The sequence below is a fragment of the Penicillium bovifimosum genome (genome assembly GCF_028826915.1).
Source record: "Penicillium bovifimosum strain IBT 22155 chromosome Unknown utg000003l_segment0_segment0, whole genome shotgun sequence".
NCBI classification, from domain to species: Eukaryota; Fungi; Ascomycota; class Eurotiomycetes; order Eurotiales; family Aspergillaceae; genus Penicillium; species Penicillium bovifimosum.
The window spans coordinates 1-1,055,161 of NW_026622712.1; the positions used below are offsets into that span (position 1 = coordinate 1).

General features: G+C 50.9%; 399 protein-coding genes across 399 annotated transcripts in view; 198 read left to right on the top strand and 201 right to left on the bottom strand.

Annotated features, from left to right (window-relative positions):
* Nucleotides 1-536, top strand: N7515_003054 (WD40 repeat domain-containing protein; the record flags this gene model as incomplete). The annotated part of the gene is made up of 1 exon (XM_056663798.1): nt 52-536. A coding segment is annotated over one exon (485 nt), but the record flags the coding sequence as incomplete, so codon positions are not given.
* A 3,160-nt stretch (nt 537-3,696) lies between these two features.
* Nucleotides 3,697-4,135, top strand: N7515_003055 (uncharacterized protein; the record flags this gene model as incomplete). The annotated part of the gene is given in 2 exon segments (XM_056663799.1): nt 3,697-4,112; nt 4,129-4,135. The coding sequence occupies 2 exon segments, from the start codon at nt 3,697-3,699 to the stop codon at nt 4,133-4,135; spliced, it is 423 nt and encodes a 140-aa protein (XP_056522856.1).
* A 7,304-nt stretch (nt 4,136-11,439) lies between these two features.
* On the top strand, nt 11,440-11,664 carry N7515_003056 (uncharacterized protein; the record flags this gene model as incomplete). Its single annotated transcript, XM_056663800.1, has 1 exon — nt 11,440-11,664. One exon carries the CDS (start codon nt 11,440-11,442, stop codon nt 11,662-11,664), a length of 225 nt encoding a protein of 74 aa, XP_056522857.1.
* Nucleotides 11,665-17,116: 5,452 nt separating this feature from the next.
* On the top strand, nt 17,117-17,991 carry N7515_003057 (enoyl-CoA hydratase/isomerase family protein; the record flags this gene model as incomplete). Its single annotated transcript, XM_056663801.1, has 3 exons — nt 17,117-17,335; nt 17,404-17,463; nt 17,527-17,991. The coding sequence occupies 3 exons, from the start codon at nt 17,117-17,119 to the stop codon at nt 17,989-17,991; spliced, it is 744 nt and encodes a 247-aa protein (XP_056522858.1).
* Nucleotides 17,992-18,385: 394 nt separating this feature from the next.
* Nucleotides 18,386-20,353, bottom strand: N7515_003058 (uncharacterized protein; the record flags this gene model as incomplete). The annotated part of the gene is made up of 6 exons (XM_056663802.1): nt 18,386-18,589; nt 18,653-18,801; nt 18,851-18,972; nt 19,024-19,118; nt 19,176-19,939; nt 19,990-20,353. 6 exons carry the CDS (start codon nt 20,351-20,353, stop codon nt 18,386-18,388), a joined length of 1,698 nt encoding a protein of 565 aa, XP_056522859.1.
* Nucleotides 20,354-21,404: 1,051 nt separating this feature from the next.
* On the top strand, nt 21,405-23,593 carry N7515_003059 (uncharacterized protein; the record flags this gene model as incomplete). Its single annotated transcript, XM_056663803.1, has 10 exons — nt 21,405-21,519; nt 21,578-21,707; nt 21,764-21,972; nt 22,031-22,123; nt 22,179-22,309; nt 22,366-22,501; nt 22,550-22,734; nt 22,781-22,937; nt 22,991-23,202; nt 23,261-23,593. 10 exons carry the CDS (start codon nt 21,405-21,407, stop codon nt 23,591-23,593), a joined length of 1,701 nt encoding a protein of 566 aa, XP_056522860.1.
* A 1,704-nt stretch (nt 23,594-25,297) lies between these two features.
* N7515_003060 (uncharacterized protein) lies at nt 25,298-27,623 on the bottom strand (the record flags this gene model as incomplete). The annotated part of the gene is made up of 5 exons (XM_056663804.1): nt 25,298-25,454; nt 25,515-25,873; nt 25,935-26,585; nt 26,648-26,753; nt 26,815-27,623. 5 exons carry the CDS (start codon nt 27,621-27,623, stop codon nt 25,298-25,300), a joined length of 2,082 nt encoding a protein of 693 aa, XP_056522861.1.
* Nucleotides 27,624-28,219: 596 nt separating this feature from the next.
* Nucleotides 28,220-30,479, bottom strand: N7515_003061 (Zn(II)2Cys6 transcription factor; the record flags this gene model as incomplete). Its single annotated transcript, XM_056663805.1, has 4 exons — nt 28,220-29,305; nt 29,373-30,225; nt 30,289-30,353; nt 30,405-30,479. 4 exons carry the CDS (start codon nt 30,477-30,479, stop codon nt 28,220-28,222), a joined length of 2,079 nt encoding a protein of 692 aa, XP_056522862.1.
* A 1,224-nt stretch (nt 30,480-31,703) lies between these two features.
* On the bottom strand, nt 31,704-33,055 carry N7515_003062 (S8 family peptidase; the record flags this gene model as incomplete). The annotated part of the gene is made up of 3 exons (XM_056663806.1): nt 31,704-31,948; nt 32,034-32,679; nt 32,750-33,055. The coding sequence occupies 3 exons, from the start codon at nt 33,053-33,055 to the stop codon at nt 31,704-31,706; spliced, it is 1,197 nt and encodes a 398-aa protein (XP_056522863.1).
* An 840-nt stretch (nt 33,056-33,895) lies between these two features.
* On the bottom strand, nt 33,896-35,310 carry N7515_003063 (uncharacterized protein; the record flags this gene model as incomplete). The annotated part of the gene is made up of 6 exons (XM_056663807.1): nt 33,896-34,186; nt 34,265-34,385; nt 34,443-34,828; nt 34,883-34,950; nt 35,013-35,049; nt 35,107-35,310. The coding sequence occupies 6 exons, from the start codon at nt 35,308-35,310 to the stop codon at nt 33,896-33,898; spliced, it is 1,107 nt and encodes a 368-aa protein (XP_056522864.1).
* A 1,446-nt stretch (nt 35,311-36,756) lies between these two features.
* On the top strand, nt 36,757-38,154 carry N7515_003064 (Transferase; the record flags this gene model as incomplete). The annotated part of the gene is made up of 1 exon (XM_056663808.1): nt 36,757-38,154. One exon carries the CDS (start codon nt 36,757-36,759, stop codon nt 38,152-38,154), a length of 1,398 nt encoding a protein of 465 aa, XP_056522865.1.
* A 623-nt stretch (nt 38,155-38,777) lies between these two features.
* tcsB (putative sensor histidine kinase/response regulator TcsB/Sln1) lies at nt 38,778-42,361 on the bottom strand (the record flags this gene model as incomplete). Its single annotated transcript, XM_056663809.1, has 7 exons — nt 38,778-38,859; nt 38,913-39,052; nt 39,101-39,224; nt 39,283-41,502; nt 41,567-42,133; nt 42,187-42,221; nt 42,278-42,361. The coding sequence occupies 7 exons, from the start codon at nt 42,359-42,361 to the stop codon at nt 38,778-38,780; spliced, it is 3,252 nt and encodes a 1,083-aa protein (XP_056522866.1).
* Nucleotides 42,362-43,877: 1,516 nt separating this feature from the next.
* On the bottom strand, nt 43,878-45,365 carry N7515_003066 (putative amino acid transporter; the record flags this gene model as incomplete). The annotated part of the gene is made up of 2 exons (XM_056663810.1): nt 43,878-43,934; nt 43,995-45,365. The coding sequence occupies 2 exons, from the start codon at nt 45,363-45,365 to the stop codon at nt 43,878-43,880; spliced, it is 1,428 nt and encodes a 475-aa protein (XP_056522867.1).
* Nucleotides 45,366-47,722: 2,357 nt separating this feature from the next.
* Nucleotides 47,723-48,355, bottom strand: N7515_003067 (aminotransferase; the record flags this gene model as incomplete). The annotated part of the gene is given in 4 exon segments (XM_056663811.1): nt 47,723-48,034; nt 48,063-48,107; nt 48,139-48,273; nt 48,284-48,355. Coding segments are annotated over 4 exon segments (564 nt in total), but the record flags the coding sequence as incomplete, so codon positions are not given.
* Nucleotides 48,356-49,031: 676 nt separating this feature from the next.
* N7515_003068 (dihydrodipicolinate synthase family protein) lies at nt 49,032-50,009 on the top strand (the record flags this gene model as incomplete). Its single annotated transcript, XM_056663812.1, has 1 exon — nt 49,032-50,009. One exon carries the CDS (start codon nt 49,032-49,034, stop codon nt 50,007-50,009), a length of 978 nt encoding a protein of 325 aa, XP_056522869.1.
* A 1,129-nt stretch (nt 50,010-51,138) lies between these two features.
* N7515_003069 (MFS transporter) lies at nt 51,139-52,938 on the top strand (the record flags this gene model as incomplete). Its single annotated transcript, XM_056663813.1, has 1 exon — nt 51,139-52,938. The coding sequence occupies one exon, from the start codon at nt 51,139-51,141 to the stop codon at nt 52,936-52,938; it is 1,800 nt and encodes a 599-aa protein (XP_056522870.1).
* A 664-nt stretch (nt 52,939-53,602) lies between these two features.
* N7515_003070 (putative 3-hydroxyacyl-CoA dehydrogenase) lies at nt 53,603-54,818 on the bottom strand (the record flags this gene model as incomplete). Its single annotated transcript, XM_056663814.1, has 3 exons — nt 53,603-54,295; nt 54,379-54,698; nt 54,755-54,818. 3 exons carry the CDS (start codon nt 54,816-54,818, stop codon nt 53,603-53,605), a joined length of 1,077 nt encoding a protein of 358 aa, XP_056522871.1.
* Nucleotides 54,819-55,867: 1,049 nt separating this feature from the next.
* N7515_003071 (uncharacterized protein) lies at nt 55,868-58,952 on the bottom strand (the record flags this gene model as incomplete). Its single annotated transcript, XM_056663815.1, has 7 exons — nt 55,868-56,005; nt 56,056-56,698; nt 56,749-56,932; nt 56,989-57,835; nt 57,938-58,299; nt 58,352-58,781; nt 58,848-58,952. 7 exons carry the CDS (start codon nt 58,950-58,952, stop codon nt 55,868-55,870), a joined length of 2,709 nt encoding a protein of 902 aa, XP_056522872.1.
* A 1,469-nt stretch (nt 58,953-60,421) lies between these two features.
* On the top strand, nt 60,422-60,884 carry N7515_003072 (uncharacterized protein; the record flags this gene model as incomplete). Its single annotated transcript, XM_056663816.1, has 2 exons — nt 60,422-60,605; nt 60,688-60,884. 2 exons carry the CDS (start codon nt 60,422-60,424, stop codon nt 60,882-60,884), a joined length of 381 nt encoding a protein of 126 aa, XP_056522873.1.
* Nucleotides 60,885-60,982: 98 nt separating this feature from the next.
* Nucleotides 60,983-64,894, top strand: N7515_003073 (transcription factor domain-containing protein; the record flags this gene model as incomplete). Its single annotated transcript, XM_056663817.1, has 10 exons — nt 60,983-61,382; nt 61,433-61,935; nt 62,679-62,697; nt 62,751-62,882; nt 62,941-63,449; nt 63,498-63,622; nt 63,675-63,750; nt 63,801-63,885; nt 64,045-64,320; nt 64,386-64,894. The coding sequence occupies 10 exons, from the start codon at nt 60,983-60,985 to the stop codon at nt 64,892-64,894; spliced, it is 2,634 nt and encodes an 877-aa protein (XP_056522874.1).
* A 744-nt stretch (nt 64,895-65,638) lies between these two features.
* N7515_003074 (5-oxoprolinase) lies at nt 65,639-69,525 on the top strand (the record flags this gene model as incomplete). Its single annotated transcript, XM_056663818.1, has 2 exons — nt 65,639-68,155; nt 68,206-69,525. 2 exons carry the CDS (start codon nt 65,639-65,641, stop codon nt 69,523-69,525), a joined length of 3,837 nt encoding a protein of 1,278 aa, XP_056522875.1.
* A 608-nt stretch (nt 69,526-70,133) lies between these two features.
* On the top strand, nt 70,134-71,798 carry N7515_003075 (uncharacterized protein; the record flags this gene model as incomplete). Its single annotated transcript, XM_056663819.1, has 1 exon — nt 70,134-71,798. The coding sequence occupies one exon, from the start codon at nt 70,134-70,136 to the stop codon at nt 71,796-71,798; it is 1,665 nt and encodes a 554-aa protein (XP_056522876.1).
* Nucleotides 71,799-72,702: 904 nt separating this feature from the next.
* Nucleotides 72,703-74,335, top strand: N7515_003076 (putative 5'-nucleotidase; the record flags this gene model as incomplete). Its single annotated transcript, XM_056663820.1, has 2 exons — nt 72,703-72,761; nt 72,832-74,335. 2 exons carry the CDS (start codon nt 72,703-72,705, stop codon nt 74,333-74,335), a joined length of 1,563 nt encoding a protein of 520 aa, XP_056522877.1.
* Nucleotides 74,336-74,488: 153 nt separating this feature from the next.
* Nucleotides 74,489-76,093, bottom strand: N7515_003077 (FAD-binding oxidoreductase; the record flags this gene model as incomplete). The annotated part of the gene is made up of 1 exon (XM_056663821.1): nt 74,489-76,093. The coding sequence occupies one exon, from the start codon at nt 76,091-76,093 to the stop codon at nt 74,489-74,491; it is 1,605 nt and encodes a 534-aa protein (XP_056522878.1).
* Nucleotides 76,094-76,266: 173 nt separating this feature from the next.
* N7515_003078 (uncharacterized protein) lies at nt 76,267-78,432 on the bottom strand (the record flags this gene model as incomplete). Its single annotated transcript, XM_056663822.1, has 3 exons — nt 76,267-77,592; nt 77,657-77,987; nt 78,098-78,432. The coding sequence occupies 3 exons, from the start codon at nt 78,430-78,432 to the stop codon at nt 76,267-76,269; spliced, it is 1,992 nt and encodes a 663-aa protein (XP_056522879.1).
* Nucleotides 78,433-79,505: 1,073 nt separating this feature from the next.
* Nucleotides 79,506-81,133, top strand: N7515_003079 (flavin-containing monooxygenase; the record flags this gene model as incomplete). The annotated part of the gene is made up of 2 exons (XM_056663823.1): nt 79,506-79,793; nt 79,847-81,133. The coding sequence occupies 2 exons, from the start codon at nt 79,506-79,508 to the stop codon at nt 81,131-81,133; spliced, it is 1,575 nt and encodes a 524-aa protein (XP_056522880.1).
* Nucleotides 81,134-81,354: 221 nt separating this feature from the next.
* Nucleotides 81,355-82,117, bottom strand: N7515_003080 (uncharacterized protein; the record flags this gene model as incomplete). The annotated part of the gene is made up of 3 exons (XM_056663824.1): nt 81,355-81,767; nt 81,838-82,050; nt 82,105-82,117. The coding sequence occupies 3 exons, from the start codon at nt 82,115-82,117 to the stop codon at nt 81,355-81,357; spliced, it is 639 nt and encodes a 212-aa protein (XP_056522881.1).
* A 599-nt stretch (nt 82,118-82,716) lies between these two features.
* lcp5 (small subunit rRNA maturation protein LCP5) lies at nt 82,717-83,862 on the bottom strand (the record flags this gene model as incomplete). Its single annotated transcript, XM_056663825.1, has 1 exon — nt 82,717-83,862. One exon carries the CDS (start codon nt 83,860-83,862, stop codon nt 82,717-82,719), a length of 1,146 nt encoding a protein of 381 aa, XP_056522882.1.
* A 373-nt stretch (nt 83,863-84,235) lies between these two features.
* N7515_003082 (transmembrane 9 family protein) lies at nt 84,236-86,348 on the top strand (the record flags this gene model as incomplete). The annotated part of the gene is made up of 4 exons (XM_056663826.1): nt 84,236-85,337; nt 85,393-85,730; nt 85,794-86,229; nt 86,281-86,348. 4 exons carry the CDS (start codon nt 84,236-84,238, stop codon nt 86,346-86,348), a joined length of 1,944 nt encoding a protein of 647 aa, XP_056522883.1.
* Nucleotides 86,349-86,862: 514 nt separating this feature from the next.
* Nucleotides 86,863-87,737, top strand: N7515_003083 (EF-hand domain-containing protein; the record flags this gene model as incomplete). The annotated part of the gene is made up of 4 exons (XM_056663827.1): nt 86,863-86,873; nt 87,061-87,146; nt 87,205-87,500; nt 87,558-87,737. 4 exons carry the CDS (start codon nt 86,863-86,865, stop codon nt 87,735-87,737), a joined length of 573 nt encoding a protein of 190 aa, XP_056522884.1.
* A 769-nt stretch (nt 87,738-88,506) lies between these two features.
* N7515_003084 (putative kinesin family protein (KinA)) lies at nt 88,507-91,529 on the bottom strand (the record flags this gene model as incomplete). Its single annotated transcript, XM_056663828.1, has 5 exons — nt 88,507-88,735; nt 88,805-91,230; nt 91,283-91,377; nt 91,447-91,472; nt 91,525-91,529. The coding sequence occupies 5 exons, from the start codon at nt 91,527-91,529 to the stop codon at nt 88,507-88,509; spliced, it is 2,781 nt and encodes a 926-aa protein (XP_056522885.1).
* Nucleotides 91,530-92,309: 780 nt separating this feature from the next.
* Nucleotides 92,310-93,065, bottom strand: ubc2 (E2 ubiquitin-conjugating protein RAD6; the record flags this gene model as incomplete). The annotated part of the gene is made up of 4 exons (XM_056663829.1): nt 92,310-92,436; nt 92,500-92,724; nt 92,781-92,845; nt 93,024-93,065. The coding sequence occupies 4 exons, from the start codon at nt 93,063-93,065 to the stop codon at nt 92,310-92,312; spliced, it is 459 nt and encodes a 152-aa protein (XP_056522886.1).
* Nucleotides 93,066-93,531: 466 nt separating this feature from the next.
* N7515_003086 (thiolase family protein) lies at nt 93,532-94,928 on the top strand (the record flags this gene model as incomplete). Its single annotated transcript, XM_056663830.1, has 3 exons — nt 93,532-93,678; nt 93,734-94,678; nt 94,728-94,928. The coding sequence occupies 3 exons, from the start codon at nt 93,532-93,534 to the stop codon at nt 94,926-94,928; spliced, it is 1,293 nt and encodes a 430-aa protein (XP_056522887.1).
* Nucleotides 94,929-95,382: 454 nt separating this feature from the next.
* Nucleotides 95,383-97,777, top strand: N7515_003087 (uncharacterized protein; the record flags this gene model as incomplete). Its single annotated transcript, XM_056663831.1, has 5 exons — nt 95,383-95,490; nt 95,548-96,465; nt 96,528-96,717; nt 96,771-97,517; nt 97,581-97,777. The coding sequence occupies 5 exons, from the start codon at nt 95,383-95,385 to the stop codon at nt 97,775-97,777; spliced, it is 2,160 nt and encodes a 719-aa protein (XP_056522888.1).
* Nucleotides 97,778-97,939: 162 nt separating this feature from the next.
* Nucleotides 97,940-99,458, bottom strand: N7515_003088 (chitobiosyldiphosphodolichol beta-1,4 mannosyltransferase; the record flags this gene model as incomplete). Its single annotated transcript, XM_056663832.1, has 3 exons — nt 97,940-98,884; nt 98,952-99,148; nt 99,212-99,458. 3 exons carry the CDS (start codon nt 99,456-99,458, stop codon nt 97,940-97,942), a joined length of 1,389 nt encoding a protein of 462 aa, XP_056522889.1.
* A 448-nt stretch (nt 99,459-99,906) lies between these two features.
* N7515_003089 (metal cation transporter MSC2) lies at nt 99,907-102,632 on the top strand (the record flags this gene model as incomplete). Its single annotated transcript, XM_056663833.1, has 4 exons — nt 99,907-100,283; nt 100,334-101,488; nt 101,545-101,763; nt 101,813-102,632. The coding sequence occupies 4 exons, from the start codon at nt 99,907-99,909 to the stop codon at nt 102,630-102,632; spliced, it is 2,571 nt and encodes an 856-aa protein (XP_056522890.1).
* Nucleotides 102,633-103,287: 655 nt separating this feature from the next.
* Nucleotides 103,288-104,532, top strand: N7515_003090 (uncharacterized protein; the record flags this gene model as incomplete). Its single annotated transcript, XM_056663834.1, has 1 exon — nt 103,288-104,532. One exon carries the CDS (start codon nt 103,288-103,290, stop codon nt 104,530-104,532), a length of 1,245 nt encoding a protein of 414 aa, XP_056522891.1.
* Nucleotides 104,533-105,180: 648 nt separating this feature from the next.
* N7515_003091 (Zn(II)2Cys6 transcription factor domain-containing protein) lies at nt 105,181-106,408 on the bottom strand (the record flags this gene model as incomplete). Its single annotated transcript, XM_056663835.1, has 2 exons — nt 105,181-106,266; nt 106,340-106,408. The coding sequence occupies 2 exons, from the start codon at nt 106,406-106,408 to the stop codon at nt 105,181-105,183; spliced, it is 1,155 nt and encodes a 384-aa protein (XP_056522892.1).
* An 841-nt stretch (nt 106,409-107,249) lies between these two features.
* Nucleotides 107,250-108,238, top strand: N7515_003092 (RTA1 domain-containing protein; the record flags this gene model as incomplete). The annotated part of the gene is made up of 3 exons (XM_056663836.1): nt 107,250-107,965; nt 108,019-108,093; nt 108,148-108,238. 3 exons carry the CDS (start codon nt 107,250-107,252, stop codon nt 108,236-108,238), a joined length of 882 nt encoding a protein of 293 aa, XP_056522893.1.
* Nucleotides 108,239-108,774: 536 nt separating this feature from the next.
* N7515_003093 (putative ubiquitin conjugating enzyme) lies at nt 108,775-109,490 on the bottom strand (the record flags this gene model as incomplete). Its single annotated transcript, XM_056663837.1, has 3 exons — nt 108,775-109,025; nt 109,110-109,202; nt 109,334-109,490. The coding sequence occupies 3 exons, from the start codon at nt 109,488-109,490 to the stop codon at nt 108,775-108,777; spliced, it is 501 nt and encodes a 166-aa protein (XP_056522894.1).
* Nucleotides 109,491-109,887: 397 nt separating this feature from the next.
* N7515_003094 (uncharacterized protein) lies at nt 109,888-111,167 on the bottom strand (the record flags this gene model as incomplete). Its single annotated transcript, XM_056663838.1, has 2 exons — nt 109,888-110,823; nt 110,880-111,167. Coding segments are annotated over 2 exons (1,224 nt in total), but the record flags the coding sequence as incomplete, so codon positions are not given.
* A 1,031-nt stretch (nt 111,168-112,198) lies between these two features.
* N7515_003095 (carnitine:acyl carnitine antiporter) lies at nt 112,199-113,384 on the bottom strand (the record flags this gene model as incomplete). The annotated part of the gene is made up of 4 exons (XM_056663839.1): nt 112,199-112,861; nt 112,931-112,947; nt 113,029-113,077; nt 113,136-113,384. 4 exons carry the CDS (start codon nt 113,382-113,384, stop codon nt 112,199-112,201), a joined length of 978 nt encoding a protein of 325 aa, XP_056522896.1.
* Nucleotides 113,385-114,367: 983 nt separating this feature from the next.
* N7515_003096 (CFEM domain-containing protein) lies at nt 114,368-115,271 on the bottom strand (the record flags this gene model as incomplete). The annotated part of the gene is made up of 3 exons (XM_056663840.1): nt 114,368-114,882; nt 114,942-115,119; nt 115,188-115,271. The coding sequence occupies 3 exons, from the start codon at nt 115,269-115,271 to the stop codon at nt 114,368-114,370; spliced, it is 777 nt and encodes a 258-aa protein (XP_056522897.1).
* A 1,929-nt stretch (nt 115,272-117,200) lies between these two features.
* On the top strand, nt 117,201-118,328 carry N7515_003097 (uncharacterized protein; the record flags this gene model as incomplete). Its single annotated transcript, XM_056663841.1, has 1 exon — nt 117,201-118,328. The coding sequence occupies one exon, from the start codon at nt 117,201-117,203 to the stop codon at nt 118,326-118,328; it is 1,128 nt and encodes a 375-aa protein (XP_056522898.1).
* Nucleotides 118,329-119,137: 809 nt separating this feature from the next.
* Nucleotides 119,138-120,574, bottom strand: N7515_003098 (uncharacterized protein; the record flags this gene model as incomplete). The annotated part of the gene is made up of 1 exon (XM_056663842.1): nt 119,138-120,574. The coding sequence occupies one exon, from the start codon at nt 120,572-120,574 to the stop codon at nt 119,138-119,140; it is 1,437 nt and encodes a 478-aa protein (XP_056522899.1).
* A 511-nt stretch (nt 120,575-121,085) lies between these two features.
* N7515_003099 (uncharacterized protein) lies at nt 121,086-121,556 on the bottom strand (the record flags this gene model as incomplete). Its single annotated transcript, XM_056663843.1, is given in 2 exon segments — nt 121,086-121,438; nt 121,457-121,556. The coding sequence occupies 2 exon segments, from the start codon at nt 121,554-121,556 to the stop codon at nt 121,086-121,088; spliced, it is 453 nt and encodes a 150-aa protein (XP_056522900.1).
* A 274-nt stretch (nt 121,557-121,830) lies between these two features.
* On the top strand, nt 121,831-122,212 carry N7515_003100 (uncharacterized protein; the record flags this gene model as incomplete). The annotated part of the gene is made up of 2 exons (XM_056663844.1): nt 121,831-121,864; nt 121,908-122,212. 2 exons carry the CDS (start codon nt 121,831-121,833, stop codon nt 122,210-122,212), a joined length of 339 nt encoding a protein of 112 aa, XP_056522901.1.
* A 541-nt stretch (nt 122,213-122,753) lies between these two features.
* On the bottom strand, nt 122,754-123,305 carry N7515_003101 (uncharacterized protein; the record flags this gene model as incomplete). The annotated part of the gene is made up of 2 exons (XM_056663845.1): nt 122,754-123,006; nt 123,202-123,305. 2 exons carry the CDS (start codon nt 123,303-123,305, stop codon nt 122,754-122,756), a joined length of 357 nt encoding a protein of 118 aa, XP_056522902.1.
* A 1,197-nt stretch (nt 123,306-124,502) lies between these two features.
* Nucleotides 124,503-125,565, bottom strand: N7515_003102 (uncharacterized protein; the record flags this gene model as incomplete). The annotated part of the gene is made up of 2 exons (XM_056663846.1): nt 124,503-125,381; nt 125,437-125,565. 2 exons carry the CDS (start codon nt 125,563-125,565, stop codon nt 124,503-124,505), a joined length of 1,008 nt encoding a protein of 335 aa, XP_056522903.1.
* Nucleotides 125,566-127,562: 1,997 nt separating this feature from the next.
* On the top strand, nt 127,563-127,748 carry N7515_003103 (uncharacterized protein; the record flags this gene model as incomplete). The annotated part of the gene is made up of 1 exon (XM_056663847.1): nt 127,563-127,748. One exon carries the CDS (start codon nt 127,563-127,565, stop codon nt 127,746-127,748), a length of 186 nt encoding a protein of 61 aa, XP_056522904.1.
* Nucleotides 127,749-128,156: 408 nt separating this feature from the next.
* On the bottom strand, nt 128,157-129,201 carry N7515_003104 (NAD-dependent epimerase/dehydratase; the record flags this gene model as incomplete). Its single annotated transcript, XM_056663848.1, has 2 exons — nt 128,157-128,722; nt 128,787-129,201. The coding sequence occupies 2 exons, from the start codon at nt 129,199-129,201 to the stop codon at nt 128,157-128,159; spliced, it is 981 nt and encodes a 326-aa protein (XP_056522905.1).
* Nucleotides 129,202-130,731: 1,530 nt separating this feature from the next.
* N7515_003105 (uncharacterized protein) lies at nt 130,732-132,112 on the bottom strand (the record flags this gene model as incomplete). The annotated part of the gene is made up of 3 exons (XM_056663849.1): nt 130,732-131,077; nt 131,135-131,729; nt 131,782-132,112. Coding segments are annotated over 3 exons (1,272 nt in total), but the record flags the coding sequence as incomplete, so codon positions are not given.
* Nucleotides 132,113-132,449: 337 nt separating this feature from the next.
* Nucleotides 132,450-133,391, top strand: N7515_003106 (uncharacterized protein; the record flags this gene model as incomplete). Its single annotated transcript, XM_056663850.1, has 1 exon — nt 132,450-133,391. The coding sequence occupies one exon, from the start codon at nt 132,450-132,452 to the stop codon at nt 133,389-133,391; it is 942 nt and encodes a 313-aa protein (XP_056522907.1).
* Nucleotides 133,392-134,202: 811 nt separating this feature from the next.
* N7515_003107 (uncharacterized protein) lies at nt 134,203-134,535 on the bottom strand (the record flags this gene model as incomplete). Its single annotated transcript, XM_056663851.1, has 1 exon — nt 134,203-134,535. The coding sequence occupies one exon, from the start codon at nt 134,533-134,535 to the stop codon at nt 134,203-134,205; it is 333 nt and encodes a 110-aa protein (XP_056522908.1).
* A 186-nt stretch (nt 134,536-134,721) lies between these two features.
* On the top strand, nt 134,722-136,604 carry N7515_003108 (putative MFS multidrug transporter; the record flags this gene model as incomplete). The annotated part of the gene is made up of 5 exons (XM_056663852.1): nt 134,722-135,758; nt 135,822-135,946; nt 136,003-136,115; nt 136,179-136,308; nt 136,360-136,604. The coding sequence occupies 5 exons, from the start codon at nt 134,722-134,724 to the stop codon at nt 136,602-136,604; spliced, it is 1,650 nt and encodes a 549-aa protein (XP_056522909.1).
* Nucleotides 136,605-137,170: 566 nt separating this feature from the next.
* Nucleotides 137,171-139,550, bottom strand: N7515_003109 (Zn(II)2Cys6 transcription factor domain-containing protein; the record flags this gene model as incomplete). The annotated part of the gene is made up of 5 exons (XM_056663853.1): nt 137,171-138,089; nt 138,140-138,619; nt 138,673-139,211; nt 139,265-139,429; nt 139,494-139,550. The coding sequence occupies 5 exons, from the start codon at nt 139,548-139,550 to the stop codon at nt 137,171-137,173; spliced, it is 2,160 nt and encodes a 719-aa protein (XP_056522910.1).
* Nucleotides 139,551-141,619: 2,069 nt separating this feature from the next.
* Nucleotides 141,620-144,249, top strand: N7515_003110 (glycoside hydrolase family 92 protein; the record flags this gene model as incomplete). Its single annotated transcript, XM_056663854.1, has 6 exons — nt 141,620-141,746; nt 141,805-141,837; nt 141,894-142,003; nt 142,057-142,877; nt 142,932-143,615; nt 143,670-144,249. The coding sequence occupies 6 exons, from the start codon at nt 141,620-141,622 to the stop codon at nt 144,247-144,249; spliced, it is 2,355 nt and encodes a 784-aa protein (XP_056522911.1).
* Nucleotides 144,250-144,724: 475 nt separating this feature from the next.
* N7515_003111 (uncharacterized protein) lies at nt 144,725-146,075 on the bottom strand (the record flags this gene model as incomplete). Its single annotated transcript, XM_056663855.1, has 6 exons — nt 144,725-144,952; nt 145,002-145,093; nt 145,148-145,376; nt 145,422-145,480; nt 145,534-145,618; nt 145,902-146,075. 6 exons carry the CDS (start codon nt 146,073-146,075, stop codon nt 144,725-144,727), a joined length of 867 nt encoding a protein of 288 aa, XP_056522912.1.
* Nucleotides 146,076-146,605: 530 nt separating this feature from the next.
* N7515_003112 (putative GTPase activating protein (Evi5)) lies at nt 146,606-149,499 on the bottom strand (the record flags this gene model as incomplete). The annotated part of the gene is made up of 4 exons (XM_056663856.1): nt 146,606-147,977; nt 148,045-148,401; nt 148,473-149,083; nt 149,155-149,499. The coding sequence occupies 4 exons, from the start codon at nt 149,497-149,499 to the stop codon at nt 146,606-146,608; spliced, it is 2,685 nt and encodes an 894-aa protein (XP_056522913.1).
* A 1,713-nt stretch (nt 149,500-151,212) lies between these two features.
* On the bottom strand, nt 151,213-151,634 carry N7515_003113 (phosphotransferase enzyme family protein; the record flags this gene model as incomplete). The annotated part of the gene is made up of 2 exons (XM_056663857.1): nt 151,213-151,302; nt 151,392-151,634. 2 exons carry the CDS (start codon nt 151,632-151,634, stop codon nt 151,213-151,215), a joined length of 333 nt encoding a protein of 110 aa, XP_056522914.1.
* A 502-nt stretch (nt 151,635-152,136) lies between these two features.
* On the top strand, nt 152,137-157,547 carry N7515_003114 (DNA topoisomerase 2; the record flags this gene model as incomplete). Its single annotated transcript, XM_056663858.1, has 3 exons — nt 152,137-152,214; nt 152,239-152,604; nt 152,667-157,547. 3 exons carry the CDS (start codon nt 152,137-152,139, stop codon nt 157,545-157,547), a joined length of 5,325 nt encoding a protein of 1,774 aa, XP_056522915.1.
* A 654-nt stretch (nt 157,548-158,201) lies between these two features.
* Nucleotides 158,202-159,920, bottom strand: N7515_003115 (uncharacterized protein; the record flags this gene model as incomplete). The annotated part of the gene is made up of 4 exons (XM_056663859.1): nt 158,202-159,226; nt 159,305-159,414; nt 159,463-159,568; nt 159,617-159,920. 4 exons carry the CDS (start codon nt 159,918-159,920, stop codon nt 158,202-158,204), a joined length of 1,545 nt encoding a protein of 514 aa, XP_056522916.1.
* Nucleotides 159,921-163,305: 3,385 nt separating this feature from the next.
* Nucleotides 163,306-164,789, bottom strand: N7515_003116 (uncharacterized protein; the record flags this gene model as incomplete). The annotated part of the gene is made up of 7 exons (XM_056663860.1): nt 163,306-163,830; nt 163,893-164,089; nt 164,143-164,260; nt 164,323-164,354; nt 164,407-164,523; nt 164,584-164,607; nt 164,753-164,789. 7 exons carry the CDS (start codon nt 164,787-164,789, stop codon nt 163,306-163,308), a joined length of 1,050 nt encoding a protein of 349 aa, XP_056522917.1.
* A 979-nt stretch (nt 164,790-165,768) lies between these two features.
* On the top strand, nt 165,769-169,788 carry N7515_003117 (uncharacterized protein; the record flags this gene model as incomplete). Its single annotated transcript, XM_056663861.1, has 4 exons — nt 165,769-165,947; nt 166,004-166,094; nt 166,151-169,159; nt 169,225-169,788. The coding sequence occupies 4 exons, from the start codon at nt 165,769-165,771 to the stop codon at nt 169,786-169,788; spliced, it is 3,843 nt and encodes a 1,280-aa protein (XP_056522918.1).
* A 1,325-nt stretch (nt 169,789-171,113) lies between these two features.
* Nucleotides 171,114-174,682, bottom strand: N7515_003118 (putative nuclear serine protease HtrA2/Nma111; the record flags this gene model as incomplete). The annotated part of the gene is made up of 4 exons (XM_056663862.1): nt 171,114-171,281; nt 171,346-171,543; nt 171,604-173,907; nt 173,972-174,682. 4 exons carry the CDS (start codon nt 174,680-174,682, stop codon nt 171,114-171,116), a joined length of 3,381 nt encoding a protein of 1,126 aa, XP_056522919.1.
* A 904-nt stretch (nt 174,683-175,586) lies between these two features.
* Nucleotides 175,587-176,817, bottom strand: N7515_003119 (uncharacterized protein; the record flags this gene model as incomplete). Its single annotated transcript, XM_056663863.1, has 2 exons — nt 175,587-176,317; nt 176,616-176,817. The coding sequence occupies 2 exons, from the start codon at nt 176,815-176,817 to the stop codon at nt 175,587-175,589; spliced, it is 933 nt and encodes a 310-aa protein (XP_056522920.1).
* A 6,011-nt stretch (nt 176,818-182,828) lies between these two features.
* On the top strand, nt 182,829-184,446 carry N7515_003120 (DUF2841 domain-containing protein; the record flags this gene model as incomplete). Its single annotated transcript, XM_056663864.1, has 3 exons — nt 182,829-183,027; nt 183,077-183,604; nt 183,656-184,446. The coding sequence occupies 3 exons, from the start codon at nt 182,829-182,831 to the stop codon at nt 184,444-184,446; spliced, it is 1,518 nt and encodes a 505-aa protein (XP_056522921.1).
* A 228-nt stretch (nt 184,447-184,674) lies between these two features.
* Nucleotides 184,675-186,100, bottom strand: N7515_003121 (putative endo-1,4-beta-xylanase; the record flags this gene model as incomplete). The annotated part of the gene is made up of 5 exons (XM_056663865.1): nt 184,675-185,414; nt 185,483-185,596; nt 185,648-185,780; nt 185,830-185,986; nt 186,048-186,100. 5 exons carry the CDS (start codon nt 186,098-186,100, stop codon nt 184,675-184,677), a joined length of 1,197 nt encoding a protein of 398 aa, XP_056522922.1.
* Nucleotides 186,101-187,626: 1,526 nt separating this feature from the next.
* On the bottom strand, nt 187,627-189,030 carry N7515_003122 (HSP70/90 family co-chaperone CNS1; the record flags this gene model as incomplete). The annotated part of the gene is made up of 3 exons (XM_056663866.1): nt 187,627-188,342; nt 188,399-188,671; nt 188,733-189,030. 3 exons carry the CDS (start codon nt 189,028-189,030, stop codon nt 187,627-187,629), a joined length of 1,287 nt encoding a protein of 428 aa, XP_056522923.1.
* A 795-nt stretch (nt 189,031-189,825) lies between these two features.
* On the top strand, nt 189,826-191,034 carry N7515_003123 (3-isopropylmalate dehydrogenase; the record flags this gene model as incomplete). The annotated part of the gene is made up of 3 exons (XM_056663867.1): nt 189,826-190,297; nt 190,355-190,778; nt 190,830-191,034. 3 exons carry the CDS (start codon nt 189,826-189,828, stop codon nt 191,032-191,034), a joined length of 1,101 nt encoding a protein of 366 aa, XP_056522924.1.
* Nucleotides 191,035-191,541: 507 nt separating this feature from the next.
* On the top strand, nt 191,542-192,156 carry N7515_003124 (uncharacterized protein; the record flags this gene model as incomplete). Its single annotated transcript, XM_056663868.1, has 1 exon — nt 191,542-192,156. One exon carries the CDS (start codon nt 191,542-191,544, stop codon nt 192,154-192,156), a length of 615 nt encoding a protein of 204 aa, XP_056522925.1.
* Nucleotides 192,157-192,714: 558 nt separating this feature from the next.
* Nucleotides 192,715-193,753, top strand: N7515_003125 (peroxidase; the record flags this gene model as incomplete). Its single annotated transcript, XM_056663869.1, has 2 exons — nt 192,715-192,824; nt 192,946-193,753. 2 exons carry the CDS (start codon nt 192,715-192,717, stop codon nt 193,751-193,753), a joined length of 918 nt encoding a protein of 305 aa, XP_056522926.1.
* Nucleotides 193,754-194,306: 553 nt separating this feature from the next.
* On the bottom strand, nt 194,307-197,741 carry N7515_003126 (uncharacterized protein; the record flags this gene model as incomplete). Its single annotated transcript, XM_056663870.1, has 1 exon — nt 194,307-197,741. One exon carries the CDS (start codon nt 197,739-197,741, stop codon nt 194,307-194,309), a length of 3,435 nt encoding a protein of 1,144 aa, XP_056522927.1.
* A 1,191-nt stretch (nt 197,742-198,932) lies between these two features.
* On the top strand, nt 198,933-199,984 carry N7515_003127 (40S ribosomal uS13 domain-containing protein; the record flags this gene model as incomplete). Its single annotated transcript, XM_056663871.1, has 3 exons — nt 198,933-199,095; nt 199,243-199,408; nt 199,612-199,984. Coding segments are annotated over 3 exons (627 nt in total), but the record flags the coding sequence as incomplete, so codon positions are not given.
* A 687-nt stretch (nt 199,985-200,671) lies between these two features.
* On the bottom strand, nt 200,672-202,381 carry cp3 (carboxypeptidase C PRC1; the record flags this gene model as incomplete). Its single annotated transcript, XM_056663872.1, has 2 exons — nt 200,672-201,837; nt 201,892-202,381. The coding sequence occupies 2 exons, from the start codon at nt 202,379-202,381 to the stop codon at nt 200,672-200,674; spliced, it is 1,656 nt and encodes a 551-aa protein (XP_056522929.1).
* Nucleotides 202,382-203,136: 755 nt separating this feature from the next.
* Nucleotides 203,137-204,496, top strand: N7515_003129 (uncharacterized protein; the record flags this gene model as incomplete). Its single annotated transcript, XM_056663873.1, has 3 exons — nt 203,137-203,213; nt 203,279-204,062; nt 204,134-204,496. The coding sequence occupies 3 exons, from the start codon at nt 203,137-203,139 to the stop codon at nt 204,494-204,496; spliced, it is 1,224 nt and encodes a 407-aa protein (XP_056522930.1).
* Nucleotides 204,497-204,942: 446 nt separating this feature from the next.
* N7515_003130 (guanine nucleotide exchange factor SDO1) lies at nt 204,943-206,013 on the top strand (the record flags this gene model as incomplete). The annotated part of the gene is made up of 1 exon (XM_056663874.1): nt 204,943-206,013. One exon carries the CDS (start codon nt 204,943-204,945, stop codon nt 206,011-206,013), a length of 1,071 nt encoding a protein of 356 aa, XP_056522931.1.
* A 544-nt stretch (nt 206,014-206,557) lies between these two features.
* N7515_003131 (tryptophan synthase) lies at nt 206,558-208,136 on the bottom strand (the record flags this gene model as incomplete). The annotated part of the gene is made up of 2 exons (XM_056663875.1): nt 206,558-207,912; nt 207,953-208,136. The coding sequence occupies 2 exons, from the start codon at nt 208,134-208,136 to the stop codon at nt 206,558-206,560; spliced, it is 1,539 nt and encodes a 512-aa protein (XP_056522932.1).
* A 2,629-nt stretch (nt 208,137-210,765) lies between these two features.
* N7515_003132 (uncharacterized protein) lies at nt 210,766-211,437 on the bottom strand (the record flags this gene model as incomplete). Its single annotated transcript, XM_056663876.1, has 2 exons — nt 210,766-211,067; nt 211,143-211,437. 2 exons carry the CDS (start codon nt 211,435-211,437, stop codon nt 210,766-210,768), a joined length of 597 nt encoding a protein of 198 aa, XP_056522933.1.
* A 2,128-nt stretch (nt 211,438-213,565) lies between these two features.
* On the top strand, nt 213,566-214,954 carry N7515_003133 (uncharacterized protein; the record flags this gene model as incomplete). Its single annotated transcript, XM_056663877.1, has 3 exons — nt 213,566-213,657; nt 213,757-214,073; nt 214,131-214,954. 3 exons carry the CDS (start codon nt 213,566-213,568, stop codon nt 214,952-214,954), a joined length of 1,233 nt encoding a protein of 410 aa, XP_056522934.1.
* Nucleotides 214,955-216,554: 1,600 nt separating this feature from the next.
* N7515_003134 (acetoacetyl-CoA synthase) lies at nt 216,555-218,853 on the top strand (the record flags this gene model as incomplete). Its single annotated transcript, XM_056663878.1, has 5 exons — nt 216,555-216,659; nt 216,718-217,730; nt 217,781-218,238; nt 218,286-218,626; nt 218,701-218,853. The coding sequence occupies 5 exons, from the start codon at nt 216,555-216,557 to the stop codon at nt 218,851-218,853; spliced, it is 2,070 nt and encodes a 689-aa protein (XP_056522935.1).
* A 447-nt stretch (nt 218,854-219,300) lies between these two features.
* Nucleotides 219,301-220,894, top strand: N7515_003135 (glutamate decarboxylase; the record flags this gene model as incomplete). Its single annotated transcript, XM_056663879.1, has 2 exons — nt 219,301-220,727; nt 220,780-220,894. The coding sequence occupies 2 exons, from the start codon at nt 219,301-219,303 to the stop codon at nt 220,892-220,894; spliced, it is 1,542 nt and encodes a 513-aa protein (XP_056522936.1).
* Nucleotides 220,895-222,288: 1,394 nt separating this feature from the next.
* On the top strand, nt 222,289-223,545 carry N7515_003136 (MBL fold metallo-hydrolase; the record flags this gene model as incomplete). The annotated part of the gene is made up of 5 exons (XM_056663880.1): nt 222,289-222,461; nt 222,508-222,538; nt 222,599-222,729; nt 222,781-223,042; nt 223,111-223,545. 5 exons carry the CDS (start codon nt 222,289-222,291, stop codon nt 223,543-223,545), a joined length of 1,032 nt encoding a protein of 343 aa, XP_056522937.1.
* A 708-nt stretch (nt 223,546-224,253) lies between these two features.
* Nucleotides 224,254-226,353, top strand: N7515_003137 (uncharacterized protein; the record flags this gene model as incomplete). Its single annotated transcript, XM_056663881.1, has 2 exons — nt 224,254-225,229; nt 225,287-226,353. 2 exons carry the CDS (start codon nt 224,254-224,256, stop codon nt 226,351-226,353), a joined length of 2,043 nt encoding a protein of 680 aa, XP_056522938.1.
* A 412-nt stretch (nt 226,354-226,765) lies between these two features.
* Nucleotides 226,766-228,159, bottom strand: N7515_003138 (nitrilase; the record flags this gene model as incomplete). Its single annotated transcript, XM_056663882.1, has 2 exons — nt 226,766-227,614; nt 227,686-228,159. The coding sequence occupies 2 exons, from the start codon at nt 228,157-228,159 to the stop codon at nt 226,766-226,768; spliced, it is 1,323 nt and encodes a 440-aa protein (XP_056522939.1).
* Nucleotides 228,160-228,910: 751 nt separating this feature from the next.
* N7515_003139 (putative choline sulfatase) lies at nt 228,911-230,734 on the bottom strand (the record flags this gene model as incomplete). The annotated part of the gene is made up of 2 exons (XM_056663883.1): nt 228,911-230,272; nt 230,324-230,734. The coding sequence occupies 2 exons, from the start codon at nt 230,732-230,734 to the stop codon at nt 228,911-228,913; spliced, it is 1,773 nt and encodes a 590-aa protein (XP_056522940.1).
* Nucleotides 230,735-232,480: 1,746 nt separating this feature from the next.
* N7515_003140 (transmembrane 9 family protein) lies at nt 232,481-234,831 on the bottom strand (the record flags this gene model as incomplete). Its single annotated transcript, XM_056663884.1, has 5 exons — nt 232,481-232,499; nt 232,556-232,776; nt 232,829-233,281; nt 233,333-234,684; nt 234,747-234,831. 5 exons carry the CDS (start codon nt 234,829-234,831, stop codon nt 232,481-232,483), a joined length of 2,130 nt encoding a protein of 709 aa, XP_056522941.1.
* Nucleotides 234,832-236,916: 2,085 nt separating this feature from the next.
* On the top strand, nt 236,917-237,961 carry N7515_003141 (NAD-dependent epimerase/dehydratase; the record flags this gene model as incomplete). Its single annotated transcript, XM_056663885.1, has 2 exons — nt 236,917-237,331; nt 237,396-237,961. The coding sequence occupies 2 exons, from the start codon at nt 236,917-236,919 to the stop codon at nt 237,959-237,961; spliced, it is 981 nt and encodes a 326-aa protein (XP_056522942.1).
* Nucleotides 237,962-238,370: 409 nt separating this feature from the next.
* Nucleotides 238,371-238,550, bottom strand: N7515_003142 (uncharacterized protein; the record flags this gene model as incomplete). Its single annotated transcript, XM_056663886.1, has 1 exon — nt 238,371-238,550. The coding sequence occupies one exon, from the start codon at nt 238,548-238,550 to the stop codon at nt 238,371-238,373; it is 180 nt and encodes a 59-aa protein (XP_056522943.1).
* Nucleotides 238,551-240,794: 2,244 nt separating this feature from the next.
* N7515_003143 (RTA1 domain-containing protein) lies at nt 240,795-241,892 on the top strand (the record flags this gene model as incomplete). The annotated part of the gene is made up of 3 exons (XM_056663887.1): nt 240,795-241,069; nt 241,132-241,526; nt 241,594-241,892. 3 exons carry the CDS (start codon nt 240,795-240,797, stop codon nt 241,890-241,892), a joined length of 969 nt encoding a protein of 322 aa, XP_056522944.1.
* Nucleotides 241,893-242,627: 735 nt separating this feature from the next.
* Nucleotides 242,628-244,106, bottom strand: N7515_003144 (ubiquitin domain-containing protein DSK2; the record flags this gene model as incomplete). The annotated part of the gene is made up of 2 exons (XM_056663888.1): nt 242,628-243,569; nt 243,639-244,106. The coding sequence occupies 2 exons, from the start codon at nt 244,104-244,106 to the stop codon at nt 242,628-242,630; spliced, it is 1,410 nt and encodes a 469-aa protein (XP_056522945.1).
* Nucleotides 244,107-244,606: 500 nt separating this feature from the next.
* N7515_003145 (DDB1/RSE1 family protein) lies at nt 244,607-248,685 on the top strand (the record flags this gene model as incomplete). The annotated part of the gene is made up of 5 exons (XM_056663889.1): nt 244,607-244,850; nt 245,042-247,119; nt 247,223-247,235; nt 247,316-248,601; nt 248,659-248,685. The coding sequence occupies 5 exons, from the start codon at nt 244,607-244,609 to the stop codon at nt 248,683-248,685; spliced, it is 3,648 nt and encodes a 1,215-aa protein (XP_056522946.1).
* A 1,781-nt stretch (nt 248,686-250,466) lies between these two features.
* N7515_003146 (arrestin (or S-antigen), N-terminal domain protein) lies at nt 250,467-252,031 on the top strand (the record flags this gene model as incomplete). The annotated part of the gene is made up of 2 exons (XM_056663890.1): nt 250,467-251,174; nt 251,204-252,031. The coding sequence occupies 2 exons, from the start codon at nt 250,467-250,469 to the stop codon at nt 252,029-252,031; spliced, it is 1,536 nt and encodes a 511-aa protein (XP_056522947.1).
* Nucleotides 252,032-252,633: 602 nt separating this feature from the next.
* On the top strand, nt 252,634-253,056 carry N7515_003147 (EthD domain-containing protein; the record flags this gene model as incomplete). The annotated part of the gene is made up of 1 exon (XM_056663891.1): nt 252,634-253,056. The coding sequence occupies one exon, from the start codon at nt 252,634-252,636 to the stop codon at nt 253,054-253,056; it is 423 nt and encodes a 140-aa protein (XP_056522948.1).
* A 1,089-nt stretch (nt 253,057-254,145) lies between these two features.
* On the top strand, nt 254,146-255,721 carry N7515_003148 (glycoside hydrolase family 18 protein; the record flags this gene model as incomplete). Its single annotated transcript, XM_056663892.1, has 6 exons — nt 254,146-254,286; nt 254,386-254,757; nt 254,810-254,869; nt 254,918-254,987; nt 255,035-255,570; nt 255,620-255,721. The coding sequence occupies 6 exons, from the start codon at nt 254,146-254,148 to the stop codon at nt 255,719-255,721; spliced, it is 1,281 nt and encodes a 426-aa protein (XP_056522949.1).
* A 285-nt stretch (nt 255,722-256,006) lies between these two features.
* Nucleotides 256,007-258,666, bottom strand: N7515_003149 (sodium:solute symporter family protein; the record flags this gene model as incomplete). Its single annotated transcript, XM_056663893.1, has 11 exons — nt 256,007-256,755; nt 256,834-257,152; nt 257,225-257,395; nt 257,449-257,499; nt 257,555-257,741; nt 257,802-257,885; nt 257,931-258,030; nt 258,088-258,274; nt 258,328-258,385; nt 258,447-258,510; nt 258,561-258,666. 11 exons carry the CDS (start codon nt 258,664-258,666, stop codon nt 256,007-256,009), a joined length of 2,076 nt encoding a protein of 691 aa, XP_056522950.1.
* Nucleotides 258,667-259,529: 863 nt separating this feature from the next.
* On the top strand, nt 259,530-261,408 carry N7515_003150 (LLM class flavin-dependent oxidoreductase; the record flags this gene model as incomplete). Its single annotated transcript, XM_056663894.1, has 8 exons — nt 259,530-259,602; nt 259,655-259,795; nt 259,861-260,071; nt 260,128-260,140; nt 260,189-260,248; nt 260,298-260,854; nt 260,908-261,085; nt 261,181-261,408. The coding sequence occupies 8 exons, from the start codon at nt 259,530-259,532 to the stop codon at nt 261,406-261,408; spliced, it is 1,461 nt and encodes a 486-aa protein (XP_056522951.1).
* Nucleotides 261,409-261,626: 218 nt separating this feature from the next.
* Nucleotides 261,627-267,170, bottom strand: utp10 (snoRNA-binding rRNA-processing protein UTP10; the record flags this gene model as incomplete). Its single annotated transcript, XM_056663895.1, has 3 exons — nt 261,627-262,069; nt 262,130-266,724; nt 266,794-267,170. The coding sequence occupies 3 exons, from the start codon at nt 267,168-267,170 to the stop codon at nt 261,627-261,629; spliced, it is 5,415 nt and encodes a 1,804-aa protein (XP_056522952.1).
* A 291-nt stretch (nt 267,171-267,461) lies between these two features.
* N7515_003152 (uncharacterized protein) lies at nt 267,462-271,067 on the top strand (the record flags this gene model as incomplete). Its single annotated transcript, XM_056663896.1, has 3 exons — nt 267,462-267,482; nt 267,538-270,036; nt 270,093-271,067. The coding sequence occupies 3 exons, from the start codon at nt 267,462-267,464 to the stop codon at nt 271,065-271,067; spliced, it is 3,495 nt and encodes a 1,164-aa protein (XP_056522953.1).
* Nucleotides 271,068-271,856: 789 nt separating this feature from the next.
* Nucleotides 271,857-273,203, top strand: N7515_003153 (LLM class flavin-dependent oxidoreductase; the record flags this gene model as incomplete). Its single annotated transcript, XM_056663897.1, has 1 exon — nt 271,857-273,203. The coding sequence occupies one exon, from the start codon at nt 271,857-271,859 to the stop codon at nt 273,201-273,203; it is 1,347 nt and encodes a 448-aa protein (XP_056522954.1).
* Nucleotides 273,204-273,684: 481 nt separating this feature from the next.
* On the bottom strand, nt 273,685-275,509 carry N7515_003154 (putative NADPH oxidase (NoxA); the record flags this gene model as incomplete). Its single annotated transcript, XM_056663898.1, has 4 exons — nt 273,685-274,574; nt 274,630-275,039; nt 275,093-275,347; nt 275,400-275,509. The coding sequence occupies 4 exons, from the start codon at nt 275,507-275,509 to the stop codon at nt 273,685-273,687; spliced, it is 1,665 nt and encodes a 554-aa protein (XP_056522955.1).
* Nucleotides 275,510-277,920: 2,411 nt separating this feature from the next.
* N7515_003155 (mismatch-specific DNA-glycosylase) lies at nt 277,921-279,964 on the top strand (the record flags this gene model as incomplete). Its single annotated transcript, XM_056663899.1, has 4 exons — nt 277,921-277,978; nt 278,036-278,352; nt 278,701-279,752; nt 279,802-279,964. The coding sequence occupies 4 exons, from the start codon at nt 277,921-277,923 to the stop codon at nt 279,962-279,964; spliced, it is 1,590 nt and encodes a 529-aa protein (XP_056522956.1).
* A 446-nt stretch (nt 279,965-280,410) lies between these two features.
* Nucleotides 280,411-280,883, bottom strand: N7515_003156 (SBDS family protein; the record flags this gene model as incomplete). The annotated part of the gene is made up of 3 exons (XM_056663900.1): nt 280,411-280,470; nt 280,531-280,654; nt 280,720-280,883. The coding sequence occupies 3 exons, from the start codon at nt 280,881-280,883 to the stop codon at nt 280,411-280,413; spliced, it is 348 nt and encodes a 115-aa protein (XP_056522957.1).
* Nucleotides 280,884-281,490: 607 nt separating this feature from the next.
* On the bottom strand, nt 281,491-284,198 carry N7515_003157 (putative Rho guanyl nucleotide exchange factor; the record flags this gene model as incomplete). The annotated part of the gene is made up of 6 exons (XM_056663901.1): nt 281,491-282,419; nt 282,468-282,693; nt 282,755-282,973; nt 283,023-283,223; nt 283,275-283,592; nt 283,653-284,198. The coding sequence occupies 6 exons, from the start codon at nt 284,196-284,198 to the stop codon at nt 281,491-281,493; spliced, it is 2,439 nt and encodes an 812-aa protein (XP_056522958.1).
* Nucleotides 284,199-284,719: 521 nt separating this feature from the next.
* Nucleotides 284,720-285,594, top strand: N7515_003158 (putative 26S proteasome non-ATPase regulatory subunit Nas2; the record flags this gene model as incomplete). Its single annotated transcript, XM_056663902.1, has 4 exons — nt 284,720-284,872; nt 284,931-285,003; nt 285,058-285,398; nt 285,463-285,594. The coding sequence occupies 4 exons, from the start codon at nt 284,720-284,722 to the stop codon at nt 285,592-285,594; spliced, it is 699 nt and encodes a 232-aa protein (XP_056522959.1).
* Nucleotides 285,595-286,132: 538 nt separating this feature from the next.
* On the top strand, nt 286,133-287,202 carry N7515_003159 (Ran family GTP-binding nuclear protein; the record flags this gene model as incomplete). The annotated part of the gene is made up of 5 exons (XM_056663903.1): nt 286,133-286,192; nt 286,416-286,508; nt 286,579-286,732; nt 286,800-287,005; nt 287,071-287,202. 5 exons carry the CDS (start codon nt 286,133-286,135, stop codon nt 287,200-287,202), a joined length of 645 nt encoding a protein of 214 aa, XP_056522960.1.
* Nucleotides 287,203-287,994: 792 nt separating this feature from the next.
* On the bottom strand, nt 287,995-291,515 carry N7515_003160 (SNF2-related protein; the record flags this gene model as incomplete). Its single annotated transcript, XM_056663904.1, has 3 exons — nt 287,995-289,398; nt 289,479-290,238; nt 290,299-291,515. Coding segments are annotated over 3 exons (3,381 nt in total), but the record flags the coding sequence as incomplete, so codon positions are not given.
* Nucleotides 291,516-294,074: 2,559 nt separating this feature from the next.
* On the top strand, nt 294,075-294,305 carry N7515_003161 (uncharacterized protein; the record flags this gene model as incomplete). Its single annotated transcript, XM_056663905.1, has 1 exon — nt 294,075-294,305. The coding sequence occupies one exon, from the start codon at nt 294,075-294,077 to the stop codon at nt 294,303-294,305; it is 231 nt and encodes a 76-aa protein (XP_056522962.1).
* A 194-nt stretch (nt 294,306-294,499) lies between these two features.
* Nucleotides 294,500-294,835, top strand: N7515_003162 (uncharacterized protein; the record flags this gene model as incomplete). Its single annotated transcript, XM_056663906.1, has 1 exon — nt 294,500-294,835. One exon carries the CDS (start codon nt 294,500-294,502, stop codon nt 294,833-294,835), a length of 336 nt encoding a protein of 111 aa, XP_056522963.1.
* A 422-nt stretch (nt 294,836-295,257) lies between these two features.
* Nucleotides 295,258-296,045, top strand: N7515_003163 (uncharacterized protein; the record flags this gene model as incomplete). Its single annotated transcript, XM_056663907.1, is given in 4 exon segments — nt 295,258-295,466; nt 295,516-295,620; nt 295,637-295,828; nt 295,856-296,045. 4 exon segments carry the CDS (start codon nt 295,258-295,260, stop codon nt 296,043-296,045), a joined length of 696 nt encoding a protein of 231 aa, XP_056522964.1.
* A 590-nt stretch (nt 296,046-296,635) lies between these two features.
* On the top strand, nt 296,636-297,168 carry N7515_003164 (SCP2 sterol-binding domain-containing protein; the record flags this gene model as incomplete). The annotated part of the gene is made up of 3 exons (XM_056663908.1): nt 296,636-296,651; nt 296,710-296,919; nt 297,005-297,168. 3 exons carry the CDS (start codon nt 296,636-296,638, stop codon nt 297,166-297,168), a joined length of 390 nt encoding a protein of 129 aa, XP_056522965.1.
* Nucleotides 297,169-297,343: 175 nt separating this feature from the next.
* N7515_003165 (uncharacterized protein) lies at nt 297,344-301,970 on the bottom strand (the record flags this gene model as incomplete). Its single annotated transcript, XM_056663909.1, has 4 exons — nt 297,344-300,927; nt 300,985-301,498; nt 301,553-301,861; nt 301,914-301,970. The coding sequence occupies 4 exons, from the start codon at nt 301,968-301,970 to the stop codon at nt 297,344-297,346; spliced, it is 4,464 nt and encodes a 1,487-aa protein (XP_056522966.1).
* A 776-nt stretch (nt 301,971-302,746) lies between these two features.
* On the top strand, nt 302,747-304,633 carry N7515_003166 (uncharacterized protein; the record flags this gene model as incomplete). The annotated part of the gene is made up of 9 exons (XM_056663910.1): nt 302,747-302,892; nt 302,951-302,964; nt 303,024-303,096; nt 303,159-303,694; nt 303,772-303,986; nt 304,044-304,241; nt 304,298-304,325; nt 304,381-304,496; nt 304,550-304,633. The coding sequence occupies 9 exons, from the start codon at nt 302,747-302,749 to the stop codon at nt 304,631-304,633; spliced, it is 1,410 nt and encodes a 469-aa protein (XP_056522967.1).
* A 543-nt stretch (nt 304,634-305,176) lies between these two features.
* On the top strand, nt 305,177-306,109 carry N7515_003167 (Glucose/ribitol dehydrogenase; the record flags this gene model as incomplete). The annotated part of the gene is made up of 1 exon (XM_056663911.1): nt 305,177-306,109. The coding sequence occupies one exon, from the start codon at nt 305,177-305,179 to the stop codon at nt 306,107-306,109; it is 933 nt and encodes a 310-aa protein (XP_056522968.1).
* Nucleotides 306,110-306,291: 182 nt separating this feature from the next.
* N7515_003168 (glycoside hydrolase family 55 protein) lies at nt 306,292-308,959 on the bottom strand (the record flags this gene model as incomplete). Its single annotated transcript, XM_056663912.1, has 5 exons — nt 306,292-306,673; nt 306,735-306,827; nt 306,882-308,067; nt 308,118-308,576; nt 308,632-308,959. 5 exons carry the CDS (start codon nt 308,957-308,959, stop codon nt 306,292-306,294), a joined length of 2,448 nt encoding a protein of 815 aa, XP_056522969.1.
* Nucleotides 308,960-311,127: 2,168 nt separating this feature from the next.
* N7515_003169 (uncharacterized protein) lies at nt 311,128-315,838 on the top strand (the record flags this gene model as incomplete). The annotated part of the gene is made up of 3 exons (XM_056663913.1): nt 311,128-311,249; nt 311,315-314,973; nt 315,075-315,838. The coding sequence occupies 3 exons, from the start codon at nt 311,128-311,130 to the stop codon at nt 315,836-315,838; spliced, it is 4,545 nt and encodes a 1,514-aa protein (XP_056522970.1).
* Nucleotides 315,839-316,457: 619 nt separating this feature from the next.
* N7515_003170 (uncharacterized protein) lies at nt 316,458-317,069 on the top strand (the record flags this gene model as incomplete). Its single annotated transcript, XM_056663914.1, has 1 exon — nt 316,458-317,069. The coding sequence occupies one exon, from the start codon at nt 316,458-316,460 to the stop codon at nt 317,067-317,069; it is 612 nt and encodes a 203-aa protein (XP_056522971.1).
* Nucleotides 317,070-317,866: 797 nt separating this feature from the next.
* On the top strand, nt 317,867-320,049 carry N7515_003171 (Carbon-nitrogen hydrolase; the record flags this gene model as incomplete). The annotated part of the gene is made up of 6 exons (XM_056663915.1): nt 317,867-317,921; nt 317,981-318,786; nt 318,990-319,110; nt 319,162-319,247; nt 319,710-319,784; nt 319,846-320,049. The coding sequence occupies 6 exons, from the start codon at nt 317,867-317,869 to the stop codon at nt 320,047-320,049; spliced, it is 1,347 nt and encodes a 448-aa protein (XP_056522972.1).
* A 799-nt stretch (nt 320,050-320,848) lies between these two features.
* On the top strand, nt 320,849-322,125 carry N7515_003172 (proteasome regulatory particle lid subunit RPN9; the record flags this gene model as incomplete). Its single annotated transcript, XM_056663916.1, has 3 exons — nt 320,849-321,113; nt 321,183-321,418; nt 321,484-322,125. The coding sequence occupies 3 exons, from the start codon at nt 320,849-320,851 to the stop codon at nt 322,123-322,125; spliced, it is 1,143 nt and encodes a 380-aa protein (XP_056522973.1).
* Nucleotides 322,126-322,193: 68 nt separating this feature from the next.
* Nucleotides 322,194-323,436, bottom strand: N7515_003173 (LysM peptidoglycan-binding domain-containing protein; the record flags this gene model as incomplete). Its single annotated transcript, XM_056663917.1, has 2 exons — nt 322,194-322,916; nt 323,011-323,436. 2 exons carry the CDS (start codon nt 323,434-323,436, stop codon nt 322,194-322,196), a joined length of 1,149 nt encoding a protein of 382 aa, XP_056522974.1.
* A 364-nt stretch (nt 323,437-323,800) lies between these two features.
* On the bottom strand, nt 323,801-326,043 carry N7515_003174 (GPI-anchored transamidase subunit GAA1; the record flags this gene model as incomplete). Its single annotated transcript, XM_056663918.1, has 6 exons — nt 323,801-323,862; nt 324,037-324,436; nt 324,490-325,340; nt 325,391-325,629; nt 325,679-325,970; nt 326,031-326,043. The coding sequence occupies 6 exons, from the start codon at nt 326,041-326,043 to the stop codon at nt 323,801-323,803; spliced, it is 1,857 nt and encodes a 618-aa protein (XP_056522975.1).
* Nucleotides 326,044-326,314: 271 nt separating this feature from the next.
* Nucleotides 326,315-327,386, bottom strand: rbd2 (rhomboid protease family protein RBD2; the record flags this gene model as incomplete). Its single annotated transcript, XM_056663919.1, is given in 7 exon segments — nt 326,315-326,532; nt 326,580-326,701; nt 326,754-326,819; nt 326,868-326,949; nt 327,001-327,138; nt 327,193-327,329; nt 327,343-327,386. 7 exon segments carry the CDS (start codon nt 327,384-327,386, stop codon nt 326,315-326,317), a joined length of 807 nt encoding a protein of 268 aa, XP_056522976.1.
* A 653-nt stretch (nt 327,387-328,039) lies between these two features.
* On the bottom strand, nt 328,040-328,954 carry N7515_003176 (dienelactone hydrolase family protein; the record flags this gene model as incomplete). The annotated part of the gene is made up of 4 exons (XM_056663920.1): nt 328,040-328,242; nt 328,300-328,414; nt 328,477-328,802; nt 328,867-328,954. 4 exons carry the CDS (start codon nt 328,952-328,954, stop codon nt 328,040-328,042), a joined length of 732 nt encoding a protein of 243 aa, XP_056522977.1.
* A 773-nt stretch (nt 328,955-329,727) lies between these two features.
* On the bottom strand, nt 329,728-331,687 carry N7515_003177 (Ytp1 family protein; the record flags this gene model as incomplete). Its single annotated transcript, XM_056663921.1, has 4 exons — nt 329,728-329,901; nt 329,962-330,330; nt 330,397-331,346; nt 331,408-331,687. 4 exons carry the CDS (start codon nt 331,685-331,687, stop codon nt 329,728-329,730), a joined length of 1,773 nt encoding a protein of 590 aa, XP_056522978.1.
* A 3,769-nt stretch (nt 331,688-335,456) lies between these two features.
* N7515_003178 (uncharacterized protein) lies at nt 335,457-336,500 on the top strand (the record flags this gene model as incomplete). The annotated part of the gene is made up of 1 exon (XM_056663922.1): nt 335,457-336,500. One exon carries the CDS (start codon nt 335,457-335,459, stop codon nt 336,498-336,500), a length of 1,044 nt encoding a protein of 347 aa, XP_056522979.1.
* A 1,105-nt stretch (nt 336,501-337,605) lies between these two features.
* Nucleotides 337,606-338,203, bottom strand: N7515_003179 (40S ribosomal protein uS14; the record flags this gene model as incomplete). Its single annotated transcript, XM_056663923.1, has 4 exons — nt 337,606-337,809; nt 337,892-337,934; nt 338,069-338,092; nt 338,166-338,203. 4 exons carry the CDS (start codon nt 338,201-338,203, stop codon nt 337,606-337,608), a joined length of 309 nt encoding a protein of 102 aa, XP_056522980.1.
* A 610-nt stretch (nt 338,204-338,813) lies between these two features.
* Nucleotides 338,814-340,623, bottom strand: N7515_003180 (uncharacterized protein; the record flags this gene model as incomplete). Its single annotated transcript, XM_056663924.1, has 6 exons — nt 338,814-338,927; nt 338,983-339,192; nt 339,242-339,670; nt 339,724-340,217; nt 340,272-340,508; nt 340,560-340,623. 6 exons carry the CDS (start codon nt 340,621-340,623, stop codon nt 338,814-338,816), a joined length of 1,548 nt encoding a protein of 515 aa, XP_056522981.1.
* Nucleotides 340,624-341,508: 885 nt separating this feature from the next.
* Nucleotides 341,509-342,336, bottom strand: N7515_003181 (DASH complex subunit DAM1; the record flags this gene model as incomplete). The annotated part of the gene is made up of 4 exons (XM_056663925.1): nt 341,509-341,716; nt 341,785-341,842; nt 341,910-341,961; nt 342,025-342,336. 4 exons carry the CDS (start codon nt 342,334-342,336, stop codon nt 341,509-341,511), a joined length of 630 nt encoding a protein of 209 aa, XP_056522982.1.
* Nucleotides 342,337-343,050: 714 nt separating this feature from the next.
* Nucleotides 343,051-344,592, top strand: N7515_003182 (CRAL-TRIO domain-containing protein; the record flags this gene model as incomplete). The annotated part of the gene is made up of 4 exons (XM_056663926.1): nt 343,051-343,827; nt 343,876-343,917; nt 343,968-344,067; nt 344,123-344,592. The coding sequence occupies 4 exons, from the start codon at nt 343,051-343,053 to the stop codon at nt 344,590-344,592; spliced, it is 1,389 nt and encodes a 462-aa protein (XP_056522983.1).
* Nucleotides 344,593-345,033: 441 nt separating this feature from the next.
* N7515_003183 (HIT family protein) lies at nt 345,034-345,990 on the bottom strand (the record flags this gene model as incomplete). The annotated part of the gene is made up of 6 exons (XM_056663927.1): nt 345,034-345,141; nt 345,217-345,231; nt 345,298-345,390; nt 345,545-345,613; nt 345,764-345,846; nt 345,948-345,990. 6 exons carry the CDS (start codon nt 345,988-345,990, stop codon nt 345,034-345,036), a joined length of 411 nt encoding a protein of 136 aa, XP_056522984.1.
* A 1,550-nt stretch (nt 345,991-347,540) lies between these two features.
* On the top strand, nt 347,541-349,085 carry N7515_003184 (complex I NDUFA9 subunit family protein; the record flags this gene model as incomplete). The annotated part of the gene is made up of 8 exons (XM_056663928.1): nt 347,541-347,689; nt 347,762-347,775; nt 347,837-347,899; nt 347,953-348,047; nt 348,104-348,195; nt 348,246-348,387; nt 348,440-348,598; nt 348,648-349,085. 8 exons carry the CDS (start codon nt 347,541-347,543, stop codon nt 349,083-349,085), a joined length of 1,152 nt encoding a protein of 383 aa, XP_056522985.1.
* Nucleotides 349,086-349,353: 268 nt separating this feature from the next.
* Nucleotides 349,354-350,324, top strand: N7515_003185 (uroporphyrinogen-III synthase HEM4; the record flags this gene model as incomplete). Its single annotated transcript, XM_056663929.1, has 2 exons — nt 349,354-349,624; nt 349,687-350,324. The coding sequence occupies 2 exons, from the start codon at nt 349,354-349,356 to the stop codon at nt 350,322-350,324; spliced, it is 909 nt and encodes a 302-aa protein (XP_056522986.1).
* Nucleotides 350,325-350,535: 211 nt separating this feature from the next.
* On the bottom strand, nt 350,536-351,832 carry N7515_003186 (mitogen-activated protein kinase; the record flags this gene model as incomplete). Its single annotated transcript, XM_056663930.1, has 5 exons — nt 350,536-350,564; nt 350,617-350,964; nt 351,021-351,402; nt 351,471-351,666; nt 351,714-351,832. 5 exons carry the CDS (start codon nt 351,830-351,832, stop codon nt 350,536-350,538), a joined length of 1,074 nt encoding a protein of 357 aa, XP_056522987.1.
* Nucleotides 351,833-353,489: 1,657 nt separating this feature from the next.
* On the bottom strand, nt 353,490-356,360 carry N7515_003187 (COPII subunit SEC24; the record flags this gene model as incomplete). The annotated part of the gene is made up of 3 exons (XM_056663931.1): nt 353,490-354,065; nt 354,129-355,775; nt 355,830-356,360. The coding sequence occupies 3 exons, from the start codon at nt 356,358-356,360 to the stop codon at nt 353,490-353,492; spliced, it is 2,754 nt and encodes a 917-aa protein (XP_056522988.1).
* A 938-nt stretch (nt 356,361-357,298) lies between these two features.
* On the top strand, nt 357,299-359,621 carry N7515_003188 (kinesin family protein; the record flags this gene model as incomplete). Its single annotated transcript, XM_056663932.1, has 3 exons — nt 357,299-357,566; nt 357,626-358,035; nt 358,092-359,621. The coding sequence occupies 3 exons, from the start codon at nt 357,299-357,301 to the stop codon at nt 359,619-359,621; spliced, it is 2,208 nt and encodes a 735-aa protein (XP_056522989.1).
* Nucleotides 359,622-359,825: 204 nt separating this feature from the next.
* N7515_003189 (uncharacterized protein) lies at nt 359,826-360,929 on the bottom strand (the record flags this gene model as incomplete). The annotated part of the gene is made up of 2 exons (XM_056663933.1): nt 359,826-360,401; nt 360,486-360,929. 2 exons carry the CDS (start codon nt 360,927-360,929, stop codon nt 359,826-359,828), a joined length of 1,020 nt encoding a protein of 339 aa, XP_056522990.1.
* Nucleotides 360,930-361,320: 391 nt separating this feature from the next.
* N7515_003190 (MCT family MFS transporter) lies at nt 361,321-362,902 on the bottom strand (the record flags this gene model as incomplete). Its single annotated transcript, XM_056663934.1, has 4 exons — nt 361,321-361,753; nt 361,812-362,395; nt 362,449-362,555; nt 362,608-362,902. The coding sequence occupies 4 exons, from the start codon at nt 362,900-362,902 to the stop codon at nt 361,321-361,323; spliced, it is 1,419 nt and encodes a 472-aa protein (XP_056522991.1).
* A 2,021-nt stretch (nt 362,903-364,923) lies between these two features.
* On the bottom strand, nt 364,924-366,472 carry N7515_003191 (AIM24 family protein; the record flags this gene model as incomplete). Its single annotated transcript, XM_056663935.1, has 7 exons — nt 364,924-365,259; nt 365,316-365,535; nt 365,589-365,707; nt 365,756-365,926; nt 365,988-366,059; nt 366,121-366,239; nt 366,304-366,472. The coding sequence occupies 7 exons, from the start codon at nt 366,470-366,472 to the stop codon at nt 364,924-364,926; spliced, it is 1,206 nt and encodes a 401-aa protein (XP_056522992.1).
* A 429-nt stretch (nt 366,473-366,901) lies between these two features.
* Nucleotides 366,902-369,373, top strand: atm1 (ATP-binding cassette Fe/S cluster precursor transporter ATM1; the record flags this gene model as incomplete). Its single annotated transcript, XM_056663936.1, has 6 exons — nt 366,902-367,267; nt 367,438-367,552; nt 367,602-367,870; nt 367,922-368,968; nt 369,034-369,250; nt 369,300-369,373. 6 exons carry the CDS (start codon nt 366,902-366,904, stop codon nt 369,371-369,373), a joined length of 2,088 nt encoding a protein of 695 aa, XP_056522993.1.
* Nucleotides 369,374-370,091: 718 nt separating this feature from the next.
* N7515_003193 (uncharacterized protein) lies at nt 370,092-370,596 on the top strand (the record flags this gene model as incomplete). The annotated part of the gene is made up of 2 exons (XM_056663937.1): nt 370,092-370,302; nt 370,358-370,596. 2 exons carry the CDS (start codon nt 370,092-370,094, stop codon nt 370,594-370,596), a joined length of 450 nt encoding a protein of 149 aa, XP_056522994.1.
* Nucleotides 370,597-372,187: 1,591 nt separating this feature from the next.
* Nucleotides 372,188-372,501, top strand: N7515_003194 (uncharacterized protein; the record flags this gene model as incomplete). The annotated part of the gene is made up of 2 exons (XM_056663938.1): nt 372,188-372,215; nt 372,311-372,501. The coding sequence occupies 2 exons, from the start codon at nt 372,188-372,190 to the stop codon at nt 372,499-372,501; spliced, it is 219 nt and encodes a 72-aa protein (XP_056522995.1).
* A 1,007-nt stretch (nt 372,502-373,508) lies between these two features.
* N7515_003195 (VAC14 family protein) lies at nt 373,509-376,813 on the top strand (the record flags this gene model as incomplete). Its single annotated transcript, XM_056663939.1, has 9 exons — nt 373,509-373,576; nt 373,645-373,807; nt 373,863-374,033; nt 374,091-374,778; nt 374,829-375,625; nt 375,679-375,783; nt 375,837-375,955; nt 376,014-376,093; nt 376,140-376,813. 9 exons carry the CDS (start codon nt 373,509-373,511, stop codon nt 376,811-376,813), a joined length of 2,865 nt encoding a protein of 954 aa, XP_056522996.1.
* A 298-nt stretch (nt 376,814-377,111) lies between these two features.
* Nucleotides 377,112-379,731, bottom strand: N7515_003196 (DNA-dependent ATPase RAD54; the record flags this gene model as incomplete). The annotated part of the gene is made up of 5 exons (XM_056663940.1): nt 377,112-378,658; nt 378,711-378,834; nt 378,882-378,965; nt 379,023-379,634; nt 379,690-379,731. The coding sequence occupies 5 exons, from the start codon at nt 379,729-379,731 to the stop codon at nt 377,112-377,114; spliced, it is 2,409 nt and encodes an 802-aa protein (XP_056522997.1).
* Nucleotides 379,732-380,435: 704 nt separating this feature from the next.
* Nucleotides 380,436-381,559, top strand: N7515_003197 (uncharacterized protein; the record flags this gene model as incomplete). Its single annotated transcript, XM_056663941.1, has 4 exons — nt 380,436-380,598; nt 380,658-380,997; nt 381,080-381,416; nt 381,473-381,559. 4 exons carry the CDS (start codon nt 380,436-380,438, stop codon nt 381,557-381,559), a joined length of 927 nt encoding a protein of 308 aa, XP_056522998.1.
* Nucleotides 381,560-382,040: 481 nt separating this feature from the next.
* N7515_003198 (putative C2H2 finger domain protein) lies at nt 382,041-382,507 on the bottom strand (the record flags this gene model as incomplete). Its single annotated transcript, XM_056663942.1, has 3 exons — nt 382,041-382,155; nt 382,216-382,395; nt 382,467-382,507. 3 exons carry the CDS (start codon nt 382,505-382,507, stop codon nt 382,041-382,043), a joined length of 336 nt encoding a protein of 111 aa, XP_056522999.1.
* Nucleotides 382,508-383,628: 1,121 nt separating this feature from the next.
* On the top strand, nt 383,629-386,297 carry acoA (aconitate hydratase ACO1; the record flags this gene model as incomplete). The annotated part of the gene is made up of 3 exons (XM_056663943.1): nt 383,629-383,664; nt 383,920-383,994; nt 384,075-386,297. 3 exons carry the CDS (start codon nt 383,629-383,631, stop codon nt 386,295-386,297), a joined length of 2,334 nt encoding a protein of 777 aa, XP_056523000.1.
* A 643-nt stretch (nt 386,298-386,940) lies between these two features.
* N7515_003200 (uncharacterized protein) lies at nt 386,941-388,018 on the top strand (the record flags this gene model as incomplete). The annotated part of the gene is made up of 4 exons (XM_056663944.1): nt 386,941-387,024; nt 387,097-387,109; nt 387,166-387,525; nt 387,597-388,018. The coding sequence occupies 4 exons, from the start codon at nt 386,941-386,943 to the stop codon at nt 388,016-388,018; spliced, it is 879 nt and encodes a 292-aa protein (XP_056523001.1).
* Nucleotides 388,019-388,755: 737 nt separating this feature from the next.
* On the top strand, nt 388,756-392,046 carry N7515_003201 (uncharacterized protein; the record flags this gene model as incomplete). The annotated part of the gene is made up of 6 exons (XM_056663945.1): nt 388,756-389,059; nt 389,122-389,494; nt 389,545-389,915; nt 389,973-390,312; nt 390,370-390,450; nt 391,131-392,046. 6 exons carry the CDS (start codon nt 388,756-388,758, stop codon nt 392,044-392,046), a joined length of 2,385 nt encoding a protein of 794 aa, XP_056523002.1.
* A 479-nt stretch (nt 392,047-392,525) lies between these two features.
* Nucleotides 392,526-394,007, bottom strand: N7515_003202 (WD40 repeat domain-containing protein; the record flags this gene model as incomplete). Its single annotated transcript, XM_056663946.1, has 3 exons — nt 392,526-393,686; nt 393,750-393,915; nt 393,970-394,007. The coding sequence occupies 3 exons, from the start codon at nt 394,005-394,007 to the stop codon at nt 392,526-392,528; spliced, it is 1,365 nt and encodes a 454-aa protein (XP_056523003.1).
* A 591-nt stretch (nt 394,008-394,598) lies between these two features.
* N7515_003203 (putative spindle pole body component) lies at nt 394,599-397,530 on the top strand (the record flags this gene model as incomplete). Its single annotated transcript, XM_056663947.1, has 4 exons — nt 394,599-394,658; nt 394,727-394,935; nt 395,009-397,436; nt 397,492-397,530. 4 exons carry the CDS (start codon nt 394,599-394,601, stop codon nt 397,528-397,530), a joined length of 2,736 nt encoding a protein of 911 aa, XP_056523004.1.
* Nucleotides 397,531-398,578: 1,048 nt separating this feature from the next.
* N7515_003204 (60S ribosomal protein eL8) lies at nt 398,579-399,723 on the bottom strand (the record flags this gene model as incomplete). Its single annotated transcript, XM_056663948.1, has 3 exons — nt 398,579-399,289; nt 399,361-399,438; nt 399,718-399,723. 3 exons carry the CDS (start codon nt 399,721-399,723, stop codon nt 398,579-398,581), a joined length of 795 nt encoding a protein of 264 aa, XP_056523005.1.
* Nucleotides 399,724-401,409: 1,686 nt separating this feature from the next.
* On the bottom strand, nt 401,410-402,044 carry N7515_003205 (putative AP-3 adaptor complex subunit sigma; the record flags this gene model as incomplete). Its single annotated transcript, XM_056663949.1, has 2 exons — nt 401,410-401,895; nt 401,976-402,044. The coding sequence occupies 2 exons, from the start codon at nt 402,042-402,044 to the stop codon at nt 401,410-401,412; spliced, it is 555 nt and encodes a 184-aa protein (XP_056523006.1).
* Nucleotides 402,045-402,231: 187 nt separating this feature from the next.
* N7515_003206 (translation initiation/elongation factor MRX8) lies at nt 402,232-403,252 on the top strand (the record flags this gene model as incomplete). The annotated part of the gene is made up of 2 exons (XM_056663950.1): nt 402,232-402,743; nt 402,823-403,252. The coding sequence occupies 2 exons, from the start codon at nt 402,232-402,234 to the stop codon at nt 403,250-403,252; spliced, it is 942 nt and encodes a 313-aa protein (XP_056523007.1).
* An 840-nt stretch (nt 403,253-404,092) lies between these two features.
* On the bottom strand, nt 404,093-407,304 carry N7515_003207 (F-box/WD repeat-containing protein; the record flags this gene model as incomplete). The annotated part of the gene is made up of 2 exons (XM_056663951.1): nt 404,093-404,218; nt 404,275-407,304. 2 exons carry the CDS (start codon nt 407,302-407,304, stop codon nt 404,093-404,095), a joined length of 3,156 nt encoding a protein of 1,051 aa, XP_056523008.1.
* Nucleotides 407,305-410,852: 3,548 nt separating this feature from the next.
* N7515_003208 (uncharacterized protein) lies at nt 410,853-411,215 on the top strand (the record flags this gene model as incomplete). The annotated part of the gene is made up of 1 exon (XM_056663952.1): nt 410,853-411,215. One exon carries the CDS (start codon nt 410,853-410,855, stop codon nt 411,213-411,215), a length of 363 nt encoding a protein of 120 aa, XP_056523009.1.
* A 1,031-nt stretch (nt 411,216-412,246) lies between these two features.
* Nucleotides 412,247-414,433, top strand: N7515_003209 (uncharacterized protein; the record flags this gene model as incomplete). Its single annotated transcript, XM_056663953.1, has 1 exon — nt 412,247-414,433. The coding sequence occupies one exon, from the start codon at nt 412,247-412,249 to the stop codon at nt 414,431-414,433; it is 2,187 nt and encodes a 728-aa protein (XP_056523010.1).
* A 1,334-nt stretch (nt 414,434-415,767) lies between these two features.
* N7515_003210 (putative UDP-galactose transporter) lies at nt 415,768-417,410 on the top strand (the record flags this gene model as incomplete). Its single annotated transcript, XM_056663954.1, has 4 exons — nt 415,768-415,836; nt 415,913-415,942; nt 416,018-416,998; nt 417,111-417,410. 4 exons carry the CDS (start codon nt 415,768-415,770, stop codon nt 417,408-417,410), a joined length of 1,380 nt encoding a protein of 459 aa, XP_056523011.1.
* Nucleotides 417,411-417,891: 481 nt separating this feature from the next.
* Nucleotides 417,892-422,888, top strand: N7515_003211 (uncharacterized protein; the record flags this gene model as incomplete). Its single annotated transcript, XM_056663955.1, has 9 exons — nt 417,892-418,111; nt 418,159-418,293; nt 418,346-419,354; nt 419,421-419,602; nt 419,651-420,339; nt 420,398-420,973; nt 421,028-421,179; nt 421,246-421,917; nt 421,964-422,888. The coding sequence occupies 9 exons, from the start codon at nt 417,892-417,894 to the stop codon at nt 422,886-422,888; spliced, it is 4,560 nt and encodes a 1,519-aa protein (XP_056523012.1).
* A 1,874-nt stretch (nt 422,889-424,762) lies between these two features.
* On the bottom strand, nt 424,763-426,354 carry N7515_003212 (uncharacterized protein; the record flags this gene model as incomplete). Its single annotated transcript, XM_056663956.1, has 2 exons — nt 424,763-425,536; nt 425,593-426,354. 2 exons carry the CDS (start codon nt 426,352-426,354, stop codon nt 424,763-424,765), a joined length of 1,536 nt encoding a protein of 511 aa, XP_056523013.1.
* Nucleotides 426,355-427,190: 836 nt separating this feature from the next.
* On the top strand, nt 427,191-428,851 carry N7515_003213 (glycosyltransferase family 1 protein; the record flags this gene model as incomplete). The annotated part of the gene is made up of 4 exons (XM_056663957.1): nt 427,191-427,405; nt 427,462-427,622; nt 427,677-427,844; nt 427,905-428,851. The coding sequence occupies 4 exons, from the start codon at nt 427,191-427,193 to the stop codon at nt 428,849-428,851; spliced, it is 1,491 nt and encodes a 496-aa protein (XP_056523014.1).
* A 259-nt stretch (nt 428,852-429,110) lies between these two features.
* N7515_003214 (uncharacterized protein) lies at nt 429,111-430,415 on the bottom strand (the record flags this gene model as incomplete). Its single annotated transcript, XM_056663958.1, has 1 exon — nt 429,111-430,415. The coding sequence occupies one exon, from the start codon at nt 430,413-430,415 to the stop codon at nt 429,111-429,113; it is 1,305 nt and encodes a 434-aa protein (XP_056523015.1).
* Nucleotides 430,416-431,838: 1,423 nt separating this feature from the next.
* Nucleotides 431,839-433,399, top strand: N7515_003215 (uncharacterized protein; the record flags this gene model as incomplete). The annotated part of the gene is made up of 2 exons (XM_056663959.1): nt 431,839-431,870; nt 431,929-433,399. The coding sequence occupies 2 exons, from the start codon at nt 431,839-431,841 to the stop codon at nt 433,397-433,399; spliced, it is 1,503 nt and encodes a 500-aa protein (XP_056523016.1).
* A 546-nt stretch (nt 433,400-433,945) lies between these two features.
* N7515_003216 (uncharacterized protein) lies at nt 433,946-435,130 on the bottom strand (the record flags this gene model as incomplete). The annotated part of the gene is made up of 6 exons (XM_056663960.1): nt 433,946-434,240; nt 434,300-434,423; nt 434,481-434,534; nt 434,586-434,742; nt 434,807-434,948; nt 435,009-435,130. 6 exons carry the CDS (start codon nt 435,128-435,130, stop codon nt 433,946-433,948), a joined length of 894 nt encoding a protein of 297 aa, XP_056523017.1.
* Nucleotides 435,131-436,249: 1,119 nt separating this feature from the next.
* On the top strand, nt 436,250-436,994 carry N7515_003217 (Mg-dependent acid phosphatase; the record flags this gene model as incomplete). The annotated part of the gene is made up of 2 exons (XM_056663961.1): nt 436,250-436,443; nt 436,544-436,994. 2 exons carry the CDS (start codon nt 436,250-436,252, stop codon nt 436,992-436,994), a joined length of 645 nt encoding a protein of 214 aa, XP_056523018.1.
* Nucleotides 436,995-437,329: 335 nt separating this feature from the next.
* On the top strand, nt 437,330-438,097 carry N7515_003218 (transferase hexapeptide domain protein; the record flags this gene model as incomplete). The annotated part of the gene is made up of 1 exon (XM_056663962.1): nt 437,330-438,097. The coding sequence occupies one exon, from the start codon at nt 437,330-437,332 to the stop codon at nt 438,095-438,097; it is 768 nt and encodes a 255-aa protein (XP_056523019.1).
* Nucleotides 438,098-438,454: 357 nt separating this feature from the next.
* Nucleotides 438,455-444,605, bottom strand: N7515_003219 (putative filament-forming protein (Tpr/p270); the record flags this gene model as incomplete). The annotated part of the gene is made up of 2 exons (XM_056663963.1): nt 438,455-444,261; nt 444,314-444,605. 2 exons carry the CDS (start codon nt 444,603-444,605, stop codon nt 438,455-438,457), a joined length of 6,099 nt encoding a protein of 2,032 aa, XP_056523020.1.
* A 566-nt stretch (nt 444,606-445,171) lies between these two features.
* On the top strand, nt 445,172-446,053 carry N7515_003220 (transcription factor TFIIE subunit TFA2; the record flags this gene model as incomplete). The annotated part of the gene is made up of 1 exon (XM_056663964.1): nt 445,172-446,053. One exon carries the CDS (start codon nt 445,172-445,174, stop codon nt 446,051-446,053), a length of 882 nt encoding a protein of 293 aa, XP_056523021.1.
* Nucleotides 446,054-446,430: 377 nt separating this feature from the next.
* On the bottom strand, nt 446,431-447,403 carry N7515_003221 (3,4-dihydroxy-2-butanone-4-phosphate synthase RIB3; the record flags this gene model as incomplete). Its single annotated transcript, XM_056663965.1, has 3 exons — nt 446,431-446,950; nt 447,118-447,235; nt 447,340-447,403. The coding sequence occupies 3 exons, from the start codon at nt 447,401-447,403 to the stop codon at nt 446,431-446,433; spliced, it is 702 nt and encodes a 233-aa protein (XP_056523022.1).
* Nucleotides 447,404-447,839: 436 nt separating this feature from the next.
* On the bottom strand, nt 447,840-449,882 carry N7515_003222 (uncharacterized protein; the record flags this gene model as incomplete). Its single annotated transcript, XM_056663966.1, has 2 exons — nt 447,840-449,767; nt 449,840-449,882. 2 exons carry the CDS (start codon nt 449,880-449,882, stop codon nt 447,840-447,842), a joined length of 1,971 nt encoding a protein of 656 aa, XP_056523023.1.
* A 783-nt stretch (nt 449,883-450,665) lies between these two features.
* Nucleotides 450,666-452,326, bottom strand: N7515_003223 (uncharacterized protein; the record flags this gene model as incomplete). Its single annotated transcript, XM_056663967.1, has 2 exons — nt 450,666-452,181; nt 452,241-452,326. 2 exons carry the CDS (start codon nt 452,324-452,326, stop codon nt 450,666-450,668), a joined length of 1,602 nt encoding a protein of 533 aa, XP_056523024.1.
* Nucleotides 452,327-453,109: 783 nt separating this feature from the next.
* N7515_003224 (putative ubiquitin conjugating enzyme (UbcK)) lies at nt 453,110-453,774 on the top strand (the record flags this gene model as incomplete). Its single annotated transcript, XM_056663968.1, has 3 exons — nt 453,110-453,216; nt 453,283-453,615; nt 453,672-453,774. The coding sequence occupies 3 exons, from the start codon at nt 453,110-453,112 to the stop codon at nt 453,772-453,774; spliced, it is 543 nt and encodes a 180-aa protein (XP_056523025.1).
* Nucleotides 453,775-454,664: 890 nt separating this feature from the next.
* N7515_003225 (NupC/NupG family nucleoside CNT transporter) lies at nt 454,665-456,723 on the bottom strand (the record flags this gene model as incomplete). The annotated part of the gene is made up of 3 exons (XM_056663969.1): nt 454,665-454,952; nt 455,042-456,305; nt 456,395-456,723. 3 exons carry the CDS (start codon nt 456,721-456,723, stop codon nt 454,665-454,667), a joined length of 1,881 nt encoding a protein of 626 aa, XP_056523026.1.
* Nucleotides 456,724-459,953: 3,230 nt separating this feature from the next.
* Nucleotides 459,954-461,156, bottom strand: N7515_003226 (uncharacterized protein; the record flags this gene model as incomplete). Its single annotated transcript, XM_056663970.1, has 4 exons — nt 459,954-460,246; nt 460,506-460,569; nt 460,833-460,974; nt 461,035-461,156. The coding sequence occupies 4 exons, from the start codon at nt 461,154-461,156 to the stop codon at nt 459,954-459,956; spliced, it is 621 nt and encodes a 206-aa protein (XP_056523027.1).
* Nucleotides 461,157-462,619: 1,463 nt separating this feature from the next.
* On the bottom strand, nt 462,620-464,599 carry N7515_003227 (uncharacterized protein; the record flags this gene model as incomplete). The annotated part of the gene is made up of 4 exons (XM_056663971.1): nt 462,620-463,545; nt 463,605-463,950; nt 464,005-464,275; nt 464,325-464,599. 4 exons carry the CDS (start codon nt 464,597-464,599, stop codon nt 462,620-462,622), a joined length of 1,818 nt encoding a protein of 605 aa, XP_056523028.1.
* Nucleotides 464,600-465,776: 1,177 nt separating this feature from the next.
* On the top strand, nt 465,777-466,391 carry N7515_003228 (uncharacterized protein; the record flags this gene model as incomplete). Its single annotated transcript, XM_056663972.1, has 3 exons — nt 465,777-465,891; nt 465,967-466,219; nt 466,271-466,391. 3 exons carry the CDS (start codon nt 465,777-465,779, stop codon nt 466,389-466,391), a joined length of 489 nt encoding a protein of 162 aa, XP_056523029.1.
* A 786-nt stretch (nt 466,392-467,177) lies between these two features.
* Nucleotides 467,178-468,954, top strand: N7515_003229 (putative CECR1 family adenosine deaminase; the record flags this gene model as incomplete). The annotated part of the gene is made up of 2 exons (XM_056663973.1): nt 467,178-467,301; nt 467,351-468,954. 2 exons carry the CDS (start codon nt 467,178-467,180, stop codon nt 468,952-468,954), a joined length of 1,728 nt encoding a protein of 575 aa, XP_056523030.1.
* Nucleotides 468,955-469,351: 397 nt separating this feature from the next.
* Nucleotides 469,352-475,847, top strand: atg2 (uncharacterized protein; the record flags this gene model as incomplete). The annotated part of the gene is made up of 4 exons (XM_056663974.1): nt 469,352-469,516; nt 469,631-474,796; nt 474,852-475,775; nt 475,830-475,847. The coding sequence occupies 4 exons, from the start codon at nt 469,352-469,354 to the stop codon at nt 475,845-475,847; spliced, it is 6,273 nt and encodes a 2,090-aa protein (XP_056523031.1).
* Nucleotides 475,848-476,596: 749 nt separating this feature from the next.
* N7515_003231 (oxidoreductase, short-chain dehydrogenase/reductase family) lies at nt 476,597-477,707 on the top strand (the record flags this gene model as incomplete). Its single annotated transcript, XM_056663975.1, has 2 exons — nt 476,597-477,001; nt 477,075-477,707. 2 exons carry the CDS (start codon nt 476,597-476,599, stop codon nt 477,705-477,707), a joined length of 1,038 nt encoding a protein of 345 aa, XP_056523032.1.
* Nucleotides 477,708-478,279: 572 nt separating this feature from the next.
* Nucleotides 478,280-479,480, bottom strand: N7515_003232 (uncharacterized protein; the record flags this gene model as incomplete). Its single annotated transcript, XM_056663976.1, has 4 exons — nt 478,280-478,578; nt 478,830-478,893; nt 479,157-479,298; nt 479,359-479,480. 4 exons carry the CDS (start codon nt 479,478-479,480, stop codon nt 478,280-478,282), a joined length of 627 nt encoding a protein of 208 aa, XP_056523033.1.
* A 3,388-nt stretch (nt 479,481-482,868) lies between these two features.
* On the top strand, nt 482,869-484,763 carry N7515_003233 (uncharacterized protein; the record flags this gene model as incomplete). Its single annotated transcript, XM_056663977.1, has 3 exons — nt 482,869-483,307; nt 483,386-483,462; nt 483,516-484,763. The coding sequence occupies 3 exons, from the start codon at nt 482,869-482,871 to the stop codon at nt 484,761-484,763; spliced, it is 1,764 nt and encodes a 587-aa protein (XP_056523034.1).
* A 414-nt stretch (nt 484,764-485,177) lies between these two features.
* N7515_003234 (uncharacterized protein) lies at nt 485,178-486,134 on the bottom strand (the record flags this gene model as incomplete). Its single annotated transcript, XM_056663978.1, has 1 exon — nt 485,178-486,134. One exon carries the CDS (start codon nt 486,132-486,134, stop codon nt 485,178-485,180), a length of 957 nt encoding a protein of 318 aa, XP_056523035.1.
* A 1,620-nt stretch (nt 486,135-487,754) lies between these two features.
* On the top strand, nt 487,755-488,955 carry N7515_003235 (uncharacterized protein; the record flags this gene model as incomplete). The annotated part of the gene is made up of 4 exons (XM_056663979.1): nt 487,755-487,876; nt 487,937-488,078; nt 488,342-488,405; nt 488,657-488,955. The coding sequence occupies 4 exons, from the start codon at nt 487,755-487,757 to the stop codon at nt 488,953-488,955; spliced, it is 627 nt and encodes a 208-aa protein (XP_056523036.1).
* Nucleotides 488,956-490,418: 1,463 nt separating this feature from the next.
* On the top strand, nt 490,419-491,905 carry N7515_003236 (M20 family metallo-hydrolase; the record flags this gene model as incomplete). Its single annotated transcript, XM_056663980.1, has 3 exons — nt 490,419-490,534; nt 490,599-490,913; nt 490,966-491,905. The coding sequence occupies 3 exons, from the start codon at nt 490,419-490,421 to the stop codon at nt 491,903-491,905; spliced, it is 1,371 nt and encodes a 456-aa protein (XP_056523037.1).
* Nucleotides 491,906-492,283: 378 nt separating this feature from the next.
* On the bottom strand, nt 492,284-493,276 carry N7515_003237 (40S ribosomal protein eS10; the record flags this gene model as incomplete). The annotated part of the gene is made up of 5 exons (XM_056663981.1): nt 492,284-492,543; nt 492,600-492,760; nt 492,852-492,901; nt 492,958-493,101; nt 493,263-493,276. 5 exons carry the CDS (start codon nt 493,274-493,276, stop codon nt 492,445-492,447), a joined length of 468 nt encoding a protein of 155 aa, XP_056523038.1. The 3' UTR covers nt 492,284-492,444.
* A 54-nt stretch (nt 493,277-493,330) lies between these two features.
* N7515_003238 (telomere maintenance SDE2 family protein) lies at nt 493,331-494,236 on the top strand (the record flags this gene model as incomplete). The annotated part of the gene is made up of 1 exon (XM_056663982.1): nt 493,331-494,236. One exon carries the CDS (start codon nt 493,331-493,333, stop codon nt 494,234-494,236), a length of 906 nt encoding a protein of 301 aa, XP_056523039.1.
* A 916-nt stretch (nt 494,237-495,152) lies between these two features.
* On the top strand, nt 495,153-497,210 carry N7515_003239 (uncharacterized protein; the record flags this gene model as incomplete). Its single annotated transcript, XM_056663983.1, has 2 exons — nt 495,153-495,699; nt 495,754-497,210. The coding sequence occupies 2 exons, from the start codon at nt 495,153-495,155 to the stop codon at nt 497,208-497,210; spliced, it is 2,004 nt and encodes a 667-aa protein (XP_056523040.1).
* Nucleotides 497,211-497,506: 296 nt separating this feature from the next.
* On the top strand, nt 497,507-499,119 carry N7515_003240 (Pyridoxal phosphate-dependent transferase major region subdomain 2; the record flags this gene model as incomplete). The annotated part of the gene is made up of 7 exons (XM_056663984.1): nt 497,507-497,632; nt 497,698-497,739; nt 497,823-498,225; nt 498,283-498,488; nt 498,549-498,628; nt 498,687-498,854; nt 498,906-499,119. The coding sequence occupies 7 exons, from the start codon at nt 497,507-497,509 to the stop codon at nt 499,117-499,119; spliced, it is 1,239 nt and encodes a 412-aa protein (XP_056523041.1).
* A 339-nt stretch (nt 499,120-499,458) lies between these two features.
* N7515_003241 (leucine--tRNA ligase CDC60) lies at nt 499,459-503,015 on the bottom strand (the record flags this gene model as incomplete). The annotated part of the gene is made up of 5 exons (XM_056663985.1): nt 499,459-500,061; nt 500,118-500,316; nt 500,377-502,269; nt 502,332-502,876; nt 502,941-503,015. 5 exons carry the CDS (start codon nt 503,013-503,015, stop codon nt 499,459-499,461), a joined length of 3,315 nt encoding a protein of 1,104 aa, XP_056523042.1.
* A 530-nt stretch (nt 503,016-503,545) lies between these two features.
* Nucleotides 503,546-504,374, top strand: N7515_003242 (mitochondrial 54S ribosomal protein mL61; the record flags this gene model as incomplete). The annotated part of the gene is made up of 2 exons (XM_056663986.1): nt 503,546-503,584; nt 503,796-504,374. The coding sequence occupies 2 exons, from the start codon at nt 503,546-503,548 to the stop codon at nt 504,372-504,374; spliced, it is 618 nt and encodes a 205-aa protein (XP_056523043.1).
* A 357-nt stretch (nt 504,375-504,731) lies between these two features.
* On the bottom strand, nt 504,732-508,917 carry N7515_003243 (MRX complex DNA-binding subunit; the record flags this gene model as incomplete). The annotated part of the gene is made up of 4 exons (XM_056663987.1): nt 504,732-504,740; nt 504,794-508,567; nt 508,630-508,720; nt 508,898-508,917. The coding sequence occupies 4 exons, from the start codon at nt 508,915-508,917 to the stop codon at nt 504,732-504,734; spliced, it is 3,894 nt and encodes a 1,297-aa protein (XP_056523044.1).
* Nucleotides 508,918-509,511: 594 nt separating this feature from the next.
* On the top strand, nt 509,512-510,809 carry N7515_003244 (GATA transcription factor LreB; the record flags this gene model as incomplete). The annotated part of the gene is made up of 2 exons (XM_056663988.1): nt 509,512-510,646; nt 510,766-510,809. 2 exons carry the CDS (start codon nt 509,512-509,514, stop codon nt 510,807-510,809), a joined length of 1,179 nt encoding a protein of 392 aa, XP_056523045.1.
* Nucleotides 510,810-511,448: 639 nt separating this feature from the next.
* Nucleotides 511,449-512,536, bottom strand: N7515_003245 (uncharacterized protein; the record flags this gene model as incomplete). The annotated part of the gene is made up of 3 exons (XM_056663989.1): nt 511,449-511,866; nt 511,942-512,241; nt 512,298-512,536. 3 exons carry the CDS (start codon nt 512,534-512,536, stop codon nt 511,449-511,451), a joined length of 957 nt encoding a protein of 318 aa, XP_056523046.1.
* A 929-nt stretch (nt 512,537-513,465) lies between these two features.
* N7515_003246 (FAD-dependent oxidoreductase) lies at nt 513,466-514,869 on the top strand (the record flags this gene model as incomplete). The annotated part of the gene is made up of 3 exons (XM_056663990.1): nt 513,466-513,732; nt 513,946-514,337; nt 514,404-514,869. The coding sequence occupies 3 exons, from the start codon at nt 513,466-513,468 to the stop codon at nt 514,867-514,869; spliced, it is 1,125 nt and encodes a 374-aa protein (XP_056523047.1).
* A 391-nt stretch (nt 514,870-515,260) lies between these two features.
* N7515_003247 (uncharacterized protein) lies at nt 515,261-517,025 on the bottom strand (the record flags this gene model as incomplete). Its single annotated transcript, XM_056663991.1, has 3 exons — nt 515,261-515,525; nt 515,577-516,955; nt 517,011-517,025. The coding sequence occupies 3 exons, from the start codon at nt 517,023-517,025 to the stop codon at nt 515,261-515,263; spliced, it is 1,659 nt and encodes a 552-aa protein (XP_056523048.1).
* A 365-nt stretch (nt 517,026-517,390) lies between these two features.
* N7515_003248 (putative Phosphoserine phosphatase) lies at nt 517,391-518,440 on the bottom strand (the record flags this gene model as incomplete). Its single annotated transcript, XM_056663992.1, has 6 exons — nt 517,391-517,533; nt 517,590-517,738; nt 517,797-518,099; nt 518,161-518,237; nt 518,287-518,300; nt 518,353-518,440. The coding sequence occupies 6 exons, from the start codon at nt 518,438-518,440 to the stop codon at nt 517,391-517,393; spliced, it is 774 nt and encodes a 257-aa protein (XP_056523049.1).
* A 217-nt stretch (nt 518,441-518,657) lies between these two features.
* On the top strand, nt 518,658-520,163 carry N7515_003249 (tRNA (adenine-N(1)-)-methyltransferase; the record flags this gene model as incomplete). Its single annotated transcript, XM_056663993.1, has 4 exons — nt 518,658-518,784; nt 518,843-518,989; nt 519,050-519,120; nt 519,183-520,163. Coding segments are annotated over 4 exons (1,326 nt in total), but the record flags the coding sequence as incomplete, so codon positions are not given.
* A 178-nt stretch (nt 520,164-520,341) lies between these two features.
* N7515_003250 (acylglycerol lipase) lies at nt 520,342-521,590 on the bottom strand (the record flags this gene model as incomplete). The annotated part of the gene is made up of 4 exons (XM_056663994.1): nt 520,342-521,080; nt 521,197-521,266; nt 521,335-521,389; nt 521,525-521,590. The coding sequence occupies 4 exons, from the start codon at nt 521,588-521,590 to the stop codon at nt 520,342-520,344; spliced, it is 930 nt and encodes a 309-aa protein (XP_056523051.1).
* A 602-nt stretch (nt 521,591-522,192) lies between these two features.
* Nucleotides 522,193-523,216, top strand: N7515_003251 (uncharacterized protein; the record flags this gene model as incomplete). Its single annotated transcript, XM_056663995.1, has 2 exons — nt 522,193-522,732; nt 522,815-523,216. 2 exons carry the CDS (start codon nt 522,193-522,195, stop codon nt 523,214-523,216), a joined length of 942 nt encoding a protein of 313 aa, XP_056523052.1.
* Nucleotides 523,217-523,620: 404 nt separating this feature from the next.
* Nucleotides 523,621-524,295, top strand: N7515_003252 (uncharacterized protein; the record flags this gene model as incomplete). Its single annotated transcript, XM_056663996.1, has 1 exon — nt 523,621-524,295. One exon carries the CDS (start codon nt 523,621-523,623, stop codon nt 524,293-524,295), a length of 675 nt encoding a protein of 224 aa, XP_056523053.1.
* A 1,570-nt stretch (nt 524,296-525,865) lies between these two features.
* N7515_003253 (major facilitator superfamily domain-containing protein) lies at nt 525,866-527,266 on the top strand (the record flags this gene model as incomplete). Its single annotated transcript, XM_056663997.1, has 4 exons — nt 525,866-525,907; nt 526,037-526,909; nt 526,964-527,057; nt 527,112-527,266. 4 exons carry the CDS (start codon nt 525,866-525,868, stop codon nt 527,264-527,266), a joined length of 1,164 nt encoding a protein of 387 aa, XP_056523054.1.
* Nucleotides 527,267-530,978: 3,712 nt separating this feature from the next.
* On the top strand, nt 530,979-532,331 carry N7515_003254 (uncharacterized protein; the record flags this gene model as incomplete). The annotated part of the gene is made up of 1 exon (XM_056663998.1): nt 530,979-532,331. The coding sequence occupies one exon, from the start codon at nt 530,979-530,981 to the stop codon at nt 532,329-532,331; it is 1,353 nt and encodes a 450-aa protein (XP_056523055.1).
* Nucleotides 532,332-533,384: 1,053 nt separating this feature from the next.
* On the bottom strand, nt 533,385-535,699 carry N7515_003255 (CCR4-Not complex 3'-5'-exoribonuclease subunit Ccr4; the record flags this gene model as incomplete). The annotated part of the gene is made up of 2 exons (XM_056663999.1): nt 533,385-534,565; nt 534,640-535,699. 2 exons carry the CDS (start codon nt 535,697-535,699, stop codon nt 533,385-533,387), a joined length of 2,241 nt encoding a protein of 746 aa, XP_056523056.1.
* A 2,637-nt stretch (nt 535,700-538,336) lies between these two features.
* N7515_003256 (class I SAM-dependent methyltransferase) lies at nt 538,337-539,515 on the top strand (the record flags this gene model as incomplete). Its single annotated transcript, XM_056664000.1, has 1 exon — nt 538,337-539,515. The coding sequence occupies one exon, from the start codon at nt 538,337-538,339 to the stop codon at nt 539,513-539,515; it is 1,179 nt and encodes a 392-aa protein (XP_056523057.1).
* Nucleotides 539,516-539,974: 459 nt separating this feature from the next.
* On the bottom strand, nt 539,975-540,291 carry N7515_003257 (electron transfer flavoprotein regulatory factor 1; the record flags this gene model as incomplete). The annotated part of the gene is made up of 3 exons (XM_056664001.1): nt 539,975-539,991; nt 540,047-540,190; nt 540,246-540,291. The coding sequence occupies 3 exons, from the start codon at nt 540,289-540,291 to the stop codon at nt 539,975-539,977; spliced, it is 207 nt and encodes a 68-aa protein (XP_056523058.1).
* A 454-nt stretch (nt 540,292-540,745) lies between these two features.
* N7515_003258 (thioesterase family protein) lies at nt 540,746-541,923 on the top strand (the record flags this gene model as incomplete). Its single annotated transcript, XM_056664002.1, has 3 exons — nt 540,746-541,073; nt 541,314-541,483; nt 541,564-541,923. 3 exons carry the CDS (start codon nt 540,746-540,748, stop codon nt 541,921-541,923), a joined length of 858 nt encoding a protein of 285 aa, XP_056523059.1.
* A 251-nt stretch (nt 541,924-542,174) lies between these two features.
* On the bottom strand, nt 542,175-542,958 carry N7515_003259 (NUDIX hydrolase; the record flags this gene model as incomplete). Its single annotated transcript, XM_056664003.1, has 3 exons — nt 542,175-542,413; nt 542,471-542,711; nt 542,773-542,958. 3 exons carry the CDS (start codon nt 542,956-542,958, stop codon nt 542,175-542,177), a joined length of 666 nt encoding a protein of 221 aa, XP_056523060.1.
* Nucleotides 542,959-547,602: 4,644 nt separating this feature from the next.
* On the top strand, nt 547,603-550,662 carry N7515_003260 (uncharacterized protein; the record flags this gene model as incomplete). The annotated part of the gene is made up of 2 exons (XM_056664004.1): nt 547,603-549,286; nt 549,353-550,662. The coding sequence occupies 2 exons, from the start codon at nt 547,603-547,605 to the stop codon at nt 550,660-550,662; spliced, it is 2,994 nt and encodes a 997-aa protein (XP_056523061.1).
* Nucleotides 550,663-551,261: 599 nt separating this feature from the next.
* N7515_003261 (flavin reductase family protein) lies at nt 551,262-552,229 on the bottom strand (the record flags this gene model as incomplete). The annotated part of the gene is made up of 2 exons (XM_056664005.1): nt 551,262-552,115; nt 552,178-552,229. 2 exons carry the CDS (start codon nt 552,227-552,229, stop codon nt 551,262-551,264), a joined length of 906 nt encoding a protein of 301 aa, XP_056523062.1.
* A 319-nt stretch (nt 552,230-552,548) lies between these two features.
* On the top strand, nt 552,549-553,097 carry N7515_003262 (mitochondrial 54S ribosomal protein bL31m; the record flags this gene model as incomplete). The annotated part of the gene is made up of 1 exon (XM_056664006.1): nt 552,549-553,097. One exon carries the CDS (start codon nt 552,549-552,551, stop codon nt 553,095-553,097), a length of 549 nt encoding a protein of 182 aa, XP_056523063.1.
* A 443-nt stretch (nt 553,098-553,540) lies between these two features.
* On the bottom strand, nt 553,541-554,488 carry N7515_003263 (uncharacterized protein; the record flags this gene model as incomplete). Its single annotated transcript, XM_056664007.1, has 4 exons — nt 553,541-553,920; nt 553,988-554,169; nt 554,225-554,363; nt 554,416-554,488. The coding sequence occupies 4 exons, from the start codon at nt 554,486-554,488 to the stop codon at nt 553,541-553,543; spliced, it is 774 nt and encodes a 257-aa protein (XP_056523064.1).
* A 1,178-nt stretch (nt 554,489-555,666) lies between these two features.
* Nucleotides 555,667-557,692, bottom strand: N7515_003264 (sorting nexin 1; the record flags this gene model as incomplete). Its single annotated transcript, XM_056664008.1, has 6 exons — nt 555,667-555,825; nt 555,881-556,483; nt 556,535-556,915; nt 556,993-557,480; nt 557,546-557,602; nt 557,659-557,692. The coding sequence occupies 6 exons, from the start codon at nt 557,690-557,692 to the stop codon at nt 555,667-555,669; spliced, it is 1,722 nt and encodes a 573-aa protein (XP_056523065.1).
* A 500-nt stretch (nt 557,693-558,192) lies between these two features.
* On the bottom strand, nt 558,193-559,048 carry mde1 (methylthioribulose 1-phosphate dehydratase MDE1; the record flags this gene model as incomplete). The annotated part of the gene is made up of 3 exons (XM_056664009.1): nt 558,193-558,304; nt 558,370-558,845; nt 558,902-559,048. The coding sequence occupies 3 exons, from the start codon at nt 559,046-559,048 to the stop codon at nt 558,193-558,195; spliced, it is 735 nt and encodes a 244-aa protein (XP_056523066.1).
* A 601-nt stretch (nt 559,049-559,649) lies between these two features.
* Nucleotides 559,650-561,445, top strand: clxA (calnexin; the record flags this gene model as incomplete). The annotated part of the gene is made up of 3 exons (XM_056664010.1): nt 559,650-559,766; nt 559,825-560,107; nt 560,166-561,445. The coding sequence occupies 3 exons, from the start codon at nt 559,650-559,652 to the stop codon at nt 561,443-561,445; spliced, it is 1,680 nt and encodes a 559-aa protein (XP_056523067.1).
* Nucleotides 561,446-562,061: 616 nt separating this feature from the next.
* Nucleotides 562,062-563,960, top strand: N7515_003267 (CoA-acylating methylmalonate-semialdehyde dehydrogenase; the record flags this gene model as incomplete). The annotated part of the gene is made up of 3 exons (XM_056664011.1): nt 562,062-562,782; nt 562,845-563,482; nt 563,544-563,960. 3 exons carry the CDS (start codon nt 562,062-562,064, stop codon nt 563,958-563,960), a joined length of 1,776 nt encoding a protein of 591 aa, XP_056523068.1.
* A 394-nt stretch (nt 563,961-564,354) lies between these two features.
* On the bottom strand, nt 564,355-565,291 carry N7515_003268 (uncharacterized protein; the record flags this gene model as incomplete). Its single annotated transcript, XM_056664012.1, has 3 exons — nt 564,355-564,918; nt 565,129-565,170; nt 565,238-565,291. 3 exons carry the CDS (start codon nt 565,289-565,291, stop codon nt 564,355-564,357), a joined length of 660 nt encoding a protein of 219 aa, XP_056523069.1.
* A 315-nt stretch (nt 565,292-565,606) lies between these two features.
* N7515_003269 (uncharacterized protein) lies at nt 565,607-567,137 on the top strand (the record flags this gene model as incomplete). Its single annotated transcript, XM_056664013.1, has 3 exons — nt 565,607-565,645; nt 565,715-565,774; nt 565,836-567,137. 3 exons carry the CDS (start codon nt 565,607-565,609, stop codon nt 567,135-567,137), a joined length of 1,401 nt encoding a protein of 466 aa, XP_056523070.1.
* Nucleotides 567,138-567,290: 153 nt separating this feature from the next.
* N7515_003270 (dolichyl-P-Man:Man(7)GlcNAc(2)-PP-dolichol alpha-1,6-mannosyltransferase) lies at nt 567,291-569,079 on the bottom strand (the record flags this gene model as incomplete). The annotated part of the gene is made up of 3 exons (XM_056664014.1): nt 567,291-568,681; nt 568,743-569,021; nt 569,070-569,079. The coding sequence occupies 3 exons, from the start codon at nt 569,077-569,079 to the stop codon at nt 567,291-567,293; spliced, it is 1,680 nt and encodes a 559-aa protein (XP_056523071.1).
* A 75-nt stretch (nt 569,080-569,154) lies between these two features.
* Nucleotides 569,155-569,678, top strand: N7515_003271 (YOS1 family protein; the record flags this gene model as incomplete). Its single annotated transcript, XM_056664015.1, has 4 exons — nt 569,155-569,188; nt 569,242-569,301; nt 569,364-569,474; nt 569,623-569,678. The coding sequence occupies 4 exons, from the start codon at nt 569,155-569,157 to the stop codon at nt 569,676-569,678; spliced, it is 261 nt and encodes an 86-aa protein (XP_056523072.1).
* A 962-nt stretch (nt 569,679-570,640) lies between these two features.
* On the bottom strand, nt 570,641-573,086 carry creB (uncharacterized protein; the record flags this gene model as incomplete). Its single annotated transcript, XM_056664016.1, is given in 3 exon segments — nt 570,641-572,722; nt 572,794-572,931; nt 572,946-573,086. The coding sequence occupies 3 exon segments, from the start codon at nt 573,084-573,086 to the stop codon at nt 570,641-570,643; spliced, it is 2,361 nt and encodes a 786-aa protein (XP_056523073.1).
* A 2,224-nt stretch (nt 573,087-575,310) lies between these two features.
* Nucleotides 575,311-577,586, bottom strand: N7515_003273 (uncharacterized protein; the record flags this gene model as incomplete). Its single annotated transcript, XM_056664017.1, has 7 exons — nt 575,311-575,617; nt 575,679-576,273; nt 576,481-576,641; nt 576,694-576,718; nt 576,781-576,959; nt 577,022-577,224; nt 577,281-577,586. The coding sequence occupies 7 exons, from the start codon at nt 577,584-577,586 to the stop codon at nt 575,311-575,313; spliced, it is 1,776 nt and encodes a 591-aa protein (XP_056523074.1).
* Nucleotides 577,587-578,648: 1,062 nt separating this feature from the next.
* N7515_003274 (jerky) lies at nt 578,649-580,323 on the bottom strand (the record flags this gene model as incomplete). The annotated part of the gene is made up of 2 exons (XM_056664018.1): nt 578,649-580,062; nt 580,109-580,323. 2 exons carry the CDS (start codon nt 580,321-580,323, stop codon nt 578,649-578,651), a joined length of 1,629 nt encoding a protein of 542 aa, XP_056523075.1.
* A 341-nt stretch (nt 580,324-580,664) lies between these two features.
* N7515_003275 (histidine--tRNA ligase) lies at nt 580,665-582,490 on the top strand (the record flags this gene model as incomplete). Its single annotated transcript, XM_056664019.1, has 2 exons — nt 580,665-582,155; nt 582,215-582,490. The coding sequence occupies 2 exons, from the start codon at nt 580,665-580,667 to the stop codon at nt 582,488-582,490; spliced, it is 1,767 nt and encodes a 588-aa protein (XP_056523076.1).
* Nucleotides 582,491-582,867: 377 nt separating this feature from the next.
* N7515_003276 (putative ubiquinone biosynthesis monooxgenase (Coq6)) lies at nt 582,868-584,459 on the bottom strand (the record flags this gene model as incomplete). Its single annotated transcript, XM_056664020.1, has 2 exons — nt 582,868-584,234; nt 584,291-584,459. 2 exons carry the CDS (start codon nt 584,457-584,459, stop codon nt 582,868-582,870), a joined length of 1,536 nt encoding a protein of 511 aa, XP_056523077.1.
* A 607-nt stretch (nt 584,460-585,066) lies between these two features.
* On the top strand, nt 585,067-585,865 carry N7515_003277 (uncharacterized protein; the record flags this gene model as incomplete). Its single annotated transcript, XM_056664021.1, has 2 exons — nt 585,067-585,206; nt 585,256-585,865. The coding sequence occupies 2 exons, from the start codon at nt 585,067-585,069 to the stop codon at nt 585,863-585,865; spliced, it is 750 nt and encodes a 249-aa protein (XP_056523078.1).
* A 127-nt stretch (nt 585,866-585,992) lies between these two features.
* Nucleotides 585,993-587,233, bottom strand: N7515_003278 (uncharacterized protein; the record flags this gene model as incomplete). Its single annotated transcript, XM_056664022.1, has 3 exons — nt 585,993-586,403; nt 586,463-586,947; nt 586,999-587,233. 3 exons carry the CDS (start codon nt 587,231-587,233, stop codon nt 585,993-585,995), a joined length of 1,131 nt encoding a protein of 376 aa, XP_056523079.1.
* A 1,191-nt stretch (nt 587,234-588,424) lies between these two features.
* N7515_003279 (sorting nexin-4) lies at nt 588,425-590,016 on the bottom strand (the record flags this gene model as incomplete). Its single annotated transcript, XM_056664023.1, has 2 exons — nt 588,425-589,615; nt 589,726-590,016. 2 exons carry the CDS (start codon nt 590,014-590,016, stop codon nt 588,425-588,427), a joined length of 1,482 nt encoding a protein of 493 aa, XP_056523080.1.
* A 464-nt stretch (nt 590,017-590,480) lies between these two features.
* Nucleotides 590,481-593,057, bottom strand: kexB (kexin kexB; the record flags this gene model as incomplete). Its single annotated transcript, XM_056664024.1, has 2 exons — nt 590,481-591,252; nt 591,307-593,057. The coding sequence occupies 2 exons, from the start codon at nt 593,055-593,057 to the stop codon at nt 590,481-590,483; spliced, it is 2,523 nt and encodes an 840-aa protein (XP_056523081.1).
* A 1,642-nt stretch (nt 593,058-594,699) lies between these two features.
* Nucleotides 594,700-595,927, top strand: N7515_003281 (aldo/keto reductase; the record flags this gene model as incomplete). The annotated part of the gene is made up of 4 exons (XM_056664025.1): nt 594,700-594,713; nt 594,794-594,944; nt 594,998-595,357; nt 595,421-595,927. 4 exons carry the CDS (start codon nt 594,700-594,702, stop codon nt 595,925-595,927), a joined length of 1,032 nt encoding a protein of 343 aa, XP_056523082.1.
* Nucleotides 595,928-597,373: 1,446 nt separating this feature from the next.
* N7515_003282 (uncharacterized protein) lies at nt 597,374-601,649 on the top strand (the record flags this gene model as incomplete). Its single annotated transcript, XM_056664026.1, has 5 exons — nt 597,374-598,694; nt 598,771-600,047; nt 600,101-600,226; nt 600,279-600,439; nt 600,512-601,649. The coding sequence occupies 5 exons, from the start codon at nt 597,374-597,376 to the stop codon at nt 601,647-601,649; spliced, it is 4,023 nt and encodes a 1,340-aa protein (XP_056523083.1).
* Nucleotides 601,650-602,389: 740 nt separating this feature from the next.
* On the top strand, nt 602,390-603,572 carry trr1 (thioredoxin-disulfide reductase TRR1; the record flags this gene model as incomplete). The annotated part of the gene is made up of 3 exons (XM_056664027.1): nt 602,390-602,411; nt 602,482-603,381; nt 603,442-603,572. 3 exons carry the CDS (start codon nt 602,390-602,392, stop codon nt 603,570-603,572), a joined length of 1,053 nt encoding a protein of 350 aa, XP_056523084.1.
* Nucleotides 603,573-604,226: 654 nt separating this feature from the next.
* aof2 (putative lysine-specific histone demethylase Aof2) lies at nt 604,227-606,695 on the bottom strand (the record flags this gene model as incomplete). Its single annotated transcript, XM_056664028.1, has 1 exon — nt 604,227-606,695. The coding sequence occupies one exon, from the start codon at nt 606,693-606,695 to the stop codon at nt 604,227-604,229; it is 2,469 nt and encodes an 822-aa protein (XP_056523085.1).
* Nucleotides 606,696-606,766: 71 nt separating this feature from the next.
* Nucleotides 606,767-607,516, bottom strand: N7515_003285 (SWIRM domain-containing protein; the record flags this gene model as incomplete). Its single annotated transcript, XM_056664029.1, has 1 exon — nt 606,767-607,516. The coding sequence occupies one exon, from the start codon at nt 607,514-607,516 to the stop codon at nt 606,767-606,769; it is 750 nt and encodes a 249-aa protein (XP_056523086.1).
* A 645-nt stretch (nt 607,517-608,161) lies between these two features.
* Nucleotides 608,162-609,515, bottom strand: N7515_003286 (TVP38/TMEM64 family protein; the record flags this gene model as incomplete). The annotated part of the gene is made up of 3 exons (XM_056664030.1): nt 608,162-608,510; nt 608,575-608,994; nt 609,055-609,515. The coding sequence occupies 3 exons, from the start codon at nt 609,513-609,515 to the stop codon at nt 608,162-608,164; spliced, it is 1,230 nt and encodes a 409-aa protein (XP_056523087.1).
* Nucleotides 609,516-610,818: 1,303 nt separating this feature from the next.
* N7515_003287 (CCCH zinc finger and SMR domain protein) lies at nt 610,819-613,095 on the top strand (the record flags this gene model as incomplete). Its single annotated transcript, XM_056664031.1, has 3 exons — nt 610,819-611,747; nt 611,810-612,532; nt 612,588-613,095. The coding sequence occupies 3 exons, from the start codon at nt 610,819-610,821 to the stop codon at nt 613,093-613,095; spliced, it is 2,160 nt and encodes a 719-aa protein (XP_056523088.1).
* A 415-nt stretch (nt 613,096-613,510) lies between these two features.
* N7515_003288 (HpcH/HpaI aldolase/citrate lyase family protein) lies at nt 613,511-614,661 on the bottom strand (the record flags this gene model as incomplete). The annotated part of the gene is made up of 3 exons (XM_056664032.1): nt 613,511-614,209; nt 614,295-614,515; nt 614,622-614,661. 3 exons carry the CDS (start codon nt 614,659-614,661, stop codon nt 613,511-613,513), a joined length of 960 nt encoding a protein of 319 aa, XP_056523089.1.
* A 493-nt stretch (nt 614,662-615,154) lies between these two features.
* On the top strand, nt 615,155-615,907 carry N7515_003289 (DUF846 domain-containing protein; the record flags this gene model as incomplete). The annotated part of the gene is made up of 4 exons (XM_056664033.1): nt 615,155-615,245; nt 615,303-615,348; nt 615,410-615,696; nt 615,759-615,907. 4 exons carry the CDS (start codon nt 615,155-615,157, stop codon nt 615,905-615,907), a joined length of 573 nt encoding a protein of 190 aa, XP_056523090.1.
* Nucleotides 615,908-616,627: 720 nt separating this feature from the next.
* Nucleotides 616,628-619,004, top strand: N7515_003290 (uncharacterized protein; the record flags this gene model as incomplete). Its single annotated transcript, XM_056664034.1, has 12 exons — nt 616,628-616,667; nt 616,759-616,858; nt 616,935-617,012; nt 617,074-617,142; nt 617,195-617,260; nt 617,316-617,577; nt 617,635-617,733; nt 617,797-618,004; nt 618,063-618,343; nt 618,402-618,468; nt 618,531-618,607; nt 618,672-619,004. Coding segments are annotated over 12 exons (1,680 nt in total), but the record flags the coding sequence as incomplete, so codon positions are not given.
* Nucleotides 619,005-620,835: 1,831 nt separating this feature from the next.
* Nucleotides 620,836-622,792, top strand: N7515_003291 (sugar porter family MFS transporter; the record flags this gene model as incomplete). The annotated part of the gene is made up of 7 exons (XM_056664035.1): nt 620,836-620,909; nt 620,966-620,983; nt 621,039-621,139; nt 621,187-621,417; nt 621,469-622,229; nt 622,281-622,417; nt 622,474-622,792. The coding sequence occupies 7 exons, from the start codon at nt 620,836-620,838 to the stop codon at nt 622,790-622,792; spliced, it is 1,641 nt and encodes a 546-aa protein (XP_056523092.1).
* A 231-nt stretch (nt 622,793-623,023) lies between these two features.
* N7515_003292 (uncharacterized protein) lies at nt 623,024-624,153 on the bottom strand (the record flags this gene model as incomplete). The annotated part of the gene is made up of 2 exons (XM_056664036.1): nt 623,024-623,444; nt 623,573-624,153. The coding sequence occupies 2 exons, from the start codon at nt 624,151-624,153 to the stop codon at nt 623,024-623,026; spliced, it is 1,002 nt and encodes a 333-aa protein (XP_056523093.1).
* An 818-nt stretch (nt 624,154-624,971) lies between these two features.
* N7515_003293 (uncharacterized protein) lies at nt 624,972-626,073 on the bottom strand (the record flags this gene model as incomplete). The annotated part of the gene is made up of 2 exons (XM_056664037.1): nt 624,972-625,419; nt 625,514-626,073. 2 exons carry the CDS (start codon nt 626,071-626,073, stop codon nt 624,972-624,974), a joined length of 1,008 nt encoding a protein of 335 aa, XP_056523094.1.
* A 1,310-nt stretch (nt 626,074-627,383) lies between these two features.
* N7515_003294 (putative MFS transporter) lies at nt 627,384-629,219 on the top strand (the record flags this gene model as incomplete). The annotated part of the gene is made up of 4 exons (XM_056664038.1): nt 627,384-627,535; nt 627,598-627,909; nt 627,965-628,559; nt 628,638-629,219. The coding sequence occupies 4 exons, from the start codon at nt 627,384-627,386 to the stop codon at nt 629,217-629,219; spliced, it is 1,641 nt and encodes a 546-aa protein (XP_056523095.1).
* Nucleotides 629,220-629,921: 702 nt separating this feature from the next.
* On the bottom strand, nt 629,922-631,432 carry glnA (glutamate--ammonia ligase; the record flags this gene model as incomplete). The annotated part of the gene is made up of 5 exons (XM_056664039.1): nt 629,922-630,361; nt 630,414-630,918; nt 631,115-631,207; nt 631,296-631,334; nt 631,430-631,432. 5 exons carry the CDS (start codon nt 631,430-631,432, stop codon nt 629,922-629,924), a joined length of 1,080 nt encoding a protein of 359 aa, XP_056523096.1.
* Nucleotides 631,433-635,812: 4,380 nt separating this feature from the next.
* Nucleotides 635,813-638,129, bottom strand: N7515_003296 (RNA polymerase II mediator complex middle subunit MED1; the record flags this gene model as incomplete). Its single annotated transcript, XM_056664040.1, has 2 exons — nt 635,813-636,478; nt 636,525-638,129. 2 exons carry the CDS (start codon nt 638,127-638,129, stop codon nt 635,813-635,815), a joined length of 2,271 nt encoding a protein of 756 aa, XP_056523097.1.
* Nucleotides 638,130-638,638: 509 nt separating this feature from the next.
* N7515_003297 (uncharacterized protein) lies at nt 638,639-639,536 on the top strand (the record flags this gene model as incomplete). The annotated part of the gene is made up of 5 exons (XM_056664041.1): nt 638,639-638,734; nt 638,796-639,205; nt 639,255-639,334; nt 639,385-639,415; nt 639,473-639,536. The coding sequence occupies 5 exons, from the start codon at nt 638,639-638,641 to the stop codon at nt 639,534-639,536; spliced, it is 681 nt and encodes a 226-aa protein (XP_056523098.1).
* A 646-nt stretch (nt 639,537-640,182) lies between these two features.
* On the top strand, nt 640,183-641,256 carry N7515_003298 (uncharacterized protein; the record flags this gene model as incomplete). Its single annotated transcript, XM_056664042.1, has 2 exons — nt 640,183-640,252; nt 640,301-641,256. The coding sequence occupies 2 exons, from the start codon at nt 640,183-640,185 to the stop codon at nt 641,254-641,256; spliced, it is 1,026 nt and encodes a 341-aa protein (XP_056523099.1).
* A 146-nt stretch (nt 641,257-641,402) lies between these two features.
* Nucleotides 641,403-642,743, bottom strand: N7515_003299 (SOS response-associated peptidase; the record flags this gene model as incomplete). The annotated part of the gene is made up of 3 exons (XM_056664043.1): nt 641,403-642,064; nt 642,123-642,666; nt 642,717-642,743. 3 exons carry the CDS (start codon nt 642,741-642,743, stop codon nt 641,403-641,405), a joined length of 1,233 nt encoding a protein of 410 aa, XP_056523100.1.
* A 291-nt stretch (nt 642,744-643,034) lies between these two features.
* On the top strand, nt 643,035-644,486 carry N7515_003300 (TPR domain protein; the record flags this gene model as incomplete). The annotated part of the gene is made up of 1 exon (XM_056664044.1): nt 643,035-644,486. The coding sequence occupies one exon, from the start codon at nt 643,035-643,037 to the stop codon at nt 644,484-644,486; it is 1,452 nt and encodes a 483-aa protein (XP_056523101.1).
* Nucleotides 644,487-644,955: 469 nt separating this feature from the next.
* Nucleotides 644,956-646,483, bottom strand: cpcB (40S ribosomal protein RACK1). The gene is made up of 4 exons (XM_056664045.1): nt 646,294-646,483; nt 646,093-646,219; nt 645,642-645,959; nt 644,956-645,389 (listed from the first exon to the last, which is right to left on the bottom strand). The coding sequence occupies exons 1-4, from the start codon at nt 646,371-646,373 to the stop codon at nt 644,964-644,966; spliced, it is 951 nt and encodes a 316-aa protein (XP_056523102.1). The 5' UTR covers nt 646,374-646,483; the 3' UTR covers nt 644,956-644,963.
* A 338-nt stretch (nt 646,484-646,821) lies between these two features.
* Nucleotides 646,822-647,831, bottom strand: N7515_003302 (succinate dehydrogenase assembly factor 2; the record flags this gene model as incomplete). Its single annotated transcript, XM_056664046.1, has 2 exons — nt 646,822-647,255; nt 647,360-647,831. The coding sequence occupies 2 exons, from the start codon at nt 647,829-647,831 to the stop codon at nt 646,822-646,824; spliced, it is 906 nt and encodes a 301-aa protein (XP_056523103.1).
* A 639-nt stretch (nt 647,832-648,470) lies between these two features.
* N7515_003303 (p24 family protein) lies at nt 648,471-649,398 on the bottom strand (the record flags this gene model as incomplete). Its single annotated transcript, XM_056664047.1, has 4 exons — nt 648,471-648,489; nt 648,552-648,852; nt 648,949-649,075; nt 649,186-649,398. 4 exons carry the CDS (start codon nt 649,396-649,398, stop codon nt 648,471-648,473), a joined length of 660 nt encoding a protein of 219 aa, XP_056523104.1.
* A 620-nt stretch (nt 649,399-650,018) lies between these two features.
* On the bottom strand, nt 650,019-650,294 carry N7515_003304 (uncharacterized protein; the record flags this gene model as incomplete). Its single annotated transcript, XM_056664048.1, has 1 exon — nt 650,019-650,294. One exon carries the CDS (start codon nt 650,292-650,294, stop codon nt 650,019-650,021), a length of 276 nt encoding a protein of 91 aa, XP_056523105.1.
* Nucleotides 650,295-650,335: 41 nt separating this feature from the next.
* On the bottom strand, nt 650,336-653,770 carry N7515_003305 (uncharacterized protein; the record flags this gene model as incomplete). The annotated part of the gene is made up of 1 exon (XM_056664049.1): nt 650,336-653,770. The coding sequence occupies one exon, from the start codon at nt 653,768-653,770 to the stop codon at nt 650,336-650,338; it is 3,435 nt and encodes a 1,144-aa protein (XP_056523106.1).
* A 5,225-nt stretch (nt 653,771-658,995) lies between these two features.
* N7515_003306 (uncharacterized protein) lies at nt 658,996-660,126 on the bottom strand (the record flags this gene model as incomplete). Its single annotated transcript, XM_056664050.1, has 1 exon — nt 658,996-660,126. The coding sequence occupies one exon, from the start codon at nt 660,124-660,126 to the stop codon at nt 658,996-658,998; it is 1,131 nt and encodes a 376-aa protein (XP_056523107.1).
* Nucleotides 660,127-663,304: 3,178 nt separating this feature from the next.
* On the top strand, nt 663,305-664,861 carry wetA (developmental regulatory protein WetA; the record flags this gene model as incomplete). The annotated part of the gene is made up of 1 exon (XM_056664051.1): nt 663,305-664,861. The coding sequence occupies one exon, from the start codon at nt 663,305-663,307 to the stop codon at nt 664,859-664,861; it is 1,557 nt and encodes a 518-aa protein (XP_056523108.1).
* A 1,690-nt stretch (nt 664,862-666,551) lies between these two features.
* Nucleotides 666,552-669,595, top strand: N7515_003308 (argonaute/piwi family protein; the record flags this gene model as incomplete). The annotated part of the gene is made up of 3 exons (XM_056664052.1): nt 666,552-666,715; nt 666,767-667,845; nt 667,905-669,595. 3 exons carry the CDS (start codon nt 666,552-666,554, stop codon nt 669,593-669,595), a joined length of 2,934 nt encoding a protein of 977 aa, XP_056523109.1.
* Nucleotides 669,596-670,087: 492 nt separating this feature from the next.
* N7515_003309 (uncharacterized protein) lies at nt 670,088-670,829 on the bottom strand (the record flags this gene model as incomplete). Its single annotated transcript, XM_056664053.1, has 3 exons — nt 670,088-670,467; nt 670,582-670,698; nt 670,763-670,829. The coding sequence occupies 3 exons, from the start codon at nt 670,827-670,829 to the stop codon at nt 670,088-670,090; spliced, it is 564 nt and encodes a 187-aa protein (XP_056523110.1).
* Nucleotides 670,830-671,206: 377 nt separating this feature from the next.
* On the top strand, nt 671,207-673,236 carry N7515_003310 (calponin homology domain protein; the record flags this gene model as incomplete). Its single annotated transcript, XM_056664054.1, has 2 exons — nt 671,207-671,373; nt 671,451-673,236. The coding sequence occupies 2 exons, from the start codon at nt 671,207-671,209 to the stop codon at nt 673,234-673,236; spliced, it is 1,953 nt and encodes a 650-aa protein (XP_056523111.1).
* A 608-nt stretch (nt 673,237-673,844) lies between these two features.
* On the bottom strand, nt 673,845-675,676 carry N7515_003311 (uncharacterized protein; the record flags this gene model as incomplete). The annotated part of the gene is made up of 2 exons (XM_056664055.1): nt 673,845-675,451; nt 675,532-675,676. Coding segments are annotated over 2 exons (1,752 nt in total), but the record flags the coding sequence as incomplete, so codon positions are not given.
* A 1,108-nt stretch (nt 675,677-676,784) lies between these two features.
* Nucleotides 676,785-677,758, bottom strand: N7515_003312 (ORMDL family protein; the record flags this gene model as incomplete). Its single annotated transcript, XM_056664056.1, has 3 exons — nt 676,785-676,835; nt 676,900-677,258; nt 677,344-677,758. Coding segments are annotated over 3 exons (825 nt in total), but the record flags the coding sequence as incomplete, so codon positions are not given.
* A 1,978-nt stretch (nt 677,759-679,736) lies between these two features.
* Nucleotides 679,737-681,743, top strand: N7515_003313 (zinc knuckle domain protein; the record flags this gene model as incomplete). Its single annotated transcript, XM_056664057.1, has 3 exons — nt 679,737-680,672; nt 680,729-681,251; nt 681,325-681,743. 3 exons carry the CDS (start codon nt 679,737-679,739, stop codon nt 681,741-681,743), a joined length of 1,878 nt encoding a protein of 625 aa, XP_056523114.1.
* A 166-nt stretch (nt 681,744-681,909) lies between these two features.
* Nucleotides 681,910-683,167, bottom strand: N7515_003314 (putative haloacid dehalogenase-like hydrolase; the record flags this gene model as incomplete). The annotated part of the gene is made up of 4 exons (XM_056664058.1): nt 681,910-682,264; nt 682,367-682,573; nt 682,645-682,677; nt 683,013-683,167. The coding sequence occupies 4 exons, from the start codon at nt 683,165-683,167 to the stop codon at nt 681,910-681,912; spliced, it is 750 nt and encodes a 249-aa protein (XP_056523115.1).
* Nucleotides 683,168-683,441: 274 nt separating this feature from the next.
* On the top strand, nt 683,442-684,440 carry N7515_003315 (uncharacterized protein; the record flags this gene model as incomplete). Its single annotated transcript, XM_056664059.1, has 1 exon — nt 683,442-684,440. One exon carries the CDS (start codon nt 683,442-683,444, stop codon nt 684,438-684,440), a length of 999 nt encoding a protein of 332 aa, XP_056523116.1.
* Nucleotides 684,441-685,273: 833 nt separating this feature from the next.
* N7515_003316 (uncharacterized protein) lies at nt 685,274-690,156 on the bottom strand (the record flags this gene model as incomplete). Its single annotated transcript, XM_056664060.1, has 3 exons — nt 685,274-685,420; nt 685,500-685,965; nt 686,009-690,156. 3 exons carry the CDS (start codon nt 690,154-690,156, stop codon nt 685,274-685,276), a joined length of 4,761 nt encoding a protein of 1,586 aa, XP_056523117.1.
* A 1,992-nt stretch (nt 690,157-692,148) lies between these two features.
* has1 (ATP-dependent RNA helicase HAS1) lies at nt 692,149-694,156 on the bottom strand (the record flags this gene model as incomplete). Its single annotated transcript, XM_056664061.1, has 4 exons — nt 692,149-692,403; nt 692,468-692,728; nt 692,784-693,505; nt 693,571-694,156. The coding sequence occupies 4 exons, from the start codon at nt 694,154-694,156 to the stop codon at nt 692,149-692,151; spliced, it is 1,824 nt and encodes a 607-aa protein (XP_056523118.1).
* A 3,092-nt stretch (nt 694,157-697,248) lies between these two features.
* On the top strand, nt 697,249-699,517 carry N7515_003318 (transient receptor potential ion channel family protein; the record flags this gene model as incomplete). The annotated part of the gene is made up of 2 exons (XM_056664062.1): nt 697,249-697,615; nt 697,674-699,517. The coding sequence occupies 2 exons, from the start codon at nt 697,249-697,251 to the stop codon at nt 699,515-699,517; spliced, it is 2,211 nt and encodes a 736-aa protein (XP_056523119.1).
* An 868-nt stretch (nt 699,518-700,385) lies between these two features.
* Nucleotides 700,386-702,211, bottom strand: N7515_003319 (putative U1 snRNP complex component Yhc1; the record flags this gene model as incomplete). Its single annotated transcript, XM_056664063.1, has 4 exons — nt 700,386-700,873; nt 700,946-701,074; nt 701,143-701,244; nt 702,157-702,211. The coding sequence occupies 4 exons, from the start codon at nt 702,209-702,211 to the stop codon at nt 700,386-700,388; spliced, it is 774 nt and encodes a 257-aa protein (XP_056523120.1).
* A 1,801-nt stretch (nt 702,212-704,012) lies between these two features.
* On the bottom strand, nt 704,013-704,273 carry N7515_003320 (multidrug resistance ABC transporter; the record flags this gene model as incomplete). Its single annotated transcript, XM_056664064.1, has 1 exon — nt 704,013-704,273. One exon carries the CDS (start codon nt 704,271-704,273, stop codon nt 704,013-704,015), a length of 261 nt encoding a protein of 86 aa, XP_056523121.1.
* Nucleotides 704,274-706,444: 2,171 nt separating this feature from the next.
* On the top strand, nt 706,445-707,521 carry N7515_003321 (uncharacterized protein; the record flags this gene model as incomplete). Its single annotated transcript, XM_056664065.1, has 2 exons — nt 706,445-707,347; nt 707,378-707,521. 2 exons carry the CDS (start codon nt 706,445-706,447, stop codon nt 707,519-707,521), a joined length of 1,047 nt encoding a protein of 348 aa, XP_056523122.1.
* Nucleotides 707,522-707,895: 374 nt separating this feature from the next.
* On the top strand, nt 707,896-709,986 carry N7515_003322 (serine/threonine-protein kinase; the record flags this gene model as incomplete). Its single annotated transcript, XM_056664066.1, has 3 exons — nt 707,896-708,228; nt 708,280-708,495; nt 708,550-709,986. 3 exons carry the CDS (start codon nt 707,896-707,898, stop codon nt 709,984-709,986), a joined length of 1,986 nt encoding a protein of 661 aa, XP_056523123.1.
* A 2,904-nt stretch (nt 709,987-712,890) lies between these two features.
* N7515_003323 (DUF3602 domain-containing protein) lies at nt 712,891-713,376 on the top strand (the record flags this gene model as incomplete). The annotated part of the gene is made up of 1 exon (XM_056664067.1): nt 712,891-713,376. The coding sequence occupies one exon, from the start codon at nt 712,891-712,893 to the stop codon at nt 713,374-713,376; it is 486 nt and encodes a 161-aa protein (XP_056523124.1).
* A 1,809-nt stretch (nt 713,377-715,185) lies between these two features.
* Nucleotides 715,186-716,445, bottom strand: N7515_003324 (actin-related protein ArpA; the record flags this gene model as incomplete). Its single annotated transcript, XM_056664068.1, has 3 exons — nt 715,186-715,248; nt 715,302-715,616; nt 715,678-716,445. The coding sequence occupies 3 exons, from the start codon at nt 716,443-716,445 to the stop codon at nt 715,186-715,188; spliced, it is 1,146 nt and encodes a 381-aa protein (XP_056523125.1).
* A 573-nt stretch (nt 716,446-717,018) lies between these two features.
* alg13 (N-acetylglucosaminyldiphosphodolichol N-acetylglucosaminyltransferase catalytic subunit ALG13) lies at nt 717,019-717,872 on the bottom strand (the record flags this gene model as incomplete). The annotated part of the gene is made up of 4 exons (XM_056664069.1): nt 717,019-717,136; nt 717,186-717,324; nt 717,423-717,771; nt 717,870-717,872. The coding sequence occupies 4 exons, from the start codon at nt 717,870-717,872 to the stop codon at nt 717,019-717,021; spliced, it is 609 nt and encodes a 202-aa protein (XP_056523126.1).
* Nucleotides 717,873-717,966: 94 nt separating this feature from the next.
* N7515_003326 (mitochondrial 37S ribosomal protein mS35) lies at nt 717,967-719,177 on the top strand (the record flags this gene model as incomplete). The annotated part of the gene is made up of 2 exons (XM_056664070.1): nt 717,967-718,525; nt 718,582-719,177. 2 exons carry the CDS (start codon nt 717,967-717,969, stop codon nt 719,175-719,177), a joined length of 1,155 nt encoding a protein of 384 aa, XP_056523127.1.
* Nucleotides 719,178-719,496: 319 nt separating this feature from the next.
* On the bottom strand, nt 719,497-720,542 carry N7515_003327 (fumarylacetoacetate hydrolase family protein; the record flags this gene model as incomplete). Its single annotated transcript, XM_056664071.1, has 4 exons — nt 719,497-719,698; nt 719,750-719,870; nt 719,929-720,274; nt 720,348-720,542. The coding sequence occupies 4 exons, from the start codon at nt 720,540-720,542 to the stop codon at nt 719,497-719,499; spliced, it is 864 nt and encodes a 287-aa protein (XP_056523128.1).
* A 739-nt stretch (nt 720,543-721,281) lies between these two features.
* Nucleotides 721,282-722,526, bottom strand: N7515_003328 (VOC family protein; the record flags this gene model as incomplete). The annotated part of the gene is made up of 6 exons (XM_056664072.1): nt 721,282-721,313; nt 721,365-721,474; nt 721,537-721,781; nt 721,857-721,960; nt 722,014-722,062; nt 722,116-722,526. The coding sequence occupies 6 exons, from the start codon at nt 722,524-722,526 to the stop codon at nt 721,282-721,284; spliced, it is 951 nt and encodes a 316-aa protein (XP_056523129.1).
* Nucleotides 722,527-725,517: 2,991 nt separating this feature from the next.
* Nucleotides 725,518-727,320, bottom strand: N7515_003329 (fungal specific transcription factor domain-containing protein; the record flags this gene model as incomplete). The annotated part of the gene is made up of 1 exon (XM_056664073.1): nt 725,518-727,320. One exon carries the CDS (start codon nt 727,318-727,320, stop codon nt 725,518-725,520), a length of 1,803 nt encoding a protein of 600 aa, XP_056523130.1.
* Nucleotides 727,321-728,536: 1,216 nt separating this feature from the next.
* On the bottom strand, nt 728,537-730,652 carry N7515_003330 (Monooxygenase FAD-binding; the record flags this gene model as incomplete). The annotated part of the gene is made up of 5 exons (XM_056664074.1): nt 728,537-729,407; nt 729,465-730,081; nt 730,139-730,287; nt 730,342-730,422; nt 730,478-730,652. 5 exons carry the CDS (start codon nt 730,650-730,652, stop codon nt 728,537-728,539), a joined length of 1,893 nt encoding a protein of 630 aa, XP_056523131.1.
* Nucleotides 730,653-731,526: 874 nt separating this feature from the next.
* N7515_003331 (cytochrome P450) lies at nt 731,527-733,433 on the bottom strand (the record flags this gene model as incomplete). Its single annotated transcript, XM_056664075.1, has 6 exons — nt 731,527-732,002; nt 732,061-732,571; nt 732,629-732,690; nt 732,773-733,152; nt 733,217-733,280; nt 733,343-733,433. The coding sequence occupies 6 exons, from the start codon at nt 733,431-733,433 to the stop codon at nt 731,527-731,529; spliced, it is 1,584 nt and encodes a 527-aa protein (XP_056523132.1).
* Nucleotides 733,434-734,526: 1,093 nt separating this feature from the next.
* N7515_003332 (uncharacterized protein) lies at nt 734,527-736,213 on the bottom strand (the record flags this gene model as incomplete). The annotated part of the gene is made up of 3 exons (XM_056664076.1): nt 734,527-735,605; nt 735,663-735,726; nt 735,791-736,213. 3 exons carry the CDS (start codon nt 736,211-736,213, stop codon nt 734,527-734,529), a joined length of 1,566 nt encoding a protein of 521 aa, XP_056523133.1.
* A 1,604-nt stretch (nt 736,214-737,817) lies between these two features.
* Nucleotides 737,818-743,284, bottom strand: N7515_003333 (uncharacterized protein; the record flags this gene model as incomplete). Its single annotated transcript, XM_056664077.1, has 3 exons — nt 737,818-738,260; nt 738,470-742,886; nt 742,964-743,284. The coding sequence occupies 3 exons, from the start codon at nt 743,282-743,284 to the stop codon at nt 737,818-737,820; spliced, it is 5,181 nt and encodes a 1,726-aa protein (XP_056523134.1).
* Nucleotides 743,285-743,714: 430 nt separating this feature from the next.
* On the top strand, nt 743,715-745,448 carry N7515_003334 (RNA methyltransferase, TrmH family; the record flags this gene model as incomplete). The annotated part of the gene is made up of 1 exon (XM_056664078.1): nt 743,715-745,448. One exon carries the CDS (start codon nt 743,715-743,717, stop codon nt 745,446-745,448), a length of 1,734 nt encoding a protein of 577 aa, XP_056523135.1.
* Nucleotides 745,449-746,017: 569 nt separating this feature from the next.
* N7515_003335 (NAD(P)-dependent alcohol dehydrogenase) lies at nt 746,018-747,371 on the top strand (the record flags this gene model as incomplete). The annotated part of the gene is made up of 4 exons (XM_056664079.1): nt 746,018-746,161; nt 746,236-747,108; nt 747,162-747,278; nt 747,336-747,371. 4 exons carry the CDS (start codon nt 746,018-746,020, stop codon nt 747,369-747,371), a joined length of 1,170 nt encoding a protein of 389 aa, XP_056523136.1.
* A 213-nt stretch (nt 747,372-747,584) lies between these two features.
* N7515_003336 (pepsin-like aspartic protease) lies at nt 747,585-749,040 on the bottom strand (the record flags this gene model as incomplete). The annotated part of the gene is made up of 3 exons (XM_056664080.1): nt 747,585-747,665; nt 747,716-748,588; nt 748,642-749,040. Coding segments are annotated over 3 exons (1,353 nt in total), but the record flags the coding sequence as incomplete, so codon positions are not given.
* A 508-nt stretch (nt 749,041-749,548) lies between these two features.
* N7515_003337 (uncharacterized protein) lies at nt 749,549-753,158 on the bottom strand (the record flags this gene model as incomplete). Its single annotated transcript, XM_056664081.1, has 5 exons — nt 749,549-749,656; nt 749,710-752,643; nt 752,704-752,841; nt 752,907-752,933; nt 753,045-753,158. 5 exons carry the CDS (start codon nt 753,156-753,158, stop codon nt 749,549-749,551), a joined length of 3,321 nt encoding a protein of 1,106 aa, XP_056523138.1.
* A 677-nt stretch (nt 753,159-753,835) lies between these two features.
* Nucleotides 753,836-754,618, top strand: N7515_003338 (uncharacterized protein; the record flags this gene model as incomplete). The annotated part of the gene is made up of 1 exon (XM_056664082.1): nt 753,836-754,618. The coding sequence occupies one exon, from the start codon at nt 753,836-753,838 to the stop codon at nt 754,616-754,618; it is 783 nt and encodes a 260-aa protein (XP_056523139.1).
* A 428-nt stretch (nt 754,619-755,046) lies between these two features.
* Nucleotides 755,047-755,376, bottom strand: N7515_003339 (uncharacterized protein; the record flags this gene model as incomplete). Its single annotated transcript, XM_056664083.1, has 2 exons — nt 755,047-755,228; nt 755,298-755,376. The coding sequence occupies 2 exons, from the start codon at nt 755,374-755,376 to the stop codon at nt 755,047-755,049; spliced, it is 261 nt and encodes an 86-aa protein (XP_056523140.1).
* A 216-nt stretch (nt 755,377-755,592) lies between these two features.
* On the top strand, nt 755,593-757,569 carry N7515_003340 (putative AP-3 adaptor complex subunit mu; the record flags this gene model as incomplete). The annotated part of the gene is made up of 3 exons (XM_056664084.1): nt 755,593-755,636; nt 755,688-756,107; nt 756,171-757,569. 3 exons carry the CDS (start codon nt 755,593-755,595, stop codon nt 757,567-757,569), a joined length of 1,863 nt encoding a protein of 620 aa, XP_056523141.1.
* A 1,192-nt stretch (nt 757,570-758,761) lies between these two features.
* N7515_003341 (hexadecenal dehydrogenase) lies at nt 758,762-760,485 on the bottom strand (the record flags this gene model as incomplete). Its single annotated transcript, XM_056664085.1, has 4 exons — nt 758,762-759,129; nt 759,193-759,992; nt 760,064-760,294; nt 760,346-760,485. 4 exons carry the CDS (start codon nt 760,483-760,485, stop codon nt 758,762-758,764), a joined length of 1,539 nt encoding a protein of 512 aa, XP_056523142.1.
* A 1,295-nt stretch (nt 760,486-761,780) lies between these two features.
* N7515_003342 (isocitrate lyase 1) lies at nt 761,781-763,520 on the bottom strand (the record flags this gene model as incomplete). The annotated part of the gene is made up of 4 exons (XM_056664086.1): nt 761,781-762,281; nt 762,341-763,036; nt 763,096-763,251; nt 763,317-763,520. The coding sequence occupies 4 exons, from the start codon at nt 763,518-763,520 to the stop codon at nt 761,781-761,783; spliced, it is 1,557 nt and encodes a 518-aa protein (XP_056523143.1).
* A 2,148-nt stretch (nt 763,521-765,668) lies between these two features.
* On the bottom strand, nt 765,669-768,103 carry N7515_003343 (alpha,alpha-trehalase; the record flags this gene model as incomplete). The annotated part of the gene is made up of 5 exons (XM_056664087.1): nt 765,669-765,798; nt 765,855-767,596; nt 767,645-767,766; nt 767,831-767,903; nt 767,975-768,103. The coding sequence occupies 5 exons, from the start codon at nt 768,101-768,103 to the stop codon at nt 765,669-765,671; spliced, it is 2,196 nt and encodes a 731-aa protein (XP_056523144.1).
* Nucleotides 768,104-768,850: 747 nt separating this feature from the next.
* N7515_003344 (short chain dehydrogenase/reductase family) lies at nt 768,851-769,823 on the bottom strand (the record flags this gene model as incomplete). Its single annotated transcript, XM_056664088.1, has 4 exons — nt 768,851-769,070; nt 769,145-769,448; nt 769,509-769,743; nt 769,794-769,823. 4 exons carry the CDS (start codon nt 769,821-769,823, stop codon nt 768,851-768,853), a joined length of 789 nt encoding a protein of 262 aa, XP_056523145.1.
* A 327-nt stretch (nt 769,824-770,150) lies between these two features.
* N7515_003345 (deubiquitinase OTU2) lies at nt 770,151-771,119 on the top strand (the record flags this gene model as incomplete). The annotated part of the gene is made up of 1 exon (XM_056664089.1): nt 770,151-771,119. One exon carries the CDS (start codon nt 770,151-770,153, stop codon nt 771,117-771,119), a length of 969 nt encoding a protein of 322 aa, XP_056523146.1.
* Nucleotides 771,120-771,238: 119 nt separating this feature from the next.
* On the bottom strand, nt 771,239-772,236 carry N7515_003346 (putative thiol methyltransferase; the record flags this gene model as incomplete). Its single annotated transcript, XM_056664090.1, has 2 exons — nt 771,239-771,595; nt 771,742-772,236. 2 exons carry the CDS (start codon nt 772,234-772,236, stop codon nt 771,239-771,241), a joined length of 852 nt encoding a protein of 283 aa, XP_056523147.1.
* Nucleotides 772,237-773,323: 1,087 nt separating this feature from the next.
* On the top strand, nt 773,324-775,101 carry N7515_003347 (MFS transporter; the record flags this gene model as incomplete). Its single annotated transcript, XM_056664091.1, has 3 exons — nt 773,324-773,681; nt 773,737-774,746; nt 774,802-775,101. 3 exons carry the CDS (start codon nt 773,324-773,326, stop codon nt 775,099-775,101), a joined length of 1,668 nt encoding a protein of 555 aa, XP_056523148.1.
* Nucleotides 775,102-777,963: 2,862 nt separating this feature from the next.
* Nucleotides 777,964-782,277, top strand: N7515_003348 (PE repeat family protein; the record flags this gene model as incomplete). Its single annotated transcript, XM_056664092.1, has 3 exons — nt 777,964-778,113; nt 778,247-778,349; nt 778,421-782,277. 3 exons carry the CDS (start codon nt 777,964-777,966, stop codon nt 782,275-782,277), a joined length of 4,110 nt encoding a protein of 1,369 aa, XP_056523149.1.
* An 899-nt stretch (nt 782,278-783,176) lies between these two features.
* On the bottom strand, nt 783,177-784,541 carry N7515_003349 (uncharacterized protein; the record flags this gene model as incomplete). The annotated part of the gene is made up of 3 exons (XM_056664093.1): nt 783,177-783,914; nt 783,978-784,296; nt 784,351-784,541. The coding sequence occupies 3 exons, from the start codon at nt 784,539-784,541 to the stop codon at nt 783,177-783,179; spliced, it is 1,248 nt and encodes a 415-aa protein (XP_056523150.1).
* Nucleotides 784,542-784,979: 438 nt separating this feature from the next.
* On the top strand, nt 784,980-786,977 carry N7515_003350 (gamma-glutamyltransferase family protein; the record flags this gene model as incomplete). The annotated part of the gene is made up of 4 exons (XM_056664094.1): nt 784,980-785,144; nt 785,210-785,228; nt 785,297-785,646; nt 785,700-786,977. The coding sequence occupies 4 exons, from the start codon at nt 784,980-784,982 to the stop codon at nt 786,975-786,977; spliced, it is 1,812 nt and encodes a 603-aa protein (XP_056523151.1).
* Nucleotides 786,978-790,245: 3,268 nt separating this feature from the next.
* N7515_003351 (uncharacterized protein) lies at nt 790,246-791,462 on the bottom strand (the record flags this gene model as incomplete). The annotated part of the gene is made up of 4 exons (XM_056664095.1): nt 790,246-790,356; nt 790,414-790,954; nt 791,009-791,142; nt 791,199-791,462. The coding sequence occupies 4 exons, from the start codon at nt 791,460-791,462 to the stop codon at nt 790,246-790,248; spliced, it is 1,050 nt and encodes a 349-aa protein (XP_056523152.1).
* Nucleotides 791,463-799,349: 7,887 nt separating this feature from the next.
* Nucleotides 799,350-799,749, top strand: N7515_003352 (uncharacterized protein; the record flags this gene model as incomplete). The annotated part of the gene is made up of 2 exons (XM_056664096.1): nt 799,350-799,462; nt 799,623-799,749. 2 exons carry the CDS (start codon nt 799,350-799,352, stop codon nt 799,747-799,749), a joined length of 240 nt encoding a protein of 79 aa, XP_056523153.1.
* A 1,300-nt stretch (nt 799,750-801,049) lies between these two features.
* On the bottom strand, nt 801,050-801,997 carry N7515_003353 (Carbohydrate-binding WSC subgroup; the record flags this gene model as incomplete). The annotated part of the gene is made up of 2 exons (XM_056664097.1): nt 801,050-801,609; nt 801,670-801,997. 2 exons carry the CDS (start codon nt 801,995-801,997, stop codon nt 801,050-801,052), a joined length of 888 nt encoding a protein of 295 aa, XP_056523154.1.
* A 3,668-nt stretch (nt 801,998-805,665) lies between these two features.
* Nucleotides 805,666-806,667, bottom strand: N7515_003354 (CDP-diacylglycerol-serine O-phosphatidyltransferase; the record flags this gene model as incomplete). The annotated part of the gene is made up of 5 exons (XM_056664098.1): nt 805,666-806,034; nt 806,094-806,275; nt 806,401-806,438; nt 806,495-806,552; nt 806,607-806,667. The coding sequence occupies 5 exons, from the start codon at nt 806,665-806,667 to the stop codon at nt 805,666-805,668; spliced, it is 708 nt and encodes a 235-aa protein (XP_056523155.1).
* Nucleotides 806,668-807,145: 478 nt separating this feature from the next.
* N7515_003355 (H/ACA ribonucleoprotein complex subunit GAR1/NAF1) lies at nt 807,146-808,000 on the bottom strand (the record flags this gene model as incomplete). The annotated part of the gene is made up of 5 exons (XM_056664099.1): nt 807,146-807,381; nt 807,431-807,599; nt 807,661-807,761; nt 807,818-807,865; nt 807,934-808,000. 5 exons carry the CDS (start codon nt 807,998-808,000, stop codon nt 807,146-807,148), a joined length of 621 nt encoding a protein of 206 aa, XP_056523156.1.
* Nucleotides 808,001-808,222: 222 nt separating this feature from the next.
* Nucleotides 808,223-810,554, top strand: N7515_003356 (threonine--tRNA ligase THS1; the record flags this gene model as incomplete). The annotated part of the gene is made up of 4 exons (XM_056664100.1): nt 808,223-808,457; nt 808,493-808,778; nt 808,843-809,107; nt 809,166-810,554. The coding sequence occupies 4 exons, from the start codon at nt 808,223-808,225 to the stop codon at nt 810,552-810,554; spliced, it is 2,175 nt and encodes a 724-aa protein (XP_056523157.1).
* Nucleotides 810,555-811,266: 712 nt separating this feature from the next.
* On the top strand, nt 811,267-812,763 carry mpkA (mitogen-activated serine/threonine-protein kinase SLT2; the record flags this gene model as incomplete). Its single annotated transcript, XM_056664101.1, has 5 exons — nt 811,267-811,379; nt 811,449-811,581; nt 811,628-811,694; nt 811,745-812,059; nt 812,129-812,763. 5 exons carry the CDS (start codon nt 811,267-811,269, stop codon nt 812,761-812,763), a joined length of 1,263 nt encoding a protein of 420 aa, XP_056523158.1.
* Nucleotides 812,764-813,361: 598 nt separating this feature from the next.
* On the bottom strand, nt 813,362-815,519 carry N7515_003358 (uncharacterized protein; the record flags this gene model as incomplete). Its single annotated transcript, XM_056664102.1, has 2 exons — nt 813,362-815,247; nt 815,369-815,519. The coding sequence occupies 2 exons, from the start codon at nt 815,517-815,519 to the stop codon at nt 813,362-813,364; spliced, it is 2,037 nt and encodes a 678-aa protein (XP_056523159.1).
* Nucleotides 815,520-816,080: 561 nt separating this feature from the next.
* N7515_003359 (metal homeostatis BSD2 family protein) lies at nt 816,081-817,310 on the bottom strand (the record flags this gene model as incomplete). The annotated part of the gene is made up of 3 exons (XM_056664103.1): nt 816,081-816,659; nt 816,718-817,203; nt 817,287-817,310. The coding sequence occupies 3 exons, from the start codon at nt 817,308-817,310 to the stop codon at nt 816,081-816,083; spliced, it is 1,089 nt and encodes a 362-aa protein (XP_056523160.1).
* Nucleotides 817,311-817,571: 261 nt separating this feature from the next.
* N7515_003360 (ubiquinol-cytochrome c reductase complex assembly factor 2) lies at nt 817,572-818,018 on the top strand (the record flags this gene model as incomplete). The annotated part of the gene is made up of 2 exons (XM_056664104.1): nt 817,572-817,586; nt 817,674-818,018. 2 exons carry the CDS (start codon nt 817,572-817,574, stop codon nt 818,016-818,018), a joined length of 360 nt encoding a protein of 119 aa, XP_056523161.1.
* Nucleotides 818,019-818,331: 313 nt separating this feature from the next.
* N7515_003361 (3-oxoacid CoA-transferase) lies at nt 818,332-820,030 on the bottom strand (the record flags this gene model as incomplete). Its single annotated transcript, XM_056664105.1, has 3 exons — nt 818,332-818,645; nt 818,707-819,886; nt 819,968-820,030. The coding sequence occupies 3 exons, from the start codon at nt 820,028-820,030 to the stop codon at nt 818,332-818,334; spliced, it is 1,557 nt and encodes a 518-aa protein (XP_056523162.1).
* Nucleotides 820,031-820,828: 798 nt separating this feature from the next.
* N7515_003362 (ubiquitin-specific protease UBP2) lies at nt 820,829-825,337 on the bottom strand (the record flags this gene model as incomplete). Its single annotated transcript, XM_056664106.1, has 8 exons — nt 820,829-821,409; nt 821,465-822,141; nt 822,193-822,841; nt 822,904-823,441; nt 823,505-823,593; nt 823,649-824,128; nt 824,199-824,406; nt 824,492-825,337. The coding sequence occupies 8 exons, from the start codon at nt 825,335-825,337 to the stop codon at nt 820,829-820,831; spliced, it is 4,068 nt and encodes a 1,355-aa protein (XP_056523163.1).
* Nucleotides 825,338-825,882: 545 nt separating this feature from the next.
* On the top strand, nt 825,883-826,659 carry N7515_003363 (Tim17/Tim22/Tim23/Pmp24 family protein; the record flags this gene model as incomplete). Its single annotated transcript, XM_056664107.1, has 4 exons — nt 825,883-826,066; nt 826,132-826,251; nt 826,316-826,510; nt 826,565-826,659. The coding sequence occupies 4 exons, from the start codon at nt 825,883-825,885 to the stop codon at nt 826,657-826,659; spliced, it is 594 nt and encodes a 197-aa protein (XP_056523164.1).
* Nucleotides 826,660-829,886: 3,227 nt separating this feature from the next.
* On the top strand, nt 829,887-832,561 carry N7515_003364 (SLM1 family PH domain-containing protein; the record flags this gene model as incomplete). Its single annotated transcript, XM_056664108.1, has 4 exons — nt 829,887-830,412; nt 830,472-830,959; nt 831,015-831,352; nt 831,406-832,561. 4 exons carry the CDS (start codon nt 829,887-829,889, stop codon nt 832,559-832,561), a joined length of 2,508 nt encoding a protein of 835 aa, XP_056523165.1.
* A 1,775-nt stretch (nt 832,562-834,336) lies between these two features.
* Nucleotides 834,337-836,370, top strand: N7515_003365 (uncharacterized protein; the record flags this gene model as incomplete). Its single annotated transcript, XM_056664109.1, has 7 exons — nt 834,337-834,706; nt 834,786-834,838; nt 834,947-834,954; nt 835,010-835,134; nt 835,504-835,970; nt 836,024-836,177; nt 836,231-836,370. The coding sequence occupies 7 exons, from the start codon at nt 834,337-834,339 to the stop codon at nt 836,368-836,370; spliced, it is 1,317 nt and encodes a 438-aa protein (XP_056523166.1).
* A 645-nt stretch (nt 836,371-837,015) lies between these two features.
* N7515_003366 (uncharacterized protein) lies at nt 837,016-837,978 on the top strand (the record flags this gene model as incomplete). Its single annotated transcript, XM_056664110.1, has 2 exons — nt 837,016-837,543; nt 837,646-837,978. The coding sequence occupies 2 exons, from the start codon at nt 837,016-837,018 to the stop codon at nt 837,976-837,978; spliced, it is 861 nt and encodes a 286-aa protein (XP_056523167.1).
* Nucleotides 837,979-838,299: 321 nt separating this feature from the next.
* On the bottom strand, nt 838,300-840,809 carry N7515_003367 (DUF2013 domain-containing protein; the record flags this gene model as incomplete). Its single annotated transcript, XM_056664111.1, has 6 exons — nt 838,300-839,720; nt 839,770-839,926; nt 839,982-840,082; nt 840,156-840,506; nt 840,628-840,720; nt 840,773-840,809. The coding sequence occupies 6 exons, from the start codon at nt 840,807-840,809 to the stop codon at nt 838,300-838,302; spliced, it is 2,160 nt and encodes a 719-aa protein (XP_056523168.1).
* Nucleotides 840,810-841,033: 224 nt separating this feature from the next.
* N7515_003368 (class I alpha-mannosidase 1A) lies at nt 841,034-843,884 on the bottom strand (the record flags this gene model as incomplete). Its single annotated transcript, XM_056664112.1, has 3 exons — nt 841,034-841,073; nt 841,127-842,719; nt 842,779-843,884. 3 exons carry the CDS (start codon nt 843,882-843,884, stop codon nt 841,034-841,036), a joined length of 2,739 nt encoding a protein of 912 aa, XP_056523169.1.
* Nucleotides 843,885-844,647: 763 nt separating this feature from the next.
* atgI (autophagy protein ATG9) lies at nt 844,648-847,540 on the bottom strand (the record flags this gene model as incomplete). The annotated part of the gene is made up of 2 exons (XM_056664113.1): nt 844,648-846,757; nt 846,816-847,540. The coding sequence occupies 2 exons, from the start codon at nt 847,538-847,540 to the stop codon at nt 844,648-844,650; spliced, it is 2,835 nt and encodes a 944-aa protein (XP_056523170.1).
* A 1,987-nt stretch (nt 847,541-849,527) lies between these two features.
* N7515_003370 (uncharacterized protein) lies at nt 849,528-849,861 on the top strand (the record flags this gene model as incomplete). Its single annotated transcript, XM_056664114.1, has 2 exons — nt 849,528-849,533; nt 849,628-849,861. 2 exons carry the CDS (start codon nt 849,528-849,530, stop codon nt 849,859-849,861), a joined length of 240 nt encoding a protein of 79 aa, XP_056523171.1.
* Nucleotides 849,862-850,079: 218 nt separating this feature from the next.
* On the top strand, nt 850,080-853,923 carry N7515_003371 (GTPase-activating protein BUD2; the record flags this gene model as incomplete). The annotated part of the gene is made up of 2 exons (XM_056664115.1): nt 850,080-852,906; nt 852,956-853,923. 2 exons carry the CDS (start codon nt 850,080-850,082, stop codon nt 853,921-853,923), a joined length of 3,795 nt encoding a protein of 1,264 aa, XP_056523172.1.
* A 669-nt stretch (nt 853,924-854,592) lies between these two features.
* On the bottom strand, nt 854,593-856,297 carry N7515_003372 (WD domain protein; the record flags this gene model as incomplete). The annotated part of the gene is made up of 2 exons (XM_056664116.1): nt 854,593-854,812; nt 854,883-856,297. The coding sequence occupies 2 exons, from the start codon at nt 856,295-856,297 to the stop codon at nt 854,593-854,595; spliced, it is 1,635 nt and encodes a 544-aa protein (XP_056523173.1).
* A 279-nt stretch (nt 856,298-856,576) lies between these two features.
* On the top strand, nt 856,577-858,016 carry N7515_003373 (uncharacterized protein; the record flags this gene model as incomplete). Its single annotated transcript, XM_056664117.1, has 1 exon — nt 856,577-858,016. One exon carries the CDS (start codon nt 856,577-856,579, stop codon nt 858,014-858,016), a length of 1,440 nt encoding a protein of 479 aa, XP_056523174.1.
* A 171-nt stretch (nt 858,017-858,187) lies between these two features.
* On the bottom strand, nt 858,188-859,147 carry scw4 (putative cell wall glucanase (Scw4); the record flags this gene model as incomplete). Its single annotated transcript, XM_056664118.1, has 1 exon — nt 858,188-859,147. The coding sequence occupies one exon, from the start codon at nt 859,145-859,147 to the stop codon at nt 858,188-858,190; it is 960 nt and encodes a 319-aa protein (XP_056523175.1).
* Nucleotides 859,148-860,567: 1,420 nt separating this feature from the next.
* Nucleotides 860,568-862,279, bottom strand: lcbA (serine C-palmitoyltransferase subunit lcbA; the record flags this gene model as incomplete). Its single annotated transcript, XM_056664119.1, has 4 exons — nt 860,568-860,750; nt 860,815-861,306; nt 861,362-861,872; nt 861,951-862,279. 4 exons carry the CDS (start codon nt 862,277-862,279, stop codon nt 860,568-860,570), a joined length of 1,515 nt encoding a protein of 504 aa, XP_056523176.1.
* A 531-nt stretch (nt 862,280-862,810) lies between these two features.
* Nucleotides 862,811-868,754, bottom strand: N7515_003376 (1,3-beta-glucan synthase; the record flags this gene model as incomplete). Its single annotated transcript, XM_056664120.1, has 3 exons — nt 862,811-863,153; nt 863,213-868,528; nt 868,597-868,754. The coding sequence occupies 3 exons, from the start codon at nt 868,752-868,754 to the stop codon at nt 862,811-862,813; spliced, it is 5,817 nt and encodes a 1,938-aa protein (XP_056523177.1).
* Nucleotides 868,755-873,098: 4,344 nt separating this feature from the next.
* N7515_003377 (phosphotransferase family protein) lies at nt 873,099-874,280 on the top strand (the record flags this gene model as incomplete). The annotated part of the gene is made up of 1 exon (XM_056664121.1): nt 873,099-874,280. One exon carries the CDS (start codon nt 873,099-873,101, stop codon nt 874,278-874,280), a length of 1,182 nt encoding a protein of 393 aa, XP_056523178.1.
* A 1,420-nt stretch (nt 874,281-875,700) lies between these two features.
* On the top strand, nt 875,701-877,146 carry N7515_003378 (retrotransposon polyprotein; the record flags this gene model as incomplete). The annotated part of the gene is made up of 5 exons (XM_056664122.1): nt 875,701-875,708; nt 875,755-875,760; nt 875,808-876,026; nt 876,074-876,576; nt 876,626-877,146. The coding sequence occupies 5 exons, from the start codon at nt 875,701-875,703 to the stop codon at nt 877,144-877,146; spliced, it is 1,257 nt and encodes a 418-aa protein (XP_056523179.1).
* A 3,275-nt stretch (nt 877,147-880,421) lies between these two features.
* On the bottom strand, nt 880,422-881,121 carry N7515_003379 (zinc-containing alcohol dehydrogenase; the record flags this gene model as incomplete). Its single annotated transcript, XM_056664123.1, has 3 exons — nt 880,422-880,623; nt 880,829-881,045; nt 881,091-881,121. The coding sequence occupies 3 exons, from the start codon at nt 881,119-881,121 to the stop codon at nt 880,422-880,424; spliced, it is 450 nt and encodes a 149-aa protein (XP_056523180.1).
* Nucleotides 881,122-881,624: 503 nt separating this feature from the next.
* On the top strand, nt 881,625-882,762 carry N7515_003380 (zinc-dependent alcohol dehydrogenase family protein; the record flags this gene model as incomplete). The annotated part of the gene is made up of 2 exons (XM_056664124.1): nt 881,625-882,144; nt 882,212-882,762. 2 exons carry the CDS (start codon nt 881,625-881,627, stop codon nt 882,760-882,762), a joined length of 1,071 nt encoding a protein of 356 aa, XP_056523181.1.
* Nucleotides 882,763-884,198: 1,436 nt separating this feature from the next.
* N7515_003381 (uncharacterized protein) lies at nt 884,199-884,447 on the top strand (the record flags this gene model as incomplete). The annotated part of the gene is made up of 1 exon (XM_056664125.1): nt 884,199-884,447. The coding sequence occupies one exon, from the start codon at nt 884,199-884,201 to the stop codon at nt 884,445-884,447; it is 249 nt and encodes an 82-aa protein (XP_056523182.1).
* A 1,218-nt stretch (nt 884,448-885,665) lies between these two features.
* N7515_003382 (uncharacterized protein) lies at nt 885,666-887,849 on the top strand (the record flags this gene model as incomplete). Its single annotated transcript, XM_056664126.1, is given in 3 exon segments — nt 885,666-885,700; nt 885,777-886,979; nt 886,991-887,849. The coding sequence occupies 3 exon segments, from the start codon at nt 885,666-885,668 to the stop codon at nt 887,847-887,849; spliced, it is 2,097 nt and encodes a 698-aa protein (XP_056523183.1).
* Nucleotides 887,850-888,344: 495 nt separating this feature from the next.
* Nucleotides 888,345-889,456, top strand: N7515_003383 (SET domain-containing protein; the record flags this gene model as incomplete). Its single annotated transcript, XM_056664127.1, has 2 exons — nt 888,345-889,157; nt 889,223-889,456. The coding sequence occupies 2 exons, from the start codon at nt 888,345-888,347 to the stop codon at nt 889,454-889,456; spliced, it is 1,047 nt and encodes a 348-aa protein (XP_056523184.1).
* Nucleotides 889,457-889,593: 137 nt separating this feature from the next.
* Nucleotides 889,594-890,388, bottom strand: mog1 (Ran GTPase-binding protein MOG1; the record flags this gene model as incomplete). The annotated part of the gene is made up of 2 exons (XM_056664128.1): nt 889,594-890,194; nt 890,312-890,388. The coding sequence occupies 2 exons, from the start codon at nt 890,386-890,388 to the stop codon at nt 889,594-889,596; spliced, it is 678 nt and encodes a 225-aa protein (XP_056523185.1).
* Nucleotides 890,389-890,915: 527 nt separating this feature from the next.
* Nucleotides 890,916-892,561, bottom strand: N7515_003385 (NYN domain-containing protein; the record flags this gene model as incomplete). Its single annotated transcript, XM_056664129.1, has 2 exons — nt 890,916-891,524; nt 891,575-892,561. The coding sequence occupies 2 exons, from the start codon at nt 892,559-892,561 to the stop codon at nt 890,916-890,918; spliced, it is 1,596 nt and encodes a 531-aa protein (XP_056523186.1).
* Nucleotides 892,562-893,262: 701 nt separating this feature from the next.
* Nucleotides 893,263-893,570, bottom strand: N7515_003386 (uncharacterized protein; the record flags this gene model as incomplete). Its single annotated transcript, XM_056664130.1, has 2 exons — nt 893,263-893,415; nt 893,487-893,570. The coding sequence occupies 2 exons, from the start codon at nt 893,568-893,570 to the stop codon at nt 893,263-893,265; spliced, it is 237 nt and encodes a 78-aa protein (XP_056523187.1).
* A 580-nt stretch (nt 893,571-894,150) lies between these two features.
* Nucleotides 894,151-894,540, top strand: N7515_003387 (heat shock 9/12 family protein; the record flags this gene model as incomplete). Its single annotated transcript, XM_056664131.1, has 3 exons — nt 894,151-894,184; nt 894,254-894,446; nt 894,498-894,540. 3 exons carry the CDS (start codon nt 894,151-894,153, stop codon nt 894,538-894,540), a joined length of 270 nt encoding a protein of 89 aa, XP_056523188.1.
* A 368-nt stretch (nt 894,541-894,908) lies between these two features.
* On the bottom strand, nt 894,909-895,769 carry N7515_003388 (uncharacterized protein; the record flags this gene model as incomplete). The annotated part of the gene is made up of 1 exon (XM_056664132.1): nt 894,909-895,769. One exon carries the CDS (start codon nt 895,767-895,769, stop codon nt 894,909-894,911), a length of 861 nt encoding a protein of 286 aa, XP_056523189.1.
* A 166-nt stretch (nt 895,770-895,935) lies between these two features.
* Nucleotides 895,936-898,249, top strand: cog6 (Golgi transport complex subunit COG6; the record flags this gene model as incomplete). Its single annotated transcript, XM_056664133.1, has 2 exons — nt 895,936-896,226; nt 896,285-898,249. 2 exons carry the CDS (start codon nt 895,936-895,938, stop codon nt 898,247-898,249), a joined length of 2,256 nt encoding a protein of 751 aa, XP_056523190.1.
* Nucleotides 898,250-899,124: 875 nt separating this feature from the next.
* N7515_003390 (uncharacterized protein) lies at nt 899,125-901,707 on the bottom strand (the record flags this gene model as incomplete). Its single annotated transcript, XM_056664134.1, has 2 exons — nt 899,125-899,345; nt 899,397-901,707. 2 exons carry the CDS (start codon nt 901,705-901,707, stop codon nt 899,125-899,127), a joined length of 2,532 nt encoding a protein of 843 aa, XP_056523191.1.
* Nucleotides 901,708-902,493: 786 nt separating this feature from the next.
* mrsA (putative mitochondrial carrier protein) lies at nt 902,494-903,695 on the bottom strand (the record flags this gene model as incomplete). The annotated part of the gene is made up of 7 exons (XM_056664135.1): nt 902,494-902,542; nt 902,595-903,039; nt 903,091-903,147; nt 903,217-903,309; nt 903,365-903,497; nt 903,574-903,609; nt 903,666-903,695. 7 exons carry the CDS (start codon nt 903,693-903,695, stop codon nt 902,494-902,496), a joined length of 843 nt encoding a protein of 280 aa, XP_056523192.1.
* A 1,769-nt stretch (nt 903,696-905,464) lies between these two features.
* On the bottom strand, nt 905,465-910,386 carry N7515_003392 (uncharacterized protein; the record flags this gene model as incomplete). Its single annotated transcript, XM_056664136.1, has 10 exons — nt 905,465-905,493; nt 905,549-906,435; nt 906,518-907,043; nt 907,138-907,436; nt 907,875-907,904; nt 908,000-908,663; nt 908,730-909,904; nt 909,965-910,089; nt 910,158-910,214; nt 910,309-910,386. The coding sequence occupies 10 exons, from the start codon at nt 910,384-910,386 to the stop codon at nt 905,465-905,467; spliced, it is 3,870 nt and encodes a 1,289-aa protein (XP_056523193.1).
* A 689-nt stretch (nt 910,387-911,075) lies between these two features.
* On the bottom strand, nt 911,076-914,660 carry ctpA (Cu(2+)-transporting P-type ATPase CCC2; the record flags this gene model as incomplete). The annotated part of the gene is made up of 1 exon (XM_056664137.1): nt 911,076-914,660. One exon carries the CDS (start codon nt 914,658-914,660, stop codon nt 911,076-911,078), a length of 3,585 nt encoding a protein of 1,194 aa, XP_056523194.1.
* Nucleotides 914,661-915,593: 933 nt separating this feature from the next.
* Nucleotides 915,594-916,185, top strand: N7515_003394 (uncharacterized protein; the record flags this gene model as incomplete). The annotated part of the gene is made up of 2 exons (XM_056664138.1): nt 915,594-915,852; nt 915,965-916,185. 2 exons carry the CDS (start codon nt 915,594-915,596, stop codon nt 916,183-916,185), a joined length of 480 nt encoding a protein of 159 aa, XP_056523195.1.
* A 53-nt stretch (nt 916,186-916,238) lies between these two features.
* Nucleotides 916,239-916,583, top strand: N7515_003395 (uncharacterized protein; the record flags this gene model as incomplete). The annotated part of the gene is made up of 1 exon (XM_056664139.1): nt 916,239-916,583. One exon carries the CDS (start codon nt 916,239-916,241, stop codon nt 916,581-916,583), a length of 345 nt encoding a protein of 114 aa, XP_056523196.1.
* Nucleotides 916,584-917,137: 554 nt separating this feature from the next.
* Nucleotides 917,138-920,221, bottom strand: rgsB (uncharacterized protein; the record flags this gene model as incomplete). Its single annotated transcript, XM_056664140.1, has 6 exons — nt 917,138-917,374; nt 917,431-918,163; nt 918,217-918,380; nt 918,901-919,017; nt 919,126-919,634; nt 919,702-920,221. 6 exons carry the CDS (start codon nt 920,219-920,221, stop codon nt 917,138-917,140), a joined length of 2,280 nt encoding a protein of 759 aa, XP_056523197.1.
* A 441-nt stretch (nt 920,222-920,662) lies between these two features.
* Nucleotides 920,663-921,106, top strand: N7515_003397 (uncharacterized protein; the record flags this gene model as incomplete). Its single annotated transcript, XM_056664141.1, has 1 exon — nt 920,663-921,106. The coding sequence occupies one exon, from the start codon at nt 920,663-920,665 to the stop codon at nt 921,104-921,106; it is 444 nt and encodes a 147-aa protein (XP_056523198.1).
* Nucleotides 921,107-921,507: 401 nt separating this feature from the next.
* On the bottom strand, nt 921,508-923,134 carry gcnE (histone acetyltransferase GCN5; the record flags this gene model as incomplete). Its single annotated transcript, XM_056664142.1, has 7 exons — nt 921,508-921,528; nt 921,592-922,299; nt 922,354-922,468; nt 922,525-922,733; nt 922,822-922,881; nt 922,952-923,043; nt 923,113-923,134. The coding sequence occupies 7 exons, from the start codon at nt 923,132-923,134 to the stop codon at nt 921,508-921,510; spliced, it is 1,227 nt and encodes a 408-aa protein (XP_056523199.1).
* A 303-nt stretch (nt 923,135-923,437) lies between these two features.
* On the top strand, nt 923,438-923,865 carry N7515_003399 (OST5 family protein; the record flags this gene model as incomplete). The annotated part of the gene is made up of 4 exons (XM_056664143.1): nt 923,438-923,540; nt 923,602-923,631; nt 923,692-923,746; nt 923,820-923,865. 4 exons carry the CDS (start codon nt 923,438-923,440, stop codon nt 923,863-923,865), a joined length of 234 nt encoding a protein of 77 aa, XP_056523200.1.
* A 167-nt stretch (nt 923,866-924,032) lies between these two features.
* Nucleotides 924,033-925,184, top strand: N7515_003400 (Rad1/Rec1/Rad17 family repair protein; the record flags this gene model as incomplete). The annotated part of the gene is made up of 1 exon (XM_056664144.1): nt 924,033-925,184. One exon carries the CDS (start codon nt 924,033-924,035, stop codon nt 925,182-925,184), a length of 1,152 nt encoding a protein of 383 aa, XP_056523201.1.
* A 379-nt stretch (nt 925,185-925,563) lies between these two features.
* N7515_003401 (rhomboid family protein) lies at nt 925,564-926,739 on the bottom strand (the record flags this gene model as incomplete). The annotated part of the gene is made up of 2 exons (XM_056664145.1): nt 925,564-926,284; nt 926,348-926,739. 2 exons carry the CDS (start codon nt 926,737-926,739, stop codon nt 925,564-925,566), a joined length of 1,113 nt encoding a protein of 370 aa, XP_056523202.1.
* A 1,562-nt stretch (nt 926,740-928,301) lies between these two features.
* N7515_003402 (WD40 repeat domain-containing protein) lies at nt 928,302-930,195 on the top strand (the record flags this gene model as incomplete). The annotated part of the gene is made up of 4 exons (XM_056664146.1): nt 928,302-928,351; nt 928,404-928,420; nt 928,475-928,623; nt 928,708-930,195. 4 exons carry the CDS (start codon nt 928,302-928,304, stop codon nt 930,193-930,195), a joined length of 1,704 nt encoding a protein of 567 aa, XP_056523203.1.
* Nucleotides 930,196-930,978: 783 nt separating this feature from the next.
* Nucleotides 930,979-932,736, top strand: trpE (anthranilate synthase TRP2; the record flags this gene model as incomplete). Its single annotated transcript, XM_056664147.1, has 4 exons — nt 930,979-930,990; nt 931,077-931,225; nt 931,298-931,371; nt 931,430-932,736. The coding sequence occupies 4 exons, from the start codon at nt 930,979-930,981 to the stop codon at nt 932,734-932,736; spliced, it is 1,542 nt and encodes a 513-aa protein (XP_056523204.1).
* A 669-nt stretch (nt 932,737-933,405) lies between these two features.
* N7515_003404 (isoflavone reductase family protein) lies at nt 933,406-934,350 on the top strand (the record flags this gene model as incomplete). Its single annotated transcript, XM_056664148.1, has 1 exon — nt 933,406-934,350. One exon carries the CDS (start codon nt 933,406-933,408, stop codon nt 934,348-934,350), a length of 945 nt encoding a protein of 314 aa, XP_056523205.1.
* Nucleotides 934,351-934,456: 106 nt separating this feature from the next.
* N7515_003405 (uncharacterized protein) lies at nt 934,457-935,908 on the bottom strand (the record flags this gene model as incomplete). The annotated part of the gene is made up of 2 exons (XM_056664149.1): nt 934,457-935,532; nt 935,611-935,908. 2 exons carry the CDS (start codon nt 935,906-935,908, stop codon nt 934,457-934,459), a joined length of 1,374 nt encoding a protein of 457 aa, XP_056523206.1.
* A 1,586-nt stretch (nt 935,909-937,494) lies between these two features.
* On the top strand, nt 937,495-939,493 carry N7515_003406 (epsin; the record flags this gene model as incomplete). The annotated part of the gene is made up of 4 exons (XM_056664150.1): nt 937,495-937,567; nt 937,736-937,805; nt 937,867-938,087; nt 938,148-939,493. The coding sequence occupies 4 exons, from the start codon at nt 937,495-937,497 to the stop codon at nt 939,491-939,493; spliced, it is 1,710 nt and encodes a 569-aa protein (XP_056523207.1).
* A 679-nt stretch (nt 939,494-940,172) lies between these two features.
* N7515_003407 (Nif3-like dinuclear metal center hexameric protein) lies at nt 940,173-941,627 on the bottom strand (the record flags this gene model as incomplete). Its single annotated transcript, XM_056664151.1, has 5 exons — nt 940,173-941,059; nt 941,120-941,245; nt 941,306-941,349; nt 941,424-941,574; nt 941,621-941,627. 5 exons carry the CDS (start codon nt 941,625-941,627, stop codon nt 940,173-940,175), a joined length of 1,215 nt encoding a protein of 404 aa, XP_056523208.1.
* A 134-nt stretch (nt 941,628-941,761) lies between these two features.
* Nucleotides 941,762-942,253, top strand: N7515_003408 (BolA family protein; the record flags this gene model as incomplete). The annotated part of the gene is made up of 2 exons (XM_056664152.1): nt 941,762-941,984; nt 942,081-942,253. 2 exons carry the CDS (start codon nt 941,762-941,764, stop codon nt 942,251-942,253), a joined length of 396 nt encoding a protein of 131 aa, XP_056523209.1.
* A 337-nt stretch (nt 942,254-942,590) lies between these two features.
* On the bottom strand, nt 942,591-943,385 carry N7515_003409 (peroxiredoxin family protein; the record flags this gene model as incomplete). Its single annotated transcript, XM_056664153.1, has 5 exons — nt 942,591-942,619; nt 942,675-942,840; nt 942,900-942,945; nt 943,010-943,109; nt 943,181-943,385. The coding sequence occupies 5 exons, from the start codon at nt 943,383-943,385 to the stop codon at nt 942,591-942,593; spliced, it is 546 nt and encodes a 181-aa protein (XP_056523210.1).
* Nucleotides 943,386-944,979: 1,594 nt separating this feature from the next.
* Nucleotides 944,980-947,257, top strand: skn7 (uncharacterized protein; the record flags this gene model as incomplete). Its single annotated transcript, XM_056664154.1, has 7 exons — nt 944,980-945,036; nt 945,096-945,112; nt 945,211-945,283; nt 945,342-945,485; nt 945,545-946,438; nt 946,492-946,681; nt 946,731-947,257. 7 exons carry the CDS (start codon nt 944,980-944,982, stop codon nt 947,255-947,257), a joined length of 1,902 nt encoding a protein of 633 aa, XP_056523211.1.
* A 1,843-nt stretch (nt 947,258-949,100) lies between these two features.
* N7515_003411 (uncharacterized protein) lies at nt 949,101-950,436 on the bottom strand (the record flags this gene model as incomplete). Its single annotated transcript, XM_056664155.1, has 4 exons — nt 949,101-949,531; nt 949,590-950,205; nt 950,257-950,305; nt 950,363-950,436. 4 exons carry the CDS (start codon nt 950,434-950,436, stop codon nt 949,101-949,103), a joined length of 1,170 nt encoding a protein of 389 aa, XP_056523212.1.
* A 245-nt stretch (nt 950,437-950,681) lies between these two features.
* On the top strand, nt 950,682-952,617 carry N7515_003412 (phosphoribosylaminoimidazole carboxylase ADE2; the record flags this gene model as incomplete). Its single annotated transcript, XM_056664156.1, has 4 exons — nt 950,682-951,147; nt 951,198-951,295; nt 951,360-952,317; nt 952,421-952,617. 4 exons carry the CDS (start codon nt 950,682-950,684, stop codon nt 952,615-952,617), a joined length of 1,719 nt encoding a protein of 572 aa, XP_056523213.1.
* Nucleotides 952,618-953,078: 461 nt separating this feature from the next.
* Nucleotides 953,079-956,054, bottom strand: N7515_003413 (uncharacterized protein; the record flags this gene model as incomplete). The annotated part of the gene is made up of 8 exons (XM_056664157.1): nt 953,079-954,588; nt 954,645-954,915; nt 954,972-955,158; nt 955,208-955,392; nt 955,441-955,768; nt 955,828-955,853; nt 955,915-955,954; nt 956,013-956,054. 8 exons carry the CDS (start codon nt 956,052-956,054, stop codon nt 953,079-953,081), a joined length of 2,589 nt encoding a protein of 862 aa, XP_056523214.1.
* Nucleotides 956,055-958,426: 2,372 nt separating this feature from the next.
* Nucleotides 958,427-959,443, bottom strand: N7515_003414 (uncharacterized protein; the record flags this gene model as incomplete). Its single annotated transcript, XM_056664158.1, has 1 exon — nt 958,427-959,443. One exon carries the CDS (start codon nt 959,441-959,443, stop codon nt 958,427-958,429), a length of 1,017 nt encoding a protein of 338 aa, XP_056523215.1.
* A 2,793-nt stretch (nt 959,444-962,236) lies between these two features.
* Nucleotides 962,237-963,309, top strand: N7515_003415 (uncharacterized protein; the record flags this gene model as incomplete). Its single annotated transcript, XM_056664159.1, has 2 exons — nt 962,237-962,670; nt 962,715-963,309. The coding sequence occupies 2 exons, from the start codon at nt 962,237-962,239 to the stop codon at nt 963,307-963,309; spliced, it is 1,029 nt and encodes a 342-aa protein (XP_056523216.1).
* A 429-nt stretch (nt 963,310-963,738) lies between these two features.
* N7515_003416 (uncharacterized protein) lies at nt 963,739-964,728 on the bottom strand (the record flags this gene model as incomplete). Its single annotated transcript, XM_056664160.1, has 1 exon — nt 963,739-964,728. One exon carries the CDS (start codon nt 964,726-964,728, stop codon nt 963,739-963,741), a length of 990 nt encoding a protein of 329 aa, XP_056523217.1.
* A 3,536-nt stretch (nt 964,729-968,264) lies between these two features.
* On the bottom strand, nt 968,265-970,262 carry N7515_003417 (Zn(II)2Cys6 transcription factor; the record flags this gene model as incomplete). Its single annotated transcript, XM_056664161.1, has 3 exons — nt 968,265-969,135; nt 969,201-969,806; nt 969,862-970,262. 3 exons carry the CDS (start codon nt 970,260-970,262, stop codon nt 968,265-968,267), a joined length of 1,878 nt encoding a protein of 625 aa, XP_056523218.1.
* An 859-nt stretch (nt 970,263-971,121) lies between these two features.
* On the top strand, nt 971,122-973,857 carry N7515_003418 (uncharacterized protein; the record flags this gene model as incomplete). Its single annotated transcript, XM_056664162.1, has 5 exons — nt 971,122-971,238; nt 971,393-971,891; nt 971,962-972,724; nt 972,784-973,432; nt 973,456-973,857. The coding sequence occupies 5 exons, from the start codon at nt 971,122-971,124 to the stop codon at nt 973,855-973,857; spliced, it is 2,430 nt and encodes an 809-aa protein (XP_056523219.1).
* Nucleotides 973,858-974,888: 1,031 nt separating this feature from the next.
* On the top strand, nt 974,889-976,413 carry N7515_003419 (uncharacterized protein; the record flags this gene model as incomplete). The annotated part of the gene is made up of 3 exons (XM_056664163.1): nt 974,889-975,528; nt 975,612-976,273; nt 976,330-976,413. The coding sequence occupies 3 exons, from the start codon at nt 974,889-974,891 to the stop codon at nt 976,411-976,413; spliced, it is 1,386 nt and encodes a 461-aa protein (XP_056523220.1).
* Nucleotides 976,414-977,375: 962 nt separating this feature from the next.
* Nucleotides 977,376-977,870, top strand: N7515_003420 (uncharacterized protein; the record flags this gene model as incomplete). The annotated part of the gene is made up of 3 exons (XM_056664164.1): nt 977,376-977,445; nt 977,492-977,513; nt 977,735-977,870. The coding sequence occupies 3 exons, from the start codon at nt 977,376-977,378 to the stop codon at nt 977,868-977,870; spliced, it is 228 nt and encodes a 75-aa protein (XP_056523221.1).
* Nucleotides 977,871-977,960: 90 nt separating this feature from the next.
* N7515_003421 (uncharacterized protein) lies at nt 977,961-979,364 on the top strand (the record flags this gene model as incomplete). The annotated part of the gene is made up of 1 exon (XM_056664165.1): nt 977,961-979,364. The coding sequence occupies one exon, from the start codon at nt 977,961-977,963 to the stop codon at nt 979,362-979,364; it is 1,404 nt and encodes a 467-aa protein (XP_056523222.1).
* Nucleotides 979,365-981,355: 1,991 nt separating this feature from the next.
* Nucleotides 981,356-982,986, top strand: N7515_003422 (uncharacterized protein; the record flags this gene model as incomplete). Its single annotated transcript, XM_056664166.1, has 3 exons — nt 981,356-981,515; nt 981,574-982,284; nt 982,340-982,986. The coding sequence occupies 3 exons, from the start codon at nt 981,356-981,358 to the stop codon at nt 982,984-982,986; spliced, it is 1,518 nt and encodes a 505-aa protein (XP_056523223.1).
* A 516-nt stretch (nt 982,987-983,502) lies between these two features.
* N7515_003423 (DUF4202 domain-containing protein) lies at nt 983,503-984,090 on the top strand (the record flags this gene model as incomplete). Its single annotated transcript, XM_056664167.1, has 1 exon — nt 983,503-984,090. The coding sequence occupies one exon, from the start codon at nt 983,503-983,505 to the stop codon at nt 984,088-984,090; it is 588 nt and encodes a 195-aa protein (XP_056523224.1).
* A 214-nt stretch (nt 984,091-984,304) lies between these two features.
* On the bottom strand, nt 984,305-985,364 carry N7515_003424 (VIT1/CCC1 transporter family protein; the record flags this gene model as incomplete). Its single annotated transcript, XM_056664168.1, has 3 exons — nt 984,305-984,821; nt 984,887-985,238; nt 985,301-985,364. 3 exons carry the CDS (start codon nt 985,362-985,364, stop codon nt 984,305-984,307), a joined length of 933 nt encoding a protein of 310 aa, XP_056523225.1.
* Nucleotides 985,365-986,686: 1,322 nt separating this feature from the next.
* Nucleotides 986,687-989,002, bottom strand: N7515_003425 (putative G-patch domain protein (TFIP11); the record flags this gene model as incomplete). Its single annotated transcript, XM_056664169.1, has 1 exon — nt 986,687-989,002. One exon carries the CDS (start codon nt 989,000-989,002, stop codon nt 986,687-986,689), a length of 2,316 nt encoding a protein of 771 aa, XP_056523226.1.
* A 312-nt stretch (nt 989,003-989,314) lies between these two features.
* On the top strand, nt 989,315-990,187 carry sod2 (superoxide dismutase sodB; the record flags this gene model as incomplete). Its single annotated transcript, XM_056664170.1, has 4 exons — nt 989,315-989,438; nt 989,511-989,917; nt 989,982-990,049; nt 990,100-990,187. 4 exons carry the CDS (start codon nt 989,315-989,317, stop codon nt 990,185-990,187), a joined length of 687 nt encoding a protein of 228 aa, XP_056523227.1.
* A 274-nt stretch (nt 990,188-990,461) lies between these two features.
* On the top strand, nt 990,462-991,907 carry N7515_003427 (uncharacterized protein; the record flags this gene model as incomplete). Its single annotated transcript, XM_056664171.1, has 1 exon — nt 990,462-991,907. The coding sequence occupies one exon, from the start codon at nt 990,462-990,464 to the stop codon at nt 991,905-991,907; it is 1,446 nt and encodes a 481-aa protein (XP_056523228.1).
* A 532-nt stretch (nt 991,908-992,439) lies between these two features.
* On the top strand, nt 992,440-993,708 carry N7515_003428 (uncharacterized protein; the record flags this gene model as incomplete). Its single annotated transcript, XM_056664172.1, has 1 exon — nt 992,440-993,708. The coding sequence occupies one exon, from the start codon at nt 992,440-992,442 to the stop codon at nt 993,706-993,708; it is 1,269 nt and encodes a 422-aa protein (XP_056523229.1).
* A 531-nt stretch (nt 993,709-994,239) lies between these two features.
* On the bottom strand, nt 994,240-997,481 carry N7515_003429 (uncharacterized protein; the record flags this gene model as incomplete). Its single annotated transcript, XM_056664173.1, has 4 exons — nt 994,240-996,606; nt 996,673-996,926; nt 996,994-997,143; nt 997,214-997,481. Coding segments are annotated over 4 exons (3,039 nt in total), but the record flags the coding sequence as incomplete, so codon positions are not given.
* A 2,989-nt stretch (nt 997,482-1,000,470) lies between these two features.
* N7515_003430 (uncharacterized protein) lies at nt 1,000,471-1,000,758 on the top strand (the record flags this gene model as incomplete). Its single annotated transcript, XM_056664174.1, has 1 exon — nt 1,000,471-1,000,758. One exon carries the CDS (start codon nt 1,000,471-1,000,473, stop codon nt 1,000,756-1,000,758), a length of 288 nt encoding a protein of 95 aa, XP_056523231.1.
* Nucleotides 1,000,759-1,003,031: 2,273 nt separating this feature from the next.
* Nucleotides 1,003,032-1,003,925, bottom strand: psf3 (DNA replication protein PSF3; the record flags this gene model as incomplete). The annotated part of the gene is made up of 6 exons (XM_056664175.1): nt 1,003,032-1,003,099; nt 1,003,156-1,003,264; nt 1,003,350-1,003,539; nt 1,003,626-1,003,684; nt 1,003,742-1,003,810; nt 1,003,884-1,003,925. The coding sequence occupies 6 exons, from the start codon at nt 1,003,923-1,003,925 to the stop codon at nt 1,003,032-1,003,034; spliced, it is 537 nt and encodes a 178-aa protein (XP_056523232.1).
* Nucleotides 1,003,926-1,004,184: 259 nt separating this feature from the next.
* On the top strand, nt 1,004,185-1,005,795 carry N7515_003432 (transposase; the record flags this gene model as incomplete). The annotated part of the gene is made up of 1 exon (XM_056664176.1): nt 1,004,185-1,005,795. The coding sequence occupies one exon, from the start codon at nt 1,004,185-1,004,187 to the stop codon at nt 1,005,793-1,005,795; it is 1,611 nt and encodes a 536-aa protein (XP_056523233.1).
* A 457-nt stretch (nt 1,005,796-1,006,252) lies between these two features.
* N7515_003433 (DJ-1/PfpI family protein) lies at nt 1,006,253-1,006,973 on the bottom strand (the record flags this gene model as incomplete). Its single annotated transcript, XM_056664177.1, has 2 exons — nt 1,006,253-1,006,908; nt 1,006,967-1,006,973. 2 exons carry the CDS (start codon nt 1,006,971-1,006,973, stop codon nt 1,006,253-1,006,255), a joined length of 663 nt encoding a protein of 220 aa, XP_056523234.1.
* Nucleotides 1,006,974-1,008,222: 1,249 nt separating this feature from the next.
* Nucleotides 1,008,223-1,010,823, top strand: N7515_003434 (uncharacterized protein; the record flags this gene model as incomplete). Its single annotated transcript, XM_056664178.1, has 1 exon — nt 1,008,223-1,010,823. The coding sequence occupies one exon, from the start codon at nt 1,008,223-1,008,225 to the stop codon at nt 1,010,821-1,010,823; it is 2,601 nt and encodes an 866-aa protein (XP_056523235.1).
* A 603-nt stretch (nt 1,010,824-1,011,426) lies between these two features.
* Nucleotides 1,011,427-1,014,453, top strand: N7515_003435 (uncharacterized protein; the record flags this gene model as incomplete). The annotated part of the gene is made up of 1 exon (XM_056664179.1): nt 1,011,427-1,014,453. The coding sequence occupies one exon, from the start codon at nt 1,011,427-1,011,429 to the stop codon at nt 1,014,451-1,014,453; it is 3,027 nt and encodes a 1,008-aa protein (XP_056523236.1).
* An 861-nt stretch (nt 1,014,454-1,015,314) lies between these two features.
* Nucleotides 1,015,315-1,015,554, top strand: N7515_003436 (uncharacterized protein; the record flags this gene model as incomplete). The annotated part of the gene is made up of 1 exon (XM_056664180.1): nt 1,015,315-1,015,554. One exon carries the CDS (start codon nt 1,015,315-1,015,317, stop codon nt 1,015,552-1,015,554), a length of 240 nt encoding a protein of 79 aa, XP_056523237.1.
* A 148-nt stretch (nt 1,015,555-1,015,702) lies between these two features.
* Nucleotides 1,015,703-1,018,670, top strand: N7515_003437 (2-oxoglutarate dehydrogenase family protein; the record flags this gene model as incomplete). The annotated part of the gene is made up of 3 exons (XM_056664181.1): nt 1,015,703-1,017,696; nt 1,017,759-1,018,327; nt 1,018,375-1,018,670. The coding sequence occupies 3 exons, from the start codon at nt 1,015,703-1,015,705 to the stop codon at nt 1,018,668-1,018,670; spliced, it is 2,859 nt and encodes a 952-aa protein (XP_056523238.1).
* Nucleotides 1,018,671-1,019,378: 708 nt separating this feature from the next.
* On the top strand, nt 1,019,379-1,021,388 carry N7515_003438 (putative PHD finger domain protein (Ing1); the record flags this gene model as incomplete). The annotated part of the gene is made up of 4 exons (XM_056664182.1): nt 1,019,379-1,019,774; nt 1,019,834-1,020,483; nt 1,020,537-1,021,279; nt 1,021,330-1,021,388. 4 exons carry the CDS (start codon nt 1,019,379-1,019,381, stop codon nt 1,021,386-1,021,388), a joined length of 1,848 nt encoding a protein of 615 aa, XP_056523239.1.
* Nucleotides 1,021,389-1,021,678: 290 nt separating this feature from the next.
* dscB lies at nt 1,021,679-1,022,655 on the bottom strand (the record flags this gene model as incomplete). Its single annotated transcript, XM_056664183.1, has 2 exons — nt 1,021,679-1,022,314; nt 1,022,389-1,022,655. The coding sequence occupies 2 exons, from the start codon at nt 1,022,653-1,022,655 to the stop codon at nt 1,021,679-1,021,681; spliced, it is 903 nt and encodes a 300-aa protein (XP_056523240.1).
* A 256-nt stretch (nt 1,022,656-1,022,911) lies between these two features.
* Nucleotides 1,022,912-1,024,874, bottom strand: N7515_003440 (TFIIH subunit TFB1 family protein; the record flags this gene model as incomplete). Its single annotated transcript, XM_056664184.1, has 2 exons — nt 1,022,912-1,024,680; nt 1,024,733-1,024,874. 2 exons carry the CDS (start codon nt 1,024,872-1,024,874, stop codon nt 1,022,912-1,022,914), a joined length of 1,911 nt encoding a protein of 636 aa, XP_056523241.1.
* Nucleotides 1,024,875-1,026,380: 1,506 nt separating this feature from the next.
* On the bottom strand, nt 1,026,381-1,028,419 carry N7515_003441 (Leucine Rich Repeat domain protein; the record flags this gene model as incomplete). The annotated part of the gene is made up of 3 exons (XM_056664185.1): nt 1,026,381-1,027,774; nt 1,027,827-1,028,171; nt 1,028,239-1,028,419. 3 exons carry the CDS (start codon nt 1,028,417-1,028,419, stop codon nt 1,026,381-1,026,383), a joined length of 1,920 nt encoding a protein of 639 aa, XP_056523242.1.
* A 2,745-nt stretch (nt 1,028,420-1,031,164) lies between these two features.
* N7515_003442 (uncharacterized protein) lies at nt 1,031,165-1,032,083 on the top strand (the record flags this gene model as incomplete). The annotated part of the gene is made up of 2 exons (XM_056664186.1): nt 1,031,165-1,031,721; nt 1,031,777-1,032,083. The coding sequence occupies 2 exons, from the start codon at nt 1,031,165-1,031,167 to the stop codon at nt 1,032,081-1,032,083; spliced, it is 864 nt and encodes a 287-aa protein (XP_056523243.1).
* An 870-nt stretch (nt 1,032,084-1,032,953) lies between these two features.
* Nucleotides 1,032,954-1,033,199, bottom strand: N7515_003443 (uncharacterized protein; the record flags this gene model as incomplete). The annotated part of the gene is made up of 1 exon (XM_056664187.1): nt 1,032,954-1,033,199. The coding sequence occupies one exon, from the start codon at nt 1,033,197-1,033,199 to the stop codon at nt 1,032,954-1,032,956; it is 246 nt and encodes an 81-aa protein (XP_056523244.1).
* A 2,292-nt stretch (nt 1,033,200-1,035,491) lies between these two features.
* On the bottom strand, nt 1,035,492-1,036,952 carry N7515_003444 (phosphatidyl synthase; the record flags this gene model as incomplete). The annotated part of the gene is made up of 1 exon (XM_056664188.1): nt 1,035,492-1,036,952. One exon carries the CDS (start codon nt 1,036,950-1,036,952, stop codon nt 1,035,492-1,035,494), a length of 1,461 nt encoding a protein of 486 aa, XP_056523245.1.
* A 1,120-nt stretch (nt 1,036,953-1,038,072) lies between these two features.
* Nucleotides 1,038,073-1,039,105, top strand: gldB (putative glycerol dehydrogenase (GldB); the record flags this gene model as incomplete). The annotated part of the gene is made up of 2 exons (XM_056664189.1): nt 1,038,073-1,038,480; nt 1,038,536-1,039,105. The coding sequence occupies 2 exons, from the start codon at nt 1,038,073-1,038,075 to the stop codon at nt 1,039,103-1,039,105; spliced, it is 978 nt and encodes a 325-aa protein (XP_056523246.1).
* A 2,147-nt stretch (nt 1,039,106-1,041,252) lies between these two features.
* N7515_003446 (uncharacterized protein) lies at nt 1,041,253-1,043,443 on the bottom strand (the record flags this gene model as incomplete). Its single annotated transcript, XM_056664190.1, has 3 exons — nt 1,041,253-1,042,838; nt 1,042,904-1,043,244; nt 1,043,406-1,043,443. The coding sequence occupies 3 exons, from the start codon at nt 1,043,441-1,043,443 to the stop codon at nt 1,041,253-1,041,255; spliced, it is 1,965 nt and encodes a 654-aa protein (XP_056523247.1).
* A 1,212-nt stretch (nt 1,043,444-1,044,655) lies between these two features.
* On the bottom strand, nt 1,044,656-1,045,311 carry N7515_003447 (uncharacterized protein; the record flags this gene model as incomplete). Its single annotated transcript, XM_056664191.1, has 3 exons — nt 1,044,656-1,044,717; nt 1,044,806-1,045,129; nt 1,045,302-1,045,311. The coding sequence occupies 3 exons, from the start codon at nt 1,045,309-1,045,311 to the stop codon at nt 1,044,656-1,044,658; spliced, it is 396 nt and encodes a 131-aa protein (XP_056523248.1).
* Nucleotides 1,045,312-1,045,576: 265 nt separating this feature from the next.
* Nucleotides 1,045,577-1,046,532, top strand: N7515_003448 (uncharacterized protein; the record flags this gene model as incomplete). Its single annotated transcript, XM_056664192.1, has 3 exons — nt 1,045,577-1,045,639; nt 1,045,732-1,045,844; nt 1,045,899-1,046,532. The coding sequence occupies 3 exons, from the start codon at nt 1,045,577-1,045,579 to the stop codon at nt 1,046,530-1,046,532; spliced, it is 810 nt and encodes a 269-aa protein (XP_056523249.1).
* A 66-nt stretch (nt 1,046,533-1,046,598) lies between these two features.
* N7515_003449 (glutathione S-transferase family protein) lies at nt 1,046,599-1,050,018 on the bottom strand (the record flags this gene model as incomplete). Its single annotated transcript, XM_056664193.1, has 11 exons — nt 1,046,599-1,046,660; nt 1,046,714-1,047,059; nt 1,047,110-1,047,190; nt 1,047,246-1,047,423; nt 1,047,490-1,047,611; nt 1,047,785-1,048,340; nt 1,048,415-1,048,994; nt 1,049,223-1,049,232; nt 1,049,373-1,049,749; nt 1,049,831-1,049,948; nt 1,050,013-1,050,018. 11 exons carry the CDS (start codon nt 1,050,016-1,050,018, stop codon nt 1,046,599-1,046,601), a joined length of 2,436 nt encoding a protein of 811 aa, XP_056523250.1.
* Nucleotides 1,050,019-1,050,432: 414 nt separating this feature from the next.
* On the bottom strand, nt 1,050,433-1,051,699 carry N7515_003450 (putative ATP binding protein; the record flags this gene model as incomplete). Its single annotated transcript, XM_056664194.1, has 2 exons — nt 1,050,433-1,051,592; nt 1,051,660-1,051,699. The coding sequence occupies 2 exons, from the start codon at nt 1,051,697-1,051,699 to the stop codon at nt 1,050,433-1,050,435; spliced, it is 1,200 nt and encodes a 399-aa protein (XP_056523251.1).
* Nucleotides 1,051,700-1,051,948: 249 nt separating this feature from the next.
* On the top strand, nt 1,051,949-1,054,109 carry N7515_003451 (putative cell cycle control protein (Cwf19); the record flags this gene model as incomplete). Its single annotated transcript, XM_056664195.1, has 2 exons — nt 1,051,949-1,053,235; nt 1,053,288-1,054,109. 2 exons carry the CDS (start codon nt 1,051,949-1,051,951, stop codon nt 1,054,107-1,054,109), a joined length of 2,109 nt encoding a protein of 702 aa, XP_056523252.1.
* A 615-nt stretch (nt 1,054,110-1,054,724) lies between these two features.
* N7515_003452 (D-mandelate dehydrogenase-like dehydrogenase) overlaps nt 1,054,725-1,055,161 on the top strand; it is a gene marked incomplete at both ends in the record, with an annotated part of 1,248 nt that continues 811 nt past the window's right edge. The window contains 3 exons of the mRNA XM_056664196.1: nt 1,054,725-1,054,777; nt 1,054,845-1,055,059; nt 1,055,123-1,055,161. The exon at nt 1,055,123-1,055,161 is cut by the window's right edge and continues 371 nt beyond it. Of these exons, the coding sequence (XP_056523253.1) occupies nt 1,054,725-1,054,777; nt 1,054,845-1,055,059; nt 1,055,123-1,055,161 (307 nt within the window). The remainder of the gene's footprint in view (nt 1,054,778-1,054,844; nt 1,055,060-1,055,122) is intronic.

Here is a 1,055,161-nt window from a genome sequence, read left to right on the forward strand (position 1 = left end):
CCCTAAGGCCCTAAGCCCTAAGCCCTAAGCCCTAAAGCCCTAAGCCCTAAGCGTCCGGCTCTTATGATAAGACCGTGCGGCTCTGGGACACGGCGACAGGCGGTCTACAGCAGACGCTCGAGGGCCATTCGAACGCAGTTGTTTCGGTAGCCTTCTCGCCCGATGGCCGGCTGCTGGCGTCCGGCTCTTCTGATGAGACTGTGCGGCTCTGGGACACGGCGATGGGCGGTCTACGGCAGACCTTGAACGCCACGGGAATGGTCACCAAACTCGAATTTTCTCAAGATGGTTCATATCTAATCACCAACTTAGGCACCTTCGATCTTCAGTTCGGGCTCCAACAGCATGCTTCTAGTTCAACCCATGAGTGTCTGGTGGTTTTTATCGAGCAAGGACTGTGGATAAACCTGAACGGCAAAACTGCATTATGGCTTCCTCCTGACTTTCGGCCCACCTGTTTTGCGGTTAATGGGGACCTCCTTGTCTTGGGACACGCATCAGGGCAGGTTTCTTTCCTACGATTTTGCCTACAGTAGGCGTCAATCATTCGCATGGTCATTCCCTCTCTATTTTCTAATGTCTTTGTAAAAGAAGGCCCTGGGAGAGAAACGACATCTATATGGTCTTTCGTGCTAATAGAATGTGCCATCAAGTTCCACGATGTTCTACACAGTATATTCTGGTATAAACCGGGCTTTTCAGACAGGTGTTCGCAGAGGGCTTCGATCATCAGCGGTGTTACAGTCCGTTTCCGTCCTATTCGAGTCGGTGGTGCGTGCACACTCCCAAATTGCCGCAAGTTTGCGCGAATATTTATAATCGTAGCCTCGCTGCATTCTGCCTCTTCGGCCATTTTAGATTTACTAGATGACTGGCTCTCTATCATGTCGCGGATGAGATGCAGCTTAGGTGGTGCAAGTTGCGGAGCCATTTTGGTGAGGTCAATTGTGCTATTCAAGAAAGATGAACGGGTGACGATGTCTCCTGCGTGGGTGGACGGTATGGCAGAGAACTACCATTGTATGGCGTTTTCGAGTAAGATACATAAGGCAAGAGCTCCACCTGCGTCATGTAAAAGACAATGTCTATTCTTGGAAATCATGAATCGACCAACTATTCCAAATGTGAACTAGCGTGTTTCAAATTAGGGTTCGTGGATCAAATCGCAAGTGTGTGGAGTTAACTGATTTCGAATATCACTGTAGTACAAGGTTTTCTTAATCCACTGTGATAAAGTTGATTCGACACCATCAGCTATGAAATTGCCTATACATACTAACCTTGTAAACCTCTTGACGAGATCGAGAGTCGAATGCTTCCTTGTTGTGTAAGACTGCCTCCAACGCCATAAGAAGCCTCTCTGTGCACCTCAAAATTGATGCTTTTGTGGGCTTTCCATCTGCCTGTATACGTCCTCTCGTAGAGACGATGTACCATTCGATGAAATCTTTTATCAACGCGATATTGTGGGTAGTAGCCCCATTCTCAAGCCCATAGGTATCATAGAAAGGGATTTCGCTAGAATCAGGGAACCTAGATTGTCACTGTAATAAGTACAGGTACATGGCTTTATCGCGCGGGTGGCGCATGTAGCCCTCTTGTGCTTGTGTGCGAATTAGCTGTGTGAAAGCTCTCTTACATGTGCAAAAGTCTTTCCAAGGACCTATCGTCCGGCAAAAAAAAAATGCCTATAAACAGAGACCCTGCCAGCGCGCCCTCTGCAGAATATTTTATGAATGATTATAGATATCACTTATGAACGTGCGCTGTGGGGCGCAATAAGGGTGACTACCGCCTTTGCATGTCATGCCGGCTTCACAAGGGATGTCATCTGTTACAGATAAGGAAGGGAGACAGGATTCTGGGAACGAACAAGCTCGACCAAAAGCTTCTAAGCCCCTGGAAAAGCCCGGGGGAAGGTCTCGACCCATGCGAGGTTGACATTGCGTCGGGCTAAGCGGCACTGGTCGTCGACCTGACCGAGAGGCAAGAGTGGCTTTTCTGGGAATGATCACCCAGCTGGGTGAAGAGAGCGCGATGAACAAAATGTGCAGGTTCTGGAAGTCGAGGCACTCTGATAGCCGGAAGTTGAGTGGCTCAGGGCAGATCATCGCCTCGGGTTGGTTCTATCGGACCGTTGAGGTTGCTCCCATTGCCAATTCCTCAAATAATAGGACGGGGCGTCGTTGAAGGGCAAAGCAACTCGTTTGATCCGAACGGTTCAATACGTTCGATCCTTGATGACTCGAGCAGGAGACAGGGCTCAGAGTCGGGTGCTCAGTTAGGTAGAGGAACTTTCTTTGGGCCCGATAAGTGCCACGAAAGACAGGATCTGGCTGTCCACCCAACCATGAATCGACGATGAGCGGGGGCGGGACGGTCGATTTTGATCTAGACGCGACGACCGTTGGGAAGTCGTGCCATAGGGCCTTGACTGAGCCGCCAGTGGCTGTTCACAGAAGCTGTGCCAAACAACAACGCCGGCAGCAACAACAGCATTTGGGGCCAACTGACCATGGCGTGCTTAGCGCCCGTCCACAGGTCTCATATGGTGAGAGTTGGTCATTTTTTGACGGTCCTCACAGCCCGCCCGTTTAAAACAGAAAGAACCGCGGAATCAGTTAGCACAAGACTCCCGGGTCGCTAATGATCCAACGAACAGCCGACAGGAAGATCAGTCACAGACCATTGTGTCTGAGTTAGAATGAACATGTTATGTATATGCTTTATGAGAAGGGGTAGCATGCTACATATCCCGTGAATGGTGCTCGACAGATAGGGCACTTCTTCGAAGTGTTCCAAGCTCTCCTGTGCACGACTCGCAGAACATATGCCCACATAGGATCGTCATCCAGCGATCTTTTTGCTCGTAGCAGATCTTACACTCTAAAACATGGCTTTCCTTTTGCTGGGAAAGTTCCTCTTGCGTCTTTTGATACCTCTCCCTCTCCTGGCGAAGTTCATCTCGGAGTATACGCTGCCTGTTTCGAGACCCGGAAATTCCTCGTCATCGGTTATAATAATCGTGTCGGAAGTGCTTGCCATCTTTACCTTAGCGCTGTTACGCGGTGCCTGCTGGTCACTGTAAGTAGAGCTGCTTCCGGGTTGTACTCGCCTAGTTCCACTTCGAATCCCAAGAGTATCTCGCAACCGTACCGTCGCTGTGCTAAGCCTTACACGGACTCGGGTCCTGTTGAGTATCTTGCAGGATGTGCCAGTAGTGCGCGCCAAGTAAGTCAGTCACCAAGTGTTACCACAAGATGAGCTCCCCTACTTGTAGGTTGGGTTGTCTTAAGGGTGAACCGTAGAGTGCAAAGTCCAATAGGTAGTAACCAAGTAACAATGTATGATTGATCGCGAAGAACTAAATACATGACGGTGAATGAGTGTCCTTATATATCCAGTCCTTCCTATCCCCTGGTGGGATGAGTTCTCATCCCACGATGGGATGGGACATCACGTGATCTTGCTGTTTTCGTAATTCTGTGGTTCAGTCATTCGTGGATGCCTCGCCAGTTGACACCAAGTTGATTGGTTATTAGTGCGTCTTCCCCCGCATTAGCGTGGTGTGTCTAAGTGTCCCGTAACATCATCCCCCCTCTTCTCAAGTCTTCGTCCTCGAAGACCGTTTAAGTAGTGCCGAGCGCCTTCCTTGGTAAGTCCTTATTTCTTTTTGTTGTTTTCTGCGGCGTCGCCATGTCTTCTTCCCTTTCCGTGGGTCATCGCAAGCTTCATCAGCTAATCGAAGACGAAGGTTTCGAATCCGTGACTCCGTGTCGTCGTTGCGTTTCCCTCAACAAGACCTGCATCCGTTCCGACCGGTCTTTGAGGTGCAATAACTGCGTGCGTGGTGGTGGGAAAATTAAGTGTGAGATGCCAGAGTCAACATTCTCGGATGCTGAATGGCGTCGGTTGATCAAGTTCCAAAACTCCCTAGAGTCTGAGGAAGAGGAGTTGTTGGCTAAGGTTCTTCGATTGCGTAAGCAGAGGCGTCTGCTTCAAAAGCGTGCGGGTGACTTCATTGCCCGTAAGTATGAAGAGATTAGCGAGCTCGAGGAGTTGGAGCGTCGCGAAGCTGAAGAGCGCGAGCGTCTTGAAAAAGAGCGTGCTGTGTCTGAGCAGAAAGAGTGTGTAGCAGAGAGTGCTCGGGCCGCTGCCGAGGTTCCTCAATCTGCTGTTGCGACCGATGGTCGTTTCCTTGCGGCGACGTCAGAGGATCCTACTCTGACTCAGTTGCTGAATGATCCTTCTCTCGACTGGGCCGGTCTCGAGAGCTCCTTGTTTGGGAATGCCGCTGAGAAGTCCCCTCCTCCTGTTGATGGAACTGTTGAACCAGCTGGTGGCAGCCCATCAGGTGCTCGATAGGTTCCCATGTATTTTCTGAGGTATCGTATCCTTTCCATTTCACGAGGTAGTGAGGTTTTCCACTGATTTTGTTTGTTGCTAGGATTTCCTCGACTTCGTATTCATCTTTCGTCTCTTCTTCGATTTCCACATTGGTAGCGATTTTGGCGTTTTCGGGGGCTTTTTCGAGTAACGAGACATGAAATGTTGCATAGATGCGTCGCATACTGTCCGGTAGTTTCAAGCGATAGTTGACTGGTCCCAACTTTTCATCGATTTCGAATGGCCCAAGTTTGAGATGATCGAGTTTCGCGCTGGGTCGTTTGGTGCGAATATTTCGTCGTAGGAGGTAAACTTTCTCCCCCTTTTTGAAGTTCGGCGCCTCCTGGCGCGACTGATCGTAGTAGTGTTTCATGCGCATGTTGAGAAACTCGATGTCCCTTGACAGTTGAAGGTGCAACTGTTTTAATCCGTCGACTAGTAGTCTGGATGAATCTGCTACCGAGTGTTTGCCGATTGGTTCTCCGATGATTGTGGGATTATACCCATAATTGGCGAAGAATGGCGTCTCCTTGGTTGTCGCGTGCATGGCGTTGTTGTACGCAAACTGTGCGATGGGTAGCAGTCCCGCCCAGTCATTCTGCTGGAAATTCACGTAGTGTCGTAGGTACTGCTCCAGAGTCTGGTTGACTCGTTCTGTCTGTCCGTTGGTCTGCGGGTGGTAGGCTGTGGAGAGTCTATGCTCAATGCCTATCAAATCCGCGAATGATTGCCACATATTGGATGTGAACAACTTATCTCTGTCCGAGGTAATCTTGCTCGGTGTTCCGTGATTTGCAAATACATATCTGAGTAAAAGGTTTGCCATGGTTTTGGCGTCAATCTTTTCTGTTGTTGGGATCATGTATGCGTACTTGGTGAGTCGGTCCACGACTACCATGATCATGTCGTTGTTGTCCGAAATTGGCAATTTGGTGATGAAATCTATTGTAATCCATTCCCATGGGCGTGTCGGTGTCTCTGGCGACCTCATCTCCCCATATGGTGCATGTCGTGCTGGTTTGTTCCGTTGACAAGAGTCACATTGTCGAATATAGTTTCTGACTCTTCTGTGCATGCTCGGGATGTAGTAGTTGCGTGATATTTTTTCCATTGTCTTCTCAATTCCAAAGTGTCCTTGCGTTGGTTCATCGTGGTGTGCTTTGATGATTTCGTCCTGAAGGTTCTTTGGGACGTATACTAACCCGTGGACCAGGACTAAGCCGGTGTCGTTTTGGGTCATGTGTCCTTCCTGAAGACCGTTTTGCAGGATCCGCTGAATCACTTCATCCCCTGTCATGGCTTCTTTGATTCGCTCTAGCCAACCATCATCCTGGATTTCACTGGTTGCTGCCAGGATCTGGTGGTTGTAGACGATGTCTCCGTCGTTGTTGGTCGTCAGGATAGCAGGTGCTGCTTCCTTGGTTCCGATTTCATAATCAGGTCGTCTGCTAAGCGCGTCCGCGACTGCATTCTCCGTCCCTTTGCAGTGGACGATCTTGAAGTCGTATTGTGCTAATGTTTCTGCCCATCTGGCTTGTCGTCGAGTGAGTTTCTTTGTCGTGGTGAAGTAGGTGAGATTGTGGTGATCCGTCCTGACGATCACGGTGTGCTTTGCTCCTTCCAGGTAAGCTCGCCAGACTTGAAATGCCGACACTATGGCTAGCAGTTCCTTGTCGTGAATGTCGTAATTGAGCTCTGCTGGGATCATTTTTCGAGACCAGAAGGCGACAGGTCTGAGCTTGCCGTCTTCTCCCGGTTGCACGAGTTGTGCTCCAAGCGCGAAGTCTGATGCGTCGGTTTCCATGATGATAGGTGCGTCGTAGTTGAAGATTGCCAAAATTGACTTTCCTGACTGTTGTCGGTATAGGTTTTTGAGCGCCTGAAACGTTTGTTCTGCTTCGTTGTCCCATTCGAACGGTACTCCCTTTTTGGTGAATCGATAAAGTCCTGATGCGTGTTTGGAGTATCGAGGAACGAGCTTTCGGTAGTAATTGGCTAGTCCGAGGAAGCTCTGAACGTCCTTGACACACGTGGGTGTCGGCCAGTCGAGAATAGCCTTGACCTTGTCGTCCTCCATGCCCAGTCCGTCGAGGCTGATGGTGTATCCGAGGAAACTGGTTTCTTGGACGTGGAACTCGCATTTCTTGAGCTTGAGAGTGACTTTGGCTTCTCTCAACTTCTGCAACACTTTCCTGTTGTGTTCGATGTGCTCGGCTTCGGTTTTGGAGAATACGAGGATGTCGTCGAGGTACGCGATGACAAAAACGTCGAGGTATTCTTCCAGAACGGCGAAGATAAATCGTTGAAACGATGCCGGTGCATTGGTGAGTCCGAACGGCATGACCAGGTATTCAAAGTGTCCGTATTTGGTCCGAAATGCCGTTTTCCATTCGTCTCCTTTCTTGATTCTCAGACGGTTGTATGCGTTGGTAATGTCGTATTTGGTGAAGAACTTCGCTCCTTGAATGATGTCTTGTATCTCGTTAATCAACGGTAGTGGGTGTCGGTCCTTGATGGTGATAGAGTTGAGTTGTCGGTAGTCCACACACATCCTAAGTTCTCCTCCCTTCTTGGGTACGAACAGGATCGGGTATCCTGCTGGTGATTTCGACTTTCTGATGTATCCTTTCTTCAGATTTTCTTCGAGGTACTTCTGCAGTGTCGCTGATTCTTTCTGTGACAGCGGGTAAATTGGCATAAACTTTGGCTCTTCCCCTTCCTTGACTTTGATTTCATGGTCAAACGGACCATGCTCTGGTAGCTCACCGTCTGGTGGTGGCGTAAACACATCCTGGAATTCTGCGTATTCCTGCGGGATCTTGTGTTCTTCGTCTGGCGCTCCTGTGGCGCAAATGGTCGTCATATCTTCGTGAACGAGGACGTATTCCTCCAGTTCCTTGTTGGTCATATCCGGTCTTTGCTCGGCTGTCGTGATGTCTCTGATGTCGGTTGTTGCTTTGTTGGGCCTGCCTCCCGGCCGAAAACTCCTCTTAAGTTCGCCTTCGTGAGGGTTTCCATGAGTACCTGCTTCCCCATAGCTAGGTCTCTTCAGCGTGTTCTGCTCGTTCTTTCCGGTCCACACCTTGCTCGTCTGTCGACACGAGCATCTGTCGAAGACTATATTTCCTGTTTGCCAGTTGATGTTTGCATTGTGCTTACGCAGCCATGGTATTCCCAATACCACATCGTATTCTCCGAGGTTCGTGATGTCGAAATTGATGACCTCGAAGTGGTTTCCGATAACCATTGGCAAAGGTCCACTCTCATCTGTGATTCCTGGCCCAAGACTTTCTCCGTTGAGGCCTATAATTGGTGTTGCTCGTGGCTTCTTGATGCCTTTGATTGAATGGCGATTCTGATAGCGTGGACTCATGAAGTTTCCTGCCGCTCCCGAATCGATCATCACTAAGGTTGATCGGAGCGAGATGTTGGCGTTGATCTTCAGATGTTGTCCCCACGCCGTTGCTGCGAGGTGTTGTTCGCTTATCCTCCGGTTTCCGTACCAGAGTCCCGCGTATTCTGGTTTCCAGTTGGGTTTCTTTTCCCAGCGTAGCGGCTTTGGTTCCAGGCCTTGGTTGATCTTCCCTTGGTAGTGGATCATGCAGTTGTAGTCGTAACATCCGATGATTGCTCTACGGCCATGATCGGGGTGTCGTGCATATCCTTGGCATGAGCATCGTGTGTTTTTGCATGGGCATTGCTCGTTGTCTGACTGCTGCTGTAGCAGTTGTTGCTGTAGTTGTAAAATTCCTTGGGGTCGCTCCCTGACGTGGCGTCCGTCAAATTCCTTGGGGTCTTGGTGAGGCTGTTCAGGTGTCGTCGTTTCCGGGATCGCAGGTGGAGTCTCTAGGGTCTCCGGTGTTCCTGAGGCGTTGGTTGAGGCCTCTGGGGTTGTTGCATCTGCGTCCTGGGGTGCGCACGACAGTTCCTGGGAGTCGATGGTATTCCAGGGACCGTACTGGGTCCATCCTTGACTCTCGATGTTTTCCCAATCAATCTCTGGGAATTCTTCCATCGCGTGCTCTGCGCTGTTCAGGCCGCGGTATTCGATATCGTCTGCGAAGGTGTCTGCGGTATTACCCTTCGTGACCTTCCGTATGGCCTCCGCTCGGTCTTCGTAGGCTGACTGAATCTGTTCTTGGCTCAGGCCCGTCCACGCTGCCTGGCTTCCTTCAGGGCTGTCTCGTGCATGCTCCTCCTGAGTGGCTCGTAGCTGCTGGGGCCGGACCTCGTTGCTTTGGGTCGCCCGTAACTGTTGTGGCCTTGCGTTGTTGCGTCCGTTGTTACGCTCACGCGCCCATGGCTTTGCGTTGTTGCGCCTGTTATTGCACTCACGCGCCCGATGTCCTGCTTTCCCGCATTCAAAGCATAAGTTGTTGTCCTTTCGTCGTTTTTCTTCTTCGGCTGGGAGTCTCGCTGCGTCGAGCTCCATTGGTCGTGGTCCATAGGGGTCGCTGTACTCCCTAGGCTGTTGTCGCTGTTGTCCTCGCCTGCCCTCGTGGCGGCGGTATCGGTAAGGTGCGTTCCCATTGCTACCTCCTTGCCGTTGCTCTCGTCGCTGGAGCTTTCGTTCATAGAGTCGGTTGTCGAACTTGACCGCAAGCTCGACCATCCTGTGGAGCTCCTCCGGTCTGTCGACCCGCATGAGTTCATCCTTGACGTCTTCTTTAAGTCCGCGCTCGAAGAGCCAGATGTAGGTGTCTTCGTCAAAGTCGAGATGCGAGATGATTTGCTGGAATTCAGCGGCATACACGCTAGCCGATCCAGTTTGTCGCAGTCGATCGAGTCGTCGTTCCGCAGTCCTGGCGGCGTCGATGTCGCCGAAGGTTTGTTCAAGTTTCTTTTTGAACACCGTGTAGGATGCGAAGATTTCCCTGGTGATGTCTCCCCAGTCCTTCTGAGGTTTGTCGTTGAATTCTCTAACGTAAGGTTCAAACCATTCGAACGCCTGTCCGCGAAGGTAGGTAGAGGCGTAGATGACCTTGTCAGCCTCTCCTCCACAGTTGATGATGCGGAGTTGCATATCCATCTGGGTCAAAAAAGCTCGAAGCTTAGTTCGTTCGCCATGGTAGAACTCGGGCTTAGGTGGTTTGACGGTATTGCCAGAGCGCGAGCTGCTTTGCGCTTGAACTAGTTGTTCCTGCAACTGGGATATCATATCCATTAGTTGCGCGTTGGTGGGTGCAGAACTCGATCTGCTCGAAACGTTGCTTGCGGTGCTGTCGTTGCCTGCCATGATGACTTTGCTTCACGGTTCAAAGACAGGGCGATCAATGTGTTACGCGGTGCCTGCTGGTCACTGTAAGTAGAGCTGCTTCCGGGTTGTACTCGCCTAGTTCCACTTCGAATCCCAAGAGTATCTCGCAACCGTACCGTCGCTGTGCTAAGCCTTACACGGACTCGGGTCCTGTTGAGTATCTTGCAGGATGTGCCAGTAGTGCGCGCCAAGTAAGTCAGTCACCAAGTGTTACCACAAGATGAGCTCCCCTACTTGTAGGTTGGGTTGTCTTAAGGGTGAACCGTAGAGTGCAAAGTCCAATAGGTAGTAACCAAGTAACAATGTATGATTGATCGCGAAGAACTAAATACATGACGGTGAATGAGTGTCCTTATATATCCAGTCCTTCCTATCCCCTGGTGGGATGAGTTCTCATCCCACGATGGGATGGGACATCACGTGATCTTGCTGTTTTCGTAATTCTGTGGTTCAGTCATTCGTGGATGCCTCGCCAGTTGACACCAAGTTGATTGGTTATTAGTGCGTCTTCCCCCGCATTAGCGTGGTGTGTCTAAGTGTCCCGTAACAAGCGCCTCGGGAGAGGAAAGCGAATACAAGCTGGCCTTGTAAGAGGAAAAGAGATAACCAAAGCATGCACCATCTGGGGGAAGAAGGCCGTTTTATGTACACGAGGAGTCAGCCCTGGAAGATAATAGGACACTGGACCGAGCAGTTTCTGGGATAGGGCCACGGCACTCCCAGGGTCCTGACGGATGGCTCCCAGGAGTCACAGGCTCCTGGGAATATACAGACCCAATCCTGGGAACATGTGGATGTTGCCACAGGATCACCAAACTGGATACTGGGAAATTACACCGGCTTCCCAGGCGCGATATTAGGCTAATATGTGCCTGGATATTTGGGCCCAACTTGCGTCTCATTCGGAAAAGCTCGGCCTGTGCTAGTTTGAGCCATCCAGCGGGAAGGACATGCCTTCCGACATGATTTAAGAGCCGTGCAATGTGTCTACAAACTGTTTCTCCCAAATCTTCTCTGTGATTTACGCGAACTTATCCTCGACAAAATCCTAAATTTGCTGAATAGCACTTCACGGACCCTCCGCCCATACTGATTCCATACAACCATGGGGAAATTCTCTGGAGTAGTCATGCGTGAGCAAGATCTTCGCCCTGATGGTTTCACTGCTAATGCTTTGCTTCGCAGCTTGGAAAACGGCAGACAAAGGAGCACCGCCCCGGCAAGACTTTCGTCCTCTAAGTTTCTGTGGGACTACCCCAATCAATGCAAGACAAATCAACGATGACTGGTCAATTCGATATGGGCGGAAAGCCGAGGGAGCCGAAGGAAGTCACGTCTTTTACCAATCGGCTAACCGACTGTGCCGCTTTTCGGAGGATAAGTTAGCCTACCTCCGACAGAAGGAGTTTACGGCAGGTCTTGGTCCGAATCGTACTGTCATATACCAAAAGAAGGATACGTCAACTTTTGGCTCGAACCGAGAAGAGCTGTTCCCATGTGCAATTAGGCCAAATGTGTCGTGGAAATGAGGAGTGATAAGTCGTTCAAGGACAGCAGGGGCGTTAGGGAACGAATAGTTTAGCCATGATCTTCATTGAATAGAGCCATATCACCCTGAGCTGCAACCTCAAAAATTCTGACTACAAGCACGAACGTGGTCTGTGTCTCATGACGGTGTCGCTGAGTTCCTAAAGACGTTTCTGGATATGTAACCAAGGAATGACCAAATATTTCGTCCTAGAATCAGGCACATTGCAGTCCTGCTTCGTGGAGCATGATCAAATAATACAGTGGAGATGGGAACGGTGAGCCCGGTCTCGTTCCGCAGTCAGAACCCAGATCATTCACCACGCCAGGCAAAGCTGCGAGCAGCTTCAAGTCAAGTCCTCATGAACGGGAACACGGTCAAACCGTCGCCTACATACCACCAAGCGCATTATCTTCTGCTAGGGTTGTGGTGGAAGGGATACGTCCAGCAGGCCATCAGACTCGCAACCAAGATAGCAATTGCCCTGCAATAGCTACGGAATTTGCTCGAAAGTATCAAACATGTGTCGCACTCGTTGGTCGACTATGTATCGACGGGCGGTCTGGCACGACCGTGAAAATACACACTTCCGCACTTAGACGCGGAACTAAGGACGTCTCACTTCACCAACAACCACCCAAGATGCCACATTTCCCTATGGTAACTAGATTCATGATCCGCATCTTGTCCACGGTAAGGCCAGTGGCCACTACAACTCCAAAAGTGGAAGCACACAATATGTCCGACTCATCTCCACCTCACCACCCGGACGTTCGTGCCCTGAGATCAACCGGGATCTTGGAGTAGTACCCAAGTACGGACCGGTTGAATGTAAGGGAAGATGGAACAACCCTATCAAGTTTACTGGGTTCGTAAAGGTCGTTCTTTCAACATTACGTAGTTGAGTAGGCTGTGGCCATTATAATGGCCATTAGTGCCCGTACATTGGATGGCAATCAAAGAAGGCCAATAGTATAAGGTCGGAGGCCGGTGACGATAAAGAGAGAGTGGCGAAGAGAGAATGGTGAAGGGTGGTGAAGGGTGGTGAAGGGTGGTGAAGGATGAGGTCCAACGGAACGGCTAAAACATGTGGTTGATCATCAACTAACCAAATACCAGACCCAGAGTATCAATATCCGCGCCGAAAGTTGAGGACTTGAATTCAGACAACAAAGAACTAGAGTAAAATTAGCTGATGGCTCATAAAAGTAATATTTCCTAGGGCTGGACTCATTGCGGTACATGGATGCTTACTGTCCTTGGATAAATTGGTGAGCAGAGTGACTGATGAAGACATTGGTTTCTATGGTGAGGGGCTCAAAACAATATCTTGTTTGTAGCACCACCACTTTATTTCTGATAAGCGTTCACGCACTTAAAGGGGTGGGATGGTTCAAGTTCCTGGGAACCCGGGAGAAAGTTGGCCAATATGTGGGCCTGAGTAAGAAATCTTACATGCGTCTGGAAACGTTGAGGGGGTCCGGTGGAGTGTAGGGCCAGCTCCCAGGAGCATCGTTTGGGGCATTGCAGAACCTGGTGATCCAGTACCCTGTTTTCATAATCTTGCTCAGCACAATGAGTCGACGAATGGTCGTAGAAGCCGTCTGGTGCTGCCTTCATTGGTCGGAGAAGTGGTTCCTTGTCGTGACATCTTGAGCAATCATCTCACCAACCTCTTTTCCTCCTCTAGGCCGGGGCCCAGGTCAAAGATTGTAGATCTCCAAGCAACTATTCGGACTACCCTGGCACTGGTAATATTCCGAAGCCGTTTAGGAGATCGGCGGGGCAAACAACGTATTCCCAGGAGCATGTAGCCTGAAACATAGTATTGATTGGTCCACCACGTAGCAGGCTCCATTGCGGCGCAATTGATTGCCGCAAGTTTACAAGGATGGAAGATCACATTGATGATGCCAGCACTTTTTTGACGGGACAATGGGGGCAAGTTTGGGAGGGTAGACGTCACGTGATAGTAGCTAGCGTGTCGCATTTTATTGAGGCAGCTTTAAGAGGTTGCTCACCCCTAGATCAGGTTCTGCTCAGTGAGCAAATCAGGGCGCTCAGATCAGGATCAGTGAGTGGACCAGACCGCTCAGCTGAGTATCACGTGATGCTCAGTGAGCAGATCAGATTGCTTATGTAAGAATCACTGATTAGGTCAGGCCGCTCAGAGGCATGCTCAGTTCTACTCAGTGAGCAAAAAGCGGCAAGGTCTGAGCACTAAAACGGAAGGGGAAAGCCAAGAAGTGGCAGAGGAAATCCGCTACATAGGTTCCTGGGAACCTCCAAACTGAGATCATCCAATTGCACCACGACGAACCCACACAAGGACACCTTGGCATTGAGAAAACCATCGAAAAGATTACGCGGAATTACTACATTCCAGCACTACACAGAAAAGTCAAAAAATACATTCAACAATGCGACTCATGCCAACGAAACAAAGCATCGCGACATGCACCATACGGAGAATTGGAATTGGCAGAAGTACCAAAACGACCATGGGAATGGATTACAATGGACTTCATCACGAAACTACCCATTTCGGAGGGTAACGACATGATCATGGTAGTCGTCGACCGACTGACTAAATATGCCTACATGATCCCAACAACGGAAACCATCGACGCACGACAAATGGCCAATCTACTACTCAGATATGTATTCGCCAATCACGGAACACCGAGCAAGATTACCTCGGACAGAGACAAGTTGTTCACATCCAACATGTGGCAATCACTCGCGGATCAACTCGGCATTGAGCATAGACTCTCTACCGCGTACCATCCACAAACCAACGGACAAACAGAACGAGTCAATCAAACACTGGAGCAATACCTTCGACACTACGTGAACTTCCAGCAGGACGACTGGACCGGATTGCTACCAATGGCACAGTTCGCATACAACAACGCAATGCATGCGACAACCAAAGAAACACCATTCTTCGCAAATTATGGGTTTAATCCCACTATTATCGGAGAACCAATCGGAAAACAACCACTCGCAGAGTCATCTCGACTGCTGGCGACTGGGTTGAAACAACTCCATCTACAACTGTCAAGGGACATCGAGTTTCTCAACCTACGCATGAAATTCTACTACGACCAACCGCGCCAGGAGGCGCCGGATTTTCAAAAGGGGGAGAAAGTTTACCTCTTGCGACGCAACATTCGCACCAGACGACCCAGCGCAAAACTCGACCATCTCAAATTGGGACCATTCGAGATTGCAGAAAAGAAAGGACCACTCAATTATCGTCTAAAGCTACCTGATAGTATGCGACGCATCCATGCAACATTTCATGTCTCGTTACTGGAAAAAGCACCCAAAAACGCCGAAATCGCTACCGATGTGGAAATCGAGGAGGAAACAGAAAACGAGTACGAGGTCGAGGAAATTCTGGACACAAACAGAATCAGTGGAAAGCCTCACTACCTGGTGAAATGGAAGGGATACGATACCTCGGAAAATACATGGGAACCTACCGAGAACTTGATGGGCTGCCACCAGCTGGTTCAACAGTACCACCAGCGAGCAAGGAATTCCCCAGCAAGGCGTCGCCCTGGGCGTCCCAGAAGGACGCAGGGAACTGATCCAGAGACGTCACAAACCGATTCAAGCTAGCGTCCTCGGACGTAGCAGCCAACTGTCGAACCTCTTGCTGAGTGGCAAGACGGTCAAATTTAACAAACTCCGCAGCGGACGGAGGATCATCTTCGTTGAGACGGTCGGCAACCGCTTGGTCGTGATCCAACATCCGACCACCACGATCTTTCAAGAATTGTTGATGTTTTTGCAGACGAAGCACCTTCGCCATCGCTTCGTTCATTTTTTGAGAATGTTGAAGAAATTGTTTTTGAGCCTTTTCGAGCTCTTGGGCCAGCCTCTTCTCTTCACGCTGGAGATCCTCCCACTCTTTGTCGGAATGGAAACTACGCTCGCAGACCTGACCACGGCGGGCGCAAGTCGAACACTTCCTGCTGTTGGCGTACGAGCTCATGATGCAAGGTTTCCACCGAACAAAACAATAGTCACAAGGGGAAGATGTGGGAGAACCAGATTGCTCAATCCTGTTGGCCAAACGGTTGTTGTCAGCGTACTTATCACGTTTGGGCTTGACCACGGCACTACGAGGCATGCTGGGCCATGAGGGGAGGGGAAAGGAGGAGGGAAATTGTGAGGAACAGAAAGACAGCGCACATACCTGAGGGGAAGTCAGCGTTTAAATCCTTTGAGGACAAAGGACAGGGAAGGAGGGGATGATGTTACGAACCTCAAAGAGGCGCGGGGGCCGCAGCTATTTGAGGGGCAACCGTGAACCAATCATTCTACGGACGCCAGGCACTAGCGTCATCACGTGCGTTTCGGTATACTTGGGCAAGCCCCGGAAGGCCCCAAGGAGGCTCTTCGACAAGAGAAGCCAGAAAAGGCCTGCGACTAACCGTCACAAACAATACCCGCTTACACGATGGGACGGTCGGCACAACGCAGGAAACAGCCACACCCGCACGTGACACCCGGGGTATACAGTTGGGTATACCACTCGGACTCCGGGAATACCCTGTCCGGTATACCATCGATCATTCCCAACTGTAGACCACAACACGAAGGACTGGATATATAAGGACACTCATTTCAGCATCATGTATTTAGTTCTTCGCGATCAATTGCACATTGTTACTCGGTTACTACCTTTAGTACTTTGCACTTCACAGTTCACCTTCAAGACAACCCAACCTACAAGTAGGGGATTCACCTAGTGGTAACACTTAGTGATTGACTTACTTGGCGCGCACTTCTGGCACGTTCTGCAAGATACTCAACAGGACCCGAACCCGACGTAAGGCTTTGCATAGCAACGGTACGGTTGCGAGATACTCTTGGAATCCGCAGTTGGAACTAGGCAAGTATAACCCGTGGACATTCTAACTCACAGTGACCAGTCGGCTACGCGTAACACAGAAGTCTTGAATCTAGCCATCATGTCCGCCGTGGTGTTCGTCGGTACTATTAGCGACATGAATCCAAGCCAGGAAGTGAAATATGACTTGAAGGTTTTCTGGTTGCGATCACACTTTTTGATTGGCTCGCAGGTGATGTCGGATATCACTTGGTTCGAAGCGGAGTCAGGGAAGAACTAATCAGAAGTCTTGATCAATCCCGACATGCCTTCAAGCCATTTGGTTTCTTCGCCATTCGTCTATACAACTAGTTAGTTTCGGATGGTCATCTTTCGGGAGAGGACGGGTAGAAATGCATAGTTGTGCATATAGCCCGCACCGCAGATATACGTAGCGTAGTTGTAAGTCCATCCAATTTGAAAGTCACCATGATCCTTACAATTCGCATCCAAATTAGTGGTATCGGCGATAACCCAGGTTTTCCTCAATAGCGGCGTAGTCGCACTCCAATCCCAATCTTCTCAGCCCACTCGGCATAGGTCGCGTTCTTTGTATATAGCGCCAGACGCGCTGACAATTGGAATAAGCCCCCATTCGATATGGCATTCTTCAATTTGAATCCATTCTGGTAGGGCCAAATCTGCCATCGCAAACCCTCACCGCAACACGTCATGTCCCAGCGCGAGGAATCTGACTATTGAAGACACCCTCCGCTAGAGAAACCCACGAGGGTTCGTTGTCTCTCTTCGGGAAATTCAGTTCTGCCGCGCTTATTGCCGCTAATCCCCAGAACAGTTGATCGTCGTTGCCGAGATACTGCCGGCGTTTCGGCGACGGCGAACAATCCGCCCGGCGAACTAAATCTTCGGGGCTTCCTACCCCAGGCCTGATCATCCACCCCGCGGGGAGCAAAGTATACTCTATGGATTATCTTTTCAAACCTCGGGTGATATGAGACCGTTGTGTCTAGCCGGTATTCAAAAATTAGAATATTGACTGTGTGACTTTCCTCATATTGTGTCGCTCATATTATATTACACAATGGACCCTATCCCTCCAAGCGATCACATCAAAGTTGAGCAGCATGGAGCTGTCTTTGTTGTAACCTTGCAGAAAGCGCCCGAAAACCGGTTGACTATGCAACTATGTCAGACCCTCGTTGAAACCTATCGGTGGATCGAAATGCAGCTGTCGCGGGGAAAACAGGAGCCCGAAGGCGCCGTAATTCTGCAAGGGACCGACGATAAATACTTCTCGACAGTATGCTGATCTATCCAAGTGTGCTCATTGCATCTATGGCATATACTAACTCCATTTTCCTCGCAAAGGGCCTTGATCTCGACGAGCGAGAAACAAATCCATTTGCCAGCACAGATGGGTTCTACCCAGTACGTTCTTCGATTCGTTCTCCTACTTCCCTTTCCAGAAACAGTTCAGTCTAACCGAATTAGCTCCTTCGCACAATTCTCGACTTCCCATTTCCAACAATTTGCGTAGTCACCGGGCACGCCTTCGGCGGCTCCGCCGTCCTCACCCTAGCCCACGACTACCGAATCATGAACTCAGAGCGCGGATTCTGGTCAATGCCACCGGTCAATCTCGGCCTTCACTTCGACGGCATAGGCTCATTACTTCGCGTCAAGCTGGAGCCCAAGGTCGCTCGGAAAGTGCTATTGGAGGCGCACAGGTTCACTGGGAAAGAGGCTCTCGCTGATGGTATTGTTGATGCGGTTGCGACGCCACAGGAGATGCGGCCTGCTGCTTTGGCTTTGGCGGATAAAGTGAAGGGAAAGGCCAGGATGGGCGTGTATGCTCTTTTGAGGACCGAGTTGTATGGTAAGGCGCTACGTGCTTTCCAGGGGATTAGCCATGTTCATAGCCGGGAGGTGTCAAGGCAGCCGAAGGTAAAGTTATAGGTGGGAAACCGAGAATGGCACTTGGTATTGAACAAATAATTGGTTAGAATTATCTCGCTGTCCAAGGCTGGGTTATGTGGTGGTAGTCCGTCGTTAGTTTCAGCCAAATAGAAAGTGAAAACATTTTTGGTTACTGGCGAAAAGATGACTATTCACCCTCTGGAGCATGTCGAAATCTTAAAAATAGACTGGAGGGGGTAGCGAATGAATCTGAAGCACTAGAAAAGTTTCTATTCAGGAGATATGACGACGTTGGAGACTGTTGTGAGGAGTCAGCCCGGAGCTATTTCTGAAGCAAGGGACTCTGATGACCTCTAGTAAGGTGGAAGCTACATGAACAATATGCTGAAGTAGATCCTGAATAGCTATCTCATGCACCATACCGAAATCCATTCTAAACCTTCGACTTGCGGAATGTCCATGTTTGAATCTCAGGGTGCCCGGCAAGTGGGAACAATTCCTTCTTCAGTAACCTCTTGACAACTTTGCCAGTAGAGCTTTTCGGAAGTGCAGGCACGACACGCAAGATGGTCGGCATCTTATACCCTGCCAAACGCTCACGGAGATCCAATCGTAGCTTCTCAAGGGTGAGCGGAGTCTGCGACGATGTTAGCTGATTGGTGCTTGACTTTCGCGAAATTTGTAGTCGAAAGTAGCTCACGTTATCTCTGAGAACGATTGCTGCGGCCACTCTTTGTCCGTACTCCTGATCTTCAGCTCCGACAACCATTACCTCGCTGATATAGGGAAGGTTGAGAACTTCCCGTTCAATATCAAGGGCTGAAATCTTATATCCACCCGATTTGATGACTACTACGCATTAGTTTGGTGGGATTCATGGCCAGGATGGTATACGAACTGTCGATAGAAGCACGCCCGAGAATGAAGTAGTAGTCGCCCTCCCTTCGCGCAATATCACCCGTTTTGAAGAAGCCGTCGGAAGTGAAAGCAGCTGCCGTGGCCTTCGGGTCGTACATGTATCTATATTCGGTCAGTGATCCATGCATTCTACAGTAGTTGGGAACTACATACTCTGTGAACATATGCGGGCTCTTCACCAAGATCTCTCCCTCATCTCCATTGGAAAGTTTCACCTCAAGTCCAAAGAAGACCTTGCCAACGGAACCCTATAATTATAATCAGCACAGATATCTTCCCCTGAAACCCAGGCCAGTGACACTCACATCCGGATTCTGTGAATCCTCCGGCTTGACACTAAACACACTACTGAACTCAGTGGCACCGTACCGCTCTAGGATCCGCTTCCCATTCAACAATTTCGACCATTTCATCTGTAGCGAGAAAGGAAGCGCCGAAGTACCACACATCATCAATCGAAACGCACTAGCAGCCTGCACATAAGAATGAACCTCGGGGCCTTTTGAGATCACCTCTTCGAAGTGCCCAATCAACCGCATATACATCGTCGGCACACCAGAGAAAACCGTTAGACCACCCTTCCTCCAGCGATCCCAGACCTGGGCGGCGTTGAATCCAGAAGACTGGAATTCTATCGTAGCGCCTGCAAGCAGGAATGGCATGAAGGTAATCCCGATTCCTGTTGCGTGATGCACGGGTAGAGTGTGCAGAACGACGTCTGTCTCTTGTAGACCGTACCAATCGGAAATTGCCTTCGCGTTCATGTCAATGAATGAGCGTCGCTTCACGGCACATTTGGGAGGACCGCTCGTGCCCGACGTGAAAATGGCTAGTCCAGGCCCGCTGTAGTCAAGGTAGTGATCGGAAGAGACGACAATGTCGGTATGGGGAATCAGCGGTTTGGAGATCTCTGGCCGGATGCTCATTGAGATGAAGTTGGGATTGCGGGTTGCATGGACTTTCTTGGCTAGGCTTTGTCCGAAGTCGGCATATCTCGAGGCACAAAGAATCGCGACCGATTGGCAGGTGTCTGCGAAGTAGAGGGCTTCCTCTAATGGGACTGATGTGGCTTGAAGCAAAGTTAGTGATGCATCTTTGATTCGATAAGGGAGCTCTTACATATCGGCACAAGAACTGCACCCAGTCCCACCGTTGCTAAGAAGGCTGTAGCAAACTCGTAGCCTCCGGGTGCAAGCAGGTTTATGGAGACTTTTTCTCCTCGAAGCAGGCTAGACTTGCAGCTGACGTCTAGGCTTCGGAAGATTGCGTTGCGCAGATGAAGTACATCAGACAAAAGTTGACCGTAGGTTGCTTTGTGCCCGTACGTAACATCGTTGATTGCGAGGGAAGTGCGGTTACCTGCAAGATATAAGAGACGATTGAAGACAGGGAAGTTGGGAAGAATGTTGTCGCCAACGTGTTTTGGGAGCTGGGTTGGACGACGTTGGACTGGAAGGCTTGCTTCAGTCGATGTGACCTCCATACCGTTGGGTGTGTTGATGGAATGGCACTTGCTGGTTACGGACGCATCAACCACAAGTGTCTATTGAACCTAATAACAACTCATCCTGAGGGGCGGATGCTCCAGCCTTATCTGCCACTGAGGCTGATCTCAACTCCTCGTGCTGTGCTTAGTGCAGAAAGCCTGCTTTCCCTCCATGGGGCACGATCAAGGCCATTTCGCCGAAACGCCGAAACACCGTTACTAAGTCATTGTCCTTCATCATAGCCAGTAAGCACCTCCAGGAATTGCTCTTGATGCTACACCGGCTTTTGATGTACTGTTGCAATATTCCCAGTTGAGGTCGGCGGTAATTGTTGATGGACTCTCGGTGTTTTGGCCATCCATGCCATGTTTCTCCCAGCAGCACCGGAGATAAAGGACATTGATTTCCAGTAGAGGACATAGCGACAGAATGGAAGTATCAAGCTTCTGTGGCTCCTCGTGCGAGTTGAATGTAATTCCCTGGGAAGTGTCTTTCGGAACTACTGCCTTTAAGCAGCTTGCGGGGTGCGTGGACTCCTATACCACCAAGATGTTGCTGCCACGCCCTCTACTACATTTCGTATTCTCTTCTGTCTCGAGGCGGTTGCCCTCACAATGAAACGTTGTCAATTACCTGACACTCCTAGGCTACATTACGCCATCTTCACCTACGTAGATCTGCTGTAAAGCTTTCTGTAGATGAGGAGCATAACAAAAGATCGTTGTAGGAGTGAGGAGTGTAGTGGAAACAGCCCGCCGTGGTGATAGGCGCATCAGGTCAGTCTTTGGCGTCCTCGGCAGCTCACCATTCCAACCCAGCCCTTCCCGGAACACTTGCCTATGTATCTGCCAAGCCTTGTGGGGTAAAACCGTGCTCTGTGTGTTTTGCGGGGACCCCGCATTCATATTCGGCGGCTGTGTAAGTTCCGGCGATTCTTGCTTTGATTTACTTCCATATGCCATCAAGTATGCACGCTATATAATCTTACCTCCCGAGGTGCCATTTCATTCATGAATAGAACTTGCTTGTTAACCAATTTTTGGCAATATGTTCAGCGCAATTTCTGAGCGTAGGAAAGCCATTGAGGCAGAAGGTGTCTATATCGGCGGATTTGGATTCAATGGCGCCGTGATGCCGACAAAGACTGCTGATGGCAAACATGGTGAGTTGACAATCATGTCCCGTGCCGTATCGCAGTTCTGTTCTGATCAACTCGTTAGATTCCACCGAGGACCGGATCGAACAGTTCAATGCTGCTCAGCAAGACTGGACACCACAGGAAGAAGCAAAGCTCTTGCGAAAGCTGGACCTTCGGATCCTGCTACCTTGCTGTATTATCTACTTTGTTGCGTACGTTCCAGCTATCAGAGAAGTCGGATGGCCCGAATTAAAGCTTATGGACATAGATACCTCGACCGAGCGAACTTGGGAAATGTGAAAATCTTACAATCCAAAACCCCGGACTCAATTTCCTCGTCGCTAAATCTGAAGGGAGTCGATTTCAATTGGGCTGTTTCAATCTCATATTTCACCGTCACTGCGTTGCTCATCCCGTCAACGTTGGTTTTTAAGAAGTATTCGGCTAAGATATATTTCCCGACCATCATGATCTTATGTGAGTACTGCCATCCAGGTTTACTCTTTCAACAGTCGCGCTGATACTCGTGCTGCAGGGGGCGCTGTTGTCATGGCCATTGCAGGCGTTAAATCGAGCGCCGGTCTGCTCGTAGCACGCTTTTTTCTTGGTATTCCAGAGTCAGGTGTCGGTAGGCATTTCCTCGATCGTCTTGCTGTGTATCAGAGTCTAACACCGTTGTGTAGTGCCATGCTGCGTGCTATATTTCAGCTTCTGGTACCGTCCTCGAGAGCGTGCCTGGAGACTCGCTGTATTCCATGCATTCAATGCACTAGCAGGCGCAGTCTCGGCGTTTTTTGCGGCAGCTATTGATCATGTGAGTAACATCACACGCTTTTTGAAAATGGTTACCGATAATTAATAATTTCCAAGCTCAACAACCGGGGCGGCCTGAAATCCTGGCAGTGGGTGTTCATCATCGAGGGTGCTATCCCGGTCGTCCTCGCATTTCCTGTATACCTCCTCCTTTTGACATTTCCCGAAACTTCCAAAGCTCTGTCCGAGAGAGGTAGGTCTCCTCTTCAACACTTCCCTGTTCGAACCTGACCATCCAAAGAACGCTACATTTCAATCAACCGCTTTGGCCGGGGCGCTACCCGTTCAACTGATGTAACATGGGATACGTCGGCCTTCATTCGTATTATGACGCGGCCATCTACCTACTGCTTCTTTGTCTCCTACATTTGTGTGACAATTATCGCCGTCTCGCAAGCGACTTTTCTGCCGTCGATTTTCCACAATGTCAGTATTAGCCGCCGGGTTGTAGCATCCTCGCTGACAACTACAGTTCATGAGTTTCTCAACAACCAAATCCAACCTCTACACGGCTGCAATGGAACTTTCAATCATACCTTTGTACCTAATATGGTCACTGCACAGCGATTGGGTCAGAGAGCGCACATGGCATTTCATCTTGCCCTGCATAGCGAGCATCCCTTGTTACGGTATGTCTCGTCCATCAACAGCTGTCTTTCACATGGGCTGACATAAAACACAGCTGTTTGGACCCACTTCTCCTTCAACGCAGATACCACGTCTATCAAACCGATCAGTTTATACGGCGTCTCACTCCTCGGCAAAGGGATCGTGATATCGCAGCCAATCATTCTCAGCTTCCGCTCATCGACTCTATACGGTGCTGCCGAACAAGCAGTCGGTACATCCGCCGCTGTTGCGAGCTTGTCGATTGCGAGTATCATCGCCCCACAGGTATATCCTCAGTAGAGCGGTAGCATTTCCCGTGACAGTCACTTATTTTATCAAACAGATTTTCCCGGATAGCGATGGACCGCTCTACCAGCGCGGTTTCATCGCCTGTCTTGCACTGGAAGTAGTTGCCGTTCTATCATACTGCTGCATTCCTATGCTTTTGCTTTGGGAAGCCGAAAGCCGGAAGAAGAAGACCGGCCATGTCATGCCTCTCAGAGCCATCCTTGATGCCGAGAATGCACAGGTCTCCGAGGCTACCATTGCTCGGCTCCATGCTATTCAGGCAGAAGAAGAACAGGCGCATTACCTTGAGAAAGCTAAGTTCAAGGGAAGCAGTGTGGAACATGTGGATCTTGGAGACGGGTCCGACGTAGTGGGTAAACTCGAATAGCTCCATAGGCTTGATGTTTATCGCTGTAGGCTGCTACGGCAAGCGATCGACGACAGCGAGGCTAGGGAGACATGAATGACAGATCGAATCTGAAGTGGCTAATTGGTGTTGAACTTCGAAAGCTTTCTACCCAGCTCTCCGCTTGATGCTCTTATGTCCATAAAGGCTGCCCCATGAATCTATACTTCCATGCATGTAGCTACGCTTTCATGTTCATATATATAGTTCCTACCTATGCGTTTACCTGGTCCATCAATACTCTCGATGCCTAGGTTCCATACACAGGCACTAGCCAGAATACAAATGCCTGCCCACACCTCGGTAGGCAGCCACACATCAATCTATCAGCATAATATGTTTTTTTCCATGTCCACTACCTACTCAAGACACAATGGATCCCTTTCATATTATAGCCATCCAACGATAAAGGGCCAATCAAATCACAGCCATTCAGGTCCAGGAAAAGATTGTAAGCTAACGCAGAGACGTATTCCAGTGTCCCAGGACTCAAAGGCACTCTTTCCACCAACGTGATCTCCGTATCAATCGTCTGGCCCCCAACATAAGACGTAACAGGTGATCCATATTCCATGCTCCCATGTCTATTGGCATCATCATTTGACAGATCCTCAGAGCCGAAATGATCATCCCCTTCGAGAACGTTGTGCCCGGGCATCTTTTTGTCGAAAATTCCTGTATGCGCTGACAGCGAATTATGCAAAGTCATAACATCAGCCAAAATATCTGCAGCCTGCAACAATTTCTCCGAGCATGTTTCGTGAAACTGCTCCATATTGAGTTTATCGGATTTGGTCCGCTCTCTTCTGGAGATGTCCTCGAGGCGTCCCCGCACGCTTGGCGAGCATAAGCTCCATCCATCGAGCAACTTCATAGCCCCGCGACTTGGTAATAGGTTGGGTTGGGATTCGCTGTGTTTCAGAGCAGAATGTGAAGACTCGGAGCTGTGTGACGTTACTAGACGTTCTTCTTGCTTTTTGCAGTGACAAGCCGGCGCTGCTGAATTGCGCAACGTAGTCACCAGGATATAAAGCAGACGGCACCGTGAGATGAGGCGGGAGCGACAAATCGTCATTGAACCTCTCTGCGCGATTCCTCAGCCTTTGAGGTCTTGGCTTTTGCCTCGCGGGCCCGCGGCAGGGGCAACACATTCTTTCATATCGAGTTTGCAATTCGTGCATGGGGTGCCGTGGTTCAGCGCGTTGCAGCGCACTTTTCGCTTGTGACAGGAATGACACGCCCAATTGCGCGCTTCGTTCGGGTCTTTCTGTCGCTTTTGGTGTTTCCATTGGCTCTTGTTTGTCGAGAATTGCCTGTTCGGGAGATCCCGCTTGAACAGGTTGAGTGGGTTGCGTCTTCGGTGGCCATTGTGTCTATTAACGTTTACGATACTCTTCAAAGTGTTTCCAGGTTCTTGAGGACACCCAGCTAATGTTTATGTATTCTTTGTCTACGAGGGCAATGAACCTAGAACCATTGATGGGGTTTATTGACGTCGTCTTGGCTCTCGGTACGGAGTACTCGGCAGCCGATTCCCAGGGCCTTCCATCGTGAACGTTTGAGAAAGCCGAAACGCCGAACCACTTCACTGCGAAAGCGACGATGAGAGAATAAGATGAAATATGCTTTGTAGAGTACGATCCGGTTCAAGGTTAATTACAAAGACATTCGAAAAGCAGCACCCATCTATAACTTGGACAAAATTGCACCGCCGTCATTCGAGCCCTTGACCAATTCGTCGGTCCGGTAGTCGGGATTGAAGGTGAGAGTATTCAAAGGATTGAGACGATGAGCCCGATTGAAGAGATCTTCATAAACTCTGCCATCGGAACGTCCCAACGCACTATAGAAGTGGGGTTAGCAAGCATTCCAAGATGTAGACATCATGGGTTTCGAGGGTTACCTGTCAAGTAGATAATCCGGGATAGACCACGCGTCAACCAGACGAACAGCATGTGGCCGCATCTCTTGCATAATATTGACAATAGTATCTGGTATCGCATCCAGCTGCGTTTCCAACACAGCACTGGCGCGAGCAAAGTCACGAGTAGACTTGCCCGTGGTGCATAGAGCGAAGAGGCGGAAGTTCAGCCAGAGGATGTTTCGAGTCGCTGGTGGCAACGTGGTATCAGCAGTGAGGCTGTCGAAGAAGTTGTGAACCAAAATCATTTCTGATTGCGCATGACTCAATTGGTGCATTTGAATCAAAAGCGACTTCCAGCTCCGCTTTTGGACGTGATGGGCATGGTGCGCCTCGAAACTCTGGAGTTGCAACAGTCAGTCATTGTAGTACCTAGAGCCGAGGCGAGCAAAAAAGGCTTACAAGATAGGCCGCACGTCGCTCAAATGCCTTCACGATGTTGCCATCATCGCTAAATATATCCAGTGGCTTGGGGTCTGTGGATTTGGTCATGTAGTATTCATGCAAGACGCTCTCCGTTCGATTTGATGGGACGAAATTCGTAGTAGAGCAAGAAATCAGTGTCACCTTCTTTATCAAATAGCGCGCCATTTGCTGGGTGATCATCCAGTTATCGCCCTCGACGGTAGGCTTTGCTAGATAGTCCGCGTTCAGTTGAACGAGACCGCTTCCTCCGCCGTATCCGTGACCTCCCATGGATCGCCGGCAGGTCTCGATGCCATTGGCAGCCAACTCGCTTACCAGACTCTTGAGACCAGACGACAGACTGTGCAGATCAATCAAAGATGACAGATCTCCTCCGTCAACATTGGAACGCGTAGCTTCGTAGATTTGTCCCATTCGTTCCCCGGTATAATGCAGAGCGTATGAGGTAGCAAGAAGAGGTAGCAGACGAATCTGAACAGTCGGGTAATCTAAAACTGCTGTTTCATAGCCACCAGGAGAGCGCGCTTCTTTATCATGGAACTGGCGTCTGATTGAGCAGTATCGAACGGCGACAGTCACTGCCCGGGCAAGGGCAAGACGAGCTGCCATAGTAATACGCTTGCGGGCCTGGCTTTCTGTCAACATGTATCCCGGGGCATAGCTCGCATGGTATTGCAGCCAGTACGTACATGTGTCATGGAGCCGTAAAGGACAGCCTTGTTCTCAGGCTTATAATATTTCCCTGTCTCAGGATCTACCCGGCTGTAACGACTGAGCATGGCGTTGTGGGGAATACTGTCTTTCAATCAGAATGAAATCATCTTTCACCCCTAGCAGAGAAATGAGATTGACCGACCGGAAGTTATTGAAAAGCATATAGGCATTATCCATGGACGCATATCCATATTTCGGCCCAATGTCACCGATCACAATTCCCGGCAGAGGCTTGTGAGTTTCAGGATCGCGGACCCGCGTCACAAACATATGAGGGCCGTAACTCTTGTATACTGTTTCCCCCTTGCCATCAACAACATCCGGCAGAAGCAGCTGCGCAGCGACAATTGAATGCGTCGCAGTCCGTCCTAGCGAGCCATTCCACCACTTACTAGCCGTAAGCGTAGGAGAATGCAAGATGAATTCCTTCGTCTTCGGATCCCAGCGCGCAATCAACTCAATGCCGCTGACATTACTGCCATGACCAAGCTCGGTCTGCGCATATGCACCGACAATTGTCCACGATTCATGCAGATCCATCCAATATTTCTTCTGCTCCGGGCTCGTCTGCTCGAGCAGTGTCTGGCGGAACATCGTTTGGTGGAGCTGGTATGGGGAGATGTCATCGACAAGATACTTTGCAGTTTCGTAGTCCTCCTCAGACCAGTTGTATCTATCGGCCATTTGGCGCATGCGCTTTGAGCGCGCCAATCCAAGCATGTATCGTTCCGGACGACCAAGATTTGCCTGTCTGTCTTTCGAGAAGAGAGGGTCGAGCTTGATTTGAGCGAGGATACGATCTTGACGCTCGAGGAAATCAGTTCCTAGCAGATGCTGTGCCAAGGAGTCAACGTCGAGATTCGATCTGCTGCGCTCTGTTGTTATCGTTGTTGCGCCATCTGGGGCGGCGGGCTTGAGGCGATCAACCCAGTCGATATTGTGATCAGACATTTCACGCAATGGTTTTGAAAAACTCAACACAGGGCCTAAGGGTGTCAATAGATGCTTAGTAGTATTCCGCTTGTTTGCTGGGTAGCCAATCTGATTCTGGCTGATGTTATTTGAAATCCATGCCTCTTTCTGCGCCGCTCATGAAACGCCGAAAACGCCGGAACCGCCGGGGTCATTTCCAAGTTCACATCGGGATCTGCAACTTCTGCCAAGGTCAAAATTAAGTTCCATTGAAGCTTTTCTTTGCTATCGCCTTGCTCATTCGCCACTGAATGGAGGATCAAGTGTTTGTTATGGCCTGTCGCATGTCGCCCAGACTTTGACATTCGACTTTCCCTTAGCCATGTTCACCAATCACCACACTTGTGGAAGGAAATGCACTCAGAGCCTGACTATATCTGCTTTTGATATCTGCAATGCTTACATGTTTCCAGGAGTGTAAGCCTGAGGATACCTATGCAATGCAGAAAATCAAGACTGGACGTGGGGTTTCAATTGTCATATATCTTATATCTTACTGAATCCCAACAAATGCTTCAATACGCGTCCAAGGGTACCTAAAAGTTGGGATCCTGTGCTAAAGAGTTATTTCATTCCTACAATGGCTCATCGAACAGGACACCCGGCATCTGTCCTAACAGCCAGCTACCACTGGACTCGATTATAGGCAAACTCCATAACGAATTTTCATCCTCCGTCGTACCAATTGCACCTGCCTGCTCTATCAGAGATATGGAGCCATAAATATCAGATGAGGAAATGCCTTGACCTAGCTGTAGTCCAGGACTAGAGACGCTAGGTGGCAGGTCTCCTGAAACTCGACAAAGTGCTTGCGAAACGGCACCTGCCCCACTTGATGCCCATTGCATATCCGCCTTCATGGCAATTTGGGTGTTGCTAGAACTGGAATTTGGCTGAATTAAGTGCCATAGACGGCACAGATCAGGGCCCAAGGCACTGAAAAGCGAATGGGCTTCGTGGGAACTGGATAGCGGGGAAAGACTCGGCTTCTGCTGATGCACCGTCATCTTCTTGTTGGCGTTTTGAAGAATTCGGAGGTTATCATTGGCCGAAGACCAACGCACAGCGAGCGCGATTAGTGACGTATTGACAATCTCGCTCTCCTCGGTAAGAGTTTCCGAGGGAGTAGATAGAAAGGCTCGCGCATGTGCTTGTGCCATGCCCGCTGCAAAAGCGTAGAATTTGAAGACGGGAGCTTGAAAGCGAAACTCATCACGGGCGAGAAACTCTTCAAATATACCAGCGAGAAAGGAGGATGCAACAGCGGCGATAGTGATGGGAACGTCTGGGGGTGATGCAGATCGATAGAGGAATGTCAAGATGACAAAATACGGGACGTGTAGAGAGCGCGTGCGCAGATTATAAGGGTTTAACTGCCCATTGTGTGATTGACTGAAAAGGCGCAGATTGCTCGGCAATTCGTTGACCCAACAATATAGTGCGTGTCGGAAGTTCCGTTGCTTCGGAACCGTGATTTGGTGGCGGAGATAAGTCTCAGTCACATCTCCGAGGATCAACGAGATATTCACATAAGCTGAAAACAGCGCTCCATCATGATGGACATTGACAAAGTCGTGGGGGGATGGCAAAGCAACGTCCGAATCAGCCAGACTGATCGCTCGCGGGCGACCATGCGCGGCCGACATCTGAGAATCGCGGGCCTAAGGCTAAGTCAGCAAACTAGTTCTCCGAGAAGACGAGGGATCCCCATTGTGTGTCCTGACATACCACCAGTGTCCACCAAAGTCTGCGTCGATAACTAGGATTTTTCCCATTTGTGGACTCCTTGTGTAGGCCAATCTGGTAAGCAAGGCTTACAGCAACTCGTAGCCAAAACCCGCTCCCATCTAGGGATACCTTGTCGGGCCCAAGTGGGTTCCACCAGTTCAGCAAACAGGCCGCAGCGATTTTGATAACAGGATTCGGCTCGTAGTTGCTAAAAAATAAGGCTTTGGCGCGTCGATAGTACGTTTCCGAAGAAGCAGATATATGAGCTGCTGCTGCTACCCGGCTTCCAGCAACGAACACACTTTGCAAGAGGAGTATAGATAGTGAGCTTGGATTTTGGAGGTGCCTGGTCTCCAATATTGGCATCCAAGGCGCACAGTACATCTCAAAACTGTCGATGAGCGAACGTTGCACAGCGAGTGGAGGCAACTCAAACGCCCGGTAGATGTCGAGAACAGCTCTCTCTTCCTCCGTAAGCCGGACACAGCTTCCGGTGTCTTGTACGCTTGAAATTTCATTCGGTTGCGGTGCAGCTAAGCCAAGGTACTCTGACCGTCCAAGATAGCCCTGACTACCTGGGGTTTCTTTCTCGAGCCCATCCTGGCCCTCAGGCACAGGTGAGTTAGCTGAACTTTCAGGCTCAACTTCTGGAGCAGGCGCCAGATTGGAGGGTCCCTCGGCCCCTTGCATTTGGGATGTTGAGGGCAAATCATTTTGGTGATTGGTCAAATGTGAGATCTGCCCACCATGCAGATCACCTGCATCATATCTGGAAGCTGAGGCTCCCCTGGCTACTCTTGGTGCGCTGGGAGGTGGAATTGATCGCTTGCGCTTGCGCTGGCGCTGATGAGGTCTATTCCAATTAGCGCATCTGGCGTAGATCAAGCGCGTAGATCGACCAGTGTAGTCTACTCACCGGCAGGTAACGCCATTAGTGCGGCAATGCGTACAAGGGTGCTCTCCAACAAGATCGCAACGAATCTAACTGCTGTCAGACAATACTCACCACACATCCCCGGAGCGAAGTCTCACCTTCTTTTCGTGACACACCTCACACGCCCGCGATGGCCGGCATTTCGGCATGTTCGGCACATTCGGCTGATCCATTGTAGAAGCTCCTTTTTGGAGATATCTCAACAATTTCAGCTGATATCCGGCGTTAGACAATGCCGACTTGATATCCATCAATATTATCCATCTATCCGAGGTACATGGGCTTCCCCGCGCGGGGTGAGATGCTCAAACAACCTACGCCTGATGGCCCGGCGCTTTTCCCGAGCCCCGGCCTTACGCACCGAAGCTGAAAACGCCGGCATCCACCCTCGATGGTTTGGGCGCAGTTGCTCACCTAGTCTACTGTAGCAAAAAGACCTCGACTTTGAATCTGATTAGATCTTTGTGTGTTGTCGGCCGGAATATGTAGGGTGTGTGCGCACAATAGGATTGGTGGGCGGGCGATCTTGCTGCCAGGGTAGGTCATCAGGCATAGTATGGGGTGTAAGGCAGAAACGCGGGGATGGACCCACCCTTCCCTTCCTAGTACACTAGCACAACATAGATGTATTTCTCATTGAATGACAATGCGCAATCTCTGCGTATTTCCGATATGACAGCAATAGAATAACCTGCGCGGTTCTGGATCTAGGGGAAGACACTGTGTCACTTATAGGTCGGATGGAATCATGTTCCGCATGAGCGCCGAAAACATAGCCGCTCTCTGCCAGTTGTTTGCAGCGGTTCTCTTCGGCCATCTCTTCTTTTTCAAAGAAAGACGGTTTTCTAGGTACCCATAGCTACCTACCTATGGCTTGATGGATTCCCACACAATTCAAGGAAAGGCGAAAACCCGAAAGGATGAGATAGAAAATCGTGAATGCCATTTTGTAGGCGGGTTTCCCTTTGAAAGAGTATTCAAATTATCTACTAGGACCGAATTGAAAACGTCCTCATGGGAACTGACTGAATTCGCAGAATTATGGTATTAACACGATCAATACCTACGGTGGATTGATGGAGTTGAACGATGCGATAGATTGAATATAAAGTGAGGCGGGCACATGCTTCGATACCTATGATGAATGGATCGGATAGAGAGAATACGCGAGTCATAGGTCTTTCCCACGATATCAAAGCCCGAGAAAGAAGAAAAGAAGAAAATGAAAAGCAAAACGAAGGCAACAGCTCCGACAGGTCACACGAGGATGCGTCCCGTCTCCAATCACGTGTTCTGCATGTGTTCTGCATCACAGCTCGGTTTGGCTTGCCCAAGAAGGCGTACGCAGTACACAGACCATTCATGACCCGTGATCATCCCCCACGTGGTGAGGCCATTCAGTTGGCGCTGACTCCGTTAAACAGAAGCTTTGTAGTTGTGCCGGACGGAGCCCTGGAGATAGACGAGATAGCAAGCTCAACAATACGGGCGCAAGCTTTATCAGCGGTTACACCCTCGAAAGCCATCAGGTACGCGGCAACCCCAGCAACATGTGGAGCAGCCATAGATGTTCCAGACAGGGTCTTGGTGCTACCACCAGGGAAGGCTGCCGTGATTCCATCACCGGGAGCATAGACGTCGACTGTAGTATACCATCAGTACGTTTTCCCTACTAGCAAGCACGCTGCTCACTAAGGGAGGGGGTGGAGGGGGAACGGGGTTCTCACCGCCGGAACCGAAGTTAGTGAAGGAAGCACTGCCGTCTGAGCTGGTGGACGCGGCGACAGTGCATACGCTCGGAGCGGAGGCAGGGGAGCTGTTTTTCGAATCCTGGGCTTCATTGCCGGCAGCAACAGCGAGGAAGACACCGGACTTAACGACACTGGCAGCGGCGTCGTTCATAGCGCGAGAATAGCCGCCACCCAGTGACATGTTCATAACAGACTTTCCAGTGACGCCGCGGGACTTTGCATCTTTAACAGCCCACTCCATTCCAGCGATGACCTGCGAATTAGTCCCAGAGCCATCGGAACCAAGGACCTTGACAGCAACGACAGAGGCCTTCTTTGCAACGCCGTACTTGCCGCCCACCGCAGTAGAGGCAGTGTGGGTGCCATGGCCATTGCCGTCAGTGTCATCATTGTCGACAGTGTTGGTGCCCCACTTAGCGCGGCCCTCAAAGTCGGGATGGCCAATGTCAATCCCGGTGTCGACGCCATAAACCACGATGCCCTCACCAGCAGTAGAGTCATACACATAGTCGGTAGCACCGGGCTTCTTGCTAGAGATCCGAGCGAGGCCCCATGAAGGAGCATCGGGCTGAACCACGTTCGCGGTCGCGTTCACAATCATGTCTGGTTCAACGTACTTGACCTATCTCTCCGGTGCGTGTTAGATTTCAACACGCTCTTGGGGAATCAACATGGGTAATGGAATGTCATACCGCCGGGTCATTGGCAATGTCTTTGACGGTACGATCATCGAAGCTAGCGCTGTATCCTTTCATGCCATTGATGTCAAAATGCTTCCCCGGTCCAGACACACCACTATTTCGGCTCGCGAGGCGAGAATGAACAGTTGCAGCCCAGTTACGGTGGACTTGGAAGTCCGCGGTGCTAACGTCATCATTCATGACAACAATGTAGGAGCTTGGGACCACCGCATCGGCATCATGGACGGTAAGCAACTGACCGGCATTGACGACTGCCAGAGTCGCAAGGGACGTAGAGAGAAGCTTCAGGAAACCCATGATTGTAGGTAGAAATTGTATGAAGATGGAGATGATGAGAATGCCCAAGTTGGGAGCCAAATGGCCCTTTTATAACATATTCAGAGATGGAGAAGAGGCCCATCACCGCCGGTCTTCCGAGCTTCACTCCATCTCCATCTTCACACCCTCGTGATGCGAGCATCGACATGCCAGTCTTGACGGAGAGAAAAGAGTATATTAGACGGAGCAAACCATCGCTTTGGGTATGGATTTTCTTCAATCAATCAACCAGACACAATGCCAGGGTACCCTGCATGATAAGACTGTAACGTTCTTCTCACGAGCAGTAGACGGGCGACGAAACAAACCTTAATGCCCCCAAGGCAAGGGCAGGTATAGCGATTACCTACAGCCAGCTTAGCCCTAGGTGATGAATACCTGGGATAAAGACCCAGGGGGTTGCATTGTGGAGTGTTTATAGTGCTTGGAGGGTCTTGGAGAGTCTTGGAAGAGGTGTGAGCGTGGAACTTGAGTAACTTTCAGTTTAACAGCAACTCTTCGCCCGTCGGAAGTCCGATTGTCCTAACTGATGTTTATTAGGTTTCGTGAGTAGCTTTGCCTCGCTCTATTCCAGACCATATCTCCAGGACGAGCACGGCTCTCTGAAGTCTGAATGCTCCGATCCGTTTTGATCCATTACGTACAAGGGTGCTTTGCAATATTCGGGCGGGATGGATCGGAGCGCATTATCATGTCCACTCGGAAAATATATTTTCCCTCGGAGTGCGGCATGACCCACCCAGTAGGTAGGATTGTCGGCCTCATCAGTATCTTGGAAGGGATCGACGGGGGAAGATCCGAGAGGTATCTAACATGTGACTAAAATGATGGCCTTGATGATGACTGCACAAAATCCGAATGTACCGCAATAGACTGGTCGTGGCCATAATCATCGGACACCGAGGCGTTCGAGGGATATGTGTTCCCATTTGGACCAACAGTAACGCAGTTCGTCAGCCCGATTTCGTCGTCGTTTGCCTTCCTCTTCATCTGCTCAAGCCCAAAATCAAACGTTGGCCCACGGCCACTGGTCCTTTTACCATGATGGGGACCTTGTTCCGAACCATTGTGAGGTCTTCGTGCCCTGTGCGAAGAAATGCCGATGGATTGCTGCGAACGAACAGTAGATAATATCGATATATGGGCAAGGCGGACAAGTGGAGCAAGATGAGGTAGGCAGGCACATACGATCGCGACCGACGGCTCGATGGTTGACCAGATGAATACAGGTCCCATGAGCCAAGTCACGTCGATGGCATTCGAAAACTCAGATAGATAGTGAATGCGCACAATACTGGCAATACAGACACTGTGATAGAATAGGTCAGCTTCGTTCATGTTCATATAGCACGAGAAAGGTCCATACAAGATGCCCACAGCCATGATAGCACATATTGCTGATTTCTTCTTCACGCTCATTTGAAGCCGGATAATTCGCGGGAAGGGAATAATTAAGACGACGAAATCATTCAGCATATTAAGGATTCCCGCTGCGAAAAAGAACTGTGTGACATTGATGCAATGTCCCTCTGTGCCGCTGAATTGGGTCCAAAAGTAGCTGACGGGTTTGCAAGCATTCCCCATAGTTACCCAGACGATGATGGGGTATGAGAGAGTAAGAAAACCACCGAAGAGTAGGGCCACTTGCAGTGGGCGCTCTAAAGGGGAAAAGACGCGTTTGTAGAAAAAGAGTATGGAAAGTCTGGTGCAAGTACATGCGGAGGCGTAGAGGAAGGTGTAGGAGTATAGAATCTGAAGAAAGTTAGGTCAGTAAAGTCTCAAAATGTCACGAGGGGGTAAGCTGACCCTGTACAAGGCCATCAATTCATCTAGCTTGACTGCCCAAATATGCTTTCCGGAACCAGTAGTGCCGCCTAGATACGTCCATCGTCCATTAGAGTAGTTCGAGATCCAGACAGAAACTATCAGAACTCACCCGCGACACTGAGTCCCGTCGTAGCACCTATACAGATCTTCGAAGAAAAGTGTCAATGGTGGCTAAATCTTGATGTAACTGATCGGAAACTTACTAGTGCCCCAATGATTGCCCAGTCATCTGCCATCAAAGCATTTCGGAGGAAAATTCGAGCAGTGAAGCGTAAGATGACCAACACTGCAGCTAGACAGAACATTGCAATGACCGCACCATTGTTGACGGATATCTCACTAGCAGTGAGGTCAATATTAGATGGGGCCGGCCCAAAAGCAGCTTGAATTGCTGGATCCTCAGTCATAACTGCATGTGAGGAGAACTGCTCCAGCTTTTCATCGAAAAAGGTCAAAAGACATCTGGAAAGCACAGCCCTTAAAGCTCAAAGTTGATTTAAGCTAACAGAGATCATCCCGCTCCCGAGAGCAAGAAAATTTAGAAAAATATAACGGCGGCCCAGATGACGGCCCCTGAGACAGCGACATAGACACAGAAGTACGATCTACAATGCAGAACAGAAAGAAGCACTCTGGGAATTGCCTAAGTAGACCAGGATCCCACATCCACCCCTCAGTCAAATTAGTGGAGAACAATCTGTGTGATGTGTCTGCAACATAATTCTCCTCTCTTTTTCCCTCGGCTTTTCTGCGGCCTGTTCCCAGTCATTGTGATGTGATACCAATATAATAGTAACTTCGGTGGGCGGTATCCGACTCAATTGAGGTGCGCTGGCATCGTGTGCTCAAGATTAAACTTAACATCGCTAAATGAAGCCGTTGATGCTTGACATAGGCATGTACTATGTACGCACAACAAAAGCCGTGGCGGAGATCTGCATGAGCCAGGACAGGGCTTGGGCCGAAGAAGCGTTGATCCTCACCCAGAATAGTGCGTCAAGGTTAGACGGGAGCCACGGGGCCATTCCTCCTAAACGATCGGCGGACGTTAGACCGAGCTAATTTGACAAAGTACATTGTCTTCCACATGGAGTAACTCAGGCCATTACGCACTTGCTCCAGTATCCTGTGATCCTGTGATCCTTTGATCCTTTGTGCAACTGATTTCGTGATCCAAGTTCTGTTGTATGTCTGAAATAGGACTCTGACATTATTCCCGAGATGATCTACAGTGTCGCAGTTGCATAGGGCGGGCCATGCCTGGCCCGCAATGCCTTTTAGGCTTAGCCTTCTATTAAGTGGCAGGTGGAGAACGGGAGTTGTCAATTCGGGAGACCCATCATTCCGGTCTGCATCCAACACATCCTGGCTCATAAGAGAAGATGCACGAAATCAGATTTGAAGTCTTCGAATGAACTATATGATGGCATAAACGGACTCTGCGACTGCGACTGCGACGGCATATTTCCCTCACTAGACTTGTCACGGGTGGGGTAACGGCAAATCAATCAACTAACTAGTCTTTAGAGGTTCGACTTCCCATCGCCCTAGGGCTACTAGGGCCTAGTCTAAAATCCTGATCCTTCAACGGGATTTGAGCTCCTGAGTCCTTTCCCGTCCCCGCTGGGCCCTGTTTCAACCATAGCCAATGATCAGTCTCAAGTTATTATCAGACACAAGTACGGAGTACATTGGTCCAACCAGACGATTTTCCGATTCGGGATGATCCTCAACGACTGCTGTGAGAGCTACCCATGAGCACACTCCCCCCTCACTTCCCTCCCCTCAGTGTCCCCTATTTTAATCTGTCACTCTCACATATTTTTCCTGTACGTCCAACCGACACAATCAACATGGGGTCTGTTCAGAACGATCGGCCTATTCCTCAACTCACACATTTGGAGCGTATTGGGCCCAAGGGCTGGCTACGTTATATCTTTCCTTTCCAGCTTCAGGAGGGTTATGACTTGCACGAGGTTGCTCGCGTCCTTCAAGCTGGATACTGTGGCTTGGTTCGACGCCTGCCAGAGGCCGCATGTGAGGCCGTTCCCGATGTGGAAGCAAAGCAACGTGGCGTGATGAAATGTCAACGACGGGAGGATGCCGATGCGGAGCGAATAGTGATCAACGACCTACGTGCGTCTTACGGACATGAATATACGGAGCTGAAAAAGAAGTCTTTCCCCGTAGCGTGTTTTGACGCCGATACATTCTGCCCGCGGTCCGTTTGGCCTTCCGCCGGGGAACAATTGCCAATCTCCATGGTACAGGCTAACTTCATCCGCGGTGGATTGATCTTATCATGGAACCTTTTTCACATGGTGGGAGATGGTACGACGTTTACACTGTGGACCAAGATCTGGGCAGAGGAGTGCCGCCGCGCACAGGGCCTTGAGATTGTGGATCCAGTCGAACTTCCAGACATCATTCGGGACAACCGTGAACAAATGATGAAACCGTCCGGTCGCAACGCGGGCAAGCTTGAAGATCATCCGGAATACACATTGCTTCCCTTCACACCACCAGGACCGCCCCCGAAGCTCACATCCTCGAGTCACCGCGGCCAGGTTTTCTATTTTTCGCCCGAGTCCCTGGCAGCACTAAAGGCAGATGCCTCTCCCAGCAATGCCACTAAGCCATCCGATCAGAAGTGGATTTCTACCAATGATGCTCTATCGGCCCTGCTCTGGCGCACTGTCATGGCAGTGCAGTCACCTCTCGAGACTCTTGAGGGAGAGCCGGTATCCGTGTTCAATGTTGCCCTTGACGGACGGCTACGAACAGATCCTAAGGTGCATCCTGCGACTCTAGGATGCTTCCTGGAATATGTTGCAGTCTCAATTTCTGTTCGCGAAATCCTTGCGACTCTGAATCTGGCCGATTTGGCTATAGAAATTCGCAAAGCCCTTTTGCGGGCCGACAACCAGTTCACGGATGACGTCATTGCTCTTGTCGACCAGCTTGAAGACGTCGATCGTCTGGTCCCTACTGCTTTCCTGGACGTTCCTGGCTTCAACTGTGTGCTAACCTCCTGGCTGAGCTTTCAGTTGTACGGTTCAGAGTGGGGACCTCTATTGGGGAACAATATCCAGGCTGTGCGAACGCCTCATGTCGGATTAATCAATGGCGGCCAAGTTGTCCTCCCGGCTCTGCCTGATGGTGGAATGGAGATCTTGGTTGGCGTGGAAGAGAGTTGTTTGGATCGACTGCTGAAAGACCCACTCTTCACAAAATATGCTATTGCTAGGTAGATGTTACAACATGTCAACAACATAGCCGAACATCCGCACACAGTTATACCATATTTCTCCTAATTTAGGGGTTGATAGTCGCCAGGCATATGTTTAGCTGCGACGCCGATATTATAACCGGGCTTCTTCAAAAAAAGGAATGCCGTTGTGAGTTCAGCAACACCTGCGCTACTCAGATCTCAATATTAACTATCGTAAACTGATATCACTAGGTTGGGAGAAGCAACATACCCAATTGCGGATACGTTCTTTGCCAGGTCTATTTGGCGTCAGAATTTGGTATCCAGTGAACTACCTGTGGGCATCCACTGCGTACACTTAGCAACTAGTACGTAGCTAGAGACATTTACGGGGCAGGTACCTATCAGGAGCGCCAAAACCTATGTCCTGGCGGCGAGCACGAAGTTTTAACCACCATGTGAGTCGCTTGGATGGGGGAATTCATTAGAACATGCACTTGGGAAACTGTAGAATGATATGGCCTCGAAATATATTAGTTATATACGTTTAAAAATGGTACCTACTACCTAATCCAATTCGGTTGACCTAGCTCGAAGCTGGTTGACAGCTTCCAGGTGAGGTTAAAACGCCATTTCCCCATGCTTCTAACAATGTGCGACTCGTTATGTGCCAACTTCGCTTTCCTCAATGATTGTGGAGAACTTGCTGAGTACTTGCTTTAACGCAGGCCTGCGGATAGGTTTACTATTTCTGTTAATAGCGGACCGAGGACGTGTTGCGTGTCATCAGATACTAACCTGATAAACATATCCATTCCGCAATCCATACAATCCTTGACGTTGCTCTCTTCTGCAAAAGCACTCAGTGCGACAATGGGAGCAGAGTAGCCCATCTGTCGGATGAGGCGGGTGCTTTCAATGCCGTCGAGATTGGGCATCTGCGTTGGTTAGCGTCTTCCAAACCAACATGATGAGAATTACATTACCTGAATATCCATGAAGATCAGGTCGAATACCTCGCCTTTCTCCATACTAGACTTGACAGTATCGTAGGCCTCCTGGCCATCTTTGACAATCATCACATCATAGACTTCCTCTAATGCAAGCATCCTATCATATATCATATGTCAGCACTTGAGACATTCAATTGGAATCCATGAGGACATACCGTCGAACTACTTCCTGGTTCACGGTGTTATCCTCGGCGACCAAAACGCGAATTTTCTTTGATCGATCAGCCCTGTCCGTGGAGGTCGGCAACTTGTTAGGCGTTGACGCAGGCGACGACGGAACCGTAGGTGTAAAAAATGGTTGACTGAAGCCAACCAACCGCGGTTGGATCTCTGATTTATCAAACCCAGGCGCAGGAGCTTCATTTGTCACTGAGCCGTTATTGGATGGTGTTCGCGCAGGGTTGGAGAACTCCTCCAAGGAGAGAACACTGGGGGTTCGTGACCCTGGGATGCTAGAAGCATGAGTGCTTGGCGCCAATTCTTTGACGTATCCTAGGGGAATCTTTAACGTGAAAAGGGCACCCTTGCCTTCCTCGCTTTCGAGCAGAATATCACCCCTCATAATGCGGGATAACTGAGCACAGATGCTGAGGCCCAGCCCTGTTCCTCCGTATTTCCGATTCAATCCTAGATCCCCTTGCACAAAGGGATCAAAAATACGCCGATGAAGATGGCTAGGGATTCCTGGCCCGTTATCTTCGACTTCAAATTGGAAGTCGAGCTGGCGAAAGCTGGACTGTGATAGCCTTTGTCCTCCGGCTTGGTTTTCGGTCGCATCAAATGTACGACGCATGGAAGAGTTTGCACTTGAGGTAGTCTGAGAGCGTAGTCGTGAGTTATGGCGAGGCCCATCCCTTGAGGTCACCGGGTTCGCAAGACCCAAAGGTTCATCCACGAGGCGGACGCGGACTTCCACCTTCCCATTCTCGGGTGTGAACTTGAGACTGTTGCTGACCAAATTGATTAGTACCTGAAGGATGCGATGCTGATCACCCCAAAGGACCATGTCTGCCAGTCTAATAGGCTGCGCTGGACTGAGGACTGGGTATGTTTGTTCCGACCCTCTGTCACGACACACAGTTCCTTTGGGCTCGGTGATTGATCCGGACACAAAGTTGACGCTAAAGTCGATTTGCTTTTCGTTCACTTGATTTTGGAAAATGATAGACAGTTGAGAGCGAATATCGGATAACTTGAACTCCTTCTCCTCGATCTGAATGGCTTGGTCAATCTGGTTCTTGCTGAATGTGAGCAGATCATTCAAAAGATGCAAAAGGAGATCGCCTGATTGATAGACCACCTGAAGTGACTTTTTGATGCGAGCAAGGTCATCCTCGCCCATGCATACGGCGCACATGCCGAGGATTCCATTGAGAGGAGTCTTCAGCTCGTGCGAGATGTTGGCGATGAACAGGGTCTTGCTCTCGTTGGCAGTCTCGGCAGCCAATTTGGCTTTTTCAAGCTCCCTAGTGCGTTCAGCCACTCGCTCTTCCAGCCGATTGTACTGAATTGTGAGCTCATCCGACATCTCATTGTAGGTTTTGGTCAGGTCTGTCAGCTCGTCTGTGATCCAATGTTTCCTTTCTTTAACCCTGCCGGGTATCTGGAAGCCTCGGGTATTTCTGGAAATGTGCAGGCTGGCGGAACTATTCAATCGTGCTAAGGGACGTCGGAGGCGGCCCACCCACGTGCTGCCTGACCCTTTTTCATTGATGTGTTCCTCGTTTCGCTCAAAGGGCTCCGCGTGTGCATCCTGTGATTCTGGTCCTGGGGGTAGTGATCCAATTTCAGGCTCGACAGTTTTCCGAGCTGCCGCACGCAACCTCCGTATAGGAGTCACAGCCCAATGTGTCAGAAGAGGGACTATGAGGATAATAGCGCCTGCCGTCCCGAAGAGGCAGGCGAGAATAATCTTCCGTAATCGAACCACTGGCACAAATGCCTCCGAGTGCGCTTCTTCTACGACAAGGATCCATTGGACGAGGGTGGTTTCAGGACGAACTGCTCCCACTGCAACGCTTGCATATTGCTCGTTTGTGGTTGACAAATGACTGACAGATTTGTCTCGGCTCGCATATGGCTGCAGCATAGCTTTCAGTGCAAGGGGGTATTTCGAAAGGGCAAACGGAGTATCGGTCGACATGCCAGGATGTCGGCTAGCCTGGGTGGGTAGAGGAGTGGGCTCGAAGATGTAGTGAACCTGTGCTCTCTCGAGGGCCGCGGCATCAGCGGCAGATGTAGCCGTAGCGGGCTGCTCATCGGAGAGGAATGTGTTCGCCGGTCGGGTAGGGCCAATGAGGAGAACCTGGCCAGTATTTCCTAACCCATCTCGTGAGTTGACGACACTTTGAAGGTTTTCTGCACTAGCGACAATACTGAGTGGTCATAAGTCAAATCATTTTCCCAGTATCCGTATCGACATTTGGAAACGCTACTCACGTCATGAAGCCCAAAACCTCTGTGTTGGAAGTGTTATTGACAATAGGCAAGGTCAGTGAGATAAGAGAAAACGAGCTGTTGACTTTCAGTGGACCAAGAAGCAGTGCTGAGTTCAGTCCAAGTGTGTAATCGGAAAATGAATAGACAATTGTCGAAGCATTTCCTGGCACGCTCCTGTAAGTCAAATTCGGGTAGAGTGACGGAGGGTAGCCCAGCCCCTCGTCTCCCAGGTTGACAGGTGTCCCGTTTGGGTGGCTATATGGGAGGATGATATCCGGAACTGTGTCACTGGTCTGGTTGAGCAAGGGACCGATGCCTCCTTCCCCATTCTTAGAATATATGATGGCCTGGTAAAGGCTCATATATGGTCTGCTACCCAGTGCCGACTGAACATCCGCGATGGAATTAGTCCAATTTTCGTCCGACACATTTCCGGCATAGTAGCGTGCCAGGGCGGATTGTATCAGGATTCGTGTCGCGATGGTCTTGCAGGTTATTTCGAGGAGGTCTAGATTCGAGGCAATCTGACTGGCCTTGATGGTCGCGACAAGTTCGAGGCCCTTCGACCTGGTCCAGTTAGGGTTCGGCCCAATACATTGGAAGTGAAGGGCAATACATACTCAACGTCGACTACAAAATTGTAGGTGGTAAACCACTAGGGTTCGTTGTCAGATTCCAATCGTTGTTGCGCTGGGTGGTTTCGATCTTTACCGTGGTAATGGAGAGCACCGCGACACCGGAGACCGCCGTCAGCAATACCAGCAGCGCAAGCTGCAAAGCAATTGGAACTCGCATCCGATCACATATGACTCAGGGTCAGGACCCTTTACAGTCAGAGTCGAAGGACGGATCAAGTGTCGAAGAAGCCGAGGCCCGATGCCTACAATTCACGAGTCAATTTTCCGCCAAGAAAGTCCAGAACTTCTGTCACACCTACATATGAGGTCAAGTCTTCAGCTTTCTCCGAATGTCACTACCGGATTTTCTGGGTCTATTATGGGTTTGAAGTGAAGAAGGTCTAGGAAATGAAAGACATGGTTGAATTAGACAGTGAGATATCAAGGCACAAAAGGAGTGTTGAAAAGGTGCAAGGGTTCCAAAATCCAGAATCTTGGGAAGATGTTGGCAACTTTTCATTTCTGATTTCTTGATTTAGCCAATCTGGAGAGAAGAGTCCGAGGGTCTGGACTGGACGTTGAAGGTGAAAATTGCCGAGTGGTTTTGTCTTCTCATTGGCTCTGCGATTACCCCCATACAACTTGAAAAAGACCATCTCCAGATAACTACCCAAACGGCCTTTTACATCTAGTTATGGGGTACTTGATTATTCCTATTGACAAGTCATTTCGCAGTCGAAATTGGCGACTGCTGGCTATGAGAAACTGGTGTTTTAAACGCATCTTCTTATGTACTTCCATGTTGGAAGCCGCAGTTGCTGCCGCATTCTTGAGCGATCCTCGAGTTTGTCCGATATCATCCACAGCCGGTCGTTTTGAGGTTCTCAGGTCCCTATACGGAGTACATGTGAATGAAATGGCTAAAGCCTAACGCTCGTTGTCGATATCCAGGTCACTTGCCGCGATAAAGCCTACCGAAAGGACGTGTGAGGTCGGTCATCAGCATTCTGTTAATTCAAAACGAAATGAAAAGGAAAAGAGGTAATGCGAAGACAGAGATGAGCACTAATACCCTCGTTGTCTCGTAGATATCGAGGCCTTGTAGGTGGTTTATTAATAACTCAAAGTTTCGGCCCCAGTCCGGGGTCCAAAGTCAAAGCACCTTCGAAGGGGCCATCACATCCCGAGGGCGTCCTTTGGCGTCCCCCTACCGCCGCTTTAGCTGGACCATGGAGATAGGAGTAGCAAAAGTAGATTTGAGGTTTTCGTATCTTGCTTGACAAGAACCTAAGATGCTCTTTAGTATCATACATGTGTGAATTTGTACGGTCGAGTCAACCAACTATTGGCTGGAGCATAATGGTCCGCACTACATGTACGTACCTGGCGTTTTGCCTATGAACTTGGAAGAATTTATTGGAAGAAAATAGAATATTCTCCAAGTCAAATGCGCTGAAAGGCATGCTTAACATGGATCATAAATAGTGAACAAATTAATCTCTATACATGTCTATATACATATTTCGCTTCTCGCTCCATAATACCATAAATGATCTACCATGAAGATGCAATGCCTCGAATAAATTTCTAAACCCCAAACCAACCAGGGTCGAGAAATGCTCTATACAAGCGCCAGCTTGGACACGTTCATAACTCACGTGGAGATAGAATGATATCAGAGTGATGAGTCTTACTCAAGGAGGAGAGCAAGAGAACACTCCACCAACCTTTCCTTGGTCGTACTTGATGATCTGTTTGAATCGAGTTAGCAACGGCAATCTCGAGTGACCAACACCTTTCGATAAACTTACAATGTCGTCGATACTGGAGTAGGTTCCTCCGACAAGTACCACAATGCCGATCACAAAGATCAGGCCGTTGACAATGGCCAGGGCGATGTTCTTGGGCTCCTTCCAACTACCCTCGCGAAGGAGCATAAACCAGAACATGGCCGGGAAGTAGAAGGTGAAACCGGAGATGAAAAGCGCGGAAGAGATGGAAAGCAGATCATTGAAGAAAGGGATCACCTCGGCAATGATGAAGGCCACCACAGTGGCAGCGGTGATCACTGCCAGCCACGTTAGCCATCCCATCTTCGTGTTGATGAAGCGGATGGTAGAGTTGGCGAAGATGCGACCGTGGACCACACGCCCGAAGACTACGGTATTGATCGAACCACTGATGAAGATTACGGGCAGGGCAATTCCGTATGCAACGCGGCTGAGGGTATCTCCTGCAGAGGTGAGAGCAGGGCTGGATACGTCTTGTCCAACGAAGGCGTAGATCAGAGCACCGGTGAGTGTGTAGATGGTAATCTCGGTGATGCCGAGCGTCCAGATGGACTTGATAAAGTCCCGAGGGGTGTGCATTTCGTCCATGAAGGAGAACTGACACATGGCAAAGCTGTAAGCAAAGACGATGTTGGTCACAGCGATGAAGGCTTCGGTGAAGGTGATGTTATCCTTGGGCCACGCAGACCACGGGACTTCGGAGAGCCCTCCCGGTGAGTTCGTTGCCTGCACTCCCGTACCGATGATAGTAATTCCAATGGCGGCGATGATAGATACGAAATCCACGTAGCCGAGAATAGCCACTTCGGTGAAACTTGGCGGGATGGCAACGATCAGAAGGATGATGGCGGACACGACGGCAAAAACGATAGAGCAAACGTTGGCCTTGGTGATGTCGAGGAACGCAATGGTTCCTGTCAGAGTGTGCGAAGCCGTGAGGAATATCAGTTGGAGACACAGCATCGCATTGACAAGCTCATATGCAAAACGACCACACCCCAGGCGGCGGCCCAACAACCGACCCGCATCGGCATAGTTGGCAACCTCAGGAAAGGCCAATTTGACCATGCCAACAAGGTAACTGGTATAGATGGCAATGAGACCGATACCGACGCAGCAGATCACACCGGGGACCATGCCAAGAGTTGCAAAAGTGGAAGGAATGGACAAACTGCCGAGGGCAATAGCTTCGACGATGAGGACGATGGTGAGGCGCTTCCAGCCGAGACGATTGAACTTCTGAATACCGTGATTATAGATATTCCTCTCGGCATCAGTCATCTCCCCGAGCATGTCTTTCTCAAACGGCGGCAAAGCGGCCGGAGCCTTCCCGCCTTCCATCCCGGTTACCTTGTCGGCATCATGCTCGTTGGAGATGTGTTCGAAGCCCATGATGTTGGAGGTGAGGCCGGATGTGCCGGGGGTAGGAATGAGGGGAAGACGGCGGGTATATAAGAAGGCAAAAATTCGCTCACGTCGAATGCGGTCTTAGGAGGCAAAAGCAAGATTTCCATTACTAAGATGGTTTGGTGATCTCAACGCTCTTTGGTTCCAACACGTGGAGTACGACGTTACTCCACTGGATCAGCCACCCAATGAAGTTCCCGGAAACAGGATTCGACCCAGTACAGAAAGTGGGTTATGGCAGTTAGGGGATTTAGGCGGCCAGACACCTCATTTGCTATGATAAGAAAACCGTACGGGGCGTTAGGTAAAAGAAACACAACATTGGTTTATGCCCTGCTCAGGCTCATTTTAACCTGGACACTTGGGTGTTTCAACGCTTTGACATCATCCACAGTATGGAGTCATACCCCGCGTTATTCTGGATTGCGGGGATTTAGTAACTTGGGGAATTTGAGTAGAAGAAGACTAACATAGAATCAACAAAACCATCGAAGATATAGAAGTTTCTTCAGGCACGCCACAAGCGATCCGAAAGCCGAATTACCAATGACAGACTCGGCAGGTCTGGCTGGTGGCTGGGCGTTGCTGGGCGCCCGAATCACCCGTCTGGGCACGGATAAGACTTAGGTCACGTGCAAGCCGCAAACAGGACAAAGCAGTAAAAGGGGTTGATCCCTCTCATCGGCGGTTTAGGGGAAATGGTAAAACCTTCAAGCTCCTCCAATGTGGCATATCATAGTGCCTATCAATGCGGCCCAACACATATCTTGCTCATCATGTCTCCATCATGCCCGCCCCAGATTCGAAGCTAACGGTACGCAGATGCGCAGCGCCACCAACGCCATCGGGTTTAGCAGCACACGTGGAAAAATAGCGCAAACACCGAACTTTATGGATTCGTCGTCATGTCCGAAGGCTCACAACGAATATGGGAGAGCAGAAAATACTACGGAGTATGGGTTCCAGAAAATCAGATATCCACTTACATCATGGCCAGAGATCTGGGGTCGATCTCCAATTTTCGACTCCATCACGCGAGGTCCGGGGTTCTTTTCTTTTTGTACGTAATGAACTCAAATTCCCGAGTTTCGCAATTCTACGGAGTACCTACGGAGTATCCATGGCCCATTGCCGATTTTGGGTTCTTAAGTTCTAACCTTCTCAAACTAGTATCCCGCCAAGAGAGATCGTCGGGCTAGAAGCACACTAGAACATAGGAGCTGCGGGTCATTTCGCGGCTTCGCCCATGCGAGAATACCCTTGCGATAAGACATGCGCGATTTAACGATCTGTCAAATCCATCCTTCGCTGCATCGACCTGTAGCTCAATCAGGTGTCGTATTCCTATCTATCGCCCTCTGCTACGCCCGACCGCGGAGATCCTCATAAAGGCTCAGCCTGTGGCTCAGCGATCAGTCTCCGAGAATATGCACGGGCAGGAATAACTAGAACCGAAATAAGCAAACGGCTCACACAGGTGTCAGATTGTGACCTTGGAAAATTTGGTAGTCTGACGTCTCGTTGATTTTCAACCCCCTTCATAAGGCGTGTTCTCCGTCTCACAGGAAACATGTGAAGTCAAGGGCAGGGGCATGATGTAGTAAACCCCTATTCCTGCCTCGAAACTACATTTCAGTGATGTCGAAAATGTGAACGTTGTCGATATCCACAGTTTTAGGTATGTAAATAGATCTCTAGGTCAGAGACTATGACGAATTTAGACTAGCATTCTCGACTTAAGCATTCAGTTGACCCTCCAAAATAATCCACTTTCCTCCGTTGAGACCAGCAATTGATATGCGAGACTTGTCCACAATGTAGATGTGATACGGCTCTGAGGTTGCCAGATGTCAGTGCCTATGTTCTAAGAAGAGTAGCTAATCCAGGATCAAAACAATTAAATAAACCGCAGAGTCTCAATACACCGCTCGAGGAGAATCTTAAAAACCCAAACATTCCGGACTAGAGGATTAGCTGCTTCCAACCTACACAGTAGATCCCGGGGCCCACTCATTTTATCCTCTCAACTTCCATCAATCATAACCCCTTTGCTCGTGAATCAGCTGGTTACAGGTCGATACCATAGACCCATGTTCTCCGCAGAATACAGGCAAATTCTAGCTTCCAACTTGAACTCCTCGGCAAACGGTCAATGGCAAAGGCGTCATTGTCAATATATCAATAATTGAACCCGGGTGGCGCAGCGTCGAAAAGCGGAAACGACCCCTTCTCTTTGAAGAGGCGAATAGTTCTCACCGGGCATTACTCCTGGCGGGGATCACATCCTAACGAATCATGAGCACATGCATGAATGATGCACAAGGCCTCGGGGCCAGCCCGTTTCAGTGCCGAACGTAAGATTCGATGTCTAATTCTTTTGTCTCCTGGTCGTATTTGGAAGATTCGCAGTACAAGGCAAGAGATGCAATGGAACATCCGTCCTGTCCGGCATCTAAGGTAGTGGTTGGCTTTTTAGGTCGGTGGAAGGTCGAGGAATACCTATACTGTGGGGAGACCTGGAGTCTTCCAGCACGGCTTTTAGCAACATTCCATACAGCCAACCTGTGCAGAGCCTCAGAACCGGAGAGACTTTGGCAAGTCACCACTGGGCAGCTTCCATTAACATGCGGCCATGCCGGGCAATTCGGGATTATCTTGCGATAAGTAGAGTCGTTACCTCACTTTAGTGTGTTGCTTCTCATCATGCTCCGCCCCCAGCACTAGCTTCTATCGAAGTTCGCAGCCTTTCGGGAAAAACCCTCCAGGCCGATGATCGGCACCTAGATATATCGTGATTCGAGAACAGCTTCCTGAGGTGCTTTTGAGGTTGCTGACGGAAGAATCCATGGGTCACCGTTCCCCCTCGCGATACGTACCTACCCTGGCCCAGGACCTGGGTTTACATTTTTGAGTGACAGAACTGCGATATACTGGGAAGTCGAAGCGAATCCGAATCGACTCTGATCAAAGCAGGACTGTCAGGCAAGATTCCCTATAATCGGTTCGGAAGCCATGCCGCAAGATGGGAATCAAGGGCAATCTAAATCTGTCGGAAATACTGCATACTCAACTATGCCACTATTCCTATTTAGGATATATCATGTGACCTCTGTATCGTAAAACTCCGTTCAAGGGGTCAGATAGAAGAATCAGACATCATTCGTTTATTGGATACAATACATCGCCACCCTTTTGCTTCGACAAAATCCTCTATAACTATGCCTTGGGGAGATGACCTAATTACCCGGTGTTTACCCGCGATGTTCGAGGTAATTAATTCACCAGGGTCTCCAGCGGTCCGTCGCCCTTACCAGATCCATTCTGTGCCCACGAGAATATTCTACATAATCATGCATTTCGAGAAACCGACCGCCTCAGCGATTATCGTTGCGGCTAATTAGCGCATGAGTGATGAACATTCGGGCGGAGGGTCCGAGGGAAGATGGGGGAAGTGGACGTCGGTCTCCGCATCCGACGGCCAACTCAACACTCGGGAACATCGCCGTTTCCCCTCCCCCTCATGATATGAGCGGATACATCCCCGAACGATCTTCTTGTTATAAGAAGGTTAGGTGACTATGTACATGGAATCTTGCGCTCACATTATCATTCCTGATCTTTGACGATACATCCTGCCTACATACCTCTAAAATGACCGTCTCTCTTCAACCCCATGTCCCATCATCAGGAGTCTGGTGCCCCGCAGTCACTTTCTTTCATCATGACACCGACTCATTAGATCTCGTCTCCCAATCTAAATACTTTGCCTACTTGTCAACAAGCGGACTGGCGGGTCTGGTAATCTTGGGAACCAACTCAGAGGCCTTTCTTCTCACCCGCGAAGAGCGGTCCCAGCTGATTTCGACCGCGCGAGCCGCAGTTGGGCCCGATTTTCCATTGATGGCTGGCGTTGGCGCGCATTCGACTAAGCAAACCCTCGAGTTGGCACAGGACGCCGCTGCTGCCGGCGCCAATTACCTCCTTGTCCTCCCTCCCGCTTACTTCGCCAAGGCGACAAATATGAATGTGGTGAAACGCTTTTTTTCGGAGGTAGCAGCGAAGTCGCCTCTACCAGTGGTGGTATATAATTTCCCGGGGGTTTGTAATGGGGTGGACATGGACTCCGAGACTATCACCGCCATTGTACGGGAGTCAGCGTCTTCGCATCCTAGTGGACGGTCCAACGTGGTCGGTGTCAAGCTCACCTGTGGATCGGTAGGGAAGATCACCCGGCTGTCTGCAGCTTTTGCGCCCGAGGAGTTTGCGACCTTTGGCGGACAGTCCGACTTCCTGGTTGGCGGGTTGGCTGCAGGAAGCGCTGGATGTATCGCAGCCTTTGCCAACGTCTTTCCTAAAGTGGCAACGCATATCTATGCGCTGTATCGAAAGGGTCAGATCGACGAGGCTGTAAAGCTCCAGAGGAAGGCGGCGCTTGCAGAAAGTCCCATTAAAAGTGGCATTGCTTCAACCAAGCATGCAGTAGCCTGCTACTCTGCCCAGTTAGCAGGGATTCAGGATGCAGCAATGAAACTGGCCCCTCGGCATCCTTACGAGGAGGTGGGAGAGGGGGCCAAACAGGCTATCCGAGAGGTTATGGCCGAAGTTGCCGAGATTGAGAAAAGCCTATGATAGGCCGGGAGCGAGCATAGTCAATGAAGATCAAAAGTTATCGATCCGCTTCAAGATTGTCTTTACAGTATGTCCCCTGTAATTAGCGTTTTTTCTACCTATCTGCGATGTGATCCAGTCCACCTTAGCGTCATTCGCTAGTCTGCTACTTTGGTCGTGCATGGAACCTTTCCTCCAGGTCAACACTTGTCACCTGGGGTTTGCTATACGGGCGTTTGCTAGTCACAACGGCCAGACCAACTGCTAAGCGCAACGCTAACATAGATCACACGAATCATAGGCCTTATCTGCCCAATAGGCGGTTAGCAGTCTAACGTCGAATGCCAGATAGTTATCACACCGTATCACACAACTAGGGAAAATCAAATGGTACTTTCAAATTGACCGTGTGCACCGAAGCGCATACGGGCAAGTCGATATGCATTTGTACTAGCAAGAGACAGTCTTTGTGTTCATGTAGTTATGCGAATTTGCTACCTACGTGCGTTCAAGGACCAAACTCCCAACAAAAGCCAAGACACTCGCTAAGGGTTGTGCATCCACGGGACTCTGCTAAAGTACTTTACAAGATGGTCATACAAATGCTTAACATCGTACAATGTCTTTGATGTATTATATTCCGCTTTACCCGAGAGAGAGATGAATTATACAAATGAGCCTCGGCTGCTAAAAGCCCTGCTACCAATCAGCGTCCGGTTCCCGATCTCTCTATCCATGGATCTCATCTGGGCCGAGTCTGAATTTCCAATCGGGCCGATCAAGCGCCGATTTAGTGGATCTATCGGGATCTTGAATGAAAGGTTGACCAATCATCGGCCACGTCAGTTTCATTTTTATGCAGTTTGGTGATGCCATCCATGGATGCTCCACTGCCAATATCGAAACAAGAAGTGTCTCCGGCATGGCGGATGGTTTTTTTCCTTCTCTTTCCTTTCGATATTGGAAAATTCCTTGCTGTGATGAATAATGTAAACATAACAGGTGGATATTATGGCGAGGATAAAAACTACAGTTGTCCGCCGAGGTCCCATTCGTAACCGAAATTTAAACAAAGAGATATCCAGATAAACAGCGTCATATCGAACTATCTCACATCGCAGATTGCAGGTCTTGAGCTTCTACCTGTCCCATGTCCACCATGGAAGTATCTGAGACTGGGACCAAGTCCCTCCAGCTGCCAAATTCCATTCCATTCTGGCGACTCGTCCTAAACCCTGGAGCCATCACCCAAGAGGTAGTGGACTATCCTTGCGCAGGCTCGGGAACCGAAGAAGATCCCTACGTGGTTCAATGGATGCCTAGGGACTTCCGAAACCCTCTCCAGCTGAAAACTTCCATGAAATGGTTCATCACAATCGTTGCTGCCCTCGAGACCTTGGTGGTTGCTCTGGTCTCCTCCGCATATACAGGTGGTCTCATTCAAATTCGAGAAGAATTTGGAGCAACCACAGAGGTTGCCACCCTGGGAGTATCACTCTATGTACTGGGATTCGCTCTGGGTCCGCTGATCTGGGCTCCCATGAGTGAAATGTATGGTCGCCAACTCGTCTTCGTCACAACCTACGGTGGTTTGACCGTTTTTTGTGCTGCCTGTGCGGGCGCAAAGAACATCACAAGTTTATTGATTTTCCGATTTCTGTCTGGTGCATTTGGTTCCTCCCCCTTTACCAATTCGGGCGGCGTTATCGCCGACATGTTCATGGCTCGCGAGCGGGGTCTAGCACTGTCAGCCTTCGCGCTTGCTCCTTTCCTCGGACCAGTCATCGGTCCTATTGTCGGTGGCTTCCTTGGTATGTCTAGCGGGGGTTGGAAATGGGTGATAGGTCTTTTGGCCATCCTCTGTGGTGTCATGTGGTTCTTAGGAGCTGCATTGAAGCCGGAGACTTATGCTCCCGTTCTGCTCCGCCAGCGTGCAAAGACCCTGTCCAAGCTCACAGGTCAGGTATACTGCAGCAAGCTTGATATCGATCAAGGACGCGTCACTTTGACGGCCGCTATGAAGGCCTCCTTCTCGCGGCCACTGGTTCTTTTATTCAAAGAACCCATCGTCCTGTTACTCTCAATCTACCTGGCGATCATCTACGGAACCCTCTACATGCTTTTTGGTGCCTTCCCGATTGTGTATCAAATCCATCGTGGATGGAATCAAGGTGTCGCCGGCCTAGCCTTCATCGGTGTCATGATTGGTATGTTAGGAGCGATTGCATACTCAATTCCCGAAAACAAACGATATGCCAAGCTACTTGCAAAGAGCGGCGGCTATGCACCCCCAGAAGCCCGTCTTCCGCCGTGTATGCTGGCCTCAATCGCTCTCCCTGTCGGACTCTTCTGGTTCGCATGGACCAACTCCCCCTCCGTCCACTGGCTCGCAAGTGTCGCAGCTGGAGTTCCATTCGGTTTCGGAATGGTCCTCGTTTTCTTGAGTGTGTTCAATTACTTGATTGATGCTTACACCATTTTTGCGGCGTCCGTCTTGGCAGCCAACTCGCTACTTCGGTCGTTGTTTGGCTTTGCATTCCCACTGTTCACCACGTACATGTATCAGGATCTGGGGATCCACTGGGCGTCTTGTATTCCGGCTTTCTTAGCACTTGCATGCGTCCCTTTCCCCTTCCTGCTCTACAAATATGGTCTCTCTATTCGAAAGCACTGCACGTACTCTGCGCAGTCTGAAGCCTTCGTCCAAAACCTTCTTCGAGCGAGTCAGAAGGCTGCTGAAGAGGCCGTTGAATCTGAGCCTGAGGTGTGCTTGGCAAAGGATGAAGCTCCATCGCTTTCCACCGACAAGACAGTTGCGGATGTCAACAAAATTCGGCACACACTTTCACGCACTTCCACCAATGCCACGCATGCCATTCACCGGGTGCCCACCTACGAGGCCAGTCCGTATGATATCGACCGCGTGAACACACGAGAATCGTTTAAATAAACGAAGACATAAATCAAGCAAGTGGAGCGGCATTTGATTGGATCCCTGATTATATGAAGAAATAGCACAGGTGTGAACTTCAGGTACTTCCATGTTGGATTACTTGGGCTGCTTCTTTCTCTTTCGCTCGACTCGATGTACCATAGACAGCGTTGGATATTTAATACTGATTGCATTTGATCATTCGCGACGTTCTCTGCCTTTGCTCGTAGCGTTGTGATATGCTCGCACATTGCAGATACTGTCTGTTTGGAGGTGCTCTGTCGTGTCTTGAAAGAACCATTCCTGTAATGAAAAGTCATCGCCATATGCGCCATGAGAGGCGCTGGCAACAGACTACAGGTGAACGCATTCTCTAATCAGTAGGGACGTATGCATATGAAGTATCCACGCCATGCACGATAATACCTGTCAGATCAACATCCGATTCTCTACTGGCAGAACGGAAGATCGTCCTTATATGAACCATATTGAACTTCTGACGGGACAACACGATTTGGTCGATGGAATACACCTCAAAATATGTAGAAAGGACTTCCATCTCTCTCGTGCGCCGTGCATATCGTATATTGGCCAGTCTGAGTTATCCCAGTGCTACCAACCATCCAATGAGTAAGTACATGTATTGAAGTGAATGGACGTTGTGCTCGACTTGTCACTTCTATCAATGAACTCCATTGGTCAGACCATTCGACATCCCATTACTCACTCCATTTGAGATGGTATGTTTCACGCCGTTAGTGAGTCCCTTGAGTTTACCAAGAGGCACTCCCGGAGGCACTCCAACAGAGATGGTACTCTTCTTCTGTGGTCTTTCTGGTGCATTCCAAACAGTGCCATCGTCGAGCAGTCCCTGGCCCAAAGCGAGCGTTCTCGATGGAGCTTCACCCAGCCATTCGCTCTCTAACTGGCCGATGTTCTCTTCAATTTCCCAGGCGCGACCTCCCTCGATGAACATGGATTTGCCGTTGAGAGTCTGATCGGTCAAGACTCCAGTGGCCACAGTAGCAACCTGTTTCGGGGTGTTGATAGGAAGACCAGCCCCCTTCCACTGCGCCTCGACTTTCTTGATGCTGTTGGTCTGGGTCACCCAGGGGCAGACAGTATTGATGCGAAGGTAATGCTTGTACGGAGAAGAGATGTAGGTGCGTAAGGAACGCATGAGACCCACAACGCCATGTTTGGAGGCCTGATATATGAAAAGAGAGGGGCTGTCTTTGAACCCCGAGACACACGAGAACAGTAGGATGGACCGATCGCAGTTGGACCCCCGGTTGTGGCGCAAGTAGACGGAGGCGATGCGGCAAACGTACATGGAACCGAGCAGGTTGACGTCCAGAACTTGATGGGTTGGGGTCTTGAGGTAAAATGTTACTATGAGTCACCATGACAAAGCTTGGCCAAGCATCAGGGGCCGCTGCCTAACTAGAATTGACTTACCTGACGGACAGTTTCCATCGTGAGTGCAGTGTCAAACCAATTCCCTATCTCCACTATGCCGGCTGCAGAAACGACATGGTCGATGCGCTTGTAGGTCTTGAAGGCAAGATCAAAGAGAGCCAACACCGATGGGTAAATGCTCACATCGGTGGGTTGGAAAATAACCCGCGGAGGCGAGTCTTCCTCCTCTGGGGGAAACTTATCACGACACTCCTTCAATAGGCGCTCGCCCGAGACGCCATCCAGGTCACCAATACATACATTGGCACCGTACTCTAGACATTGTGTCACGAGGCTCGCACCAATGCCATTGGCACCACCTATATGGGATGAGACGAGATTGAAACAAACAGGCCGTGGAAAGGGCGTAACATACCCGTAATGAGGATGACCTTTTTGGCAAGGGAACTGGGGGAGATGCTGGGAATGTACTGCGACATTGGGGGTAGATTAGTGCGGAGACTTTGGTGGGTCGATAGAGATGATCGTGGGGCCGAGTACAATAACACAACGATTTGCAGATAAGAGAGAGAATTTGACTGTGGACAACAAGCTCGACTTTATATTCAATTGCCACCATCTGAGCGTGCACCGTCAAATTGCCTAGTAAAGTCTCAAATGAACCCTGGTGTTGAGATGGACGAACCAATCCGTGATCAGGAAAATCCTAGACGCTGGACACGAACGGCAAGTCAACCGAGGGTCCGAGTATATTGGAGAATTCCCCGTCTGGTCTCCCCCTGATGGGCTTGCTGGGTCGAATGAGCATTTCCATTTTCCACAGCCACCCGGGGTAATGTGGAGGCCCCCGCTAGTTATCAACGTCGGATGATGCGGGGAGGCGTCAGCCAATGACGCCGGGGTCGCAGTTGGAAGCGAATGCGCCGGCAGCCATGGCATAAACAAATGCGGGAACGAAATTAGTCAAACACGAGTTGGCATTGGCTTCTCAAAGCTATTGGTCGCGCTGACTCGAAGCCGAGAGATCTCTCGGAATCCTGTGGTCCGGAGTGTATATGGCTAGCTCGTACTCTTCGAAGTCTGACAGCCTTACGACGTGAGACGGCAACAATGATCTTTCAGACTTTGGTCTGATTGTCTCGTCTGTGCTCGTAGATCTGAGTATCTGGGAACTGGCGCATACATCGTATGGAGATGGAGAGGGAATTGTGCGGGAAGTTGAACAAAGTACAAATCACGAGATGTAACCTTAAAACCCGGCTAAACCACATTCGTATGTTTGATTAGATCTATCCTGAATCCCAAAAACGTCGTCTTTTCCAATGTACATGGACCACACCCCAACCCGAAAGATTAAAAGAGAAAAAAACATAAGCCATTTCGGCCGCACACATGGGGAATACAGGACATGACCGTTAGGAAAAATTCAGAAACACACTCTATCAATGATCCCCAAAACCACCCAGGAAGAAAACCATGCAGATCAACAGAAAGATATTTACAACCAGTCAGTAAGCCCTTGAAAGGTCTAGCGACGGGAGACACAGCACAAGATACCAGACTTGCCAAGGAACCAGATGGATCCAATGAAACGGAAGATCGATAGGCCAGCTGTCGTCCACAAGATAGCAGCGAAGTATTTAGAAGTGCGTTCGGTAGAAGTGTTCTGTGTATGTTAGATAGAGTGGCAACATGAACTCGGGGAGAACGACATACCGTGAGACAGAAGCGAGTAATGCCTTCGCTGGTGATACACAGTGTGAGAATCAGATTACTGAAAATCCAGATCAACACCAGGTTGGTTCGGAAAGCCTTGTAGCCGTCATCGTTGCTTCGTTCTTCCTTCTCTTCCGGCACGACATAAGGCTCGAGCGCTCTCTTGACCGTAGATTCGAACTGGCTATCGATGTCGGCCTGCGGCTTGTCCACTTCTTCAATGAAGTTTGACTTGCCGTCATCCTTCTTCGTCTCGGCAACAGGCAGCGAGTCGCCCTTATCGGATCCTTTGGTTCCCCAGGAAACATCATGCCAGTTGCAAAAAGCGTAGACCATCAGGATATTGATCGAGCAAGTCATGCCGGCAAAGTAAGCCCAGGAGGATGTGAACATGTGCCAGGGATCCATGTACATGAAACTTGCGAGGAAGTAGATACCGTAAGTAGAAACCAAAGCAATCAGGACAATACCGGCGCCGGATGAGCTGAAGAAAGACTTCAGGAAATGCGCGACACCTTGGTCCATGGAGAAGTCAAGCGTGCCTCCAGTGAAAGCGTTCTTCACAAGGTAGAACGAGAGAATGATGATGTAGGTTTGAACCACACTAAAGTAGATGAATGACAGCGTATATGCCAAACGTGAGCTGCCAAAAAGTCAGTATTTGATGAGGATTGGTTCTTGTATGCATCTTACCCTTTGGGTCGGTTTCCTAGAGCAAGAATGAACTGCAGCATCAAGAAGAACACATATCCATATTTCAGGAAGTTGTTCACGATAGGCGAGGCATCATTTCCAAAAGGCCAACCCTTGTTTTTGTTAGCCGGACTGGGTGTTCCGACAAGATCCATGATGACAGTGGTGGTCAGCCAGAATGAGGCTAATAGTCAATTAGTCAAATTTCCAAGGAAGGAAGACAGTGAGCCCGGAACATACCGAGGGAGAACCAGGTCATGATCAGACCCGCAAAGTTATAAGTCATTTGAATATGCAGGAAGAACAGCCGCAGGATATTGTGGCCACTCTTATAAATCCGTCCGAAATGCATCATTGCATACAAACTAGCAGCAAATGAGCCGTTCAACCAGCGACGCCGCTGACTGATAAATTCGGCTGCGCCCTCTGGCACATCGGTCTCACCCTTAGAAGCCTTCACGTAGGTCAAATGCCACTTGAACCCAGCCTTTGCGACGAGCTCAAAACACAAGATACGGTCCTCGGCAAGGAACATATTCTTTTTGAAGATGTTCATACCCTCGATACCTTTCTTGCCCAACTGCTTTGAGAGTGTGTGGTCACCGTGGAAGTACTGCTCTAAAGGACGTCCCATGATAGCGCGATAGCGGTACGCGGAGAAAGCACCCGGTAACACGCTGACGTATCCAAAGGCGCTCTCGAGTGGTTTATCGAGGATATTAGAGATTTTGTACTCGAAGTTCTGTGCGGCCACGAGAGGATTCATCAAGTTCCTCCAACCCTTTCCTAACATTGCGTGGATCTCACCACAGGATCCACCCAAATTCTTATCATTGTAGAATGACTCCCACAATGCAAGAAGGGATTTCTTTCCGGGTTTCGTTCCAGCATCGATAAGAATGACGACTTCGGGGTTGAGGATTCGACTGAACCCATTGAATAGCCAGCGGTGGGAATTGATCTTTTTGCTGTTCTTTTGCTTGAGACAGAAGATCATTTGGACGGGAGGGAGATTGCTCGCCTCGTTGCCCTGAGGTCGAATCAACTGTTGGCTGGAGGTAACAGAGAGTTGGGTAGTGTACTCGAACTAGATATGGTCAGTCGACTGTCAACATCCATCTGGAACTCAGGCCACAGCAATTCAAGTATGGACCAAGGGCGGAGGAAGCAATAAGACTTGTGTACTTACGATGTGGGCGACGGTTTCCCGGCCATCAACGGAGCGCTTCATGATGCCATCCTGGTAGATACCGACAGTGGCCAACATGTCGAGTGTATTTTTATCACAAGGATCGATACCATCGAATACCAAGGAGACCACAATTTTTTGCCAGGCAGGGCCACCTTTGTTCCAGAATTCGGACTTCTTCAAGTTGACAATATCCCGGATGTTTTGCATCACACCATGCAACGTACGCGCTGTCAGAACTTTATCTTCGTTGTAGTAGGTGATAGCGATCAGAAGCTCGGTGTGGCGATTGTACATGGCCGGTCGCAAATTGTATCCGTTGCGGAGGGTGAATTCGTCAGGATCACAGGTGGCGGCGGTATCTGCCCTGAATTAGCTCTAATCCCGTTAACAATATCTCATAAGAAAACTCACACCGCAGATGAGTAAACTCTTCCGGAAAGCCCTCCTCGGATTCACGGTATTCCTTCTGAATGGCATTTTGAATTGCGCTTGGGACAGGGTAATCCACGCTCAGCACAGAGCCCTGGACCAATTTAATCTTTCGTGTGGCATAACGTCGCAGTCCAGACCCAGGCGCCTGTCTGTTCTGCCAGGCTTCTGATGGAGTCTCCGACATGGGAGATTGGATTCCCGAGCGACGGTTTAATCCACTTGCGGATTCCTGGTATGGGCCATCGGGGAAGATGGTGACGCCGGGGTCATGTAGGGTATAGCGACGAAGGGAATCGGTTGAGGCATATGGGTCATCGAAGGGAGCGTTGAACGGGCTAGGCTGGTTGCGATAGAGCAGAGACTGCTGACTGTCGACATTCTCGGGCTTCTCTTCGTAGCCGTACACTTGCTGTTGAAGCGAATAACGTTAGCCTATCTTCATGAATTACTCCTTCCCTGGTTGCGTGCCACTCACCTCACGCGTGCCATATAGACTTGTCTCACTGGCCTGAGGTGAATGGGATGAGTTCCCTGCTGAATGAGGCGAGTGAGGCGATGTGCCTCTTGGTGGTAAAGACATTGTGAACAGGTTCTGCGTCCTCTGAGCGTGGTGAGTAGCGAGTGGGAGGTTGGCCGATGATATTGTATCCCACGGTTGATGTCCAAAAAAATTCTCTCGTGGCGGCTTTCAATCCTAGGTGCAATGCGGCGCTTCAATGGCAATAGCGCACTTGCGCAATAGTGCTTTCGAGAGGTAGATCGAACGCAAAGTATTCTGGTCGATCTATCCAGAGATCAGACCTATGTGGGAGGGCGATGTGAGAGAAGGATATGAGACTAAAGCAGAAGGGAGTGGACAGTTAACGTTCGAAGACAGATGTGCGCAGGAGAAAGGCTCCAGATGCCGTGGAGTGTACTAGGAGATATTTTTGGTGCAGAATTTGATTGGAGGTGCCGGCGATGCAGGCTGTGAAAGGGCGAGTGAGGTGGAACCCCAGCGCGCATCAGCAACTGTCGTTCGTCATCCGCCCTTTGTGAGGCTCCACCGTGGAGACCCCTCCGAGACAGGGCACATTGGCATTGGCAATTGTTCCCCTGCGTAGGGTATCGCATACCTAACCACGGAGGCTGCATCTGCTATAGACCCAGCCACATCATGTCATAGCCCAGGAAATCCTAATGCTTGTCTTTCAAACATACAACGTGTATATACCTGTATGGGTATGAATTTGAGGCCGTGATCCGCGCCTTGCTGAGGCGAACATAACTCGTCGAACATGTAGAAACCAGCGGGTCAACGACGCAATACGCCGTGGCATTGGTCAACGAAGGTCTCCTGTGACCCATCATAGGCTCCGATCCCCCGAGAATTTCTGGTACACATCCATATCCCTTCTACGGAACCTGAAACACCATACACTCTGGCCTTGGATTTTCATGTACTCCGTGTACTTTGGGTATACTTCGTCAGGGCCATCAAACCCTGTAATGAGTCCGTCTGCCAAGCGGCCATATGTAGCGTGGCTGGCAAGTGCCGGGAAATGACGAGAAGGCGTGAGGAAACGATCGGCCGTGTCTTCCAGGGGCTGAATTCTGCTTCCACTACTGGTTCACGAGGTTCCACATCTCCAGCCATCATAATTATTGTACGGAGTAATGTATGGTATAAATTGGGCATGTGGAGAGCTCTTGATCAGGGCAAAGGCAAAGAAGGGGGAGGGGGTAGAGCGGCTTCCACAGCAACGGACATTCCACAGTGTGGCTACGAATGTGTATCACGTGATGGATTTGGAGATACGTGTACACAACACAGTACAAGTTGCACAACGTCGTAGTACTGTGTACTCCATACAATAATGTACAGGTACACAGTAGGTAGTATGGACATTAAAGTGCGTCATACCTTTGATGTCATAGAGCCAGCTCGACTCTTTCCTGGTGAAAGTCAGACTACTACACAGTAACGTAACTAACACACTATCTAACTAGTCTAACCTATTGTCTGAAATACTGCACAACATCATTGCCCCCGGGCCGCAACCTTGCATAATGCGTACCTACGCGCAGTATGTTGGCAACCTTCCAAAGAAACAATATATCCTGTCAACAGCATTAAAAGATGCTGCTGGTCTTCACAATGGATACCTAGACCCCTCTCTGGAGATTGCGAAGGGTTCCAAGTTAATCCGTTGGAAGCTTACAGACGACAAACAGGTTGCTGTTATCCTGGTATGTACGTGTTACTTTCGGCTCTGAACCGACATTCGGACTTCGTTGCGATGAGTGCTTCCCCCAAATAATTCGACATCTACGAGATTACGAGAATGGCACAGTCGGACCTAATGTCAAGAGAACCTACCGGTTTCCATTTTGGCTCGTCGACAGATTCAGAAACGATTCAAGCGTCTGGAACAAAACCACATCAATGTACATCAGGTTAATATCGCCCAGTCGTCAGAACATGACCGAGGTCATCAAATGGATAATGGATGCCGAACTATATGCGGGGTAAAAAGCGGGTTCAGCGTATAAAGGATTTGTGGTCTTCCATCCATGTTTATGAGCAATACTCGATATATAGGCGATCGTCTATTCTAATTCCTACATACGATGTCACCTCCGAGGCCTGCGTTCGATTCCCTGCCTTTGCGCAAAGATGGGCCCCCAGGGAATGCGTGGGGGATGTTTGGTGATCAGGATCAAATGGGCATGCTCAATCTTCTAACGCCAGAGAATACCGCTGCGGCTGCCCGTGAGATTGTTGAGGGTGTGCGTGTCTCGACGGATTGGGCTCTCAATAGCATGGCTACCCCTTGCTTTGGACGATCCGCTTTCGAGCACGTTATCAAGAACAAGGCTCCCCGACCAGTCAACGACGATATATTGGTCTTCAACACACAGAGTAGTAGCCAGTGGGATGGCTTCAGGCATTATGGCTCGGCGCAAGGAACTTTCTTCAATGGATGTACCCAGGACGAGGTCGACAACTCTGCTCGAAATGGCATTCACGGTAATCCACTCCTATCAGAACATTGTATCCTTCATCACTGACTTGCTCAGTATGGGCCGACAACGGCGGCATCGTTGGGCGGGGTGTCCTTTTGGACTATGCGGGCTGGGCAGAGGCGAACGGGGAGGAAGTGAACTGTTTTCAAACCCAGTCAGTCCCAGCTTCTGTGCTTCAAAAGGTGGCTGCGAGTCAGAAAACCACATTCCGGCCTGGAGACATCTTGTTCATCCGCACTGGGTGGACACGAGCGTACAATGAGCTCTCGCAGGCGGAATGTCAGCGCCTTGCCGACTATGCTGCGCCTCCCGTAATTGGAGTCGAATCGTCTGAGGCCATGCTTCGCTGGCTTTGGGATCTCGAGGTGGCTGCTGTGGCGGGAGATATGCCGAGCTTCGAAGCATATCCCTGTCAGAACAAAGACTTCTTTCTTCACGAGTGGTTGTTAGCGGGATGGGGCGTCCCGATTGGAGAATTATTCGACCTTGAGCAGCTCTCCCAGGAGTGTCGAAAGAGAGGTCGCTGGACCTTTTTCTTCAGCAGTGTGCCATTGAAGGTGTGTACCAGACGAATTCTCAACCTCTCTCCCACGACTGACCATGAACATCTAGGTTCCTGGTGGGGTCGCAAGTCCCCCGAATGGTGTAGCTATATTCTGAAGCATTATTTGGGGTCTTTCTCATCCATGTTTCTATTACACAGCCAATTGATCTGGTGACCTGGAGATAACACAGAATGCAGGTAGTCGCAACAGTGGTCAGCCAGCACAATCCTCCTAAGAGCCTTGTAGGTCTGAAGACAATCAAGACATCAGGATTTCAATCTGTAGAGACAATAGTGCCATCCCAAAGTGAAGACTCATGCATTCCTCGCGATTATGGTGAATGTTCAGGTGAAATCGGGCCGGTGGAAAGATAAGCGGAGAAGCGGGGAAAACTGGGGAATTTCCCTCCTGAGTGTGAACGACAATTCTGCTTCTCACTTGATGATAATGCGAAACTAAGACGAAATCAACATATCTCTTGAGGAACAGAAGAAAATGGTACTTGCAAATGCAAGGATCTCGCGGCAATCAGAAGATCGCTCCAGAAGGTCGATGGTAGCGTGTAATCGCTGCCGTTCTAGGAAGACTCGCTGCGCCGGCAATCCACCCCACCCTTGTGCAGCATGTGTGGATGCAGGCAAATCGTGTGTATACTCGGAAGCCGAGAAGAGAGTCTCCATAACTGAGAGGTGAGACAATCCGAGGCCATGAACGACTCAGCACTGACTCGGTACAGCTACTTTCGTCAATTACAGTCGCAAGCTCCTATACGAGGTACCCTCTATACCTGTTTGTATTGTCTTGATGCCAGTTGACAACCGAGGTAGAAGGCAGTCATTCCACCTCGTGTAGTGAGCCGTCAACGTTCACCCGCTACTCTGATGAGGTGCCACCAGAACGCGACGACTGGTGGTACAAAGGAACCGACAACTTGCTGTTGAATCGGTCGGGTGAACATCGTATGTACTCAGCTTATCTACGCTGACTTTTATTGTTCGCTTGCTCATCTTTCTCTAGATTTTGTGGGTGCCTCGTCCACCACACATCTTGCGAAACGCTTGAACCCCGGATCGACAAATCTTGCTTGGGATGTGCGCCCACTCTACAATGACCCTGCTTCACTAAGAAGACCGATCAGCGGTGCTCTACCCCAGTTACCACCATTCGAGTTTGCCAAGAGGCTATTTTGGGTGCAATATGCTTACATCGGGACTATCTTCTCCCTTATTCAACCGCTCGAATTTGAAGATCGCCTTGACCTAGTCTATCACCAACCACTTGACTTTTCACATCGCGAGTCCTGCTTAGTGTATTGTCAAACCTTGTTGGTCATTGCCTTTGGCTTGATGTACAGTGTGAATCAGTGGAGCGGTGAAGAAGGGCCCCCGGGCTTCCAGTATTTTAAGTATGCGTTACGTTTCTTGCCAGATATCCATGAAGAAGGCTCTATCTTCTTTGTTGAGGTCCTATGCTATGTGGCATATTACATGCAGAACCTGAACAGACGGGACGCTGCTTTTCTTTACGTGTGTATCACTTAACTTGACCTTTCGCTGCGCCGCTAATGACATCAGATCGGACTTGCTCTTCGGATGGCAATCTCTCTTGGACTTCACCAGGAAGTCTCCGATCCCTCGATAAGTGAAGCAGCCCGCAACCGTCGACGTCGGGCTTGGTGGTCTGTCTACAGTCTAGATCGGTAATTGGCCCACTGCACACGTCCTGGAAACATAACTCATGCTTATGGATAGGCTACTCTCTGTCAAGTCTGGCAATCCTATTACAATTGATGATGCGGATATCGGTATAACCTGGCCCACAGCAGTGGTATGACGCCTTGATATCTTGATGTATGAGCTGGTCTAATCTGCGCATAGGATGGATCAACATTCGACCCATGGCCCTCAACCGTTCTCACCCATTACACCCAATTGTCCCGTATATTGGGACGGATTGGCGAAGGTACATTGTCATTCTATATCTTCTCTGTTTCTGGTTAGGAACTAAGTCAGACGGCTACAACAGAAATCTATAGGAAAAAGCCCAGATCTGGATCCAACCTCGTTGCTTCTGTTCAAAGTATAACGAATGACCTTTCTGGCTGGCTACGACAAATACCAGATCGGCTCCGCATGGATTTCAACTCACTCGATTCGCATATTAATCGAGAGTCTGTCTCCATCAACTTGCACTTCTACTCATGTGTGAACATGACTGCACGTCCATTGGTCTTCTATGTTATTCAACGACGACTCGACGCAGAAGCGCTGGGATCTGCCACAAAAGATTGGAAAGAAGGACTTTCTCCCAATACTGTCGCTGTCATTGACAGCTGCATCACGGCAGCGCGAGCAACTACTGTGATCATGGATGCAGCTGCGAAACACAATCTCGTTGGTAGGTGATAGAGGTGTAAGCCCCTATCTTTCTCGTTCGTTCATCTGCTGATATGAACCTTCAAGCTACATATGGCTACCTGGATGGCGAATATATCTTCTCCGCTGCATTGCTGTTGGTCATGGTGAATGCCGCTTTCCCACTCAATGAAACCAATGCCCGGGCCATGGAGACCGCATTGAGCCTGCTTCGCGGTATGGCGGATCGCGGTAATACATATTTGGGTGCACGCCATGTGCTACTGCTGGAGTTACGAGCCGCTATTGGACCTAAACCTGCCGATGCTAATAATGCTGCTGTGGTAGATGCCCTTGCTGCGGATCCAAGGGGCCCTGAGGCGCCGGAAGATGATAATGGCACAAGCACCCCTAGAGAAGTTCCATATAGAAGCGCAGATCTGGTTGCTTCGCAGGTGATCACTGATGACTGGTCACAGAATCTGGATCTCCCTACTCTACAAGACATTGCTCTTCAGTTTGATCTCAATGATGATCCGGCACTCTGGGAAGGTGCTCTGGATCAAATTGATATCGACATGGACACTGACTGGATTGAGAGTACGTTGAAACGATAAGAATCAGTGCATACCAACAAAGATCAAGTTGTTGTGTATTCAATAACTACCTACCTATCGTCCTCCAGCTATCTCATATAACCTAGTTACATCGTAACCTACCTACCTAGGGCTTGTAGGTAACTACCTAGTGCGCACATATCTTAGGTACCTAGGTTCTACCTACCTACCGACATCGGGAAATAGCCCGTGGAGGTACCTAGGTAGGTATGGGGAGAGAATGGTAGGTACTGAGGTATGACCCAGCCAACATGCACAGCTACTAACCTTAGAAATATATAAGTGGAACTTCCAAGTTATCCTTAAGTTCAGCTGGAAACTGGAAAGTGAAAAGCATGGAACCTAGTGGCTAGTACTGAGGTGTGTAATACTAGGTACCTAACGCATGTACTGTTGGCAATAATCACAACGATGCCATAACCCCCCTAGTTATCTCAACCCTTCCCTGAATCAGCGCCCATTAAGGAGCCGTCGGCCCGGAGATGCCGACATCGCAGTCATCGGGCCGACACGTGACCTCCACCTAATACGCAAGATCGCGTCGATCAAGTCGACAACGTCGGGGCATCGGGAGGCTTTGAGGCCATAAATGAATAAAGTGGCTCCTTCGTATATTCTTTATGTTTTGAACTTTACTTACTGAGCTTTGTGACCATATTCAAATACAGTGGTTCCCTTAGCATATATCATTCTCTTTCTCCAACGTTATCATCCTACATACCAATCCTCATCCCACCTGTGCCAATGTCTGACTCAGGGAAGATCACCATTTCCATCGATCGCGGTGGCACTTTTACAGATGTCCACGCGATTCAACCTGGTCGTCCAGACATTATCCTGAAGCTTCTCTCCGTTGATCCATCTCACTATCAGGATGCCCCCACCGAGGGCATCCGTCAGATTCTAGAGCTGGCTACCGGGGAGCCACATCCCCGCGGCCAACCATTAAAGCTCGACCGGATTGGCTGTCTGCGAATGGGCACAACGGTTGCAACAAATGCATTGCTTGAGCGCAAAGGTGCTCGTTCAGTACTTTTCACAACCAAAGGTTTCCGAGATTTATTGAAAATTGGCGATCAGTCCCGGCCGGCCATTTTTGATCTATCAATGGCTCGCCCTGGGGTGCTGCCAGAAAGTGTCGTCGAAGTCAACGAACGTGTGCTGCCCTGCCATCCCTCCGCCGACAGCGACTGTTTCTCGGAATGCCGGATGGTAGAGGGAATCACTGGTGAGAAATTCCGAGTTGTTCAAGAGCTGGATGTCGCGCAAGTGCAATCAGAACTTCAGCGTTTGAAACACCAAGGGATCCAGTCCCTTTCTGTGGCACTCTTGCATTCCTACGCATATCCAGACCACGAGCGTCAGATCGGCGAGCTCGCCCAAGAAATGGGCTTCTCTGTCACCCTCTCTTCGAACCTCCAACCCATGATCAAGATCGTGCCTCGTGGCATGTCAGCTGCCGCCGATGCCTACCTCACACCGGTCATCAAGACATACATTGACTCCATCTCTTCTAGCTTCGAGGGTGGCTTGGGAAGCCAGCAAGATTGTCGATTTGAGTTCATGCAATCTGATGGTGGACTGGTCGATTTCCGCAAATTTAGCGGATTGAAGGCTATTCTGTCTGGTCCTGCAGCTGGTGTGGTAGGATTTGCAGCCACCAGTTGGGACCCAACCGAGAAGACCCCCGTCATTGGTTTTGACATGGGTGGCACCAGCACTGATGTATCCAGGTTCGATGGTCACCTTGACCATGTCTTTGCATCCAAGGTGGCAGGCGTGATGATCCAGTCTCCTCAGCTCGACATCAACACTGTCGCTGCTGGGGGTGGATCCATTCTGACTTGGCGCAATGGCCTGTTCTATGTCGGACCCGAGTCTGCAAGTGCCCATCCCGGTCCGGCGTGTTATCGAAAGGGAGGCCCTCTCACCGTGACAGACGCCAATCTGTTCCTTGGTCGTCTGCTTCCGGAATACTTCCCCAAGATCTTTGGCCCCAACGAGGACGAACCTTTGGACACAGAGACGACTGCACGCTTGTTCACTGAGCTCACGCAAAAGATCAATGTCGAGCGCCGACAGCAAGGCCAGGCTGAATATTCCCCGGAGGATGTCGCACTTGGCTTCCTCAAAGTCGCAGACGAGTCCATGTCCCGCCCAATCCGCAACCTCACAGAGGCTCGAGGCTTTGAGACTGCGTCCCATCACTTGGCTTGCTTTGGAGGTGCTGGCGGCCAGCATGCGTGCTCAGTGGCTGAAACGCTTGGAATCTCTCGCATCATCATTCACAAATATTCCTCCGTTCTGTCAGCCTACGGTCTCGCTCTGGCAGAGGTTGTCAAGGAGTCGCAGGAGCCTGTGTCAACCGTCTACCTGTCATCCCAATCTGCCCTTCTCGAACAGCTCGACAACATGGCATCATCAGCAACCAAGGACATGGAGCTCCAGGGCTTCGCTTCCACTCAAGTGCGTCATGATAAATACTTGAACATGCGCTATGAAGGGTCCGATACCAGCCTGATGATCCTGAAGCCCGAGAACTCGTCAGACTTCCTCGAGGAATTCCGCATCCGCCATCGCCGCGAATTTAATTTCAACTCCGAGCGCCCAGTTCTCGTGGACGATGTTCGAGTGCGCTCCATCGCTTCGTCCAAGGTACGAACTGAACAAAGTCCCTTGGTTCAACTGAAGAACGCCAATATTCGAGATGTCACCGCCGCTCCAGCCTGTACAACTGCAGCCTATTTCGATGGCCACTCGAGTCGGATCGATACGCCAGTTTATCTCCTGGGTGAATTGGAGAAGAACTCTCGCATCTCTGGCCCTGCCGTCATTATTGATCAGACCCAGACAATCGTCGTGGCTCCCAACGCTGTGGCGAATCTGCTCGACACCTGCATTGTCATGGATCTCAAGGATGAACCAACCTCTTCTACCGGCAGCGCCATTTCATCGGAAATCGACCCCATCAGACTTACGATCTTCGGACATCGTTTCATGTCTATTGCCGAACAAATGGGTCGCACACTGCAGAAGACTTCTGTCTCAACGAACATCAAGGAGCGGTTGGATTTCTCTTGCGCTCTTTTCTCGCCCGACGGGGGTTTGGTGGCAAACGCCCCCCACGTTCCGGTTCATCTTGGATCGATGCAATTCGCCGTACGATACCAGCATGAAAAATGGCTAGGAAATCTGAAGGACGGTGATGTTCTCGTGGCCAATCATCCCAGTTGTGGAGGCACTCATCTGCCTGATATCACAGTAAGTCATCTTTGTACCAACCAATATCGTCAGATACTGATACTCTCTAGGTCATCACGCCTGTCTTTGATCGACCTGGTGGCTCCAACATCATGTTCTACGTGGCTTCCCGAGGTCATCATGCTGATATCGGCGGTATCCTGCCTGGGTCAATGCCTCCCAAATCCACAGAGCTGTGGCAGGAAGGTGCTGCCATTGAAGGCGACAAGATTGTCAGCGATGGTGTCTTGGATGAGGCACGCCTGATTGAATTGCTGGTTACAAAGCCCTCGCAATACCCAGGCTGCTCTGGAGCACGGTGCCTCAGCGACAATCTGTCCGACCTCAAGGCACAGATTGCCGCCAACACCCGTGGAATCACCTTGATCCAAGCTCTGTTCAGTGAATACGGAACCCAGACGGTGCAAAAGTACATGTACGCCATCCAAGCAACTGCCGAGTCTGCTGTGCGCAATCTACTCAAGGAGCTATATCAGAAGTTCGACGGTCAACCATTGGAGTCGGTTGACTACATGGATGACGGTACCCCAATTCGATTGAAGGTCACTATAGATGGTACCGATGGATCCGCTGTCTTCGACTTCGAGGGCACAGGCCCCGAGGTATATGGCAGCTGGAATGCTCCTATCTCCATTACTCACTCGGCCATCATCTATTGCCTGCGCTGCATGATCAATGCAGATGTTCCATTGAACCAAGGATGCCTGGCTCCCATTGACATCCGCGTTCCACCGTCTACCATTTTGTCGCCCAGCAAGACCGCTGCCGTTGTTGGCGGCAATGTTGTGACCTCACAGCGCATCACTGATGTCGTCTTGAAAGCCTTCCAGGCTTGCTCCGCGTCTCAAGGCTGTTGCAATAATTTGACCTTCGGAACTGACGCTAAGCTTGACCCGTCCACTGGTGCCGTCGTGACTCCTGGATTTGGATACTACGAGACTATTGCCGGTGGCAGCGGAGCTGGCCCAACTTGGAAGGGCGAGTCCGGTGTACATGTTCACATGACCAACACGCGGATCACCGATCCAGAGATCTTGGAAAAGCGTTACCCGACGATGCTTCGTCAATTTACACTTCGCGAGGGCTCTGGCGGCAAGGGCAAGAACCCAGGTGGTGATGGAGTGGTTCGAGATATTGAATTCCTTTCGCCGATGCAATGCTCGATCCTGTCAGAGCGACGCGTCCATCGACCTTATGGACTCCAGGGTGGCCAAGACGCGCAAACTGGATTGAATATTTGGATTACGCGAGATGCTGAGACTGGTGAGGAGCGTCGAATCAACATTGGTGGCAAGAATACTGTTTCAATGGGGACACACGATCGCATTGTGATCAACACTGCCGGCGGTGGAGGTTGGGGCGCCGTATGAATGTATTATGACTATGTAGTGGAAATGACAATATAACGATGCTAGTATCCCCCGTTCTCTATCTCGTCGACTATGTACTGTGTACTGTGTAGTCTCGATGGATCCATTGTCCTGTGATCAGGAGGGCCGGTCAGGAGATGTTAGTAAGCATCACATGCTTCCCAGGTTCCAGCCATGTTCCATCGGCGGTCCCATGCTCAATTTCTTTCTTTATTTTGACTCTGTTGTGTTTTTCCATTGCAACTATGCTTGTCGCCATACCAGGTTGATCAGCCCTGGGGCTTGACCTTTGAGCTCTTCGTGTCATTTCATTTGGTTGCCTGATCGTTTTCTGATAAAACCCAGAATCGACGTCAAAGTTGCATCTTACCGCAAACCAACAAAGTAAAGAGACAGAGGATTCAAAGACACCCTCCACTCTTGATCTCAATGACAAATTCACCGCCTATCGTGTTCATTGCCAGGTGAGCTCTGACTTCTGATCCTCTGCCTCTACTGCTAGCTAAAACTGGCCTTTTAGACATGGCGCCCGCCTCGATGCCGCAGACAAAGATTGGCACTTGACCTCCCCAAACCCCTTCGATCCACCTCTCTCCTATGGTGGATGGATGCAGTCTCGTGCACTTGGAGTACGTATTGGTAGTCTCTTGAGGGCCCGTCAATTCACCGGCGAAGACCCAGTGAGTCAGCGCAGCCATGATTCGACCTCGGATGATCAGGCAAAAGCCAACCCCGCATCTTCGGACTTGTCCCACCGATATAACGTCATCATCCATACCTCTCCCTTCCTTCGATGTCTTCAAACTGCAATAGGAGTCAGTGCTGGCATCAACCAACAACATCCGGATACAGAGGCATCCGAGGCAACCAGTTCCGCTTTCACGGTTCCCGAAACTTCGTCAATCCCTGATCGGCGATGTCTGCTTCGCGTCGACGCATTTCTGGGAGAATGGCTCTCACCCGACTACTACGACCAGATCACGCCCCCGCCGGGCTCAGACAGAATGGTGGCGTCTGCGAAAGCGGAATTACTTCGTCGCGCCGAGGCCATCCCAGCGACCGACGGGTCACCGAGGGCGTTATCAGGCAACTTCCCTGGTGGTTGGGGCAGCCAGTCTCAGCCTACTTCACCGTCCGAAAACGAAGATCGACGCGTGCGCCCCGCAACAACGCAGCGCCAGCGCGCCAGCACGCACAACACTCTTCAGAGCCCCAGCCAAATGCAAGATGGCAAGGAGAGGCTACTCCGTCTCAACACAGATCTGTCACCTGATGTAGTCGCACATTATGTACCCCCAACTCCCAATTATGCCGTCTCCAACTCTGACCCTATCCCTACCGGCTATGTAGCTCATGCGCGGAATGCATGTACAAAGATCGATTACCAATGGGATAGTATGCGCACCCCGTACTGGGGTACAGGTGGCGAGTTCGGCGAGGAGTGGGGTACTATGCATGAACGTGTTCATGATGGATTCCAGCACATGATCAACTGGTATCGGGAACAAGGTCAACCTAAAGACGATTCTATAGCCGCAAAGTCGAGCGGGGAGACAACTGACAATGCGCAAACGATCTTGGTAATAATCACACATGGCGCAGATTGCAATGCTTTGATCAGTTCGCTGAGTGGTCATTCGGTTTTGCTCGATATCAACACAGCTTCGCTTACCATGGCTGTGCGAAGCAATCGTGTCAATCAACCGACGCGTGACGAGGATCCCCAGCTTAAATACCCGGACCCCGACGACCAATCGGTCTCCCAGGAATACTCCTTGCAGATTGTGGCGTCAACTGATCACCTGCGCCCGGGCATCAACCCTTCACAGCTCACCTCCCTGTTATCTTCATCTGCGAAGGTACTTTCACCGCCCCCAGTCCCTTCTTATCGGAATCGCCTTGGCGCTCGCCCATCACTCCCTCAAGGAACGTCTACAAACAGGCCACCAAGCTCCGGTAGTACCAGCCCCCGTGCATGGACACTGGCGATGCGCCCACCTCCTAATTCCCGCGGCATCTCTGGGCTCTGGAACTCGGTCCCATCCGCTGATAAAACGGACGATTTTGAAGACAATTATGTTCCGGACTTTGGTGATCGGTCGGTCAGCCAAGATTCAGCTCTCTCTTCAAGACCTGTAGTTGACCGTGGCTGGACGAAGCAGTTACCGCAACGGACATTATCCCAGCGTGGTCTATGGGGGAGTGCTCAGTCATTGGGGGAACGTGAAGGAGGGACAAAACGGAGATGGACGGTGACGGAACAAAACTTGTGAGATTCTCATTGGATTCTAGGATATTTCTTGCATAGCGATCATGGGTTGTGACTTTCTTAATTCATTTTTCCTCTGCTCTTATTCGTTCTTGGATTTCGGTTCTGGTTCTGCACGTTCAAGGATATTTTACGAGACACGACACCTCATGGTTCAGGCATCTACCCCGGTCCCAGGCACCAAAGTGGCGGGTTTCCCCCCACTCCCTTTGTCATTACCCCCCATGCGTCATTCCCTCTTGTTTGTTTCTCCAATCCCTCTCCCCCTTTACTCTCTCTTCCCCCCTCTTCGACCTCTCCAACCTCTGCAACCTCTCCAACCTCTTCCATAGCTCTAGAATTTCCATGTCAAACATTGAAACAGACGGACTTTCCGTCACTTATTCATCTGATCGAACCGGAGCCCCGGATTTACGGCTGATCCACTTCAATGATGTCTATCACGTCGAGTATCTCTCCCACTAGTCACATAACTTTCGTCGGGACACATATTGAGACTTTTTATCTAGATCTGGCTCTGCGGAGCCTGTCGGAGGCGTCTCTCGATTTCAGGCCCTCGTAAACCACTACCGTTTCCACCCGCAGTTCGCCGGGCAACCCGATATCCTGACCTTCTTCTCCGGCGATGCTTTCAACCCCAGTATCGAAAGTACAATTACAAAGGGCAGACATATGGTGCCATTTCTCAATACGGTGGGCACCGATGTGGCGTGCGTAGGTGTGAGTATCACCTTCATTCGCCAGGTATGTATCCGGCTAATTATAATGTTAAGAATCATGATCTAGATTTTGGAGTCGTCCAATTCCGTCACTTGGCTAGCCAATGTCATTTTCCTTGGCTTCTGGCGAACGTACTTGACCCAGCACTAGGGGAAGATACCCCAATAGCTGACTGTGGGAAGACTTGCATGTTGACCTCCTCCAATGGACTCAAGATCGGAGTGTTGGGTCTTGGAGAAAGAGAGTGGTATGTATCCGTTGAGGTTTCCTTTTCTTTCATCATTATCATTTCCCTTGCTAATTGAGGTCGACTTTAGGCTCGGCAGCGTCAATGCTCTCCCGCCTGATCTGATCTACAAATCTGCATCCGCAACAGCTCGGGTCCTTGCTAAGGTGCTCCGAGCCCAAGGAGCAGACCTCGTTATCGCCGTGACTCACCAACGGGAACCGAATGACCACAAACTAGCTAACAACCTTTCGCCCGATCTTGTGGATATCATTCTCGGTGGCCACGATCATTTTTACGCGCATGCAATTGTTAATGGAATTCATGTGCTACGGTCGGGAACAGACTTCAAACAGCTGAGCTACGTCGAGGCTTTCCGTAAACCTGGTGGTTTACCTGGTTGGGACTTCAATATCACTCGGCGCGATGTTGTTCGCTCAATTCCCGAGGATCCCGATACCGTGGCATTGGTAGCTCGGCTTACTTCTAGCTTGAAGGCCAAACTAGACAAGCCAATTGGCTTCACGGTCAGCCCGCTCGACGGTCGTTTCTCAACTGTGCGGCAGCGTGAATCTAATTTGGGAAATTTTGTCTGCGACTTGATGCGCTTCTACTATGGGGCCGACTGTGCCATGATGGCAGGCGGCACCATTCGCGGCGATCAAATCTACCCGCCAGGGATTTTAAAACTAAAGGACCTCTTGAATTGCTTCCCCTTTGAAGACCCTGTGGTCCTGTTGCGGGTCCGTGGCCATGCTCTACTGGCTGCACTGGAGAATGGGGTAAGCCAGCTCCCCGCACTGGAGGGCCGATTCTCGCAAGTATCAAACATCAGTTACGGTTTCAGGTTGGAGGCGCCGTCGGGGTCACGCATTACGTTTGCTCATGTAGGAGGTGAGCCCATTGACTTGCAACGGGATTATGTTCTCGCCACGCGCGGATACATGGCTCGAGGAAAAGATGGATTCGCGTCGTTGCTTATTCAAGCCGAAGGAGGCGAGGTGGAGGAACTTGTATCTGAAGAGAGTGGTGTGCTTATCAGTACGATCCTTCGGCAGTACTTCCTAAGTCTTAAAGTACTCGGTAAATGGAACCGTTGGAGCGCTAGCCTGGGCCGTCATTGGGGTACTGTACATCGCAGTTTGCACGGTGAGGGCTGGCTAAAGCCACCAACTGCCAAATCATCCCTCAAGAAAGAAAAAGCACCAGGGAAATACTTGAATGATCGACCTACACTGCGTCGGACAGCTCGATCGGCTTATTACTACGGTCGATTTCCCGAGGAAAATGAGCTAGATACTGACGACGCCATCGGGGCGGAAATGAATGGCAATGCCATGGACTCAGACTCAGATGACAACCCTGATATTCTTACATCCTCGCGACCCACGACCAATTATGTCACCCAGCCTGCGCAATCCTCCGCTGAAGAGGAGCATCGTCTACAAATTGCGCGACGGGTCGTGCGAAAATGGATGCGGCACGCGGGCTTGCAGTGCAGGAATTTGGAGACCATGGACGGCGAAGGGGAGTTTACTCCGGCTTGGACCTCCGGAATCTCTCCGCGTCTGGAAGGACGCATCGTTATAGAGTAGACCGCATGTTGGCGTTTTCGATCTTTGGTTTCAGGATCTTGTATGTTTCAGTGTACTCCCTTTCTTCGCATTGTGTATGTGTGTTGGATGGCCTATTGGCGTTTTGATTGGATGGCATGCATTAAATACCCTGAAAGTACATTATTATCCTGCTCAATCGGCCTTCTGTCGAGGAGTCTCCTTCTGTAACAGATAGTCTCCACCTCTCCACGCCTTGTAGACCCCATAAAGACCACAAAAGGGCCAAACGTCCCAGAGAGCACGTTTGACTGATCCCTTCCATCCAGTCTCGAACTCTCCCCGATGTGCGCCCGGAAGATCAGACTCGCGTACCCTGACTTTGTCAAACAAGGATGGAAGATGCTGTGCATGATATTTATTCCGTAGAGAGTCATACCCGGGCTTGTCGTAGATGGCCCAGAATTCCTCCTCTGCATAGTAAGTATGAGCATATAACCACTTCTTTCCTCCCAGATTGTGGACCTTCTGTTCCAATTGCCGATTCTGGGCCACAAACCCAGCTGGATCTATAGTGGCGGCAGGGCCCCAGATTCCGAAGTTGAGGAGCTGTGTCTTGTGTGTCTTCTGTGTCTCCACATCCACTGCCTTTCCATTATTCATTGACTGTCCTTCTAACCCACCTGCGCTTCCTGGGGGTAGCGGACAGAGCCAGAGCGGGTACTGTGCAAAGTTTTCAGGACGGTCCAGCCAGTCCAGAAACTCAGAGGCAGTTGAGATTGGCACACCGACATCCTGTATGATATACCGACGCGCAAGCCCACTGACGTGCAAGGCGTGATACATCACCTTGGTATGCATGAATCGGTTGAGGAGCCAGCGAGTAAGGAAGTTGAACGGAACACAGAAGTAGCGAAACGCATAACGAGCCACCCAGAACCCACCCCGGTCGTACCGGAAGAGATAGTCCGTCAGAGGAATGTAGTCGACGGCATCTGGCATGCGAAGCGAATTCTCTCGGTCGGAGGTCTTGGATTGAGCAATGCGCTCGACGTGCAAATAAAACCAATCATCTTGTCGGCGAGTAAAATTTCGAGGTTTGACATTGGAGCTTTGTGGAACCTGTTTTCCAGCACAAACAACAATCTTGCTTCGTGAATAAACGATCCCATCTAAATACTCGGTGGCAGGATCGTCGCCGGCCTCTTGAAAGACACGCACCGCCTCGTTCATGTTCGAAGTGACGTAGTATTGCAGCTCCACCAAAGGTTGCGCCTTCTTCAAACGAATCTCCAGTAGCGTCACGACCCCCAGGGTTCCAAAGGAAGAAGCCGCGCCCCAGAACAAGTCTGATCGCTTGTCCCCCGGGTCCGAATGTGTGTTGACACGATCGTTGTATGCCTTCACCACCTGACCATCTCCCAGGACTATCTCAACCCAATTCACTGTATGATCGAAGAATCCCTCGCGAAACGAGCTGCTTTCCCCAGACGTGCCTGAAAAGGCTCCCCCAACCGAGATATTAGGAAACTCAACAACTACCAAAGGGACCAGGCCGTGGGCTTGAGTAGCGGCCAAAAGAGCGTCCATACAGACATTGGGCTCGACTATAGCGGTGCAGCAGTCGGTATCGACCTTCAGTACATGGGAGAGAGCTTCCGTGCTGACGGTGTTTGAAAGGGATCGATTGGAGGGTCGAGTACTATTGGTCGCGCCATGATATATGCGAAATGGTAGTTGACGACGGTGGAAATCAGCCACCCTGACCGAGATCTCCTGTACAGCGGTTGAATGTTCCATAATAGAAGAGTGTGAAAGAGAGAAGAGAGAAGAGAGAACAAAATATGCAAAATGCAAAATGCAAAATGCAAACCTACGACGCTGTATAAGCGCCAGGGGCCAAAATGCCGTTTCTAACTAATCTTGATGCCTTAATGCCTAAAATCCACCAGGCCGAGGTGTAACGTGCAAATTTACGACGGAATGGAAAAAGCGGGATTTGACTTTGCATTAAGGTTTCTCGGACAGTGACCTCGTTGATTTTGGAACCACGTATCTAAGGCATCGGTATCATAAACATGAAATTGCAAAAAAACGTTATTGATGGAGATATGTGAACTAGCCCTGGCCGACTGGTCGGGCTCCGGAGAGAGATTGACAACTCTACCACCTCCAGCAGCTCCAAGCCCGGTAGGCGCCCGAGATTGAACCCAACCGGGGACACTGGAATCATGACTTTCACGAGCTGAGATTGTTTGCCAGACATTGGGGAATCCGGTGGGCAGGATTCCCTTGATTTTGGCACCGGGGATTGCGAATCGAGGCTCGCGATGGAGTAGATAACCTCCCATCAAGCCTTGTGTAATCAATGATGCGAAGATGGATTCGACCTCTTGCATCATAGTAAACCGGTCCGCTTCGGTTCTGTCATCGAGGTCGTATGCATATGGATCCAATTCGCAATCATCATAGTCCTCCTCCGGATTTCCATCGATCAATTGACCAGGTACATTGGGCTGTGGGCTTCCTCCTTCATCATAGAACCCATCTGGACCCAGGAAATCACCATATTTCTCCAAAATTTCTTCATCTGTGGTGGGACCGGCCGTTCCATCTGCCCCTCCCAGGCCAGCATAGTCGACGTCCGTAGGCTCGGGAACCACCTGTGATCCATACAAGTTAGAGGCCGCCATAGTGCCACTCTTCGTTGTTGCATGTTGTGCCTGCAGCCATTCTGTAGCCGCCGCGAGCTTTTTGAGGTTGAGAACTGGTGGAGGTCCCTTTTGCGCCTGCGCTTGTGGTCCTCCCCAGGAACCTCCGTACATGAAAACTTTGCGCGCAAACGAGCGCCACACAAGTATCTCGCATCGGTTTCGGAGAGTAAACAGAATCCCCTTTTGCGCAAACCATTCAGCGGTGGTCGAGCCAAATTGAAGATGTTGTCGGAAAGCCAGGTAATCGCCCCGGACAATCAATTTACAGAGTGGCTGGAAATGTTTTGCGAGGGCTTGTGATTCTGGTCGTTGGAGGAGTGTCTGAGATGGGAATCGTCCCAACATAATGTTGCACGGAATAAGATAAGAAAGGATCAACTGTCGTTGGCTTATGGCCTGGCGGTGGCACTGGTCGTAAGCGGCCTGCAGAGCGATCTGGGCGGGGAAGAAGAGGTTGTTGGCGAATAGATAGCGCCCAAGGTAGTAGAGGTAGGTGACACGCTGTGAGGCTGGGAAGTAGGCTAAAGGGGGGGACTGGGCGCTGATGCTAGCGAACATCTGCTCGGCGTTGCGCAGTTTGCCGCACTGTATCCCTTAGCCTCCGATTTCAAAATATATGAGATCGCAAGAATAAAAAGTCTCTTCCTACCTGAAAAAAGAGTTTCAGACAGAGATTCGCCATTAGGTAGATCCCAATGCGCTTGCCTTCTGGCTTCCCATGCGGGCCAGGAGTGCCGGTACGATCAGTGAGGCACTTGATGAAGGCTTCACGCACCACGTTGGCGGATTTCTCCACCAGGGTCACCTTCTCGCTGCTCTCTTCCTGGTCCGCCAAACCTTCCATCCGTCGAATATGCGCGATCAAGTCCGGTCGACGATCGAGGCCCATTGCCAATTTTGCCAGAATTTTGGACAAGTAGAGAACCGTAGGAAGAACGACGACGCCCATTTGACTATCTCCGAGAGCCAGCACACATTGACTGCAATTGGTGAAAGGATCAAGTCAGCCTTCTTGCTCGTCAACACGCTATCATCATCCTCCGAGAAACGACTGCATCTAGCATACTCCACAGGGAGGCGCAGGACTTACTTGAGCAGCACCTTCAACTGATTGTATGTTTCCAAGAGATTGTCGGTGTTCATATCTCGCAAGAAGATCAGGTAAAGCTTGACGAAAACTGGGAAAGCTGTCCATGAGCCGCCACCCTTGGATCGCGGCACGAGAGGCTCGCATCGTTGGAGAAGCGCGGCCTCAGTCTTGGGGCCGGGGGCATAGCTCTGTCGTAATTCACCGATCATGCGCTGGTATATATCCGATAATGGGGGCTCCAGCTGCAGGAAGTCCTGGACTTTGGCGCCATCGCGATTCTGAACCAATTCCTGCAAACTGACGAGGAACTGGTCAAGGACGGGTGTTGGACCCATGTTGAAAGAGCAAAATGCTCGACTTATCACCGGAGGGGTCGCACCAGTAGAGAAATCAATCTGAATGAACGATCATACTGTCTTAGTGAGATCCAAGGAAGCGAAGTGTTTAGATCGAGAGCTCAATTGCGATGGGGCATTGATGGCAGAACCCGTGACCGCCCTTTGTATTGCCTACCGCTGTCCATCGTCTCGAACAATTGATCTGGGCCCTGGGCTATTGATATGAGTGAGTTACTCATACATATGTTTAACATTTGAATACCTTCTATTGTTATGATTGACTTCAATGAGTGAGAGTCAGAGCCCATATCTACGATATCCATGGTCACTGACTCACTATTGATCTTCCAGGGCTAAGGGCTTTTCTGGTTACGACTATTCTCGTCTGTAGATTCCATTGAGACCACAAAGACCTAGCTAGAGCTAGCTAGTAGAGTGCTTCAATGGTGTCCTCTTAGTGATTTCCAGGAGTATTTTCTTGGCTATAGGTTACCATTGTCTACGACTTTACGGAGTACTCCGTACGGACATATCTAAAGCCCCGGCCTCCCGAGGTGGATCAAAGAATGTGAATTCGAATCTCTCTCTTAAGATCGATCCAACTTTGGTGCTGAAACTCGTCAATTCGTGTATTCCGTCTGCTAAACAGCTACTGCATTCTGCAAGAGATGTCTACATGTTTCTTATCTACCCAAATAGGAATTGTGTCAATCACAATGCAAAGTCATGCTTCAGTATTTACCAAGCCCCGAGTGCTACAGAGATCCATTCTCCACAGGCGTGCTAGTCACTGTAGTCAGGCCCTCTAGTGGAGTCTTGTAACTGATATCGGGAGACGACGGAGGAAATAACTCATAGATAGAAGTTATGTCGGAGGTTACCTGTCTCGTTCCTTGTCAGGCAAACTTGAAACGACCATTTCCAGGTTGAGTGCATGATGTCATATCGCGAGCCCCATCACATGCAAAAAAAGCACGTCACTCCACCAAATGCTTAAATATCTTACTTGTACACAGTAAAAAGATTTCGATTGTCCTTTGAACTGTTCAATTGCCCGATAATCAACAGAAATGAGCTCAAAGTCTTTTTTCGAGACGCTCAAAGCGCTCATTCGGCATCCATTCGTGGAGACCTTTACCTGGCTCTACATCACCCTGCAAGCGGTGTTGACTTACATATTTTCTCCTATCCCTCCACCTCCCACGGCTCAGAATGAGAATATCCCCCGAAAGAGAGTCGCGGTCATTGGCGCAGGCCTGACAGGTGTGTCCTCGGCCGCCCACTGCGCTGGCCATGGCTTTGATGTCCAATTATTTGAATCCAGACCAAAGGAAAGCGGCTTGGGTGGTATCTGGAGTGTCAGTATCGCCCGTTCTTTAACAATGAAGAATACCTGCTAATTCCTCTACAGAGAGTCAATTCTACCTCCGCCTTGCAAGTTCACAGTGTCATGTATCGTTTTCACCCTTCGGTCAGCTTCGATAGAGCGTATCCCACCCAGCAGCAGATCAAGAATCAAATCATTGAGCTCTGGAAACGCTACGATCTGGAGAAACGTACGGTATTTGACACCAAGGTGACATCTGTGAAGAAGACCGAGAATGGCCAGTGGATTATCAACGACGACGAAGAGCAATACGGATTGTTCGACGGTATATTGGCTACAGTAGGCGTTTGCGGAGACCCGAAAATGCCGCCCCTCCCCAACCAGGACAAGTTCAAGGGCCAGATCTGTCACTCCTCTGAGCTGGATGGTAAGAATGCCAAGGGCAAAAAGGTGCTCATCGTGGGAGGCGGCGCTAGCGCCATCGAGGCCCTGGAGTTCGCCGTCAAGAATGGCGCGGCCGAGATCGATGTCCTTTCTCGATCTGATAAATGGGTCATCCCTCGAAACGTGCTTGTTCAGTCTTTGTTGGCGTGCAATATTCTTGGACAGGAAACAGCACTTTCGTGGATTCCCGAGTGGCTCCTACGCAAGTTCTTCTACCGCGATCTCCAAGATATTGCACCAACAGACAAGGGAATCTTTACTACAACCCCGATGGCCAACGATGAGTTATTCAATCAGATCCGCGAGGGCAAAGCTCACTGGTTACGAGGTGACATCGTATCAGTGGAAGAAAATGGCGTGGTGTTCAACCATCGGTCTAAGGGTGTTCCCAAGGGAGGTCCTGGCCACGATCGACTGGTTGAAGGAGACATCATTGTCATGGCAACTGGCTTCAAGCGACCTTCATTGAACTTTTTGCCCGACGAGTGTTTCGATGAACCCTACGGGCCGCCTAGCTGGTATCTCCAAGTCTTCCCACCGAAATACCCCGATATCTGCGCGAACAACAGTACCTATGTCGATGCTATTGGTACGGTGGGCAACATGCATATCGGAATCTACACGAGATTCTTGCTCATGTTCCTGACCGACCCTTTGACCAGACCCACCGAAGCATGGATGAAGACCTGGATTGACTTCACGAGGTTCATGAAACGTCTGGCACCTACTGAGGCATTTGACTTCTTCACCTATGCCGAGCTGATCTACTGGTACATCTTTGTTCTTGTCATCAACCCATTCCGTTGGAAATGGGCATTGTTCGTGTTCTTCGGTATTGGACGTGGCTTGCCCTTGATGTTTGTGGAGCGGGAGAATTCCTTCCGCAGGGAACTGAAGAAACAGCGCAAGGCGAGGAAAGCTCATTGAAATAAGTTGCGATAGAAGTTGGCCGGCGTTATGAATCGGAGGATGTGGGTGGAGTGAAAGCGAGGAAACCCATACTGGCTTGTACTGGCTTGTGCATTTATTGTTGCCCTGTCGGGCTTACAACATGACTTCTCATGGTACATTTGACTCCTGTGATAGAACCCAAGTGGATATAGCGATTATAATTGTTGATACCATATGAAAAGGTCTTGTAAGATATTCTATTGCTGTTCCTTGATTTCAGGAATCTTCTTCTCCATGTTATAAGCCAGATTGCCCCCTCGCAAAAAGCGGCCAGGGATATAACGATTCTCTTCCAGCCATAGTATGGGCCACAGCAAGGCCACCCCAAAGACGCAGAAAAGGGTTGCAATCAGATGCCAGCCATAAATCAGCCAATATCCGATGTGCGGCATGACGAACTTGATAAACTCCGAAGTCTGATACAGATCTTCCTGTTTAGAGATGTAGTACGCCCTATGGTCACCATTGGTGGTAACATCACTCCGAACTGACTCGTACGTCAAATCCAGGACGCTTGTCAGAGTTGCCGGGGCGACATGAAAGGGAACAAGCCAAATTGAGAAGATCTGGGACATGGTCACATAGAGCTTAAGCTTATCCTCGTCAAATGCTAGTCAAGAGTCAGAATTTCAGGGCGAACACATTTGCTTCAGATGTTTGGGGTTCTCCTAGTAACATACCAATCGAGTGCACCTCTAGCTCAATTCGAGGTGACATGATCTTGTACCACTGGAAGATCTTTGCAATCCACCATCTGCTTCCTTCGAAGCTGGGAACTCTGCAGAATGGATGGATGAAGGATGCATTGTTGGTAAAATATCGCTCAAGAACCGTTTCTTGCAATGATGGCGGCGACTGTGTCAGAAGCCGGATGACGGTTGGTATTTCAGCCACTGTAGCAATGAGCAAGAGATAGATAGAGGACACATATCAAACTGGCAACGCACCTGGGTTTTCCATTTTAGATGATAGATCTAAGAGATACAGCGAGTATGTGTTGTAGGAAAAGAATCGAAGAAGCACGAAATACATGTACGTACCTCGGAAGATATCAAGATTGCTTTTGATGACATCATACTTGACACACGGGGCCGGATCACATGTGATGATGTGAGCCTTTCTTTGTGACGGTACTGCGTACACAAAAATGCTCTTCCGCTGAATTGAAGCATTGTGTTTCAATTCCTTACAGTGAAATCCACTGAAATGAATACTGGAAGCCATATCAGCAGAGACCACCTTAAAGATCTACACAATGTATCGGGCCGTGTACCAGCGTCAGCCGGGCCTGGGTTTCGGCATGCCGAGCCTACGGAGTACAGTCATATCCCGGCGGTGAAGCACCAAGCCTGCAATCTTTTTACCTGCGGACAGCCCTAGTGATGATTGATCCGATAAAATCATATCCTTCAATGTATGTCGTAAGAAAGGTAGATACAGATATGCATTGGTCAAGATGGACCTTGGGTAATCAAGAAAATTTCAGTAACGGCCAAAGTGCTTGGATTCCAAAAGAAACGCCTTTGAACATGGAGGTGGCCCGCTGCAACAACCAATCTTTACCGCTTCCAGCTGTCAACCTTCTTCCGTCGCTTGTCAAAGATTTGACCCATGCCCACACCATCACCGCGTTGTCCGTCCTCATTGCGGACACGCTTCCGGCTCTTCTCAAGTGCGGCACCGTTGCTCTTCGATCTCCGGGTAAGACGTTCGATATGATCTGCACCCTCATTGAGCCCCTTCCATTCATCGCCGCCATATGTGGTATCCTTTCCGTGACCCCGTTTGGCCAGTTCCTTTTTGGTGGCCTTCGGCAAGCGGACAAAGTTGGTCTCTTCGTAGGTAGTACGCTCGGCCTCGCGTTCGCGGTCCTTCTTTGACTTGACCGTTCGGCCACCATCGATAATTGTGCTGCCAATACTTGGCTCAGCCATGGGTGCGGACGACATTTCAGCGCTGACGAATTCGTCAATAACGTTGGATCGAATAGGCCTGCGCTCTTGGCGTTCGCGACGCTCTGTCGTAGGCAAAGACGTCGGCATGATCCTCGGGGGACGATAAATGCCATCTCCAGGTCCTTCGTCGGCGCCCTTGGAGGGTTTGGCTTTCTTCTGCTCAGCCACCGCTTTGGCCTTGTTGAAGGCGGAGACATTAGGTCGGTAGGCCATTTCATCGATGTCCTCTTCGTTCTCGCTACCGCTCGCGTCTTCTTCCTCATCCGACGAGGCTTCGCTGTCCGATGTCGCAGCTTTGCGAATTTTCTTTGTCTTGGCCGGCTGAGTCTTCTCTGTCCGCTCCGCATCCGCCGCAGCCTTGATAACCTTATCCACTTGGTACTTCAGTCGCCCTTCCAAGGGACGAACACCGCGCTCGAGGAATACCCGCAGCTCGATCAGCTTCTTCTGGATGTCATCTTCGAGGGAGTTGTCCGGGGATTGGCCCTTCTCTTTTGTATTCTGTTTCGCAGAAACATTTCGCAATTGAAAGATGATCAGAAAGACGAGGTTTTGCAGATAGGAAAGAAGGATTTCGCTTTTGGTATCTAGAAGAGAGATGCCGTCCTGGGGAGGTTCAATTGTGACATCGGAGGGCGCATCCTTGTGTGACTTAGGTAGAGATGATGCAGCTGTCGATAAACAAGTGTTTAGGGTCTCGATCAATGTCGACAGACTCTGAGGGCGTGCAGACGCCTGTGTTGAAGCCATGGTTGATTTGATGGATATGAAGATCGGACAATAAATCGTGTAACAAAAAATTTTGGCCGCTTTCACGATAACGCACATCACGTGTGATAATGACAAGGCATCCAGGCACCAACCAAGGCACCCTTACCATCGTCATTGCCAGTCTGTCACTCGCAGTTTGTCACTCTGGCATTATACAGAGCTTCGAAAATTGTCGAAGTTTCCACGGATGAGGTAGTGATTATCTCCGACTGGGGAAGCTTCTTACTGTAAGTACCCCCTTTTATTCTTCCCGACAGTCCATTGCGACCCTAGCTCTACTCCCTCCTATCCTTATGCAAACAAACGATCAAGCGCAACTTGCCAACCTTCAAGTTCTATAGGGACGCCCACCATGCGGTTCACCGACCGAGCTTCTCTCCTCTCATCGATTGTGCTCACCATACCTTCTTTAACTGCGGCCTTCTACTTGCCAGGTGTCGCACCGACCTCCTACAACGAAGGACAAGCAGTTCCGCTTTACGTGAACCACCTCACCCCCGGCCTTTCCCGCGACGATCAGCTTCATTCAGTTTTCTCCTATGACTATTACCACCCGGCATTTGGGTTCTGTCGACCCCCAGATGGGCCTAAAGACGTGAGGGAATCCCTGGGGAGCATTCTCTTCGGTGATCGCATTCGCACGTCCCCATTCGAGCTTCACATGGCAAAGAATGAGACTTGCAAATCGATATGTGGAGAAGCCAAATTCGATGCTCGCAGCGCAAAGTTTACCAATCGGCGGATAGCTCAGGGCTACAACATCAATTGGCTAGTGGATGGCCTGCCGGCTGCGCAGTTGAACTATGACAGTGTCACCAAGACCAACTTCTATAATCCTGGATTTTCTCTGGGCGATCTCGACGAGAATGGACAGGCTCTACTCAACAATCACTACGATATCGTGATTGACTACCACAAGGTGGGGTTCGGCGGCAAGGACAAATATCGTGTCGTTGGAGTGCTTGTGCAGCCTGCATCTCGCAAGGACTCGAGGAATCTCGAAGGTGGGTCCGCCGAGTGTGGCACCCAGGGCAATACTCTTACCCTCAACGAGGACGGGGAGACTACAGTTACCTGGACGTATAGTGTCATCTGGAAGGAGTCTCCTACTGCCTGGGCCACTCGGTGGGATAAATATCTTCATGTTTATGACCCGAAAATCCACTGGTTCTCTCTCATCAACTCCGCGGTTTTTGTGGTCTTCCTCGTTGGCATGGTCAGCATGATCCTTCTTCGCGCACTCAAGAAAGATATTGCTCGCTACAACCGGCTAGATTCATTCAATCTGGAGGATTTGGATAGCACTTCGGCCGCGATCGAGGATGGAGTCCAAGAGGATTCTGGCTGGAAGTTGGTCCATGGCGATGTCTTCCGCTGCCCGAAATATCCACTACTCTTAAGTGTGATGGCAGGCAACGGCGCCCAGCTGTTCATGATGACCGGCGTGACCGTCGGTAGGTAGCCCGATTGCCGATGCTCGTTCTCTTAGATACTAACATTCCTCTCTAGCATTCGCTCTACTTGGTCTCCTCTCTCCTTCCAATCGTGGATTCTTGGCTACTGCGATTCTTCTCATTTCCGCCCTCTTCGGGGGTATCGGCGGCTACGTGTCAGCTCGAGTGTACAAGTCATTCGGTGGCGATGCTTGGAGACGCAACATCATCATGACTCCTCTCTTCGTCCCCGGCATTATCTTCGGTACTTTCTTCATACTGAATCTCTTTGTTTGGGCCAAGGGATCCAGCGGTGCGGTGCCATTTGGGACCATGTTGGCACTGGTTTTGATCTGGTTTGTTATCAGTGTGCCATTGAGCGTGGCTGGTAGCTGGCTGGGATTCAAGCAATCGGTATTATCAACCCCCATTCCCTTAGTTATTCAGCTCAAGAACTAATCTTAGAATCCTCAACAGCCGCTGGAGGGTCCTACCAAGACCAACCAGATTCCCCGCCAAGTTCCTCCGATGTCTGGTAGTCTGCGTCCGATTCCATCCATTCTGCTGACTGGACTGCTCCCCTTCGGTGCCATTTTCGTCGAGTTGTTCTTCATCATGAACTCACTCTGGACCAATAAGATCTACTATATGTTTGGATTCCTGTTCCTCTGCTACGGACTGATGATTATCACCTCAGCCGCTACGACCATCCTATTGGTGTATTTCTTGCTTTGTGCGGAGAATTACCGGTGGCATTGGCGCGCATTTGCCGGTGCTGGTATGACCGGAGGATACGTCTTTGTGAATGCGCTCCTCTTCTGGGCGACTCGAGTCAGCTTTGGTGGATTGACCGGGGCAGTGCTCTACGTGGGCTATTCGGCGTTGATTGCCTTTATCGTGTTTGTTCTGACTGGTATGTTCGACCCATGCCTTTGTACTGATCTTCTGACTGACTTCTTCCTAGGGTCCATTGGGTTCTTTGCCAGTTGGGCTTTCATCCACCGCATCTATGGCTCAATCAAGGTGGACTAAACATGTTCGCATTGATCTACCAATACTCTTTACATTGGTTTTTTTTTTGCATCTTTGGCCGTTCGCATTTTCTCTTCATCGAATACCAAAATTATTTCCCATTTTATCCTAAATAGATTGATGAGCCCTGAATGGAAGTGGACTTTTGTATACAACGTGTAACTAGTTATGTACTAAGCAATTAGTGTAAAAGCGCCAAGCCGGTTGTTCTGGACTTGCCAACGTTGATCTTCTCGCCACTTGCCATCGTCACCGTTTGTGATTCATTCTTTCACTCTAACCCATTCCATTCACTTCATCTTGTTTTATTGTACGCCCGTTGAACGCCTTAAAACGCCTCGTGTTGACAATTTCCGCCGCAGCTCAGCCACACATCCCGGCTGTTTTTACCCCGCGTCACCATCCCGCTCTTCATCGAATCGAAAGATCCTCCCTTCTGCCTTGGCTATTTGTTGTGATCTTAGGGCTTTGGACATTTTGACGTGCGCTGCACACCATTCCAGAGGATTTGACCATGGGCAAATCGTAAGATGCACACCCTTCACCCTGTTGGAAACTCCGGTGGCACGCTCTCCGCGGATATTTGAAACGTGTATCTTCTCTAGGGAAGAGAGTCCAGGACTACCAATCCTGCATACTCTATTGCCCGTTAAACCACTGCGTGACCTTTATATATTCGAGAAGAAGCCTCCGCTAACTTGTTCTTTTCCAGCCAATCGAAGCTTTCGCCGACGCAGCTCGAAGAACTGCAAAGGGCAACACATTTCGATAAGAAGGAGCTACAACAATGGTATAAAGGTACGGCCATATGAGTGACCCTCCCCCAGAGTTATCACTGATTCTAGAATATATATAGGATTCTTGAAGGACTGCCCATCCGGCACCTTGACCAAGGAGGAGTTCCAGAAGATCTACCGGCAGTTCTTTCCCTTCGGTGACCCTTCAGCATTTGCGAACTATGTATTTCGCGTGTTCGATTCGGATAACAGCGGCATGATCGATTTCAAAGAGTTTATCTGCGCCCTTTCCGTCACTTCACGAGGCAAGATGGAAGATAAGCTGGACTGGGCGTTCCAGTTGTATGATATTGATGGCGATGGAAAAATCACTTATGACGAAATGCTGGCCATTGTCGAGGCGATCTACAAGATGGTATGTATCGTGAAGGATATGAGTGTTGTGGATTGCAATGAACTGACGAGGGTACAGGTCGGATCTATGGTGAAACTCCCCGAGGACGAAGATACTCCGGAGAAGCGTGTACGGAAAATCTTCCGGATGATGGACAAGGATGAGAATGGCAGCCTTGACCTCGAAGAATTCAAAGAAGGCAGCAAACGGGATGAAACCATTGTCAGTGCCTTGTCGCTTTACGACGGATTGGTTTAGAGGTTGGTTGGGCGAATACGAATACTGGCGCAATGCGAGGCAAGTCTCTTTTGGATGGCGAAGGGGGATACAATGCATATTCTCTATATTTCTCTTTTTCTGATCTCTTCATGGTTTCGATTCTCCCCCCCCCCCCCCCCCCCCCCCCACCCCCCGTCTTTTGTATGTTTGAGACTAGTACACCCTTGGTGAGGCTCTTGCTTCTTTTTCTTTTGGCCTTTAGCATTGACTATATCGTTTCATGACCCTAGACAGAGTGGAAGTGAGTTGGCTTTCACAGGGTTCACGGCTAGTCCGACATATCTTATTGTGATCCCATGCCTACATTACGCTCTCGTACAAAATACTATCTCACTTCACATCAGGTCGGCCAATTGTGGACGCGCAGATACCTATCAGCTCTGCTGCATTCTATCTGGAATTGATGTACATGGGTATCGGGAAGATTCAAGAGCCTCGAGTCCCCGACATGCAGGGCGCGATCTAATGTACTGGAATGGGAGGAGGAAAAAGAAAAGAAAGAACGAAAGAGAGAAACATGAAACATATCGAAATCATCTCAGAACGAAGTCTGTCAGTCAGACGATGAAAGGAAAAGAAGAGACTCGTGAAACAGCGTAAAGAGTAATCAAGATAGAACAGCCTATGTCAACCACATGCTAACGAAAGGAGCACGAATTGCACAACATCCGGCGTGCATGGTAGACATCCATCAAGCCTTAGAAGCATCTGTGCAAGAGATGTGCAGGCTTCTGGGGGTGGGCCAGGTTTATCGGCGATCAAAAAACCAACTGCTGCGTTTCCCCGTCGCTTCCTGCGATTGTACACCCGCGACGTTCGCGTTCGCCGGTCCGTCGCCACCGCCACGTAGCGGCTTCGCGATACGCGACCCACCGAAGCTGAAACTCGCATTCCCATCCATGCTCGGTAGCCCGCGGGTGGATCCTTGCTTCGCAGCTTCGAGGCGCTCCTTGACAGCCGTGAGTTGAGCTTCGAATCTAGGTAAGTTATTAGTATTAGTACGATCAACAGAATCGACATCTGGAAAGAGACTGGCCAAAACATACCGGTGGTTGGCTTGGGTGAGTTTCTCCTGACTTTCCTGAAGCAGGGCTTCCAGGCTGGCAATGCGCTCATTTCTTGCAATCAGCTTCCGCTCTGCGATGGCCACCTCCTTCTTCAGACTACTGTTCTGTTCCACCAGTTGACGCTGTACATGTGTCAATTGTTCGAGGTTGCGCTCCAGGAACGCCATCTTCTTCTGTTGGGCGCGGTTGTTTGATGAGCGGAGGACGTTGTTATACTGCTCTCGTGCATCGTCCAAGGAAATTTCTAATTCGACCACACGCTCGCAGCGGTTTTGCAGGTCACGCATGAGTGACTTCTTCATGGCATCGAACTCGGTGATTTGCTGCTGCAAGGTCTTGCTGGCGACGCCATTGGTGGATGTCCGGGATTGAGTGTCGACAAGAGACTGCCGCAGCTGAGTCAACTCCTCATCCTTCCGCGAGATGTCGGAACGAAGATCCCCAGCGGCTGCAACCTCCGCCTCTTTCTTTGCAATGTAAACTTGTTCTAGCCGTCCTCGAATCTCTTCCACGTCACTCTCGCCCAGATTACGAGTCAGGAGACCCTCATACTCTCGTTGAAGGTCATCGAGCCTCTTCTCCAAGTCCACGCGGCGGCTGTCCTGCAGCTCGCCAAAGTCGCTTCGGTCGTTGACTGTCAGCTCGGCTTGCCGGATGAAGCCTTGTGTTTCGAGTAGACTCGTGCGAAGCTCGAGGATGTCGTCTGGTGCAATTACTTCACCTTCAGAGCTAATCTGGTGGAGGGCATCGACACGCTGGATGAGGTCCTGTAGCTTGCGTTCATTATCAGAGAACACCTCACCACCAAGGTCAAACCCGGCCATCATCTTAGCCATCTTCTCAGACTTCTTCCTCTCCTTCTCATCAAGAGCCGCAGTGGTCTCCTTCGCCCTCATTCGGACATCCAGAAGCTGCTGCTTCACTTCGTCGAGCTCGCTTGTAAGTTCTGAATTGGCTTCCCGGAGGCCATCCATCGTGATGGCGGCTTCCTTGCTCTCATAAGACACCTTCTCCAGCTGCATTCGAAGCTCGTTCACCTCTGTTCCCAAGCGCTCATTATCCTTTCCTGTTCTTGCGCCATTCTCTTTCAGAGATCGAAGCTCGTCGCGTGCTTCGCGGAGGCTGCGCTCCACGTTGACAATATGCGATTCTCTCTCTGCAAGCTGATCTTGGAACTCATTCTCCCGGCGCAAGAATTCCTCGCGCTCATCCTTCTCCAGCACCAGGCTGGGAGTGCTGGACCGATCTCCAACACGCGAATCTGGGCGGGGCGTTTCCGAACGAGCAGTCTCCTGTAAACGTGAAGGAGTACCCGGCCGCGGACCACGGGACTCTGTTTTCGTGGCATTGACTAGTTCGTTTCCTCGCCCGGGGGTCCATTGTTCCTTTGGAACGCTATCACCACTACGCCACAGGTTGACTTCGCCCTCCAGTGCTGAAATGTAATGCTCGAAATTGGTCATTTGACTCTGCGCCTTGCGCAGTAGTTGTTTCATCTCGGCGGGACTCAGCTCTGCGTTCACCTTAGCCTTGTTCTTGATGGCCTTGGCGCGCACACCGAATCGAAGGGTCGAGATCGTTTCCGCATCGTTGTAGCTGCTGGGCGAACAGTTGATAATCAAGGTTGTCCGAGAGTTACCACCAAGAGATTCTTGAAGAATTCGAGTGAGTTTAGAGTCACGGTAAGGAATGTGTGTCGATTTGCCGTCGGTCAAGGCGTTGATGACCATGCCCAACGCACTCAAGCTCTTATTGATCTTTTTGGCCTCCTCTAAAGTCTGGCCACTTGCGCCGGTCTTTCCAACCTTTTCACTACCAGCCAAATCAACCAAGAACAACTGGCCACTCTTGGCAGATCCAGTCTCGACATTCTTCTGGGTGACGGTAATCACAAAGATGGAATGAGAGCGAGATGATTCTTGATTCATGTTTGTTGCAGCGACGGCCCGCGCTGCGCCTCCTCGGCGCATAACTTCATAAACCTCCTGCACACTGGACACATAGACTTCCAACAATCCTTTAACGTAAACTCCCCGAGCTTTCTCCTCGTGGACTGGCAAGTTGTCGTTCTGGGGCACTAGCAAATCGCGAATTCGCTCCATGTAGATTTCCATATAACTGACCCGGACGGTGTACTCGATGTTGCTCGGACTAGTCAGGATGCTGGCGAAGATTTGTTCGATCATTCGTGGAATGATACCCTTCTCTACCTCATCATCGATGTCGGCACCCATCATTGTGTACGACTTTCCAGCACCGGTCTGGCCATAGGCGAATACCGTTCCGTTATATCCATTGAGAATGTCGTCCACGGTTGGTCGAATAGAAAAGTCGAAGATGTCGTTTTGGGCGGTGTCCATGGGGAACACGCGGTCAAATGTGAATGCCCCTGTGCCCTCTCGGGACTGGGTACTCGTCAGTTTGTCTCCGTGAGTTCTTCTCTCGTTCTTGACTTACGTTGATGATACATGACTCTTCATTTTCGAATTCGACGATAGGTTTACCTCCGGAGGCCAATTCAACCTTATTTTGCGGACGGAACCTAGCAACGACTTGATATATCCAGTCAGTATTCCTTCCAAAATTCACTCCCTAGAAATGTTATGGTAGCTGGTGCATACCCTTGATGGTGTTCGACCCCGCGGACCTGTGGACCATATCAGTAACGGTTGACGCATAATAGGGCTGAGTGTACTCACGCCATATTTGGTGAATGCAACTTAGCTATAACAATCTCGAGTACTAAAATAGGCCCCAATCAGGGGGTGGGCCTCGAAGTTCGTTAAAGGCGTCTCAAATAGGATTTCGTCTGTTGCGGTGTAGTGATTCTGAGGAGGGGGTAGAGGATCAGGGGGTCCACGTGCACCTGAGACCGAAACGCTCAAGTGAGGAAATGTTAAGCAGCAAACAAGCCGCAAAGAAAGGCCGGCCAAAAAGAAAAAAGAAAGGAAATAAAAACACAAGAAGCTACTTTGCAGGGGAGAGGTAACGCGAGAGGGTGGGATTCCGACTGTTGACAGTCGCGCATTTAGGCTTACCGCCCCCGGACCCGGAGATGCAACCACCTGCAGATAAGCTTAATGTACATCATTTAAACCCCTAGAGGGAGCTACATATATGTAAGAAATACTTTAGCTAGAGACCCTCTTCGGTACTTGGATAACATGTACATCATCTACATGTACAATGCACGTGTCAAGAGAGATCAGGGCACAGGATTAACGGGGGAACCAGGCTAATGCACTGACTGCATGTACAGAAATGATCGATAGACAGTGAAGGATCGTTGACATGAAAGGATGAGTAGAAGGATATTGGATAAGTAAAGAAGAACGATCGATGACTAGCAAGCAAACCTAAGGAACCGAAAAGAATAAGAGACCAAGCGCCAGAAACCCCATGCTGTGCAGATTAAACGGTCAAGCTGTTGTCCTCATTCATAAGACTCTTAGCCCATCGGACTTGTTTCAGCAAACTTGGTTGGTCAATTATCCTCCCAACTCCTCTCAACCGTCTCTCGCACTCTCTTCGTATACTCCTTGCGGTTGTCCTTGTAAAGGTTCGAGGCCTCGACGTTGGCTGGCGACGACGTGTTTGGATCGTTCAAGAGACTGAAATTTCATGACGTAGATTAGCATGTGAAATATGACATCTATATCCAACAGAGCCCCTACCTTTGGATACTGGTGAGAATAGCCGCCACATCATATGTCGGACTCCACCGGTTCTGTAGAATGTCGAGGCACAGTTCACCAGTTCCATAGACATTGGGATGGAACATTTGGCTGATGAATTTGACGCCTGGTGGCTTATTTGGGTATTGTTCTTCGAAATTCATGACCAAGCGGAATGTGCCATCCTCGAACGGCGTGTCGGCGGGGCCAATGATGACGGCATTCCTGATGATTCGTCAGAACTATTGTCAAGTCCCAAAAGCATATTCAGAAGTATTTACCATGTCATAACATTATCGGCGACTGGAGAGGCAGAGACACCAGCTGGAGGATCAGTCTGCATGCGCTGTGGTGATGAGAATGTTAGCCAGGGCGACACATCTTGACTACCGAGCTCTGGGAAAGCAAAGTAGCAAACTCGTGCGAAACAAAAAGACATAGGATTTTTGAGCTATATCAGTCATGACAGGAGTGGGGGACGATCGAAGGAAGCTTGATGGCGAGATGATTGTATTAACTCGTACCTTGAAGTCGCGCATGAGACGACGGCGGGCGGATGTAGACATGGTACAAGAGCGAGGACGCAAGATGTATGGAGTGATCTGCTAGAGCTGTGTGTATGTAGCCAGATACAAGTGATGCTTAGAGGACGAGGGAAAAAGAGAAGTGAGGATGCAGGGAACGAGAGATCAATGATATGGCAGGCGATATGCAGCCAACCGATGGAGGGGAAGACCGGAAGAAATAACTGAATGGGGAAACTACCTACAAGAGGCTAGACTCTAGCCGTTAGACTTCGGAACTTTTGACTAAGCAATTATGTCATAGCCCGGTTCGCTGACCGCTTTGAAGGGCCTCGGTCCAAGCGGGCGCGGCGGTTATCGGCGGTTACACGGGCGGAGGCATTCCGGCATACACATGCCACCAAGAGTTATTACTAGCTCTTGATCCTTCATCCCTTTGACCTTTCTTCCTCCTCTTCATACCCGATCATCCTGCAATATTGTCAATCCACTCTTACAATTAAACGTCATGCTTTCCCCGGGCCTGTCTGTTCGTTTCCCCAAGCGAGCCTTCCCCGCATTCCGTGCCCAGCGACAATTCAGCTCCGCACGCCCGACATGCAAGGAGATTCAGGAAGCGTACATCCTGAGTGCATCTCGGACACCAACAGCAAAGGTATCTCTTTCTGAAGAAAGACATGGAAATATAATATTGACGTTGGGTTGACTAGTTCAATGGTTCATTTGCCACCGTATCGGCACCTGAGCTTGGTGCTGTTGCCATTAAATCAGCTCTCGAGAAATCCAAGGTACCTGTCGAGAAGATTACAGATGTTTACATGGGAAATGTTCTGCAGGGGTCAGTGGGCCAGGCCCCTGCCCGTCAGGCATCTATCTTTGCCGGTCTCCCGTCCACCGTCGAATCCACAACGATCAACAAAGTCTGCGCTTCTGGCTTGAAAGCAGTGGCACTGGCCGCACAAAACATTCAGTTGGGCTTGGCAGAAGCACAAGTGGCGGGTGGCATGGAGAACATGACTCGTGTTCCCTATTATATGCCACGCTCCAGCCAATTGCCTCCTTTTGGCGAGATCAAGTTGGAGGACGGTCTCATCAAGGATGGTCTGTGGGACGTCTACAATAAGTTCCACATGGGCATCTGCGCTGAACACACTGCTAAGAACTATGACATTTCACGAGAAGACCAGGACGCATATGCCATTCAGTCATATGAGCGGGCCCAGCAGGCATGGAAGGAGAACAAGTTTGCCGAGGAAATTGCCCCGGTTACTGTGAAGGGCAAGAAGGGGGACACCATTATCGAACGCGACGAGGGCTTTGAAAACCTCCGTGCGGATAAACTGAAGACTTTGAAACCCGCCTTTTTGCGAGATGGAACGGGTACTGTGACCGCTGGCAACGCTTCTACAATGAACGACGGAGCATCGGCACTGATCTTGGTCAATAAGGAACTTGCTCGCGAATTTGGTGCTAGCAGCCGTGTTCTGGCCCGTATTGTTTCCTCGTCCGATGCTGCCATCGACCCTGTGGACTTCCCCGTCGCTCCTGCCAAAGCAGTCCCGATTGCTCTGGAGCGTGCCGGTATTACGAAAGACCAAGTGGCTGTCTGGGAGTTCAATGAGGCCTTCGCTGCTGTCATCAAGGCCAACGAAAAGGTTAGTTTTGACTCCACCCCTCTGAAAACATCCCATCTAACTGAACTAGATCCTCGGGTTGCAAAACGCCAAGGTCAACATGCTCGGAGGCGCCATCTCACTTGGCCACGCTCTCGGTAGTTCAGGCTCGCGAATCCTTGTGACCCTGCTCCACCAATTGCAGCCCGGCGAGTATGGAGTGGCCGCAATTTGCAATGGCGGCGGCGCTGCGACTGCCATGGTTGTGCAGAGATTGGACCGGGTGGATTGATTCGATCAAATGTCAATATCTTCGGTACTATGTCATGATTATACCCTCAAATGCACATTATATAACTGTTCCCATGTACAGTACAATTCTTAATCTCGGACGTTTTTTGTAAAATGGTGCCTCTAGGCTCTATCTTGCCGTATCCTTGGTTCTCTTTTAGACATTCATTTCACCGGGCATCCTCCAGCTTTTCCAGCTGCATTTCAGGCTTATTTTCGATCAGGCTAGCTACTTTGTCGCAAGTTTGACGTGGTCTTCGAAGTGACTAGCCCTGTGTTTTGATGTTGCGGCCTTGTTCCTCAGGCCACCTAGTCCGCAGAATGCCGCATGCAACACAAAACAGAAACAGCTCGTCGGCTCTGCTTCTTCGTCTTCACTTCTTCACATCGTACACAATTAATAAGACTCTACTATCCCAGGATGCCTATGCACCTGGAATCAAATACATAACACAATGCTGAGCCCCGTTGGCTTATCTTTACATCCATCCTGTCATAATGCCATTTCTTGGTCCCCGGAGGGCGAGCTTGCCATCGCCGCGGGCGAATACTTTCAAATCCTTGTATGTTTCTGACTGTCTGTTATATTATGAGCTTTAACGTGACTGACATACTGAGAGACACCGAAAAACGGGAAAGGTGATGATTCCGCTCCCAATTCAACTCAAGATTGGCGGATAACTCGTGTTCGGGCGAATCAATTTACGAATTCTGAATGGCCAGTCTACCTCCCGGGAAAGCGAGATGACTTTTCGATCGCTGCGGACCTTTCAGAAGGCAATGTGATCGGTATATCCTGGTCACCGGCAGGACTAGGCAAATATCGGCGCAGTGTGCTAGCCGTGTTAACGTCGAATTTGGTGCTGTCAATTTGGGAGCCCGTGGGATCCAAGGACCAATGGACCAGAGTCTCTGTCGTGAATCATGAGCTTCGGGCACATCTGCAGCCACCCCAAGATCCAGATGGTCACATATATCGTAAGGCCAACATTCGATCTTTCGCCTGGTGCGAGTCTCTGAAGCCTTCGGTGCCCAGCGACGGGTCTTCCTTCCTGCATTCACACGAAAGTCGCTGGGGAATCCCGTTGCTGACGGTGGTTAACGATTGCAATCAAGTCACCCTGTTGCGAGTTCGCAGGTCGGACCCAATGAACAGCGCTTCCGGGCTTTACGATTTTCAGATCATGGCGCAACACTCCCTGAAGCACCAGGAAACGAGAAACATATCACTCTGCTCTGGGTCCCTCTTGGAGAAAGTGATCAATGAAGGACAACGTACTACTGCACTTTCCTGTGGCCCGTGGCAATCCTTACCCGCGAGTAGTCCAGGAGACTTTGGCCGCGCAGTCGCCATGGTAGCTGCTGTATGCGGAAGGAATCTGGAATTAATGATGGTCGAAGTCAATATTGGAAGCTCGCCTGGGGAAACCTCGGAAAATTACACGCTGGCCACAGACCTTACGGGGCGATCTTCGAATTATTTGAAGGAGAAATGCTCATATCACAATATCACTGGTCCTCTTCAGTGGATTTATGATGTATGTTCAATCTGTTGCATCAAATGCTAACGCGTGCCGTCTCGCTGACAGAGAGCTATTAGAAATCATCCACAACCATTGATTTGGCAGTGGGCGTCATGGCAGGTTTCATCGTCATATCCATGTCGCATGCTACCTATCATGGCGGCAATGCAGATTTCGATGCGTTTGAACTCCGTCATTGGCCGCTGTATGAACCGGAAACAGAGGAGAACCGAAGTCACCAGCAACGGCATCTGGAACCCATTTCAGGTGTGTTATTCAAAGCTTCGTTGGGATTATACAACACTGCTGACCCCCGTTAGCAATGCTCACTTCAACAGATAGTCGGGATGGCACATGCAAGTTCCACCTAGGAACACTTGGTGGTCTTGGTTTGATGGCAGAACTTCACCAACTCCAAAGTGGCAATGCCCTTCGACGGCCAAAATGGAAGCTCATAACTGAAGAATACCAGGAGGATTATGACTTGGAGAATGATCTGGGCGAAATGTCTGTCTCGAGGATCTGGGGTTTAGCTGCTTATCGCAACGTAACTGCCGCTATATTCACGTCACACCCTACAGATATTATCGAGTATCGCATCACATCTGACGACAGGTCATTGTTGGTTTTTTCTGAGGAGGGCGAACATACCACAGATCCCCAAGCCTTATTCGCGCCGCAGACACCCGATTGTCAGACTGCCAACTGGAACCAGACACGCGAATTGATACGTTTTGTGTTACCTGGTGATGGCGACGATATTGGAACCGACATGGAGAGCCAGCGGCTCGTTTATGCCGTTGCTTGTCGAGCCATTGTGGGCGAAGAGGATAAGTCTCTTCGAGCCCACGTCCAACATGCTCTGGAACATCTGGCACTAGTGACGGGTGCAGATCTGAGCGAGGAAATATCCAAATGCAAAGATCGCCCTAGCCCGGTGCCTGCGAAATCTGAGGACCAACTGAATGGCAAAGGAGGTCATATCTACGAGAGATGCGAAGTTTGCGATGCGGCAATTGGCTGGCCATCAATCGAATTTGCACAGTGTGGAAACGGACACCGATGGGGTAAGTTGCCTTGTGATTTGAGTCTCGTATATCCGGACATATTAACCTTACTCATCCATATAGTGCGATGTGGGCTCTCCTTCCTCGCCATCCAACAACCAGGGGTCTCCAAGTATTGCTCTCTCTGTCGCATGGAGGCCCTCGATGAAGAACGTGTGGCTTGTGTGAGTGGCGGGAAGCAGGGTCGAACGTTCAATGCTCTATTTGAGACGTTCGATGTTTGCTCACACTGCGCTGCCAAATTCCAAGCTAGCTACTAAGCGCTATTAAATAGTTCAAATGATAGCGAGAGCAAAATCTTTGCTGGCCCGCGGCAGGAGTAAAATGTAAATTTGCTCGCGAATGAGACATCCCATCATAGAACGATGCCACTGAATCAATGTTACAGAACAGATCATCTTCAGAGGCCCACAGACATCCTTTCAAGTCAGCCCAATGAGCGAGCCGGCAATAGGGTTCCATTCATCGTCCCAGCGCCGAGAGCTTTCTTTCTGGGCTCCTACACGAAGAAGCTCCAATTTGTCGTTATTTCCGAACAGTTCAACTAGGTGTTGGACCAACTCCTCTGAGCTTCCAAAGCCCAATCCATTGACGCCCTCAGTCACCAACTCGGGCCACGCTTCAAAACGATCCCATCCCACGACTGGAAGACCGGCCCCGAACATATCTACGACTTTCATGGGCAGATCTACCCCGCTGCTACTGGTATGCAGACTGACCCCGAGTGATGCCGAGGCCAACAGCTGAGCATAGTCCGGTACAGTCAACCATGCAGTTCGGATCGTCACTTTTTGTAGCTTGTCGCGCTTTTCCAATGCCGCGATCTGTTCCAGGTACATTTCTTTTTGTGGCCCCTTCCCAGTGATAATGGCTAAAACATTGGGAAGGTGAGTGTGCGTTGTAGTAGCCATTTCAGAGTACTGAAGAAGAGCATCAATGAGGACTGAGAAATCCTCGTCCGGTGTCCACGATGTTGAACTGACCAGTACCCGAAGGGAACTTGGTTTCAGAGAGGCAAAGGCCTCCTTTGTTTCTGGCAGTTTCGAAAGGAACGCTGTCCGTGCATTTGAATCAAGTATTGGTTTGAAATGACTAGCAGGTCGGTCGTGCAGTGGCAAGATGGGGGCCTCGAGATTGAAATCTGTCTTGAGGACGGTTTTCATGGCATTGGTGACACACAAATGAGCTGAAGCGGATTTGCAGAACACCTTCTCGTACCATATCGACAGTTTCACCAATGGATGGCTTTGGCCGAGTTTCAGCGCGAGTATAGAGTATCCAAAATTATGCCAATCGATGATTAGTTTTGTCTGCCGCAAGAAACAGACAATTGAGGCAATAGCAAGTGTAGGTATGGAAGGTGGATTCTATCGTCATCGTAAGGGCGAGTCAGCAACTCGATCACTCTAGCAACCTCGCTCTTGCTAATCATACCTGAACCAAGAGCCAACGAGACGGGGTCGTGGTATATGCAAGGCACTTCCAGAGACAACCTATCTGGAATAAAACCTTCAACGGCCCATATATTATGAACAGAAGCTTGTTGCTGGTTTGCAGAAGTCTGGGGTGCGGGCGAAGCGGAACAATTGAGATTTTTGGATGAGTTGTGATATCAGGATGAGGATCAGACTCTATTCCAAAGAGCAATATCAGTAAATATGCACTGCAGTCTCTATTTAAATTGTCACACTAACCATTGTACCCAATAATGACCACCTTCCCACCATTCCTCGCAATGCTCAATGCATGATACTGCATACGGGGGCTTCGGCCAATGTCGCCAAGAACAAGGATTTGGACACTCGTCTTGTGCTGTTCAGTGTCATTTGAGCTCCCTCCAGACTTTGCTCGTTCTGGCACGTACTGCGAAGGAAGCAGCAGGATCAACACAGTGAGGACACTAGACAGGCAGAATGCTATGCTGATAACGGTCTCGATCATGATAACAATGGTGCTCCATGTGCACCGCTCATGATCTTGATTAGCTTCGATGCACTGAATGGCCCATATGAAGCTATGACAAGCAGATAAAACACCGAGCCGGAACAAGCTGGGGCATCAACTCGGTCGGTAAAGCCGCGGAGGAACATTTGAAGATACGTAATTCGATATCCGATAAGCATTCACGTGATTCTCCTTAGATATGGGAACCTTGGGGAAGATCCTCGGACTTTTCCCCAGAGACAGTGGCCATTCCATTTCAGCCAATTCTGGCGCCGAGCATCCCGATCGCATTACTTCGCTATATTCATACTCCACGATGCTGGATTTGCTGTCCTGCCCACTGATCTGAGCTCACGCCCGATCCACCCTTCCCGATATCTTGGCAGTGGCCCTATCTCCTGTCCGGTTGCTGGACACCCCAGCTGTGCGCCAACACTCAGAGAACATGTCGATGAGGGCATCGCCACTGAGCGTGGATCTAACCCCACCCTCCAATGGACACAATCACGGCCATAGTCGTGGTCGTGGGCACTCTCGATCAAACCGCTGGGCGCAACCTCCACCTCCCCTCTCTCAGCCAGCCGAAACTAGCCTTCCAGAACACCCGGAGCCGACCAAAACGGTGAACCTGGGTTATCCATATGGGCATACACGTCAAGGATCTGGCCACAGCCATCATACACATTCTCATGCACACCATACTCACAATCATAGTGTGTCATCGATTCGCCACGATGTGGGAGATCACCAAGGTGCCTATGGTGTTCATGGGATATTGTCTAGGGATACGAATTTATCGGCAGAACTTAGCCTAGATAAGACGTACGTGAGCTGATATGTACTTTGGCGAGTAGAACTAATCCTAGGCGCAGGCCTGAGTTTCTAACTAGTGCATTCATCGTGCTGCCGTGGATTGCGTTGTCCTGGTATCAAAGACAACATGCCCAGGCACAAGCTTCGTCCGGTGAAGATATTCCTCTTACAGCTACCACTGTTTCTGTTGGCCAAATTGGTCATAAAACGTGCTTCTTAACAGCACTCACCCTTATCATCTTCGGCTCCGGTCAAATATTACGGACGAGCTACCAGAAGGCCGGCCCGTCCAGTCTCCCATCCATCAAACTCCAGACATTGACTTCTCGGAGCGCCCAAACAGCCCTTTCACAGATTATATCGGTGGCATTGCCAATATTTGCGGCACTCAAGGTCGGAGGCTTTTTGGTAGCATTCACCATCCTTCTTGCGACCGCGTCAGGGGTTCCTGCCATCATGAACGGGGCCTCGCGTGCTCAAGAGAAATACAGCAAGAAGACCATGTCTATCGCCCTACTGCTGGTGGGCATTATATCCAGCTACCTGGGGCTGAACCGTGCCTGGGACGTATCTCCGGTGATTGGATATGCGGCGCTTTTATGCTCCGTTTTTATTGCCCCTCCTCCATTTCCTTCCCTCCGTCATAATGGTCCTATTCCCGAGCCTGGTCTCGTCGCTCCACAGAGCAAGTCTCCGGGGCCTGACCACTCTTCGGTAGTAGTCACAACCGATGCCCCACTCGCTATCATCGCTGGGTTCTCCCTCGCAATCTCGACCATACTTCTCAATCGAGGGTCTGTCTTCGGCATCTCGAATTTCGCATACGTCTCGATTCCTACAGCTCTTTTTGCTGTTTCGCTTATGATCTCCGAGCCCACAACCCTCCGCTCTCCTAACAAGACCGGACTCGCCATGTCCGCTGGGGCTGCAGCTTTTCTTTCTTCTCCCCATGCCCAGGATGACTTGCTCATGGTTTATGCTATGCGTGGTATTCTAGCCGTTGCCTCATTTTTCGCGTCTCGAAGGGATGATGCTCATTTGCATTTGGATGCGCATGCGCATAGTCATACGCATGGCCATTCGCATTCACATTCGCACACTACGACAGACACCACCAGAGTATCCAAATGGCTCCTCCATAAGAGTGAGCCATATCCGCTGTTGCACAGCATTCTCAAGGAAAAAGACTCTCGTAGCATTTTCTACTTTATGTGGTGAGTGAAGACCTCAAAAGGCCGGCGCTGTTGTAACTGCTGCTAACTTTATGTAGCCTGAATTTTACCTTCATGCTCGTCCAACTATCATACGGTTTCCTGACTGGATCACTGGGTCTGCTCAGTGACAGTATTCACATGTTCTTCGACTGCCTTGCACTTGTTGTTGGTTTATGTGCTGCTGTCATGAGCAAGTGGCCTCCAAACGCTCGGTTCCCCTATGGCTATGGAAAGGTCGATACTTTGTCAGGATTCGCTAATGGCATCTTCCTCATGTAAGTGTTCTCAACCACGCCCCTTATGGCAAGCTCTAACGACATGCAGGATCATCAGCGTAGAGATCATCTATGAGGCGGTGGAGCGGCTCTCGTCGGGGAGTGAGATGCACCGCATCGGCGAGCTTTTGATTGTCAGCATTGCTGGTCTGGCAGTTAACCTGGTCGGGATTTTCAGCTTTGAGCATGGCCATGCTCATCACGGCCACGATCATGGACACGACCATTCTCATGGCAATGAGAACATGCATGGCATCTTCTTGCACATCCTCGCTGATACGCTTGGTTCAGTGGCAGTTGTCATTTCCACCATTCTTGTGCATTACTCTGGCTGGTCTGGGTATGATCCATTGGCGTCGTGCTTCATTGCCGTATTGATTTTCGCGTCCGCTGTTCCTTTAGTCAGCAGTACGGCAAAGACATTGCTTCTCACTCTGCCAGCCGACACGGAATATAACGTTCGGGAAACACTGGCGGGAGTCAGCACTCTCAGAGGCGTGGTCAGTTATACGGTGCCTAAGTTCTGGCTTGATGAGACGGGAGTGTCTTCCGGTCATAGCCATTCCCATGGCCATTCTAGCCAAAAAGATTGTGACCACGATCATAGCCATAGCGAGCATCATCACGGTCATGATCATGAACATCACCACAGCCACGATCACGACCATCATCACGATCACGCACATGAGAAAAAGCCTCAAAGTGTCTTCGGTGTGATCCATGTCATTGCTTCTAGGGGTGCCGATGTGGAAGATGTGCGTCATCGGACCGTTGAATTCCTCCGAGAGAAGAATATGGACATTCTCGTTCAAGTTGAGCGTGATGGTGATGCGCGCTGCTGGTGTGGCGTGGGAAGCAAAAGCTTTTGATTGACGAGCATAATGTTCTACCAGTAATCAACTGCTCCCAAAGGGGGTCAGGATACGCGGTTTATGGTCGCTTGTGCCCGGCCAATTTGTATGTATCTCGTGTACAGATAGAAGTGGGCAGATTGCCGAATCACCCCAATCGACCGCATATAAGCAGTAGTCCTCTCCCGAGCCTTTTGTCAGAGATGAAGGGATGTACCTTGTCTCAATAGGATGCTCCAATGATGAAACTTCATCAACCTATCGCGGTTTCATGGAAGGTTCCCATGCAATTTCACATGCAGCTGTCTTCATGAGATTGTACTTGTATGACCCGTTCGGCTACCGCCGGTCTTGTACCTGCGCTTGATCTAAGCCCTCCATGCCCAGACACGTACAACGTCAGGCTCGATCTTGAGTTGCTACACGACGATCTTTCGGGTCACACGGTCACAGACTTTCCGAGAGGTTGATCTGTTGGTTGCAACTTCACATATACCTAACTTACATCTAAGGCCTAATGTAAGAGTTACATCTGAGTCTTGTCCTACCAACCACGACGTTTACATAGAGTTATGTTGGATCTTATATACCGTCCGAAATTCATCTCTCCTGCCATTGTTTCTGCGGGCTCTCTTTTAACTATAGCTGCAATTCATCTCTATTGTCCAGTTCAATGTCATTAGCTTCAGCCGCACAATCCCCATATGCCGACGAGATCGTGCGGAAAGGATATGTAAGGATATTCGAAGGCCACACGGTCTTCCTGACTGGAGGCACTGGGTGCTTGGGGGGATGTCTCCTGTACAAACTATCTTTGCAACTGCCCACGCGCAAGATATATGTCTTGGTTCGAGGGGATTCACAGGGGGCTATCTCGAAATTGCGACAGTCGATGCCACATCATGCCCAGGCAATCTTAACCAACAAAGTCGAGTTCGTAATTGGAGATATAAAGAAAGCCCAATTCGGCATCGACCCCGACGTCCTCCGGCGACTTCAGGACGAAGTCACCTTGGTCATCCACGCAGCAGCCAAGATCAAGCTCGAAGGCCCAATTCGGGATGCACTGGAGAACAACTGCCTGCCCGCGCTGGAAATGGCACGTATGGCCTCGGGATTTCGACGACTGAAACTGTTGGTCCAGCTGTCGACATCATACGTCAATACTCATCTCCCCGATGGCCCGGTGCTAGAGCGAATATACCAACTAGGAGGCGAAGAAGATCCAGAAGAAGAGCTCGCCTCCATGCTGACACTGGACACATCACCTCACTCGACGAAGTTCTCGTCAACCTACACCCAAGCCAAGCATCTCATGGAACGTCTTCTACTCAGCCGCTTCCCCTTACTTCCGATTCTTTTAATACGGCCAACGATCTTCGGTCCTGCATTTAGAGACCCATACCCGTTCTATGGATCAGAGGACTCAACACCGCTCACGAAGTTCACCAACCTCTGGTTCTCCGATCGAGGTGCGACGCAAGTCTGGCATGCGACCGAGGGTTACGAAACAGGCACGAATATCTTAGACGAGATACCCGTGGACCTCGTAGCAAACGCGTGTCTACTGCACGCAGCAGCTGGGACGACGGGCATCGTGCAGATCGGATCCCAGCTCTACCACCCGGTGACATTCGACGAGATTTTCCGTTTAGGAATGGAGAACGCCAGCCCTGAGTTACGACGGGACTTCCCTAAGATTGTCTTCACCCAAGATCGCAGCACACCACAGTGCTTCCTTGCCGAGTTGATCCAAGTGGGGACTCGTAACTGGCTATTTGACTGTGGCCGGTCCTACTGGGTTAAACAGGTGAGCGGTCCACTGAGTATACAGATCTGCAAGCCTGAGGCGGATGCTTTCCTTATGAGACGGATCCGCGATGGTCTTCAGTTTGGAAAGGAAAGAGCTCGGATTTGAGATATGTGCAGAACTCTGAATTGTGTTCATGTTATACATGTATGAACGTGACCAGATGAACCGTAGGTTTTTGCAATGCACCAGTTTTACAAGTTTCTCTAGTGAAGGACGGTTGATGTATAGCGAAAGCTGACTGACTCAGGGAATGGACAATAGACATATCGACGTAGATTGTGGAAAATCTCGGAAGTTCGCATAGGCCCAGACCCTGTAGCGACGTTGGAAAGTCGGGAAGTATTTCGGCTCCTTTTGCGGTTGCAACATGTGCTCAATACATGCAACTGTGAGTTTTGTACTAGTCACGGTGGTACGAAGTATTAAAGGCGGCCAGGATGTTTCCGTACTCTGATCTGGAAGTCGCACAGCCCTAATCTTATGAAACACGCTCGGCACATGCCTCACGATTTCATAGTTGAGTGGAGAGTGTGAATGTGCAACGAATTTGGCACATTGACGATAACCCATTGTGTTCGAAAACGAGGGCAAAGAACAGTGGCTCGAGTCTTAGTTTGAGACTCTCGAAGATCGCTCTATTTTGCGCTGATCTCGGCGTTTTAGGCCGTAGCAGAACACGGTGTTGGCCTGACTTTAACCGTAAGAGAAGCCCGATCCAACAAACTAGCATGTCCAATTCTCAGGAAGTAGAGGTCAAAGTCCCATCTTTTTCTGCGGCCAAGCCACAGCGTTCACCCATTGCATGTCTGCTGGACGCAATGCATCCAATAACTCGGAGATCAAGACGCGGCCCGAGCCTCGAGCCCACCAATGCCCACCATCAAGCTCCCCAAGCAACACGCCCCAGTGCATGAGGATCAACAATGCTAGCGGCCGTCGGCGCCGCACGTTCTCCACGAATTCCTTATCGAGCATAGCAAGCCAAGCCAAGACGTTAGCGGGGTCGACAGAATTATTAACTCGCACTGAGAAGTGCCGTAGATAGATGATGGCATCTTTGTTGACCTGGTGCTGGGCTGGATCGACACTGGTGAGAGTCTCATCATTCAAAGTCTCGAGTCGCTCGAGGGCAGCCCGCGTTCCGTCGTCCAAACTGGCTAGTTCGGGATCCCATTGGTTTCTTCGGCTCGAGAAGAGCTCCAGTTTCATCCATGATTCCCCAATGCGGTGGATCTTTCTCACGCCTTGCAGGAGTTCGAAGACCACAACGATGTTCTCGGTCATGCTTGAAGAATCCCCACGGGAAGCGCTGACCCCCGGGAGGGCAATACCGATGACGGTCGTGATAATTGACTGCGCCAGCGCAGCCTCACAGTTCATCGGGTTGATGTTATCCACAGCTGCGCGATATGGCGCGAATGTAAGGTTGTGGTACTGCAGAGCCGTGTCAATGTACATCAGCGAACCGGGTGGCTCGATTGTGGCGGCAATATGAAGAGCTCCCAAAGCCAGGATGCCATTCATCAAAAAATCATACTGAAGGGCCAGACGGGGAATGGAGATTTGCCAGACATGATGCTCTGACTGCGAAGAGCAAAGACTTTTGAAAGTATCAGTGGAGAACTTGTGCATCAGCTCCAGATCTCGCACTCGCGAAATGTCCGGAGAAACGGACACCCCGAAACTGGGGATCCCCAGCGTCCGGGGAGGCGGGTCTACGGCCAGCGGGACCGGGGTATGGCTTGCTCGCACACAGCCGGACCGCGACGGCGCTCGCAGGTATGTACATGAGAGCTCTCGTGACACACAATTGGAGCACGGTGGCCCTTTTTCGTCACACTGCGGCTGTTAGCCTCGTTCTCAATGCGGAGCCAGAGATCTGATCTACGTGGTCGGACTTTCCGGGACTAACCTTGACCCGACGTTTCTTGCACTGATCGCAGCCCTGGCGAGATTTGGTATGCGCTCGGCGAGGAGGCATTCTCGGTAACCCTCACTTATTAGTGTCCCATGTGACCAGTCGGCTTGTACAAGATGAAGAGGAGTGTCCAAGCGCGGGAGAGAAGGTGGGGTCACGTGGGATCTATAAAAAGAATATCGGATCGCGTTGTCGTTCGACACTTTGTTCTCTTACTTCTCTCCGTACTATCTTTCTGGTTCTTTGATATTTATTTTTTCATTCGATGTGAGATCACTTGCTAGAACTGCTAGAACTGCTAGAACCACTAGAACTTGAAGGATCTCAATTCCATCCTCACGTCAGACAGGTCAGCCTGCACAGCCACCGGGGCATTGAGTCGCGACTGTCGCGTGTCATGAATCCACACTGCATCGACGACTTTGACCAGGAAGCTCCATCTTAGACTCTTATCTCTCTTGATTAGATCCTTCTTTTTCTAGAAGCGACAATTCCCCCGAAACATAGAACAATTCTCCGGATTCCGAATGATAAGAAGTGGGTCTCCGATCTAAGCGATGGGATACGCAATACGAGAACGAGAACGACAACGACAACGAGCTTGGGAACCAATGACAATGCATCTTCAACGCAGTTTCATCTCATTTACTGCGTAATGAAACGGAGTCTCTCCATCAAGGGCTCCACCTGCTCCGTCAGTGCGGGCTCTGGAGCCTCTTGGCCCCTCGGGCCATTCAAGAAAAAAAACGAGCTTATGGCAATCTTAGTGAAAAAACCCTTGATCTGCTCTTCTCCTGAAAGAGCTCTCCACGAGCATCTTCATTCTGTTATTACATCTTGAAAGGTCACGAGACTCTTCCTGCTCTCTTGTCTCGCTGCCCCCTCTCGTTTCCTCTCTTCCATCATGGCGAGTTACAACACTTGCCACGAAGTCGGCCCTCTCTGTCCCGTAGAATTGACCACTTACGGGTATTATCCCAACTTCGGCGGCAATGTCTTCTTCACAGTCTTCTTTGGTGTCCTCGGCATCTGCCAGGCTGGGTTGGGAGTCTACTATAAAACATGGACATTCTTGATTGCGCTACTGATTGGAACATTGATGGAAATGGCTGGATACATTGGTCGCGTCCTCATGAATGATAACCCATGGTCCTCACCTGCTTTCAAGCTCCAGATCGTGTGTCTGGTGCTTGCGCCAACCTTCGTCGCAGCAGGTGTCTACCTGACATTGAAGCACATCATTTTGACCCTCGGCCCTCAACACTCGATCTTGAAGCCCCGCCTTTTCACCTGGATCTTCATTGGATGCGACGTTGGATCTCTCCTTTTGCAGGCTGCAGGCGGTGGTGTCGCAGCAGCAGCTGACAAGGACGACATGGATATGCTCAAGGCTGGAAACAACATCATCATCGCTGGTATCGCCTTCCAGGTCGGCACAATGGCTGTGTGTGGATTTTTCGCTGCTGCCTTTTTCTGGAGAGTCTACCGGAGCGGCGATGGATTTTCGGGGGAGAAGAATCTTGACACTGATGTTTCGCCTGTCGTCTCCAGAAGGATGCCATTCGTTGTGGCCGCCGGGGTCTTTGCCTATACGACCGTATTGATTCGATGCATCTATCGGTGAGATACGTCCGATCAAATCGCCCAGGACACTGTGCTAACTACAATATCAGTATTCCAGAGATGGCTGGCGGATGGGGAAACCCACTGATGCAAGAGGAGAACGAGTTCCTTATCTTGGACGGAGCGTAAGTTATTTCTTGGTTACTTCTCCTGAGAGGATTCTAGCTGACCTGGTTTAGGATGATTGCTCTGGCCTGTCTGACTTTCACCGTTTTCCACCCTGGAATCTTCCTGCCTTCTTTGCGCTTTACGCCCAAAACTCGTGTCTAATCACTTGCATTTCTCTTTAATATGGCAATACGCGCATCTTGCATTCTTCCTTTAGATTTTACAACAGAGTCTGTTTCCAAGGAATGGGCCGAATGGCCTCTATCTTTACCGTTCAGGCATATTGAGAAGTCCTGCTTTATTAGGATACCATGTGCCCTGGCTCATCTCTCTCCGCCATCGAGTGAGGTGATTATGAAGCTTTAGCGAATTAGAATACCATCAGACCACGCTTCTATGCGTTCCGATACGACTTGATCAAACATCAAAACTCCTTGTTGAGATGTAGAATTACTGCAGGCCGGTTAACCAAAAGATCTCACAAACTCCCGCCCCCATGAAACTTGCAAAGAAATGCGCCGCAGAAGAACTCGAGATCGAGAGCATGGCAACGCCATTGCTCACTCACTCTATGCAAGAAAGGTGAGAGATTCCGCTTATGACGGTACATTGAGATGGTAAAAAGGAAGAACACCCGCAACCCAGCGTTAAATGAAGTCGTAACCCGCCATCTCATATTGCCATAACTATCAGGTTCCTTACTCCGTCGTCAAACGGACACACCGGCGGACACGCTTCTTGAACTCCGCAGGGTCCTCACGCCACAGCCGCGCAGCCTCGACGTTGGCCGGGCTTTCGTCGTTCGGGGTAGACAGCATGGAAATCACGGACAGCAAGATGGTCTCCGGCGTCTGCACAGGAGACCAGCGCTCTGCAGCCGATTCGTACCCATATTTGTCCTCCTCGGGAGGATGCAGAATAGAGATGCAGACCTCACCATTCTCATAAACTAAGCGCGATGATATATCAGTATACAGTATTGCAACAGCCGCTCATGTCTCGTAAATCAAGGAGAGGGTAAATAGGCACGTACTGTTCGGGTGGAAGATTGGAGACTCAAACTTCATCTTCGGTGGCATATGAGGGTATTCACTTGGGAAAGAAAGACGAGCTCGGAAGAATCCACCTATGAAAGCATATTGGTTAGTGATGTTCAGAGCATGTATAGCATGGCAATCAATATTCTAGGGCTGCTTTATTTGCCACAAGACCGAGGCACTCGGCTGCATACGCATTCTTCCAGGTTTCAAGTCTCACCTCCATACAACTTCACGTCATCCGAAATCATGAGCATGACCTCCCATTCAAAGACGTTATTATCGACAAGCCCGCAACTGATGCCAGGAATGTCCTTATCGGACTGCATCTGCTGCAGCTGACGGGATAGCATGCGCCCGGCAGGAGAAGTCGCCATATCTGTGATCGATGGGAGAGCGGCTGCGGGTACAGGTGGAATTCAATTTTGAAGTCGGCTTCAATGTGGAGAGGAACAAAGAGGAGAAGGTGAGGGGAATGGGAAAAAGTGATGAAGGCGGTAAAACTAGAGCGGGGATCGACATCGCCCGATAGGAGGGCGGTGGATGCGCCATGTCGGTGCATCAGCTACAATACGAAAAACCTAGGGACTCGGCTTATGATTGCTAAGAAAAAGAGCCAAAATAATATTGCATAGAATGTATCTCAATCTGTTTCAGTGATGTATCAAACGTATTTCAAGCATATCCCAATCCCAAATCGGCCTCGCAATTTCGTGGCCGATGTTCATCGGATCCCAAATCCTAGATCACACCAAATTCCTACTCCAAACTGATCTAGAGCGCAGAGGGATCAGAGCTGACAGGCTTGGCAGTCTTCAGCATCAAAAAGACCTGACCACCAAGGACTAAGACGGTGAAAATAGTAAGCGCCACCTGCATAACGAACGTCTTGCCAATGACCTTGGCAAAGCGAACACGGGCGGCCCAGTCAAATGTGGTCCATGCATCCATGAGACCGATCTTGCCGCTGCCACCGGTGATGGCAGGGCTAACCTTGCCCCCGAAAGAGCGGTCAAAGGGCACGATACTCTCGTCCTCTTCGGGCAGCATGGAGGCAGCCACACGGACGAAGATGACTCGAGCAGGCATGGAGATGAGGAATGCCAGAACGGCAGGGATCAGAGTGACACCCATAAAGCGGCATAGTCCCTGAATGGGTACAATGTCCTGGTCATTGGTGGTATCGAGCCAGCCCGCAAAGTCGGCGACAGACATGGGGAGGAAGAATGCAGCAGTAGTGAGGACATCCTGGAGGGCAGCAGCTGGAGCAATCTTGATCCAAGTCTTATAGCTGGGGATGCGCTGGTAGAAGCGCTTGGGGGAGGGCTCCGAGATGACGATGTGCACCCAAGCCATCTGCCAAGTAGCCAGAAGTACGCTGATGAGAGACTGAATAACAAACTGGGACAGATAGGAAGTACTTGACACAGCAAGGCAAGACGTAAGGAAACCACGGGCACCGGTGTAAGCGAGGAACATGCCCATGCCACGGAAACGGGACCAGAATCCAGCACGGTTGCGCAGGTGCTTCACCGCGGTGCGCAGCTTGCTGGTGATGGGCTTGACGGGAGTAGCGGCAATCAACCCCGACTCTTCCACGTTGGAGGGCTTGGTTGGGTCGGGATCGGAAGCAATGCGCACATAGATGTCAGGGTTGGTATCCTCGACCGCGGCCAGAGTGGCGATCACCATGCCGTAGGTATACTCAATCTGATAGGGTGTCAGCTTTTGCCAGTATCCAGGAGACGATTATGGTGTTTACTTACACTCCAGAAAGCAAGACAGAGCATGATGGCACTGAGGGCGAACAAAGCCACCAGGCCTCCATTAGGTTCCTTGGTCTCCGTGGACCGCATGAACCCGACCGCAACATCAGTGCTTCGACGGACAATATTACTAGTGACGGACGACATGATGAAGCCGACACTTTCTGGGCATATAAGTTGATAAAAATGTAATAGGAAGGGACCAAGATGACAAGGGAGGGGGAATGGGGGCTTTTTATTGCTGATACAAACAGGCAGCACACCACTAGCGCCGGATCTCACGGGTACGCTGACAGTACTTAGAGTTTTATGGGGGTTCCCACTTAAATGAGAGTACCTGACTCGTACCCTTTTCTCACGGGACTACTTGTACATCCTATTGGAGACTCATTAGACTTGAACTGTTCCTATTTCCATTTAAACAAGTTAAACGAATTTATTCTACTCTATTCAACCACCTTTCATCTGTATAAAAATAGAAACGCCCCTTAAGATCGGGGTGAAATGGCTCCGACCGGTTAGCGCTGGGTCTAGGCGTTTGTGTTGGCTGTAAAACGCCACTTTCATAGGCGAGACCAGTTGCCTTGAGGCTCGCTTATCAGGCCTGCATGGAGCGGAGAAATCTGCTGAGTACTTAGCTCACTCCTGGTTGAGCCTCAACTCAAGTGGGGAGATAAAGTTCTTAAGTCCGGTCGTCAAAGACGCTTAGCCAAAGGTTCCATGGTTACTACTTCAGCAGCTTATATTCCCTAAGAGTGACTTTTTGTCAATAGTGGGAGATTCCATTCGATTCTGAGATGTCACGAGTGTCACGAGTGTGTACGGAGAAAAGCAGAATTGATTGCGAGGCGGGAAATAGATGAATCGAGTTACTGTGCGTTTGAAAGGCAAGTGTCAAAGTCATCTGCAAGATTCCGACTGAGTAGACCAAGTGACTAACTTAATAGGAAGCAATAGAAATCAGTTTCACAATGTTTACAATCGAATGACTTCTTGTTTGACCCTAGGGCTCATTGTTTGCCCAACAAGAAATGTTACTTCCAAAGTTGTCTGATCAATTGATCAAATTTCTTCGAAGCTTGTACACGATTCCAATCCAATGTAGCCTTAGAAGGATTGCTATACAATGTCATAGCGGACGCGCAAGGATCAAAAGTACACAAAAATAACCCTCTATGGTATATCGGAGATCCAAACTGACGCAAAACATGATCAGAAAGACGCGAACAAGCCTGTTCGAAGATAAACCATCCGTAGACAGCACAAAACGCCGCAAAAAGAGATCAAGGTATTTACACACAAGCACCCGCATCGACACTTTAGTCAAAGAGTGCCTTCATGCCCTTGTGTGCAAGCTCGACGCCGAGGAAAGTGGCGGCATTGGCGGGCACCGCACGAGCAAGGGCCGGTCCGAATCCAGGGAAGAATGCCTTGGCGCCGCCGCTGGCGTAGACTGAGCGAATGACACCGCCCATGGTGGGCTTACCGGGGGCACTCTGCAGGCGAGACTTGATGGTATCGATGGGGAAGACGGGGATCCACATGGCAATACCGGCGGCACCACCAGCGCACACGACGGCAGGCAGGGAAAGCTCGCCGGTCACATTGCCATCCGCATCCTTGGGGGTCATGCTGCGCTTGATGTACTCGTAGGCCGCGAAATAGGCGGCTGAGCCGGGACCGTCACGCGCCAGAGTCATGGCGCTACCGCGGAACACACTGCGAATACCACCCTCCTTGTACAGCTGGCGCACAACATCCATACCACCAGAGTACTTGGGCTTCTCACCCGGGGCCAGGGTCTTCTGGCCCTGGATCTGGAGAAGGACCTTGACACGCTCGAAGGGAGCGGTGATCAGGGTCATGGGGATGGCGGAAAAGAAACCCGCGGCGGAGATCTGGGCAATGGAGTACTGCGGGGTGTCGTGCTTAATGGGGACAACGGAGAACTTGTTCACGAGGGTCTTGCCCACATCGTAACCCTATCGCACAGTTAGCATCCCTTCCGACCGGACGATCGCGGTTATCCCAGGAACTGTAGGATATCATACCCAGAAGCTGACAGCGACTATGGGAGAAGACTGATTAGCTCATAGCTCGACCAATTGCTGGTGTGGGACCCATTGAAGCCAATGCGAGAGGAACTTACACATAGGAGTAACTCCAACGAGGGGTGCGGAGACACCGGCATACAATCCCTACGCAGGCATTGTCAGTTTTCGTCGCGGGGATCCAATGCACAGGGAATAATCGTACTCGAGCCAAACCTTCACGGGCAATTGTTTTCCTGACCACATCCATGGCGCCGGAGTAAATCCCCTTCTCAGCAGTCTGCAGGCGCACCTTCACCAGGTCGAACGGGTGACCGACGATAACAGCGCAGAGACCACCAGTAGCACCAGCTGCGAGCGAGCGCAGCTGAACCATGGTCTGGTTGACGGCCTTGGTCTCGACGACCTTGAGCTCTTCTTTCAGCTGCTGCGGGGTGGAGCTAGAGGAAGACATTGTGGGCGGAGCGGGGCGGGGAAAGGATGGCAATGGAGGGGATGGAGGATGCAGAAAGAAGATACAAAAGACAAGACACAAGGCAGGAGTAGGAGTCAAAATTATTCTGTGCGATGGAAAAAAGACCTCAGATCTCGCAATGACGGAGGCAGACCGAAGCCCGACTTGTCTTCCCCGGACGCGGGTGTGCCTCGGCTCGGGAGCGGATAAACCGAATTCCGATGGTTGTGATACTACGAAGAGGAAGTCGGCGATACTGAAGTACCAATCGTTATAAGAACTAAGGCGTCTTTGTGACAATTGTGAGATAAATGAGTGACTTCTTTTGGGGACCTGAGGTTTTTGAATTGTGATGACATCGCTGACCCCCGAGCGCGTCCGCCCGGGTGAACGGGAAACAGACCTCAACCACTCCACGTTTCCCCGCGGGATAAAGGATGGCTGTCTTGAGACTAGGTTGCTCTCTATTACTGTTAAGAGATCATTTGATTTTGGGTCTTCCTGAAAGATAGAGATGCAGGACAGATAAAGTGCATATGTTGTGCACAGTACAATAAGAGGCGCTTGGAAGTAGACCCGGTCGCAATCACATGGAAATCCACGTGCTTCTTCCTCCGTAAGCACTTTCTTATTAGACTGTGGACGCAGAATCGACAAGTTCAACATACGTCGATGAAAGTGACATTAAGGCCCGAGATAGTTTAAGTCGTAAAAAGCCAATCATGAATCAACCCTCTATTTACTGTTATCGGGGCCGTGAGACCTGAAAGAATATCATTTTGTAGATTCATTCATTAAGTCCGATCGACATTAAATTAACAGCTCCGCAAGAGCGAACAGAAGATAAAAACACAATTGTACCCATCATGAACCTGTTTCATGCTGTACCTGTACAAGCCAGAGGGCGAAACATGAATCATAACCCATGAATTACCGCAGAGACCATGAGAGCGGACTCTGTTCCATCACTTGAGTGAGATGATTTACAGAGCGAGAAGAGCGACCAGGCCGAGGGCACCCATAGCGCGGGAGCCAGCGGTGGCCATGGAGGCAGCACCATCACTGGTGCTGGAAGGAGCAGCAGAGCCAGTCTCGGAGCCAGAGCCGTTGGAGTCGGAGCCCGAACCAGAGCCAGAGGTGGAACCAGCGGCACCGGAGCCGTTGCCAGAGTCAGAGTCGGAGTCAGAGCCGCTGCCGGAGCCAGTCGAGGTGGAGGAACTACCGGTGCTGGTCTTGGTCACCATGGAGGTGGCAGAGCCAGCGGCGCCAGTAGCAGAGGCGCTAGCATCGGAGGCAGTTTGGCTGGCAGAGCCGGCAGCGCCAGTGGCAGAGGCGCTGGCGTCAGAGCCAGTAGCAGAGGCAGAGGCACCAGCACCGGAGCCAGAACCAGAGGTGGAGGCGGAGGCGGTGGATTCAGAGTCGGAGCCTGAAGTAGAGGTAGACTCAGAGCCAGAGCCGGAAGTAGCGCTGGAGCGAGCCTCAGAGCCAGTGACACCGCCTGCATTCCATTATTAGTTTACCGTCGCAAGAATTGAGATACCAATAGCGGGTACATACCAGGGCACTTGGCAATGGCCATGTCGAGGACCTTCTGGGCATCATCGTTGGGGCAGGCCTGGCTGGTGCAATCACGGATACCGAACTTGTAGTCATCGGTCTTGCACAGACAGGCGAGGTCACCAGCCTTGCAGCCCAACTCAGAGGCCTTCTTGGCCATGTTGGAGAGACACATGCTCTATAAACAAAACATGATTAGCATATTGCACGATTGCGGCATAATTGACTGGATTTCAAGTAACTCACAGCACACTCAGAGGCAGAAGGTTCAGCGGCGACCATGCCAAAGGCGGCCATCATGGCCAGAGCGATGGGAGAGAAGGACTTCATTGTAAGGTGAGTGGGAAGTGAGTAGATTAGAGAGAAGGATTAAAGAGTTTAGAGGTGGGTATCGAGAGAGAAAAAAAGGGCTTTGTAGGAGGACGAAATGAGAGAGAATCTGGAGAAAGGGCACTCATTTTATAAAGGGAGCTCCAGCCTCCAGCTGAGAAACAAACTCTGCATATAATTTCACCAGCCACTTGCCCCAGACTGGAAAACAAATATCCATAGTGGACCAAGTCGGCATGAAGCCCAATCACCGGGGAGAATTGGCCATTGTGGATTGGACTGCACCGTGCTCCATGTACCTGGTCAACGTGGGTCAGAGTAAAAGATATTGATCCCTTCGAACCATGAAGTCATCAAAGAGCTTCTGAATCTTGGATCGACTCTCTCACATTGGAGAAGATCGGCCGGAAATAGCTTGCACCCCTTCTCCAAGCGCCGATCGAATAGGTTCGTCCAATGCGACGACGACCCACTCTCAGGGCTCCATCAAAGCCCATTGGACTCGGCTACTTGCATCCAGTGTGGTCCTTTTGTTGGGTCAAACTAGTTTTCCTTTTTTTCGGTATTTGCTAGCTTTGCTTCCCATCCCAAAGTGATTGACAATGCAGAGGTTTGGCATGAAAGTTGGCAACGGAGATGTGTTGTACAACTTGTACTCAATTTCAGTCTGAGTTATATACTCCGTAGTCAGTCTCATCTTCAGAAAATTCATAGTCAATACAGTAATCGCAGAATCCCACAGATCAAGGCAGAGCATGAGGATCGACAGATCCAATCGGGGGTTGAGATTGGATACGTCCGATCGGACTATCGAAAACTCAGCCCTGGACACCGCTAGTTGTGGCTGAGCACAGCCACGCATTATCCTGTCACTATTACTGTCACAACAACATAAAGTATTATCATTCCCTACTCCGTATTGTAGTTAGTCGTTGTTATCATCGCTCTTAGTATTATGGAGTACACATAAACGCCATAAACCTACTGCCAAAGCTTGTTTCAGCTCCTCACAGAAAAAGTATCTCCCTTGCGTACAAAGACAGGAGCCCCACTGCGAGTCTGCGTTGAGATGGATGATGGATCAGACAGAATCGGAACCGAAAGTGGCTGAGATCTCCCTCCTCCTTCCACTTTCGCCCAAACTACGCAGTCTTATGCAGATCAGAATCAAATATCCACTAGCTCGCTCTATCACTCCCGCTTGAATCGATTTTCATCTACTCCATACTCGTGTGGAGTACAAGGCACTCTATTCTGGTGGCAAAAATTAGCAGAGTTCCAATATTAAATGAAGTTTCGAAATTTCTACGGAGAAGTCCGGCAGTTCTTTACAGACCGAGAACTTGGGAATCGCAGTTACCAAGAGATCTCTCTTCTTTCACCATGTGGGTCTTTCGGATTACATCGTGCAGAGTCCTCCGTGTTCAGATCAAAGTTAAAGAGTCGACGGTTTCTTCGAAGTAGACAGCTACCGGGTCTGCATCGAGGGTAGATGAAGCTGTGCTCCGAATATGACGGTACGTCTCATTGGAGGGAATTACCACAAGGGGTTGGTCGGTTAATTTTTCATCGAAGGCCCTAACGATCGCTGGCGATAATGGGTTCATAGTGGCCGAAATCGTAACAGTCACAGAAATGGCGTCAAAAGTGAGATAGTTGGCATCGTCCAGGCGACGGCAATTTGTATTCCCCTCTTATCGTGTCTGTCTCGGCCTTCGTCATGTATGCATTGGTGCCTATTAGTACACTTGTTGTGGGACACCCGCAGGCTGCAGGAGCTCAGTATGGCGGTTAGTTGTCACTGTCAATTGGCCAGCACCTTTATAAACAACCCCATTCTGAAACAACCTGCGGCGCTTAACGCGTCGAATGAACAGGGTAGCAGGCAGAGTCATGTGTCCATGCGGCCGGAAAATTGATTTTCGATAGATGGGCGAAGTTTTCCCGCTCTCCCTTTCAGATCTCCAGCGCCAACTTCGAAATGCGCTCACATGTCGCAAAAGCCTTCAACTCGACTGGTCCATTACAGTGACAGCGAATACTATCATGCCTATCTCTAAAGCGCTCACGTCTTTGTTCGGGCCTCTATCGACGGAATTCCCTAAGCCGCCTTTGCCATATTCTGCCAAGTGGAGATTCACCGCAAAATCTCACACTGTTTCGAGCCCAACACCGGTAGTGCGAGGCTGCTGCATCAACAGTGAAAGTGATAGGGCAGAGAGAAGGAAATTACGTTCAATCAACCGGTGCTTAAAGCATCCCCCTTTACCCGGCAAAGAAGGATATGACACTGTCAGCTTAGAGGTCGTGGACCTCTTGAAAGGAGGCGATGGTCATAATTCTCAGGTATTTACGGTCCGACTACTAGACTTTGAGTCATCACCAGAATTGCTTCCTCGGAAAGGGACAATGCTTGTTGCAAAAGTATACGACCCACTTTACTTCGATGACGACGAAGGGCACCTCAACCCATTCCTCTGCGTGGACAGATACTACACTCATGAGGCCAATGCATACATGGCCCTAAGCGAACTTCAAGGTGAAGGGATTCCGAGATACTACGGCTCATATTCCTTGAGCCTTTCTGTGAATTCAGTACACACACGGATAGTTCGAATGATTTTGGTCGACCACATTGAAGGTATTACTATGGCAGATGCGAAGCCGGTAAATTTCGCAAAATCAGTCCGTAAAAGCATTTTGAAGTCGATTGTAGACCTTGAGAGCCGGATCTTTGAGAAGGACATTTGGCTCACCGATCTCGAACCGCGAAATGTGATGATAGGTTCTCCAGATAGCGACAGGCCCGGTGTCGTAATCATTGATTTCGCCCATGCTCTTTTCAATCGCAGGCGAGACGATCCCCCTTTGTTACAGTTGGATCAGGTTTTGGGAGAGTACATTTCGCCTGTCCTTCGGTGGAAGGAAATCAGAGGCAAAGGAGATTCTTTTTCAGAATGGATTGATTGGGATTGGGATCCCTGGCTCGAAGCCGAATTTGCGCATACGATCCCAAGGATAAAGCCAGGTATGCGAGAACGATGGCCCGACGATTAGTTAGTTCTGCGAGGAAGTTAGGTGGAGGCGTGAAATTTAGGACTACTGTTACACGTGGTTTTAGCTCTTTCGAATACTGAGCAGATATCCTCTATGGTCACGTCGTAATACGTCCCGTTTTGATATGGGGTTTGAATACTCTTATACTCTAGCGCACATGACAAGGAAATGCCGGCTCTTCCTTCCCCCGGGGTCGATGGCCTACCACTCATATCTTCTCTATCGTTATCCCTGCATGTCGAAAGTGGCCTTCGGTGCTCTGCTGTTTTACACCAACCTCATGTACGCACCGTCGAAGGAAGGCATGAAACCCCTGGCCAAAGCTCTCTTCGTATTCTAACCAAGCTTTCTTGACATAGGCTTTTAGCTCGGCAAAGAATTCCTCAATGGGGTTGAAATCTGGTGAATACGGCGGCAGGTACAGTACTTTGACCCCCGCCTCAGCACATACGTACCGCCAGGAACAGAGTTGAAACTAATGTAAGTAGCTTCGAGGAGTATACGTGGAAGTTACTCCGTCCGTACTTTATCACGGTTGGGAACTACCGATTGAATTTGGCAGTTCGGGCTGGATACTGTGCGCCCATTGGTCGGAGCACTTTGTTGGCGGTTCAGAATCGCGACTCAGCGATTCTTGTTCGGACCAAACCATACGATCTCCTTCTGGGAGTTTCCATCGTCCGAGAAGGTGCGGTAACTTCCCCAAGGGACGGAAGCAGTGTTTCTGGTTTTTTACGTTTAGCTGTATCGAAAGGCCAGAGATGAGAACCAGGAATGTGAAGTCGGACTCTAACCCAAACCTTCAAATCTCACCAGGATGGAGCAATCCAGTAATCCTCCCAGGCGCCATGATCTGCGTCCTGAAACATCTCGATCCCTCCCTCAACGCCATTTTCGCCTACTGTCCACACGCCACTTTCGATCAATTCAGTCCATCGATCAAACAGCCTCTCCAATCTCTGCGCCCGGTGCTCCCCGCCAAACGGGTGAAAAACGCCATGCTGGAAAAGCTGCGTGGATGAGCCAGATGGCACTAGAGTTCCATCACTCCGCCTAGCCCCATCCTCGTCGGCAGGATTCGGTCGTAGTGCGAATGGGAGTAGAAGGCGGAATCCAGTTTCTTCAGAATCGTATTCGAATCGATTGACCGTTGCACTATATAATCCTGTGGGAACAGGATCACCGTCGTTGAATGGCACATCATTTCTCGATCCAAAGAACAAACGATGAATTTCTTCGTTGAAACTGATCGTGCGGCTATCATCCGCAGATGTAAAGAGTAGGAATGACGGCACAGCCCTGCCCTGACCTTCCGCATTAAACATCTGACGCGCTGTGAAGGCTTCCTTGTCGTGCGGAACCTCCAGGCCGGGCGCGATTAGCTTCAAACGTGGGGTCCTCACTCGGGTCAGAAAAGAGCGAATAAAGCACTCCTTTGGCACTAAAGCCGCATCGAGCTCTGCATCGGTAAAAAATGGTGCATCACGGGATATTGGCAAAAGAGACTGCACGCGTGATTCGATCGCGTCCGTGTAGCGGTCCATTGCAGCAACCGTACTATCAATCTGAGCAGCGCAGTATGGGTGCCAACACCACAATCCAATTTGATGTCGCGAATTCGCTTCTTCATCGGACAAGTCTCTCTCGTTCCGTGGATCGGCCGTGATTTTTCCCATTCGGAGCATATGGATCCATTGGGTGAGAATCGTCTCTAGAGGAAACCACATATCCCAATGTTCAGCAACAGGCTCGATACTTTCTGAATTCTCGATGGTCAATGGGAATGAGGCACGATGGTTCAGCTGGTCGTAGAGAACACCAAGACAGTGGGAGCCTAGATCGGGAGATGTGCCGTAAATGACCACAAACCGCTCTTTATCCTCGAAATCGTTGTCTTCGAGGGAGAAAGACTCGTCGGCAAGTTCCATTCGAAGCCTGCTCACCCAGTAGAAGAATCCCGGCGTCGGATCATAGATTGAATCAAGGAATGAGTTTAATGATGGGTCAAGCCGAGCACGAATGGCGTCAATATTCTCGTTCGGCTGGTTGAAGAACCATGACTCGCTGGCTAGGGCGTCGAGATCAGGCGTATTTGTTCCGTTGCGGGCCACGTAGGCATATGCGACCAGGTAGTTGTGCAATCTAGCGCAGCGTTGAAAATCGAGTGTATCTCCATCGCGCGCTGGATTCTCGTCTGAAACAAGAGCATCTTCGATGTCAAGGATCTGTTCTGGCGTGGTGTTCATGATGAGGGTTGAGGGGCAAGAAAACAGTCTGAGACAGTCGAGTATGGACGGATGCCTGGTTTTGTAATTACGCATACAGAGCGGTCCCACGGTGTCTTCAAAAGTTCAAATATTAATGCCCGAAACATGGTATGGTATTGTAAGTATGGTATATCAGTACTAGCACCACTCCCCTGTACTCTGCAGATCAATATAACCTTGTTCTTTTGGCTCCTACGATTCCAATACTACAATCAAGCCATGATATAGATGTGCACAGCGCCTCTTGATTTCAAGTTTTATTGGTCTACACCCCCCATGGTGGCGCTAGATTCAGACATTTCGTGAAACTTTCCCTTGAATTCATGGTTCCCATATCAACATCTGAACCGTAGAAACGGCGCCTCGAGTACAGGACAAGGTGGAAGAATGAAATTCGGAATTCCCAAGTATGAGCCGGGCAATGGATAATGTTGAACAGGGAATTCCCCATTTGCTGCCGACGACCCAATCGCTGGCAAAGCCAAACGACTTATAACGAGCGAAAATCGGGCGAGCTCAACCTCGACATGATGATACCAATTTGCCAGACGGAGACGGGGGGGGGCTGGACGAATTCCCGGAGAGCGACAAATGCATGCGTCGGGACGGTGATCGCCTCTTCGCCTGCGGGGGAACGAAGTTCCAACCCCAGGGCAGCGTAAGCCTCCACGCTGGGTGGTGTTGCACTGATTACAGCGCCTTTTGGAACCACTCTCTGGATCGGTGTGAGTTCTAAGACCTCGGAGGGTATTCGTAAGGTGCCAAATGTGCTGGCGAACCCATCGTGTCGCCAAGAACTTTCGATTTCGGCACGGCTCTTGAAAAGAATCACGACAAAGCCCGCTTATAAAAGCTCTTGACGCCGATCGAACTGGGAAAATTTTTGCGAAGACGATGGAGATGATCTCGACAGATAAACTTCCTTGGATTTAGAATGGTTATCCACATCTTTCGGAGCCATAGGTATTCCTGGGCCAGGTTCGACATCCCGTCACGCCTCTTTCCCAACCACTCGACGAGCCCGCGGTTGTCGGAGAGTGAAACACCAGCCGCTGAGAGTCTCCGAGCCCACGCCCCCTTCTCCGGTCACATCCCTGGCTGAACACCATGTTGGGCAGGCCTTCCAGGATGACGCCTTGGTACATACATTCCCCCCCCGTCGACGATCCACCAATCGAGTGCAAATCGACTGCGGCATTGCGCAGCTGAAACAAGCAGAGTATCTCTCATACTTGATGCTTTGTCGCACTCTCAAAAACCATTGTCTTGGTGAGTCTGCGGTGGTTTGGTTCTGACCCTGACAGTTGTACAGATCATGCTCGTTTGGTAGCCGCTGCTGGGTACAATACCAGCATCTACCTCGCCACAGCGCTCCCTGCTCTCGCAAAAATGCGACCCCCTGAACAATCGCCTGGCGCCGCACCTGAGCTGACTCTGCAGCCGCCTCCCGTTCACGGTCTTGCTGCGCGAACTGGTGAAGGACAGACGCGGGGACCGAGGGCTGGGACAAATGCGCCGGTGCCACTTGAGGCTGCTGTGGCCTCGACTCGACCATTCGTGCTGGGGCTGAAGGGACTATTGCTAAGAGATTGGTTAGCCGCCTTGACGCCGAAATGAAACTATGGGGGGGGGGGGGGGGTCTATTACCTGGTGTCGGACTGCGACGATACGGCGGACTGGCCGACTCGAACTGGTCTCGAAGTGGCTCTGAGTCGGTTCCACTGGGATCTGTATCCTCCTCGGGATCAGTCGTCGAGTTGATCTCTTCCGGTGGCCGCTGGGTGTACACGATATCCTCCATGCCTGAATCGACCGGGTCATCGGCAAGCTGGCTCCGATCACGGGGCAAGGACATGGCATCCGACAACTCGCATCCTGCCCCACTTGCTAGCTCTGGCTGACGCTCCACCTCGCCCTCATTTTGCTGCCAGTCCACGTCGCAAGGGAGTGGCCGATTCGAACTGCTATAGAAGTGCGTCTGATTCAGTCTCACTGCGCTCTGTATCTTCCTCGGGATCGGTGGTCAAACGCGTGGTCGCTGGGAGTACCCAATACCCTCCATGGTTGAATGGACCGGGTCGTCGACCAAGGGGGTCCGCTTGACACTTCAGCCACATCGTAGTTATCCTTTCAGTGAACCCACCTGGTTTCAGGTGGATTAGAGACCACCCGCGTGGGCGCTGATGGGCTTTGTTTGAATGATGACACCCATTCGCCTTTGCTCAGATTCTTCTACCAGTAATACCTGGCCAAGATGACTGAGCGAAGGGTGATATGTTCGTATCAGTTGTATGTTGGCCTCTGTTACATGGGTTCGACCAACGCACGCGAAGCTGCAGCTGCTTGGCTGCCCCATTCGACACGACTTGTCGATGGAGGCTACGGCGACGATGATGGAAAATGATGACTCTCTAAGAGAGAGGGGAGAAGAGAGAAGGAGAAGAAGGAGGCAATCAGGGAGGTCCTGAGGTTGCAAGAGGGGTCACATGACCACTGCGTCCATCACTTGATTCTGAAGAAGAGTAAGCTCATCATGATTCTCTTCCTTTTAGAAGTTGAGACATATACGGGGAACATCGATCATATGCCGTAGCTCTTGTACTGACCCCGCTGGTAAAGAATCATCGTGATCGTTGTTAGTGCAGTTGTCCAGAAGAACGGGGTAAGGGAACATGGAGCCATCGTAGAAGATATACGAGGTTTCTGGCATGGTGACTCGAGTCTTAGCGAAGGAGGCCATGCTAAGAAAGGCATGGCGGATATGTTACCAGCCAAATCTTTTAGACAAAAGAATGCATTTAGACGAAACAACAACTATGAGAAAGAAAAGAAAGAGAACAAGAAAGAATCCGCAGAAGACTTTTTATCCCTTCTCCCAGTCACAGGACATGTCCTCTTCCTCCTCAAGTCACAGGACATCACAGCTCTCGTAACACACACGTCACACACTCACCACCCATCATGTGACGCCTGACTCCTGAGCCCTGATCGTCACAGAGGCAGGAAGAAAAATGACCTGGGGAGAAATAGAAGGTACAGATGGAATAGTACGGAGTACTATGTACTAGTTAACTAGTACATGCACTGTACATGACAGCCTCACTAATCCTGATTAGCCTCAGAGGTACTCCGTAGTTATGGACATAAATAGTGAGTACTAGTAACTGAGTAACTAGTTACTAGTACTGCGGTCAGTGGTCACCAGTACTCACCAGTCTGCATCTAGTCGGGAGATATATTCCGACTTCCGAGACTACCTAAGGGTAAAACGTTGATCGGATCGGCCCGAGTGGATCCAAAGTTTTGAATTGCATCCCAGCCCGGAACTTCAACACTCCGATATCTCCACCAGGAAGGGCGACCTCACTGGGATTGTAATGTAATGTAGCATGGTTATTACCAACTTCCCGGGTATACGGTGTTGGGGAAAAAAAGGAAGATTAAGAAAAGAAAAGATGAGCAAAACAGGAAGCGTCCAGCATCCACTCGTGTTACCACCAAATCCCCGATGACGCCGACCCGTGCTGGTTCTTGCTGAATCCGGCCGGTGGAGCCGAACGAAAAAAATTCAGTTCTGGCGCACAAGAAGGTGCAAAAAGTAATGACCGACGCAGGGATCGAACCTGCAATCTCTTGATTCGTAGTCAAGCGCCTTGCCATTGGGCCAGCCGGCCGATGAGATGTTTCTCATTCATAACGACTTATGTACCAGGAGCCAGCACCGGGTATAGCTTTGAACCATTAAGTCATAATCAAAGACGTAAGATACACTAGAGTCCATTATACGCATCAATGAAAGAGAGAGAGAGACAACAGTAAAGACAAAAGAATAGTCCTCTGATAGTTGTTGCTGGAAGAAAACGATGGAAGAAAAGCCAGAAATCCGCCCAAATCGCCGCCTAGAAACTCATACATTCGACTCCGATTCATCTGTCGCGTAGATCAATGACACCATAGGAGATTTCTCAGAAGGTGTCCCTTCTTCCACGGACATGTTTTGTGATTTGCAATTCGGCTCCTTCTGCCAGCCCAGGCGCACCGCAAGGGACATCAGCAGATGTCCAATGAAAAAGCCAACCAAACAAGCCACCAGTCCAGCTGTTGCACCTAGCACCGCAGGTAGCACAGCAGGACTGAAAATAGCCATGAAAGAGTGCTTGGGACGATGACCGTGGTGAGGCCCATGGTGGCCAGAGCGGTGGTGAGGATAAGCCGCAGCGGGAGCAGCCCCAAAAGCAGAGATCGAGAATGGAGACTTGGTTTCCGACACAGTCGTGAACTGGCTGCCGGTTGCCTTTGGGGTATCATTTTCAGCGGAGGATTCGGCAATTTGCCTGGAATCGTCGGTTGAGACTGCAGTCTGCGTCTTCTCGAAAATGGAACCGAACTGGGTCCTCCAGTACTTCACTACCCACGGCCGACTGTTCTGAGTAAAGCGATCCTCTTCATCGCCGCCGCGGGCTGGCTCGATGCGCACCCGGGTAATGTGGAAGTCTCCATTCTGGTAAGCGAGCAGATCGACAGCCACGGCATTTGGAGATATCAAGTTGCCATGTAGATCGAATAATTCGACTCGCACACGGACCATGCCGGCGACAGAGCCGACGCGGTCTGTGAATAGCGGGCGACTGTCGAGCGTGTATGAAACTTCGACGGTCTTGTCACTGGGATTAGTTTGGTCGACGCCTTCGAGGAGAGGCGCACGGAGCTGCATCGTTAACGATGGCGGATAGATTTTATCCTGGTTGGCGTAAAGAGCCCCATTTTTGATAGACCAGTTGATAGACTGTGTTGGATTAGAAGGCTGGTTCGGAGCTCCGAGGTTATCGGAAGCGACCTACTAGTGATGATCTGACGCCATTTTCGAGGTTGTCGGGAGAAGGAACAAAGGGAAGCCGGAGTTGATGTAACTTGGATGGGATGGTAGAGGCAAGGGCATTGCCTAGACAGAGGGCCCACAGCAGCCGCATGATGAGGGGTAAGATGGAAGATCGGCCTGGGCGAAGGGTGAATATCTTAAGATCAAGGGGAAAAGATAAAGACGTGGAGGAAGTAATGACGAGTAGACAAATAGCTCGAGTGGGGAAGTAGGAGGGATTTAAGGTCCGAAGAGTACAACAGATGAAAGAAGTAAATATAGCCTTTCAAGACAAAGCTAAAACTTAAAGACTTCGAATAAAAAATAAAAAATAAATCAGATAAAAAATAAATCAGATAAATACATCTAACGCTCAATCGAAAGTGGCTGCTACAAGACCCTGAAGATGCTAGTTACTAGTTACTAGTTACTCGCCTTGACTAGTTAGTTAGATGTAGTAACTACTAACTACCTGGTCAGGTGAACCAAGATTCTGGCCCCCTCGAGAGATCACTTATGAAAGTCTTTCCCAGAGTTTCAAGAATTGCCAACCTAGCCTGGGTTTAGGGAGATCCTTCTGTCCTATCAGATTACTCGAGAAACGCTTATAATGTCCCCGTGTCAGATCAAGCCTGACAAGGGGGTCCAGTGTCCAGGGTCCAATATTGCGGGACTCGGGCATTTCCACTCTGCATGATATCGAAGTTACTGATTTGTGCCATGACCTTATGCATTTGGTTTATTTCACTCCATTCTCATTGTGTATCCTCCACAGTTTAACAACAGCACAACTTGCTGCTTGCATAGCTTCGAAAATCGTCGAATTTGGTTCGGCCCTCGGGAAATCCGCCGATCACCCGCTAGACCAAATCCCGTTAGTGGGAGACGGACTGTCGAAAATCCGATCAGCCCGTAGAAGAGTTGCAGAATCTAGAGTTCTAGACTCTTCACTCTACTACTGTGTACCTGTTCAGACTAATCTATATCATTTTCCATAACCCTCCGATATTAGAGCTACACAGCTGTGCGAGTCCGATGGAAGAATCCGTAGTTTTAGTCTCGAATGGTTTCTACTCCGTACTTATAGATCTACAGCTCGATACAAGGGAAATGCAAGAACCCTCTAGATCAAAGGGGCTGTGGAAGATAAAAATAGCAGGCAGAATCTCCCAAGTCCGAAACATAACCTAACGCTAAGCTTTCTCGGCCAGTTTAACCACATGTCTAGGCAGCGATTGCGTTTGTACGTAGTACTACTTAATTTTTCCCTGCCTGTGGGGCTCTTTCCAATATTGGCTGTCGCTTTTTATGAGGGCCTCAGAGTCAAACGGAGCAGATTCGGAAGATTCCAGTCCGGGTTCAATATTGAGTGCAACTTGGTGCAATTCCACAAACTCTCCTAATTCCAAGGTACCGCCAAGATGCCACTCTACTGGAACAGTTCGCAGGCGCGGTCAACTGGCCAATCCTTACCACGCGGAAATTGACATTATGATTAGGAGGGATCATACCTGTTTGCAAATATCTTCCGAGCAGGGAAGTTGGACATTCAGCTCCCAACTTCCTGCTTGAATATCTACCAACCGTTTGGCTTTACATCCATTGTACTACCTCGCAGATTATGTACATCGGCTGCATTAGTTTAGACCTAGTCTCAGCTTAGCACGTCTGCATGCCCCATGGGAATTGCATTATTGTAATTGCAACAACAACAACCTAAACAAAGTTCTGCTCAAGTTGGTTTGTTGTTGCGGCGCGAAGCGTCGCCTTACTTACAGGCGAAATGATCCAGAATCGGGCAGAATTATTTCCCCTCTGATTGGTTGTTCGTAGTTTTGGTTGCCTATTTCGGAGTTGCAGTGCCTATTGTGGATAGTTTGCCCTTTCCGGTCCCATCCTTACCCTACCGCTTTTCCCCAAACGGAAGTAAAGAGTTCGACTTTCCGCCTGCCATTTACGGACAGCTTGCCTATCACGCGCCCATCGGGGCATCCCTAACGCGTTCCCCCAAACACTTCGTCCAGCCCCTGGAAATCAACCTATCGCCTTCACACGCCAAGCCGCTATCTTCTTTCCACGTTCTACAATTCTACGGTCTACACATTCGCGATGACTGTCGATCCTACGCTCCAGAATTGCCGGATCGGTCGATGCATCATCCGAAAGATCTCCAGTCTGGATCTGGATAGGGCTTCCAGGGGGCCCAACTTGAGAGTGCTGACCGGCAATGGAAGCGAGACCTGGGGTCGCCTGATCCGAAGCTGGGAGGTTGGTATTCAGAATCATAACCAATAACTAACCAATATTGTCGAAAATCCGGGGATTATCAAGGTCGTCGGAGGCTGGGCAGAGCTTGGTAGATCTCGCACATCAAGATTCCAAGACCGAAAAGGCTCCAGGCGATACGTAGCATATTGTGCGCAACAGGAGTTCCTATCCTACCAGGTAAGTCAGAGAACTCCTTAGCTTTTGTTCCAGGTAAAAATGGGGAACCAACAGGAATGGAACTCTCGAGCAGAACAGGCCGTCCAGTTACTACACAACATCTACATTGCAACCCCAGCCCCCAGAATGTCCACTAGTTTCTCTTGAAATACTTATCAACAACATTTACTACAGGCTGAAAACAACATGAACATAAATTGATTTTTTTCGATCAAAGGAAAACATAGTTACATTGGACCCTGTGCTTAGGTAGGTTGATCACAGAAATCCAAGTTGCTGGTCCATCACATCTCGCACGAGAGTCTCAACCGAGCGCCATTGCATACCAAGCTCTGTCTCCGCCTTGGTCGTATCAGTTGGGAACCCTCCACCCTGGATGTCTTCAGTGACCAATGCACCGGAATCTGGATAGAACTTCTTGACGATGGGCGCAACATTCGCGCCTGTCATCTTTGGTCCAGCCAGCAGATACTTTGAGCCATCAACGATTTTCGCATCCAAGGCTTTGATCTGTGCATCGGCTACATCTTGAACATGCACACCTCCGATATTCACAGTAGGGTCGCCTTTCATGATGAAATTCCATAGAAGACTGTTAGTCCCGGTCACGTCTGCGGACGTCTGCACATTATTGTGACCGAACACGAATGCAGGGTGCAGTGTCACCAAAGCATAATGCGGCTTGGCTGTTGCCCGGAAATCCCAAGTCGCCTGATTCGCAAGAAGCTTAGAGGCCATGTACAGTCGCATTGGCGTTGCGTCCGGGTTTTCAGGGTCCTCAAAATTTGCATGTTCATCGACCGAAAAGTCCCAATCGTTGTCCTCTGAAAACTTGTTAATGCCTTTCTTCTGCGATAGTGGGGGACGAAATGTGAGAGGATACGGTACCTTTGATCACACCACCAGCAGGGATTCCAGTTAACGGGATGAAGGCGGCGATCGATGAAGTGATGACAACTTTCTTGATGCTCGACACCTTTGCGGCTGCTTTCAGCACGGCAGTGGTGCCTTTCACAGCCGGGGCGAAGTGGGATTCCTTGTTCGTTCCATGGGCAAGAGGAGACGCAAGATGAAGCACATAATCCACACCGTTCAGCTTGCCGTCGAAAGCCGTCTCGGCGGTGATATCTGGAACAGTAACAAACTCGACTTGGTTACTATACTCTGACAGCAAGGCCTCCAATTGCTCAGAGGGCTTGCGAAGACAGACTCGCAGACGGTATCCAGCCTTGAGAGCTGCCAGCGCAGTTGCGCTGCCAATAAAGCCCGTGGCTCCGGTAATAAAGATCAATTGGTTGGACATATTGTGGAAGATTTGTTCGTTGGTGAGAGACCTCTTTCACTGAAGGAATCCATGGCTTTTATAGAGGGAATAGATCTTGAATTTCTAAGCTGTCGACACTTTCAAATTGATCCTCTGTTGATCGTTTGTCAGGAACGAGATAAGGACTTCCCCTTCGGGCTTCAATACTCCGAACGAAGTCCGACATAGGATCGATAGATAACCGGGAGAGTCAAGCTTTGTAATCTTTGATCTGATTAGTTAGAATCGGATTACTTGTTGCAGAGTATGGACTTCGCCCAAGAAATTAATGATATGGTGATCTATTGCGAGGGTTGTCGCCACCCGAGGTTGATGAAATGATCATAAAATTATTATGCTGCCAGCCGACCCACCATTCTGTTCATTACACTATCATTTCGAGATTTCGGCTCCTTCGTGCTACAAACTCAAGAGACACATATTCACTTCTTCGAAAACGACACAGTATGTCATAATATCACTCATCACTGAGCTTCTCGGTGATCTGTCAACTCATTCAACCAACATTCCTTCATAATCTACACGGGGACTTCTCGCCACTTGCCGTAAAATACCCAAACCGCAACAATGCCTGTCTGGCATATCGAACACAGTCCGAACACCATCACGGACCTCGAAAAAGAGCAGCTTGCCCAGTCAATCGCCAAGCACTATGTCTCCGTCGGCCTACCTGCATTCTATGTCCAGGTCCACTTCGTTGAAAGTCCTCCTGGTAATAGGACGTAGGCCGGTAGAACCGGCAGCGCGATTTATTAGTCGGATGACTGGGATGCTGTATTTGCTGGATGGTTTTGTTCCCAAAGCTACCTAATGAGCTGTACGCGCGACCTAGGGTATTTGAAGACAGGCCCCAGATGAGACTTGGGATACCGTGCTGGACAAAGTTGGTGTAAACGTGCAAAGTGTATGAGATATCCCGGCCATGCAGCACGGGCGGCATGCTGAATACATAGGTACCTAGTGAAGAGGGAAACTCTCGAAGGAAGGCTCTGTGCTCCGAAGCACGACTCACAGCTCCCCATTAGTTGTATCCTTACCGCCAACTGGCAAGCCCTCCGCCAACTGGTAGGCCCTCCGCCAACTGGCAAGCCTTCCGGTCAACTGGCAAGGCTACATTCCTGCCAATTGCCCTAATAATCCCACAGCGACAGCATGTATGTAAAGCGAGTTAACTGGGGTAAATGAGAATATCATCATAATTACCATCATCCAACAGCGACCACGTGCCGCGTCTGATCTGGTGTTTAATTCTATCGCAGAGATCGAAGCAGCGCGCGGCAGGAAGCCACTGGTCGAGAAGCACCGCCGCGCACAGTACCGAAGGAGTCTGAAAATCCCCCTAGAATCCACGAACGCTACTCTACGCAGTAAATCGAGATGGCAACCTGGTTCTGGATGTTGTAGCCAAGTGGTTAAGCTGCGGGGTTTTAACCATCTAGGCCAGGCAGACGGAAATCTCGAAAATGTGAGAAATGGGATAGTTGTTCATGACTCATGTACTTAATTACACAATGAATCATCCCGTCGTTTATCAAGGCTCTCATCGATCCCCACCTCGCGGATCTGATAGTTAAACATCAAGTTCGAGGGCACTGCATGCTCATCTCGAAGTTTGACGGCACTCTCCACGCCAGCTGCTGGCACTCGATACTCAAACCGCTTACCATGCGCTGGCACAGACCCATCGGGAAGTGCATAGGGAAACGGAAGGTATTCGGGTAACAAGCCGAGTTGCACAAGAACTGTTGCTTGGTCCCATGCAATGTGTTCATGATACAAGCGATCCCCGCGGATGTTAACGACGGATGTGAATGGAACTTGAACATGTCTGCCCGTGGGTGGAATGCCGGGGATTCTAAAACGAGTGCGAGGTCAGTGGTCTATTTCATTCCATCATTGAAAAGTCACCCACATCCAATCCATTTCCTTCACATGAGTAAAAACTAAGATAAATTCGTCTACGATTCTGTCGATGCCAACTGTCCGACTAATCAGCTCCAATTCTGAGTCATCGGGGTTGTTGAAAATGAAATTGTTGAGATAAAAGTGGCTCAGTCGAGCTCGTCCAATGCCTCCGGTCAAGGTTGGCACGTGGTTCACATAAGGCTCTTGGACCATTGTCGCCATTGTCTTTTCGACTGAGCGTTCTTCAAATTCATAGAAAGTGTGCTCATCCCAGATCTTCTCGAGGTCAAAGAAAGGGCCGCCCAAGTGCTTCTTGATAAATCCGAGAGTACGAGTGTGGGCCACTCCAGCGGTCGATATCTTGAAATCGGGGTGCCCTGGAATGATAAAACCTGGCGAGGGCACGTCGGAGTATACGCGGATAGTCTGCCCATCCCTTTTCTCGCCTTCAGATGGACTAGAGAGCTGCATGAGTGTTGATTGAAAGTAAGGAATGTTCCATGAGTCAAAGAACACAGCTGCGATCGATTTCGTGCCTTGAGCCAGTGCATCTTGGAGACTATCCTCGAACTGGGGAGGATAATCTGCTCTTGCACCGTAGACTGATCAAAGGTCAATAAATGTTATGGAAAAGTGACTCTGACAACTGCATACCTATCAACCCGATTTTTTCCGTGGTATCACATTCTGGTCTCTTAATCAAGTCCTGCTCAGCCTTGAGGAGAAGCTCTCGTAGAACTGATTTGTCGCTGGCAGATTGATCATCCAGGGTAACCTGCGCTACCGTAAAGCTCTCCTCAGCCCATTTCTTAAGAGGCTCCGGGTCGAGTGACTCATTTTGCTCTTGGCATGTCGCATAACAATGAGGTCGGATGAGAAGCAGTCCTGGACCGCGTCCACAGCGGGACATGGGAGGTTGAATAGTCACATATGGACTTACGACCACCACTGGAGTTGAAGCAGGTGTTATACTTGAAATGGCCATGATAATATGATTGGAAGTTGTCAGAAGCTGAGTTGGGAAACCTGGGCAGGTTGATGTGTTGGATGATCCTTGTATAGGCGGGGGGCACGCACACGGTCACACCCCCACTTGGTCCAGTGAAGAGAAGCATGAAACGAAATTGGAGTAGGCTATGAGACTACGTAGACTTCATCACTTCAAGAATGAATTACAAGTAGAGAACTATTCCCAGTTCCCTATCAACACCCCAAGTATCGCAATCGTTTTTGAAGTTTGACCATCCACGTGACCTGTTATTGGATGAGTTTCCGCTCGATTTCCAGAGCTCTAGCTCTTGCTCTTCCCGAGTAACCCAACAATGAACGAACTCATCCAGTCTGCCTTGACTGAAATCGAATCCAAACTCAATGCGCTGCTGACAATTCTCACAACCTCTCCCACTGCTGCAGGAGCGCCTGCTGCGGCGGTCGCGCTTCTTGACGCGGACGATGCGCTGACCTCCGCCATTGAAACCCTTCGACAACACCAAGAAAACCACGCAAAGATCCTTCGGTTACGGGCTGAAGCACAACAATTGGAGGACCGGGTGAAGGGAATTGTGAGGGAGATCGAAGTGTACGACAAAGATATCCGTACGGCTTGTGCAGACGGCGGCGACAGCGACAGCGATTTCGATTCTGACTCGGATGATGGTACTGGAGACAAGGCAACGGACTTGCAGGGAATCAAAGAGATTGATTACAAGTTACTATTGGATTTCGCACGTCGCATCAGCAAGTACAACCACGAGGCAGCAGCCGATGCCGCTTCAGGCGCCGCGAAACGACAGGGACAAGGAAAAGTCCTTGCCGGCAAAGACGTGATAATGACGGGTACAAACGGAGACCAGGCCACAGAGGATGGTGCAGAGCCAGTGGCAACCGTCACCAAAAACGCAACGCAGTGGTTGGACGAGTCCGCGAATGTCACACGCGAAGTTTACATGCTGCCATACCCAATGGAGGAACGGATACGGATGGGTCTGATGGGTCAAGTTCAGCTCGTCGCTGGCAACGACCCTGAAAAGGAAGTCGAACGGCTATTACGCGAGGCCGAAGGTCTTGGGGCCGCAGAACCGCCTTCACAGGTGGAACCTGCAGAAAGTACGAAACAGGCGGACGAGGCCTCGAAGGCCGCAGCTCAAGCCGGATCATCGGCGGCTGGAATGCCACGGGTGCCTGTTCCAGCGGCTGCGCCGAAACTCAAACCCAAGGCTATGCTGGATCTTGATCTTTACGATCCTGACGACGACGATGATTGAGCATACAGAAGCGGGCGTTGCATTCGATTTTCATAATGATACCACCTACACAGCGCAAAAGTCTTTTGTCTCAGATAATCTCTCCAAGAATGTGTTCGGCTAATATTGCCCATTCTAACATGGCCTTTGCTACCCTTTTTCCCCCAATACTGGCATCGAAGCTTCTTTCCACGGGGGTTGGCTGGGAGAAACAGGCATGCAATAATTCTCTCAACGAGATATTCGCCATATCGCGGAGAAGTTCACTCTCTACCGCTTTCTAGCTATGGGGTAGTTGACTTGCAGCCGTAGTCTCAAATTCTTTTTGGCCCTGATGGACTCGGACATCGAGCCCGCCGCAGGCTTTGTAGCTGTCAAGAGCACCTGTGTCGATATGCGCTGGGATGACTACAGCCTATACACGGTTGCAACGTATTCGGTCATGGTTACGGCCCATGGGCCCTTCCTCTGCTACCGATAAAGTCACTGCTCCATTGGGACGTGTACATAGTCGACACACATTATCCCCGGATTCCCCGCAGACCATGTGGTTTGACGCCCCGATTCGTGGCTATCGAGAATGGATGTACTACACGAAATCAAATATGACAAGCTTGGCCACTGTCTAGTAGCATCGTTATCTCTTCATGTGTAAACCGGCCTTCCCCTCTCCAAAGAAAGGCCGTCACCCATAAATTGGAGAGAGATACCAAACCTCCATGCGAGTTGGAGCAATGCAACAGACTGAAGACCGTCTTCGATCACCGGATGCTCGAATGGAAACAGGCCATATCCATGATCGGCGAGGACCATGCCCCGGAACTGCATCCCTCTACACATCATGACCAAGACGCTCCAGACTTTCAGCATATTCAACCATCCGGACAATTCCACCCATCTCCACGCGGGGAGCACCTGGGGATTGTGGATAAGTCAACCGGAGGATGTTCCGGGGCATCTTAAGAACCTGGGGACGCCGGATCCTAGTCGCGACCTGTCGCCCAGGCTTTCCCAAAATGTGATCGAATTCGAGCGTATGACGATCAAGCGAGTCATGATCCTCGGATGTCATATCCACACCAGGTGTCTCGCGAAGAAGGTTGGTAAAGTTTGTTGAGCCAAGGAGGTGATAGTCACCGGACCAATCGGAAAAGGCAATGCTCATTCTATAGAGTCAATATACAGGCCTCTCGGCATTTCTCTTGAGCAATACCAAGGGTTGCCGACAAGATGAAAACATTTATATAGCATCAGGTGCCCGGTCACTGCTAAGATCCAGAAAGGCGGTCATCCTTTTTGGCATGCTGTTTTTCTGAGAGCTGTTCAAACAGATGGTCGGATATCCACTGCAATGAGTCATAGTCACATCGATCCTTTCACCGATCTCGCAGACGGGGATCTAGAGAAACAAGATGAGAGCGACGGCCATGCTCGCTCCCCTGGAGGCACCCCCAGACGCGGCGGTAGAAGAAAAGAGGGCGCAGATGGAGCTGCCGGTGGACACGGCAAAGTGGAATTGAAAGAATGGGACTGCTACGACAAGCTGGGATACACTTTCTCCTGGTGGAAGAAATGGGGCATCCTCTCGGTCATCTTTGCTGTTCAAACATCCATGAACTTCAATGCCGGTTTCTATGCCAGCAGCGTCAGTCTTTACGCGAAACACTTCAGCATCTCCGAGCAGGCTGCACGTACTGGTCAAATGGGCTTCCTCATTGCCTATGCATTTGGCTGCGAATTCTGGGCTCCCTTCAGCGAGGAGTTTGGCCGATGGCCAATCATGCAACTCAGCCTGTTCTTCGTCAACATCTGGCAGGTTCCCTGTGCTCTGGCTCCAAACTTTGGTACCATTGTTATCTGTCGCATTCTCGGCGGTCTGTCGTCTGCCGGTGGCTCTGTGACACTTGGAATGGTTGCAGACATGTGGGAGCCCGAGGACCAACAATATGCCGTGGCCTTCATTGTGCTATCTTCAGTGGCCGGCTCTGTAGTTGCCCCAGTCGTGGGTGGCTTTGTGGCGACCTTCCTTGACTGGCATTGGAACTTCTGGCTTCAGCTCATTCTCGGTGGCTTTGTGCAGATATTGCATTTCTGTATTCCAGAGACCAGATGCAGCATCCTCGTCACGAGAGAGGCCAGGCGAAGACGGAAAAACGGGGAGATGGTATACGGTGGCGATGAGCTGAAGGGACACCGCATGTCTTTCCGCTGGGTGTTCATGGTTTGGGTTCGTCCATTCATTATGTTTGTCCGGGAACCTATTGTTCTGTGTCTTTCGCTTCTTAGCGGCTTCAGTGATTCCCTGATCTTCACTTTCCTCCAATCGTATACTCCGGTATACAAGCAATGGGGATTCAATACCATCACCATTGGACTCTCCTTCCTCCCGTGAGTGCCCGAGGTCTTAAATTCTGATGGCTCTGACTGAATCTAACCGACCCAACTATACAGACTTATGGTCGGCTACTTCATTGCCTATTTCTCGTTCCTCCCTTGGATTTACCGGCATTCCAAAATTAGAGCCCGGGACCCTGATGCTCTGCAACCGGAAGCTCGTCTTTACTGGTTGTTATGGGGTAAGTTTACTCTCAACTCAGCAGGTCTGGACCATTTGTCTCATCATTCACAACAGTGGTCCCTCTGTTATCAATAGGCCTATTTGGATTCTCGTGGACAAGTCTCGGTCCGCCCCATGTTCACTGGATTGCGCCTATGATATTCTCCACGTTGATCGCCATTGCCAACGTAAGCCAAAGAAACAATTCTTCCCCCGTGCCCCGTACAAGACCGAGCTAACTCGTGACCCAGTATGCCATTTACATGGCCACAGTCGACTACATGATTGCCTCGTATGGCCCATGGTCAGCCTCGGCCACAGGAGGAAATGGGTTCGCCCGTGACTTCCTGGCTGGAATTGCAGCCATGTACTCGGTGCCTAGTAAGTGGCCTTCAGTCCTACAACGGGACACCCACTAATCGCTAAAAACAGTGTATTCAAACATGGGTAAAAAACACCACCTTGAGTGGCCATCGACCTTCCTGGGCTTCATGGCGATTATTTTCACCATTCCGATATATGTGTTCTATTGGAAGGGCCCCAGAATTCGGGAACTGTCGCCATTCGCCCAAACCTTGGCTGCCGACAGGAAGAAGGCTGGTCGCAGGGTTTCTTCCTGTGGCTCTGGTGATCCGGATCCTGTGGAGAGGTATTTTTCCTCTCGTTCCTCGGAATAGATTCCCTGTAGTTGAAAGGTTGTCACTGCTGGGACCGGCATGTGCCTGTGTCCCATCTTGACCGTGGCTGCCTTGGGGTTGGAATTTGCATTAGTGGCAGGCAAGATGGAATTAATTGATTTCGAGAAGACGGAATGTGGCAATTGGTCGCATCAAAAGCTTCACTTTGATTGTTTAGGGGCGTTTCTTCTTTGATTTCTGATTCTCCTATTTTGGCATTGATATCGCTCGAGCTAGAGAGATGTAATAATCTGATTCAACCTTATGGACTCATGCTGTCAATGTCTTCCTGTCGAGGTGCTGAGGTGGCCCGTTGGCCATACCACTACCTGTCACATTTTCCATAGATGCATGAAAGAAGAATGGATGCCATCATCACGCTTTCAGATCCCGAGGTCGTCCGCTTCTTTCGGGATTAACTCCCGACAAAGACGCTCAAGCGGCGAGTTCCCAACATCTAGCGGATGCATTTCATTAAGTATTGAGTATAGACATTTAAATACATTAATCGATAGCCGATATAATGGCCAATCATGATATCAAACAACATAAAACACGAACCGGGTTCATTGGTTCCAAGACTCCTGGAGTTTCCGAACGGCGTATTCCGTAGCCCAGCCCAAATCAGCCTCAACGCCCCGTAGCAGATCGACAATAATCTGATGTTCTTCGGTGGATTCTAAACACTGTCCGACAGCGACAAGGAGCGGTACCATGTATATGCGAACTCCACCTTGTGGACGGCCCAATGCAACACCACAGAGCTCCCGGGAGCGAAATTCAACCTCTTTCGTGACCTCCCGGTAGCCCTGTAAGCGGTCGAACGCAGTAGAGGGTGCACCGATCACATCGGTCGGACGATTTAGCAACAATGCGATGCGTCCGAAGTGGTAATGTTGCATGGTAGCAGCACAGGCTGTTGAGCCGTGGAAGATCTCCGGAAATGGCAAGTAACTCCCTTCCATCGGTTTGGAAATATCCTTAGGGCGATCGATTCGCACGGAAGGACGGAATGTTTCTGGGACATTTTCAAACCATGTCTGAAATTCGAAAGACAATTTAAGCCAGGAATCCATATCTGGAAATGGCAGTTGGACAACGCTTGCCGGTGGGATATCGGGTGAAGATGCAGGTGGAGATCCTGTCCACTGTGCGAGCTGCAATTGTTTAGACCTTGCGAGGAAATTGATGACTTTCGTGACAAGCCAGATCAAGCCATTGGCGGCTTGGTCCTCTTGCGATAAAGATGAGCCATGCTGGATGATATTAAAGGCTTTCTGGTCATTAATTGAAATGCCTGCCGCTCGCCAAAGCGGCAGGTTTTCTGGGTCGAAGTGGGTGGGTGAGCGGGTGAAATAGGAACCGATATAGTCTTGACGAGCGAAATTCCAGAAGGCAGCTCGGATCCCATGAGAAAATGGGGTGGATGTTTCCGAATGTAGAGCGAGAATGGACTCAAACAAAGGCCAAACTCGAGACAGTTGCCTAGAAGTCGTTAGTATAGGGAGAGCAGCCACCAAACACGGGAAACTTACATGTGCCATTCATCTCCAGGCAAATCCAGGAGTCTGTACATGGTGAGAAGCGTGGCAGTCGCAAAAAGGTCTTCTGACTTTCGAATAAGCGACATATCATTTGAATCTTCGCTCGCGGGTTTCAAGTTTGCTTGAATATGGCTAGAATTGACCCATCGACCAACGATCTCAAATGGGGACTCGAGGATGGCTGAACTAGACACAGTGGTATAGCCATCTGACGTATTGTTGTTTAAATCCATAGCTGCCAGATAATAGTAATTGGCAGCCTTGAGGAACCAATCAACTTGAGTGGCATTTGGGTAGGTTTCCGTGCTGGCGGGACTTGTGAACATGCCACCCATGGAAGATTTGGCCCCTTTCAAACGGCCTAAGTGCTTGGCTGCTAGCGCTGCAATGGCATATTTCACGGACATATTGTTGATGGCTCGAATAGGAGCATAGACGGTGAAGAACTTTTGAGCATCCGACAAGTCCAACCTAGTAGCGATATTAATGGATTAATCATGAACAAATTTGTATGTTTCACCTACCATGGCCCTATGATCTCAGAGAAATGTCGAGTGAGGAACGCAATCTCGTGTTCAGTACCAGTCATGAGCTCCGAGAAGATATCTTGGAACTCTTCCTTCTCACTTCGAAGCGATGAACTCTCAGACATCACGCTCTGGTAATCGGGACGTTTGCGTGGAATTTTGTTGTATGGGTTCTCAAATGTTGGAAACCCTCCTGCGCTAGTGTTGGGTGAAATTTCTCCATACATCGTATCTCTCATGGATCCGCTGCCGTCTTCCATGGCAGAGACTGGATTAGGAATAGAGATAGGTGGGCTTTCAGAAGCGTTCATGTTCATTTGCTGGATACCTCCCACGGCAGGCTCTGGCCGGCTAGGAGGACCCGACATATCCACCGCCATTGAATCATCACGCGAGTCTAGACGCGTTTCGCCCATCTGTAGGTGAAGGGTGGGATCAACATTCTCTGGAGGCTGGTCCCATTGCAAGATTTGCTCATTAAACCCTATCTGCGACCCTTTTGGCTGCGATGGGCCTGAGCTGGGCTCTGAGGGGCCCTATCATGAAGTATGAGTGCCCGGACAGAGACATATTTGACAGGCTGACATACTTTATTTGAATTAAGCGGAGAGCTGTGCCTTGGAGGCTCCTGGTATGGAGCATAGCGGCGTCTTACTGTTGCTCCTTGATCGATGAACTTGCGAGTTTGAACATATCCGGGACATTCTACCCCGGCAGTTGTGCACCGCTGACAATGAGGGCGAGTCTCATCACACTGCCACCGACCATAGATTAGCATCAAGTTTCAATTTCATGTTCAAAGTCGAGATTGAACTAACTTTGAGATGCCTCTTTTTGCATCGCTCGCAAGCCTTGTTGGAAGGCACCCCGGGCATATTGTGGGCTGCGTGTGCGATCTTATTCGTAAGTTGAGGTCATTAGTGAAGGTCTTTCTATACTCCACCCCTTCTTCACATTTCGAACATGAGATGAAGATATAATATCAAGGGCAAGAACCCTGAGATCTTGACATGATGCAAGTTCCAGCTTCTAACTAACTACGACGTGATGACATAATCCCGGGATTTTCTCGGAGTTCGGCATCGGGTCACGTGCTCCATTTGAATGCAGTACATCTTGTCGTCATGTACTTTTCTTTCTACTTTCAAAGGCCAATCTATGCGAAAATCATGCTACGATCTCCGGCACTGCTAGTTGATACTCATGGTAATGGTACATCCAGTCCATTGGTTCGTTCCATTGAAGACCATGATGTACATCCCAGGAGCCAGATACGATGGGGCTCAATATCTTCGACCCAGCCGATTCTCTCAGGCCCGGAACAAATTCGCGTATATCACGAATGGATTGGTACGTCGCTCTAGGAGATTGAGCACTTCTACAATGTCTAATTTCTTATCGCAGATGCTGGGAGACCTCATAATATAGTGTGTTGGGAGTGCCGCCTCCCGGACAGTCTGATTGGTTGTCAGACATGCTGTAGATCATATCATACAGCATGCCTACTGGATGTGGTTCGATCTGCGAACAACTTCTATTGTCCATCTTGTAAGACAAGAGCTTGGGATCGTGCTCCGCCTCAGTTCCCTACGCCATCTCCCATTCCAAGTAATCGTGGAATAACTCCAAGCTATCGTCCAACCCCTACGTTTGAAAATCTTCCAATTCATGCTGAACGATCTCCCTCGGAATCTGGGCGCACATCTTCCGGGATATCTCGGATGCTGTCTACCCCTGCTTTGGGTCGAATCAATGAATTCAATCATCGCAGCACGCCAGCTGAGCCATTTCCAATTGCAGAGATGTACCCTCAGCTTTTAGAGTATTTGGCGTTGACAGACACTGGGACAGATCAGCGTCCCCAGTCATCGCAGTTCAAGCATCAATTGGGATTAGCGATGAAAGAGATTGAATCAAGCCGATCACTGTTGCAAGAGAAGGCCAACATTAGAGAAGAATATCTCAGATTACAAGCGGAAAATGCGCAAATCAAAGCTCACCTCGATTCCAAGAATTCACCTCGAGAGTCCGCCAGGCCAAGCCCTTCGATGATGCCACTTAGCACATCAAACCCGGCGGCGGAGCAACGGGGAAAAGCCTGGGACAGCATTGCCGTTGACTTATTTTGACTGTCCGCCTGGCTGCAAAAGAATTCCTCGAGACAGAGTTACAAGGAGACGAGGTCGACACTCTGGAGCAGTGATTGGTGAGGGGTTGCACCCCCGCAGCAGAGGTACGGGGATCGAGCCCCTGGTTTTATATTCGCACGTCATCCTCAGTGGCCGCAATATCTGTCAAACACCACTTTCTGCCATTCTAGATGCGTGTTGGAAGCTTCTCCCTTGTCTTTTGCCCGAAATCCCGACCGGCCCATTTCCATGTGGATCGTGTCAACTCCAGGTACCATCTCTGTGCATTTGACGCAAAATAATGCGGAGAGGGTTACATGAGGTTCAGGCCTTGACGCAGTCTGAACTCGCCCTACTCGCGGAACTGACAGGTTCTGCTGCACTTTCCCCGCAACTCGGGGTAATCGACCTCACCGTAACGTCAATGATCGCCAGTCCGAGATACTGGCTGTGTATTTGCATCAAATACCTCGGGAATGTTTCCGGTGCTTGGTTACTTCTCATGTGGGGAACAATTTAACATGGCAGGACGCGGAATATCTCAGATATCACATCACTTTAGCCGGCTGAAGATGTTACGTGAACTGCCCCCTGAATTTTCATCCGGGCTAGAGATGTGACTGGAAAGGAAGTTCTCATGCCGATCTGGGGCTGGAATAGCTTTCCCCCGCGATTATTGTCGATCGGCAAATAAGCAGCTTAACTCATAAGTAAAACGCGTTCCTTTGGTTGGACACGTGTGGGACATCTTTGTTTTCAGCTGTGAATAGCATTCTTCTTGTGTCTACTGCTGTTGCGATACTTTTACCTGCGACATGGGGCTGCTCCGTGGCGTTGTGACGGCCCTCCTTGCCTCAAAGGTTATAGCTACGAAGGGGTTGTCCGCAGATGATTTTGACGTCTTGGACTATGTCGATCCTCTAATTGGCACTGCAAAAGGAGGTTCGTCTTGGCACTCATCGGCCAATTTACAAGAAAACGAAGGCTGAGGGTCTTGTAGGTCATGTATTTGCGGGCGCGAGTTTGCCATTTGGTAAGTCATACCATTGCAGCTTCTGAGGTCGAATACAGCAAAGCTAACAGACTCAGGTATGGCCAAAGCCGTGGCAGATACCAGCGGCGAGAATCAGGCTGGCTTCGCTTTTGATACGGATGTCGTAACCGGATTCTCTCACATGCACGATTCTGGAACTGGCGGCGTAAGCTATTGCAATTGAACGAGAGAACGTGCCTTTTCTGACATACTTCGAAGGCCGCATCGATGGGTAACTTCCCTATCTTCGCACAAGGAAGTTGCCCGCAGGACGACCTCCAGCAATGTCAATGGCAACTATCTGACCGATCGGTTTCTTGGGACAAAAAATCAGTCAAAGCTCGCCCTGGATATTTCGGTATCTCAATAGCTAATGGCGTTCAAGCGGAAATGACAACAACCAATCGGTCTGCTCTTTACCGTTTTACGTTCAATGAGACCTCTGATCAGCCGCTCAGTCCAGTGATCCTTTTGGATTTGATTGATTTACCTCAATCACGATCCAATGGAAGTGCAAACGTTGACCGTAAGACTGGGCGTCTCACGGGAAGCGGTACTTTTGGCCCAAGCTTTGGTACTGGCAGTTACAAGTCCTATGTCTGCGTTGATTTCAAAGGAGCAGACCTCCGTGACACTGGAAGCTGGATGAAGAATCAAGTCAACGCCAGCAGTCAAACACTGTCAGTCGACAATAGCATAGACTCCACTGTCTCAGCCGGTACATTCGCCAGATTCCACGCCCCCAAAGACAAGAAGAGTATTATGGCTCGCGTGGGTGTCAGTTTCATAAGTGTACAGCAGGCTTGTTCCAATGCGGAACGGGAACAGCCCAACTTTGATTTTGAGGGCACGGTTCACGCTGCCGAAACTGCCTGGCGGAAGAAGTTGGATGTCATCTCCATGGATGCAGATGGTGTCTCAGAAGATCTTCAGAAGGTTTTCTGGAGCGGAGCATACCGAACAATGCTCAGTCCCCAGGACTATACCGGTGAAAATCCCCTGTGGAAGAGTGACGAGCCGTACTATGACAGCTACTACTGGTAAAGTCGACTCTGCTCTGAGAATGTAATTTGCATGCTAATATGGTGGCTCAGTATATGGGACTCTTTCCGCAGTATTCATCCACTGCTGACTCTGGTTGACCCTCTGTCACAATCCCTCATGATGCGAAGCTTGGTCGACATCTACAGAAACGAAGGATACTTGCCCGACTGTCGCATGTCGCTCTGCAAGGGCCTCACCCAAGGCGGTTCCAATGCAGATGTGGTTATCGCAGATGCGTATCTGAAAAAGGTCGCGAACGTTGACTGGGCGACTGCCTATGAGGCTGTTGTCAAGGACGCCGAGGTAGAGCCCGAGAACTGGGATGTAGAGGGCCGCGGCGGCTTGGAGAGCTGGAAGAATCTTGGCTATATCCCCATCAATGACAATGATACCGCCGGTGAAGGAACACACACTCGGAGCGTCTCCCGGACAGTGGAATATGCCTACAACGACTTTTGCATTGCCGAGATGGCGAAAGGCATGGGGCACCAGGCCGACTACGAGAAATACTCGAAACGGTCTAAAAACTGGGCACACGTGTTCAAACCTGATCAGAAGTCAAGCATCGGGGGAGTCGACACTAACTTCACGGGATTCGTACAGCCCCGATACTTAAACGGCTCATGGGCCTACCAGGACCCGATTCTTTGCAGTCCACTTTTGGACTTCGACGGATGTTATCTCAACCCCGAGGGTCATGAGACCTATGAGGGCAGTGCGTGGATGTATACCTTGTAAGTACTCCCATGTGATTTACCCTGCTTGTGTCAGTGACTGATCTCGTAAAGCTATGCACCGCACGACATGGGCTCTCTCATCAAGACGCTTGGCGGCGCCAAGTCCTTCACCTCTCGTCTCAGCTATCTCCATGACTCAGGATTGCTCTACGTGGGAGACGAACAGGCCTTCCTCCCCGTCTTCCAATTCCACTACTCAGCACGACCTGCTCTCTCGGCGAAGCAAAGTCACTTCTACATTCCATCTCAGTTCAATACGACAGTCAATGGTATCGCCGGCAACGACGATAGCGGAGCTATGGGATCATTCATTGTGCTGAGCATGATGGGTCTCTGGCCGGTGCCTGGTCAGGACGTGTATCTGATCACTCCCCCGTACTTCAAAGAAGTCAGCATTCGCAACCCCCTTACTGGGAAGGTCGCGACGATCCGCAACATCAATTTCGATCCTACTTACAAGTCTATCTACATCCAGAGTGCCAAGTGGAATGGCAAGCCATGGACAAACAACTGGATTCGACATGAGTTTTTCGCCGAAGGTGGTGTTCTTGAGCTTGAGTTGGGGCCCAAGGAAAGTGAATGGGGAACTCGTGTTCAGGATCTTCCGCCAAGCTTGAGCAATTATCATTGAATGTGTGATGGCTGGTAAAGTGACACCTGCGTTGGGAAAAAGAATACTGGACACATTCTTTCCATCATAACGCTCTTTCTTCGTGTATTGAGTTAACAAATTATATAATTGGTCTGTTGATTCAAACACAGTGTGCTTATCTCCCAAATCTATGGCAAGGTGTATCCTCCATCAATCACAAGGTTTGCACCTGTCATATAGCTAGACGCATCCGACGCACAGAACACGTACAGTGGTGTTCCACAAGTATTTAACCTCCGGTACTTAGGTTCCCACTTTTATTATTTGACCGCTATCTAGACCGCTTACTTTATCAGCTATTTAAAACTCACGCGTCACCAACTATTGGATGAAATCGAATTCCCGAGGTTTCTGCCGGGCAATATTAAAAGTGGGTCCTTGGCCCCCAAAGTACTGGAGGTTAAATACTTGTGGAACACCACTGTAGGCCTAGATCAGGGTCGTCAGTTGATTGTCAGGAGAAATCCTTTTCGTTAGAACTTACCCCTTTCAACTCATAGCATTCAGCCATTCGCTTAGCAGGTATCATATCCAACCACTTCTCACGCCATTGCTCTGGGTGGATATCAAGAATGTCGGTGGCAATGAATCCAGGCGAGATGCAGTTGACTCGGCAGTAGTCAATCCACTCGACAGACAAGCACTTGGCTAACTGAACAAATCCTGCCTTGGACGCATTGTACTATGCAACCCTAAGCATTTTGGCCGAGACAATTGCAAGGAGAGCTTACCGCTGCTTGTTTCTGGGGCACATTGACCAGAGTCGCACTGACCGAGGCCGTGAATATCACATTCCCACGACCTTTTTCCTTGAAAATCCGACCTGCCGCTTAGGCAGAATAGAAAGCACCATCAAGATTGACCTTCATGATCTCACTCCATTGATCGGCCGTGTAGTCTTCAGCGGCAATATTGGAGACAATGCTTGAGTTAACGACCATGATATCGAGACCGCCAAAGTCCTTTGCGATCCGTTGCACAGTCGCTCCTATCTCAGTCTGGATACCTACGTTGGCTTGGTACGCTGCTGAGCGGACGTTGTTAGTGGACGCAATCTCAGCTGCAATGGTATCGGCGTTGGTGGAGGTATTGTAGATCAGGGCAACCTTGAATTATTTAGTTTAATTCTTGCAGCATTCAGTATTGCTCACATTTGCACCCGCTTCGGCCAATGCTTTCGATATCTCAAGGCCGATTCCACGGGCTCCTCCTAGGGCAAGCGGTCAGCGAGACTCAAAGGTGATTTGGAAGTACCTGTCGTACCAGTCACCGCTGCGATCTTGCCTGTCAGGTCAAACGCCTTCATAACATGCTGGTTTTGGGGCTGCGCAAGAACCATGTTGTTGGCCTGTATACGTCTGATTGTGCTTCTCAAATATAAAGCCTGAGCTGAGTAGAAGTATGAAGAGAGAGATGATGTTGGGTCTGCGTTGTGTCCCCTCCATCCCCGCACCGGGTTAACTCCGACTTATGCCGTCCGGTCAGAAATGATATTCACACGTTACACATATCGATGCTTTCCAATGAGCATGAGTTCCACATGGCTGGCGAAACGGTCTGTTTTATCTCGATAGGCGGTGGCCTCTCTCCCGACGTGCCACTGATCATCCCGACTTGTGCGCCTTTTTTACCCGGCGACCACTTTGGCGTGAATGGCCGGCATAGTTGGCTGGTTTAGCTTTCTGAGATGCATCGACACGTCGGTTCATCTTCTTGAGTCCCTTGAACAACTGCATGTTCTGCCGGTTAAGCTCATAAGCCCAGAGGAGTGCGAGAGCTTCACTGGACGGAGACTTTGGATCCATTGTGATGCTCCTGAGATGAGTGAAGTTGGAAAATCTCTGGAGATATTCAAGTCCAGGCGGTGAAGGAAAGTTCAATGGCAAAGGAAAGAGCTGGGCAAATTACTTTCGGAAGGTGCCATCCATGCTTACATATTGCTACAACCTCTTATCCCGCTCGAGAGGGTTATATCCAGCTTGTATCTACGAGAATTACACTTAGAGGAATGTCAGCAGAGCAGAGTTCATGATCTCGGTTTTCAAACGTTTGGGGGAAAGAAATGTCAACTTTCTAGTCCAATGTAAAGCATTGGTACTGTCGTTGGGATCTATGTTACGCATAGGTAGATTCATCTTCAAGATGAGGGTAGCATCGCTGCATCATAAACGATCCCTAGGTCAGGGTGCGTATGTACTCATTGTGTCATGTCGAAAAGCGGGATATCTCTATGTACACAAATATTGAATCACCATAACCACCAGGTCTGCTATGAATGACCAGCTGCCCCATACGAGAGTCTCAATATGGTCACACATCTCTCCCAATATCCCCGTTATGATGAAATATCGCTGGTAGTTGCAGCCCGTCGACCCCACCCACTGAAAAATCCCCCAGTGCTACTGGGCATTGTTCCAAGCGTCTTGGGCGCTTCAACGGGGCACTGGTTCGCCAAGCTAATCCGCGCTGGCGATAGTCCGATCAGGGAATGACGGGCTTCAGACTTTGACCCCTGGGGGGCACTGATCATCTTCCGCAATGAATCTAGCTTGCCCTTTACTTCTTCGAGCTCCTGTTTAGCAACGGCCTCTGCCGTCTTGGCTTGCACCAGCTCCATGAGCAAGGTCTCCTCGGCGGCCGGCCTGCTGCCCTCCGTCGGCATAACGTTTTGCGGGCCCAGACTGCTTGTGCGTTTGCTGTACGTGGGGCTTTTGGTGGAGTTGGTGCGGGCTAGCTTGAGCTCACGCAGGCCATTGGTGGGAGATTGGGCCTCTCCGGAGTCAGCCGCAGATGAATTGGGCGTGTCTAGCGGAGATGGACTCTCGGATGTAGGGGTCTTGAGGGTACGCAGCTCTCTGTTCATGCGTTCGAGGCGCTGTCGGTCCCGATAACCGTCCTGGATACGGCTTCGGGCTTCCCTCAGCTGCTCCTTGAGGGACGAGTTCTCCTGTTCAAAATCGTCGATGCGCCGTGTGAGGTTCAAGCAACGACCGGCTTCCACCTCGTGCATTTCTTTCCACCGGGTAACGTCGTCATTGAGCTGGAGCTTGGTTTGAGTGATCGAGACACGTCTCGGCTTCTCCAAATCAAACCGGGTTTGAGCTCTAATTACTAGGTCTGTCGGCTGTGTCTCCGCTGGCAGCTCTCTAATATGGCTCAACATCTCTTTAGCCAGGGTATAATCTTCCTCGCGGTCCTCTCTCTCCTGCTGTAGTTCGCGGGTGAGATCAGCCTGCTGGCGCTGAAGATCGCTGAGCGCGATCAGAAGGTCTTCAATCTGGGTATGTAGATCGCGGTCTTTGTGGTGTGAAGACATGTTAGATCTGACGCGCGTTTTTTGGTTATCGGTATTAGCAGGAGCTGCTGATAGTTCAGTTGGAGCCGTGCTTGCGTCAGAGGTGGTTTCGACGGAGTTGAGCGTAGACGTCAGGCTCTGCTTAGAGGTAGAGCGACGAATTGTACTATTTTGACGCGAGGGACTATGGTTCGGATTGAGTGACTTGACCGAGCTGTGCGAGTTCGACGAGCCAGCCCACAGCCGCCCAAGGAAGCCAGATGCCGTTGCTTGCATCTGCGGAAAGGAGACTCCCACTGGAGAGCCCTTGGACTGGTTGTAATTAGCTTCAAGAGCCTTAAGACTCTCATTCGTCACGAGAGGGGTAAGAGACACGAAATCGTTGACAAGGTCATCAGCATTAAAGGCGTATCTAGAGATCACGGGTTAGCTGGATCCTTTGTTTCAATCGATTGCTTTGTGCCAGGGTAAGAACGTACGCATCCCATAAGCTTCGAGACAACAGTAGTTGCATCACGTCCTCAAATTCGGTGCAGGCCAAGATTCGCTTCTCATTACGCTGCATCAAGGAAAGTGCGACTCGCATCAAAGTTTCACATGCACCTTCCAAGAAAATAACGTCATAAATTCTAAGAAGCATCGGCAGCGGACAGGCCACCGCAAAGAAAGACAAGAACCACTGCGATACGTAGACCGGCTCGACGTGTAGTGACTCTAGGTGTTGGAACAAGGCCGGTCTGTGCCGTGCCAGGAGATTTTGAAACTGATAAACATGAAGGTGGAGGCCTGACAGGTCAGGAAGATAGCAAGTTCGGAGATTGTAGTGGTCCATGAGGCTAGAATATGAATGATGATGTATCAGCCTAATTTCGCCGGCTTCCAATGTATCATTTGTCAAGGAACTTACCGGACAAGAACGCAGAAAGCCTCAGCATCTGTCATGTGCATGAGAAGAGGGCCTACCACAAATCCAAGACCTTGGCAGTAGCCGATCTTGGTATCATAAAGACTGAAACATCGCAACACTCTGGCCAGCATCTGTTGACCCTCGCCATTCGGATCCCGGAACATCTCAACATTGGGGAAACTTCGACCAATATCCTTTCCGATCAATCCATCATATGGACTATTCTCGCCAGAAAGTCTCTGGAATTCATTTAAGAGTGTAGGATCGCGTGCGCCCGCTAGACTGGGCCACACCACTCCCCGCAATGGTGGAGGCACACCACCCTGGATCTTGTTTGACGTCAAAGTCGGCAAGCGTTGAGCAGTTTGGTGGTAATCGGCGACGAGTGCAGCCCAGAACTCCAACTCGGTCATTGGGGGAGGTGGGAGCTGAGAGTATCGTAACTCAGCCCGAGCTGGATCCCTGATGAGTCGCTTAATCTGATGTAGAGACTCGGAACGGGATTGCCGTTGGTGTGTCTTGCCCTCGGGGGTCTCGGTAATTCCAGATTTGGGATTAGTCGCCAATGCGTTGTTCTCTTGTTCGAGCCGAGCGAGAAGGAGGGCCGTGGACTAAAATTAGGTCAAGAATGTTAGCACCCATACCAGAATCTTATGACGCATGGATGGCAGCTGTCACCTACTTCATCTGACCCCTCCCCGCGGGGTTCTTGTTCTTCGGTTTTATCGAGGTTCTCCCAATCCGCCTCATTGTCAAACATCTCACCTGTCTGTCTCACCCTGTTTGGGCCTTCATCCTCCAGAATAGGTGTGATTTTAGCCGCGTCCTGGAGCGGCATTGGTCCGAAGGAATCCTCGCTCTCCTTTTCCAGGTGACTCATCTCCATTGGAGTTGGAGGAATATCAAGTGTACGCCATTCTGGTTGAGTATGCTCCGAACTAGACTGTTTATCGGATAACGCGACGGTGACCATTGAGTCGTGATTTGGCGCGTGAGCGATAGGCGATGTTGGCTCGGAACCTTCCATTGCGACGCGTCGGAGGACTCGGTTTGATGGTTGGAAGGATAGACGCGCAATTGTCGATTTCGAGGGTGGACGGGGATTTGATATCGGAAGATAACAGAGGGTTTGATTCAAGCCGGTTTCAACTGCATCGCTCCTGACAATTTCGAATATTCACAAGAACAAACTCCTTCCGGCAGAAGTGGACCTGGAGATAACTCTAGACTTTGTATCCAGGGCAAGGCGGACGAAAGGCTGGAGAAAGAAAAAGGGAGTCAGGAGAGATCCCACTTGTTTCGCTAGCCCCCTTTAACTTTCCCCTCTTAAGTCTCGGCCCCGTAGATCGTCTTCATACGCCGACCGTTTGACCATTGAAATCAATAGATTATCTTTGTACGTTACTAGTTATAGGAGATCGAAGCAAATCACGATTCAGGAGCTACATGTGTAAACTGAGTATATAACACTATGCATTCTATCGCCCTTCACTTTGTTTATCCGACCTCGGACCTCCCCCACATGAACCAAAAATTATGTCCGAGTACATACGCAGGTACGTCAGAGGATGTTTTTTTTAAAGTACTGGTGGTACATACTGTGTATGCGAGTGATGATGAGGTATTCTTCTTACTACGTACAGTTACACAGTACCTACAATTTTGCATGTTATCATCTGTACTTGATAGCCTCCCACATTCTACTCCAAGGATAATTACGGTGTCATTTTTTAAAGTCTGTATTTGTTGTACATGATGATCTTCCACTGTAATCTTACGTACTTTCCATTGGGTGCAATACAGCCTGAATGCATATCATTGGTCTAATTAATTATACCCTACTGAAATCCATTTACCAGCCCCCTGTCGGTTTCACCTCAATCGGGCCTGATGCATCTACTGTGTAAGAAAAGGAGACTTGGTAAAGCTGGCCAGCAATCGTCCTTGCATCCTACTTCACCACTTCAAAGTTTGTCAGTGGATCAATGATATGTATTCTAACCACCATGTCAGCCAGGCTCTATCTAATCCGAACGTATGCGTCAGGATTATGAAGGTTCTTTCTTTTGACCACTTTGATAATTCTTTGCAATTTTTCGTTCGGATCGATACTCTTCTTCGGTTGCAATGCTTTTGTCAATGTCGTCCAATGTGGTTTTTCCGATCTGCAGCCGTTCCGGTTCTGAAACGCTATCGAGTAGCTGGCGAATCGACTTCGCTGACACTTTATATACTCGTAACGACTTGACTCGACACTGATTCGCCACTCCTCCGTCAAGCACTCTGACTCGGGTGCGAACTCGAATGCACGGGCGATTGAAAGACCAAACGAGTGCCGTTTACAGTTGCATAGCATTGACAGTCTGGATTTTTGGACAAATTGTACTTCATTCCCTGTGACATCTACTAGACACCGTGGTGATTCGTCTTCCAATATTCTCCTGAATCTTGATCCCCTCTGCTCCTGCTCGCGTCTGAGAACAGGAGCTATGTACTTGTAACTTGTTAGACTCGATCCAGGAGGCTGCGGTATTCTTGGCACACGGCACCAATGATTTAGCTTCTAGGGTGAGGGACGCGGCGGGCGCTAGTGGGCCGTGGCTGACTCCTGTTCAATATCACGGGACTAACATCCTTAACTAATTCAGTGATTGTTCCTTGCCTTCCATCTCATCGTTTTCTCGGCTACACAGACGCGCCTGGCACCACCATCAAATCAATTAGAGAAAATTGCGTCGCTTCAAGCGCATTCACAATGTTGTCGAGCCTGTCGAAGAGTATCGTCCTGGAGGCTACCACCCATGACCCAGTTCACCTCGAGGACATTTTCCTGATGTTACACATAGTTAGGTAGCATAGTTATAATACGTAGTTTTTCCTGTCATTTTGTAATTTCTGCCAAAGGTCCGTTTGATTAACTATCCACAGGGACTGCGCTTCTGCGATCGTGACATAAGGACCAAACTTGACGAAGACTTTGGACTCTTCAAAGATCACAGGCTGCGGTTGTGGGTTCGCGTGGATGTCTTTGGGCAAAGCCCTTACTTGTGCTGGTGTCGGAAGGCTTTTGCCAGGCTCTTTGAGAAAGGAAGGGTCGAGAAAGTTCATCTCTCGCATCGACTCATCGGGGAGATTTTCTGCAATTGAAGAGAATTTTGCCATTTGGTTGATCAGGCTTAGTTGTAAGCTTTGAATAAGCCCGTGAGATGAGGGCTAAATGCACTATATTGAAGGAAGCTCAGCCATTAATATCCATATTTGAAGTCTTCCTGATGACTTGGCATGAAGATGAAGAATAGAGTGAGGGGAAGTTCGCCTGTCTCCCTCATTTGTTTGTAAATTGCCTATTTAGGCCACAGCTGTGGGCGGTGAGGAATAATAATGATCCGAGTGGTCAGAAACTGCATACCGCCCCCCTGGGGGTCGCGACTTCCCCGGGCAAAAAAAACAACAGGGCGCTTCCCCTCTCCGTTTCTCCGCTCCCTGTCTACTTGTTTATCTTCTTTACCCTTTCCCGGCTTGAGCATGCCGCAGCAGATTTGTCTGCTCTTCGACATTGGTACATAGCGTCGCTCTTTACTTCGATCTTAGGCCCCGATAGGCTTTTCTTTCTACTGTGTAGACACGCGCTCTATCGCGCCCTATCCGTCTATTCGTCCGCGCCATGGACGACTCCATGATGAGTGACTCGGTCTTCGAGGATGATGGAGGCAGCTCTGACTTTGTTCCCGAGCCTGCACCGGTATGAAATGCCATTGACACCAAGTTTATGACCCTGGTTGCTGACATGACGCGTCGACAGAAACCTAAAGCCAAGGCAGCCCCTAAGAAAGCCCCTGCCGCTAAGGCTGCCGCCGGAAAGATGACTCAAACTACACTGAAGGTTAAGCCTGCTGCGAAGTCAGCCGCTGCTAAGAAGAAAGCGAAGGTCGACAGCGAGGACGAACTGTCCGATGCTCATATGTCCGATGCTGACTCATTGCTCTCGCACACTCCCCCGAAGTCCAAAAAAGCGGCTGCGCCCAAGAGAGCTGGCTCCAAGCCTCTTGCTGATGTAGAAAATGAATCGCGCGGTGGAGACGCTGCCGATGGCGCGAGCAAGAGTGGGAATGCATCAGATAAGTACCAAAAGGTAAGTTAGATATCGCAGCCAGAGGAATTGTCCAGCATACTAATATCGCTCTTTTTTGACAGCTTACCCAACTCGAACACATTATCAAACGTCCGGATACCTACATTGGTTCAACTGAACGCACCGTCCAGCAGATGTGGGTGTACAACTCCGTGACCGAGGTCATGGAATTTCGTGATGTTTCTTTTGTGCCCGGTCTCTACAAAATCTTTGATGAGATCGTGGTTAATGCCGCCGATAACAAGCACAACGACGCGAACATGACCGAGATGCGAGTCACAATTGATCGCGAGGCCGGTGAAATTAGTGTGTGGAACAACGGCCGCGGTATCCCCATTGAGATTCATTCCAAAGAGAAGATCTATGTGCCGGAGCTCATTTTTGGCCACCTGCTCACTTCCTCCAACTACGACGATAGCCAACAGAAGGTGACTGGAGGTCGCAACGGTTTCGGTGCCAAGCTTTGTAACGTTTTCTCGACAGAGTTCACACTTGAAACACAGGACTCTCAGCAGAAAAAGAAGTACAAGCAGACCTGGACACAAAACATGACCAAAATGGGCACAGCAAAGATCACAGATGCCAAAGGAAGTGACTACACCAAGGTCACTTTCAAGCCCGACTTTGCCAAATTCGGTATGGATGGCATTGATGATGACTTCGAAGCTCTTGTCAAGCGCCGAGTCTACGATTTGGCAGGTACCGCCGGTGTGAAGGTGACATTGAACGGCACGCGCGTTCCTATCAGCAGCTTCCGAAAGTACATGGAAATGTACACCAAAGCAATTCGCAAAGAGCGCGGCGATGATGGTCCTCCCTCAAAGGACGAGATCATCACGTGCAGCCCAGATCCTCGATGGGAGGTTGGTTTCGCAGTCTCCGATGGCTCATTCCAACAGGTCTCATTCGTCAACTCCATTGCGACAACCTCGGGTGGAACCCACGTCAACTACATTGCCGATCAGATTTGCACTCGCTTATCTGACCAGGTGAAGAAGAAGAATAAGACGGGTGCAACCTTGAAGGCAGCACAGATCCGCAACCACATCTTCATCTTCGTGAAGGCCTTGATTGTCAACCCGGCGTTCACCTCCCAGACCAAGGAGCAATTGACAACAAAGGCCAGTCAATTTGGTAGCAAGTGTCCCCTTGATGAAGACTTCTACAAGAAGGTCTTGAAGACCGAGGTCATGTCGAACATTTTACATTTTGCGGAACAAAAAGCCGATCAGATCTTGAAGAAAGGTGACACCGGCCGCCGCACGCGCATGAACAACCCTAAGCTGGTCGATGCCAACAAGGCTGGTACCAGGGAGGGCCACCACTGCACTCTCATCCTGACCGAGGGAGAGTCCGCCAAGGGATTGGCTATGGCAGGCAGAGCAGTTGTTGGGCCGGATTTGTTCGGTGTGTTCCCCTTGCGTGGAAAGCTTCTCAATGTCCGTGACGCTTCCTTCGACCAAATTTCCAAGAACGTGGAGATTCAAAGCATTAAAAACTTCATTGGTCTCCAACACAAGAAGGAGTACACCGAGACAAAGGGACTACGATATGGCCACCTCATGATCATGACTGATCAAGACCATGACGGTAGTCACATCAAGGGTTTGTTGATCAACTTCCTCCAAGCACAGTTCCCTAGCTTGCTGAAAATCCCCGAGTTCCTCATTGAGTTCATCACTCCTATCATCAAGGTCTGGAAGGGTGACCCCAAGAACCCGACCAAGCAGAAGTCGTTCTTCACTATGCCCGAATATGAGACGTGGCTGGAAGCTCACAAACACGAACGCGGCTGGGACCACAAGTACTACAAGGGTTTGGGAACCAGCACTACGGAAGATGCACAGGTCTATTTCCGTGACCTCGATCGTCACTTGAAGGAGTTCCACACCATCCAAGAGAATGAAGCGGGACTCATTGAGCTGGCTTTCTCCAAGAAGAAGGCAGATGAGCGTAAAGAGTGGCTACGTCAATACAAGCCAGGCACTTTCCTGGACCACTCAGTATCAAAGATCACATATACCGACTTTATCAACAAGGAACTTATCTTGTTCAGCATGGCTGATAACATGCGCTCAATTCCTTCGGTTGTCGATGGCTTGAAGCCAGGTCAGCGCAAGGTGCTTCACACATGTTTCCGCCGCAATCTGAAGAAGGACATGAAGGTTGTCGAGTTGGCGGGTCACGTATCCGGAATGACAGCCTACCACCACGGGGATGTGTCCCTTCAGCAAACTATCGTGGGTCTTGCTCAGACCTTTGTTGGCTCCAACAACATCAACTGCTTGGAGCCCAGTGGAAACTTTGGTAGTCGACTTCAGGGTGGTGGCGACTGTGCCAGTGCTCGTTACATTTACACTCGCCTGTCCCCATTTGCGCGTAAGGTTTTCCATACGGCCGATGAACCCTTGCTGGTGTATGGTGAAGACGATGGCAAGAAAATTGAGCCTGAAACCTTCATGCCTGTCGTTCCGCTGATTTTGATCAACGGTGCTGATGGCATCGGAACTGGTTGGAGTTCTTCTATCCCCAACTATAACCCTGAGGATGTCGTGGACAATCTCAAGAGACTGATGGCTGGCGAGCCTACCAAGCCAATGCAGCCTTGGTTCCGTGGTTTCACCGGTGAGGTCGTGGCCATCGGTGGGGATCGATATAAATTCAGTGGCATCATTAGAGAATGTGGTGACAAGGAAGTTGAGATCACTGAATTACCCATTCGAACCTGGACACAGGATTTCAAGGACAAATTGGAGGACATCATCAAGGCCGAGAAAGCGCCATCCTTCATCAAAGACTACAAGGACTACAACACTCACACCAAGGTCCACTTTATCATCCAGCTTGATGAGAAACACATGAAGGCTGCTCTGACCGAGGGCTTGGAGGAGAAATTCAAGCTGACCAAGACAATTGCAACAACCAACCTGGTCGCTTTCGATCCGGAGGGTCGCATTACCAAGTATGCTACTGTCGACGACATTCTCAAGGAGTTCTTTGTGGTTCGCCTGAAATACTACGAGCGTCGCAAGCAGTTCCAGCTTGGCGATATGCAAAGGGAGCTTGAAAAGCTGAGCAACCAAGCTCGCTTCGTGCAGATGATTATCGATGGCAAATTGGTCATTTCTAAGAAGAAAAAGCCTGTTCTGGTTACTGAGCTGAAAGAGAAAGGTTTCAAGCCAATCCCTAAGGTGGCCGACGCTGCCAAGATGGGCGAAGACCAGCCAGTGGTAGAAGAAGAGGAGGAAGGAGAAGAGGAGCCCGAAGACACTCAAATGCTGTCAAGTGCCTTTGACTACCTCCTCGGTATGCCCATGTGGTCGCTGACCCAGGAGCGCGTGGAGAAACTCCGTCGTCAAATCGGTGAGAAGGAGACAGAGGTTGACACCCTGATCAAATTGTCCAAGGAAGACATCTGGAAGCGTGACCTAGACGACTTCATCAATGAGTGGCGCTTCCAGCTTGAGGACGAGCACAAGCGAGCCCGGAAGCTGGCTAATATGGACCGTCGTGTCTCGGCCAAGCTGGCCACCGGCGGTGGTCGCGCTGCGGCATCTCGGAAGCGCAAGGTTGTTAACGGCGATGACCCCGATGATGCAGACTTCGGAGGCCCGAAGACTAAGAAAGCTGCTGCAGCCAAGAAAAAGGAGAAGCCGAAGAACACTTTGATGAACTATCTCAACAATGAATCATCCAGCAAACCAACCCCACCACCTGCCGCAGATGGAACCGGGGACTCCGACGATGAATTCAACCTAGACATGGAGATTCTCCCGAAGAAGAGTCGTGCTGCGCCGAAGCCGAAGGCTCCGCCCAAAGAAGAGGACGATTTCGATTTCCTCGACATAGACGAGGTACCCCAAACCTCGCGAGCATCAGCTCAGCCAGTTGATGATATAATGGACATTGATTCTGACCAGACCTCAAAACCCAAACCGGCGGTCAAGGCGGCTAAGGCAGCTGCGAAACCAGCTCCTAAGGCGGCCGCCAAACGAGCACCCAAGGCCAAGGCCAAGATTGAAGAAGACTCCGATGACGAGTTTTTGGAGATTGCGAAGACGGAGACTTCCAAACCCGCAGTGCAGTCGTCACGCGCTCGCAAGCCTGTTAAGTACTCCGCTCCTAGCGACTCAGACAGTGACAACGGCGACGACCTTCTTGGAGACGTCAGCTTGATGGTCAAAGGCATTGGTGGTGACTCGGCCGCGGATTCTCGGCAGCTTTTCTCAGAGCGCCCCCGTTCTGAAAGCAGCGCCAGCCTGAAGACTGCCACAAAGACTTCCAAAATCACCGACGATTTTGACCCGGATGAAACTGACTACAGCAAGCTCATTCCTCAGAAATCGCCAAGGCGGTCCATCCAGGTCAAGCCCAAGGACGTCAAGGTCGATGACAACGACGGGTCCGAGGATGAGCACGAGCCAGTCAAATTAGCATCTAGGGCGAAGGCTGCTCCCAAAGCCAAGGCTGTCCCCAACGTCGTGGATCTTGATGACGATGAAGACGAGGATGAGCCAGTGAAGCCAACTGCCCGCGGCAAAGGCAAGGCCGCCCCCAAAGCCAAGGCTGCTCCAAAGGCCGCCGCCGCCTCGGCACCGAAGGCACGTGGTCGACCGAAGAAGGAGGCTGCTCCAGTGACTTTGTCTCCAGCGGCCAAGGCCTATGCTTCGAAACAAGCCAAGGCCAGCAAGAAAATCGCAGATGATTACTCGGAAGACGACATTGACGCAATGGCCAATGACATCTTGGATTCCCCGGCAGGAAAAGTGAATGTAGATTATTTAGATGGGGACGACGAACCTGCTCCTGCTCCACGCCGCGCTGCTGCAAGCCGTCCCGCTCGTCGTGGTGCCGCACAGCAGAAGAAGTCGTATGTCATTGAAGATGACAGCGAGGAAGAAGCGTCAGCCGATGACTTTGACGACGAGGATGAGAGCGATTAGGCGACGACAATGCAGCGACTGGATGTCTTGTCTTTTTTTGTTTTATTGCAAATGCTCTCCACTGTGTCTTTATTTTCTTTCATTTTCATGTCTTAGTTCACTGGTTTCTTATGGTGGTTTGGCTGAGCCAGTCAGTCCTACAATGCGATTAAGAATGTTTAGTCTTTTCTATTGCTTCATCGATCAATTGGTAGTACCTAAATTGCATCCCGTTGGCCTTGAGATCCAATATTGTCTCTTAGTCTACTTAGTCTTAGGCATTGACTTCGTGTTTGGTCTCCTGCATGGAGATGGAGTCGGTGTGGAGCGGCAGAACGCCCACATGGTTTGCTAGGATAGAAATCCAACTCTCTTCGCTTCCCTTCTGGCCCTCATCTCAACACTTCGCTTGTGTACAAACATCGAAGCATCCTACTGAACTTGCAAGGCAGTGTCAAGGCTGAATAAGCATCAAGATCTCCATTTCATGAACCTAGGCAAAAGGGAGTCAAAGCACTCTCAAATTCAAGAGTCATCAAATAACACAAAGGTCCTCACACAAATGCATACACAAAGTTACACCACTGTACAAGAAGAGCAACATTCATTTCCTAAACCCTAACTCCATTCCCACTCCATTTTCCCATCATATCAGATTCATGGCAAGGAAAACCCTCAAAGCGAAGCACGACGTCTCTTGCGGGTGCGAGGTGCAGCAGCACCCAGGGAGAGAGTGCTGAGCGGTGTGGCGGCGCCATCATCCTCAACCTCAGTTTCAGTCGACATTTCCTCCAGCTCGACCATGTGCAGACGGAGAAGAGCCTCCGCGGCGTTCACCTCACGGATAAAGTGAGGGACGGGCCGAGACCGTGCAGGTCGAGATATCCGATCAGGGTTCTTCTTGCCCTGGGATCGAGGGCTAGCAGATCTTCCCAACCTTGGTGATCCATGTAGCGGCTTCTTGAGAGGCGGCCCGCGATAATCCTTGTCCTCGGCGTCGTCTACTTGCCAGTCGTCATCGGAATCGGTGAGGTCGCCATCGTCCGAAGAAGGCTCGACAGGTCCGTCGGTCTCGGTGGCTTTCTCAGCGTCCAACTGGTCGTCGGCGGAGGTCGAGTGCGGAGTAGAGTACAGGTTCGACGAGCTGATGCTGTCCGTATCACTCTCTCCGCTGATATCCTCTGGACCCATGGCCTCTGGCATCTGATGCAAGTTGCTCTGAGATGACTCCACATGCGAACGAGGCGTCGGAACAGTCTTGCGCGAGGGATTGACCGGGGTGAAAGCAGAGAAAGGAGATGCGCTCTTGGGTGACATACAGTATGGCTCCGTGGAGGAGTCCCGGGCACTGGCGCTGCTCTCAGCATACTGGTGGTGGGGAATTTTTAACGGAGCCAGCTTCAGCGACGGGTCCTCCCGATTGGGTTGTAATAGCCTGTATGTGGAGGAAGGCACCCTTGGTGCTGGACGGCTAAATTGGCCGCTATGGCTCGGCTCCAGAGATCGGTAGTGTTTGGCTAGCTCAGTGGCGCGCGCGATGATGTTCTTGTCAATCACCATGCGGTTGTATTTGATGCGATCTGTCGGGGGAATGCACATGGCTGGGAAGTCGTTTCCGAACAATGGAGTCAGGGCGTAGCGGATTCGCCAGCAAAAGGTTGCTGCCAAGGCTTTGGCACACTCGTATGGCATCCAGTATCCTGAGTGCGAGTAAAAAAGCGTCAGTAGCCATTACTTTCGAAAGGCAATCTGACGGCTAACAGATATTGCGGACATACCTTGAGCAGAAAGTGCGCCGCCAGTGATGCTGTGGCATATCTCCCGCAGGCTAGGGTTCTGGTTCAGCATCTTTCCTGGAGTTGTCTGCAGCAAGTTAGACAGCTTGTTACTATAGGAGTCTACAGAACTGATATATCTTGCACTTGCCTTGGAGTACCCATTGCATTTGAACAGGTGCGTGATTCGAACGATGCCGATATTGTAGTCCCACATGACAGTCCACTCCTTTTCCTCGCCAGGGATTCGAAATGTGTACTGGAAGACTAGAAAGAGTCAGAACCTTGAAGGTAGCAAGATGCAGTCGAACATACCATGAAAACTCTCTCGGCCAGTTTTCTCCTGAAAGGTCTTCTTGTCGCTTGCGTACGGGATCTCACGAGGATACTTGTCAATGGCACCCATGGGGTGTATCGAGAACTCGCGATGAAGCCTTTCCAGCTCTGGGTCTCGAGCCAAGTGAGGTCTGTAGCGAACCTTGCCCTGGGTCTCACCTGGGCGAAATACCGGGGCGTCCTTGGCCATCTTCTGTCGTTTCTCGCGTGAGATGGACACGGGTGGCTGAGTGTAGGCTCGCCTTTCGGGCTGCGGATTCAGAAGAGAGTTGATGGATAGCATGAATAAAAAAGATTCAAGAGCTATCCTTAAGAACTTGGAAAACTTGAAGAAGAGATGGGATGAATGAGAGAGAATACGAAGGCTCCGGGGAGGGAAAGTGGAAGGTTAATGTCTCTTCAGTGGAACAAAAGGCGTTTTCCAGAAGGTCTCAAAGACGCCAGCGATGCCAGACCTGATGAAGGCAACACAAAGTGAAGCAAGACAATTCCTCACCTTTGTTCAAAAGGTTTGTTTTGTGAGAAGGGGTGAGCACAGTGAGGGCACGCGTTTGCTGGCAAATAACAACACCTCGAGGAAATAAAATAGCAGCGGTGAACGGGCGAACTTCCTGAACTTGGAGAGTGTCTAAGAATTGACCTGCAACTGGCTACACCGATCTTTGGTCTCTCTATCTCTCCTCCACTGGGGGCTCTTGCCTTATGGAAGTCGGGACGAGTCCACCGACTGTTTCTCTCCTGGAAACTTCCAATTATCTTCGACTTCGGACCGGAAATATCATTGATTTTGGTTGGTGCGTCTGCGGAATCACAAACTACGATTGTGAAGCCTGTGTCTCTGGTCTCTCGAGGCATTACCTGTTTCACCTTCACAGCTACGACTATCTAAGCCGCGCCCTGAGCGACTAGAGAAAGAAACATGGTAATAGCCGTTTCAGAGACTATGTGAATTTAGGAGAATTCTTTCTTGAAAAACGCAAATTTCACCGCTGTGTGCAAACAGAGCGTTACGGCAATATGCACAAAGGTCTACTATACAATCGATGCCATGGTGTACCCCAATATCCCGGGGTGGGAGAGTCGACCGTTGTCCCACCGTTAGAGGTCCTATACCAGAGCTTCATCATTACACTAGAGCCAAGCTGCTGCAGCAACCGGAGGAATAGGACACCAGTTGAGTGGTCCAATAAGAAACGGCATACCCCATGGTGGCTCGACAGAATAGGCATCAATGAGGTCTCAGACCCACGGCAAGCTGCAGGGCAGCTCATTCCTTGTATGAACGGGATGATGCATTACCTGCTGGCGAGTCCCGCGAAGTGCGTCTGAGAAAAGCAGTGCTGCAGAGATAAACTTCTGACCGGATCAAAGATTCTGGGAGGACAGGGAATGCTTTTTTCTTTTTCTACTGGGGTACACTTTATGCATACCTGTCAGTCATACAATGCCTTAACGGTGACTTTCTAAAGCACTCCTTTGTTGGGAGATGGAGTAAGGCCGAACTATGCGATCAAACAATAAGTGACTGTGATGGTATAAGACTGGTTTGATTCAATTCTTGTAATCGAAGGAATATCTCCCTCCTGTCCCGGTCTTTTCCACCTGGTTCAATGCCCTGATTCGAGAGCTTGACCAGTATCAACTAGACCGCTGGTTGAGCGAGTCTGAGGACGTGTGTATACCAGAGACATGAACACTCCGGAGGTGGAGGGGTCAGAGCGACCCCAAAGAACATTCCATGCAGGCTTCTATGCAGAGGCCCGACACGTTGCTGGACTGTCAGAGCCCACTTTTCCTGTCAGTTTCTTCTTTTTTCTGGTAGAAAAGACTTATACCCTAGTACAACACTAGCTTCTTTCAGTCTGTTTTGCAATTCGTTATTGTACCCACCTGCCTGTCCAGTGCAGTTTGCATAAGACGTTCAGAAAGGTACAAGGGCCACTGCCAATCGGCCCCAGGCCGGGACAGCAATGCAGAATACCGCAGAAAACGGTGCATTGAGACGACAGGACGCTATGCAATCAGACTACGGACTGAAAAGGGTCGAGGACTGGGGAATCAAGTAGACGTCAGCACGACTGGGCTAGTTATCGAGGGGCAATTGGGCTCAATTGCATTGAAGTCGGTCTGTAAAGACTCCCAACAGCCGAGACCGATAGCAGCCTAGAAACGAGGCCGGGTTTCGAATGTCTAAGACACTCGCTGGTGGGTAGATGCTCGATTGGGGTTCCAAAGAGCGGTAAACCCGATGCGTGTCCCTCAGCATCTGCGACGCGTCGCAGATCCCGAACTTCTGGAAAAGGGGCAAGAAACCATGTCTCAATTGGGATGTTGCTGTTGGTGTTTAGGCCTTTCAAGCTTGTTCGTCTCGGGAAAAGTATCATCGACTACCTTTGGTGACATAAGCGCTTTAACGCCACGCTTGAACCTCTTTTTCACATGTTGGGAAAAGGTCAGCTAGTTCGTATCTCTATCCGTAGTCCAATACTCTTGAAGAAGCTGTTGTATGAGGATAGTCAAGCCTCGGTAATAGGCAAGCAATACAAGGAGGGTCATGCTCCATGAACCTACAACGCTCCAGACGAAGACTGATCTCCGTCACAAAGAGATCTAGACCTCGACCCGTTGAACACAGAATACGAACCGATGCCAACCCCAACTTGAAACGAGGCACAGTAGGATTCACAAGATCCGATCCTTCACAGACATCGCGCAACACACCGGATCTGTACCACAGCCCTCGAATCCGGGGTATATGGGGGAATGAGGAGGCAGGTCAGTAGGAAATACAGTTCCGAGCACGACTGAACAAGGCAAGTCTTCGAGGGGGAGAGGAAGTACAATAAAGACAGAACCGTCACAGGCCGGTCTGAATCGCGATGCGGTGAATAGGCAGCCGAATCGGTGGACCGGGATGAAACTCAACGGCCTTGCACTCCAACTGGCCCGACTGTTGGGTGGTTAAGGCCGCTTGCAGGTGATTGGGAACAACTACCCAAGTAGGTTAAGTCGAGGCTTTTTGTGCGTCCGCTTCCTCCCGCGGAGATGGGAAAAGAAGTTATGACACACGGATGTGCATTGATGGACTCTTTCCTAGTACGTAGCACTCATACGATAACGTCGTGGCGGCTGCCTAGATACATAGTAGTCGCCGAGGTCCCTGCCCGAGGGCTCGAGGACGGGCACACTGCAGGGAGGAAGGCCCTGATTGGGGGAGCTACGAGAAGGCAAGGGAAGGTCGTGAATTTATGCAAATGAAGATACATTAGAAACAATATGGACCCGAGAAAGACATGAACAAGGGGCGTGGAGAAGATAAAGAAGCAGATGATAATGCCCAGTGCATTGAAAAGAAACAGAAAACAGTGAAAAAAGGGATAGAAGAAGCATTGGAACTCATTCATCGCTCGAGGATTCCTGCAAATTCATTTTTTGGGGTTCGTCGACACGAGAATAGAAGGGTTGGAGCCCAGGATGTCCCAAAAGGTAGCCCTAGAAAGCGTAGGTAACTTAAACCCCCAATCCCGCGTCATTCGGCATATCCAGAAATCATCATGACTACAATAAAGATGTCCATGCACCAAAGGATGTTTGATGGACACCCATCTTGTGAAATCGAACGATCTCTCTGGTCAGGAAAAGTGAGCTGGTTTCAGTGAGAGACCACCTTAAATAGCCAGAAGAGGCTCGCGGTCACCAGCCTGCTCAGCGGGTTCGACAGACGCAACAATGTCGGCCTCCGGAGCCTGGGCGAGAGGGGCAGTGATGGGAGCTTCGGGGAAGTCCTCGCGCTTAATGGCGGGGTCGGCCACAGGGGCGGTGAAATCGGCCAGGGGCTCAGTCTTGGTGGACTCGACAACGGTCTCCTTCTTGACCGGGCTGGCAACCTTGGCCATCTCAGGAGAGGTAGAACGGCGAGAGCCAATAATTTCCTGAGCCTTGGAGCTGTACTCGCCGACGTACTGCTTCATCAAACCGGTGGCCTGCGAGGTACGCTCACCAGCCAAGTCCCGAAGCTGATTTGTCTGAGAGTTGATAATGTCCTGGAGGTTTTGGATCTGCTCATCGATGATCTCGCGGTTGCTGATATAAATGAGGGGAGTGAAGTATGTAGTGGTCACAGCGATCACAGCCAAACCCCAGAAAGGAACGAAGCGGATCAGCCAGTAGCCGGTGAACGCGGCGCTGAAGGCCTGAATAGCTGTTAGTTTCCGCTCATTATTTTCGCCTTCCTTCTAGACAAGTTGAAACATACCAAAACAGTGTGCAGGACGTTCTCGGCGAACAAGACGCGCTGGAACTCAATCAAGAAGAAGTCCACCAGCTGCTCGAGATCCTCGAGCACAGCCTCGACGGTCTCCTTGGGAACAGTGTAATAACGACGGGGGCGGAATCCGCTGGTGATTCCCCGCTTGAAAACGACAAGGCCAGCAATCTCAACGGTGGCAGTCACTGCGTACATTGTTAACCGACCACTCTCTTGACCGGGCACGCGACCAACTCACATCCCAACAACATGTACAAGATCTTGAAGGCCCAGCGGAGGAGGGGCAAGTAACGAGCGGCGAAGATGAAACCAACCACACTGGCATAGGAAACGGCTGTCGCACGGGGTTGTTCCCACTAAGAACGCAAATATTTAGCATGAATTCCAGGCTGAACAGAACAATTGGGCGGCAACTCACGCTCAGAAGGCTATACATCAGAGAGTGATAGTCTGCGCAAAGGTTAGTATCCTGCTGCCCGATCGATCCAATCTCATAACATACGGGTCAAAGGTTGACCATCGGCGGTGGTGGTCGAGGGGGTCACACGAGAGTTTTGCAATTGGCGGAGCTCCTGGCCGGTGCGGGAAGCTTCGGACTTGACATGATCGACAATTGGGCCTATCAAGAGTTCGATTAGAATGCTTTGCTGGCTTCAAAAACTCTGCGATTCCAACTCACCCTTGGTAACAACATCGCTGATGCCTGAGCGTGATAAGGGTCGTTAGTTTGTGTCATCGCAACGGATATTTGAGAAAGGTATTGGAAAATAAGACAGAGCGCAATACTGAAAAGCAGCTTGGTTAGCTTTGATCTCAAAGATTTAAAGTAATTGTTGCTCTCACCTTACTGCCCGTGTTAGGGTAGGTCACGTCACCGGAAGCCATGACGAAATTTGTGGGAAGCTTTCAACAGAGGTCTTTGGGAGGGATTCGTGAGATGTAAGAACCCGTTGGGCAGGTTGTCAAAAGACAGTGTAGTTGGAAAAGAGAAATTAAGGGGGGAAAGAAAAGGAGAGAAGAAGTCAGAGCAGAGAAAAGAGATAAGGGAAGATTCGATATGTTGTGATGCTGTCATGTGCGTTGCCAAGCCCCAATACCGGGAACTTCAGGGAACTATGATGTCTACAAGGCGTAGAAGGTGGAAGAACCTGTTCTTGGTTTTGTTCTACTCTATTATCAAACGCAGTCTGTGTACACTGTACATGGGTATTGAGCTAATGCTACCTTGCTACTATGTACCTACAGCATACCTCGTAGTATGCTGAATTGCTGATCCCAGTCTGTCGAGTGTCGACTGTCGACAGACCCCCTCTTATGTACGAGCTATATGGCATATGATACCGAGTACTTCCGCGGCTATACCTCCTATGCCATATCAGCTTTGTATAATCTCGTTTCTCAGTCTTCTACAGCGTATGGATGCTGTATGGATGTACTTCGTAGGTAGCACAAGAGGGGATACACCGATATGCTTTGACTCCGGTCTTGTTGTAGCTGAGACTTCTGCGGCGCACATATACACTTCGAGAAGCTCGACTTCGAGATTGTCAGAATCATGTTGCTATTGTCCTGGATAGATCATATATTGAATAAAACCAAAAAAATCTCGGAATATGAATCCATCGACATTCGAGGTGGAGAATGAGTGTGCACGTGACCCACGCGTTGCCTGGCATCCCAATTAGGTCTGTTTTGATTCTCGACCTCATCTCCATTCTCGACACTCAAGCGCGACCCACAACCCACCACAATCTCCATGATTGTACATTTACAATTCTCCTCCACGTCACCTCGTTAATTTCAGGGTTTTTGTTTCTTTTTTCTCTTTCTCTTTTCTCAGTTTCAGCAACGGCGCATTGATATCATGGCGACGGCAGGCGCGAGGGCGCAAAAGCCCGTCGGCTCAGCGCCATGGATTGCAGCAGAGAAGGAAAACATTGCAGAGCTCGTTGAACAAGAGATGGAAGAAGTGGAATATCCTGTCCGACACGAAATGGATTGGTTAAATGAACATATGACCGAGATATTCTCCAAGGGCCAGACGTGAGTCGCGACCGCACACCATGGTTGGTCTCTCATCGGTGCTGACTACAAGCCAGGAATTTTGCGGATGTGTTCAAGACGCCTGGGAAGATGAGAGGCAAGACACCCCGTACAACTCGGAAGCGTGCTCCTGAAGAGTCTCGCGTGGTGAGTGTCCAACGGATGCAATTTCTCAACCGCCCTAATCTAACTCCTCCTTACAGCCCTTGAGCGAAATCTTCTCGTCAGCCCACAAACAATTAGAGGATCAAGCAAATTCCAGCCCATTCATTCATCGTGTGGTTTCGAAGCCCGCGCCCGCCGCGGCATCACCTGTGCCCCGCACCAAGGACGTGCCGGAGCAAGCTTCGCAGCCCGAATACCCTGATCTCACCCAAAATCTCAACTCCTTCCCCAAATACAACCCCGATTCGGGCTACCATGGCATGCCCGACGATGATGAAATGGTACTACCTGACGTGCAACAAGAATCACAGGCTTCGACCCAGCCTTTTACCCAACCTCTCGAAGAACAGGAGCCCGTGAGCATGGAGATCCATGAAGTCGACGGGTCCGTCGGTCAACAGACACATGAGGAATCCTTCCATTCGGCGCAGGAGAACGTCCGCTCCCGTGGAGAGACCGTCGAGACGGAGAGTGGCCCAACCCCAACCCGTGTGCGAACAGCGCCTCCAGCCGCATCAATTCCCAAAGAATCTGAGGTCGAGAAAACTTCGACTCCGACTAAGATGTCAAAGCTGAAATCAAAGACCAAAATCTCGGAACGGCAAGAGATTAAGAAGGATTCTGAGCCTATGGAGCTTGATCACGCTGTCTCGGAACCTGAGCCATCACCAGAAAAGGCCCCGCTGGCCCCAATAGCTCCGCCTGTTGAGCCTCAGGGGCTTCAGCCAGAAGACGAGGACATGGAAGATGCCACACAAGATGTTACGAAAGACGACCCGGTTCTTGACAATCTTGACGACATCGGCTCTCCTTCAGATGGCTCTACTCCTGAGCGACCGTTTGCTCGGAAGAGTAGCCTGAGCTTTGCCACCCTCCCTGCGCGGGAGCCTCTGAAGACCCGCACGAGCTACGTTGATCTAGCCAAGATGAGTACGGCTGGACGTCCCAGTTACTTTGGTAGACAGACCGGTGGCCATAGGGTGCCGCAGGCGGCGGCGGAGGAGACCGCCGCTACCAGGACCTTCGACAACGATAATATGAAGGAACCAACCGAAGAAGCGGATCCTGCACAGGCTACCAGGATGCACAGTAAGAAGTCTACACAGTCGTTGCACGAGAGAATCAGCATGCTGGGAAAACTCCAGCCATCCCGACCCAGGAAATCGATCCCATCCGCGTCTGGAATATCAGTTGGACAAGTTTCCTATCCCGACCTTGCAGCTTCCAAGCCTGAGACAAAGCCGGATGCTTTGACTGAGAGAACACAGGAGGTTCCAGCGCCGGAGCCCATGTCAGTCGACGATGACTGGATCAGGCCTTTGAGCTCGCCCCAGAAATCTGAGCTTTCCAGGAGCAAGACCACGGATATCATGGAAAGACTCGCTATACTCGAGAAGGAGCGCGCAAGCAACAGAACAGATACTTTGAAAGCAGAGCCTGAGCGTCCCAAATCATCCGCCTCGATATTCTCATCTCCCCGGCAGCATGGCCACCAGCAAAGCGCTTCATTCTCCCATCTTGCCGCTGATTCATCCACTACACCCACGGGCTCCCCGAGGCGATTCGACGGTCACATCAGTGCCTCAAAGATGAGACTACACTCGATCATGAAATCTGCTAAAGGCTTGTTCTCAAGCACCGGCAACACACCACGCGCCGAACACTCTTCGCCTGAGCAGCCACGCATTCAGCCGGGCGCTGACGCCTCTGCTAAAGCTGCGAAGCACTTATCTCAACCGGTCCCGATGTCTAGTCCCCAACGTCCGGAAGGCCGACGGACGCGAAGCTCAACCGAGAAAGAGGAGAAACGGCGCCAGCACGAACGGATGGAGCATGAGCGTGAGGAAAAAGAAATGGAAGCAATGCGTGAAAGGTCTCGGGAGCAGGAAAGGCAGAAGGCCCTGCAGCTCAAGGCCGCTCAGGAAGTCTCGTCGGCCGAGCCCGAGGAGAGGTCAAACCCAGCACCGCACAAGCCCTCCTCCCAACGACAACCATCGCGTGAGCCTGAATTGTCTCAAGATTCTAACGCGAGGTTTGCCATTCCCCAGCCCAAGCAAAACGAGCGCCGTCCTCTCAAGCCCACTCGCGAGCCCGTGAAACGACCAACACCTCAGCCCATGTCCATTCGTGTTGGCAGTACCATGTCTCGTCAGCAAATTCCTGTCGCATCATCTTCGGCTACTCAAGAATCGAACGTTCCCGTCGCCGCCGCTGCTCCTGCCTCGCGGCCGACCCTGAAAACGAAGGGTAGCAATACATCTTTACACACATCATCTTCCGCAAGCAGCTTCAAGAGCTCAGTTTCCAGTCAGACGCAAGCTCAGCGCAAGGCTCAGGTAGCTAATGACCGCAAGAAGGAGCAGGAACGTGAAGCGCGCCGAAAGGAAGAACAAAAGCGCGAACTGGAACGCAAGCGTGCTGTCCAACAGCAACAACAGGAAGAAGCTCGTCGGCAGGAAATTAAGCTTCGTGCCGAGGCTGAACGAGAGCGCCAGGCCGAACGGGAACGCCAGGCCGAGCGGGAACGCCAGGCCGAACGGGAACGCCAAGCTGAACGAGAGCGCCGCGAACGGTCGGCTCAAGAAGACCCAAACAAAGCCGCCCGTATGGAAGCCATCAAGAAGCGTCAAGCAGAGAATGCGCGGAAGCATGGGAGGCAAGGCAGCCAACAAATTGTCAACGAAGTAAGCATGCATCTTTCAAACGAGCTTTATATGCCGCTAACACCATGGCCCACTCTACAGCATGAGCAGGCATATTCCCAGTCTTCGCAGCGAAGTGATCTAGGTGCTTCTCGCCCTGCATCTCGCTTGGGCAGCTCAATCCAACCATTTGGTGGCCGTACTATCATCCCACCCGCGCCTAACCCCGCCAAACCGCCCAAGAGAGGCAACAATGATGAGCCCAGCCAGCGGCCTGCAGTGACCAAACCCAGCAATGTGCAATCAACTGGCGAGTTCAAGCGGCGAAAAACGGAGGATGAGCATAACCCTATGCCTCCTGTACGCACAATGGCACAGCCCATCCGCCAATCGAGCATTAGAAAGGTTAGTACCACCCAATCTGGTGAATCTGCCGGCGAACATATTGCTGACTTTGACAATCTGCGCAGCCTTCTACTCTTGGCCGTGGCCAGTCATCGTTGGCACCCCAGCCTGCGTCTTCCGGCTACAGAAATGCTCAACCTCAGCGACCCGCCCACCCGATAGTGACGTACACGAACGGCAAGATACCGTTTGCCGAACCGAACCATGCGCCTCCACCAAGTGCTCACAAGCCTCCGCCCAGCTCTGTGCAGCGTCCACAGGCGAAGCCATCCCCCAAGTACCCCAGTGGTGAAAACATCCATTTGCCAGAGATCAATACGGACAGTGAGGATGATGACGATTCTGACTCTGAGATGTTCCCCGTTCCCAAGTGGGCACAAGCGAAGGAGCTAGAGGGTCTTCTCCGCCAACAGGATGGTATGGAAGTTGACAATATCTTCGGGCCTATTGCACCGTTCTCTCTGGAAGAAACCTTCAAGGCGGACAAGAAGATCAAGAAATACCGTGATCGTACCAGCAGCGCTAATTGGTCCGGTCCCGATGGACTTACCCAGGAAGAGATCCGGAGGGATCTTGCCGAGCGCCAACGGTTGCGACTCAATGGTGGTTGGAGCTTCACCACCCAGTGACTGGAGTGAGAAGACGCGTTTCTTCCTTTCGTGTAAATTTGATCCGTACATTGAACAGCGGTGGTCTTGGTGTTTTTTTTAGATGGAATTGGCAGTGGACATGGTCCTGTCGGTGTTCAGGTGTTCGATACATCATGGCGTTATTTTGTATGATTTTTGTTGGTTATTCCTGTTTGGATTTATTGTCTTAGACATCAGCTGCATGAAGCATCCATCGGAGCATGGGGATAATGAAATGCTATTTGCTACAACTACATTGGTATTGAATGCTGTGCTGTGTGCATCTAGGTTAACTTGGGCATTCCGACCTTAAAGCTTGTACAGTGTGTTATTTGGGGCCGACTATTTCAGCAATCAAGCTTATGTAGACCCTTGGTGAGCACTATCACATGAACTAGCATCATTGGTCTAGTGGTAGAATTCGTCGTTGCCATCGACGAGGCCCGTGTTCGATTCACGGATGATGCACATTTCTTTTTTTTTGCCCTAATCATTATCTCTTACTAGGTTACCTACCTATTGTTTCTTGATTTTTGTCTCTATCCAATTCAAGTTTTACTCATACTGTTTCTGAGAGCTTCATAATCTTTTAAATTATGTTCGGAGATATACAATCTGTTTTCCAATGGGGGATACCACAACCTTGGAAGAAATATATGTACGCGACGGGACCCCGGTCCGAAGTCACGACTATAGCCCTAGGAAGGTAGGTATGAAACAAGTATTGTGGCCCCCAAGGAACCAGGACATAGCCCAGATGGATCATAGCTCATTCATTCTACAAATTTCCAATGGAACCTAAGTGAGTCCTGGGTAATTCGTAGTATTCATGCAGAAATACTGTCCTTGATCGAATACCGTCATTTGATAGAATACCAGGAAAATCAGAATACCGTAGTTCACACGGTATTTATTGCAACGTTATAGTATTCGGGCAGTACGGTATTCTTATGGAATGAGTGCCGTGTTGAAGATGGTATCCTGGGATTATATATGGCTGGCTTGGATGCCCTGGAGGATGGGCAGCAACATATGGACCTGGGGTTGAGAATAGTAGTAGTACCTAGTATAGGTGCAGACCTTTCCACTGGCCAATTGCACAAGAAAGCAGAAATGTGGCACATGTGCAATGTTCATGATTTTGTACACTGTTGACATATGGGGACTATATAGATGAGACGAATAAGAGATCTCAAAGATGGATATGAAGCGCAAAGGAAATCCCCGATCCAAACCCCCGAACCCCACCCCCGGAAGCGCCGAGAAAAATATCGTACAAGATTCTCCGACCCTTAAGCAGGTAGATATCGACCATCCACCGGTACTTAGTCACATTCCGGCTCGATGTCACTGCCTCCATGCTCCGCACCCTCATCCATGGCATCGGGGTTGAGGTTGACGGCATCGGGCGCCACACCGACCTGAGTCTCGTAGGAGATGGTGCGCCAGCCGGATGAGGTTGTGGGGTCTTTGACATATTCGGACATAGGGAACTGTGAGGAGTCAGAGGGGTGTTCTTATCACAGTTTGATGTTAGTGTGTAGGGTAAAGACTTACGTAGTGGTCGTTCTTCTTCATGGTAACAACCCAGGGGACGTTATCGAAGGTGACGGCGCGAATTCGGAAGTATTCGTTATCCGGGATTTTGCGGACTTCGCGGATGAAGCTGTCCAGGTCTGGAGTCGAGACGCTGTTGACAGCAGTGAGGAAGTTGGTGGGTGCAAGACCGTAATGGTAAGCGGGGGAACCACGGCTCTGAGGTGAGAGATAGGATTAGTAAAATTGAATGTGTGTCAGTTAAGGATCAAAACTCACTCTCGCGCTGACGTAGATCTCACTGTGGACCTTGGAGATCTGCTGTCGAACGGCATGGTGTGGCTTCTGCAGGACAGCACCACAGAAGGCAAGGGCACGGTCCGTCTCGATATCCCGAGTCGGCACCGTAGGGACGCGGATGCGGACTTCCTCGCCGTTTCGCACGACCAGCGCATCCAAGTGTTGCTTTTCATACATGACATCCAGCTCGGAAACGCGAGTGATGAGCTGGCCATCCAGTGTGAGGATGATATCAGCTTCTTGGAAGCTGGTGCTGGGGTCAGGAGTGACGCCTGCCGGAGGGCTGTCAACCTTGCGCACCATGAATAGCTGGTGTCGCGCCGAGTTGGCCTCCGTGACTTTGTTAATCCACTCCTGCGAGACGCCCATGATGCGAGCCTGACTCATCTGCACAACGTAGCTCTCCATGTTCAGGATTCGTAAGGAGGGTACCTCTCCCTGCTGGATCTTGGAGATGACGGGAAGTAGGTACGGGGTGGAGAGACCAAGGTGGTATTCGATATCCTTGTGAGAGCTGGCAGAGCGCTCGCCGAGGTAGTTCAACCACAAGGCCTGAACCACGCCATCCTCGCCGATGAGCACACCGTTCGAGCACTGAGCGCTGAGCCCAGTATCAACAGTGACAGCATCCAGGTTGATCGCGCGGTAACGAGGGGCAGCTGAGTTGGCGGGGATCGACACAGTTGTGATGTCAGTGACAGTGGTTTTGGCGACGACGATGCGATGGTTTTGATTGAAACCGACGAATATCGTGTCCTGGCCTTGCTTAACATAGTCGGTGCTGAGCTTGGCGCTCTTGACCGGGGCCTTGACAAGGGCTGGGTCGTATTGAATGATGCAGTAGTTCTGAAGCGGGTGCAGGAACACCACCTTAGCACTGACGAGGATCGAGTCGGCCACAGTGATGCTGATGTCGCAAAGATCATACGGCACAATGGCTCGTGATACTACCACTAGACCCTTCTCAGCATCAATGACCAGTCCAAATCCTGTCTTTTTTGACTGCGGATATCCATCCAGCTTCAATGGCATGACGCAACCCACTCGCACAAAGCTGCGGACAATCTCGGCCGCGGCAGGCTGGTTGATGCCATCTAACTGAATAAAGTTGGCCTCCCTTGGGACCGGAGGTATAGCGGGAATGGGGTCAGCGATGTCGGAGAAATCCCAGACACCAGTCTCATCGTTACGGACCGCCAAGCGCATCTTGGGATGCCAGTGACGGTCGACGTGGACGATGCTGGTTCCTTTAGTGTGAAGATCGCGGATATGGCGATAGGAGATCACCACGCGAGCGCGATCAGGGATCAACTTCATGACTTCTACGAACTCCTTGAGGTTGCGAACCGGCTTCTTGTCGATTGAATCGATAATCCAACCCGCCACAGTGTTCTCCAGCTTGAAGGAGCCTGCCGATTCACAGACGTAGACTCCGCGAGTGGCAATGGCATATAGACGTGACTGCTGGTATGACAAGTCATGGAAAGTGGCGCCAGCCACGGTGACGAAACGGTCAGGGGTGATATCGTGAAGGTTTCCTACCTGACATTCAACTTCAACGTCTTGGCCACCTCTCTGAACCAGCAACTTGATAGTCTCGCCGACGCTCGAATCGAGGATATCGTCGAGGTTGACAAACTGTGTAAGAAGCTTTCCGTTCACCTTGATAAGTACGTCACCTTCCAACAACTTACCATCTGCAGGACCTTCTGGAAGAATAATCTCTGCGGCAAGCATGTTTGTTTCAGTAGGCGCAGCCTCACGCACAGCAGCCTCCCACTCCGGCGTGAGACCAAGACGGCGACACTCGTCGAAAGGCCTCAAGACCCACTGAGTCTGAATTGTACCACGGGTGACAGGCTTGCCTTGGCGGATGCACTCCAGCGCACGAAGGGGACGGTCCAACGGCAAAAAGTAGTCTGTCGCAGCTCCATCAGCTCGACCTCCAGCCTGCAAAGCAACCGCATGACCAGCGAGGTTAACGACGGGACTTCCTGAACTTCCACCACTAGCTGCAGCGGCAGCCTGAATATAGTTTGTGTTGAAGTCACAATAGCCCTCTCCATATTCGGGTGCATTTCGGTCCAGTCGACTGATCACGCCGGAGAGAATGCTCAGCTTTTCTCCAGCATCATTACCCACGACACGAATCTCTGTGCCAACTCGCGCTCCATCTGGCTGAAGTTTGAGCTCGGTGACTTCCATATATCGAATTTTGGCGGGGTCGAACTTCAGAATACCGAAATCGTGAACGGGGTCCCGGTATACAGGCTTGACGTCGCACTGTTGATTTGACAATGTGGTTAGTAACCGAGTTGCAGCTTCAACAAGAACAGAGCGAATTTACCTCCTCATGGTTGTCGAAGATACAATATCCCCAGAAAGGACCGGAGCCGACGACATGACGGTTGGTCAAGATGTACCCACGCTCTGCATCCACCACAAAACCAGTAGCTTGACTGGACATCGATAACTCTGTGTCAAACGAACAGGTTTGGCAGAAGTGAATGGAGACAGCGCTTTTCACAACCTTCTCAATGGTAGCCTGCCATTCAGGCGAGTCTGTTGTAGCGGGCATGGCAACTGGCGAGGGTGCTTCATCCATCTCCTCCTCGACATCATAGACAGTTCCGTTTGCGGGGGTTGCGTCGCTTGGAGTCAAAACTGCTGCGTCTGGTCTGAGTTGCTTGTTGGGATAATCGGAAGCAACGGCCGCCGTGCTAAGCTTGCGCTTTGCGCCCAGATCGCCCTTGCCGTCCATGGTGAAGCAATCTGAGGTGCGGAAGTGGTGCGAACGGAAGTGAAGGCTGCTCGGGAAGTATGAGGTTGCCCGAAAGCTCCTTGATGCTGGCAAGGCAGCAGAGAATGGGAAACGAGGCGATTGGAACCTCTGAAGATGCGGGCGATGCGGAGTTAAGGAATGTGACGCAGATGATCGATCAGCGGCGTGAAACTCCAAAGGTGTGAATGCTGTCTTTGAAGCTGGATAGGATGATAGGGGTAAGGCAGCGACAATTGACAAGCTCCTTCTGTATATAACCGACAAAGAACCAGACATCCACCACGCAATTGGGGAGATTATGTACGCGCCTTGACTTCAAGACAAAGAGTGCCTCTAAAGAGTCTTGAAGGCGGTGAGGAAGAAGTGGCAGACTTATTGGCGGAGATATCACTGCGACTACACGTGATTGCACTGAGGCGGTGAGATGCGGTGGTTCGGAATATCTTGCCAGGCAGAATATTGACTCGCCGATCTATCTACAGGTCCAAGCACAGCCTATGCTACTGCATTACAGTTTATGGAAGCAACTATATCAGACATGAAATTAGGCTGTGTCCGATATTCAGAGTGTCGCTATTCAAAAGTGCAAAGGATTCTGAGAGTGACGAAATACAACATTACATTCAAGGGCGCGGAGAATAAAGCGCCAATGGGATAAGGCAAGCATGGTGTAGTTGCGCACACGATGTGGTCCTGTGGTAGCCTCATGCGCCCACCCGAATGCCAGTTCAAGGTCAATGTCGTCCTCTTTGCCTGATTTCATGTAGAAAGTATGCAACAGAGAGGTTACATTCTTCTAATATACAAATTCTGTGTCATGCTTTGTAGCCTGGTTTCAAACATAAGAGTTCTTCCTCGGGATATTGTCCCATATATTCAGGGCGGGGACTTCGCTGAGTCTGAGGAATGTGTCAACTTCTAAATAGCACACAGATATGGCTGCTTGAAGTCATTCAACTGGTCCCATAAGTAGTGCAGCAGTAAGACATGCATGTTGGGGGGTCCATGCTTCTGCTGGTAGGCATGGCATTGGAGGGTTGCCCACGCGCCTCTAAGGCTTGTGTTAATTGCTTGAGACACATGGGCGCATGGCCAAGGAGAGAGATATTTCAGGAACTCCAATTCAGTTGTGGACATGTCTTCTCTCACAGAAAACTGAATGTTTCCCCATTTAATCCACTCAGATGCCCGACTCAGTACCGCTAGGGCTAGGACCACCCGTGCCTTGCATGGACTGAGGGCTCAGCCTTTGCGGAGTAGAGGTCTTCGCTGGTCGCGAGAAGAGCTCATTGAGCTTGGCATATAGTTCATTCAAAGCAGGAAGGTTTTGAGGAGGTGTCATGATTGCAGGGGTCTGAGGTACGACGCCACTGGCCTTCTTCGCTCGATCAGCAATAGTCGCAAGGTAGGCCAAGTTGACTTGCAAGCGTCGCATGCACTCGATGTATTCAGGGCTCGGCTTTTGGTTGGCCTTGGAGGGATCGGGTTGCTCTGATGCCGGTGAATTGGTTTCTGGGTTGGAAGCTGGACCAGCCTTGCCGGCCGCTTGAAGGTTCACCACTTCTTGCAACAAAGCCGAGTTGATGTCAAGGAGAGTTGTGACGCGGGCCTTCTCACGCGCCGCAAACTGAGCCTGAGCCTGTGCCTGCGCCTGCGCTTGAGCGTGGGCTTGTGCCTGGTTTTGAGCAGCAGGGGCAGGGGCCCCAATTTGGGGTGAATTCATTTGTGAAGTGGGTCTAGGTTGTGTGTTGAGTAGGTTGTTCGCTGATATGGAGGCCATGTTCTGAGAAAAGGTCTGCGCTACTTGCGATGGCATGTTTGCGCCGGAGGTGCCCTGGGGGGGAACAAATTGCCCCATGGGGTTGGGAATGGGGGCTTGGACGAAAGGAGCTGAGAAATTATCCATAGGTGCTGTTAGGACCAGGAAGAGGGTTAGCTCAAAGTACTCCAACGTAACAAAGGCGCCGGAAGAGTAGAAGCCAAGTGGTCAAAGCCAAACAATGCCAAGGCTGAATGCAATGATAGCGGTACATCTAAGGGTTGGGGTGACACGAGCGTGAGGGTTAAAAATATCCCGTCCAGTCTTGAGGCTCATGACATTCCTCCTCTTGCTCCGATGACTCGGGATATACAGTCACCCCGCTAGGGTAATAGTGACGGGTCTTGTGCCAATGATAACGAAAAGGGGGGCAGAGGGGTGGGCACGTACCGGAGGATTGCTGCGGGTAACCTGAAGGCATCATCGCTCCACCAGGACCGGGCTGCATGGGCATAGTACCGAAATGTTGAGCGGAGGGTGTCTTTGACTGGGGGTATGGGGGAACACCATTAGGGTAAAAAGGCATCTGTTGGTTTTGCGGGCTCTGAGTCGGGACGGGATAGCCGGCGGGATAACCAGTATTTGGGTCCATTGTGTAATGAGGGAGCATCACGGTTAAGGGGTGGCTCCGAGGAATCTTCTCGCCCTGTAATAATTCTTCACTTCAGCGATCCCTGATTCCCTCGGTTTAGGGATGCTACTAGGGGCAACAGGATGAGTTACGCAGGCCGCACGGACGAGATGTGAAGGTCCAAAGGCGGCTGTTAACCGGGAATCCAGGGGGAGATTTGGCGTGACCCGGACTGCTCAAAAAAGCACGTGGTGATTGGCTCAGTCAAAAGGGCAGGGATATGTTGGAATACGATCGGCCTTCAGAACAACCTTGGACTCAGTGCAAGTCTGCAAGACAGATTTTGGTGGCCCGGATTCAGAGCGATCAGCCGTGGGCTAATGCAGCGGAGCCCTTTTCGGAATGGTGGAGACGCAAATTTCCAGAACTCGAATGATGAATTGATAATGTCACCTCGAGTTGACCTGAAACTGGCGTTCGAGATTAATAGAGAGGGTGGGCAGGATAGAGTACAGTGTACTTGAGATCAGCGAGGGCAGTGCGAATACGGACATCCTCGATGAACGTGACGGTGCAAAAGTCACGGGATTTTCTTAATGCCTGAGGCAAAATATATTGATGCCTCAGGATTATTAAGGCGACCATCCATCATCCATGGATGGATGATCACGAGAAGGGACTGTAAGATCAACATCGGAATACATTGAGACGATGAAGAAGAGAAAGTATCTACTAGTAGTTAAAGCTTTCAAAACTACATAGCACTGGGCGAAAAATAGAGCAAATTCTCGGCATCACCTCTTCCTCCTTCCCAATGGAACCTAGTTCACTTCGAGATCATTCAGCCTCATGAGTATACAATGTAGTGCAGGCGGCACTGTTATATCTACACAAGCCTTTTACCCTCGCTTCGCTCGGGAGGCTTGAAGGCGAAGTCCGTAGTCAGTAAGCTAATCGCAGGAGGTTGATAGTTAGGACATTTTCATTTGGGCATCGCGAGAGTAGGCTAAACAGAAGGCGGGCATGCAGTTTTACACAGGTCCAATGGTAACGCGAGAAGAAAAGGGCAACCCCACATCTAACTAACTTGTACAGCTGACTCCGTTGTATGGAAGCGCTGTACGACCTCTGGAAATAGGACATTTTCTGTTGCATCCAAGGCCTCTACGTGTAGACCGATAGATTGGCCACTCCACACCCACCTTTTTAACGACTGTCCCTGGCTCTTATTAATCGTCATAGCGAAATAGAGACGGATTGGAATCGACATCAGACGGAGAGTGAAGGATAGCTGGCCCTCGGTCGTCTCCAATGGCACACGCGGGATCGTGTGCTCCGCTGCTTTATAGCCGCCAGCGATGATACGGCGGTGATATTCCAATCATACAGACCCGTAATGATGAGACGGGTGCCGTTGCAGAGGCCGCCCTCTTAACGTAGGTTCCAGATCAGCATAATCGGGGCGCCGACCTTCAAGGCCAGCTCCGACGGCGGCAGGCTGGGGATATTGATGGAATGTAGATACTCCGGAGGGTGGTCTGTCAGCGTGGGTTGATCCCTGGCAGAGGCACCCCGGGCACGATCCGCAGACCAATACATCCTCGAACGGCCAGGCATATGGCCAATCAACCGGTCCTTGAACACTGTCGCCGCGTCGTTACAGATGGTGATAATCGACCGCTCGGCAAAAGTATACAGGACTCCGGCGACTGCCGACAGCGCCGTGGCGGGGTAGACGGCATCACAGAGCTCTTCCACGGTATCAGACCCGGGGATATACTGGGGTAGAGGATCAGCACTTGTAAAAAGCCAGTGTAGATAAGGAGGTAGGGGTGAATTGCCGGCAGGCGTGCTCCATGCGGCCAAGATCATGTCTCTGCACGGTGCCAGGGCGGTACTGGGAGCGAAATGCAACGGGCGTCGCCACGGCGGGTGGGCAACGGGGGCATAACTTAGGCGGCTGGCGGCGGCGCGCCAGGTCGATAAATTGGGGTATAGGAAGCCGATGACACAATGAAGCAGGGCTGCATACCGGTACGGGCTGGGGGCACTTGACGGATCTGGGGTCTGCATCTAGCACGATTAGTGAAGAGCTCGGGCGCCGTGAATAGTCGACGAAAGCCGATAGCGGGTGAATGGCGCCGCAGCAAGTGCACTGGCGAGTCTGGGCCTGGCATGATTTTCAGCAGTATCAAAAGTATTCGCACGTACGGGGGCCTCGCTCTCGACCTGTGTTGACTGGGGATGACGGCATCCGTGGCAGGATTTAAGCCGACATTTCTGTCGTGGAGGAACGTAGTCAGGGGTCGTTTGTTACGGCACCGGCTACAGCGCTTGGTAGACAGGCGGGCGTTTTCGGCGGCGGACATTCACGCAGTGGTGTTGGAGGGGAGATAGGATTCGACATGGCGAAAGGCTGTAGTATGAACAGGCAAGAGGCCGTAGGATTGAGATGGAAGACGCGTGAACAGGTAAACGAAGCCAGGAGATGCGATCGCGTACATAGGCTAAACCCAAGGGGGGTAAGCGCTCTCGGAACAGGCCAATGATGAGGCGAGAAAGGCAGGCAGTGGGAACACTAAAGCAGAATCGGCAAAGATCACCATGTACATATGCAATGCAGTTTTCGAAGTGGATCCGAGGCAACATTCTCTTATATTATAGAATCCCAAGGAAAATGTATCTCGATTTGACTGGGTTTCATACTTAGCCCAATTATACTATAATCTGTTAGTTCATGGCCATCTGTGACCTGGGTAGTCTCACAATCACTTAGTGACCCCTCTTACCGCCATATCGTTCATTACATGAAGCTGAACAGTTGTCGGTTTCCTATGCAGTATATTGCAGACGCTTCACATCCAAAGTGGCGGTGCAGGAAAGAAGGTTACACAGTTCGTGGCTGAGTTGGATGGAGATGCCGAGTACCCCAGCATGTACGGGACTCACTACGGAGTACGCAGGAAGAAAACACCGAACTGGCAAATACCGAACTACCCGCACATCGATGTCGGCACGTACAGCATTCCGCATAGAGCATGTAGCTGAAAAAGACTTCTCGGAACTAGTAGCTCTAGGACCACTTGGCGTTCATAGCCTGGCAATCTCACTTAGGTCCACCCCACAGGTATCCACGGCCCTTGCTGTCAAACCACGTTCGGGAATTCGGAATGCACATAATACGTCGATATACAAACATGAAAAGAGGGGCTCAACGCCCGTGAAGTCGAGTAAAGATTGGCGATCTTCCAACCCTTTCAAAGTTTATGTGTCTAGAGATGCTACGGCTCTAAGCGATACCTCTCATTTCCCGAAAAGGGCAAGACAGATGGGCGATCCTGTGGGCTTTGTCACAGGTGGATACATGTAGTCCGTCAGCGATCTACGTTGTATACAACCGAGGCATACGACGTAGCTCCATCGCGGTTGGAGTATATCTTGGTCTGTAACACCAAAGGAATAAAATGAAAGCATTGCAGCAGGACCACTGGACCAGACACTCAGAGAGTGTACGGGATCAGGTGACGGAGTACAACAGTAAGTACTGTGTACAGAGGAGATGAATACAAGTATGCAGGAGGCTAAAAAGGGACGGTGGGTCTTGCTCGTTAGGTACTAAGTAGAGAAATCCCCATTCCCAGGAAATGCAAGTTGGAGATCCTTACTTTGCCAGAACGGGGTCATGGGGCTGATTGACTGAAGTACGGAGTATTGAAAGACTCGACGTGTGGTTTAGATCGCCCTTCAGCTCATGACTAGTTCAAAGATTTGATCCGATATGAACTAGGTCAAACTCAATCTCACCAGTCACAATAAGCTCAAAGCCTTCCATTCCTGCAACTATCGGTAATTGGAAAAAAGGGACAAATTGGTATTTTTGGTATTTTGGATTAAAACCTTAAAAATCCTCCGAGCTCCCTGGTCACTTTTGGCTAAATTTGTCATTGTGGCTGAAACTAGTTATGACCTCATCAGACGGAGTTCAACGGTCGACGTTCTCCGGTATGACTCGCATGTACTGCCAAAACCGTCAACCTCGTTAGTTTCACGACACGACCACAAAAGTATGCATACATGTTTATTTTCCAAGATCTGTAGAACAGGACAGTCAACATGTCTCCAACCCCCCACAAGGGAACATCCGAGGATTTGAAGCTAATCGTGCATTCGATCACGATCGAAATCGCGCTCCACTTGTTCCTGGCGGAGATCTAACCGAGCAAATCTTGAAATCTATTGACAGGTGTTGGCAATTATATGAGGCCTGTCTAGACCGACGCTTGCTGCCTTTGGAATTAGTGGCGAATTCGAACACTCTGTTTATTTAGACCGTATCACCACTATGCACATCTGCGACTTGATTCGAAGTTAAGATATTTCCGGCGATACTAGTCATGTCCGCTCCGCTGGTAGAAGATTTCAAATGCTTTGCTTTCGCAGCCACCTGAAGGCAAGACTGGATAAGCTTCTTATGCATGGGGGTGCTAGGGCTGGTCTAGTAGAACCAATGGAGAAAGGAGGAAGTTTTCGATTTCCGAAATGCATCCCAGTCTGTGAGAAGGGATAACAACTTCTGTGGCTGATGTGCATGCACTGGATATACCTATCTAGGTCCCTAACCCCTACTCACACTGGGTTGTCTTGGGGGTGAAGGGGGTGGTCTAGCACCCCCCGAAAGTACACACTAGTACACTACAGGTAGGCCACCATTGACCTCGAGAGAATGCCAAATTCATGCCCGCGGTTGAATGGCCTCCGCGATGCAGCGCCTTCGGCCGAACGGGCAGAGGATATCTATCTACTTAGGTTGTGGAATAGCGGTGATGCTGCATCGACATTGCCGGATCCAGGGAGCAACCCTGCATGAAGCCCGTAACGTCCCCACGTTAGAGGCTGCGGTATCGTCAAGAGACGGATAGCCTCATGTGGGTATCTATCATGTCTCGTCGCCTGCTGGGACAAGCCAGGAGCCTGAATATAGCACACACTACAACAGTATACCAACATCGGACACATGTGAAATGTGGGGGTGTAGGCAACCGGGGGGTACAAGGGTTTGGCCACAAGCCACATGCCGGACAGCGAATCATGCTTTGACGGGGATTACCATCAAAAAGATAGTCGTAGTCTAGAATATGGGGCTCACGCCATCAAGTGTTATCCATGTCCCCTGATGTTCATTGAAGATCAATTGATACATATCCATTTTTTAGGGCTCCTAAGGTTCCGGGCGTATGCAGTACTAATCCGTCAAGTCTTTAGCACGCCACTATGTTGTATACTGAGATTTGATATTGCAAGGAGGCCATGGTCTTGAGAGACAACGTTTCAATATAGATCCAGAGTTCCCCCACATAACAAATAGCGTGCTATTGATATAAGCACCGCCACACAATTGTCTTGGGGTGGAATAATAAACAAATGAAAATCAGAGAAGCTTTCGGGGAATACCGTCAGAGCACAGGGGAAACTACATCCATGTTTCCACATTTGAATCTAGTGCGTCTCCATACGGCCCCTAACGGTCTGTTTCGATACTGTATCTGTCTTTGCGTTGCAGATCAGTCCCAAGGTTCTTTTGTTAAGGACTCCAGCTCTTTGGAATTGGGCCTCCACCTTTTTGGTGCCCTACAATATATAATGAGTGCGCCACAGCTGACAGAAACTCCTGTGGCTATTCACAAAAACCTTCTCTTTCGGATTCACTTCGCTTTTAGCCGGTACTTACTGAGCAATTGCATGGCGAAAAGCCAAAGCCACTGCTCTAATCGGTCAATCTTACCTGCTCTGCAATTGGACCCTCATCTATACCGAGTCACCCGCTTCCCGAATTGATCTTCTCCCCCCCACCTCCCCTCGCCCTCCCCTTCTGTCCATCAGAGGATAAGAGGACTTCAACCCTGAAGTCTTTCAACCAGTCAGCCGTCCAGCTGTTGAAAACAGCCCCTCGAGCTCCTTATCCGGGGTATGGTTGTCCTTTTAGTGTGGTGGCCCTTGAGTTCACGGCTGACTTTAGCCAGGCCCCAGACGTGATGTCTCGACAACCACCACTAGCGGAGGGGGAATATGCCCACTATGCTATGATCTATCTCGATAGAGATGGTAATCTGTGCCAAAGAGCCTCCGAGTCAATCGCAGATAGCCAGCAAACTATCTTGTCTCCGAGGGTTAAGAGTGAATTCTTAAGAGCAGTGAGGATGTCAACAGAGTCCCAAGCAGCACCATATGAGAGTGAGCTTCTACCACCCCCATTGAATACCCTTTAAAGAGCGCAGAACAGCTCCTTACGATGTGACAGTACCGTCTAGACAAGAGCCACAATTTAAACAACCTAGCCCCACCCAGTCGCAGGGGGGTCTCGTGGCGTACAACGGAATGTGTCTCAATGGCGAGCAGAGCCTACAAGGCCCAGTTCTACCAAATGACACCTTCCAGCCTCCAATCTGGCCCCAATTAAACGAATCCTGGCCTCATCTGCAGGTAACGGGCTCAAAACCCAGGAAAAAGAATTTTGGAGGTCAGAACCTTGACTTGACTTCACACCAAAGGGCCTCAATCTCCGTGAAAGACAAAGAGCTTCTACGCCTTTACTATGAGAAAGCCTTCCAGAATTTACAACAAACAAACTGCCGAGTGATTGCGAAAGCTTACATCAAACTGGTCGAGCCTCGTAAGCAAGTGAACTACCCCTACAATGGTCGGAAGATCGTAGGTGGGATCACTCGACAGCTCGAACCAGAGGCAACCAAACCACCATGGTGGCCAAGTGGAGTGAGCCACCGGGAGCCAGACCATCTTCCGAAAGTTGGTAAGAGAGAAGACTTCATCATGAACGCCTAACAAAGCTGACAAGATCCAGAACGCATTCGCCTATTAGTACACATTCTCTGCGAACTGCGTGAAAGATACGGAGTCACCACCGCCAGATTAAAAGAATGCGATCAGCCCATTCGCCGTCAGATTCTCCCAGTCGAGCGTTTACACATTTTGGATGAGATTTATCGAGTTCGAGAGGAAGAGCAAAAGCTCCTTGATGGGGTAACAGGTACACCATTGATCAAACCTCCTCTCAATGCTCGAAAGCTGACACATTCTCTCCCAACAGATGGAGAACAGGCCGTCTTTATATCTCGAACCAACCTCCCCCAACTAGCAGAAGACACATTAAGCGGACAAAGCTCGCCAGCCGACCCAGAACCAGGCCCCCAGAACGCCGGATCTGAATGCAGCGACGAATTTTCCGGCATCGACGACCTCAATCGAATAACCCCCGGAGACCTCTCCAGCGCGAGCTCATACAACATCAATGCTCCCGATCTCTACAGCCCGACGGTCCACATGCCTCCAGAGATCCAATACCAACCCGTTGACCCGTCCACAAACAGGTCCACATCCCCGGTAAAGTCAAAGAGGAAACGCGAGTCTTTTGCTGGAACGCATTTGGTGGATCGGACGCGCCCAGTTGACCTCGCACACTACCCATATCCCGCGGATTCTACCGTTCCACCAATCCCGATGGAATATTATGCTACGGCCCCTATGCCCCCTAACGCTGGTGTTCCGATCTCTCATCCTTCAACAGAGAGCTTGTCCACGGAGCCAATGATGCCATATGCCCAGCCGGGCCAGCCCTACTATTTTAACTACTGAGTACCCAGATCTCCATCGGGGCACATATAATGTCTGTGACGATAACGAATTTCCTTTTATTATGTCTTAAATCATGACGAGCGATAGAACTGGGCTTTGATTTCGAACGTAACAATCGAACGTAACAATAAATCCGAGTTCTGAGTGCAAAGATCGATCCAACGGACGCTTAACCCCCGACAGCGCAATGTTTCTTCCTCTCTAGGAAGTGCTTGTTGCGCCATGAAGCTACAGACACTGTGAGTACCAGTCATTTTGGTATTTACACGTTCCAGTTGCACAGACTTTGCCTCCAGTCCAGCCCAATCCACCACACTGGCCATAGAGAGGGACACCAGTACCGCCACCATTATTAGCCGAGGTCGTCGTAGTGACAAGGGTAGTAGTCACCGTGGAAGATGGAGTTCCACCGAGAGCAGCCAAGATGCCCGCATAAGCGGGTTTCTTCACGAGATTCGAATCCCAAGGACAAGCATCACCCTGACCAGAGAAAGTGCTGGGCACCCACGAGTACTTATCAGTCCAATCCCAGATAGTCATACCGATACAGCGTGTGTTGCCCATGCACGCAGCAATGGTGCTCTGATAATCAGCCGACTGCTGGGCAAGTTGCGCAGAGGTCGAGGGCAGATTCATGCGGATATCGAGTTCCGTGTAAGCGACATCAACACCGAGAGCAGTGAATGCTGCCAGGTTGGTAGACTGTGAGCTCTGGCTAGGTGTGCTTCCGACGATGAAGTGGGCCTGGAGACCGACACCATCGATCTTGGCTCCGTACTGCTTCACGAGCTTGACGATTCTCTGAGCGCCGGAGGCCTTGGCGCCGGGAGACTCGATGTTGTAGTCGTTGTAATAGAGTTTGGCGCTTGGGTCTGCGGCTGCCGCGGTTGCGAAGGCGATTGGGAGGAAGGCTTCGCCGATGACCTTGTAGAAGACACTGTCGCGGTAAGTACCGTCTTCGTTGAGGACTGATCCAGATGTTAGTAACGTGTCGATGGTATTATCCAGGTAGCTTGTCTCCGGATTCAGTGCTTACCTTCATTGGCAACATCCCAAGCATAACATTTCCCCTTGTAGTGAGTCACCACATTGGTAATGTGGTTCTTCATAGCAGCAATCAGAGTTGCGTTGGTCCAGGATCCGCTTGAGACTATCTACTTGTTAGCGGAAGAATACATGCGATACGAGTGACAACACATACCCCAGTTCGGCAACTGGCTGTGCCAGACCAGTGTGTGGCATCGCAGCTTCTGGCCATTCTTAGCAGCAAGGTTGGCAATGACATCGCCGTTGTTAAAGCTGAAAGTATTCTGCGACGGCTCGGTTGCATCCCACTAGCGACGGTTAGCGAGAGCCCAGAGAACACCCGACGACGAGCCCAACCTTCATCGCATTGCCTGGAGTGAGTTGACCGAAGTCATCCGTGTTGCCCAGCTGGGCAACGTATGCCGTATCGCTCAACTCGCCGTTGTCGGTAGCTGTTCCGAAGTACAACTTTCCCTTTGCGACAGCCGAGCTGTGCAGACCGGCTGCTTGGGTTCTGTAAGAGTAATAGGACTATCAGTGCGATGTTCTACCAGCGGGTCAAGGGCTGATCATACAGCGATGGAAGAACGCTGGCCGCAGCCAGGACGATAGTGGACAATTGAACCATGGCGATAAATCAACACTCGTTGATACTCGAATTCACCTGAAGATCCAGACTGGAATGAGGATCGACAAAGGCTCAAGCTTCCTTTATAGTCCGAGGGAGACAACAACAGCCAAGCTGTAAAGGTTTCATCTGGATAATCTCCAGCATCTACCCCGGTTCACATCGAACAACCATGCGGGCCAAGAGCCCGTGTTGTAGTTGTCGCGGTCATTCGAAATAGCCATATAGCCTGGATCGGAGCTTATACACCTGAATGAGCATAGCAATATGCACAGAAAGTCGATATAGCCAGGGGAAAGAAGAGAAGGAAGTTAGCGCCAGATAGTCTGAAGAGAAGTTCATGTAAATTCCCCACCCGGAGCAACCCCCGTATTACCCCGTATTCTCTTCACGGCAAAACAACCCTGTCGAAGGCGTTTGTGTGGAGGTGCAACGTTGCTGAAGAATGGGCGCCGGGGAGGAATCAGGGCTAAAGTCAGGAGAATCGGGTAAATGAGCTAGCTGTCTTCTCCACTTGCTTAAACTCGTGAAGCTGGGGAAGCTGGGGGAACCCTGTCGATCCCCGAGCTTTGGTTCCCCTCTTCTTGATCTTCTCTAGGATATAAGGCAGATCTCGAAAATTAACCAGTGGTGTTGATTTCAGCCTGACCATTCAGGGTAAGTTGGTTACCCCAGGTTGATCATTCAGGCTAGACGGCAGACATTGCCTCATTTGGACGATGGACCTACATTAGCGCTTCGTATATAGCATGGGTACATGGGGTATCATGCGATCTATGTCTGGCTGGACTCTGACCCCTGTACAGGTCGGCTATAGAAGCCCATTTCATGTCATTCGAAATGCAAGCAGTCCCAAGCGCCGAGGTCAAACACCTCTCGACCCGGCGAAGGCTACGTTGCTTTCTAACAAACATGGACTCGTGACCTATAGACCCCGCCGTGACAGACAAGCGACTCCTCTTACTACACCCATGCGAAAAAGGAAGTCTTGGCAGACTGCTCGAGGTTGTTCCAACTGGATGAAGACCCTTGTACCCCTTGATTCTTGAACAACCGCAGTTACATAGGGCTGGGAGATCAGTGCTTTGAGGTAACAGGGATTGCTACTAAACGATGAGACCTAGAACATTCGCACTGTAAAGGTCGAAGAACCACCTGCCACAATCAAGCAGGGTCAAGACGGCCTTAACTCGTTCGATCGTGTGCGATAGTAGGACTCTGTGCTTCCAGAAAGGGAATTGCCACTTCAATGTGTCATATCTAAGAATTTGATAATGCATCTATATACATGAGAGCTTGCTTTTCAAGGGTATCGTGATTTATTTGTAACTTCATCTTGCTCCGTAAAGTGCCAGAGCGGAGCGTGGAGAGGGCTCGGTGGTCCACAGCAAGAAGCCAAAGACAGGTAGCTCCAAAAGCACTGGAGCACCTCTGCCAAGGGTAGGGTGGTACTTGTGGATGCAGCTTCTATAAAGCCACGGGATAGATGGAATGGGATGACGGGCTTCATGTCATTGAGATATCGTTCAGCCCGTTTTGCGAGCCTTCATATCCGCAATGAATTTACCAGTCTTGGAAATTGGCACGACAAAAATGCTGACAAGTTCATCCACAACCTCAACCTTACCACCAGAGAGAATTTGCAACAAAGGCAGCTTCTTGCCTGCCTTGATCAAACCACCGGTGACAGTCTGCATAAAGCACTCTACACCTTCGACGGTGTATTCCTTCTTAGTGTCCCACGGAAGCGGGAAGATGTACTGCAGGTGGTCCTCGATGGCATTCATCTCCGAGAAAGACTTAATGAAGTCAGACTGGGCCTCCATGGGATAAAGTAGAACGACCGGGAATTCGATAGTGCTCTCAGGTGACAGAGGATCGGGGACCATGCGGATCCTGGCGTCTTCCAAATCAGGAGGCTGTTCGGTTTTGCGGGTTCTGATCTGACGGGCGCGAAGGGCTGTACTAAGGATCATGTTCTGCTTGCGCACTTTCTCCTCTTCGGCCTTTTTCCTCGCGGCAGCACGCTCCAACAGAGCCTTGCGCTCGGCGATCTTCTTGGCAGACTCCTTCAGAGCCTTGCTTTCCGGGTCAATTGCCAGTCCTCGGGCTGCAGAGTCTTCAGCCTCGGCGATCTTGTCCAGCTTAAAGAGTGCCAAGGAAGAGCGATAGAAGGCCTTGATGTTTTTGGGGTTGAATTTGAGGGCGGCAGCACAGTCGAGAGTGCAACTACGGTAATTTCCTATGAAAGCAATATGTTAGCACGTGTCTTCTACAGCGAAGAAGATGTTAACATACCCAGCTCCAAGTTGCACAGTGCCCGGTTGATGTGGGATGCCTCCTCGATCTTGCGCAACAACGCCTCCTCTTCCTTGGGATCTTCAGGCTTCTCCCATTTATCCTCCTTAGCATTAATAACAGCAATAGCCTTTGTGTAGAACTCTTTGGCGTCTATCCATTTGAGTTCCTGCACAGCTTCGTTGCCTTGTGACTTGAATGTCTGCGCGACCTCGGCCCTGGTACCTTCGTTCTGCAGAGCCTGGAGAGCATCTAGAAGCACGTTTTCACCCTCTATAGGAAGCCATATATGTCAGTCAAATCCCCAACAGGTTCAATCAATGATCCAACATACTCTCGTCACCCGCATTCTCGATATCGGTCATAAACAATGGAGTCTTATTCATCATTGCCATCAATTCCTCTGAAGTATGCGATTGAACCGCAGCAATAGCTGGAGGAAGTTCAGGCGCATTCGGATCTGTTTGGCGCGCCTTCAGCGCCTCCTCGTTGATCGGGAAGGGAATTTCATTATTGGCAGCCGCAAAGGCGTCAAAGCCTGGCTGGGGAAGGCTCTCGGCGATGGCGGGTGGGACCTTGTTGAGGTCGAGCGCCTCGTCGAAGTCATCTGGAAGTTCTTCAACCCGCGACATCTTGATTCTATTTCACAAGAAATTATTGATCCCTCAAAAGTTGGGGATCTTCAGCTGCTGAGAAATGATGCCCGCAGTGCAAACAGAGCAAACAGAGCAAACATGAGGGGATTCTGTTGGCCCTAAGCCCTATTACCGGATTAGTAATTATAAGTCACAGAAGAGTTAAGAACAAAGAAGATGTGGAAGAATTGAAAGGAAGGAATATGTAGACTTATTAGACACTAGAATTAGATCTGATCAAAACATTCTTCCTAAGTTTCTGCGACTGGGCATGGAATCCTGACTTGTCGCAGTAAAAGCCACGTTGATGCCTGAGGTTGCACTATTTTCATAGTACCTCCAACATCGATGTATTAGACCACGACTTTCATGGAAATATTGATCGCTATACAGGCATATTCCGTTCAATTACTAATTCTGACCAGAGGACAGTATATACTGTACAATTTGGAGGTCGCCTTAGATAATACAGCAAGTTGACCTCCAAGACTCCAACACCCGCAGCCCTAACCATTCTTGTATAGACCACATCAATATGTACGCCCAGAAAGGTCAGCCCCTGAAAAGCTTAAAAGATAGGCTGCATACTTCAAATACCAGCAGACAGCCTCCACATAGCAAATGTCAAGCTATCGGCTTCGGCCAAAGCCCGATCAAATCCAACCCCGCAATGCGCATCCTTCGGATGGAAAACCGAGCTCCGATATAGGCGACTTATACTCCCCTACTAAGCTTGTAGACATATCTACCTTACCACAGACATTCTTGCAAGATATCAAAAGCACCAAGATCATGGCCCAAACTCACAAAATCCTTGTCCTACCCGGTGATGGCATTGGTCCCGAGATCATGGCCGAAGCCGTCAAGGTTCTCAAAGCCTTCGAGACACCCTCGCGCAAGTTCGAACTGCGCCAGGAGCTAATTGGCGGATGCAGCATTGATGCAACTGGCAAGTCTGTGACCGACGAAGTCAAACAGGCAGCTCTAGACTCCGACGCAGTCCTCTTCGCTGCAGTAGGAGGACCCAAATGGGACAATCAGCGTCGTGGTCTGGACGGCCCTGAAGGCGGGCTTCTGCAGCTCCGCAAGGCGATGGATATCTACGCAAATCTGCGTCCTTGCTCTTCTACCACACCAAGTGCTTCAATTGCCAAGGAGTTCAGCCCGTTCCGACAGGAGATCATTGAAGGAGTTGATTTCGTTGTCGTGCGGGAGAACTGTGGAGGAGCTTATTTTGGCCGGAAGGTTGAAGAAGAGACATATGGTGAATTGAACTGAGACTCTGCCTGAAAGTATAACTAGTTGACCTTTTATAATACAGCGATGGATGAATGGGGCTATTCCGAAGCCGAAGTCCAACGTGTCACCCGCCTGGCCGCCGAAGTGGCACTCCGACACGATCCCCCCTGGCCTGTGATCTCACTAGACAAGGCGAATGTGCTGGCGTCATCGAGACTCTGGCGCAAGGTTGTTGATAAGACGATGGCAGCTGAGTATCCGCAAGTGAAGATTGTGCACCAACTGGCCGATTCTGCTTCGTTGATCCTAGCAACGAACCCACGATCGCTGAATGGTGTTATGCTGGCGGACAATACCTTCGGCGACATGATCTCCGACCAAGCTGGATCTATTGTTGGTACTCTGGGTGTGTTGCCTAGTGCTAGTCTCAACGGTCTTCCTGGAGATAAGAGCTTGAAGACACGGCCTTACGGACTGTATGAGCCGACGCATGGATCTGCTCCGACGTAAGTGCTGAAGCCGAAACCCTGGAAGAGAATACTCTAACCAAACTTTAGTATTGCCGGGCAAAATATTGCTAACCCAGTTGCAATGATCCTTTGTGTTGCTCTGATGTTCCGGTACTCTCTAGGCCTGGAAGATGAGGCTCGACGTATTGAGGAAGCTGTGCGTGGAGTATTGGACTCAGGACTTCGGACGTCTGACCTTGGGGGTAAGGCTGGGACTCAAGAAATGGGCGATGCGATTGTAGCTGCTCTATAGGAAACAAATGGAAGCGCCGTATGGTTGCTTCACTCAAAGAATGGGACACTACAAACACCAAAACATGCCTGAAACCAGACACTGGTGAATGCATCTGATACTCTCAAAGAAAGCTGAAAGGCAATGTTTGTCTGATAAACTAGACGACAAAGAACAACTTGATGAGCATTCCTGATCGGAAGCATCCTCTTAGGTCCATTCCATTCGTTCCCTGATGCGTCACCTCTCACCTCTCCCGTCATTTATTTTAAGTCTGCTCGTCGCCAGTATTCTCTAAGTCTACATCCCCTTCTGCCTCCAAACTTCCAGCTTCCAACATTAGAAAATAGTTCAGGGGATACATCGGGCTTCCACCACTTGACTATCATCTCATTTTTCTTGCTTGTCGTCAAGATCGTCACAAGACGGTCAACGATCAAATATCGCACTCAGTATATGAGTTCATACCTCACTTCACCTTCTCCGAGCACGACACATCAAGATCATCACGCAATTACATCCGTAAAAATGAAAACCGAAGCTCCAGATACGGCCACCGCACCGAGGACAATGATACCCACCCACAGACACTCATACACACGCCGCCTTGACAATGTCGAGCACGCCGACTCAGAAACTAAAATCGTGGTGCTCAAATCAATCGCACGAGACATCTGCGAAACCTTCCAAGCCATCGCAGAATACGCCGAAGAAGGCGTGCTACAAGACGAGCACACGAAGCCGATCGACAGCGTGATCATGAGCATCCGCGACACGGACGTAAAACAGCGGAGACAGCTGGAGAAAACGAATCGGCGGCTGCGCAAGGAACGATACCGTGCTCACCAGCGGCTCCGTGGATTGATGAGCCTCGGGGATGCATTGGGGCGCGGTGCTAATCGAAGAGTGAAGAAATTGAAGAATGACTTGCGCAAGGCGCAAGAAGAGATTGCGCAGCTACGGGCTGAGCGAGATATCCTACGGGAGTGGGCGATAACCCGAAGGAAGAAAATTGTGACTGAGGTTACAGACGAGGTTACGGACGAGGACGCTGATGGGGAGTTCGAACTTGTTACTGAAGACAATATCCAGGAGAAATCTCAAGAAGCTGTGGATGCCGGAGAAGACAAGGGGACTGATTGATTGGGATATTCTTTCTGATTTTTCTTTATGCGATTATTTGAAGTCGTCTTTTCAATGCAAGACATGTGTAAACATGACTGTATCTGTTTTTCTTTGTTTAGTTCAAGCATCTGAAGGTTCTGTCGGGATTGATGGTTGTATGCTGTCTGCGTATGGTCTCGTTAGTGAGTAAGGTGCCTTGATTTTGATCTTGACTGGTTATTTCCCCCTAAAAGTCGCTTGAAATCAAACCTGAATTTCCCGGATCCAACGGAAAATCTCGCAGAGCAAACGCCGAAAATGCAGGATGTTCATAAGGAAACCGAAAGTGTTGCCACCCGTTATCTCAGGGACCTCGGCATCTGCTGGCAATCCGCCAAAATTGATTCGGTCCGCGGATCCACTCTACCTTCGCGCATGTGGACAAGAAGTCTGGAGTCGCTCCCTTTTCTCTGTTTTCTCTTCACCTGGATCTGTTACTCTTCAATCTCCCTGAACAGCCGAGTCGAAACAGTTTGTTCTTAGACCATCTCCCCCAAGATTATCCAGACCGTGATATCGGCCGAGACACCCCCGACAATGAGCCCTCACCACGATTATGACGCCGTCCGCAAGGACATCGCCGCTCTTCTGCACATGCCCGACTATGACGATGGCAGCGCAGGACCCGTATTCGTTCGACTAGCATGGTAAGTCTCCATCGATTGTCGAATTCCGTAGTCGTTGTCCCGGTCGGAGCTTCACCCGAACGAATCGCAGCGACAGGCAACCTCTCAGCGCAATGTCACTGACACCGTTATCTTCCAACAGGCACTCATCCGGTACCTACGATGCCGAGACTGATACGGGCGGTTCCAACGGAGCCGGTATGCGTTACGAAGCCGAGGGTGGTGACCCTGCCAACGCCGGTCTGCAGTACGGCCGCGCCTTCCTCGAGCCGATCAAGAAGAAGTACCCCTGGATCACGTATTCCGATCTGTGGACACTAGCCGGTGTAGTGGCAATCAAGGAGATGGGCGGACCCGATATCCCATGGCAAGGCGGCCGTACCGATCTGGTGGACGACTCCAAGGTACCACCCCGTGGCCGTCTGCCGGACGGAGCCCAGGGCGCCGACCACCTGCGGTTCATCTTCTATCGCATGGGCTTCAACGACCAGGAGATCGTAGCACTGACCGGCGGACACAACCTCGGTCGGTGCCACGGCGATCGCAGTGGCTTCGAGGGTCCGTGGGTCACGAACCCCACGCGGTTCTCCAACTCTTTCTTCAAGCTGCTGCTGCAGCTTGACTGGCAGCCACGTAAGATGCGCTCGGGCAACACACAGTTTGTGTACGTTGATCCCGATGCGGAGGAGGGCGAGGAGCCCTTGATGATGCTGCCAACTGATATGGCACTCGCTTCTGATCCCGCCTTTGCTCCTTGGGTCCACCGGTATGCCGAGGACAAGGAGTTGTTCTTCGATCACTTCTCCAAAGTCTTTGCCAAGTTGATTGAGCTTGGTATTCAGCGTGATGCCCAGGGCAATGTCACCAACACGGATGGCTCCCTCGGTGGATACGTCTCTGCGCCTAAGAAGAGCGATACCCCCACAGGCCCGCCCCGAGCGCGTCTGTAGATTGGCATGTTTCGTTTTTGCCGTTTTGTTTTGGCTTGTTTTTGGATCAATTCCCCATTGCGTTGGTAGATTGCGTTGGTAGACCTGGGATGATAGAGTGCAGAGTCCAGATGTGTAAATAGACGATAGAATGTGAAGATATCTCAATGGATGCTGAGTGTATGGTCAGTAGAAGTAGTTTCAACATAAGAGAATGAAGTAAAGACAGAAGAAAGGGGGATGGAAGTGCTAAGTCTGGGGTAAAGACTGCGGGGAAATGCTCGCACGGTCTGCAGATACAAGCTGATTACTATTTTGTTGCGTAATTTGCGTAACATTTATGCGCTATTTGCGTTATTAGTGCTATTTGTGTAGGATTGATAGGACTGTTCAATTACTAGCCTGTTATTCGCTGTATTCTATCGTGCTGACAGCTTTACTTCCTCGGTTATGTCTAATCCGAGTCCTCGGATTGGCATTTGATATAGCCTCATTATCACAACCTAACAATTCTGGTAATCACATAAACATATAAACCAAACGACTGCAATATACATCTACGCCAATGATATAATCAAGACTCCTCACTCTCAACCTTCCCACCACTGGGTTTCCACGTTGGATCGGAGGGTTTCCTCGAGTTCCTTAGCCCTGGTCTTCTTGAGACCGTCTCCTCCGTCTCCTCCGTCTCCTTCGTCTTTGCATCTTTTTCTTCTTTCTCGGGTTTCTCCTTCTTTTCCTTCTTTTCCTTCTTCTCCTTCTTCTTAGTTGTCTTCTTCGTTGCCGCCTTCTTTGTACTCTTTGCTTTCTTTGGCTTCTTTTCTGCTGGTTTCTCTTCCTCGTTAGCCTTTCGTTCTTCCTCTAATCTCTTCTCTTCTACTTTTCTCCGTGTTTCCTCTTCTTGCCTCTTCTCCTCCTCCTTTCTTAGCTCCTCTTCTTCTAGTCTCTTCCCTTCTTGTTTCTTCTTCTCCTCCATCCTCTTGAGCTCATACTCCTCTAGTCTCTTTGTTTCTTTTTCCTGCTCTTCGTTCCTTTTTTCCCGGTCAGCACTCTTCTTTCTCTTCACCTCATCACTGAATCTTTTCTGTGTGTCGTAGTCGTCCTGCTTCCTCTGCGCATAAATCCTCTGTCGCTGTTTGGGACTAAGGGCCTGTTTTGCAATAGAGTAGTTTGCAATCGCAGCCTTTTTAAGCTGATCGGTATGCGCAATGCGGAAAGATGGGCGTCGTCCCATTGTAGCAAGGATATCTGCATCGCGCATGGTAGTATCAGACCCAGAATCGTTCCTGCGCGCTGGGCTACGTTTCGGCGACGCCCTAGGTGATGTCCACGCGAGGAAATCAGGGAAGTCCAAAGCTCCTTCCTGGGTAGGAGGCCCAGAAGGCCATAGTCCGGGATTTTGAATAAGCCAGTCCGGGGCATCTACCATCGAGGTAAACGGATGGGTTTTGTCGACAATGGGCTCCTGGGTTGGAAGAGTGATCCAGCCCGTCGACGGGTCCAGGTTCAATGGCGACGGACCGAAGATATTTGTATCATCAAATGTCGGAGGCGTGGTGGCCGGAGGATAAAGAGATGGATCAAGGAGCGCCGGGTCAATGAACGCTGGATCAAGGAGTGACAGATCAATATTTGACATAGATATTGGAGAGATTGGTTTACTATTGGCGGCGCCCGCATCCGATGTTGCCCATTCGGGGTTGAAGCTGCTGAAGCGCTGACCATTGTCTGACAATATACGATCCCAAGGCTCGGTCTTCGCTGGAGGCTCCGGAACAGACCATGGGACGTGATAGTCGAGAACATTCCCATTCCAGGCCACGATATTGGCCATGTCAGATACGGCTCTCTGAGCCGTCGCCAGAAGCTCATTGGTTGGGTTCATGATTCGCTCAAAAAACAGCATCGGGATAGCAGTTTGACTGACCCAGTCGGTGGGGACTCTCTCGTTGGCAGCAAATTGTGGAATTCCGCCGACTATCACCCCGGAAGTGACTTGACTGTCATACATAATAATATTTGTGTTATGCTCACCTCGTTTGGCATCGGTCCAATATACACGAGCATGTTGCTGGCTGCTATAGATGCCGCCAAGCCAACGATAGTGCGCGACCTGCGGTTTGTCTTCATAGTCCACGTAATTGAATGAAAGGTTATCCGTGTGGTGAATGAGTCGTGTCTTCAAATCAAAGGCCAACACCAGACGCGGCGGGAGTTGGCCGATCTTTCGTTCTCCAACCACCCCATTCGGATCATGGCAGTTACGACACTTGAAAGACTTGCTTTTATAGAAGCAACGCTCGATTAACGTCTGTAAATCGACTCCAAGTTCATCACCCTGATTAAAGGCCGGCAGAATACAGGAGCCTTGTTGGAAATTGACAAAAGGCGATGCGTTTCGACATTTGCAAGGAACCACTCGCTCAGCGTGGTGGTAGCGGAATTGAGCGAAGCTTTTCGTAGCCACTGACCAAAGCGCCCAAGGAGGAAGAGGCGTTCCCATTTTCATCGTGGTTTGACCGTCGATAAACAGACGGAGGAACTCATCGCGCACTTGCGTAGACGTCTCTACATCGAGAGTCTCCCAGCTCGCGTTTGTGACCTCAATATATGCCTTTTCGAGATCTGTAAACTGGGTGGTTCGATTATGAGCACGGTCTATCTTAGTACAGCCAGCATCGAGTAGCATACCTGCCACGATCACAACATCAGTGGCACAAGACATGTTACTCCAGACAGGTCCCCGACCCCGGACGGGGAACGAAGTACCGTCTGGATCCCATTGAAGATCGAGTGGCGACAACTTCACTTTCTCTGTTAAAGGGAATGCTCCTAGTTTCATTGGAAGCATGTCATCAAAACAATGGGCAGTCAGATAGCGGGGTGGCTTGTCGTTGGGATGAATTTTAGGATCTCGCTCCAGATCATCATACACAGCCTGCATCACAGCTCGTTCCACGGTCTCCGTGACCTTCTGTGGATCAAAGCTAAGTGGAGCAGGAGGAACAAGAGGACCACGTTGCAGCTTTGCAGGGGGTGGCACTGTCTGATATGGTCCAAGACCAGGAATCCAGGTAAACCCCTTGGGTGAATCAACGGCAAAGACAGGTTCTTGGTCTCGAGCGGGAGGACGAGGAGCAGGTATGAAAGCAGGAGCACCAGGCGAAAGATTCCTGTGTCGCTTGCTGGGAGATTGCAGGCATTCAGCAGCAGTTCGTTTGTTGCTGGGTAGTGTAGTAGGCGGATCCGCTGGCGGGTCCAGTGCATACTGAGGCTTAATTTCCATATCCGGATACAAGTATGACAACAACTGTATACGAGTATCCTCCTCGAATCGTGCATCTTCTGTCGGTGGCGGGGGGAGTGGAGAGACAGGCTGGGGAGTGGGAGAGGAGGCAGGCTGGGGGGTAGGGGAGGTTCGCGGGGGAAGGGGGGAGGCAGGCGGCGTGAACAAGCTGTCGGCTGAATATAGATACTGCTGGAGAAGGTAGTCCGGCATGTCTGGCGGCGCATGTAGAGGACGTAGATACGCATCCAGAATCCTGGTGCAAATGTCCGGAGCAGTGGTGTACCATCGGCTGAGAGGTTTGGGGCGCGGATTGAGATCCCATCGCAAGAGTCGTGGCCCGGAATCTCGGTTAACATTAAGCACTTCATTCCATGTCTTGGGACGATGAAGTTCCTGCATGTAGTACCAAAGCTTGAACAAGAGCATCTGTTGCACCTTGACAGATGGCGGCCTCCGCCGAGTGGTCTTAGGAGGGTCGGCCTCCTTGGATATTATTCCCCAGAAGTAGTGCTTCATCAAGACTTTGATCGTATCAATCCTCAAGAAGCGCCAAGTACCCTGTTTGACACTATAATATGTTATTCCCATAAATTCGAAGTCGTCAGGCGGATCGTCGAGACGTCTGAGATCATATAGGGTGGCAGGCTGGGGTGGGTGATCGAGGTCCTCTGGACGCTGTGGTAGATCCACAGGTGGAGGAATCTCAATACCATCATTCATTATGGTACAATAAAATTGAACTGATCAAGGTCACCACGACAGGCCCAAATGATGAACAGTAACCTGGTGTGAGGGTATCTGATACAGACCGTGAAGGTTCGAAGACAACAAGTAAAGGCCAGATAGAACCGGTGCGAAATGAACGCTTTAATGGACACCCAGCGGCCTCCATTGTCGATATTGCCAGTGAGAACGCCGTCTTTGGGTCCAAAAGAAAACAGAGTGGCATATTCTAACGGCAAGCAGAAAATGAAAGAACATCCCAAGCCTTCCAGATCCGATGCGCAGGGCGTCATCCTATTTGCCGGTAAACAAAGCAGTCGAAGACCAAGAAAAGTCCAGAGATCCGAACATGGTTTAGATCCAGGACAGTGTGAGCATGGTGGACTTCTATACTTGTCACAAATGGCTCGAATCATTGGGTGGAGGACGAACACCCATAAGGACTCAAAGAAGTATGTAAAAATAGCAACATACTTCTGCTACATCAGCAGCGAGGTTGATTGACAAGACAGATCCTTTTGAACCGAGTCCAAAATTTCAGGGACTGGTTCCAAGACCAGCCCAGGCAGAGGATCAGGGTCTCGTGGCCATGTTGCGTGAACATGAGTCAATCAAGTCGAGAAATGGTTATTTGAGGGCCAAGTAATTCCAATGTCAGCATTAATGTACTTGCTTGATAACCATGTAGCAGTCGTTAAGCCTCTGCATCTGATAGAAGAGATCAAGCATGTCTGGCAGAGCATCGCTCATCCAAAGGCGTACGGTACCTGGAAGATGGAGTATAGATGGCATTAGGCGGAATATTCGAGGGAGTCGCTGGATCAACGTTGAATATCTCTCCTTTACGCCCAAAGGAGGGTGCAATAATGACATCCTGATCCTTCAAAAATCAAACCAGTGGATCAACCCTCGGGATCGAAGATCAAAACGCATCTGTCAAAGACTCGACAGTTCCATCGAGTGATTCAATCCACAAATTGCAGCAGTGATCCTCGAAAGCACAAAGAGACAAATGAAAAGTGGCTGCTAGACCCGAGATTTAGCTTTGTCGCAGTTTCAAACGGGTGTTAAGCAAAACAAAGCCCGTCAAGTCAGGGCTTCGGGTAAGATACTCGTAAATGACAGAGCAGATTACCTGAATCTGACAGATTCAATTACAGTCATGTGATCCCACATGATCCGCCTTAGGCACTAGCCCTTTCTGGATTAGCGGCTCACAAGCGAGCCCTCGTCCCAAAATGGCTAGCGTCCCAATTACCCGATCCCACAAGCAAAGTCACTCAGTTGGACTTCCTCCTCTCCATCCCTCCGTCGACAACCCATCGCGATCCTCGCCCATCGCCCATCATGTGTACGTGCCGACCCTCCTTTGCGTCTGAGAATATTCTTGTTATACAACTACGAATTTGCCAAAAGAAAATCAAGAGAAGGAAACAGTGGCAGGGACAGTGGTTCTCGAAATTGAATGTCGGCTAACATGCGGTTTTCTCGATAACAGCGCTCGTCTCCGGCGATAAGACGAACTTCCAGTTCATCTTGCGTCTGCTCAACACCAATGTTGACGGCAAGCAAAAGATCATGTACGCGCTGACCCAGATCAAGGGTGTTGGTCGCCGTTACTCCAACTTGGTCTGCAAGAAGGCCGATGTCGACCTCAACAAGCGGTACGTTCGCCACAATCCCCTCCCATCGGACACACATTCTTTCCCACCCCTTGGTTTTGGATAAAACGTGGAAATGAGGATTCTCAAGAAATTTGGATTTCAATTTCGACATCACGACAAAACGGAGGAAGGGGGAGAATATCGCACAACAATCGCGCAAATTCTCTACAAAAGCAACAAATCTGACAAGAACCTTTCTTTAGTGCTGGTGAGCTCACCACCGAAGAGCTCGAGCGTATCGTCACCATCCTTCAGACCCCCACCCAGTACAAGATCCCCGCCTGGTTCCTGAACAGACAGCGCGACATCACCGATGGCAAGGACACCCAGGTTGTCTCCAACGGTCTCGACTCCAAGCTCCGTGAGGATCTCGAGCGCCTTAAGAAGATCCGCTCCCACCGTGGTCTGCGTCACTACTGGGGCCTCCGTGTCCGTGGTCAACACACCAAGACCACTGGCCGCCGCGGTCGCACCGTCGGTGTCAGCAAGAAGAAGGGCTAAATTATTCTGTTCGTTTTTTTTGCCGGGGGTTCTTGGAGGGATCCCGTTATTTCCGGTGTGTTTCTCGTGGGACCTTTTTCCCCGCTGAGCTGGGTATGACCCCGGTTCAAAAAATTGAAAATGAATCATACCATGAAATGAACCAATCTCTTACGAGTACTTTGCTATGCTTTGGGTGTGAGGGTGGTAGCTGGAGTAGGATGCTCTACTCCAGTCCCTTTCAATCCTCGGCCTTCGTAGGGTAGAACCTCTTGCAACCTAGAAGTCTTGGTGCCATGCTTGAGGGATGTACGTCTATATCTTACAGCGGGGTATGTCTGGACCACAGATGTGGGATCGACATGCTTATTGTCGCTTATTGTTGAAGGACATGGAACTCCGGGGTACACTGGATGTAGTCTTTATCCACATCAACATTTAGGGCTACGCCCATCCAATCATTTATCACAGCGTACCCTGCACTTGTGTGTACCTAACTACCTACGTCTGACCTACACACCTGCAGCCTTATTGTACTATTTGAAACCCAGCCTTCGGTCTATTCAAGATTGATTGTAATCCAATTGCCTAGACATATATACCAGCAAAGGCAAAGTCAACGAAAATAAGCAAGCACCACAACTGGTACCGAATATGCGACCCCTGTGAGTATAGGGGATTGAGTGTCAAATTGTATGCAAATAGCCGTCACAATATCAAGAACACGCGGTTCAACAAAGTATTCATCAACGCGTTGTATCATGGAACAAGTCGGCTAAGCGTTTAGAACCACTCACCACCGATCCAGCGATTGAAGAACTCGAGGCCAGACTCGGGCTGATCCATGGGAACCATGTGACCACCGCCGAAAATACGCATGAAGGTGAAGTTGCCGTGGGACTTGATTTGGCCGATCTTCTTGCCAATGTGCTCGTTTTGGACGATCTTGAGGTCCTCAAGCTCGGCAGAGGCGAACTCCTTCTGGCCAGGCCACTCAAGAGCCTCAGACCAGGCCTTGTTGCCGAGCCAGTTGCAGATGAAGTCGGCATCACCGGCGTAGATCAGGACAGGAATCTGTTCAAGGAGACCGGGCACAAGACGGTGGTAAGGTTTGAACCAATCGCCGTTGAAAAGGAAGTTACGATTGATATCGAAGTTGCAGGAGTCATAGCCGTCAACCTCAGCACCGACAGCCTCGCGAACACTAGCCTGGCTGAGGTACTCGCTGACGTAACCCATACCCTTGTAGCAGAGGTTGCTCTCGTCCTCACACTTGCTGCGAACATCGTAAACGTTCTGACCAGTACGCTGGTAGGGGGCAAGCAAGGCGTTGTTGCAGTAGATAGAGGCGGGCACGCAAACCCAGGCGCTCTCGCTGTTGTAGCAAGACTCGATCATGCTCTGGCAACGAGACAGGGAGTTGTCCATGGACTGGCAAGTGCTCTCATCCAAGACAGCGGGGTAGCCACCGTCACCGCAGGCCATGGGGCGGTAGTAGCCGTACTGGGTGAGACCGTCGGTGAGGCCATTGCCGATGAGAACAGACTTGAGGTTGATATTGCGCTTCTTGTGGGAGAGAATCTCCGAAGCCATGACAGGGATGTAGTGACCAGCGTAGGATTCGCCGGCGATGTGGAAGTCCTGCGTAGCGTACTCGGGGAATTGCTTGAAGAACAGGGTCAGAAGGGCGTAGACATCCTTGGCAGCAGCAGTGGTACTGCTGACGGAGGAGCCGCTGTAGGAATAGCCGACGTTGACGGGCTGATCCAGGAAGATCACAGAAGCATTGTTGTTCCACGAGAAATCATTGTAGACAGGCTTGATCTTAGCGTCAATGGAGCTGGGTCCAAGCTCCATGAACAGTCCGGTGAGGGACGAACAGCCAGGGCCGCCATTCAGCCACAGGACGACGGGGTCGTTCTTGGGATCATTGCGAGACTCAAAGAACCCTTGCGAAGGTTAGATAACCATAATTTAACATATAAATGATGTCTTTCACTTACAATAGAACAGATGCTTGTCATCCTCGTTGTCATCTAGGTAGCCACTGTACTGCTTGACACCGGGATCAATGCCGAGGGCGCTGGGGTCAACCTTCTTAGCGCGAAGGTTGTAAGCTTCCAGCTTTCCGTCAACCTCACGCTCCTTTGTGCCGTCGGCACCATCAACCCAGATGCCTTGGACATCTGCGCCGCTGACGTGATAGTCCCAGTGCGAGTCAGGACGACGGGTGTGCTTCTTAGGCAGGGAAAGCAGGGGAGCGCTGTCCATAGCGTCGGGGAAGTAGTTGGAAACTTCCTCCCAAAGCTGCCGAGCCTCACCAGAGAGAGACTTGAACTGGTCCTGGAGTTGCTGCAGAGGCTTGGAGACCGTCTCCGCGCCCTTCTGGGCGACGTTCTCCGCATATTCCCTGTGAGCTCCGAGGACCTGCTGGAGGGATGGAGAAGCCGCCGAAGCAGCTCCCGCCAAAAGAGTGGCGGATAGAAGTCTCATTGCAAACTGTGTTCAGGATTCACAGAAGAATGATGCTAATGATGGGTTGTTGATGGTGAGCGGGTACCTTGGGGTCTGGGGTTAGGCAGCTCTTATCAGTGACAGTTCGCCGACGAGGTTGGCTGAAGGAAGCCAAAAGTAAACAGAATTTACTTACACTATGAAGATACCGCCAGAAAATAATAATTGAGATATGTGTTGAAGCGTCAAAGAAGCAAGACGATGATGCCTTGATGTCCTGGACAAGGTTGAGAGGTGAGGAGAAGCAGGAACCCTTGGCTGATGACGCCGGGGACGGCTGATAAGACGAGACAGCTGGGCCAATCAGGTGTCTCAAAGTGGGTTACATCGATGATTCAGCCTGAGTCACGGGATCACATGGATTTGAGGGGCACGAGCTTTGTAGCTAAGCCCTTTTGGGTAAGTCCTGGATTCCGCTAGGCAATTTGGACAATCGATCTACATATCTCCGTACTAACTACAAAGTAGTTAGTTACTTATCTTCATAGTTATTGGAAACTTATTCACAGCAACATACCAGGTAAATAGTCATATGATGTGGCACCGGCCACCGCCATAGTCCAAATAGTGGAAAGCACGGGTCCGAAGCCCAAATTGGCATCGGGGTCCTATCTGAGCAACCGCTCCTCTTATGGTCCAAGACCGACGATACATAAGTATCTCTTCTCTCCAACGCACTTTGAATCTTCTCTGCTACAATTATCTCTTCACAACTACAATCACCGTTCTCATCAATGCACTTTTCGAGTCTCTCCCCTTCGAACATCTCGCACCTCGACATTCCCGTCACCACAAATCCACAATTCACATTGTAAGTACCAACTATCAAGTGATCCATACTTCTCTTTCTTTTTTCAAAGGGCTAACATCGTTTAGCACAATGTCTCAACCGTCTGACCCAGTTTCGCCATTCACATCTCACCTATCTGTCCCTGTTTCGTTCCCTTCGAGGACACCCCTGGTCCACCATCTCCGAAAGTTGAAAGCTGACCTGGAAAAGGTGGCGGCATCCCCGGGAAATGTTTACGAGAGGAAGGTGGCCCTCCTCGTTAGATGGGACAACGACACCACCGGCGAAACCAAAGATATCGGAACCATGACCGATACGATGAAAACCTTTGGGATCCAGTGCACCAATTTCCTGCTGCAAGCCAAGGACGAGGGTCAAGGCTCGACTCTTCGACATAAGATCAGCACCATGATTGCTGAATGTCGTGCTTCCAAGGTACACTCGTTATTCGTCTTCTACTATGTTGGCCACGGAGCCATCGCAGGCGATGGGAGCCTCTATTTTGTCCAGGGCGACAACGGGATCTCATGGACCAAAATCCGGGGGGAACTAGTCTACGATGTCTACGAAGAAAAGGACAGAGCAAGTATGCGACGCGTCGATGTCCTCTGCGTCCTCGACTGCTGTTACTCTGGCGCCGCGACGAGAGCGGGGGCAACTGCGGGAAATGTGGCCCAAGTTCTGGCGGCCTGCGGTCCCCGTGAGACAACACAAGCTCGGGACCCGTCGACATCATTTACGATGCGGCTGTTCAGTGCGGCGCATCATTTTAGACAAGCAGGGCAAGCGACCGTCTCGACAGCCGCTTTATTCCAGCGGATGCAGGAAGAAAGGACTCCAACTACTCCCCATGCTGTTCTCGAAACTCTCGTCGGACCCAGCTGATCAGGCTGGTGTACAATAAACCCACTCCGACCTCACGCATCCCGATCCCACGCCAGTTGCGGCATGTCAATGAGAAACGTGTGCTCGTGAAACTGACCCTTCACGGGCGCAGTCCTATGCCGGGCCACAGCGATGTGTTCGAAAACTTTAAGCAAGCGATCCAAAATCTACCACCCAATATGAAGGTGGAGATCTCGGACGCTTACGAGACCGACCAGTCGATCTTCATCATTCTAGGGATGTCGTGGGAAGCCTGGGCCCTTTGGACCATGGTCGCCCATCTGGACTTCGTCGGAGTCACTTTTGGCCTTTCCTTGATGCGCAGGAGGCCAGTCGAATCCTCAGGTCCAATCTCGGATGAGAACCATCGCCCTTCGGCCCCTTCTGAGCCTTCCCATGGGAAAGGCAAGGCCGAATAACTGGGGGCTATATTGACGTGTTTTTTGTGTCATTTCTTACTTGCTTCCTCTGACACCTGCGCGCGGCCCCTATGTTTGAGATATTTTTATGCCTCCTACTAGTTCACAATAAATGCTTTTGAGACTTCTACTGTGTAGATCATATTCCTATTTCGGTGTCTCCCGTGTCCCGGCGCCCAATTATCTCAGCATGCTCAGACCAAACATGATTGGCTGAGTCATGTGAGATCACATGACATACCTAACCAAATTAGGTCGGCTGGATCTTCTGAGCTGACCAAACTTGCCCGGTACATAACTACATAGACATATATCTCTCGTTTTCTACAGTCTCGTCTACTCGAAAAAAAAAGCATTGAAAAGGTCATTTTTGAAAATATCTACGCATCCTCTGGTCTCTGTATCTTCCTAGCGACACTCAGCCCTCAGCGGCTCATACGTTCAAAATGCCTATCAACCAACCCTCTAACCAGATCAAATTCACCAATGTATCGGTGGTCCGATTAAAGAAAGGTATGGTTGAAGCTAATCTACATTACCTTATCCGTTCACTGACATTCCATCTCAATGCAGGCAAAAAGCGCTTCGAACTCGCCTGTTACAAGAACAAACTTCTCGAATACCGCTCCGGCGCCGAAAAAGACCTCGACAATGTCCTCCAAGTCCCGACCGTATTCCTCTCCGTCTCCAAAGCTCAAACGGCCCCATCAGCAGAGTTAGCAAAAGCTTTCGGAACCGGTACCCCACGAGAAGAGATCCTGCAAGAGATCCTCCGCAAAGGCGAGGTGCAAGTCGGCGAGCGCGAGCGCAAAGACATCCTCGAACGAGTGGAGAAGGAAGTCCTAGACATCGTATCAGGCCGCCTAGTCGACCCGTCAACCAAGCGCGTATACACAACAGGAATGATTCACAAGGCCCTGGATCAACTGAGCTCCGCCAGCGGCCAGCAACAGACACAAGCGCACGTGGAAACGAGCGGAGATGGCGAAGAGAAGACGTCACAACCGAAGAAGCCGCTTTGGACGGGAGTTTCAGCGACTCGCTCAGCGAAGAGTCAAGCATTGGATGCCATGAAGGCTCTAATTGCCTGGCAGCCGATTCCCGTTATGCGAGCCCGTATGCGTCTTCGCGTGTCTTGTCCCGTGTCACTGCTCAAGCAGTCTGTCAAGGCCGCCCCCAGCGCTGCGAACAAAGAGAAGGAAGCACCCGCCAGTGGCTCGAAGAACAACAAGAAGGGGAAGGGATCGAAGAAGGGAGCTAAGCGAGATGACTCAGATATCGAGGGTGGTCAGTCTGATGTGGAATCTTCGCCCAAGGCACCCAGTACCGTCAAGGACAAGATAATAGCGTTCATTGAATCGGTCGAGTCGCAAGAAGTCATTGGTGGGGATGAGTGGGAGATTGTTGGGTTTGCCGAGCCCGGTGCCTTCAAGGGATTGAATGAACTGGTCAGCAATGAGACACGCGGGAGAGGTCGGGTGGAGGTTCTGGACATGTCTGTCACACATGAGGACTGAATTATGACGTCGTTTGGGTTTTATAGCACATGACCTATATGATTGATGACCAAATGTTAAAAATGTTAAAGAACATCGAAATATATTGAAATCTTTGAGATATCATCTCCTTCCAATACGAGGCAAGTGGCAACACAGCACACAAGCGAACAGTAAGCCCTAAGGGGTTGACTTGAGAAAGTTTCCTCACAAAGAAAAAGCAAAGAAGATGCAGCTGCAAGTGAGCCAAACAACAAAGGCCTGCAAAGAAAACACGCATGACAATAGCGTAGCATTACTGACGAAGAAATTGCCAAACATGAGAAAGATCGTCTCTGCAAGTAAGAAATACCCCTATCAAGTAAGTTCTGGACATCACTCATGTATCATCGACTACCAACACTATGATACAATTGGACGGCTGTCTCAGAGGAAAGCAAACAAAGACCTAATAGCGCCATAAACAGAGGGATCAGGGTATTCCCAACAGAAATGAGAAAGAAAGCACTAGGTTCGTAACTCGTACTTGTGCTCTAAGCAACATAACATAAAACCCCTGACCCAATCAACCCTCCAGTTCACACGCTGCCGGGATATCATCACACCCAGTCACCAACAAAACAACATTCTTGCCTGGACCAAGCTCTTTAGCAAGATCCAGTGTCTTGGCCACCGCGTGACTCGAGTCAAGACCAGGCAAGATCCCCTCGTGGTTCTGAAGGGTTGCGAATCCATCCAGGGCATCCGCATCAGTAGCCGTTGCAATTTCAATCCGTCCAGAATCCTTCCAATGAGCAACTTCAGGGCCCACCGTCGACAAATTCATGTCCGGGGAGATAGACTGTGAGTCAAGTATCTGGCCATCAAAATTCTGAAGCAATAGCGTACGAGCACCCTGAAGCACCCCGATTCCCCCATCCGTCAAAGCAGCCGCCTCCGCCGCCTCAACACCAACCAACCTTACCGACGAATCATGCAAAAAAGGCCTGAATAACCCAATTGCCCCGCTTCCGCTCCCAACAGCGGTAACTAGTGCATCCGGCTGCCGACCTGCCGCAGTATGCATCTGGGCCGCCACTTCCTCGCCTAGAAGAGCCTGGAAGGTTCGCGCCAGGGTCGGCAGGGGACTGGGCCCCACAGGACTGCCCATGAGGTAGTATGCAGACTCATGGTTGCAGACCGAATACCGCAAGGCTTCTGTGATAGCAGCACGCAGACTGCCCATTCCCGACGGCGTGCGGGAGGTGAGCACCTTAGCGCCGAGCGCCTTCATCTCTAGCACGTCTTTTTCCTGAGCCTGGGCATCGTCGGCACCCATGGTGATGGTACACTGCAGACCCAACCGTGCACACATGGCAGAGGCGAACTTGCCGTGTTTGGCAGAGGCGCATTCTGTGACAATTTCTGAGCGACCCATACGTCTGGCGAGGAGGAGCTGACCGATGATGTTGCGCGCTTTGTGGGTGCCGTAGTCGTTTTTGTCCTCGCGTTTTAGCCAGATGGTTGCGCCACCGGCTAGGGCTGTTAGGTTCGTAGCCTTGTAAAGGGGTGTTGGTTGGTCACGCTGGAAAGTGGCATATTCTTCCCAGAAGGAAGGGTCCGAGACAGTTGCCTCGAAGAATGATGTCAGTTCGTATAAAAATCCCATTATTGATTCAGGAGCGAACCGGCCTCCGTAGACACCGTATCCATCGAAGGTGACCTGTGGGGCCCGCAGACTGCCATCTGCCTGCAGGATGGAAGTATACGGTGTGATCCTGTCCAAGTTCGAGGTGGAGGACTTGGCGGGCGTCTCGGGGAGCAGGGATGTGTTGCCAGTGGCGACTGACACTGCTGTAGTTCCCGTTTCGCCATCTGATGCACTTGTTGAGTTTGTTGGTGTGCTGCTAATGCAGCTTGAGGGGGGAGGCCGACGGAGATCTGGAATGGACGCTGCCAAAAGTCTCCGGGCATGACACACGGACTGATGGACTGGCAATGCGTGCTGGAGGAATGCCCCTGCCAGCAGGTCTCAAACGAATGACATCTTGTGCATTCTCCGTGCCATCTGTCGGGGGCTCAGTTGTTTCGCACGGTTTGGAGGAGGGAAAGCATAGAAGACGGCGCAGAGAGCGCAGAGAGCGCAGCATAACCATGTGCTTCATTCTTCAGACGTAGGAATGGGAATTGACACTTCAGTATATATGCCGAGAATCAATAACCATGAAGGAACAATACTCAGTACAGATAATAGATTCAGAGGATGACAATGAGATATCCCATGCATGCGATGAGGATTAAGGTAAGTCACAATGGCGGGCGTGAGATGCATTAAACACATTCTACGCACGGTGCGGATGCTCCCTGCTAGACAATGTTCAGACCACCAACTCCCATTGAAGGAAAAGAACATTCCATTCTAGGGCCCTCTTCTACCCAATCGGCCCATCCGACCGGGCTCTTGTTGGTCTTCCTATTTGCGAGGAAATTTGACCATGTCAATACGACGTTTGGCCCGGGGGACCTCCTTCCAGGCCCCAATCAACATGCCGTCTTTCCGAGGTTGATAACTCCCTGCGCTCGAGATCCCTTGTTTCAAAGCTCGCTGCCGAGAATCAGGCTGAGCTAGGCACAGTACTTTTCCCAATCTCAAGCCATAGCCTTTGGGCTACAACGATCTACACCGGTGGCAGCGGTCCCAGTGGTGGAACTCGAAGCTTGGTACCAATGGCACCAGTAATCTAGTAGAGTCTATTCCCATATGGTAATCACGGCTTGCTACATACGAGGGGGCTAGGAACCTCTTTCAGCATCAAAGTCGATAACGCTAAGGCTGTTCGCACGTACTGGGACTCAATACCCACAAGGCAGAATGCTATAGATGCAGTGTTACACGATCAAATAGGATCCGCCCCCTAGCATATTTATACCTATCACTGTTTCACAAGGCAATATCTACCTTGGCCCAACCTACAATTCACATGTATGATGTGATTGCATCCAGCCCAGATCCCGCTCCACGTGTTGCCGTTGTTGTGTCAGTTTTGTGTCGAACAATGAAGGCCGAAAGCACAGACGATGGGTTCGGTGGACTCAATGGCCACTAGTATGGCGCAAAATTGGGTGGAATCTTGTAATTCTTATTGCGTCATTGATATTGGGGTATGGAATCCTAGTGAATTGATATTCGCCTGCACGCAATTGGTGTATGCGCATTCAGGTCGTGCATGAGCTCTATCATACCTCGGTACAGGGGTCTCTTTCAGCCACTTCCTCTTTGATCTGCCAGGCCAAGGCTGTACATCTTAAAGCGCACCATACAGGGTATGTCTTCTGTATTCTTCCACAGCTTATTGGGTATGTACAGCCCCATCAATGAAAGGATATGGTCCGTGGATGAACACTTGGAGTGCTGGGAATATGGCAGTTCCGTTTGTGTTCACCTTAGATTTACTAAGATGATGGTATAGGATATACACTCATTCTAGAATGAAGTTCTCGGCTAATCTATCAGACTACTAAATATCTAGGTAATCTCAATATCATGGTAAGCTCCCCTCGATTTCATACATGATGCTTCCTGCAAGTAGGGCGAGGATGGTCATGTGACAGGGTTTATACAACAGTCTGTCAGTCTCTGCCAGGTGCAGATGCCCGCACATAGCCAAGCGGTGAATAAGTCTATTTCTCAAGCAGGGTATACCCTACATTGGTTCTTTGACTTAATAAATTATGTAAATGCTACCTGGGTGGATGTCGCATACCTAAGGGTTGGGGAAATTGGAACCTAGTACTTAGCGTTGTGACGCTGATATATCGAGGCGGAGCCGCTCCAGTCTGCACCTACCTAGTGGACACACCTGTACCTATCGCCAAGCCAGCCCAGAGGCTCGCAACTCATTTGTAGCTTTGCTGCACAACCTGGAAGCCGAACACATACCCAAAACGGACATCATTGATAATGTTGCGACAGCAACTAAACGTAAGGCCACCAAGCCTGGAAGTAAGTTGGCTACAAGGTAGTTCATATCTGCAGCAACACCATGGTAGAACTACATGACTCCGTAGTCGAAACGCCAGCAAGCAGCAATGATTAGGTAGCCGATCGAATAATCATTACTGAAAAAGAGTGATATGCAATCTTAGCGCGGGGAGGAGAAAGCTTGGCCCTGAGGCGGGGCTGAAGGTTGCATCGACAGCTGGATGTCGATCAGGTCTAGTTACGACTTACGACTTACGATGTGTATCTTTTGATATGCTCATTAGTTCTTGTACACTTAGTTGGGTCCGGGAACATATCTAAAGATAAAGACGTTCTATTTTGTCTAAGATCCTAACCGAGAAACTGGACGTATATGTCGTGATAGGCGCAAATGGCTTCAGTAGCCATATTGGATCCAACCATCAAAGCAAAAGACCAACCATGCAGAAAAAACAAAATTAACACCCAAAGTCCGTGGGTATACGCTCAGATGCAAATGCGTGACAGATAGGAAAGAGCATCGCCGACCGGGGGTCCTCGAATTGAGCGAGGGATACCCCAGTCCGCGATAAAATTGAAATGACGAGCGAGTGCGTCATTTCAGGGATGGCAGACATCGATGATCGATGTTCTGGCATCGAGAAGCCGATGTCCGACCGAGATCCCATGAAGGGGCCGAAAGGAGCCAAACACAAAAAGAGGGGTTGAAAGGGAGATAGAAGACCTCGATTCCATAGAAATGGAAGGGATGACGAGAAAAGAATCATCTCCTGGATATGGAAAAAAATAGGGTCATGATCAGGGATAGATGATCAGGCGCAGAGCTGTACAGCGACCAAGGCGCGAGCGAGTTCCTCCGGGGCGAAAGGGATGTGTTTGCGGGTGGACATCACGCACGGGGTCATGGCGGGGAGGGGCGAAGTATAGCGGACCGACTCCTCGAAGTAATATTTCGACTCCTTTGAATCCTCGGGTATCTCGTAGATAGAGACATCATTCCAAAGAGTCATTGTTGAGCCACTGTAACTGGATGCGTTGATCATGGTGGAGGTCTGTGACCCGGAGTCAGCAGCGCGTGGCGATGATTCGGCAGGGGCCACTTGAGCGACGGGAACTAACAAAATGAAGTTAGAATGAGTTCTGAAATAAGAGTTGGGGAGATATTTGCATTCGGACTGGAAATGCGTACCTGGATCGACATCAACTTCATCATCCGGAGACACCGAGTCGTCAGAATCGGATGGGCCGGTGCAACCCTCGTAACCCGCGTACGTCGCACAGGGTGACAGGGACAGTTCGTGGGAACGAGTTCGTTCAATCATTGCACCGCCAAAAGACCAGGCGGCCAATTTCTTTTGGTGGGCGCGATCGAACGGGCCCTTGAATTTCGAAGGGGGACACTCGTGGCGGCGATAATATTCCACTTTGGGCTTTCCATCATTCTTGGAGCGGAACACCCGCTTGACCGTGTCGCGGAACGTCATATTGGGATGAAAAGAATTGTGAATATAGAAGATTCAAGATTCGAATTTCCACTCAGAGATCAATGCGGGCTCCTGGAGAAAGGCCTCAAAGGTGCATACCAGACCCGGATTGGGAACGGACGCGATGGGTGTGCAAGCACGAATAGCGGGGTTGTTGGCTGGGTAAATTTATGATCATTCTATATGGTGAAATAGAGAGGCAAAAGGAATAAAAACAGAAGAGAGGGGAAAGTGGACTACTAATAACGTGGATCTGGATGTAACGGCAGAGATAAGCCCCATGGGATGTTCCCCCAGGATGCGTTCGGCACATATCCGGTGAAGACTTTGGGGGCAAAGTCGTAGACTGTGATCTCATTCCATTTAATTGGCTAGCATAACTGTCTGTGCGAGGAACCGCCATAACTTACTACTGTAGTTATCGTGTTTAGATGTATTATCTAGTAACACAGTATCTACACAGTACGGAGTACTCCGTACTTATCCATAAGTCTCGATTTCTACGGAGTCCACTCCGCAGATGGATCCCTTAAGCGAAAGGACTTGACCCGGGAAACAGACATGTCTGGTCTCATATCGACTTACGTACGTAAACGTACATATAAAAATATGTGTGTCAAATCATAAGTCCATGTTGGCATATTGGCATGTTCATGCAGGAAGATGAGATCTCCGAGTCTGAGCTGCAGTTACATCGTAGAACATGATCCCCAGATGTCAGTGAGTCGGTGGCGTACTGCAGCGAAGGCTTCCAGAAACAATGGCCGATCAGTCCTGTAAAGAGCCTCTCGGTTACATCATCCGAATTAATTAATTTTGAAAGAGAATGTGTCACTTACACAGTAAAAGGGAATTATCTGATATCTGATTCCTCTCTAATTCTCTCTCGCGTACTCCGTACGGCGCAGGAATAAACCGGAAACAGAGTGGACCAATTGCCCCGTGGCTATGACCTTCCCTTTTTCGCCTCCCGACTTTGCCGCTTAAACCGGCACAGCTCGGGGGTATGTGAAGCCGAGTTGCTGAATCATAATACATTTACATACAAAGTAACCATTCAATTCGGCCGGCTGGCCCAATGGCAAGGCGCTTGACTACGAATCAAGAGATTGCAGGTTCGATCCCTGCGTCGGTCAATCTTTTTGCATCCCATTCATCTTCGCAATGGGGTTTGGCTTTTTGTGTATGCTTTGTAGACACTGGAGTTGGGTAATGATAGACGTCATCGTCATTCGAGAATATTCCAGTGCAGGAGGTAATGAGATACTTATAGGCAGTGGTCTCATGAGCACATTGCACTACTGCACAGCATAAATCCGTGGGGCTAACTGTAGAAGATATGTACTGTGTAGGACTAGGAACAAACGATTAGTTAGAGGAGGCCTCTCCTTCCATAATTTACTTTGTTCTATTTTTACTACTACTATTTCCGTTTTATCATGATCTCCAGGGCTGATTTCAGGGTGGACAGTCCGGGTGCGACTCCGCTGTTTCGGCGATGATGTAACCGTTTTCAGCTGGAGCCCCTGGCCTGCTTCCACTTTCTCTCCCCGTGTGTTAAAAGGATCAAATATCCCAAGGACCTAAACTCACTCGAGGATGGCAGAGCATTTGCCCTAGACTATGAAGTATCCGTACTTATCCCCAGATCCCTGAGCTCCTGATTGCTGGCCCCTAGTGCAGCCCTATTTACCCGATGTAGATGTTAGGGCTGGCCCAAGCTCTAGCACACGAGAGCGAACTATGAAAGGGCATCGCAGAGGAATGCTGGAGTGGACGTACGGAGATACTGTAGGTATCAGAAAAAGAATACGTAGAAATAGAAGAGAGAGAGAGACATTGACCTTTGTGAGTGTCTGTTCTAATAATAATTCAAACGAAATTAAATTTCTCGCAACGCTTTTGTGTTCCAGAAGTGTCCTCACCACGGATCCGACCCTAGAGGAGAGCATACCGGATCATCGTCATCCCTTACTTGGCTTCTTCCTTCCTACACTTCACCTTCCTGCCACATTTACAATGTAAGTCGTCTTCTTCCCCCGGAAATCTTCAATTTCTTCATCTGTACCATCGCAATCGCATTCGTACTCACCAGCGCAGAATCATCTCACGAATCGAAACGAGCACCATGGCTAAGAAAGGAGGAAAGAAAGGCAACAAGAAGGGCAACAAGCCCGCAGCTGCTGCCGCCGCTGCTGTCGACAAGGTCAAAGACGCCGTGTAAGTTCCCAACGAGGTGAAAAATAAATAAATAAAATCGGGGCGCACGAGCACGCGCCAATGCCACATTACCAACAATCACTAACTTGTGTGTCGCAGCAACCCCGATCAGGATGTTGAGAACAAGACCCAGCAAACTGAAGGCCCAGCGGAGACCGTCAAGCAGACAGAGGCGCCCGAGACTGTGACGCAGCCTGCGGAGACCGCGGCTGAGTCCACTCAGGCCCCCAAGCCCACCGCCGCCGCGGCTGAGACCCCCATTATGACCGAGACCGAACCGACCAAGGAGGCTGTGACCGCCGGAAAGGCTCCCGCGACCGAGAAACAGGGTTCATTGGAGGAGGCCGTGGAGAAAGCGCAGGCCTCCAAGACCGGCCAGTTGGGCGAGGTGGAGGGTGGGGATGGTGCAGGCACTGGTATGACGCGTGTCAGTCAATCTGCGACAATGAACCCTACTAACCGTAATTCTGCAGCTGTGATCTCAGACAGCAAGCCGAAGGAGTTGGCCCTGACACCGGAGGTCGTGGACCCTGTTCCCGCGACCTCCGCCGCCGGTGCCACCACACTCGCTGAGCGCCCCAAGACCTCGGAGTCAGCCGCCCCTGCTCCCGAGCCCGTCGCTGCTCCTGTAGCTGAGCCCGTCGTCGCCCCTACTGCCGTCCCTGCGCCCGAGCCTTTCCCCGCCCCTGTTGCTGCGTCCAGCGAGAGCGAGGCTGCCCACGCCAAGCGCCCGTATGAGAAGCCGATCTTCAACACCGACGAGAACCTGAAGCCCCACAAGATGCCCAAGACTGACGAGGAGGCGGTGGCTGCGAGCGTCGCGGAGGATAAGAAGGCCATCGAGAAGGCGGCTGTTGGACCTGCCTCGACTGCTGCCTCCAAGACTCCCGAGCCTGTGCCGCAGGCTGAGGCTCCTAAGGTCGCAGAGACTCCCAAGGCTACAGAGGAGAAGATCCCCGTCGACTCCGCCTCCAAGAGCTCCACTGCTCAGCCCGGCGCCGCGAAGCCTTCCTCTCCCCAGGCAGTCGCTGCCGCAACTGCTGCCTTCAACTCCGGCAAGGCCGACAAGTCTGCCGCACCAGCTGCCCCCAAGGAGTCTGAGATCCAGAAGCCCGAAGCTGCTTTGAAGCGCGGCGATGAGCCCCTGCCCAAGGCCGAGGAGCCCAAGACCGAGCCCGTCAGGGAAGAGGCCGGCAAGGCCCAGGAAGCGACCCAGAAGACCTCCGAGCCCTCAGAAGAGCCGGCGGAAAAGAAGAAGGGTGGATTCCTGTCGTGGTTGAAGCGCAAGTTCAAATAAATAAAGTAATAGTGGGGAATGAGAGACCCGGTGTATGATATGCGTTGTACGCTAGTTGGACACGTTGGGGAGGTTGCAAATTGCCCCGTTGCTTTGTTGTTCTCTTTTGTCAGTCTTCGATGATACACCAAGTTGAAATTATATACCAGAATCAAAATCATGCTCCGTATGTGGTCTTCTGTCGATGTGCACTGTAGTTGAAAGAAATGTTCTCAGGGGACTGTTGGGCCCCAGCTTCCAAGTCTGTACACCGCTACTCGGGCATCAAAGCGTCGATGACAGATGGGGCGTTGGGGGTATGTACTATGTAGAGATGGTCCGATATCGTCGATCTTTAGTACTTTTTATAGCCCACGAGTCATCCAGTGCTGGCCAAGGAAGTGGAGTGCTGACGAGTCCGGTGTGCGGGTCAAACGGGTTCGATGTGAATACGCAGTATGGGGAGACAGCAACTACTTCCAAGGTTAGTACTTACGAGTATATGGATTTACTACACAGTACCTAGGTAGATTTTATCATTTTACTCTGATCTCATGATCTTAAACCAGAGCACAGCCATTCAAGCTGGAAAAATTCTAGTAACTTCCATGTGTCCCACAACGCCTACTAGGAAAGAGCGACCCATCGTCATCCGTCACGTTCTTTCCAATGAAATAGATATCAACTGCTTAAACATCAGCTGAATCCTGTCAAGGATATCTCTGGAACAATCTGACAATGCCGGGCTCCGGAATGAATCAAATGAAATAGCAGAACGTCCATACTCGAGCTACGTTGGCCGAGAATGTGCTCAAAGGCTGCTCGAAGAACGAGAGTATCTGAACGATTGAGGCTCTTATACCTTTTAGGCATGTACCAGGTTGCAATTTGCAAGCGGTATTTGCAATGAGAGCTTCACGTCGATGTTCTTGGTTTGGTTGGACGATGTTCAGGCTGGTAGATCTGCCATGGCATCTAGAGAGTAGGAGAGTAGGATTTACCTCAGTTCCAAGAGTGAGCTTTCTTTTGTCTGGACCTCGCTATTGCATGTTATTTTGTATGTATGTCGGTACTCCAAGATCAACTGGGGAAAGGGTCTTGGAATCGAAAACCCAACTCGGTAGACTATCTCTGGGTCTTCGAAGAAGAGGGTTGAATGGTCTCAAATAGGGATGCAGCCCTGAGATATGTAAAGGAGCTTCCAAAACAAGACTGCTGCCGATGATGGCACTTCTGTTTGTCCCTCGATTTGAACGTCAATACCCCGCGCAGAGGCAGGCAATTGCCCAGGTACATAAGCTAAGGTAGGGCGTCCCGGGATGGATTCGATAAGTCCTCGTTGCGTGCTGCTGGCTCAGAGTTCTCTTGAAACCCCGATAAAACCAATCCCATTCAACTGCAGTGTCTTCTGCTGCAGAGTAGAGATAGATCTCCCATCTCCAAGTGGGGAAATCTTCCCCACACGGGGGTTTACCGGCGTTTAGTGGAGGAGGTTCTTGGCAGGCCGAACTGGACTGCTATTGTTTCGGCCCTCGGTAAGATAACTTACGACCTTAAAGTAGCTGCTTGTCCTTGGATTTGGAAGCTCGACATCCCTTTCCACCTTATACCCGCGATCAACATGACATCTCTTCCCCGCAAGCTATGGCAGCATCCAAACCCGGAGTCAACCCAAATGGGTTATTTCCAGCGCGATCTGGAGAAAGCCACCGGACGCAAGTTCGACGTAAGTAGTATTGACATGCATAGAAAGAAAAAGAAAAGGCCATATCTGACTCTGTTAGTCTTTCCATGACATGTACCTATATTCAATCAACAACCGCTCGGCATTCTGGGACTTCTGTTGGAAGTACTTCCAATTGATCCACGAAGGCTCATACACAAAGGTAGTGGATGAATCCGCCCGAATGGACTCTGTACCAGAATGGTTTGCCGGCGTGCGTCTGAATTTCGCAGAGAACCTTCTTTTCTCGCGTTCTGCTGGCGACAAGACCGGCAAGGAAGATGACAAGATTGCCGTGAGTGAGGTCCGAGAAGGCGCTGCGCATGAGGTCGTTCATCTCACCTGGGGCGAACTGCGACGACGCACTGGAGCCTTGATCCAGGCTATGAAAGCGCACGGCGTTGTTCGTGGTGATCGCATTGCTCTTTGCGCGGCGAATAGCATTGAAACGCTACTTGTGTTCCTGGCGGCGACCGCTCTGGGCGCTATCTTTTCGTCCAGTTCCACGGATATGGGCGTGAAGGGCGTTCTCGATAGACTGTTGCAGATTAAGCCTCGCTGGTTGTTTATGGATGACTCGGCGGTATACAATGGCAAGACCATTGACCTTCGATCGAAGATTCGGGATATTGTCGAAGGTATGGGGTCAGTTTCTGAGTTTGAAGGAGTTGTTTCAATTCCTCGGTTTGCTGCCCGACCGGAGGATATCAGTTCTATTCCCAGGACTCTAACTCTGGCCAAGTATCTCTCAGCAGCGGGAGGCAACGAGCAACTGGAGTTCACTCGAGTTGGTTTCCGCGACCCTTTCTTGGTCGTCTACTCGTCGGGAACAACTGGACAGCCGAAATGTATCGTCCATTCTGTGGGTGGTGTGCTTCTGAACGCCATCAAGGAGGGGACATTGCATAGTGAACTCGGGCCAGACTGCGTCACCTTGCAATACACAACCACTGGATGGATCATGTATATGGGTGCCGTGCAGACGTTGCTCTTCGGCGTGCGGGTAGTGATGTACGACGGAAGCCCATTTATTCCAGGTATCACTGCTCTGGTAGACATTGCCGCTCAGGAGAAGTGAGTATCTCGTCCAACCTCAATTGAGGATCTCGGCTAATCAGTTGCAGGGTAACGCACCTTGGGATCTCACCTCGATGGCTCCACGAGCTACAACAGGCTAAGATCAAGCCTCGTGAGATACGCGATCTCAGTTCTTTACGGCTTGTCACAAGCACTGGTATGGTTCTTCGAGACGAGTTATTCGAATGGTTCTACGACGAGGGATTCCCAACCCATGTCCGCTTGAATAACATCTCCGGTGGCACTGATATCGCAGGATGCTTTGGAACTAGTAACCCCATTAGCCCCGTGTATGTTGGCGGGTGTGCTGGTGGCAGCTTGGGCATCCCCGTGGAAGTTTACGACTCTACAATCGAGGGCGGCGAGGGAGTCAAGGGTGTCCCCGTGGAGGAAGGTGTGGCCGGCGAATTGGTCGCCACCTCCGCCTTTCCCAACATGCCCACAAAGTTCTGGGGTGATGAGAGTGGCAAGAAATACCATGACGCGTATTTCGGGAGATTTGACAGTAGGACCACCCGCCCCCGCATGTACACGGTCGCTAATCCTTTGCAGACGTTTGGACACATGGCGACTTTGTTTCCATCCACCCAATCACAAAGCAGCTGGTATTCCATGGACGCGCCGATGGAGTACTCAATCCCTCAGGGGTGCGGTTCGGATCGGCAGAGATCTATCGTGTGATCGAGGGCCAATTCTCCCAAGAGATTAGCGATTCGATCTGTGTTGGCCAACGACGACCAACTGATACGGACGAGCGAGTGCTCCTGTTCCTGCTCATGAAGCCAGGTGTTCCGTTCACTCAAAACCTCGTGGACCGAGTGAAGAGCGCGATCCGGACAGAGCTCAGCCCCCGCCATGTGCCGATGTTCACGTTCGAGACCCCTGAAATCCCGGTATGTACAACGGACTCCTGTCACTGTAGGAAGACCAAGTCTTGGAAAACCGGAACTGACCCGTATCGTCACAGACCACAGTCAACCTCAAAAAGGTGGAGCTGCCTGTGAAACAGATTGTGTCGGGTAAAATCATCAAGCCATCGGGAACCCTGCTCAACCCGAAAAGCCTCGACTTCTATTATAAATTTGCCAAATTGGAGACTTTGCGCGAGAGCAAGCTCTGAGTGGTCTCTCGGGCCTCGTCTCCTCAACGTGGCTCCATAGAGGAGCAAGACTGGGATCCATCGAGATCGTCACTTTCTAAGGTTCTGCCAAGCTTTGACCAAGCTTTGGCTACACTTGGGATCGCCTGTCGTGTTTATGATCAGCATTAGCATAAAGGAATTGATTGAATAAAAATGTATTGATTGGAGTAATAAAAGAAAATAGAGTCTGGACAACTGTACAACGTAAAAAGAGGGTGAAAGAAAAAGTGAAAGAGCCTTGGCAGCCGGCAGGTGGGCTGATCGAAGGTGGTTCGATGATGCCGCTGCGTCATTAAATCCCCGCACGTGGAGGTACGTCTGTCACCGTGCCCTGTTAATTTGAAGACTTCTTGTTTCTCTCCGTCTTCTCCCCCTCAATTCCTCTCCAGATTCCTCTTCAGCCTCTTTATCTATTCCCACGCAATCATGGTTCATCTCGATGCTGTTAAGAAGGACAATGAGGTTGTCACCCCTGCTTCCCGTGGATTGGAGGCCGTCTCTGCCGCGGATATAAATGACTTCTACACCAATGTCTATGGCAGTCACTTTGCCGTAGACCACATGAGCCATCATGAAATGCCAGAGCGAGAAATGCCCCGGCAAATCGCCGCCCGGATGATCAAAGATGAGCTAAGTCTAGATGGCAATCCCAAACTCAATCTCGCCAGTTTTGTCACGACCTACATGGAAGAAGAGATCGAGCAGATCATGACCGACTCGTTCAGCAAGAACTTCATTGATTACGAAGAATACCCCCACACCGCCGAGATCCAGAACCGTTGTGTCAACATGATTGCTCGCCTTTTCAACTGCCCCACTGAAGCCTCCGGCGAGAATGCCATGGGCACCTCGACCATTGGATCTTCCGAAGCTATCATGCTGGGAACATTGGCTATGAAGAAACGGTGGCAAAACAAGCGCAAGGCTGAAGGGAAGGATGCCTCGCGTCCAAATATCGTTATGAACAGTGCCGTGCAGGTCTGCTGGGAGAAGGCTGCTCGCTATTTCGATATCGAGGAGAAATACGTCTACTGCACCGAGGATCGCTATGTCATCGACCCCAAGCAGGCGGTCGATCTGGTGGACGAGAACACGATTGGTATCTGCGCCATTCTGGGTACCACTTACACTGGTGAATATGAGGATATCAAGGCGATCAACGACCTGTTGATCGAACGCAACATTGACTGTCCGATCCACGTCGACGCGGCCAGCGGTGGTTTTGTCGTACCTTTCATTAACCCCGACCTCCTATGGGACTTCCGCTTGGAGAAGGTAGTTTCGATCAACGTCTCTGGCCACAAGTACGGCCTGGTCTACCCAGGTGTTGGCTGGGTCATGTGGCGGTCTCCAGAGTTCCTACCAAAGGAATTGGTGTTCAACATCAACTACCTGGGAGCTGACCAAGCCAGCTTTACCCTGAATTTCTCCAAGGGGGCATCTCATGTTATTGGCCAATACTACCAGTTGATTCGCCTGGGTAAAAGCGGATACCGCGCAATAATGTCCAATCTGATCCGCATCGCCGACTACATGACCTCTGAGCTTGAGAAGATGGGAATGGTCATTATGAGCCAGAGGGCCGGCCGTGGCCTGCCGCTAGTGGCCTGGCGCCTCCCATCAAGCGAGGATCGCGTGTACGACGAGTTTGCGGTAGCCCACCAGCTACGCGAGCGCGGCTGGATTGTGCCTGCATACACCATGGCACCTAATACCGAGCACATGAAGATGATGCGCATTGTGATTCGCGAGGATTTCAGCATGAACCGATGCGATAGTCTGCTCCAGGATTACAAACTTGCTATCCAGACCTTGCAATCTATGGACAACACTATGTTTGAAAGATACGAGGCGTATGTATCCCTAGCCATGGCCGGGCTGATCCCTATACTAATATCTTTATAGACACATGAAGAGCAGCCGTGATCAGCCTCGAAACACGTCACGTACTCACTCCATTTACAAAGACGAGAAGCACTCGCTGCAGGGAAAGACTGGAAAGACGCATGGCGTGTGTTGATTCACTCTATTGGTTCAACACTCTGTTTATTTCCAGGGTTTGAGTCAAAGAAGGGAGTCTGGGGAGATTAGAGAACTATGCGACCGTTATCACAATACATGTGTCATTTTGGCCAATATTCCTATCCAGTGTGCTGGTTCCTAGCTGTAGGATATGGATGAACCCATCCAGATGAAGGGAATGACTGCGGACATCGCCGCTACCCCCGCTAATCCTAATATAGTAAGTGCGTTCTTGCCTGCATATTATTAGGGGCCTTTATCCACGTGATCGCGCGTTCAAACGCGCGTTGATGTTTTCTTTTGCTTCGAGATTCCCAACCCCATACGGAGTAGTACGTACTGTTCACATCCTGCTCTTTGCACCTCTCCGAACCTCCTCTCCGCATTAATACCTCTTTCATTATGGATTATCTGTATCCTATACCCACCGAGGCCTCTCCCATGCCTACCGGGTCCCTTATCTCGCTGCCTACGCCCTCCTAAGGCCTTAGTTTCGGCACCCGCGATGAAGCTATGCAATCAATCAATACATTCGCCAAGGACCACGGTTACGCCATCACAATAAAGCGGTCTTCAGCGGGTAAACCTACCAAACTACACTGCTCTCGGAGCCCGGTTTACCGAGGTCGGGGTACGCAAGCAAGAAAAGCCTCTTCCCGCTCTACTGAGTGCCCGTTCCGGGCCGTACTACGGCTTAGTAGTGGACCTAGCGGTGATGGTAGATGGCGATTTCAAGTGAGCAATCACTACCATAATCACGATCCTACCGCCCTATCTACGCATGTACGCCACCGCCAGCAGGAACTCCGCGAGCATCAGGACGTTATATGCAGCAAACTACGCCAGGGTATCGCACCCCGGGTAATTAGAGAAGGGCTCCGTCTATCTGCACAAAACGCTGGCAGGGATTTAGGGCTCCGGACTCGGGATATTGTGAATTTTAAGAGTAAGATGAAGGCTGTCTCCTTGCTTAATAACACCCCAGTACAGGGACCTGATGATGTACCTAATGCCGGGGAGAAACAACTAATATTGAGAGCCATGTATATAATCCAGGATTTTGCGAGTGATAGAGCCTATCGGGTAGTAGAGGTAGATAGCAACCGATGTCTGTCCGTTTCGAAGTAGAGGTCACTGTCATAGGTAGTCTGGATCTTCTAACTGCAAATAAGCTATTGATAATGAAGAAGTCTTTGCTTTGAATGGAGCTCATTACTGAGGTCTAGGATGATATGAATGCATATTTGTTGCTTTGTTTGTTTCTTTCCTTTTTGTATCGCTGATGACGCCATACATACGCAGCGAGCAACCTAACATATTGAAGTAGCTCAACCCCTCTCTCATGTCTCTTACTGTGTAAATGTATGCCAATTATTCCTCCATTGCCCGATCATGAAGAGTATCTCGATTGACCCGCAGAGGAATGCCCCTCCAACTCGGGACCTTCCGCTGTCCACTTCTATCCCGGTACAATTACCTGGAGCCAAAGTGGTAAAGCAGCATCCCACTTCGCCAGGCAACGAAAATGGAGCCGTTTTCTTTGTGGGAACGGCCACTACAATCATGTTTGTTCAACTCCAGCATTTCTAGGGCATATGCTAAATGAAGTAGCGAGTGGGCTGGAATACGGATTATGACTGATGTCAGCACTTGATGCTTGGAACATTGACTATCCCAAAGCTGACTACCTAGTATATAATAGCCCAACTTCCTTCACGCGGGCGACCATGTTCATCTTGGCCCAGGCGTATCAAGCAAGCGCCTGACCGAACCGGCTGTCGACCTGCACGAACTACCTCGAATTGATCTGGTTCTTCTCTCGCATTATCATGAGTAGGTCTGGGGAGCAACTCATTGGGCAGACTCCTGTACTGATGTTGTCAGAGACCATTTTGATAGAAAGGTGGAGGCTTCATTGAGACGTGATCTCCCAATCATAACCACACCTCATGCAAAGGAGCACCTTACTTCTAAGAATGAGGATTCCTTCACATCTGTGCATGCACTCGATCCATTCGAGCAGATGAATGTCAACATTAAAGGCACAACAGGACCAACAGAGCCCCGGTTGCGGGTGACGGGAATGCCCGGACAGCATATACCTCCTAATTCAGTGGTACAGAAGCTCAATGCACTAGTCAGCGCAGTGAGTACCTAGATTTTATCTGTCGTTTTCGTTTCAATTACATGGCTATTCATCTAACAACCTGGAAGATTCCGCCAACCAACGGCTGGATGCTCGAGTTAGGCAGCGGCACCCATAACACTGCTGAATTCTCGTGTGGGTACCGGATCTACATCTCAGGTGACACCCTCATGGTAGATGAGCTGCACGAAATTCCCAAACGATATGCAGGCCAACAAATTGATCTGATGCTCGCCCATCTCGGCGGCACGACCATTCCATCTCCGCTGGTGGGAAGAATAATGGAACCGCTAGCGTTGATGGTCACTATGGATGCGGAGCAGGGCCTTCAATTGATTCAACTGATCCAGCCAGACATTACAATCCCAATCCACTATGATGATTACGACGTGTTTGCGAGTCCGCTGGAAGACTTCAAGCGGGTGGTTGAGGCGGCGGGGCTATCGGACAAGGTTGTGATTTTGGATCGCAGTGACCAATATCGCTTTCGTGTTAAGGGATAGCAGAGCACGACAGAAGCACCGGTGTGTTTGTCGTTCTATTTATGCGAGGCTGCTGGTTTCGTTAGTCCGGGGCTGAGCCGCTGAGGCAACCGACGTGCCAGTATTGATTTTTGACCCCACCAGTCTTGGTATGCATAACCTTTCTGCATAACTTCAGGTGTGGACACTCTTCTTCCCTTTTACTAGCAGTCTCTTGAAACTTTTGGGGACGATTTGAAGCCCTAGGGTGGCGATGCTCGTATGTGGCTCGTATAGTTCACATACCTCGTGTTTTAGTCTACATTTCACCCAAACTATTCGACTCCACAAGCGCGTTTGAATTTGCGGGGATGAGAGATTTTCTGGATTTCCTTTCAGCCTATTCGTGTCCTTTGATCTGTATCGTCTCATCTCTCTGGGGCTGGCGGCTAATGTAGTTCTATGGATTTGAGGTCATGTCAATGTACTTTCTGTCCATCTCCAGGATTTCATAGCTACTATCTTGGATGTCTGTATAGAGTCTAAGCGATAACCCCCAGGTCTTCTATGCCTTTCATAGTGCTCTAAAGCGTGTACAGACAGGCCAGCAAGGTCATCCATTGTTTACTTCCTATATATAGAACACAGCCTCTCCAATCACGGCCCGTCGAACGCAGATCCACCAAATCAGCCTCTCTCACCCTCTTTCCCCCCTTTTTCTTCGTGTTCTCAAGAGATCGATGAGCAGTGATGCACCTCTTCAAAAGGAAGTCGCCTTCGAATCGCACTACTCAACATTCCATGCGCAGTGCCGAACAGCTGGCAGACCCCGCGTTTACTCCACCGGCCCCCGACTTGGACCGGCGCTTCTCACAAATTGAGTACACGTACGACCCCGTCCCTGGTCCTGTACAAAATCAACAGACCTTGAATCGCTCTCAAAGCCAACGTACCACTTCGCGCGATCGCCCGACCGTTAACATTGTCGCCCCTGACGACTCGCAGCCTCGTCGCGGCAGAAAGGGCCTGTTCTCCTCCAGTATTGAGCGCAGCGCCTCGGTCAAGGGCAAGACCTCTCATTCCGCGCAACCTGTTTCACCCCGAGTTTCACATCCACAGACCCTGAACGAATCCGACGAGTTTCCCGAGCATTATTCCCATTCCGAGGACCTCACACCTGTGACCGCGGGATCTGCAGCTTCCCAAGAACAATACAAACAATCCCAACGAGGCCCCCGACCCTCTCATCCTGCTCACTCCCAAGATAGCTCTGAGTGGTCACAGCAGCGACCTGTGCAACCCCAACTTTACACCCAGCCGCCTCCACCGATTCGGCGGTCAAACACCGACCCATCCTTGCTCGATCCATACATTCGCCCATCACCGACCGAGATTGTGCCCGAGTCACCGCGATATCCGGAGAATCATCGTCAGGGACAACATTTTACTTCTCAGGATCCGGTACTGTCCCAGACTGACGAGCTGCTTTCCCCGTTACCGTCTCATAATCCTGACGCCATGCAGTCTTCCCCGCAGGCACCACAGGCCCAAGGTCAATTTCTGTTGGACAAAACACCATCGACAGGTTCGCAGGGTCGGAGTCGGCAGGGTAGCTTGTCGAACAACATGCCTGATCCCGGGCGGAGTACACCTACGAATACACACCGCCGCGAGGGGTCCGAGGAAATTGATGTGCGGGCATTGCTCCAGAAGCATGATGAGCTGCGTAAGACTTTCGTATTTTTTTGGTATTCAGCGATGAGAGATAGCTAACTATGAACAGAGGCCAAGTATTCCAAAGTGAAACGATACTACTTTGAGAAAGATGCGCAGGTTCAGCATCTTCAAAACACGGTAGCCCACCAGCGAATGGCGGTGTCGCGCACCGTCCTTGACGATAATGAATATTCGAACCGATTTCAACGACTTGACGGAGCTATCAAAGACCTTGCCTTTTCTGTGCGCAAAGACTGGCGCAGTATACCATCGTGGCTGAGCGGGATGGTCACCGATAATGCTTTGTCAGTGGGCACAAAGGAGATGACCGCGGTCGGACGGGCAGTGATCAGCCGATGGCTAGTAGAAGAGGTATTCCAGAGATACTTCCACCCATCCTTGGATGCAGCCTTCAGTGTGCAGCTAAAGAGTATCGAAATGAACCTGCGACGACAGCGACCGTCGTCCGACGAAGATCGCGATAATGCATCTGCCAGAATTTCCTACTGGCGCCGGACAACCTTTGACGGATTAACCGACTCTTTGACCGGACCCGAAGCTGACGAACACCGCGGACAGCTTGTCGAGCATCTAATCGTTGAACTCGCCGCATTCCTGGGATCGCAGTTAAAAGAGAGCGCGCAGCCAGGCCTGGAAGCCAGCGTGCGCATGATCATCGAAAACTCCATCAACATTATTGAGAAAATCCCCCTCGAAGCCCGTGATGTATGCGTCGATTACTTCCCACCGGGCATCTCCCTTACCGAGCAATACATGAAAGTCGAAGGCCCACTACCACCACTAAGCCAACCGCCCCCACCGCCAGACCCAGAGCAACTCGACGAGCCCAGCGCAGACGGAGACGCGTCAACCGGAGTCACCGAGAATGCCTCACCGTTGCACCACAAGCCCACGAAGAAGTCCTCCATCTTTGGCGGGTTGATAAGCCGCAAGCAAGCCCCCAATGAGATGGGTCGCCCGGCGCTAGGCCCCGGACCAACCGAAGATAAGAACGAGGTCGACGCAACCCCGAACAACCCGCGTATCCGCTTCGCAGCGTTTTTGGCTGTTGAGGTGCGTGGTAAGGGTCCTGCAACGGTGCTGGTCAAGTCACCCGTATGGTTGGTGGAGTGATTCATTTTGAGAGAGCGAAATTCAGCTCGGCAGCGGATTTCACTCCGAGCAATATCGCCGGTGTATATAGAGAGAGCTGTCACATGCTGGCATGGCGACGAAGATCATGACTTGCATATCCCTTGATATCCCAAAGCGCTTTCGGTCGTTCAGCGCTGGCAGTTTACAGTTGAAGTTGGACGAGTTTGATGTTTTTTTTTTTTTTTGGCCCTGTTTTCCCTTGACGACTAGAATCTGTGATTCGGCTATGATTGTGCTTTTTTTATGAGTAGAAAACTGTTCTCAAGTCCATGTTGATGGCATTCTTCGTATATCATGATCATCTTGCTCGTTCCATTACATTCAATTTGCAGCGGCTGGCGCACCGATGCCTCCAATAGATACCCTGCGATATCTCATGAACTAACCGATCTTACAAGGGTGGCGGCGTCAAATCCAAGCCCTCAACCTCCAATTTAAATGCATCATTCCGCGAGTAACTACCAGCAACGTCGAGGTCCAACCGTCCACGCTCACAATCATCCAGATCAATGCGCGTGATAGCCAGACCATCACCCGCTGCCACGGCAGCACTAGAATCCGTAGCTGCGGCCCCAGGCGCCGAATCGGTCACAGCCGCATCGCTATCATCCGGCACATCATCCGTGCACACTTCCCACAAGGGCCCGGCCAACACCTCCCCAAGCGGGGAGATGATACAACTCCCGCCACGACAGACATACTCCAAGTCCGACTCCGCAGTAGCCCGGAATTCCCTAATATTGGTCGTTGAAGTATCCTTCGTCTGACCCTGATCAGATTCCTGCTCATCACAATGAGCCTGTGGCCAGACAATCTCGTGCGGACCCTCAGCGGTGATGGACAGTTTCCGTGTACGGTCCTGGGACTTGACGGGGTCTGTCTGTCCTGGATCCGGAGCTGTGCGGACCTCTCGGGTCGGAAGTGTCTTTGTGCTTGTGTTCCCACTGGAAATCCACTCTGGTAGCTCAGAGTAACGCACACACTGGTTTGCCGAGAGGACGAAGCAGCGGCCTTCTATTCCGACGGTGCGCATGAGCGGGAGCCAGGTATCGCGGGCGTCCGCCGTGGGAGCGAGATAGATATTGACGTTCTGGGAGTAGAGGCTCTGACGCAGCAAAGGCATGTAGTTTTCCCAGCAGATGGCGGAAGCGAGAGTTAGCGGGATACCGTTTAGAGTTGTTGTCACGGCGCGGAGGGTGGAGGGGGATCCCTGGGCCCAGATCATACGTTCAGCTGCGGTCTATTCGAAGTCAATACCGGATGGCAAAATAAAAAACCGACAGGAAAAAATCAAAAAGAACATGAACATACCGGCATTACCTTCCTCCTCTTCCCCAAAACACCTCTCACAGGATCAACATAAACAACAGCACAATACAAACTCCCACCCGCCCTCTCCACCAACCCAGTAACCACAAACACACCCGTCTCCCTCGCAACCCTTTCAAGGAACTCCCTCGTCCCGTCTCCACGGAACCTCTTCCCCTCAGCAACCTCGAGTTTCCGCCCAACCCAGTCATCCCCCGCCCCAGCCGGCGTATCGCCCAAGTCGACGGCAGCCTTGAAATATTGCAGGAATTGCTCACGGCCACGCGGGTCTCGACTGCCAACCGCCGAGCCGAAGGAACATGTCCGCGGGTATCCGCCCAGATAGGCTTCTGGGAAGAGGAGGAGGTGGACGCCGCGACGGGCGGCGAGGGCGGTTGTTCGTTCGAGGGCGCGGAGGGTTGCGGGTAGGGTTTCGTGGGTGCGGGATTGGGCGACCGCTACCGTAAGGGAGGGCATTGTTGATTGTTCGCTTGATTTGTGAGTTGAAATTGGCTTGGAAAAGGAGAGAGGGAAAAGGAGAGAGGGAAAGGGAGAAAGGTAGAGAGAGGAATTGGGATTCACAGTGACGAGATGGGAGGGGAGGGGAACCATGGATGGAAGTGGGGAATGTGGGGAAGTGTAGAAATGTCGGGGAGAACCCCGGATTAGATGACTACGAGCGCGTCGTGTGGTGTTCACTAAAATTGATATCAGATCATGACAAAGAGCAATCAACCTGGCTATCTGATCCTTGGATACAGGTCATACGTGAAGAGGATGAGTACAAGACCAGGTAATTTCCGCTATTAGTCAATATGGACTCTCATACAGTCTGATTATCTACCCAGTAAAAAAAAGAAAAAGCCAGAGCAATATGCAAGACAATGACACAAGAACCCAGGGGACTAGAAGGGATGCGTATATACAAAAGAGAATCCCATGCAACCACAACCGACTCTTGTAAAGATGCGAATTGGGGAAATGACAAGACCCGGGTATAATGCGCCCATGCTAACGAACCAGCAAGCAAGATAGATGTCTGAACAGAATATAATGGAGAATGGATCAAAGCCCAAAGAATGGAAAGCTGAAAATGCAGAAAATGATATAATGAATGATGCGTAAATGCGATGGGGAATATTGTGAAATCAGTCAAAACGCATCAATCGGTTATAGGTAAGAATCTGCACAAGAAGAATTCCCAAGACCCCGTAAGGAATCAAGGAATTTAGGTGGAGATTCCATGGGCAGTAGCGGCTTGCTGCAGCACACGGGGCCAGCGCGAAATGAACTCGACATCGTCGAGGGCACCCTTGCCCTGGTTGCGCACGTACTGGGTGCTCGGGTCGATACGAGGCTCGTAGTCCCAGACGGTCTGTGTGCCCTGGATCAGAGCAGAGTAGACAAGACGGCGGCGGCGTTGCGAGCGCAGGACGTCCTGGTGGATCTTCTCCATGTCCCAGCGGGAAGCGGTCTCCTCGAGGAAGAATGCGAGAATCTTGCTCGGATCGGTGGTGTTGGGCAATGCAGGTGGGAGCTTGGCTGGGCTCGGTGTGCGAGGGGGAGTATGGGAGGGGAAGGGGAAGTCTGTGGTGGTGGTGCGCTGGGGAAGCGGCGATGCACGCGGGGTATCGCTGGGAGTTGGCAGGTTGATTGCGCTTGTTGAGCTGGTAGGCTTGGCTGCGATGGCTGCACGGGTGGGGCTAGATGGGATAGGCAGGTCGGCTGCTAGGTTGACCTTTTCTTCCGGATCGTTCACGATGTCGTATAGCATGGGTGGATCGATCGTCGAGTAGATGAACTTCCAGCGGCCACGACGAATCATCATGAGAGGAGCCTGGGTGCCCTCGCCCATGTACTCGCCGTACACAGTGTCCGTGCGCAGACCTTCGCCGCCGGTGAGGTACGGAACAAGAGAAACACCATCCAGTGGCAGTTCCGGGATAAGTTTGGCACCTGTCAGTTCTGCAAATGTTGGGAGAAGATCCATCGTAGACACATTCTCGGACACGCGCTTCGGAGCAAAACGCTTAGGGGAGTGGAAGAGGAAAGGAACGCGGGCCGAGTTCTCGAACCAGGTCATCTTGTACCATAGACCACGCTCGCCAAGCATGTCACCATGGTCACCGGTGAACACGATGATGGTGTCATCCGCCAGGCCAGTGTTATCGAGTACGCGCAGCAGCTTGCCGATGTTTGTGTCAACATATGTGCAGGCCGCGTAGTATGCACGACGCGCGGCACGGATGCGTTCGTCAGGAATATCTTTGTTGAACAAGTCGATACACTTGAGCACGCGCTGGGAGTGAGCATCCTGTTGGTCGTGTGGAATCGCTCCGTTCTTGGGGAGAGGGATCTCCACGTCGTTATACAAGTCCCAGAACTCCTTGGTCATGGCATATGGATCGTGGGGGTGCGTCATGGAAACCGTCAAGCAGAAAGGCTGTTCGTTGCGCTGACGGACATGGTCATACAAGTACTGGGTCGACTTATAAATGACCTCTTCGTCGTAGTCCAACTGATTAGTGCGTACGACAGGTCCGGCCTCCAGCACGGAAGACATGTTGTGATACCAGTCGGCACGGATGTCCTACATACAAATTAGTACGGTACCATAAATAGTTCATGGAACTTCACATACGGGTTCATCCCAGTTGACGGACCAGCCATAGTCACCGGGGTAGATATCACTGGTTAGGCGCTGTTCATAACCATGCAGTTGATCCGGGCCACAGAAGTGCATCTTGCCGGCCAGGGCTGTGTGATAACCCTCCCGTCGAAGATAATGGGCATAGGTAGGGGTATCAGCGGGCAAATCCGCCGCATTGTCGTATGCTCCAATCTTGGAGGGCAACTGGCCGCTCACCATGACAAAGCGTGAGGGAGCACACAGTGGTGAGTTACAGTAGGCCGAGTCGAAGACCACACCGCCATCAGCGAGGCGATCCAGATTGGGGGTCTTGATGGGGGAGTTCTTGTCATGCAGGGACAACAAGGGGGCGGCCATTTGGTCAGCCATAATGTACAGGATGTTTGGCTTCTTGGTCGCCATGATGAATACCAATTTACAAGAGACACCTGATATGTGTGAGGAGCTGAGACTTGAAGAAGCTGAAAAGGAAAGGAAAAGTTGGGGCGGAAGATTAGTATATGAAACCGAAGCTATGTGGGGAAATCGAAAAGAAAAAAAAAAGAAAAAAGAAAGAAAAAAAAACAAAAAAACATAAAAAGACCTAAAGAGGAAAGATGATACAAGATAACCCCAAACTGGGCTCAAAAAAGCGAAGCGACTCGAAAACGTTTGATTTCGTCAACTCCACATGAAGGCCAAGACGGAACAGTAGATGTATTTTAATTTCTCTCGATACCAGTGCAGATCGTGTCTATCTTACTCCGTACACCAGAACAATAGACATCATGCTGTAAATTGCCTTAAAGTACAAAGTACAGTAGTTCCCGCCTGCAACGGAGATCAGGGTGATCCGGCACTGACGTACGCCCAAAGGCCAAAGGCGATGGGATCATTTGCGGCATCGATGGTGTGATTTGGAGGATGTGGCAGATCGGACCGTGTATTGTAATGAAAACATGTACATTTGACTTTAACGACCATGGATTGTCATAATCTCTTGTGTCCCACTCCCAGCTGATGTTAAGATTGTAAATGTAAAGTACATGTCTCATCGATCACACGACCAGTGATTATCAATTGTAGCAATAAAGTCCCAAGCCCGACACGAGTGCCGAGTCGCCACAACGAAAGCACGACGGGGAGGTGTTACATCCGTCACATTCAAGATGTTCATGTTACCACCACGATACCAACAGTATGTGTAAGATAGCCACTCCATTCATCCCCTTCAAGTCCAAGACGTCAATAAAATAACCTCATCTCAACTCAAAAGCTTGTTGTACAAGGTTAAGCCTGAGTGCAGTTTTCACACGCACTCGACCCCGGAGTGGATAACGGCATCAACACCACTGCCCCATGGCAGCGTTTCCAGTGTAACGAAATTGTTAATACTTCTAACCAGTTTTGGCTTAGTGAATCCCGGAGCCGACGACTGGCACAACCTTGAGGTCCACAAGATCTTGCCGCTAACTTTCCAACCAATCAGTTCGATCACTCTTCCCCTGGGATACCCCGACAAGGTTAGTGGCGAAGCTTAGGAATAAAGGACCCGTTTGCTTGTCTTGACGCCCAATCACAACACCTGATTCGACATTAGCGGAAGGACAAAGATAACGACAAGTCTTGACCACCAGTAGGTTTTTTTCTCTCGGCAATGTCTTGGTGTTCGGTCTGAGTTTGCTTTCATTCATCAAATGTGAGTTTACAGTATCAGCAGCAAGAAAAGCAAGAAACCGATAGAATGTAACGCATCATAGCTCCACAATGACCAATTCCCCCTTTCCGAGCACGCCATGAGGCGGTCTATGGTCACCCCCGGATTTACAATGTTACGTACGGCGGAGGCAAACTTCAGTCACCGCCGTTTCTTAGACCCAGCTTACTCCACATGGCGACGTCCGGAATACACAGCACTTGGAACATGCGCATCGGATGGGTTTCCCCGATGCAGCATACCTATCCTGTTCTACTACATGGAACTTGGAAGCAAAGGCTCAAATCTTGAACTGGTCAGGAGATGCATAAATAGAATAGTATACGCCGGAGTGGTGGATGATCCCACCCATGCTTGTCAGACGGATCAAATCGTGAAAGGGTCATGGCGGCGAGAAGCCAAGTAATGAGATTAAAGAGATAAAGAACGGAAGATTGTGGGATACGTCGGGTCTAGTCGACTTTGATGGCACTGTTCGTTTCTGCGATTAGCGTGCTGCCGGTGCCATTTCAAAAGAGTGACCTTACCTATAGACACGCCTGACGAAGGCATAAGCAGCCAAAAAGCCAACGGTACCAGTCAAGAGCCCATACACAGCACAGGCGAGGAAACTGTAGCTGAAGAACAGCAAGCTCGAAACGAACCCAGTGATATGGAGCTTGAACAGGTAGTACCAGATGCAGTAGGCAAAGATCCAAACCGCACTGCTCCCACCAGTGAGGAAGCTCTGCCACCACCAGTGATAATTCTGAAAGAGTCAGCAAGGCAGCCCATAATCTGACCCAGAAGAATAATCTTACCTCGGAGCAAAGCTGGTTGTATGTTGCGATGACCGTCACCTCAATGACCGTCACAATCAGCACGGTTGAGACAACGCTCAGGAAGCCGAAGAAGTAGTAATAACCGGTCTTGTCTTGCCACAAGTTTTTGAAAATAAAGAGCAATTCGATGAAGAGAACCCCAAATGGGATGAGACCAGTAAGCAGAGGGCCGAAATAGCCATGAAGATACCAGGGCTGAGGTGGAATTTGGCGGGGAATCGCATTTGTCTTCAGTGGGTGCTCCCATGGTAATGCACGGACATATCCGACCCAGCTCCCAATGTAGACCAACGGAACTTGAATGAGGAGCCAAATGGCAAGCAAGCCAATGAGAGTGCTGAACGGGATTGCCGTACTTGATGCTTGAGCCCAGACAAACAGGTTCAGGATCAACACGAGGCTAAATGCCAGACCAGGGAAAAGGAAAGCAGTCTGAAATTGTAGATTAGTATGGCTCATAAAGGATGGGATTAGGGTGCGTACAATCAACGTGTTCTTGCGCCAAGCGGTGCCGCCGAAGGTCTTATAAAGCCTTCCCGAGAAATAACCAGAGAAGAGGCCAGCAAACACGAACAAGCCCATGCCAACACTGACAAAGCCACCACGGAAACTTGGATTCAGGACACCCAAGCAGCTGAGAAGAAGCAAGCCTGAAGCCATGAACAACAGCTGCATGCCTGATCCGACTAAGGGGGCAAGCAGACCACTATAAGCAGGAATCCGGAATACATCACCATGAAGAAGCTTCCAGCCACTTGTGTCTTCGAGTGCTTCTTCGTCCGACGAGTAATCCGCGTCACGCTCCACATCTGCATTATCATCAAACAGGCCCTCGGCCTTTTTCTCGCCAGACTTGCCACTCCTCCGTCGAGATTGGCCCTTGATCTTCCGGTCATCCATGGCGCCATCGCCACGACCCTTAAGGTCACCTTGCACCGTGCGGCTCCAGATCACGAACACAGTGACTCCCAGCACGGTAGAGATGATCAATGAGTTGATGATCGCCAGCCAGTGGGTTATCGAACTATCACTCTGGTTGGTGAAGTATAGGTCCCAGCGATCAGACCATTCAACACTAGTGTCCTCTCGGAAGTAAACAGAGTAGGTGTAGGGGATCTTCAAAGTGGCACCATCGTCATCCTCATCATCTTCTGGAATATAGGACAGCCCGGAATACTTCTCTTGCATCCGCGAGAGGTTAGGTGGGATATATAGCTGCAGACCGTCGTTGTTGTCGTGAACAGCCTTGGGGCATCCGTTCTCCTTGCGGTCTTCGGCGGTAATACTTTTCGGATACACCTCAAACCCAATGACCACCTTGCCTCCTTCGGGTGCGCTCCGCCAGCGGATGACAATGGTGAAGTGGTTGTTGATAAATAACCGTGACTGCCCGGTGATTGGAGAGATGTCTCGGTAGCCAAGTTTGAATCCGGACGCATAATACTTGCGGCTCCGATCCACGGTCACAAAGCTCGTGGCTCCTGGCAAGTTGTCGGCTATCCATTCTATCACATATCCCTGCTTAACGAGCTGGCGCGCCCATTTCACATCTGAGCGACTGACTTCGCGGGTGCAGAGAGACTGACATTCGACATCCTTCCCCATCGCAATCTCAAAGTCAGAGGTCATGATTCGATCACCACGTAGCACCTCCCCAATATTGAGCGAGATACTCTGGCCAGATCCGAATGGGGAGCCACCGTGTCGCTTACCGCTCGGTGGGCAGACGAACGGAAGGTCGAAATAGGCATATTGCAGTTCGGTGTGATCGGAAAAGATCTTGTTCACGAGAAGGGGAATGGGATCGTTGTCATTATATCGAGTGACCGAATATCCTAGTGATGGGAGAAGGTGTCAATGTCACATGCGTGATCTCTCTGATGCGCCTAATGCTTACCAGGGATATAAAATGCGCCCGTACAGGACACGAGCAACAGCACCCACAGTGTCCACTGACGGGGAGAAAACAGATTAATGGCCATGTTCACTGGACTCAAAGGAATCAACCCTGTCCTCGAGCCGGAGTGAGCGTGCAGCTATCAAGCTGCATGTACACAACGGACGTAGGAAGGCTGTAGGTCGGTGGGTTGCGGAGTATGGTTCCACAAAGGACAAATCCACACAACTTTACTGGATCGAGGTTGCGGTATCTTGTCCAAATGCTACAGTACTTCGTGGAGATAGGCGATAGAACAGATCGATGGTGGACTTGATTCTAGAAAGATCTAGAAAGCGCGTAACGGGGCGTCTGACTGCGCAAGAATCGACAGCCGGTATCTGCGGGGGTAACGAGTGAAAACGGCACTTAATGCCACAACAATGATAGCTGTTGGAAGTATCAAGAAGCAAAGGGCTGTGAGATCCTGGTTGGAATAGTGAGGGTGAGCTTGTTATCGTGACCTCCTGTGAGCGGGTGGGTCCCCGGATGACCTAATCGGAATGCCAGATCCCGTGCAGAGCCCAGACCCTGTGGCCTTTGACGGTGTTCTCGATAGGATCATAGGATGACAGCGACATGTCGGACAATTGCAATTATTTTCAGTAACTGCACAGTTGACTCGGAGAACACGATAGAAGGAGAACAGTGTGTATGCTAGTGCATGAATCTAGCACGCGCCACGCGGGTCCAATCATACAATCTGCAGCTCCCCGTTAGTCCCTCACATTGTGTAGTCGGCCCAATTCATGCTCAAGAAACTATTGCTATGGTAGACCGTTTAAAGGCAAGATATTTCCATGGATCTGTTAGACCTTTCACAACTGCGCGAGAGCCAAGAGGCAAGAGTCGCTGCATTCGCTACGAGGGCCCTAGGGAACTGCGAGCGGTGAGTTCATCAAACTAATTGGAGATCGCGTCGATCCTCAACGTCTCACTGGTCCGTTATAGATGCGAGCGCCTGGGCAAAACCTGTCACTTTTGAGAGCTACTGCACGTCAACGGGATGGTTCATGTAGAGAGGATTGTAGGGCGGAGGGCCTACCAGTTGGCGGAGGGCTTGCCAGTTGGCGGTAAGGATACAACTAATGGGGAGCTGTGAGTCGTGCTTCGGAGCACAGAGCCTTCCTTCGAGAGTTTCCCTCTTCACTAGGTACCTATGTATTCAGCATGCCGCCCGTGCTGCATGGCCGGGATATCTCATACACTTTGGACGTTTACACCAACTTTGTCCAGCACGGTATCCCAAGTCTCATCTGGGGCCTGTCTTCAAATACCCTAGGTCGCGCGTACAGCTCATTAGGTAGCTTTGGGAACAAAACCATCCAGCAAATACAGCATCCCAGTCATCCGACTAATAAATCGCGCTGCCGGTTCTACCGGCCTACGTCCTATTACCAGGAGGACTTTCAACGAAGTGGACCTGGACATAGAATGCAGGTAGGCCGACGGAGACATAGTGCTTGGCGATTGACTGGGCAAGCTGCTCTTTTTCGAGGTCCGTGATGGTGTTCGGACTGTGTTCGATATGCCAGACAGGCATTGTTGCGGTTTGGGTATTTTACGGCAAGTGGCGAGAAGTCCCCGTGTAGATTATGAAGGAATGTTGGTTGAATGAGTTGACAGATCACCGAGAAGCTCGGTGATGAGTGATATTATGACAGACTGTGTCGTTTTCGAAGAAGTGAATATGTGTCTCTTGAGTTTGTAGCACGAAGGAGCCGAAATCTCGAAATGATAGTGTAATGAACAGAATGGTGGGTCGGCTGGCAGCATAATAATTTTATGATCATTTCATCAACCTCGGGTGGCGACAACCCTCGCAATAGATCACCATATCATTAATTTCTTGGGCGAAGTCCATACTCTGCAACAAGTAATCCGATTCTAACTAATCAGATCAAAGATTACAAAGCTTGACTCTCCCGGTTATCTATCGATCCTATGTCGGACTTCGTTCGGAGTATTGAAGCCCGAAGGGGAAGTCCTTATCTCGTTCCTGACAAACGATCAACAGAGGATCAATTTGAAAGTGTCGACAGCTTAGAAATTCAAGATCTATTCCCTCTATAAAAGCCATGGATTCCTTCAGTGAAAGAGGTCTCTCACCAACGAACAAATCTTCCACAATATGTCCAACCAATTGATCTTTATTACCGGAGCCACGGGCTTTATTGGCAGCGCAACTGCGCTGGCAGCTCTCAAGGCTGGATACCGTCTGCGAGTCTGTCTTCGCAAGCCCTCTGAGCAATTGGAGGCCTTGCTGTCAGAGTATAGTAACCAAGTCGAGTTTGTTACTGTTCCAGATATCACCGCCGAGACGGCTTTCGACGGCAAGCTGAACGGTGTGGATTATGTGCTTCATCTTGCGTCTCCTCTTGCCCATGGAACGAACAAGGAATCCCACTTCGCCCCGGCTGTGAAAGGCACCACTGCCGTGCTGAAAGCAGCCGCAAAGGTGTCGAGCATCAAGAAAGTTGTCATCACTTCATCGATCGCCGCCTTCATCCCGTTAACTGGAATCCCTGCTGGTGATGTGATCAAAGGTACCGTATCCTCTCACATTTCGTCTCCCACTATGGCAGAAGAAAGGCATTAACAAGTTTTCAGAGGACAACGATTGGGACTTTTCGGTCGATGAACATGCAAATTTTGAGGACCCTGAAAACCCGGGCGCAACGCCAATGCGACTGTACATGGCCTCTAAGCTTCTTGCGAATCAGGCGACTTGGGATTTCCGGGCAACAGCCAAGCCGCATTATGCTTTGGTGACACTGCATCCTGCATTCGTGTTCGGTCACAATAATGTGCAGACGTCCGCAGACGTGACCGGGACCAACCGTCTTCTCTGGAATTTCATCATGAAAGGCGACCCTACTGTGAATATCGGAGGTGTGCATGTTCAAGATGTAGCCGATGCACAGATCAAAGCCTTGGATGCGAAAATTGTTGATGGCTCAAAGTATCTGCTGGCTGGACCAAAGATGACAGGCGCGAATGTTGCGCCCATCGTCAAGAAGTTCTATCCAGATTCCGGTGCATTGGTCACTGAAGACATCCAGGGTGGAGGGTTCCCAACTGATACGACCAAGGCGGAGACAGAGCTTGGTATGCAATGGCGCTCGGTTGAGACTCTCGTGCGAGATGTGATGGACCAGCAACTTGGATTTCTGTGATCAACCTACCTAAGCACAGGGTCCAATGTAACTATGTTTTTCTTTGATCGAAAAAAAATCAATTTATGTTCATGTTGTTTTCAGCCTGTAGTAAATGTTGTAAGTATAGGTTTCAAGAGAAAGTAGTGGACATTCTGGGGGCTGGGGTTGCAATGTAGATGTTGTGTAGTAACTGGACGGCCTGTTCTGCTCGAGAGTTCCATTCCTGTTGGTTCCCCATTTTTACCTGGAACAAAAGCTAAGGAGTTCTCTGACTTACCTGGTAGGATAGGAACTCCTGTTGCGCACAATATGCTACGTATCGCCTGGAGCCTTTTCGGTCTTGAAATTTTGATGTGCGTGACCTACCAAGCTCTGCCCAGCCTCTGACGACCTTGATAATCCCCGGACTTTCGACAATATTGGTTAGTTATTGGTTATGATTCTGAATACCAATCTCCCAGCTTTGGATCAGGCGACCCCAGATCTCGCTTTCATTGCTGGTCAGCACTCTCAAGTTGGGCCTCCTGGAAGCCCTATCCAGACTGGAGATCTTTCGGATGATGCATCGACCGATCCGGCAATTCTGGAGCGTAGGATCGTCGGTCATTGCGAATGTGTAGACAGTAGAATTGTAGAACGTGGAAAGAAGATAGCGGCTCGGCGTGTGAAGGCGATAGGTTGATTTCCAGGGGCTGGACGAAGTGTTTGGGGGAACGCGTTAGGGATGGCCCGATGGGCGCGTGATAGGCAAGCTGTCCGTAAATGGCAGGCGGAAAGTCGAACTCTTTACCTCCATAGGGGAAAAGCGGAAGGGTAAGGATGGGACCGGAAAGGGCAAACTATCCACAATAGGCACTGCAACTCCGAAATAGGCAACCAAAACTACGAACAACCAATCAGAGGGAAAATAATTCTGCCCGATTCTGTCCGGGATCATTTCGCCTGTAAGGCGACGCTTCGCGCCGCAACAACAAATCAACTTGAGCAGAACTCTGTTTAGGTTGTTGTTGTTGTTGCAATTTTTTAACGTCCGGCAGTAGCCGGGTGAGAACCCGGCTGCCTTAGGCCTCCCATGGGGCATGCAGACGTGCTAAGCTGAGACTAGGTCTAAACTAATGCAGCCGATGTACATAATCGGGCTGCGAGGTAGTACAATGGATGTAAAGCCAAACGGTTGGTAGATATTCAAGCAGGAAGTTGGGAGCTGAATGTTCAACTTCCCCTGCTCGGAAGATATTTGCAAACAGGTATGATCCCTCCTAATCATAATGTCAAATGTCAATTTCCGCGTGGTAAGCATTGGCCAGTTGACCGCGCCTGCGAACTGTTCCAGTAGAGTGGCATCTTGGCGGTACCTTGGAATCAGGAGAGCTTGTGGAATTGCACCAAGTTGCACTCAATATAGAGCCCAGAGGGTTCTTGCATTTCCCTTGTATCGAGCTGTAGATCTATAAGTACGGAGTACCTAGAAACCATTCGAGACTAAAACTACGGATTCTTCCATCGGACTCGCACAGCTGTGTAGCTCTAATACCTATCGGAGGGTTAGTTATGGAAAAATGATATAGATTAGTCTGAACAGGTACACAGTAGAGTGAAGAGTCTAGAACTCTAGATTCTGCAACTCTTCTACGGGCTGATCGCTGCCACTAGAAAAACATCTAAAGCGTGTTCAATGATATTATGGTGGGTCGAATATTGGCTGCTGTCAGGATCCAGCAATGACTACTTTCGTGATAGGGCAGATCTTGCACGTGCCACTTGGAGCACCCGCCCAAGATGCTACTCATGGAGTCAATGTCTTTCAATCCGCCATGGACGACCTCGACAGCTTCACCCAGAGGCCAGACTTGAGGTTTCGTTACACATGCGACAATTGATGATACGTTCATCGACTGGATGGCTTGGATGACAACTTCATTCGAGCCGCAGCCCTTGAGCCTCCGTTCACTGGGCAGGTCAGCGCCGGAGATTCACAGCTATGCCAATATAGACGCCGTGAGCACAGAATAAGGCCCGATGCTAGATTGGAAGGTGATTCAGTGAAAGATTTTGAAGACTCAAATCAGAACATGAGATACCCGGACAACTGCACTCAGGCAGTGACGGTGGCTGATATTCAACACATAATCTATTCTCAATACATCCACCAGACTTTACGAAGCCATATGGCGGGGAACGTTACGAAGGGTGTGCACATGTTGAAATAATAGCCGAGATTGGGGCTGAAAACCTGAAACATCAGACATGTCAACCTCGTCCACGGCACCCAATAACTGAACTGAAATGGCGTTATGCTGACCTTGGTGGTGGGTTTGTGCCGTTTTGTGGGGTTTATTTTCCGACCTGTGTGTCCATGGCCATATCGTTGTCACCTAACAAGCTATGCCCTGTGCACCACATAGCTACCTGTCTAAGCCTTTGTGTCCGTGTCCGAGTGCGTTTCAGACTTCACCCGCCAAGATGTCCCATATTTCAACAGGACTCCAGCTGGCTGTTGATGCTTCCTTCGAGCTCCCATCACAGTACTAAAAGGCATTATACGCACCACGTCGATTTATGCAGTGGCATTGGCACTGTAACTCGACCATGGAGCCGCGTTTCAGCCCCGCCTACCCAGCTCACCGGCCAACTCCGTACAGTGAGCGCTGCGGATCAGGCTCCAACATAAAATTGTCAACGGCCCAGAATCACCGGAATTCAGTGCGTATCGGACGGATCAATGAGATCTATTTTGGGAGTCGTCAGGGCCGCAGTCGCAACATGGACTCACGGCTATATAACCCTAAGCCGCTGATGTCTTCAAATAATCTCATCACATACATCCATCAATCCATAGCCCGAAGACACAATGAGCAACTCAACGGAGCACTCGTCCGAATACTGCACGCTTGACCTTTGTCCAATCACCGAAGCATACGTCTACTACGTGCCTTCGCTGGCAGGGAATGCCATCTTTGTGGCCATCTTCGCGCTTTTGTTGGTAGCGCAAATAGTTCTGGGCATTCGATATCGAACCTGGGCATATTTGGCTGGATTGTTTGGAGGATTGGTGCTTGAGGTCATTGGCTATGCAGGACGAATCCAGATGCACTACAATCCATTCCGCTTTGACCCTTACCTGGAGTACGTCCATAGCCTCTACGTGTATCTTCTCACCACTGACCAACACTGACAATCACAAACAGATACCTGATCTGCCTCACAATCGGCCCCGCATTCATCAGTGCCTCGATCTATATCTGTCTCGGACGAATTGTGGTAGTCTATGGCGAAAGCATCTCATTCCTTCGCCCGCGGACTTACACCATTGTCTTCATCATCTGTGATCTGATCTCACTACTCCTCCAGGCTGCTGGCGGTGCCATAACCTCCGTCGCCGACGCTGACGAGGCCGACCTATCCCAAGCCGGCATCAACATCATGATCGCCGGTCTGGCTAGCCAGGTTGCCTCCCTCGCCATCTTCATGGCTCTTTGTCTAGCGTTTGCCTGGAATGTGCACAAGAACAAGCATGAACTCAATCCAGACCCATCTATGGTCAAGCTCCGCAGTAGTATGAAGTGGAAGGCGTTCATAGGAGGTGAGTTTTGCACCTCAGTCTTTATATCTCCGTGGCTAGTAGTGGCAGTTGCTGACTACAAGTGCAGGCCTCATTTTAGCAACGATTACGATCTTTATCCGCTCCGTGTTCCGAGTCGCAGAGCTAAAGAGTGGATTCCACAGCGCATTGGCGAATGACGAAGTCATGTTCATGATTTTGGAGGGTGCTATGATGGCAATTGCGCTGCTGTGTTTGACTATTCTTCATCCTGGTGTGTGCTTCGCTGGCCATTGGAATACTACCAAATGGACGTTTCGCAAAAATGCTCGAGACAGCGAGATGAGCATGCTATCTCTGGTTCCCGAGCATGAGAGGACTGGACACAGTGATTATGCATCTAGGTGAAGGGACATGAGTGTGGGTGTCAAAAGATCTGTTGAGATGTGTACACCTGTCAGCTATTTCTTGTCTAGTCTTCACGCGATGGCACTATCATGTGTACCCCTCTTGGCAGTTCAATAGTACACCATTGGACGAATCTCGTTTGTTGGCTCTGAAAAACGAAAGTAGGATACCGACAACATGGAGTGGCTTTAGCGTGGTATACGCTGCTGTGCGTTGTACTTTGGTTGCATACTGTCGTCAAGTCTGGGTGGATGTGCAGATTGGAAAGCGAAGAGGTCAGTCACGACGGGATGGGCCTTTTTAATGTTTAAATGCAGAATCTTCCTTAACAGATGGGACGAGACAAGCATGTCCAGTATATGCTTCAGCCAGGATGTGCATACGACAATATTTTGTCCTGGTTTAGGTTTACAAATAGCGGGAACCGTTCTAACCATGTGCCCGGCTAGGAGATGCCCGGCTAGGATAGGTTCAACCAACGGTATGATGCATACAAAATTGGTGACTCAAGTAATGGATTGGATGGAAGTGATTGCATACCATTTTCAGCTCCTTATAGGAATCACGTAAAGCTGGTTAAATGTACACAGAAGAAAGCATGCTAGATGGGGAATGGAAACGTCATAGATACCGAGGGAGCCCGTCACCCCTCGCAAGTTCAGGAGCACTCGAGGTCATCGTGTAAAGTCGTCACAAGGCTGTGCTAGAAGGAAGAATGAAAAGCAACCCAAATTCTCATGGGTGGCTGAGGAGGTACTCCACTGCTCCTTGAACACTTCCGCCCGTGCGACGCAAGGCCTCGATGTTCCTCTCGAACTCGAAGAACCCCATATCATTCAGTTGTCGCAACTGATCGGCATATCTCTCCTCTGGAGGGCGGGTGTCTGTAGGTGGCGCGGCACCGAAACCGTTCCCAAATCCACCAAGACCACCACCACCGAATAGAGCTGCCAAGGGATTTCCACCCGCGGCCCCACCCTCGGCACCCTGTCCACCCATTCCCTGCATCATTTGTGAGAGAAGTGCAGGGTCACGAAGGAACGGATTCTGCTGAAGGTTCTGAAGGTTGAACGGGTTGCCGCCGCCCTCGCCGGCTTGTCCAGCGTTGCCGAACAAAGCTGGGTTCAGGAGAGAGGCGAAGGGATTTTGCGCAGCTTGAGGGGGTTGGCCTTCGGCAGGGGCAGTAGATTCAGCTCCTTGCGTAGCGCCGGGCTGAGTTGCTCCTGGTGTGGCAGGAGGTTGCGCCTGGTTCGTGAAGGGGTTGGCTCCAAAGAGAGCACCGAAAGGGTTCGCATTACCAAACGGATTTTGAGGCATCTGCCCAAACGGATTCGCTTGCGCATTCTGTTGTTGAGCACCTTGGTTCTCGTCGGCGGTCGTGTTGGTTACACCTGGGGCGGGAAAAGCACTATCACCACCTCCGAGTCCGCCGCCCATTCCCATAGCTCGCTGCATTTGCATCATCTGCCGGAGTGAGCTCGGATCCGTCAACATACGGCGAAACTCGGGGCTTTGCATCATTTGTCGAACTCCAGGTCCCATGTCGCGAAGCATGGGGTTCTGCTGGATCATCATGTCGATCATAGCGGGGTTTTGTAGGGCTTCATTTATGGTCGATTGGAACTGAGGATTCTCGAGCATGTTAAGCATTGACTCGGTATCAGGGGGAGGGCCCATCTAAAAGGCATCAGAAGTTAGCCAACTGTTAAGAAGCATTGGGGAACCAATTCCGATAAGCTCACTTACCCCACCATCAGGGCCGAAGAGACCTGCTCCAGGAAGTTGTGCGAACCCAGCATATCGTGCACCAGTCAATCCCGCGAGTGGGTTGTTGCCAGTACCGGCGGCGAGATTAGTTGGGACACCAGCTGCCGCCGGGCTTGGGGTTGCTCCAGCGGCCGCGGTACCCGAGCTAGGCTGCGCAGCTGTGTTCTGGCGTTGTTGATTGCTTGCAGCACTCTTCACTAAATGAATGGTATGGCCGTCCTTGATATTATATGCCTGGAGTGTCTCATTGTCCTTCAGAACCCGGCCTGAGTAGATCAAACGCTGACGTTCTGCGGGGGTATCGGCATATTCAGAGCTCGAGAGCTTCGACTTGAGATCCGACACCAGGGTGGTGAGCGGAAGTGTAAGGGTATATTTGGCATCGGTCGATGACTTGACAGTGAAGGTAATAGGAGCCTCCTCCGTGGCAGCCGTATCATCGGCCATGACGGTGTACTGTATGATGCTTGTGAAGCAGGTGGGGTTGTGATTGGGCTATACGGATGACCAAGGGAAGTCTACTCAGGACGTAGACGAAAAGGATCAAACTTCTGACAAAAGCAGATTTCGGTTCAGAAAACAGAATTACTGAACGCGAGATGAAATGTAAGAGGGAAGTCGAGCCGGTTATGCTGAGGCAATCTGCCTGTTATCAGCGGCGCAGCGTGGAAGGCGGTCGAAACATATATCACGTGCTCTAACACGCTAGTGGGAGCTACCACACTGAGGAATATTTTCACTTCTTCATTCCTCTCTCTTAGTCCAACCCACCCGGCTACGTATCTCTCTTTATCCCTGACAAGTGGGCTCGGGAAGTTTCTCTTTCTTGACTCCACCCAGTAGGGATGGGACTAATGTGATATCCATACGCCCTGACTTGCAATTGCATGCACAAATCTTCTATCTCTTCTGTGCGCCACCGGGAAACCGAGAGCTAGCCGGCCATCATGGCTACCACTTCGCATATGTTTATGTACTCTTTGACGATACAGCCTCCTACTGCAGTTACACAGGCCATTCTAGGCCAGTTCGCTGGAACTAAGGAACAGCAGATCGTCACTGCGTCAGGGTCAAAATTGACCATTCACCGGCCTGACCCTACACTAGGCAAAATCACACCGATCTTCTCTCAAGATGTTTTCGGCATCATCCGCTCGCTCGCATCTTTCCGCGTGTCTGGCAGCAACAAAGGTATGTTGAAACATCTATACAATCCTCTCCTACCCCCTTGCGAGTACAGCATAGTGATTCTTCCAAGCTTCCGGGCCGCACGGTCCTCTCCCGAAACGACCCTCGAAGAAGGATGGAGACCTGCCCTGGACAGCGACGTCGAAGTCCACAGTGTTTCAGTGTCAATGAACTGTGCTGAGTGAATATTACAGATTATATCATCATCGGCTCGGATTCGGGTCGCATCACAATTATTGAGTACATCGCCTCACAGAACCGCTTCAGTCGGATCCATATGGAAACATTTGGAAAATCTGGAGTTCGTCGCGTGGTTCCAGGAGAATATCTCGCAGTTGACCCAAAGGGACGCGCCTGCCTGATCGCCTCTGTGGAAAAGAACAAGCTGGTCTATGTTCTCAACCGCAACTCCCAGGCAGAACTCACCATCTCCTCACCCTTGGAAGCACACAAGCCCCACACCTTGGTGTTCGCGATGGTTGCCCTGGACGTTGGTTATGACAACCCTATCTTCGCTGCCCTTGAGGTCGACTACTCAGAAGCTGATCAGGACCCGACTGGCCAAGCATTCCAAGAACTTGAGAAAGTTCTGGTGTACTATGAACTGGATCTCGGATTGAACCACGTCGTTCGCAGATGGTCTGACCCTGTGGACCGCACATCATCGATGCTTTTCCAGGTGCCTGGCGGAGCTGATGGACCCAGTGGTGTCTTGGTGTGTGCAGAGGATAGCATCACCTATCGACACTCCAACCAAGGTGCATTCCGCGTGCCCATCCCGCGTCGCACTGGGCCCACTGAAAACCCCGAGCGTAAACGCTCGATTGTTTCAGGTGTCATGCACAAGATGAGGGGTGCTTTCTTCTTCCTGCTTCAAACCGAGGATGGTGATTTGTTCAAATTGACCCTGGAAATGGTCGAAGACGAGAACGAACAACCAATTGAAGAAGTGAAGTGTCTGAAAATCAAATATTTTGACACGGTCCCTATCGCGACCAGCCTTCTGATTCTAAAGAGCGGCTTCCTCTATGTTGCTAGCGAATCAGGGAACCACAATTTCTACCAATTCGAGAAGCTCGGCGATGATGACGAGGAGACAGAGTTCTCCAGTGAGTCCTTCTCAGCTGATCCGTCAGTTCCCTCCACCCCCGGTTACTTCCATCCTCGAGGTGCCGAGAACGTCAACCTCATGGAGAGCATGAACTCTTTGAGTCCTCTGATTGGCAGTCAAATCGTCAATCTGAGCGAGGACGATGCACCCCAAATCTACACGATCTGTGGTTCCGGCGCCCGCAGCACATTCAGGACCCTCAAGCACGGCCTTGAGGTCTCAGAGATCGTGGAGTCCGACCTCCAGCAGTTGCCCTCAGCTGTATGGACGACGAAGTTGACTCGCGCGGATGAGTTTGACACATACATTATTCTCTCCTTTGCGAACGGCACACTTGTTCTGAGCATTGGAGAGGTTGTTGAAGAAGTATCGGACACCGGCTTCCTCTCAACTGCCCCTACTCTGGCCGTACAACAACTTGGCGAGGATACCCTGGTTCAAGTTCACCCCCGAGGAATCCGTCACATTCTTGCTGATCGGCGTGTGAACGAGTGGCCTGCTCCTCAACACCGGTCCATTGTCGCAGCAGCGACCAATGAACGTCAGGTTGCCGTGGCGCTTAGTTCCGGTGAAATCGTCTACTTTGAGATGGATGCAGACGGTACATTGGCCGAGTATGATGAACGAAGACAAATGTCTGGTACTGTCACCTCGCTGAGCATGGGCGAGGTCCCAGAGGGCCGCATGCGAAGTTCTTTCCTGGCTGTTGGATGCGATGACTCGACTGTCCGTATTCTTAGCCTCGATCCAGACACAACACTTGAGAACAAGTCGGTTCAAGCCCTGACATCTGCACCATCTGCCTTGCAGATTATGTCAATGGCCGACTCGAGCTCGGGAGGCACGACTCTGTATCTTCATATTGGACTTTACTCTGGTGTCTACCTTCGCACTGTTCTGGACGAGGTGACGGGTGACCTTTCGGACACCAGAACCCGATTCATCGGTGCCAAGCCAGTCAAACTGTCCCAGGTATCAGTCAAGGGACAAACTGCTGTACTCGCCCTCAGTGCTCGTCCCTGGTTGGGCTACTCTGACATCCAGACCAAGAGCTTTATGCTCACGCCTCTCGACTACGTCGGACTCGACTGGGGATGGAATTTCTCCAGTGAGCAGTGCGTGGAGGGCATGATTGGCATCCAAGGCCGCAACTTACGGTACGTGCTTCTTCCTATCTCTACATTTAGCCCAATTTTCCCCCATTCCCTTGATTACATGATGAGAAAACAATTCCGAACTTCTATGTGGATGAAACTCTTTAAAGAAAAATTCCAATTGTTCCTTCTGAAATCAACCCTCTTTCATGTCCTGTTGAAACTTTCCAATCTTCTTTGGCACCCATACTGACTGAAAGTAGTATTTTCTCCGTTGACAAATTGGACAATAACATGCTCCAAGATTCTATTCCCCCTCTCCTACACCCCTCGAGAGTTCGTGAAACATCCCGAGCAACCCTTGTTCTATGTCATCGAAGCCGATAACAATGTCCTCTCCCCTGCCACACGCCAGAGACTTCTTGAAGACTCTCAGGTGCACAATGGTGAGGCCACAACATTGCCACCCGCGGAGTTCGGATATCCCCGCGGCACTGGCCATTGGGCCTCCTGCATCCAGGTAGTAGACCCTGTCACCACCAAATCTGTGGTTTTCACCCTGGAGCTTGAGGAGAATGAAGCGGCAGTCAGCGTTGCCGCGGTCTCATTCGAGAGCCAGGATAACGAAACGTTTTTGGTTGTGGGAACTGGTAAAGACATGACTGTCAGTCCTCCTGGATCCTCTGGCGGTTTCATCCACATCTATCGATTCCAAGACGATGGCAAAGAGCTGGAATTCATTCACAAGACCGAGGTTGATGAGCCTCCTCGCGCCCTGCTGGGTTTCCAAGGTCGTATGCTCGCCGGCATAGGACCTATTCTCCGCATCTATGATCTTGGCATGAAGCAACTGCTACGAAAATGCCAAGCATCCGTGGTTCCCAAGACCATCGTTGGCCTGAAAACGCAAGGAAGTCGAATCGTTGTCAGTGACGTTAACGAGAGTGTCACCTACGTTGTCTACAAGGACGGTCCCAACGTCTTGATTCCCTTCGTGGATGACTCCATCGCACGCTGGACTTCCACTATGACCATGGTTGATTATGAGACCACTGCCGGTGGTGACAAGTTTGGCAATCTGTGGTTGGTGCGTTGCCCCAGCAAGGTCTCCGAGAAGGCCGATGAGGATGGATCTGGGGTGCACCTCATTCATGAAAAGGGCTATCTTCATGGAAGCGCGAGTCGCTTCGAGTTGATGATTCACTTCTACGCTCAGGATATCCCCACCAGCGTGCACAAGACCCAATTGGTGGCTGGCGGTCGTGACATTATTGTGTGGACCGGCCTCCATGGCACCGTTGGAATGTTGGTTCCCTTCCTCAGTCGTGAAGATGTCGACTTCTTCCAGCAGCTGGAGACACAGTTGGCTTCACAGCAACCACCCTTGGCTGGTCGAGACCATCTGATGTACCGCGGCTACTATGCCCCGGTGAAGGGCGTTATTGACGGAGATCTCTGCGAGATGTATCTCCTGCTGCCCAGTGATATGAAAATGATGATTGCCGCGGAACTTGATCGCTCTGTCCGTGAGATTGAGCGCAAGATTTCGGTAAGTTCCCAGACGTTCCTCAACTCTGCCAGTGTCCCTTGACTAACCATTTCCCAGGATATGCGAACACGGGTGGCGTATTGATTTTGGGTTGGTTCCGGCGTGTTTTGCTGGCGTTGCTTACTGCTCTGTAAACGGGCTCCAGATACCTACCTCTTTGTTAATGATGATCAGCATGCGGCATTGAGCCGCCATTGAGTTTTGCGACCGGGGCTCACTGTCTCGGCTTTGCACTGCATAAATCTCCCTCTCCTTCCCCGTAGACTGTTCCTGTCGTCTCTTGCCTCGCTCGGTCTGCCGTCTCCCCTCGGCTAATCTTGAGCTGGATGCAAACAGTCACTTTTCAAGTGCTGCTTGTACGAGACAAGAAGAAGCGTGCAAACGCCTCGACGATCTTTGAGTACGATTTGATTCGCCTTGCAACACGGGTCTGCGTCGTAATTTATCCGTCGGGACAACCATTTATTCTTACACTGTATGAGTTTCATAACAAAATAACAAATAACAAATGAAGTTTTTCAGAACATCGGTCATTCATTTTCTCATTTGATTTAATGTTTACTTGTTTAGTGAAGTGACTTCGTAGAAGTGAAGTGTTTGTATCCAACGTTGAGATGTCCCGTTCGTGCCGAAGTATCACCTGACATGCAACCGATCAACCTTCCGACTCCCGACTCTGACACCGAGATCTATTGCGGATCCTGCTCTAGAGTCTAGTCTCGTTGACTCGGCTATATCCGAAAGAAACAAGGGCAAAAAAAGGGAAAAGCCTGTCCGCTCGGGGTACTCGGGGCCACAGCAGCTCGGCTATGGTCGGAAAATTCTGGAGCCTCCCGAAACTGGGGCCGGGGATGATTCTTCTCCTCGGGAAACTGTTTAGATTATAAGGGTCCCTAGGAGTGCTGTGAAAAGATGCCCATGACCGTCACAACATACAATGGCAGATGGGGAGACTATCACGGGACATTTTACGTCGACTCTCATGCTGATCAACAAGGTTTAAAGGTTCGACAGGACAGTGCAAATGATTGGCCATATTGCGAGCAATTGCAGGGAGCTCGGACGTGGGGAATGTGAACGGACATGTGGAGAACCTCGAAAGGCGTGCAATAAGGCGCGCTCCACTCTCCACGGAGTCACTACTTCGGCATTGATGGGGTTTATTGGAGTTGGAAAAGGAGGTTCTGGTTTAGTGACGCAGATCAAGGGTTTTATTCCCATTTGACGTGACTACAACACGGTTGAGTCCCTCACATTAGATCCTAACATGAGATCTCCGTAGTGTCTTGTCTTGTTTTGCGCACGTTGACGTTATGCGGAATGTCAATCGAAGGGCGTGAGCAAGGATGGACCCGCGCATGGCGCATCCAATCATGTTCGCTATGACGATGACTCCTCTGGCTCGGCTTCTCCATAGAGCATACGGAGAACAGGAGTATACTCAGTATACGCCGGCTATTTGCACTCGAGCCTATATGGACTATCAGTTGGACACGAGGAAGTGCAAGAACGTTCGATGGCGTTATTCTCGTGAGTCACTCTGACTTTGATTTCAAATATAAATCAACCGTTGGAGAAGGCTGGTCGAACAATAATATAAAGCCATCTCACATTGTTGCCAGGGATCCTCCACGCTTGTTTTGCATGCCCCCAGTGCGGTTGTCGACGGCTCCACCCTTCACGTATTTTTCTTTATTTCCCTTTTTATAAGACCTCACCTGATTCCTACGATCTTCTTCCCTTTTTACGATTGTATCCTCCTCTTTCTGAGTTGCCCGGTTGCTATCTTCTTGCTCCGTTTCCCGTGGGACCGGAGGCCTTGCATCCTCGTTGCTGTTCCTGTCACACGAATCGACCGTGAAACAATGCCGGCCACTTCAATCGTCAGCTCAGGTTCGGACAGGCTAGATGCTTGGACCCGCCGATCACAGCCTAAAATCGAGATCAATCTCGCGGGACAAAAGCCAGGTCATGTCAACTCCTATACGACTGGAGAGAGCATTGAAGGCACTATTACTGTCACTGCCGAACATGACACCAGATTCGAAGAACTCGAAATTGTGTTTGAAGGTACCTTCCCATCAACAGTCGGTTTAACCGAATTAGATACTGATTGGAGTCAAGGGTCATCACGAACGACGGTGGAACGCGCTGCATGCCCTGGCCGCACCGGATCGCAGCAGATGTTCCTCAAGTTGCGCCAGCCCATTGACGACATGGAATACCCGACTCCTCGGGTGCTAGAAAGCGGCCGTAAATACATGTTTCCCTTCACATTTGTTGTTCCGGACCGCCTGTTACCCCAGGTCTGCACTCACGCCAAGAAGAATGCTCACGTTGAACAATCTCACACTTTGCTGCCTCCGACATTGGGCGATCCCATTCTTGCAAGCGATGGCAAGAAACTGCTGGACGACATGGCGCCCAACATGTCACGGATTGGCTACATCGTTCGCGCATCCGTTCTGCAAAAGCAGATAACCGGCAATGCCGTTGTATCTATTTGCGCCGTTGCCAAGAAGGTCCGCATCATCCCAATCGTCGAAGAAGAGCCCCTATTGAGATATCCGCGGGTTCGTCCCTCTGCACACGCAAAGAGAAGAGTGTCAAGCGCGGGACCTTGCGAGGCAAGCTGGGTCGAATTGTCGCTTCGTCATTGCAGCCGAAACCAGTTCAATTGCTCCCCCCAAACGGCATAGCGAATGATACTGTGAGCACTGTAGCTACTGTCAACCTTCGCTTCGATCCTATTGGAGATGAGCAGCCGCCCCCGCTTGGGAAAATGACCTGCGAACTGCGCGCCAGCACATTCTTCAGCGCCTCCCCATGGGACGACTTCCCTGCCTCGAGCGACATGCCCTTCGCCCATGTTGGACGCAGCCTCTACACAGAAAATGTGCCTCTCTTGACCATGTGCGTGGGATCTGCTCAGTGGACCAAGCAATCCTCATCCAACGACTGTCTGCGCCGCGGCTCTACCCAGTCATCCTCGTCTGATGTATCAGTCGAGCCGTCCTCTGCATTCTCCGGCGACACCTACTACACCGCATCGATTGTAGTTCCAGTCACCCTTCCCAAGTCGAAGGCGTTCGTCCCAACCTTCCACTCTTGCTTGATGTCCCGCACCTACTCCCTCGGCCTCTCCCTGACATATCACACACCCGCAGCCAACCTCATGACACCAACCATCTCCCTTCGCGTCCCCGTACAGTTCACGAGCCAGGCGGGACCCACAGAGAGTTTGAAGGCTTCCCTTGGCGTCACCGTGACGCAGGAAGAACTAAACGAGTTCTTCCAGCCAAGGAACGTGTCTCGCCCAAACGGGGTTCCTAATCCCGTTACCAACGTGGTTTTCACGGACATCGCACCACCCATGTACTCGGAAAGGCCAAGAGTGCCTATCACGCGCACTGTCCGTGCCAGCCACTAAGTAATACGAGATGTGGCTGATCTTCTCCACTGTGCATCTGTTATATGCCGACCAATACCCCTAATTCTGTCGGCCGACAAGTCAAAGTTCTTTTGCGCGGCGTTTGAGGCTTGCATACTTTAATCTTTGTTCATTTTGTTCGATTATACCCACATGTTCTTCACAAAAGTGCCATTTTCTATGTCTGTTTTCGATAGCTTTCTTTACCATCTTTACCAATCAACAAAAAACCTGATCATGACACTTGAAAGACATAAAAAAAGACCCGAGAAAAGTCTCGCGGAAAGGAATAATAGTAGTAGGTATGCAGGACGCCAAGCGAAACAGCCCGACAGCCCTATTGTGAGTCTTGAGAGGTCAGACTCACTGTCCATCCTCATGACTCCGGATATCATCCCAAACTCCTGAAATCAGAAGGAACTCCATGCAATGGCCCATGGGCCCGCATGGTCACTGTTGCACCGTCTTCACCAGCAAATCCACCGAGATATCCGGCTCATTCTAGTATGATGTTTTGACCCTTGAATATCCGAGCCAAACAAGAAACCAGACACTCTCCATGAAGCCGCCTCACTCCACTTCCAGCGCTTCCATCCCTCAAGATGCCTGTCAAAATCCTTATCTTTCTCTACCGCAATCCCCGTCTGTCACCAGAAGACTTCAAAAAGCACTACGAGGCACACATCAAACTCGTCAAAAGAGTCACCGGCGAACATTTCCCCCTTTCTCACCATCGAAACTATATCGCGCGCTCCCGGGTTGAAATCCCTCCGGATGGCTCCACCGTGCGCAATGCCTTCACCCCGGCCACGATCCTCCGCGGGCGACAGTCGGATTTCGACTTTGATGCCTACGCCGAACTTACCTTCGCGGATCAAGCTGCCTACCAGGCCTTTGCGGCGAGGATTTATGCGCCGGATGCTGCGGCGCAGATTACGGCTCACGAGGACAAGTTTTTGAGTCGGGTGGAGTGTGGGATTGCTGTTGTGGAGGAGGTGAGGATCACGGTCAAATCAGTCAAATGAGGCTTGGTGTGATCGTGAGGTATACTGAATGTAGCATAAGGATTTAAGTCCTATATCGATGATACTATGACATCCGAGTCTAACTTCATAAGCTTACTATTCATGAATTGAGCTAAGATATATACCCAGTCAGCCCGCCCTATTGGTGGAATGTATGAAGGCCACGTGATAAATGTGCCCGGGCTGTTAGATTCGGTGCTTTCGGTGCTTTGGCTGCGGACTTTTCAACCTCTACAGGATAATCCTCCAGACTGTGGCACACTCCACTCACATGGTTTGACCGTTTGAGAGTCACACTGTGTACCATTAGTATTCTGTTCACCGCGGACCCGTACCTGCAGCCCTTTATCAGGGGGCCAGGGGTCAGACACTAACCTCGATCAAATCATGATCAAACGCCTTGCCTCAGCCTGATTGCATCAATGATCTTCTTGTCTAGGCCTAGATCCTAGATCAGGTAGAGAGTTCGGCTGAAACATCCCAAAACAGAACCCTGGTCGCGAACAATCCAATATGTTCCGGGCTGGATATCCTCCACTGAGATGGCAATGATGATGATTATCCACAGCCATGCTAGGTAGCAGATGGCAATGTTACCCCTCCTCAGGCCTTTCCTGGCCTGTTCGGGGAATCTTTAAGCCCGTGATGAGAGCCTAAACGACCTCAAAATGTTACCCTCTAGGAATACATGGGGCCGAATGGTTTGCCGCCGTTGGCGATTACAAGTCAGCATTCTCACAAAGTTGACACTGAGAAAGGCACATTGTCATTGTCGCATTGAGGTATTGCCCATTGACCTCAAATTCTACGCTTCTATTGACTTGTTCAGTCCTGCGTTTGCCTCATCTGACAATCCAAAGCATAATGATACTTCTGACAGCAATGGCCGAAACAAAGGAGCATTCGGGTCAGGCAACGAGAGCCAAACACATTCAATAGAGAAGAAAAGTATTGTCCGCCAATCCTCCGAGGTTTGTTTGCCTGTTGAGCTCGACTACAAATAGTGAGGTCATTCCTCATCTTCCATCTCGACAACCTTCACATCACTCAACCTCGCAGGCACGAGAACCACTTCGACACTCCTTCGTGATGCAGCTTGCCATTCCTTTCCTTCTAGGCCTGAGCTGGCTCGCCAAGGCCGCCTACATCCCTGTCCTGAGCTCCAACTCTACCGAGATTGTATCTCGCGATGTTGGCGGGTATCGCTCTGTGGCATATTTCGTGAACTGGGTGAGTCAGAGAGATCTATGCATTTGAACTGAGGCGACTGTATCCTATCATAAGTATAAAAAGCGTCAAGAACAAACTAATGGAATCAACATTATCCAGGCTATCTACGGTCGCAACTACCAACCCCAGAACCTTCCCGCCGAACGTCTGACACATGTGCTTTACGCATTCGCCAATATCCGCACCAACGGCGAGGTCTACCTATCTGATACCTGGTCGGACACCGACAAGCACTACGACGGTGATTCCTGGAATGACGTTGGAACCAACGTCTACGGCTGTATCAAGCAGCTGTTCCTGCTGAAGAAGCGAAACGCCAAACTCAAGGTTCTTCTGTCAATTGGAGGCTGGACCTACTCGTCCAGCTTTGCCCCTGCGTTTGATAACGATGCCGGACGGCAGAAATTTGCCGACTCTTCCGTGGAGCTGCTGAAGAACCTGGGTTTCGATGGTATTGATGTTGATTATGAGGTGGGTGATGCAGCTTTTGCTTGCAAGGATTGCGAGTCTAACAAGGTTATAGTACCCAAGCAATGATGATCAGGCGGACAAGTTCGTTGACGCGCTTCGACGCCTGCGTGGTGTATGTTCGCTCAGTCGTTTTTAAAGAGCTGTGACTAAATATTTCCAGGCTTTGGATTCCTACAGTGCCGGCAACGCAGGTGGTTACCATTTCCTGCTTACTGCCGCATCCCCCGCTGGTAAGATTCAGTTTCTCGTATTTTCCAACACATCTAACGCAGCACAGGTCCCTCCCACTACCGCCAGGAGCGTCTGAACCAGATGGACCAGTACCTGGACTTCTGGAACCTCATGGCCTACGATTACTCCGGCAGTTGGGACACAGTCGCCGGCCACAATGCCAATCTCCACGGATCCAAGGATAACCCATCCAGCACCCCATTCAACACGGACCAAGCTATTGACTACTACACCTCACAGGGAGTTGCTCCACACAAGATCGTGCTTGGTATGCCGCTGTACGGCCGGGCATTCACCAGCACCGACGGCCCCGGAAAACCCTACAACGGGGTTGGAGCGGGCAGCTGGGAGAATGGAGTGTGGGACTACAAGGGTCTGCCGCTCCCCGGCTGCCAAGTCACCGTTCTGGACCAGCCCGGTGCTAGCTACTGCTACGATCCTGCCAATCGACTCTTCGTTAGCTACGACACTCCTGAGATTGCCCGTCAGAAGGGTCGGTATATCCGCGACCGGGGACTCGGTGGTGGTATGTGGTGGGAGAGTAGTAGTGATAAGGCTGGTGGTGACAGTTTGATTACAGCGGTATGTTACCTTCTGGTTAGATGGATTATGACACTACTGACAGATACAGGTTGTTGATACACTCGGCGGCGTCGGGGCTTTGGAGCAGAGCGGGAATCAGCTTCACTACCCTGCCTCCAAGTATGAGAACTTGAAGAGCGGTTTTCCTTAATGAGATCCCGTGATCTTTTGCTGTCGATACTCCATTCGATGGACATTTGCTGGCGTACGTTGGACATCTGGTTATCTATGATTGTTGTACGATCAGTCTTGATGATTGATGAGATGTACGCCACTTGCTTACATTTAGCATAAATATGACTGAATAAACGTTGCTATTGTTTCTATGGATTTATCTAGTAAAATAGAGGCAGAAATACGCATTAAAGGGGAAAATCGCCATATATCCACATTCCCAAAGTCCGCTATAAGATCTCACACGAATATGCACATCCAATCAATCATTCAATCCCGGCTTGTTCTCTTGAATTTCCCCAGTGCGAGTCGCATCGCTGATAGACCCATCAGAAGGCGAGGCATCACCTCTCGCTCCGTCCACCTTCTGTCCTCTCAACCCGCGATAGACATCACGCATCTGTTGAATCCCACCATCAAAGATGGGATAGAAAATCGCAACCAGCATGCTGAGCCAGAGCCAGATGATAGCGACAACCACCCAAGCAATAAAGAACTTCTTCCCAAACACATACCCAGACCCATACATAGGCAAAGGCCAAATAACCCAATGACCCAAGAACGTCGCAACAGACCAAATAGCCGCAATCCTCGCCCACCTCTTCAACTCCTTCTGATCGAAGCCCGCCCGACCAGCATCCTCCTCCTCACCCCCGTCCACACGACCATTCTTATTCAAATGCGCAGTGGTAAGATTACTATCCAGCTTCTCAAGCGAAAGCTTCACCTTTTTGAAATCATTCCAATCGTAGTTCTGCGGCTTGACCAGCGTGATTACCACCGAGTAGATGATCGGCGACATGCAGGATGCAACGGTTCCGTAGAGACAGGGAAGGACTTGACCGGTTGAAGCGACGGTTACTTCGCCGCTGAAGTGGGATGCTGTACCGAGCCAGACGGATAGACCGGTTGCGAGGCCGAGGATGGGTGAGAGGATGGCTGCTGCTTTGCTTTGGCGGCGCCAGAGGATTGTGAAGATCATTGGGAAGATTCCTGGGCATGTGACGACGCCTTTTCATTTATTAGCTCTGTTGATAGAATTGGGGAAAAGGGAGGGAATGGGCATGGGGATGGGGGGAAAAGACATACCGAGCATATACAGCGTCCAGCCAAGATTAATACCAACATAGTGTAGCATGGTACTGAACCCGGCGGAGAAAGCAGCAAAGAAAATAACACCAAAGTGACTAGCACGGATAAGATCCCGATCCGTCGCCTTCTTCTTAAAGTACTCGCGGTAGACATCGAAGCTGAGAATCGAGCTGACGGCAATCACCTGTGCGGAGAGGGTGGATGTGCATGCCATGAAGGTGATTAGGAGGACAGCTGCTGCACCGCCTTTTCCGGCGATTGTTTGTGCTGCGTAGGGGAGGACCAGGCCGTTGCTTACTTCTGTGGAGGTCATTCTCTGTGTATTGTTAGTATTGATTGGTATATATCTAGTATAAAGGGGGAAAGGGGTTAAGGGGAATGGACTCACTCTTGGGAAGGTAGGGAAGTTGGGCTGGTTCTCCAGACCTAGGGCTACGGAGCTCATGACTGTGCCCAGGGCCCAGGGGATGGCAAAGTAGGCGATGCCGCCGATTGTGTAGCCTGGGACTACTGCTGCTGGGGAGGCAGAGAAGGCTTTGATGAAGTAGCTTGTGTCCATCTAGTATTTGTTAGAAGGGAGTTTTTCTTTTCTTCCGGGGGTGTTGTACGTACGATGACTAGGCCGAAGTTGCCGAGGGTGTGGAGGATTCCGAAGAGGATTGCCTGTAGCGTTTGTCAGTGAGTAGGTTTAGATGCGAGTTCTAAGGCTAGGTCTTACACTCTTGGAGGTCATTGTCAGATATGTGCCACTTTGGTTACCAGAGACTGGGTGTCGTGTCGCTGCAGCTTGTAGAAGCTCGAATAGTTCACCGACAGAGCCGATCTGGGGGGTTGAGAAGGCTTTGACGGAGAAATAGCATGCGATGATCATAATGATAGCCGTGTGGAAATAATCGGTGAGGAAGCTATTGGATGGTATAGTTAGTGGATGTTGTTTCTTTTTAGGGCTAGACACAAGAACATACGTTGCTTTGATACCACCAACAAATGTATAGACAGTCACTCCGACGGGCAACAGAAATGTAGCAGCAATAATGTGCATTCCAGTACTAAATTGATTAGCCCGAGAAACATCGACGGAGAAGGGGTCTTACACAGCAGTGATCACAGCAGCGGCGCCGAGCAACATGTTAGCGCAGGCGAAGATGTTATTAACCAGACAAAGGATCATGAATACGATATGTGCCACATGGCCTATAACCCCCATGAAAAGTCAGTTTATATCCGATAATTGAGTCGAAACCTGCTTACCGTATCGAATGCGAACAACCTCCAGCGAGGTATGCGCTTCAGGGATCTTCCGCTTGCAGGATATTCCCAAGAGGGCGAAAAACACAATCATCGGACTGCAGCCAGCTGCAAACCAGAAAGGACCGGCGATACCATAGTCATAGCCGACGAAAGAGGAGCCGAGTAAAGCGGTTGACCAAAGCCATGACTGGATTTTTTTAGTTATGACAATCGGTAACTAGAGGGTGTAGAGAGACGAACCGATATCACAGCGGAGGCAGTCAGACCTGTGCGGATAGTGCGGTTTGCAGTCATGAACCTGGTTGGGGATTAATATGGACTGGACGTATGTGGAGAGTCATTGGAGACGGGGAAAGTACATTTCGGTCTTCTTGTTATCTTCCCCTGCAGTTTTCTTCAGGACTTTTGTGACGAGCATCATTCCTGTTTCTTATTAGTGCTGGTTTCAACGCAGAATTGCAATATTGACTAACCCAGAGCTATAATCGCACCGATGAGAACGACAACGATATACCCAACTGTCTGGGACAGTGGAGGCTGGACAGTCGAAGGGCCATCACGGGCAAGCAAATTCGACATTGTAAGAGCCACGGCTCGAGGGGGTAAGGAATGTTCACGTATGAGGGAATGGGTATATACGTTGAAGACGAAAAAAAAGCACCAATGGAACGATAAGAATATGAATAAAGGTGTTCGGTCTCTATGATCTACGAAGGACGAGCTTGGGACTTAAGAGGTAAGCTTGAAGAAAAGTAACGATTGGGTCCACTATGACTTGATTCCTGCTGGCGATGAGGTGCTTTCTTCATGAGATTGGTCTAGTTATAGGTGTTTTTAGGTTCTCACGATGGCTTTACTTAGTCCGTATCTGGTTATTAGACTGGCTAGCTTCGGTATATGATGATTGATGTAGATCTGGTGATTAATTAGGGTTAGAAGCACATTCTGCACTGCGTAGATGGAGATGCTGTGCAGACACACTTCAGACTACTCAGTCATAGATCATTACGAACGACTGTCAATCCCGATCTAATTCTTCCAAAATTCAGATTCACAAGCTGATAGGAAGAGTAGAGAGAAGGTAGCCGAGGAGATCGGAGGAACGGGGAATGAGATTCATATTTGTGTTCATATTTTTGGTTTTTGCATACAATAAAATGCAAATTAACGAAATAAATAAAGAAAGAAACCGTATAGTTCAGCTGTCAACCAATCAGAAGTGAGTGTTGAAGGTATTTCGTGCTGAGGCTTATCCTCACGCCATCGAGATCCACTGTGATGCTATAACTTCATCTTGGCCAGTTTGGGCATTTCCTAATCGTCATACCATAATTATTCGGCCTTTCCTCGGTTAGTTAAATATAACTAATTGACTGTCCCTCTTCTTCCTCTCTACCGTGTAGAAAATAAGAGTCTTGTACAATATCTCAGCAACTCACAACATGTCTACAACTCAACCATCAGACGCGACTAAGCCTCGCAAGTCACTCATCCTAAATGCCTTTGTGGAGATGAGTATGTTGCAGCACAGCCCTACCTGGAATTCTCATAGCTAACAATTCTACAGCCAGCGGCCACCAGTCGCCTGGACTCTGGCGTCACCCCGAGGACGAGTCGCACCGCTTCAACGATATCGACCACTGGACGGAGCTGGCTCAGATGCTCGAGGCTGCCAAGTTCCACGGCATCTTCATTGCAGATGTTCTGGGTGAGTGGAAAGCTAAAGGGCCCAATGTCTGAATGTGAAGTCCTGACAAGAGGGTTGGTCTACAGGAGGCTACGATGTCTACAAGGGACCCCGAAACCTCGAACCTGCTATCGTCTCCGGTGCCCAGTGGCCTGTGAACGAGCCTTTGGCTGTCGTTCCCGCCATGGCTGCTGTCACCAAGAACATTGGCTTCGGAGTGACTATCACCACCACATACGAGCAGCCCTATCACCTTGCCAGACGGTTGTCAACAGTTGATCACCTTACCAAAGGACGGTAAGTCATTGGATCAAGCTGCATCCTAAATCAACACTAATTGAAATCATTTACAGTCTCGGATGGAACGTGAGTAAGCAAAAGAAGAACAAAAGAGAACCAAACTAATTCAACCAGGTCGTCACAGGATATCTCGACTCTGCTGCTCGCAACTTAGGCCAAGCCGAACAACCACACGTAAGATTCCCTCCCCAATGGCTCATACTCCAACTAACCAATATCGCAGCACGATGACCGCTACCTCCTAGCAGAAGAATACATCAAAGTAACCTACAAGCTCTGGGAATCATCCTGGCGCCAAGACGCCGTCCAACTCGACCGAGAACGCGGCATCTACACCGATCCCACCGGCGTTCGTCAAATCAACCACGTCGGCAAATACTACAACGTCCCCGGCCCACATCTCTGCCAACCAAGCCCGCAGCGCACCCCGGTCATCCTACAAGCCGGCACATCCAAAGCCGGCAAGACCTTCGCCGCCCAGCACGCGGAAGCCATTTTCGTGGCCGGCCACAGTCCCGCCGTCGTCGCCAAGAATGTAAAGGAGATCCGCGAGTTGGCGGCTAGCGAGTTTGGACGCGATCCGCAGAGTATCAAGTTCCTGGCGCTGTTGTGTCCGATTCTGGGTAAGACGGAGGAGGAGGCAAAGGAGAAGTTCGAGTATTATCGCAGTCTGGGGTCTATTGATGGTGCTTTGGCGCTGTTTGGTGGGTGGACCGGGATTGATTTGGATACTTATGGGGAGGATGAGGAGTTGAGGCATGTTCAGAGTAATGCTATTCGGTATGTTTTACTCCTCGTGGTCACTGGGTATGGTGAAGACTGACGGTCTATAGCTCTGCTGTTGAGGGCTGGTCAAAGGCTACACCGGAGGTTGCGAAGTGGACAAAGAAGACTGTTGGCCAGCACATTACTGTCGGAGGTCTCGGTGCCACGCCAGTTGGTACACCCGAGCAGGTTGCTGATTACATGGAGCGGTGGGTTGCTGAGGCTGATGTTGATGGGTTCAATCTGGTGAGTTATACTATTCCCTGAATCCCACGAGACTTGCTCTTCTCTAGAGACCCCCGAACCGAACCCCCATCATGCATGGCTAACACAATTCCCAGGCATACGCCGTCAAGCCCGGCTCCTTCAAGGATATCATCGATCTGCTCATTCCCGAGCTGCGCAAGCGTGGTCTCTTCTGGGATGACTATGCCGTTCCCAAGGGGACATACCGTGAGAATCTTTACTCGCTGCCCGGCCAATCTGGTCCCCATGCGGACCACCCTGCTTCGAAGTATAGATGGAACGCTGGTGTCGATGCTAAGGACGCGCATTTCCCCGAGAACTGAGTCTTGTATTATAGATGGATAAAGAATGGCGAGCTATAGACTTACTCGTCGCTACAATAAAGAAAGGTTGGAATTGGATACGAGTCCAGAATTGCAAAAATATTATCATCAATTTTTAGCATAGACTATCCGTAGATCGCTGCCTGTAGGTACAGAAGGCCCAGGACTGCCTTTGAATTCTAAGGACGCCACTCAAATGCAAATTTTGTACACACAAACTAAGTCAACATATCATCCAGACGCTCACCAAGTACCTTCTCAATCTGCTTGACCCACTTCCTCACCTCCCTCTCAACACTCTCATCCTCATCCTCCATAAGCTCAGAGATATAAGGCAACATCTCCGGCAAAAGCGCCAGCCACTCCTCGCCCAGCTGCGCGGTAAGAGCCTGTTCAGTCTTGAGCGCTGCGAGACGGGTGTGCGGACTATCGCCGCCCGCAGAACGGGCATTGGGCGCCGAGGAAGGACGGAGGTATTTCATAAGGGCGGTATTCAGCTCCTTGTGGTTATCGGTTGAGTCGGCAGCAATGGCCAGCTCGGTGATTGTGGGGACGACGTCGGCGACGACCATGTTGGAGGTTGTGGCGGTTGTGGCGTGGCCGAGTTGGGCGATTAGGGGCCCGGAGATACTGGCGAGATGGGAGGGGCTTTGCCAGAATTCTGGAGGTTGTTAGCATTTTACTCGGGGCGGGGGAAGTATGGGGGCATGTGGGAACGTACCATCTTGATCGTGCTCGAAGGACTTGCGCAGCATGCGGAGGGCTGCTAGCCAGAGGGACTTTTGGGCCTTGGAGGGACCGCATGTGTTTAGGACACTGATAACGTTCTCCAAGATGTAACTAGAGTACCCAGTGACAATGGACTGGAGAGTGCCGAAGAAGACTTCGAGGAACTTGTAGAAAGTCGTGAGACGCGAGATTCGAGCCGCCGCGTCTGTCTTCGGGACACCAGTGGTGGCCCACTCGACGAACTGGAGGAAGATGGGGCGGAAGGTGCTGTCGTTGAGCTTGTAGATCATCTTGATTGTGACATCGTTGAGCGCGGCCTCGGCCTCGTCAAGAGCAGACGATTCGAAGATAGCCTTGTCGCCAAGAGCGATCTGCTCACGGCGCAGATCGAACGCCTTGAACAGGATCTTCGTGAGAACACCAATGTTCTTGGCAATGGTTGACTTGGGGTGCTTGTCGACCGCGACGGTGACCACTTCCAAAAGCTCGTTGACAGCAATGGGACCAGCCTGAACGGCGTTTTGCCAGTTGCGATCGACAGCACCAAGGGTGGCAGCCACGTCTACCTTGCGAGCCATCAGGCGCAGGGAGTCTTGACGGCTTTCATCACTGGCCTCCTCGATATCCGCGTTAGCAGACTTGAAGGACAACACCAAAATCTTGTCCAAGTGACCAGCTGAGATCATGAATGGCAGGTGGACGAAGAGAGCAGAGAAGAGTGTGAAGATAGCGTCGTGCAGTCGCGAGTTCTCCTTGCCAGCAGTCAGACTCAAGTCGAGCAGTTCCAATGAACGCTTGAGTGTGTCTGGGAGGGCAGGAATCATGGCCTGACCCAGCACCTCGGCCATAGAGGCCAAGCACAAGATACCCATGTAACGGATGCGGTCATCGGATTGGCCAAGGCAAGATTCACTGGCAACCACTCGGGCAGCAGCGATAACCTTGGATGGGTCCTTACGGCCGTACTTGTCGGTGATACGATCGATGCACGAAACAGCAGCATGCTTGAGCAGCATATCCGGAGAGGACTCGACAATGCTAACCAGAATAGGCAGGAAGTCCAGAACGCGAATCTGAGACAGATTATCGCGCTCTGCGGTCTGGCGCAGACGAGTCTCAAGCAGACGGAGAACCTTGCGGCGGAGCTCGTCATTGGGGCCCTGGAGGAGAACCTCGATGGTGTCCAGGAAGTCGACGAGAGACAAAGTACTAAACAGAGCACTGAGAACCTCGCCACAAGCGTGGTTGACGGGCTTCATACTCTGTACGGCCTCGCCAATGCTGAGAACCTGCTCCAGGACGCGGGAGAAGCAAGCGCGGGACTGATCCGCAACGGGGCCATCAGATTCAAAGGCTGTCTCAAGCTTAGACTTGAGAGAAGAGTGCTTGAACAGGTGAGCGAGGTCACGCAGGAGGTCGACGCAAATGCTCTGCGGATCGCGACCATCGTCGCTGTTGATTCCAAGAAGAACCTGGGAGATACTGGGCTTGGGCTTCAAAGAGTCGCTGACCAAGTTGAGGTACTTGCTGTAAGTGGTAAGCTCCACGACAGGAGTGGTATCCGAAACCAGACCAGTCATCAAAGTGAGGACATCCTTGTCGGTAGAGTACCGGTTAGCAAGCATGGCCAGGACAGCGAACAAGAAGTCTTGTGTGCCAAGCTTGCTGATCAACGCATGGAAGAGTCTCAGGCGGCGGTGCGAGGGGATATGCTCGAAGGCTGCAGTGAAACTGAGCAGCAATTCGGATGTTCCAGAAACAACATCTCGTTTCTGGTTACGCAGAGATTGGATGAGGGCCGGAACAACTTGATCGATGGTTTGGTCAATAACCGACACAGAGTAGTCATCATCCTTGCGGAGAACAGTACTGCCCATGAACGTGAAGATAGGCATGACACTGTGGAGGACCAATTCAGGCGCAATGACAGACAAGCTTCCCACCAAAAGAAGAGCTCCGTTCTGAACCTGGGGGCTGTCTGTAGTCCGCACGCAGTCCACAACAAGGTCAGCCCTGATGACGGATGTGTCGAACTGTGGCTTAGCAGAGCCCTTGGACTTGTTCACAATGGCCAGAAGACTTCCCAAGGTCAGCGTGAGAAGGTAGCTCATACCAGATTGGATCTGGGACTTGAAGTGGTGAAGAGCGGCGAGAGTCTGGAACAATCCAGCGACCAGCTCAGGGTGGGTTTCTGGGGAAGAGCTGTCCACGATCTCCAAGATGAAAGTCATCTTGTCCATCAACTTGCTGAGTTCCGCCTCGTCCTTGACAGTCATAGCAACCATGTTGTTCTGGCTCGTGCGTCTGCGCTTGGGTGCAGGACCGACGGACTCAACATCGGTGATAGACACAGGAATCTTCTCAACAAACTGCTTAAGAACAGCACCAGAAAGCTCGACGGTACGGAGCACATCTCGGCAGTTGTTTGGCAAAGAAGCATTTGCGGAATCTCCAAGAGAGATGTCGAGCAACTTCTCGGATGCGGCCAGCTGACGGTCTTCATGGATCTTCGGCCAAATCTGCTTGATTTGGCCAAAGCAAGCGGCAACAAAGGCCGGGCGCAAGGCATCGCCAGAGCTAACATTAGAAAGAAGAACATCGATGGCGTCCTTGTCCTTGGAAGTGACAATAGCAGCGATCAGATGCTCAGTCTCAGACGCCGCAATACGCTCCTTGCTGCAAATCTCTTCAACTTCCTTCTCGCTCAAGCGGCGCCAATCTTCGAGTAGCGGGAGAAGCTCGCTGGTCAGCGTGGCAGTAGAAACTTTTTCAACGCTGTTGATCAGCTTCAGCAAGCCAATTTTGGGTGCAAAGACCGGCACCTTGACAATATGAGAGCAGAGGAAAGTAAATAGACTGAGACGGAGGGACTTCTTCAGTTCAGATGCACCCGAAGCCTCGGACAGAACATAGCCCCGTAGGGTAGCCTCCACCGTCCTGCCAATGTGGTTAGGGTCAAGAATAGACTCCTCCAAACCAGGAAGCAATGCACGCTCCAAGACCTTTTGCGCATCCTTGGCTGGCAGCCATGCAAGATCCGCAGAATGCTGTCCCTTGCCATATATCGTGTCGTGGGCCCAGGGCTTTGCGCTATCACTAGCCTTGGAGTTCTTCTTGTACAGAGAGTCGACAACAGCTAGAACACCAGCAGTCTCGCGGCGGATGCGTTCGGAAGGATCCGAGAGAGAAACAAGCAGGAACGGCAGCAGTGTCTGAGGATCAAAGTCCGCGGGCGCAGATGACAGGACAGATGATACGACGTTCAAGGCAGCAATCTTTGTTCCGATGGGGTAGTGGCCAGCAACGACTCTGATGAAGAAAGATAAGTACTGAGGAGACTTGATAGCCTGTGATTTGCCAAGGATCGGCAGATTGGTGAATAGCTCAAGCCTCTCCTCGGAGTCCACAGCCAAAGCGAAGACGCGTACCAGGTTGTCGAATTCGACAATAGATTGCTGGGAGAGGAATGATGAGGGGTACAAGGTCTCACTGGTCAAGGACTCTAGAGCTGGAGTGAAGGAGTCGACTTCGGGCTGCTCATCTGCATCGACCATATCGACATCTTCGGTAGCTGGTGCTACAAGAGGTGCCTCCACAACAGTCTGGAGATTGTGTTCCAGGGCTGAAATGTTGAATGAAGCTCCTGTCAGAGTCTTCCGGAAAATAGGCTGGAGAGTTTCCGAACGGTTAAATCCTTGCACCAACTCAGCGAGCTGGGTCTGGGCGTCCAACGACATCCCACGGGTTTCATCGGTGTTGGAAGCGGCTTCCAGAACTAAGCTCATAGCCTTGCCAATTTCGCCCTCACCAAGCAGCTTGCGTTCAAAGATAGAGGCCAAGATTGCAAGGCGAGAGTTGTCCTGCTGGTCAAGATCCGTCAAGCAGCCGGCAATGATCCCCAGCAGCAGATTCGATGTCTGATATTCGGCAGCAATTTCGGAAAGTTGGCTGATAGGGTTTTTGAGACGCAAGATACCCTTGAAGACCTTTCTCGGGATTGTCACCGTAGGCTTGTGTTGAGAAAGGACCGATAGACAAATTAGACCAGATGTTTTGGTATCTTCAGTCCAAGACCCCACAACACTCTCCATGACGCCATTAATCACATCGTCCGAGAGGAAGGCTTTTTGTGCCAGTACAACACAGATCATGTAGCTTCCCACAATCAATTCCGAGGCCTTTTTCATTGTAAAAGCAGCACTGAGCACCGGCAATACCCGTAAAAGGATATCTTCATGCTTTCGCTTTTCGGTCTCCCTTCTGCCTGATCGAGCGCCATCCAACATTGTTGCAACGGCCTCTGTAACAACTCCAGCCCAGAAGGCGAGCAGTGCGTGACTCTGTGCTTCCTGTCGACACACTTGAAGGACGTATTGGTTCAGTTCAGCGAAAAAGGCCTTATTCGTTGCGGCGCTGTGAACAAGCGGATGCCTCGGCGGGTTGATGAGCCCATTCTGGTATGGCTTGAGTACCTTGAAAGTCGTCGGAAGACCTTCCGGAAGAATTGATAGGAGGTTCAAGAATAACGGTGTTGTATGGTAGGGAAGGAACGTCAATAACACGGCAGTGGTGTTGAACTCATGGATCCTGTCTCGCAAGTTAGCTAAACACGTCTCAACATACTTCACACCACCTCATCCCGTTTCATTTCCTCACCTAAACCGCCTCACAAGCCAATCCACCGCCTTGACCGCAGGACTTAACTGCAACCTGCCGCCAACCAAAGCCAAGAAAGCTTCAATCGCACTGTCCAGCTCCTTGTTTTGCTGTAAATTCATCTGGCCGCGGTCTTCCGCCTTGCTCTGCTCGCTGAAGATCGTACGATCAAACTCCGCAAACCGGGGGTCCAACGAGCACAACTCCTGGAACCCATCATAACAGATATCATAGATTGCATCGAAGTCTTGACTCCCAGCGACTTTCGCATCAAAAATCAAAGATTGTGAGTGTGACACCCTTTGCGCTTTGAGATCAAGCTCGTGTGTCGACTTGGCCGCGATTTGCGACAGCTGCGCGGCAAGAGACGAGGCCATCTTGAGGTCTCTTTCGGCGGGCTGTTGGTGTTTTTCGATTTGGTTCTCACAAAGTTCGGCAGTGACCCATATCCGTAAGCTCCTTTAAAAACAACCTCTGCGTTTTTCTGCGAACCAAGACACTGGGTTCTGGCAGCCTGAGGTAGGTCTAGGCTTTCATTTAGTATGCCGCTCCGAACAGACGGTTGACATTTTTTTTCTGCTCGGCGCCTTCACCGCCCTCGGAAAAATCATTTCGCCGACTTATCTGATCGCGATCGACTTCCCGATAAGCAAGCCCGAGTCACCACGATGGACTCACCTGGGTCACAGGTTAGTTAGCCCTCATGTTGAATTGATAGATAGACCATTCTAACGAGCTGTAAAGGGTGTTCCACGATTCTCCAGTTTCCGACCCCCTCCGACCTCTGCCCCAACTTCCGATGCCGGCCATGAATCCGGACGACATAGTCGTCGGCGTTCTCGCCATCGCTCGCCCGAACAACATTGGCGTCGGCGCTCTCGCCATCGCTCGCCCGGACAACTTAGGCATCAGCGTCCTCGCCATCGCTCGCGAGTAGAGCGAAATACCCCTTTGCATGATCATCGTGAGAGAGAAAACAGTCGAGGCGGTGGCTCAGGTGAGAGTATCGCTGAAGAAGGCGAAGAAACTGAGCCCTTAGTGGGTGGAGAGGCCGATGAAAGCAAACACGCGGAGGGTGAAGCAAACGCCGAGGACCTTGGGTTCGTCGTCGATGTCCAAGGTGATCGTGACATTACGCGTTACGGTGCCAATCAATACGAGTCTCCAGCGTATCGTCGCAGCGGTACTGGCTTTGTTGTTGGGCTCCCCGGCGAGCGTGTCGACTATGAAACTCGACATGAAAATACCCTTATTACTCTTCCTGCCAACAGGGTTACGGCATCCCAGCCAAAGCTTTTGTCTGCTTTGGATCAACGTGCTTTGCATACGACTGTTCCCATTCCTGTTGCCAATCGACGGCCTCTCGTCAACCCGGCCAACCCAGCTGCCGACATTGATGATTCTGCCGATTTCATTTCCACGGACTCCCCTCCTGGGCCCCGAGTTGCATCGAGTGCTGCTAGACTTAACGCTGAATCCTCGCGTTTCGGTGTCCCCCCTTCCTCCAATGAGGAAGAAGACGAAGCAATTTACGAGGAATCCGTTGAACATCAAGTCGATCCGAGCACTCGTGAAAACGAGATCCTAAATCGCAATGCTGAGTTGATTCGCGCAGTGAAGCATGATCCTCTGAACGCCAGAGGATGGATCCGTCTTGCCGAACATCAAGAACTCGTCATCCTCGGAGTGAGACCCGACGATCGTCCTCTTAATGAGAACAAAAGGCAAGCCGTGGTCAGTGCTATTCTCTCGATTTATGACAACGCGCTGGACGCCAACCCCCAACACCCTGAACGCGACCGCCTCGTGTTGGGGCGGATGGAACAAGGGGCCAAAGTCTGGGATCCTGAAGAGCTCTCAAACCAATGGGAAAAAGTTCTTCGCTCTGACTCCAAGTCAGTGAGTGTCTGGGTGGAGTACCTTGATTACTGTCAAACGAACTATCAGAAGTTCGATTTCGACACTTGTTACAAGGCGTATCTTCACTGCATGAATACGCATTCACGTGTCGGCAGCGGTAGAGACAGGTACCTAATCACTTCGTACCTATTTTTGCGTCTTACTTTGTTCCTTCGTGAAGCAGGGTACCTCGAGCTGGCCATGGGCTATTGGCAAGCAATCCTGGAATTCGTGGTGTTTCGACCCCCGGGTCTTGCTGATAACCATGAAGAAGCCTTGAGAACGTTCAAGATGTTCTGGTCGCCTGCATATGTGAAGATTGGGGAGCATGGCTGGCGGCCCTGGAACGCCGGCTATGACCCTTATGCCCCCAAAGTCCAAGTCGCCAACCCCGATTACGAGTCGAGGGCGTATTCCCCTGAGTCGTTTGAAAGCTGGACAAATGCGGAAAGGGAACGCATGATGCGAAACCGCATGCCGTCACACGAATTTGAACCTTTAGCTCAAGAGGGCGGGGTGTTTGAAGTGCCCCTTCTTGCTGATTGCACGCACATTCTTCAATGCTTCCGCGACTTTGCTGGAACATTTGGCGTCGCTTTGCTGATTGATGCTTTCCTGCAGTTCTGTCACTTGCCTCACTTTACGTGTCCTGCGAATCTACATACCAGTAGACTGTGGATCGGCGAGAACTTCCTTCGAAACCAATATATGGATGACTGGCAAAACAAAATCACTGAATGGATGGAATTTCACGATCATGCCTCAACAACCACCGTTAAACCGTTTGCGTTCAGCCATCACACATTCATTCCCACCGCAGACAGTCTATTTTCAAATCCAGAGCTGTGGTTCTCATGTCTAGCCAAGTGGGCTGCGAGTGCTTCCCGGCCGTCCTGTATCATCAAGTCCGATTTCGTCGTTGAGACACTTTTTTCTCTCGCTCAGATTTTCGAGGAGAGCAGCTTTGGTGAATACGCCATCGCAGTGTCTTTCGCATGTGACAGGGACCGAGCAAGGAAGCACGCAAAGGCATTGCTAAAGCAACGACCAAACAATTTGAGATTGTGGAATTCTGTTGCGCTCATGGATTGGCGCACTGGCAATAAGCCATTGGCTGAGGCAGTGTGGTCAAAGGCTTTAATGTCGAGCCGGGAATTTCCCGACCACGAATTTGTAGAAAGCGCACTTTTGTGGAACTCATGGATTTGGGAAAAACTTCACGCCGGAGAGAATGATAGTGCAGCGTATCTGTTGAACTCCATGCGAGAGGGAGCCCCTAAGCAATCGTACGAGCCAGCCGACCAGGAAGAGTTGAAACCCGCAGATATCCTCAGACTCACCCAGGTAAGAGACGATCCATCATTGACCTCAGTGAACTATTCCAAGCTAACTCATAACAGCTTTTGCGCAATGCCCAGTCTAGTGCCTTGGAATGCCGGGGATTCCAAGCTTATGCAGCTTACACTGATTGTCTTGCCATCATCCGCTACATCCTGGATGCGTCAATTGGAGATATCCTCAAGCCCTACGACGATGCTTTGCAAAGGCTCAGCGACGGTCTCGAGTCCGACATTATTTCTAGGACCTTTGGCAGCGAATTACTGCACCAAGCGCGAGCCAAATTGGTGTACCACTACGTTACAACCAAGCCTGCCCAGTACAGACCCATTGAGGTCCGTAACATATTCCTAAGCAGCCTGGAAGCCTTTCCCCACAACACCATGTTCTTGGCACTATTCAAATGGAATGATGCCCGTGTGGACATGACCCACCGCTTCCGCGACATCATCCACGCCACCATCGGAGAAAAGGCCAGAACAACCAAGCAGGCTTCGGGAAATGGCGCTCAAATTGACCGCGTCCCCATCACGACCTACCTATTCAACATCTACTGTGAGATGGGTCGCCCTCGCCAAGGCAACTCATCCCCTCACTTGGTCCGCGCAGCATTCGAGCGAGCAATCGGCCACGGTCCTGTTTCAGTCGGTCAAACCCCACAACGCCGACATCTCGAGCTAAACAGCTCAACATCTGCGCAGAACAATCTCACCATCTGGAAGTTGTACGTCCTGTGGGAGGCGCGCGTAGAGCACGATTTCGCTCGCGCCCGTAAGGTTCTTTTCCGCGCCCTGCGCGCCTGTCCCTGGTCGAAGGAGCTGTACATGCTCGCCTTCGAGCATCTTCGGGACGATATCGTCGATCTGTCCACCAAGCGCACCCTCCGCGGTGGAAAGTACGTCTCTTCGGGGTTCTCGAAGAGAGAACTCCAAGCTCTGTATTCAGAGATGGTGCGCCGGGGAATTCGTATCCACCACCACCTGGTGCACTACTGGGCCGATGAAAATGTCCCGGCTGACGATAATGGGGGGTTCTGAGAACACCTCAATCTACTTTCACAGTCCGGGAGGAAGAGGGAGAGGGGAGGGGTGGAATGGGGAGTGAAGTTGGAGGGGGCGCTCTTCAATCAGCAGAGTGAAGGGGTGTTGCCAGGCTTCCTTCGCCTGCTTGTAAGATAAATGTCGGAGATAACTCATGCCGAAGATGTTTAATGGTTTAACTTTACCGTTTATTCTTAGGGCCTTTAGCGCCCGCCGGGCCCCAGCCTCAGTTGCTGAGTGTCATTTTTTTTGTGACCTCCAACTCCAAGTAGATTTGGATCACGTGAAATTTATTGTTACCATTTTTGGAAATTGGGATCCCTGAAGATCGGTAGTGGGCACTGGTCACATGATCATTTATCCCAGTCCTTTTCCCATTGGTTCGTTATTCTGGTGATCGCCTACTCCGTACAATGTAGTCTGTTCATGACCCTGTTGATATCCGCGACAGAAGATAATACCCTGTGATCCACAACAGTCCCTTTCCATGTGCAATGTCCAAATGTTGCAGTCCAAACCCCCAAGATAACATTACTTACTTACATGTAGTTGAATATACCTCAATTCATAAGATAAGCGAATTAAAACACCCGCCCTGAGCACGCCATCTCATCTGAAATTGAGCACACTCTTGGAGAGCCGCAGGGCTTAGAAATCGGATTTGAAATCCATGTTATCAACTTCGCAACTTCCAAAGAGCGGGGTATTATAAAGACAGTTGATTTCACCATGCCGAGAAGCTGCATCCAAGTTGACAAAGATCAGACACGCGAAAGACAACTCGATATGGCAGACTCCCAAACCCACCGCCAGCTGCACCTCACGGCTTTCATGAGGCCGGTCTCGTTGCATACAGGTGCATGGCGATACCCAGGCTCATATCCCGATGCCAACTTCAATTTCAAACACATCACTCACTTCGCTCAAAAGCTCGAGGCTGCCAAGTTTGACGCTTTCTTCATGGCCGACCACCTGGCCGTGTTGAATATGCCCGTGGAAGCTTTGAAGCGCAGTCATACCGTTACTTCTTTTGAGCCTTTCACGTTGCTCTCCGCTCTGTCTGCTGTGACAGAGAAAATTGGCCTCGCTGCAACCGCAAGCACGACATATGACGCGCCGTATCATGTTGCTCGGCGGTTTGCCAGTTTGGATCATCTGAGTGGCGGCCGAGCAGCATGGAATATTGTGACTACGGGAAATCCGGAGTCGAGTCATAATTTCGGCTTTGATGAGCATCTGGCCCATGGCGATCGGTACAAACGTGCCCGTGAATTCTACGATGTTGTCACGGGACTATGGGATAGTTTTGCCGATGATGCTTTCACTCGTGATATCGAGACGGGAGAGTATCTTGACCCCGCAAAGATGCACGTGTTGAACCATGTCGGTGACGACCTGAAGGTCCGTGGACCATTGAATATCGCTAGGCCACCGCAGGGATGGCCCGTTATTGTACAGGCCGGACAAAGCGAGCCTGGGCGACAGCTGGCTGCTGAGACTGCCGAGGTGGTGTTTTGCAGTCCCAGGGATATTGATGGCGCGAAGGCACTCTATGCGGATATCAAGGGGCGGGTGGAGAAGGCGGGACGAAAGAGAGATCAGTTGAAGATCTTACCTGCGGCGATGATTATTGTTGGAGATAGTAAGGAAGACGCGCAGCGGAAGAGACTCAAGTTGGACAGTCTCGTGCATTATGACAGTGCCATTGCTTCTTTGTCAATCATGCTCGGGACGGATGTCAGTAACCTCGACCCGGATAGTCTGTTGCCGGATGATCTACCAGAGACAAATGCGAGCAAGACAGCCAGAGAGGCGGTCGAAAACCTGGCAAGAGAGGAAGGACTGACGATTCGCCAACTCGCGCAACGCTATGGTGGATACTCGGGGCTGGCATTCCTCGGTTCGCCAAGTGATATTGCTGACGAGATGGAGATCTGGCTGCGTGAAGAGGCCTCGGATGGCTTTACCTGTACATTCCCGTTCTTGCCACAGGGTTTGGAGGAGGTGACCGACAGATTGATTCCAGAACTGCAGCGAAGAGGCCTATTCCGCAAAGAGTACACGGGCTCAACACTGCGTGAACACTTTGGCCTGCCGAGACCTGAGAATCGATTCTTTAGTGAGGCATCTTAATCTGATGTAGGCAATATAGGATTAGCAATGAGATAAGATGCTGGTCACGGTATCTGCTGCCCTCCAAAGTCGCGATGTTCACGTAGCAATAAATCAGGTGATGAGACAGATGACGTATTTGGACAGTAACAGCAGTTGGTAAGGAAGGTGCAGCTGACACTGACAGTATTCCATTGCAGCGCAGTTTCCCTAAAATTGACTGCAGTACTGCCACTGCCGCTTATCTTCCATGTCAACTGTGCACAGAGTGTACAAAGTGTTCAAACATCGGAATTAGACAGTAGGTCAAGTCTATTGCTATATTACTCCTACAGGTAACAGCCCAGTCAACGCCCCAGTACCCCCATATAATGTGTTCGCTCCTCTCGCTCAGTCCATCGCCAGGAAATCATGGGTAAGTAATAGCAAAGAAAAGAAGATTCGTAACTCGTATCATTCGTATACGGTTGAAGCGCAAGACGCAACGGTACCAGAAGCAAGACTAGAAGTGTTCCTTCCAGAATTTGAATCGGACATCCTTGGTCGACGACGACTTGGCTGCATCGCTAATTTGCATCGCAGCAGTATTAGGTCCACAGAAATATACTCCTATCTCCGTGGCAGCAGCACTTTGCAGACCCGTCATGTAGGACTGATTCAGCAAGCCAAGTCGCATTGCCGTGAAAAGGCGCTTGAAGTCCGGACGACCGAAGTTCGTCCGACTCTTCAGCTCCGTGAGAGGGTCGAGGGCTTGGCCGACAGAGTTCAGGTAGATATTCGCAGCGGTATCGGCGTCTAGACGCTGGGTGAGGTAGGTGTGGATGCGCAAGAACTCGGCACTTCCCTCGCTGGCAGCCGCGCTGGCAGACTGTGCTTCGAGGGAGGATAACAGAGCCTGGAACCACTCAAACGAGGAAGTGTCCTTGCAGACCCAAATAAACTCTACACGTCGTAATCGGCGAGGAGGGTTGGGACTTGAACGGAGATGCCAAATATTTTTGAGGATAGAGGCCCAGGGTGTAACACCGATGCCGGTGCCGATGAGTACAGCGATTTCGTTTTCGAATACATCCTCTGCGGGTGCACCATATGGTCCATCCACGCGGATCGCGGGCATGGTTTGTCCATTTTGCAGTGCGACTTCGTACATGCCGTTAGGGTCGAGGCCTTCGAGGTCTTTGGCTTGCGCAGGACCGCAACCGAGTGCGTCTCCGAGTGCTCGGGTGAAATCTCCGACTTGACGAACGTGAATGCTGAGATAAGGGTCGAAGGGACAGGAGGTAATGGTAAATGGGTGCCATTGGGTACTGGAAACATCAGGCACTTGGAGGAATAGCCATTGTCCGGCTTTGTACTTCATGCCTGGCTTGCGAAACTGGATCTCCATGGCGGCTAGAGTCACCGATTAGCCGAGTTCAATTCCACAGTACCGAGGATGGGGTCATACCATAGGGATGACGGATAACCTTTGTGATTACCGTCGGGCGTCGGGCGCGAATCTCCCTGTACAGTCGCTCGAAGAGATACAAAGCCCCGATCACCAACTCCCATCTCCACCCTTCATAGCCTAAGCAATGGTCCCAGAACTGTTTTCCTGCAAAGGGCGAAAAAGGGGCAGCGGTGTCCCGTACAAAGCATCCAGTGGCGTGTGTATAGAGCGCCAACATGAACGGAATGAACAAATGATGGGCATACCAAAAGGTCTCATATGCTTGCTGGCGGATGCGATGATGTGCAGTGGTGTACATCAGCATCATGCACAGAAGCATGACATGACCAGTGATACCACTTGCACGAGTGAAATGAATTGTGACTGCCAGCTCTGGCCGTATCCGTTCTTTTTCAATGTTGTAGAAACTATATCGGGTTAGCAAAGTGGCCACGACAAGCGGAATGAGGAAGCAGCTTACTTCACGTAGTGAGCACCGGTATGAATGGCGGTGAATACCAACATTGAATAGGCTACCTGGCGATGAAACCAAGCCGATTCGTCGAGCGGTAGCCATCTGATCTGCGGCCTCAACCATCGAAGGATATTCCGACACATCGGAAACAGGATCAAGGTACAATCGACCGAGAGCACAAGGCCCGCGCCTCGTGATATCCAAACTGAATAGGAGAGAGCATTTAGAGCCGCCAGTTTAGGATTTGATGCCTGCATGTACCTATGCGAACGTTAGTCAAGAATCTCCGAGCCAAGGTCATTCGAGTGCATACCAGCCTACAGCAAAAAGACCAATATGTAAACCCCAGAAGAAAAGATGAAACAAGACCTTGGAAAAGGTCAAGTCCGTTCTCTGGAGCCAGGAAGCCTTTACGGCTGCCATTCTGGCTTTTTATTTTTTTCAGAAATGTCGACCGGCGACGGATTATTCAGGCGATAATCAAAGGAGTGACGTGTCCAGACGGTTGACCAGCAACCCGGTGATATGAGCTGCAATGTTGTCCGAAGTGAGATCCCCTAATCCCCATTCAAAATAACACTTCGGTACCAATGTTGAGATGTTCGAAGCTTCAAATTCCTCCGTTGTTGCTTCTCCATCAACTTGGTCCAAACTCCGAACTTCGGGGGAGTTCTCTCTTCGACGCTCAGAAGCAGAATGTCGGAATATTACAGAATAGACCAGAGTATCGTTCGATGCCTGATAGTTGAAGAGAAGACCTCACAACTTTTCAATAGTGCTTGGTAAAGGTGTACAGGAACCGACTTTGTGCTTTGCGCGCCTTGTCGCGAGCGCTGCTGGCTTTTTCCCGTGGATCACGCGATAGGTATCCTAGCAAATACCAGTGTGTGATGGATACTTGCGAAGGAATGCGAAGTATTATGATTCAAGTCGTTCCCGACATTGATGTCGGTGGATCGAAGCAAGGCCGGGGGAGAGTTGGAGGTTCAAAAAATTCCAGTGAGGTGGTTTTAGCTGCAGGGGTGAGGGGAGTCAATCTATAATTAATCGCTTCTAGCGGGCACTACACCCAAACTACGGCTTTTGGTCCAATGAAGAAGTTAAACCTCGACTAGTCCGTGCTTTAGAATGCTCGGGCATATATTTCCAATAGATCAAGACGAGTCTAGAGGCCAGAATGTCCGTTGCTTACAGAGCTCGTCAAATCTTGCCCGCATCACTGCGTGGACTATTATCCTTCTTGGGCCTGGCTCGATCCCTCCAAGGCTTTTTTAGATGTCCCGACTGTGATCCTGGTCCTCTGGTTGAATTAAAGTCTTGAGCAACTTGCTATTTTTAAATGCCGTTCGTAGCAGGCACACCAATCATCAGCGAAGAGTTATGCGCCATAGTTTATAGCCAACATGACATGCTCCCCTCAACTTCCCCGCGATGAAGCGAGACCAAAGGGAAAAAGGAAGCGGACAGTGTTCGTCCAATCTGATCTGATTCGGGATTTCGCCCAACAGACGGCTTGAATGGCGTGGAAGCTAGGCGGGTGGAAGCCGAATTTCAAAAGGATCAATATCCCGAATGAGGTAACAAAGAGGCTGGTGAATGGCCATGGGGGTCTGTGACTGGTCGGTGTTCAATGAGGCCAGCGAAAAAGGTTGAGAGAACAGCCTATCACCAGCCTCCTGCAAGCGCTGTACTTTCGTCACACGGAAACCCCGAGAGTCGATCGGTAAGAAGGCCTGTCATTCGATCCAAGATGCGGCCTGAATGGTGAGATGGACGATTTCGCCTAAATTTAGAATCGCAAATTGCCTCGAGCTATCTGCATTTTCCTCAACGACTTCCTGGTCAGATAATGATATTCTCCACTCGGAAAGTCAGGCCGAGCACTGGTTGACTCTGCAGAAGATGCAGAAAGACGGTGTGTGATGTGACGGGCATCTCTATTGTGTAGAATTGAATTAGAATCAGGGCTACCGTGGTCATCTGATCTGGAAGATCTTAGATTCCAAACTGTTTCAACGTAAACAAAGATGAGACCAGTCTCTGACAATCTCAGGTATTTCACGACATCCCAGGCCTCGGTTGAAACCAGCATTGATCAAAAGGAACAATTCGAATGTTGATGAGACTTGAATGCCCTGCGCGTGCCTGCAGTTTCATCACGCGCTAAGCCCGCCCCGGCTATAGCCCCGGCCTCTGATTTGCAGCCATCCACTTAGCGATCCGCTCCGTCACATCCCACATACATCACCACTCACCAATCACACAGTTATGACGCTTCTTGAAGAATCTCACCATGAGGGGTTGTCAAGGATTCGACGACTTTTTCACCAATGATTGGCTTACAATGCTTGCATCCGTGCGGATCACGGTTTAACCCTATCATCCTCGCCGCACCAACCCCGAGCATACAGTGATACACATTTTTGGCGCGCAGCTATCACATCCTGGCAAAGTGTTTGCGGTATGATTTTGAGTTATCGGAGGGGGTTGCTAGTCTAAGTATAGATTCATATACCCGGTCCTGTCTGCAAGCATGCCACTTGGAAGAAGCTACTTTTTTACCCCATATCGGATAATGTCACCTCGATGACCCCAAGCAATATCATCTTCTCTCCATGTGCTTTGGATTACTCAACTCAATAAACACATCTATGGTCTGCTGGATTACACGATGAAGTGACACCGAAGCAAGTATCTTGCGACACTTTGCGCCCAAGATTAACTTCACACTTCGTTGCTCATACCGAAGTGACTTTATTTCCTCCGAGACCTTCGCTGGACGAATCTCTACCACACACAACTTTCACACAGCCGAGAGCCCGTAGCTCGACACAATGGGCAGGCTGATCAAGAACCATTGGGGGCGGTTAATCATTCTCACCGCAGCAGCTTGTATGTTGTCCACTGAACAATCCCAAATTCAAAGCCAGCACTAACAGTATCAACCAGATCAAGTTGCCAGCGCCGTCGAAGGCTTCATCTGGCCCAAAGTATTCTGGGATTTCGTCTCCAAGAACCTCGATGCGGCCGTCGCCCCGGTCCCCGTCCTTCAAATCCTAAACCTCATCATGGGCCTCGTCGGTATAGCCTGGGAATGGCCTCTCAGGCCACTTGCTGGTTCAGTGCCACATCGCAGCATCGAAATCCGTCTCATCATATACCCCCTCAGCGCAATGCTTGCGGCGCTTCTCTACCAAGGCACCGACCCTGCAATATACTACTTAATTGGGATTGGTGTCTATTTCTGGGCCTACAGTGAAGGCGAGGTACGTTTTGCGGATCTGATGCAGGCTGTTCCATGCTAACGAATGTATAGGTCGTTTGTCCGGAGCCTTGGACTTTGCCAAAACGGCATGGCCTACTCAAAGTATAACGATATGGTGTGCCGCATTACATGCAGCGGACACAGATCATGTATATAGCCTAATATATAACGAACTTGATGACTTGAAGTAACATTGGCACCTAACTATAACGGATTTCCTGATCGACGTATCTAGACTCGCCAGTTGGTTCTATTTCTCGCCAGTTGGCTCTATTTCTCGCCAGTTGGCTCTATTTCACGAGGCCCCCACTTAGCACGTGTACGCGCACGTGATCATCTATCCAGGCAGAAACAAGAGACCATCGTCATCTTGACAGCACGAGCTGCACGACCAAGTGGACCCCTCAAGCTCCAAGCCCCCAAATACCCACTCAGATGCTCTGCGCCATACCTATGTGTCATAGACACCTCAAACCCGAGCCGAAAGTCAGAACTGACCTCCCGGACTGACACCATCGGTCCCGAATCCCAGAAAGAAAACAAGATGCCCTCGTCTACAGAACGCAAAGTCAAGCACGAGGAAGCCAATCTCGCTCTCGAACCAGCAGAGGATGTCCCAGTCAACAAGATCACAAGCTTCAACGGCAGGTTACAACAATACCTGCACAGCAGCAGCGCAACACAAGAGACGAACGCCACGAGCACGGTGACATCGCAACGCAAAACCACAAGTAAGGTCGAGAATCAAGCAGAAGAACCGACGGCTAGCCCAAAGCGCCGAAAGGCCACCACACAAACGACATCAGCAAGCACAATCATGCTCCCACGCATGACCCGCTCCCGCTCCCGCTCAATACCGACACCGACACCAACACCAACACCCCCATCCCGCCGACAAACCCCAACAAAACGCAAGCGCACCCCCCAAATCCCTCCCACACCCCCAAACACAGGACCGCAAGCAACAACCTCCCTCCTACGCGACACAATCCCAAAGAACCTAGTCCTCCTTCTCGTCGGCGTGAACCCAGGAATAATGACCGGAATAACCGGACACGCCTACGCACACCCGTCCAACCTCTTCTGGAAACTGCTACATTCTTCCGGCATAACGAGCATCCGCCACATACCCGCCGACACATACAAGCTGCCCGCGCTGTACAGCGTCGGCAACACGAATATCGTCGAGCGGCCGACGCGCGACGCGAGCATGCTCAGTAAGGCGGAGATGGATGCCGGTGTGCCGGTGCTGGAGGCTAAGGTTGCTGCGCAGCGGCCGGAGGTGGTGTGTCTGGTTGGGAAGAGTATTTGGGAGGCTGTTTGGAGGGTTAGGAAGGGGAGGGGCATTCGGAAGGAGGAGTTTCGGTATGGGTGGCAGGGTGAAGGGGAGAATATGGGGAGGTGTGAGGGGGTGGGAGGGGGCGCCGGTTTTTGTTGCTACGACGACTAGTGGGCTTGCGGCTGGGATGAGGCCTGCGGAGAAGGAGGCTATTTGGGCGGAGCTTGGGAGGTGGGTTGTTAAGAGGAGGGTTGAGAGGGGGTTGGAGCCTGTTGTTGTTAAGGATGAGGTGGTTGTAAAGGATGAGGTTATTAGGCCTTCGATTCCTGGATGATTGACTTGTGTATATGTAGGTACGATATCGAAAGGAGGTTGTGCCATGTTATGACGAACTATGATCACGATTGCTTACAATTACTGTGCCACACATGGGATGTCTATGAAGTTTCAAAAGTATTTCTCATTTGTAGACGAGTAAAATCGCTCATCATTCATCATCTCATGATATCAGGTAAAGAAGCCTGTGAGTCCCGAGAGGTAAAGCTAAAGACGGCAAACACTCCCTCCGAGCCCATTCCAGAGCCGAAGAGAGAGGTAAAATGCACCATCTTGGCAAAGGACCATGCTTCGAAGTGTGGTACGGACGATCGAAGGATATGGATATCTTAATTCAAGGTGGAGAAGGGGTAGAGGAGGGGAAGGTAGGAGCCCAGGGCGTGCTTCGTATGAAGACACCGACACCTATCCTCATTAACCCAGGGTAAGGGAAGGTGGTGCAATTTAGCGAGAGGTGCCCATAGCGCCGTTGGAGTCGTTCTTGGATCCCTCACGCTCGCGTGCCTGTTGAGAAGAGGGGTTAGTCTGCGACCCCGCGATTGAATTTAGAATCAGAGCACTTACCGAGGAGGCCTGGTATTCGCCGCCTTCAAGAATCTTGGTAATGCATTCATCCTCATTAGTTGTGCCGAACTCGTTTTGCAAAGAGCTCTGGCTGGCGGTGTCGAGGACACCTTGGGCTCCGTGGCTGTACTTGAGTGTCAGTGAATTGAACGGTAACAAGCTGTCGCCATTGTCTTGGATGACACTTACGAGTGAGTGAGGAAAATCTTCCAGCCGTTCAAGACATTGGAAAGGGCAATGCTGCGGTCATTCTTCCACTTCTGAAGGATGTCAAGGTCGTCAACGAAGACGATGAAGTCGTCAGAGCGACCCTTGTAGAAGATCTTGGCAGCGGTTTCGTTTCCACGAGGCATGTTGGAGGGATGAGAGATGAGTTATTTTTGGATATGAAGGAAGTAGTTTAAGTAGATGATTGTTGTAGAGTGAAAAGAAAGGTCAACGGGGTAAAAAGCTGTGGTTTAATAGCTGGGAGCTCCGGTGATGATGACTGATGACGTCACCTAATGAGCTGAGCTCGACCATAACAACAAGTTGTCCTTAAGCTGTTTGATTTGGACAGCTTGCAGCTCCATCAAACGATAGTGGATATGCTGGTTAAATTAGATCTCATTTGTGGTTCTAATCCCTCACCTTACGACTGTGGTGTCACGGTGAGTGCTAACTACTGCTGCAGTCGACGTCATAGGAGGGTCCTGGAGCTGCCTGCCCGCTTCGAGATCCGCTCTGACGCCAAACGTGGGGATCATTTTCACTAAGCCAACCAAGTTGGAAAAAGGAGAGAATCTGGTGGCATTCCGATCAGCTATAGTGTAAGCCACAATTACGTTTCGCCAAGTTAACAATGCAAAATACTCCGTACCCATTCCCCGAATCCCCTGACTCCAATGCACCGAATGTACCAGAATCCAATCCCACAGAACACCGCGTACTGTTCGGCTAAAAATATAAGTACCTGATGCTTCACTCAGCCTGGGAGCGGTTCTTCTTTATCTTCTTAGGCGACAAGGTACTAAACAGACTCATAGGAGACGACCACCTCTTGGGAGATGGAGTTGACTCGGAAGTCCCGTCCTGGCTATATCGAGTCTCACTGCGAGGCGAGGAAACTGTCGACGTAGGCTTCTTAGGTGAACCTTTGAAAAGAAACGTTTTCGAACGCCGGGGTGTGGTTGGTGTTCGAGGCAGCTCAAACTCCACTGTCTTGTCGTCGCCTGCCTCACTGCTGCCTGCCGTATACTTGCCTTCCCCATCCTTATCTTCGCTGGGGAGAACATCGCCTGATTCTGATCTTGAGTGAAATGTACTGACAGAGCTCGATCGTTTGGTGAAGCCCGGGCGAAGACTCAGTCGCCTCATGATTGAAGGGCGTCGGAAGAGGTCACCCCGTCCGAGAACCATTCCTGGCATGGGAAGCAGATCTCCTGTATAGACATCTGAGATCAATCGCTCCAACCGAATTCGGTCAATTCGACGGGCAGTCAATACCAACGCAGAGCGGTCGGCGGGCGTCTTGAGCCTTTCAATCTCGCCTTGGGCCTGTACGATCGGCTCTTCGACTTGACGCGGGAAGTGCGTTTTCCTAATGACTACATGTTGGACGCGAGATCTGCGTGCAAATGTCACTGAATCCATCGATGATCTCCGAGCCATAGAAGATACTGTATATTGGATTCGGTCCAGAGGTGCCAGACGGAGAGACAAGAATGAATGTTTTCCCGGCTCCCATGACCTGTGGGCCTTTTCGACCAAGGCGGCGGAAACTTTGAGAATTTCAGTATTCCATTGCTTTTCCTCCGCAGCAGAGGATGCACTGAGGACAAATTCGTAGTTTTCTTCTTGATTCCGGAACAGGAGCTTCCATGAGAATATGCATCCGTAGCAAAATAGTCCTAATGAATTAGAAAGATCTTCTTGAATCTTAATGGAGAAATGCTTACCTCGTCCATTTTGAACCGTGTCTATCTTGAGGCTGTCTAGATAGATACATGCCACTGCTTCCAGGCGATGCAAGTCATCGACTCCTTTGGCGACAAGAAAGTAGTGATGAAAAAGCACACAGACCATGAATTCGCCGTTGGTTGTTTCCTCAGTTTGATATGTGACATGGAGGACACCGCAGAGGACCATAGGGCCTAGGTCTCTGTATATACTCTGAAGGGCGTGCTGCTCGAAATGTCAGTTTATGCGCATCTAAATGGATCCATCCATATTCTGGGTCGCCTACCGATTGAGGGATGTCCACTCTGCGTTGCAGCGCAATTGTCTTGTGAATGCGATCTTTGTTGATGGGATTTCCATTTGCCGAGTTGATTCGCGTTACTAGTACCCTCATCTGATCCAAAATTTGCTGCATGGAATCGTGACCAGACGGGCAGTCACTGACGGGGGTAGCTCTGAGCAAATCCTGCAGCATAAGAGGGTATCTACAAAGACGTTGGATTGGCTATATCATTGTCAGTCTGTGAACACTGTGCGAGAGTTCGATTGCGAACCTTAATAAGCAAATCGTTCAAGGTCATCGATTTATGATCCTCCTGTCTGCGTCGCGCTGTAGATGCCACTGATTTGGACAATGCCTCGATTCCCTGATCATATATCGTCCAATTGGCAACCGATCGGCGCAGGAGAGCAACATCCTGCGTCAAGAGTTCATAGTTGTTGCAGAACTGCTCATACGCAGAGAAGGAAAATGACTTGAAGATACTAGTCAGTGAATGAACTCCCACTAGATTACCATAACCTACTAATTCTTCCAGTTCACGTGCAACTGCTAGCGCCTCTTTTGGCTCGGCTGAGAGTGCTTGGAGGCGCTTGTTGATCGATGCCTTGAGTGTTCGAGTTCTCATTGATCTTTGTTGGAGTCCCCTTAAGCTACCCAGATCAAGCGAACCAATTCGCTTCGTAATTCCCCAGGGTGTGAGGTCGAAAGCACCTGCTTGTTGAGCCTGAATCGATGACATAGGAGAGACCGCCTGGAGCCGAACCAGAAAGCGTTCATGAATTCCGAGGATCTCCTGAATATTCTCATAGATCTCGCGCCTCGTGCTGAAGATGTTGAGGACCTGAGATTCCACAGGTCTATCAGCATCGAGTCATCATATGTCTAATAGTATGTTACTTACTCCGATTAAAGCCTTCAAACCAGACACATAGTCAGTCTCAGTGTTAACAAGCTCTTGCAGGATATGACGCCGTTTGGTGGCGCGTATTTCCGCTGCCTCATCGATCCGTTGAATTGAGCTTGGCCGGGAGCTGTCGCCAGAGCCACGTACTTCAGACGGTATACTCTGAGTTGTCCCACTCCGTATAGTTGTTCTGGTTCTTAGAATGCTTCGGCTTCTAATACTGTCCGTGGCCGTGCTCAGGCTTCCGAGCTGCGATGTGTCGGATATGCCCGATTGTTGGCTTTGTGACGCTTGTGAGTCTTGTGAGTCTTGTGAACCTTGTGAGCCTTGAGATGAACGTTCAGACCAGCCATCGACGTGTCGCTGTTGGAATACAGGAGAGTCATGTTTCCGTCCTCGAAAGCTCTCGATCCATTTCTTGAATGGATGAGAAGTTGTCCTATCGGTCGGCGTCACTCCACCGCTGCTCGGGATCTTCTCTTCAGCATCTTCATCTTCTAACAGGTCGTGCCTCTCCGCCTCAAGTTCATCCTGGTCTGCCATGGTCCCAAATAACGATCCTGCCCAACAAAGTATAAGAGTCGGAGTCCGATGGCATGGAGAACGAAGAGGCGGACCTAAACGACTGCTCAAAACAACCGGATTGAACTTCATGACGAGGGAAGAGCAACTGGGAGTGTTTCCCTCGTCTACATATCTGGCGCTGGAAGGTGCATGTGTCTACTCCGTAGAGGAGAAAGGAAGCTGCGGCAGCCGCCTTCCGTTATGCGTAGAGATCGTAGATTTGAATCTGATCCATGTACGTCATGAGATCAGGCAGCTGAATAGCTGAAATTGGAATGACGTGCTTTATTCCCCGGACATTGGCACATTTTCTGTACATATGATTAGTCTTTAATGTCCGTAGAAATGATGGGAAGCTCCAGAGATGAAGAGGTAACGCCCATACTTCCAGCGCCAAGCATCGCCGCTTAGACATCAAGCTGCCCCCCAAGGACCCACCCGGGGACTTACCTTCTTCTTCCGCTTCTTCTTCCATTTCTCTCTAGGCTATGGGAATCCTCATGGACGATAATATCCACGCTCCAACTGTTGCCTCCGGACCTGCATCCGGGGGTGCCCCTCGCGATTTGTCCAAGCTGTCGATGCCAGATCTGATGCAAGAGAAAGAACGCATCGAGGCGGAATTGTCAGCGCTAAGTAGCGTCCTCCAGTCGGTGTGCTTTCCCAATCATAAGCTCTTGTTACAATTTCTGACGAGTCTCGCCGTTATAGCATGGAGTGCGCATGACCTCATCACTCACCACCTTCGATGGTTTCCCGCGGGATGATATCGACATCGCGCAAGGTACGTCCTGCCAGAACCTGATCGACGACGACAAGTGCTGAAAGGAGACTATAGTCCGTACAACCCGTGTGCGCATTATCCACCTGCGAAATGATCACAAGGAGGTGATGCGACTTATCGAGAAAGGCGTCCACGCACATTTCGCCAACCTACAAAATACGCAAGCCACTGGCCCAACCACGAACGGCACAGACGTACCGGCAGTTGTACAGTCGACGACAAATAGCACCACGTTGGGAACACCATTTGCGAAGGTCAATAGTGTGGTTCCGGATAGTCCAGCCGCCCAGGCAGGACTGAAAGCTGGTGATGCCATTCGAAGCTTTGGGGATGTCAATTGGCTGAACCACGAGCGTCTTTCGAAAGTTGCGCAAGTAGTTCAACAGAACGAAGGGGTACGTCCTGGTTCCTATGCTGCTCCATTAAATTACATACGTGTCTGACTCCCACTCTCTACAGCGGCCAGTATCAGTCAAGGTCAGTCGCAAGAATGAGACTGGATCCGATACCACGGAGTTGGACATTCAGCTCACCCCTCGGCAAAATTGGGGTGGCCGTGGCATGCTAGGATGCCATTTGGTGCCTTTATAAGGGTACGCCTCTGCCGATACTGAGGAACATGACCCGATAGCCACCATTCTAAACCATGACGATATGTCCTTTTCATGACTTACGTGAGATGTCTTTCCTGCCCCTTCTTGCACTGAATATCTAGGGTTCTGTATGATTGGAGAAAGCGTACAGGTCATAACAGCGCCCGAGAATACCTTTGCGCACAAGGTCTGACCGTCATAAAAAAATACAATAAACTAAGACAGGGATTACTACCAGTAGGCGGTTACGCAGTAGGACCCATTGTAGCCATGGCAGCTTCTAGTCCTTCAAGCATAGCTATATCCATCAAAGTACACAGTAGATGTGGCTGGCGCGAGAGATTGTTGACACTACGTCAGTGCGCCTCAGGCATAAAGTCATGTGACCCCCAGTGACGGGGCAAAAATTCCATCAAGCGCTATTATCCATTCCCCTTCTTTCACCCCTCCCTTCTATTAAAAACCCGCTCCTATCCCTACGGCGCGAATCCTTGAATCTTGCTTTGCTTCAAGTTTTTCTCTAACTAATTTTCATCATGGCTACTGAAACCCCCACTTTCAAGCTTGTTCTGGTCGGCGACGGTGGTACTGGAAAGGTAAGCGCATGCGAATCTCGATGCTTCATTGTCGATGGGAATGGGCTCAGAGATGCAGTCATCAGCTCAACGATGGTCATCTCCTCAACAATATCTCCTGAACACGCTGGATTCCTTCATTTCTCTTGACTGCCCTCTGCCCCGCGCCTGTCGACACCGAAATATCTGCCCAACGGCCCCGCCCTCACCGCGACTTCGTCACTAACAAATTGAAACCCAACAGACCACTTTCGTCAAGCGCCACTTGACTGGTGAATTCGAGAAGAAGTACATCGCCACCCTTGGTGTCGAGGTGCACCCTCTCAACTTCAACACCGTATGCTATACCCCGCTGAAGATCCCCGCTTCGAATCGTTTGGTCGTTTCAACTAACCGAACCCGAACAGAACTACGGTGCTATCCAGTTCGATGTCTGGGATACCGCTGGTCAGGAGAAGTTCGGTGGTCTCCGTGATGGTTACTACATCAACGGCCAGTGTGGTATCATCATGTTCGATGTCACTTCCCGTATCACCTACAAGAACGTCCCCAACTGGCACCGTGAGTGATTCTTCCGGCAAATTAAAATCGCATCAAGCTAGTTCAAAAGTACTGACCTGTACGATAGGTGACCTCGTCCGTGTCTGCGAGAACATCCCCATTGTCCTCACCGGTAACAAGGTCGATGTGAAGGAGCGCAAGGTTAAGGCCAAGACCATCACCTTCCACCGCAAGAAGAACCTTCAGTACTACGATATCTCCGCCAAATCCAACTACAACTTCGAGAAGCCCTTCCTCTGGCTCGCTCGCAAGCTTGTTGGCAACCCCCAGCTCGTACGTCATTTCTGTTACCTGAGTTGCATCTAAGCCAGTCCAATACTAACCAATTTATCTTATAGGACTTCGTTGCCGGCATTGCCCTTGCTCCCCCCGAGGTTACTGTCGACGAGAAGCAGCTCGAGGCTTACCGCCAAGAGATGGAGGAGGCTGCCAACCAGCCCCTCCCCGACGAGGACGATGCCGATCTGTAAAGCGGTGCGCTCAATGATGGGTACACGAAGTTTCCGACACGAAAGTTGGGAGTCGCTCTGTCCTCCCCTCTCCTGTTTTCCCGAGTTTCAACCCACGGGAGGGAGAAAGGCAATACACGACACCCGGGGATTGCTTTTTTTTTAGTTTGGGTTTTGCACTGCAAAAGCAAAGTCCGTTCTCCGAATCACGATACAATGAAAGCGGACAGGGGGTAGTTGTGGTTTGAAGACACGGACCTATTATGCATTATTTTTTTTCCTATGTGATTTCCCCCAATCTTGGTAGTTTAGACATCCCAATTGTCCCTTTTTTCTCAAAACGAGCACAGCATCCAAAAAAAGCATGTTCTCCTTTCGACAGATCTAGACCGTCTTTCCCATGATTGCACATACCGATTTATCCTGAGAAGCAGACATATAGATCTCTGGAAATCTCGTTAAGTTACATTTTAGACATTGCTTGAACCGCGAGTAGGTTACGAGAAATCATTAACCTAACAACTCTATCTAGACTTTAATCAGACAGCTCTTTGTGCAAGAGATCAAACGCCAGGGTATAGCAACAATTGAACTCTTGATTAAAGAGCAATAAATCAAAACAGGGAGGCCAAATGCCTTCCATGTAGACACAACAACTGAAATTACAATTCCCGTTTCACGAAGGCAAGCCTGGTGCTTGAACGCGAACGCAAACCCGAAATGGAGTCAGGAACTACAAGCCTCTCACGCCCTGTATATTGAAAGAAAGGTTAGCCAAGAGTTCCAGGATAGGAGATAAGAATCAATACATACGAAGAGGTAAGCGAGTTCCCTCGCATCCAACCGGGAGACGTTCATAGTACCACCCTCATCAAGGGCACCACTAATCAGCTCCCGCTTCTGATCCTGAAGAGTGACAATGCGATCTTCAACGGTTCCTTCGATAAGCAGACGGTGAACGGAAACCTCTCTAACCTGCCCAATACGGTGGGCACGGTCGACGGCCTGGTCCTCAATATACGGATTCCAGAATGGATCGAACATGATGACGTGCGAAGCAGCGACGAGATTCAGGCCGGAGTTGCCAGCTTTGAGAGAAACGAGCATGATCTTGCATTCGGAATCATTGGTGAATGCCGTGACGGCTGCGTTGCGTTCCTTCAGAGACATGCTGCCGTCAAAGCGGACGTGGTTCCAGCCGCGGCGGGCGAGAGGCACTTCGAGAAGATCCAGAAGAGAGGTAAACTGGCTGAAGATGATGGTTTTCTCTTCCAAGCCGCGGTCTTCGTTCTCCTGGAGGATTTCTAAAGCTTTGGTGATTTTGGCGCTGGGGAACCAACTTTTCTCAAGGCGGCGAAGGTACCTCTTCTTCTCGGCCTTGTTTTTCAAGGAGTCTGCTCGCAGCTCAGCCAAGGACTTTTTCTTTCGGCCTCCTTCACCGTCATCGGTGGAACTATCCGAGTCACCGTCTTCACTGCTGACTGTTGATTCATCGTCTTCATCGTCATGGGTCTCACCGGTTTCGGTGGCAGAGTCTTGCGCAGGGTCGCCGTGAACTTTATTGAACGCGTTGGTATCAGTGAGCTTTGCAGGGTCTACAGGCCCACGGCAATTCTGGCATCTGATCACAGTTGGACCATCGTCATCAATGACGACAGCTCCACCATGGGCAGAATCGGAAATGCGGATCCAACACTCCGAGCAGACATGGTGTCCACATGGAATGTAAATGGTCGCATTTTCGACGCTGTCCATGCAGACAGGGCAAGTACCGTCTTCTTCGTCGTCATTTGCTTTGATACGCAGCACCACAGAAGGGCTCAGAAGCTTAGCGTTGGCTATTTTGTCCACCCCGGGAATGCTAGTCTGAGGAGCTTGGTTTCGGAAGCCCTGCATGAGGAGAGGATGGCAGCATGCCTGCCGGAGACGGAGAAGGAGAACCAGGACATGACTATAGTGTTGCCCCAGAGTGCCGGCGTCGAGGTACCGGTTGATCTGCCGTTGGGTGTTCGCGTTGAGCTCTTCATAAACCTGGCTTTCTCTCTCATCGAACACAACGTGGACTTTGTTGATGATCTTATTTGGCAGCTGCAAGATGGGCTGGCCATCAATTGTGGAGGTTTTTGTTCGTCGCAGACAGACAGACTTGACTAGCACTCGTAGTTGTTTCATCACATCTTCGCCTCCCCAGCCTGATTTGATGCGTCTCACAAAGTCCTACAATAGAGAAACGTGTGAGCTACCCGGAACAACTTGCGCAGAATGAGCTGGAAATGAGTAACGGCGGGGTCACTTACCGCTTTGAATTTCGCTGCATTGCTGTATGGTCGAATCCGCAGGAATCCCAGCAGCGACTGGAAATCTTCAAGACGATTCATCATAGGGGTACCAGTTAAACACCAGCGGTAGGTGGCATTGAGCCGACAACAGGCTATGGCTGATTTTGCGCTCGGATTCTTGATGTTTTGTGCCTCGTCGATAATGACCCGGTGCCACTTGGCAGCAGGGCTGAGAGGGCCTGCCCTTGCCTTCATCTCATTTATCAGCGCTGTGCTTCCCCGTCCTTGCTCTTGCATATTCTCCGCTTCGAGCAATGTTTTGTAGTTAGCGGTGAGGGTACCGAAAGTCGTGATGACCACATCGAACTTTTTCAGCTCCTTCCAGGGCCTGCGCAGCGAATGGTAGATCAGGACGGACATCTGGTGCCTCCCCGGTTTGACATGACGCTGAATTTCGAGTCTCCATTGGTCCATGAGTGCTTTGGGCGCTACAATCAAGGTCGGGCGTCGTTCTTCATCTTCGAATGGACGAGAGACCATGAGGGCAATTGCTTGGACGGTCTTGCCGAGACCCATGTCATCCGCAAGTATCCCACCTTTGTGGCTGCTTTCTTCCTTGGCCTTCATCCACCTCAAACCAATCTGCTGATGTTTCATCAGTGTGACTTTCAGAGCACTAGGAATCTCTGCGCTGTCTGCTTTAGTTGCCTCCCGAATATCGTTAATTCCGTCGAGCAGGTTCTTGATATCTTCGGGAAACTCTTTTTCGTTGTACGCACTAAAGCGAGTGGGTTAAGACTGGATCTATGCCTGTAAGCCGAAGGGGGGAGTAACTTACGCTATGTCTGCATCATCATCCCAAATCTCTTCTTGGGCTCGGACAAGGTCGAATGCCCTGTCGAATCTATCATACGCACCCGGCATGGTAGGGTATGAGGGCTTGTTCATCCAAGGAAGGGGTCTGGGTCCAGCTACTGGTGAGCTGTTCGACATCTGCGAGGAGTATGACTGGTAGGAGGGATGGGAAGGATGTAGATGTGGATGTGAGTATTGAGTCTGGTATGGCATGTGCGTCGGCAACTTGGACGAAATGAAGGGCATATTTGAATATCCCGAACCGGGCTGGCGGGCTGACTGCTGGCCAAATCGGGAATTGAATGAATTGGCGTCAATTTCTTCGAGATCATCATCGGAATCGAATGGCTTTCCCTGGCCATATTGTCCATACACTGGAGGAATGTATAAGCCCGGAGGCCCGGCCTTGACCGGATGGGGCCGGTCTGGAAGTTGCGAGGTATTCTGCTTTGGGGCATTGTTCACCGATAAACCATTCTTATCCTCGTCGGCTTGGAGGACACGAGCAAGTTCTTCATCTCGTTTAAATTGGTACTCTGTTTCAATCAACTGCACACTTTCGTCATACTCCTCCTGGAGTGACTTCAGCTGCTCCTCGTCATTACCAGCCATTTTTCTCCATCCCGCGAACAAGCGGTCATTGCTGTCAAGCTGCGCTTGCTTTTTTTCCTCAATTATCTCTAGCTTGGTTTTGCTAGGTCCAGGCTGCGAAGGCGCATTTCGTTTCGACGACCCTTGCGTTGTGGGCGAAAAACCAGAAAGCGGGCGCGGGCGTTTACGAGAATTATCTGGAGGATCGCTTGGGGAAGCCGACAATGTTGGCGGACGGCGAGACTCAGCCGCGAAAGGTGAAGGTGCAGCCGAAGGCCAGTGAGGGGATGCGAACGATACTCCCGGGATTCCAGTAAAATGAGTCGACGGCATGCGCGGAGTTGCAGGCGTAGGCGCCAGGACTGGCGGAATGGGCGACGGCACTTGTGGGGTTGGGGCAGCCGGGGCAGCTTGGGGAGTCGGAGCAGAGTCGCCGAGAAGCGCAGCAACCTTGGCTTCCATCTCGTTGATCGTCTTCTGGTACTCATCTGCCTCTGCGCACTGACCCCGCGACAGCATGATATCGTTATAGAGATATTTGTATAGTTCGATTTCTTCCACCATATCTGTGATTGTGTCCTCTTCGGACGGATCGACGGAGGAAGCCATGGTCTCAGAGTATGTATTCCTGACCCTGAAATCTTTCAAAGCCAAAGTGTCCCAATCGTTGGCGGCGTAGCGGAGTCACGGTATAGCTACAGCGATAGGAGCAGTGGGTGGGATAGAATACTACAGCCCAGACTCAGCAGAATCACCGTGAGAAGTGAGCGAGAGATTTGGGGGAAAGAAAAAGACCGGTCTGAGAGAGTCAGTCAGCGAAACTTGGGCTCCAAAGGCAAACGACTAGGCAGCACACGGGTGGTGGCAGGACGGCACAGCGAGGAATAACAAAGTATGAAAATATGGATCATGAATACAAACCACGGTCTGGCAATTGCAGGGTATGTACTGGACTTATCTCGAGTTCTACTGACGAATGAACCCGGGTTGCTCTGCGGACGAGGGGGGCAGGTTCGGAGAGCGAATAGGAGAATGAGGTGGGATCGCAGAGACGATATGGCCCCATTTATATCATTTGTATCGAGGGAAAGATCGGATGAGATAGAAGGTGCGAGACTCAGTGCTCTTTGCGACTGGTCTACTAGTCCCCTGTGCGGCTTGCGGGGTGTAGAAGTTTACCCATGTCATCGCGCGTCTGCCAAGGATCCACGTGGATTCGTGGACATATCACATTTCTATCCTTCCTCGGCCAGAGTTTTCTTCCATGGGTTTTACGAAACAGATTTCTTACAGAGGATAATACATTTCAAAGTCAGTATCACTTTGTATTTACTTCCGTGGGAATGCGCCCTTAATACTTTTGGTTTCCCTTTGTTCGGAGACAGACACTCAAATTTTCGTTGATATGGAACGCGCTCTTATCGGCACGTGAACTAGCGCGTACGCGTAACTGGCTATCGGGACCATTGTGAATTTCATCATACGTTTTGCCATACACTTGATTTCTGTCAGTTATCACCTAATCCATTACAGTGACTAGTTAGGTACTTTGTGACATATTTGTAGGAAGCCTCATGCTCGTTGGTGCATCCCCAGGGGGTCGGAAAAATTGAAAAGCTTTCTTGTGACATAATGCGTATAGATGCGCCTGGAAGTTTACTGGGACAAAGCTGCATACAAATATGTCACAAGGAGCTTTCCAATTTTTCCGATCCCCTGGGGATGCACCAACGAGCATGAGGCTTCCTGCTTCTCACAAGCTTTCCCCTCCTCAAATCTTCAAGATCGGGACCGGTGTAGCCTAGACGTTAAAGAATTAGATCCGTACATCTTCACCGGGGCCAGGCACACCATCTACCCTTTCTGGAGATGTGAAAAACTGATTCAGCTCCAGAGACGTTAGGTCCTTCAACGGCTACTATTGGTATAGTCGCAGAACCAGTTTTTCGCATCTCAAAAAGGGTAAATGGTGTGCCTGACCCCGGTGAAGACTGAAGACCGTGAGGAATCCAAGCCGGAGGGTGAATCAATTGACGACCGCATGGCTGAAATGGAGAAGTGGCAGGAATAACACCGTCACGTCCAGATAAGGGAACGCAAAAAAGGCAATGAGACATCCCACAGTATAGTAAGAGCTCTCACTGCTGCACAACCGATGATGAACGTGGCGAAGGACGCGGGGGAGACATCATTAGGTGATAACTGACAGAAATCAAGTGTATGGCAAAATGTGTGAGGAAATCCACAATGGTCAATTTGTCCAACTAAATAAAAACACCAAAGTCAGAGGGCTTGGTGGCACTTGCCCTAATGCCCCACTCAGGTAGTACAATCTACGAAGTAGATTTGCTTCGGGTTGTCTCAAAATATACATGACCCGACCTATGTCTCGCCGTTTATTGTCTCGATGACAGTGCCCGGACATAAACATTGGAACCTTCATTGGAATTCACGTGGATTGTTTGCTGAGCGTCAGCGAAGCAATAACAGCAATGAGGGAGTCGATTGTCACGTGATTGTGGTCTTCCGTCCAATGACCAATCTTCCGTCCCGAAATCTGAAATTCTGATCGGTGAAAAATGGCAGAATCATACTGTCTAGTGTAGCTCCTCCAAAACAAAATCACATCCCGGCGATCCATCTTTCAATTCTTTACCTTCTACACATCAACTTTATCTTCCCTTGCTCCCAATGGACTTTAAGAGGTGCACATTGTGCAATCAACGCCGTGCAATCAACGCCGCCCCCTACACCAGTTTCGATTCCACCGTGACCTTATTTTCCCGAAGGTTATCCAGCGCTTGACGAAATCCCTGTTCTCTCCGCCAGCAGGGAGAGTCGGAGAAGGGATCTCGTAAGCGCTCGATGAATTTCGGGAAAATAAGGTCACGGTGGAGGACTGGCGACTGCTCAGATCTCCGAGTAGCCTCCGTTAATTCAGACTGGGTTGGCTGCTTCAGAGATGCCCTCCGGATCTACTTTACAAGGGATGCTGCGCGGGATCTAAATCATGATCGCCTGGCGAGATCTACAGGGCCCAGTAATTCGGATTAATACATGCAATACTGGGTCGCGGGCGCACGAGGCTTCGCCACACCTGGCTGGGAACATTGCCTGCACAGATTGTGCTTGGGCTTGCTGCTCGAGTAATCCTTCTCGACAAATACAATGTCTGGACCCCCAAATGACTCGTCAATGGCGCGATCGGTGTTCACCGGGGGATCGACTGGAAAGCGCATGGAACGGACCCCCGTGCGGAACCGCGACATGTACTTCTCGTCGAGTTTCCGAACCACACGGGACCGGCATTCGGATTCGCGCAGCCGAATATCGTCCCAATCTTCCGGTGCTGTCAACAGTTCACGTACCGAGGGGCTTCGTGCTCGCGGACTGTCATGAATCTTCACCAGGTTCGCCCCTTACCTCGCCTTCTCGGTTTAGTCCTGGCAGCCTGCGCCTAGGGCTGAATGTGAGCTGCCCCTCGCTGTCGCCGGAGGTTCCGTTGGAGTTACTAGTCTTGTCATATGGTTTGTTTACTCACAGTTCTTAAGTTGGCTCAGCGCGGGGAATGAAAGCTACAGGATGCATTGCCTATGGCGGTGAGAGATCGTAGTTCTCGTCCGTCGGGACCCCCGGACAGATGGCCATCAGGTCTGTTCGGACGAAGAGCGAAGGGAGGCCGCCTGACTCGTTCGACTCGCACGGAAAAGGTGCCGTCGGTCCTCGCAGCATCTCGTTATCTTCGCGTCATGTTAGAGGCAGAGTACTCCGGTTACACCACCGTCTACCAGCCGAGTATCTCAATCCCTACCCTCTCGGCCTTCGAAGGGTCGTCCTACGCCGGGGGAGACGGCCAGCCACTTGCCGCCGTCGTCAGGCTCATCATCTCCCGTCATCAGGAGTCACCCTCAGCCCGTCGCCGTAGTTAGACCTCCATTGAGTTTTAGTAGCCTGTTTCAATGAAGTTCGGTCTGGGCGCCTCTGATATATGTAATCAATGGAACTACCTACGGATTGTGACTGGCGTTTAAGGAAGGTGGATAAGGCTACCTAATGCTCAGCAATTGAGGCTGGGGGTCCGGGGGGCGCCCAAAGCCCGGGAGGCCAATGCGCCTACTTGTACATCTTCTCTTCGCAGACATAGAAGTTCATTTTCGCAGCAGCACCTTCAACAGAACCCCACGGATGCCAGCCCTGAGGCGCATTGGGAGACAGGTCCACGTCATGGCCTTTGAACTCCTACACGACAAGGACACCTTCCTATCCCCAATCTTGGATCCAAACACGAACAGAATCTGCCTCCGTTGCATGTATCAACCGACGTCGCGTTTTTATCAAGGCAATGAGGATAATGACTGGGTTGCGGCATTGGCGAATCTCCTATGAGGGGCGGATACCCAAGTCACCGCTACCGCCGAATTGTCGTGGACTAAGCATTGATCTCACTGCGTATCGCGATCGAACAGGTACCGTTAAGAGATCTCCACGCCCTATCGAAACTGTCAATCCACCCAGGCTTCGGCGCCTCACCTGCTTCGTGCAAGGGCTGGTCCAAGATCTGTAAGCTCACAGCTCACAATCCACATGACGAGTTTCGGTCATGAGCCAGAAAGTCGTTAGACCAGCTCAAGCTCCTCTACGTGAATCTCGGAAGTTTTCCTGTCGTGCAAAGTATGGCCGTTCACCGGGAAGGCAAAGGGGGCATTCCACTGCTGTAAGTTGCGATAAAGCCAAGCCTCACCATGGTACACGATGAGAAGCCAAATTGAGTTCGTCCCCAAGTGTGGTGCATCGCCTTTCCAACTGCTGAACCCCCGACAACTGGAACGGATGGAACTGGTCAACGCGACAATGGACGCGTCGCAAGTGGCATTTTCACCCAAGAGCACCGGAAATTCCTGCGAGAGCTCATCTTCGAGAACGTAGGTAGTGCTCCGTACCGGCACTAGAGACGAGGCGCTGGCACAATTGACAGGACTCCGAGGCAACGAAGGATGGAAGCAAGGTCAACTCGATATCAAGACTGTCGACGCGCCCATAATATTGAGTCCGGCTGCCGGCACGCCTCAGCGGGAAACAATCACAGAAGGCGACATGCATATTAGCAACAAAGGTCTCCCAGCATGCTGCGAAACTTGAGCCAGGGCACGATCTCGGTGACACGCGAATTGTTGTGGGGAACCCCGGATCATGTGGAGCGATTGTACGGTCTTCCGTCTTCGGTACTAAGTTGGCGGTGACGTCGGGGGCGTGCGGTTCGCATATGTGCTCTCCCGAGGGAGGATTGGCATAGGCTAGGAATGTGTTAGGTAGTAGTGTCGCGGTGAATACCGAATCTGTGCAACCCCATTCAGGACCCAGTGCACCACAAGCGCGGTACATGTGGAGTCAGGGGAAGTTCTGGAGGTCCCGGGGCAAACACCTTGGGGCAAGACTGGGCAACCGGAGGACCAAGTCTTGTTCATAAGGAAAAGTGCAGATCATGAACGAGTTCGGCACAAATCTAGCGAGAAGAAGAGTAAAGAAAGAACCTTGGAATCACAGACATATGTTTCCGCAGTCCGCACAGAGAGCTCCTCGGTGTAGGTGTGGGCGCGGTGGATGCACGGGGCCTCGGCACGGGAAAGCCAGTTCACATGCTCACGGGGTTTCCATAGTCGTCATTTATATTCTTCGGTCACCCGCACTCTGTTGACTTACCACATTACATCTGTACTACCACATTCACCATGTCTGTCAAGAAAGGTATGCTTCACTTTTCTGTTCAGATGAGAAGAGAAACCCAGTTGTTAATGGTGAATAGATTCCCACCCTTCCTCCGCTGCCTTCGACGTCATCAACCAGACGCTCCAGGCCAATGAAGCCGACCGCAAGAACGCCATAGGCCAGGCCAAGGCTATCTTCTCCTTCAACCTGAAGAACTCCAGCGGCGAGGAGGCTGCCTGGTATCTTGATCTCAAGAACAAGGGCGAGGTCGGCCAGGGCGCTGCCCCTTCTGGCGACAAGGCCGATGGTGAGTTCACATTGATGATGTGGGCGCTGAGCTGCCTGGCGCGTTTTTCTTTTTCATACGCTAATTTTTCTTCCTTTTTCAATAGTCACCCTCACCCTCTCCGACGAGGACTTCGCTCAGCTTGTTTCCGGCAAGGCCAACGCCCAGCGTCTGTTCATGGGTGGCAAGTTGAAGATCAAGGGAAACATCATGAAGGCTACCAAGATGGAGCCTATCCTGAAGAAGGCCCAGGGCGGTGCCAAGCTGTAAAGAATAGATACCCTTTTGACAAATTATATACACCCTCATTCATAAGGGCGACTATTTAATGGCTTTCTACCTGTGTTGTGTTCTTCGTATCTGTCCAGTCTCGAGCGTATAAGCAGCCGCCGTGAGTGCCGATCAGCGGAAGCGGTAGTCCTCAATCTGATCGACAATATCCTATTTACAAGTCTCGCACATGTCCCTGTCTTGAAACCCGCCCCTGATCTAAAATCACAAAATAATCCGCGTCCTTAACAGCTTCAATGCGATGCGCAATCGTGATGACAGTAGACTGCTGCAACTCCTCCCGGATAATTTGCTGAATGTCAAGAGACGTCTCATGGTCAACAGAAGCAGTCGCCTCATCAAGAATGACAATCGCGCTCCGACGAAGCACCGCTCGTGTAAGAGCAATAAGTTGCCGTTGGCCCTGACTCAGGTTTCTTCCTCCGGCCTCAATATGCGTTCCGAGATGCCAACCATGCCGACTGCACAGACGGTCTAGAACTTCAGTGCACTGCTCATCTGAGTAGTCTTCCGTGGGATCTAGATTGAGGCGAATACTCCCAGGGAAAAGGACGGGGTCTTGTGCAACAAAGGTAACCCGTGTGCGCAACGCTTGTGTGTTAACTTCGGCAATGTCAATGCCATCGATGAGAATACGGCCAGATTCCGGTCTGATGACGCTCAGGAGCGACATTGCCAGTGTCGACTTGCCGCTGCCTGTACGCCCCATGACTGCTGTAGTGGATCCGCCGGGTATGCGAAGAGAGATGTTCATAAGCGAAGGGTCGAGATGTGGCGCGTAACGAAGAGTTACATCTTCGAAGACAACATCCTTGCCGTAGGTTGGCCACGCGGCTGAGGGATCCACGGTACCTGGGCTTTCTTCTTCAATATGGAGTAGCTCGTCGACTCGCTCTACCGAGACAAAGTCCATCTGAAGTTGGCCGTACTGTTTGCACAATGCATGTGTGGACTGCACAAAGTTGTTGGCAGCAATAAGCACAAATGCTATCAACCCTGGCGTAGTGTTTGTGTACAGAGCCAGAGCTGTCAGGCAAAAGGTCGAGAAAGCGGACAGGCTCTCAAACCGGTACATGAGCCAGCTCTGGAGTGACCAGTAGAAATGGTCCATCCCTTGGAACTTGTCTACTACAGATATGACCCGGGCTTGAAACTGTGACTCTGCATGGAATGCTCGGACAGTGGTCAGACCATGCAGTAGCTCGCCGAAATTGGATAAGAGAGGGCTCAAGGACACCATCTCGAGGCGTCGTAAGCTCTGAGAAGTAGGAAGGAAACGCAAGAATACCAAGACAAATGCCACTGTGAGAGCTAAGGAGAGTACCAAGAATATCGGGGTAGCAGTGGCGATGACCAGCACAGAGGAGATCCAGGTAATTGCCTGGAATGCAATCACCTGGAATTGCTCACTGATATTGCCATCGACGACTCCAATGTCAGATGTGAGGCGGTTCATCAAGCGCCCCAGCGGGATTGTGTCCAAGTATCGGAAAGTCGCATGGCTGACTCGGACCAGGACCTGTCGGAAAAATGTCCGCCCAGCACAATAGACGATCACCAACATCAACAGCTGAGCAACAAGAAGTGTAGCTGCTTGGAAAGATATTATGGCAAAGAATGCCCATAGCCAAGGCCGCACATCTTCGCGCGGAGACGGAAGTTGGTCTATCGGGTTTTGGGGCATGAAATAAGTGTGGATGCTCAGCCCCGAGACTAGCCAGGAGCCTTGTGGTGACATCTCGTCCCTCAGAACAGTGGTCCGCTCATAGGCCTCTCCCCATCCTTTGAGGAACCATGATTGCCCAACAGCCATTAGCCGATAGATTGCCAGGATGAGTACGAGGGTTAACCACCATCGATACTTTCCGGCTCTGACGTAATTCCAGTAAACTCGAGCCTTGACACCTCCCTCTGCCCGATGCTCTTCCTCAATGAATTTATCAGGCACAGCAGCTGTCTCTTCCTCGAGAGTGCTTTCGGCTTGAGTTTCAGTTTCATTTTCATGACCAATGGGTTGTAGAGTACCTGTCTCGGTCACGTCAAGCTTTATTGACTCCTTGTCGTAAATAGTGGCACGTTTGTCACAAATGTCAATGATCTGGTCGGCAATTTGACGAACTAACGTTGTTCGATGCGTCACTAGAACAACAGTGCGGTCTTTCATCAACGGCCCCGAAAAGCACTTGCGGACTATCAGCTCTGCTGTATTATGATCCAACGCAGACAATGGGTCGTCTAAAAGCAGGACCCGCGATGCGCTATAGACAGCTCTTGCCAGGGCTACTCGCGCTTTTTGTCCACCTGATAGACCAATTCCATTTTCGCCCACAAACGATAAATCACCTTGTTTGAACTGAGCTAGATCAGGAAGCAAGGCACATGCTTCCAGTGTCCGCTTGTAGCGCTGTTCGTGATAAGGAGCGGAGAACAGAATGTTGTCCCGAATAGTCATGCTTTGCAGCCATGGCGTTTGAGCGCAATATCCAACCATTTCATTTGGAACGTGGGCTGAGCCACTGATCCTATCTAGTTCTCCTAGAAGGGCTTGCAAGAATGCGCTTTTCCCAGCCCCAACCTTGCCAGTGACAACAGTCAGCCCTCTGGGTATGACGACGTCGATGTCAATGAGGACGGGTGAGATTTTCCCAGGCCATGCAAACGAACAAGACGTCATTGATAGTGGATCCTCGTCTGCAGAGGATTCAATGGGCAGAAGTTCCTTGTCTGGTTCAGACATGAAGTCCTCGATACGTCCAAGGGCAATGAAGGCATTGATAAGCGAGGTGATGAGACCAGGAATATCCCGAAGGCGCGTTTCGAGCATTGTGAATAGCTGCAATGCAGGGAAAATGATATCGATCCGTAGATCATGGCCAGCCAACAGGGTATATGCGTACAATGCAACCACTGGAAAGACGCCACTGGCGAAAGCGTTGATGGTGCGAATCAAGATACCCCATAGACTAGTCACAATCCGGATAGTCAGCTCATGCTGTCGAGCCTCCATTACCTGTTTGAGCCAATGATTCTGCCACCCGTACCAGCGCAGGTGGCGAATCGCTTCGACAAATTGCGAAGTGATCTGGAGTCTGGTATCCGTTGCCGCTCGTCTGACTCGCTCCCACCGGAGAAGGGCTCTAGTAACCAGTGCGTTCACGGCCTGTGCAACTAGGACTGCTAGTATTCCTAAGAAACAAGAGGGGCCGAAGAGAGTCCAGACAAGGATAGTAGCGATCACAAGTCCCAGCGGCTTGTCGATGAGCGAGTCGACCTCCCAAAATCTCTGGGCAACTTCGTAGACATCCCCTCGGAGAAGATTGAAAATTTTGCCAAGTGACGCAGCTTCTTTGGCCTGTTTCTGTGGGGTCTTTCGCCCATGTGGGACGATCTGACGCCAGAAGCTTTTTACGGCTTTGACGGGAGGTTCTTGTGTTTCTTCAGGTGGAGTGGCGTTGACATTGCCGTTGTCTTCGCCGTTGGGCTGACCTGTGTCGCCCTCAACCATAAGCCCGAAGATGTTCTTTCGTGAAAGGGCTTTCTCATAGACCATCATGATCATTTCACCTCTTGACCTTTCATAAGACCGTCTTCCGTACCACAGAAGTAGCACCTGGGACTGTGCCGCCACCAGCCTCAGAGCGAAAGATAGGAAGGCATAGGTCAAAGGTACGCGCTTTGGTCGGGAGGGGTCTTTCATAGCCTGCAATAGTTGCTGCAACAATACTGGGGTAGAAAAGTCTGATAATACTGTCAGTGGCAGGGAGTGGAGTGGAGCCTTGTTCAGATTTTACCCACCACATATGAGTTGTATAATCGAGATTGCAGAGATGATAAAGACATCGATTCCATTAGCTCTCACTAGCCGACTGAGAACAGACCCACGAAGTCGACGGAACTTGTCATGTAGACGACTGTGCTGAAAGTCAAACCCAAGCAGCCAGACATCTCCCTCGTGCAGTTGTCTTTTGCGCCCAGTGGAGATGAGCGGTGCCATCCAGGAGACCGTAAGAAATTGCCAAAGCCTTAGATTATCTTCTGGAGTGCGAAAGTCATTCGATGGCTGTTGACCAACAGCGCTGATATCTATTGATGGCATTGCAGGCTCACGGAATGGCATCAAGAGGATTGTTGTACAAGCTGCTGCTGCGGCGGCGGCGGCGACATAGCGAGCCACGATCTTGAATTGCGGACTCACGTCTGGGTGTCTCGTCAGAGAGAGCTCAATTACAAATGCCAGAAAGTAATAAGAGAGCATCAAAATAGAACAACGCCTGGGCCGCGTGACTGCGACCAGAATCGATACTGTTGCCTGAAATAAGAGTCAATGACCAATACACCCACTTAAGAATAAAGGATAACTCACCCATGAGACGATAAGTACAAAAGCCGAAGCACCAATCCTTGGAGGGACAAATTGAACAGTCTCGGCCAAGAGACCCGTAGCTGAGAGTACAAGAAGAGCTGCAGTCCATTGCAATGATTGCTTTGGCCGATCCAGCGGGAGCTCCTGAGTATCATGTTGCTCAGATACGAAAGGGATAGTCCACTCAGGACGCCATCTCTTAAAGTAGCTCCCAAGTATGTGGCCCAATGCAGCGAGCAGTATTATAATGGCTGGGATGCATGCCAGATAGGGCAATACACAAGGCGATAGCCACGCATTGTGTGAGTCCTAGATCTCAGTTAGCTGCATGTGAGCTAAAGGAGGCGCGGCGACTGCCTACCCAAAAATAATCACACCCTGATATTGAGGCACCCTGGACCAGGGGTATTTGATTCATATTTGGTCCGAAGAGCAATGCCAACTCTTAGTAGCCTCAAAGATGATGAGTACTACGTAGACATACGAAGTACGCATAGAGCGTGGGGCTGGATCAATATTCCTCCGCTTGGCCCGTGCTTATACAGGCACCATGTCAGCCTTGGCATTTCAGTCTCGTTTGGTATTAGCGCGGAGTGCCTACCGGGAAATTCCATTTCCGGCGGCGAGGGTCTCGTCTCCGTAGAGCTGGGCAGCTTGGCAAAGCCAAAATTCAACGTCCACGTTAATGATCATGCCTTTTTACCAAGCCGCTAGTCTTAGATAACATTGCTTAATTTCTTGTCAATGCTTGGTGATTTTAGTCTCACGCTGAGCTGGACATTACCGTCGTCACCTCGTCACGTCCATAGAATATCCTGCGAATATCCGCCGGCAAACTTTGAATTGAAATACCCTCCGTCCAACGTCATCTACCAGAGTTCTTCCCCGTTACTTTTACAGTAACTTATCTCAGGCTGATGGTCCTAACGTCTTGATCAAGTCACTTCCCATGTCTTGGGCTGAACCTGTACGGAGTACTAGACTGGTGGCCTGGCCGTGTCCGGCATGCCCAATGCCGGGCCGATCGACATCGGGAAAGTGACGGCTCCACTTGAGTTCCCCGGAGGCGTTCAAAGAATTTTCTTTTTTTCCTTCTGGCCTGTCTAGAGGAAATTCCATCGTCATTCGGTTTGTCGATATAGGCTGCTCATAGGTCTCGCCTCGGAGAATCGGTGAGTAGAGATCCTGGCCATCATGTTCGACAAGACATATGCCGGAGACGGCGAGGCGGCCGATTGGTCTCTCGATAAGGACATGGAGAAGAAATTCGACCCGAAGCAATTGGAGCCCTTTGGAAATGAGGAGACGGCCGAGATCAAATATCGGACTATGAAATGGTGGTAAGTTGTTACTGCTAGGTATACATTTACATAGTAATGGCTAATCATGTTGAACTAGGCATTGCGGAATGCGTGAGTCCTTCTAAATATTGTGCATCTGCAAAGGTCCAGCTTTCTAACGCCAATTTCAGTCATGATCGCAGAGAATGTCTCTGTTGGTATCCTTTCTCTGCCTTCGGCTGTGGCTACTTTGGGAATGGTTCCGTATGTATCTCCCTTCGATAGTTAACTAGACACAAGGGACAATGACTAACAATATAAAACAGCGCTGCTATCATGATCTTGTTTATCTCCGCGCTCTCATGGTATACTGGCTATGTCATTGGACAATTCAAGCTTCGTCATCCTGAGGTACACAGTATGGGAGATGCCGGCGAGATCTTGATGGGCCCTTTCGGCCGTGAGCTACTGGGAATCGGCCAGCTGCTGCTACTTATCTTCCTTATGGCAAGCAACATCCTGATGTTTAACATTCTCATGAACGTGCTCACAGACCACGGTACCTGCACGTTGGTATTTGGTGTCGTTGGTCTGATTATCTGCTTTTTGGGTGCCTTACCTCGTACAATGGACAAGGTCTACTGGATGTCCGTTATTTGTGAGTGGAATCAAGACTGTAACGATATGCTCGAAGAACGATCAACTGACCAGGGTCAAGCATTCTTGAGTGTCTTTATAGCAACAGTGTTGACCATGATCACCGTGGGAGTGGAGAGCAAGGGACCTGTCCCGAACCAAGTCACCACGGAGGTCAGCTTCCGCGAAGGCTTTTTGGCTGTGACCAACATCATTTTCGCTTACCGTACGTTGATCACTAGATGGATATGGAGATCACGGCATTTGACGAAGTCAACCGAACTAACTGAAACCGATGTATAGTTGCCCACGTCGCGTACTTCGGCTTCATGTCTGAGACAGAAGACCCACGCACATTCAACAAATCACTCGCCATGCTCCAGATCGTCGACACAGTGCTGTATCTTGTCAGCGCTCTGCTCATCTACCACTACGTGGGGCCTGAGGTCCAGTCACCGGCCATTCTGTCTATGAGTCCTGTGATGAGGAAGATTGCTTGGGGCATATCAATCCCAACGGTAAATCATCCTATTATAATATTTGTTCTTCCAACGTTCCTCGCTAATTATATACAGACAATCCTCTCCGGAGTTGTCCTCGGCCATGTCGCATGCAAATATATCTACGTGCGGCTTTTCCGTGGATCCGACAAGATGCACAGCCGAAGCTTCCTGTCGATTGGTTCCTGGGTCGCCATCTGTCTTGCAGTCTGGGTCGTGGCCTGGGTTGTGGCCGAGTCGATCCCTGTATTCAATGACCTGCTCAGTTTGATTGTAAGTCACAAACATTCCAATTTATCTGAGAATGTGGGTTAACAAAGAGACTACAGAGTGCGTTGTTTGGAAGTTGGTTTAGCTGTAAGATTTCCTATCAATCTCATGGATTTGAACTGCATACTAACCTTTTGAACAGTCGGACTCCCTGCAATTTTCTGGTTCTACATGAACAAAGGCCGATACTTCCAGAACTGGAAGAAGGCCGTCTTGACGATAACCAATGTGCTTGTCTTCCTTATTTCTTGTGCCATTGTAAGTATCTCCTTTTTGCTCCTTTGTCTGGATACCTAACTAATCTTCCCTAGTGCGGATTGGGATTATGGGTGTCAGGAGTTGCAATTCACGAAGACTCCAGCTCCCGAAGCTGGTCTTGTGCCAACACTGCATGATGGAGCATAACCATGAGAGTTCCTTTTACTAGAGAACCTTCTCTTTCAAAATGAACACGATATTGTATAGATTGAATTTATAGACAGATGGATAGACATAGACAACAACTCACTAGCGTATGTCATGCATTTCACATTTCTCATTCTAATATGTTAGACAGTTGTCGAATTCTACATCAGTTCCAATAAAGATGCGTTGGCCACTCCGCTCGATGTCTCCAAGAAAGAGGAGACGAACATCCCCGCACTGAGAGAATCCCGTGTCCCACCTTGCATAGTTCGCCTTAGGCCATCCCCGGCCCATCTTTCCCCTACCGGGCACCTGCAGATACTTGCGGGGATGTTCTTGCTTCGGTTGACAGAGCTCCGAATCAACTTCACAGACATCTACACCCACAACTGCGACTCTTTGTCCTTACTATCAGCATGATTTGTCGTTACATACATCCAAATTGATCTCGACTCCCATTGCATCTTACTGCTCTGACATCTGGGAAGCTACGATTGCAACAATACCAAGTTACCACCTCTTTCGGCATCAGAATGTCTGCCAATACCGGAGCAGAGGCGGTTGAAGACGAGCGAGCCTCGCTTACTTCCCGAGTTATTCCTGTGATGACATTTTCAGAGGGATCTAATCCACTCACTCGGCCCCTCCCGCCTCTACCCTCCTCCACAATACCCCTCGCAAGAGCAGCAGCCCGATTCCAAGTCGAGGGGAAAGCCATAATCACTGGTGGTGCCGGAGCATTAGGCCTCATCTCGGCACAAGCTCTTCTGGAACATGGTCTCTCAGCATTGTGTATCATGGATCTCCCCAGGACTCTCGAAACATCCAACGAAGAAATCCAATCACTGGCAGTGAAGTTTCCATCGGCAAACATCACCAAGATCGCCCTGGACGTGACATCAATGGACTCTATCGAAACGGCATTTGAGCAAGCATTTCAGAGCATGGGAGGCGTCGACATTCTCTGTTGTTTCGCCGGAGTCGTGAGCTCCCAACACTCCCTCTCGGTGGCACCGGACCAATTCAACAAAGTGTTGGACGTGAATCTGAACGGATCCTTCTTCTGTGCTCAGGCAGCAGCAAAGCGCATGGTAGCTTCTGGAAAAGGAGGCTCTATCCTGTTGACTGCATCGATATCCGCCCATTGTACCAACTTCCCTCAGCCGCAAGCTGCTTACAATGCCAGCAAGGCTGGTGTCGCGCATCTGACCCGCAGCTTGGCTGCGGAGTGGGCTGTTCATGGGATTCGAGTGAATAGTATCAGTCCTGGGTATATGGATACTATTCTCAATGCCGGAGATGGGTTGGCGGCTGCCAGGGAGATTTGGGACTCTCGGTGCCCTATGGGTCGGATGGGGGATCCTGAGGAGATTACCGGGGCTGTGGTGCTTCTGTGTAGCCGGCGTGGGGGACGATTCATCACTGGTGCTGATATTGTTATTGATGGAGGAACTTTGGCTCTGTGAGGGTGTCTGTCTGCGCGAATTCTTACAGAGCCATATGGTAATTTTGGAACGTATATTCTTCATTGATCGATATGGACATAAACATGAAATGAGCTTAGAACAAATATCCCGTTGCGATTCACCTAGGCCCTTTTCCATCAGGAGAGCATATATGAGATTTGCTGGGGAAGACCTATGATACTCTAAAGAGTGAAGTATGCAATAGTGGCGGCAAATGTAGCCAGATTGTCGCTGACCACCGCCAGCGATGTACCATCCTTTACAATCATGTTCGTTGTGCCAACAGTGTTGAGCCCATAGACCACCAATCCGCTTGTATTTCCCTCAATGCTGAAAATCATGCTTTGGCAGTTCTCCGGGACCGGGAACGTGGAGCATGAGGTGTCATAATTGTTGAAGAAGCTGTATAGACCGACTCCGTAGAGGATCACGTCATTGGTATCGAGGATGCGTAGACCGAGGGCGTCGCAGTTACCTCCGAGACAGCTACTGAAGCTGGGGTCGTTGAAACTGGCGTCGCTTTTGTAAGGACCGTCGGCCGCGTTGGGGTTTGGCTGCCAGTATCTGCGTGTCATTCGTTAACACATAAGCCCGTTGAAGATAGACATGGTGTAGGGTCACTCACGGTGTCTCTGTTTGTACATATCCTGCGACAATCGAGCTTGCATCCGAGAACTGGTACTGGTACAGCTGGTGATGCTCGGATGCAGTGCCATATCTAGCACAAGAGTTAGCTATTATTTGGCATGTGACTGGATTCTTGGTCACTTACAGCCAGACATTCTCTCCCTCAACCAGAAGACCGCGTCCGGTGTATACTGTGATTTGTTGATTAATTGGACTTTCGAGATCATGATCCGCGGTCCAAAGCCAGATGTTCTCTAGGTAAGCACCCCTGGCACTACTCGTAATGTGCATGGACATAAAAGCAGCCTCACAAGCCGTAGAGACAGCCGCGTTTGTAGGACACTGAGCAACCTGCTGGTTAGAACCTCGGAAGCCTCCAATGCGCGTATGCACATCCCACATCCCGGATCCAGATGTCGCTGCCAAGTTCCACTCAATAAGTACAGCGCCCGGTGTGGAGCCCGAGGTGCTGACCATCATGTCAGACCATTCAACGGATCCGGATTCTCCAGCTCTGCCAATCTGGACGACAGGAATGGGGTTGGTAATACTCGACCATTTACTGCCCGTGGCCATGATGACGGAGTATGCCTCGCCGACGATCCGAGAGCCGGGTGGGACATAGAGTGTGTCGGTGACCTTGTAGTTTCCTTGATCGAAGAAAAGAATCTTGTTATTAGACGCGGCAGATGTCAAGGCAGACTGAATAGCAGCCGTGTCATCGGTTGAGCCATCACCCCTGGCCCCAGCACTTCGAACACTGACAAACGAAGATACGGGTGACGACGCGTACTGAGGCTTGGACTTGGTGTAATACCTGTTCGATCCACTAGCAAGTAAGGCACTTGGGCGTGATGGCGGAGTGAACGAGCCCTGGAAGTTAACGGGTCCGTTGGGAGTATACTTGTGGCCCTGGCCCCAGGCAGCAATTGTCGTGGAGCCCGACGAACCAGCAAGGACAGTGCCGCTGACACCTTTCACGGCAACTGGGACATTGTTCAAATCGATGTTTTCCAGAATAAGGCTGCCAGTTGATAGTGTGGAAGACTGCCAAGCGGTGGTCACAAATGTAGGGCAGTTTTCAATGGTGCTGTCAAGGACATTGACTGAGCCAACCTGCTGGCTGCCAGCACCACCGTTCTCGATTGAGAGGCCAACTTGACAGTTGATCAAGTGCAAGCCTTGGTAAGTCCAACCCCAATCCCAGATTTGAGAAATAGCCGTCACGGCGTTCTGGATGACGATATTCCGCATTGTGAACTGCTGGTTGCCAACATTGGCTCCATAGAGACCACCGGTAATGGTCACATCGGTCATCCAGCCACCGGAGCCTATTTCGTTCATTAGAATAGGTTGAACATGGACTCGAGTTAGAACATACCATTTTCAATAAAGATACCCTGGTGCTGCGTGCCAGAAGCAGAGCTCATGGCAATCTGAACATTCTGGATGCTGGAGGCTTGGCCAGTCGGCCAATGAATACCTGTAGCAGCAGTACCGGCAGGGATCGCCGTCAAGTCCAGTTTCAAATTGCGAATCTGCCGGAAAAACACATTGGTCGATCCCCAGCCCTGGTTGCCATCGCTCTGATATTGGTCACCGTCAATCAGCCCCAGTCCGACGAACCCTGCAGTTGCTTTCAGAACTGGCAAGTTATTCGCATTGCCAATCAGCTGGGTGAAGTAGTAATCAATGATCGATGACGAAATCAGATACGTTCCAGATGGGAAGTAGACAATCGCAGGAGTTGTGGTCGATGACTGCCTGCTTGCTGGGCCAAAACGACCACCAGCGCTGATAGCTGCATTGATGGCAGCGGTATCGTCGGTTACACCATCACCTATGCTTGTGTGAGTATGTCTCGGAGATGATTCATGGAGCCCTTGCATGCTTACCTATGGCTCCGTAATCTTTCACATTGCGGAAGACTTTGTAGCCAGAGGGATCCGAATTGAAGGCGGCGATTCCTTGATGAGCGATGTCCGCTAGCCAGTAAGCTGTATCTGCCGCGGCTACTTCAGCGCTGAGCTCCGCAACTTTCGCGGTCTTCGTCTTCTGGCTTGCAACGGCCGTGGCGACTCTTGTCGGGTCTCCCAATGTAGTATATCGCTCGAAAGGCCGCAAAGCAGAACTGACTAGCTCATCCACAGCAGGGAGGTCTAGCAGCTGGGCATTGGCCCTTGCCAGTAAAGAGAGACAGGCAATCACAGAAGAATAGTGCATTTTAGCCCTCAAGCACTGAACAGTGCAAATCAGGGAGATGGGAGATGCGCGCCACTAGAAAAGCACGGGTTCCAGAGCCGGGAACACATGGCTTTTGTATAGCCACCTGGCCCCCCTGTCATTCCGAGCATAGACTCAATCGGATAATGCCTCAATGCGCATGATAAGAAAGGGGTGGCCCAATGACCCTGTTTCTTCAGCTGGAGGCTATTGAAATCAGGGAATGCCACTCCGAGATACCACACGAGACGGGGAAATAAATAGCGAGTGACTGGTGAACAGGGGTAGTTATTGGCAACAATTTTCCGGGGAAGTCGTTCGGCTTGTCACGCAGCCTTGTCCGCCTCATGATGCGATGGGTGGAAATGAGAATTTTATGTCTCCGTACATCGAATACGACTGCATAGTGCGGACCTTTTCCCCACAAGAGAGCTATTCCCCTGTCTCTGCTACCTTGCTTGCAGGACGACCAATAGGGCGTCGATGTCGTAAACGTCACGTTCTGCGGGAAATCGAGCTAAGATACTAGTCTGACGAGGAGGCGCCTCCTAATAAGGGCGGAATGTGACAGTGTCAACACCTATTGAGCCACTTTTTGAGCGAATATGTGATTTCGGTGTGACAAATAGCCTAATAGGGGTAGGAATAAGCAATCATTCAAGGACTATGGAGATAATCTGAGTCTCGAGCAGATCATCTTCACGATCAACTCAAACGGAGTTAAGGTCAGAAGACCCATAGGCCCTGACCCGAGTGCGGGGAGATCAGGGATCAGTGCCGAGTTGCTAGTTGCTGACTTCGGTACTACCTGAGAGTCTGAGGCCCCTATAACTATACAGTCCATCGGTGTAAGCTGGAAGGCACCGATACGCACACTCACCGATACCTATTTGTTCGGCCTCGGCTCGTCGTGACACTTTGAGGGGTTTGAAGTGAGGACTATTGAAGTTAGAGGTCTCTTCGATCCCTCCTTCTATCGATTATTGCGCTAAAAGGCAACTGAAGCATGTACCTACAGTACCTGGTCATTCTTCGACACTTAGAAATACTTTTACACTTTCACTGCGTAGCGCTGTAGAACCTCCAGTACATGCATCAAAGGCGGTAGCCGCGGTAGTTAATTACTCCGTAGGTTTTGCTGCAATATACGTCACGTGAACATGCGCGTACACAGTATTTGTATTTAGCTAGAAGTCTCAGGTTAGGCATTGCCAAAGGCGCTTGAATTTGATACACGTAGTTGAGAAGGTAGGTAGATACTAAGATACACAGCATAAAGCATTTTGTCCGTTCATGCTGTATCAACTGTCTCAGGTCTTGCTTGCTACTTGCTAGTTACTAGTTCAATCTGTAGCCTTTCTGTGGTGGTTCTTTCTGCGGGTCCAGCTTAGCAACATCGTGAATGAACATGGCCTCTGTTAGGGCAAACAAGCTTCCTCAGTTGACCCTTTGATAGATTGCTCCAGTGAGCTCCACCTTAAACAGATCAGAATTACTGTGCCATAATTATCGAATCTCCTCCACTCTACTCCGTATGCGGGCAAACAATAGCTCAACCAGCTGCCGAGCATACACAGTAGACCTTGCCAAGACACAGCACGTGACTGGATTTGTCCGCCTTGGATGCTTCCTGCAAAAAAAAAAAATAGAAGAACAGTAGTCGCGACTTCCCTCATCGTTTCGATAGGCATATCGAACTTCGAAGACCAAATATCATCAGCGAAGCTACTTGGTCTGTCTTGATATCAATTTCCTCGCTTCGAAGCCTTGGGTTTGTTGCCCGTGCCGTCAGCTTCCTGCGCGCCGGATCGCGGACGTGTCACCGAAACCGCGTAATATCACCTTACACCATATCGCCAGCTATCGTGTCTTTCGCTATCGGCAATTTCTAAGAGGAGGAATAGCCATAAAAGTCGTTGTCTTTTTTGAGTCAGTGCGCAATCGGAAAGAGCCTCGCCGCACGCCGAAACCTCCCTGTCTCGACCGTCTCGATTACCGCAAGTGAGAGGACTCATCTGTGAGCCATCAAGGCGTCGGAACTTTGCTTGTGCGTTGGTATTGTTGGATCAGCTTCAACCCGTATTGCATACCGCCCATAATATAGTAAGGCGGTTCGTGCAGTTCGAGCTTGAAGCATTCGATCCGCAAGTCGTTGCCAACCGCTCAATATGTTGAAACGTGGAGCCCACGGTGATCATATGCGCAGGGAAGAGGAAGGCGTTTTGGGGATGGCCAGCACCCCAGATGAGAAGCCCCAGCGGGCCACAGCGGCCCAGCTAGCTAATAGAAAGTAAGTAGTACTTGGATGGCGATGGGTGTGCACAGACTGACCGAGGATCTCTTTGCGAACTTTAGGATCAAGGACGTTCGCAAACGCCGAGCCGCAACGCCCACTGCCGGTGCAGGCGCACCTGAGACGGCATTCAACCCGTTCGCCGGCGCCGCGGCACCAGCACAGACGCAGTCTAGTGGGTTCCCATTTGGTCAGGCTCAGAGTCAAAGCTTCCCTGGTGCAAGTTCAGGGCCGAATCAGGGGGGAATCTTTTCGTCGGGCACCAACGGCCAAGCGGCTGCTCCGGCACCATTCAGTTTCGGCGGGGGATCTACCTCGTTCGGGTCTGCACCTTCGAGCAATCCCTTCTCTGTGGACACATCATTTGGCGGAAGTACACAACCAAGCAGCAATGGATTCAGCTTTGGGGGATTCAATGCTGGGGGTCAACAGTCCGTTCCTTCGTTCGGTGGATTCGGAGCCCAACCGAATACAAGCACCCCAGCAAGTACCCCAGCAAGCACTGGGTTGTTCGGAAAGTCTGTAGCACACATTGCTTCGCCTGCCGATGACAGCATGCAAACTTCGCCAGACACCAAGCCCAAAGGAGATTCCATGTTTTCGCCCAAGCCAGCCGCGGGTGGGTCGACGTTCAGCAATCCCTTCGCCAACATTTCGGGGCAGAGTACATCCACCAATATCTTTGCACCCCCAAAGACAACTCTGACAGAGCAATCTGCCGCCAAGCCTGCGGAGTCACAGCCCTTTAAGCCTTTGTTCGGATCAACTGCCGCTGCTCCGAAGCCGTCGGATGCGCAAAAAGAGCAGCCACCGGCTAGCAATCCATTTGCAAACCTATCAGGGCAGACTTCAGCCAACAGCAGCAACATATTTGCCCCGAAGGCACCGGTAGTGGACGGGGCATCCCCGAAGCCTGCAGATTCAGCGAAGCCTTTCGGGTCTCTTTTCGGGTCAACTCCCAGCACTCAGCCTTCAGGGCCTGCTAGCAATTTGTTCGCCCCCAAGCCAGCGGCGGAAGAAGCAAAGGCAAGCAATCCGTTTGGGAACCTGTCTGCGCCGACTTCGTTCGGTGCTATGCCCTCGCCGACTTCGTTCGGTGCTATGCCCTCGCCGAAGGTCACTGGAATAGAGAGCCCTGCGAAGGCCGCTGAAGCTCAACCGTTCAAGCCTCTGTTCGGCACACCTGCAGCGTCGAAGGTCGCGGAGGCTGACAAGGGGCAAACCCCTCCGCCAGCATTTAATAACATATTTTCACCAAAGCCGGCCGCTGAAACAGCAGCCGAAAAGCCTGCGGCAGAGCAGCCGTTCAAGTCTCTCTTTGGTACACCCGCGACATCAAAAGCCCCAGAGGCCGCGAAAGAGTCTGCCGCAGCGCCAGCCTTTGGCAATATGTTCTCACCGAAGCCGGCCGCCGAGGGTGCAGCTGCAAAGCCTATCGAAAGCCAACCGTTCAAGTCCTTGTTTGGAACACCTGCGACCCCAAAGCCTGCCGGGGCGGAGAAGGAACCCGCGGCGGCGAGCAATATCTTTGCGCCTAAGGTGACAAGTGAAGAGCAGACTACCGTGCCTGCAAAGACCCCGCAATTGGGGTCAGTCTTTGGGTCTCCTGCACCGTCGAAGCTTGGAGAAGCACAGAATACTCAGGCAACTCCTAGCAATCCATTTTCTAATCTGTCGGGGGCAGCCGCATTTAATAATCCGTTTGCGCCTAAGCCAACAGAGCAGGCTGCAAAGTCTCAAACACCGAGTACATCGTTGTTTGGTGCAAGCGCAGCAATTGGAAGCAACAAGGACAATAAGGAGAATAAGGACAATGGCGCAGCTGCCTTGGGGACCTCATTGAGCAACCCATTCGCTGCTAGTGCTCATGCTATTGATGAGACACACAAGGAGAGTGCGACTGAGGCGACTGCTCAAGCATCTTCTAAATTCTCACATGATGCCTCCAAAGATACAAGTTCTTTAGCTCTCCCATCTTCTTCTTCTTTTTCTCTCCCCTCTTCCACCTCAACTTCTACTGTTACCAATCCTCCTACTCCTTCAGATCTTTACCTTGCTTCTGACACTTTCATTGCTACGGACGCTGACAGTCGTTTCCCCCGACCTGATCATCCTCCATCACTCGATTATCCTGAAATCATGCCTCTCAAAAATCCTGTTCCGGGTGCGAAGGAGATCAACCCTCGCCACCAGACCGAGGCGGCTCTCCTTTGGAAACTTCGCATGTTGACTGAGTCATTCAAGCGTGAGGTCGCCAAATGCGATCCTATGACTGATGATATCGACGATGTGATTCTTTTGTATGTTGATCTCCGTCGGGAGCTCGGCATTCCCATCGGGGCTATCGATCCCGACGAAGAGCACGAACGGACCAATCTCGATGAGACCGAGGCTTACGCTCAGGCGCCACCGACGGAAGTGCGCCAGCGCGCCTCGACTCCTGAGAGTTTCACAATTCCTCGGACGCGCATGGACGAGCCTGCGATCGCCAAGAACCCTGAGACCGGTTCGTCGACCGTCTCTAAGTTCGCCCAATCTTTCTCTTCTTCGGCTCCTGCTTCGGCGCCTGTTACTGATTCTGCTGGCGCTGCTGCTGCTGCTGCCGCTGCTGCTGCTCCTTCGGATTCTGTCTCTACTACTCCTGTCTCTGAGACCACTGGCTCTGTCGCCGCTACCGCCGCCACCGCGCCTGTTTCAACTACTCCTGTCTCCGAGGCATCTGCCACTCCTGCCCCTGTCGCCAGTTTCACTCCTCCCACTCCTGCGGGAATCCCCAAGTTTGGTGGTGGTGCCACTTCGACCTCCGCTTCGACCGCCACTTCTGCTTTCCAAATTCCCAAGTTTGACGGTGGTGGTGCCACTTCGGCCCCGGCTTCTGCTTTCAAAGTTCCTAAGTTTGGTGCGGCATCTGGCACCGACTTCATGGCCCAGTTTAAGGCGAAGGCAGAGAAAACCGCAGCTGAAGAAAAGGCTAAGAGGAAGGCCGAAGACTTTGACTCTGACGAGGAGAATGAGGAAGAGTGGGAACGCAAGGATGCGGAACGCCAACGCGAGAAGAAGGCTGAAGCTGAAGCCGCAGCAAAGAAGCGCGCTGTCTTCGTGCCCGGCGTAGGTTTCAAGTTTGTTGATCAAGACAGTGCTGCCGCTCCCACTGATGCTGCTGCCCCCACTAACACTGCTGCTCCCACTGGCACTGCTGCTTCCACTGACGCCCCCGCTCCCACGGATGCTACTTCGAATGCTGCGAGCGCTGCGACTACTCCAACTGAGGACTCTGCCGCCACCCTCCAAGCCAAACCTGCGAATCCACCCTCTCTCTTCGCTACCACCGCAACCTCCTCGGTATTTGGATCGGGTGCCCAGCCAGTCCCAGCCTCGCAGAACATCTTTGGTAGTATCAAGCCGACTATGAAGCGCAAGGCTTCTACGGATGATACCGATAACGAGGATGAACTCCCTGCCAAGAAGAGTAAGTCGATTGTTCCTTCTGATGCAGGTGGCAGTTTGTTTGGACGGGTCGCATCCCCTCCAGCTGCGTCAAACACTGCTCTCAACACTGCTTTCCCCCCAGCGGCCTCGAAGAACCCTTTCAAGACACCTTTCCCTCCTACTCCGCCTAAGCCTGCCCCTAACACTTCTGTTCGTCCAGCTGCTTCGGCTATGAAACGCAAGGCTTCTACGGATGATACCGATAACGAGGATGAACTCCCTGCCAAGAAGAGTAAGTCGATTGTTCCTTCTGATGCAGGTGGCAGTTTGTTTGAACGGGTCGCATCCCCTCCAGCTGCGTCAAACACTGCTTTCAACACTGCTTTCCCCCAGCGGCCTCGAAGAACCCTTTCAAGACACCTTGCCCTCCTACTCTGCCTTCCCATCCTACTCTGCCTTTCCCTCCTACTCTGCCTAAACCTGCTCCTAACACCTATGTTCGTCCAGCTGCTTTGGCCAGTTCTTTCCCATCCGCCACTTCGCTCTTTGGTGCGCCAGCGGCTTCGACTGCCTCTTTCCCTCCGGCTGCCTCGAACGGTCTTTTCGGCACTTCTCCCCGACCATCTGCTTCGCCCTTTGGCACGCCAGCTGCTTCGACCCCTTTGTTCCCTCCGCCTGCTCCGTTTTCTGGCTTCGGCCAAGCCGCCCCAGCCAACGCTTCCCCTCAGCCTGCGGTGGCCACTCCCTCGGCTCAGGGGGGTGAGCCCACTGCCAGCACCGAAGAAGATGATGTTGAGGCGGGTGAGATCTTTGATCTGACCCGAGCCAACACCGGTGAAGAAGAAGAGAACGTTCTTTTCGAGGACAAGACGCGAGCTTTCAAGCTTGACTCCCGGTGGGCGTCCGTGGGAACCGGCCCCGTTCGTCTTCTGCAGCACCCCGTCACTGGACGCGCACGGATCGTCGCCCGCGCTGAGCCCTCTGGCAAGGTTGTCTTGAACACTTACTTGAAGAAAGAGCTTGACTACAAGCTCACCACCAACAGTGTTCAGTTCTTGGTGCCCGAGGAGGGCGGTAACCTCCGCCATTGGGCGCTTCGCGTGAAGCGTGAGCGGCTTCAAGAGTTCTACGACTTGATCAATAAGTCCAAGAACTAAATTTGTTTCAACACTTTTTTTCATATCGAATGATCTCCTTCTTATCCTTCGATGTCATTAAGGGAAGATCTCTTACCCATCTCTCTATCTCTGTCCTCCCTTTTGGGAGTGTATGTTTATGTCTAGCGCGTTGCATAAGTGTCGCATTTGCGCGCGGTGGTTCGGGTTTCCAGGTATCTTTTTCGTTCTTGTTTTACTTTTACTGCTTTCACTTTATGTATCGATGCTCTTGGACGAGTTCGATCCGGCTTTACGCAACGGGTCGACTTTGTTAGAGACGATGCTTGTGAGGGTGAGGACCGGGTATTTCCCAGGGCCCATTGGCTTTGAACTTCTTATTTTTATCTAAATCAAATCCAAGCAAATTGATATTTTGATTACTATTCCAAGTATATAATTAGATATGATCCATCAGCAGGCGAGATTGGAAAAAGCCACAAAAACTAAGGTGGGAACAATTTCGATCCTGTTGGGCGCCACCAGAGCCTCGGCCTTGGAAAACAACGCCGTACTTAAGCCACGGATTTTCTCTTCCCCTTTCTTCTGATTTTTATTCTCCCTTCTTCTGCCGAACCAGTCACTCGTTAAACCCCCCAGTCACTCATTCCAAACATTCAATATGAAGTTCGCCGCTCTTTCCACCCTTCTAGGGCTCGCCAGCCTCGCATCAGCCCGCACAGATCTCGAAGGCTGCGTCTCCTCCACGGTTGTAATCGGCTATGGCGCCAGCCTCCTCTGGTACGTCCCAGACAGCGGTGAAATCTGCTCTTTCCTCGACTGTGGCGGTGGTCGCGCGCCCCCCAAGACCAACGTCCCGGGCTGTGGTGGGTACCACGGCACTGCAACCGTCACCCCGGACTACATCGAGGGCTGGGGCCCGAACGGCAAACAGGCCGCCTCTACGACCACCGTTCTGTCGACTTCGGCCACGGCTGAGGCCTCGCCTACCGTTGACGCGTCGATTACCACCCAGGCGTCTGAGACGTCTACCGCGTCTTCGTCTGCTTCTGTTTCGTCTTCTTCCGCCTCCAGCCCGGAAAACACTTCGACGGCCTCTGATTCGACTGCCGCTGGGTCGATGACTATCACTACCTCCCCCAGCTTGGCTACTGCCGCTACTTCCACTGCTGCGACTAGCAGCCCTACTTTCAACGCTGCTAATGGTCTTGCTGCGAAGGGTGCTGGTGTCATGGCTATTGTGGCTGCTATGGTCGGTGCTATTGGCTTGTAGATTTGATTTGAAAGGTTTTACTATACGTAACCTTCTGTATTTGGATGTTGTGGTGCATAGCGCCAAAAACTTGTATCTAGATCTATATTGTAAACAGGTACCATCTAATACAAACAAGCTTATTCGCTGCCACCTGTTCCCTAGGAAGTTGGCCAATGCCTACCTAATAAGTATACGCTCTCTTTTTCACCATGGAATGCGGCAATGCCCTGGAAGTAGTCCCACTCGAGACAGTTGTATCCCCTGTCCAGTACGTTGTAGACAGTCGGGCCGTAGACATGAGCCGCACCGCCGATCCCACCTGCATGACCCGCTCACTTGGCGAGACCCAGCGGCAGCAGGGTTGGTGATGCACGTGAGCTTCATTGACGCTTGATACGAGTCTGAAGAATGCTAGATATAGATGTCATATAGTGCAGCAGATCAGATCTACAGATTGTACAACGATACACGGATACAAAGAAACATTGGTGATCGATATACTGCGTGCTGAAATCCCCGAACCTCAGAAATGGACTCCAAAGGGAAGAGCAGCCGTAGAGGTATCCAATGATACATACATGGACACGCAGACAAGCTGAAGCTGGCTGCTGCCTGGCAGCATGCCAATTGATTGGCGTTATTACTGTGTTGTAAGGACGATTTAGAATGGATCTGAAGTAGTTGGAGCCGCAGCTTGAACCCCCACGTCTGTCGGGCCCAGCCGGGCTTATCAAACTAATCCCCCGCACGGAACCGCTCCGATACCTCCCAACTTCCAATTCCCCTCCCTCATCCTCTTCAACTCCTTCACAAACATGGCCGCTATATTGAAACAACCCTTGAAATTGGCTCTTGTCCAGCTCGCATCGGGTAATGACCCTTTCAAAACTTGACATTGTTTTAGACTGACAACTGACCGAAACATCTAGGAGCGGACAAGGCCGTGAACCTCTCTCATGCTCGAAGCAAAGTCCTCGAAGCTGCAAAGGCTGGCGCACGTTTGATCGTTCTCCCCGAGTGCTTTAACTCGCCTTACGGCACAAACTTCTTCCCGAAATACGCCGAGACCCTCCTTCCCTCACCACCCACCAACGAACAATCGCCCTCCTTCCACGCACTGTCAGCCATCGCGAAAGAGGCAAATGCCTATCTCATCGGTGGCAGTATTCCTGAGCTAGAGCCAACAACCAAGAAGTACTACAACACCTCCCTGGTCTTCTCGCCCACAGGCGCCTTGATTGGCACCCATCGCAAGACGCATCTGTTCGACATCGACATCCCGGGCAAGATCCAGTTCAAGGAGAGCGATGTACTTTCGCCTGGCAACCAGCTGACCGTCGTTGATCTACCGGAATATGGAAAGATCGGTCTGGCCATCTGTTACGACATCCGATTCCCAGAAGCTGCGATGATCGCCGCCCGCCAGGGCGCTTTCCTCCTCGTTTACCCCGGTGCCTTCAATACTACTACCGGTCCCCTGCACTGGTCACTTCTTGGCCGTGCCCGCGCTGTTGATAACCAGGCCTATGTGGCGCTTTGCAGCCCGGCCCGTGACATGGAAGCCGCCTATCATGCGTATGGGCACAGTTTGGTCGCTGATCCCAGTGCCAAGATTGTTTCCGAGGCTGAAGAGAAGGAGACAATTATCTATGCTGATTTGGATAATGAGTCTATTGCTAGCATTCGCAGTGGAATTCCTATCTCCACTCAGCGACGATTTGACCTGTATCCGGATGTGAGCGCAGGCCCGAAATAAGTGGGAGTATTGCAACTTATAGATGTTAAGAGCATATCAGAATTATCTATAGAATAGTTGTCAAACATAACACTGAAGCGACTCCAGAACTCTCTATGGAGTTCTTGGATACGCAGTGAAATGATGATTTATTGCCTGAGGCAGAAGTACCCACACATAAAATGTGATTGGCTGTAGCATAGCCCCACCCTAGCCAATTAAACCCCACACACTCAAGCGAGACCACACTGAATTTCACTCGAAAATCGACCGCGAACTTTCCTTCCCATCGATCATATCCGCCCACAGTCGACCACCCCTTCAGTCAGTATTTTCGATCACCGGTCTGAGAAAATTCCTCTAACCTCCCCGCAGAGATGTCCAACGTCAAGACCGGCAACAAGCGCTCGGCTATCGCCGATGTGGTGTCTCGCGAGTACACCATCAACCTGCACAAGCGAGTATGTTGAACACCACCCTTCCCTGTCTACCTGCGACGATTCGAATACGATTCTGTTCTGGAGGCATATAATGGACAGAGAACAATACACTTTTCCTGAAAATGGAATTTGTTACGGACAAGAATGTGTGTGGTGTGGTTGGTGTGTGTGTGTGTGCGTTGAGGGTCAGTATTGAACCTCACTCCCCACCACATCATCCTCGCCATGACCTGTGGAGAAATCCCAGGTAGGAAAAGACGCTTTTGTCTTTTGTCTGCTTCGCGATAGAGACAGCTGAGAGAAGATCTTGCAAAAGACTTCGATCGCATCCACACATATCCGAACCCGGAACACAAAAAAGAAGCATTAGTTTTATGAAGTCCACTTATGGCCGAAAGACCAGAAACTTTCATCGCGCAGAGTTTTCTCTTGCAGATGGCATTCGGGCGGAAGACTGATACAACTTCTTTTCCGGAATTATAGGTCCACGGTGTCAGCTTCAAGAAGCGTGCTCCTAAGGCTATCAAGGAGATCCGCGCTTTCGCTGAGCAGGCCATGGTAAGTTTGAGCGCTCTCCCTAATCCTCTATGGGGAACTAATTTGCTGACCACACCAACAGGGCACCAAGGATGTCCGTGTCGACCCCCAGCTGAACAAGAAGGTCTGGGAAGCCGGTATCAAGGGTGTTCCCTTCCGTCTCCGTGTCCGCATCTCCCGCAAGCGTAACGACGAGGAGAACGCCAAGGAGCGTCTCTACTCCCACGTTCAGGCCGTCAACGTCAAGGACCCCAAGGGTCTCCACACCACCACCGTCGACGAATAAATGAGTCGCTTTGTGCATCTATACCGTTGCCAGCTGGGGTTGGTCCGGGTTTACAAAATAAAATACCTTTTCCCGTTGGGGCATTCTTGAAGAATTTCTAGTTGTATACTTTAGTAGTATTGTGTAGTCAGGCGCCCAGTTTACCACATGTAGACAGGTTGTCGATGTATCACAGACTCACAGTAGGCTCGAGGGTCTTGAGCCTCGCCGTACTTCCAACGCATGGAAGATGTCACCACAGACAGCACATGAACACCGGAGTCATTGTCTTAGAGAAAGTTGCGTATGATTCTATGGGGTAGCCCTAGAGAGGCTGCATAGTCAATGAAGCACACAAGAGTGCTGTTATATCAGAGATCATGAATGGACTCTGCATGGACATAATGTGTTCGTAATATGAGACCTTCGCAGAGAGAGATAAAAGGGTTGTTGATGGCGTCTGATGTTCTCATTGAAAGCATAAGCCATGAAGCCCCGATGGAATCCATCTCCACTTTGATTACAGACCTCTTACTCGTTAGTCGCTCAAGGGTTCCAGTTCTACTACAATGCTCCCTGTTACTGTATAGCCTGGAAAGATAAATCCATCGAAGACACAATGTTGCAACATTCAAACCTGCGACATGTCACATAGATCGACCATAGAAGGCGGTGAGTGACAGCTCCCAAACTGCCGACGTGAGGACATCAGATCAGCTCTCTTCAGTCCGCATCAACCATCAACACCTCCAATTCCCGTACCCTCCTCTCCTTCTATATCCCCACGTACTCCAAAGAAAACACCACATAACTCTCCATCATGGAGTCCAAGATCCCCGACTTCTTGGCAGAGCAGCAAGCAGCAGGAAGCCCAGAGACACAACCCTACTTCCTCACCTTTGAAGACTTCTGGGAGCGCAAGCTATGGCATCAGCTCACAGACTCCTTGGTTGAATTCTTCCGCACGCCAGAGAGTGCTCCCCATCGGTTAACCATCTTTAAGACGTTCGTGCTCAGCTTCGCCGATCGGATCAACCAGCTCAAGTTTGTGTCGCTGGGGTTGATGGCCGCAACAGAATGCACAGGTTGGTGGCCCCGACAAATCTCCAGAACGAGGATTCAGTTGCGTCGATGCAGGCTGACACTTTTCTTAGATGACCAAGAAAGACTGGGTTTCCTCACTTCCCTCGCCAGCAAGACCGATACGCCCGACACACAGGATGCATATGTCTACGCACTCGCGGACGTAGCCAACGTCAAGCTGTCTTTGAAGGATTTGGATGGCGCACAGAAGGACCTGGAGACTTGCCAGCAGGTGCTGGACACATTCGACTCGGTCGAGACGGTCGTGCACGCATCATTCTACAAAGTGAACGCCGATTACTACCACGTAAGTGCGCGGACTCTCATTTCGTCTCCCGTCATAATTATAATGCAAGCTAATTGGTCTTACAGGCTAAGCAAGAATTCGCCTCTTTCTACAAAAACGCCCTCCTCTACCTCGCCTGCATTGACCTGGGCGAGCTCGCCGAGACGGAACGCGTATCGCGCGCCTACAACCTCAGTGTGGCAGCTTTGGTCTCCGAGACGATCTACAACTTTGGCGAGCTCCTCCTGCACCCGATTCTGGACTCGCTAACCCAGACCCCGCATAACTGGCTCCGCGAGCTTCTCTTCGCCTTCAACCGGGGCGATCTGACTGGCTATGACGTGCTGGCGGGCAACATCAGCAAGAACAAGCTGCTGGAGGCGCACCGGGTATTCCTGTACCAGAAGATCTCTCTCTCGGCACTGACGGAGATGGTCTTCCGTCGTCCTCCGCACGACCGCTCTCTCTCCTTCCAGTCTATTGCTTCGGAGACGAAGGTGCAACCGGATGAGATTGAGCACCTCGTTATGAAGGCTCTGTCGCTGGGATTGCTGCGGGGATCGATTGACCAAGTTGCTCAGGTGGCACAGATCCACTGGGTTCAGCCTAAGGTGTTGGATATGAAACAGATTGACGGGATGCGGAATCGTCTGAAGGATTGGGATGCGGGTGTCAACCAACTCGGACACTGGATTGAGGGAGCTGGCAAGGATGTGTGGGCTGCATAGACTGTTTAATGAATACAGATTCCATTTGACCTATCTCATTCGTATATCATTCCTATATCTCTTCATTCCTAGGTAGCAGCTTCCATCTTCTTCGCACACATCAAAGACCCAAAAGTCGGTGGATCATACCCAGCCAGCCTATTCTGACACCCCTTGGCCTCATATTCACTCTGATAATGATCCAAACAATAACAATCCGTCCCCTCAAACCCAGTACAGAACCCTTCCTTAACAATCCACGACTGCGGCGACTTCAACGTCCCCTTCTCACAAGGCAGCTTGGTAAACCCATCGTCCGTCCAGAAATTGCACGTCACCTCAGTCTCTGAAAACACACTATTCAGTCCCCCGCGCAGAACGAGACAATGGTCTTTATCGTCGTATAGTTTCTCGTTGTACCCTTCCAGATGGTAGTAATCGCCCTTGCAGCCTTTCTCGGCGTACAAGGTCATTTCCCAGGGTGCGTCCCACGGATCGGGCGTTACTGGTTTGTCTTGGACGGGGTCTGGTTTTTTGGTAGTTGTTGCTTTTGCTTTCGTCGTTACCTTTGTTGTTGCTTTAGCTGCTGCTTTGGTTGTAGTCTTTGCTTGGGCTGTAGTCTTTGCTTTCGTCGTAGTTACGATCTTCGTAGCTGTACCTGCACCTGTCTTCGCCGGACTACCAGTCTTCGCAGACGCAGACCCAGGATCCGCGGTAACAGGCTTAACAGTCGCCGTGGCACCAGCAGGCGGTTCTCGAACAGCTCGTTCACAATATAACTCCGAAACACCGCATTGGCCCCACCAAGAACACTATCACGGGGCATCAGTTACCAATCCTTATCAACACAGATATACAGCACCTGTATACACAAGCGGGGGAAAGGGGGTAAGGAAAGGAACTCACACAAGCATCCATCAAACAAGGATTCAACCCGGCCAAATCATTCCAATTCTCCGGCCTCGTAGTACCAGGCACCTGCGGACCACAAGTAGCATGCGGCAGCGCCATAGGCATAGGCGGTTTCCCCGGAGACAGACAGATAAAGTCACCCTGGTAGAGATGGCCACAGCCCAGCCAAGCCCAGGTATCTTTATTGAAGGCTTCGATGTCTGCCTGGGTGATGGCGTGGGCGCTAGCAATGGAGGCGCAGGTGTCGTAGCCTTGGATTATGTAGCTGAAGCAGTAGCCGTCTGTTGTTTGGGTTGGGGGGAGGAGGGCGGTTGCGAGACGGGAGGTTAGGAGCCAGAGGGCTAGGAAGTCTAGTTGGAAGATTGCCATTTTGACTTCCTTGACATGGAATCGGGATAGAGGGGGAGAGGGGGTGGACATCTTTTATATATATGTTATGTTATTGGGGTTGGGGGGGATATTGGAGGTAGTGGGTTGGAACTTGGGGTGAAAGGACGGTCCCGAGTTAGGGCATGGCACATGGTCAAGAACAATCTGATATTGATGCAGTTCATGAATGTGTAAATGTTAGTATTGTTCAAGGGTAGATAAAGGTTCGGGGAATGGCTTGTAGGTGAGGATTGGCTTGCTGGATGTCGAGATTTCATGGGTGTGTGGTTAAATTTAGTTGTCTTTGTTGAGCCTCTACTTGGTGATCTTCTATACTTCACTAACCTGGCCTTAGCTGAGGACTCGACTTGGTCAGATTGGTGGTATCTGGCAGATCAAAGAAAGTGCAAATACACTACTCCTTACATCCTTTGTAATTATGTGCCATATCCAGCGCCACAACACCTGACTCAAGCCCTGGTCCATGTAGCCACTGCCCATGTACATTCTTTGTCTTGTACGGAGCAGTCAATCAATATCATTTCACAAGATGCCAAATTGCACATCAGAAAATAGACGAACCCAACAACACAGAACCAATCAACCAAGCCGGCCACCAGACACACCAAACCACAACCTGAGTCCACATACCCCACACATCCCAACCGAACGCAGCCTGCGTGAGAACCTCCTCGACCGAGACACCCATATAGCCACAGACGCCAAGGAGAACCGTCGGTGGCGAAAGGAGATTAAGCAGCACCAGCCCCAGACTAGAAGTCGCTAAACGGACCGGTGCGGAGCTCTGCACCCGGGTGACGAAGCTGAGTGGCGCACAGAGGAGACCGATCATGAATGAAAGGGAGAAGTTGAGGGTGGCGAGGGTGGAGAGGGAGAGGCCGAGGAGGAGCAGGGAGAAGGATTTGATGAGGTGGTATTGTTGGGGGACGATTGGTTTGGAGAGACCGAGGCCGTGGGAGAGGATTGCGGCGAGGATTAAGGGCAGGATGATGCCTACGACCACGAATATGTAAGTCGTAGTGGTAAAATACTGCCTCGTTGTTAGCAATTACATACGTGTTATGGGGTATAGGGTAGAGCTACCTGGTGGAAGATATTGTTAAAGACCCAGAGCGGGACCAGGCCGAGTAAATGGAGCCCAGCAACAAGTGACAGGGGCAGAGCCAGTTGTCGTTCTGCGATGTTAATCGTCTTGGCCTCAACAGAGACCTTCATGTCCTTGGGTTCTGCGACGTCCGTCTTCCCATCCTTGGGTTCGGCTGGCTTGGTCTCTGGATAATACCCCGTACGCATCCACAAGGCAATGGCCATAAGAGTGAAGTTCCCAGCGATCAGCATGGCACTAGGCAAATATGTTCCAATGCTGACAAAACGGTTCGACTGCATGAGCAGGTAGAAGAAGAAGCTCTGGTGCAGGTGCTCCAGCAAGTTATTCAAACTGCGGCAAAGAGACTCAATCGTCCGGCCCAGGGCCATTTCATCCTCCCATCCCTCGCCCTTGGTCTGCAAAGTGATAGCATCGATGTGATACGGCATGAAGCTGCTGTGTGCACCGGTGGCATACCCAAGACCCTGTTTGGTCATTCCGCGGAACATGGTCTGCAGACGATGTTTGTAGCTGTCGTCGTGGCCCCACATTTCCTGCAGATTGGCCCCGATACCCATCTGCCCACCTGCGATAGCGACGGCGGTGTTGAACAGATCGAGGTTGGGGAGCTGCCCGTTGACGCCATCGTATACAATGTGGAGTGTTTGGAACCGGTGCTCGAGGGGGTATTCAATCACCAATGCTCCTTGCAACGCTCCGCTCTTCAGGGGAAGTGACTGCACCGAAGCTGGATGCATATCGTGATACGCGTCAATCCAAGCCTGGGTTCCGGACTTGCTGTCGGGTGTGATTAGGAAGATGATATCCTTGGACCATAATGACCATCCTGTAGTCTATCAGCATTATCACTGGTTGAAGAGGACAATCTATACCCACGTTTGAAATATCTCGCCAACGTCAGTGCAAGAGTAACGCCATTCAGGTTCAGCTTATCATCAGCCGTCATCCACGGCGCAACCAACACAATTGCCTCCGTGGCATCGCCGCGCGGCGCATGAATGATAGCATAAGTGTTCTCTCCCTGGTGTGTAATCCCAGCAGACGTGTATTCATACTTCTGCGTAGCAACCTTGAGACCGGCCGCCTGCAGAATCGACTGCAGCTTGTCCGAGACCCTGTTAGAGTATCAGCAACGAGCTCAGTCTGTGGATGGATCCCACCTACGCAGCTGTCACTTCGGCCTCGTCTTTCTGACCGCCTCTCGCCTGTCCATCATTCAACAATCCTTCCAATTCCTTCTTATATCCCCGGAAGATATTCTGCTCGCTTCCAGTGAAATACGCATGGACTTGGCCCGGCAGGAGCGCATTCTCGGAGATGTAGGTTCGGCGGGAGTACTCGTTTAGAGGCAGGAGAAGTAGCCAGACAACGCCGACAACGATACAAAGAAGCGAGAGGAGATTCGGAAGTCGGACGAAGAGGAGGTAGGGATTATTCCGCAAATTGCGGATTGCAGCTGACAACTTTTTAGGTCTTGCGGAGCTCGGAGGACAGGTGGTCTAGCTCAGTTACTCACATTTCAACGCCATTTACAAATGACCATTGGGCAGTGTCTCGTGCCGCGTAGGCAAACCGATTAATGAGCGAAATAATTCGATTGAACGACTGTGGTCTTACGTGGAGATCGGAAGCTCCGTTGTTTAGACGCGGAGAAGTGGATACGGCGAACGATAAAGACCAAATGTGCGAATTAGATGGGAGTATGCGCACGCTATGCTATTATTATCCAATTTCCCCTGACAAAATAATAAGAACTATAGTAGAAAATGTACATTAAAAGAAGAATGCAACATATATAACTCATGCTCCCAGGCGCTGGTTGGAGCCTAAGAAGCTCATGGGTGTTGAGTTGCCGCTGGCGCCAGGGGCATTGCTGGTAGGAAGAACTCCGTAGCGACCGTACGTCTTTTGGTCGACGGAGACATAGTGGGGGAGGCGTCCGAGAAGGTTCAGCTTGCCCTCGATCCAGCGGAGGACCTTCTCGGGGGGCACGAACACCTTGAGGTATCCGAGGCCGACTAGCAACAATTAGCGTGGTCCGGAAAAGATAGAAAGGGGTACTCACGAAGATAACCGACAAGAATAGCACACATGTGGCCGAGGAAGCTCACATTCGAGACGAGGATAGAGACCACAACGCATGCGAACAAGGGCGAAGTCCATGTGGGAATCTTGTACGGGCCAAGGCTGGAGGACACTGTTAGCACCAGTTCGTATAGTCGCTTGTGATGTATCATACCTGAAGTTGGGATGGGACTTGTAAGTTTTGATAGACTCCGAACCGAGAAGCAGAAAGACCCAAACGCTGAATCAATTAGTGACCGAAGCATTCGTGGAAAAAACCAGTGCCTACCTTGCGCCAACCACGGAAGTATTCATGTGCAGAATCCCCCTCTCGATCAAGATATAAAGCCCAGCAGGAACAGTCGAAAGAGCTAAAACCCAACATTAGCCATCGCTCCCGCCGAGATTGCCAAAGCACTCACGTCCAATAAACAACGCAACAGCAGTCAAAGTACCATGCTCAGCCTCAAACCTCTCGAGCAGGGGTGTAAGCGCAAGCGCATTGAATAAAGCATGGAAGAAGCCCGTATGGATGATCGGATAGGTATTAAGTCGGTACACTGACACTAGATTAGCAGACGTCCAAGACTCTTCACGGAAATTGAATCACATACTCGTCCCCAGATTGATCTCTTCCGGAATAAGAGCACCCCATTGTACAACACTCCATATGGTCTGGAACTCGAGCAGCCAGAAGGCGATTATGGCCAGCAGAACGAGGCGCGTGAACAGCGGCAGTCGGACAAGGTAACTCCGCACCCGACCCGGATTGAAAGGGAGCGGGGGTAGAGCGGCGGGGGGTTGTCATCGTCGCTGGACTTCTCTCACTGTCTCTTCAATGTTGACTATAATGCGACGAAGCCACTCAGGGTCGGACCGTCGGTGGGCTGCCAAGTCAAGGATGAAGGATACCGCGAGGTCAAAGGGCAGGATACGCGGTGAAGATGTGAGTATGAAACAATTTGACCGCAAATGCGAGGATGAGGTCGCGAAGGCTAGGTAGCGGGTTGGACAGTCAATGACTGAGGGAGAAATGGACAATTGTTAGTTTTGCTGACTTTCTCCGCTAGACGAGTTCCGGACCCGATGATCTTCCCAGGGATAACTCACGAGGCGCGCGCGATCCCTTTACGCGAGAAAAAATGGAACAGAGGGCTCGGACCAAACAGAACCGAGGGAATCTCTGGATTTCGAGGTCAGAAATGACTCGAATAAATTAGCACATTGAAGAGAGCGAAGTCTTGGTGAGATAGTATTGGGATGACTTTGTTCGTTGGCTAGTTTACGCCCCGCAATAAAGACCAACCACGCAACTTGACACGCCTTGTAGGGTTCTACTGTGTAAGGGGGGAGAGATCAACATGTGATTATCTATGTACTGGACTCGGCAGATCTTGATGAAAATGCATATATTTGTTATGTATCATTCATAAGTTCCGGATTCCCATGTTCATTAGGACATTACAGGTACTGGTTGAACCAGCCAACGGCCTGGCAGAAGGCCTGCTCCTTAGCCCACTTCTGCTTGGGGTCGCTCAGATCAGCGCGCACAGCGAAGCCATGGCTGACACCGCTGAACAGGTTGATCTGCCAAGGCTGAGCGGCCTTGATAAGAGTGTCCTCAGATTCGTGACGGAGCTGAGTAGTGAAGATAGAGTCGACCTCTGGTAACACACCAATTAGCATTCATTCTCAACCACCATCCAACAACCGTAACTTACCAGCAGCAGCGATGGACAGAGGACCCTTAATGGCACCGAGTTCCTCGTGGGTGACGAAAGAGGGGTGGGCAGTGTAACCGACATCAATCTTGCCGTTGAGGTAGCGGCAGACGTACTAAGAGAACAGTTAACAAGATTGTTGCAAATGGATCTATCATCTATTCCAACAACACATACCTTGCCGCCGAAGCAGTAGCCGACAGCGCCGATCTTCTTCACGCCGAGAGTCTCACGCAGGTACTTGATAGTCGAATCAATAACGGGCTCGACATTCTCGGGCTGGTGCTTAGGGAGCCAAGTGGGGAAGTCGACTTTGCCGGAATTCATATCCTCGACGCTGATCTGGTCGCCCTGGAACAGATCCGGGATGACAGTCAGGTAGCCATTGTTGGCGAACTCGTCGGCGAGGATCTGAGAATTGGGGAAGATGCCGAAGATATCGGGCAAGAAGATGACGGCCTTTTCGGTCTTCTTATCCGTAGGGTAAGTGATATATGTGGTGACTGGATATTTGGTTAGCTGGGATGGTTCCTGCTTGGCTGCAGTTCGGGGGAATCTCAATCCTACCTCCGTTGACATCCTTGGTCTCGCCAGCGGGAGTTCCCTCGTGTCTGAAACCAGAAGCACAGCAAGCAGCGGGGGCGTTGGAAGCCATTTTGGATTGTAGTGTTGTAGTGAGGTGAGGGAGTTTTGAGAGATTTCAAGGGTACTGGAGGGGCCAGCTCTAAATAAACTGCAATGTCCCACCAGACTTTGTAGTTGTACCCCAAGACTGATTTCATCACCTTCGAGATTGTTCCAATCAAACTCGGCTGTGGAGTTCCTTTGCCCCCTTTGATCCACTTCGTACCCCTCCTCGAACTCTTAGATTTTTAAAGCCCTGGTTCATTTTCAGCCATTGAGGCTTGGTAGAAGGCCAAACCAGGGGCTGAGCTAGTATACAGCTCAGCACTTCTTCTTATAGTGTATACACTATGTATGTCTGGAGTATATCTAGAGTGCTTACAGCTGTCATCGGCAATTGAATGACCGATCATCATCCGATGTCAGAAAGCTCAGAAACTGCCCCACGGGACTCGGCACTGACGGCACGGGGATAAGCAGCTAAATCCGACGGATGTACATTTGCTAAATTGCTTGTTGAATTTGTCTATTTCAACTATGACATGTCTGTGGGAGACCATATCCAACCCCCAGTAAATATTACCACATTAACGTATCTCAACATCTCGCGTCACAAATCATGTCCAATCCAAAGAAACTGTCCTTCCCAGGGTATCCCTTGACCTTCTGCAAAAGCGGGGAATCATTATCGCACTCCCAAAATGCACAAAATGGCTCGGTATATTCGAGCATGAACCACAGATCCAGTGTGAAAGGGGTACCGAAAGGTAAATATTAGAAAAAGGGAAAAAAATCGCGGGTCGTTCACTCGAAGCGGAGGTTGGGGCGGGCACGCTGGGCACGCTTCACAGCCCAGGCCTTGATGGCGATGGTCAAGATCTCATAGGCCATAATGAAAGCACTAAGGCCTAGACCGACGGTGAAGGTGAACATGGCGTCGACTTCGTAATACTCCATAGCTTCAATCACATTGCGGGTCTAGATTGAAAGTTAGTCATGCTCCTGGCTTGATAGAGTGATGATTGAACGGATGCTTACACTCAACATGAAGATAAGACCTCCCGAGATCAAACAGAATGCCGCAACGATCTCTGTTGGGGGTCGAGCTGGGAGGTACGAGGTTGGCGGCCTGAGGAACAACAGAACGTATGTTAAGCCGCGAGCCAGGGCAAAGCCAACCAGCATGTTACCCCACTGCTTGTGTACCATGGTTGAAGTCATGCTGGTCTGGTGGTGCGACCCCATCATCATGCCGAGTAACATGATGACCAAAGCTGGCATTGGGTTCAACGACACATCCTGTGTCTCTGGGCGCTGCCAGACTTCATCAGAGTGATGGGCTGGGCTTTGGAGGATGGTGCTGTTGAGCCAGTCACGGATGCGAGTGGATTCGAAAAGCATACCGGCCTAGTGGAGGATATCAGTCAATGGGATCGTAGAAAAGAAACGGAGAACAAGAAAATCAGCTCTTACCATACCGCCGCCAAAGAACAGAATTGTGATCGAAACATGCTCGAGGTCTGTGGCAGACCATGCGCCACCTGCAGAGGCGAGGTGCTCCAAGAACACATTTGATGCACCATATAGGAAGATAACGAACGACTCGGTAGCTTCGCCGGATGGAACCTTCGATTTCCAGCCACCGACGACAGACGCAGGCGGCTTCTTATTCCAGGCCCAGCCAAGGTCTGCCCAGCACCCGACATACCGGCCAAGAGTGAGAACACCGTACCAGAAGAAGATACCACCCTTGATGAAGTGCGCCAATCCATTGAAGATCTCTCTGCCCCGCATAATGCCACCGTAAGTCACAGCGCCAGTCGCGATTGCAACAAATCCAAATGGAAGGATGATACGGTCGACGATATTGTACACCACATTCAGGATGCGCAGAACCCGGCTGGGCATCAGACCAGGGACACGCTTGGACAAGAAACGACCGACGCCTGTGTTATGAATCCAGCCGCGTGGAGCACTGGCATGTGTAGGGACTTCTTCGGGCTTCTCAAATCCGTCGTACTCGGCAGGCGATTCACAGGAGGGTGAGTATGGGCCCCTGACAGACCCATTACTCTCGGTACCCTGGCCACTATCGCCGGACCAGCGACGTTCATGCGACCCATTGAGGTAAGTGTGCTCATTATCATGATCATCCGTCGCGACAGGGAAGAATTTCGCATGGTCATAAGAGAGCGCAGTTGACTTCCCACGACCGGCGAAAGCAAACAGCAAAGACAGAACAACCTGCGCGCCGACCACACACGTCGCGATCCAGCCAATCTTGTGGTGCGCATTGTTCGGGTAGAGATCCGGCGTCTGGCTGTTGTAGACAACTCCGAGGAGGACTCCGAAGGCGTTGAAAGCGAGGAAAGCGAATTGCGACGGAATCGCGAGCCAAGAGCGCGCAATACTCAACATGACAGCTGTTTGAGTGTCAATTTACCGTCCGTATACTTTTCTTCTAGGGTCACATGCGTCACTTACCGACAGGAAGAACAAAACACCATCCCAAAACCATAAGCGCAACGTGAGCTATGAGAGCACTAGAGTGCTTGCTATAAGCAAAATAGCTCATCGGACCATCAGCGGCCACAGACCCTGCCGTGGCTGTGGGTTGCGATGCATTGTGTCCCGCGTTCATATCCATATCCATGTGTCCCATATCCATTGAATCATCGTCGCCATGTGGAAGCGCGGTCGCCAGCGATGCCAGAGCAAGGGTGAACGTTGCCGTTAAGGCCAGCCGAGTAGCCATGGAATGCATCGCAAAGATAATCTGTGAATACAGAAAGAGTCTCGGAAGCTATATGCGAATGCTGTGAATATGCTAGAGCTCCAACCAGTTCGAGGTCGAAGCTCTATCGAATCGTGACGTAACCAGCCTACCAATCCGGTAGCTTAAGCCGGTTGAATGGTTGTTTTTCTTTTATATGAGCGTATATGAGTGTATTCTGATGGCGACCAGGACCACGTGCGTATTTGGACGGGCCTGGAACTGTCGGTTTGGGTAAATGGTGAGAGGGTGGTGAAGCTGCAGGGCTGAAGTATGAGACTTCGGAAGGGAACGCAAGTATATAAGGGAGCTCGGATTTGAGTCGGGTTTAATCCAAGTTGAGAAAAGCAGCGTATTAATAATTATGGAAAGAGAAGTACCGGAAACTGCTTTCTATTACGACAAAGCGCGAAAATCCAAAATAAGTCATAAAATACCTCGCTGTCGCTGATTTTCAATGTTAAGGGAAAAGCATGAAGCATGCCAAGTGCGTGGAAGAAAGAGCTCCGCAGGGCTCTCGGAGCCGACCCGGGATGTTCTCATAGTTCCACCTGTGTATCCTTTCCATACTCCGTGGTTGTCCTGGACTGAAGGGTTGTACCTATTAGATCATTTGGTCATAAGCCTGCTATACTCGGTATACTGTGTACTGCATCTTCAGCTCCTTAGTTCATTCAACCCATCTTGTATTGCAGCCTGGGATGAGAAGGCCTTGGCAATATGATTTCCTTTTTTGTTCTCTATTTTTCTTTTAGTTTCGGTTCGCTCGGGAGCCTCCAAGGCACTTACCATTGACCTGACCCTGGAACCGGTATAAACTGTGGATTCCATCCCATCGAAGCTTGGATGAAGAACTATGACTAAATATCCTCTCGCAAATTTATTGACTATTAGGGAATTCCTATATAGTTATGTGGCTCAAATCTACTCTGTCGGAGTAACTAGTACTCCGTACTATGTATGACTGAACCATAAGTGCCTAATGACGTAGCCGATCGCTACCCTATCTGGCCGGGGATTCACCAATACGCTGCAGTAGATCATTGTCTGACCGTCCCGTCTCCTAAGAAAACGGATTTGTATCCTGCTATCTGCACATAAGACGAGTATACAGTTCAGCCTTCACAACATGACAAAGTACGGTGTGATGCATCTCTGCTTTACACAGTAATAACTACTCGAACCTTCCAAGATGATTACCAATATTGCTTATCTAGTAGTGCGCGGGCGTATCGTTGAAGTGGATGATCGTCAGGGAATCAGGGATCTCTTCCCTCCAATCACCAACACAACTTGTCAACTGCTTCCATGCCCCATACACATTCCTGTGTTTGCCGATCAGCTCAAGTACCATTTCAGCCCTAAGATAAGTTACACAGTGGGTTATCCTTACATGTAATTATGCAGTGCACAAGCACAGACTTTAAGCATCCTAGTGTGTACAAGGTATGATCTAGCGCCTTTTGCTCCAAACTCGAGACGGCTCCATCACGAGTACAGTTGCAGCTGTGCTACTTGCCCCAGGTATCAAAGGTCCCATGTCCGGATGAACTATATATCCAGATTCCCATTGGACGTCTACCCGTCTTGGTAATCGGCTTAATCGGAGCCGTGCGGATCGCAATAGTGCCGGGCTTCCGATGACTTGTGACAGCGACCTTTCTCGATTTGGCAAGATTTTTGCGAGCTTGCCTACATGTCAGTAGTAGAGAGATTGGAGAATTGGACGTTTCTTTATCAAAGTTTGCAAATTACACAAACAAAGGTTAAAAATTATGGATGGTTAGCCTGTTAGGACATTTGATTCCGGAATAGAATCCCGGTTAGTATCACGAGCCAGTCACTGTTGGCTTGAAAGCTATTCGGGTCATCACAGCGGGAAGCATGCGGCTTAACGCACCAGGTCACACACCGCCTGGAAACGAGGGTACAACGAGATAGCCAATGAAAGCGACCTAGCCAGTCTAGTTAACTACAGCATACTACAGCAGTTGAATAGTAAAATTTTGGAAATTTTGCCAGTAAATTGCCCAGGGCTGCAGTTTAACCTACATCAATATCATAATCATGAGCAAGCATGAGTCACAGCAAAGCAACACGAGGACGAGTAAGTTGCATACGCTCGGCGCTCGGAGGTAAAGCGGAGTTTGTAATCAGATCATTCATTGTTCAATGCAGATCCTCTGGAAACGTGCAGGGTGCGTGGTTGTAACATCCAAGTTCTCTACAGTTCTTAGGAGGTCTGCGGATGCACACGGATGCCGATTTCAGCAGTTGCCAAGACCGGGCTCGGGCTTGGGCTGACCCCGAATTTTTCTTTGTGAGTGTTGCTTTTTTTATACGGGAGAGATCACGGTCCTCGTGGAGTCTGGGCTCTGTCGCTCTGCAGTCTTCCAGGTGTTCGGTTGACGATGTACAGTGGTTGGTGGTTGATGGGAGGGCCCGGAGGGGAATGCTGGGGATGTGAAGATGTTGCTTTGTTCGAGTCGTACCAACTTCCCTATCTGGGGTGGTTGGTACTAGACCACATGATGGGATGCATAAAATTGTGCGTCTATCACCTTGGCTTGGCCTTCTTAGTCTCTTAGCTGTGGGGGTTTGGCGGGATTGTGCTGTGACAAGGTAATATTAATGTCATGTCGATCGCCTGGGCTGGGGCGCGCACCAGTTGTACCTAATCTGGATCTATGGCCCCGGGTCCCGAGTACTACCTACCTTCCTTCAAGGATTCAATACTTCGACCAAAGGTTTCAGTGAGACGGACTTATACGGCCTGTCAGCCTCCAAATGTTCTAGATTCGGGACTATTTACATACGACCTAGGCGCCACGTTGCACAGTCTAGAAAATACGGAGATTCGCAATCTGTCTTGATGTCTAGCTTCCATTTATACTCATGGATGCTCTTCCACCACATCTGAGCTGGCTTCCATTTCCAGATTGATTTCTTCAGTTGAGGTATCATTTCCAAAGCCTGCAGGATGCCCGTCGTACATCCTATCCGCTCAAGCGTTCCAACAACCCGATCGAGAACTTCATCGGGGTTCCCTGCTGCCCCTCCAGCAACTCCTAACGGGAAAAGCAGAATGAAGGTACCATGCGACAGTGGTATATGTGACATGCTCGAGGCACCCGTCGCCATCTAGATGGAAGAGTTCCTACGCGGGCTGAAATCGATGGGATCCAAGCCTAGGTAGATGATCCTACAGAGATGATAAGCGCCCGGGAATATAGCAACACTGAGACCAAGATGAACGAATCCTGAGAGACGAAAAGTTTTCAATCCGTTCTTATTGTGACGGCCAGAAGGAAAACAAAGATGATGTCTGATATTCCTGTGCACAAAGGAAGAAGAAGAAACAGCTGTGAGAGAACCTTTTATCCCAGTCCTGCTCCTGTCTGAGAAGCACACTCGTTCCCCTCAAGTCACAAGACTTATTCCAGCAAGTTCCTCCCTGAGAACACCTCCAAACCTTGCCAGGCGTCACACTTATCGACGTTGGAGCCAAGGTGGGAAGCCGCTCCTTCCTGGCCTTGCCTTCCTTCCTTCTCTTAACTTCTGTTTCTCTCTCTCTCTCTGCGCCTCCCCTCTCTTCTCTGTTCTCTCTTCTCTCTTTCTCGCCTTCTCTCCCTTCCCAACTCGCCTTCACCATTTTAATTCATCATCACTGTGATCCATCATCCTTTCTGCTGCTTTGGCACGAGACGGTGTGCCCTTTCCAACTGCTCATCACGATTTTCTTCCGTCCGATCGAAAAGGTATGGATGACGCGTTCAACGAGACTTTCCAAGGTTATACGAGGCTTACCAAGACTAGCGCCAAAATGGCCGCACTTTCTCACAATTCTTCCGCACCCGAAAATCCCGTCACCAAGCTCCAGCAAACAGATATGCCAGACATCCCAGAGAATTTCCTCGCCATTGACCGCAAGTGCTTGAGCACACTTCCGGACGATACCCTCGTCGTTGACGGTTCATCAGTCCGCAGTATCCGCAAGCTCGACGCAATCGTCAAGCGGCAGATGGAACTGGGGATCGACGTAGCGAAATACGTACGACTGAATGATATACCGCCGGAACTGGCAGAAAAGTTCTCGTGGAAGTCTGCACGCATAATGTACTGTCATGACACCCGGTCGCTGATCGTAAAGCTTGTGGGCGGACCACACGAGAGTGCTGCGGGACGCATTGATTACATGATCATTATGCAGTGCGCGAGTATGGGGCTTTCCCAGTCGCTCCGCCCGTCAGGAAGTCTACGGCTGTCAGGTGTGTCTTCTGCCAAGGAGCCGGACGGGTCGTTCATCCCCACACCGCCCATTCCAGGACGCGGCCAATGGCCGACGATTATCATCGAAGTTGCTGCGACGGAGTCCTACCGAAAGCTTACAGCAGACGCAGATTGGTGGTTTTCGAACTCCAAGGGAGCGGTGAATGTCGTGATCATTGTGGCGATCAGTCAAAAGAAGGCGGAGAGAAAGATCACCTTTGAGACGGTTATCCTCGAGTCAACCAACCCTCTCCGACCCTTGGCACAGACACGCCGGCGACGGTACTACAAAACAAGTACGCGGCAGAAAATCACCACATCCCGCGCACCCGGACCATCTGACCCCGGCACTCCGATCACTGTTCATCCCGAGGAAGATTTGCGCGTCACGTTTGAGGAAGCGTTTGACCGCCCGCCGATCCCTCCAGAGCACGACTTGCTCTTCACGCCCGATGTGTTGAGAATGGCCTCGCGAGAAGTTTGGGAGAGTCAGGACTTAGCCTTTGCTGAAAAGTCCGCCCAGAGCATGACCTGATGCTCTGCGCTAGTCAGTTGAATGAAACTTTTACTTTTTATCAGTTTCGCATTGTACTCTTAGCTCTGTAAGCTCCCCTAGCTCCTTGAATGACACAATTGCTGTGAAGGGCTAAAGCCAAATTGATTCAATGTGGCTATGTCGATTGCATTTGACAACGAACTTAAAGAAAGAGTACTAAATACATCGGGGGATTCGGGGGGATGTTGTGTCCACGAGCGGACTTACTGCGATTGCTTCGCTAACGCTCAGCAATAACGCTCAGCAATAACGCTCAGCAATTATAGAGATCGAAGTATGATTGGTGTAGACAGAAAAACAGGACTACGATTGGGAGAGAAGCGGGTTCGAGCATGAGGTGTTCGCTAAGTATTTATGATAGAGATTATAACAGAGATTAGTTAACTAGCTCCTTCAAACAATCAAACAATTGCTAGTTGCATGGGTAAAACTGAGGGCCTGTGTAAGCATGGGGTCATATAAGACTCTACGATATATACTCCGTACACTGGCCTCCAGCTTTGGCATGCGGCATACTGAGTAGGAGCCGAGTCTATGATCTCCCAATAATCCCTACGATGGGTCCAAGGTCCTATGCAAGAACCCCATTTGCCAGCCAAGCATCGAAGCTATATCAGATCCCCAGAAGGAAGAAGAGCAATGCATGTAGCATGTCCCCAAACCAGCCCAAGAGAGATTCCGAAGGCCGAATTGGAAGGATAATTCCCAGAGAAAATTCCGTCATTGAAATTGTTAATAAAAAACCAGGATGAGGGAAATAACAAAGACATCCTCGTTTTTCAAGTCACTCCACGCAACAACCCCAAATCCTCCCCTCGGAGCCAATATCTAATTTGATTTCGCAACCCCGAGACACCGAACACGCAGGTCCGAATATCATTCCTCCATTCACAAAAAACATCAAAGACGCCATTTTAGAGCTCGTCTGAAACATTGCTCCACTGGACGCTACCGTAGTCGAGCCGGGTGCGTAGATGGATTGCATGGATGCGAACGGTTCGAGAGGAGGGAGTCAGAAATGAACATGGTTTTTTTGATCGCTTAGCGGTACTGTAGGTTGGAAGATTCGTGGTTAGTCTTCTGATTATGCAGCGTGGTGTGATTGGCAGTGTTGGGTGTGCAGGTTGTGTCGATTGGCGATTGAAATCTTCATGTTGTGTATTGTGATTGTATGGTATTCGGAGGTCGGAGGGGAATGAGTGGCACTGTCGAGCGAGGGATTGAAACGAACCTTGGTGAAACCGATGTCTGTGGACTTCTCGCGGAAGCACTGACGGCAGATGTTCATCTAAAATTCGTATTAGCCACAGATGCCCGTATCACTGCGCAAATTCCGTTCTGCAATTTGCTCAAGGGTCGGGTCTCCTTACGCCGTACTTGCGGATCAGACCAGCGCGGTGGGTGCAGACGCGGCTGAAAGCGCACAAATATTAGCAATTCGTTCCATTTGTATCAATCTCGAATTTCGTCCATGACTCCTCCAAGCGTCTTCTCATTGTCGTCTGGATTCGTTCATCGGGGGGAGGTATATCTGAGGGTAAACACACCATTCGCGGGAGCCCTTGCCGTACCTAAGGAAAAGACTGGTCAGCATTGTCGTTCTTTTCGAGATGGTGCCTGTGTGCGCTTGGATTTTCGACTTACTTGCGGGGCCGGCTGTACCAAACGCTCTCGTGAGTCATCTTGAAGGTTTTAAGGCGGGACCTGGGAGTTGACGGGGTTGTTGTCGGGACGAGGGTCGCTGGCGTTGGGCGTTAAAGGACGGAGACTGAAGTTAGGGTTGGATTTTGCGTTGTGTGCTGCCCCAATGGGGAATAGGGCACGGGCCAACTCGCTTGGGTTGCGCTAACTATTTTGGGTGGGTCATGTGATCGTGGGCGATCACCCCATCTGGTTGCCTCAGGCTGCGAGATCTTATACTTCATGTTCCAATGTCTCTTTTCTTTCCCGTGGGCCAATCTTCAAATACAATTCCCTTTTCGAGATTACCGTTATTTCATTTGAGCTGCATGTTTGCATCTACTAGCATGTACATTCCATATCGCGCGAATTGGTGGAAATTGATCTCAGCGACCAACTGATTTGAGCTCGGGAGGGTATGGATCGCCTCGATGACTTGGGGATCAGGTTGCTAGGGAACGGTTTACGCAATGGTCTCCCTCAACGCATCGTCCTATATTGTCCAACCAAGTTGTATCACTTGTATTCTTTCTGATTGCCATTGATAATAGCATATGAATAAAGTGGTCACTGGCTTAGGTACATTATTGTGTGGCTCGAAAAATCCTATTTCTATGTCTTCGCAGTGCGAAGACAGCTGGCGCTGTAGAACAGCAAGTACGCGTCCTGGCGCAAGACCTCAGAGACGCCGACGACGGTTACCTTGTTGTCGTCCATCAGGACCCACTATAGAGGCTAATTAGCAGAGGATCATATACGAATGAAACAAATAGAAGCAAACCTTGTCGTTCTCGAGACGGGTGTAGGCATAGTAGTGACCCGAGTCCATTGTGCCTTCATGCACAATGACAGTGGACAGATCGTACATGTACTGGGACATGTCGACGGGGAGATGGTCCTTCTTGACGGTGTATGGCAACATGTTCAGGGTCAGAGGAAAGTCGATGTGGCCGTTCATCTTTTCGGAGGTGTTGGAGGTGTGTTCGTAGCGCTCAATAAATGTTAGAATGAAATTTTCTTGCAAGGTAGACAGGACGAACCTTCAACTGCATGCAGAGCATAACAGGGAGTTTACGGATCTGCAGGCGTTTCGAGGCTCGCTGTGGAGTATTGCCGCACTTTTCGCAGTGATAAGCAGCATCGGCATGTAGGTCCTCGGCAGCAGTGAAGCTGTCTAAGCAGCCGATGAGGGTTCCGGTGGTAGATGCAGTAGAGCGACCGAGTTTGCGCTTTTTGTGCTGCAGCTGGACGTCGAGACTGAGGTCGGCCATTGGGTCGTGGGTGTTGGTGGTCTGGCCACATTTGTGGCACATGACGCTGCTGCGCAGCTCGCCGTAGAACATTTGATGGAAGAAGCACTGACATGGCTTGTCGTAGCTTTCCACGTGTCCAGGGGTGGATGAATGTAATTCGTTGACGAGGAATTGGAAGTATTCATGGGCATCTTGCTGGCGGTATCCAGCCATGTCCTTGTGTGTTGTTAGCCAGGTTATTTCAATTTTCGAACTGATTTCCAACGTACCTTTGATTTCTGCCAACCGTGGTGGAGCAGGGTGGCTGCAGAGACTGCGTCGTTCCTCTCGGCGCTGTTGAACTCCATGAAGACTTCGGCAGTTGCACAGGCGAGACATTCCTTGACTCGACAGACATGAACATCATGGCCACCTCCCAGGAAATAAGCGGTCAAAGTGGGGTCATGCAGCATGGCTTGTAAGATAGCAGCTTGATAACATGTTTGACCCATGTTCCATACACCGCGAGCACCACGGTTGATACATGGGTTCTTGTAAGCGTTGATTTTGACATAGGCCTCGGTAGCAGAGTCCTCGGCCCAGATAGATCGGCCATCTGTGAGACGTGAGCGAATGTTCATGAGGGCACGCAGTATTGTGGATTTCTGGAACTCACCGAGAACTTCATACTTGCCAGTAGGACCGCGGAGCCTATCCAGGCCATGGTCATAAACAAAATCAACACATTTCTGGCAGAAAAGATAGCGGCTGCGAGAGTCCATGTCTAAGTTACTTCGTCAGTATAAGATACCATGCTAGACATGGACCATCGACTTACAAAATGCATGCCCACTGTCCGCAGTATGTTCCGCTCGCGTGGTGCCCAGGCATACCTCAGGACAACTCAGGCAATGGTACTTTGGCTTCAGGGACTCTACGGTTCGCAGTCCCGTAGTTGGAACAGCAACCGTATCTGGTTTTGAGTACGGAGCTAGTGATTGATATAGTTTGCGGAATTGTTCCTTGAACTGGCCAGCAGTCTTCTGGTCCTTGGATAGGATGACCGCAAGATGTTCTAGATAGAAGTTAGTGGGATGACACATGAGAAATTTTAGCAGTTACTTACCGCAGCCAAATGCGGCCTCAGAAAGCAGTTGGACAGAATCGAGTGTCGCCATAGTGAGCGACATGAGATTGGATGAGAAGTGCGAGTAAGATGAGGTGAAAGAATAGAGCTAGAGCCGATCAAAGTGGACAAGATGCGATAATATGTAGTGAAGTTACGTTGAACAGAAGTTCCAGACCTCTATCCACATAGAGACAAGTAGGGCACGTAGAGCACGTTGAACGAGTCACCAAGGGAGGAAGAGAAGAGGCTGATTATGACAGTCCAGGTACAGCCTCAAGGACTCCTCCTGTATAGGGCCAGCATTGCACTGTGATAAGATTAGATGTCAACCGGATTAACAACAATAGAGATGAGATCTATGCAACTCACAGATGCAAACGAATAGGGACAATAGCAAGCGAACAAAGGGAAGCTATACAATCCAGAAAGGGTTGCAAATGACCTGATTGGACGTCACGATCTTTACCAATCCAGCAGCAATTCCCTATTCACAGTCCAATAAGTCCTGAATATCAAAAAAAAATCTAGTGTACGATGAACGGAGTCTCCTTCCCCGAGGATAGTAAATGGTAGATGAAGTGGTGTGCCCGGGCGGTAGTTTTTCGCCTGAACCCGAGTTACCGCCGGATAAGAAATCACACGGCAGAAGGCGCTTTGTCTGCGTTTATGTAGGGTTAGTAGGGTACAGCATGTTGATATGGAGTATGGAAATAATTAGACCAATTACTCTAATCCCATTATCTTACAATATCTAGGAGTATGGAAAAAATTCATTCAATGGTCATTTCTACGGAGTATGCTTATTGGCATAGTGTAACAAGTAGATGCGCCAGTCCACTGCAAGCTCCTGGTAAAGATCCAGCTCTTGGATACCAATATGCAAGCATGTGGCATGGAAGGGAAGTTCCCAGTCTGGCCATTCTCAAGCAACCCACTCTTGGACCGTCTACCGAGGCCCAATGCCTCTACCCCGAGGCAGTGCGCTGGGACGAGCACCACGAGCAGTGCCTCTAGTAGTATACCGACTGCTTGCTGCACCACGGGCAGTGCCTCTTGATAAACCTCGTGAGCCTGCAGTGTACTTGGATGTCGGTCTAGAGGAGGAGGCGGTGGTGGTACTTGGAGGATTATCGACAAACGTCGTGTCCGTTGTCCTAGGGCGTGAGAACCCATTAGCTCAATTATCCTGTATGAGAATTGTTGCATCACTTCACCGACTTACATAAAAGTCATCTCGCCATCATCTGTCGGTCGGGTTGGTTCTGCCTCTGCCTCTGCCTCTGAATAGCTGTTAGCAACCCCGTTCACCGTACGTAGCTAATTCCCCACAGAGGACCTGCTTCATACCTTTCTCCTCCTCATCTCGCTTAGCTTTTCTGAATGAGTCTGCAATCGGAGCCTGTTCCACAAGTCAGCAACCCTGCGCTGTCCCCACTGTCCCCCGACGCGTCTGCGAACTTACCTCTGGGAAATCCACACAGAACGCGTTCATATTCAGTCCGTATAAGAAACTGGCAAAGCTCTCGCTGAAGCGCGTGAGGCTCTCATGCATCAACTGCAAGTGCATGAAGTTGGCCTCGAGGTCCGCCATCGAATCCGCCAGCTCGGCGAACTGTGGCTCCAGGGCATTGAAGGCGGGCTGTGTATATCCTGCGTTCCCAATGCTGGTTCCAAATCCATGTGCTTCCCGTAATGAAGAGCGCGAGCTTGGGCGTAGAGGTGTTGTGGGCCTGGAGGGCCTCGGGCGCGAGGTCGATCGAGGTGCGGCGTCCATGTTCGTGGTGTTGTGAGGAGGATACCAGATTGCCCCGGCCTTGGGAGAAAGGGACCCTAACGAGAGAGACTCGATTGCGGTTGCTCGAGGTGGGTGATTGTGGATAATCGAGGTGACAGTCGAGTGGGTTTGGATGTTTTTCAACGTTTAACGTTGTTGATCCCCCCGCCAGACAAGTCGCACGCGACAGTGTTAAGTTTCGCAACTTAATTTGAGTCAAGGATGGAGTATTTTTTAAATGTTAAATGGTTTCAAATACATGTAATATATGTTCAAACACGACCTAGAATCAATCCAGACTCTAAAGCCTATTGGGGGACGATCTCAGTCCCCGCATAGTCGTCATAGTCCTTGATTCCGCCTTGTCTGGCGTTTCTCCGTTCCTCATCCTCAATCTTCTCCCTACTTTCTCCCCTAATATCAATTCAATTACGCTGCTTTATGCGTGGTACAATCCTACGTCGTCTATATCCTTCAGCCAAATTTCCTGTCGCTCGTTATTCATTTGCGCGACCATTCTCCACGCATCCAATACAACCAAGACAGGCTTCGTCTTTCTGGCCCCTCACATTCGTTATCGCAGTTGTTGGAGGAGGCGCTTGGCTTCAGAACAAATATTATAGTCCTAAAGACACACCAATCACCTCACAACCCCAGCTCATATCGCAAGAAAAGGCACAACTTTCCCTCGGAGTAATCGACACCCTCGCGACAATGCCCGCCGAACCCGCCCCCGGAACAGTCGGAAACCTGACCCCAGAGCAGCAGATCAAGCTGCAAGAATTCTGGGTCCTGGCTCTCAAGGTCTTCGGTCTGACCCTCGAAGAACTCGAGGCACCACCTCGGTCCAGCAACGCCAGCGGAGCCTCGACGCCCGCCGCAGCCCAAGACAAGAAAAAGGCGAAGAAGGGATGGAACCTCTGGGGCCGCGCGGAAGAAGACAGCAAAAGCGAGTCCTCCTCGAGCGCCGCTGCAACCAATGTAGCGGCTATCCACGTTGCGGACGGCGACGACAAGTACGGCCAGACGAAGGAGTACAAACAGGCGCTGGAGGACATGAAGCCCGAGGAGATCCGGAAGGCATTCTGGAGCATGGTGAAGGGCGATAACCCGGACGCACTGCTACTGCGGTTCCTGCGCGCGCGCAAGTGGGATGCCAAGAAAGCGCTTGTGATGCTGGTTTCCACGATGCGCTGGCGATTGCTGGAAATGCATGTCGACGACGATGTCATGTTCCATGGCGAGGAGCTAGCTTTGAAACAGTCACTGGGCTCTGATGCCAAGGAGAAGAAGAAGGGTGATGATTTCTTGACGCAGATTCGCCTGGGGAAGAGCTTCCTGCATGGTGTTGACCGGGCTGGTCGGCCGATTTGTGTGGTGCGTGTGCGCCTGCATAAAGCTGGTGATCAGGATAATGAAGGACTGGAGCGGTTTACTGTGTATACTATCGAGACTGCGCGTTTGTTGCTTGCGCCACCGGTTGAGACTGCCGTAAGTATCCCGGTGCGACCATTGTGTGTCAGTGGCTGACTTGTGCAGACTATTGTCTTCGATATGACGGATTTCGGTCTAGCCAACATGGTAAGCGTTCCGTTTATAGATCGTTCATACAGAATACTGATATCTGTCAGGACTACGCCCCCGTGAAATTCATGATCAAGTGCTTCGAGGCCAACTACCCCGAGTCCCTCGGGACAGTTCTCATCCACAAGGCCCCCTGGCTATTCTCAAGTTCGCGTCCTCGCCCCTCTATAAGCAACGTCCGTTTCTAACCACCCATACACAGGCATCTGGAGCGTGATCAAGGGCTGGCTCGACCCGGTTGTCGCAGCAAAGATCCACTTCACGAAGAACCGCCAGGATCTCGAAAAGTTCATCCACCCCAGCCAAATCCTGAAGGAGCTCGAGGGCGACGAAGACTGGGAATATAAGTACGTCGAGGTGCCGGAGAACGAGAACCCGAAGCTGGCGGACAAGGAAACGCGGGACAAGTTGATGGCCGAGCGTCAGGAACTCGCCAAGGAGATCCAGACGGTCACCATTGAGTGGATTCGTGCCAGCTTCAGGAAGGAGACTGATGCTGCTTCTGCTGCCGAGGAGAAGCGAAAGGGGTTAGTTCAGAAGCTGCGTGAGCAGTACTGGGTTCTTGACCCGTATGTCCGTGCTCGCTCGCTCTATGATCGAACCAATATTGTTCAGGGTGGTGGTAAGATCAACTTCTACCCTGATTCGGAGAAGGAGAGTACGTCTGCATAGACTATACAGGGCGTTTGAATGTGGTGTTTGATTCGTCGAATCTCGGACTTATGTCTTGCTTGTTTAGAGTCTTGATTTTGCATTGTTGCAGTATACACAGACTAGGGTTGCTGACTAGAACATATACCTATGAACCTTTCATTATTTGAGTGCACATTGAAGAAAGCAGGCTTTTGATAGAAGCAGATTCATGGACTGGCTACTCAGGGTTTCCTACACGAAACCAATGGACTTCGCCATGATTATAGATCTCGACTCTTAGGCTGCCGGGGATGTATGGCAATATGATGGTGAGCGAGGTTACCTATGCAGCGCACCGGCGCACCAGCGCTTGAGTCTTGACAGCATCGTGATGACTACAATGATGGCCCAAATCATAAAAGCAACGCAATCATCATTGTTATACGGTGTGCTTTTCCTTCCAAAAGTGATCCAATCTGTTTACATCTTCGCCTTGATCTCCTCGTGGAGAGCCTTAAGCTTGTCCATGTCCGCGGACTGCTGAGGCCATCCAATAATCAAACCTTCCTGCTCGTTGGGCTTGGGGATCTAACGAGTAGTTAGTATACATATCGGGGGATTTCCTAGAAGGCGTTAAGTGTCCGTATAAACGGCGAGACATACCATGTGGAAGTGGACCTATCAAGAAGACAACCCGATTAGCACTGGCAAACATATTTATAAAAATACCTGGTTGAAACTTACATGGTTAACAACCTGGTGCGCAATGGTGCCGTTGTTCTGCAGGATATTGAAATCCACGGCTCCGCTGGCTTTGGCGATGTTCTTCGCGACGGGCTGTGTATAGACCGGTTAGCGATTCCTCGCCAAGCAATCAAGGACCTTGCGGGTTTGCCCCGAGGCAATATATGTCGTATGTGAACGGAGATCAGAGATATATGGTCATTCCTCCTCCCATCTCTTCGTCGCAGATTGTTCATAGTCGACTTACCAGGATCTCGAGCAGGTGGTCGTCGGGGATATCAGTCAGCTTCTCGCCGTGGAACTTGGGAATGACGAGCTATGCATAATGTCAGTTCATAGATTCTGACCTGTTTGCCATTGCCACTGAATTGCTTGTCGAAGCTATCACCGAGGTCCCGGTGATTAGCTATCGCGGAGGAACGGGCCGGATGCGGGGAAGAGGTAAGGCAGGGAAGGGAATACGCACCGCATGGCCACGGCTGAGAGGCCCGATATCGAGGAAAGCGAAGACCTTGTCGCTCTCGAACAGCTTGAAGGAAGGGATTTCTCCTGAATGCGGATGTTAGATAACACATATGGCTATGACGTGGGCCACGGGCACCCTCGGAAGATGGCGATAGCTCAGAGCTATCAATCGCGGGCGTACATACCCTTGATGATCTTGCAGAAGATGCAGGCGGCGGCAGACGACATTTTGGAGTGAATTAATGGGGGGTAAGGGGGATTGAATTGAATGATTTGATTATAGTCTGGGAAGTGAAGCCTCTAAGCCGATGTTGCAGGTGTGGTCATCGAGTCAGATAAATAATCGAAGTATGCGGGGTCGAAATAAAATAAAAAAAGAAATGGTGTCGGCTCAACTCGAACCCGGACCCTCTAAGTGCGGGGTTACCCGAAAGGGTAAAGAGTAGGGTTATAAAGAATTAAAATGATGTTCTACCTGAGGAGTGGGACAAATTAGTGCAGAACCCATTTCTTGCCTTTTACCAGAGATGGCCGTGATTTGCCCACAAAACTCCTCTTATCAAATCTTTGGAACTACACTGCGACACAGCCGTCGTTTCTTTTTTTATTTTTTAAAACTTAAATACTCGATACTGTGAATGGTTTTTATTGTTTTTATGCTTATCTACTCCGCACTAGTTATGGCCGTTGGAAGGCAACTAGCTGAGTATACAGGTGCGTATGCATAGGGTCAAGGCCAAGGGTATGATGATGATGATGTATTCATTTGCTCGATGTAGCTCGTTCTAAGCACAGTATATCCTGCTATGCAGGTGTGCTGTTAAGCCTGCTGACAGCTGGAAAGAGTGGTTGTCAGCCCACTGGGCGACTGTTGGAAACTGGCTTTGCGCATTTCCGATCAATCGCCCTCGAATGGGAACATGTAAACTTGAACAAAAGAAAATGAATTCGGCCACAATCGTGCGAGCCTCCGGCCGTGTCAGGAGCTTGTCTCATTGGAGAGCGATTCCTTTGTCGGAGTGATTGCGTCTCATCCGGTCTCGCTCGTCCCGGGGCAGACTCCAGCAGGACGTTTGCTATCGTTTGATTGCCAAGATCGCAATCACACCGCGCTGTTTCGCACCGGTTTGATACGACCTTGGCAATCAAACGATTGCAAACGTCCTGCTGGGGTGTCGCGGGCGAAGGAGATGACCAGTCGACCGACGAGACGCCTAATTGAGATACCGACGAAGAAGACACTCGAATACTGGTCGGGCTTCCCACGCAAAGCGACAACATCGATTCCGATACAACTCAGAACTGGGCGGAAATACATCATAGATGGCACGTGATGCCTTTCGAGAGGGCGCACATAAACTCCTAGGGCAAAGAAGGGTAGGATGCATAGCTCAACAAGCTCTTCGCAATATGCTGCCATAGTTACTGTGTGGTTAGTAGAGAAGCCGGGAACATCCAATCACAGTGCGTGTGTTGTCAGACAGTGGTTTTACCATATAGCTGACCGTGGCTGATTAACATCCAACTAATTCTGTAGATATCACAAGATCCAACTCAATTGAAGAATCGAAAACCATATTTCTCCCAAGTTGAAGCGAAAGGAAGAAAGACTGAAGTGGTGGGTAAAGTGGTAAAAGTAGTCCAAATCCGGTCTAGCGCACTAGTCCCGTGCGGTTCTTCCGACTTGCTTCGAAAGACCATCGCACCATCACCACGCCCTTCTTGGCAACACTCCGCTCCAATTCGCTGGTCTCGAGAGATATACTCAGCCAGAGACCATGCAGAAGACACGCACTCTCAATGCTGCCCTGGGGTCGCGCCCCTTTGCGCCCCTCCCCCGCGTGCAGCTTCAGTTCCAGCGCAACGTCCACCAGGATGTCCGCATCACCCGAACTGGCAAGCCCCTCTTGAAGGTCCAGGGTGGCCGGTAAGTGATCAATCGCTCATTGTGCTGTGGTTAGAATGATGGTTCTTGCTTACTGACACCCTGTCTGTATAGTTCCTCGATCGGAGGTAGCTAAGCCTTTCCATTCCCACCCTACGCCTCGGTCCTGATGTGCTCACACGATTCTAGGTCACACCGCAACGGTCTTCGGTGCCACTGGTTTCCTCGGTCGCTACATTGTCAATAAGCTCGGTAGGTTGAAAGTTTGCTGCACCGCAATTGGACCATGGACTAATGGCCCGCAGCTCGCCAGGGATGCACTGTTGTCGTCCCCTACCGTGAGGAGATGGCTAAGAGACACTTGAAGGTCACTGGTGATCTTGGACGGGTTGTGTTTATGGTATGGCCTTCAATTAACGCATACTCCGAAGACTCGAGTGTCTGACATCGCTACAGGAATACGATCTGCGCAACACCCAGTCCATTGAGGAGAGCGTCCGTCACTCCGATGTTGTCTACAACCTTGTCGGTCGTCAATATCCCACCAAGTGAGTTACACTGTGTGATATGCACAGCTACGTGGTGCTGACAACTCCAGGAACTTCTCTTACGAGGACGTTCACGTCGACGGTGCCGAGCGCATTGCCGATGCTGTCGCCAAGTACGATGTCGACCGCTTCATCCACGTTTCATCCTACAACGCCCGTCGTGACTCGCCTTCCGAGTACTTCGCCACCAAGGTCAGTGCATGTACAGGAAGCACACAAGAATGAGGGTGCTGATTATTCATAGGCATGGGGTGAGGAGGTGGTGCGCAAAATCTACCCCGAGACCACCATTGTGCGACCTGCGCCTATGTTCGGTTTCGAGGACAACCTCCTCCACAAGCTGGCCAAGGTGGGCAACGTTTTCACCGCCAACCACATGCAGGAGCGCTACTGGCCTGTTCACGTAAGTTCTTCCCCGGGAATCGGAGCGCCGCAGAACTAACCATTTCCAGGCCATTGATGTCGGAACCGCTCTGGAGCGCATGCTGCACGATGACAGCACCGCCGGTCAGACGTTCGAGTTGTACGGTCCCAAGAACTACTCCACCGCCGAGATCGCCGAGTTGGTCGACCGTGAAATCATCAAGAAGCGCCGTCACATCAACGTCCCCAAGCGCCTCCTCAAGCCCATGGCCTACTACGTCAACAAGGCCCTGTGGTGGCACACCCTGTCGGCCGACGAGGTGGAGCGCGAGTTCCTCGACCAGGAGATTGACCCGACGGCCAAGACCTTCAAGGACCTCGGCATGGAGGAGACCGCCGATCTGGCCAACCTGACTTTCCACTACCTGCAGGGCTACCGTAGTGCTTCTTACTACGATCTGCCTCCCGCTACGGAGCGCGAGCGCCAGGAAGACAAGCGGTACCTGCATGTGCTGGACGATCAGTAGTTTGTGATTTTAATGTGTAAATAAGCCTGACTAGACCCAATCGATTTCCTTGTGTTGGCAGTAAGCAGTCGAACAAGGTAGACAGTAGAAAGAAGCTGTTAGATCAAGACACATCTGAACCAATTGAATGATTGATATGAAGCCAATTGCTCAATATCGAAGCAAAGCTCATGTCTTCATTCCCCGGAACCTCCCCGCACTCCGATAACATCCATATCAATCCCACCTTACCTCACCTTCACCAACCGACCACCAAAAAAATACCACAATGCCAACACCAATCCTCCTCCTCAAAACAAAATCCTCTCCCAATGACGGCTACGAAGACTTCTTCACAGCAAATAACTACACCCCAACCTTCGTCCCCGTCCTCGAACACCGCTTCCAAACCACAAACCTAACCCACGTCCGCAACCTCTTCACCAGCGGTGCCTTCGACACAACCGAAAATGACCAATCCAAGAAATACGGCGGTCTGATCTTCACCAGCCAGCGCGCCGTAGAAGGTTTCGCACAGATGATAGAGGATAACCAAGATAGTATGTCCACCACCATCACCACACTACCCTTACCATATATCCATTGATAATAACAAAAATAGCCACCTTCAACACCCCAAATCTCGTCCTCTACACCGTCGGCCCAGCAACAGCAAGAACCCTAACAACCCTCCGCGACAAACACCTCCCATCAGCAACAATCCACGGCGCAGACACAGGAACCGGGGAGAATCTAGCCCATTTCATGCTAGAGCATTACAATACTCTCTATTCCAAGGCCGAATGGAATCAGAAGGAGAAACCATCTCTTCTTTTCCTCGTCGGCGAAACCCGCAGGGATATCATTCCGCGCACACTGATGGATCCGTCTCTGGGGACCAGACGGATAAACGTTGAGGAGGTTGTCGTGTACGAGACTGGTGTTATGGGGTCTTTTGAGGGGGATTTTGGAGACGTTATACGCCAGACGCAGACACAGACCGAGAAGGAAGATGGGGAGGTTTGGGTGGTTGTTTTTTCGCCGACGGGGTGTGAGGCTATGTTGCGGGTTCTCGGGTTGGGGCCGTTTGCGGGAGATGGGGAGAAGGAGGGGAAAGAGAAGGTGTTTGTGGCTACTATTGGACCTACGACGAGGGATTATTTGAAGGAGACGTTTGGGTTTGAGGCGCATGTTTGTGCGCCGGTGCCGAGTCCTGAGGGGGTGTTGGAGGGGATTGAGAGGTTTAGGGCTGGATGCTGAGGGTATAGTGGTGTACGACTATATGATGTATATAAGACTAGAACTACGATACAGGAAACTGGGCGAAAGTCGGACGTATCTTGAATCGTAATCACATTTCGAGTTGCCTTGCTATCTCTAACATGTATGAATCACGCTGTCGAATTCAACGAGCGCACTAATAGAATCCATCGCCCTTGGCAGGTCAAATTCCGTTGAAATAGTCCAAGATCTAACGCATGATCTCCTCGTAGATCAACACTAAGAGATATTAGCATAATGACACGGAAGCAAAAGTAAAAAGATCACTCACGCTTCAACTGCTCCTTACTCAGAGCATCCTTGTTCTTGTCGAAATCGAAGAATTGATCCGGAATAGGTGGTGCAGTAGGCTCATCATCGGGATCGTGGTACGGCTCGAGGTAAGGGTGGCGCAGGGCGTCCTCGACGGTGATACGCTTGGCCGGGTTGAAAGCAAGTAGCTTCTCAAGCAGATCCAGAGCCGAGGCGTTGCTCTTGGGAAAGAGCGAGGCGAAGGGAATCTTCTTCTTGAATGGGAGGGAGCGGATGTATTCACGGGCACGGCGGGATTTGATCCCGTAGTAATCTTCCATAGTGGGGGTACCGAGGACATCCAGGATAAGGGTCAGCTGGTGGTGATCTGGATTCATTTGTTAGTTGTTGTAATCGCTTGAGACGGGGAAAGAGAGATCGTACAATCCTTGCCCGGGAACAAAGGCTTCCCGCTCAGCATTTCAGCCAATATGCAACCAACACTCCACACATCAATGGCCTTGGTGTATTCCTTGAATGTCAACATGATCTCCGGTGCGCGGTACCAACGCGTGGCCACATATTCTGTCATGAATCCGGAATTGTCGTCAGTAGAGGCCGCCGAACGGGCAAGACCAAAGTCGCAGACTTTCAGGTCGCAGTTGGCGTTGAGGAGAAGATTAGAAGGCTTCAAGTCGCGGTGGAGCACGTTGGCCGAGTGCATTGCCTTTAGTGCACGCAGGGTCTGATAGATAAAGTATTGGCAGTGGTCGTCTGAAAGGTCTTGTGTGCGGATAACCCGATGCATGTCGGTTTCCATTAGCTCCTATAGACGGTTAGTAAACCATAGACATCCCAATGACACACATCCTTTGTCACATGGAAGCTGCTTACTTGAATCAGGTAAACTTCATTGAACCCCTCGTAGTTTCGGGGCCGTTGGATATCCAAGATGGAAATAATGTTCTCATGATTAAAGTATCGCAGCAACTTCATCTCGCGCAGGGTGCGCAGACAGAACATGGAGTGGTCGAATGGCGTGATCTTCTTGATGGCAACCTTCTGGCCGGAGGGCTTGTGAATGGCAGAGCTACCTGTTGTCAGCGAAGCCTCGAACAGGCGACATGCATTACTTACCAGACGACACCGTAGGCGCCTTCACCAATGACGTCTTGAATCTCATATTGGTCGGATACATTGAAAGAGATCTTGCGGGAGCCCGAGGACGCCCCCGCGGGAGGGTTTTGCTGTCCCATTCTGATTGCTCTGGTAAACTTAGCTTGACAATAGTCAGCATTCAAAATTCGTCGGGTCCAGTGAAGAAAAGGTCGAAAGAAATCCATGGCAAATGAAACGGGACCGGGGAATTGAAAAGCACAACCGGAACGCAGAACAGTGCGCAATATGGCGACGCAAAGTCCAGGAAACAAACAAGCGCAAGGCAATAGCAAATGAGGTCAGTTACTCGAAAGTCTCAAGCAACTCGACCTCAAACACCAGCGCGAGCAAACGCAGTAACCATGCAGGAAACGGAAAGAAAGCTTACTTTCGTTTGCGCAGCAAGCAAATTGGTATTTCCCCGGGGAAATCGTTTAAACTTTCGATGAGCCTGGGAATTTGGGTTTCGAGGACCGGCGGATCGCAAGGAACGAACGGATGAGAGATGTAGAAAGGTTGAGGGAGTTGGTCGTACGAAGCCCCGGGTTGGGGAAGATATGACAGGTATGGCTTCCAGATTTTAGAGGCTGAAGTGGAGTGCTAAGCTCAAGAGTTAATGTGTCAGGCCGAGATCACTGTATCAACTGAGTTTGGAGCCTAAGAACGTGGTATGTCAGTGGGATTTGATGGTGCTGGGGCGCATGGAGGGGAGCGGCCAAGACGCTCCGAAGCGGGGTCATCCCCTGATGCGGATCACACATCGGTTCGGGCCAGACTTGGACTCACTTTGTCTCGGGTTTCTCGTATGAAGTAGAGAGTGTGTGAGTGAGAGGAAAGGAGAAGAGGAAGAGGAGGTGTGAATATGGAGAAACAGCGGGCCGTAGGGGAATTGGTGGTTGGTGGGGCAAGAGAGCTAGGCGGCTCCAGCGATTTAATGGGTGAAACAGAATTGGTTCAGAGCATTTGAAACTTACGGGAGAGTCGAGACTGGGATCAATGAGAAGAGAGACCTGGAGGTAATGGACTAGAGCTGAAGAGAGAGAAGTAGAGGAAGTTGAGTTGTCTACTGTGTTTCCCCGTTTCTCTGGTTTGATGGACGCGGAACCTTGGATCACTGGAAATTATCTCCACAACTACACGGAAGGTACCTGGCCTAGACTGCGGTCACCCCCTATTGTCAAAAGTAGCTAGGAAGTACACAACTGAATAACATTGGAAACTCTCCGCCACAGCGCCAAAGTCTCGCGGATTGTGCTCGATGGACGGCGCTACTGCAGGCGATGAAACTGATCACAATCACAAGGAGGGGCCAGTTTCATCTTGATTGGAGAATTTGGAGATCCCATCACTATTGGGGCACCTTTGGTTTCACCAGTCTCATCCATGGAAAGACGGCTATTACCTCCCTGGGTAAAACAGATATAAGTCAGGTGTCTAATCTTCAGCTTCTCAGAGACAAAAAACCATATCGTTAATTCTTCATAGATGCGCTCAGCGTCTATCGCTTGTGGACTATGAACCCGCAATCTACTAGTACTAGATAATCCAAACATGCCCGCCGTGACAAGAAACCAAACGCGATCTTCCCCAACGTAATGGTACAGGCGGGAGGACTCGCAGAACAAAACATGAAATTCGTCGAACCGAGAGAGAGATGTCCGCTCGGAGACCAACCCCGCCGGGCAGATCCTCATTACTGCACGACCTGGGAGCAAATCGTCAGTGCTGACCGACAGCATGGCCAGAACAAAGGGCTCAAACCTTCTCCTGCAAGGTACCCATCCATTGATCCAAGCTGACGCTTTGATCGGCACGGTCCTCAACTAGCATCGTCTGAGCCCAGAGGCGCAGGCCAGGCTCGCCATCCTCGCGAACTACGTATAGGTGAGGCACAATCATGCTGCCCACACCCTTGGCCCGGTGATCCCGGCTCTTCTCGATCACCGCGCGCACACGCTGACTGAACTCATTATCGACTTCGGGAAGAGTCTGCTTGCCCACGCGCAATTGCGTCTTGTCAGGGACGCCGAATACATCCTCGATAAGCTGGGGAACAGCGTCCCGGCCAACCCAGAGGAACTGAGTCTGACCGTCATCGATGAGGTACAGGCCGTAGGGCACGAGGCGGCTAGAAGACAAGTTGACGGGAGGGGGCAAGAGGATCTCGCCGGTCTGTCCGTCAGGCACACCTGCATTGTCGGGCATATCATGGAGTGAGTACATCTTCGGGTAAATGTATTGGATGAGGAGCGGCAGGGGCAGTGTCGACAGGAGGCAGAGCGCCGCGGACCGCATATCCGTGGGAATCTGGGCAGACTTGCGAAGACCAAGCTATCAAAAGGTTAGCATCAAAAGTTTAAGGGGGGCAGTATCAGACAGGGCGCTCAAACTCACGTTCTTCATCATCGCGAGGAAAAGTACAGGCAAGGCCCGCAGGTTGGCAGGGAACTGAAGGCCACCACCGCTGACGCTGCCACCAGCAAGCTCCTTGCGGTAGGTCTGGAGCAGTTCGACAATCTTAGCTTGGAGAGCTTCACGAGCGGGCTCAAGACCGCTGCTCAATGTGCGCTCGACAGCCTTGTGGCTGAAGAATGTGGCAATGGCCTGCTGATCGGCCGAGGCATAGATATCTGCCAGGTTCTGGGTCGTGGGCAAAGCCAGGGTTAAGACACGGATACGACGCTCGCCGTTGCATGTAGTGTGAAGGACGGCCGCTTGCATGCAGACGACCGGCTTGGTGACAGTCTCATCAATGGCCACCTCAACCACGTAGGCCTGGTCACGAGGGAAGGCGGGGAAGGCGCAAAGATCGGAGCTACGGTTGAAAAAGTTGCCGTAGAAGGTGCTCATGCGCAGACCAGTGGTTGCGCGTACACGGAGAACGGCCTCCAGGCCAATCTCCGAAGATAGATAGTCGGAGAACTCACGAGCGAACTTGATAGCATCCTCGCTGCGTGCAGCATTCCAGCCAGGGTAGAAGTAGGTCTGGCCACCAGTGTAGCGAGGCAGGCAGCTCAGAGATGCCACATCCTGGTACTGCGATGAGAAGAGGAACATATCCACAGAAACTTGTGATTTTGAGCACTCGACTGCAAAGCTCTTATAGAAGGAGTTTGCAGTTTGCAGGAGACTCGATTCCTTACTCGTGCCCAGCACCTTCTTGTCTTCTCTCATAGTAAGCGCTCCGTGACCAATGTTAGGTAGCGAGGAGCTGAGGACGGTCATCTTTCCACCGACGGGGGAGATCAACTTGTAACCAGCGCGCAATGCCGAGCCCATGGCACAGCTGTTGTTCTGGGTGTTCTGGAACATCTCCTGCAGCTTGTCAAGGAAGACCTCAACGTTCTCCCGACATTCACTCATTGTCACCAGGAGATCGCCAGGGATGGGGAGGAAAGGCTCATCCAGATCACTGACAACCAACATTCGGGGGTCTGAAGACCCTGACTGATCCCTTGGAATGCTGAAGTAGTGTAAGCTCGAGTCCACTGCAATAAAGCCGAGGCGAGTGCGTCGGTCTGCGTTCGGGATACGATCGAGGCTCTCCTTGATTGTGCGAGCGGTGGTGGCCAACAGGCCGTTGGTCACTGATGAGTAGCTCACGTCGATCAAGAAAAGGTAGACCAAAGGCTGAGGTGGTCGAACCATGTATTCCTGCGGCGCAACGAACTCTACCATGCTGTGGTTCAAATCGGCACGCAACGAACGATCGGTCGGCTTCTGCAGCGTAGAATCCCAATCGAACGCCTGGGGCACATCGTTTGTCAGGTTACACATGTTACAACGCCAGCGGTGGCCATGATCGAGGAAGGTAACGAAGGGGTTGATGTAGGAGCGGCACCGTCGGCATCGGGAGATGACTTGGTCGGGAATCACAGGGATCGGGTCCTCGGCGTCGTGGAGAGCAGCATACGGTTGGATGACAAGGGCGAAGGGCAACTTTGACTTCTTGAGGAGTGCGTTGGTTGTGGGAACGGCGTTAAGCGTCGACCGCATATATTTGGTAGGGCAATTGGCTTCGGGCGAAGGGTACACACTAGTCTGTCACTCGTCAGCATATTGCCCAAATGCGCGCAATGCAGCATATATACATACTCCCGGAGGCAAGATAACTGGAGGAGGAGGGTAGTCCAGCTCAGCGACGTTGAAAGGTTGAGATCGAAGGTCGGTGGGGTAAAGCTGGTTGAGTTGAACTTGGGGTCGCATAGGGGCTTGGGCCACAGGCTGCGGGGCGGGCATGTGGTGCGGCTCACTCATGCCCATTCCGCCGAATTGCTGGGTCATCTGCGTGACATCGGCGGCAGCAGGGGCGCCGTATGAGGGTGCTGCGGGCTGCATCTGGCTGGGGTCCGCACCGTAGGTGGGTTGTTGATATCCGGCAGCTTGGGGCTGTGGCGGGAAAGCCCCGTAGGCACCTCCAGCGGTGGGTTGTCCACCGAGCGCGGCATTGGCACCAGATCCAAAGTCAAAGGCTTCACCAGCGTACGCTCTCTTCTTTTTCCCGCCAGCTGCGGCTGGTGCGGGCGCACCTTGTCCAGGGATCGGGGACTGTGTGGGTTCTGGGGAGCCGTAGGCAGGCTGGCCATACCCCTCCTGGGGAGGGAAACCTCCTTGTGGTGCTGCCATTGCAATCGAGTCGGGTGTGTGTAGTCGGGGTGGAGGGCTTAGAGGAAAGGGAGATTGCGCTCGGCACGAGTTCGGGTGCAGCTGAGATGAGGAGGCGGGTGGTAACAGCTCCTAGACCCCACAATCAGTTTTCTCGTCGGAACAATAGGAGGGCAGCTTGCATACAGGAGAAGGCTGTACCGGCAAAATACCCAAGATAATCACAGAAGACAATAGCGAAGCAAAAGACAAGCTCACCAGAAGCAACCAAGGGAGTGTGGGAGAGGCGGTGATGATGGTCTAAGGTGGCCTTTAGGTTGGGGTGGTCCAGCCAATCAGCGGTTAGGGACCATGTGACGAGGGGCGTGTTTTTATGTCCGCAGTACGAGCTTTGATATTGACATGAGGCTATTCAGATATTTGCATAATTGAATACTGATTAAGGTGATATATACAAACATCTCGGTGCTTTTGAGCTGGTGTATATATTCTATCGAGGTATTTGGGCTGATCGAGCATGATCATCCCCTCCTCGGTTCATCAAATGTCTATAGATCGCTATTATGTTAACGATCCAGTATAATAAGCCAGCTACTGTCCCAGGATATAGACTCTTCCTGACTATATGCATTCGTTAAAGCGCCCATACTGTGTAGCTCCGTTGTGGTGCTCGAATATCCAAGAATGCTGAGGGTAACTACTGTGTATGACAGCGGTTGCCCTGCCAACAACAGGCGCTTCGGCTGCTGCACAAGTGACCTCCTCCACACGTTCCACAACCTCAAGTCCTGCATACGTCGACAAGTAGCTAGTTTCGTTTCTTTTTTTCTTTGGGGGATTTTAATTGTTCTTTGGGGGCTCTACTTCAGTTCTGGTCATTCCGTTGGATTTGTTTGCATTGAATCGACTTGACGCCCAGGTATCAGCCCATCGCACGATTGAATGAACCTTCCGCCACAATGAGTGTCCGAGTTGTCGCGCGCATTCGTCCCCTTTTGAAATCCGAACGAGAGGCCGATGTGATCCTTCGCACAGGGTCTGCAGCCGACTCCAAATCTCGCCAATCTTCAATTGGCGACAAGAGCGACAAGAAATTGGCGGCATTGAGGGACAGGGATAACGTGGTGCGGATTCCAAACCCCAAGAATGAGGGGGAGGAGTATGCTTTCCAGTTCAATGGCGTGTACGACGCAACGGTTTCGCAGCAGGAGCTGTTCGATGCTGAGGGTGAGTTGTTCCAACCTCAACATGCCTGCGATGGATCGGTGTATTGACAGGAGTTACAGTCGCGCCAACGATCAAGCACCTGCTCAACGGATTTGACGTAACCCTCTTTGCGTACGGCGTCACCGGAACAGGAAAAACACACACCATGCGCGGCGGCAAAACCCTGGCGGACCGGGGGGTGATTCCCCGACTACTCAGCGGTATCTACAGACGCAGCAAGAAGATTGAGAAAGATACCGAAGGGAATACTACCGTCAAGGTTGCTCTGAGCTACTACGAGATTTATAACGACAAGGTTTACGACTTGTTCGAGCCGCCAGAGAAGCGCACGTTGGCGGGCCTCCCCCTCCGGGATAATGGTGGAAAAACCGTGGTTTGTGGCCTCAGCGAGAAGCCATGTACTACTCTGAAGGAGTTTGAGCAGCTGTATGACCAGGCCAACACCAATCGGTCTACTTCCGCAACAAAGGTATGATATTATGTCAGATTGGAATTAGGGATCTCCCGCTAAACATCAACATCTAGCTCAACGCTCATTCATCTCGATCACATGCCATTCTTGGCGTAAAGGTCACCGTTACGACCCCTGACAAGATTCGCGTCAGTACTGTTTCCGCTATTGATCTTGCAGGATCCGAAGACAATCGACGGACGGAGAATGATAAGGAACGTATGGTCGAATCGGCAAGCATCAACAAGAGTCTGTTCGTTCTGGCGCAGTGTGTTGAGGCTATCAACAAGAAGCAGCACCGCATTCCGTACCGCGAGTCCAAGATGACAAGGATCTTGTCCCTTGGACAGAACAATGGCTTGACAGTGATGATTCTCAACCTTGCCCCTGTGCGGTCTTATCAACTGGACACGATTAGCTCTCTGAACGTCGCCAATCGCACACGGAAGATTGAGGTCCGCGAAGTAGAGAATGATCCGATGTTCAAGGGGCCGGCGCGGCCATCAATCCGGCCATCTCTGGCAGGCACGCGACAACCTTTGCGTGCATTGACAGCTTCTGTGAATGTGAACATGCCGGCACCTATAAAGGATGCCGCAGCCAGAGATGATGACAAACCCGTGAAGGCGTTCAGCGTATATTCTGACAAGCCGCAGGCCAAGCTTGTTAGTCAGATCCGGAAACCGGAGGCGCCGAAACGTACCTCTCTGTCCAACGCTCCGTCCGGCCTTCCATCACTAAAGCCCGCTCGCCAGCCGCTGAGTGCACAATCTGCCGCGCAATATGATGACCTATCAGCTGCCAGGATTGAGGAGATGGTCGAGAAGAAGGTGGAGGAGATGTTGGCTATGCGAGCTGTGAGTGAGCAATCCAAGCAGACGCAAGTCCGTGAACTCAACGAACAGCTCCAAAGGCGATTGGAACAATTGGAGCAGCGCATTGAGGGCACAGAGGATGCGCGGGCTGAGGGTCTATCATACCTGCTAATGGCCAAGCAACACCAGGCCCGTGGTGAAGACGGGTCGGCGCTCCGGATGTACCAACTGGCAGCTCCTCACTTCCCCCATAATCAGAAGCTGGCAGGCAAGATTGCTACCCTAAAGGAGCGGGTACACGCAAAGGCTTGGGAGCAGAAAGCGCCATCACCGCCTAAGGGGAAGACGGGCAGCATGCTCTCCCTCAAGAAGGATTCTACACAGACCCTCGGCAAGCGCCAAGCAAACAGTCGTGACGATGACCACATGGACTTAACCTACAATGGCTTCTCTAGTGATGAGGATGTCCCTCGTCCACAACACAAGAAGCGTGCTTTGGCCAAGCTCGCCCAGATTGAGGAAGATCCAGAGCTTCTTGACAGTTCTCCCCGGACTATGCATTTGCTGTCGATCATCAACTCGCGTGACGTCAGCCAGATCAAAATGCTGAAGGGAGTCGGCGCAAAGAAAGCAGAGGCCCTTGTCGATTGCCTCTGCGAAATGGACCAGACATCAATGGATGCCGACGATGCATACCGGTTCGAGGTCCGCAGCCTGGCAGAGCTGAGCCAGCTAAAGGGGGTCGGGGTGAAGACGGTTGAGAACATGAGACAAGGCGTATTGGCTTGATTGCTGCATTTGGTGGCATATACTGGGGGCATAAGTGGGGTTCTCTTTTTTTTAATTTGCATCATCCTTCAGCGACGGTGCTCGGGCGTTTCGTGTCAATACACTTCTTCATAGGTATCCTGCCTACACATACTTTCGAATCCATTTTAGCTTCTCTTCTTCCATCTCATCGCCAATCATTTTAACTTCAAGGTCACAGAATTATCAACCGCCCAACCCACCCAAAAGCCCCTTCTCCCTCAAATCAAGCACCTCATCCACCTTCCCCCACAGCCTCCCTCTAGCCTCAAGATCCTGAGACCAAAACTTCGCCCTCGCCTCCCAAACCCGATTGAAATACTTCCCCCCACCCTCCTTCCCCTCCAACCCGACAGCAACAACAGCAACGGCCAACCCGCCCTGCCTCGCTGTAACAGAAAACCACCGTACCAAGCCCGCAACGCCAGCAGACATCTTCCCAACACTCCTCAGCCCCTCCCAAATCCCCGTCTCAACAAACCCAGGATGCAACCCATTGATCGTGATGTGGTTGTATTCCAGGTGATTATCGAGTCTCCTCTGTAATTCCGCAACCCACATCTGTAGAAAAAGCTTACTATTCCCGTAATCATTTGTTCCTTTCCGTTGCTGTTGCTGTTTCTGTTTTGGCTCAAGCGTATCCAAATCGAAAATGCCGAAATGGTGCGAGCAAGACGTTGTACAGAGGATGCGGGGATTGTTGGCACGGGAGAGAGATGGGAGGAGATGAAGGGTTAGAAGGGTTTGGGAGAGGAAGTTGACCTACATTACTGGGATTTAGAATGGACATACACACTCGACATCGTCACAATCTCCAAAAAAAGCAAAGAAAAGAGAAAAACAGACCTGATAAATAACCCTAAACCCATCCCCCGTCTCTTCCCCTTGATCCGCCGCAATCCCAGCATTATTAACCAGAACATCCAAAACACGACCGCTTAGCAACCACCTCTTCGCAAAAGCCTCGACACTGCCGAAATCAGCCAGATCAAGGGGCCAAGCTTCGATTGTGGATGTGTGGCCGTGCGCGACAGCGAGGTCTTTGCATGTTTCTACTGCGGATGCGGGGGTGAGTTCCCAGGATGGAGGCTGCTCGCGACAGGCGAGGAGGAGATTTGCGCCCCATTTTGCGAAGAGTTTGCATGCTTCGAGGCCTACGCCGTTGTTGGAGCCGGTTATTATTATCCATTTGTTTGTTAGGGTTGGTGGTGGGCTAGGGTCTGGGAGGGGGGTTGGGTTTGTGCCGCGGAGGGCTTGGAGGAAGTCGGTGATTGAGGAGAGGAGGGACATTGTTGGAGGATGGGATGGTGTATATACGATAGGGGTTGGGATAGAAGACTGAAGTAGTTACGGAGTACGGATAATGATCATAATGTTTCTGCCAAGGCAGAGCCTCGGAGGTTAGGGTAAGAATTTAATTTCATCTTTTCACGTTTTTTCTTGTTGCTGAGCGTTAGTAGCGAAGCAATCTGTAATAGGGGCTCGTGTGTCACGTGACTGTCGTGCTACGTCTGCCACTGCCCATGAATATCACTTTTTGATTCCAAAAACTTCATTATATACAATTGGTCGTGCTCTAATCTATTATTCCAGTAATCTATTAAGCCACTACAAACACGAGGGTCAGCATGGCCCCCATCCCCTCCAACGCCAAAATACCATGCAAGTTCCAGTGTAGCCCTTACACCTTGTTCAGCTTGAAGCCGCCACCCACAACGCCCCTCGCCAGAAGGAACAGAACCGACCCAGCAAGCATGACAACCCCACAAAAGACCTGCAGCCTGGTGTAATCACCGTGCAGCACATCTGGCACCAAAGCACCACCAATCGGTGTGCCAGTGAGCGCTGCAAACGACAGAACAGCAAAGAATGTTCCATTGCGCATGCCGACCTCGCGAAGGTCCGAGATCTGGGCGACGAGAGCCGGTGCCAGCGAGACAAATGCTCCTGAACCAAAGCCGTAGAGTGCGCTGAAGACAATCACCGGGGCGTTGCCCCTGGATGGAAGCCAGAGGGCAAGAACGAGGATGGCAGAGAAAAAGGACGTCACCACCATCATGTTGTACCGGCCGATCTTGTCAGCCAGGTAGCCAGGTAGTGTGCGACCGAAGACACTGTGTTCTGGTTAGATTTTAAAATTCTGAATGGGTGCACTGGGGATAATGAACTTACCTTGCTGCGTTCAAGATAGGGATTAAGTAGGCCGCCAGACCGGGTGACATGCCGTGTCTCTCTCCATAAGTAATTATAAAGGTAAAGGGTAGGAACATGCCCCAGAAGAAGCAAAATGCCGCAGCAAGCGTGAGCGAGAACTTCAAGTCTGTTAACGGTCTCAAGAAACCCAGTATCTCGAATGGCTTGGGCCGATGAGGGAATCTCGACCTCAGGGTCAAATTTGAAATGCCCAACATGAACAAGATCACAAAGGCGCAGATCCTCATAGCCCATGGGAACCCAACCTGAGGAATGAGCTTGTGGACCATGATCGGGAAGATGACACCGCCCACACTAGATCCAGAGGCAGTGACGCCGAGTGCGAACGCACGACGCTTGGCGAACCAGCTGGTGACGGAGTTGACCGAGGCGTTGAAAATTGCGCTTGCGCCGATGGGGCTGCAAATTCCTTGGGCAAGGATGAACTGATAGTACTCCGTAGACAAGGAAGCCATCATCAGCCCGAAGACGTGGAGGAAGGTGCCGAAGAGCAGGATCCAGCGGGGGCCGTATCTGTCAAAGAGGATACCGAAGACTGGACCCTGTGTGGATGTTAGATGGGTATGTGGTATAGAGAGGGATGGTAGATACATACGCAGAAGAACATCATAAAGGTCTCCAGTGATGTGATCCATGTTATTGTGCTGGTGGAGAAGTCGCTCAGTTGGTGGCTCTCATAGTACTCCTGGAAGACTCCAATGCCTGGGTAATGGTATCAGCATCATGTTGGATGGTTATAGCAGACGAGACTTACAATTGATCCAGCCGAAGCTGACAAAGAGACCGCAGAATGCGCCGAGTACAGTCAGCCAGGCCTGGGCACCTCCATCTGGAGGCGGGCCTATGGCTGATGGTGCCGGTGCTGGGCCAGCGGCAGTTGACTTCTCGATAGGCGGCTGGGCTTCGGCCTTGTCAGCTTCGAGTTCGTGTCCCTTTTCGAGGTCATTCTGTCCCTGTACGCTGACAGTAGGGACCGATTGCTCGGAGTGTTGCTCGTTGGTAACCGTGTTGACGGAGGAGGCGTTCTCCTTCTCAACGTTGGAAGACATCCTCTGTTTGTCGGAAGATAACCGAGACGTCTTGGATCTACTGAAGAATGAGATGATTAGCATCTGAAACCTGACGAACTAAAGCGATGTTTTATAGAGCAGTACTCGAACACCAGACGGGAAGGTACAGGAAGTATAAGATGAACAACTGCAGACTGTGCGCCGTTGGACAAGACCGATTCAAAATGCAGACTCACCTTAATATCACCGTTTGATGAAAAGTGGATATAGCTTCCAGCTTGGTGACGAAGAATTTCTGTGAGAATGGCGAAATGTTATGGCTTTTCTCTGGAGTTTCAGAGACTTAGGGCTGAACTGCCAACGATCTCCTCCCTCTTAAGTATGGAAACCAGGGACGATGTGAGTCGGGAGAACAGAAAAATAAGAAAGGAAATGGCGTCTTCGGCCATCGCTAAGTCCGAGCTGGATCATCCTTGTCTTTTGCGATACGCGATTCGCACTAGACCGATACGCGGTCCCACTAGAACAGGCAAAGCATAGGTACTTGCTACGATACGGTTGGTCAATATGCAAGTAAATCAAGCCTCTATGGATCTCGAGGCTAACAAGCGGCCGTTAGAAGGTCTCGATGTAGGTGAAAACTGCATCAGGAAATTTAAATGCGAAGGCCCGAAGGCCCGAAGGCCGAAGCGGATTTAGTGACTAGCCCGAGTTTGGTGCCCGAGTTTTGTGATGGAGATTCCATGGTTAACTACCATTGGTCCTGGCATTGGATTGGTCATTTTATCTGATTTGTTCAAGCTTTGCGGATATTTAGAGTTTCAACCTGTCCCACCTGAGTCCCCGACCCCTGAAACTTCCATCATAAACCGTGGATGTAAATAATAATGAAACAAGGACAAAACTCGTTTGAGATCTGTTATGCACCTCATACAAACAAAGTCACTGTCACTCGGCATCCTGACTCGGCCCATCCCGGTCTAATCCCAGGACCTTTCTTCCATCTGGGAAAGCGGAATTCCCCCTGTCTGAACTTGGTTTGGGCCCAGGCTCTGTTTGCTTTGGAAGGGATGGAAATGAATAGTTATTGTAAATGAAACAAACATAGGAGAAGCTATTATGCACACTTGGTTCTTCAAGAATCGGCTATATCTCACAATCCACGTGGGTATAAACCTAAACTGAAGGACGTCCATGCCCTACATACCTGTAACAGAAATGAACTACATTCTGGATGGAACATCTTACACGCGATGTATATCGCTTGCTCATATATGATCAGATGTATGGGGAATGCTATGTTCATCCGGCTACACTACCTAGAGGATAAGTTATCTGATCATGTAGACGACTTCCCTCATCACGAGTCACAGAACTAGATTGCTCTACGGACAGGCTTGAAGAGCATACCTTCTTACCTTTTGATTGACGTACTACTTTAGTCCAGAAAATATTTTCCCATATTTTCCCACCGATATGCAGAGCACTGACACATGACAGTCCCATCGATTAGTTCATGATGCGTTGATACCGAGGGGCGTTAAGCAAGGGACAACTGCCACGCGAGTTCGCACTTTTAGGTAAGAAGTACAAGAGATTCATGCATTGGCCACATGAGGGTTGACGCCACATCACTCAGTGGCCCTCTCAGTTCGGCTGGGCGAAGTCAAAACGAAAGGACTCGCCCGGTTGGGCTGTCGAGTGTCTTCACTGACTTTGGAGTTCCACAAAGATCATGCCATAGCTCAGACCCTGTCTGATTTGCATGAGGGGATTGAATATAGTGGATTGGCCACGGCAAAGTCAGCAACTTAAGTTCTCTCTTCGTCCTTCCTTCCTACGTGGAGAATGAACCTAATAGGCCTAGCGGTATAGGAGTTGGAAAACAGAAGCAAAGAGGAAAGAGATTTTTCAAGCGGTAATTGCCAGTATAAAGAAATGCCCATATTGTACAGGATGCAACGTGAAAATCATCCCAAATGGAGACAGCTCTAGTCCGCACAAAATCCAGTGCGAAGAGAACCTCCCCAAGCCGACCCCCTTTAAGCGAGTCTGTCTATCTAGTTCGTGCGACCAACTTCCTCAACCTCGACCTTTCCACCCTTGTGAACCTTCGCGACACTCTGGCTAACTCCCTTGACTTCCTGTACCATATCCTCGACAGGGCGTTCTAGGCCAGGGATGTTGCTCACGGCCTGCTCGGCCTCTGTCTTCTCGCCTTCCTTGGATTTAGAGGCAGGTGTCTTCTCACCTTCCTTGGAGGGAGAGGCAGGTTGGGTGAATCCACGAGGGACATTGGCAATCTCGTTGGCGTCCTCTGTGGACAACACATCGTTGAGGCGAGGACCACGGGATTGCACGATAATGGTTGTGGGGCCGTCAAATTGCAGGAAGAGCTAGATGACAAAGTCAGCGGGTGTAACCTGTAGTACCAAGAATCGGAATGTCATACTCTATCTCCCCAGATGGTCATACGAGACCATGTGCGCAGCTTGTGGAACCATCGCATGGTGGATTGGTATGCCTTTGAATCAGACACATCCCGGATGAACTTGGCATTCTGTAGTAGCCTTGGTAGCGTCTTCAGACTAGGGACCTGGAAATTGAGAGTGGTGGATTTGAAGCGGTAGGGGCGAGGGGGGTTAGAAGACATGGTGTAAGCGACCACGTTGCTGCCGTCAGATATTAGCGATGCTAGACGTACCATTGTCGTTGTAGGTCATACCTGGGATGCGCAATATACTGCTCGCCGTCCTTCAATTCGACGGAGTATAGCTGGCCGTTTCCAACCAGCGCTATTAAACCTCTGCCAGTCACCTCGGAGCTACCCCAGTGAGATAGGCTCTGTCAAAATTAGCTTGTTGCAGGTCAAGCGGGAAAAGCCGCACTAACCAAGTTACCATTGATAGTCGGCTTGATATTTAGAGACCGGCCTGTCCATGCAAGCAAAGCTCGTCGTTGGACAACCATCCAATCCACAGAACCATTCACGTTCACGACGGCGAAAGAAGTGTTGGGCGATCGAACGGAAACAAGGGCTGTGACGGGGCTTGCGGAGGAAATCTAGAAACTTGTCAATCGCCGCTTTCCACAGTCAAGACCTCATCTGGCTCGCGCATCTTACCTTCTGATAAAGGAAGGGCACTCCAACAACAGCCCGCCGGAAGGGTTCTAGAACGCTCAAAGTGGAAACCACCTGCAGACCATGCGTTAACCTGACGATCCCTTCAGAATGTTCCCATTGCGAGATCGCATACATTATCCGCCTTGCCGCTTAATCCAACCAGTGTTCCGCGGCGTGTGTATAGGTTTTGCGAGGCCGAAAGCGAAACGGAAAGAAGTGAATACGGAGCGCCAACGACGTCAAATCGTGCATCTAAGCATCATTGTCAGTTCATGCCTCACAATCAAACTTCCCGCCACAACCAAGACTCCCTTACCTCGTGATTCAACAGAGACCGGCGTGCTAGCGAGAGGCAGATTATCGCCATTGACCGTAGGCACTCCCGAGGGCGCGGCGCGAATCTGGACGCATCGCGTTTGCCGATGAAAGCGAGGAACAACTCTAGTCCAGGACAGAGTCCGAACACCTCGCTGGACGGGGCGCATGGTGTATGAAATAAAGAGTGAAGACGCCAGAAGGGAAGAATTTACGTCAGTTGTGACGAAACATTGGAAGGGAAATCGGGAAATCGTGGGCCCGAGAGCGCGATGTCTACGAAGGAAGTACACAACTGACCTCGTGATTTGACCCTCGTGATTGCGACATTGGATGTTTTGCTATAAAAACTCACCTCCTGCTTTCTGACCAATTTACATTTATGTTTCCTTAACCAATTGCAACCATCTCGGACTCTGCACAGAGAAACCACGAGTTTTCCTCCGAAGCCGGCGATTTCACTTCCCCCACGAGCTATCGGAGATAGCTTCCTACTGCGGCACGTCAATTCTACTTGTTCGCACCCATCATGCGCTCTTGATTGTTCCCTAGGTGACTCGAACTACCCTTGGAACTCGATACAATTCTACCAAGCAGCCATGCTGCTCAGGGCCGCACGATCACCGTGCTGGCGCACGGCGCAATTCGCTTTTCCGAGCTTCGCCTGCCGGCCTCGAAGCACACGACTCAACGGCGCGGCGCAACTGCGTCTGTTCATGTCGTATAACAACCCCCCGCCGAGCCATCCTACAGACAAGAATGGCGTATCTGTCGGACCTGGGTCTGGTGCGAACACCGCACCGTCGCAACTAGCAGATGCCAAAGTCGTCAAGTCGGAAGGCAGCGGCAATGCGAAGACCACGCCGAAGAAGGACTTGCTGGGCGAGCCTGCAGAGTCGAAAAAGGAACAAAGGAAGGCAGATTGGGCTATCATGAAGGAAATGGCCAAGTACCTGTGGCCCAAGGTAATATCCGAGTGTCGTTGTCATAGAGTAACGGGATATTGACTGGTCGTTAGAATGACTGGGGCACAAAGCTTCGTGTTAGCTCCGCACTTTCACTCCTTATTGGAGCAAAGGTTGGCATCGTCTATCAGTGCAATTGAATCGATTATGCTAATGAAAACCCAACACAGATTCTCAACGTGGAGGTTCCCTTCTACTTCAAGAACATTGTCGACTCAATGAACATCGACTTTGCTTCCGTCGGTGGAACGGCCTATACCGTGGCTGGGTCAATGATCATTGCCTGTAAGGATACAGTCTATCGGAAGACAGGACTATCGCTGACTGGTTCTAGACGGTGTGACCAGAATTGGAGCTACACTTTTCCAAGAACTCCGCAATGCGGTCTTTGCTAGCGTTGCGCAAAAGGCAATACGGAAAGTGGCATCAAATGTTTTTGAACATCTGTTGCGCCTGGATCTTAACTTCCACCTCTCTCGGCAGACTGGAGGTCTGACTCGTGCAATTGATCGCGGTACTAAGGGCATCAGTTTCCTCCTCACTTCCATGGTTTTCCACGTGGTTCCCACAGCACTTGAGATTTCACTTGTCTGCGGTATCCTGGTATGATACACCGACAGCCGGTTCCTAATTCACTCCGCTAACCAGCTGTAGACTTATCAATATGGCCTCCAATTTGCCGCCATCACAACCACAACAATGATAGCATATACCGCATTCACCATCACTACGACAGCGTGGCGAACAAAGTTCCGGAGACAGGCCAATGCGGCTGACAATCGCGGAGCAACCGTTGCTGTGGACTCACTCATCAACTACGAGGCCGTCAAATACTTCAATAACGAGAAATTCGAAGTAGCACGATATGACAAGGCCTTGAAGAAGTATGAAGATGCGTCAATCAAGGTGACTACGTCTCTGGCATTCCTCAACTCTGGTCAGAACATGATCTTTTCCTCTGCGCTGGCCGCAATGATGTACATGGCCTGCAATGGAGTTGCAAATGGAAACTTGACTGTCGGTGACCTGGTCATGGTTAACCAGCTGGTCTTCCAGCTCTCCGTCCCACTCAACTTCTTGGGATCTGTCTACCGTGAGCTGCGCCAGTCGCTACTGGACATGGAGACGCTTTTCAACCTGCAAAAGGTGAATGTTACCATCCAGGAGAAGCCAGATGCGAAGCCGCTGCAACTGACGCGGGGCGGTGAAATTCGCTTCGAGAACGTCACTTTCGGATACCATCCAGAGCGACCAATCCTGAAGAATGCCACCTTCACTATCCCAGCTGGACAAAAGTTCGCGATTGTCGGCCCTAGCGGCTGCGGCAAGTCTACGATCCTGCGTCTACTCTTCCGCTTCTACGACGTCAATTCTGGCCGCATTCTGATCGACGGCCAGGATGTCCGCGATGTGACTCTTGAGAGTCTCCGCAAGGCGATTGGAGTGGTGCCTCAGGATACCCCGCTGTTCAACGATACTGTTTCCCACAACATCCGCTACGGACGGATCGATGCATCGGACGAAGAAGTACGCCGAGCTGCAGAGCGGGCCCATATCCACAAGCTTATCGAGGGACTGCCAGATGGCTACGAAACTGCAGTTGGCGAGCGTGGTATGATGATCTCTGGTGGCGAGAAACAGCGGCTTGCAATCTCTCGGTTGATCCTGAAGGACCCAGCATTGTTATTCTTTGATGAGGCGGTACGCTATCATCCTTCTTATCCACTAGCGACGTAACCCATCTAACATTCACTTCCTCTCTCTAGACATCCGCCCTGGACACATACACGGAGCAGGCCCTGCTCCAGAACATCAACAGCATTCTCAAAGAGAAGAAACGCACCAGCGTCTTTGTGGCGCACCGCCTCCGCACAATCAGCGACAGTGACCAGATCCTGGTCTTGAAGGACGGTCAAGCTGCAGAGTTAGGTTCGCATCGTGAGCTTCTCGACCGCAACGGCATCTATGCCGAGCTGTGGAGCAGTAAGTCGTCATCCCTTGTCATCTGTACTCACTGCTAACTCCATTTTAGCCCAGGAGAGGTCCATGGCCCAGGATGTGGATCTGGAGCGCAACCAGGCGGAAGATAGTGAGCCCAAGGTGTAAGATCCAAATGAAGATCTCCGTAGAGTTTGTAGCCTTATTGAAACATGAGTTTTAGCAGCATGCTCGCTATCATCTTCTACTTTCTATCGGCTCTCTGCCAAAGAATCAAAACGTGAGGCCTACTAGATTTGTGATGTGTACTTGCAGAGAGGAATATCTTTATCTTCTCAGTCATGGTCCTTCAAAAGCGCCTCGTTGACTGTGCGTGGTAGGCGACCATGCCCTCAGTGGACGGCGACGGAGCCTCATGCACAGCTTATCACCCGGGTGCATATGAGGCGGAGGCCGGAATCCAGAGGATAGGGCCACGACTACAACGCCCCCTCTTTTGGCAGCAAACGACATGAAAGATGGCACGTGTATCCAATCCGCATCGAAATGTCGCTCAAATCCGCATATTCTCTCCGGAACAGGAAAGAGAAGCAAAGCCGTGCCAGGAAAGGCTACATGTAGCAAATGCATGGGTGATGGGAGTCTCGAACAGCCTGGAATATCACCCAATCATTGCCCAAAAGATACCAACTAGGCGCTTTAACCGATAGGATAGGCGACAGTCCAGTTTCCAATTCAGTTCCGCCCCCAGAGGGGCCGTTCGTATCCTCTTATCCTTCGTCGGCTCAATATAAATACTGGCGTAGTATTCTGGACATCTCATCCTTCAAAACACTTTCGCCCATCTAGAAGAATTCAGACTTCCATCCAATCCCAAGACCCCAACATGTATAGTATGGCGGATCAATACTCTCAGCCGCTGTCCTCGGTTGAACAGCTCAAGATCTTCGAGAAGAAGATCAATTATAACTTTAACGACCCTGCTTTGATCCGCAAAGCACTCCACCACCCATACAATAAGCAACTTCGTCTTGTTGGTGCTGCGAGTATGCGGCTCGTTCTTTCAGCCGATGGCTTTCGCAAGAACGAAAGTCTCAGTAAGCATGTCTAGATCGACTGTGATGCCTCAATACTGACGGTTGTCCATCACAGAGGGAATTGAAGCGGTCCTGAAAGAGAGGACCGGGAAAGGGCACCTTTGCATCCAAGGTTTCAACCTCGGCATCGACAAGTTTATTCTTCTAGACGGATCCCACCGCGGGGTTGTTGAAGAGAGTATGATGATCACTACTATGCAGGCGATCATCGGTGCCGTGCACGTCGACTCGAGCACACCCATTGATTCGTCTGCTCGCACCATGGCTGCTTTGGGTCTTTCCTGGCCGGAGTAAACGTCAATTATCTGCCCACGGGAACGTACAAAAAGTCCTGGCGGGAGGGCACGCAGGAAATATTGCAAGAGGTGGATCGGGTTTGTTTGGACTTGAAGCGAGGGGTACTTCACGCCACTACCAACTGGACCTGACCCAGTTTTTGGAATAGTTCTTGCTTGCCCTCTCGGTGGGGATTTTTGTATATTCGTTGTCGGTTGAGATTGGATTCTCTGATCTAGGAATGACCACTGGTCATGAGAGTGAGATGGATGAGGGTTGATAATTTGGATTTTTGAAGAGAGAATCTAGAAAACTGTTGCCCTGATTATGATCGCCTTGTAGTTGTAGTTGTATGTCCCGAGGGATAGCAATAATACGTGTGCAAGTAGTGGCGCCAGGGCCAGTATACTCATAGAGCCCCTGTCGAATCATCTGGTTAGTAGCATTTCTGATACCTTGTTTAGACACGGCCTCAATATATAAGCAGTCGTGCCTCAAAGTTGCGTTATGGTGATGGTTCTATCTATTGGAAATTGGAATACTTCGGGCCTAGTGGGCCATTAGTGGCCAAATAGCCTCTTTTCCCACGTGTGCGGCCCAGCACAGACATTTGGTGACTGTGCTTGAAATTATCCACCTTCTCCCTACAATTCTGATAGGAGAAGTCAACCCCTCTCGAGCTAGAACGATCGAATCGAGCTAAAATTGTTATGATCTTGATCTAAAATGTATGCCTTGTCGCATCCAACCTAGCGTGTATGCGTGATTAATATCGGTCGCGGGTCTACAGAGGTCTGTGCAATTCGGGAACGTCGAGACTCGAGAACGTCGAGAACGATGTCGCGTGGTTCTTTAAAAAGTAACAGAATCCTGGCAATATGCTTCAATTGGGGTTATGTTTGCATGTTTTCTTTGCATAAGGTGCTCTCAATACAAACATCCATTTTCAAACTAATTATTTACCGCATAGCAGTGAATATAAAATGGATTTCTAGATGAAACGCATGCGCCAGACCGGGCGCTCTAGCCCCTCTCAGGATATTGACTCGCGCTAATTTAGTCAGGTCCGTTCGTTCTTTCCCCCCACACCCCCTTTCTTTTCTTCAATGCTTCTCTTCTTCTTCTCTACCTTGTAATTACTACAATTGATACTCTACGTAGTGATCAATCGTCATTTCCGGTGATATTCCATCGCCATTCCTCTCATTCAATTGATTTTAAAGCTCTGCAACATTCTTTACTAGTCCGGAGATCCGACCATTCCAGACCCTCGTATATCCTCCACGCGGCACTCCTGCATATCTTCCGTCTCAGCCTCTACATCAGCGCTTACTGAAACAGCTCGATCATTGTAAGTAAGAATAACCTCTGATGCTTTGAAGCCAGCCGTGGACCGGTGTTCAGCTTCCATGGTTGATAATCGGACACTGACCCGTGGTTCTGCAGAGCAACTCCCGATATCTCACCAACTCACATTACGTCCCACCACTGCATACGGGAACGATTGTCGCTTGCCTACCGAATTCAGAATTCTCGCCAGGAACAAATCTCAGGGCCAGCTTTCCACAACTTTGGAGCATCTCTGTTTCTGCATCTTTCAACCGTCACAATGGGCCTCATCGACAAGCTACAAGCCAGTACGTTCTGCAGCTCCCAATGACCCCAGCAAAGTGATGTCTCACTTTGAGCCTGCGATGCGATACAACCTGAAAGCCAACTAACACCACGGCAGAACTCGAGCTCTACCGTCTTGAACAGCGCTATGCCCGTCGCAAGCACCGCAGCACCTTCTCCACGGGCGCGCAGTATGTCGACGGCGAGTATGTTTACTCCAATGGCGCTAGCTCGCCAACCAGCACTGTCTCCAAACACTCCACAGGCAGCTGGCGCCCATCAGGCTGGGGCAGCCAGACATCGCGGTAGCGATTGTCATTTCGAACTGTCAACTGGCTTGCATTCATGCCTGAGCGATTCATTGGGTTATCGGCGCCATTCGTTTACTTCATCGTGTCTTTAGCATTTTCACCTTTCTTCTATCTCTTCTGAAGACTTTTTTCCTTTTGTCATAAACCTTCGCGTGATGCTTCCGTGGAGTCTCGACGACGTTCTGTATAGTCACGCGATGTTTGTTTTTCTTTTGGGATTGTTTACTTTTTCTTCACGTCTTAATCTCATGATTGATATGTGTCGGCAGGCAACCATATTCAAAATATACTGGGACCTGCGTTTTCCATTTTTCTCGAGATCTGGATATCTCCTGCGATGTGATCGTTTGGGTGTTAGCTGCTTTCAGCTTCGAGTTATCTTAGAATCTTGATCAATTCCACGGACTTGATGCTTATACGTGACACCTATCTCCCGGTATTTTGCAACGTAGTAACACTATTATTGACGACCTTGTAGAAATGCCCTTCAAAGGTCGAGGTTGGTGTGTACCTGTTTCAGCTTCTTTGTTAGGGTTTCTTTCATCTCGTAGGGCAGAAGGTTATGAATAGCACTCAGTACAACTAAAGATGCACATATACGTATGAGCTCATTAGACGAATATAAAGCATCGTAGACCAGGTCTCGAGTAGCAGGAATTTGTAGAGTTGTTCGCTCATCCAAAGCATACAATTTCGACCTCTTGCCTAAGGCGGTAAGGCCGAGTCCGACCCTACGTCACACCACTGGTCTAAACATCTCCACACTGCCAACGCATCTGCCTCATCTTGTGATTGCTTGACCTCTTACTTCGATCAAACAGCTCCCGGACGATCTAGCCTTTTCTTATCGCTACGACTCATCGACCAGCCTGTGACCTCCCTGACTTTCGAGCTCCTGACCGTCTCGCGACTCCGTTCCACGCGCTCAGATACCTTACGTTCATCATGAGCATTGCTTGATCGACCAACGCTGGGGAAAGATTGCAGCATAGGCTGCCTTGAGCGATGGATCAATCAGTCCAGCGGTTTCTGAATGATAAGCTCTACGACAGGAGGAAGCAAGGAGCCTTGGAGTATGCCAGCTTGGATCCACCTCACCCCACTTGGAAGAACTCATACTGATCGCTTTGACTTGGATTAGACTTGAGAAAATTGTTCGCGACGCCGTTTTCCAGGGTGACCAGGAGAAAATTCGGAAGATCGTTGAGCAGCTCTGCCACGATTATGCTTACGCAGTGCACCAACCCCACGCCCGCAATGGAGGATTAATCGGACTGGCTGCTGCCTCGATTGCCTTGGGATCGGTTCGTGGTGGTCGAACCCGGGACTCGGGAATACCTTAGCTGACATGAGATACAGGAAGGAGTTGCGCCGTACTTGGGTGAGATTGTGCCGCCGGTCCTCGCATGCTTCTCCGACCAAGATGCGCGAGTTCGCTACTACGCATGCGAGAGTATGTACAACATTGCAAAAGTTGCCAAGGGAGAAATATTGTTGTTTTTCAATGAGATTTTTGACGCGCTGGCGAAGGTAGGAGGCGCCCATTAACGTTAGGTGGGGTATCGCAAACGCTGACATACAACATAGCTCGCATCTGATTCGGAGTTATCAGTCAAGAACGGCGCAGAGCTTCTCGATCGCCTGGTGAAAGACATCGTCGCTGAGTCGGCAGCCTCATATGTATCGATCCTACACTTTTCTGAGAAGGACCCGCCAGACGCAGACAACCAGGATGACCAGGAATACCCCATGGCGTTCTCTCTCGCTCGCTTCATTCCCTTGCTCCAGGGGCGAATCCATGTGGTTCAGCCGTTCACTCGCAACTTCCTTGTCTCGTGGCTAACCCTTTTGGATACAATCCCCGATTTGGAGCTTGTGAGCTATTTACCAGAATTCCTCGAGGGGTTGATCCAGTTCCTTGGTGGGCCCAACAACGATGTGAACATCGCAACGCAGGAGTTGCTTGACCGGTTCCTGATGGAGATCAAGAGGATTACAAGATTGAAGAAGGGGATTGAAGAAAGCCGGAAAGGCCAGAAAAGCAACAGAAACTCAGTCAACAGCAACACGGAGAGCAATGTGACAGAGCAGAGATCCCAGACAGATGGTGCCCATGAGGGCAAATTTGACAGCGCTGTCGCAGACTCGGAGTCAGAGACGAGCCTTGATGATGAAATTGCCCAAGCCGATGGGGACTGGATCCCGGGACAAGATGTACACATCGACCACCCCAAGATCCTTAATATCCTCGTCGGCTTTGTCGACACTTCGTATGGTAAGGATGGCCTCACCCTCTCATGAAGATTGCTGGCTTAAATTTGTTAGATGAGGAAATGCAGCTGACAGCACTTCGTTGGATCGATTCCTTTTTCGAGATCAGCCCTGAAGATATCCTTCCCTTCGTCCCGCGGCTGTTGACTCAGGTACTCCCAGCCATTTCCAGTGGCTCGGACGGAGTGCGAAAAGCAGCAACCCAGGTCAACACGTCCCTTATGCAGTACATCTACTCCCTGTCTGATGATACAACTGAAGAGGCTCTGATACCAGCGTCAAAGATCCCTTCTGCTACAGCCAGCAAAGATATCTTAGAACGAAAGTCTTCCACTCCCGGAATGAGGCCTTCAGAAACGGCCAGCGGTGATACGAAGAAGCCAATAGCACAGGATAACTCCGTTGCGGCCACACCACGCAGTAGCGTTGTTTCTACGCCGCTGCCTGCTGTCGACCTTGATTATGCTGCTGCTGTCAACTCCCTTACTTTACAATTCCTCAATGAAAATGAAGCTACTCGAGTTGCAGCCCTTGTATGGCTCATCATGCTACACCGGAAAACCCCGCGGAAAGTGGTTGCTTTCAATGATGGTACCTTCCCGGCTTTGCTCAAAACGCTATCCGATCCTTCGGAGATTGTTGTGATTAAAGATCTACAGCTCCTTTCGCAAATCTCAAGACACAGCGAGGATACCTACTTCACCTCTTTTATGGTGAATCTGTTACAGCTCTTCTCAACAGACAGACATTTACTCGAAGCGCGCGGTAATCTGATCATCAGGCAGCTTTGTTTGAACTTGAGCCCAGAGCGGATCTATCGAACTTTGGCAGATTGTCTCGAGAAGGAAGAGGTAACTTGTGTCGCTCACTGTGCTGTACACTTCAAATGCTAACAAGCTACCAGGATCTTGAATTTGCGAGCATCATGGTCCAAAACTTGAATAACAACCTCATAACTGCGCCCGAGCTCTCGGAGCTGAGAAAGCGCTTGAGGAACCTTGATTCAAAAGTACTAATACCAATCACTTCGTCCATGGAGCTTCAAGCTAACGAATTGTTTAGGACGGACAAGCCTTCTTCGTTGGGCTCTTTCGATCATGGTGCCACAACGCTGTCTCCACATTCTCCCTCTGTCTTCTTGCGCAGGCCTATGAGCAGGCTTACAATCTTCTTCAGATCTTGTCAGTACTGACGCTAGTCACTATCAACTGACCATCTTGCTGACATGAACATACACAGTGCCGAGTTGGAAATGACAGTTAATATGCTGATCCAAATCGACAAGCTGGTGCAATTACTCGAGTCGCCAGTATTCACACGTACGTTGCCTGTCGTAACTTGGACGTCAAAAGCTAATACCAGCAGATCTCCGCCTCCAACTCCTTGAACCTGAGAAATACCCCTTCCTCTACAAATGCCTTTACGGCGTCCTTATGCTCCTCCCCCAGAGCTCCGCCTTCGCCGCGCTCAAGAACCGTCTGAACAGCGTCAGCAACATTGGATTCCTCCACGGCGGACCCCGCAGGTATAGCTCCCGCCCTGCGCCTTTTGCCATGAAACTTGCTGAGAACTCCCCCTCCCCTAGCGCCCAAACAGCCCCTACATCCTTCGACCGCCCCACCGGAGCCCGCCTGAAACCCCGCGACGAGAACGCCATCCGCTGGGTCGACCTCCTTGACAAGTTCAAGGCCGTCCAGGAACGCGCCCGTCGCTCACAGACCAATCAGTCTCTGCGGAATTCCTTCGACCAAACAGGCCCCTTACTCAGCCCCTCCATCACAGCTGCTCTTTCCGCCGCAGCCACAGAACGCCCCAAGGACCGATCCGGTCTCCCTGATGTCCCGCGCGGCGCTCCGGGTGGTCCCACTAACCCTGCTGGCGGGAACGCCGGACTGGGAGGTGCTGCTGGCAATGTTGCCGGTCGTGCAGTGGATCCAAAGGCTGGGTCGCCGACGACTTTGGGGTCCGCGCATAAACATAAGTCAAGTCTGCCTAATTTGGGACGGCTGGGCATTGGAGGACGTAAATCTAAGAAATAGTTCTGCGGAACTGGGGATCTCGCATAGATAGACACCTTCCTCTTGATTGCACTTAGCTGGATCTTTTCGTGTGATACCCAGCATCCTTCATCAGTGAGTAGGGTCAGTTTCAATGACATCGCATCTTATGAGTAAAGGCTTGATACCTCTTTGTCCATGTATTTACCTATCCGTCTACCTACATGTAAATTTCTGACCACGGCGAATAGGTAGAAGGCAACATAGTTCAATTCATTCTAGGGTCATAATAATTCGCTCTAAAGTCATAATCGCTTGAAAGTACATCTCCCCAAGCATATCAATGACTGATATACTGGAAAACAGCAGAAACATCCCGTTCCCCCGTCTCCTGTCGCAAAAGCAAATCCTGAATCTGATTCAGCGGACCCTTCTCTCCGGTGTTAACGAAATGATTCCAAGAACTAGTATCGCCGTACAACATAGCCGGGGCCTTAATGTACTGCGTACCGTCCGGACGACAGCGCTTACACTTAAAAGTGTCATGCGTATCGCTCGAAGTATCCGGTTTGAACTGGAAGAGCTCCCTGAGTGAATCAAGGGAGAAATGCCGCTCGACATCTTCAGCAGCATCAACGACACAAGACGAAAGAGACTGTTTGTGCGACTGGCGCTGGAAGATCTTCTCTTCGATTGAGCCGGTCGCGATGAACCTGTAGACGAAGCAGTCTTTCTTCTGGCCGTCGCGCCAGACTCGTGCGAGCGCTTGCTGGTCGGCAGCTGGGTTCCAGTCTGGATCGAAGAGGACGAGACGGTTGGCGCCGATGAGGTTCAGGCCGCAGCCGCCGGCTTTGCTGCTCAGCAGGAAGACGAATTCGGGGCCGTCTGGGTCGTTGAATTTGTCGACTAGCTTGGTTCGCTTCTTGATGTTCATTGTTCCGTCGAGGCGGAGGCAGCCGTATGCGCGTGACCGGCAGAGTCTTTCGAATAGGTCTAGGGTTTGAGTGTAGTTGCTGATTAGAACGATCTTGTCATTGGTGTCTTGTCGGATTCGGGCGAGCATGCGATCGAGGACCATCATTTTGCCGGAGTACCAGCTCTTGATATCCCGATCGCGGCCCCGGGTATCGGGAGGCGAATAGTCCTCCGGGAAGGTATGCTCACATCCCGGGAGGTCGTTTGTTAGATCGAGCAGGTCCGGATGATTGCAGAGTTTTTTCAGGATACCAATTGCTTTCAGTGGCTGGCTGCCTTTTCCGCGGAGAAGGCTTTGAATCTCCGGGCTCTTGATAAAGTGATTGTAGATGTCTCGCTGGAACTGTGACATGTTGCAGAAAACGACATGCTCGTACTTGATTGGCAAGTATTTCGAGAGAAGCTCATTAGTTCGGCGGATGATGAACTTGTTGACAATCGCAGACAGCTCCTGCAATCGTTCATCACCTAGCTTCTTCTCTTCGTCGGTGCCTGCGGCATCTCGACCTCGCAGGATCGGCAATTCAAATCTCTTTCGGAACTCGGCTTGAGAGCCTAGAAGGTTTGGGTTGGCGAAGTGTAGAAGAGCGAAGTATTCAGATAGATCGTTTTGAATAGGTGTTCCAGAAAGAATGACTCGGCGAGTAACGTTGAGTTGGTTCAAGGCGTTCCAAGTCAAACTCTCCTTGTTTTTGAGTCGATGGCCTTCGTCACATAGAAGAAGTCCAATCGGTGTATCAGCCAATGTATCCGCATACATACGGAGTGTTTCATAGGACACAATAAGAACAGGCCGGACAATTCCACGTCCTGATGCAATAGCCCACTGCTTGAGTTGGGTTATAAGCTCTGCTTTTGTGGCTTTTCCATCGATCGCAAAGGGTGTTGTAGCATCCTTTCCAAGCCATTTTGCTGATATGGTCAGTCGGGCTCAAGAGAAAGTAGAGTACCAGGCATAACTTACTCAGTTCGTTAGCCCAATTGCCAACCAAACTTGAGGGACACGCAATCACGCATTTCTGAATAGTAGTTTTCCCAGCCTCGGAGGACTGCTTGAGGAGTGTCCACATCAAAGCAATACATTGAAGCTGTGGTTGTTAGAACAAGTCGTAGAATTCAGGGTGTCCAAGCTCACCGTTTTACCAAGTCCCATGCCATCTGCCATAATGCATCCATTTGCATTTTTGTCAACCAAGCCTGTAACGCAACGGTAAAGAAACTATGCAGAGATAGACTGTCAGTCGTGCTCCTATGACTTGGCAGCCTGGAACGATACCTTTACACCCTCGACCTGATGTGGTCGAAGCACTTTGCATAGTCTCGGATCAATCACAACGGGCACCTTCGGCCGTTCCTCCACATTCTTCTTGAGCCCCAAAATATCGGCTAGACTCTTATGCATAATCGGCTCATCCACGACTGGCATGTCTCCCGGCGGCGCCTCCAGACTTTTGGGCGCAGGCTCCTCCGCCACATCATCTACCGTCGGGTCATACAAAACAATTGCAAACTCCCCACTTGGGTCGTGTAACGGCTTGACAACGAATGTTGCGCCTCGTCGCATGCCCAGTGTCGGAGCGAGCCGGCCAGAATTGTAGCCATCTGTAGCCTTGTTGATGAAAGGAATCTGGAACCGTGACCTGAAAGCCACGTCTTTGTCTCTCGGCTTAAACACGGGAAATTTGTTGGCTTCTCGAGTTTCTATGGCGAGCCTGTCCTCGTTTGTATATGGCTTTTCCTCTCCATCTTCCACGCTTCCATCGGCGTTGGCGTAGTTAACCTTTCGTCTCTTTCTCGATGGCTTCTCGGAGGCTCGCGTCGGTGTTGCAGTCCCTGGGCATTTGAATGGCTTCACAAGCCGATCGATCGAGTTCTGCGAGTTCACCGACTTTGGTTGTAAGGGTGTCTTTACACTGTCGCCACCGGCCGGACGTGGTCGATACCTTCCAGAGGATATTAGCGTAGAACACATCGCCGATTAGCATGAGGCCTTACATTTATCCAAAAGTGAAGATTAGGAGGGCACCAATGCTCCTGCTGTACAATGGTCTTAATGTTGTTGTTGACTTGTGAGGCAAGTGCTGATGTCGACGCGTCTCGGCGTTAGCCTGAGGCTCCCAAAACACCAAATTGCCGCGTCCCAAAGATTTACCGCCCTAATCCGGGGATGGTCCGAGCTTAGGTTATTTTAGGCAGCCACGGATAAGGCGACATCATATGCATACTGTAGTAGGGTTCAGACAAACAAGTCAACATTCCTTTGACCAGGCATGACAAAACCGAGTTCTCTGTCTCACGATAACTACCTGAGTACCTCTATTATCACTTCATGTTCTTGAGCCTGGTACGTACAGATGATTCTATATCTGACTCATTAGGTATATAAGAGTGATTCAGAGTGTCCAGTTCGGTATCTTGCTTTATCATGAAGACGGAATTCCCAGGACAATCTTAAAGACACAAGGGTGCATGCTTTGACAGCACATTTTGTCCAATTAGGGTATCGACGGCCCTATATGCAGGTACAACGTCCATCGTGCCTGCGTATGTATGCCGACGTTGCACGTGACAAGCATCCGCATGACCTCGGGAGGGACACCCCGCCATTATCATCGGAAAGCCGGGGGAGCTTCGGTATCTACTTTCCTGTGTCAATTAATCTTCAATCTGGCCTCAAGACTGAGATCTCATGGCCGCAGACTTCTGGGCTGGCTACATCAGTGGAGCCATCGGGATCATCATCGGCAATCCTCTTGATGTCGTCAAAGTCCGGCTGCAGGCAGGAGACTCACATTCAAATGCACCATCGACGCAATTAACTCGCTTCGAAAGAGCAAATTCTCTTATTCGAGGTCTGTATTGCATCAAAGCTACGGTGACACCAAGGAACGTCAATTAACCACCAATACAGGCGCCGCTGCTCCAATATTAGGCTATGGAGCCCTCAACGCTATTCTTTTTGTTGCATACAACCGCACTTTGACAGCATTGGATGGGCCCGTAACGGATCCCACCAATCCCGTCGGTGTCTCACCCTACAGCATCTGGTTAGCCGGTGCCGCAGGCGGCCTAGCAAGCTGGACCGTCTCCTCCCCAACGGAGTTTATCAAGTGTCGGGCCCAGCTAGATCGCCGACCGGAAGTGTCATCGTGGGCCGTGGCTAAAGACATCATCCGCACTCGCGGCTGGAGGGGTCTTTACTTCGGTGGCGCGATTACTAGCGCCAGGGATTCAATTGGCTATGGATTCTAGTATGTAATTGAACCCACCGCCCCCGGATACATGCCCCAGGGTATCCGTGGAATTGTGGGAATCGGTGCTGATCTAGCGCAGTTTTTGGTCTTACGAACTTTGCAAACGATATATGACGTCCAATGACGAGAGCTCGCACCAGGCGGCTTTGAAGGTTCTACTTTGTGGTGGGATTGCCGGTGTTGTCACTTGGGCTTCGGTTTTCCCTTTGGATATGATTAAGACTCGATTGCAGGCGCAGACTATCGCGGATCATTCGCCCCGGGCTACTGAGGCACAGTCTTTGCTACGACCGCAGGGCCAAACGCTCAATTCTTTTCAAATTGCGAAGGAGACGTATCGTGCTGAAGGCATCAAGGCATTCTACCGGGGTCTTGGAGTCTGCAGTGTCAGGGCTTTCATCGTGAACGCTGTTCAGGTATGTGTTTCTCGTTTCGTTGCAATTGGTAGTCGAACAACTAACATCTCATCAAGTGGGCGGCTTATGAATGGTTGATGAAGAGCTTCACTAAATCTTTGGGCTCAGAGGTGAAAACCCAAGAGCCCATGACAGCTGCATAAATATGTCCACCCAGAGAGGTCATACAACTGTATACATAGCATACAACACCAAGTATAGAAGATCTAGTAGATAGCGAAACAACATTTGAAACCGAAGCCGACATACAATTACCGAAACCCCATGACTAGTCAGAAACTACTGTATTTGGTATTGAGGCATTTCTATTGGAAATTTACTCGGAGGTATTGCTAGTAAAGGTGTGTAAATTTCGCCTCGCCATTATCGCCGAAAGTCGGAGTTTTGTGTCTTGTCACCCGCAAAACGGAATAACGGAAACCCGGCGAGTATCGGCAATATAAAAAAATTGTCTCACGTGAGGAACTCCACCGATATGCATGAGCAGAATGAGAGACAAGATCAGAACAGCGGTCTAGATGCATTGTCCTGGAAAACTTTTATAGGTCGATTTGCTGAAAAGGGTATCGTGGTCGCATAGCAAAGATTGGAGTTGTATCCCGAAGGTGAAGGTCGAGATCCAGTTTAGTCCTCCATCACGTCAGGTTTTTCTTCGCGCTTGCCGTTGTCGACGAAACCGAGTCCGATCGCACGCTCGGCGAGCTGTTGGCTGTGAGGCTCATCGCGCAGGATACGAAGTCTGAAGGTTTGAAATGTTAACGATGCGACGAGGACATAGATGGTGTTGCAATGCACTAACCTGCGCTTGTGGTTCTTGCCCTTGGCGTGTGCCTTGAGATTGTATTCGCTCTCAAACCATTTTGAGCATTCCACGCAGTAGTGCTTGCCCAAACCGGGGAGATCCTCTACATCCTTTGAGTCCTTGTACTTCTGCAAGTGACGGGGAGTCTTCAGATCCGCGATGACTTGGTCATAGTCTCTGTAGGCGGGGTCAGGTTAGCAATTATCTGAACCAGCAATATGCCATGTACAGTCGATCTGGCAGCATACCTTGTGCGGCGCTTGTTCTTGACTTTCCTGAGGGCACCCATTGTGAATGATAGCCGAATTACCTCGGAGCTTGGGCTATCCAAATCGATGCAAGATGAAAATTGATATCACCGATTTCCGGAGTGAAAGGTGTGGAAAGTGGGTCAAGAGGCCGTGGACAATAGCGAGGTTCAGAGGAAATTTCGGTTGTGGGCCGCGGGCAGCAATTCAAACGCCTGAGGTGTGATTGGCTGGTGCTCAGACACGGCTCCTTGGCGGCCGTGCGGGATTGCCATCCATTCGGCTCACCTCGGCTCAGTCGATTTCGTCACTGTATTTATGACGTTTGCATGCGGTAGGTGATATCAGTGCATGGCAATACCGTGTACACAATATGTATATACGCGGATAGAAGCTGTAGAGAGAATATAGAGAAGAGCATAGTATTATAGGACTCTATAGGGCTATGGGAGCGACTTCATAGGATTTCTTTAGTATACACTGTGTAGCATCGGTGGTAAACACTTGCGGATCATCCATCTCCAACCTCCCTATACCCACATGCGGCAAACTAGCTAAATATTACGGGGTACCGATTACAGACTACAGACTACAGAGGTATGAGAACAGATTGACCTTGTCCCAGTTTAGCCCTTTGGTCCGAAATGGTCAGGAACCTGGGCGAAGGGGGAAAGCCTGTAATTGGAAACTCCATGATTGGTGGCCGAGTTATACCCGTCACATGCCATGTATTGTCATTACACACCCCGGAACATCATAACAACCCACACTGAGATATTGCATATAGCTATTATTGAACTTCATATATGAACTGGAGATGGGGAGAATAGAAAAAACTTGGGAGTTTAGCTTATTGACAGTGTAAGCATTCCTTGTAGTAAATTCCTTTGATTCCCAACCCTGAAACAGTATCAAATAGCCAGCCCTTTGCCGTCGCATGCGGCAAGCTTAGGTCAATACCAGCGTATTGTATCACCCTGGTAACAAGCGGTTACGGCTCTACTCCCGGTCCCCGTAGAATCTTTCTCCCACTCAAAACCAAGCTTTCCTCCTCTTCTTTCTTTTTGATCTCTTCTTCTCTCATTCTACTCTCCACTCTCATATTTGGTGAAGGTGGTTTTTAGCTCTTGGATGTGCAATCCCCCATCATAGAGCCTCCATCATGATTTCCACACGCCTCGCGCGCGCTAGTGCGCTGGTACGTCTACTTCCTCGGCTCATCATTGCCACGAGATGGCAGACTCTACCCAGAGTGGCCGTCTCGAAAAATCCCGATCGTGAAGAATGGAAAGCTAACTGTGTCTCTCAACTCTAGGCCCCCAAGTTCCGTCTTGTAAGCAGTGACCTCATCTTCATCGAGCTCCGAATCACACGTGGAGTGGCGCACATGCCGACGTGCATGATGGCTTCGATATAACTCGAGACTCATAGTTGCTAACCATTCAACTTATAGATGACCGGAACCCGGGCCTTCGCTACCGCCAACGATGCTCTCGACAAGAAGGTCGAGATGACCAACCACGAGACTGTGAGTGATTGCTGGAGTGGCGCCTGAGAAATGGGGCCGGAATATGACGTTGCCAAGCGATAATAACTAACATATTTCAGGGTCACTACATCAACTACAAGAAGATGTCCGAGAACCTCGAGATTGTCCGCTCTCGTCTGCAGCGCCCTCTCACCTTCTCCGAGAAGGTCCTGTACTCTCACCTTGACGACCCTCACGGCCAGGACATCCAGCGTGGTGTTTCTTACCTCAAGCTGCGTCCCGATCGTGTTGCTTGCCAGGATGCCACCGCCCAGATGGCTATCCTGCAGTTCATGTCCGCTGGCATGGACCGCGTCCAGACCCCTACCACTGTCCACTGTGACCACTTGATTGAGGCCCAGATTGGCGGTGAGAAGGATCTTGCCCGTGCCAACGACATCAACAAGGAGGTTTACGACTTCCTTGCATCCGCTACCGCCAAGTACAACATCGGTTTCTGGAAGCCCGGTTCCGGTATCATTCACCAGATCGTCCTCGAGAACTACGCCTTCCCCGGCGGTCTGATCATCGGTACCGATTCCCACACCCCCAACGCCGGTGGTCTTGCTACCGCCGCCATTGGTGTCGGTGGTGCCGATGCTGTCGACGTTATGGCTGGTCTCCCCTGGGAGTTGAAGGCCCCCAACGTCATCGGTGTCCGCCTCACCGGTAGCATGTCCGGCTGGACCACCCCCAAGGATATCATCCTGAAGGTCGCCGGTCTCCTCACCGTCAAGGGTGGTACCGGTGCCATCATCGAGTACCACGGACCCGGTGTTGAGTCCCTCTCCTGCACTGGTATGGCTACCATCTGTAACATGGGTGCTGAGATTGGTGCCACTACCTCCATCTTCCCCTTCAACGAGCGCATGTACGACTACCTGAAGGCCACCAAGCGTCAGCACATTGGTGACTTCTCTCGTGAGTACGCCGCCCAGCTCCGTGAGGATGAGGGTGCTCAGTACGATCAGCTCGTCGAGATCAACCTTGATGAGCTCGAGCCCCACGTCAACGGCCCCTTCACCCCCGATCTTGCCACTCCTCTCTCTCAGTTCAAGGAGGCTGTCAAGACCAACAAGTGGCCCGAGGAGCTCAAGGTCGGTCTGATCGGCTCTTGCACCAACTCCTCTTACGAGGATATGTCCCGCGCTGCTTCCATCGCCCAGGACGCTCTTGACCACGGTCTCAAGGCCAAGTCTCTGTTCACCGTCACCCCCGGTTCCGAGCAGATTCGCGCCACCATTGAGCGTGACGGTCAGCTCAAGACCCTTGAGGAGTACGGTGGTGTCATCCTTGCCAACGCCTGCGGTCCTTGCATTGGACAGTGGGATCGTAAGGATGTCAAGAAGGGTGAGGCCAACTCGATCATCTCTTCTTACAACCGCAACTTCACTGGTCGTAACGATGCCAATCCCGCTACTCACGCCTTCGTTGCCTCCCCCGACCTCGTCGTCGCCATGACCATTGCCGGTACCCTCAACTTCAACCCCGTGACCGACACCCTCAAGGACAAGGATGGCAAGGAGTTCAAGCTGAAGGCTCCCTCCGGTGATGGTCTCCCCACCCGTGGCTACGATGCCGGCCGTGACACCTACCAGGCTCCTCCCGCCGACCGTTCCTCCGTCCAGGTTGCCGTCTCCCCCACCTCCGACCGTCTCCAGATTCTCGCTGGCTTCGAGGCTTGGGATGGCAAGGATGCCACTGACCTCCCCATCCTGATCAAGTGCCAGGGCAAGACCACCACCGACCACATCTCCATGGCTGGCCCTTGGTTGAAGTACCGTGGCCACTTGGACAACATCTCCAACAACATGTTGATCGGTGCCACCAACGCTGAGAACGGTGAGGCCAACAAGGTCAAGAACTACTTCACCAAGGAGTACGACGCCGTCCCCGCCACTGCCCGTGACTACAAGGCCCGTGGCATCAAGTGGGTTGTCATCGGTGACTGGAACTACGGTGAGGGCTCTTCCCGTGAGCACGCCGCTCTCGAGCCCCGTCACCTCGGTGGTCTCGCCATCATCACCCGCTCCTTCGCTCGTATCCACGAGACCAACTTGAAGAAGCAGGGTATGCTTCCCCTCACCTTCGCCGATCCTGCCGACTACGACAAGATCAACCCCGAGGACAAGGTCGACCTCCTCTGCACTCAGCTCGAGGTTGGCAAGCCCATGACCCTCCGTGTCCACCCCAAGGACGGTGGCGCCGCCTTCGACGTCTCCCTCAGCCACACCTTCAACGAGTCCCAGATCGAGTGGTTCCGTGACGGCTCTGCCCTCAACACCATGGCCCGCAAGGCTTAAAGTATTGCGCTCTTTTCTGTCATGACTCTCATACCATCAAACCTTCAAGTGTCTCGGTTATCACCGGCGACACCTGTGTAAACTACGTTCTCTCGTGTGTTGAACGATTCAGATACATTGCTTTCTGGGTCCCACGGGGTGTGATGACCACCATTCGGGTTGTCTGATCCTCGTGTACCTTTTGTTGAGCAGGATTCGAGGAGTTGCGCTCTGGGAAAATTATGAATGATCTTGTGTTTTTGTAGGCCTGATTTCTAAGCCTTGCGTTGATTCCCGATATCTGGGTGGGCTCAATGGATATACTCATTTTTTTTATTTTTACATCACTGCTTTTGTATGTTAAGATTGGCATGCACAGACAATTTCTTTTTGTTCAATCTTTTTGGTTGGATGTAGGCCATAGCCAATGTAGTAGAATGTCTTCAACACGATAGACAACGACCTCAACATCGTAGAACCGGAGATCTACGGAGTACACCGAGGTCGGGCATCTCCAAATCTCCAAAGCTGAGATAAGCTACCGAGGCTCGTTTTCTGCCCCGCGTTGAGAAGTCGCTCGGCTTGACATAAAAGATTGGCCTGCGCGCTATCAGATCTTAGGAAGTCACCTCTCTAGACACCTTCGATATATTTGCGTCAGAACATGGCAACCCAACTCGTCCCACTCCCAGAAGTGGAGCGCCTCAGTGCCTCAGTCGTGAGGATACTAGCCGGTAATCCGGGGAAGGTGAGTTCATAGATGGTTGTCTTGACAGCATTTGCTTTACAAGAAGCTGATGGATAACGAAACGCAACATAGTTCACACTACAAGGTAAGCAACTTCTTAGACCCCTGCGAAAGACATGTAGTTCCCTAACCCGACATTAGGCACAAACACATACTTAATCGGCCGAGGCCCTCAGCGAATCCTAATCGACACTGGCGAGGGCAAGCCGTCCTGGGCAGCAAATCTCAAGGCGGTGCTCACAGAAGAAAACGCAACGGTGCACCAGGCGCTCCTGACACACTGGCACCATGACCATGTCAACGGGCTTCCGGATTTGCTGAAGCTGTGTCCCCAGGCACAGATCTTTAAACACCAACCTGGCTCCGATCAGACGGATATCCAGGAGGGTCAGGTGTTCTCCGTTGAAGGTGCTACTTTGACTGCATTCCACACGCCAGGACATACGGTGGATCATATGGTGTTTATGCTTGAAGAGGAAGGTGCGATGTTTACGGGTGATAGTAAGTGATCCTATTCAGTCCATATACGACGTATACTCCAATATTTCCATAATTACCTCTAACCCATCTAGACGTCCTCGGCCACGGCACAGCCGTCTTCGAAAGCCTCAAAACCTACCTCAGCAGCCTCCACCGCATGCGCGACCGCGTCTCCTCCGGTCGGGGCTATCCCGGACACGGGGCGGTTCTCGAGAACACCGGGGCGCGAATCACCGAGTACATCCAGCACCGACAACAGCGCGAAGACGAAGTTCTGCGCGTACTGCGATATGGCAAGCTGGACGTGGCGGAAGGGGAATCCTCACCGGAGCGCAAGCTAGAGTGGACGCCTATTGAGTTGGTCAAGCGGATTTACCGCGATGTTCCCGAGTCGTTGCATTTACCTGCTTCGCATGGTGTGGTGCAGGTACTGATGAAGCTTGAGGATGAGGGGAGGACGATACATGATTCTGATAGTGGGAAGTGGAGATTGAGTGAGAAGCCTGCATTGTGAGGTACCTACAATGTTGTACACAGTAGAGGAAGTTACAAGTCAGGCCTTGAAACCGGATAATTGCCCATAGATGGTTCTGGACACTTTTTCTATTTGTGGTGGGCTGGAACACGGAGACAAGGAAAAAACAAGCGATCGACGTCAGTGGATGGTCACTTACTGTGGTAGAACTTGAAGGAACTTGAGTCGAGAACTTGTTCCCAAGGACTTGGCCCTGTTGTACACAGTACCACAGTACAATCTTGTTGGAGTTGGAAATAGACCACTTAAACAGACCTAGGAAGGATCTTGCTTTCCAATTATTTTCTTTATTTCTTATCGTCTCATACAAAATAAAACCAAGTTACCCTGCTGATTTCGTTGAAGCCTGATGAGAGCGATATTGAGGACACCCCACGTAGTTTCCAAGGAAAAGTGACGTTCGCCATTACCAAGTCCCCGCTTTGCTTCTCACTTCTCTTCATTTTTCCTCTACTCTTCTACATTACTTCTCTCTACCTTTTTCATATGGAGATTGATTGCTAGCTAAGCTCTCACTCGGAGTTCTTATCCACCCTTTTTCTTTTTCTTGTCAAGGTGGGTTGTCGTCATTGAAGATCTTCCCCGCCAAGCTCAAGTCTAATCGCATTTCTTTCGGAACTCCAGGAGCTTCAACTGGCCTTATTTGACAGTATCTATTCGAGTCGGCTTATTACTCTAATCTCAATCTTCACATTCCGCCCCCCGAACATCGCACCATGCCGTCGATCGAGGAGCCCAAGCAGAATGAAGCGCGCTTGCTTCTGGTCTCAAACCGTCTGCCGATCACCATCAAACGGTCTGAGGATGGAAAATATGATTTCTCCATGTCTTCAGGAGGTCTAGTCAGCGGACTGAGCGGCCTCTCAAAATCAACCACCTTCCAGTGGTACGGCTGGCCCGGTTTGGAGGTGCCCGAACCAGAGATCCCGGTCGTCAAGCAGCGTCTCAAGGATGAATACGGCGCTGTGCCAGTCTTTATCGACGACGAACTCGCAGATCGTCACTACAATGGCTTCTCTAGTTAGTTGACTCTCCCCGTGACGCTGCTAGCATATGTACTGACCTTCCATTTCTCTCCATAGATTCCATCCTTTGGCCTCTGTTCCATTACCACCCCGGTGAAATTACCTTCGACGAGTCTGCCTGGGAAGCGTACAAGGAAGCAAACCGTCTCTTTGCAAGGGCTATTTCCAAGGAAGTGCAGGATGGTGACCTGATCTGGGTCCACGACTACCATCTCATGCTGCTGCCCGAGATGCTGCGTGAGGAGATCGGCGATAGCAAGAAGAATGTCAAGATCGGCTTCTTCTTACATACACCGTTCCCCAGCAGTGAGATCTACCGAATCCTGCCGGTGCGAAATGAATTGCTCTTGGGTGTTTTGCACTGCGATCTTATTGGCTTCCACACCTACGATTACACGCGTCATTTCTTGAGCAGCTGCTCACGTCTATTGTTAGTATACCCTCTACATCTCTTTTTGATTTACATGCTAACCCGAATAGGGGTCTCGCAACCACGCCGAACGGTATTGAGTTCCAGGGCAAGATCATCACATGTGGAGCTTTCCCAATTGGTATCGACCCCGAGAAGTTCAAGGAAGGATTGAAGAAGGAGAAGGTGCAGAAGCGCATTGCTATGCTCGAGCAGAAGTTCCAGGGTGTGAAGTTGATGGTCGGCGTCGACCGTCTTGACTATATCAAGGGTGTGCCTCAGAAGTTGCACGCCCTCGAGGTATTCCTCAGCGACCACCCCGAATGGGTCGGAAAGGTTGTTCTCGTGCAAGTGGCTGTCCCTAGTCGACAGGACGTCGAGGAGTACCAGAACTTGAGAGCCGTGGTTAATGAGTTGGTGGGTCGGATCAATGGAAAGTTTGGTAAGTACCTACTTTTGTTCTCTTTTGGCATTCCTGTGAGGCTAATGATCTGCGAAGGCACCATCGAGTTCCAGCCTATCCACTTCCTGCACAAGTCCGTCAACTTCGATGAACTCATCGCCCTCTATGCCGTATCAGATGCCTGCATCGTCTCGTCTACCCGTGATGGCATGAACCTGGTGGCCTACGAGTACATTGCCACCCAACAGAAGCGCCACGGAGTGTTGGTGCTGTCTGAATTTGCCGGAGCGGCTCAGAGTCTCAATGGCAGCATTATTGTCAACCCCTGGAACACCGAAGAACTGGCCGGTGCCTATCAAGAGGCTGTTACCATGAGCGATGAGCAGCGGGCTCTCAATTTCGCCAAGCTGGACCGATATGTGTCCAAGTACACTAGGTATGTTTGGCTACATGTCTCTGAGGCTGTCTTGTGCTTGTGACTAACTTTTTACAGTGCATTCTGGGGTCAATCCTTCGTCACCGAACTCACCCGGATATCCGCACACGCTGCCGACAAGTTCCAATCCAAGAAACTGTCGACAGTTAACGAGGCCGATGCCCCAGCAACGGAACAGACCGCGGAATAGTCTTTCGATGTTTCCCAAGACATGCTGTCTCCAGTCACTGGCGTTCTGCAGATGGGATCTTTCGAATGAAACTTAGACGGTCTTCACGAACATGGATGAGGCGAATTGTATTATCTAGGAGGTTTCTCCTTGGTTGGTTTCTGCTTTCTTGAGATTATGATCTTCGTACACGGTTTGCATGGGGTTTCTTTCATCTTTTCTTTTTTTTCCTTAAAATGAATAATCACCTTTTCGAGATTTGGATTCGGTCTAGAGTTCGAGTTCATGTATGTTTGGACATTCTCCGCTCATGTGTTTTCTTTTCTCATACATTGTTAGATAGAGAATATGTTTAGATATTCTGATTGCTGAGCGTTAGCGAAGCAATTATATCTCAGTATCACTTAGCTGATCGTACTGTAGCGTCTATACTTTTCGTTTTCTTGCAATGGCAGTGTTGGGATAAGGGCTGGGGCCGGAGAGAGCGGGAGTCCAGACGTGCTGCGACTTGTAAATATTGAAATGTTCCAAGCGACTGCCATTCAAGGAGGAAGAACTTCAATAACATTTGTGTGCTGATAAAACAGAAATTGCTACAAATGCGATGTTTCGTGTTGATCCAGGGCCAAGTTGTCTCGGTGTTGGATAGTACTGTGCATGCAAACAATGCAAACATGCTTCCCCGAGAAATTTCGAAATCTCAACTCCAAACATCTCAAGCTCACAACCATTCGGGGGTTGTCACCATTACCACAAACCCCTGTCTGCATCACCTTCTTGAATCTCCCATAATCTCCAATTTCTTATTCAAATCCCACCAAAGGAGTGAAAACCCACCCACCAAACCAACAATGTCCCGAAGCACTCTCCTCCGGGCAACAATGCCACTCCGAGCAGCCCTCACGCCTCTGTCCCTGACACGCCCTTCAATCCTCCAATCAACCACTTTCCTCCGCATCACCACCCCTCTCCGCTCCATCACCACAACCCCAACCACCCCGGAGTCCACCGCGCAAGGAACAGACACACGCGCCCCCTCCCGACTCCGCAACTACGCCTCAACCCTGAAAACTGGCACCGTCGTCTCCGTCGGCCGAATGGACCGCACTGTCCGCGTCTGCCACCGCCACACAGCCTGGGACCGACACATCCGCAAGTACTACCCGCAAGAGACGCACTACCTAGTGTCGGACCCGCGGAACTCGCTGCGAGAGGGAGACGTGATTGAATTCTCGTCCGGGGCGCCGAAGAGCCGACATGTGCGTCATGTTGTTGAGAGGATTGTTACGCCGTTTGGGGTGGGGATTAATGAGAGACCGGCTGTTATGAGTAAGGAGGAGAGAGAGGCGGAGAGGGAGGAGAGGTGGGCGAAGAAGTATTTGAGACGGGAGTCGAGGAGGTTGGGGAGGGAGGTGGATTTGGAGGTGGAGGCGAAGAAGGCGGGCGTTTATTTGGGGGCTAATTGGTGGGTTAAGGAGACTTCGGATGCCAGGTTGATTCATCGGATTCATGAGGGGAAGGAGAGGGTTGGGAGGGTTAAGGGGATTGTACAGGAGAGGACTTAGGATTCTTTCTTGATTCTCTGGTGGACTTGTTGACTGTTGGATATCCAGATGTGTGGAGGGCTCTGGGTTTACTTGGAGAGCTGTTGTATTGTACTATACCGTTTTCAATTTATTTTCGTTGACATTGTGATATGTTGTGTTTCTGGGGTGTGGACTAATAGGTCTAATGTATGGAACAAGGAGACGAGAAGGTCATCAATGTCAGACAGCCAACAGTGTACATCGTAAACATGGATTGGAGGTACCAATCGATCATTTGTAAACAAAAGAAAGTCACTGGTATCACGGAAGAATAAACCAACTCCTTGACCTAGAGACGGGTGCCTATCAGACCCTGGAACCTTCTTTGGGGGATGACCCCGGCGAGAGGCGGTGGTGTTCCTTTCAACATATCGACTGGCGGGTTTATTCATTCGAACTCGCCTGATCTCATATTCTGTCCCATGCTCCAAGGTTCGGCGCTAACTCCAATCAAAAACTCATGATGCAAAGATGCGGACCTTGAGATCGACACTGCCCGTCGCCAACACGCATCGAATGGACACCTTGGCGGCACTAACTTCTTCTTTGCCAGTCGCTGCCTCGGCACTTTCCTTGCCTCCGTCTTTGATCAATGGCGGCGCCCATCGAAGGGAACTGATGAAGTGGTTGTGGGCCACAATGGTACGCACGCACTTGCATTCTTGCGTGAGATCCCAGCACCGCAGCGTCTTGTCGTCAGATACTGATAGAAGATATTTCCCACCGGGGTGGAAGACCAACGAACGGACCCAGTTGTCATGGCCGACCAAGGTCTTGATGCAGTTTCCGCGGGTATCCCAGAGACGGATGGTCTTGTCTCGGGAACCTGTAGCTACGAATTCAGCGGAGGAGGATGCTGGCGGTGGTTTTTTGAGACCTGCAAGCGGTGCCAGGTGTTGATAGCTGGTTGGCGGGGCAAAGGCCACACACTCGATATAGTGCTCGTGGCCTAGGAATGTCGACTTGGTTTCCCCAGATGAGATGTCCCACAGACGCGGAACACGGTCATCCCCACCGGAGAAGAGGAATCGACCGTCTGGAGATGGTGCCACGTCTCGAATCCAGTCTCCATGGCCCTGCATTGTCTTGACACAATACCCGGTTGTGACGTCCCATATGCGCAATGTGAGATCGCGAGAAGCCGAGACCAGTAGATTTCCTGACATGGGAGATCCTGCAGCCCCGGACGGAATAAACCGAACCGCAGAAACACTGTGGTCGTGTCCTGGTAGTGTTCGGATGTTCTTATAGTCGTCGGCCGGATCCCATAATTTGATCGTTAGATCCGACGAGCATGATGCAAGAAGTGTTCCTCCGCGCGGTCCTCCATAATCGACATCAAGTACTGCCCGGGTATGTCCTTTGATTGTCCGTTCTAGTTCACCCAACTCCCAGTCCCAGATCTTGATCGTGGTATCGTCTGAGCCAGAGGCCAGTGAAGAAAATATTGGATGGAAAGCGAGGCATGATACTGGGGCGCGGTGCGATTCGAGGTCATGGCGCGGCGGTGCTCGAGGTAGCCAGGAGACTGGGTCTTGATTCTTCCGCAAGAGAGAAGTTGGGGTTGCGGTATCCAGCTCAGCTTGGAGTGCAGTGCATCGCGATTCCAATTCCATAATCTACAAAAGAAATGGGTTATGTTAGCAAAAAGAAATCGCTTCGATCTGCCCGGTTGCACCCACCTTCTTCTGTAACCGGACTACACTCGTCCATTTCTTCTCCAAGAGTCCCTCATATTTCTTTAGTGTCGTGTCATCAACTGTAACTGAGTCGCCAAGTTCTTCTCGTAAAGCAGCGGAGCTGTTATGCAAATTCACCGAGGTGAGGTAGGCAATTATTCCTTTATGTCTGTCGCAACATTATCAGCGTCTACCCCTAAATGAACTGGGAGGAGTCACATACAGCTCCTCCGCCTGCCGCGGCGTGAGAAGTTGGCTCATGGTGCAGCTTATATGTGCTCTCCCTGCTTGCTATTCCAAAGCGCATGCACCAGAAATTCAAAGGCTCGACCTGGGGGGGCAAACTGCGATTGAGGGGAGACGGTAAGAGCGATTGTTGGCGAAGAAACGTGACTGGGAAAGAATTGATCCGAAGGTTTAAAAGCAGAGCAAAGAATCAAAAGAGAAAGGACGTGAAGGTAGAAAGACAGCAAGTGCGATCCACCGCGGGGTTCCATAACAAAACAATTCGCCAAGGCCGGTTGTTTACTTTCCTCCAACTGTTTATTTTCTCTCCTACCCGACACTCTTCCAATCACTTTGAAGATATTTCGATCTATTCTTTCTATCGAAGAGGCCACATGATCCAAGATCAGTGTTCTCCTTATTGATCGCAGACTAAGACAGTCTGCAGTCCTTTGATACCTTTGGGCATCAACATACAGTACGATCTGAACCCTCCTCCAACCCCGACTCAGAACCTATATCTCTTTCTCTGGCCTTGCGCTAGATACCCTATACTGGGAACGCGCTGACTTTCTTTTGTTCCCTTAGAAACCGCTCGATAGTACTACCCTCTCTCACCCATTCGTCATGGCTGACGCCCCAGAGGACTTCTCCTCTTTGCCCTTGCCCGACCGGTTCGCTCATAAGGTGCGCTCATCCCTTACATCTGTCACAGTCGAGTCGATGATAGATACTGACAGTTCTTGCCCGCACAGAACTGGAAAGTCCGCAAGGAGGGATACGAAGAAGCTAGAGAGCAATTTGAGAAAACCCCCGATGAATCACATCCAGTATTCGTACCATTTATACAAGATCCCGGCCTGTGGAAAGGCGCAGTCGCAGATTCCAACGTCGCCGCACAGCTAGAAGGACTTGCATCATACTGCGCCTTTTTGAAGTTCGGAGGTCCTCAGGCCTGCACGAGGTGCGTCCCCCCTGGCCCCAGTCGCGACGGTCTTGGCCCACTCCGGATCAACTGACAGCGTTCTTTCTCATAGGACCCGCCAATATACAATTGGTCCAATTGCTGAGAAGGGTCTCGTATCTACACGACCGGCCGCTAAAGCCAGCGCGGTGGAAGCTCTTCTACTATGTGTGGAACTGGACAAGTCCGACCCGGTGATCGAGGAACTGCTGCCTACACTCTCACACAAAGTGCCCAAGGTGGTTGCTGCGTCTCTTGCAGCGTTTACCGCTATTTATCACAATTTCGGTTGCAAGATCGTCGACCCGAAGCAAACTTTGAAGGCGCTGCCTAAGGTTTTCGGTCACGCCGATAAGAATGTTCGAGCCGAAGCACAGAACCTGGCGGTGGAACTCTACCGGTGGCTTCGGGAGGCCATCAAGCCTCTGTTCTGGGCCGATTTGAAACCCGTACAGCAGGCTGATTTGGAGAAACTATTTGAAACTGTAAAGCAGGACCCCACCCCAAAGCAAGAGCGATTCACTCGGGCACAACAAGATGCCATGGCCGCGGCCAGCGCTGCGCCGGCCGGCGTCCAGGATGTAGAACAAGGCGGTGAGGAGTTCGAGGAAGAGGAGGAAGCTGATGCCGTTGATGCCTTTGACCTCGCGGAGCCTGTCGATGTTTTGAAGAAAGTCCCTGCCAACTTCCATGAGCAGTTGGCCTCTTCAAAATGGAAAGATCGCAAAGAAGCATTGGATGAACTGTATAACGTGCTAAATGTGCCCCGAATCAAGGACGGCCCCTACGATGATATCGTCAGAGGCTTGGCCAAATCCATGAAAGACGCCAACGTCGCTGTGGCTACCGTGGCTGCAAACTGTGTGGACGTGCTGGCCAGGGGCCTGCGCAACGGATTCGCTAAATACCGAAGCACTATCATGGTTCCTATGTTTGAGCGTCTCAAAGAAAAGAAGCAGACTGTTGCAGATGCCTTGGGTCAGGCATTGGATGCTGTTTTCTCTACAACAACCCTTTCGGAGTGTCTGGAAGAAATCTTCGAGTATCTCAAGCACAAGAACCCCCAAATCAAGCAGGAGACTGTCAGGTTTTTGGTCCGGTGCTTGCGCACAACCAGGACAGTACCGGCCAAACCAGAACAGAAAGCGATTGCCGATGCCGGCACCAAGCTGTTGACGGAATCAGCGCCGGCCATTCGTGAAGGAGCGGCTGAAATTCTCGGTACGCTGATGAAAATTCTGGGTGAACGAGCCATGAACCCGTATCTCGATGGACTCGATGAGATTCGCAAAACCAAAATCAAGGAGTACTTTTCAACCGCCGAAGTCAAGGCCAAAGACCGCCCCAAGCCGATTGTCGCACCCCCGAAGCCCGCTGCCCCAGCCGGCAGAAAGGTCGTTGGGAAGAAGCCGGGGGTGGGATTGAAAAAGCTAGCCCCTGCAGCCGCGCCGCCTGCTCCAGAAGAATCCCCGGTCAAACCTGCATCCAGAGCACTTCCTTCGAAGCTCGGTGTTCCCAAACCTGGCGGCCTTCCAGCTCCTGGATCCGGTATCAAGATGCAGAGGAAGCTTGCTGGTCCTGGCAGCACTGCGTCTCCGTCAAGACGTGTTGCTGCACCCCCGGCAGAGGAGGACGTGGCTCCCCCGCCAGCTGCTCCCAAATTCGGTCTTGGCCGTGGTCTTGCGGGGCGTCCCATCGCTAGACCGGCAGCGCCTGCTGAATCCGCTCCTGCCCCCTCATCCGCTGCCAATGCCATGTCAGCCGCCGATCGCGCCGAGTTGGAGGAACTACGAGCGGAGAAGGAGAAACTAAATCGAATGGAAGAACTACGCTCGGAAAAGGAGGTCCTCTATCGAACCGTCGAAGAAATGAAAAGCGAGCGTGCAAAGCTTAACTCTACAATCGCTGAACTCCAGAATCAGAACGCACAGCTAATCGAGGACCACACGCGCGATGTGTTAAGCATCAAGGCCAAAGAGACTCAACTAGTGCGAGCACGGAGTGACGCCGAAGCCGCGGAGGGGAGTGTCCAGAAACAGCAAAGAGAGATCGAGCGATTGAAGCGTGAACTCGCACGCGCACTTCGCGCATCTGCCATGAGCCCACCCAACGCTACCTCCGATACTGGCAGCATTGGCATGCCGGAGACGAGCTCCATGCATCCTGACCACACCAGCAATGGCAACGCGGCCACACGATCTGGTCTTCACCTGGGATCCCGCTTTGAGGGCTCGCGTCCTCGCAGCTACGCGTCCAACGAAGACAGAGAGAGTGGCATGGAATCACCAGGACCCAGCAGCCGCAATGGCGGCCTCAGCCGACGCAATCTGAGCCCTACATACGGCTATGGGGCCGTTAGCAGTCCCACGCGCTCATCACGAACCTCCGCCACAAACTTGAATGAAGACGACCAACAGCCTAGATCGAGTGAGCCGGCGGAGAACTGGAAGCGAGCTGCGGAAGTCACCAGCCAGCTCAAGGCGAGAATTGAACAAATGAAGGTGAGCGATCATATCTTATTCAATTGTCTGAATTCCTCTCTGACGTGAAACACAGGTACGACAAGGGCTTTCACGACCCCCCGCCCAACGTTAATGACCGAATGACCGCCATCATGTTTATGTTTTCGTCCTTTCTCGCTATACACCTTCTTCGCGTGCTTGCTTTACTTTTGTCTCTGTAGTCGGGTTGTCTCCATATCTTCCTCCGTTCATCTCTCATCGGCGGTTGAGCATATCTGGTCTTCTGGGAGCATAGGGCTGGGTTGGGTTTCCTTTTCTGTACTTTCCTTTTCCTCTTTTTTTGCTTCCGCTTTGGCTGTCGGCCTTGGGATCTTCATGTAATTTTCATACGAACCTTGTCTCTTCTTGTCCTTCGACTCCTACGAGTGCTAGTCTGCCTCATGTCGGTGTATTAAAACCTTGTCTTCTCATTATCACGAGATCTTTCTTATGGATGCTTAATATATATTTGCCAGCAAGACGAGGCTATTTCATCTAAACCAGGACGTCGAGCGCTCTGGGATCTCATGGGGCAAATGTGGCATATACCTGGTACCTTACCTCTCGGTACAAGAACTAGAAACCTATAGGTAGGTATCGGAAGCCCGAAACTCCTTATTCCAGTCTCCGGCCCTGGGTGCAGCTAGCTCACTACACGGACAATCGTAACCCTAAAAGCCGAAGCTGTGGATAAGGGTGGGACTGCAACGAAATTACTTGGGCGACCAAGAGGGTGGAAGCACCAATCTACCAGTATCTATACTCAGTACGTCTACAATACAACGCAGACATGAACGCCTAGTTCTGATGGACTACTGGACCATCAATAGATTGAACAGGTAAGAAATGCATTCATGGGTATCTGCAGAAAGTTGGTACATTGGGGGGGCCATTGGAGTTCGTGAGAAAAAAAATTGGTGTCTTTTTGTTTGTTAGAACAGGATCCAAAAAGGGCCACAAGGCTCCTTCGTACCCATCTAAAGCTAAAAGAATTGGCCGTCAATGAATCGTCAAAGCCCCGAACACCTCGTTGTTTCCCGGTACAACATATTATTTTTGAAGATCCGAGCGCTTCGATTAGAAACGATCCCGTCAAACACACATCGAAGGAAAGAAGAAAGCCGTAGTTACACGGGCTTAATTTAAACCTTGATGGCGGCATCGAGAGCCTTCTGCTTCTTCTCGATGCGGGCGTTGGCCTTGGCGCCCATGATACCACCACCCCAGTGACGGCGGGAGTCCTCGTTCTTGTCGGTGTAACCCTCCTTGATGGCGGAGAGGAGCTTGGCGAACTCAGACTTGTCCTCAGAGCGGACCTCGGTCAGGGCCAGAACGGCGGAGGTCTTCTTGTGGACGACTGTGCCGAGACGGGCCTTGCCCTTGACAATGGCGTAGGGGACACCCATCTTGCGGCAGAGAGCGGGCAGGAAGACAACCAACTCGATGGGGTCGACATCGTGGGCGATGAGGACGAGAGAAGCCTTCTTGTTCTCAACGAGTCCGACGACGTGGTTGAGACCGTACTTGACGTGGTAGGGCTTCTTGGAGACATCCTCCTTCTTCTTGCCCTCGGAGACGGCGGTGGCCTCCTGGACGAGACGCTCCTTCTTCTCGGCCTTGGTCTCAGGACGGTACTTGGCGAGGAGCTTGAAGGTCTGGGCAGCGGTGTTGCGGTCCAGAGTGGACTGGAACTGAGCGATGGAAGGAGGAACCTTCAAGCGCATGTTCAGGATCTTCTTCTGGCGCTGAAGACGAACATATTCGGGCCACTTGACGAAGCGGGACAGGTTGCGCTTGGGCTGGATGTCCTGGCCGATACCGAAGTTGCGAGAGCGCTTCTCGATAAGGGGGTTCTATTCGGAAAAAAAGGTTAGCCTCTTTCAATCTTCTCAAATGGACTCCCAGGGGAGAAAAAGAAACGAACCTTGGCGGCCTTCTTGCCAGTGCCAGCCTTGCCCTGGGGGTAGGGCAGAGCGGCGGTCTTCTTTCCGGACTTGGGAGGCTATCATTGAGAAAAGAAGATCAGCGTGCTGTCCACGTATTGCTGCATCTTCTAGGAACTCTAAGGAGAACAATGAGCCAAGCCGTGTTACGGGCATTGGACTCAATGCTTCCAGCCAAATCATCGCACGATCCAAACACACATCTCTTTCGAGTCTGTGTGCGCGATCGGCGGAATTGCTTAGATCAGAGATCTGAAGCAAGGCGAATGTCGGAAGACATCGCGAGAACTAGAAGAAGCCTCTGATATTATCAAGAGACAATGTTTTCATGTACTCACCACCATGTTGTCGACTGGGATTACGCTGATTGACGGTTGACGGATGAGAAGAAGAAAAGTTCTTGTGGATGGAACTTATGAACTTTGTGTGGGTCGCGCTAGTGCTATCATGTGATCAGGGCTAGGGTTGATCGTTAGGGCAGACCCACACATTCTCATGATTTTGATCACATGATATCGGGACAATCTTTTGAAGTGTACTCCGTACCTCCGCTCGAAAGACAGCACCAGATTCAGGGGCAAGATTATTCGCTTTTTCAACAACCAGCAGTTCAACACAACTATCAAAATTGGAGAACTACACTTGATCCTCAATCACAGTGCCTCATCAAAAACCCTTTAAATCCAGGACTGCTCCCCTTCGGGCGATCGGTCCCAGTTCTGCAGGACTAGGCCATGAGCAGACATCCCTGGACCAATGGCTAAATTCAGGCAATGGGGAACACTCATCGGCTCCAATAATCAAGGCCCCAGGCGATCATCCAAGAAGTGCAAGAGAGAGGCGAGAAGGCACAGCACGCGGCCATTACCACGGCCATTGAAGGAATTTACAGCTTTCCTCCATGGGATGGTCAGCGAGAGGCACTCCACCATCTTCTTTTAGACCAAGAACTAAGAAGCTTTTTTAAGAAGTGACTGTGTTCCTCAGATAGTACTCGATACTCTGGTTCTGCCTCTCAGTCTGCCCATCAGTCTGAGAGGCAGAACCAGAGTATCGAATACTATCTGAGGAACACAGTCAGTTGGTGCCAGGATGACTGGACGAGATGGATTCCACTTGCTCAGATGGTATACAACACTGCCACGCACAGCGCGCTGAAGATGTCTCCCGCTCAAGCGTTGCTTGGGATCCGGCCTGAACTGAGAACATCGGTGCCAGACGACAAGACCGAAAGCCACAAGCATGCTGGAGCTCGCGTGGAGGAGATGCTCACAATGGGCTCTCCACAACAGAGACTGCCCGTCAGACTTAGACTCCTTAGCGATTAGTTAGCAAGGCAAGTATACTCATGCTGATTAGTCCCGAACTTGCAATTGGGACGAATCAGAACATGAGTATATTTGCCTTCCTTTACTTCTTCAAAAAGCTTCTTAGTCTGTTGATACTCCAACGGTGCCGTTCACGCAGCTGGTCAAGTATCAAGTCGACCCTTTGCCGTACTGATAATCCAGAAATATAACCGTTCTCGTCGAATATGTCACTCGACGCGTGCCGGGAACGCGACGCAGGCGGGGTCGACTCGCGCACGCGTTTTCGAGACATTGCAGCGAGATATCGGAAATTACAGACGGAATATTACTATACTACAATAACGTTTGGACCTTATTGAACGTTAGGTATTTAGGTACACCTCTAGACCTTTCATGTGAGAAATTTGTAACGAACCATCAAACGGTAGAGGCTATCAATATCAAGAATCCATCGAGCCTGATTTTCGATACTTGCCTTGGTTCCTTCGTGTTATTTCTTGGTAGTACGTACCTCCATGGTCATATAAAACTGGCCGCTTAACCCGACATTCTAGGGCATCGATCGCTGAACAATAGATACAGACAAAGCATAACTCATTTCATTCTCAACCCTGCAAAGCAAGTCTAGGATGTGTAACCGGAACGCCGTAGACCCCTTCAGACTGAAATAGCCATCAAATCGACCCATATGCAGGTCATAAATCAAAAACAAAAGGTCCATCACCTCCACGCCCCCAACCCAGGCAAAGCCCCACGACCCAGACTACTGCTAGCAGCCTGAACAGCCTTCTTCTTACCCAGTGATCCCTCCTGAGCACGCACACCAGCAACAATCTTATCAATATTCGTCTCAACAACCACCCCGCCAACGATCATCTCACCCAGCACAGCATGAAGAGTCTCATACCCGAAGATAAGATCCAACTCGCAGACATTCTCGAACATGCGATCCAGCGCCTCGACAAACACCTGAATCAAATCAATCAACGCAAGCGGGGACTCGGTGGACGTTGAGATCATGATAAAGGATAGCGTTGCGTAGGTGCGGTATGTGATTTGGGTGGGGGCATCGGAGGGTCCGGAGGCGGAGGAGCTGGCACCCTGTGAGAGGAGTGGTGGGAGCGGAAGGAAGTTACAAGCACTAGCTGGACGCTGCGCTACTAGACGGTATATTTGCGCGATGAGAGATTGTTGTGTTTGCGTGTCCTGATTTCAGAGGTGTGTCAGTTGGGTTGTTCCGGCGCGGCGCGGGGGAATCAGTGGGTGCTGGCGTGGATTGGACTCACCAGCTGCGTATAGAACTTGGTCAACCGGGGCTGGCCATTATTATTGAATACGAGGACGGCGTTAATCATCTTGAGTGAGTTGGGTTGGAACAAGCTGTGAAGAATTGTCGGTCTTATCTGCGCGATGCGCGATAGCTGATGATGCGGTCTCGGCTCGGGGGAGACTTGCCCCGTGCGCCGATCTGGAGAAATCGATGTCAAGTTTGCGCTTTTTAAGACTTAATCAACACTTTAACACTTTGTCGGAAATTGAACAATGAACACAATACCGGTATGCAGGCGCTCTGCGTCTAGGGTTTCATCTTATACAACGATACGAGCCCTGTCCTCAACGCCGAATCCCAATTCAAAGCGCGAACTCAAAGACCTCACGCCGACCGATCTCTGCTATTACTGGGATACAAAACCTCCCAGTCCCGAACAACTAGCCTTTGCCGACAAAGTATTCGTCCCATCGCGTCACTCTCCTCTGAAATTATGGTCCGCCGCCAAATTCCGCACAACGCCAATGGAATCTCTCGAACCCGAAGTCGCATTTCTCGGCCGCTCAAATGTTGGCAAGAGTTCATTACTGAATGCAATAATGGGCCAGGAGATGTGCTGGACCTCGTCGAAACCGGGACGAACGAGGGAAATGAACGCGTTTGGGATTGGAGGCACGAAGGGCGGCGAGTCGAAGGTCGTACTGCTTGATATGCCGGGATACGGAAAAGCCAGTCGAGCGGAGTGGGGAGCGGAAATCATGAAGTATCTCCAAGGGCGAAAACAGTGAGTTATTGTTCTGTTTCTTGTTGAATACATGAATGAAGTAAGTATGTGTACAATTACTGACAGCTCGGTGTTGTAGACTCCGTCGCGCATTCCTCCTCATCGACAGCATGCACGGCATCAAGCAGACCGATGCCGAGATCCTCAGACTATTCCGACACAATGCAATTCCGCACCAGATTATCTTGTCCAAGGTTGACAAGTTTCTCGCTAGGAAAGTTAAGCAAATGAAGACTGGGGTGACGCCTGCCAGTCTCGAGCGGCTACATCTATTGCTGCAAGGTATCAAACCAATTGTCCAGCCAGGTCCGGGTGCTTCGGAGGGGCCTGGTGCCCTGGGGGAGATCTTGACTTGTAGTGCTGAGGCACACATCGGTCCCGGACGGTCCTTGGGGATCGATGCTGTTCGCTGGTCTATCTTGTCTGCTGCTGGCATTGATGGGAGCTTAGAGGGTGGTCGCCTTGCTGTTAAACCACCTGCTGCGGAGACATCCGCTGCTATCATTTGAAAGGATGTTTTGTGCAGTGTTGTAATACCCCGGTCAAGATCTCCACTAAAGCCTTCCGTACGGCTAGTCAGGTCTGACTGGTCAATGGTCATTGCCCGAGGACATGCATATACTCGGGTAGCGATGTCCATATATTTCGTCCTATTACAGGGCTAGAAGGGCACGCGGGTTCTCTTATGTGATGCCCAAGTCTTGAATTGGGTGTCCAAGCTATCACGCTGCCACAACCTAGCTATCAGAGTCTACCTACGACAGTAAGTCTAGCCACCACACATCATCGCCATGGTCATAATGCAAGGCATTTTGAATGGTTCGCTAGCTAGAGCGAAGATCAACTGCTACAGATACACTACATAGTATCACAATGAAAGCCGGCATAAAACCAGATACTCATAAAGAATTTTCAAGAAAAGACCACACTAATCAATCTATGGGCGGTCCATACAGACCAAGGCAAAACATATGCAAGAGAATCTACCAGCCCTAACATCAAGGAATTTGATGTCATTGAGCTGGCAAAGGATACGGTGTGGACATCAGCAAAGACAAAAAATATCGATGGCGGGCAAGGGTAATATTCAGTAATAAATAATGATGGGAGCCTCCACAAAGGAAATGATAGAAAAACAAACGCCTGGATCATAATGCTATAGAATGCCGACCACGCTATGCAAGGGATGTTTGTTCCGATGGAAGACGAGAGCTGTGTAAGGATGGGTATCGTAGATGAGGGAAGAGGATGAGCAAGGAAATATGCAGAAAAGGTTGGAATGAGGGAGGATGTTGCCCAGTATCGATAATGTGGTCGAAGCTGATCCAGGAGGTTATGCCGTGGGCTTTTTAATCAGATAGATCAGCGTCTTCGACGTGGCCGCCGACGACCTCCCGCCCATGTCGATTGACGACAATGCGCTGCGAAAGCTTGTTGTCTGGGATACCATCCCGGGAAGCGCCAAAGTCAAGAACCTGGAGAAAGTAACATTAGCATATCGAACACCTACGTTATTTTAAAAAGAACCTACCTCGATGTACGTCAAGCTGTCACGCTGAACCGCAGCAACACATCTCCGGTCGTTGAATTTGACCTGCCACACGCCACTGAGGTCGGTGAGGAGGTCTCGGACGCACTCGCCGGTCCGTACATCCCACATCTTCAAGGTGCGATCGGACCCGGAGATGACCTTCTGGTCGTCGTGCTGGAAGCAGGTTATAGCACCGGTGTGTGCACTCAATGTGTTCTTGCAGTGCCCGTGCACGGAGTCCCAGATTCGTAAGGTGGAATCAGCAGCAGCAGAAACAAGGAAATCGTGCTCCAGGGCAAGGAGGCCGACAAGGGAAGTATGGCCTTCCAGGTTGTACAGAAGGGATCCATCATCCAGCGACCACACCTTGACCATGTGGTCCATGGCTCCACTGATGCAACGATTGCGCTTGTGGTCAAGAACCACGCTGTACACCTTCATCGTATGGCCGTGCAAAGTGTGCAAGGTCTGTCCAGTTGAGATCTTCCACACCTTCACTGTGAAATCGTAGCTACCGCTGACAAGGGTATCGCCGTGAGCTGCAATGGCGCGAACGGATTGAGTATGGCCGGTGAGTACACGAAGGAAGTACGGACAGTCGGTGTCCTCTGGTATAGGATGACTCTGATAGTATGCTGGATCCCCGGGTTGCGGAAGCTTCCACACACGAAGGTTCGAGTCTCGAGAGCCAGTAATGATCAATGGCTCTTTAGGCATAACCACAGGGTGCCCATCTGCATCCCTACCTACTTCAGTTGGCAGGACTATTTGCAGACATCGCACGGTGGAAGTATGGCCATGGAAGATCTGAGTACACCTGGCCCGCTCAATGTCCCAAACTCGCACAGAGCGATCGGTAGATCCGGAGACCAGTGTGTTGCCATAGTATTCAAGAGCCCACACGCCACCTTCATGGCCCTCCAAGGTTGCCTGCAACGCACCTGTTTTGGTATCGTAGACATTGATGTTGGTGTCGTCGCTTCCCGTAAGCACCTTGTCGGCATCGAACTGCAAGCAGGTAACGACATGACGGTCATGGGCGCGAAAAGCGATGTGTCTGGGCTTGATATCCGGCTGCATCCATGTCTTACGAATCGCAACATGACGACGATAGAGGACCTTGAAAAGGAACAATCCACGAAGAGATGGTAGACCTACTTCGGCGTACGGCACAGCTGCGGCGGCAGCATTGGCAGCGGCATACGGGGTCTCGGACGCGGCAATACCTTTCTTCCAGTCTGGTTCCGCGATTTCTCCGCCGCTGGAGGAGATCTTCCTCTTGGCAAGTTTTCGGCTGGAAGCACGCGTGTTTGCCTTTCGCTTAGCTCCAGCTCGTCGGTTCGCCGACAAAGCTCCCAGGGGGCTTCTACCGCTTGGACCAGCCATCAAAGGAACAGGAGATGTCTCCCTATCAGCGCGGGGAAGGGCCACAATGCTGAGATCTTCTTCATGATTTTCAGGGCCGTTGGACAGCTGCCATCCCCATCCCTGTTTGATAGCTCGTTCCAGTTCCCCATCTGATAGGTAATATCCATCCTGGTCGAGGAGGGTTTTCCAACTTTTTTCATCGGAATTGGTGATGTGTCTCCATTTCTTGGAGACCTGTGCAGCACGGCACATGGTCTTGACATCGAGGTATTTGACGATGTTAAGGCTGAGCTCAAGAGGCAGAAGAGCGAGGAAATCACACTTCAACGTTGGATTAACCACGTCGGCCACAAAATGGAGCGTAGGTTTAGGGCACCTTCGAAGGAACTGATACATGAGATAAGTTTTGACCTCATCAGGTACCGCATCGAAGAACTCCAACACCTTGGGCATATCTAGAAGGGACGGGGGTGACTGTGGGTTGGCAGATTGAGCATTTACCCGGGTCTCCTCGCCATTCGGCAGTCCCAAGGCCTTGGAGAACCGTGAGACTTGGTGGTGATCTAGACTGGCGTCTATACCAATGTCAAGCGCCTCCGAGTCGAATGACTCGCCATGAAGGGCGTTCATAGCAGCGACTGGCGAGAGGCTGGGACTTGGGAGGCACATATCCTGCGCCATGGCATTGTCTATTGCTGAGAGTTGGGACACAGGCTCGGGTCCTTCATACGATGTAGATTCCTGGGTTCCATAAGTCGTATCGTGACCGAAGGAGGCCGCTTCAAGTGATTTTGAACCCTCATCGGGTTCAGTGGCCTGGGAGTCTTGGCTTGCGAGACTTGGGCGAGTTCCATGCGACCCATTCTGCAAGAACGAATTCAAGTTGGAAGTCTGTATGCACTTAGATCCGATTTCAGAGGACAGAGGTGATGGCAAAGGGGGTTCCCTGCGCGGAAACACAGCACTGTGAACTCTCGGTCTTGGTGCCACAGTTTCGCCAATTCCCCCCAGATTGTGTTCGGTATCCGGGGTGGCAAGGCCCGCAGCAGATTGAGTTGAGATTGTCCCATTTTGGCGGGTGCGGCGTGTGATGGGCTCGGAAGGTATCCGAGATGGGCGAGTTCGAGGAACAACCACCGAGGGTTGACGATCACGCAGGGTGGCGGGGGAGACGGCACGACGACGAGTATTGAGAGGTGGTTGACTAGCTATCCTCGAAGTCGGTAGCCGCCGAATGGGGGTTTCATCCGCGGATATGAATGAGTTTACAGAGCGAATCTGGCCGTTTGAAGACTTCAAGGCCTCCGTTCTCTCCTTGTACTGTATGAGGTGAGTTTTAGTACTAATGAAGACGAGAGTGGGATAAGATCTCACCTCAGCGGCAGCATTTGTCTTATCCTCGGGCTCGTTGAACACGACAGCTTTATCACCGATTTTAAACTTGAGACTCCTTAGTGCATCTGGCGTCGGAGCTGCGGCGAGAGGGTACTGTCGGGAATCCAGGTCCTTAAGGGCTCGTGGGGGTTTGAAGGCTAAAGGGGGGAATGAGGTGGTTGTAGTTGTCGTGGTGGTTACGACTGTGGTTCGGGTTGTAGGAGCGAAAGAGAACTGTCCGATGGCATCAGTTGACGACCCTTGGCCGATTTCCGCTGTTTCATCCATTTCGCGTTCTCGAGTGTGTACGGTTCGATGTCGAGTTTGATCGGGGCTGTGGGTCGCATAGGAAGCCTGGCGCAGATAGAGACGGGTCGTGGTCGGTCAGAGAGTTGAGTAAACTGCCGAGATTCGAAGAGAGCTAGGAGCATTTGAAGGTGGAGAGAGCAATCATATGCGAAGTGACAAAGGAACTAGGTTCCAGACTTGAGAATCTTTTTTCAGCAAACGTCCCTCAGCACGATACAGCGAAATCATCGATGCAAAGAAGCAGTCATCGCATAGTGTGTGTGTGAGAGAGAGCAAGATTATGGGGGAAAGCAAAACAACATGAAATATATTGGAAGCAAGGAAGTCAAAGGAAGGGGAGAAAGAAACAGTGGCGGCTGACAAGGGAGTTGGGGCGGAGAACAACATGTATTCCGGGTTGCCGTAGTGGACGATGTCATGGCCCAAGTTGCTACTTTTGGGGTTATTTAGTTGGAATTTCTTATGAATTCTACTGTTGCTTTGTTTTTTCATCTTATGTTCTATGAATCCCTCGATTCATCTCATCCCAGAACTGACACGAGTCTCTCTTGTGAAACCTGGAGACCCCCTGGCCCTGCTCTAGACCGGCAGAAATCATTACCAGATAGAGAGTCGACAGGTGGAACCGAGGATAACAACTTGATAAGCAGGTTTAAGTCCTTTCGATGTGCTGACAAGTTGAATCTTTTCAGGGTTCAGTGTTCACGTAAAATCCAACTGCCTGTCACAAACCCCATATCACATATCACATATCTCATATCTCATAGTCATGACCCCATACAAAACAAGTTATATCAGGTTTCTATTTGCCCTCGCCACCTATCACGTGAAGTGGGGGCGTGCCTGACTTCTTGGCACGAGGTTCGAAGCTCGGAGCTCATGACCAGACAATGTTGAAGGATTGATCCACGAGGGAATGCATAGTCATAATGTCATTGATATTGCAGGCTGATATTGTAGTATCGGTATGTCTTAATGCCTATGCAACTTAAAGCAAGTCATCTCCTGCTATTGCTTGATCGATATCGGCAACTTTGTTATCTTGATCTCCCCCACCTTGAACCATCTACTGTGTTGTTAGGGTTCGACGATTTTGACGTATTATGTAACGACACATCCGGGGACAATGCCGGCGACATTCATATTCATCTCTTTATCTCCAAATGCTGGTCTCGCTTTAGACTTCTGTTATCTTCCGAGGGGGGGGGACTGAGTCTTGTGAAGAGGCACCGTTCGTAAGACCGCCTCTGGGTGGACAACATCCTGGTATGGAATTGTGGTCCATCTTCAAAGGCTTCCTTTCCCATGGCCGTGACTACCTCGTTCAATGTATTCGATATCACATCATTAGTTAGTCGTATATTTACCTAACTACATCTCTCGATCTCATGACCTTAGCTAGATAGTTCTTCCATTTGCGTTGTATCAACCCCGAGTTAATTAGATCCACTCCACATTTGTAGTCAGCTAGCCTATCAGGTCTCCAGGCTTCAGAGGTTGTTCCGAGGCCATTCCTCAACACACTCAAGTTCATCAATGGACCATTCCGACACTTGGTAGACGATATGCAATTGAAAGACAGTATACTTTTCAACCAGGAGGACGTGTATGCTTCTAAGGTTGTCGCCCATTCATAAAGCGAGTGGTGCAGCCATGGAGCCTTGGGAGTCTAGTACACATGGAAAATGCGATATATGCTGCACTTCCAAAATGGATAGCTCCACAACCACGTTCTTGGTCTGTTTCATTGCCTGTTGATAGCTATCGATAATTATTTCAGCGGCATGGCATTAACTTCGAATAAATCGGAACCACCTGTGGTATCAACCTAGATTTCGCCGCTGGAAGGTTCTATATATATCCGGCCCGGCAGTCAGTCACCCACCTAGGAGGTAGGTATCACCTCATCCCGCGATGGAACCTAGGTAGTAGATTTTGAAAACTCCTCCAGACAGCCCCGGAGGTGTCCAGCGGACGATGTAGATTGGTACCATATAGGTAACCTCAAAGTATCGGGCTATGGGGAAGTACCTACCTATAGACCACAGTTGTTGAGATACCCAGTTGTCGCATTTACTAAGTATGCGTAGGTATTTGACTGCACCACCCACTTACTGAACATCCATGCGTCTGCTACAACATGGATGCGGTCTGCATGGGTACATACCGCGAAATACGAGATACTGCCTCCCGGGCCCTAGATGGATCTTCGTAGGTATACATTGGGGCAGGCGTAAGATCACCTTGAAACAAGCGGGACAAACGAGGACAGATACCTTGAAAGGCCTGGACCCGAGACTGCTAAGCGGGCTACCGACGTAGCTCTCAAGTGAGTCTTGATTTTTATGCCAGCGGTCTTCAATGAAATTGGGCCAGACAGTGTCTCGCGCAGATGACGGCCATCTCGTTCAATGCGAATGAACCCAGGGCTAGAATAACTTCGTTTTTGCTCGGAGGTCCAAGAGGCGAAAGTTGGCTGCAAGTTCAGATAGAAGATCTGCAGGCTATGTACTACTCTAGTTACCCAATTTTTGGATCTTCAGATCTCCCAGGACAATGGGTTGTTGGGTGTTTCAGATGAGCATAGTCCACGAGACAGAATTTGGTGGACAATCCTAAAATAAGCAGTATGTGGATAGGTAGCTTCACTGAATGCTAAGGCGACACTGCCTAGCTCTCATCATCATCTATTAGGTAGAGCATAGCCTCCACCACCTGATGTTTCATGCTTTTGTCCTTTTCAGCCTTTTTCCTTTTCCACACCGGGAACGAACGCAGATCACTCTATTCTGTGCATCTCTATCGGAGACTGACGCAAGAGTCCTTGGAAGGTGGAATAATGTGGAGGATTTTCATGATCCTCATTTGATCGACATTAAGTCAAGCCACCTTGACCTCACAGACAATAGATCGGATTCGGAACCTTGGAACGAGCCCAGACTAGTGGAATCGACTATTGGCGACCATCAGGAGAGAGTCTCCGCAATCATGCGACATAGCCGCATGCCAAACCACTAGTTCGGGTTTAATAGTCGTTTGACGTGTATGTTTTGTTTATGATTTGCCACTTCCGATTGTGTTTACAACGGTTTATTTCATGCGTTTACTATTTGACGATTTTGACCCGTTTGGACCCTTCCAAATTCCCATTTGGAGTGGCAGACGAAAGTGGCTTATCCCGCTAATTACGTACAGGGATGTCGATCGATGTTCGGCCAATAGATCTCGGATAACAGGGATCTCGATCTTGAGTAGCATTAGAGGTAAAATTACCCCGAAGCAGCAACACTGCTTGTTGCGTCTCGTGGGTCGACATTGAACGCGGCACACGGGCAGGCGCACGGAGGCGCCCGATGGATTGATCTACATGACCAGAGACCGATCTGTAAAAGGGAGACGAGGGTACGGAGTCCGGACTATGGCATACTCCGTATGTTCTATTGCTGTACGATGAGTCTATCTCAATGTTTTCATGAGGATTATGTGTCTGTTGACTGCAACCTGCAAGCCAACCCATCACTCCTCACATGCGCGTCCGCGGCTCAGGGGCCAAGGCTGTCAACTTGTCAGCCCCAAACCCTATGATGAGTGTCTCAAATCCTTCCCGTCTCCCGCGCATGTGCAGGATTGAGTTTAGTACAGAGAGGAGCGAGCCCGCCTACAAGCCGATCATTACCAGTTCCTGGGACGTGCAGATGCCAGGGCTGGGGGCCGGCTATCGTATTTGTCACGAAAGCAGATACGAAATAAAATACTGGGGCCTGTACTCCTTAGCAAGATCTCAGCGTCTTTGGCGCCGGGCCTTTGGGTCGATAAACGAGCGTCGATCAGGAACCACCGTTAGTGAATTGGTGGAAATTTGGGCAACTATCGCGGTGGATGCTCCATAGTTTCTGGATTTAGTTAGCCTCGGAATCCACCGGGGGTTTAGCTTAGGGGAGAAATGAGAATAGATCCCTGCGAATGGAGGATGAGTGAAGAATAGAGAAATAAATTACATTTAATTCCAAATCACCAGGATGTAAAGAGTTTAGTATGAGGGGGTCAATAGTGTACAACAACAAAGGGCCCACGTTCTGGAATTTCGATTCTTCAATCCCCGGAGTTTAGGAGGGAACTTTTAGGGTTTCCGGTAAGGGGGTTAAATCTCCTATCCACGAGGCAATGGAAAATTAATGAGCCTTATGCATTTGTATACGCAACCACTGTGATATCAATTTCTATACAATTTACCATTTACATTTCCAAGTGACTTGTACTTGGATGTGATATCTTATACCCCTGAGAGCCAATCCAAGGCTTTTTATGCGTATCAGCAGAACCTGGGAACTCCAGTTCTCACCGACAATCACTGTCGATCAACTTCTTTTGACAAGATGCCGCGCTCCACTAAATTAAATCCATTAAATGGAATTGGAATGAAATAATGAAACACGCCCGTGCCAGTCATTCTCAGCCTATGAGGCTTCTGCTTGCTAGACATACTGTGGGGATCCTTCCCCCCCCCTTTACCATGTGAACAAGAAACATCCATTTCAAGGATTTCCTAAATAATTCGTGTTGGGACGCTGTCCTACATTGAACATCGTACAAAAATAACTTCACCCCAACTTATAGATCCAATTCTGGACTTGGTGTCTTTGCAAACTTGAAACCTGCTTTCTCTCCAGTGTCTGAGTCGATCTGAGACGAATTCACTCATTTTCCACGTTCATTGTTTGGTACGTTGCCTCGCCAATTTCCCCTAAATTGGTAACTAATTTGGCTTGTGGAGTAGATCGAGTCCTAGTGACGGAAGCGAGAGGATACTTGAATCACCTGGGACCCGCTCACCTGTCAAAACATTTTGTTCACTTCGAGCTCGGGACACTGGTCGCATACGATTTTATGCCCAATTGAACCTTCAACGTCATCCTCCACCATGGGCCACCGAGAATTGACACCCGTCCATGTGCCGCTGCGAACATCGAGCCGAACTCCGGTACGAATCGACCCGGAGGAAAAGAAGGGTACCACAGTCGCAGATCGGAGGGCATCGAAAGCCCAACGGTTCTTCGGAACCGACATTACACTTCCCAAGGAACATGGCGGATGGCAAGAGGCCCCAAATGTACCCCGGCCGAGCTTTGTGAAGCCTCCCGGCAGTGCGCCTAAACAGGGCTCCGGCTTCATGCCATTCCCGAATCCTTCAGATCACTTGATCCCCGAGCAAAACCTTCGCGTGCGGGCTTCATCACCTCTGCTAGGCCAAAACTACCAATCACAGGAAGCTGCACCACCTCTCCCGAAACCGTCGAAAAAGATCCACCATACTGGCTCCTCGTCGACCTTATTCTCCTACTTCACCTCCAAAGAATCATCCAAATCAGTCAAGAACCAGCCCCTCCAGCCTAGAGTACGACATGGCCTCAGCATTGATCCCCAAGTCACATACACGCAGGTGTCAGATCCACCAAAGGAATCCAAGCGGAAGATGCGTCCATCGAGAATTGACCTTTCTGGGTTGTTCCCAAAACCGAAGAACCCCGCACCACAAACACTTCTGTCCCCTCACCGAATGGTCGACTCCCCCTCACCAGTTTCAACAGTTGTGGCGGAACCTGCTCCCCACAAGGTTGACAGGATAAGCACCACGCAAAAAATTACGTCAAGGAGACCGGTTGATATACCTACTCGCCGATCGTCGGCAGTCACTAAGAACGACCCATACAAGCATGGTATCGATAATTCGGATTTGCCTTCAATTGCAGAGAGCAAGAGCAGCGACTGGCTCGACCACCCGTTGGAACGGACGGTGGGAACGAGTGAGATCGACCTGGCACTGGATAGATATGCGGGACGGCGCTCACTCATGAGTCGCTCGAGTATGTATTCGAACAGCCGAGAACACTTGCAGCAGGAGCAGCCACGCCACCAGGAAACTCGTAAAAGCTCGCGACGTGCCCGCAGCCCTACTTCTCGACCCAAGGACAATTATTTGAGCCCTACCACATGTCCGGACTCGGGTCGGGCTCGTGGCAAGAGCACTTCTCAAGAGTCCTGGAAGTCTGACGTATGGAATTCAAAGAGCGTGAAGAGCTCGTTGACTAAGAAGAGCAGTAAGAGCACCTTGAAAAACAAGGATCTGCGAAATACCAGTATCCTCTGCCTTTCCTCTTCTTCAGAGGATGAGGACGATGATGAAGAACATACACCTACCACCGCGCCAAAGAACGGGAACAAGTTCCGAGGCAGTGTGGATCCCTACGGTGACTATGAGGGCGAGGTGTACACAGCTTCCACTGCGCATGCCACCACCGCCACGGCAGTGAGGCGCTTTGCTCGGGCGCCTTCGACTAGCAGTCGTGGCTCCCACCTCACCGAAAAGAGTCAACCAATCCCAGCAGCTCGTCCACGAAAGGCTTCTCAGACCTCGAACGGCAAGTCTTCTCAGACGACGCGACGAAGCACACAGGCCAATCGCTCGAGCGGAGTTCCCACTATCCCGGATGAGATCCTCGCGGCATTCCCGCAGCAGCCTTCTCGTACTCCCGCAGAGCTGAAGGAGTTAAACCGAAGGAGTCGCGTGATCGCAGTGACCCGCCAAGAGCAAGATCTGCTTGAGGCGATGCGAGTTCGTAAGGGCAAGGTCACACCTAGCCTGTTCAATGCGGCTGGAGCGGACCGGAGATCACTAGCCTCTGGCCCGTCCCGCGATTCATTCTGCGGATCCGACACTTCATTCTTGCGTCTTAGCAACGTCTTCCCCCCGTTTGACGCTCGGTCCGAAAAGAGTGTTGCCCAGACCGGCACCGCACTCCCGTCCCCGGGCTTCAGTACCGACTACTCCGAAAGCTTGCCCTCGCCTTCTACCAATGGTGCTTCACCGTTAACGCCTACTTTGCCAATTCATCGTTTTTCGCCGCTTCCTTCCCCGAAGCCCCCTCCACAAGGCCCCCCGCCTGCCATCCCGGAAGATCAGAAGCTACACACCCGACGCCGCAGTGATAGTAGTGAAGCTATCATGTTCCATGCCGGTGGTGAGTTAAAACACAATCACGGTCTTCCTCTTTGGTCTTTCGACTTTGATTGGAACCAGGAGCGCGCCAATATCGCTACTGTGCATTAAGGGTGTGGCTCTCCGATACCCATCACATTCATTCTACCCCTTACATTTCTGTACCCTTCCCAATCTGTATTTCATTTTTTTTCATTTGAATCATCTCCACGATCTTTCGTCCGTCTTTCACATTTTCCTTCTCATGCATCTTAGAAACTTTATACACTTTTGTTCCAATCTCTTGTCTACTCAACCACACAGACGTCACGTCTTCTCTTGTCACTTTCCTACATGACCTTGTTCATTCATGTCTTTCCACAATTCTGTTTGTTTTCGGATTAGCGTTTAAGCGCAGACTTCAATGCCTGCCATCATGTTCTCCCTTGGTTTCGTGTCTTTCACGACATTTATTTTTCGGCTCACGCTTTATTACAATTAATTATCTCAATGATCATCAACTCATCACTCGAACATGCGCAATTTCTTATCCCGACCTCTAACGTACTATCCACCACGGAAAGTGGTCCAGCATGGCCGATGTTGTACATACAAAACGCAGTATTAGCTGCAAGCCTAATGACTTCGGGGGCTGGGCTATTTCCAACTGGATCGAGACGATCCCGGTTCTCTAGAGCACCAGCTCAAGGATAGCCACTACCTTAGGAACACGGAGTAACTATTATGAGCACAATAGACATTGACAAATGACGGCATGTGTTTGTGGAATGGGGCGAGGCGCAGGAAGACGTGGGCCCCGGAGGGTGCTCAGGTGGAGGCCAGCTTAACTACAACGTCATCGATAAGCAACCCACAAAATTAAGGGGCTGAGACCAAAGGCCTTAACTATCCGTACTCCGTAAACATAAACATGAAGAATGCCTAAAGATGACCTAGTTAGTGAAGCTTAGAAGCCTACTCCGTAAATTTCGATCAGACCCCCTCTTCACATCCACTTACTTCTTGTGGCTGTCACTCTTAACATCCCCGTGATTGACTCTTTGACCGCCAACCCCTTCGTATAACCCCAGACTTTTAAGGGTCTACGCGAACTGTTTATCTTATCGTCCTTTCCTTCTTTCTTTCGCCCTCCCTAGAAATACTCGCCTCCAAACCGCCGAGTCTATCGAAGCTCGTCCTCTCCTTCGCCTTCCAGCCACCCGCGCCGCCTCCGCCATAGTGCTCCGCAGACCCTGACTGTCGGACCCTAGTAGGGAAGATCCCTAAACGCACACCCCTGCTTTGCGAATTGGCCTTGCCACCGCACACATTTCTGGTCGCTCTCTTCATTACACGTACTATTTCCATTTGCGACTCCGAACTGGCGATTGCACTCTGTGCCCGATTTGTGGAAGCGTCGGTCATTGTTTAGAGGGAACAAACACACGACCTACAACTTCGTCGTCATGGGGGATCGCGCCCAACACCAGCCATCTGGGCTGCGAGCTGCGGCCAATACGTTGCCATGGATTTTGGTAGGATATTATTGGAGATTGCACGGTCGTCTCGGGCCTCAGAATTCTGTTCACTGACTTGTTTTGGTTTCTATAGTTGACCACGGAGTCTACTGCGTTCGTCTTGGTAAGTGATCCTACGCGACGAGGGTATCAATACAACAGGAGTGAGGCTAACCTTGGTGGTCTTATAATGTTACAGTTAGCTCATTATTCACGAGTCATGCCCCCCGCCGGTGGTAAACGCTACCTTACCTCTACAGCAGTCTTCCTGGCTGAAGTGGTTAAGCTAGCCATCTCTCTCACAATGGCGCTCTATGACGTTTCAAAAACAGCACCAGCGTCTATGCCCGCCACCTCCCTCTTTTTCTCCCTCACAAGCGCCGTATTCTCAGGCGACAGCTGGAAACTCGCCATCCCTGCCGCTCTGGACGTCTTGTCCAACTCCCTTCTATACATTGCGCTATCTAATCTGCGAGCTGCGGCCTTCCAAATCACGTTTCAGCTGAAGTTTCTTACCACTGCGATCTTTGGTCTGATGCTTTTGAAGCGGAGCATCCCTCCCCGAAAGTGGGGCTTGCTCCTCCTTCTCGTGGCGGGCGTGGCATTGGTGCAAATCCCCGATGCGAGCCCCGAGCAGATGGTGCAGGAAGACCACGCCAACCACCATTTCCCCCGATCTCTAGAGGAATGGAAGGCTGTCAAGCAAGGTCTTGGTGCTGGTAGCAGCCTGCACAAGCGGTCTGCGACCTACGAGGGTATCGAAGAGGATATCCAAACAGCCGACCCACATTTGAACCCCACAATTGGTCTCCTTGCAACCATAGGGGCGTCTGTGGCGTCTGGTCTTGCGAGTATCTTCTTTGAGAAAGTCCTAAAAGACAGCTCTAAACATATTTCTTTGTGGATCCGCAATGTGCAATTGGCTGTCTACTCCGTCTTCCCGGCTCTCTTCATTGGGATTGTTTTCCGGGATGGCGAGAAAATCGCCGAAGATGGCTTCTTCCAGGGCTACAATTGGGCGGTGTGGTCTACCATCATCATCCAGGCCTTGGGTGGCATCGTTTCCGCCTTCTACGTCAGCCACGCGCAGAAGGACGCAATGAGTTTGGCGACAACCGCCAACATCATTCTGAGCATTGTTGGCAGCATATGGCTGTTTGACTTCGAGGTCACTGCAAGCGTATGTCCCCTTGCCTCTTCAACGCATCACCCCAGCCTCTACCTCCTCATTTGAGTCACTACCATGGCACATACTACAAGTATTGTGAACCCGGCTAACTGAGACATTATAGTTCCTTCTGGGCTCAGCCGCAGTCCTGGTAGCAACGCACTACTATGGAAACCCGATCTTCAGCCCTGCAATGGGTGCATCTCGTCCACCCCCAATCCGCATCGACGCCTATGAGAAGGACTCCGCAGGCCCCGAGGGCTCACCCTTGGCACCTCCCAACGACTTCTCCATCAAACTTCCATCTACACCTTTCCTCTCCGATGGCATGTCGTCGTCCCGTCCTACCTCACCTGGACCAGGTCATGCTAGAGTAAGCTCTAGCCGGAATGTAAGCGGTAGCGGCTATTTCGAGGAGAAATGATTGCTATGGACTGCCACACATATTCAAAACTAGCTGTCCATCATTAGCAAGCCTCTTCACGGGGCACGATATTCGATACCTGGCGGATGCGGATGTAAGTGCGGTATTCGAGGACTCCCGCGGCGGAATTATCGTAACCTCCCTGATGGTGTTGCTCATCTGGAGCTAGCTACTCCTTCGCAGCTGCATTTCGCCTGCCCTTTTGCCACCAGTTGATTACTCTTGGCTGATGTATGCATATATACGAAGCAATGAAACACGTTTATATACCCACATGACTTGAGATCTTACCAAATTCACTAAATCTGATTATCGAAACACTTGATTCCCGCTAGGTTCAAGTACAGTTAGGTATGGACGGTCCACGTGCCGTCACGTCATCGGGCCCACGAACCAGGGCTGGGTCTTTGAACTATAAGTTCCATGCAACTGAACCCCGCTAACTCCAGCTCAACCTCCATGCTCTAGAAGATATTCCGAGATGCGTCGGAATCATCAGAGATATCACTCTAAACCATTCCAATTGCCCACGCAGAGGCGTCCAAACTTCCCCATACCCCAAAGCAGTAGAACTGGCATCATCGACCAGAAACTCGTCGAGGGCTCCCAGCAGCCACGTGCCAGCAGTCCATCACCCCGAAAGCCTTTCAATGCCTTACCATCCTCGGTTCATGATGAGGATCCTCAGTTGGATGATTTTGGTTAGTCGGCTGTCTCGGTATCATGATGGATGCTGACAGAAGCCAAGATCTGGAACTACTAGCTTCAGAGCATAGAGAGAACGCATTTGAAGATGCTGGGCTTAGCTTCCCTAGGTCTGCACCGCTTCGGACATCTCGGCAGTCTGAGATTGACTCGCCGCAACTTTCGCGATTCTTTCCATGTGAGTTGGCTTGACTGGATGCTGGCATTGGTTTGACATTGACAAGAATTAGCAAGTACGAGTATCACTCCTTCTCGTGGCGGAAATGGGACCAGTTCGTCCGACGCTTTATTAGGCCCACCCTCGAGCCCGTTGGCTTTGTTCCGACCAAGAAAGAATGGGTCACAGCCGGGACAGCGCAGTCTTGGGACGAGTCTTGAACGATATCTGAATGAGAATACTCAATCGTCGCCGCAGAAATTGAACACTCAAGATTATCCGGCTGCCTCAGCTAGCAAGGAACAACGCCAGGACCTATTCAGCAACATCCCGCCTTCTGTGCGAGGGATTGTCCTCGTGCCAGTGAATGATCTACCAGAGAACCATCGTTCATTGTTTCCCTTCCCGCTCTTCAATGCCATTCAATCCAAATCCTTCCACCCGATCTACAACAGTAACGACAATATCGTTCTGTCCGCACCGACTGGAAGCGGCAAGACAGTGGTCATGGAGCTAGCCATATGCAGGCTCTTGAACACGATCAAAGACGAAGGTTTCAAAGTCGTCTATCAAGCACCCACCAAATCTCTCTGCAGCGAGCGCTTTCGCGACTGGCACTCCAAGTTCTCCAGTCTGGGCCTCACATGCGCAGAACTTACGGGCGACACAGACCACATGCAACTGCGTAACGTTCAGAGTAGCCAAATCATCATCACGACTCCCGAAAAATGGGATAGCATAACCCGGAAATGGAAGGACCATATGAAATTGATGCAGCTGGTGAAACTCTTTCTCATTGACGAGGTGCATATCCTGAAGGAGATGCGGGGAGCTACGCTCGAGGCCGTAGTATCTCGGATGAAGAATATCGGATCAAACGTAAGGTTTGTAGCGCTGAGCGCTACTGTTCCTAACTCTGAAGATATCGCGACCTGGCTTGGGAAGGACGCAACGAACCAATCCGTACCTGCGCACCGGGAGCATTTCGGCGAGGAGTTTAGGCCTGTGAAATTGAAGAAATTTGTGTATGGGTATGCGTCTAGTCTCAATGACTTTGCGTTCGATAAAGTCTGTGGTTCGAAGTGAGTAACTTCCATAACAGTTTCTTTTTGAGGTGCTCCTTCGGCATACTGATCATGATTGCGAAGATTACCCGAAATTATAGGAACCCACTCATGTCAGAAGCCTATTATGATCTTCTGTTGCACGCGAAACTCATCGCTCGCGACAGCGAAAGACCTGGCTCGCCTTTGGACATTGACGAATCCGCCTGCCAGGTGTTGGAAGGGACCCCAGAGGCGCCTCGAAGCTCATAATGAGGACCTCAAGAGTAATACCTTCTGCTCTGTGATAACAGTACGTCGCTAACAGACAATAGCAACACTTCTTGCCGGCGTAGCATTCCACCATGCAGGCTTGGGCCCAGCCGATCGCCATACCATCGAAACGGGCTTCAGAGATGGACACATCAGTGTCATATGTTGCACTTCGACACTTGCAGTCGGGGTTAACCTGCCCTGTCAGCTAGTGATCATCAAAAACACCGTCAGTTGGCAAGATGGCGGCTGCAAGGAATACTCGGATCTGGAGATGATGCAGATGCTCGGCCGCGCGGGCCGGCCTCAATATGACGACAGTGCTACCGCAGTCATTCTCACGAGGAAGGCGCGTGTGGCTCACTATGAAAGACTGGTTCAGGGCTCGGAGAGCCTGGAGAGCTGCTTGCACTTGAATCTCATTGATCACCTCAATGCCGAAATTGGCTTGGGCCATATTTCAGACGTCGAGTCTGCTGTCAAATGGCTTGCTGGGACCTTCCTGTTTGTTAGGCTTCGTCGGAATCCGACGCACTATAAGCTCAAGGAAGGTGCAAACCAGCAAGACGAAGATGAGTTGCTTCGCCAGATCTGTGAGAAGGATATCGATCTCCTCCGCCAGTGTGAATTGGTCGACGCGGAGAGGCTTTGTTCCACGCAGTTCGGTGATGCCATGGCTCGCTACTATATCCAGTTCGAGACTATGAAAGTGCTGCTGTCGTTAAAGCCGAAAGCTACTTTATCCGAGACTGTAAGCCAAGCGTTATCACATTGTCGGAATATGGATCTCCGCTGACATATTGTTCTAGCTTGAGGCGATTGCACAGGCCCAAGAATTCCATGAATTCCGGTTAAAACAAGGGGATAAACCACTCTACCGAGAGATCAACCGCGATCCAGGCATTCGTTTCCCAATCAAAGTCGATCTAGCCCTCCAAGCCCACAAGGTCTCACTACTCATCCAATCCGAGCTAGGAGCAATCGAGTTCCCCGACAGTGAACAACTCCAAAAACACAAATTCACCTTCCAGCAAGAGAAGTCTCTAGTCTTTGCGCATGTGAACCGACTGATCCGCTGCTTAATCGACTGCCAAATTGCACGCGGCGACTCAGTCGCCATCCGCAATGCCCTTGAACTCGCCCGGAGCTTCGGAGCAAAGGTCTGGGATCACTCACCTCTCCAGATGAAGCAAATTGAGCAAGTAGGCGTTGTTGCTGTTCGCAAGTTGGCTGCTGCTGGGATTACCAGTATTGAAGAACTGGAATGTGCAGAAGCTCATCAAATTGAGATGGCCCTTAGCAAGAATCCCCCTTTCGGGTCCAAGTTGTTATCGAGATTGAAGGAGTTCCCGAAGTTGAGGGTTGCTGTGAAGATGGTCGGAAAGGTTTGCACTGTCCTGCAGAATATATGGAAACTGCTGACTGTGGCATACATACAGGACGTGAAGAATGGCAGTGTCAATGTTCGATTCAGGGTTGAGGTGGCGTTCATGAATGACAAGACCCCGACACACTTTCTACGTCGGCCGGTTTATGTTTGTTGTTTGACAGAGAGGTCTGATGGTCATTTGATTGATTTCCGACGCACGAGGTAAGATCCGCACTTATTCGGCCACGATCCGCCTGTGTAGCACGTCGGATACTGACGCTCTCGCAGTGCAAGCAAGCTCCAGGAACGGTTAGAAATTGATCTTAGTGCGGATTTGACGAGCGCAGAACAGGCCATCGTGTGTCATGTTCTGTGCGATGACATTGGTGAGAACTCTCCAACATCAAACCAGCTTCTTTTTGTTAACGAATCTCTAGCTGGGACATCTAAACAAGCTGAGCTCAGACCCAAGCTGCCATCCCATATGTTTGCAGCTGGACCAGTCGAGAATATCAAGCAAAACGCAGGAAATGTCAAAGTACCACCTCAAATACCCACTGCGAGACGAGACGGGAGTTTGAATTCCAAAGTCACAAAGGAAGAGAAGACCAACGTGCCTCGTGCGCAGGCGCGAGATTCAGTCAACGGCAACACAGAATCTCAGCCAGATATAAGTTTTGACGGTGATGACTTGGAACTCGATGATTTCTTCATTTCAAATAAACGCTGCGGTAAAGCTAATGAGCCTACGAAATCAAAAGATCATGACTCCGATGACATTGACTGGTTCTCAATCGATTCCACCCCGCCAAGTTTGGTCAAGCAAGTGCCAAAGAGCGCTACATCCCGAGAGGATGACTGGGCCGCAGATATGGGCGAGCAAGATGACGAGGAGTACGAACCAGTGAGGCTCGCGAACGGCAAATGGGCCTGCAATCATAAATGCAAAGACAAGACGAGGTTTGCAAGGTTCTTCGTTGTTTCAGTATAGATCTAACGATCCCAGTTGCAAACATTTCTGCTGTCGGGAAGGCTTGGACAAGCCACCGAAGCCCCCGAAGCGGACAGGGCCCACGACCCAGAAGGACAATGGTCTCAATCAGCTGACGATTTCCGCCAGTATCACGAAGAGCACGCCGGTCAATAAGCCTAAACCGGGGAAAGAGTTGACTGGACAGCGTGCCAACAAGCCCAAGCAGAGTGAGCATCATCCAAAGGCTAAGAAGACTCTCCAGCCACAAGTCAAAAGGAACAATGGAGCTCGATCAACATCTGTCCTTTCGGAGCTGGACAGGAACATGTTATCACTCAAGAGGAAAACCACTAGTCCCGTAAAGACGCTCTCCAGCGACTATGGTGATGATGACTTCGACGATCTCCCATCTCCATCTGAGCTTCTTGGACATAAGAGGCATGATACAACAAGAACAGACGCTCCAGTCATCAACAGCGAGGGTAAAGGTGGCACCGAAGATGATCCCGTCGTTGAAAAGGAGAATGTGGATGTCACACAGAGCTCTTTGGCACGACCCAAGCCATCTGGGAAAGACCAAGGCCAGACCGAACCATCGACCCTGCGAACTAATACCGAAATAATTGTGATTGACGACACACCTCCATGCTCGGCAGAGTCTCCAATGCTAAGTGACAAAGGCTCTCCGGCCGAGGACAGCACAGTGCCGCCTCCCTCCCTGAAAAGGAAGGCAGGCGAAGACGAAACCCAAACAGAAGCATCCCCGAAGCGACAGAAGAAAAGTCCATCTGTCCGTGCTTTGCAAGATCACGCCCAAAATGCTCTGGCAGAGGAAAAGCCTTTGGAACCAGATCAACCGATCTCCCCTGTCCCCTGGACTGGTATGGATTTAACCACACCATGGGATGATGGCATTGACTTGCTGGATGAGTTCAAGGATATTATTAGTTTTATCTAGGAGCTCATGGATTGTGGGCAGTGGGCTGGATGATGGAATTTCATGTTCTTTTCTTATTGCCATTCATGTTTGGGGGCCTTTTACGTGACGAGGGATTTGCTGAGGACCGATGCAAGTTGCATCTTGTCTTACTTCTATATGGAATACCCCTCTCTATGGCATACTGAGAGACCTGCTATATTGATGTTACCTAGGTCCTAGAGATCATTAGCTGAGATGGGATCGTTCCAAGATCATTTCAATCTATATGACAAATTCATACTCACAATGAGAACTGTCATCCTGGTGGTTGACGATATCTGATGTCATCGTTACTATAGATCACGACGGCTCAAAAGCTGACTTCTTCTCAGTACAGCCTGGTCAACAGGTAATATAGCATACTGTGATTATCTCCGCTTATCCTTTCTAGGAGTCTAGAGCTGACCGTCTCGATATGGGAATCGGGCCGACTACCACGCAATCGAAGATTCATCTCGCCATCTCACATGTTCCCTGCTCCCGCCTGTCCTATCAAGCCCATGGGAGAAACGAGGCATTTTCAAGATTTTGAACTGCTCGTATTCATCCTATCGAGGGGGAGCGTGCCGAGTCCCGCTCTGTGTTCTCTGCATCGCACCGAGCACGACACTGGCTTCAATGTACTTGGAAGGTTTACAAGCCCACTTCCCTGTGATGTATCATGTGCAAGATGGCGAAAGTGGACTTTGCGCGCCAATCGGTGCAGCAAAGTGTATAAGCTGTACCGTACGTTGGCCATGATCCCTGAACTGCTGTAACCGAGAGGACATGACTGAGACATCCCGAAGCCTCGTGACGTACGCTGGCTATAATCCATGAGCTGCTGGAACCGAGAGGACGTGACCGAGACATCCCGAAGTCTAGGCCTGGGAGTTGTCGGATTTGTGCTATAAGCTCTTCTCATTCTTGAGATGTCACATGTTTTCGCATCGGCAGAGGAGTTCCGAGTGTCTCAGTGTGCAGGTTTGCGGTATATCAATTGGTCGCTCTATGAATATGCGGAATCTGCTATCTCTTGTACCACTCAGAACCATAGTTTTGATGTAGACGGTAAAGTCTAGACCTGACACTAGCCGAGCACTCCACCGTGTGCAATGTTCTAGAATGGGATTGGCACTAGACGTATGGAACTGAAAAATACCATCCGGCCGTTACGATCCGGATCTGCCTGCGGCCTTGTCAGGCGATCTGCGCGAAGTGGGCTGGGATTTGAAGCATCCAAACACAGCCATGCCCAAGTTCCAACCCTTCTTCCTGAAAATTGAGGCTGATGTTCTTAATCGGGTTAGCGTCAGTCAAGTACTGCAGATCTTCAGGCACGTGGCTGGTTCGACCAATAATATCGCTCCTTTCTTATGCTTAATTTTCAGCCCTGCAGGTCACCTCCAATCATAAAAAGCGTGCAGTTCGTTCGTTTATCGTCTGTTTGCCCTACAGTCTACACAATTTCCTTATCCACTTCTGGCTTCTCTTATCACCCGACCGGGGCCCGACCAGGGCCCGTCCCCGGTCGACCTCCGATCTGGACCCCGATCCCGACCCCGACCCTCCCATCCTCATCTTTGAGATCTGAGATCATAGTTCAGAGGTAATCTTTTGATCTTTGGCTCGAGCTTTGACCAGTGGACGTGGACCCGCATCATCGGCGATTTATCGGGACACTCTACAGCGATGGCCAGGCTACTCATTCGTTGCCATCAAGCTTCATCGGAACTGTGAGAACGGCATGCTATCCATCATCGATAATCAAACTACAAAGTTGGAATACTTGAGTTGCGGGAAAGACAGCCAACATATTATGAAATAGCGCTATAAACAAGATATCAAACCAATAAAACTTGAACTGCAATATCCTACAATTTGGATGTAATACCACGGAGATACCTCGGCGAGATCAACGACGCAAGGTTAGACTTGGTCAAGCCCATGAAAGTGTCCATGGTCATCGGATCATAGTACTTGCCATCAAAGCCCATAGACAATGTGACCTGATCCCAAAGCGAGAACATCCCAACCCAGGCAGAGTCATGGATCTGTCGACCGGTATGTACGATGTCGTGCACCTCAATCGACGCAGTCTTCGACGAGAACGAGCGTCCGAGAGGTAGAGCGCCTTGAGGCGAGAAGCCAGGCGGGCATGGCGCACCACTCGGCTCGTCGGAGTTGGCAAGGCTTGCCACGTACTTATCAGCCCCGAAGGAGATACTGGACAGATAATGCGGGGAGACAAGATGCGGTCCCAGTTGGTTTTTGATCGCACGACCGAGGGAAAGAATGGTGTCGCGCGTAGAGCCCCGGAACCATTCCTCTTTGAAGGGAACCCAGAGCAAGACGGTATCGGCGGCGTTGGGGATAGAGTTGCCAGTCTCCTTGGATGTGTCGATCCATCGTCGGGCGTTTCGGGTCATGCCGAGGAGCGCGCCAGTCTCGTGGCCCTTGCCGTAGACTTGTTTCACGGCGAGGACCGTTGCTGCGGCGGCTGCAAATGTGATGCTGAGCTTCTCTTCGCGGAGTCCGGCGAGCAGGGCTTTGGATTCTGCTAGTGTGTACTGCAATCGGATGCAGTGAGTTTTGTGCTCGCGGTCTGCTTTGTCTGGCTCTGGGTACATGGCAAGTGATTTGGACATCTGTGAGAAATGAGTTAATAAGTCTGACTTGGGCAATTCATTCGCTAGGGACATACATTTGAAGCGTAAAGATTGCTTTGTGCAATGGCATCATTCAACGATTCTTGAACGTCATTCTGGGTCGGCTTGTATTTGTTCTGATAGGTCGTAACAGGGCTAACCGGTAAACGATCAAGGATGCCTCTGTAGTCGAGATTGTTGAGAGTCAAATTCCTATCGCCAGGAACGCGGGTGATAGTACTGAAAATGTGATTGAACACGAGCACGACACTGTAGGCATCTGCCATGACGTGGCCCATATTCCACACAAGGTAATGACGCGTAGGATTTGCGGGATCTGCAGCGCCTGCCGTGACTAGGTAGAGCATACTGCGTTTACCCTTGGTCGGCAGACGACGACTGTAGGTCATGTTGACCACATCACGGGCACTTCGGTCGGTGACAACTTCGAATGTGTCGTGTAGCCACTCGGCAACGTCAGCATCCGACTGAAGTGGCTCAAACTTCATCATCTGGGGCAGTTCTCTCCCCGTGGTGAGCTGGATGGCAATCTCTGGGTGGCTTGCGTGGCAGGTAAGCCAACAATTTCGGACACGCTGAATGACCTCGGCTGTTGAAACGCTGGCACTGAAGGGGACCTCGCAGGTCAGTTCAGTGTGGCCGTCTCGTACATTCTGATTGTAGGAGACGGCGTGCTCGCCTCCAATGCATTCTCGTATCCATCCACCTTGAGTATTGCGCCAAGATTCACCACCGATAAGAGTTGGCTGCTCATCGTGGCTTTCGATTGGCTCTTGCGGGACAGAGGAAGAACCCATATTGGAAAAAAGAGAATGAATGTCTTGGGTGGGAATCCAGAAAATGAATGGGAATCTAGTAAATGAATGTCTTGGGTGAGAATTTTGAGAAGAAACCCTTTGGGTGTGTACTCCGGTTCAAGTAGGACTGAGAGATAAATCGAACTCTTGTCGCGATTTTCAGTCGACCCACCTACGGATAAGGGGATGGGAGAATTTCATTACGATATGCATACATTGGAGGTGGCGTAAGGTTAGACTTTCAGGGCGCGGCTTTCCGAGGGCGATAAACGCCTTACAGGTGCCAAGGCGCTACTAGCCTCCCACTAAGTTCCACGCGGGGACCCTGCCGATCCCATGGGTGGGCACCGCGCTAGTAATTTTAAGATTGACCTCGGGAGCTTGTTTACAGGAGGCTTACAAGACTCGAAGATAAGCACATGTAAGTCGTTAAGGTAATGTCGGTGCCTAAGTAAATGCGACATTCACATGGCTTCTAAATCACGCACGATTGCTCGTGATCTCGCTATCTTCACAATGAGCGGCCGAGTCAACCGGAATTGCGCGATGCCACGCCGGAGCATTACCCCTGTGCGATCATAGTGGAGTCTCCTGTCGAAGCTACTCAGAATCTACCGAGCTGCAGCACTATTAACCATAGGAGTGGGTACACTTCCTTCAGCACAGCTCTCACAGGACAGCCACGGCTTTGAGGTCCACTGATAAACAGTGTTAATTCCCCTGCTAATCCTGTCCCGATCTTGGACTTCGGAATTGAATTTGACACTTGAACCAACTTATTGGAAGCAAGCTCCAGTTTCCAACCTTGTTATCACGCCGCTTCCAGACTGCTCAAGATGCATATTACTTTTTTGACCAACCCGGCCTCAGGCCAGGTCAATGTACAGCTGGCCACGGCGCAGCAGTTGATATTGGAAGGTCATGCTGTGACGTTTTTATCGGCGGAATCATGCCGCAAGAAGATTGATCAATTCACAATGGAGCAAGAGGTGTGCAACCAGGGTCTAATCCGCTTCATCAGTCTTGGTTCGGGTCGCACTGTTGACGATTTGTATGCTTTATCTTTTCACTGTCTCATCTGCGAATCGACTGACATTTTGGCGTTAGCACTTCATTTATGCAAGACCGAATGCACCTGATGCGAAGCGCACCCGGTGATCCGATCAGCTTGGAGACATGCATTGAGGCTTCACTCGGCTCAGCAGAAGAGCAGGCTGAAACGGCGGTCAGGGTGCGCGACTATATCAATGCCCTAGATCCCGATATGGGTGAGTTTCTGAGATATGGGAGGTGTGCTGATTTCGAGCTGACATCGTCCACAGTCTGCGTGGATGCTCTGACACCACGACTCATCACCGGAGTTCTTCTGACAAAACGAAAATACATCCTTACGATTCCGTGCTCTCCAGGACTGAGTGCCATTTCTGGCGCCTTTGAACCTCATCCAATGGCCTCAAACCGCGATGGTTCATGGGGAACTCTACTCGAAAGTATGTGACTCTTGATAGACAAAGAAAGAGGATCAGGGCTAATCTCCATGCCATTGACAGATGTCTATCTCAACTTCCGTTTATATTACCACAGTTGGACACATCCCGGCTGTGTCGCTAGACAAGATCTCCTGTCGAAGCGCTTTGGTCTCAAATCTTACGGCATCTTCAATGACTTATCGCTCTTACCACCCCTCTGGGAGGACGAAAACTGCCTCGCAGGCATCCACTTTAACACTTTGGGCCTTATCGACTACCAGCGACAATCTTCCAAAATGGTGTTTGTCGGTGCCGGAATCTCCGAGGATACATCGACACACCAAACAACCTGTCCAGAGCTGGCCTGGGTGGACGAGGCCATGCTTCTCGGCGAAGATGTCATCTACATGAACATGGGCTCGATGTTTATCTGGGAAAGACACGAATTCTGGAACTGTATCTCTGGGTTCGAAGCCGTGTACAGAAGGCGAGGAGGTCGTGTACGCTTCCTCTTCAAAATCAACTTCCCCGTCGACTCGCACCACCGCTTCTCAACGGACGAGCTGCCTCCTTACATTCGACTTACCAACTGGATTGAGAACCAACACGCCATCTACTCGCATCCTGCCCTTAAAGCCTTCATTCACCATGGAGGAGGCAACTCCTTCAATGAAGCCGTCTACTTCGCCATTCCACAACTGATCCTCAGCCAGTGGCTCGATACCCACGAGTATGCCACCTACGCAGAGCTATTTGGTCTGGGTCTGCGAAGCGAGCGACCACCATATGTCGAAGCCAAAGACATTGAAGATAAGATCATGACCCTCCTCGGACCGCTTTGGCCTACCTTCAAGTCCAACTGCCGAACCTGGGCTGTGCGAAGCCAAATCGGTGGCGGTACAGCGGCTGCTGCTAAGATCATTCTATCTCACATAGACACGAGCAGTACGGAAGATCCAATGTTGACACCGCCGATGACTCCGGGAGCATCATCGCCAATTGCAGATAAGCAACTGTCGGTATATTAAGAACATTTATATTCGTGATGGATAAAGATACCCGGCTCACATCCATCTTCTCGAGTCGCCTTTACTTTGTTTTGTGATCTTTGTGTGTTTTTCCTACAAGCCTCTTTGTTTACGCTATAGAATTCGAGACATTTTCTACTGCAACCATTCAAATTTGTAGACCATACCTTAGTACCCAACTACTTTCAAAGACCAGAACTACCTAACTCCTAACATAACTAACTTGTAAAAACATGAAACACATAGTTATACTTGTCAATCAAAGCTTTGCCGGCACCAGCTCCTCCGCAATCAAACTACGGAAGAGGCCAGCAACAGCATATGCTAGCTGCATGACCTCATCCTGGACGAAAAAACGCTCATCGAAGATAAGACTGTATCTCAGCTCGTCCCTGAAGCTATGCAGTCCAAAGCACACATTTGGATCTGTGTTACGGCCACCGGTATAAAAATCAGACATTTGAATCTGGCCCGGGCCTGCAGGACGATCATCTCGCAACGGACCCTGAGACGTCAGCGTAGGACGACCAACAGTAGGGAATGCTGCAGGATCTTGGGGCTGGGCCAAGCCTTGGGCCAGAATAGGAGCCATCTGATCGTAGAGGCCCATAACGTGCGGGGAAGCAAGATCATCACCCTGGCGACGCTCAATGGCCTTAGCCAGCTGCGTCAGACCATGCTTGTCCTTCGCCCGGATATCGACTTCGCTAGAATCGATCCACATTCCGCCAGGGATAATACCCATCGTGATAGGGCCACGACCGTAACCATCCTCGATATCGAGCCATCGTCTGGCATTGCCGCTGAAAAGAAGATGGGCGCCTTCTTCGTCGCCTGAGCCGTATCTTTGCGCAATGGCAGACGTGATGCAGGCGAAGAAAGCCGCTGTAAGCGTCACGCCTAGTTTCTTCATGCTCTTCAAAGCTGCTACCGCTTCTTCAGGTTCGAACTTGACGATTTTACTATGGATCCGCGTCGGACGGGTCTGCCAGTCCGGGTGAAGTGGGATTCCGATCGTCGTACGTGACCAGCGAGCCTGTGCGCGCTCTTGGATTTTCATTACTTCTTCAAGATCTGCCGGGGTAGGGTGGTAGTGTATGGAGTATGCGTGAGCAAGGCTTTGCGGGAGGTTCGGCCTGATATCGGACCAAGTTTCTGGGGAAAAGACAGTGTCGATGCCGAGTTCATTTTCCGGACGTGCCATCTCCGTGATGAAGTCTTGTATAATTCTGAAGGTCTCATGGCTAACGAGTGTGTGGGACATCTTCAGGACGCAGCCTCGACTTCCGCGGATAGGGTCGACGACGAGCGTCATCATCGGAGCTCCCACTGGCTGTCGCGAGCGTGCCAGGAAGACGTCGGTAACTGTTGTACGGCTGACGACGTGGCATGTCTTTGCGATCCATTCTTTTGCTGCGTCGACGGTCGCGTGGGGTTCGAAGGTGACATTTTCCATATCGGTGCTAACGCCGACGACCGGACGTCTGCCGCGAGTCCGCCACCAAGCTGCTTGATGGCGGTTTTTCAGTTGTTCGCACGTCAGCGAGGTTTCGAAGAAGGCCATCAAGGTCAATTGAAACTAATTCCACGCGCTTGGGTTAGCTATCTCTGCGGTGGTGTGTGACGCGGGAGATTTAAGTTGACTTGCGTTTCCATTGACATAGTGCTCCGAGTACTTGAGCATGAGCTCAACTCCTCGAAGAGGTCGCACAATGCGAGTGCCCGAATTGACCAGCTCCCATTCAGAAGGTGGTGCTGGCGAGGCATCTCCCTGCGGCTGCTCGCTGATGGAGGTCTTCATGGTAAATCAACCTGCTGTTTCTGTTTCAAGGTAGTGAATTGGTCTTGGTTTACAATGCCGCCAAATTGGAATTCTGAATGACTTTCTGAATGTCTGAAGCACGGGAAAGCAATACATGTATACACAAACGTTCCTGCGGTCACACTGTATTGTATCGCAGCATGAGCTCGAGGTGGACCCGCTGATCACCCCATAAGCCTCCCCTATCCAAGTGAATGTCGATCATCGAATCCCTCATTTGCAATTCGAGCCATGGTTCAAAACCACTGTAGCTGGCGCTTGTAATTAATTACTCCCAAATAGGAGCAATTACACCCCCTATCACATCTCCCGAAACTCGCCCGTGGGATCCAAACTACGTACAAAGTCTATGTATCCGACCCACAACCTTGGAACACTATGGAACACCCTTAAAGCCAATTTTTGGACTATCTGTCCCGAAAGTCTATTAAGTGGGGCAAAGTGGGTCCACCTGAAGAAATGGTGCGATCAAACTCAAATGTGACCAGCCTCAGGAGTTATCGCCGATTAGAGTCAATTTCCCTATCAGTCTCAATTGGACTTGGGCCGAGCAGCTCATGTGCACTACTAGTTACAGATATAGCATTGACTATCTCTGATATCCCGCATTTTGCACCCCGGATTTTAGGTGCCAGCGTTTCATCTCAAATCTTACTTATACCGCTGTGACTGATCAGCCTTCAGGATCAGCAGGAGCTGTGGATTTGCAGGTGGACTTTTACCTTCTGTTCCTGAATCCTGTTGGCACAACGGCCAGTGGCTAGGTTCATGTGGCGAATTACTCATGGAGTCCGGGAGTTTATTGCGTTGTTTAATTTCCCACAAAGCGCTCTTCACGGACAGATGGATGGTACCCCTGATTGTTATGCCCCTATCTTAAAATCTTAGAGTGTACATAGCATAGTATGCTGTTTCTTCATGTTTATAGCATGAATCTTCAATGAATATTTGCATTTTTGACCTGGGCATCAAGGACATTGCAGGCCGGTCACAATAATTCTCTCATTCGAAACGAAGTATCTCGTTAGCACAGAGGCTGAATCTCCAACATGGATGCCGAGGACTATACAATCGTTCCCGTCCCCCTTTTTGACGGGACGGTGGGAAAGTGAGTACTGTCAAGGACGAGCCCAACTTCGAACCACCTAGCGCTGACCGTGTCGAAATGATCTTCTGCCTAAAAGCGCCGAGATTGTTGTGCGTAATAAGCCCTCATCAACTGCCAGTGGAAGAAGCTGACTCTCCTGTAGTGCAGACTCAGCATCATCTTCGATGCACCACTGTCGTTTGAGAAGCTGCAGGAGTCATGGCAGCAAACGCTGCAAGTGAGACCTATCATGCAGGCGCGCGTCCGTCGTTCCACTACTGCCCCTTCGGGTCTGGAGTATCACGTCTTGACTCCCAAGGGCATGGCCAAGTACCTAGAGGCACAGTCCAAGGCTCCGGATCATCTCAAAGATTTCTTTTGCCTGGATGAGTCTCATCGGGCTATTTCCGACTATTGGCCCGGTGTCAAGAACGGAGCAAATTCATCCAGCCAATCTCAGAAAATATTTATCGCTGATAATGCGGATTCAAAAGATCAACAGCGCTGCACATCCTTCAATGCGGTGCAAAACATTGATGAGCTTATCAACTCGGATCGCCCTGCAGTGACTCTCCAAATGACTCGTTTTAGTGACGCCACTCTCCTTACTGTTTCCTTCAGTCACATCCTCGGAGATATCTTTACCATCAATTCTATGTTGAAGGGATGGGAAAGCAGTCTGCACGGCCAACCGGTTCTACCATTCGAGCGCCTGGGAGAAGATCCTTTCAGCGCATACGGACCAGGCGGGAAGTTGGCCGGTGAAGACGCTACCTCCAAATCGCCTTCCATGCCCTCCGGCTGGCAAATCTACGGCCTACTCGACAAAGTCCGCTTTGCAGTCCAGTTTCTCTGGGACTGCTTTATCACACGACCGGAGAAAACCATGTCCCAAAAGTACATTTTCGTCCCGGAAGCGGAGGCCGTAGCCATGGAGGAGCAGGCAAAAGGAGACCTCGTCAAGATCGAAGCTCAACGCAAAGAGCTGGATATTAAGTCCGAACGCCCACTATTCGTCAGTCGGTCCAACGTCTTACACGCTTGGCTCCTCAAGCAAAAACACACCCATCTCAACCCAAACACATGGAGCGCACCCGTCACCATCGTCAATGCTCGCGCCAAACCTCCAACCGGAATGAAGGCACGATCCGACGACTTCCCCAGCCATGATTGGTACTCCGGAGCGATGGCAGTCGCGATACCCAGTCTCCAAGTACGCGATATCCTGGCTATGCCGTTGGGCGAATTGGCCCTGCACATCCGCGAGGGGATTGTGAAGGGGTCTTCTCCGGAGAACGCGAGGCGGTGGTTCTCCTTCAACTTGCATAATAATCTGTGGAAGAAACCGTCTGGGAAGGTGGCTCTCTGGTGTCCGCCGGATCACTACCTGTCTGGTGTTAGTGATTGGCGTCTTATTCCGCTTCATGAGTTGGATTTCACGCCCGCGAGATTCCAAGGCCATGAGCGTGTGGAGGTTTGTGGGTTCAATGCCCATATGGCTTTTGCTGGGACGCAGCGGAATCGATGGGTTTGTTTGGGAGAGGCGGGTGGTGGTGTTTGGCTTCTTGGGAATGCGAGTGAGACTGAATGGAGGGAGCCTAGTGGGTTTGGAAAATATGCCCATGTCAAGCGTCGTTAGTAGAGTTCTTATAGGTATTGGGCTTGTCAGTCTGGCGCTTTTTCTGTTTTCGTTCTTGAGACCATAGAGCTGAGTCCATAGCAGGCCGGATCCTTCTAGAATATCTGTACAATTATGAAATTCACTTTTCACCGTGAGGTACGTTCTGAGTAGGCATGCTTGTCTCTACTGTAACTACTTTCTCCTTACAATCCGCCAGTGAAGATTCCTGCCGTTGAGGCGAAGAGCTTTACATATAGGCATCGTAGTTTGTTTACTGGATCTCTATGTTTCACGCGATAATGATACCTATGAATTGACTATTGAAGAAAAATAGCTGCCTCGAATAATGAACCAGAACATAACCCAAATCGAGCATATCCGAAGTTTTGCAGACAGGAGTCATTCCGATCGAAGTTGAATTAGATCGAAATAGGAAAGAGAAGTTGAATTTCTCGGAGGCATGTGCCATTGATAGCAACAGCGACTGAGACTGTATCCTCACCATGGGTGAGTGTCTCTAGGAGGAAAGAGTGCCTCTGCCCTTTCCCCCCTTCCTTCTTGGGATTAATTGGGGGTTTGAGTCTGGAACACGAGAGTGGAGAAGGTCGAATCCATTCCCTCATTCATGTCTTCCTCGGTATCCATCTCGTCCGAAGTGTTCTCAGTTGCCGCACCTTGGACTTTCCTTTTATCAAACCGGATACGAGGAAGACGGTTGCGACGAGGACGAACTTCATGAAGTGGCTTCTTTCCAACAACAAACTTGTACACAGTGTCCGGCATCCTGAGTTCAAACTCGTTGTGTTCGAAACCGCTCGCTTTGGCGACCCTGTTCTTGGTGGCCTTCATGAACCGGCAACTGCGATTATTTACACACTCACAAGTTAGCAGGTATTAAGCATCGACTGATAGTGATACATACGCGTTTTCAGGAATCTCTTGACGTTGTCCTCAGAAAACATGGGGTTGTCCCATGAAATTCCCAAGATGCTGCCTGGCAGCAGTTGTGAGGGGCTGGCTCGAGTCGCTTTCGAGCGTTTGGCTGGAGTCAATTATAAGCAGCTGCCTGGAGTTACTAGGTTTTAGCAGGGGCACATACATTTTCTGGCCGCAAGCTTGGCATGGTGCCTGTTGTCTGCATGGGGCAAAGCTTCTATGAACTGTCAGAGTCAATGTGTATCATTGGAGTCACTGTGGCACACACTCTTGGCTGGGTCATTCCGATCGCGGAGGTTGAAGGTGCCGTTGGACAGCGGGTTTTGGCATCGCTCACATGGGACTCGCTCTCCAAGTTGAGGCGGTTTCAGGCTTACATGCCGACCCAGAGTCAGGCTTAAATGGTCCAACTGCTGCACAAGAGGCTAAAATACACCACACATGAGTCGGCATTTCAGAAGATTTGCAATAGACAGGGGATGAACTCACCATCAAAGTGTCCTCAGGCTCGGCTGTCACACTAACGGCCTCAGACAAATTCATCTTGTCTTTCATATCGGTAACTAGCATCGCCATGGAGTGCTGGTGCGCGGAAGGTCCACAGACTTTATGAGATGGGACGAAACCAGACCTATCAGAGGTTAGCTGGATTTCTCATTGAGATGGCAAAATCATGGAGGGAACCACTCACGGTTTCGCGAACGGGGTAATGACCTGCTGGTGCCCATCCACTGAGTGGGTCATAGGCCTATTGGCAAGCATAGACGTCCACGGATTGGCCTGGGCCTGGTCGTCCGCGCTGTGAGCAGACATGCTGACGATCACGCTAGATCTAGTACAGTAACAGAAGTTGGGGAACTGAGAAGGTGTACTGGCAAGGTGTATTGGGAAGGTGTTCTGAGAAGGTGTACTGAGAAGGTGTACTGAGAAGGTGTGGAAGAGCAATGGTAAAAGAGCAGTGGAAGGGAGAAGAAGTACAAGAGAGAAGTGGAAGAGAAAAGAAGTGCAAGAGAGAAGTGGAAGAGAAAAGTGGGAGAAGCGAAGTATGTAGAAATAGAAGCGAGAGTGCGAGAAGCACTCCAGGGCTGAGGGTAAACTGCATCTCATGCCCTCGTCTACTGACATTTGTTGCCCTCTACCCTCTACCCTCTGCCCTCTCATCTTGAACTTGTGACCTGCTGCTCTGGATGAACATTAGAGCCGCACGCCCACACCTTGGGTGTTCTTAGGCTCTAGGATATTAATTTACATATTGCGGGCTGCCATCAACTCCCGTCTTATATTCTCTTTACTTCTATCTCATATATCTCATCGAGGTAGGTAGTAGCGCCCGTGTGGCACCTGTTAGACCGAAAACTGTAAGTATGTTTGAAGAAGACACGCCGCTCTTCTGGATTGTCATCTACGCCCTCGTTTACATTCCCCCAATCTGTAGATCCATGGTCTCGAAAGTCAACCTACCTAAGCCATCAATATATACAATATGTTTTGCATCCCAAAGCCCGAGCCCAACCGCAAACATGTGTATTGTTTGTTGCGGGCCACTTGAGAAGATTAAGCCCTAGGCTCGATGGCCAGTTTACTCACCAGCATTCGACGTCGAGCACTCCCAGGAGCACCAAGAAGTGACGTTGGTAGATCCATATAAGACTGACGAATCGGCTATTCTCCGAATTCCTGACCCTGTTGTACAATGAAGTTCATGAAAGAGCAGGTTGTGGTCTGGAACTTCCAATTTCTTGAAGCAGGGGTTCTAGTACACAGTATGTACTCCGTACATGACGTCATGTAGCGATAGGAACTTTATGTCTGTGGCCACAATCGTGGTCTGTAAAATTTCACGTGCCACATCAACCCTGGTCCCTGGCTCTTCAGACATTGCTCCATGGTACAATTTCTTCTCTCATTCTACGCGTGTTCTTTCTTCCAACGATGCTTCGAGCCAAACGTCAAAATACCCAGCCACTGGAAGATGCCTCCGTGGCCCCTGAGACCTTCACCGATGGCCTCCCACTGCCCAAGTTAATCGCCTTCGACCTGGACTACACCCTCTGGCCATTCTGGGTAGACACACACGTCAGCGCTCCTGTAAAGGCACGCGATAACAACTCTCGCACCGTGGACCGGTAAGTGAAAATAGGCTGTTGCTGAATCTTCTTTTCTGCTTGGAAAAAGGAAAACCCATTGGGACCGATCGCTAACCCCGCATTCCTTATCTGAAACTAGATGGGGAGAGTCCTTCGCCTTCTACCCGGCCGTTTCATCTATTGTCTACGCCTGCAAACACCGCTCGATCCCATTGGCGCTTGCATCTCGGACTCAGGCTCCTGATCTGGCGCGCGACATGCTCAAGGCTCTGCATATTATCCCCACGTTCTCCGATAACCCTGCCGCCAACGCGAAAACTATCCGCGCGCTGGACTACTTTGACTTTGTTCAGATTTTCCCTGGGAATAAGACGTCGCATTTCTCAAAGATTCAGCAGGCGAGTGGTGTTGCATATGAGGATATGCTGTTTTTCGATGATGAGGCGCGGAACCGCAATGTTGAGACCGAGCTGGGTGTTACGTTTTGCTTGGTGCGAGATGGGATGACGAGGGACGAGGTTGATCGGGGAGTTAGAGCTTGGAGGAAGCGGAATGGGATCAAGCGAGAGACTGTGGATGACGAGTTATGATATTCCTAGGCTATCTCATCGGATATGGCTTACTCCGTACATTGGGAGACTGTTAGTGTCGCACTTAGACTACTTTTAGCCAAAGATACCCCGCGGGCTTGGAATATCTGTCATGAACTAGGTTATCATCTTATGTGGCTCTATCCTCCTACAGATTACGTCTAGCAAGTCCTCATCATAGCCTCATAGGTAGTACGACCTAACACCCTCAACAATGTAAACTCCCCATGGCTCACCGCCCACGGACATACCCCGAGTCCGAATACCAGCAACCTTAGCTATCTTCATGCAACCTATCAATCTCCCAAACACAACAAATCCAATACAAACCAAAAATGGCAACTCTCAAACCCCCAACAAACACCCACCGCTCCTCCTCCTCCACCCACAGCTCCGGCCCCCCGAAAGCCCCCCTAAAAGCCGACCCAACAGCCACAATCGCCGACACCGCCGTCTTCCAAGGCAAACACCCCGTGATAATCGGCGCAGGAACAATCATCCATCCGCGCGCCCGCTTCTACACCTACGAAGGCCCAATAACAATCGGCGACAGCTGCATAATCAGCGAAAAAGCCATAATAGGCTCTCCACCTCCACCCAAACCCAGTTCATCTACTCGGTCCGCCTCGCCATCCCGATCTTCAAGCCCAAGCACGACCGCAACCACAGACCCCACAGAGCACCGAAAAGAGGTATCGACGCGGCTCTCCTACTTCGTCACGGTCGGTCCATCAGCCACGATTGAGTCCGGCGCGAACGTGCATTCGTCGGCTATAATTGATAATTTGGCGATTGTGCGGCGGGGAGCGGATATCGGGGCCCATTCGAAGGTGTGTTCGAGGTGTGAGATTGCGGCGGGGGGTGCCGTTGCCGAGTGGGTTGTTGTTTATGGGAATGGACCTGGGATGCGGAGGAAGAGGGCGCGTGGGGCTAAGGCGATGAGTCCGGCTGTTGTGGGTGCGACTCGGGTTGCGCAGACGGCTGTTCCTGGTTCGGCGCCGCCGGGGAAGGTTGTTGAGGATGCGAGGTTGATGGGGTTGCAGATGGAGAGGGAGATGTTGGGTAGGGTGCTGGTTCCTTCTGCTGGAGGGAGGAAGAAGTGATCGGATCCTCTTTACGCGCGTTTCCTTGTAGGACCGGGATTCAGGTCTTTTTTTGGATTTCATTCTAGCAGCTTATACCCCAATCGTTTAGTTACGAGTCATTTTTCTTTGGTTTATTGATTACAAGGTTGTAATCGAACTCTATCATTTGGGATAGTTAAAGTAAGAACCCAGACAAGCGCCACACATTCGATAGTTACAAGACAAAAGAAATAAGTCTGCCATTCATGGCAGCTAAACATAAAAAGAGATGCGCCACAAGGCGTAGACCGACATGGAAACACTTTGGTCCACGCCGCATTTTCAATCAAATGGAGAATACATCATTGTGATAAAAACAACATTAACGAGATCTTCTTAAGCAGCACCTCCACCGCGAGGCTGCTGACCACCACCACCTCTCTGTCTCTTTCCACCACTTGCACCTTCAGCAGTAGTATCGGGGCCATCCTCGCGAGTGCGCTTGTTGCCCTGTTGTCCAGGAATGAACTGACGAGCCGCAGCGTTCAGGTTTCCACGATTGGCGGTGGGACTCTGGGCTTGCGCGGCATTGTTTTGGTTCTGGTTCTGGTGTCCACCGCGACCTTGGCCTCCACGACCGCCACGGCCTCGCATGCCCTGACCACGTTGGGCTTGACCCTGGCCATGACCTTGCTGCTGACCCTGCTGCTGCTGGTCAACGTGTTGACCATGGCCGAACTGTTGACCAGCGCCACGTCCTCCACCACGTCCGCCTCTTGCGACAGGTAGCCCGGATTGAAGAGCTCGCATGAGACCAGGAGGGTTTACACCCTGAGGTTTGATCGGGAGATTACTGGGTTGCTGGGTTTGGTCCGGTTGCTGAACTTGGCCGAATGGATTGGCGGGTGCCGCAGGTTGGGCTGCAGGTTGTGCCTGAGCTTGTTGGGGCGCAGCGGTTTGGACCGGCGCAGTCGAAGGAGCCACCGACCCTGCCGGAACATTGGGGGTCGCTGACATAGGTGCAGGAGCTGGGGCAGCAGGAGCCGAGGGAGCTGCAACTGGCGGTTGCTGTGTCGGGGCAGGAGCGGGAGCAGCGGCGGGAGCAGCGGTGGGGGCAGGCTGAGGAGCAGCAGGCTGAGCAGCAGGTACTGGTGCCGTCGGCTTCGCAGCCGGAACCGCGATGGGTGCAGGGCGGGCAGACTTTGCGATTTCCCATACCTCACCCACGGGCCTTTGTGGAGTTTCCGTTGCGGCCTTGGATACCACATCAATCTTGGCGGTCGCAGTTCGGAACCTGGTATCAAGCATGCTGAGACGAGCAGCAGTTTTCTTTTCGACAAGTTCAACTGCGGAGGTAACCTTTTCTTTAAGCTCAGTCTCATGCGCCTTGATCAACGCTTCCTTCTCCTCGGCCGATTTCTGCTGCAGGCTGGTCAATGCCTCCTGGCTGGGACCAGCAGAAGCTTGAGCCTCTTGTTGCGCTTTCTGTTGCTCACGCAAGACTCCGCCGCGGATGTTGTTCCGCACAATCGTGCGAATAGTCTCATTCTTTGAGACCAGCTCTCTGGCCTGGGCATCTGTCAACTCGGGAATGGTGAATCCAGCAAGCTCGATAGTCTTTGACGGAGTCGCAGGAGGTGCGTCTGGGGCACCAGATGGAGTTCCAGGTACAGGCTGTTCAGTGGAAGACAGTTTCTCGATTTCTTGACGATGAGCAGCCTTGGCTTCGTTGAGCTTGGAGTTGTACATATCCTTGAGGCGATCGGCGCGTTCCTTGACCTTGGCATCTAGCTCGCTGGCCTGTTTAGCTAGAAGTCCGTCCTTCTCGGCAAGAGCAGCTTCAAGGCGCTGGATCTTTTGCTCAAGGGCTTGAATCTTTTGAGTGTCTGCAGGACCGGGGACTGCGACGGTAGCAGTTGGGAATTGCGAGGCCGGGGTAGGGTTGACGGGAGCCGGCTCTCCTTCAGCTGGAGCGGGTGCGGGAGTGGGAGCCGTAGGCGCCATAGGCACCTCTGCCGTCTTGGTCTTCAAAGCTTCCAACTCGGTCCTTGTAGTCTGAAGTTCTGCTTGGATGACCTCCTTCTCCTGCACAACCGCATTAAGCTCATCTTGCTTGGCCTTGACCCGCGCGCTAAGATCCTTAGAGCGAGCTTTGAACTGATCGGTAAGCTTAGTTCGCAAGTCGTTTGCACGTTCATCCTGATGCTGCTTGATTTGCTCGGGGAACGCCGCAACTTGTGCCTGAAGAGTTTCGATCTGGGTCTGAAGTGCTTCCCGTTGGGACACAGCCTCGGCCTTTTCGGTTTCGAGACCAGTAAGCTTCTCCTTCAACTCTTGCATCTCAGTTGGATCCACACGGTCGTATTTTTGGAGGATGTTCTGGATGCGTTGCTGGTAGCGATCGCGATCGGCCTGTAGGAGCTGCATTTCTCCATCCTTAGCCTCGCTTTGGCTTTCCAACTCGCGAATCTTGATCTTGAGTGGCTCGATCTCTTGAATCAGCTCATTCTCGCGGGCGATCTTCTCGTCGCGCACCGCCTCGGTTTGCTTCAACTGGTTTCTGAGAGTGGCATTGCTCTCACGGAACACGTTGAGCTCGTTGATGGTTTCCAGGAGCTTGTTGTGATTGAGCGCATTGTGGTCATTATCGGCAGCAGCACGGCGCTGTTGCTCAAGCTTCAAACGGGTCTCATCGAGCTGCGACTGGGTGTAGTCGAGCTGTTGATTGAGTCGCTTGCTTTCCTGGGTAGAGAGGTGGTATTGAACTTCGACGATCTCCTTCTCGCGACGCAGGAACTTGATGACCTCTTGGAGACCCTCGAGATTGGGAGCGGCTTGGTCTCCCTCCTGCTCCTCATCTGGAAGATTCATCCGATCGCGTTGCAAAGACGAGATCTGGCTGGTAATATTCTCGAGCTGGGTGTGAAGCACAGAATTCTGGCGAAGGACCTCCTCCCGGCGCTTCTGAAGTTCAGATAGCTCTCCTTCATATGTGGCCCGTTGCTCAGCCCAGCTTTCCTCCTTCTGAGCCAGATCCGTCTTGTAAGTTTCGGCTTTGGATTTCCACTCAGCAATATCGAGCCGGAGTTGGTTGCTCTCTGCACGAACGATCTGAAGGTTTTTCGCGGCTTCCGCATGCTTAACAAGCTCGCTCTCATAGTTCTGTTGCGAATGCCGAGCAATTTCAGACTGGGCATTGAGATCCTCCTGGTGATATTGTGCAGCATTGACGTGTCTTTCATTGTCGGCCTTGAGGCGAGTGATTTCCGACTCAAAGTCTGCCTTCTGCTCTTCGAAGCGGCGGCTTGTCTCGGCTTGTTCTTCACGCAGCTTGCTCATCTCCGTGTTGGAGGCAGCGAGCTCAGCTGAGATCTCTTCAACCCGAGTTTCGAGGTCCTGGATCCTCTTGTCCTTCTCCTCCACGAGACGATCAGTCTCTTCCCGGTATTGATCATGGGTTTCAGTGGCGGACTCCAGGCGTTCTTCGCTGGCCTGGCTGATGGCCTGGTAGTCTTCGGCTAATTGCTTAGCGTGTTCCAGTTCACCCTTGGCCAACTCCAAGTCCCGTTTCAGTTCGGACACTTCGATTGATAGTTCTTGCTCACGGGAGAGACCAGTTGCCTCGCTAGCGTCTTCGCCTTCGAGAAGTCCCTCGCCAGTACCAGCAGAGACGCTTGGCCGAGAGTTCAGGACCTGCAGACGTTCTTCGGCACTCTTGAGCTCCACTGCAAGCTCATCCACACGGGACTGCAGGTGATCCCGCGTGGTCTTAGCGGCAACCAGCTCCTCGCGGACTGAGCCCAAAGTAGTGACCAGGTCGTCAATTCTTTTCTGAGATTGCTCCTGTTCGAACTCGCGGCGTAAGCTAGTCTTCTTGGATTCCTCAACAGCGTCGTTGAGCTTCCGTTTCGTGGTTTGAAGTTCGGTTTCGAGAGACTCAACGCTGGCTTGGAGACGGCGCCGGCTCTCGGTATCGGCATGTTCGCGTTCGTTAAGCATGCTTTGAAGGTTTGCGTTCAATGAGTCAAGACGACTACGCTCATTGCGCAGGTTCTCGGTGTCTTCGATAAGCCTCTTCTCAATGCTCTTCCAGAGATCCTTCTCGGCCTTGAGGTTGGCATTTTCTCTTTGGAGGCTTTCGGCAAGACCCTTGGTCTCGACGAGGTCTTCAGCAGCTTGCTGTGTGCGGATATCTTGACGATTTGCGTTCTCAGACAGAGCAGCATAACGCTTTTGAAGTTCGGCATTCTCTGTCTTGATCATATTGAAGTTGCTCTGCAAGAGCTCCGCACGTGAGGTTGCAGCAGAAAGTTGACTGCTTGAGCGACTGATATCTGAAAGCAGCTCGCTATTCTTCCGTGACAGCTCGTTGACCTGCTGTTGCAGTGCCTTGCGATCGGCGATCGTCTCTTCGCGGAAGGTATCGAAATGAGCTTGAACCTTGTGAAGCAACTCCGCAGAGTCAGGGCCGCCGCCCTCGAGGGCTCCCTGAGGAGTGGCACCAAGAGGCATAGATTGAGAGAAGCCAGACGAGTCGTCAGCGGTAAATCTTCTGTGCATGAGCATACTGCGGAATGTGTCACGCTCCTTGACGAAACTCTGCATCTGTGCGCTGAGGTTCGCAATCTCATCACGGCTTGTCTGTGCACGGATGCGCAGCTCCTTCAACTCATTCATGTCTGCCAGACGCTCAGCTTCCTTGGCTTGCGCCTCTTCGCCTTCCTGCTTGTCACCGAGCTCTCTCAGCATGCGCCGGAGAGTGTTGTTCTGATCTTGGAGCTCGTGAAGATCCTTGAATGTGGTCAAGTTCTTGCTGATGAAGCGGCCAGTCTCGTTCAGATCCTTGGACGACTCTTCGAGTTCACCGCGAGCAATCTTTTCGAGCTCCTCGCGGTCGTAGTCTTCGCCGTGTTTTGCGACGGCAACCTCCAACACAAGAACCTTGACCTCCGCGCTTAGATCGCGAAGTTGCTGGCGCAGAATGTCCCCTTCGCGAGCCAAGCCTTCCACCTGACCCTGCCACTTCCGGGATTCTTTAAGGGCATTATCCCGTTCCTTTGACGCCGCTTCGAGTAGGGTAGACATCTCCACGACAGCCTGCTCCAAACGAGTTCGCTCTGCTCGTCCCTCCTCAATCTCGGGGTTGGTTGAGTCGAGTTCCAAAACCATCTCGTCAACGGTCTTGCGGAGTTCCTCGCATTCTCTCTTCTCGGCTTGAAGAGCGGTCCGCATCCTGTCGTACTCGGCGTACATCTGCGTGACATTCATGCCACCCTTGCCACGGGAGGGCGCGGGAGAGAATGAGCCAGGAGTTCCAGCCCGCATGATGCTAGACCGGAGAGGTGTACTGGGTGCGCCTCCATTGATAGAGACAGCGGGGCTTGCTGATCTTCCTCTGGCAGGTTCAGACTCAAGCTGACCAATAAGTGCCTCAAGTTCGGCGATCCGACGCTCGGCAGCTTCCTTGTCCTTGGTCTCTGTCTGGAGTTCAACACGAAGGCGTGAGATTTCCTGTGCCGCGTCATCCTTTGCCTTCTCGAGAGCGAGTTGGCATTCCTGGACTCGTTGCTTGGCTGTCTGGGCCGCAGATCCTTGTAGTTCGGCCAACCGATTGGAGCTGTCAAGCTCGATACGGAAAGATTCAGTTGCCTGAATGGCTTCCTCTTTTAGCTGATGGATGGTGGCCAGAGAGCCTTCATATCGCTGCTCAGTCTCGTCCAGGCGACTCTTAAGCGAATTCTCACTCCTTCTGAGAGAATCAATTGTCGAGTTTGCTTCTTCATTCTCACGTTGGAGTTCAGAAATCCGAGCACTCTTCTCTTTGCGGAACTTGATGTATTCAGCGGACTTTGTCTTCAGTTCGGTCTCGAACCATTCATTGTTCTTCTTGGTGAGATCTAATTCTTGTTGAAGGTTCTGTTCGCGGAAGCGGGCGCTGGAAGATGCTGCATTGGCGCTCTGGAGGTTTTGCTCCGCGGTGGATAGTTCGCGTCGCAGCTCGATGGTCTTCTTGTGTTGGAGGGAAAGCTCCTCTGCAAGCTTATCGTGGGCTGCGGATTTGGATTCAAGCAAGGCTAATGTGTCCCTGTTGGAGGCCTCCAGAGAGGAGATGCGCGCTTTCAAGGAAGTGGCTTCGGATCCAGTGGCTGTGGATGAGGTTTTCAGGGTGGAAATTTCGCTCTCAAGCGTAGAGCGTGTATTTTCTAGTCGACGTTAGAAAATATCTTAGTTGCTGTAGGGTGGAATGATATATACCGGCTTCTTGTAGTTTTTTTCGTAGATCTGCAACCTCGGCGTGTCCCTTCTCCACGCTGGTCTTCAAGACCTTGACCTTCGACTCATTGCTGCGCACAGCATTTTCAAGCTCTACCTCCAAGCGAAGCTTATCTGCTTTGAGCTCATCGAATTCATAAGCCTTTTTGCCGATTGACTCCAAAAGTTGGTTCACAAGCTCCGCCGTTGGAGCCTGCGTTAAGGTCGTAAGCGTCGATTCGGGGAGCGCATAGTGAGATGATAAAAAGGGCAATTCAATTGCAATATCAGCCATGTTGCCGGATGGCCAACAGCACTGAGCTCTTGTGGCGTGGGAAAAGAGTAAAAACGAAGATGAGAGGCGCGAGCTGGAGCTGGGTTCTCGAGAACGGGCGCGCCGTGTACTGTTCAGAGACAACTACACACAGCGCTGGTCGAAGAACCTCAGGTCATGACGATGTGGACAAAGTGATTTGTTTCTTCTAAGCAGCAGAAGAAATGATTGAAAGGTGAATTGAAATGAATAGTGGTGAGGTAACTAACTCCAAGGGTGTCCGAGATCCATTTCCGCGCTTGGGTTGCTGAGCTCTTTGGTCACGTGCCGCCCATCGATTCTTTGTCCAGCCTCCGAAGCTTTTAATAGTTACACTTCGACCCGAGTCAAGGTTGTCCTCTTTCTCTGCGCATCTCGGTCTGGCGCATTCTCTTCTCTTGTTCCAGTCAATAATCTCGGCACATCTTAGCCACCTGACGATCTGAGTCTCTAACTCGGCACTGGGAAAGTCGAGCCAAGGCCTAGTCACAATCTCAGCTCCCTTTCGTCCTTCTCCAAATCTCAGCGATATCTGATCCCCCGCAACCATGTCGTACCTACAGAACCAACTCAAGAGCTTTAATGCCAGTGTCGTGGAGTCGGCAAACCGCATGCCTCAGCAGCGACGTGTGGTGGCCAACCAACCGACATCTGCCAGCAGTTCCCAAGTCCCCTCGTCCGCACCGACCCCATCAGCCTCCGGCGAGATCAAAAAGAAGCGCCATGATCCGGACATTGTATACTCCCAGCCGGCCAACACGGGCACGGGAAAGGATATCATGACCCAAGTGCTGTTCGCGATCGAGCACATGAAGAACAAGAACGTGGCGCTGAAATTCTCGGACATCATCTCATATCTCTCGCTCCAGCATCGCGCCCATGACCAAGGCTACGTCCAGGCTCTTCGGAGCATTCTGCAGATGCATGAAAAGGTTGAATTCGACCCCAGCGGTGCAAACGGAGAGGGCACATTCCGATTCCGCCCACCTCACAACATTCGCAACTCGGAGCAACTCCTCAAGCACCTTCAAGCCCAGACTACTGCGGCGGGTATGAGTGTCCGCGAACTTCGGGAGGGCTGGCCCGGTGTTGAGGAGGAAATCAACCAGATGGAGAAGGAAGGAAAGCTGCTGGTGACTCGCAACAAGAAGGATGACCATCCAAAGATGGTATGGCCGAATGATCCGTCCCTGATCGAGCACTTCGACGATGAGTTCAAGCAGATCTGGGAGAAGATCAAGGTTCCTGATGTGAATATTGTGAAGGAAGAGCTTGAGAAGTTCGGCATCACACCCACCAACAAGAACAAGGTGGTTGGTCCCCGCATTGTGCCAGCGTCTAAGAAGGCCAAGAAGCCGCGTCGAAGTGGCAAGACAACCAACACTCATATGACGGGCATTCTCAGGGATTATTCGCATCTCAAACGGTAAGAGAGATGTGCCACCTGAGCCCGTCGCTTTGATATTATCATTGCTTGCATTGCCTTGGCGTTTCGAAGGGACTGCATGCGACTCAAGTCGCCTACAACTCCTCCATGATTTTCATACTTCCCCGGGCAGATTTGCCATTTGTACACTACACGCCGACGATGATAGATACCCAGTAAACCAATATATTCAATTCCTGACAAGCCTAGATGTCAACATAGTCAATCCACCTACATTTACGCTTGGCCCTACTCCCGAGAAAAGAGTCTGATGATCCATATGTATAGATTTATTCAACCCAGAAAAAGGATATCCCAGAGAAGGCGTAGAGATGTACAAACATACACAGCAAAAAAACCAACTACCTACCCAAAAGCCACTCAATGCTTCCCATTCGTAGCAACAGTCCCCTCAACCCGATCCAAATACTCCACCAAATCCTCAATAGTACACACCTTGATCCCCCACTTCTTCCCGAACCGCAAACACGCATCCCTCCGCATCATCCCATTATTCCCCCCAATCTCCGCCTTCCCCTCAACAACGACCCCATCCTCAACAAGCTCCGCAATGACACCCACCGGCGCCTTCCCAGCAAGCTTACAGAAATCCACCGCAGCCTCGGTGTGGCCGCTGCGCTCGCGCACGCCGCCCGGCCGCGCCTGCAACGGGATGATATGGCCTGGTCGGCGGAAGGAGTCGATCTGCGCGGTGGGCGAGGCGAGGGTGCGGCAGGTTAGTGCGCGGTCCTCGGCGGAAATGCCGGTTGTCACGGAGTCGTCGCTGGAGTCAATTGTGATTGTGTAGGCGGTGCACTTCGGGTCCGCGTTCTCAACTACCATCTGGGGGAGGGCGAGGCGGGTGGCAAGGTCCGGGGTGATGGGGGCGCATATTAAGCCGCTGTTTGGGAGAGAGAATGTTAGTGAGAGAGGTCCATAGTGAATTGGAATTGAGATTGGTGCGGGTGTCGGTATGAAACTCCAATTGCGGTCCAATTGCGGGGAGGGGCTTGGGCTTGGAGGGGAGAGACTGGGTAGCCGGTCCGGCCGCTGTCTTGGTTGTCTTACCTCGTGTAGCGCACCAGGAAGGCCATCTGTGCGGCTGTGATGGACTCGGCGGCGATAATTAGGTCGCCTTCGTTCTCGCGGTCTTGCGAATCGAGGACAATGATGAACTCTCCATTCTCTGTAGTAGGGCTCGGTCAGTTGCTTGATCGACTCGGGAGACCCTGCGAGCAGCGACGCCCGTGGTAATGGTACAATCCGGTGTCTGGAAGGGATTTGACTTACTGAATGCTGCAATTGTATCCTCAATTGAGTCAAACCGCTGCGCGACTTCTGTGGGGGAAGGCATTGTGGTTCGGCGTTTCTTTTTTTGCCCCTCACTGCGGAAGTCCGAGGAGTAGTTCAAACGGCACGGGGAGCAGAAGGTATGAGATACAGGAGTCCTGGCGGTTTATCAAAAGAGTAGTATATGCAAATTATCTTAGAACGAAGAAGAAAGAAGAAGACTGAGTCACAAGAAGAGCATTGGAATTGCCTGTGAATATCGGCGCGGGGAGCCGGTGGATGACCGGCCAATTGCTAAGCCTCGGGACCACTTCAAATGGCCCCTCCGACTCCGAGGTCAGGCAATTTCCAAGCATTTCCCTCTGACAAATGGAACAGTAATCATTATTCATGCAGTGGCTACAACACCTACTGACTTCATGGAATCATGTGTGACACAATAAGTTACTACAGGCCTAAGATGTGAGATGTGGGTATACAAATGCAGTGCATGAAGGCTCTCAGCCCAATCTTCCCATCCAGCGCACCTCATCAGCTTGCTGCTCAAGTGCCCGACGCATGGCCTCCTCATACCGCTGCTCCTTCTCCCAGTCCTCACGGCGTTTATGCCGCATCGCCTCACGGGTAGCTTCATCGACCTCCGCATGCATAAACAAATCATCATCATCATCCTCGTCAACCTCCATCTCGGAATCCGCAGGAATGGAGAATTTCAGACGGCCAATCCGCTCCCCCGTCCACACAAGAAGCTCATCTCCAGTGAGATTCCCGCCAGTGGGAAGAATTTTGCGTGCGACTTCATGGGTCTCATGTGACGAGGAAGGCCAAAGCCCGCGCGGCGGTTGCCCCTCGTCTGTATGTGTTGGCTGTCGGCTGCCACGATCGAATGGGATCTGAGGCTGGGAGGTATTGATATTCCATCGCCGAACTTCTGAGCGGCCGTCTCGCTCGGTCCACTTGATGTTCCCCTCGGCATCGGAGAACACGATGCGATTTCCATGTGATGCCACGGAAAGCAATCTAGAGCTGGCTGCGCTCTGGCGATTCTTGTCTTCGGTATTGAGGGTGGATGACATGTCTGAAGGGTTGATATTCTGGTCCGATGTCGCCCTGAGATTATAGAGTTCCAGCGAGCCTCGCCCGTTGTAGTCTCCGCATGCAACAATCGAATGCGTCTCTGGGTAGGTATCGTCTGAAAAGATGGGGAACCGAGGCGCTGGTACGGAGGCAAGACCACATAGTCGACCCCCGGTATGAACGGTGGTTTGTAGACGAGGGAAAAAGCGGCGATCGTAACATAATATGCTTGGGAAACGGCCTGCGAGGAGAATTGTATTCACGTGGGGAGCTGGCGGGTGGAGGATGGCAAGAGGGCCAGGTTGGAAGAGGGGAGCGTAATTAGCTCCTTTGTCTGAGGGTTCAGGGCTGCGTATACGAGTAGGCGGCTGCCCATTGGATTGGAGCTGGAACCACGGCGTGTCTGAATGCGCGAATATACCAAGTTCTGGAGCACGAGAACTAGTCATCTGTTCGCATCGCGAGCTGATTGCTTCTTCTTCCTCGACAGCCGATAGTCTTGAATCATATATCTGCAGACTGAGTGTAGTGGCTAGCGTCAAGGGCACTGAGTAGTCTGTTTCTTGGGAAAGGGCGAAAATCGACCACGGATAACGCTGCTGCGAGATCACCTTTAATGTCTCCAAGTCAACTTCATTGAGAACATTCCCAACGGCAAGGTAGGCTCTTTGTCTTAGCGAATCCACGCTCACCCCCTGTCCCAAGTTGATAAACTCCATTGAGACCTTGGATGTCGAATGGTCTCGACGAGCAGACAAGTTGGCCATCAGAATACCTGGCTCACTGATCCCAATAATGCTGCCTTTGCTCGCCTGCGAGTCGGCAGAGTGAGAATGATTTAGATCCCAAATGCAGACGCTACCATCTTCAAGTGGCGCAACGACCTTATTCTGCCTGGCAGAACTCCAATCTTTGAGCAAGCCCATACCCTTAACCTCATACGACAGCCTTCGTTTTCCTTCACCTTTGCGGACCGCAGGCTGCTCAACCCATGACAGAGATATAGGTCCTTCACGAGCAATGTATTCCGAGTACCAGTCGACATGCTCCCCCGCAGCGGACGAGTCCCATTCCGCTGCTGCTCTCGTCCGCTCACTCCAAGTCAGTCCCTTTGGTTCGTTGGAGGCCTCATTTGCCTGTTGTTCAGAGGGCTCAATATGTTCAGGCAACGCATTAACCGCACCGGAGAGCAGACTGTCCAAAGTTATGGGGGCAGCGGCAGCCCGGACAGCTCGCCGAGCAGCCCATGACTGCTCATAGCAATGTAGTCTCCACTGATTATTATCGCGTGCGAGATCAAAGAACTTTTTAGAGATGGATTGGAGCTGGACCTTCTCTCGTGGGGTGAGGACTGAGTTATCGCGGGGCTATCAGTTCTCGGTCGACATGCGGGCAAGGTCCGGGGAGGGGCGGCGGCGCTTACGGTCGATGATTTTGGACAGGATTTCTACCGGCAGCCTATCCATGGAAGCAGAGGAACGAGCAGCATTGAGGGCCGTACCAAGATTAGGAAATTAGGAATCAGCAACGGGAGATGTCCGCTCTCTCGTAGGTTGAATACAATTCGGACTTTTGTCGTAATCGAGTTGGAATTTCCCCGCGATCTGCGCTGCGTTCAGATCGTCACGTGGATTCAAATGGCATTGACGGAGAGCATTAATAGAAATCGAATTGGACAAAAGGTTAGGTATGGACTAGGAGTCTAGGATGGTGTGTTGATTGATGGGCTTGTGACGTTTAGAGGGGCACAGTTGGGATAAAACCATATGTAGGCTCGGGAGAGGTCTCCGAGATAGGATTCGCTGGGTTTCACTGTCTTACAGTAACCGAATGCTAGAACATTCGGATTGCCACTCTATAACAAACGTCAAACGTACAGTCATTTGAACCCCGCCCTGAGTTATCGTTGCGCTAAAAATAAGCTTATGGCCCGACCTTGGATTGAGCAACTCAAAAGGCACATGTACGAGCTATCTACAGACTAAGACTCTGGAAGACTACACTTGAGTACATTAGTACACTGAGATAACAGTGAAACCTAAGATAGAGCCTTCGAACTATGCATGTAGGAAATACAACGTTGTGTGATTGATACAAGGTGTGCCTTCCAGTCAAACTCCAGCCTGGCCCGATATTCCCCTTCATCAATCAGTCATGACTCGTACATTAAAAACAAAATAGGCAGTCATGATGGCATAAAAACAGCAAAAGTCGACAACATTGTCTGTGAAAGCATACCCACGGCGTCTCTACTCGTCTGGTCTGAAGACCGCATCCTTACAGAGGATCGTCACCTTCTTGAAGAAGCGCCGCCATTCAAGCGGATCACCCTTGATTTTGACGAACTCCACTTCAAACACGCCCTCGGAGACACACTCAATGAGCACCTTGCCCTGGAGTGGACACATTCTGCCATCCTTGGCAATCACCCGAATCATGGCAGAAGCATCTCCAGCACTCACAGCAGGGACAGTCGGAACGGGAACTCCAAGTCGATGGAAAGCCTCACAGATTAGAGGCACGAGGAGTTTGAGCTCCCAGGCAGAGTAGAAACGCGTTAATGAACGCGAGGGAATGATATCCTGGAATTTCTGTGCGTTCTGAGTGCGGCTCACCGGAACAGAAGGCTGCTGTGAGAACTGTGACATAGAAGGCTCATCCTCGAGATGGCCTACCATCACCGCATCTTGAGAAGCAAATTTCTTCCCGACGGGCTGCGTTGAACCGAAGACATCGGCATCTTGCGGTCTGTCCCAGTCCATCAGCATGCCGCCACCAACCATCTCTGGCTGGGTGGAGGAGAAGCCTGCATTTGCACCGTCATCAACATCCATCTCCATAGGACCGAAGCTTCGGCTAGCCCCCTTTCGCGTCTGGGAAAGAGGGTCCTGGCTGAAGTCGATATGGAGCGACTCAAACATCGAGGTTGCAAGGTTGACTGGGTCTCTCAACTTGCCATCCGTAGAGAGGTATTTGTTTGCACGTGTGTACCAGGGATGTCGCCGGACATCTTCCAGCGAGAATCGACTCTTGGGGTCGACGGTCAACATGCCACGCAATAGTGATAATGTAGCTGGTGGTAACTTCTGCCACAGCTCATCTGTGGTCCGGCCATTTGTTGCAACATATTCGTGGTACTCGTAGCTCTCGTCCGTCGGGCTATCCCAGGGCGTATTTCCAGCCAATAGGACGAAAAGCACAATGCCACAAGACCAAATGTCCACCAGGTCGGGATGATATCCAGCGCCCTTGATTTGTCCTCTGGTACTGCTGCTAATAACCTCGGGCGCAATATATGGGGGACTGCCGCAGAACGTGGTGGAGAGTTTTCGCGTCCCCTTGTACTCGAACAGCGCTGCTAGACCGAAGTCCGCGATCTTCAGGTTCCCGTCGCCTGTGAGAAGCATGTTCTCGGGCTTGATATCTCGATGACCGACGCCTTTGGAGTGCATGAAGCTCACAGCACTGACGAGCTGCGAGAAGTAGACGTGGGCAATATCCTCGCCCACACCCTCGTCGGCCTCGATCTTATCGAAGAGATCCCCGCCCTCGGCCAACTCCATTGCAATCCAACGCCAGACTTCATCCTCTCCGGTCTGATAGAAGCTGATAATATTCCCATGACCCGAGACGTGTCTGTGCACCGTGACTTCGAGTTGTAGTTGTCGTGCGCTGATCTTGCCGTGTCGAGCGGCGTAATCTTTGTGAATGTACTTGACTGCGAAAACGGGGTTATCTGAATCTACCGGGCAGGCTTTCTTGATACTAGAGGAGTAAACGGGGTCAGTTATGAGAATTCCACACGAATCGCATCCGATTCTCACCATGCATAGGCGCCTTGGCCGATGGTCTTGGAGACGATGCGAAACGGCACGTCGTCCGGAAGCGGGGCCAACTGTGAGTGCTGCATTTCGAGGAGCTCACAAAGAGCTAGATAGACGCAGAGAAAAGGAGAGATGAAATTAATATTAAAAAGGCATAACGAGTGGATGGAACGAGGGACAAGAGTGAGAGTCGCGTTGCAGCAAGGGAAAAGAACGCGGGAGACGCGGACCACTTTAACCTGATCGGGTAATCTGTTGACAGCCGGACTATATGGGAGGGTGAAGTTGCCTTGCTCTTCAAGAGAGTAATACAGTATACTGATTATACTGGTAGAAAATATACCTACGACATACTAAGGAACTGTACGGAGTACACAATGCTATTATGAAAACTCCAGACCCGCAGTTGCTCGACGATCACACACTAGATCGACGTCTAACTAGGGAACTCTTGAAGCGATTACCGTTTAGCTTGGCTGCTTGGTTTGAATTCAATTTTATATTGCAACAACGACTGGACATAAATCAAACGATCTTCAAGCTGTAAAGTGGCTTTTAAGTACGGAGGAATCCCACTAAGCGGGGTTGGCTTGGTTGCCCCGGGCGCGTAAAAGCGAGTAAACAAAAAATCCCCCATCCAGCGTCATTTCCTCTTTGTTCCTCTCCTCTAACTACCTCACATCACAGAAACAAAGTCCCTCCATTCTCGCAATCCTGCTTTAACGTTTCCAATTCCATCATCTCCGTTGATATCGTTACGGGTTACGGATCCGGCGTCATTCCACACGTGTTACAGTGACCAGCATTCCACACGAGCAATCCACAACACACATCATTAGAACTCTTGATTATCTCTCCCGACCTCCACAATGGACTACAGCATGGAGGATACGCAGAACTCAGCGCCCGAGGCGCAGCAAGCCAGCAAGCTGAACACCTCCGGTCAGAAAGGTGATACCCACAATGTGACCAAGCGGTTCGTCCCCCTGCATCCATCGCTCCTAGAGGCTACACCGAACTAACTGCTGCTTTCTCATAACAGCCTGCAATCTGAGCTCATGCAACTGATGGTCTCTCCCTCTCCCGGCATCTCCGCCTTCCCCGACGCAGACGGCAACCTCCTCTCATGGACAGCAACTATCACAGGCCCGACCGAGACACCCTACGAAAACCTGAGGCTGAAACTCTCCTTCGCCTTCCCCAACAACTACCCCTACTCGCCGCCGACAGTGCTTTTCAAAACCCCGATCTACCACCCGAACGTGGACTTCTCCGGCCGCATCTGCCTCGACATCCTGAAGGACAAGTGGAGTGCAGTGTACAATGTCTCCACCGTTCTGCTCAGTCTGCAAAGTCTCCTTGGAGAGCCTAATAAGTAAGCTTCGCATATCCCCCAAATCCTCATGGACTCCAATGCTAACAACATCCCAGCGCGAGCCCTTTGAACGCGCAAGCCGCCGAACTCTGGGATTCAGACCAGGCGGAGTTCAAGCGCCACGTCCTTGCTCGACACCAGGATCTGGACGAGGAATAGACATTGAGTTTTCTAATATTTTGATTCTGCATCGGCGTCGGTTGGTCCTGTCGTCCGTTACACAGACGGCGGGATCGTGCTGCAAATGCATAACGGCCTGGTTTGGGGCCTGGGAGTTCTTGCTTTGGGTGTTGTTGTCTGATTTCATGTTGTATGTTCCTATTTTTATCCCGTGCCGATGAATCTTCGCATTCGGCACAAAGTGAGAAAATCTTACCCTAGCGACCTTCAATGGGTTGGTTCTCATCTCAGCAGTTCGGGCAATTGCCCTTTAGGCGGTAGATTCGTTGATGACAGCGATCTGTATACTACAGCACCATACCTATTGGTTGGGTCTGGAAAGAGCCTAACATTCTACCTACCTTTAAACACCGCCATACTGGTTCAATCGAGTTTAAGTCCGGCAAGTGCCCATGTATGTTGCGTGGCTGCGTGAGCCCTTATCGGTTGACCAGGCATCGCTGCGCTTAGCTGTTGATAGCTCTAACACGGATGTCGGCGGGCCTATAAATATAGGAAATGGCAAGCTCGAGAGTTGAGTAGTAAAGACTGAGGACGACCGGCTCGAGGCTTTTAGAGGTTTACTCCTATTCGAAGCACTTAATCGTGTTATAAGTTGTCTTGCGGGTGCACCTAAAATGATTAGATAGCGTTGTCTGCGTCCGGTGAGTAGGCATAATAGATAGCCGACCTTTGTGTTCTGTAGAATGCCCAGCCTCTTTTCTACGTTTCTGAAAAAGGTCCACGGTATAGGAGAAAAGCAGGGCGAACGAGAAATTATACAACATGGTTGTTGAGGTGATGGATAAGGAGGAGGGGGTACAGACGCCCTGGGGGTACATAAATGTCCCCAATATGAATCAACAGAAAGCAAAAGTGCAATTTCCAAATCATCCAGTAGTAGCAGTCATGAACTGCTTCTCGTTCGTAATCAACAATCCCGCAACAGCGGCACTGGTAAAGGTACTAATAGCACCAGTGATCATGGCGCTGAACGCAACACGCGAGACATCTCCACCACGACCAGGTGAGATCTGCGATAGCACACCGATCTGATTACCGACGGAGCCGATGTTGGCGAAGCCGCAGAGGGCATACGTGACGATGAGACGGGAGCGGTCGGACAGGTCTACGTATTCCTTCTCGGTCTGGAGGGCCTGGTAGGCGACGAATTCGTTCTGGGTTTTGTTAGTCCGTGTTTCCAAGGTGTGCCTTGATCTTAACGAAGGCGAAAAGCAGATAACGGGAGAAAGGGGGAAGAGCTTACGCTAACAAGCTTCAAGCCAATCAGCTTGGAGACCTTGAGCAAGTCGCCGTCACGGGAAACACCGAGCAGGAAGGCAATCGGATAGCAGATGTATCCGACGATAAGTTGGAGAGTGAGCTCGGGATTGTTGATATTCAGGTACCGGCCCCACCAGGTAAGGAGGCCGTTGACGAGACCGATAAGCGCCAGAATGCACAGAAGGGTCGAGGTGATCATGGCAGCAATCTTGAGACCGAGCCAGGCGCCGTTTGTAAAGGCGTGTAGGGCATTGGAGGCGCGGTGTTCATCGTTATCGGGAACGACGACGCGGCCGGCCGTCAGGGTCTCTTCTGTCTCCGGCCAGCGAAGTTTGGAGACGGCTAGTGAGGCTGGAATACTCATGACGCAAGCGCTGACCAACGCTTGCGGGTTGACGCCAATGCTGATGTAGGCGATTAGGACACTGCCGGCGATGGTAGCAAAGCCGGAGCACATAACTTGATGCAGCTCCGCTATGGTGAGATGCGCGATGAAAGGACGGATTAGCATCGCTGATTCACCTTGGCCGATGAAGGGGGACGCGGCGGCGACCACGGCTTCGGCGCCGGAGACGCGCATGCTCCAGAAGAAGAAGACGGCGAATTTGCCGACGAACCATTGGAGCAGGTTGTAGTAATATAGGAGCTGGACGAGAGAGACGAAGAAGATGATGGCTGAGATGACGCCGACAATGAAGAAGTTGGCTGGCACAAATGCCCCATCGTAATCGAAGAAGTCTTGGCTGGTCAAGAAGATGACACCTTTGCTGGCAAATCCGAGGAGACTACGCGCTAGACCCGAAATGAAGTTGAAGATATCATAGCCTACGCCGGTTCGGAGCACGAACAACGCAATGATGAATTGTGACAGCATGCCGACAATGACGGTGTGCCAGTTGATCATCTTGCGGTTGTTTGAGGTGAGCCATAGTCCGAAGAGGAAAACCGCGATCCCGAACAGACTGACTGCACGGTTGGCACGGGTGTTGTCTAGCGACTCTTCGGACGCAAATGCGCCGATAATGATGACACCAATGCACAGAGCAGCGGCAGCAGGTGTCCTCAGTTTCTGGGGAATGATGCGCACGAAGCGGTGGGCTGTTTGGTCCCAAACCCAGCGCATGGGCGTCGAGATGATAGTGATCGGAATATAGAAAAACAAGATCCGCAGCGAGATAGCGAGCCAGAGCAGGAACGGAACGACCCATCCCAGCTGTCGATTGAGAATGAGACCAGCGATCCACCAGCTAAAATATACGTATAAGTATCGTGTTTGGTTGAGGGCGCGCATAGAGCACGCCCGGTGTTCTCAAAAGCACACTACTAGTTCACTCACCCGGTGAACAGAAGCCAGATCACGGCATAGGCAATGTGTCGCCATTGCTTTGCCACACGACGATACCAAGTACGCTGAGCTGGGTAGTTCTCGCCGGCCTCCTCGTCGGAGCTCTTGCTGGCGTGATCTAGGGGTGTAGGCTCGGGGACGATTCCTTTCTCGAATTCACCGGCTTTGGAGTAAACCACTGTGTCCTCGCGTCCCTCCTCGGCGTGGGCGGTATGGTTGTGATGAGCGTGGTGATGCTGCTGTGTTGGATCCAATACCGGATCTACATTATGCACACCTTCAGATCCCCTGGAGGGATCAACTACCTGAGTCTTATCCATCAGAATCGATTTCCGATTCGCAGTCGGTGGGAACCGGGAAGGAAAAGCGAAGGACCGGGAGACACAGTAGTATAAGTAAAACTTGAAAATAGTTGAAGACCGAGAAGGACCCAGTAGAGTACGAATGTTGGAGCGGAAACAGGGAGTTTTATAACATGACCCGATTTATTTTTGATTGGATCTCATTGGTATCTGCCGACATTCCTCCAATGCCGTTTATCTTCGCATATCATTTTTTTAGTGTGCGGGGGAGTGCAAGATAAAGGAAAATGGTTAGAAATGGAGCACTAAGCTGTCGGAGGTTTCCATAAAGATCAAATGAACGGACTGACCGACGGAGAACTGCGGAGCTCCCGTCTTGCCCAGCGCCCACCCGTGGCACCCAGGGGCCATAAAAAGCCATAGAAAGCCACATGTAACCACATCCAAGGCAAAATGATAAGACAGTAACATTCTTTTGCCACACAGAACCCCGATCGGCCCGGCTGATTGGTGATTGAGAACAAGCTAAATCTACTTCCGTTTGTTGGTCCTAACAGTCTCTCTCCGCACCGGGTAGTGGTGGAGTTGGACATGGGTCGTGTGCTTGATCGAGCATTTTCCACCGAGCTAGGGAATGATACATACATTTTCAAGTCCGGGGTTCGCCATGGTTTTGACTTTTGACATGGCTGTGATACCCGAGGGACTGGTCAAGGGGATCTCCGAAGACGAAAACTTTACTGTGTACTCCGTACTCACCACAAGTCTGGGGAGCGTTTCACCACAACATGCATCCATCGAAAAAATTGTCCTACTCGAGTTCCATTCCGAATTTGCCTCACGTGGTTTTAAGTTTGGGAGGAAAACTGGAGACAACTCGATGAGCGGCAGAGGTCCGAGATACGCATTTTGCAGGTTCAATCTCACACAATTTCTCTACACAGTAAGATAGGCTCTTTACGAGGCACAACTTGGCTCGATTGGCGTCGCCTGACGGTCTGATTTAGCATAGTGCCCAACCCTGACCTCTGATTGATTAGACTGCATTATCATCGTGATCTGGTCACGTTTGACTTCAAGGTTAATTGCGGGCCCCCTGAGCCCACCTTCCAGATTTGGCAGAGGTGGGCCAGTTCCTATTATGTAATGTGGACACTAACTTTCAGGGAACCAGGGAACCTCCCGAGGTACCGTTGTGGCCCACCTGCCGTTACAGTTGAGCGTGATCGTCGAAACTTCGGTGTCTGTGTAGAAGGCGAAGCTGCCGATTCGTCCTCTGTCCGTGCGTTAACTAACCAGATCGCCAGTCTGTGGTCCAGAACCTTTCGAGAAGTCAATCCAGAACCGTCAACTGTCCTGACTTGGATGATAGCTGCAGGGCTGAAAGTGAGTGATAAGTGACTAAATATTCAATTATATTTGTCTTCACTGGGATCGTCCCAGTCGCGCTCCTCTGAATAAATGGGGGGCTGGCAGGCGGCCCATATATTTTCTCTTAGGTAGGTGAGAAAGATATGATGATCATGTGACAAGCAAACGATATCAAGAGGAGCAAACGACAGCTAGGGAAGGAGCAAGCATGGCAGAAGAACATAAAATGGAGTTCTTCTGCGCAGCTCTTCTTCTTTCCTCTTCCCTTCTCCATCTCACCACAGGATCAAATCATCTCTTCTGCTCTTTTCCCCTTCTGGCTTGTAACAAAAGAAAGCATTTTGGATTGCAAATAATTTTAGTCGATGGATTACGGATGCAGACTCGGGAAAACCATTCAGACCCATTCACTCTATTCAAAATGGGTTCTCCTTCAGTCAACCATACATGAATTGCTTGACGACTACTCGATTTCGCTGAATCCGGAGGTAAGTGATTTTACCTACAATGTAAGTATACAACGAACTTTGCTAATGTATCTGTAGGAGGACTATCAGCAGTTCACCGTCTCTCGATACATCCAATCCACATCGCAAAGCTGTTCACGCGATGGCCCCCAGGCGCAAACCCCAACAGCCAGCGAAAGAGGTGCCGCCAACATCTGCACGTGAACGTCCACGCATTCAGATCACTTCTTTTACACTCGACCACATGAGAGTGGATGGAAGAACCTTTGAGCCTGTGTGTCGAAACCCTGCCGACCCGTGCGGCCTCTCTCGACGCTGCGCTCGCTGATCTCATCTGGGAGCATATCCGAAGTTTTGGCGTGAGTCATTGCGGTAGAAGGTGAATCAAGACAAAATGGGAAGGAGAATTGAGCTACTTGGAGGCATGTGCCACTGATAGCAACAGCGACTGAGAGAGCCTGTATCCTCACCATGAGTGAGTGTCTCTAGGAAAGGAAAGAGTGCCTCTGCCCTTTCCCCCCTTCTTTTTCATGTGCTACCTCTTCACCTACGTGTTGGATTTCTTTACGTGTTGGATTATTCCTTTTCACATCTCCCCTCAACTTTCCCTTTTCGCTTTTGCTTTTTGCCTTTGTCTTTTGCCTTTCTTTTTCCCCCTAATACTCCCAGTTCTCGTCGCTGTTTCTAGTTGGCATGCTTAGGGACGAAGCACGAGAGTGGAGAAGGTCAGATACAGGCAACTGGGAGTATTAGGCAGCAGGCAAAAAGCAAAAAGCAAAAACGAAAGGGAAATAGGGAAAATTAAGGGAAAAAGTGAAAAGAAATGCAACACGATTCTCTCGTCGTCCTCGGTCTCAGTCTCGTCCAATTGTCACGTAGCACTCATACATGAGACTGCCCCAGAAGAATGAGTCTATGGGATTAACAACTACAAATGTTACTTGAAGGCTGTGTGATTTTGACTGGATAGTAGTTGGTAAACATGGACGCGGTATCTCAGTCAAACCCGACTATTTGGGAGCCCCCTTCAAGTTACTGACTGCCTTCTCCTTACAATCCGACAGTGAAGATTCCTGCCGTTGAGTCGAAGAGCTTTACATATAGGCATCGTAGTTTGTTTACTGGATCTCTATGTTTCACGCGATAGTGATACCTATGAATTGACTATTGAAGAAGAATAGCTGCCTCGAAAATGAACCAGAAGATAACCCAAATCCAGCATATCCGAAGTTTTGCCGACAGGAGTCATTCCGATCGAAGTTGAATTAGATCGGAATAGGAAAGAGAAGTTGAATTTCTCGGAGGCATGTGCCATTGATAGCAACAGCGACTGAGACTGTATCCTCACCATGGGTGAGTGTCTCTAGGAGGAAAGAGTGCCTCTGCCCTTTCCTCCCTTCCTTCTTAGGACTAATAGGTGGGGAAGGTCAAACCCATTCCCTCATCCATGCTGTTGGTCTCCTGGATCGCCATCTCATCCGAAGTGTTCTCAATTGCCGGAACTCGGACTTTGTTCTCGTCAACCTGGACACGGGGAGGGCAGTTGCGAAGAAGACGATGACCTCCATGAAGTGGCTTTTTTCCAAAAACCAACTTGTACGGAGCAGTGTCCGGCATTATGAGTTCAAACTCGGTGTATTCGAAATCCCTTGCTTTGGGGACCCTGTTCTTGATGGCCTTCTTGACCCGGCATCTGCGATTACCTACACACTCACAGGTTAGCAGGTATCCATCATCGACTTGACGATGATACTGTGATACATACGCGTTCTCAGAAATCTTTTCACATTCTCGTCAGAAAACCCGGGGTCGTCCCATGAAATTCCCAAGATGTTACCTGGCAGCGGTTGTGGGGGGCTAGCTCGAGTCGCTTTCAAGCCCTTGGCTGGAGTCGCCTTCGAGCGCTTGGCTGGAGTCAATTGTAAGCAGCTGTCTGGCGTTACTTATAGTAGCGGCACATACCTTTCTTGGCCGCAAGCATAGCAGCCAATTGCCTCTTGTGTGCATCGAGCAAAACTTCTATGAACTGTCAGAGTCAATGTATACCAATGGAGTCGCTGTGGCACCTACTCTTGGATGGGTCAATCCAATTGCGGGGACTGAAGGGGCTGTCTGACAGCGGGTTTTGGGGTCGCTCCCATGGCACTCGCATTGCGAGTTGACGAGGGTTCAGGCTTATAAAGCGACCCGGGCTCATGCTTAAATGGCCCGGGGGCTGAAGAAGCTACAAGACACCACACATGAGTCGGCATTCTCAGAAGACTTGCAATAGACAGGGGATGGACTCACCTTCAAAGTGCCCTTAGGCTCGGGTGTCACACTCATGCCCTCAGACAGAGTCATCTTGTCCTTCATGTCGGTCACTAGCTTTGCCATGGCCTGCTGGTGCGTGGAAGGTTCACAGACTTCATGAGATGGGACGAAACCAGACCTATCAGAAGTTAGCCAGATTTCTCACTGAGATGGCAAAATTATGGAGAGAACCACTTACGATTTTGCCCATGGCATGGCGACCTGCTGGTACCCATCCACTGCCTCGATCATAGGCCTATAGGGAATCATCGCCGTCCACGGATTGGCCTGGGCCTGGTCGTCCGCGCTGTGAGCAGACATGCTGACGATCACGCTAGATCTAGTACAGTAACAGAAGTTGGGGAACTGAGAAGGTGTACTGAGAAGGTGTACTGGGAAGGTGTACTGGGAAGGTGTACTGAGAAGGTGTACTGAGAAGGTGTACTGAGAAGGTGTACTGAGAAGGTGTACTGAGAAGGTGTGAAAGAGCAATGGTAAAAGAGCAGTGGAAGGGGGAAGAAGTACAAGAGAGAAGTGGAAGAGAAAAGTGGGAGAAGCGAAGTATGTAGAAATAGAAGCGAGAAGTGCGAGAAGCACTCCAGGGCTAAGGGTAAACTGCATCTCATGCCCTCGTCTACTGTCATTTGTTGCCCTCTACCCTCTACCCTCTGCCCTCTCATCTTGAACTTGTGACCTGCTGCTCTGGATGAACATTAGAGCCGCACGCCCACACCTTGGGTGTTCTTAGGCTCTAGGATATTAATTTACATATTGCGGGCTGCCATTAACTCCCGTCTTATATTCTCTTTACTTCAACCTCATATATCCCATCGAGGTAGTAGCAGTATAGTACCTACGGTAATAGGCCCAAAACTGTATGTTTGAAGAAGACACGCCGCTCTTCTTGTCACCCACGCCCTCGTCTACCCCCCGCCAACCTGTAGATAGTCTCGAAAGTCAACTTAAGCCATCAATATAGGTATACAATATGGTTTCCACTCCATCCAAAGCCCGAGTCCAGTCGCAAACATGTACTGTTTGTTGAAGGCCACGTGAGAAGATCATGGAAGCCCTAGGTTTGACGGCCCGTATGCCCACGAGCCTTCCACGGACCACGTCGAGCACTCGGGGGAGCACCAAGGAGTGACATAGTTATCCTCACGCTGCATTGTCCAACTGCAACGACATTCTTGATATGATTCAGAAACTTCCCACTGACGTTGGTAGATCCCTCGGACCCTCCGCGGGATAGACTTCAGGTGGAGATCCCTGATTCATCATTCGACTTTCGTTATTGAGATTGAAGAATACGAACCGCGTCTCAGACCACCTTCTTCGCTGGTACTTCAGACAGGAAACATTAGGGGTGCTGGAGAGCCTTCGTTTGAACGCGATTGCCCACCAGGATCCGATATGTTGAAGGAAATCCTGGAGGAGCCTTTTCCAGCTGAACGGTTCGAAATGGAGCTTTCGTCCAGACTGCGGGGGTGGGAAAGTCCTCAAGACTTCGTTCGGTGACGTGGTACCAGTAGGCGGGGCGGTTAAGATGGAAGCGGAGGGACGAGGATGGAGTGGCTTTTCTAGGTATCCTGTTACTGTTTTTCTATTGTTTTTCTGTCTCTCCAGGTATCTACATAATGACAGCGGCAAGAACGTCAAGTCAAGATATCCTTTATTGGCTACGCGGAAAGACGTTATTTCGATAAATGTTCCCATATTTTCACTCCCGACACCTTTCTTGATGCCGACGTTGATTCGTTCATCATCACTAAACCTTCAAATGTCTAGAACACCATACCCTTGACCTGAGCAACCTTCTTCAGGTTGATATCCTTGATCAAGAGGGTCCATAAGATCGCCAAACCCATCACACCCAGTCCAGCAGCAAGCATTCTAACCTGTGTATAACCATATGCTTCCTGGATACCCAATCTCATCGCAGTGCCGGGGGCGTACTTCAGTTGCTCCGGGACACCTCCATAAATATCCTCAAGATTAGACAGGTCCGGCAGATACCTGATAAGGGCCTTCTTGTATGTGTTGTTCCAAATTGCCGTGGAGATAGTCAGACCCGCCGAATCTCCAATGGTACCGACCACGTTGAGCAGGGCCAGGGCCGTGGCAACGTGCTGGTGGTCGACGGCAGCGAGAATGGACAGCTGCTGGACGAGGATGAAGATCGATCCGCCGATTGAGATGAAGATCTGACACATCACTTGATAGCCTACACTCTGGCCTGGGCGACGGAAGTAGATCATCAGACCCTGGGCGAAGATGTATAGCGGGACGGAAATGTATAGCAGCCACTTGAAGCGACCGGTTTTTCGGATGGCAAATCCAACGAAGAACAACAGTACGCCGGAGACCACGTCGAATGTGTTGACGACATACCCGGATTCGGCGATGGTGAGTTCATTGACCACTTGGAGGAAGTTTTGGAAGAAGTTGCTCCAGCAGTAGTTGGAAAGCTGGTATGTTGCATCCAGGAGGCAGGCACCGACCACTGTTCGGTTGGTGAGGAAGGAGTAGGGGAGGAGAGGGGTAGGAGCGATGTATTTCTCGTAAAGGGCGAAGAAGAAGAGCATCGAGAATCCGACCACAATCATAGCGATGATATAATCTGTGCCCCAGCCGTTGGGAGCTTCGGCGGCAATGTCAAATGGTAGCTCGAACAGGACAAGTCCTGCAGTAAAGATGAAGACTCCGATCACTTTATTTTAGGTTAGTATCTGGAATTTCGAGGGTCATTCTCGGTTTCGTATCACTTACAATCGAACTCAAGAGTCCAAAACCAGATACTCTGGAAGAGATTTCGACCACTTTTCTCTCTAATCACCACAGTATTTCCCTTCTTGGCCTTTCTCAGGTTATATTTGAGGATGAAAAACAACGGGGCAGCCACACACGGGAAGATGATGGCGAAAGTACCATAGGCCCATCGCCAGCCTGTGTGGTCGTAGAACAGATTAGCCACCTTTGGTCCAGCAAAGGCAGTAATGATATAAGGAGAAGATGTGAAGGCGTATGCCAGCGCTCGGTTCTTCAATTGGGACAAATCGGCGGTGATAACATCCACAGCGAATTGCATTCCTCCAAAGCCAACATAATAGAACACCTGAGTTTTTTCGGTTAGCATCTGCTCCGCTAGTATATCAACACAATGTCTTACATTTGCTGCGCAATAAACGGGGAAACTGTCGCAAGACGCCATCAGAATGAGGCCGATCGTAGAGCAAACCGACATGACGAGGAATCCCTCGGCACGACCCCAGGTGTCCATCATCTTTGCCACTGGGAGGAAGAGAGCAGCGGAGCAAGCATCGGCGATAGCGGTAGGAAGACCAGATAAGGAGTGTTGCTGAAACGAGCTAGCGACATAAGTGCTTAAACTACCATCGATGGATGAAATCCAGGCATAGACGAAGTAGAGGAACCACATACTATAGAAAAGGTTAGGGAGAGTCTGAGGGATGCAGGCAATTGACTTACTTGATAAAAGTGAAGATCAGAGCAACCTTTGACCAGGTCTGAGCCACAGCCTCGACTTCCTGGACACCGTGCTGCAGCTCTTCAAAGGGCACACCAGGCAATTCCGCGCCATTGTTCGGCAATGCCTCATCGGCATGACGAGCCGGTCGCTCTGACTTTTCCGGCCCTACATTCTGCCTGTCCACCTCGTCCGAGTAACTCGCAGCCTCATCTTGGTCGATCTTGATCCGATGAAAGACCGACCGGGCCCTTTGGAGCAAGGGACGAACATTCATCACTATCGAATGAAGCTCAAAATTTCATGGGATTCAACCAGGTAGAACTTTGGTCTTTGCAAAGGTGGAATTATTTCGCAGTGGGAACCTTGGAAGGAATTGCACTGATATATGAACTGCCAGACCGGCGAATTCCTCAAATAGCGCAGTCGGCACAAGCGAATGGGCCTCAAGAAACCACTAGAGAAAGGTCGGGTTTTGGTCGCTCATCTGTGGAGCATGACGGCCATTCTTTCCGTGTTTTTATCAATCAGGATAATGTAGCCCAACCATGTGTCGAGCTGATGTGGGCCATCGGTCCACTGGGAGCCGAAACAGGCAGGGTCAACTGGTGAGAAGATCTAATCAGATCATCGGTGGAAGTGAGATCGGCCATTAGTTACCCTTTTCAGCTACCGTTGTCGGACTCGTCGGAATCGTCGCTTTGGAGACAAGCTTTCTCTGGTTGCTTGGGAAATTAAATATGGGTCCGTGGCGTCTGAGTTGTCTCACTTGGCAAAATGCGAGAAGATGTGGATAAAAGGGAAAGTTATCAGATTATCAGATTTGCCAAGCTTTGGGACTGGACCAGAACCAGCTTCCAATCCGGAGGTTATTGGTGTGCCTCACAAGAATGATGCTGGTCCCCATTATTCTTACCTCACTCAAAGGTTGTTCTGTCTTATTCCACTCCAGGGTGGGGTCATCGCTTTGTCATTCGATCTCCACTGGGAAAGACACTCTACTACAACAGTGTGTGCGTGATGCATGAGATAGTCGTTCCGAATCCCGATCGTTTTCGTACGTACATCTGGTGGGTATTCTAAGCGAGGAAATATCCATTCAGGTTGATCGAGACCGGAAATACCTCGGGGTGCTAATGTTCCATTTGTTTGTATACCTACACGGGCAATATTGTGGTGTTTGGAACGATAGGTATATTTCCACGTCATGTAGGTCCCTAGCCCGGTGCCCTTAGGTACCGCTAATAGAAGCTACCACCTTTTGAGTGTAACCGAGTGATAACTAGTTAACTAGGTATTCGCCTAAGTGCTTTATCTATGAACATACCAACGTACTGTGTACTCTACCTCCCAGGAAGCCTGCTACCAACAAGGCATTCTCCATCGAGACGATGACTGGCCGAAGTGCTTTGAAGATGCTGTGGCCTTCCAAACAGGCAAGCAGCTAGGTTCGTATGATGTTTGTGTTCGCCATGGTCAACGTGCCTCTAGACCCGACGATTGTGCGCCGGATCTGGGATCGGTTCAAGGAACAGATGAGCGACGATCTGCCACGTTTCCTGGCGCTCCGTGCTCCCAACCTCAGGCCTTCGCATGATATCTCGCACGAGGATCTTGCTCTGTACTACATCTGACAAGACCTAGCATACCACGAGAAGACCATGGCGGAATATGGCCTACAGGGACCAACCAGGGATTGGCATTTCCTTATTGGTCACCGTTTCCAGGAATTGCAGGAAGAGCTCTCCAACGATAGGAATCGCTCTCAGGCCGATTTCGACGAACTCCATGCGCAGATGGATCAGGGCCAGGCAAATGTCGTCGCCGAGGTGGTCGCGCAGATCGAGATTGGGTCCGACCGATGCGCGGTACTTCTTGCATGGTCCAGGTGGGACTGGTACGTATTCTTATCGCTTATGTGCTATACTCGCTCATCCATGTATTATAGGCAAGACTCTCCTGTACCGCGCGCTTTCTGCGTACTACCGAGCCAAGGGGGAGACTGTCCTCCGCGTAGCATCTACCGGACTGGCTTCTCTGCTACTTCCTGGAGGTCGTACGGCCCATAAGCGCTTCCGTGTCCCGTTCGTCTGCCATGGCCAATATCCCCCCTCCCGGTCATCCACACGACCGATCACCCGCGTCTGACGCACAGTGGGTATCTCACCATTCACATTCCAGCGCTTCCTCCAGCAAGATGGCAGGTGCAGGAAGATGATCAGCTGATCCTCGGCTGCGAAGTCAAGCTTCAATAAACGTGCCAAACTTATATCACCGTCAAATGACAGGCTAAGTTCAGTCCGGGACCTCTGCGCGTTATTCAGCCAGAATGCGCAGACGAAGGAATACAATATACTCCTTATTCTCGGAGGCAGCCCCCCCCCCCTCCGGGCAGTGAAGAAGACTATTTTAGAGGTCCGGGCTGTCCTCTTTGCAGTCCTCTTTGCAGTCCTCTTCACTAGGCCAGGGCCCAGGTGCCTGCCTCCGATAGATAAGGAGTATTGTACTCCTTGGTCTGAGCATTCTGGCTGAATAACGCATCCTGTCATTTATGATTCGACGGCGATATGAGTTTGCCACGTGCAACTTGCCATTCTATGTAGTGTTGGATGTCAGAACTCAGACGAGAAGGAGAATAAGGTACCAGACAACGAAAAATCGGATGAGGTAGGTAGAGGGGTAGATAAAGGTAGCATTCATCTCCTGGGCGGAAACGGAGAAGGCGGGGGTTAGGCGGGGGAGCCGATTAATCTGCCCCCCTCCCACCTCCCGTGACAAATTGAAATGACAAGCTTATTCGATACAACAGTACGGAGTACAACTACACAGTTCACATTCTCACCAATTCGAGAAAAATGGCAAATACTGACAAAGAATGGGAATTGGAGGAGGGTATCCCTCAGTTCGAGGATCCTTTCATCCAACAATATTTAAAAGGGCGCGATGCTTTGATTGTCGAAGAGCATAAGCGACGTCATGGTAGTTCCCAGAATCAAACCCAGAAAACCTCAAAACTGATCATCGTTAGATGCAAATCTTCGGCAATCTCTGTCACCCATAGCCGCCCGGGCGGCGAAGATTGTATCGCAGGTCAGAGCCCAGGAACAACGAGAGCTGTGGACGGCTGGATTGGATGAGGCCACCGCCCACCAGGCCGATGAGATTCTTTACCCCGGTGTCATGTTCAACTTGGCCAAGGGCCGCATGGAGAAGACTAAACTATGGAAAATTGTGGAAAAGATGCCCAAGGGGTCTCTCCTGCACGCCCATATGGATGCCATGTTTGACATCGAATTCCTGATTGACCAGGCATTCTCCACGCCAGGAATACACATGTTGGCGCCGAAGCCCTTGATCACAGAAAAGGATTACGAAGAAGCGCCCGTGTTTTTCCACTACTCCTCGCAGCCTCTGGAAGCATCAGAGAATAAGCCGGGGATTTGGTCGGAGACATACGAGGCCGACTCACTAATCTCCATCCAGAAGGCTGCCTCTACCTTCCCCAAGGGAGGGGAGAAGGGCTTCCGGGAATGGCTGACCTCCCGATGTGTCCTTGTGCCAGAACATTCATATCATCATCACCACGGAGTGGACGCCATTTGGTCTATCTTTACGAGGTGTTTTCCCATCGTCGACTCTATCTTGATGTACGAGCCTATCTTCCGAGCCTGTTTCCGTCGTTTGCTAGGACAACTTGCTGCGGATGGGATTCGATATGTAGAGTTCCGCATCGCATTTGTCTTCCAGTTCCGGAGAGAAGGGAACGACAAACCCGATGAGGATTACCTCGGGTGGTGCCGAGTGGTGGAGGAGGTGGTGGCGGAGTTCAAAGAAACCGAAGAGGGGCATGGCTTCTATGATGCTCGTATTATCTGGACTACGCTGCGCCGCTTTTCCAATGATGGGATTGTTCAAAGCATGAAGCAGTGCATCGAAACGAAGCAGGAGTTCCCCAACCTGATCAGTGGGTTCGACCTGGTCGGGCAAGAGGATTTGGGACGACCTCTCGTCGACCTTGTTCCACTGCTATTCTGGTTCCGAAAGCAGTGTGCGGAAGAAGATGTCGACATTCCGTTCTTCTTCCACGCGGGAGAATGTCTCGGTGATGGCGACGAAACAGACCACAACCTCTTCGATGCTATCCTTCTTGGCACCCGACGAATCGGCCATGGATTCTCGCTTTACAAGCATCCTCTGCTCATTGACTTAGTCAAAGAAAAGAAGATCCTCATCGAATGCTGTCCAATTTCAAACGAGGTTCTCCGCCTTGCTAGCTCCATCAAGTCTCATCCTCTACCCGCACTATTGTCCCGAGGTGTCCCTGTTTCGCTGTGCAACGACGACCCGGCGCTTCTGGGTCACGGGCGGAATGGATTGACGCACGATTTTTGGCAGGCATTACAGGGGCTGCAAAATGTGGACTTGGTTGGCCTATCGATGATGGCCCAGAACTCCATTCGGTGGAGCTGCTATGAAGATCAATCGACCGCCGAGTGGAAAGCTGGCATTCAGAACGGAGTGATGGGGACGGGACTCAAGTCTGAGCGGCTGCGCGATTTCGGATCAGATTTCGAGAAGTTCTGCGAGTGGATTGTATTGGAGTTTGCCGAGTTTGACGCCGATGAGGACTGAGGCTCCGTCATGTTGATCACGCGTGACGCGATACCTGTCATATACTGCGTAGTAGCCTAGGGCAAACGTGAACAGGAGAATTAGTCGATCAATATCCAACAAACATAGCCCTAGAATTGTGCAGTAACGTGAAATGCGCGATAAGAAAATTATTGGTCAATCCGACGTGATCAGAAAGGGTCAATGATCGGTGAGTTGGACCTTGGCATCTCGCCGCCTGACTCGCACTTATCGCCTTTATCAGGTGCCCGGAACGTCATTGTTTAACTTCCAACACCCCCCTGCACCACTTCTCATCTACTCCCCTTTGCCGGGGCTGGATTTCCAGAACTTTTTCAAGCCATTTTCGATGCGACGTGCCTACCTATAACGGGCCTTTCCCCGGCTCTCAGTCACGATGGCGTCGTACTTCATGCCGTCATTCTTCCAGAAGCGGCTACTCAAATACGCCTTATCGCACCTGGGTCTGGTCGACACAGAGGCACTGGATCTAGACAATCTAGGCATCCGCTGGGGCCAACGGAGTACGATCGAGTTGAAAGATATTGGCCTCAAATTAGATGTGAGTGGAAAGCGGTGGACTGATCTCCCCCGCGGGCAGCGGGGCGGTGTTTGGTGGTCATCAAACGCGAAATGTGGAGCAACATAGTCTGACAGTTTTTTTATGGCGAAATAGAAATTATCAACGATTCTAGATCTACCTCCCTCCTGCGAGCTGCTCAGCGCCCGAGTGCAGCTTCTTCGACTTACCCTTCCGGCCGATTTGCATAGTAGTGGGATTCTCTGCGAGGCAAACGGCATCGAGATACACATTCGGTTATTGTCCGAGGAATCAAATAAGACGAAATCCGGGAGACGACATGACAACTATTCGGCCGTGCCCACACCATCTGGTCTGGCGGAGTCATTCCTTGAGTCTGAGCCTAAGAAAGAAAGGGAAGAGCTACAAGCCGCCATATCGTCACAGTCCCAGGTCCTGCCCCGTGACCCGTTAACATGGGAAGCCGATGACGATGAAGAGCTTGGCCTCGGGAGCGATACATTATCATTGCCGAGCTTTGTCGCCGGGTTTCTGAAGGGCGTTGTGGATCGACTCCAGCTCAAGGTCAAAGATGTGGCTGTACGGGTGGACATGGAGTTGAAGCAGGATGGACCATCAAAACGACAGCCTGAACATAAGCCGGATCTTGTCGCAGCCCTGTTGGGCGTCGGGCAAATTGATGTATACGGGGTATCTGAGAGACCCGCTGACTCGGAGGGTCTTCTTTTTCGGGAAGGAAAACGGCTGATTTCAGTTGCGGACATCGCCGTCAGCTTGATTTCGGACCCAACGGTCTTCTCAAACTACTCTCGATTTGCACCTCCTGCGTCCCCGACGACCACGCGGTCTCGAGGAAGCCAACCGTCGAGCAGAGCGCCATCTCCCTCTCTGCTGGATGGCTCGGAACCAAGGGATCTAGAACCCCTCGCGATGACCCAATCGACCATACTGGAACCACGGCAAGCCTTCGGCGAGTCAAGCGTCGTATCGCATAACTTGGAGGCGTCTGCAATTACCCATGATGGCCGGTTTTCGGACGCAGACTCCGAGTCAGGGAGTCAACGTGATGGATATTTGGAAGACTCGCAGATATTTGGAGACGACCCATTCCAGGATAACCCGGGATACCTGGATTCGGTGATTGACGCACAACTCGATGATTCTGACCAAGAGCACTCACCGATAATGCACCCCCAAGACCGACTGGCAGAAGTTGAATGGAGGAGCCGCTCGTCTTCTGGCCCGGAAAGTTTATACCAGAGCCAAGACGCATACCCCGACGAGCCCTCATTCCTCCCTGACAGCTACCAAAATCCCCATGGTTACGATACCCACCAGAGCCAGCTTGGCCATGAAACTGACGAGATTACGCAACCTACCCCTTACGATAATCACGACGCAAATGAACATAACGAACGTGTACGCTTAAGCGGGCCGTCTCATCCTTCCAGTAAATCTCCTGCCCCCTCAGAACCCGACCGCACAGACGCCCGTGAAGAAGCCTCAAATGCCGATCTCAACGAGTCCAAGTTCTTCTCTCATGATGAAGCCCAGAGTCTTTACATGAGTGCAATCAGCCAAGAACCGAATGCGAGCTTCATGCCGAACATGCCAGGAGCATGGGGCTCGTTCGAAGGTGCATCAAAGTCACATAGCGCTTCTGATGATCGCTCAACGCAGATCGCTGTTGACCTAGCACATTCTGCACAGGTTGAAGATGAAGTGCCCCAGATGACCACAGCTTTGTCCGAAGAGGACCATGCCGGACAGCATGACATGGACAGCCAGGCCTTGTCACAGTCAATACACAATGACATACCCTCGATTCCATCTCTTCGTCTTCAAGGGATCGATGAGATGAGAAAGTCAGTTTTGACTGTTGACAAGATGTTGCTGTGGATCTCGTTCCCGACGTCTGAAGAAGCATCAGATGACCCAGCACCTACGATACCACAAAAGGAGAAGGTGGATAGTGATATCAAAGGATGCACCATCAGCTTCGGAGATTCCGCGCCCGAAGAAAGCCTTCTCGCCTCTAGGGCATATAGGTCTACCCGATTCGGAAGAGGTGTTGAGCCACAGACCCACCCGAGCGCGGGTAGTGAACTACCTGAACTGGCTACGGAGCTGTTCTCCATCTCCGTGCATTTTGATATTGCAACTGGTTGGCTTCTCACCAAGATAGGGCAAAAGCTTCTGCATGCTTTTGATGCGGCTGAAAAAGATCCGTCTGAGAAGCAGTCGCGAAGGGAACATCCCGAGCGCAAGCCACCTGTTCATCTTGTCATCCATGCGGTTTCAATCAAGTTCGTTGAACGTGTGCTGGGTGACGTTCATTCGTCTGAAAATAGCGCCTCCCCTTCGTCGCCTCACCGCGTGGAAGATGTGATTGTTCGTTTGTCTTTGTCTGATATGGATGTTCGCCTCTCAACCCAAGATATGATCACCAGGCTAAACCTTGACGTGTCCAAGTTTGGGTTTGGGTTTGCCTCGGAAGACATTATCTTCTTTGACGAGACGTTGAAGATGCGTGAATCTACACGTGATGTCTTGTCACCTTCGCAAGGAGACATTTCTATCTCACTAGTCAAGTCGGCGGACTCGGCCAAGGTTGAAATCTCTACGTTGCCCTTGCACATAAATCTCAATATCCAGCGCCTCGAAGAGGTTCTAGGCTGGATGGGTGGCCTGAGTACCATTCTCGAACTTGGAAGTTCCATATCGTCGGTCTCAACAGTGAAAGGCAGCTCGTCTCCTTCCAAGCAGCGCCCTCGTGGTGTGCACTTTGAGACACCCGCCCCAATTGTGCAGGCATCTGAAAGCACGTCAACGCCCTGGAAACTTAACGCTCGATTGAGTGCTATCTTGTTGGATGTTACCGGGGAGACTCATTGTCTTCAGTTAACGACGACGGCCGTCAAGATTGTGAGTCGGTTTGAAGGGATAGGTGTCCAAATAGACAAGGCGAAGCTCATGGGACCTATTTCTCTTGATGACCGCCCAGTCGATCCTCCCGCAAAAATTACACTGGGCAACATTCGCCTTGAGTTCTTTTTTGCCCCTAAGGAGGTTGATCTGGATCGGCTTTTGACGTTGATTACTCCATCTCAAGACAAATTCGAAGAGGAAGATGATATCATGCTAGACACATTATTGCGACAGCGGCGACAAGGGTCCGTTCTTCGTGTGACAATCGGACGCTTGGAAACGCTCATCTCAGATACCGGTGGATTAGAGCCTCTCTCGTCCCTTGGTGTCGAGCTGAGTCGACTTTCCAACGTCACGAAGTACTTGCCGGAAGATGATCGCCCTGGTATTCTTACACTGATGCTGATTCGTGAATTCCAAGGCCATGTCCACGTGGGTGGAGAAGTTGGTGGCATCAAAAGTGATCTTACCGACGTTGAAGTGGCACATATCACCATGCCTTCACTTACTGCAGCCCAAATCGGGACCATCAATGTCAATCGGAACGACGAAGAGACTCTGCTGAAACAAGCCCTGTGGCCTCCAAACAAATACGAAGATCCAGACGAGTCCCATCCGCCGGTTCTCATGGCTCGTTTCATTCCTGATGAGATGGATCCGACCTACAAGGTCAAACTGCACAACCTCCTCGTTGAGTACACAGTGCCCTCAGTAACGGCATTTTTGGGACTTGGTGGTGACAAGATGGGCGGAGAATTGGCCAGTAGCATGGTTAATTCGATTGCCAATCTGGCAGAGCACTCGATGCCGTCTCCTGTATTGTCAGGTTCACCAAGGTTGAATTCATCAAGCTCATCGACTAAGCCGATGAAATTGGCAGTTGGGTTTAAAGATTGTGTGCTTGGTCTAAACCCCCGGAATTCTCCCGCCAAAGGCCTTGCAGTCCTCACCAATGCCAAATTCACAGGTAGCATGCAGGGAGATGAATCGGCCCAGGCGTCCTTGGATCTCAAGAAAGCTTCGCTCATGATCATCGACAATGTTTGGCATGAGGGTGTTGATAATCTGCACCAACGCAGCTCAACTGTCCCTCAGGTCACCCAGACTCAGGCATATATCGACAAAGGTTACGTTCCTGTGTCTACTATCTCGTCAGCGACCGCTGGTGTCGAGCTGATCAGTGCCGAGGATGGAACCAAGTCTCTGGACGTTCAGCTGAGGGATGAACTGTTGATTCTTGAAACCTGCGCCGATTCCACGCAGACACTCATCAGCATCCTGAATGGACTTCAACCTCCGACTCCGCCGAGCGTCAAGGTCAAATATCGAACAGAGATCATGCCCATCCAAGACATGTTTGCCTCCTTTACTGGGGATGCTTTTGCGGCTGATCCTACGCTTCCCACTCTTCCCATTGATGATGCGTTGGCATCTATCTCTGAAGAACCCTCCAGGGAAAATCAGCTGATCGACGAGCTCGACTATGTCAGTGACTTCTACCCCGCGAAAAGCAATTCCGGTGGTGCTGAAGGCCTAGGAGCGGGCCCCAACGGCCTTCCGGACAGCTTCCATTCCCAACACGAAGTGTCTAGTTCGACGGAATTGGACTTCCAGGAAGACCACTTTGCAAAGAAATCACCAGTAGCTGGAACTGCACACAGGTGGGATTCTACTCAGAACACCTACGGTCTTACCGATGACACAAAGCTCGAACACAGTCCGTTGCGTGTGTGCGTACGCGACGTGCATTTTATCTGGAATCTCTTTGATGGATATGACTGGCAGCGCACCCGTGACACGATCTCCAAGGCTGTGAAGGAGGTGGAGACTAAAGCCACAGAACGACGTGCCAGGGGCTCACGGATGTCACCATCAGCGGATGACGAAGAGGAGTCTGTCATTGGCGATTTCCTTTTCAACTCCATCTATATCGGTATTCCAGCGAACAAGGATCCACGGGAACTCCATCGCGAGATCAACCACGACATTGATGACCTCACCAGCGAGACTGGGAGCTATGCGACGTCTACCACTGTGACTGGGGCTGGCAGTCGCCAGGGCCGCCCGACCTCCAAGCGAGAAAAGAAATTGCGGCTTCACCGGAGTAAGCATCACAAGATGACCTTTGAGTTGAAGGGAGTCTCGGCCGACTTGATTGTCTTCCCGCCAGGTTCAGGAGAGACGCAGAGCTCGTTGGATGTACGGGTCAAAGATCTCGAGATTTATGATCATGTTCCGACATCTACGTGGAAGAAGTTTGCGACCTACATGCGTGAGGCTGGCGAGAAAGAGAGCGGAACAAGCATGGTCCACCTGGAGATTCTAACTGTCAAGCCGGTGCCTGAGCTAGCTGCGTCGGAAATTGTACTCAAGGTTAGTTACCCATTCGTCTACTGTTCCGATCTCTATTTCTAACATGTACTGCTAGGCTACCGTTCTACCTCTGCGGCTGCACGTTGATCAAGATGCCCTCGACTTCATGAGTCGATTCTTCGAGTTCAGAGACGAGACAGCAGACCCGTCCGGTGTCCCCGGCGACGTCCCATTCCTACAGCGAGTGGAGATCAACGCTGTGCAGGTCAAACTAGATTTCAAGCCCAAGCGGGTCGACTACGCTGGCCTTCGGTCCGGCCGCACGACCGAGTTCATGAACTTCTTCGTCCTTGACGGCGCCGACATGGTACTACGGCATGTGATCATTTACGGTGTCTCCGGCTTCGACCGATTAGGCCAAACCCTCAACGACATCTGGATGCCAGACGTGAAAAAGAACCAACTGCCGGGCGTGCTCGCCGGTCTAGCACCGATCCGCTCGCTGGTCAACGTCGGCGGCGGCGTGCGCGACCTAATCGTTGTCCCCATGCGGGAATACAAGAAGGACGGCCGAATCGTGCGCAGCATCCAAAAGGGCGCCCTTGCATTTGCCAAGACGACCTCCAACGAGTTGGTCAAGCTCGGAGCCAAACTCGCCATTGGCACGCAGACCGTCCTGCAGGGCGCCGAGGACCTGCTCACCTCGCCCAATGCGGCGACCTTGGACGACGACTCCCTCGACGAAGATGAAGCCAAGAAGATCTCCCTTTACGCCGATCAGCCGGTTGGGGTGGTACAGGGACTGCGGGGAGCATTCAGCGGCCTCGAGCGTGACCTTCTTTTAGCCCGTGACGCGATCGTCGCGGTACCTGGCGAAGTGGTCGAGAGTGGAAGTGCCAAGGCCGCCGCAAAGGCAGTGTGGAAGCGTGCGCCGACCGTGATTCTTCGACCCGCCATCGGGGTGTCCAAGGCCGTGGGACAGACTCTGCTTGGTGCGGGAAATACTCTTGATCCGAGTAATCGGCGCAAGATGGAAGATGTAAGTGGTTCCCATTTTGGGGTTGTATGTGGCTGTGGCTGACTTGAATTTTAGAAGTACAAACGGTACTGAGGGTGAAGCGCACGAGGTGTGGTCTCGGTTGGAGCGGCTGTTTCATTTTTTCTTTGTTTTCGTCCCTTGTATCCTCCGTACATATGCAGCTATATCCCCTGATGCTTTCACGTCTAATCAGTTCTTGTTTCTTAGCGTCCTTCTGGCTAGTCCCAAATTGGTATAGTGCATAGGGTCATTTAGCCGGTGAACACGAGTCCCAGAAGTGCTGCCGGTGCACACTCACTCACCACTCCCTTCATCACTTATTGTTGAGACGGTCCTCAGGTTTACGTTTCTGCTTGCTCTTTCCCACAACGCCCGGCGTTTTCTGTTTTTCCTTCTTCACCTGTCTGTAGAGTGTAGAATACACAGATTCCTTTCTTTCTGCAAGAGACAATTGTTTTTATCTTCCAAAGAGCCTCAAATTGCGCCAGTCCTTGCTCGAACACTAATCATTGACCTCCGGACAAGCAATCTTTTCCGCCAACGGTAGTGGTTGATCTTTGGCGCCTGTTTATGATTCCAAATTGTCTCAAGATCCAACATGTTCTGGTTTAGTCGATTCCCGAATCAGCAGTGCGCAGCAGGCCCCGAGTCAGCTAGTTCCAGTCCGGTTAGGCCGGAGTCAGCGGACTAAAGGCGAAGAGGCATTTACAGCAGATAAAGCAATCCAGCGTGCGTTTTCGACGTCCAATCTTCCCAGTCCAACACGACCCCATTCACATTGGAACGTTTTCAATTGATCTCTCATTATTATCTCGCCCGACATGTCGATGGTCTCCCGAGTTCCCTTTCAGCTATCCGGTCGGTACGCCGAGCGCAACCGGTGGGAAAACTTGAATGGCCCGGTTGACTCGCGTGTTACTGGAAGTCAGATCGTCGAAGACGAAGGACTAGCTGATCAATGGTCTGACAAGGTTGTGCTGATTACCGGTGTTTCCTCTGGAATCGGTGTCGAGACTGTGCGTGTTTTGGCCTCTACTGGGGCTACCATCTTTGGTACAGCCAGGAACCTCGACAAAGCAAAGGAAGCTTTGGGTGGTTCCTTGCTCGATTCTGGGCGTGTAAAGCTTTTATTTATGGACCAGACCGATTTCTCGAGCGTCCGGGCTTGCGCCGCGGAATTCTTGAAGCAGACCTCTAAGCTTAACATCCTTATCAACAACGCGGCTGTGAGTCCACTAAGGTTAATGTGGCTTCTAGACTTTGAGTGTTTTAGAGTCGCTGTCTTACTCTCTTATATAGGTGATGAACACTCCGGAGGGTCGAACTAACGATGGCTTTGAACTTCAATTTGGGACGAATCACCTATCGCATTTCTTGCTCTTCTACCTACTCAAGGACATCCTACTAGAAACGGCACGCTCATCGCCTGGCTTCCATTCCCGTATCGTCAGCGTTTCCTCCGCGGCCCATCGCTACAGCCCTATTCCCCTTGGCAATGTCAATTTTGAGGGGAATTACAACGGCTGGCTAGCGTACGGATCTAGCAAGACAGCCAATATCTATATGACGAACCAGATCGAACGCTTATACGGAGCGCAAGGTCTTCATGGTTTCAGTGTTCATCCCGGGGCCTTCATGAGTCCCAATCTCCAGAAACACTCCCAGGAGGAGATGAAGGCAGTGTTGAAGGACAAACGCGCTCTTGCGTACTTGTCAAGTCTTGGCCAGGCCTGTGCAACCACGGTCTATGGTGCCGTGTCCAGTGAACTGGAAGGGAAAGGCGGTTTTTACTTAGAAGGTGCATCGGTGGCTGTCCATCCGACACCTTCGGATGGAGATGCACTTGAATACGGATTTGGCAGCTGGGCATTTGACGACGCAAAGGAAAAGGAACTGTGGGGGCTGAGCAAGTCCTGGGTTGGCGTTGAGTAGGGGTTGTCTGGTCTTAACTGGATGGCAATTGCCCGGGACCTTGGACGCGGCGCTATATCAGTCAAACTCGACTATTGGGAGCCCCTTCAAGTTACTGACTACCTTCTCCTTACACTCCGACAGTGAATATTCCTGCCGTTGAGTCGAAGAGCTTTACATATAGGCCCGATAGTTTGTTTACTGGATCTCTATGTTTCACGCGATGATAATATGAATTGACTATTGAAGAAAAATCGCTGGCAACTTGGAGTATTAGGGGAAGAAAAGCAAAAAGAAAAAGAGAAAAACGCAGAAGGCAGAAGGCAGAAGGCCAACACATAAAGAGGAACAACATGAGATAAAAGGAACCACATGAAAACATGAGCATAACCCAAGTCCAGCATATCCGAAGTTTTGCCGACAAGGGTCATTCCGATCTAAGTTGAATGAGATCGAAATAGGAAAGAGAGGTTGAGCTTCTCGGAGGCATGTGCCACTCATAGCAACAGCGACTGAGACTGTATCCTCACCATGGGTGAGTGTCTCTAGGAGGAAAAGAGTGCCTCCGCCCTTTCCTCCCTTCCTTCTTAGGATTAATTGGTGAGGAAGGTCAAACCCATTCCCTCATTCATGCTATTGTTTCCCTCGATCACCATCTCATCCGAAGTGTTCTCAATTGCCGGAACTCGGACTTTGTTTTCATCATTCTGGACACGGCGAGGGCAGTCGCGAGGAAGACGACGATCTCCATGACGTGGCTTTTGTCCAAAAACCAACTTGTACGGAGCAGTGTCCGGCATTATGAGTTCAAACTCGGTGTATTCGAAATCGCTCGCTTTGGCGACCCTGTTGTTGCCGTTCGTGGCCTTCTTGACCCGGCATCTGCGATCACCTACACACTCACAGGTTAGCAGGTTTCCATCATCGACTTGACGGTGATACATACGCGTTCTCAGAAATCTTTTGACATTCTCGTCAGAAAACCCGGGGTCGTCCCATGAAATTCCCAAGATGTTGCCTGGCAGCGGTTGTGGGTGGCTAGCTCGAGACGCTTTCAAGCCCTTGGCTGGAGTCCCTTTCGAACGCTTGGCTGGAGTCAACTGTAAGCAGCTGCCTGGCGTTACTTATAGTAGCGGCACATACCTTTTCTGGCCGCAAGCATAGCAGCAAGTTGCCTCTTGTGTGCATCGAGCAAAGCTTCTATGAACTGTCAGAGTCAATGTATACCAATGGAGTCGCTGTGGCACCTACTCTTGGATGGGTCAATCCAATTGCGGGGGCTAAAGGGGCTGTCGGTCAACGGGTTTTGGGGTCGCTCCCATGGCACTCGCATTGCGAGTTGACGAGGGTTCAGGCTTATGAAGCGACCCGGGCTCATGCTTAGATGGCCCGGGGGCTGAAGAAGCTAAAATACACCACACATGAGTCGGCATTCTCAGAAGATTTGCAATAGACAGGGGATGGACTCACCTTCAAAGTGCCCTTAGGCTCAGGTGCCACGCTCATGCCCTCGGACAGAGTCATCTTGTCCTTCATGTCGGTCACTAGCTTCGCCATGGCCTGCTGGTGCGTGGAAGGTTCACAGACTTCATGAGATGGGACGAAACCAGACCTATCAGAAGTTAGCCAGATTTCTCATTGAGATGGCAAAATTATGGAGAGAACCACTTACGATTTCGCCCATGGGATGGCGACCTGGTGGTACCCATCGACTGCCTGGGTCATAGGCCTGTAGGGAATCATAGCCGACCACGGATTGGCCTGGGCCTTATCGTCCGCGCTGTGAACAGACATGCTGACGATCACGCTAGATCTAGTACAGCAACAGAAGGTGGGAAGTGAGAAGGCGGGAAGTGAGAAGGTGGGATGTGGAAGGTGGGATGTGGGAAGTTAGGATGTGGGAAGTTAGGATGTGGGAAGTTAGGATGTGAGAAGTGAGAAATTGGGATGTGAGAAGTTGTAGAAAAGCAATGGATAGAAGAGCAGTGGAAGAGAAAAGAAGTGCAAGAGAGAAGTGGAAGAGAAAAGTGGGAGAAGCGAAGTATGTAGAAATAGAAGCGAGAGTGCGAGAAGCACTCCAGGGCTGAGGGTAAACTGCATCTCATGCCCTCGTCTACTGACATTTGCTGCCCTCTACCCTCTACCCTCTGCCCTCTCATCTTGAACTTGTGACCTGCTGCTCTGGATGAACATTAGAACCACACCTTGGAGGTTTCTAGGCTCTATGGTATTAATGCACATATTGCTGCCATCAACTTACATGTTCTCTTTACTTCAACCTCATATATCCCATCGAGGTATTAGCAGTATAGACATAGTACCTAATAGGCCCAAAACTGTATGTTTGAAGACGACACGCCGCTCTTCTTGTCACCCACACCCTCGTCTACATCCCCCCAATCTGTAGATGGGTCTCGAAAGCCAAGCCATCAATATATACAACAGTGGATGTCTTGCACTCCAAATCCCGAATTCAAGTCGCAACCATGTGTACTGACTATTGTCTGTTGCGGGCCACGTGAGAAGATCGAGCCCTAGGTTTGACAGCCAGTTTACCCACGAGCCTTCCACATCAGCACTCCCAGAAGCACCATGGAGTAACATAGTTATCCTCACGCTGCATTGTCCAGTTTCAACGACTTTCTTGATAGGTATGGTTGAGAAACTTCACACTGGCATTGGTAGATCCACGCATGAGATGATGAGACTGACGAATCGGCCATTCTTCGCGTTCTTGTCTTGTCTATGTACTGGGGGCGGGAGTACGTTCTGATCAAAATATAATATCACTTTGATGCTACTGTTACGTACTGTATCTTATTGCTAATTTGCTATAGATCGTAGATCGTAGATTGTATGTTGAGGTCTCGTCACCCTCCCCTGATGCAGAGCAACTTAGGGCACGGGTATCCACATGAGAGCGACATGCACTCAAGAACAAGGGTCTGGCAGGGATGCAAACGGTGACAGACGAATAGAATGGTTCAGATGCAGTCTATACTGTCTATTTGACTCAAAACTTAAAAGACCTCTGCGAAGATGGTGAAAGAGAACCCGATCGTCTACTTACCAAACATGGGAGAACCCCAATACCGCCCCTGTCTAACAGTAACAGCCCGAATGCGGCAAAAGTGCCGATCACGTGGCCATTTCGCCTCAACCTTATTCCGTGGTCGACTTGGTGAGTTGGTGATAAGCTCAGAACAGTCACGTGCATGATGGCCAGTACTATGTAGTAAACTAGTAATTGTTTTCCAAGGTTATCGATGTTATCATGATAGTACTCAGTTTGTTCAATTTTCCTTCAGAGCATATGTGCATTGTTATGGGGTTTATGATATCATGTCTTTGTTTTTTCCATTGCTTATCGGTTTCAAGTTTGATACCACATGACCCATGCACATTGGAATTGCTTTCGTCTCCCCATTTGCTTTGACATGAGAGTGATTTAGAGTAGTTTAATCCTGCAATGGCCTAAGGAATCCAGAGTCCTACTGTGTACATTCCTGAATATAATTGGAATATGTATAGGTGCAGTGGTCATCTGCCCAAGTCGATGCCCGACCAGACCACGCGGTCGCATGATTCATATACTTCACTACCAATAGCATTGGAATAAAATTACCTCGTCCCACCAATGTCGATCATCCTGCCTGGGGCAACAAGGCACCGACGTACAGAACAAATCATGCAAGTGGAAACGGCTAGGGGTGCAGTCGCATCATGGAAGCTGACTTGGAACAGATCACACTACCGCCGATCACTATTTGTGTACACAAAAAGTATCTGCAGTTGTGCCTTGTTCTGTTATCTGTTGCTTGTTCCTGTGCCTTGAATGAGAAATACGACTGTTCGACCATGGAACAAAACCGAAGGGATTTCGGCGACCCCGATGTACGCAGTAAAGGAGAGGGAATAGCCGAAGCTCGGAGGAGAGGAAGTCCACCTGTACTTGGGTCTTCCAGTGAACGAAGTCAGTGTATGAATCATTGTAGGTAATCGTGAGGCAGGAACCCCATTTTATTTCGTGCATAAGGGTTGACTCCATAGATCGACTTGTCTCCGTAGTTCGTACCTCCGTACAGTAGAAATCGTTGGGTATGATCCAGTCATGATGCTAGTGGAGAATGTTAGATATTTTTTGTCGGGAATTTCATGCCGATATTCGAGACAATTGTAGATAACCAATGATAAGAAGTAAAGCCACCACTGTCTGAAGATGTGTTTTGCCCTTTCAGCTCTGGACTTAGACATATGTCTGTTCTGCACGCCGACTGGTTCTAGGCTTGGTGGTGGGAGGCGGTGGATATGGAAGGGAAAGAGCAATGTGAGGGAGATGATTGGGTGGGAGAGAGCGGAAGGGGTGTGGGGGCACTGGGGGGTGGAAGGAAAAAGATAGTACACTAACCAGATCAGGGAAAGTGAAATGTCTTAAAAAGACTAAGAAAAGTCAAAAAAAACTAAAGAAAAGTCCCCAGATCTCTGAGGCTGAGATCCATCTGTAAGACTGCAAGTGATTGGTTTAACATCTTGGTTAGGGTGAAAATGTCAATCTTACTGGACAATCTATTGTCAGTGCCTGATTCTAAGATTCTTTAACACATCATCTACAAGTACTCCGTACACCAGTAAATACTCAGACCGACTTTTTCCCAGATGACGTCTATGAGTGAGGGATGAACCATGGGTCCTTTTTGAGGCAACAATTGTCAGCGGTCTAGTCCACTCTAAATTCTCTTTCCATTGCCAGTCACGATGCCTAGATTGAACTGATGGGCTGATTTCCTTTGAACTTTCTTATTGTTCCCCGGGTAGAACGTGGATAACGTGGGTACATGATCGGGATTCAGGCACATTCCCGTCCATCCCGGTTTTTCAACTTCCGACCTGGACGTTTATTTTATTTTATTTTAAATTATCCCACCCCCCGTACCTTGCATCTCTGATATTGTGAACTATCATTGCCATTGTTATATGCTCTCAAATCCTGCTATCCCTTGCTGGGCAAATTGGACTAGTCAAATCCAGTGTGGAGAAGTGGGTTTGATCTACTGCATCGGATATGTCGACAATCTAAAAAGTGGGCATCCCGCAAAAAGACAAGAAGCAGGACTTCCAGACGACATAAGGAAAAGAACTGGTGACGAAGCCAGTATAAATTCACAGTTGAGCTGCCGAGAAAATGAATCAAAATACATACTCCGCAGCCAACGACATCTGGCACAGCCAGCTGCTGGACAGCCCCCTCTGCCACAAGTGTCTCGAACTCCATGACCACCATGCATGCACGACTCCTCTTTCCAAGCCCCTTTCGGCAGACGCTATCTCCCTCCCCCCTCGATCTATCAGATCCGGCATTACAGGTGCCCTCTCTCTCCACGATTACCGCAAGTTTCTCTCCAAATCTGCGGACCGCGTCGGCGATCGTGCCGATCATGCAAGTAGGAAATTGAAGCGAAAGACCGCCGCGTTGCATTTGAACCGCCCGCCCGCTCTTTCCATTTCTTATCCGGTCTCTGTGTCGTCTGCGACCTCGAGTCCTCCGCCACTGTCTCCTTCCTACTCACAGAGTATCGTTTCCCAGCGGAGTGAAGAGCCTGAGATTGCGGAAGCCCAGCCTGGTGAGTTTCCCTTGTTTCAATTGGCTTTTTGAGTTTCGGGGGATTGTTCGCGAAGAATCTTCGCTGACAGTTCAATAGCGCATTCTCAATATAATCAGGACCCACGAGCAACCGTTGCGGATATAGGGCGTGGTAGAGTGAATAGGAAGCGTTTGGTAAGTCGACTGAAACATTTACAAAAGACACAAACTCACTGACAAAGAACCAGAATACTTTTCGTGAAAAGCTTCAGAAGAGAACCGAAGCGAAAGTAGAAGCAGATCGTGCTGCTAAACCGCCAGACACAGACTCAATGTTGGCCCATACGCAGGCCGTTGCCACCGTGTCACACGGTGGCGCCTGCTTCGAGATACTGAACCCGCGCAAGTCGCTGGATCTCGCACGCATCGTCTCATACATTGAAGACGTGGACAATTGCTCCATGGTCTCTGTAGACCACCGTGACTCGGCCTTTTCTCTCGAGCAAGGACTGGACCGGGTGTCCCTGTCCCAACTCACCGATGCCTCGTTGCCTTCATTCTACTCCACGAACTCACTGTACACATCTCTCCCCGCCGACCCACCAACACCGAAGGCCCAGTCAACAGATATCCCATCCTCCTCTCCGCGAATCCGCGAGCGTATCCGCTCGCTATCAGACTACTCTCTCACCGACCAAGCCTTCAATTACTGGAGCCGGCCTGTACAAAACGAGCCCACGATTCACGAACCCAACCACCAGCACTCCTTCAGCGAAAGAGACGCACCACATGCACACCTCACCTCCATCCGCGAGGAACCCAGACCCCCAGCTCTGGACCTCTCTCTCGACAACTCCCGCCCCTCAACACCCTCCACCCGAACCTTCTACTCGGACAGCGAGATTGGCGAGCCAGGCTCACCAGTCTACGCCAACGGCGACTGGGCCCAAGTCGACGACCGCGACAGAGGCATCTTCTACGAACAACCAGAATACGAGGACGAAGACATCACCCCTTCCGCCCAAGAATATACCCCCTACCCCCATAATCTCGACCAAGAACACCTTCAAAACCAACACCGCCACCAACAAATCCACAGAACTCAAACACCCGAAACAAATCCCGAACCCCCAACCCCCCGTGAAACACCCCTAGACACACCCCTCACATCCCCAATGCATTCACCAATGTACTCATCCTTCGACTCTGCATACCCATACCCATCAACACCCTCAACCTCCAAATTACCGCACTACCCTCCCTTGGATCCATACACCTATGATCCGGTGTACTTCGATCCGCATGTGCAATCTGTCCTTGCAGCTGCGAACGCGGAGACGATGGGATTGCGCGGGACACCCGCACGGGCACTTGAGGAGTTACAACGCGGTCGTGGTGATGCGCGGTTTGAGTTCCCGAGGGGAAAGAGTCATGAGAGGAAGTCTGTGCAGAGGAAGGGATTGAAGAAGTTTTTCAGTTGGAGATCTGGGAATTAGATTCTTTGGGGGAGGAATGGATGTGGTTCTGGGAATCACAGAAAGGAACGCGTTATGAAGACTGGACTTGGTGTTTGGTGTTGTATGTGATGGACGGGCTGGATACTGGACTTTTACCTCTTTTCTTTTATCTTGGGTTATTTCTCTTGCTTGTTCTTTTACATACCTTTGATTTCTCGCCTGTCTGAGACGGGTTGTATTATTATGAATTTTATCTGGATGTTTCCTTGCTGGTCACTTTGCATTGACGAATCTGTCATTGAAGACAGATGAATGAACGTTCATACGTGTAAGTAGGGATCGGGCCCATGTCACTACATTCCTACATCATTTATATGAGTGGCAATTTCTTTCAAAGTGGATATATTCTATAACCGGGTATCAATATAAAAGTATATACATGCATAATGCATACTACTCCTCAATGGCCATACTGGCCAAAGCCGCACTAACAAGACTCTTCCTCCTCAAGCCCAGTCCCTGCTCCCCCCTCTTCCCCCCGAAATGACTCTTCTCAACCCGACTCGACAACACAGCCCCAACAGAACTCTTCCGTCTGCCCCTCCCCTCGCCATTCCCATTCCCATGTCCCTCAGGCCCAAACCGACTCCTAGCAAGCGTCAACGCCCTCCGTCTCGGCGAAGCCCGCGGCGGCAAAGAGCTAGGATGACAATCATCCTCGTCGCGCGCGCACTCGAAATCAGCGGATTCATCCATTAGCGAGCGCTGCATGGCCTCGACTTCGAGCTGGTTGCATTGGAGCTGGGAGATCTGTTGGCGTTGGAGACGGATGTCTTGGTACTGGGAATGAGATTGTTTGGATTGGGGGTTGAAAGGGAGGCCGAGGCCCACACCGGCGTTTGCGTTTGCGTTCAGACTTAGTTCCGGGCAGTCGGAGAGGAGGTCTGGCGGTAGGAAGGTTGGACTGGTAGTTATTGAAGAGGCGGAGGGGGAGGAGAGACAGTCGACGCCCGAGTCGTCGGAGTGGTCTGTGTCTGGTGGGGTCAGGACGTAGCCTTGGTATCTGCGACGGGTGTGGGAATTGCTGTGGGGAGGGCCGGCTTGCTGGGGTCGGGTTTCGGTTGGCGAGGCGAGGGTGTGTTCGTGCAGTTTCTGGGTTAGGGTTGAGATGGAGAGGCGTTTGTGGTCTTCGTAGGGGAAGGGGACGGAGGTTGGCGGTTGGTTGCGGTGGAAGTGGGTTGAGCGGGGGCGGGGGATGTTGCGGAAGCGTTGGGATTGGGGGGAGGGACAGCGGGAGGAGAGCGGGGATATGAGGTTGCTGTCGGTGTCGACCATTAGGCGATCGTCGGCGTCGAGGGCGAGGCGAGATGGTCGCGAGGACGGTGAGGTGAAGGAGAAGTCTTCGAACATTTTGTTTGTGCTTGTGTACTTTGTGCAGATGTGGCTTTGTGTTCGGAGTATAGAGGCGATGTATGTATAAAGCGATCGACGTTTCTTTGAGGATTGGAGGAGTCGGAGGTTGGCGGGTTTGGAGTGGGGTGAGGATGTAATTGAATCACTGACACTTGGATGCAGTATATACGGGGAGAGTGCAGTGTTATATTCGAATGGATATAAAGTAGACGATGATTTGCCCCTCGGGAGGAAAAAAATTGACTGTCGACCACGGAATGAGGTTGAGGCGAAATGGCCACGTGATCGGCACTTTTGCCGCATTCGGGGTATTAGACAGGGGCGGTATTCGACTTTTGATATGTACTTTGATTAGTAGACGATCGAATTCTCTTTCACTATCTTCGCAGAGGTCTTTTTGAGTCGAATAGACTGCATTTGAACCATTCTATTCGTCCGTCATCGTTTGCATCCCTGCCAGACCCTTGTTCTTGAGTGCATGTCGATCTCATGTGGATACCCGTGCCCTAAGTCAATCTGCATCAGGGGAGGTTGATGAGACGATTAGCATACAATCTACGGTCTAGTCAGTAGCGATGTAAATAATAAGAATCAATTATCAAGACATAGTAGCATCGAGGTCATCATGTCATGTTCTATTTTGATCAAAACGTAGGTACTCCCGCTCTAGTATATTTAAACAGGAACCCGAAGAATAGCCGATTCGTCAGTCTTATATGCGTGGATCTACAACGTGAGTGTGAAGGTTTCTCAATAGGTTAGATCAAGCAAGTCGTTGCAGCTGGACAATGCATCGTGGGGGTAACTATGTCACTCCTTGGTGCTTCCGGGAGTGCAGAGGTGGAAGGCACGTGGGTAAACTGGCTGTCGAACCTAGGGCTTGATCTTCTCACGTGGCCCGCAACAGATAATAGTCAGTACACATGGTTGCGACTTGAATTCGGGATTTGGAGTGCAAGACATCCATTGTTGTATATATTGATGGCTTGGCTTTCGAGACCCATCTACAGATTGGGGGGATGTAGACGAGGGTGTGGGTGACAAGAAGAGCGGCGTGTCGTCTTCAAACATACAGTTTTGGGCCTATTAGGTACTATGTCTATACTGCTAATACCTCGATGGGATATATGAGGTTGAAGTAAAGAGAACATGTAAGTTGATGGCAGCAATATGTGCATTAATACCATAGAGCCTAGAAACCTCCAAGGTGTGGTTCTAATGTTCATCCAGAGCAGCAGGTCACAAGTTCAAGATGAGAGGGCAGAGGGTAGAGGGTAGAGGGCAGCAAATGTCAGTAGACGAGGGCATGAGATGCAGTTTACCCTCAGCCCTGGAGTGCTTCTCGCACTCTCGCTTCTATTTCTACATACTTCGCTTCTCCCACTTTTCTCTTCCACTTCTCTCTTGCACTTCTTTTCTCTTCCACTGCTCTTCTATCCATTGCTTTTCTACAACTTCTCACATCCCAATTTCTCACTTCTCACATCCTAACTTCCCACATCCTAACTTCCCACATCCTAACTTCCCACATCCCACCTTCCACATCCCACCTTCTCACTTCCCGCCTTCTCACTTCCCACCTTCTGTTGCTGTACTAGATCTAGCGTGATCGTCAGCATGTCTGTTCACAGCGCGGACGATAAGGCCCAGGCCAATCCGTGGTCGGCTATGATTCCCTACAGGCCTATGACCCAGGCAGTCGATGGGTACCACCAGGTCGCCATCCCATGGGCGAAATCGTAAGTGGTTCTCTCCATAATTTTGCCATCTCAATGAGAAATCTGGCTAACTTCTGATAGGTCTGGTTTCGTCCCATCTCATGAAGTCTGTGAACCTTCCACGCACCAGCAGGCCATGGCGAAGCTAGTGACCGACATGAAGGACAAGATGACTCTGTCCGAGGGCATGAGCGTGGCACCTGAGCCTAAGGGCACTTTGAAGGTGAGTCCATCCCCTGTCTATTGCAAATCTTCTGAGAATGCCGACTCATGTGTGGTGTATTTTAGCTTCTTCAGCCCCCGGGCCATCTAAGCATGAGCCCGGGTCGCTTCATAAGCCTGAACCCTCGTCAACTCGCAATGCGAGTGCCATGGGAGCGACCCCAAAACCCGTTGACCGACAGCCCCTTTAGCCCCCGCAATTGGATTGACCCATCCAAGAGTAGGTGCCACAGCGACTCCATTGGTATACATTGACTCTGACAGTTCATAGAAGCTTTGCTCGATGCACACAAGAGGCAACTTGCTGCTATGCTTGCGGCCAGAAAAGGTATGTGCCGCTACTATAAGTAACGCCAGGCAGCTGCTTACAGTTGACTCCAGCCAAGCGTTCGAAAGGGACTCCAGCCAAGGGCTTGAAAGCGTCTCGAGCTAGCCACCCACAACCGCTGCCAGGCAACATCTTGGGAATTTCATGGGACGACCCCGGGTTTTCTGACGAGAATGTCAAAAGATTTCTGAGAACGCGTATGTATCACCGTCAAGTCGATGATGGAAACCTGCTAACCTGTGAGTGTGTAGGTGATCGCAGATGCCGGGTCAAGAAGGCCACGAACGGCAACAACAGGGTCGCCAAAGCGAGCGATTTCGAATACACCGAGTTTGAACTCATAATGCCGGACACTGCTCCGTACAAGTTGGTTTTTGGACAAAAGCCACGTCATGGAGATCGTCGTCTTCCTCGCGACTGCCCTCGCCGTGTCCAGGATGATGAAAATAAAGTCCGACTTCCGGCAATTGAGAACACTTCGGATGAGATGGTGATCGAGGGAAACAACAGCATGAATGAGGGAATTGGTTTGACCTTCCCCACCAATTAATCCCAAGAAGGAAGGAAGGAAAGGGCAGAGGCACTCTTTCCTCCTAGAGACACTCACCCATGGTGAGGATACAGTCTCCGTCGCTGTTGCTATCAATGGCACATGCCTCAGAGAAATTCAACTTCTCTTTCCTATTTCGATCTAATTCAACTTAGATCGGAATGACCCTTGTCGGCAAAACTTCGGATATGCTGGATTTGGGTTATGTTCTGGTTCATTTCACGCGGTTCCTCTTTCCCTACGTGCTGGATACCTTCTCATATCTCCACTCAACTTTCCCTTTTGCTTTTGCTTTTTGTCTTTTGACTTTTGACTTTTGTTCTTTTCCTTTTTGCTATTCGCTTGCTTTTCCCTTTTTTCCCTAATACTCCGGGTTGCCTGCATCTGGCTCTTGCTTGCCGCTGCTTTTGTTCGAGACAGCTATTTTTCTTCAGTAGTCAATTAATATCATTATCGCGTGAAGCATAGAGATCCAGTAAACAAACCATCGTGCCTAGATGTAAAGCTCGGGCTTCGACCCAACCGCAGGAATCTTTGCTCTCAAGGAGAAGGTAGGTCCCAATAGTCAGGTTTGACTGATATACCGCCGCGTCCAAGGTTCCCAATTGCCATCCAGTTAAGGCCGCACAGTCTCAAGTAAGATTTGTAGTTGTCAATCTCATAGACTCACTCTGTCACTCATTCTTCTGCATTGGCATTTGGCAGTCTCATGTATGAGTACCACGTGACAAGTATGTCCTAACCTAGTCATGACCATAGTTAGAGGATAAAAGAGTCCTTTAACATAAATTATGCACGTTTGATGTGATTCCTCAATTGCATGAAGCGCTGTGATGGATAGATTCCGTGTTCGTCGATCAGTAAGTCAGAACATGGATTCCATGGATCATCGGACCTAGGCGGAGTGTATCTTGCGCATGAACCAGAACAGACAGTTGTTCTATTGCAATCAAGATAAGAGGTATTGGCAGGTCTCGCAGGTGTTGAATAGTTAAGAGAAGCCGTAATACCACATACGCATATCCAAATTTGAAATCGTCGACGTGCGTCCAGTACCTGAGTATACTAGCCGTCGTTACCTATACTCGCAAGTCTAGCTTAGTCTTTCACATGCAGAGACTGGGCGGAAAGTCGACATCCCATTCAGAAGATGCCAGCTAATGGAGTACTTCTCGCCTACCCCAACTGCTAAGGTGACGACTCCAAATTGCAAGTCAATCAAGCAATTTCTATTGGAGAGACAATGCGGGGGTGGAAGTTATCCCGACACTATCGCGGACTTTTGTCCGCCTCTCCACTTCTTATCAATGACTGTGCTCCAGCATTTATAAACCAATTCCTAGGTACTCCCCATTATGGCCTCTCTGCTTTTTCGAAGAGTCTATCCTAGGACGTGTGCTCGGTCCGCCAAGCCTGCCTTTATTACCCCCACTCGAACGTTCTGTTCATCACAAAGACTCACTATGTTGACAACCGAGCTCTCCGAGGTCGAGGTCTCGGCACTTAGAGCCAACAAGGACCGCCTGGCTCAAGATCTTCACCACTCATGCCAATGGGGATCAGGGATTAGATGGGGAGAGTAAGCTACATCTATTTCTTTAGTTCCAAGAAGAGACCGTTAATAATGCTTCCGCGGGTTATAGTGGTCCTACAGATACGGGAATGCAGCGCCTCGCGCTCTCAGAAGACGATAAGAGTGTCCGTGACTGGTTCATCCAGACCATGGAGGATCTGAAGTGTAACGTCACCGTGGACGAAATGGGTAACATCTTTGCCGTTCGTCCTGGCCGGAGAGCGGATGCACCTGCCACATTTATTGGGAGCCATCTCGATACACAACCGACCGGTGGACGGTATGACGGTATCCTGGGTGTCTTGTCAGGCATTGAAGCCATAAAGACAATGAACGACCTGGGTCTAGAGACGGAGGGTGGCGTTGGCGTAGTCAATTGGACCAAGTAAGATCCCACTTCTCCACCTACAGAAGATTTGTCACTGACCCCCGTTCAGTGAGGAAGGGGCTCGATTCCCAGTCAGCATGATCTCAAGTGGTGTATGGGCCGACTGTATACCATTGGCGCATGCGCACAACCTCAAAGAGGTACCTACTGTAGCATCACTACCAACAGCAGCATCAGAGCCGGAGACCATGAAGAGCGCCCTGCAGAAGATCGGATACATGGGCGACGTTCCATGCTCGTACAAGTCGACGCCGATGGCCGCCCATTTCGAACTCCACATCGAGCAAGGCCCATACCTGGTAACGGCGGGCCAGCGAGTGGGCGTTGTAACAGTTGTGCAGGCCTTCAGGTGGTTCCGACTCAACATCATCGGCCGGGATACACATACGGGAACCACAGCCTTTGAACACCGCGCAGACGCTCTGTATGCATTCGCTCGGATGATGGTTCGCGCACGAGAAGTGGCAGCTGCAAAGAAATGTCTTGCCAGTGTTGGTATTGTGGAGGCGAAGCCTGGAAGTGTGAACACCGTTCCTGGAACGGTGAGCTTCAGCTTGGACATTCGTGGCCCTGAGACAGAGCTAGTTGCTGAAGTTGAGAAAGAGCTGCGGACTGAGTTTGATGCGATTGCTGCTGCTGAGGGGGCTGGAATTGGCAAGCCGTGTCGCGTAGAGTGGAATCTCGAATTCGACTCGCCCGCTGTCAAGTTCCATGAAGACTGCATTGACTGCGTGCAGCAGTCGGCAGAGGCGGTTGTTGCAGATGAGCCTGTTGCGGACACCAAGTCGCTTGTGCGGACTATTATGAGTGGTGCGGGCCATGACAGTGTCTTCACATCCAAGCGTGTGCCGACCAGTATGATCTTCATTCCGTGCAAGGATGGTCTCAGCCATCATCCTGAGGAATTCTCCACTGCTGAGGACTGCGCCACGGGGGCATCGGTCATTTTGCAGGCTGTGGTGCGCTACGACAGGAAGAGGTTCATGTAAGAGCGGGTGCTCTCCGGGCTAGGTTGGGTGCTATGAAGGACTTTGTATATAATCAGAAGAATCACATGTGCCTGCACAATTAACTAGGTTGAGATAGTCGGAAGATCCATGACGACCAATGATCCATACAACACGAAACTACGATTACAGTTACTGGATCGAGCTCAATGATGAAATCATTGGAAACATGACTTTCTTATTTTTTTGTTTGTTTCCTGTATCCCCAAGTCCATATAAAACTGGAACAGGATCCAGATACACCGAGGATTCAGCTCGTTTCGAGTTACCTCTAGTCCGACAGCCAAGCTCGTATGCATCATCAACCCCGAAGATTCACAAAGAAGTGGTTGACAAGACACCAAGAACACTCAGCATTTACTGCTGGGGAGCACCACGGCCACGGCCGAAGCCACCACGGAAAGAGGGAGCGAACTCGCCGGGGGCACCGCCCTCCTTGCCACCCTCCTCGCGACGGCGGTAACCGCCCTCACGGGGAGCGCGGGGACCACGGCGCTCACCGCGCTGCTCCTCACCGCCCATCATGCCGCGGGGGGAGCGTGGGAACGCTGCTGCTTGATGTGGGTGGCGGGGACAACCTCGGCGGGGAGGTGGAGCCACTCACGGAGGTAGTCAAGACCCTATTGTGTGATTAGTATTTGACGGGATTAATGAGTTGTGCGAGGGTGAAGCATACCTCGGGGGTGAGGGTGTAGTAGTAGTACTGCCACGAGAACTGGGTCTTGACAAAGCCGCGGGAGTCCAGGGACTGCAGGGCCTTGATGACATACAGGTTCTTGGTGTCAATCTCAGCGTGCTTGGGAAGGTTGAAGTCCTTCTTGGCCACGAGCACTCCCTCTAGTGTATAGGTTAGTCAATCTGCATGAAGTTGACGCGAGCGCAGAGTCGCAAGGTCGCTGGGACGTCGACGAGGGTTCTCGCTACATACCACGGAAGAGGTACTCGTGGATCTTCTTGCGGTCGTCTTTGGGGATAAGCCTGGGCCATTGTTAGCAAATCTGCTGTAAATAACCCCGAAAAATTAAGGTACGTACATTGTCGCGAGTTCCTGTTGCAATTCGGGGAATCGCTTTGACAACGCCCGGAATAATGGTTGATTTAAATGATGGATGAAGAGTGGAGCTTCGCTGCGAGAAAAGTGCGACAATTCAAATCGGGTGTAGGGTTGGCGCCCTAATCTGTCTGTGGTTCAGATCATATGACTAGGAACCCACTTCCCGGGAGGATTAGCTGGTAGATAATCGGATCATCAGTTATCCCTCGTACCGGTCTTATCGCAAGATCGTCCATGGGTTCAAGCCTCCAGACTTGCTTTCTCCATATTAGACAACCTCCCCACTCTACAAAGTACATCTTTTCAGGCTACTCCTCAACTACTTGTCTACGGCTCTTTCCACACACTACACGATGACATCGTCAAACGTCAACGTCCTTTTGGCGTCCTTCCCAGGATTGTCACTACCGCCGACTGTCTCGTTCTCCTTGCCATCAACCGCAACCATCGCAGACTTGACGCAAAAAGTCGCTTCTTATCTTCCATCATCGGTTCTTCTTCGGTCACTCACTCTTACAACAACCAGCAACAAAGAGATCACAGCGTCCTCTGAATGTATCCGATCTTTCCTCCCCATGTGCGATGGCGACTCTACCTCTTCCCTTCTTCCTCTTCGCCTGACCGTTCCCCTGTGCGGTGGCAAGGGTGGTTTCGGCTCCCAGCTGCGTGCCGCCGGTGGCCGCATGTCTAGCAAACGCAAACGCAACCAAGGCGACAACAATGGATCCAGTCGCAATCTTGATGGCCGCCGCCTGCGCACAGTCAACGAAGCAAAGGCACTTGCGGAATATCTGGCCGTTAAACCGGAGATGGACAAGAAGGAAAAGGAGGAACGTCAACGCCGATGGCAAGCCGTGGTTGAGATGGCGGAAAAGCGCCAAGACGAATTGAAGAATGGCAGTGGCAACCGGAAGGTGGATGGCCAATGGATGGAAGATCGTGAGGAGATGAGCGAAAAGGCCCGCGAGGCAGTCTTACAAGCTATGAAAGATGGCGACTGGACCGACAGTCTTCGCGATGCGATACTTGGGGGATCCAGCACTAGCGCCAGTGACGAGGGAAGCGGAGAGGATGCTTCATCTAGCGAGGATGAAGACGAGTCAAATGGGGAATCGTCAAAGGCTGTTGCCGGTCCCTCTGTGCCACAAAAGGCTGCGCCGAGGAAGTTCATCGGGTTCGACGACGACGACGAATTCATGAGCGAGTCTGATGAGGAAATGGACGATTCCGACAAGGGAAAGGGAAAGGCTCGTGCGTAAATCGCCATTGCTAATCCATGCCATTGCTCTTTCATGCTTTACGACGGCGTTCTTTCTCTTTCTCTTTGCCTCTTTTCCTGAGGCTCTACCGCATCTGTTTTCAGCGCATTCTGTTACGATAATTCCAGCCCCGGTGGGGGTTAATCATTCGAAAGCTTTAGATGGCTCAAATGGCTTGTCGTGAATTTCAAATCCAAATCCAAAGTCAATTCAAATTCAGGTCTAATCGGTTCAACAGCGAGACTTGTTCACGCCGTAGTATTATTATTATCTTACTACTGACTAGGCGGATAGCCGCCTCGCCCCTGTGGGCAAGCAGTCCCTCCTCAGTTCAAATCAAGCACTTAAGTACATCGTACGGGCAGCTTCGGCAAGTGTGCTGCGCCAGCAGCGTTATGTGCTCGATCTTGAGATCCGCCAGGGTTCTGTCCGTGCGCGTGCGGCGCCAGACCCGTTCGGCTTTCCGAGCCTTCTTGGTTGCCTCCTTGGTCGTCCGATCCCACCAGGGGGCCGTAGTGCCGGTGTTCGGTTTGCGTCTCGGGGTCGACGCGGCCGCTATGTTACCTAGTTCTAGCATTAACCTTGCTGACAAAGACTGCAGCTGTCCGGATGTGCCAGTCGTTTCTAGCGCTAACCATGCTTTTTCGGGCTGCTCGGTCATTGCTGGCTGGTATGAGTAGGCCTCCGTACCAGACTTCTGCCCCGTAGAGGAGGAGGGTCGGCATCACGCAGCGGGGCGGAAGTGTGGTACGGAGGCCTACTCATACCAGCCAGCAATGACCGAGCAGCCCGAAAAAGCATGGTTAGCGCTAGAAACGACTGGCACATCCGGACAGCTGCAGTCTTTGTCAGTAAGCGTCTGGACAAACAAGTTTAAATAACGTGGAGCATTTTTGTACGGCGGCCCAAACGTGCCATGTACGAAGCCATGGGCGCTATCGATAAGAAGCCTCGAAGTCTCCAATCTCCGAACGAAAAAAGCTCCGGATTTCCAGAACCTCGTGTGCCCGTCATGTCGCTCTGTTCGAGGGCCGCAGTTCTCAGAAACCCGAGATTGAATTTGCTACGCCTGTTACCAAAAAGTACACCATGCTCCCCGGCATCAAGACTCTGCACGCAATCGCGCATCGCGCCGCAACTCAAAGTGTTCGCAGATCTCCGCAGACAACACCGTTGCTTTTCAACAACTCGCTTTCGGCAAGAGCAATCTACAGTTGAGCCTCTAGCGGACTATCTACCTGTGTGTTGTCCAGGATGTGGCGCATTCTCACAAACAGTTGAGGCAAACGAGCCGGGATATTATGGTACCTCGCGAAAGTCAATCCGGAAGCTACTTGCCGTGAAGAGGGACGCAGTTGAATCCCAGAATGAAGCTGCAAACAGGGCATCTCGTGAGATAGATGGCATTCTTGCAGAGCAGAATGGTCCTAGGGGAGAGGCAGCGCCGCCTAGGCCAATTGAAGGTGGGACACAATACATCCTCGCTTGAATGTGCCATTTGCTGACAGTCTACAAAGATGGGGCGTTCCCTGATGACGCTGTTGATCCTGAGAACAACTTTCTCGGTTCTCCTGAGCAACTCACCCAGGTCTGCGATCGTTGCCATGATTTGATACACCACAACAAAGCGGTCTCTTCGCCCAAGCCCACCATTCTAGCTATACGAAACTACCTCGAAGAATCGCCCTACAAAAACAACCGTGTTTACCACATTATCGATGCCGCCGATTTCCCAATGTCCCTCGTCCCGCGAATCCATTGGGCTCTAATGCTGCAGGAGCAACGTTCCCGGAACCGTCGATCCACGAAGGAGAAATACCAGCGTGGAAGGAAACTCCCCCCACTCTCGTTTATCATCACACGCTCCGACCTATTGGCGGCTACCAAAGAACAGGTAGACTCGAAGATGGAATACATTCGCACAGAGCTCCGCGCAGCGCTAGGAAGATCAGGGAAGGAAGCCCGCTTGGGCAACGTACACATGATTAGTGCGCACCGCGGGTGGTGGACGAAGGAAGTCAAGGAAGAAATCCGGGATCATGGCGGCGGCATCTGGGTCGTTGGCAAGGCGAACGTCGGGAAGAGCAGTTTCATCGAAGCTTGCTTCCCCAAGGATTCCAAGAACTTGGCGAAGGTCGAAGAGTGGATGGAACGCCGTCGTGACGAAAGTGAAATTCCACAGCAGCATGAGGCGGCTCTTCGGAATCCCGATAGTCTTCTACCCCCCGCCCCTCGTGAAGATCTCTATCCAGTGCTCCCAGTCGTGTCTTCGCTTCCCGGCACGACTGTCTCACCTATCCGCATCCCCTTCGGTCGCGGCCGGGGCGAGGTCATTGATTTGCCTGGTCTAGAACGTGGTCTACTGGAGGATTTTGTGAAGGATGAGCACAAGCGCGATTTGATCATGACGAAGCGGGTCAAGCCTGAACGTTGCACGATCAAACCCGGCCAGTCTCTGCTGGTCGGTGGCGGTCTTGTTCGGATCACCCCGGTGAATCCCGAAGATACGGTCATGTCGGCCAGCTTCCTGTCCCTTGAGACCCATATCACCAATACGCAGAAAGCACATGAGATGCAGACCGAGGAACGACCATACCGGGGGACTGTCATTATGAAGGAAGGAACCGGAAGTACAATTGCCTCTGCCGGCAAGTTCGATTTGAAGTGGGATACCACCATGTCAAATCTGCCTACCTCACTTGCCAAAGCTGTGAGGGACAAGGGAATTCCTGTGCCCTCATTGCCATACAAGGTGATGTCGGCAGATATCCTCATCGAGGGCTGCGGCTGGATCGAGCTCAGTATACAGATTCGCAGCAAGCGAAGCACTGAAGACGAATTCTCGTATCCGCAGGTCGAGGTCTTCACTCCACATGGAAAGCACGTTGCGTCCCGACGTCCTATTGAATGTTGGAACTTCATTGCAGAGAAGAAGAAGATCGACAAGCGCAACCGGCCACGATTGAGACATTGAAGTAATTTTGGATTTCAAGACATGTACATTAAGCAGCATAGCGACTCGGCGTTTTCTCCTCTCTTATGCATTCGCATATGTACAATATTATCGTTAAAAGTTCACAACTTCTGTTTTATAGCTCTGGCTTCAAGTTTATTACCCGTCCCCACGGTCCCCGCAGGTGGGGGGCTTTCACCTTAGTACTACTGACTTTATCCACAACACTTCTACGTCAACTCTGTCTAGGTTCTACGATCATTATACACCGCTCTTCAGATCTTCGCCATTGACATTCAACGACTATCGAGCCCAAAATGCTGTCTCAAAGAGGGTTAAAGAATGTCGAAGAGCTGTCTATCCCCTGGCGCTTCAGCCTCACTCAAGACTACGACCCCGAGAAGAACCCAACAGGGCTCATCTCGCTTGGTATGGCGGAGAATGTATACATCTCCCGCAGACAGACCTCATATAATCATATTCCAGCCAAAAGCTAACCAAGAAACAGAAACCAATGAGGACAGAGATCGCCAAGTATGTCAACGAGAAGGTACACATATACCGGACCTGGACTTCATAGGTGGTTCAGTGGTTAAACGTAACTGGAATCACATCCATAACAACCTCACACAGGTCACCTTCACTCAAGACTCCATCAGCTACCGCTCAAGCGCGCCAACAGCCGCAAGATTACCAGCAGCGACAGCAGCGCATCTCAATAAAATCCTCAATCCACATATCCCAATTGACCCAGAACAGGTCTTCATCGCAGACTCCCCAACCTCCCTGGGTAGCATGTTAGGATACAATCTCGCCTCGCGCGGAGACGGGATCCTCGTCAACAGACCTGTCTACGGCCGCTTCGAGCTGGACTACGGTGTAGAAGCTGGCGTGGAAATAGTATATGCTGATACCAATACAGAGGAGGCGTTCACCCCTGCATCTGTGGAGAAGTACCAGATAGCCTTAGATGCTGCCGAGGAACGTGGAATGAAGATTCGGGCTTTGCTGCTGGTTAATCCGCATAATCCTGTTGGTGAGTTTGAATTTGGGTTTGAGTTGAAGTACATCCATTGACTGTCAGGTCCACTAGGTCGTTGCTACCCTGTCGAGACACTCAGGGCTATCGCCCGGTTCTGCAATGAAAATCGTCTCCATCTGATCAGTGATGAGGTGTATGCTTCCTGTATCTTCGATTCTGGGAACCCTGATGCTGTACCGTTTACCTCGGTACTTTCACTGGACTTTACGGGGCTGATAGACCCTACTTTGGTCCATGTGCTGTATGGGTTTAGCAAGGTACTTGTCACAAACACATCAGCAAAAAAGGCATACATCCATTGACAACACCGGTTGTAGGACTTCGCCTCCGGAGGCCTCCATCTTGGATTCCTGGTAACTCGAAACCAGCAGCTTCGACAAGGCTGCAAAGCGATCTTGTAAGATTTCTCCCTCTGGCATGACACAAAGGCTCGAGGCAAAACTAATCCTACATAGGCGACTCCACGGTGCCTCACAGGCAGCGGTAACAATCGGCACCGCGATTCTAGAAGACCAAGCTTTTGTATCGAGCTTCATAGCTAAGGCGAGACAAGTTCTCGCTTCAACATATCGTCTTACGACTTCGGTGCTTGACAAGGAGGGGGTCAACTACATCAAAGGCGGGTGAGTATAAGTGATTTCCTGTCCAAAGCCCTAATTAACGTTTGTTCCCAGCAACGCCGGCTTCTTTGTCTATATCGATTTGTCGCTTTATTTACCCACCGACGAGGGCATGACCCCACGGGAACGGGAGTTTGCTCTGGCGCAGAAATTTGTTGATGCTGGTGTCTTTTTGCACCCTGGGGAAGAGCATTCGAAGGAGGTCGGGTGGTTTCGGTTGGTTTTCTCACAGGAGGATGAGACGTTGAAGGAGGGTCTACGGAGGTGAGTTCTTTTAATCTTTTGCCTTCACCTGGCTTCGAATTTGTGTGTTCCATCCAATGGCTGATGAAATGCTTGAGTCTTATAGACTATTGAGCGTCTTGAGGCCAGGTGCATGTACGAGCTGATCTAGGTTGTCCGTACTTGAGAATTATAGGAAGAACCTAACACGACCAATATACTCAAATGAGCCCGTGAATATGCAGAAACCTCGTGAACCTAAGGTATAAAGATAAAGATAAAGTAATAAATTGTATATGTCGCCGTATGCCGTTTTTTATTTTCGCATAAACTCATCAGGCGTGGCTAGATAGCGACCGAGACTATATCGTGAAGAGAAATGACTCTACTCGACGTTGACGAACTGGAACGTAGGGTTTCCAGGGACGGCATTTTCGCCGGCCAGACCCTCACGCTTCTCACCAGTGCCTACAACTTCTCCAGTCTTGCCACCCTCGTCAACAGCAATGATCTCAATCTCCTTGAAGCCAGAGGTGCGCTTCAGACCACCGACCATCTCAGACAGAACGGCGAATTCATCGAAAGGAAGCTTGCGGTCGAAGACAGTGGCGGGGCTCTCGCGAGCGTTGACTAGACGACGCTTCAGGTTCTGCACGAAGGGCATGGCCTTCTTCATTTCACCGAGCTTGCCGACCTTGGCGCTAAGCTCCTTCTCGTTGAAGGAGAGGTTCAGCGAGTCAAAGGCATCGCGCACCAAGTCAATGTACTTCTCCTGCCAGTTAGGGAACTTCTTGGCAACGAAGATGGTAAGCTTTTTGGGCTTGCGGGGGTCGAAGCCAGCAGCCTTGCCCTTGGAGAGCTTCTTGGCGAAGGCAGCCTCGGATCCCATGATGTTGCTTGCAGTACCACGGACGTAGTTCTGAGCAGCGGTCAGCTCGGGGGAAGGCTCCGGCACGGCAGGGAACTGGGCGAAGTGGATGGACTCGGTCTGTATAGTATTAGATTAAGATGCAATGCAGTATGAAACAGCGAAAGAAAACTGACCTTCTTCAGAACCTCGAGCCAGATGTACTCAGCCCAGTGAGGAGCGATGGGTGCAAGCATGAGAGCTTGCAGCTCAACGTAGCGCATAACGATATCGCGGTGCATACCGACGCCGGCAGCGGTGGAAGCCTCACGGTAGCTATCACGGGAGCTGGTGAAGTCATATAGACCAGACTTGAGAGCAAGCTTGAAGTCAGTGCTAGGAAAGAGTTAGACGTTAGCTTGAATGAAACAGAATGAAGTACGGTTCGAGACTTACTCCTGGTAGTGCTTCTGAGTCTCACGAACCAGGCTGTTAAGTTCATTTTCAAAGAGCTTGTCAGCGAAGGCATCGGCAGGACCAGTACGCAGAGTCTGGTCTTTGGCAACATCCTCAATCCACTCCTTCAAGGTGTAGAGACGCAGGATGTTGCTGTTGGCAACAGTCTCTTCAAAGTTGGCATCTTCAATGCTGTCACCGGCATCGGCAAACGCAATACGAGTAGCATCAGCGCCGAACTTGTCGACGGCATCCTTGAGGGTCAAGAAGTTGCCGGTACTCTTACTCATCTTGTCGCCGTTGAGGAGCAAGTGGCCGTTGGCACGAACACCACGGGGCCAGTACTCCTTGGGGAAGAGAGCAATGTGAATGTAGAGGAAGAAGGTCAGGTGGTTCTGAATCAGATCCTTTCCAGAGACACGGACATCCAGGGGGTACCAGTATTCGAATTCACGGCGCATCTGCTGCAGGGATTCCTTGCTGATTCCGCTCTTGGAGATGAGATCGTCGCTGATCTCACGTCTTGTGAAAATGTAGTCCCAGACCTCATCGGTCATCTGGTCTGCGGTGATCTTCAAGGGGCCAGTTGTCTTACCGTATCGGTCACCGTGTAGGAGGTGAGCGATGGTGTAGTAAGCCATGTACACAGTGCTGTCACTCAGACTCTCAACCAGGAACTGCTTGTCCCATGGCAGCTGGGATCCGAGTCCGTAGGTTCTGGCACATGCCCAGCGGTTCAGCCACGACAGGTTCTTCTCGAATCCGTTCTTGCACTCGGCAGAGTAGGTATTGAGGTTGTTGACAACGTGGTTGAGGGTCTCCTGCTGCCATTCGGCATCATTCTCGCCGTAGTTCAGGAACCACTGGCCCAGGTAGGCAACAACACAGTCATCGCCACTACGGCTGACAACCTTGCCCATGGGGTCAGCGAAGGGGAAGGCATCGCCGCTCTCGTAGAGCGCCTTGCGGACCTTGTCCTTGGCATCGCTAACGGACTCGCCCTTGAAGTCACCAACCAGCATAGTTCCCTTGTAGAAGCCCTCCATGTAGGCCAACTCCTTGGCTTTGGCAAGCTGGGTGACGTCCTTGGGAGAGTTGATCTTCAGCTGCTTGACCAGAGTAGGAGCGGTCAAGTTGCCATAAGTAGGAGTGTCGATGAGAGGGAAGATTTCAAGCTCAGCCCACTCTTTCTGAATACCATAGTACTCGGCCTTCTTGGCGAGATCCACGAGAGTGGCGTAATCATCAGGGCTGTCGGAGGGGACAGATGTAACGACACCAGTGCCCTTAGATGCAGAAACACTCTCCATGGGAAGGATACGGATACCCTCGGTGTGGAAAGACAGGGGCGCATTGACCAGGGTCCCAATGAAGGTGGAACCAGGCACCTCAAGAACCTGGGGAAGCTCGTCCTGAGTCTTGGGGAACTTATCGCCGAAGAAGTGGCCCTGGAAGGCCATGTTCCAAGCAGCACGCTTAGTCACGACGATGTACTCCTTCTCCTTCAGCTTGAAGAGACCGTAGTTGATCTTGGGGCCAACGAAGCAGCTGGTTTGACCATACATGGTCTCGGGACGCAGAGTAGCCGGGACGAAGTAGACCTTAGCATCATCCTCGATCTTTCCCTTGACAAGCTCTGCCATTTTCGGTGACCATTCCTTGACCTGGAGCTTAATAGCGGAATATTCCTGGGGGCCGATGCCCTCACCCTCGGTGCGGTCGTGGTCCATGCAAGGCTGGCCATCCTTGGGCGAGTAGACGGTGTAACGGCTGCCGTACATAATCTTGCCAAGCTCGTGCAGTCGGTTCATCTGCCAGCGCACGAAAGCATCGTAGTATGGGTTAGCGTCGGTGGTGACGAACTGTCGGCGCCAGTCAATGCGAGCGCCCATGCTGTCGAGATCACGGATAGCGAGAGGGGGAAGTGGTCGAGCCAGTAGGCAGCATCAGCAAACTTGTGGATATCCTCCAAAGGAACGCCAATGGCCAGCATGATCTGGAACTGGTACTTCATTTTCACGGTCTTGGCAGCGGCCTTGCTCTTCTTGCCGGAGAACTTCTCGGAAGCCTCGGCCTTGACCTCTTGTGTGGGAGCGGCAACACTGTCGGCGGCAGCCTCAGCCTCTTCATTGTATCCCTCGAACCCTTTGCCGAACTTCTTTACCTCGTTGGCGAGCTTATCGGCACAGGCCTTGATAGGCATACCGGTGCAGTGGAAGCCCAGAGGGAAAAGGGCACGCTTGCCCTCCATGCGGGCAAATCCAGCCATGAACTCCACCTTACTGGCAGTGAAGCTGTGTCCGGCATGGAGAGTACCGTTCATGTAAGGGTAGGCCATGGTACCGAAGAACTTGGGGTACTTCTCGCGGAGTTCAGCGGGGGACATGGCGCCCTGAGGCGCCTCTTCGAAGGACGGAGCATTGACTTCGAAAACCTTGTCCTGCTTCCATTGCGCCTGGTACTTCTTTTCAATTGCAACCAGGGTATCTCGCTTCTCGGTCTAGAAAGGCAAATTGTGAGTCAGTGAATGAGAATTGGCAATGGCGGGGGAGGGGCATATAAACATTTTCGAGCTTGAGCGTATTCTTCGAGCTGTTGCTCGGATCGAGCTCAGCTGCGGATGCAACAGCAGCGGCCATTTTTTTCTGATTGTCAGGATTGGCCTATGATTTCCTTGACTTGGCGGAGGGGAGCAAAAGAAATCGCGGGGCGGATATAAAATCTGTTTGCTTTGTTTGTTTTAGCGTAATGGTGTACGGTGTTGTACGGCTCCACTTCACTGCTCGATGTTGAAAGTGACGTTGATAGTGAATAGATACTTGTAGGTTGAGGAAGCTCGATCAAGTCGTATTTATCTATTTAATGTCTGAAATATTGATTCAATCGCCTTCTAAGTGCGACTCTAGTAATCGCTAATCGCGACCTAAGTGACGGTTATGTGCGAGTGTTTGCTTCATATAGGTTGGAGGCAGCACGTGACGATCTCGGAGCAACTTTCTTTCGCCGACAAGCACATCTGCGATAAATTTCCCAGATCAACAACCTCGCGTTTCTGGGCCTATATCACCTGTCTACGAGTAATTCACTCTGGCAATTGATCCTAATCGACTGATCTTGTATCCGAAATTCGAATCGCATACGGGCCAGCCCCTGCGACCCATCCTCCATCATGGTCAACCTGTTCAAGCGGCTTCGCAAGCTGCAAACTGTAAGTCAGGCCGCTCTCCGCTCCCCCCATACGGACTCATTCAAGTAGCTTGGAATGCATGGACTAATCGAAACTCTTATTTACAGCGGGTAAGCCAAAACTCCGACCCTTAGCATATCCGACCCCTTCAACCTTTGAGACTAAACTCGCGCTATCTCCTATGCACAATTCGAACGGCAATAAATCAACTAACCCTCTATTTACTATTCAGATACTCAACACCAAGGTTGGAACCGGTGCTGCCATCCTCCCAAGCCTCGCCTCCGCAACAAAAGAATTCCCAGCTGTCACCCGACTCCACCTCACATATGCACGCAAGATCAACCAAGGCCACGGAGGCGCACGGCATTTCTGGCGCAAGTGTCTGCCCCGACTAAAATACCACAACCCGGGCATTCCCATGACAGTGACACAAACAAGCGACCAAGAAGGACCCTCAGCATTGACAATTTACTTCGCTGAACAGGCGGGCAATGCCGCAAAAGCCCTCGCAGCCGAGCGGAAGGTCGTCGACAAGCTTGCGCCGGCCCCGGTGGAAAATGAACAGTCAGTCGTTCTCGACATCAAGAACCGCACCTACAACCAGATCTGGGACCGTGTGCAGGCGATGACAGGTGCAAAGACTGTCTCACCTACTGGCGAGGATAACCAGATTATGGCCAAGTTGGCAGAGATCAAAAAGAAATCTGGCCCTGATCGTCAGCGCGTGCAGGCTATCCGTCAGGCCAAGAAGGACCAGGAGCGCATGCTTGCTGAGGCTAGAGGCCAGGTGGACAAGCAGGTTGTGTAAGATAGTGCAGTTTTGTTCTGGTGTTGTTTTTGTCGATTGGTTGTTCTAACTGGTTTCTTCGTTTGTGAAACTGGCTGCCTGTAGCATAGCATATATCTTTCTCTACAACTATGTATTTTTTGGGAACACTTTTGGATGCGCATGTCGCCTTCTCTTCTTATCCATATCCCATGAGCGCTCAGATGGAGCAAACCACTGGCATAATAGCAATAGCAATACATTGAAAGTATCAACGCCGGAAAAAATTGCCCAATCTAAAGTGGACAGCTTGGCGAAGTATATCGTTCAGAACAAAGTCATGCCACCAGAGTCAATAGCTGAAAATTGACCGGAAGAGAAGTTTGGACCCAGAAAATATTACATGACCTAGAAGATTGTTAGCGAGAACAGCCTAGTCAGAGCCCATATTGGAACCCTACCTCTGCGATTGACTGCCGCTCAATGATCGATTTTTGTCTCTCGTTGCGCGAAACACGGTAGTAATAGTCGCTGAAGTCCCCACATTGCATATGACGCAGGAATTCCTCGTCGTGGGTGATGACAATCAACTGGAAATTAGCCTGCTGCTGTCGAGTGCGGATAATGTCATGCAGTGACTCAGCCAGCGAGCGGATATTATCCCGATCAAGATTCGTGGTGGGTTCATCAAGAGCAATAAGACCGCAATTGACGCCAAAGCATTCCGCAAGCGCAAGACGGATGATGATGCTAGCCAGCACCTTTTGACCCGCACTACAGCGGCCGCGCATGTCCATTTCTGCTCCTGACTTCACCATACAGACTCGGTAGTTGTAAGATCGGTTACCCTTGGCGTTCTCATTATCGGACCGAATAAGAATAGTGTCGACGTCTGTTCCGCGGTATGTCTTTTGCCAGAGTTCGCCAGCAATGGCATTGATTTCTGCCATCTTTAGGCCGTGATATTGCATGATTGCCTTGTCAAGAGCCCCACCGTATCGAGCCAGATCTTCGACGGCGGCCTTGGTGGTCTCAACCTTGATATGAGACTCCTTGTATTTGCTGGCTGCATCCTTGTAGTCAGTGTCCCAGTCTGCCAACAGCTGCATCAGCTGGTCATCCTTGGACTTCATTTCACCCATTTTGCTCGCCTGTTTGGCAGCAAGGGCATTGTGCTCGCGAGTCCAGCGCTCTGACTCTTGTTTGAAACGGCCACGGTCCACTTCTGCGTTTTGTGCTTCCAGTTGCTCAACTTCCTCAGCAACCCTGTTTAGAGAGCGAGTAGCCTGGCGATATGTCAGATTGTCTGAGTATTGTCGTTTTGTGTTTTCGCTGTCTTTGAGTTGGGTGGAGATCTTGTTGATCGCCCTTGTGATCTCGCTTTGCTCGGATTCGAGTTTGCCGATCTCAGCTTCAATCTGTTGAAGCTCCTGCGCGCTACGTTCAAGCTGATCCGGGCCTCCTCGTTCGATGTACGAATCAATATCGCCGTTGGCAAGGTCGAGCTGATTGATGTTCTCGGACAAGCGGCTAATCTCATGCTGCAGATCTCGTTCGCGTTCATCAGCTCGCTGGCTGATTTCATCATAACGGGCTTGAGCTTGAAGTAATTCGGGTGTAAGACCTTCGATATCCCGATCTGCTTTCTCAATTGCCTCCCGCTGCTGACTGTTGAGCGTCTTGAATTCCTCCATCCGAGCAACTAGATCCGCTTTCTTTTCAAGCTGGAATTTCGCATTGTCTAGGTTGCTTTTCACATCTCGGAACTCAAGCTCGAGCTTGTTGATATCAGCCCGTGTCTTTTCTTTCTCATTCGTCACCTTCGTGAGAGTCTTCTTTAACTCTCGTGACTTTTCGTTGAGGGAAGCGATCTCGTCCTGTATATCTTCAAGAGTGCGAGCCATTGAAGTGTCTTGCTGCTTTGCAGCGAGCTCTTCTATCTGGCCTTTGATTGTCTTGGTCTCCGTATCGTAACGCGCGATAGTGCCGACTGTCTTAGCCAGCCCTTCAATGTCACGTTTGATTTCGGCCTTCTCGCTGACCTTCGCATCATGCGTTTCCAGCTTGTCTACAAGCCGGTCTCGCTGGGCTTCACATTCCTGCTCTTCCTGTTCAAGCTCCGGAATGACAGTCTCTGACAAACGGACCCAAGTATCGTAGGACGAACTAGCCTCGCGGGCAATTTCAAAATGTTCTTCGAGAGCCTTCAACTCCTCGTCGTCAGCATCGTGGCTAGCCTTCTTGACTAGAGCATCCAGCTTTCTTGTGAATGCCTGGAGTTCGGCCTCGTTCTTGAAAGATCTTGAACATGTTCGGCACAGCTTGGTCCGCTTAGCAGCATCAAGACATTTAATGAGATACTCTCCCATTCCAGCATATTGATCGGCGTCTTTCCTGGCAAGATCGTACTGTGCCTGGCGTTCTTTGACGATTTCAGGGTATTCAGAAGGTTCTGCGTCAACAGCCTCGCGAATCTCTTTCACGCATTGCTCAAGTTCCGTTTGACGTTGCTTGAGGTTCTTCTTGGCAGTCTTGAGCTTGAACTCCACATGCTCCAGCTCTCGGCTCACACCGTCGCGCTCTCGCTCCGCGTCAGCGACATTCTTGGATTCACTATCGAGGGCCTGTTGGAAGTCTCGCTCCAGTGTCTCGGGCTTCCAATCTGGACCAATGACCTTCACGAGACGATCGCCATGAGCGCCTGTCATCGTTTGGAGACTGCGCTCTCGGTCTTTGCATTCCTTCTTGAGGTGGTCAAGGCGAGCTAAGTCGCCGGCCTTCTTGGTTGACTCAATCAGCTCAGTGTTCAACCTGGAGCTTTCATCCTCGAGGCGACGAATCTCCGCATTGGTATCCTGGATATCTTGATCCCAGGAAGCAGTTTTAGCTCGCTCTTTTGCGTGCTCGAGGCCGGACGTGATGTCCTCAAGCTTCGACTCAAGTGCCGCTTGGGAACCCTCATCAACATCAATTGCATTGAGTTTCGTTTGATAGCTCGTTGCCTCCTTGTCATTTGCGGCAATCTGTCGCTTAGCAGCATTTTTGGTCTCTTGAAGAGCCGACTTGGTTTGCCCAATCTCACTCAACCTTTCTTGCACCTCACGGAGCTCTTTCTGGGCTTCACGCTTTACACGATCCAGAGACTGATTCTGCTCTTTCAAAAGGCGCTTGATCTTCTGCATGAATGTCTCAATCTCAGACTGATCCATTTTGTCATCAAGGCCACGAATGTTGTTAGAGCGAGCAATCTCATTGATCATCTCCTGGCGCCTTTGAGTCTGGCGCTCGAAATTGGCTTTATCGTTCTCAAATCTTCCGTTCTCGGCCTGTTTCAGACCAAGGCGATGCCGAGTCTGCTCAATGCGATCTTTGATTTCCATATATTTCTCCTTCTGGGACTCTTCTTCATGCTGATAATGGATCTGCTTCGTTTCAAATTGCTCTAGGGTGGATTCGAGCCATTCATCAGAGTCATCAAGCTCAACTAGATGTCTCTTGAGGTTGTCAATGGTGGTCTGGATGCTTTTAGCTTCGATGCGCTTCCCCTCAAGAGCACCAAGGACTTGGGCGTAGCTTTCAGACTGCGTCCAAGCCTTATCCGCAAGCTCTGCGACACGCCGCATCTCTTTCGACATCTGCTGAGTTTCTTCTCGCAGAGCCTCGATTTCATCTTGAAGCTTGACGGATCGTTTCTCGGCGCGGTCTGCCTTGTCCTTGTCTTCTTTCGCATGCTGTTCCATGATCTTGTATTTGCCAAGCTCCTCGTTCTGCTTCTTTCGCAGAGCTCTGATGTTGTCGATGGCCTTTGTGTACTTCATCGCCTCAAAGATCTCATCAAATCTCTTTTTCAACACCGCCGGTTCACTCATCGGCCACAGACTTTCGTCTTGATGACAGAAAATGACCGAATCAAGCACAGCCCTCGACACACCCAGATACTGTGGCAGGATTTGGTCTAGCTCGGCCACTCGCGATGATATAGCCGTCCGTTCGCCATTTTTGATCATCAGCAACTGACCCTCAAGTGTCTTCTGTTGTCGTGTGGTTTTCTTGACCGTAAGCTGTAGACTGCGCGTAGCAACCATTTTCGCTCCGGAGGTGCTCTTGAATGACAGCTTCACCTGAGCGAGCACCTCTTTTTCGCCACATAGCTTTGGATCGTGGATGAAAGCACCGCCTTTGCTGTTCGGAGGGAGGTCGCCCGTTGTCGCATATTTGAGACACTCGATGATGGTCTACATCCCCGTTAGTTCCCTGCAGGTTGCACGTCCGAGTCACCAGTTTCGCCATTGCATACCGTTTTCCCTGATCCATTATATCCGACAATCAATGTGAGGGGTGTATGAAATTGAATCGTTTCGCTGCGTGTATTATCGAAGGACCGGATTCTATGATAGGCGTGGTTTGATTAGCACGAGTTTCAATACCCTCCGCAGTTGTTGCATCAGGTCCGGACATGGTAGAAACATACCCCAGAATAGAGAGTTTATCAATCTTCGCTGCGGTATGTTAGATGTCCGTTTAGAATCTTTTTGCTGGTCAGAGTATGGAACCGCTGCACTTACACCTGAAGAACCATTAGCATCGCGACACACCACCGGTAAATAATTCCTCCTTACATCTTGCAAAAGCACTCCGATGGGCAGCTGAGCCCGTTGTAATTTTGCCCTGTAAAAAACCAGCGTCATGCACCTGGAAGAAGGGTCCTGGGGTACGGAGTAATCAAAGCGCTCAGATCTCATGGATACATAATCGGTCACATAGTCCCGCGTTCAAGGCGACACGAAGTCACGTGCGTTGCGATAAAGTGCAGACTGCAGAGTCCAGAGTCCAGACCCACATAGATCGACGGCGTCAAACCCGCAATGGCAGAGTACTCCGTACTCCTCCGTACATTCTTTCCACAGGGAGTTCCAAGCCCTCAATCTAAATGATGTGCACATCCTGAGAGATACACTACTCAGCGCAACGCAAATTGGCCACGAGCGTACCGCAGGCTCGAATTTGGATAATGGTCCCTCCAACACCCGCTCGACTATACCCATCGTCTCGTGCGGGCATCGTCTTCTAGCGAATCCCTTGGATCTTAATGATAAACACCGAATCCGAACAATTTCACAACACATAGGCCTGGTGCCCACAACATATTTTTCCCTCGCGATTTCGTCCTACGCTCAATATGGCTCTGAGTGGCCCGCAGGAATATGAGGGGATGTCCCTAGCTACTTCCCAGATGAGGTCAGGCCCCAACGAGGGGCATCCGGTGTACGCAATGGAGCAACAGCAGATCCCCGGATCCTATGGCCCACGGTATGGGATGCAAACTGCCCAACACGGAGGATACTCGAATGTGCAGGATGATTCAGGATGGACAGAGCGCGTGCTCGAGGAAATGAAAGACATGCTGCTTCTCTTGACCCCTCTGGGCCGGATCACCTACGCCACGCCATCAGCCAAGAACATCACCGGCCGTACACCGAAACAGCTTGAGGGAACCATTCTGTCACAGTACATTCACAAGGACGACCAGACAGTTCTCCAGAAAGACTTGGAGGAATCGGTCGCCACAAACCAACCGTTCCGGACCCACATACGATTTCAAAAGACCAACGGTACATACTGCCTCATGGAGGCTCATGGTCACGCACATATTGCCAATCAGTTCGAGCTTCAGGGTCGAGAGACACCGGCCAATGAGCGCTGCACCGGCTATTTCCTCGTGTGTCGACCGCATCCCAGCAAGATCTCGCAGCTGCTTGACTCCTTTTTGGAACACAAGGTTGAGAACGCACGTCTGATTCACCAAATCGCCAAATTGAGGCAAGAAGAAGATGAAGAAGAGGCAACTGGCTCTCGGGTCTTTTACCCCAAGGCCGAATTGGACACTCGCGCGCCGACCGATGTGCAAGCCCAACAAACCGCCCGGTCAAGGGAGGTAACTAGTGATCACGACTCCACGGACACCGTGGGGCCGAACTCGGATGAATCCGACACGAGCCAAACAGCGGACTATTACCAGGGGCCCAATACCGGCGAAGCTTACTCACACATACAGGGTATTGAAGTCATGACCGGCCTGCACTACGCCGAGGGCGAGAGATCGCAAGGCTTAAGTACAGGGGCCAGTCGTGGCGGGCTTGTGCACTGCGAAATTGATATCACTACGGCCGCCGACCAAGAGCGCAATGTCCAGGAGGGTGACCGGCGTAAGAGACTCAAGGGCCAACATGTCTGTAGCGACTGCGGTACGGCAGACTCGCCAGAATGGAGGAAGGGACCCAACGGACCGAAGACTTTGTGCAATGCCTGTGGCTGTAAGTCCTGTCCATTGCCTTTGATTCCCGACTCTAATCTATACCCCCCGCCTCCAATATCTCTGTTCTCCAAATATTCACTCTTGGCAAGACATGGGCTAATCAAGATAATATCATAGTGCGCTGGTCTAAAAAAGAGAAGAAACGTCAGGAGTCAGCTTAGTCTTTACTCCGTACTGTCCGGTTTTTCCGCTTCTCTTGGGCCTTGTAAAGCCCAGAGGAGATGATGTTTACGAATTTTCCACGTTTCTCTTGTGACATGTCAAGATACCCTCTCCGTTCTTGGAACACTTCGCTGTTCGATCATGCTGTCTATTGTGCTGGATTCGAGCTTCTCGATTTCCAATGATCATACCTCCAAACGAGCCTCAGCCTGTTATGGTGGGTGGAGCGTTTTGTGCGCTGCGGTTCCGATCACTTCTCGGTTCGGTGTGTATCCGGCTGCTATTACTTGGCCCTGCTTTTACGAGCATAGTGTAATTCAAGCATACGAAATTGTACATGTCTTTGTTATGCCAACTCAAAAACTTTAAATTAGAGGATTTTCAACGAACATAAGCGTCAGAGTATATCAAAAGTCCAAGGCCGACAATGACGGTATGTACTGAGGACTTGGAGGGCACTCAACCAATAAAGGCGAGCCCAGGGGCCATTGAACACGGTGAGCAAAAGGCAAGGAAACTCAACCCACTAAACGCCGTTCTTGCCCCGGTGAATAATGAAAGTGGATGTATGAGCAGCAACAAATGGTATCACAAAAACAATCCCGCACGACAAACAACAACACCGATCCCTTCAAGACTTAGCCGCCTTTTTCGGCGGCGGCGGGGAAATACATCGGTGACCCACCCGAGCTCTCCGAGCCGACGTCTTGTGGATGCGTGGATTGAGGTTGCGGCGCACGAGAGTTGTCCCGCAGTGGAAGATCTGAGGCGGTGCTGCCATTACCGAGTCGGTTAAAGGCCAGGGTACGCGGAGCGAAGGGTGAGATATTTCCTCCAACGGCCATGGGGGGGATGCCGGGGGTACGGGGTACCATGCCTGGTCCTCGGGGCATTGAACCGGGAGTCATGGGGATCATGCCGGGAGATTTGATGACTTCCTCTTCGAACTCTTTCTCGATGCGTCGCTCTTCTCTCTGCTCCAGGATCTCTTCGCGTTCCTCGGCGGTGATGAAGCAGGAGTGGATGTTGAAGCCGAGGATGACTGAATAGTACACACTGAGGGGTTGTTAGCTGGGTGGTTCATAGAAGGCTGGAAGGCAAATTTGGTTTAAAAAGGAAGGTCGAGCGTACATAATGATGACTGTGACGGCAAACAGCGCTTTGGCTTGCATGCAATATCCGATATTGGACTTTCTGAAGGCGACATTGCAATTCTTTGCAATGTACCAGGGTGCTCCTGGCTGAGGGTGGTTGGGATCTGACGTATCGGAGCCTGCTTGGTAGACTGCTGACACAAGATAGAGAGCGATCAAGGACGCGTGGACGGCGACCGCAACGGGAGGGTAAAACAGATTCATCCAGTGGGTTGGCAGCTTGGTGATGAGGAAAAACGTGCTCAAAACACCAAGGACAAGGTTATAGCTGGTGATACTGTCCCGAGTTAGTGATGATTTCTTCAATATAGAGTACTGCGAGTAACAACTTACAAGCTTGACCATACCATAGGGGGCGTAAATTGCCTGTAATTCGCTGCCGCATATAGAACCTCATTTGGAGCACTGTTGAAGCCATTGTCTGCTCCGTCTTGCCACAATAATGTTCGGTATAGATCGTGAGAAGCGATACCAGTCAAGGTCAATATTACGATGGTGATCGGGAGCTCGCCGGCCATCAAGTAGAGGACGAGCCTGTGGTGCTTGTGCTTCTTTGGGAAGAAGAACTGCATTTTGGCAGTGATTTTGGAAGGCTCGCAACGAAGATCGTCTCTGCTCTTATGTCCAAGCTGACCGTTCAGCTGAGCCTTATGGCAGAATCAAAGCTGTGTACAACGCGATTTGGCCAGGCCGGCTGGCTTAGACATCCAGTCTTCCACACTTAATAACCAAATGCTTCAACGTGCAAGAAAAGATCAAAGAGAAAGCAAAAGAGCACGAGTCTGGGCGATCCGGAGGGCGAGCGTTAGATATGGGTTCAAGGCCAGCGAGTGGCCGACGGAACAAGCCATCGTATGCAGGAGGGGGCACGAATCAGCATGGGACACCCGTGCAGAGGACCTGAAGTTGTATTTGCAAGGTGCATCTGGCCAATGCTTGATGGCGGCAAAGCGCCAGTGTCAGTAGTAGCCCGGGGTCATCACACCAATGAAATGGTGAGAATTGTGGCTGGGCTGCCGGTCGTCACACGCTAGACGGTGTGATAGGAGGGGAGATCTGCATCGAGCGCCCATCACATTATTTCCCTCGCCAAAACCAGTGGGATCTTGGCGCTTTGAGGGAACTTGCAGCTTTAGTTCAAAGCGCTTGGTCAACCGCTAATGTGGAGTGATGTGAGTCGCAGACTCACAGTGTACATACCCATGACTCTACCCATGTTAGTCTGGTGTCAAGAAAATGAGAACAAAGAGGATATTCTCCAATTTCAATAGCCATGATTCATACCCATAGTCAGGACGTATTGAGTGACATCGTGAGGTCGACTCAATGCTGGTCGGTTGTTGTAGAAAGGAAGTCATGTGGTCACGGATAAGTCCCAACCTGTGACGATCTACAACGACAGTCTCATACCCAAGACGCAAGTTCTATCTTTTTGCAAGGATAGTACATCAACCTATTTGATGGAAGTCGTCCAGACATATCCCTCTAGTTTGATTCCTATATGTATCTGATGAAGTCGTTCTACTCATTGTGTCCCTCTCGCTCCATCTCACCCCGCATCATCCGGCATAGTCAACCTGTGTTCCGCTCAATTTCAAGAACCACAGGCCAAATGAGCTCTCAAAGGGAGGATTCAATTCCCCACGAGCTCCGGACAGCTGCAGAGCCCCGGCAGAACAGACTATATCCAGTGCGCTTGTCGCATATTGAGCAGGTCAACCCCTCCGTTAGACTGCTACAGTTTGCTCTGCCTCCACCGGAACCTAATGTATGGCAACATATTCTTTTCCTTTGATCCCATCGCTAGTAAAATACCTGTCATTCTCAATCCATACCACGTCCGCTACCATCCCGGTCGCACGCTCTCTATCCCCCTGTTGCATCCCCACCGAATGCCCCCGCACGGCCAACCCCCGGCTCCAATCACATCACTCGTCACATATCATGCTCATGCCAAGAGCATAGCTAATGAGACTCATAGAATACCAATCAACAGCCCTCTAGCTTCTTACCAGGTCAATGGCTTGATGTGAACATTCCTTCCATTGCCCAGGCGGGCGGCTTCACTATTACTTCCACCCCCGCAGATGCAGAAGTGCTGCCACCCCCAGAGGCTTCTGTAGATCCATTAGTTGGGGAGGCACTGGAAGCCTCCCCGGAAACAGAAACTCAGGGAAGACCACCTTATGTGGAATTGGCTGTACAAGACTCGCCAGGTAACCCTGCTGCCGCGTGGCTATGGAGACCGAAAGAGGATATCCTAGGCAAGGAGCTGAGTATCCGAGTCGGAGGAAGCTTCGTCTGGCCACCCGCAGGGGTCAGTCTCAGCAACATCAAGAACGTGGTTCTTGTCGCTGGTGGTGTTGGCATCAAGTAAGTGATAATCGCCCAAGTCTCGCCATATCAGATGTAAAGGAGAAAGACTAATACTATTGTCAGCCCACTGATGTCCATCCTCTCACACTTGAACAACAAGGGACCCCACACCAATAATCCGAAAACCATCCGCGTTCTATACTCCAGCCGTCTACCACAGGATCAGGGAACAGCCTCAGCAGACACGAAACTAGACCAGATTCTCTTCCTCCCGCGTATACGCCAGATAATCCGGTCTCAGGAGAGTTCCCATCGTCTCCAAATCTCTCTGGACCTGTTCCTCACGAACTTGGCCTCGGCTGATCTGATGTCTGCTGGGTCCACGTCTGACATCAATATCCACACAGAGAGAATATCTGGTGCTGATTTGCGCGCCGCGGCTCTGGGTAAGGATACCGAATTGGATCCTCGGGGAACAGTCTGCTATGTTTGTGGACCGCCTCCTATGACTGATGCTGTCGTGGAGAGCTTGGGTCAGATACTCGGGGAGGGTGGGAGGCAGCGTGTTCTTTTTGAGAAATGGTGGTGAGGAGAGGCATGTGAAGATGGTACTTCCAGTGCCGATGTAAACTACTCTCAGGCGATTCCATTGCAGGTCCGACTCTTCTATAATTCGGTAGACCAACATGAAGATCCAAGCTTACCTAAGGTACTAAAGGTGCAGATGGAGGGAGACTAGGAGAGATGGCTTAATATTTCAGTACAAGATAGACTCCCCGCAGACGCCGACCTATTGCAGGCAAGGGGCAGAAATAGATATATGTACAGTACAGGAAGAACAGGACCGCTGACAAGAACGGGAATGACAGTATGTGAGGACAGGGGCAGTACAGACACACTGACATCTCGGTGCAATATAGAAGAGAAAAGGGAGGGAAGAGAAAGATGAAAAAAAAAAGATGCAGTGAGATCAGACTCCATTAGGATGCTTCTTCTGGACCCTTGACGGTACCGCGATCCACGATCATCATTTCGTCGATTTTGGCTTCCGTCTTGCCCCATTCTAAACGCTTGTATGTCATGACGCGACCGGAGCCCATGTCAAAGTCGAAGAAACGCACTCGGCGGACGTAGTTGTCGTAGCCACCGTATCCGCCCATTCCCACACCACCGCCGTAGCACATCCAGAGGGAAGGCTTCTCGTTGTCATCATGCTCGAGCATGCAATAGTCGTTGACATGGTCGCTGGAGAACTATTAGTATTTACAGTGGCATAGAAAGAGGGTTGCAACTTACTGTCCGCAACTGACAAACAAGACACCCTCTTCTTCGAGAGCACTCTTAAAGCCGGAGTTGAACCCGGGTGCTGTAGGGGGTTCCATCCACGCGCCCTTGAAGTACTTTCCAGGCATGCGGTACTCAGGGAGCGGGATGTGAATGAATGCCACGTTCATGTGGATGTGGGAGTATTCATGATGCTTTCTTTGCAGACTTTGGGCGGTATTCTTGAACCACCGCGTTTGGCTCGGTTTGATCCAATCGTACCCACGGAACTGACGCTCGTCGGGAGAGTAGGAATGTGTGTCAAGGAGGTAGAAGGTCAGGGCAGAGTGTGTGCTACCACCACGGTCGAGGACTTCGACAATGTAATTTCCGACCCCGTCAATGTCTTCGGGGCCAGCGGCTGCGAGGGAGTAAGGGAGGTCTTCGTATATGGCCATGAGTTGTTCTCGGTTGAGGTCACCCTCATCATCGTGATTTCCAAATATAGCTGCGTACGGAATTTTTCGATCAATCAAGAGCTTGACGGACTTGAAAAGAGCACTTTGAGCATCGGGGGCTGTCTCTCCATTGATCTGGTCACCAGAGAAGATCACCATGTCCGGCTTCTCTTCGTCGAGAAGCCGCTCAACAAATTCCAGGGTTCGAGGGTCGGCTTCACACCTTTGGCCAGCCACAGCTTCCGCAGGAACAGGATCACGACAGGCGCCGAGGCCTGTGCTCATGTGAAGATCTGCCAGCTGCATGACCTTGAACTTCTGGTTGTCGTTGATTCGGGGAATCGGTTTCTTGGCCTTAGCCAGCGGGTGTCCTCTCCGGATACTAAGGCGGGTCTCCAACTGTTCCGTTGTACTATCCAAGAGAATGGGTGTATCTTTGACTTCCCAGTTGGGACGAGGGTCGACGGCATCCGCTCCAAAAAGGACATCGACGTATGTCACGGCATTCTCGGAATCACTAGCATGACGAGAGGAAGAGCGCTTGAGCCAGATACCTCCTGGACGGGGTTCCCACGCTTCAATCGCGGCCTTTCCGACATGTTCAGAGGTAGGAGTAATGCGACTGATTTTCAAGTCGATGACCACCTTGTCATCGGCACCCAATTCCTCCTCCTTTTTACGTTGGAACTGGACATAGGCACTCGAAGTCCAGGCCGTGCGGAGGTAGAGGTCCTTTTCGACGCGATACCAGGTTTCCGGGTCCAGCTTACAGCTCGAGAATGGGTTGAGTGAGGAACATGTGGTGACGGTGATATCTGTGATCACGTAGCCGGAATAATGCGATGGAAGGTGGCCATGAATGGACGAGGGAAGAACGCGAAATCGATTGTCGAGAACTACCACGACAAGGAGTATAAAAGTTGCAATTAAACCGAGTTGTACGCCCGCTCGGACCTAGGTTGAATTAGCCAAATCCTTCGCAAGGAGCAAAACAGTAGGAGTCCCATACTAGCCGGCGAGCCATGATGGAATTGGAATCACCCTGGCAAGGACTTGGAGAACAGCGAGACGCAGTGTCGCATGATGCCTTACGAAACACAGGAGTTTTAGACAATGGGAGAAGACCAAATTTGGTCAACTCTGGCTTATAAAGGACAAGTATAATTTGTTTTGGGGATCGAAGTTCGCCCTCGACGCTCGCACTTGAAGGCGGTGACTCCTGACAGACTGGTCCAGGCTCTGGTGTTTTGGCTCGTAAGCTTGTAGGTGATTTGTTGGCCATTGTCCATTACGTCCATTAATTCTCGCTAAAAATATCTCTAGGTATGTGAAAATATTGTCTATCGTCACATGTCTGTCTAGTTCCAAGTCTATCAAAGCAACCCTCATCTACACACCGAGCGAGGCCTTGGCAGCCACTTCACCGGCGGTCACCTTGCCACTCAGGATGTCTTTAGAAGTTGAAAGGATTGTGGACCAATTTGCAAAAGTGGTGTAGGGCATGCCTCGGCGCTGGCAATAGGTCACCAAATCTGCGAGGGGTCAGGTCAGCATTCCACTGGGTTTCAAGGCGGGAGGAGATGAGTACCTTTGCCCTCCTTGGCGAAGAGAAGATCGGTTTCCGCGGCCGCAGACAAATCGGAAACACCATCTCCAGCGTACAAGAGAATCGGGCGCTCTCCATCGGGCAATGCGGCATAGGGCCTAATCTCCAGTGACTTGTCATGGCCAAAGTGGCTAGTGAATGATTGTCAGACGGCATGGACAAATGATAATCAGAACGGCAGAGGCTTACCTGTCATCGTGATATTTGATCTGCCAGCCACCCTCGCTATTGATATCCTTGCCATCTCGGCTCACGGCCTCGTTGGAAATGATGGTAAGGTGTTCCGCAGGCTTGTGACCAAGGAACTTCTCCAGCAAGGCGCTGATGATGGGTTTCATGCCCGACGACAGGATGACAATGGGCACATTGTTATCCTTGGCCCAGTGGTAGAATTCCTCGAAGTATGGGTCCAGCTTCATGTTCTTCAACAGCGTATCGATGCACTCGTTGTATGGCATCTTGATACTATCGAGCATCTCGCGGAAGGCATCACTAGAGACAGAAGAGGTCAATTAGGGTTACTTGTGAGATATACAGTGATTTCAATACCTACCGGAAACTCAAGGTCTCGTCAAGCACCTGATCGCTCAACACTTGGCGCTTTTCCCGGCCAAAGCCAATGTTGTCGATCTCATGGGTGTCAGTAAAAGCATTAGGTGGAAGTCGGGGTTTGATATACCATGAAGTCATTGCCTGCGATTGTAGTCAACACTGGGGTTTCTAGCACTATGCGGGGAAGACTCACTGTCATCGACGGTGATTGTCCCATCAAAATCGGTGAAAAAGATGAGCTTGGGCTTGGTCTCCATATACGGGAGAGAAGTGGAACCCATAGTTGCCATATATATCGCGCAAGCAATTGGATAACTGTGCAAATGATAGAGACTGTACAATTGCAAAGATGTAAAGAACTGAAAAGCCAGAAGTTTAGAGATGGACTGCCCGGTGAAACTGGGGAGTGGGTCAACTACCGTAATGGGTTAGTCTCCGATCAGCCAGATTTTCCTTGGGCAAACTTTAGCTTCGGACTGTTTATATGCGGAGGTTTAGGTCAACTTCATCTCCTGCAATATCATGTCTCGTTTGCGCCAGTCTATTCAGCGTCTCTTGGGCAGGACTCCATCACCCGGGGCATTGCGCGCTCGGACAATTGACACGAATTTCTCCATTATCAAAGGTACTTAGTGTGCAACAAAGTAACACTGTTCCGAACATCCGACTAACCACATGCGCAGAGGGAGATCGAGTCATTTTACATGGCAAACAGCCCGCATTATCGAAAGCATTGAAGAAGGGCGACAAGATTCAAACCCATAAAGGAGCATTGGACCATGATAGCATCATTGGGAAACGGGTCTGGGACACTGTACAATCTCGCAAAGGTCAATCACACCCAACGCTCAGTATTCCATGAATAGGTCACTGACATCTTTGAAAAACAGGCCATCCAACTCGGGTCAGCCTCCCAACGTTAGAAGAATACGTCGCACTGACCCCTCGCTTGGTTACGCCGGTATGCGCATCACTCCCGCGATTAGACAACCGAGAAACATTGGACTCACGCTATCCTAGTAGATCTACCCACAGGATGCCAATCTGATTGCTTCCCTCCTCGACATCCACGTCAACACCCCTGCCACCGGCGAGACACAACCCCCATTGGAAATCCTGGAGTCCGGAACAGGCCATGGATCCCTGACGCTACATCTGGCGCGCGCCATCCACGCCGCCAACACCACTCCTCCGCCTCGTCCAGCACGATCACAGATTAATTACATTGAAGGCCGGATCAGCAGACCGGGCGAAAAGGACTCGGAACAAACAGAAGAAAAGCGGGCCGAGCCAGTTGCGGATCCTGCACAGGAGGAATGGGATGCGTGGCGCGCGCAGCGCAACGCCATCATTCACACCGTGGACGTTTCGCCAAAGTTCTCTGCATTGGCTGAGAGGAATGTCCGTGGGTTCCGCCGCGGAATCTACTCAGGGAACGTCGATTTCTACGTGGGTCCTGTCGAGACCTGGGTTGCACAACAGAAGGAGCTGCGAAAGAAGACTGGCCTAGCCTCGCTAGCTAGAGGAAGTACTGTCGAGCCGTTCCTTTCACATGTTATTTTGGACATGCCGTCTTCAAACTTGAGGGTTCCGCACGTTACCCCGATTTTGAAGCGTGATGGTCTTCTGGTGGTGTTCATGCCCAGTATCACGCAGATCGGCGAGTGTCTGCAGCTGATTCGGGACCAGCGACTCCCCCTTGTTCAAGAGAAGGTTATTGAGCTTGGGTCTGGAATCAGTGGCGGCCGCTTGTGGGATGTGCGCTTTGCGACTAAGAAGTCCGGCGCTGACCCGGCGTCTTGGGTTGCTCCTTCAGATGCAGAAGGTGCTACTCCAGCTGAGGTTGACGAGCAGTCCGGCGCCTCTGATACCTCCTCTGAGGTATCTGCTACAGAAGAGCCCCTTAAAGGAGGCGAGTCTGTCTTGGTTTGTCGGCCTAAGGTCGGAGTGCGTATCCAGGGCGGCGGCTTCGTGGCGGTCTGGCGGCGTATCGAAGACCGTTAAGTTCCTGCCTTCCTGCCCCGGCTGACCCATGCATATGCCCTCTTCCAACCCTTGTACTATACACCTGTAAATTATTACGTCTCTGATAGAGACCTAGCTCATTTGTACCATATACCTATATTGTGAGAATGCTATCAACGAAAGCCCCGAGCGGATACCAAAACAAGCAACAAGCACATCACAGCTTCACTCGACCCTCCGTCCCGGGAACATGCTCCAAAACCCAAGTCTTCACATCAGCAAAGAACTTCTCCGTCGTCTCAGGCAACTCAGCATGCAACTTATGATAAGCATTCTCATAAGCACAAAACTGCACATCCCCACCCTTCGCCTTCAATGCCTCCACGAACACCTTCGTAGCAGGGAACGCCGTAATTCGATCCCCAGTACCATGCCCAAACCAAAAGGGCAGCTCACTCTCCACCCATCCCCCAGCCCCCTCAAACATCCCCTCCAACCAAATCCCCCGGTCCAACATCCCCGCCAACCCCTCGAAAGTGCCCGTATCATGGCACAGCGTATCAGCCACAAAATCTCTACATACCGCCTCATCACGGGACAGCAGTGTCGCCTCAAGCGGCGTATACTTCTGCATATGAGGGATGAGCTTCGCGACGATCCTGCCGGATGCGACTAGCAGCCTCGAGGGGCGGGTTGAAGGGTCCAAAGCGATTAGAGGGGAATACAGCAGCACGCCGGCGAAGCTGGGTCGGCTGGTCTTATCCTTGTTGTAGGGGGAGTCTGGATGGAAGATGTAGTTGAGGGTTTGGCCGCCGCCCATGCTGTGGCCCATTAGGAAAAGGGGTGCATTCTGGGACGGCAGGCTCTGGAGGAAAGAGTGCATGTCTGCCAGGACTTGGCTTGTTGGGCCTGTGTTGCCGCGGTCGCTGGGTTGTTTAACGCTGCGGCCCCAGCCTCTGGTTTTGGTATTAGTGTGGCTGTTGTATTGAAGTAGATTAAGGCCGAAGCCCAAAAGTTGAGGTGGAGTTCGGTCTTGGTAGTTGATCGCATAGAAAGGACTCTGGTATCTTACCGCTGATCAAAAGACCTGACCTCAATACCAGCTGAGACTAGGGTTGGAAACAGTTCGCCGTAGGCATTGCCTATGATAGTTACGCGTTAGGGCCTGCGTTATAGACGATCGGCTGTGCACTTATTGCTTGAGACTCACAGTGGTCACTGAAGCCATGAATAAAAGCCAATATAGCACGTGGAGATCCACTGGTCTATGCAGTGACGAACGATATTAGCTTTTGGACATTCATTACTTCAGTATGAAAGGCGTCCATGCCCGTCTGAACCCATTTTGAGCAGGACCGAAGCTGCGGCTGTGTTCTTGCCTCGTTGCGAATTCAACGTACCTTCCATGTCTTGGTATACAGCTCCTGGCCGTCTGGGAGATTGTGTACGCCTTCCTCGGTGTTCATTCTGGCTATTGTGGCTTGTTTAAGAAGCTTGCGAAGTGGGGAGATTGTGAGAGATGAGATGGAATTCAGATGGAGTCCCTTGCGCCGTTTTGCATGTGATACGACTCGTATGTACGAGGACATCATGCCAAAAAGTATCACGCGCTATCATATGCATTCTACTACCTACACGTGTATATCGACAGCTGGATTCAATCTCACCATGGATATATTCTAATCCTCCTCAATACCACCGATAGACATGCACAAAACGGAAATTATGCGATGCTCGAACAAAAAGGAATCGAATTGTTCTTAATACAGCTGAAGTCCACGAACCCGGTCTCAGCTTCCAGCCTTATCTATCTTGGATCCTCAATCGATTCCGTAGGGCTACGAATGTTTGTTCGAAATCCTTTCGATTTGGAGCAATCTCTACCAAGTACCAACAACCATTTGCCCATGGCGCGAGCATGATCGGTCGGGCCCACTTATATATGAATAAAAAGTTTGATTGGCTGACATTTTCATCCAATCACAGTCTACCAGTGACATACTCCCTTCTGGACTATATCACGCCAAAACATTGGTAGATCTCTCCAAGCGTCTCTCGTTCAATCCCTATGTTATATAACAATTTAAAAAGGGTGCCATCAGCAGTCCCGCCGGCATTCTCACCAACTCTGCTGCGCCCAGCATTTCCACAGAGGATTTCGTCCGCCAATCCCCAGCATATGGCTCCAATCACCAGCCAAGCCTCGGATCGGTCTCTCGCAATACACTCGAATGAAGATAGCCTGGAGATCCGCCAGAAATATCGACCATTTATCTTGAGCGACAATGTCACCGATGACTGGGTCAGCAACCTAGACCTAACCACCGTAACAGAACTGGCTGAACAAAATCTGAAAGCTACAAACGAAAGATTGAAAGTGCTAGTCCTCTACGGCAGTCTTCGAAAGAGATCATATTCCAAATTGGTAGCCTTGGAAGCCTCCCGCATTCTATTCCGACTCGGCTGTGACGTACGCGTCTTCGATCCCGAAGGTCTCCCAATGAAGAACGAAACCGACGTCAGCCATCCCAAAGTCCAGGAGCTCCGCGAGTTGAGTGTATGGAGTGATGGACACGTCTGGGTTTCTCCCGAACAACATGGGAATTTGGTGAGTGAACCCATAACACCTTCAGAAGAGCCCGGATGCAAGAACTTCGTGTACTAACTCCCGCTTCCTTTTGCGTCCATAGACCGCCGTGTTCAAGAACCAGATTGACTGGATCCCCTTGTCCACTGGAAGTGTCCGTCCTACGCAAGGACGCACACTGGCTGTTGCCCAAGTATGTGGCGGGTCCCAGTCGTTCAATGCCGTCAACTCTTTGCGTATTCTGGGTCGGTGGATGCGGATGTTTACCATTCCGAATCAGTCCTCGATTCCTAGGGCGTACACGCAGTTTCCTGATGAAGGTCAGCCTGGAGACCAGCGGCTTATGCCGAGTGGGAACCGGGATCGTTTGGTGGATTGCATGGAGGAATTCGTCAAGTATACGATTCTGATGCGGCCTCATATTGGGATCTTTGCGGATCGCTTTAGTGAACGGGAAGAGAGGAAGGTTAAGGAGGCCAAGATGAATGGCTCTGCAACTCAATAGAACCAAGAAGACATAGAATATAGAACAAAATATAGACAGTTGGAGTGACAGTTCATTGAATAGTACTTTTGGGGCACGCTAGGTATGCAAGTAATCTCTGGGCGATCTCGACTGAGGTGTCCCAGGCTGCTGCCGAGTGCCGACAAACGAAGCACTTCCCTTCTTTCATTAGTGTCTGTCGCTCAGCATACGTCATACTTGGTTTCTGCTCTCCGCTGGGACTGGGAGTTGTCGCCGCTTGGTACTCTGGAAGCTCTGGTTGTCGTCCCCTGCGGGTGTTCTCGACCCTGACTTCCTGAATCAAGTTGAGGTTTGCATTCGCGACAGTCCTAGAGCGCTGCGTCTACAAGGAGGCATTGATCTCTTGGATACGAGCAGACTTAGGCCATGCTTTCGAATATCTGATGTCCATCCAGCAGCAACGTGCTACCCTCACGGAGCGGGGACGAGATATGGACATAGCTGCAGCCTCTCTAACGAAGAGACTGCGAGAGACGGAGAGAGCCGCTTCCTCTCCTGCCGCGCAGACTTCGTCCGGGGGAGAATGGAAGCGCAGTGCTAAATTACCGGACGCCCCGCTCTTCGACGATGGCGTCAGTGTGAAATTCACACCCTGGCGACGTGCGGTGGAGAACAAACTCATGCTCAATGCTGACCACTATCCGTCAGAAAGGTATGGCATGGCGTATGTGTCTACCCGCTGCGCGGGTAAAGCTCAGGCACAGCCCCAACCACGCCTGGACCCCACGGTGTCGAATAGGTATAAGACCGCTGTGGAGATGCTCGACCATCTCCAAATCATTTTCAAGGACCCCATGGAACGACTGATTGCCAAGGGGGATCTATTCGAGAAACTAGTGCCTGGCCTCCAGACATTGACGGTGTCGGACGCGTTTAATGACCCGGTAACCTTGGAAGATTTCGTAGCCAGTTGTAGACGCAGCGCTCTAGGACTGTCACGACTCACGAATGCAAACCTCGACTCGATTCAGCAAGTCCGGGTTGAGAACACACGCAGGAAGAGTTCCCAGAGTACCTCAGAGACAACTCCCAGCGGAGAGCAGAAACCGAGTTGCTGAGCGACAGACACTTACTAGGGATTTTCTGCACCGAGAAGCAAGTGCAAGTGCAAGTGCAACCCGGCGTAATTAGGTTTAGCGCCGCCGAATTGGGTAGGCGGAAATTCCTTGGCGTGCATCTCTTGCACATGAGAAGCATACGAGATGCAAGGCCTAAATAGGAATGGCCAGTAAAATATGACACTGCCATGCAGTAATAAAAATTGGCTATGCCAGCAGCTGAGGGTGCCACGTGATAGATAAACCTCTAAGTACTAAGAGTCTAAGGCTAATCTCCACAATATTATATCTTCACTGAGGCATCACCCTTTTTCATCTGATCATGTCGGGACATATAGATCTATGTCTACCGGCGCGTTCCTGCGCCAAGCTACGAACCCGGTCATGTGACTGCCAAGAACCACCGTGTTCACTGGGATCCAGGGGTACCTTCCTTCTAGACATCAATCAATCAATACAGAATACAAGACCATTGCGTTAAGCACAACTGTCCACTTAGCTGTGTACACAGGACCTAGCTGGTGATACCAACAGATCATGGACGCAAACGAGGCAAATTCTTGTGTTTATACCCAATTACACGAGTTTTCCCTATCTTTACCGTCGCCAATGTCACCATCGTATAACAATTGCCCCCTTCTCGAACCAGCGCTTGATATTCGCCGCAGCCCTGCCTTCGCGTGCCCTTCTGCCTTCGCGTGAGTTCCCTACTGAAGGAACCCCATACGCTTGGTCTCCGACGCCCGCGCCTCCGACTGCGAGCACCCTTCTGCCTTCGCGTGAGCTCTCTACTGAGGGAAACCCATTTAGGATGACATCGGTATGGGTCGTACATGGCCTAATCCTAAAAGGGATAGAGGGTGCTCGCCGTCGGAGGCTGCGGCGAAATATCAAGCGCTGGTTCGAGAAGGGGGCAATTGTTATATGATGGTGACATTGGCGAGGGTGAAGATAGGGAAAACTCGTGTAATTGGAGAGGGCCTACTCTCGAGGAGGCTCCTGCTCGGTGTAATCTGTGTAGTAATCGTAGTTGACGTTTAGCATACCAGCAATATTGCCTGTAGTACCAACACCCGACTTAGTGAAGATATCTATTTTGGAGATTAGCCTTACTTAGAGGGATCCGAGGAGGATGTCCATTGTCCCTAGTCCTCGTTCGATGTGCTCTCGTCACATACTAGACAAAAGCCTGCTCCTAGCTACTGTGCGGGGGTACTGCTGCTGTAAACTGACTCCAGACTCATTGACTCAGTAATCATAAAGCCATCGAAATGGTTTTTTTCTGGCAGTGATTTTTCATCCATCTGCCGTACTCCGTAGTGGCGAACATCTCAGTCGCTGATCTGCGACGTGCCAAGAAGCAGTGAGTCGTGACATACAAGCCAGATTCCCTCGGCAAATCCGGCATCGCCTGGTGTCGAGATGATCTTTTATCGACCTTTCAATTCATCTAATCATCTTTAGTTCCATACACTGAACTGCATGCAGCATAGATCAAAACTATGAAATGAATACTTGACAGCCGCGATTCCGCGAAACCCCTCACGGACTCCGTTCCCCTCACCCCACGATGCCTCCTCCATCGCCGCCACCCGACGGTGGCTACGGCTGGGTATGCGCTGGCGCATGCTTCTCCATCAATTGCTTCACATGGGGTGCAGTTGCAGTGCGTTCCTCTACCTAATAATCTACTTCAAGCGCGGTACCAGCGACATGATACATCTCAGCTCACCTCTCCCAGTCATACGGCGTATTCCTAGCCCATTACCTATCCGACAATGTCTTCCCCGAATCCACATCTATGGACTTCGCACTAATCGGCGGACTGAATTTCTCCATGGCAATGCTAGTGGCGCCTGCGGTGACCATCATCGCTCGCAAGTACAGCACGCGATTACCCATGTTCCTCGGATTAGGGTTTCTAGCAGCGGGATATGTGTGCGCCTCTTTCGCAAAGCAAATCTGGCACCTCTACCTGTCACAAGGAATTCTGGTCGGGTTCGGCGTTGGCTTCATCTACGTCCCCAGCATTCCGATTCTTTCCCAGTGGTTTGACAAGAGACGGAGTCTTGCGAATGGGATCAGTGCGGCTGGGTCGGGTATCGGTGGCTTGATATTTTCGTTCATGGATGGAGCTGTCATTGAGAGGATATCTCTTCCTTGGGCGCTGCGATTGACGGCTATTATCAGTTGCTCGGTGTTAATCGTTGCTACTTTGCTAATACGGAACCGTAATGAAGCTGTGCGGCCAACGCAGCGGGGATTCGATTTGAAGCTCCTGTATCGGTTGGATGTGTTTCTGTTGCTGTCATGGTCGTTTCTCAGCATGCTGGGGTATATTTCTCTGCTGTTTTCGCTCCCAAATTATGCAGAGGCTATTGGTCTGTCCAGTAATCAGGCCGCGGTTGTCAACGCGATTCTGAATCTGGGGACTGCTGTTGGGCGGCCTTTGATCGGTGTGGCTAGTGATCGTTTTGGCAGGATTGAAGTTGCAGGTCTTTTGACTTGCTTTTGTGGCCTTTCTTGTTTCATTATTTGGCTTCCTTCCGCATCATACGGTGTGCTCGTTCTATTTGCTATTATTAGTGGAGCTATCCTTGGGGTCTTCTGGGTTGTAGGTTCTTCATTGGCATTCTATCAAGTATGCGGCTGCTAATATTCTTGATAGACTATTGCCCCGCTGTGTGTTGAGGTTGCTGGGTTAGAGGAGCTTCAATCCTTGCTATCTCTATCTTGGTTCTTCATTGTCCTTCCGACAACCTGTGAGTTTTATACCTACGCTGGCTTGAAGACGTTGGACTGACCATGAACGATAGTTTCGGAAGTGATAGCACTCAAGTTACGCCGGCCATTGTCCCAGCATCCATATTTATATACCCAAGTGTTCTGTGGTATCGCTTACGTTTGTGCCAGCATGGCGTTACTTCTGCTCTGGTATCTGAGACGACAGAAAGCTCAGATAACGCGTTGAATATTTTGGGGGTTATCTTCGCTATTTGCATACATGTAGGGTCGACTACAGCTGGTGATTGGAGATACAAGGATGCTACCAAAACTGCCAGGCCCGTTAGAGGCATATTAAATACCGCGTTATGCAAGGTCATACATGAGACGAGTTGACCAAGTCTCGAAGTTCTCCAGTCAAACTGTGCAAATTGTCTGATATGTGATGTACACAATACCTAGTATCAAACTGCATTGCGGCTTGCCACCGATAGGGGAGTTAACAGAGCTAAGAATACAGTGCAAACCCGAAAAAAAGTGAAAGGTTCATGCTCCAGGTTGTACGCCGCCCGAACTTCCCCTGAATCATTCCCAGCTGATTAGGGCAGAGCACCAGTGGGGGTCTTGCTCTGGGCGGATTTTTCAGCAGAGTCTAAGTCCTGACTCCTGAATCTCCCAAACTTCTCGCGAGGCCGTTCTCAACAGATCAGGCGTGAGTAAAAAGCCGTGCTCTGGAGGCGCTGATGTCTCGGTGATGGACGCCTATTAACCAGCAGAATCACATGTTATCGAGCTCGTCAAATCAACACTCGGTGGTAAGTGGTGCTTCCTGTCTCTCCTCAACGTCGGATCTGAAAAAGAAAGATCTGCACCATTATCGGGATAAATGGCATGCGGTTGACGTGGGGTTCATCTCCGTCGAGGAGAGATTGGTCCAATTTTACAAGCGCCCAATCTGCTAGCTTGCTTTCTCGGTCACATATAGCCTTTCCGGATGACAAGCAAGTTTTGCCCAAAGGACGGGGCATTGTTGCGACAATCCTTTTTTTGGTCTCAAGCGAGCGTATCTGATTGGAGGTAGAGTCGATTGTAACTTCCAAGCGCTTGGGTACTTTGTCTCCAATAAGTAGACGCATGTCCTTTTCCTCTGTGATCGCAACTGCCCTTGATATTGAGGAAGAGATGGCCCAGTTAGAAAAAGAACTAGCTGCGGTCACAGAGGAAAAGGACATGCGTCTACTTATTGGAGACAAAGTACCCAAGCACGTGGAAGTTACAATCGACTCTACCTCGAATCAGATACGCTCGCTTGAGACCAAAAAAAGGATTGTCGCAACAATGCCCCGTCCTTTGGGCAAAACTTGCTTGTCGTCCGGAAAGGCTATATGTGACCGAGAAAGCAAGCTAGCAGATTGGGCGCTTGTAAAATTGGACCAATCTCTCCTCGACGGAGATGAACCCCACGTCAACCGCATGCCATGTGACGACGCGAAGCGGCGCCTTATGAAAGTCACATCATGCGTTGCATCATCGAGATCTCGCAGGCCGTTCTCTTCAATCTCTTGCATGCGTTGCATCATCGAGAGGCCATTACCGGCAAGCATGCTCACCGACCAGGAAGTAATTCGATACTGGTCGTGTGACGATCAGGCGTGTATGAAGAGGGTTGACAGACGGCCGTGGACTATGATGGCTGGCAAATGCCTAGTCCGAGTCTTGTGACGAGAGGGGAGTTGAAAGGCTTCTTGACTGATCCCTTTCTTCTTCATATTTGTTGTTCGAGCCAGGATGCACTCGTTTATTCGAACAACTGGCACGTAATAGGGGGTGTAACTAGATCTTTGTTTATTAGATCGGACGTTGAGGTGAGACAGGAAGCATCACAGTACCACTTACCACCGAGTGTTGATTTGACGAGTTCGACAACGTTGATAGGCGCCCATCACCGGGTCATTGGCGGCAATGCCAGACAACTGCGGTCTGAAACATTGGCCAAGTAATACGATTTCCACGTCGAGTTACTCCCGGAGAAAATTCGAGATGCAAAACGTCAAGATAGAATCACGTCTTGATGATACGAGGACGAATGGAGAGGAATCAGTAGGGATATGGTGGTTGTAGAATGATGACAAGGATAAGTTGTAACTGACTGCGAGCAGGGAAGATATAGACAGAGACTGTACAACCTAGTCAGTCCAGAAAGGGAAGGAACCGCAACTTAATTTCACCCCAAACTAGGAAGGAACCTATCCATGGGTCGAACCTTCCTCCTACATCTGGAATATACGCAGTATATCATATGATAGAAGAAGGTAAACACAAACCTTACACAAACCTTCTATGAAGTTTAAACATCACATCTTCTACCCGAACGTAGGTATCTAGTAGGCAATAAACTGTCCTGATGATTCAAACTTTTGCCACAGTCACACTCTGCCATACCATAATCGCTTCGACTGCTACCGTAATGCGAGCTTATCTTCGATCCTACAGACCAAGCAAATACTATCGTTCACTGAGACCCCCAATGCGACCTAATCTCTGCTCGCGTTGGGCCAGGATGTCTCAAATTGCTCCGATCACCATTGAAAGTAATTAGATGTAGTATTATGACTAATTGTTTACCAGCACCTGGGCAGAGAAAATGGCAGGATTTAGGGGAAGACTTCAAAGTTGGTACATTGAGTCAGTGATTTCGAACATGCCTGGTTTTCTCAAAGCCATAGCTTTTGGATGTCTTCTAATTCTGGACAAGGCGCGTTTAGCAGGTTGTATCGTCATCATCCAGGCAATACGACCATAGGACATAGTGAACAGGCCTTGCTCGGGTATACTTAAGCCGATAGCCCGATATTGTTTCAGTCGGCTTGCCGTCCCCCTTCGAAAGGGGGAATGTCTACTAGCGTGGGGAGCAATTGAGGTAAAAGTATCAGGATTAAGCGTGACAAGTCACAGGGGTGTCAGTCCCCGTCACCTAGAGTAAGTTATCTATCCCTCGCTCTAACTAGCCATAGTCCTTCAAATCCTTGGAACGGCTGGGAAAGGTATCACATACATAGTTACACAGTATAGGCTTTCCTGTATAGCCCTCCATCTTTACCTTCATCACCACCTTTACCAAATCCATGCTATGTTGCTGGAGATAGATAGTACTACCTCAGGTGTGGACTGTCAAAAGCGCCTCGGTTTCTGGTGAATCGACCCAAACCCACCCTCCAGGCGATCTTGCGGCCCTGCGTTTCTATTTCTATCCCAGCTAGAAATTTCCCGACCACTCGTGAACATGGCTTTGAGTCTTTGACATCATCTTGGTATTTTCACTTTCATTGCCTCGGCCGGATCTTGTGGGGTTCAGAAACAGTAACTTGCAGCTTCCTGGATGAAGAATCAAGATGATAGTGAATCAAGTGGGGCTGGTTCATCGCTCGCAGGGCTTGGCGACCCACTGGTAGTAAGAAGTTAAGAACTACTAAGACGAAGGCAGAGGATCTGACTTTTGATCTAGTCAATTAGCGACCTAGTAGAAAACCTGGCGACCCTATATCTAGGGACCAGGGAGATACTATCATACTAGATAACTAGAGCACGTAGTGTTTAGGGCTTTCCACTACTGCGAGAGAAAAGCATGTGAAGATGCCGGAGAGACCGTGTCTCAGCATGTCCTGGGGTCCACGCCCGAGCAAGACATTTGCTATGGCCTGTTCGGAGTCCTCCGTCATTCTTCAAGTCCTAATAATATTCTCGAGAACAATTCCTTTTACTAATTGATTGGCTCAAAATACCTGCTCGTGGGGGACATCTATGTAAATGGTTAAAAATAGTTACTTCAACTTACTTGAATTGTACGCAGTACTACATAAATAAGGGCAAGTCTCTCCCCTACTTGTCTTCAATTCCAACAATTCGATTTATATGCGAGATCTCAATAACCACTGAGACCTACCACGAAGACCGCCATCATGGTCCGTATGAACCTCCTTTTGGCCTTGGCCATCACCTCTTTCAGCGCCACCATGGCCGCTCCTGGGGCTTCCACTTGTGACCTCAAGTACGATGCCTGCCGTGGCGCCCCTGGTGCAAACATGTCGACCTGCGCTTCCGAGAAGGCTGCCTGTGAGGCTGCTGGTTCGAGTTGCCAGGCCCAATACGACGCCTGCCGTGGTGCCCCTGGCGCGAATCTGTCGACTTGCGCCTCTGACAAGGCCGCGTGTGAGGCTGGTTCGAGCTGCCAGGCCAAGTACGACTCCTGCCGTGGCGCCCCTGGTGCCAACCTTTCGACCTGCGCCTCTGAGAAGGCTGCCTGCGATGCGGACAGCGGAAGCACCCCGACTTCAACTGAGGCTCCTCAGCCCACCTCGTCCGGTACTAGCGACTGCCAGACTAAGTACGATGACTGCCGTGGTAAGCCTGGTGCGAACCTGTCGACCTGTGTCTCTGACAAGGCCGCCTGTGAGGCTGCTGGTTCCAGCTGCCAGGCCAAGTACGATGCTTGCCGTGGTACCCCTGGTGCCAACCTTTCGACCTGCGCTTCCGAGAAGGCTGCCTGTGACGGCACAAGCACCGTGACTTCTACTGAGGCTCCTCAATCCACCTCGTCTGGCACCAGCGACTGCCAGGCCAAGTACGATTCCTGCCGCGGTAAGCCCGGTGCCAACCTCTCGACCTGCGTCTCTGACAAGGCCGCTTGTGAGGCTGCTGGTTCCAGCTGCCAGGCTAAGTACGATGCCTGCCGTGGTACCCCCGGTGCCAACCTTTCGACCTGCGCTTCCGAGAAGGCTGCCTGCGACGCCAACAGTGGAAGCACCTCGACTATGACTGAGGCTCCTAAGCCCACCTCATCGGGCACTTCCGACTGCCAGTCTAAGTACGATGCTTGCCGCGGTAAGCCCGGTGCCAACCTGTCGACCTGCGCCTCTGACAAGGCCGCCTGTGAGGCTGCCGGTTCCAGCTGCCAAGCCAAGTACGATGCCTGCCGTGGTACCCCCGGTGCCAACCTGTCGACCTGCGTTTCCGAGAAGGCTGCCTGTGACGCCAACGGCGGAAGCACCTTGACTACAACTGTGGCTCCTCAGCCCACCTCGTCCGGCACTAGCGACTGCCAGGCCAAGTACGATGCTTGCCGTGGTGCCCCTGGTGCAAACCTGTCGACCTGTGCTTCTAAGAAGGCTGCCTGTGACGCGAACAATGGCGGCAGCTCCCCCTCCTCGGATGGCTCTGCTTCGGCAACCCCTTCACCTATCTTCAATGGTGCAAGCCGGCTCTCGGGCAATCTTGCTGCCGTGGGTGTCTTGGCTCTCGGCCTGGCCATCTAAGTTGTTAGTTGATTAAGTTGATTGCTTTTGTGAATTTGTAAATTAGAATGTACGAGTGAGCTGAAGAGGCGTATATAGAAAAAAATTAAAAAAAATAAGAGACAAGGAATTGGCTCGAAGTGATGAGATGCATTCTAGGCAGTACACAGTAAGGAGATTGTGAACCTTGGGGGATAGAACTTAGAAACCTTCCACGTGATGCTAATAGTATTCGGCTGCTGCACGTCAGACACTATCTGTGCCTTTCAGCTTACGGTGCGCCACAGGCCTCAGGCCTCATTCTACTTATTACTGCATACAATAAGACGATGTTAAGAGGACACCATAAAAACTGAAAGAGGAACAAAGCCAGGCTCTATTCTCGGCTGCCTCGCATAGTGCAAGACACGATAAACAATAAAACAAGTACAAGGAACAGACAAAACTCCCTTCGCCTAATTCAAAGGAAAACGAAAAGCAACCTCGTCACGGAGAAAAAGGAAAAACAAGAGGGTGGGAAAAGGGGGTATAACCCCCTTCAACCACCTGTTCCACCCGAACACCGAAGCCCCCAATCCTAAGTATCGTGAAGCCGTGTCAGATGACGTTAGAGATTAGGTGAGATGAAAGTGAGATGAATCGGGAAACTCAATGGGAGGAGACAAGGACACGGATAGAGGGTGAAGGTTGGAGGAGACACGAGGAGGATTCGGAGGAGAGAGACAAAAGGCAAGTGAGTACATGGAAACTGCACGGCGTTCTACTACATCCGAATTGGATACGAGAGAAGAACGTTGTTCGAGGAACAGATACTCCGCTAGCAAAAGGGAATACAGAGGGAGTCAGAGCAAAGGCGACATGAGGAAAACGGTTCATAAGCAGGAGAGAAAACACAGGAAACGAAGGAGAAGGGAAAAAAGAAAAGAGATACGTGAAAAAAAGAACACCATAAGACAGCTGACTACCTAGGTAGACAGCCACCACCCAAGAGAGTCCGGAATAACAGGAAAAAAAGGAAACCAGTTGGATAACACCCCCCCCCCCATCTTTGTAAGATTCAAATGCTCCAATTCGTTAGTGCCGTTGTGGCCCGAAATCCGCCTCTACCACCTTTCCTTTCTTGCCCTTTACCGTAAACTCCGCAAGCAATGCAACGTGGTCGCTGGGGAAATGGAAATTGGGGAATCCAGGTACCCGGCGTAGATACTCCTTGTCCACTTCGCCGAGCAGCGCCGACACGTGGAGAGTATTGGAAGAGTACCAAACGTAGTCCAGAATTGCCGTGAAGTCGGAGGTGTAGTTGGTGAAGCTGAGCTCTCCCATGGAGGAGTAGGCTGACTTCAACTTGAAGGGATGGGTCATACCAACACGGCTGAGGTTTCCGTAAAGTCGCTTCTCAAGATCCGGATGGTCTTCGGGCAGGCGTCCAGTGGAAATCAGGTTGTAAGCTGCAGACCCGGGTGAAGAGTTGAAATCACCGCACATGAGAACTGGGATCTGATCGCCGCTGGTGTACTCCATTGACGGAGCGGGTTCCACCACGGGCGTGGACTCTTCGGCCTCGGAGAAGCGGAATGCAGTCTTATCCGTGCAAGCGGGCCATTTGGCATATTTGTTGGACATCTTGGTAATTTCCTCCATCAGAATGGCCGTTTGAATAAGCTTGACATCCTTGAACGCCGGGTCCCAGTACAGATGAGCGTTAACACTGATGAAGCGAGCACCAGTCTGTCTGTTTTCCAAAAAGACGACAACGGCAATGTGATCTTTCTGCCACAATCGGTTGTAGATATCATCTTGGCCCTTGGCGTCAGGTCGTCGGACAGCTGTCTGGCCGAAGTTGATCAATTGCTTGTCCAACAGAATGTACTTGCTTCCCTTGAAGAACGTAGCACAGCCATCGACTGAGCGGGCATCTTCCTCCTGCATGCCCATTGCACGACCACGCGGCCAGTAGACACCCTTGTAATCGTTGTAGGCAAGTTGTTCCCGGAAGAAATTGTTGTAACTGCCTTGATCCACTTCCTGTAGGCAGACAATATCGGCATTATGGGATCGTAATTCGTTGAGGATAAGCTCGCGGCGATACTCCCAAGACAGCACACGGGAGGGCACATAGCCATAATGAGATTGGGTCGCGGAAGAGTCACACAGGGTGTTGTACGACAGAACGGTAATCTTTTCCGCGCTGCTGTTGGACGAGCTCGAAGTGTCATCAAGGATGACCCAATCACGGTCGGGAGGAGGGTGGTGGACTGTGATGATAAAGTTAGTGAGCATGCTCAAATAAATATGCCCAAGATCAGGGACTCGGCAGTAGCACACGTACCTGGCATCTCTTCTTTCAGGTACTTGATGAGAGCCTTGGTGCCGTCCTTCATGATCTGAGATTTGAGGACCTCGTTCAAAGGGTTGCCCTCGATACCCAGCGTTTCCAAGCGGTAGAGATAACCCATTTCATAAGGGAGGTTGCGAATGTTGTTGTCAAAGAGGAGGAGTTTCTTGAGACTCGAAAGCATGCCCACTTCTTCTGGCAGCTCTGTCAATTCATTACCGGAGAGATCAAGATGGGTCAGTTTGCGCAGTTGCCCAATAGCCGGGGGCAGCACCTTCAACTTGTTGGAGTTGAGGTAAAGCTTCTCGATGAAGGCATAATTGAACAACGAGGTGGTCAAAGCGCGCAGGCCTTGGCCACCGAAATCAAGTGCATTCCAGCCCTGTCGACTAGTCGTCTTCCCCGCAGTTGAACCATTGCGCCCATCCGTTCCACTATCCGTGTCATTCTGGCTGGAGATAAGCTGGATGCCTTTCGTTTGTTGTGCAATGATACGAGCATGGTAATGGGGTGAAGTGGCTTGACGTGACTCGGCCGCAAGCTGGAGCTGCTGCTGCCAATGCTCGTTCATTGAATCATCCAAGTCATCGTCTGCGCTGGGTCCGTTCTGCAAATGAGTCGATGTGAAGTGAGAGGTCGCGGTGGTGGCCAGTGAGCCGCCGGGGAAATTGTGTTGGTGGGTAAGGTTGTGAGTGGCCTGAGTGTGGTGGGTGTGATGGTGTGGCTGTTGTGCGTGATGGGTGTGGTGGGTTTGCGATTGGAACTTCGGGATCTGCATGCCAAACCGCTGGTGGGCTTGACCGCCATTCATCATGACATGCTGGCCTTGGTGGGTTTGGCCGTACATGTTGTTGAAAGAGCTGATTGCAGCAGTCTGGTTTAAAGCAGGGGATCGAGATGGGGAGGGGGTGTCGTTGTTGAATTTCAGTCGACCCGTGGGGGAATTGGTCCCGTTTCGAACGATGTGTCGTTGGTGTGGATTCTGCTGTGCTTGAGATTGGAAATAGAATTGCCCGGCCCCAGGCTGCTGGAACCTGTAGGTACCATCTGCCATTTAACGTGGCAGACGAGACCGTGTGTTGTTTCCCTGATGGAAAACTTGTTGGCGGGTGGGCGGTGCTAAGTTGAGCTGAGTTGAAAAGCGAGGAGTAGAGGATCGGAGACGGTCTCTTCTCTTCTTCCACATAGAGACCTAACAGCAGAACTACCCCTTGTATTGGACCAGGATTGAAGGCGCCGGTGACTTTGGCAGAGTTAAAGGCGTGCGATCGAGCAGTACCGAAGGGCGGAGATCAGGCGGATGGGTGGGAAAAGAAGGAGTGAATCAGCCAAAAAAGACTTCTCGAGTTGAGGGCAAGCCAAATAAAACCAGTCAGGTGAGATTGACGTAGCAAAATGAGCAAATCACACGATTGTCTTCCGGTCAATGGGGACGAGCTGAGATGACACTGGTGGTTTGCAGCGAGGCGGGAGTCACGGGGTCACGTGAATCGCCGCAAGGGCCAAGTGAGAAGCTTGGAAACTGCCAAGACTCCGTCGATGAGACTGACAGGGGATAACTCAGATAAGTATTTCTCTTCTCGCAAGTCGCAACTGAATGGTCACCTATCTAGCAAATTATCTTGCAGTTTACTGCACATCGATGGCACGATTATGGAAATATGCCACGTGGTCTAAGTTGCCTGCTCAACCGTGGGCGCAACCGTCTTTCGCAAGTCGAGACATAGGATTCAGGTTCCGCTCAGACATTTTGAAGCAAAACACAGAACGATGAAATTTAATTGGATATATACTACGGAGGGCATTTATGGATGTGGGATACAATGGGTGCGACTGTTAATTTGGGAAGTGAAGGGATGCCGAATGGCTTTGTGTACATGTAGGCATGGTTTAAGCCTCTGCTAACATTGCAACGGTTTTGGTGTTGCTGCGATCTTTGATTTCAGTAAATCATGGCAGAAACTCCTAGTCTGAGCTGGTAACAGTGGGGAAATATCGAGAGGATCAGTTCAATGTTATTTTAACAAGGCCCAGCCTAGGTTGTATGATACCTCTCATGATACCTCTCATCCTCATGTTGATGGTCCAATACCAAGAGACATAGCATACTCTACTGACGTTAAGAAAGAGAATATCCCATAAATCAGAGTCCTAGAGAGACGTGATATAGAGTTGCACAGACCCTGTATATACATATTGAAAAAGGGGAATGCATCCAGTGGCTTACGCCTATCAGCACATAGGTAAGGACTTGGTTTGGACTCCTACCTACAGCATACTGCGTACCATAGCTAAGGCTCATGTGATATATCTCATCGCTTCTTATTACCCACTGCATTTCTAAAAACAAAACAGACGGAGTACATAGTTGTGAACAAAGGTACGTGAGCAGACGCCATGTCAAACCCTGTCGTTGCATTGATTTCCCTGGATGTAGAAAGTACCAACCCCCTGGAAGTGGCACGGATCACCGTGTGTGCAAATCAGACGATCATATGGCAATAGCCGATACCAAGGACAAGTGCCTGGGACGGAGGCTTCTTTAGCGTCAGGGCACGGGCAACTCAGTGAACTGTATGATCGTATGAGATAGAAAAATAAAGGAAAAAAGACAAATGGGCTAGTTAAGTTTCGGGAGTTTACTTCGTACTTAAGTTAATTAAGGGGGGAAAGTCCAGACTCAGAACCGACACTATGGACATGGCGGGTAGGGATCTCCGACGGTTGTGTATCCAGTACCTGAAAAACATACGATATCCATGTGCTGTCTGAAGAGTATAAGTGCCGAGGCCATGGACTATCTAGTTCCTGCATACATGCATCACCCCTGGATGTATCTTATCAATCTAACAAAAATCAAAGGGGGCATTCTCTGGTAGATGGCCATGCTAATGCAACGAATTCTCAAACAGGTTACTCCTCCACCTTCACATATAGGCGATGTAGACAGGTCCGAGGAATCATAGTATGTCAAGTAACGAGGCTTAACGTAGTTGACAGGCTATATTCTGAGTCTATCGGCATTTGGCATTTCCCATTTCTGGTCACTGGCCCCCACGATCCATGGCTCCAATTTGAGTCATGATGTCAGTGACTTTGTGTGTAACTATATGTGAGGGAATAGGAATACTATACTGTGTAAGACTCGAAATACAGAAGTACTGTAGATTGAAACAAGACGACTATTGGCTACCCCAATTTCTTCAATACAAGTATTTAATAATTTCCTAAAGACTAAAGTACTAGACTCGAGTGGATATTCTATGCCACTTCCAGGGGTTACTGGACCTGCTTTTCTAACGCTTTTTCTCTCCCCCTCCCTATCCCTCCAACACGCCTCTTTGTGCCTTTTAACCAGATCACAATCGTTCTCTGCATATCATAGACCAATTCTTCTCTTGACGTCGAACAAAGAAATTTCTTCAGCTCTGCGCCCGGCCGCTAAGGATATTTTCCGAACCCGCTTTGGCCCCGTCCGTCAAACCTTTCCTGTTCGACTCTACTCTTTCATTCTCAATTCCCTTTCCAATTCGCCTCGGAAATATCTTCCTGCCGGCAGACAAACAAATAAGAGAAGCATGCCTCGTTCATGAAATCGTCACCTTAGCGCCGAGAATGCGACCGAACCCACAACCCATCTTCAGAGTCATCGGGGACACCAATCGAGCAACTTGAGCGCGGAAAACCTGATATGGACGCAACAGCAATGGGATTCACAGGCACAACCTCCGGGTCCGATATTCATTCCGCCCTGGGCTCGACCCTGGCCGCAAACTCTACTTCGTCCCTCGGCTCGCTCACTGACTACTCGACATACCCTCTGATGCGGCAGGGCGACCGCACCTATTTCCGCGACCCCGAGAACAACTACCCTCTGCCTTGCGACCTACCCGAGATCCACCGCCAAAGCCTGCGCACAGTGATGCTGCTGCGCGTCCTCGGCGGCCCGTTTTGCAACCCTTACCTAGCCAATCGCCCGCCCAAGCGCATCCTGGAGATCGCATGCGGATCCGGACTGTGGTCTGGTCTGTGCCACGAATACTTCGCCCGCAGGGGCCATCCCGATGTTGCCTTCGCGGGGATTGATGTCATTTCCATTGCGCCGGACATGCGCAAACAGGGGATGAATTGGCAGTTCAAACGACATGACCTACGACGACCCCGCTTACCCTTCCCCGACGACTATTTTGACTTTGTGTTTATAAAGGATGCGGGCATGTGTCCGTCCAGCCCGGCGCAATCCGCATCGGGCTTGAGTGAGCCTCTGCGCGTGCTGAAGTCGGGGGGAATCCTAGAAGTATGGGATTCAGATTGGAGCTTCCGCTCGTTGCTACCCAATCCGGCACCAGCCCGCAAAACTACCTCCAAAGAACAGGAGATTGCTGACACAACGGCGACATATACATTCTCCTCGGCCACACCATTCACGCGAGCGCAGAACAAATTCTTGGTGGATTATAACTCTTGGGTGGAGAAGTCCTTCGACCGCCTCAAGTTGACAGCGCTTCCGTGCGCAACCATCGGTCTATCATTCAATTCAGAAGTGGATACATTGGAAAATGTCGACAGTCGCCGTGTCGCAATCCCACTAGGCGACCTACGCTGGGAGCGAGACGGCCAAAGCAAGGATTCCAACGGCCGTCCGCGCAAGACCCTGACCCCCGAGCAGTCCTCCATCCGGCGCACGGCTCTTCTCACCATAATCCAGATGATTGAAGGGTTGGAGCCAATACTGATGGAGACAAGCGGGAAAGGCCGCGATGAATGGGACCGATGGTGGGCTGCAATGACAGCAGACCTGCTGCAGAAAGGCGGACTTACCAGCGGCGAGTGCCTTGAAGTGAGTGCCTGGTGGGGTCGAAAAAAATGAAAATCCCTTGACGTCAAATCGGAGTTCCGGCGGACCAAAGTCAAGTAGTGAGCATTTCTGCACTTTGTATTGGTGATACCCCCAATTTTATATTTCTGTCTTTCTGGAGTTCTAACATGCATATGATCTGAACGTTTTGGAGATGAAGTGAGAGCCGTGGGAATATTAGGCCTCACTTCCATATCGTTTATTCAGCGTCCTGTACCGCTTCAAATAGTACCTGGTTTTGTTATCCTGTCAGTGCCATCAACGCAAATGTTGTGTGCTGGAGGTGAAGAAAGAATGGTCCTTGCATGATGCCATGATAATGAGGATGGAATCTATGCACAGTGTATCTACCCAGACACTACGCCACTAAGGGCGCAATGTATAGAAGAATGACATGTACGAACAATTCACTTGCTCTCACTCGTCGTAACCCAGTATTTTAGACTGGAAAGGGAAGGAATTAGGGTGTCCTTACAGTGCTTCCACTTCTGCATGGCATAGTTAGCATCATATACCGGATTCCAGAGCTAGAGGAGCTCCTACCTTTCTTCACAAATTCAGCCCGCGCAACACCCTTGCGGATCTCCTCATCATCGGTGATCTGAGCCTGACTTGAAAATGCACGGTGTAACCGGTCCCGGAAATACTGGTATCCCAATGGATACTCTCGCCCCAAGAACAGGAGCTCTGCATCTCGAAATATTAGTGCGAAACAGACAAATTGCGCAGAGCGGACCCATACCTTTGTAGACGTTAATGACCTGCCGGCGCAACTCTGGATTTACCATGGCCGCTCCATTCACGAAGATGGGGATTGTTTTGGTAGTGGATGTTGATAGTTTGGGGTGAGATGCAGTGACGAAACAAGAGCTTCCAGCCGTCGGAGATTGTCGGTGACGTTAGCGGAGTTAGTCTGGTTATGCTCCCGTGACGTAGGAATGCTATCAACACGGTACAGATTACTTTCTGGTCGAATTGAACCTTGTAACCCTCCGGAGCCAAAGGCCCTTCACTCAATGAGCCAATTGATTTTAGAAGATGTATTGCATGATGAGATAGGCGCCAAACAGATTGATACACCTACATTACCCACACAGCAACCCCATGGGCGACAAAGTCACGCGGGGTTCCTGCCGATAGTGGCCCGAGCTTTTCTTATCGGTTATCAGCCAACTGTCCAGCGGCCAGCCTCGGAGGACCGGGGGGTGCTTGATCCTATTGTCTCTCCGCACCCACGCGACAATGCTCGTCCGATCAGCCCTTCGAGCGCAGCTTTCTGCCTCAAATTTATTATCTTCAAAGGCCCCCCGTCGCCTGTTCTCCGAGACCTCCTCGATACTCTCAAATGGCCCCTATTCCGAGGTAAAACCGGTCGATCCCCGATGGCTTGCGACGACCAAGCAGAGGATTGGGAAATGCATGATGTTTGGGATGAAACCTGCTCAGATTGATGAGGGAGGGAAGATATTAAAGCAATTGGCTGAGGAATGGCGAGAATTGATTGCTGGGAGTGAGGGTTTCCTTACGGATAGGAAGCGGCGAAGTCTGTTTCGGCATAACGTGGTTTGGGGTGAACAGGTAGGAGCTTGATCTGTACGATTGGTGTGAGTCACTTTCTAATGCCAAGTTTGTTTGTGATGATTAGGATATAATGGTGAGAATATACTTACTCTACCTGTTGCACTTTCAGCACGAGGTGTACTTCATATCTGGATTTAAGCTAACGTGGAACTAGGGTATGCTCTATTTCACTATTCTCATTTTTGTCTTTACCATCAGGCATCCATATGATATTGACTTAGTCCTTTAGGTCATGTCAACAACGTTACCTACGTTCGATACGCCGAAACAGCCCGAGTGAATTGGACCCGCAACATTGGCAATAATATCGACCCTGCAAACAAGAAGCAATGGAACAGCATGGTCGGCAATACAGGAATAGGACTCATTCTGAAAAGCATCAAGATAGACTACAAATTTGTACTGTATCCCTGGGACTCGACGCCCGCCCATACCACCGGCACAACAATTCGACGAACCTAATACTAACAGTGATGCAGCCCATGCTATCTCCCGACAAAGTCACTGTCTACCACAAGCTGGTCCCAGACTCACCAGAGCATCTCGCATCCTCATCTTCATTTCGGTTCGAAGTCGTCATTCTTTCCGAAGCCCACCAACGCCCCGCCGCGCGTTGCTTCGAGGAAAACGTCATCTATGATTACACGAAGAACAGCAAGGCTAAAGAGTTCCCACCGTGGATTATGGAACAGTTTAAGGTTATATGGGAGTTGCAGGAGCAGGAGAAGGTTAGTTGTGCGCAGCGAATCGCGGATATCGAAAATCGAGTCAGGACTCTCGAGCTCGAGAGCTGGGATGCGGTTGATGCTGTCGAGGATACCGGATCTGCGGCGCAGTGAGTAAAACACTGCATAATGACCGCGAAGAGGTCATGTGCGGTTCTGGGGCACTCGTTGTCTTGCCTTTCTTTCGGGCCGGTTTATTGACATCTGTATTTATCTGCACTTTGTATATATGCTCATCATCAGAGGTCAAGGTATTCCGTCCTGCCAAGTGAAGGTTTAGGTATCGAAGGCGTGGTCTATCACTTCCTACGAATGAGTGCACGGCAAGGAGACGCATTCTAGGATTCCCCAGTCAGGCAAATCCATCAAATTTTCAACCTCTTTGCAATCTCAATTCCTTCCGCAATAGATCCCACCCGCGCATCAATCGCATACCCTCCCCCCTCCAGCCTCTGCAACTCATCAAAAAGCGCCGACACCGGAACCGTGAAGCACTCGATAAACTCATTATCCTCGAGGTCAGGCTTCGGATTCTGATTCTCCGGGAGCGACATATCAACCTGAACATAAACCATATTGAAGTTGGCGTTGCAGAACCCGGGATCTGAACATATTGAAGTTAGTTAGCCTCCACAGAGAGGCAGACAATGGGATAACTGACCATTATACATGATGCCACTTGTCTTATCTACGATACCGATATACCCAGTTTCCTCTTTCAGCTCCCGGACTGCAGTCTGCTCAATTGTCTCTCCCGGGTCGCTCAAGCCAGCAGGCAGTTCTATGACAACCTTATCGATAGGTGGCCGGTATTGCTTCTCTAGAAGGATCTCGGTGCCACCCGACTTGTTCAGAAAAGCGACGATGTTGACACCATCGACCGCAGAGTCGTTTGGTCTTGTCTATGACATGGTTAGACGAATGTGAATGTGATTGGATGTATCGAGGCTGCAAGGCTCTTACCTGGCGTTCAGCGGACTCCCAGTCTCTCTTTTCTCCATGTGGATCGAGGTAATTCGTCTTGACTAATCTTTTCCATTTTGCGTCTTTGGAGTCCTGGAGTGTGCTGTTGTGAGTGATGCTCCAGTATCGGGCTTGGAGTATATATACCAATGGCTCTCGCGAGAGGAAAGTAGACTTGCGTGACATTTTCGAAAGTACTGTTTGGTCTATCTCAGATCTGCATGTGGATTGTGTAGAAAGTAAGTGTGACATCAGTTTACAGTTACGACCTTGAAGAACTGACTCGGCTGCTTCCAAGGAACCTTCCCGGATTAGGTGTCACAAGGTTGCGGCTCCGAGGGACACCCGTGCGCCGGGCCCACGGTTCCGAGGTCGGCAAGATAACGATAACGAACGGGCGTTGCCCCCGCCTGGGCAGGAGCTTCCAGTTCTCAAAGTCATATTCATCGCTATTCCAATATGTCCAGTACAGCCCTACTTTAATGATTTCCCAAGTCTCTTGCGCTCGAGGAGGATGAGATTTGTGTGGAACGCCGTATCCAATTTACTGGTTCCATCTCCGCGTTCTCCTAGCCATTGATTTGGTCTTACGCATATCCATTGGCCAGCACAACTACAGGAGCAGTGAGAGAGATGGGTAGCAAGTACCTAAGGCGTTATGAAAAGTCGGTGTAAACTGCTTCTCAGGATTATACGAGTCCGGTGCTTCATCCTGCGTACCTACTACCTAGTAATATATGGCGGAGAACACAGCCACCTATATGCATTGTCTAAGTTCTGGGTTTAAAATCCGGGGAAGAAGATACCGAGCTGGTATCAACTTCTGCATTTAGTCCCATGGAGTGAACCAGTAGCATGCTTACACAAAGATATCTGCTTTTAGAGTGATGTTCCCACATGTGGAAGTTGCACAATATGCAGTGATGTACCCCGTCCATAGACACACCTAAGAGAGACGGGACCGAAGATCATCTTCACCGTAGAACTATGCACCATGGGCCATGAGCCACGACAACGAGGAGAAAGATGTCCACATGTGTGTACTGCGTATTTGATGCAACGAACGACGATGAGATTTTGATCGGATTCAAGTACTACTGTACGCAGTATGTAACCAGTATGCGGGGGATGGAATGTGGGCTGCGGGAACTGCGACGACTATGTACTTCATTCGTCTATCCCTTGTCCCATTCCGTTCAATATTGCTTTCCATTCCTACGGTCTACCCTGTCTATTCAGTATCATGTACAGGAGAAACACGAGATAGCAGTTGCAGATGTCACTAGTATATCCTGCACCAGAATAACGTCTATGATAAAACATAGAATTACACACGACTTCGTCAGAACGTTACATATTGCCCTCGGAGACTTGCCGAGCCAGCAGGTAACTTAGACGTGGACACCGCAGTAGAAAACAAACCTAGAGGCAAATTGATCGACCATGAAAAGGTTTATCGGACCAAAGCAAGAGCCCCGTTCCAAGGTTCTACATACAGCTAGCGGAATTTTGAGATAAAAGTACCAGAACTAGCTATAGAGCACACACTTTTCGGTTGCATCTTGGAACTGCGAGACCTACAAGCAAAATCCCAGCATTGATTCTTAATCAATGCCGGGTATGGGTGCCGCAAACATACACGCATACACAAGCCATCAACGAGCCCGGACCCCGGCCCCCGGGGTACATGCCCGGCCGGCGAGCCGATCTTTACGAATTGGTGGCTGATCCAGACGGATCTGCAAAGCCCTGCCAAGCCTACATGTACGCAGTACACGGTACTTCTGTATTGCATGGAAGAGGAAAGATCGAAATAGCTAAATCAAGCTCATAGACGTAACAGGGTCGACAGTCAAGAGAGCCAGTCACAGGATTCAGCTCTTCCAAGGCCATCGGGACTGGCTGGCTCATATCATAGTTATCGAACGAAAATTTCTACTGGTGCCGTTTCGTCATCCGCAAAACTCCATAGCCGAGAATATTGCAAAACAACCTTTCGTGAAAGAACCCGACCAATAACTATGAAAACTGAGCGAGTGTTGGTAAGATACTGGCCGGATGGATCGGTTGGTCCCGGAACGGCAGATCGGATGTTCGAGCAACCATCACGGTTAGAACGGCGCCTACTTCTCGGAGAGTAAGACATTCCATAATCGCATGTGGGTTAAAGCTTGACTGGAAAACTTCTTGGAGACCTAGCATGCGTCAATAACTAACTAGTTAACTAGTTTCTTCTGTTAAGTCCACATAGTTCAGGAGCGCTATGCTTCCATTTCGTCCTAGTATACCTATTTAGTCCCCATAAACAGCAGAGGAAAACAGAAAAGCAAAGTGCACCGATCTCTGTTCGTAGATAGAGCTTAGATCGCCGAGAGTACTCCGTCGGATGCCGGGAAAGCCGTATCTGAGGAAGCATCTGCTGGGATTGAATATGCCACCATGTTTGTTTGGCATGATCTTCCTAAGCATTCGGCCCATATGATAGTGTCAATTTCCCCCATCTGGATTCGGCGAATTCCAGGGGACTTTCGACATTAGGGTCATTCTGGACTTCTTAGCAGAGTCTGAAAGTCCCAGAGGTTATTGAGCCGATGTGAGAGTCTGGAGGATGATCCGCAGCCATGGACACCGTTTCGAGTGGATATCTTTGAAGCATGCTTTCCGGATAAGGCCGAGATTAACATGGATCAAAATTTACAGAGCCGGAGTTCGAGGCCTTGGAGATCACCGTGGGAAAGACATCAAGTTTCACGGCTCTTAAGTAGCTTGTAAAGTCGCTTCACTTCATCGCAACGGCTGAACTGGGTCTGTTGATCCATCTCCGCGTGAGACGGGAAGAGTCAAGAACTCCGAGAACGAAAGAAAAACCAATAGAAGTGATGATGGATGGAAGGACGATGGAGACTTGGAGTGTGGCCGTCAACATGTTAAACGGTCAGGTGATCTCTGGTAGGCCACGGCCGGTAACAGCGGCGTCGTTCTCGAGACCAGAGATGTCTATGGGGAAACCGACGGATCCTCGGTCAACGCTAGTCCTACCATAGAATCCGGGCGACGGTAGTGCTCTCATTGGATCAAAGTTGTTCACAATTTTCAGCATCCCGATAATAAGGAAGACTCGAGGAGAGAAAGATAGTTCTAAGTTGGATGGGCGACGTCTCACAGAATCGGGCATTTGGCGGCACGTGCAACGGTGCAAGATACGGCCCTGGGGTGCTGCAAGAGTTCCTTTCAGGCCTAGTTACTAGTTACCTACCCTTGCTAACATTGGAGTAAGGTGCACACCTTTTTAGGCTAATGGTATGATCATGGGATTTCCAAGTCCACCTGGTTTTGGCTGCGTCATAGAACTGCGAAATCTACAAGTGCAAGTCCTACATAGCAATGAGGGCACCTAGTTACACGATACCAGGTGCTAGTTAGGGCTCACCGCATGCATAAAAATAACCTAAGCCATCACCAGCCCGACCGTCGGGCCGATCTTTACTAAGTTTGTGGCGGGATCTACAAAAACCCTGCCAAGCCCAGGTATCGCATAGGAGGGGAAATATCGAAACCAGGCAAGCCTGTAATTTGCATACTGTGGATATTTCTGTTTCCAAATGCCTTCTCCATGCGATAGGTTTTGTAAGTAATTAACCCGCGCTGCCAACATCAAAAGCCTTCAAGAGTATCCTTATAGATCCACCGACAGCAGCAAATCTGTGGATCGTCCGTTGTATGTGCGGAGCCCTTCAGGAAGATGCACGAGATAGCCGAGCATGTGATGATCTCAGCCGGAATGTGGGCAGCCCTGTCAATACACACAAGCATCAGTCTTCCCCATACTTACTCGCAATTACGCTTTCTCTGCTCGGTGTTGCGCGTTCATACCTGCACGTATGTGCAAGCTAGTCCTCAAAACAGAGTGATCATCATATCGTGATAGCGTGGATCCGTAAGGCTCATCGTAGGTCTGGCGCAAGGATAACCCCGCAGCAGACGGGTCAAGTAACGGCAGGTAGGCAGTCTGATAGCAAATAGGAATCGGTGATCTGAACAGGCTCCCAACTTGATGTGTAGCCGTACGGAATGGTCTCTAGTTAGCTTATCAGCACTAGTAGTCAGCCCCGGGTGTCTGAAGCAATAGAACCCCGAAATAGCGGACATTATCCGTAAATTCAGGATTGGCCGACGTGTAGGTATCCGTTGCATGACTTGGCAACTTCAGCCGTTATATAGCTCCTCTGGGAGGAGGGCGTGACCTGTCAATTATAGACTCTGGAGTATCGTAAGACACGTAGTTGTGTAGGAAAGAAAGCTTGGCGGTGGGTTTGGGTCCTGCTCGCTGGGATTTTCCATGCAGAAACTCCAGATCGACAAAGAAACAGCCACGGGGAATATATTACCAGGAGCTTCTTCTCTAAATTGAATTTGCAACTGGCAGTTCTTCAAGTACACAGTACACAGTACCGAAGTGGCGTATGGGCAAATAATATTGAAGTCAGGTACCGCCTACCTGAAAAGTGCCAATGATCGACATTAAATGACAATACCAATACCGTCCTGTTTCTTTTCGACCTCATTCAATTCCGCCTGGGCACTTTTCCATTTCCCCTTCACGCTTCCCGTAGAGCCTCGTCTCTTGTCCTTCTCTTCTTTTTTTCCTTCTCTCTCATTTTCTTCTTACATTAACAATTCTTGTTTCACGTCTTCATCTCTTCGACATCCTCTCATCCCCTCTCCCCCCACATCATTCAATCTTAGTCCGTTTTCGCCTTTTTCCTGGTCCCAGTCCTTGGCTTCATCCCGCCAAGCTGACTCGGACCTGGGTTTCGGGCTCTTTCGTCCATGCCACGCTCTGCTGCGTCTAGGAAGAACCAGAGCAATCGGCACGAGAATGGAATCGTTGGTCCCGGCAAGAAAGTAACCAAGCAAAAGTCAAGCGGCCATCTCAACGGCAACTCGGTCAACGGCTCTGCTACCGGTCCGGGCGCGTCCGCTCACTTCGATTTATCCTCAGTACGGTCTACGAGTGATACGGCCGTGGCCTCTCCGACGGGTCCAGAAAAAGGAGATAGCATCAAGGCGGATAGCAATGTGCGTGGAATGTTGAATGGGCATAGCAAGAGTGCAGAAATGGCACGCACGGAGGAAAATAGCGATGTGCACCAGAATGGTGGCATCGGAGGTCACGGTTCCCGCAATGGAATCTCGAAGCGATCCGGATCCAGCGCCTCAATCAATCCGCTCCAGCTCGCATCCACCATCCTCAAGTCGTGCCCCATGTACGACACCATCGCCATCTTGATCTTTTTGCTACAACTCCCGCCGATGGTCTTGACTCTGGTTCAGTTCTTATTCGCCTCTCTTACTTTCATGCCCCCCGGTGGCGCCGCAGCCGGCTCTTTGTCGTCGAACTTTGACATTTTTCAGGGTCCGGCTGGGACGCCCTCTCTGGGGACAATGATTGCGATGGATGGGTTTTGCATACTTCTATGGGGCCTCTTTATGTGGACTTGGGCGCAGAACTTCGCCATCGATCTCGCCCATGTCCAGGTTGCCATCACGTTAGGCGGCGGAGGCTCCGGGAAGAACGGTGGGGTCAATGCCCTTTGTGTCGGAATCGTCTTACTTCTTCATCTTGTCCGCAGCAAAGGCATTCAGGACTTTGTTCTGGGTCATCTTGTCTCTGCTAAATTGCTCAGCCCCGATTTACTCTCTCAGTATTCGCACCTATTACCCGCCGAATTCCGACGCTCCGAAGCACAATCGTCCCCGAGCTGGCTGCGCAGCCTTCTTGCGGTGCATATTCTGGCCCAAGCCGCAACCGCTATGGCACGTCGTGCGATGGCTAAAAACCGGTCACCGACACCGTTACGGGCCGGCAAGCGGGGCGATACCGAGGCATCCGCGGGATCACAGGCACAGGCTGATTCTGCTATGGAATCCGCCGCCAGTGTCTCGTCTTGCTTCGTTGGCCCTGACGGCCAATTAAAAGATGGAAAGGATCGCTTTACTTCGGCCAAGAAACGCAGACGGCAAGCCAATCAAGTTCGGAGTCGGCAGCCGTTTTGGGCTGCCCTTGCCAGTACAAAGGTCACTGTTATGCGAGAATATGAACATTCACGGGCTATTTCCAAGACAGCACGCAATCTCACGATGACGGAGGAAGATCTACAAGGCGTCTCTCTCGATGACGGGTTAGTATGGATTACGGATGTGGACAGCTCTTCGATCAAATTTGCCGCGGGTGAATTCAGCGATGATCCTGCCGTCTCAGGTTCTTTCGAAGCCAGACGTTTGGAGGGAGACATGGAACCGTTCTATGTCTGCGTCAATGGCGCGCTCTGGGCGACGGCTTCGATATGCAGGGTTTCAGACGCCAAGGGGCCGAGTGTCGTCCAATGGCGTGGTGAGATAGCTGGTCTTGCTCCGAACTGCGCCTACACCTGTGCGTTTGTACGAAGCGATACCGACGAAGAAATCTGTGTCATGAGTGTCAAAACGCCTGCAACGACTGACACAGAGCAAGGTAAGTTTTTGCTGCGCAGAAACGCTCTTTTCCATTCTTCCCAATCATCATACTGATGGATTCTAGTGGTCTCGGCTATATCGACCCCCCCGCAGCCGACTTACCGACCATCGTCACCCACCACAACGCTCAAGAATTCGATCAGCAACGCGGAATCCAAACTGAATGAAAAGCGCAACCGCCTGAAGAAGACGAAAAATGACCACAAAGCTGTTATCTCCAAGATTCGCAAGGAACTCGACAACTTCAACTCTCGCCTCCAGAGTGGAAATGACGAACATCGGCAAAAGCAACGTTCGCTTCAACTGGAACGCAACATTCGACAAACCGAGGAGGCTACTGCTGCGCTAGACGACCAACTTGAATCTATGGAGAAGGTCCCCGAGGAGGAGATGGAAGAATGGTCAGCCCAGAAAGCAGCCTTCGAGCGTGAGGTGGAATCGTTCAATTCAACTAAAGAAGAAGTTGCTGCTGCTCGGACGGCCGCCGCTCAGCAGGTGGCGGCACTGGAGGGGGAATTGAATCAGGCAATCCAGAAGCGAGAACGTCTCCAGGGTCGGCGCACCCGTGTGAACGAGCAGTATGAGCGAATCATTTCGGCCAATGCTCAAGGGTTGAATGAGCGAGAACGCCGAGCCGCCGAACAGTTTGCCAGAGAGCAAGACCAGTCCAAGATGGAGGCCAGTTTCCATGAGCAATTTGCAAGCATCAGCCAGTCTGTCCAGGATTTCCAACTGCGGACTAGTCAACTCTGGCAGCAAGCGACTGCAATCGAGCAGTCTATTCAGCAGCAGCAGCAGCATATGCTTCTCGAATCTGGTCCTCTCACCCCCGAGGGCAATCTTCCAGGCACTAATCCACTGTCCGAGGCGAGTGTTCCACCATTGACCGCACCTACGACCACTGCGCCTGGTACTCGATCTCTGATGGGTCTCGGCTTTCCCCCGGCAAGGTCTAGTCCACTACAGATCTCATCGTCTCCAGTCCGTGAAATGCCGTCGAACCCAACCAGCCCATCGCAAGACATTCCCTTTCTGCCACAGTTTCCAACGTCTCCCGCTGGCAATGTGGGCTCTTACTTTGGACCAGAGGTCAACCACCGGGATCGCTCGTTCTCAAACCGCTCCAATCGCAGCAGCCAATTTGGATATGACTTCTTGGACTCAAATCGTTTGCCACCTCTCCAGCTCGATCTGTCCGAATTGCTCGGCGAGACCAAAGCGCGCCCTGGGTCCGATGGAAATGGGTTTCTGCATCAGGGTGGCCGTCCAGTCCTGAGTCCTTTCCAGCGAGCCGTCAGTCGAGGTAGTGGCACTGGCAGTGGTGGTAGTGGCAGTGGAAGTGGGACTGGGAGTCCGCACTCGTCGCGGGACTAGTTTCGCGGTGATTGCCCTTTTAGTCTCATATTCTCGTGTCTTACCGCGCTGTTCAACCGTGCTGGGTCTCGTTTCCATGCTGTTCTTCGAGAGATGGTCTCTGGTCATATGCGTCCATGCTTTCAATTCCGTCTGGGTGGGCTTTCGTTTGCGCTGGTCAGGTTCTTTCTCGTCGGCCTGTACTATGGTGGCTCCTGGATTCATGGGTCTCTGGTAATGTGGCACGCATCTCGCGATGAGATAGCGACTATATGCATCCGATCGAAGTGAGATTGCAGTTCTGTTCTCCGAACCAAAAGCAAAACTGTTCTATACTCGGTTCTCTGTATACTCTCTCATATCAAAAAGCGTAGACGCATCAATATCATGGAAGCATTTCTCATCCCATCTCTCCCAGACTCCCCTACTTTAGGAATCACATATAGATAAAACAAGTACCTACCGACCACCTGGGCACGTCTAATTTAAATCTATGTACAGTACAAACACCCGCTTCCCAGTCATATATGTACAATGCTTTCCAACCTTGGAAAAGACACAAGCAACAAAGCCTAAGGTTGTTCATCCATACCAACCTTAAATGCCAGACCTCCCCCAGTTCAAAGCTCACCTCCCATCTTCCAGAACTTGGTATTGGCATAGGTTAAACAAAGCCGTTCCGGCGAGTGTTCATCCAAGTCCTTACCATCTTCACCCAGCGCCATGTCAGACTCAGAGCCCTCAATCGTCCGCAGCACAGTCCCCAACACAATCGAGTGATCATGCACATCGATCTTATCTTTCATTAATTCACATTCAAAAACAAAAGGGAAGTCCGCACGAGCATTCGCATGACCCGCACCCCTCCGCTGAAGAATAGGTAGTGCATTCAGCGAACCCGCATCCTCGTCTCTAGCCGGCAAACGCGCGAACTCAAACTCCCCATGCCCACTCAACATAGCAGCAAGCGTAACATTCCCTTTCGAGAAATCCCTTGCGAGTGTAGCAGTCGCCGAACCCGGTGCAAGCAAATGAACCAGAAAGCGGCGTGAAGCAAGCAATGCATTCAATGTTTCTGATGGGCGGCGCACGTTAAACGAAATGACCGGCTGTGGAGTGAGAGTCACTGTGCTGAAAGAGGAGACTGTCATGCCGCGGAACGAGCTTGTATCGTCTGGGCCTGAGGGATCGGTTGCTGTGATTATTGCGACGGGGTAGGGTACTCGACGCATGAGGAGGCGTACATGGTCGGATATGGATGTTGTCGGTGCTGGAGGTGGTTGTTGAGAGTCGCCTTCAAGGGACGGGGTCTTGGGCTTGCCCGTGGGATCTTCGGATGAAGAGGCTGCTGAATTGTTGTACCGTCGTTGATTGCATCGTGATAGGTACTTGGTACGGGGTACCGAGGGGGAGCTTCGGAGGGAGATATATGTTCTCCGGGTTTGGGATGCGTGTTTCTTAATGCATAGCAGATCTAATAGATCCCCAATTAGTATGAATAGAAGCAGCTGAGAGATCAAACCCTAGAAAACCTACCTCCGAGTCCTGTCCGAGCAGACCCATGCGCGAGTGGAATTGAGAGCTTCATCCCGAGGGATTGACACTATGAAAGGCGCTCAGGGGATCACGCACACAGAATCACAGATACCCAGACTCTTCCAATTCATGTCTAAATCAGAACAGATCGAAAGACTTCCAAGACCAACGAGACATTTGAAGTCATTCGAAGTTCTGCAAAAATCCCCGAAACCAACAAACCCGCTTACATAACCCGCGATAATTTCTCTGCTCCGGCCTCACCTTCAAGATTCTCCGCAACCTCCGCGACAGCAATTGCAGTCCCGTCAATTCCTACATCCCATACGAATAATCACCATTCATCGGTGACTCAAACCCACTACACCACAATGTCAATGCACACCACCCTCCGCCGCACCGCGGCCACCCTCACAACCTCAACAACAACCATCCTCCCTACGCGAACAACACAAAGCACAACCTTCATCTGCTCTCAATGCCGCCACGCAACGCTCCTCCGCCGCCCCAAGCGGCCCTACACCTTCACACAGCTGATCACGCTCTCCGACGGCAGCGCCTTCACGCACCGCACGACCTCACCTGCACCCATCTACCGCAGCACACGCGACACGCGCAACTCGCTTTTGTGGAACCCGTCGTCCAGCAAGCTGATGAACGTCGAGGACGACGAGGCCGGTCGATTGGCGGCTTTCCGTGCCAGATTCGGTCGTAGCTTTGATGCTAATACGCCTGTTGTGGAGGCTGAGGCTGCGGCTAAGGATCCGGCTGCTGCGTTGAAGGCTGAGGCGGATGCGAAGGCGCAGGCGAAGGCGGAGCAGGAGGAGGAGGATAATTTGTTGGATTTGATTAGTGCTTTTGGTCAGAATGAGGCGCCGCCGCCGCCTGAGAAGAAGTTTACTAAGCCTGGGAAGAAATAGTGTGGATTGGGATTTGAGGGGGGTTTGGGGGTGAATCGTGGAACTGATTGCTGCTGGGTGGGAGTTGGATTCGATGTTTTCTGTTTTTCTCTTTGTGTTGATCTTTGTACAATATACATTTGTTTGGTATGAGCCTGCTGTATTATACCAAGAATTTATCTTTTGTCTCATCCATCTGCGACTCTATGTACATGTGTTGATTGACAAGAGATGTGCATATCTTGTCTCAACGTTGATGACCTCAACCCCCTGCTCTATACCTCTGCCATACAACTAATCGGCAGGTACAGCCTCATTACAGCCAGAAATATCCCTAAGACAGACCAACAACTTGAACCAAGCCCAAACCAACGGACCCCAAATTACCAACTAGTCATTATCATGAATTATATCCAGCCAACCAAGAAATAAAAGCAACAAATAACCCAAGACAAGAGCCTCCATCACCTCAACTCAGCAACACCAGACCCAGGCCCCGGAGGCCCAGGAAGCTCATGAACCTGCTGCGCCGACAACTCCGACATTTGCTGCGACTGAGAAGTCGACTGCGTCTGCGGCGGCACATAGACAGGAGCCCAAGAATAGCTATTCTCACCCGGTGCCTTAGTATATCCAAAGCACGCAAAGAGTTTCCTGCGAAAAACAACCAATAGCGCCAGGATGACGCCGGCCGCTACACAGCCAACGACGATGCCTGCTATTGCGCCGCCGCTTAGTCCTGAGTTGGATGAGCTGGATGAAGCTGTGCCACCGGTGCCAGTGGGCGTTGAGGATTCATTTGTGGAGGTCGTGGTCGAAGATGAAGCTGGAGATGTTATGCTAGCTGTCGCGAGGAAAGGCGGTGCATTAGTCTACATCTGCTCTCATACAGTCACAGTGAGGGCACTTACCGGAATCAGTTGGCGAAGAATCCGTGCCGGTGGTAGTTGTTGCCAGGTACTCTGCCGGTAGTGTTCGATATATACTGTTTGCTGCCCAGTTGTTGAAGCAACCGTACCGAGACACAGCGTACAGCCCGTCTTGGCCTACTGTTGAGAAGACCCGGAAGAAGTCGCATGACTTGTCGGGGGCGCTGTGTTCGCGTTAGTCGCATATTGGCCGGTTAAAATGGTTGCGATGTAACGAACCAGGCCACGGTCTTGGTTCCCCTAACCACGCTATTGCCGCGATAGCATGATGTTGCTATATCATAGGTGGCGGTCTGCCTACAGTCACCGTATTTACCGCTCGTCGTCCATGTGCCAACTGCGCAGGTAATAGCCTCAGCTGGAGCAGAGACGTTAGTGGATGGTCGACTTTGATGAAATGAGAAGCATACGTGCTGAGGCGATGTACCAGCCTATAAAATTTGCCTGGGTTTTGTAGTTCGCATAATCAGTGCTCGTCTCCATATTGAGGGCACAGAAGGAGTAGGAGGAAGGAACGGAGAGCCTCAAGTGGATTTGAGATTGACTGCAAGCAGTCAGTGCTTCAGGGGGCCATGGAAACAAACAGGAAAACCCGGCAATAAGCACGGAAATAAGATCGCGCTGGCGTATCGACCCATTAGGGCGAGAAAATGATGATCAAGGCCTCCAGGGTAGCGTATTTAACCGCGCTAGCGACTCAGAGAGACAAACAACTCCAGCTTGGGGGCCAAAATTGGGCGGTCGGCCTATGTTTGGAGGTTGTATGCATATGGACTATGGAGTCTTCCGTATCAGCCCCAAGTTGGCCCGCAATGGGGGTTGTTCCACGTATGATGATGTGGCTGGCACCGTGTGCGATGTGTGGTGCCAATGCCCTTAGTCCCGCGTGGAGAGCACATTTGATGCCTCCAATGTAGCTACGGAGTACAACCGACCCAATGAGACAAGCTGCCAACATCAAAGACCACTCCACAGCTTCCGACCAAGCATGTCAAGGTCTATGAAGGTCGGATGCAAATCTCGCCCAGGTTTGGTTTGGCGTCTGGGATGACTGCAGTAGCGTGAGATATCAGGGGCCTGAGCATGTGATGGCTGGTATTGCGGCCTTGGCATATATGGGCAACCCATCAACCAGATCGAGAAGCGATGCGAGGTACGCAGTACTAGGTTTCAGCGCTTATGGTAAACTCGGAGGACCTGTAATTCCTGTCAGATGCAGGCAGCAGATATCCCCGGACAGGTCAACAAACCACAACATCTTCTATCAAAAAGCTCCCTGATCATGAACCTTCCCCTGCAGGTGCTCTTTGGATCAGGGCTGGATGCCGTCCGGGTCGCTTAGTGCTACTGCGAGTATGAAGGTAAGTCAGGAGGGACAGATGTAAACGATAGTCAGGGTTTGGTTAAAATTGAGTGCAGTATCAGCTGGCTGCTGCATAACATGAATATATTGGCTACAGTACGCGAACAGTGGTATTCGGAGTGAAGCGAAGGAAGAAGAAACAAAAAAGCTTGCTGGGGACCATCATCAGTTGCAAAATGGCATAAACAAACATCACCGGCAGGTGGCTCCATAATGAATACAAAAAGAAATGCGATGTAACGGGCGCAGGCTGTGGGGATTGTGAACAAGCATCCGACGTGTCGACTACAAAAGGATATCAAGCGCCATCTTCAGCGACAAGTGGCGCCGAATCTGGCGCAGATCCCGTAGGCCCTGCCGCAGGTGTATCGTTCTCCTCAGTGGGAGGCACATAATATGGAACACCTTCCTCGCCAGCATCTAACCGCAAGAGGAATGTCTCCCAAAGTTCGATCAACTGTGTTTCGCGTTAGTTGAATGAGATAATCCGGCATGAGTTGTCGAAATCTTACCTCTTTTTGAGCCTCCACTGCACTTTCAAGGAATGTCTCCACACCAGACTTGAAGTCCTCCACCTTCTCTTTCTCAAATCGCTGCAGCTCGTTTCGCATGAGACGGCCCATGTCCTCAAAGAGCAGCCGTGTTTGGTGGACTTTGCGCTCTGCATCTGCCACGTCGGCATTCACTTGGTTCAAGCGGTCTTGCTGGGTCTTGCCTTGGCGGAGTAGCTTGTCTTGGGTATTCTTGCGCTTCTGTAGGTCGGACTCTGCTGCATGCCATGTGTGGAAGGCCTTTTGTCGCTGGCTGAAGGCCATCTTGACACTACCAATCAAGCGGATATATTCGTCGATCGTAATGCCAAGGGTTAAAACGTCCTGCTGCGCCTGTCGGTCATAAAGCTCCCGAATTCGCAATTGAAGTTCTGATAATCCTTCCAACGGATAGGAAAGAGCGGGAGACAGCTCGACAGCAGATAAAGCGTGCAGGGAGCTTGAAAAATCACCTGCAGCGTCGGCGAGTCCCTTCCGTTGCAGGACCACAGTATCCATTGACTTCATTAGAGCCTTCAGCTGGTTCTCCAATGCATCCAAGTAGATCTTTCTGTCGTGGAACCACTATTCATTTGTGAGTAGGCGAGAACAATGTATCAGAAACGTATCACTCACGTCGTCATGCTCCACAAACTTGCTTCCTCCACCAACAGAGATACCAAAGGAGCTCAACATTCCCTTGCTCTGACCAATATCAGGCTCCCGGTTTTCCTTATTCTTGACATCAACATTGAAGGCTTCACTCTCCAGGAAGATTTTCAGATCGCCATCATGTTGAAGAATGGGATGCCCGGCAATCTTGTTGAGCATCCTTTCCAAAGCCGCTCTCCTCGATTCCACAAAGTTGGTATCGAATCGGCCAACCGCTTGCTTCTCGGGCGGGGGCGCAACGACAACTCCAGGATTGTTGCCATGTAGGGAATTATAGAGCCAGAGGAAGTCACGGTATCGACGGCTGACGGTAAATTCGGGTTGGCGATACGCCTTAGATGTTGTCTAAATATAAGAAATTACTGTCAGTTTCTGCTTTCCAACGCAAATGGACTTCGAATGCTTGTGGACAGTCCAATTACCTTTGTCGACACTTGATAGACAATATGACTGCTTGTCAGGTCCCCCACTTTGTGCGGATCTCCAACATAAATCTGGAAGCTCGGCTTTGCAGCCTGTTCCACGCTCATGCTGGGCTGCGTTTGTCTTTTTGGTCCATCTTGTTCCACCGCTGGTTGCACGGGCGGGGGTCCCCGGAAGCCTCCGATTTCCCCTTCCAAGTTGACCGAGCCTGCTATCGCCGCCCCACCGGAAGCCTGAGAGGGTGAAGATAGCGGCCGCGCGCCACGCCCGACAAATGGCTCCTTCTGGGGCGGTGTCGGTGCCTCGTCTGCGGGGGTTGGGGTAGATTCGACGGGCGCCTCTCCCAAAGGACCGAGAGGGTCGACGGAATCATCGACCGACTCGAGTTTGGTGGCTTGCGCGCTAATCTTGCGCGTCCCTCGGGGGCCTCGTCTTCCTGGTGTGCGCACAGCGGGCGAGCTGTCTGACGCGGGGTGTGGAGCGGCTGCTGTACGGTTGAGGGCACTTAGTGGATGATTCGAGGAGGGTGAATACAAGAGAAGCAAAACCTACCATCTCCTTGAGTATCGGTTTTGGCGCCCTGGCTGGGTGTGAAGCGCGAGGGCTCATCTGTATCCTTTATATCAGACCGCGATCCATAGAGCTGTGGTGTCATGACTGCCTACCGCCCCACGGGGAGTCTCCGGAATCGAGATCCATTGTCCACCGGTTACGAGATCAAAGTGAAAAGAAAAAAAAAATCGGCGGAAATATGAATCATAAAATTGACACGAATTGTCTCAATCAGAGCTTAGATGATGCAAGATTACTTGGGGGAGAGAGAGCTGGTAGTTGGGGTGGAGGCGATCCGCATTCCTTAGTCACGGGGATCCGGCTAGGCCACATGCTAGGCACTAGAGGTGTTCTGGTCTTGAACTGCCGCAATCCAACAACCACTACGGAGTACTTTGCGATGCGAAGTAATTATTGAGAATCTACGAACCGTATTTCGCCTTTCCATCGCTTAGGATGGATACAGTCTACTTAACGCCACTCAGTGTCCGAGAACCTCTATACAGCTCACCCTAGCCAGCCTGGTTAGAACGACCCAAGTCCACAATACGTCGCATCATTTCAATTGGAGCTTCCTGGTTCCAGGTCATCTATTCATATATTTCCATCTCGGGTCGCCGACATAAATCAATTGGATCATGCAGGATCTACTTGATCCACGGAAGTCCCAGCTTGTGCATTTCCACAGCCAGCTGGAACAGGTAGTCTAGACTCTCACACTGGGTCTTTGCCTTGGCGGTAGTGTCTCCCCAGACATAACTGTAACAGGAACCAATACATTAGTACACAATTGATACTGCATGGAGCTGGTAGCTATCACTCACATTCCGTGTCTTCGGACCAGCACAGCGTATGTGTCCGGATATTTGTTCATAGCCGCCTCCAGGCCGCTAGTCAGGTCCTCTTCAAAGGCCGTGTTCTCAATAATAGGAATCTTCAAAGTATCGAAGAACCCGAGCATGCCCTTGCCTTTGCCTCGGGGGATGCCCTTGATCTGCTCAATGTTATTGATCTCGAAGCAGGCGTCCGGGCCCTTCTCCCGCTCTACCAGCAGGGTGACCAGGACCGCCCATTGTGAGTGTGTGTGAATGCAGCAGCCAGCACCCTGCTCAAAGGCAGTCAGGAACAGTGGGGTACAGGCGGAGGGATTAAGCTTCAGCGGTTTGCGGATGTAGTTGCGGTCCGAGGCAGGGTACTTCGGAGTGGGCCATTGGAGCACGAAGATGTTTTGAGGCTGCATCAACTCCTTCTGGACTCCAGATGGAGCGATATAGATGTGGTCACCTTGGCGAATTGAGGTCTAGTTTGGCATCAGCGGGGTACCGTTGCTTTTGTATCTCCGCAGTATGAGCTTACACCACCTCCAGTACCGGTAACCCATCCCCAGTTATAGAATTTGCGGCAGAGCTCGGGGATAAGGTTGGCTGGGTGTTCAGGATCGTCGGATTGGACCAAGTGGTCATTGTTGTCAACCGTTGCGACGGCTTGATCGGTGGAGCACATGGTGGGCTGATTGAGATAAATTAGCGCTGCGCAGGTAATGAGGTAGGTCGTTTGAATTTTCAAGGTTGAAAAAATGATTATGAGAACTTACTCAAGTCAGTGCGCAACTTGCCCTAGAAATTGCGAGTCAGTGAGGTGTGAAGTTTGCGCCGAGACTGCCGAATCAAAATAATTTGCTGGGCGGGGAGGACAATCGGTGCAATCAGCGGGGATCTGCATTCAATGCATTGCGACACATTGTCAGTGGACACTTTCAGGCCAATTAGTGACCCTCGAGATATATTTGATGGCAATTACTTGAGTTATTTTGTATCTGAATGAGTTATGACAGCTAATCGTACTAATTATATACTACAGGAACTATTTTCTACACAGCTTCATCCTCTAATTGTAGTAAAATCAAGCGTATTTAAAGGTCGACGCGTAGAATAAGATCGAACCCCGTGTGTACACGCCCTAGTCCCGATTGGGTAGCTTATGAAGAGGCCACCTGGACACCTTCCAAAGTGTCCGCTTTCTATAAAACCGACTCCTCTTCTCCTCATTTTGGTTGCTGTGCGCTCCACTTTCATTCTTCTGGCTTTTCGTTGTTTCAGGCAACATGCGCTTTAACACTGCGTTCACATCGGCTCTGGTCTCCTCCGCCAGCCTCATGGGCTACGCCCATGCGGAGGAGGAGACTGCGGATACCACGGTCATTGAGAAGCCCACCTTCACTGTATGCAATTGAGACCTCTATTGGCTATTTTATCTTCTTTCATGCTAATTGTGACTAGCCTACTGCCCTCAAGGCTCCTTTCCTCGAGCAATTCACGGACGACTGGGAGTCTCGGTGGAAGCCTTCTCATGCGAAGAAGGACGACACCAAGGATGACGAGGAGTGGGCTTACGTTGGTGAATGGGCAGTTGAGGAGCCATCTGTGTTCAAGGGTATTGATGGCGATAAGGGTCTGGTCGTGAAGAACGCCGCCGCCCACCACGCCATCTCTGCCAAGTTCCCCAAGAAGATTGACAACAAGGGCAAGACCCTGGTCGTTCAATATGAGGTCAAGCCACAGAGTAAGTCATATCTTGCATAAGCCCGGAATTTCAATCGCTGATTCTTATCGTTTCATAGACTCCCTCGTTTGCGGCGGTGCCTACCTCAAGCTTCTCCAAGAGAACAAGAAGCTCCACCAGGAGGAGTTCTCCAACGGCACTCCCTATGTCATCATGTTCGGTCCTGATAAGTGCGGTGCCACCAACAAGGTCCACTTCATCTTCCGCCACAAGAACCCTAAGACCGGCGAGTACGAGGAGAAGCACCTTAAGACTCCCCCCGTTGCCCGTACCAACAAGGTCACTTCTCTCTACACCTTGATCGTCAACCCCGATCAGACCTTTGAGATCCTGATCAACGGCGATTCTGCCAAGAAGGGCAGCCTCCTTGAGGACTTCAACCCTCCCGTCAACCCCGAGAAGGAGATTGACGATCCTAAGGATTCCAAGCCCGCCGACTGGGTCGATGAGGTTAAGATCCCCGACCCCGAGGCCACTAAGCCCGCCGACTGGGATGAAGAGGCTCCTTTCGAGATTGTCGACGAGGAGGCCACTCAGCCCGAAGACTGGCTGGCGGATGAGCCCACCAGCATTCCCGACCCCGAGGCCGAGAAGCCCGAGGATTGGGATGACGAGGAGGATGGAGACTGGCTCGCCCCTACTGTCCCTAACCCCAAGTGTGCCGATGTCTCCGGCTGTGGCCCCTGGACCGCCCCTTTGATCAAGAACCCTGCCTACAAGGGCAAGTGGTCAGCTCCTCTTATCGACAACCCTGCCTACAAGGGTGTTTGGGCTCCCCGTAAGATCAAGAACCCCGCCTACTTCGAGGACAAGACCCCCTCCAACCTTGAGCCCATGGGCGCTATTGGCTTCGAGATCTGGACCATGCAGAATGACATTCTGTTTGACAACATCTACGTTGGTCACTCCGTTGAGGATGCTGAGAAGCTCCGCAAGGAGACCTTCGATGTTAAGTACCCCATCGAGGAGGCCGAGGAGGAGGCTGCCAAGCCCAAGCCCGCGGCTCCCCAGGATGGTACCACCGTCACCTTCAAGGAGGACCCTGTTACCTTCGTCCGCCAGAAGGTCAACCACTTCGTTGAGCTGGCCAAAGAGGACCCCGTCAACGCTGCCAAGACCTTGCCCGAGGTTGCTGGCGGCTTGGGCGCGCTCCTCTTGACCATGATTCTCATTGTTGTTGGTGCTATCGGTGCCAGCAGCCCTGCTGCCGCTCCCGAGAAGAAGGGCAAGGCTGCTGCCGGTGCTCCCAAGGAGAAGAAGGAGCAGGCTGTCAGCTCCTCTGCTGATACCAACAAGGGTGGTGCTACCAAGCGCAACACCCGCTCCTCCGCCGAGTAAATGTGATGGCAATGCCCATATTTATTCGCAGAAAACCATTTTACCCCAATAAACCCAATCGGCTTTTGTTATCGTGATCCCCCTCTTGTTGTGTCTTGACGGATGTTGTAGTCAGAAGGTCCAATAAGGATATCCATTTGGAAGGAGGCCGGATTTGTATACTTCTACTATTTTTCCAATTCACTTGTTTTTCGTTCGGAGATAGTGCATCAGTATACAGTAAAGATAGCAAGATACAGCTAGTTACACAGTAGTCACAATTTATAGCTCTCATGGAAGTACTTGCCTAATCGGAGTGAAGTGCGATTTATCCGCATCTCGGCGATTCGAGGGAATGATCGACCACTCTCATTGGTTGAAAATACCGAAATTCCTTGCCCTTGGGCCCTGAGGAGCTTATCTGGGGGGGTTCCAATCCACGGGTGTGGGGAGACTGACTAAGGGCGGTTGACCTCGGGGGTGGCGGGCCTGGGGTAGATACTCCGTACTCCGTACATAGGCGGGTATTTCCTTCGCTCCGACGACTTCACCTCCCTTCCCCTGCTTAGCCTGTTACCTATCTTTTTCCTGGACCCTTTACCCTTCTTTTCATCCTACTTCTTCACCTCATTCCATCATGGCTGCTCGCCGGTCAATTTCTCGTTCCATCCCCGCTCTCCGCGCAGTTCCCCGCACGCCGGTGTCGGTAACCGCCAGAACTGCATCTTCAGCTCGTTCCATCACAACTGCTTCTCCCCTTGCCAGCTTAGTCTCCCGCAGAGCACCTGTGTCTGCTTCTTCTCTTTCTGCCACTCGTCGCTTGCACGCAACGGCTCGTCGGTTGGTCATTGCAACAACCTCGGCCGACTCCACTGCAACCGAATACCCAACAACCCACCAAAAGATCGCCAACCCCATCGATACTGCTAACTTCATTGACAATGAGTTCGTATCATCTAAGGCAACCAAGTGGATTGATCTCAACGATCCGGCCACAAACAATCTGGTCACACGTGTGCCCCAGAGCACAGACGAGGAGATGAAGGCCGCCGTGCAGTCGGCCGAGAAGGCCTTCCCCGCTTGGAGAGCCACCAGTATCATGGCCAGACAGCAGATTATCTTCAAGTTCACTAATCTCATCCGTGCCAATTGGGACCGATTGGCTGCGTCAATCACCCTCGAGCAGGGCAAGACTTTCGCCGATGCCAAGGGTGATGTTCTCCGCGGCCTGCAGGTCGCCGAGACCGCCTGCGGTATTACCACCCAAATGACAGGCGAGGTTTTGGAGGTGGCCAAGGACATGGAGACCAGAAGCTACCGTGAGCCGCTCGGTGTCGTGGCTGCTATCTGCCCCTTTAGTAAGTTGCAATGCTCTCGGCTATTTTGGAATTCCGTATCATACATACTGACTGTCATCAAGATTTCCCTGCCATGATCCCCCTTTGGTGTATCCCAGTTGCTACTGTGACTGGTAACTGCTTGGTTATGAAGCCTTCCGAGCGGGATCCCGGTGCTGCCATGATCCTGGCGGAGCTTGCCAGGGAAGCCGGTTTCCCCCCTGGTGTCATTAACATTATCCACGGTACTGCTCCCACCGTGGACTTTATCCTCGATGAGCCTGCTATCAAGGCCATCAGCTTCGTCGGTAGCAACCGTGCTGGCGAGTATATCTATACTCGCGGCTCTGCCAACGGCAAGCGCGTGCAGGCCAACCTCGGTGCCAAGAACCACGCTGCTGTCCTGCCTGACGCCAACAAGAACCAATCTTTGAACGCAATTGTCGGTGCCGCGTTTGGCGCTGCTGGTCAGCGCTGCATGGCACTGAGCACTTGTGTTATGGTTGGCGAGACCAAGGAGTGGCTGTCCGAGATTGCCGAGCGGGCCAAGGCCCTGGTTGTGAACGGCGGCTTTGAAGAGGGCGCTGATCTCGGCCCCGTCATCAGCCCCGAGAGCAAGAAGCGTATCGAGGACCTGATTACCAGCGCCGAGGAAGAGGGTGCTACAATCCTCTTGGATGGCCGTGGCTTCAAGCCCGAGAACTACCCCAACGGTAACTTCGTAAGTTCTTACAAACAAGTCCTCTATATATCTCCCACATGAACTAACTGCGTCTTTGCAGGTTGGCCCCACTATCATCACCAATGTCACCACCGACATGAAGTGCTACAAGGAGGAGATCTTCGGTCCCGTCCTCGTGTGCCTCAATGCCGAGACCCTGGATGATGCCATCGACATCATCAACGCCAACGAGTACGGCAACGGCGCCGCCATCTTCACCCGCTCTGGGTCGACTGCCTCTAAGTTCCAGAAGGAGTGCGAGGCCGGTCAGCTCGGTATCAACGTTCCCATCCCTGTCCCTCTCCCCATGTTCTCTTTCACCGGCAACAAGAAGTCTATTGCTGGTGGCGGTGCCAACACTTTCTACGGCAAGCCTGGCCTGCAGTTCTACACCCAGCAGAAGACTGTCACCAGCTTCTGGAAGAGTGAGGATGCGGTCAGCACTAAGGCCAACGTGGTTATGCCCACTCACTCTTAAAATGTCTTTGTTCTACCTTAACCCATCATTATTCGGCTGAATATGTCTTTTTTCTCATGTGCCTCACGGCTTTCAATGATTGTATTTGAACCATATGCTTCCTTTTATATAGCATTTGCGAATATGGACACAAATACCAAATTGGACATTGCATCGAGCATTTACCGATGTTTCGCTCAAATATAAACCAATCTGACATACTCGCACTTGACTATCCCACAAGTACTGAACCATGTCAATCCCTATACTCTACCCCACCATAACCCCGCTACAAACCATCGCTACGTAGCATCAGAATTGGAAACAATTACCAGGTTTAAGCGTTATATTGAACAAGGCTATAAGGAGCCTGGATAGAGAAAAGTATAACTCAACCGCACCCAAACAGAAGTACTTAAGCCTCAGCACGACGCTCCTTGAAAGAGTACACAAGCCGAGCATACTCAACCTTCCCATCCTTAGCAACAGCAATGCGACGAGCATGAAGTCTCTCCCCCTCAACAATCTCAAAGCCCCAAACCTGTTCAGCAGTCCACCCATTCTCCAGACTCTGCACAAAACTATGCAAAAACGCCTCCTCGCCCTCCTCGCCAACAAACCCATCACTCTTAGATCCATCAGCCAGAATCTCCCCAACCAGGAACTTCTGCACCTTAGCATCTTCCTCGGGGTTACCGGTCGAAGTTTGCACATCGAGAACAGGACGGATAGCGTCGCCCTCAGCCTTGCCACCGATGAACCGGGAGCGGCTGCTCAGACGACCGAAGACGGCATCTTCGCGCTCGCGCAGTTCCCAGTCTAGGCGGCGCTCCTCGGGCGAGGCTTTGATGCCGCCGGTGATCACTTGTTGGGCGTCGATGGCGGTGACGGAGGGGTTTTCCTTGTCTTGGTACTGGTGGATGTGGATTGTCACTGTTGCCAGGGAGAGGGTCTTGCGCATAATCCAGCCCATGCCTTGCTGTTTGGTATTGTTAGTTGTGTTTTGCATGTGATAGGAGGTATAGTGTGGGGCTTGGATAGTGTGGGGTAGGGCAGGGGTCATGGGTTTGATGTTCATAGACACATGTATGTACGATTCAGGGGAAAAGATGTGCCAAGGAGCTGTAGGACACCCGTTTAGGTTATAGACCCGGGGATTGTGTAGTTAGGGCTTGGGGCGTTTTCATACCAGAGCAAGAATGGGGTCTGTGGGGTTGGACTTGGTTGAGTCCTGTTATAGCTATACGTTAATTTCTGGTATTTTTGGTCTCGGAGGGTTCTTGTATCCAGTGACATACCAATTCCCATGTTCCATTCAGGTTCTTCATGGTGATATCGGTAGGGGCGGCCATCTTGGTGGTTTGTTTATGCAATGCGGGGTGGTGGGTGGGTATAGTTGAAGAAGGAAGGATAGAAGGAGGAACTTAGGAACGTAGGAACTTCGAACTCGGGGTGTTCAAGTGAAGGAGGGAAAGTAGCAATATATAGTCTCCGTGATCCTTTACAGTTAATGGTCCTCCCAATGGCATTGCGTCAATGGAACAATTTACATGTGGTCGCCCCATTCTCCGAGGCTAGAGTCACCTGACCAGTTCCTGCTGACTACACATGTGATTAGCCCCGGGGAGTTCGGTGTTTACTATGGAGAGAGTTACCCCAACCCAATCATGTCCTTCAATAAGAAATATGCCGGTCTTCCTGACCTGGTGAGTAAAGCGCTGCTGTCGATTTGGCCTTATATATTGTAGTAGAATCGCAACTGACCGTGTTCGCAGGACCCTTCCCCGGATATTTACGAAACCCCCGACTTGACCGATGAAGCATCCACCCTGCCCGTAAGTTCGGCAGTCCCACAAGAGTCAGACATCATCAGGACCAATCACTGACACAGCGCAGACTGCCACAATCCGCACTGACTCCGACCATGACGATGCAGGCTCAAACTCCGACATCGACCGCGAGGGCGTCAACGCGGACCAGGCGCGCATGCACTTCATGGGCGCGGCCGTAGACGCCCGCGACGTCAATTTCTCAGACAGCATTTCCCAGAAACGTCAGGCATACCGGAGCAAGAGCATAAGCCGTCATCGTCGGCGCAGACAGGATGGCACAGAGGAGGTTGGTGATTTGAGTGATAGCGAGGACGAGTCGCTGGAACGGAGGCTTGCACGACTGCGGAGGGAGGTCGAAGATCTCAAGGTGGAAATGGCCAATAAGCCACAGACTCCAGCGGCAGCTGACTCGACAGAGGAAACTGTAGGCGACGGCGTCGCAGAACTGAGCCGCGCCTTGGATAACCTGCACGCGTCGCGAAGCGCCGCAGGTCCATCGCACTCGGCGGCGGCTTTGCTATCGCAGAAGCTTGGATCCGAGACTCGCTCCACGGACCCAAAGACACAATCCTCGGCCGATGCGTCGAAGGGGGTGTCCGCATTGCCAGCACCGAATACTGCATCTTCCGGGATCCTCACTCACGCAGCAGCATTCGACAGCCGATTGGCGCTTCTCGAAAGCGCAATCGGCATTTCAAGTACCTCAAACCCCTTCGTCGTCGACGGCATCAACCAGTCCACGCAGCACCCAGTCCTCCCAGCCCTGGACCAACTCACCTCCCGCCTCTCCGCACTAACCGGCCTTCTCGTGGGCACCACTCCCGTCTCCGGGGCATCAGTCGGCAGTACCGCCGCGGGAACAACCCCGCACCTCGAGACACTCTCTACACGTATTCGAAAATTGACCACAGACGCCGAGGCGCTCACTGCCGCACGCAGGAAAGCCTTCGAAGCCGCCAAGGCCGTCCACAATGCCCGTCTAGCCAGTTCCGACCCGGACACCGTCCACGCACTCGAAGCATCCGTCGATAACGAACACGTCGCCAAAGTCCAAGCCCTCTACGCCACCCTCCCAACCATCCAATCCCTTCATCCACTGCTCCCCAGCGTTCTAGAGCGTTTGCGCTCCCTGAGGGCGTGTCATGCTGGCGCCGCACATGCCGCGGACTCATTGAATGAGCTGGAAAAGCGTCACGCTGAGATGGCGTCGGAGATTGCGCAGTGGCGTGATGGTCTGGTTACTGTTGAAGAGAAGATGCAGCAGGGTGAGGCTGCTCTACGCTCGAATCTTGAGACTGTTGAGCCCTGGGTAAGGGATTTGGAGTCGAGGTTGGCGCGGCTGGAGGGTCCGCCTGGTGGATTGTGATGGTGGTCTTCTACTTTTGATCTGCAGCAGATGCTTGATGAATAATACCCAGTTGTACTTTCGAATGTTGGGGCTGTAGTTCTGTGAAGTTGTTAATATCAGGTCTATGCCATATGCCATAGCCATAAGTTCACATTAGACCTAAGTAAGATCTTACAATTCCCTCACCCTCCTCAAAACCTTCACCCTCGGCCTCATCCTCACCTCAACCCACCAACCCCTCAAAACCCTTCTCAAATACTCCCGCAATCCCTCAAACATCTCAACACCAGTCTCACCGAAAACAGCACCGATCACACGTCTCTCCGCAGACCCCAGAGCAGATACACCAGGCTTCAACACCTCAACTCCCGCAAAAGCATCAACAACAACCACCCTCTCCCACACCGACTCAGGAAGTGCAAGTCTAAGACTAGTTTCATCTATATCCACACTCTCACCCCCCGCCTCGAACACAACATACTCAAACTGCTCCCAGAAGTTCCTCGTAGCCTTAACTGCCTTATCCTCTGTTTTATCATATACCCAACCCGTCCCAGGTTCTCTCTGCACAAAGCGCGTGATACCTGTTTGACAAGCGAGATTCCCCAGATAGACATTGACCGGTAATTCCAAGTTACCATCGCTATACAAAACATCGTGCCTTGCATGCAGAGCATCTAGCGCCTGTCCACCAGGATAATTCGCCGCCGAAGCAGGAAGAAGCACGAGATTCGATAGAGCAAAGGCGCAAAGCGTAGAAACCACCAGTGCGCGCGTTGCGAGACGCGCGAATAGCGAGCGCTTTCGATGATTCCATAGATACGCCGCGCCGAGCGCAGCAGTAGCTGTCAGCGAGGGGATGATGTATACAATGAACCGCCACTCCTTATGCGGCTGGAAGCTATACAGCGCCACGAAAGACAGGGCCGGGATGAGAAGTGCCAGCGCCGCGGATCTAGTTGCTGGTTGACGGATAGCGGTTGGGATAAGGAGGGTGTAGACGAGTGGATTGGCGAGGAGACGGGGGATAGCATTGACGAAGTAGAATGTGTATGGATGTGTTCCCCATTGCGAGGATTGGCCTGCTAGAACGTTGAAGCGGAAGGCTGAGAATTCGGGCCAGAGGGGGAAGCGTTGCCAGAAGAGGCTGTCTATTGTTATTGTGATGAGGAGGCCGGTTGCTAGTCCTGTTAGACCGGATGTAATGGCGGTTTTGAGGGTTATGCGGCTTGTTAAGAGGAGGTAGAGGGTTTGTGTTCCGACTAGCAGGGCTAGTTCGGAGCGGAAGATGACCCCGGCGATTGTGAGGAGGATCAGTGCTAGGCTGACTTGTTTTTGGTTGTGGAGTGGGAGGGGGTTTGGGAGGAGGAGGCGGAGGGCGAGTGTTGTTATGCTGAAGGCGAACATGTTTGATAGTGGTCGCGAGGCATAGTATATCAGGTGGAATTGGCTTGCTTGGAGCAGGATGTACCAGATAGCTACTGGTTGGCCGAAGGTGCGGCGTAGACCGCTTGCGTATACTGCTAGGGATGAGGCATTCAAGAGGCCGAGGATAGCTCGAGCTGCGTTTCTGTTAGCGTTGGACATATAGGTAGTACCGTAGTGTACATGTATGCGAGATACCTAGAAGCTGGCGATTGATCCCCTCATTCAACCAAAGCACAGGCTTCGAAAGCATAGCGAGGGTCGCGGCGCCAACGGCACTTCGGGGAACTGCCCCGGGGAAAGAGAAATGATCGTAATCATCTCGATTTAGGTGCAGGTCATTGAAGGCTTTAGGTAGCCCGTTGGCTAAGATATCATGCACAGCCTGGACATGGAACGACTCCTCGACTTTGGTGTATGGAGCAACGAAGAGATGCAAGATAATCAAAGCCGGGAATAAAAGAACGAGCATAAATGCTATAAATCATCAGATTATGTTATTTGTATAGAGAAAGGAAAACGAACCATATCCCATGGTGCCGAGTTGGAGGAGATGTTGCGGAGATCTGGCGCTTCCCGCACTTCACCTTCTACCATTCTCCAAGCAAAGATGTTCTTCTTCGGCCTTGGGAAGCTGGTCTACGGTATCAATACACAGCATCCTCCATCCTGATCTATTGCTAATGTTCTTTCCTAGTCATCGTCCTTATCATCAATGCCATCGCCGTCCTCTCCGAGGATCGCTTCCTAGCTCGCGGTATGACCCCCCACCAACTTACACCGCGTCTAACGAGAACAACACTAACGTCTGCTTCACAGTTGGCTGGGGCCGAACACAAGCAGAGCCGGGATTCGGCGCGACATACGATAGCACAAGCGTGAAGGCGAAGTCGGTGAACCTGATCGCCAGTGTGCGGACTGTGATGCGAAGTACGTTACTCCCTTTCCTGCTTCCATTCTCTCATTCAAAGTAGCCTGGTATCGGATTCGAGCAATCGGCTTGAGCTCTACGGGGATATATTTGAGAAGAGGTTGTCAGCGATAATAGCCCGAGAACATAGCTAACATCACAATGCAGTACCCCTTATCGTCATCAATACGGTCATTATTGTCTACGAGCTGATTCTCGGATAAATTTCCCCTCTCGTCCGTTTTTCACTAGTGGGATTCCTACGAAATATCGAATCCATTGCGACCCAACTGCTAGATGCCTACCTGCCCCGATCTCCATACCTGTTGAAACACGACTGCACGACTTAAACGCGATGCTACATGTAGCGCCTCCAGACCTTACGAGAATGTCGGATTTGTAGAGGGATACCAACGAGACCTTGTCGAAATGGCCACACGAACGGGTATATCGGAGAAGATGCAGAGCTAGGAATGAGGACTTGGATTATGTGTTACACCTCTATGATGCATTTTGCGTGGAGTAATTTTGGCATGCAAACAGCGTGTCTTCGCAGTACGCTTTTTGAAGTTTCCGGCTTCTCTTTCTCGGGGGGTGCGTGGAGCTATATCAGTTACGAGAGGCATGGACTCTACCGTGTATTAATATCAAGTCCCCTGCTACCCTCAACCCTAGGATTATTGACCCTAGTATACCTCTGAGCAGATCCTACAAGATAAAAGAACCTAAAAGAAAAAGCTCCGCTCAGATTGCAACGAAATGTAGGTAACAAATACGCCAAACCCGACAGAGATTACCCACGCTCAGCAAAACCTGACCCAAACGCCTCTTTCACGATTGTCCGTGTAGATATCACATATCACGCTTGATGATACAAAGATAGCAGTGATGAGGAGCAACGGTAGCAAGATGGAAGCAAGATAGAGAAGATAAAGTAGGAAAGATAGCTAGAAAGAGTCAAGATCAGAGGAGATGCGATCCAGTCTAAAAAGACACTGTGAATGGACTTTCACAAAGATCGAACCGAAGAGATGAGCGCAGATCGTAGAAACATGATAGTACATCCGCTAGGAAAGTAGTATGTGCAGGAAATTGCGCTTATATGCGCGCAGGGAGAGGGTATCTCCGGAAGTTCAGATTAGTTGGTTGTAGACGACACGGGTGTTGTCTGAAAGGAGACGGGAGTTTAGGAGACTTTCTTGAAACTGAAGGATCTCCAGCGGGGAGTATGGACGGGCTTTGCGTGGTTGGTCTGATCCTTAGCCAAGGGCTCAGGAGCCCGGACGGAGTATTTGTGTTGTTTGGGGTTGGAGATAGGTGGGAATTCCCTTGGGGAGATTGGAGAATGGATTGAATGCTCCGGTGGGACAGGGTTGGTGGCTGCCTGAATCGCTTCTGTCTCCTTGAGTGGTAACTCAGTGACGATTTCCGGGAGAATAGGTGGTGTCGAGAGATCTGATGTCGAGGTTCGAGGCTCTTTTTCTTTGTTGAGTCGTTGACTCAGACTGCGACTGCCTCGCTTCAGGAAGCCGAACCCGCTTGATTTTCGTGGGGATCCGTTCTCGCCATTGACGTCGATGGTCTCAGCCTTGCTAGCCTCGATGGCTTTCTTCAAGTCGTCCGCCTCACGCCGCTGCAGCTCTAGATTCTGCAGATGTTGCTCTTTCAACCGCATTCTTTCATTCTTTTCCTTCTCTTTTTCCAATGCACGACGTTCCTTCCGTAGGTGGTGATCGCTCTTCTTCGGGCTCAGCACTGAAGCCGGTTCGTCAGGGATTGGAGGGAGAGGCGGTTGAACCGGCCGTGCCGCTGGGTGAGGCTCCGAGGGTTCCTCTGGGTAAGTAGACAGTGGGGGTGCAGTTGGAATTCGGCTTAGAGGGGTGAGGGGGGTCGAGTTCTCGGGGGGAACCTGAGATGCGCTTTGGGCGTGGACTAGCGCCGGGGACAACGGAGATCCATTAGCCTTTGCAGCTTCACCCGCCTCAGCTGCAGCCGCGGAGGCTTGATTTTCTTGCGCCTGCTCTCGCATAACAGCCTCGATAGTCGTCTCTTGGTAGAATAGAACGTAGGCACACGCCAATCCAGGTCGATCGCCAAAGAAGTTCCGTACGTATGACTTGTCGACCGGTTCCACGAGCTCGTCGTCGAAGAGTAGCCAGCCGCGGTCTTCTGTCTTGATTATGGCAACATAATGGCCGTGGTATGGTCCTCCGCCAATGTGGACAACCACCGCATATAATTCGTACAGTCGGTCTGGATCCTCGGCATCGTCCGTGGTGTTGAACAAACGAAGGTGGTATGGGTAAACGACGCGATGGAACAATTTCTGCAGTCGCTGCAAATCCTCCGTATATTTGAAACGCTTCAGATGCAAAGCAAGAACGCGGGGTAAACGCTTGATCTTCATGCGCTTTTCCGCCTCTTGCAGTCCTCCGCAGTTGTCGCAATGGAACTTATTCCGCTCACAAAGCATCTCTTCGGCTGAGAACTTTCGGAGACAAGAAGTAACGGATGAATGCTGTTCAAGATCCACAGACAAGTCCAAAAACACCTCATCTCGCTGGGATACCTTTTCACAGGTAAGACACTTGGTCTCAGAAGTCAACGTTCCTTCAAACAGCTCATGAACCCAGCGCGTGGTATTTGGCGACTTCGAACCCGTGCTGGCTGTCAACGTTCCGAGGGAGTCCGCACTTTCTGTCGGGGGCAAAGCCTTCTCCGTGACTGTATGTTTCGTGGCCTCGGTTTCGACATTGGCCACCACTTCGTTGAGGAGCAAATTCAAGAATTCATGCGCATCCTGGTGCATGGCGGTCCGGAACATTTCGTGCTCTCGCCGTAAAACGTCCAGGAACTGTTGCGGGCGAACGATACCGATCCGTGCCTGACTTGCTACCACCGACTCAAATATATCCTTGAGCGAAGTGAAAAGAGACTCGGACATTCCATAACTGGTCGCATTGTTCTTGGTTTCCAGAATCGGAAGCGTCTGCAGGGCGACCTTCTTCTTGTATTCCGGCGAATCCTTGTCCTCCGGTTTCTGCTGTTGGGCTGGAGGGCCAGCTGGCGGCGAGGTAGCCTTCTGTTTGGCAGCGAGCGCCTCAGCTTCGAGATGTGCATTGGGATTCTGGTATCGGAGGTTCGTGGCGAGCGCCGCCTCGAGGCTGTCGAGCGGGGTACGCTGGGGGTAGTTGATGACGGCTTCGCGGAATGGTACCGAGTAGTAGAGACATTGTAGGATGGAATTGCAGTAACATGTGTTCCCATACTAAACGAGCGCGGGATCGCCGTCAGTGATTTTGCGCGACGAATAGATCTCCGGGGCAGTCCGAGACTCACATTTTCCATTCCGTAAAACTTATCACTCCCATCGCCACGAATGGCGCCCATGTCCTGTAATCTCTTTTCTAACGGGGAAATCTGCGGGGTCTGAAGGTCTTTCTTCACGGGTGGCGCGGTAGCCGGGGAATTGAAAGCCTGCGCGAAGAAACTCGGTCAGTGCCAGTCCTAATCTGAATGGTCTCACGGAGTGCCCGAAGCATCTGTTGTGCTACAAGGCTGAATGGACAGGGTTGTAAGGATGTATGGCTGTCACCTACCCCAGGCTTCGGTTTGGAGAAGAACCCCTTCATGATTGCTTAGTGGCCGGTCGCAGTCTGCATTGGTGATGGTCGCTGGTGTTCAGATGGATAAGAACACGGCAGTCAAAAGAGAAATACGGAGTAAGAGGGAGAGAGTAATAAGCGCGTTGGGGATAGCAAAAGGCGTCGATCACATAAAGTTTTGGAGGTTCCGGTGGAAATGAGAGGGGAACGGGAGAGGAGAGATTCAAGTCCCGAAGGTAGGGGGAAAAGGTGGAGGGGCAAATGATTTAAGGTGAGGTAAATGAGAGAGGTTGAGATGAAGTAATGTGATTAATGAATTCAGGTTACAGTGAGTAAATAGAAGAGAGAGTAGGAAGAGAGATAATGTGTACGGAGTAGAGTAGAGAGAAAAGACGTTCCCCCGAGGATGGACTGGATGGACCCAGTTATTTCTTAACGGTCAGATCGATCTCAGCCATCCAATAAACCTCATACTGTAGTTAACTACATACTGTAAATAGTACGGAGTACATAAGACTCGATCGAATCTGTAACGAATCATCCAGAACATACAGACATACAGACACAGCTGAACCTCCGCATCGAACAGTCTCTTGACCTACCCCATTCATCTTAGTCTGTCTACTCCACGTGGAGACCTAAGGCAGGTACTGGTCCAATCGCCGAATTTCATCGAAGCAGAGACGATCAATAACACAATTCACTCATCTTTTCTCAAATTCTGGGGTAAAAAGAAACATATATCCCTAACATCTAAACATCTCCAACGCTGCTTCTCGGGTATGCCGGGTTTCCCTCCCCATTTGTTGGCCCCATTGGCCAACTTCCCCAGTGAAGTGGCCCCCCTTTTTATCTCCTCCCCCCCCCACGTCCATGGGAAACGTTCCCCTCTCCCATCGGGGGGCTGTTTGAATCATGAACTGACTCCATCTGATTGGTTCTAGGCTGTCCTCGCTCACGGGCCATGTGTCCGCCCCTCGCATGGCGTGTCATAACGGCCAATGATCGTCGCGCTTGTGGGGAAAAGAAAAGTGGCGGTGGAGCCCCTTCCCAAGTGAAATCTGTTCCTTACTTGGCTTTCCTCTCGATATGTACGAAGTACGTACAATGAGCAATGTAGAGTACGAACACACAAGACTATGAGGACACAACCTAGGCTCCAATGTGAGCTGGTACGCAAGGGATGATGGGAGGAGGGGGAGCTGGATTCCATGTTGACAGATGATAGCGCATATCCGGCACCTAATCTACCTCGCATAATGCTAAATATGCTCCTTGCGGGTCTCTAAGCGCAGCAAAATACGGACATTGTATCCAGCCATTCCTTAACAACGTACGGTGCACGTTCCTGTGGCGGGAGTGATCTAAATCGAATCTGGTGACAATTCGACGTGAGCAGTTGCCTGACTCGACTATTCAAGAAACAATGATCTGTCCATTTTCCGCCAATAAGGAATTACCCGGGGAGAATAAATCGGTAGGCAGCCAGGAGGCCTCCGCTCCGTCCCGGATTCTGTACGATGTGCATCATAAATAGTGGGGGTGGCGAGACAAGCTTGACCACTGCCAAGGGGCTCGGCGGCTAAAACACCTTGTCAAAGGTGGCTGTCTTAAGTGCGCAGTACGGAGACCTACTGTATACATGTATGTGTAGTGTGTACAGTGTGTTGTCAATTGTAGTGTTACTACATATCCGATCAACCGAATGACGTTGTTAGATTTGTGGGTCAGATCGGTTTCTACCGAACTGAGAGATTTACTGTGGCTATGTCATACTCCGTAGATGCCACAATGTTATCGGTACTTACGACGTATGTACCTACAACGTGAGTAGTAACTACCGATAGTCGCTACGAGCACGGAATGTGCAGGGAACCCAAACAGGAAAGAGGTAAACTAAGTCAGCCATGGCTGGGAGGATGTCAGGGTTACAATTGAAGGACCCCTAGACATACGATGTCGTATCTTGGCATACAATACCGTAATATTCCTTTAAGCTTTCACCTGAGGGCCAGCTATAGAACACCTGACCTGATACAGTACGCAGTAGATCTCGAAAACGGCTTTGAAACACTCGCTTCTCCGCCCGTAGCCGAAACCACACTCATCCGTTTACTTTCCCGCTCAGCTTGTATGCAACTTGGAAATATGACGCTCAAGTACATTCTTTTCCTCCGAGCCTATTATGGTGTGAATTATGTTCCGTCAAATTAGTCGGGCAACCTGAAGCGTGGTGGATGCTCCTATGATGCTAGTGATGTGACGTCTCGTGGGACTGGGAATCACCCTTTCTGGCCCAACGAGTCTCTCTGTCAAAAGCTCTCTTTTCCTCCTCTGTCATATTCCTCAGGCCCCGTTCTCGAAGTTCTGAAAAGAAATTCAAGGCAGCGTCGAAGGTATCAGGATACGTCCAGCCGTCTCGTTTCACAAGACCTTCTATACTGTCAAAGAAATCTTGAACCTCATTCCAGCCCTCGGAATCGACGGAATGGCTACGTAGTTCATCCTGCGTGAAGTGATAGGGACATTCGCCCTGGATGCCAAGTTCTTGCCAATATCTAAGATAAGTGATCAGATACGTTCAAAAAAAAGGAAGACAATACGAAGTGAGATAGCTACCTTTCAACGTTAATGAGTGCCTCACGAAAAGAGACTATGTCATCATCCCATGTGTTTCCGGCAAATTCGACTGGAATACGCCTTGTCTTCCCATGGTCTAGATGGAAAGCTTCGGCAAGAAGGGGGTTGCGTTGGCTTGTCTCCAGCAGATAGAGCTGGTATAGTGTCGATTTGGATACTTGTTGCTTGATCTCAGCCTGCTGCTCAGGATCCATATCTTTAAAATTGGGTGGTAATTGAAGTAAAATGCTGCCTGTGAAGTCCACGATCGGAGACGGTTGGGCTTGAAGAAAGAGTGGACCTGCCCACGAGCCCTGCCAATCGATGATCGCCGTTATATGGCCATCCTCGACGAACAGATTAGACGAATGAAGGTCTCCGTGGAACAAGGTAGGGCGACTGAGAACGGGGTCAATATCCATAAGAGCAGGAGCCACTTTAAGATACTTCTCCAACAGCTGCAGATGGGCCTGTGGGGTGTTTTGGGCGGACGAAATTAGGATAGCTTCGCTTGGTGGTTTCGGGACGGCAAAATTCTTGATCCACTCGAGTTCACGCCGGCCAACACTTAGCGCATATTCTTGGGGTGTTCGCCCTTAAGAAGGTCAGCTTCTTTGCTTTCCTTTCCTACGTTCCTCTGTCTAATCATGCATGCCCATGTTGTGCGCTCGGGTGCGAGGAGGACGGCCCCTTCCAACACAACGCATTGCTTCTTTGCAGGCATTGCGGTAGCTGTCGTTGCACTGCCGAAGTCAAGGGCGTGACGGTGCGTGTCACTGCCTACTCCCAGGGGCCTACCTACACCCAACTCCAAGTTGGGATCCACAAATAAGGTTCCCTGAACGTATCACAGCGTCTGGGACAAACTCGACCTGCCAATGATTATAGTAGTCGACGTCGATACGCAAGCCGTCCGTTGGATTAATAACATCGTTGGCAGATGGAATTCGTCCCTGACCGGGCCTGTGATATCCGTTAGGTAAGGCCTTGGGCCCTTGGGAGTACGCAGTGAGACGCATCTTCACGTCCCTTGACTTCGGCTTCCGGAGGTGTAGCGAAAGCTACCACCCCGAAAGAAAAAGGAAAATCAGATCATGCTTACAGGGACCTCGCGAGATCTGCATTGACGAGCGTTGCTTGTTCCAAAAGCTTCGGTCAACGGTAGGACCAATACTGAATTTCTCGTATACTCGCTCTTTGAGTTCGGAGGAAGCTCCGTCGGTCAACAGGGCTGGAACTGTGCTTTCCACTGCATCGTTCGCAAAATATATGCTGCCAAAGCTGACGGGACGATCAGATATCGCACTGGTTTGTGAATAAGGAATTGAACATGCTGAGAAAACGACACCGCAAGCATCTTTGACTCGATAGTCACTATCTCCCTCATAATGGAAAGTTTCTTTTCCGCACTCAGCTGATCCCAGATAACTCCAATCTGTGTGCCAGATGCTTCTTCCATGATGATGTATTCCGAGCCAACGGCGTTATCTGATGTGGCACTCCAATCAAAGATTCGAGGCACAGGAATTTGAAGGAAATCTCGGGCCTAGGTCGAGCATGGACTATCTGTCCTTGCGATCAATGGATTTAAGATAAACTTACAAGCTCCATGGTAGCGACTTCGGATGCGGTCGTATAGAATGCTGGGCCAGCATTTGGGTTTGGTATACGAGCAAGCACTCTTTTCCCATCATTCATGGTCAAACGAAAGACCTTATTGTATCCTCCCTCGGCCAGCTTCGTTATGGAGATGCAGCTGTCTGATCGAACGACTTTGGCCGCGAGACTTTGGAGCTCAGCAACGTTGAAGGCCTTATATCTGTCCCTGAGCTGCTGTTCTTCATCCCAGAGCCATCGTCCGCTCGTATAACGGAAGAAGTGCTCGTAATCCGGATTTGGTGTTGACATTTGCTCGGAGAGACTCGTGATCGTTCGAACGACGCGAAATGGAAGGGAAGTGGTTGTTGATTGTAACCACGGTGGCGAAACAAGGGCAGGTGCTCGTGGTTGAAAACAGAAAGCTGACCAATTCCTCAACTTTGAGGTAGCTGAAAGTGCACGTCTCATGTTAATGTTCATTGCTCGTGTCTGGTTGAGAAGGGTTCATTTGCGGAGACTGGGGTCAATGGGTGTATCTGCTGAGCTTCTTGGCGCTTATTAAGTTTTGTGAAACATGGAGGGCTTGGTTTGTACAGTATCAAGCCAAGTGGAACCAATCCAAAATGAATGGATGAATTGACTGAGAAAAGAAGAGACAAACCGAGGCGAGGACACGAGGTGAGTAGCGTAACAGTGTAGGTCTTGCTAACACAAAGGCACGTGAAATCAAAGCATCCGCTAAGTCGTATACAGTCTAGCGTACTTCTACTATCCACATTCCTCGACAAGTCTCATACTATCGCCCGAGTTCTTTGTACCCAGTACTTATCGCGGAGGTAGCTGCGTTGATTCTGCATCTCACTGAGGTATTGCAGACGTGACTCAGGTCCGCACGCACCCAAGAAACCAGTGCTTCCGCATCAAGCACAGCTTTCGTCTTTCCTTGAGTGATCCTTCATTGTTGTGCACGTAAAGATCGCTTTCCTAGTTCGAGGTGGGAGAGAAGACAGGCGCGGGATCCAACCGAAGCTGGGGGTCTGGCAGTGGGGGAAGTGTTTCCTCATGGGACCTTCTCGGGCTCTTCCTGAATCGGCTCCTCAAGCTGGGTTCTCTCTCTTCAGGTCGCCGTCGTCGACTCGTCGTGTTCGTATTCGGCTTCTCGGTTCGGTCCGATACAAATCGTGTTTTGATTCGTCGATTTGTTTAGGTCGACCCACTCTTCCCCAGGACCGCTATGCCAGTGCACGCAGTTGATGGATCTATGTAGGTCCAGTAAACCTCCATAATACGATAACTACACTCTGGAGCCCAAAAGTATCGTAAAAACTAGGTATGGCACTATCATGTTGTATCAAGTTTATATACAAATTTTCATCCAAAAAACGACCTAATATCTGCTGTGCCTTTCGCCGCTTTCGGCTTACCCGCCCCTATTCGGTGTGTGGGAGGCTCAAGGGCGCGGATATCTCTCTGCTTCTGCGCATCAATCTTGGCCTGTAACAACCCTTGTTGTTTCTGAAGGTAATGAATGGCCTCCCTATCACCCTGCTCCTGCTGCAGCTCATACAAGAGGACAGTTTCGACTGCTTGTAAAGCCTCCCCCGCACTGATCAAGGGAGCTTCGGGGATATCAGCATCATCGTCAAATTCAGAGTGAAATTGAGATAGCACAATATTATCCAATGTATCTTGGTCATCCTGCACGATCTCGTCCAGAGGATTGAGAAAACTCTCAAGGCTCATTGGATTGGACATTCGAAGCCTCAATGCAGATAGACCGGCGCTGAGTTCAGTGGCCAACGGCTGTTGTATAGTCTCCGACTGATACTCAGAACCCAGTGCTTTTTTGAAAGAAGTACTGATTGTTTCAGCAGAGACACCAAATTGCCAGGCACTAATTGCCCATCGTAGTGCTTTTAGCACATTCATTGATTGGATTGGATCCCGGCCATTATCAAATTCATCCAGCATGAATTCAATCCATTCGCGTCTCCAGTGAGCTTTCCAGGTTCGGATGATACCTTGATCTAGTGGCTGAAACCGGCTTGTTGAATTTCCCGGAAGCCAGATGATCAAGGTATTTTGCAATTGCGAAGGAAACTCATTGATCGTCGCTCGTACGGCAGGCTCATGAGCAGAAAAATTGTCCATAAGTAGTACCACTTTTCGATGAATCATTTGCTGATCGAACCATCGAAGCCACTCCTCGAAGAGCTTGCTATCCATCCACGCCTTCATATTAGATTTCCACCGAAGATCGAGGTTATTGATGTTGATGTGGGCAGCGGTGAAAGCACGGGGCTGTTGTGCTGTACCGATAAACCAAGGTTGTAACTTCTCGGAGCCATCGGCATTGCAGCAAAATAATGCTGTGATTTTAGCCTTTTGTTGCTTTTGTCTCGGTGAAGGTTCAGCTGCAAGACTTTGATCAGGAAGCCGTTTCCAGAACAGTGCAGTTTCATCACAAGTGAAGATATCCTTTGGATCGTACGCTTCGAGAACTTGTCGAATTTGAATCATAGCTTCGGCTGCAGCTGCCGGCGTACTTCCAACTTCACCGGAAAGGGTTCGATTCCAGATTGATTGACGGTTTCGGGAGGTAGGGTTTTGGACGATAGCGCTTTGGACGGCAGGGCTTTGCAAGGCACGGATTTTGAAGTGTGCTAACCAGCCATTACTGAATATCGGCATTTCCATTCCTTCGTACGCCGGTAACTGATTCCAGAAAAAGCGCGCTTTTTCACGTATGATCTCCTGAGAAGTCGGAGTCTCGCCAAACGCAAGGCTGATCCAACGTAGTAGTGCGGCTTCGAGGTCTGCCCATTTCGCACCGCGGCAGCGCTTCGCGTTCAAGAGGTGCGCGGTCGCTCCAGTATCGAGACTGGAATTTAGAGGAGAGGATCACTGAGACGGTAGATAGCGTTGGACGATGCCCATAGGTCTCAAAATACCAATCGGCAAGCTGCTTTTGCGTTGCCTGAGGGCGTAAACGGTGCTGCTCCCTAAGAGTGGCCCTCTGACGGTTTGAAATAGACTGACGAGGCATTGATTGGCCAGAAGGATTGAGAATGATGAATGATTGAGTAGCGATGGTACGGAGACGATCTCAGGGGAAGGATGCTGAGAGAATTTAACCCTGTTTATGGAATAACCAAATTCCAGACCGAAATTCGTTATATCCAGCTGGTATTACTGTGGTGTACTAAGCCAATTCGTTATGTCGAGGTCTTACTGATCGTTTGGTCACTGGAAAAAGAATGTCGGATAAACATCGGAACAACACACCCCAAACAGACCAAAAGTCCGAACCAGCAAAGCCTCAAGCCAGGAGATAACCCGGGGCCGTGGATGAAGAGAAATATTGTTGCGCAGCGTTCCTTTCCTTTTATGACGTCCATTTCTGTTCCTTTGCGCTCCGTACGACGAGCCATTGCCAATCCATTTGTCGTATCTCCCCTGCGTCGCTTGACTCATTGCACGTCCCTGCAGAACCGTCGAGTCACCTTGAATGAAAATAATCTCCGTGCCCCCACCATCCCCCACCACCAAAACCATCCCCGCCGCACTCGCCAGTTTTCCTCCTCCCCTCGCTCCGCTCAATTCGACACCATGCCGAAAGACAAGGGTAACAACTTCAACCTCAAGACCCCCAAGGGCACCAAGGATTGGTCCGGCTCCGACGCCCTCCTCCGAGACCGCATCTTCACCACCATCTCGAACGTCTTCAAGCGCCACGGCGGTACCGCACTTGACACGCCCGTCTTCGAGTTGCGCGAGATCCTGGCCGGCAAATATGGCGAGGACTCCAAGCTCATCTACGATCTGAAGGACCAGGGCGGCGAGATCTGCTCCCTGCGCTACGATCTGACCGTCCCCTTCGCGCGTTGGCTGGCCATGAACCCCGATGTCCGCAGCATCAAGCGCTACCACATTGCCAAGGTCTACCGTCGCGACCAGCCGGCCGTTAGCAAGGGTCGTATGCGTGAGTTCTACCAGTGCGACTTCGATATCGCCGGTACGTTCGACGCCATGGTACCCGATGCCGAGATCCTGCGCATCATCAGCGAAGTCTTCGAAGAGCTCGGCTGGAACGGCCGGTACACGATCAAGCTCAACCACCGCAAGATTCTGGACGGTGTCTTTGCCGTCTGCGGTGTGCCGGAGGACAAGCTCCGTCCTATCTCCAGTGCCGTTGACAAATTGGATAAAATGCCGTGGGCGGATGTGCGCAAGGAAATGGTCGACGACAAGGGTCTTGACGGCGAGGTCGCGGACCGTATTGAGAAGTACGTTATGCACAAGGGGTCGCGGGAACTGCTCGACAACCTGCTGAAGGACGAGGCGCTCATCGCCAATGCCTCCGCTAAGGCCGGTCTCGAAGAAATGGCCTTGATGATGGACTACCTCTCTGCATTCGGCGTGCTCGACAAAGTCTCCTTCGATATGTCCCTCGCCCGTGGGCTCGACTATTACACCGGTGTCATCTACGAGGTTATCACCGAGGGTTCGGCTGGTGTGCAGGCCGATGCCCCCGAGGCGCAGAAGGCAGCTAAGAAGGGCAAGACCAAGACCTCCGAGGACGATGACCGCTCCAACGATCCCACTCTCGGCGTTGGCAGTGTTGCTGCCGGTGGTCGCTACGATAACCTGGTCGGCATGTTCTTGCCCAAGGCCCAAATCCCCTGTGTCGGTATCTCATTCGGTGTCGACCGTATCTTCTCCATCACCAAGGAACGTCTCAGACGCGAGCAGAAGACGGACGCCCTGCGCAGCAGCGAGGTCGACGCCTACGTCATGGCCTTCGGTGGCAAGGGCTTCAACGGCATGTTGAAGGAGCGTATGGAAATCTGCCAGAAGCTCTGGAGCGCTGGTATCAAGGTCAGCATTACCATTTTCGCTAATAAATCTCAAACGTTAACTAACATGTTTTTCCACAGGCCGAATTTTCCTACAAACTGAAGCCTAAACTCCCCCAGCAATTCAAAGCCGCCGAGCAAGGCGACGTTCCCTTCGCCATTATCCTTGGCGAAGAAGAACTCGCCGCTGGAAAGTGCCGCATCAAGGAGATGGGTCTGCCCGAGGGCCACGCGGAGAAGGAGGGTGTTGAGGTTGAGATTGCTTCTCTTGTTACCGAGCTGCAAGCCCGACTCGCGCAGAAGCAGCACGGCGTTGTTTCGTCTCTGGCACAGCAGCTGCAGGGCATGACCGTCTAGTCTCTATCGTCGTTTCCATTCACTTGTTTTTCGTCTGTTTCTTCAGGAGCGTGTTTTTTCCCCACAGGGTTTGCTCTGTTTTATCCAAAATTATATAGATCTCTTGCATCGTCGGGCTTAGGGGTTGAACCTCGTTGACCTACAAAAAGGACTGGACTGATATTCTCGAGACAAGAACAAAATCATTGTTTCAAGGAAGAGTGTTCTGGGTCTCTTCTAGTGGAGTGGAATTACCAATACCCAATTGCATTTCACTTTTGCTCTGGTTTGACGTTTGAATACTCAACAGTATACACGAATCAGCCAAAATCAACTAGAAGTACAATACTCAAAGCACAAAAACCATACATATACAATCCACAACCAACCTCAACCTACTAATACCCCTCAGCATTCTTCATCAGGAACCCCTTAACAAACGGCAAAGAATCAACAACCCCAAGCCCCAGACTCCTCGCCCAAGTGATCGGCCCTTCACCTGGAACATTATACATCTTATGCAGCAGATCACAAGCACCCCCAATCTTAGCATTGGGCAAGTACCGCTCACACGAGTAGCGCTCCAGCGTCAACAAATCCCCAACATCCATGCCATGCGAGACAGCATACTGGATGGTCTTCGACAGCGACGCAACATCCGCAAGACCGAGATTCAAACCCTGCCCGGCGAGTGGGTGAATGACGTGCGCGGCGTCGCCGACTAGGGCGATGCGCGGTGAGACGTACTGCGCAGCGTGGCGGAAGCGGAGCGGGAAGGAGGCTACTGTTCCTGTTTGGACGGCTGTTGCTGGTGGTGGGATTTGCGGGGGGATGGATGTGTGCTGGGCGCGCCAGGCGAGTTCGTCTTGGTGGGATGGTGAGGTGGACGTTGAGTCCGAAGAAGAAGGCAGGCCCAGCATGTAGGAGAGGTCGGTCATGTCTAGACGGAATGCAGCGTTGACCATGGCGAGGAAGGCCGGTGTCGGGAGGGACTTTAGGTAAGCTGCGTTTTCCGGGGTTGTTGACCAGACTAGTGTTGCGTGATTATTTGGTAGTGGGAGGAGAGCGATTGGACCGCCTAGAGCGGGCAGGAATCGCTGGTATGCTGTTCGCTTTGTTGCCGGGAAGGGCGGAGAGGCTGGCTCTGCTAGGGCGAGTGTTGCGACGATGCCGTGGCGGCCGTAGTCCCAGCCCTGGGTTGGGATGTCTGCGAAGGAGCGGACGGGGCTGTTTATTCCGTCTGCGCCGACGAGGAGGCGGGCGGCAATGCGCTTGGGTGCTGCTGTTGTTTCAGTCGGGGTTGTTGGCTTGACGGTGAGGATGGGCCAGGCTGAGAGGTTGGGGCCCTGGGGCGCGAGGTCTGAGCCGTTTTCGATGGAGGCGACTGTGGAATTGGAGAAAAGGGAGAGGTTCTCGTCGCCTGAGTCGGCGATTCGGCGGAGCAGGGCGCGCACTAGGTTTGCGTTCTCGGTCATTGTTGCTACTGTGCGCGGGTTTTCGAATGGGGATGTCTCCATTGACCAGTCGAATGTTATTCGGGAGCCGGTTTGGCCGTCCCAGACTTGCATGTCCTGGTAGTCTTGCACGCGGCTAGTGTCGAGGTGGTCGTAGGCGCCAATTTCGCGCAGGAAGGACACGGTCGAGGGCGTCAAGCTGCTGACTCTGTTGGAGAATTGCGTTGGTTCGAGGTTCCATGCTTTGGCTTTGTTGAGGTCCTGGCTCTCGATGAGGGCGACTTTGAGCTTGGAGGTGATAGGCGAGGATCCTATGTGTGATTTATTAACGACTATCACTTCTGTTTTGCTTAATCATGTTGCATACGGAGTGCGGCCAATAATCCTAGGCCCGCGGGCCCGCCTCCAACGCAGACCACATCGTAGATGTCGAGGGGATCGGATTTAGAAGCAAATCGACGTTGGCCAGCACCAATGCCATGTCGGCAGGTTGGGCAGACGTAGGGCCGAAGAACGGCTCTGGAGATTGGACGCATTGTGTTTGATATTTGGAGGTTGAATTGGATGGTCGAAGATGGACATGGATAGTGCAAACATTACAAACAGCTATCCACATGTACTGTGTACTCCGGGCTCTTGGCCTTAGAAGATCGGAACGGATCAAAACCCTACCCGACAGGATGGGACTGTAACGCTGCAACTAGCCCCGGAGTACTCCGTACACGGAAGCGAAATGCCAAGGGCTTGGCAGGGGACTGCAAAGGCAAACTTCCAGCCCAGGCAGCCCAGGCATGAGCTGCCAAGCCGCTACTTGTATGCGGGCAAGGATTAAAGGTCTCACATGGTCTTTCTAACCCCAGACACCCATTTAATTGCCTTTGGATTCTACCTGAGCGCTGGGCCGCTGGCGCAATTAGCGCGAGGGCTACTGTGATGTGACCTTAAGTTACGAAAAGCCGAATGGAACTTCTCTCTCTCTGAGCGCTGGCCCCCTAATATTCCTAATATCCTTGTTCATCTTACCTTCACTGTTTACCAATATGGTTCGCTGTTTTTGCAATTTGTCCTAAATCTGATTCTGCGGAGTGTTTTCTCGCTCCCATCTCTCCGCGATCACATTTGAAGGTCGGACTTGCCCTCATCATGCACATTTTAACGACGATCTGGATGCTCGCTGCCTGTCTGGGGACTGTGATCAACGCTTCTGATGTACTGGAAGTGAATCTGGTTTTCCCGCGCAATGAAACATATGCGCCCAACGACACGTTCCCTTTTGTCTTTGCGTTCAAGAATTCCGAGCTCGAGACACCTTAATCCCTCACTCAGTTACAGTTTATGGAACGAGCTTGACGACTCAGCCTACATCCTGTGGCATGAACCCCGCTGGGTAAACTGGACAGACCAGGAAACCTATTTTGCCTACAAATTCAGCGACACCTTCAACACCGAGGGTCGTTGGAAGGTACTCTGGACCCTAGGCTGGGATAGTTGCAACGTGGAATCACCCTCATATGGCAACGAGGTGATCAGCAACACCACCACCAGGGCAACCAGATTCACCACCAGCAATTCTGCCCCAAAGCTGGACCCCGTTGCTGCTACAGCCAACAAGACATGTACCGGGCAACCAGGCGTGGCGATCAATGTGACCGACAAAACCAAGTCCATCGGCAGCGCGCTTTGGGAGGGCGGTAAATACACCAACCATACATGCGCCGTTGTGGCAGCCTCCCCGACCCCTTCAACGAATCCCTGTCGGACTCAAATTGACGAGACTACTCTCGCCAGCATGGAGGCCTCTAGCTGGGCCAGTTACTGCGATTCCAACTTCAACGAGCCAGCCGAGTGCTCGGATAAGAAGAGCTCCGCACAACCATTGGCGGTGGCGGGCCTCTCCTGCTTGCTAGGCCTTACTGGGGCGTTGGGTTTCTTTCTCGTGTGACCAGGCAACTCTTAGAAAGTAAAAATAAAGGCCCTATGGGCCAGCAATCATCCGATTTGTGGATATCTCGGGTTTATCAATCCTGGCTAATAATGTAAAAGCAAAAAGCAGGGAAAAGACAAAGAAATCAAGGAACTGGCTCTGGGGCAATGCGCACTTTAGTAGCACCTGTGAGACTCTGGATGTCGTCGAAGATATCTACCATAGGCGTCATTGTCCCGGTGCCGTAAGCTTCGTCGCCAGCTTTCAACATTCCGACAAGTTCACCTTGGAGGTTGAACACCCACGACCCTGAGTCTCCCTTCTCTGCAAAATCACCCTTTCGATTGCTGGCAATCTGGTGTTCCCATGTGGGAACAATCACAATCTGCCCGTCGTCGCCTCGGACCTGGGTGAACATAACACATTTTAGCTCACTGTAGGTCCCGAATGTGATTTGACTAGAGCGGCCGGACTTTTGGAGCTCAAGGCCGAAGGGTTCTGTGATTGGCTGCTCGAACGCTCCAGAAAACTGAATGTTGTTTCCATAAGGGAAAGGCTGGAAACAGTCACATCTTAGCTATGCAGCAAAACACAAGAATAGACGTGATAACTTACCATATTACCAGAAACGCAATCCCCGTGCTGCTGGGGTTGAAGGCGCGAAGGATTGATTGCAACCAGTGCCCAGTCAGTGGAAATTTGACCTGTTTCCTTCTTGCTGTCCGTGTTAGACCGCATCGTGCTCCGTATGCTGTTCAGACCACTTCCGGCATACACATAACCTAGGAAATGATTGCCACTTTCACGCATTGCAATAAATGGGCTACACGCATCCTCAGTTGCTTTGATACGTCGGAGTATTGCCTCGTATTTAGCCTTCGCTGATTCCGGAAGCCAGCCGTCATCACCCTTGTTTATTTCGTCCTCGTACTCCAGGAACTGTGGCGTCCTCATGCTTGCAGCCATGGCACATCTTCGGTCAATGGTGTTGTTCAAGTCTCGCAGGGAAGGGTGATCAACACGAAGAATGCGACGAGCAACATGGGAGAATGATCTGGGGTCTCGAGGGTCAAGTGGACGAAACTCCCAGTGTTGCAGTGCTAGATTTAATTTGTTAGCTTGAGTGTACAATAATGAGGGTAATACGGTACCTCTGAGAGCATCTGGAATCTCGTTTAGCCGTTTGACGTCACGGTGGTTTGCTGGCGGCCAGACAGCGTGGAAGCATGTGAGGGCAAACGTATGCCATTGAGAGTCATTGGCAAACTGAAGTTGGACGAGGCCGCCCAGGGTCGAACTTCCTGCAGAACATTGATGGATGCCTAAGCTAACACCGGGAAGAACTGCTCCCGCACAAGCTTCAACAGGCACATAAGGGTCTTCCATGAAGGGCTTGCTGGTATCTCTCCGGAATAGCACATCCACATTTTCCTGATTGAAGAGTGCGAGGATACCATGAATGTCCCGGGCAGCTGTGATAAAGGGGTTCGTGCTCGTTTTGAACACTTGAACAATGACGGTGACAGGGTTGTGCTCCCCCACTGGATCTGTGCCGTATCTCCAGCATTCCAATGCGGTCCACTCGCGCGTATCACAACGAGAGATAATGTATTGCACGATAGATGGCCACTGGGGGAAGATTGGGTGTGTCCTTTCCACAGGGGAGCAGTAAATACCAGCGCAGAGCTTTGTTCGATGAGCTCAACCGAAATATTAGGGGCATCTCTCTGAAGCTCTGAATGAATTCGACGCACAGCACGATACCAGGTTTCTGGATTTGGTTGATCTGGCATTATCACAAGGATGGTAAAGACTGGCTCAGTCTCCGGGCTGGCCTTTGATAGGCGCCCAACTAGCTGAACAGAAATAAATTCCAAGGAAAGGTGCTGTAGGATGTCTCTTGTTCGTTCTTCAGCCGTTCGCGAGATTTGCTGGAACCTAGCTGGCAGAGATGTTGTGACGCGGCCAGGTAGGGAACACAGGGCTGGACCTCCAACACGGTGAGATGACTTGAAGAACCCGTGTCTGCCAACAGATGTTGATCCACTGAATGGAGATGAAGCTTCCGAGGCGGAACAAAAGCTTAGCGCGTGAGCGCTGGCCTTTGAAAAGGCAGAGGAAGTGGCTGAGGACATTCTTGAATAGTGTGATACTAGAGAGAAAGCAGTCGGATGCAAGAGAAGTAGTTGGATGTGAGAGAGAAGTAGTCCACTGTGATGAGAGAAAGAAGAGAGATAGAGAGAAGTCTGGTGATTGAACGTCTTAGGTGCCGGCCTAAACCTACGTCAACAATCATTGGCCGCCTCCAAATACGTGATAGACTTTTCGGTAGTCTTTTTGTGGTTAAGTCCTTTAGATATTGTTCGATACTATGTTTAGAGTCTGCAAGGAGGTAGACGGCCGGGGAATATAGGGAATAGGTTATGAGCCCGTTTCAGGGCTGCATAGTATCGAACAAAGCGTTATAATGGTATTGCATTTGCGGGTATGAAACGCGGAATAAGCTAGCAAAACGAAGACATAAACTGCTACAGATTCGGTGCAGACAATGACCCAAAACCTAAGAAAGCGATGTTCCTAGACAGCTCCGATGGCAGCTGCATCAGAGTCATGTCCCGGCTCACCCTCACCCTCCATCTCCGCTACAAACCGCTCCCACGTCGAAAGCACGCCTTGGTAGAACTGAATGTGGGCATCAGCGAGAGAGCCAAGCCCATCGCGGAACTCGACCGCCTTAATGCGTTCAAAGTCTGCGACTTCGCGGATGACCTCTTCGTCGAACATCTCAGATGTAGTCTTCGCAGACTCCACTTCGCGGGTCAATTCATCGATGCGGAGCTCAAGCTTCCGGACGCGCTCACGGCGTGACTGCTCATGATCGACACCGCGCATGTCTTCCATTTTCGACCGGATGAATGATGCTGGGGATGAGGTGAGCGGGTTTGAGGCGTAATAAGCAGCTGGGTTGGCAGCGAGAGAGTCACGCTCTGCCACCGCTTTATTGCGGTAGTCGACCAAGGCCTCGAAATCGAGTTGTTTTTGCTCCCGGGTCTTTAGCAGAGACTTGAGGGACATGATGTAGGACTCGCTATCGCGCAGCGCACCCAGGTAATTTTGATCGGTGTGATCTTTCAGATTGTGCAAGCCGCGCGCGGTCTCTTCCACCGAAGCTGCAAAGACCTGTAGTGGCATCTCGACGGCAGGCTCTAAGGGGACCAGCTTGCGGAATTGCGCTGCAAGCTCGGCATAATCCGTCTCCAGATCAGATTCACGACGTGCCACTCGAGCCACGGTTTTCTCGACATGCGATAGATCTTCGTCCAGCTTATCAGCCTTCTCTCGCACCTCGATGAACCGCCTGTCCGGTTTGTGCACCTTCGAGAAGGCATTAACGACGGAATCAGTGAAGTTATCAAAGATCCCAGCCGCCGCGCCATCCGACCCGTTATTCGTCGACACCCGCGTTGAGTGCAGGCGCATGTGCGCGTTCCAATCAGGTGATTCCAAGAAGATTGTGAGAAGAGGGGCCCGTCGAAGCACCGGGTGAAGCGCCAGCCGTTTCAAGAAGCGGTGCAACGACCAGGCTCGTCGCGTTGTGAACTCCGGCCCAAACCGATCTCCCCGCACGTACTCCATCTTGTGCTTATCCGGGAGCGGCGGCACCGCACATGCTGGGTATTCGCGATAGAGCGTCTTGTAAAGGAAGTAGAAGTCGGTAAAGCGTCGGCGAACACTAAAATCCGGCTTTTGGAATGATTTGAAGTCGGTCTAGAATGTGTCAGTCAGGATCTGTGAGGGTATACAGATGTCGAGCATGTCTAGGCAGCAGTTGCCGTTCTAGTTCTCCCACGGTACAGGCAAGGAAGGGAAGCCCATACATGTGTGGTAACCAGATACGAGATATATGCATCTTTCGTCCCGTCATTTTCTTTGAGTGGAGAATCGACGCGGCACTCCAGGACGCCATCGCCTATGCCTGCCAGGTCGACGGCGTCGGCTAGCGGGCCGGCCTGGGGCTCTTCTTGGGCGGAGCTCATTCTCCGCTTGCCATTGGTGTCGTGCTCAATTTCTGGTTCAGCCTCATCAGTGCCTGCGGTGGTTGGTCGTGAGATGTCGCTATCTGGGTCGTGCTTCCAGGAGACACTGTCAAAGTCGTCATGTTGATCCATAGCGGGGGATGTCTTGGCCGTGATCCGACTTGGTATGGGAGCCCAGTTATGTCAATAAATCAGTATTTGCAGGGACAATAAGCAAGGAATAAAAGGCTACAGGGAATGGGAGGAGAATGTTTGGGAGGTTGGAGCTGAAGCCTGAGGTTGATGATCGCCGTACCCCAAGGCGGAGTTCCCGACCCGAAACGTCGTCATCGAATCAAAAATAGCACATGTTTGTTTCTGCTGTGTACGCAGTAAGGCTGTAAGACTTCGAATATTGATTCTTCTAGATATTTTGACATTTACTCATAAAATTTTCGTATGCACAGAACGCTTTTGAATTCTTGGCAAATGGTAGATATACAAACAGACCCAGTATCGCCGTCTATTCCCAGTAAGGATGCTTCTTGGTTCACCCAAGTGAATATAGCATATTGACAACACCAAAGCAAGATGCAAAACAGTGTATGGACACTAGATTAAGGCTTTCCCTGAGGTCCATCATGAGATCCATCTTCACTGCGTCTCTCAGTGTTGGCCCCATCACGGTATGGTTCATCATCATCACTGAACATTTCCTCGTCACTCTCACCAGCGAATGCATTATACAGTTCACCACCGCGACGTTGTGTTCGACCAGTTGCTCCAGTCATTGGTTGCATTTCGTCCTCATCTTCAATCATTTCAAACTCGTAGTCATCATGAGCAGTGGTGCGACGACGCTGGAGTCGCTGCAACTGGAAGTAGACACCCAGTGCAATGAAGAACACGACGATCATAGCGAAGGATGCATATATCCAGATCTGCGTGCGCTTCGAAGCACCAAAGGTGGGAAGGTAGGAGGATATGTAGCCTGCTTCGGAGGGGGAAGGAGACGGAGCTTCACTGCCAGTAGTAGGGGCTGGCTTCTGATCTTCGACCGGCTCCGTGGGCTTGGTAGCCTCTCCTGGCTGTGTAGGATTCGGAGCAGTTGACTGCGGTTTTGCGTTCACGGGTCGGTCGTGGTGGTCATCCGAGTTGGCAGGGGCCTCAGTCTTTGTAGGAGCCGCCGTCACGCTAGTTGTGGCTACATGCGCATCCTCATAAGGGTGATCATCATCATGCTCCTCGGGGAGGGGGTGAAGCTTTTGCTTGGTGCCGTCGGCGGCCTCTCCCCAAAGATTAAGTCGCCAATCAGTGAATGTGCCGGAGTGATCATTGACATCAGTGTCTTTCACGATGATCGACCATTCGCCAACAGGCGATTCACCCCTGGGGTTGAGTTAGCAAGGCATAAATTATCAAGTGAAGAGGGACAACACATACCAATGGGCAACAGACATGAAGGTCCAATCCACATACCCAACCGCCATATTGTCTTTTTCGCGGGAGACACTCAGGTAGCTAATAACTCCAGCAGGACTGCGCAGCTCAACGCTAATATCGCCACGGCGGGTATGATTGACATTCATCGTCACAGTAACGTGTTCGAGTCGGGCAATGTTGGCCTTTTGCATCTGTTCTGTTGTGACTGTGTATTTGCTCAGCAAACCCTTATCGCCCTGAGGGATGGCTTGATGCACCCGCAGCCACGGCGAGTATAGCCAAGCTTGTGGCTTCACCAGATCCCAGGTCTTAGCAAGCTGCACCAGAGTATAAGTATCAACCTTTCCAAATCCCCAGTCATGGCTGAACTTGCGGCCAGAGGGCAAATTCTGCCAGCTGCCGTCGTCCTCGCTCACGGGGACTGCGGTCTCCACCATCAAATACTGCAGATCACGCCAAGTGAGCTCCGGGCGCACGCTGAGCGCGAGCGCGACGCTGCCTGCAGCCAGAGGACCAGCTGCAGAAGTACCACCATGCCCAGAGAAGCACTTGTTAACACCCACGTCAGTGGTGTGGATCGAATCACCCGAGCCACTACTGTAAGCGACCACGAGTTGGGCCGAGCATGACTCTGAGTATGTCGGGTGGTTCCCTTCGCGGTCAATGGCGCCGACCGTGATACTGTAGATACTGTTGGTGTAGCCATCGAAGTTGCAGTTGTCCCCAAAAGTCGCACCGTTACCGGCGGCAAAGACGTAGATTGAGCCCTTGCCTCCTCTGCCCTTCTGCACACCGTTGGTCATGGCACGCTTGATCAGGATTCCAGGCGCATCCATCGTGGCGCCGTCGTCAATCGGACCCCACGAACATGAATATATATCGTTCTTCTGGTAGGCAAAGTTGATAGCCGCTGCTTCGTCGACATCATCGATGGGCTTAGACAAGATGCGGATTCCGGCTATCTTGCTGTCGTACGCGACGCCTACACCACAAACATCGTTCTTCGCCGCCGCAATCTCGCCGCAGCATCGGGTACCATGGTTATCGTCAGGTAGCAGAGGGCGTGGCTCCGGGGTTCCTTCATTGAAATCCCAAGAGCCCTCTGGAAGGTAGTTGGGCTTGAGATCGTTGCTATCCATGTCCAGTCCATCGTCAACAACTGCCGTAGCAACACCCTTGCCGGTTATACCCTCCAGCCACAATCCCGTCACATTGAGATCGTGTCCCGGATTCAATGTGTTAAGAATGTGCCACTGCTCTCTGAATATCGGGTCACTGATCCCCAGAGTAGACATAGCCTTTTTCTGGAATGCAGCAGCCTGCGCATCTTCCCACCTCTTATCCAATGGTTCATACGGCACCGAGACCGGCGGGAGTCGCTTTTGCAACCGTTGCCTTGCCGGAGCAATCTTATGAGACCACAGGATTTTGTCTAGAGGGTCGTCTGTCCTGCGCGACGCGATGTCTCCGTCGGATCGCCGCCGGAGCTTTCTCTTGGTCCGTAGGTCAGTTAACAAGGCATCGAACTGGCCTGTCTGTTCCCGCGGCAGCGAGAAAGTATGGTGACCATCCAGTTGGCCAATTTGGCCCTCATGGCGAGCGCCTAGGACCTGTGCGATGTGGGAGGGAGATGCGGTATCGTCGAGGTGGAGGGCGAAGAAGTCGCGGGTTTCTTGGGAGCGAGGGTGTAGGCCTGCAGACACTGCGCCTGCAAGACCCAATGTGGCGGCGATGCCACCGACGATGCGCATAATGAGGAGTCAATCGGAGGAAGGGAGAAGGGAGGGCGATTCTCGCGATCGGATTCGAGGTAGCTAGCAGGCGGGTGCCATCGACGGTTCCGGACCGATGAATGGCGACTCGACGAATGGGTGGTAGAAGTGAGAGCGTAGTAAACAGGCGCTGAATAAAGATGTGAATATTTTCAAGGCAATAGTTGTTATGAAGAAGTCGTAATAATGAGAGACACAGAGTTTCAAGCAAAATAGGAGGATCGTCAGAGGCCACCCACACCAGATCCCTATGCAGATGTCTATTGGCCTCTACTTCGCACGTCCTTGGGGATATACTGTAGGCTTCCCACAAGGGTCTTTTCTTTATTCCTGCAAGTATCAAAGAAATTTATTCAGGTCACGGGTTTCTCCTGATTATTTGCCGAGGTAGCCCCGGAGGAAATTGGCTTGAGCTTATGTGTATGAGGCCTTAGCAGAGCTGTGGGATCTACGTCAGTCATGTCAACGGTTGAAGATGTCCAGTTCCTAACAACGTACAAAATACGATTTCACTGATGAAACATCGGTGTAGTATAAGGGAATTTGACTGCAACTGCGTGAGCGTTGACTCCGAAGTAATGTACGAAGTATTTTGATCAAGACATTTCCTACAGTACACAGTAGAATCAATACTCTACTGTGTAAACTCGCCACGAGTCCTTGCATAAGTCATCCATTCCTTGGCATTTCCTTTTAGGTCTGGCCCTGACGCTGCTTTAGCCCCTGCGTATAATTAGTCACATATTGTGTGGTACTGGACGTATATCAGACTGATATGTACGCACTTGCTGTGGACCACGCCTGCCAAATAAACAGTAAACAGTAAATAGTACTGCGTAAATAGTCTCGTACTTCAGAGAGTAATGGATTTTGAAGTACTCTGTACAAGTAGATCGATCACTTAATACTCAAGATGTATGTAGATATGCTGGTCTACATCCCATGATCCCAGGGGAGTCACAATACTGCCGCCGGACCGGGCAGAGACGTTTTATGCTTAAATCGTATACATCGCAGATTCCAGAACATCAATTGCTTTTTCTTGTCCGTGTCTGAGCAGCCATTGTATCTATGACTTCATCTAGCACAAAATTTATCTATATATTCATGGCCTATCTCGAACAAAGAACAATACGTACCAATACCGGCCGCTTGGTCTAAGTATTCCGTCCCGTCTCGCAGAAGCCGACCACTCTTCAATCTCAAATCAAATTCTGTAAATCTGCCAGCTGGTGGATCAAGAGGGTCTGAGGGTGCGTTAGTCTTTAACTCCGCTATAATTTAGAGCCCTTGATTAACTCCGTTGCAGAGCATGTGGTCGGCAGTATTAGGTCCCTGAACAAGCAGGGGAACAGTGAGCTCAATTGGTAGTTCAGACTCCTCGTTCGCCGCATCTGTGCAGGTTGTTGGAGCTTTCGTTCCAGCATGATGGATCGTCCGGAGTTACCAGTTAACTCCGTCCTTAATGTCTCCGGCTTGCCATCACTAACACCAGGAGAAAATAGTGTGGGATAAGGATAAAGGGGCCTGACGCCCTCATCTTCACTCCGAGATTGTCTTTCTCTGCGTGTTTCATGGTCCTTGAAGCCGCTTTTTTAATTCAGTACTCAATCGGCGGACAATGGAATACGCACGGTACGTTCCTCCGTATTCACCTTGATTCAAATGTTATTCAAGGATATGTAAAATTGCTGACCAGCGGTGATACGACACAGACTGGGAGATTCGGGCCTCAAGGTCTCAAAGGTGATACTGGGTGCCATGTCATTCGGCGCTCCAGAATGGCAGGGCTGGGTACTGAATGAGGAAGAATCTCTTCCGCTTATCGAATATGCCTACCAGAAAGGCATCAGAACATGGGATACTGTAAGAAGCGAATGCGGGAGCAAAACACAAGTGTTCTAACCAAATCTTATCAGGCCGATATGTACTCCTACGGCAAGTCGGAAGAAATCGTGGGAAAGGCCTTGAAGAAATACAACATCCCTCGTTCCCGAGTGGTAATCTTAACCAAATGTTACTTTGGTGTAGATGATTCGGGGAACTTTCCACCTCCTCTCTCGACAGGGAGAACGAACGAAGGCGAGTTCTTGAACCGCGTTGGTCTTTCTCGCAGACACATCTTAGAAGCCGTTGATGCCAGTGTCGAGCGACTGGGGACTTACATTGACGTGCTTCAAATCCACCGACTTGATCGTGAGACACCACGCGAGGAGATAATGAGGGCGCTGAATGACGTGGTTGAGAGCGGCAAGGTCCGATACATCGGTGCTAGTTCGGTATACTTCAACCTCCCTTAACAACCCTAGACAAACACCAACTAACACCATTCTTTGTTATAGATGGCCGCATGGGAATTCCAAACTCTACAAAACATCGCCGCCCGCAATGGCTGGCACAAGTTCATCTCCATGCAGAACTACCACAATCTCATTGCCCGCGAAGAAGAACGCGAAATGATCCCTTACTGCCTTGACAGCGGCGTATCTCTTATCCCCTGGTCTCCTGTCGCACGTGGAGCCCTCGCCAGACCTTGGGATTCTCGCTCTAGCTTGCGCGAGACAACTGATATCGGAATGAGTATGCTCATTCGTAACCGCGAGTCCGAGGCCGACAAGGCTATTATCGACCGTGTGGAAGAATTGGCTGGAAAGAAGGGAATCAGTATGGCGCAAGTTGCTATCGCTTGGTCATTGAGTCACCCCAGCATGTACCCTATTGTCGGGTTGAACTCTAAGGCTCGCATCGATGAGGCTGTTGCTAGTGTCCATATTAAGTTGACCCCGGAGGATATTCAGTACCTGGAGGAACCTTATGTTCCTAAAACTATTCATCCCGGGGAACGATAAAATTCGGGACGAGGAAAGCCATATGAATGTGATGGGTATTTGCTCGTATACTAATAGCTTACTTGAAATGATCATATTCCATTTGAGGCTCTGCGTTCATGATAGGTTTGACTGGCTTAGCTACTGCAATGCTTACCATGAGCATGGTCAAACCTCAGTACAGGCCTACAAAGCCCAAAGCCCAACCTGTCCCATTGCAGAGGTCTAGGCATAAGATCACTGGGTCAAAAACCAAGAATTGACAGTATCAAGTAACCAAAGGGCCGGGTTCAAGGAGGTAACCGAAGCCCGAAGTGTAGGTAAGACACCGTAAGAGTCCCGCAATGAGACACACACGTGCATACTGAGGCATTGACCGAGGATGACGCAGAGCATAATAGTTTCTATTATAATAAAGAACAAAGACGTTGCAAGTAGGGCGCTATGAGCCACATGCACAGGAGGATGAACTTCAAGCGGTCGATTTGGCGATGTAGTCACCGTAAACTCGCCACGAGTCCTTGCATAAGTCATCCATTCCTTGGCATCCCATTTTAGGTCTGGGCCTGACGCTGCTTTAGCCCCTGCGTATAATTAGTCACATATTGTGTGGTATTGGACGTATATCAGACTGATATGTACGCACTTGCTGTGGACCACGCCTGCCAAATAAACAGTAAACAGTAAATAGTACTGCGTAAATAGTCTCGTACTTCAGAGAGTAATGGATTTTGAAGTACTCTGTACAAGTAGATCGATTACTTAATACTCAAGATGTATGTAGATATGATGGTGGCACTAGATCCGGAGTCAATATCTAACAATAGTTCATTCCAACCGCCGGACCAGAGACGTTTTATGCTTAAATTGTATACTTCAAAGATTCCAGAACATCAATTTCTTTTTCTTGTCCGTGTCTTACACTCATACATGAATATCAATTATTGGTCTCCAGGTTAGGTCGCACCTTGCAACTACCCTTCGTATGACAATATTGGCCCCGCGCGAAGGCTGGGGGTAACCAGCCACCGGGATATCGGATGTATAGACCTTGCCTTGTTTTGCCGTTGGGTTTTTATTAAATCTTCGCTCTCCTTTCACCTCATCTTCTGCTTCATCGTCGAACCTGTTCGCCTTCATACGGTATACCCAACTTCCCTGTCACCGCCGCGTTGGTCGTATAAACAACCCCCGCCCAACCTGCCTGCTGCCAAATCAGCTTGGGCCATGGTGTGGCGATCCTGCGTCAGGTACCAAATAAAGTCACTCGAAACCGTCCCAACTATTCCGAAAAGAAAAAGTGATCGCGTACAGGAATTGACCTGAGTGCTTAAATTGCTTTTGAGGCCGACATCAACGGTATTTCTCTCAGCTTGATTCGCAATTGCGCATACTTGGGCCTTGGCACCTACCTACGCATGCCCCGACAGCCATCGTTTCGAGACCGGGTGTTGATATATAACCATCATGGCCACCGTGACAATGCGCGAATCGCCCGACATGGCAAATGGCAGCCCCAACCCACACGTTGCCAACGGAGCGCAACGAGCCCCCGGAAAGCGCAATCGCAAACAAGTCGATCCTTCTGAAGCAGCACACTATGATAATGAGACACAATATGACAACTCGAAGACACGTCACAATAGCGGGAGAGATGCCCAGTCGGGGCAAATAGGCAGGTCGTTCTCAGCCAGAGCCCGAGACCAGCCCGAGAGCGACTTGAATTATAGCACCCATCAGTCTGCTCTCCTATCGAGCCCAGAGCTATCGGAAGAATCTACAACACCCAGAGGTCTTCCCACAGAGCCATATTTTTCCCAACCCAGCGAAGCCATGCCAGAGATCCATGTTTCCTCGCCAACATCTGCGCCGGGTGTCTCTTCGCCCCCGACACGGTCCAACACCACACGTTCTGTCTCAGCCAGTGACTCGCGACGAGATTGGGCATCAGACAGGTCGCCTCTGCAAAAATTGGAAGTCACTTTGACCGGAATCAGCAAGGAAGAGAAACGGGCACGAGTACAAGAGGCTGAAAGGAAAGCCCGAGAGCGAATCGCGCGCAAAAAGGCTGAGCAAGAGAAGGCCGAGTTGAAGGCGGCATTGGCTCGTGAAGCATCCGCACAGCAGGCGCAGCCAGAAAGCCACCAACCATCCGATGCAGCCAGAAAGAACGAGCGGAGGGATATTCCTGTTGAGGATGGCATGCGAAACGGGAATGGGGCCATACCACCACAACGGCAACCAGGAGGCACGACTGTGCGTCAAAGCAAGACAAGTCCAATCAATTCTCAATTCCCAGCTATTCGGCGCCCCGAAGATCCTCAATATGCACGTGCGGAGACTGCTATTCCATCATCAGCCAAGATGGGCAGTGTGCCGCGGCGGTCTGTTACAGTGAGCGGACCTGCAGCGAAACCAGGAGCTCCCGGCAAGATCAGTCACAGTCGCTCTGTGTCTCAAGCAGGCCCTCGACAGGTGCCAGCCTCCGCCTTACGGGCAGAGACAACCGACGAGCTCCTAACAGCACCCCGAGAGCCCCAGGATAGTCCTGAATCACAGGCCAAGCCTAAGAAACAATCCGTTTCCTTCAATATTCCGCCACCTACGCCTCCGCCCATCTTTGAGTGGAGGAATGCGCAGCCTGCTCGGCTTGGGGCTGCCGACTTTGACTTCCAACAACTTGATATGGAACGCAGCAAAGCTTGGTGGGAAGGTGGTGGTTCCAAAGACCGCAGGAAGAGCAGAGCTCTGCCTAAGAACTACAAATCCCCTGCTCAGAAGTCGACAGGTAAGACTCCGCCTCAGATTTCAAGATATTCATCTCTCTTGTTATGAAACGTGGAACAGATACTAATAATCAGCAGGCGTGACTGAGCACAAGAATTTCCAGCCTCGCCTCTTTTTGCGATGTGGTCCTTTGCTGCGATACACAGGTATCAAGCGGGTCAGCGTTGATGGAACCGGTGATGTCATTTACAAAGACATATGGCGAGGGTCTATCATGATAGTAACCAAAGATTCACGCTCCTCCTATGACATCCCACCCACGCTGAGACTATTCTCTCAACCGATGGATCTTCTCCCTCCTCCGCCGGCGGAGATCAGCCATGAAGATGGAATGCAATTGGCTCCTGAATATGTCGACCCGACAGCCGGGCTCATGAAAGTTGGTCGCGACGGCCGACCTCTTTACGTTAAGCCAGTTGAACACGTTGAGGAGCAGGTCGACCTGTCATTTGTGGAGAATGATGATGGTATTTACGAGCTCTCCCCCAGCATGATCGACTACACCAGCGAAGGCATCAAACAGCCCATGCCTTCAAATCGAATGCATGCCATCGATGGCGAGACAGCAGGTCTGCGTCGAGACATTCCAGGAGCCCGTCTGTACGCCGATTCCGCAAGAGACGTCACCTTCTGGAGATTCAACCTGGAGATTGAACTAGGCACAACGCAGCAGCGAATCGCCTATCGGATCAATCAGGGCCCCGCCTTGGGATTCTGGGTGCCCGCAGCCGGGGAGGCGATGAACATCATGTTCCACACTGGAAACGGCTTCAGTCCCTCTGCGGACTCTGATAAAGTCTGCGGGCCTGACCCGCTCTGGCGGGACATCCTGAATGAGCACCAGACTCGTCCGTTCCATGTGATGATTGGTGGAGGCGATCAAATCTTCAACGACTCGGTCATCACAGAGTCAACATTCTTCCAGGAATGGCTCAGAATAAAAAACGCCGCTGAGAGATATGGGACACCATTTACACCGGAGTTCCGTGCTGAGTTGGAACAGTTCTACCTCGAGCGCTATGCTGCATGGTTCTCGCAGGGTCTCTTTTCATTGGCGAACTCCCAGATCCCCATGGTCAATATTTGGAATGATCATGAAATCTTCGAAGGCTTTGGTTCTTACCACGATGATTTCATGCAGACTTCTGTTATCTCCGGACTTGGCAAAATTGCCTTCAAGTATTATTTGCTATTCCAGCACCATAGCGTCCCCGACGAAACCGAGATGGACGAACCCAGTTGGCTACTCGGTGCTCAACCAGGTCCATATATTGAACAGAAGAGCCGGAATCTGTTCATGTCCCTTGGTCACGGTGTTTCATTCCTAGGACTTGACTGCCGCACTGAGAGAAGGGTATGTCATCTCCAATTTCTTGACTTACCAACTACGCTAACACTGTTTTACAGAGCAACGAGGTTCTCAGCGAAGAAACCTGCGACTTGTTGTGGGACCGCTGCCATAGGGAGATTATGAAAGGAGAGACAAAGCATTTGATTGTGCTTTCGAGCGTTCCCGTTGCATACCCCCGAGTGGTACGTGATCTTTACTGCTTTCAGCGAGGCCCAAAGCTAACTTCGACCACAGGCAATGCTCCGCAAGTTTACGAATAGCCGCAAATCACTCGGCAAGGCTACAGTTGCCGATGACCACTGGGCTGGCAAGCACCTGAAGTCTGAAAGAACGTGGTTGGTAGAGGATCTCCAGGACCTGGCTGCGGAGAAGTCCGTTCGTGTGACAATACTCAGGTAGGCCCAGACAATTTGCCCAAGGGCAACCCCAATCTAGCAGAGAATACGAAGACTAACTTGATTGCTCAGTGGTGATGTTCATATGGCCGCAATTGGACAGTTCTATTCGAACCCCAAGCTGGATATCGCCAAGGACCACGACTATCGATACATGCCGAACGTCATTTCCTCTGCTATTGCAAACATCCCGGAGTCCGATATTGTTGCCGATATGCTCAACAAGCGGAATACGGTCCATCATATGGACTCGAACACAGACGAGGATGCCATCCCAGTCTTTGCCCAGGATGTGAATGGCAGGCCCCGAAACAACAAACGCTTGCTACCTCGCCGGAACTGGTGTTCAATCCGTGAATACAAGCCTGGATCTACTCCGCCTGATACGCCGGATTCAGAGGTGACAGAAGTCCCAGAACCTCGGCCGAATAAGTTGCAGCGAACATTGTCGCTGGGACGAGGCGACAAGGGCTCTACTGGCAAACCCGGGATCCTCAGACGCCTTTCCACCCGTGGACCACCCCCAACACGGACCATGAGTTTCAACCGAGGCGACGAGGTTGCTTTCACACGACGTGCAAGCGTTGATGGGCCAGTTCAGCCCCGCGAGAATGGGGATAGCTATTTCCCAGGAGCTGGCGCCGGCACCGCTCCGCGGCCCGGTGTTTACCGGCGACCAACGAATCTCAGCCGGAAAGCAGCCAAAAGAGCTGCCAAGGGCGACGAAGGCGCAGGCACCTTTATCAACCTCGACGGCGGACTCGCTATCACCCTCAACGTAGAGATCAGCCCACAAGATCCGTCGGGTGTTACCGCACCCTACAAACTGCTCGTGCCAGCACTGTACTATGATGGGACTGAATATGATCCGCCCCCAACACAGATTGTCAAGGGCTGGAGAAAGTTCCTACCCCGTCGCAAGACGAATGACGGGGACCCCATCCACACGCTGAAGCCGAAGAAGGATTCAGTGATGACGACGAACAAGGCGATTACGAAGACCACGATCTTATCAATAATACCCGCGCGAACGCCGCAACTAGCCAGCATCAACAACCACAACCACACTACGAGGGATATCCGGGAAGTGAGGACGAGGATTCAGAGAGTGAGGTCCCACAACGACTACCACCACACATGGTCTCTGGACACGATTATTCGCCCGGTCCTGAGGAGCCTAGCCGTCCACGAAAGAAGTGGTTCGGGGTGATCTAATGTGCCTCATTTGAGATTCATGTTAAGCTGTGACTTTTGGCTTTTTTTTTCTTTTTGCATTCTCATGTTTTGTATGTATTGTTTGGATTGTGTGCTGGTTAAAATATTCCCCTAATTTCAGCGAGTATTGAACATTGGATATGAAGATGCATCATATCAATACCAAGTGAAGGTGTGAGTGAGGTACAACCGTACAACACAGTATGTGAAAAGAGTTTCGGGCAGGGCCGCAGGAGCGCCTCCCGAGATCAGCACGTGATACAATAACATTACGTTAGCACTTAGCGGTCTCGACCATCCACGTGACCAAATGCTTAGAAAGCCTCTAAGGAGATTCAGCGGCAAATGGGCCTAAACAAGAAATTATCTCTAAGCTCGCTGGTCTAGAAATTTCGGAAAGACAAAGAATTCAATCGTATCTACCAGTTTAGGGTCCAGTGCCTCTGTTATCATCGTGTTTATCAATCTCCCATCACCTAATCTTTTTTCGGTCCCCCACTCCCCCTCCGGAAAAAAGATATTATATTGCTCCTCCTCTCTCTTCCCTCTTCTCCCTCGCTTTTAAAGAATACCTTCAAGCTGTTTTCCTCCGCTTTTCGCCGTTTTCCCTCCTTACGGTCCATCGGATTAACCGCCGCTGCGGCTACTACAGTCCATTCACAATCCCCTCCCTCGGCTTCAGTCTTCTCTAAACTTCCGACGCCATCGCGCGTCAATTGCACAAATACCGCCAGAATGGTGCACTCCAAAGTAGTCAGTAAGTGGTTTCCTCAAACTACCCCGATTGCGCCAATATCAGAAGTTCTAACCGCATTTTACCCCCACAGTTATCGGCTCCGGCCCTGGTGCCCACACAGCCGCCATCTATCTCTCCCGCGCCGAGCTCCAGCCCGTTCTCTATGAGGGCATGCTCGCCAACGGCACCGCAGCCGGCGGCCAGCTCACAACCACCACCGACGTGGAGAACTTCCCAGGCTTCCCCAAGGGCATCGGCGGTGCCGAGCTAATGGAGAACATGCGCGCCCAGTCCGAGCGCTTCGGCACCGAGATCATCACCGAGACGATCTCCAGACTCGACCTCTCCTCCCGCCCCTTCAGGATGTGGACCGAGTGGAACGACGACGAAGGCAGCGAGCCCGTCCGCACCGCGGATGCCGTCATTATCGCCACAGGCGCCAACGCCCGCCGCCTCAACCTGCCCGGCGAGGAGACCTTCTGGCAGAACGGAATCAGCGCCTGTGCCGTCTGCGACGGCGCCGTGCCCATCTTCCGCAATAAGCCTCTTTACGTCATTGGCGGCGGTGACTCTGCCGCCGAGGAGGCCATGTTCCTCGCCAAGTACGGTAGCAGCGTTACTGTTCTCGTTCGTAAGGACAAGCTGCGTGCTTCCAAGGTCATGGCCGAGCGTCTGCTCAATCACCCCAAGTGCAAGGTCCGCTTCAACACCGTTGCTACTGAGGTTCTCGGCGAGAATAAGCCTAACGGCCTCATGACACACCTCCGTGTCAAGGACGTTGTTTCTAACAAGGAGGAGGTCGTGGAGGCTAATGGTCTTTTCTACGCTGTTGGCCATGACCCCGCCAATGCCCTCGTCAAGGGCCAGGTCCAGCTCGATGATGAAGGTTACATCGTTACCCAACCTGGTACTAGCTACACCAACGTCCCGGGTGTCTTCGCCTGCGGTGATGTCCAGGATAAGCGTTACCGCCAGGCTATCACCAGTGCAGGTATGTTCATTCCTGAATACCTCTCATTGTGACTGCAGTTTGCTGACTATTTCAAACCAGGATCCGGTTGTATCGCCGCTCTCGAAGCTGAGAAGTACCTCGCTGAGGCCGAGACTCACGAACAGCCCGCTGTCGAGACTAAGCGTCCTACTGATGGCCCTGCCGAGTACAAGTCCAACCCTTTGCTATAGACGCATTTAGATGCATGTTCGCTTCTTCCGACTTCTCATTTCCCATCATGATACATGAAACTTGCTTTTCGGTTCGTGTATCGAGAATTATACACTTCTAGACTGACATTTGCTATGCGATATCTGCTTCCTTTACATATTTTCAGCGGGATTCTTCCCGCCTTTCTTTTTTTTCTGTTTCTGGTCCTTTTGGCCCTCGTGTTGATTTGTCTGCTTCCATGGGATTCCTGCACTCATAGAGATAGATAGAGTGATGAAATGACGAACACCCCATCTTATATCGATTGTTACTGTCTACACTAGATCGTTTCATGTTAATGTTTTGCTGCTTTCCCAGGTAGAAGTTACCTCAGAGTCTAGGTATCATTGCTCTATCACATAGGCCAACGAGCTTTTCGTCTCGATTGGTTGTCGCATCATGCTCCAGGAGAATATTATATAGTCTGAGGTAACTGAGGTAAGTTGGAAGGTGTGAACAGGGTCGGACCGACCCGACCAACCTTAACCAATCACTTAAAGTAATCTATCTTGACAAAGGTAACATAACTATTCTATGTGTAATTAGGAATAGGATTTGATTCGATATGAATACAACGGAATCGATCCTCGTAACAATAAAAGATACTGGTAACAATAGAATATCGCAGAGACCGATCACTTCTCAGACTTCACAGCATCACCCGGAAAAGCCGTGGCAAGCACAGGCACAGACGGGGCATTATCAGCCAGATAATCCGGCACAACCCACCCAGCAAACGGATTCTCCGCACACCAGCGATCCTTCACAACAAAAGTATTCCGCTCCCACTCAGCGATATCAACCTTCCACTTATCCCACGCTTCCGCATTAGCACGACGATTCGCCTCCGTCTGCTCGATGTAGGGCTTTTTCACCTCCGGTGTAGCAGAGCGCCACATCTGGCCCAGGGCGGCGCGGATTTCGTCGCGGGGAGCCTTTGCGTTGGGATTATTGGATGCTGCGCGGCGGGCTGCGTCGCACTGGTCGCGGCATTGGGTCCAGTAGTCTTTTTGATAGAAGAGGAAGGGGTTTAGGCCTGTTTTTGCGGGGCGAGGGGGTGCCGGACCGAGCTCGGCGTAGATGGTTGTCCAGAGGGCTTGGTCGTAGGCGTCGCGGCGGGATTTCTCGGTTGAGGTTGGTTTGCGGGTGGAGGAGGTTGAGGCGGGTTTGGGGTTTGTCGATGGGGTTTCGGTGGAGGAGAGGGAGGAGGAGCCTCTTGTTGTTCTTGTTTTCTTTGCTCCGCGGATTGGTGTGGATGATTTGCTGTGCATCACTTTGCCCTTCTCGGGGACGAGAGGCTGGGGCATTTCGATGGGGCCGGAGACTGGCTCGATTATTTCCGAGGCGGCGCGGAGCCCGGAGAGGTAGGCTCCGTGGACGGTTGCTGGGTGTGTGCCGCAGGTGGCCTCGCCGGCGAAGTGGAGGTTGCCGATTGGGCGGGCCATCTCGTCGTAGTCGTTTGGGAAGGCAGCTGCGGCGACGTAGGAGTAGCTGCCGTACGTGAATGGGTCTTGGCCCCATCGAGTAATGATGGTCTCGAGTGGATCCGGCACTGTAGTGTCTTTGAAGATATTACGGAGTTGGCCGGCGACCTCCGTGACGATTTCTTCGTCTGGTGTCTTTTCCGCTTGGTGCGCTGCATCGCCGGCCATGAGAGCGATCAAGCATGGAAGTCCGGTGGTTTTCATGACGTTCCAGAACAGATAGAAACGGCCGCGGTTCGCCGCGTACTCTTCTTGTATCATTGTGGCAGGGTTGTCTGGCTCACGAAGAAGGCCGAACATATCCCGTTTGGTGTCCCAGAATGGCTCTTGGAAGACCAAGACAACCTTGTTCATGATTCCGAACCCCAGTCTACCAATTGCCCCTCGCTTCCAGTCAGGAAGAGGAGGCTGGAAGTTGATCTTTTCCTGCTTCAAGACCCCAAGGGACCCGGTAAATACGACATGATCTGCTAGAAACTTCTCGCCATCCTGGCATTGTACAACTGATTTCTGTGTCTTGTCGGACCCAGTTGCGTCGTACGAGATATCAGTGACGATCTTGCCAGTGCGGACGTCGAGCTTTTCAGGCAGCGTGTATAGCCCGTATGGTAATTGTTGGTATCCGCCGATGACCTGGGAATGCTCACCCTCGAACTCATTCCCGATATCCTGGTCCCATCCCGACAAGCTGAGCCTGTTGATGTTGGTTGCATTGGCGTACTCAAGATTAGCAAAATGCCAGTTCATCAATCGCATATCCTTGGGCGTCACCGGAAGCATGCGTCGATACTGCTTGACGCCCTCATCCATAACCGCACCGAGTGTCTGCGCCTGGGATGCTCTAGCAATCTGGTCCAATTCAATGGTGTCCTTCACAGTGTAACCCGGATTGAGCTGCCATCCAGTTTTCTGGCAGGTCAACGCTGCGGGGTCATCTTCCTCATTTCCCGCTAGATCGCTCGCCACATCGACAGATGGCTTGTTTTCCGCGGTCTTGTGCTTTATCCCTCGTCGAACTCGTTTGGTAGGGACCAATAAATCGATTGTGCCAGCTGCTCTTGCCTCTTCGTACTGTCGGATGGTAAGTCCATCATCCACCACCGATTCGCGGCCAGAATCAATCAGTTCGCGGTTTCCTTCGGCAGTGGGCACAATCTGTGCTTTGTGGCGATAAAATCCGGTGCGATCAAGCAAATCGTTGTAGAGTTTTTCCGCCATTGAGTCCTGGACTTCGTTCACGGGGGTTCCATCGATATCGTAAATCGTCGAAACGTCCCGTAACTTGTGGTAGTGGAGTGCCAGCTGGCCTCGTACTATCTGGTCCAGTGGGTTGCCATGATCGAAACCGACGATGATCTGAGCACCCATCTCTGCTTTCGGAACAAGCCCTTCAGGCAGATTATTCGACTTCATGCTGTGCAATGGATGTGAATAAATACGTCCACCGATCCTCTGACGTCCCTCAAGTACGATGACCCGGGGCAAGGCATCTGCGTTGCGGTACTGGCGGAATAGACTCTCCAATTGCCGTGCACATCCCAGACCAGCCATTCCAGCACCGATGACAACAACTGTAGGTCCCTCCTTTCGTCTTCCGCGTTTAGGTTTCACTGCAGCCATAGGGGATTCCACACAGCCATGATTGATGTAACCATTTCGCGCAAGCCAGTCATAGGCAAAAGAGGCCAAGTTCATCCAGCGCCAATCTTTCGCACATCCAAGTGCTTCCTCCTCGTGACAGCCACCATGGGGTTTCGACCCCAGAGTAGCAAGATTCCATTCCTTATGTTGAGGTAGATTGTGACGTGGACATGGCAAAGGTGATCGTGGAGCAACTCTTGTTCCTGACGGTGCAGGGCATATGGATTCAAGCGAGATGCATACGCCGCCTCGACACATTGCTCAGCGTAGACTGTGGGGTGGATCTTGGATGGGATGGACGATCGAGGTCGACATTTGGATACATCGACTTTCCCGCTTTCTAACACATTGGGCCCAAAGACAACTGCAGGTGACTTTGTAGAAGGAGACTGTAAGAATTTCGGAGGCGGAGATGTAGATAGCTTCGGGTCAAAGGAAGATGTCAAGTCAGTTGAGGTGGTCGATTCATTTGGGGTACTGCTGCTGCCACCGGTATACAGCCTCTCCGTGGAAGCCAGGAAGTTTGATCCATCAGATAAGAAGTTTTGCGACTGTGGGCCATGGTTTCCGAGACTTCCTAGAGGAATTGATGCTGAAACTGTCTCATAGGCCTTGTGCGTGATCCGCAGCCGTTTCGCAGGTGGTTCCGAAAGTTCGGTTGGTTCAAAATGAAGCGGTTTTTGACCCTGCACGGTGATACTTTCTGGATCTGGGGCATATTGATGGATGTATGAGTCTTGACCCGGGGGAATTCCGGCCGCCGCATGGGACCCCATGGATGTGGCGCCATGCATGTCCATACCGGGTATCTGCAGCTCGATAGTTTGTAAAAAAACTAAGAGCAGAATGATAAGGGGAATGACGGAAGAGATTCCAGGTTGATACAATCAGAAATGATGTAGTATGGACTTGACGACGTGGTGTCGCTGGTAAGTCCTTTCTACCCCCGAGAATGTGTGGATATCAGATGTTCGGACGTTCACCCATGATATGGTCCGCGTAGGTATTTGGTCTGCGCAAGTCGAGGAAACACTGGCAGGATTGAATTAATGGATCAACTGGATTTGTATTAGAGAACGTATGTTGTAGTGTCGACAACACAGCACAGGGAGTATGAGGGCATAGAGTGAAGAAGGCTGAAGAAGCATAAGAAGCACAGATGACATACATCGAGTTCACCCCCACAGAACCCTACCCAGAGGATGAAGGGGAAAGGTTTCCCATCAATTAAAGCAAGAATATTTCTGCAATGAATTGTAATTGAGTGAAGCCCGATGAAGGGACAGTGATGGCAAGACTCGAGAGTAGAAAACCCTGGCTTGATCCCCCGGGAGCCGGGCGTATTTCTCAGTCCGGCAGGTTGCGGCACCGACTTCTTCATCAAGGGCTCTTAATTTCTTCACATATTTACATTTCCATTCTATTTCATTTATTTCTTACTCAAGCTAGTGTTGAACATGATTGTGCAGACCGTATGTATCGTCCCCTGCAAACCCATCCGAGTCATTGTCAGTGAATTCATCATGATATGACCTCCTGTTCGACTTCCAAGGACTTCGCTGGTCACTGTCACTTTCACTGTCATCACCCAGGACCAGGTCAACATGGTCGTCGTCTAAATCAGTGAACCCGATTCGCTCTTCCTCGTCTCTAGCAAGTGTGGTGGCGGCTTTGTTCACATCGGGATCCTCCGAAAACGCATGATGAGGGCGGCGCGCTGCATGGTCAGACTGGAGAGAACCTCGGAGATCTGCACGCTCTTGTTCTTCGAGTTCTTTTGCACGAGCCAATGTTCTAGAGGGCATGATGAATTAGCACAGGTTGAAACAACGAACGGACGGGTCCATGGGACGCAAACCTTTGATATATGTACCATCCGGTAAATACTCCAATACAGATGGTAAGTATTATACTGCAGATGTTCACGGCTTTCGATCCTGCACTCATCTCCTCGCCCTTTTCGGAGAGCAGACGGATTCGACTACCGATGAAGGCAGGAACCAACAATTTGGGTGAGATGATGGCTGTCGCCAATCCATACATCAGTGGTTGCACTGTAGGGAACGTGGACACCGCTCCGTTGCAAATTGAGTAAGGTAGTGGGCATAATCGGATCATGCAAAGAAGCTTGAGCCCGTCATACTTCAATGTCAGGGCCAACGCGGCGAACCTCTTGTCACGTTCCATAAGGCGATGGACGAATCCAGATAAAATCGTCCGCGACACATAAACTGAAACAGTCGAGCCAAGAATTGTTGCAGAAGCGTAAATAAGCCATCTATAAAATGAGATCGAGTCAGTTCATTGTCGCTCCAGTAGCAATCAGAGTGGCTCTTACCCTTTCCATATGCCAAATATAAACCCTGCCACAGTCCCAAATGTCGACCAACCCACTAGAGGAGGGAATGAGACAAAAAACACACATAACCAGAGAATGAATGCAGCGAGCCAGGAAGTTTCCCATTTCTCAGCGACCGGGCCAAGCCAGATGAATAACTTTCCGGTAAACAACAGGAACGCGATGCCCAATACGCCTAATAATAAAGCGGCACAGACAGTCCCAATCTTCTTCCATAGCGACATCTCCTCCCATATCTTATTCACGCGTTGGTACAGCGCTGTACCACGACGGATAAGCTGTTCGCGATAACTCGTGTCCTCCCCGCTCGACCAACCAGAATTGCGCCTGTCGCGGCTCCAGGGTGGTTGAGCATCACTGCTTGGAGAAGAAGGTATAGGATCCGGAGAAGAGGGCGATAGAGACAATGCCCTAGCTGTTGACTGATAGTCGGCTGGCATTGTGAATTGTAAAACCCGGTATCAATGGGGGAGGTGGAAAAGGGTGATCGAAGAATCCGGGGGGAAATGGCTAGCGATCGACACTGCGAAGCCGAGAAAAGTAAATATGCAAAGCCGATTTAAGGGCGTGTAATAGCCCTGGTTGTTGCGATCATGGAGATAGATGAAGAAGCCAAGCAACTTTAAGGCTGAAAATCAAGTTTGATGAGCATGTCAGACAGTCAGCGGGATCCGCCCGGGACTGTCTTACTGCGACATGTTCTGGTTGATTGCTAAGGGTACCTGTCTACTTTGTATTACACAGTACAATGGACTCAGTTTACCTACTTTATCTTCATGAGGGCTGGTATTTTAATTATACACAGTACGACTTCCCATTTCCCCAAAGAAATTAACGTGTCCATCTGATAGCGGGGATGTCCCCTATGCGTTGCTCTCTTTCATGTGGTCGCCGAAGTCCATCTCTATCGATAATCTGCATGTCCCAAGGGGCCAAGTCTTAAACTTCTTGTCACTTGACTTGTCCTTAAATCAATCACAGTAGTGGCACATCAACTGCTTCGCCTCTACTGTGTAAGCGTAAGGACTTACTGCCACGGATCTTCGGGAGATGTGGGTCCGTGGTTGGGAAGCTGTGGTGGGAAGGCTTCGGATGTGTAGAAGATCACGTGACACGCGACCCCCCCCTTATAAAATGGGTGCTTCGTAAACCGACGTTCAGCAACAAGGCTAGATCAAAGAATACATAAGCTAGTTAGTCTATTCTCAGTATTCTATTAGACTGAAAAGACTTCTTTAGTTCTTTTGATTTTACTTTCATTTTTCGCTACGTAGTTATGTCAAAATACCTTGGACTGCTCTGATTTGAAGCTCAGCTAGCCGATAAGCTGTGCCCCAGTTGTTGATCGCCTTCTCCGCCCTCCCCCTCTTTGTTTTGTACATCATCTTGCACGCAGCACAACCCTTTCTTCTATTCATTGTCAGGTCGATCGGTGGGTCGATGGGAGATGCGATGTAATTTCCACCTCAACATTCATCCCTTTCGCCATTCTCATCGCCTTGCCGCTTTATTAGAACCCCAACCCCCCCTTTCGGCCCTACTTACGAATTTACCCGAACATCCAGAGCATGTCGCATCTCTGATATCTGGTCCTGAGCTCACTTTCATCGGGTATTATCCTGCTTGTACGACTCTACATAGTCGTTTCTTCTAGGACCCGACTTCTTCCCTACTAGGATCTCAACTGTTCCTCGATCTTTTGGCGTCCCCGTTCCCCCGCGTCCACACACATAATAACACATCATGGTTTCCGAGGAACTGCTGGAGCAGTGTCTCCAGATCCTGCAGGATCAGGCACTGGATGAGGAAGAGCAGGTTGAGAAAGTGGAGGACTTTTTGCGCGCGAACACATCCTTGTCGGGATCACCCTTGGAGAATGCAGTACTGGACATCCTTTGGCGCCATCGCAACCGCAATATACCAGATGCATCGCCTCCAGTTCGTCATACTGTGATTCGCCGCTCATCGCCCGCACCATGGCAGATGGCTCGTTCATCTACACCGCTATCCCCGCATTCGACTTTGGGAACGAGTCCCGGGAGCACCTCGTGGATGCAGAGCTCGCGCGGGCCTTTCACGCGGCCCCCGCTATCCTCAACTGTATCTCCGTTTACGTCCCCACGTCCATCACCTCGACTTGCCCTTGCGCAGCCTATTCCTCATTCCCCAAATCTCAACGCCTACGAGTTTTCAGATCAGAGCCAGCTCTCTGACTTCTACGGAGACCTTGGTGGTGATAACAACGTCGACTGGTTGGTCGCAGATGATGCCAACAGCACAACGTCATCCGCCGGCGGCCTCAGCACCCCCGGAGCACTCAGCGCCACTGCGGTTGAATTCGTTCCAGACATGAGCCCGCATGATATCTTACGCACGGTGCTAGGCGACAAACGGTCAAACGATGAAATAGAAGCCGCCCTGGAGGCCAACAGTTACGATCTCGGCGCGACTATTGCTTCCCTCTCGCAGGATATAGAATCAGAGGCAATCGCAAAACAAAACGACGACGGCCGTGTTCTGGTTGGCAAGTCCATGACAATGGAGCAAGTACGTCCGATCACACCATCCGGCAACGGCCGTAGCCCTGTAGTCTGCAAGTACTGGCTGTCTACTGGACAGTGCCTTCGAGCGGACTGCCGGTTTAGTCATGACCTAACCACGCATCTATGCAAGTGAGTGTTCCTGGAGATGCGCGAGGGGAATCCAACGTTCTTGCACTAACAATTGGGACTAGATATTGGGTAATGGGAAATTGCCTAGCTGGAGATGGCTGTCCTTTTTCGCATGACCCTTCAGCTCTCATCGGCAATCTCAATGTTACGGATAGTAGCCGGCCAGCTTCGCCTTCGCCATTCCAGATGGACAGCGGCTCCGATGCGTTCCCACCGCTGCAATCAGCAGACAGTGGTGATCAATGGGCAACTCAGTACTCCGGCCGATATCCCGGCCATCTCTCCGCTTATCAAGCCAACAAGTATGCACCCCCTGGCTTGCATCCTGGAATGAGTAAGCGGAATGGAAGTGCTACACACCTTGGACGACCCAACTCTCGCCCGTCCAGCCGTCACCAACACCGGGAGTTGAATCCTGCTGCGCCGTCTGTGGACGATCCAGACGCTTTCCCGACTCTTGCCGCGGTCAATGCCAAGAATGCTGCAAAGAAGCATGGAAAGCGGGGCGGTCATAACAACCGCGAAACAAGCCTGAGCAAAGAAAGTATTCCTTCATCTCTAGCTGATGTGGTTCGGATGACTCCGTCCCCTGCTCCATCTAAAACTAAACCCGGCTCCAAAAACAAGGACCTTAAGGGACGGGAGAATAGCGCGGCCGCTCAGTCAATCCCAGCCCCGCAAAATATTCCCTGGCTGGAAACTGGCACGCGAGCCAATCAACAGTACATAAAGTACCGCACAGAGGCTATTCGTCATGGCACTGTGCGTAACAAGTTCCTGCAGAGGTAAGCATTGCACAAACAGTATCTACTTCCACCCATTTCCTAACATGTCTATCAGCGCTGCCCAAGCATGGAACCGCAACGATGCACGAGCTGCCAAAGCATTGTCATTACGTGGCCAAGCCGAGAACGATGCGATGCGTAGGTGTCATCGGGAGGCTGCACGCCAGCTCTACGAAGAACGCAACCAACATCTTTCCCGTAAGGGGCTAGACGAATCGTCCGAGGAGCTTTACGTTGATTTGCATGGTCTCCATCCAGAAGAGGCCATTGAATATCTCGAGAAGATCTTGCTCAAGCATGCTAAAGAGGGTCTCCGGGTAGTATATGCTATTACCGGCACTGGTCATCACTCGAAGAATGGCAAAGATAAGATCGGCAAGGCCATCAAGGCATGGTTGAATGAGTGGCGGTACTTGTTCCGGGAGTTCAGTGTGCCTGGCGAACGAGGCGGCTATGTCGGAGGCATTCTCGGCATCGATCCCACAAGTTATGATAAGTCGATTGCGAAGGAGCTGGCAAGTGATCTGACGGAGGCCAACGCTGGCGGAGAGCCCCCGTCCTGACCATGGGCAAAATCCAATTACTCAAACGAGAAGAAATAGACCAGAATCAATGACACCGCAGGTCACTCGTTCCAATTTGCATCCAGACGGCATGATACCCCAGTACCGCGTCTATCTACTCAACTCTCTGATCTCCCACCTCGTCTGCAACCCTCAATGCGCAGCTCAGCACGCAGCAAAGAATATGAACTTACCAAGCTGGTTGAGGCTAACCTTTCGGGACTATTTTTACTGCCTACTAGTACTTAAGCGACGTCCCCGAGACGCTAGAAATAGACAGGCATCCACAATACAACCTACTCAAGTAAAACAATATCTCCCAATATGAACGATGCACTTCCATACTAGAACGAACTTGCAGGGGTATATTGTATATCACGCGTAGATACCTAACACGCAACTCTACACCAATTATCTACTCCGGCTCCTGATGCTTCCACTCCTCTCTCAAAGCATCAACATCAACCCCACAAGCCTTGGCCTTCTGCACAATAGCCCTAGCCTTGTGCGCAACCGGAACATCAATCATCTTCCCATCAAGCGTCCAAGCCCCCCTCCCCGCCATCGCCGCCTTCTCATCCGCAATAACAACCCTCATAGCCCACTCCGTCTCGTGCGGATCTGGCCCAAAAATCTCATCCGCCACCTTCACCTGCGACGGATGAATACACTGCTTCCCATTAAACCCCAGTCTTCTCCCATCCCGACACTCCTCCTGCAGCGCCTCCGGTGGGGACCCATCACCCTTCTCAGACCTGAACGCCGTGCACACGAGATCAATCGTCGACGGTAAGTCCGCCGCGCGCGCAGCCGTCGCGATCGCAGACCGCGCGAAAAGAAACTCCGTCAGCGATGGCGTCCGCGTAAGGCTTAGGTCTAAGGCGAAGTCCTCGGCCGCGAATACCAGGCCTTGTAGTAGTGGCGAGGCGGCGCAGATCTGCGACAGGTTCGTGAGGGACTTGGCGGACTCGACTAGTGCTAGAAGTGAGATGGGGGTTCGTTGGGTTGGGGGTTGTTGGGATAGAGTGTGGTTTATGACGTCTGTGACGAATGTCAGGTCTGAGGCGGAGTTGACTTTGGGGATTACGATTGTTGTTAGGTTTGGCGATTGGAGCTGGTGGTTTTGTAACTTGTTAGCACGCGATGGCGGATGCAAAGTGTCGCCGCGGCGTTGGGTGGTAATTGGGATTTCAACTCACAACTTCGGTCAGATCAGCCAGTGCGAGCCCGCTGTCTACGGAGTTGATGCGCACTGCGCGTTCGCGGATCCCTGTTGGTGCCGCTTGGTCGATTGCTCTCCGCACTAGGGTGCGGGCCTCGGCTTTCTTGTGCGGTGTTACGCTGTCTTCTAGGTCGTAGGCGACGCAGTCGGCTGTTAGGGAGCGGGACTTGTCTAGGAAGCGCTGGGAGGAGCCAGGGACTGGGAGAGATTGTTGGTTAGTCTTTGGGTTGTTTTTCTTTTTAGGAGCTCCGGGGTGAAATGAGGGGAAGATGCGGTGGTCTCGGAAGGGAAGGGGGGAGGTTACCGTAGAGGAGGGAGCGACGGAGAGTGTTTCGAGCTGCCATTGTTGGATTGGTTAATTGTGCATTGGATTCGGAAATTGTAGACCTGCGGCAGGTTGGAGTGTGTTTGGGGGAGGTCTTTATGCGGCTCGATCTCCCGGGAAGAAGCCGACTCGGGTATCTGTATCCTACGGCGTATCCGCAGCCATGTGCAGCTGGGATATACCCGCTTCCATGGGACCATGAGTATGTTGTTTAAGGCGATTTGACTGTGATTTGTGAGTAGATAATTCGATTACTTGTCTAGTAGCAGACATTCAGGAATGATATTGTACACTGTAGTACTTTCTCCATAGCAATAGGTTGGATTGATCTAGGCATCTGCTGGGTAGCTTTGATTATTCTGCCACATAGTACCGCCATTAACCCGTGTTTCGACCACCAAGCATCTTGATCAGTCAACAACGAACCTCACTTCCGAGGATCAGACAGGCCCAATCTACTGACCGAGAGGTCCGCAATACCCAAGATACATTGAACCCTCCCCTTGCAAATTATGGACCAAGCATCAGGAGGCCAAGGCGACCTAAACTGGCGTCTCAGCGCGCATCCGATCACGCTACTTGTCTTTTTGGGCATTCGCATCGGTTCGTACTCCCCGCGAAAAGCAGTGATGGAAATAACTGGACTAACTCAATGACTAGGCGCGCTACTGATGTACCTCTTCGGTGTACTGTTTATCGATGACTTGTACGGATCTTGCCCGAGACAACAACCCATGTATGAGCTTGCGAAGCTAACGTCTATCTAGTATTCTCGTCTTCATTTTCACCCTTCTTCTCCTCTCTGCGGATTTCTACTACCTGAAGAACATTGCCGGACGCCGGCTGGTCGGCCTACGTTGGTGGAATGAGGTCGATACCACGACTGGCGACTCGCAGTGGGTCTTCGAATCTTCAGACCCCAACGTTCGCACTGTGACAGCTACCGACAAGCGATTCTTCTGGCTGAGCTTGTATGTTACACCTGCTCTGTGGGTAGGCCTTGCGATTTTGGCTATTGTGAGACTGGTGGGCGTTATTTGGCTCAGTCTGATCGGTAAGTACTACGTCGCATGTAATCCGCTGTACTCAGGCCCTGGATACTGATATTAGTCCTAGTCATTGCTCTTATCTTGACCATTACCAACACCATGGCCTTTTCGCGTTGCGATAAGTTTGGCCAGGCTTCGACATATGCCAACTCCGCTTTGGGCGGTGGTATAGTGAACAACATTGCGGGTGGCCTGCTGGGCAGGCTGTTCCGGTGAGTGTGAGAATGTTGGCGTTTAATATACCGTTTTGTGGCATTTTGCCGCGGGGCTTCCTCGTGCTCTGTGTATTTGTAGCAGAGTATTTGACCACCATTGGAACACAATCAATTCCTCTTCATGACATGGTATCTTTAACTTGTGAGCAGCAAGGGTGAGCAGTAAGAATTATTTCCAATTTTCAAGGATTGGGGTTGTGGTGAAGGGGTATTGCCTGAGGCGAGTCAACTCAGGGTCGTCCCTTCCATGCCCAGGGCGATGTTGCCAATATCTGAACACAACACAGTTTGCGCATCACGTCACGGGAAGCGTCTGTTGTTTATTTATATCCGATGCTCGTCGTTCATTTCCATTTCTTTTTCCTTCTTCTCTGTGCCCAATATCTGTCGTTTTTATCTGTGGAACTTTCTGTTCCGCATCGGAGATCTCCAAGTTCGGTAAGTATTGTCCTCGTTGTTGACTCTGTTTTTCTGGGAGCACGAGGAAGGTGGAAACGCGATGTTCTCGTGTCCTTCAGGGCACGCGTCATTGACCTTATCCCCTCTGGCACCTGTCCCCTCTGTTGCTTCACAATCAGCCTTCATATATGTGCTTTTCTGTCTGCTCTGGCGCCTGTATAACCGTCTACCCGCATACTTTGTACTGGTCGCTAATGATGAGATGCTCTTGTGACGACTACACCGTTTGGAATCTGTGGCTAACGAACATGTATATCAAGTTGACTACCTCGCTCCCAACATGTCCGGGTGGGATCGCATGGGTAAGTACGGGTCTATCTCTGGTCATGGATCAGATTCCCTCTGTGTCTTGAGAGGCGGGACGGTCTTGTCTATGGAACTAACAGTTACTAGGAGCCGTTGACGAGGACGACAGTTCTCGTCACCATGGCCCGACCGACATTGAGGAATCGAATATTCGTGGCGCCCTCGACGATTCCTTCGCCTGCGGCAAGTAAGTTCTCCCTTCTCCCTCTGACTCGCGACTTTCGACTGCTTGTTTAGTTCCACCAGTTACTAACCAAGACAAGCTGTGGTCAAACTGGCCACATGACGCGCCAATGCCCGAACGACTCCATCCCTCTGAGAGAGGGGCGCAGCAACGGAGAGTAAGTCGTCAGAATTGCCATACCTCTTTATGCTGACTAGTTGACTAACTCTGCAATCTAGTGAAGCTTATGGCGGTGGTGACTTTGGAGGTGGCGGTGACCGTGCCTGTTTCAACTGCGGTCAGACTGGGTAGGTTATTGGTCTTCCTGCCGTCTGCCCGAATTAACTGACGACAATGCAGCCACAACAAAGCCGATTGCACCGAGCCTCGCAAGATGGGTGCTTGCTTCAACTGTGGGGAAGAAGGGTGAGTCGATACTGAGTGTCATGTAGTATACCCTGCTGATTGACTTTGACACCAGTCATTCCAAGGCCGACTGCCCCCAGCCCCGTGTTTTCAAGGGTACCTGCCGCATCTGTGAGAAGGAAGGTCATCCGGCTGCCGAATGCCCAGAGCGACCTCCTGATGTCTGCAAGAACTGCATGGCTCAGGGCCACAAGACAATGGAGTGCAAGGACAACCGGAAGTTCGACCTAAATTTTGTGGCTGATATGCTTCCCCAAGAAGGTTGGGCTGCAATGAAGAAAGCCAGCGATGAAAGGGACCTCGACGATTTCCGCGAGGTACTTGTGACCCTTGGATATCTTGCAGACTTCAAGCTTTGACTGACCTCATTCCAGGCCCTCAAGATTTACTCCAAGGCTGTCCCTGACGCGACCTGGGCTGACATAGAGAATAAGATGCGAGAGGAAAATTTCAATATCTACATCATTGCTATGGTGAGTGCTACGTGGTGTCCTTTGATGTTCAAGAACAAATGACTGACGGGTTGCTTTCAAAAGGAGGCTGAGGTTGACGACGTGATGAGTCTGATCGATCTTCAAGGAGTGCTCGACCGAGAGTATTCTATTGGATTCTTCTTTAGCCCGAAGCCGTCGCGTGCTACCCTCCGAGAGCGTTGGCCTTCGAGCCCCGAGGAGAACCTTGAACGTATGAGCAACGCTGGTATGCCCTATGAGCGCAAGGTGCCCAAGTGTCTGAACTGTGGAGGTAGGTCTCGAACCCTGGACTATGGATTGACAGAAAGCTAATAAGCTGGCGTATTCAGAATTGGGACATATCTCACGCAGTTGCAAGGCGGAGCGCACTGAGAACAATGATCGTGTAGAGATCAAGTGCTCGAACTGCGATGAGGTTGGTCACCGTGTGCGCGATTGCAGACAGAAGCGCAAGTACAAGCGTGGATGCCGTAACTGCGGGTATGTGATCCATATACAGCATATTGGCATGGACAATACTGACCTATGTGAAGTTCCGAGGAGCATGATGCTGCTGAATGCACCGAGCCTCGCTCTGCTGCTGGCGTCGAATGCCGCCGGTGCAATGAGAGTAAGACAGGATTCCGGCTACTCGATTTATGCGTTACGAGCTAATAATTATGTTTCAGCTGGTCATTTCGCCAAGGACTGCCCCAACATGCCTGACCGTCCTCCTCGTACCTGTCGTAACTGTGGGTAAGTCATATATCATCTTCCCGAAGCCTCAAAGTCGTTGCTTGTTTCTAACATGATAACAGATCCGAAGATCACTTGGCTCGCGAGTGTGATCAGCCTCGTGACGTTTCGACCGTCACCTGCCGCAACTGCGAACAGAGTAAGTTTAGTGCATGCCATGGAAATCCTCCTTTGTATCATGAAACTGACGCGTATGGTTTCAGCTGGGCACTACTCTCGTGACTGTGATCAGCCGAAGGATTGGTCAAAGGTTCAGTGCAATACCTGTGGCGAAAGTGAGTCAAACATGGGAGTTTCTCTGGTCCAGTCTATCAGCTAACGATACGCTAGTGGGTCACACCACCCGCCGTTGCCCTCAGGCGGAAAAGGAACAGCCTGATTATTCGACCCGTCTTTCTCCCGAATCCCACCCGGCCAAGTTGGCAGAGGACGATGAGCAGTATTCTCACGGACCTTCCAGGCGGGATGAACCTGATCTTCTGGGACCGGAGACTGCGGGGACTGGGGATGAGCCAGGCAATGACGACATGTGGTAGATGCTACAACTCGATGCCAAGGGGGAAAAGGCGGCTGGAAATTTCTCAGAGCTACTGCGATTCCTCATTCTCTTTTGTTCTGGCTGGCGCCGTGCAATCTTCTCCCTGGCTCATTGTGTTCGCGTTCACTGGTTTATTTTCCACGAGCATTCTAGCTGTTCGAGATCTTGAGTTTTTTTACTTTGAATTTTAGCCACAATTTTTTACCCAGTAGCTTTCAATGACCGCTGACCAACCGATGGTCTCACCTTTCGATGAGACTAAGGGCAGGTCTGGGCAAGAGGGAGCTCTGATCTGGGAATAAGCAGGCTATGATTGAATCCATATTCGTTTGACAATTCTTTGAATTATTGTAAGCCGCTGATTTAGTCTACATAGATGTTCCTCTACCTAGGCGTAGTTATAGGTTGCATGCATCCATGATCACAGCAACAAGAATAACCGTACGCACAACCAATGCATTTATTTTTGACCAAAGTATGCCGACATCTTTACAACTTTCGGCATGCCTACCTCGGCCGATTCGGTGTCCCGAGGAAGGCTCTAGCCCGATGACCAAGTCTCCCCAAAAACCCCGGACCAGAATGACGTCTTGCAGGGATCAATTCAGTGGAGATGATGCCTCTCTGTCATGACTTGGGCGCCATCGTCCTACACAAGCACCAAGATATCTGCGCATCTCCGACCCCATGCCTCATAATAGGAGCAATACACAGAAGAAGCATAGGTACATAATTGGGTAGCATCGTCAAAGTACGGAGTTGCAGTCAATAGATATCCGAATCGGGCATTCCGGGCTCCAAATTAGGGAAGCCGAGAGGGTTTTTATTGTGAATAGTACCTGATATATGCAAGGTGGTTGAATAGCATAAGATACTATGAGAATATCAAACTATGAGTACAACATGTTCTAACTAATACGTTCTGTACAAGACAACTTCATAAGGCAGCACACGGAGTACAGCCAAGTCTTCCCTTGCCGATCCCGTGCGGCCATGCCGATGACGTGACCAATCGGGTTGGTTTCGGCTTCCCCCAAGTGAGCGGTCTTACCCCTCACAGAGCAGGTTTTCGGCACCGCCGGGGAAACCTTAGGCTCCGAATGCTTAATCTTCCTTCTCTTGGCATCTCTCATTTGATGATCTTTGCCTGTGTTTGGAGCCTCCTTGCAGTATATAACAACCCATGCGTGAAGGGAAAGCTAACGGTGGAGGTATGTGCAGTATGCCTACAACCCAAGCCGGAGAAAAAGAAAAATGGAGATTCCGGGGGAACTGGAGAAATCTCCAGGTTTCGGGGCGATGAAGATCATTACCACAAACCACAACACTAGTCTCGACAGGAACCGAGTGACCTCACATGGCCCAACACATGTTGTCGGTTGACCGGTGGAACCCGAATCATGTAGACTTAACGACCCTATGAGAGAATGACGTGTCGGCGCCAGCACTCCCGAGGGGAAAAGAGATGGGGTACAGTTGCTCTTTCGCCCGATCCGGCGACGGTTTACTCCGTCTGGTCACCACCAATGCGACCTTGCGATTGAGCTCCATCGGTGGTTCCATCGCCTTTTGCTTCGTCTGATTTGTGCTCTAGATTTGGGGGTTATATATCATGTGGGGTTTGCACTTTCGGCTCTGGGGTTTATAAAACCGGTCGATTTCCCCGGACCTGACTGTCGGCCTATTGAATCGTCTCTTCTTTTCCGTGTTTAGAAGCCCTCTCTCTGTTCAATTGCCATACATTCTCGGTGGATGCCCTCGTACATCCTTACAGGGCTCAATTGTACACGTCGATTGTATAACCGCACGCTGCAACTCACCCCGCCAGCATGAAGCCATACTTCGGCCTTCGGGGCGCGAACTTGAATATCATGATCGGTGTCATCGCCGGTCTTGATTTCTTGTATGTTCATCTTCTCGTCTGTTGGAAGTATGCAGTGCTAACGTACCAATGTACAGGTTGTTCGGATATGACCAGTACGTCAAGCTACGCGTAGACAACGAGTCTGTTCCTCCTGCTAACATTTATCAGAGGTGTGATGGGAGGTCTATTGACTTTGAACTCATTTGTTACCGTCTTCCCCGAAATCGACACGACCAGCTCATCAGCGGGTGGCAATTCGACGACACAAGGTATGCGACTCCGTACCCAATCCTTACAATCAATGCTGATTTAGCAGGAATCGCCGTCGCCTCCTACAACCTGGGTTGTTTCTTTGGGGCAATCATGTGTATCTGGATTGGAAACTATCTCGGCCGTCGCAAGACAATCTTTGTCGGCTCCATCATCATGGTCATCGGTGCTTCGCTGCAGGCCTCTGCTTTTTCGCTCCCGCATTTCATCGTCGGCCGTGTTATCACGGGTGTCGGAAACGGCATGAACACTTCCACCGTCCCTACATGGCAGTCCGGTGAGTCTGTTTATCCCATTGAGAATGATGTATGATGCTAATCTTCCGTAGAATGCTCCAAGTCCCACCACCGCGGAAAGCTCGTCATGTTAGAGGGTTCTTTAATCGCAGCCGGTATCACGATCAGCTACTGGCTTGATCTCGGCTTCTCCTTCCTGGATCCCAGCTCAGTTGCCTGGCGATTCCCGATTGCCTTCCAAAACGTCTTCGCCCTGATAATTCTGATCTTCGTGCTGCCGCTGCCCGAATCCCCCCGCTGGTTGATTCTCAAGGGCCGCGAGGAGGAAGCTGTAGGCGTTCTCTCCGCCATTCTGGACCTGGACGAGACCGATCCCTACCTCCTCTCCGAATTCGCCGCTATCAAGGATGCAGTCCTGGCCGCTTCTACGGCCAGCTTCCGTGACCTGTTCACTATGGATGAAAATCGACACTTCCATCGCGTGGTACTTGCCTACGTCAACCAGATGTTCCAGCAGATCTCTGGTATCAATTTGATCACCTACTACGCGGCGACTATCTACGAGAATATTGGCATGGATGGCCTGACATCTCGCATTCTCGCTGCTTGTAATGGTACCGAGTATTTCCTGGCGTCTCTCATTCCCATCTTCATCATTGAGAAGGTGGGCCGGCGAGTTCTGATGTTGATCGGTGCGGCCGGCATGTCGATCTCGATGATTGTCTTGGCCATCACCACCAGCTTTGAAGACCAGCCCAAGCCCGGTATCGCCGCTGCTGTGTTCCTATTTGTTTTCAACACCTTCTTCGCCCTCGGCTGGCTGGGAATGACCTGGTTGTATCCCGCCGAAATTGTAAGGCTCCTCTTCTATCCTTTGCATGGATCAACACTAACAATTTGACAGGTTCCCCTGCGCATCCGGGCTCCCGCTAACGCACTCTCGACCTCGGGTAACTGGATCTTCAACTTCATGGTTGTGATGATCACGCCTGTGGCATTCGACACGATCAAGTACAAGACCTATATCATCTTTGCTGTTATGTGAGTATACCCAGGACAGTGATACAGAGCAATGCTGTCGGCTAACCTCATTCTAGCAACGCATTCATCTTCCCTGTCGTCTACTTCTTCTACCCCGAAACCGCCTACCGATCCCTGGAAGAGATGGACACTATCTTCCATAAGACAGCCAGCGTCTTTAATGTTGTCTCAGTTGCCCGCAACGAGCCCCACCGTTACGGAAAGAACGGCGAGCTTCTCATCAACTACGAAGACACGGAGGAGCATCTGCGTCGCGCTAGCTATGTCTCAGAGAAGAAGGCCCAGCTGGCTAGTGGCACGGGTGATCTGGAGACTGGGAAGGGTACTCATTTCGAGCATCGCAAGGACAGCGACAGCTCATCTTCAAGCAATTAGCTTGAAATAGGTTCCTTGATTGGTTACTGTGATGTATTATCAGATGTTTGAGATGACACAGTATATACCCTGTAATATTATAATGGATGAATGTTTCATGAGTCATGGCGAGGACATTAGTATCATCCACTGTAGGATGCATTATTCATTCGTATAGATCCAAGTCATCACAGATCCAGTTGGTAACGACCCCAGTAGAGTCAACCACCAATTCTCCACCTTCCTATTCACTCACAGTCCAAAAGCCAACCCACCAACAGCAGCAATCAAAATAGCAACCAAAACGCCGGTTCCGGAGATACGCAGTCCAGCAGCACCACCGGGAGCCCCCGTCCCCGGAATAACACCGTTATCCTCGCCGGGCTCAACCCCATTATGGAGACCAGTATCAGACGAAGACAGGGAAGTAGCAGTCGGAGCCGCAGCCTCCGTAACCGTATACAACGAAGCAGGATGCGTCGATGCACTGAGATACGTCGCGGTAAAAGGCGGCTGGAAATTATACTTCGACGACTCCGCCAAAATCCAAGAGACCGCTTCCGCGCTGTTCTTCGCAAACACTGAGAAGACGGTGTATGTGGTTGTTTCGGTTGATGTCACCGTTCGCTGGGTGTAAGGGTAGAAAGAGGTCCAGTAGTAAGACCAGTATGTCCTGATTGATCCATTAGTTCAATCTTCCCTTCAAAGCAAATAAATGGCCAACAAAAGGACGGCAAAGGGGCAAAGGGGCAAAAGGGCAAAGGGGCAAAAGGGCAAAAGGGCAAAAGGATAGAAACATACCAACTAATAGTCCCAGCATACAACACATCATCAACCACCCTCGTTATCGTCGTCGTCGTCGGCGCTTCCATACTCATCGTAGCATTGTAACCACCCGTCTGCTCGCCAAGACCCCACTCATCTTCACCACCCCTTTCCCGCTCAGTACACCCCGAAGGAGCACAGCAAAGTTTCTGCCCATTCGTAGACGCACATCTCTTACCCGCACGACAATAAAACCCACCGTCACAACACTCCCCGTCGACCGGAGCACACCCGTTCGTCCCCTCGCAGCATTTAAAGCCAGCCGCGCAGATCCGGCCGTTTGAGCAGCAGTCTTCGGAGGAGTCGGCGCACGCGAACTCGCCGCAGCAGTCTTTTGTGGAGGGGCAGCACTTGGTTGTGGCCTTTGTGCAGCCTTCGTAGCCTAGGGCGCAGGCGAAGGCGCGTGGGGAGAGAGAGTCGGATGGGAAGAGGGAGGAGAGGGAGAGTTGGTTGTTGTTGTGGGTTGAGTTTAGGTATTCTTGGGGTTCGTCTTCGAGTTGGGCTGTGGTTTGGTGGAGGAGGGGGAGGAGGAGGAGGGTTAGGGATTTGAGGTGCATTATGGTGGTTGTAGGGATTGGGTTGGGGTTGGGCTGGGATTGTTAGGGGGGTGTTGTTTATTTATACTGGCTCTCTGGGTGCTTGGATCAGGGACATTTCCTGGTGACAGGGGTGGATGTCGCTGTCCGTATTAGGTTGGGCATGTTGGATACCGCCGTATGCGTTGGGAATAGGAGGGGGTGCTGCTTGGCGCCCTGGGTCCCTGTTCGCGCTGGATAGGGCCTAGTACCTATAGTTAGGCGAAGTTGGATCTGAGTCCTGGATATCTGCCATAGATTGAGGCTGATTCCTGCCTGAAGCTTGACTTTGGGGGTGTTCTTGAACCTTGGCTTTAGGGCTTAACGGGTCTTGTGACGGCGGCTTTCTTGTGGAGGCTCAGCTTCTGGGCTTCACAGTTAGCGAGACAATGGTCTATCATATCATCTAGTGAGAGACGGTGCTGCTGAGACGTTCGACCTATCTGATAATCAGTAGTACTACTAGAAAGAGGCTATCTTCGGCAATCCATCAGTTCTGGCGGCAGATCCACGTGGGAAACGGAGAATATCCTCAAGAGGGAAAGATAAGCGCGAACCAAGATGCACGGTGAACGGGAAAATGTACCGAGAACTCAACCTCAACCTCAACGCTCGAATCGGATTGAGATTGTGAGTCACGCATTTCGGCATTTCCATATATTCTCGATATCTGTGAAAGACGAGTCTGAAGCTTTCCTTTTGCCAAGGCTCAAGAGTCCCTGTTCCCCCTCATTCATCGTCTTTATCAGATCCGAAAGCGGACCCCAGTAGAGTCAACCACCAATTCCCCTCCTATTCACTCACAGTCCAAAAGCCAACCCACCAACAGCAGCAACGAAAATAGCAATCAAGACACCAGTCCCGGAGATACGCAGTCCAGCAGCACCATCGGGAGTCCCCGCTCCCGCCCCCGCTCCCGCCCCCGGCATAACACCGATATCCTCACCGGGCTCAACCCCATTATGGAGACCAGTATCCTCACCGGGCTCAATCCCATTATGGAGACCAGTAGCAGTCGGAGCCGCACCCCCCGTATACAACGTAACAGGATCCGTCGATGCACTGAGATACGTCGCGGTAAAAGGCGGCTCGAAGTTATATCTCGATGACTCGGCTGCAAGCGAAGACGTCGCTTCCGCGCCGTTGCTCGCATAGACGGACCAGACGGTGTATGTGGTTGTTTTAGTTGATGTCACCGTTCGCTCGGTGTAGGGGTACCAAGATGTCCAGTAGTAAGACCAGTATGTCCTGTTCCAATTAGCCGTTCATTCTCCCCTTCAAAGCAGACAAAAAGACAACAAAAGGATAAAAGAAGGAACAAAAAGATAAGGAAGGAACATACCAGACAATAGTCGAAGTATAATAAACATAATCATCAACCACACTCGTCGTCGAAGCTTCCGTATTGCTCACACCACTCTCGTCCTCATCTCCAGCGCCCGTACCCTCCCCAATACACCCCGAAGAAGCACAACAAACCTTCTCCCCCTTATAAGTCCGACACTTCTGGCCCGTAGGACAATAATACCCACCCCCACAACACTCCCCGCCGCTGATCGGAACACACCCGTCCGACCCCGGGCAGCATTTAAAGCCAGCCCGGCACACCCCGCCGCTCGAGCAGCAGTCTTCGAGGGAGGAGGCGCACGAGGTGGCGCCGCAGCAGTCTTTGCCGGACGGGCAGCACGAGTTTGTCTCGGTTGTGCAGCCTACGTAGCCGGGGGAGCAGGTGAGGGCGCGTGGGGAGAGAGAGTCGGATGCGAAGAGCGAGGAGAGGGAGAGTTGGTTGTTGTTGTGGGTTATGTTTGCGAATTGTTGGGGCTCATCTCTGAGGACTTGGTCTTGGGCTGTGGTTTGGTGGAGGAGGGGGAGGAGGAGGAGGGTTAGGGATTTGAGGTGCATTGTGGAGGATTGGGCTGGGATTGGAATCTGGGGTTGTTAGGGGGTGTTGTTTATTTTATAGTGGCTCTCTGGATGCTTGGATCAGGGGCATTTCCCGGTGACAGACTGACAGGGGTGGATGTAGTTAGCTGTTCGTATTTGGGCATGTTGGCTACCCTCGTATGCGTTGGGAATACGAGGTGGGCCCCTGTTCTCGCTGGATAGAGCCTAGAATAGTTAGACGAAGATGGATCCGATCATCCGAGTCCTGGATATCTGCTATAGATTGAGGCTGATTCCTGCCTGAAGCTTGACTCTTGAGGCGTGAGGTGTTCTTGAATCTTGGCTTTAGGGTTTAATGGGTCTTGTGACGGCGGGTTCTTTTTGTGGAGACTCTGCTCTGGGCTTCACAGTTAGCGAGGCAATAATCTATGCATATCATCTAGTGAGATACGCGGCTGCTGAGAGGTTTGACCTATCTAGATGTGAGCAGGCCCTTTATTTCGTATCTTTTTAAATACTTCGGCATTTGTGATGTCTCGTGGAAAGGACAATCAGACACACTTCTTCGCTTCAAGGTCACCTCGGGATGATATCACTGGAAGAGATGAAGCTATTTCAGGGTAAACAGATCTTCACATGGATCTGAATCTGATAATAAATAGTAGTACTACTGAGTACTGTCTACTATTGTCTACTAGAAAGCGGCTATCTTCGGCAATCCATCAGTTTTGGCGGGAGATCCACGTGGGAAACGGAGAATATCCTCAAGCGGGAAAGATAAGCGCCAACCAAGATGCCCGGTGAACGGGAAAATGTACCGAGAATTCAACCTCAACGTTAGAATCGGATTGAGATTGTGAGTCACGTCCATATATTCTCGATATCTGCGAGAGTGCGAGACTGCGAGTGACAGACGAGTCTGTCTTTTCAAGCTTTCCTTTCGCCAAGGCTCAAGAGTTCCCGTTCCCCCTCATCATTCATCTTTATCAGATCCGAAAGCGGACCACAATCGAGTCTCCGTCTTTATTCTCAATTCTTGAAGAATTGACACTACATTTCATAGATCTCAAGGTATGTTGGCACCTTTCATCTTCACGTTCTCATTAACTATGTGCTGGGAGACCTCGGTAAAAATTTAAGATTTTAGAGTTTCAGGGAAAGAAAACTCAGAACTTTTCTGACTCAATACAGATTCACCCTTATTGATATCCCAGGGCCATTGGTGTCCATTGGCTTCTTGCGCGGTGATCACTGCTGTGGTGCATCCAATTGACCACATTGCCTGCAGAGACCAAAGGTCAATCTATACAAAAGAAACGCCGAACACCATGACAGAACTACAAGCCGCCAGCGGCGACAAACAGCCCACCTCCCACGCTCAATCCGAGCCCGAGACACCTCAAAGCCCCATCTCCACCTCAGACCTCGAGTCCGAGGAAGATCTAGACCACAGCGTAGCCAACATCGAACGAATCTACAGGTTAGCAACCAATTGGCACCTCTATCCACCTCTATCTGTACCAAAACTAACCAGAACCCAAGAAAATTGGACCGCCGGATCATCTCCGCCTTCTGGATCCTTTACTTCCTCTGTTCAGCAATCCGCTCGAACGTAGGCCTAGCCCAGACCATGAACACAGACGCCGGCCATGACCTCGCCAGCGTCCTGAATCTAACCCCGCACCAAATATCCACCGGTCTAGCCCTGTTCTACGTCTGCTACGTGATCTTCGATCTACCCTCGAACCTGATAATGACCCGACTCAGCCCACACGTGTGGATGAGTCGGATCGTCATCAGCGTAGGTTTAATCGGTAGCTGTCTCGCCGCAATGAAGGCAGCGTGGAGTTTCTAGTACGTCTCCACATCCTATACAATCCACCCATAAGCCCATCTAACAAGAACAAAGCCTCCTCCGCCTCCTCCTCGGAATCGTCACAGCAGGCATGTGGCCCGGAATGACCTACTATCTAACCCTCTTCTACCCACCCTCGCGCATCGGCAAACGCATCGGCCAATACTTCACAGCCTCACAAGTCTCCGCCGCCGTAGTCGGCCTCGTCTCCGCCGGCTTCCAAAAAATGGACGGCGCCAAAGGCCTCGTCGGCTTCCAATGGATGTTCCTCGTCTACGGTGTCATCACCGTCGCACTAGGCTTCGCCTTGCTCTGGTGGCTTCCCGACCGGCCCATCGCACCGGGCGAAACGGCCCCGAAACGTAGCTGGGTTACGCGCTGGATGCCGCGCACGGCGCCGGCGCTCAAGGGCGCGGATGCTCTCGTGCATTATCATGATCTGAAAAGGGTGTATCACTCTTCGGCGTGGACGCTGCGGGATCTGGTAAGGGTTTTTCTGGATTGGAGACTTTATCCGTTGCTTGTGATGTACTTTGGGGTTGTTGGTGTGGGTATTGGGGTGCAGTTGTATGCGAATTTGATTATTCAGGCTATTGATCCGACGCTGAGTGATGTGGAGTTGAGTTTGTTGACTGCTCCTATTTGGATTGTATGTTTCCCTTCCTTCCCCTCTCCTTTCCTCCTTCCCCCAGACCTACCACGTTTCAAACGCTAACAAAATACAAAGATGGACCTAATCGCCATCCTCCTCGTAACCCCTCTCTCAGACCGCTTCCACCGACACCGGGCCATCTTCTTCTCAATCCCCGTCCTCCTCCAAATCCTCGGCCTCCTCCTAACCAGCTACGCCGGCTCCGCATCTAACCCCTGGCCGCGCTACGGCGGCCTCCTAATAGTCGGATTCGGTCTCGGCCCCACAGTCCCCATCACAATGACCTGGACGACAGAGATCTTCCAGCCGCGCCACGGCGAGGTCGGCGTTGCAGCCGCATCGGCCGTCGTCTCGGGACTGGGTAATCTGGGCAGTATCCTGACGACGTATGCGCTGTATTCTGGGTGGAAGAGTGACTACGAGGCGCCGGGAAGAGAGAAGTATCGAAAGAGTAATTTGGTTATGGTGGGGATTTTGGTGGGGAGTATTCTTGCTGCGGCGGTAATGGAGGGGTTGATTAGGGTTGTTGATGGGGGGAGGGAGGAGGAGGCTGTTGATGGGGCTGCGAGGAGGGAGGTTAGGCAGAGGGGGTTGGAGGGGTTGGGGGGTGGTGTTAGACGGTGGGTTGGGAGGGGGAAGAGGGTTTTGAGGACTTGATGTGTGAGATGGGAAGTTTTGATATATACTGGTTGTTAAAAGTGTAGGGTCTATAAAAGTCTAGATGGATAGATATTTGGCTATAAAAGTGACGAATGATGACTGTCATACATTCCATGCCCTAAGAGAACCTTATTTGTAGACTGCTGCCATGGATAATACCAGATTGAGTTTTATCCTGTGCCACGAGATGATCTGATAAGCTTGAGTACTACAGAGAATAAGTGAATAAGAGTATGTATAGGTCGCAGTCAAAGACGTTGCTCTTTGCATTTATCAAAAATCTATGAGAAAATCACGAAAGATTGCAAGTCAGTGGAAGGTGAAGTTGAACCTGGAATTAGTGTCGATTCTCCAGAAGAACGATATCCAATGATATCTCTCGATGAACGATGGTGTGATTTTCCCATCCATGAATATTCTATGCTATTGTACGTATCACATTACCCTGTGAAGGGCAGTCAAAGAGAAACAGAAAAAAAAAGAGTGCGGCTGGTACAACGAGGGAGGGGCAGCAGGAACGCAAAGTGGCGGACACTGTAACCGGGAGAAAGAAAGGATAGAACACGAGAAAGGAAGAGGAAGAGAGAAAAGGCACAGAACTTCTATGGGGGCTCCCTCACATAGTCAGGCCGCTCTGGTCCGACTCCCAGGTTGACGCCGAGGGTATCGGAGCGCTAAGACCAAATGATTCGTATCCATTCAGAGGCCACCACACATAGTCTCAACGATGATACCAGTGATCTGGTAGGGATCAGCGTTGGAAGCGGGGCGACGATCCTCGAAGTATCCCTTGCCGTCCTTGGCACACTGGCGGGGGATACGGATGGAGCCACCACGGTCGGCAACACCGTAGGAGAACTTGTCGATGTTACCGGTCTCGTGGCGACCGGTGAGACGCTCCTCGTTGCCCTCACCGTAGACGGCAATGTGTTCGACGTGGCGGGCCTCGAGCTTCTTCATGGCGGCCTCGATAGCCTTCATACCACCCTCGGCACGGGTGGCGTGGGTGGAAACGTTGGAGTGAAGACCGGCACCGTTCCACTCACCCTTGATGGGCTTGGGCTCGAAAGAGATGCGGACACCGAACTCTTCGGCGACACGGTGGAGGAGGAAGCGGGACATCCAGAGGTGGTCACCCACTATAAGCGGTTAGTTTTGATCAATTTGAGGAATAACTTGGTTCAGACTCACTCTCAATGCCTTCGCAGGGGCCAACCTGGTACTCCCACTGGGAGGGCATGACCTCAGCGTTGATACCGGAGATGTTGATACCGGCGTACAGGCAGGCGCGGTAGTGAGCCTCGACGATATCACGGCAGTAGACCTTGCCAGTACCGACACCGCAGTAGTAGGGACCCTGGGCACCGGGGAAACCGCCACGGGGCCAGCCGTAGGGCCACCCATCGGTACCGAGCAGAGTGTACTCCTGCTCCAGACCGAACCAGAAGCCCTCGTGGGCGTTGGTCTCCATCAGACGGGCGGCGTCGTGGCGGTAGTTGTACTTGTTGGGGCTTCCATCGGCATCCCAGGTCTCGCAGAGGACGAGGATGTTGTCACCTTGGCGGAAGGGATCGGGGTAGAAAGCGACGGGGCGAAGGTATACATCGGAGTTGTCACCGGGGGCTTGGGAGGTGGAGGAGCCGTCGAAGTTCCATTCGGGGAGCTCGTCAACACTCGTGACGGGCTTGGACAGAGTCTGTGGAGAATCGAGTTAGTATGTGGTTCTCGAGAATCGCGCTATCTCACGTGACAGCGGGTGGCTGCGTCGTGCTAAACCGAGAATCCCTGTGCACGGGGCTTATCAAAGTCCATGAGGGGATTCCCGATAAGCACTGCAGCTATCTACCCGAAGTCCACGATTGTAGCCCACTCAGCTGGAGAATGACTCATACCTTTGTCTTGGAGCGAGTGCCGCCGTTGGCGTCAATCCAAACGTACTCAGCTTGAACACGACCGCGCTGGTCAAGGTTCATGTACTTGAGGAGCTGTTTCGCCGAGTGAAGTCAGTATATGTCATTCCTCTCTGGTTCAAAGACCAGTGTGGAAATCCAATGCATCATGAATCAAACGCACATTCCCCGTGTTGGAGACGACAGTTGAAGTTTCAGCAGCCTATGAATGTATGTCAGAATCGGCTCTTTCGTTGGAATATCCCTCAAATCCCATAAATGGGAGATCAGAGAGATCAGGGAAGGAGAGATGCGTACCATAATGAATATGGGTATGTGTGTGTGTGAAGAACGGTTGATGCAAGCAGAAACTTTCAGAGATGTCCCGAAGGAATGATATAACACGGAAGGACCTCAGAATGGAGGGAAGCAAAGCAAGATAGAATATGGATGGGAAATTCCAAAGGAGGAGAGAATGAGTTTTAAAGATGTGGAGGGGCAAGGGAGGGTTGATAAAAGAGATTTAAATTTAGTCACGATGAGTTCTTTTTGGTATTTTTGGGATTTTTTAGAAATTCCCTTTTTTTTACGTTTTGGAGGTTGGCGCGGCTCAGCCACTACCTAAAGTAGTTAAGCGCTGTATTAAATCTGTAATTTATGGCTCCATTACGGGGGTACCGATTAAGTACCTCATACTTGGCGGGCAACGCAGTCGGCAAGTGTCCTTGCACTTTCGGTCATTCTTTCTGAAACCGGTTGTCGTTGGGGAAACAAAAAAGAGCAAAAAAAAGCCCTCACTCTATTTTAGTCTTGCATGTTTCAATATTCAATATTCCATTCTAGCCGTTTTTAATGCCTCAATATTGAAGAAACATATCAAAAGGTAAAAGGGAGGTATCCTTTCAACAGCCGAGGGGGACGCCATAGCCTGTGAGACCGAATGGAATTTCCAGCTTTCTACCGGATCAACGCCACTTGCTCTCGACTTCCGTGTCATCATCGCATCATTCAGACGCTGTCGCCGGTCCTTGCCGAGGGATCTACCGTTTACACAGGGTTGAATTTGTTATATTCGAGCCTAGATTCGACTAGCGAGAGTACTCGTACTACTCCGTAGATGGACTCTGAATCCTTCTTCTAACAGAGCATCGTTTTCTCCAGACTTATCATCTCCGCATCAAAACTTCCCCTTACGTTGAAATCGCTTCCCGCCACCCGAACCAAAGTGAAGCCGTGTGGTGCTGACTGGCGATAACCCTAATCGATATCCAATCACAGACCCGGTCTTGTAATAAACTCCATGGAGTTCGGTAATAGAAGCAATTGTCATTCTCCCGTTGGACCGATAAGGTGTATAGCTCTATCAAAATATAGTACAAGATGTAGATGCAGAGCCGAATGGCGCATGTCTTTCTAGATCTGTATCAACTATCCTGCGGCATTCTCTCCGGAACCCCACGTCTTATCCGGGTATTCAGCCCTCTAAACGGAGAATTTCCTCCGTACTCTATTAGCCTTGACCACATCCCATGATTCAGGCACAAACATGGAATAACTATTCTGCCCAAGATAATCTCTGTGATACCGTTGGTCATGACTCTTAGCAACTGGCGCCAGGACCCCCTGAATAGAGCGCATATCAGCTGCAAAATCCACAGTCGTGCATATGCCATAGGTTCCAGACGTCCAACCTTTAAAAAAAGCAATGTGAACGAAACCGTGCACTAACCCTAATGTACATTCTGTCAGTTCTGAAATATAATTTCTTCTTCTTCAATATCTCCGCTTCTGAATTTAACCACGCGCGCGTGTCGCGAAAATACATCTGTGAAACGCGACGGGTAAGTACTCCGCGTGAGATCTCGGAGCAAACGCCAAATGACAGGGATCCCTTATCGCCCATCGCGTGGCAGAGTCAATGGCCAGAACGTTCCCCCTGTTCTTTGTCGCTTGGTTGTACTGCGCATGTAGACCGTTCATACCTACAAAATATCTCTACAGGCGCCTGTCAGATCTTGTGTATCTCGTTCCTGCAGACGGATGGACAGGTACCCACACCATACTTCAAATAACACACAGAACATCACGCGCGTCGAAAGCAGTCCAAAGGACGGAGTACCTCCACTATACATCTGTAATACAGATCCGCCGCACTTGATATGACTGGAGAAGCCAAGACGCGTCTGAATCGATCAAGTCGTCTCGGTGGGGTAGACCGTGGCGAAACGTTCTCGAAACCCCGGTTGATTGACTAAGTGGACCAACCAGAGATAACCAACTGGGGCCGACACCGGCCCTGGATAAGGGAATCAGTGCAGTATTACAGGGTAAGAGGGTTTTAGTTATTCATATGTGGGATTTCAATTATGTACTGTGGGAGTCATGAGTCAGGGTAGAAATTGGGGGATCTGTCAAGGTAGAAATACTTTAATGTTCTTGTGTACCGGGTACATCTGAGTGTCATAGACAAGATACATTTCGGAAAATTTAGGTCAAGGGTTCTAGGGGAAATAAAAGTGGCGACAAGATCTTCTTCCCCCGTATTTTCCTCCGGCAAATGGAAGACTGGCAAATATCGGGAGTTTCAGGGATAAAGAGCAACTCTGTGGCTGGAGTTCCGATCTTCAGCCCTGTCCCTCATTTCTCCAGATTTTAATTTCGCGGGACGATAAGTAAACAGCTCCTTAGTGCGATACCAGAGACCTCCCCTAAGATCTGTACTATGGGGCCTGTCTGAAGAGTTCTGGTCACTGCAAGATGTATTAATAGCACGCTGAGACATCTAGATTCGGGCTTAGTCACGGCCAACTCCGGGGGCTGTGTGGTGGCACTGTGTACACTAGCTGGACGTGTCTTAGGATGTACACAGTAGTGCTGTCGAGATGGACAGTATGGAGAGTATCAGAATAGTATCAGAGCAATGTCAATCATGCGTACACAATACTGTACAATGAAATTCATATTCAACGCCCAGTATCAAATATCAAACGCCCTCGGGATCGACATTCTTATCGTTCTTTTCCTATTGGCTCTATTGACCCCATTGACAAACCACGCTGACTGAGTATCGCACATTCAACCGATCTCCCTCGTAATTCCTGTCCTTTGATTTGTCGAGCTGATTTACAAAGTCACATGTTTCATTTCCCATCATTGCCGAAGTTCCTGGCCTACCAACATACGAACATATTTGAGCGTTTTATAGGACAACAATGCGACAAATGCCTCATCGGAATGTGTGAAAGCGGAACCAGGCACAGGATATGACACATGGATACCAATTGGATCTTCATATGTCAAGATCAGTTCATTACCATTTCCGATACAGTTCGTCAGCCTGTTTGGGATAGTATACTTCGTAGCCTGGTGCCAAGACTTTATATATTGTACTCCGTACCTCTGACATCGAACTGACAAGATCACGAACTTCAGTTCATCAGACTCTGAAAATCGTGTCGGATCCCGCGAATGAAAAGAATTAACAACAGTCATTGAATCGAAAACAAGGAAAGAGGGGCAGGAAGTTGGTGCCTCGTTCTGAAAACTAGTTGCCAACTATGACATCGTTCGATCGACAGCCCCATTGAAACCCTAGAATGATATCAGCCTCAACAAGCGCCCACTTAGGGTTTGCGCAAGACATCTCGAAACATCACCCATCATTCTGGGGAAGGAAAAGCGCAGAACAATTCAAATGATACCTCAAGACGCCGAAAAATGACACTGGCATGGTAACCCCTTACACCTTGGAATTCGATAGCTGAGCAAAACGAGGTATAACTCCTCGCGCAATACAAAGTAAACAGTAACTATACCAGTTCACATCTCGGTCATGAACCAAATTAGGAAAACAAGAACAAAGCATCCAAGCGATCGTCGCAGTCTCTTTAACGCCCATCGCGAATCACATATCACGTCGGCACTCGGCGCGCATTTGGGTCCATGGGTTCCTCCAGTTAACGTTGATTTAGACTGTTCTGTGCACTTCGCACCTGATCTATAGTGTCATACTACTCCAAGTAGCGTATCTTGGTCGAGGATGGCTTGGCCATGACGCACATTTCGGGCACGGTCCGGAGCCCCGCATCGGAGTCAGGGCCTAGACTTTATCTGATCTCTCTGAAACAGTGCCTTGTTCGCGTGTGCATGCATCATCATCATCATGCATGCATGCATATGCGGGCATATGAGAGAGATCTGCGGTTTTCTTGGAGTCTCGTAGGGCTTTATACGTAAGAGATGGAGTGACGGGCATGGTCATGGGACTTTTGTAGGAAATAACTGGTTGTGTTGATACAATGAAGTGAGGCCCGTCTTTGGAAGATAGATAGTTGAACATTGTACTTGTAGTCGGTCATAACTACGTTAGGGATCAAGTATCCCTTCTTGGTCTAGCCTAGTTTGGACACTCGGGATATAAGAGCCATGGGAATGGTCTACCAACGGGCCATGCATCTGATATGCGCCGTTGGCGGAAGGCTTGTTTTGGATGCTGGATTTGCAAGTATCGGCTTACTTCACCAGCGCCGGCTTCCAAAATTACATTAGCCACAATGTAATTTGCGACCAGTGTGCGATCGTAACTTGGCAACTTGAAACAAGTGATGGCAAACATAAGTCATGGGTATTTCAAAGACCACGATGTAGACTTTCGCGCTGGATATGCGGCGTGCTTCTCAAAGTATCGTAGTGCAGCGGCTCTCACCCATTGCCAGCTCGCTGCAGCCGACGCAAGACCCACTCAACCAGTATGCTCAAATCTTGGGACACTTCAAGTACCCGGACGATCTTCCTCTGCACATCTTGCAGAGACTGATCTGCGCCCTGCATTTCCGTGTCATCCCCGTGCTCATCGTCCACCAACCCAGCCGTATCCACAACTGAGATGCGGCCATTCAGTCCAACCTCGAAACAAATAGCAATTTGCTTAGGGGCTTGAACGGATCGATCAGTCCCGGTGTTCTCGTTCTGACCCCTCTGGTCAGTGATGAGCAACATGAGGGCTGGCGCTTGCCCGAGCTGAATCCGCAATGTCACGTCGACTTTGACGTCGTCCTTGGAAAGTTGCTTGGGATTCTTTCCATCACTGGAAGGAGTCAGAAGTCCAGTCTCAGGTTCGGCTTGGCTCTCATCCAAGCTACTAATACCCAGCAGAAGGTCCAGCCGTTCCTGGTTGGGATCGTTGTTGTTCAAAATGATGGGCCCGTCTTGGCCAGCAGCAAACAGTTGGTCTATGGTTGGGACGGGCGGGTCGCGGGAGTCCTGGGGGGCTGCGCCTGAAGTCTCGGTTGCGGTAGCTTGCTCTTTGGCAGGAACCTGGAATGTCTTTCGGATCAAGCTGGCGACTACAGCATATTGTCGGAGTATCTAGACTTAGTTAGTCTAGAATAATATCAAAATGGAAGATACATACCGGAAGGATATCTGCAATCTGCCGAGGGTGCGAGAAGGGTAGATCACGGATGGTGCGACCGGTGATGGATTCAAAGGATTGGAAGGTGTAATTGTGTTGTTTCTTGTATTGCTCGCCCTTTTGATCAATGCCATGCACCGATATGCGTCGCCTTCGTCGACCAATTTGGGAAACTGAACCCGACGGCGGAGAATCCGGTACTAACAGTGCGTCGTATGTGACCATTTTGAATTCCTGAGGTAACTGCATGCCGAGGTGCCGATAGATTTCGGAAGCGGCAAGTATAGGAACATCGAGCGCCGGCTCGAGTTTAGCGACGAATCGGCGATTGGGTGGTGATGATTCCAGCATGCTGGAGTCCAATGCCATTGGATCATGATTGCCATGTGTCAACCGCATAGTCTGTGGTGGATCAAGCCAGTTCACAGACCCAGCGGCACCATTCGAAGGAAGAGATTCAGTGCTTTCACCTGCAGTAAAAACTTCCGGTCCGATCCATTCCTTGGCAATGCGGAGTGATGGATATCCCTCTTCGCATTCAATCATGACCGCCCATGATCGGTCTTGATCCTCCAACTCGCTCTTCGTATCTTGGTCATTTTGTGCGTCTATCTCCATAGCGTCCGGAGATGGGAGGCCCTGTTTTGCATCCATGACTTTAGCTTGCTCAACCCAATATTGAAGGCCGAGTCCAATCCGAGACCCCCTATGCATTGTGGGACGGCCGAGCACACCTGCGCAAAGATGTTGATATTCACCGCCGTGCTTCCCATTTTTGCTTTCTTCGACCCAAATTCGCTTGAAGTTTTCTTCGAGATTCTCCAAGGCCTCAAAGCAGTTAACCTCCTGACTGAGCTTATCGAGATTCGCAAGCCACTGTAGATTTTCGTGGAATTCTTGAAGCGACCTCCATTTCCCACATTCAGCGTCTTCCGGGGACTGAGCAAGGTTCCGCTTCAAGACTGCCGTAGCTTCCTCTCGTCGCACACCTTCCGTGTATTCAGGTGTAGCATACCGCAGGCTGACGTCTTGGACAACATCCTGACCAGGGTAGAATTCGATCTCAAGATCCACAAAATTACCAGCGATGTTGAGGTTATCGTCCTGCCAGATGGATTCGAATCCTTCGAGTCGACTCAGCCGTTCCACACTCTCACGAGATATTCCTCGGCCAGATACCCGTGCGCGCAGAAGCTGGACAACCTCCTCAATGCGATGCCTCTGCTCTTGGTCGTTATCTCGCGCAACCCCGAGTTTGATGCCCTGCATACCGAGATTTTGGATGTCATTCTCGTTCATTCCCGTACCAACAAGCCCATCATGCACCGCAGGTGAAGGGCTGATACCAGTATATCCACCAAGCGCCAAGAGAGCTGAAGGCGAAGCAAAATTGACGGGATCGTCAACCCCACCCGGCACAGCGAGGGGCGTCGCATACTGAGGGGCCGAGAGACCGGTTTGGTTTGTATTACCAGACCCCGTGACCGTTGGTGTCTTCATTGAAGGTGATTTATGTGCGAGAGTTCGAGATAGAGGAGCGGCGGAGGGGTGGGGGGATGAGAGATGAGTCGGTGTTGCGCCTGGTTTTGCTGAAGGAGTCGCCATGATTGAAGGAACGGACTTGTCAAAAATTGTTGTAAAATATTTAAAATTAGATAGAGCACATCCGTCGAAAATTGGGTATCATAAGAAGTCGTGAAGGACAGAACGCGAGGATGCCGAGTAAGATTGAATGCGACTTAGTCCTCGCGGAAGTAAAAGCTGAAATGGCGGGTGCGCAAGGGAAGGATGGAAGATGAGAAGCGCAAATCAAATGTCATAATCCATCCAGAGACCACCGTTTCCACAGATCTGAAGTATCTCGCTGTTGACAAGCACAATTGTCCGCGAAAGAAACGTCCAAATAGAGAGCTCGAAAGAAGATCACGTGTGTTTTTGATGTTTGTCTTCATCGTCATAGCATGTCTCCACCGCCCTGGACACCGCCTACCATTTTCATCGAGCTATGATCTAACTGCTGGACTCAGGTCACAAGTTTCAGAAGATATCCAACCTGCTGGCTTTCGAGCTCTTTACAGCTGAGAGAGCATTTATACTGCTATCAGCCTATCATAATGTTTGCGGCAAGGGCATTCGGTCGACAGGCCCATGTTCTCCCGAAGTGGACTCAATTCCGTCGAGTATCAACATTAGAGGGAGCTCCGCACATTGTATGCAACTATGCATTTGGTACACCCTACCGAGCCCTTAACGATGCTAACATGGTAGTAGTACGTCTTCCCAAATGCTGAACAGGCGAATGGATCCCACATCTTATCACTATTACCCTCCGAGCCAACCAACCCAGACTTGGCCATCGGAGTCTCGTCTCAACTACCACCAACCACAGACACCTTCAAAGAGAACCCAAAGTTCCTAAGCATAGTTCAAGAGGTGTGCTCGCAATATGCGCACGAAGACCCCGACGCCAAGTCCCAAGCGCAGGTGATGGTGTCCGTGGCTGGAGCGAATCTGAGCTCAGGCGGCGTGTTAGTAACCGGCTCCCGAGGGAGGACCCGCCGTAGCGGAGGCGACTCGAGTGGTGGTGCTAGTGGTCAGGGTGGTGCGGGCTCCGGTGGACGTGGTGGCTGGATTCATGTCTCTGACAGCAGACGCCCGCCTGACTATGGGCGCATTGCTTGGTATGACCCTGTTTGTGATTCAAACGAGTATCAATCTAATGCTTTTCAGGCCTGAGGATATGTTTGGAAGTCTTGAGGTTGATTCAAAGGGTCAATTTGTTGGAGAGAATGGCAACTATCAGCCAAGTGGTATGATTCCTACTTGATAAAGCTCGCCGGGCCAAACTGACATTTTATAGGCACCTATCGTATCATCACCCGCGATGGGATGTAAGTTCTCGTCATTGTATGGCTTGATTTGTTCTAATGCTAATCTATTTAACATAGTTTCGGATTAAGTCCTTTCCTCAGGGAAAAGCTGGTTCAGAAGCTTCGGGAGCTTGAGAAATGAACGATCAATTATCGTGTAGATAGTTAGATGTTACGTAGTTAAGGGGCAGATAACTAACTAACCGGCCCTTAACTACATTCTTTACTAAAATTAGAGACCCTCGCATAGTACGACACCGCAGCCGCCGTCAATGAGGTCGTTGTCGGGATCAGGTATTTGTGCAGAAACGACCTCGTCGACGGCGGCTCGTAAAAAATGTAAGGGCCGGTTAGTTATAGTCCGAGGAAACTGAGGAAACTGGGGTAACTCGTCCCATGATTTACCGATAAGTAACCATGGTTGAAAACACGAAGTGAAACGGTGCGAGCGATATCACATATTGTCGGCATGATTACTGATCATTTAGCATCGGGTTATTAAGACATGGAATAGACCAGAACTTCATCAATTCTTTGGGTTATGATCATCTAAGCCGTCATCGGAAAGTGAACTAGGTAATACACTGATCAGCAATCATGCTGCGAAATACTCTGCCCATGGCCGAGAATGAATAATGATGCTTAGAAATTAGTACTTTACGAGGGCAAGAACGTCTATAAATGGCATTATATTCTCTCTCGACGAGCTAATCCCTATCCATCAGCTTATAAGTCAGCGGCATTAGGATACAACAGGCCAGCCAGCTATCACGAGCAGATCCTGCAAGATGTCAGATACTTCGAATCTAGTGTTGGTCATTGGAGGTACAGGTGCTCAGGGAGTCCCGGTCGTCAAAGGTCTGCACAGTCTTTCGTAGCGAGGAACTTGGCTAACATGGGGAATAGCATTGGCCTCTGGTTCTACGTACAGCGTCCGCGTCCTGACCAGAAATGCGTCCTCGAAAGAAGCGACAGAGCTAGCCGCAATCCCCAGGGTGACGGTTGTTGAGGGAGAGACATACCACGAGCCCACCCTTCGGGAGGCGCTGAAGGGGGTCTCTTATGTCTTTGCCAATACGAATGGTTTTGCCCTCGGCGAGAAGGGTGAAATATACTGGGGCATCCGCCTCTACGAACTGGCTTGCGAAGCACGCGTGAAGCATTTCCTGTATGCTGGTCTTGAATACGCCTCGAAACTGGGGAACTTTGACCCTAAGTATCGGACGGGGCACTTGGACGGAAAAGGGAAAGTGGTCGACTATATCTCTCACCAGCCAACTTCACGGATGGCTTGGTCCATCTTGACATCGTGCATGTACATGGAAGGCCTCTCGGAGACCCTTCGGCCTTTCCCGGATCCGGACGATCCTGACACGATGGTCTTTCCAGCGCCGCTGGGTGATGCAAAATTACCCCTGATCTATCTTGAAGACTACGGAGCCTACGCCCGATGGATGCTTGACAATCCTGCTCGCAGTAATGGCCTCGAGTTACATGTTGGTACAGAGGATATTGCGTGGAAAGATCTCGCCGCGGTCTTCACGGCAGTGACAGGCATCAAGGCGGTTTACAAGGATGTCTCCTTGGATGAATACTTTCAACTAGGGCTCTGGCCCGATCCAGATGCCAAATTGGGGCATTCCACCAGTCGTGACGATCCCACTCTCTTCACGGTGCGGGAGAATTTCTCCGGATTTTGGAATACCTGGAAGGATAGTCTGACCAAGAGAGATTATCAACTCTTGGACGATATCCTGCCAACCAGGGTGAAGAGCGTCAGGGAATGGATGGAGAAAACCGGATACAAAGGGCAGCGTGCATCAGTCTTGAAAGACCGGCGTGATGCGACTGGCAAGAAGTAATCAAACAGTTCAATTCTTGATTGGTTGGGAGAAAGCCTCTATCGTGTTTCAGGCTAAGGAAATTGTCTTGATTGTATTGTTCGCTTGTTTTCATACTGAGATAAGTGCATACAGATTGATACCTTGGTACCTACAGAATATAGTCATTATTTTTGTTTCCTGTCCTCGTATGTAACATCATTTTTGAAGAAGCTAGTAATTCGCTGCGACCCAGCTGTCGCGTTCGAGCCACTGGACTTCTTCATGGGGGTATTATGAGTGGCACTGCGCAACTTCTTCTTCTGCGGAGATGGCTCCTCTGGAGCTGGATCAACCTTCTGCTTTTTGCTTTCCTCCTTGGTATTAGGAATATCTGGACTATGCTCCCTTTTAACAGCTGGCGTCGGCTTCGGAGCATTGTCCTCACTCCATTCCGCATCCTTGGTTGGCCGCTCATCTCCAGCGATTTCCACCTTTGGCGATACAGGCTCCCGCTTGGGAGAGTCCGATTTGTCCTTCCTCGCGTTGGCAAAGAAGTTCGCAATGTTGCTCTTGTTCTCTTTGCTGTCAACAGGGACAATGAAGTTCGGCGAATTATTCCCAACTTTACCAACTTCCTTGGGGACCGGGTAGCACTCCAATTCACCCTCGTATGGCTTGAGAATAGATTGGAGCTCCTTTGACCAGGTCTTTTGCTTTGGATCCAACCAGTTCTTCATTTCCTCAGACCCTGCGTCTAGAATGACTGGCATACGGTCATGTAGGAACTTCAAGTAGGAGTTGGAAGAGGTCGTGATGATCGTATACGTGTAGAGCTTGTCGTCAGAACCTTCGCAAGTTATTCATCAGTCCAGATAACGTCCCATATCAATGTAGCAGAGTCTCACCTTCATAAGAAACACAATCCCATAACCCAGCGAAGCACATCAGCTCCCCATCTTTACGGCGGACAAAGTGTGGAATCTTCTCTTTACCCCCCGGTCCCTTCTTCAACCACTCGTAAAACCCCTGACAAACCACAATGCATCTCTTTCGTCGTTTCATGGTAGTCCACATCCCGGAATCCTCGATCAGCGAATCATCACGGCAGTTGATTGTGCGCATTGTGGATCCGTAGTCGGGCTGTCGCTTTGTCCAGAACGGGACGAGACCCCATTTCATGCTCTGGAGCTTGTATTTGACAACTTTATCGCCTTGTGCATTAGCCTTTGAGCTAACGGCATCCTTCTCGTTTTCTTGATCTCGGGTTTGGTGCTCAGTATCAGCGCCTTGTGTAGCATGGGAGTGCCCTTTCTCAGATATATCAGCGCGGTAGACGGCGCCAAAATTGCCCGGCGCAAAGTTGTATGTCTCTCTCACTGCATCATCATCTGGTGCTTCATCTACTGGCATGCCTTGCTCTTGCAGGCGATGCTGGACGTATGCTAAGCGCTTGTGATCGTCAGCATTCAGACAGTCGACATGTAAGGATCGTAACATACCACACCCAAAGCGTATCGACCACACATGTCAACCTGAGTTGCTGCGACTGTCTACTGGTAAGTGCTCTTCAACTGAATCGAAATCGAGCGAGTGCAGTTTCTAAAGCGAGGAAGTAAGAGAGTAGCATAGTGATTGGCGACGTCATATGGCGGAGCGGAGAGCTTGGACCACCAGAAAATCGAGGGCGGACTCTCCATCAACTCATCGGATCCATACCGTCGACCTTTCCATCTTGTTACTACACATTGTATTCGACAATCGTGTGCTTACTCTAAAATATTTGACATCCCAATCGAATACAAACCCATCGATTCACCATGTTCCGCGCAGCATCACGGCGCACGAGCGCGCAAGCGGCAAAACTCCTACAGCCACAACCAAAAAGCATCGCCCGCTCAATATACAGCAACAGCACCACCCGTCCAACGCTCAAGCCCCGAGTCAACAATGCCAACCTACTCGGAAGCCCTTGTATCTCCGGCACACGGCATCTCACATACACACAGAAGATCGGCCGCAAGTATCGCGAAGCATCAAGAGGAATCTGGCGCAAAAACCCCATCCTCATGCCACTAGCAATCTTCTCCGTCGTCGGCGGAGCCTTCATATTCGCCTACATCTCTTACGTTGAAGTGACAAGGGTCGCACCGCAGTACCACAAGTTTCCGGCTCCAGTGGCTGATTCCCTCCGCACGGCCGTCTACTATACCGAGATTGATCTCAACCCGGCCAAGGCGATGAAGGCATACAAAGAGGCGCTGCGGACGGCATTCGAGATGGGGGTTCACCCGTACTCAGATGAAATCCTCGGCATTAAGTTGCAGGTTGCTATGATGCTTGAGAAGGCCGGGCTCGTGAAGCCGGCGATTGAAGTGCTTGAGCGCACGAAAAACGAGACTTTGGCGTGGATCGACGAAGTCACAGCAGGAAACGCTGCAGCAGCCGCCGAAAAGGTGAAGCAGGCGCAGGCGCAGGCAGCCCCGACCAACGTCGTCGTCGATACCGAGGCGGTTAAGCAAACCGAGGAGGACCTGAAAGCGATGGCGGAGTACGAGAATCGCCAGCGAGACAAGGCGCTGAAGAAGGTTGTCGGTATTGCGATGAAACTCGGCGAGCTGTATGCCAGTGAGCATATCCAGGAAGATAAGAAGGCCGAGGCTGCGCAGGTCGCTGCCGTGGAGATCTGTTTGAAGGAAATGCACCGCCGCCAGAGACTCGGTCTCCCTGTTGGTAGCTCTGGCAGTGGCGAGGAATCAAACGGCGAGGCTTGGTTGAATCTCACTGAGATCGCGACGGCCTTGGCTGAGCTCGCTGCTACCTATACCGCCAAGGAGCGGTACGAGCTCGCTATGCCGCTGTACTTGCGTGCACTAGATTTGATCCGCGCCGCCGAAGGTACTTCTATAACCTGCAAACAGGTTGTACTGTTGAACGATGTCGCTACCGCGCTGGTTGGCCAGGTTCAGCGGCCTGCCAAATCTCAGCCGCAACAGCCGGTTACACAAGAGCAGACTGTTCAGGCTGCCCAGAAGTGGGCTGAGAAGGCCATTGAAGTTGCCTCGCACATCAAACCGCCGATTCGTGATGAGGAGTGTGATATAACTTGTGTGGTTGCGACTTATAACTTGGGCGAGCTGGCTGAGCTACAAAAGAAGCCCGAGGTTGCTAAAAAGAGGTATACCGAGGCTAAAGCGTTGGCTGATGGAATATCCTATGAGGAAGGGAGTCTGATGGCCAAGGAGGCATTGAATAGACTTGGGAAGAGATAATGGGTAGATCTGTGAAGGCTTTCAGGTAGCCTGGTGTATATTATGAATTCAAACCACTCTTGTATATCATACACACATTTCCCAGGGCATAGGTCGGCGACGAGCCTTACCCAGTACGTTACGAGTTACGAGTACAAAGTAGTAATGCATAGGAATAAAGACAAAACACATACGGCTACAAGAGTTTACAAACCCTCAATGAAAAATAGGAAACATTTTGATGCCTTAACTGGTATTAGAACATCACATGTCTTGTACAGGATTCCATACATTTTCATGCGGATCCAGCAAGCTAGACATGTCAGAAAACCTCCAGGCCGGGGACGGGTCCGTCCCGGCGAGAAGTGCTTCATTGCTCGTGGCTCATACATCCCAAACCAATGCTCATCTTGCCGTAATTTTGAACATTTTTTTCAATTCCCTTGTCAATAGATCAAAAAGAGGCTCCTCAAGCTCCGTTACAACAATAACTTAAATCTATGCGCGCGACATAACACCCCAGGCACGGATCTTGTTATCGGTGTAACCAGCGAACAGAGTCTGGCCATCAGCGGACCAGGCCAAGCTGATGCACTCGGGGTCACGGCTCTTCTTGCCTTTCTCAACGAACTCAGGCTTGAGCTCATCAACCTTGCTCTTCTTCTCAAGGTCGAAGATGGTGATGGAGCTGCTGGTGGCAGCGCACAGCCAGTAGCGGTTGGGGGAGAAGACGAGAGCGTGGATCTCATCGCCAGCGGAGAGGGAGTAGAGGTGCTTGGACTCGTTGAGATCCCAGAGCATGGTGGTACCGTCCTTGCCACCGGAGGCGCAGAGGGATCCATCAGGGGAGATGGTGACGGTGTTGATGTAGCCGGTGTGACCGATGTGATCGGTCTGGAGACGGCAAGAAGCGAGCTCCCAAACCTAGACGCGTATCAAATGTCAGCGTCGGTCCCATAGAGAATTTCGAGTGAGAAGGAAAAATTTTTCCAATCTTTCTCTGGTTCAATAAAAATCAAAAAGAAATTGTTGCTGTGCCCATCAGGCAAATTGGGTGAAAAATTGTCTCATGGCCCCGAAGGGCTCTGAAGTAGCAAATACGTTTATGCAAACATCACGCGGGCAAAGCAAGGCGGGGAGGAAAATATGCAGAAAGATTCGGAATCGATAGCGTACCTTGACGAGCTTGTCCCAACCAGCGGAGACAATGACGGGGTTCTGGGGGTTGGGGCTGAAGCGAACGCAGGAAACCCACTCGGTGTGGCCCTTGTCGGTGATGGTGAACTTGCAGTCACCGAGGGTGTTCCACAGCTTGATGGAGCGGTCACGGGAACCGGAGACGATCTGACGGTTGTCGGCGGAGAACGAGACGGACAGAACATCGTTGGTGTGGCCGACGAAAGTGCGGGTGGTGTTACCGGTGGAGAGCTCCCAGAGACGGAGAGACTTATCCCACGAGGCGGACAGAGCGTAGGCACCGTCGGAGGAGATCACCTATAATGCAGAGACCATCGGTCAGCCAAAAGCATTCCATCTTCTTTTTTTTCCAAATTGCGCCATCCAATTCCAACTGTCGCATCCAATGAGGAGTTCTTGGTGTGGTTCATTCGGGGGAAGGGCAACGTACACAGTCGGAGACAATGTGCGAGTGACCCTCGAGGCTGCGCTTGGGGTAACCGTAGGCCTGCTCATCACGGGTAAGGTTCCAGATGATCAGGGTCTTGTCGCGGGAAGCGGACAGCAGCATGTTGGGGCTATCGTGAAACATTCCAGTCAGAATTTGATCTCTCGAAAATTCACTCCCCGATCGGGATAAGGTCGCTCTTACTTCTCCAGGGAGGTGGCAAGGGAAGTAACCCAGCCATTGTGGCCCTCAAGGGTGCCGCGAAGAACCAGCTGCTCAGCCATGATGGGAATGAGACAATGAAGGAGAGAGAGGGATGGGCGGAGATTGTCGTTGACTCTGGGGGGGAGGTAAAATCGAGATGGGAGGCAGACGTGCCCGCTCTAGCCCTAAGCCGCTTCGCTGCTTCCCTTGTGTGGTTCCGTGGAGCCCTAATACTAAGCGAAGTAGTCACATGACCTGTATCTATAGAGACATTGGATTCAAGTTGAGGGAAATTGTTGACGGGGAAGTATTTAATATGAAATGTCAAGTTCATTAAGATGTTAACTCTATCCTTGAAGTTATTGCAATCTTTATTCCATGTGATCGCTCAACTCTACACCAATTAGTCCCAATGCCATCAAATCTACCACCTTCTTAATACACCCATACCATGACCATCACAAGTTCACAACTATAGTACATTTCAATCCGAGAAACACTCTCAAGCTCAGTCTCTCCAACAGATCCCTAGGAATTGAAGGTTTGAACATCAGGCATTCTTCCCAAGCCACCACCACCAGTTCTCTTATTCTTGGCCTTCTCAAAGCCAGTAGCACTCTTGTCCCGAACATGCTCTCTGAGCAATTTGAGAACCTCAGAGTCCTGCCAGCGTGAAGGAACGGGTCGGTAAGCAGCCCGGAAAGCACCAATTGTCTGAGCCCATTCACCGCTCTTGGCACCAGTCTCCTTCCAGGTCTCAGTGATGGTATCCTCCTTCGGAGTCGATTCGGGGACCTTCTCTGGCGGATCTTGTGTTGCCCAGTAGTAGATGTCCCAGTCATTCTCGTCAAGGAAGCGGTCATACTCGGTGAGCTGATCGTGGTTCATCTTACCCAAGTAGACGTCCGCGAAAGTGGAGAGGAGCAAGTCCGACTCCAGGATTCCGCGCTTGCGGCTCTGGTCTGGAATGAAAGTGGTTAGCTTGAATCATTGTCGGTATATGCATGCACCGGGACCTCGGCCTAGCCATTGGTACCAAGGTATATGCATGGGGTCAGGAACGAACATAGTAGACGCGCCCTCTTCGTGGCAACTTCCTCTCCTTCGCGCTTCAAAGGCTCAACCTTAAACGTGATACCCTCCATCTCGCCGACGCCCAGCTCGGGCTTCTGCGCTCCGTCATCCTGGCGACCGCCGGTGAAATGCTCGATTCTTCCGGGGTAGGGATCGTTGGGTCTGTAGTTGGGAGCGGCAGAGTTGATCATGTCCGGCGGCGGAGGGTTCTCGCCGACGTTGGGAAAGTCCTTTGTCATGGTGGAGGTCGTATTGGGGATGAATTGATTTGGCGACTTGTCAGCCTGGTTGGCGCGGTGCGCCTTTACTGCATCAGCAGCTTTGTCGCGGGTATCCTTAATTTCGTCGTCGGCATTCTTAAGACGTAGAGCTGATGCGCCGAACTGACGGTTCAGTCTGGCAATTGTGCTTAGGGATGATGGCACTGGTCGCACAAGGCGATGGAGCATGCGTGGCGCAGACATATTGATGTTTGGAGCTTGAGACTTCTTTTTCCTCTAGGACTCAGGGAGTTGGGGTTTGAAGCTCGGCATTGACATCATCCGCTGTAATGCCTCGGGGAACCGAGCGCTCCTGCAATGCCCGGTGTTTGTATTGTTTGCAAGCCAAAATATCCTATTGAGAAAGTACACACTTCACCGACATAGCGCCACCTCTCTCAGTCTATGCGCCGATCCAAGTGTTCTCAGTGGCTTAAGCAAGTACGCTATCTACTAGTTTCATGGTCTTTCCGTGAGACTGTGATGTGGTCTTATGAACCCGGAACCCCTTTGCAACATCGATCTATACACTTCTTCACATAGTGGTCCATCTATCGTGCTATGAACGCCTAAATACTTTGGTCGTACCTTACTGGGCTACATGGAAGAGCCCTCCATTGCGTCTGAACACCGTCCCAAGCCATCAGATATAAGAAGTAGAAGTTGTTATTATCGCCAGGCTGCAGAGCATGGTGTACATTTTATATCATTGAGATCATAACTGTTGAACAGAATGCCACTTGACATTAAAATAAAACAAGAGGAATTGCAATGCAACCGCTGCAAAACCAAAAAAGCGCAAGAGAACCATCAAAAATGCAACCGTTCCAGTCTCCAGGAAATCTAGATAAGGTGCTTAGATCTGCGAGAACATAACAGTCAGTAACCAATTGCTCTCCACATCGCAATCTCAGCCAAACACACCTGAAATAAGCCCTCAGGTAGACAACCTGCCAAGCACCGAGCCCAACAAGCATACCCATGGTGCCGAAGGCGAACCATTTCACACGCTCATTGGTGCTCTCGTTGGTATCACGCAGACGCTGCTCACGCGCACGCAGGTACTCCATCTCGGTGACGATATCGGCAACCATCTCCTCGATACGGCGAAGGTCCGTCTCAACGGGCTTGAGTTTCTCCTGGGACTGGATGCTGTTCCAGTCGCGGGCGTCGGCGCCAATGTCGACGTCGAGTTCAATCGGGCGGCTAGGGTTTGAGATGCTGTCTGAGAGGGTTTAAATCGTCTTAGTTATCATTCCTTCGCAGTGTCCAACTTTGTCCATAAAGATTGCAGCGTTTGCTCAATAGGATCGCCACTCACTGTAGCCAGTAAGGATGTTCTCGAAGCAGACGTCAAAAGCCGTGTCCGCGGGCGAAGTGAACAGCTGGCGCGTCTCGCCAACAACATCTCTAGGGCGTCCGTATTCGTTGCCCATGGCATCCTTAATCTGAAGAGAAAGAGAGGTGTTAGTCGCGGTCCGCAATTTGACGTGGATTGAGTAACAGCAAGACGAAGATGCAAACAAGTACATCCACCTCTGGAAAGAATCGCACATACATGAATGTTGACCTTCTGGCCATCACCCTTCGTTCCACCAACAGTGGCTGTGACAACGACAAGCTGGTCTTTCGAGACGAAGTTGCGAATGCATCGCTCGTTCTTACCACCGCCGGAGGTGGCAACAAGGTCAAATTTTAAGGAGTAAGCGAGCTGGACAAAGACGAAGAGGAAGCCAATGATAGCCCTCAGCGTGATCGGTGAGGAACCCATTGTGGCGTGGAATTGGCGGTTGTAAACACGGATGCTTGACGGTGTTGATGACAGCTGGTAAGGAGTGCGGATCAACCTTGTTCCGGGTTTGGGATGTGGGATCTATGGATTTTGACTGAGGCATGTCTCGTTCTAAATGTGACGTTGTCAATATTTATGTCCTTATCTATTGTGATACTTGTACAACTAGTTTATTCTTAGGTATTGGTTCTTTTATGTCAGGAATAAAATGAGATGGTTTCTGAGTGTCAAGGCGCTGATAATGGCCTAGGCACAGGCATGGTATCTTGAAATTCACAAAAGCTATGACAATGTCCCAAGAAACAGAAAAGTAAAGAAACCGAATCCCATATTGATTGTCCAGCCTCGCAAAGATGAAAAGAAAGTGGCACACGAGTGCAAGGGGATAATAGGAAAAAGCCACCTGGTCGTAGCCGGAGTAGACAGTGAAAATCGGAAGATGTAAGGATGTTCAGAGAAAGAAAGTGAGAGAGATGGGAGTACTTTAGCACAAAAAGAGAAGACCAAAGAGATGGACATGATGTGTATCGTTAGATGAATTGGAACGCTCAGCAAAGCAAGACATTAGTCGAAAATGTCGTCAGGGTGCTTTCAACCCATTAGGCCTCGGTTTTTTTGCGGCGAGTGAAGAAACGAGAGAGACCCCCATCCTTTCTGCCCATCTGTGCAGATGAAGGTTGTGTGGGACCCTGAGGCCCAGTATTTCGAAGGAAATCCGCCAGATCGCCCGTGTCGGTCTTGCGGTTGGCAGCATAAGGAATGGTGCCATTGTTGCGCTCCATGCCAACCTTGGAAGAATAGTTGGTCTGGATCCTGGTGGGGGTGTTTTGTGAGCGCAGGGAGGTCTGAGAACTGCGGAGCAGACGGGCCTTCATGCCCGCTGCGCCAGATTGACCATTCGACCCAGCAGTGTTGCTCAAAACAAAGGGCTGGGGAGCTTCTTCAGAGGCAGGAGGGGAGGGGCACTGCGAAGGAAATCCATCAGGCTCTCCTCTTCGCGTTTGGGCTTGGGATTCTCTTCCATTTCCAAGAGCTCTTCCAACAGCGCGTCATCGTCATCATCATCAATAGCGTAGGGATCTGGAACACGGCGTTGCTTCCGCACAGGCTTGGGATCCTCGTAGGCCGTGGCGCTTCCTGATGCCGTGGCCTTGTTTGAATCCAGCAACGCAGTCCGCGAGCCAAGAGATGTTGATGACTCTTTGGGTGTAGATCCGGTACGGGTGCTAGCAATAGAGCTCGAGGTGGTGTTGCCCATCGGCATCTCGTCCGAATCGATGGTGTTGCGGAACGGTGCCACCGTCCGAGGAATTCGGTGAGCACCAGCCGGCATAGGAGGTCCCTCGCGAATGAAGTCGATGAGGTCCGATGTTTGCGAACCCTTCGTCTCCGCAGAACGAGCTTGAAGTTTGGGCTTGTTTCCCCGGGTGGTTGTGGAGAGACTGGATGGGGACCTCACGGGCTTCGTGCTCTCGGCAGGGATAAAAGGCTTACTCTCGTACGGCACAGCAGGGCCAGTAGATCTCATAAACTCCGCAAAGTCACGCGTGGAATCTGAGGCCGCAACTCTTGCGTCGCGCGCTTGACCAATCCTGCTAGAAGACCTCGACGCCATTGAGACGTTACTTGACGATATGTTAGTCATGCGCGTCGTAAGCGGGACGGGCTTGGGTGACTCGATTGATCTGGTACGGGAGATTAGAGTCATCTCTCCAGTTGCCTTCGAGGAAACCGAAGCCTGAGGACGGTGCTTCTCTTCAATTGGGGGGGCGGTGGTCTTGACGGAATCAGCAGGATCTGAGGTGTCCGCCGTCTCTGATCGAGAAGCTTTTTTGTTTGACGGTTCAGGGAAGGTCATCTCCCTCACACTGCGGGGAGTAAGAGTGTAGTGAATGGTCTCGTCACTGTTGATCAGCTTGTCCAGATCGGCAACCTCGTTCTCGGTAGAATCTCCACTGCCGCCAGATCCGCGACTGGTTTCAGATGAGCTGCGCATGCGAAGCGAACCGGATTCACCCTGTGGTCGAGCGATGAGGCCCTTCAACTTGGTTGAGACCTGCGATGTTGCTGAGCCAGCGGTCACTGGTCGCCTGCTGTCACGAGCACTACTGAAGCTCCCAGATCGACGAGATTTGCTGTTGACCGGTGAAGCCACCGACGGCCCAGGCATACGCTGAACCGCAGCTCGTTCAATGGCAGAGGCGGAAGAAATTCGGTTGTTGGATACAACTTCCAAAGGAGCAGGTCTATGGCGGGGCTTTGATTTTTGCGAACCGCTTGAAACGGAAGTCGGACGAGAGATATCGGAAGGTGCGTAGGATTTACGACGATTTTCCACAGCAGTGTCTTCCTCCAAAGACCGAGTTGGAGGTGTGGTGGTCATGATTGTATTATTCCGACCATCATTGGTCGCATCACGATCAGTAGAAGATGTGACAGCCTCGATGGGGGGTGCGGACGGAGCCGGCGTGGTCTCTACCCCTTGCCTTGGAGGCTGATTCTCCTCAACGGCTTGCATTTCAGAGTCGCTAGTTTGAGGAGAGATCGACCTTGCATTCAGTAAATTGGTATCCCTAGAGGGTTGGCGTTTCGGCCGATGTATCGTCGAAGTCAGTTTCGGCTTTTCGCACAAACCAACACCCTCGATAACCTCTGGATCTTTCTGATTCGGTCGATCACCCAAGGATGCAACAGAGACGCGAGCACTATTGGATTGATCGGTCACAGAGTCATCATCTTGGGCGCTAGCGCGCAAAGATGCAATCATCTCGTTGACTGCCATGGGCGCCTCCTCCTCCTCCTCATGCAGGATCGACATTCTCGCATGTTCGGAACCTTCTGTTGCGGGTTCGAGGGGCAGGATCTCTTCGTGTTCTGTCGTGATAGCGATGCCAGGGGTAGCAGTTTCGGCTGCATCCACATATTCTGCGGATTCGTCATCCTCGTACATAGTCTCGAGTTGCTTCTTCTCAGACGGCGTTGGAGATGGTTGGTCTGTTGGCGACTCTGGCTCATCCTCAACAGAGTTGGGAACGGACGATTCATTGTTGGGTAGAGACCTCGCGCGAGCATGACGGGCTGATTTGCCGGGTTCAAGAGCTGACGCGCTCACGGGCGAGCTGTTCGCTGAACCAGACGGTTTCTGCACAAGGGATGGCGATGAAAATACCATTAAACTGCGTGGTCGCACCTTGTGGGCAACCATCGCCTGCATAGTCTGCACCTCTCCTTCCAATTCACCATTGTAACCGGGGACCTCAATTTCTTGGACGTCGAAATCGCTCATTGGCAAGGGAACGGCGGCCGGATCGAGAGTCGGGGGCGCCTCCACAGGGAGAGGCTCCTTAGGAGTCACCGGCTCTTCAATAGTCGCAATGCTGCTCTTTCGGCTGTTTGCGAGGGAATAACCACGACGGCGGAATGAGTCGCGGGATAGTGTTCGGGAAAGAGTGGTTCCGCGTCTGCGCTGCCTCCACGTTCGCCACAAGCGACCCAAGGTCGCATTCAGAGCCAACTTCTCCATATCTAGATCTTCCACTACAAGTCGGTCGATCCTCCTCCGCTCGTCGCCAGATCCATTGAAACCCTCGCCATCGTTCAGCTGTGCTGACAAGCGCGACCGCGCTGTCTCGCCGGCAATGACGAGTGCACGCTCACCGATGTATTCGATTATCGAGGTAAGGAAAATAGAGGCCGCTGGGGTAATGTTGTCAACGTGGCTGGTAAATCTGCGAGGTGCCCCATCGGTCTCCCCAAGACAATCCTGAGCGATGAACTCGTCCTCGTCGTCTTCCTCCATATCGCCCAATCGAGTATAGACCATGCATCGTAGGCGGGTCAGCTTCCATGAGCGGACCAGATCGAAATCGCCGGCAGGCTCCTGACCACCGCGGAACTCATTCTGCTCGTCTTCCGGTCCACCCATGTATTCGTTCAACTCTTCTTCGGCCGCGGCCACGACTTCCTTGGCCAGTCGAGGTTTCAGGACATCGGCCATGGCGGGGCGAATGCGGGCGAGCTGTGTCGACTTTGAAGCGGCGAGAATGTTGAATAGCAGGTTATCGAGGAATCCGTTCAGGAGCGAGAGCGCAGCCGGGGTTACCAGCGCACTGGCGACGAGACCGGTCTCCTCATCCTCGGCGACAAAATCAGCAGCGTTGAATTCCTGGTCAGCGGAAATGATATCTGAAGCCGCAGATGGCGAAATGAAAGCTGCGGACGGCGTGACGGACGGAGGGGACATGAGGTTGACTCGAGAGAACTGCGAATCGCTGGAGACGACACTGGGGCTGCGCGAACGGGAGGACAGGGCCCCGGTATCCAGGAGTTCGGGTGCTTTGAAGGACTGCATTGTACCCCAAAGTAAATTTAGGTCGAGGGCTCGAGGGCTCGACGGCTTCGAGACTTCTAATTGTCTCTTTTTTGTCTGTGTTCCGTCGCGGACCTTCCTCGATCAGGACAGGAAGGCGCTGGGTAGAACTCGAATTTCTAAATCATCCTGTACTCCCAGTAACGTCAGCCTGACACGATACTGCGAGCGAAAGCTGAGTATGGGTGAAATTGGGGGCTCATCTTGCGCCTTTGCAGTCTTGTACGACTACATGCGCAACGTCCGATGGCCCCCCGTGACAAATGAGGGCGGGTTTCCAACTTACCCGTTTGGATCAAAGATGCGCTCAGTGGTCATAACTCATTGGTGTTGACAGGGGAATGGCTGGAAGTATGAAGCAAGAGTGAAGCAGAGGAAGAGAGCCACGTCGGATGAGAGTCAGGAGAGGTGATCATCCCATGCGACTCGGTGGAGACTTGGAATATTCGGGGTCGACCACCGAAAAGGAATAATTAATTTACATTGTACGGAGTACGGGGCGTCTGTATACAAATTTTACCATCTTACTCTTTCATTCAGGTTGCATTGTAAAGACCCCTGTACCTTATTCAGGATTTCAGGATGCTTATTCTGAAACGCTATAGGCTATTGACATATACATATAGGCCCTCTACTCCTTACTCCGGAACTTTTGTACACTCGATTATTCACGGAGCTATTCCACGCAGTATACGACTTTCCCCCTATTTCGGAAAGAAAAAAGCAAAACCCACGTTTACAAAAGTGGCGCCAGGGGGAAAACCGAACAATGTTCCAGAGATCGGCGCACTAAAAATGCCCCGCCTGTACCGCGTTTCAGGTCCCATTGGCTGCTTGCCGCCAATCATCAGCTTCTGTTCCATGGAACCAGGCGGGGGGATCCATTTGGCTTCGACGCCATACTGTTTTAGTGCACCTATTGATTTTTGCCTCCAAGTATTTCTAAAAGATGTTCTCGCAGGGTCTGCATGCATCGTACATATTATCCAGTTATTATCCGGCTTCCAGGATGATGGATATCTCCGAAAGAATTTCTAAATTCCGTCCGATCTGACATGTTTTCCATGTAAGTAGGATCCGCTACCATGGGGCACATTCAGTAGTGCGGCTGTTAGCGCACGACATCCTTTTTCCACACGTTCCCCGGCCGTTCCACGGGTCCCAGGGGCACACGAGGTTAAGCCTGTGGCGCACAAGCGCCGCCATGCTACGCATACCCGGTCTCCATTTCCCACTCTTTGCAAACTCTAACCTCCGAAGTCCGAACGGAGGCAATAACGGTTCGCAGTACCGCTTCCAGGGTAGCTTCTGAGACAAATTTCTCTCAATTCACTAGATCACGCTAATCAACTCGATAAGCGGCAATCTACCGAGCTCCCATGCGGTGCCCCGTACCTGATCCGTACTTCAATCTGTGTATCTCAACTCTGGATCGCCAATCAACTCCCTTGCCGAACTCCTATCCAGCTACATTCCGTGGAACTAGAGTCTTCATTTATCAGCGCAACCACTAGAGCGAATGAGGAGCTCAGAACAACACTTTCTCATTATTGTGTCTGCCGGAACCACGATCTCTCCGATCGGGGTCCGGTCGCTTGAAGAGGGCGGGCGCTCAGGGTCCTGTTACTGTAGGTAGGTGTTAGTTAGCCAATGATTGCTCAGTGAGCGATTGTTGCCCATGTGGGTTTAATGGACGCTGCTGGGCTCTTGGCACGGTTATCAACAATACCAATGTGCCTCTATCTTCTGTCAGAAACCAAAAGAGATAGTAGGACTTAAATACTTCCTCGAATTTGGAAAGATGGATAGAGCCAAGCCGTTTGTTGGAAATAACAATTCCAAAAAGATGGAACCACTGGCACTGGTCAACCATGTCGCAGACGATTAGGTATGGGGTCCATTAGGTTTATCATGGAACAGCCTTAGAATATATAAGCATTCCATCCATACCTACAACACAATCTCTCTTCCCCATCTATTCTTTAATAGGTCCAAGGTTACACATCGGGGTAGGGTGCACTAGGTCGGACAATGGCATCGATCGCAAGCATACCTAATCATAACATAAAAAACCTCCATAGGTTAGAACCTATGTCGGAGAACAATAACAACCGTGATCCGGACGGGATGCTCGACCTTCCGCATGGCCCTTCCCGTGCCGACGCCGTGAGTTCGCAGGCTTCACGGATAGACTCATGATGTGGAAAAAGGCTTGTGACGTTAAACCCCAACTACTTAGTTATAACTTATGTGTTGGGAGATCCTTGGTTCCCATGCTACCCGCTACATTGGGTGTACGGAGCAGACTTGTCTGCTTCCCAATTCACTTCATGGATAACTAGTTCAGTCAGTGACTTAAGGTTTTTCCGCCTTGTTGCCTTGAGTAGTATGGACTTACTAGTAGTAGTACTCCGTACTCAGTGCTCAGAAACGGCAAGCGCCGGGCACCAAAGGCCCAAAGGGGAAAAGCATAGCTGCGCCTCACGGAGATGATAAAAGGTAAAATGGGACGCACGTGATGTGGCTATGAGCAATGGGCCTCTAGTAGAGAACACTAGCACTCACTAACGATTATTACAATGGGGTTTGTGCTGACCGGCCCTGGGTCTGGCCATGAGGATAATCGGAATCCACAGTCTCGTTTTGTTTTCCGTAGAGAGATTGAATAAAAAAAGGGCGACGATGTACGACATATACAAGTTGGTACGAAGTGCGCAGTATGAAGTACCATTGCACCATGCAGGAGGACTCTCCCATAGGTCCAGCCATGATCGGTATCAGATCTCACCAGATCTCACCTCCAAGCATCTCCCCTGCTCCGTACCACCCGGGCATCAGCCCTAGAAGCAGCTCACAACAGCATCCATGCTCAAGTACGAGCTTACGCGCATCAATGAACATACGAGCTCACTCGTATCGCACCGCGTTGTTCCTCACCACATCAGCAACCTCAGCAACCTCAGCGCCCGCAACGAATCAGCCTTCCGCCACGACCTCGTGTGAATCAACCAATCGATGGCTCCATCGCACACAACAGCACGCGTGGCGATGTGGTACGATCGCCATCGAAAAACTTGCTTCGCTGACCCTGGAACCAGAACCGAAATAACAGTACCCTATCGTCGCCCTCCTCCATCACGGACTCCATCGCTGGAGCCATCGTATTCATACTGAAAAGAGGTACTAGACCCCACCACCTATGTCCCTGGCTGTCAAAAGCCCCTATGACAAGCCTTTGTGGCCCCACAGTCTACACAGTAGTGTGCCCGGAGCTACCGGAAAGAGCCAAGACTAAGAGTCCTGCCGGCGCGATCGACAAGAGACTGATTCTGGACGGGGCACGATGGATCCTTTTGGGATGGCCGAGTATCTCCGCCTTCTACCCCTAAGTTGTACTCCGTACGGAGTACTATTAATCCTGATTCCAGAAGCTTACCTTACGAAGTTGTACGCTTGACAACAAATACCCACAATCGGTAACTAGTCCATGACGCCCACTACAACACCTAGTTAATTACAGTACAGTAGTTACCGATGTGGCCAACTGTGATCGTCGAGTATCAGAACCAGAAAAGGAAAGTGAGAAAAGAACAAATCAAAAGGAAACGAGTCAACGACAGTTTCGTTCAAGCCAGAGTCCCCTTCACCGCTATCGTCCGTCACCCCATTTATGTGTGCCGAACCTTTTTCTTTCCTCCCCGTGCTGTCTGTGCTCTGCGCCGTTGGGATCGACGAAATTGAACCTAAAAACGGCGAGTCGACGCCTCGACTCTGATAATAATAGGCATGTGGCGTTGGTATATGATATGTCATTTGGAGATCATGCCATTGCCAGGGTCCAGGGACTTATGTTCATACTGTACTCCGCAGGTGCGCCATGATAGATCGAAGTATACAGGTCTTTTCAGTCTCTTTGCTTTTTCGAGTTATGTGATGTTGTTAAGTAGTGTCGCAGAGCAAATCCCGATGTCCTTGATAGATATAATAACCCTCGCGCCAACTTCTACTATCGTGTAGACACATGGAACGTGTAAGCTGCATGCTAACGGAACTTGGCACACTGGCCTTTCAGCGTTCATTCAATTATGCCTATGCTATCGCTCGGGATCCATGCCCGTGTGTTGGTTGTCCTTGATTTTACATCGACACATCGTACTGCAATACCCATCGATGAACCCGCTAACGATTCCTGCTAGCTGCGACGGAGTAAAAGTCCCTGCAGAAAGTCCCACTCTGGATGGGTCCAATCTAGTACTATGCAAAAAAGAAACGAAGAATCGCAATGGATTAAGGATATCACCCCCTCTAGAGTCTAGGACATATTGACGACCTTTTACAACAGTACAATACACCACAGTAGTAGGTTATAACGAACCACCAGCACCAACAACAGCCCTCTACTGGAGGTGACTCACCTCTCAACTACTATCCAAATACCTACCCGGTGCCAGTCTGTCTCGGCATATCCCTACCGAATAGAGAAACCAATGAAATTGCACACGAAATAAGGACGATGGGGCTGTCAGGGGCGAGAGCGGCACTTGAAACGCTAGGTTTGAGGTTGGTGGGCTCTGCCGATGATCGCATATGTTCTAGCACAATGTAAGTTGTACATCGGACTCGAATGATTGGTTCGTATGTGTACAGTGTGGCTTGCTCCGTAGAGCTGGGAGTCGGAGAAGCTGGAGGAGATCGGGGTCGTTGTACGATGTACTGTGTACTCACATGTGCGGTTCTGGTAACAGTGCGGATGTAGTGCCAGAGGCGGTCGGGGCTTTCGAGGGTGAGCTATTTCGGATAAGATCAGGTGTGGCCTGTACTCATCTAGACTGAAGTCTGAGACTTGTTCAGTGTATTGCAGAGCGCAACTTGGATGGGGTAGGATGAGGGTCCGATATCTTTGGCCAGTGGCATACTAGTAGACCGTAAGAACATTCGCAGTTACGTTGTACGTCTGTTTACTTAGAATCCGTTGAAGATTTGAAATGATTTTTGAATATCAAATGCTATGTAGTCCGGGAGAGATACATGACCATTGTCAGATCCTAGGCCGAAAGCAGCTTGTGAGAAATTTGATTGCTTTTGCTGCCATTTCCTGGCTTAAATCCCGTGATTGTGTGCTTCGCCCGATAGTGGGCGAATCCGAAAGAAACGTTTTCTCATAATCGTAAAGTCGTAGCGTTGATGGTTAGTTGCGTAAACAGGTTTTAGACCAATGCGGGCAAGGCCTTTGTACCGAGTTCGTGTACAATGCCGCCGGCGAAAAAGCTGAGCTCATCAGGTTCGATGTTGACGCGACCATCGGCCAGTCTGTCGAGCAGGAATGTTTCGATTGTCTTCAACAGAGCTTGATGGTGTGCCAAGTCCTGGGGCGACGAACGTGTATCGTTGTGGACACGGGCGTACTCTTCGACGCAAAGTGGGATCAACTCCTTTAGCTCGTCTTCAGCAAGGAGATTGCAGAAGGTTCCGATGACATGGCTGGAGACCAAGTCGAGGTACAATGTAGGTGCGCCTTCGGTGTCCATGAATTCGATGTCTTTGCCCAAGCGAATGTGATCGACTTGACCTCGAAGGTATGTTTGGTACTTTGGCGTAGCGATTCCACGCATCCCATTCATGTAAGCGACAAAGAGACTGCGATCCAGATCCACAGCGTCGCGTGAAAACTCCTCTGAATGATCGGTGGGCTTTTGAATCCCTCGGGGGCAATCCTCGAGTTGACTCGCCTTATCGAGGTCCATTTTGTCGAGATGGTCCAGAAGAGTCTGGGTACCGCTGGACTCCCGAGCGAGCATCATCATTTCATGACAAGTCATTTGGGATTCAGAAAGTTCATCATCCGAGACTTCAGCATTGTCGATGTACTGCACCTTAGGATCAAACCGCACGGAGTTCTCTTCGAAGGAGATGAAGGCATCGTCAAACGACTCAGTGTGGTCCTCGTGCGACTCAGGGACGTCTCCGTTTGTCGAATCCCAAACGGAGAAGTCAGATATGTCACCGTCGTCCTCTTCATCATATTCATCGGAAAGAGCATCGTACTCGGAACCGATGTCATCCGAGCTATAACCCGATTCCGATTCGGACTCTTCGTCGGATTCCATGGCGATGGTTGGATTTTTGAGGATAGATTTCAAGAACGGGCGCAAAGACGGCTTGGTAGTGGCGGTGGAAACATTGGGCTGCGCTGGGGTGCAGCCATTCGAGGTGACCGAGACTTCGTCCGAGCCATAGCAACTGTCGTGGGAGAAAGACATCTCGAGATTAGAGAAAGCAGATGATACGGAGCCCCACGAGCCCCGATGTGAGGTAGCGTTGCTCATTTGGGAGGCCATTGGGTTGTCGATGCTTTCAGCGGAGTGGCTTCTTCGATGTGAAAGTGAGACTGCCTGGAACGAGTTTTGCGCGCACCAGGCAAAGAAAAACTTGTGATTGGAAGAAATGTGTATGAAGAAGAGAGGGCGTTGCGAAGAGTTGAGAGGTGATCAGTGAGTCGGACGTGAAGAAAAGCAAGGGCGTCGAAAGCCTGCAAAAAACGGGGGAAAGTGCATAGTGCAGGCACACGGAAATCGTGTAGAAAGCTTAAGGAAACTGGTTCCCAGCAATCGATTGGCAAGACATGGTTCTCCGAGAATAAATTGCAGTTAGGTGTGGAAGTGTGGCTTTTTGCCAATCTGATATGAGAGACAAGAAGATGATCGGGTTAGGTTGTTGAAGGGATTCGAGATGAACTGTTTGTAGTCACGGATAAAACGGGAGCTAAGCGTCTTGTCGAGATGCATGTAGGGTACAAGATGATAGCAGAAGAGAAGTTGAAGAGTGGTAGTCGCGACGTGTGGTGTTCGCGCGATACGACGAAAACGGCGTTAGAGTGTTGCGACAATGATCAAAGTCACAAGGAACGTCGCGAATAGGTGTATCGCAGGGATGAAGTATGATGAGAGGGAACTCTCGGAGAGAGATGCGGAGAAGAGGAGAGAGACTGAATGGCCCACGTTCCGCGGGGTGTAGGCGAGGGGCAAGAAACCGGGTTGAGTCACGTCGATTTCGAGGAAAAGGCGACGATAGTGAAGCGCGAGTGGCGGGAAGGTCCGAGAAGAGTGAGACTGCGAATACGCAGCAGAAGGGTTGAAGAAGTCAAGGTCACTGCAAGTGTCCTGGAGAGAAGGAAAGAAAGAAAGAGTTGCCTCCCTTGGAAGAATGGTGGCACGGCAGTTCTCGTCATCTGACTCAGCTGAACCGAACTTTCCAGGGTTCCTCCCGAGACCAAATTAGGCGGCCATTCATTGTCTGAACTTGACAATAGATCAATAGATTCTTTTGTCTATTCACAAATTATCTATTCATGAACTATCCATTCACAAGGATGCCTGTCCTTTGTGCTTCAAATATCGGCCTTCTAGGGCGGACCTCGGCAGTACAATCTACGCCTCAACCAACGAGTGCTTTTAGGTGCCAGTGGTCACGCCTAACGGAATCAGTTGGGTCTGTTGTCCTGGGGGCGCACAATATTATTGAATGATTACGCAGCTTTAGAAGCACTGTTAACTGACTTATTGGGTACCTTTGTCCCTGATCGCACAGCCTTCGGGGCTCTGGTAAGATTCAAGACACTTATCGGGCCCTTGCAGCAACGCTGGAATAACGCTCCTTTCAGGCTGTTTCTTTCAGGATTTTGTTTGGGCCGACAGTCTGCTTACACTAGCGCTTTGGTCTCTGTTTGAAAAAAGAAATACACAGTACAAGCAAATTGCATAACTAACTAGCAGCTTGCAGACCTACAAAGATACCTAGGCTGATCTAAAGCGCATCGGGTGAATCTCGGTTATATTGAATTTGGCCTTCAATAGACCCGGTTCCTTCAATCCAGGGCATCAAAAGACATTAATGGTTCTAAGCCATCCAGCCTGCAGTTTCGAATGGGACAACGAGGTTTGACTGTGGTTGGGTATTGATTCGTTCGTGCAGTCTCAACCCAAACTTGGCATCATACACGCACATGATGCCAAGCCACCTTCTAAGGACAGAAGAACAAGGAAGGTTGAAAAGCCATACACCAATGCACCTGTAGCCTACTACAGCCCTGGCGATTATTGTTTGATTCACACAGGTTTAGACGCAGTTGGTGGATGACGTCATTCGACAAGAAAACCAGCAGCTCCGGTTATATGCCCTGCGATTTGGCAACTACATGACTCCTAGAGTATCTCAAAAGGGGAGAGGCGTCAGGTCTTCGCCCCGGTCGAGGGAAAGGCCTGTCTTTTGCTGCATTTGAACAAGAGCTTATCTTGACCAACTGTGTCTTTTGATCATGCAGTCCAAATATAGAACATGGGGGTTGATTCAATCCCCCTAATCAAGGGTGTTGGAGGATGATCTCCTGCAGGTCGAGTTCTCCGACCAGGGGTGCTGAGGCTTACTGCGGAGATCTGACCTTCTCGAATACCTTAACTCCTTCTGTGCATTGTTCGAGCGGGCGTGACATTCCGCCCAACCTCTTCATTCCAGTCCACATTCCGCAACTCATATCATTGATTGCACATTGGCCAATCAACAACATTATCCCCACCTCAATTGGTTCGCCTGATTGGATAACTTTGAAAGAAGCAAATGAAAGAAAGTACTGTGTGCTAGACAGAGGATACTGTGGATCATACCATCACCCAAGTTACGTCCTCTTCGTATGGCTGATGATCGGAATATTGCTAGCATGACGTTTACACTGCGAGTAAAAGCTTGACAGGCGATGGTCCTCTTGAACCAATTGCTTGATGGTTCCTTGGCCAAAATGAACGGCTCGAGAGCGTTCCGACCCATTTCCACTTTCCCAGCAGTCTTGCTCCTGGGAGTTGTGTTGATCTTCAGAAGAAAGGTATCAAGCCGACATGCCTGAGTCCTCCTCCCCCGGGACCCGCAACGCTAGCTCATCCAAGGACTGCTCCACCCAGGCACTGCTTCTGGCTTAGTGATGGAGGGTTGCATTCCCCCGGGTGGCTATCCGGAGCGAACCCTCATTGCGGCCTCACAAAGATTGATAGCTCCACTGAGGGTTATGATTCCCCAGGCTACTATTGGCTCAGGGAGTCCTGAATCATTCCTCTGGGGGGTTGGTGGAGTGGGCCAGGACCAACCGGGCCCCTCGTAGCACATTCCTGTCCATCTTTAGAGTGCTTGGAATGTGTCGTGAAATTATGAGGCTGGTGTCCCCGGCAGCCATTCAAATACGCCTTGCATCTGTTTGTTTGCTTTGCTTTCTTTGCATCATCTGCAGTGTTTTCTTTGATTGACAAACTATCAAACATCGAAACACTCACTCATCTTTTTGCATCCTTTGCACTGTTCGGATATCCGGGTCGATCCCCCGAACTATTCCAATTCTTACCAAGATCTATCCGAGACTCAAATCTCCGGTTGTCCAATCAGACTCGGTCTTTGAACCTTTAGTCGCTGACTACACCACCTTCGCTCCGCTTCTTTACTTCCAATTGTAGCCGCAAACGGAAATCCGACAAGATGTTCGCCCAACAGTACGATCATTCATTCAATGACTTGTTCAACCAGTACGTCAACGTGGACACCTCAGCCGCCGATACCGACAAAGATTTGGTATTCTCCGGCGACTTTGATCAGCTCTTCCCGCTTGACTCGCTATCGAGTGAATGTGGCGATATTTCACCTATTGTCTCCACTTCTAAACGCCATCAATCACCCCAACCCTGGACCAATGAGTGGTCCCTGCTTGATGACGGCGCTGCTGCCGATCATCTTGATTTCCATGACACCGTCCACCCTTCTGCCATCTCAGAACCTGGCCTGAACAACTTCGAAGTCTCCCCTCGTCCTACAACTCGTCCGTCCGCATCACCATCAACCCCTCCAGCTACCCCCAGACGCAAGCCTGCCCAGAGCGCCCTTCTCACTCCCAAGTCTATCCGCCACCGCAGCCCGAATGAGCGCCGCTCTCATTCGTCGAAGCAAGGTTACTCTCCCAGCCTAATGCGCTCTTCCAACCTTTCTAAGGGAATCATGGCATATCCCGAGGCTTGGGCGCAGGGAATGCAGCAGAACTACAATCTTCACAACTCCGAAGATCGTCTGCCACTGTCACCTCCCCCGTCAGATGTCATTTGCAAGCATGAGAACATGCCTACCGAACAAATCATGAACCGACCTAGGGACTCCGCAGAAATGCCTCAGTACGACGCAAGACTATTCCAAGAATCTCCCTCTATTCCAATGCCATCACCAAACTCCGCAATGGCAGCACGGCACCAACAATACAATGGCCTCCCCAACTCTTCCGCCTTGACCAATTCCAGCCCTTCTTCCGCAGATGATATCTTCTCTTCATCACACTCATCTGATCCCCAATCTCTTTCCTCTTGGCAGTCCGACCCTCTCCATGCTTCGTCTCTCACCTTTACTCCTGATCTCCAGGGCCAAGATGCCCAGTGGTGGTCCCCCATGCCTTCTCGCGTCGCTCAACAGCAAGCAGCTTACCTCGCATCTCCCACACCTGTCCGCCATGTGCAGCACGTTGGGAACCAAAATGAGATGATGCAAGGTGGACTCATGATCCAATTCAACCCCTCCTATGATATGTCCGCCGAGCACTCATTCCAACCCACCCACATGCTCCCCACCAACCAAAAATTCGACACCTCCTTCACCCCCTCTCAAGTCCACAATACCTCCCGTTCTTCATCTATTTCTCCCAAAGCTGGCGCATCACCCAAGGATATCCGAAATGGATCCATCTCTAAATCCACCCATCGCCGCACTCACAGCCGCAAACTCTCCGGCAACAGTATGAACGGCCCCAAGCCTGTAAAGGCATCTGACTCATCGCCACGAGGCGCAAATAAGTCTGTCAGCGTATCGTTTGTCAACTTTACCGCCCATGACAGCAAGAAGATTCTGACCGGAGTTGCTCCCTCCGGCAGCTCTAAGACCAAGGCTCGCCGCGAACAAGAAGCCCGGGATCGACGTCGCAAGCTGAGCGAGGCCGCATTGAGGGCTGTGCGCAGTGCTGGTGGTGACGTTGAAGCTCTCGAAGCTGTTCTGTGCTGATTTTTATCTCGTTTTCTCTGGTCATTCTGCCTGTATTCTTTGCTCTTTATTCCTGTTCTTTTCAGCCGGTGTTTATGGTTATATCATTGGGAATATCTTTGTTTTCGGTGTTTGCGGTTTTGCTTTCATGCTTGGGCGACGGGTTATCTTACACCCTCAAAAATGTTAGACGTTTCTAATATTTAGACTCTTATGTTGATACTCTAATCTCATAATATTGTGTGACTATAGTCTATATGGCTCCCGCTGTAGTTGTATCTTCTTTTCTTCTTGCTCTCGCGGTTTCAAGAGATCTATCTTTGTTGCTGAACTAGTATGCTCGATCGTCTCCTCAGCAATACTGCTTACCTTCATTACTGAGGTTCTGGGCCTTGGCCTGGCTTCCTTTTCCGATTCTATAGCTCGATTCCTATATAGCCCATGCATAAAGGATCGATACTGAAGTGTCCGCCTCCCATATGAGCCATATCTATCTTGCGCTAGCCCCATCCAGCATAATCATCTATCACGGATACCGCCCTGAAGACTGGAAGTCCACCGGTCAGGAGCGACTCAGGTCATATGATCTTACATAGTAGTGTACATACTGCCACCCTCTCTCGAAACATCAAACAAGTCTCGTGCTCGCTCACCAGCTCCCACCGCCAGGGCCAAACAATAAATACTCCATCGATGACTTGTCCTCCTCCAACTTCTTCTTCCTCTTTCACAAACTCGACATCAACCAAATTGTGAGTATCTACCCTCCTTCTGCTTTACGAATCCACCCTTTGCCTATCATCATCATCTCTCTCCCCTATATCTACTTGCTATTATGCTTCATGCTGGCAAATGAGTCCCTCACATGCATTTACCTTCCCTATTCCTCACTTTACATTAATTCATGTCTCGCCCTCACTTCATGACCTCTGATCACTTCATCATACTCTCACTTTGGACTCGAGACCTCGACCTATACGTCCGATCTTACTTGTTCTCTCACTCTCTCATCCTTTCGCAAAGTCACGTGACTTGCTTGCCCTTCTATCTCTGCTTCTTCCACCTAACCTATACCCCAATCTGGCACTGTTGTTTGTTGCTTTGCTACTTCTTCTCACAAACCCTTGACTTCCAACTCTCTTTCTTTCATATCATGATATCCCTCTTCCACAAACGCTGTCCTGTTCTTCTTGCACTGGATTTTCCATTCTGTGCTTTTCATCATTACGATTTACGTCTATCTATACACAGTACATCTCTATTGCATCGTCCCCAATCCCTATCTATGCCCCTATTGCTATTGCCATCCTTGATATCATATCCCTTTGACTGTGGGCTGAGCCAGTTTCTCAGTGCCCTACGTGACATGCATTTCACATTGTTCTCGTGCATTTACACTTGCCCTCATACGTCCCAACAATTCAATGGTTCAGCATTACTGATAGGTGATTACAGTTTCAATCAGCCATCTTTGACTGTTTCTTTTCTGCACGACCTTTCCATTCCAATTTTTTCTCTCGGTGGGCAAGACACGCTTGCCCGTTTTCGAGCTCCTGCCTCTCCTCGGTTCAGCGTTGCTTCCTTCCCTCAATCGTATCTTCCGATTGAGATCATCGTTACGTCCCTTCCTGCAGGAGGCCCAGAGCTCACTGCATTTCCTCGCACTTCCTTCTTTCCGATTACATCCTCTTCTCTTCCCACTTTTACCAAAATGGTTGGTCGTGAACACGCTAGTTTGCCCATTCGAGAAGGTCGTGGCGGCGGTGATCGTGGTAGCTCCCGAGGTCGCGGTGATGGTCGTGGCCGTGGTGATGGTCGCGGTCGTGGCGATCGGGGTGGCCGTGGTGCTTCTTCCACGCCTAATCTGCCGACTAGGTAAGTTGACTGTGCTAAATCGGAAGTTAGCTCTATCTAATGTGCACACAGAATGATTACCGACAATACAGATCAGCCTGACGAAAACGTTCATAAAGCTGAGGATGACTACATTGTCGCATCTGCTCAAGTTCGCCCTGAACCTGGACGTCTGGCTAGACGGCCCGGTTATGGACAATTAGGCAAGCAGGTTATCCTTAGGGCCAATTTTTTCCCCTTGCAATTCAAGCCAGGGATTGTTTTTCATTCTTACCGGCTCAAGGTCAGCCCCGACAATGCCAAAAAAGGACAGCAGAAGTTTATCATTGAGTCTCTGATGCGCAAATACCGTGCGTTCGAGGGTATCGGTGCGGCAACGGATGGCGCCACTGAAATTGTCACAACCCAGCTACTCGCTGAGGATCGAAAGCCATTCACCTGCACGATGGGAACCGGAGGTGGGACTGGTAGTGGAGGAACTTCCAGGGTCTACACTGGTCCTTGGGAAGTCACTCTGAAGCATGACAGCTCTTTCTCTCCACACCATATGCTGGCTCTTCTTAAGGACAAAAATCACGGAGAAGAGCTCCCGGACGAAGCTCATTGTCTTCGTCAGCTCAACATCCTCATGAGTGCTTTTCCTTCCGAGAGTAGTGACATCTCTGTCATCGGCAGGGGACGAAACAAATTCTTCCGAATGGGGTCTGGAAAACAGGCTAAGGACATGAAGGGTGGCATTGAAGCTGTCCGTGGCTATTACTCAAGTGTTCGACTTGGCGCTTCCCGAATCATGCTGAACCTGAATGTCAGCCACGGGGCGTTTTACCAACAAGGTTCGCTCGTCGATTTCATTGTTGCGTTCGTGGCGTTGCACGGAAGGAATCGAGAGCTCCTCAACCGATATCTGAAGGGTGTTAAGGTCTACGCCACGCACCTGGAAAAGCGAGAGAACGGATCCGGAAACTTGGAGTACCCTGTGAAGTCTATTCTCGGAGTTGCCACTCCTGCGGATGGACAGGGCAAGAACAGTCCTTATAAGGACCATCCTCCAAAGGTTTTGCACGTTGCATCTTCTCCTGACAATGTCCTGTTCTGGTATGAACAAGATAGAAAACCGGGCTACATAAGTGTGACCCAATATTTTGACAAGAGTATGATTGCTGGCTATTCGTTGATAGTGTATGTACGATTTGCTAACGAGGAGCAACAGGCTACAATACCAAGCTCAAATATCACGACAACATACCAGTTGTCAACGTTGGGACTCGTGATCGTCCCACCTACCTTCCGGCGGAGGTTCTGAAGATCCTTCCAGGCCAAGGATTTGGTGGAGAGCCAGATATAACACAACGGCAAAATATGATCCAATTCAGTTGCCGGCGGCCTCCTCAGAACTATGATTCAATCATCACCGAGGGATTGAACATCATGGGACTTGGTGGCGGAGAGACCAAGAGGGTGGGAATCAAGATTCCCTCGAATGCCATGATCACGGTTCATGGGCGCACCTTGCCTTCCCCTGAACTGAACTATGGCAATCGCTACAAGACTAGACCCAATTATGGTGGGTGGAATTTGATCAGAGTCAAGTTTTCTCACTGCGCCACCATTGGCGATTGGGCTTGTCTTCTGCTTCGCAAACCAGGCGCCCCTGTGATCATCGATAAACCAAAGCCTAGGATGGACGCTTTTGCTAACAATCTGAGGAACCATGGTCTCGCGGTCGGAAGTTGCAAGGAATACCTTCAGCTCGATCTTTATGGATGGGAGCGATCAGAGGGGGAAGAGAAAAACAGACAGAATTTGGATGAAGTATTCAAGAAGCTGATCCGGTATCCCTTTGTGGTCGTGCTGCTTGCCGACACAGACGGCAAGACTTTCGATTACATCAAGTATATGGGTGATATCAAGTCCGGTGTCCTTACGCACTGCATGCAAGCGTCCAAGTTCCGTAACGAGCAACCCGATCAGCAATACATGAGCAATAATGCTATGAAGGTCAATCTTAAGCTGGGAGGACGCAATCAAGTCCTAAATCCAGACTGTGCACACTTCGTCGGACTCGGGAGGACCATGGTGGTTGGCTTGGATGTCACGCATCCATCAGGCTCTGATCCTGAGTCATTCCCCAGCGTTGCTGCAATTGTCGCCGCAATTGATCAACACATGAGTCAATGGCCTGGAGAGGTTCGAGGCCAGACACGCCGCCAAGAACGAGTGGAGTACCTGAGGGAGATGATGGAGGGTCGCCTAGCTTTATGGATGAAGCAGAACAAGGGCAATCCGCCTGAGAACATTCTTATCTACCGTGACGGAGTCAGCGAGGGCCAGTATGCCATGGTCCTAAAGGAGGAACTTCCGAAGATACAGGAGGCAGCTCACAGAATGTACCCGAAAGGAGGCCAGCAGCCGAGCATCACGATTGTTGTCTGTGGAAAACGTCACAATGTGCGCTTCTACCCTACGAAGGCCGAAGAACAGGACAGAACGAGCAACCCCATGAATGGATGTGTCGTTGACCGCGGAGTCACCCGACCTATCTATTGGGACTTCTACTTGCAAGCCCAGTGTCCTCTTCAAGGTTCGGCTAGACCCGCTCACTACATCGTCATCCACGACGAGATCTTTACGAACAAGAAGCTCAAGTTAAGCTCCCACCCACGAGCGCCAGCCGACTTAGTGCAGGAACTTACCCACAACATCTGTTACATGATGGGCCGGGCTACTCGCTCGATCAGTTACTGCACGCCTGCCTTCTTGGCTGACAAGTTCTGTGATCGTGCCCGGAAGTATCTATTGGCTTATTACCATAAGCATCCGGGCATTAAGGAAGGCGACGTGCTCCCTCGGGAAGTCCTGGCACTGTCGAACAAGTGTCTGAACAAGATGGTCTACATCTAAGTTCTTCATTATCATTTGAGCATTGAAGTCCCTCGGAACCTGGAAGATGATACGCTGCTGTGTTCCTTTATTCATTCATATCCTAGGTATTTTATCTACGGGGTTTCATGGTTCCAACGATTTGCTTATGCTGAGCGTATTCAAGGTGGCTCATGCTGGCCTGGAGGCTTAAGAGAAAGAACTTTACCTAGTTACTATAGGTAACTATGTCTGACCAGGAACCTTAACTTAAGTATGAAGTGAGATACTTCTAGGTAGGCGTATCGTAAAAGACATTCCAGCCCCGGCAGAAACTCATGTGGCACACTGGCCGTTGAACTGTCGTAGCTGGACACAGAAGATACAAAAAAACCAAGGTATAATATGCATGTACCATTTTATATGGCTTAGATTATTTGGAGGGAGATTCTTCCGTCCACGCTTCCCCACAAAGCAGGATGATGTTCACCACATCACCTCCCGAAAAAGTCAAGCAGAGGCTCTTGTCAGCTTTCACCGCTTCGAAGAGGGATCCCACGCTTTAGGTTGCCACTCCTCGCCCGGTCCAGCAGCATCCGCCTTAGCCCATGGATTTTCTTTCGGCGCCTGCGGTTGTGCAGGTGTTGCCTCCGGCACTGCGGTGGCAGATGCCGGTGCTTGTTGTGTGGAAACAGGGTCAGCGGACCGCGGGTTTAACGTCGCGTCACTGACTTGCGTTGGTGGTACCGTTTGTTGGGTCTTGGGTTGATCGAGGTAGGAGGCCTTGCTCGCCCAGCGCTCATCGGCGAGTCGGGCAAGCTGTTTGATTTGCGCCTGGCGGACGAGATCCTGTTTCTGCTCTTCGATGCTTGGGGGGTGTTGTCGGACGTGTCGTAGCCATTGGTGCCATTGTGCTGTATTTAGATTAACAAGTTAGTCCATGTTGATCGGTCTCAGATCGGTATTGGAACAGGCCTGCGGTTCATCTGGGACGAGCCTGCATCTTGCCTGCATGCGACAGAACTCACGTGTTACTTGGACATCACTGAAGTGCGTTTTGGGGTCGAATCGGACAATGCGACGCAATCGTGATGAGTTCAGCACGTCTTTGAATTCCCAGAAGGTATTCCCCCGAAGGTCCTGACCTGTGAAGAGGTGGCGGTTAGCGGGATTGAGGCTCCATGCGTGAGAAAAGGATCAGATACGAACCGACTAGAAAGGACTTTCGCCAGGGTAGACGAAGCTTTTTCCATTTGAACCATAGACTGTTGACCATTTTGGGGGTGGCTGTGCAGAGAAGAAGATTGGAGGTCAAAAAGATTGAGGCGGATCAGGAACGTCATAGTCATCGATAAGCAGCCCAGACATTCCACTCCTTTTCTTCATCTCTCTTGTTTACTCCCTTTTTCTTCCTCAATTTTACACACTGGAAACCCTCTATACTTTGAACTGGAGACTCATTTTCTAATCCTTGTTATTTCCAATTGCATTACGGGACATCCTCCTCTTCTCCTCTGCTACCCAATACCCGCCACCGCGTTAGGGCCGATTAGGCACCGGCAAAAGGGATACATAGCCCTCAAGGGACACTAACAGTCCGACTTTCCCTCCCCCAACAACCTCTGATCGATCATCGATCATTCGATATTCACCATGGCTTCAGTGACTTCGTTGGACAAGGACTTGCGTAACATGCGCCTGTCCCGCTATACCCCGCAGGCGGCCGCGGAGGTACGCGACTGGATTGAGGAAGTGCTGCATGAGAAACTGGCATCGCCAGATTTGCTCGAAGGCTTGAAAGATGGAATCGCTCTTTGCAAGTGAGTCTTAAGTCAAAAAGAAAAGCGCTTCTTGCATTATTCAGATCTGGACTGTGGCTGACCACTTTATCCACAAGGCTGATAAATCTCGCCGTGTCGCCGGGCGTGAAGTATAAACAATTATCGGCGCCATTTGTACAGATGGAGAATATCTCGCATTTCTTACGCGCATGCCAATTGCCGCCACTCAACCTTCCCCCACACGATGTCTTTCTGACGGTCGATCTTTACGAAGCAAAGGATCCCGCGCAAGTTCTGCAGTGTTTGGCAGCGTTCAGTCGACGGGCCAATGCACTCGCGCCTAACAAGTTCCCTCGTACTGTTGGACCGCAAAGTAAGCGCGGCGGACTCAGTCCGAATGCGACGGGGTCTTCGAGCACGGGTGTGCACAGCCCGCGATCAAATCGCTCCTCTAGCAACGTCGGTGGCGCGAGACCCACCCTCCCCTCGCGATCCGGCAGCCCGACCAAACCTTCCGGCTCATACAGTACTTGGGCAAAGAAGGGCGATGAACAGGATACCACGCCCGCTTGGAACATTCACCAGTATGGCTACATTGGTGGAGCAAGCCAAGGCAATCAGGGGATTGCATTTGGCGCTCGTCGACAGATCACTACTCCCGGGCCTGCCGTACCCAGTCTGGCTGAAAAGGAGAAGCGCAGGCGCGAGGAGGAAGAGCGGATCCGCCAAGAAAATGCAGAAAAGGAACAGGCAGAGCGTGCTCGCCAGCTGAAGATAGAGGAAGAGGAGGCCCAGGCTAAGGCGGAAGAAGAGCGCCGATGGGAAGAAGAGACTGCCCGCGTAAGGGAGCAGGAACGGCTCAGGGTTGAAGCTGAGAAGAAGCGCTGGGACGAGGAAAAACGCCAGTGGGAAGAAGAAGAGCAGCGACGTCTAGCGGAAGAGAAAGAAGCGGAAGAGCGCTTGGAGCAGGAACGGCAAAAAAGACGAAGCATAGCCGACACTCGTCTCAATGGCCAGTTCCTGAGCCAGTACCAGGCATCCCACTCCCAGACAAGCGATGCCTCTGCGAGATCGGCCGAAGAAACGCCTGAAAGCCGCCGCATCAAAGAGCTGGAGCGCGAGCTACAGCTAGCAAAGGAGCGTGAGCAACAATACGAGAACGAACGCCTGGAAGCACAAGCTCGAAAGACCGGTCACCAGCCCGAGTCCCGCAGCCGGAGTCGCCCTCGCCCCGTGCCCCCCAAACCCAGCTACGATCTCTCCTCCCTCGAACAAGAACGACGACTCCTCCGCACAGAATGGCAAAACATGCAGGATATGCCATCTACATCCGAGGCCGAGGAACCCACCCCCACCTCCGAACAAGCACCACCACCACCTGCTCGACCCCTCCCCGAACCAAAGCCCGCATCTCTCTCCAAACAGCCCGCACTCCCACCCCGTGACCTCCCCGCCCCTCCCCGCCCCCTGCCCGACCCAGCAACCTACAGCGCAAACCGCCGCCAAAACCGCGTCGACGACTTCCTCTCCTCCAACCCAGCCCCCACAGCCCCAGCCCCCTCTACCCACCGCTTCCAAGACTACACCTCGACCGCCGAGGTGGACGCAGAGAACAGCCGCCGCGCCGCCTCACAGCAGAAAACCAAAGCCGGCGGCTGGGCGTCCAAGTCTCTGCTGGAACGCGAGATGGAGCGCGAGCGCGCGCGTCAGCAGGAGTGGGAGGAGAATCAGAAGCAGACGGCCGCTGCGGCTCGGGACAGTGCTGAGGGCTCTGGGCCTGGTCAGTCGTGGGATGTGCATCAGTATGGTTATATGGGTGGTGATAATCAGAATCGTGGTGGTGTTGGTTTGGGTGTTGGTGGTGCTAGGAGGCAGATTATTGGACCGAGGCCGCCGCCATAAATTGAATTTGTTTGTGAGATTTCAGTTTATTCCCTGGTTTTTGTGGTTATTTCTTCTATATCTCCCGTATCCGCATTGGAGTCGGAGAGAGCCATTGTCATTTTACTTGGTGACTTATTCGCTTATATGCGGTCTATGATTCCCGTTCGAGGCTATTGATTGATCACTTCCGATTTTGTATCGTCGTCGTACATAACAACACAACTATGATTGCATTCGTATGATATTGGAAGTTGAAAGCCGCTCAGGCTACAGTGGACAAAAGTGACCGTCAGCAACAACAAAAACATGGGGAAACGGCATTTCAACCAATCATGGTGGGTTCATGGCTTTATTTTGTGGAGCCCTGACCCCTGAACGACTGGTCCGAGCTTGTTTAGTGTAATCAATGCTCATGTGACGTGCCAAGTCTATGCTAAGATCCAACTAGGGTCGGGTTGTCCATAGCAAGAAGTACCACAGTACATGTAGGTATCATATCGCAGATATGGTGCATACACCAAGTAAAGCTCCATAAACTCCCCAGAAGTTGAACCTCGATCATCAAGTAACAAAGCCATCGTGAAGAACCATTCACCTACCCAACCCCCAACTCCCTCCAAAATACCTCAAGGTAAGATATGCTCAACCATAAACTTCAACCTAAACCCACTCTCCCTCAAATAATCCCACTCCACCGACTCCCTGTCCCGAGTCGCCTCCTCACGCCTCCCAATACCCGCCATTACAGCATTCCTCAACCCCTCCGAGACAGACAGCATTTTACTCTTATACAAGAGCGTCATCAGCGCCTCGAGCAAGATCGAGATCTTAGCATTGTTGCCGACACTTGGCGTCGCGGCCGCATAGGGCAGGAAGCATTCCTCCAGCTTGGACTGGGTGAGGCAGAGGGCGTCTGAGGTTGGGGCGGAGCTCTCGCGCATGACGTAGAGGAGGAGTTCGCATAGGGTCGAGTGGGCTTCTGGGCGGAAATGGGGGAGGGTTGAGGGGGTGACGAAGTGCTGGAAGATAGGGAGGGGGAGGTCGCGGATGTTTTCGACGAAGGTGTGGTAGAGGTCTGCGAGGGGGATGAAGTCTCGTGGGAGTTTTTCGGAGACGCGGCGGAGGATGCTGAGGAGTTGTTGGCGGAGGGCGAGGGAGGTGTAACCGCCCAGACTGGAAAGATCGGTGGTGTCTTGGGAGGTGGAGGAGGGTATTTCGTTCATCTCGAAGTCGTCGTCGGGGTCGGCCATTGCGTTGCGCGTTCCGCGTCGGGTACGCTTACTGCGTCTTGTTGGCCTGGAGGCGGAGTCTGAAGTTGCTTCGTCCTCGTCGGAATGATCTTGATAATCGCCATATTGGTCCAGATCGAGGTTGACCTCGCCTGCCCGCTTCTTGGTGTTTTGCGTATCCTCTTTGGAGGTTTTCAGTTCATCGGCGAAGACCTCTTTGAACTCGCCGAGACTTGATTTGCCGTTGGCGAAGATCGCCCGCATGATCCTGCGATTCCGTCCGTGTGTGGTGTTCGAGGTGATGTAGCGGAAGATCAAGCTTTCTCGGAAGATTTCTAGATCATCATCAATCGGCACCGGCGCCACCTTCGACGGTCTCCCCCTCCGAGGTTTGCTCTCCGTTGAGTCAACCCCCCGCCCGTTCTCCGTCTCCAAATTTCCGTATTTTTCTGACAATTCCGAATCCGACTTTTGATTCTCCCTAGCCTCTGTATATTTCCTCTCCCGCTCCTTCCAATCATCTTCAAGTACATTGCACATAAACTGCAGCCAGACCTGCCAGCGCTCCCACCGTGCCGGATGAAGCACCGAACAATTAAATGCCCAGCCAACAGCGTGCCAAAAGTCCTCTGCACGTGTCCACAGTGAAGAACCTTGATTGAACTTCGTGTTAAGAGGCCTAGTATCTGGATCGACAGGTTCAAAGGACGTAGGACTATCCTGCCGGCGCCTGCCCTGCCGCGAAGACTCAAAATGCGTAAAAGCAAAAGCGACATCAAACTTCGCATCCATGGGGCTGACGAGTGAGTTCGTAAGTCGAAGGAATCGCAATGCTGCACTGGCTGCTTCTTTCTCGTACCCAGACTGGGCGCGCGTCGTCGTTTTCGGGTGCACCAGCATCGTGGCTGCGACGGCCAGATTCTGTGGTAGTGGTATCACTGCTTTGGAAGACGAGATCGTTCCTGATGCTAGGACATTATATAGTAGAGTGTAGGCTTGCGGATCTGGTCGAGAAGAAACATTTTAGTAGCTGCGTCTTTGGTTTCCGTTTCGCGTCAGGAAACACGGGGAGAAAGAAACATACAAAGTCCATCTTCGAGGAAGATCTCGCTCTGTCGGGTCAGCTCCCATTGGAGCGGTACTGGTGTTCGATATGACATTACGTCCACTGTCGCCATGGCTAAAGGGGAGGGGGGTTGTTGCTGGTGAAGTACTCGAGAAGAAACATTCTGAGCTGTCAAATCACGCGCTTATCGATAAGGAGTCGCGAGTCTTTCGCGTCGTGTTTGTCCGGCAGAATCCGGGGAGCAACATCGGAACTGTTTGACGTCGAAACATTTCAAAGTAGACAAGAGAGATACCGATGTACTATAGTAACATAATATTAATAGCCAGCAGAGTAATACTAGCATATCTCGATAATTGGATTCCAAAAATTTAAAAGATCGACATTCTTTGTTCCAAGGGCGGAAATAAAGGCGGTGGAAAGTGTACGTACGGACAATGAAGTTGGTTGTTCTCGCTATGAGAAGCTTCATATTGGAGGATATAGATATCTTCTATATAGTCGGAAGCTATAGACGTATGTAAATACTCATAATAACTCATCAGCTTGACCTAATTTCAATTACTCTTTACATGAATTGTACTGGAAGGTTGTTTTGCAATGAACCAGATGCTACCTATTTGATCTACATTGTTTTGGTATTGCATGTTGACCACTACTATTCATGTAGTCTAACCTCCAGAAGATTGTCGGTTATAACATCTATCTAGGTCTGACTCATAAGTACTTCACTGTACTTGAGCTCCAAGGTGATCGGTCCTAATCCCGCTCTGGCCTCCAATGATGCAATAGATCGCCCGCATGGGCCCCAGCCAAGAGATTGACTTGCATCGATCAAAGCCCTACGTAGAACACGCATAATCTTACCTCTAGATGCACGAATTACAGTTCTCCCCAACCCTAGCATCATATGGCCCCAAATGTCCAAATGAAAGGGCAGATATCCGACAGCGAGATGTATGTCGAAAGAAATCCAAGGCCTGGATACTTGACAATCTATACAAGAAGCTGCCCAGGTAGACGAAGGGATCGGAATTTAGACTGGGTTGCAGGGACTTCTGCGTCTTGATATTTGTCAACGAAAAAAAGAAGAGAAACAGCATGTGCGATAGCTAACAAAAGTCAGACTCTCCGTGTAATAAATTCCGCAATGCAAAGCCTTTTATGGAGAAAAGGAGGGAAGAACGAGGAAGCTCGAAAAATCAAGAAGGCTGTGTAGACGCCAACATGGCAACTGGAGAAAATGAAAGGAAGAATTAGGTTGAGGGCCACTATGACTCCTCTGGTATATCGGAGAAGAGACCTATTCGCAAGCGATGCGACTGCAGGAGAACGGAGAAGTTAGCAAATGAACTTAACCAAGTCGGGTGTCGTAGGAGAACATACGAATGGTAGCTTGGGAATGACCACCGCCAATGTGGCCAAGAAATTGATAGTGAAATGAGTCAGGTCGAAGTGGGTGTAATGAGTGCTGAGGAGGAAGAGCACGATAGGCACGCAGAGCAAGAATTTCTTCGCGGGTGTGTACTGGTCGCCGTTGTCGATTTGCTCCCACATGTTGAGATTATCGTAGGCACCAGCGTTGAACTCGAACGGGATGCCCCGCACCCAGTGGAACATGAGGAAGGATCCGAACATGTAGCTGATGTTGGTGAGAGTCCACGAGGTTTCCTGCGAGACGCCCGGGATGATGTCGTAGAAGATCTTGAGAACGGCGATACACACGAAGTGGATAGTCCAGGCACCTACAAACAACACAAAATGTCACAGATCAGTCTTCGGGGTTCATCTTGTGATGCGTGGTCTCTTAGCAGCTTTTTGGTTACTCACCCTTGGAATTGACCCAGTTTGCATTCAAATTCGGCAATGCAGCCTGATCACTCGTACGCTCGATAGATTCAGCAGGCTCCTGGTAGATAAGACTGCTGGATCTCCTCCGTCGACCTTGTTTTTGGGTCATGTTTGGAGATAGTCGCTGCGGCCCTGTGTCAACATCCGGAGGGAAGGAGATGCCACGGGGGGCCAGCAAAGAAGACGTTTTGGAATTGTCGGGCGCCAGCTTGACGGTGGGGGATTCTAGTAGAGGAAAAAGGAATAAGTTGGAGGATAAGGAGAAGAGAAGAAAAGGAGCGTGGGGATGAGGTGGCACGGCCCAGACTGGAGTTTGCCGGTCGGATCGGCTTGCGGTCACGGGGTGTGGAAGAGCTCCGTGATTTACCTTGGGGCTTGGACATTTTCTCTTCTCTTCTACTTATGTTCCCTGGTAAGCTAAGGAATTTGAGCTATAATTAGATCGCTTGTCTTAGCTATATTTCATATCTTTTACATTGAACCAATTCAAGGCAAATGCACAATGATGATGTGCAGTGATCTAGCATCGAGGCCAAGTGGGAAGCCATAAGTCCATAACTCTACGTAGTAAGGGGGAATGTAGATTGCTGAAAATCTCCATTATTGACTGTCATGTATTTGTTATTTGCAGCTATTTATTTTGCATCTTCTGATGATCAACTATTGGTTTTGACTTGTTGACATTCTCTAGATTTAGAATATGGCAATCTGAGACCATGGACGCTAGAGACAACTCCAGCTGCCCTCGAGTAAACCGGTTACCGGTCACAGCGATCTTGCTCACTTATGACTCTCAAACGAAGACTGTCATTCGCCTCTCTTCTAGATGGAACAATCATGCAGTACTGAGTACTTGTCCGTCCAGCCTTAGGGCAGTGAATTGACGTAACGGCGAAAGACACGAAGGCAAGGCATCTGTTGAATCCCTCCGACCCGTTGAGCATAAGATCTCGGAGAAGCGATGTATATGGCTTCAAGTGCCACCTATATTATCGCTTTATGTCCTATGCAGATATCAACAACATCCGGATTCGTGATAGGGAGAGAATTTCTCAGTATCCCAACCATTCGGTGTGTGAGTTCAGTCCATTTCACGCATCAGCTCGATGAATCTTCGAGTATGGATGATGGCAAGCAAGACGAACATAAGCCACTTTACAGCCGTAGGAGTTTTGCCCAATTCCCGACACAATAGCGCTCTAGACCTAGCGCGGACGGATAATAAACGGGTTGACATCACTTCATTGGCGTCCTTGCCAATGAAATTAGGGTCTGTTTCTATCCGAGATGAGTACCAGGTCATGAGACTCTATGTGAGACTTACTCCCAAAGGCTTTGGCAGCGCTAGACAAGCAGCCGGATGTGAACTCATGACACCGTATACGTATATCATCATGATCTTGCTTGAGTGTTCTCCAAAGGCCACTTGGAAGTGCTATGCGACGGTGATACTGGTCGATCACAAGTGAGTGATCCAGAAAACAGTGTTACCTTTGCACGTCCAGCGGCAGGCGAACGCATTTCCAGTGAGATTCCCATCGATCGTCACCCTGGTGTAGAAGCTCCCGGTCTTGTCCGTGCTTGCCGGTAGGTATTGTTCTCACAGTCTTCGTACACTCAGAGAACATTAGAGAACGTGTCTGGAAACAAAGTGCATACTTCTTCACCTGGCCGAGTTGACTACTCCCCCTTGTCCCATAGTTTTCGTTGAAGAAAACGCGCGGCGTCGAGCCGTCGACCAACATGTCGTCCGTAGTGTTAACTTGCTCCCCAGTGGGATTATGTAGAACAGTGACGCCATGCTGAAGATGCTTTTACTTTTAGTTCCGAGTGGCTTGACTGGCTTCAATTAATGTCAAGTGAGGTCTTGGATCAAATCTAACTTATCGGGGCTTGGGGCTTTTCAAGAGGGAAGTCTGATGATGAGGGATCGTGGAAACCCTCCATTGCATTTGTGCAGTGGAAGAACAAGTGACTATGTGATGGTAGCTTCAACTTCAACTGTTTCTTGATCATGTAGCAATGATCATAATAGCAATGATAACAGTAAACAGAGAATAAATAGACTACAGTCAGATCTGCATGAGAGATCCGAGAATGTTTGTTCTATGGCGGCGTATACCCCACTCTTGGCGCATCTTACCGCCTCTGATACGTAGCGGCGTAGGGCGGTATATATCGCGGTGAATAGCCTCGAAACTCAAAATGGCGGAAGTGGTCGATATAGCCTACCGTGAAATTTCTGGGGATCCAAACTCAACATTGATCTCTCCAGAGTCTACCCACAGTCCACCGTTCTTCGTTTCTCCTGATTATTATTGCCCATCATTAGCCAATTGTCCCAATCTCATCGAATCCAATCGAATACCAAGATGGCCAATACCTCGGATGAAGAGGCTGATTCGCGCACGGCTCTGGTGGGCGCACCGCGCCCTCGGCCAAAGGCGCGTTCCACGTCGCGTTCCACATCGCATGACAGCAACTCGCGCCCTAGCAAAAGACAACGGAGATACAGGAATAAGGAGTCAGACCTAGCAGACTTTGTACCCCGGGGTGGTGCTTTTACCGCCAATTCCTTGCCCGTGGACCCAGAGAGCACCTCAAGCTCCGGGTCTAGTTCAAGCTCAAATGAGTCTTCTGACTCCGATGATGACTCCGATCCTGCCGCCGCAAACCCTCACGCTGGAAACACCGCGCCTGCTATTAGTTGGAATCAGGGTCGGAAAGCCGCAGTGCGGACAACACTGGGAAAGCGATCGATGCCAACAAAGGAGGAGGTTCCAACAAAGCAGAACACCGCGCAATTTGAAGCCGTCAATGACCGATATTGGCGCAGCCGCAGCGGGTCTGCATCTTCGGCCGATGGTGGAGACAAGCCCTCAGCAAAGGAGCCTTCGCAAGAAAATGAATTAGAAGAAGGAGAGGTTGACTCCAGGAGTGAATCAGACTATTCAGACTCCCTTGGTTCTGAAGCCGATGACTCCATATTGTTGAATATTGGAGAAAAGATAGACATGGATGGTGCGAATGACTACAATCCTGCCGATCTGGCCCAACAGCATCGGATCGACAATACAGTCTCACAAGCGACAGGCTCGGGATTGAAAGAGGAGGCATTCCGAATTTTCTCGATCAAGTACCCCAACGCACCCACCGCTTTGGTGGACCTCACTCAGGAAGACCTGGAAATATTGGCCAAATATGTGTACTTCAACCGCAATATCCATGATCTCGACCTCAAGCTTCCCATCACCTGTATTGAATGTCACAGTGAGGGTCATCTGGCCGATGTCTGCCCTGCAAAGGAGGTATGTTCTAACCTTGCATCCGCTCAATTCCATATCGCTAACCTCCTGCCGTAAAGTGTACACACTGTGGTGCCTGGAATGAGCACCAGAGCAGTGTCTGCCCTAGCTGGCGACAATGCCCACGATGTCTAGAACGAGGCCATGACGAGCCGAGTTGCACCTCAAAGCTCCGCGAAATCCCAGGGGATCAGCCCTGTGGCAACTGCAACCGCAGCGGCAATCACCTCGAAAGCCAGTGCCCCTCGCTATGGACGTTCCCAATCAGGGACCTGCCTTCCGATCAAATCACAGTATCGATATCCTGTGCAGAGTGCGGCAGCTCAAAACACTTGGTAGGAGACTGCGATAAAGAGCATCCAGCATTCCAGTCGTCCTCAAAAGCCTCATTTACATTGAACGGCATCGACCCGGAGATGATCACGAACCTCAATACACAGCAGGGTCCCAGCCGTCGCTCAAGTCCCCCGTATCGGGGAAGCTTCTCAAGAGGGGGTCGCTCGGGGTCGCTCGCTTCTCGTGTGAGCTCCCAACATCGTCGATTCAGATCGCAATCCCCAGACGACGAGGACATGATGTCTCGTGTGTCTCGCGGGCGAGGAAGGGACGGCCCTCCCCGCGGCAACACTTCTCGCGGCAACATCAGGTTTGCCAGTGACATTGGAGCTAACCGTGGTCGCGGAAATTTCTCCGGAAACAACAGTCGCCCCCGCTCACGCTCACCCCTTTCTTCGCGTGGTTCTTTCTCTGGAGGCAGCAATAACAATCGCGGTCGTAACCGTTCACCCGCGCCTCCACGTGGTGGTTGGAATGGAAACAACAATCGCAACCGCTCGCGCTCACCCCCGCGTGGACCCCCTTCGTCAAGAGGTGGAGGTCGACGAGGGTCCCAACGTGGAGGTCCTCCACGCGGACCGCGTGGCGGCGGCGGCGGTGGTAGGGGTCGAGGTAGAGGGTGGTGAGGAGGAGGGTGGTAAGGAGGAGATGAGTATTGTCCATGAATCATTGTCCATCTTGACGAACACTTATGTGCATAGTATTCAGCATTTGTTTGGCGTATCAATACGAGTATGATGAACCATTGTCCATCTTGATGAATACTTATGTCCATGGCAATTAGCGTTTGTTTTGCGTATTCCTTCTGTCCCAATTATGCATATACATCTGCGGCCTGAGATCCGGTACCTACAGCTCTAGATTCCTGAAACAATACTGAAATGATTCAGAGCAAATAATAACATCATTCCGCACTGGGTTCATTCTCCCTCGTACCCAAAAACCCCTCCTCGAGAATACCAACCAAGTCATCCAGCTGCGAAATGCAAAGATCCGTGTGCAAATGTTCCTTCAAGTGCACGTTCTTCTCATTCAAAAGCAGTACCGTCGCAGCACCGGCCATATGCCCAGCAGTCATATCATCAATACTATCACCCACCATGATCAAATTCTCCGCATTCGGAAGCCCCCACTCGCTCGCGATGTGCAGGATACCCGCGGGATCAGGCTTCGGCAGGACATTGGCAGTGTCTCGCGTGATAATGGGCAGGAAGACATGGCCATTGAGGTGGTTCTTGATCAAATTTTGCACCGGTGCTCTAGAAGACGGGTAGAAGTAGTGCGTTAGCATTGCGTCGATCACGTAGCCAATGTTACCTATCGAGTCGCATGGCTTTGTTCAAATGGCTCGTATAACGTACTCGAAGTTCCGTGTGCAGAGAGCCCGGCGCAGACCTCGGGACTCAAGGTAATCCATTAGTCGGAGGAGACCTGGCTGCGGCTGCTGGTCTATCATCGCTCGTCGCTCCACTGCTTGCACTTTGGAGACGGCTGCGGCGCGGTCACCTTCTGGGAGGCCGCGGATGTGCTCGAGGATGTCGATGGAGCGGTCAATGCCGAGTGCTTCTCTAGAGCGGAATGTTGGTTTTGCTTCATAGTGGGGTTGGGTCTTGGATCATCTCCGGAAGTTAGGGCATACCTCATCTCAGTGAACATGTGGTGCTGGGGCAGGCTAGTCAATGTCAGCGAGGCTCTGTCGAGTCTATATTCCTGGAAAACACGATGAACGCATCTATCTAGAAAAATCGACATGCTAGGCTCTGACACAGCGCACATTTGAACCCAAACACAAGATTTGCTTTCCCAAATAAGAAAGTGGTCAATATGTTCCTGCCTGAAAATCATGTTTATGCCTTAATGATCACGCTCCCACCAACCACGTGGATGCAATTGCCAACTCCCCAAGCCCGCTCATGCAATGCAAGATACTTTGTACAATCATGCCATTGCAATAACGTCGTTTATATCGTGCACAGAATTACTCGAAAACAAAGAAAATTGACTTACCACAAAGTTCCATCCACGTCAAACACAATCCCCTTCAATGGAGGGGCATCGGACGTCTTGGCAGAATTGAGCGGCGCAAACCTCCGCGGACGAAGGTGCTTGCAAGCTGCAGAAGACATGATGCGTTGCGCAGAGGACAAGCTTAGATTGTACATGAAAAGAGGAGGATGCGAGATGAGCTCAGAATGAGGTTCCAGGAGACGGGAAGGTACCACGGGTGCGGTAGTCGCCGAAGTGGAGCCTGGAGATTTAGATACTGGGCATACTAAGGAAAGGGCAGCCCTACATCCAGGTGGCTCCTTCCTCTTTTACTCACAGGTTTGTTTACATTCGCTCTTTCCTTCTTCAAAATGACAAAATACAAAATGCGTGACTCCATGCTGCTCCTCTCCATCTCCCCATCTCCCCATCTCTTCTCTTCAACCCACCATGGACAAAAGCTCCTCACCAGCTGCACCGGGGGCTTTCCCCATACCCCTGCTAAGGACGATCTGCCTAATTGTCAGGCTCATATACCTCCAGATCCTCTACTTAATCTCAAGCCTCGCACGACCATTCAGGAACACTCGTCGCCAATTTGCATCCTTCAATCAAGCCATTGTCCGCACAGAAACAAGCATCACGGCCGCCATCCTCGGCGCCCAGGCCTCAACCTACAACTCCATCACGGCAACAGGGCGCCAATGGCGCGTAACATCAGGCAATGGCATCATAAGCCAAGAGCATAACTTCCGCTCCATGAGGACCATAATTCAAAGCCCCACCAGCTTACGACCTCTCTCCCCATGGCCGCGACAAATCGAATGCTCAGATTCCTCCGGGGAGCAAGAATCCCCAACGCTCCAAACAGATGGGAGCACAGCACAGCCCGGCACAAATACAGGCACAGGTACAGGCACAGGACACCCGCAAGAAAGCTCCTCCGTCTACGATACCATCTGTAAAATCCGCTCCGCCACACAAGAGAGCATCTCTACAATCGCCAACTCCGCGAAAGAGATCATGCGACAGTCACCAATAACGGCGCGCAATCTGGACGGCACGCCATTTGACGAGGAGCGACCTGATATATCGCAGCACACGTTAAAGCTGACAGTCATCCGGCCACCGGTGTCTACTCCAGAGCCACGCGTCGTCGGGAATGAGTCTGCCCGGATTTCTGCACCTGCGCGCATGGTTGATCACTTCAGTGATCCGGGTCCGGATATTGCAGTTAATGGGACACAGCCTGTTCTGTTTGGTGCGAGTATTGAGTCGACTGTTAAGGCGGAGACTTTGGAGATGAATCACTCGCGGGAATGTCACTCTATTGAGAGTTATCCTGGGAAGTTCCCTGTGAGTGATTCGCTGGATTTCAGCTCGCTTGCGACTGCGTATGCTGTTAGGGGGCGAGGGACTACTTCTGTTCGGCCTTTCTCGGACTACTGAGCTTTATGGGTCTGGGCTTTATGAGGGAATTCTTGATTGTTGGAGAAATGAAGGCATCGGGAGAATTGCAGTTGTCGGTTGTTTGGAGTCTCCAATTTGTGTCTCGGGAAGACATTTGGTGAACTCTGGTTGGTTCAATTTGCTACTTTTGACTGTGTTTGGTTGTTTTCGTTCACTGGAAAATGTCACCGGAGTCGGTGTTGTACTTGAGAGTCTACTATTATTATACTCATACCCGAAGACTAGGTCTTTTATAGGTACATGTCTGTCAATGGAATGTTCACACTTCACAACATGGATTTGACTATCTAACATGTTCGTCAAGAAGATGGTCTCCACTTGCAACATCACGGGAGCCTGGATACAGCAAGTCGCCAGATTTACATGGTTCGATCTACTAGTTTAGGGATGAATTATACTCAGGGAGTTATCATCGTGCACCTCGGGATTGCAATCAAGTATGTTCTTTTCTGCAACGCTATCTATACAACAGAAACCCTACAAAGAGGCTCAAAACCACACGCTCCCCAATGCACGAGAGCAGCTACAAGCTCGACAGCAAGAGCATAGAACAGAAATCAAAGGATAATGTTAAAAGGCACAAAGACGAAGAGAAGTCTTAACATCCCGTCCTAGTCCATAGCCTGCCATAAAGCATGAAAAGCCAAGAGATATTCCGTAGTTGGTTACACATTGCTCGTAGATTGAAGGATATCCTGGAATCGAAATCCCAATGAAAAGTCATAACATTCGTAAGGCAATGTAAAAGAAAAGTAGAAAACGCTAGAATGAAACAAATGAGAAGATCATTAAACCCAGGGTATCACAGCATCTCAATAATCATCATCGGTGTAATCGATTTGAGCGGGACTGCCTCGGTAACGGGTTCGCTTGATATTGCTCGGGCTGTAAGCGCCGGCGGAGGTGAGGGGACGCGGGCCGGTTGGTTTGCGTGTGGGAGGAGAGCGGATGGCAGAGCCCTGCAAGAAACATGGTATTAGCGTTTGTTTTGTTTGTAAATTGAAGAATAGGATCATTTGAAGGATGTGGAATACATACCCGTGAAACAACACGGTCGACGCTGTAAGCTGGTTCCTCGTCCTCCGCTACTTTTGATGGACGACTCGGAACTAGTGGGCCATCGTCCTTGAGCTTGGGAGGACGGGGTGGACCGGGGGCTCGGGTGCTGGTCTCGGAGTAGCCTGCGTCGGAGATTGGGGAGAGGCGGCTGTTGCCGCTGACGCCGCTGTTGCGGTTGTGGGCTGGGTTGGCTGCGGACAGGCTGGGGTTGGATTCCCATTGGTCTGAGCCGGTAGGGGAGATGGGACCACTGAATGCTTGGGCCTCAGTCTCGAGGCGGGACTGGTAGCGTCCGGTTGGACCTTGGCGAGGCTGAGGGTGCTGGAGCTCGAGACTGCCGCGGTGGCCGCGGTATTTGGGGGCCTCGGAGACCTGGGAAGGCACCAATGGCGAGGGAGGCCGGTTCTCATCTTGCTCGTCTTCGAGGGTGTAGGTGGATCGGATCCTGTCGTCTCCTTGGGGATCATAGTAGTCCGGCTTGTAGGCACCAAGGGGGGGCCATATCAGATCCAGAGCGAGACTGATCCGAGACCGGGCGTTCTTTGCGGGAAGGCTGGATGCTGTTGCGGATGTTGTCGCCCACAGAGGTGGCAGTGGACTTGGACCAGCGCGAGATTTTCGGGAAGATGGAAGAACCGCTGGACTTGTGCTTGCGTGCCTTTTCGGCCTTGGGGGTGGTCTCGGTGCTGCGAGCTGCCGAGGGCACCGGCTTCCGTGGAGGTGTGTCAAGCGGTAGTGAACCGGAACGCTCGTGACGAGGTGCGTCGCGGACAGGGAGATGCGAAGTCATGAAGTGGTCGTCATCGGTGAGTTCGAGGTCCTCGTCAACTTCATGAACGGTGCTGACACGCTGGTCCGAATTTCTGCGCGCCGCATCAGCTGGGCGAGATGAGCTGGACCCGTAGGGAGAGCGGCTGGCTTCGATAGGTGCCCCATTCTGGCCGAAAGTTCCATGTCCACTCAGATCCATACTGCCAGTGCGCGGAATCCCGCCAGCTTGTCCAGATCGAAGGGCCTCAACCTCATCCAGCAGCTGCTCCAGCATACCCTCAATCTTGCTAAGATCATTGCCCGACTTGAGGCTCAAGCCTTTGAGCGCACGCTTGAAGATGTTCTTCCGCTTGTCTTCTTCATCGGCTGTGTTCAGCTGGCGGTTCCGTGAACCACTGGCAGGCAATGGCCGGGGGCCTCCAAGTGCCTTTTGCGTCCGCTCATGTTCTTTCTCGGTGGTGTCCATGATGAGCTCATCCTGCTCAGCGATGAACTTCTTCATCTGCTCAAAGGAAGTGCGCATTTCAGCGGCACTTCGGACCAGAGTAACCAGAATTTCGGTATCCCTGGCATTCCGTTGAGCGTCCCGAACAGTCAAATGATCCATGAGAGCCACAATATCCTGGGACTGGATTCTCTCGATGCCACGACCGGTGGCACTGTCGTAGAGGGGCGAGCCTACACCATGAGAGTAGCCACTGAAGTGGCGTTCATGGCCAGAGACAAAGAGATCGTCTGCCCCAGTGGGACTTCCAAAGCTACCCATTCCGGCGGCATCCGTGCCCGCACCCGCAAGACCTCGACTAGCTTGCTTCGGGGTTCCAATACTGGGAGACACAGGGTTGGCAGCCGAAACATAGCCCTCATCCTTAGCACCAGGCGGGGTCGCGAACAATTGCCGGGGTTGGTTGTCATCAGAGTGGACAGAGTAGTCATCGCCACCAAAGATGTTCTGGGCGGTCTCATAGTACTCTGCGTCGAGTCCAATCTGCTGTTCGGGATTGAGGCCTTTGGAGCCGCCGATCGGGGTGTCGTAATAGTGTTCGACAGGCGGTGACCCCGTACCATAACCCCAGTGGTCTCCCTGAGCAACACCACCGATGGGGCCTTGGATAATGGACGGGTTGGTGTTGATCTCGGACTCCGATTGTTGGCTTTCGGCATCCACATGAGGGCTCTCCATCCGACGCGAAATGTTGCCGGCCATCAGAGCCGACTCGTCCATGTCTTCGAAGGACTGGGTAACGCTCTGAGGAGGCGACGTGGCACCCATGCGCCGAGGAAACGAGGTCTCATCGGCATTGGAAGCATCCTGGCGTTGTCTCAAAGGGCTTGCGCGGTATACTTCACTTGCTGGTTTTTCTGGACTTCGACTGCCTGATCGTGGGCCCAGTTCAGTCTGCGAGCGAGTTGTGGAGGAAACCTGGGATTCAAGGACAGAGGGATCCATCAGAGAAGCAACTGCAGATTCGACAGCGATCGGATGAACAAATTGGGGATTTGCTGCAGCGCCGGTTGCCACCTTGTGACCTTCCTTGACTTTGTCCATGAAATCAACATCGCTGTCTTCATCGTCGACGGAATGTCTGCTTTCCTCGTCATAGCCATAGTAATCATGATCTTGCGAGCCCTGACGCGAATGTTCGTATCCGAGCCCAGGCGAATCCTGGCTGTGTTGCTTGAATAGCCCGCTCTGGCTCTGTGGACTGGTGCCCAGGCGGGTAGATCTCGCGAGGTTCGTACTGGGAGCGGATGACAGAGACTCAATGGATAGTCGGGATTCCATCTCGCGCTTGCCCTCAGCATGTTGCTCATCCTGAGCTGAGTAATGAGCATGATGGGTATCAGTGCGATCACTTGCAATGCTCTGAATGGGACTCAGTCCGCGGCCGGCGGTCTGCTCATGATAGTGATCATCCGCGTTCTGCCCGGGGTGGGTGGCGTCAAGGAGATTGGCTGCAGCTGCAGCTGCAACCCAGTCGCCACCGTCAGTTCCCGGTGATTGGCTTTGGCGACGCAAGTCTCGGTCTGAAGCAGAGTGTACTGAAATATTATGGCGCGACTGGTTGCCGTGGCGCATTCCGAGTTCATGTCTCGAGTCGACCGAGTTTCTGGTAGGAGTGCGAGGTGCTGGCGACACAGCCTGCTTCGGTGATCCATAAGCAACGTCAAAGTGAGAGCTCTTCTTCTCAGGAGTAGGACTTGCCGTGCGCTCAGAGAGCAACGAGTTTCTGGTCAGCTCAGAGTCGATCTCGCTGTGCATTGGCATGGGCGCAACATTGTGCTTCTGGAAAACAAGTTCCGTCTCATTGTATTTCATACTCTCAGTGCTTTTGCGGGAGACACTCTTTCGAGAGCCACTGTTGCGCCGACGCTCTTTTGTGCCAAGACTGGAATTGGAGTCGTGGTGTCTCAAAGAAGCTGCGGTAAGAGCACTACCGACCCGTGCAGCCGCATGGGCATCGCGAAGGCCCTTGCTCCTCTGTCGTCGGATCTTGTCTTGTTCGGTGAGTACAGGCCTGTTGGCCCACCTCACTGCCAAATCGGAGGCTTCACTGCTCTTGCTGGACTTGCGTTCCTTGTTGCGTGGGGCAGATTCGGCGGAGAGAACAATGCCTTCGTCTTTGCTGCTTTTGTTAAGGACAACCTTGGGCTTCATCACATCAGGCGCACTGGCGTGCTTGGACAGCCGCCGGCCAAGCTCATCCCTGGAGCTAGTTCCGGACGAATAAGAAGTTGCCATGTCCCGGTCGAATTTGTTCTTGTTAGTCATGACCTTTTGGTCCTTCTTGAGCTCCTTCAGCTCTGGAAGGATCAATCGCCTGATCGCATCCTCGACAGTCTCCAGCAATTTTGGGTTGTTGATGGACGACTTTGATGCACCGGAGCGAATGGAATACTGATCGGACTTGTGGTTCGAAGAAACTCCAGATGTGCTGAGAAGACTGGATTCGGGACTCATGATATCTTCTTCCGCATACTTGTGCTTTCGGCGTCGGGACGTTTTTGGGTCGGCTTCGAGATATTCCTTGGTATTCTTGCTTCTGTGTTTGCCGCTCGACGCCTCTTGTGGTTCGGTGAGTTTCTCTGCCACACGATGCGCAATTCGCTCCGTACTCAAACTGCGACTCCTTTGTCGGCGAGGAGTCTTGAGCAATCCCTTGTCTTCATCAGGTGAACCACGCTCCATACTCTGGCTGCGTTTCTGTCTGGGGCCTGTCGACGAAGCGTTGATCATGCTTTCGGGCGGCATAGATGACACTTCCGATGTTGTGGGAATGTATCTGGTATCCTGCGAGAGGGTGGACATCTCGCTGTCTCCTCTGTTGACAAATTCGATATCTACTGCCTCACGACGTGACGAATGATGACCTTCCTCCTCGGCTGAGTTGGAATCGATACTCTGATCATCCGCTGCGCTCGATTCGATGTGTTTCTGATTTGCCGATGGTAGAGATATCCGGTGTGTGTACGATGGTTTGCGGCTGCCGCTTCCGCTCGTCTCGGTAATTTGGAACCGATCTCGATCTCTTCTGTCTCTAGACTTTCTAGCCGACGAGGGTGTGACACGAACTCGAACACTGGGACGAGAGACAATGCCGCTTGATCCTTTGCCGCCTTCGAAATACTCGATGAGTAGTGAAGTGTGGGAATCGTTGTGGGAGCGAGACAATTTCTCCTCGCGGTCCCGCTGACGCCGAGTGGGGACAGTGATGGGGCTACCGTCGTCCGGGATGGAGTACGACGTTTTGTCTGTGCGGCGAGATATGTCAGTTGCCAGATCTGTGCCCGTTGCGCTCTCGCCGGTATCGATGATGGATTCTGTGGGAGCAGGAAGGATCGGTCTGCGGGTGTTGACCCCCATGGTTGAGAGGCGGGTCTTCAACCCAATCGCATGCTCTGTCGCGAACTTAGATGATGGGATCGGGGTGAGGGGAGTGTTGTGGTTGCTTCGTACTCTTGGCACGATAGTGGGGAAGGACAAATTGAAGGGCAGCGAACCCAAGAACGATATAGATTGTGTAGGAGTTTCTAAGCGTACCAGCGCAGACCACCGAACAGTGGGGGTAGAGATTAAGAATGTGGAGGGAAGGAGAAGAGAGACAACAACGGTGAGCGTGTTGGAAGCTCCGCCGATCCCCTCACATGAAAATAAGAAATAGGACACAACGCAATGAGAAGAAAGGAGTCAATGAATTCAAGGCAAGAATCCAAGACAACGAGGGATGGAAAAGATGAAGCAAAAGGATAGTCAGCAAATATCAGCCGGTACCCGAGTATAATAAAAGACGATTGCCCAGCCTCCAGGGCAAAAATTGGAGAGGCTGGATGTGTTGGCGGTTCGTCCCATGTACCTCCCAGGTCCCGAGCGGCGTGGGCCAGTCTACAAAAAGTACCCAATGAGTACTTGCCCTACTTTCCGCACCTTCCCAGTTTCCAAGGTTTGAAGGTAAACAAACGGAACCCTGGAAACAGTTCGGGATCGTCTTTTGTTTCCTTGGTTCATGATCCGTCCGATTTACCTTATTTTCTTTTTTTAAAGGTACAGAAATGGACCTGACGAACTTCAACCTTCAGAGTTCTTTCATTTATCCCTAACGCTATGCTGTATAACCTCTCCGAGCTTCCGTGGCTGAGGCTAATCTTGGCAAATCCAACCTACCAACATCCTACGGTAAATACTTTGTACTCCCATCACACTGAAAAGGAAAGACACTACTCGTCACACACCAACACACACACGGTCCACCTGCAGTTCTCCGCTGGACCCGCAAAGACAAGACAGAGGAACCAGGCTCGACAAGGCACATCGTCGCCCAGACGACAAGACGGAGATCGGATGATTGGCCCTAGCGCCTGCCAACTCATCACATTTGTGCTCGGGGCTTTAATCTGGCCAACCTCTCCATGTTAAGAAGACTGCGATTGTTGGACTTACACGAATGGTTGGCTTATTACCCGAGGCTAAAAGTGGTAATCCTTACACCGTTGGCAATATTGCTTGCCCGGATTTTCGCCCGATATTGCCTCCATGATGTGGCAATGTGACTGGATGGAACTATAATGCAGCACTTGCAAGGGGTTGCAGGTAATTCTCATCGGGCCTACTTGCACGGCGGGGGGTAAGCACTTGCTGCATCCCGTACGTTAGTGATGATTTTTTGCTTGATTACTGTCATTGGCAAACGGTCACCTTGCAATCGTCAGTACCTATGGCCTGCGCAGGAGGTAATACTGCCATCTTCCAATTGGGAAGTTTGGTCTATATCGTGAGAAGGTATGCTACTTGGGATATGTAACACCAACTTATCCCACTTCCTTTGTTCTCATAAGTGCAGTATAGGTTTTCTGTGGTTCCCGTATTCTTGTTAGAAATCAAGCCATTCCACGTGGTAAAAGTCCGAAGTCCACATGGCTTGACGAATGTTCAGGTGCTCGCTGTGGCATTCCGCAAGGAAATGTGAGAACCATGGGACTAACCTAAAGTCACCTTCGGTAGCACAATTGTGGCATCTAGAGGCACATAGTTGAGCATATCGATCTAGACTGGTTATGCACACTGAGTGTAAGTAGACCTATCGGTTTGCAGTTGCCCCTGTCGCATACTGAGTATGGGCCAATTACCAAGGCAAGGGGACATTAAACGGAAGGAGACCATTCATCATACACAGAACAACATCCATTGAAGTACCCTACTGTCAACCTTATGCATATTGGATTAAATACCATTTCATGATTACAAATAAGGGGATGAAATTGAAACCCAAATAGATATATCCACATTGCTGAACTCCAATGTCCCTAAAATAAAGATGCAGAGACAATCGATCGCTTTTGATGTTCATACAGATTGTTCTTAGTCGTTGTGCTTCCGCTTGAACTTCAGTCCAGCACCGTGCTTGGGCTGGCTGCCGTATGTGCGGCGTCCTTGCTGCTCCTGCTTCTTGTCGCGGCTGAGACTGGAGCCCAATTGGATATCAATGCGAGGAGGGGCGTTGAAGCCAAAGCCCTTGGCGACCTTGACGAGGTCGAGCTTGTTGACATCGAAAACGGTGCGGAGAGAGTGCGAGGCGTATGCTTGAAGATAAGAACGGTAACCATCCTTGGCGGACTGCAGAGGAGCGTCAGTAAATAAAGCAGAGAGACAGATGAGAAAAATCAGGAAGATAGCTGACCTTATTGAGATAATAATTCTGACCAATGAGCTTCTCCAGCTGAGACTGAACATTTACAATCTTGGAGGCAGGGAACTCAAACTCCACGACCGGCACACGGGCCTCCTGGAGGTGCTTCAGGAAACCAACTTCGGAAGGCTGAAGGAACATCAGACTGCGACCCTTGCCTTCCTTACCACGAGCGGTACGTCCGACGCGGTGAATGTAGTCACGAGGATCATCAGGGGGATCGAACTGGATAATCCAGTCGACGGCGGGAATCTGAAGTTTGAGTCAGTCAAGTGATAATTATGCATGGACAGGAGTGAACACATACATCCAAACCACGAGCAGCAACATCAGTACAGATCAAGGTTCCCTGCTTAGCATTGCAGAACTCGAAGAAAGTATTGGTACGCTTCTGCTGCTTCTGCTTTCCGTGAAGCTCCAGAACGGGAAGATCAATGTAGTTCAAAAGCTCGGCATGGTACTTCACACAGTTGCAGCTTGAGAAGAAGACGATGATCTTCTTCTTGAGGTTACGCTTGAGGAATGAGAACAGAAGCAGGAAACGCTTGTCTGCCTCACACACCACGTAGCCCTGTTCCAGACCAGCCACGGTACTGTGCTCCTTTCGGTGGTCGACGTTAATGTACAGCGGTCCGGGGCGCAGAGATATACGGGCCAAATCCTCGACCTTGGTGGTCTGTGTGGCAGAGAAAAGCATAGTTTGACGCTCTTCTTTTGGCAGAATCTTAACAATCTGGCGCATTTCATCTTCGAAACCGACTTCGAGAATTCGGTCTGCCTCGTCAATGACCAAGGTCTTCAAGTTCTTGAAGATGAATCCTTGGGTGTTTTGAAGGTGATCCAACAAACGGCCAGGGGTTGCGATAAGCAGGTTGACACCCTTCATCAGCTTCTCGGCCTCGGCGCGACGGTTGGCTCCTCCGATAACAATACCGTATGTCTGCGAGTGGTGGGCCATGAGTTCACGGGCGACACCGAAGATCTGCAGGGCCAATTCACGGGTGGGAGAGACGACGAGAACACCAGTACCTACGTTATAGAATTAGCCGGTAGTCCCAATGGCAAGTAGATATTTGAACTGTCAGGAAACTTACCGTTTCTGGGCTTGAAGCGCAGGGCGTGCAGCATCTCAATTGCAGGGAGCAAGAAAGCCAAAGTCTTTCCGGAGCCGGTCTTGGCAGCACCGAGCACATCACGACCAGCAAGCAGAGGGGGAACGGTACGCTGTTGAATCTCGGTCATGGTTGTGAAGCCCATATCCTCAATACCCTTCATGGTCTTCTCCGAAAGGTTGAGCTCAGAGAACTTCTGCAGCTCGCCCTCGGTCTGGGGCAGACGGACATCTTCCATAGTGGGAAGGTCCGTACCATTTACAGCAGCGGCATCTTCAGCATCGACCTCTTTGGCATCGCCGTCCTCCTGCGCATCCACCTCCTCGACATCCTCGACAGCTTCGGCCTCATCGCCGCTTTCTTCCTCAGGAGTTGGCGAAGGGCTGACCTTGCGCTTCTTGGTAGCCTTCTCCGCTGAAGCCTTCGGAGTCGAAACTTTGGTCTTTTTCGGGGTCACTGAAGGGCTGGATTTGGCTTCCACTGGTTTGGCGACATCGCTCTCTGATTTCGAGCCGTGTTTTCTCTTGCGCTTGTTGATGGACTTGGCGGTGTCCACGGGGCCAGGCATGTTGTCGATTGTGACAGTGCAGTATTTGGCACTAGATCAGGCAATCAATATTTCGTCTTGTAGCACCTGAGGTTGTGATTTGCAGGTCTAGATTATTGATCTCTGCGGGCGGAAATCATTCTGCAACTTTTTTTTCCTGATCGGTGAGATTGGGCAGAACAGCACATCACGTGTTGATAGGCTCGGTTCAACTTTGATGCCTTGTGTTGCCATAATTGCAAGGCAATAATTTGGCCTCAATCGTAAGGCATCCAAAAGTTTGCCTCGAAGCACATGACGGGTCTCGATTTCAACAATTTACCGTTCTCAATGATCTCGGGAGTTGGGAGTTAAAGTTTGACCTCCACATGGATTCCCAAATTTCGGTATAAAAACTACCAGTAAGGGATTTGATTCATAGGCTGTTGTTTTAGCAGGTATCAATATATGTATTCTACGCTAAAGGCAGCTCAAGCGCCGCGCTCTTGGCCTTGGATCAGGCAGACGGGATATCTGTGGACGTGGAGCACAGGTGACCAGGATTTAACCGCTCAGTCATATCTTTAATATCCTTAAAAGTTAAATGTACATGGCTCTTGCCAAGGGGTAGACTTCTTCGTCCAGGGGCACTGGTCCTGGACTGCCTATGCCATGAGTTAATGACATTGGCCAAAAATCTCGTGTCATGAACACATGTGCAGGCTGAGGCAGCCAAGCCGTCTTTCCTTCCAACCTAGGTTCCTTGATAACTGAGTTATGTAGTAACTAGCTCGAGAATACACATTAAACGATATACTGTGTCAGATGAACGATGATTATGACGTTAGACTGCGCTAGATAGAAATGTCTTTTTTCTTCAACCCCTTGCATAATGACGCCTAGCATCTGACAACCTGTACTGTGTATAGAAATGCAAGGTACACAAGTGTCAAGCAGTCCAATAGGAAGCCAAGAACACAAGGTAGAGATTTCTGGCCAATGAAATGTAATCGTCGGATGGCCAATCAAAGTGAGATCGTGAGCCCAAAAATAGCCAAAGTCACCCGTGGCTCGAGTGCCACATCCGACCGTTGAGTATGAGGACTCAGGAGAGAGGTCATTGCCCTATCTTCGGGCCTTTGTATTTATGAACTTGTAGCCAACATTCTATAGAACATAACTTACGGGCTTGGAGGCTGAGCAGGATATCGAGACGTCATAAGTCGCACGCCAGATGAGAGATCATCCATGATCATCCAAGAGGGATGATCAGGGATGAAAGTAGGGCGCAAGAACGCTGCGCACACTATTGTCTGCCCAGGTGGACATGCAACTTGAATATGGAAGATATGGTTCTTCTCATGTGCTAAAGATCAGAAATAGACTATGCCAATGGAAGGTTCTTTATTTCTGAAACATGTCTGATCCAAGCAGAAAAATATGGTCTTTGCCAAACGAGGCTGTGCAAAACTGTCAACGCTAATGGATGTCAGTCGATTTACAGCATGTTGATCCCTATTTCACAAACTGTGCAGCCTGAGGTTATTTTCTAGCAATCACTGTCATAGAGTAGTGTTCGCTGTCATGACTTAGCATGAACTAATTTAGCATGTGTGTTGGAAATCCCAACCTGTTAGATCTATGAATGAAGATGAGAATTGAAGGATCTTCTCGGCTCTAGACTCCTGGTGGAGAGGAATGAGGATTGTCTAGCTCTCACTAAAGTACTCCGTACCTGACTAGTTAGTCAACGTAGCATTATTAGCACTGCTCGGAAAGGTTTGCGCCCGGATCTAAGACCATCAAAGACAAGAAGACATCAAAGTCAAAAGACAACGGCCAAGGATGTATGTGAAATGGGGAAGCCCTTTGTATCCGCATCGCCCAGAAGTCTAGGAGTAAGAGATCCAGCTTGAACGGGGCTATTCTGCCGTCTCTGAAGCCAATATATCAGGCAGACAGATATTATTCGATAGTTAACGTACGGAGTATGGAGTACTATTTTCCTCTTCCCCATACAACATAGAGAAGAGAAACACTCCACCCTAAGATTATCACTCCACAGCAGGGAGCAAGCGTTCCTGCGGTTCAGCGAAAGACTTCATTTAACATACCCGACTTTCTCTCTCCCATGGGCCAAGGACCCGCTTGATTCCGCCACGATCCATCAACCGCTTTCGGCGGCTTGGGATGTGCAGTAAAGACGGAGAGTATTAGTGAGGTAGTAGGTAACTAAAGGAATGAGATTAGAATATATCAGATGAATAGGACAAAGAAAAAAAGTTCAAGTCAATAAAATCGAGCCCTAGAGAGGGGGATTCTGCATGTTGATGGGGAAAGTACCAGTGGTGGCCATCCGGAACAAACTCAAACATAAATACAATATTCTGATTGGCCTCTCAATAGCCGCCCCTGTGAGATTACCATACATGACCACATACCATTCAGTGGAATGGCGACGGTCATTTGCACCAGCTGTGACTTTCCCACGGACCCTGAATGTCGTCCCTGAGATCAGTTCCAACTCTTTTACTCTCATTCTCTCATTGTCTCTCTTTTCTTTCCAACTTCTCTTCTTGGTGAATTCCTCACCACTTTGAAACCACTTTCAGCCCCCCTTCGAGACCGATTACTCCTTTACTCCTTTTTCGGCCATACTGTGTATCGCCAGTCACTCGCTCCTGACCCTTTCGCTCTTTCGCCTTTCGACTCGCTCCTCCTCATTTCTGTACATCGACACTCCTTCAGGCTCTGACCTATCAACTTTCATTCATATTCAAAACTCAACTTCGATTTTCATTACCCCTTGCGACTACTTGTCCGCTGTCCTCGTACTCGATGACCCAGTGAAAGGCTCAAAACTTTGAATATCCCCCCACCGGCAACTCGGGGAAAACCAAACAAATATTCAACGCGGTGACAATCTGAGGACACTTTGGGAAACAGTTTGCCCCACGGCGATCAACGACTCGGCCGTACAGAAACTTCCGCATCCGGCAGCTGGCAACGTGGTACTCAGGAGTGCCATTGACACGACAGCTGTCAGATCTCTTCCCCTCGCCCTGATCTACCACTGGACACCTATTCAGTGCTTCGGCTTCGCAATTCCTTTTGACACAGTCCTATAAGCTACTATGCGGTCATTATCTCTTCTCACTTGCTTCGTCGCCTTTCTGGCGCCGATAGCCTCTGCTATTCAGCTCCTGGAATCCAATGCACTCAGCGTGTGCATGGAAAGTAGCAACTTCACGGCAACCTACTTCAGTGTCGTCTTTTATCCCGGAAACAACTCTCTTGTGGTTGGCTTCGATGGTGTCTCCTACATTGAGGGCAAGGTCGTTGCGGAGATGACCCTCAGTGCATATGGTTATGAGGCATACAAAAAGACGCTCAATCCATGTACAATCAAGGGCATGGGCATGTGCCCCATGTCTGCTGGACCTATGGACCTTGGCCCGCTTTCTCTCGATTTGCCAGAGGGCACTTCAGAGAGCATCCCAGGTACGCCCTACGCTGCATCGCAATTGAAGCTCGCAATATGCTAACATGAAATGAATAGGAATTGCCTATACTGTTCCCGACCTTGACGCGAAGGTGCGCATTGTTATCAAGACGGCCGACACGGGTGAAAAGATTGCTTGTGTCGAGGCTGCGCTTTCCAACGGCAAGACCGTTAATCAAGTTGGGGTCTCGTGGACAACCGCTGTTATCTCTGGTCTGGGACTCGCTGCATCCGCCATCACCTCCGGACTAGGTCATTCCAACACGGCAGCTCATGTTGCGGCAAATGCGCTCTCTCTCTTCGGATTTATGCAGTCGCAAGCGATGATTGGTATGATCTCTGTAGACATGCCTCCGATTGTCGAAGCGTGGACCCAGAACTTCCAGTGGAGTATGGGTATCATTCGCGTGGGCTTCATTCAGAAGATTGCTACCTGGTACCAACGGGCGACCGGTGGAACACCGTCCACTATCCTGTCGCAACTTGGTGATACTTCCGTGGAAGTCCTTAGACGCCGCAAGCGTGATCTTGTGGACCCTGCAATGGATTTGGTGAAGCGGGCCTCTGGCATTGCCAAAAGATCCGACGCCCAGAAACTCACTGTTATCCGAGGAATCGGCCGTGTTGGATTCCGTGCGGGCATGGAGGAAACCAACATATTCCTTACCGGCCTGATTTTCTTCTCCGTCTTTGTTGTCTTTGTCGTCATCATCGTTGCGGCCTTCAAGGGCATCACCGAGCTGCTCGTTAAGCATGGCAAAATGAAGAGCGAAAGGTTCCAGGACTTCCGCAATGGATGGAAGGTGGTTCTTCGTGGTATCTTGTTCCGACTGACACTCATCGGTTTCCCACAAATGTGTGTCCTTTGCCTCTGGGAGTTCACCCAGCGCGACTCAGCAGCCGAGGTGGTTTTGGCCGCGGTCATGCTCCTGTCTATGCTCGTCTCTCTTGGATGGGCTTCTCAGAAGGTTATTCGGTTGGCCAAGCGCTCTGTTACTATGCACAAGAACCCGGCCTATATCCTCTACTCCGATCCCACCTGCCTAAACAAGTGGGGCTTCCTGTATGTGCAGTACCGAGCGACAGCATACTACTTCGTTGTTCCGTTCCTCGTCTACATCTTCATTAAAGGCATGTTCATTGGCCTGAGCCAGCCTGCACCGGTCGTTCAAACAGTGGCTTTGTTGGTTCTTGAGCTGGCCATGTTGGTGGGTGTGTGCGTGCTTCGTCCCTGGATGGACAAGAAGACCAACATCTTCAACATCTCGATTGCTGCAATCAACTTCCTCAACTCCGTCTTCCTATTGGTCTTCTCGGATGTGTTTGACCCTCCGGGAATGATGATCGGTGTTATGGGGGTCATCTTCTTCGTTTACAATGCTATATTCGCATTAATCCTTTTGATTCTAGTTTTGATCGCTTCGATCTACGCTATTGTCTCCAAGAACCCCGATGTCCGCTACCAGCCCATGCGCGACGACCGTGGCTCGTTCATCAAGTCACAGACTCAGCTTACCACTGAACTGGATGCCCTTGGTGCCACTGCCCGCGGTGATGTCAAGTCTGGGCAATATACCCACAATCCCTTCGACGATGACAACGCCTCTATCTCCAGCGGAAACGGTGTCACCGTGGCCCGTCAAATGGAGTCCACCTACCCACCACACGGCTCTGTCACCCAGGCACCGCGGTCACCCGTTGACCCATCCGTGCCACTATTCCCCAGTAACTCCCCGAGTCATCACAATCCCGCCGCCGGATATGACCACTACGGTCGATCTCCTTCACCTGCGCCGCGGAGCTATGATAACGCTCCTGTTGGCCAATCTGCTTTGTCCACAACCTATCGAGCCCAGAACAACGCCAGTCCTTGGCAACGAGGCGCTGGTTATGACCACTAAAAGAGGCCACTGGTCTCAGATTTTGTTGCTTCCGAGATGAAGATATGTGATTTTGTTTTAGCGCGGGATACCGATGTCTTTTCCTTTTGGGTTCGGGGTTTTTATTCTCTCCTATCTTCTCTTTTTGGATGTGCGTATAGACTTGTTGGACTCCTGTCGTTGCAGGTTCATTTGGAGAACATCTTCTTAATCCACCACATTTCTTGGTGTGATCTTCTTTTTTCATCACCCTCCCCCTTCGCATCTCCTACTTCTCCCCCTTTGGTCTGTTTCGTTTGAGTCCTGGTCCAAACCCTTTCGCGATCGACGTGTATTTCCCTTGTCTTTTGTCCTGCTCGGCGTTGATTGATGCATTCTGGATATGGTGATTGGCCTTGGGTTTTTATTTCTTTTTCGTTCGCGCAGGATGTCTGCAGCCGATGGAATCTATTCTTCGGATCTATCAGTTTTTTTCATACCCATCTTAACCTCCAGGTATGCTGGTTTCTGGCAAGTAGTTTATTTGTGTAGTGTAAAAATGTTATTTATGTCCTACCTCTACCCCCGATATTATTGCAGATGTCATCCTTCCAAGTCAGGTTTTTCCAGTCTACAGTTCATTCCATATGGAATTCAATTAGGTCCACGGTAGCCTACTACATCAAGACAACAGCCGCGTGATTGAAGATACGAAGACCGCAAGAGATCGCCTTGTACAAGACACGGAGAATAATCAAACAAAAAAGAAATCAATATAGAAAAACCGCTATTTTACACTAACAGTAAAAATCCAAAGCAACCGTCAGAGATAGATGCCTGACCAACGGCACCTCATCCCCCACTAAGACAAGGTATCAACACCAAACCACAACCCGAACTTCGAATCCAATCACCACCTCTGATCCATCCCACTAGAAGGCCCACCAGGAGGAGGAGGATACGCCTCCAACCCACGCGGACCCGTCGGAATCGGCGACGGACCACCAGGCGCAGGCATACCAGCCATCGGCTGACCCGGGATAGGCGGTGGGAACCCAGGAGCGCCAGGCGCAGGCATCGGGAAGTTCGGGAAGCCACCGGGCGGCGGGATGGGCGCGCCGTGGGGCAGGTTCGGTGGCGGGGGAAGCCGCCTGTTGGTGGGGTTCCGGCGGAGTTGGGGAAGGGAGGTGGGAATGGGAGGCCGTGGACTCCTGGGGCTGTTGGGTGGGGAGATGATTAGCTTGATTGTTTGAGATGGGTTTGGGTATGGGGTTGGGGTTGGGTATGGTGGGGATCTGGAACTTGTGAGTATGGGGAGCGTACGAGGAATCATGGCTGGGGCGCCGGGGGCGCCTGGTGGTGGAATGCCAAAGGGTGGAGGGGGCATGCCGGGGCGACCTGGTTTGGTTTTGTTAGCTTTGGCTTGGTCTTCGGGGATGGGTTCTTAGGGCGGGACTCTGGGAGACGTACCAGGGAATCCGGGGAAGGGAGGAGGCGGGAATGCACCGGGGGGCATCATGTTGGGGGCTTGTTGGCCCTCTGCGGCGTAGGAGGAAGTGATGGAGTCGATGACGGACTGGGCCTTTTCTTGACCGATTTCTGGAATGGACGTCTTGTCAGTTGTGCGTTCGGTTGGAAGGGTGGTTCTGCGTTATCGCGAGACGTACGTTGATAGTAGTCGACCACGTTTCTCAGGTGGTTTCGACCGGAGTTATGCGCCTTGCGCACACTCATCGAGTCATGTGTCAGGTAGACATCGCAGTAGTCGCCTAGAAGTTGGAGGCATGGTTAGTATTTCGTCGATAGGGCGATGTGGAGTGTGTCGCATTGCGCCTGGCATCGGCTCCTGACGACACACGGCTCTATCGGCTGGAACGGGAAACTGCGGGAGAACCTACAGAAGAGTGCATGGGTTGTTAGCTTCTAGTTGAAAGTGTCTGGGAAGAGGGTACTTATATTTAGGCATCTTGCCGGCTTTTGTAGCAAGTACCTTGCTGTCGTCGCGCGTAAGGAAAATTCCCTTCTGCGATCAGGGTTGTCGAAAAGCGCTTTTCTTGAACAAAGGATAGGTTCACCAACAAGCAATGGTCGAAGTTTTAGGTTGCAGCTGGAAGAGGCGGTACAGACGACTCAAAGGGAAGGGATTCACTCTTGACTGCATGCATGGCAGCCTATCTCGGAGCGCAATGGCGAATGCAAGGCGGCGAGGCGAGACAGAGTGGGGCGGTGACAAATGGCAGAATACTGTCTTATCAGTGCCCACCACGCCCACTCATGTTTATACATGTTGACGTTGTATATTGATGGATGATGATCGATCATAAGTTCGAGAATAGCTACCTCCTGCTTCCAGAACACCTGAAATGGTGGCATGCATACTGCTTCTGCGTATCCAGAGCGAATTTCCGGTGTGTTCATGATTCAATCACCATGCAATCTGGAGCCCATTGTCAAGCATGTGTGATTTGATTGGGATAATGCTATTCTGAACATTGAATCCCTTCATCGTGGCCAACCTTACCACTTGGTCAGATAGAATGTCTTCCGATCCCCTTCAGACATTCGATCTCGAAGAAGGACAGCTCCGAGCCGCAATGTGGCATTGCCACATCCCTTCACCACTGGCATCTTGGAGACGGACAAATTGGCCACCCAATCCTTGGATAGCGACATTGTGTCACAGGAGCCGAGAACAAGTCCTTGGATGGGATGAATGTCGATTCGACAGACTTGCATATGATGTAGGACAGTATATAAGCTTAGTTAGTCCTACTTGAAGTAATGCTCGTCTGTGCTATCACTGGTAGGCATGAAGTATGAGGAATAGACAGGGTACTGGTAGGTATTGCGACGATGAATGTGATGCAATCAGACCCATGTAGATTCTACGATACCTATCGCCAGCCACGGTTCCTTCTCAGGCAATATGCATTCTAGGACCGCCGTAATGATTAATAGGGATAGTCGGGGACGTGAATATGGGAGTGAATTCAACGAGAATTGTAATTGGAGAATGGATAAGACTATGTACATTCATCCGTACACCAGGCAGCTTCCCGGTGGAAATAGACAGTGATTTCCTTCTGCGGTGTTCTCGTCCCTTATGCCCAAATCGTCACCTTCTGGCGATACTGGATCTACTGGCTGAACCCATTCAACTACCTCATGGGCAGGATGCTGGTATTCACTCTGTTTGGCCGCGAGGCCAAATGCAAGGAGCTCGAATTTGCCAGGTTCGATACACCCTATGGCACGACCTGCGCTGAATATCTCAGCGGCTATATGCAGACCATCGGCAGTCGGATGAATCTAATCAACCCCGAGGCTACCTCGAGATGCCGAGAAGATTAAAACAATAAAGAGGAACCCGCAGAAGACACTGCCAATACTGCCAGGCAGCCCAGTCATCATCCGCAAGGGCAGGTGTGGACATGCAAGTGCAACGTCCGTGAGCTGGGAGTTACCTGTCACGGGATGAGCCCTGTTTCTCTGAAGAGCATCTTGAAGATCTTACAGTTTAGGTTGAAACTCCATTGATCTGGCGGGTAATGTGCATGAGAAGGGTATGGTAGAAAGGCTGCGCTTGCTGGAATTGGCAAGCGGGTCCATACACTGATCTGGCGAAATTCACCCCATGACACAAGATTCTCGGCATTCTCAGCACACAGACGGCATGATGTCGCCAGATCAGTGTATGGACCCGCTTGCCAATTCCAGCAAGCGCAGCCTTTCTACCATACCCTTCTCATGCACATTACCCGCCAGATCAATGGAGTTTCAACCTAAACTGTAAGATCTTCAAGATGCTCTTCAGAGAAACAGGGCTCATCCCGTGACAGGTAACTCCCAGCTCACGGACGTTGCACTTGCATGTCCACACCTGCCCTTGCGGATGATGACTGGGCTGCCTGGCAGTATTGGCAGTGTCTTCTGCGGGTTCCTCTTTATTGTTTTAATCTTCTCGGCATCTCGAGGTAGCCTCGGGGTTGATTAGATTAATCCGACTGCCGATGGTCTGCATATAGCCACTGAGATATTCAGCGCAGGTCGTGCCATAGGGTGTATCGAACCTGGCAAATTCGAGCTCCTTGCATTTGGTCTCGCGGTCAAACAGAGAACCACTCAGCTAAATCGGTTCCCACTCGGAGGCTGATACGGCTGCGCCGTCTCGTACTTGCTCTTCTCCACCACACGGTCGGCCTCGGTCAAGGATTCGTGTCGGGTAGCCGCCGGGCCATGGGCCCATGAGAGGCTTCAATACTCGGCGAGGAACCATCATCGGTAGCATTTTGGTATCGTGCCATATTCGCTCGCTTCAAGGTGTCTCGACCGAGAAATTGGAGATTGGAGAATAACCCCACCAGACTGACCAGGTGCTCCTATTTGCACCTTGCACTTTGGTCGGTTTTGACTGACGTCGCAGCCTGAGGAGCCTGGTAAAGCGAAACACAGGCAGTGGCGCCATTTTATGTCCGTCTGCATGCGGAGAGTCTTGTGGAATTCGATGGCATTAGCACTGTCGAGACCACGAGTGGAGTTATCCCAACATTGCAGCGGAGCCAGGTTCAGGCAGGCATCGGCGATGCTGACAGTCTGACACGCTTGCGCTCTCCACCATACCTTGGTAATTGAGGCCGAAGTTCTTGTCGACATAAAAGCCGTATCTCTCTCCAGCGATCGTCTTCAAGAAAGTGGAGCACCCCGAGCCGGGCGGCCCAAGGACCACAAGCATCTCTCCGGCCTCTACCAGTCCATCCAAGTTTTGCAGAATATTGAGCTTGCGCTGGCGTCGACCCATGCAGTGCCTCTCCCATCTTAACCCCCTTCAGGTATCCGTTGGGCATCTCGGTTTCTTCCGTGCAACGCCACGTGTGTGCGAAGCCTACGGGAGGCTATTCTTGGAGCAATAAGTGACTGGTCAGCTCGGAAACTTCCTTCTGGTTCAGATGTGGATAGGATACGCACTTGTTTGCATGACGATGCCGGTCGCCGGATTGATGGCATCGACGATGGCCGAGATGATGGCCACGCCATCGATGCGACCGTGGATCAACAGGTGCTCATGAGCAAGACGATGAATCTCAAAGGCACTCGACCTCCATTGGAGATTGTTTGAGATGCGCATCTTCGAGGCTGCGAACAACTGGAGCTCCGTCCCTCGTGGATGTACCGAGAGAGGCTCCTCTGTCTCTGTGTCGTCTGCAGTCGTCAGTATCAATTCTCGTCATCGAGATGGTCTGCAGACTCGGGGTGATGCATAAGAGATGAAAAGAGGTGAAAAGAGGTGAAAAGAGATGGCGGGATACTTACAGAGTGAGACGAGAGGTCCAATCCTCCTCGAGGCAGCATACATCTTTGCTTGTTTCTCGCGATCCTCAAACAAATCTCGGCGCTCAATGAAGGTGGGCTGCAATTGGGCGAGGCAGCCGAGGGAAGGACGCGCTTGGGGCCCTTGATATCCTACTCGGACATCGTGAGGCGCCTCGTCAATTGATTCCGCAGACCAGATTACCCAGGAACTTCGTTGTGGGAGGTATATTGACTGGTCTGAGGATGAAGGTTGACGAGGGATCAATTGAGAAAGGGGAAAATAAAGTGAGAGAGAGGGAGGGAGGGGGAGAGGCAGGGGAGGGCACGACTAATCACGAGCATATGACGGTACAGCCTTGGAATGACCTAAGCGCTTGCTATACCTGGACCTTGGACATGAATAGATCGTTTAAGGCGAGCGCATTGGAGGATCGTGTCACCTTGTGCTTTCGTGAGGCTGCGTTGCGGCTCACACTTCACCACGATACCATGCCAAATGGTCTTCATGTCTGGACAACCCACCTGCTTCCTTAGGTTTCCTCGAACGGTTGATCTTCACTCATGTTCAATCCGGTATCTACTTACACGACACATGGGATTGTGTAGTGCCTTGCGTTGACTGGTGCGTTTGCTAATCGATTGAGACCAATTACAAGACCCATGGAAAGGCTTCAGTCAACCATGAGTTATGACAAAGTGAAATGTGTTCCGATGAGTTGTGGAGTGCACCTTTCGTACTGACCTCCATCTCCACGCCGAAGTAGAAGCTGGGAGATGGCTTAGCAGAGCACTGAGAGCAGCCGCAGACCGGAGGGGACAATGAGTCGTTTGGTCGATAGTGAATGCATCAAACGACATTCTACACGCTGCAGGGCCAATGGCTCGTATAATTAGGTACACAGTACTCCTTAGGTAGTTCCTCGCCGACTGATATATATCCTGGGAGTTTGGCCATACCTATTCCAACCCGCCTGGTGGACGCTTTACTTGAAGTAAACCTATTAACTAGGTATATTCTGCATCCATTCCCGCATACTGGTTATATCCATCCAATGGAGGTACTGTCAGAACGGAGTCCTCGAATTACGACAGTAATTCAAGCGAAATGCAAACGACAAACGAAGCCAAACCCTGTCACACCGACTCACACCAAGCTATTTCCCGTCCATCTGCCATAATGTGCGGTCAATCGCTGTTTCAACGGAGCATTCGCACTACGCCTGGGCACCATACTAGGTTGAATGTCTTTCCGAACACCTTGGCCAGCTCTTCGTTATCAACAGGAAGAATCGCACTGTGGACTTCCTTGTAAGTCTTCGTCTTGGAATTCATCAGATTTTGAGAAGCAGAACCTATCAGGCATGTCGACTGATTAGCTTGGCAGACTCTGACTCTGGGATATTAGATTGAGATGTGAGCTAATATTGTACGGAGATAGTCATTGAGACGAAGCCAGCTACACGTGAGCGTCTGTGTTGGTCGGTCCTTCCTCAGGTCAACACAGTCCACGTGCCTGCGAGATGCGATGAGTCTTCGAGGACATAAACAAACAGTGGACCTGGGCACTTGTAAACACTTTGCGAATGCGACAAATTCTTTCACCTGTCCACCACTCCATTTCTCTCCTTCATGCCATCAACCACTTCTCACTAAATCTACATGGCAACCGCCAACTCCATCACCAACACTTCGGCAGACGCTGGAAAGCCTACAGCGGACCTCGAAAGCATCACGCTGGCCATGGAAAAGATGATCATGGGGGCCGATAAGGTCGACATACAGGACCTCGACGATTACGACATGCACCTAATGTACCTCGACAAGGTCAAGGACGGCATCGGATCGACAGGAAATCAACCCAAAAATCCACTCCAAGATCCCAACGAGAACAATATCTTCATATTCCCCCATGACGGCCATCTTGTGGCAGTTCCCGTCAAACTGGGCAGCAATATTGTAGAGACCCGTGTCAAATTGCGCGACATGTGCGAGTTCCCGCAAAACACCAACTTCCTCTTCGAAGACCCAGAAGTCGTGCGCCAGTTCTTCGATCCGCCCGAGGAGGACCGCGCAGGCCTGGCAGCTGTCTACAAAGCCGCGGCCAAGCTCATCCTGGTCCCATTTTTCCGTCTCGAGTACCTGTTTACCCTGAAGCTGAGGCTGGCACCATTTTCAGCCCGAGCTGCGGCTCTACCTCCCTCATCCCGCCTCAACCTGAACTTTAGGACAAACACGCTCTTGCCCACTTTCAAGTTGAACTGTACCACAATCTCAAAAAAGGGTGTTGACGTTGATCTAGTCCGGATTGTTGGCGAGGTGGCTAACGACCTCTTTGAGGACTGGCGGGCTGCTTGTCGGGCTCTCCCGCGGAATCACGGAATCAAGGAAGTTGCCATTTCACTTGAGGGCGTTGAGAGAGCTAAGCAGGATCTTGCTCCCAATCTGTTGCAGTTCGTTAGCACTATTTTCGCGCTGAAGGCCAAGGGCCCTTTCCACTGTTTTCTTCTGCCTCCGGCTAAAAGATTGAAAGAGGATTTTCAAGACTTTCTGGAGAGAACCTTGGTTAGTTGTTCGAACTAAGATGGAAGAAAGATCTTCCCAGTCTCGCGATTCGAAGTGAAGGACGAGGTCACGGGGAATCGTCCGCTTGAGACTGCAAATGCGTGGACCCGAAGGCCGGTCAATGCCAATCTTGAGGCTCAACGACGGGCCGGATCTTCCAGGGTTCGCTATTAGTTCGGTTTTCGAGAGCGGGGGAGGCTGGGAGCTATGAGAGACACCGCATTGCTTCCCATTTATGACAATGACAGCACTTTTCATTCTGATATCCACATGAATGGTAGACATTATCCCGTAGAATCGTCAATCGATTATAGAACAGTCTCTCTAGGAACTTATACTATATGGTCGAGTTCATTGACCTAAGAAAGTGTTTTGATAGTTATGCAATGGGGCTGAGGTGAAGGTAGGTTGGACACAAAAGGACGGCCTGGGATAAGCAACTGTATCAGGTGACGTGCAGGGATGCCCGATGGGTTCTGAGGCTCTGTTTCAGGCACACCAGTATCAAACCACCCATCGACTTGGGAACTACTCACAGGAACATCACAATGGCACGAACTTCAGACCTCGTTCAAGATTCAGAGCTACACACATACTTCCTCCCGGACCATACAGTGGAAACAGTCCACACGTTCCAGGTGTCAGACCCCGCTTCCGGACAGCGGCTTGTGACCAGAACGGAGCATTGGCAGCGGCAAAAAGAGATTGGGAGCGGTGGATTTGGTAGCGTCTGGCTAGAGAAATGCATCAAAGGCGGGCGATCGGATGCCACCCAAGCTGGTGCGCTCCGAGCAGTCAAGCAGATTAACACAGACCCGCGACACGGGTCGTTCGACTATAATCGGGAGCTGGAGGCGATTACCAAGTTCTCGCATTATCGTGTTAGTGTCTCAAGAAATTTAAGGGAAGAAACTTTACTAATTCTCAAGTAGTATGAACGATGCTTTGTGAAGTCATTCGGGTGGTATAAAGGGCCTAGCCAGCTCTTTATAGCAATGGAATACCTTGAACTTGGGGACCTTTTGACCTATCTACATGAAAGACCACCGCTGCCAGAGGCTGAAGCAAAACATATTGCATACCAGATCCTCGATGGTCTAACTCTAATGCATGAGAACGGGTTTGCTCATCGGGATTTGAAACCACATGTGGGTTTCTTTTCAAATGCGGAACAGAGAGTATATACTAAACCGAATATCTAGAATATCCTCATAAAATCACAACCTCCGGCGGAGTGGTGGATCAAGCTCGCAGACTTTGGTATCACTAAACGAATCGAAGAGAGCGGTGGGCAAACAAAGACGATAAGGGGTACCCCAGGGTATATTGCCCCTGAGACTTGGGGCTTCGTTAATCCAGGAAGTGCGTACGCCACAGACATCTGGGCTCTTGGGGAGATCATATATGAGGTTCTTACCAAGAAGCATGCGTTTACTACGACGGAGTCGCTTGCAAGATACAATACAGAGGAGGACTTCCCGGTCACTGTACTCACCGATGCTGGTATAAGCCAACAAGGCGTCGACTTTGTGCTTTCATTGATGTGTCGTGATCCCAATGATCGGATGACGGCTGCATCCGCAATGTCACACGAATGGATAGCATCCCGAATACCTTTCTCCCCAGAGTCTGCAAAGGCTATCCCAGCCGTGCGCAGTTCCTCGCCGGTTACAGTATTGACTGAAGAATTTGCCTCCTGGACAACAATAACAACAGTCCCGTCTTTAGCAGTTGCGAACACTGTTGTTCAAGATACGCCTGGTTTAACTACCATGCCACTTCTTATAAACGTGCCCCAAAGGGAGGTTCGCGGATTTAGCCCTACGAAGTGTGACAGCCAGCATCGGACTGGTCTCTCACTCTATAGTCAAGGCCGATACGAGGACGCAGAGGGCATGTTCCAACAGGCTTTTCAGGGGCGAGAGAAGATGCTTGGTCGTGACCACGAAAGGACGCTCCAGTCTGCACATTATCTTGGTCTCTCACTGTATCGCCAAAAGCATAACAAACAGGCAGAGGACATGTTCCGACGAGCTCTCCAGGGGCGAGAGAAGCTGCTTGGTCGTGACCACAAAAGCACGCTACATTCTGCACACCATCTTGGTCTTTCTCTCTATTACCAAGATCGGTACGAACAGGCAGAGAAGATGTTCCAACAAGCTCGCCAAGGACGGGAGAGGGTGTTAGGTCACAATGACAAAGACACGCTCGCCTCTACGCATTTTCTTGGTCTCTCGCTCTATCACCAAGACCGACACGAAGAGGCAGAGAACATGTTCCGACAGGCTCTTCAAGCGAGAGAGATGGTGCTAGGCCACCACAACGAAGATACGCTCGCTACAAGACACTATCTTGGTCTCTTGCTTTATCGCCAAGATCGGCACAGGGAGGCAGAGAGTGTGTTTCAGCGAGCTGTTCACGGGAGAGAGAAAGCGCTAGGCGAGAATCATGAAAACACGCTCACTTCTATACATTACCTTGGTCTCTCGGTTTATCGCCAAGGCCGGTACAAAGAGGCAAAGGAGTTGTTTCGACGAGCTTTCCAGGGGCGAAGAAAGGTGCTAGGTGATGTCCATGAAAGCACTCTTTCGTCTAGGTATTTCATGGACAAGGCCCAGAGGCGGGCCCTTCGCGTTTAGCGGTTAGGGGTCTTAGTTAGAGAACTAAGCTTGCCACACTCTGCATCAGACAGGTCGCAGTGGCCCTCTGGACAACGTGTTAGTGAATGGCGAATACTACACCTGAAATTTGTCGTAACCTCTTTATCCAATGAGCGATCACAAAAAGGCCTAACCACCAAAAGAGAAATCCGAAAGCCAAGTGAGAGCAGAAATCAAGTATGCAGGTGCAGTATCATAATACCCAAAACAGCCTCCAAATCATTCCAATAGCACCTTGCGTCATCAACTGCGGCCGCTGATACCTTACCAGTTACCCACCTAACGCCTGGAGCATCCGAAGCACTCTGAGCCATTTGTTTACCTGAGTGCCTGAGTGCATCGCAGTCGAGACCCGGCGACGATGATAATCATGTGTCATGGGCTCTGCACTATTATCTAATATAGCGGGGGAAATGGACGGGTAAATATTACTGCGTATTGGGGATTTGGAGTGAAGAAATGTTCAGGGTTCTTGGCTTCTACACAGTAGTTTTGAGTGGTCGGCTCGGTTCGGTTATTCAGGACACAAATGAGACAAATCCGGGGGAGCGGAGGTCTAGTTAATGGGAGGTTGGGTTATGTTGAGAGGTCTGGGGTTTACATCCATTGGATGTTGAATTTTGTCAGTACAACATAAGTGTCATAACTATTACTGCGGAAGTAAATGTTAAGAGCCAAGAAGGGGATGTACGATGTTACCCCTCAGGGCCTGGGGATTGTGAGTTTAATCGCGCATTTGTTGCTCGGACTTCCACGACACAGTAGAGGGGTTCTGAGCCATACTGATACATCATACATCGTGAGGGGATAATACACCGCATGTTTGTGTAGTTCGTCCTGGTTCCGAGTCTCAGTCAGGTGGTTCAGATCCATCCAATTGGGAGATCGGGATGGCATTCTGCGACTGCGCTGTACCTGGATGCCAGGGACCATGTGCGTGGATTCTGAATCTCAGCCATCGACATTCCAATGCTTCGTATGGAAATTCAACCACGTGAGACGGAAATGGTTCCTCGCGCGCCGTAACAGGGGACTACGTGTTACTTCTTACAATGAGGGACCACGGGGTTCAATGTCCGAGGCAGTCATTTGCACCGTCCTTACTATTCCCGGGCAACTGCAGAATGTCGGTCTAATTCCGAGACGCATGACTGCTCAGCTCTAAACTTGAATGCGCAGACTGGCAGTCGATGTTGAGTCTGGGGAAGGGGAAAATCTGGGGAAATGGGAAACGCACAGACGAGGACTGTGATTTGTCTAGGAGACCGCCTTTCGGATGTTTCAGCCACTTAGGAGGGAAGAAATTTCTTTTTTCTTTTTCTTTTCTTTTTTACGTCATTTTCATCTGGGGATCACGCTTACCTGTTCTGTCTAAAACCCCTCGCTACCAGCCTACCAGACACAATCTGACCATGTAGCCCCAACAAGAACCAAAGGGGTCTGTTGGAGGTTGTATATGCTCGGCATTCCTTACCACTTGGCTGTGAATATTCTTTCAAGGAGGATCTGTTGAAACCATCAGGTACGATGTGCACTTGGCGATGCGTTAGACTGGATCTACGCTGCAGGAAGAATTATCCCGCAAATTTCAGTGCGATGGGGTCATTGTGCCTCGATCGGCCCCCTTGAAATTTCGGTATGCACATAGCGCTAGTATTTTAAAAATATGATCAGCAGGAGGATATTCACGATCCATGCTGCGATGAACATAGATTTGCCATTATGGCACCATTTCCTCTTGACCTACTTCCGACAGTCTACAACATAATATACCTCACCTTTGACGTGCTCAGCATCATGTCAGACCATGCTGAACAACCCTGAAAAGTGCTTGTGCTGTCGCACAGTGCGACTCTCCAAAGTTAGAAAGTGGATACAGCTCGGTGAATGATGCAATGGTTGGAGTAAAAATACAACCTTTTCTAGTATTGTTCTGGTATTCGGTATTCATAGGCGAATCTTCTATTTTGAGTCAGTGTACGCCGTACGGAGTACCTTGTGCTTTTCTCAGCCTTGGTATTGCGACTATGCAGAACTAGAACGCCAAGTATTGTATAGCCACCTTGGCATCAAATGGTCACAGGAGAGTGAAAATTCCTTGCACCTGACGTGATTGAGAGAGATCTTTCCTCATCAACAGAACAATGTTGCGGTGTGTGATTTACAAGGGATAATAACGTGTGTTATGATGAATGGAAAGTAGAGAGATCTGGACACTGGCTGATCTTGAAATGAGAGGTTTTTCTGCATTTCCTGGGGGTAATGGAAACCCTCATTGGATGCCAAGGCAGTTTCTGTTACGTTTTGCCACTGGCTATTGGCGGAGGAGCCCCAGTCAGATGACCTGGTCGTTGTCAAGTGGGCGGCAATGCTGCAAAAGCGGCAAGCAAAACTGAAAGGACAGCGCTAGGGCTGCCGCGATCTGGGGGGGGTTTGCACCAATTATTGTCCGGCGGCAGGTCACACGGGTAGTTCCAGGAGGCTAGCGGGTGCTGACACAGCACTGAAAGTGGGAATCTCTCTGGCCGCTTCTCAACCGATGACGAAGGGAGAAAAGAATTTAATGGAAATTAAAAAAATTCAAGAAAGAATAAAAAAAAAATCTGAAAAAAACCCCACAGTACCTTGTGACCCGTGGATGTCGTTCCTGGGAGATGACTCCAAGGGCCCCAAGGGGACTATATAACAGTTTTGAGTCCCCGCTGTTGCTAAGGGGATCCATAGCAATTTTGAAAGCAAATTCTATTGTGCCTCACATGGACGTGCTATTATAGCATTCACAGCCTAGACTGTTCACGTTTGCCTCTTAAACTTCAGCTCTACAACCTATTCACCCTACTACAACCTTTTAATACTTCCTTCTCACCACACACACACACAACCATGCCTTCAAATTACCGCGTCGTTGAGCCTCACCCCTCCGTCCCGCACGCTGGCCGTCCAGCCGTCTACACCGGTCGCGGAGGATCAGGAAACATCGTCAGCTTGAAGAACACCAAGACGACCGACTCGCGCAGCGCAACGGGCCCTGCCTCCCTCACCCGCCTCGACTCCCGCACACAAGACACCTTCATCTCCGGCCGCGGCGGCGCAGGCAACGTCCACAGCAGCAGCGAGCGCGCCATCTTCAGCTTCGACGAAGAGCTCGAGCGTGATCTCCGTCGCGTCGCACCGGTCTACCACGTCGGCCGCGGCGGTGCGGGAAACACCATCTACCGCGACGACTGCAGCCAACCCAGTCTCAGCCGCAAGTACTCTGCCGCCAGCACAGCTACGAATTCCAGTACTGGCTCTGTCGCTGACCGTGCTCGTGACATGGCTCGTCGCGGTCTCGAGAAGGGTTGGGGCAAGCTGAAGGGTACTGCCTAGATGCCATTTCCCGACACATTCGTCCCATGGACAAACATCAAACGTATCAACGACATAACGACCTCAAAAAAGTTCTTTTCTTTTCTCACTTCTTCCATTCTCCTTGTTCGATCAATATCGACATCGCCGGGACTCTACCGATTACCCAGACCGAAACAGAGGACTCGCGTTAAAGTTTCTGGTCTTTTTACAAAGACCCTTTGATACCCGACTGTTTCCTTTCTGCATGTGCAACCGATATTCCCCACGAACATATTCAATATTTCATGCAACTACTCAGCTGAAACTCTTCCCTCATGAACAAAGCCGGCGTTTTTCATTGTTCTTGGTGGTTCATTGTGCCGAGAGCCAAACCACCCTGCATCACATTTGAACGTCTGGTCAACACACCGCACTTGCCCATTCACTCTATTCAATTCCAACGCACCATCACCCAGGAAACCAATGCCATCGAACAACAATTGTCTGGCCGCATCCTCGGGAGTTTATGTACTTGTTTTTGCTTGCTGTACACACACATCTGGTGCTTTTCTCTTTGTTACCTGGTTTCTTTGCTTTCAAACATATTCCCCCCATTTTGCGCAATCCGGGCTGCTACATAATTATGCGGCGGGTAAACCAAATGAATTACATGCTTGGATTCTTTTTCCGGGCTTATGACATCTCTCCTAAATATTTCCTACTTTCGATATCGTACTTGTAACTCGTAATATTGTAAATGTACTGGCATTGCAACAGCAAAAATTCCAAAGGTTAGACCGTAACATCGTCGGGTAGTATAACTGGTAACCTCATCTACACGGCCGCGGATAGCCGTCTCCAGCCGAGAGAATCCCCTTTCCTACATCTTCCCTACTTATGCACTGTCTCTGTGGCGATGAAACTCAATTCAAGATCCTTGTCATAGCCAGGTCTGGAAGACTTCTTCATTCACGTCTACTTAGCTCTATCAGAAATCACTTGAACGTGGCGAATTACTTTCTCGTGTAGACGGGCCGACCAGTCCGGAGAACTCGGAGCGGAGAGAACAAAGAACAGGGAACAAAGACCGAACTCCGAGGAGAAATGTGGTGCTTTTTTGTTCTGGGTGTGACTGTTGCTGGTTTTTCGTTTGGTCGTTCCAAGGACTTGATATAATGATATTCATCTAGAGCTACCTAGATCTATTATCTGACGAGGGGGCTGATCATAGACTTACTGGACAAAGAATTCCCGATTTGGCTGTCTTCTTGATTTGGTGAAGGGAAGTGTGGCTGGTTACTTGTACTGGTTGCATGCTTCGATATTGGTAGTATCGAGAACTAGACTGAACTAGCACTTCTGACTCCAATCAAAGGGTCGATGGCAGCTGCGTCAAGTAGACTAGCATGATACACCTCTAGAGAGGCTGTACGCATGGCAGAGAAATGGCATTACGATGATACATGCATGTATGCAGCCAGTATTTCCACATTGTAACATTATGTCTATGTAGAGTAGGCCCATTTCCAAGACGCGGGAGAGAATGTATTTGCACAGATAAAGATGGCCAATGCCATGACATGACCGGAGAGTAAATCGGAAGCTGGGGTATCAAGAGTCGCGCAATGCGACTCGGATTTAGGATGCGGGTCGGCCACTTCGTGTATGCACTGCCATATGCATGATGATCGACCAAAGTCAACAAGACCTTTGGTCCTGCGTTATGTATTCTGAGGGTGTAAATGGTGCCCTTGTGGCCGTGTTGGGTAGTGTCTTGACTAGCCCCGGGTGACTCCAGGGCTCGGGAGAAGGCACCATGATATTGAGGACTTCCGTATAGACGAGCCCTTATGCGAATCGCTTGTGAATCACCTCAGGATCCTCGTGCCATTCGTCGGCGCTTACCCACATCTAGAGAGTGACTTGTTAGTTATGGTGCATGCGTATGATGGATTCATGCATACCTTTCTAAACGTGCTTAGGCCAGCGAGAATGCTGCCACCAATCCACGTGGTGTACTTGCGCTCCGCAGGCGCGGAAATGCGGATCTTCATGTCCTCAACAGCCATTTTCTTGATCTCGCGCATCAACCGATCAGGGAAGTTCTTGCACAGCGTTGAGCCTCCAGAAAGCACGATATTGAGATATAACGATTTTCGCAGATCAAGATCTGTACGAGTGATGGCATCCTGTACAATCTGGTGCACACCGGGATACTCAAGCCCGATAAGCTCAGGATCGAAGAGGATTTCAGGCGCACGGTAGCGTTCTTGGCCGATCTTCATACATACTCATTAGCATTGCTGTAACCAGGCGACAGATCTCAAGTCGGTAGCTTACCTTGATTTTGTGACCGTCCGGAAGAGCATACTCCATTGCCTTCGCATCAGACTTGTGGTAGCTGTTCATCCATTCCTTCTCTTCGCGCTTCGGATCCAACGACACGTAGCAGACCTTCTCCTTAATCATTCGCACCACCTCCTTCTCAGCACTGGTGTGCAACACATGCCCAGCCTTCCGCAGAAGCACCTGCATCTGTTCCGTCACATCACGCCCAGCAACATCGATTCTGCGAATACTATTGGGAATAGCGAAACCCTCGAAAACAGGTACCGCGTGGGAGACACCGTCTCCAGAGTCCAAAACCACACCTGTCGTACGGCCAGACGCGTACAGCGACAACACCGCTTGAATCGACATATAGAGAGCCGGCACGTTGAAAGCCTCGAACATGAGCTGGGCAGCGATGTCGCGGTTTGCGCGCGGGTTCAGCGGCGGCTCCGTGAGCAGGACGGGGTGTTCTTCGGGGAGGGTCTTGAGTTCGTTCTCGTAGACGTAGTGCCAGATCGATTCCATGTCTTCCCAATTCGTGACAATTCCGTGCTCCAGTGGATATCGGATCTTCAGCAGGCCGCGGAGTTCTTGTGCTCGGGACCCGATGAACGAGTCACCTTCCAGACCACCGGCCATCACCCGGGGGTGTTTGGGACGACCGACGAACGAGGGAAAATAACATGATGGAATTTCTTCTCCGGCGAAGCCTGCTCGGATCGTGCCACTGCCGTTGTCGATGACGATGGGCACGTTGTGGAGGGTAGCCTCAGCCATCGCGGGGAGCGCGGTGTGGACGGGAGGTGAAGTCGGATAGGGACAAGGCGCGGGTGTAGACGGCCTCTCGGCCTAGGATGGACGGCTCGGGGGATCGACGAGGTGGTTGGATTGGAGGCTGTTTTGATCAGATGGTTGGGCGGCGATGTTGTTCTTGATTCAGGAGTAGACGCGCGCAAACCCGCAAATCGGGAATTGTCAACAAGGAGCTTGGGCCACTTGGTCGGCCACGGCTGCGATACGGGGGAAAGATGTTACTTTGATTATCCCAAATTAGGCCTTACTACGTAGAATACTATACTGATCATGTGTAATTCTATCAGACTATCATGCTATGGCCTAATTGCTAAGGGAATATTTGGAAAGTGATTGATTCTCCGTGAAACAGCTCGAATTCAACAGATCAAGCCTGCACACTTATCGAAATACCAAATTCGTCGCTAGAAGTCATAATTCATAATGAAGTCAGAGGCTCAGAGCAATGCCCCCAACTCAGTCAATGATGGAAAGTTCACCGGAGCTGTCTGTTTCGTCGCCAGAAAAGTACGCAGCACATGATACGAACGGGGTATTCTAGTCCAAAAACCCCATTTCGTCAGACAAATTCTTCGTAAGGTTTTCATCTTTAGCTCTTGAAGACAATACCTCGGCCTTCTGAGACTCCGCCAATCTAATGGCACTACCCACATTCCTGGCCGGTGGTTAGTATGTCCCAGATAGACAAGGGTGTGGCTACGTACTCAACTGAACTGCTGACCACATATTTATCTTCTTCCAACACATCAGCAAGCTCCTGCTGATGGTTATCGGCGAGATCTGGGTTGGGAACCACGATCATAGGCACACCCAGGCGAAGTCCAGCAAGAATAGTCCCGGTTCCTATGAGGCGGTAAGTGTCTGGGTTATCGAACTTTCGCGGATCCCATGCATAGACTGCATTTCTCGATATAAGAAAGAAATAAAGCAGAGGGTCATACCAGCATGGCAGATGATCAAACCGCGCTCTCGGTCATAAACCTTTCTTTCCACAGTCTGTAGCAGAAAGCTGTCGATGCTCGGCTGGAAGTCGAATCCTCCGATGGTCAGACCATTGTGTGCTTCCTCATCGGCGACAAATTTATCATAGAGGTCCTGGCCGTCTTTTCCGTACTGCACGAGGAAATGGGTGTAGCCATGTTCGGTGAGAGTCTTGGTGAACTTGGAGGTGAGTACCTGCTCCAGTAGTTTCCTAAAGGCAGCAGTCGCGCCAACGGTCACAAAACACAACTTCATCAGAACGGAGTTGAATGAGACAATTTGGATGAAGTGAAAAGCCCAATTATCACCCTTAGAAATTTATGCAAATACTTGTGCCATCATCAATCGTCAAACCAGAACATGCGTCAAGAAGCATGTATGAGATCACGTGAGATAGGCGAGCTAACCATATTTGGAGTAGCGCAGGGCGGTGAACCTCGCAAAAGTGGAAGCGGAAAACATCACAGTCGAGATCCTGTCCCTACCCACGCTATATCCTTAACAATGGCTTCAGCAGCTCGGTCATTGACCCAGTCAACCCGGTACATGGCTCGGAGGGGCCTGATGGCCCCTTCTGTCCGGTATTTCTCGGCTTCACCACTCAATCGCGCCCAGGAGGACCCGGTGATGCCTCCTCCGCCGAAGGACCTCGCCCCGGAGGATTTCCCTCCTATGCCTGAGTACTCTGTCGAGAACCTCACCAAGGAGCAGCGATCAATGTACGACCTGATGTCTCCGGAGGAGCGCGCGGCCTTCGACGAGGAGAACACCCGCATGGTCGCTGAATTCAACGACCCCGTGAAGCGTGCCGCAATTTTCTTCGAGCTGGAGAAGCGCGTCCAGCAGATTGATAAGGAGGAGGATATGCGATTTGAGGATATCCGTCCCCGCCAACCTGGCTTTTGGGCCGAGGATGAGCCCGATGAGTTGGCTCAAGTGGAGGATGGCGATGAGGAAATCAACGACGATGAAATCACCTCGATGGCACATGCCGAGATGGAATTGCACCGCGAAATGAGAGAATACGCCCGTCTCACCGCATGGGACATGCCAATGCTGAGCAGTAAGGCCAAGAGCCCCTCGGAATGATTGATTCCATTCGCTAACTTGGAAATACAGAGCTCGCCAAACCATTCACTCTGCCTCCCCCTACCCACATCCTCCGTTTCCGCTACACTACCTACATGGGTGAACAGCACCCCGCTGAGCCCAAGGTCGTTGTGGAACTTGCCTCCAAAGATTTGACCCCCACCTATCTCACCGAAGCCCAGCGCCAAACCTTCCTCAAGCTGGCCGGCACCCGCTACAACCCGCAGACCGATATCGTCCGCATGTCAAGCGAAAAGTTCGCCTCGCGCGCCCAGAACAAGCGCTACCTGCTCGACGTCGTCAACTCCATGATCAAGGAGGCTAAGGAAGGCGACTCTTTCGCCGATGTCCCTCTCGACCTCCGCCACCACAAGCCCAAGACTAGACTGCAGTTCCCCGAGTCCTGGAACATGACCGAGGCCCGCCGGAATCAACTGGCTGCCCGTCGCAAGGAGCGCTTGGCTGCTGACGAGTCCCGAGAAGCTCTGGTGGACGGTAGCACTGTTGTCGCTCAAGCGATCAAGAGTCTGCCCTCGCTTAACCCGGCTCTCCAGGCCAAGGCTGCCGAGGAGCGAGAGCGTGTTGCTGTCAAGGTTGGCGCTCGCAAAAAGCCAGCTCGCCGGTGATTGATGTTCGTCAAGTGTATATTGGGTGTGTTTGAGAAGCTGTTGTCAGACATTTGCGAGGCGCGGGCGCATACTCTAGGATTTTTCGCATTTTTTCTTCGAATGTACTATAGTCATTTTATTCAATACCTTGGCGGCTCGCTGATAGTGTTACCACTCCAATTGTAACTCGGTTCAATCTGCCACTCCATCTTAGCTTGGCAGAGGTCAATGTAACTCGACTGCCCATCGGTACATGGATGCTATCCTACCTATCCATATGGTGACAACGAAGACGGAAAGAGTGATCACATTCATATATTTCTAAATAAACAAGTCTCTACTCATAATGGACCTTGTTAATCAAAGTACCAATATTCTCAATCTCAACCCGCATATCATCACCGTCATTCAACACAACCTTAGGGTTGCGCATGGCACCAATGCCAGGACCAGTGCCGGTCATGATGACAGTTCCCTTCTCCAGAGTAGTACCCTGTGAAAGGAAAGCAATAGTCTTTGCGATATCGAAGATCATTTCCCTATGTCTTAATTAGCCACATATTCATATCCACCACAGAACAGAAACTCACCGAGTATTGGAATCCTGCACCACACTCCCGTTGTGAATTGCCTTAATGGAAAGGTTGTGCGGGTCACCGATAGCAGAAGGCGAGACCAGAACGGGACCCAATGGGCACGATCCATCGAGACCTGTTTTTCAGCATTAGTATAACCATATACAAGAACCAAAGGCCATGTCAATTCTTACCTTTTGAGAAACACCACTGGCTATTCTTAAATTGCTGCGTGCGAGCACTGACATCGTTACTGCACGTGTATCCAAGAACATAATCCATAGCTTCCGACTCGGGGATATCCCGACCAGACTTGGACAGAATGATAGAGAGCTCAGCCTCGTAGTCGCTGGAGCCGTCCTGAGCGAGCTTGGGGACGTTGATCTTGGCCGGATAGGGACCGTTGAGAGCTGTGCGGGGCTTGATGAAGAGGACTGGCACGTCTGGGATGGGCATGTTTGCTTCCTTGGCGTGGTCGCGGTAGTTGAGGCCCAGGCAGCGGATGATGGGGACTTCTTCGATGCCGATTGGGGCGAGCAGCTGTATTGGAATTGGTTAGTTGGTGTTTGGAGAGGGGAAGGGGGGTTAGGTTAGGGCTGGATAGGATACGTACGCGGGCGATGTGCATGGTTGTGTCTGTTACGACGCCGTCGAAGATTGTGCCCTTGACTAGTTTGACTGCGATTTTCTCGCCTTTTAGGACTGCGAGGCCGACATCTGGGTAGGTCTTGGAATCGACTTCGCCGAGGTGGGGTTGGCCATCTTCTTCGCTGATGAACTTGACGAGGTTGGTCCAGCTGGGAGACATTTTGGGGCGAGTGGGTTGTTTTGGGAGAGAAAGGGGACTTGGACTGGAGGAATGAAGGGGATGGATGAATCTCTAATGGACGAAGAGTTAGACCCTTTTGTAACTGGAGGTACTGGAGCTACAAAGAAAAAGACAGATTGAGTCCCACAGTCGGATGGAGATCCCCACACGGGGCTGTGGGACAACTTCGGGCTATTCTTTCGGGAATTAGGGCGTCAACTTATATCCGTGTTTTGGCAAAACGAAGACTGCTAGCGTCATAAGTGATCTAGGAGCCTAGTGTCTGTCTAATGTGTCTATCAATGATTTAGCTCATTCCCCTTCAATTGAAGGTCAAATATCTCCACCAATCCGATGCGGGGAAGCTCGGAAAATGCCGAGATGCCAAACCTTCTCGGGCCAATTTCGGACCGTCTCCGGTCACACTCCCCACATTCTATCACATCATGAAGATCTCCCTCCATGGAACTGACAAGACTGTGTGTCTCTGGGAGACCGACTTGGGCCAATTTATTTATCCGTTTATCTGTAGTGTCACAATGTGACCTCATGACCTCATACGCCACTGCTTTACAAATCGAGCCCTGGAGTTTATAGAAACACGGAGTTGATTAGAAGTAACGCATGAGCTAAAGTAGGCTCCGAAGCCCTAGTATCGATAGTACCAGTAATTGAAGACAAACTATATCCCCGTATACTACGGACCATTCTCAGTACCCAAAGAAACACGTATACAAGCCTACTGCAGGAAAGTAGGAGGCAAATCCGGACCTATCAAGAGATTAGTCTCTATCACAACAGCGTCAGACAACGGAAACATACCCCAAACATGCAAATTATCCGGCGAAGCAAGGCATCGATTGATAGGATGTTGATCATCCACTAAATCACCATCGACATAATGCTCAATGATGAATCGCGAGGGGTCGAACCTGCATATTAGAACAGCCATCAGAACTGACTTTCACCAACAATGTGTACAGAAAAAACATACCAATAATCAAAGATCTGACTGCCCATGATGTGGCGTCCAACACCCCAGCAGTTCTCGTACCCCTTACTGCGAAGCCAGTCATGACCCAGGACCTGGGTGTCGAAATCGTGCGTCTCGAATGACGAGTGGTGGACATGCGACTTGGGGCCTTCAAATAAGAAGAAACAGTGGTGATCGACTAGTTCGGAGCCGCGGTCCAGGTGAAGGAAGGCGGTTATGTCTTTTCCAGTTGGGTCGTGGACGAGCTTTATTCGGAGATAGCTTATTAGAATGCATAACAGATTGAGGGTGTCGCCTAAAACCGAGTATTGAGTACTCACATCACTTGGCTTGAAGTTGAACCTGGTGGTATAGAACTCGAAAGCCTTCGCGAAGTCGGTCACGCACATTCCAAAGTGCCCTAACTTGTGCACAGGAGCCGGACCTATTCAATCTTAGCATGAAGAACAAGCCCCAAGCAGCTTCTCATAAACTCACCCTTCGCAAACCGCTGTGTTTTATTCCCAGGCCTGTGTTTCTCCGTCGGCTGCGAAAACAATCAGCCAAAGACCCCAACAAGCAACAACCACAAAAACTCACGAAATTAAAGTCCAATTGCGGCAACGCCTTCTCCTCATCATATAACGTCTGCCCGTACACAAGATGGAACGGAAACTTATCGACAGGATCATAGAAAGTAACACAACGACCACCACCAGGCGCATCAAGCGGATAAATCTCCGTCGCCCCGGGTAAATTTGTCGCAGCAATGAGATCAGCCTCCGACTCGACGACGAAAGCCGCGCCGCCGAAGACGTCCTCGTCGCCTTGTCGGGCGCAGTATACGAATGGCTGGGCGCTCGTGCCGCGGTAGTAGATTTCTTTGCCTGCGCGCTTGACTTCCTGGAAGCCGAAGTCTAGGAGGAAGTCGTGGGCTTTGTTGATTTCTTTGTGCGTGTAGTAGACATGTGCGATGCGGACGAGGTTGATTCTTGGATTTGTTGTGGTCATTTTGGCGGTTTGGATGGATGGTATGGGTATGGAGAGGGCTTGGTGATGGGATGGATATAGTCGAGTCCATGATTAAGTATTGTTGAATGAAATGCGAGTGTAGATCTTTCTCGATGGGGGTTCGATGTGGCTTACAAGGGTGTTCATCGTCGGATTGGCGTCATGAAGTGCGAAGTTGGTCCGACGGAGGATCTTCGGGCTTTTGTTGGGAAATGGACTGAAGAGGGGAATTTGTGGAACTTCTATTATGATCGTTTCTATTGGAAGCAGATGGAAGTCATTGATTTCATTTCATTCTGTTGTGGTTAACTTCGCTGTGTTGAGGTTGCCGTTGCACTCATATCGTATATCGACGGAATCATCGCCTCAGCGAATACACCTGGCAATCCGTTCATGTTTGCCCAGGTGACCCTATATGCGACCTTCAATATCTACAGCATTCATACTATAGTAATTTTTATTTATGTACTTTCCGGACGGTCTTGTTGTTCAGCTTGTGGACGACACTGAATTGACCCACACTGATAATGCTTTGTTGGCAGGGTTGCTCAAGTTCCTCAAGTTCACTGCAGAACCTACACTTTTGAACCAGTCATCAAATATCAGTTTTCCTCCTAGCGTACCAAAATCATCGTGCCCTGAAGGCTAGACGGCTATTTGTCGTTCAAGTCAACTACCAGAGGGATGGTCGGCTCAGATAGGCTTCCTTTCTCAGGCTCTGATAGATATGGATTTTCAGCAGATTGCGAGTTGCGACATCTGCATGTTGATAAACAATTGGAGTGAGATCTGTAGGGAGCCGCGTCCATGTGTATGTGAGAACAGATGCAAGCGAATTCTGCTGTTGAATGAAGCAGTAAAGGGTATCTCAGGCATGTTTGAATAGTTCATGCCTCATGGGCTTGCCGATGTTTGGTCAGTGTCACTTGGTGGCTATGTAGAGGTATGCCCTGTGGGTTGAGATGAGAGTTGCCGTTGGGAAGATTTCAAGTGACAAGATGGTATTGGTCGGATGGATGGATGCACCGCGCTGCGCGCATATGACCTGCCTGAGGCTGCCTCGGTGTGGTTCGCTCCTTCTTCCTCGTTGACTTCTTCATCACTGCTGCGCCACAATCCACAACCGCCACAACACGTGATTTTCCCATCTGTTGACCAGGATGCGTCCATTTCCCTTTCGTCGCCGCGTTCGACATGCGTTGGCTCGCTTTCGTCCCTGGTCCGTCCCAAACTACCAAATAATCGAAAGGATAAAACCAACGGCCACATCGCCATAAGCGGCATCCAAAAATCCCCCGCGAGATATTCCAACTCATCATCGCATTCCTCCCAATACCAGATCAAATCTGCTTTGCACTGACTTGCAAGTCTCTGCTCGTCGCGTTCCAGTGCTTCCTCGATGGAGAGAAACTATCACTTCCTCAGCTCCTGCCGCGAAGAGATCGGCTAGCCTTGGCACCAAACGTTGATGAATGCCCTCGGATTAAGCTACTCCACCAACTTGAAAATGATCGCTGGAAGTAAGTACTGCGCCGACTGTTGGGACCTCCACCCACTTGCTGCATTCTGTGCTCCACGAGGCCGAGCATCACTCGCGATCTCGAGCAGCCTCCTCTCCGCCGATACCCTCCGTCCGATATGCATGCCGTATGCTGGCGAGGTTTCTATCTACCCTTGTCGAAGGATCACATTTCGGGACAAGCAGTATCTGATGGAAGAACCGAATTTTAACGAGATGTCCGACTCTCAGCTATCGCGCATCCTATACTACTGCTATACCCTCCTACACATAAGTGCGCAGTGACTGGTCATCCGAAATATGTGATTGAGGTCGAAACTGCGCTTCGGGAGTCCAAACGTACTCACACATTATGCGTGCTGAGTCGGCATAGGGTCTACCTTCGGTCAGAAAACACACAGCCGCCAGTATTTTCTTCGACTTGAGATGAAACATCCAACACCCGGTCGGGAGGCGTGCCGCGCCTTCCGGGCAAGGCTGCCCGAGAATTCCTACAAAGCCTCTACGGAGAGTCTGGTCCGGGCTTTGTGGGATGGAACAATAGCCGTACGTGTCGGCTTGAGTTCAATAAACGGGGTCGCAGGGTTTCGGTGTACCTGGTTCGGAGCCTAGGGAAAGAGGACTGGCCGGATCGCGATTGGGCTCGCCAATGTCGCTAAGAACAGCTTGCGACTTGGCCCTTGATATCCCAGGCTGGGCTCGAAGCCCAGCCTGGGATATTTGTCTTACTCGAGTCCACCTCGCTTTATCATGCTTATGACGCAGCATGAGGGGCCCACATATCCCAAGATGAGAGTCTTATTTGTATCTTTATTTGCTCCCGGAATATCTGAAACTAATTCCCTGGAATATTTTGGTTACTTCTAGCAGTAAAAGAGCGCTTCCTTAAGGGAAAGATGAGGTCATGAATAAGTAGCAGAAAGCATTCCCTCTGTGGTCGTGATGGATGGCTACCTGGAAACCAGGGAGACAAGAATCATGATACATAAAGGGGTTTTGGTACCTATTCACCGCTATGTACTAACTCACCGCTACGTATTTCTGCCTGTGGGGGAGGTGCCCAATGCCTTCCTTGACTAATCAAAACTCTCATCTCATCTGTGGGACGCGGCCCGTCCCGCACCAGCAACCCCACATTACTGTAGCAAGCCCAGCACCGAAAGTCACAGATTCAGACAATGGCAATAACAACGCCGGAGTACTTTTCGACGAAGGAGGACCGATATCACACACGCAGAGAAAGACAGACATTTTTTCAAAGGACCGAGGGGACACCCTCAGTCAACGCTGTTAGACATGAAGATCCTTCTCACATCATTGCTCAACGGAATTAAAGATGGCGACAATTTGATGCAGTCGCAGCATATCTTAATGCATCATGAGAAGAGTCAGAGAATACATGATCGTCACATCCTAGGAGTATTAAAGTACAGTATAGAGATCCTGAATAGTTACAGGTCAATTAGATCAGGTCAATATGCAGTCCATCCGGCAAGTAAATCCTGTATACCACCCGAAAAGTCGAAGGTAGGCCAATCAAGAACCTGTTCATGTTGGGCCTGACCCATTGCTGGATCGAAAAACTCAGAACTGGGAGGCATCAAGTACTGCCCAGATGTCTGGCTTCTATCTTGTGAAGGAGGCATCATCCCCAACATCACCATACTATCAACCGCATCGGGATGGTGTCTCGCATAGCCCTGGGCTACGACATCTGTTCCGCCATCGACAAATGTCGAAGCCTCAGCATAATCCCGCGGTGATTCCGGTATATACTGAGGCTGTTTGTGTCTAGGCTTCTTCGTCGCCGTAAAATGCGGCATAGTGGGGAGTGTCCGTTTTCTTTTCTGGTGCCCAACGTGGCTGGTCTGGTCAGACGAAGACTGGCTTTCGCGCGCATCCATCGTTCGTTTCCTAGCCTCGAGCTGCTCTTCAAGAGACTCCAGATTTCGCTGCATGGCAGTTTGCGTGCCCCAAAAGTCGACGCAGCGTCTATATGTCAGGTAGAGAACGTCAAAGCGTGATTTAATCAAGCTTCGACTGGCAGGTGCTCGAGCAAAGTGCTTGCGCACCAGCTGCACCGCCGAGGCAAGCCATATCGTACTAGATAGGAAGGGGTTGATGTGTTGGATATGCTCCTCGCAGCTTTGGCTGACAATTCGTAGGATGCCATCTGCTGCTTCATAGTACTGTCGCTGCGCCGCGCTCTCGGTATCTTGTGGATTGAATGGAATCGCACCGGCCACATCGCCAGGTCGGGAACCGGCGTTGATGTCAGATTGACGACTCTGAGGCCTGAATGCATCGTATCTGTGGATCATCAACCGAGTAAGCTGTGTCATGACAAAGATATTGTACAAGGAACAATGTTGCTGCCGTTGAGATTCCAATTGTCCCTGTACCGGCGCACCGAAGGATAAATACTGATCATAATATCGCAAATGCGCCGGTAAAGCCAGACTAAAGCAACGCACTGCATTTCCCAGCTTCTCCAGTTTCTGTCGACTCTCCTCGACCCAAGTGGTACGCTGACTCGACTGCTGATGGCCACTGTTGCCCATAGCAGATAGTCGCTGGGAATCCGAGATGTAATGGGCAACTTTCATCATGGAATTGATGACGAGGAACCATGCTTTCGGGGACTGATTGCCGCTATCCTGGAGCGCCTTCCAACACTGGTTTTTATCGGCGTCCATGAAACAGCTTGGAGCCGGCTGGCCCTGGAACCAATTGGCATTATCAACCGGCAGTAGTACCTCCATGTGTGCCCAGTCGATCGCCGTTGGTGTTTGCCGAATAGTGCTGGCGAAAATATCCATTTCGAAGACCGCCCAAAAGGCACGACGCTTTTCTTCGTCCGCTTGCCACTGTTGGGTATCGGTAGGTCTGGCGCTAATTTCACTGTCAAGTTGGTGCAGGCTTAGCTCGTATACCAGACGAACACAGAGGCCCAAAGACCTCCACGCCTTTCCGCGGACACCTCGGGTGAGCTGGCAATGCGTTGCAATGATGAGCGCTTGCAGAACGCAAAGAGGTGGCATCTCGTCATCACACTCTACAAGAGCCTTGTTCGCGTATTGAAAAGCACGCCTAACAAAGTGTTCAGGCTTCTCATTATCACGAGGCGGGATGTCGGCTCTCATGTCTCTGGGGGCTTGGAACCGTGAGGCATACCCAACTATTGCAGCGAGCAGGGCAGTCAATTGATAGAGTGAAGGAATGTTTGAGAGTTTTTCTGCAAATGTAGGTTCGTGAAAGATATTAATGGCAACCATGTTGTCAAGGAAGACTCGAATCCTATAAACAGTATCAATTAGATTTCACTTCAGTTGAATCCCAGGGCGGCCATGAACCTACATTTGATTCATCGTAGATTGCGATAAGCCTAGTTCCAGACAAGCGTCACGGCAAAGCCCACCTTGCGCTCGGTCGCTAAAGGTCGGGCTCTGCTCTTGATTAGTGCTGGGAGTCGTAGCTTCGTGAGATGGATGAAGTATGTAGGAAAGATCCTGTATGTTCAGGTGTGATGTCCGCGATCGATCGTCTTCATGTGTCTCTGCTACAGGCAATGTCTCCGAATATGCAGTAGGAACCAGCCCTACTGCATCGGTGTCACCCTCAAGGGTGTTGGCATGGCGGTCTTCATAGGTCGGTGGACTCCGATCAGGGCTCACGCGCCGGCTTTGGGCTTTGCCGTTTGAACGGCGACTGACTCTCCGCTTTTGGAAAGATCCTGCAATCTGGTCAACTTCATTTCCGACTGCTTCGTTTGGGTCTGCAATCAGATGCAGTCATTTCTTACCAATTTTAGGCCCTGGTTTTCGCGGCTGGAGTGGGTAATTGCACGTTTGGCCCGTTTGTATACAGACCACACATTGAGGTACTGCGCGGTCACTGGGCGGATGTTACTTCAATGGATGATCTGTGAAGTAAATGTGGGGCTCTCCGACTCCTACATACCATTTGACCTTCCGCCTAGCAGTTGATGTCTCGTCAGTATGGTATTGCGTTTCCCTAGAGAAGGCTGAGCGGCACTTACTTGCGACATGAATGACAAGCCAAGTCAGATCTTGGCATCAAAGAATGCGTGCTCATCAGCTCTGTGTGCATTGACCAAGATCGCCCCGGAAGATAGTCGGGAGGTCGGGATGTGAAGGAAGTTCGGGGTATTCTGAGGCACGGGGATGAATTCGGCGGCAATTAAACGCGGTCAGAATTAAGCCGAGGATAGACCGAACCCCGCATTCATGTTGCGGAACATGTGGGGATTACCACATGACCTAGGCCTAAAGGACTACTGATCTACGTAGTCAAAATGAGGTCTCGCAAACTTTGAGCGGGACAGGTCACAGCCCGAGGCAGACGTGTCCAGAATGCATGAAATGAATATGATTGTTGTGAGATATATCATAGTGCAGCGAGATGGTTGTCGCTGAGAATGCCAAGTAACACACATCTAAGGGGCTTAAAAAACAGAAGAATGTACACGCATCACTGTGAATCCTCACATCCCAGGATAGACCTCATGACCGTGAGAAGCTTGTCTGAACAAGCCTCACTAACCTGCAAGACTGTGGTTGCTCTCCATGCAACAAACCGATCCGGTCGCACCAGCACAGCCCCTGATTCCTCCACACCTCGGAGACTTTCCCACTCAAAGTAGACGTCCTCCCAGTCTTGCCTGAATCCAATAGAATAAACTTGAATGGGAACATTGAGCTTCTCGGCAATAACCCCAGCCGCTTCCTTCCATGCTCCACCCCCAATTCCAGTGAAAAGTGTGAACGAGCCATGGCCAGCAAGATCAATTGTCGAGACAGGCTCCTCTGGAGTAGCCTTATTGAGCCAAACATGCGGCAGCCGGGAGCCGGGGTATGTGTTTGGTTCGTGATATAGTACTGGATCCTCGACTGCCTGTCCTGATCGAGCAAAGGGCTGGGCTTCATCAGCAGTGTAGATTCCTTGGCCGTCGTAGTGTTGGTTCATCTCAATTCCCAGGCCGTGGAATTCATGGGAGGTATGTTTGATTGCCGTGCGCAAGGCACGGCGACGTTCAGAGCCTTGTGAAGTCGCGCCTCTCAACTCTTCCAGTATCTGCTTCCGCTCGGAAACATCTGTCGCCAGCATACCAAGCGCCTCCCACACTGGGTGATGATCGCGTAACGCCTGATTTGCTCGAGTGATGACTGCATGACCAACTGGCTGTCTCTCGCTGGAATATGTGGATAGGAGTGACGGAGACGCAAGGCCCTTATGAACATATGCAATCTTCCAGGCCAAGTTGAAGGCATCTTGGATGCACGTGTTTGAGCCCAGGCCGTTCAATGGGGGGTGACGGTGCACAGCGTCGCCGAGACAGAAGCTACAAGCAGGACATTAGAGGGAAGTCACCCAGTGAGTAAACCAGGGTGACACTTACATATTTCCTTCCGAGTATTTCTCTGCAACAATCTCGTTGATATACCAGGTCGAAATATCGAGGATTTCGGCAGGCGTGTCATCGCCAATAAACTCTTGCACTCTCTTCTCGTACTCCTCCTTGGAGGGCTTGTTTTGAGAACGGTCATAGCCACGTTCCGGGAAAAGGATGAACATCCACTCATTCCAGGGCTTGACCATTCGGACGATTCCCATCCAGCCAAAGTTAGGATGCTCGCGGTCTGGCTGCATAACCCAGTGGAGATTGCCTGTCCGATTCTTGACAAGATGGGAGAGATCGGCCTTGACAAGGACGTTGATCGCAATGCCTTGTCCTGGTTTGACGGCAAGAGGAAGATTCAGCTGCTTCACCACTTGGCTGCGGGCGCCATCGGTGCCAAACAGATACCTAGTGCGGACTTGGTATTCGTGTTTGGAGATTTCATCACGAACGGTAACTGTGATCAAGCCGGTCTTCTCTTCGGTGACGAATGAAACCAGAGATGTGTCGAAGCGACACTTGAAGCCTTTCAAAGCTGCATGACGAACTAGGACTGGTTCTAAAACCGTCTGCGGCAGATCAAATGGTTGACAAGGGCTGGCCGTTTCATAGTCGCCCTTATAGACTGTTAGTTACGAGCAAGGTGATAAGAGGTAATAGTGGCTGTACGATACCTTTCGTCGTGGATCATTGCCCCAGGAATGAAGTCGTGCATACTCCTCGCCAGCCATACTGTGACACCATCTGGTATGTTGCATGTGGTCTTGGCCGGTAGAACCTAATTTCTCAAGCTCCTCATACAGACCAATATCTCGCAGACATTCTGATGAGGAATGTTAGCATCTCAGCTGCAACTTGACAGTTTCTCGTTACTAACCAAGTGCTGCCATGTTGGTGATATGTGCGCGAGGAGTATTCGCTGTCCCCGGCGCACTGCTAATCATGATTCCCTTGAGTCCTACAACATTCTTTTAGTAAACAAACCCACAAGTTGTCTCGATGCAAGTACTTACCATGAGATCCAAGAAAGCAAGCCAATGAAGCACCCGCCGGCCCTGCACCAACGATGAGGAACTCCGTATCAACAGCATGGCTCTCAACTTCACTCGGCCTTATATTCCTGCTCGTGTCGAAGTTGTTTGAAAGAAAAGGAGCCACTGGTTCTGAGGAGTGTGAATTGATAGCCATCTTAAGTAACAATGCGATTGTTTGAGTTAACCACAACGTGAAGGCAGCTCTTGTCGCTATAAATGCGAATTCCACGTCGGGGTTTTCAGTTCATTCTGCTGAGAAGAATTTGGGCTTGCGGTGTAGCGCAGTCACCGCAGATGGTGGGCCATAGTGGACGCACAGTTGTGCCGAAGATCGTCCGGTCTGGGATCTGCGCTGTCGGGTTATTTTCGCACAGCTCCGTTGCCTAGCCGAGAGAGAGACTAACCAGCACTATGCACATCGATCCCATGATCGACATTATGATCTCTCTGCTTTGGGGGATTGTGGAGAGAATTAGCCCAACGCATCAGTGACAAGATTGCTCAGGCCTCGGAGATTTGTTGAGCAATCGGCAATTCTTTTCGCGCAATTTGCCGACTCCGTCCACCAGTGGCCTCTCGATCAAGCAAATTGTAAATCTAGTTATGTCTTCGATTAGTTAGCTATGTAGGTCAACTGTTATTTCTTGCATCTGCGTGATTTTCTTGGGGACGCGTGCGGACGATGTGAGTTGACACAGCCCGATATACAATCGGCGGGCTTCCCGTCGCATTTTACAACTCACCTACCTTAGGTAGCTACCTAGGAGATCGGATCGGGTATTCCATTCAACCTATTTTCCGTCCACGGGCACTCATGGATTAAATAACCATAAGAACCTATTCGGGTACCTAATTCCATGGCTAGCTGTACTTTATCCTACTCTATGTGGTGTGGCTAGATGGCTTATCTCATTTGAATCCATTATTATACAATCATCTCTTATGCAAAAGTTGTAATGGGAGCTTAGGTAGGTATAAGATCGTTATATTTCGACTAAATGCTCTACTAGACCAGCCTTTAGAGAATCTCAAACGTCGAATCGTGAAAACACATCCCTCTGTGCAATCTCGAATTCCCTCATAATCGTCGCGCGTCGAGCTTCCGACCTGACCTTGATCTCGCAAGGGAAGTCCTTCGCACAAACCAAGAAGCCCTCACTGTACCCAGTCTCGGGGCTATAGTCATATTCAACCGGGTTACCATTCTCATCCAAACCAGGCCCAATTGAAAATCCCCACACCAACTTGGCAATGGCCAAGAAAAGATTCCGTTCAGCCAGGTGGATACCCGGACAGATTCTACGGCCAGCGCCGTAGCCATAGTGGTCACGAGTCTCGTAGTCTGCTGCAGCTGCAAGCTCGGGGGCAAGAGTAGTTCGGCCTTTGTAATGATCGGGGTCAAAGACATCGGGGTTTGGGAAGCGCTTCTCGTCATGGTGCATACCCCAGCCGTTGATGATGACGACGGTGCCTTTGGGGATGAGGTAGCCGTCAATCCAGTCGTCTGTACCATAGTTAGCTTCAATGTCGCTAAACACGGCAACGGAACCAATTTTGCTTACCTTCCGCAGCTGCGTGAGGGAATGCAAGAGGAACAACGGCTCGCCATCTCTGGGCTTCTTTGACGATGGTCGCGACATAAGGGAGTTTGTCATAATCAGACCAGACAGGAGTTCTATCTTCGCCGACCACGCTGTCCATCTCCGCTTGCGCCTTCTTCAACACGTCACCAAATTTGGTCATGGCATGGATGAATGAGATGATGATAGAGCTGCTGGTATCCGAGCCGCCCTCCATCAACACACCACCGAGGAAGTAGAGTTGATGGTTAGTAAGGTTCAACTTATCTTCCTGATCCAGCAGGTTGTCCATAAGTGAGTCTCTCTTGCCCTTCAACTTGCGGCGCTCTCGAACACGATCAAGAGTTCCGCCATATAGCCCGTTCATCTCACTGCCCACATCTTTCGATCTGGACAGCCAGTTGCCAAAGAACTTCTGCGGCACGTAGTGGAGGAATGGGTAGATATCGACGGGAGGGGTAGCACCGGCTTCCATGATCTTGGACCAGTTTTCCTATAACCAAGAGATCTTTAGTGATGCAGTTTGACAGATAGAATGTGATTGTCTTACCATCATGTCGTAAAGACGGGTCATATGGGGAGTATCCACTGAAGGTGTTCTGAAGCCGAAAACTAGATCACAAGTTAGAGACGATGGGACGAAAGCGGCAGGCTGTCGGCCTTGTCGCTGAACAGTCCAAGGGAGTGAACGAACCCAAACTCATGATGATACTATTACTGAACCGCTTGGGGTGATACATATGTTGGTCGGGCCGCGCACACATATCACGAAGCATCTGCACTGCCTCGGCATTCTGGACCTCGATATGATTCTTCTCAACCATAGACTCCATAAAGTGTTGATGGATGATCTTCCGGAACGACCGCCATTGTTGTCCATATTGCATGACCAAGAGGTGATCTCCCTTGGTCATGAGATCGTCCGACACATACGAGTGCGGTCTGTCGCTGTATTTCGCACTCTTCTTGTCGAGCAGCTCTTTGATGATGCGTCGGTCGGTGACGACAACTGCGGTTCCGGTTCCAAGCTTCAGGGAGTAGAGACCTCCATATTTCTTAGCCCATTCCGTGAATCTAGATTGAACAAGTCAAACGATTAGTCTCGATCTGCGGTATAAATGAGTAGTTCATCGCTTACTTCAAGTATGAGCCTTTGCTGGGAATTTGATGAAGGTTACCAAGCACAGGCAAGGTCGGCGGCCCTGAGAAAGAAAGACTGTCAACACGATGTGTCCTTGAGATTAACATGCCAAGATGTTCTTACCTGGAGGCAGGTTCTTTTCTCGTCTCCCTGTGACGAAGAACAGATATAACAGCGCACCAAGGACAATTGGAATAATCACAACAGCGAGCATGGTTGCAAATTGGGAGCTCAACCCTTGTCATTCAGGGGTGGGCCATCGGAAGCCGGGGAAGCCATTGCCTTTTTATGATATTCTGGGGGATTCTGGGGAACCAAGAAGAAAAACGCGGGGGAGCTTGGCCGAAGCTCGTAAAGTTCAAACCTTAAGGCTCCGGAGGAACTTCGCGCGAATTCCGCAACATCCCTGCTGCCTGACAATGCTCTGGGATGACGTCTACCAGTACCACGAGGTCGTCTCCTGACTCTGCATCTTTGAAAAGAGACCGATGTTGACACGGAGGCAATGATCTTCATGATACCACGTGACATGATGATCTGCGCTGATCTGCGCTGATCTGCATAGTGCACTGATCCCGACATAGTGTTCATCCGACGACCAAGTAACCTCTAGCGAGTAGCGACATCAAGATCGAACACTGGAAGGGACTGATCCATGGGGCATGGAGAGTGACCGATGACCCCGATGAGGTTGTTTGAATGTTTGGCGAGTTGTCGGGCGACTCGGGCTATTTAAGGAGGGCGGACCGACCTTGAGAGTCCGACGTCCTGTGCCTGAGGCTGGGTCCCTCAGGTACTCCCTGGGACTCTGGGTCCTGGTCTGGGAACCTGTCGAAGTTCGAAGCCGCAAGACTACTGAGTACATATTGTACTAAGGTTTAAGATTTTACCAAATACTGGAGAAGAGAAATCAAGCAGCAATATTTATCAATTTTAAACTGGGAGTATGTTTCATGAGTGGACTACCTAGAAGATAACTAGGAGTCAGCCTAGTCTAGGACTGGAGAATACCCAGACAAGGACTCATGGGATCTCCTAGAGACAAATATCACAAAAAGAGAACGAAAATATTGAAAAACAAACTCCATATGAGCAAGATCGTTCACGAAATTCATGAAACATCACAAGGTCCTCGCGAAAGAGGACCAAATATCATAGGGGACAGAAACGATTGTGGCAGATGATAGGTAGCACCTCTCACTCAGTATGTATGTAACTCTTAGGTGCTAGTGCTTGTCGCGTATTGACGCCTTGTTTCGAGATATACTATCATACACCACTGGAAATGGTTGAACATGCCGACTCGATTAGTCGGTGTGACGGCTGCTGGGTGAAGCAAAATGGAAAGGCAGATTCTCGTCAGCTGGGGGTGTGGTTCGCTTGAGGATTGGGCCCCCAATAGGACCCCAGGTAACACGAGTTTCCTCCGAGGTCAGACCCCCGTTGTCCTCAAAGGTGAGATTAGCCAGGGGTGAGACGAGGCTAGAGGGCCTATGCGAATTAACATCGTTTGTCGGGCCACGGGTGGTATTCGGCCGTCCAGAACGGACGGGACCCATGCCAAAAGGATCGTTCATTGGAGCGCGGGATGGAGGGAATTCCCTCCTGAGCAAGACGCCACCCTCAGTAGAAGGATTAGAGCTGTGCTGGTGCTCTTGATGGGGCCCAATGGGGCGCCACGCGCGCTCAACAGGCGGGGTACGAACGTGCTCAAAAGCACCTCGCATCTCATCGGCCTCATTATTCGCCCTCCACTCAAAGTGACGATCTGGTGTGCCGTCATCCAGAAGGGACCGGTTGTTGGCGGCTGGGGCAACGGAGGCTGTGCCAAAGGTCGCAGTGGTAAATTTGGTCTCAGTAGGGTCCGAATCATTCTCGCTGGAACCCGTTCCAAAAGGCGGGCTGTTCTCCGAATTCACAGGAAACGAAGAGAACGGCTTCGCGTTGCAAAGATATTGTTCGCCACTGCGCTCGCCAGAGGCGCTGTTCGGAGCCATGTTGGTGGCTGGGTGACGGGCATTGCGCTGATAGGCCTTCCAGTTTCCGGTTGTACCATTGCGGTAACCTCCGCGGTACTGGCCATAGTGAGGCACGTTTGACATTCTTCGGTTGGAGGGACCGCGAGGAGGCGACCTGCCGAGCCTGTCACCCTCGTGAGGATGGATGTTGAGACCTCTGTTGTTACCCCCGAATCCTTCATCCGTAGGAGGCGTCGAGGGTAGCATGGTCGAAGGAGGGTTATTGGCAATAGCAATTGGCTGACGGATTCCACGGTTGAGAAGACTCGGGATGTTGTACTTCTCACGGTACCAGCGAGGGATGTCGCGCAGGCCCAGCCAATTAAGTGTGGGAAGGTCTGTCGGCATTTGGTGCTTGTACATACAACCTGGATGATATAGGGTCAGTCAAGTCTTCACAGGGTCTTGGCCACCAAGTCACTCACCCTGCTGGGAGTAGTCACACTCTCCGTGTCGAAGCCAGTATGAGCAATATTCTTTCTTAGGGGCCTGTTTTAGATCCAAAAGGGTCAGAATTTGATTCTCATCACGCCAACTGCGTACTCGAACTTACGTTTCGATTGCCTGAATGCATGCCCAACTGGCAATTGGGAGCCACGGGCGACATACCGTCGCTGCTAGCAGCGGTGTCACCAGGGGAAATACCCAAGCGGTCGACCTCATAACACAGAATCTGGCGAGCAGAGTTCCGAAGCTCCTCGGGCACATTGGGATTGGTCATCACACTCAACAGGAGCTGCTGTGTATTGCCGTCTTGCTCATGACGAGGCGGCTGGGCGACCCCGTCGACGACCCAGGGTTCAGGTCGTGGGGAAGCCCTTCCGCAGCTTAGCATCCCCTGGGTCTCACGAGCCGTCAGCGTGCGAGGAACACCTCGCACAGTGACCTCAGCCTGTAGCTCATCCACTGCAATGAGTGGGGTTAAAGTGCCATCTGGCCGAGCGCAGAAAAACTGAGGACGACCACGAGTAGGCATGATGACGGAGTAAATTCTGAACAGAGTATCAAACTAGTCAGAAGAAAAGATAGTGTATGATAATAGTTATCCTGTCTGTATGATAACAGAAAGATAATAATATCAGTGGTTGGAAGATGGGACACGACAAAGAAACTGGAGTGGAGATAGTTGGAGAAGAAGAAGAAAAGCGAAGTGAAGGTGGTGGGAGAAGAAGAAGAAGAAGAAAAGTGAAGTGAAGAGGGAGAGAGAAGAAGTGAGAGTTAAGAACGAAGAGTAAAACTACTGTGCTATAAATTAGGACAGAACGAGGGCGGAGAGTCTGAAGGAGATGGAGGAGGAAAAAAGTGAAGTGAGAAGAGATTTGAAGTCATGAGACATGAAGCCTCATGTATGTAGATTATAAGCCTCACCCTGATGAAGCTTAGCAGCATAGCTCAGTCAACTACATATAGCATATCAACCTTCAAGGTATAACCGTTATCAACGTCCACACAAGAGCCAACTCACATGATTAGGTAGGACTACACAATGGGGATTCGCCCACCCAAAGCTTACAGTTGATTATCCGTAGAGACAAGGACATCATTATCTATGGACTCCCGAGATAAAGGCATTGACAAAGGCAAATATCTGAGAGGGAAGGGGTCCGATCTCTTCAGATACGTGAATGAGCCATGTTAGTGTTGAGAATCCATCTATGTTCTAAAGTTTGGGATGCGGTAGAAAGCTCATAGAAGTTTCCATGGATGCCCTTGGTGGGTCTAAGCGGTTACCTGCAGTAGAGGCCTAGTCTAATTGTAAATCTGACCCTCCACGCTATGCTTATATGTGGATTGTCCCTGCCAAGGCGAGACTAAGCTTGTATCCGTGTCACGGTGTCAAGCATATTTAAGCCCTATCTTTGTCTGTTGAGTTGCCACCACAAAGGGGGAGAAGAAAAGAAAGAACTCCAAAGGGCGACTGAAGATTGGAAGCAAAGACTTTCTGTTACATCTGTCGTTACTCGTTCCCCCCCATTCTCCTATCCTGATTCCTGCCATGACCGATGCTCAATGCGGCTAGTCAGATCACGTGCCTTGTCTTGACCTAACTCGACCGGTTCATTGGCTGTAGCATACATCCTCAATACAGTAGTGAATTGTTTGCACACTTTGTCCCGCAAGTCTTGAGTGCATCAAGGGAATGTGAAAGAGTCGTGTAATATGTCCATGGATCAATGGGGTAGATGGAAGATTATGACAGTGCACTTAGTCTGAAGAAAATCATGCGATACGAGATGAGTACCTATCTCCCACATAACTACTCCAGTCTCCCTAGCTAAGTACAAGCTCTACGGTCTACCCGGGCAGGCGTACACAAATCAACAGTTGTTCCATATCACGTAACTAATCTGGGGGTTGATTAGTTACTATCGACCAAAGAAAACTCAAACAAAATTGGGTATCATACATGTACGCTCACAATGCCTCCCCAAAACGCCACTTTCTCAAACCAAAAAACCTCCAACAAGCACATCATGTACAAGAAAAAGAAGAATTAAACAAAATCAAAACCAGAGGGCAAAGACCGAACTCGAGGAGCGAACGTTGATCACGGACAGGACGAAAAACTGGGCATGAGTCTCAGGAGTCATCCACCTCAGTCAAATCAATCACCGAGGCATTGCTGTCACCTCGGATTGAGTCCGAGGTGGGCAGCGACTGAGAGTCAATCCCAGCCACCGGGGCCGCCTTCCTGCGCACAGACAGCCCCGTGGAACTGATGATACCACTAAGATATCTTCTCGCGGCTGAGACGAGGCCTGGAGCCTCTGTGCTCTTGTCCAGCGCCTCCATCATGCGGGTCACCTGCGGTACTGACTGCAGGTGAGGACAGACGCGGCGGAATCCCAGGTGGGCAAGCCCACAGAGGCCGCAAAATTCAACACCGGCATGGCGAAGTGGGCAATTGCCAGGTGTGTGACGATTCTGGCATGCCGCACACAGCAGGAAGGGATCTTGAGCACCGTCGGTGCCAAATGGTGCCATGGGCAACGGGGGCGAATCCACACGGTGGAATGCACGAACTGTTATGCAATCATATATGTTAGCCAGCGTACTGGGAGTTGTTGTTGTTGCTGTTGTTTTTTTTGAGGAGGGGGGGATGGGATGAGGTTTCTTTGGTGATCCTGTTTTTCACGCTGGAATGAGGATTCAAGCAGAGGGGATGGTGTTTGTGATAAGTGGACTAGTCAAAGTGATGACAAGTTGTGCATGTAACCAGACTTTTCCCTACCTTTCAGTTCCTCGGTCAACTCCGTGCTGGGCAAAGTATTTCCACTGGTGTCCATACTGCCCATCAGGCTCGCTGTGTCCGTCGTATGTGCCATACCCCTTTCGATCCTCTCCGCGCCCTGGCTGAGCTGATTTGCCAAGACCCTCATTTCGGACACCAACTGCCTCAGTTTCACGATGATCATGTCTCGCATGAGGTCGTCCGTCGTGCCTGGTAGCTCATCCGCGCCCTGGATGAGCTGATTTGCCAAGTCGGTTAGTTGGGACTCCAACTGCCTCAGGTCCGTGATGATCAGGTTCCGTATGGGATCCGCGTCGGGCGATTCTAATAGGGGGTGGACGTTGCTCATGATATCTGCCATGCGGCTGACCTGATTTGCCGAGACCCTTATTTGGGACGCCACCTCTCTGAGTTTCGTGATGGTCATGTCTCGCATGAGGTTCGCGTCGGACTGCTGCACGGGGTGGATGTGGACCATGATGTCAGTACCTGGAAGCATACTGCTAACCATAAGTGGAATATTGCTTTCGATGCCAGCCGCGCTCTGGCTGAGCTGATTCGCCGAGACCTTTATTAGGGACTCCAACTGCCTGAGCTTCGTGATGATAATGTCTGGCATGCGATCCGCGCCGAACTGCTGTGACGTGGGGTGGAGGTGGCTCATGACGTCCGTGGTGCTCATGGGACTCATGCTGTAAGATTCGGGCTCGGTTTCAGTCGCGTCCGGATCATAAGCTGGGTGCTTGTAAGATTCGGGCTCAGGTTCAGTGGCGTCCGGATCATCAGTTGGGTGCGTGAAGTCAGCATCTAGATCGTCAGCACCCTTGCGAATTTTGGTACGTGGCTGTCCAGTGGGGCTGGGTGCTTCATCATCATCCCATCCTGCAACGGCCATGCTGTAATTGGGTGCACCACGCCTTCGTTTGCCCCTACCAAGGCCCTCAGCTTGCCGAATGGCTTCCTCTTGAGCTTCCCGCTCCCGCTTCTCCAAGATCTGCTCCCATGCTGTGAGATCCTCCGTCGTGTCTTCGGTTTCAGTCACCTCTTCAAAGGTGCCACGGTCTTTTTGCCAGACACGGGCGAAATTGAACTCTGTCCGCTCGTTCGAATCCGAAACCTTCTCGCCAGCTACCTTTGCCTGCTCTGCCTGACTCCGGTCCAGCAACTTGTCGATGGATGGCAAGTCATATACCACATCCGCCGAATTATCATCGTTGAACAACGCCTGGGCACCATGCTTAAGAATCGACTCCAGATCTTCCTCGTCCTCGTTGGCCTTCATGCGATCGATAAGCACATGATCAAGAGCCATTTTCTTTTTCCCTTTCTGCATGATCTTTTCCTCCACGGACGCGCGTACAACTAGGTGAAACACAAGGACAGTATTCTCCTGTCCGATACGGTGGGCACGGGACAAAGCCTGCATATCCTGCTGCGGGTTGAAGTCTGGATCCATGATGATCACAGTATCCGCAGTGGCGAGGTTGATGCCAACCCCACCGGACCGGGTCGAAAGCAAGAAAGCAAAGTAGGGCGAATCGGGGGCGTTGAATTCATCGATTTGCTGCTGCTTATCTCTCGACGATAGCTTGCCGTCCAGGCGACGGTACCGAAGTCCAATGCCCGCGAGGAAGTCTTCGACTATGTCCAGGTTCTCCAAAAACTGACTGAAGATCAGCACACGATGCCCACGCTCCTTCAGCCGCGGTAGCATCAAGTTGAGCAGTTGAAGTTTTCCCGATGCTTCTACTAGCCGCCGATGGGCTACTGAGGCGTCCGAGCCTCGCTCTTCGATGTCCCTGTTGTAGATAAACGGGTGGCAAAGACATTTGCGCAGCTGTATGAGGATATTGTTGAGGTTATGGCGCTCTGCTTTTTTCAGATGGCCAGTACTCTTCTTACAGATGGCATTGATGAGCTGGGGGTTCTTTTCAAGAATTGACCTGTACAACTTCTTTTGCACGATTGACATCGAGATCGGAATAATTGTCTGCACCATTGGAGGAAGATGTGGCAAAACCATTGCCTTGGTCCGTCGCAGTAGACATGGCCGTATCATCTCGTGAAGTTCTCGAATGGCTTCTTTGTCCAGGACTCCTCCGTATTCAACTTCCAATTGCTCGGCTTTTTTCTTCGGGTCAATGAATTGAAGCAAATTGAACAACTCCCGAATATTGTTCTGGAGCGGGGTGCCGGTGAGGAGCACCTTGAAGTCAAACTTCATCCGACAAAGACGTTCATACAGGTTTGTTTTATCATTCTTGAGGCGCTGGCCTTCATCGACAACCAAGCCAGCCCAATGAACCTTTGATAAAGCTCGCTTGGCCTCGTCATCGGCCATACTCTCGTATGACGCAATGACCACATGACAGCACAGTGTTCGGTCCTCGTGAAACATTTCATGTTCTATTGCCATCCGGCGAGCAAACGCACTACCATAATAGGTGACAGCCCGTATCTCCGGCGTCCATTTCTTTATCTCGCGACGCCAGTTTGGCACAGTCGAATTTGGAACCACGACTAAAAATGGAAAGCACTCGAGCTTTTCGATCAGTGCAGAGAATAGCGTGATGACTTGAACCGTCTTGCCAAGACCCATGTCGTCAGCAAGAATGGCATTTCTTTCCTTGAAGAACATGTAAAGAAGCCAGTTGACGCCGTCTAGCTGATAACCCATGAGCTCACCCCCAGTCACCATCTCTGGTTGAGCGTTGAGATGGATGACACTTTTTTCGAACTCCATAGCACGCACGCTTGCGAGACGACTCTGGAGGTCTTTCAAGTTCGGGACACGTATATCTTCGCGGCGCACCCAGTCGATAAGAGCGGCTTGGAAGTCCTCCCAACGAGCAGTGTCGTCTTTGGATGGGGGAATCTCCCATACTGAGTCCTCATAAGACAGGCCTTTGAACTTGACGTAGGCATTCCTGACCATCTCAGGATTTGCTCGATCCGCCTGCGATTGAGGTTCGTTAAAGTACTCAACGTTGAAAACATTGTCAACTCGCAGATTTTCTTCTGGGATAGCCTCTGCGGTTGTCATGGCCGGGTTTGTAGATCTTGGCGACTTGAAGAATGCAATCATCGTCGTTGAAGAAGCCCGAGAGTATACCCAATCCCCCGACACCCATTTGACTTGGAAGTAGGACCTCTCTTTCCACTTGATGAGATATTCTTTGTCAATCTCGGGGATCGAGCCGGCTGATGACGGCGGAAAGTTGGCGTCGGAACCCTTCGGCCTCCATGCGACCACCATGTGAATCGGGTTTGGAGCAAACGAATATTCAGTGCACTCGTGGCATTGCCAATGATCAGGACCGAGTGCGGCATAGTCCTCCTCTGACGAGTTTTGGAGATGCTGGACGTGGAAGGCCCGTTTGCAGCCGTGGGGGCCAAAGCACCTGATAAGAAGATTGCCAACATTGTTGACACGAGACATATCGATCTGGGTTATCGGATCTACGCCATCATTGGCTTCACGCATTTGCTGCTCGGCCTGGGAAGACAGTGCCTTTCGCAAAGGGTGTGACATGGGTCCCGGTTCTCTGCAAACCGAACAATGGCCAAGATGTGGTTTCAGATCATGCTCCTGGTGCTTGATACCTAGACAGTGACTGCACTGGAGGATGAAGTATCCCTCGTCGACCTTGGTGACTAGATGTTTTCGGCTACTTCGTTCGCCAAGGCAAGCCCGATGGTAGGATGCGGTACACCCTTGACAGAATACAAAGACCCCTTTGCCGGGTATACCATCTTCGTTGCCGCATTGGGCGCAGGAACTGCAGTGAGACTGTCTGAATTCATGATTTTTGGGCAACGCGCGGAACTGCTCTCTCGCACCCGAGTATCTCTGCTGTCGGGGCTGCTCGATTTCTCGCTCGGAATATTCATCGTCTTCGAGTCGCTCTCTCATGCTGCGTCGATGAGTCTGTTGGAGACGAGACGATTTCCGCTGGCCTCTCGTTGTTGCATAAGACTCTTCAGAGGATTCACGACGCTGTTGCTTTCGGTCCCCCCGCGCAGGTCCCCTCGGCTGACCACGCCTGGTTGGAGGCTCTTCAGAGTCCTCCTCGTCACTGGTCTGATCAGTTCCAAAGCTGTAATCTTTGGTCTGTCCTGATCTGCCATTCCGATGGGTGTTTGAACCCTCTTCTTGGTCCTCATCTTTGTCGTCACTGCGAAAGAACAGACTGTATGAAACTGAAGGCACACGCCGCTGACGGTTCCGCGCATTGGAAAAGTCTATGTCCGACTCATCTCCAGCACCATCTCCGCCGATGTGAATGCGACTTCCGGTGTCTCCGTCGTCCAGGTCCATCGCCAGGGGATCGGGGCTTTGCGAGCCAGAACTGAAGTTGATGAATTCGCGCAACACAATGCGTCCGTACTTCAGGCTTTTCAGTTGATTGACGGTCATCTATTTGAACAACGAAAAATCACCATCAGTTTACTTGAATGAACATTGGGGCGAATTGACCATTCATATGCACTTACAGGCTGTGATTCGCCGCTTTTCAACCTCACAATGAGCTTTGGCTCTTGCATGTGGACTGCAAGAACACGGTCAGCCTCAAAGTGACCTGGGAGATATTCATAGTCCTCAGGGTTATCAACCACTGGGACGACAATTTCGAAAGGCACGATTGCTCCATCTGGGCTCGGGGTTATCTGATACTCTGGTTCCGGGGAATTGGTCAGGCGTAGAGAACTGGCACTGTCCGCACCGGAAGTCGAGCTTTGCAATTGCTCCAGTGGTTGCGCGACAACTGCAGCAGGGTCATCAGAGTCAGAAGAATCACCTTGGGATCGCGACATGATGATTCTATGATGGTGTGAAAGAGCAATGCGGCAGCGAGGCTCTCAGGCTGCAGGAACTGCACACGCGGCTCCTACAAATGGGTTTGAATATTCAGATCAAGCGACATGAAGGTAAGCAGCCACGATATGAATGTTGGTGATGACGATGAGATGCTACAGAATAGCAAGGCGTGAAGGTTAAGAATGGAGAAAATGAAGCTAACGGGTCGAGGGTTTGGATAAAGAAAGAAGAATGAGAGAAGAGAAGCGAATGCTAAGACAAGCAATCAAGACCGAGGGGCGAGGGCATACAAAAACGATCGCGTCTACTACTCCGTACGCGTGATCGATAACGATAAGAAGGGTAGCGGGTATCGACCAGTTGCGCAAGTTGATAGCGAACTTCTCGGAAGACGGGAGGCAATGGAAAGACCAGGACTTCGCCGCAATGCTAAGTGCTGTATCAAGAACGAGACTGGATAGTCGAATTTCGAGAGTTTTCAGCTCAAGGATATCGGCCACTCGCCATGCATCATTGAATTCAGCAATTGGCCGGGGGATTCGCAGATCTCAGACGGCGGACACTGACAGAGATGATCGTCGTGGCAACGAAACTCGTTTGCCCAGACGTGAAGAGAATTACGGCCAAAGGCAATACGGAGCGCGACAATACGACCGATCAAGTGAAACTAACTTCAGTCCCCGTCGAACATACGGGGCACGACAATACGGAGAACAAAACGTTGAACGGCCAGGCGGTTCTGATCTGAATGACCGAGCATACAACCCCCGAGAGCGACAATACGAAGGCAAGAAATCCGAAATATTTGGTCGCAAAGACCATGACCGTCGACAGTCATCGCCATGGAATGACAATCGTTCCTCATTCCCGAGACAAAGCCGAAAAGAAGAAAAATTCGAATTCGACGCAGATGAATTCATTCGTTCCGGTGATTTCAGAGCCCTCCCCCGTGAACATCAATCCCGGTTCCAATCGCGATTCCAGGCTCGAACGCAAGATAGCCAATTTTCACACCGGGAACGAGAACGGCCCTCCGTGGACGAATCAGGGGAGAAGGATCCTAAAAAGTCTCGGGCTCATCGGGCGACACGCGGCACACCAGAGCGAGTGAAGGAGAACGTCAAAGTCCCGGACACGATACCCTACACTACACCGGCGTCAGAGTTCATTTACGGCACCAGCGCCGTGGAGGCGGCGCTGCGCTGCAGCAGGCGTCAATTATACAAGCTTTATCTCTATCAAAGCATGGATGAAGAGTTGAGCGCAGGAAAGGTCATGATTCGCAAACTGGCGTTGTCAAAGAACATTCCAGTCAAAATGGCATTTGCAGGGTGGTCTAGACTCATGGATAAGATGAGCGCCGGACGACCTCACAATGGGTGCATTTTGGAGGCATCACCTCTGCCCAAATTGCCCGTGCGGGGCCTCCAGGCTGTTCCGTCTATCTCCGAGGAACATTTCCGGGTTGAGCTTGCGCCGCAAACCAAGGAAGAAGCCGCGGTCAATGGTACGGACGATCGTATCCAGATCTATCATCCTACTCCGACTTCACAAGATGAGCAACCACGTCATCGATACCCGGTCCTCCTGCTTATGGATGGCATTGTCGATACCGGTAATATGGGTGCCATCATCCGCTCATCCTATTTCCTGGGAATTGATGCCATTGTCCTAGCTGGCCGCAACTCCGCACCTATGTCCCCCATCACGATCAAATGTTCAGCTGGTGCGGCGGAAAACATGCCTATCCTTCACGTGAAGAACGAGGTTGACTTCATCCAAAGGTCAAAGCAGAACGGATGGCGGTTCTACGCCGCAGATGCACCAGGTCCAGGCTCTGTGTACTTAGACTACATTTCGGCCGGTGACAACCAGAGTAAGACCGAGCTTCCTTTCATGACCGCGCCTAGTGTCTTGATGATGGGCAGTGAGGCTTCTGGACTCAGCTCGCACATCAAGTCCCATGCAGACGCAATTGTCAGTATTCCAGGCGCTCGGCATAGTCCTGTTTTGGGCGTTGAGTCCGATCCCGCCCGCATTGACAGCCTGAATGTGAGCGTTGCTGCTGCATTGCTGATGGAGAAGTTCTTGCGTACTCCACTGGCTGTGGCCGGGGTGGTCAAGAAAGAAAAGAACGTTGCGAAGGAGAAGATGTGGTGATCTACCGTAATAACTACGATGTATGTATTATATCCTACCTAGCATTCACAATCTTGTACACTAGCACAAAAGGAGTTTTTGGTTTATTGGGAATGTGGATTTATTCTTTGGATTTGAAGTCTACAGGCTCTGCCAACTTAGGGCTCGGCTCGGAAGGCCAACAACCTCAATCTTGCGGAGCAGAACACCGGACAAGGGATTCGTCAGAAGACGAGTTTTATTTAGTGACGTTACTGACGTATTATAATTTGTTTGATCGGAGGTTGAGATCTCCATCAAAGTGAAAACTCCACGATAAGTGATCCTCGGTCGACATATACCGAAACTCGTGGCCGAAGTCGCGGGACGGTGGGGAATCCAACCGGGGGGCTTGCGGGGGAAAGCCCCGGGAACGCCCCCATCGGATGTGAATTTGTAGGTCTCTTTAAGAAGATTGAAGTCGCTTTTTCAGAGAGGTAATCTTATAATTGTCGGCTTGTTTACCATCTGTATAGAATCTCTATAATCCTCAACCTCCATCATTCCACCTTTTATACCAAGTGAAGCGCTCTTTTCACCTCACCCCCACAATGATCCCGCAAAAGCAGATCCCAACAACGGCATTCGTCGTTGAGAAGCCAGGAGCACCATTTGTCCTCCAAGATGTTATTCTGGATGAAGTGCGGGCAAATGAAGTCTTGGTTGAGATGAAGTATACCGGTCTTTGCCACACAGTATGTACTATCGACTACTTCGCCATTATCCTCCGGCTACCCCAAAAAGGATCAATCATACTAAACGCACCTAGGATATTGTCGTACAACAAGGCATAATCCCCGTTGGTGATTATCCCGCCGTACTAGGCCACGAAGGCGCCGGGATCGTCCGCCGCGTCGGCAGTGGCGTCAAAGACAAGTCCCTGCAAGAAGGTGACCTCGTCTTTCTAAGCTTCAGCTCCTGCAAAGGACAATCCTGCACACCCTGCCAGGAAGGACGAAGTGGGTTCTGCGGTCAGATCACACCTATCAACTTTGCCGGTGCTCGAGGGCTCAGCGCTACCGAGTCGCCCATCTCTTTCCCTGGTGGAAAGGGCCCCATTCGTGGCCAATTTTTCGGTCAGTCTTCCATGAGCAAGCTGGCTGTGGTCGATGAGCGTTCTGTCGTCAGGTCCCCTTCCGGTTCTGGAATCACTATTGAGGACATGGCTGTGCTTGCCCCTCTCGGCTGTGGATATCTCACCGGTGCTGGCACCGTCTTCAATGTCCTTAAGCCTAAGCCTAGTAGTCGCTTTGCGGTCCTCGGTATGGGTGCTGTTGGTCTCGCGGCCATGATGGCTGCTCGGTCGCTGGGTGTCGAGACTGTTATTGCGGTTGATATTGTTGATGCGAAGCTCGAGCTGGCCAAGTCTCTTGGTGCATCGCATACGTTGAACACGAAGACTGTGTCCGATCTTGCACAGGGACTGTTGGATATGTTCCCCGACGGTGTGGACTGCATTATTGATACGACGGGCGTGGTTCCTTTGCTTGATGCTGCAGTTAAAGCTCTGGCCCATGAAGGCACCCTGGCTGTTGTCGGGGTGGCTCGTGCTGGGTCCATTCTCAGCATTGATCCTTTGGCGCTCATGATGGGCTGCAAACGTGTTGTTGGTGTCATCGAGGGCTGCGCAGATCCCGCTGTGGTGAGTCTCTTTCGTTCGAAATGTGATTCGATGTGACTGACCTTCTCGTTCAGATTGTTCCGCAACTGATTGATCTGTACAAACAAGGGAAATTCCCCGTTGATAAGCTTTCTAAGCTCTATAGTCCGGCTGAGCTTGAGCAAGCTCTGGCTGACTTACATACTGGGACTGTACGTGCTTTAACCCCAAAATCTACTTGCACAAGCTGACATTCATATCTCTTGCAGGTCATCAAGCCGGTTATCAAATGGGAAGACCTATGACCTATCATACGTACAATAGAGCATGCATACGAAGGCGCTTATCACTAGTGATTGTTGGGAATGTTTTAGACAGCTTTATTTCCATTAGATATTCATGCAGTGGCAAAGTCAATGTACGGCCCTTGAACAAGAATGAATGAGTGCACATGACAAGTATGAGATAGACCATCCAAGGAAGCACTGCAGCACAGTAAGTGGTATGATGCTGGCTAACTACTTAGGAGGTGTAGCGAGATTCTGATTCAACTCCTTACGCTGCACAGCACCAAAGCGAAGATTACCGACGTCGAAAACCTAGCAGTGTCAGCAACATCACGGCATTAATCCAGACAAACGTGACTTACTGCATAGATAGCCTTCAAGAAGGTATCACCCAGAATGTCGAAGGTCATATCGCCACGACTTTGGATGCCTCCATAAACATAGCCAGACTTAGCCTCAGCGAATCCCAGATCTTCCTTCTGGACGACAAACTGCTTATCGCCAACAGCAAAGGATACAACAGGCAACTTGTCAGCCGGTGTATCAGAAGGATAGATCCATCCCTGGTTTTGATCATCATACTCCGCCCCGGGAATAGCATCATAGATGGCCTGACAGGTCTCATCATCGACCAGCGCCAAGGTAGTCCCCGTATCAGCAATAGCCTTGTTTCCAGAACGGGCGATAGACTTCCCATTCACCGTCGCAGAAGTAGAGTCGAACATCCAGAATCCCTGGCTATTATCAATAGGCGTGTAGAACATCTCAGACTCGGCAGCTTTGACCGTGTCTTGGTCAATGAATCCAAACGTGTAGAATGACTCGCCCTTATCCGGCTCATCAGTATCTCGCCACGACCCCAACTTTGCCGTGAAGAGCGCGGCCGACTTTGGGATGTCGGATTGCGTGATCATATTCTCCACCGGGGTGCTCACAGGCTGCGGCTTGACGGTGTTGATGTTGCTGAATGCAAGTCCAAGCAGTCCATCCCCGGTACTTTGGACAAATTGGGTGGACAACACATCAGCGACCTCCACGGCCTGGCCTTTGATAACCAGACCGCCGATGTTGACATCGTCGTTGCCAACCGTTCCAGAAGCGGACGAGCCATCCCCATACGAGATCTGCCACGTCGATCCTTCTTTCTCCTTGTAGGTGCTAGACTTGGACGGGTCGAAAACCGTATGGTCCTTGTTCCCAGCCAAGGTCTCAGATGACAGTTCTGTGGACCAGACCTAGACAATTCTCAGCAAACATCACATAACATAGGAAGGATATGCCTACTTACCCACAGATCTGCAGAGCCAGTATCGAAATCCAAATTGAGATTCTGCGCAGGCGTGCCAATCCCAACTTCTGCAAGATACATCGAGTCATTCTGCACATCGTCGGCGCCAACCTGGCCAAATTGATCGCTGTCCACGCTCTTCTTCTGCAGCACCTGCTGCAACCGAGCTTGACCGCCAACCGGCTTGGAAGTGAACGGTCGGCCAGTCTGCTTCATGGTCGTACCGAGGAAGTAGGGGCCACCCTTGGTCGGGCTGAAGCGGTACTTGCGCATGGCATACAAGTACGACTTCGTGCCGGACTTTTGGTAGCGAGGGTTCGCGATAAGTTTGATTCTGGTTGCCATGATGGGTGGTTTGTGAGATGAAGTTTGAGTAAGGATGGCAATGTATGATTTGGTGTCTATTTAAGTTAGCGGACTGATGACATAGGAGGACTTGTTGGGTGACAGGTCTCATCACGGGTTCAGATATCGTGACGCCTACGTAGACCACAGCCTGCTCATTCGCCAGTTCAGTTATTAGAGGCGTCTCAGGCGAGCGTCAAACCTGATCTGTATTGTGATCTCTATTTCGTCATTGTCGAAAATAAGGGGAAGACTGGGGGCAAGTCTTGTTTCAGCGGCATATTGGCGCCAGAAGGTCGTATCGGATCGGCACCGATGCTACGGACTCCGGTTAGGCGTTTCTGCACATGCAGGGGTGACAGGGGAGGGGTGACAGGGGTCTATGACAAGCCTTCAAGCCAAGAAGCCAAGGAAAGAAAACGAAAGCTTTATTTTGAATTATGGAAATACATTGAAGAAGAATAATCTGCTAACGCCGATCCTAATAACCCGCCTTGATACCCGAATCACTGAAACCAAGCAAACTGCGGAGATACACAGCACCTTTCTCAATTCACATGAATTACCTCTTGCGGGACTTGGACTTGGTCGCTGCAGCGCTGGGGGCTCGGGAGCTTGCAGCAGAGGCATTCTTGCTGCCACCCTTGGCGGTCTTAGCCTGTTTGGCCGGCTGTAGATAAGTTAGAATCATAAACAGATGAATATCGAGGTGACAAAACTCACAGCAGCTCCGTTCTTAGCCTTCTTCTTTGCAGGCGGCGCATCCTCGACATCTTCCTCCTCCTCGCGGTCACGACCGCGTCCTTTGCCCTCACCATTGGGCTCAAACTCCTTTGCCACGGTGTTCAGCAAAGTGGTGCAACGACGACCGATTTCCACGGGCGTGCGACTGAGCATGAAGAAATCGAAACGGAACAGAGGCGAGTCACGGATCTCTTCACGGATGTTTTCATACAGATCCTCACCCTCGACTCCATACTTGTCCAGCATGATCAACAAAAAGCGGTCCTCGTCCTCGGTGTAAACCTTCTTGTTGGTGGTGGACACGGTGTAGTTGATCTTGAGCTGTTGAAGCGGCACACGGTACATCTCCAGCTTCTTGCGGAGCATCTTCCGCTGGTGGTCGATCTTCCGCACCTTCTCCTCTCCTTGTTCGATGACTCGAAGGTACTTGGGATAGTCTTGGATCTCTGTGTAACGGCGCCAGAACACTTCGGCATATTCCTTGATCTCGTCGGGCTCCTTGCTGTCCACTTCTCTGGCGATGTTCTTGTAGTCTGTACGACCATACTTTGCAGATCCATTGACAAATTGCTGGAAATCACGTCGATTCCAGGTGGCGAAACCCTCCTCGGACATGCGGGCTTTCTCCGCTTGCTCCTCCTCAGTAAGTGGGACAGCATTGTCGATCATATGTTGCTCAAGATCCCGCTCAGCCTCTCTCTCGCTGAGCTCATCTTCGGGACCTTCGGGCAATTGAGCCTTATACCCAATTTCCTTGTGGAAATAGGCTGTTTCTTTCTCTTGCAGCTCATGCAGCCCAGGTGGGAAGAACTGCCAGTCATGGACAGTGATTTGTTTCGGAGCACGCGGGACCTTGGGTTTCGTGTCGGCAGTTCGGCCTCCAGTGGCCAAGGCCTGGCGGTAGTAGCCGTCGATGGAGTATGCCTGTTCTTTGCGTTCACGCTTGGCAGGGTTGATCCAGCTGATACCGATATCTTTTTTGCGCTCGGTGAAATCCTTGCCATTCCACTCATAGGCACTCTCAGAAGAGAACTTCTGCAAGTCATCAATTCCGAGGGCCTCATACTTCTTGCTAAGCTCTGCAGTTCGTGTTTCACCCTTGCGCAAAATAGTATCAATGTCCTCCTCTTCGAGGGCCTCAGCGGCGTTGCCAGCTTCCTTCTGGTTGAAGACGCTAGCAGCACCGTGTTGGATCATGCCAAGCAACTCATCTTTGGAGGATGATTTGCCGGCATGTTGTCCAGCACGGCCTTGCTGAATGACAAGCTGGTCCAAACGCAGTTTTTGGGCTGCACGCTCGAGAACCTTCTCCTCAATGGCATTCTCCGTGACAAATCGGAAAACTTTAACCTGCTTAGTCTGACCAATGCGATGAGCACGGTCCATGGCCTGCAAGTCAGCCTGGGGGTTCCAGTCGCTGTCGAAGAGAACAACGATATCGGCAGTCGTCAAGTTAATGCCTAGACCACCCGCTCGGGTCGTGAGAAGGAAAACAAACTTGTCGGATCCGGGTTTGTTGTAGTCGTCAATGGCAGCAATACGCTCCTCGTGTGCGGTGGTACCATCGATACGGCAGTAATTGTAGTCCCGGAAGACACAGTAATCTTCCAATATGTCGAGTACACGACTCATCTGGGAAAAGATGAGCACACGACTACCATCCGCTCGCATGCGCTTCAGCAGTTTGTCCAAAATGGCCATCTTGCCAGAGTTGAAGATAAGGTGCTCGTCGGTGGTGTACGGGGGACCCGGTTCAGCGCCTTCGAACAAGTAGGGATGGTTGCAACATTTCCGCAGTTGCATAACGATGTTGAGCAGTCGCGTCTTGGACTCGCGCTTCCCGGCGGCGCCATTGACGGCGTCAATGTCCTTCTCCAGAATCTTCTGGTACCACCTCCTTTGCATTTCAGACATAGGAACGTAGAGATTGAGTTCCTTCTTCGGAAGCAGGCTCTTCTCGACATCACTCTTGACACGTCGGAGCAAGAAAGGACGGAGAACGCGGTGGAGCTGCTGTACCACAGTGTCTTGGTCCGACTCCTGGTTCGAGAACCACTGGTCGAATGCCTCCGAATCGCCGAAGACATCTGGCAAAAGGAAATTGAGCAAAGCCCACAGTTCATGCAAATTGTTCTGCAGTGGAGTACCAGTGATCAGCAACCGGTTGCGGGAGTTAAAGAGACGGATAATTTGCGACAAAGAGGATTCTTCGTTTTTAATCCGATGGGCCTCGTCAATGATAATGTATTCCCAGGCGAACTTCTTCAGGTGTGACTTCTCGCGGAGAATCATTTCATAACTGGTGACGCAAACGTCGAACTTTTCGGTAACCAAACGGTCGTTGATGAGCTGCTGGCGCTCTTCTTTGTTACCTTGGAGCACCAGGACATCAACATCGGGAATCCACTTTGCGAACTCTCTCTTCCAGTTGTCCAGGGTTGACTTCGGCACAACGACGAGATGAGGTCCATTGATATCACAGACAAAACGAAGATAGCCCAGGAATGAGATCGTCTGCAGGGTCTTTCCGAGACCCATCTCATCGGCCAGAATACCGGAGATACCGTTCTCATGTAGCGAAACAAGCCAGTTCAGGCCTGCAACCTGGTAATCACGTAGCTCGCCATGGATGAATGCTGGAGACTCTCGGAAGATGGTGGTAGTCTCGCCGCCATGCTTCTCATCTTGTAGCAGCTCTGCATCCTCTTCCTGTTCGGTTCTGCGGCGTCGCTCGCCACCAGCACCCCCACTGCGCTTGGAGCCCTTCCGGGCCTTCTCCTCGTTTTCCGCATTTTGGCGGTCGATCTCCGCCATGATCTCCTTGATTCTGGGGTTGGGGTTGGTCTCGATAAAGTGGCGGAATAGGTCAGTGAGACCCAGGAGGTACCGGAACCGGCGAATCGAATCATCCTCCTGCGAAGCAAAGATCATCAATACTAAGGTCATCGACTAATCATAAGGAATTATAGATACCTTGGTGTCATCTAGACGCCCATGCTTCTTGCCAAGAATGGATTTCCTCAAGTTGTTGGCCTCAGATCTGCGCCTACGTCCATCGGCCGCGTCGCCCGCAACGCTGCTTGCAGTGGTGTTGGGATTTGTATCGGAATCCTGGATCATAACGTTAGCCATTGTTCCTCGCAAATGCATAGCATCGTAGGCCGTGGTATTTTTACCGTGTAATCCGGAGTGTCTTGATGGCTCTGTATTGTGACGAAGATTAGCATAAACTCAAGGGCTAGTAGATAAGATGCCTCTGCATTGACGATAGAGACATTTCTCATGGGCGAGCAGATATAACTAATTCCACATACCGTCACTTGCGCGTCGGCACTATCGACGGGCACCGAAGGCACCATGTCGTCGTTTGTATCAGTCATGGGTGTATCAGCCTGCGAGACTGGATCGGACGCGAGGGCAGGAGCCATATCCTATCCTTTGCGCACGGATGAAAGGTGTCTTCGCGGTTTAAACACGTCTTTGGGTGTGTGACGAATAATATCGGAAGCTCGCGACTAATGAAATCGCGTGGTGCGGAGAGAGAGAGGTGAGAGAAGTGGTATGTAGAAGTTAAGAGGTGATAGCAATCAAATAATCAGGGAGAAATATACACTCCGAAGTCAATATGATTCATTGAACAAGGCCCATGAATGAAAGGCTATTGAACAATTCTTCGATAGGACCAAAGGCATATTCAAGCGCGTCAAAGAAGAGCAGATGGCAAATGAAGACACCGCCTTCCTATAATAGCTGCAGAACGGACAAACTGTATTTCCGGCGGAAGTGGGCTTCTCGTTACCGGGGGGCCACGGCGGTCATCTGCAACAACCTAGAAAATACCTCCGCTTGGGAAACACTTTTGCTGCCGCTCACTATCGCACACCTCGGGGATCAACGACTCATATACAGCATCAGTCTGTACTGGGTCCTACGTCATCTTGTATTCACTATTACTCCTTCTCCGTGCACTCTTTCACCTCTTGTCAAGCTCTTCTTTTATCGCCATTTGTCCACCAGGGAACGACGCACGGCATCAGAACCTGGGAACACAAACATTTCTTTCTCAAACCCATCTCTCATCACGGGATCATCATCGTTGTCTGCCATGGACTCTATGAGATCTCTCAACACCTCCTTGCCGAGCTCGACCCCCCGCCCGCAACCTCCGGAGCAACTCCTCCAGCAGTTCAAGGCAGCGGCCTTGTCTGTTACAAACTTATATAAGAACGCTGTTTGTGAACAAGCCCAGGCAAGGGCTCTTGGATATCAGGATGCGATAGAGGATTTGCTCCACTTCCTTGATCGTGAGAACCTCGGTCTCGGAGATGGAGAGGGGTGGACTGTTCGACAGTGGGCCACCGAGAAATGTGATGGAACGGGGTCACAAAGCTGCGATGAAGATTCAGAGCACGACAAGCGTGACCGCAGTGCTACACCCGCTACTGTCCGCAAAGAAAATCCTACCCCCGAACCAACGGCTCGTCAGCCCCCCACGTCAGCGCCTCTGGCTGCATCGAAGCTAGAATCGACCACTCCTCCCGCACAGCTTCACGAGACACCGTCTTTCACAACACCTGCCGTCTTCACATTCTCTGCTGGTCCCACATACCCCCAATGCCAAGAGCTGGATATGGATGAGCCATCAGACAATTCATCCGCAGCCCTGCAGGATGGTGCCCCAGTCAGCGTCTCTGTGATGCCTCGAAACAATCGCCCCCTCAACCGCCATAACCACCACGCACGGCCGAATGCACGCGGATCGCCGCGAGAGTCCCCTGCTAGCATTGGGTCTAAGAGAAAATTCACCGTGCCGGATTTCTTCGACATATCAGGACTGCACAATGGACGGGATCTGTCAGGAGGAGGGAAACGAGGCCGCTTTACCTAGGCATAAGCCTTGGTAGAACATATGATGATGACGAAATGACGAATATCTTCTTCTGATTGTCACGCAGTGGCTGGAAGAAATTTCGGGTACGAAGGTGCTTTTCGGGTGCATAACAAGGAAGGGATATTTGCATATGGTTTCTTTTCATTCTTCACTTCTCTTCCTTCGGTTTTCTTTGGATTTTTATCTTCAATACTTTTGCTTTGTCTCTTCTTGTCTCTATTTTTCCCCCTACCCTTGTGATATAGCATATAGACGGATACGCCTATGGTGATACCCGATACCAGGAGTGGCAGTTATCATTACTTGCATTTAAATAACAATCAATATCTTACAAATCTTCCAATCCGCGCTTCATCATTAAACACTCGTTCTGGTGAGACTGGGCCTTGATCACCGACCACATGCTATTGCATACGTGGTTGTACTCAATTGAATGCCCGCCACAGTCCCATCCCCACTAACGTTGCGGAAATTGTGGCAATTCCCAGTTTGCGCGATCCCATTTTGTATTTCGTAGGGCCTTGCATGATGGCCTTCTCTTGTTTTCGTAGATTGGCCATTCCGGTGTAGTAGCTGTAGACTCCGAGACCCATGAAAGCGGCCGATCCTGTTCTGCATGTCAGTATATAACAAAAGTGAGTGGCATCAGGCCGATACAGGCTGAAATCACACATACCGGTGACTCTGCAGGACAAACAATCATCGTACTTGTCCTCGGCCAGAGCCTGCTTGGCATCTTTCAGCTGGGGATCCATAGCGCACTTATCGGGGGAAATGACTTGATCAGAGTATGTTCAATGTCCGGTAGAATGAAAGGAAGCAAAGGCACCGAATCACCAGTCTACGTACTACGAGTTGACGTCTGTTGTCTCCAAAAAGTTATCGGAAGGCGGGGATCGGCGGCAAAACACGAGAGCTATGCAATCTACATGCGCCGACACGAGTGATTTCGACATCAACCAACTGTCACAATGAGCGGCGAGATTGATGCCGTCTACATATATGACGAGCTAAAGTAAGATACCCTGCAGCAATTCGTAAGACCATACTAACGCCGCCTCCCCAGCGTCCCTCTCGTCGAACATGTATATCGTTCCCGCCCGCCCTCGGCCTCCGCCATCCTGCCCCTCTACCTCGCCCATGCCGCTCCACGCCCTTCCTTGCTATACTTTCCAAGCACTTCGCCCCCGGTAACGGTCTTTTCAACCGTCGAGGCGAATCTGTTGTTTCTTGCAATAAGCGAAGTCGATACAGAGCCGCTCCTGGCGCTGGAGTTCCTGCACCGCGTGATCGACGTGCTCGAGGACTTTGTTGGCGCACCGCTCCTATCAACCAAGATCCAAGCCAACTATGACGTCGTGGCGCAGCTTCTCAATGAGATGTGCGATGGGGGTACGGTCTGCAATACCGAACCCAATGCATTGCAGGAGGTTGTCGAGGTTCCTGGGTGGATGGGGAAGCTGTTAGGTGGAATCGGAGTGCCTAGGTGAGTTGTCAGGTGGCTGGCATAGGATATCGACAGGCACTAATGGTTTATCTTGGGGTTTAGTACATCTACGGCAACGTTAGGATCTGCTAATCCTTTGAAGCAATCACTCGCCGCCGCCAAAGTATCACAAGGGCCAGCCATTCCTTGGCGACGGCCAGGTGTACGCCATACTTCTAATGAGCTATATGTCGACATCATTGAATCTCTTTCGGTGACGATGGCTCCTTCGGGGCGGTTACTGTCTGCATTGGTGTCAGGGACTATTGCGTTTACTGCGAAGATATCCGGAGTCCCGGACCTGCTACTCTCGTTATCGGCACCGGGTGGCCAGCATGCGCTAGCCCGCAAGATCGAACTACCGATGTTTCATCCATGTGTTCGACTGACTCGATGGAAGGAACGGCCGGGGGAGCTCAGTTTCATACCACCTGACGGGAGGTTTATATTGGCTGGGTATGAAGTGGATCTCCTGCCCATAGATCCCGATCTAGATGAGTCCCCAAGCCATATGGAAAAGGTCTTTTTACCCGCCATTGTGGATATTCGCAAATCACTGGGGCCGACTGGCTCCGAATTCGAGGTGCGACTGACGTTGAATACAAATTTCCCGGGCCAAAGCTCATCGTCGCGGCCTGGAGCTACACGGAGTGGATCTGGCACATCAACGCCGTCATTCTTAGGTGGTGGTGGAAGCTCTGGGCCTGTACTCGAAGAGGTTGTCGTCAGTGTACCGATCTCTAAGTCTATCCGCCATATCACGGACATGCAGGCCAGCCGCGGTGACGCTCAATTCGCACCGGCAAGCGGGCTCCTTGAGTGGCGCATTCCGACCGGAAAGGATGCTGGATCATTGTCTGGTACTGCAACACTGCGCTGCACTGTATCGGGCTACCCATCAGTCGACGACGACTTGGACGAGAGCTTCGACGACGCCGATGAAGACGCCAATGCCAACCTCCTGCAAGGCTATTACGAGGAACCTACCTCCTACAACGATGCATCCGCGAGCACATCGAAGAAAAGCCGATCCTCCGACCCATCCAAGCGCAAAAAGAAAAAGAAGAAGTCAACAAAGAAATCATCTCGCTCCGCTGCCCTGCAATCCGAGGAGGTAGAAGAAGATCCCGTCGCAACTACCATCTCATCTTCGCATCACTCCAAACCTCAAGCGACCCCACCTGCCCCCCAAACTCAATCTAATGCCCACCTCCCCTCATTCTTCTCCCCCTCATCAACATCCCGCCCCGCACGCAGAACCAGAGCCCAGGTCAACGCAAGCTTGATGCCCAACTCGGCATCAGTATCCTTCTCCGTGCGAGGCTGGCTCCCCTCCGGTATCAAAGTGGACAGTCTTAATATCGATCAGCGCCGCAGTCGCGGGCTGGGCGAGAGCGTCAAGCCGTACAAGGGCGTCAAATATCTGTGCGTAAGCAACCGCGGCGTGGAACGGCGCTGCTGATGTGCATACTATGTATTTGTTTCTCTTTTATCCGCCCATTTGACAGCGTGAATGACGATATGAATTGGATATATCTATTTTACAATTAGCGCTTCTCATGGAAAATCGTAGACTACCTAGGACTTCCATTTTCATAGGTACTTCAGGCTCTACCTACCTACGGTACCTACCGGATCTCGAGAACCCACCAGCGATGAAGTCCACATAACCTCCACACTACTAACAACCTAAGGTAACACAGAACCTTCAAACAACCAAAAAAACTTTATCTCAGTATTAAATCGACTTACAGCGTACAAGCACCCAAATGAACAAAAGCAAGCAAATCCAATTCCAATTTTGTACTTCGTACATAGCAAAAAATTACTTCAAGATACTGTCGTACATACAAGCAGAGACCAGAGAAGATCCCGAAGTCATCACCACAAAGCAGTCCGACACCAAAAAGTCAAGCATCCTTAGTGTCAAGCATCGCCAATCCAAAGAAGAAGCGATCAGCACACCAGAAACTCAAAAGCCCTAAAGCACGGGAAAAGGATGCGAAAGTGTCGAATCAAAACGGGGTATTCCAATTTCATTTCAGGGGCGGGGATCACAGTTTCGAGGATCGGCGTTCGAGGATCTGGAAGATGAAGTAGGCAACTATTACGGTTAGTCTAGGTTCTTTCTTCTTCACAGGTGTTTTCTTTTTGTGACTTTGAAAATTCAAATTTGGATCGGAAGGGGGATGAAGGTGGAGATGGGAAAGGAGGTAATTCATTATGATTCACAGATTAAGCGTGGCTGTCTTCTTCGTCTGGGTAGAGAAGGTAGAGTGTAGAATGTAAATGGGGATAGATGCGAAGGGAAATGGTAAGGAGGGTGGTCCTCATTTGAGGAATGGCAGGATTAAACAGGTACACGAAATGGGGGTATATGAAACAGGAAAGGGTATAGTGTTCTTGGTCGTCTTGACCATATAACAGACAGAGACGATGATGGAAAAGGTGTGGCAAAGGAGTCACCCAGACCTCGGGACTTAATTATCCTCTAGTTCTGGACCTGGAGGACATAAAACGAGGTGCAAAGACTCCACGACCAGACGAGACCGAACATAGCGTAACCAGAATGACAAGCAGATGATGGGCAAGATTAAGGGGAATATATGAAGAGAAAATGGCAGACATATCGGGCAAGATAGGAAAGAGATGTTTTACTCACTGGCAGCGAGAACAGCAGCTCGGCCGGCTCCAGCCTTGGCAGTGCCTCCACCCAAAGTGAAGAGCGCGCGCAGCCAGCCGAGAGTCAGCTTCTTGCCGTTACGGTCAAAGTCGGGATGCAGTGTGCTGGCGGCTTGGAACTTGCTGAGCTTGCCGGCGTACGGTGGGTAACGGATAGACAGGATGGCTTCCAGCCAGCTTGGGCTGGAGGTGACGGGGCGACGGTGCACCCAGACGTCGAAGCTGGAGCGACCGCGGTAGGCACCGTAGCCACTTTCACCGACACCGCCGAAGGGAAGGGTAGGGATGTGCAGCGCGGCGTCGTTGCAGGAAACGCCACCAGAGCGGGTGGAGGACAGAACTGCGACAGACGATTAGAATGTTTGCTTCACTGTGACAGGAAACAAAAAAGTATGCGACTCACCCTTCTCAATATCAGCCTTGTTACCGAAGGGGTAGAGACCCAGCGGCGTGCTCTGAACACCGTTGGCCAGCGCGATAGCCTCGTCAAGGTTCTCCACCGCCAAGATGGGAATGAAAGGACCGAAGCTCTCCTGGGTGCATAGCGAGTCATCAACCGACTCGACCTGGACAACGGTAGGCTCAATGAACAGCTCCTTCTCATCCATAGTGCCACCCATCAGGATCTTGCCATTAGTGTTGTCAAGCATGGACTTAAGACGAGCGAAGGCGCCCGGGTTGACGATGCGAGAGTAATCGGGCGAGTTCTTGGCACCCTGGGGGTAGAACTCCTTATAGGCGATCTTGAACTCCTCCACGACCTTCCCGACGAGCGTCTTATCGACCAGCAAGTAGTTCTGCGAGGTGCAGACCTGACCGGCGTTCATGAGCTTACCCCAGAGCAAGCGACGGGCCACAAGTCTCGGGTTTGCGTTCTTGGACACGATGGCCGGGTTGATACCGCCCAGCTCGAGCACGACGGGGGTCAGGTGCGGAGCTGCGGCTTTGGCGACGATGCGTCCGACTGTAGCACCGCCCGTGAAGAAGATCTTGTCCCACCGTTCGGCGAGCAGGGCCTGTGTCTCGGGAATGCCACCCTGGATGATTGTATAACACGAGGGGTCGAGACTCGCCTCGACGATCTTTTGCATGACAGCGGCGCTGCGGGGGGCATTTTCGCTAGGCTTGATGACTACTGTGTTTCCAGCAGCAATGGCGCCGATGGCGGGACCGAGAGTCAACTGGAAGGGGAAGTTGAAGGCACTAATAGAGGAAATCGTTGTTAGCTTCGGGATACTTCCATGCGGAGGCGCGGGGGTAGGATATGCGCATACCCGATGACCAGCACACAGCCCAGAGGATCCTTTCTAATCTTAGGGTTCATGAACTTGAAGCTAAGGTCAATTTCTGGTGCCTTCTCATCCTTAGCCCACTTGTGCAGGTTGCGGGTTGTGTAGACAATATCGTTCATGATCCATCCGCTCTCCGCAACGGCAGCCTCGAACCGAGGCTTGCGCAAGTCCTGGGCACAGGCCTCGATGATCTCCTCCTCATGATCTTTGATGCTAGAAAGAATTAGTACATTGTAGCAACAAGATCGAGCATGTAGTACTCACGCCCAGTACAACTTGCGCAGCTGAACAAGACGGAACTCGATGTCGCGAGTCTTGTGCTCCATAAAGGCCTTGCGGGCCGTGGAGATGCGCTCAGGGATCTCGTCCAGCGAGGTAAACTTCAACTCAGGTAGTGCGACCATGATGAATATGTTAAAAATTATAGAAATATTATAGAAAAAAAAGAACACAAAGGGGAAAAAAGATTCTGGAGCTCCGAAGGTTCTTTAGTAGTCAAGGCCCGGAATTAAGGTCTCCGCATTCACGCAGCACATGCTCCGAGCTCTCGGCTCATGCTACTTTCGGTTGAACCTCCTTTTTCTTAGTTTATACTGATTTCTTCTTACGTTACTCTGTATTTCAGGAGATTCTTTTCACCATGTATCCTCATCAGTAGACACCGTTCGAGATGCCATTTCTCTCCCGATGTCCCACTACACAGTACCTTCCATGACAATGTCAGAACGAGCCGCGGTTTCACGCGATCTGCGCCCCCCTCCCCGCGATCGACAGTGGCCAATTACACGCGTGGGCGAACCTGACAGCTTATTGATGGGCGCAAGGACGTGCCACCAGAATGGCCATTGTTGGGATACTTGAGAGGTCTGGGGGACAGTTCTGATATTCTGCAACGTCCGATCTATGATAACTATGGACTCCGCAACTACTATGTGTATCACTTTCAGCACAGCGCGTCTCGACAATTCTACAATGTCTCGTCGAGACCAGTAGTGGAAACAAGTACAAGGTACTGCACAGTGCAATACATGTTCAAATAACTTCAAATAGGTTCTAGATTATGTTACTGCAGTATAAATGAATGTACTGTGTACCAACTCGCCAACATTTGTTGATGATTTCTGATCCCTTAATGGTCACGTGGTACCGAGATAAATCCGCTCCCCCAACTTCCAAGTGATCGGCGCTCTTCCCGGATACTCCACCTAAGACAGCTCTACACTGTACAACATCAACATATGAAATAGGTTGGAAACACCACCCAAATGAGATGTGGATACATGTACGGAGCAGTCGAATATTGTTCCTGGCGCTGCTTAAGCTGTAGTTAGGTATGCGGCTATCAGCGGCATCGGAGCCTCAAAATTCGCCTGCCTCGCAATATCAGGGGCGTCATTCCCGCGTCATGTCTATCATGACGTTACAACAATACGACGTAAGCAGATGTTCCCAAAGTTTAAGTTCATCTAAACTTCAAATACAAATGAAGGCGAAGACGAAGACGAATCCGGTCAATTATATTTCGACCTTCGAAATGCAAAGGCAGATTGGAATCAGATGATCAAGGCTCTGTATAGAACAAGGGGGAAAAAGGCGCAAAAACAGAAGGAAACGCCATATACACAAGAACATCATATATAGAGACAGATAGCCGAGACCATCAGGGTATCAACATGAGCAGCACCGAGTTCCAAACAAATCAGTTCTTGAACTGATCCTCAGTAACACCCTTGCCCATAGCGGCCGTGCTGCTCACACCACCAGAAACCATCTTCAACATGTTATCAACGTAGTTAGCGCCCGACCATTTCTGATGAGTGACGACATCGACACCGAGCTCCATCTCGGGCTCCTGAACGAGCTCGCCGTAGGCGCGCATGCCGTTCTGAGAGTAGGCCTTGGCAAACTTGTGGGAGATGAGGGCGGTGGTGTGCAGACCGGCGAGGGTGATGAATTGCCAGGCGTAGCCGAGAGCGCCGAGACGCTTGATGTAGGTCTCCTGGTCGTCGCGGGACATGGCCTTCTTCCAGTTGAAGGAGGGGGAGAGGTTGTAGGCGAGCTTCTGCTCGGGCCAGACGGCGTGGACACCGTCTGCGAACTCCTTGGCCTGCTTGTAGTCGGGCAGCTTGGACTCCATCCAGATGAGATCGGCGAAGGGAGCGTAGGCGATGGCGCGGTTGACGGCGCACTGGGTACCGCCCTGGTAGCGGTAGTAGCCCTCACGGGTGCGGGGGAGTCCCAGTTCCAGTAAATCTCGACACCAGTGAGACCCTTGGCGATGGTGCGGGCCTCGGTGTTGTTCTTGCCCTTGGCGGCGGTGAGGTACTGCTGGATGAGGGCCTGCTTGTTGCTGGAGGCACCGGCGTTGATGGCGTCAATGACGGCTTCGTCGAAGAGCTTGAGACCGGCCTGGGCGGTCCACTGGTCCTCGATGGCCTGGAGCTCGGGACCGTTCTTGCCGGCTTGCTCGGCAGCAACCATCAGGTCGTTGAGAGGCTGGAGCTTGGGGTTGGTGCAACCGACGATGAAAGCGTGATCGCGGTGGTCGATGGTGGAGGTGATGAGAGTGGCAGCCTCGGAATCGGTCCGGGCAATGGCCAGGAGGTCGGAGCCCATGATATCGGCCTGGGCACGGATGGCGACCAGACGGTTGATGTGCTCGCTGATGGGAACAAGGACCTTGCCGGCCATGTGGCCGCACTTCTTGGTGCCAGGAGCCTGATCCTCAATGTGGATACCGGCAGCACCACGCTCGACGAAGAGCTTGGTGAGCTTCATGACGGCGGTCAGACCACCGTGACCGGTGTCAGCATCGGCGATGATGGGGCGCAGGTAGTCGACGTTGGCGACCTTTCCGCGCTGGTCGGCGGGGGTAGTCACACGCTCCTCACGCTGTTTGCGGTCGTGGAAGAGCTGTGCCATGAAAAGCTGGTTGACCTTGCGAGGGACGGTGTCCTATATAGTATACTACGTTAGTTTGCGCCGCAGTAACAAATTCCAATATGTTAACATACCATGGGGTAATCGGCAAGATCAGGGGAGGGCTCGTCGGTGGACGAAGCAGTAGAGGAGCTCTGCCAGCCAGAAACGTAGATAGTATCGAGGAACTTGCACATCTGGGTGATCATGGTAGGCTCGAGACAGCCGTAGGTGTAGCTGGCCTGCTTGTTCTGTTCGTGAAGTCGAATTAGCATCTTGATCGGCAAATGCGGAGAAAATGTTCCAATCAACCTACCTGGAAGTTGGACTCAACAATGCCCCAGAGCTTCTTTGCTTGCACATTGGAAGGGTAGTCGATCTTCAGGTTACCACGCTTGGCCACAATCTGCTCGGCAGTGAAAGGGCGCTTGGTGTAGCGCCACCGAGAGTCCTTCCACCAGTTCTTGACGGCTTCAACCTCAGCCTGGAACTGGCGATCCTCATCTTCGTGCAGACCCATGATGAAAACTTTTGGTATAATACAGAAAAAGGGACAAAGGTGTAGTAGTATGTATGAGGCAAGTGTCTCTTGTCCAAAGCTCCAATATACAATGGAACAAATGTAGAAATATGAGGAGGAGAGAAGCCAAGAGAGAATAGAGCTATAATAAAAAGAAAAAAGAAGAGTCAGATCACAAGCCAGAAATGGCCTGTACTTATTTCACCTTCGAATGCGTCACACCTGAAGGGTCGGTAAACGCTCGGCTCACCGGGAGTACAGCCAATACACTCGATGCCTAGGTACCTTCGCCCTCGAACAAGTCAGGCTCGACCAATGTTTCACGGCCAAAGCCTCCGAAAGACGGAAGGCGGGTACCACTGGCTTCGGAAGAGAGGATCCAGTCTCTGAAGATCCTCGGTCTAATGGGAACATCCCTTCGCCACTGCTGAGTCTTGTTCATGGTCCTTTGGTGTTACAATTATCGGTATGTATCCGGAATGTTGATAGGAATCTTCAAGTGCATTTTCATCTCTTTTGCTTCATGGCTGTTGGCGTTGGAGTGCAATGTTTAATGTTCGAAGCTCGTTGGCAGCATTGCCGGATGACGTCGAAGACACATGCCATTACCGTGACAATACTTGATACCGTAAAACTCACTTTCACGTGCTTCAACTGTTTTCGGAGCATGTTCATCAGTTGGGGATAGTATCAATTTGGAGGATATTCTCCGTAAGATTCTCCTGTACGCTATTCAATCAGCGGCTCCATTTTTCACATTGTTCTCCCCGCGCAATCCAGAAGAACGAACATCCAGACCCAAAGGTTGCCCCGGTCATCCCTCAGACGTTTTGTCATGCCCCGGTATTCGGTGGGTCTCCACCGGGCGAATCCTCATCGTTCTGCAAGCATCGATGCTTTACTTCGTACTTCACTCGGCTTTTCTCGGTTTTCACTCCGTACCTATCAATCAATCGTTTGGCGTCTAGTTATATGTTGACAAACATAAACAGTAACATCGTGGAATCTAGACAGAGCTTCTACAGCCGAGAAGCCAAAATACAGTTCCTCCAGCATACATTAAACGCTCGATCCCATCTGTAGCCTTTTGCCAACCTACAATACACAACCTTGCATCCTCTATTCGGACATAGCGCCGTCCCCAACCCTCACTACGAATTCAACCCGGAAGAGCTGAAACTCACAAGTCACCTGCACATGCCTATATCCAATCGCAGCAGCTCCACCTCTGGTGATCTGAGCAAAAATGACTCAAAGCCGCCCTCGAAATTTGGACCTCGGCTCAACTCACTGCCAGACTAAACCGCATACGGAGCGCCGATAAGGCTGGCAGATCGGGAACTGTAAGATTAGATCGAGTCTAGGAATACAAAACAAGGTACCTGTTGTGTACTCCGTACTAGAGTCGAAATCAAGATAAGAACGTCCATCGAAGTACACCTGGTATTTTACATGACTACACAGAATAAACTCAGGGCTGAGAATCGCGTGCCCTATGGATTCACGGGTCAATCGGACTATCGATAACCTTAACCAAACCTCTACACCACGACATAGACTTAGGAAACAACGAAAGTTGAAGGACAATAAACATTCCAGACACAGCCCATACATACCCCAATACCCCGGTTCCTCAGCCCCAGAGCCCACGAGAACAGCCTCGGGAAAACAAGGGATCTCCACCTCCCCCACCCGTCATATTATCGATGCGATTCTCTGCACAGTAGTTACCATACAAATGACGACTTCGGTATCCCTGTTGCGGACTTTTTCGGTCGGGATTGTACCGAGGCGTCCGCCGGCTTATTTTCGCCTGAGGCTCGGGTTGTGGCCACAATACGTTCCAGACCCCAGAGCGCCAAGCTCATCTTGCGGGGTGATGATTTACCAGGAAGACGGTAGAGCAAGCGGGAGATAATGACTGGCATGCATCATGAAAAAGTGACATTTGGTGTCCGTTGTTTTTAGGTTCTTTTATAGGTCAAGGTGAAAAATGGATTGGGGACAAGTCATAACGAAAACAAAGAACGAAAAGAAGGAAGCAGCGCGTAGACAGTCAACTCTGTCTGATGATATCCAAGTTCGCTCCCTCACACCCCTCTAGATGCATTTTTCTATTTCGTCTCCCGCGTCTCATGTCCGACCCAATCAAAATACATCCTGAGCCACAACCGCCTTGTGGTACGTCTCGTAAGGAGTGATAGTTCCCAAAGAGCGCCTCATGTGGGCATTGAGGATCTCGAGTCCGTAAACATAACTGGCGTTGACCCAACCGAATCTAAGAGCGAGTTAGCATCCAGAGTATTCATTAGACATGATGAAGCAGAAACATACCCTTCACGCGGAGCACCCTTGAAGTCCGTGCCCTGATTGCCATACTCGGCATCGACCCGGTGTGGATCGATAGGTCGGGTGACATCATATTTCTCCACGACAACACCATTGAAGTCAACAAAGGCCTTGGTAATCATGTAAACCCACTTGTACGCAAGTCGCTCCGCCTCCTCCTGGTAGCCGTAGCGCAAGAAGCCCGTCCAGGCAAGCATCTGTTGCGGCGCCCAGCCGTATGGGTAATCCCATTGTCGGTTAGGACGCTCTAAGCCAACTGCGCCGCGCGACTGTTCGGTACCCGAAACCAGACCGCCAAATGCCTCGAACCGGGGCAGGGCCTTTTCAACCATGACAGCAGCCTGAGCGGGAGAAGCGAGACCTGCCCACATCGCCCAGAAGGTCGTGGCAGTTTCGTAGTCTGTGCGCTCCTTCTTGACCGTATCGTAATCAAAGTACATACCCTTCTCTGCGTTCCAGAGGAGCTGGTCCATGCGCTGCTTGCGCTTGCGCGCGCGACGGTCCCAGACTGCCGAGGACTCGGTCTCGATATCCTTTGTGAGGGGTGTACGGAACTCATCCGGAATCGGGAGCTTATCGTTGAAGTGAACGCGGATGATCCGTGCAATGTCAACTTCGTATTTGTAGAGCAGGGAGTTGAGGTCGACGGTGGCGAGATTTCCGCACACTCCCTCAAGACGGTAACTAGTATCGTGACCAGACTCACGGACGGCACGGTCGTGCATGAAGTATTCGTCGAGTTTGGGCTCAACGATCTCGCGGGAGTTGTATGCTGCGACAAACTCCTTGAAGCTCATTCCATGCTTCTCGGCATATGGAGTGAGAATGTGCACGAAGTGAGAAGGCTCGGTCTCTGGAGGTACACCCCAGCCTTCGGGGCGATACCTCGACAGACCAGTCTCTGGATCAAGACGGGGTGCGGTGACCCAAACGCTGTTGTACTCCTTGATGGCAGCGAGGACAGCATTGCGGAGGAACTCTTTCGAATCGGGCTCGGTCTTGATTCTTTCGTAGACACGCAATGCCATGTCGGTTAGGAAGGGCGGCTGCGAGCGGGTGAGGTAGTAAGATCGATTGGCGTTGAGGATCTTGCCATAGTGCTTGATCTCGAAGCAGAAGTTGACAACCATGCCCTTGGCAAGATCGACGCGATCACTGACAAGCAGGCCCAACGACTCCATGTAGCTATCCCAACCGTACAGCTCATTGAAACGACCGCCCGGCACCACGAAGGGCACGCCGACCAATTCGGTCTCATTGGTTGCTTCATTCAACTTCTTCTGCATAGCCAATGCAAGGAGACCGGGCTTGTCGTTTAGTGACATCACATAATCAGGCGTGATCTCCGCGGGCAGCATCTGCACATCCAGACGCAGCTCAGGGTGGTCCTTCGCAATCTTTTCGTAGTATTCAAATTGTGTCTGGGCACCGGGAGGGATGTAAATTCGCGGTCGAGGATCCGAAGTCCAGTCCTTGGGGTCACGGCCCGCGATTTCAATGTTGGAGCCATCGATACGTCTTGTGAGGGCCTTCCAGAATGAATTCTTAATCAATCGGGAGAGACGCGATACTGGGTTCTCGCTCAACCGTGCTTCATCAAGAATGACGTGCTTGCGACCGTAGTCTTTTGCGATCGTAAGCTCTTGAAGGAGGTTGGAGAGCATATATGTGCCCCGCACATCAACTCGGTTATGTCCCGACGATGCCGCAGTTCCGACCGAGAGCACCTGCAGCCGTTAGCAATTGACCTCGGTGATCATCACTATCAAGCGTACCTTAGGACCCATATCCTCGATGGTGATCTGCATATTCTGATCTGTATCTTCCTGCTTCAGAAGAGCATTGAGCGTCTCGTCCACTTCGATAAGGAACTTTCGGGGTTGTCCCGATGCCTCATCTATCCGCCATTGTCAGCCCTGGTACTGAATCGCCACATAGTATTTGTTGTAAGGTAGGCATACCGTGACTGCCGCGTCGAGAAGGCAAGGTTCCAACAAAGCCATTGATGTCTTCACGGCTAACATCTGTCAAACTCTAGATGGAAATAACAGCATATGTTAGCTCGCTGTACCTGCCGCGGGGTACTCATAGATGTGGCTGCTTACCACTGAGAATGCACGTCTTCCCGCTCTGACCTTCCGTAGAGTATCTTCATTGCCATAGTAGACATCTGGGTTTGAATAGGGATCAACGTTGTTTGAACCAGACCTGGTGTGGCCCTTTGACGAGCTCATGGTCTGTATGGGCGGAAGTAGAAGATTCGAGAGCACTGAAAATCGGATGTGCGTTACGCAGAGATGCGTCCACACCGACTATTCCCCGAAGTCAAGAAACTTTAAACGAGCAAGCGCAGCTGATTTAACAGGCCTGATATAAGATTTTTTTCGGCCAATCGTGCGCCGATGGGTGTCCAGGTGATGATTCGATCAAATGAGTCACTGGGATGTCCTTGTCTCGATGATTGAGACAGTCTCAGATCAATTTTGGATGATATGGTGATTCAGGGTTGATGGAATATAGTAAGTGTAGATATAGAGGCTCTGAGATTGGTTAACAGGAGGATGTTATGAACCGGGCAGAGGAAGTGGAAGAAAATGACGGCATTGACGCTGATTACGATGATGTCGCCGCTCCACTTTATGTTGCCGCTGATAGGAGAGATAACGAACATTGTGGACAGCGAGGTCGGAGAAAAATGAACAAAATGAACAAAATGAGCAAAAAACAAATACGGAAGTCCGCAAATAATTTCAGTCAAGTGATCAAACAAAGACGGTTGCGGCTGAGATGTGATGGCCGATCGTGGCCAGCCATGTACAGGAATGTTGACTATTTTGCCCTGACAAGGGTTCAGTGAGTGTGCTACAATACAGTAGATCCGCTCTAGATCATGGGATAATTTTGTGACACCTAAATATGCTTTAGGTATATCTTTGAAGGGTTATCTAAAAACGATATACAGAACGTCGCTCGCAAAATTCTTACAGCTTGGCAGCGATGGCGCTTCCGCCGTCAACTGTGATGGTCGCGCCGTTCACAAATGCACCGGCACGGCTACTCAAGAACAAGCAAGCTCCAGCCACATCCTGCGGGGTGCCGATGCGGCCCAGAGGCACACCGGCCTTAATACTCTCACCGAACTCCTTCAAGGTGGCAGCCATCATTTTACTCTCGAAAGGACCACATGCCAAGGTGTTGGAGCTGCAAATCAGATTAGTTCCAGACAAATTCAAGCCTCGAAGAGAAGCATAATAAGGGACAATGAATATGCTTACGTGACATTGCGTCTGCCCAGGTGGTTGGCAAGCACCCGGCTCAAGTGGTGCAGACCAGCCTTGCTGGAGCTGTATGCGAACGTCTCGAGCGAGGGAACACGGAGCCCATCAATGCTGCCAATGTTGATAATGCGGGCGGGGTCTTCCGGCGTAGACGCCTTCTCCAAAAGTGGTGTGACAAGCTGGGTCAGGTCGAAGACTCGGTGGAGGTTGAGGGTGAGAACACGCGTGAATGCCTCGGAGGGGTATTCATCGTAAGGAGCGCCCCAGTTCGAGCCGGAGTTGTTGACGAGGACGTGGAGCTCTAGGGAAAAGGTTTCTCGGTAAGTTTGATGCAATTGTCTCGGAGGGTGTCATATCTTACTGCCTTCGCGCTTGCCCAATTCCTCCGCCAGCTTCTTCACGTCCTCAAGCTTATAGAAGTTGGCCGGGATGGCGTGGGCCTTGCCCTTGCCGAGAGCATTGAGCTCCTTGACCGCTTGGTCGCAGGCCTTTGCATCACGGGATGAAATGTAGACGGTGGCGCCGTTTGTAACGTAGCCTTCTGAGATCATGCGACCGATGCCTTTAGCTCCGCCGGTGACCAGCACCACTTTGCCCTGCAGGCGCGTTAGGATGGTCGGAGAGATGAGAGTACTAGTGATCTAACCTTGACGTTGAAAAGACTTGCGGAATCCATTGTGAATTTGTAGAATTAGTCTGAATATTTGCAAAAGAGCTTGAGGATCAGAGGTTACTATCTATATTTGTCACTCGCAGTTTCCCCATCGCATCCCATACCCGAAGCCGAGATGACTTGGAAGACCAGCCGAGGCTTTCGGGCCTGGAATATACTTTCACCGAGGTAAGACGCTAGTCTCCTTCGGGGCTTCAGTTAGGGCTGCATCGTCAGGGTTTCGCGGGGTCTCTTGGTCGAGGTGTTTGGCTGTTTTCGTTAGTACGTCCAAAGTAAATAAGCTCGTGTCGATAAATTTGTCAATTTGCTGTTTCATATCACATTCCAACAATGGAGGAACTTTTGTCAAAACATCGCAAAGAGCAAAAAGATCTCCAAGGGCGGATTACGCAGAAGAAAAAGTCCGCCACCAAGAAAACTCGCAAGGGAGTCAACGATGAATGTGAACAATGGCAGCGCGAACTGTCCGAGAGACAACAAGCCGAGATTGCGCAATTAAATGGAACACCCGTGGATGGACTTGAAACCCTCAGTCTGGAGGATGAGCAACGGACAGATGACGAAGATTCAAAAGAAGACAAATCCCCCGAGAAGCCACAACAGACACAACCAGCCCCCGCGTCTACCCCAGAACCGTCGTCCAGGTCGACTCCCAAAAAGCCGAACCGTCAAAAGGCTCGCCTCGCCCGTCGTGCAGCTGAGCAAGCCGCCCAGTCAGCCGCCGCAGCAGAAGAGGCTGCAACGCAGACAAACTACCGAGGCAACGAACAAGGAATTATGGATGCTGCGTTCAAGAAGCTGGGTCTGAAGGAAATAGAAGTGACCCCGGATGGACACTGTCTCTACTCGGCAGTTGCCAAACAGCTCGATGAATCGGGACTCGGCTTGCGTCCGGACCCAAGCCGGATCGTCCTCCAGCCCTCAACACAGGCACGCATTGACACAGTCGCTTCGCCACAACATGATGGTTACCGAGCTGTACGTGCAGTGACGGCAGACTTCATTACAGAACATAAGGAAGACTTCGAGGCCTTCATGGAGGAGCCGCTGGACTCGTACACTCGGAAGATCAAATTGACTGCCGAGTGGGGAGGGCAGCTGGAGCTGCAGGCGATTGCCCGAGCATACGGTGTGGAGATCAACGTTGTACAGAGTGATGGACGGATGGAAAAGATTGAATGTGGTGATGGTGACAGCTTTGACGAGGAGGAGAAGCGCAAGCGCGTTATCTGGCTCGCGTACTACCGCCACACTTACGGACTCGGCGAACATTACAATGCCCTCGTGAAGAACTCATAGGGTACTCAGATCAATATAATTTCATTTTTTGCTCGACCTAAAGGGTGAGCTTGACTGTACATTTGCGAGTCTTTAGCTTGCTCTGTTTTGCCAGGTGCTTCTTCCGCTCTTCGGCAGATCTAGTTACGGCGACGCCAGATGGAGACCCGGTCGTGGATAACCCCGTTCTCTCCCTTGCCTACCTCGTGCGTGCGTTCTGGCGTCCAGTGTGCCACTCTTTCAAGGCCCGCTTCACTTGGTGCCTGAAGAGGATTGTGCTTGACCACACCGTCGACATATCGGACTTCCTCGCCGGGATGGCTCAGGTGCTCCACATATGCTTCCGACGTGGAGGGCCATGGGGGACCCGGAGCTTGAGGATCCTTGTGGCGGGGGAACTCGAGACAAATCAAGTTGCCCGCTGGCGAAGGGGAAAGAAGCTGGGTGTGTCGAAGTGCCCATTTGGGTCGCATTGAGGGATCCAGAGCACAGAAGAACTGCATAACAGTTGTAAGAAACAATGAACATAGATATTTTCGAGGTAGAACACAACAAAAGATAAGAACTCTTATCTCCAGTCGCGTGGCTATTTCCCCGCATTGCCTTGGACGATCTCAGATGGGACAGGAAGATGTATGCATACCGTGTAATCATAAATCACATCAAACCCATTCAATGGCACACCAATTTTCTCTAACCAAGCGTCACTGAAAAAGTCACCCTGGACCCAAGTGACCTTCCCAGCGCCGACAGCCTGGTCCCGGACCCGGTACAGATCGGCAGTTTTCGACTCCTCCTTCTTGCAAGCCTCGATAGCAGAAGCACTGTACTCAAGGCCATAGGCATCAAAGCCAAAGCTCGCAAGCAAGAGGACATCGACACCCCTCCCGCATCCAGGAACAAGAGCCTTCCGCCGATACTCCTTTCCCTGTGCATCGGTCGCAACAGGCGCGCCAATTGTCGGACGCTGCTGGACGAGCGCGTCTTCCAGGGCGGGGTTGGGGAATCCCCGATCCCAGGGCAGGTAATCGCCCTTATCCCATAGGGCAGCCCATCCCTCGACGTATTTGTCGCCTTTGTACTGAGACAGGCGGTCTTGGATCTCCTTTGCGTTGATGTTGGGTTGTGGGACGCTCATTGTGATATGTTCTTCGAATAACTTGGTGTTATTGTTTGCTTGAGTGTGGAGAGAACCGGCAAGTTCAACGTCATTCTGGGGACCATCCCGATTCGAAAGATTAGTAATCACATTGCGCGGCTTTGAATTGAAGGTCAATCGGCGTGCAAAGGATGTTTCTAGATCAATCGGTCGGCAATAACGGCATCGATGTCGAATAAATGTGTCAGAGATTGGGATCCTGGGGTAATTGTTGATCAACCGGTTTGCCAAGCGCATCTCAGGTTGGAATCTGGGGTGACAGGACCCCCAAGTGGATAATGGAATTATGAAGCCTAAAGCTAAGCTGCTAAACTGCTAAAGCCAAGATGAGTTGCGACTATCAAGTACTCTTTGGTTTCTGATCTTCTAGAGGACTTCCAGAGCTGCCTTGGCTGATCATCTCGGGATGGCCCGCGCTCATATTTGCCGACGGAAGACCGGCACCGACTCGACGATGACTGGCTTGTTTTATGAGAGGAAGACAAAACAGAGAGTGGAGTCTTTAGCACTTCACCGGAAAAATATCCGCGTTCAAAGATATGAGGTAGAAGGCTGCGCGTACTGCACATCCCTCGGTCGTCGTCGGTTTTTATCGGTAGCAAAACTCTTCAATTGTTCTCTGGAAGGGCACAAATAAACCCCTGACTCTTTCCTTTCCTACATACTCAACGTCGCTCGAATTTACGCTTGTGCCAATCTAGCGCATTCTGAGGAAGGAGGGATCGACACTCTTGGACGCAACTACGAAACCAAATCTTCAGTCTTCACGGGTCTTCTATCTAGACTTGCCGACTATTTTTGTTTGCCGTTCTTCGTTCTCTACTCGTGTACAGCTTTATAAGAGCTATTCTTCTTATTCAGGGTTTTATTTATGCTTAATTATTGGATCGGGTCAACCCTCTTTTTCCATCTTTTCCATTGGGCGTTGATCACAGACGTGCGCATTCGGCATTCCGAATCAGGATCGAGGTCAACCCGGCATTTAGAGACTCTCTAGTCTTTGGGTCGTGTATTTGAGCCTGAGCTATCGCAACAGTCCAGTTCAATGGCGATGCATTCGTCCAATATGCCCGAGCAAGAGACGTATGGCATCAGGACGTCGTCGTTGGGCAGCGATCGACAATCGACAGACGGGGTTGAAACAAAATCAGAAATCGATTATCATGATGGGGCTTCCAGTAAGCACACGGATGAAGAACACGATGACCCAGAAGACATTCCACCGCGTCTCGAGCGTCAGTCGACGGAGCTTGGTGCTCCCATCAAGGTCGCCCGATTGAAGCGCAGAGGCTTGTTTGGTCAGTTGGCACTGGTGGCAGAGGTTGAGAACCCGAAGACATATCCCCGGAAAACGAAATGGTTTATTACATTCATCGTCGCTCTTGCTGGAGCCACGGCACCCATGGGCAGCTCAATCTTCTTTCGTGAGTTGAACCACACAAACTTTGGTATTCATATCACATCTGACTATCCCATCAGCCGCTCTATCGCAAGTATCCAAGGAGTTGAACACGACGTCCACCACCACCAATCTGTCAATCGCTTTGTACATGCTGGCAATGTCGATATTTCCATTGTGGTGGTCGTCATTCAGTGAGCGATTTGGGCGACGCACCATCTACCTAGCTTCCTTCTCTCTATTTGTCCTCTTCAACTGCCTCTCTGCCATTTCGAGCTCCATCTCCATGTTGATTGTCATGCGAATGCTGAGTGGTGGTGCTTCTGCTTCTGTGCAGGCTGTCGGTGCGGGCACCATAGCCGATCTTTGGGAATCCAGAGAGCGAGGACGCGCCATGGGTATTTTCTATCTCGGTCCCTTGTGTGGTCCTTTATTTGCCCCCATTGTCGGTGGTGTCTTGGCTCAACGCTGGGGATGGCGAAGCACGCTGTGGTTCCTTTCGGCCTTTGGTGCTCTCACTTTGATCTTTATCTTGTTCGCTCTTCCCGAGACGTTGACTGCGCCAAAGCCCATCATGGCTGATTTTGAGGACGGCGAGGATACCAATATCAGCAGGTCGTTGAGTCGAGTCTCGTCCCGGCAGGTCGCCCGGGCTACCACGAGGTGGATCAAGACGTTGAAGATGTTTTTCATTGACCCACTCAAGATCATTCTATACCTGCGCTTTCTCCCCGTTCTTCTCACGGTGTACTACGCGAGTATTGCCTTCGGTTCTCTATATGTTCTCAACATCAGCGTTGAAGAAACTTTCGGAAAAGCGCCATATAACTTCTCGACCATCATTGTCGGTTTGCTTTACATTCCAAACTCGCTCGGCTACATGGTAGCCAGTATCTTCGGTGGCAGATGGATGGACAACATCATGCAACGAGAGGCGAGGAAGGCAAACCGATATGACGAGAAGGGCAGACTTATACTACGACCCGAAGACCGAATGCGTGAGAATGCTTGGGTAGGTGCCTTCCTGTACCCAGCAGGCCTGTTATGGTATGGCTGGGCGGCAGAGAAGGGAGTATACTGGCTTGTCCCTGTAGGTTGATCGTACCCCAGACCTATGTAGACGGCTCGCTGACTTCACATGACAGATGATCGCCAACTTCTTCTTTGGTATGGGCTCCATGCTTATTTTTAGCATGGCGACTACTATGCTCACCGAGTTCATGCCGAAAAAATCTTCAGAGGGAGTAGCTCTCAACAACTTCATGCGAAATATCTGCTCCTGTGTCGGTTCCCTCGTCACAGCCCCTATCATTGGCGGCATCGGCAATGGCTGGCTCTTCACTATTCTCGGCGTTGTCGGTTTCGCAAGCAGCGCCGTTATCTTCTTGATGAGGGTCAATGGCCCCAAATGGAGAAAGACCATGGATGCAAAAATGCATTCATGAGCTGATTGTGGTCTGTTTTATCCTTGCATTTTATCTTTGGCGTTGGAGCATATTGATACCGTGCTTTTCCGCAAAAAGTAGGTCTATATGGCCTACCATGATTCTTGGTGTCAATAACCACCTGTTGTTGTTCTGCACATGCTTCTAACATTCATACCCGGTTGTCTTGTCGTTCATGTTGAGCTGGTCTCCAACGCCCTTCTCTGTTTTGTGTTCATGCTCGTTGAGATTACCTGTTGCCTCTACTCAGGCACGTTCATAATAAAAATGATACCCGTTTCGCAAGGAACTCTAGTAGTAATAGATGTGCAGTGCTGTGTTGGCTAGCGTTTGTCTAGTATACTTTCCACCCAAATGAAAACATCCTAAAGAGTACTAACATCGCTAGGACCAGGAAGAAGACGCGAGTCAGACTGCATGAACTAACCCGTCTGCACGAAATAGCAAGGCCGCCAATCACGGGATCCATATCCTTGTCTAGCCAGCACTTCTAGCGAACATTCGATGCATCTATGAGGGGTGCGCATGATCTTCAACAGACTGAGGGAATTGAGGGCATTATGCGCTGTAGTAGCCGATGTTAATATTTTCATACACGATACGCGTTATACGCCAGGTTTGTGCTTCGTTTTCTTCCGGGACTATTGGATTTCAATACTTTGCTTTTTCCGGGATTTTGCTTTAACACTTCCGATGGATGCCGGCAACATGTCTATACTCTACTCTAAGCGACCAGTCTATCCGCTAGTTGAAATCTCAAATAAGACTCCAAATGAAGATCTGCTATCGCCGACGAGCTGATCTCTGATCGGCACATACCCTCCTCTCTCGATAGATATCAAACAATCAACCTCGGGAACCTGGAATTCAGTGGCGATAATCATGCCCAGTCCATCTACCCATGGAAGTCTAACTGTCTGATATATTCAGTCAACACCCTGAAACCTAAGAATGCTGAGAATAGAAACAAAAGTCACCAGTCTTAGGTACCATTCAAGACATGTACAACTATTCCCGAGATCGCCATCCACCTACAAGTAACACAGCATGGATGACTCGGCCCGCTGCATTCGAGTTGGGTACATAGATCCCAATCTGGTAACCTAGCTGAGCAGTCGTATCAGGAAGTACAACATATTCGGAAATGACACGGAATGCTAGCACTAGCACCGGGGGTTGATCTACTAGAACAGAGCAGATTGGGCTGGGCATGCATGCAGCTGTTTTTAGACTCTGAGTGTTGGCTTGAAACAGATTGATACTTGTGTATACTGAGGGTATACTCTTAGATACATTGGGTTGAACAGACACATACATCGTGTGTCATGATCTGGGTACAACGTACGGGCTGTGTAGAAGAGAGGAAGAGTGAGAGTGGGGAGCGTAGCCGTGAGGTCAGTGGTAACTGGTTTCATCAGCAATTGAAGATGCAGGAATTGGCGGGACGTGGTGATTTAGGAGTGTCTGGTGTTGCGAAGATTTCAAGATTCTAATGATCGACTGGATTAGAATCTCGACCTATCGCGAGGGAGAGAAATGCATTTTTGTCCTTGGAATTTTCTTGACGTTGTCCTGCAGTCTTCGCACATCCAACATCACCTGACCCCCACCACGGTTTTCATTCTTTCTCTCTTGTAAGTTGTCGATGCAGATGAGGTTTTACTGCATATTGACATCAACTAGAATGTTCCCAATCCCCTTACAGTTTACAAGTGACAGAGTCTCACAGAATACTCCGTACAAGATCGGGCAATTGATTTCTGAAGTGTCGGTGTCGAGAGTGGAGATTCGTCTCCATCCGCTTTCTCCGCTCCATACAACTCCCACCCGACTCCATCGACTCCAGCCACCCTGTTTCTCTCTAGTTCTCACAATGAAGAAGGTATGGAAATGAAATGAATGGGAAGTCCTAATAGTCCCAGGCTTCGAGGTTGATGACCCTGGTCTATCCACTTCGCGATAGCCTGTATCCTATTTGCCGCCGTTACCGGGGGACGTTGGGCAGAAATGGGTCTGCATCACTTCTCGCCCTTCGACTTTCCTACTGAAACATTGACACATTGCCTTGGCTCTGTGTACTCCGTACTCTTCGTACATTCACCAATTCCTCCTAATCAATTGATTGCTAACTATATCTCTCTTCCACAAAGCGTGGCTTCGTACCTGATTTCCATTGTATACCTAAACCAGGCCCGAAAATCAAACCAGCACAATCCCAAATTCAATCCATTCGGTGGCCAACCCCACTCAACAGACCCGGTCTCCATACTTCTGCAGCACTACCTTTCCTATCTTGACCGACGTGTTCCCGCATCCCCAATCCCCTCTCACGATTTACTGCTTGGTACTGCAGCTACTCCTGCGGGTGGGGATCGACCTGCTCTCACCCGGCCCTAAGCAAGCACTAAACCACCATGTCGGCCTTGGAGAATGGAGACCCGAGGACCGACGTGGCCCAATGACAAAAAACTCCATCGGGTAGTTCGTGGATGACGTTCAAAGGCCCAAGAATCGTAATGCAGTTTGTTGTCCATCCGACCGCATAGAACGAAGTATTATACGCTGCCTCACCGTGACTGTCCACGGCCTCTGTGTCACCGGAGAAACAAGCATATCCTTCCTTTCCCTTTTGGTCTTCTAATACAGCTGGTACCTCTGCCCAGTCTTACAAGTCCTCAATTTTCCATCTTTTGTATCTTTTGTTCCTCGTTTTCCCTTGCCGCCCCATACTTCCTTGCAGCGAAAAGCCCGACAAGCCGGCTTGTCAATTTTTACCCCTATTGTTCCGAAGCCCGTCACATCACGCGCAACCCGTCCGCCTCGCCCGGCCTCGATATATGATACGTCATTGACCGGGGCACCATGGCGAAGAAAGGGAAGAAGGGAAAGGCCAATAAAGCTAATAACAACAACCGCGCTCCCGTCGGTTCTGCACCACCTCCTGCAACCGATAACAACGTCGACGACCCTGCCCCCGACCCGGCGGCCGCCGCTGTTGAGGATGCCTTTCAAGTATGCTGATGTCCCTCAATACTCATATCAAACTGTTCAACGTCAATACCAAACGTTTGATTATGAGTCTCAATCTTTTCAATTCTACCCTGTTACCTATTCAACGACCGATCTGACCGAGGGCCAAAACCAGGACAACAATGAGCCCGCCGCCGATCCGGAGAAGGAGCCTGCCTCTGAAGAACCCGCTGCCGCTGAGCCAAGTGGCGATGATAGCCCGGCTCCTGAGTCTACAGGTGAGTATTTTCTGTGTATCGTCAAATGTTACCTCTTGTATCTTATCCGGGGTTACTTACATGATGTTCAGATGCCGCAGAGGCTGCACCAGCCGAGCCTCCAGCCGAGGAAGCTGCCCCAGAGGCTAAGGAAGAGGGCAAGGCTGAACCCGTTGCTGGCGATGAGCCTGCACCAGATGCGGAGAATGCCGATGAAGCTCCCAAGGAGGCTCCAGTAGAAGACGGAACTCCTGCGGAGGAGGCGAAGCCTGAAGAGGAATCGAAATCTGAAGGAGAGCCGAAATCTGAAGAGGAGCCGAAGTCTGAAGAGGAGCCGAAGTCTGAAGAGGAGCCGAAGCCTGAAGAGGAGGCGAAGCCTGCTGAAGAGGAATCGAAACCCGAAGAGGAAGCAAAGCCCGACGAAGACCCAAAGCAGGAAGACCCCAAGGAGGAAGACCCAAAGCCTGAAGGGGACCCCAAGCCAGAAGATGACCCCCAAGCTGAAGGGGAATCCAAATCTGACGACGAACCAAAGCCCGAAGAGGAACCGAAGTCTGAAGGCGCAGAAGATGCCCCAGCTGGCGATGACACGAAAAAAGGCGACACTGGCAACAATGGTCAGTATGCAAAGCGGAGTCGGTCTTACAAAGCTGACACTTATTTTGCAGACGAAGAGTTCCCGGAGTTAAGCCTCGATGAAGATCCGGAAACGATCGCAGCAATCGCAGCCGAAAAAGAGGCTGCGGCTCTTGCGGCTGCTGAAGATGCTCTAGAGAATGAGGCAGATGCACCAAAGCCTGATGAGACTCCTGCAGCACCTGAACCACCACCAGAGGAACCGAAGGCGGAGGAGAAGCTGAGCAAGAGCCAGAAGAAGAAGAACAAGAAGAAGGCCAAGGGCGCCAAGGCAGCCGATCCTGAGCCGGCAGCCCAACCAGAACCAGAACCAGAATCGACGCCCAAGCCTGAAGCTGAACCAGCTGCCGACCCAGCGCCAGAAACACCAGCTGAACCTGCACCCGAGTCTGCACCAGAGCCAGTGCCAGAAACGCCAGCTGAACCTGCACCCGAGTCTGCACCAGAGCCAGTGCCAGAAACACCAGCTGAACCTGCACCCGAGTCTGCACCAGAGCCAGTGCCAGAAACGCCAGCTGAACCTGCACCCGAGTCTGCACCAGAGCCAGTGCCAGAACCACCAGCTGAACCTGCGCCAGAGCCTGCACCTGAACCCGAAAAGCCTGCCGACGATGCTGCCGAGGTCCCAGCCGCGGAAGAATCGACACCACCTGAACCGCCCGCGGAGGAGCCCAAGGTGGAGGAGGAGCCGCCGAGCAAGAAGAAGAAAAAGAAGGCTAAGAAGGGCAAGAAGGGAGCCGATCCAGAGCCAGAACCAATTGCAGCGCCAGAACCAGCAGTCGAAACACCACCGGAGCCTGAAGCATCACCTGCAACAGAGGCAGAACCACCAGTCGAAGAGGAAAAGGCTCCCGAAGACCCCGTTAAGGAGCTCGAGCCGGAATTCACGCCAACAGAGGAAGCGCCTGCTCCTGAACCCGAGCCTGTAGCACCTGAGCAAGGCGACGAGGCTCCTAAGGAGACACCGGTCGAAGAGAGCGCCCCGGCTGAACCAGAGTCTGAGCCTGTCGTTGAGCCTGAAGCTCCTGTGGAAGAGCCAGCCCCTGCTGCCGTTGCGGAAACTGCTCCTGTCGAGGAAATTGCTCCTGTCGAGGAACCTGCTGCTGTTGAGGAAAATGCCCCTGTCGAGGAGTCACCCACCGCTGAGCCTGCTCCCGTAGTTGAAGAAGCCCCGGCTGAGATTGTGGAAGAGGCTGCTCCAGTCACTGCTGAGGATCCGGTTCCCGCCGAAGAGGCCGCAACACTTGCGGAAGAGACACCCGCCGCGGTCGAAGAGCCAGTCGAGGAGAAGCAGGCCGAGGAACCGGCTGCGGTGGCCGCCGATGAAGCTCCAGCTGTGGAGACTGCTGAAGCACCTATTGTCGAGGCTGCTCCCGAGGATCTTCCTGTTGAAGAAGCTCCTGCCGAGCCAACCCCCGAGCCTGTTGCCGAGCCTGCTGCCGAGCCTGCTGCCGAGCCTGCTGCCGAGCCTGTGGCCGAACAACCGCCGGTTGAGGACCAGCCCGCCGAAGAGTTCGTGGACGCTCTGGAAGTAGCTCCCGATGATCCGCCAGTCGAGGACCCTGCACTTCCAGTCGAAGAGCCGGCACCTCCAGTCGAAAAGCCTGCGCCTCCTGTCCCAGAATCCGCCGAGCCTGAAGCCCCAGAGCCACCAGCCGATAAGGAAGTGCCTCAAGATGCTGCCGATGCCGCGCCCGTCGTGGAACCCCCCGCTCCAGCCCCGGTGGAAGAGGCGCCAGTCGAAGAAGCCCCTGCTACCGATCCACCTGCAGAAGCTACAGCAGAACCGGAAGTCGTGCCTGAGGAGGCGCCAAGAGCGATTCCAGAGGAAGCACCTGCTCCCGAGCCAACGCACGAAGAACCAGCTCCCGCGGAAGCAGCTCCCCCTGAGGCTCCAGTACCCGACGAATCTCCAGCTGAACCGGCCATTCTGGAAGAGGTTCCACCTGAGACACCAGAACCCAACGAAGCTGCATTGCTAGCTGAGGCTCCAACACCGGAAGAGACAGTGACTGAGACCCCGCCAGCAGACCCCGGCCCAGAGCCAGAAGCTACCAGAGACCTACCCGTAGACGATCCACCAGCAGAGCCAGAGCCAGCTCCCGAGCCAGTCCCTGTCGTTTATGAAGTGGAGCCCGAGGCGCTCGTACCACCACGAGCAGACGCCCCACGCGATGTGGACATGATCTACGCAGAGCCTCGTCCGGACGAGCCCCTGGACGAAGCCGGAGAAGCCACAGCCGCACAACGCAGCTCTCGACGCCGCAGAAAGCGCACCTCCCCAGTCGAGGGCGAACGCCGCCGATCCAAGACATCCTCCGAAGGCCGCCGAGACCAGCTCCAGCGTCAGAAGAGCGACCGAGGCATCATCCTGAACCGCTGGGCGAAAGCTCTCGAAGAAGCGCGACGCCAGCACGACGAGAAAGTCCAAGTCCAACGCCGACAGCGCGCTCTCGTCGAGGAGCGAGAGCGCAGCGGTATCCCGTCAACTGAGAAACTCAAGCGCTCAAGGAGCTCAGCCAAGGAGAAGGAGAGAGAGAAGACCAGGGAGCTGGAACCAGAAGCTGACATTCTCGAATCCAAATCCCGACGCCGAACCTCTGACACACCATCAGGCCAGCCATCCCAGCCAATTGAGCGAGCCCGCTCGACCAGAACCTCCTCGTCAAAGCAGATGGCGACATCGGCGCCGACGCCTCGACCCCGCGCTTTCCTGCGGTACATGACCGAAGGCAAATCCGATACCAACGGTCCTCTGCTCCGTATGAATTCGGCCAAGGCTTCGCCACCCCTCGACCGTCCGCGCCGGTCATCGACTAGCCACAGCAGTGGTAGCCGCCATGAGCGAGGCGAATATGAAGACCGACAGTCGAACGGTCGGTCCAGTGGGTCTAGACGACGTGAGGAGGAGCCTCGGGTTGAGCGTGCTCACTCTCGCCGTGGAGAAGAGCCCCGTGTTGAGCGTGCTCGCTCGCGCCGTGAAGAAGAACCTCGGGCTGAGCGTGCTCGCTCGCGACGTGAAGAAGAGCCCCGGGCTGAGCGTGCTCGCTCGCGACACGAGGAAGAGCCTGCTCGGTTGGAGCGGACTGAGACTAGGAGGTTGCGACGGTCGTCGACCGCTGAGCATGGTCGGGTTAGGGAGGAGAAGAGAGAGAGGGAGAGGGACGGGGAGAGAGAGAGGAAGCCTGAGGGTTCTTCGAGGCGTTCTCGGGAGTCAAGGGAGGTTCGGTCTCGTCGGCATAGGCGGGAGGAGTCGCCGCCGAGAGAGGAGTCGAAATTGAAGGGTCTCTGGAGGGCGATTGCTGCGCATTGATTGTTTTTTGGTCTTATGGATTCCCTTTCTACCTTGTCTTTTTACTCGGGTGGTTTGGGGGTTTAACAGAATGATTGCGTGATGATATGATGAATTTGCATTGGGGAGCGTATCATTGCAGGAGTTGACTTTGTTTATTTGTTTATTAGCCCGATTTGTGCTTTTTACTTAGACAAAGATTTTGGATTGAAGCTCTGAGTTGGTATTCATGCATCGTACATCGTACATGCATTATGCATGCATATCTTGTAGTCGAACAGGACAAAGGGGAAGACCGCATAACACGACCTGAGTACCTAGGATTCGGACGAGAAAGTTCGAGGACCAAGTCCTTTTTCCTGGACATAATGCCCCCAGCCAGATCTCATAACTAGTGCAATCAATATTATGCAATTGACGTTCGAAATCCTTGTCCATCTGACAAGCTTTCCGTGGGTAATAACCGGATAGTGAGTGCTAGTCCAGGGAGCTCACTACACTCAAAAAGATCATCCTGGTCCCCGTACCTAAAGACTTGAGCCTCACAAGTAAATCCCAAACCATATTCTCAATCTCCTCATTTCCCTCTCTGTATCTCCAAGCCAGACGTACCATCGTGGAAGATAATCGAGAAAGCCCAGTAATCAGTGTGTTCTCCACATCCACTCGAGGACCCAGAAACAGCCGTATGAAAATTGTAGTCGCACAGAACGACCTATTGTTCATGTTGTGTGGAGTGTATGCTGTAGATATATCTACGCTGAGAATACTCAGCGATGACAGCATAGTCGGTACATACTGGGTACTGACAGCGTCGAAGAAGTGGAGGACTTCTGATAGACCGTGGCCACAGTCATGAAGAACAAAAGCACCACCTGGTAAGTACCGAATCGAAAAGCAATGCGTCCAAACAAGCCAAATCAAGGCATTGTCTCGCCCTTTGCCGGAATCACCCTAGAACACCACCCACACCAACCACGAGATAACCCCTTCTCCTCTCTGACAAGATAATTGCCCGTCTCCCTCTCATCCTCATACTCAACAACACAAGCCCCAACATTTACCCTCTTCTTAGCCTTCTGCTTCACCACACCCCCTAACCCAATAACCTCCTGCCGGAAATACCCAGCCTCCTCCTCCTCATCATGACTATCCGAGATCCCTGCTCCCTCATCCCCAAACGACGTGGGCACCGCAGAACTCTGCTCAATACTACCAGTATCACTCCCAGAGCCAGAAATAGACCCAGACGCCTCCTCAGTCTCACAGTCAACTTCAAGCTCAATCTCCTGCGCAGCAAGACAGTGCTCGCCGCGACCACACTTGACACCGTGGGAGCCTTCGCCAATTCCAGTGCCCATCCCGCCACCGAGGTAGGTGCTATAGCGCGTGCGCCAGGCCCAGACGCGACGGTAGGTCGTGTCATTGCTGCGCAGTGTCATACCGCACGTCGTGCATAGCCAGACGGCTTCTTCGCAGGTGCAAGGGGTGCGCGCAAACGCTTTAGCTGCGACGCTGTCTTTGTCCCATGGGGCGGCGGTTGGGTCGGAGAGTGTATGGGAGAGGTGGGAGGCGAGCGGAGCTGTGCCGCAAGTATGACAGAGGCGACGGATGCGGTTTTTCAGGGCTGTTTGGTTTGGCGGTTTGATTGTACAGTTCTGCGAGGACTTTAGTGAATGGTCTTGAACTGATTGTTTGGGATCTGGTGGAGTGGAACTTACTCTGCACACGACCTTTGCGCAGCGTCGGCATTCTCCTACCATGTCGCGCGCGCACTTGCTTACTTTGCCGCGGGTCAGGCGGCTCTGCTCGGCGCTTGGACGGCTGAGTAGCCGGATAACTGATTTGACGCTGTCTGGGAGGACGGAGCCGCTGTCTAGCATTTCTGCTAGGGTTTCAATGTATTCGTTTTCGCAGCGGAGGGTTTCTCTCGCTAGTTGATGGCGGAATGGTAATAGGTTCACGTGGAACTGGCGACATGTACTCGAGAGGGCGTAGAGGGTATTTAGATCGATGGCCCGAGCGATTTCCTTGACGATGCTGGGTGGTGAATCATGTTAGTCGCGTCGCGTTTAGCTGTTGGCGATCACATACGGATAACAACTCAATGCCGCCGAGAATCCATTCCTATTTGGACATGGACTCGAACCCTCCGCTTCACGTGTCTCAGATGCAGATGATGGGGCAAGCCCGGCCAGCTCCGACGCGATGGGGTCATCCAAGGGGAATTGCTTCGAGCACGCCGATCCGGCAAATGCATCGTCGAGGTCGACAAACACCACCATACTGCTCCATCAGAGGCCTTTCCCGGTCAACTCATCAGATAAGGGGTCTTTATATGTCCAGCTCAGGAACAGGTCTCCCCGGGATGATGGCGGAACGAGGGGCTCCTCCGAGACCGGAAGCGGTGAGTTGGATATGCTTGGGTTAGTCAGGGAGTCTCTGTCTGATGTCTTTCAATGATCTTCGAATCTTGAGGTGTTTGGGATAGTAATTCAGGTCCTAGGACTCTGATACGCAGTACATAGATAGGATGAGATAACGTCGAGTCCTACGGGTAGTCTCGGCCAAGAAATGCCTAAACACCGGGCTTTTATCCGGAGCAACCCCATTTGACTCCAATTTCTCCAACAAATGGCGGGGTACCTCATTGTATACATACTCCACGTAGTATATCAATCCCCCCACGCTTGATATCCCACACCCTCTCACCTTCCTCAAACATGCCACTCAACGCTAAAGCCGTTTACTCCCGCGCAAATGCGGACTACGCCCCGTTCGCCAGTCGACGGAGTACCGTCCACAGCACCAAGGGCATTGTATCATGCAGTCAGCCGCTAGCTGCTGCGGCAGGTCATCGAATCTTGAGCCAAGGTGGAAATGCAGCAGTACGTTCCTCAGGGGATGGGATGCATTAGACTGGAGCAGATGCTAACTCGATATTCTCATCTAGGATGCCGCTGTGGCAGTGGGTAAGTGTGCCTTGCTTCGAGTTCCATAACAGATGATAGCAGGGACACGACTAATCTCATGCATATAGCCGCCGCACTCAACATGACCGAGCCCTGCTCCACTGGTATCGGAGGTGATATGTTCTGTCTCTTCTACAATGTCAAGACGAAGAAGGTGCATGCACTCAACGGTTCAGGCCGGTATCCCGGCAATGCCACCTTGGAGAAAGTCCGCAAGGACCTTGGTCTGGCTCCCGGTGCACCGGGCGATATCCCCATGCTCAGTGCTCTGTCCGTGACTACGCCTGGAGCCGCGGCCGGGTGGGTCGATACGATTGAGAAATTTGGCAGCGGCAAGCTGTCGCTGGAGCAGATTCTCCAGCCTGCCATTGAGCTCGGCGAAGAGGGATTCCCTGTGTCGGAACTCACGTCGAAGAGTGTATGTACTTACTCATTTATCTGTGATCGCTTGGTGAGCTAACCCATTCGCAGTGGCATAATGCTGAGAATGATATCCGCAACGCATCGCCTAATTTCCGCGAGATGTTGAAGAAAGATGAGTCGGCCAAAGACGGCGTGCGAGCCCCGGGCCCTGGCGAGATCATGAAAAATCCCACTCTAGCCAAGACCTTCCGCGCACTTGCTGCAGAGGGCAAGAAAGGTTTCTACCAAGGTCGCATCGCAGAAGCCATTGTCAAGGTACTTCAAGATCAGGGCGCGTACATGTCACTCGAGGATCTGGCCTATCACGCCGAGACTGGGACACAGGAAGTCGATGCCATCTCCCTCAAATTCACCGGCCAGGATGTCATCCCCAAATCGACCCCCGGCACAGATGGGGAGGCCAACCAGGGCGTCGAGGTCTGGGAACACCCACCCAACGGCCAAGGCATCGTAGCATTGATGGCGCTCGGAATCATGGAAGAGCTCGAGAAATCTGGCAAGATCCCCAAGTTCACCGAAGCCCAGCACAACTCCGCCGAATACCTGCACGCCGTGATCGAGAGTCTGCGCATCGCCTTCGCCGACGCAGCCTGGTGGGTCACCGATCCCGACGTGGAGAAAGTGCCATCGCAAGGCCTGCTCGACCGCGCATACCTTGCCGAGCGAGCGAAGCTCTTCACAGCAGAGCGTGCAACCGACATCATCGACCACGGCAGTCCGGCCCACAACCACTGCGATACAGTGTACTTTGCCGTGACAGACAGCGAAGGCAACGGCATCTCTTTCATTAACAGTAACTACGCCGGGTTCGGGTCATCCATCATTCCCGCTGGATGTGGCTTCACGCTGCAGAACCGTGGTGCCAATTTCTCGCTGCAGGAAGGACACCCTAACGTTCTGGCGCCGCGAAAGCGTCCCTACCACACCATCATCCCGGCTCTGATCACCAATGTTGCCGACGGCTCCTTGCACTCTGTGTATGGTGTTATGGGTGGCTTTATGCAGCCGCAGGGCCATGTGCAGGTGCTGCTCAATATGCTTGCTTTCGGGTATCATCCCCAGGCAGCGCTTGATGCGCCGCGCATCTGTATTGCTGCGCCGACGGACCAGAGTGCCGATGGCACGATCTGGGTTGAGGAGGGTATCAGTGATGCTGCTATTGAGGGACTGCGCGGGCTCGGTCACAAGGTTGAGGTGGTGACTGGCTGGAAACGGGGTAACTTTGGTCGCGGCCAGATCATTCGTTCGTACTATGACGATGGAAAGTTGGTGTATGCGGCAGGCAGTGATCCGCGGGGCGATGGAATGGCGTTCCCTCTGCTGTAGATGCTTTATCAACGATGAGGCACTAGACTTGATGAGGACTTATCTAAGTGGTCCAGCATCGGAAAATACAGAATATTCTCTTTCTTTTCTTCATATGGGGCCATCTTCAGGCCGGTTTGTATGCTTGTGTCTTACTTGGGGTCAAACAGGCCAACAGATGTCCAGCGCCCTTTCGTCATGGAACGTTTGGAGTCCCAGCAGGTTTTGAATGAGCCCTACTCCTTCCCATCCGTTCAGCCGATGGACAATGAAAAACAGACAAGGTTCCAATACTGATTAATGCAACGGCATGGAAACTCGGCGAGTAGAGCACCGAGATGGCACGATAACTATCGGCGAGTCGGCGACATCCATGGATGTTTCCGATAGGAGACATCCATACGACATACTAGGTCAGCACAATTCGATAGTTAGGTAGAGTCTAAGACAACCTCAAACTCCTAACTAACTAGTATACGATACAGCAAAAAGGCCTACTAGCCCAATTACAAGTCCCCATCCAACCAGCCGTAAGTGTAACCAACACCAACACCTACAACAAAACAAAACAAGTACTATATAGGTTGTCAGCATGCAAAGTCCACGCCCCAAAACAGCCACCAGAGCCGCCAAGCGCACATCTTAACCCAAGCAGGCAGGTCTAAAAAGCAAGGGACTTACAGCCTTAGAAAAGAGACCCTGCAAGAGCCTCGTGACACCAAACTAAACCCCTTGATCGACAGCTGCCAGTTCGTACGCCCCACAGACGAGTTTGCGACGGCTGGGGGCAATCAGAGAAAAGCAAAATAAATCAATCAACGCCGTATCCAGTAAAGATCTTCAGAAGACGTGATGTGTAGCGTCGATATCATCATCTGTATCCACTTGTGGGAAAATAATTCCAGCCAAATGAGGAGATGAGGTTGGTTAGTTACATACTATGATACTACAGTAGGACGTGATCTTGGCAGAGAGAGTCGAGACAAATCCAGATCGAGGATTGGATCCACCGGGCGTCAGATCCACTTGGTGATACATAAGAGGGAAAAGTTGAAGATCGTTCTGCTCATGATTCAGGTGGTTTTGCCTTCTAAAGGATCTGTGTGGGACCAGGCTAGTCAGTTGTATGTACGGAAGCACTCCGTACCTACGGAGTTGACAGAAGACAGTACAGTAGTACTATTTCGATAACGTGGTTTTCACTGTAGCAAATGTACATTTGCTCCAGGATTACCTAGTACCCTAGAACGGTCCTTACTCCAGAACCCAGATATATTCTAGTAAGGTAGTAGTTAAACCTCTAGGTACGTACGTATTTACTTCGTGCTTCCAAAAAAACCCATCACCTACTAGGCTACTGTACAATCCGACCCAAACAGGCTTAGCTCGATAAACCAAAGCAAGCCTCGGCGAGTGGATATTGCCACGACTCTGCCACATGGGAACCAAACATGCTCGGCTCAAGGGACAGCACGTGGTCTGTGATTGACATTCCCGCTACAGTGCGCTACTGCTCATCCAGTTTCGTGTCAGACTTTAGTACTAAAGCAATAAATTAAATTAAATAGATGACGTCAGGACGTGAAGTGGAGGAGCTTTGCTAGCTTCGGTCTGTTCCTTTCTCTCGGGACGATGCAGCAAGGATATCGAAGACCGCACAAGAGTTTTTTACGAGAGTCTTATGACACGCTGAAACAGGCTGCGCAAAGTGCCAGGGTTGATCGTTTGAATAGTTCGGGCAGCCGGCGAAATGAATGCCATCCCTAACCCAAACAGCCGCCTGGAGTCTAGGGCATGTAACCTGTTGTGACCCATATCGACAGCCTCCACCAAGTTTCCAGTGTCATAAGACTCTTGTGCGTTCTTCAATATCTTTCCTGACTCCGCCAGTTTCAGAAGAGCGGGTGGTCATGGTCATTCAGAACGCATGTATCTGATATCCCCTGATTCCTGTTCATCTTCATGTAGGAATTGACAGTCCCTGATTCCTGTACACTTGTACTTTCGGCGGCAGCATTGAGTGTCTAAATCCGATACATCCCTCTCGAGAAGGTGAGAATGCAGAGATGCTCCTCGACGTCTTGCGCAGTGACTTTATAACGAGCACTCTGGGCAATAACAAACTCACCGCTCGTGATCTCAGCAGGGGTTAGTCCCAACCCAAGAGTAGTAGCCATATGAGGTTCTCGTCGATGTGGTAACTGTGATGGTTTAGCTGTGAACGAGGCGGCCTGGGTAGCCTCTAGGGGGTTGTGGCACGTGGATGAGAAATTTGTTCTTTTGTGGAAACAACTGAGGAAACTGAGGCAAGCTGAGGTTTGACATTCGATGAACTATCGGAGCCCGGATTAATACATGTTACGGATTGCCAAATGGCGCTAAAATTAGCGGCTCCATTTGGAGGTTCCATGAGCTGACGGCCGAATGGTTTATTTTGTTTTCCGTAGTCGTTCCGCTTTCATAAGCGGAAGGTTTCGGATCATTCTGCGAACCATGGATTTTATTTCCGCCCGAGCCGGAGATCGCTTATCTCGCTAAGGTTTATGAAGGTTGGCCGTTAAGAAACCGAGCCATGGTTGGCGGTGTTTGGGGTTCAATAGAGTTGAAGTTAAATGTTAAAGCTTGAAGTGGAAATAATTTGGAATTTGGATTCCTTGAAATTGAAGACATTGATGGAATGTCGGGGTATTGTAGGAGATATCTCAAAAACGAAGTTGGTACATTTGTACAATGTCCCGCAGGGGTATAGTGAGCCGAACGAACAAAGAGAAAAAGGCAAAAAAAGAAATCATGATCGTCACAAGTTGCAGACAAAGCAAAAAATCAGAACTAGTATCAACTCCTCCCAGACCGAGTACGTCCCACGACCAGAGATTCCAGTAAGGGACCGATATCGGGAAAACGCTTATTATCTCCTCACTTCCAATTGGCGAAGAAAGCCGGATTAACCACCATGTGTCGAACGTGACCGGTGGGTCAAGAGTCCAGACAGCCATGTCTTGGGTGAGAGTGGAGAGTAGCGGAGTGCCGACCTCATGCGTACGGGGTATGTATGAATCCTCCCAAACCCCGGTGCCCCGGTGGCTCTCGGGATTGCCGTTCCTCAGACCCACATCCATTGTCTTTGGCAAGAATTCCAGGTCGACTGGGACAGCCTATTCAGGGTTGTTCGGTGATGGAGTCCGGTTGCGTGTGAAGGCAAAGCGCACGGGAGGGTGTAGTGGCGTGGTCATAAGGTTTGGGCCGTCTATGCTGGACATGGACTAGCCAAAGACCTTTCATGGTCGCTTCACATGTCCCAGCTCACGTGCTGGAATTGGTGCATGGAGTGGATTTGATCCTCGTAGGGAAGACAGTCTGCGCTGGACCACGAGGGAGAAGGGTAGTGACACTGAACAGGCTGGGTGATGTTAGTGAAAAAAAAAATCATATGGAATAGATACGAATAAAAACTCACTGGTTGAATCATGCTCTCCGCCATAGACATAGGAACCATATGCGACGGAGGCATTCCAGCATCTGTGTCCCAGCGGAGAGAGGTGTGCATCTGAAGCGGAGACGAAGTGGTCTCCATTTTCAAGATATGTTTGGGGTACTGGTCAATAACCGAGATCGACGCGGAAGAGATGGAGGAGATGGAGGAGCTCGAGTGGGGGGGGAGGGAGAAAGTCGCATCCGACAAAGGCGAGGCGCAGGTCTCTGCGGGAGAAGAGTAGAAGGGGCTGTCATCCGCAGACTCGGGGAGTTGGCTATGGAATGCCGGTCGGGGCTGCAATGGCAAGTCGACGCCGCTCCACATCAGTGAGCAGTCGTTGGCCAGGTCGGGGTGAATTCCGGGAGCCACCAAAGAGCCGATTGACATGGAGTGGGCGTGCGAGGTTGCGTTCAATTGCATTCCGTGATCCATTGACATACAGCGCGAGACAGAGGGCTCTGTTTTCATGGCTTTCTGGATGTTGGGTGCCCATGAAGACTGTTCTGTTTGCGATTCGAGCTCACTGCAATGAATGTAAGTATGCGCCAGATCACTTCGAGATCTTCGTGGTACTGACTGTCTCTCCATGTGGCGCGCAAGTAGATCCGCGCGGTGGAATGCCTTGTTGCATTCTTGCGTTGTGCAGCGATATGAGGCCTCTGGGTTATGGTTCAATTCATGGCGTCTTCTGTGCTCTGCTCTTGTGAAGACCTGCACTAAGGTCAGTTCATGTTATACGCTTGGATCGTTTGTTGGGTGGTGCCGACCTTTCCACATCCTGGGTACTGGCAGGCATGTACGCGCTTGCCCTTCTTAGCCTTACTGATGCGATGGGTGGTTGGAGTATAGGTGATAGGCACTGCAGCATCGGACTGGGAATCGGAGCGCACGTTGTTCTTTCGGCCCGCCATGTTGGAGTTGGAGGCCAGCTGCTGAGGTTCTGGTGATGGAGAGATGGAAGAGACGGAAGGCGAGTTTAAGACAGCGACGATATGGCTTGGAGTGATGCGCCCTGAAGATGCCCGGGTCATTGCTGTGTATAACGGACAGTGAGAGAAAGAGCAAGTATAGATGGAGGAAGGCGTAGTATTTCACAGTATATCCCCTATATAGTGGCTTGTTTCAAATTGATGAGATAAGATGCAGAGAATCCTGATGGAAAGGAAGAGATGAAGAAGAGCGAAAGGTGGATTGATATAGAGGGAACGATATGCAGACTAACAGGGCTGTTTCCTACAGATCTACGGGACGGATTAATAGACTTTGATTAAATTGGAGGAAATTAATTCGACGACAAAAAAAAAGAAAATAGAAATAAAATTTAGAACCAAATCATCCCAAAATATGCTAAAATGCTAATAATAATTAACACCACAACAAAACCAACATAAGGCTAACTGAGATTAGATCCAACACAGCACGGGCGTGGAGGCGATGATCGCTCTGCGGGATGATCAGAGCATAAGCCGTACTAAATTTACACAGGGGCATTGCTTTAGGGCCAACAAGACTGCGGCTGAGGCGCACATTCCAGTCCGCGTCTGACTGGTCCATAACAGGTAAAAGTGCGGAATAGCCCGTGTCTACTGTCTACCATAGCCCTAGAATGGTTGTTAATTAAGGAACATTTTGATTTTAGTCTGGAGTAGTAAGTTAGATAGGGTGCTCAAAGAGGAAGTTACCCTTAGTACTCGGTAGTCCTAAGCAGTCTTAGCGTACACCCTTAGTATCCTCATTACAAATCCCGCGTGGAGCATTCACATCGTAGTCCAAGCTCCCACGGAACGCAACGGGTTTGCCCCACCGGAGAAAGCTACTTAGACACTTTGGCTGGTTTAGGCAACTCACAGGATCAAGACGCTATACCCAATCTGACATACAAGAGGCTCGCTACAGAGCTACGATTGGATACCGAAAGGGTCTACCCCGTAGATTTATCAAATACAAAGTAGCTAATAGAATTAGCCTCGAAAGATACATGGATTCCACACCTTGTTCTTCCTTCTGTTTCTTCTATCCTCCACCAGCGAGACTCACATGTAAATATCGTCGATACGAAGTATTTGGATCTCAGAACGGGAGATCCGGTCGATCCGGACAAAGCCTCAACTCGAGTTCACGTACGGATTAACTAACGCCAAAAAGGCAGTCCCAAATCACAAAAAGCAAAGGGAAGTCAGCCTAGTGGGGCCTTGGGCTTACTCCTGGCCTACCCTGAACTGGTTAGTCTTGGCATTTGGCCTTTTTACGTTCCTGTTTCAGTGTGCTGATCCTTAACATATGGGGTGAATGCTGCAAACTCCGGTCTCCAGGACGTCAGGGTTCGTCTGGGGAAACAAATGAAAGACAAACGAACTGATTTGGGTTTGTAGATTCCAGTTGGGATATTTCAGTTTATTGATTATTCATCTTATTTCCATGGATCTGATATACTATGCCAATCTATCTACTATGAGAACCACCAATATGAACAAAGATAGCATACATCATACCAATCCGTCCAGTGACTGAATTCCCCTGCAATGCCATGCAATGCATAACCGGAGAATACTAGCTCCCCTGTCCCCCTCGTGGCAGAGCAAGCATCAGGAGCCGAATCCCAGCACAGTGGCAAGCATCTTAGTGCACTGATCTAATAGCCATAATTAGATCCCTAATTTACCACTTTTACTAAAACGCGCTATGCACGATATCCCTGATTCTCTTCGCATTCTGGAAAGTAATCCTTCCACCAGCACCCACGAATCAGACCACCCCAACAAACGAACAAGGGGAAAAAGGAACAATAGACTAGAATAATGCACTGTGACATATCCATTAATATGCAGGGGCACGAAGGATCAATTCCACACTTACCCAATGTCCCGTGCTGACTGACACCCGTCAATATCGCGACCGTTTTTCCTTAGAACCTTGGAAGTGAATAACAGTTACGGAGTAGAACCGGAGTAATTACACAACAACCAGATAGATCACGGACCCGGACGGGGTTGTCTGTGGGTGTGGGGGGAATTGTGGGGTGGGAAACCTTAGGGCAGTTGGAGAACGAGAACCCATAGAAAAATAGGCGCGGATCGGTTCCTCGCACGATCCCCACCATCTACAACTATGATTGCTGCAGATTATGAGGATCCATGATTTGAGTCAGGGTCGGGACTGCAAGGCATACTTGCTGACAAGGGTTTACTCTGAAACATACGCAGTATCCTAGAACTTGGAGATGCTGCAAATGGGAAAGAGAGGAGATATGCAGCACGCGGGAACTACCACAGCCTCTTCCAAATTTAGATACGAATGATGCAGACCCTGCTTTTTGACCCTGTCATATATAGCAGGGATGTGTTGGCTGGGTTCACGTTTGATCGGCTGCTGCGGTTAGAGCAGTGCGGACTAATTCCGACCCGATTTATTTCTTTTTTTTTTTTCCTCCATCTTTCAAGGTTAGGGTCTGACGGGGACCTGACCTGTCTTAATCTCGTTATCAGTTGCCATCATTCGTCCCGTGCATAATCTTGATCTAGGCCATTTGTGGTGTGAAGAGATCATATTACCATTGTTTACTCCCCAGCGCATTGTCTACCCCGTCCTCTTCATAACTCTACGGATAGGGCATAGCTGTTGGTTGTAGTCGACTGTTAGCGTCTGCGCAAGCAGGCTATGGTGTATAGTTGAAGATGCAGGGGCAATGCTGTTGCAAATCAACTCATTCTATTTTCAACCATCGTCTATCGTCAATTTGTAGCGCTGTTGGGACTGTTAGCTCGTCGAATACTGCTGTCGAAAGCATCCATGTTATGGTTGAGGAGGACCTTCGGTAGAATACTACTCCGTACCTACATCTGCAATAGGATGTTGCAGAGAAACCACCAACACGCCGACTGATATCTACCTACTGTTTTCGGTAATACCCAAGGATCTTCCAAGATTAATGGAAACTACCGACTGCAAGTCTATGTTGACTCAAATTCTAATATCTATTAGGATCGTCATCATTGGTTGTAGTGGAGATCACTCCCAATAACAAGTCTATATCTACAACAATCTCCCAACAATGAAGACGTATAAGCCTCGTGCCTAGAATAGCAATGACAGTGCCGATTGTTCACAAAGAAGGTACCTCGATGATGTACATGCAGGTGCTGATCGAGCCGGGCGAATCACAGAGCTCGATTTACTGTTGGTTCTTTTTATAGATGCTTCGTATCTGCAACATTCCGCCCTCATCTGATTTATTCTGCCTGGGTCTTCTAACTAGCAGAAAGTTCGTTTCTCTTGTGATAAATCATTCCTAACCACCTCGTAGTTAGGTGAAACCAGAAATTGGCACGTGTATACACAATCTGTCATTAGTTCCTGATCGACAACAAGACCTGAAAATCAACGTTCATGTGGATTTACGCGTTTTGCAGAAGAATTCAACCTAATAATTCCCAAATTGGAATAGCCTACTTATCATGTAATCTCGGTGAAATCAAATCAAAAAACGTGTGACGATCAAAGCTGACCCCAGCATCTCCCGAGGTCCCGGCCCTTGGGAGTGCTGTGATCGAACATGCCACGATCGACACGGGCGCACCCCAGGGTACTCGTTTGAGACTAAGTGCACATCATCTCACCCCTGACACTTGTCTGTTTTGGATATTAGATGTACTTAGACTTTGACTTCACCTCGACTAGAAACAAGCGAGATAATAGACGTAAAAAGAAGGAAATCAAAGCCGAAAGAATTGCCTCAGACACACGCCGAGCATTCGGGGCCTGCATGCGGTCTTTTCTCTTCCCCTTCTTTTCCCCACCAGCCCCTTAAGCTTCGAAGGAGGCTCTTGACTCCAATTAGTTTCCTTGGTCAAAGAGACAACTGAACCCTCGGGCCTCTTTACTCCGATTCTCCACCCCCAGAAAGATCGGTGAACCTCCGTTTAACTCTGTGGATCATTTTCTGGAGGAAGGTTAAGCATCAAAGACGAGAGTGGCAAATCCGCCGATAAGGCTGAAGTTTCCGATCTGACATGTAATAGCCGTGAATTTTATATACGGGAGCTACATCATCTAGTTACATGTACTTGAAGGTAAGTATAATCTTTATCATTGTTCCATGATAATTCTTAACGAATGCAACGATCTACGTGTGAATCTCACCTCCGACCCGAACCCGTGGCCTCCAACGTGATTGGTGAATAGCTCCTAAACTCCGACGTGCAAGATTGTGTTCGGAAATGCGTACTAATAAGTAGCGGAACCTAGTGGGGTGTGGCTTCAAGCCTTCAGCCTGGCTACATATGCTGAAGATAATGTGAACAGTCCAATAGAATGGCACATATCTGGCTTGGATATTCGGAAATTGATTTCCCCTTGGTTTCGGGTGTTGTACCCGAAGTCCGATGAACATCTATCCCGAAGGTTTAGTGGACGTTGTTTCTTGTGTCCGGGGGTGATTCTTGCGCTCTTGACTTTCTTGTCTCTGACTTCAGTTAGATACATGTTTGATGTATCATGTTGGTACTTACTCTACGATTATCAATATGTACTATATTCACTCTACAATATCTTCTACTGTTGTGTCTGAACCATAATCCAACGGTGTAGAGCAATCACTGAGAAAAGGCCAGACCGTTAGGGTTCTAACGCACCTACCAAATTGAGCTTAGCTGCACGTGGAAAACGGAGCTAAATTTATTAGCGCCAATCCGAAGTTGGGTACATTATACGAATCAGGCTTAGTCTAGGACCCACTTCATGCACTCTGTTTTAGCGGGTACTAAGGGTCTCCTGATAATCATCTCCTTGATCTTGTCTACTCCATACCTCGTCTATGAATGATCTTCTAAGTCGGCATCTTCTAAGACTCCGACTACGTTGTACGTACAATATCGTAGATAGGCTCTTGCCAAGCCTCTCGCGCGAATCGATCTGCACCGGTGGACCAATCCTGTCAGGCACATCATCGCTATCTATGGATGTTTTTGTTCATGAGGAATTGGCTTTGTGGTAGAGACTTTATAAAGCAGGCTCTAGCTGCGCTGGATTTACACGCTTGTAGGAAATAGGAGGCGGACACATTGATCGAACTTGCAACAACACGGGAACTGGTCATCTGCAATGTACAAGGTCCTTCATCCATGTCCCGGGATCTACTATGCCTATCTAGTGCTAACATATCTCATCTGCCAGGATGCACGTACTCGGTATTCAACTTGTAGATCGTCATTTGTTCTGCATCTTGTTTCCTGGGGTAGTTCACCCCCGAATCCGATGACAAAGTAACTTTGCAAGCTAAAAGCCCAAAGCCCGAGCTCTGGTAAAGGTGGAGTGATGGCGCTACAAAGTAACTCTATTCAACTGATAAGAATTCATTTTCTTCATTTTACGGGGATATTTCGGCGAAATAGAAGTCTTTTTTTTTACAGTTCTCTCGATGGACAGGATTTACGCCTTCATACACAGTAGGGTTTATACCAATAGCGTACGACACATGCAGCTCCTGATCTCTTTGTGGCACGTTTCAGATAGACCCGTCAGTCAGGTCCCCCATGACCCATGGGAGGCCTAAGGCAGCCGGACGTTAATGAATGCCATACCGTGGATCAGCTCATGCCATGTGGCCCTGATATTGCAAGGTAACTAGATACCGCTGATTTGCGTAGGCACCGTTTCCTGTATCTAGAAATGATCGCTTCCATCTCGGTTTATCTGTCACCGGGAATGTCTACAGACTACACCGCACTCTGTCCATGTGATGCGGATATGCGTTTATCCGCAAAGGGCTCCATAGTTAGGGAGTATGGCAGAGAATCTACTGTAGTGAGTTGTACTAGGTTGCTCTGTTAGTGGTGTCCTACTGTCCTTGCGAAAAATAGAGAAACCCCGTCCGTCACATAGTATGTCCCGAATGCACCTAACTTCTGCTGCAGACCTTGGAATCAACGACCAATTACCGGCGACAGAATCCAAACAATAAGCGACAATGATATTGACCACATACAACACAATCGAACACTGAATCAACCACGACCCTCCTAATAATTCTCCTAATTTCCTCGATTCGGGCCGGGTGTGCACCCAGGATTCCAATCCCTGTACCCCATGTGGCCACAGGATCAGTGATAGACACAAGCCAACAAATCACTGCAGAGGGCAAGAGATGAGCAGCTAATTTAGGGCAAGTACGGAGTACTTGGGCACACTACTGCAGAGCCGATGCAAGCTGCAGATGAGCGACTAGCCAGTTCCGGCTTTGCATCAACACCCCTTGACTGTTGCCTCGAACTGGGATAGTTCTGATATCCTGTCGACGTGTTTCATCTTTCATCGTGTTGACCCGTGATCCCCCACCCCCATGATGGACTTATGCCAAGTTATGCGAGCTGGTTGGATTAGGAAGGTCATTGCGGTGATCGAGGATAAATTTGGTGACTTTGGACTTATCCATAAACATTGCAAAGAGCAGTAGGAGTATCTGTCTTCAATCCCTGTTGCAGTCTCAGTAGTCATTTCTCATTCCTATTGATGGATCTACACAATTACCCCTTTTTTCTTCAACACACTACGGAGACTTGTATCTTCCGAGGTGCGACGAAGCTAAGAATTCCCTTTTCTTTCCCCTACATTCGCTTCGAGACCACATGGCCAACTGTGGGACCGCAGATCTCCCCAACGCTTCCGGGTTCGCGTTGCCTCTTGCGAGGATTGTATGCTAGAGGCCTCATTACGGAGTAGATTGGGTATGTTCCAGAGTAGCTCTTCCCGACTAATTTGTTATGGCGGCAGTGCAGCTAATTAGGGAACATTTACGTCTTTTGATGACTGTCCAAATAATGGCTAACTATGCGCTCTTCTTACAAAGTCCTAGGACAATCACTACATGACATCATACTCCCGGTATTCTGGGAGACTGGGACTACATCCTCATGTCTGTAGACGCTGTTGGTTTCGCCGGGGCCGTTGATTGGCTCGTTTCATCTGCAGGTAGACAATGGTACCTATAATTGTCCGATTGGGGCCATGACTCGAAATAGGAACTGTTGTATTTGGTTGTTGTATAGCCTTGAGAGATCATGCAATGTACCTACAGATGTATCGACAAGGGTTGATTATCGGGATTTCGGTGGTAATACTTCCGATGTGTACATGGCCCAATGATATTGACAGAGCAATTATGTCTGACAGCTTCAGGCCTACTGCGTAGTGAGACAAACACGTCAGTGACAAATACACAGTAAGATTAGCCTTAATCTCTGACTCGACACCCCGTAGACAAAGATGAGGAACAGCCCATTCAATGGCATTTGGCTCTCGTCTATGCCTCCCCGATCTTGCCTAGTCTCCAGCCAGGGCAAATGTATCAAGCCGGAATTAATGGCCACGATAGAATGGCAAGGTTTTCATCCTTCGAGCAAGGGTAATCTGAAATTGATAACGCCTCATATCCAGATGTAGTAAACGGACGACCAACTAGACTAGCATCCTCCAAATCTCCTTTCCCTCTCCTGCAGATCCATCTATGTTATTGCTAGGCACACTCATGCCAGCTTGGGAAGTCGAGCGGTTTATCCCGCTTAGCCGCTAGTGGTTCATAGTCTTGATCGATTCAGATATGTCGATCTTTGTAGTCTCTGCGGGAGTCGGGCAAAGGCTGGGGTGGTTCGTCACCCGTGAGTTGACCTGTTATTGACGCTGTATTGCGTATAGGCAGCCAACTGGTGGCGAATTGATCCAGGTAACTGGCCAGGTCGCTGCACGTCTGCGTGGCTGATGTCATGGTCCGCTTGGGGGTGAGATATGCCAGGCGTCAGCAGGCAAAATCTGGGGGCATTGTTGCTTGTTTCGTTGAGAGGTGAAAAGGCAAAATGAGTTCCTCGATGCTCGATGTTCGATGCCACCTACGTAGTTGTCTGGCACTCCTGTTTCCGGGTTTTAACATGACGCAGATGGTCACAAAGGCCAAGGGAGTCAAGAAGACTTTCCGGACCGAAGACTTCCTGTTTTCCACTATCCTGTTTTTGCTGACGGGCAGGCTGTCATGGTCTCATGGGTAAGACATTTCCCCTCCTCCGTTTGTCCATGCATGGCTGATCTGGTAGACTAGTACGACACTTGTCATCTGAGGTTAATCTCCCTTACACCCCCCTCCCGCCGTCTTCGACTGATACATCATCAGCAACTCACCAACCCCAGTCCCACTTCCTCACCAGAGCAGTCCCCAATATCAACGACCTCCCCAACAACCGGGCTAACGGCTTCCAAAGCAGCGAGCATACAATCATTAGTCTCGATCATGCGCCGAAGTTGTGCACCCAGATTCAAATGCACGCTGATTAAAGTCGGGCTTGTATGGTGCCCCATCAAGTGGAAGCTGATTGCCACGAGGCTATATATCGAGGTGAGGGCTCCTATCCAGACGAGCAGGACAGAGCCTAACCCGAGCACACGGCTTACCTTCGAGATGGGTAAGTTTCGACTTGCGCTTGGGGTTGGGGGTTCGGGCTTGGAACCTGGTGTCTGCTTCCGTGGTGCTGGCGATGCATTGCGCTTGCGTGGCGTCGTCGGTGGCGATCTTGATATATACTGGGTATGAGAGTCGATGCAGGGGCTTTGTGGTAGTCTTGAAAATACCTCGCTGGTTGCGTCGGTGTTGGGAGCAGTCTTGGGGGTAAGGCGTTGGCAGGGGAGTAGGTAACTATGATTCCCAATATGGGGACTGCAGCGTAGATGAGTATTGCTGCCGATTAACCGCGCAGGTACGGGTGTGCTCACCTGAAGACAACCAACGTAGGAGTGAAGTCAACCAGAAAATCCATGAGACGGCGGGCTTACCTCCGATGCCCAATGCAGCAACCTAGCTACCTAACCTACGAGGTATGGCCCGGAAGGTTTCAAAGCATACGCAGCACATAACTCTGCCCAACCAACATCGAGGTCAATGTACAAGGAAAATCCAGACTGATGTGCATATCCATTTTCACATTAAGTACAGCTGTTTGATCTTGCCTATTTACAGTCACCCATTCGTGAATCAGACCGAACCGGAACGAATTCCATAATGCAAAAAGCTTGTAGGACCGATAGGCAAAGACCCGGGGAGAAACAGGAAAAGAGATCAGAATAAAAGAGTAAAAAGGGAAATCACATAAAAAGAATGATGGCTCAGATAACGAGGGACGTCGAGCACTGCTGGAGCCGAAATGGTAAAAACGCCTTTTCGAACACAAGATCTCTCTATCCACCGAAATGTCATCATCAGTGTAAGATAAATGAGTTCAGTCTCGGTAGAGAAAGCCAGTGCTGCGGATGCCTGTCTCCCCGAGTTAGGCCGTGAGCGGCCAATGGTTGATAGATAGTAACAACGCTGACCGGGATCAAAGTCATCACGGAACCTGTTGACACAGTCCGATAAAAAGATAGGACCGATTGAGGCAGAAATCACCAGCTGTAGACATCGACTCGGACCAAGTCACATGCTGTTCGGATATTAAAACTCCGCTGAATAACCCAAGTGAAAGACAACGACAACAGGACGAAGCTCTCATAAAGTCGACCGAGGTGGGAAGAAGAAAGTTTTCGCTAATACCGAGTGAAGAGAAGAGGGGTGGCGTGAATGATGCGGGACGTATGTATCAGTTTAGCGATCGGGGTTGGTAACCTGGACCATAAAGTCAGTTTCGAAACAATGAGGTTGGGTGCCGCGCATATTCACCTGCAAGATTCGGCGAGAGAAGTCATGGTCATCATCAATGCTGCCATTACTTTGGCGGCGCTGGGCCATGTAGTCACCGTCGAACCGAGAATCGGTCATTGAGGGCGGGCTGGAGTCACGACCATAGCCGCCAATTGGCCCGCTTGCAGCATTGCTCTTGTTCTTCTTGGATCGCCAGTAGAAGAATCCAGCACCACAGAGAGCAGCGAAGCCGACTACGCCGACCACGACACCGGCCGCAATTGCGGCAGTGTTCTTGCTCTTCGAGGTCTTCTCCTCCGTATCTGCAGCGGGACTAGCGCTAGGGTTGGATGTCACAATCTGTGTCTGACCACCAGCCCCGGTCGTGACACCGGTGGCGGCCGAGTCAGTTTTCGTGGTAGACTTGTCGCCAGCGCCGTCCTTAGTCGAATTAGATTTCGAATAAGTAGGGATATCGTCATCCAAGCCTGTGGTATATACGGAGTAGTAGCCATCGCCGCCGCCTGTTTCGAATTACAATCAGCAAGTCGGTTCTCCGGACGGGGTGGGCAATATCGACATACACTTATCTTGGGGCCAGCCGCTGCACGATTTGCTGCACTTGCCCGTGGAGACCTTTTCACTGGATGGTGGTAGAGTGTCGCCGCACACACAGTCGGAGCCTCCTGTCAAAGCAAAGGCCCCATGTTCCTTGGAACAATGATCCTGACACCATCCGGAACTCTGGTACGTGTAGGGCATTGTCTTGCCATACCCAGGAACGCTGCTATAACAGCCGACCAGTGTCGCTGCTAGTGGACCGCGGGGAACTACCTTGAAGTCTTCTGCGACTACTGAGGTGGCAGCGATCAAGACAGTGGCCGCGAGGGCGCCTCGGGTGTTGAAAAACATGATGTATTGGAGAGGATGGATTGGATCGAGTTGTCGAAATCAGCGTCGATAGTAAACACCGCTGGACACTGTCGCAGAGGTGATGAACGAAGAACTGGGAACGGCCTGCGTAACCCTGAAGGACTTCGGTTTGAATGTATGTCGGTAGATGTCGGTCGTTCTCGAACAGTCCACCACGTTTGTTCTCGAAATTATTGGCTCGAAACACTTGTGTCGTATTTGGGACGAGTAAGTCGAGGTGTCGCGGTCGGGATGGAAGAAGGAGGAGCGAAGGAAGAAAGGAAGGTGGTTTCGCGTTCTGTTGACAACCCTGAGTCTATGGTCGGGAGTAGAGGGTTCACCCTCTACGAGTTCGGGGGAAAGTGGGCGACCGTGAACTGAGAGGCGGTTCAGTTGGGTGACCGTCAAACAAAGGGAGTAAACGAGTGATGAGATCGAGTAACGAATGTGTGTTGCGAAGAGGAGAGAATGGGAAGATCAGGAGGAAGGCGAAGTGAGGATCCCTTGGGAAAGGGACTGTTCAAGGGGTCTGTGTTCCCCAGAGAAGGTATGAGGTACTTGAAATACGGGGGGCAAGCCCCAGTGTAGACGAGTACTGGGTACTTGCACGCAAGTCTTTCCTGGCTTGTTTCAATGTTGTTTGCTTTTGTATGGTACAGTATCAAATATACAATGCATCGACCAATGATACTTCAGTATATGGTTAGATAATCAGGCACCGGCTCCGACAACCAGGGGACCGTGGCTGATCGCTATCCCGTTTGGGTCAAACACGGCAGCAAGATGGGACCTTGGGCATGTCGCTAATCTCCTTTGGGTGCCAAGTGGTGGTGATGAGACTGTGTGAATTCGGTCTAATATTCAATATCGCCGATGTATTCTTACATGTATGAATGATCGCCCTTTCCACATGAAGAGAGACCCTTGATGACGACGGTTTTTACCCATTAAAAAAGGGAATATTGTACAATACTCCGTACATCGCACTCCATAACCCTCGGCTAATTACGCCTTTTGACTCAGGATCAGCTTCTATTGATTCGGTCTGGGCATAGATGAGCCGTCACTATACGCCACTGTTCTTGGTGGCTGAGAGGTTGCATCCTTGGCTGACGGTCTCGAGTCTGAAGGGGAACTCAGAGAATCTTCTTTAGCAGTTTCATCCGGGATTCGCCGCAGGAAGAGAAAACGCAAAATTACCAATTACCATTTCATCATGGAGCTCATTTCCCGCCAATTTCCATACGCAGTACTTTGTACTAGTACTACAGTATGTTATTTCCATGCGCTAAGAACCTCCATAGTTATTCAGTACCACAAACACATTCAGCCTTACCACTGCCCTCAGATCCAGTCTTGTCTAACCTCGGAATATTCGTTCTGACTATCTCGTCTCTCTTCCTTTTGTTATCCCGCGCCCCTTTTTCCACGCAAATTGTTCCATGGATAAATGAGCGGCCGCTCCCGGGGTGGATCGTACCAAATTGTGATCTGTTGATTTCCCTGGATCGTTCCTGTAATGAAAAGCCCTGCATCATTTCCACTCGGAGCACATGATACTCACATGTAACTACACAGTACTTATGTACTGGATATTTCCGGGCTTTCCTATTGATGCCGCCGCTATTATGATCGACGAGGTCGCGGTGGGTGCTCAGTTTTACTCGATGATCAAAAAGCGGCAAGAGGTGAGCACTACTAGATAGCAGGGCGAAATGCATCTACCAGTACATAATGTCCACGCAATTTGCATCCTTTGCAATCCATACCACAAACTAGCTTGCTCAGGGCCTACAATGTATAACTCACTGGTGAAGCAAGATTGTATAATTGGCAAGACTGAGATCGATCAGTACCTATACGCAGTACATCGTTGTAAACACGGGTACATGGGTTTTGTACGCAACTAGGACAATGTACGTGGTGTCAACAGCACCGCTCCCTAGGTACTGCGTATGTTGATACTCTGACAGATATCGGAAGTTATTCAATGGGACGCATTACCATCATGCGAGGAACGGTGAGCATTGAAATATTTATCGTCTCTTACTCGTAGATATGCGGGCAACTGCGCTCCGGATGACGAGTGTTGAATCTGATATCGATCGCTACAAAGTAAACTGTACCTTGCAGGTCTAGTCCCTTGCAATGGGCAAATGAGCCGCACCACATGTAGGCTTACATCTAAGCCTTTAAGGTCTCGTACGCACGTTAAACAGACAACCCCGTGGCCTGTGAAGTTGAGAGTCTAACGGCTGGAGTACCTTTCCACATTCGATAGATTTCCTCAATCCACAACATCTCTTCAAGTTGCCTCCTACTAGGCACCATAGCCACAGAAGAACCCCAACAAGGACCTACGGAACCGATCTCCGAAAGTGAGACATACAGCCCAATCTGCATGGACCCGAGATCCGAGCAAGTCTCGCTGGCCAGAGCTGTCAAATATACAGTCAACGCATAAACGATCCTTCATACGGTCTGTACATGAATACATGTACAGAGTACATGACAGTCATGCATCAACAAACACATCTGTCTAGACCTATGCAGACGGGAAGACCGGCTGGGCCACATCTGTAAAGATATTCTTGGACCAGTGGCGTTCACTAGATTAATTGGATTCTCCACCTGCCAAAGAGATCAGTAAAAAGGCATCCCCCTTGCTGGATTATCAATACGCGGCAAGATTCAGCATCAGAAGATAGCGAAAAAGCTATATTTGGTTCGTATTTAATCGAATGTCTCGACCAGAGTAAACATAAGTTCGATTTATCCAAATTGTGGGTAAGGAGACCTTCCGAATCGCATATCAAAGTGAAACTTGCTGACCCACGATGTGTGTTTTCTGTTTTCGACTCGGGTCTGGCCAGAGATGATCGGAGTAATTTCAATGTGCGTATAAAAATTTCAGAGTCTGCCACCTTTTGCAATTCTTCCATCGATCAGATTCTAGACTCCGGTCTGCTGGGTCGATGATTGCTTTGACTCAGCGAGAGATCTCGAAATTCATCTTCTCTTCTCCGGGTCGCTCGGTCCACGTGAAGGTCATGGTAGTCGTTTGTTTACTGCGGAATCTGGCTTAGATGCGGTCTAGTGAGCTGTAGCGGGTTCTTGTAGACTTGCCTTGCCTCCATGTTGCCTAGCATTTGCTTGTTGCTTGTGTGAGATGTGTGGGCTGCTAGGTATGTTGTAGAATGGAAGTTGAAATAGTTAGCACCTAGGTTTCTAGGGAGATATACCTCAACGGTTGAATCGATAATTGTGACGGTAGTCATCGGTAACCCTGAGGTACCTATCTAGTTTAAGGCTTTGGAGATGACATCCATAGTTCAGCAGGTTGCACCTGCACGCTGTCCCGGCTACCTAATACTAAAACCTAGGAGAATCGCATGTGATGGAAGATGCCTCTAATATGTTGGTTTTTTTCAAAAGTATGCGATTTATATCTTTATATCTTACGTAGGAAATATATTGAGTGACTATGATCAATCTATGCAATCGAAATTAATTAATCATCCTCATTTTTTGTGTATCGAGATCATGCTATGCCTTGCAAACAAGCAACGGCCACCTCGATGTTATCTTCAGTTGTCCAAGTTGAAAGAGACAACAGACGCAGGCATTGTTCTTTTCAACTGTAAATGCGCGGCCAAACGTGATTAAGCTCATGGCTTAGGAATGTGTATCGTCTTGCTGACCATCATGCATCCATGCAGAACAAACAGAAGAACAATAGGGTGGAATTCGAAGATGGTACCCTCCGCGAAAAGACCAAGAGGGATGTTCTCGTGAGTCCAGCCTTGAGAGACCCAGTAGGCCATGAAAGCAGCGATCGACAGGGTGGTCGGAATGGGTGTGCCTTCAAAGTACTTGGACTTGCCGGTCTTATCCTTCGGGAGAACGGCAACAGTCACGTTGAACCGGGCGAGGCGAGTCAGACCACAGAGAACAAAGAAAGTGAGGAGGACATGGTCCACCGAGGTCCGGATACCAAGAGCGAATGCGGCAGAGGCGGGAGCGAGGCCAAAGGAAATCTGATTGTAAGGGAAAAATTAGCAGCGGTTTGGTTGGGAGGAATTCCGGAATCATTTACCAAGTCCGCTAGCGAGTCAAGTTCCTGTCCCATGAGAGACGATTTCTTGCGCCACCTGGCCACCTTGCCATCCATGAAGTCGAAGAACAGACCGAAAGGCATGAATGCGAGGGCAGCCCAAAGAGCGCCATACTCAGTTGGCTCTCCGAGGCAGTAACGCATGGACGAGAAGACCGACATGACTGCTCACCAAGTTAGTTACGGGCCGTTAAAACGGTTGGGATTACGAGCTTGCCTCCACAGAAACCTGGGGTAAAAGTCAGTGAATCAATCCACAGCAACTGAGTGTATTATTGAGATCTCTTACCATTCATTTCAGTAATCAAATCAGCCAGATGCATGGCCCTGTAGATTGTTAGGCTCGGCCAAGGTAAAGGAGCGAGGAATAGCACGAGACTGACTTCACGATGCTGAAATGACCATGGTCTTCGGCAAGTAGCATTTTCTGCTTTGCCTGGCCTGGAAACTGTAAGCTAGGTTACCCAGAGACGATCCGACGGAGCTCAAACGCACCTCCATCACCTGAAGGTGGGACATCGCTGCTGGCGCTCGATGGCATGGTCCGACGAGACATGCTCAAATGGTAATCAAATCCAGGAAAAATGTACGACGAAACGATAAAATGCTTCAAAGAAATATCTGAGAGGCAGTCCTGACTCCTGAGGGGTATGATGGAATAAGAATGGCCGCCAATCCTGCTTAAAGTGTTGACAGACGCACAGATTCGCTGGGCGGTCAACGTCATTCCACTGCGACGCAGAGGCGGTGCAACTGCGCCACATCTACACTAGCCACATCTCAACATTTCAACCGAAAGTCCGGCGAATTTAGTATTCGCCAAATTTCTAAGGCGAGCATGATCTGCCATAAATCTAATTTGCGATCGCAACTGCTGGAAAAATATTCGAACAACAGAAACAGTTTTGACTGGTGATATACTACAGCCTGCAGCCAGTTAAGTTGCAATTGCGCAGGATGCACAAGAAGACGGAAAGATATTCCTGAAAAAGCTCCCAGATCCCCCAAACGCCGTAAACAGACAGTACATTGGATCAATAGCCACGACCGCGGAAGCCGCCGCCGCCACGAGGAGCGCCGCGACCACGGGAGAAGCCGCCGCTGCCACCGCGACCACCGAAGCCACCACCACCACGACCACCACCGAAGCCACCACGGCCACGGGGAGCACCACCACGACCGCCACGGGGGGCACCACGGCCACCGAATCCACCGCGACCACGGGGAGCACCACCGCCAGCGCGCTTGGGCTTGGCGGCTCCTGGGGAGGCTTAGGCTTCGGGAGGAACCTGAAGATTAGAGTTAGTCCGAGCGCATACAAAAGATTAGGAATGAATCGTACTTCTCAAGAGGAAGCAGCTTATCTCCACCGATGTAGACCTTGTCGCCGGTCTTGAAGGAAGTAGCGACGATACCGTCCTGGGGCTTGACGGTGAAGTAGACCTGGTTGATGGGGCCGAGGATCTCGTCGACCTTGCCGATTTGAGTCTGTATCAATTGATTAGGATCTGCTTTGCACATTCGATTGTTTGGTGGTGCGGCAGCGTACCTTGTTCTCCAAATAGATAGGAGCGTTGAAGTAAGGAATCTTGGGGTTGATCGACTCGCAGACCATCTCACCCTCGCAAGAGTGCATCACGGAACCCATCTCTATCGGTATGTCAGTGACATGAATCAAATATTGTCGACTTCGAAGGAATAATTACCCAGAACCTGGGCTGGGGGGCCGAAAGACTGCTGGAAACCTCCGCGGCCTGCAACAAAAAAATTTCGTTAGCATTTTTTGACTTCTTGCATCGCATTCACAATGGCAAAATCTCACCTCCACGGCCTCCGCCGAAACCTCCCCGGTTGGCACCGGAAGCATTACCACGACCACGGAAAGACATGTTGTGGTTGTATTGGTGATCGACGGCTTGTACAAAGCTGGAGAAGTTTTCGCTCGGTGGAAACTTGAAGCGGTAAAGTGTCGCTAAGGGCAGTACCAGCACGTGACCAAGGTCTCACCGCCCGCATGAAGAGTCATTTTCCCCTCCATGTGAAGTATAGCACAGTCAGAGTTCTTGTTCACGGCCAATTCCCCTTGTGTTGCTGCTACAAGGGTCTCCAACATGGCATCTGAAGCCCCCAAAGATCTCCCCGTGCGGCCTGCCGCCGAGGCACAGGCCAACGACGCCGCTGCTGCCCCTCCAAAAGCTGCGAATAACAAAAAGCAGGCCCCGCCCACCGATGCCCTCCCAGAGGTCATGATCGAGCGAAACCGGCTCTTCGAGGAGCTCTGGCAACAATACCTGGAAGAGACCAAGAACCGCCCCCACCCTGAGATCACCGTTTCGCTAGACATTGGTGACGGCAACCCCCCTCTTCGATCCCCGCCAAAGCCTTCGAGACCACCCCCGGATCATTCCTGCGCGATGTGCCTAAGGATCTGAGCGCCAACATTGTGATTGCCAAGGTCGACGGAGAACTCTGGGATCTGAACCGGCCTTTGGAGAAGGACTGCAGCGTTCTGCTTTTGCCGTTCAGTAACCCCGAGGCCCGCGAGGTGTTCTGGCACTCCAGCGCTCACACTCTGGGTGAGGCATGTGAATGTGAATATGGGTGTCTGCTATCCCACGGACCCCCTACCCCTCAGGGTTTCTTCTACGACATGGCCATGCCCGACGGGTGCGTTAGTCCTGTTACATGTTCCCCATAATTGCGCCAATGCTAATATCTACGGGGGGAGCAGACGAGTTGTCCGTGAGACTGATTGGAAGGCACTTGACACTCGGGCGGCACGCATTTTCAAGGAGAAACAAAGCTTCGACCGATTGGAGGTTTCCAAGGAGAACCTCAAGAAGATGTTCGCGTACAGCAAATACAAGCTGCACTACATTGATAAGCTCGTCACCGGTGAGAGCAGCACCGTCTACCGCTGCGGTACTCTTGTCGATCTCTGCCGAGGCCCTCACATCCAGAACACCGGCAAGATCAAGACCTTCAAGATCATGCAGGTAAGCGTGGCTGGTTGATAGTTTCGCTGAGGGGTGTACATGCTAACGTGTTTTCCAGAACTCATCTGCCTACTTCCTGGGTGACCAGTCCAACGACTCCCTGCAGCGTATCCGTGGTGTTGCTTTCCCCGATAAGAAGCTCATGGCCGAGCACTTGAAGTTCCTGGAGGAAGCCGAGAAGCGTAACCACCTGAAAATTGGCAGGGAGCAAGAGCTATTCTTCTTCGACGAGGTCTCCCCCGGTTGCCCCTTCCTCCTCCCCAACGGAACCAAGATCCTCAACCAGCTCCAGTCTCTCCTGCGTGCTGAGTATCGCAAGCGTGGCTACCAGGAGGTCCAGACGCCCAACATGTTCGATGTTGGCATCTGGAAGACGTCCGGACACTGGGCTCACTACAAAGATGATATGTTCAAGTTGGATGTCGAGAAGCGTGAGTGGGCCCTCAAGCCCATGAACTGCCCCGGTCACTTCGTTCTCTTCGGTCACCGTGAGCGTAGTTACCGTGAGCTTCCTATGCGTATTGCAGACTTTGGTGTCCTGCACCGCAACGAGGCCTCCGGCGCTTTATCGGGCCTGACCCGAGTGAGGAAATTCCAACAAGACGATGCTCATGTGATCTGTGAGAATTCCCAGATTATGACTGAAGTCGAGGGTCTGTTCGATTTCTTGCAGTCCATCTACGGGCTGTTTGGCTTCACCTTCAAGTTGAAGTTGTCTACCCGCCCCGAGAAGTACATGGGTGCGTTGGAGACCTGGGACTACGCCGAGGATCAGCTCAAGCAGGCCTTGATGAAGTTTAAGGGTAACGATTGGACCATCAACGAGGGTGACGGTGCCTTCTACGGACCCAAGATCGACATTACTATTGCCGATGCTCTCCAACGTGAGTTCCAGTGTGCCACCATCCAGCTGGATTACCAAGCCCCGATCAACTTCAAGCTGGAGTACATGACCAACGAGGGTCAGACCGAACCGGCCAAGGAGGGTGAGACCAAGAGCGACGAGCTCGCGCCCGGCCGTGCCCGCCCCGTCGTCATTCACCGTGCCATCATTGGCAGCTTCGAGCGGTTCCTGGGTATCTTGATTGAGCACTTCGGTGGCAAGTGGCCCTTCTGGATCAGCCCTCGCCAGATCCTCATTGTTCCGGTGATGCCTGCCGTGAACGACTACGTTGAGGAGCTGCAGCAGATCCTGCGGGGTGATAAGCTCAATGTCGATATCGACATTAGCGGCAACACCATGCAGAAGAAGATTCGCACTGGTCAACTGGCTCAGTACAACTTCATCTTCGTTGTCGGTGCCTCGGAGAAGGAGTCTCGCACCGTCAACATCCGCAACCGTGACGATCCTGCGACTCAGAAGCAGGGCGTTATGGTTGAGTTGGAGACGGTCCGGAGCCAGCTGAAGGCTCTGCGCAAGGAGCGTCGTTTGGAGAACATGCTCTGAGGGGTTATAAAAAGGATTGAAGGATTGACGAAGCGGATGTCGCATCAGATTTATGAAATGCATGAATTGACGTTCTCTTGTTATTGGTTGAGAGGTAATTGTAAAGTGAAACCAGGCCAAGACTGGCTAGATGTACGGAGTACGGAGTAGGTGTCCTCGTGAGTCGTACCTTCCTACCTTCCTACCTCTCCAGGCTTGTGCCTTCCCTGGAACCTTGGAAGTCATTGCCCACGTAAGCAAATATAAGCAAACATAAAGCAATCTAGACAAACAAATATGCAAACTTGTAACTTTCTACGTCGCAGTTGTGAAGATCGACGTGTCCTTGAATCTTTGTGTTTCATGTCTTTGACGCGCAAAGTTATAAGTAGAAAGAAGACTCGGCATGAAGTCTATAACTATTATATATACTATTAGTAATTAGTAATTAGATAGGTATAGTTATATCTATGTTATATAAATATCTCCTTAGTCCTTAGACACCTTAAATAGATCTCTTTGATCTCGAGCATCTTGGACCTTGGTAAACGTTAGCGCGGATCACCCGCGGGGACTGCGGGGCTCTTGAATCCCATCACATCTTGGACTTGCACTCGCACTTCCCCTTTCTCTTCGACTTCTCTCTTTTATAACCTCGACTCTCGTTTTCTTGCCCTAACCTGTCACTTTCCCTCCCACTCTCTAACCCTTCGACTCGTCATCCGCATTCGCCATGGCTGATTTACAAGGTCGGAAGGTCTTCAAGGTTTTCAACCAAGACTTCATCGTCAACGAGCAATATAACGTGACAAAAGAGCTCGGTCAGGGAGCCTATGGCATCGTGTGGTAGGTACCTCAAGACTCGATGTCAAGAGTGAAGCCCAAGGTCGGAGGATCATGTGCTGACAGACCAAGCGCCGCGACCAACATCCAGACCGGCGAGGGCGTCGCCATCAAGAAGGTTACCAATGTCTTCAGCAAGAAGATCCTGGCCAAGCGGGCTCTGCGAGAGATCAAGTTGCTGCAGCATTTCCGTGGCCATCGCAATGTAGGCCGCAGCTCATCCTTATCAATGCCTTGGCTAACTCCGCCAGATCACATGCCTGTACGATATGGACATCCCCCGACCGGACAACTTCAACGAAACATATCTTTACGAGGGTAGGTGAATCTGCTCCTACTGGAATCGAGTGGGACTGACGGATCTGCAGAATTGATGGAATGTGATTTGGCTGCCATCATCCGCTCCGGCCAGCCCTTGACCGATGCCCACTTCCAATCGTTCATCTACCAGATCCTCTGCGGTCTCAAGTACATTCACTCCGCCAATGTCCTGCACCGTGATCTCAAGCCCGGTAACTTGCTGGTCAATGCGGACTGTGAGCTGAAGATCTGCGATTTCGGCCTGGCCCGTGGTTTCTCAATCGACCCCGAGGAGAACGCGGGGTACATGACCGAGTACGTCGCCACGCGATGGTATCGTGCACCGGAGATTATGTTGAGCTTCCAGAGCTATACCAAAGCCAGTACGTACCACTAGACATGCGCCTCGCCTTGCATAACGTTGCGCCCCCGCTGACCCCACACCTGCACAGTTGACGTCTGGTCCGTGGGCTGCATTCTAGCGGAGCTCCTCGGCGGCCGACCCTTCTTCAAAGGCCGCGACTACGTCGACCAGCTGAACCAAATCCTGCACTACCTGGGCACCCCCAACGAAGAAACCCTGGCGCGCATTGGATCTCCCCGCGCACAGGAATACGTGCGCAATCTGCCCTTCATGCCCAAGGTAGCCTTCAAGTCGCTCTTCCCGAACGCCAACAACGACGCCTTAGACTTGATGGACAAAATGCTCGCCTTCGACCCGTCCTCGCGTATCTCCGTCGAGGAGGCGCTCGAGCACCCCTACCTGCACATCTGGCACGACGCCTCGGACGAGCCCGTCTGCCCAACAACCTTCGACTTCCACTTCGAGGTCGTCGAGGAAGTAGCCGACATGCGCAAGATGATCCTCGACGAGGTCAGTCGCTTCCGCGCAACGGTCCGTCAGCAGTCGCAGGCGCATACCGCCCAGCAACAGCAGATCGCGCAGCAGACTAATGTCCCGATCCCGGAGAACCATGGCTCTTGGAAGACGGAGGATCCGAGACCTCAGGAGGCTACCGCGGGCGGTGGTTACGGTAATGATTTGGAATCCTCGCTGCAGCGCGGCATGGATGTGCATCACCGATAGTTTCTTGCCTTTGCTCTTCGTTTTTTTTACTTGTTGGTTGTAAGGCGTGTTGAATCTCCGTGTCTATCGCGCCCTGCATGTTGATCTAATTTAAGCCAAGAGATACCATCAGAGAAACAAAAAGACTGGGTCGATATATATGGGTTGTTCTTCTAACACCTGAGGGTGGTTCTGTCTCTGATTCCTTATAACTTGTTGCATTTCTATCATTTCACTCTCGATCTGCGGTATCACTTGGTTCTATGCATATCTTCCCAAATTCAAGTCCCCCATAGATTGCCCGGGTGGTCTATCGACTAGTACCTACCATCTAGGTATCTCTCAAGGCGTCTCCCTGTTTTCTGTCCCGACATCTGTAGATATCACGGGACCTGATAGATACCTTTGACTGAAGAACTACGACCTAGACATTCTGAAACATAGGTAGACATACTATCCATTCAACATGCATATACAGAGTCCAGACATATCACCAGCATCCAACCAGATCAGCAAAAAGAAAAAAGAACTTCATACAAATGCCAAATGCCAAATGCCAAATCCAAATCCAACAAGATCCTCACTTAAACACCAGATAAACCAACCCAGATGAAAAAAACTAATAATAATACCCCCTCCACCAAACAGCCATACAAGCCGAGACCACCAAATCCAACATCTTAATCCCCTCATCCTCAATGACCAATTTCCCCAACTTAGCACTCTTCCCCCTCAACCCACCCCCAGCCGGCTCCCTCGCCAGCGAGAGATCCAACCTCTCCTCATCAGACTCAAACTCCTCCAGATCAGCTCCAGAACTATTACTTCTATCGCGGTAGAACTGGCTCTGGCGCGCGAAGCGGTGGGCGCGCTGGGATGTTCGGCGGAGGAGGTCTGAGGGGTTGAAGTTTATATTCAAGCGCGGGTCTGTGGATGGGGATGAAGATGGGGTTGCAGGGGATGGCTGGGTGAGACCCGGACCCGAGTGTGCGCGGGGACGGGTATAGGTATTTGGGTTTAGGAGTTGGGAGAAGGAGTTGCGTTTTGTGTGGGCGTTGTTAGGGGATTGGTGGAGGGGGTTTGGGGTTATGGTTTCTGGGACGTCGTTGTTGCGGAGAGATTGGAGTTGGCTTTGGGTGAAGGGGGAGAGGTGGGATGGGTGTGGTTTGTGGGAGGCGTGGTGGACGTGGGAGTGCAGGTTTGCGGCTTGGAAGGGGGTGTTGAAGCGGAGTTCGGCGACTGTTACGGCGGGGGACGCTTCTGTTCCGCTGGATGGATCGAAGCCCGGGTTTGGGATTAGGTGTTTGCATTTGAGACTTCGGCCGTTGACGCTGCTGGAGAAGGTGCAGGTGCCGTTCCAGGGGGAGGTGAAGACGTAGTAGCCACTTTTTAGCTTGGATTGGCTGTCTGGGATATGGCTGTTGCTGTGTTCGGTGAGGGGGTCGTCGAAGGGTTTTGATACACAGAGTTGGCGGTGGAATTTGCGTGGGTTGGTTGGTTGCTCTTTTGGTTGGTCGTGGGACAGTAGTGATTGGGGCAGGGCTGAGCTGGGTATGCGGCCTATGCCTAGTGGTAGACTGGCTGCCAGGCTGGATAGTGAAGGCATCTCGTTGGAACCCGCGAATCTGCCGTACCCCGGCGTGGAGATTTCGATATCCACGGTGTTGCAGTCCATACGTGGTGTCGAGATAGTCGCCACGTTCCATTGCGTACCGGATGTGGGATCACGTCGGATAAGTGTCAGATGGAAGCCAGCGTTGCTAGGGGTGTTGCTGTGTGCATTTCTATTCCGGTTGGGAGATTGTCCAGGGCTACCTACCGGTGATGCAGGACGGTTGTGTGAGGAACGAGGCCGCGGCCTGGGAGAATCAAGACTATGGCGGCCAGCCGACAGCGCCTCGTACTTCTCCTTCCAGTTCTCTCCCCTGTTCTGCAGATGTCCAGCAAGCGCACTCCATCGGGATGTCCGCTTAGACGGATCCTCCGTGGCTGCAGAGTTGGCCCATGTCTCTTCGCCAGGAGGCAGGGGAGGTAAAGGTCGTCGCGGGATAGCGCCCTTGACGCCTGGAGTAACCGATACTCCTCCAGACACATTGCTGTCCGGAGGATGCTGCGCATTGGCAACCGGAGTCCCGGAGAAGGACACGTTCTCCGCCGTGACTTGCGGCATAGGCACTGGACGTGGAGGCAAGGCTGGAGGGGCAGCAGCATCCTCCTCTTGAGGGACAGCCGGCACAGGCTCGGCATTTTCATCCCCTCCTCCACCAACAGGCTTACGGCGCACATTATTCAACCGGATGAATTCGCGCTGCGTCGGGTCGTCGACACCCGCTTGTTCGAGGCGCTCCTTGCGCAGACGGGCCTCCTCCTCGCGCTCTTCCTCCACTTGCTGTAGCAGGGTATCGTCTTCGGGAGTTGCGACATGGAGGTAGTATAGAGAGGCGTTTATAGCTTCGGCAGAGACACTGGATTTTGTCGGCGGTTTCAGAGGAGAGAGGAAAATGTCTGTTATGCACAATCAGTTAGTGGGCTTATCTTCCAGATGTTAGAACAAGCCGATAACGATGGACTTCCAGCCAGGCCAAGAGAGAGTAGAGCCATGGACTGGACTGGAAATGGCGCATACCTTTGCTTCCGGGTACGCGCACAATGTACAAAGATAGCGGTTCGTGCTTCTCGTGGGTGGGATTGCGTGGGTAGGCGGGGGGATTTGATGCGATGGCGGTGACTGAGGATAATGAGCGTGCCTCGATAGGACCCTGAGGGACGGTAGACATGGCGGACAAGGCCGCGAGCTACCTGACCCGACTAGAAAGGTAGAAAGGTCGGTGTTATGAAGAGTTTGAGGTTTGTGTAGTTCGTGAGGGCAAAATAGGTAAACAATGGGGCTCTCGGCTGTAGGCGGAGTTGGTCCGGAGTCTTGTCTATTTCTTCTGGCCCCCCTAGAACCTGGGGATCAAGTTGCACAGAAGGACGCAAGGGCTAAGAGCAAGAAATTAAATAAAATGCTGCCTATCGTGGCGGAGTACGTGGCCTGCGCATTGATCTTGGCCTTTACGTATGGTTGGAATCTACAACTGCTCAGGCGCCTATAATGTTGGTATCCAATATATGTTGGTATCTCTCAAAATGACTACACGTTCCAAGTAAAAATAGAGTGTATCTTCGAAACAGAAAGGGGGATAGAAGAGGAGAAGGAGAAAAATCAAGGAATGCAATCCGGAGGTGATACTCCTGGGGGGGTGTCAATAGAAAAAAACAGGACTCCATGCTGTAACGCCAGACATTTTCATTCATGTCCCTGTCCCGAGAAAAGAAGAGCCACGTGTAGACGGATATTAAACAACAGTCTCGGACCGTTCGCCTTCTGCAATGACCGGTACACCCAGCCCGCGATCTGGACTCTGCAAGACGAGCTGTTCATGGCGTCGAGCCCGCAGGAAATCGCTGACCGCACGGATCAGAATAAACCATCCAACAATCATGAGGACATATGAGACCCATTCACTCGTGCTGATACCGGACATAGCGCCATTTCCTCCATCGCCCCCACCCTCGCCAACTGAGTTCGGGTCGAAGTTATGGCTGTTGGGGTCAGGGGGAGGAACGTATTCTGAGCCTCCACCATCAGAGCCTGAACTGTCGCTGCCGCCTTTCATATAGAAACCATATTGAACAAGAGTAAGGCCGAGACCAGCTCGACTGCCGTTCTTTGCGGCATGGGTGGTGTGAAGGAGATAGGTCAGCAAGAAGCCAACGAGCTGGAATGACATTGAGATCATCGCATTCCAGACGAATGAGAAAACGGAGCCCACGGGTAGTCCATCAACGTAAACCTCGTCGGACGAGATACCAGGTGCCACAATGGTGGTCTCCCAATACGGGGGCGTTGCATCGGCGGCGGCTTCTTCATATGACTAGAAGAACATCAGTATTCAAGGCTTGTGAAGAAATCAGGGATATTAAATGACTTACAGGAGGAAGATCCTCACTCTTCCCGCCTCGTTCTGGTTTAGCGGCCAGGTTGGCAAAGACACCATCATTAGATGGAGCGATCTGCCGACTGCCCCCAGAAGACGGAGCTGGGAAAGTTGGTAATACCGTAGGTCGCCTTAGACCACCTGACGGAGATGACCCCATTATATCACCCCTCGCGTCCGATGAGGACGGCGTGGCGATAGGGCTGTTATCCGGCGGCGTCCGGAAGCCGGGGTCAGCACGCATCAAGCGCTGTCTATCATCCGGCTCATTATCATCGTCAGACACGTCTTCGTCCCCGAAGGCATCGGCCAGCGTCCGTTCATCATTACTGTGTAGGGGATCGTCGTGTAATAACCGCCTCGACGACGGGGAGGAAGAGCGGGATCCGGAACGGTAAGAGGGAGTCGTAGAAGGGTTATGTTCGGATCGTGTATTCAGCGGATAGGAATGCGGCCCTTCCTCTTCATCATGGGGATTCACCTATACATGCAAAAGTCAGTATACTATCAAGGAGTCACATCCGGGGATGCATAGGATCCGGGATCAGCGGAGGGGAGGCTTACCCGTGAATAGCGCTGCGAGCTCATGGCGAGCTGAGCGGGAAGTGACCGTGAGAAAAGGAAAATGAGGTATAGGTTGAATGCTAAAAGGATATAACGAGAGTAGGGGGGATGGAGGGAGATGTCGGGGTTAATGGGGGAAGGCAACAGGAATGGGATGTGGCTTAGCCTGCCTGATGCGCCAGGCCAAAATCGACCGTTCCGGATTTGCCTCAACTTTCTTATCCGTTGTTACCTCTACACAGTACACAGTACACAGTACACGATTGTCGATATCTCCTGCCAAACATGTCTAGAACACCGGTGAGTCCATGATCTACCCTTTTCAATCCTAACACCATACGCAAGCCCCCAAATCAGTTCTGGCAGTGTCTAACATCCCCCATTCAGACCCTTAATCCGAGCTCTCTCCAAAGCCGCCTCAACCACCTCCTCAAACACTGGCCTACAGACGCCGTCCGCCCAGCTTCAGTCTCTGTCCAATCCTACATCCAAACCCGCCTTCAACCAGCAGACAAGTCTACCCCAGCGATTTCCGAGGCCTCCGTGAGTGCGCTCGAATCACTGCTGAATAACCGGTACGCGCGCAAGTATCCCATGCCAGAGAAGCTGCGCCGGCCAGCCAGTAACCCAGACCACTATGACAATGTCGTGCGCGAGTTTGCAGAGGCGCCGAACCGCGATTGGTTTGGTCGGTTACGGAAGAGACTGGCTGGTATCATCCGGCTGTCTTAATGGCTCTTGCCTTGTGTAGGCTTTTGGTTGACGTTGGAAAAACTTGGGAAAACTTGATTTATCGTCTCGCTGGGTTTGAGTGGGCATGGGGTTTCTTTGATGGGTTGCATGATATGTACCAATACCTTTTTCGTTTTATGTTTGTATACCTACTATTTCTTCTCAAATCTACCTACGAATCTATAGACAGAGCCTCGTTCTTCAGAAACGTTCTTGATGCATGTCCAGATATCCCTGGGAATGAAATTTGAAACCGTCGAACTCCTAATTGCTATTTACAAAACGCTTTGACAGATTAATATAGTCTGCATATTTACAGCATGGGCTTCAAGTCATCGGCGACCTTGAAGGGGGCATCGGTCTTAGCCTGGACCTCCTCGACGGTGACACCATCGGCGATCTCAATGAGGGTCAAACCGTGAGAGAAGTCGACGTCAAAGACGCAAAGGTCGGTGATGATACGGCTGACGCAAGCAGGGCCGGTCAGAGGGAATTCGCAGTTCTTGACGATCTTGGCGTTGCCCTTCTTATCGGTGTGTTCCATGGTCACGACGACCTTGGTGGCAGCGGGGTTGGAGACCAAGTCCATGGCACCGCCGAAGCCCTTGATCTTACCGGGGAGCATCCCTGTGAGAAAAATGTTAGTTATTGATTCAAGACGGAAGGGAGAGTAGAAGAGAAAACATACAGTTGGCCAAGTCACCCTTGGCGCTGACCTGCATGGCACCCAGGATGGTCAGATCGATACGGCCGGAGCGGATCATGCCGAAGGACTCGTCACTGCCGAAGCAGCTAGCACCGGGCTTAAGAGTGACAGTCTCCTTGCCGGCGTTGATAAGATCGGCATCCTCCTGGCCCTTCTTGGGGTAAGGGCCGAGTCCGAGAATACCGTTCTCGGACTGCAGGGTCACCTCGACGGAGGGGTCGACGAAGCTGGGGGCAAGCATAGGCATACCAATACCGAGGTTGGCGTACATGCCGTTCTTGAACTCCTTAGCGGCACGGCGGACGATACGCTCGCGCTTGTTGGCGGTCTCACCCTTGCCGAGAGCAGAGGTATCGGCACCCTCCTCCTTGGCGAAGGTGTACTTCTCAATGTTCTTGGGGGCAGTGCTCTGGATAACACGCTTAACGTAGATGCCGGGGAGGTGGACGGCAGCAGGGTCGATCTCGCCGGGCTCGACGATGTGCTCGGCCTCGACAATGGTCATCTTGGCGTTACGGCCCATGGCGCCATTGAAGTTGGCGGCGGCGTAGCGGAACTGGCAGTTACCGAGCTTGTCGGCCTTCCAGGCCTTGACGAAGGCGTAGTCACCCTTGATCGCCTCCTCCATGACATAGGACTTGCCATCAAACACCTTGGTGTCGCGGGGCTGGCTGTACTTGGCGACTGTGCCATCGGCGTTGTGTCGGAGAGGCACAGCACCGGTCTGCACCACGGTACCGAAGGCGGCAGGGGTGTAGAAGGCGGGGATACCCGCACCGCCGGAACGGCAACGCTCAGCCAAAGTTCCCTGGGGAGTGAGTTCCAGCTCGATTTCACCGGTCAAGTACATGCGCTCGAAGGTCTTGTTCTCGCCGACGTAAGAAGCGATCATCTTCTTGATCTGCTTGGACTGCAGGAGCAGACCGAGACCGGCTCCGTCCACTCCAGCGTTGTTACTGGCCACAGTCAGGCCAGTGATGGAAGGGTTGTCCAGGACAGCCTTGATCAGTGAGTCGGGCACACCAGATAACCCGAATCCACCGGCCAGCAGGGTCGAGTTGGACTTCATGTCCTTGACGGCCGCGTCGGCGGAGGGAAAGACTTTGTTGATCTCACATCGGCGAACACTGCTGGAGAATGCGCGGGCCATAAAACGTTGGTGCTAGCAAGAGACGAGACATGTCAGTTGCCGTTCACAATCAAATCACGAGGCGAGCGTATGAGCCAGCGGCGAATAACTTACTTGGGCAGGGTTTGCAGAGAACTGGCGCGCGAAGCGCAGACATGTTGCCACTTGAGAAGGCATTGTGAATAACTTCCAATTCAAATATTGGAGGTTGAGATACAAAGGTTCAAACCGCTATATAAAGACCGGAAGAACGAACGTCCAGCGCAAAGCGGCGGCAGCCACTTTTATATTCCGGCGCGGCAATGAGGGCGGAATCGGAACCGAGTGATATTCGTTTACCCCGGAAATGTGGGTTACCGGACCTTTCCGCCTTCGATGAACTACACTGAGTTTTCACTGCTGTTAGTTCCTCCACTTGGTGTTTTACAATTCAAATTCAGTCATGCCCATCTTAACACTGATTTAAGTCTTTTCCCTTTTTTCTGCTACTCAATACCCCCAGAATCCCCGTTCCGGGGCAAGGAGTTCTTTCATTGCCGCTGCCGAAGTTTACAGCCGATCCCCATCCGACCCCCGCGGCTTGGAAATTCGGCACTGCTGAGTCAGCTCGTTCCCGGAGAATCCACTTTGAAGGTTCCTGACTTGAAGAGTGAATAGCCTCAAAGTACATACATTCAAGGCTGAATTTAATAAGAATAACTGTGAAAAGGGCCCTATGGTATCTCCGGTGTATGTACCTGCTGGATTACAAAAACAGATTTCGCACCTCGCAATGCAGGAATATCCACGGGCATGCGGGAATTCAAAGGCAAATCATAGAAAAGTCATGCAATCATGTCCATGCAGTCAAGCTGGGTTTCATAAGGGACGGAACTCAAATCGAATCGGTGTGCTTGACTTCGGCGTCGGGGCTTTTGCGTTTGAGAGGGTTGACAGTGGCCACATCAGCGGGCACGGCGTTTGAGGCTACCAATTTTACTGCGAGTCAGTCGCAGGACGAGGGCCAGGCCAGGTATTGTTCTCCAGATCCGCAGATCCCAGGGTTCCCGTACCTGATGTTCCATTAAGGGAAGCCGCTTCTTCATAGGACGGGGGCGTCAAGTTCGCTTCGGTGGTAGGAGAGGTGGGCCGAACATCCTCCATGGGCGGGGATAGATCGGGGAAAGGCTCGGTCATGGTCTCGTTCACCTCCGTCATATCTAACGGGAGTAGATCGGAAAACTGATCGGCCATGGTCTCATTCACCTCACGGCAGAGCGGACTTGCCAGACGGCTCTTCATGTCGTCATTGACGTAGACCAGGAAGTACGGAGTAGGAGGGTTATTGGTCGAACCGGGCTTGAAGATTTCGTCCACATCCTGGACCTCAGTGACGTACTCGTCATTGTACTTGCGCCAGACCTGTTTGTCGAAATCGAAGATGTAGATGTAGTAATGGCCAAACGAAACGGATCCATGATGCACAAACACGGCGTACAGTCGATAGGCAAGCGTGCGGAAATCGGCAAAGTGACTAGATATCATGGCCTTTGTATCCTTGATTTCTTGGTCCAAAGCTATAAGACGAGTTAACAAAGCTGCCAAAGATGAAAAGAGTGGTGCCAAAATTACCTTGCAGATCATCGTCGACCTTTCGAGCAAGACCTTCAAGTTCGTCCGTGAATTCCGTACCAATATCACAGTCCAGAGAATCAGCGATGGACTCGGGCGTGGACTGGGATGCGGACTCGGCGTCCTTCCCAATAGCGTCCACGTCCAGAAGCACTGTCCTAACTTTGCGGAACAATGTTGCGATATCAACGCTAGCGGCACCCTGCCAGACGTTAGCTACGTAAAGGCAAAAATGTTCATCGTTCAGGTTCCATACCTCCGGCCTGAGAAGCTCTTCCCGGCGAGCCTCAAGCAACTTCAAAGAAGCCTTCCACTCCCAGATTTGGGCGCGCCGGTTCACAATATCTGGATTCTTAGTATCCATGTACCGGTCCATGTAGATGGTTTCAAGCAGCTCGAGATGGTTCGTTGACTTGAACGAAACTTTCTTGATTGGATCGAATTGCACTCGTTGCACCTGGATATGAAGCACTGGTGGGAGCTGACTGATGGAGGCGTATTGCTCGGCCACGGAATTATCCACACTAATATCCTGGACGTCGAATGCTCCATCGATAGCCTCGTAAATGTTGCGGGGTCCATGGGCAACGTCAACCTTGATATCACACCACCGTTCGTCCTTGGACCGTACGCCTTTAGCAGTGGAGATGTAAGAACGGGTTTGCCCGTAGAATAAGCTGGCGAGTGTTAGCATAAGGACATCAATTCCATGATTTGTCATAGCTTACTCTTTAATCTGGTCAATCTGTTCACCGTCACTGCCAATGCCTCGAGGTTTGATAGCACACTGGCTTTGGAACAGAACATTGTTTATGACTTCAGTGACATCCTGTTGAGCGCCAATCTCGACTTCTTCCCTCAATTGCTTCTCGCGATCAAGCTGCGGGAGGTTGCGAGGAGGGACTGGCGGTGGTAGGTTCACCGATGCACCGTTCTCGGAGTTGGTATCCATTTCCACATCGGATCCCGCCTCTGCTTGGTCCGACAGTTGGTCCAAGTCTGGAGGGTTGTTCTCCTTATCGTCCACAAAGAGGCCGAGTGGATCGGCGGTGTTATCATCTTGGACCAATGTTGCCTCACTGCTGGTATCGTTGGTCGTCAAAACCGGAATAGGAGCGGCGTCGGCTTGATCAGAAGACAACTCCTCCATCTGACCGACAGGTAGGGAATGTGGAGGCCCAAGGGGTCCTAAGACAGGAGCACCATTGATTTGGCCAAGAAGGTTTGGGCTCGTAGCAGTAATGGTCGACCGACGACGAATTGCCGCTTCATTGCCGGGGCTGATCAAGGTCAAGCGGGCGAGCTCCTGGCCGGGAGTCACCGAGGTCTGAGATGATGTGATCATGCTACGGAACAGATTCCGAAGCTCTTTCAGGACTGTATCAAGCAAGAGTCAGTTTGGGTGAGATAAAACCATCGGCACACACAAAGAAACTCACATCGCTGAGATCGCTCGACTTCATTTTTGGTCACCTTTCGGGACCCAACTTGCTTATTTGCTAGACCTTCCTCGTCATCGAGGTCAACTTGGAAGCGTTCCAAGTCCAAGACCATCTCGCGGAAAGGACGAATAGAAAAATAAAACTGCAACAGACTGTTAAGATAGCATGTGTTGCCAATGTTCTGCAGTCCAACTGGCCAATCGTTGATGTTTCGATCAGGACCGCTAGAGAGACCGGTCATATCTCTCAGAGAAGAGCTGTCCAACTCCTTGGCAATAATGGCAAGGGCCTGGTTATACCTCTCTGCATCACCAGGGTTCTCATCAACGCAGATTGTGTACGCTGCCATGATCGCGCCATCGTCGGCGGTTCGATCGGGAATTTGTAGTAAGCGATAGGCGTCCCCAATGTCCATTTCACCTGCAAGCGCCTCTCCGGTCTCAACAAAATGAGTCAATGCAGCCGATTTACGGGACTCTGCAATAAGGGCGACTGCGCGTTTCGCCAGCTCTTTCACGAGCGGGTTGTCATTGACCTAAGGTCGAACAATCAGTTGGCGACAAATCCATGGATGAAGCAAAGGGACTCAGTGACTAACCTTCGCAGTGTACATGGTCATGACGAAATCATCTGGGGTCTGATCCTCGACCCCTAGGAAGAAATTTGCCTGCTCGACAGTAGAAACACCTATTTTCGGGATTAGCGTTCAAGTTTAGAACATAGCATGGGATGATCAACGCACGGTCTTCTGCTGCAGACTTGATGGCCTCGCTTGCTGACGAGTCACCAATTCGCCACAGCTGTCGGCGCGCCTCGACATCGTTGTTTGTGGAGTTGACGAAGGCGTAAAATTTGCCAATGATGCTATCATCGGTGAGGTTCGGATCGTCAACGCGGAGACCAAAGTACTGATATGCGGCGTCAATGTCCTCGAGGCAATATTTTCCATCTGCATAAGCTTCGTTGACTGCTGCATCTATGAGCTCCTTGTCTTCGCCGCCGCGCAAGCAGCCGATATCCTTGAGAGCACTCAACCACACTGGGAAATTTCCAGGGTCAACGGTCATCTGTCGCTTGTATGCCTCGATAATTGTCGAGGAGGACATGTCCTCCACCACCCCCAGGTCCTCATAGCAACTGAAGAGATGGCTGTTAGATTTGGGTATTTCATTTCCGGAAGGGAGTACACTAACGGAGAGGAGGGGAAACCAAATTCTTTGAGCTGATTGGCTGTCGGATCTGTAGAAGCAATGAGTATGAGCTCTTCAAGTCGGGGGGCACGTTTTACGAACAATCTTGCGCTTCTAGCGCGCGGAAAAGCATAGTGACTGCAGAGGGAGGAGTAGCGGGAATCTGCATTCCTCTCCTTTCGGAAGCCGGTCGGAGATAGATCAAGGAGAGCAACTCATGAAGCACGTCGTCAAGATATATGCACAAGGTATCTTGGTAAGGTCTCTCAGAGGTCGCAACCGGTTTCGGCGGGTGCCATGCTCCTGTCTCCTATGATCGATTCGTCAGCGCCGAGGTATGCAACGACCAGAATAGGTAACTCAAAAGAAAGCAGAATAGTGTCATTGTAACTTACCGAATTATAAACGAAGTCTAGCGATTCAAGGAGGTCCTTGCAAGCTGCACCTTCCACGCCAAAAGAATGCATGAATCTCTTATTGACCGATGAGATAGGCTTGCTGCGCTGAGGATTCCGCAATGCGTTCGTGATGTATAGGCGTAGATTATCCAGCACATTGACCGGCTGCGGATCACCCATGCCTTCCATGGACTCGGGATATGCTTCAATAGCCTCTCTAGCCCGTTTCCGCAGCAATTCTTGATCAGTCATTAACCGGACAAAATCCGGGCCCAAAATTGGCGACTGAATCCGTAATGACACCATAGCGGGGCATGATATATAGGAACATTGATAATGATATGTCTCTGCAACCTGCCCTCTTTGATTTATCTCGGGGGGTGAAAAGCCATTCTTTTGCCGCCCCGATGTGTAAACCAAATGATGCAGATGGCCTTTAGCGTTCTGATTGAACGAACCCAAGTTATGGGCGTAGTTTACAACCACTTGAAGATGACAGCGGCACTTTGCGCACATAGCCGAGACCTTTGATGATGTGCCTGGCCTCCTCCGGTGCTCTGTCTCTGCCATGAACGACTGATCTTCTTTCAAGACATATTCATGATGACATGCCTTTGGTGAGATGAACGAGAGCGGGCCACTATAGCCTCGTGGGTAGATAGGCGGGGTCTGTGACAAGAGATTGCGAGCTGTATCTGGATCATGCGCTGGGTCATACAGCTTGATATCGAGTAGAAGGCGTGGCGCGGTCTTGCCTATATTGTTGAAGGAGAGACTGTAAGTACACTGCCAGCTACATGTCTTGCGGCTTTGGTAGGCTAGAGTGGGTTTCTTACCAGCCATCTGTGAAGGCGCCATGAGGTACACTGGGCCAGGCCTAAGGCCTCACACAAAGTTAAGATCTTTCGTCTTGACGCTGTGAATAAGATTTAATCGTCGAGGTGCTTTATACCCTATTACACCTCACAAATTCACGCTTTACCAGCTTGATCGCGGTGGATATGCTTGTTGGTGATGGATTTGCGTAGGTGTATGCGGCGCGACAGCGGGGAGCCCACTGCACTTGGCAGCAAGTGGCAGCTGGATGATGTTCTTCCCTCCACGGAAAGGGCGATCGTAGAATGGCTATGCAATGTTGTCAAGCAGAAATAATCTAAAAACGCAGCATGAGTTGTAACCACTTCTGAGGTATGAGGCAAAGGAATTGTCAATCAATAGATGACTCCAATTCTGGGGTATTTAGTTGTTGAGCTCCCAATGATGGTTGGCGAAATACTAGGCGGTCGCGGTTGCGGTCAGTTGGGGCAGAAAGCTGACCCTCAAATCCTACTGCCAACCACAACCCATACCGGAAGCAGTCTGTCCCTGCTAATCTACACACACACACAATGGCGCACCACGAGGAGGACCACAGCTACCACCCCAAAGATGCTATTTCGGCGGCCATGAAGGCTACGGCGCTGACCGGAAGCGTCGGTCTTTTCGCAGCGGCTGTACAGAACACGCTCACCAAACAGAACGTCGGAACTCTGGGAGTCTTCGTCCGCGGCGGTGGTACCATTACTACCTTCGGTACGAGTCCCTCTTGGTCTGAATAAAACAATTGCTCTTCAGTTGCTAATTTTGACATGTGAAAGCCGCCATGGGTGGTACCTATGAGTTCATCAAGACTGCTTCGGCCAACCTGCGCGAGAAGGAGGACCACTACAACGTCGCCATCGGTGGTTTCGTTTCAGGTGCTATTCTCGGTCTCAGAGGTTAGTTACTGTAAAAATGAGGCAATCGCTATGTGTTGGAAGCTAACGTTGCTGTTTACCTCAGTCCGCACCTTCCCCGCTGTGCTGGGTTACGGAGTCGCTCTCTCCACCGCTATGACCGCTTTTGAGTACACCGGAGGCTCTCTGTTTGGATACCAGAAGGACAACTCCGTGGATGAATTCGACCGCCGCACGGCATTGCGCAAGGCTTTCCAGACCCCTGTGGAGCAAAGTGTTGCTGAATTGGGCGAAGGACGTGGTATGTGCTCACTGCCTGATTAGCAATTCCATGCACTGAAACTAACGTTGCTAGGTATCTACGGCGCCAACTATGAGGAGAGACGCGCCGATCGTATCAAGAACGCCTACGGCATTGAGGTTCCCACATCCCCCGTTCGCGCATCATAAGCAATTTTCCCAAATACACCCCTTTCATTGTTTTGTGTAAATTATCCCCCATCACGCCGTCTATCGCTTCTGGCCACCCATGCGATCGGATCTTCCTTAGCCTCCAAGAAATCCAAAACCACACATTTCAAGTTTGGACCATGGGATTGTGCGGTCCTAGACTTCGTGCTGCCGTGCGTTACCGTGCGTACATGTCTACCCAGGGAGATCCAGTAAGACTTCGTAACAGTATATATATACTTTTTTCTTTCATGAAGCGCAACCAGTACTGATCTTAATAGACATGTACGCAGTATAAATTTGGTGCCAAGGTACCTACATCCAAAGGGAGGTATCCCCGGATCATGAGAGCCAATGACAGCGCACGTATATCAAACGATCGCAAAGTCTGGTGTCAGGAAGCACAACTTCCCGGTATTGAATTCCGATGACCTTTCAGATTATGACTTTGCATTTGGTAACTAAATCATAGAAAGACAGGCATGTGGTTATGACCTTGGAATGTCTGGAAGTATCATTGAAAGACGCGGGATATCAGAAACCGCCAAGCCTCTGCATCACCATCACAGTTCTCGAGCCAGGAATTCGAGTGAACGACCACAGGTAGGTAGTACTACAGTTGACTATGCAGGTACTAGAGAAGTGTCCTGTCACACTCGCATCGAATTCAACTACTTTGCTGTTCTCCAAACCAGTTTTCGTATGTGCCAAGCTGGTTCGGTCAGTAGTTGCGATAGGGGACGGAATCAACCTGTTAGACCAAGAGAAGACAAAGTACTCCGTACCAAGGTACGTTTACAAGCCGAACCAGATGAAGACATTCCGAAGCGACCGGCAAGAGGCTCGGTATACACATATGGCCTTGGAAGGAGGCAAATGTTCCAAAAACCTTCGATCTTTTTCTTTTCTTTCCCCAGATGCCGACGTCATGCACTGCTCATGACTCGACTCTCAGGGGGGGGGGGCAAATATTGAAGTGACAACCCCCTTTTTCATGAGCCACAGACCTGCGGTGGATCAGGTTCAGACGATTGACATAATCCATGCCATTAGCTGATTCCAATAGTGTGAGGTCACTGGGGTATGGGTTTGGTCAGGGGAGTAACTCAGCCACTCCCATCGATAGGCAACCGCATTGGCATAAGACACTAGGAGAATATGAGGGTCCTCTTTGCAATTAGTGTGGTCCTGATGCACAATGTACATACTGTAGGTGGTTCGTTAACTACGTTAGTATGCATGTGAGTTGATGTAACTACTAGTAGTATGTACGGAGTACATATTAGGCATGCGAATTTCTCGATCAGGGTGTGGCCGCTTTATGAGGTTGCTCACTCACTGAGTATCTTACAGCACAGGTATTCTTAGTAAGTTCAAAATGAATCCGTGGACCTTATCAGTACCTAGATTGATCCATCAGGTGAATGCTCGACTACCTGTACCTACATGTAGGTGTCAGGTATGCGATGCAGCCTACGAAACCGCGGCTATCTTCACAGCAAGCATCGGTGATATCTGCCCATGCGACTCTCTTGTCGCCGTTATACTGCAGCATCAATATGCGTGAGGATAACAATCTCTTTGGATCTGTTACTCTAGGTTAGCCAGCTAAACTTCAGATGCCTCCCATCTACTTATTGAAGAGCGGCTTTGGAGTCGACGCTATTCATCCCGATGTCATGGAAACACCTCACTTACCATAAGCGAGGAGTACAGCTCAATGTTTTCCGAAGCTGGCGTGGTACGTAGTATTAGTTTCAATCTGAGGCAGATACTGTGGGTCACAAGGGAATTCTCGCGGGTATGATGAGATACTCCGTAAATACAATCTCGGAGTCTCGGTGTCTTCAGATTTCCGCGAAGACTTAGGATGCCGAGGACATTGAACGTGTTGATGGCGCTGATCAAATTGATAGCTGAGAACATAAAGGGAGCTATTATCTAAGAAGAGACTCTGAGAATCTCAGGAGAAATTGAGCACTTGGACAACTTCGAGCCTCGATGATTGACTCGTTCACTCGTTGCACTCCCGGGCCGGTGGAGAAAAAGGCTTCGGGAAGCCCCACTTGACCTCACCCCCGGGCTGCCCCACTATTCAATCATCGCCATGCTGGACTTGATCACAGATTCACAGCTATTGCGTACTACATGGCACTTCCAGCTTCCCTTCATCGCGCTGCCTTTGTCATAAATGCCAAGAAGGTCGATGACACATATTCCCTAATTTCTAAGCCGATCAGCCAGGGTGCGCTACATCCATCGCTACCAGCTCTTTGCTGGTTTTGTCTTATGGCCTTCTCAAAGCATCAATGCTGCCGAAGGTCCATCGTTTGCTGCCAGATATGTAAGTAGTCATCTGGATGACCTTGGACTTCTTTTAAGGTTATTTTTACTGTATGATCATACATCCGTAGTTTCCATATAGTACTCCGTAGATTGCCCTCTGAACGATCATGTGATGCTGAAAAGCGTGCTCAGTTTTACTTAGGGGAGTAAAAAGCGGCAGGAAATGAGTACTAAAGCAGAAAGAGCTAAGCCACGCGGGGTTGAAATCCGATGCTCAAGTTGTAAGTTTCCAGTGCCCCAGTGTACCTCTTCCACCTCTTCCACCTCTCCCTCTCTACTACCTCAGATCGGGCCGTTATCCCGAGGCAGTACGTCAACCATCGTGAATGATAAAACCAATACCACGTTGGCATACCTGAAAGTCTGCCCTGACGCTGAAGAGTATGTAATAACTGATCAATTAAATTTTATTTCCCCTCCCTCTTTCTCCCGATGGTCCCGGTAACCCAGTTCCTCGTCACCATTCGTATCTGGGCATTCTCCTCGTAGACGTCATCATCCATGAGCATCTTCCTTTATTTCCCTTAATTTCAGCTCTCTCTCTGCCTTATCTCGTCCAATTCTGATCTCTTCCGATCTCTTCTGATCTCCTCTGATCTTCTCCTATTTCCCGAAATTTCAGATAGTCTCATGAGTGGGGCCCCAAATCTTGCTTCTCATCCCCCCGCATACAATTGCTCCCCGTTCGCCAGGTAACCAGAAAGACGCCACTTTAGGCTCAGCCTTGGAATATCCTTGATTCTGATTTTCTCTTCACTTTTCGATTTCTTCACTTTCAATTCTTCTATTTCTCATTCCTTTATTTCTCCCGCTCTCGATCTCGACTCGATTTAACTCCTGAACCTGCATAAACCATAAACAAAATCCACGTTCCCGCGAACATGGCGATGGCCGCGCGGCCGCAGACGCCCTCACAGGATGCATACATGATCCCGCACGTCAACAATCCGGCCGCCTTGAGTCGCGGATACGGCCCGCGCTCCGTCTCGCGACCGAGTTCTTTCGCCGGAACCACATCGGCATACCACTACGGCTCCGGTGCTCTGGAGTCGTCGCAGATTCCCCACAACCCTCGGTTCAAGGAGGATTTCGATACCGTCAGCCACCGCAGCTCGGTCCTCGACGCCCCCACTGGAATGCAGCGCTCTTCCTCCACAGCGTCACATGTGCGCTCCACGACTCCGTCCCGTTCGGGAACATTGCAAAAGAAGGCTTCGATGAGCAAGAAGGGAAGCTTGCGGCGCAATGGCAGCCGGAGGAGTATGCGCGCAGGCAGTGTCAGGAGTCTCAGCTTGGGCGATCGTGAAAAGTACAACACGGATGGATCGGAGGATCCCAACAGCGCTTTTATGATTCCAATTCCCACCAACGGTAACCCGACCGAGGTGTTGGCCAATCGGTTTGGAGGTGGGTGCTAACTACGTTTATGCGCGAGTTACTGCGACTTGGACTAACGTTTTATCTAGCTTGGCGCAAGGTGCTCAAGGATCTGATTCTCTTCTTTAAGGAAGTGCAAAAGTCATACGAATCAAGGTCAAAGTTGTTCTTGTCCGCCTCCAATGTCGTCAACAACCAGACCCTCCCGCCTGGGTTGCTCGGGTCCACTGGTTTGGCCGAAGCGACAGATATTCTGCAGGACTTACACAGACAGGGTTACGCGGAGGCCAATAAAGCCGTGGAGGTCGAGGCCGAGGTGATCAGCCAATTGACTGGGCTCCGAAGCGATCTCCAGAAGAAGACCAAGGAGATCAAGAGTCTTTCGGCCGACTTCAGGAACACTGTCGAGAAGGAGCTCGATGGTACCCGCAAGTCTGTGCGCAACCTGCAGGAAGCTCTCGGACTTGTCGACACTGATCCGTCTGCGACATCTGGTAAAGGTGATCCGTTCATCATGCGCCTGCAGGCGGAGAGACAAGTCGAGAAACAGATTGAGGAGGAGAACTACTTGCATCGGGTATGTGCTGTATTTGCTGTATGTGCTATGTGTCTGACTAACGTCTATACTACAGGCATTCTTGAATTTGGAGAACTCGGGCCGTGAACTGGAGGGTATCGTCGTGAGCGAGATTCAGAAAGCATACAATGCCTACGCCAACATTCTTCGCCGCGAAGCCAATGAGTCTCTTGACGCTGTGGAGAAGCTCCAAGCTGGTCCAATCTCCATGCCCCAAGATCATGAGTGGAATGAGTTTGTCGCCAACACCGACGAGCTCGTCGATCCCCGGATCCCTCTTCGGAATGTGGAGAGCATCACCTACCCGGGTAAGGATCATCCGGCAGCTGCCGAAGTTAGGGCTGGTATGTTGGAGCGCAAGAGCAAGTATCTCAAGAGTTATACCCCTGGATGGTGAGTTCCCTTGCTGTCTTTTTGAGATTGACGTCATTGTCTAACAACCCTAGGTACGTGTTGTCGCCGACGCATCTCCACGAGTTCAAGTCCGCGGATCGTATCGCATGGCAAACTCCAGTCATGTCGCTTTATCTGCCCGAGCAGAAGCTTGGCTCCCACTCTCAGGATAACTCAAGCTCTCACAAATTCATGCTGAAGGGCCGACAGACTGGCGCGATGCATCGAGGCCACTCCTGGGTGTTCCGTGCCGAATCTCACGAGACTATGATGTCATGGTATGAAGACATTGAGGGCTTGATCAACATGACGGGCGAAGCCCGAAACGCTTTCGTCCGCAAACATGTCCGCAGCGTGAGTGGTAGGTCAATGAATAGCGAAGTTCTGGAAGATGATGAAGCGGACCGCACCCCATACTCCGCCGGCTCTGTGGTAATGGCCCAAGACAGACCGACGTCCTCTCGCCAGCCCGGAGGTGCGTTCCCCAGCGACGTCCAAATTGACCGACAAGCGCCCTTGTCACCTTCCAGTGGTGACAGCTCCGCGGGCCGAGACATGCTAGGAGCCGGTGGATCCCATCCTGGCGGATCGAGTGCGTTTGAGGACAACTCACGACAAGTACGAAATCACGAAGGAGACGATACTTCCTACCAAGCCTACCGGGCCAATGAGGAGACAGCCGACCAGTCTCGCCCCAAAGTGTCCCAACATGATAGCTACTACGGCGACTGGATTGGGCCGTCTGTGATCGTGGCCAAGCAGAGACAGAGCCAGCAAGCGGAAAACAAGCAATATCAAGACCAACAGGCTCACAATCAGCAACTTAACAACTTGAATTCGGATGATCGCGAAATCCGGTCTGACGGCGACCAGGCTTCCCTCGCCGCCATCGCGGGCGTAGGTATGGCCGATCGTCGCGATCACTCCGCTCCTCCCCAGATGACTCGTCGGGAGAGTGTCTCGACGGCACCTACCAACACCAACGCGACCGAGTCTACCAACAACACCAATGCTACCTCGGTAGATGATACTCAGGACCTTTCCAAGCTCCAGGCGCTTAGCCTCAATAATGGTTCTATTGACCGAGCTCGTGGATCGATCACTGCCAGCAAATTCCCACCCGAGTTACTGCGCCAAAAGACAGACAGCAGTCTCGCCGCAGACATGAAGATTCCAGGTCGTTATCCTCCTACCCATGTGGCGGCATAGGATGTTCACCCTCATTTATCCTGTTTGCCCCATCTAGGTACAAAATTCCCTCCGTCTTTGTCCTCATATCAACATCTTCACAACGTTCATCTTTTTCCCTTTATCTGTACATGTATCCCCTCTTACCCCTTTCACAACTCGTCCTCGTTCGGTCAAGGCGTTTTGGTCCTCTCCTTGGGACTACGGTCCCTTCCCCCCACAGCATACCTATCATGCTGCATCGGCGTTCGTTTTATCGGGTGGGGCGCTGGGATTTTTTTGTTTCATCTATTGATTCCCGGTGTTGATGTCCTCAGCACATATCTTTCGTTTCCAAGTGGATGATCTAGTCGAGTGGTTCTATGAAGGTCATATTGAGATACTGTTTCCCCAGCTGTAAATGTGACTACCTCGGTGTTTGTGGTCTTAGTGAATTGCTGTATTTTTGCCTAAAGACTTAAGACTAAAGAGGTCGAGGGCGTGGCATTTTGTTTGAGTAACTCGAATACCATGTACACTGGTCGGTCAGTCATGTGTGCAGGTGTCCAACAGGTTGATTGTGTTGAGATGTACGATAAGGCGAAGATAAGGACCTGAACCCCGTAGAATGGCGCATGTCCAAGCACATATTGCGCTAGATAGTTGTGTTCTATGTGGAAATAAGGAGATGGGTGTCTTCCCCGGGCTTCCTCAGTCTCGGCATCCCACTCAGTTTCATCTCGTTCGAACTCGTACGTAGATCTAAAGACAAAGACATGATCGACGGTAATTACTAGTTCCCCGGGCGGTGACTCTTATTTTGCCCGAGTCAAGTACATATCAGAATTCTGTATTTTCCTCTCTGAGCTCAATTTCCCCCATCCAACATCGACATCCCGCCAGGAACGAGTTTGCTCGGCGTTTGCTCGTCCTCTTCTATTTCTTCCTCTTCCTCTCTCCCGGCGATTCCTCTCCATCCTCTCTCACCTCCACACCCGTGGAGTTCGCAATCATGGGTAAGTCTATCTCTCCTTTGATTATTACAACTTTTCTTTTTCGTATCTTTGTATTACTTGTTACTACTACTCCTGGCCTCCCTGGTGTATTCAGCTTCCCGGTCAATTGTCCATTCATCCAATCATCGTGTCTTCTCTACACCCCCAAGGTTGAACCTTGACGCCTGATCCTTTTCGATCTGCCTTTCTCCGCCCCCCGGCTTCTTCTCCTTTTCTTTTTACAAAATCCTTTCGCATTGTCTTTCGGGTTCTTGGGGTTTTCCTGCTAATAACGTTTCCTTGCTCAGCCGACGTCTATCGACCATCCCAAGTAAGTCTACTTCGGACTCTTTTTCCTTGTCTACATTTCCCATTCCGCCAATTATACAATCAAGGCGACCGTTGCGCAATATGACCGAAAGTCGATATGTGATCAATGATGGCCAGTGTGGTCAGTGCGGGGGGAAGAACAGAGAGATGTCTGTTCTATCAGATATCCCCCGGGTCTAGAGATTGGAATATCCTTAGAGTGCCACGCATTTTATCCCATCGCTTTATTTTCACTCTTGAAAAAGAAGACAATGTTGCGGTGTGCGCAAAACGTGTGTGCATGGTGGTTTTCATGCTCGAAACTCGGGGTCCCCCAAGACAAACACCCCTCAAACCGGCGGTCACCTGACCTGAGCCGGCCCCCTCGAACTGGAGACCTTCCGTGGTTGCAACTGCCTTCAGATCACTCTCATCGCGCTTTTCCATCTCTTTTTCAATCAAATTTTCGACATCATATCACAACTGCGACTGCCTTTTATACCCATTTAGTTCATGTCTGACCACGTACAGCGTGAGAGGTCTCGCTCACCCCGTCGCCGTTCTCGCAGCCCTTCTCGTCGCGATCGTCGTCCGTACTCCCCGCGCAGCCGCTCCCGCAGCCGTGGTGAGCGTGACGAATACCGTCGCCCCGAGCGTCGTTCCCGATCCCCATTGAGTGCTTCCGGAGCAGCTGGACCCCCCTCCGCTTCTTCTTTTGGTGGACGCAGCGGTTATCCTTCGGCCCGATACGAGGAGCGCGCCGGTTCGAAAGACAATATGATGCAGACCGTTCGCGATTCGTCCCAGCAAGACCGCCGGGTCTACGTGGGCAACCTTTCTTATGATGTCAAGTGGCATCATCTTAAAGATTTTATGAGACAAGGTAAGCCCGGTCGCGCGATTGGGACAGTGATTTGCTGGGGTGTGGAAGCTAATGCAGACTTTGATTCTGTGCTTTATAGCTGGAGAAGTTCTCTTTGCCGACGTGTTGCTTCTTCCTAATGGAATGTCGAAGGTGGGCGTTTCTCATGTAGACGGGCTACTGCCCTTCTACTCCCTTGATTTGTTGTTTTTTGTGGTTCGTGAGGGTTGACGGGTGGACCATGGTGTCCTGATATTGTAGGGATGCGGGTAAGTGATGTCGTTTCTCTGTCCATTCTAGTGCCCCCGCTAATCTGTCTACCAGGATTGTGGAATATGCAACCAGGGACCAAGCACAGAACGCCGTGGAAACTCTCAGTAACCAGAGCCTGATGGGTCGTCTCGTTTATGTTCGCGAGGTATGCGTTCGCGACATCGAATCTCTCACAAGTACGTGAACTGACTGTCGCCAGGACCGTGAATCCGAGCCCCGTTTCGTTGGCGGCCCCCCACGCGGCGACTTCGGACCCGGTGCCCGAGGTGGTTTCGGCGGTGGTGGTTTCGGAGGTCCCCCAGGTGGTGGTGGCCGACAGATCTATGTCTCAAATGTTTGCCTTCCCTTTTACCCCGTTACGCTAAATTCTGGCAGGCTTTGTTGACCGTTCGATGTAGCTTCCTTTCACCGTTGGCTGGCAAGATTTGAAGGATCTGTTCCGACAGGCTGGTAAGTGCAAACTAAACCATTTCAATGGACTTGGGTCTCTACATTTTTTGTCTAGTGCGAGTGCATGGTGAATTGACCCATATTTTTTATTACAGCTCAGCAAGGTACCGTCATCCGTGCCGATGTGCACACTGATCCCTCTGGACGCCCCAAAGGTTCTGGCATCGTTGCTTTCGAGTTCCCTGACGATGCGCGCAATGCCATTGCCCAGTTCAATGGATATGACTGGCAGGGTCGTAACATTGAGGTCCGTGAGGATCGATTTGCTAACGCTGGCCGCGGTGGCTTTGGTGCCGGCTTCGGCGGTCGTGGTGGCTTCGGTGGTATGGGCCCTCCTCGTGGCGGCGGTTTTGCTGGCCGCGGCGGCTTCGGCGGTGGCTTCGGTGGACGTGGAGGCTTTGGCGGTCCTCCCGGCGGCTTTGGCGGTCCTCCCGGCGGCTTTGGTGTTCCCCCCGGTGGATTTGACCACGGAGCTCCTCCGGTCACCGCCGGGCCCCCAAACCCATTTACTGACTACGCTACTTCTAACGGCGAGAGAGGCCCTACGATCTACGTTCGAAACGTGAGTTCAGCCGATCAAAAGGAGGTTGGGATGAAATGCTAACTTGCACACAGTTGCCTTGGTCCACTTGCAACGAGGACCTTGTCGATCTGTTCTCCACCATCGGCAAGGTTGAGCGGGCCGAAATCCAGTATGAACCTCATGGCCGCTCCCGCGGCACCGGTGTTGTTCAGTTCGATACCCCTGAGACTGCTGAAACCGCCATTGGTATGTTTTCGTCCAGGGTACCTACAAAACTTCAAATACTAATGTTCTCACAGCCAAGTTCTCCGGTTACCAGTACGGTGGCCGTCCTCTGGGCATCTCCTTCGTCAAGTACATGAACCCCAGCGGTCCTGGCCCTGAGGAGATGGAAGGACAGGAGGCCACTAGTGGTCTGACCCAGGATCAGATCATGTAAAGCATTTTCGTCCTTTATTTTTCCAACCCGGGCTTTCTGGCAGGGGCGTCTGGCTTCGTTTCGTTTGCTTTACTTTCGATGATTCCCTTACACAGTATTCCCATCCCGTTTCGTTTCTGAGGCATCGGGCCTCTCAAAATGGGACGAGTGCCCGATTGGGCTGATCTGATGCTTTTCGAGTCCGTGGAAAGCTTATCAATATTTTTTGCAATTTGCTTAACTCATAGTTTTTATCATTCAGACTTATTCCCCGTGAGATTTCCGAGCAGTGCTGGTATTGTAGCGGTCTAGACTTTCGTGTGCAATAAAGATAGTCGTTCGTTCCTCCGCGCGATCGGTTATTTTCTCTTTTGTCCTCTTTTTGCTTCATAGTACGGAGTATACATGTGTCGATATTCAGGCCTATTGATCTGCCTCTCACCGCCTAACGCCTTCCTGTCAGCTCACCACCCTACGCAGTCCTATGTAGGTACGGAGGATCACTAGTCACTACGGAGTAATAAGGTTCAGTCACCAACTCTAATCCAAAACGCACAGACCACCTCCAATCTCGATCTCCAACTTCCAACTCCGAACATCCACTTTTCGCCTTTCACCTAACAGTACATTCACCCTCAATTCCAGTCACATCCAACAGCAGGTACAATGGCACACCTAACCCGCACCCTCCCAAAACGACTCTTCCGCCCAATTCCAACACCCTTTATCCACCAAACCAACCAATTGAGCACAACGACCCGGCCAACAACCACCACCACGCACCTCACAACCCCGCGACCAAACACAGTCCCCCACCAAAACCAACGACCCTACCACTCAACCCTGCACGCACGCCTACCCGACCACACCTACACAAACTCGCAAACAGCAATCCTAAGCGCAGCCCTGGACTTCGTGCCCACAACCGGCTTCACACTCGAATCGCTCACGCACGGCGCGCGATCCGCCGGCTTCCTCGACGTCTCTGTGCAACTCCTCCCGCGCCGAGAATTCGACTTAATCCTCTTCTGGCTTGCGAGTCGACGGGGTCTGCTTCGGAGTAAGGTTGAAGACGGTTTGTTTACTCGACTGGCTGCGGAGGCTGGTAAAGAGCTTAGCGTTGATGAGAAGGTTAAGGCGTTGGTTCTTGAGAGGTTGAAGTTGAATAAGGATGTTAAGGGGGTTTGGCAGGATGTGAGTTTTATTTTCTTTTCTTTTACATCCTTGAAGAAAATACAAGGAAAGAAAAGGGAAAAAAAAAGTGTCATATGCTAATGGTTTTGCCCCCGTCCACAGGCACTAGCTCAAATGTCCCTCCTGGCAAATATCCCCCTCTCCCTGACTGAACTGCATGCTCTGTCGTCGGATATTCTCACGCTGGCTGGTGACGACGCTGTCGATGCGTCGTGGTATACGCGGCGACTGGCTGTTGCGGGGATTTATGCTAGTTCCGAGGTTGTTATGACGCGGGATCCGACTGCGGAGCTGGTGGAGACTGCTGCGTTTGTGGAGAGACGGTTTGAGGATTCGAGGGCTGTTAAGGAGAAGATTGGGACTGTTGGGGAGATTGTTGGGTTCGGGTGGAATACTGCTATTGGGTTGGGGAGGAGTTGGGGGATGAAGATTTAAATGCCCCTGCCATGCTCCAACGAGACGTTGTTGAGCGGTTGTAACCATGTGTTGGGTTTGGTTCTATGTACTGTACTTTAATATACTCTATTCTTATCAAGACTACATCCTCATACTATTCCCGTGTAATTTGGACAATGTGTTTATATGATTGAATTCCGTAGTATTCATGCAAAATAAACTACAGAGACATAATCTAACTATCATGCCCCATCTTGTTCTCCCACAGCCACGCCTATGCCCATAACCTGCAAAATGAGCCAGGGCAAAAAGTATATCTACGCAAGAAGCAAGGGAGGCCAAATACACAGTCCAGTCCACTCACTGCAAAGACACATTCTGCACCGCCTCCTCTACACTGAGTGGGCCACCCTTTTCCGCGGCAGCCTCAGGCGGCGAGATCAACAGCGTAGGAGACGTTGGCGAGGACGGGTCCGGTGGAAGACTGCCCTGCTCTTTCTGATCAGACACAGGGGTACATGTATGTTCAGCAATACCAGATTCCGGCTCTTTCGATGGACTGACACTGCTAGCCCCGCTCTCAACCGAGTCACTCGGTCCATGAGCCTTGGCCCGGCCCGACCGCCGCGTTTTCGGCGGCAGCGGAGCCTGTCCGTGCCGGCCTATCCCGGTTGGGATGACTGGCCGGTGATGACTGGAGGCAGGGGTCGTGTGGCTGGAGCGACGCGGGGGCGGGAGGGCTGGGGGAGGGTTTGAAGCGGACCGGCGCGGCTGCGGACTTGGGGGTGCAAGGGTGGCGCTTGAGCCGGGGTCGCGGCGATCGCTGTGTGTTTGGGAAGATGGAGTGGTTGGTGGGAAGGTGGCGGTTGAACAGATTTCCACGCCTTCAGGGATGGTATTGCCGTCACTGCTTGTGGCGGACTGGTGCTCTTCTTCGTCGACGGCTTGACGGCGGCCGCGCCAGCGGCGAGATTTGGGTGGTTCGGGCTTGATCTTTGGGGGTCGGATTATTGGGGTTTCGTCGTTGGGAGGGGCGATGGGGACGTCTCTGCGGCTGGGTGTTAGGATGCCGGGTTTTTCGTGCTGTGCTGCGACGGCCTGGACGCTGAGTGAGGATGCCGTTGCTGAGTCTAGGTTCATGCCGAGTCGGTGGGCTATGCTGTGTTTTCGACTATCTGGTGCGTTGGATGAACCGCGTGAGTCCATTCTTGTTGGCGATGCTGTGTCTGGAGTGCTTGCCATTGTGCTTGCTCGTGAGATTGTACGAGAAATTTCGGGGGATTCGCGGATCTCTGTTGGCGAGGCATGTTGTACAGATTGATCCAGCACGGTTTCGATTGTGGTTGAGGTTATTTGGGTGGGCGTGTCCAGTGTCTCTACTGAATCGGGCTGTTCGACATCGCGCAGCCATTCCACTGACGCGCATCGAGCGACAAGGCGGCGTGTTGTCTCATCGACTTCTTCGAAATGTAGGATCTTCTCGCGCTCTGTGTCGCTTCCGTAGGAAATCTGTCCATGGACAAGGACGTTCAGTAGTCTACGAAGTCCATCACGCTTGTAGTGTGGAGGATTGCGTAGCTGCGTGTGAGCTAGAAGAGGGTATAATACACGCAGGTAGGTATGTCGCAGTGCGGATGCCTCCTCGGGTAGATCGAGCAAGTTTCGGATCAAGATATCAACCAGAACATGCAGATCATTCGTGAAGAAATATTCATATGTGCTAGGGGTGGTGAATATGAGATAGAGAAGCTTCAACGTGAGCAATTGTAGAGACGTCTCGGCTGCACCTGGTCAGTCCTGCTGCCAACTGAACGGGATGATTGCTGTTACCTTCACGATTGATGAGAAGGATGATATTCTCGCCAAAGGTCTTATACAAGCCCCCATATGCAGACAAAGTCTTGATAACCTTGTTAGTTAATTGATCAGATGGCCGGCCATCCACAGGATCATGAGCCGAAATCATGAACTGCTCATTGAGAACCAGCTATACAACGCGGTCAGTCCATTTCAACGCAAATAAACCCAGCCAAAGTACCCACCAACACCCGAATCACCGGGTAATGATATGGATCCGTAACATCATAAGACAGATACTCAATGATATCAAACAGACAGCGAATGAAATCGTCATCCACGAGAACTGCGAACAAGTCCCATATCAGCTACAAGCCCGCAAAGCACCACAGCACCAGCATACGTGTCCCAAGACGCACCCAGATCTTCAATTTTGATCCTCTGGATCCTCGACATCTCATATACAAGATCCATCAACAAGCGATGCAGCCCCGCATCGCCGTCAAGGTCCGCCCTTCGCATAGCCTGTATAAGCTCCAGAAGACGCGCAAACGCGCCCTCTTCGTTCAGCATCTGGAGCACGACTTCATTCTGCCGTCCGTCGAAAAGGATGAATGACGCAAGGAAGTGGAGGGTATCTGGATCGTCATCTTGCAAGAGACCGTAGAGCATCTGACGTCGCACGTAGTCTGCATGGGAGGCGAAGAGACTCGACGTAAATAGCTTGTAGGAGCAGCGTGAGATATCAGTTTCCGACCGAAGGTATTCGTCTAAGGTTGTGTTAGTCGCCGCGGAAGCAAGGTTGACGGGAGCGTAAATATGGCAATGCTTCGGTGTTGTGATCGGAGGAAGGTGGAGGTAATATCTCTCCAATGATAAGGCGCTATTTACCTTTGTATCGAGTCGTTATACCCAGATAAGCTCGGAGGGCGTCGTCGATCTGGTCTTCGGAGTCGCAGGGCTTGGAGACGATCGTTTGGAGTTCTGCGGGACCCGGTCAAATGTGTATAGAGAGTCGAGATTGCAATTCACTTACCATCCCAGAATTCCGTCTCCGAGACCTCAGGCTCCATTTCCTGTCAGAATTGCTCATGCCGGTTACTGCCGGTTGAAGTTGGGGAGTTGGAGAATTGGAGAGTTGAAGGTGAAGTGAAGGTGAAGGCGGGGACGATTCAGTCCCACTGCGGGTCACCCTACGTACTCTACGTACTAGTAGTGAACTACACACTACGTTTACTTCCTTGATAGACCACTTTTATTATACAGAACAAGTCAATTGGTATCAAAATGCAGGGGTCTATGAAATAGGGCGCAAGAATGGATGCGCTTCAGTATTCCTAAAAGAAAGTCAGCTGCTGGTTCCTAAGTCGATCGTTCGTCAGTCACTTACAGAACATATTTATCCAAGTCGACGACATCAGTGTCGCTAAACAAAAGGTAAAAATACTTCAACGTCTCAGCCAGCCAGAATGACTCCATCGTATCCTTATGGATAGGTTTCTGGGCTGTGACATCGTTGATGGCCGCATGGGCCAGCTCAGTGCGGGTATACTTCGTGATGGCCTGGAACATTTGCCATCCCTTACGACGCCAGGATTCGTCGCCAGTCAGACGGTACATGATAAAGACGGACTCAATGGCCTCGGGCCGAAGGTAGTAGTTCGGCGACGGGATACTGATCATCCCTGCTGGGAGATAATCCTTGCCAACTTCGGCGGTCTGAGGCGAAGCGGGTGATAAAGATGAACGAGGTGCGTCTCGGTTCTGCAGCTCAGTTCCACTAGTGGGGGTTGGAATTGAAGCAACGGAAGATGATTTGTATGTTCCTGCAAATCCATCACGCTTGGCGATCACGTCGCTGTCGTGGGGGTTCAACGAGCCGGGCATAGCGATTGGGATCTTCGCTGTGTCCGGCGGTGCCTCGTGGGCATTCAGTTTCACGCGCTCCTCATATGCACTTTGCCCGCTGCGGAACTGAGGGCCTGCACTGGGGTCGACACGCGAGTAGCGTGCCACACCACCCTCAAAGCGGGCTTGATCCCACTCGCAGGCTGAGCCTTTCTCGCAGGGCAAGAGGCGGAACTTTTCAGGCATCATTCCAGTTTGGGTCGACTCGTAAGCCCAAACACAACCGTCGGTCAGTTTAGCTGCAAGTTCCAGATCACCGTCGATGCCAAACGCCTTGGCACCTATGGCAAACATGCCACCGATGAAACATGTGAGGTGAGTTCCTTCGTACTCGAAATCAGTGGAGGTGAGCTCTGCGGCCTTCCCCGGTGTCAATGGCTTAGTGGAGGCCATGAACCGGATGTCACTTCCTCCTTTCACCATGGGCTGGAAGAGAAGGTTCTTGCGGGCTGCGGTGACGGCCTTCATGTACATCTTCTCGTATTGCTCGTTGGCACCACCCAGGAGTAGGTACTCCTTGGGCAAGTATTCATAGGTCGAGTCCGCCATTCCGCCCATAGTGTACACATTATCCCGGGGCGAATTGGGAAGCCCCAAGCCGCCATTGCATAACTCTGCCGGTAGCTGAATTTGCTCGCGGGCCTGCATTACAGATGCACTCGCAACTTGAGTATCATTGACACGTCGGGCGCGTGCTTCCAAATCAGCGTTCGTGTCACGTGGGATTAGGTTCAGATAGCTCTCAATGTCTGTTGGAGCAGCGTAGGCCTTGCTGGTCGTCGTCACGATGCTCTTGGTTGGACTGGCGGGATATTGCCCGCGCTCGGAGGCGCTGTCGCGCGGAGTGCTCTTCGAGTACTTTGGGCATCCCTGTGCATTGACTCGTACAGGCCACAGTCCAGGGATACTTGTTGTATCTTGGATTTTTTCCAATTCGTTGGTAATCCGTGCGATGGCATCGTAATATTTGTCTTCCTTGGTCAACTGAGCCAAGCGAGTAAATTCCAGGGACAGTGATCCAATCTCAGCCAGGCCAGCTCGGGAAGATGCCCGATGCGGTCTCGCGACATGCTCTCTGTGAGGTGTCAGTAACTGTATAGATAGCACAAGAAAACCACGGTTGTCATGACTTACGGGGCCCAGCGATAGTAAAGATGCGGCATGCGGTTAGGTGTGTCAAAAGCGCCAATGAGAACCTCGGCGAGCTCCTCGGCTTTCTCCAAAAGCACCGAGTATCGCTGTCCAGAGATGTCATAGGCCCCAATAAGGCCTCCAAGGTAGCGGATGGTCGTCTCAAACACCGGTATATCCGCTCTCATCGACGTCTTGAAATCGATATTCTTGATCGCATCGACAGCCTCAGAGAACTCATCCTTCAATTGCATAATCCAAAGGGTATCAAGAGAATCAACCAGTGTCGCACCCCATCCATTGAAAGGATCCTCAAATGACTTCGATAGAGGCTTGAGTTCGTCATGTCCCTTCGCGTTGTCCTTATAACCCTGCCAAGCATGTCTGAACTCACCCTTGATAGTGCTAAGGCGCTGTAGACGCTCTTGCTTATCTGAGCTCGACTCATCCTTGAACTTGGCTTGCAGCTTAGGAATCGTCTTCGCCTGTATCTTTGGCAGTTTGATCACCTCCGCTGCGGGGACGGGGAACCGCTGTGGGAACTTCCTCCATTTGGCTGCTGCAATGCCGGACTGAGGGCGCTCCACTGCCTTCCTGCCAGTCCCTCCATTATCAGCCTCCTCCCCAGTCGCACTACCACTAACATCTTCTGTCTTCGGTGGGGATAATGTGACAGCGCTCCCCGCCTTCGCCGCGTCCTTCACGGAGTCCTTTGCAGACTCTTTCCCGGCATCCTCGCTGGTCGCTTTCACCGGCTTATCTGTGTGATCATCTTTGTACCTGGAGGCTTCATTTTTGGCGCTATTGGGCCCCACCGGCGAGTTCGACTTTCCGGTTGAAGGTTGTTGGGTGCCTGAGCCGCGGTTGGGATCGGGAAGCACCCGGTTCTTGCTCGCCTCGATGGCGGCAGCGGCAGCCGGGTTCTGAGGCTTTGTGGTTGCGGGTTGGTTTGTGTTTGGGTTTGCATAGGCAGGATTGGGTGGGTGGATGCCAATGGACTCTTCAACGACTGTATTTGTCCAGTCGCGTGACCGCGCAAAGTGGAAGAATGCGAGGAGGAAAGCCGCCGCGAATACGAATAAAACGCGGTATCGGCGAGCACGAAACATCGCGAGCAAGTCACCCTTCTGCAAGGGTGTTGTTCCTTCTTTTCTCGTCGATTTCCTCCTCGATATGTACAAAAAGGAGGAAAAAGGAAAGCGGAAATAGCCAGGGAGATTGGCCGAGTCTAGATGAATCACGAGACTGCAGCTAAATAATCAGTGTTTGCATAAATCATACATCGATCCACATGCGGAGTTTTGTTCTATTTCTGTTGAATGTTCTTTAGGACCTTCGATCTCTTCTGCTGTGTATACATCTCTAAGGTTGTGCTAAGCTAACCCTCTCTATCTTTTCAATACTTAAGCTTACGAGGATGCACGAATTTACTCTTATAATTCTTTCCACATAAGTCTTTGTATATGAACATAAAGAAACGGCTCTCGCAAACGGAAAGATCGAGTGGAAATGCCAAGACCCACCAAAATCCGGGGCCAATGATCGGCGCTTCAAGTTGCAACTAAACGAGACTAGTGATTTATCGCCCGAAGCGATGCAAGGGGAGATTGCTGTCTGATCGCCTTAAAGCGGCGGCAGCCTATTGTACTGTGTAGATGTACCTTATCTTGATTCTGTGTAGTACTCCGTATAGTATAACTAGGAGCATATACCCCGGCATCACCACCTGGGCATAGAAGACACAATCATTGCAATCAAATCTTCGCTAAGAGACAGAACTCCGCATGAAATGGTCATACATCGTAGTTGAAACATATAATCCAGATCTTCGTTGAACACCCATCTTGAAGAGCAGGAGAAGAGAACGCCTGTTCAAATGCCCACATTGGTACGTCGGCCCTCAGTGTTGGCTTTTTGGAATTGCTGAATCAAGCCCAAAACGCCAGCTCCACCAGCGATATCGTCAATGTTTTCATCATTGCCCTGGTCGGCATCATCCTCGTTTCTGCCGAGGGGGTTCATGCGCCAGGATTCGCCGAGGTTGCTGTCACTAGTGCCGGCGCCCGCACTGGAGGCGCCGGTGCGAGTACCGGACTGCCGGGTGGCTGAGCCACGGCCTTCTTCGGACAGAGGTTCTTCCTCGTCATCGATGGTGTCGGTCGATGGGTGCTGGGAGCGTTTTAGTCGGGAGCGCTGGTGCTGATAAGCCTTGATGCGGGTTGCGGGGCGGAAAGCAGAGGCTGAGGGTTGGTGGTGCGGGTCGAGGAGGATGGATGGGGCAGGAGAGCGATGGTCAACCCCTCCCATTGGCCTTGGTTTAGAGGCACCTAGCAGCGACTGAGGACCGAATGTCCCAGGTCTCATGTGAAGATGGTCATGCCGATCGGGAAGAGCACCAAAGTCGGCTGCAGAGAGCGAACCAAGAGTAGGTAGGGTCGGCGGTGGGTGGAATGGCCGTCGGTTAGTTGGCGGATTGTTGGCGCCGTAATTATCCAAAAAGCCGTAGTAGGAGGCAAGCATTTTGCCGTCTTTGGTTGAAAAGTAATCGGTTCGTGGATCCTGTTTAGTGGGGTCTCGGCGTCCAGGCCCGGCCTGGGAGAGCACGTTTGTGCCCTTCTTGAAGTCGAAGACTGCGAAAGAACAGAGATATCCCACACCATCCACGTGCACTGTGAACTCCCGGAAGAAGTCAATGAGACGGTCACTGCATTTGGGCAAGCTGAACCACAGGACGAAAGGGGTGAAGATCATGCTCAAGATCTCTTCCAAAAATATCATAATCTTCATCTGATAGAGAACAGCAAATTCTTTCCGCACATCATCGCTATGCAGCCGTCCTTTCCATCCGGAAGGAAAGTAATGCGTGAAGTCAATCAGCTCGAGGAGTGCGTATTCGGGATCGAAGACATCGGTCTCTTCAGGGGCCAACCCTCGCGCAAAAGCCCAAACTGTACCGAAAATACCAAGATAGAACAGAACAGTCCGATCAGGCGAGATTTCAAATCCAAGGAAGAGTTCTGGGTCGATCACCGATGCAAGAGCCAACACCGAAGCAAGGGCCCCAGAGATGAAAGCGACAAATCTTGCCACTTGGACGGTCTTATCCTTGGGGAATTGATCAATGTAGCGGCTGGCGAATGGATAAGACATGTTGATCCGACGCTCAAAGAGATGCCAGAGCTCATTGAACTCGCGGAATTTCCATTCGGCTATGGGTGTATATTGGCGAGAGCCAATTTGCCCCGGATTTTTCTTGAACTCGTTGAAGTACCGGAAGAAGTAGTGCATCATGAAGTAGACCACAATGAAGGGGGCTACAAAGATATTCATGACGCCGGCGAAAACAAAACGCCGACGTAAGCCATCACTCAGCGCTCTTCGATGGGTGTCTTTGAGGAATAAAGTCCTCAATTGGCCTTGCTCGTTGAAGACATAGTCCATGACACAAAGGTTGAGATTCCATTCCATGGTTCGGGAGAATAGCTGTCGATTCTTGAGAAAGGGGATAGGAAGAGTTAGGTCCAAAATATCCTTGTTGACCAATGCAATCATATAGTTCTCTTTGCGCATTAGGCGGTTAGCAATGTCGTGAGCGTCCATTCGCTGCTTCGACTGACTACCCAGGAACCTTCGATGCCTGGGAGATACTGCGGCCGCGGTAGATGGATTCGAGTCTCTCAACGCCATCAATCGACTGACTACTTCCTGCCACGAGATCGTTTGGACCTCCGCATCGGAGACCCCAAGCAGATAGAGATAGAAATCATGCAGATGTTTGAGTCTGCGTATGTCTAGAAGGTACTGGAAGAGCTTCCCGATCCAAAAGAAGCTGAATAGCCACAACAGAAAAGTGGAAGACCCGGACATGTTTGCTGTGCACTGGGGTACAAGGACTTCGTCCAAAGCTTTGCTCCGCCGGACCTTGGAGTAATCAATACAGTTGGTCAAAAACGTTGAGAAGCCGACGACGAATGCAAAGGTCCTTGTATTAGGTCAGTCTCTTTAGTGGTCCATAGAAGAGAGCACAAGCATGAACATACAAGAGGTTCAGCACCCGGGTCAGCAGAATAGACCAGATCCCGTTCCCTAGAAAGTAGGTATAGACATCCTTCAAAAAGTTGTCCAAATCCTCCACATTCGCCCATCGCCACATCGCCTTTTCCTTAGGGTCAATATTCGCGAGACCGGGGTGTTGCCCAGCGAACCATCTCCCTAAGCCTAATGGACGGCCGCTTTCGTCGGGTGGACGTGCTGCTGGTTCATTCCGTTGTATTCTGGTGGGATGCGAGAATGCTTCAGGTCTAGGAGATCTATGTCGATCCGGACGATCATGAGTTTGGGGAGGGGGAGGTAACCGTGATCTCAAATCCTCGTGGTGGCCTTCCACTAGCAGTGACTGAGGGACGTCCTCGTCTTGATCATCGAGCTCATAGCCGAGTGTTGATTCTTGTGCCATCCATCGAGGCCGGGAAGCCTTGCGACGGCGGGTGCCAAATTGAGGAGCTCGCTCTTCAGTTGTCTTGCCCGACCGAGTTTTGCCAAGGAGTGCAGTACTGGGGCTGATTATGTCGCTCTCCTGTGCGTCTGCTAGTGCATCCTCCAGCTCTCGGTCGCTAAATGGCTCCTGTTGCTCCTCCATGACTAGCCCCGCACGCTCTTCGACATCAGAGGATTCGGATCCGGCGTCATGCTGGCGAATAGTCTCGTAGACAGATGGCGAGCCCGTCGGGGGCAAAAAGCGTGACAATACGTTAGAGGACATCATTTTGAATTAGACTGAGGGCTGTTGTCAGAACTATTGTCAGATCGGTTATGGCAACGGCTCTACAAGCCCGTCAACGTGATGATTATTGGCCATCCAGTGGATACTTTGATAATGCGGAGATATGAGGATCACTAAGGCTCAACGCTGAACGGTAGATCGTATCGGGCTAGAGGTAGGCTCAAAGTGGGCTGTAGATTGAATGTGTCTGGGTTAGCAAGGCAACCCCGAGATAATAACCAGCAAGAGGTAGGCATCTGACCGCGTTGCTCGTGATAACAGTCACCAGGAGCTGGTGATCATTCCCCAGGGCTAATCGGGGCCAGGGCGGGACCAACGATGACATAATTCCCGGCGGCAGAATAACTAGCTAAGTTAACATAGCCTGAGGCACAAAAAGTGTGACAGTCATGTGCCTCAAAAGTGGGTCCATCATCATGAGTCAAATGCCCATCAACTCCGGGTACGATATCGTTATTGCATGGCAAAATCCTGCGGATTCATCAACAAATGACTTGTCTGCTCTTGTTGAGCCTCTGAAAATCAAGGCCCATATTGAATTCCTTCCCCTTTGGCCCGAGTCCCCGTGCAATTCCAGCTTTGATTCCCATAGGATGATAGGATGATCTTCTTTCAACGCTATGGACAGAATAGGCACTGTGGTCCTCCAAAATGACTCCACTTTCGGGGATTTGGCCTCGACTTGTTCTAGCAGAAGACCTGCTGGTCGAATGACTATCCCAGAGTAAATCATAAGAGATTAAGATACTCCATACCTCTCCACCGTCAAAAGTTTGCATCCTGTACAATATCCCAGTTTGGACCAGGATCTGCGCCCCGGCCACCAGGTTTGGACTCTTGCATGTCGGTTGTGGAGAGCAGACCAGAGGCAAACAGTCCTGTATCGATGTACTGTGTACACAGTAGGCATGGGGCTGATGCGATATGTGAGGGAAACGTTTGATATCAAATGGACACGTTCTAGTCATACACTGTATGTACTATGCACAACTTGCATACAACGGCTTCGAATGGCCGAAGGATTGATCGACATCTCAGTACGGAGTACAAACTCTTCACCTGAGTCAGGATTACAGGCCCCATCGTTACTAGCCCCAGAACCAACTAGTCAAGTGTGCCAACTAGGTCAAAGAACGCCACATTCATGACTTCTAGAAAGCCTTCGGTAGTTTAAGACACAACTAGCTCGGAAGCCTGAGAGAAAAGAACCCCCACACTAGAAATTTGAGGAACTTTGAGTTGTTAGCAGTTAGCACATCGTTATGCTAGCGACGTTCGTAGATCTGTTCAACTTCAGTCTTCTTCACAAGTCTTCCCTTAGTCCGATGATTTCATACTACATATCTCGGTTAAAGGTCGGAAGCTAAAAGACCGTGATTTGAGCTACAATATGTCCAACATGATAGTGATATGATAGTAATATGATAGTAATACGTACCTGGGCAAAGAACCAGCTGAACCTGGGTGAACGGATGTATCTTCACATACTCCGTACATCCAACGAGAATAGGTATGAGGTAGGTACATAAGTAGTCATGTCATCACCTTCTTAGTAGTCTAGAGAACTAATACTAGATGAGCCAATAATAAAACCTGGAGAAAGAGCAAGATACATGTGAGAAAGCTGGAGGGCAAAGTGTCGTTCCTCACTATTTTCCCATACAAACCTCAGCTCCATTACCCACTTCTCCCCTCCCCATCCCCCTCTCCCTTCTCTCCTCTCTGTCTTTCGCGACAATCTTCGGATCATCCCCCAATTTTCCAGCATTTTGGGGAGAAAGATATCTTTTTCTCTTCGAGAAGAACTATCAACCCCGACCAGCCCCCGTCCCCCCTTCCCCCTCAGTCTGCGTCCCAAAGCGGCCTACACTTGCTGGGGGATCTGCAAAACACATATACGCACACAAACACCCTACCGCCCCAAACCTGCAGTCACCATAATCAAATCTTCCAATTTCAAAGGGGACTGATGAAGGTATGTGCGCATTTCTTTATTCCTATCCCTACGCTCTGTTTACCCTCCCTCTTGACTCAATAATAATGATATCACGCCCCTCTCAACTGCCAAGTCCCCTCGCTCCTTCGGACCATCACTGACGTTGACAGCGACAATATCGCTGTCGACTGGGAGAATTGGACGCTCACCGCATTCGCTAGGTTCCCCTGCATCTCTCAGACAAACGACGGTGACCCGCGCCTCCTTTGTCCTGGTATCCCATTGCTTCCCACCCCCTCTCTTCCACCTCGACCGAATGTGCGACTCCGATACCCAACCTCTCAACGGACTCCATGTGGTCTCATAGCAATTTCCTGGACAAAAGCGACTCCCAATTGTACAAGCGCAACCCTGCAGCATATACGTCAAGTGCCAACAAGCTAGATCTCCTCACCGGTTGTTTTGAGGGAGGTGGCGTTGGGCGCAATTAGGGATCGAATTCGTCCTCCCTTTCTCCTTATTTACGGTGTTTATTTTGCTTTCGTATACATCGCATTTTGAGGGTGCCGTTCACTACCAAGCGACATGGAGCCCGCTGACTCCAACGCCTTCAAGCGGAGCTCGATGCACCAAGCGCTATACAGTCGTCCAGTGGAACGACGTGCAAGCAAGAAATCATCATCTAGGGATCGACATGGAATGGTCTATCCCGACAGCTTCCGAGATACTACTATTCGAGCGGTGACACCAGAGTCGCACTCTCCAGCCAACCATTCACCTTTATCCGAACCTGAGCATCTCGCGCTCGGCAATTCGTCCTCACCCCGAAACACCGTGCGGTCACGGCCCGCCGACCTCGAGCGTCGTCGGGATTTCAATATACACTCATCCCACTCAACTTGCGCAGGCGAAGAAGATACTCCGATTGAAGCCAAGAACCAACGGGCGCGATCACGGACAACGGCGGCCGACGAGCAACGCAACGACATCGCCTCCCATACTCTTATAAGTCGAACGCGAGTCGGATCTGTTCACACGACCAGTCCATCTCAGCCAAAGTTGCCAGAAGATCCGTCATCTTCAATTGGGTTTCCGTCGATTGAATCCCCGAAATACAGCAGCCAGACTGTTCCCCGCCCTCTACCTAGCAGAGGTGCCGGGCTGGGTGCGGGAGCGCATCAAGATCCATTCACCTCTCCTCTCTCGAGTACAGAAGCCACCAAAATCCTACAGTTAATGAAAACTACATGTGGCAGAATGCATGGAATCCTGTCATTCCGCACGGCCCCGACCACTTCATGGACATCCGGATATTGCGCGATCAACGTCGCCACTGGAAGTCTAATCTACCAAGCCAAGGGGGAGCCAGCATTGGCGAAAACGTTGATCCCCGATTTGCGTGGCTGTCGAGTTCGAACATTGTTTGACTCTGACATGCAAACCACATATTTGAGCGTTCATACCTTCACTTCTGGGCTTGCAATACAATTACGACCTCACGTGAACGAGACCTTTGATTCCTGGCTTGCTGCCCTCCTCTGCTGGCAGCCCATTCGACCTAAGGGCGTTCAGAACAAGATGACGAAGCCTCAAGAGGTCGTGATTGGAGATCGACGGATTCCCGAACGTCGGCGCAATTCGGAGAGTGCAGCACAAAAGGATGCAACGATCATCAAAGTTGGCAAGATGCTTCTGTGGAATAGGCCATCTGCTTCGGGTGCAATGTCGGCGTCCGGACGCCGCGTGTCCACCTATAGACAAACAAGGGCTCTTTCTTCGTCGTGGCAGAAGGTGAGCTGCACGCTACAAGAGAATGGCTTTTTCAAGCTCTACACAGAAACAGATGTGTCTCTCCTGGCATGTGTGCAGCTGTCCCAACTATCTCGCTGCGCTATTCAGCAGCTACACTCCTCGGTCTTGGATGATGAGTTTTGCATTGCCATCTATCCTCAGTATACGGCACACGCGGTCCCGGATTCCAATGTGCGACCTATATACCTCGCACTCGAGAGCCGTGTTCTTTTCGAGGTTTGGTTTGTGCTTCTCCGCGCCTTCACCATCCCAGAACTTTATGGCCCCGCGTGTCAAGAAGAAGATCCAAACAAGACCCCAGAAGCGGAGGGTTCAGGGCCAAGCCCGACCAAGGATATGTTCCGAATCGAACGGTTCTTGAGCCTGAAAATTGTCGAGGCAAAGTTATTCCGCACCAAAGAGGAGGATAACCCCCGAAGTCGAAAGGCGTCGAGATCTCATGGCCAGCCAGTCCCAACCTCCAGGGTCAGCGACTATTACACGGAGGTGCTCTTGGACGGAGAGATTCGTGGCAAGACTGCTGTCAAGTACCGCACCATGAATCCTTTCTGGCGAGAAGATTTCATCTTCAACGATCTGCCACCGGTGCTTTCCCAAGCCTCTATCCTCGTCAAAACTCTCAATCCGACACAGAGAGACTGGACACTTGTTGCCCACGGAACGTATGCAGCGAACCACGACGTGAACGCTGTCAACATGCTGGATGAGATTGAGATCTCTACAAATGACATCGTCTTCGGACGGGTGGACCTACGTCTCGAAGAATTGGAAGCCGGCGTGAGTACCGAAAAGTGGTGGCCTATTCTGAATGACCAAGATCAGGCGATTGGCGAGATGTTCATGAGAGCTCAAATGGAGGAAACCGTGGTCTTGATGTCCGAGGAGTACTCTGCGGCATCGGAACTGCTCCACTCATTCACCAACGGGCTCACAATCAACATGGCGCAGTTGATGTCATCCGAGCTAAATCACCTAGCTGAGATGCTTCTGAACATCTACCAGGTTTCGGGGTCCACGGTGGAATGGATCTCGGCCCTTGTTGAAGATGAGATCGATGGTATTCATAAAGAATCCACGACCAACCGGCTGAGGTTCACAACGAGGATGCATTCGAACAACTCACCCGAATCTGCTGGCCAAGAGCGCGAGGTTCTTGTCAGAGACATGGGAAGAACCGCCACTGTGGAGGCCAATCTTCTGTTCCGTGGAAACTCTCTCTTAACCAAGGCCCTTGATCTTCACATGCGTCGCCTGGGCAAGCAGTATTTAGAGGATACTATTGCGGAACGACTACGCGACATCGATGAGAGCGATCCGGAGTGCGAAGTCGACCCATCTCGCGTTGCCCGCCACGAGGACCTAGAGCGGAACTGGCGAAACCTCACAGCTCTCACCACAAGCGTTTGGAAATCTATCGCGGGATCTGCATCGCGCTGCCCCCCAGAATTGCGACGCATCTTCCGACATGTCAGGGCCTGTGCAGACGATCGCTATGGCGACTTCCTCCGGTCTGTGACGTACAGCAGTGTCTCCGGTTTTCTCTTCCTGCGTTTCTTCTGCCCGGCTATTCTAAACCCGAAACTTTTCGGGCTGTTGAAAGGTATGTAAATGCCCTAGTCCTTGATTATTCTTTTACTAATTATCACCAGACCATCCTCGTCCTCGTGCACAGCGCACCTTGACCCTCATCGCCAAAGCTTTGCAGGGTCTGGCCAATATGACCACTTTCGGCAACAAGGAACCTTGGATGGAGCCGATGAACAAATTCCTCGTCGGTCATCGCTCGGAGTTCAAAGAATTTGTCGATTCAGTTTGCGCAATTCCCGCCGATCGCCCGGTTCCTATTGTCACACCCTCCTACACCACCCCTATCCAGATCCTTGGACGGTTGCCGCCCACTTCGCGCGAGGGATTCCCCAGCCTTCCGTTCCTCATTGACCATGCCCGCTCTTTCGCGAACTTGATCCGTGTCTGGCTCGATGTATCCCCAGAACGCCTCGACGAGTTGACCGAGCTGGACATCAACCTTTCGAAATTCCAGAAAGAAGCCCTCCGGTTGCAGGCACGCACTGAAGAGTGTCTCACACGGGCCGAGCAAGCTGAGCGACCGAGCGGAAATCTTGAGATCAAATGGGAAGCACTGGTGGATTCGATGGAGCGTGCCGTGACGTTCTACGACGAAACCCCAAGTAAACCAAGTACGCCCGCGCCCGAAACGTCTGGATCTAATTCAGCACCGCCCCAAAACAGCCATCGAAACTCGATCGGCTACTTTGGTCCTCGACCTTCCATGCCTCGCCGTTCCACTGACCACCCTCCCGAGGCCGAGGAGGACACCCCTCCAAGCTCGTCTTCAGCTACCTGGGATCCAAGCCGCATCCCATTCGCCATTCCACGCTGGTCTGATCCACGCGACAGCACCGGAAGCTCCAAGAACTCCTCGACCTACTCCCTCGACTACTCCGAGTCCTCTAAAGCACGCAGGGCCAGCGTCACGAAAGAGTCATCGAGCAAGTACCGCTTCTTCGACTTTGTGCCTGCTCCTTCCCGACGCAAGGCCAAGGACCGTGACCAGTCTCACAACCAATCGCACGAGGATCTATGCAATGATATCTAATGCACGAATGTCTGCTGAACGTTTTCTTTTGACTTTGTCTTTCATCTACCTCTTTTCCATGTGCTCATGATTTCAACGTTCCTCCTATCTCCCTCTATTCCCTCCTCTTCCCTCCTCAGACTTCGTTCTTGTTTGATCTATATGTCTATGTTCTTCTCTAAAGCATGTGTCATGGTGTTGATACCCATTCCCTCCTTTGATTGTGTTTCTCCCACCCCTTATACACATCTCCCAGCCCGGCTCTGTCTACGAAAAAGAAAGCGCTCTCCACAAAAGTACGGATCTGGATTATGGGAAGTGAAAAAGACACGATGATTTGGTTTCTGAATGCCGAGGCTCTTTTGATTATTTTCTGTTTGGTCGGTCATCTGAGAACCGCTTGGGTCTTCTTGTGTGGAGGTGTCCCCGTCGTGTAAATACCTTTTACTCTTCTGATGTTTTTCCCCAATAGATGGAATGGACTGGTGTTCTCATTTTTGAACTGCTGGCACAATATACGAATTGCAATGCCACATCAAGACTTCAGATACTTTTGATGTTGAAATGTCTATGTAGTTACTGTCGGATTGGAGTATGCGATAACATGGAGAGAATGAGCCCAGCAACCGCTCTGAACGGTCTCAAAGACCAAAACACATATTGATACAACTGAGGCATAGACACAGACGTTCACATCCACAAGCACAGCTTGCCACTGGCCGTACCACCAACAACCCAGTTCTTGCTCCGATGGAAAGCAGTTGCAGCAGGAACAGCAGTGATTCCATCGCCACCAAGCTGCGCCAGCTGATCTCCACTGCTACTGTAAACATCAACAAACCGGTTCATATTCCCGATACAGAACCGCTGGATCGAAGATTGAGGGTTAAGCTGCCACTGAGGCCGAAGACTAGAAAAGAAAAGTTAGTTAGGGCTCGATCACACATTGACCAGTCAGAACAAGGGACTGAACAACATACATAGTAACCCAACGACCAGTCTGACAATTATGGCGCACAACCGTATCCGGAGTAAACTCCTTATCAGCAAGCGTATGACCCTGTTCCCACGACTCGAACCCTTTAGCACCGAGATCGTAAATCTTCAAGGTATCATCATACGACGAAGTCGCAATCTGCCCAGCAGCATTAAAAGCAGCATGCGAAACAGACAGCCTGCTCTCATGCTCAGCAACCGGGGTAGGACTATCCACCGAAAGCTTGCGCAAGTCCCACAATCTCATAAACCGGTCCAGACTAGCCGTCGCGAAGTAATGCGGCTGAGTCGGACAAAGCGTGAACCCGCCGATTTTCTTCTCGGACAACCCCCAGCTCGTCACGTTGCTGTCTTTCCGCGCCTCGCGCGTGTCGTACCGGCCGAAGACTCCTTGCAGCGTTGTCCAGTACAGTGTATGTGGGTCCTCGGGAGCCATGTCGACGCCGGAGATGGCCTCGTCGATATTTGTAGACTCTGGCGCGTATGTTTCCGCGGATACCATTTTCTCCAGGTCCAGGGAGCGGATCGAGCTGTCGTAGCTGCCTGTGTATAGATGTGTGGGCTTGGACGGGTTGACCATCATCGCGCTGATGGTACGGGTATGCGGCTTCAGGGTTGTCAGTACTGGGTCTGGGTCGTCGTCTTCTTCTTCCTCGTCGTTTTCGCCGGCCGCGGGCTTCTCTTGTGAGGCATCTAACATGCCCAGATGGCCCATTTTGTCGCCTGCAAAAATGAGTGGCTTGGATTCGGTCGGGTGAAAGGCCATGCTATACACGCGCTCTGGTGTAATCTTGATTCCTGCGATCGGACATGCGTTAGAATTTGCTAGAAGACTTCGATGAATATAGTGAAAAAGGTCCTTACTTTGAGGGTCCCAAGATTCCCACAGTTGAAGACTATTCATCTCCTCACGTAGAGCCTTCAAGTCCTTGTCGGTCGTTTTATCAATGTCATCGGCGCCGAAGGTCCTTTCGTACGGCTTCGCAACGCCCTTGGTTATAACATCGACACTGATCAGGCTGTCCGCGGTGAGCTTTTGACCCGAGACAAACATATCGGCCTGTGTAAATGAATCCGTCCGGCGCATCCTCTTGAGTCTATCCGCCTCGCGCATTGCGTCGTACTCATCCTCGGCCTTGCGCTTCGCGACCTCGCTCTCGGCCGCGATGCCCTTGAGGCGCGATGATGTACGTCGTGGTGCGATAACCTCTTCCTCTACCTTCACCTTGGGTGTTGCGCGCTTCTTTGGCTTCGGCTTTGTTCCATTGCTGGGTGTTTTCGGGCTTGCGAAGAGTCCGGAGGATTGTGACTCGAGGGTCAGCTTCTTCAGAAGTGCATCGCGTTCGGCAATATTTGCCAGACGCTGCTTCTCGAAGTCGGAAATCTCTTTGCCGGACATGGTGGAATCGGTCGTGCTTTGGAGATCAGTCGACTCGGGGACCGGGGGGTACTCGGGGGCGTGGCACGTCGGGAGTGAAACGCGTGGACCGCGGACACGACATCATGTGACTTTAGATAGCGGCGAAAAAAGTGATCTCCGAACTAATTGGCTTGTCCTTTTCTATTCTTTCGGAATTGAAGCTGAATTTGCAGAGGGAGACGTGGAATCAAGAGACATTCTTACTTGGACTCAGCTCGCAATACATTGAACAAGCTGCGCAGTCTGAGCATCTCAGCTATGGCGACGAACATTACCCGATTATGCTTCGTCTCCTCAACCACTAGTTCTTCCGCGCCTTTCCTATATCACACTCGAACACTTGCCTCACTTTCGCCTCCCTTCCGACAACTCGATCGTCGCTTTTCGCGCTCCTATTCTACACAGAACAGCGCCGTCGAGATCAACGAGGCACCAGAGACCAGAACACCTGAGGATAAATCAAGTCGGGATGCTTCTGAAGAGTCAATCATCTCCAGCACGCCGAAGCAAGAAACCCGGAGACCGCGCAGAAGCTTCCTGCACCAACGAGCAACCCACGAAAGACCTTCATACTCCAGAAAACCGAAAGTCACAACCCAAGAACAACAGGTTTTTGGATCGTTGTTAGAGAAACTTGGAATCAAACACGATGGCGAGAGTGCCGAGGTGGACTCAACGATACAAATGAGTGAGGATAAGAAGGCAGAAATGGCCGAGCTCAAGTCCTTATTTGACCCTCTGCTCAAAAACCCTATGCAAAAGCGAGCTGCATTGAGAGCCGAGGCTCGGCGGAAGAGAGAACAACACGAAACATACCGAAGACAGAAGCAGGAAGAGGCAGAAGCAAGGGAACTCCTCCGCGAGGAGGATTACGGTCCAAAGCGAATCAAGCTCCGCGATCTGGGCTACTCCGAGCCGGCCTCGAACACCGGAGTCGAGCCCACCGTCACCCTGAGAGAGGCGACCAACATTGTTGTCAGGACCGAGTTTGAACACATCGAGTTCCTCCTCTTCCAAGCCGTCGAGGACGGCACGGGCGATCTGGGCGTGTGGGAGGTCTGCAAAGAGCGCATCTTCTCCATGCTAAATCATCTGGACGAGAAATCCCTCGAGAAGGCGATAGAGAAATCCCTCGAGGTGGTAGACCCTGACTCGGTTAGTCCAGAAGACCAAGACCGACCCGACACCACGATTAGCGGCAGCGGACCACTCCGAGTCCCGGCCGTCGTGCCCGTCGGCCCCGTCGTGGTCGTGCTGTACCCGAAGTCTCTGCTGGTCGCCTTCCGTCTGCTGAGAACTCACTTCCCGAATTCCCCGCTCATCCCGGAGTTCCGGTCGACTATCAAAGAATACGGACGTGTCTCTGCGTTCCTCGGTGCTTCGTCCGGTCTGTACGATGAACTGATCCACTACTACTGGCGAGTATGCAAGGATCTTCCCGCTGTCGTCTCGATTCTAAGCGATATGAATCAGCTGGGTATCAACCCGGCTTACAAGACCCGTAACCTGCTGATTGATCTTATCATCCAGCAACGCCAGGATGTCAAAGATCAGCAGAGCGTGTCGTTCTGGGATTTGCCGTCCACCAAGGATGCATATGAGCAACTGACTCGTGAGGGCGGATGGATGGATCAGATAGAGGCGCGTACGTTCGAAGACAAGGAACGGTGGTCTAGGGCGAAGTGGCCTCAGACCTGAGCTCTTTTATCTGGACCTTGGGGGTTCAATGTACAATACAGGTTACACACTAAATAATCAACGAAGCTGTTCGCAACTTTTCTTATTCTTCGTCAGCTAGTATATGTCCATGTATGCAAGCAATGCTATAAAAGCCCACCATCAACAGAGAAGCAACAACCACTTTTGAAACTACAAACCCCCATGTCCCCCATACAAGCCCCAGAACTTCTCCGCGCCAAAAGTCCAAGCATTATCATCCTTCCACAAATCATCAAAAGCAGTAAAAAGCACCAAATCCCCCCTCCGATGATCAAAACTCCTCCTCAGACTCTCGATAGCCACCCTCTGCCCATGCTTCGACGGCACGGCAACCCCATTCGCATCCCCAGCATGCGGCCACCCAGACTCCGTAATAACAGTCCTCTTCCCAGCCGCCTTAGAAATACTCCTCGCCTGCTCAAGCACATACTTACCCGCCCCATCCGGCCTCTGCGTGGCATCGAAGAAAGCATGACAATTCGCCGCGCAGTAATCACTCGCCTCACACAACTGCGGGTGATCCAGGAGCACGGAGAAGGTATCGACGGTTACGACGGGACCTTCGTAGCCCTGAGCGCGGAGGACGGAGCGGGCAGTTTGGACAGCGCTTGCGACTTCATCTGGGGAGTTGGTGCCTGCGTTGACGAGCTCGTTGCCGATTGCGATTGTGTGGAAGATTGACCAGTCTTTTTTGCCGGAGGGGTCTGTTATGGCTTCGCTGAAGGCGGAGAGGCTGGAGGGGAAGTCGGTTAGGTCGTAGATACCGGCGAAGACGTGCATGTTGTGGCGTCGGGCTGCGGTTGTTACTGTCTTGGTTTGGTCGCAGTCTGTGCCGTAGATGCGGATGAAGGTGTAGGAGGCGAGGCGGGAGAGGTCTGAGTCTACTTCTTCTTGGTTCTTGCAGGTTCGGTCTGCTTTGTAGGGTGAGTAGGAGATGCCGAATTGGTCGTTTGGGTGTTTGGGGCGTGGATGTGGATGTGGTGGGTGTGGACGATGGGCATGAGCTTGGAGGTGCTTTTCCTTCTGTGTGTCTTTGGCTGGGGCAGGGATATCATTCTGCTCGTTCTGGGGTGTCTTGGACACTGCAGGTGGCGATGCTACTTCCGGCATTGATACTGGAGGTTGTTGCTTGGGTGGGATATCTGGAATCGGCTTTTTTGACAGGGTATATCAACATCAATTGGGTCTCATTCGGATCAATAGTTCAAGTACTAACGTTCTCTGGTGGTGAAAGTGTTGGCTTCATAGCATGGTCTGTATCCAAGTTGATAGGCTCTCCATTCTCATTGACCCAGACAACCACCTCTCGGACCGAGGGTGGTTGCGCGAGAGCTCCATTGCATTGTCTCTCGACTATTTCCCATCAGCGAGGTCCCATGCTAGTATGAACTATGATCGTAGGATATTCTCACCCTGTGCCTCAACGCAGACACCACAAGCAAGCAGCAACCCGACAAGGGCCTGAGTAAGGCGCTTCATTTTCCAACTGAGGTCTCCCTGTGGAAGCTGACTCGTAATCCCTCGAAAGTAGGGTTTCCTGAAGCTAGTACGTGGCGATCATAACAGGAGTTGACTCTCCATGTCCTACAGAAAAGGAAAGCAATCCGCACATGGGTGCCGATCAAGCCCATTATATCCAGAGTGGCAGACTCTGGCAGTATCAGATTCCACCTACGTGGCTCAACTGGCGGGGCAGGCAAGGTAAACACAATGTGCGGCCAAGCATAGCGCCACTTTGTGGGGGTGTTCATCGGGAATGGAATCGGGGAGCTTCTAAGTTTCGACGAAATTCCCTTGGCTGGAATCGGGACGCTTTGTCGTCTGATTTGTTCGTTGAGATGTTGAGATGAAGAAATCGGGGGTGGACTGAGAATGCTTCCTAGTGGCGGAGATTGCATGGAATGCGGGACCCATTCTCAGGGGTTGTTCAGGAAGGGAACTGCGGTGAATGTGAGGCGGAATGTCGGCAATTAACTAAGTGATATCATTTGAAGTGTTTGGGAGATCAAGGAAGGGGCTGTACTAGGGTTAAAGTCCAGCCCTAACACATCTGGCGTCTAGTGAGGGATTGCCGGATCATGAAATGAAGGGCCAAGGGCTAAACATTTCATGTCTTAACCTATGAAGATTTTAGCCGGCTAGCATTTCGTGCAGCTATTATAGAGAAGAGACGAACGCAAGGACTGTTGGCACGAAGCGAGACCGTCCTTTTCATGGTCAAGAATTTTCCGCTTTGAAAGATATGTGAAAGACAGGTCCCTAGAGCAAAGAGCCAAGGACAGAAGGATAGTATTAAACAACTAGAACCATGCACAGGAGTGTTTCCGCACCCAAAAGAGAGAAAATGGCGGTCCTGTGCAAGGCATGCAATAAGAATGTATATCGACAAGGTTAACAATACACGTATTGAAGGGGCATTAGGGCGTAGGTCGATGGAGAAGAATGAAAAGCGAGAGCTACCAATATCGTAGGGGGCGTGAGCAGTCATCGAATGTCTGGTCAGGACCAGAAGAGAAGACAAGGGAAGGCATCACTTCCTCTTGCTCATCACCTTGGTAATGGCATGGCGGATGATTGTTCCTGATTTTTCAATCTCTTTCTTGGTGAGGCCGGTAGTGACGCACACCTTCAGAGCTGGTGGGACAACCTGCTTGGGCTGGAAGTTATCCTCGAGAGTCTTCAACCGTGTGATCAGAACACCATTGGCGAGGCACTATGAGGAAATTAGAATTGGGTTTGTAAAGGAGAGTAAGGAAAATAGAAAGTGCAATGCATACCTCATCAACAACATCCTGGAGCAAGAACTGCTGATCGGTTTCCGTGAGCCGCTTGGAAGCCACAACCTCGGGCTTGATGACCAGGATGAGAACGGGGTTCTCAGGCGCGCTGGTGCAGTAAACCCAGTCACTGCGAGGATCCAACTGGGCCCGCAGAACCTTGGTGGTTTCCCGAAGTTGTGACACCGTCTCGGGACTGTTTTGAAGCATGTTGATAGTAGCACTGGCGGTAGTAGAGAGTAGGGCGGGAAGCGCAGCCGAGAAGGTGTAGGCAGCGGCCGAAATACGCTGATGGTGAACAATCTCCTCTGAACCAGCACAGAAGCCTCCACCAGCAACGAGGGGACCAGCCAGTGATCCCACAATCATATCAACCTCGGCGGCATCGACGTTTTGGTGCTCCGTGATACCACGGCCAGTGCGTCCCAGGACACCGAAAGACCAGGTCTCATCAAGGATGAGACGGAACTTGTATTTAAGTCTGAGTTCGATCTGCGGACATTGTAAGTATGAGCCATTGGCTGTTTCGGTCAATGGGGCCACATACGATCTTGGGCAAATCTGCCATATCACCGTAAGACTCAAATAGACCCTCTGTGATGATAAATCTGCGAGTCAAAGGTTTCCGGGCCTGCTCTTTAGTGATCTTTGCGAGCACACGCTCCAGATCCTCCATGTCATTGTGCTCATACCACCGGACAATGCTTCGAGAGATCTGGATACCCTTGCGAATCGCAAAGCTGACCCCCTTGTCCGCAACGATGATATCTCCACGCTTCGAAAAGGCAGGAATCACACTTGAAATAGTCGAAAAGGCTTGAGAGTAGAGGATACAAGCTGCGGTTCCCAGGAACGCTGCCACGTCATCTTCCGTCTTCATGTGAACATCCTGTGTGCCGTAAAATCCGCGTGGTCCACAAGGGCCAACTCCGTAAGCACGAAGGGTCTGAATTGCCTGTTCCTTGAGGGACTCATTGGTGTTGAAGTTGTAGAAGTTGAGAGATCCGAGGTTCATAACGGTGCGGCCGTTGGCCAATTTCGATTTGGGGCCTACAGGGCTGCAGATCCCAGTGTCATCCGTCAGCAAAAATGTCCGGGGTGTCGGGCAGGAGCCATAGGACAAGAGGGGAGTTTACCCAACAATAACTGTTCGCTTATCAACTTCCATCGCTTCCAAACTCGTGGGTTCCCCAACGAGAGGTTCCGGAGTCCATTCATCCACAAGGTCATCGATCTCATCTTCCGTGAGTGGTACGACACCTGGCTTGGTAGAATATTTCGGGGCTAACAGATATCGCACGGCGAAGAGGAACAGGAAGAGCTCGACGGCAGAGCGAATTGGGTCATCTTGATAACTTGATTTCACGTAGCGGATAAAGATTGCGGAGCCAGGAACGCGGTGGAACAGATCCGCAAGTTCGTGAAGATACTCGGAAAGGAGACGCTGGGTCTCCTGGAGATCCATGGCGGAGGAACGAAAGTAGCGCTGACGCAATTCACCTGGCCAGTGAGATAGAAAGAAAGATTAGGAGAAGCTGCGCCAAAAGCCGGTGCTCGTAAAGAACAAGATGAAGATGAAACCGACTCGGCGGCGGCGTCTAGGAGACTCCGGCCCACGTGACCTGTCATGAGTCCCGACTCCCGAAATGAGTCGGGCTCCACGTTGCAGGAGCTCACTAGAGTCACTACTGCTACTTGCGAACGATTCTAATTCCAGCACTACATAATGTGATGAATTCTATTGATATAATTCTCGAAAGCAATGCAATTTAATTCCAGTAGAAGTGTAAATAAGACAAGCAAAGGAAGCTGGAAACGAAGGTAAACCCCCGAGGATGACTAGACCCTTCATACAAGCGTCATTCCACAAACAATATTTGAAAAGCAACCATTCATTAAGATCAAGTTGTGCGCCGGTGAGGTGAGGAAAATGCAGCGATTTTTTGAAACCGCATAACTTTGTACAAACCATTCTCATGTCATGTCGCCGAGGCGATTAAATAGACCACACTCCAGTACCGTCAGATGGTGCCGGAATGCTGCCCGAAGAGTATCCCTTGGGGATGTTAGAGCCGGTGTACCAAGAGACGGTGTCATTGAGTCCGTGATCAAGTGGCTGCAGGAGACCAATTGAGCTTGTGGAGGCCACACCAAGGCTGTCCCAGATGCCGCCTGACAGGATGCCGTCCAATTGCTTGGTGTTCCGAAGAACGATGGGCGCAGCGATGATGACGACAAAGATGACAAGCATGACGAAGTAGAGAATCGCGAAGCGGACAACGCGTCTCTTTCGAAGCTTGGACTGCTTGAGGGAGTAGATGGGAGGGCGGATTTGTCGGCTAGAAGGAGATGTAGTTAGTGACAAGTCATAGCGGCTAGCAATGGAGAGAGTACGTACCTCGGGCGCAGCCAGAACAGGATGACCGAATGGAACTTGTCAACATAGGGAATGGCAAGGATCGGAAGCATGGCAAACAACAGGATGTGGCCCAGGAAGAAATCGTTGGCGAAGTAACCAAGTTCGGTGATCTTGCAGAGGAACTCACGGCCGGGCTGAGACAGCGAGTGCCATCCCATGTTGTACCATTTTCCAGTCCACCATGCGATATTCGATTGATCGTTCTTGAATTCACGCGTCAATGCAAGGGAAATAATGAGCTTGTAGACAAAGCGCTGGAGGGTCATCGCAGCGATCATGCCAGAGAGAGTCCGAGCCCAGTTAAGGGATTCAAGGAAGAACATGGCCAGGAAAAGAATCAAAAATGCAATGACGGCGATGGCATGGGCAATTGCGGCGAGAACAGCACCGAACTTCTTGCAGCACATGCCGAACAACGGGCCCATACAGCAGGCCATACCGAAGAACATACCTGCGACACCAGCGTTGATAGCAATGGGAGCGAAAGCAACGATCGCCACACGAGCGATGGGGTTCGCAGCCCATTTGGGATCATCAGAGTACATTGTCCGAGAGTTAATGTAGAGGTAGGGGATCAGTGTGGCGCCAACACCAAGCAAAGGCGCGATGATCTCGCTGAAGAAGATGTTGGTAATGCGCGCTCTAGGGACGTCACCAGAGCCCTTCTCCGATGGAACACCAAGAAGCTTGCGTTTGTAACCAGTGATACGAGTACGTGAGAGACGACAGAATCCAATCCAAGAGGAAGCATGAGATCGGGAATTACCGCGGGATAGCCAGCGGATGTAGTCGCGGTAGTCGATGAAGAAGTCGGTCCACGCAAACTGATGGGGGTTGAAGAGGAAAGGCGAGATGCACAGCGCGAGCAGAGATACCCAGAACCAGATCAGAGCTGGAGTCCAGACAGTTGTGGTACTGAACAACAGCATGAGCAGGAGACGAGCACCCAAGTAAATTGAGGGAGCGGCAAATCGGGAGTAGAGGACACCGAATGGAATACGAGCTGTTGCGAAACCACGGCCGGTACCAATGTAACGCGCACCTCCGAAAGACAAGTTCTGGTGGACAGCGTTGGCGTAGATCTGGCAGACGAACACCTCGAACATGAAGGAGAATGAACCAAAGTGCTTGGCCAGACGAGTAGCCATACGCCAAACACCTCTCTCTGTCAATTCCTGGACGGCAAGGGGCACGAACGAGATGAAGAACACGATGAAGATGGAAATAACACAACGATTGACCCAGTTGAGGACGGGAATCAAGTTCACACAAAGAGTGGGCACGAGAGGATCCGTAATGGGCAAGTCAGAGTTGTAGCGGCACATGATGGTCTCATGCTTCAGGGCTCCCAAGTTAATCAACACAAACATGAACATTTGCACCGAAAGCATGATGAACATGTTGTTCAAGTGGAATCCAGGGTGAGCGTAGTAGAAAGAGAGGAAGCGATCGAGAGGCAATTGGGTACCGAGATAGTAGTACTCTCGAGACAACATTTGTTCACCCATACCAGTACCAATCTTTGTGGTGAAGTTCAGAATGGATCCAAAACCTAGATCACGACCTTTACCGCACTGGTAGTACTCGCAGTGCTTGATGCGACCTCCACGGAGAATAGCGTTCATACCAGCGTAAATATCCTCGTTGAGGTGCAGTCCTTTCTGAGCCTTCGACACACCGCCACGAGTCGTCATGAAAGTGGCATTCAGGAAATCAGGGTGACCATAATGCAGCTTACCACCAATCTGTGCAAGTGTACGAGCGAACAGAGTACCGAATGTCTGTTCCTTGGAAGCAGCAACATCACCGAGGACACCAACGCTCTCGGAGAAAATGTATTCACGGGCTCCAAGAATGGCAACGGGGTTCTCGTCAGGGGTGGAAATTCCAGGAGTGTAGGGAGAGACGTTGTCGGTGGTCAATTCCTCGAACTCGGCCAGGACACTGCGAATCTTCAAGCATTCTTCAAGGTAGTTGTCCTGGTTGGCGTCGATAAGCTGAATGTATTCACCGCGGTAGAAGATGATAGCGTGGTTCTGGTTGTCAGACTTTCCGTCTCCGAGAATGGGGTTGCCAGAAAGCTGAATTCTGAACTTAGGCTTGCGCATGTTGTTCTCGAGGAGTTCACAGTGACCGTCAATCAAAGCCGAATAGATGCGGGGTTCCTCGCCTTCAGTTACAGGAGGCTCTTCGTCAAGGTAAGCGATTTGCAGATCAGGATAGGCGCGGAGCAAGAACTCGGTGTTTTCACGTTCGTCCTTGTTGAACTTGGCGTATCGCTGCATGGAGACACAGATACGGAACTTGCGGCGGGCCATGCGCTCGAGCTCACGCTCCAGCTTCTCGGAGTTTCCTCCAAACATCTGGACAACCTCGGGGTTCTCAACACGGTACAGAAGCTTGATGGCGCGGCTGTAGTTCATGAAGCCAGACACGGTTCTGTACAGAGTCTGGGATCGGAGGGAGGCCCAAATTCGTGTGCGGAGGGTATACTCAGGAGCGGCAGACTTGAAACCAATGCAGTAGAAAGGAAGATCATCGATCTTGCTCTTCGCGGCGTCCTTCTCGGGTTTCTCGTAATCACCATTGAACTGCGAGGTCTCATCGGCCAGAATCTTGGTATCTTTGACAAAGCAGTCCCACTCGTGAGGGTGAAGCTGCTTCAGATATTCAAGCAGAGTGACACGCGAGTAAGGCTCATCTTCACGAATGATCTCTCGGAGCGACAGAAGAATCTTCTCACTGTAGTGGGGAATCAGAACGGTGAAAGTGGGCATGTTATCAACGGGCAGAGGCTCGGGCATAGGGGTAGAGAGTGACTGAGCGAAGAAAGAAATACGACGCTCTGCCTCACTGCCCTGGGGGAAGAATTCGGTCTTGAACGATTGATCTTCCTGCGACACGAAGAAAGTAGGGGCGCGGAGAGTGCGCTTGCCTTCCTGCTCAGAGGGAACCTGGTGATACAACAGTTTCTGGACGTGGTCGATGGCCAGCAGATGCTCACGGTACATGGAGATGATGATGGCATTCCAAACCTGAGAGATCAGAACTTTTGGCTTGTATTTGATCTCCATATCAGTGGTAGCGAGGACCTTGGAGTAAATACGCTTCGGGAGCCGGGAGAAGATGTTTCTCCAGGGAGACCAAATTGAGACACCCAGGTAGAATGATCGCGCCACAGAGAAGATTGTGTTGCAAATAATGTACCAAAGGTAACTATCCAGGAAGAAGAGTGTCAAATCCATGAAAGCCATCAGGCCGAGCAGGATCTGGGGCTGGCGGTGGCAGACTGTGTTTCCAATGTACTTGGCACCAGTACACTGGTGAATCTGCATTGGAGACAAGATACGAATGGGATCCTTGAAAGATAGCGTCAGGAAGAAGTAGGACTCAGCCAACTTCGCACCAAAGACGCAGACCCACATACCATACGACATCCACATGTCGTTTCCAGAAAGACGAGGGAAACTGGCTGTGAATGTCTGACTGGCAACGTATTGACGGCCTCCCTTCTTCATGTAGTTGCCGAAGAGTGCGCCAAGCGGCTGAATTGCGAAGAATGCTGCTGTCAGAATTGCAAGGACGAAGTGAACAATTCCAAGAGCGAGGCCAATGCCATCTTCAGTCTTCTTTGACATGCCTAACGAGGGTAGAATGCTGAAAATGACGATACCGGGAGCCAGGTTGATGATGAAGACCGCAAGAAGGAACATGAAGCGCTTCCGCAGGTGCTGAGCACCAGCCCAGCGACGGGGAACATACATCCATTCACAGACGGTAGCAAAGATCTGGATCAAGGAGACAAGAGCACCACCAAACCCAACAGCGGCGAGATACTTGGGGGTCTCGGGTTTGTTGTCGAGCTGTTGTTGGTAGTTGATAGTGTACAGGGTCGGAGCGTTATAGGCAGTGAAGAACCAGAAGGCACCCAGGTGAATAACCCAGATACGGTTGAAGTTTGTCACCATGTGGAACCAGGAGCGAGTTTCTTTATAAGTCTTGAAGAAGGCCTTCTTCCAAACCACGTCCTTCAATTTTGGCCACCTCTCAGCAATGGGAACATCAACCAATCGAGTCTTGTCCTCGAAGCTAATGCGCTCGATTCCCTCGGGGTACCAGAAGAGCTGGTTCATATCGTCATAACCGATGATCTTGTTGTGATCATTCTCACGACGCACGTACTTGCCGTCCATGATCTCATAACCCTGGTCTCTGCAGTAGTGATAGAGAGGAGTAATGATCTCATTGAGGTAGGTGAATTCCTCGACCGGCTCAACGCGGGCCTGGCATTCAGGCGAAGTGTAGTAATCATCGGCACACTTGAAGATGAAGCAGATGCACTCCGGGAGGAAACGAACCTGATTGGCTTCACCCCAGATCAAAAGGTACAAAGCAATTTGGCGGGCGCGATCGTGCTGAGACATGCGGTTCATGCGTGACTTCCACCGGTATTCCGCGGCTTCCAGACTGTTGTCTCCCTCCAAGGCCTCGAGGGTTTCCTCCTCGTTTTCGGGGTTCTTTTTAGCGGCCTTGGCGGCAGCCTTGCGGGCTTTCCGGGTCTTGCGGTCGGCCTTGCCGAGCTTCATGTTTGCGAACCCGACTGCATCGTCCAGATCGAGGTGGGCGGCGAAATACCACCGGCGGTAGTTGGCGTTCTGTCCACCGATGTAGTCGGCGTGGATGGAGAGAAGGGCCTGGTTCGGGGTCATGCGGGAAGCACGTGAATCCAACATAGTCATCATGTGGTCGTACATGTTCCTCATACTGTCACGCTGGAAACCAAACTTGTTGACCAAATCCAAGAAGATATCCTCGAGCTCCTCTTTCGAGAGAGGGATTTGGGCGTCGGAGGTCCAGGCGGGGTAAGGCTCTCGCGAGCGCTGGCCCGCAGGAAGGGCGTTGCCATAGTCCATGCCATAGACAGGGGTTGATGCACCGGATGATCGGTTGCCTCCGTAGGAAACCTGGGAGGATGGAGGACGATAGCCATAGCCACCTTGGCCACCGTACTGGCTGTCTGAGTAGCTGTTATACCGCTCATCTCCGCGACCATAGTAATCCATATCTGCGGCACGAGCAGTCTCGGACCTCATTGTGAAATCGCTGAAAGTCTCGGAATCCTCCTCAGAATCGTGGGCACGGCGACCGCGGCCGTGATCTCCTTGTCCTTGGTCGTAGTACTGGTCACCGCCGTAGTACTGATCTTGGTGACCAGCCTCGTAGTATCCTCCATCGGCGTAGCCGTGGCCTGCGTCCGCGCCATGACCACCATCTGCTGCTCCGTAGTAGCCGTTACTGTGATTGTTGTCAGCCTTCTTCATCAAGAAATTCCGCGTTCTTATCTTTCTCGAAAGGGCTCCTACCCTTGGTCGTAGTAACCATCGGCATATCCTTGGTGATCGTAATACCCCTGGGCATGTTCGTCCTGGTAGTACGAGTCACCGTGGCCATGTGCCTGTCCCTGCTGGGGCATGGCATAGCCATCGTCATAGTGGCCTCCGCCTGCTGCGTAGCCCGACATGACGAGCGAGTCGCGATCGATTTAGTGCTCAGAGCTATCAGACTGATGTTAGCTCCACCTGAAATGGATCGAATGTCTTGGCCCGGCGTATATCCAGATAGGCTAAGATGGGTGTCAATCTCACTTCAACCGCGACCATTCAAATAGTATTTTTAATCGGTGATATGTCGATTTAATGGAGCATCGACGCAGGAATATGGAAGCGATGCGGATGAGAAAATGCGCGAGAAGCCAAGCGAAGGTGTCAGACGAGTCTCAGACTCTGTAAAGAATGGCAGGTGAGGCTTTCCCTGTCTCACGAAAAGGAAGGTGCGATGGAGAAATGATTTTTTTGAGAGCAAAGCAACCTCGCTTCAATCCTTCTCTTCGTCAAAAAGGAAGGTGAAAAAAAGAAACGAAAGGTAGCAAATAGCAGGAAAGATGGAGACAAAAAGCGAATGGAAGGGGGTTGGAGAGGGAAGACACGAAAATGCTTGTTATTTTTGGGATTCGGGGGGAGAGGCTGTCTATCGTGTACTGAACAATTTACCGTCATCATACAGGGACAAAGTGTACGTGTCAGATTGTTGGGTACTGGATACTTTTACCCAGTATGGGCCACCCCTATCTTTCCCAGGTACCCATTACCATCCCTTGGTGTACCATACGTGGCGCCGTTAGTTGCAGCCATTGGCCTTTCCCCATTTTAGCCCAGCCTTTTGTGTCTCTTAGACTGGTATCTTCAAACGGCTACTCCCCTTGGATCTGTTCGTCCAATTCTGAATTACCGTTATTGTCCGACTGTATTTACGCTTGTGTTTCCCTGATCACTTCAATTTCTACTCTCTAATATCCCCCAATTATCCAATGACAATGTCGCCCGGGCACTCGGAATCCAAGGGAGTCTCGACGGCCCCTGAAACTTGCCCCACCGTGACCAGCCAGCGTGTAATCAGGTAACAAATGATGTGGTCGGAGCGTATGGAACTTCTGTACTAAAAATGGCTGCTGATCCGATTATGCCTTGTTATGGCGACCACTTCGGTATGTAGGGATGGCCGTTGCACCGGTATCGACTGTTTTCCATTCCTCGTTACTGTGTACATCGGATTCACTTTCTCTATCACTTAAGGGTTCCAGGTACGCATGCCTTCTGTAGTTCGTATCCATCTTCATCGGTGGCAAGTCACCGTTTCCGATGTGACCAGTATCAATCTAAATTATCCATGGGATTTGAGAACATCCTTATAATCTATTCTAGACCGACTGATGATTGCTTTCAATGTGATTCAACCCTATTTTCGCGGAATTACCCAGGAAACCCACATGAATAGCCGATATCAGATTGAGCTCAAACGGTGAGTGGTCAACATCGTGCATTTTCAGCTCTGATCCATGGCTCTCAACCGAGAACCTTTCCATGGACCACAGCATCACCTCCCCATTTAGAATTCTGTCTTTACTTAATTCGGAGTAGCTGGCAATTCCTGTACGTTGTTTTTATTATTCCTTTCCAAGGTTGTCTCTCCACAATCTCCGTTCTTATTTCCCCTTCCGCCATAGTCTTGATCGATCGGAAACTTTCCTTTCCAACTTTGTTTCTAAATGATTCGCCACTCCAATACAACTGTTACAAGTGTCGTCGATCAGTTCTGTGTGTATTAAAATTTGACTTTTCTCTACCGTTGAGGTCTTCTTCAGGTAGAACGTGGCTGGCAAGCCCTGTCCATACACTGTAGCCGATTGTATCGCACAGTGGGCACCGTGCCACAGGAAAACTTGGAAGTGCTATCCCCTAGGCCCGTTTGGTCTGCCACCGCCACAAGCTGAACTCGCTAATCCTCAGAGGCTCAGAAACTCAATTGCCAAGTCTGGTCTATATTTATCCTGAATTGTCACTGAGCGTCCCTCGGCATAATTTGGGTTGGGCATTCAGTGCTATCGACTATCTAGACTTCATCAATTGCACACCTAGTTGTATATAGTTTGTAGCATAGGCAACATTAATTTACACCACATCAATGCTGGCTATCGAAAGAGCAAACATTCGATCGTGCAACGTACGGCGCAATACACAGTACGCAGTACGCCAAATAGAATACTGTACATGCATACAGCTAGTAAAGCCGCTAAAGCGTATTCGAGAATCTCCACCATTGGACCCAGGAAGTCCTCCTGTTCCACGCACTAACTAAGTGGATCGTAACTTGCTTTTTCTTGTTCTTTCTGAGAGCCTCGACCAAAAGGCTAGCCCATCCGCGGCGAACTGCAGCACGATCAAAGCAACGCTCATCGGGTATGTTGTGGCACCTTGTGGCAGCTACATTATACATAAACAATGTTGTGCTTACATTGCGTACTGTGAAAGTATCCGTTTGCATTAGAGTACTTGCACCTTCATCTCCGCAGATGCAGAAAAGGCAGGAACAGCACATCAGCTGCATCAAGAAGGCCGATCTCCCAAGTCTCAGTATCGCTTGGGTTGTATCTTTCCCATCGACTCCTGTCAGTGCTATTATGTTCCAGGTGTTTACGGCATATGTAATTCAATGAATATGCCCTCTGGAGTTAAGGGTGATCAGAGGGGTGGTGGAGGGCGAAAGTGGAAGCTGTTTTGCTGCATATGAATGGATAGGATTGTGCTAAAGTTGTGGTTTTCCATATAATAGCAAATATGTCGGAACAACATATACTCTGGTTCCATAACTCAGTTGGTTAGAGTGTGATGCTAATAACGTCAAAGTCGAGGGTTCGACCCCCTCTGGAACCACGATTTCTTTTTTTGCCTCTTCTTTGCTTTTTTCTGCTCTATCTGTGCCTTTTAGCTTCCCACAACATTGTTCTTTTGGTTTTTCAGTAATTTGGCTTCTTATTTAAATAAACATCAGAGGTTCAGAGATATACGTCTACGATACTCTGTTGGGAGTATTGATGATTGAATACAGTTTACCGTCCCCAACTCCCCCACTATCCCAGTTATTAAAGCAGGCCCAGGACTCATCGCAGTCACAGCAGGCAACATATATGCTACCCCAATGTGCCTCTCCAGACCTTCAGTCGCCTTCCTCCATCCTCTCAAGGTCATAGTTTAGTAGGCAGTAGTGCGGGGAACACGATATTGTCCTACTTCCCGGAGTAGTACAAACCAGACTCCGAGGACTATGCACGAGTTCAGCTTATGCTCCATCATCCATCCCACACAGGGACGGATTTGTGGCCCATTGATGGGTACACTTCACTGCCATTCCGAGCGCCTTCGCTTACTGTCTACGTGTTCACCATAACTACGAGGCCGACCATTACGGCGACGGGGACGGGCCTAGCGTATCGCGCGGTTCTCGGCATCAGCGACAAGAAAGTCACCGCAGGTTTACGATCTGTCGCAGTCTCTCGAGTACGGTCCCTACAAAGTGTTATGTTTCGGAACCCCTTTTCCTTCCATCGTCGATCTCCATACATACATCGGCGACGGCTATATATACGTTAACATGCAAGCCGGACTCCGCGACCGTGCAAAGCGCCATTCCCTGCATTGCCAGTCACCAATTGTCCCTGGCTCACTTTCTCCAACACCACTTGTTGTAATGACAATAGGTTAATACATCATACTCCGTACAGATGAGATGATAGAAGAAGAAAAGGATGGGTTTGACAGGGGATGGAGTGATAAAATAGTGACTTGGAATATAAGGGCCAATGTGTCAGAATAACATATATTCTGGTTCCATAACTCAGTTGGTTAGAGTGTGATGCTAATAACGTCAAAGTCGAGGGTTCGACCCCCTCTGGAACCACGATTTCTTTTTTTGCCCCTTCTTTGCTTCTTGCTACTCTACATTGTTCTGTTTATTTTGTCGGTATTTTTGCTGCTTAGAAGGTTCAGAGATATGGATGTATCACCAGCTCTTCGCGGCCCAACCTGAATGTCATGTGACATGCATATGCCCGAATGAATGGAAGCTTGTGTTCTTTCTTCCATTGGCTCGCATCCTCTTTGTCAACTCTAGGTAACTGTCACGTACTAGTGACATAGGTTTGCAACCCAGATGAGAAGAAGTCACGCCAAGCCAGTTGCTCTCCCGATCGATTCATGCCATGGACTGGGATGAGCGCGCCCAAGCTACTCACTACGCTGAGTCACTTTCTTGGGCCGGGCGATTTAACAGCACCAAGGGGCCTCCAATCGCGAACTGGGTTTCAACATTTCGAAATAATCAACCTTCAGAGCTTGTCGGCGATAGCTGCGGATCGTTCAATTGGAGTTGCAGAATAAAATTCGATGATGGTGTACAATGGATGGTACGGTTTGCTGTGCCTGGCCGAGTGATGGATGGTGATGAAAAAGTTACCCATGAAGTTGCCACAATGCGGTTTATCAAAGAGAAGACAAACATCCCTGTACCATCTGTTATAGCATGGGGACTCAGTCATGAGAATCCGCTTGGCCTGGGGGCGTTCATCATCATGGACTTCATTGAGGGAGAACCTTTAGACGTGATCATGAGGCAAGGTCCTGGCCGGGAAGAAGTTCACTTTATCCGGCTTGACATTAGTGACGAGGAACTGGAAACAATATACCGCCAGATCGCGAATTTCCTGTTGGACCTTTCGGCACATGATTTTCCGCAAATAGGTTCGCTCTCCGGGAACGCGGATTTCTACAGTGGCATTAATTCGAGGCCATTGACGCTGAAGATGAATGAAATAGAGAGTCACGGCGGCGTTCGCGTTGGAGGTGTGCTCTCCCTTACTCTAATTATTACAAGGCAGCCAGCTGACACTGCGGATATCATAGGCCCTCTTTCCGGCACATACTCGTCAGCTACCAGCTATTTTCAATATGTGGCCAAACAAGACATGCAGCATTTGTGGGACCAACCGAATTCAATTGATGATATAGTAGATGCTCGTCGCAAATATCTCCATAGTAAGATGTTTGCGGCCCTTGTTCCCCGCTTCGTTGCCAACAAGCATGACCATGGCCCGTTCAAGTTAATTTGCGACGATTTCCGGTTTGGGAACATGCTCGTCAACAACGCACAGGATCTGAAGATAGTCGCCGTGCTAGACTGGGAATGGGCGTATACAGCACCATTTCAGATGCTTTACTCACCTCCGCGGTGGCTACTGATGAAGAAACCATATGATTGGGACGATGAGGATGTTTCTAAGTACAATTCCCTGCTCAAGGTATTCACCAACGTGCTGGAGGAGGAGCAGCAAAGAAGGGCCGAAGATTGCTCAATGCCTAGTATGGCAGCCTCCATGCGCGAATCGTTGGAGGACGGAAGATTCTGGTTTCATGAACTAGTATACACCTGCTTCGAATCTCCCGACAGCCGGGCCTGGCTTGCTCTCCGACAGCTTCTACCTTCTATTGATGACCTCGCGACAGTTGCCGGTTCTGAGGTTGAACTGTTCGTGAACAGCAAGATGGAGCAGCTAAGGCAGTATGAGATGGAATGGGCGGCAATGAAAGAGGAGCTCGATAAAAAGGAGGCGGAGTTCCAAGCGCTCAAGGCAAGTGTAGAGGAGGATGCAGTCTAGAAGGGTCAACCACTGAGGTGGCCCCTTATGAAGAATTATCAAAGTTCCTCTTGGTTTCCATCTATGGTGAAACTGAAGGCTGAGTGGCTTGCAAATCGACATATGATTGTGACTTTTGTCTAGTCTTCGCTGTCTGGCTCATAATGCATAACTTTCCCAAAAGCAATTGTAATGGGTTCCATAACTCAGTTGGTTAGAGTGTGATGCTAATAACGTCAAAGTCGAGGGTTCGACCCCCTCTGGAACCACGATTCTTTTACTTTTTTTCTAAGTCTCTCAAGTCTCTTATCCATCTTGAAGATCAATTCAGTTTCTGCTGGCAGCTGGACTGCATAACGGGTAGACGGCAGAACTACCCGCAAGCGGTGAAAGCGAGGCGGACGAATGAGCATACAGGAAAACTGGGCCGACAACGAGACACAATTGATCGCGGGCATCAGGCTCCGATATCCCGCATGCCATATATCTTCCATTTACAGCCACCAAATATTAAGGCCATGAGTATGACCGTGATCCGCAGCCAAGCATCGAAAATGAAAAAGCTAACCGATGGTTGTGTGCTTTCTTCGTTGCAACCTATGTATGTAGTCCCCACCGTGACCATTCATTTGCCGTGATCTGAAATGTTGAGCTTATCCCAGCCGCCAGCGAATTGCTGCATGATGAGGTCGCTTTGCCATTACTGCCTGGAAACCTCGCCTATCTGACGGTGGTGGACACGTCATCTCCCAGTTGGTGGAGTACCTAGTAGAGCAAGGCATACGGGCTGAAGGTGCACATTATATTGGGCCAGTGATTCGATTTGATGCTGGTAGGACATGATGTACTATGCAGCTATGGGTAAGTTTTCCTGTTTATGGTTAGGTTGTGTAGTTTCAAACCCTCGGTTTCGACAATTGATAGCATTCTCCTTCCGCTGGCAACTCTGTCAACCTCCTAAATCCTCAGATCATCGACATGATGCGGCCATTCCACGAAGCCTGCTTCAATCGCGCACATGAGGTTGCTGGTTATATGCTTCACACTTGCGCTAGCAGCGCTACTCGTTCCTGTACTTGGTCATCCGCGGTGCTCCTTTTTCCGTGCTTCTCACATCCCAACGGCGACAAAACAAGCTAGTCTCAGTGAGATTGATACCCTCTAGCATATCGACTAGCGCCACAGCGTGTTGATTCTCATAGCAGCCTTGCTTCCAGAGCTTTGAATCCATTCATCGACTTCACTACCAGAATAATTGCAACCTTTGGTTGGTCGACATTGCTGTGATAGAGATGAAATTGGACAAAATCTTTACTCCCAGGTGACATGCTAAGAGATTGAAGTAGAGGAACATTAGATTTTCATTAGCATAACAATGAGGTCTAGATATATACTTAAATATAGCAGAACCTTGATAAGTGCAAATCGTTGCTAACATCACATGATCTGGTTCCATAACTCAGTTGGTTAGAGTGTGATGCTAATAACGTCAAAGTCGAGGGTTCGACCCCCTCTGGAACCAACTAGCTATTTTTTTTGTTGTAACAGCCAGCCCAGCTTCTTCGAATGGCGTTGTGTGCGGTTCAGCCACGCCATTGAATTGGAAGCCGCCCCAGTTTACTCAAGACCCAGAGTCCCAGACGAACGTCCCGGCAACCTGGAGCAGCACCCCATCATTATCGACGAGGAGAGGGAAGGCGAAGACTGGCCAAGGACATACGGGCATTTCAACGTCTGTTCAGCCGGTTTTTCGAGGCTTCCAGGAACGTCCCGAATCCAGTCACAACGCCCTTGACTGCAGTGACCTCTTCTAGAGACGTCCCGGATCCAGTTACGACAAAGACGCCGTCTTTTACAGAGTATCGCGAAACAGCGAGGATAGCATCCCAGACGTCGTCCGAAATGGCTTCCCCCTTATTCCCAGTCACCACGCTAGAACTCGCCGTGAGACAGCTATCGATGAACCACGGCGACGCATCCACCATGTCTTCCACGACCATTCCCAGCTGGATATTGACGATCCCGCGAGATACACCACTGTCAAGCTCAACGAATGAGGATCCGGCCACGCAGGTCGTCTACTCAAAGAACCAGTGCAAGAGGGACACAGTGTACATCTTGCAGCTAGTACAGGAGATCCAGGACCGACGGTTCACGGATGCAGAAGCAGCGGGTCTGATTTCCGAGTCAGACTACTCAAACGCACGATCGGTCGTCTCCTGCCTGAATAGCGGCCGCCGTCACGAATTCCTGGCAAACGCCCAAGCAGTAATCGCGGATGGAACACATGCTGCCGCGAACACCCAAACCCTGCGACGTTTCCACTTTCCTTGAGCGATTCCGCAACGGTCCTACCCACGAAGCAGACCCGGCCGAAGACGCACCAGCCGGCTCGTTGCTAACGCGGCCGAACACGGCGGGTGTTACGCTAAGGACAGATAAACCAAGACGAGGAAAACCGAGCGACCCGGACAGCTCGTCGTCAGACCTCAACAACTCCCCCTCGCGTCGTAGACGCAGATCCCGTGACCCTGATAGATCCCATTCATCTGCCACTACCACGATCCGGAAACTGAAGCCGGATGACGTCCAGTTAATTGACCCTAAGACCATGTCAGTTACCTCTTTTACGAAGTGCCTGCGGCAGGTGTCCAGGTTCTATGGAGAACAGTCCGTCTTAAACGTCGTTCCCTTATGTCTGCGAGGCGACGCTAGAGATTGGTACACCCACTTGTCTGATGCGACAACGGATGCCATGCAGGAATCTATGCAAACGTGCATACAGAAACTTGAACGGCGGTTCAAGAAAAACCCCTTCGAGGCGCGCACCGAAGCCGAACGTGAAATTCCGCTACGCAAAAGAAAGGCATCAGGACTCAGAGAATAGGTCGAGAGGAGAATCATGCTGCTCAGAGAGGCAAACATCACCGATGAACAGGAGATTGTCACCCGCGTCTGGGAGAAACTAGACCCGGTATTGATTGGTCGTCAGAGTTGCTGGCGTCAGCAGGATTCAATCTCCCCTCCTATGTGGCCACTATCTGCGGTGCCTGTGCTGCGACAATTGCCATTGGTTGCCCAGAAGTTGTAGTCGAGGTTCGATTATATTGGTTCCATGCAAGACGCGCGGGCACTTCTTGAAGGAAAAGACGTTCTGTGAAGGCATCCAGAGACCTTCCCTCCGGGCGAACGACATTCATTAATGCCGGGTCTAGCTTCTCCCAGACGCGGGTGGCAATCTCCTGTTCGTCTGTAATGTTTGCTTCTCTTAGAAGCATGATCTTTTTCTCGACGTATTCTCTCAGCCCTAATTCCTTTTCTTTTGCATAACGGAATTTCAATCGTTCGGCTTCGGTGCGCGCCCCGAAGGGGTTTTTCTTGAACCGCCGTTCAAGTTGCTGTATGCACGTTTGCATAGACTCTTGCATGGCATCCGTTGCCGCATCAGACAAGTGGGTGTACCAATCTCTAGCGTCGCCTCGCAGACATAAGGGAACGACGTTTAAGACGGACTGTTCTCCATAGAACCTGGACACTCACAGTACCTGTCTTGACTCTTGTCCCTTCTAGTAACCTTATCAAGGCTAGTCTACGGACTATCCATATCCTTGCTACCAAAATTGATTGCGGCGCGAAGCGTCGCCTATCAATACCCTTTCAAATATCCTATTTACGTCAAAAAAATAAAAATAAAAAAGTAATTATGGTTCCAGAGGGGGTCGAACCCTCGACTTTGACGTTATTAGCATCACACTCTAACCAACTGAGTTATGGAACCTCAATGTTGTTGGCGGATGAAATTTTTGTATTCTGAACCAAAAGCGAGTAATAAGAGTTGGAACAATCCATAACTAGTTACACAGTATTTCGGCTATCGTTAACTATGGAGGTAATCTTATGCTCCCTGTCAGTAATTGGAGAGATGCAGGTGTCTTTTACATGTAGTAATTACACAGTACTAAGTCTAACTATAAGGAATTGAGTATCTGCTAGAATTCTCCCATTGTCCATAGTCCTTCTCCAGTCTGTTACGGGCCCGAAGGAAAAAGAACAAAAGAGATGGCTAGATTGGACTTGGGCCTGTGCTGGGAACTAAGATAACAGAACTGGAGAAGGGAAGAGGAAAGAAGAAGAGCTGCGCAGAAGAACTCCTTTTGATGTTCACTCTCCGTGCTCGTCCCTTCCCTCTTAGCTATGCTTCGCTCCTCCGTGGTGTATGTGGATCGAGGAGATACTGAGTAGGATACAAAATATAATACAAAGTTCGCCTTCCCTTCACTATCTACATCTCTGGACTCATAGGTCTGCTCCCAACCTTGAGTCTTGAGAGTTGAAATCCCGCAAACAACACAAACAGCTTCGCCAAATTTCGACACTGCGCAGCCCTATGGTCCATAGTCTTTTTCCAGTCACCATGCTCAAGGATCAGCCATTTTTATGGCTAATCTTCTACTCCAGTAGGCTTCTAACAGGGTATGAGCTATCAGTAGCTCTCTCGCTATGCCACATACTCCATCAACTTCTAGTCAACATACAGCACCTCGCTGTCGCATCCGGCCAGGCCACAACTCACACAACATCATCTCACCATTGAGATCACATAGCCAGGCGATACGTTAAGATAAAAGAGACTACAGAGTCACTTTCCGAGGCCACCCAGTAGACTTCATCGTTTCCGAGTACCGCCATCTTGTATCGAGAAGTCCTCCGGCTTCTCTCCTAGGGTTTTGAATCCTCTAGTGCATATAGCAACGCGAGAAAGCGACGTTGCCCGTTTTATAAGCGCATCGGACGTTATACCAATGAAGCCATGCTTTGCTACGTGGATCGGTTCTACGAAGCTATTTTATATAGGGTCCCCTTCTTGAGGATATCAACGCGCTGGGTATATCATAGATGGGTTCCATAACTCAGTTGGTTAGAGTGTGATGCTAATAACGTCAAAGTCGAGGGTTCGACCCCCTCTGGAACCACAATTTCTTTTTTTGATGAGATTTCTGAAGTCGGACGAGCTTTGTTGTACTTACTCAGTCCAAAGAGTGTGGCCGTAATCAATGCTGCAAATGCTATTCAGAAGCTGCTCTCTTTCCAAGCTGTGCTAGTAGGTAGCAAGGACGCTTACCGATAAGGAGTAAGTTGAAGCCGACGGTAAACTGGCTATCCTTGCTAATCCTTGCTAATAAGAGGCACAAAAGGAGTCGCGGAGGCTGCCTCCCAGACTTCGTTCAGAGACATGAGGAATTTACGCAGTAGAATCGAAGAAAAATATTGTAATTGACATTCAATGAAGTTTGAGGGACGAGAGAACCGATAGATGTCTCTCAACTTGTCTCAAGGTACAGTAGGAACTAGGAAGTTAGGAACATCAGCCCCGTCATGTGATTGATGCGCCACTTACTTATTTACCCGCAGATCTGGCACAACCGGAACTCAGACCTCTATTTATCCGAACAATCGCCATATGATAACTTACTCTTCGGCGAATTGACAGTCACTGCCTCATTGTACTTTTTCTCCGGAGGAAGCATTTACTAACTTGAGAATGTAGATCCAAGCGCAAAGTCTCTGGGGAGACTTCCCCAGGATCTGGGCAGGCTGAGAGGCTCAATTGTGTCGCGTGACGTGTTTGCGCTAACTAAGGTACCCCCTACAAGAGAAATGGGGGCACGACAGGTCCAAGTCCACCTCCAACAACAGGAAGGACAAGGAAGAAGCAGTACGAGAGAGAAGACGATGTCATTTGGTGCAAGTTGCATAACACCCTCGGCAATCGTTACACACGCAATTGCCACCTGAACAAGGGTGCTACGTCCTCAAATGCTTATCAGCCCGCTCCATACCCACAACCTCAGGTGTCATATCATTCACCTGAGACCTTGGAAGTTGAGGGTGGTAGGCGATAAGTTGTCCCTTGTTGTCGACTTGGCCTATGATTTGGCCTTGCTGGGGGACTGACACCTGAGGTTGTGGGTATAGAGCGGGCTGATAAACAGCATTTGAGGGCTTGGCTCGAGGGAAAAGGAGGCGACGGTCGAATCAGAGAGGGGGAAAAGAAGTTTAACGAATGAGAAAGGAAGGAAAGTGGAGAGTTAAGTGGAGAAAAGGTTAGTGAATATACATACAAAGATGATGATTACAGATTTCTGAGCGTTAGCGAAGCAATCATGCGCACCATGGATCTCCAACGAGAAGCTTTATTCGACGAGACACATGCTGACGATCCCTAGCCGGGGCCAGCCCGCTGTGCTCGAGGAACGCCGTGGCGATATCGAGTTCCGTGTCGTGAACAATGATAGCTCCCATGACAGCTTTAAGGTCGCGTGGAACGACGATACGGCGGTCCCCGATTAGCGTGGACTGAGTTCTACGGTCCATGTAGTATGATTTGTTTGAATAAATGTTCGATTTTCAAGTTTTCTTGTTCATTCATGCGCTTGGGGGTGGTGTACTTTCTGAAATATGGGGCAGGCTAGACTTTTGACCTTCTAGTGTAGGCCCTGGTGATGGCCTACTGCAACGTAGTGAACCAGCAGCAACGAACAACAGCATGCTCAGAAACAGAGATATACCCTCTCATCACGCCATCGATTGGGCCGCCTAGGCCCCAATTCCAAGACTTGATCGGTCCAGTGCGTGTTTTCTGGTCATAGGCGATGACCACCTTGTCACTTATAGCGAATCCGCGGACATCTTTGCCAACCATGACGATGTCTCCAGCGGCATCAGAGCCGGGGATGACTCGGTCCCTCACCCGATGTGCGTACGTTCCGGTAGCAATGGCAAGGTCTGGGAGGTTCAAGGCCACACTTTAGCCCTTGACGAGGACTTCACCCTTTCCGGCCCATGGTCGGAGCTCTGACATCTTTGCCAGCCATGACAATGTCCCCGGCCGCATCAGAGCCGTTTAAACATACCCAGGATGGCTCGATGTAGGACCCGCTTTGTAATATAGGCTCGACAGCAAGAGGCGGTTGGTCTATCGTTAGACCGGCTATCACAATAATGGGGAGTAGCTCCAGTCATTCGCCATAAGCTTCACCGGGGGCGCCATTGCGTGTTCCATCTGTTGGGTGCTCCCGTGATCTGCGCGCCAATAAGAACTTTATGGCTACTACTGAAAGCAGAAGTGACCCAAACCACGTGGACCATTGCCTGAAGCATGGGCTGGACGCAATGGCACAGAGGCAGAAATAGCTGGGCGTTCACCGATAACTGTCTGACCGGGGGCACTCGTGACGGCACGTGGTCGGGGGACGAGAGAGGTATAAATCCCAGCGTCAATCATCACAGCTTCGATCCATCCCAACTCGAGTCCGTTCCATCCCACTTCTTACCCCTTTGCATTAAATCCATCGGACTTTCATCATGAATAGTGCGGGAACTCATACCGTCCTTCGTCTGACCGACCGTAACTCGTGGAACAGCCTGACCGAATTCCGAGAGCGCCGACCATGTGCCGGAAAGGGTGAAGTCCTCATCAAGGTCCGAAGTGTGGCCTTGAACCACCGAGACCTTGCTATTGCCACCGGAACGTACGCACATCGGGTGAGGGACCGAGTCATCCCCGGCTCTGATGCCGCTGGAGACATCGTCATGGTTGGCAAAGATGTCCGCGGATTCGCTATAAGTGACAAGGTGGTCATCGCCTATGACCAGAAGACACGCACTGGACCGATCAAGTCTTGGAATTGGGGCCTAGGCGGCCCAATCGATGGCGTGATGAGAGAGTATATCTCTGTTTCTGAGCATGCTGTTGCTAAAATCCCCAAAGACTCTCCTCTTTCCTATGCGCGGTGGGCTGGTACCGCCAGCTTTGGTGTCATAGCCTGGAATGCTTTGTACGGCGATGTGCCAATCAAAAGTGGCCAGACGGTTTTGTTTCTTGGTAAGTCACCTCCATCCTGTCGATTGCTTGAAGTCTTGATAGGCCCTAGGCGCTAACGCTCATACAGGTACCGGTGGCCTGTGTCTTTGGGGCCTCATGCTAGCCAAAGCTGCTGGAGCGATTACAATCATCACCTCCTTTGATCCGGACCAATTGAGATACGTCAAAAATGAGTTCGGACCGACGCACGCGATTTTCTGCAATGAGAAGAGAGACTGGGCGGTACAGGCACAGAGGCTCACCTCAGGCCGGGGTGTGGATCACGTATTTGACATTGGCGGTGCTGTGACTATCGAGAAGTCAATCGAAGCTGTTGCCTTTGGCGGTACGATCTCTCTCTTTGATTGCGTGGGCCCAAAACTGGAAGGCAACATGCCCGATGTTGTGCAACTTGCTCTGAGGAAGGGTGTGAAGATGCGCGCTGTTCTGCATGGCTCGAAACAGCACTTGGATGAAGTGATTGCATTCATCGCAGCGCACGAGCTTCGGATGCCCATTGAGAAGATCTTCCACTTTGACCGTGATCAGGTCGTGGCGGCGTACAAGTACCTCGCCGGTGGTCAACCCATCGGAAAGGTTTGTGTTGTTTTTGGGTGGTCTGGATCAGTGTCTTGTTAGATCACATCAATGGATAGGTTAATGACAGTTAATGTGCTGATCACTCCTTACGCCAATCACATATAGATGCAGGACATCTGTCAGGCCGAAGGCAGTGCCCCTTGGGATGAAGGCAGCTGTAGAGAGTATATTGAGGATGAACTGAGCGTAGATATCGATGTGAAGCTCTCGGATCTGATGGCATGTATGATGAGACATGATGCAATAAACTACAACTCAAGTTGATCACCTCTGATGGGTGGATCCTAATATCGGATTATCATTACTCCGTACTCCGATGTTGTTTCAGTTGAAAAGAATACTACTACTGTGACTGGACTGTGTAGTACTGTGTTGTCAACTGGTCACACACACACAACAGTGTTGGGTGTACATACCCGTACGGACTGCCAGGTTCTGGATCAAGGGATCATAAGATCTAAAGTTCGGACGCCACAGCAACAAGGTTCCATAACTCAGTTGGTTAGAGTGTGATGCTAATAACGTCAAAGTCGAGGGTTCGACCCCCTCTGGAACCACTGTTTCTTTTTTTCTTGATTTTTAGTTCTATCATTGCCCGTCAATAATATCTTTATGCAGGAGCGATCTCAGGCTCTGATGTCAGGGGGTTATGAAAGCGACGGTCCACTACATAGTAGTTATACCACCACCGTCTACCGGTCGGCATACATACTCCGTATGTAGGTCATATTCGAGAGCCAATCAAATTATCAAAATCCCTGCTGTTGACATCAAACGTATGTAGGTACGTATGCACCTGCTTGAGACAGCGTAGCTTCCACATCAGTCATTAATCTTACGTCCTCAGGTATTCTATTGGGTCTATTGAATGGTGCTCCACCACACTGTGTAGATGTACAAAAGATCGTGCAGAGCTTCCACCAACGCTACCCCCATAATCCCGACAGGCTGCCCTGTACTGATCCCGACTGTCACGGGCCAGAGCCCGCTCAGGACCACTGCCAAGGCCGTGGATCACATGACCCACAAAAAGGGTACAAGAGCGCAAAAGCCCCCGATGTATTTACTTTTCCTCAAGTTTAACGTATGTGAAGGGCTCGAACCGGATTGTGTCCCCATCGGGTTGGGACTTCTTCGTACGTGATGTAGTGCGTTTCGCCAAGTCACGCATGTCGAGATCGGTGCTGATCTCGTGCAACCGGCGAATGACCTCCTGGAAGGAGCTCGGCACCGTGGCACGCCTCGGTTGCAAAGGGCGTTGAGCATGGTGGCGTTCAGGGCGCCAAGCAGAATCTGGCGTTTCGCCTCATCGTTCCAATCCAGGGCTCCGGCGTCGGCAAACTCACGCTCTAGCTGGGGAAGGAACTTGGCAAAGGCCTGATCGTCACTATGCTCAACGCCCTTTGCAACCGAGGCGTGCCGAGCTCCTTCAGGAGGTCATTCGCCGGTTGCACGAGATCAGCACCGATCTCGACATGCGCGACTTGGCGAAACGCACTACATCACGTACGAAGAAGTCCCAACCCGATGGGGACATGATGGAGTGGGACCCGACGCCCCCCTCGGCCACCAGGATCGCCGCGGTGAGGAACTCAGGAGGCAACCCATCCTCCCGCCCTGAGGACCAGACACTGATTGGGAAGCGTGCCAAGTGGGTCACGAGTGGAGAGCTGGAGGCCCGAAAGAGAGATTACACAAATTTGGTATATGGTTATTTGACATAAGGCGCAGAGTTTACTGGACCAGAGCATATCCAACCACAGACTTAAAGGTCTCAGCTGCGAACCCGTCAAGAACACATTCAGGGCACATTTGACAGGGACCATCAGCCAATCGCATATCCGTCGGATTCAAATCACAGAAACAGCGAAGACAACCATCAATGGCAGGGAAGCAAGGGAGTAAGAGATCTCAACCAGCACGGCGATGGAATGTAAATTGTAAGCGACGTCCATCGGCCGAGTTGTCGATCCAGATACCCGGGATTCCAAGCTCGTATGTACCTGAGGTCCTGAGCACACTGCCAGCCATGAGGTAATTCTTCTTGGATCGAGAAGTTTATCTATCCATATCCGAGTAAGGTTGTGTCACTTGTGTCTACATATCGTATACTATGATGGATGGATACCCGCCAGGCACGAAATTCAATACTGTGGGTCCATGTACCTACATTCCATCCGAGGCGATCTCCCTCGTTTCCCGCTCGTGTGGGCTTGGAGCTTAGACCCTGTCACCTTGCGGCTTGATCTTCGGTGATCTCAGATGGAATGAGGAATCTGACATGATGAGCGGAATGAGATGTACAGTAATGTACTGTGTAGTGATCTGTGAACACGAAAATATCCAGAGTTATCTTCAATCATCATCATTCAATGTGTAACTAGAAGTCTTGTAGGCCTTGTAGGCTTGTAGTTGTATGCCGGGAAAGATCCCTACATAGGCTTCTGTACGTACGGAGTACATCTTCAACATCAGGACAAGGAGCAGATGTTTATATTACATGAATTTTGTCATCTTTCACAACAACAGCCCGGGTGGTCTAGTGGTATGATTCGCGCTTAGGGTATTCAAAACCTGAGCATTATTGCGCGAGGTCCCGCGTTCAATCCGCGGCTCGGGCCTGTTATCTTTTTTTATGTCATTTCTGTGTATTTAGTACTCCGTAGTTACAGAGTACGCTTTTATTGAATGACTTGATTGAATTAATTCTTTTTTTGGTTCTTAACGAAATGGGACTCACAGAGACTGCAGTATGACTGTCAATCAACACTGTGATAGTTACAGAGTATCGGGTCGGTTAGCTGGCGTGGGAGTAACTACTAGATCTATCCTTAAACCATGGAACCACCGAGCTGGATATGCACATGCAAGTGGGAACACAAGTGATTTCCGGAAGCATCAGACCTATAGGCACATATGGATATATGTGATGTCTTTCGAAAATGTCCGAGAAGAGCTGCAAGTCCGAAGTGCTGGTGTAAGTCGCAGCGTTGCCGTGCCAACGGATCCGTTGACAAGTCAGACCTCGACCAACTTCCAACAAAACCACCAAGTCCGACAGCCCAACCCGATCTTTCACCTAAACTCGAGGATACACCTTCTTCGTATCCACCATCCACGGTCTCATTGACCGCCGACCGAACCCCGCGGGATCTGCACCCGTGGCCATCTCCCCGATACCTTCAGAACAACACCGCAACCATGGCAAGGCTCAACACAGCCAACCCCCTAGTCAACAACACCCCTCGCAAAGAGCCCGAGGTCACCAAAAGCTCACCGAGGAATTTTGGCATATATAACGACAGTATTAGAGAACCGTCTTCTAGCCTCAGAAACACAACAAAGCACAGCCCTTCCAAAAAGCCACCGCAACGACAAGGGAAAGGTTCGAGCGGATCATTTGAGATTTTCTCCGACAACGATCTGGCGCCAGATAGTGAAGCCAGACAGAGGTCCATCGGAAAGCAACAAAAGCAAAGGACACTAGGACTTGCCAGAGTGAACTCCTTGCTCCTACCCGCGAAGCGGCGGCCTCGTCCAGCCATACGCAGAGAGACTGAAGATTATGACAAGGAGAACGACGTTCCAGAACATGTCTCGGACGGACATGGAACCCCGGAATCAACACCAACAAGACCAACTGCGTCGCAAGCCCCCGCAAGAAGCAGAATGGGCCGCGTCGCCAGACAACCTGTGGTTGCGCATCAGGAAGAAGTGGAAGAAGAGGATCACGAAGCATTTAGCTTTGAAGAAGATGATAGCTCTGATTCATTAGACGGGTTCATCGTCAGTGACAATGAGGAGCCTAGCTCCTATGAAACATCGGACTCCGAGACAGAGATAGAGAACGAGCCCAGTCCAGTGCCGACCCCTGTCAGATCCCCGCGAAAGAGGCTTATTCGTGGAAGAAGACCAGCGCTCGAGCCAGAGCCAGAACCAGAGCCAGAACCAGAACCAGAACCAGAGCAGGTTCATCTCCCAGACGACGAGCCATCAATCGAAGAAACGACGCTGCATGGAGAGCTGGATCAAGTTATTGAGAAACCCAAGGCGGCCTCCCCCGAGCTTGAGAAATGCATGCCGCATCTTGATTATACGTCTCTTGGTGATGAAACCAACACACCTGCGCCGTATTTTGACCTGGCATATTCTCCTTATGCCAACAAGCACCAACCCAACGACCTTATCAAGCATCTTGAGGATCTTGGTCTGGACAGTGACAGTGACTCTCCATCTCCGCCAAGAGGGTCATACAGGTAAGCGATAGAGTGCGCGTACAAGCACTTTTCCTCTGCCGTCAGGAGTTCTTCATACTAAACACATCTCACAGTTCCGAAACAGAACATGAACCGTCATTACAACCCCACTCTACACGCAGAAAGCCGTCACCCGTGACACCACTTCGAAAAAAACCCCACGATTCCTCACCAGACACAGACGCACCCACCACAGTCAAGGCGCAGAAAAAAGCCGAGGCAGCGCGAAAACGCGAGCTGCGCGCTCAAATAGCCTCTTTCAACGAGAACAAAGTTGCCTTTGCCGAGAACTTCCTCCAACACCTGGAAAGTATGTTCGATAACCAGATCACTCGCATGACGGAAGGCACCGGCGGCATCCAAGTGATCTGGACCAAGAATTTCCGCAACACCGCCGGCCGGGCTACCGTACGATCAGAACGTGTTTTCACAGGTGCCTCCGGCATCGCGGACACCGGAAGACGAATTCACCATGCTACCATTGAACTGTCCGAGAAAGTCCTAGACAGCGAAGACAAGATCCTATGCACCCTGACCCACGAGTACTGCCACCTTCTCGACATGCTAGTGACCGGGAACAGAGGCAAAGGTGCATCGCAGCACGGCGCCAGCTTCAAGCAATGGGGCGCTAAATGTGTCCAGGCACTGGACGACCACCCGGTTTACGGGGGCCGCGTGGCGGTCACGACGAAGCATACCTATGAGATCAACCACAAGTATGTGTGGGCCTGTGAGGCTGACTTTTGTGATTTCAAGGTCGGGCGTCACTCCAAGAGCGTTGATCCCACTCGTCAGTTTTGCGGTCGTTGTAGAGGCACTCTCCGGCAGATCAAGCCTGTGCCTCGGGCTGTTAGGGCTGTTTTGGTCTGATGTGGAGGATCAATGTTGGCTTTACCATCTATGGCTGGTGTTGTGTTTATATATTGGGGCATAGCGCGGTTTAATGATTTAATGTCTGTGTTGAGATGTTCAGAGCAATAGAGTCGCATCAACTAGCATCTTTTATTACTGTACTCCCGTCGCAGACATAGGTATTTGATGTCCAACGTTTCAACTCCCAGCTTAAGCTACGAAGCTTAGCCCAGACAAGCGAAAAAGCAAGTGGATCAAATAAACTACTCCGCTAAAAAACAAGCAACCAATTGAAACAACCCCAACTCTTCAATGTGGGCCAATCACTCACAGTCGCTTGGATAACTTCACTGAGGCAAAACGCCCCCGATCCACTCACCCGAACCAAACAAAGCCCTCGAGATGAGGACCCTCAATTGCGCCAAAAAAAGTGAGGCAAAAAGAAAATCTTCAACGGTAGTCAGGTAGAACAACCATTCCATACCATCCCATACCAACTCCCAAGCGCAAATCATGTCCCAACTCGTATACATCACCACCGAACCCACCCAGACGCACCTAGAAACCAAAACCAACCCAATCTGGATCCACCCACACCTAATCGAAAGCACCGACCCGATCAAAGGCCGCCAATTCCGCGTCTCAGCACCGATTCCCAAGAACACCGTTCTCCTAGTCGACCGCCCATACAGCATAATCCCCGTCGTCGACAACCCAACCGACAACGACGACCTCATCTGCAGCAATCCTGCCTGCAACAGGCGCGCACCGCGCAACACCCGGAAAACATGTCCGAATACCTGTCTGGGAGATGTGGCGTGGTGTGGGAGTGTCTGTCGGGGGAAGGATAGTCTGCGCCATGGGTTTGAATGTGGTTGGTTGAAGAGGTATGCGGTGTCTATAAGGAGCAAGTATGGTGAGTATGATTTTGGGATGTTGTGGATTATTGTGAGGTTGCTTGCTTCGAGGCATTGTCAGCGTTTGGACTTGGATTCAGGCTTGGAATTGGACCCAGGCTTGAAGTGCAATGGCTGGAGGGGAATTGAGTCGCTGTGCGGGTCACAGGAGACTTGGCCTTGTGATATGGTCAAGTCTTGGACGGGGTTTGTGAAGAGGTATTTACTGGATGGGCCACTGTTGCCGCATGGGATGAGTGCGGAGCAGGTTTTGCATGTTATCTGTCAAGAAGAGGCGAATTCTTTTGGTCTTTATCCTCGGGAGACGGGGCGATTCCCTGTTCCATGGCCGGTTGTTGGTCGTGGGGTGCAGTATGCTGGTGCTGTTTATCCTACGGCGTCGATGGCGAATCATTCTTGTTGGCCGAATGTATGTGAGATTTGTATTTCCATATATGAAAGGGGAGAGAGAGTATATGCTGATCTGCTGTGTAGGTTGTTCATAAAGCTGATGAAAATGGACATATGGTCTTCACTGCTTGTCGTGATATATTCCCCGGCGAGGAGTGCTGCATTTCGTATTTTGATCTGGCAGAGTATACGGATTTGACTTCTCGTCGTGAGCGTCTGAGGGAATTGTTTCGGTTTGTTTGTCGGTGTGAGCGATGTGTTGATGAAGAGCCGGAGGAGGTATCAGAATGGATTGACATGGGTGGATTTATGAGTTAGACATAGACATAGACATAGACATAGATATAGATATAGAGCATTATACCATGCATTACTCGGATATACAAGAGAGAACGTGCAGCTATTGAGTTCATTTCTAGTCACCTGGCCAGGTGACATCTACCTACTCTTCCAAATCAAACAAACAACCCCCAATCACAGACCTCCAACCTCCCAACCATCTCCCCAACCGTCTCCTCCGCAACAACCTCCTCTGCCGACAGTCCCATAGCATTCCCACTCTTATCAAACTCCTCATGCGGCACATTGAAGAAAACCAACAAATCTGTCTCCTGGGCCTCAAGCCTAACAAGCAAGTAATGACAACTTGTCCTCGAAACCCTCGGCAAACCCCCCTCAAGACCCGCCGCAGCCCCCTCCGCCGAAGCAGGGATGCGAGCCTCCGCACCCCGCACCGGCGCCGTGAAAGAGACAATCCCGCAGTACGCCGTCACAGGAGAGGGCGTGGAGGCAGCGAGCCGGACATCGACACGCTGCGGCGGCTTGATAACCTGCATGGTATCGCCTTCGTCGCAGAGGTCGTGTAGGTGGTAGAGGGCGGCTGCTTGGTCGATGATTTCTGGTGCGGGGGCGGTGGGTGCTTGGTTGTTGTTAAGTGCAGCGTAGGTTTTTAGGGCTTCGTCTTGGGAGACGCGCTGGTTTATTTCGATGATTAGGCTTGACAGGGTTGTTGGGGAGAGCCAGAGTTCTTGGTGGTCTGGGACTTCGCGGAGAGTGCTGGGGGTTTTGTTAGCTGGTTACTGTTTTTGGGGCTGTTTGGGAGATATGGGGTATAGTTGGATTCGGGGATTGAATGGAGGGAGAGATTGATACATGGGAAAGTGTTATACTGACCTTGAGTCGATCCAGCCTTGCGGCACGATGCCTCGAATGGCCCCGCCGAAGAAAGCTTGCTCGGTGACTTGTGGCATGGTGGATGCGGTGTATTGATTAGACTTGAAAATAAGGCGACTTGACTATTGCTTCTTTTCTTTTTGCGGGGCTGTTGCGCTGATTTATAGCAAGTTGTGCGAATGCGAACTCTTCAAGATGAGCTGCCAAGAGCGGATTGTCTCTCCGGTCCTCTTTGTTCGCTGGGGAAGCTGATGGTGAGACAGAAGAGGATGGAGATGAGATCAGAGAGTGAGACAGACTATGATCTTATATTAATCTCAAGGTCTGATCAGTTCTAGGTTGACGTTCAGCATTGAGGCAACAAAGTGCGGGCGGGTGTTTTCCGCCCAATGACGTTTGGCGGGCTCGGGAATATTTGCTACTAATGTTGCTACTAGTTAACTACAACAATACATACTAGCTACATTGATGAAGGACTTTTGAGTCATGAATTATGTGAGTCAAGGAAGTGACTCATACAAAGTGTTGTTCATTCAGCTACGTGTCGAAATTGGCAAACAAAGAGAGAAATCTGTCATCGTCATCCTCATCTGAAATGACGGATTCATCGATCAAAGAGCTCTTCCACATATGGATCAAGCTCGATCAGCTGAAACTGATCGCCCCACTGATTTCGGAATTCCTTTCTGCGATACGCATAGCTCGTACCCTGAGCGAAGCTGACCAGCTCAACTTTCCACCTGCGTCGTAATGCACGCTCAACCATTTTCATGAAACCGCCGGAAAACTCCGCCGCTGCTGCGTCTCCGGTCGCCAGAACAATCGTTGCTGGCTTGTCCGTGTCAATGAGGCTCTCAAGCATCTTCAGGTGTAGAATTTCGTCTACACCCTGTTCGACCCGTCCAGGGGCGGCGACCGTTTCAGGACCGCCGATTGTCCCCTTGCTAGGGAGGCCATCTTTCCAGACCTTCTCTAGACGAGGTGTGCCGGACTTCTTTTGGACACGCTCAAGGATATTTGTTTCGTAGCCAAGACTCTCCGCTTCGTCGATGGAGGGCAGTCGATCGGAACCGACCAAGACTCTCTTGGCGGTTTGACGACCGCGTTCCATGATTAGCGCCAAATTGGAGAAGGACATGTGGATGCGACGGATACGAGTGGAGAGGGGAATGCTTCGAGAGGCTTTCACAGCGTCGTGGAATCCCACCAGGATCTGAGATGGATTAGCTATGAAGAAAAAGATAAAGGGTAACTCAAACATACGTTTGACATGTCAATAAAAACATGAATTGGAGGGGAGTCAATGCCCTCGCTGGAACCTGTCAAGGTCTCTTTCGAACGAGAAACGATTGTGGCATACTCAGGGAAATCATCAAGGAGTCTGCGCACCAAAGCGACTCTCCGCTCGATGGATGACTTGTACAAAGTAGATCGAACATGAGTGCCTCCAGCAAGGCCTTTGATAGTGTCGGCAGTCAATGTACAGTCCGAATCATCGTATGAAGAAGGCGGAGTATCATAGCGGTTATGCTTCGCTTCAGGGGTGCCCACTTGGGCAGGGATGAATGCGAATGCATCCGTTGTCGCACACATAGGAGGATCAAAAACAAGGCTTGTGTCTGAGTCTACACCGGCACTACCTTCCGAGGAAAACGGATCATTTCGGGAAGTCTTTCCACGGGACCGGCGCTTGGATTTCGCCTTAGGTGTGTCACTTAGATCACCGGCTCCGGCAATCGGTTTAGCGGGTGTTCGTGGAATATCAAGTGGCATATTCACACTGGCATTCTTAGTATTCTCAGCGAGGGGCTTGTGGCCTGGAACGCGCTTCAAAATAGTGATTGATGGAGAAGTTGGCACATGGTTAGTAAGACCAGAAAACGAGGCACCTTTGCTGGACTTCTCAATCAAAGCAGAAGGGACTTCATCAAGTGGTGGTTGAGCCATGTCCAGCTCAGACTTAGTGGTCACTGAAGGTGATGCGACACTGGTGGGAGCAGATTCTCCATGTAAAAGCTCCCAGACTGCGCTGAAGTCACCTAGCCTGGGAAAGCTTCGTTGCGATGAGGGCGACATGATTTCTCGGGTATGGCAAGTAGGATGCTTGGTTTCCTCATCAGGAAACGACGGGGTGGAATCTTCATGGTGGCGAAAAGGTTCGGAGGTGCCCTTGTAGGTGGGCGACCTCAGTAGGTCGTGTACCCCGGAAAAATCCCAGTTAGAGAGTACAGGGGGATCGGATGCAATCATTGCTGGCTATTGGAAAAAGGAATAGTGAGTGTGAAACGGCTTTGTGACGCAGTGTTCGGAATGAGGCAAATAGAAGGAGGAAAGACAGATGTGGGTTTGGTAAGATGATGTCCCGGCTGATGATCATGGAGAATCAGATGATGATGCATGAAGAAGAACAGATCTTATCCACATCGTGAGTCAAACAAGAGGATATGGGTAGGGAGTGAATGAGGTGACTGAAGATGGACTGCCCAATGCCCAGTGCCCGAGGTGACAACAGGCGGTGAGGGGTTCTGCCATGCTTATCTTATCCACTTCGGAACTTAGGCTGATTTGTCACGTGCTATGAGATCTCGGAGTCTAGGACAAATCAATTTAGACTAGACAAAGGACAAGGGTCATGTGATCGAGGAGGTGATTGTTTGTTCGTGCCTGAGGAACATACCTGATGAGCATAAAGGCTCCTCTCAGATGGTTGACTTTCTTTTTCTTTCTCTTTCTCTTTCTCTCTTCGCCTTTAGTTTTCTGAATAACAGCACTCTTTCCACCAAAGACTTGGCTCATAACAGATTTACCTCAGTCCCCTCAGACTACCGCCTTTGATTCTGCTGAATTTATGAAAAATTCTGACACGCTATCCCGGGAAGCTTCATCAGCCTGTACGGAGTAGTCTGAGCTACAGACCCCTCTGTAGATAGTCTGTCCCCTGTTGCCGCTTTTCACACCTCCTCGGTTGTGATCACTGATTTCCAGACACAGTGCTGTGGCATATCTTCAGCTCCGGCGGGAAATCGAACAGCCTGGAGACCCGGGAGATGGACGGGCAGCGACTTCACAGCAGGGAATTCCTCACGAACGAGATCACCGAGTATCTGGAGGGCCGGTACCCGTCAGCTGCCTGTCCTTCCCCGACCTGTGGGATGGATGCAGGGTTTTTGCGCACGCTCGGTGCTGTGTCGTCGCCGTTATGTACCGGCTTGTAGTTGATTACGGGGTGTCGCCCGTTGGATCGCGGCCCGTGGGCCATGGACAACACGTGCAGTTAGCTGAGGGCCTATTTGAGTACAATGCTGCTGCCAAAAGCCGGGGTGACCCCATATATCTGTATCAAGATATGCAGCACTGTGTCTGGAAATCACAATCGAGGAGGTGGGAAAAGTGGCAACATGATGAGGCACCACAGCTCCTTTCCTTTGCCCAACTCTGTTTAGGATGCCATTGCATCTGAATGACAATTTGACAAACGTTACACTGACTGGCAGAGACACTGCTCAGAGTGAGAGTTGAGCTTGGTCCAGGGTCTCAGGCCCAATACATCCATCGTATTCGTATGTAACTAGATCTATGGCACCTGCCAGAGTACCCGCACCTTCCAATGGTGTACACATCGCCTACAACATGGGTTGTACCTGCCAATAAAAGACTCTGTTCACGATAGCAAACAAAGACAACGTCATGTCACCTAGAACTCACCGTGAGACCAAACAGGTCTATATAATCCCTATCCTTTCCCTCTTCATCTCTCTTCCTTCAACAACTTCTACTTCATCCATCAAACCACACAGTTGACTCTACTTTCAACCAAAAACTTCCAAACATCAATCAATATGTCTGACGCCGGTCGCAAGGATTTCTCCACCAGTATGTGACACTGCTTTGCCTGACTGCCAAAAATGGCAAGACGCCGTTGCTAACGATTCCTTCCCACAGAGGCCAAGGAGGAGGCCACCCCTGACTTCACCAAGTCCACCCAGCAAAAGGTCAAGGAGACTGTTACCGACACCGGTGACCGCGTTGCCCGTGGCTTGCAGACTGATGACAGCAAGGGTGCTGGCCAGGAGACTTTTGACAAGACCCAGCGCGCCAGTGACAATGAGGCCCACGGCGGTGCCACCGGCTCCATGTAAGCTATGCTGTTGCCGACAAGTCAGTGCCATATACTAACAATCTTCAGTGGTGACAAGGTCAAGGATGCCCTCGGCTTCGGTGGCAAGTAAGTGGTCAGTCTCCCTTGAAACTGAGTGGTTCCAGCATGGCCATTCTAGAAGTTCGAAGGCAGTGCTACTCTGACGAGACATGAGGTGATGATACAATTTGCTTTTTCATTCCGGGAGAACTCATCCTAGGAAATTGATACTTTTCAATTGAGGGAGCTTGCATCCACCATAAACACAGTAGACATAATGTAGCCTTAAATTGATACTGCAATAGTGTATACAGCTAAGTTTCATGCTTCGGTTCGAGACTTCTCCAAGATTTCTTTGATTATACAAGCTCATTCTCTCCGGACAGCTGAATCACTGGTTGGGAAACGAAGACGATGTCTCACAAGCGCGAAAGAAGAGCAGACATCAGCGTGGCTTGACTATACTGCCGAGCATTGAATCTGCCGCTTCACCCGTGCAAGCTCACGCTCTAGCTCTTTATATCTTGACCGTGCCCCTGGTGTATCCTTGGGTAGATCATGGAAGGCCCTCACGCGGCCCTGCAGCGATTTGACAGTTTCTCGCATGCTGACAACGTCCTCCTCCTCCGCCATCAACTCCTCAATAGTGGGCCCTCGGGGCTGTACTTTTTCCAGCGAAGCAATGCGATCTTGGTACTCGCCGACCTTGATCGCAAGCGTCTTAGAGCCGCGTATCCACTCCGACGTTAAGCTCTGCGTGTCGGCAGATGTCTCGTATGCCACGTCGGTCTTCAACCGCTCAAGCTCGTTTTGAAGTCGCACCAGCTCCTGCTGAAGATATCGATGCAATGCGTCGACCTTTGCAAGTTGTTCCTGGGCCTCGAACTCCTCCACCGTGAGCTCCACAATTGACTGTCCCAGATCCCCCGGGCTCGGATTCAAAGTATTTCCTAGCGCTACTGCAGACTCGGCAAGATCGTCTAGATCACGCCTTCCTGCATCATCTAGACACATCTCTACTTCATCAAGAAGTTGATTCTTTTGTTGTTCGTGGGGATCTTTGCGCTCGAATTCTTCCCGTAATTTGTATGCCTGGATAGCCTCTTCGCGCGCTCGCTGCTGTAGAGCGGCTTCATCATCTGCAGCATCGTTTGCTGCAGCCAGAGTCAGGAGGACGCGGAGAGTATCCTCGTTGCGCTCGAACTTGGGGACCGGCTTGGGCGCATATTGTCGACTAAGCCAGGAGTTGACGTATGCCCAATCCTTGGCTTGAATTGCAGCCTGGCGGGCTTTAGCTGGTGATAGGAGTGGACTGTCCATCTATTCAAGTAGAAATGTATGTCTGGCGAAATGAAACAATTCAGGGGAGGGAAAATAAACAAAGTAATGTTTTGACGATAAGATAACACGAAGGCGGTCGATGCGCCAAGTGTGAGCTTGTCCTCTACTTCCCCCACCGAACTCCCACGGGGTTACTCCAAGGACAATGACCAGCTACTTTCCACCGAGTGGCAGCGCCGGCGATGGTGCCAATGGCCAAACCGTGTCATCGCTATCACCCCCGCCAACGCAGCGCTCGACCGCCCTCACCAACCGGCTGACAACCGTTCTATCGGCATCGTATGCGGACTCGGACATTCGCGATTCCCTCGAGACTTTGAGCTTGAGAGGTATTCATAATTCTGAAGAAACGCATCGGCAGCTACGACTCGATGTTCAAAAAGAAGTTGTTGATTGCAATGCGGAAATTGTTAAAGACTTTGGAAAAGTGGCAGAGGTGAGACCTTCATGGCTCTGGAGATCTCAAGAGGAATTCCAATTACTAACGGCTACAGCAATTGCAACGGATTGGAACGGTGGTTTCAGCCCTGAATCAAACGTGCGACGATATGCGCAAGCGAATCAACCTGGCGAAGCAGGATACCACGCCGGTGCTCGAGGAGGCTAGTGCGCTGATGGCGCAAAAGAAGGAAACCGAGACCAAGCAGCAGCTGCTGGAGGCCTTTTCAAAACACTTCCTGGTTCCGGAGGAGGATATATTGGTGTTAACGTCGGCCGAGGAGCCCGTTGACGAGCGGTTCTTTGACGTGCTAGCTCGCGTTAAGCAAGTGCACCACGATTGCGAAGTCTTGCTCGGCGGTGAGAACCAGCGATTGGGCCTAGAGGTGATGGAACTGAGCACCCGAAGTCTTAATTCGGCATACCAGAAACTCTACCGGTGGATTCAGAAGGAGTTCAGGTCTCTGAATCTCGAAGACCCTCGCATCAGCAGTTCAATCCGCCGCGCTTTGCGAGTGCTGGCAGAACGCCCGAGTCTCTTCCACAACTGCTTAGACTTCTTTGCGGAAGCTCGGGACTATGTCCTGTCTGATGCTTTCCACTATGCATTGACTGATGCTGTTTCTGGGTCAAATGGGCCTAACGTGAGTGATCGTACTGTTAAGCCGATTGAGTTCTCGGCGCATGATCCCCTACGCTATATTGGTGACATGCTTGCGTGGGTGCACTCTACAACGGTGTCGGAGCGAGAGGCCCTTGAATCGCTGTTTGTGGATGAAGGGGATGAGCTCGCCCGGGGAATACAGGCCGGCCTGAGTAGCGAGCCTTGGTCGCGCATTGATGAGGAACAAGAGGTCACCTTTGATGGCCAAAAGGCACTTAGTGATTTGGTCAACCGTGACCTTACAGGAGTGTCTCGATCGCTACGACAAAGAATCGAGCTCGTAATTCAGAGCCATGAAGATCCTGTGACTTGCTTTAAGGTGGTGAACTTGCTGTCCTTCTACCGCACAACCTTCACAAAGCTAGTTGGCGCACAATCTCAATTGGTGGACTTGATGCAGAACTTGGAGAAGTTCACGCTGGGCCACTTTGAGACTTTGATGCGCGACCAAATCAGCGCCTTGGCAGGCGACAATGTTGCCCTAACGCCTCCCGATGACCTCTCACCCCCACAATTCTTGCTAGATGCATTGGAAACCCTGGACGTGCTCCTGAAGACACATGAAGCGTCGGTCGGACCGGAAGATGCAGACTTGGACGAGAACAACGAGAACTCGTTCACCTCTGTGCTCCGGGCCGCCTTCGATCCATTCTTGACACTAGCCCGGTCCTCATCCGACGAACTCAAAGATACAACGGCGCAGGTCATCTACCGCACTAACATACTCCTTGCAGCCCGTGAAGCTGTGTCACCTTTCCCCTTTGCCAGTTCCACGCACGTTCCTCCTCTATCTGCAGCATTATCAAGCCTACGCAACGACCTCCTCGCTACCCAGCACCAATTCCTGCTCGAGCATTCTGGCCTCCAAACGCTCTTGGATGCCCTGAAGCCTTTCTCCAAGACAAACAAGGACCCTGAGACCACCGGTGATGATATTGAGAAGTCAGATCAGCAAAAGCCACACCTGGACGACCTGATCAATCTCCCTGCATTCCAACCAGAGGCCTTGATTACATCCAGCCAGCAGCTAGACGACTTCCTTCCATCTGCACTGATGGACGCAACTGACAATCTCAAGCGTGTGCAAAGCGTCTCTCTTATTCAAAGCGTGACCGAGGATGCAGTCGAGGCATTCTGCCGTGACTTCGAGTTCGTCGAAGGCATGATCATTGCCGCCGATGAGACGAGAGGGTCCAATGCAGCCACTGGCACTGGGGACAGTGGCAGATTGGATGACAAGGCTAATGCGGGCCAGGAGGAAGATCAAGAAGAGGGAGAGGATGAGGAGGATGAACAATGGAGTTTGAGATCGTTGTTCCCCCGGACCACAGGGGAGATCCGGGTGTTGTTGAGTTGATTGGTGATGTCTGTACTTATCTATACCACTATGTATCTCGATCAACAAAGCAAATGAGCTGCAAGTCAGTATTACCAAGATCTCAGCGGCTCTCAAATGAACGTAGACATGGTGCAGAGCCATGAATGCTTGGACATGTGGACCTACTGTGCCACATAAACCCACTTCCCCACCACAAGGGGGTAGTCTGCATCATTCCCACCAATAAGAGGATGGCCTCACCGGAAAATGGGGAAATTAAAAAAAAAGAAAAATGTACTGCGTATTCTCCCTTCATCGAAGATGAAAAGGATTCATCATGAAAAAAGAGAAACAAAAAGAAAGCTCAAATCGAGAACGATCGGAATCGAACCGGACACCAAAGTAGTGGAAGATCTTGGGCACTTCCCTCGTAGTACACATGCGAGCATGTTACCACTAGGCCACCAGGTGATGGGAGCTGGTCATATTGCACTTGGGCTCCTTATCTGTTACTAACATTTACTTCACATGCCATAAAAACACCTGGAATAGTACAAGACTTTAATGCCTAATAGTACATTCAAATAAGCAATCTACAAGCTCCGATTTCGTCACGCGTGATGCATAAGATACTAAAGCTGTGTATTAAAGCTGTGCCACACCCGTTGCACTAATGCACACCAGTGACATCATCATTATAAGTGGATCTGTCCAACCCAGCACCAGCCACCAATAATGATCCACAATCAAATGTCCGAGATCATATGCTTAACCAGAAAGCCTCGGAGAGGACATGATCACTACTACAATCCTATAGAATACCTATAAGTATGTCGAATAAATATGAAACCAGCACCTACGAGATCAAGCCCAAAAAAGAAACAAGTGGAGTACAATTCCAAAATCTACATACTCTATCCACCTCTCTCACCAAATTCTTTCGCCCACTCCTCATATTTCCGTAGCCCATCAGGAGATACACTAGGTCGAATAGAATACAGACTCGCTTCGAAGTCCTGGAAGATAATGGCCCGAATCTGATCCATAGGCGTATGGAGGAGGGCTTCACCAAGGTTGCGCAGAGGACCCATGGCAGCGTCTTTGGCGAGGGCTGTTATATCCGAGCCAGAGAAGCCTGGGATATATTGTTAATCAAAAGAAAACCGAAAAGTTGACAAGCACATACCTTCTGTTACTTGGACCAAAACCTGGATATCGGCATCGCTCAGCTCGTGGTGCTGGTGGCTGATTAGTTTGCGTAGCTGCTGTTCGCGCACATGTTGTTCCGGCAAAGGGATGTACTGGCGACGGACGAAGCGGCGACGTGCGGCCTCGTCGATATCCCAGGGCAGATTGGTGGCAGCTAGGACGAGCACACGGCTTGCGTCGCCTTCCTTTTTCTCGCGGCTGGTTTGTTCGCGGCCGGCGGCTGCGCGCTGGAGGTCGGACCATTGGACGAGGAATTCGGTCTTGGAGCGGCGGGAGGCCTCGTGCTCTGAACCGGATGATCGGGCGGAAAGGAGGGAGTCGATCTCGTCGACGAAGATGATGGACGGGGCGAGGGCTTTGGCGAGCCCGAAGAGGGCACGCACGAGCTTCTCGCTCTCGCCGTGCCATTTTGATGTGAGACTTGATGCGGAGATGGAGAAGAAGGTCGATTTCGATTCGGTCGCTACTGCGCGTGCAAGCATGGTTTTGCCTGTGCCTGGGGGTCCGAAGAGGAGCATTCCCCGGGCTGGTTCGCGAAGGCCTGAGAAGAGATCGGGTCGGAGGAATGGGTAGACCACTGCTTCTTTGAGGGCCTTTTTGGCTCCTTCTAACCCTGCTATATCATCCCAATGTACTTCATCACCGCGCACCACGATATCGTTCAAAATCTGCTTTGCTGACTGGGGATCAATGCCCTTGGGCAATTTCTCCATGATTTTCGCAACGTCACTGTTCTCTTCATCTTCATCCTCTGCATCGCTGTCTATCGTCCGGTGATCCGAGGTCTCTTGCTCGCTGGACGGGGGTGTTTCCCGCCGTGTTATTGGAGTAGGTTTGCGACGTGGTACACTGTCCCCATTCCTCTGAGATATGGCCAACCGGTTCACCCCACGATGGAGATCATCGCCACTAGTACTACTGCCGGCTAGAGGAGAATTGCGCGCGTCTCCATCGATTTTGGGGATCCGAGGCGCAGATCTTATTCGAGGCTTCTCGATTGGTGAATTCTGTTCGACGTCACGCCGGGGGGTCAACGTCCGGGAGGTACCCTCGGACCTAGGAGACTGTATTGGATGATTGGCGCTTGGCGGTTGGTAAGAAGACCGCAAAGCCACAGGCTTCGGTTTAATAGATGGTTTGGGCTGCGGTGCAAAGTCGGCCGGGTTCGGCATGGACAGTGCAGGAGACGGAGGTGGTAGTTTAGGGCTGTCAGCTGGCGGTCGGGGTGCACGGGGAGGCGTTGGCGCCTGGGTAGGCAATGTTTGGGTGGAGGACCTCTTCGGAGACGGACGTAGAGGCTCTCGCCAATGGGCAGCAGGAATTCGATCCCCCGGTAGATCTCGGGATGTACGAGTCCTCGCTGGTGAAGGCGCCTCCCCAAGGCTAGATCGTGGTTCGGGCTCTCGTCGGAAACTGGGGTCATGGGCGGCGGCGCTTTGGCGTGATGAGGCCAAAGCCGTTTCGCTCACAGGCTTTTCACCCGAGGCACCGCGATATATGCTACCCCAAGCCAGACCCGCTGCTCTGGAAGCAGCCGGCTGCTTTGCCTTCTCCTTTTTCGATGTAGCCTTAACTTTCTTGCTACTCTTCTTGCCATCTTTGCTGCGCAGAGTTGTCAACATGGGTTTCCGGCGCTCTTGACTGGATCCCCGCGACTTTGATTTGCTTGAAGAATTTGAGTGCACGCGCAGCGCAGGCGCACCGGCCGCTGATATTGCCGCCGGACTGGCATCTTCGAAGGACGCCGGCGACTCCGTACTGTGTCTCCCTGGCAGCGCTGGGCGGCCGGGGATAGCGGCCGGTTTGGAAAGGTCGGTGTAGTCCACGGCGGGGATTGTTCCATCTCCGATCCAGCCGGGTGAGTTGCTCGAGGATTGTCTCGGTATGCTTGGATGGAATTTACCCTTGACAAGAGTAGCGCTTGCTTTGCTGCTACTTGCATCTCCAGATTCTTTCCTGCTTGCTTGAAGAGCGCCGAGCAGATCGACCCGTTCTCGGCATTGAACCTCCAGCGCTCGGATGGAGTCTTGAAGGGCTTTCTCGGTTTCGGATTTCGGGTGGTAGTTCGAGGGTACGCGGCGGGCATTGTGATGGTAAATAACATCAAGGGCAGATCGCCAGGACCGCAATGCTTCCTCTTCGTTGTTCTGATACAGTGAGTCTTTGGGGAACGGGTGTTCGGGGACTAGCGCACTTACCTGGCCCTCAAAGTACACCGCAGTGGAGCACGCGAGATAGCACTCGTCGTACGTCTTCTGCAAGGAAGACGCAGGCCGTGGGCGCATCATTGGGAATAAACAGGCCCGCCTGCCATTTGAAGTGAAATTGGTGGAGTTGGGTGAAAGCGATGATCTCCCGCAGATGAGGGGGAGGATTTTTCGCGTGACGTCGTCGGTTCGGGAATTACTGCATGCGTCCACATACTACCAGGGACGACAATTCGAAGGGATTGAAAAGGGCTTGTATTTATTGAGACAAGAATTGGCTGGATAGTGAGAGGTGCACGGAGTATAAAGCTACTGTTATCGTTGTCATAATGACTTCCGCCATATCTTCCATAGCCATGTCTTCCTTCATACCACACACAAACCCTCACATCATAACTCTAAACTTCCCGTCTATCAGTACATGCAATGACTAAGAAAAAAAAACAAGGGGTTATCGCCTCAGAGAACCCAGCCCTCTCATCGATATGAACCCGAGATTCCATCCAATATCACACTCGAGTCCAAGTGTCCAAAGGGAAAAGCAAAAAACAAAATGACGCCAAATTTGATCCCCGAGTCGGCTGTGGCCGTGTAAATCCCCGTTTTTCACTGTACATTGCCGCAAACGCTTTTCATAAAAAGCCATAAACATGCAAGAATGAAATCGGGCTCTGACCCGATATGCACCGTGAGTATCGTTGGGCTCCGCCCAAATCCCATCACGGATTGCAGAAAAACACCCACGTCGCCTCCGGAGGTCAGAAAAAAAAGATTATACGATACCTACACAAACATGGTATATCGAACAAGTAGAACAACGTGAATGGGACCCATTTGCAAGTGGTTGAGTGGATCGGTCAATGCTTTTTAGTCGAGGTGCTTCTTGAAGTATGCCTTTGCCATCTCATAAGAGGTCCTGTAAGAAAGTCAATAAATACCCCGAGAGAACAGGTCAGAAAGACACGTACCAGCAAATGGCGGTGCTCGGCATGGTGGAGATAATGCGTGGACGCATGCCACGCAGGAAGCCAGACCAGCCAAATCTGCGCTTGATGATGGCAGCGGCATTGAAAAGACCCTTGGCGGATCGTACCTCTTCGCTCTCAGCAAGACCACGGGTCTGAAGAAGCGTCTTCACGACATCCAGAGGAGTGGTAATACCGGCTGCAAAGGCACCGGCCAGACCACCTGCAATGCAGTGGGTGAAGGGATCGTATTCATTCTTCGGGTTCATGACCTTCGAGATCGACTCGTAGGCAACGAACTGGGTGGCCGTGAAGGGCACGGTCATGCAAAGGGTAGTAGGGTAGGAGACGTAAAAGGCCTGGAGACCTTCAGTACGGTAGAGGGTCTTAGCGCATTCTGCCAGACTTTTATGAACCGAGCCGTGAACCTGCATGCGTTGTTTCATGACTGAAGACTGAGTTAGCTCGTTTCGACTTGCTGCGTTATATGGTCACTTACCATCGAATGGGTTCATCAACGCATCGCTGGCAATAGTAGCGGACGCTCCACTCATAGCTGTACCGAATCCCATCAGTTTATCTTGCACACGAATCGACTGGTTCGAGGATCGTCATAAGAACTTACCAGCAGCCAAGGGGTGATGCCCCGCGTCGACATTGCCACCAGCCATTTCCTTCACGATCTCATATGTGCCAAAGTAAACCGCGTGTGCCGGACCTAACATCAATCAGCCTTTTTTTCCCCAACTTAGGGCTTACTGGTGTATACACACCCGCGCCAACAATCACACTCGAAACTCCCTTCCATAACGTCCGCCAGCCCTCAACCCGATAGATTGTGGAGAACGCGTTGGTCAATCCGGTATATAACCCGCCGGGCGTAGGGGTCAGGATTTGCATGCGAGTCTAGTCATGTCCAAATTGTCAGCGAGGGTTTCTTTCTCATTCCAATGCGGCCTTTTCACCCAGAAACAAAGCATACCTTGAGCAAGTCAACTGGGTACATGACCGAGTGTTCCTTTTATCCGATCAGCACAAATCCTCACAAACCACCTCATGAACGCGTCGACATACCGCGATACCTGCGAAAGCACCGGCTAACATGTTTCGACCAAGGCCATAGTTGGAGGGAGGGCCTCATAGCTAAACCACGGCAAAATCGGATTAGCTCGAGCCACACAATCACATCCCAAAGAGCGTCGGCAAAGCAGTCGAGAGACTTGGTCGGCCGACCAGGACAATCAATCGGTCCTGGATCTCTGAATGACCCCAATAGAGCTCATCTCCCTGTCCCTGAACCACTCCTGGGTTCCTGATGTCCGCTCAATCGCCTGGGGAAAAAAAGTCCGTCGGAGAGCCACCTACTCAAATTCCTCGTTGTCGGAAGCCGCCATGAAGCTTCCGCTAGCTCAAGAGCACAGCTGTTGCAATTGAAGAGACCGAAAAGGGAAAAAAGGAGGTGCGAGACTAGAAGCGAGTTGCTGGAGCCTGGGTGGAAAAGTGAAGATGAGATAAACCGGGGCTTGGGTTTGTCCGTGGAGATCCCGAGCAAAACAGGGTGCCGATGACAGAGCAACAAATCGAGATCGAGCTAAGAAGAGAAGAAGATAAGACAAGAAGCAAGGCTCTAAATGTTTTCCCCGGGAAAATACCAAGGAGGAACTGAAAATCTGGCTGGAGACAAAAAACCAGGGAAATGGCGCTAACACGAAATTATTCACACGCCGACCTTGGCTCTCAGTTAGGTCTACATGAGCTTAACTCCGACTCTTTAGGGCTTTAGGTGGTCTACTTCAATTTATAAGTCTTATAAATAAGACTTATAAGACTACTTTTTATTCTACTCTTCAGCTTCAAGAACCCTTATTCCTTATTTAATGGTCCATATCGAAGACGGCTTATTCAGAAGACACGGCTAGACCTCGGAATTGGCATAATTCGATGTACCTGATGTGGCGTAGTGAATGCTACTAGACTAAGGAATATAGGCACGACCACCGAGTACCTAATCCACAAGCAAATACACCTGGCCTATTCCCCCAGTAATTTAGTATTCATCTATGATCTGTGGCTTGTTTCCGAAGCATCCGATGACGGAGCTTAGGGGACCACATCTTCGGTAAAGTACCGGATAAGTACCTCTATGGTAGTTCAACCGCGGTAAAGGTACTTGAATGGTACAAGTCAACCCTTAAAAATTATCAATCTGATAAGAAACCCCTGGACAAGCCATCTATTCGCCCTTGACCACATTTCGCCTAACTCCGTAGAGTGGAGTGTCCGACTCTCGGCTTTTCTCTTCCGGTCTTCGAGAAGATGTTATTAGCTATCGACAAATCCAACGTATATTGTAGATCATTGACTTTGAACATTCTAGCTGCACTCGGAATTTGAGGCGAAAGTACGGAGTAGAGCATGCGGCTTTTGACCGGAGCAAGCCGAGGCCCGGGAAAGCCGTGGACCGATGCCTCTGCGGACTCCGGAGTGGATATTGCCCGTTGAAGGAATACTACAGTACTTGACATTCAGTTACTAGGCTGTCAAAAAGAAGAAAAAAACTTTATATAAGGACCAAGCTGTGTCCATGTGTCAAGTGCGATGTACATTGTCTGTTAACTATATCGGATCGCATCTCTCGAAACTAACAATGATGCCAGAAAACACCCGCTGCGCCTGACCTCGATGTAAAAATAACAGCTTCAAGGTAGCGACCTTAAAGATGCCCACTTGGACAAAATACGGTAAAAATAGCCCCCAACAAATGGATTCACTGGCCGGAACACATTGGGCATTGGGTGCAAAAGAAAAAAAATGCATCGTTCACGTCGTCAAAAGCTCCTCCGTTAGGAAGAAGAGTTATGGTGGCTGGTGGTTTACCACTCAACGTTGAATGACCACTCTCCTGAAAAGGCACGTTAGCGACTGACCATGGGCCCGAAGTCAGACTTTGTACTTACCACGCTTCAAGTTCTCGGCGGTGTCACTCAGTAAGATAACTCGGCGCTTGTTGCAATAAGCGGTCTTGTCGAGGATATCGACCTTGAGATCTGCAAGCTCACCAACGGGCTTCTCGAACATCTCGCTGAGACTTTCGACAGCCAACTCCAGGTCCTTCTGATTATCTTCGAAAATTTCCGTCAGGTTGTTGCGCGCCAAATAAAATGCAAATGCATATGTCCACTTCAGAGTTTGGCGACACTGCTGCAGTGCCTGCGACGCGGTATCGAGGAATTGCACCTCAATCCACGAGAGACCGGATTGTGACTGGAGGCTGGTCATTTTCCTCTCAGTCTTCAAGTACAAATCCTTGTCAAGCTTGGCAGACTGCTCATGGTTTGCATATCGGTTGTAGTAATGCAAGTAGCGTTCTAGGGACGAACGTGATTTGGCTTGAGCAGAGCGAGCATCTGCACCGGACTTCTCTTCGTACCGATTGCAATTGTACCAGCTGGTGCCATGCTCAGACCACAGGCCCATACACATCCAGCAGAATTCGTATTTGCACTTGCGGCAAGTCATATGGTTACAACCCCCGTTCTTCTCGATGGTCGAATTACACTTTGCACACTCCTTGGTATTGGCAGAGATCCAGTTGGCCGTTTCTGAGTCATCTTCGCACTTCTGCAGCCACATCTTGACCAGCTTGCATGGAGCGGGTTGGTGATCGTTGAGCGAACAGCCGAAACAGAACTCGTGCTTGCAGGCACATTGTACTGTTGGGACAATGCGACGGAGGTCGCGATTCTTCACCCCGCAGTCAATGGCATATTCGCAATTTGGAGCTGGACACCACTTGAGGTTCTCCTTGTCATCGACGTAGGTCCGAGTAAGAAGTTCGCGATATCTGGAGTAAGGGCACGTGTCAGCCAACTTTGCACTCTTGAACTCAAACCCTAGGGCAGCCCCTCCAAAAACACAACACTCACCTTCCTTGTAGATCCGGTGCTACGAGCAAATCCAGCGACTTGTAGTCCACGATGCGATTACAGCCATTGCCTGGACACTGAATCCGAGCAGCCTCTCCTTCCTCCTTGATCTTCTGTCCCAGATATTGCCGATAACAATCGGCGCAGAACCGGTGGCCACAGCGCATGGCGTACGTTTCGAGGTCATCTCCGTCCTCACAGCAGATGTCACAAGTAAAGCCAGGGATAATCTCAGTTTTTGGAGTCCACTCAGAGCCCAACCCAAGACCCGCCTGCTCAAGAGTCTTCTCAGGCTGCTCCATGTATGATTCGATCAACTTCTCCTTATTCCACCGTCCGAATCGCAGCAAGATGGCCGCCGACTCTGGCGGTAGCCCAAGGATGGCGCAAACCTCGTTGACCTGACCAAGCTGCTCATGGTCGATATCGGAGGGGTCAAGGACCTTGTATTCGACTTCGTATGGCTTCTTCCTTTGTTTGAGGAGATCCTTATCGTCCGAAAACCCGGTATCGAGATCATCGAAGTCTGCTCACATGTAAGGAACAACTTGTTAGTCACCGATAACATACCAAGATCCAAGATCCAAGCCGCAAGATCCAAGATCTGACGAAACACATACCTTCACCCAAGCTCTCATCTTCGGATCCCTGGGTACCCAGGAAATCCTCTTGACTGGATACGTCACTCATGCACTCGTCGTCGGAGTCCATGCTGGCAGCCGTAGACGCCGACGTCGCGGAGGGTCTGTCTACTTGACCGTTGAAACTGGCCGTAGGTGATTTGTCAGTCGTCTCTGTCTTAGTTGCTGTCTCGTGGCGTGGCTGTCGATCGGAGAACGCAAGAGTGGCGAGTCGGGAGCCGTGGGCGGCTTTCGGCAGTGGTTCGTCCTTGGCCGTAATCGCCGCCTCAGCCGCCTTTCTCTTTCGTGTTTGGGGAGGCGTGGTGGATGATTAACGGCAGAAATGCCGACAGAAGGGGTCAAACGAGAGGGTGGAAGGGGTTTGGCGCCACAGGCCACTTAATAAACCTGTGACGAGCGACGGATAACTGGTTGGAGGGGGGAGAGTGGGGAAAGATTGAGTGATCGAGCTTCGGGGAGTTCGGTTTGGCTTTGGCCAGCTGGAAGGGCCCCGGGCGGTCGAGGTTCGACTCCCCGCCATGATGATTTTCGGGTGCGAATTCGGGCTCAATTAATTCACTACGCTGAGAGTTTACCTACCGCTTTTCTAGGGTGCGGGGGACTTTTGTTTGATTGTTTCTGTACACCAATAATATCTATGGCCGCATGCTATGATTCTCAGCTTTCTGGAGTCCGTTGACTCATATCTGAGTCATCGACGTTCGTTCGTTAGTTACCTAGCGCCAGCCCTGTTTGTCTTGGTTGGGCTGTAACTAACTAGTTAGCCTGTCGGATTACTAAAGACAAGGAAGATTGAAATGGAAAGAAGGCTTGGATTTTGTTGCAATCACGTGGTATCTACTCATCATCAGATTCTTCCTCGGACTCCTCCTCGCTGCTCTCTTCCTCCTCAGCCTCAGCTAACCAATCAACAAATTGCTTCGTCTGATTGCGAACAGTCCGCATCTCTTCAGTCTGACTAGAGCGTTCGTCATTCCACCACTGATCGTAAGCTTCCTCGTCAACAATCTCAAGCTCGTACAGCGACTTGGCAGTGAACAGGAGGACCATGTCGCCCTTGCTGCGGTGGATAAGGTCCTGTTGGAGAAGTAGTAGCAGATCAATCTGATCCTTCTTTTGTTCCTTGTTGCGGTCGAACAGAGTGCGCTCGACGACTTCCTTGTATGCCGTAAACACGCCCTGGACTGCCTGTCCGGCACTCTTGCCGTTCTCCATAAGCTGCTGGATATGCTTCATAAAGGCTGATACAATAGCGCGGCGGACCTGGGTGTCCGAGGCGTTGGCGGTCATGCGCAGAGTGACTAGCTCCAGCGAGACCACATCTGCCGCGACGCCTTCGCGTAGACTGTCGAACAAGCTGACTGATGCGTCGTGATGGAAGTTATCCGATTCCTCGTCTGCAGAGAAACTACTGCGTTCGGAGTGGGCCCAAGAGGTATTTGAGATCTCGGATGACAGTGTCGAGATGGAGGCGGAAGAAAGTGAAAGATGAGGCATGCGGTACACTGTAGATGGCATCACGTTAGCGACTTGACCTCAAGCCTCGGAAGACACATTGGGCGACAACTTACCAAGTCCTGATGAGGCAACGCTCACATCATCTTCATCATCTTCCTCATCCTCACCATGAACGAATTCATAGCCCTCGCCTTCTTCACCCACCACTTTGGGGTCGTTCTTCCCCACGCTTCCGTCGTTCCGAGTTTTCGTGATGCGCTTTCCGCTCTCCACCGAGATGCCATCTGAAATTTTGACACCATAAGATAAAAGTGCACCTGCCGCAACAGTACAATCTTTGCCAATGACCACACCATCCGCGATGATCGCCCCACGAACGACTGTATTATCACCGATCACGACATCATCCCAAATATATGCGCCATCCAGTTTGACGTTGCGACCGATCTTGCAGTTCCGGCCGAGTACGGAGTTATGAACCTCGGCCCGGTCTCCAATGCTCGTTCCTTTTCCGATAACTGTGCGGCGCCCGACCACGCAAGAGCGTGCCAGGGTCACCCCGGTTTCTTGGTACATGCTGCCCTTGCGGAGGGTGTATGTGTGACCAGGGAGCAAGTTCGTATCCGGGCACAAGGGGTAGGTCCAGCGTGAGAGGATGTCCTTGCTAATGGCATCGTACGCCTTCAGGTTGCGCACGCGGGCGGCGTAGTGGTCCTTGATGATGTATGTGTGTAGCGTCTTGCCGTTCAGCTCGTAATCTTTCAAGACACCGTACAGGTAGTGCTTGCGTGGCGATTGGTAATCGAAACTATCAGACCACAGGCTCAGTACGTCTGGGGTGCAGATATCGATGCTGCAGTCGATTAGGTCTTGGCGAATATCCAGCTCAGGGTTCTTGAGGATGATCTCGGAATCAATGTTCAGGCGAGACAGCTCCTCTCCATCTGCATGGCGGTCGATTTCTTCGTAGTGGAGACAGCGGTCCTTGGTGGGGTCAATGACAAAGACTGGTGAAACCGAAGTGGACTTAGTCCTGTGCTGTAGGCCAGCCTCCCGTAGGACCATGGTCATAATCGCATTCTTATCGGTTTCTCGGCGGGCTCGGTGCTGGGCCAATGCGCCCTCGATGGGAAGGTTGCTGATCACGTCGCCGCTTACGACAATGAAGTCTCCAGTAATGAGATGCTTGCCGTCCAGGTCGCGCATAACGTCGCCGACGGAGGTAGAGGTCGATTTTAAGAAGGTTAGTTGCTTGAATGGAGAAGAGGAAGCCCTCCATTTTGATGCGCTAGCAACATAAAGTCAGCTCTGCCATGCGTGTCAAACGAACTCCCTGGGTCAAGCCTACTTGATGTATTTCTCCAGTTGATCCGAGTGCGCTCCTCCATAGAGAAAGACTTCCTCCACGCCTGCATTGGCCAAAAACTCAAGTGTGTATTCGATCAACGGAGTATTCGCGAGCGGCAGAAGGCACTGTAATAATTTGGTTCGTTATTTCCAAGATCTTGATCATGAGTGCTTCGTTGGGATGGAGGACATACGCGAGGCTTGTCACGGGTAAAAGGCTCGAATCTCGTCTCGAAGGTATCTGCAAGGACCTAAGTGGAAGTAAATATTAGCAAACATGGACAATGAATCGCGAGGACTTCCTCGGAAACAGTCGCGCAACTGTTTGCCAATGAGTGGACATACCACAGCCTGGAAGGTCTCTTCCACTTCCTCCGCCGTATTCTGTTTGGGCTTTTGCCCACCTTTCTGTTTGGGTCCCATTGCTGGAGATATCGTTAGCAGCAAGTTCTTTTCGAGCTGGGGTGGAGCGTTGCGACAACTGATTCTCATGGAGAGAGAGCTCGTAGAAAGCGGCAGGGATTTTTCCTACCTTGGATGTATCAACAACCCGCGGAACAAAGATTGGCGGAAACGAAGTGTGAGAGAGAGGAACCAGAGAGTCTTTCGGAAGAGCTTCTCCAGAAATAGCACCAAAGAAATGCGACAGCCTTGTTATCAGAGAAGAACATAAAAAAGCCGCGGAGTCATCCTGCCCACTTGTTTGCATTGTTTGCAAGTTTGCTCCGGTCGGACTTGATGCCTGAGGCGATAAGAACCATTAGTGGACCCTGCAGATCACATGGTCCCATGAGCTTCTCTACTACTGTAGTAGTCTCTAACGAGTACGAGTACAATTAGTCCCGACTAGTACCACGTACATACTCCATGAGATCATTGCCTTATGCTGCTATCTGTGCTTTCAGCTCACTCGCCCCTCTAGAAGAGCATCAAGTAAGAAACAAATAAATGCCATTAACATCGGAGGTATCATATCGTAACTGAGGCCCAATATCAAACGGTAAACCCGACACCAGGGCCAAATCATGCTAGATCAACAACTAAATCCAAACGAAGCCTTCATATACACAATCCAAGACAGTGCATAGCCAAATCAGACCCCCAAAAAAGAATTAAACAGGCGAATCAATCGTCTGCAGCGGGACATAACCCTCATCACCCCGAACAATCGGCTTCGGTGCTTTACCAGTAACCCACGACCAAAGCGCAGACACAGCACTCCCGATACGCCGACGAACAGGGAGCGGGCTAGTCGACATCATGATAGCAGACGACCACCAGCTGACCTTACGAGCATGGCCACGACCGCGCGTCACGCCAGGCACCAGGATCGCACCGGAGCGAAGCTCCTTCTCAAGACGCTCAGTTTCCATCCAAGCCGGGCGCTGCCAGAACTTCAGAAGCAGACTGCTGACAACGACGGAGACACTCGACAGAGCCATGGCAGCACCGGCGGCCATGGGGGGTAGCATGAAGCCGGTGAAGGGGAGGAAAAGACCCATGGCGAAGGGTAGGCCGAGGACATTGTACATGCAAGCCCAGATGAGGTTCAACTTGATGCGTCTGAAGACTGAGCGTGAGAGGGCGAGGCTGGCTGGTACAGAGAGCAGGTCATCCGGACGCATGAGGACGATGTCGGCAGACTCTACGGCGACGTCTGTGCCGGATGCGAGGGCGATTCCGACGGACGCTGTTGCCAGTGCGGGAGAGTCATTGATGCCGTCGCCGACCATGGCAACGATCTCGCCTTCGGCTTGAAGGGCAGAGACTATTGCTCGCTTCCCGGATGGCGAGATGGAGGCGTGGATTGCGGTGGTTGGGATACCGACTGCTGTGGCGATGGATACCGCTGTTGAGAGAGTGTCGCCTGTTACCATAGATGTTGAGATGCCCATGCGATGAAGAGCCGCGACTGCCGCCGCAGCTGTGTCTTTCACAGTGTCTTGGAGGGAGATGGTTCCAGCGTAGCTGTTGTCGATTGCTACATGGATGCGGGTAATTCCAGATGCTGTGCTACTGGGCTTAGGGACATGGGCTTCTGAGCCACCGGGTACCTCAGAGTCGGGATCTGCATCAGCGGGGACAGTGACGCCTTTGGACTGAAGGAATTTGGCGTTACCAAGCAGCACGTGGTGCCGAATACGCTGGCCGCTGGATGTAGGCTCGACGACGGCGGAGATACCCTTGCCAACTTCATTGTCAAAATCACCCATGACGCCTGGTAGTCCATCTGCTCCGGGATGACCTGATTCGACTAGCGCCGCGGAGAGAATCGCTCGTCCGATGGGATGTTCACTGCCTGTCTCTGCGAGGCCGACGACAAGCCACCAGAGCTGACGGCGCCAGTCGTTCATCGACCATTGAGGTTCAATTCGGGTGTGAGCAACGTTCATCTGACCTGTTGTCAAAGTGCCCGTTTTATCAAAGACTACATGAGTGATTTTTGTGGCGGCCTCAAGAACGGCACCTCCTTTGACGAGGATGCCATGCTCCGCGCCAACTCCAGTACCCACCATGACAGCGGTTGGGGTACTCAGACCTAAGGCGCAGGGGCATGCAAAGACAATGACAGAGATGCACAGCTTCAAGCAAACCATGACCCGACCACCATTGTTGGCCATTTCGAAAATCATGGGCGGATGAGGCAGTACGTGGCTGAGGAACATCCAGCCAAAAAACGTGACCAAACCGAGGCCAATGATGGTGGGCACAAAGTAACCGGCAACAATGTCAGCCATGCGCTGAATCGGAGCACGGCTCGTCTGCGCATCCTGAACCAACTTCACAATCTGGCTCAACTGGGTGTCCTTGCCGGCTCGAATGACTTTGAAATCTATTGAGTTTGTACCGTTCACAGTGCCAGCAATGACCGGGCTGCCTTTCTTTTTGAAAATTGGCAACGCCTCTCCGCTGATCATGCTCTCATCAACATAGCTTTCACCACGAATGACAACGCCATCTGCAGAAACCTTGTCACCGGGATGAAGAATAACGACATCACCGACTTGAATCAGCTCGGTGGGGATGTTCTTCTGAGCCACTGCCATGTCCTCAGACAACGCGGGTTGCTCAGGTGCGCCAGCCGTAGACTTCGAGGTCCAGCGTTCGGCCAGTTTTTCGGCTGCAATGGGATCATCGTATATGGTAGTCATTGATGGGGCCAAAGACATGAGTCGAGACAGAGCAGCAGATGTTTGGCCCTTGGCGCGGTTTTCCAGCCAACGCCCCAGAGTGATGAACGTAATGAGCATCGTGCTGGTATCAAACACGGTGCTGGGACGGCCATGATCCACACTGCAAAGCGCCAAGAGCATGGTAAAGCAACTGTAGAAGAAGGCAGCCGAGGTCCCCAGCATCACCAGAACGTCCATCGTTGGGGACCGATGCTTGAGGGACTTGAAGCTGGTCATGTAAAATCGTCTGCCGATGCCGAACTGCACCGGGATGGTCAGGCAGAGACAGATCAGGTCTCCAAGATACAATCCCCGTATCAATTCGAAGTTTCCGAAGTCAAGCCCAGGCAAGTACATCGGCAGTATCATGCTGATGAGGAAGACAGGGACCGCAAAGGACGCCGCAGTAATGAAGGACCGTTTCCATTCTTGGATTTCCTTCGTTTTGGACAATGATTGTAACTGGGCATTGGTATCATCCGTGTCAACTAGCAAGGCGTTGTAGCCAGCAGCCTCGATCACTTCCACAACAGATCGAATTCCGATGATAGATGGATCGAAAGCAACGGCCATATGAGAGGTAGCCAGTTTTATTGATGCAGAGTGTACGCCTGGTTGCTGTAATATGGTGTCTTCCAATGCAGTAGCAGAAGTGCCGTCCCGGAGACCATGCAGGCTCAAGTTGACATGTTGCGTCTTTTTGGATATTGAAGCTTGTGTCCCCGATGACACGACCGACGCGTCAAAGCCGGCATCTTCAATGAGATCTGTAATTTTGCTGGCGGGGATTGTTGTTGGGTCGTGCACAACCACCGCTCGCTCAGCCAGAAGACTGATGTTGAACTGGATCACTCCCTCCACATTCTCCAGGGCACCTTCAACGCTCGACGTGCAAGCGCCACATGTCATGCCGCCAATTGCGACGGTGGTAACCATGAGTGCGGATTTATTTTCCGGATCGGCCGACGTGGAAGGCTCCTTGGAGCGCAGCAGGGAGGTGTCCAGCACCCGCGCTCCAAAGCCTCGATCTTCAATGATTTCTGCGATCTGTTCCGGTGTGATGATGTCGGCATCATGTTCCACGACTGCGCGCTCGGAAAGTAGTGAAACGTCCACTAGGTGCACACCAGGGACATCGTTCAACCCGCTTTCTACTGCAGATGTACATGCGCCGCATGTCATACCCTCAACTGCCAGATTGGTCACTGATAACCGCGGGGTCGGGAGAGAAGAAGCAGCAGCGTTGGGGGGTTTATTTTCGTTGGTCGACAGTACTACGGCATCGAAGCCACAGTCTTCAATGATTTCTGCGATTTTCGTGGGCTCTATCACTGACGGGTCGTGTTGTACAGCGGCCCTGCCCATGATCAGACTGACGGAAACATCCTGCACACCGTCTACTCTTTGAAATGCGCCCTCAACTGCAGAGGTACATGCCCCGCAGGTCATTCCGTCAACCTTGACAGTGGTGGTCGCCATTGCGACTGGAGTGCTCTCGCCGGCGTTTGGAGTCGGAGATAACATGTCAACGGTGAGCGCGAAGCGGACACGGCGGAAACGACGGATTATAGCATATGGAAGGATTCGATGATCGACGAACTGCCGGCGACGCGATGGCAGAGGGTTATAGCGTGATGGGGGACGGATGCACTCGGATAGCGCAAGATCTACAGATCATTTCCCGGTTGAGCAGACAAAGAGAACTGCAGAAGTCAAAAAGAAATAGTACTGCCCAGAAGGCCACGTCTGTCAGATGCGATCAAAAATGGGCGAAAGACGAAATCAAGGGCAAATGAGAAGGGTGAATCTGCAAGGACGGAGACATCGGATGTGATGTGGTAGATGTGGACCGCTGCCACGCCAGGGAATGTATCAAGTCCGCTCAATAAGCAGCTGATTAAATGGTTGTGTTTCCAATTAATGCCTTCGTTCTCAATAGCCATGTCAGCTCTGGGCGGTCTCTGGCTGAAACAGACTAAGCAAAATATTACAAACAGCTGGGTTTCGGGTGGTTTCAAATATCTACAGAGGTGAACCCGGTTACACTGCCAGGGCTGATTACTGCGCCCGTACAGATCGACCTGGGACCCTGAACATGAGTCTACTTGACAGCTCTTGACACGGAGATTGTCCCGCCTCAAGCGCTGGTAGTCTATGCCTCGAGAGATACTCCGTACACAGAACAATGGTCTATCATCTATGAAGAATAATTAGAAAATAAAATAAAATAATAAAATAAAAAAGCAGCCATAATCTCCTTGAATCAGATAAGGGGTGTTTGCATGGGTTGCAAACAAGCATCTCTCCGCCTGGATTGTGTACGACATTCGATGCTTCGATCTCGACCTCAGGCTTTAGCTACCTCTCCACTTACCTCACATCTCCTCATCTTGTGACACCTTACTCTCGGCATCCTCAACCATTGAATCTCATTTCTATCACCACATACACATTCCAATGGATCAAACCCACACAAAAGCCTCAGAGGCTCTCCAACCATTCATCCACCTGGCCAGCTCCAACAGTGCAAGTTCACCTCGCTTCGTCGCCAATCTTATCACAAATGCCACCTCAAGCCCGCATACCTACGTCTTTGCCGAGCTGCTGGAGCTGCCGACAGTCCAAGCATTACGCTCACCAGATACCCCAGCAGAGTTCAAGGGCTATCTGAAGCTACTAGAGATCTTCGCATGGGGAACATGGCAAGAATATCAAGGTACGAGCATATACCCCGAGCCAAGAGCCCATATGAACCCAAACCCTCCCTCCATCAGAACCCTCCCAAAAAGAATCCATCTATCAGACCCAAAGCTAACACCCCGCACCAGCAACCCCCTCTCTCCCAACCCTAAACACCGAACAAACCCTCAAACTTCGCCTCCTCTCCCTCCTAACCCTCTCAACGACAATCAAACCCCTCACCTATAACGCCCTGATGACCGCCCTCAGCACGCCAACGAAAGCCGAGCTCGAATCCCTCGTGACAACAGCCATCTACGCCTCCCTGATAACCGCCCGTCTCTCCCCAGCATCCAACCCCCCTCCGTGAACGTCACAGCCGTCGCCCCCCTCCGCGACGTCCAGCTCCAGTCCCTTCCCAAAATGATCGCCAACATGACGGAGTGGGAGTCGCGCTGCAAAGAGGTTGCATCGGACCTAGAGGCGGAGATCGTGCGCGTCAAGAGCGAGGCCGCGAAGCGCGCTGCGCGCGAGAAGGCGCACAGCGGTGCCCTTGCGGAGGCTATGGAGAGGAGGCATGCTGCGGAGGCGGGGAAGAAGAGTGGTCGGCGTGTTGGCGGGAGTAAGAGGGATGCGGATGATATTGATGAGGATGATGGGTTCTTCGATGATCGGGAGCAGGGGTCCCGGATGGATATCGATGAGGCGCCTGGTGCTCGTGCGGGGAGTAGTCGGCAACCCAAGAGGGTGTTGGGACGGAAGTCTTGAAGCGTATGCTGAGGCTTGCCTATGAGATACTTCCTTTCGTTTCTCACGGCCATGTGGGCTAGACGATCATACTAGCCGTTCCTTATCATACGAAATGACTTTGTTATGGTTTGGCCTTAACGTGTTCAGACATACAAGGAAGTTGAACAGCAGCAAAATTGCATTCGTAAAGCCCTGAAGGCGCGCTCACAATGAGAACATAGATACAGTACACACAATTATGAAAGTCAAAGGGGGGTATTGATAGAAGAGAAGAAAAGCCACAGCAAAACAACAAGCACAGAAAATATGGACATGACAAAGTAGATGGAACCGCTGATAAGCGGGGTGGTCGGGTTGGAAGAATGAGACCCAAATTCCTTCTTATAGCACCATGCATGAGAATAGGTTGTAGAGCTTAGAGGCTTTGCAGAGATATGGGACGAGCCTCAAGAGTTGGACACGAAGGGGAAAGCGTCTTGAGCATGTCAAACGAGGTGCAGATATGACGACTATTATGAAGGGACGAAATTGCGGTATTTTGAATCGGGCGGAAGCTGGACGTGGCGAAGGGCTCACAGCATGGTACCAGGGACGAAAATGAACAAAATGCTCAACGCTGCCGCTGTTAAGAAGGCAATCATTGCAGTGACGAGAGCACGCTTGTTCAGCAGTTTTCGGACATAGGGCTCGCGAATCGGGGCCCAGTTCATGAACGTATATTCACTGTACCCTAAGAACGCCATGACGGGGTCGATCTTGTACTGGTAGGAGACAATGAAGTAGGCAGCAACAGCGAATGGTAGAATGATCTGTACCAGAGTTAGTGACGACTTCCTGCATTATTCCAATCGAAGTATCAACATACCCAACAGCGAATACTCCGAGGCTTATTCCTCAAGACGACGTAGAACGCAGCCCAGAAGCCTCCCCCGAAACTGATCAGAGCAAAAGCAAGGCGCAGGATTATGCTCAGGGGAACCATGTTTCCAAGAGCCTTGGCCTGCAAAAATCCTGGAAATGCATCACGCTCCATGGCCTGGAACACATAGTCCTTGGCGGGGTCGAACACTTCGGGGTCATCTCGGCCATCGTCTTCGATCAAATTGATGATTGTCGATACCATTGCTTCCGGAAGCATGATCTCACGCTCAGAACCGGGAAGCAGGTAGGTGTACAGGATCTTCTCAGCACTGGCGCGAATGTCGTTGCGAGCCACTGTGGGACCAGGGGAATTGGAGTCGTTATTTCGGGAATCAGGAGTATCGCGACCATCTTCGTGCGAGTTGGTTTGAATTACTGAACCGTTGGAAGATCTCAAGCTTTGTCGGGAAGGTGACGTGGTTGCGCCTTCGGAGCGAAGGAATGCTGAAAGACGCTGGTCGGCGTCTCTTTCTTTCTCGTTCTCGTTGAATCCGTGGCGCAGCCGAGAAGGCCCAGCCTCCGTCAGTGGGATGTCACCCAAGTTCTCCAAGTTGTCTAGCATAGTCGACGATCGTTTACTTCCAGCACGTTCAAGATCCGGGGTCGCAACCAGGACGGAACGACGGAGTTCACGGACATAGTGTCGGCATAGTAGCATATGTTGCGATACATCAAGCCTGTGGAACTTGTTAACCTCGAACTAGCCATTGCACATAGGGCTCAAACTCACCAGAAATCCAAATAGTCCACTGAACGCTGCTGGTCGCGCATGTAAATGTAGAACGAAAAGAGGTCGACCGGTGCAAGGGTTCGGCGGCTCAGCACCTCAAAGAGGGTCGGCAGACGATTACGTGACTCTGCATCGACAAAATCATGGTGAGACATATTGGCAGTCTGTCGAACGTTGGCAACGGTGGAATGACCAGCACCGAGGATTCAAAACGAAGGCGGGGAAGTAATAGGGGGCGGGAGACCAAGATCACGTTGAGAAGTGATCAACGTCAACACAGCCCAAAGGATGCGAGTTGTAACACGTAGCTACGTGCGCCTGTGTGTAAAAGCGAATGATACGATATTGGAAGCGAAAGGAGGGGTCGTTGGAATGAATTGAACTCCACGTCGTGAGGTACGCGATGGGACAGAGGGTATGGACGTGATAGCCCCGAGAGTTGGGATAGCGCAGAAAGTTCAACAATTGCTCAGCAACAGCAAAGAAAGAAAAAGGAACTTGGAGAAACGCAAGCCCAGCGACGAAATGAAGGACCAAGGTAAGGGTGAAGTCGTGAGGCTATTCCAGCCATCGCTATTCCTTTCAACTGAAACAACATCGGAGTAATGATAATCCGATATTAGGATCCACCCGTCAGGGGTGATCAACCTGAGTTGTAGTTTATTGCATCATGTTTCATCATACATGCTTCAGATCCGAGAGCTTCACATCGATATCTACGCTCAGTTCATCCTCAATATACTCTCTACAGCTGCCTTCATCCCAAGGGGCACTGCCTTCGGCCTGACAGATGTCCTGCATCTATATGTGATTGGCGTAAGGAGTGATCAGCACATTAACTGTCATTAACCTATCCATTGATGTGATCTAACAAGACACTGATCCAGACCACCCAAAAACAACACAAACCTTTCCGATGGGTTGACCACCGGCGAGGTACTTGTACGCCGCCACGACCTGATCACGGTCAAAGTGGAAGATCTTCTCAATGGGCATCCGAAGCTCGTGCGCTGCGATGAATGCAATCACTTCATCCAAGTGCTGTTTCGAGCCATGCAGAACAGCGCGCATCTTCACACCCTTCCTCAGAGCAAGTTGCACAACATCGGGCATGTTGCCTTCCAGTTTTGGGCCCACACAATCAAAGAGAGAGATCGTACCGCCAAAGGCAACAGCTTCGATTGACTTCTCGATAGTCACAGCACCGCCAATGTCAAATACGTGATCCACACCCCGGCCTGAGGTGAGCCTCTGTGCCTGTACCGCCCAGTCTCTCTTCTCATTGCAGAAAATCGCGTGCGTCGGTCCGAACTCATTTTTGACGTATCTCAATTGGTCCGGATCAAAGGAGGTGATGATTGTAATCGCTCCAGCAGCTTTGGCTAGCATGAGGCCCCAAAGACACAGGCCACCGGTACCTGTATGAGCGTTAGCGCCTAGGGCCTATCAAGACTTCAAGCAATCGACAGGATGGAGGTGACTTACCAAGAAACAAAACCGTCTGGCCACTTTTGATTGGCACATCGCCGTACAAAGCATTCCAGGCTATGACACCAAAGCTGGCGGTACTAGCCCACCGCGCATAGGAAAGAGGAGAGTCTTTGGGGATTTTAGCAACAGCATGCTCAGAAACAGAGATATACTCTCTCATCACGCCATCGATTGGGCCGCCTAGGCCCCAATTCCAAGACTTGATCGGTCCAGTGCGTGTCATTTGGTCATAGGCGATGACCACCTTGTCACCTATCGCGAATCCGCGGACATCTTTGCCAACCATGACAATGTCTCCTGCCGCATCAGAGCCGGGGATAACTCGGTCCCTCACCGGATGTGCGTACGTTCCAGTGGCAATGGCAAGGTCTCGGTGGTTCAAGGCCACACTTCGGACCTTCACGAGGACTTCACCCTTTCCGGCCCATGGTCGGCGCTCTCGGAATTCGGTCAGGCTGTTCCACGAGTTACGGTCGGTCAGACGAAGGACGGTATGAGTTCCCGCAGTATTCATGATGAAAGTCCGATGAATTTAATGCAAAGGGGTAAGAAGTGGGATGGAACGGACTCGAGTTGGGATGGATCGAAGCTGTGATGATTGACGCTGGGATTTATACCTCTCTCGTCCCCCGACCACGTGCCGCCACGAGTGCCCCCGGTCAGACAACTATCGGTGAACGCTCAGCTATTTCTGCCTCTGTGCCATTGAGCGTCTAGTTCTATGCTTCAGGCAATGGTCCACGTGGTTTGGGTCACTTCTGCTATCAGTAGGAGCCATAAAGTTCTTATTGGCACGCAGATCACGGGAGCACCCAACAGATGGAACACGCAATGGAGCCCCCGGTAAAGCTTATGGCGAATGACTGGAGCTACTCCCCATTATTGTGATGGCCGGTCTAACGGTAGACCAACGGCCTCTTGCTGTCGAGCCTATATTACAAAGCGAGTCCTACCAATGAATTCTTCGGGAACTCATACCGTCCTTCGGCTTACCGACCGTAAATCGCGGAACAGCCTGACCGAATTCCGAGAGCTCCGACCATGGGCCGGAAAGGGTGAAGTCCTCGTCAAGGACCGAAGTGTGGCCTTGAACTTCCCAGACCTTGCCATTGCTACTGGAACGTACGCGCATCCCGTGAAAGATCGAGTCATCCCCGGCTCCGATGCGGCGGGAGACATTGTCATGGTTGGCAAAGATGTCCGCGGATTCGCTATAGGTGACAAGGTGGTCATCGCCTATGACCAGATGACACGCACTGGACCGATCAAGTCTTGCCAACGCAATGCGTTGCTGCTGGTTCACTACGTTGCAGTAGGCCATGCACCAGGGCCTACACTAGAGGGTCAAAGTGTAGCCTTTCCCATATATAAGAAAGTACACCACCCCCAAGCCTATTAATGAACAAAAAACATGAAAATCGAACATTTATTCAAACAAATCATACTACATGTACCGTGGAACTCAGTCCACGCTAATTGGCGACCGCCGGTAGTTCCATACGTTCTGATCACACATGGGAACCCCGGCTCGGTCCGTGACAGTAATGATGTGATAATCTAACAACAGGGTATTCGCACCAAAATCCAACCATGCAAGGCCCCCTTAACGCCCGCCAGGGAAAAAAAGTAAACAAACAAAAACAACGCCCTCGCTCTGCAGTAAACCTAACAAATGTCATGCTATGCCAGAGTTAGTGTTTGCCCTTTCAGATAGGTCCGAGAAGTCAATACATACCGGCTATCCCCAAATCATTCGGATCTGCGGTCCGAATTATTGGCTGTCCGCGAAGTACTGTCAAATTAATGATTGTCGGCAAGATGCTGTAACCCAGGGTTAGCGTTTGTCTGATCAGATATGACTGAAGAAGTGAAGTAAAAACGTACCGACCACTCCGGAATATTCCGAATCTGCTGCCACATAAACTTCTCGAGCTTGTTGGCACTTTTCGCATACGCAGTGGTCTCATTGTTATACCGACGACAATTGTCGAAGATCAACATGGCATCCTTGATGAAGTCCTGGGGAGTGGGATACAGATCCTTCTCGTGTTTCTCCTCCATGGTGGACAAATCCATGGGCTCCTTGATGACTTCGTAATAATCGGGGACTTCGTCACGGTTCACAGGCTGAGTAAATGGCCAGGCCGCACTGTGGTTCTGCATGTCATTGAGTAGGTGCAGCAACTGGTTGTAGTTTGGGCCATGGCGAGGCTGCCGAGCCATTTCATCCATGTCTGGAGACCATCCAGATGCCTTGATGGCAGGGATGCTAAGGGGATCGATTGGAGTCACGCCGTTCTTCCATTCCTTTGGAGGCGGGTGAACAACATGGGAGCGACTGAAGCTACGGATCTTGGCTTCGACGGACTCCTTCTGCTTGGTAAGCATGCGGCCAGCCTCCAGATAGCGGATCTTGGGCAGCATGGAGCACTGCATGAGCGTGCCGCCTTCGTAGTCCTTTATGTAGCCCATCCAAATGGATTTATCGAGCGTAATTTCCTTCGTGAAACCCTGTTTTTTGAAATAACCAATAGCATAGTTGTCCGCGTAGGTGAGGAAATGCATGATTGGAGAAGTCGCTTTGACGTAGTCCTAATGGAAAGTTAGTCAGGTATGCGCTGGGGAACTGGATGATTGTAAACATACCTTCAGATGGGACATCAGATGGGCACCGTATCCCTTGACCTGTTGATCAGACGAAATGGCGCAGAACACAATTTCGGCGAACTTGCGAGTATTGAAAGGACGGTATGTGATTCCTCTGTACTTGATCAGTATCCTATTTCCCAATCTCGCCGAGGCGGACTTTCGACTTACCCAACGACCTCCAGTGGTTCCTTGACAATGGCCATGGAGAGATGAGACCGATCGTAGACAAGACGCGCAATGTAGTCCTTGGGCATCTTGGGGAGCTGTTTCTGGAAGATGTTCTTCAAACCCGTAAGGACCTTAAAGCTGTCATGGGAGCTATCGTTGTTCACGACACGGAACTCGATGTCGCCACGGCGTTCCTCGAGCACAGCGGGCTGGGGAGAGTCAGCATTTGTCCCATCAAATGAAGCTTCTCGTTGGAGATCCATGGTGCGCATGAGAATGAGAGGAAAAGAAAGTTACCTTCTCAGGAAAAGGAACGATGCGAAGAGGACCCTTCGTGGGGTGTTCGTCTTTGCCTTCCTGCACATAACAATAACAGTTAGCGCAAACATGTCACGCGACACAATTGAGCCATAACGATCACTCTTACCTCTTTCGTGGGTGAATCTGCGCGTGGCTTCTTGCTAGCCACCTGCCCAGATCCTGGGGAAGCTATCTCCTCAGAGACTTTGCGCTTGTAACCTGCATTTTCAAGTTAGTAAATGCTTCCTCCAGAGAAAAAGTACAATGAGGCAGTTAGATACAACTTACTTTTTGGCGAATTGACAGTCATTGTTCTGATCTTCAAGCAGCTCGCCTGTACACGGGAGGGTCGATGATATGGGAGGAGACGGATAAATAAAAGTCCGAGTGTCATGGCGGTTGATGGTATGGGGATGAGCCGGAGAAATAGTAAATCCGAGTTCCGGTTGGGTCAGATCTGCGGATAAATAACAAGTGGCGCACCAATCACATGACGGGGCTGATGTTCCTACTAGTTCCTACCTTGAGATGACATCTGTCGGTTCTCCGTCCCTCGAACTTCATTGAATGTCAATTACAATCTTCTTCTTCGATTCTACTGCGTAAATTCCTCATGTCTCTGAACGAAGTCTGGGAGGCAGCCTCCGCGACTCCTTTTGTGCCTCTTATTAGCAAGGATAGCCAGTTTACCGTCGGCTTCAACTTACTCCTTATCGGTAAGCTTCCTACCTACTAGCACAGCTTGGAAAGAGAGCAGCTTCTGAATAGCATTTACAGCATTGATTACGGCCACACTCTTTGGACTGAGTAAGTACAACAAAGCTCGTCCGACTTGAAGATATGGGCCCGCCCTGACAATCAAAACAGATCGGTCTTTCCTCGGTATCGCATCTTTGGGTGTCCCCGCCGCATTGGCTTTTGGGTTAGTAAAGCTTGTGTCCCACCTGGAGATATTTTCCCGCACGACCGACATACTGATTGAATGATCTGGATAGATTTGGAGCTGTGTTCATGATCTGTGCCGCCGGAGTCTACGTTTAACCAACTACCTCTCCTATCGCCTGTTCCTCAAATGTACCATAAGCGCTGGGTTCAGAGGGGCATGTACTACTAGACCATCCAAAGTCATCACGCATTTTCGGACTCGAAACCTTCATTCTGTGCCAGTATCGCGCCTGCATATCTCCAGCTAGCTTCTGCGCGACGAAATGGAGCCCCTATTCACTGCAGTTTCCAGCAACGCCCACCATCTCTACACACTGCTATCCTGCATTGGGTTCGCACACAAGGCCACCGTCCAGATCACGCCGGAGGGAATTCGATTCTCGGTTGAGGAAGGCCGTGTCATCCAAGGACTCGTTTTTCTCGATAAATCGCTTTTCACCAGCTACACGTACAATGCACCGACGGACGCTGAGCCTAACCAACACCAACCCGACCAAGATACCAATGGCTCACAGAATGAATCCTATCCTTATTTCGTTGTCTCAATCTCCGCCATTCTCGAAACCTTGAAGATCTTTGGCATCAACGAGCTCTCAGACTCAAACCGACCCCGTGAATCCAGCATCCTACACACCAACACCGCCTCGTCAAGCGCATTCAACGCCCCCGCATTGCTCATGCACCGCTCCTGTACCCTGCAATACGTCCGGCACGGCGCCCCTCTCAGCATCACCATCACCGAAGCCGGCGTCAAAACAACCTGCGAGTTAGTTACCTACGAGCCCGACGAGAACGGAGGGGACATCCCACTCCAGCGCGACGCTATCATCATGAAAATCATCATGCGCTCCGCGTGGCTGCACAATGCCATCGCCGAACTCAACTCCTCCACCCCCACAATTTTGAAACTCTCCGCATCCGCCAAGCGGGAACCGTACTTTGCTCTCTCCGGTGCGGGCGGCCCATTTAGCGAATCCACCGTCGAGTTTTCGATCGATCAGCATAACGAGATCACCGGTGGCCCGGGTCAGGGACACAAGGTGGTGACTGCCGATGGCTCTAACCGCGCTCGCGCAACTCGGGCCCAGGTTGCGCCTACGGTCACGGAGACTTTCCTTGTGAGTCCGCCGTCTTCTATGGGCGATCGGATTCAACAGAGCTATCGCTTTGGGCTGCTTCGCAAGGCCGCGAGGGCTATGTCAGTTGCTAATAAAGTGAGCATCCGTGGGGATAGGCAGGGAGTGCTGAGTCTGCAGTTCCTTGTTGAGCTCGATGATCATAACACCCCCGTGGGGAGATCTATAGGTGCTGGTGTGAAAGGCCCCAATGGGCCGGTTTCGTTTGTGGACTTCCGCTTTGTGCCATTACTCGACGAAGAGGAGGCTGAGATGATCATGGGTGCAGATGACGACTAGGTAGCTGAGCTTTCGTCTGTCTTGAGATCTTACACATATACCCACGCATAAGCAATCGAACCAAGGTTATACAGACCCTCATAGAATCAAGGCTTTTCTTTCAATGTTGATTGATGGGAACTCCATAGAGCCGTTTAGAGTCAATAAGTTCAAGGCTAAAGCTACCGCGATCACACAGGCGCTGCGCCGGCGATGACGACCAAGAGCAGAACACTCGAAGCAAGAAAAAGATAATGCATCATATACTTCATCACAGGTAGACCAGCAGTATGAAAAACCAATCCGCAAACCAGTCAAGCCCGGAATGCGAAATATGTCCAAGGCCAAATCCCAGAGCGCTTTACAAAACGCCAGAGTCAACAAAAGAACCCCGCCGAGCTCATGCAGGGTCAGGGTTATAACTAGTCTCACCAAGCATACTCTGCCCAGGCGCAGCCGTCGACTCAACCGGTCTCACTTGCGACGAGCTAGGCTCCCCCAACCCAGCGGCCTGACCCTGCGGACGCGCAATCGTAGAAGCCTGCAACCTCCGATCCAACGCCTTGAGCGCAATCGCCCGTCTCCGCTCAGCCTCCTCGCGCTTCGCAGCGCCCCTCGCGCCCGCCCCACGACTATTCAACAACGTCGGCAACCCCGCCTCGCCTCTCGCTAGTACCTGCTCATTGCCGGACGCGATATCGTCCTCGGAGAACGGTGTCAGGATCTTAGTTGCAACCAGCAGGCCGTAGATCTGATCCGCGACGAAGGCGATGGGCGGCTGCATCACGTCGGGGAATAGACAGGCGAAGGCGAAGGTTTCGCTGGCGTCGCCTTTGATCCCGGTGCCGGTGTTCGAGGTGCCGGTTAGATCGGGCTGGCGCTTGTAGAAGCGGAGGTAGGTCCAGCTGGTGAGTATGCCGAGCCAGGAGAGGACGGATGCTGTGTCGGTGCCGAGGAGGAGGCCGCTGAGGGTGTTTAGGAGGAGGAAGAGGGCGGGGAAATGCTTAACGCGCATTTTGATCAGGCCTTTGAAGACTGTTACGGTGTGTTCTGGGACGAGTTGTTTGAAGGCAACGAGGAAGGAGGCTTGGATTGAGACGCCGCCGCAGATTTGGGTGAGTCTGTTTTTTTCGGGGTTATTTAGTGTTTAGTGTTGGGGGAAAAAGGCCCATGGGATTACTTACGTTCTGGTTGAAGAACCTCCGAGGGCTCCCCAGATCAGGTAGATTGGGATGATTGCTATGCAGGGGATCACGGCGATGACAGCGATGAACTTGCTGAACTCGCGCGAGCCCCATGCGCGTTCGAGGTATTTGCCGCCATAGAAGATGGTGGCGGCGTTCAAGAGGACGGTGAATATGTTTTGTTCAACGAAGGTAGCTGTGACGATTGTCCATGGGTAGTAGAAGAAATAAGAAGGGACCAGAGTCAGGTAGGGGACGAGAGGAGAGGTCGTCGGGGTCCCGCCAGTGGTGTCAATCTGTCGCCATCTGGCAATGTTGTAGAGGAGGGAGAGAGTGAGGAGGCTGACGAGACAGAAGCGGGTAGCAGGAGGAATGTTGATTCGGAGCGACATGTTTGGGAGCTCTTGTGGAGCTCTCGCAGGGACCGAATCGCAGGGACCGAAGGCCGTAAAGAGTGAAGGTTGAGGTGGGAAAGCTTAGCGGAGCCGGACCCTTGGGCCTTGGTCTAGTGTAGCACAGCCAGCTACATCACATATCTACATGGGGCCTAGCTTAGTACATGTATCTTTTCTTTTTATGTTTAGATCTATTCTCTTTATTGCTAGCAGGGGATATTGGCTTTTTCCCATTTCCTATTTGTAGCTCCATAATTATAGGATTGGACTCAAAGGGGGCTATGATAACGTATACAGGCCATAGACAGATATACCGTGGCCTTAGATATTTTCAGCCTGCATGTACTCTGTAGTCTGTATGTTTTGTTTGGTAAAAAGTCAAACTGCACGAGGTCGATGTACGGACTACGGAGTACAAGGGCATTCTCTGTAGCTCTGCAGTATGCAGCCAACATCCTGTTGCCCACCATAGCGCTATTAGCACTATGGTGCCTTGTCACTAGATGCAGAAATCTTCACTGATCGAACTTGGCAATTTGTACTGTGTATAAAATAAAATAGGGAGCAAAAAGACAGGGTAGATCTACGCAGTACTGTGTAAGTGCAAATGTATTGGCCCCATGAAAGAAACACATGGAATGCGCCAATCCAAATGTCAAGTCGGTAACCCGCGGCATCACCAGCCACGATCCACCATCTAGGATTGGCCTGCAGGTTCGGGTGGGTGCATTTCAAGAATATGAGGTAACCCAAGTATCCGATCATTCTGATGTTTGAGATAGAAAATATTTCTGTTAGCATATCAGTGGTGACACAGTGAAATGCGTCACTGCGGTACTTCAACTATCGAGAAGTGCTCGTGCTGAAATCCCCCGATATGTGGAGAACCCGTTCCCATTTTTGTGGCTGTTAGAGCTTGACAGGGTTATGGGGGCTCTGGGGGTGGTTACAGAGGGTAGATGTCTCAGGATTAGCAGGTGCTTTAGTTGAACATAGAGTAAAAGAGACAGACAAGAAGAGCAAGAGTTAGAGAGAAGAAAGAGTAAGAGGAAAGAACGATGGAAGTGTGGAGGACGCCACAGGGAGGATCCCATGTGGCTAGTGCTAAACTCTGGACTTCAAACATTCTGGATCCTTTAATCTCAGATCTTCACTTTCCTGGCTCTTCTCTCTCTCTCTTGAGTCTCTTCACTTCTTAATACTCTTTTGGTTTCGGTTCTGATCCTAGCGGAAATCAGTTCCACCCATTGCAGATATTGTGAACACCATACCCCCGGTCTTATCTTCTTCCCTCTCTCTTCTCTTCCCTACCTTCAATTTCTCCCTTGTCTTGGCTTTAGCCTTTCCCTTCAATCTTTAAACCCTCTGGCCCTTTCTGTGCGGAAGATAACCCGACCCCCTTTTTTAATTAATCCAGAACTTCCTTCCCCCTTCCGGCCTCGTGTTCCGCGTTCCTGAAGCTCTGACTCCGCGCATCAAAGCCTCCACTTTGATTTTCGCGAACAGCTCTCTTCCCGCTTTGGCATGTCCGCGGCCCTTAGCTGGTCGCACATGTAATCATGGCACAACCCGACCTCACGTCGCATCATGTTAACTATTTAATTTGGAGGTAAGTGACAATGCGCTCATGCATGCAATACAGAACTAATGTGATTCTGCAGGTATCTCCAAGAAGCAGGTTGGTCCCGTCCCTTGGACTTTACCATTTCTTCTCGTATCTAACTTAATCCAGGTCATGGCGATGCTGCTGTGTCTTTGCAACGCGCATGGTATCCTAATCCACAGACTCTTCCGTTTGCGCCGTATGTTAAAACCCATGCGCTGGTGTCATTGGTGCAGAAGGGCCTCCAATATCATGAGATGGAAGCCTCATTGGACAAGGTATGTCTAATTTCAACGTGCTTCTTACGCGCCAAAGGGGATTCCTTTGGTTGGTTTAGAAATCGCGCTAACTGAAATGTACAGGAGGGCAATCACATCAATATTTCACCCTCTGATTACTTTTTCGGGCCAGAGCCCTTTGAAGCTGGCTCTACAGAAGGTCATGATGAGGCTATCGGCACTGACGCAGATTCGCCGGCCCAGGTTGAGCACGACCGCCCGGTAAATGGCCATGCCGAGCCGGATAGGGATGAAACTGATAGCGATGAGTCCATGGAGGACAAAGCACGGACCGAAAGCCAGCCAGAATCTCCTCGTCGTCTGGACGATGATGGCGATATTAGCATGGCCGAGGAAATTCCCGAGCCCACCCTCGGGAACGGTCACATATCCGGCGTTTCGATCGCCCCCGCCAAGCCCATCGATTTGACGCCCAACACCGCCCTGCTGGATGTGGAGAACCACGTGACTAGCGCTCTATGGCACCCTCGTGATCCCAATATCGTCGTGGGAGCTGGTGAGCTCTTTTGCAGCATATGGAAGTTGTCAACCTCGTCAGACCCACTGCAGAAGAAGATTCTCGACCTCAAGGTGGGAAGCACAAGTGTCTCAACCGTGGCCTGGGATGCCATCGGCGAACAATTGGCCGTGGCGACTTGTACCGATGACCGAGGAACCATCACCATGTACAATGTCAACGGTGACGCAGTGGACCTACTACCCGAAGTGCCGCGGCTTGTTACTGGTCTGCATTGGGCTGAGGACAGCCCGCGACTCGTTGTTGTCGCCTCGAATCATAATGTATCGGAGCTCGCGCTTTGGGACGACACCCAACGACCGGACGTTTTCCCTCCACCTCAAACAATTGAAGATCAGATCAACGAAGTGGCATGGTGTGGACGCAACTTGGTTTTTGCTGCTGGAGACAGCACAATCTACCAATCCGAAGTTGACAACAGCATCCGTCTGGTTAAAACATTCCGTTCCCCCAGTGATGATGCAAGATGGGGGTTGATTCGCTGCATCCAAACTGAATCTCACTCAGTTGCGGTCGCAGCTTCTGAAGACGCCCGTGCGATCTGGATCCCCACCCATGACATCTTTATCCCCAACGCCCACGATGCCAGTATTACCGGCCTTGATATTCGTCCTCAATCACTTGCGCAGCGCATTGACTTTGCCTCTTTCTCGGCGGACGGTAAAGCCAAGGTCTGGCGGGTCGATCTCGACCTCAAGGATTATACATGCATTCATCAGCTTAGCCTAGATCCATCAAGTCCGGCGCTCGCCGGGTCTTTCTCACCCGATGGATACGCCCTGGGCGCGTTCAGCAAAGACCGGCTCTTTATTTGGAACGTGGAGCGTGGCGGTGCACCCATTTCCACCTGGACCGCACCTATACCCGAGGTGAAGAAGGAGGAAGGCGCTCGCCTCACCAACGGACACCATGTTTCGAACGGTCACATAGATTCGGATCTAAGCCGGCCCTTTTCTTGGGATATGGATGGGAAACGACTTGTCTGCGGCTTCGACAAACAGGTACATCCCCTCTTTACTGTTTCAATTGATTAATGCTAACGGATCTTCAAAGCTGGCGATCATTAATTTGCAGCGATGATGGCAAAAGCTCGAATCACCCACACATAACGACTCATGCCCCGCTGAAACTAATCGACACTCCCGGAAAGGCTCCATTTGAAGAGGTATTGCCCTTCATGGACTCTCTGATTTCTTTTTTCCTTTTGCTCTCCATCTTTCGATCTTCTGTGAACATACATTCTGATTTAGAAAATGCATAATGGCATGCATTGCTTGAGGCAGGTTTGGGTAGGCACGGCGAATGACATGGACTGGCGACGGTGGACTCTTTCTTTTGCCTCTTTTTCTCCCCATTACGGTGGGGCTGTGTGATCTTGTACCTCATTGTTATTGTTTGATCAAGAAAATACCCTGTTCCAGTATCAGAAGCTCCTTTATACTCATGTACCACAGTACCTGTAAGGCTGTACCCCCTCTGTACTCCGTACTGCCGCGTCTTATCGATAATGGATGTACCCCTCGACGCTAGTCCATATTAGGGCATATAGATGTTCACAGTCACACTTGTAAGACCGCTAAGCCTTTCAATGTTGCTCGTCTGCAACCATACGAGGGACTTTTCTTGGATATATAGCCTGGAAAAACTCGTATCTCTTTGTTGGGAGGTCCAACAAAGAACGGGTGCGGGCTGGGCTCATTCCAGTCGGACCCGGGCCGTCGATCAAACCCCCCCACAGTGAATCATTTTCCCACCGTCAGATCAATCCTTCCTCTACAGTTCTTCACTCGCATCGTCGATCTCACCCATATCGCAAGATGGCACCTCCTGTAAGTTCGCACATGCTTGGATGGCGCCTTTCCTCACTGGATGCGTGCGCCAGGATTCAGTTTATGCTTATTTACCAATGACTCAGATCGCCACCATCCCGTCCCTCGAGACGGCGCGAGATGTGATCTCGAAGTCGAAGAACTCGGAATTTCCTCCCAACCTACTTCCTGTCACAGCAACAATTGCTGCCGACCTCTTGACCCCGACCTTGGCTTATTTAAAAATTGCAGAGAAGTGAGTCATTGGTCTCTTTCAACATTGGTGGGGCACTGAATGCCGGACGGGATTGCTGACTCGCAGACATAGCTCGCGTTTGTCATTTTTGTATGAAAGTGCCGCCACTACAGAGACGATTGGACGATACAGCTTCGTTGGCGCAGGTGGGTGATCCCAGAAGCTTCGATCCGATCCCATTGCTCACTTGTTTCCACCATGCAGACCCTAGGAAAGTCATCAAGACCGGCGAAGGCCATGGACCCGCAGCAGACCCCCTCCCATACCTCGAGGAGGAGCTCTCCCAGTTCCGCGTCGCGACAGTCCCTGGATTAGTCCTCCCGCCATTGACCGCCGGAGCGATCGGATATGTTGGATACGACTGTGTTAGATATTTCGAGCCTAAGACGGCACGACCCATGAAGGATGTCCTCGGAGTGCCAGAAGCGTTCTTTATGCTTTTCGACACCATTATCGCATTCGATCATTTCTTCCAGGTCGTGAAGGTCATTACCTACGTCCCTATTCCCTCGGCCGATGCCGATCTCGAGGCTTCATACCTCCAGGGCCAGTCCATCATCCAAAAAACCATCAATACCCTCCTCCAGGAACGCACGCCTATGCCCCCACAAGGTCCGATCATTCCGAACCAACAGTATACATCCAACATTGGACAGGAGGGTTATGAAGGCCACGTCCACAAATTGAAGGAGCACATCGCCAAGGGCGATATTTTCCAGACTGTGCCATCACAGAGGTTATCACGACCCACCTCCCTTCACCCATACAACCTCTTCCGTCACCTTCGCACCGTCAATCCCTCTCCTTACCTTTTCTATATCGACTGCCAAGACTTCCAGCTTGTCGGAGCCAGTCCCGAGCTCCTTGTCAAGGAGGAGAATGGCCGAATCATCAGCCACCCCATCGCCGGCACAGTGAAGCGCGGCAAGACCCCAGAGGAGGACGCCGCCCTGGCCGAAGAGCTCCGCAGCAGTCTCAAGGACCGCGCCGAGCACGTCATGCTGGTCGATCTCGCCCGCAACGACGTGAACCGTGTCTGCGACCCCACCACAACGCAGGTCGACCGTCTCATGGTCGTGGAGAGATTCTCACACGTGCAGCACCTGGTATCTCAAGTCTCCGGAGAATTGCGGCCAGGAATGACCCGCTTCGATGCGTTCCGGTCCATCTTCCCCGCTGGCACCGTATCCGGTGCACCCAAGGTGCGCGCCATGCAGCTCATTGCCGAGTTGGAGGGCGAGAAGCGTGGTGTCTACGCTGGCGCTGTTGGATACTTTGGATACAACCGTGCCAATACCGACGGTTCCGCTGAGATGCCCGGTGCCATGGACACCTGTATTGCGCTGCGCACTATGATGGTCAAGGACGGCGTGGCTTACCTCCAGGCCGGTGGTGGTATTGTGTTTGATTCGGATCCCTATGATGAGTATGTCGAGACGCTAAACAAGCTTGGTGCCAACATTTCGTGCATCAAGGGCGCTGAGGAGAAGTATATGAGCATGGAGCAGTAATGCTCGAGGGCTGAAATTTGAAATAATGTAGTTAAACCATGTTGGCACAGATCTGTTGGCGTAGTGCGTTAAGCACAAGCTGGTTCGTTATATTCGGGAACGTCTTTCTGTTGGAGCAAGATTCTTCAGCTTTTGGTCATATATATTGCGTCTCTTCAATTTTTTAACACGCGAACTAAAAGCATTTTGGTGATGCGAGATCATGGCGCTTTCCAACCGGTACTGCACATGCTTCATAGACTTTTTGGGTCGTTCTTTCCAGACTGGGGTTACGGAGATACCTACGATAGAAATGTTTTCAGGAAGTCAGTCACAATAATTGCCCATATCGTAGATCTCCAGTCCTCGTACCTCCAGCTCCTTGATGCGAATTGCGAACACTGGTGTACAAGACTCAAGAGCATGCGACACTCTAATCTGATTGGCCCAACCCTTGTTTGGGCTGTTTGCTTAAACGTGCAGACCTTAAATATCAACCAATCACAGCTGTCAATTAGGACCCCGGGGCATGTTGTCGAAGCTACCAGATGACGTATCGATAATCATCGAACATGGCGAAGTATAAAAGTCGAAACTAGCCTCCCCCATTGCCCCGAACTTCCCCTGAATACCCTCATAGACACTACTTCACCTCAATTCTTGCACAATTAAGAAATACGACAACAAAAAATGACACCAACAGCAAAACCCGTCGTCGCAATCGCCGGCGCAACCGGTCACCTGGGCAAACACATAACAAGCGCCTTCCTCTCCTCGGCCTTCCACGACAAATTCTCCGAGATAATCCTCCTCTCCCGCAAAGAATCAACCCTGTTTTCCCCCACGGAGGTTCGCGCCGGCGTAAAAGTCACAACCCGACGCTACGACACCAGCAACCTCTCACAAGCCCTGCAGGGCGTACACATCCTCGTGAACGCCATCGGGCCCTCAGGTCACGAATTCAAAACCCGCATCGCAGCCACGCTACCACGCACAAACATCCGGCTCTACTTTCCCTCCGAGTTCGGGGTTGACCATTACGGCCACGACTTTGCGCATCTGGAGTGGTACGAGAAGAAGAAACATCTTGCGAATGCGCAGCCTGTTGTTACGGATATGAAGATCTGTCGTGTGTTCTGTGGACTGTTTTTGGAGGATAGTATTGGGCCTTGGTTTGGGCTTGATACGAAGAATGGGAGGTATACGAGTGTTGGACCGCCTACGAAGCCGGTTTCGTTTACGGGGATTGGGGATGTGGGGAAGACGGTTGCGGCGTTGGCGACCATGGAGGTGGACATGGTTCCGGAGATTGTGCATGTTGGGGGTGATACGAGGTCTGTTTTGGAAATTGCGGGGATTATGAGGGATGCTGGGGCTGGGGAGATTGAGGTCAGTGAGGTTCCGTATGAGGAGTATAAGAAGAAGACGACGGGTGGGGAGGCTTCGTGGGATCCGGCGGCTTATTTGAGGTTTTTGATGGCTGATGGGAGTATTGATCATACTGTTAATGGGCTTGGATCGGATAATGAGTTTGTTAATCCGGGGCAGAGGTTATGGAAGTGGAAGACGATGGAGGAACTGGCGAAGGAGACTAAGGGACGGCCTTGGAAGGATACTGTTTGGCCTCCGAAGTAAATGTAGATATTTGCTGGGTATAACTAGAGAATTAGACAGATACTCAAATCTATCAATGATTTGCATCGAGCCAAATCATGTTTCAAGGCTCTGTCAAGTTACAATCTCACCAAGGAATAAAGTATTCTCTCCAATGCTCTTTAGTGTCGGCCTCCTTAAACTTGTCAATACCACCGACAACGCCATCTTCGTCCACCTGCCAATCACCCATTTCCACCCGTTCAGCCCAACTTTCCAAAACTTTGTGTAGATACGAGCTGCGGGAGTCCCAAGGTAAATAGCCACTATAGCCACTGAATGTATCCGACTGGTAAAGTTGATCAGGCCTCTCAGTTTCCGTATCAATAATAAATTTGAATGGAATACCATTGCTACTTCGAGCAAACCCATTCCTGCCGATGCTAAACGGCAGCAAGAGTCGGCTCTGGTTGCCAGATTCCCAGTTAAAGCCTTCGTCGGTGGGTTCCATGTACAAGCCAGAGGGAATATTCTCTGCCTTCCCGTCAGGAAACCATGGCCGAATCCAGGGAGACATGTTCTCTCTCTCCCCTCGGAATAAGAGGAAAGGGAATGAAGATGTCTGCTTGTCGGTACCATAAAAGTCTGGAATCAGAACATTATGGCGGCGGTCAGCAAGTGGCTGGTTTGTAAATTCGATCGGGGTTTGGAGTCGAATGCCAGGGGCAATATGGCGAAATTTGAGGTGGCGGATAGGAAGAGCGGAAAGAAAAGATTTGACAAACCAGTCCGCTTTTATAAAAGACGCCTCCATGACCGATTCCGAGTATGGGAGAGCTATGCCCTCGAAGCTTGGCTGTTTGTTGTCACTGTCGTGTGTTGAATGCGTCGAAATCGATGGGAGTCGAATCTCGATGGCATCAAGAAGACGAGTGAAGGCACTGACAGCCCGCTCAACGTCTACTGCAGTATGTTGGTGAATCTCCCAAGGGAATGCCCTGAAAGAATACTTTTCAGATCCCTTCCGACGATCCGAATATGTTGTTATTTTGCCCTCATCCAACATCTCTAGATAGACTTGCAGAATGTTTTGCAATGGCCTCCATGGCCACCGTTCCCTATCAGACACAATCATATCTTCCCAGTCTGGGACAAAAGCTGCAAGCTCGGTTTTTTGGTCAAATCTTGTTGGCGCGTAAGCATTCGTCTTCACAGGTAGCAAAACTGAAGAATCTCACAATATGCCGACTTCTTCATCACTCTTTGTTCGTGTGGAGGGATACAATCAGACATAACGATCACCCCACCATCTGAGCGAACGGATAGAAGCAAAGATTTCATCTTTTCCATTAAGCGCCATGAGGTAATAGAAGAGATTGAAATCTGAATCAAGGTTAAACATCACGGCTTTTGCCGACCGCAGGAACCTGATCAACTTCGGATTCAGTCGAGATGCGAGATCGAATGGGATAGGCGAGGACTCTTCCCACCAGCTCTTGGACGGGATTGAATCGGCATCTCGTCCGGCTCCAATCCATCCCCGTTCAAGGATCTGGTTGTGGAGGTGCGCTGATAAATCGGGATCAAATACCAATGACATGGCTAAGGCATAGGTCTGGGATTTGGGAGATGCGGGAAGAGAGATGAGTACCACGCAAAGCGGAAGGTGTCGATTCTCGAAGCTAGACCGAAAGCATGAGAACTAGCCCAAAGAGGCAAGTTATATCTCCGCCATTCGCTTTGTCACCACAAACAAACACATAGTTGGCTGGACAGGAGTTATGAGTCTAGGTCTTGATCTTGGGATCAAATATGTATGAACCTAGAGGAAAGACTTGATGCTACCTTGAGGGCGGAGAGGACCATTCGGCCTGCAAGCAAAGGCCTTCTCTTCTTGACTCGAAATGGATTTGCGCCTTGCGATGGACGATATTAGAAAGCAGCTATCGTGATTCGTCTGAGCGAATGCAGGCACACGAAATTAGCGTTTTGCCCTTCGGTCAATGGAACGCAGCATAGTTGGGGACTTGGGGCAGCTCGGCTGAACTGAAGTTCAGAGATCTAAACGTTAACGAGCCGTTCCCCTTCGATAAAATGATTAAATGAAGGACCGATAAACAGCCGGATATTACCAAACTAGCTTGGTGGCCGTCGCAGGAATGTGTAAAATAATCAAGTCAAAACTCTCTACTATAAAAGGCCGATACCATGTGGACCTGGGATCGGAGTGCCAAGAGTGTCATGGACTTTCTAGAAAAAGCAAGATGACGTAGCCTTGTTCCCCGGAAGTTGAGCTATCACGTGAGATCAGATGCATACGAAGTACACAGTTAGTAAGAGTCTTTGCATATCCGATTGAGGTAAATAATAATTCCCCATTGACTGCTGCCTGAGAGCCTTGACCTTACCATGTGTGGCGGTGCCACTGCCGCGGTGGTCAACGTGCCACATATCTTCTTGTAGGAACAATTGCACAATCAGGTGGCTTGGGTATCGTGATCGTGTACTAATCATCTGTAGGGTCTTAGATAGCATATTGTTCTGATCTATTGATGCCCGAGTATGCGGGAAATTAAATCAGAGATGAATACGGTGGTCAGACTAGACTCTAGTCTGACCGTCAGACCACATCCCTGGGCCTGGTGTATGCACTAAGGAGTCTAGGAGTACTGATTACCTCGACTCGAGTAAGAATAGAAGAGATATTTGACCTCGCACAAAGTAGTACATAAAAGTGTAAGTTAATGAAAAGAAACCATCAGAGTGTAGTTAGAGTGTAGATCTCAACAATGCTTCGTAGTTCGGCCGGTACAAACTTGCTTCGTCACTGCCAAGCCTCGGGCCTCTTCCCCCCCCCGTTCTAGCCACAGTACCCCCCTCTCTCTCTCTCTCACTTCTCACTTTTCATCTGTCTTCTTCATTCGCCAACAGTTATCAAGCAACTTCAAACTCAATTCCCCGCCTCCTCACACCTGTTTGTGGACCCGTTCTATTCGAATCGGGAGGTGTACACGTAACGCGCTTAACAACCTTCCCATCTTGGGCCGCGATACGGAGAACGAGGGCTGTGTGCTTGGCAGTCTGATACTGATACTTTGCGATAACCCTTCGCATCCATAAGTCGCTGCTCGCCCGCGATAACGATTTATTCCTCCACAATACCGTGACCGTCGCATCACCGACAACATGTCTAAAGTCGTACGGAGCGTCAAAAACGTCACAAAGGGATATTCCTCGGTGCAAGTCAAGGTTCGAAATGGTATGAGCAGATTCTACTTCATTTCCCCTGCTATTACCAAGTTCGAGGCGCATTGGCAGAGCGGCTTCCGCCCGTGCCTTGCTTCCCCTGTCTTTCGGAGGACCCTTTCTGCATTGCGCTCATGCACTCTACATGGATAATGATGCAGTTGCTAACTGACCTTTCTAGCCACAAGCAATGACCCATGGGGCCCTACGGGCACTGATATGTCCGAGATTGCCGCCATGACATTCGGGAGGTGGGTTGCGGACTCTGATCAAATTGTGTGAACATCGCCTCTGACAATACTTGCACGATAGTCCGAACGAGTTCTACGAGATCATGGACATGCTTGACAAGCGACTCAACGATAAGGGCAAGAACTGGCGCCACGTGCTCAAGTCACTAAAGGTCCTGGATTACTGTCTGCATGAAGGCTCGGAGTTGGTGGTAACGTGGGCCCGCAAAAATGTCTACATTATCAAGACCCTACGGGAGTTTACATACGTTGACGAGGAAGGAAGGGATGTTGGCCAGAATGGTAAGTCATCTGTTGCAGACCGGAACAGTCGCAATTATTGACCAAGTTGGTGTCTTCTAGTCCGCGTGGCAGCAAAGGAATTGACCGCACTCGTACTGGATGAAGATCGCCTGCGCAGCGAACGGTCCGATCGCAAACTTTGGAAGACTCGTGTTAGCGGGCTCGATGAAGGCTATGGAAACTCCGGTGCGGAACCGCCGCGCAAAGACCGACGCCGACGTAATGGAGATGACGAGTCCGACACCGAATACCGCTTAGCTATTGAAGCCAGCAAGGCCGAAGCCGAGGAAGAGCGCCGGCGACGAGCCAAGGAGTCAATGGCAAACGAGGATGATGAGGATCTTGCCAAGGCCATTAAACTGAGCAGAGAGGAGGAGGAACTCCGGAGGCGCGAATTAGAGGAGAGCAACGCCCAATCGCTCTTCGACGACACCCCAGCTCAAGTTCAGCCAACTGGATACAACCAGGGCTACCAACAGCAAGGTGCTGTGGATTGGTTCGGAAACCCGATTAATGCGCAGCAGCCCATGACGACTGGCTATCTGAACAGCCAGTACGCTCAGCCAACAGGATTCCAGAATCAGCCCACCGGCGTGAACAATCCCTACGCCAACGGTTATCCGGCACAGCCTTCGGCATTCGATCAGAACCCCTATGGTCAGCAACAGAACAACTATTTGCAACCCCAGGCCACTCTCCAGCCCCAACAGACCGCGTTCAACCCCAACAACCCTTACGGAGGGGATATCTTTTCGCAGCAGCAACAACAACAGCCCCAGGAAAACTATCAGACAGCAGGAAGCAACAACCCCTGGGCTGGAAACCAGCAGCAGCAGAATCTGCAGCCGGCGGATGCCCTCAAGCCCATGCCGACAGGATCCAACAACCCCTTCGCCCAGCGCCAACAAACACAGTTCAACAACCCTGCACCAACCGGCCCACCCACACTCAATGCTTTGTCAGAGGACCGTGCCACGAACCAGTTCGCCCAGAACAACTCGCAGTACGGCCAAAACTCACTGTTCAGCCAGCCCACTCAGCCCAACCCCATTGCCAACTTCCAAGCCCCGCAACCACCAAAGAGCACTACACCGCAGGACCCTCATCATGCCCGTCTGAACGCCCTTCTGTCAACCGGCGAAGGCCTGGATACATTCGGCAATGTCGGAGATCTCCGAATCCCCGCGCAGCACACAACGCCTGGCACATTCGTCAACTCTGCCGGTCAGGGTTTGGACCGCCTACACGCTACGCCTACCGGAAACCCATTCCTCGGTCAGCAATTCACAGGCATGCCGCAACAGACCGGCTATATGCAGCAGCAACAGCAGCAACAGCCTGCTAACAACAATCCTTGGGGAGGTCAACAGCAGCAACAGCGCGGGGGTAGCTTGATCGATCTGTAATCACTTTTGCAGGACTTATTCCCTTTCCGATTCGTTCCTGACTTCGCTGCCACTTACGCGGATACCATCTCTCTCTATTTTTCTTTTCCCTTTCAGTCTCATGTTCAGTCATTCGGGGCTCGGTCGTCTGGTTCTTTTACCCGGTCTCACTGTTCTTCACTATTCGCTTCTCCCACCTATCGTTACTCGATACTCACCACAGTCTTCTGACATTGATAATCGTGGGTTGTTGATTGCGGCCAATCACTAGCTTTTGTCTTTCTGCGTCGCCTTGACAATCTACATCGATGTTTGAAGTGCTCTTCGCCCTGTCTTGTTCTCTCCTAACTCAAGACGCTTTCTTTTGTTTTGCCATCGTCTGCCATTAGGATATCCTTCTCATTTGAAACACGTTTGACTCTCATACTGCATAGTTCTAGTTCATATGGGTCGCAAGTCTAGTCAACTGATTGATTTCCCATCAAGTTACATGTACTATTCCGTTGTATTCAAAAGGCAAATGCCTCTTCGTTTTGCGCAAACTGGAGGTTAGGTAGGACCGAAAATTATAACTTAATAGTCCAACCCTGACCGGGGTTTCCAAAAGCACGCCTTTTGCTCGTTGAGACTACCCGAGCAAGTGCTTCTTTTTCCCCCGGAAGAAGAACTAGTTCCATCTGAAACGCACCTCAGACAAAATCTAATTCCCTCGCCAAATCATAATCCCATAAGGATCCCGATCAGCATCACTAACAGAAACGTCCACCTCGCCCAGCTCCTTAAGGTCCTTCAGATCCAACACACCAGCCGAAGGCTTCCCATCAGACATATCCAGCTCGCCAATAGCCTCCTCTGACTCCTTCAGAGCCCTCTCCCAGTCCTCCCTAATATGAGCCAACAACAACGGCTGCATAACAGCCCGCAAGTACCCACGCTCGGAATTCGTATGCGACAGCGAAATAACAACAGACCCCTGCTCAGTAGCAGCGAGCGCCTCATGGTGACTCATCTCACCCGTAAGCAAGAGATCAGGCAGCTCACCTTTCATCAGCACGCTCGACCCAGAACCAGGACACATTCCCACCGTGAGAATGGAGATGTCGTCCACAGACTTCCCCTGTGGAATGGCGATGGGAATACCGCCAGGCAATCCGATTCCGGCGGCGATGTTGTCGATGAGGGATGTGAGCGGCTGACGCTCGGAGAAGGAGATTAGTCTTCCTGCACCGGCGGACTCGAAGCCTTCGGGGATCGAGGGGGACGGGTGGATTGTGCTTCTTGTGTGCTGGGGGGTTTCGCGTTGGGTTGAGTTTACGGGAGCGAGCGACAGTGTGGCCGAGTCTGGGTATGTGGGTGCGGAGTACATGGTTGAGGTGCAGGATGGGATTGGTGGGGTTGAGGTTGGTTTGGTCGAGGTGAAGACGCCCGTTACGACGTCGCAGAGCCAGTCGGCCATGCCGTTGGGGACGGTGTCGACTGCTGTGTGGGGGGAGTAGACGCTGATGCCATGTTGGGCTAGTCGGAGGAGGGAGCGTTGTTGGGTGTCAGCTAGGGTGAGGGATTTGAGGCCGCGGAAGATGATGGGGTCTGTTTTTGTGTATTAGATGGGAGCCTTTGCTGGTCATGGAAGGGTTGGGTGGGATGTACGGTATGCGACGATGATTGAGTTGCGGTTTGCAATGGCTTCGTTGGCGACCGCTGTGGTGAGGTCAATGGCTAGGAGAACTGAGTTCTTGTTTGGCCGAGACTTGTCGTAGGGAGCTTCGAGGAGCACTATCGTGTGTTAGTGCCACAGTGAATTTGAGAACAATTCCGATGAAGATCCAAGCTTACATCCGGTGTTATCGAAGCTTTTGTCAGCCAATGCCTCTGGATATCTGCATATAAGATGTCAACCAAAGCTCCATCGAATGCGGGGAGCTTGCAACGAAGCAGTGAGGGGAGAAATTACAGCTTCCTCATCGAGCTAACGACGACATTGGTGAATGGCGAGCATTCCGACAGTTTCAGCGACTCTATTGAAGACATGACAGAGTATCGACGGATAGCAGTACGAAGAAAATTCATAGATAACCTTGCAAGTCCAAAGCGCAAGATCCAAACTTCAACGGAGCGATACGGGGAAGCGAGCGATACCGCGCCACACACGTGCCATTACCAGCCACAGGAGCCGCTCGAATTTGTAATGAGGCCGACAACCTCTCCCATACTTGGCGATAAACCCCGGGCACCTTTATCTCGTTTCTTTTGCTTTTCCTTCCTTCCTTTCTCTGCCTCCCACCATACTTGATGTTCTCCCGCGCCTCTCCGTTGACCGCACTGAGCAGAAGCTGTCGCTATCTCCTCCGCCCGAACAATCAGATCCAGCGGGCTCCGTTTTCGCTTTCCGCGCGCTCGTACGCTGCCATCAACGCCGCTATGGCTGACACATCTGGTATCACTGCGGAGTCGCTGAAGAATAAGTTGACTGAGACGCTGCAGGCGCAGCATGTGGAGGTCGAGGATTTATCAGGTATGGGAAATCCAGAATGGGCGCTATGACGTCGAAAGCAATTCATATCTTCTGCTTATTGTTCTGTGTCTGACGTTGGTTTTTGTTTTGGATTAGGCGGTTGTGGACAGGCTTTCCAGGCTGTGATTGTTTCCCCTCAGTTTGAGAGCAAGAATATGCTTGCGCGTCATCGGCTCGTCAACTCTGCGCTTAAGACTGAGATCGCTGCTATCCATGCTTGGACTCCCAAGTGCTATACCCCCGAGCAGTGGCAGGCTTTGCAGCAGTAAATTGGTCCCGATGAGTGGTGGATTCCTACGGTTTCTTGCCAGAAATATACTTGGAAGAAACGTGGAGTAATCAAGATTGGAAATTTAGACTTGGGTTGGGGATGAAGAGGTAGCCATCGGTTTACATGTTCGACCCATTGTGAACCTTGGAATGTGACTTTTCAACTCTGACATTTTATCAGGCGTTGAAAGGGTTGGCGAGGATGACCTATTTGTATATTAGAGACCTGCACTACGAAGCACCGTGTAGCAGGAATCAGAAGTGAATTTGGGCCTTGGGGCCATGATGCATTATTCTATGTGCGAAACGTACTAAGAACTCTATATAGAGAAGTCTTTAGCCGAGCACCTTCTCAGCGGCGGAGACTGTCAAGTGACATTAGCATATACGAGATCGTGCTCAATAGGAAGGAAGTCTTACCGTTGAGACCAGTGTTGTCAGGCTCGATGAAAGCCTCCTTGACCTTTCCATCCTCGACGAGCAGAACGTAGCGCTTGCTGCGGTCATTACCGAAGATAGCGCTGCTATCAAAGCTGAGGTCGAGCGCCTGGGTGAACTTGCCGGAGGGATCACCGAGGAAGCGAATCTACCAACCCATTAAATTAGCTCATCTGTCATTCAACCCAAGAAACAGACGATACTCACGCCGCTCTTGCCAGAGGGATCGAGGGAATCAGCCCACGCCTTAGTCCTGTATGATAGCTCCGTCAGTAGAATGATCCGGCTAGCTTGCGGGTAACGGGTATGTAGCTTACACGAAGGGGTCATTGACGGAGATGACGAAAGCTTGACCGGCCTCCTTGAGCTTGGGGTGGTTAATGAAGCCGGGGACATGGGTGGATGAGCATGCAGGGCCTGGGAGAATGTCAGTCCCGAAACCGGAGCGGGTTTGCTTTGTTTTGTTTTCTTGGGGACGGTTCACGTACTGAAGGCAGCGGGGGTGCCGATGATGACGGCCTTGTTCTTGATCTCCTTGGCGAGGTTGACCTTGTTGCCGGGGGAGTTCTCGACCAAGCAGTCGAGATCGGGGATGGCGTCGCCCTTTTGCACGAAGGCGGGCGCGGTGGTGTGGAAGAGGGAAGCTTGGGCGCGGACGCGGGGGAGGTTGGTTGCGAGACGGCGGGCGAACATTGTGAATGGATGTGGTTTAGGGATTGGGATATTTAGGTACAATTAGAGAGGTAAGAGGTTGATGGGATTGGATGTTTAGGTGAGTAGAATCGGAGTGGAAGTAAGTACCAAGGACGGGCCGCGGTAGATCGAAAGTCCGTATTTCGTCATGGCCGTTTCGAACTCTGTTTCCACGCAGTTTACTTCGACCTTGGATTATTTCGACGTTGTCGTTTATGTTTTATTCTGCATTGTCATGCAATTTCCAATCGAGATGAATACTCGATCTGGAGATTCTTACAAGGTGAGACTTTACCGCAGGTACCGCGATGAAAATTTAGGGACAGGGCTGAGCGTCCATCTTCGAATCGGATGATATGCAGACGCAATAGATCCCTGTCCGGTCACACAATGGATTGTGGAATTCCTGCTCGAGGATGCAATCGTCTTCTAGTTCAACGTGAGTTTCGGTGCCGACACGAAGTGTTGCCGAACTACGGGTTTGACTGGCGGGATGCAGCTGGTAAACGCTTGAGTCTTGACAATGTGCCACCGAGGAACCTGGACTTGAGTGGGTACTTTGTTGGCATTGGGTCTGGCTTCTAGACCTTGTGTGAGGGACCTACATCTGTAGGCACCACGTTGCATATGGGTATGAAGCTATTGGCCGTTTTCAGGTATAGAAGTAGCATTCGTATGAGTGCACTGGGAGGTACAAGTCGGATCTTTTTGTTTGTACTTCGTAGGGCCGTAGGGCTAGGGTATATTGACGCCACACATTTTTATACCAACATTGATCGTGTTGATATCGGCTCTTCCAAGGTTCTACCTACATGAGTGGGGCTCTAAAACGGTCAAACCCGTTCAATCACCTCAAACCACGATCCCTCGATCACCCAGTAGATTCGAGACCATATCAAGTCTTTATGGAGTAACTTGCTTCCGTTACACAGAAAGACTTGAAGTCGGATATCTCTTTCTTAACCTGATGTAGTAGGTAAAAATCTCTTTCATTTAGATCCACTGGGTCTGCGCTGATCGAATGTCTCACCTTCATGAGTTCATTGGGGGTAATGCATTGCCCCCCCCTCCTCGTGCGCATTGATCGTCTCGACAATGCTGGGCAAATGAGAACCTATTGCGTACTCACTCCTGATCTTTTTCTGGTACTTCCATAGACCATGTGTATACGATACTGAGCCAGGAATTCTCCCCCTCGATGTCCTTGGATCCTGGATTCTAGTTGAAGCTTAGCCTCCTTGCATTGGAATGTCATTGGAATCGAGAGCGAGAGAATATAATAATGTGTATACTGTGCATACTGTGTAGGATCCCTTAATATCTTATCGTCTCTTGTCTTGGTATAAAATCCAAGCGGAGTACTAAGCAAGACCTCCACAGTAACTTTGGTACTTGGCTCTACCGCTCATTTCCCCTCCGTTATTATTTCCCAATTTTTTCCCTTCTCCCATCCTCCGAAAAGAACCGGCCTGTTTCTTCCTGGCCTCATTTCTTCTTTCTGAAAGATATTCGGGTTCCCTTATATTTTTCAAGTCGATCGTTGGGACGAGTCCAGACCTGCTTGTTCGACCGGTCGCGACCCGTCTAGCCCAGCATGGACGGTGGCCAGACCTCTTCCAATTCCGCCCCCGCTGGGAACTCTAGCGACTTTGTTAGTGATGTGATTCTATACCCTGCTCTGATCAATATACTAATGAAAACATGAAATAGGTACGCAAATTGTACAAGTGAGTCCTGCTCTCTGATCGTCAATCATATCCTGCCTTTCTCTACCCCTGGTACCTCACCGGCCCCATTTCGAAGATCTGACCGATGTATCCTATAGAATGCTGGAGGACCCAACCTACGCGTCTATTGTACGCTGGGGAGATGAAGGTGATTCATTTGTGGTGCTGGAGGTAATGCGCCCGTTTCTTTGAACCGCTCGTGTTGGAGCTAACTTGAATCCCCCGACAGTGCGAGAAATTTACCAAGACCATCCTACCAAAACACTTCAAACACAGCAACTTCGCCAGTTTCGTTCGCCAGTTAAACAAATATGACTTCCACAAGGTCCGCCAGAACAATGAAGAAAATGGCCAGTCGCCATACGGACAGAATGTAGGCCCCCTCCCAATCTGCAGGTCGGTCGCGCCGAGGTCTCACGCAGAATCCAACAGGCATGGGAATTCAAACACCCCGAGTTTCGCGCAAATAGTAAAGATTCCCTCGACAATATTCGGCGCAAGGCCCCCGCGCCACGAAAACAAACCCAACCCAGCGATGATTCCGTACCCACCCAACAGATTGATCTACTGAACCAGCAGATTGTCGCCCAACAGCAGCAGATCCAACATTTATCAGATCGCTATGCCCAGCTCACCGTCGATCATTCGCTCATGCTCCAGGAAGTGATGCGCGTGCAGAAGACAGTTTTGAATCACGAGAATGTCATGAACCAAGTGATGACCTATTTGCTCTCGGTGGATGCGCGCCAACGACGGGATAACAAGGGCGTCTCCTTCCAAGGCGGAACTACCATGAGTCCTTCTCAGGCGGGCACAGTGGACGACGAACCCTCATCGCCTCTCCAGCAAGCCTCGAAGCTCCTGAACGACATGAACGCTGAACTCCAATTCAATATGAACGGCAATATGAACGGCGTCGACTCGATGAACGATCCCCAAAAGGCCGTCGTTTCGACCCCTACAATTGATCCGAATGCGCGAAACGGTGCGATCCGTCCCCCGACTGCCGCACCTCAGAACCCCGCAATTGTTTACCCTAAGATGGCCGGCGACCTGGAACAAGTAGTGTATCCTGTGGGCGCCACGAATGGCATCGATCCCATGTACAGCGAGCATATCAACAATGTTCCGTACCCGATGCCTGCCAAGCAAGAAATGGATCCCGCAGATGCTCGTCGGCAATTCCCCGACAACCGAAAGAAAAGCACGAACGTGGACCCCGGTTGGGTGCGCAGCCCGCAGATCCTCTTGGTTGAGGACGATGCTACATGTCGGCAAATTGGTGGGAAATTCCTGTACTCTTTCTCATGTGTTATTGATACTGCGGTAAGTACTCGGTGTTGTATTGACCAGCACAGCCTTGCTAATTTCTCCGTTAGTTCGATGGCTTGGAGGCTGTGAACAAGATTCAGGGTGGCTCAAAATACGACCTCATTCTGATGGATATCATCATGCCCAATTTGGACGGTGTATCGGCATGCCATCTCATCCGCCAGTTCGACCGCACTCCTATCATCGCCATGACCTCGAACATCCGAAGTGACGATATCCAGCTTTACTTCCAACACGGTAAGAAAGACACCCTGATGCCAGAAGGTCTTCCACTAACTCGTCCCAGGAATGGATGACGTGCTTCCGAAACCATTCACTCGCAAGAGTCTTCTTGAGATGCTTGAGAGACATCTGGACCATCTCAAGCTCTCCCCACAAAATCCCGGAATGGAACCAGTACAACCTTCCGCAGCCGCCGTGACCATGGCAGCTGCAGCTCAAAATTCGGCCGCTCAGTCTATCAAAGAAGATAGCTCCCCAGGCCAGTCCCCCGCTGGCTCCATGACCAACTGGCAATCCCCCGGCCAATTCCAGAACATGCAGGCCGTGCCATCAAACATGCCCCCAGTCCAAGGACCATACGTCACCGCTCAACCGGCTGCCTACACTGTTGATCAGAATGGCGTCCAGTACCCAGCACCACCGCCCCCAGTCGGAGTCCCCTCGGCAGGGGCTCCCGTCCGCCCTCCGCATCGCCGTCAGATGTCCGACATGTCCAGCGCCACCGATAACCCCAACATGCCGAAACGGCAGCGCATGTACTCTCAACCTCAACAACCAATGCTTGCTGTGCAAGCTGGTCGACCTGGTTAACCCATATCCGGTCCTTCATTTCGCTTTCATTTTCACACTCATACAACTCCTTTCCGCCTGTCTATTGACTCACGATTCCCACTTGTCTATAATGAGGTTCCAAGTTCTCAAATCGTACATTTTTGCTTTTCCTCTTTCGCGGGCTTGAATCGCGGTTGATTTTCCCGCCTCTTACAGGTTCTGGCGTTGGCGGTGCGGTTTGTTCTATTGACTTACCTGGAGGGGGCGATTTTTGGTGCGACTTATACGTTGTATCTCAGACACCGCTGAAGGGACTTTTACTTTCCTCAGGTAAATATTGAAACATACTTTTCATACCTACATTCTATGTGCCGATGTACAGGGCAAGGGCTGCTAGCTGGTCCACCCGCCATTCCGCATCCGTCTTGTAGGGCTTCTTGTCCGTATCAATAGCACCTGTGCTCCATAATTGATACAAAGTACGTGTAGGTAACATAGGACTCAATCGGATTTACACATAGTATCAAACTATTGTATTGCGCACATAAGATTATGTGCGGAGTAGACCCCTCCGTGCCCACAAAAAAGCAGGCAATATCAGATCCAAGATTGACCCGCCTCCCGAACTCATTCTACACGGGATAGCCCGAGACGAACTGCAGGGGTCGAGAATAAGCCAGTTCTAGACCGGATCCCAGATTTGAGGTTAATTATAGACCCTTGAAAGGAGGCCCAAAAGGGCCCAGACCTTGCGGGGGGAATTCTGGGCCCTTGGCCCTTGGTTGTTTGAGTTGGCCCAGCTGGGGCTTGTGGCTCATGCAGGCTTACGCCACGTCCTAGTGCTTGTTTTTTTGTTTACTTTGTTTGCATCGTCTGCTTCATCGGAGGTGAGAAGCTATGGTCTATGCTCCAGGGCTGAGGGCTCTCATCCCACGATCAACGCCCCCCACATAGCCGACACGGCGACAATCTCTGCGAGAAGCCGAGAGTCCAGAGTCGAGACCACAGGAATCTCTTGGGCCATTGAAAGGCTCATTCATGTTAACCAGGATCAACACGATTCGCCCACAGGATCTGGCCATGTTCTTTTTTGATTTTAGATTTATCCAAAGTACCTTGATCACTGACCAGTCCTGCAGTGATAGCTTGACAGTCCAACAAGTACTCTGTCGATGCTTCTCGAGAGAAACCTGGTCTCCCTGGAAATCTGTTAGACCAGACCATCCGCACTAGTACTTTTCTCTCCACGCATGATGCATCTGGGGAGCCGTTTTCGAAGGCGTAGAAGCATTTCATCGCCTAGACTGCACTCTGATTGCCCCTGGGACTCCTCCCACCTCCGGGAACGCAAGCTGATCTCTTCATCCGCCCATACTTCTCTGCGAGTGGGTGGGATCGTAGCATATTCGCAACCAGACTGGCTTCCAGATACTACAGAAGCCGAGGCTCATGTTGCGCTCTGTGGGGCTCTGGTTATTTGCCGAGAATTCGCTTCTCTTCATCTTCGCTTGCAGCGGGCGTGCCTACGTCTTTGTGGCAAGGTTCGTTTTGTAGTAAGGTTAGCAAGAGGGAGAAAGTTTCACGTGAGACTCCCTTCCATTATGGAAGAGCGGTGTTACCCAACGTTCAATTAGAGTTAAGCGCTGTAGGTCACTCCCATGTAATACTACAGAAACAAACAGTCTGATACTCATACTCGAACCATACTATAGGAGTAAGGACTCCATCCCAAGACTACAGAGAAGAGAAACATTGCAAAATCTCTCGATGAGAGAGTCGATCGATGTAGGTAGGTCGTGACTCATGATGCTAGAAACCAGGATAAGACAAACTGAGAAGAAAATAAGAAGAAACCAAAGCCAAATCGAAGACCATGACCCGCTTATGCATTTCCGGCATCCGACGCTTGGGATAAATCAGCAGTCGATTCAGACTCTGCATTGCCCGCTCCGGTCTCCGTAGAAGCCCCCTCATTCTTAGCTTCCTCGCCTTCATTCGGTTTGTTCTCGGACACGATATCACCATCTTTGCCGGGGGTTGACTCCTCCTTCGTTTCCTCTTGCTCTGTTGCCGCAGTGGCGGCGACTGCAGCCGGGACGTCATTGGCACCATCTGCGCCAAGATCCATCTCTACGCCCTTTCCGTCTTGCAGACCCATGTCTTCCACCCCGAGGCGGATTGGACCACGCGCGTGAGGGACCTCGTCAGATGGCTCTGGTGAGGCTGTAGACATGCCTTCTTCAGTCTCGGGTAGTGGCTGGATCGCTAGGCCTGATTGCTCTTGGGGTTGTATGGGTAGAGTTTCGCCCGGGCCTAGATGTTCATGTCAGTGGAAAGTGCAATGCTGGTTATGTGATCGGAATAAAAGAACCTTCGGCTAGAACGTCAGAATCTCCGTTCGCATCATCGCCGTCGAATGGGACATTGATTAGCCACGGGATAGGAGTAAGTAGTGCACCACCCAAAGACTCATCACTCCCGAAACAGTGGGCATAGTCCGGAGTCACATAAGCCCCACCGTTGCCAGGATGCAGGCCGTTAGATAGGGGGTCTGAAGCAGGCGTTTTGAACGGGAAGATATCCGCAGAGCTTGTTACAGAGACAACGCGATCGACAGCTCGTAGATACGCGGGTAATGTCCTGTAATGCTTGGTGGGGTAGAGAATCAGCTCTGCGAGTCTCTGGATAGTATGTGGGGGTTTCTCCTTGAAAAAGGAATTAATCGAAGAACGAATGGCGCTCAAAAGGAATGCGAGCGCCGGTGGAAGCTGGCTATCTGCACTCGCGCCAGATGACTGGGGCTGGGAGTCTGGCACTCGTTCGCTCGACAGGGAAGAGCTGGGTATCGGTGGAGGCATAAGGTCGGACGAGGAGTTATTGCTGCTCCCGGATGGAGCGGTGTTTGTCTGGGGAGGATGACTGGGAAACGGTTGCTGGCCGATATGCTCGGGGCGCACTTGAGGCATTGGGAACACATTGTAGACGATCTGGAGCTACAGGTCAGAAAGGTTGATCAGGGGGAGCGATGTATAGCGCACGTATTCTAGTCGCTCAATCAGTGGCGCAGCCATGCCATTCCATCTCTCCCTGTATCAGCGCGTTAGCCTCACAAGCGATCATGTATCTTGGCACAGCGTCACGTACGGATCTATTGGGCCGCCATTGGCGGCTATTTGGAGAGCTTCCTCGTCTATAATCTTAGTATTAGCGATGTCCATCGTAGCTCAGACTGCGACTGCAACTGTGGTGATCAACCTACCCAGAGCCATTGTCCAAGTCAAATGTGCATGGAGAAGCAGAGGAATGGAGCTGCGACAAGAGCGCGTATGTCGCTATCGGTGATTGGCCCGAGCTTATCGATAGCAGCACGTGACTCTCCGCGAATTTTCGGGAGTTGGAGGGGCAGAGCGGCGATCCCTCGATTTCAACATATTTCGATCAATTGACTCATTCGCTCGATATCATGTGGAACTCGCCCAAGGTCGGAATTCTCGGCGGTGGCCAGCTTGGCCGCATGCTCGTTGAGTCCGCCAACCGATTGAACATTCAGTGCAACGTCCTGGACGCCGATAACTCTCCGGCCAAGCAAATCAGTGCGCACGACGGCCATGTCACCGGCTCTTTCAAGGAGCCCGATGCTGTCCGCAAGCTAGCAGAGACTTGTGATGTTATTACCGCCGAGATTGAGCACGTCGACACCTACGCTCTGGAGGAAGTTGCGTCGAAAGTACGAGTGGAGCCCAGCTGGCAGGCCATTCGAACAATTCAGAACAAGTTCAACCAGAAGGAACATCTCCGCAAATATGGAATTCCCATGGCCGACCACCGGGAATTGGTCAACAATACCCCGGAGGAACTAGCACAGGTTGGAGAACAATTGGGCTACCCCATGATGTTGAAGTCGAAGACCATGGCATACGACGGACGTGGTGAGTCACTCGATCTCCGAACGGTATACAATTTGTTAACAAGCGCCAAGGAAACTTCCGTGTGAACTCCAAAGAGGATATCCCCGAAGCCCTCGAGGCTCTTAAGGACCGCCCTCTCTATGCCGAGAAATGGGCCTACTTCAAGATGGTGAGTGGCTGAAGCCCGCCATCGAAAACCCACACCTCGCAGCTCCCTCTAATATACATCCCAGGAACTCGCCGTCATGGTCATCAAAACCAAGGACGGGGTCCTCTCCTACCCCACCGTCGAGACAGTCCAAGAGGACTCAATATGCAAGCTGGTGTACGCGCCAGCCCGCAACGTCCCCGAGGCCATCAACCAGCAAGCCCAAGCACTAGCCCGCAAAGCCGTCTCCGCCTTCGAAGGCAAAGGCGCCTTCGGCGTCGAGATGTTCCTACTCGAAGACAACAGCCTAATGCTCTGCGAGCTAGCCAGCCGAATCCACAACTCAGGCCACTGGACAATCGAAGGCTGCGCCCTGTCCCAATTCGACAGCCACATCCGCGCCATCCTCGACCTGCCCATCCCACCCAAGAGCCTCGAACTCCTCCAACCCTCCATCATGCTCAACATCATCGGCGGCGCAACACCAGACTCCCACCTCAAGGCCACAGAAGCCGCCCTCAACATCCCCAACGCCAGCATCCACCTCTACAGCAAGGGCGACGCAAAGCCCGGCCGCAAAATGGGCCACGTTACCGTCGCAGCCGCGACTATGCACGAAGCCGAAACCATGATCCAGCCGCTCATCGATGTCGTCGACAAGATGCGCGCTGAGCGCTCAGATATCAAGACCAAGCCTGCCAAATCTGGCCCATCTAAGCAAGCCCCCTCCGTCGCTGTCATCATGGGCTCCGATTCCGACCTGAAGACCCTCGTCCCGGGTCTTAAGCTCCTGCGTGATTACTTCGGTATCGAGCCCGAGGTCGAGATTACCTCTGCCCACCGCACGCCCGATTATATGGCCGAGTATGCAGGAAAGGCGGCCTCGCGCGGTATCAAGGTGATCATCGCTGCTGCCGGCGGTGCCGCCCACCTGCCCGGTATGGCGGCCGCTCACACTGCCCTCCCCGTTATCGGTGTACCCGTTAAGGGTAGCTCCCTCGACGGCGTTGATAGTTTGTACAGCATTGTTCAAATGCCGCGTGGTACGTTTGATTCTACCAACCCAACCCCCATCTCTTGTCTTTTCTACAGCCCCCGTCTAATCATTATCTGTTTGTCCGAAATAATATCTAACAATCTACCCAGGTGTCCCCGTCGCCACCGTTGGCATCAACAACAGCATCAATGCTGCCCTCCTCGCTGCGCGTGTGCTGGGATCCTTCGACCCCGCCATCCAGCGCAAGGTCGAGACGTATGCTGAAGCTGCCCGTGCCGAGAACATGGAGTTGAAGGGAACTAAGCTACGCGAATTGGGTTGGCAGAAGTACTTTGATCAGATGTGAACGGGCAGGAAGTAGACATCTAGTATTTGAGATTAATGAGTTGAAAATGTTATACGCAGCGGATGCCAAAAAGAAGAGACAGCAATGTGAGGGCAATTTATCCCCCGGGCTTCTTGTATAGTGAAATTCAGTTTACTTTTTTGAATATCTGATCCGGCTTTGTCGCACCTTCTACGTACTCTCAATTAAGCTTCCTCCAATACTCCGGAAGCTCTAGATTTCTCTTACTACAGTCTACAGAGTACTGTGGAATGTGTTCAACGCAAACAGCGGTGGCATTAGGTATTGATTAGGCTACCGACAATCAATAGTAATACTAGAAAGAGCAAGTCGTTGTACACAAGGGGAAATCATAGCAATAAAACACGGAAAAGCCAGAAAACCACACGCATCAATAGCACAGACATAGGAAAGTCACGTTGGGAGGAATGTCATGAAGATTTTGCCCACGGCCGCCCAATTTAGGCGGTGGTTCCAGTGGTGTTGACGGGAGTAGCACCGTTGCCAACGCCGTGGACGCCAGTGACGCCAGTGACCCCGTTTGCACCGCTGACGCCGTTGACTCCATTGACACCGTTCGTGCCGGTCTTAATGGCATTCCCCAGATCCGGGGTCTTGCCATCGACAAAGGCCTTGTCAACCTCATCGGAGAAGCCACGAGCTTGGTATCCCGAGACATTGTTGCCATTGGTCGCGTTGGCAGTACCGGAAGCTGCGGCAGTGGTAGCGCCCGAAACACCTGCAGCGGAGGCAACTCCGGCAGCGCCCGCACCTTGGCTGCTGGCGCCGTGGGGCTTGTTAGTGATGGGGCCCGCAGACGGAATGCCAGTGGACTCGGAGGCATCGCCGATGCTGAAGATAGGAGACTCCCAGCGCTCGCCCTTGGCGGCCAGCTCGGCGTACTCGGTGGCCTTGCTGGAAACACCGCCCGGAAGCTCGATACCTGGGAAGATGGAATCGTGAAGAGTCATAACAGTCTGGACCTTGGTGTCGCGCTTAGCGACAGCCTCCGCCTTCTTGGCCTGGGCCTGGGCGCGAGCCCGGATGGCATCGGCGTAGCGCGAGAAGATTGAGGGGGCGTTCTCGGGATCTTCACGGGCAGCCTCCTGGGCACGGATGGCCTCAGTGTGGATCTCCTTGGCGAAAGCATCGCCCTTCCGGAAGGCCTCACGGATCTGTCCCTCGACCACCTTCTGGAGGGCGGGCCGAACGACACGGAACAGCATGGGCTTGAACGTGTTGAAGAGGATCTTGTGACTAGACTTCTTCAACTTGATATCCATGTTCTTGATGCCCACATTCACCTTGTCCAGCTTGACAAAGTTCTCCTTGTCCTTATCCTGAGCGGTAGACGCAGCGATCTTGATGCTGAGACCTTCTCCGCCGAGGAAGATGTCCATAATACCGCGGTCAGTGATGGCGGGGAAACCTTCCTTCTTCTTGATGTAGTAGCTAACATCCCGCAAATCAGCCTGGATGCCGGACATGGAAATCATGATCTTGTTGTCACGCTTGTTGGCGATCTTCTTGCGGCCCCACCGGAAGTAGTTGTCACTGCCGAACTCCACGACGTTGGGCATCAGGTTGTCGCTCTCGATGGTCAGGTTCTCAACAACGACATCGACCATGGGGTCCGAGACTTCGATACGAGGAATAGGAACGTAGCGAACATTCTCGAAAATGTTAGGGATGATAATATCGCGGAGATCGCGAAGGAGGTCCGGCTTGAAGGTAACTTTTCCTTCGGCGTCGCGGCCCAAGTCCCTGAAGAGTTTCTGGAAAGCCCTAGCAAGAGCCTGATTCTGCGGGTCACTCTCGAATTGGTCGGCCAAAAACTTGACCTCATCGACGACGCGGTCGGAGTGGCCGCGATAACGCTCACGCAGGAGGTAACGGCCCTTGTCATAGAGCTCGTTCCACTGGCGGTTGCACTCATCCTCCATGATGAAGCCTTGCTCACGCAGAGATTTACTAAGATTGATTAGTTTGCGATCCTCAATTTGTTCTTTCGGCTTGAGAGTACATACCGAATCAAGGTGTCGACATTCTTGAACCAGTTGCGGAGTTCGGGGTCCTTCTCAGCATCACGGTAGATGGTGTTCAGCGAGTCGAAGAAGGCATCCAGGGAAGTGTTGTTGGCGAAGCGCTCGATAAGAGTGCGCAAGTTGTACTGAACAGCCTGAACGCTGTCGTTCTTCAAAACGCCACGGGCAGAGCTGCCGCCCTGCTTAGTAGCCTCCTTGGTGTGACCAGCATACTGCTCGGCCATGGTCAACAAGGTCTCGACGGCTTGCTGGTCTGTTTTATTGATTAGCGAGATTTCTCATCAATTGAGTGATTACGTTGTGACTCACAGTCAGCATGGCCCTGGATCTCGATGATCATCTTCTTCAGGCGCCAGACAGTCTGCTCACGACGCTCCTTGGGAATCTTCTCGGACAAGTAGTTCTTGGTCTTGTCGGAGTACTCCTTGGCCTTGCTGTTTGTCGACACACCGGAATCATTCTCGGCGACGGTAGCCTGAGCCTCGTTCTGCGTTGCCTGGACCAGCGTCAGCGGACGAAATCATGAGTGTATCACAGATACATACAGCTTTGTTCTTCTTGGCCTTAGCTTTCAGGTCCTCCTTGGAAATGTTGGGCTTCTCGTGCCACACATTGTCCTCGGCGGGCTGGTCAATCTGCGCAAGGTCCTCCTCAGAGGGGCGAACCTGGTTGGCAGCCTTCTGGGAAGCATCGGCGGCGATGTCCTTGCCAAGAGTCATGGCATCATTCACTGCAGCTCGTTAGGTGTCATCCATGATGCACAGGAGGCATTACTTACGTAGCTTTCTGAACTCTCCATTGGTGATCATAAGTGTGCCCAGAGTCTTCAGACCCTCCAGAGCTCTCTCGGCATCCTGCTGACCGGTCTCCTTATTGAGAGGAACTTGAGGGCGCTTGGCATCACCGGCGGAGATCTTCGTGGCTTGGTAGACAAAGTCCTGGATCAGTTCACCCTCGTTCTTGACCAAGAGCATTTTCTTGGCCTCGTCAATGACATTGCGCAGGTCGGCCACAAGGGTCTTTCCATCCGCTGAGAGTTCACTAGGAGGAGATGTGAGGGCTTTCGAGTTCAAGGCAGTGTTCAAAGCAATGTCGCATTGCTTGTTCTGTGGAGGTGAAACGCGTCAGTATACGGGACAACGGTAAACCACCAAAGTAGACGTACCGATGGAAGCTTGCTGTTCTTGAAGGCTATATAGTACAGATGATTAGCACAGTGACGAGCGATCGGATGACGCGACGGTTGACATACCATGATAGATACCAAACAACTGAAGCTTCGCATTGATATCCTAAGAGAGAACCGTGTCAGTAACTGTGGAGACACCAGTACACGTGAATCATACATACCTTCTCCTTCTGCTTGGGGTTGGTGGGAACGTTGACAGACATGATGGAAGTGCTTGTGTATCAAAGACCAATGATGAAGAGGAGATTGAGGTAAAGAGGAATTATGTATGAACTAAGCAAGGGCGAGTTAGCCAGAGTTTGCATGAATGACAAACAAGGGTGACACACGCAAGAGAATTAACCTGTATAGGCACGAAAACAAGGGGTATCACTGGGGGAATGAGGAAAATATGGGAGGAAAAAGGTCGAGGGAAGGAAGGGAGGTCATATAAAAGGAAAGTCAGATATAGCGCCATTATGATCCAAGAAGCAGGCAAAGATCCCTACCAGAAGGAGCTACCCAGTCGTTCTTTCCCTACTGTGACCTAGAAAAGCTACCACTCAACCAGTCCACTTGCTTCTTTCTGCTCTATACCACGCTAGCCACAGTCGGTGATCATTCTCTGACGTCATCCTGTGGTGGCACCTTGTCTGGCCACTATGCACACGGAAGTTTGCTCCCTTTCCTGTTTGCACCACTTTGATTCTCATGTTGCCTGGAACATTTCAATTGAGAATATTAGAATATAATTATGTAGAATATGGTTGCCATGTACTCAATTGGTACTCTTGTACTCCGTACTCTGTATCTCCATGAACTCCTCAAGCTCCATCGACCCCATCATCTCCATAATGCGGCTATTTTGGCATTAAAGCCATAGCTTCCAACTAAAAGGGCCCAAAATTTCCAAACGATCCACAAAACTTGCCTAGATCGAAGTCTTGGCACACGCGCTTCATCATCATCCATGGTCCACGTCGATGTGGGTCTTTACTATCAGACTCTGCTCAACGTGACGTCAACATTATGGTTTTAGGGTTTTTCAATATGACATATGTCTTAGTTACGATGAAATATTCCTTCGTAGTTGGTCGATAATTTCATGCAAATTCATGCAACCTGTTGATCAATGGGACCCGGCAGTTGTCATGGCTAAGCATGTGAGATCAGTCTAGTTCATTCTGGAAGCTCCAAAGCTCAAGCTCCAATCTCTCAGCCACCATCCTCAGAAAAGGGGGCTTGATCGGGGCCCCATCCACTATTTACTACATTGAGATTAGCGTCTCCATTTTCGTCAGCTTTATCTGAAGTCAGATCGAGATTGGAGCTTGATTGAAAAGTTCAATGAGTTTTCAAATAGTAATTGGCTAATTGCTCAATGGAGGCCATGTCAGACCTGATCGACTCCCCACGGGACACTCTCCTACGCCATATCAATAAGGGTCCTGTGGGCATCCTTTTCCCTAGCTATCCAATTCGTCATACAGCTGCGATGCGGCGATACTGAGTCCTGTTCAACCCCATTTCGAGGAAATGACGTTAAAAGGATAAATACCGTTAACAGGCACTGGCAAAGCAATTGACCCATGCGTCAATATCGCCAAGCTATGGACGACGTCTCTCATCCATATTGATGCAATACCCAGTTACGAGGAATATACCCAACCCTACGCTTCACGGGGATTACCCCAGGAGTTCCTGATACTCCCTGCTCCCCCTACCTACAGATAGTACATCAGTCAGATATCCCCCGCAACCCCACGCACTCGCCCTTCGGGTAACTGGACCCATTGAGCTGTGCTCAGCCTGTGCCGCAGTCTATCCTTGCCTACGCCCGCTTCTGACGCAGGTCCATCCTCACACGGAGCGTTTAGTCCCTGCAACGCCCTCCTCGGAGCAAGATACACCCGCGTGCAGCGCCAGAGGTATTGCCAGTCTGGTCTCTGCGCACGACGGGCGAGCTTGCTTTCGGCATGCCAGCGCGAGAGGGAATTTGAAGGGGAGATGATAGATTAGTCCATTTGAGGCTAACTATTTACTATTGTATGCAGGATCCTTGCAGACGGTCGCTTGTTGTGAGCGCTTCGTGCTTGCGCCTTGTGGCTGGACCGAGGAAGAGTTGACTGTTGGGGAGCCATTAGTGGCGCCAGGGCCCAACGTTGGTACGTTTCAGGGGCCTGCCATCATTGATGCCACCATCTGAGGGGCCAGATCGCTTCTTTTCCGGGGTAGTGTCATGAGTGACAGGGTTTACAGATCATCAGATGGAAGTAGTCAAATGGGGTGGATAAGTATGTGCCCAGGAAGTTGCTTGATCGCATGACAGTGAGGGATCTATCAGTCCTCATCTCTCTTGTCTCTTGTTCTTTTTCCTCTTCCTTCTTCACCTTTGATAATCCAGTTTTTCATCTAAAGTGTGCTGTCATTTATCGTAGCAGGGCCCTAACTTATGCCGAGGATAGTGGCGGTATCAAATGATGCGACGAGAGGTATGAGGACCTGTAACAATCGACTGGTGAAAAACAGAAGAGTATGTGCATTATAATTTATAAATCGAGAGGTGCTATGTACGAAAGGATCGAGAACAAGGTCATTATTTACATATAGGATCGTTAACAGCCGGGTTATTCAAACTCGGACTGTGGGCACTCGGACTGGGGCCAGCGGAGAGACTTTGTCTTAACGGATCAGTGGATGAGCCTTTAGAATACCCTCGTATACGGCTGTGCTCTGAATTCTCTGCGAATATGTCCGTATTCAGCTGTGGCTCGCCATTGTGGTGGAGAGAGAGGTCCACGAAATCGGAAAGGTCCGTGGGGACCGAATTACTACCGCTGGGCCCCTCCGTCATGACCACTAATTTGCCCAAGATCGCATATTCCAGCTTGAGCTTAACACTGTAGACAAATGCCTTGAGGGTGACATGGACGTCGAAGAGGCCGGAGTACTGCACTCCGATGATGGCAGCGTCCATAAGAATCATGACGACGTTCACGATAATGAGTTGGACTAGTGTGCCTCGGTAGTGGCCTCTTGGGCGGAGACTCAGCAGTCGCGCGGCTTCCCAGGCGTAGATGACAGAGAGAATGGTTTCTTGTATGGAGAATCCGATCAACTGGATACGCTCGAAGATGTCGAAGCCTTCGCGAAAGAGGTGATGTTTGTTTGAATGACTGCCGAGTTCGAGGACGGCACCGGGGATGTGTAGGATGATTGCGTTGACAATGATCATAGCGAGAGTGGCATGGAGGACGGTTGTGTTATAGCAGACAAGGTGTAATCGAGACCAGAGGACCAACGACTGGCCAGTTACCATACCCACCCATGCGACTAGCTCCATGGCCACTGGGAACAGATTGGTATAGATATTGAATATGAGGAGGAGATATCCCAGACCAAAAGGGATGATGCTGAAGGAGGCTATGAGGAGACACCAGAAGTAGCACCCGCCATATCGTTTGAAGGTGGTGAAGCACAGAACGATCAATTCCAAGGCGTTGTACCAGGCAATGCCGATGAGACAGGCCACTATGGTACGCTCCGCGAATCCATCACCAATAGAGCGATCAGCAAGGGTGAACTTGCTGCCGGATATGTCGGCATGCGACATGGGGACATTGCCGTGTGTGCTGGGCCGGAAGTGGTGTTGTCGCAGTCATAGAACGACCATCGAGAGGTACGATTAGGAGGTGATGATATGTACGTCGAACATGTATGTGCACGAGGCGTGAAGAGGCCTCTCAAGGGATCAGAAGAGCGATATAGGTAATCATGGGGCTCCCGAGGGAGATAAGAGACTATGAAGCAGGAGGTGGCGAAGAAAGTCGAAGATAAAGTGTGCTGAGATGGCCGCGAGTTACAGTGAACACGATTGGGTCCCGAACGATTAAAATCGGGACCGTTGGAGAAGCCTTGAAGCGCGCCGATTTGGGGACGAGCTGCTGATTGGCCAATTGCCCCACAAGCTCGGCACTACGAAAGGTTATTGGGTCTCCGACCTCGGAGATTTCCCCTTTTCCCCGTTTCGGCGGAGATAAGGGTTGATTTCTAATATCTAAACCGATGGGATATATTGCTCGTACATGGTGTAGGTCACTTGTACGGATTCCCTTTTCTTGTCCTCTCATGTTAGTGGGCATTCACGGCAGTTTAGGAGAGTCAATCTCACTAAATAAACTTCAACTTGAACTCAGACGCGAATTTTTAACTTTCTCACTCCGCCTCGGCGAACCTTGGAACACAACTAAACCAGACAAATTGCCAGCTGGACACGTGTAGTATCTGTCCCTGGGCCTGATGTCTCTCTCCATGGGTTCAGCATTCTTGGTCTCGGCTTGACGGCTTCAATATCGTGACTCTCATTCTTCACCGGCCCTCGCCCAGCTGTTCTGCTTGCGCTGTCTGTTCTTTTGCTTATTTTCTCTCAGAATCCCTGTCCTGTCCCCAATTACTGGCGAAAAGCTAAAGTGAATGAATACTATTCATCTGGGCCCCAAGACAAAACCCCAGTTTCCATCCCTCCAGCGTCCGAGTCACCAACTGTTCCATATCAACCCTTTAGATACTCGTTCAGCAGATCAAGTCTCTCTTCCCAAGCTCGCTCGGAGTTCTCCGCAAGCTCGAATAAGCGCGGATCGATCTTCAGCCAGTGGATCTCATCAAAGGCAAAGCTGCTTGTCGCTGCATACATGATCCAGGAATCTCCACTCTCCAGTTCTACTGCATAGACCTGGAGGGCCGCTGGTCCTCTTTCAACCGGCCTTGTTGGATCGCTCTATCTTCACAACTCTCATTGCTCTGAGGAATGTCTATAGACGATCTAGGCCATCTCATCAGGCATCTGGATTTGGATATTTGTTGAGTTCTGCCGTCCACCCCATCAAATATTTCTCCTTCACTCCTGTTCGCACTCCTGCCTTTCTCTCTTTCATTACTACACAGTAGACACTTCCCTTCTTCTTATTAGTCCCTCTGTCTAATCTTGAGTCATTTTCTTTCGTTCAAGTCTGCTCTTTCCTCTTTGGTGCGGAGCTATGTATGTTCAGCATTACGTCGAAAGTGAAGCTAAGGACAACCTCCTTCACAAAGAAGGCGCAACCACGAACTGTGTAGCAACTCAAGCACTTTAGGAAGGCACCCTAATGACGTGAAAGTATATAAAAACCCCTGTTGCCCCAACGTCCCGTCCTTCTTCCTCTACCCTCACTCATTCATCACTTTCCACCTGCTCATCCTGGCCCTGCCATCATGTGGAAGTAAATAAAAGCCTCCCATGGTGTATCCAATCCATGACTTTTAACTTCCTCGGGTACCCAACCTTACTCTTCGACGTCAATGCTCGAGCATCAGCGCGACATTTCAGGAAAATCTCATTCCCCACCATCTAGGTAAGTCAACGACCACACTCCTAGTCAATGATGCCCAAGAAGTTAATTTATTCGTCGATTAGGAGAGGTGCCTAGGTGCCGAGATCCACCCTTTACTTCCTCATGTCCGTTCCCTGTTCGGCGTCAGAACGGTGTAATAGCATGCGGGAGTTCTTTACAGCGATCGCCGCATGTTTCGCGAACTGTGCGACGGCGGGCTACCTCCGATCATCTACTGCGTGGGGTTTACGTGGAGTGAACAAACGCAGCTGGGACTAGAGGCCCAATTTCGCAACGCCACTGAGCATCTGGAGGGTATACAAGCCTTCAATGACTACTTATTAGCAATTCGAAACGACACACAGCCTGATAGTGCATTAGGGATTTTCTGGCTTCCCTACGAGCAACAGCAGCGTGTTCGTGTCTACCAGTTGCCACAGTCACACGAAGCGGAACAAGAGAGGGCTTATGCCGGCAATGAAGAGCTTGTGAATTCCTCGCTCCTTAGTTTCTTGCAGGTAGTCTGTGGGACGCACCCTGATGTGGACAGCGACTGGAATCCAGCTCATGTGCACTTGGCCTTTGATTTTAGAAAGGTCATTAGGTCAAGGTTATGACCCCGCAAGCCCTTCATTGTCTTGAAGCGATGACAGACAGAAACAATCGCGCATGCTGGCACTATATTCGAGGAAATATCCCCATGCAGGTTTCATGGTAAGTCACCGGCGCTCTCCCAGTTAATGAAGGCCAAGAAGTTAATTTGTCAATAACTAGAGGGGGTTCTGGGTGTGGAGGTCCACTCAGCAGTGAACACTCCTTCATGTTCTTTCCCTGTTCGACGACCGACGTCGGAACGGGGTGATGGCTGATTCGGTCAGCTTTACCTTGATATATGCATATCCGCAGATATGGCATTGCTGGCCCTTTGTGGACAATAAGAGAACCCTCAGTTTTCGGCCCCTGGGCCGCTTTCGGCCGACATCGCGGAGTACCTCGATCCTGAGGGGAATAGTCGGACCCTCAGGATCGTGGGGCCCATGTCGAGTGTTTTCTGGCTGGCTGGACTCGACGGTCTAGTGACTGCAATCAACAGTCCGGACTTTACCGTGCGGGATGAAGTCACGTATATACCTGATAATGCCTCAATCAGGTCGATGCTGCCACTGCTCTCGGAAGAGGGCAAGATCCCTGGGGCAGTATACAGGAACTACTGTGGCCCCGCTCCTGATGTTTCGATGATCGCCTTTCCGCTCCGGGATTTCACCATCCCGGCATCTGTCACTGGCTCCGCCGTCTCTTTCCGTTCCGTCGCCAGCAGAGCTTCCCCCAGCAGGTTCTCTCTGCCCGGTTCTTCAAAAAGCGGCCAAGCCATGCCTGCCGAGACATCGAACGGAGATTCATCAGCTCTTTGGGGAGCAATCTACTCTTCTGCGGCCTATCTCGATCAGCACTCACTTGCGCCATGGCACGGGTCCTGCCCACAATCAATTGGAACCATGCTGACAATAAATTCAGGCCTGGAATCTATACCACGCCGCCTCTTGAGCGGGCCGGTGCACCGCAAGCTCTATGTCAGAGCCGCTGTGAAGGAAAGGCCCAGCTGCACATTGCTCCGCGAATGGACGCTGCGTCATCCCGCCCATATGACTTGAATTACAAAGGCGCTCAAGGGGCGCTGATGGTTTTCCGGAGACCCGACTTCCACCGAGTGAGTGTCTGGGACCCAAGTGGTGATGAGTGGGCAGTCATCGCCGCCTATTGGACAGGGCGCATTCTATCAAATGCGCAGGCGGAGTTCCTGCTGGCCGGGCCAGCGATCTCATCAGGGGTCCGATGTCTCGGTCTGGAGAGGGTCGGGGAGCAGGTCTTGTTTGATGTATATTTAGCTTGGTCACTCAGAAGCTCCGCGAGGCGCGATTTGCCCGCTCCCATTTTGAGTGTCGATGTACCGGCACACAGTGGCAGCCGCAATAAAAAGTGGATGCCTCGTGGCGCCGGTCTTTGTCTGATTGTTACGACTGAAGACATTCCTGATCTCTCGAAAGGTTTCACCTGCGATATCGTGAAGCGGCCCAGCGGCAATGATACGACTGTCAGTTCTACTCAGTGAGCAAAAAGCGGCAAGGGTCTGAGCATTAAAACGGAAGGGGAAAGCCAAGAAGTGGCAGAGGAAATCCGCTACATAGTGAAGCGCGGTTCTCCCACTACAATAGGTAAACATGTGCCAGCCCGAGCACGGCCTACGTTGAACAAACCGATGTCTTTATATATGAAGCTTAATTCAGAAGTCATTTTAGATAGGTCCTTCCACTACATTAATATAGATAATATCATAGACCAAAAAGTAAACGTTAAATGTGGAAGGCGAAGAAGATCTTCAAGGTTTTATGCACAAAAGGCGCCTTTACATGGGATATATACGCCAGAATAATGTATGAAGAGAAGAAAAGGGCCTCAAGGTGCTATCCGTCGCTGCATATCAAGAAGAACACTCTGATCGAAAAGCATCGACCAGAGCGACATCGAACATGTAAGCACTTTACAGGTTCTCAGCGACGGTGGTGAGGATGGCACCGAGAGGGGTGGCGACAGTGGGGAGGCCAAGGCCAGTGACAAGCTCAACGACGTTGGGAGACAGCTTGATGAGGAGGTGCTTGCCGTCCTTGCCAACGATGTGGAGGAGGTCCTCGATAGGCTGGGCGACGTCCTTGACGAGGTCACCGAGGCCAGAGGCCTCAGCGACGATGGAGCCAATGGGGCCGGAGATAGAGGTGAGACCGAGGCCAGCGACGAGGGAGGTAACGGGGGGGGAGAGCTCGATGAGGAGCTGCTTGGCGTTCTGGCCGGTGACGGTCAGGGTGTGCTTGACCTTGGGGGCAACGTCCTGGACGATCTCGCCGCGCTTGAGGTTCTTGCCGAGAGTAGCAACGACGGTACCGACGGGAACACCGACGGCAGGGAGACCGAGACCGGAAACGAGACCGGCAACCTCGGGGGAGAGTTCGATGAGGAGAGCACCAGCGTCAGCGCCGACGACGGTAACGAGCTTGTCAACAACGGGGCCGAGGCCAGTGACGAGCTCACCGAGACCGGAGGCGGAGGCGACAATGGAGCCGAGGGGAGCACCGAGGGCAGGGAGACCGAGACCGCTGACGAGGGAGGTAACCTCGGGGGAGAGCTCGATGAGCAGGACGCTGGCATCGGGGCCAACAACGGTCAGGATGTTGTCGGCCTCGGGGCCGAGGTCCTGGACGAGGTGGCCGCCGTCGGCGGAGGGGACGCCGCTAGCGGAGGGGAGGTCGCTGAAAGAGGGGAAGCCGCTGCCGGAGGTCTTGGAGGGGATCTTGTGGATAACCTGGGTCACCTCACTGATCTTGGAGACAACGGGGAGCTCCTTGAGCTTGAGCTCCTCGGCGATGTTGCCAATCTTGAGGCCCTTGAGGAAGCCATCAAGACCGGTAGCCGGGGTGGGGGCAGCGAAAGCAGAGCCGGCCATAGCGGCAACGGCGGTGATGAAAGAGGCCTTCATTGTGAGATTAATGGGTATATAGAACGTAAAAAGAGTGACTGTTGCTGCTAAAGAATGACTGCAGTGAGATGCTTGGGAGAAAAAGAAACACCGGAAAGCAGAGAAGCGCTGTATTTATACGCCGTGAGTCGATCATGATCTACAGGTACGATCTTGCTTGCTCTTTGCCCCTGGCCGTAAGAAATTTCTGCTTGTGGATGAGACGGCAGTAACCTAATTGGCGGGGTCAGCTCCATAGCTGGTGCTATTCCGAAAGAATCAATATCATGGACATTTACTCCGTAATGATGCACCATGCACAGAGCTAGTAGTAAGGGGATCCCCTATTATCTCCATTAAACATTGACGCCACTGCATCGAAGCACCTGGAACAAGGCTAGTACAGGGCTCTGCCCAGACTCAGAGGTGGGCTGTCTGTCACTTGGATCTTAGAAGTTAAGACAGATTAGCCATCTTGTCGATACCGTAGTTGTAATTCTCGCAGCTGAAGCATTACCCTTGGATTTCCCAACAAGTTTCTTCCCCTTTCCCAAGCTCCAGAAACCTGATTTACCCATGCTTACTCCGTAGACATGGATAGGCGAAAGCCCAATGCCGGGGCCAATGGTGCAATTTCCAAAACCAGAGTGTCAACTCGGCAACAAGCGGATGTGAGGTTCAAATTAAGATCTACAGGCCCATGTTTAGGGTGCATGGAACCAAGAGGTCCCAAAAGCCTTAAATTGGGCCTAGTGCGGGCTACCGTAAGCTTATTTTCCAGGGCTTGGCTCCCCCAAGAAACTCCGCGGCACACAAACTTTTATCATAAATTCTATTTACTCCCGCTTTGGTACAGGAGATATGGTTCCGTTCCTCGTCGGATCCTCTTGTTTACATTTCTATCAACCTCGACAGCCATCAAAAGCTCTGATATTTCTCACCCCACTTTGAATAGGGGATAGCTGTCATGCTAGCAGCTAGGGTCTCCGCCGGCCATTCATTGCCTTGACCTTGCTTTCTGTGCTCTGATGTCATTGTAACGGAAATTGAAGTGGGACTCCACGAGTAACAAAGGATGATCTACAGCCCAACGCACACTCAGGGGAACCAAAACAGTAATAGAGTTTATTATATTTCCCAAAATCAATAGCGTGGGATAATATCCCTGTACCCCACACCGGCAATGAGAGCGTGCCGCCCGTCATTCGTCCTTTGTCCCTGGTGACCACGATAAACTCCTGTGTTGTACAGTTAGGTACACAGTACTCCGTACACCCTTTCCGTTTCCAATACCTCTGGACCATGATCCACTTATTTGTCTCCATTGATCATCCGGAGCATCCATATGGCTGTTGCCACAGGTTTCATTGGCCGATCGACATCGGTTGACCGCCACGATTGTCCGGTGAGAAGACGAGGGCTGAACTCTACTCAACTGAGATTATTCGCTAACTATTGTACGGAGTATGTTGCACGCAGTTCTCCGTACCCGACTATGTCGCCTACTGTCGACAATTAGGATTCGACCTCGTGTTGAGAAAGCTTGGGTGCCACCAAACCACCAAGGGGAGGGAGGGGTCTTGGGGTTCCCCCATTTTGCCGGGACTCTGAGACCATGAATCATGATACGTACTGGTCATAATTTACAGTGATACAGAGTAGTTAACCCAACCTACTCCGTACGTACTTTGGGATAAACATACGAGTACTTATTGAAACATCTCTGCTGATCTTCCCGTTCAGGAATGCTCCGAAACTGTCTAACAGCAAACTTGCATGCTGCGCGGAACATTCTATTTGCCTGCCTATTCGGTCAGAGAAAGTAACTTCCGCAGGATAAGCTCCTGTTGACCCACCGGTGGACTTCGGGCTTGCCCCATTTATTACTCCGTACCGTGGACTAGATTGGATATCGCCTGCTGCTAAGAGGACGATCATTATCATGATTCTTCCCATTCTGCTGTTCGGGCAGGCCGAGACGACATGATGAGGACCCGTTACCTTAATCACCCGGTCATTTGCCGGGCCCCATGTTAGGTTCATTCTTCGAGACACATTCGGTAGATTCTACTGTACGATAGATATGTGCCGAACAACTTGAAGATAGAACTCAGCGAGCAAACAAATAGAATTATCAGGGCCATGTTGGATTTCCATGATTGAGCAGATACTGTAGCTGATGGATACGGAGAAACATCTAGACCTTGGAATGAAAGTTGTGATACTGTAGTTGGTCTCTTTATGTTTGGTCAGTGCTGATCAATTACATACAACATCCACTTGGCCTCCGTGTAGCTTCTTCTTGGCTATGGAGCCTACTGCATCAGGGTGACGCCTTCTGTGAATATCCGCTCCCCTCCCCCACGAGGCACAGTCTTGGCCTCCCCGCTCAGCTTGAACGGGGTCATTTCTCGGACAGATTGGGGTCTAGCCCAATGTCCGTACTCCGTCGGGTACGAGCTGCATCGCTTCAGAGACAGTTGGTCAGGTGCATGTTCAATATACTAGTACGGCAGACCTATTGGTAGTACTACATTTTGCAGAAGACCTTCTTCACGTTGATTTCGATCCAATACTGGGTCAAGCCACATTGATGTTCGACAGATAGTTCAGGTGATCAGGACCTGCAAATGGATCCATAAAACACTCGCTCGTGTTGTACCAAATGGTAGTTCTTTAGCATCAACATACGAGCTTCTCTCCCAACCTGGAAACTCCGCTCTCTCTGCATTTCCGACTTTCGAGGAAATCTAAGGGTTGGAAACAGATCAGGCGGCTTCAGCATACAACGTACAACGTACAGCATAGGCTAAATGCGAAGGTTGGCTGGGGATAATACACACTGCTTAATCCCCCATAGAGTCAGCTCAGTGAGCAGAAGGTTTGGGACGGGATGGATCTGTTCTTCTCCATCGTCGGAATAATGGAGTGGAGCCCAAGGCAAGATTAAACTTCTCCCGAAAAGCAGCTGGCACTTAGGGAAAGCATATTTGGAACTTAACATCACCCTTGGGGGTTGGGATACAGCAATGTGCTCATGTCTGCAATAACTACCGGGTTCGAAGCTGTTGTATTGAATGTTCTGCCCTGGGAGCGCTTTGATAAAGTTGGCTGGGAATGGCCTATGGGGTTCATTATGGAAGATTGCTGGAGTTCCAAGCCCTTAAGTGGATGCTGTACTTTCTATGATCGAAGGTCAACTTCTGTGGTTTCTTCTATCCACACGTCGTCCGTCTGTTCCGTACGGTACAATGGAAGATGAAAGAGTCTAGATGCATTATCCTCATGGGGCCAAAAGTCAGAATGATGGCGCAGGGATTATTGCCATCCCAACCCTACGGTATTGATGGTAGTAGTACGTATGTTGGGACTTGAGAGATTACCTACCTAGCACTCCTGTCTATGGGGGCGCTCAGGGGGTCAAGTACTACAGTAGTAGGTTGGATCCATTCACAGTAAACAGTATTATTCATCATGCCCAGCATGCAGGGGTATTTTCCGAGACGCTCATTGTTTTCCGAAATCCCATGCTAAAATATTACAGAAGTAAGAATCATTTATAACCCAAGCTGGTACCCCGAGTACGTATCGCCGGCCGGCGGCATTCCGGATGACGGGTCATGATTGGAGATCCCCTGGCCCGACATATATCCCTTCGAGCCGTCCATGAGAGTCTGCTCCACAGACGCCGACTCGATCTCGAACTGTTCTATATGCCCGTGCAAGTCCCACTTTCTGACGCAGTACTTGAGCAAGTCGCGGATGTAAGAGAGACAGCGGATGGCGCGGGCATGGCAATTGAACAGGTCTTCATCGGCCAGTACTGGTGGGTCCGGACTCCCGGCGGGGACGGGCGGGGGTGCTGGGACAGTGGTGCTGATGAGCTGGTCGTAGTTCTCGGACAAGACATTGACGAATAATCGACCGACCTGGTGGACACGCTGGATGTCCAGGTATGTCAGGAAGGGCAGAACGCTGGGATTTTCCAGAACCTGGTGAATCTGGCTGATGTAGTCCATGCAGCGGTCGAAGAGGAGGGCTTTGTTGTATTCGTGGAGGACTGGGTATCGGTATGAGGGAGAGAGAAGGATAATGATGGTATATAATAATTCGAGTCGGTACAGGAGTGAGAAATGGTTGGGGGCGTTCTTGGGGCATTGGTGAAACCACTCCCGTGCTCGCCAGCATAAAGTCCAGATGAGAGGCAGGGCCTGCGGGGACGGATCGCGCCCATTGCAATGCATCTCTTGATAGCCCGCAGATAGGATCTGTCGGATCTTGACAATATGCAAAGCAGGTTCTGGACTGCGTAAGAAAATGTGGCTCTGCTCTATGGGCGCCCCCGGCGATGTGGTGATTGATGGCAATGCGACGTTTACAGATCCATCAGAGAACGAGAAGGTTCTCCGCATGGCAGTACTCAATCCTCTGGAAGACGGGTCAGTGAAAGTAAGCGATAAAAAAAAATAATTAAAGACAGAAAGAGAGCGTACCTGTCTAGACAGTAGATGCAATGGAACACACGGCGACGGAGATCAAGACGGTCGACCTCAGTCCCAACCTCGGTAGGAGGGTCCTGATGCAAGCCGAGATCGACGGCAACCTTAACAGCCATTCCGACCAGGTACCACGCCCGAAACCGTGCCGGGTCAACCAAAGAATACTGGGCCAGCAATAGGATCGCTTGGATCCCTGTAATTGAACCGGGGCGAAGGACTTCCTCGGCGTGTGTCAACGCCTCCGTGACGAGAGCCCATGCCCTTTGATGGCTCTTATCATTGTAATGGTATGACACCGATGCGGAAGAGATGGCGAGAACCATGCGCAATATCCAATGGTCGAAAGGTTTGGCGAACCGGCCGCCTGACTGATACACTGCATCTACCGAGGTCCAAAAGCTCGTTTCGACAAAGAACGGTAGCTGCACAAAAACATTATCGAAGTAGTGTTGTAGCAACGGGGTCACCTCGTGTCGCGGAGGTAGTGAATATGAAGAGGATGGTGGCGGCGAATCGGCTAGGGCGACCGAGAGGAGGAGGTTGGCAAAGGAGGTAGTCGAGGAGATACCGTGGAAGTCTCGCGAAGTCGCATTGACCGAGCTAACACAATACCGATTAGCAAGGCCGAATCATGGAGCAGGGGAGGAATACCAACAGGAAACCAAAATCGCCCACCAAGTCATCAATGTCCGAAACCTCTCTGCGGTGTGCAGGACCTAATGGACCTTCGGACGAGGTCGAGGTGATCGACATCTCCCGAGCGATCCCATTCCCCTCGACGGACAGCGAGCTTGACCGGGCACGCGACTCCGCAATCTTCTTTTCCAGCTTCTCGCAGTATCCTTCCAGTGACGCGACATAACTCCGCTCTTTTCCCTTGGCAAATTCGTCGCTCGCGCCGGAGCACGAGCTCGCCTTGTTCACCCTTTCGCAAGCCGAGCATGCGGGGAGCTTGCCGTCACATCTGATCTTCGCGGTGCGACATCTTGAGCAAGCGGCAACCGGTCGGCTCACTTTCAGCAGGGGATTATCTAAGAAACTCGCCGCGATGGACATGGCTGCTCATTATTCTAAGTATGGTCAGCGCGAATTGAGAGTCATGGATGGGGTCCCCCTCTTCTCCCCCGCTGGCTCGGCCAAGATGAAGAGACTTAGTTCCCGACAACCTTGGGGGAAAGGTACTCACATGACTTGAGAGGAAAATAATGTTTCGGAAGGAGCGTGCATGAGCTGGGGAAGGATCAACTAACGGGATCAAGGGATAAGTTCCACCGGCTAAAGCCTAAGACGACAACTCCACAAATTCCGATCAATAGATACTGTGTACGTGAAGTGTACTAATATAAGAGCTATATCAGCAAAGAGAATATGTGAGAGAGATAGAGAGAGAGCTCTTAGGAGAAATTGGGCAGATCCTGGGTGGAACCTGACGTATTAGACGTAGTCCAAATCGCAGTAAAGGCTATTAGGCTCTCCAGATCTCGTTACTATGGGGCATTATCTTTACTGTGTAGATACTTTGCTTCATGACTTCTCTTCTACAAGCCTAAATTCAACAACCCCTCAGCTCTGCCACATCCACTCTCCAATAACTTCCTCTTCAACAAAGCCACCCGTCGCTTCCAAAGGCTTGTGAATCACCTCCATCCAGATCTGGACCGAGGCCCCCTCTCTCATTACCTATCTCGGTGACCCCATTCCGGTGCTACAACAGCTGAGAAGATCCCCCTTGTTAAGGCCCCTGCCCATGAGCCTCAATATCATGTCGATTGTCTTCCAGCTCGTCTCTCTTCGAGCGAAGGTACCCTGGCTATAATTTCTCTATAACGGGGGTCTGAAACAGTTGCATGTGATCGGACCTTCTTTTTGATCTTTCCTGTCTTAGCATCCTCAGCCTCTTGTGCTGTGGCCCACCATGACCTCAAGCCTGGAAGACTCCTCCACAGGGCCGAAGTCGCCAGAATTACACTCTCTAGAACCACCGGATGGTCGCATTGCTCACACATTAACCGCTTGCACCAGGTGTAGACAGGTATGATGCGATTTCGCTCCTTCCCCACCGTCACTTACCCCCGCGATCTCGGAACATTTTGCGGCTTTGCCCCTCTGTCCCTTGGCACCGATTACTTCTTTGGATCTTATCCTCTTTACGGTCTCATCTCCGACTGACCCCACCTTCTCTATAGCGAAAATCCAGATGCGATCCGGGAATTCCGCGATGTGCGCCATGCGAACGAAGTAATGCCAAGTGCGTGTATTATGACTCGGCTCGAGATGCCACCATACCCAGAACCTATATCGTGTCGCTCAGAGAGAAAGCGCGGGCGCTAGAAAGGGAGCTTGTCAAAGCTGAGAAGGAGATACAACATGCGGCCGACGCTGAGTTGATGGTGCGCGGTGCCGGGCGCATCCGATTCAAGGAGAATGATGAGGCGCGATATCTCGGGGCTTCGAGTGGAATCGCGATGACCCGTCTGGTCATGGAGATGGCCAAGCAGAATACCGACTCAAAAAGCATCAAAGATGTGGTTCCCGAGTTTACTGCGCAAGAAATCAAAGAGGCTTTTGCGCAGGAAGATTCGAAGCCGACATCCAAGATCTACCCTATGATAAGCTCGATCCCACAGGAAGACCTACCTCCTCGAGCCCTGACTTATAGACTGATCGACCTCTTCGTGGCTAAAGGTACCTCGATCTCTTTCTTTGGACCCATTCTCCTTTATACCCTTTCGGCTCGGACTAATTTGATATGCAGCACAATCAATGCTTCCGACCCTACACGAACCCACGTTTCGGCAAGAGGTAGAGGAGGTGCTCAATGGCTCTACAGACCCCTGCCAAAATTTCCAGTTGCGAATGGTCATAGCTATCAGCATGCAGAAAATGAGCTCTGAATATGCTGGTCTCGCCGATAGTTATTATCTTGCTGCATTGCCCTTCCTGGAACCTACGCTCAAAAGAATGGATTTAAGAGCTCTCCAATGCCTCGTGCTCATTGCCTCATATTCAATGTTGACGCCCACCCGCACAGCTGCATACTGGGTCGTGGGGACCGCCGCCAAACTATGTCAGGATTTGGGATTGATTGAAGAAGCCACCATTACGAAATCGCCTTGTGGAGAAACTTTGAATCCTTTGGAGATTGACATGCGCCGAAGATTGTTTTGGATCGTATTATCCATGGAGCTCGGACTTTCTCATAGTCTGGGTCGATGCAGCAGTTACTGCGTCAGTCACGATCACATCAATGTGAAGTTTTTTGAACTAGTGGATGACCGGTACATCACCGCTGAGGGAGTCACCCCGGGAGCGAAACCTATCTTGTCAAAATGCCTTGCTGTTCACTTCTTCAAGATGCGATTGCTCCAGTTGGAGCCGAGGAGAGTACTGTATTCAAACAGGCGACCAACTCCAGTGAATGATCAGGATCCATGGTTTGCTCAAATGTTAGCTAAACTCGATCACTGGATGGCCACTACTCCTAAGAATGACGATGGTAGTGGCCTCAGTGTGAAATGGTACGTCGCTGGTTTTCGCTATCGAAATGCGACTCTGCTGACAATGCCCCGATCTGCAGGTTCCAAGGGAGACGCAACACAATTCTTGTTCTAATGTATCGACCATCGCCGCAGATACCCGAGCCAAGCGTTAATGCCGCGAAAATCTGCTATGACGCTGCTGTCTCCAACATTGCCATGCATAAGGAACAGATGATCACCGGTTCTGTCGATCTGACATGGATCTTTGTACAAGCTCTCTTCATGGCTCTCAACACCGTCCTTTGGACCCTATCATATCCTGAAATTCGAAAGGAACATACCATCGAAGAAGTTCAAGGACATTTAGATATGGCCCTCGAAGTGATTGTTTATTCCGCCGAGCGTTGGCCCGGTGTTCAGTCTGCCTTGCTTCTATACAAGCGCCTTGTTGCGGCATGTTTGAAAGCCTACAGAACGGAAGAGTCCTTCGTTGTACACTCGCCCTCGAACCATCCCACACCGGCCTCCTCGCAAGAGGTCGCGACTCCCCAGCGATGTCCAGTCCATCCAACAGTACGACTGCCTCCTTTTATTCCCATACTCACCATGGCCCCAACTCATCCATCGGAGATACTGCCTCCATTGGCACCTACTCCAGAGGACCATCTGCCGATCCTACATTTGGCCAAGAATCAAATCCACCTTCAGTGGCCCCTGGGCCGTGCAAACAACAACAAATGCCACTTAGTTCCTCTCCCTTTGACATGCAGCCGCCACCTACAGGGCAGAATGTGATACCACAGTATTCATCAGAATCCTGCCCGACGCCCACAACGCTCTACCCTGATATGTCGATCGACCCCAACACCCCTTATAACGCGATACCCTCAATTGTACCCGGCCTACAAGGCTGGGACCCCAATTTCTCACTTGCCTCAACGACCGCTGGTCATTTGGCATATGTCGACGCGACTGTCGATCCAATGAACTGGACCACCTCCATCGGAGACCAGTATTCTCAGTTCTTCAATGAGGCATTCCCCGTACCTTCATGGCGGGAGCGCACCCTCAGTCAGCAAGAACAAATCGAGCTTTTGGCCTCCCTGGAAAACAATATACCCGATGTGTCTGCGCAGTTGGGGAACGAGTATAATGCTTATTATCAGTCGTGAGCCCTCGGCCTCTGTCGGCACAGATTATCTGTCCCACCTGCAGTTTCAATGCTATCGTGTCTTGCACTGGGCCATCTTCTGACTTTTTGTAAATGGATTTGTCTAGTTCATTGGCCCGACACCGTTTATCATCTGTCGACTACCTAGTTCCATTCATGACTATAACATAGATTATATCACTGGCTCCTTCTCTCTGATGGGTTCATATTGAATTCTGGTAATGGATAAATCTCAAGGCTCAATTGTAGAGGACAGTAGAGTCCGTGGACTGTGCCTTCCGTATATACTTGTACCTTCCACGGTTCTCGTGCCTTCCATATCTATTTGTTGTCCCTTTCAAAGTTTCCTGGTCGTTCCTTCCCCATCTCCAGGGCCAGACCAGGACAGACATCTCCTACTGAGTGAGTCCGACTCTGAGTGCCCTCATAAAAGCTGCGACTATCTAAGTACGTGGTAGGTAAAGATGGAAGGCGAATAGCCGCTGTGAATCCGCCACTCGGCACTGTGGTTGAAGCTGTAGGATCGCTCCGAGATAACGTTCTTGCCATTCAGTCCAAGGATTGGGTTGAGCTTGTAGTCTCTCAGTAGCTCGTTTCAATCTGATTGTGACATATTGTTCTAATTTAAAAATAAATGCATAATAAAAGAGTCAACAGAGTGAATGAAAGAATGAAAGAATGAAAGAGAAATGTAGTGCAGGCGCCAAGGCCGTCCGGCCAAGACCCGTCACGTGCATATCCCAATTCGCCGTCATCCTCGCCGGCTTTGACCACAGGATCCGATCGTCTTCATCACCCTCCTTCCCCACAGCCACTTTATCCGCCACCCAATTTGCACTACCTCTTGGGATTCAACTTGGTCCCTTGGAATGCAAATGATCGAGGTTGCTCGTTAAAAGACCTGCTCGTCCGCTTGAGCGACCGATCGTGACCGGGAACCCCCCTCTCTACTGGATTCAAAGTTTGCGATTCGGACCCAGAGCCGCTCTGGTCAATACCGTCTCTGCATGCTGAACTCTTCCTTGGGCTCTCATGTCTGATCGCACTCACCCCTCTTTCCAAGCCAGACCTCCCTCGCCTTCCTCACCCGCCGCCGGGTCCCTGAAAGAGAACCATCGGCTGCCCATCTCCTCGGACCACATCCCCCAGACACCGACATCTCCTCCGTTGATGTCGGTCAGCGATCAAAGTCATGCCGACACCTTCATATCCTCACATACGTCACCGAATCAGGCGACGGTCCGACCTCCGAACATCTCCTCCCCTCCATCATCTGCGCCGATGTCTACCCAAGTCTCCCAACACCCAATGAGCAGCACAAATTCATTCCCCACTCCTGCCAGCAGCGTTAGTGGTCATCTTGTGAATGCGACTTCTGCGGGGGATATGGACCACGGTGGGAAATCATTCGATTTGGGGGCACAGGATTCGGCAGAAAACTCGGGAGCAGGTCCCGCTCAACCATCAACACAACACACAGCGGCCGATCCAGATCGGCAGTCTTTCCAAACAGATGGCGCTCACAGTTTTGCCCCAGCGGAGGGTCAGCAGTCGACGAATATCGACGCTATGGACGTGGATCCCCAGCCTACTCGCCGGGCAGATCCCCTTGACCTCAGTTTAGATTCTCTTCAGAAAGAGCTTACATCAGCTTTTCATCTTTGCAGGAGACGTAAGATTCCCCAAAATGAACTATGGCGTTCGCTGTGGGCAGTTGCGTGATCGCACTGATCTTGCACATTTTGGGAATTAAAGTTATTAACATTGTCTTTTACTCCTTCACAGCTTCGGTCGTTACTGGTCCAGATCCTACAGTCGATCTCGTTTCCCTCTATGGGTTAGGACCAATCGCGCACTCGGTAGCCCGCATGGATCCCGTGACAGGAGAGAAGATCAACCGCTTGAGGAAATCATACGAGGGAAAGTTGAAAGGACTGGGACTTGCAGGACGGAACAAGTCCATGAAGCAGGAGATTGGTGCCCCTGGCAGTCTGAGACACATGACTTTATGGCCTGAAGAGGAATGGCAAAATCAGAAGGTGCATGGCAAGGCTATGAAGGTGGCAGATATGGACTCCGCACTACTGGCTCTTCAATCCCGAGCGATGCAGATGGAACCAGGGCCTGTTCCAAACAATGATTTCTGGGAAGATGTCTTGGGCCATGAAAAGCCGGCCAAGCATCAGTCACCGAGCGAGACTGGAAAGAAGGCCGCTCCAGCTCCCGTGGGTCGCACCCAATCCTATGCCGCATCTCCACAACCACAGGAAGCAGAGCGGGTACGTCCTACCAGAGGTCGGAAGCGACACTACGACGATAACAGCTTTGCCGGCTATGGTGAAGGGTTTGTGGATGATGATGATGACCCTGGATTCTACTCGAATGGCGAGGGAACCGGGAAGAAGAAACGCAAGAAGGTATCACTTCCCCGAAGATATTGACCTTCTGTTCATCATCTAATGACATCCTCCAGGACCATGTTGCTAAGGTGTCAACCCCCATGTCTGAAAGAAGCGGTAGCTACGGGGTGGGCATGTTTGGCATAGGGGCCAGATGACGAAATGGGTCTACGATCATTTCAAATCAACCAAAACTGTTTCTGTTACTCTTTTTTTCGATGAAAACCAAATTTGCCCATATCAATCCGGGGAGGATGGGTTCACCCAAGTATTGCTGCTATGCAAGGCTTAGTGCCCTCAATGCCTATCTTGGCTGCCCCCTTTGATATCTTTCTTTACATTCTCAGTACATGTTGCATCACGGTGCTGGATATACCCGGCTTCATCACTCGGACGGCGTTCTGGCAGGTGGGAAACAATGTTATCCAAGATGGATATGATCAAAGCTTTCACTTCGTAAGCTTTGTTTCTCCCCTTGTGCTTTTTTTTTCTTTTTCTTTTTTCTGTCTTCCTATTATCTCGCGCACAGGTATTCGAGATCTTCACTGCGGTAATGGTTGGTCATTTTGCCTTTTTTTTTTCTTTTTTTCTTTTTTTCCCCTGCAGACGGTGTTTCATGCTTTCAACTCGTTTTCATGATTCTTCTACCCCCGTCCAGCTGATCTGGATGGGCTGCTGTGTTCATTCTCAACGATCATAGGGATGTGTGCATGACGCTCCCTTACATTTTTTTTAACATTCATCAGTTGGAGCCTTGATCTTGCAGCGTGGAGATATAATTCTGCGATTGTAAGACAAGGGCGACTGCAGAGTTAGTCAATCCATTCTTGATGATAAGATGTTCCTTTGTAAGGTCGAAGTAGCCGCTGTAGTCTCTTGCAGGTTGTAGTCAATGTACAAACAACTGCATAAATTGAGCGATCTCATCAAGAGATCGGATATTCCATGTTCCAAGAGTGATTATGATACGGGATTTGAATGAGGACTTGTAGGGAGTCGCGTAGTATAGATGTGAGTGGGCATAAGCTGATGATGTTAGAGAAGACGGGAACCTTGGAACGTGGGCTTAGGTTGCACCTGCCCGGGCATCGGCATGGGGTTCGAGGGACAACCGTTCAATATGGGAGAAATTTATCTACCCTGCAGCCCTGCTGCTTCCAGACGGGCGCTGACCCTCATCTTCCTCGATGGTATCTAACCTGGATTTTCTGAGATATTTATATCTTCCCGTCAGAGGTCATGAGTTCAGATTCGTAAGGTATGTGTAGGTAATTGCTCATGCAGCCTGAATTTCAATCACATCTATATATATCGATGCTCGTATTGGCCAGCCTGGTGTGCTAGGTTTCCTTGCATCCATGATCACGAGTAGTAGTTAGTACATGTATATTTAGTGAGGCAAACGGGATGCTAACGTGCAGTTCCTGCAGTACAGGCTGTACAGCCCTGACATTCTGCTAATCTCATTCTATCTTACAGATCTAATTGGCTTAAGGCTGCCCAAAAGCTGATGGCTGCTCGTGAGCCACTCAGAATGCTGACATCTCAGTCATGGGACACGCCCGGGGGTTGCGATCTCATGGCTCGTGCATTCCATGTGCCCCAACAGGCCTGACCTGCATATGCTCTCAATAAATGAAGCTGAACCCGCCCTGATTCTACCAGCATATCCCTCAATGCCACTCACCCTGTGGCTATAGACAGCATGCCTTGCCCTATTCCACAGCCCAAGGGATATCCCGTTATCGGGAACCTCTTTGATATGGACACGGGAAATGTCTGGGCTTCACTGAACAAGCTAGCAGCAGAACACGGCGACGCCGGTATCTTCAAAGTCAAGATTCTCAGCAAGCAACTCGTCTTCATTACGAATGCCGCTCTTCTCGAGGAGATATGTGACGAGAAACGTTTCCGAAAATGCGTCACTGGTCCAATAGTCGAGATCCGTCACCTCGCCCATGACAGTCTCTTCACTGCATTCCACAACGAGGAAAGTTGGGGTATTGCCCATCGCATCATGGCACCCTTCGTTTCACCGGAAGCTATCAGAGAAATGCACAGAGACATACAGCTCACAACAAACGACCTGATCAAGAAATGGACTTCGACAACCGGTAAAGAGCACGTAGATGTTTCCAACGACCTAGACCGTCTCAACCACGCCGCCAACATGCAATGCTTTTTCAGCCAGCACATAGACTGCGTCCTCGGCGAAGAACCCGCCGTCCTCAAAGCAATGACAGCCACAACCTTCGAAGCCGTCCGTCGCCCAACAAGACCCAAACTCCTCACCCGACTCTTCTACCAAAGTACATTCGACAAAGACATCCAAACCATCCGCTCCTACTGCGCCCAGATAATCGCCCACCGACGCAAAAACCCCATCGATAAACGAGATCTCCTCCACGCCTTACTATACTCACAAGACCCCCAAACCGGTGAATCCCTACCAGACAACCGCGTAATCGACGAAATAATCAACATCTTCATCGGCAGCGCAACGACCCCAAACCTCCTCGTCTTCACCATCTACTACCTAACCAAGAACCCCTCAGCCCTAACACGCGCCCGACACGAAATCGACACCCTCCTCGGCACAAATACTACCCTGGAACACTCCCATCTCGCGCACTTACCCTACTGCACTGCGATCCTCCGCGAATCCCTCCGTCTCTGCGCAACGGCACCGGGCTTCAACATCGAGCCTTTACCCGGCAACGGACCCGTACTTCTCGGCGGCGAGTACGAGATCCCCGCTGATCAGCCGCTGATCGCGATCCTGGCGGCTGTGAATAGGGATCCGGCGGTTTTTGAGGAGCCGGAGGCGTTCAAGCCGGAGCGCATGCTTGGTGAGGCTTATGAGAGGCTTCCTGGTGGTGTGAAGAAGGGGTTTGGGAACGGGAAGAGGGCTTGTTTTGGGGAGAGGTATGCGTGGACATGGGCTCTGTATGTGCTTGTTAGGGTTATTAGGGAGGTTGAGTTTGAGTTGGTGGATGGGGGTTATAGTTTTGATATGGAGGGGAGGAATTTTAATGGGGCTTTTAGTGTTAGGCCTTATGGGATGGTTATTACTACGATGAAGAGGGGGAGAAAGCTAGGACGGGAGTGAATTGGATATGTGTTCTATATGTTGTTATATTGTGTTCTTGGTTGGAGCTGGTTGTTGTCGGGTGTAGGTATGTACTTACCTAGGTCTAATTATCCCGATTTCCTATTTCAGAATATCTTTCAAGCAATACCGTATTAGGTTTCGGGATTAAGGTTAGAGTGATTCTTAGACGGCTATCAGGCACTTATAGTGCTGGCCTGGGTGCCTCCATGAAAGCTTCCATTGAATTCCTTAGACACATGATACATCTGCGAATACCTGTACTCCAAGCACCTCCGAGCCGGATCCGAGTGACGGGGTTTCTCCGATAGAATGCTTGGTTTGTTTGATATTTCAAGTCCATGGAGCCCTGACAGTATCGATATGGTGTTCTCATGGAAAGCACCTCACTATTTCCAGTACATAGGTTTAGGTACGAACTTGGTGTAGAGCGTAGTATTTCCGCGTACCTACCTCTGGGTCTTGCATATGGATATGTCGTAGGCCCTTAGGTGCGCTCTACATGGAAGGAATATACTCGCGGACCACAACTTAGGTAGTATTGATCACATCTTCAAACGAGGGAAGACATACCTACACAGTAAGGTTGCTCTTGTTGGTTATACCCGGGCTATAAGGTTACTGCCCGTAAGGTACCTATATCGTGAACCTAGGTTGGAACCCTCATACCTGGTCAGCGTATACACAAGGAGGTATGAGTCATGAACTTGCAAGTTAATAATATATCATGACTCTGTATCGAAGATGACCGATGATGCATAGATAGTCGATCAGATCTAAGAATATAGTCGTGACGAAGCAGAATACGCTACCCTTGCTAAGGGGAAGTCTTCAATGGTCCGGTGGGTTAAGTTCCTCAGTTCCAGGGTTGGAACCAATTAAGCTTTGACCCGAAGCCCTAAGTTGATGATCACCATTGCAGTGCTGAGCTCTTCTTGCTTGAAATTCCATATATGACGATTACCAACTGGGGAATGAACGGCCAAAGATCCTCGGAACTATTTAGTCCCACGCGAACACGAAATAAAAAAGAATTTGACAGACGTCAATGCTTTACGCAGTACGTAACTTTCCGAACACACTAACACACCTCAGATCTACATGTGGTCCGTGGATAGAGATAACCTGTCTTAATCGTCATATTGACATCGCTGCGAAGTCTATTCACTATCTCATCGGAAGGGACAGGGAGGAACCGTAAGCTTCGGAGATTAGCTGGTGAGCTTTCCGATTGGTGCCCATGAGGCTGTCCGCGTCAGAAGCTCAGTGCTATCATTCCATGCCCGTTATGACTTCCTTCTTCAGGACTCTCCTTGATCAGATAGCTTGAGCCAAGTGACGTCGTCCGGAAGGAGCTTCCCCATCTTGACTCGCCAAGCGAAGATGGAAATCGTTGAGGAAGGTAGGTCTATCCTGTCCCACAGTCGAGCTTTTCCTTACAGGCGTTTCCACAGAGACAGGGCCCCCAAATGTTGAGCCAGTCGATCTATCGCGGACCCAAATCAAGGGAATCCATACGCAAGCTATAGCTAAATATATCAAGCTAGGCTCAGGCAACTGCGGAAGCGATCCCCGTAGCCAAAGGTGAGGGAGGGGAGCTATGAGAGCTACGAACATTCCTGAACGCTGAAGCCTCCGAACTGCCCATGACCTTGGGGAGCTCTTCTTCCAATCGCGTGTTTTTAGCAGGCATGTTGAACCAACGTGCGCCCAGTAGAGCTCTTGGGATCGTAGCAAATCAAGATAAAATGTCCGGTGATCACATCATTTGGATCCTCTCTCCCTTCATTCCAACTCCTTAGCTGGTAGCTGTAACCTCGACGGCGGAGCTAAGTCCTGGATAAATGCGAGGAATGCTAGCACGGATTACCCTTCGGAGGATTTAATTTTACCAATTAAATATTTAGTGTTCAAATAAAAAGAGGCTTGACAGCAGCGATGTCTAAGATTCGGAAAATATTCCCAGCTTTGCAATCAGCATGTCGACAAAGATGGCGTCCAAGGTGGTCCTCTCGAACAACACTCACAGCAACTGGATGAAAGATCCAGGATTGCGGCGACTGAACCTTGGGATCGGGTTCATGCTATCTGCATCGGCTACTGCCGGATATTGTGCCAGTATGATCAATGGTCTGCTGGTGCTTCCCGAATGTATGTCCTACATATGCCCCATTCCTTTCAACAACCCAACAGGCTAACAACAAGACAGTTACAAATTTTCTGCATGGCCTCGACACAAATGGAAAGGGCCTGATCATCGCAGCTGTCTCACTTGGCTCTTTTAGCGCATTTATCCCCGCATCCTACATTGCCGATAATCTGGGGCGGAAGATCTGCGTTCTCATCGGATCCTCGCTAGTGATCATCGCCTCGATCATTCAAGTCGCCACACAAAATCACTGGATTTTCTTCGGCGCCCGCGTGCTAGCGGGCATCGGCGTCGGCATTTCACAAACAGCCGCGCCTTTGCTCATTACTGAATCGACACATCCGCGCCAGCGACAGGCCTTTACGGGCCTCTATAACGCACTCTGGTTCATTGGGTCCATTACGTCGGCTACGATTAGTTTTGCAGGACTTGCAATTCTGGGAAGTTGGTCGTGGAAACTGCCTTGTCTAACGCAGGTGTTTTATCCGGTTCTGCAGCTGATTGGACTTTGTCTTGTGCCTGAGAGTCCGAGATGGTTGGTTTCTCGCGGGAGGAAAGAGGAGGGAATGGCCATTTTGGCTAGGTACCATGCAAATGGGGATAAAAACGACGAGCTTGTCCAGGATGAATTCTATCAGATTTGCAAGAGCATTGAAGCCGAATCTGATAAGAGCTGTCGGCAGTGGAGCTCGTTCTTTGCGAATCGCAGCAACATGCATCGTCTGGCGATTTGCGTGCTGTTGGGATTTATGCAAGAATGGTCAGGAAATGGTACGAGATAATATCCCTTCTCTTTCATTCAGAATTCTAACTTTTTTTCATCTAGGTGTCGTTTCTTACTATCTAGCCCCAATTCTGGAATCAGTCGGTATCTACCACGCCTCTCACCAGGCCGCCATCAACATAAGCCTGCAAGTGTGGAACCTGATGTTCGCCGTCGGCGGAGCAATGGCCGCAGAGCGATACGGACGACGAAAACTCTGGCTGATCGCGACAACCCTGATGCTGATCTACCTCTCCGCCGCAACGGCCATGTCAGGCCTCTTCCAAGAGCTCCATGTGCTGGAAGCTGGCATCGCGGTGGTGCCCATGCTCTTCCTCTTCTGCGCCGCATACGACATGGCCTACATGCCGCTATTCATTGCCTACCCAGCTGAAATCTTGCCCTTCCAGCTCCGCGCCAAGGGCCTCGCCATCACCTTGACCACCGACTCGATGGCTTGTTTCTTCAACCAGTACATCAACCCGGTGGCGTTTGCGGCTATCCACTGGAAGTACTTCACTGTTTACCTAGGATGTCTCATTATCTTCCTGGCGACTATCTACCTGCTCTTCCCGGAGACCAAGGGCTTGTCTCTGGAGGAGGTGGCAAGGATCTTCGAAAAGGAGAAGACTTATCAGGTTGAGACGCCTACTTCACATGTTTCGCAGGAGTTGGTGATTTTCCCGAAAAAGAGCAGCACATCGTCATGACTGTGACTGTAATACACAGTATGGCTTTGTGCGGTTGTTGTACTATATAACTACGACAGTGCTGGGTTTCTGAAACAGTACATGTACCTCGCCGGCTCATCCCAGCAGGCCGGATCTCGATGTTATCTAGGTGTCTTTTGTTTTCTTTGTTATTGCTGTTTGTGCGAATAGATAGATATTTCATATGTAGAGATTATCCACCATCTTATGGTGATACTCCGAATTCGAACAAAAAAAGAATGAAAATCATCAACAGTTAGGGCTATTCCATCCTCCAGTCTAACCTCATTTTATACTCATCTCGCCATCCAATCACAACCATCCCGTTATCATCCACACTAACCCACATCCAGCCTAGCCCCAATATTTATCCCAATTCGCATATCAACCGCTTCAACCTAAACAGCTCTCACTTTTCCAGCCCCAATTCAATTTGCTCCCATACCTATCCACACTCTCACCAAACCCCCAACAAACAAAGCAACTCTCCAATCCACACCCAAACTCATAATCAAAATGTCAAAATACCAAACAGCCCTTCAACAAATCGACGCCGCCCACTCCGCCGACCCCCGCCAAACCCGAACCCCCACCGGCCCAATCCCCTACGAACTACACTACGCCCAAAAAATGACCTCCTACCTCGAAATCCTCTACCCACAAGCCCCAGAACTCCTGCGCCTAGCCATCCGTGCCCAACACCTCCGCCGCTGGGAAGTGCCGCGCGACAGCTACCCGGCGACGAAAATCGGGTACCACGCGTGGCGCTCGGGATTGCAGCGGCGCCAGGCTGCGCTGGTCGAGCAGATATGTGTTGAGAGTGGGTATTCGGCGGCGGAGGCGGGGAGGGTGGGCGCGCTAGTGAGGAAGGAGGATTTGAAGGCTGGGGATCCGGATACGCAGGTGTTGGAGGATGTTGCTTGTTTGGTTTTTTTGGATGATCAGTTTGATAAGTTTGAGGCGGAGTTGGCGGATGAGGAGAAGATGGTGGGGATTCTGAGGAAGACTTGGGGGAAGATGTCCGAGAGGGGACGGGAGGAGGCTTTGAAGATTAGGTTGTCGGAGAAGGCGGAGAGGTTGGTTGGGATTGCTTTGAGTGGGTGATCTGGACTATGTGATTATAAGGTGGAAGGTCTTAATGTGAGATGAGCTTTTATTAGAGATGTGTCATGTTGCATACATATGAAGTACATGGCCTCGATGATTTCCCCGAAACGCCCGCTAATGATTGGCCAATGGAGCAAAAGGAAAAGAACAATGTTGCAGAAGTTGCAATGCAAAACGCTCACAACGTAAAGAATCGTCACTGGCATCTCCATCAGTTCGTCATGCCACTGCTCGTGTCAATTAACCGAACCAATCCTATCGCCGCACCAGCAGCTAACCCTCCAACACAACACATCTGTAGTCCTCCCCAGAGCGCAGCCATGACGTTACCCCGACCCGACCAGCCACGCACAACGCATGTCTTCACATATCCGAAGACCAGCAATGTGATAGCCATCACGCCGGCGCTCCAGTACAGAGCGTCCAACACCCGCGCGACGATAAAGTACGGGATGAGCGGAATGAACCCGCCAATGAAATATCCCAGAGCAAGTGTGATGGCCGAGGTCCAGGCCTGGTTGCAGTCGGGAGCAGCCTCGCAATGATGGAAAGCTAGGAGGAACTCGAGGAGTCGATCATGGGATGCGTGCAGATCTCGTGTAATATCCGCCACGGCTGAATCGGACAATCCGTATGGAGCGAAGGTCTCGCGAACCAGGGCGTGGGTTTCTTGCGGGTCTGTTTCAATGAGCTGTTGTGTTTCTCGGACAGTTGCTTGATAAGATTCACTGGAAATGATGTTAGCTTCTAATCTAATCGGCAAGTGAATTGTCTCGATCACTTTGAAACTTACGCTTCACTCTTTGCGCCGACGTATCCTCCAAGACCCATGGAGATGGCTCCGGCTGCCAGTTCTGCGAGGCCGCCCAGAACAACGACTTTCGTGTTTCCTAAAGCAGAGAGACCGGCGCTCAGCGCGAATGGAACGGTAAGACCGTCCGATAGGCCGAGAATCGCATCTGAGACGATGCGCGGGTTGATGCGCGCTCGGGTACAGCTGTTGCTCGTTATCGTTGTTGTGGATTCGTCGTTGCTAGGGCGTCGTCCGAAGGTGTCATACGAGCGAGCGTTCTGGGACTCCAAATCTCTCTCGGAGTCCCCGATGAGAGGCTCGTCATCAGGGATACCTGAGAGAAGCGGTTTGACTGGATTCGGTTGCGTGAGTATGTCACCTCGTTTTGGAATTCGATTCTCGGATTCTGCTTACCTGAGAGAGTTTGGTCTGCCTTCTTGCTTGGGAAGAGCTTTTGTTTGATGAAGAGGAATGCCATTTTGACTTGAGAAGTGAGTTCTCGATGCGAAGTAGAGTTATTGGTGTCGAAGTATATTGTCCTCGTTATCTCCGAGCGTCTTGGTTATCTCCGAGACGAGATGGCCGACACGGCGACGACAACCTTGGAATATATATTCACGTGATTACAGGTCGACGAGGAAGGGAGGTATGAGGCTATATGCAACGAGAAAAGCAATTGCACTTTATTCAGCCGATCAGAATTGACCAAGAAGGGATGTCTAAGATTGAACCTTGACACAAGATGGGTAACAAAGGTCAAAGACTATGAGATGCAATGAAAGAAGAAGAAAAATTTGAGAGAAACCATCTATCAAAGTCGGACGCGTCCACCCCCTTTAAACACCCCAGAGTGCCACAGACTTACACCGGTCTCAGCACCACAGACTCCATCGAGAAGAGCAAAAAACAGACAAAAGCCCACAGTTCATGCAGCCCAAACAGGAAATTATGGCAGATTGATCGCCAGCTGGATCCAATAACATCGTTGTTAAATGTCAGCTTGGCCCGTTCTGAAGGTCAGAAACTGCAAGGCCAGAGCAGCTTTCACCCACTGTTTCCCAGGGTTCCTAAAACAATCAGCTCAGTCACTGCAAATCCAACACTTGCCATTGGCGAGGCATGCGGTGATGACCTTTGGCGATGATGTGATTGGCTGCACGCGGTAATTGACATACTTGGGATCCACTGGGGGTCCGCTTGGTGGTCCACTGTGGCACGTTCGGAGGATACTGGTTGGTTAGTTTGGACTTCCAAGGGATTGGATCGATCGCGGGTCTCCCGTCTATTGTGTACTTCTGGATTAGTGTTTCGGGATATTGGCAGTACCTCCGCTGCTAATAGGTGGTACTTTATGGATATGATTGTAGACAGTGTGGACCGAATAGGTAGTTGACTGCTTGTTCATATTTGAATTAGGAAAAGGACACTTATTTCCGAGAGGATGCTCGGAGGTAGAAATAGGCAGCAAATATCCCGAGATCATTAACTCCGATCGGACCTATGGTCTTTGATACTTCTAGAAAAACGGACTTGCCTATTTGCCACTAGTCGGACCTCAAACTAAAAATGTGAGGTGTCGGGGCGAAATGTGGACTACGCGAGAAAGCTCAATTTCCGAGTTTGTTCATTTCCGTATGGTTGTTCATAAGGTTGCTGTATGGAACATCCACAACCGAGCTTTCTTTCCAATATTGCTTTGAGACAGTTGGGTTAGACCCGGCTTTGAGTACATATATTTCCACAATGAAACAGGCATTTCCTGTTTCTTCTTGATGATATGAACAGCGCGAGTGGCATTGTTCACCGGCCCTCTGCGCGCTCCACCAACTGATCCTCCAGACCCATTGGCTCCCATACCTCCTTGGCCTTCTTATTCTGAACCCACACCACATCTCCTTGAATGAAAGCCACGACTCCTCCCTTGCCTGTAGCACTGGCCGTGATGCGGAACAGCGGCTGGCCATTTTGTGGGTGGGCCTCGCGTAAGGGCAGCATGATAAGTCCCTGCTCCAAACACCAGCCCTCGAGGATGTCTTTGAATCCGACCTCTTCCACGGCCGCGGGCTTGGCCCGGGGTTCGGGGGTAGCTGCGGCGGCGGCAGCAGAGGCTTTCGCCACTTTGTCTTCCCGCGTGGGAAGTGTCGTTCGTGCTGCAGTGGGACGTGGGAGTTCGGCAGCGGCACGATCACCTAGCTCCAAAGCAAGGTTCATCGTCTGCAAGGCCTTGTTCCACTCTTCGTCGACAATGACAAGCTCGTTGACCGTCTCTGGGATCTGAGTGCGCCACCAGGTGTACCAAGCACCGACCTCCTCGTAGTTGGGGTCGTTGGTAAGCCAGATGTAAAGGACTTCGTGCCACTTCGGGAAGAAATCGGAAAGCAGCAATAGTCCCATGACGTTAGGCTTGAAGAATGGTGTCCAGCACAAGACGTCTTTGAATGCTGTGAGATCTTGGTCTTGCGGGTTCACGATGAAGTCCTCGCGAAGATGGCGTGCGAGACGGGGCAGCAGATGGTTTCGTAGACATACGTCGAATTCGGACCCCAGCGCATCCCTCCAGACCTCAATGCGGTCGACCAATCCCTTGCGCAGACTCCACGTGTCGAGTACCGAGCGGAATTTCCTCTTCGCGTCAGACATGAGACCAGTGGGCTGTTTCGGGTCGGTGTGCCGGTCATCCAGATATTGAAGCCATGAGAAAAGCCACCATGGGAACTTTCCGTCTTGCTCAGAACCGGCTTGTCGTCGGCTACTTCGCGGTCTCCAGTTCTTTAGGGCAACGCTGAGCTTGGGAACGATCAACTGGTTGAGAACGTTTGCATAGACAAATGGTGGAACAATCGCCTTCCAGGCCACGACCAGCGCGGTTGCCTTGGACGGATCGTAGACATCCCAATCATTTAAGAGTGCAGAGCGCACACGTGGGAGCCAGAGAGTGTAAATCATCGTTTCGTAAGGTGAGGTAGATGCCCGTTTTCGGGGTTCCTCTGTAACATTTTTATGAGACAGAAGAGGCTGGAGACGGATGAGGTTGGGCACAAGGAACATGGGATCTTGAAGGGGTTCCCATTCATCCATGGCTTGGCGAAAGAGCGGATGTAGAGCCGCGACTGCGGTCTCAGGAAGTCGGTGCTCATCGGCGACATCCTGATATTTCGATGCCATAGCTTCCAGCTTGCTGGTCAATTCGTCGAATTTCGTCGAGATACTTTCGTCATTCTCAAAGATGTCCAGTTCCTCCACTGCGGCGATAAGGCCGGTAAGATGGTTAATACGGGATTGGTATGCATCCAATTCATCCACGACCTGAGCCTCTTCCAGTTCAATGTACTCTTTTCTTTCCTTCAAGCCCTTCCATTCATCCGCAAAGGCTTCAAGGTCATTCCGGGCGCGTTGAGCAATCTTCAACGCCTCTCCTTCTTCCGGAGTGACGAATTGTTGGGTCGATAGAAGGCCAGCAGTGGAAGTGAGAACGCGCTGTTCCTTTCCTGTCGCGTCGACTAGTGATTTGAGAACATTTGGCACTTCCAAGCCTTCCATATCAACCTCAATTTCGCGCGCTGTCCTAAATTTGGGTTTGGCCCGCTGAACCGGTGTGCCCGCGCCGCTCAGAGCCTTGCGCTCCTCCTTCTGCTTTCGCCGTCTGCGTCTTTCATCTTCGGAGCTGTCTTCAAGAATCTCGCCGTTCTGCGCAGCCGCCCGACGCTCTTCCTCGCGAGTTTTCTTCGATTTCTCGCTGACTGCGCCTAGGCCTGCACCCTGGGGGCGCGCCTGTACCTCGATTGGGTTCACGATACCCTGGCCAGAAGTTCCCAGACCCTGTCCCTCCTTGTAGCCCATCTTCGCCATCATACGCGCGGCGAAGCTGTTGGATCCTCTTCCCGCGCCGCCTCCCATGCTTTTCTGGCCCCGCGAAGATCCTCCTCGTGTGGAGCCGGCCATGTTGTTTTGCTTATTGCGCATGCCGCTACCAAGGCCACTCATCACGGGGGGTGATATGGATCGTGAGGCAGCCCGGGTGAATCCCTTGAAGCTGGTAGTCGGACGCGACTCTTCTTCATCAGAGCTCATATTTGCAACCTTGCGCTTCTGCCCAGCATACGAAGGCGAAGCCATCTTTTCAACGGGTCATTGGCAGATCGTACCCAGGATGACTGACCCCTGCAATTTGCAGCAACGAAGACGAAGTGAAGGAGAAGTGTAATCTGAGAAAGAGCACATCAAGCCCAGCAAATTCACGTGGGGAAGGCCCGGGGCAACGGAACAATATATCCCCGGACGAAAACAAGATGACGTTACTGTCGGTTACTTCATAGCTCGGCTGCTCGTCTCCCTCAGCATTTTCTTTCGACACTCACTACCTTTTCTCACATTTGAAGCTCTCTTTGTCAATTCACACCACAAACTAATTTCAAACATACCCTCACAATGGCTGCTCTTCTTAGCAACTCAGCTCGCGTTGCCCTTCGCTCGGGAGCTTCGGCTACCTCCAAGGCCGGAGCTGCGGGCTTGACCTTTGCCCGTGGCAAGGCTACTCTGCCTGACCTTTCCTGTATGTTTTATATTTGATGTAAACTGATCTATACATTGTCCATGGAACACATTGGCTAAGAATGGATACAAGACGACTATGGCGCCCTGGAGCCCTCTATCTCCGGCAAGATCATGGAGATTCACCACAAGAACCACCACAACACTTATGTGACCAACTACAACAACTCCATTGAGCAGCTCCAGGAGGCCCAGGCTCAGGGTAACATTGCTGCCCAGATCGCCCTCAAGCCCGCGATCAACTTCAACGGCGGTGGCCACCTCAACCACACTCTCTTCTGGGAGAACCTTGCCCCCAAGAGTGCCGGCGGCGGTGAGCCTCCTTCCGGTAACCTGTCTAAGGCTATCGACTCTACCTACGGCAGCTTCAACGAGTTCCAGTCCAAGATGAACGCTGCTCTTGCCAGCATCCAGGGCAGCGGCTGGGCTTGGCTCGTGAAGGACAAGCAGACTGGCCAAATTGGCATCCGCACCTACGCTGTAAGTTCGACTGACGCTTTATCGCCTGTTACATGCAATGTCCCTATGTACTGACTCCTTATAGAACCAAGACCCTGTTGTTGGCCAGTTCGAGCCTTTGCTCGGCATTGACGCCTGGGAGCACGCCTACTAGTAAGGAAACTCTTTTCTGATTCTACTCACATATACTAACAATATTTTAGCCTCCAATACCAGAACCGCAAGGTCGAGTACTTCTCCGCCATTTGGGATGTCATCAACTGGAAGGCTGTTGAGAAGCGCTTTGCTTAAATAGGCCTGTTTTGATTTGTATATGCCATGATGGATTGCACTTGATTGCTCCCTGTATTGTAGCATGCGATTTGCACAATAATATCACACATGTTTCAATATAGCCAGTCTCGCGACCCCGAACTTCCCATTTATTCTGGCGTAGATCGCGTTCTAGGCCGGGCCGGGCGGGCCGCGTCATAGAAAAAAGATCACCGCAGACTTCCGAAAATAATCAAACCTGACATTCTCCCTTCGGGCCTTTCAAAATCTTGCATTGCTTCTCACCTCCATTATGGCGGCAGAAAGCCCTGGTCAAAAGAATGGCTTCAAGTCCTTTTTCTCCAATGCATTGCGTCCTAAGAAATCTCGCCAAACCCTGCGCAAGGGCAGTAGGTCAACTACCGACTTGCGGCTGGCCGCACGCTCCAGTATCGACACAGTCCCTCCAATGCCAGAGCTGGCGCCATTGCATGCCCATAGGTTGAAATACAGAGAGTTACATGCGGAAGTGGACTCTCAATTGGGCGAGCGACGGGACTACACCGAGATCATCCATAGTCTGGGCACGCTTGACGTCAACGAGATCAGTGCTCCAACATACGAGCACAATGACACCCGACCCCCAGGCGAAGGCGACATAGCCAGCCTCCCACCAAAGCTCTGGCAGCGAATAGCGACATACCTGAATCCAGCGGAAGCAGCAAGCCTAGCGATCGCCAGCATCACCTTATACCGCCGTCTAGGCCCAAAATACTTCCTAGCTCTCGACCACGCAGACAACCACACCTACAAAACCGAATTTCTAGCTGGCCTAGAAATCTCCCTTCCTCACCATCTCCTCTGCTTCCCCTGCACAAAATACCACCTCCGCACAAGCGAAGGCACCGAACGCCTCCGCCCAAGCCATGTCCTCAACCCGCTCTTCAACTGCCCCAACTCCACAAACACACGAAACCCTCCACCTCGCCACCGCATCACGCATGGCCGCAACCTTCCCTTTACCTTTGTGCAACTGGTAATGCGCGCCCACCGCTTCGGCCCCAAATACGGCCTCCCTGTAGAGGCCCTAGGCCGCCGCTGGGAGCGCGACAACTGGTCGCACACCTCCCGCTTCCACATCCACGCCGGCCGCCTGTTGATGCGCGTTACGAGTCAGACTTTCGCACCGCCAGGTCTCCCGCCCTCCGCGCAGCGGATCCTGCTCTACTCGCGCGAAGACTACTGGCCGTATTTCAGTGCGTGCGCACACTGGCGGGATGGCGAGTTGATGCCCGCTTGCAAGTGTGCGTTGGGACATATCCCGCGACCGCGGAGCACGGGTGGATTGCAGGGTCTTGAGCACAAGGTCAAGGACCGGATTGCGGGGCAGGTGTTTGATCCGAATGCATTGACGACGCTTTGTGGGTTCTGTCGGCCCATGCGGCGGTGTCCCGAATGTCCGACGGAGTACTTGATCGAGGTTAAGTTGACGGAGGACCGAGCGGATGGCAGGTTTAAGCAGGCTATCGTTGTTACGCGGTGGAGTGATCTTGGGGATGGGAGGACGCCTGGGGGGATCGAATGGGCGGCTATTAATGGGGTGGGGGAGGATTATGATTCTTTTATACATTACGCGAAGCGTGGAATTGCGAGTATTTTCGAGGCTGCCTTCACTGCTGATACGCTTCCTGGGCAGCGGGTTGTTTCGTTGAATCCGAAGAAGAAGAAGCTTGGAGAGGAGGGAAATCAGTGGTATTAGGGTTATGGTTCTTCTATTCGGTATGAATCTGGGCGTTTTGATATTGGAAGCAAAGCTGGAGTTTAGGCTAATATGGACTGATTTACAAGAATTCGTCGAATCCGAGTGATGTTGCTTCTCTTCTCCCTTTGATGATATGATAGATGCCGTTGGACAAAGTACTTTCTTTCTCTAATTTGAACAACAAAGGCAAGCAACGTCTTTACTCCGTCTTTTTCTATCTTTACTTTTCGAGTCAATGTCTTTCTGTTCTATTCAAGTCTGAAAGAGACGTTCTATTTCGCAGCAAGGACGACTCAATGCTCGATTGTCGACAGTCCCCTTTATTCCAAGAGACAAAGACAAACCGAAATTGTCCTCAGAGGGAGTCCGAGTATATAAGTCTCGATGAAGTCCAGCTTATCCTTGCCATCAATCCAACCATCCAACCAACCATCTAACCAGCAATCTAACAATCTAACAATCCAGCACTTTCACGGTCCAACCATCTAACACAACAATTCTATAGAAGAATCATCCATACAACCTCAAAATGCCTCGATCCACATTGTCCCTGTCGAAAAACACCTCGCCGAATGAGAGAAGCAGACGCAAAATTTGGGGACCACTTGGTCTTGCCGATGAATCTGGGCCCAATGCTACAGGGATCATGGCAGACCGCACTACTGTCCTAAACCTCCTCCGCACAATCTATGACCCTATACTCGCGCGATTCATTGCACTAACTAATAACCCTCAGCAAGTACTTTTCCACAACAGACGCGCTCCCCGCCAAGTTCAGGTAGCTCTTTTCAATTATTTGGGACACCTGCCAGCTCGTGTCCTAGCCGCTGAGCCTGATCGTTGGGAACTTGTTTATCATCTCTACACTTTGCTCAGATACCTGCGATTTACTGATCGCGCTTGGGATGCTCCTCTGGCCGTCCCTTTGCCTGCGCTTCCTGAATTGCCCGCTCCTGGTGTTCCGTCTCGCACCGTCAATGTCCCGACTGGGTTCCCTGGTAGCAGGACCCCCCAAGGTGGTTGGCCTCCTGGTCCTGTCAATTCTCCCCAGCTGCGCGCCGCTTCCCTCGATCCTCTCCCCGCTCTCCCCGCTCCCGCTGCTCCTGCTCCCGCTGCTCCTGCTCCCGCTGCTCCTGCTCCCGCTGCTCCTGCTCCCGCTGCTCCTGCTCCCGCTGCTCCTGCTCCCGCTGCTCCTGCTCCCGCTGCTCCTGCTCCCGCTGCTCCTGCTCCCGCTGCTCCTGCCCCCGCTGCTCCTGCCCCCGCTGCTCCTTCTCCCGCCGCTCCTTCTCCCGCTGCTCCTTCTCCCGCTGCTCCTTCCCCCGCTGCTCCTTCCCCCGCTGCTCCTACCTTCCTTACTCGTGTCCGCGCTGCTCTTGCCCCCACTGCTCGTGCTCCCGCCGCCCCTGCTCCCGCCGCTCCTGCCCCCACTATGCTTCAATTTGGTCCCCTTCAACCTCCAGGTTCAATCCTTCCTCTCCCCGTTCCTACTGGTATCCCCGGCCATCGCCCCTCTGCTCCTCCTCCCCGTTTTCCTGTCACGAGTATTGCTCCCGAACTTGTTCATGCTCCCATTCCTTCTATTGAATATGATGATACTGCTCATAGTGGTGGTCCTAATTTTCGCCTCCCTTCCATCCGTTCTATCATCCCCGGTCTTCCTACCGCTTCTCGCCCCGGCGCTAGTCCTCGCATCAAAGAGGAGCCTGAGATCAAAGAGGAGCCTGAGAGCAGTCCTCGCATCAAACGGGAGCGTGAAGACGATGACGGTGAGGGCGATGCGCCCCCCGCTAAAAAATGAGTTGCTACTTGTGAGTTTCTTGCGAACTTGACTTGGTTATGCTTACATCTAGATATTCTTATCACTTGACTTTGTTGGCGTTGGTGCTTTAGCCTTATCTAATAGAAATCTACGTATTTCATGCTGTTTGAATTACTTGCTTTGGTAGAGGTCGTCTGGTAGAAGATAGAACGTTCCGTTGTATGTGACTAGAGCCTGAAACTGCCGGTTACAACGTAGAATACGACGTACGATAAGAAATCCGAAACAGGCTACCTTAGTGGTGCTTCCAACTGACTTCATGTCCAAAATGGCCGAGTGATTCAGGTTATGTGTGGTGAAAAGAGCTCATAATTCAGATCGTTAGATGAAGTTTGCGAGGGACATTCGGGGGATGAAAAGACATAGCCATGCTATTGGCATCTCTCGTGGTGTGCAGGGCTGGGTATCACATAATACAAGGGAAGAAAAGTGGGTGTGGAAGTATGAAGGCACAGGGAGTAAATGAATGAAGCGAGAAAAGTAGGGTAGCAACCCGATTTTCTCTTAAGCTTAACCTCGGCGAGCACGGCGGCCCATGTAGCGAGGTCTTCTGGCAAATTCCTCCTGATTAACCGCCGCCTCAGAATAAGGTCTGGCAGCATGGGCCTCCATGGAGTCGGGCGTATCAGCACGGGGCGTTCCAGCCCCGTGGGAAGCAGCCTCATATGCCAGACGAGACGGAGCGCGGTTCTCTTTCGTCGAGTCAGTGGGAGGTTCCGTCCCGCTGACGATCATGGATTCCGGACGTTTGCCCTTCATCCAGCCGAAGATACCGAGTGAGCTGCGCCGCTTGTGTTCCACACCGTGGGATGTAGAAGGGCGGCCTGAGACTGTTGCGGAGCCGGCATGGGCGGCTATGGTCGAGTCTGTGAAGGACTGGGGGAGGTTTCGGAGTTTGAAGGGAATACTTGGTTCTTCGTTGGAGACCGGCTGGGCGGACGGATATGGCTCGGTTGGGTCGGTGATTATTTGGGACATGGGTCTGCGGGGAGCGCCGCCCATTGTTCTGGATTTAGGGATTACTGGTGACGGGGCACCGTCTTCGAAGTCGTCTTCGAAATCGTTGGGGATTGGGGAGGCTTGGAGGCGGCGGGGGATATTTGCTGAGCGGCTGAAGAACGGGGGACGGAAACTGATGCGTCGACGGGGTTCGGGATCCGCGTCGACTTGAGGACCCGGTTGGGGTACCTGGAGTGGCTGTTCCAAGGTATCCAGGGTATTCATATCAAGAGTTGGGATGTCCGGGACATCGCGATGAATTGTCTCCGAGGACATGCTGTTGAAATTGTGAAAGGCGGCTTGGCTGACGACGGTGCGTGGTGAGAGCTCCGTCGGCTGGACACCAGGACGAACGATGCGTGTATATAGCTTGTTGGATGATGGACCTTGCTTGGCAGCAGCAATCCAGTCTTGCGGTGTAAGAGGTGGTGAAGAATCGTCTTCCTCAAACTTAGGCTCCGGGGTCATGGCTTTGGGTGGGCTGCGCACGCGCTTAATGGTTGGGGTTGATAATTGGTTACCCTTCTCTTGAAGCATATCTCCGAATGTCTCGATGACAGGGTTGTCGGGGCTTCCGGGCCCAAGAAGCTCGCTAGCTTTGGAAGAAACAGTGTTGAAAGAGGGTAAGATAGTGCGCGACTCATCAGCTGCCGCTCCTAGACGTGGAGTATCACTGCAGTTGGTGTGCATGCTGTCTGTGATATCACTGCCATTAAAGCTGTGACGACTACTCATCTCTTCGGCAGAGCGTGGGCGATGAACTGATTTTCCAGAGAAGAACAGGTCTTCTTCAGCCCGTGGGCTCCTTCGAGCCGCAATGCTCCCGTTTGAACCATTCGAGCGGTTCGCACCCATAGCATATGCCGTACTCATGGTATCAGGAGTGGGTGGAAGCCTAATACCTCCGAAAAGAGATGCATCGAGTCGCCCCCGTCCACGTGGTTTGGGAGAATACAAGTCTGTCGCAATGCTTGGCATGCTGGCATGTGTGGTGGCATCAGACGATGCTCGTTGCATGCGCCTTTTGATGATAGTCTGGTTGGTATCCTCCCGAGACTCCATCCATCGGTCAATCTGGTCCACTTGGCTTTCCGCCCGCCCGGCTGAGGGAACATAGCTATCCAAGCTGCCTGTGGCCGACGATGATCTCCGCAGAGGAATCTCGAGCTGATCAAAGTCTTCCCATCTCATAGGCGTGTCCGCCGCATTCAGCTCACTGCATTCGCTTAGCACGCTCAGTCTAGGCGACTCCGGTTCAAGGGTCTCGGTCGTCGTGTGGAAGCTCTCTGATTTAGTGAGTTGTGTCGATGCACAGCGCGACAGTTTCTCTTCTTCAGGGGCATACAGACTTCGCAAAGCAGCAGTGCTGTTGTTGTCCTCTCGTAGGAAGGACGGTGCTTTCGAGAGTTTGCGCAACTCAGAGGACGTCTGGCGCTGAGCTACGCCCAGGACGCCCGAGTTTCGCCTCGAAGATGTTCTCTCCGGGATTTCAACCATGATCCGGGCTTTCGGTGTCAGAATTTCGGACCCGTCAGCAGTCTTAGGGCGGGACATGGACATCTTGGATGTTCGCCCGCCATTTTCGAGTAAATCAAGTCTCGTCTCCAACTGACAGATCAGTTCGACGGCCTCGGTAACAGCTAGGTCTCGCTTGTCAAGTTCGCCGCGCAGTTGCTCATTAGATTCGCGGAGGGTTTGATTGTCTCTCTCGGCCGTTCGAAGCTCCTGCACTTCTGCTTCCAACTCATGCATGCGGGCCAGTTCTTCTTCCATCTGCGCCATCCGCTCCAGTTTTTGCTCCATGATGGCCATCTGTTGGGTACGGTGGAATACCTCAAGCTTCAAATCGAAATTGAGCTTGTTCATTTTCGAGACGTACTGCAAAACAATGAGCTAGTGCACATGAGGTGTCGGGTGCCGACTTCGGCACTTTCAAAGACTTACTTGATCCATCTCCCGCATACCCATCTCTTTTGGCCTCCTCTGGCCAGCAGAGAAAACGTCACTCACTTTGCGTGCTTTTTCGGATGCAGTTTCTTCCTGAGTTCGTGTGGTCTCCGGGGTCCTCGGTGCAGTCTCCCCACAGTCCTCTGACGCTGGTCCTCGGGAGCTTCGATGTGCGCGTTGTTCTTTGAGCAAGCCCTGCAAGAGAGCGGAGGCAGGGTTGACCAGTGTAGGGGTGCTGGGTTCGGGGGTTTCTATTCCATCAAGTATCAGTCTCTTGCGGGTTCCTGGAAGCGATGAAGTAACATTCTGAACACCTACCAGATGAACAGTTTGGGGTCTTCGTTCCAGATTTCACTGGTGACTGGTCCTCCAGCCATGAGACCTCTCCGTTGAATCGAGGTGGAGTGAACATATTTTTTCGGCCTTTAACGCGGGAAAGTGACGGGTGTTGAGGACGGGGTAGTGACTCTGGAGAAAAGTCCGATTAGCTCTGATCGGGAAGCTCAGGTTGGACAGTGCAAGGTCACGAGTTACTCACTGGAGGGAGGATCTTTTGGGGACACACTGCGCTTAGGTGCAGACTTGGGATGATATAACGAGCCTCGAGTGTGCGAACAAACAGGCTGACCAGCAGCCGAACTCCTTCGGGTTTTGTCCTCCATGATCGCTGCAGGCATAATGTTCATCTGATGCGCATAATTGACGTGCCAAAAAGCCCCAGTTTCCCAATTCAGACGCAGCACAGCAGCGTCCTGGTCAATCAGTGGAGACCGCGGCAGTAAGTTCCTGCACAATCCACCAGCCTCATCTGGGGATTAATGATAGATCCAGGGATGTTGACGCAGAATAGAGAGGCGCCAGCCAAATGTATTGGATGCCGCGATAGAGGTGGGTAACCAGCGGGCGGCCGGACGCGAGGGATGCAGGTGTGTTGCAGACGGGGAGCAATCAGAGGGCGGTTGACACAAGTTGTGGGGTACCAATGAAGGTTTTAGGATCAATAATAGACCCAAGTCAATGCACTGAGGGATTTCAGATCCAGGAAAGACCGTCAAGGGAGGAGTAAGAGGTCAGGGCTGGCGGGGGAAGTCAAACGAAGCGAGGGGATGTCGCAAACAGATTGTGATGAGTCGATCTTGAAGTGTTCCCAAAGTCTAGGGGTGATCATCGACCCACTTCTCTCCCGCACATGTTGTGATGTATGTTCTCCTGGAGACGGTTGGTATGCGATAAAGAATGGAAGGGGAAGATTCGAAGTCCAAACGAAGCAAACGAAGCAAACGAGGAGATGGAGGCCGTTGTCCTTCATATTTTTCCATATTTTCCCTGTTCACACGGACTTCCCGCGGCTAGATTTCAATAGGCTCTTTTAACGTGACGATCACTTCACTACGAACGCCGTTCCTGACAGACATCGCCAATCGGAAGACGCCCGTGGGGTCTGCCGTCTCAGGTTTCCCTTACGCGGGGTTTCCCGTCTCCTGAGTGGTCAGATGGTTATCTTTTTTATCTTTTTTGGGGGGGCTTTGATTGTGACAGGATCAAGGGACTATGTGATCATTGTGATGAGATCAGTAGAATTTTTTTTTTCTGAATTAGCCTGATTCGGTATCTTCTGTGCATAATCAACCCTACAAGATCGAACTTGCTCTATCAAGAAAGTTAAACAACCTTTGGATCTTCCACGCATCCATGGAATCACGCCAGATGGTTCCGATGACTCCACCATTGCCATTGAGAGTAATGATCGGCAATATGGATATGTCGCATGGTTCACCTGTCAGATCTGACATCCACTTAGATCTGTCCAAGATCCCATCTATTCCCCCGAGGATAAACCTCAACCATAGCCCAAGGGCCAAAGCTAATGGCTACACCTCCAAGTCTTGTAAATTGGATCAGAGATGTCTTCATCGCGTCCGTCAAGTAAAGCCACCAAATCTTGCCTGAATCAACATGTGACTCATGGTTAGAAACAAAAAGACAGTCAAGACTCAAACTCTCAGGCGCGTTGATGCGAAACGAGGGTTTGACGCCCTACGAAGTCCAGTTGCGACTCGCATCAACCGACTACCTACTACCTACTTCCCAAACATGGAGGACGAACTATACCTTTTCCTAGATGTATACCTAGTCTACTACTTTGTCAACAAAACATCGACAACCCCACAGACCCTCCAGTAAATCCTGCGGCTGCCCGAAGCCTCCATAATGCGCAAGCCAAAGCTCATCAGCTACCCACCTGCCAAACAGGATGATTATCTCGCCTTGATAGACTGTCACAGGGAGTCGGGCTAGGAGGTTTGGAATAGTATGCGTGCAACCGCGTAGAACGAAAAATGAGGCTCAAAATCTGATGAATTACAAGACGAAGACTTACAAGGAAGTCCACATTACGGTTTTTCCTGTTGATAACTAAGAGCCGGCCATGGAAGGTGTTCGGAAAGACATTCAACCTACTATGCTGCCCGGGCGTAATTCGAATACTCCGTTGAAACAGCAAACAGCGATTGACCGCACTTTTTGGCAGATGGCCGGGAAATAGGTTGGTGTGACAGGTTTTGGCTTCATTTGTCGTTTGCATTTCGCTTGAATTACTGTCGTAATTCGAGGACTCCGTTCTGACAGTACCTATAACCAGTATGCGGGAATGCAGAATATAATTTACTTCAAGTAAAGCGTCCACCAGTCGGTAATATGGCCAGACTGGTGGATATATATCAGCCGGCAAGGAACCAACATGGGTTTATACGAGCCATTGGCCCTGCAGCGTGTAGAATGTCCTTTGATGCATTCACCGTCGATCAAACGACTCATTGTCCCCTTCGGTCTGCGGCTGCTCTCAGTGCTCTGCTGAGCCATCTTTCAGCTTCTACTTCGGCGTGGATATGGAGGTCAGTACGAAAGATGCATCCCACAACTCAGTGGGACACATTTCACTTTGTCATAACTCATAGTCATGCTTGACTGAAACCATTCCATGGTTCTTGTAGTTGGTCTCAATCGATTAGCAACAGTCAACGCAGGACACTACACAATCCCATGTGTCGTGTAAGTAGATCCGGATTGAAAAGGAAGCAGGTGGGTTGTCCAGACATGAAGACCAATGGGCATGATATTGTGGTGAAGTGTGACTCGCAGCGCAGCCTCACGAAAGCGCAATGTGACACCACCCTCCAATGCGCTCGCCTTGAATGATCTGTTCATGTCCAAGATAGCCGGCGCTTATGTCATTCCAAGGCTGTCCCGTCATATTCAGTGCTCCCCATGGTTGCTGTTGCGGCTTGCGGGTCTCGTGATGTGTCCTCCCGTGGATTGTATTGCCCTCTCTCTCTCCCACTTTATCTTCCCCTTTCGCAACCTATCAATCCCTCACCAACCTCCATCCCCAACCCAAACAATATACCTGCGACAGCGAGCTTCTTGATCGATCTGATGTGCGGAATCGGTCGATGAGGCGCCTCATGACGTCCGAGTAGAGAATAAGGGCCCCAAGCGTGTCCTTCCCTCGGTTGCCTCGCTGCCTCGATGTCGGCGGCCACGCTGCCTCGAGGGGGACTTGGCCCCTCGTCCCACTCTGTAAGTATCCCGCCATCTCTTTCCACCTCCTTTCCTCTCCTTTCATCTCTAGTGTATCACCCTGAGTCTGCAGACCATCTCCATGACGAAAGTCGATACTAACGACTGCAGACCACACGGAGACCGAGGTGGCATCGCTTTCTTTCCGACGTCCCCAATGGAGGTCAACTGAGCGTCGACGGCCATCGGGTTTTGATCTTCTGCCAAATAGTTGGCATGCTCAACATCCTGAGTGAATATATGGAGTACCGTGGGTACAAATACCAACGACTCGATGGAACCATTCCATCGGCTGCCCGTCGCGACGAAGAGGAGCCAGTTCATATAGTGAAACTGACCTTACCGAGACCGAACTATCACGTCCTCCGCCTCGACATGCATCACATGGAGACTCTCTCCCCACCGCAGAACCTCCTGTTGCGTCCGGTGCTCTTCATAGCGCTGTCTCAGATATGCCACCCATCCCCCTTTGAGATCCAGCATCTTGCTCCTGAGCACCGTTGATTCACGGTTGCATCGATGGCGTGGCCATTATCTCGACCACCCTCAATGCTGCCATCAATACGGCGAACGGCATCGTCAATGCTGCTATGGATACCTGCCAAACAAGTACGTATCCTATCCTTGTCTGAGCCAGAAGGAAGTGTCCAAGCTGATCACTGACTTATATTGCTCCCAGGGTAGTCTCCCGTAGGCTTCGCACACACTCACCGTTCGTGGCGTTGTACGGAAGAAATCGAGATGCCCAGCCGATATCTGAAGGGCATTGAAATTGGGAAGCCATTGGGCGCCCCTCGTTGCTGAAGCCCTGCGATATAGCCGACCAAGTGATGTATGGACTCGACTGAACGCCTCCGTAAGTTATTCGTACCCATCCGAACCGTGCGACAACATGAACTGTTTGATGGCTAACGTGTTTGCCCTTTCGATGACAGGTCGCGATAGGTATAACCCGTCGGGTGGAGATGTCAGAGATACAAAGTCACCTCGCCAAGAAGCTGGCGGAAGAAAAAGTCGCGATCGCCGAACTGGAAAAAGCTTATCCGCCACCGAAGCCTGCTTGATATCGGTAATACTGGGTTAGGAGTCCGGCTCTCAGGGAGCTGCAAACGGGTCGACAGTCATGTCCTCCACAGAGAGTCCGTGCAGCAGACTTCAATTCCTCAGTCTCACCAGCCTCTCATAGAGACCAGGCCTCGACCCACGCCGGTGACTCATGCAATACCCGAACCAGAACCAGGCTTTCAATGCTGTCTGATGTGCTCACTCCCCTACCCTTGGGCCTTGACTGCCCAGGCATCTTTGCATAGTCTCGGATAGTCTCCGCGGGCTTGGCAGATCGTGGAGCTGTAGGGTCATCGGATCCATTCTTCAGTATGATCATGGCCTGCCCTCGGCTGACTCGACTTTGATTCCCTCGTCCAGCTTCTTGGGCTAATGCAGGAGGAAGCACCGATGAGCAACGAACGACTGATTTTGGACCCATGCCCACAGAGGCCGACAAGGAGGGCGACCACCATTTGACCGTTTCGTGAATTGTTCCATGTCGGAGCCCCACACGGGACATTCGGACAGCGATCTCAGAGAGCCGAAGCACAAAAATAGTGCCTCGTGCTCGGCTCAGCGGCTGGTGCCATGGTGGTGGGGCGTTTTCGAGCCGCATTATCGTCCATACACGTCATGCACTCTGCCATGCAATGGAGCGCTGCCTGCAGGGGGAGTCGTGGCTTGCTGACAGAGGACGAGTGGATTGTCGGAACTTGGAAAGGTGTTCTCACTTGACTGAGCTGACCCCAAAGAGATAAGGAAGATGGCCGAAGATCTTATTCGGCGCATGACAGAAAATTCTCAGCACACAGACGTTGTGATGTCAGAACAAGTGTATGGACCCGCTTGCCAATTCCAGCAAGCGCAGCCCTTCTACCATACGGTGGTCCATACCCTTCTCATGCGCATTACCCGCCAGATCAGTGAAGGTTCAACCTAAACTGTGTCTTCTGCTGGTTTCTTTTCTATTGTTTTAATCTTCTCGGCATCCCGAGGTAGCCTCGGGATTGATTAGATTCATCCGACTGCCGATGGTCTGCATATAGTTACTGAGATATTCAGCGCAGGTCGTGCCATTGGGTGTATCGAGCCCGGCAAATTCGAGCTCCTTGCATTTGGCCTCGCGGTCAAACAGAGTGAATACCATCATGCTGCCCATGAGGTAGTTGTGAATGGGTTCAGTCTGTATCGCCAGAAGGTGACGATTTGGGCATAAGGGACGAGAACACCGCAGAAGGAAATCATTATCTATTTCCACCGGGAGGCTGCCCGGTGTACGAATGAATGTACATAGTCCTATCCATTCTCCAATTACAGTTCTCGTTGAATTCACTCCCATATTCACGTCCCCGATTATCCCTATTAATCATTACCTACGGCGGTCCTAGAATACATATTGCCTGAGAATGAACCGTGGCTGGCGATAGGTATCGTAGAATCTACATGGTCTGATTGCATCACATTCATCGTCGCAATACCTACCAGTACCCTGTCTATTCCTCATACTTCATGCCTACATACCAGTGATAGCACAGACGAGCATTACTTCAAGTAGGACTAACTAAGCTTAAATACCTACTGTCCTACGTCATATGCAAGTCTGTCGATTCGAAGAATTACTTCCTTTGTCGCACATACTGTATAAACAAGACCCAGAGTGATAACAACCTTACGCAATAAATGGGCGAGCACAGCTCAAAGCCCAACAAAATGTCTCATCATAAAGACTGTTACTTCCGCTTCGCCTCTCCAGCCCAGATGCGCATATCTCTCGCTCGATCATGGGCAGCGCGGAACACTATCGATCCCAGTCGGTCAGTCATCTCATCCTCCGGGGCGATCGGTCACACCTACACTGTCGCTCAGTCTCATCCAGCCTGCGGAGGAAATCAACTCCGTTACCAACCGCACCACGGGAGTTATGTGCGTGGTCGGCAATCTCTGCCGCCCGTTTCTTGAATGTCTGACAGGCTGTTAGTCCCACCCGGCCAACCCACCTGGCCAATGTACTCCTATCACCGGTCACAGGAATAGACAGAGCTACATACATCACTGAGAACATCGACCATCTCTTCCTCCTCGAAGAGCTCGAGGATCCGCTCGCTTAGGTTGTAAAAATGCGGTGCTAATGCGCGTAGGTCAAGGGTGCGGGGATCCGCCTTCAGCGCATTCATCACTCGCTCGGAGAGAGCGTCGGGCATGTCGAGTGTGACGAGACGTGATGTGCCCAATCGTGCGCTGTATCCCCCATATATAACAGGTTAGGTATATAATGTACTTGTCGGCTGCTCTTGTAATAGCATGGGACTGAGCGGGGATCTTACCCGATCGAGAGCATTTCACCTAGCCACAGTGGCAGATCGATCCGGGTGCCAGCTTTGATCTGTGCACGATCAGTAAGTCACGTAGTTGGCTAATTGGGATGATAGAATGGGCTGACATCTTCGCCCGCATTGCCCTCCAGAATACCGAGTCCCGGTACTTCGAGTTCAAATGTACATGGCAGTTTCTAGATCGACGGGTTTAGCTAGCGTTCATATGTGCGGATTGGGGGTTTGAGTGTGTCTTTTGGCTCTACTCACTTGTGCGTCGGTCAATATGGAGTCAATATCGTAGTAGGACATAGTGACGCGTCGAGATATTCATGTTCGGTTGATCGCAACGATGGGAGATCAAAGCGCGTCGACAACGGCGCGCGATCACGTGCTTTCCCAGTGGTAATTTAGAGGCTCAGGCTTGAGCTAACCGGCCCTTACATTTTTTACCAAAATTACAGACCCTCGCACAGCGAGGGTCCGCCACCCAAACATAACCTTCCACACAAACGTAACACTTTTCTCAATTTCGTCATGTTCACTTTAATCTTGAGCCACTCCACCAACCATGCCTAAATCCAATCAAGAAGTAGAGAGTCAGATTCTCAAAGCTCTCGAATCCCTCTCTGAGCAAACAAAACCCAATATCGCGAAAACTGCCCGAGAATTCGCGGTACCTGAGAGCCGCCTCCGTGGACGCTGGAAAGGGAGAAAGTCGCTATTTGCACGACAACCCAATGGACGGAGGCTTAATTCTGCACAAGAGAAGGCTTTATGCGAGTATATTGATTACTTTGATGAGGTCGGGGCCTCAATAAATCGCAGGCAAATTGCGATCGCAGCCAATTCTATCCTCGAGGAAGCCCACCAGGACGCATCGACACCACCACCACAAATCGGAGACCACTGGCTACGGCGCTTCCTTAAACGTAATCCCCAGTACCATGTGCGACGCCGGCGAGCCCTTGATGTTGAGAGAGCTACTGCACTTGATAAATCCGTGGTTGACAGATGGTTTAAAGACTACGAGCGCGTCGTGACTGAGAACGGGATATGTCAGCAAGACATCTACAATTTTGGTGAAACTGGCTTCCAAATTGGTGTCGATCGCGATCAATTTATCATCACAAGGGAACCTAAAAAGAAGCTGTTCAACGGATCTATCACGGATCGCGAATCTGTCACGGTGTTAGAGGCTGTTTCTGCTGATGGTTTTACCTGCCCGCCACTCACCATTCTAAGTGCAAAACAGGCTTTATTACGCTGGTTTGATGCCATCCAAGAAGATGACCACATAGCCGTGACTGATACTGGCTATATCGATGATACAGTCGCATATCAGTGGATTCAGCTGTTCCACAAGTGGACAATTGGTCGTACACTCGGTTCGAAAAGGCTTGTCATATGCGATCGTTTTGAGTCGCATTCAACGCGTCAAGTTGTCCAATTCTGTGAGGAGAAGAATATCATACTCTTCTCCTTACTCTCTCATGCTAGCTATATACTACAGCCTCTCGACGTCGGCGTGTTTAGCGTCTTTAAGCACAGGCACAGTAAGGCCGTAGAGGCCGCGACAGTGTCGGGATGTCGCAAATTCTCGAAGGACGAATTTCTCCACTCCATTGGAGAGATCAGACGAAAGACCTTCCGGCCGCATACAATTAAGCTTGGATTCAGATTGACTGGTCTCTGGCCTATCAATTCCAAGCTTATCACGGATGAATTGGAGTCTTACGACGCATATTCTGAGTACCGGCCCCGCGATACTACGCCCTCAGACACCTCACAAAACACTGAGTTAAGCACCCCAAAAACCGCTGAAGAAGTGAGAAGGCTTAGTTGCCGTCTTAATCAATATACCCCTGATAGTCAGCGGTTCAAAGACGCACTCGCAAAGCTTGCAAAAGGTGCCGAAGAACGCGCTACATTAGTTACCCAGCTGCAGAGGGCCCTCGATGGAACACAAGCTATCAGGGGTGCGCACGGCGCCCGGTATGATGCTTCTCGTCGTCATGTGCGAATCACTGGTACAACCAAGTCATCCCGGGCGAAAGAGATGAAGCGAAAAGTGTATAAATTGAGTGAAAAGGCTGACCAAGAAAAAAGGAAGCGGAAGTGGAAGAAGGTGCTGACCGAGATCAGGAAGCATGGACGAGCCAAGAAACGCAGGGCAAATTGATTTGACTCGATAGTCTACTAGTATATTGATTAGTTCATTTATTGAGGACTTTTAATTAATTAATTTACTATGTGGTGGTGTAGTAAATAGTGTACAATACACGAGGGCGCATAAGCAGCAGAAGATTCATAAGGGTAGAAAATTGAGTCAAAATCTACTATGGGAAAGCACCTGAGGCGCACTCGCTTCTGAAGATCACCATACCCCTGCCTGTCTACATCGAGCTCTTGTAGAAGACACAGGACTTCTGTGAAATTGCTCCCGTCCGAAGCCAATGTGTGCTGGTGCCACTAATCAACGTTAGAATAAGCCATACCAACGTGGTCCAAAACATAACCAGCCTACCTAGAGGTTGTGTAAAAGCTTGAGGAAGCGAAAGTAGCTGTGATCCTCAGGCTCATTACATACACGCCGCAATCCTTCTTCGGGTTGAATTGTCAGAACCAATTCAGCTGGTCTACAACCCATACATCTTCGCAAAAGGATCATCACTAGGATCCTCATGACGAATGTACTCAATCCTATTCGCAATCCTGCTCGCCTCCTCACTGCCAAAGGTCTTCTCAATCCAAGCAAGGGTAACATCGATGCCAGCACTAACACCAGAAGAAGTCCAAACATTGCCATCGACGACCCAACGCGCATGAGGAACCCAATCCACGCTGGTGCTCATTGCGGTAATCTCCGCCCACACCAACTTGTTAGAGGTGGCACGCTTTCCGTCCAGAACACCAGCTCGTGCGGCAAGCCCGGAACCGGTGCATACAGTGATCAGATGACTCAACTGCGGATACACGTCGCGGATGAACGAAATCGCTTCTTCAATCACTGGGTTTGTACTGCGGGTGCCGAGGCCACCGGGGACAAGGAGCAGGTCCAAAGCTGGTGCCGTCGCGAATGTGTGCGTTGGGACGACACTTTGGCTTATCGCATTGGGGAACCCGGGTGACTCTGTGCTCACTGGTTCAAGGGTTGAGGATATAATGGCTAAGGTCATGTCGTGGTTACGTGATAAGACATTCAAGCAGTCCAGGGGTCCGAAGACGTCCAGGGCTTGGAAGCCTGGGAAGAGTATGACTCCCGCTCGGAGCGGGGTAGACTTGGCTAGGGATTCTGGATTCTTGTATGTTGATATTTTTGGATCTTTGAGTCTTGAGGGGGATATACGTACCAGGCATCCTGTATATTCACGTGTCAGGTTGATGATGTGTATGGGAAGTGTTACAAGGATGTAAGTGGACCTCTGAGGGTGCCGGCATCGGTGTCAGATTAGCGCAGATAAGCATCCATTTTCATTCTGGAAGGGAGAGGCTCTTCTATAGATTAACTAGTGGGGGAGATAGTACGCGAGGTCTGGACTCTGGACTCTGGACAATACCCGCTACCTAGAAGACTGATTGGTCCTCTTTTGACATCCATTCGGCTACAACCCAGAATCCTGAAGATCTCCCCAATGGATGCACCGATGCTCAGTCTTAACGCTGTGATCTTTGCGAAGAGGGGTATTGACCACGACATTGTTTCTATGCAAGGCTCTTCTGTTTGACATTGACTTCCCACATTCATATGTGAGTTCATGTAGGCGAGGTCACGCGAGAGTGACGCGACAGAGTCGAGTCTCGAGTCTCGGGCAGCAATCAGTATGCTGTGATTGGATAAATGTAAGCAAGGCGACATGTAGCATAGACGATTTGATAAAGTGAATAATGGACCGGAATTGATTGAGCATGTTTGTCGAGAGTCTGATTGGTCCATGGTCGTCAAAATACATCACTTTACTGAGACCTGGACACCTCAGTATTGCCTATTTGGGTTGCCTTTTCATGCATGTTACCGGGGATGGCTGCAGGTAACGAGGGCGCAAGTTTGAGTGGCGGTAGTCATTGTCATGTACAGAAACAAAGGACTCAACATCAGGGTGAAGGAATACTTCAAGACTAATAAAGCTAAGGCCCAGGGGCCAGAAGTGATAGAAAGATATACAAAATGCCAAGCCCTCTAGAACGGAGCGGAGAGTCAAATCACGCTGGCCCCACTTTGTAGGAGATCTTGATTGGCCTGAGATATTGGGCTACCCCTAAGTAGGCTAACTAGTCGATTTAAATTCCTTGATTTTCACGATTTCGCTGTATTAATAGTTCACTTACATTGTCTTAGTCTCATGGTGCATTCCAGACACTGGACAGTAAATTGTACGCCCAATCCAAAATTAGCCAACTTCCTCGTAACTTCCCCGTCTTTTTCTTTTTCTTGTCCCTGCATCACTTTTGACTACTCCTTTTAATTTGAGTTTTGTTTTCAATTACTGTGTTCTTGGTATCCCGGCTTCTTTCATTACTGTGTTCTTGGTATCCCCGTTCCTTTCATCCTAAACCCTTCCCAATCTGAACTAGTCTGGATGGATAGTTTTCGGTAAGGACTGGAATCATGGCGTACAACGCTGTCGCTCAAATCGACCACGAGGTGGCTTCCAACTCCTCTTCTGCCTCACGCAGCCCCTCGCCCACTCACGGACATGCCTTTGAGCGGCTGCCGCTGGATACTGATCACATTGGAGGAGGGAGCCATCTAGAACCCGCCCAAACCACAGACAAGTCGACTTTCGGCTTGGGCTCGATGATCCGCTCCATCGCTTCCACAAACTACGATGTGGTGGAGGATGATGAATACGACGCTGATCCTGCCCCAGAAGAGCAATCCACCAGCCACCAAATTCCTCCACTCAATACTAGGGTCTCGCGACATTCTTCTCCCGAACCACCTCTCCACAGCGCGTGCAGCGATGTACCCGTACCCCTCAGTCACCCTACCCCGGATCTGCAATCGATACAAGGAGCCTACAAAGGAAATGTGACGCGATTGGAGGAAAGCGCAGAGCAGCTGAGCTTGTGCTCGACAGACATTGAGAGCGAAATCCGTCGCATAGACCGAGAGCAAAAGCGACGCTCGGTCAGCTCGGTGTCAAATTCCATTCACCGGAATGGTGCGTTCTCACCGGCAGTGACCGTTTCCTCCGCCCATGCATCGAACGTATCACCTGCGCGACAGCGCTCCGTGTCGGGGACGTACCTGCCTTATGTCTCGGAGCCGGCGCATGAAGTGGATGAATTCCCCGGTCTTCCCGATCTACCGCCATCGCAACCCATGTTTGACGGTACGCACGATCATTACTATGATCAATACAATCCGCAAGGAATCCCCGAAGAGGCCGCTATGGAGCGCCGGGCCTCGGTCGCATCGAACGATACCTACCAACAGGCGCGGACGCTGTTCACCGATTTCGATGGTGTTCATTTCACACCCCGGGCGGGCATCGAGCCTGGGCGTCAGGTCTCCTTGGACCAGCCCCCGCTTGCTCGCAAGCCGCAACATCACCACCAACCGCAAGAGGGCGAGAATATGGTGTACTATCCCGCTCCGGTACCACGTATGTTGAACCTACCACCAAAGTTGTCACAGAGGTCAAACACAGACCGGGACAGGCGCCGTACACAGCTTGCAGGTGTCATTGCCGCCGAGAATAGAAAATCTGCACTGCTTGGTTCCGATGAACCAAACGTTCGCAACGACAAACGCAAATCTACTGTGCCAGCGCATCTCCGCGCGAGCGTGTTCTTTGATCAACCGAGCACATCTCTCCACGTTGAGGCTAGGCAAGATTCTGCTGTGACTACGCTGGACAGCATTTTGGACGCTTCCGCGAATGCCCCCGTCTCGGCTTTTACCGATCACCCTTACGCCGGACATGTTGGCTCGTACATCTACAACAAATCAAAACGCAAGACTCTGACAAAAGACCCGGCAGCGCAGAAGACGAATCGTCTTTCGCAATTCACAATGGGTCAGCATAACGACAATTTAGACAAGCATGGTGGTCCTTCCCGGGTTCGTCCTGAATTAGAAGCCGGAGAGAACTCAGATCTTATTCATGATGAGCACATCCACGGACGGGGCCATGGCTCGTCAGATGGCAGTGGCACCGAGAGTGCCGAATCCTCTGAAGATGAAGAGGATTCAGAGGGCGAATTGGATTATGTCGGTCCACCCAACACACTGATTGCCGAGTTGGAGCTGCGAAAGATTGAACTGAAGCACCGACGCCGGACGGCGGTGCCTGTACCTTTTCATGGTATGCAGAGCACTCTCTTAGAAATGGACGAGATAGCCCAAAAGCAAAGCGACAAGCGACGCCAGCGCCCCGTCGCCCTCGCGTGGGAAGGGCGAGACGAAGACGAAGATGTTCCTCTTGCTATGCTGTACCCTGAAAAGGTCAGTGCTGACGATGACGATCGGCCATTGGGGTTAATCGAGAAGCAACAACAAGAAGAAAATGAGCCTCTGAGCTCACGTCGGGCCAGGTTACGGGGCGAGCCGGCTCCGAAGCCCGCGCCACGTCCTGCTACAGTGTATACTGTGGAACCCTCGCATGTTCCTGACGTTGCTGCCGAGAGTGACGGGGAGACCGAGGTTGAGACCCTCGCACAGAGAGTTGCGCGATTGAAGGGACACACTCGCTCCGAGAGCCAGTTCGCTGCCGAGCTGATGGCAGAAATTGACACGCGGGCTGGAGTCACGCCTACGGGCGCTCAAGAAGCCCCCGGAACGAACGAAGAAGAGACACTCGCACAGCGACGCAGTCGACTTCAGAAAGAAGCTGCTGCTCAGCGGAAGGACCCGCGAGCCCGTCGCAGCATGGCCGCGCTTACCCAGGGGCGGGGTCGCCCTGCTCAGCTTTCTCGCCAATCGTCGCACGATGTATTTGGACAGCGGCCTGTCATCATGTCCCGATATGGGAACCGCCTGTCGATGCAGCAATTCCCTCCTCAAATGGGATACGGAATGGCCACAGGATACCCTATAGCCCCGCAATACGGGTATCCTGTAGGTTACCCAGCGGGCTATGCCAACCCTGCGATGGGTGGTATGCTTGGTGGTTATGCTTCAAACATGGCCCGACCTACTGGTCCGCTATCCACTGGACCGCTGTCCACCGACGTGATCGATCGCTGGAGGCAGAGCATTCGCTGACAGTGAGATGAAGCTGTTCATCACTCACTTCTGGCTCAATATCTAATGGTTTAAGGCGTTTTTTTCTCTTCTTTCAGCATAGCATATTGTCGTTTGAGCGTGTCCTATCTTGTGTTCTTAATGTTTTTAAGAGATATCCATGTAGCATAGCTGTACTGTTTGATAGAAGTCCTGCATACATTTCCACAATTACTCTTCAGTCTTCAGATATCGACAAAATTGACTTGATTGGCCTAAGTAGGAAGTAGGGGCAAGAATGTGACGCAATATTGTAGACAGGCCTAGACACCGACACGAGGCTGAGTGTAACCCGATATTAGCCGCGCGTTACGATCGGAATTTCTAGTTATAAAAAATACTCCGCAAATTACCTGATCATTCTTTCATCGAAACGAGCTTAGTACGAGATTGACCAAACCTTGACACTCTCACGGAACGCCTAAATAATTGAACTGGCTTCTTACCCCGACGGCTTGTCTCTGGTATGTGAGACACTCTTTGTCGACACCCCTCAGCAGTTGATCAAGACTGCAATGGACCACTTCGATCCCCGTTAATCCTCGTGGCTCAACCTGGCGCTGTGGGGATCTCGAATCAAGTGCCATGCCACCGTCCACCGTCTTCTCTTACTGGCGCCGAGACCATCGGCGTTCGTCCGCGGCTGCTTCCTCGCCCGCACCCTCACCAGCTGCTCCGGGGCTAAATGGCAGTGCAACAAACAGCCCTCCTCAGCTTCCAGAGCTTCCGGATGCGCCAATCCTCACTACCACCTTTGACGATCGCTCACCGCACGATGAGCTCCTCTCGAACGAGTCGCCGATGGTCATCGATACCTCCAAGCTAAACATCAGCTCCTCGACCGCGCCGCTATCCTCCTCCCTCTCTCTTGCGGTCCCGTCGCCAGCATCCGAAAAAGACACTCGTCCACATTCTAGCCCCGGCAACTGCGGGGAAGACATCTTCGCCTCTCCGTCGAACAATTCTCAGCTGTCTGTCACGGGTCTAAGGCCTGACCAAGGGGACGGTGAGACAAATTCGAAACCGAGCTCGCCGTTTCGACGTTCGTTCGGCAAGCAGAAACGTTCGCCAACGGCGGTAGCGGGGTCGGGTCATTTCAGGTTCAGGACTTCGCCGGAAGAATCGCCAGCCGATAAACAAGTCATGTCGCAGAAGGATCTCAAGGTGGATGGTAGCACCATTGTCCGGCGGACTGGAGATCGTGATGTGTCGGTGGAACAAACATATCACAAGCCAGGCAAGGCCATGCTCCATCTTCTGAATCCGATGTCTCTTCTTGCCCGCAGGCGATCCTCGCAGCTAGTCAGTTCCCGGGCAGAAGATGTCAGGATTCAAAGCCGCAATGTCCCTGCTATGCCGGATGATTATGATCCCAGAATTCGTGGCAATATTGTCCATGATTTCTCAGCGCCACGACCTCGCCGTAATGTCTCTGCTATGCCGCAGGATACCAACGCCAATACACAAGATACTTCACCTCCACAAATACCAAACCAATCTCAGGGTGCTCGCTGGAACGATCAGACCAAACGGCACAGTGATCATTCGCCTGTTTTCAAGGAACATTTCGAGGATCAGACTGTTCTACAGGTGGAAAGCAAAGGTTATCTACAATCATCTCTTTTGACGGGTCAACACCAGCCTAATGACAACTCATTGCCGGTTTTCGCCCGAAATCTACCTTCTCATCTACCGGAAGCAGGTCATGAGGTTCTGGAAAAACCCGAGCCAGATGCGATAAAAGCTACACCAAGTCCACCTAGAGCGACCTCACATGCTCATCCACAGCATTCCCAAGATCAAGATACCATCCCGAATGTGCCCTTTAATCCCTCGGCCTTGCCGAAACATCTCAAGAGCAACGCTTCTCGATTCAGTTTTGATATGAGCGGAGTGGAGTCGTCTGCACAAGAAAAAATGCTGGAGGAGAAGCACAAGGCGAAGGAAGCCTCTCGCAAACTGGAAGATGGTTACTTCGATGACTTTGACGAGGATTTTGACGATGACATGATGGATGACCTCGACGGGCTGGAAGAAAAGATTCCTGGCGTCAATACCGATGCTGATGACGAATTCGACGATTTCTCCCCTCGCGATATCAACGAAGTTAAATCCTGGGCCGCCCCTGGGCTGTCACCTGTCATAGCTAGCCCAATTACTTCTGCGCCAGCAGATCTTACAACGAATTCTCACGTCAACTCTCATCTCTCCGAGGTCACACCGTCAGACGATAGCTGCCGCGAGCAACCGCCAGAGGAGGAACCATCGCTGGTAGCCAACCCTCATTCGGCCGTGAGACCTCCTGAGTTTCCACCTGCGAACCAGCCCGAACAGATCCTTGATGATGACGATGATCTTTACTTTGATGACGGTGATTTCGGAGAACTTGATGTTGACAACCAAAACGGAGGATTCGATGAATCTATATTCGACGATGAAACCAGTCATTTGTACGAACGTAAAGTGGTGGGCGCCCCTGCGGCACCTCCACCGGCGGAAAACATATGCGCAGGTGACGACGACTCTTCGTCAGAGAGAGCAAGTCCCATAGCAGAATACGCGGAGCAGGGACTGCAGCACAGGCCTAGTGTGGCCAGTGATTACCAGGCTTCCGGATTGAAGCGTGGGCCGCTCGGCGAGCCAATCCCAAATCTGGGCCCTGCACGCACCCATGGGGGTGTGCTCACAGAACAAAATCTGGATATCTTGCACAACGCGCTAGCTTTCGCAGCCAACGAAACATCTCATAGTGGGCGCTTCGAGCGCACATTCAGCACCAGCGACAGATCCCAGGGGCAAGAAAGTGCGGCCCAAACATCGCAGACAATAGATTCGCAGCCAGGTCTAGTCTCTGACAACAGCCGGCTCACCCAGGCTATGGATAACATGACCTTTGAAGATGTCTTCGATGGCCCGGTATACGATGAGCTAATCTACGATGACATCGATGATTCCTATTTCGACGACGCCATCGTTGCTGCTGCTAACGCCGAAGCTCTCGAGAACGATGATGATGGCTTCTATGGCCAAGAGTTCGGTTTCTACGCATACGCCGATGGTAACGGCACCTCCGAGCTGACCAACGGTGGATACTTTGGTCCGCGACGCGTCGAAGGCATCACGCGCAGCCACAGCAGCCGTGGCAAATTCCAGGAGCCCAGCTTGACCCCTATCACTGAACGAAGTGAGTGGAGCACCCGCAATTCGATGATCTCGGTGAAGGCCCACGGAAGTACCCACCCGAATTCAGCCCTAGCAAGCCCCGGCCTGGCCCAGCTGGTTGATATGGGCAATCTGGATGATGAGATGTCGCTAAGCGCGCTCATGAAGTTACGCCGTGGTGCATGGGGTGGGAGCAATGGTAGCCTACGAAGCAGTGCAAGTAGCCCACCACCACATACTACGCTCTCGCCTTCTCACCGCACAAGCTTCAATGGCGCAGAAGCAAGTCCTACCGTCTCGGACGCGAGACCTTTTAGTCCTGATGAGGGCTCATCCAACTCTGTTGGTTGTTTTTATGACGACAGTCATATGCGCACCGCTTCCCCACTCTCGGGACGCCCGGAGTATGAAGAAATCCCGGTCGGTGGACAGCGACTCAATATGGTGTAATACGGTGGTTTATTTTCTTTCTACTACTAAAATTCTTGCTCTATCTGCATATCGCATATATTCTTTGCACGGCGAAGTCGAAATTTTTACGATCTTACGAAAATCCAGCAATTGTTGAATCGCTAGTTAGATGTTGACATTAATAGTTTTACTGGTCCATATCCAGTCGAGCATTCCAATCTCGCCCAAATCAAACATGTACGCAGTATGTTCGTTGATAGATCTAAACACTTGGCATCCTTCCAATCAAGATATGTATGAATCGGTAGTCGAAATATCCCGCAAAGGGGTCATAAACGCTTAGCCGGTCTGATAGCCGGTCTGTGGAGATAAGAATAACACGAGTGGCAATCTTCGGGTGCATCTGGGGCGCCTCTTACGCCCCATCCGCGGCGTCGGCTGTGACTCGGGCTGAGTAAGCGCACCAGCCCCATTCCCTGCCGTCCTGCGGATGAGACCCGTCGTTTCTCGGGAAGTCGGCAGCTCTCTTCCTTTTACGCTCTTCTTTGCTTCATCTTTCTTCTTTCGCACCCCACACTTTTATCTTTCCATCTAGAGCGGTATAGCTCTCTGATGAGTTCCGATTCCATACAGGTGCTACGGCAACACTAGTCGACACCTGATCTACTATCTCAAATCGTACGTGTTATTACGTCGCTTCCTTTCCTCCGTATTCCGGTTTTCTCGGAATGAGCCCTGCAAAAACAACCTGGCAATATCAGGCTAACATATTGGCTGACAGCAAATCTGACTCTTTTGATCGTCTGATTGAGCTTACAGTCCTACGGATTGCTGTCATACGTTTACCACCCCTTCTAAATCCATACCTTGATTCATTGCTCCCGACGAAAAAATCCCGCAATGTTCAGAAACACTGCCTTGAAGGCCACCAACAGCGGTATGCTGCGTGGTGCGACCTCTTCAGCATGCCGGCGCTCATTCCACCTCACCACAAGTGCTCGTAGCGCCTCAAAACGCTCTGGCTTCAGCGTGGCCGCTCGTCGGCCTCTTGCCGTTGTCGATCGTGCTTTCAACGGCGCCCGTTCCTACGCGGCCGCCGCGGATAGTCCCGCCCAGGGAGTGGTAAGCAACACCTCTTGATCGTCGGTAGCGTTCCGATCCGGATATTCGCGATGAATGAAACGAGAACGAACATTTTGACTAACGCGACGGCGCGACGTCGCCATCGACTGTATAGGATCCCAACGATTCTTTCCTCACTGGTAACGGTGCCAACTACATCGATGAGATGTACCTTGCATGGAAGAAGGATGCCTCGAGTGTTCACATCTCGTGGCAGACCTACTTCAAGAACATGGAAGACGGCAACATGCCCATCTCCCAGGCCTTCACTCCTCCCCCTACCCTCGTCCCCACCCCTACCGGCGGTGTTCCTCAGGACATGCCCGGCCAGGGTCTCACTGCTGGCACTGATGTCACCAACCACTTGAAGGTTCAGTTGCTCGTCCGTGCCTACCAGGCCCGTGGCCACCACAAGGCCAAGATTGATCCTCTCGGAATCCGTGGAGAGGCCGAGGCCTTTGGCTATGATAAGCCCAAGGAGCTCGAGCTGGACCACTACGGTTTCACCGAGAGTGATTTGAACCAGGAGTTCGCCCTTGGACCCGGTATCTTGCCTCGTTTCATCACCGATGAGCGCAAGAAGATGACTCTGCGCGAAATCATCGCCGCCTGTGAGAAGATCTACTGCTCATCTTACGGTGTTGAATACATTCACATTCCCGATCGCAAGCCCTGCGAGTGGATCCGTGACCGCTTCGAGATCCCGCAGCCGTACAACTACTCTGTTGACGACAAGCGCCGCATCCTCGACCGTCTTATCTGGTCTTCCAGCTTCGAGGCCTTCCTGGCTACCAAGTTCCCTAACGACAAGCGTTTCGGTCTGGAGGGTTGCGAGACTCTGGTTCCCGGTATGAAGGCCCTGATCGATCGTTCCGTCGACTATGGCGTCAAGGACATCGTCATTGGTATGCCTCACCGTGGTCGTCTCAACGTTCTGTCCAACGTCGTTCGCAAGCCCAACGAGTCCATCTTCAGTGAGTTTGCTGGCTCTACCGAGCCCTCCGATGAGGGATCCGGTGATGTCAAGTACCACTTGGGTATGAACTTCGAGCGTCCCACCCCCTCCGGTAAGCGGGTGCAGCTGTCTCTGGTTGCTAACCCCTCCCACTTGGAGGCTGAGGACCCCGTCGTCCTCGGAAAGACCCGTGCCATCCAGCATTACAACAATGACGAGACCCACTACGACACCGCCATGGGTGTTTTGCTGCACGGTGACGCTGCCTTCGCTGCCCAGGGTGTCGTCTACGAGACCATGGGATTCCACTCCCTCCCCGCCTACTCGACCGGTGGTACCATCCACCTCGTCGTGAACAACCAGATCGGTTTCACCACTGATCCCCGTTACTCCCGCTCTACCCCCTACTGCTCTGACATTGCCAAGTCCATCGACGCTCCCGTTTTCCACGTGAACGCCGATGATGTCGAGGCTGTCAACTACGTCTGCCAGGTCGCTGCCGACTGGCGTGCCGAGTTCAAGCGTGACGTTGTCATTGACATGGTCTGCTACCGTAAGCAGGGTCACAATGAGACTGATCAGCCTTCGTTCACCCAGCCCCTGATGTACAAGCGCATTGCCGAGCAGAAGGCTCAGCTCGACAAGTACGTCGAGAAGCTGATTGCCGAGGGTACCTTCACCAAGGAGGATATCGATGAGCACAAGAAGTGGGTCTGGGGAATGCTCGGCGACAGCTTCGACCGTAGCAAGGACTATCAGCCTACCGGCAAGGAGTGGCTGACTTCCGCCTGGAACAACTTCAAGTCCCCCAAGGAGTTGGCCACCGAGGTCCTGCCCCACCTGCCCACCGCTGTTGGTCCGAAGTCCCTCCAGCATATTGCCGACAAGATCTCCGGCACTGGTGTTCCCGAGGGCTTTGAGCTCCACCGCAACCTCAAGCGTATCTTGGCAGGCCGCAAGAAGGCCGTCGATGAGGGCAAGAACATCGACTGGGCTACTGCTGAGGCTCTCGCCTTCGGTACCCTCGTTGATGAGGGTTATCACGTCCGTGTCTCCGGTCAGGATGTTGAGCGTGGTACCTTCTCTCAGCGTCACGCCGTTCTGCACGACCAGCAGACCGAGCGCAGTTACACTCCCCTGAAGCACATCAGCGAAAAGCAGGGTAGCTTCGTCATCTCTAACTCCTCCCTCAGCGAGTTCGGATGGTATGTTTCTACCCAGAACTGAACTTTCTTGTGTGGCACTTGTTCTAACCTATATAATCTAGTCTCGGCTTCGAGTACGGTTACTCTCTGACCTCCCCCAACGCCCTGGTTATGTGGGAGGCCCAGTTCGGTGACTTCGCCAACAACGCTCAGTGTATCATTGACCAGTTCATCGCCTCTGGTGAGTCCAAGTGGCTGCAGCGTTCCGGTCTGGTCGTCTCTTTGCCCCACGGCTATGACGGCCAAGGTCCTGAGCACTCTTCCGGCCGCATGGAGCGTTGGCTGCAGCTTTGCAACGAGGAGCCTCGCGTGTTCCCCTCTGCCGACAAGCTCGACCGCCAGCACCAGGACTCCAACATGCAGATTGTCTGCATGACCACTCCTGCCAACTTGTTCCACGTCCTCCGTCGCCAGATCCACCGCCAGTTCCGCAAGCCTTTGGTCATCTTCTTCTCCAAGGCTCTGCTGCGTCACCCCCTTGCCCGCTCTGATATTGAGCAGCTCAGCGGCGAGTCCCACTTCGAGCCCATCATCCCTGACCAGGCTCACGGCAGCTCCATTGACTCTCACGACAAGATTGAGCGCGTCATCATGTGCTCTGGACAGGTCTATGCTGCTTTGGCCAAGCACCGTGAGGCCAACGGTATCCGCAACACTGCTATCACCCGTGTTGAGCAGCTGCACCCTTCCCTTGGGCTCAGCTGAAGGAGAACCTGGATAGCTACCCCAACGCCAAGGACATTGTCTGGTGCCAGGAGGAGCCTCTGAACGCCGGTGCCTGGTCTTACGCCCAGCCCCGTATCGAGACCCTTCTCAACGCTACTGAGCACCACAACCGCCGCCACGTCCTGTACGCCGGTCGCGCTGGCAGTGCCTCCGTCGCCACTGGTCTCAAGGCTGTCCACCTCAAGGAGGAGCAGGAGTTATTGGAGGATGCTTTCTCCGTCCATCAGGATCACCTGAAGGGCGAGTAAATGCTTTCCCAGCGATCTATTTCAACTTCTGATGAGATACTACACTTGCATTGAGTTGTGTATCCCATGTTCATTGCTCTTCCTAGAAGTTAGCGTCTAATTTTTTTTTTTTTTGTTTTCTGTACCACCTCCTTTACTATGCTGATTTCCTTCGTGTGCTATTGACGTGTACTAGGTGCATGGCCCTGTTCTAGAGTCGTTCGGATTTCCTCACATCGGGTCCCCGTCCATACCTAGAATCAGTCCTATACGCAGTGTAAAATACAAAGAAGCGTTGCCTGTTACTGATCCATCCTTGTAGCTATAGTGTCTGGTTCCTGAATCATCCTCTATCATACTCACTACACGTACATTTATATGCAAGGGCTACGCAATGTGACTCAGTACATAGACCTGTTCCTGATATGACGTCGTCACGCGCGTGCTCGAATGACTAAGCAGTTGATGCCTGATTCATGCCGCAGGCGGCAGGCCGCAATCTCACCTGATCCGAGTGCTCTTCTCCGCACTCAAACTTCCCAGCAGCAGCGTCTCCTCCATCGATGCTCTCTACTTTCTACGCGAGGCTTTGACTGTTTCACAAGATCCCAGGTCATTGCTGAATACCATTGTCTCTTTGAAAGTTATTCTTTTCCCCTCAAATCGAGTCAGACTCGCCCCAACCCTCCCCAAGCGCCGCAGCTCCCAGTCCCGACTCTACACTTCACCATGTCCGGCGTCTCGTCGTCAGCCATGAACCCCCCGGGACAGGGAAATCGCCAGTCTGCCCGCCAAACACGTACAAATCCATCTCGAACCTCCAAAACTATCGGACGGTCCTCCTTCGCTTTCGGCCGGGGCTCGACAGCTGAAATTCCTTCCACACCCCCTGTCCCTCACGGCTTTTATCCTGCGCTCACGCATTTCACCGATGCTATAACTGCGCTTCCGCGCGAGTTCCGTCGTCACAACTCCTTATTGAAGGAGGTTGATGCGAAGGCATGGGCTTTGGAGGAAAATTTGCTGCAGTTACTCCAGTTCGCTAACCAGTCGGAGCCCGTCCCTCACCCTCCGCACCCGGCGCCTATAGTCGGGGGTGTGATTCGGGAGGATGCTTTGCCCAAGGTGAGTTCTCTCGAATGGCCCATTCTAGATGTTTACTGACTGTGATTTCTTTGCGCCAGAAGCTATCCCAGTCCCCCGAAACGTCCGAGAGCAAAAGTCGCCGACTACTTTTCGATCGCGTCCGCCAGAACCTCTCGGACCTGATGATGACTGCCGATGAGAAGAATCACGTCATCTCGAACGCGAACGAGGAATTGGACCGTCAGGTTATCCGTTTGGATACGGTGTTCCCGTACATTGCGGGCGAGATCAGCGAAGAAGCTCGTCTGGGCAGTCTGACACACTGGGCATACTCTAATAAAAGTGCCGCAAAGGCAGCGACCAACGAGCGACCGCGTCGGGAAGCGGTAGCACAAAGACAGGACCTGTCGCACGTGCTTCAAGAGGCTGAGGCTGCCAGTCGCAGTGAGGCGCGGCGTGATGCTGTCATGGCGCGTAAGCAACGTCGGGCGCAGGCCGATGCGGACTATGAGGACACGCGCAGCTCCGGCACCCGCAAGAACAATAATGGGAGATCTCGCGGCGGAGACCATGCTGACTCGAGTGCTGCACCCAAGCGCCGGAAGGTGGAACGTCCAGTACCAGTCGAAACTAGCGTTGCGATGGACCGATCTGCCAGTGGTGCGGGGAGTCAGAGAGCAGCAAATAAAGATACCGCGGAGAAGAAGAGGTCTCGCGCTCCCAATGCCAACTCTGCTGCGCGCAAGAAGTACGTTTCATCTTGGTATGGCCAATATGGGCAACTCACTAACTATATCTCAGGGCCAACACTTCCAATGCCGCATCACCTGTTCTGGCGCCTTCACCCTTGGTCGGCACGTTCAATGCCCCACGGGGTGCCGCTAGTCCAGGACCCAGCACAGCAAGGCCACAATCTTCACGAGCCCAGCAGAACACCGGGGCGACAAGCAATTCGCGCGCACGTCCGTCATCATCAGCTTCAAACCTCGCCAACAACAGTATGCCGCTTCAACCACCTTCCCTGGATCCATCCATTAACCACATTCCCCGCGCAGACAAAATCGCCGATTCCAGGTCTGTACCCGGGAAAGGACCCGTCAAGAACGAGTTCCACGGAGACCCCCACCGCGACTACGAGGCCGACACCCACGCCAGGGCATCGGCAGCAGCAAGTTCCAAGCGCGAGGATCGGGAGGGTAAATCCGGATCTGCCGAAGCCGAGACGACCAAGGGCCGCAATTCCAAGACATCAACACCCGTGCTCGCCGCATTCTCAGAACCAAGTTCCCGCGCCCGGCCCACGCGAAGTCAAGACCCGGCGTCTGGCAAGCGCACGCAGAAGAAGCCGATCCCGCAGCCTACTATACCCTCTGACGACGAGTCGCTCCATGAAGGCGATGATGAAGACGAGGAGGGCGAGCCAAGGTACTGCTACTGTAATGAAATCAGTTTCGGTGAGATGGTGGCTTGCGATAATGATGCTTGTCCGCGTGAATGGTTCCATTTGTCGTGTGTGGGCTTGACGAAACCGCCTGGGAAGAATGGTAAGAACTTGTCCTGTCTCTTGTCGAGTTTCTTGCTAACTGTTTTCTAGTCAAATGGTTCTGTAATGAGTGTAAGGAAAATATGAGACGGGGTCGCAATGGGCGGTGATATCCAATCTCATGGTTATAGACTGATGATATGTTTATGTTCGGTGAGGATGTGGCCTTGCTAGTTGACTAGACTGAATATCTAGCGGATATTGGCTGTCTACCATTTTCTCTTTATAGGCCTTTAATAATAGTATGCCTAGTATGCCATCCCCAAGTCCAACTTCATAAATCACCTCAACTCCATAGCAATCTGATCAGCCACAGCTGGATCTCAATTTCTCTCTGCAATACCTATGCCAGATAAGACATTATACTCCAAACATATAAAGAAACCATAATCCAAAAAATCTACCAAGCCCCCCTCAACCTCTCCACAAACCCATCCTCACCCCGTCTCTGCCTCTGCCCCCCATCCCTCCCACCATCCAACCCGGAAGCCTCAGCAGTCTCAGCCGCAACCTCCCCCTCCAACCTCCTCCTGAGATCCTCATACCCACCCCTCTCCTCACCATTCCCCCTCCTCTCCTTCTCCCCAACAACCCAAGCCGGAACCCTAAACCCATTCTCACTGCACGCCAACCCGGGCAACAGTTCCGCACGCCAAGCAATTCCCACAAACCATCCCACCGCGGCCGGAAGAAGCATACCGGGGAACTGCGAGAGAGCCAGCTGTGCCGCGACCAGATATGTGGTTGATTTGTCCGAGAGGAGGAGGGAGAGGGATGGTGGTTCGGGTTTGGGTGCTGTTGCGGTGGAGTCCGCGGTGGTACTGGGTACGGTGGGTATGGTCGGTGCAGAGGTCGTGCCGAGTCTGTAGCGATATGTATGTGGTATGGTGATGTAGTATTGCGCTAGCAGGGCGAAGATCGTTGGGACCGGACCGCAGGGGAGGTAGTTTATTGTGTTGAGGGTTAGGGGCCGGAGGAGGGTTAGGAGGAGGGGGGGGAGGATGGTTGTGTAGGGCAAGATTGTTAGGAGGAAGGTCTGTAAATGTATCTTAGTTATTAATTCTTTTTTTGTCCTTGTGTATACTTGGAAGTAAGAGGAAATGAACTTACCGCCATCTTCCGCTTTCCCCAGGCCCGTTCAATGACACGTAAATGGTAGATCAGCATTGCGGCGAAGAGGGCTTCCGTGGAATTGGTGAAGCCTGCGATCTGCCATACTAGCGCGCGCCAGAATTGGGCGTATGGCCAGAAATGGGGGGATATGTTTATTACTGCGAGGTGTTTTATGTCGAAGAGGGAGAGGGCCACTGATGAGGCGACTGTGTAGATTAGGAGGGATTTTGTGAGGGGTGCGTTTGTTAGGCCGGAGGTGAGCATTTTGATGTCTTTTCCAGTAGTATTGCGGGGTTTATGCTGGGTTGGCAACCCGGGCTCGTTGGAGGTGAAAGTTGTTGAGGGGACAGATGGCCAGAGTGGGTTTCCGAAGTCCGGGGAAGCTCGGCATGCCGATCTATGTATGTACTGGGAGTCGATTTCTTGTACTAGTAGTACTCCGTACGTGACCATTATCTTCTGTATCAAGTATCTCGTATCATACATTCATGGATATTAAGATTGTGCTCCCTTAATATTACTAAACAGCCAATGCCGCTTCTTTGGTTTGTTCGGCCAGTTCTTTCTGGTATCGGGTCGATGCGAGCTCCAGTGCATGGAGCGTAGGACCGAGAAGCTGGTTGACGACCTTCTGGCCTCCCTCCACGCCTTCAAGGTTGATTCTTAACTTACGCCCGGTGCTCTCATACACCTCACGGGCGTGCTGCCTTAACCGATCAACTTCGACCTTCCGCTCGGCCTCAGCATCGTTAGCAACGGCCTGGATACGCTCTGCTGCTCGTCGGAGAGACTCTGCTAGAGACGCAACCTCTCCGGCTCGGTCGGGGTTACCAGAGAGGAACGCCTGCCAGAACTGGTGTAGGAATTCTGTCGTTGTAGCGTGTGTCAAGGTCAATCGGTCGAAGAGTGCTACAGACAGCCCGTAGGTCTCTGATGCTGATCCTTCGCTCATCTGCGTTCGACGCTCGCGCAATGCCTGCAGGATCTGAGAAAATGCGTCATGTAGAGCGGCAGATGATCCGACAGGCCGACCGCTGGCAGGCGCATCTTCCATCTCCTCGTCTTCGTCATCGCCGGGATCCACCAACTTGCCCAATTGGGTATTACCCTGCGACGGGAGATTCTGGTTGATGTCCGATCGCAGAGTTCGGAGAAGTTGATCCGGATCTTGTTTGGCAGGTTGCTTAGTCTGGTCGCCCTCCTGGCCATGGGAGAAGAACCGACTTTGATCACGGATGTTCAAAGTGATGCGACTTTGCTCTTCATCTCCGCGAAGATCCTGAAGCTGGAGCTCTTTCCATGCTTCTTCATTCAGTCCGATCGGGGCACTCATGTCACCGTCGGCTGGTGCCACATTGGCCATGATCTTTTCACTCAGGCTATTCAAAGTCCGGATAATGGGGACCTTGTCGACGCCAGATGGTCTCATATCGAGATCAGGCCGATTTCCGCGGCGCTGGCTGTGGTTTACCTCGTTACCAGCGAGATTCAAAAACTGATGGATATTCGCTTCCCGGTCCGGCTCCGCAGCCTCATCCGTTCGAAGGTACTTGTCCAGCACGGTATCAGTAGCGTCAGCCTCTGTGATACGTTCTCCGCGCAGCTTTTTGAAAAGCCGGCTCTGGAAGAAGCGGGACCAGAACTGCTGCTCGCTGAGTTTCGGCACATTCTCGTCGTACACGCGTTTGACCAGCGGATGTTGTGTGAAAATGAGCTGGATCTGCTCTTTGCTGATGTTCAACCGTGTCACATTATCTTCGACCCGGGGTTTCAGCGTGGAGAGCACATTGTACGAGCCGCGCATTTGCCCCAGTTCGATTGCGTGTGCTCGCAGCAAGTGCAGCCGTGTAGACCAAAACTGCGACACGAACGCCCCAGATAGCAAGGTTTCCGGTTTCGTATGCAATCCCTCGAAGAACATCTTTTGTAGATTTGCATCAGATCGTAGCAACGATTGCTGTAGCTCAGTGTCCGCCCGAAGTCTGTTCTCTTCATCCAAAGGGTTCTTCGATGTCGCTGCGGAGGTGACGGCATTTGCAATCGCCATCGCCGCTGACAGACCTTCGCCTCCCCCACTTGGTCCCGGAGTCTGGGATGGTGTACCCGCCTTCATTGCGTTGACCCGAGCACTCAACGTATCTTTGATGAGATCGGCCTGTGCACGGGCGTCCGCACCAGCCGTGAAGAGGAAAACATATTGATCGGATGCGCTGTTCGGAGGAGCATCGGGGGCTTGGGCAAACACTTTAAGCATCACTTTCGGATTCGTGACTGGGGTCTGCTGCAAATCTGATAGTTGTGAGTTAGCGATCGAATGAATGCACGGGAATAGGCGGCGTACTAGTGATATTCATCACTGGAATGGAGATTTTGGTTCCAACCCCTGCAACTGCAGGAGTCCATGAGACCGACTTCTCATCTGCGGAGATAGCTAGGGTCCCATCTTTCTTCTTGTAAGAGGCCGCTCCGCTCGGAGGTGCCATCGTCGCGTGTCTTGACAGCTTCCACTGCCTTGAGATGCGACAACGAATCCGCCCATCGAGATGAACAATTCCCCGGGCGCAGAGGAGATTGAGGAAGGTCCGGAGCCTTCGTATGAGAGATAGCACGTAGCGGTGAAACTGCGAACGAGAGATGCGGCTCCTCTGCGAATTATCACATGACGAATGCCAAGCGTCACCTGGGATTGCAGCCCTAAGTCGAACGAAGCTGGAACAGCCATGAATGTATTTAGTTATGAGAACAGGTAACTATTTGTAGAGGATTGGATAGGTAACTTTATAACTGAGCTGAAGCTATTGATGGTTCTTTTCTAGACAATCCTATCAAGTGTGTTTCCCGTGCCAGCAGTCATTCGACTACTTGACTATGCTTCCGATTCAAACAGAAAGAGGGTCATACGAAGTTGGTGAATACGGATGCTAGTTGTGAGCGCGGTTCGATCTGTTCAACTGATTCATTATTCGTGAATAGTGATAATTTATGCCCCATCCTTCCGTGGCCGCCAGTAGTAATCCAACGCCATAACGGACAATTTCTCCTCGATTGGCTGCTCAGTAGTGAAAACTTAGGGTCGCCTTCATATATGGAGCTCTTTCAGGTTTCTCGCAGATTGGAAATTTGGAAATGTCCCATGTGACTTGTGGGTTGAAGCAGATTCTTTCAGTGATAATCGTCCGAGCGAGAAGCACGACTTACTGTGTACGTAGGGACGACATCGCATGGCGACGGACGGGATGTGGAGATTCAACGGCCCCGGGGGGAAGAACCTTGGGGCATGGAAGTTTATTGCCGTGTAGTATAAGGTAAGTTGGGAGGAAGGAGCAGGAAAATGGCAAGAACGATGGAGTCAGGGAGTTTCCTATCTAGGAAGGTCTTGTAACTTTGAACGCAAAGCATCAGTGTACTTCCCGAGGTCCTATGGCCTGAAAGAACATGGGGGTATGTACGTAGATTATACCAGAAATGATGTTACTCTTCATATAGGCAGCTATGCGTACTTAGTTTCCTTCGGCAGTTCAGGCACAACTTGGCCTACATCGTATGATTATCAAACAAGTTACAAGTGAAGAAAATGAAGCAAAGTAGAACCGTTCATGAGAAGAGTGGTACACCCAGATAGATCAGCAACGCCCAAGCCCAAGCAATGGAAAGAACCAGACACCGCTGAAGAGATAGAACCCAGATGCTATGCGAATTCAAAAGACAAAACGCAACCGAGAGCACGAACCCGAAAGCCAGGAGCCAGAATGCCGAAATTCGTAAACCATGTTGCGCGCCGCCATGCATAGACCGGATATCATCATTCATGATCGAAAAAAAAAACCAAAAGCACGCAAACCGATATGTGTGGGAGATAATGCAAAGAAAAACCCCCCGCAAGAAATCAAACCGTAAGAATGAGATAGTATATCAGATGTAGGGTATCAGCAAAAGTGATAAGAAGGATCCAGCGAGCACGCTTTTCAAGAACAAAACGCTCAAGTAGATCATTTTTTGAACATGTAATGGCCGTAGAGACCGCCGACTTCGCCGACGGCCACGGGAATCTTGCGCATGCCCCACCAGCGCGCGCCCATTTTCCAGTAGCGAGCACCGTCGTCGGCGGGTTCGTCGGGCATGGAAGATGGGGCACGAACGTACCAGCCGCGACGGCCGAGGTCTCGCACAGTCCAGCCAACGGAGACGCGCTGGGTCTTGGCCCGCTCGCGCAACGGGGTGATGATCTTGTCGCTGAACTCGATGACCTGCAAGGGGTAGCTTTGGGTCGAGAGCAGGAGACAAGTGCTGGTGTTGAAGATGGCTCCGATGGTCATCTGCGGCACCTTGGCAAGGTCCAGGTAGCAGAGAGTGCTGGGGGTATCGATCTCGACTCCAGTGGCCGGGTTGCGGTACCGACCGAAGAACGAGTTCACGTCTGCGACGGAGAGATCAGCGGAGCTGAGACCCAGCTCTTCGAGGTGCTTCGTCAGGGGTACCAAGTCTGGCACATGGTCGGAGGTGATCTTTGCTCCGCCCAGGTTGAGAGATCGCAGAGTACTGGGAAGCTTGGGCAACAAAGCCGAGACATCGGCTTCCTCCAGAAGGCGGAAGCGGGTCGGATCCGTCAAGAGGTTCAAATAGACGAGGGACTCCTTGACGGACGCGTGAGTAGTCAGGAAGTTGACCAGGGCGGATGGTCGGAGGCGCGTGCATCGGGACAAGCTCAGGTGCGAGATGCGGGCGGTCTCGGGGATGGCGGCGAGAGCTGAGTCGTTGACTTGAGTGTGGGTAAGGTCGAGATGCGTCAGGTTGATCAAGCGCGAGAGAAGGAAGTCAAACATGGGAGCGGGAATAGTGCTGCATTCGTGGAGTGAGAGTCGCTTGAGGTTGGGCAAGGTCATGGGCAGTGCAGGTCCCCCGATCAGCGCCTCTTGGAAGACCCCAGAGAATGCCTGTGTCGAGCAACCGGTGAAATCCAGAGCACGCAAGTTTGGCAGCCCCATGAACAGCTTCCGAATCACGTCCACACTGATATCTCCTTCCAAATGTTCCTGCAGCAGGCATTCCTTGAGGTTGGGCAGAAGTTCCAAGCACTGCAGGAGAGTCCGAGAGGTCAAGTTTTGGATCTCGGCATTCATCTGCTTAGTGCGACCCAGTCCGACGGAAGTGAAGTGCGAGAAGTCTAGGCGACGCACCAATGTGCCCAGGGCTGGATACTGCGAGATGTGGTTAAGGGCTTTGTGGAAGATGATAGAGTGCGGGATGGTCATGTTCCTGTACAAGACACCCAAAGTAGCAGCGTGCAACGTGTGGGATGTAAGCAGGCATGACACCAGATCGACGTTTCGAGGAGTGTATCCATTGGGAGGAAGATCGAGCGCCAGGTTTGAGATGATTTGATCTATCAACAGATTAGTATATGGAACCGAAAAGCAATAGGCGCATGTTCTTACCAAGAACCTCTGGCGGGAGCTTCTCCAAAGGCGAGGAACCGGGAGGGGTCTGCAAGATCTCCACCTCGGGAGCCTTGGGTGGAAGAAGCTCCTTAGCTTCGGGTTCCTGGGCTTCCCATGCCCAGCCCTTTGCGTGCTGCATTCCAAGCCCACGGAGATCACTGTAACTGCGGCTCAAACTCTTGCCGCCCAGTCGGATCTGCTTCCATCCCAGAAATCCGCCACAGGGGCAGCAGAAGTCCGGGGCCTTTTGCATCTGGGCGACTAGATCCAGCTTGCGTTGCGCACCCTGCTGGTCTTGGGGCGATGGGGATTCGTGGGTGTCCACAAAGGATTGCGCGATTCCTATATCCAAGACGATCACGTCAGCCTCCATTGTAAATTCGCACATCTTTCACATCATGGTACGTACCGTCCTCTGTATCTTCTTTGACCGAGCCGAACGACGGACGGCGCTGACTGCTCGACCTCGATCCGTCGGGAGTGCTGCAGGGTGAGGGAGATGACTCGCGCGAGTGGTAATGGTCACCACAGGGGATGGAAGAGAGTCGCGGGAATGCCGGCTTGGTGGGAGCAGGAGTAACGGAGGCCATGGTGAGAGGATGAGGCCCTCTATAAAGGGCCCTAGGTGTAGTTTGACTAGTTCGGGGTGGGTACTTTGGAGTCGGTGGAAACAAATAAAAGCTGAAATTTAAAAGTCTTTCACAAGACACGAAAGGGAGAGAAAAGCCCGGTCAATAAGAAAAGGTGTTAAGACCGAGTCGAGTAAGGGCAGGAGGTTTAGGGCTCCCGGAGGGGCGGCGGGGAAAGAAAAAAAATGTGAAGCTGTTAGTCACAGAAAACGGACGAGCCGATGTTGCACAATTTAGGTATTGACACTTGAGCACATTCGATAATTCTGACGAAGAAAAGGCTTCGTGACTTTGAAAAGAGTTTATAAAAGTCGAAGGCTGTAGAGAAGTTGAAAGCACCATGGGTCATGGCCACATGGGGCGAACTTTTTCCTTGTAGAAAAAAAAAGATAATATCGGGGTAACTGATTGATTAGGTGGCGGATCTCTCTTCTTTCCCTAATATTCATTTTCTTTCTAGATCGAAGTACTGGTACATTTAGGTACTGAATATTGAGATTCAATCAGATTTATATTATCTAGTTAATATCCGTCTAGACTTGTCTATATTTGCCTACAACTAAACTGATTAAGTTTATGTTAGTTCCCCAAGCTACCCCTGCAGACTCCATTTGCTTTTTCATCCGCATGCGAAAGAATCACGTCACTCGACGCAAGTAGATATTAAATAACTAGGAGGTGAAATAATTGTAGCCCAAAAGATGTCCGGTACCTTTTTCATGTATACAGTACTGCATAACTTTTGCTTCAGAAGAGTATAGAAAGCGTGGGCTGTTTAAAACCCGTGGACACTCCGATTCTATGACATAACCCGAAACCTTCTTAGCGCCATTCTCCAATCCTTCTCCAGAGCTACTTCGGCTTTCCCCTCAATTTACTTTGCTTTATTTCCCAAGGTTCATGCAGTAAAAGCAATCAAAGCGAATTGACATTGAAGTCAGCAGATCACACTAATTCCGATCTACGGAGTTTACTCCAGACCACCTCAAAGGGATTCTCTTTACCTAAAATTATTATTATCCATGCAACTGCCACGGCGCTCATTCGCCCCCTCAAGTTGATCATGCGGGGACAGACGCGCCGTTACCTAATAAAAATCCCCCAAAAACACCTGGATCCATGGATGTGGAACACGATGTCACCTGACGCTATAATTATCACCTGAGGTCCGTGTCCAAGCCTTTGATCACCCAACTATGACATACTATGTGCAAATAGGCATGCTCAATTCAGAGGAACTTCCTAGAAAAGTTCCCCGTTATTTAGTATCCGTGGATCTCGCGGCATCCCCCTGAAGCATCCAATAACCCCTGACTTAGTCCATGAACTAGCAGGGAAGCCTGGAAGGTACTCAGGCTGGTTGAGCTGTCCAGGGCTGACTCTGCTCTTGTCTCACTCCGCATAGGTTTCCCGCCTATCCCGACTTTCCCGTCCCCAACATGAGCAGCCAAGCCAAGTGATCCGCGGCTTTGAGGTGGATCGCCAAAGCCAAGCCTGTCGCTTCCCTCGCTAATATACCCCACACTTTCCTCCCTCACTGCTGTCTCCTGAACTAAATCGACACTCATTGCTCAGGGGTCCCGTGACATCTGTCCAGCCCCATTCTGCATTCTTGTCACTCTTACGCAGGAGTTGAAGTCGGCCGAATCGCCGACGAACACCGCATCACTGATATGACTTGCCCAACAGGATCGGCGAAGGCTTAGCTCCAGCACTGCATTTGAACAACATGGGAGCAGTGTAACCCAGTTCAAATTGCAAGGCTTGATGGTGTGATGGCCAGTCAGCGTCATTCGAGTCACAGCTCTCGCCGGCCTAGTCCTGATTTGGCCGTGATTTGGTCCTATTGGGGTGAGCACATCGTACAACCTGAGAAGGGGTGGACTGCATGCCAGCCAGGTCCTAGTCCTGGTTGTGATGAAGCTGCACTTCCGCGGAGCAGCGCTCATCGCCAAGGCTGGGCAGGAGGGAGATACAATGTTGATCTGCCTGTCCTTATCTGCTCCTTGCGTTCTCTCCAATTCACCATTCTCAACATTCGAGCCTATGTCTTGGCAGGAAAGAGAGACTGACAAGTGCATCTCCACTAAGCTGTAACCCAAGGGTCAGCTTTGCTAGGAATGTGAGTTGAACCTTTCAATGTTCCCCTTTGAAATTGTTTTGCGAGGATCTTTTGAACTTGCACTTTCCATGATGAATGTTTTTTTTTCAAAGCGATTCCTAGTAAGTCGAGTAAATGGTCCGGCTACTTCCCTTGAGAACTATGTAGCCTATACTTCCAGAAGCGTTATTCTTTGCAGACCTGAGACCGGAATGCCAATCAGGCAAAACAATCGTGGGGAGAGTTTTGCGGGAAAGCCTTCAACTACAAAGTATAGACCAGTTTTGCTGCACTAATATCTCCCTTTCGTAGACGTTTCGGTCCCTTCAGCACACCGTATCAGATCCAACCCCGGCCGGATATCTTCTCTGCCACAACTGGCCTCGACGACAGCTTCAAGAGGTAGGTATAGGTAGGTATATTCGAGTGTACAATCAAACTCCGTAGTGCGAAGGCCAATTGTAGGAGTTTCGTGTCTGATATGTTCGCACGTTTTCGAAGTTGCCCATAAAACTTAAATCGTCATTTCCAACTTCACCTTGATCCAACCTTAGACTGCACGCTTTCTCATCTCTTGCCAATGGCTCCCCTCTTTCACGCTCACTATGGCCGGAATGGAAGTTCTCTTCAAGATGCTTGGTGAAACGATCACTACAGGTTGCTCGAACCCTCCGGATTCTGCTCTTTACCCCCCTCGGGATTGGGTCATCCTGGAAAAGGTAAGTGAGCATCCTGTCTCGATTCCCGCAGAGGATTGCGCCCTGGGCATGGGCCCCCCATACACCGCTGGAAAATATCTTTGTCGCCTTGCGGGAGCCGGGAACGAGAAAGAGCTCGCCTTCATACGCATCTACAAGCAGATTCCTTCGGCTGGCACTGCACTTGACAACTCGAGTGTTAGGAAGGCACAGGCATCCGAGGAACCTGGTCACACGGAGCTAAAAGCCTTGAAGCATCTCACAGAGGGAAAGTACACTGCTACCCCCGAACTCCTTGGATATCGATTCGGCAAGCAAGATGCATACGATCTTGTCCACGGCGGATATATCGTCTACCTTCTATGGAAAAAGGTCGAAGGAGATTCCCTTGATCTTGAGGAGTTCTGGAGACTGCCCTACAATCGGCGACAAAGCATCCGGGACAAGTTCAAGACGACCTACATGTTTGTTACTGAGCATCTTGATTACGACCACGTGCATGTGGCTGACGGGAATTAGGGAAGTTCTGGGTTTTGGGTACAGGCCACGCATGGAGCTCTCGAGCAAGATCATACTCAACAAGTCCACAGATGATGTGTATGTTCTACACTATAGTCTATACTCTATCCCTTGCAATATCACACTCATGACACGCATCAAAATTTCCGGCTTTCGCTGGGCTAGACGCATTGATCCTGTCACGGAATGGGAAGACGAGTACTTCGCTGTGTATTCCCTGGTCCTGGCCATTCCGTGGCACGTTCGGTACCTTTACGGACTGGCGAACGATCCCCACCTTGACGAGAGCACTGGCTGGTGGTGGTGAGAAGGAGGATTGCATACCCAGAAGAAATACGTCGTTAAGACTGCCCTTACTCAGTATGTGAAAGGCTACGATATGTCAGAAGCTAACTAGGAGTTCAAGTCTACTCCCGTCTACAAGCAACTAGGTTTGATATTGAAGAGGGAGAACGAAGGCTGCGTGCTCTCGGGATGATTCAGCTACCACCTAGCATAGCCATCAGACCGGAGGAGCAAAGAGATCGCTTGCGCACAGGCAGTCAAATAAGAGATGTGTAGGAGTGTAGTATTCATATGCTATCTCGCGACTCATAGATAACTAGCGATGTAATCTGGCGAATCCTGGCTTGTCATTCGAAGAACAACGTCACCATATCCCTCAGTGTAAAAAACATCACCTGTAGCCGTAGATACAGGTAAAACACAAGGACGGAAGTTGATAAAGACAGATCTGTGCGGAGTCATATGGGTGCTGGTACCAGAGTCAACCATCCACCTGGAAACGTCATCGTCAGAAGCGAGCAATGCTTCTTTTGACAAAGTGAGTGCTTCCTTCGGCACAGACTGAGCTCCCCCCGATACAATGCAGTGCTCCTGGAACAGAGCATTCGTGAATAAGTTGTTGTACTTAGCAATGGGATCGCCGGAGGGAGGTCTGAACAGCGTCTTGGCATGTTGTTAACAGGAGATCCTTCGGCCAGCAAGGCCAAATGCCAGAAACATTGCTTAACCGAAACACCGGTAATACCATCGCTTTGGAGTTAGGAAAATGATGGATCATTCTATCCTCCACCGTCTGTTGACCTTGACTTGTCTCAGGACGATGGTCTCCTCATAAGTAGAGTGAAACCCGTATGGGATGGGGATCTGACCTGTTGGTCGACCATGTACTCAATCACTTGGCCAAGAGAATCACGCAGCTTTTGCTCATCCAGAAATAGTGCATCGAGACCGTGGTCTTCGACCCATGGGACTTCGAGCTCTCCCACGACTTTGAGGCAACCTTGAACGGCAGACACTGTAACCAGTCACCACAATATGTGACGGCATGGAACGCGGCGGATTTGGTTTTGTTAGGCGCCGCGCAAAGAGTAGGAAGAGGGCTTAATACTGCCTTGCGCGCACGGATTGGTAGTGCCATTATCGCGGGCTGGGACTAAAAGGGGCTTTTATTAGTATGCATTGTAAGCCTCCCATGTGGTAGGTGATGCAACAGTTGGCGTACCGTTTGCCACTGCCCTGATCTGTTGTAAAGCATAGGCAACAAGTTCAAGGGTGGTTATTCTTGTTGCTGGTGCCACACGGGTGTGACCGTGTACACGGGATTATGGCATCGCGGTAGGCGTGCTCAAGCAGGCTTTGGTCCATCGGCCCTTCAATCCTCTGCCGTTTCGCTGAAACTGCCTCATCGATGTCTTCCACAATCAACGGGCGTTGTGTCTTGAGGACTTGAATTGTTGTCGAAGACGAGCGAAAGGACTTCAAGAAGGGTTGAATTTCTCGCTGGAAGGCGTCCTAAGGTATCTTTCCAGTCTGTCTTGCCTCGTTGAGGCCGTCTCGGACACATCGCATGTACTCAAGTTCAGTTCCATTGCGGCGAGTTTCCCCTCAAGAATATCAGATGTTGTCGACTCAATTGACATCTCAGAAAGGCGCGATGCTGCACTCGCAGACCTTTGCTTGTGAGTCCGCAGCGCTGACTGACGAGAAGGCGCCATGAGAGACGATATTCTTTCGGGGATTATGGACAAAGAAGAGGTTACAGGCTGTTAAGGCGTGTGCAGATTGCCCGGGGCGTAGGAGGATATTGATTGTTTGGGTAGGAGCGAAAGGCTCGCCCTGGTATCGACCATCGTGTAATCTGGAAGACCCAGGCTAAGGACTGGCTTTGAATGTCAAGGATTTGGCTGATAGAGATGGGTTGGGATAAGTGGGGAGAGAGAGAGAGAGAGAGAGAGAGAGAGAGAAAGAGTTGATGAACTACAGAAGGCAGGATGCTTGTTTAAGTAGTCGTCTACCTAAAGGGAAGCCTGATCAACAAGGCCCCGAGCATGTGATCTCATATGATATATCACAACAATATGGCAAAAGGTGTTGTGGGAGCAGGTGTTATGCTTGGATTGCACTTTCCGACTATGTCAAGAATATGTCGTTTCCAATACCAAAAGCCCTATCCCAGACACCATAAACCCAATTCAACATCCTAGTCCGAATACAAACCTTCTACAAAAATACTTAAAATACAAGACCCCTGTCCGTATCCCCGTACCTCCACGTGAACCGTACCTTCTCCCTTGAGTAACACCAAGGAAACCACGTGAAACAGTCAGCCCTACAACACCTACCCCGGAAAGCCTGCAGATAACACACCCGAGACAGATATCCCGGAATGCGGCCCGGGCAAGACATGGGTCTGCACAAAGTGCTGACATTGACTCTAGATGCGTGCGTTCGCTACTGTTCTAGAACTTGTCTCATGCCGACATCGACGGGCTCTAGAAACACGATATGCGTTCGCTGATGTTCTAGAGCTTGTTTCTCCCTCACACTCCCTTCCTTTCTTTTTTTGCTCGAACCCGTGTCTCGACATCTACCCGTAACCCGCGTTATTTTGAGAGCCGTTTGCCACTCCGGCGGTTGAATATGGCTGATCTCTCTGTTGGGCTAGAGTTAGGCTATGCAATTGTAGTGGAGATCCAGGCTCTAACTACATAAGAGGACCTGTGACAATTTGCACCTTGGCTGAGCTCTTGGTGAAATGGATTCGGTCCTTCTGATACTTTATTATGGAAAACCCAGTGATATTGTGAGTTCTCGCTGCGGAGAGGTGCCTCAATTAGGCTAACTGGCTCCTTGGAATCATTAGGGTTAGATGATACATCACCATGTCATCAATGATGGGTTGACTGGAAACTCGGTATCAATACGGGGATTTCACCAATCATATGGGATATTCTACTCTGTACGAAGAACTCTGATAACGAGATAGAATGATAAAACTTGTATGGTATTGAAATTGGAATCTGGGGGATATAGCTGCATGCGGAAATGTGTAAGAAAAAACCGAAAAAAACACCCAAAGCTTCTTGGTGTCATGACACATGAGGTGTAGCAAACCAGTCTAAAATTGAGAAAAATAGAAAGTAAATTTCCAGTCATTTCTCAAGTCAATAAATCCAAACTGACGCGACAAAGGATATCAGAAGTCCTAAAGCCAAGAACCCCGAATTTCTAGCATATAATAGCCAGACAATTCACGAGGTGCGTGCAAAAGTGGTGGAAAGCGAAGAGAAGAGGTCTATGGTAGATGACATGATATAGAAAAAAGCGAAAACGCCAGAAGGAAACCTTCTCAAGCCCAGCAGTAACATTGTCTTTTTGAGTTTCGTTTCAGCGTGAGAAGATGGAAGAGATCCGATTGAGCATGTTTCCTTTACTCAATGGCGGAGGCACCCTCACCGTGAGTGACGGGGTTAACCTTGGGATCCCACTTGAGCTTGAAGTCGGCACCAAGCTCCTTAGCAATGGCAGCCTTAACAGCCTCGAGGACGTTGTTGAAGACACCGAAGTTGGCGGGGCTGTTGGGGTCGTTCTCGCCCTCGCCGCCCTGGAACACACCGGTGCGGACCAAACAGGTGTTCCAGCCGTACATGTTTCCACCGATGATATCAGAGGCGGGGTTATCACCGACCATGTAGATGTTCTCGGGCAGACGAGCAACACCGTGGAGCTCCTCCATCCAGGCCTTCATGACCTCGTCGGCATAGGTGTAGGTAGCACGTTCGGGCTTACCGTAGACCACACGCTCGAGATCGACGCCAGTGAGAGCCTTGTACTGAGCCTCAACGGAGATACGGAAGGCACCCTGGGTAAGACGGGGGAGACCCTTGTGCTCGGTGGGCATGAGGAGATCACCCTGGGAGAAGTAGATAGGAATGCGGGTGGCGACGGGGTCCTTGGCCTTGGTCATGATCTTGCCGTCTTCGGCGAGCAGCAGATCCATGATGACCTGGAAATCGGTCTGGTAGTCGCGGGAATCGGCGAAGACCATGATGGCGTCGAACTTCATCTGAGAGAAGTCGCGGGGCTTGGCCTCGGCGCGCTCCTCGTCGGTGAGAGTGGCCCAGGGGGAGATTGTGGGGTCCCAGGCGACCAGATCCTTGGGGTGAACAACGGTCTTGAAGCCGTAGTTCTCGGCGACCTCGCGGATCTTGAAGCCGTCACCGCCGCAAACCAGAACAGTCTCGTAATACTCGGCCAATGCCTGCATGGGAGTGTGGGACTGGATGAACTGGTCGGTGGAGATGGGCTGTTCAAGGATCTCGGTGAGCTGAGCACAGCGGGCCTCCTCGGTCTTGCCACCACCGTTGGTCAGGAGAATGTGGGGAATGCGGATACCGAGCTCGTTGTCGCCGTTGAGAATCTTGAGAGCGATCTTGGCCTCCTCAATGGCGTGGGTTCCGTGTGCCAGCACACCGTCAATATCGAAAGCGAAGGCAAAGTTCTTGGCCTTAGCGGTCTTCTCCTTGTTGAGATCCTGGATCTGGGAGGCCATGATATCCTTGGAGACTGAGGGAGTACCGCGCTGCACAGACGAGAGACGAGACATACGGGGGGAGCGAGGAATGGGGAGCGAGGTGCCGAAAGAGTTGCGCGAGCCACGGCGGTCCTTCATGGAGGGAGCCAAGCTCAGGTTGTGCATGAATTGAGCAGCATCGCTGATGGAGCTGCGGGTAGCGGGGATCTCAACGGTATTGCCGCCAGCGGAGGGGATGGTGAGACCTGAGCCAGCACGCTGGTCCCGAGGAGAGAGAGCACCGTGGGGGTCCTGGGCGCGGGGATCCTGGGCCGCCGCATCGCGGGGGATGAGATCGGAGTCCTCGAAGCGAGGCATGGTGGAGGGTATTGTATGGAGAGTAGAAGGGATGAGGCGGGTCTTCTACTTTGGAGTCACTAGGATCAGGACTCAAAAGGATAAATATTGGAAATAGAGAAGGAAAGAGAAAAATAACAGATAAAGTATGTGAAATGGCGAAGGAGGGAGTTCAGCAGAGTATATATACAGGCTCTCTATCTGATACAGGGCTCAATGGCGGGCACAAACGAAATTGGTATTTTGCCATTGAGGTTACGAGGGGGATCCACACACCGGGTATCATCATTCCTAGGAATTATCGTCATCATTTGGCAAGATATAAAGGTGGATCACTTCTTACACAGAAGAATTGGGTATATGGTACCTGCGTCATTGGTGGCTGATACCGTGTCTTAGTATGTACCCAGTACACGGGAGGCTGCCTTTTTCCCGACGGCCGAGTTGAATGAATATGGTGATTGGGTAGAACCGAATCGACCAGGCCGAGTATGAAGCAACGCAACCATGCCGAGTGGGCAGGAAGAGGCCTGAGACGGGAAGATGATTGGACCAGAGTGAAGTTCACCCGTGGACCGGGTTGAGATCGATGGAGCCGATGACGATCGGCACAAACGCTCAACACCGTTTCGGTTGGTGATGTCATCGCCAGAGCTTTGAAAATTACCAGTGGAAATTTTGCGTCTTTTTTTTCCGTCTTGAATTTCAGTTGGATATCTACTCCGTACAGTAGTTCAATTGGATTTTTCATGTTTCATTCTCTTCAGGCACGATGATCTTCCTACTTCTAACCGGGAATAACGACGAGAGGCAAGTTTTTGATCGACACTGGGATGAGAAGGGAAAGTCGGGCTAAGTTGCAGTATATACGATGCACTGAACTACACAACTGCAATTGCACAAAGTTCAATAGTAAACTTGACTTGATTCTATTAAATAATCCAAATTCCAACATTTATATAATTTCACCCTGTTACCCCTCCACCCCCTCCACCCCTCCAATCCTTCCCAACCCCACTTCAATCGTCATCGCTCACATAGCTTCTTCCCCCCACTCTTCTACTTGCATCCTCCTACAGCTCAAATACCTCTTCTCTCTCTCTACCTTCCTCTATACCAAATACACACTACTATACAAATCATGTCATCTGGAAAGACTTTCACATTGAACAACGGGGTTACCATCCCTGCCGTGGGTTTCGGTACCTTCGCCAGCGAGGGTGCCAAGGGCGAGACCTACGCCGCTGTCACTGCTGCCCTCAACACCGGATACCGTCACCTCGACTGTGCCTGGTTCTATCTCAACGAGGACGAGGTTGGTGATGGTATCCGTGACTTCCTTAAGGCCAACCCCTCCGTCAAGCGTTCCGATATCTTCGTGACCACCAAGGTCTGGAACCACCTGCACCGTTACGATGACGTCCTCTGGTCTATCAACAACTCCCTGGAGCGTATGAAGCTTGATTATGTTGATCTTTTCCTGGTCCACTGGCCCATTGCGGCTGAGAAGGAGACCCAGGAGAAGCCCAAGATTGGCCCTGATGGAAAGGTAAGATCCCCTTGCAATTACCGCGAGAACAGCTCCCATCTAACCAATCATATAGTATGTGATCCTCAAGGACCTGACCGAGAACCACGAGGAGACCTGGCGCGCCATGGAGAAGCTGTATGCCGACGGCAAGGCTAAGGCCATTGGTGTCTCCAACTGGACCATCCCCCAGCTTGAGGCCATGTCCAAGTTTGCCAAGGTCCAGCCCGCGGTCAACCAGATTGAGATCCACCCCTTCCTGCCCAACGACGAGCTGGTCCAGTACTGCTTCTCCAAGAACATCCTGCCCCAGGCCTACTCGCCTCTGGGCTCACAGAACCAGGTTCCCACGACGGGCGAGCGGGTCAGCGAGAACAAGACCCTCAACGCCATTGCCGAGAAGGGCGGCAACACTCTGGCCCAGGTCCTCATCGCCTGGGGTCTGCGTCGTGGCTACAGTGTGCTCCCCAAGAGCTCCAACCCCGCACGCATTGAGTCCAACTTCAAGAGCATTGAACTCAGCGATGCTGACTATGCGGCTGTTAACGAGGTTGCCAAGGGCCGCCACTGCCGCTTCGTCAACATGCGCGATACCTTCGGCTACGACCTCTGGCCCGAGGAGACTGCCAGTGGTCTGTCTTACTAGATCGTCAATTTACAAAAGGCCAATATAATGGGATTTGGGTGGAAATGTGATAACGAATGGACTACGAACTTAGTTAGATGAATTGGACATACCATTTTATCTCTTATGTGTTTCATCTGTGTAGATTGACATTGGACTGTAGGCACTAAGGCACCTAATCTCTCATCTCACACACTGCCACTGTCTACATTCCAATTACCAACAGTAATGTAGGGACATTGGAAACCCCGCCAGGATCCACCGCTCATCAGCGTCTACATCTGCAATAAGGCAACCCAAAGTCCAAACCAGTGATCAAAATTAAAAGACCGAAAATAAGAAAATGAAGACCACAAAATTTGCAAACCAAACACCCTGCATTTGTACAAGATCGTACCAAGGTCTACCTAGTATCCGACCTAAATCCTTCGTACCTACATACATCTCCAGTACAGATACGGATACACCGCAATGATAAACGCAAGCAATCCCAATTGACAGCAAGCCAATGACAATCACATTAATCAAAAAAAAGGGTTACACCCGTTCTCCGTAGGACCGTACCTGAGCGCCCGCACTGCACTCGGACGTAGAGTCGCACCAGCATTGACATCTACCACCTACAGTAGTTAGACTATTTATGTACGGAGTACTGTATGTCCGTATTGTAACTATTGTCCAATTAATTGCATTAGGTAGGCATATTGTAATCCACACACCCAAAATCTCAGACTTTGAAAAGTTATGTCGTAAAAATACAAAAGCAGGAGCAGTGTGCTCCGACACCCTGCAAGGCAGAACGATGTCATCGCGCACAGACCCTGTGGCTCTTCGGAAATGCCCCTGCGCCACTAAGGGGCTTAGCGCTTGCCGCTAGCTGTTTCCGGGTCTAGCGTTGGGCTGACTACTGCTTCCTGCGGGAGATCTCGGGTGGGACTAGAGAAGAGAAATGAGGGTGAAGGTGGGATGTAACGAAGTGCCGGATTAGGGTGTATGTATAGAATTATGTAGGGATAATGGGGGATGGGACTGTGTATTTGGTTTGGTTGAGAGGTGGAAGATGGATGTTAGGCGGTGTTAAGGTTAGACTCTGTATACAGTAGTTACAGGTAACAACATGATTGGTTAAGTTACAAGCGTATAGTAAATAGGGATTTAATGCCTCATTTTCATCCTTTCTTCGAAGGATTGGATTCTCCATTTATGTAGTAGTGAAACATGATTGTCATTAGCCAAGATTTACAACACTCGGTTTGTGTATCTGTCTCCGTATCTTGTATCCAGTAGTATTTTAGCAGCCTGGTGAGGCTTTACCCGGGTGAAAATGTTCGGGATCTAAGATGCCGATGCTGGGGGGATCCCGATTGATGGGCCGAGGGAAGGGAATTATATCGGCGTTTATTGGCAGCAAATAGCAATGGACTTTACGTTCGTTATGTGACGTTTGCAAGGAACGGGGTAGTCTGTATTGCAGGGCTGTATTGCAATATGCCCATCTGTATACAAGACGCTGCGAATTGTAGGTTCGCCTTGGCCATGGACTTTGCAAAATATCAAGGATCAGCATGTACGGAGTAACTCTCGGCTATCCATACGGGTAACAAGCCACCAGACTTCCTGCCCAATCCAGAAAAACCTACTGTACTCCGCAGTGCAAGCCACTGGCATAAGGATCAACTTCAACATCGGCATGAGGGATGTAGTACTGCTCGCTGCTTTCCATATACTGGAATCTAGAGCTTTGTCAAAGCGGCTGGGTGCATAAGCGAGGACTCCCGCACAAGCATTCTTCTCCAGAGCTTGGACATGGATGCATATGCATTGCAGTCAACACTACAGAGAGGAGGGACAACCTTCCAAGGTGGGATGCCCCTCACACGGCCAAGTCCCGAGGGGAAGGAGGGGCGAACGTGGCGCAACGGCACAGACGTCATTCTGCATTGGAACGTGGCAGCTACGCCTTACACGATTCTTATGATCTTATCTTGATCAAGACGAAGGGTGATTCTCATTTGCGTTGGAATATAAACAGAACGAGCAATTGGTATCACAAAACACAACTCCCAGCATATATGTAAAGAGTGAACGAAATAACAACTGGGCCATAGAAAAAGACTAAAAAGGGGTATAAGAATGGTAAAAGTCAATCACAAGCACACTGTCGATGATCAGGATCTCGACCGAACGCGCCGAGCCGTGGGCGTGCACCCTGCGCTCATCTGAAGCATACTCTTGCGCTGCACATCATCTGCAGCGGTGTTGCGGGTAGGGATACCACTGACGAATTGCTGATCCTTGTTCCCAGCGCTCTTAGAGGCCGGTGCGGGGAGCTTGGACAGTCTGGGAGATTTGGGAGCAAGCTTACGGCGGCCCTTGGTTGGCGTGGAGGGGCCTTGAGCCTCGGCAGGTGCCGAGGCTGCGGGAGGCTTGCTTGTGCTGCGGCTTCCAGGTTTCACTGGAGTACCGGAGCCCATGATCCCCGAATCACCCAGACGCCTCACCCGGCGTGAGCGGGGGGCTGCAGCAGTGGCTGCAGCAACCGGCGCGGTCGGGCCCCCATTGTCTGCCTGCTCATCTGCCTTTTGGGTTTGGCTACGGCTGCTGCGCTGGCTAGACTCGTCTTTCTTTGCTGAGCGCTTGCTCTCAGCTGGTCGGCGAGGCGTCGCACCCACGTCATCCGTGCATTGATCGCCCTCCTCTTCAGCTTCTTGATCCTCCATCACTTCGTACTCTTCGTACTCGGCCATGCGCTCCTCGTTCCAAGTCACTTGCTTTCGGGGCTTGGTCAGCCCGCGGAGGCTAGTGCGATTGCGCGAGCTCTCATTCGGTTCACTACTCGATTGGCGGGCTTCCTCGCTCGCTTGTTGAGCCAGAGCTTCAAGAGCGACATTGGGAGCGACAGATTTGCCCTTGTTGAGTCGGGTGTTCCGCTTGGTGGCCAAGGCAATCTGCTGCGCCTCGGTTCGCTGCAAGAAGATGAATTCTGTCCCTTTAGCCCGGCGCAGCGAGATAGTGTTGCGCGCATTAGGGGCACTGGAGTCCTTGGTACGCGAGCTGCGACGGCGTGCAGGGTTTGGAGGAGCTTCTTCTTTGATCTCCTTAGGGATGATCGTCTCCTGGTCGTTAGTGCGCTCGGCACCACGCTCAACATCATATTTACTGGGTGAGATGTGTAGCTTGACAGGCGAAGGGGAATTGGTATTCAGTTCCTCCAACGCGCGGCGTGATCGCGGTGTCGAGCATTCAACTTCCGGCGACTCCTCTGAGCTAGGCGAGCCAGAAGATACATCCATTGCTTCCGCATCTTCGGAGTCCATTGACTTTGCGGCCCGTTTCGCTTTTGCTTTGGACAGGAAATCGTTGAGGAGTTCGGCATCCTCTCCATCCAGAGAGCTTCGGAGCGCCGATCGTACCAGCTTCACCTCCTGCTCTTGCGTCAGGTCCTGCGCGGGCCCCGCGGTTGGTACTACGACCTGGATCAGCCCCTCTGTTGCGTTTGATGTAGCTGACGCATCGTGGCTGGATTGTGTAGACTCCGGATCCTCAGTTGTCTTCGCATCAGGTGTCGTAATATCCACATCGGTGACCGTAGCATCATTGTCGACTAGCATTTCGGGGGTTTGGATCAGGCCAAGCGGCTGGCACAAATTCGTAGACGCATCTGTAACGACATCGGTGGGTTGATTCGCGGTGAAACCAAACATCTCCTGAGACCGATCTTCGTGGATATTGAAATCAAACTCGGGCATTTTACCTATAAAATGTTAGAAAGATCCTACCGAGTCCAAGATCATGCAATGGGACATGCGCTAAACGTACGCTTTTTCCGAGACGCCTGCATCTCCCACTTAGTCTCCAGGAAAGACCAACCACGTTGCTCGGGCTCAGTCTCATGGTTCGCGTCAGCGGGGTCGACACAGCGGCGCTTCACACCACGCTGATAGTCTGAATTTCTAGAGACGCCAATGGCCGTGGCCGCGCCTCCCGTTGCAGTATTCATGCCGGTAAAGGGGAAGCGAATCCGCTTCCACAATTTCCGTGACTTGTCGGCACCGCGGATAGGTGTCGAAGGTTTGCGATCCCACAGTCGCGGCAAGGCTTTCAGGGCCTTGATGGGTGTAAAACTAAAGGAACTTTCGGTAAGAGGGTTGGCACGGTCGCTGTAGGAGACAATCTATGTTAGTGTTGCGACTACTGGGGAGGATTTCAAAACAAAGGGGAAAAGAGCGAACCCCTGAACAAGACACACGGGTGCTCTGCACACGAAGTAGATAATTATGGAATGAAGAAACAAAGAGAATGAGCAAGTCGAAAGACATACCTTGGCTGCGCCTGTGGTGAGGGAGGTTGGTTTTCCATTGTTGACACGCGTGGAATGTGTCAGATTGTCGATGGAATTCGAGTTCGTTGTACACAGTAAGTATGGGTATAATGTAAATAACCCTAACCAAGTGATAAGTACACTATGGATATGTATAAAAAGATGCAGGGAGTGCTCCTCGTTGTCGTGTCTGATTGTCGTGATAGTTGTGAAAGTCACAAAGCGGGAGGTTTTGCTTTGCCCTCCCGTTGCCCCGCCAACGACCGCGTGGGAGTCCCTTTGTTGTTCGACAGTTGATCCTCTTACATTGATTGGTTCATCCATACACTTGCCCTACTCCCTAGAACAACAGTACTTCAATATCTGTTGATTCAAGGAGTTCTTTGCATATATTCCCCTTCTCCCCTAGCCTTGTCCTCGGACGCCATAGACTTAGTAGCATGTCTTGAGTGGCCGGAGCAGCAAGTCTTGGGGCTTAAGAATGAGAGGGACTTGGATGATGAGCATTGTATTCAAATAGCAACAAGCATTACTTATATCGTTATATCCAAGCCTACGTGGCAATGGAATCGTCTTCCATATTTCTCTGCAAAGGAAGCATCCTCGGCGCTGCATGAGCTCAGTATCCCTTCATATCAAATCAGGGTCCCGCAATACGCTCGGGGGCATCGCAAGAGACCCCAATGAGGCCACCATCTGGACTGCGTCTGGAATCGTACAAGTATGAAGACACTGACAGGCTGCTGGGCGTGTCGAATGTGACGTCTCATCCGACGGTGCATCGGGCAAAACCTTCCCGTACTTTTTCCGGGTCAAGCACCTGCACATCGCAGACGTCAGTGTTCTCCTAGGATCAAGATGACAGGTGTGTTTCAAGGGAGGGGTACTATCGGCAGCCATGAGGTCTCGCCGTCACCTCGTGGTAAGCAGCTGGCTTCCAGCCAGGGTGACAGTCTGGGATAAGGCTCTTGATATCCTTTGTCCTCACTCAATATCGGACTCATGAGCATATATGACTGCATAATTGTTAAAGTAGGCATGAGTTAGTTCAACAACTTGATATCCGGATCCGCTACCTATGATGATGCCGGCTGAGCGTATGAAACCAAAGTATAATACCGAAAGAAAGAGAGCCAGAAGAAAGGAACCGTGAATGTACCATCTTTCAAAGGCAGATGCAGAATCAAATCATGTCTCATTATTCATATCGTGTCCTATGTTCTCCAGTGCTGACACCCACCCATCTCCATCTACTTAGTAAAAAACGGCGTCCCCGTCAAGTCTCGCTCATCGAAGGGGTCGCCAAATTCAGCTAAGAATAATCCAGTCAGCACAACCGTACAAAGCCGAAAAGCTACTCCAAGCCAAGCTGCACCAGACGGATATAACGAGCCACATACCTAGACTGAAATCCTTGTCGACAACAAATTCCATAGCGCGTTGGTATTCCTCCTGGGCACGCTTGCTCTGCCACGCCGGGCCAGGCTGTTCCGACGTCTTGTCCGGCTGTCCAGCGCGGTCATCAAGCGCAGTTCCAATATCGCCAATCGATACTGATTCTTGATGTGTCTGAGAGCCGGGAGGAGAAAGCTCCGCTGCATCACCGCCAGCCCCGGAAGCGTGGGCTATGGCTGTAGGAGTGCGCGCGCCGGTTCTATCTTCGTCCGGGCGGATGGAGTCTGCGGAGGAGGTCATTGTCGAGTCGCCGTCTGGGTCTTTGGGGTCTAACAAAGAAGGACTGTTAATGGGTGTATTCCCAGGCCTGCAGTGACAAGGCTAAGAGGTGGGTTCGCAGGTGGCTGATGGAGGTGGGTATGGAGCTTCGCTATCGATATCGCCAGTGCCAGCGGGCCCACCAATTTTGTATGGCTCTTGTGGGAGGTAGAGAAGACGTACCGATGGCCATATTGGAGAATTGACAAAATATTGAAATGGCGGATTTGTAGGTTTCTGGAGACGAACCACTCTAGAGAGAGCAACTGTTTAGTCGTCAGGCGGTGGCCCCCCCCCGCCGGCGCTCACGTTTTTTTCTTCTTCTTCCTTCCCCAACTATATACCACATGAACATACAAACTATTGCTAGCCTTAGTTTTTGGGCTAATTACCTTCAATCGTCTCGGAATTTACGTTCTTTCCATTCAAAATCACGTCTTAAACGCCATTTTTGTGCAATGAGCGCAAACTTACGTTCAGTTCCCGATGCCTGGGAGGATTCGTGGGAGACCCAAGCAGATGTACGTATTGGAGAATATGTATACGATTGGATACAGACGTTCTGCTATTCAAGTTCACCCAGCTATGACATGCTGATAGAAATCATCCACAGCAATTAGATTCTACGCCTACCCCGCCGTCCGAAAAGAAAGTCTCATCGAAAGTGACCAAGGCGCAACGCAGGGCAGAACATGCAGAGTTCAATCGCCAATTATGGGCTCAGGCGTAAGATACCCCTGGACCTGTTGGGGTAGTTCAAGAGACTAAATCGAGTTGCAGCGAGAACACAGAGACGTTCCATTTCGCCGAAGCGCGCGCCGATGTGCCCCTCAAGCAAGACTTCAAGCCAGCAGTCACACTACTAAGCCGGAAACCTCAAGTTATGGGAAGAAATTCCCCATCGAATACAGTCGCTGGTGCAACGGCTGGACTGGGTCGGCTCGGACTCGATGAAGGCGATGATTCGGGCGACGAAAAAGATCCACCCCAGCTAACGGCCGAGGAACGTCATGCTATTGCCCTGAAGAATCGGGAGGAGAAACAGCGGAAATACGAAGAAGTGCGCGAACGCTTATTTGGAACATCATCTGCTACGGGCTCAGGTGCGTCGTCCGGTAGTACGACACCCCCTCGTCAAACCCACACAGGCGAGGGCAGAGCGAGAGGCAAAGGACGTGGCGGAAGAGATCACCAGAAGCGAGACTCATCGTCAACCTCCAACAAGTCAAGACATCTGTACGATCCAATTGCGCCTAAGTCAAGTAGTCCCTTCCCGCCCAGGGGTGGGCGTCAGCAGGTGGAGCGTACCAATTCCGATGGTCAAACTCCGCAGCAGCCTATGCGCAACCCCCGAGGCCCTGATGCAAGTGGAAGAGCTGGTTTTAATTTCAATCGCGGTGCTCGAACTGGCTAATATACATATGGCTATTCATCGTCATTTCGCCCCCCGTCATTGGCCACCAGATCATTTCTTCTGGCACTAAGGAAGGCTACGTCCTGCATTAATGGCATTGGCAACTTGGGATGTGTTTGGACGGTTCTCTGCGACATGTGTTAGCAACAACACCGAAAGAAAGGAAACTCAGGATACGCACCGGCATATCGCTCGTAGCTGTCCAGGTACAGCTCATCCGTGCTAGTTGTCGCCTGAACATGCCGGTCGGTCTCGATCGCATTGATCCAAGACGCCAGCCTGCTTCCCTCCTCGGCATCTGCCCAACCCCGATACGGTTTGAGGACCCGCCGCAGCCGAAGAATCCACGGCGCCGCTTGAACGTCTACAAGGGACATCTGCGGGCCCATGAAGAATGGCCCTTTGGGATGCGCCACCTCGAGCAGCTTCTCCATCGCTTCGCGCAGCTCCTGCGTCTTCTCGATCTGTTTCTGCTGGTCTTGCTCTTGCAGCACCCGATAGAAACTCGGCACAATATGCCGATTGACCTGAATGATTATCAGTCATGACCAACATAAGAGGAAATCTATTTCCTTACATGATCCGCCCACAACCGGCAATGAGCGCGCAACTTTGCGTCTGCCGGAAGCAATGCACCTCCTACATTCAAATCCTCAAGCTGCGAAGAATCAGTTAGTGAGGTGATGAACATTCGACCCTCGGGATCTCCTTACATATTCCAACAACACATTGCTTTCATAGCATCCCCAGTCATCATGTCGCAAAGCTGGAACAAGTCCTCGTGGGTTGACTTCCAAAAGCGATGCAGGCTTCTCGTAAGGATTCACTTCGATGTATTGGTACGGAATGCCTTTCAATTCTAAAGCAATCCACACCCGCTGCACAAAGGGACTTCAAGCATACGAGCAATGTCAATACACGACTTTGTCATAACAGACCAAATCTGGAGATTCTCACCAGAAGCAGCTTCCATATAGCTTGAGATTGACCTCGGCGGAATGTTTGATCGCAGTTTCCGCGGCCAAACCGGTTGCTTTTGTATGGTACGACTTTTGGCCTGGTCGAGACATGACTCGGTCCTATGTACTTGTCAAAAACCGAACAATCAAAAGCTCAAAATATCCAAACGAAGAAAAGCAGTAATTCTTGATCCTTGTTGTAGTAAGATGCAAGAAGGAGGAATGAAGTCAATGTAAGAGCTGTGACGTAGCCGGAAATATGCGGGGATCTTCCAACGGGCCAATGGACATACCGCTCTCGTTCTTTTCTCCTTCTTCTCCTTCAGAGCGTATCGTTGGACACTACTCTTCTTGACACGATCGCTTTCTTCGAGGGTATGTTGATGGCCACCACCCACGCCATCATTTTTCCCATTGGCGCCATTGCCATTCACCCGCTGTATAGTGAAATATCTCCCACCATTCACTCCCGGGTGGTTTGGAGGTAGACCGGTGTTCGGCGGGAGCATACCGAATGGTTGGGCGCTCTGGATCGGGGTCTCTCCATTCAGAGCGAAGGTATACATGCCCGGTAAAATGTTATTCGGTAAAGGTTCGACCGGGTCGGTTGAGTTCGATGTTTCGGACACTGGGAAGTATTCCACAACTTTGATCTTGACATGGCAGAGGTCCCTTTCTCTAGCCGTACGCTTGCGTTTCTTCTTCTCTGGGTCGTCGGATTTCGGGGTCCCCGGGGGTCGGCCTTTGAGTCGACAGTCCCAGTAATGGGAAACGAAGGGTTTGCGCTTGTAGCGCTGAGTTGAGCGGTGGGAGTATACATTGTCAACATGGGGGAAGTATGTTAGGTATCTGTGAAATTACAAGTTAGCCATTGCATGGTCAGGCCCTGGAGACAGCAGCGAAGTAAAGGGGGTTTTGCGTACTCCTCTTCGCTAAGTGTAATCATTTCGTCGACATTGAACAATCTGTCTCTCCAGTATTCCAGGTTCGGAGGATCCGTGACCATTTTGAAACCCTGCAGCTCTCCAGAGCCTGCGAAAGTTGCCGGATCAACAGGTTCCGAATCAAGTTCGATAAGGTCTGGTTGAAAGTGTTGACCTGGAGACTGCATCGTTGCTAAGGCGTTATTTTGAGCTTGGTGCGGGTTGTTTCCCATCGCTAGCTCGTTTGGCGACAGCGACTGGGGAGGCCCCATCTGCCCGGTAGCAGTGCCATGTAATGCCCCCCTCATATGTGCCGCATGATCGACGCCATGGTTGAACTCCTGCGATTGATGTAGGCCGGCGCGATTGGGGGATCGCCCTTGTTGTAAGTGCGAGACGACACCATCTCCGGGATGAGGATGCGACTGGTGCTGTGTGGATTGGGGTGCACTTAAGAAAGTATTCGCCGGTCCGTCTGGTCGTGGAGGACGGATAAAAGCGTGCGGGGCATGTGTCGCGTTCTGCGATACAGCTTCGGTCGGGGGACGGAAGATCCTGAAGGGTTCCGAGTCAAAGCGGCCTAATTGGCGGAAATTAGACTGATCGCCCATAGGTATAGATGATGGCAAGTTGGACGATAGTCGGGACTCGGACTCCATTGTTTACCCAATACTATATAGTCGTAGAGAGGCGTGCTGCTTTTGAGGAAAGGAAAAGCGGTTGAAGCGGCGATGTGGGGTTTAGCTTGGGAGCTCGGATCATTTATGTGCCCCTACAAAGTACCACCAGCATACGGAGTACAACATACGCTTCTTGGACTATGGGCACATCTCATCTCTTACTGAGATGGTATCATTGATTCGCAATATTGAATTTGATGTTAAGGAAGCAGTTTGGTTCCCGAAGGTAGGCTCAAATGGAGACTTTACAACCCCTTGCCATGTTTCCTGGCAGCTACCCTATTCTTGAAGGGATATCCCGTCGTCCTCTTGTCAGCACCTGTACGGCGACTGATCTTGCCGTGGCTGCTAGCGAAGAGCATGCACCAAAGCCCAAGCGCCGCAATAGTAGCGTATCCAACAACACCAACAGCAAAGAGACCCTGCCCACCAGAAACATACCAGGTCCACGCGTAGAAGGCACACGCGCTCTGGAAGATAGAGGTGACAACCAACGTTGGTACAGCGTAAGGTGCCTGGGGATTTGTCTCCTCCTCTGTCGTCACAGGCTCCTTGAGATCAGATACCACGGGGATAACGCCAGTAAGCAGCATGCTCAAGATGGCGATGGTAAAAAGGCTGAATCCGAAGCATCGGCAAAGATAGAGTTCGATTGCTTTGAGATATGAAGTGTTAGCATCGCTTGTCAATACGTGCGCACGGCACTTTCAAACTACCCGGGGAGTTATGGGCGTACGGGTAGAAGGCCGAGTCTCATCCAGCAGCATGGTGATGATCATGCTTGGACCAGCAATCAAAGCAAGACTCTGAATTGATAGCCATGCGGCTGTTGAGTAGACATACAGAAGGAAGACCTGTCGAATTCACTTTTAGCACTGGTTTCAAGGTCCGATTGGGGTGGTGATATGAGGGACGCACATCCATGATGATCTGTTGTCTCTCTATCAAAATCTAGGGGAGAGCCTGGCAATAATGAAGTAGCTGCGTCGAAAGAAAAAGTCAAGATTCTCGTGAGATGCTTGCAGGATGAAGCTTCCTAAGCTTCCTTACGATCCGATCATTTTAAGCCGGAACTACTGCGTATGAGAAGCACATGACGTCACATAAATAGCTACCCAGGCTCCTCGTTTTGACTTGTTTGCAAATGTTCGAGTAAACACAAGTCATGCTACTACATCTACGTAGTAGTCATGTTATTACGTCCGAAAATGAAGCATTGAAGTAAATCAAGATGATATTTATCTAGATGCATGAGACCCAATACTTGAATGCAATGGAGATACGCCTCCCAGAACCACAAACGCCTTAAGACTGGAAGAGCCCACAGAAAATGACCTTTTACTTTTGCATATTGGCCCCACGCAAATACCTGGTGAAGCTGTTGTCTTGGTCTGATGGAGCAGATTGGGAGCCCGCCAAAGCCTGCTTGTAACGCTGGGAGAGACCTTCATCATTGCCCGCACTAGGACCTTCGTAGTCCTCGTACTCGTAGTCACTGTCAGCCTCCCCATCCGCCATGCCACGTTTGATGATTTCGTCTTCTTCATCTTCTGCTTCACTGACTGTCTCGGCCTCCTGTGCAGGTTTCTTTGATCCAGACACATTCATGTCTTTCATTAATTTTCCAAGCTCAAGCTCACGCTGAGCTGCTGTCTGCTCTTCACGCTCTTTTTTCTTGCGCTCCAATTCGGGTTTGTAATCGCGTTCAAACTCTTGTCGCTTGGTCTCCACAGCGTCGAAGAATTCCTCGACGCCATCGCCAGTCATTGAGCTGACGGCAACGATGCTAAGGTGTCGATAAAATTCTTCCAACATGAGACTCATGCTGTTGAGAAGAGAGCCCATGTATCCACTGCCAGAGCCAAACCCTCCAACACCACCTTCAGTTCCAAACGCGCCTGATTCTTCCTCCTCCCGCAAAGCCTGCTGGAATGCATCAAAGTCGGTCATCCACTCCTTGGCAAATTCGGCATCCTTGACATCTGTCTTGTTGAAGACTAAGATCATAGGAAGCTTGGTCTTGTACAAGATACTGCAAGCGTAGAGCATGTTGCTCATAAAGGTGCTTGTAGAGCTTGCACGAGGTGTATCAATAACGTATGCAATGACCGTCGGGAACGATGAGGCCATAGTCTCAAGAAGGATGCTGCCAGACGCACTCCAGACAAAGACTTCGATTTGGCCAGGCGTGTCGACCAAAATGTGTTCGATTGGCTTAACGGAAGGGTTTTCTGGGTTGGGCGCAGTGCGTTTCTCTAAGAGAGAGATAATTTGATCGACCTTGGTGGCGAACAGATTCAAAGATGTCAGGATGCCTCCATTAGGACCCAAGTTATACTGCTTCATGACTTCTTTGTAGTTAATGGAATCACGGATATCGATGTTGCTCTCAAATGGTACTGAGTGCACCGCTGGATCGAGGTTGAGCACATACGGCACGGTCTTCTTTTCGTGCAGATAGGAGTTGATTCTTTGCATAAAGGTGGTCTTGCCTGAGCCTGTTCAATCCACAAAATCCACTATTAGATCACTGCAGATGATTGAGGGGCGATCAGCTATCCTTACCGGCCATGCCCACGCAGACGACGGACACCGGAGAGACCATGATGGAAATGGGATACAGAGAAAGATCTGATCGAAGGCGTCAAAAGAGAGGTATCCCTGTGCTCGAAGTATATGGTGTAAAGGTGAGTGAGGGGTGAAGAAAGATAAGCTTCTGTTTTACGAAGGCGGTTTTTTTTTTGTCGCGGGGAAAGAGGATCTGCGGCTGGAAACCGCCCGGCACTACCAAAACGTCATTCTGCCTTACGTCGGTATTTAGCTCTAGCTCTACCCCCTTCTCACCACCAGCATCATGACATTAGAAGATTTTGAAAAATCATTGGCGGAGGGGAAAGAAGAACGACACGAAAAGAGTGAAGGGCGACATCATCGAGACAGAAATCGCGACCGCGACCGCAGCAGAGAGCGCAGGAGGGAACACCGCCATCGTTCCAACCATCACCACCGGCGCCATTCCTCCCGATCTCGCGATCGTGGTAACGAGCGAGGCCATTCCTCCCGACACGCCGACGATGAAGGCCACCGACACAAGCGGTCACGTCGTTCTGAAGACCACGGAGACGACCATGGTCATAAACGCCAACACAGATCCAGAGATGAGGTGAAGAACTCAACTCCTCCAGTTATCGTGCAGCAGGAGCCCAGTAATCTCAAGCGGGACTCTTGGATGGAAGCGCCATCCGCTCTCGAAGTCGATTATGTTCAGCGACCGAGTTCAACGCGAATCGAGGAAGCACCCAAACCAATAATGCTCGCAGCCGATTACGAGCTCAAGATCCACGAAAAGGAGCTCAACCACCATCTGCGTGATCTTAAAGACGGAACAAATGTCGAGGATATAGAAGATGAGCCTGCTCAGCATGAGGTGGACTACACGTTTGGGGACTCGGGGTCACAATGGAGGATGACAAAGCTCAAAGGGGTCTACAGAGAAGCGAAAGAAAGTGGCAAGCCTCTGGAGGATGTTGCTATTGAGCGTTTTGGAGACCTCCGCTCATTCGACGATGCTCGGGAGGAGGAAACCGAGTTGGATCGCCGCAAGACGTATGGCAAGGACTACGTGGGCAAGGATAAACCTAGCGGGGAGCTATTCCAGGAGAGGAAGCTCCAAAATGAAGACCGAAGAGGTCCACTCGAGCATGTCCGTGACCCAGAGCGAGAACTCAATGCTGAGGGCCAAGGCAAGCAAATGGACGCTGTGCCTCCTCGGAACACAACTCATCACCTCGACTCGACGGCATTGAATCGTCTGAAGGCTCAGATGATGAGAGCGAAGCTCAAAAAATCACCGGATGCCGCCGCTCTTGAAGAGCAGTACAATGCGGCTGTGGCAGAAATGTCAAACCGCAAGGAATCGGACGTTGTGGTTCTTGATGTTATGCATAACCCGATGTTGGCAGGAGCAAGGAATGAAGTCAAGGCCGTCGATACCAAAAGAGGCCGGGAAAGAGGCCTGGTTGAAAGCAACGAAGATATGAGCATCGAGGATATGGTGCGAGAAGAACGGAAAACCCGTGGTCAGGCCGGCGGAGAAGGCCGGCGGTTGGCGGATCAGATTGGCCGCGATGCCAAATTTGAGGTAAGTCCCATTGCTATGTGTTCTTGTTTCGCAACGTCTAACGCATGTGCAGAATGATTTGGAATATATGGACGACAACGCATCCAAATTGGCGAAAAGGGTTCATCGGTCCGAGATTGACCTCAAGAACACAACGGTCAGTGACTTCCACAAGATGAACCGGATATTGGACAACTGCCCCCTTTGCCACAATGAAGACAAGGGCACACCTCCAATTGCCCCCGTCGTGTCCCTCGCGACTAGGGTCTTCCTCACGCTTCCCACCGAACCTGAAATCAGTGAAGGAGGCGCTACCATTGTACCGATCCAACATCGCACTAATCTGATGGAATGCGATGATGACGAGTGGGAAGAAATTCGCAACTTTATGAAGAGTCTCACACGCATGTACCACGACCAAGGTCGAGATGTCATTTTCTACGAGAATGCAGCCCAGCCACAGCGCAAGCGGCATGCATCTATGGAAGTCGTGCCTTTACCCTACAGTCTGGGAGAGACATCTCCTGCATTCTTTAAAGAAGCAATCCTCAGTGCTGAGTCCGAATGGTCGCAGCACCGCAAGCTGATCGATACTCTTGCCAAATCAAAGCAAGGTCTAGGCCGAAATGCCTTCCGTCGGACTCTGGTGAAGGAGATGCCTTATTTCCACGTCTGGTTCGAACTAGACGGCGGTCTTGGGCATATTGTGGAGGACGACAACCGCTGGCCTCGTGGCGATCTCTTTGCCCGAGAGATCATTGGAGGAATGCTAGATGTCGCACCGGATGTCATCAAGCGACAGGGACGCTGGAACCGTGGTGATCGCAGGGTCGATGGGTTCAGAAAGCGTTGGAGGAAGTTTGACTGGACTCGCATTCTAGTTGAGGCGACTTAATGGGTCTAGGACTGGCTCCTCGTACTTGTATTTATTTCAATGGCTCATCAGATACTTGAAGCTAGCGAGTTTCACTTTGCATCGTTCATGAGCCTCATAGCCCAGCGCATATTATCCACGGGAATCACTGATAGGCTATTTCAACAGCCTCTGGGATCATCACTGTATTCATCGTCAACATTGCCGATATATCCTATTGTCGGCAGTCTTTCCGATGATATCTGCTAGTCCTGGTCCTCTTAGGGCGTCATGCGGGGAACTTGCCCGATACCTAAGCCGTAGCGTGGGGCATCTCGGCCCATGTCCGTATAACTGAAGGAGTTCTGACTCTTGCTGGCTTGTTTCCCTCTGGTTCTCTGGTCTTTATTCTCTCTTCCATCTGAATTCGATATATCCCCGCTTTCCAAAGCTTACCACCTTCAGAGAAACTGATGTGGAAACTTACCGGTAAGTTGAAATCAAAGGATGTCATGAGAAGGCGCCTCGGAGTAGTTTGACCCGAGTTGAAAGATGAAATGACTCTTCTGGAATTGACCTTTGCCATCATTTTGCGCCTCTTCGGAGTTCTAACTGTATTCACGTTTTGACAGAGTCTACTACTATCACAATCTCATAATGGGATCTACCAGCCCTATGCCCAAGGTTCTAAAGCTCGGGAATATTGACCAGTGTGTTCACCTCATTACAATTCTGAATCCATATTCCTCTTCAGATATTGACCTCACTCGAACGCAGTGCGCAAGCAGCCTGGACTGCGTTAGGCGAAGTGGCAGAGCTAGTCGAGCCTGCAGCAACCGATCGAGCAGACTTCATCCAGGAGTGCAAAGACGGCAAGCTGGATGGTGTCGTTGCAATATACCGAACAATTGGCTCTCTAGCTCAAACAGGGCTTGTAGATGAAGAGCTCCTGAAAGCCCTGCCGAGCTCACTCCGATACATCGCACACTGTGGTATGTCAAGCTTGAAATTTGAGTATTCAAAAGGAGCTCAATGCTAACTTGATGTGTCCATAGGCGCCGGATACGATCAAATTGACGTTCATGCCTGCAGCG

What these genes read in the sequence shown, in the direction of transcription:
- cpcB (XM_056664045.1), bottom strand. Translation starts at nt 646,373, where the DNA reads ATGGCTGAGCAGCTGGTTCTTCGCGGCACCCTTGAGGGCCACAATGGC. An exon ending in CGCACATTGTCTCCGACTGT is followed by an intron (nt 645,960 to 646,092) that starts GTACGTTGCCCT and finishes TCTGCATTATAG; the next exon opens with GTGATCTCCTCCGACGGTGC. An exon ending in GTTGGGACAAGCTCGTCAAG is followed by an intron (nt 645,390 to 645,641) that starts GTACGCTATCGA and finishes ATACGCGTCTAG; the next exon opens with GTTTGGGAGCTCGCTTCTTG.